The sequence below is a fragment of the Schistocerca piceifrons genome, chromosome 4 (assembly GCF_021461385.2).
Source record: "Schistocerca piceifrons isolate TAMUIC-IGC-003096 chromosome 4, iqSchPice1.1, whole genome shotgun sequence".
NCBI lineage: Eukaryota > Metazoa > Arthropoda > Insecta > Orthoptera > Acrididae > Schistocerca > Schistocerca piceifrons.
The window spans coordinates 251,581,304-252,734,736 of NC_060141.1; the positions used below are offsets into that span (position 1 = coordinate 251,581,304).

Consider the following 1,153,433-nt stretch of genomic DNA (forward strand, 5'->3'; position numbering starts at 1 on the left):
GGCCAGAGAGTCAGTTACTGTGAACAGGTCAGTGATAGGATTGCTCTCACCAGAATCGACAGCAAACCAACACCAACAACAGTAGCTCAGATATACATGGCGACGTCGCAACCTGATGATGGAGAGACAGAGAGAATATACGGGGATACTGAACTGGTAATTGAGTGCGTAAAGGGAGAGGAAAATCTAATAGTCATAGGGGACTGGAATGCAGTTGTAGGGGAAGGAGTAGAAGAAAGGGTTAAGGATTGCTACTAGAAATTAGAGAGGAGAAAGACTAAGTGAGTTGTACAATAAATTTCAGCTATTAATAGCGAATACCCTGTTCGAGAATCACAACAGGAGGAGTTATAATTGGAAAAGGCTGGGAAATAGGGGCAGATATCTTTTAGATTACATCATAGTCAGACAGAGATTCAGAAATCAGATACTGGATTGTAAGGCGTATACAGGAGCGAATATAGACTCAGATCACAATTTAGTGTTGATGAAGGGTAGGCTGAAGTTTAAGAAATTAGTCAGGAGGAACCAATACACGAGTAGGTGGGATACGGAACTACTAAGGAATGAAGAGATGCGCTTGATGTTCTCTAAAGCTATAGATCTTGTGAAAAGTAATAGCTTTGTAGGCAGTTCATTTGAAGAGGAATGGACGTCTCTGAAAAGGGTACTCACTGAAGTTGGAAAGAAAAACGTAGATACAAAGAAAACATGGGTAATAGAAGAAATACTTAAGCCGATCGATGAAAGAAGGAAATACAAGAACGTTCGTAGAAACTCAGGAGTACAGAAATACAAGTTTCTTAGGAAAGAAATAAAGAGGAAGGGTAGGGAAGCTAAGACGAAATTGCTGCATGAAAAATGTGAAGAATCGAAAAAGAAATATCTGTGGGCAGGAATGCTTCACTATAAAGAAAAGTCAACCTTCGGTGAAATTAAAAAAATGAGGGTCGTAGCGTTAGGAATGCAATGGGAACTCCACCGTTAAATGCAGAGGAGAGAGTGGATAGGTGGAAAGAGTAAATTGAAGGCCTCTACGACGAGGAAGGCTGGACTGATGTGTTAGAAGAAACAGAAGTCGATATAGAAGAAATACGGGATCCGGTGTTCGAATCAGAATTTAAAATCGCTTTGGAAGACTTAAGATCAAATAAAGCAGAAGCGATGGATAACACTCCATCAGAATTTCTAAAATCATTGGAGGAAGTGGCAGCAAAATGACTATTCATGTTGGTGTGTAGAATGTATGAGACTGGCCATATACTGTCTGACTTTCGGTAAAATAGCATCAACACAATTGCGAAGACTGCAAGAGCTGACAGATGTGAGAATAATGGCACAATCAGCTTAACAGCTCAGGCATCCAAGCTGCTAACAAAAATTATATACAGAAGAATGGGAAAGAAAATTGAGGCTGTCTTAAATGACGATCAGTTTGGCTTTAGGAAAGGTAAAGGCACCACGGAGGCAGTCCTGACGTTGCGGTTGATGGTGGAAGCAAGACTAAAGAAAAATTAAGGCACGTTATAGAAACTGTCGACTTGGAAAAAGCGTTAAACAATGTCAAATGGCGCAAGATGTTCGAAGTTCTGAGACAAACAGTGGTAAGCTATAGAGACTATATGTTTGTTGAGACTTAATTTGAATCAAGGAGAGAATCTTGACTTGTATATTGAGGTATTTACTGGACCAGACGCGAGACACTTTTGGTAGAGAGCCGTTGGCCTGTTGTCCACAGGTGGCGATGTCGTAGTTCCATCTAGTAGACGTGCCAAGAATCTGTGAACTGCGTATTCCAAGTAGGGCAGAGGAGCAAATACACGAGAAACAAGCTAACCTAATGACTATCAATCTTGAAAACTACTATTATTGTTAACGTTAGCCAGTAGTATAGACTAGTGGGTAGCAGTGTGCGCTAGAGGGACTATACACAAAGTGAGCCCTCTACTGTACGACTGAAGAAAGTACGGGATTTGTTGTTACAAAAATGGCGTAGACGCTTATGACTTTGTGTGAAATTTTAATGAGCTGGGCTAGATTTTTCTTTTTCAACGTAGAGAAATAATAAATCGACTCAATTGTTGCTTACAGTGTAACATAAAAGAGACAGTAAAAAGGCTGTGTGTTGTTTTTTGACGTCAAAAATCTCAACCTTATCGTTTCGTACTTTGACAATCCAAATGTAATTATAAATATTAATGGTCATGCGTCTGTGGTATTTACGAAGGAGTGAGCTCGTCATTGCATATACACCGGGTGATCAAAAAGTCAGTATAAATTTGAAAACTTAATAAACCACGGAATAATTTAGATAGAGAGGTAAAAATTGACACACATGCTTGGGATGACATGGGGTTTTATTAGAACAAAAAAAAACTAAGTTCACAAAATGTCCGACATGGCGCTGGACAGCAAAACGTCGGTGACTGCGCATGACAATCGTGTGTAAAAGGAGCTGTAATGAGAGAGAGAATCAGATGCGCCAGCAGTCGCAGCATGTTGACGTTACCTGAAAAGGCGCTTTTAGTGAAGCTGTATTATCAGAATGGGGAATGTGCTAGTTCAGCGTTACGATCCTATCGCCATAGGAAGGGGATTCGAACGGGTAAAGGTCCGTTGACAAATGAAGCAGTGGCGAGAATGATTTCGAAGTTCTAAACCACGGGTTGTTTAGACGATAGACCCCGTAGTGGCCGACCGAGCACAAGGTGCAATGCTGCTGGGACAGTTCAGGAAGAAATGGAGACTGTAGCGGGTTCGTCTATGCACGGGGAAGTCAGCGCTCGTGCAGTCGCACGTCGCACCGGCATTCCATACACTACTGTTTGGTTCGCACTGAGGCCTACCCTCCGATGCTATCCGTACAAAATCCATCGGCCTCATGAACTGTTACCTGGCGATTTAGTAAAGCGGAGGGCATTTGCGATGTGGGCGTTTCAAAAGATGGCGGAAGATGACGATTGGGTGAGTAACGTGTTGTGGACCGACGAAGCTCATTTCACGCTCCGAGGGCCTGTCAACACCCACAACTGCAGAATTTGGGCTACCGAAAATCCTAGAACTGTCGTGGAAACTCCATTTCACGACGAGAAAGTCATGATATGGGTTGGATTTACCACATCTACCGTTATCGGGCCTTTTTTCTTCGAGGAAATGCATGATTCTGGTTTTGTAACTGCTACCGTGACCGGTTAGAGGTAAGCCGATATGTTACAAAATCGCATCATCCTCAGCCTGGCTGATAAACACCTGCTGGAATGTACAATGTTTATGCAGGATGGCGCTCCACCCCATATTGCTAGACGCGTGAAAGATATCTTGCGCGCGTCGTTTGGTGATGATCGTGTGCTCAGCAGGCACTTTCGTCATGCTTGGCCTCCCAGGTCCCCAGACTTCGGTCCGTGCGATTATTGGCTTTGGGGTTACCTGAAGTCGCAAGTGTATCGTGATCGACCGACACCTCTAGGGGTGCTGAAAGACAACATCCGACGTCAATGCCTCACTATAACTCCGGACATGCTTTACAGTGCTGTTCACAACATTATTCCTCGACTACAATTATTGTTGAGGAATGATGGTGGACATATTGAGCATTTCCTCTAAAGAACGTCATCTTTGCTTTGTCTTACTGTTATGATAATTACTGCTATTCTGATCAGATGAAGCGCCATCTGTCGGACATTTTTTGAACTTTTGTTTTTTTTTGTGGTTCTAATAAAACCTCATCTCATTCCAAGCATGTGTGTCAGTTTGTACCTCTCTATCTACATTATTCCGTGATTTATTCAGTTTTCAAATTTATACTGACTTTTTGATCACCCGGTATATACAGGGTGGTCCATTGATCGTGACCGGGCCAAATATCTCACGAAATAAGCGTCAAACGAAAAAACTACAAAGAATGAAACTTGTCTAGCTTGAAGGGGGAAACCAGATGGCGCTACGGTTGGCCCGCTAGATGGCGCTGCCATAGATCAAACGGATATCAACTGCGTTTTTTTAAATAGGAACCCTCATTTTGTATTACATATTCGTTTAGTACGTAAAGAAATATGAATGTTTTAATTGGACCACTTTTTTCTCTGTAATAGTCACAAACATATGGCTCACAATTTTAGACGAACATTTGGTAAGAGGTAGGTCTTTTAAATTAATATACACAAAGTAGGTACCTTTGAACATTTTATTTCGCTTGTTCCAATGTGATACATGTACCTTTATGAACTTATCATTTCTGAGAACGCATGCTGTTACAGCGTGATTACCTGTAAATACCACATTAATGCAATAAATGCTCAAAATGATGTCCGTCAACCTCAAAGCATTTGGCAATACGTGTAACGACATTCCTCTCAACAGCGAGTAGTTCGCCTTCCGTAATGTTGGCACATGCATTGACAATGCGCTGACGCATGTTGTCAGGCGTTGTCGGTGGATCACGATAGCAAATATCCTTCAATTTTCCCCACAGAAAGAAATCCGGGACGTCAGATCCGGTGAACGTGCGGGCCATGGTATGGTGCTTCGACGACCAATCCACCTGTCATGAAATATGCTGTTCAGTACCGCTTCAACCGCACGCGAGCTATGTGCCGGACATCCATCATGTTGGAAGTACATTGCCATTCTGTCATGCAGTGAAAGATCTTGTAGTAACATCGGTAGAACATTACGTAGGAAATCAGCATACATTGCACCATTTAGATTGCCATCGATAAAATGGGGGCCAATTATCCTTCCTCCCATAACGCCGCACCATACATTAACCCGCCAAGGTCGCTGATGTTCCACTTGTCGCAGTCATCGTGGATTTTCCGTTGCACAATAGTGCATATTATGCCGGTTTACGTTACCGCTGTTGGTGAATGACGCTTCGTCATCGTCCCGTAATTTCTCTTGTGCCCAATGGCAGAACTGTACACGACGTTCAAAGTCGTCGCCATGCAATTCCTGGTGCATAGAAATATGGTTTTTGAGATTCCCGATTCTCGCGCATTTTTTCTGCTACTGATGTGTGGATTAGCCGCGACAGCAGGTAAAACACCTACTTGGCCATCATCATTTGTTGCAGGTCGTGGTTGACGTTTCACATGTGGCTGAACACTTCCTGGTTTCTTAAATAACGCAAGTATCCGGCGAACGGTCAGGACACTTGGATAATGTCGTCCAGGATACCGAGCAGCATACATAGCACACGCCCACTGGGCATTTTGATCACAATAGCCATACATCAACACGATATCGACCTTTTCCGCGATTGGTAAACGGTCCATTTTAACACGAAGCTAATACCGTCCGCACTGGCGGAATGTTACGTGATACCACGTACTTATACGTTTGCGACTATTACAGCGCTATCTATCACAAAGCGAAAAAATTGGTCCAACTAAAACATTCATATTTCTTAACGTACTACGCGAATACGTAATAAAAATAGGGGTTCCTATTTTAAGAAAACGCAGTTGATATCCGTTTGACCTATGACAGCGCCATCTAGCGGGCCAACCATAGCGCCATCTGGTTTCCCCCTTTAAACTAGACGAGTTTCGTTCTTAGTAGTTCTTTCGTTTAATGCTTATTTCGCGAGATATTTGGCCGGGTCACTAGCAGTGGACATTCAGCTAATTCAATCTATACAATATGTAGCCTCTTTAAGTTATTAAATACATTTTTGAGAGGTGTTTCCATGCATCTCTGTCCGCTGATGTCTTCTGACAGTTGAAGCTAGCAGCTTTACTGAGTTCCTTATCCCAGCGATCAGGTGGTTTCCCTGGTGGTCTTCGTTTTTCTCTGGGACTCCTCTGTAAAACTGATTTTGTCCATCTTCCGTCCTTCGTACAATATGTCCTGCCCACTGGCATTTCTTTTACTCCTGTTATTGGTCGTATGTCTTCACTTTTATGTCGACCTTTCTTAGTGTGACCTAACATTGACCTTTCCATAGCTCTCTGAGCAGTTCTAAGTAGATTTGAAAACTGTTGCATTCCTTCCGTGAGCACTCCAACTCAGTTCAATTCGACGAAAAATTTCAGGTTTCAAATCCCCTTTTGCGTATTATTCTGTAACATTGTTTAGGATGTTGCCGTTCAATGTTACTTGTCCGCCAACATCCTAAACAATGTTACAGAATACGTTTATCTGGGACAATTAATTGACAAAAAAGGGGATTATATACGTTTCAGGATAAAAGTCAATATTGCTCTACCTGATTCGAATTAAGTGTCAACAAGCAGAGCGTCCGAACACATTATGGAACGTTCAGTAAGATATCGAATTTATTGTCACGCTTGCGAGAACAATCCCATAATCATCCCGTTTACACGGTCCTCACAAAACCAGATTTCGTAAACCGATTTTCCAGTATCGCTTCTGGGTGGTCATGAAAACACTTCAAAATAGATTCTGGAAATGCGCTTCTATAATGTGCTCATCATAGGAATAAATCTGATGTAAACATTACACCATGTATCCTTCCACGTTTGCTTGGATCTCATTGGTTTTCGTTTCACGTGAAGCGGAAGCCCAGCTGTGTCCAGTACAGTTAAGTACGATCAAAGGATACATTTTAGGCTGTGTTACACTCACAAAGACGGAGAAATAATGCGGGACAACACCTTTACAGGCGCATTTAACTTGGACAGCACTGCCCCGTCAACTGGTCCAACTAACCTGCAATGATGTTAGCAGTTGAAGTTCAGACATAAAAAAAGACAAACAGAGAAAGAATAAAGCTTCGAATGTCATTTAATTTTTAAAGGGAATGAAATAATATTCGGCAAAACTCCAGCAAAACCACACGCTTCTTAGATGACCAGAGGGAAAACAAAAATGCTCTAATTCTCACTTAACATAATACTCTAATTACAGATAAGAGTGGTGAAAATTCCTAGGGTAATTTTTCTGAGCGAGCTATGTGTGAAGTAAAAAGGTACTGCAGGGATTTCATTGTATTATTGAATACTGAGGACACTGAAGGTATTAGTTACAGTCAGTCGTCTGGTAATCTCTTAGCTCCTTTAGTCTTCGAATCCGAGAAATGCATTCAATTCTGGAACTGTCATCTATCACGTTGATCAACAACAGAACCTATGAAGCCAACCAAGCGCCACATTTTCTCCTCTCGTTTTATGACGTGCCGTTCTATATCCCGCCAGCGTTCGGCAGTGACATGTGAAAAAGCTGCGTACGTTAGTTCCAGTACGTCTGGCAGCTTAACAATCTTGTTATTTCTCTTGACAGATCCCTTAACTTGGCTCCAGATCAGTTTTGTTGTGTGCATATTGTAATAGTACAGCGGCGGATGTAAAAGTACAGCATTTGTATCGTGTGCAAGATGCTGCGAAACTGTGAAAAATTACACCAGCTTATCAATCTACTACAGACCCAGCGATCCATGACCTACACCAGCTTATCAATCTACTACGCTACCGATTCCGCGAAACATAAAATCTATATCCGTATCTCAACTGTATCAGAAAAACGTTTATGATTGTTAATACATTAAAATACCTTACAGTGTCATTTAACTTAACTTAGTAATAAAATATCTAATACGTAAGTAGCACCACTTCCAAGAGCGTAACAACACCAGCGTACATGTGCTTCGGCTTCTGACGAATCATCGCCTTTGTGTTTGTTTACATCAGGTTTATTCTTAGGATAATCAGAGTATAGTTTCCGGTTTTCCAATTCCGCAATCGATTTTCGCTCTCATGTAAGTGAACCGGTATTGCAACGAGCTTGGGCTGTCTGCACTCCTCTTATTTTTAAAAATTTTCGGCTAATATTGATGGAGCGGCGTTTTGTACAGTGAAGGATAAGTCGAAATATTAGAGTGAAGCTGTTTACACTTCGTCTGATTGCAGAGAAATAGGGATTGTGCTGACAAAATAGTAAACTATGACAGCTGTTTTCAAAGCGCCATATTTAACTGGGCTAGAAAACCCGCTTCAGACCTAAACATGTAAATACGATAGCGAAAAACGGTTTTCGAAATTTGGTTTTCGTCTTTTGGAAGCTGTGTTGCATGCAATTGTAGTGAATATAATACACGAGTGAGCCAAAGAATTAATTGAGCGCAATCTAAACAATGCGCAGAAATAATATCGTTGGAAAAAATGCAAATAATTGACGGCTGCATCTCAGCGGCATCGCATCAAGACAGAATTTTAGTTCCACGGTTTACTAAAATACCTGGCGTCACCTGTGGAACGGTAACGTACTAGTATCTGTTACTGTTATTATTGTCGTGCAATCTTTTGATAGCAGTCGAATTAATAGTGACTTCAATCACTATACGTGAGTTTGTAAGATTGTAGCGTTCGGAATTCCGTAACAGTGAAAACCTACGTTGCGCTACCTAAAAGTGCTGCTATTTATAAATTGCTGCTATTTATAAAATAATAAAATAAACACCATCTTTGACAAATATTACTTAACAGAAATCGTCACTGACTCGTGATCTTCATAGCAGTGTAGTTATACGATCGATACCTGGCATAAATTTCAGGTATCGTAATCACAAGGCCAAAGCGGGACGCTGCAAACCCCAGCAGAAAATATAGAGGAGATTGTTGGTAGTAAAACAGGCAACAAATATATTTTTGAGAATGTAGCCAATAACTAGGCACAGTTGTAAACATATATTAAGATAGTTACCATGAGAGTAGATTGTTGCTATAAGGTGTAAATTATTTATGTGAATAAAAATTATGCATTAATTACCGAAATTGGTTCCTCCTCTCCGATTACTCAGTTTAGGAACCTGTAGCATCTAAATAATATTCAATGTGAAGGTCTGGGACGCCATGGATAGTAGTAATCACTAATAGGAGCTAGTCTGCGTGCAGACTTTCAGCTTACCACTTGAAATGTAAAGCAGGAATAGGTTACATTCGCTCTAAAAGCGGGAAAGACTAGTTGAAATAGTTTTTTGGTAAATCGAGCCCGCGTCAGTGAAACGCAGTGTTGTAACATTTTCAAAGTCTCAAGACAGCCATAAATGGAGCATGAAATCGCGGCATATTACAGCGTTCTAACATCTGTTGACGTTTCTCGCTAGTTAATAGTTAATGTTAATGTGAGGTTCCTAAGTGTGCGTTATTCTTTCTGTGATACCATAAATCCTTTAGACATGATTAAATAAATCCAGTAACAATTGTATGTTCACCTGATTTGATAGGAATCAACAATAACAATTTTCTAATTTGTTTTCTGCGAGCCTTATATCTTTTTTATTATGAATAGATTGCCTACTAGATGACACTGTAGTTTCATTTACATTACTTTTTTTTTACAGTATAACAATCATAACCTATAGTTTACAGATCCCTGGAGAGAGATCTCAGAGGTATGGAATGAAATCAATGATGTACGTTTTTGAGTGAAAATTACTGAAAAGACTTCATATTATAAAATATTACTGTATTACAATGTTAATATTAGTTATAATATAACCCAATATAACCTCAAATAGTGGTGGCTGTTGTCGTATGAGCACAGGAGCACATAAACACCGTAACTTACGATACGTTGCGGATTTATTGGTTATTTTTCTTTGAATGCTATCAAACGTAATGTAGAAGCCGTAATCCAAAACACTCGCCACAAAATGTATCGCGCTATGCTACATTGCTCCTCCAGACTCGGTGAAACTTGACATCAGGGTCGCGACCACATCTTCAGTTGTGCACGTTTTAAGGAGTTTCTGCACATGCACAACTGGTGTGACGTAATTGCCTTACAGGCCAAATACATACGGATTTCGTAAACAACGTGCACGGTTCTCAGTGTGCACAGCTAGCCTTTACTCCTGATCTACAAGTTTATGTCAATACTACTAGGTGGTAGCACACTGCAGCAGACTTTACCCCCATTCACTTGACATAAATCCCGCATGACGGTGGCAGTTCCTCAGATATGACAATCCACTTACTATGTAATTAGGTTGGACATCAGTACATGTTATAGTCACCCTTATAGAAAAACCTATTTTGCAGGTTTCTGAATGAGATACATTATATTAAGTTTTGGATTTTATCATATAGTAATCCATTTGAGGTGCTGAGAACCATAAAGCACTTCATCCTCGATTGTGGGACTAGCATTTATTTATGCTACTCACGTCTGTTGATCTTATGGTTGGTCTGGTTTATCTGTACTGTAGGCCCACATTGTAAGCATATATGAACATTCACGAAAAGCTGTCTCACTGGTTTCTCTGGTATTCACTTAAATATGGGGTCATAGACGGTGTGCTTTTGGCCCTTATGGTTCTCAGCACCTGATTTGTATTCTCGTCAAGTGACTTTGTTGATAGATAGCATTACTTGAATTTTATCATTTCCTCAAGCGGCAGTTTGTGTTTGGAGTTGGTTGTTTACTGTGCAGGAAACGGCTTTCCCCTGCAGTGTCGACATGAACCCTGTTGAATCTCTTTTAAGTGTTAACAGAAGAGAAAATTATCAGCAAGGAGTCCCAAAGGCACTAGGGCCTCTCAGACCACATACATTGTCTGAGAAAGTGACGAAATCAAATAAGTGTGACTACAGGCAAACATTTAATAAGTAGGTGTATAATAAGCGTAAGTTATAGTGAGGGGACAAGGTAAGAATGTGTGATTTTCAGCTCGGAGGATCATTCGTTAACTAATACTTGTATTAGGGATCTTGTCCATTTCTCTGAAAAAATAAAGAAGCATGAAAACTCCCACTCACACAAAAACGCGAAACGGAGAGTACTGAAAGTTTAAACACCATTTTGTTCTTGCCACAAATTGTGCATAATTATTTCAAAAACAACAAAAGTCCACTAAACAATTCTTTCTTTTTTCAGACAAGTTATGCATAGTATTATTATCATTACTATTATTATTATTATTATTATTATTATTAAGAGTGACCGAAGTTGTATAAACAAGCTGATAAGCATAACTGGTATACAGCAGACGTCGTTAATTTCACACTGTCATAACCACCTGAGTTTAAAAATTTATGGACACCAAGAATATATATTTATGATCCGCCATTGACCTAAAACATTAATTTTAAGAATTTTTTTTTTTGAAAACACTATTCCAAGGATTAAAAGGAGTTGCTCAAAATAAAGTTTTTTAAATCAGTCTTGAACTCCACTACATTGTCAATGCGACTTTACATATTCTCTATCTAGTTGTAGTATAATGTTCAGTTGTTGAACATGTATATATCCATTTATCTGACTATATTCTGCGCTCTTGTAAAGCCACTATAGTTTTTATAGTGGTTGTTTTTGTCCCTAACATTCTTCTTTCTTCGTTTCAGCCAACTATGTACCATGTCAGTTCTCTTTCCTCTTGGCTCTATGCCGTACCTGTCTTCAGCTTTGGCTTTTACTGGAAACCTTTGTGTGTTTGTAATTTTTCATTAAGTAGATCACACTCCAGGATATCTTTAGGAAAGATTTCCAGTTCTCATAGCTCTTTGCTACCTTCTCTGAGAAATGCAACTTTGGTTTTCTTATCTTGAGGTTAATATTCTTTTAGACATCCTCTCTGGGCTCATTTGTGTCATGTGGTCATAAAACGCATTGCTTCTTTTCTGAATTGTATCACATATCTTCTCCATCTGTTTATATAGTTAATAGTAGTAGGGAAGCTGGGCTGGTATTGCAACAAAGCCCACATTGCTCTCCTTAAGTAAACAAAGCAACTACTTGCCATGTCCTAATGTAACGGCCCTTAAAACAAACCACTCACTTGAGCTCTTGTTTTGTTTATTTATGACATAATTTATGGTCTGTAACTATCATTATAATAAGAATTAATGGTCCATAACTGTCATTATAATTGCCATAATTTATAGTCAGTATGGCGACCGAGTAGTGCTCTTGCGCTCGTGTTTATCCATGTGTCCGCATGCTTCTAGCCTGAAATGATAACTGTCATCATAAAGATGGTATTTTATTGCGTAAAAATGGCATCTATCCTTTATTCACAGCATCCTGATAGGTGACTCCTGATAGGTATCTCAATTGAGCCACGGCAACAAATTCAGGTGATATTCGCAAATTGCCAGCAATGTACGGTACCCAAGGGTATTGGCTTAGTTTTCGCAAATTTCGAGCAGAATATCTCCCCTAATACTGTTTTCTGCCACATATGACGCTATTAATGTTTTTGCTGTTATTGTAGCGACTTTTTAAAGAAAACACACGTGAATATTAGACTATGAATGTTCAAAAATTTCCACAATACATTATTTAGCAGCAAATAAAGTCTGCTATACACCTTCTGTAAGCACAACACCGCTGTTTATGGTTTTAACGATTTTTTCTTAGAGTTCTCCAAGTAGCCTCTTTTACTTTTTTTTCGAGAAGACACACATCAAAATATGTCAACTAACCGCTACAATGTGACAGTTTAACAAATTACATGGATCTACAACATTCAACAATTTTTATTTGGAAATACATTCGCGCGACGCTTCTGTTTCACTGAACTAATTTATCTCCAACGCTATAAGCGTATGATGTCACGTATCACCTCGCCTAACACTATAACATCGTACTGGACTTGGATCAGTAGCACCGAAAAATCTTTTACGGAGAAAGGATATGCTTTGCTAATCTCCCACACTCGCAAAGCCCACACTAGGCCGGGGGAGCACACTTATTTGTGTCCACATGACCCTGCATGCACCTAGCGTATAGATGTCACTTCCAGCTCGCAATCACGCCGCTACCACTGTTGCTATGCATTTTAGAGATGCAAACTGTAGGTACAGTATGTGAATAACTGTAACATCTATATTTAGAAAAAACTGTACTTATCTGTTGATCCAATAATTGTATATTGAGAGCGAATTAAACAACAAGTACATGCTGGACCAAATCAATGTCGATGTTTACTCCAGCAGCAGTAACATCAACACCATCAAAAACAGTTGTCTTTATGCCTCTTACACTTCAGTCTGAATTATAATGCCTGGGTCAGATGCTGACAGAATATGCAGACACTCGCCTCCTACTCACAAGTCGATCTGTCAGTTCTCAGTGGGTGGATTACATTCCCTAAAGATTCTCGCAAATGAATCTGAGACCGACATATTCACTGCTTTAGCTTGCTCCTAAGCAGAAGAATATGTTGGGCTCAGATTTATTTGCAAGAATTTTAAGAAAACGTAATCCACCCACTAAGAACTGCCTAGTCGACTACGTTTAGCAGGTGAGTGGACGTAATTCTGTCGGCATCTCACCTAGCCACTAAAAATCAGACCAGAGAGTAAGAGGCACTATGACCACTACTGTTGCTAGTGTTGACATTGCTGCTGTTGGAGAAAACATCGACACTAATTTGATTCGGCACATACTTATTGCTTAATTCGCTATCGATGCACGACAGTTGGATGAGTGCGCAAATGCAGGGTTTATTCCTAAATAAATAACTGCCACTACATATGTGCGCTCTGTCAATTTGTAAAATGATGAAAATATAGGCTACTCTAGCTGGAATGAGATATCATGGTCAGTCCATCCTCGAATAGCACATGGGGAGTTTAGAGATGTTCAGGTTTCTGTTTTCTGGTCGGATGTTTGAAGGCAGTTGACTTTATAACCAGTTTGAATACTCTGAATAATTCCACTAGTCTCTCTCCATTGTGGTTAATTCTCCTGTCACTTGGCAAGTTCCAATAATCTTCGATATTTCCCTTTTTTACCGAGCTAGGCACAGATATCCCCTTGGCAGAATGGTGGCGTGTTCGTCGGGTACCTTCCAGAGGATATCTTCTAGCTCCTCCCGGAATGCATCTGTTCCTTCTGGGTCCTTCTTAATTAGCTTGACTGATTGGTACATTGTGTAAACTATTTGCGCATCGAAAAGAAAGCGAGTAAATTCAACTGCAAGGGGGATTAATTCTATAATGGAGCCCAAAATCTTTCTGCTGACAATAAATCCTGCTCATAGATGTGGGATGGTTTTTATACACGTTTATTAGTCTTGCCTTTGAACATTATATAAACCTTTTGACTCGAAGTAATGTTCAGGGATGAATCTTATTTCCTCAATTGCTGCGATCACTATCTGATATGAGGATAAAGAATCAGTGACTTGTTTCAGTTTGCTGGTCTTAAGAAAGGAGATTGCGTTGAAGGTAGCAAAAAAATGCCCAGCGTCTGTGTCAAATCTTTCCTGGAGTCTCTGGTACCAATGTGCATGTCGTTGCAGGTTTTCCAGAATCCAAAAGCCCGTTTGCATCGTTCGAGACGACGATGGATTAGTTACCCCCAGGAGTAGTAGCTACTGATGAACTTTCCTCCTTGTTTGTGACATTTAAAAAACATTAGGTTGGAGCCAGTGATGTTTCACATTGAACAAGATACTGCTAATGTTGCAAGCCTTGGACAAAGCCTGATATTTGCTTGCATTGGTGCGTTTGGCCCGTGACAGTTATTTTATTTTGCTCAAGTCCACCGGAAAGCCGGTGAGGACCTCCCTATCCGCCACGTAAAATATGCCGCAGGGAATATCATGTCAGTCCTGCTAAGACAGCGTAGTAGGTCTTGGTTAGGCCCTATTATTTTTTCCATGTCTTGGAGTATTTTTTGAGAGAACAGAAATGTTGGGAACTTTGAGGGACATTAATAAATGTAAGGTATTGTTCATGCATTCATTCTTTCAAAAATCATGCTCCATAGATCCCATCAAGAAGGAGAACCTTCAGGGTAGAGGAACGAGTCAACGTATGGTACATAAGGCTAGGTTGTACAACGGCTGCCCAAGTTGACGAGATCAGATACTACTCTAAACACACACTCCTGTATTTTGAGACAATTATCCCTCTCAGTTGTGTTGAGGTAAAACAAGCATTGTGTCATTGTAAGAGGTACAGAGGCGAGTGAGTGTTATCCCAGATCACTACTACAAGTGCCACATCATCATAACGCGCCTGTGTTTAACATACAAATGACCTAAGAGTGAAATTTAAAATTAAAATAACTTTTCCAAACTTCTTCAGTGTATGCTTTAGTACATTAGGGTTAAAATTGTAAGGTCTCAGAATTTAAAATGAATATGTTACACAAAACACACGGTCTCAATAAAAAATAAGTTGCGCTAAATAATAAAACTAGAAAGCTAACACTTGGTCAGAATATTCAATAATATGTCGAAAATAAAAATTATAAGTCTGAATTTGATCAGAGCAATATTTTGGTCAAACTTGACGTTTCTACTAAAATTTGAAAGTGCTAAATATTAGACTCAGAAAGACGGAAATTCGTATGTAGCCTCTGTTTGATGTAGAAACATGAAATAGATGACACCAATAGGCTAACTCTATTTGTTTTCAAGTTATTTACTAAAACCAAAATTTGGGACAAAAATGTTTTTATTCATAATACACTACTGGCCATTAAATTTCTACACCACGAAGATGACGTGCTACAAACGCGAAATTTAACCGACAGGAAGAAGATGCTGTGATAAGCACATGATCGGCTTTTCAAAGCATTCACACATGGTTGGCGCCGGTGGCGACACCTACAAATGTGCTGACATGAGGAAAGTTTCCAACCGATTTCTCATACACAAACAGCAGTTGACCGGCGTTGCCTGGTGAAACGTTGTTGTGATGCCTCGTGTAAGGAGGAGAAATGCGTATCATCACGTTTCCGACTTTGATAAAGGTCGGATTGTAGCCTATCGCGATTGCAGTTTATCGTATCGCGACGTTGCTGCTCGCGTTGGTCGAGATCCAATGACTGTTAGCAGAATATGGAATCGATGGGTTCAGGAGGCTAATACGGAACGCCGTACTGGATCCCAACGGCCTCGTATCACTAGCAGTCGAGATGAAAGGCATCTTATCCGAATAACTGTAACGGATCGTGCAGCCACGTCTCGATCCCTGAGTCAGCAGATGGGGACGTTTGCAAGACAACAACCATCTGCACGAACAGTTCGACGACGTTTTCAGCAGCATGGACTATTAGCTCGGAGACCATGGCTGCGGTTACCCTTGATGCTGCATCACCGAGAGGAGCGCCTGCGATGGTGTACTCAACGACGAACCTGGGTGCACGAATGGCAAAACGCCCTTTTTTCGGATGAATCCAGGTTCTGTTTACAGCATCATGATGGCCGCTTCCGTCTTTGGCGACATTGCGGTGAACGCACATTAGAAGCGTGTATTCGTCATCGCCATACTGGCGTATCACCTGGCGTGATGGTATGGGGTGCCATTGGTTACACGTCTCGGTCACCTCTTGTTTGCATTGACGGCACTTTGAACAGTGGGCGTTACATTTCAGATGTGTTACGACCCGTGGCTCTACCCTTCATTCGATCCCTGCGAAACCCTACATTTAAGTAGGATAATGCACGACCGCATGTTGCAGGTCCTGTACGGGCCATTCTGGATACAGAAAATGTTCGACTGCTGCCCTGGCCAGCACATTCTCCAGATCTCTCAATGAATACCCGTTTATCATCTGCATTTCTTCTTGGTGTAGCAATTTTAATGGCCAGTAGTGTACTTTGTCAGGCTGTTCCCACTATCTGATTCTGCCTTCATTCGCTCAGATAATGGCCAGTGGCGGCCGACATCGGTTAACAGTATAAAACATTTTCTGTGATTGCGTCAAAAAGAAAACATTTAGTGTAATTTTTATGAATACTTTTTTGTGTTGTAATGTAACAGAGCTGATAGTATCATTATGAATTGCAATGCTGGTTTTAGCACGTTCGGAGCATAGTGCTTGAAAATGACATTGCTACCTAGTCTTAGTTCTGTAGGAGCCTGGAGTCAGATGAAGCAGTCTGCCAGCGAGCGAAGTGCAGTGCAGTCGGATAGCGTTTCGAACAGCAGCCTCTGGAAACAGTTACGTCAGCAATTTTAATGGCCAGTAGTGTAGATGGAGTATCGTCTGTATTTGTAATAGAAAGTTCTACTTACAGCACTTCATTACATTCATGTAAAAGTACAGCCGTACCAAGCTTGAAGACTGTAATGTAAATAATAATAATTATAAAGAATCTTAAAGAGGTAGTTCAGAGGTCACATTTTACTGTCAGTTCTGTTGTAAATATTCTAGGCGACGAAGTTTAAATGCAGTGGACCTAAAACCTTTTCAGTAATTAAAGCAGACTTAACTCTGTTTATATAAAAATTTAGAAGATTCAAATTTTTAAACTACAGAGAAATTAATTAGTAAGTGTCCAAGAAAGGGGCCATTTAGATACTGCTACCTGTGCCTATGGCGGTTGATAGCAGATGTTCCATTTGGTGGTCCGCGGAACCCATATATAAATACAGCCAGAGAAGCAGTGGAAAGAGTCACTTTGCACCGAGAAATCAATATGTCCGCCTCACTCAAACGCCTGCATGCACTGTGCCTCAGATGATATCAGACCCGGGCAGCTACCAAAAGCGTTTTCGGTAAAAGTAAGAAGTGAACTCAAGAAGACTGTACACCATCCCGAATTACTTAGACTTCACGTAAGTACTCGTTTGTCTGAAGCCCGCATTGTTGACAAAACCGCGTCGCAAGTGGCGAGATTATTTTTCCACTTTTAAGGTGAACAATAAACTTTGGGTGATTAGAAGTCAGGGCGGTAGACCATTTTACTAGGAAGTTCCCATAGAAGTCTCCTCTAAACTGTTAATAGTACTGTTACCGTAACTGATTTTATTATTATTGCTGACGTTATTAGTAGTAAGGCAAACTATATTCTGCCCTACACTGCAGGTTGCTTACATCAGGGGCAAGTATACATTCAGGGGTAAAAATATTGTTCTCTCTTGATTGATGGGTCCTTAACCTATTAGCACACTGGACTCCCATTCAGGAGGATGACGGTTCAGTCCCACGTCTGGCCATCCTGGTTTAGGTTTTCTGTGATTTCCCGAAATCGCTCCAGGCAAAGGCTGGGATGGTTTCTTTGAAAAGGAAAGGGCACCTTCCTTCCCCATCCTTTCCTAATCCGATGAGTCCAATGGCCTCGCAGATTAGTCTCTTCCCCCAAACAACCCAACCCAACCCTTAACCTATTGTTCTGCTAACAGGATTAAGACTTCTGGAGATAATCTATCCTATTGATTGACAGGTTATGACCCCCTGGGGATAAGCCTTCCTCTTGACTGACAGGTCCTTAATCTATCGTTCCCCCACTCCTACACCTCCTCCTCCTCCCCTCCACCTCTTCCTCTCCGATCCCTCTGGGAACTCCCCTCACTGATACAAGCACACTTTTGATACCAATTTGAGTGACTAATTAAATAAATCGTTCAATTAATTAAATCCGCCCTCTGGGAAAACCCCCAGACCTCCCCCTCCCTCTACCTTCCCGAAAATTAACGGGAAAAGAACTCATCTTTCATTTGGAGGGAAATCGATTGCAGTGTATAGGATATTGTTTAAACAATTTAGACATTGTTTGGAATATTGTTTATTTAAACAATTTAGGCAATTCAAGGCAGTGTATGGAATATAGTCGATTTATTTAGTAACAATTTGGAAATTTGTGATAAGTTCCAACAGGACCAAACCGCTGAGGTCATCGGTCCCTAGGCTTACACACAACTTAATTTAATGTTACTACCATACACTAAGGACAACACACACACCCATGTCCAAAGGAGGACTCGAACCTCCAATGGGGGGAGCCGTGTGAACCATGCCAAGTCGCTTCAGGCCATGTGGCTAAGCTGTGTGGTTATTTAGTTAAAGTATTTATCAGGAAACCGATTGCAGTGTATGGAATATTGTTTAAACAATTTGGAATATGTGTGGGATATGTTTATTTAAACAATTTGGGCGATACAAGGCGGTGTTTGCAACATAGTTTGTTTATTTAGTTAAAGAATTTGTCAGGAAATTGACTGTAGTGCGTGGAATACCGTTTATTTAAACAATTTACAGGATACAAGATGGTGTATGGAATATAGTTTATTTAAAGAATTTGTTAGGAAATTGATTGCAGTAAGGAATATTTAAACGACTGCAGCACTTTTTTTTTACTCTGATGGCACTTGGAAATGCTGAGCAGGATTAGTTTATATTTGCTGCTGGAGTCGGGGATGTTAAGGGTCTTATTATTTATTTTCTCACTTTTCGAAGCACACTAGTATCTAAGCACAGACGGAAAAATCAGAACAATTACATATCTAAAAGTTCGTGACATATTTAGAAACCCACCGTCACTTTTTGCAGATGTACAAAGTACTAGAATCTCAACAGCAAACTATTTGGTACAGATCGAGCAACACACAGCAGTCATATTGTACTGACAGTTAAACCCTGCAAAAGTGGTCTACAGATCGTGAATGGAATGAAATATGGTACAGTAGCCGCCATTTGTGGTCTCCCGTGCGTGTCTGTATCGTCAGGGCACCGCAACGAAAGTCAAAACCGCCCAATGTCCTAATTACAGATCACGTTTCTAAATACCACCGACCACGTACCACATATCGGCGCAAGTGGCAGCATCCTGTCTCTGTCTTTCTGAAGAGGCCACTCCATGATTGTGTGAACCACCGTGCTGAAACATACAAAGGACTGCATGTCTCTTCAGAGCACAGTGTTACTATTGACTAACGCCGGAGACAAAGGCAGAGCCGACACAATTTCTATATGAAAAATAGAGTGAAATAAGCTGTTAATCACTATCCTTTCAAAATTGTTTAACAATTTACAGCAGTCAAATAGATCTCTTACAATACTCACCTCCACCTTACTATGATCCTTCTTCGTAATAAAACATATTTTCAAAGTTTGGGGTCACACACAAGCATTATGCAAATCAAGTAATGAAATAGATCATAGCACTAAATATATCCGAGGTCTTGTGCACACCAACGTTTGAGAGCACAAAAACTCTCCTCCACCACAATGTTCCACTTAAGTGATGAAAAAAATCCTACCGATCACACAAACTAGCGATCGCGGGGAACGCGCCGTTCGCCGTCTACAGTATAGCATCCCTCCACACCGGATGAGAGAGAGACCCACACCCGAACGCATGCATGCACACAATTTAAGGTCCTCAGTCAACTGCAAGGCACCAAAACCGGTCAATAATTGAATTTTCGATAGCTAAAACTTGACTTGTACTCCTTCTTACTTGCCGATTGCATCAACTTAAAAGCTTCTATTTTGATGTTAGTGGTGCCAGCGCATACCTCAGCACGCGACATAAGTTTCCAAACGATAAATGTAAACGTTTCCGAGAGAAAAAGAGACCAATGTGACGATCTGGCATTACGTCATTACGAAAGCAAATGACGAAAACTGGAGGTTTTCTTAGGTTTTTACTATATATTAACACTTTTCGCATTTTCTCGTGTAATGTGGCTGCCAGACCTCGGTTCATGCAAAATCTTAAGAACCGCGATTTGATTTTTAAAAATACTGTAGAATTCCTAAATTAATTCTCTCCGCTACATTCGGAAGGAGGGAGGTAGGAGCATAATACTACAGAGACAACAGCAAATACCACAGCAAGACAGAGCCCACTGCAAGGTAAACCACAATCCAGTCCATGACAGTAAATTGTCATAGCTAGATGCAAGAGCTCCATAGGGAGTCTCTCCCCACCATCCCTGCACCTTTGCACATGTGGTCGTTCCAATTTAAGATGAACTGAGCAGAATTCGGAGAGCGCTGTATCTAGCACCTTCTGCAAGCTGTGTGGAGCCGGCCGGAGTGGCCGAGTGGTTCTAGGCCTACAGTCGGGAACCGCGCGACCGCTACGGTCGCAGGTTCGAATCCTGCCTCCGGCATGGATGTGTGTGATGTCCTTAGGTTAGTTAGGTTTAACTAGTTCTAAGTTCTAGGGGACTGATGACCTCAGAAGTTAAGTCCCATAGTGCTCAGAGCCATTTGAACCATTTTTTGAACCTATGTGAAAACAGGATAAGCTGACTTAATGCGACAGGACCGCGTTTTGACCAGTTGATGGATGTGGGAACATGCTGTCATAGTTCCGCCAACGGTGTACGATGTGTAAGGTCAGCACCAAAACGAAGCTTTCTCCAGCAACACTAGGTTGTATAAAAGACAGTTTGACCAGTTAGGGGGGTGTTTCTAACAGGGAAAATTTGGAAGACTTTATATCATACAGGAACCGGAAGAAGGACGAGAATTTTGCTACTGCATTGTGATGCGTTTGCGAACTAGGTACTACAGTCTGAAGGAGATCTGCGTCCCTCAGGGTGCCTTCACGTCTGTTACCCAAACATTCTATTATCCTTATTTTCTACCATCCAACAGAGAAAAACTACGAACTATAAATGTTCCGCTAACTTCATTCGACGGAGAATTCAATAAGATTTTTTCTGCATGTCTCTCTTCCGAAATATCGAAAACAAATACCCTCTGTGTGCCGGCGTCGAGCATATGTGTGATCTTCTTAAATATGCAAGTGCTGATCCATTGGAGCTGGTGGCCAGTGATCGAATTCGCTTGCACAGACCAGTGTATAGTTTCATCGCCTGCACTGAAGGATGACTGTATCCCATAGACTATCTGTCACAACAGAGGGTCCCTGTTTTGTTGCTTGATACTTTTTTCTGCTGTAACACTCTTTGTACACCGCCATACACTTTGTTTTTTTCCGACATGACTTCGAGGTCTGTGTCAGGTTCGAAACAGACATTAACACGTTTCAATCCATTGGTTCTCACAGAAAACTGGTCATCGAATGGTGTAAATCATGTTGCTGCTGCTCCCACAACAAACACACACTGGATGAGTGAAATAAAAGACAGTCACAACATAAGTAAACTGGAAGAATTTTGCGATGTTGTGGAGCGTTTCCAAATTGCTGTCCGAAGGTGATTGACGACTTCTACATTTAAAATCCTCTTTCACAGTGACAGGATAGCTGATGGCTCAGTGTTCGAATTCGGTCGATTCCTCATACTGCAGTCATGTACGCAATCACTGTTTCGGCGCTAGCCATCCCCGGTAGGTGTTGCCCCTCCATCAAGACTCTTTTTCCATCTCAAACAAGCGACGTCAGTCCGTCATTATGTGGCAGTCAACAGCGTACCAGTGGACGGATGGGATGGAAAAGACACCGATGTACTGTAATAAGTATCACAGTTGATAGCGCGATCAATTGTAGCAATTTTAGCACCGACCAGTGACACAGCTGCAGGCGTCCCAATTTCTGAATCATCGCTAAACCGCCCCTCCTCTGTCCATTCATTGTTAATTCTCGAACATATATACGAAAGTAGAGCAGACAGCAATCTACATATTTCTAGCACTTCGATCGTAGCACGTAATTTACAATTATGATTTGCCTACCTTTCCCTATGCGGATGTGAGTCACAGAGCATTCTTGCAGACTTAGAATAACGTTAGAGCTTGAAAGATCTCCTCACATTGTCTTTGACCAACGCTCCCTGCAACACTGTCATCGATTTCGTGAAGGAACAGAGCGAACAGAGTCTCTGCAACTGCTGTCCCGCACTCATTCACAAGCACAAGATTTCTTCAGATTGAAACGTCCCCTTTAAACATTTCTACAAGACTGTGCTTAACCTGACACACAATATTTTTAGCGCAACGCAATCTGACTTTCAATAATTCGTACAAAAGAATGGGCCCTGACTAACATTAACCTATACCTCTCACAAATCACTTACCTCACAAAAATCTTCGCTGCTCAAGCTACTGCAATACAGCGAGCGCCACTACTGCCAGCTAAATAAAAGATTCAAACTACTGAAGGCACTAACTACTGATAGGGATAGTTAGCAAATGAAAGATATTAATAGAGAACAAACAATGTATTTACCTTAATATCATCACAAGTCATAATATATATATCAGTTCATGACAAATTACAAATCTCCGCCATCTCTCTCCCCACATCCACCACTGCTGGCGGCTCACCTCCAACTGCGCAACGCTACGCGCTGTTCACAGCCAGCTGCCTCTGCCCAACACTACAATGGCAGACAACAATGCAAACTACCCACAGACTGCACACAGCACAGCCAGTGATTTTCATACAGAGGTGGCGTTACCAATAAAAAACCTAAACAGCATACTTACATAGCCCCCATGCTCCCCACAAAAATTTTTACATATTGGATTGGGCAGTGGCCAATACAGATTTGAAAAAATTTTTTTCATAATTACAATAACAAAGAAATCAAATGCACACACTTATTGATACAATGTTGGTCAAAAGCTAAAATTTTCTCACAGTCCATAAAGACAGTCCTAATCGTACATAACAGGAGAATAGCAGTGTTTTTCTCAAAGTCTGAGCAGTAAAAGAAAATGCACACGGAAGTAGTGGATTTCCATGTAGTCTTGAAGAAGTAGTGTTGTCCTTCCAATGGAAAGACAGTGTTGACTCTCGACATGCTGACAGGTAGTGGGCCACAACAGAGCAAACCCACTGCAGAGTCAGTCGAAGTTTTGATGAATATTGGTAGGTAGGTCATCACAGAGCAGACCCACCGTAGTCCTGGTAGAGATTACGATATTGGTGGGCCACCAGAGGTGCAGACCCACTGCAGTCCTTGTAGAGATAATGGTATTGGTGGGCCACCAGAGGTGCAGACCCACTGCAGTCCTTGTAGAAATAATGGTATTGATGGATCATCAAAGATGTAGACCCACTGTAGTCCTTGAAGAGATGGCCAGCAGCCATCTGTTGTGACTGTGCAGGTGCACAATCACCATTGAAGAGTCTTGCGGATAATATAGCAAGTCCATAAACCACCAATTGTGCACTCACAAAGTTTTTGAAATTGTCCTTAGAACCAGCAATGCTGTTATCCAGTCCCTTGCTGAGTTATTAACACACGTGCAAACACAAACAGTCCCTACTTCTCACATATTGTCCACATACTATGACCAACAGAAACGTGTGCAGTGAAATGTTACTTAATTTGAAGAACTGGTAACAATTACAATTTTATAACATGAGAATACAATAACAAAGGTACACAATACATCATTAAAAACATAACAATATAGATAACATTTGTAGTAATAGGGGCTTTACAAAAGAATAGAAATAGACATATACATCAGTGTTACAGGAATTATGACATAAGTAAATACATAAAGATCACAAGAACTTTTGAAACATCACCTTCACATGTGAGCAACAAACCAGAATAAATACTGTCTAAGCATATTTACAAGGTAAATAACATATTATTAATGCAAATTATATTTGAGGATAACAGTATTCCTCATCATAGTGAATGTAGCTTAATATTAAAAGAAGAAAAAATTCTATGAAACTACACAGAGACAGGAAGAAAACAACTACACAAGGGTACACAAACACGTAGTGGGATAACACAATGGAAAGGACAGGGTTCATTTTCAGTGTAACATGTGGTACTGCAGTCCAACCCAAAACTTCATATATCTTTCCTCTTATTTCATCCTTTGTTTCCACCCAAAAAATTCTATCTAAGCATGCTTTCTGTATTTATATGTTCATACATTTCTTACCTCAACATTTATTTCCAAGAAAATCCTACCTAAACCTGTTTTCTCAATGCATTTCTTCCAATTCATCGCAACTCATTCTCTTAGAGGCTACCCCCTCTTAAGCTAACTTAAATCTACTGAGCTCAGATGCTAAACTAAGGGACGAGGCAATGCAGCATCACATAACAAATCAACACAAACACCAATGCAAAAAATGCAAATTGGCAAAGCTAGCAGCATAAATGAGCAAAAGTCAAATTCAATAACACTATGCCTGGCAAACAGCAGCAATTTATACCTAAACATGACATAGCGCAAGCAGAAAAAATATTACACTAAACAACAATGCAGATAAGGGAAATGTATATTCACATCTTAATGTCTATGTAATTAAAGTGGTGCACCACAAGAAGTTATTCTACCAAAAAGTTACCAATTACTTGAAAAGAAAATTATGAATGCAGTTACTAGTTCCTTCTTATTGTTCTTTCCTTTCCAAGTGCTCCTTTTTTAAAGAATGTGGATCATAAAATAATTATTTAATAGATCTGTTGACAGAAAGTGTTCACATTAGCAAATGCATTTCATTTTATAAAAGCAATGCTGCAACACAGCTGATAAACAGGTATCAAATGAAATAAGCAGTTACGCAAACCAAAGCATAAAAATATCATTCAATAGTCATGTGACATTTCATAAGTTAGTAGAAATTCTCTCAACTCTCGTAGAAAGACGCTTGTCGTAATCAGGTGTGCAGATGTACGAATATTTCCCATCAATTCATAAGCATTTCAGTAATTAGCACAAAGTGCGAGTAATCATATGTTTTCAAGTAACGAGGGTGTCGCATTAGCGATGAAAGGCACACCTTAATGGCTTGTTCTCCAGGTGTTTGACATGTCCCACGTCTCCTTTTTTTTCTACCTGTGCCGCTGAAAAGGGCTCGCAATAATGGCTTTTTCTCCAGGCGTCTGACACAGCTGGGTGCCCGCGACGCATTACGTGCAGGTGGTCACTTAACTTTCTTACGGAAATATTTACCGCTACAGTGACAGCCTCACATAAAAATATTTCACAGGTCAAGAATTAGCGTTGCAAATCTGTAGAAACAAAATCCTATAAATATAAGTGTCCAAAAAAAAATATTCGTCAGCATTGTGATACAGTCACACATTTCATAACTCTTAAAGTACGTTTCTTGGTTTCCAACATCCTTTTCATAAATAAGAGTCCCTAAACACTACTCATTATTCCTTACCTCATTATACATATACATATTCATCGACACTTCTTCAATATTTCATCATGAGAAATACGTAGCATAATAAACATTCCTCAACAACATAATACACATCGTCGTCGTAATAATAACATCATAACACCTCAGTCAAATCTCAAAATCGTCGTAACTTCCTCCAATAATTAAAAAAAATTCTCTGCTCATGTCAAAAGTGTCATCTGCCTCAAAAGTACTTTAAAAATCATGAATCCATACCAAATACATCATTCAAAGCTCTCATAGTATCACAATGGTTCCGAAAAAATATGAAGAGTTCACACAGTACAGACAAAATACAATTACGTAAGTGTGAAGTAATCCAACTCTGTAATTGCGTAAACATATGTCACTGATGTAATAAAATAAATGTTTGTCTCTCTCAGTTAAATAATCAGATAGCTGTGTAATTTGTGTGTTAGAGAAATATGGTACCGATGTGTAAAGTTGTATAAGCAAATACCATATTAGCTAGGGTTCCTTGTGGTTGCCACACACATGGTACACAAAGTAGGCGTGTACCCCCCTGAGGATAAACGTAATTATACCCTCAGGTGTTACAAATTACAGCAATGGAATGAAATGTATCACGGAAAACTTTCTTTGTAATTAAAAAATCTTTGAAAATAAGTGTTTTAAGTATAAGATTAATCACTCAAATGCGTGTCCTGTAGCGCTAAATGCGCGTCTTGCTGTAAGATAATTCTGTGGAACTGTCGTAGTTATCGTCCTTTGTAAGCAAAGTTCTGCTAAAGTCAATGTACTTACCTCATGATACACAAAAGTGAAATGCTTTACGTATAGATATCTTAGTTATTACACTTATTGCCGTGATGAGGAAAGTACTGTACAGTAACGTATTGTTATGCCACGAAAAAGGCTGTCTCATTGTTGCTATACCACAAAAGTTACTACTAAAACATGTTTTTCTTCCTAGAAAAATTCAGAAAACTGTGCAGATATAAAACAGATACACTGCAAAAGCAACATTGTAAATTGTCACTCATTAGTAGCGTCGTGATAAAAATCGTGTAGCTGTCACATAAACTAACCTCTGTGTCATCTGGTATCTCTCAGAAAGCACTTTAAAATTCAGAATGTATTTTCAAGTAAACCAAAATGTTGCATTAAAATCTCATTAGCAGTACTGGTAAATGTTCTAATCGTACAACTAACAAGCAAGAATGTACACACACAATTACACTGTGTCGTCTGTTCGCAATAACAATGCATTCGTAATTTCTGTTTAAATAATTTCTCTTGGTTCTTGGCTGGATATTGAACTTCAAACATTGTTGCATGGTAACAGTTTCTAAAGCATACTAGTAACGTGAAGTGAAAAGTTTTATGGCAAAGACAAAGTTAAAAAGCAGATTATCTTTCAATAAATGGTTTTACATGTGAAATGTGGTGTAAACCTTTACTCTTCCTAGTACGCAGAGTTTCAACTTCAACGCAATTATCATGTGGTATACGTCGGTAAAGAATACTGGAATCTTGCTCAAGGTTAGCGTCAATGTTATTTTTCTCTGAGCCAGCCGGCGCACGCGGCTGCCTGCGGTGTGAGTCATTGTCTGTTTCTTTGTTGGCGCGCGTCGTTATTGGGATTAGGAGACCTAACTTCTACAAATTCGCCTTGCCGAGAGGGCCCTGCTCTGTTTGAAGCTCGCCAGTTCTGATGCAATTCAGGTCTGTCGTTACGATCATATCGTCTGTCGTCATGTCGGTAGATTCCATAGTTTCTTTCTTGTCGGTCACATGGTGGAGAATTTCTCCCTGAATCGTAACTGCGCGCTGGTCCGTTGCGTCTAAAGTTATTCTGTCTCCCTTGATAGTATTTATTTTGGTTCCCATATTGTCTGTTTCTCTTATTGTCTCTGTGATAGTCATTACCACGGAGAGGTGATCTTTCCCTGTAGTTATTACTACTCTGCCAACGGTTGTCATACGGGTGGTGTCTGGTTTGGTCACGATTTGTGTTGTGAGAATAGCCTTGTCGTGTCAAGTTATTACTTCTTTCATCGCGGAATTGCGACGGATGTGACCTGTAATTGTTATGTTCCTGGTTTCGCGTTCCGCGATTGTCAGTGTCAATTTCTAATTCTTGTAACAGTCCCTGAAATGCTTCAATGTCGTCTTTGCAACGCCCTGCCAAAATAATGTGTCGTAAATGTTCAGGTAATTTGATTAAGCAAATGCGGATGAGTTCTGAGGGGCTGTATGGGTTTGACAGGTACTGATTCTTGTGCAACATGTCTTCAAAATATTTCACAAGACTGGAAAATTCAGATTGTTCGAAATGTTTCATCATTATGATGCCATGTTTTACGCGGTCTTGTGTGGCTTGAGACCAATATGCTGAGAGGAAGGCATGGTAAAATTCTCCTTCACTGTGGCAATCGTGAATGACCGATCGCATTCTTACAGCTGGTTCATTCTCTAAGTAGCCACACATAAATTCTAATCTGTGCTCCAATGACCAGTTGGGAGGAAAACAATGAGAGAATTGATGGAGCCATGCTTGTGGATGAATGTCGTTGCCAGAATTCTTAAATGTTTTGAATTTACGTGTAGTAATGAACAGCTTATAGTCAAAATCATCATGTCGGCGAGTCGCATATCGGTCATTGTTAGGTCGTGTCGGCCGTTCCATCTCAAAATTCGGTGCACATTCCCAATTTCTTTCATTACTTCCGAAATGCCCTGTGTTATTATTTTGCAGCTTTTCTGTGTTTCTAAGTCCCTCTTCCCGTGTTGGAGCGCGAGTGTCCTCTGAAATACGTAATTCTTGTATTACCTGTGTCAGCTGATCTTGTACTTCCCGGATTTCTCTTTGGTGTTGTGTATTAATTTGATTCTGATTTTGTTTGAATTTTCTTATTTGTTCATACTCTTCTGTGTCAGTGAAGGCTACGGGTCTTGTGTCATTCAGATCATCATCTACCTTTGTAGATAAGTTAGTGAATTGATCCGAAAGTTCGGCTACTTTCTCCGATAGTGTACTTATTTCCTCAGCGTGTTTTTCTGAACCAAGTTTCAGAGTATCTACTTTGTCCTTTAAGTTTTCCTGAGCTTTTGCAAGTTGCGTAACCGAATCGGTAGATGCAACTGAGTCAAATTTAGCCCACAAGGTCTCATGATTTTCATGAACAATGGTTTGCAGCTCTTTTATGGCTGCTTCGTGATTCTGTAATGCATTTTCATGCCGCGAAAAAATAGGTTGAAAATGCTCACAAATTTGTGTTTTTACGTCATTACAGACTTTTTGACATTTCGATTCAATGTTATGTAACTCAGTAGTTAAATCTTCACGCGTTTGTTCAAGAGTTTGTTCCAATGAGTCTAACTTTTGAAGCTGTTGCTGTGTTTGTCTCTGGTATTGTTCCATTGTGTCTAACTTTTTAAGATTTTGTTCCATTGTGTCTAACTTCTGAAGATTTTGTCCCATCTGTCTCTGATTTTGTTCCATTTGTTGCATTAATTGCAATAGTAATGTATTAGTGTCTGGAATCTGTTTCTCTATGCTTTTTGGCAGTGCATTTTCACCGGCAACATTCACATTTTGACAAGCAGAAAATGTGTCTTGACTCATTTGAGAAAAAGGTGGGGACCCAAAACCTGAGTCTACAGTATTCGCAAAATTGTGTCCTGACATTCCCGATTCCTGAGGCAAGCTGTTGCCGACCGATCGATCGATAATGCGTCCCTCTTCACTAATTGTTTCACTGTCCACGCCATTGTTTGCCGCCTGCTCCATTTCCCTATGAACAGTTACCAAATTACTACTTTGAACATCAGCTAATTCATTACTCGGTGGCGCTAACACACTGCTTTCATTTTCACTGCCATTTCTCAATTTACTTTGGAGCCTAGTATTACGTTTTTCACACGCCATTATTGTCACAATAATTCACACGATAACACAGAAAATCACAATTTGAGTAGCAAAAATAAGAGAACACATTAATATAGCACTGAAAATAATATCTAGTTAATTGCAGCTGCGAAATACTTGGTGCAAATCTACATGCATGCCACAACTGTTTTACAGTACAACAATGAAAGACTGCAACTACAAAGGAGATTCTCTCTACAATTACGCGCTAGCAATAAACAAAAGCTACACTAAATACACAAATTACAAGAAAAAATCAGAAGATTCCAGTGAGGTATCCTAGGCTAAGGGTCGACATATGAAACGTCCCCTTAGAACAATTGTACAAGACTGTGCTTAACCTGACACACAATATTTTTAGCGCAACGCAATCTGACTTTCAATAATTCGTACAAAAGAATGGGCCCTGACTAACATTAACCTATACCTCTCACAAATCACTTACCTCACAAAAATCTTCGCTGCTCAAGCTACTGCAATACAGCGAGCGCCACTACTGCCAGCTAAATAAAAGATTCAAACTACTGAAGGCACTAACTACTGATAGGGATAGTTAGCAAATGAAAGATATTAATAGAGAACAAACAATGTATTTACCTTAATATCATCACAAGTCATAATATATATATCAGTTCATGACAAATTACAAATCTCCGCCATCTCTCTCCCCACATCCACCACTGCTGGCGGCTCACCTCCAACTGCGCAACGCTACGCGCTGTTCACAGCCAGCTGCCTCTGCCCAACACTACAATGGCAGACAACAATGCAAACTACCCACAGACTGCACACAGCACAGCCAGTGATTTTCATACAGAGGTGGCGTTACCAATAAAAAACCTAAACAGCATACTTACAAGATGCGTGAATGTCGAGGAGGCTAGCACCCATTATCGGTGTATAGTAGATATGAAAATGTTCTAATGATATAATAGGTAGTTAAGAACAAGAAATGGTGGTTGAGCTCCAGATGAAAGCAGTTTGAAGCATTTTACGTAAATCAACTGCACTGTCAATTCTAAAGTATTGTTCTAGGAGTCAGTACCAAGAAAGTATTGGTAAAAGAGAACATAAACACATGCATTCCTGAGGCTACATGGTTCTGCACTTCACGCTATAATGTTAGATCGTTGCGGTTTCTGACCTATTAGTAGTGTGGAATGTAGCATTGTCACTATCCCAATGTAAGAAATATTTTTCCAGCGCATGACATACATTCTCCTTGCAGGTTTCTCTACGATAAATTATGGTGACCAACTGTAAAATGAAAAAACTAGTTCCTTAAAACATCGATTCTTTATGATACCAGCACAATAAAGCTTTCCAGAGGTGTATAGCGCCCACTGTTCACATCCAAACATGGTTCAGAAATTATACCATGCTTGCATCAGTCCTATATAGAATGATCGTTAGTAAGAGAGAATGCCTCTTACAAAGAAAGAAACAAACACGATATTTGGCATGTTGAATTACAGTCACGCTGCCACTAACTGCATAAACAGGCCACCTGTCAAACAGACGTATACATGGGGATTGCAGTAACTCACAAACACATGTCGCTAGCTTAGAATCACTGTAGTTATGAAACTGAGGACTCGATTTTACGCCCAAGATCCGGCAGGGGAATGGAGTACGTCGCATAAATCTTCGTTCGTCTAGAGCAGGGCCGCACAAACACGGAAAACCGCACGCGTGCAAAGCGAGGTGAAGCGAGTGCCTGCACAGTGCATCGGTTCAACTCGGCATACTTAGCCTCATATCGGCTTGCTAGGTGAGGCCGACGCTGTGCGCTGCCGAATGCGCGGCCAGATGGCTTAGTCAACATTGGAATACGTAAGCGCAAGACAATTATCGGAATAATGGAACCACCTGCTCCAAAAAAAGGAAAAATTGCCGAAAGTCAATTTAAACCGGAATGGGAACTCTCCTACTTTTTTGTGCGTTGTGACGATAAAGCCAAATGTCTAATCTGCGGTACACTAAATACGTGTGTCAGAAAATCGTCTATTGAAAGGCACTACAGCAAATTGCATTCAGAAAAGTATAGGGATATAACAGGGGATGCCAGAGAGGAAGAATTACGGAAGTTGCAAACTCTTGCAGAAGAGAATTCTGTATCTACAAACGAAGTTTGTTACAAGTACTTTAGCATGTATATTTTGGTTAAAGGTCATGCGAAACGAAATAACAATTGTTTAGATTTCTTAGTTTTCGTTTTCGCATAGATTATTTTTAACATATCTTTTTTCTCTCCTTTAGGGTGAAGAAGATGAGGGGTGTTGCGAAAGGACTCTCAGAGCTAGCTACAAAGTTGCTCTACGTTTAGCAGGAGCTGGGAGGCCATTTATGGACGGGCCATTAATAAAAAACATTATGTTGGACGTAGTAGAGACAATGAATCCCACATTAGCTCCCGCGTACAGCAGAATACCACTTTCCAGAATGACAATACATCGGAGAATCAACGACATTGCTGAGAATTTGCATGAACAACTGGCAGCCAAATTTGAAAACTTCCTAGCGTACTCCATCGCACTTGATGAGTCAATGGATATTAACGACACGGCTCAGTTAGCAATATTTTTGCGTGGCGTGGACGACGACCTACATGTAACGGAAGAGCTCCTGGATATGATTTCGTTGAAGGACACTGTTACAGGGGCGGATATTTTAGCAGCTGTTGAAATGGCAGCTGAAGGAATAGGACTCCCTTGGGAAAAGCTGTTTTCCGTAACCACCGACGGGGCTCCAGCAATGTGTGGTAAAGCAAAAGGGTTTATTGGCCTACTGCGGAAAAAACTTAACATGCCGAATTTACCTTCCGTTCATTATTTTGCACACCAAGAGGCTGCCGGCCGAAGTGGCCGTGCGGTTAAAGGCGCTGCAGTCTGGAAACGCAAGACCGCTACGGTCGCAGGTTCGAATCCTGCCTCGGGCATGGATGTTTGTGATGTCCTTAGGTTAGTTAGGTTTAACTAATTCTAAGTTATAGGGGACTAATGACCTCAGCAGTTGAGTCCCATAGTGCTCAGAGCCATTTGAACCAAGAGGCTCTTTGTGCGAAAGTTATCGGTCTTCAAGATGTGATGAAGGTAGTGGTGCGTATCGTGAACTACATTCGTTCTCATGGACTCACTCATCGTCAGTTCAAAGAATTTTTGAGTTCCTTTGAACAGGAGTATCCAGATATTCCCTACCACGGTGAGGTGCGCTGGCTGAGCAAAGGGAAAGTGATTTCCCGAATTTTTCGACTACGCCACACTGTGGCTCAGTTTTTGGAGAGCAAAGGACGTCCGGAGCCACTTTTTCATGACCCTGAATGGGTAGCTGATTTAGGATTTTTAGCAGACATTATGGCTCTCCTAAATGATTTAAGTCTGAAACTCCAAAAAGAAAACAATCTCATCGACAATATGATCAACAAAATAAACGCTTTCCAGTATAAACTGAAGCTCCTCAAAAACAACCTTTCAGAGAAAAATACGCAACACTTTCCTGAACTAGGTAAGCGAGATATAAATTTACCTTTATTAAAACAGCCTGATTTTTATAACCGCTCGTTTTTGTTTGACAGCATCTGTGCAGGAAGGAGCGCGCTTTGAAAAATACGTCGAGGTACTACAATCCCTTGAAAATGCGTTTAACGACCGATTCCAGGTAATGTGCCGGTATATGACATACAGCTAAATAAAGGAGATTGCGTTACATATGCAAGTGTAACATTACATTAAAACCAATAGTACACATTACATGTTTATTAAAATCTATCGCATTTTAGTACTTCGAAACAACGGCTTACATTACTTTCATTTATTAACATTGGCTTTGTTATTGTTTCAGGAAATTACCTACCTGCAGCCAATTCTCGATGTTTTTGTGAAACCTTTTTCGATGGATATTCAAAGTGCGCCTTCAGATTTACATTTCGAACTAATTGATTTGCAAAGTGATGTTCACCGAAAGGATGTGTTTTACAATACAAAAAGTTTGCTCCAATTCTACCAGAATTTGCCGAAGGAAGAATTTCCCAAGTTACACAGAGAAGCAGTGAAGATTATTTCTATGTTTTGTTCCACTTGTGTACGTGAAACGTTTTTTCTGTTTTGTCTTGTACAAAAACTAGATTGCGTGCGAGTATTTCTAATTTGAATTTAAAAAATTCTCTCAGAATTGCTGTCAGCCAATCTCTTGTTCCAAATCTCAGTAGCATAATTGCAAATAAAATAAAGAGCACATAGGAAGATACATTTGTGTTGAAACCAAATTTAAAATTGTTCCATTACAGTTACTATATAAATCTCTTTTGTACCGGTACACCACTTAGCGTACATTAGTATTTGGCAATGACGAAGACAACAGTGTAAAAGCTTTGAAACAGTTCGAGACAGGCGGCGCGAGCGACACAAGCTAAGGAAGTGAGAGGCAGCGCTGTTGCGCAAAGCCGAGGTGTGGGGGGTCTGCACCGTCGTCAACATAGCGCAGCCGTCTTCTGCACTCTGCACTGTGCGATGCACCGGTGCATGCACGTTGTGCGGCCTGGTCTAGAGGAATATGTCGAAACAGGATGGACATGTTTCATTACACATGAGATGGAAGTACTCTGATGACTGAGAGGTTTGCTGTTAATGATCGCAAGCAGAAAGTGCTCTAAGTCGCACACAGAACATAAGTGAAATGCAGGTTACGTCACGCAACTGGTGCATCTTGACAGAATAACGGAAAAAATGGTCAAATGACCTGCAGCAACATCTCCCTCTCTGTCTAGAATGCATCATCAGTCTACCAATAAATCATACCTCATTGCAACTCCATCTCAGCCGATCACTCCATCCACTCTGTCATCAAAAACTGCTGTCGACTCGCGTGTTATCACTATTACCTCAATCGACATACAGTAGAATGTTGCCTCAACAAAAAAAAAAGACTGTTCCTCTGGTTCCCAGTGCTTCCATGTCAACTTTTTCTCGCATTCCTCTTGCTGTCACATACCTGCTCCCATGTACAAGAATTTTTCTGCACCCAGCAGAAGACATGCAAGTACTCTCTCAATTATTTCCATTTCGGCATGTTTTCCCTCAATTTATACGTATTTTCCGTCATTTTTCGTAGTCGCTTCTACCCATGCGGTCATGACGTCACTTTTCGCTCTGTGTTCTAAAATTGCTTGTAAATGTAGTACATTTGCCAACACCTAGCGCAAATGCACTATTTTACTGGTCGGGCAGCATAGCGTAGTAATGTACTCGAATGCATCAAGTCACTTCCAACCACATATTCGACATTTGCACTGCGTTTGCTCTGTTTTCTGTATGTCTGTGTCTGTGCACGTGTGACAGATGGCTCTCATGACTCGGTCCTCCCTTAGATGGCTCCCATGACGCAGAGTAGACCCAAGTTATCATTCAAGTGTGGATCTGCCACGCGTTATATTGGGAGTGGTGTTGGGTTGCAGATCCACAATATACCACATCTGGGATAGAGTTTTAAGTTGGATCTGCTACACATTGTATCCAGAGCGATATTCAAAGGAAATCCACAACACGGCACATCTGGGATAGCACTCGAAGGCGGACCAGCCACGCTCCATGTCCAGAGGTGTATTCTATGTTCGAAAATGTATACACCAGTGGGAGAACCCGGTTGGATAGTACAAAATAAAGATGATAGAATGTTTGGGTGATAGATTATAAAGGCACATTTGCATGCCGTGCGTGAGTTTCCTCGGAAACGCGAAATCTTAATTAAGTAATTAATCTCTGACAAATAAATAAAGCTTATGGCACAGAACTGCAGCGCTATGTCGCTGATAAAACAAAAAACACAATTACGATACTCTTATGTTTCATTAAGAAGGGAGAGGTCTTGGATAAGTGGTGCGGGAAGCACGTTTATTTCATTGACTGGCACACCGCCATATTTGATGTTATATAAGAACACTGCGAGTTGCATTCTTACTAGGCACTCGATTCTGTAAAGAATTTATATTTATGAAAGTAAGTAGAATTATTTAACTGTAGGCTTCTTGGTTGAATATATCTGATTTAACTAACTGTGTAAACTTTTTATGTTTAGTAGACAGTCACCTCTGTACGACGTATTGACATGGCTGGCAAAATTACTCTAATATTGAGAATTTAGATTTGAGTCCGCACCTACCGCAGCAGTCTTTGGAAACGATTTAAATACGAAGTCCGATTATTTGAGTCTTATTTCACGGTCAACTACGAATAACATTGCATTTACGAAAAAGCCATTGTCAAGCGTCTGATACCAAATAATTAAACGTCCACGTTCTAGATAAGCAAATATTAATTACAACCAATCACTATCATACAGATAGAATAATTAATATTTTATTTTATTTTATTTTATTTATTTTATAAGATGTAAAGGTACTTTGAGGGACACAGATCTCCTTCAGACTGTAGTTTGGGAACACATCATAATGCAGTGTGGAGGCTTCCTAATTTTCCCTATAAGAAACACCAGCCTGACTGTTCGAACCGTCTTTCATACTACCTCGTGTTGCTGGAGAAATCTTCGTTATGACGCTGACCTTACACATCGATAGAAGTTGGCAGAGCTATGACAGCATGTTCCCATTTCCATCAACTGGTCAAAACGTGGTCCTGTGGTATTAACTCAGCTTATCCTGTTTCTGCACGGGTTGCAGAAGACGGTAAATATAGCGCTCTCCGACTTCTGCTCAGTTCGACTTAAATTAGAATGATCACATGTACAAAGCTGCAAGGATGGTGGGGAGAGACTGAGGAGCAGTTGCAAGATGCGTAGGGACTATCTAAAACCACGTTGGAGTTTTGCTGTAGCAGATACAGTATGTGATCAAAAGTATCCGGACTCCCCCAAAAACATACGTTTTTCACATTAGGTACATTGTGCTGCCACCTACTGCCAGGTACTCCACATCAGCAACCTCTGTAGTCATTAAACATCGTGAGAGACCAGAATGGGCGCTCCGCAGATCTCATGGACTTCGAACGTTGTCAGGTGATTGGGTGTCACATGTGTCATACGTCTGCACGCGATATTTCCACACTCCTAAACATCCCTTATTTCCGATGCGATGGTGAAGTAGAAACGTGAAGGGACACGTACAGCACAAAAGCGTACAAGCGGACCTCGTCTGTTGACTGACAGAGACCGCCGACTGTTGAACAGGGTCGTAATATGTAATAGGCAGACATCTATCCAGACTATCATACAGCAATTCCAAGCTGCATCAGGATCCACTGCAAGTACTACAACAGTTAGGCGGAAGGTGAGAAAACTTGATTTCATAGTCGAGCGGCTGCTCATAAGCCACACAACACGTCGATAAATGCCAAACGACGCCTCGCTCGGTGTAAGGAACGTGAACATCGGACGACTGAACAGTGGAAAAATGTTGGGTGGAGTGACGAATCACCGTACACCGATCCGATGGCGGTGTGTGGGTATGGCGAATGCCCGGTGAACGTCACCTGCCAGCGTGTGTAGTGCCAACAGTGAAATTCGGAGGCAGTGGTGTTATGGTGTGGTCGTGTTTTTCGTTTGTACCCCTTGTTGTTTTGCGTGGCACTATCACAGCACAGGCCTACATTGATGTTTTAAGCACCTTCTTGCTTCCCACTGTTAAAGAGCAATTCGGTGATGGTGATTGCAGCCGCGCGGGATTTGCCGAACGGTCTAAGACGCTGCAGTCATGGACTGTGCGGCTGGTCCCGGCGGAGGTTCGAGTCCTCCCTCGGGCATGGGTGTGTGTGTTTGTCCTTAGGATAATTTAGGTTAAGTAGTGTGTTAGCTTGGGGACTGATGACCTTAGCAGTTAAGTCCCACAAGATTTCTCACACATTTGCGATTGCATTTTTCAACACAATCAAGCACCTGTTCATAATGCACGGCCTGTGGCGGAGTTGTTACACGACAATAAGATCCCTGCAATGGACTGGCCCGTACAGAGTCCTGACCTGAATCCTATAGAACAGCTTTGGGATGTTTTGGAAGGCCGACTTTATGCCAGGCCTCACCGACCGATATCGATACCTCTTCTCAGTGCAGCACTCCGTGAAGAATGGGCTGCCATTCCCCAACAAACCTTCCAGCACCTGATTGAACGTATACTTGCGAGCGTGGAAACTGTCATAAAGACTAAGGGTGGTCCAACACCATATTGAATTCCAGCATTAGCGATGGAGGGTGCCATAATCTTGTAAGTCATTTTCAGCCAGGATTCCTGATACTTTTGATCACATAGTTTAGGCTCGAAAAAGGTGACTCGATTTGAGATAAGAAAGTGGCACGAATGTTATTTGCCAGTGGCTGTAATCATTGAATGACGTGTCCGTAGGATCCAACGTAAGTATGTGGTAAAATGGAGAGACATGATTCCAAATCGCATACAGCATTTCTACCAGAAAGCGTAACATTACCAGCGACTCATGTGTGTGCCTGTAAAACCAAGAGCGTTCCTTATATGCAGGGTGACGGTAACATAGTCGTTGTGATCCTGTTTTAATTGCGCGGTCCTTACACATAATGTATGTTGCTGGCGGTAGAATTCTTCTATGGTCAGCTCGAAAAGAACATCTTCCTCCCTGCAGGGATTCCCATTTGAACTACGTGGTGAGTGTAATCCGACTACTCAAAAAGAAAATTACTCGCTCTGCAAAGTGACCCGCATGATTAATTTACTTAATTAGCCTATCAATTTGATATCAATGACATGCCGCCTGGCGGGTGTAAGCAATGGGTAGGGCACTGCGGATACGATTCTTCACTTAGTGTTTTTTTTTCGTTACGGCGATATCTTTTAATGATATTTCAATCGTCAGAGAGAGACAACCATCGTAATAAAACCGGATGTGTTACCGAATTTATAAAGTGATACGTAGTATAAAATTTATATTTACAACTTCTCTGTGCTGTTACCTTAAGAGACTTAGTATATCCCGAGACATCTGGTTACGTTAAGAGAGAGTTCGAAAGTGTGGAGGCATCTTGTGACAGTGGTAGATCTGAGCACTCCATCATGAGCAAAAAATGAGTTTCATATTCTAGTCCTGTGCTGCAAGACGTGATAGATAAGGAAATATGATGAAAGAATACTTCGAGGGAATGTAGCATGTGACAATACTTTAGCGACGTGAAAACGAATTGTCCGACTTCTTCTATCTTCGAAAATAACTCGTATAAACGGAAGGAATCTACATCTCACGTGGGACATTCGAAGTTTAAGATCAACAACATCGTTGCCTCGGATTGGGTAAAGTGATTTTTTAAATTGGTGGGTCTATGTCAGGGTGTGATTCCTTAGAACTACTGTATACGTCGAAGCTGCAGCTGCTTGTTTCGCAGTGCACTGCGACTTGCCTGCAAGGGTGGTCAGGAGGAGTTGGCAACTGGAAGTAACGGATTAGCTCAGCCTTTAACGTGTACAAAGAATGAGTCTACCTATCTGATCTTGCCTGCGGCTGTGAGGGCTAGCGAAGTGACCAGTGTGGTCGGTGAGCGTCACTGAAGTGGACGCTTAGGTGTTACGTGAGAGAAGATTCAAGTGATGGATGTTCGTGCTGGAGGTATTGATAACATCCGATAACCACTCCAATTCTCCCCAGATGCGCTCCATTGCCGAGGGTGGTGCAATCTGGCATACACACGCGGTCACGACTACAGTTGCGGCCACGGTGGCTATTTTCACCGACCTCTTTACGTGGCGCTGGCTCTGTACATGGGGGCTGCCGCGCTGCGTGTGGACCTCGTGATAAGAGCTCGTCAGTGTGAGAGTTTTTTCAGATATCTCCGACATCTAGTCATAACAACTACTGCTACGGATTGGATCGTGTTATAAGTGTGTCGTGTTTAAGGCTTCCTAATACGTAGCAGAGGATTCTTTCTTGGAGTGGTATTTGCTGTTTTCTCTATTCTATCATGCAGTAGACCTTTTCCTTCCAAACACAGCGAAGACGATTAACACCTCTACAAACTGGATCGTGGTTTATGTATCTGTTGTTTCGGGCTTCTCAATATATCGTTTCGCAGTGGGCTCTGCTGTACAGTGGTATTTACTGTAGTCTCTGTTGTATCAAAAATGGTTCAAATGGCTCTGAGCACTATGGGACTCAACTGCTGTGGTCATCAGTCCCCTAGAACTTAGAACTACTTAAACCTAACTACCCTAAGGACATCATACACATCCATGCCCGAGGCAGGATTCGAACCTGCGACCTTAGCAGTCGCACGGTTCCGGACTGCGCGCCTAGAACCGCGAGACCACCGCGGCCGGCTCTGTTGTATCACGCACCTACCTCTCGCCTCCGTAATTTAGCCGAGAGAACCAGTTTAGGAATTTCTACAATACTTTTATAAACACAGTCGCGACGTAAATTCCCGACTGATCAGTTTATTGTTTCCAGTAGTCGCATTGCGGGCACTCGTGCGTTCGGGCGTGGGTCTCTCTCTCGGCCAGTGCGGGACGGGGCTACACTGTAGAAGAAGAACGACGCACACCTCGGGATCGCTAGTTTATGTGATCGGTAGGATTTTATTCCCATCAGATATGTTAAGTGGAACATTGTGGTGGAGGAGGGTCTTTGTGCTCTCAAACGATGGTGTGTACAAGACTTCGGATTTCAGGGTGCGTCAAAAAAATGTATACACACTTTGAACTGTCATAGACAATTTATTTCCCGTTCTACAAGGTTAAATATCTGTCAGAAAGTAATGTTACGTTTCTTCAACAGGTGGCAGCAGTGGCAACGAAGTAACTGCAACATGGCGGACGTGCGTTTGAGCTCTGAAGCGCGGAAGCAGATAATTAAGTGGTACTGGAAGTTTGAGTATGTAGCTGCGGTTCGAAGACAGTGGAGAAGTGAGTATGGTACAGAACCACCTTCAAGGTTAACAATTACACGTCTAAGAGACAAATTCGAAATTCATGGACCAGTGTGTGATGTGCATAAAGGTCGATCCGGGCGACCTCGTACAGCTACAAGTGATGATTCCACAACTGCGCTCTTGGAACTGTTTCAGCGTTCGCCTCAAAAAACTTCAAGGCAAGCGGCACGTGAGAGTAATGTAAGTGCCAGTAGTGTGCTACGCATTCTGAAGAAAGGCAAGTTTCGTGTGTACATTCCAAGGCTAAGTGACGACGATCCAGATCGAAGGTTAGAATTTTGTGAATGGGTTCAGGAGATGGTGAGACATGAACTGGGATTTATGGGTACCATAATTTGGTCGGATGAAGCCCAATTCAAACTCAATGGAACTGTCAATAGGTACAATTGTGTGTACTGGGCTAAAGATAATCCTCAAATTACAGTTGAAAAGGCTGTAAATTTGCCTGGTGTAAATGTGTGGTGTGGTTTGTCTGCAAGGGGACTCATTGGGCCTTTCTGCTTTGAAGGTACTGTTACTGGAGAAACGTACCTAACAATGCTGGCTGAATCCATATTCCCTGCCATTCGTGCATTATACGGTAATGATGAGTTTTATTTCCAATAAGATGGCGCCCCGCCGCACTATCATAGGGACGTACGAGCATACCTGGATCACAATGTGCCGGGCCAGTGGATAGGACGCAAGGGACCAATCGAGTTTCCTGCACGCTCTCCAAACCTCACGCCGCTGGATTTCTTCTTATGGGGCACAGTAAAAGATGAGGTGTACAAACGTAAACCGCGTAACCTGGACACACTTTGGAATGAGATTCAGGCGGTGTGCGCAGAAATCTCATTGGACGCTTTGGTACGATGTAGGGAATCAGTGGTGACTCGTACTCAGAAATGGATTGATGCTGAAAGCCACCAGTTTGAACATTAATCACATTTGCAAAGTACATTTATTTTTCCAATTGGACTTTAAGCTTTCCATTTCCAGAAATTTAACATTGTAGAAAGGGAAATAAATTTTCTATGACGCTTCAAAGTGTGTATACATTTTTTGACGCACCCTGTATTTAGTGCTACGATCTGTTTGTGGTGGAAATTTCATAACTCAATCTGCATAATGTTTATGTGAGATACCAAGCTTTGAAAATATGTTTTATTACGAAGAAGGATCACCGTAAGGTGGAGGTGAGTATTTTAAGCGATCAATTTTTCTGCTGTAAATTGTTATTTGAAAGGGTAGTGATAATGGCTTATTTCACTCTATTTTTCTATCGAAATTGTATCGGTTTTCCCTTTCTCTCCAGCATTAGCCAATAGAAACACTGTGTTCTGAGGAGACATGCAATCCTCTGTCTGCATGTTTCAGGACGGTAGTTCAAAAGGACAATCAGGGAGTGGCGTCTTGAGAAAGACAGAGACAGGAAGCAACCACTAGACGCTTTGTTTGAGGGCCATGAGATCAAAAGAGGCCGATATGTGGTCCGTAGTTTGAGGTATTTAGTAACGTGATCTGTAATTAGGACATTGGGAGGTTCTGACCTTCGTCGCGGTGCCCTGACGATGGAGACACGCGCGGGAGGCCACAAATGGTGGATACTATACCAGACTTCATTCCATTCATGGTCTGTAGACCACTTTTGCAGGGTTCAACTGTCAGTGCAATACGACTGCTATATGTTTCTCGATCTGGACATAATAGTTTGCCGCACGCTGAGATTGTAGCAATCTGTAAATCTACAAAAAGTGACGGTGGGTTTCGAAATACGTGATGAAGTTTTAGATATTTAGTTGCTCTGATTTTCCCGTCTGTGCTTGGACACCAGTGTACTTCGAAAAGTGAGAAAATAAATAATAAGACCCTTAACATCCCCGACTCTGACAGCAAATATAAACTAAACCTACTCATCGTTTCCAAGCGCGTTCAGAATAAAAAAAGCGCCGCAATTGTTAAATATTCGTACTGCCACACTGCCACGTATTTCCTGACAAATTCTTTGAATTTATATTCCATGCACTATCCTATATCCTGTAAATTGTTCAAATAAATAGTATTCCATACACTGCAGTCAATATCCGACAATTTTTTTTAATGAAATGAGTAAACTATGTTTCAAACACCGCCTTGTATCGCGTAAATTGTGTAAATAATCAATACTCCACACATAGTCTAAATTGTTTAAACAATATTCCAGACACTACAATCGATTTCCCTCCAAACGACAAATCAACTGAGTTTTTTCCCACCAATTTCTGGGAGAGGGGGGGGGGCGGATTGGGTGGGGGGGTTGGGGGGGGGGGTTCCCAGAGGGTTTAATTAATTAGTCACTCAAATTGGTATCAAAAGTGTGCTTGTATTGGCGAGGGGAGTTCTCAGAGGGACTGGTGAGTATGAGGATGAGGTGGAGGGGGTGAAATGGAGGGGCAGGGGTGGGGGAACAATAGGTTAAGGACCTGTCAATCAAAAGGAATGTTTATCCCCAGGGGTCATATCCTATCAATCAAAAGGATTGATTATCTCCAGGGGGTCTTAATCCTCCTAGCAAAACAGTAGGTTAAGAACCTGTCAAACAAAAGAAAAAAATAGGTTTGCCCCTGAATGTATACTTGCCCCTGATGTAGGCAACCCGCAATATGGGGGAGAACGTAGTTTGCCCTTCTACTGTTGTTATATTTTGTGCATATGAACTTTTACTGAATATATTGTAACCTCCCCAGCAGAAATACTAAAATGGTAATGGAGCCAAATGTAAACTCCCCACAAAAATAATAATGAAAATTAAGCCAAGCGTAGCCTCACCACAAAAAATAATAATTAAATGAATTTTTCTAATTATTGAACCTCTGAACAAAATTGGCTCCCATTTATTGTCTGTGTGCAGAAATGCATTCACACTTAATATTCCCACAAAATTCTTTTCTCATTTAATGTCAAGTTCGAAACAGAAAAATTCCTAAACACCAAAATAATAAAAAAGTTTAGTAACCTGATAAATGTATAAGGACAGCAACACTGACCTTCGGCCCTGTATTCTGAATAACAAAAGCAAAAATTCTTACCTTAATAAAACTGCAATTATATCTGCTCTTAATTAGTCATTTTTCGACACAGCTTCGTGCAATGCTGGCGTATTTTTTTTTATTATTCTTGGAAGCAATGATAATGCATTGGAAAAATTCTTTAAATTGAAATGAATGATTTTCTTTAAAAGAGTTGCTTTATATTATAAAAATTATTATTGGGGCATTTTTTGAACAAATTAAATTACAATTAACATACATTATTAAATATGCGCAAGGCTGCTTCTTTACCTTCTACAACAATACCCATCCTCCAGAGTCCTGACCAGAGTCACGAGCAGAGCACACCGCCGACACATGCCGACTCCACCAGACTACTACTGTCCACTCGCTACTGTCGACTCGCGCAGTCAAGCGCAGACTAGCGACAAGCAACAACTAACGATAAACTACTCTCTGGTCAGAGATTCTGGCATGGCTCGCTCATCGCCGGCAAAGCATACGTCTTACAATGTCAATCATTTAAAACTCAAAACTTTTATTTATAGTCATAGTTCCTGATTCCACTGAGTAAACAGCATGAAGGAACATTTTTTTCGGTGAGTGCAGAGAGTAATGTGGACTTGCAGGCTGGAAATTATGGTCAGTATGTTCTCTATCACTTTGTGGCTGATTGCAAAAATAATTTTCAGTCTCTTGTAAACGGCGAAGGTAGGTGTAAAGCATGCACACACAAGTTAAGTGTATTTTCATAACGGTATTAACGAAGTAACAACAGTTAGAATATTAATCTAATGCTGACAATGTTACGCCAAAAATAACACGTTAGTGAATGAAAATGTTTAGAACAAACTACTTTCATCATTGGAAAACACATAAATATTGGGGTGTAAAGCTAGCTCGCCTCCACGTGGTGCACCCCGGGTAACGCTAAATGAGCTAGCACATAATGGCAGTCAGACAAACCGTGAAAGGTTCTCCTGACTATGCAAGTAGACACAAAAAACGTCCTCCTAAGGATATGCCAACAAGGAAACTTGGACCTACGGTCCGAATCTGCCATCTCAACATAGAGACCATAAGCTATTCTAAGTGTCAATACTTATCAAAACTACTGAAGAAATACAACATTGATCTGATCGCCATTCAGGAAACACATTGTAGTACTGAAGTACAACTGCGGAAAAGGGGCAAAATACCCGGATTTGAATTACTTGGTGCCACTTACCACCATACCCATGGTGTTGCAACCTACATCAGACATGATATAGAAAATGCCTCCCTTATCTCCATGTCTTCAGGTGAAGGAATCCATAATGTCACAGTAAAAATTGGGAGCGTAACCGTTACAAATATTTATAAACCTCCAACCACTCCATGGCCAAGATCAGTAATTCAGGCTCAACCTCACCCAGCAATCTATCTGGGAGACTTCAATAGCCACCACGAACAGTGGAAATATAAGGAGTGTGATGCTAATGGTGAAACCTTGGTGAAATGGGCTGAAAATGAAAATCTTAACCTTATCTTTGATGCGAAAGACCGTTACACATTCAGATCAGCTGCCTGGGAGCAGGAATACAACCCAGATCTATGCTTCACCTCAACTGACGGAAATAACCAACCACCACCAGCTACCCGTAAAGTCCTGTGCGACTTTCCTCATAGCCAGCACCGACCAGTCATTATTGAAACTGGCAGCCAAATCCCACTGGTGACATCCATGCCTTGCCCCAGATGGAATTTCAAGAACGCAAATTGGGAAAAGTACTCTCGAGACCTTGATAAATGTCTAGGATGGATACCACCTACCCATAAAAACTATAGAAGATTCATCGGAGCAGTAATAAGCACTGCCAAGAAGCACATCTCTAGGGGATACCGACGATAGTATGTCCCAGGGTGGTCCAAAAACAGTGACGAGCTCTACCAGCGCTTCCTCAAGACGGGCGACAAAGAACTGGCCGATGACCTTCTCCACAGTCTTGATACTGCAAGACAACGTAAATGGACAGAAGCAATGGAGAGCCTGAATTTCCAGACTTCAAGCCGGCAAGCATGGACCCTGTTAAGGAAATTAGGAAGTGGAGCACCTATTCAAAGACAGACAGCAAACGTCTCCCCAAACACCATGGCATCTCATATAGTGGCCACGTCCAGAGCCCCTCGTGACAGAGCACACACGATCAAGATAAAACGAGAACTCAGGAATCTGAGGAATAAGGCGACAGAAACTGAATACGCTCTCCCTTTCTCACTCGAAGAAATAGAAACAGCACTCAAAGAGGTCAAGCCACGGAAAGCACCTGGACTCGACAGCATTAACCCAGAACTCCTGATACACTGCGGTAAATACACAAAACTCTGGCTGGCGAGATTCTTCACCGACATCATCCAAACCGGTAATGTGCCTAGTGACCTCAAAAGATCGAAAATAATAGCCATCTTAAAACCAGTGAAACCAACAAACTCACCGAAGAGCTACAGGCCCATACCAGTACTGTCAGTAATATATAAATTGTTAGAAAGGCTCATCTACAATAGAATCTGCCAGAAAATACTCAATGCTATACCAATCGAACAAGCAGGTTTCAGACCAAACCGCAGCTGTGTCGATCAAGTTCTCTCACTCACGACGCACATTGAAGCTGGGTTCCAAAGAAAGCTTAAAACCTCTGCAGCATTCATAGACCTGTCAGCTGCCTACGACTCAGTCTGGAGAGAAGGCATGATTTATAAGTTCCTCCGCATAATCCCATGTAAACTAACAGCTCGCCTACTAAACAACATGCTGAATGACAGAATGATCCAAGTCACCATGGGTTCAGATATTAGTTCACCGAGGAAATTAAAAAATGGCCTACCTCAAGGATCGGTGCTTGCACCACTCCTCTTCAATCTCTACATTGCAGACATACTGGAAACAAGATCAAAGAAGTTTGGCTACGCCGATGACTGGGTCCTTGCAACAAGAAGTCAGTCATTTGAAGGGGCAGAGGAGACCCTAACAGCTGACTTGGAGAAGATGGGAGAATATTTCCGAAAATGGCACCTGCAACCTAACGCCAACAAAACAGAAGTATCATGTTTTCACCTAAACAATAAAGCGGCTAAGAGGGAGCTCAGAATAAAATTCGAGACCACATGGCTTACCCACAATAAAACCCCAAAGTACCTAGGTGTGACCCTCGATAGAACACTCTCTTTCAAAGGTCACCTAATGAAAACAGCAGAGAAACTAAAAACAAGGAATAACATTATACAGAAGCTCTGTGGAACGACATGGGGAGCGGCAGCTACTACGTTACGGACATCAGCCTTAAGTCTCGTCTTCTCAGCTGCCGAATATTGTGTGCCGGTACGGCTAAACAGCCCCCACACCCATAGAATTGATGCACAGCTCAATAACACAATGAGAATGATCGCTGGTGTAATAAAGACTACACCCGTGGAATGGCTCCCAGTACTAAGCCACATACCACCCCCTAACCTACTCCGCACAAACGCTCTTATAAGAGAGTACAAAAAGATAATGAGCAATCGGAATCTACCCATCCATGAGAATTTTGAAGATGCCACCCAAAGCCGCCTCCGCTCCAGAAGGTCACCCATCAGAATCGCAATAGCCACATCTGCAACAGAGGAAGAATTCAACATAACCAGCGCCTGGCACCAAGAATGGTCCTTAAAGAACATCAGCAAACTTCCATGTATCTCCCAGAAGCCTCCAGGTTTTGACTTATCACGCAAAACCTGGGCAACTTTAAACAGAATTAGAACTAAACATGGCAGATGCGCCTATTCCCTCTACCAGTGGGGCATGACAGAATCGCCGCTATGTCAATGTGGAGAAAATCAAACTATCCAGCACATAATAGAAGACTGCCCCAGGACAGCCTATGATGGGACTCCAGAAGATTTCCTGATGGCGACTCCAGAATCAATTGCATATATTAACTCATTAGATGTTTGTTTGTAATTACTTCCAAACTACTATAACTTTGTATAACTACTGTAACATGTGTATTATGTGTAATTTTGTATAATTTTATTTAATTCTGTATAACTATTGTAATAACTGTAAGAATATCTAATGCCAAATTATTACAATTTTGCATATTGATTGTAATAACAATTGTGTCTAAATGCCATACGCTAAATAAAAATAAACATAAATATTTTTGTTCTAGAGAGTAGTTTTTCCAATCCATTTATTCATTCACTCACACATTGTGTTCCGTTATTACCATAATGAAAGCGAGCCTCCAGGGATGAGTGGCAAGTAAAGTCCTGCTCAAATAACTGAAATGAATGCAGCTGGGAGACGTCTTCGAAACCACCTTTATTTCGAACTGGATGTTCGTCAGCTCAGTCAGCCCACCTCAAAGTCACCTTTTGCCAAAGTGGTTATAAAGACCAGATACGAAGGATTGCGTGGTGGAAATAACGAGGTGGCTCCTAAGTCTATGACCTCTTTTCCTTATGCAGGAAGCATTTTGAACAGGATTTGGTCGTATTCTGCCGAAACACTGTGTGAAGTGTGTTTTTCGACCACCAAATAAGGTTAGGGTAGTTTTATGGTCTGTAAAAGGTGATCTTCGTTTGTGCAAGGTGGATGTCTATAGTATTCCTTGAAGCTGTGGCTTGTAATACACTGGTCAGACAGTAAGAACCATGGAACACCGGTGTCTAGAACATAACCATCACACACGCTTACGACAGCTGAGCAAATCCGCTGTTGCACAACACTGCCTTGACACAGGTCAATGTGTGCACCTGTCGAATTGTCAGCAGTTGTCGAACATGTCGCCCAGCTACGTTTCCATAAGTTGTTTGAACATTTTATGTACCTGGAAAAACTAAAGTTTCACATTCAAGTTACGCATTAACGGACAGTAACAACCACCGCTGCCCAATACTGCAAACTCCACTAATAAAAAATTTTATTCAGACTGATAATTGTATTGATTAAGCTACTTCTAGACCACTGTATGTGTGAAAAGGTGCATCTACACACGTCTGTGAAATCAAAATCTGCTGGTGAGTAGCATACAATACCGTTTCGTTCCACCCCTTGGACTGTAAAATACGTTGTTAATCTTTAGCATTCTGTCCACAAGGTGGTCGAGATGATGTTGTTCAAGCCTGCCTCACTCTTCGATGGCGGCTCTTCAGAGGTCAGCTAGTGTGTGACTTGAGTTCCTACAGCAATGAACAGCAAGTTTCATTGGTTCCAGTCATGCTCAATAATGAGATGTCGTCATTCTATTCATTTGCTCCTTGCCTTCTGGGGAAAGTGTCCACGAAGTGGATGCAGTGTTATATTGAAAAACGAGCTCACCGCCGAAATGTTGACTCTAGGCGAGGACAATAGGTTGAAGCATTATATCCTGACGCTGCACTCCATCTGAACAGGTCTCGGAAGTCCCAACAGTGCTGACCGACAGCCATGTCATCCTCAGCCAACTAGTGTCATCAGATGTGGATGTGGAGTGACGTAGGGTCAGCAGACCATTTTCCCAGCACTGTTAGTTGTGATCTGGAGTCACTACTGCTAGGTCAAGTAGCTCCTCAGTCGTCACCAAGAGGCTAAGTGCATCCCGGTAGGTCAATAGGGCATGGTGGCCCAGATGGTCACCCATAGAAGTGCCAACAGTGCCCAATAGTGCTTAACTTCAGTGATTTGACGAGAGCTGGTGTATCCACCATGGCATGGTCGTTGATTAATACTAACAGCCCTCAAATTAACATCGATAGTTATGAGAGGTACGGTATAATACAAGCTCGAAACGTAGCTTAGCTAACTTGTTGTTGGGCAACATACCTGAGATGTTTGTTTGTTCCTGATCACCTCCACAACTTTCTACGATAATCACCAGACATCAGACAATTCCTGCACCCATTAGTAATGACAACAAGATGCATTCCTGCACTCATTAGTAATGACAACGAGATGCCATTTAGTCAGGTTCCAATACTGGTGTTGCATCACTGATCACCTTTGTGCAGCATTGTGATAAGGGATTTGTACTGTTGTTGTGATCAATGTGCAGAGACCAAATAGAATGCGTGGAGACTTGCTTACTGTGTGGTTCAACACATCCCTTCAAATTCAACCCCAAAAGGTGGTGTGCAGTTCTGTTGCATTTCTCTTGGCGTGCTTAAGAGTGGTTCAACATATCACTTCAAAGTCGACCCCAAAAGGTGATTGTAGTTCTGTTGCATTTCTCTTGGCGTACTTAAGACTCTTCATTTGAAAGTAGTGACCATCATCTAGTTTTGTCGACCATGAACAACCGCTAAGAATCAGATATTAATATTTCATGACAATTGATAGCAGCTGAATGTTCGACTAACACACTGTGACGAATGTCAGTGCTGTGGACAACTTCCCAAGCTGACAACCCTTCTTGCAATTTAAATTACATTACGTTATATGTACTTTTCATTCCAATTGCTCAACAGTGAGGAGATCCTCCATGTTAGAAGAATAAGAATACACAATAAATATTTACGATGAAAAACAAATAGGAATATGACAATGTACCTTCCACAGGTCCCAAGTGAAATTATCGTTGTGTATGTGGAATGAGTCAAAATATTTTTCAACATATTTTCGTTTGTGAAATAATAAACGCTGAATAGAAAAATCATTCTATAACACTTATTTACAATGGTTTCATTACTGAACTGAATTTATGTAGAAATCAGATTGTACTAATATTCACATTATTTTATACTGTTACCCTCTGCTTTGTTCACTTATCAGACTAATTTATGATTAACATAGTCAGTTAATGGATCATAATTAAATGCAGTCTCACTGAAACCCTCCCACGTTCTACATGTAAAGGTACAGCTCTCTGTTTGTCGTACACCCTTTAAAGGATACTGTTGTTGTGATTCTTCAAGCGTCTGGAAGCTGTAAGAGACATTTGACCTTCAGCGTCTAAAATACGATGGGCTTATGACTGTTATAATGTCTTTGTAGGTCTTAAGACCGCCAGACGTTGTGCATCCAAGTTCCAGTGGGCAAGAGCTTACTCTGAGTTTTTTTGAGTTTGATTAATTTCCAGAGCTTGAGCTCTCTTAGAACTATGTGTTAGCGAGGCTTGCAGTAATATGGTTCTCAGGCAGTAATATGGTTCCCAGGCTTATCGTCTGATTTTATTCTTATATTTCCATCCAAAAACTCTCCAGCTACGCCAGCCTATGGTGTTCCTCAGGGCTCAAGATATCTCCACACCAAATACCAACAGAATCGGTTCAGCAGTAGAGTCGTGAAAACGTAACAGAGAAAGTTACTTTCGCAATTATTAATAGATTGAGAACTGAATAAGCATTGTACTGATTACATTGAATCATATGTGGAACACACAAACCAATAAAAGCATTTTCACTAATATAATAAAGTTCAAAAGTGGAAGAGTAGATAGCTTTTTCGAAGAGCAGATAATTTTCCTTAATTTTCGCAATATTCTTCAAATCAATAAATATCTTGTACTACACACTTGTAAAGTAGCTTATCTTCTTCATCAGAGTCCAAGCTATATCACCCTAAATTTCATGCATATTGGTTCAGCAGTTTAGCCATGAAAACATAACAGGTAGAGTTATTTTCGTGTTTATAATACTAGTACGGGAATATGGATTGGCACAGATATAACACATTGAGGATCGTATAAGCTTTGTGTTCCAGCTATTACCCATGGCTGGGCTCGCATATCAGTAAAATGAAACGAAATGTGCATATGGTTTTATTGTCTGGGAGGCACTAGTTGGGATGTTCAGGAGCTTGGTGCAAGTCTTTTTATTTGACACCACTTGTGACTTGTACATCGATAGTGACAAAATGATGATGAGTACTGCACACATTCAGATGCGAAAAGAAAAAAGAAACCGACAGAGGCGTAAACTGATCCCACCATCATGAAGGAGGAATGCTGACTGCATGACCAAGAAATATTCACACAAATTAGAATTCTACGAAGAAGTTATAAGAAAGCATGACGCTCAGTGGCTAAAATGTGATGAGCTTGAGACTGTTATTAATATTGAAGTATGGTTTGTACACACAGAGGATTTATAAAAATTGTATTCATGATGTTGAATCCGTATTATGTATAAGATGTCAATCAAGAAAAGCATTTTCACGAATATAACCAATTGCTAAATCAAAGAGTAAATAGCTTTTTCAAAGAGTAACTGGTGTAGTCTTCAAATCAGTAAATGTGTTGTAATACATACTTTCTACAGTAGCCTATGTTCCTCCTCAGTGTTAAAGGAACCTCCATACCAAATTTTACTAAAATCAGTTCAGCGATTTCGTCATACAAGTGCATAACAGACAGAGTTACTTTTGCATTTCTAATATTGGTATGGATTATTAGTGAAACACACACACACACACAACACACACACACACACACACATCAGTTGTGTCTACTAAGAAATTCATCACTGAAGTAGAAGAAGTTGGCTATTCATAAATCCTTTAGGCTTATCTTAAACTGAACTTTATTAGTAGTTAAACTTTTCATGGGAGTTGGAAAATTATTTTTGGACCAAAGTAAGTGACATTAAGTCTTTGTGAAGATTATTCTTACTTCTAGTATTGATTCCATGAAATGTGCTTTTGGTTAAAAAGAGAGATGTATTTTTAATTACAAATTTCATCAAGGAATAAACGTAATGGGAAGCGTTCTCTAAACAGGCTTCTGCAGGTTGTTCTTGAGTTCATACCACAAAAAAACTCTTATTACACTTTTTTGTACCTGGAAAACTTTAGCTTGGCGTGATGAACAGTTCTGTGGTTTGCTCCTCCGAGTTGAATTTACGCTGATGAGCCGAAACATTATGACCACTGCCCACCGCGAAGTTCTATGCTGGCCGGCGGCGCTGAGGGCACGTGACGCGATAAGAGAAATATATGAGCGTAGCAGAGACAAATGTGTAGTCATCCCAGCGATGATAAGTGGCGATAATGAGAAAATACGCCAACTGAAGCGACTTTGACAAAAGCCAGATTGTTGTGGCCCACTGCCCGGGGGGGAACATCTCGACAACGGCGAAGCGCGTCGACTGTTCGCACGCTACTGTCGCGAGCATCAGTGGAAAGTTATTAAAGAATGTTGTAACCATGAGAAGGCTACAAGAAATTGGAAGTCCATACCTCATCACAAAACATAGGGAAAGGAGGCTTGCGCTCTCTTTAAAGCAGGATATCAGGTGATCTGCGACAGATCTGATGACAGAGTACAGTGCTGGCGCAGACACAAATTTTTGGTGCACACCGTTCGGCACACAGTTTTGAACATGGTAGTCCACAACAGATGTTAAGCCACGTCGATGGTTGTGTCCAGATACGCTGTCATTCAGGTGAACAACTGTTCGAAACATGCGGTGTGCCGTGGATGCAGGCTGGTGGGAGCAGTATATGTTATGGGGAACATTCACCTGTGCTTCCATGGGATGTGAGGTAGTAATCAAAGACGCCTTGACAGCTATGGTCTACATGAACATTATTAGGGAACACCTGCAATCAATTATGCTTGATGTCTTCCTCAACAGTGATGGCATCTTCCAGCAGGATGAGTGTCAGTGTCACAAGGCCAATGGTTTGAGGAGCATGATAAAAGAACTCACGTTGATGTCTTGGGCATCAAATTTGGTTTATTTGAATCCACTGAAACCCAACTGAGACACTATCGGGCACCAGCTCCGCGCCCACAGTCCAACCACCTATAAACTACGGGAAGTGTGTGACCTGTTCGTAGGCAGCTGATCCCATAAACCGCTGGAAACCTATCAAGTGCCTGTCGAATACATGCCATGCAAAATCACTGCTGAATTGCATTCCAGAGATGGACAAACATTTTTAAGTAGGTGGGCATAATTTTTTGTCCCGTAAGTGTCTTATCAAACTATTATCCCAAGAATTTCACATTGTCCACTACTTCTGTCTGTTTGTCATCATATTTTTGGCTTTTGACAGATCACAAAATATACCAGTAGCCATAATTTATTGTCTAATGAATTAAGTAAATTTTCCCTGTTTGTATAGATAGCTTTCTCAATATCAGAACCCTTTAGAAATAATAATGAGACTTGAACAATGTATTATTTGTTGTCAAGTGGTTAAGAAGCTTACCATATATTACCTTTTCTAAAATTTTTGAGAAGGCTGGCAAAACTGGACGAAAATTTGACAGTAATTCTTTATCTCCTTTCTCAGACAAAGGCTTAACTTCAGCATATTTCAACCATTCAGTAAATGTCCCACTGATAAACGACTGGTTACATGGATACCTTAATATGTTATGAAACTTAGAAGCACATTCTTTAATTAACTTTGTTGATATTTTATCATAACCACTAGATTTTTTATTTTAGACTTTTATGATGGACACTACTTCCACTAGCGTAGTGAGGGTCATATTCATATTAGTGAATTTCTGTGTATTGTCTGGTCTGAGGTACTCTGTGGCAGCATCTACTGAACCTGATAACGCCATCTTTTCAGTGAAAGCTATGACATGTTTGTTAAAAGGTTTTGCAACACTGCACACATCTATTACCAATGTATCATTTACTCTTAATACTATTTTCCCCTCTTTGAGTCTGTTTCTACCAGTCCTTTCCTTTACTATATCCCATATTGTCTTTATTTTGTTATCTGATGTGATTATCTTTTTCTTGTAGTGTATTTACTTCGGCATACCTCTTACTTCCTTCAATATTTCGTAGTATGTCTTGTAATGTGCTATAGCATCAACATCAGAGCTCATTCTGACTGACTGATACAGTTTCCGTTTTTTTTACAAGAAACCTTTATTCCTTGTGTTATCCATAGTTTCTTGTAGACTTTGGTCTAATCTGCGTTAGTTTTGGGGAAAACTGTGTTCATATAAGATAAGCACTTATTATTAAAGGTGTTACATTTTTCATTCATGACATTAGCGCTGTATACATCGCTCCAGTTCATGTCCTTGAGGAGTGTCCTAGAATAATCAATTTTTTGCTTACTGACCAGCCTCTTGGATTCAGATTTAATAGACTTTATACACAGTTCAGTATTAACATTTAACAAAAGGAACTGCATGTTGTGGTCTGAGTGACCATTGACTGTTGCTTTTATAATATAAGTTTGTTCATTAGACCTGTATATAAAGACATTATCAATGGTAGGAATTAAGTTTAGTGGTAGTGTCACTGACTCTAATAGATCCTTGCTGTAAGAGTTCTTAAGGAAACCTACTGTAAAGTCACCAGCAAGCACTATTTCCTTTTTTTATGTTAAACAGGCTAATAAGCTTAAAGGTGATTTATGAGCAGATTAAAATTACCTGCTCGTTCTCAGTATACACTAACTATTATAATTCACTTATTATGAAATTCTACTTCTGTTGCATACACTTCCTTGTGTTTCTCTAGGCAAAATTTATGAATGTCTATGTTCTTAAATAAATGACAGTTCTTGATGAATGTGGCAACTTCTCCTTTTTCCATGTCTGCTCTACAGAAGTTAGATGCTAACCTAAATCCTGTACCAATTAACACATAGACAAGGCTATTCAAAAAGAAGTATCAGATTTCAAACACTTAATGCTTCCATTCTACAAAAGATAGAAACACAATTCTAACGTTCCTGGAAAGAGAAAAATTCATATTTCTGTCCATTGAATGTGAACAGCATGTGTTACAAGACAAATATAAAAACGGTGGCTCATTTCCTGCCTCACACGAAGGAGCTTGTCTCTCGTTATGGAATTCACAGCTTCAACAATGTGATGTTGCAGACTTTCAAGAGTGTCTAGCATACAGGGGATAAAAACACAGTCTTTTACCTAACTCCACAGATGAAAGTCAAAAGGTGTTAAGTCTGGAGAACTTTGAGGCCACCAGCAATGAAGTTTATCTTCCGTTCCTCCCAGGTCTCAAAACTCACACCTTGTGACTTTTATATGTAGGGTTACGTAAAACACCGCTTTTGTATCCTCCCTATACTTGACACTCTTGAAAATCTGTGATATTGCAGTGTTGAAGCTGTGAATTCGATAATGAGTGACCAGCTGCTTCTTATGTGGCTGGAAATGAGCCACTGTTTTGAAATTTGTCTTGTAACACATGGTGCTCACACTGGAGGGATAAAAATTTGAACTTTTCTCTTTTCAAGAACGTTTTGTAGTTTGGGAACAATAAATGATTGAAATCTGTTCCTTTTTTTGAATAGCCCTGTATACCAGTGGTCACAAGATGTTCGGAGAGTCTGTTTATGCCAGCTGAGTTTGATGGCTGTAGTTCATCAGTGCTGATAATTATTTAATTTATTTTATTTTTTAGTTCTCAAATATTTTGATACAGTAAAGATAGCTGACATTCTCCACTGAATGAGTTAAAATTGGGTGGAAATAAGATTTCTGCCGATTGCTGAAAATTTTTAACCAACAGTTGTTTTTGCTGGTGGAATATGCCAAGATTATGTTATTTGCTTTCTTTCCTAAAGTGGAGATTTGTTTCACTCATAACGTCTTGTAAGACTTGGTACCTTTCTGTCATCCCTAACCTTAAAAAGGCAATAACCATGTGCACATGATCTAACCCTGAAATGACCATCTGAGGCATGCTGACAGACCGAACAGTATAGTATACAAAAGCCGCATTGTCCCATTCACAACTGGAGACCTGCTACATCTACTGACTTACAGTGAGATTACAGATTCACTTCTATCTCCATTACACAGGCGACTTCACATAATATCTTGTGGTCCAAAGAATATTTAGAAAGAGGTTTACTACAGAAAAGCCATGCCAGTGAAGAGAAACTTATCTGAACAGTTTTTCAGCGAATTTCACTAATTAAATCTTCTCTAGCGACCAGTCAGGTAGCATTGTCGTCTTGAAGTAAGTCGATGCTACTACACTGATGATATCCCGAGATAATTTCATCATACTCATTATTATTCAACAATTTATGAATATTTCAATACTTATTGAACCCAGGTTGATCAATCTCTATAACATTCTGGAAAGTATCATGAGAAACAGTTGGAGATCAATGGAAGTCTTTGAACGAAAATAATTTGACTGTGTACCTCACATATGCTTATGATAAGCAAGTACGCGAAATTAACGACTAGATTGAGGATATCTTGGTTCGGAGGACACAGCATGTTATATTGAATGGGAAGTCATCGAAATATATAGAAGTAATATCGGATATGCTACAGGAAAGTTTTTTGTGACCGTTGCTATTCATGTTGTCCATTAATAACTTTCTAGTCACCTCAGTTTTTGCTGATGTTGCATTTCTCTGTAATGACGTTACGTCTAAAAAATTCTGCACAAATGTTCATTCAAATCTCGATAAGATGTGAAAATCATTCAAAGGTTTGCAGCATGTCTTAAATAATCGGAAATGTCAAATTTGCTCCAGGCCAAAAAAAGAAAAAGACATAGGAGCCTATAACTACGATATTAAAGACACACAGTAGGAATCGGTCAACTTCTATGTGGCACAATTTGTAAATGTATGAAATGAAACGAATCCATTCGTGGGTGAACCAAGTAGCAGACATGGATTTGGACTGCGAGGACAAGATTACAGTAACTACAGCGCGCACCTAGGTGTTTAAGCAATCATTCTTCCCACGCTGAATACGTGAATGGAACGGGAAATAGCACTAATAAATGGTGGAATGGGAATTACCGCTCTGCCATGCAATTTGCAGAGTATGGATATAAAAGTATACAAGAGCCGCTTGAAATAATTGATAGTTTATTTATTAGTGCAGTTACAACCAAGTACAAGTTGCTCCTTGGGTGCGCTAAAGTAAAAGTGATTTCTATGTATCACCACAGTTATTAATTATATTAGCCTTTGATATCACTGATGGAAATTTACTTTTCGATACTAGTTTACTTTGATGTATAGTCGATATTATGCTGTATCTCGAAAAATCGACAACAGTACCATCGATTAAATGTCGACATATTACCGCTTGGTGTGGTTTGCAAATTGATTTCTGTACCTGCCAACAGGTGGCATTATCGTAGACGTCAGGGGGACTTTTGAATTCGAAACATAAACAAATCGGTGTACACAGTAACTACACAGAATATGAGAAGCAGAAGGCATAGCGTGGCAATGCATTGCTCCGTCAGTTGCAGTTTTGGGTTGTACAGTGCAATACTTATTATTTTTGCATTCATTAGGGCAGAAGAACTTACCGATCCTCAAAGTCTGAGAGATCCTACGGTTGTCATCGCAATTCTAGTTCGAAATAAAGCTCATACATTGCCTTACTTTCTGACGCTCCTAGAGAGGTTAGAATACCCAAAAGACAGGATATCATTGTGGTACGTTCGTTTTCAAAATATCTTTTCATATTTTCTCTATAAAACCCAAGTTTTCTTTAATGTAAGGCTAATTTCGAATCCCTCACTAAAAGAACCTGGGGGAGAAAATACAGCCCTTATAAGATTATAGTGTTTTATTTGTTTAGTTTTAAATGATTACGATGTGTAAAACTCCGCGATGTGTTTCGTATATTGATGGTTCGTGCGTGCTATCCATGAAAAGTATAAAATTATTTTTACATGTGCGCTGCGAGTGTTTTATTGTTCTTGTTAGAAGTAACATTGCAGTTCTGCTGTCGTAAATTTAAAAATATAGTGCGTGAAATACTTGTATGTACCTGTCATGGAAGCTGTTTGAGATGGACTGGTTGTAGATAGTCTTTCAGAGTAGAGTTCAGAAAACGCGATGATATGCATGACATTCAGTGTATTACTTACTCAGTGACAGTGTTGTTGAGTTTTGCAGTATTAGTTTATTTATATTTTGTACGTAGGTTAACTACACTATAAATGTACCATAAGTTTTGTATTTGTATCAGACAGGGAAAAATTGTTAACAGCTTGTTTTAAAATCCGTGTAACGTGGTACTTTTCTTTTCGTTTACTATCCATATAACTGTTAATATAAAGACTGTGAGCTCACAGACGGGAGAGTTACTGATTTTCAGCTTGCTTGTATTTGCAGTCTCTGCTCATGATTGCTTCCTTGAAATTGATGTCCCAAAGTTATCCACGATGTACCTCTATGTGCCAGAATATATCCTTTACATCTGTAATTGACTGTTTATTTTTTACCCATGGGTATTCTTTCGGAATTTGCAAACATGCACCAAATTTGGTTGGCAACCACTTTGCCCAGTCTGTATCTCTTACAACTGGTGTATCAAGGTTATTATTTCTTGTTTAATATTCCAACTTCTTTTGCTATTGCTCCTTTAATTTAGATGAAGTATATGGTAAGTCAATTTTTAAAGAAATAAGTTTATTACATTACAGCAGTGTCTGAAATTTGTTTTCAGCTACAGCTGATTCTCTACTTTCTCTCACTGAAAAGCAAAATACTGATCTTCAGCCTCTTACTGTAGGCCAATCTCACTTTTAATAGAAAAAGTTAATTTAATATACTGCAGAAACATAACAAATCAGGAATTGCTTGTACTTGATCTTTCATTACTAAACCACATCTGTCCTTTCTTTTCTTTCTTTCTTTAAACTTATCTAACGATTACTGAGACAATAGCTATGACTATATTATAAAATATTTTCTTTAGTAAGGACCCAAGCTGATCACAATATTTTGCAGTTCTTATTTGATTACCATTGTCAGACTGGTTTTTTTGCCACCTATTAATCTCAACTTGGCCCTACTTAAGACAGTGGTATCTAGAAAGAGATTCATTGTCACACCATACCCTTGTGTCATAGTTTGAGTGTATGAATTTCAGTGAATTATCAACAGCTATTGTCATCTTCAGCCTAACAGCTGGTTTGGTGCAGCTCCAGGAAAAAGTTAGTGTGTCCTTCTCATATTTTTTTGTAGTTAGTCTAACATGTGTGTACATAATATTCACCAAAAAGTCCACTTGATATATATCTGTTATGTAATTCAGCTTCCAAAAACATATCGTGTGATTTGTTTTTTTTTTATAAAGAAAGCTAATTGCGTCTGTATCACTGGACATCAGTCAACTGTACATCCTACAGGCTATTCTCAATATAGTATCCTTTCCATTCAGATGATTTTCCAAGTCTTTTGTGGCCTCTGACAGAATTATATCATCGGCGAATGTTGTGTGTTTATTACTTCTCCTTAATGTTTAATTTCTTCTCTAAATTCTCTTGAATTCCTGCTACTACTTGTTTTGTATATGGATTGAACAAAGCGGGAGATAGACTATATCCTTGTCCCACTTCCTTTCCAGCTGCTACCTCCCTTTCACATCCTATGACTCTTACAACTACAGTTTGGTTCTTTACATGTGTAGACAACATACCACCATACAAGGACTATGCCTAGCAAAGTACTGTGGGATCCAAACAAACAAACAGTCGGTCAGATGACAGCATTACTTTCTTGGTACTGCCAGGTCAATTTCATCATGTTTGGCTCTCCTAAGACTTCTAAGGGAATGTCATCTAGTCCAGCTTCCTTGTTTCGACTTACATCTTTCTGTGATGTATCAAATTATTCTCACAGTATTACTTCCCCCATGTTATCTTCATCCATTTTGTCATGCATTTCTGTAATATTGTTTCAACCTCCTTTCCTCTGCATAGTCCTCATATTTATTCCTTCCACCTATTGCCCTTTTCTCCTTTGTTTTGTGCTAGGTTGCCATCAGAAATTTGGATGTTCATGCATCCGCTTATCTTTCCTCCAAAGTTACACAACAGATCACACACACATTTACATAAATGCATATCTCTCTCTCTCTCTCTCTCTCTCTCTCTCTCTCTCTCTCTCTCTCTCTCTCTCTCTCTCTCTCACACACACACACACACACACACACACACACACACACACACACACACACACGACCATTGTCTCTGGCTGTCGAGGCCAGAGACAGTGGACATGGTGTGAGTTGTGTTTGTGTGAAAGTGTGTGTTCTGTTGTTAATTCAGAAAAAAGGCCTTTTGGCTGAAAGCTTACCTGTGTAGCAGCTTTTTTGTTGTGCCTGCCTGTGACTCAACATCTTCACTTTATGGCGAATAGCAGTTTATCCTTTTCGTTATATTGTCGTTATTCCATTCTGGGTTTTCCCCTGTTGGACTTTCTCAACAATTTCTGGCAGATTCAGATTACTGAGGCCTCTCTTCCTTTATTTCATATTTTTTTGCAGTCTCTTCAAGTTTCAGTCTGCATGTCATAACTGTCAAATTAGGGTCAGAGCATTGTCTGCATATGGACACATTTTACAGTGTAAAACCTACTTTCTAAAACCTTGTCTTACTGTTACCTGCTGTACCAAAAATATTTTGTTGTCGTCAGGTCTCATTCATGTGTACAACCATGCTCCAGTATTCTTAAGTCAGGTGTATGCAGGGAGGCTTTATTCCTTTCTCACATTCCACATTTTCGTAACTTTTTTCCTCCTGTTCCTTTTCCCACTATCAAATTTGACCATCTTAGCTAATTTTTAATCTCCAGTAACATAGTGGATGATTTCTTTTAACTAAGCATACCTTTTCCATCCCTTCATCATGTGCAGAGCTATCAACCATGTATACTTTACTACTTTAGTTGTCATGTTTTGCTATCTACGGTGATTCATTCACTATGCTGTTCATGGTAGTTAACCCACATAACTATTTTTTTCTTTTGTTCATTATTAGATCTATGCCCCAGATATAAATTCTATTTTGCATGTATACGAATGCACTGGGACCCCTGTTCTTTGTGCCATTCCACTTCACTAATACCATCTATATTTAGCCTGGACCTATTAATAACTGTACATTCCACTGACCAAATTTTTGTATGGACAGCCACTCCTTTATTTTTATTAACTGTATAATACAGGGTGTACATAATGTCCAGAAACGCTTTCAATTATTTATTGCACAAGAACTAAACATTGTACAGATGCCATACATATTGCATTTTGAAGAGAAACTCGGAAAGCTTTTTTACAAACATTCAATATGTGAACCATGAGTGACCCGGCAGACATCAATGTGGTAATCCAATTCTTGCCATGCCCATCCCAGCATGGCATCATCAACTGTGGCAGTCGCTTCCTGTATTCTCTCCTGGAGCTCTGCTACATCACGTGGTAGAGGCGGTACCGACACCACATCTTTAATGTGTCCCCACAGAAAAAAGCCATGCAGAGTGAGATCTGGTGTTCAGGGAGGCCATTTCATGAAACAGCTGTCCTCTTCTGTAGCACGGCCGATCCTTCATGCCACAACTCTGTGTTCAAGGTACCCAAGAACTTCTCGATGAAAATGGGGTGGCGCCCCATCCTGCTGAAATGGCCTTCCATATTGGTGGCTTCTTACCGTACTTGGTTCTAAACATCCGTTGAACAGCTGTAGCACACTTGTTTTTGTCAAACTCCAACACACAGAAAGCTCGCTCCACACTGGAACTTACCACATTTGCGACTAGTGCTGACTTTTGGCATATTACCAAACTACGATGTGGCGGTATATGTGAAAACAAAAAACTTTCAGGGTTTCTCTTCAAAATGACATATATATGATATCTGTGCAATGTTTGGTTCTTGTGCAATATATAATTGAAAGTGTTCCTGGACTTTATATACACCCTGTATTATAATATACATGTGTATCTCTCAAGGGGAAACCTCCAGTTTTACTGGTTTTCAAGTGATGCCCAAACAGAGATTACATATATGCGTGTTTTACACATTCTCTTCTTCTTCCATGATTGACAGAGTCTGAATGGTAAAATCTTACCACACTGGCTATCATTGGATAAAATAAAATACCCATTTATTTTAATTCATTCAGTTACCAAAAGTGAAGGCTGTCATTCAGAATTTCAATATTGGTGTGAAAATCAAACACTTTATATTTAAGAAGCTTTTTATATCTTACGTGCATGTTTTGAAAAGTGTGTTGTTCATTTGTATTCTGTTTTCCCTATTCCAACCTTGCTACCCACTATCATTGTTTCTATTTCATCTGTGGATGTGGTGCAGCTCTATGTTGTAGAATTATTTATGCTAAAAAGTCCTTCGAAAAGGTTCTGCTCTTGGCTTACTAAGTGTGTTTGGTAATCAGCCTTGGAGGATAAGTCAGCCAATGTTTCTTGATGAAAACAGTTCTTTGCATTATATGAAGGAGTGAGACATAATGTATTACAAAATAGTTAAGGCTCTCTTGATCACTTATTGACAAATTGCCTGTTGGCTTGTCTCTGGTTCCTGGGCTGACGTATGTTTGACAACAAGTGTCAGCCACAGAACACGAGATGTGAGTTTTGCCCTTCTTTGAGTAACCTCGTGAGCTTTGAATCGCTTGATCAGTTTGAATTTATTAAACTGTTATGCAGTTCCAGTATAAGCTGTTTTCAAATTTATGTTCCATGAATAATGTATATTGTACTGTGCTGGTGTGTGACATCACTTCCTGTAACATGATACAGTAATAGTGTGAGTGGTTGTTGGCTGACATAACTTGCTATTATATAGTCGTTAGCATGTAACACAACAGTGGAAGCCTGCTTCTGCAAGACTTGTTTTTGTAGGAAGCAATATTTTCCATCAGCATGTGATGAAATGATCAATAACATTACAGTGGTAAACAAGTTCCATAAACTTTAGGTAGTGAACTCAAGTTGATAAAAGTCATCAGTTTTGGCTTCAGCATATTATCTAAACTCACAACAAGACTATCAATGTCGCAGTTGTGCCTGTCATCAGAAGAAAAAAGAAACATGAAATTTATGAAAGATGTCATAGCTGCCAGTAATTCCCTCTGAATGTCACCATTTCTTAATACACTGTCATCCTACTCTTAGCATCTGTAAATAGTTATACATTTAAAAAGATTTATAAAATAAGTTCAATTAAATACTGTAAATGTTTTATGATAAATGCAGTGCAAATGAATATAAATGACATTCTCACAACAAACTTGATTTGTGGAGGTTCCATTATGTTTCAGTAAACTCCTCTGAAGAACTGTACCAAAACTGCTCAATGTTCCCTTATGGCTACATTTATGTAATTACTCTGCAATTCACAATTAAGTGCCTAGCAGATGGTTTATTGAACCACCTTCAAGCTAACGAGCGTGGTAGCACAGCACTGGACGATGGTTGAAACCCATGTTTGGCCATCCTGATTTAGGTTTTATGTGATTTCCCTAAATAGCTTGGGGTAAATGGCAGAATGGTTCCTTCAAAAGGGCATGGCCACTTTTCTTCTCCATCATTTCTTAATCTGAGCTTGTACTCCATCTCTAAAGACCTCCTTGTCAACAGCTCATTAAACACTAAAGTCCTCCTCCTCCTCCTCATCCTACAAGCTGTTTCTCTACCATTCCACTCTCAAACAGTGCACAGGAAAATTAACACTTAAATCTTTCTGTGTTAGCACTGATTTCTTGTATTTTATTATGATGATCATTTCTGCATATGTATATGGGCACCCACAAAATGTTTTTGCACTCTAAAGAGATGGTAGGTGATTGAAATGTCAGTAGAAGATCCTGCTGCAGTGAAAAATGCCTTTATTTTAATGATTACCACCGTAACTCATGTATCATATCCATCGCGATATCTCCCCTATTTTGTGATAATACGAAATGAGCTGCCCCTCTTTGAACTTTTATGTCCTCTGTCAGTCCTATCTGAGCCAGATCCCATACCATGCAGCAATACTGCAAAAGAGGATGGACAAGCCTAGTGTAGGCAGTTTCTTTAGTAGACCTGTTAACGTGTTGCAAGTGTTCTACCAGTAAACCACAGTCTTCAGTTTCCTTTCCCAACAACATTATCTACGTGATCATTCCAATTTAAGTTATTTGTAATTCTAATTCCTAAGTATATAGTTAAGTTTACAGCCTGTAGATTTGTATGATTTATCATGTAACCAGTATTTAGTGGATTCGTTTTAGTACCGCCTGCTGATGGCTTCACACTTTAGATTACTTAGTCAATTGCCACTTTTCACACCATACAGATATTTTGTTCAAATTGTTTTGCAGTTAGTTTTGACCATCTGATGACTTAAAAAGGACAGTAAATGACAGCATTATCTGCAAACAATCTAAGAAGGCTGCGCAGATTGCCTCATAAGTTGTGTTTGTATATCAGGAACAGCAGAAGGGCTGTAACACTTTCTTGAAGAGCAGGGGATGTTACTTTCATTTTAGTCAATGACTTTCTGTCAGTTACTGTGAACTGTGATCTTTATGACAGGAGATCACGATTCCAGTTGCACAACAGAGATGATACTCCATAGACACACAGTTTGATTAGAAGTTGCTTGTGTGGAATGGTGTCAATAGCCTTCTGGAAATGTAAAAATATTTAATAACTTTGAAATCACCTGTTGATAGCACTTTTTACTTTGTGAGAATAAACAACTAATTGCGTTTCACAAGAACAATGTTTTCTGAATCCATGTTGACTAATTTGTTAATAAATCATTTTCTTTGAGGCAATTCATAATGTTAGAACACACAATATGTTCCAAAATCCTATTACAAATCAATGTTAGTGATAGTAGTCTGTTTATATTTAAAGTGGCATAAATGTCTGACTGTTGTTTTTTCCAACTTGATACACAAGCAACAGAAGAATACCAATTGTAAATACATTTTTACTCCATAATTTGTCGTACCTATGAAATGTAGCAGAGATGCTGAGTGGCAGATAGGCAAAACACACACACACACACACACACACACACACACGGGTCCTGTGTGTGTGTGTGTGTGTGTGTGTGTGTGTGTGTTTAAGTGTAAGAGTCCTCTCATTGTGCCTATCTGCGACTGAGCATCTCCGCTATATGGTGAGTAACAACTTTCCTTCTCATAATATTGTTACATTCCATCCTGGATTTGATTCCTCTGAAATAGTTAAATAACTGAATTTTCCACATCAAGCATCACTAATATGAAGTTTCATACAAAATACTGAAGTTGAAGTCCATGTCTCCTTCATCTGGTCACCTATACATCACATTAGGTTCCCCTTGCACTTCCAGTAACTTTTTGCAAATGAATTTTCGAGTCACTAAAATTGTCATAGTAGTAGTATAACCAGTATTGATTCCCATGGCTTCTCAAGGTAGTTTTCTTCCCATTCTGGTGATAATTATTTTGTAAGCTCACTATCCAAAATTCTCAATCTGACAATTCATTACATATTCTGTTAGTTTTTTTATGTGTGCAGTTACATTGTCTTTTTATGGTAGTGAACTCAGAGATTGAAATCTACCAAAATCTTTTGTTGAGATCCGCAAATCTAAATAAGAGACTACTTTTTACTACTGTAAGATGAAAATCCAGTTTGCAACTTGAGACAGTAATGTGCACACAAGCAACGCTTGAAGGCTGATTAGGTATCTGAGTAAGTGAGATATATTGTTAGATATGAAAATGCTGCTACATTAATAGGGGCAAAAATTCTCAATAAATAGCAGCATTGAAATTATCTGTTTTCAAAAATGACATATTTGGTTACCCCTAAAATGGTTTAAGTATTTTCTTATGTTTTGTCTTATCTTCAGTCAGATTGACACACAAATGCTGTAGCCAATTGCACATGACTGCAATTTCATTAAGAAATTGCATTGTTTTGCTTGGCAGTTGTTTATCTATTGTTAATAAAGTTGCTGTTGCACTGTAATTATACTTTTATCCAAGGATAAGAAGCGACCACAATGAAGATTCATCCCTGGAAATACTAAAGAAGTGGCTGACCACTGTTGAAAATGACTACCATTCTATAAGTGCTGAGCTGTTGTCATCACCACCCGACCGCTTGCCAGGGGAGAACAGTTCTGTTGCATGGTCTAAACAAAGATTTACTCATGTTATTCAACTGAGAGAAGAAGCGCTAATGGTAGCGAGATATGTGTGGGCAGATTATGTATGGGTGAGTGAAAATATGTGTATCATCAGTTTACTACCAGGACAATATTGTGACTAATGTTACAGTAGAAGCCATTTTCAAATAGCAAAATATACCTACATTTTTATAAATTTTTATTTGCAGCTATAAGATGCAATACACATTTAGGCAATTACACAAAGAATACGAAAATTTTGTATCTAATGAACTGCTTGTACTGTTATAAAATTGCTAGATAGTGAACATCTGTGGATAATTTTTTACTTGAGCAGCAACATTTTTGCCATTGACTGGATATGTTTACTGTAAACTCCTCAATTTATAATATTGGATTTCAGTCTAGCAGCAAGTGGCTTAAATGCTGAAACAAACAAAATGGATGTTACCTTGTATGGTGGTTATCAACATTCGTAATACACACCACTGGTGTGTAACAGATGGAAATGATCTTTAAGGAACTGCTTTTATGCTTTCTACACCCATCACTGAATTCAGTTCCTTGGGAACTGTTTACATCTGTTACAAACCAATGCTACACATAATGAATACTGGTGAGCTGTACAAGCTCACATCCATTTTTGTTTATTTTACCTATTTTGACAGTTGCTGTGTTTCAGTAAGTACACAAACCACTTGCTAATGGGGACTAATGACTTAGAAGAAAATGTGATGTCTGACGATTTTGTACACTTTTGGCGATCTTGGGGAACCTGGTGGAGATTGAAATTTCAGCTGTTCTGGCAACAATGATGAAAATGATGATGAACCAAAAGACAATTCTGTCTGTGATTTAGAAGGGAAGAAATTGTCATCAGAAATGTTGCACATGTGCAACCTCAGAACGGAAATAGACAATGACGTATTTTTTACTTTGATTGCAATAGAAAATGTGCTTCATCAAGTGTGCTGGGCATAACTGAAGCAGAAAATAATCACTGATTTCTTTGCAAAATAAAAATGATTTTTTTTGCATATTTTTAGAAATATTTATTTTCATTCAAAGTGTTAAAATAAATAAAAATTGGTACAAAAGATCAGCTTCCTCTTAATTTTAATTGTAGCTCTTCCTTTCACTTTTCATTGTAAAGAAATATGAATGTTTTTGAAACTATTGCATTATTTTTTAACTATATTCACATTTACTTTTTCTTGATTCCCCTCGATCAGCCAAACATCTTCCACTTCAGTCCGTGAAAATTTTATTAAATTCGCTCTCAGTTATTTGAACTTTTGCTAAGTTCCCTTGAACTTCAAATTTTCAAGGGTCATGTTTGTATGAAAACTGAATGAAGAAAATCTCTTCATTTACTGTTTTCAGCATTGTTCCTGTGTTCTTAGGCAGCTCCCTTACAGTGTGAATCTGTATAGCACCTCTTGTGTGCACACTGAGCAAGACCCACAAATGTGCTCCAGCTGTCTGGAATCATGTGGCACAAAGCTATTTAAATCGCATTTGCAAGTATAAATTCCCTTGACCCCCTTTAATCGGCATCTATGACCAATAACACCTTGTGTGGTGGCTTGTATGACAAGGAAGAAAAGGATATTGATGCTGGACATCATACTAGTGTGTCCTGTGGCATACTGACATTGAGCTTTGCTAGAGATGGAGCTAGTGCAGGTGGGTTCTGCCACCTCTGGAGGGAGCTGTTGACTTTGCTGTGGTATGGTGTGTGCCATGAATGGTATGGGAGGATTAAAGGCTCAACTTCTATGGGCACCAACAGTTGTGTGAATGAGTATTTAGGCTCTTGTGACTTGCGGTGGGGCCTGAGGTTACAATGATGATGCACTCAGGGCATGGACATGGGTGGTACATGCCTGTGGGCAGGATCACAGCAAGTTACGCATATCCTTGTGAGGTGTGAGCAGGGGCATGGGCTATTGATGCTGCTGTGGCCAAAGCTGTTTCCTATGGCATACCATCTGCACTTTGTCTGCCTGTGATGACAAAAAGCTGGGGGACCCCTGTGATGAACGATGAGGCCTTGCAACCAACCTGGGTCCAATTGAAACTATGAGCCCAGTGGTGGGAGCATGTGCAGTAGTAGGTGCTCAAATACCCTTTGTGAGCCCTCACAAAAATGGTTTAGAAAAATCTGAACACCAAGCAATATTTGTGTAAATGTAAAATTTTGGCCAGGCTTCAACTAATGTCAAGGGTTGTTCCATACATTGTGAGGAAGCTGGTGAGGGTTTCGTTGAATGATAACGTAGCTTTCCTCAGCTGCCCACTGAAGCTTGTGACAAACTACTCCTCTGCCTCTGAATTAGGTGCTGTGTGAAAAGGACAATGTGTGCAGAAATCCACATAACTTATGGAAAATTTGACTCTGTATCCATTACTAGAAACCACATTGCTCCCTGGAATGGTCTGGTGAAGTCCACATTCACTCACTCCCACAGGCGATCTGGAATAGGCTGTGAGTAAAATTGTTTGGTGGGGTCAGCCAGATTACACAGGCAAGTGAGACATGCTTGTCCAGCTGGGGCCACACCTGGGATATAATATCCCCAGTGCATTATGTGAATCATCTGGACGATACGGGGGGGGGGGGGGGGGGGGCAGAATCTGAGTAAGACAGTGACTTGGCATTCTTCCTCCTCAGTAGTGAGCAATGTAGCAGTAGGACATCCTTGTTGGCATTTAGTTGGAGATGGAGGAGAAGCATGTCTTAAATGCAGGTTCAGGCTCTGTAGGTAAGTGCTCTGGTCACCCTGCTCTACTGACAGTAGTAGCAGGTCCATCTTGTGGCTGTGGCTACTTCAAGAGTTGGATACTCAATCAAGGGTATTTTGCATAGTACATCCAGGGTGAAACAGCATCTTGTGAATATTGAAGTCTGGGTGCATTCCCATAGACATGTGATGTAGTGCATTGGCATTTTTTGTTTGGCAGGGAGGTGATGGTGTATTTCATAATTATAGTTACTTAAAAATGTCACCCACTGTTGCAGTGTAGCATTATTTGCTAGGGGACCAAAAAGTGAGAGCATTGGCACATGGAATGTTGTGCCCGTACAACAATACAATAAACTTTTTTGTAGCACAGATTATTGCCAAAGCATCCTTTTGAAGGTGAAAGCAGTGCATCTGTGCTGCTGTCAATGTTTTATAAGCAACCACATTGGGTGATCCATGCTGCCATAGTTCTTGAGACAGTATAGTCCCAATACTATATTGAGACGTACCAGTTGCTGAAGTTGGGTGCATGCTTGGCGTGAAGGTTGCCAGGCAAAGAGAAGATTTGAGACTTTTCTTTTTAGTTTAAGAATAGGCTGCAACTCGCTCCATACCTGATGATTATCATTGCTGCATTCAGTGTGGAAGCAGTGGGGTTCGATTCCCAGTACCTCCTCAGAATTTTTCTGAGATAAGAATGGGGTTAACTCAGTCTTGTGACACCAGCTGGGGAGCTGCTTCAGTAATGAAGCAGCTGCATTGTCAGGATTCATCTATTAGCATTAACGGTGGGAGTGATTGGCAACATGCCGGTCACAATTCTCGTGATCATACATCACTCATCTTATTGCCTTGTAGGCAGCAGTTGGAACAGGCCTAAGCCCTGGGTGGTGTTTAAGTTTTTATTATAACTTGTTGGTAGCTGTTGGTGGACCAACAAATTTTACGCCCATTTTACAAGTTATATTTGTAGGCCATGCAATTTAAGCTGATTTAATTACACTCTTACTATAATATTTACCTCTCTCCCAAAAGATTGAAACTCTTTTAAACCTGTAGGTACAGATAATTTAGTTATACCTCATGTGAGCTCTACATAGGCATAAAACGAAGGCTGAAAGTGTGACCCTCTGCATTTAATGGTTAGCTCTTATTGAGCTGGCACTTCAAATGATTTTCTTCTCAGTGGATAAACAGTGTTTGAAAGCTTTAGGTATACTGCTCTTGTGTGGTCCTCGTTACAGAAATATTGTCCAGGTAATCTGCACAGGCTATAGAAGCATATATAACTAGGGAAAAGATAGACACTGTGTATAGGAAAATTGAAGACACAGATGGAGAAAAGAAGAATAGATGTACGAATATCAAGAGCTCAGATGACAATCCAGTACTAACCAAATAATGGGAAATTGAAAGGTGGAAGGAGTATGTGCAGGGATTACAAGGGAACTGAACTTCAAGGCACTATTACAGGAAGGGAAAATTATGTAGGTGGAGATGAGTTGGGAGATATGATATTGCAAGAAGAATTTGACTGAGCAATGAAAGACCCAAGTTGAAACAAGAGCCATGGAGTAGATGACAATCCCTCAGAAATACTGGTACTCTTGGGAGAACCAGTCATAACGAAACTATTCCACCTGGTGTGCAAGAGTACAAGATAGGTGAAAAACTTGCAGACTTCAAGGAGAATATAATAATTCCAATTCCTAAGAGATAAAGTGTTTGACAGATATGAATATTACCAGATAGTCAGTTTAGTACACCATGATTGCAAAGTACTTACCAAATTATTAATAGAAGGATGGAAAAACTGTTAGAAGCTGATCTTGGGGAACAAGTGTAAGAACATGTGAGGCAGTACTGATCTTATAACTTAAATTAAAAGATAGATTAAGGAGGAGCAAACACACATTTAATGCTTCCGACAATGTCAACTGGAATACACTCTTAGAAATTCTGAATCCAGCATGCGTAAAACACAGGTAGTGCAAGGTTACATACAACTTGTAGGAAACCAGACAGTAGTTACAAGAATCAGGGAACGTAAATGGGGAACAGCAGTTGAGAATGGAGGGAGACAGGACTGTAGCCTATCCCTGATATTATTCAATCTGTACATTGAGCAAGCAGTAAGGGAAACCAAAGAAATATTTGGAGAAGGAATTAAAGTTTTAGGAGAATAAATAAAAACTTTGCTGTTTGCCAGTGACATAGCAATTCTGTCAGAGACTGTAAAGAGCTTGGAGGAGCAGTTGTTTCAATGGATACTGTCTTGAAAGGAGGATATAAAATGAACATTAATAAAAGCAAAATGGAATGTAGTCAAATTAAATCAGGTGATACTGAGGGAATTGGATAGGAAATGAGACACTGAAAGAAGTAAAAGTTCTGCTGCTTGGGCAATAAAATAACTGATGATGGTTGAGGTAGAGAGGATATAAAATGCAGTTGCAAGAAAAGCTTTTCCTAAGAAAAGAAATTTGTCAATACTGAATATAGATTTAAGTAGTAGAAAGTCTTTTCTGAGGGTATTTGTCTCGAATGTAGCCTTGTATGTAAGTGAACATAGATGATAAACAGACAAGAAGAGAACACAAACTTCTGAATTATAGTGTTTCAGAAGAATTTAAGAATTTTTAACATTGTGCAGCCCTGTCAGCAACTGTGATAAATGAACATGTAACAAGTCAGCCTCAGTTGCAAATAGAAACCAATCCTATCTTAGGTTTCAGCCAAAATAATTTGACCTTCTTCAGAAGCCAGTGACACTTACCTATTGCATGCCAAAATTTGGCCATGTCAAGTATAAAACTGTAGCACTGTAGTAACCAGTCATAAATCTGCATTACTTGGGGGTGAAGAGGAACAGTAGGCCCAGCTGCGCGGACAAGATCGGTAGGCCACGAGAGCTGCGCCGGAACTCCGGCAGCTCTCGCGGCATACCAACCTCGTCCATGCTGCGGGACCTGCTGTTTCTCTTCAGCCCAAGTAATGTAGATTTATGACTGGTTACTATGGTGCTACAGTTTTATACTTGACATAACCAAATTTTGGCTGAAACCTGGGTAAAGATTGGTTTCTATTTGCAACTGAGGCTGACGTGTCACAGGTTTCGGAAGAATGCTAAAAATTAGACAGGTAGATCTTGTAACCAATGAGGTGGTACTGAACAGAACTGGGGAGAGAAAAAAAAAGTGGCATAACTTGACTAAAAGAGGGGCTCTGTTGACAGGACATGTTATGAGACATGAAGGGATCACCAGCTTACTACTGGAGGGAACTGTGGGGGTAAAAATTGTAGAGGGAGACCAAGAGATGAATACAGGAAGCAGGTTCAGAAGGATGTAGGTTGTAGTAGTTATTTGGAGATAAAGAAGCTTGCACAGGATAGTGAATTATGGAGAGCTGTATCAAACCATTCTTTGACTGAAGACTACAGCAACAATTTGCACAGTTAGTGATATCTTGTATTAATTGTTCTAAGTAACATTGTGATAAATTATGTATAAAAACAAAGATGAGGTGACTTACCGAACGAAAGTGCTGGCAGGTCGATAGACACACAAACAAACAAACACAAACATACACACAAAATTCAAGCTTTCGCAACAAACTGTTGCCTCATCAGGAAAGAGGGAAGGAGAGGGGAAGACGAAAGGAAGTGGGTTTTAAGGGAGAGGGTAAGGAGTCATTCCAATCCCGGGAGCGGAAAGACTTACCTTAGGGGATTGGAATGACTCCTTACCCTCTCCCTTAAAACCCACTTCCTTTCGTCTTCCCCACTCCTTCCCTCTTTCCTGATGAGGCAACAGTTTGTTGCGAAAGCTTGAATTTTGTGTGTATGTTTGTGTTTGTTTGTTTGTGTGTCTACCGACCTGCCAGCGCTTTCGTTCGGTAAGTCACCTCATCTTTGTTTTTATACAAAATTTTTCCCACGTGGAATGTTTCCTTCTATTATATTGATAACATTGTGATAAGGGTGACATATCAGTCAGGCTAAAAGGCTAGTGATTGTAACAGTAGATCCCAAAAAGTGTATTGAATGGTGTGATCTACGTGGTCTGCATGTCCAGTGGCAACTATAAATGTGTGTCTGCAGAATCAATTTTAGATAAATATTGGCTACCAGCCAGTTTTGCCAGTAATTCTTTCAGGTGCAGGATTGCATACAGGTCAAATTTAGATTGTGTGTTAATGGTTATTGTAAAAATTATCGCAGATCTATGTTTTTAAGTACAGTCATAGGCTTTGCCCACTGATATGGGCACAATGGATTGTAATTAATGAAGTTTTATCTAGTGCTGGTTTAACTGCATCGACAAAGCGAAGGCAACTCTCTGAGCTTAATAGATGCTAGGTTGAGTGATTTTATGATCACCAAAAGCTGTCACATCTTCTTGTGCCAGCTAAATTGTTGTGAACAAATACTGTGATGTGTGACCAGATATATCAGGGACACAATGGTTCCAGCATCAACTTGGAACTGCACGTGCTGATAGTTGATAGTTTTCTAAGTATGTAAGTATGTTTGCATACCTACTGAGACAAATATTTGAAATGGCAGAAACAGATGAGGGTACATACCTTCCATTAGTTGCTTCCCTAGGCACCCTAATGATTAAGTGAATCTAGGTTTTTTTTTTTTTTTGTATTTCCAAGAAAGAGTCAATCACTACAGCTATGTTGACAATTAGCTTCCAGTATCTTACGAGAAGATTGCATGGCGTGGAAGTGACTCAGTGTATATGATGTCTGAAATCACCATTACTTATGAATGGGATGGCTTGTGCACTATTAAAAGGTGTCCTTCTGCTGTTTTTACTGTTACTTGATGCATCTTTACCAGTGAATACTTTTTCCACTTCTGGTGTGCCATCCCATCTGCAGCAAAACATACAGTTGCAACAGTGTTCTTAATGTAGCAAAATTATTGTATCACAGCAGGTTACAACAAGATAATTGGGAACCCCACTCCAGATGGAAATATATTGGTTCTAATGGCATCAAACAGACCTGACCTCTTTCAGGACGTTCACATCAAAACTGGCATCAGTGATCATGATGCGGTTGTGGCAACTGTGGTCACCAAAGTACAAAGGACAGCTAAAACAAGCAGAAAGATATATATGTTCAGCAAATTAGATAAAAAATTAGTAATGCCATATCTCAGTGAGGAACTTAAAACTTCCAGCACTGGTCAAGAGCATGTAGAACAACTCTGCCTCAAGTTCAAAGAAACAAAACTGGATGGATATGTACCCATTAGAACAGTTCGTAATGGAAGGGAATCTCCTTGGTATACAGTCACTGTAAAGAAATATCTGTAGAAACAGAGATTACAGCATAATAGGTGTAAAACAAAGCATAAAGCTATAGATAGAGATGCTGAATGAAACCCATTTGATTGTCAAGAGGGCAATGTGTGATGCCTTCAATGACTACTGTAGCAGAATACTGTCAAATGGCATTTCCCAAAATCCAAAGAAATTATGGTTGTATGTAATGGTTGTTAGTGGCACCAAAGTTAGTGTCCTGTCCCTAGTGAATGAGACAGCAACTGAAACTAAGGGTAGCAAAGCAAAAGCTGAAATGCTTAACTCCATTTTCAAATGTTCCTTTACAAGGGAAAACCCAGGAGAATTGCCCCAATTTAATCCTTGTACCACTGAAACGATGAATCAAATAAGTATTCTTGTCAGTGGTGTTGAGAAATAGCTGAAATCATTAAAATTGAACAAAGCTCCAGGCCCCTGTGGAATCACTATCAGATTCTATACTGAATTTGTGGCTATATTAGCTCCTCTCCTCACTATAGTCTATTGTAGATCCCTTGAACAAAAAACCTTGCCAGTTCTTGGAAAAAGACACAGGTCACAAGCATCTAAAAGGACAGTAGAATTGACACGCCAAGTTACCGTTCAATACCCTTGACATTGATTTGTTGTAGAATCTTGGAACATATTCTGAGCTCTTTATGTTTGAGGTACCTTGAACAGAGTGAACTCCTCAATGCCAACCAGCATGGTTTTCAAAAATGTCGAACATGTGAAACCAATCTCGCACTTTCCTCAAAGGATGTACTGAAAGCATTGGATCGAGGCAACCAGGTAGATGGAGTGTTTCTTGATTTCCGAAAAGCATTTGACTCAGTACCACACCTATGCTTATTGTCAAAATTATGATTGTATGGGGTATCAAATAAATTTTGTGACTGGATTGAGGACTTTTTGGTAAGAAGGACACAGCATGTTATTCTCAGATTGAGAGTCGTCATAATATGTCGAAGTAACTTTGGGTCTGCCCCAGGGAATTGTGTTGGACCTGTGCTGTTCATGTTGTGTATTAATGACCTTGCAGACAATATTGAGTGTAAAATCAGGCTATTCATAGACGATGCAGTTATCTATAATGAAGTACCGTCTGAGAGAAGCTGTATAAATATTCAGTCAAATCTTGATAAGATTTCAACGTGGTGTAGAGATTGGCAACTTCCTCTAATGTTCAGAAATGTAAAACTTTGCACTTCACAAAAATGAAAAAATGTAATATTCTATGACTATAATATCAATGAGTAACTGTTGGAATTGGCCAACTCTACAAATACCTTAGGGATGTAAAATGGAATGATCACACAGGTTCAGTTGTTGGTAAAGCAGGTGGTAAACTTCAGTTTATTGGTAGAATACTAGGGAAGTGCAATCGGTCTACAAAAGAGATTGCTTACAAATCACTCATGTGACTGATCCTAGAATATTGCTCAAGTGTGTGGGACCCGTACCAGATAGGACTAACAGGGGATGTTGAAAATACACAGAGAACGGCAGCATGAATGGTCACAGGTTTGTTTAATTCTGGGGGAGAATGCCACAGAGACTCTTGAAGGCAGTTTTAAACTATCCTGAGAGAGTCTATTAACAAAGATCTGAGGACCAGCTTTAAATGATTACCATAGGGTATACTACAATGCCCTATGTGTTGCTTACACAGGGACATGCTGATAATATTAGAATAATTAGTGCATGCACAGAGGCATTCAAACAATCTTCTTCCCGCATTCCATACATGAATGGAACAGGAAGAAACCCTAATAACTGGTACAATGGGACGTACTCTCTGGCATGCACCTCATGGTGATTTGCAGAGTATAGATGTAGATGTGGATAGAAATATGTAGAACTCTTTAAAAAATACATAGTCGCCCCCCCCCCCCCAATTTGGCACCTTGTTTTAGTAGACAAGAGGTATGGGTTCTAATGTAAACTATGGTCTGGAATACTGATTAATGTATCTTATTTTTATATACTGGGACATATTTGTCAAAAACATCATAGACGGACTGTGTCTACAACTGCCTCAAAGCTTCTTCATAGAATGGCCTTGGAACTGGCCTTTATGTAAATGAACAACAGTAAAAAACTTAAATTCCATACAAACAAAGAAATCATCTGAAATAATTTGTTTTGCTTAATATTAATTTTCCCTAAATAAAAATTTTTGAAGATTTATGTCAAAACAATCACTTTAAAATATGCAAATTATAAATAAAATGTTCAAGTATTCCAGTTGCCTTCATTTACAAATGTTACCATGTTGAAGTATTTTTAATTTATACCTGCAGACATTTTTAAAATAATGTTAATGGAGGGATGCACAGTGCCACAAAAAAAAAAAAAAAGAAGTTTACTTACCCAGTGACATAAAATGTCTGACATACAGTAAAGAAAAGATTAGAAACAAAGTGAGAAAATTTCTCCTTGACAACTTCTTCTATTACTGTAATGTGTGAAAGATTGTGGGAAGGAACTTCTAACTCACATCTGCATATCCTTTTTTAAAAGCAATTAGCAATATTCAGCATGTAACCATACATACAAATTAATTTGCTATGTGAGTGCAAAATGACTCATTCCACATCATTACAATTTATAGTGAAAAATGATCCCTGGAGGGTGAAACTAACCAGCCAGTGAAGTTTGAAATATTTACAGCTTGAACGACTAATTACGTTGTTCTACATTGTTATCTACAGAGTTCAGTAGTACAGATCTGTGTGTTTTACTCAAATATTGTAATGCATAAATGAATCTTTTTTCCTGAATATGGAAAAAAGTGGCTGAACTGAAATATATGTACACAAAGTTCTGATCGATATAATTTTGCAGTTTACACTATGAAATGTGATGATGAACTTTGCCATCTACAAGTCATTAAATTACTTTAAATGATGACAGGAGAGGAATTTGTGATGGATCACGTCAAGTCAGTCAGAAGACTGATGGTTCTAAACAAGACATTAAACAGTGATTAATATGTGTGCCAAGAAGAAACATAATTGGAAATGTGGGTCAACGTAATAAAAATACAATATGTCAAATGCGGCATAACCACTGGTGTTGTATAATTCATTTGAAAAGCGTATCACATACATCTGTATGAATAAGATCTCATGAATTGCATTATATAGCTCTCCTAGTAACATAGCAGTTAACATCCAGATCAGCTGTGTAAGTTTTAATCATTTGATCATCTCATTTCAATAATGAAACCTCATGTTTGGTTGACTCTCTCTCTCTCCGCATTTTTCTGTTTGTGTGGAGGCTAATCTTAGAAACTACTGTAGGATTTTGGTACTGTTTTCATTAATAGATAGTATGACTCACGAGGAAGTTTTGTTGATATGATTTATTACTGCTATGCCAGGCAAGTCATCAGGTCTAAATTCTTACTGCTAACTGTGTGAAGCTGGTGTAAGGCATGTAATACATCTCTCTCTCTCTCTCTCTCTCTCTCTCTCTCTCTCTCTCTCTCTGTGTGTGTGTGTGTGTGTGTGTGTGTGTGTGTGTGTGTGTGTGTGTGTGTGTGTGTGTGTGGCAGGCGGGGAGTGTGTAGGGATGGGATTGTGGGCTGCTACAGTCTGTCTGTAAACTCAAGAGCGAGCAGCGCTTTTGGTGGGGGAAATGGCCTTTCTCAGAAGAACACTGCCAACGGCTTACAGGGGCACCCAAAATCAGTTGCTTGTTGACAACAGAGTAAATATCCAATATGCATAGCACTGTACACATATTTTTCAGACATGTTTATGAAGACAGTGACAAAAAAAGTAGTGCACATAGGACTAATACAACACACAAAATTATAAATTTCTACTTACTTTTTGAACTCTCTTCATGTTGCAAGAATTGTGAAGTTTCAATGCAACCCTCCAAAGAAAACTTCTACCTTTTAGTAGAAACAAAAAGTAAGAACAAGCCTTAAATTCTGCAGATTAATTGCATTATATAGGGTCCGTTTTATGAACAGCAATAGACAAACATACATTCACTTGAACAGGCATTTGGTTCTATATTTGTAGTAGAATCCTGACTTCTGTTCTTATGTTAGTATTATTTATTCAATAATGTTGTGTTTCAGAAAAAGCTACTGTCTTTTGTATTCCGTATGGTCTTAACACATTTGTCTAAAAATAAATGCAGCTGGGACGTATCTGTATACTGCACCGCCACAGATTTAAAGCATGTGTTGTGGCAGAGCCAGTTCTACGTTGTGAAACAGCCTGCAGTAGTGCCATGTGTTGTAGCTGGGTAGGCAGAGTGGGGACTCGCTCGCTCGCTCTTCAGTTTACAGAAATAGAGGCATGTAAAGGATGGAGACCAGCAAAGGCTGTGTTGCATGGAGAGTTCCCACTTGCAGAATTCTGTGTATAAAATATGCAAGTAAACACAGTTTTTACATAAGTGACTTGAAAAGTACATCACCTACTCCTGCATCCTGCATCTTGTATTGGGTATTTCATTATGTAGTTCTCCTGAAATGTCAGTTAGACCTTCCCACTGCAAACTGTTTAAAATCATAGGGATTTAAATTCTTTTACTTTTTGTCCTCTGTACCTGCTATTTATCATGACATCAACTTTAACTTCTATTAAATATCATGGGATTTGGCTGATATGTGAGTGCTCTATGTGAAACTTCATTTCTTTCCAGGAAATAATTTTTAGTTCGTAATATTTTTCATTTATGTTTCAGTTTCTGGACTGTGATGTGTTTCTGACAAATCCAAATACACTCCAGCTGCTTGTGCAGGAAAATCTCACTGTAGCAGCCCCAATGCTCAGATCTGATGGAATGTATTCAAACTTCTGGGCTGGTATGACAGAGGAGTATTATTATCAGCGAACAGAGGATTACCAGCCTATACTGTACCGGGAACGTACTGGCTGCTTTTCGGTCCCAATGGTAAATTCTGCAACACTGATAAATCTAAAGAGAACAGCTTCCACAAAATTGACATTCGTGCAGAATAAAATTCCTGCTTATGATGGACCATATGATGACATTATTACCTTTGCCATTGGAGCAAACAAATCAGGTACATACGAGTAACAGTTTAAAGATTAATTTGTATATATTGTTGACATTAAATTTTCAAGTTGTGGCAACATGGAGGCAGGTAAAACGATACAGTAAATTGCCAAAAACAAATTTACTTTAAGGGGCTGTTAGATCCTGCACACAAGCAGAGTAAAGTAGTAAAGCAGAGTAGTGATCAACATCAGCATTTTTCCAGTTATGTTTAGTGACCATTTTTAGCTGTCATGTTTCTGCAGCTTAGTTCTTCATATGTATAACTCCGAAGAAATCATTGATACTCTTTGAGGGAGTAAAGTTCACCATCTCTCTAACATATCTGAAGTAAAACCAAACAATGGAAAATCCTGGACAGAGCAACAACAATACTTTGGAAATGATAAGATTGTTACTCATCATATATAGGAGATGATGAATCACAGGCAGGCACATCAAAAAGACTGTACTTCTTCAGAAAAAGCCCCATTTGGTCTAAAGCTAAAATATATAACAGTCTTTTTGTTGCAACTCAGCATCTCCTCTATATGGTGAGTTTGCAGATTATCCTTTTCATAATATTGTTGACATTTCTGAAGTACCTAAATGGGACCAAATTTTGAATACAGTAGAGAGCTCAGTCAACACTTCCTGTGTTTGGGCTTCTAAGCCCAGGCTAGTGAAAGCTGATAAGCACCATCATACCTCTACAACCTCGGTAAGCTCAGATTCTGTTTCATTGGCCACTGTTGGTTGCAACACTGTACTAGTATACTCACAACACTGGTGATTCCATATCTGAAAGAGGACTGTGAGCTTCGTGGCAAAACAGTCTGTTGGATTGGATTGATAGTGGGTAGTGTTCTTTAAAGTGTGAAGTGAGTGGGCATCATGAAGGAGTGGAAAAGGAAGACATGAGAACAAGGAGAAATTACTGCAAGAGGAGCAGTAGATAGTTTTGCAAAGAGTCAGTGTAGGAAAAGTGCTCTTTTTTGATGCAGTGGTGCAAAGAATATGACATGCTGAAGTATCTTGGAGTCATAGGCACCGCTTTTAAGGCCTTTGGACAATGACGATGATGTTACTGGCTGGAAACAAGAATTTAACAATACTACTGGTGCTCTATGCAGAAACAGATTTTGTGACTAGTGGCATTTCACAGTCAGCCTCTACTGATACGTTGTGTTGCTATCATTGCCCTCAGGTGACATACTATCCCTTTCTCTCTCTCTCTCTCTCTCTCTCTCTCTCTCTCTCTCTCTCTCTCCCTCTCTCCCTCTCTCCCTCCCTCATACAAACAAGAACAAATAGTTTGGTTTCTGGCTGATTAGTGATGGACCCACAATAACCCAAGGAAGGTGCTGCCAGTGGCTCTAGAAATGTAATATTATGGAACAGTGTCAGAATGAGCTTCGGGTCTACAGGGAAAGTGTGCAAGGGAGCATGGTCTGCCTGGTGCATAGATATTGGTGGTAGATTGTTGATTATGGCATCGTCATATTGATGGGCATGAATGTGATTCCAGCGTATGATCACCAAAATTCATGGCCTATGCACTTCCACCATGGTTACCCTTTTGGTGGTGATCAAACTAGATGATCAAATCCTTCATTGTCTGATACATAAAGCCAAAATTCAATCCTGGTGTGGAAATAGTGGACTGTGACCTCTGTAAAGTGGGCACAGCCATTCTGCTTGACAAGGTGGAGCAGCATGGTGTCTTAACACCGATGGAGAAGTTCCACCTTCATCTTGTTCTTAAATGATTTGTTCTGTTTTAAGAAATAGTGAAAGTTGTTCTTCATTCTCAAAATACAATGATTTTTCCATGTGATTTAAAAGAAATACTAAGTGTCTGATCTTGCATTAGACTGAGCAATGAAATTATTCATTCCATTGCCCACTCATATACCTTTAAAGGACTGCACCTACAACTGACACCCAAAGTTGATATCTAACAGTTAAAGCAAAAATTATGTGAGCACCAGGAGGTGGCCTTGCATGTTATAGAATTCCTCTTTATTTCATAAGGGATACATAAAATGTATCTACTACTGTTGGTTTAAAAAATAATGATAATAATAAATTAAGTTCTTTTGTTCCTTTGACTGTGTTGGTGTTGACCAAGATGTGAAAATATGCATGGCAAATGTTTCGTTTTCTGTATAGGTGATGAATGGTCACAATAGATGTTCAGTACAATTACTGTTAAAATACTGGACACAATATCTTTCATGCCAACAACTTCGTGTAGTAAGTGCATGATTTCTGGCTTTTGTGTTGGAGAAACTAATGTCCAACAGCATCTTTTTGTGGTACTGTGGACAAGGATGAGGTCCTGTTGTAAAAGTTGATGCTGTGGGGTAAACAAATGCTGTACTTCTGGGTGCCTAACACTGAATCATTCCACATACCACCCAAAATGTATTTACTTATGGACATGCCTCAGTACTAAATAATTGTCAGTTTCTTGATGACAGATTTTGCCTTTACTGGAAAAGCTTTTATATTTTCAGTCCTTCCTGTATCAATGGAAAAAAAATATATTTTCTGTGGTATCTAAAGTATTCTTAGGATCTGATAATAGGCATAACAATATGCATGCATTAGTACATTTCACTGTCAAATGAAAACGATAGTAATTGTAGTTGACCTAAAAGTATGTCCAGCAGTTCAGTTGGTGAGTTGCACTTAGTGTTTCTCTAGTGGGATTAGAAATTCAGTGATTCATTTGTGATCAGTAACCAGATGGAACTTGATGCCAGAAAGGTACTGGAGAAATTTCTGCTCCACATAGGTGATATAAGTACCTCTTTCTTGATTTGAAAGAGTTCCATTATACACAGATTGTAGTTTTTAAAAGCAGCTGTTAAGTCCATTCATTCCATCTTCAGCTTAATGTGAGATGATTGCTCCAGTTCCATGCTTTCATTCATCAGTTGCTGCTGTGAGTGATTTTCGTAATGTATAGTGTACATGGAGGCTATAAACAGGACCCACAGGGCAAGAATTTTGTACACCTCTGCAGGGGAAGAGTCTGCAGAGATGTACAAAATTCTTGCCAGTCATTTGACAGTAGTAAGGGTGATTTCAAGCTGCTTACAAATGTCAGCCAACTCATTTTGTGTTAGAGAACAGTATTCACAGTGGGACTGCATTTTGGCTGGTGCTGTGTGTTACAGGACAGTGAATGAATAACCTTAAACTAAGCCCACTGATTGTCTTTTAATCTGAGCTAAAAGGTACCACTTCTCTATAAGAATTGAAACAAATACACAAAATTAGATTTCTATTAAGGCAACAGGAAAACCAGTGATAAAAATTGCCAGTTTCCTATAAATTATTGAGGTTAATTATAGTTGTTAGCAAACTCGAAAACAGAATTAATTTATGATAAATGTACAAAATATATAGGGCTACTCCTCTTTAAGGGAAAACTAGATGCAACACATACGTATATCTGGTATAATAACTAAATCACAAACACTGATTTACTGTGAATTAGATTGTGGACAGGACAATGGTATCTTATGAAAATCCTCAAAGATTCACATTTATATGTACCAGTATACAATGAAAATCAGGAGTGATCTATTCTTTGGCAGTAACTGTGAACCGCAAATGCTGATTTGCTATGAAATAAGTTACGTATCCGAAACACTGATGTTGACAACTCATGAAAATATAGTTTTGTAAGTCTTCAAAAATTCCCAGAAATAACCTATTTCTCACAGAGTTATGTAATGAAATTAGATAATGATTGTTTTGATCGAGGATAGGCCTACTTTCTCAAAAAATTTTACTAGAGCACAAATAAATAGAAGCCTATTGACGATAAAAGTAAGAGTTTATTGTGGCCCTTCTGATTATTTGAAATTTTACAATAATTCACAGTACAAATGGCTAAAATTATGCAGAAGTGATGTGAACAGTAAAATATGTGAATCTAGAATTTCAAATAGGTACAGGAATCTGCACACGTGGACTCACCAATGGTTCTGACCAGCTGCTGTGTCTCAGTCCACAGGCATCACTGGATGTGGATAAGGAGGGCCATGTGGTCAGCACACTGATCTCCTGGCTGTATGTCAGTTTATGAGACCAGGGCTGCTCAATCAAGTTGATTGTCAGTTTGCCTCACAAGGGCTGAGTGAACCACAGTTGGTAGACTGGATGCTCACCCGTCCAAGTGCTAGCCCAGCCCGACAGCACTTAACTTCAGTAATCTGATGGGAACTGGTGTTACCACTGCAGCAAGGCCATTGGCCTTTTTTAAATACAAACAAACATCCAAATTGCATGGATTTTTCACATAGCTGTTTCTATGGCAACGTGAATGTGGGTGTGCTGAAGAAAAACATTGTGGCTTGAGTTTATTTCAGTCAAAATCTTGTAATTGTGTAGCATTAACAAAGCACACAGATATTTGCCAAATAACAACACATTTGGAGGCAATAAAAGATTGGCATCTCCGAGAAATTTAAATTATGTTCAGTCTTTTTGTGGTGAGGTAATCACTGTCTCACAGTTATTCTGCAAGATGCCACTAACACGGCACTATACTATAAAACCGGTAATGAGTCTTTCAGTATGAAGATATAAAATCTACTCAGCAAACTACAGCAGGAGGAAACCTATAAAAGATATGGAAATGTGTGTCCTTTCAGAGCCAGTGGCCCTGTCTTCTGGTAGAAGGGTTGGATGAAAAAGAGGAGGATGAAGGAAAAGGGCTGGCAAGGTTTAAGAAATGGGTAGAGTTACTGGAAAGCCATCCAAAACCCCTGGTAAGGTCTCAACCACTTTTTGTTTCAGTATGCAAATGGCAACTTCTGCAAGTCATTGTTTGGTAGCATGCCTGAGAGTCGTGTCAGCAGTACTGGTACCAAAGGTACCTCAAGTACTATCTTCTCCTGTGGATCCTGTCTTCTCGGCAAAAAGTATGGGATATGTCATTACTCATACACTTAATAGTGAGTGGCGTTTCAATGATAGAGCTAGGTGTCTTGTACATGGCGCAGAGGGACCAGGGTAGACTCAGGGTCTTATACTGATCCACACAACCAACAAGTTAGAGGTGCTGTCATTCACTGAAAGTGACCCAGAGTGACACACTTCACATGTTTTGGGGAAACTAGTTTTGTCTGGTATAAAGAGGAGCAAATGCAAAAGGATAGGCATCTTTTAATCATCGGCAGTTCAAACATATGGTGAATGATGGTAACCCTTACAGCAATAGCAGCTAGAGGCAGGAAAGGACACCAGGTGCACTCAGTGTGTATACCCAGGGGCCTCATTCGGCATGTTTAAGAGTCTCTTCTGGCAGCTGTTGAGGGAACAGGGTACAATCCATCCAGTCCAGACAATAGCTGTAGGAAACCAGAAGTATCAGTGTAAGATCAAAAGAAAAGCCTCCCACAAGTGAGAGTATTAAAATTGTAATGGTTAACTGCTGAAAAACTCAGGGAAAAGTGCCAGAGTTTCAGGTGCTCTGAAAAGCACTGAAGCTCACATAATACTGGGCACAGAAAGCTGGTTGAAACCTTAAATTGACAATAGTGAGATTTGTGAGGAAAATTTAGATGAATATCAAAATGATAGGCTAATTGGAAAAGAAGATGGATTATTTGTCACCTTAGACAAGAAACTCAAATCCACTGAGATAGAAATTGAAGCTGCATGTGAGATTCTTTGGGTAAGACTCAATATCAGGGATGGGCATAAAATGGTAATTCGATCCTCTTATTGCCCCTGGACTCAGTTCCAGGGTAACCCAATACTGTAGAGAAAACCTCAGTTCACTTGTACAAAAGTTCCCCAGTCATACTGTAATCATCAGTGGAGACCTTAATCATCCAACAGTCAACAGGGAATACTGGGTGTACATAAAGTCTGGGAACACTTTCAATTATTTATTGCAGATTAACTAAACATTGTCCAGATGTCATACATATTGAATATTGAAGAGAAACTCTGAAAGTCTTTTTTACAAACATTCAATATGCGAACCATGAGTGACCCGGCAGATGTCAATGCGCGCTCCATATTCACTTCATTCTCACTGGGACGTCCGCTTCTCTTTGCCAGGCAAGCAACCCATCATAATGAATTTGTTGTGCCAGTGGTAAATGGCTTTCCTTGTTGGTGTCTTCTTACCGTACTTGGTTCTAAACATCCATTGAATACCTTTAGTACACTTGTTTTTGTCGAACTCCAACACACACAAAGCTCACTCCGCACTGGAACTTGCCATGTTTGCGACTAGTGCTGACTATCAGCAAATTACCAAACTACGTTGTGGCATAGCAGAAAGATACATATGTTCAGTACACTAGCAAAAAAAAAAAAAAAACCAAAAAACAGTAGTGTGATATCTCAATGAGGAACTTTAAACTTTCAGCACAGAGTAGTAGCTTGTAGGCGTATAGAGAAATTGTAGCTCAAGTATAAAAGAATAGTTGACCATGCATTGGACAGACGTGTACGCAGATGTACCCAGTTACCCAGTAGAACATCTCATAATAGGAGGGACCATACAGTCACTTTAAAGAAACAGAGACTACTGCATAATAGACTTCAAACAAGGGATAAGACTGTAGATAATGAGACACTGAATGAAACACATTTGTCTGTCAAGGGAGCACTGCATGAAATCTTCAATGACTACCAAAGCAGAATGTTGTCAAATGATCTTTCACAAAACCCAAAGAAATTTGGTCATATGTAAAGACTGTTAGTGGCAGCAATCAAGTGAGATAGGAACTGAAATTTAGGGTAGCAAAGCAAAAGCTGAAATGCTTAACTCCATTTTCAGATGTTTCCTTACAAAAGAAAACCCAGGAGAATTGCCCCAGCTTAATCCCATACCACTGAAAAGATGATTGAAATAATTATTGGTGTCAGTGGTGTTGAGAACCAGCTGAAATCATTAAAAGTGAACAAAGCCCTAGGGCCTGATGGAATCTCTATCAGATTAACTACTAGGGAAAAATATATCTAGAAACAAAGATGATGTGACTTACCAAACGAAAGCGCTGGCACATCGATAGACACACAAACAAACACAAATATACACACAAAATTCTAGCTTTCGCAACCAACGGTTGCTTCGTCAGGAAAGAGGGAAGGAGAGGGAAAGACGAAAGCATGTGGGTTTTAATATATAGGCAGGATAAAACCCACATCCTTTCGTCTTTCCCTCTCCTTCCCTCTTTCCTGACGAAGCAACCGTTGGTTGCGAAAGCTAGAATTTTGTGTGTATATTTGTGTTTGTTTGTGTGTCTATCGACGTGCCAGCGCTTTCGTTTGGTAAGTCACATCATCTTTGTTTTTAGATATATTTTTCCCACGTGGAATGTTTCCCTCTATTATATTCATAGATTAACTACTAGGTTTGTTCAAAAAATTCTAGAAAATTTTTCTGTACTTACCTTTTACATTTTGTGTATGGTTTGCTTTGAAATACTCTTCTCCACAATTGATACACTGCTCCCAATGCTGTTTCCACTTCTGGAAGCAGTCTTGGTACACCTCTTGCTGGATCACATGAAGGGCCATCTGCGAATTTTCTTTTATCTCATCTATCATTGCAAATCTTTGTTCTCTCAATGGAGTTTTCAACTTCAGACATAAATACAAAGTCCACAGGGGCCAGGTCCGGAGAGTACGGAGGTTAAAGCAGCACAATGATTTCATTTTTTGTGTAATAGCCACGCACCAACAGTCATGAATGTGCAAGTGTGTTATCATGATGCAAGCGTCATGAATCATCTTTCCACATTTCAGGCCATTTCCTTCTCAGATTTTCTTACAAGCATCACAATATGTCCCAATAGTACCATTGATTAACAGATTGTCCCTATAGCTTGAAGTCATGATGAACTAATCCTTCAAAGTCAAAGAAAACTATCAGCATGACTTTGACATCTGACCTGACTTGACGGGGTTTTTTGGTCTTGGAGTACCTTTTCCAATCCAGAGTGAAGATTGAACCTTGGTCTCAACATTATAACTGTAGATCCACGTCTCACCACAGATTATGGTTGTCCTAAGGAACATCTCATTTTCATTTGTGCAAACCAAAAGCTCTTCACAGAATGTGAAGTGAAGGTATTTCTGGTCTTGACATATGAGCCGTGGTGTGAACTTGGTGGCAACACAATACATTCTAAGATGCTGTGTCATGATTTCATGACATGATTCATCTGAAATGTTACATTCTTCTGCAATCTCTTGGACAGTCAGTCTTCGATTGGCCCGCACAGTTTCGTTGACATTTCTGGCATGAGTATCATCGGTAGACATCGAATGGTATCCTGAACAAGGGCCATCTTTAACTTCCATATGACCATTTTTAAATCATGTGAAGCTTTTGTAACATCAAGTACAGCTTAGGCACTCATCACCATAGGCTTCCTGCATCATTTGGTGTAAGGTTTCTTGAGTTTCATGCAAAATTTAATGCAGGTGCAGTGCTCCTCTAACTCTGCCATCCTGAAATTCGCAAACTGTATGACACAATGTTCTACTCAATAAGCACTGAACAGTAACTAACAGACATACAACAATGAAACTTCCAGCAGCTACACTTTAAACATAGACCTGTGCAGGGATGCAAACCACGTTTTGTTCCAATGAACCACTGGCACGGAATTATGACTGTTCTGGAATGTTTTGAACAGACCTCATGTAATCAGTTGTTGATACCTCAAATGAAAAACCATGACCAGTTTTTGGAAGAAAGCACAGGTCACACCTGTCTACAAGAAAGGTAGTAGAACTGATCCACAAAACTACCATCCAGTATCCTTGACATCTATTTGTTGGAGAATGTTAGCACATACTCTGAGCTCAAGCATAATGAGGTACATGGAACAGAATTACTTCCTCCATGCCAAACATCTTTCATGTGAAACTAAATTCACACCTCTCTCACATGACATAATTAAAGCTTTATATCAAGACTGTCAGGTGGTTGCAGTATTTCTTGATTTCTGAAAAGCCTTTGACTCAGTACCACACCTACACTTATAGTCAAAGGTACAGTCATATTGGGTATCAGATGAAATTTTTCACTGGATTGAGGGCTTTTGGGTATGGGAGAATGCAGCTTGTGAACTTGGATGGAGAGTCATAATCAGATGTACAAGTAACTTCGGGTGTGCTCCAGTGAAGTGTGTTTGGACCCTTGTTATTCATGTTGTATATTAATGACCTTGCAGACATTAATAATAGTAACCTCAGACTTCCTGCAGGTGATGCAGTTATCTGTAATGAAGTACTGTCCAATAGAAGCTGAATAAATATTCATTCAGATTTTGTTAAGATTTCAAAGTTGTGCAAAGACTGACAAAGATATTATGTTATGACTATAACATCAGTAAGTCACTTTTGGAATTGGCCAACTCATACAGATACCATGGTGTAACACTTTGTAGGAATATGAAATGGAATGATAAAATAGACTCAGTAAGGGATAAATCAGGTGGTAATTCTTTGGTTTGTTGGTAGAATATTGGGGAAGTGTAATCAACCTACAAAGGAAATTGCTTACAGATCACTTGTGCAATTCATTCTAGAGTATTGCTCAAGTGTGTGGGATCCATACCAAATAGGATTCGAAGAGGATATTGAATGTATACAGAGTAGGACAGCATGAATGGTCACTGTTTGTTTGATTCATGGGAGAGTGACATAGAGATGCTGAAGAAACTGAACTGGCAGACTTTTAAAGATAGATGTAAACTGTATCAAGAAAGTCTAGTACCAAAGTTTGAAGGAAAGGCTTTTAAAGATGACTCTAGGAACATACTACAACCCTTTACATATTGGTCACATATGGGTTGTAAGGACAAGATCAGAATAATTAAAGCATGCACAGAGGCTTTCAATCAATCATTCTTCCTGTGCTCCATAAGTGAATGGAATGGGGAGAAACCGTAATAACTGGTACAGTGGGAAGTGCCATGCACTTAACATTGGTTTGCAGAATACAGATATACCGAGCGAGGTGGCGCAGTGGTTAGTACACTGGACTCGCATTCGGGAGGACGACGGTTCAACCCCGTCTCCGGCCATCCTGATTGAGGTTTTCCGTGATTTCCCTAAATCGTTTCAGGCAAATGGCAGGATGGTTCCTTTGAAAGGGCACAGCCGATTTCCTTCCCAATCCTTCCCTAACCTGAGCTTGCGCTCCGTCTCTGATGACCTCGTTGTCGACGGGACGTTAAACACTAACCTCCACCACCACCAGAGTATAGATATAGATGCAGGTGTAGTAGGTCCCATATATATCAGTGATAGTCAGTCTATGGTTGACAATATTTAACTTTTTTCTGTTTCAGTTCAGTCCTTGATTGTTAATGTATGGAGCAATTTTTTGACGTGCTTTGTTTTGTTGCCATGATAGTGATTCTGTACTCAAGATAACTGGGGCTGTCTAATGATATGCACTGGGTCAGTTGTTCCAGAAATGCGGGAATATCATCAGCACCTTAGAAATGCCAGATTGAAGTCACTGGTGTTGGTGAAACCCGAAGGGGGTATTCAGTACTGGGTATTGTTTTTATTCTTTTTCCAGTTGGTCAGTTTAGGAAAAGTGCTGTCCACTAATTATCTAGTAGCTCTGTGGGATGAGAGCTGGAGTATGTCTTGATATTGTCGTAAGGTTGATTGTGACTTGAAATTGCTGCAAATGTGAATTGTTATGGATGGCTTCTTTATAATTAATATGATGAATGGGAAACAGTGATTTCAATTTAAAGATCCTTCAGGGTGCAGGCATCTAAAGAAGCTTCATTAATGTAAATTGGATGTTGAGCACTCAGTAGAATTTTGGTTATATTATCATTTAAAAGAATGTGGGCATTGACCACATTGTCACAATCTGTGTGTTCCAAAGGTGTGTGAAAAAAGTAATGAGACTTATTTTTTATGTAACAGAATTTTTATTTCTTTCAGACAACATTTTCCTCTTCAGAGTAGTGCCCTTCAGCAGCTGTACACTGGCAGAGCCATTGTTCACAATCTTGGTAGCAGTGCTGAACGGCTTCAGCTGGTAGGGCTATTAACATGTCAGTCATGTTCTTTTGAATTTTCTCCCAAGTCCCAAAATGGCATCCTGTTAAGGCATTTTTCTATTTTGAAAAAAGAAAAAAGTCACAAGAACTTAGATGAGGGGAATACAGGGGCTGTGGAACAACAGGAATGCCTTTTGAGGTCAAAAATTCCATGATGGAAGTGGCCATGTGACGTCAGGCATTGCCATGATGCAGCATCCACTTTCCTGTAGTGTCCAACCACACTCAATTCACCCTTGCCTGAGCCTTTCAAGGACATTTTGTAAACCAGAAGTTGACAGTTTGTCCTGGAGGAACAAATTCTTAAGCACGATACCCATACTGTCAAAAAAGCAAATCAGCATTGTTTTGATCTTTGATTTGCTCATTGTTTTATTTTTATTATTATTATTATTTTTATTTGTCAAGGAGATGTCTCAGTGTTCCATTCTTCACTTTGCTGCTTTTTCTCAGGATAATACTAAAAATCCAGGGTTGACCACCTGTGATTACACAACTGAACCATTTGTAGTCATTGTCAGTCCTCTTAAGAATACTTAATGCAATAATTTCTTTGATTGTCTGTCTGCTCAGTTGTGAGGTTGTACGGCATCATTTTGGCACAAGCCTTTTGCATGTGCAAAATTTGGTCAAAATTTCATATATGGTGAACGTGTTTAATAGGTCATCCATCATCCTTACTGTGAAACGTTGGTTTGATCTCTCGAGAGCATGCACATATTGGATGTTTCCATTGATTTTTGAAATTGAAGGTCTTCCTAAGCAAGATTCATCTTCAGCATGTTCTCAGCCTTCCGAAAATGATATGTGCTAGTGAAAAAGTTGTGCTCTTGGTAAGGAATGTTCCCTATAGGCCTGCTTCAACTTTTCGAAAGGTGATGCTTGTGGATTCTTCAAGTTTAACACAAAACCTGATGGCAAAACATTACTCTAAACTGCACTGTTCCATTTTCATAACACACAACAAAAACACTACTTCACTGATGCACTCTCAAAAATAAAGTGATGGCTGTCAGAGCTGAAACTTGGACTGAACATCGGGAAGGAATGAACACCCCGGTCTACACTGGAGGAACAACGCAGTGTTGCCAGATCACTTGTAGTGTTGCCAGTCCCATTAAGTTTCTCATACACCTTGTATATCTAGTCAGTAGGTTGTCTACAACTTTAATAGACAAAATTGATGATACCACATGAACATAAAACATTAATGTAATCACACACAACAAAACCAAATATTTAAATAAAAAAGCAGTCTAGATCACAAAAATTATTTATTTTCAGTTCTTGTAACCAGTTTTCATCTATATGACCATCTTCAGACCAGAGGCTTTGCAAACATTACACAAAATAACTTAAAATCTACAAATAAATGACTTAAAAATTACTAAAAATGAAATATGGTGCAGGCATCCATTCCGGTTATGTTGGATGTACCAAATCTGTTAATACTGGGTCAGTTAGCATTGATGTTATTTAACTTTGAAGGTAACTACAACTCATATGGATATTGTGTTATTCCTGTATGCAATACATATTGTTCGAAACACAGGCTGCCAATCTGCTATGTCTGCAAGTTTAGTAGTGACATTGTTACCACAATAACTACTTGAAACATTGCTTTTGTTCAGTTTATACAGAGGGAGAAGACACTGTGTTTTTATCTTGAAGTTGGAGAATTATAGCTATCTCTGTGACGGCACTGATGTACGATTGTATCACATGTTTTCAGACATTGTTTCTATAAGCCATTTGATGGAGATGCCTTTGGGTGAAGCAATAGGTGCAAAAGACATTTTTATGGATGCACTCCTGTGGAATTTTGTGTATATGACAATTTTGACATGATTTTGCAGCACTACATAAGGCTGTTAGGTGGCATAACTAGGGTACTGTAATCCTCACTCCACTTTTCCTCCTATTCACCATTGTTATATTGCTACATTTGAATGCACCAATAAAGCAAAGTCAGTAGTTAGGTACTTTCATTAATTTTTCAGTATTCCACACAAGAATAATTTGTAATTCTAGAACTTTTTGTAAGCTGTTTTGACAGAAAATAACTAAACTGTCAATTACAAACTCCACTCCTACCACACGGTCTTAACTTGTCAGTTGTAGTGATAATGCAATATTGTGATGCCTAAATAATTAAGAATAATTTAATATGAAATGGTTTGGTTGCTACAAATGCTTAATTATTTTAATAATATAAAACCTTATTATCAGTGTCATGTTCCTGCAGAAAGAAAACACTGTAAATTTCGATTTTTAAAATTGATCTGTATAATGTTAACGAAGAATATATAGTAAAAACTCAAATTTATATTCAAAACATTTTTTTAATGTTTAATGTCAAGGTAACTGCATCATTTTCAACACAAAAACTTGTGAGATATTAACTATACTCTTACACAAAAGAGGAACAAAAATTAAATTGTAATAAAAAGCAGACTAATTTATTATATGAGAGTTCAATTTGATGGAAAGCACTAGTCTTACTTTTTGTGTCTGAAATGCTTGTCAGACCACCATTTTTACCACAAGAGACAGTAAAAATGTCATAAGCAACACTGATTGCACTTTCATCACTACAAGTCATTGAATTATTTTTGTTTTAACAAGAACAAAATAAAAGTTAACAAAACCGTAACCATTTTCTACTCACAAATGATATACTGAAAACTAATCTTTCATTGTTTTGCTGCTGAAGATTACTCAATTGCTCTATCAAACTGACATCTATATCTATAGTACATACATACAGACACCTTATGGTGCATGGTGGAAGGTATTCTTTACTTCTAGTCACGTGAGATGTACGTTGGTGGCAGTAAAAATGTTCTGCAGTCAGCCTCAAATGCTGGTTCTCTCAATTTTCTCAATAGCATCTCTCAAAACGAATGTCACCTTCCCTCCAGTGATCCTGATTTAAGTTCCTGAAACATCTCCATAATACTTGTGTGTTGTTTGAACGTACCAGTAATAAATCTAGCAGCCCACCTCTGAATTGCTTCAGTGTCTTCCTTTAATCTGACCTGGCGAGGATCCCAGACACTTGAGCAGTATTCAAGAATGGGCCTCACCAGTGTTCTATATGCAGTCTCCTTTACAAATGAACCACACTTTCCTAGGGTGACCAGATGCAATTGTTTAAAAAGGAGGACAAACAGCTTCAAATAGGAGGACAAAGGAAGAAAAAAAAGAGGACACATCAAACAGGTCAACTACAGATAAGGATACCACCCGTCAGCTTTGGACAAGTCACGTGATTGCCAGGAATTACTGGTGAAACTAGTAGTTAATTGTTACTGATGGTCAGGTGGTGGTTAACTGAGCAATATAAAAAAATTAAAAACATTGATTATGGTGACAGTGTGGCGTCAATTGTTTTGTTATGTCAGCAACATGGAATTGTGTACAAAGCAAAAAATGTAAGACCATTCACCTCCCTTCATTTGATGCACTGCTGCCAAGATCTACAATCCAAGCAGCAGCTGACGGCATGTGAACTGCACTTTAACCTAGCGAGTAAAAATAAATTGAATAACCTTCCAAGTAAAAATAAATTGAATGACTATGAAACAATGAACTAAAACCATGACGGTTAATCTGTCGAGTTATTTCTTACCTTTATTGGCCACTGAGACGTATGTTCCAGCCCCACATGTCTTACATTCCATTTCAAATTCATTTCTCCCTTTCTTAAAGCCGGATATTTGCAGGAAAGGACTTCAGAAAATGTACACTTTCATTTAGGCATAGCCAAATATTTTACGCAACTCACTCGGTTAAAAATTGCACTCACAAATCACACGTGCACTACAGGAAGTCAAGCCAATACAAAGCAAAGATACGAAACGAAAATCAAGGACAGCAAAAATTTCATTTGTCATCGAACGAGGCGCCGCAGTGGTTAGCACACTGGACTCACATTCAGAAGGATGATGCTTCAAATCTGCATCTAGACTTGCTGATTTGGGTTTTCTGTGATTTCCATAGGTCACTTGAGGCAAATGCCAAGATGGTTTCTTTGAAAAGGCACAGCTGACTTCCTTCCCCAATCTTCCCTAATCCGATGGGACCAATGACTTCACTGTTGGGTCCCCTCCCACAAATCAACCAAGCAACCAATCATTTACCAGTCTCCACCACCATGCCATGTAAGGCCACTGATCATATTTTGAGATATGAAAAAATAAGCTTAAGTTTGCTACAGTACCTCATGCAGCTAGTGATGGAGACAGTGACTGCCAGCGTGATTTGAGCAGCTACTCTTAAATTCTGGAAGACACTTTCATTAGTGTGTAACAGTGACCTGCAACAGTACTTGATAGTTTGATGGAATTGCAGCTTGATGTCAACATCCTGCAGGTGAAAAGTTTTCCATACAGTTGTGCACCATCCACACTGCAGCTGTAAATTTTGCTGTATCTGTGACATTTGCTATTCGCTTCTTCCTTATCAGGACTAAACCATATTCTTCCTGTACTGAGAAGAAACTGAAAATTTTCATCCATTTTGTTTACTGGGGAGAACCTTGTGTTCATTTCCACATGAAAATGCTGCATCATTCCTTTCATTACTCTTTCCATTTCTTGATCAGCCACCAATCCTGTGTCGGAGGTCCACACACCAGCCATTGGCTTTCTTCATCTAATGTTCCTTGCAATGTCAAGTTCCAAGTTGACTTACATCATCTCTTGTTTCTATGGTCTCAGTCATCTGCTTCCAACCTGAACTATCTTTGCAAGATACTGCCTGATGGGATGCAAGGCTTCTCTTCTTATGTTCTTCCTGGTCTTAAATTCACACAAGAAGACTACGGGCAAGCTTTTTTCAGGTACCTCTCAATATAGTGTCAAATGAGGAAAGAAAACATGCTACAGCTGAATAGTTCCAAAATGATACTGTCATCACATCTTATTTGACCAAATGCACAGGTGCTAAATTAATAGATTAGTTATCTCAGTTCACAAAAAGTGCTGTATTGTGTCTGTCTTCAATCTGTCAACTAACTTTGTCCTAATGACTAGCCATCCTGCATCACTGCCAATCCATTTCCATTTAGCCTAAGATGTTATTCATAAGTGTTTTGGTTTCTTTCAGGCTTATTTTGATGAAGCCAAAGAAATACTCTTGAAGACACATAGTTTTATCTTCAGAATCCATGTTAAAATATCTAACAACTTGTGATGTGTGCTTGTAATTTGCCTGATCAGGAGTCAAGTTGAACAAAAACTGTTAGTGTTTCACATTATGTATCTCATTGTGAAGGCTGTTGTGAACCATGAAGATCCAGTATTTCAACTGTTTTCCATTATGTTCTTCTGCCTGCCTGCCTCAAAGAAGACAAGGAGGCCCAGTTGGAGAACAAAATACAGTACATACAAAATCATGATACCAGCCAGCAACTTATCACTTTGTCCTTACATCCATTGCCAACATTCCTCTTGAACCAGCATTTCCTCATTAGATTATTTATTGAATGAAATGATCCATCATATTCCACAGTTTTGCTTGCATTTTCACTTGAAGCATCTTCACTGCTGGATTTGTGCAAATCATCTTCGCTGCTAGCTTGAACTGTAGGTTCAGATCTAGCATTTTCTGTTTATGTTGGCAGATCAGGAGATATCACTGAAGACAAACTACTTTTTCTACCGATTTCCAGAAATGCCTTGAGATACCTTCTGTAGTTTCCACTTCTTCTGTCTTCAAATTTCCCTTCTTCCCTCCTTCCACTTCATTTCCCTTTTTCTTTGATTCATATGGTGGGATGAGAAAAAAAGGGAAGTAAGAAAGGTGCTATTCAAGCATTCAGTGAAATGCATGTGTAATGACTTTTTGGAGGACTGGGATTCAATTCTCCGTCTGGCCATATCAGTGCTTTCCGTAAGTCGCTTAAAGCAAATTCTGGGGTGATCCATTTGGACAATTTCCTTCCTCATCCATTCCCAATCCAAGCTTGAACTCCTTTAGTAATGACAAACACAGGTAATACAGGAGACACAGTTTGAGAGTACACATCAGTGCAGCTGAATAAACTTCACGAAGAGGGCTCCAGTATTGGAGCCAAAGTGTTGGTAACAAGAAGAATATAGTCTTACAAACATACGCAAAATGTATGGCAATGTGGTGAGAATGACTTTCTTTTTAAGTAGATTTTTATATCTGTTTGATTATTCTAAATACAGAAAGTTCCTGATGAGTCAGGTTGAGGTGAACCTGCAACTGCACAAATAACCAGAAAATGTGGATAATCCAAAATACAAATCTTTTGCAGGAAATTGCTATTTATTGTATGTGCTGTATTTAACATTCATGCTACATGCCACATTTGAAAGCCCACTGTATTATTTATGTGTTACTTTTTGGAAACTGACAACTTGTTTACAAATTACATTTTTAATACACTGTACTTTGTGTCACTTGCTTTCAGTTCATTTTGGGAAATGAACTGACAATGGTTCTCATTTTATGGCGAGATAAAACATGGTAATTGTCAAACTTATTTTTTCCTTACACTCTAATAACAGATCATCACATTTGATTGCCTCAATGTGCTTGTTAATGGAATTGTTGGTCATCTCTTCCTTGATCTCTTCCTCTGCCAAACACACTTCATTCACTATATGTGCATCACTTAACTGTGCATACCCCTGCTCATAGGCATCACTGTTTACCCAGTCACGGATGATTTATGTTGCCTGTGTCTTCACAATGAGAAATTTGTATTTTAAATGAAAATAATAATTATAATTACAACAAATTGTTTTGAGCTTCATTTTATTTTGTCAAAAATTCAATGGATAATCCTTAACCAGGATAGCCCACAAGCTGGATAATAATTGGTACGTGGATAGTCAGGAGCTTTCTGTAATTGAAATATGTCAGCTCTTCATACACATTCCACCTTCAAAACTTCAAAATGAGAATGGGAATGTGAAGAGTGATTTTGAGTATATAACATGACCAGAGTTGACAACAAACATATGAAAAATGACAACTGCAACATAACTTTCAGTGCACTTCTCTCACCAGGCTACATAAAGTTTAGATGTGTTCCTTATATTTAACCTCATATTTCCCAAGGGATGATTTGCTTTAATTGCCAAGCCTGGATCTTCTCATGCTCAGGAAGAGGCAAATTATGGGAAATGCAGTCAGCAGTAATCACATACTTGCTCCTAGAAATGCGAGGCAACTTTTTAGGAAAACATCCAGTTAGGAGCGAGGAATGTCCAATGTTCCAAACAGAAGATAAATACAAGACTGGAAGTAACAAAATATATACTGAACCATGAAGCCAAGAAGATGTGTGAATGTTCGTACTGCCAATATTCTTTCTTTCACCATAAAATAAAGATGAAAAAAGTGTGTCCGAAAGCAGTTATCATTTGATAGATCAGAGATACTGAAGCAGAATTGGAGCTAATGGTTAAAAACACATGATCTATAGGGATTCCTTCAGCCAGTTTATTGTCTCTGAATTGTACTTAGTAAATACAACAATCTAGATTCTTGTAGCTGCAGGTGTCTTGTTGGAAACAATAACTGCAACAGTATTTACATCATCATTGCGCGAAGGGGGAAGCACAACAAAAGGGGAGGCACTAGAGGTGAAATAGTTTCACTTTCACATACCTGCACTCTAAGATAGTGATAGAACTGTAATGAAGGTTGATATGTGTTGTAGGGTAACACTGCAAAAGTGAAAGGAAACATACCCATTTCACCTCGAACTTCATTCTCTCAGTATTTTTGACACATCTGCAAGATTTCTCTGAAAGATCAGAATTCCTTAAGATGCACTTAAAGCAGTTTGGTGGCCATAGCAATCAATAACACATTGTTCTCCATAAAGAGGGTAGACTCGTACTCGTGTAGGTTTCCTTTTGCTGTGCATCTAACATATTCACGACCTGTGCATGGGTTTTACAATTTATAGGTAGGTGCTTGCACATCACACTCCTTAATGTCAACTTGCATGTGGGCAAGAACATGGCCGTAAACTTCACTACATGCATCTGCACACCACAGTTCTGCACACGTTCAGAGACACACGCAGATGCACCCTGCTCAGTTGCATGGTTAAAACGCATGTGTGAAGGCCTGTATTAACCTATGGCATATGGGATCTTTTTTGCTTAGAGAAACAATTCAAGGCCACCTCAGTTTGACTGTATTAGGACTGTTTAACAGTAACTTAAATTTTAGAATACAGAAGTGATAGGTAACATCTTTCGTTGCATACATTTTAAAGGAGCAGTTTTGAAATATATTTTCAGCATAATCTCTCTAAACATTAAGACTCATCTTGTAATGATACCCCATCTTTCCAATGCCATCATCATAAAATGTCATCACCTGAGACCTCAACCACGCGGGACCACCTGCACACAGTTCATCATCATCAAAGTTTTGTGTTGTGAGACAGTTCCTCATGTGTGGAAACAAGTGAAAATCACTTGGAGCAGGGCCTGGACTGTACGGTGGATGGACAGAACACTCCCATCTGATACCGTATGAGATCTGTCAAGGTTTAATGGCTGTGTGGGGTTGTGCATTGTTGTGAAAGAAAAAAAAATCCTTGGAAAACAACATCCCTCAATATTTGTTTTGTATCTCTCTTCTTGATTATGTTAGTGTTTCACAGTATCTGTCACTATATATTGTTTTCACATTCAAAGAAATCTCCCAAAAGCTTACCCTCTCCGTCCCACAAAACAGTTGACCCATGGTCTTTCTTGATGGCAATGTTTGCAAACATTTCCTCAGTTTCATGGGAAAACTTACATAATCTCATGCCATAAACTGTTGTTTTGTCTTGGAAGTTCATGAACTGTACCCAAGTCTCATCTCCTGTTATGACATGATCATGAAATGATTCACCATGCTTGTTGTAGTTGTCAAGAAACATAAAAGATGCCGTGTTGTGATTTTTGTGGTCTTCTAGCAAGAGTTTCAGTACCCATCATGAGCACAAAGCACATGGTAGCCTAGGTTTTGTGTCCCAACACAAAATGATGAAGTTTGTGAAATCTGAGGAAACTGTAGTAACAGCTCTGAAATTGTGAAGCGTCACTTTTTGTAAATCCTTTATTGATTTTCTCCACCTGTTCAGCATAAACAGTGCTTGGGCATATCGCCTTTCATTATGAACCTTAGTGAAGCCATTGTTAAACATGACGCACCATCGCCTCAGTCCAGGTTCACTCATTACATCATTTCCATACACTATACAAAATTTCTTTCAAGTTTCAAATTATCTCAGTTTTTTGGTGAACAAACACCAATTCAGTGGTCTTACTTATCAACTCATGGAATTTTCTACCACAGCTCACACTATAAACATACACAGTGAACAAAGCCACTCCACCTCGCCCCCCCCCCCCCCACCCCTCGCACCAGGGGCTGACCAAGCGAGGTGGCACAGTGGTTAGCACACTGGACTCACATTCGGGAGGATGACGGTTCAAACCTGCATCCGGCCATCCTGATTTAGGTTTTCAGTGATTTCCCTAAATCACTTCATGCAAATGCTGGAATGGTTCCATTGAAAGGGCACAACTGATTTCCTTCCCCATCCTTCCCTAATCTGATGGAACCAATGACCTCTCTGTTTGGTCCCTTTCCTCCAAGCCAAACAACCACCAGGGGCTTACCACGTTTTGAGTTCATGCTTGGCTACCATGGTGCTCCAGCCTTTGCAGCACCTTTTCCCTTATGTGCTCCTTGTCTATTCTCCTGCTATTCTTTTTCCCCCTCCCTTGGGGAACACATCTGGAATATTTTTGGGATTGTATTCTGAAGGCATAGTAGCCTGACATCAGAACAGCCCCTCCTCTGTTTTTTCTTTCTTTCTTTGTTCATCATCTCCTGTCCTTCCTCTACTTTAGCATTTGAGTTTCCTCTTTGTTTCTTCTTCCTCCCTGTGCACTCCTGAAGGCCAGCCTGTGTGTATGATGTGTAACAGGTGGATGAGTAAAGCATAATTCTCAGCCCTGGGTCGACAGGTAGGTTTTGCACGTACCTTCTGGTACAGGCCAGGCTCAGGAGGAGCAATTGCCTGAGCTGTTACCTTCCCCAATTGCCAATTGGTACCTCTGCCAGGAGTTTGGGATGCATGACGTGAGGTGTGTTGATGCAACCTTAGTGCCTACATGCATTCTTTTTCTCATGTTTGATAAAGTAGTGTCAGAGACATTGGCAATCATGGGGGATTTTCTCGCAATGATCCAGTCACCACTTCACTGTGTCTACTAAATGTAAATGTAATGAGGCTTAAGATTCCAAGACTCTCCCAGCTGCACTTAGGATCCTCGTGGTATTATGTACTGAAGAAGGTCAGTCTTTTGCTAGGGTTAATCCGTTTATTTTTCAGAAAGATGTTGATACAATTGGCAATCTTGTGAAATTATGCTCTCGTTTATGTAGTAGCACTTTGCTTTTGGAGACCAATTGTGATTCTCAAGTCCAACAACTGCTTGCAGCTTCATTCCTGCATGGTGTTCCTATTCATGTCAAGGCCCATAGAATGCTGAAATCTCCGTGTACTGTTTTTTCAATTAGGCTGCTTGATGGTCTGACCAAGGGAGAAATGCAGACTTCCTTCTCTGATCAGGGCGTCACTGCAGCCCATCGGGTAATGAAAAAGGTTGATGCAACCTTAGTGCCTACACGCATTATTTTTCTCAGGTTTGATAGAGTATTGCTTCCAACAAAGTTCAAAGTGGGCTATGAAGTCATCACAGTCCCACCATACATTCCAAACCCAATGCGCTTCTACCAGTGTCAACATTACAACCACACTTGAATGTCCTGTCAAAACACGGCCCAGTGAGTTATTTGTGGTAGGGATGCTCATGATGTTAATTACCTACCTCCTCCTCCCTGCTGTATAAATTGCAATGGGGACCATGCAGCCTCATACCAAGAATGTCTCATGTATCTTGATGAGCGGGTCGTCTTGGAGATCTGGGTGAAAGAAAGATTGCATTGCACTGTTGCTTGCAAATTGTTGGCTAGTCAGAAGCCCTGCATTTTGCCATCTGGCCCTTAAAGTACCATTCTTGTTACACCTTGTTCCACAAAGTACATGGTCATGCTGACTTGCGACTTCAAATTCAGCATTGCGGTTGTAAAATTGCCCAGTGTCACAACAGCATCTCCATCTCCTTCTCCCCTACCTATGTAACAAGCCACCAAATCTTCACTTTCGTTGGCAAAATCACCTGCTACACAACCAGAATGCCAGAAAGGACAGAAGGAATACTTCTGCGAAGACATTTTATGTCCCTGCAGCCAATGAACATTGGAGTCTATATCAGCCAACCCGCAAAGACTCCAAGAAATCAAACAAAGGCAAACGGTCTTTTCCTTTCACGGTCTTGGAGATCCTCTTCAATGGTGTCGCCATGCGATACCCTCACCTGGCTGACCTCCATGTTGCCGGTGCACGTTGTCAACCATTTTCTGCCCTGGACTCTGCAGACCGACCAAGGGAGAATGCCGACAACTCTGTAGGTCTCATGGAGCAGGATGCTCCATCCTCTGCACCCTGTAGCAGTTAGTCTTTAAAGGTTGTTGCTCAGCAACCATCAAGGTGTTGAAAACACTTCACATTTTTCTCCTCCCCTTTGCCTGTCATAACTTTCCTCCAAAGGAATGTTTGCAGCATTAGATCCAACAATGAGGAGTTATGCTCTTGGAATCACAGTGTTCACTTGTTTTCTGCCTCCAAAAAACAGAATTTCTCCTCGTAACTGCTTTGACCTTCCTCCTGAGGACAACATTCTGTCTCATGAGGAGTCATACTGCTCATCCAGGATGATGTTCATAGTCAAATCGTCTCACTGAACACACAGCTCCAAGCTGTTTCAGTCCACATTTTCCTTCCTTGCTTCACCTTTTCTCTTTGTACTGTCTACACCCCCCCTCCCCCCCTCCCCATCATTCAGTGTCACTAGGACAGACTTCCTCCAGCTTACTGAGCAACTGCCACTCTTTTTTGCTGCTCAATAACTTTAATGCGCACCATCCCTCTTGGGTCTCTTCCATAACCTGTCTAAGAGGTGCCCTCTTGGCTGGCGTGAATCAACTCTACGTCATCTGCCTTATCACTGGAGGACTCACGTTCCTTTCAGACTCCATACACACCTATTCTCATTTGTACCACTCATACTGCAATGTCCAGCTTGCCCATATCTCAAGTGGTCCATTCTCTCTGACACATACTTGAGCAACCATTTCCAATTTGCTACCCTTTTGCTGACTCCCACCCCACCTGTGTGTAAACCCAACTGGCAGCTTTACTCCTCCCTGGTGACCTTTGACGAACAATACTTCCTCAGTTGTGATGATTAGGTTGAATACCATACAAATGTTATCCTTACCGCTGCAGACCATTCCATTCCTTGTACTGCACCTTAACCACACCATGTCATGCTCCCGTGGTGTACTGAGTCATGTGGTGATGCAATTCGCACATGGAGACATAAGCTCTCAATGTTGTTAACCATCATCCTACAGTGGTAAACTGCATTCATTATAAACAGTTGCATGCACACTGTCATGGCATCTTTGCGATAGCAAGAAAGCTATCTGGATTTAATTTCTAGTTCTTTTAACAGTTTACTCCCTCTTCCGTCATGTGGGCCAATCTTTGACAGCTCTCTGGGACCAAGATCCAGTCCCCAATTTCTGGCCTGACTGTAGCAGATGATGTCGCTGTGGACCACACTGTGTCTCCAACACCTTTGGCCACTATTTCTATGAAATTTAGAGCTCCACCCACTATCACCCTGCCTTCCTCCATTGGGAATGAGTGGAGGAGGCTCAGCTGATACCCATCTCCTCTCGTAATCATGAATGCTACAATGCTGGCTTTACTGTGAGGATGCTAGATCATGCTCTCACTTCATCCAGTCTCCCTCCCCAGGGCCGGACAATGTTCACATTCAGATGTTGCAGCACATTTCCTTTATGGGCAAGCACTTTCTCCTTCATATGAACAAATGCCCCCCCCATGAACCATGGACCTTGCCGTTGGTGGGGAGGCTTGCGTGCCTCAGCGATACAGATAGCTGTACCGTAGGTGCAACCACAATGGAGGGGTATCTGTTGAGAGGCCAGACAAACGTGTGGTTCCTGAAGAGGGGCAGCAGCCTTTTCAGTAGTTGCAAGGGCAACAGTCTGGATGATTGACTGATCTGGCCTTGTAACAATAACCAAAACGGCCTTGCTGTGCTGGTACTGCGAACGGCTGAAAGCAAGGGGAAACTACAGCCGTAATTTTTCCCGAGGGCATGCAGCTTTACTGTATGATTACATGATGATGGCGTCCTCTTGGGTAAAATATTCCGGAGGTAAAATAGTCCCCCATTTGGATCTCCGGGCGGGGAATACTCAAGAGGATGTCGTTATCAGGAGAAAGAAAACTGGCGTTCTACGGATCGGAGCGTGGAATGTCAGATCCCTTAATCGGGCAGGTAGGTTAGAAAATTTAAAAAGGGAAATGGATAGGTTGAAGTTAGATATAGTGGGAATTAGTGAAGTTCGGTGGCAGGAGGAACAAGACTTCTGGTCAAGTGACTACAGGGTTATAAACACAAAATCAAATAGGGGTAATGCAGGAGTAGGTTTAATAATGAATAGGAAAATAGGAATGCGGGTAAGCTACTACAAACAGCATAGTGAACGCATTATTGTGGCCAAGATAGATACGAAGCCCACGCCTACTACAGTAGTACAAGTTTATATGCCAACTAGCTCTGCAGATGACGAAGAAATTGAAGAAATGTATGATGAAATGAAAGAAATTATTCAGGTAGTGAAGGGAGATGAAAATTTAATAGTCATGGGTGACTGGAATTCGTCAGTAGGAAAAGGGAGAGAAGGAAACATAGTAGGTGAATATGGATTGGGGGACAGAAATGAAAGAGGAAGCCGCCTGGTCGAATTTTGCACAGAGCACAACATAATCATAACTAACACTTGGTTTAAGAATCATGAAAGAAGGTTGTATACATGGAAGAACCCTGGAGATACTAAAAGGTATCAGATAGATTATATAATGGTAAGACAGAGATTTAGGAACCAGGTTTTAAATTGTAAGACATTTCCAGGGGCAGATGTGGACTCTGACCACAATCTATTGGTTATGACCTGTAGATTAAAACTGAAGAAACTGCAAAAAGGTGGGAATTTAAGGAGATGGGACCTGGATAAACTAAAAGAACCAGAGGTTGTACAGAGATTCAGGGAGAGCATAAGGGAGCAATTGACAGGAATGGGGGAAATAAATACAGTAGAAGAAGAATGGGTAGCTTTGAGGGATGAAGTAGTAAAGGCAGCAGAGGATCAAGTAGGTAAAAAGACTAGGGCTAGTAGAAATCCTTGGGTAACAGAAGAAATATTGAATTTAATTGATGAAAGGAGAAAATATAAAAATGCAGTAAGTGAAACAGGCAAAAAGGAATACAAACGTCTCAAAAATGAGATCGACAGGAAGTGCAAAATGGCTAAGCAGGGATGGCTAGAGGACAAATGTAAGGATGTAGAGGCCTATCTCACTAGGGGTAAGATAGATACCGCCTACAGGAAAATTAAAGAGACCTTTGGAGATAAGAGAACGACTTGTATGAGTATCAAGAGCTCAGATGGAAACCCAGTTCTAAGCAAAGAAGGGAAAGCAGAAAGGTGGAAGGAGTATATAGAGGGTCTATACAAGGGCGATGTACTTGAGGACAATATTATGGAAATGGAAGAGGATGTAGATGAAGATGAAATGGGAGATATGATACTGCGTGAAGAGTTTGACAGAGCACTGAAAGACCTGAGTCGAAACAAGGCCCCCGGAGTAGACAATATTCCATTGGAACTACTGACGGCTGTGGGAGAGCCAGTCCTGACAAAACTCTACCATCTGGTGAGCAAGATGTATGAAACAGGCGAAATACCCTCAGACTTCAAGAAGAATATAATAATTCCAATCCCAAAGAAAGCAGGTGTTGACAGATGTGAAAATTACCGAACTATCAGCTTAATAAGTCACAGCTGCAAAATACTAACACGAATTCTTTACAGACGAATGGAAAAACTAGTAGAAGCCAACCTCGGGGAAGATCAGTTTGGATTCCGTAGAAACACTGGAACACGTGAGGCAATACTGACCTTACGACTTATCTTAGAAGAAAGATTAAGGAAAGGCAAACCTACGTTTCTAGCATTTGTAGACTTAGAGAAAGCTTTTGACAATGTTGACTGGAATACTCTCTCTCAAATTCTAAAGGTGGCAGGGGTAAAATACAGGGAGCGAAAGGCTATTTACAATTTGTACAGAAACCAGATGGCAGTTATAAGAGTCGAGGGACATGAAAGGGAAGCAGTGGTTGGGAAGGGAGTAAGACAGGGTTGTAGCCTCTCCCCGATGTTGTTCAATCTGTATATTGAGCAAGCAGTAAAGGAAACAAAATAAAAATTCGGAGTAGGTATTAAAATTCATGGAGAAGAAATAAAAACTTTGAGGTTCGCCGATGACATTGTAATTCTGTCAGAGACAGCAAAGGACTTGGAAGAGCAGTTGAATGGAATGGACAGTGTCTTGAAAGGAGGATATAAGATGAACATCAACAAAAGCAAAACAAGGATAATGGAATGTAGTCTAATCAAGTCGGGTGATGCTGAGGGAATTAGATTAGGAAATGAGAGGCTTAAAGTAGTAAAGGAGTTTTGCTATTTGGGGAGCAAAATAACTGATGATGGTTGAAGTAGAGAGGATATAAAATGTAGGCTGGCAATGGCAAGGAAAGCGTTTCTGAAGAAGAGAAATTTGTTAACATCCAGTATTGATTTAAGTGTCAGGAAGTCATTTCTGAAAGTATTCGTATGGAGTGTAGCCATGTATGGAAGTGAAACATGGACGATAAATAGTTTGGACAAGAAGAGAATAGAAGCTTTCGAAATGTGGTGCTACAGAAGAATGCTGAAGATTAGATGGGTAGATCACATAACTAATGAGGAAGTATTGAATAGGATTCGGGAGAAGAGAAGTTTGTGGCACAACTTGACCAGAAGAAGGGATCGGTTGGTAGGACATGTTCTGAGGCATCAAGGGATCACCAATTTAGTATTGGAGGGCAGCGTGGAGGGTAAAAATCGTAGAGGGAGACCAAGAGATGAATACACTAAGCAGATTCAGAAGGATGTAGGTTGCAGTAGGTACTGGGAGATGAAAAAGCTTGCACAGGATAGAGTAGCATGGAGAGCTGCATCAAACCAGTCTCAGGACTGAAGACCATAACAACAACAACAACATGAACAAATGCATCCGGGCAGATGGCACATTTTTCAGGTGCTGGCGTGAAGCCAGCCATACCTAAGGCCAGTAAGGACAAACACCTTCCTTCTAGCTACCACCAAATTTCTCTCACCAGCTGTGTTTGAAAGGTGAGTCATGCCTGGCTGGTGTGGTGGCTAGAGCCTCGCAATTTACTAACCACTGCACAGTATGGATTTTGAGCATGCCATTCTGCAGTTGACCATCTTGTCACGTTGTTAATCTATGTGATGATTGGTTTTCTGCAAAAAATATCAGACTGTGGCCATGATTTTTGATTTGTAGAATGCCTACAACACCTGCTGGGGAACTTGTATCCTCAATACTCTCTACGGGGTTTCTGAGGCTGCCTGCCCCCTTCCCACCAGGAATTTTGAAAAAGACTGAGTTTTCAAGGTACATGGGTGCTCTGCCTTGTTAAACACCATTGTCCTCCGCCACACACTGTTGGGTGTCTTGCGGAGTATAAATGTAGATGTAAATGTAGATCCAGGAAAACGAGGCACCTCAGGGCTCCATCCTGAATATCATCCTCTGCTGTAGCCATTAACCCTATTATAGCCTGTCCTCCACCAGGCATCTCCGATCCCTTTTCGTTGATGATTTTGCGATCTATTACAGTTATCCACAGACTTGTCTTCTTGAGTGGCATCTGTAGCAATGTCATGATTGTCTTTACTCATGGAGCATTGTCAATGGCTTTTGCATTTCCACTGACAAAACTGTTTGTATGAATTTCTAGCTGCACAATAAGTTTCTTCCACCGTCTTTACATCTTGGGACTGTTACTCTTGCATTCACTAAAACTACAAAATTCCTGGGGCTCATGCTTGATAACATCTTCAGCAGTGTCTTGATCATCGTTACTTGTGGAGCATCAGCAATGGCATTGTGTTTTTCCCCTGACAAAACAGTTTGTTTGAATTTCTGGTGCAGAGTGGGTTTCTTCCACTGTTTTTATATTTGGGGCCTGTTGCTCTTCCATTCACTGAAATTACAAAATACCTGGGCTCATGCTTGATAGAAGACTTTCTTGGTCCTCCCACATGACTTATCTGCCAATCTGCTGTGCCTGGTCCCTAATGTCCAATGTGTCCTAAGTGGTACTTCCTGCGGATCGGATCAGACCACCCTTATTTGTTTGTACCAATCCCTTGACCATTCATAATTAGACAATGGGTATTTCATTAATGCATCTACACACCCATCCATCTTATGCCATCTAAATACAATCCACCATTGTGGAATCCATTTGGCACTAGTGTCTTTTACGCTAGCCTGTTTGAGAGTATATGCAGAAGCTGGCAAACTACCACTGTAATACTGACATGATGATGTCCTCAGCAGAAATGAAAACCATTTGTCTGCCATGCCTGGCCACCCATCCTATGCCTCCTCCTTTGATGACTACTAAGACCGCTAGTATGGGGCAAATCATTCTTCTCTGTTACCACCTGGAGTTTGCTTTTGACTATTGCTGCAGCAGCTTAACTTCACATTACCTGCCACTTTCCCAATGGGTGTGAACCCTTCACCACCTTGGCTTCATGCAGCGGCCCATGTTCACCTTGGACTTCATTTGCTTCCTATGGAAACTACTTCAGATTTGATCTATCACTGTATGTTTCTCAACCTTCACACGGAACTTAGTGATAGTACCTTCGTGTACACTGATGGCTCTTGGTCTGACCTTAGTGCTGGGTTTGCCTTCATCATTGGCACCGACGATTTTTGATATCGACTTCCAGAAGACAGCTTGGTATTTACAGCAGAGTTCTTTGCCCTGTATCAGGCCATGTAGTACATTTGGCAACAAAGGCTTTTCAATTGTGTCATCTGCTTTGATTCTCTCAGTGCCCCTCAGAGGCTCTGAGTGCATAGACTGTGTACCCCAGAGTGCAATGGGTCCAAGGAAACTTCCACTTACTCAGTCTTGAGGAAGCCACTGTGATGTTTGTGTAGGCTCCTGGTTTTATCTCTCTGATGGGAAATGAGTCTGCAGTCCTCCTACCTTGGCCCACTGGTTCTTCCATTCCTTCCAATGATCTCCATGTTGCCATCTGTCAGCAGGTGATGTCACTTTGGCATTGCCACTGCTCTTCCCTTCATGGGAACAAGCTCTAGGGAATTAAACCTCTCCTAGCAGCTTGTCTGACCACCTCTCTGCCTTCGCACTGCAAGGAGGTCATTTTAGGTAGGTTGCGTATTGGGCACTGTCATTTCAGCCATCACCATTTGTTAAGTGGTAATCCCCCACCGCCTTGTGCTCATTGTAATTAACCTTTGACGGTTCACCATTTCCTGAATGAATGCCCTTATTTTAACCACTTGTGTTCTGATGTATGTTTACTGTTTGTGTTATCAGCTGTTATAGCGAATGACGCATGGGCTGTCGACCAGTTTTACTTTTTACCCGTCGCAGCAGTATGATGAAGGACATTTAATCTTTAGTTTGGGACCTCTGTTGTCTCTACAGCATATTTGGTGGACCTTTCTCTAGGAGGAAGTCCTTGCTGTTAGTGCTATTTCATTCCATTGATTGGGCTTAACATGTAATTGCTTTTAACTCCATTTTCATCTTAGTTTTCTAAGGTTCTGACATGGGCGTGTATGGACTCTGTTTTTGCACCCTTAAACAAACTGGACAGTGAACAAAGCAGAGGCAACAATCACCATAAATGATTGAAACCTTATGCATAAAGATTCAGTGATACCAAGACAGCAAAATGGGGACATAAATTTCACAAGCTACAACATAGTTGTGAATATAAACAGTGATCCAGGTACTGTCAGATGTTTTTTATTCCAGTCTTTGATCACAACATTAAGTCTTTCGATGATGACCAGTTTGAGTCAGCAATGGCCATATTCAGATCTGTTCTACACCATGCCCTAATGTGATAAAGCCATAACAGTATCGTCAAAACGTTGAAATACACTCACCAAAGCATCGTCATGTAGAATTAAAATATAATGTAAAATAGGCCACATCGTCCACACAGTCATTTTGCAACTTGTGTTATTGCACAGTGCCATTGTACATTGACATAAGTGCCATTTCTTGCTGCTCTGATGAGAAATATTCTTCTTATGCTATTACCATTACCAAGGTGCTAGTAATAGTAGTACTAGTACCGGTACTAGTAGTAGTGTAATATAAAAATGGAGATAAGAAAGTGATTTCTAATTATATATCCATCTTCCTCCTTCCATTGTGCTCAAATTGTGTTAAAACATGGTACTGAACCACTTTCATAACAGTAACCTCTTAACAACAACTCAATTTGTCTCTTGTAACATGGACAGTTAAAACAAACAAATGACCACTCACAAAATACTGGAACTAATGACACCCCAGAAGGGCAGACTCAATTACTGTTTTGCAGGGTGAAGAACTAACACAATTGGATGGGCAAGTACTCAACAATAAAATAACTCAGCTTCATTTGGAAATATCCCAGTACTCATGTGTCAATTCAACCAGCCTGCGACGACAGTATAGTTATGGCTGCACAGACTTCCAACCATTGCTTTAACTGCTGATCTCCTTTGGGCAGCACCAGTATCGTGCAAACGAAGCACTCTTGCCTCCTTTCCAAATTACAGCATGCTAAACAATGGATCTCATCTACATCTAGGTCATACTATCACTCCAAATGTGGCAAAGTCTTTTTTTTGGCACATACATGAACTGCTGTTAGCACAGGGCCTTGCTCGCCACCTTCCTTGTGCACCGCAAGCCTCTCTGGCAAAGAGCTTCTACACAACCAGCGGTTGCATCAAAGAGGCATAAAGTCGAAACATACCAAACTTTGCAGAAGGTTTCAACACATGACACATTATCGGTTTACCACTGGATTTCTCACATACCAGGAACGTAACTGGGGTAAGAACCTGGGTCACTTCATATTGACCCAAAGCCTGAGGGATCATCTTAGATGTGGTTTCGTCAGTGTCTTTAATCTGCATCCAAAAATTTTTTACATAAATCTGACTGCCAACGTGAAGAGTGATGAGACGCCTATCCTTGCTGTATCACACAGTCTCCCTCTTGTGCACATGCAGATTGTTGTTCCTAGCAGCCCGCCAATTTTTACTTATAATCTCCAGACTACCATCCATGGGAAATGTGTGATTGATCGACTATAGACATTCAACAGTGGTGAATTAACAAATAAGGCAAAAAAGAGACTAGCAGATGTAGCCTGATGAGCCTCATGGTGTACAGTATTCAATGAAAAGGTCAGCAACCCCATTGACTAGTCCCACCGGGTTTGATCCTTCAAATGAAATATAATAAGGGCGGATTTTGAGCTGCAATTTCCCATGCTCTGCAAATGACAGTTGTGGGTCATAAGGTGTAGTACTTACATGGTGGATAGCATTGCCAAAATAAAACTTTTTAAGTTCCTTTGACAGAAAGGCTTGAGCATTATCACTGACCAGGGCCCACCCTGTTAGCCATATGGTCTAACACACGGCTTTCCGGATTGGGAAGGAGCACCTGGTCCCCGGCACATATCCACCCAGGCACTTGTGTTGAGTGAGGTCCAGTGAGCTGGCCGGTCTGTGGATGGTTTTTAGGCAGTTTTCCATCAGCCTCGCTGAATGCGGGGTGGTTCCCCTTATTCCGCCTCAGGTACACTATGTCAGCGATTGCTGCGCTAACAAGTTCTCCATGTACCTGTACATCACCAATACTCTACCACGCAAACATAGGGGTTAAACTCGTCTGGTGTGAGACGTTCCGTGGGGGGATCCACTGGGGGCCAAACCGCACAATAACCCTGAAAGAGTGGTTCGGTGTGGGGCGGTGGAGGGGTGAAGTGGACTGCGGTAGTCGTCATGGGATTGTGAGCCACTGCGGCTACGGTGGGGACGGAGCCTCTCCATCGTTTCTAGGCCCCCGGTTAACATAAAATACAATACAGTACAGTACAATACAATACAATACAATACAATCACTGACCCTATGTGCCCCAGAGATGGAGAAAACCTAAGACAAATGTTGAATATTTTCCTCAGCTGTATTCACCCTGCTCGGAAACAACCAGGAGAGGATCAAGATAATCAATAAATAGCTTTTTCACATGGGGTGTTCTGCCCTATCAGAACTTAATTCACCTTCCTTGGTATGCGGACTAGGTTTAGCTCTACGACACTCTTGGCGTTGGCTAACCAACTGCCTCACCTTCTTATTTAGGTTTGGCCACATTAAGTTCACCTCAATTTTCATAAGAGTCTTTAAGGTACCTAAGTGACTGCCCAAAGTGAATTCATGAAAATACTTAAATATGGCAGGCACTAATTCCTGGGCAGGCAAATCTTAGGCTTTCCATCAAGACAGGTAGTATAACACAAAATCCCCTTATTCAACCAGTACCCTGGAACTTCCCCCCCCCCCCCCCCCCCCCCTTTAACCAGCCCTTAAGCCCTTAATTGCAACATCTGTGCATCCTTGTCTTGCATAGCACCCAGATCACCAAATAGTCCAGGTTCTTCCTCTAGTATAGTACAAACACACATTTCATTAATTTCTTCAGTCCCCGGCTCTGCTGTTTCCCCCTCAGGTTGGAACATCTGGCTTAGGGTATCAGCGACTTGGTTATCGGTTCCCCTAATGTGTCAGACCTCGAAGCAAAATGCCGATATCCACACTGCCTACCTAGCAAGTCTTCCCATCTTGCGTGGATGAGCCAGCACCCAGGACAACGCTTGGTTGTTGGCTTCCAGTAGAAACTGCCTATGTTCAAGATAGAATTTTAACCTTTCAGGTACAAACAATGCAGCCAAACCTTCCAGTTCATAAATAGAATATTTTGTTCCTGATTCAGTTAATGCCCAGTAGGCTTAAGCTATTAGCTTCCTTTTTCCACTAATTTCCTGAAGCAAGATGGGGACAGTACCAGTGTTCGAAGCGTTAGTCTGCTTGATAAATTAGCAACCAAAATAAGGCACCCCCAAAACAGGCACATTGGCTAAAGCAGTTTTTATAGCATCAAAAGATGCTTGCTGGGATGGTTGCCAGACAGAAAGTTCTCCCTTGCGCCATAACTGGTTGAGGGGTGCGACTAATTGTGCAAAATGCGGCACAAACTTGCAAAAATAAGTTCGCCATCCTGACAAACCTAGCGATGTCCTTCTTGCTTCTTGGTATTGGAAATTTCTGTACTGCTAGAGTCCGTTGTTGATTGATATGCACACCATCAGCAGAAACAACATTCTGCAAAAATGAGATTTCCTTATGCACTAAATTGCCTTTGGAATGTTTAACTGTGAGACCAGTTTCACGCAACCTTTCCAGGACCTGGGCAATATGCAACAAATGATCATCAAATGTACAACTACAGATCACGACATCATCAAGATGGTTGTAATACATTTATATTTAAGATCTCCCGAAACTGAATCTAATGAACAAGATAACATTGCCACCCCTATGGCAACACCAAAAGGCACTGATTATACTCAAACAGATTCCAGTTAGTGGTAAATGCAGTCATTGCTTTAGATTCTTCAGCCAAAGGAATTTGATGATAGGCCTGGTTTAAGTCCATGATGGAAAAATACTTAGCCCCAGAAAACCAAGTAAAACAATTATGCAAATCAGGCAACAGGATAGATTCCAAAATCATCTTTTTATTGAGCACTCTATAATCCACTACCGGTTGGTAACCTTGCCCTTGAGTTCTAGCCACTAAGAACATGGCTGAGGCGTAAGAAGACACAGATGGTCTGATTACTCCCTCTGCCAGCATTTTATCCATCAACTGCCTCAACTCTTTTTATAAACGACATGTGGCTGGCAAACCAGTACCTTATCATTCAACTGACTGGTGTACTCAGTTTTATTTGTGAGGCCCAAGTACTTCAGGAAGTTACCCGAATACCTCTAACTAGGCCTCACTCTGTTCAGTACTGAAATGTGATGTATCAGATCTGGAAACACTAGATTGGGTGGTACGTACATTAGCTCAGCAATGATGCTGACACAAATGGTATTTTACACCCGGCCTAAATTTAAATTGAATTGCAAAATCCACATAATCTAAAACACAACCAGTTTTCTTTAAAAAAATCACATCCCAATATGACATGCATAGCCAGTTGTCAATAATAAATTGAATAGGCCACTCAGCTCCTGAATTTTATCATATAAGAGAACAGTGTCTACTACAGGAAGAACCTCTCTGTTGACTCTGCAGCAACATAAATCCGAGTTCTGTGCCAGCGGGACCTTGGAAAGGTGTTCAAAATGTGGATTCCATCATTTGTCACTGAGAGAAAAATTACTGTCCAAGTCTAGTAGTGGACAAACAGGTTCTCCATGAAACATTGCACATGTAAAGTGGCAGTTGCAGCACATAAATGCTTTCACTTATGTGTATTTTCAATCAATACATTCATATTATTACAGTGCCCCTTTTCCTTGTGGTGTCAATTAGTTTTCCCTCTTCCCCGATTTTTCTTATGGTCACTTGCAAGATGGCCTTGTTCGTTATAACAGAAACACCTATAACTGTTTTTTTTTTTAAAAAAAAAGGATTTGTTTCTTCATTTGACCCTCAACACAATTACATGCAAAATGTCGTTTTTTTGTTACATTGGAAACACACTATATTTTCTAAATTCAGCCATAGGCTGAGTTTGTTCACTTGTGGGAGCTTGTATTTGGTTGTTAGAAGCATTTATTTCCTCGTTCTTGTGTTTTGTATCACAAAACTGAAACTGCTCAATGTGCAAGACTAATTGATGCAATTCAACAAATGTCTGTGACTTAGTGCAAAATACTGCCCTTGCTCTGTCTTCTACCCAAAGACCCTGAATTATATTTCCTACCGCATCACTCTTAGAGATTTATTCACACAGCGTCAATAGTGCTACTCAGATTTCCTCAATATATTGAGCCAAATTCTCCGAACTCCTTTTCACACAATATTCATGAGAATTTATAAATTCACGTGGTGCTTATTCTGAAAGCTGATGTTGCAGAACTTTTCTCCTAAAAGTACCTAATGATAGATGTTCATTAATGGCATCAGTAATCACTCTTTTTAAGTTTCCCTACAGTGTGAGGAAATGTTTGTAACCCTACTATATCAGGCACTTGCAAAGCTTTGCTCAAATTTTATAATCGAACTTTGAGCCATATTTATTTCCGTTCATTAGTATGTATTGCAAACTCTGATGCAGTTGCAAACAGGTCGGAAAAGGATTGGGTAGTTTATTATACATTTCCTAAACCCCTGTACCAATGTCCACTCTATTACAATCACTGACCGTTTCACTTGCGTGACCAGAACCATGCATGCTTTCCTTCCCCTGATTTTATTGACAGATTGGCAAACTACTTTGTAACTGCACTTTCATTATTTTCTTGTGTAAATCCTGAACAAGCACTTTCTCTTTGGAGTCAGCAACTACTTTTTAAGATCTTGAACACGATTTAGCAAAAGATCCATTTGCACTTGTATTCAGAACGCTTGCACATGGCTAGGAACATTATCCTGCAATAACACCATACTAGCCTGCACAGGTTCTAGGAGGCTATTACAACACACACAGGCATCTCTCACACAGCTCACAATTTCCGTGTTGACATCAAGGCAGCGTCCCAGCCATCTGCGCAGCCATTGCATTAATCACAGTTACGCTTCCATCAACTTTTTCCTGATCAATGGCAAGCACATATTCAAGTTGACTTTTTGTTAAATATGATATCCCCTGGCTTCCATAGTATGATCGGTGTAAACTGTAATGTAAGAATGGCTATATTAAGACAATGACAATTGGTGCCAAGCACTTAAAAATGGAAACATGTCCATCCATACAACAGGCTCAGAATCCCACCACCTTCTTATTGTGCTCTGCTACCATTGGTATGGTAGAAGCTATTAAGGAGTGGTAAGGTGCCAGGCTAACATGAATTGAGACATTCTTTAAAACAAATTTATAACAACAGTTCTTATTCAAAAATTATTAGAAAACATTGTCTTTGAGCCCAAAGTAATTATAACATCAATTAAAAGTTTCAACTGAAGCTTGATAATTATTTGTCATGAAAAGTTTAAAATGCCTGAGGCTATTTCAAAATATGTGTAGTAACCTTTAAACAAATTTGTAATAACAAACTGACAGCAATTCAACTTAGAAAGGTAGTCAGATAAATCGAATTTAACAAAAGCACTTGAAATACACAGCAAATTACAGTGGAACCCCTTTATCGCAAGTTTGGTACACACCAGTTTCTCATGCTACAATTTAAAATTTGCTCAATTACTGTACAGAACTACTGAACAAATTACAAAATGTAATTACTTAACTCAAGAAAAAATTTGCGTCCACTGCTACCTCAATGGGTTTGCAGAGCTGTTATCTTGTGTCTTATTTTATTTCGTATGCCAGTCGTGTGCACACTTCCTGACAATACATTACACACATCATTAAATTGGCATGATAAGACCTGAAACATAAATCAATTACCACTGGTCCTGCAAATGCATACAAAAAATGGCCGCCCACCAGGGCAAGCTTAATTACAGCCTTGCAACATGAACAGTTAAAACAAACAAATGACCAGTCACGAAACATTGGAAACAATGGCACCCCACAAGGGCAGACTCAATCACAATTCTGCAAGATGAAGAACTACAACACACAGATGGGCAAGTACTCAATAATAAAATTACTCAGTTCATGTGGCATTATCCAGTACTCATGTGTCAATGTAACCGGGGCACAGCGATAGTATAATTACAGCTGCACAGACTTCCAACCATTGCTTTAACTGCTGATCTCCTTCAGGCAACGCAAGTATTGTGCAATTGAAGCGTTCTTCCATGCAAAAGGCGAGTTTCTTTCCAAATTACAGCTTCCCAAACAGCCGCTCTCAACTACAACCAGGTCACGCTACCACTCCAGATGCAGCCAATTCTTTTTCTGGCACATACCACATACATGGACTGCTTCCAGCACAGGACCCCATTCGCTACCTTCATCATGCTGCTGCTAATTTGAGACCCCCTTGTTGTCCGAGCCACACCGCCTCACGGACCATATTCACACCACAAGCCTTTCTGGCAAAGAGCTTCTACATAACCAGCAATTCCACTATAGAGGCACAAAGTTGAAAAATAGTGAACTTTGTGAAAGGTTTCAACATGGGGCACACTGTTAATGCAAATGAAGTTAATCTTTGAATTGGACTCATTACATGAGTGTAGGCTCTAATGTCACTAAATTAAATTATAATTATTATTCAAGGAATGTAGGCTACCACCAGATAGAATACCAATGCATGACACACTATAAAACCTGAATATTCCACTAAGTGAATGCTTTGTATGTGATCTTTACAGAAAATTTATTATCTACATCATAAACCAGGACTGAGTTACTTGTTAAGATGAACCCAGATATTTCATTTAAGATATTTATTTAACCTAGAATATTACACATACTACCTTCTCCTCGGAAGTGATCACAAATGAGATCAATCAGAAGTGTGTGAAAGGGAGAGCCTTGAACATTAATGATTTTATGTATTATAATTTTGTAATTTCCAGTGATTGGAGTTGAGAATAGCATGGAATCCTTGTATTGCCTTTAGGTATAGACATCTTGAATATATATAATCTGAGCAAAGATAAATTTCAGGTGCAAAGTGCACACTTGTAAATGTGACATTGCAGTATCTCAGTCACACGTGATAGAAATGAACAAGAGCATTTTCTGTGATTATACTAGTGCCCAGATTTGTGTAAATCATAAATATACTACTAGGGAAATCAAATGGCAAGGGATTAAAGACATTAGTGTTGAAACTTGTTGGGTGTGATGTATGCTACAGTCAATTATGTTAGCCAAGTTGCAATAAAGAACACTTCTATTCACAGCATGAGCTCACAATATAATTCAATAAGCCAAAGAGCTGAAAAATTTTTCATGATCACATAAGAGTAACAGAAACAGAGTCCACTGCTGATACCAGTCCCATTGTGGAGTGTCATCCCAGGTCAGTTCAAATCGACGCCCAGCCATCCAGATTCAAGTTTTCTATGATTTCCCTAAATTGCTCCAAGGCAGATACCAGGATGGTTCCTTTGAAAGAGCATGCCGATTTTCTTCCATATCCTTGGCACAATCCAAGCTCGTGCTCTGCGTCTAATAACTTTGCTGTCAATGAGATGTTAAACCCCAATGAGAAGTTAAACCCAATCTTCCTTCCTTCCCATACCAGGGGGTGTTGGAGCAATGTCTATAATGCAGTGCAGTGGAACTTATTGGCCTTGCAGTACAGCCTGGAGAGATTGGCGATGTAGATAAAAGTGTCCGGGCTGGTCTTGACAAAGTTCTGGCAGATTTGCTGCAAGGTGCACCTGGCCCTTTGCCTGCAACTGAGTGTGTGATGGAATGCTACTTGCTAGAGGTTGTGCTCAGCTTTAAATATTCAGCAGGAGGAAGGATATCTGCAAGAGTCGGATGACCACATAACCCATGGATGGAAATGGTCTGTCGATAGCAGCACCACTATTTTGCTGATGTGCACGTTGCTCGGGAGCATGGCTGATGCCATTTGGTGCACCTGTAACAGCCAGTATCTCAACTGACTGTTAGTAATGATATTGTGTACACAACATGTAATGACTGTGTGATATTTGTAAATAGTCATAGAATAGAAACACATGTGGGCCAAGGGTAGGCAAACCTGTTGGTTGAAGACATTGTGCTGGGAGTGTAATTCAGTTGCATATAGCTGATGTACAGCAATTACCCTTTACATAGATGGAGCCATATCTCAACAAGAGAAAGCAGAGGGTCACAGTAACAAGTGATATCAGAGGACTAAGATGAAATTTAGAGTGAGGAAACATTACTTACACAAATGATGTGCTCAGGAAATTTCAGGTCTCTCTGAAAACTGTGATGTTGTCTGATGCCACAAGTATAGTGATAAAGGACCCAAACACATCAACACTCCGCACAAACAGGAGAATAGCTGAACAGGCTTGCAGCTGTTTCCTTAATCTTAAAAGAAAAAGAAACTCATATTATGCAATTCCAAACAAACGAAATGACTTCCAGGTACCAGAAGCAGAGACCAATGTTCATGCACTGAGTGAGGTGCTATATGTGAGTTTCCTTGCCATTATGATGGATAACAAACTGAGGTGGCACCAGCTCATGGATAAGTTAATTAAAAGGCTGAGTCCTGCATGCTTTGCACTCGTGAAACACACTCATTGTGTTGACCTGCTGACAGGATTGCTAGCAATCTTTCTCACAATACTTCCCTGTAGCACATTCTTCTGGGGCAATTCAGCTATAGTCAAAAACAGTATGTTCTACAGAAGTATGCAGTAAGAATATTAAGACAGGAAAGTTGCTAACTGAACCACTTGTAAAAGTCTTTTCAGGGTCCAAAGGTTTCTTACACTTACATCCACAATGACATTTGTATTTAACGTCAGTAATGAATTTACAGTGAGCTGTGCAGTTCACAACCACAATACTAAAAGTAAAATTAATTAACAATAGACTATGTATTCTTTTCCAAAGCTCAGAATGGAGTTTTATATTCTGATTACTATTAAAAGACCAGTCCTAGGTTGCACAGTGCTTTTTATTGGCTGAAAAACAATGCATTTCATCTGGTTAGGGCATCATTAGGTTATCTGAAAGCACAATGAAAAATGTACATAATAAATAACTAGGCATGGTGCTCAAAAGTAAAACAAAAAAGTAAGTATTTAGATGTAAAGGGTAGGAAATCACATAAATAATTTTATACTTACTGACAAAAAACATTTGTCAAACTGTCCTAAAATACCCAGTATAAAAACCACCAAGAATAAACCTAAAGAAGGATACTTAAAAAATTTAACTGTTGGTGCTCATACTACTAATTGTCTTCAGCAGACATAAGCATATTGTTAATTTTAACATGGGGTGGAAAATGGTTTCTCTCCATTATCCTGGCAGCCCTGATTGTGGGCTGTCCTGTATATGGAAGTAACACTAGGCACTTGTTTTCTTATTTGAGTTCTTGACATGTGTGAACAGGGCCCTATGAGAGGTTTTATTACCTGCTTCAGCTGTTTGGCTAAGCCATGCTTTGGGGGTTTATAGTGTTCACTGTCAGGTGTAGTGAGACCCCCTATTCCTTTTTTTTCAGATGCTTTAAATCCATAGTGTTATTGGTGATGAAGGATACAACATTCTGATCATATCCTTGTCCAGTCCTGAGTTGTTGAGAAACAGGATGGTCTTCTTTGTCACACTGTGTGTGGGGGTCCTTCTTCACTTGCTTGTATGCTGGATCCTGTGCAACATCTCAATCTTCTGTCAATAGTCATCTGACTGTTAGAGCACTGTCACATTGCCTTTGTTGTCAGCTGCTAGGATGACTGACTCAGTGTCCTAATGGAGCGCATGTATAGCCCTGCACTCTGGCAGTGAGACATTATTATTCATAATTTTGGCTTTTTCACAGATACGGCTCATTTCCCTTCTCATGTTTTTATTAGTATCAGAGGAGAGTCGACAGCTGGCTTGTTTGACACTGCTGATAATCTCTCACATAGGTAATATTCTTGGAACCAGTGTGGGGCGCATGTCCCCCGCCATGAAGGCCGCCCGCATTGCCACCTGTGCCGCCCCCCACCAGTCAATCCACATGCTGTTTGTTCGTTCTTCTTTCATCAGTTGACTGAATCGAGTAATTGTACTTTCCTATGTAGCATGCACATGCATGTCATCATCATTTTATACGTTTCTGTCTGACACGTAGATAGCCAACACATTACGTATGAGAAAGTTGTGGCCATTCTAGTGATCACAGAACGATATTCTGTCTGGCATTTGTTTGAGAAAAGTCGTGAATATTCTACTGTTTTCTTGTACAGAGAACCTTCGATACTTAGTGTTATAAATATGGACTATTGCTGAACTGTAAGCTAGTTTACATTCAGAGGCAGAAATATAAGACTGAGGTCGACAATGGAGGAGGATCAACTTAATGGCTTAGCTCTGTTGAACTCTCACCCTGATATTGATTGTCCTATTGATGATGATGTAGTTAACCAATTTGCCAGGAAGAATGGGCGAATAGAATTCATAATTTAAGGAAGAGAACCACAGCTGTAACTTTTTTATATCATAAGGTGGAATTGTCTTGTATATATGTATAATCAGTTTAAATAAAACTTTCTTCAACTTTGCATGTGACTTGATTATTTTTTATTACTATGAAAGTAAAGGTAGCTCAAGGTATCTTTAGCACCCCCTCCTTTAGGTTTTTCTGTATCCACCACTGCTTGGAATTGGTGCAAAATTCAGACCTTTTGACAGCAGTAGTGTTGTCACCTTGTTCAGTTCCTTTGTTGTCAAACTGACTTACGCTTGAATCACTAATGTCAGTGTTCTGCAGATGAGCCCCAGAAGTAATCAAAACATGTTCTCTTGTTTCACAGCAGCTTTCTGCTTGGAGATTTCACTGGTTGCAAAGATGTTTCCACCAATCCCCTCCCATATGCAAAGTGAGAGACTGAATTCTAGTTGCAAGTAGCTAGTGAACAAAGTTTTTTTTTCAATTTTGTCCAGTTATAGCCTGTTGAATGTCACATTTGTTTTCGAACAGACTAAAGTGCTGTGCTGCACCATAGGTCCTGAAATTTGATCATCGGTGGGCAGAATAGAAAGTCAGCGCCAGGACTCAACATCTAGACCCCCTCCCCCCCCCCCCCCCCCCCCCAACTATCCAGCCGGCAGGGGTGGGGGGGATAGACCAGCACTGCTGGGCTCAACGTCTTTTCTGGATGCATGCGACTGGCCAACCCAATGGCCTGTCTGCAGGGTCTGCCATCCAGCAGCTATAAAGGAATGAACATGACATGAGCCCATTATCACTTCATCTGAAGATGAGGGTTAGGAAAACTTTGCACCAACGTGGTGCCATGGCTTGCCTGATACCTCCAGAAGATTTCTCAAAGTTAAATAACATCTCATTAGCCATTCCTTCTACAATTCATTGGAATATTTGGACTCTGGGATGTAATTTCTGCTTAATTCTGATGTTCATATTAAGTAGGTTTTGACTTTGCCAATATACAGACAACTGGTAGTGTTCTGTTCTAGGCAAATACTTTTTTCAGGTATAAGATTAAGAAAAAGCATCTTGGAGTGTGAGAAGAGGAGCAATGGCTTTTTCAGATCAGCATTTACATTTATAAAGTAATCTAGAATTCCATAATTATCAGTGTGAGTAGATTAGCACTAGTCATAATTTGTTATGAGCATACTTTGCAGATGTAAGCTGCATAAGTAGCTTATGCCTGGAAATACATGAGCTGTTCCACATGTCTGAAACTTTTCCTTCATGATGGAATTCACAAAACATAATGTGTGAATTAATTAATTAATTAATTAATTAATTGGTAGCTGTTTCTGCATCCTTCATTTTCTGAGAACATCTACCATACCTTTTGCATTGTCAGTTAAAAGCGGTAAAAGAAAGGACCTTTTTAATCTTTGTTTAGTGCTTGCAAAAGAAATTAAAAAGTTGCAAACTTCTTTACCTCAAATAAGCTGCTGTTTGATCTCTCAATACAGGGGACAATTTTTTTCCAAATCATAAAGTTACAAACAGCTAACCAGTATTATTTTTTGCCACTCATCACCAGAGTCGCAAGTGAGCTATTATTACCTTTAAATTTACAGTCGGAACGGCTGGCCAGAACTTGCATCCAGGAGGTAAAATTTTAGTATTTCTGATAGGTGCAAAAACTGAAAAAATATTCCTAACTTTTGGAATTATTAGTTCCTTCTTCAGGGAGGAATCACATATTTTTTTCTGTGCAGGATTAGAAAGAAGGCGAACGTCACAATTCAGCACAATTGCTGAAAGAGGCCCACCTCAGAATAGATATGGTTTTATATAAAATATATGAACGGAGTGAATTGTATTGTAAGAAAGTTAGTTAGGGAGGGACTAGATGAGGAAAGGGGATATTGTAAAGTATTATTGGAAGGATGGGTGTAATTGTATGCTATTGCTAAAGAATCTAACATGATGAATGTGAAAACTGAGAAACCTGTAAGAGAAGCAAAAACTAAGTATACGACATAGACTGTTGGGGCTGCTGGTTTAGAGATGTACTGGATTCTTATAGTTTGCCCAGTTTAACATCGTGTAGGATATATTTAACGGATTATCTGCAGCAGTGAATTCTGTCAATAGAAACAAAGCTACTGCTTATTCTCACGAGTTAGTAGAAATAGTAATCGAAGAGATGGGTAGCATTTGTAGGATTATTTTGTACATGTAATGTAAAGTTGAGCTCAGATTTGATAAGTTTTGTTAAATTTTGTAACATCCTCTGCTAAAGAATGTTTATGTTGCAGGAATTCCACTTCATATTTGCAACACAGAACCATTTGGGTACATCAGTATACCTCTTGGAGATGAAGCAAAGCTTGAGGATGATTTTCTCCAGATAACTAATGTAAAAGTGTCAGCAATTGGTAAGCAACTTGTGTTACGCATTGAATCAGAAAGAGCAGCATTCAAAAGAAGATTTTAAAGGGAGTTGACTATGTATGCTTAATTAAATGGATGAAATCAGAGGGGTCAAGACTGAACCTTTCATTTTCTCAAACACTTTAGACAGTACGGATGGATGGATTGGTGGGGAGGGGGGGGGGGGGGGGGGGGGGGAGGAGGGAAAAGAGGGGAGTTTAAGAGAAAATGTGGATTTCTGAAGCATTATGTATGTGACTTTATTAAGGAAAAAGAAGTAACTACATAATCAGCATCAGAAGACAAGTCAGTGCTGACTTGTCATCCTGTCATCATTTGCCAAATTACATCATTTGGATGTTTTGTGGTGGGACATGGGATCAGCAAGCTGCTGTTCAAACTGTTGAAGCGTTCCAGACATTTGAATCACTGCTTCTGATTCAAGTAGCTCCTCAGTTGGCCTCATAGGCTGAGTACATCACATTCTAGTCCTCCAACCAAGGAAGCATCTGTGGGAGTACCAGGAATTGTACTTGGGTATTCATCATTCCAGTCAGGCACATTGACCGCTGAGCCAATGATGTGGAGCCTAATTGTATAATAATGAGGATTACGGGAGCCAGTCAAGATAGTCTCAATGTACCATCCAAATGTTCACAGTGTTCGGCCTGCAAGTTCTCAGAAGATAATCTTGATGGATTGTCTCATCTTTATTTGCCCACAATGCAGAAATCATAGTGGATCAGTTCTCTGCTCTCCGCACTAATCTATTGTAGGTTACACAAGGAAAGAATGATTGACTGGTAAATGATAATGGTGACATGAGGTCCCTGCTCACATATGATCATGTTGAAAACTATTTATGTTCAATCCAGGCACTGAGATTTAACAGCAGTCAGATGTGGACTGAGTCTGCTGAGATCATAAGACTGCTGCTAGTTAGCGTTGTTCACACCTTATGAAGCTAGTGTACTATGGGGAGGGTTCCTGGAATTATGATATTTTTGCACAGATGAAAGAGTATTACAAATAAAGGAAGAGGGGAAAATCAGGCAATTGCTTCAGGCCAAGTCACACAAGCAGCTACTTTTGCACCCACCTTTGCTGCACAAAGTTTGACAAAATGGACAATAACAAATCTTGAAGCCCATTGTTTCTGATGCTATAGTGTTCTATCATTCCATCTTTCCTTTTCTTCTAATGCAAAAGCTCTCGCTCTCGCTCTCTCTCTCTCTCTCTCTCTCTCTCTCTCTCTAAACATTGTATATTTTGTTCTTATTATTTACTTAAAAAAAGTATTTATCATATGTTAAATTGATACACTTTGTGTGTGTTGGGGGGGGGGGGGGGGGGGGGGGGAGAGGCACATGTGTGGACTCAAGCATGTTTGTTTACTTACAGCTGACGGTGCTGACTTTCCAATAAATGACATTTTTCTGGACTACCTTATTTACCCAGAGCCAGATGCAATGGGCTTTGATGAAGTTTATATGATCAATTTACAAAGACGCCCAGAAAGGAGGAAAAAAATGCTGAAATGTTTCCAGGAATTAGGTATTGCAGCAAGTATCATTGACGCTGTCGACGGAAAGTGAGTAGCAAAGAAATAAAAACCTTTAGTACTTTTTTGCCTTTCTATTATGTACTGTTTTCATATCTGTTTTTATGAACAAACACTGCCTTTTACATGAAATAATTGCTGACAATATTCGGGTAATATAAACAAAAACAATGAAAAGTAATTGATATTGGACAGAAACACCAACATACAGTATTCACCATATAGCGGAGATGCTGAGTCGTGATAGGCACAATAAAAAGATTCACACAATTAAAGCTTTCAGCCATTAAGGCCTTTGTCAGCAGTAGACACACACACACACACACACACACACACACACACACACACACACACACTCACATAAAAGCAACTTGCACACACGTCTGCAGTCTCAGAGAGGTGAGACCACACTGTGAACAGCAGCACCAGTGCATGATGGGAGTGGTGACTGGGTGGGGGTAAGGAGGAGGCTGGGGTGGGCAGGGGGAAGGGATAGTATGGTGGGAATGGTGGACAGTCAAGTGTTGCAGTTTAGACGGAGGGCAGGAGAGAAGGTGTGGAGGGGGGATGGGGTAAGTAGTGGAAAGGAGAGAACTAAAAGAAATTAAAAGACTGGGTGTGGCATGAAATGATGGCTGTGTAGTGCTGGAATGGGAACAGGGAGGGTGCTGAAATCGGAACAGGGAGGGTGCTGGATGGGTGAGGACAGTGACTAATGAAGGTTGAGACCAGGAGGGTTACGGGAATGTAGGATGTATTGCTGCGAAGCAGTCATTAAGATGAGGGATATCATGCTTGGCAGCGTGTTCAGCAACAGGGTGGTCCAATTGTTTCTTGGCCACAGTTTGTTGGTGGCCCTTCATGTGGACAGACAGCTTGTTGGTTGTCATGCCTACATAGAATGCAGCACGAAGGTTGCAGCTTAGCTTGTAATTCACATGACTGGTTTCACAGGTAGTCCTGCCTTTGATGGGATAGGTGATGTTAGTGAGTGGACTGTAGTAGGTGGTGGTAGATGGATGTATGGGACAGGTCTTGCATCTAGGTCTATTACAGGGGTATGAGCCATGAGCTAAGGGATTCGGAGCAGGGGTTGTGTAAGGATGGACGACTATATTGTGTAGGTTCGGTGGACAGTGGAATACCACGGTAGGAAGGGTGGGAGGGATAGTGGGCAGGACATTCCTTATTTCAAGGCATGACGAGAGGTAATCGAAACCCTGGCGGAGAATGTAATTCAGTTGCTCCCGGATGGTACTGAGTTACGAGGGGAATCCTCCTCTGTGGCTGGACTGTGGGACTTTGGGAGGTGGTGGGAGATTTGTTTTTGTACAAGGATAGGAGGATAATTACAGTCAGTGAAGGCTTCAGTGAGACCCTTGGTATATTTTGAGAGGGACTGCGCGTCACTGCAGATGCGACAACCACGGGTGGCTAGGCTGTACGGAGGGGACTTCTTGGTATGGAATGGGTGGCAGCTGTCGAAGTGGAGGTATTACTGGTGATTAGTAGGTTTGATATGGATGGAGGTACTGATGTAGTCATCTTTGAGGTGAAGGTCAACATCTAGGAAGGTGGCCTGTTGGGTTGAGGCATTACCTACAAACAAATTCGCGGTAGGGCTATGGGCACCCACATGGCACCATCCTATGCTAATCTATTCATGGGCCATGTAGAGGAATCCTTCCTAAAAACCCAGAATCCTAAACCCCTCACCTGGTTCAGATTCATTGATGACATCTTTGCTATCTGGATTGAAGGTGAGGACACCTTATTCACATTCCTCCAGAACCTCAACAGCTTCTCCCCCATTTGCTTCACCTGGTCCTGGTGGGGCAGATAGTCAGCAATTCGTGTCATGGCCTCCACATTCTTCCAACGCAACCCAGTGCAATTTCTTTGGGTGGCGTTATGTGAAAGATTCGTCATTTACGCCTCCTCTACCAACAAAACTACTGGAACTACGAGCTTGCATCAGCAGTACTTTTGAACAGATTGATAGGAACATGGGAAGAACTTCATTATCTTATCGGCTTGATATCTCCAGAATCAGTAGGAGGGCAAATATGGAACACTTGTAAAAAAAAATAAAATCTTATTGCGTTTTTCTGTGTGTACAAAGCACTGTAACATTAAGTGTATATTCATATTGATATATATGCAACGAATCTGAGAAATCGCTTTAATCATTTATAATAACGTTGTATAATCGAACAAAATCAGGCTGATTTGACCACGAGGTTTTTGAAGATTTGTTTACATCACTTATTCTCCCAATTTTAAAGAAGCAAATAAGCCTAAAAGCTAAAACTGGTGACACTCTAAGTTTCCATATAAGTCTCGATGTATTACGTCCGTGTGAGGAAAATAACATGAAGTTCATCTCGCTCCCACCAAATGCAACCTGGCCATTGCAGCTTCTAAAATCCCGTTGGAGAGAAGTATTGACAAAATGGAAAATGACTCGCACCTCTGGAAGATGATGCTCCACAGTGCGAAGGGACGAATTCCCGCGCCTTCCCAAAGAGCTGATGACTAACTTTGATCTAGTTATAAAGAAACAGAAGGATGATTCCGAGAATACCGGAATTTTTCCTCTGGATAGGAAAAAAAATTTAAACGCCTTCCACAAGCAGTCCTTGAAAAAAGCATGGGACTAATGACTGGTCATGCGGGTGAAGCATTCTTGCAAGAATTAAATAATAAGTGGGAGGAATTGACAAAATGCCGTACCACTAATAGATGCAAAATGTTAATGTCCCACCAGGAAAAATCATCAGTCCTGTCGATTTTCAGGAAGCCATCGACAACAAAAATATGATGGAAAAAACTATTTGGGAAGAAAGGGAAACAGAATAACATGTAATTTCCTGCAAAGTTTCAAAACCGTCCCATACAATGTCTGTGCTCACAGAAACACCAGGCGACGAGACTGATGACACCAGTGACACATTTTTTCTTCACGATTCTGACAAGAACATGGAATTGAATGAAGATGATTCGAACATGTCAGACGTAGAGCGTTCTCCATCAGCATTGCTCACAAATTATACTAGCTTTCTGGAAACAAACGGTGCAGATGTCTTTCGAGTGGTCAGTTTCTTTTGGTTGTGTTTGAGGGCACCTCCTACCGTGGCAAAATTATGGGAGTAAAAAGTGGAGGATACATGGTGAGCGGCATGGAACGATAAAAAATTAATTGGAGATGGCCGATCCATTCAGATGAAATTTTATACACAAAGACAAAAGTTTTGTACGCTATTAATTTCGCAAAGCCAGAGGGAAACCGAGGGCATCGAAGTAAATGATATAAACTAAGATAATAAACAAATGCTAAGTTGTATCGCTGCTGAGGTGAAAAAGGAATGTTCTCACTGTATAAAAATCATGTACTACATAATTTAAATCACACACACACACACACACACACACACACACACATATATATATATATATATATATCTCACGATTTCCGTAGCTGTGTGAAAACAATTTTTTCCCTTGCTTTCAAGGATAAAAAAGAACTGTTAACAGTGTAGCCCACCTGGCGGAGTATCATAGTGACAACTTTCAACCAAAATTTCTCTGTTGTTGTTAAAGATTTCAAAATAAGTGACAAATAACTATACCAAGTAAGAATATACATTTGTTATGCAGATAATGTGTTTTGATTGTCTTTCGAATATAATATTTGACATAACACAAACATAAAATCTGCCACAACGTAACCCCTCTCTACAATATCGACAATGTCGAGAAATTTATGAAGAAAAAGACAGTGATTGAAGGTCAAATGATTTAGTGCCTGACGTTTCTTCGACATCAAATCATAACAGGAGGTGGTATAGCCTGATGATCAAGTAAGAAATGCATGGAATGTAATCCACTCAGAAATTTGATGCGCAATAGCAGTTTGTTGCTAGATTGACCAGTTGCATTACGAATAACTAAGGACGCAGATTCTAATACGGGATGTTTAGGGAAGTTATAGTAATTGCAAGGATTACCAAATTCACATTGTAAGGTTCAATGCGGTAAATGACACTATTTCTTACGTCTGCTTAGATAACATTGGATTACTCGTTTACGTGATTTTATTTTATGTTATAACTGAGCAGCAGGGAATATTTCACACAGCCGGACATCACTGCCTGGAGCTCAGTCTACATGTTCTGTTTATGCACGGGCTATTAAACGCCAGAAAATTACCATGTAAATTGAAAACGGGCAATAAAGGCCTTGCCCTTGAACTGTGGAGGGTGGTTGATTCGTAAATATCAGCGAATCACGCACTTCAGTCTTCACTGTGTGACTCTTAATTCGATTACCAAGCGAAAAATGCACCATAGAAACAGCCGTGAATGAAATTTATATTTGTGGCGGAATCTGTTGTATTAGTTTTATAAGCCATATCTAGGTTAAATACGAGAAACCCAACAGACCAATAGATAGCTGTTATTATTATTATTATTGTAAATTATCCACTCAATCTGTCATGTTTTTAATAACCATAACAGTTTCAAAGACAAGTCACCAGTATGTTAAATATATTCTGCGGAATCTGCCTTCTGCATTTGCCAAGGGCCGGCCGGAGTGGCCGTGTGGTTCTAGGCGCTGCAGTCTGGAACCGAGCGCCCGCTACGGTCGCAGGTTCCAATCCTGCCTCGGGCATGGATGTGTGTGATGTCCTTAGGTTAGTTAGGTTTAATTAGTTCTCTAAGTTCTAGGCGACTGATGATCTCAGAAGTTAAGTCGCATAGTGCTCAGAGCCATTTGCACCTTTTGCCAAGACAATGCAGATGGAATTTCAGGCCCTACAGGCTCTTGAAAGTTGCCAAGAGAGTGCAGGCTGGAGTTTTAGGTCCTATAGGCTCTTGAAAATTTTCTCTGAAATAATGCGGGTATCCGATATTATAAATCGAAGTATGTGCATAGCTATCTCTTCACCTGCCGGAGTCTGCCTCCCTCTCATTCCAGAAAGTATGCAAATTGTGTGTTGAGTATAGAAGTGTTTATGAGCAAGGCAATTTGGTCAGCCTTGTTGATAACTGGTATATCAAATCGATTGCATTGTTCTGTTTTATCATTTGTTACACTGCGTTTGCAGTAAATTTGGAATTCGCTGTTTTCTGAACACTGAGAGGAAAGTCTGTCAGTAACTAACTTGTGGTCGGTTATTTTCATCTCATGAAACCTTTTAAAACAGTCTGTAGTTGCTAGAGCTTTACAGATTTTAATATAGGATACTCTTTCCTTCTGTTTCACCGACTTTCAGTGACCTTATCTTGTATCGCTTTCAGTATTGTTTTAGTTTCTGCAGGCAAATTAGTTGGTCACCACCAGCAAATCAACACCGTCCTGCCCCAGGCCGTTCACATTTTAACCACTACTTCTTTTTCGATCAGAATTGTCATCGTACTGTTATTTATGCCTTATGCCTTATACCTATAATTATCAACATATAACGACTAATATAACGTAGATTGAAAATTGGGAATAAGAGAAAGCACGGTTGATGGCATGTTACAATGCCTCACTCAGAAGTTCACATTTTTTCTGTAGCTGGGGAAATGCATTGCGAGCTTGCTGATCAGTTGACTTGCCTCTCTCAGGATTCAGTGATAAATGGTTTCAATAGATCAGTACGGATATTTTTGTTGTTGTTTTGTCCATACGAGATTATTTGTCACGTGCCTCGGATGCTTCCTTCTTTGGCTAAGACCAACAGAAAAGCTGCATTTGTAACTGCAAATAAACTAAATAATTTGGTTGTTTCGCTGTGTATTTCAAACCTGATTCGTAAAATTAAAGACAAGCCAGTAGGTAATCACAGTGAAGTGACGCTCTGAAGACGTGAGCAAACAATAACAAGCGATCAAAAAGTTTCCGTTCGAAGGCAGTAAAGTCCAGAATCGGTGTGCCATTCGGGGAAAATCACCGTGAGCATTGCGGCGATCATCCCACCGATGCACCATGTTGACCATGTTGATGGTACCCGGTCGGTAAAACGCCACGTCCTGCTGCGTAAAAACGCCATGCCCTGCTGCATAAAGAATTACGTAATTGCTGGAAAATTGGCTCCTGCCACAACTGGAGACAGACAGTGTGGACTTCACCTACAAACAGCATGGTGCTCCAACCCTGTTGCACCATGATGTTAATGATTCCTTAAACAAGAAACTGAAGAACCAGTGGATCAGTCTTAGTGGGGCTGATAATCACCAATTCGCGTCATGGCCTCCACATTCTTCCGACGCAACCCCATGCGATATTTTTGTGTGGCGCTATGTGAAAGATTCATCGTTTACGCCTCCTCTACCAACAAACCTACCAGAACTACGAGCTCGCATCAGCAGTGCTTTTGAGTAAATTGATTGGAACATGGGAAGAACTTTATGAGTCACCTAACATTACCACTAGATATATTTCGTAAATCACATCAAATACTGACAAATCGATTCCACAGACCGAACGTGAGGAGAGGGGCTAGTGTAATTGGTTAAGACAAACCATAAAAAAATGCACGGAAGTATATTTTTTAACACAAACCTACGTTTTTTTAAATGGAACCCCGTTAGTTTTGTTAGCACATCTGTACATATAAACAAATACGTAATCAGTGCCGTTTGTTGCATTGTAAAATGTTAATTACATCCAGAGATATTGTAACCTAAAGTTGACGCTTGAGTACCACTCCTCCGCTGTTCGATCGTGTGTATCGGAGAGCATCGAATTACGTAGGGATCCAAAGGGAACGGTGATGGACCTTAGGTACAGAAGAGACTGGAACAGCACATTACGTCCACATGCTAACACCTTTTTATTGGTCTTTTTCACTGACGCACATGTACATTACCATGAGGGGTGAGGTACACGTACACACGCGGTTTCCGTTTTCAATTACGGAGTGGAATAGAGTGTGTCCCGACATGTCAGGCCAATAGATGTTCAATGTGGTGGCCATCATTTGCTGCACACAATTGCAATATCTGGCGTAATGAATGTCGTACACGCCGCAGTACAGCTGGTGTAATGCCGCCGCAGGCTGCCACAATACGTTGTTTCATATCCTCTGGGGTTGTAGGCACATCACGGTACACATTCTCCTTTAACGTACCCTACAGAAAGAAGTCCAGAGGTGTAAGATCAGGAGAACGGGCTGGCCAATTTATGCGTCCTCCACGTCCTATGAAACGCCCGTCGAACATCCTGTCAAGGGTCAGCCTAGTGCTAATTGCGGAATGTGCAGGTGCACCATCATGCTGATACCACATACGTCGACGCGTTTCCAGTGGGACATTTTCGAGCAACGTTGGCAGATCATTCCGTAGAAACGCGATGTATGTTGCAGCTGTTTGGGCCCCTGCAATGAAGTGAGGACCAATGAGGTGGTCGCCAAAAATTCCGCACCATACATTTACAGTCCACAGACCAAACCACAACAGTGCACTACAGCCACACTCGTAAATACGGTCGTCATCATACACATGTCCCTGCAGATGCTGCTCGCCGACCGTGGCCCGTGTTCGTTACAACACGCAACTGAACGTCGGAGGTTTCAAGCGTAAACTTTAGGTTACAATATCTCCGTATGTAATTAACATTTTACAATGCAACAAACGGCACTGATTACGTATTTGTTTATATGTTCAGATGTGCTAACAAAGCTAACGTGGTTCCATTTAAAAAAACGTAGGTTTGTGTTAAAAAACATACTTCCGTGCATTTTTGTATGGTTTGTATTAAACAATTACACTAGCCCCTCTCCTCACATTCGGTCTGTGGAATCAGTTCGTTAGTATTTGATGTGGTTTACGAAATATAACCAGCGGTAACGTTAGGTGACTCACCCTATATATATATATATATATATATATATATATATATATATATATATATATATATATATATATATATATATATATAGAGTTTTTCTGTGTGTAAAAAGCCCTGTGACATTAAGTATATATGCATACTGATATATATATATATATATATATATACAACGAATCTGAGAAATCGCTTTAATCATTAATAATAACGTGTAATCGAACCAGATCAGACTGATTTGACCACGAGGTTTTTGAAGATTTGTTTACATCACTTATTCTCCCAATTTTAAAGAAGCAAGTAAGCCTAAAAGCTAAAACTGGTGGCAATTTTAAGTTTCCATATAAGTCTCGATGTACTACGTCCCTGTGAGGAAAATAACGTTAAGTTCATCTCGCTGCCGCCAGATGCAACCTGTCCATTGCAGCCTCTAAAATACCGTTGGAGACAAGTATTGACAAAATGGGAAATGACTCGCACCTCTGGAAGATGGTGCTCCACAGTGCGAAGTTAGGGATTCCCGCGCCTTCCCAAAGAGCTGATGACTAACTTTGATCTAGTTATAAAGAAACAGAAGGATGATTCCGAAAAGACCGGAATTTTTCCCTTGGATAGAAAAAAAATTTAAACGTCTTCCACAAGCAGTCCTTGAAAAAAGCGTGGGACTAACGACTGGTCATGCGGGTGAAGCATTCTTGCAAGAATTAAATAATCGGAGGGAGGAATTGAATTTCATTGGCTGGTAGGATAAGGCGACTCTTGGAACGACACTTGGAGTAAATAAGGCAAGTTTTGGAACGATGGCCGATTTTTGTTAATGATTTCTACGGTAAAGAACAACTTTTGCGTGAATATAGACTAATCAGTCAATGCGCCGGGTACGGAAGAAAATCGGAGTAGGCTTCACTCATTTCGTAAAAAAAATTGGATAAGACCAGTTTTGGAACGGACCACCTCAAGTGAGCAAACAATAACAAGCGATCAAAAAGTTTCCGTTCGAGGGCAGTGAAGTCCAGAATCGGTGTGCCATTCGGGCAAAATCACCGTGAGCATTGCGGCGATCATGCACCATGTTGATGGTACCCGGTCGGAAAACGCCACGTCCTGCTGAGTAAAAACGCCATGCCCTACTGCATAAAGAATGACGCAATTGCCTGCTGCTCATACTCATCCGACAGGAATTTCCGGCCCGTCAAGATCTCTTTTAAGGAACCGAAGGCGTGATAACAGCATGGGGAGAGATCAGGATTTCAAGGTGGATGCTCAAATGTCTCTCACTTGGGTTGGCGTTACAACATTTGCGATATGGGGACGTGCGTTATCATGAAGCAACAACACCCCTTGTCGCAATATTTCCGGACGTTTCACCTTAATGGCAAACACATTCGTCATTCTCAGACTGATGTTACCGGTGTTTGACATCCGGCAGCCAAGAAAAGAATAACGCCACGCTGGTCCTGTGTTGATGCATTTGGTAATAACGTCGCCTCACTTTACGTTTCCGCATTTACTGTACGCGCGTGGAAAAGACACGAATGCTACACTAATTCCGTGCCTACATGTCGCTGCTTTCATACGCACATCGGAGTCACGCTACGTTGCTTATACGCAGTGGCAACGTCCTCAAAAGTAAATTTTTTGATCGCCCTTATGTTTCATATTTTCTAAATGTTCAGATCTGTACCTGTTGTTTGTTTATATTTCGTTAAGTCAAGTAACGTTAAATTCGTTATTATATGTATGGGACATTCTTTCTTCGAAATTGTGCAGGCATCCGTGTCTGTTCTGCTGAAAGATGACATCAGCCCCCATGATAGCGTGTTGTTGTACTTCTTGCACCCAAAACATCTGCAGTTAGATAGAAAATACATTCTACAAGCCCAAGGTATGTGCTCAGAAGCAGATTTAACTAAATGTTCATGCGAAGATGCAGTTCATGAACCAAAGTTTGTTAGACAGTACTAATATCCGGTGAATTTGAGTCGTACATATGATCTGGAGTTAATTATCATGTTCCACAAACTGTTATAGCAAATTTCTGGACGTATTGCACAGACAAGTTTCTGACTGGGAAATGCCATGTTCACCAGCGAAGTAGTCAGCCATAAAAGAATGGAAATGAGCGGCAATAGCACTATTTTAGTGTAACAACAGCAGGTAGCAAGAATACCCAAGTGATTTGAGTCCCTCAGTCATGTACAAACTCCACGGACTGGCATACATTCCAGATCCACGTGCTGAAGAGACATTCTTGGGAGGACAGCGTTTCCTGGCAGTACCGCCTATGCAGCGTGATAGGAGTCGTTTAGATGATATGTCAACTCGCTTTTGTTTTTCCATGATCCAATCAAGTTTCGGATCCTCCAGCAGTCATAAGTGAAAATGTCACTCCATCAATAAATTCTCTCTTACATGTCGTTTGCTGTTAACAATATGCTCATAAGCACTTCTGACTTTACCAGCGTCGCTTTAAGTTTCTCAGTTATAGTGCATATTGCACCCTGTTCTGCTGTGAGGAGCATGGAAGCCTGAAATATGTACGTTTTTGGCAAGGATATGGACATTAAACATTTATTCGTTCACTTGGTTTCCTATCAGTTTCGGTAGATACTTGCACGTGAACGTGCGACGAGCCAGGCCGTTTTCATGTTCTGTTTCAGCTGCTTGACCATTTCAACACAACCAGCTTTGTGTCGAAGTCACATAAATCAGTAAAATTTTCCATTCTCATCTCACAGATTCGACCGAATGACTACTCTTCAGCCTTTGTAACATAAGATCCGTATCGCCCCATATGCCCTCACGAGACAGACTGCAGTACAGTACCTCGCGCGATGGGAACTTGGCTTTATTATTTTACTGGATCATTGTAAGAATAAGGCAGTGAAACACTGTAGTTTCATGGCACTCAACAGTGACGATAATCAGGAACAGTCTACAAATTGAGGTGGAGAAAGGGTAAAAATTTGATGCAGTAGGTCTGCGAGATGTGCGAGGAGAGATCCTCCAGTAGATTTACTTACGAAAATAACATAACTATCAGCAGCTCTCATGAGGCTATCCATTTTCCAGAACCAGAGCAGGATGTGGATCAGGCACTCTTCAGGCAAGAATATGGATATATTTCCATCTTGCATCATAAAACCAGAGTACAAAGGCTGCAGCTAACGCGATCAGGGGACTATAAAACGTCCCACAATGCTAAAAAATGTGAAACTGATATGAAACACTAGAAGCTCAAGCTATTCGACCGACATTGTGTTAGGCTACGTTATTTCAAAAGTACTGATGGTAGGATTCCCCTCGCCATTGTCGTGGTAACTGCCGTCTGCTTCACATCTGCTGTGCAGAAAGCTACGTAAATTTAACTATTAACTGTGTTTTTCTTACTTGTCACTTCTCTTTCTGTGTGTTTTTGCTTTTAGGAAGCTTTGATTTTCGAGTACTAGCAATAGTGTTCCATAGATTTCATGTTTTTTTTAATACAGTCCAGAGACAGGTAGTGCTTATTTTCATTGATTCCAACAAGAAGTGTCTAGTAACCACAGTTTAGTCAGCTATCAGTCGCCGTTAGTGAATTAAGTCTAGTTAAAAGTTGATTAACTCTCTACAGTAAATTGTTGATTTCTTAGCATGGATAGGATGTGTGACTGCTGTGTACGGATGCAGAAGGAGCTGGCCACTGTTCGCGAACAGCTGAACGTGCTGATGGCCGCGTTCAACCGTCGTAAGGCTGCTGCCTCGGAGTACAGCGGCAGTGGGGAGTCTGGTGCGTCGCATGGTACACCCCAGGTGTTACATGCTTCACTGTCCCTGCTGTCGAGACACCTTCACGGGTACCGGGCACGGTTAGGCCACCCTCTCCCCAAGGGAAGTGGCAGGTTCAGCGGCGTTCGCGGCGCACGAGGCGGAGGGTCAATGTGGAGGCTGGCCGTGTGGCATTGCCCGCTCTGCCTGTCAGTGGACATGGGGCCGCTCTTTCGGCAAGGTCCGAGCAGACACACGGGGGGTGGGGGGTGGGGGGAGGGGCTTATTAGTGATTGGGAGCTCCAATGTTAGGCGGGTGATGAAGCCCCTTAGGGAAATAGCGGAAAGGTCGGGGAAGAAGGCAAGTGTTCACTCTGTATCCTTGCCGGGGGGGGGGGGGGGGGGGGGGTGGGTCTCATCCTAGATGTGGAGGAGGCTCTGCCGGCGGTAACAGAAAGCACTGTGTGCACCCGACTGCAAATTGTTGCTCATGTCGGCACCAGTGACTTCTGCCGTCTGGGTTCAGAGGTCATCCTCAGTTCATACAGGCGGTTGGCCGAGTTGGTGAAGGCGGAAAGCCTCGCTCGCGGGATGGGATCTGAGCTAATTATTTGTAGTATCTTTCCCAGAACCGATCGCGGTCCTCTGGTTTGGAGCTGAGTGGAAGGCTTAAACCAGAGGCTCAGACGATTCTGCGGAGATCTGGAGTGCAAATTTCTCGACCTCCGCTATCGGGTGGAGAAATGTAGGGTCCCCGGAATAGGTCAGTCGTGCACTACACGCAGGAAGCGGTAGCATAGTACGTGTGGAGTGCACATGTGGGTTTTTTAGGTTAGAGAATTCCCTCCCTAGGCCCGACAAGACGCCTCCTGAGACGCGACAAGGTAGTAGTAGGCAAAACGCAACAGGGAATAACAATATTAATGTGGTAATAGTAAACTGCAGGAGCGTCTATAGAAAGGTCCCAGAACTGCTCTCATTAATAAACGGTCAAAATGCCCACATAGTACTAGGGACGGAAAGTTGGCTGAAACCAGATGTAAACAGTAATGAAATCCTAAACTCAGATTGGAATGTATACCGCAGAGACAGGCTGGACAGTGAAGGGGGAGGCGTGTTTACAGCGATAAATAGTGCAGTAGTATCGAAGGAAATTGACGGAGATCCGAAATGTGAAATAATGTGGGTGAAGGTCACGGTTAAAGCAGGTTCAAACATGGTAATTGGATGTCTCTATAGGCCCCCTTGCTCAGCAGCTGTTGTGGCAGAGCACCTGAAGGAAAATTTGGAAAATATTTCGAGTAGATTTCCCGACCATGTTATACTTCTTCGTGGAGATTTTATTTTACCAAATATACACTGGGAGACTCAACCGTTTATAACTGGTGGCAGGGACAAAGAATCCAGTGAAATTTTTTTAAGTGCATTATCTGAAATCTACCTTGAGCAGTAAAACAGAGAACCGACTCGTGGCGATAACATATTAGACCTTCTGGTGACAAACAGACCCGAACTGTTTGAAACAGTTAACGCAAAACATGGAATCAGCGATCATAAAGCGGTTACTGCATCGATGATTTCAGCCGTAGATAGAAATATTAAAAAAAGGTAGGGAGATTTTTCTGTTTAGCAAAAGTGACAAAAGGCAGATTTCAGAGTACTTGACGGCTCAACACAAAAGTTTTGTCTCAAGTACAGATAGTGTTGAGGATCAGTGGACAAAGTTCAAAACCATCGTACAATATGCATTAGATGAGTATGTGCCAAGCAAGATCGTAAGACATGGAAAAGAGCCACCGTGGTACAACAACCAAGTTAGAAAACTGCTACGGAAGCAAAGAGAACTTCACAGCGAACATAAACAAACCCAAAGCCTTGCAGACAAACAAAAATTACGCAAGCGAAATGTCGTGTGAGGAGGGCTATGCGAGAAGCGTTCAATGAATTCGTAAGTAAAGTTCTATGTACTGACTTGGTAGAAAATCCTAAGAAATGTCAAAGCGGTAGGTGGATCAAAACAAAATGTCCAGGCACTCTGTGACCAAAATGGTGCTGAAACAGAAGATGACAGACTAAAGGCCGAAATACTAAATGTCTTTTTTCCAAAGCTGTTTCATAGAGGAAGACTGCACTGTAGTTCATTCTCTAGATTTTCGCACAGATGACGAAATGGTAGATATCGAAATAGATGACAGAGGGATAGAAAAACAATTAAAATCGCTCAAAAGAGGAAAGGCCGCTGGACGTGATGGGATACCAGTTCGATTTTAAACAGAGTACGCGAAGAAACTTGCCCCCCTTCTTGCAGCGGTGTACCATAGGTCCCTAGAAGAGCGCAGCGTTCCAAAGGACTGGAAAAGGGCACAGGTCATCCCCGCTTCCAAGAAGCGACGTTGAACAGGTGTGCAGAACTATAGACCTATATCTCTAACGTCGATCAGTTGTAGAATTTTGGAACACGTATTATGTTCGATTATAATGACTTTTCTGGAGACTAGAAATCTACTCTGTAGGAATCAGCCGGCCGCGGTGGTCTAGCGGTTCTAGGCGCTCAGTCCGGAACCGCGCGACTGCTACGGACGCAGGTTCGAATCCTGCCTCGGGCATGGATGTGTGTGATGTCCCTAGGTTAGTTAGGTTTAAGTAGTTCTAAGTTCTAGGCGACTGATGACTTCAGATGTCAAGTCCCATAGTGCTCAGAGCCATTTGAACCATTTGTAGGAATCAGCATGGGTTTCGAAAAACACGATCGTGTGAAACCCAGCTCGCGCTATTCGTCCACGAGACTCAGAGGGCCATAGACACGAGTTCCCAGGTAGATGCCGTGTTTGACTTCCGCAAGGCGTTCGATACAGTTCCCCACAGTCGTTTAATGAACAAAGTGAGAGCATATGGACTATCAGACCAATTGTGTGATTGGATTGAAGAGTTCGTAGATAACAGAAAGCAGCATGTCATTCTCAATGGAGAGAAGTCTTCCGAAGTAAGAGTGATTTCAGGTGTGCCGCATGGGAATGTCGTAGGACCGTTGCTATTCACAATATATATAAATGACCTTGTGGATAACATCGAAAGTTCACTGAGGCTTTTTGCGGATGATGCTGTAGTATATCGAGAGGTTGTAACAATGGAAAATTGTACTGAAATGCAGGAGGATCTGCAACGAATTGACGCATGGTGCAGGGAATGGCAATTGAATCTCAATGTAGACAAGTGTAATGTGCTGCGAATACATACAAAGAAAGATCTTTCCTCATTTAGCTACAATATAGCAGGTCAGCAACTGGAAGCAGTTAATTCCACAAATTATCTGGGAGTAGGCATTAGGAGTGATTTAAAATGGAATGACCATATAAAATTAATCGTCGGTAAAGCAGATGCCAGACTGAGATTCATTGGAAGAATCCCAAGGAAATGCAATCCCAAAACAAAGGACGTATGTTACAGTACACTTGTTCGCCCACTGCTTGAATACTGCTCGTTGGTGTGGGATCCGTACCAGATAGGGTTGATAGAAGAGATAGAGAAGATCCAACGGAAAGCAGCGCGCTTCGTTACAGTGTCATTTAGCAATCGCGAAAGTGTTACGGAGATGATAAACTCCAGTGGAAGAGTCTGGAAGAGAGACGCTCAGTAGGTCGGTACGGGCTTTTGTTGAAGTTTCGAGAACATACCTTCACCGAGGAGTCAAGCAGTATATTGCTCCCTCCTACGTATATCTCGCGAAGAGACCGTGAGGATGAAATCAGAGAGATTAGAGCCCACACAGAGGCATACGGACAATCTTTCTTTTCACGAACAATACGAGTCTGGAATAGAAGGGAGAACCGATAGGGGTACTCAAAGTATCCTCCACCACACGCCGTCAGGTGGCTTGCGAAGTATGGATGTAGATGCACATCCGTGCGCATACATGTCGTAGACTCGGTGCATATTTAACGTATAGAAAAAAGCTACCATCTTTTGGAGTCACATGAAACACTTTTGGTCTTTGAACCCTTACTACATCACAAGAATGAATGGAAACGCAATAAAATGTATTCCAAACTTTGAGACATACTCTCAATTAAGATTTACAATATGTAACAATATTGTTTACTATTACAAAAATAAGGAAGTACGGATGTCTCAAGTTACGCTTTGATAGGGGGTTTCTTGAAACACTTCTGTTTCTGATGTTAGGTCACCTGGTGAAAAATTCAGTTCTAAGTAATAATAACACTGTAGAAATATTTTTAAAAAACCTGCAAAATAATTTAATTTAATTACTGTACTGGAAAGTTTGACGACTTTAAGAATGTAGTGATTGGACACTAGACTGCTCATGTCACATCCACAGGCAGTTGTTGTTGTTGTGGTCTTCAGTCTTGAGACTGGTTTGATGCAGCTCTCCATGCTACTCTATCCTGTGCAAGCTTTTTCATCTCCCAGTACCTACTGCAACCTACATCCTTCTGAATCTGCTTAGTGTATTCATCTCTTGGTCTCCCTCTACGATTTTTACCCTCCACGCTGCCCTCCAATACTAAATTGGTGATCCCTTGATGCCTCAGAACATGTCCTACCAACCGATCCCTTCTTCTGGTCAAGTTGTGCCACAAACTTCTCTTCTCCCCAATCCTATTCAATACTTCCTCATTAGTTATGTGATCTACCCATCTAATCTTCAGCATTCTTCTGTAGCACCACATTTCGAAAGCTTCTATTCTCTTCTTGTCCAAACTATTTATCGTCCATGTTTCGCTTCCATACATGGCTACACTCCATACGAATACTTTCAGAAATGACTTCCTGACACTTAAATCAATACTGGATGTTAACAAATTTCTCTTCTTCAGAAACGCTTTCCTTGCCATTGCCAGCCTACATTTTATATCCTCTCTACTTCGACCATCATCAGTTATTTTGCTCCCCAAATAGCAAAACTCCTTTACTACTTTAAGTGCCTCATTTCCTAATCTAATTCCCTCAGCATCACCCGACTTAATTAGGCTACATTCCATTATCCTTGTTTTGCTTTTGTTGATGTTCATCTTATATCCTCCTTTCAAGACACTGTCCATTCCATTCAACTGCTCTTCCAAGTCCTTTGCTGTCTCGGACAGAATTACAATGTCATCGGCGAACCTCAAAGTTTTTATTTCTTCTCCATGAATTTTAATACCTACTCCGAATTTTTCTTTTGTTTCCTTTACTGCTTGCTCAATATACAGATTGAACAACATCGGGGAGAGGCTACAACCCTGTCTTACTCCCTTCCCAACCACTGCTTCCCTTTCATGTCCCTCGACTCCTATAACTGCCATCTGGTTTCTGTACAAATTGTAAATAGCCTTTCGCTCCCTGTATTTTACCCCTGCCACCTTTAGAATTTGAAAGAGGGTATTCCAGTCAACATTGTCAAAAGCTTTCTCTAAGTCTACAAATGCTAGAAACGTAGGTTTGCCTTTCCTTAATCTTTCTTCTAAGATAAGTCGTAAGGTCAGTATTGCCTCACGTGTTCCAGTGTTTCTACGGAATCCAAACTGATCTTCCCCGAGGTTGGCTTCTACTAGTTTTTCCATTCGTCTGTAAAGAATTCGTGTTAGTATTTTGCAGCTGTGACTTATTAAGGGGATACGGAATCACCTATCCCCGCAATGTTAATATATGCCTACTATAGGGAACATTTTCTCACAAACTACTGGAGACAGAGAGGTAAAAATTTTACTGTATGTGCATTCATATGTTACAACAATACTGAAACAACAGTTTATTGTCAAAGTATTTTCTTACAGAGATATTGTACATTTATTTTTAAGTAAATTTTTTCCATCGCTTTTTACTAGACTATCACCCCTAAGTCTTTTGTAAATCAAGTAATTAAAAAATCGTTGTTTCAGTATGTAATAGGGACCTATGTCACTACGTCATAAAAATTTCAGACTTCTAGGTTGACCAGTACCTGAGATAATGTTCCTAGATGAAGTAAAAAGTAAACTTACGGGAAACGGAGAAAGAAGATTAAAACATTCCTGATCCGTAGCTAATACCCCCTTCACAGTCTTCATAATCATCTTCAAGTCTTCTTTTGGCACCCCTCTGCACCTGTCTTGCTTTCTTCACTAATGTCTTTATTATATTATCAGCATGCCTTAGTCTGTGCTGATCTAAAAAGAACATAGCACGTACCGTACGAGAACCAACACACATACCCAACTTTTGAAGGACCTGGCATTTAGTTATATTTCCAAGATTGAAGGTTGCCACAGCATCATACACACCAAAATGTAGTGTATTAATTCCGACAATGTTTTTGGGAGACGATGCCATATCACACTATTCAAGCACTCGTTGTGGTTCTGCGTTTTTCCGTGAAGACATTTCATCAGAAGACTTCTGTCAGCCAGATCTCTGAAAATGGGCTTTATTTCTGCCATGATGGCTGATGGTAGACTGTGGTGGTGAATGTATTTCTCTCCTGTTGTTAGTCCCCTATTGTATTTACACCAGCTGTTTTCACCTTTGGGGCACAAACCATGTTGTGGATGCTCATCCGTGGATGCGGTGTGGAAATATAAAGCCCATATAGCTCTCCTCATTTCTTCAAGATTGCCTGTATTTTGCCTGATTGCAAGGCCATAGCAGTTCTGAATGTGGTCTATTATGGAATCAGTCAATCTTCCTCTGCCATCCAAGGTTTTCCCATCATCTAGTTTTTTCCCTTTCATAACTGATTTTAACCTTCTCAGCCTGGCACCCATTCTCTTCTGCACATGTCCTATACATTCAAGTTTGCTTATATTTACACTGTTCCCATATGGTTTGCTTTCCAAAACTTCTTTGAATGCTTTAGAGTCACCATCTCCCAGATATTTGACATAGCGAACATTATACCACTGTGAAGAGCGATGAAAAATTTTCTTCACCCCAGCAACCTCCATGCCACCACTACTACCATAATAATTAGCAATACAGTCATCACTGTGTTCATTTTTCAGCCTGCCTGTGCACCTACAGTATTTAGACATTATTGCAACATCAATAACCTTGCCAGTATCAACACTAGTTGCTGTTACAACACCATTGTTGGAGGTGTGGCCCCTTTTCTGCCACGTGCCATCAAACGCCACTGTGAGGTCACGACTGCCGTCATTTTCTTCCACTGCTTCTTCCACAGCAACCTGCATTGACTTCTGTGCTACATCTTCAACTGCAGATCCTAGTACATAATTGTAAGCTTCAAACTTTGAAGGTGCACTTGGAAGATTTAGAACACCACATAGCATATCACCAGCTGCTTTGCCCTTACCAATTGCTCGCAATCCATAAACTAACCTAATATTTACACTATAAAGTTCAGTTTTCTTGTATCCATTATTTACAGTTACTGAAACCGAACTTGGAAACTTACAGCTGTATTTACAAACACTGCATATTAAATTAAACTGGGCAGCCAGGCCAACATGGGATTCTACTTTCAGAGAAACGTTTCCATGACGTTTTTTGCAGCACAAACTGTTTTCAAGAGCTTCACACAATATATTCGTATCAATGAGTTCAAAAACTTCATTCCCTCTATCAAGTAAATTATATTTCTCTTCCAAATCTCTTAGTTTTTTATGAGAAGCACTGTTTTCATTTGGTGTAAGTTCGTTCGGCAAATCAGTAATAAGTGGATTCACATTTTCCAACAGTGATGATGATGAACTGCTTTGCTTTGCTAATGAATCATTATTTCTTTTCTTTTGCCAGTTCACACGCTTTTTAAATACTTTTGCTTTAGCTCTAGGCATTTTCACTGCGAAAAATGAAGCACTAAATACGAAATAACTCAACAACTACTTTCTTATATCACACTGTTTACAAAACAGTCCCGCCACAAAGTCAAAGAGTAACTTGAGGAAACCAGAGAGAAACATTTTCGGGCAACTAGTGTATAAATAGTCGCTGGAAACCGGGATATTTGAATTCATGTCACTTTAAAGGTACTGCCAAAAAGTTCATGGTCAGCCACGAGAGACGTGTATAACTAAAGCGCAATACCCGATCTCACAAATATATAAAAATAAAATAGTTATAATTGTAGTAGAGCTATGTATGATACGTCATTTTAAAGAGGAAACATGGCAGAATATAATACGCCAATAAAAAAAAAATTCGATTTTTTAACCCAAAATCCGATTCCGTGTCCCCTTAAGCTGATAGTTCGGTAATTTTCACATCTGTCAACACCTGCTTTCTTTGGGATTGGAATTATTATATTCTTCTTGAAGTCTGAGGGTATTTCGCCTGTCTCATACATCTTCCTCACCAGATGGTAGAGTTTTGTCAGGACTGGCTCTCCCACAGCCGTCAGTAGTTCCAATGGAATATTGTCTACTCCGGGGGCTTTGTTTCGACTCAGGTCTTTCAGTGCTCTGTCAAACTCTTCACGCAGTATCATATCTCCCATTTCATCTTCATCTACATCCTCTTCCATTTCCATAATATTGTCCTCAAGTACATCGCCCTTGTATAGACCCTCTATATACTCCTTCCACCTTTCTGCTTTCCCTTCTTTGCTTAGAACTGGGTTTCCATCTGAGCTCTTGATATTCATACAAGTCGTTCTCTTATCTCCAAAGGTCTCTTTAATTTTCCTGTAGGCGGTATCTATCTTACCCCTAGTGAGATAGGCCTCAGTTATGACACTTTAAATTGCTTCGTAACGTTGAATGCTGAAGATAGCCAGTAACCACCAAAGACTTCCTTCTCTCTCTCTCTCTCTCTCTCTCTCTCTCTCTCTCTCTCTCTCTCTCTCTCTCTCTCTCTATATATATATATATATATATATATATATATATATATATATAAATATTGAGCAACAAACCTCTTTGAAGCTTCCTTCTATGAGCGTCCATCGCACTTTAGGGACACTATAATAAAATTATTCACATTTAGATTGCAAAACTCTGAAAAATTACATTTTCAGACATTTCTTCCTTGGTGATACTTAAACTGAGTTCTAGGTCAATACTGTACTGTAGTCAGGAGGTTATCACTGGTTGACGTTTGACATGTGGCTGAACACTTCCTGTTTCCTTAAATAACGTAACTATCCGGCGAACGGTCCGGACACTCGGATGATGTCGTCCAGGATACCCAGCAGCATACATAGCACACGCCCGTTGGACATTTTGATCACAACAGCCATACATCAACGCGATATCGACGTTTTCCGCAATTGGTAAACGGCCCATTTTAACACGGGTAATGCATCACGAAGCACTGGCAGAATGTTACGTGATGCCACGTGCTTACACGTTTGTGACTATTACAGCGGCCGGCCGAAGTGGCCGAGCGGTTCTAGACGCTACAGTCTGGAACCACGCGACCGCTACGGTCGCAGGTTCGAATCCTGCCTCGGGCATGGATGTGTGTGATATCCATAGGTTAGTTAGGTTTAAGTAGTTTTAAGTTCTAGGGGACTGATGACCTCAGCAGTTAAGTCCCATAGTGCTCAGAGCCATTTGAACTACTACCGCGCCATCTATCACAAAGCGAAAAAAGTGATCCAACTAAAACATTCATAATGAGATTTTCACTCTGCAGCGGAGTGTGCGCTGATATGAAACTTCCTGGCAGATTAAAACTGTGTGCCCGACCGAGACTCGAACTCGGGACCTTTGCCTTTCGCGGGCAAGTGCTCTACCAACTGAGCTACCGAAGCACGACTCACGTCCGGTACCCACAGCTTTACTTCTGCCAGTATCTCGTCTCCTACCTTCCAAACTTTACAGAAGCTCTTCTGCGAACCATGCAGAACTAGCACTCCTGAAAGAAAGGATATAGCGGAGACATGGCTTAGCCACAGCCTGGGGGATGTTTCCAGAAGAGCTTCTGTAAAGTTTGGAAGGTAGGAGACGAGATACTGGCAGAAGTAAAGCTGTGGGTACCGGACGTGAGTCGTGCTTCGGTAGCTCAGTTGGTAGAGCACTTGCCCGCGAAAGGCAAAGGTCCCGAGTTCGAGTCTCGGTCGGGCACACAGTTTTAATCTGCCAGGAAGTTTCATAAAACATTCATATTTCTTTACGTACTACACGAATATGTAATAAAAATGGGGGTTCCTATTAAAAAAAAAAAAAAACGCAGTTGATATCCGTTTGACCTATGGCAGCGCCATCTAGCGGGCCAACCATAGCACCATCTGGTTTCCCCCTTCAAGTTAGACAAGTTTCGTTGTTTGTAGTTCTTTCATTTGACGCTTATTTCGTGAGATATTTGGCCCAGTCACGATCAATGGACCACCCTGTATAGACATTGACAGTGAAAGGAAGATGCTGAGTATGAAGTTGTAACTATAAACGGGGACTGGGTAAAAGGTTTTGGAATGTTCTGTGTTAAAAGAGCACAAATATGTCAGCATACCAAAGTTCTTGGTGAGGAAGGCGGAATGAGGCTGCTGGTTCTTCCACACCTTTCTGAAATAGCCTTTCGCGGAGGAGCATTTTCCCTCTGGTTTTACGTACTTTTCACACATTTTCTAATTTTTACGTATTTTCCACTGTTTGTTTTTCCACATTTCTTTGTATTTTTTCCCAAGTTTTATCGACTTATGTGAGTTCAGTTCCACCGCTCCTGATGCCACTTCAACGTCGCATTGGGTCGACGTCATGGCACTCTCACCGAATCACACTGCACTTTTGATTTGTGTAATTATATAAGAGAACTGTACATGAAATATTCGGGAGATAAATTGGGATGTAAACTGAAAAGCGAGCAGCGCTCGCCGGCCGAGGTGGCCGAGCGGTTCTAGGCGCTTCAGTCTGGAACCGCGCGACCGCTACGGTCGCAGGTTCGAATCCTGCCTCGGGTATGGATGTGTGTGATGTCCTTAGGTTAGTTAGGTTTAAGTAGTTCTAAGTTCTAGGTGACTGATGACCTCAGATGTTGAGTCCCATAGTGCTCAGAACCATTTGAGCAGCGCTCTTAGAGGAGGAATCCGCCTTTCCCGGATGAACACTGCACCTGCCGTACAGGATGACAGAATAAATTTCCGCCGTAGCAGTACAGAACACAATGCTACAATTCACGCAGAATGTGTCCATATGCTTTCCTTTCGTTTGTGTTATTAGAAACTCAAATCTGTATAAATTGTAATGTTAACATACTTTGTGGAAAATAAACATTCCGCCAGCGGGACTGTCCGCAGACTCCGTCGCCAGTGATTCATGAAGAAAGGTCGGTATAACTTCGTGAAATACCCTGTAGTTGATTTTTGTGACGTATTGCGGTAGAGAGAATGGGGAACTGCCTGCTCGTTCTTCATTTCGAAGTCCTCTGAAGGAGGGAATTGGACGACCACAATCCAGCGACTACCTTCCCACACGCTCCACCACCTACTTTCCACCCTGTTACACCTCCAGAACACAATTTATCCCTTAATACGATTCTACTACACTTAGATGTGGTACTTAAGTTTCATATGTGCTCTTACCTCACGTCTTTTAAGAATAAACATCATCTTTACGCAGTAGAAACACTATTTATAATGATAAGCGATTTTCCCATCCCATACAATGAGGAAAAGATGTACATGAATTATTTGTAGGAAATTTAATTTAGTTTAATTTTATATTGGGATACTTTTGGCTAGAAACCGCTGTTTTCGAGATGTTCGAGACAAACCTTAAAAAGTGACGTTTACACGCCCTTTCACCCGCACGCTCACACCCCACTGGTCAAGATTTTTAGTATATTGTGCATAACACTCCCCCCCACCTTCCCCCAGTCACTCTACAAAAATTTGAAACTGCACGAAGTTTTCCCCAGTCGACGTTTTTGGTGTTCATTGGCTGGGATAATTACACTGCTGGAGAAAGTAGTATGGAGAAGAGAGATACATCTGTCCATAAAATATTAACTGAACCATGCATCGATCTACATTACTGTCATGTGACGAATGCGAGCCCAGTGGTTTTAAGATTTGCGTTTCTTCTGTCGTCATTGTAGAATAGTTCGTTTCGATGACAATACACGGCACAACACTCGCTCTACATGTGTTCCAATCATTCATTTGCACCATTTGCAGCTTTACAGGTAGGAGGAAGGCAACGACATATTTATCTGACATTATTGACATCTGAGAGAATCTCCTCAGTACGGTTCTGTGGAACATAAAAAAAAACTCTCCGTCCGAACAGGCCTTGGAAGGCCCAACGGTACCGACCGGCCGCCGTGTCGTCTTCAGTCCACAGGTGTCACTGGATGTGGATACGGAGCGGCATGTGGTCAGCACACCGCTCTCCCGGCCGTATGTCAGATAACGAGACCGGAGCCACTACTTCTCAATTAAGAAGTTCCTCAGTTTGCCTCACAAGGGCTGAGTGCACCCCGCTTGCCAACAGCGCTCGGCAGAACGGATGGTCACTCATTCAAGTGCTAGCCCAGCCCGACAGCGCTTAACTTCGGTGATCTGACGGGAACCGGTGTCACCATTGCGGCAAGGCCGTTGGCTGTGGAACAAGGAGTTCACCTAAACTGACCTAATCTTTACTTGGGAGATGGTCAGGTGCGCAGTGATCATTGTCATCGCACTGCAGCGTTGAGTATACATACTTACCCCAAATCAGCAGTCTCTGTTGCACAATGAATAAATGTATTTTGTCCCTGTAGCATATCTTTTCTGTTAGGAGTTGTTTGTTTTACACGAAAACGTGACGAGACGCCAGTCATTCTGTTGGAGTGCGTCGTTTCCTTATTTTCTAGTTTGTGCTGAGCTCCGTACATGTGGTTTAGCATGCAAGAGAATACGTTGAAAAATATTTTACACGACAAATATGAATATCTCGAACACAGAAGTACGTTTCTGTCGAGCTGCTTCAAAGGATTTGAGGCTTCAACTGTAATACAGAAAGTTTCATTCGTTTTTATTTGTAATAAACATTCAAAATTTAAATCACAAAAGTATTACAAACATTAATTATTACAGTAAATTTGTACACAAAACACACGTAATACTGAAAAATTTTTTGTATCTCAAATCAAGTGCAGACAAGCTACGTAACGTTTTTATGCACGCACCATTTGAATCGTAGTGGCTCTGAGGTCTGTTACTAATTATTCACAAAACACTATCACTACCACCAACCAGTTTATTGTGTTGCGTACAAGGACTGTTATTCTCATACGCAGTTAACCGAAAGATTACACTCTTATCTTAAACGTACTTTTTTAAGCAATTTAAAGTCTTGACGATGGAATTACTCTTGTGTTTAAAGACGTTCGTGAGAATGATTTATAGTAAACTGCCCTTGGTGCTATGGAGTTAATCACAGCTCTCATACTCATAATTGGTTTTTATTTTATTTTACCGATGCAATTACTTATCACTTAATATGGTTCATCAACGAGTTTCGTCAGTATCGTTGACTATTATGATCAGTTAACTGCTAGATAATTTAAAGGCGTGGGGTTGTCTTGTATTCTCTTCATAGTATTTAATCTTCCAGTTGTTATACAGATCGTAGCGAGTTTCGTGGTGATTTCCTCGGAGTGTTACCATATAGCACGTGAGCAAATCGTCACCAAATGTTTTGAGCATCGAAAAATTGTAGGTAGAGAGGACCTGCTGTGAATCTTCGGGGCAGACGAGATTGTGTTGGGGTTACTAAAGAACGTAGTTGTGCCCAACTCTATAAAGTTCTCGTACTCTACCCGTCGTGTCTGATGCCATATATTGGCTGCTGCGTTCTGCGACTGGTCACACTCTTACTCCAACTTCTTAGACGACTTTCGGGAGATATTGTAACGAGTAGCGCTAAGACTGTGTTCACACTGGCGCCGACAAAAATCGCCATAGGTCGCCCGATAACATCGGCCGACATCGTCGTCATAGTATGTCCGACCTCCGTCGTCAATTTGCCGCGGGGGGGGGGGGGGGGGGGGGGTAACCGTGCGGTCTAGGGGCCTTGCCACGGATGGCGCGGCTCTCCCCGTCGGAGGTTCGAGTCCTCCCTTGGGCATGGGTGTGTCTGTTGTCCTTAGCGTCAGTTAGTTTAAGCTATATTAACATAGTGTGTAAGCCTAGGGACCGATGACCTCAGCAGTCTGGTCACACAGAACTTACCGGAACTTACCACAAATTTCCAAATTCCCTCTTCAGTTTTTGGCGGGATCAAGGAGATCATATTACATTAGAATCAGTTATGTCCAGGAGGTTAGATTCATGGTGACCTTGAGAAGCAAGATTACGAACATTGGCCAACTTAAAATAAATTCAGCAAAACATACATGCGTTAACTAACCTTCAGTGAGTGTCATTCATCGTACATGTGAAAGACAATCATAAATTTTAGAACATACCTTGAACACCTAAAGAACTGAAAAATGAGAACACACAGACGTACGCTCCATTTGCTAACCACATCGTCTAACAGAACCACAATCCTACTGGCATGGTTGCTTGGTTTGAGGGAGAGGGCCAAACAGCGGGGTCATCGGTTCCATCACATTAGGGAAGGAAATTGGCCGTGCCCTTTCAAAAGAACCATCCCGGCATTTGCCTGACGCGATTTAGGGAAATCGCCCTACTATCATGAAAATGCCAATAAACGGTAATAATAAACTTCTAGACAGTAATGCCTCCCTACCACAACCCAATAAAAGATCCACTACTGTAACTTTAAGCATAAGATTCGCCATCCAACTCACCTGACAAATTATTTTTTGAGGTCATAATTTACGCTCAGAATTTCCAATAAAGGTTTCGTCTATTTTTGGTTCCCAGTAGAGCTGCGATTTCAGTCCATAGATTCAGCGTTATATCCCGATTATGAGATTTTTATCCTCATGATGCCACAAACTGCCTGTGTCTTGCAGTAGACTTACCAGTTCCTCACAGCCCCATTTCGTGTGTGAGGACATCGGCCGACTGGACCAAAGAAAACAAACTGATTGGAATTTTACCGATTGTCATCAGAAGAGTGCACGTTCGAGCGCTGAGATGAGCTGTTTTGTTACCGCGCAAGTAGTCGTGTACTTTTTTGAAGATGTCGGCCGATGTAGGTCGTCAGCGGAAACCACTGATGTCGGTGACAGTGTGAGCACCTAACTGTGTTCACAGTCGGCGTATAGCTACTTTTGTTTGCAAGCCACTGCGTAAATTATGATTAAAAAAACAGCCAACTGCATTAGGTAACGGACATAACTTCTATGTAAGTTAAACTATTTAAGCAGTACACGCAAGGAATGTTGGCAGGAGTCACGAATGTTATCTGATCCATGTTTAATTGACGTTTGGGGTGACATCTCGTGGCAGTGATGAGAGATGTGAGTAACCGCGCCATCTGTCAGCCTAATCGCAGCGCCCGTTTGGTGCGAATTACGGCCACTTTCCGGGCTCCCGACTTCGGCGCCAGTCCGACGCGAACTGTATTTACATTTCCTATGCGATTTTATCCTCATTTCTCTTCACGTCGCTTAAATATGTACTACTTAGCTTAATATATGGTACGTCCCGCATTGCTTGTCGTGTAAGAAGTTGGCCTATGCCTATCGCTTGTGTCCACGAACTTTCCACGCGAATTAGTCGATCTGTTAGTGAAGACAGCGTCGAAATGCGTGCAGTATTTCCTTAGGGTAGCCTTCATATAAAGGCAGAAACTGCGGCGGGGACTTCAATTTATACAGGGTGGTCCATTGATAGTGACCGGGCCAAATATCTCACGAAATAAGCATCAAACGTTAAAACTACAAAGAACGAAACTCGTCTAGATTGAAGGGGGAAACCAGATGGAGCTATGGTTGGCGCACTAGATGGCGCTGCAATAGGTCAAACGGTTATAAACTGCGTTTCATTAAATAGGAACCTTCATTTTTTATTACATATTCGTGTATTACGTAAAGAAATATGAATGTTGTAGTTGGACCACTTTTTTCGCTTTGCGATAGATGGCGCTGTAATAATCACAAACGTATAAGTACGTGGTATCACGTAACATTCCGTCAGTGCATACTTTATTTGCTTCGTGGTACATTACCCGTGTTAAAATGGACCGTTTACCAGTTGCGGAAAAGATCAATATCGTGTTAATGTATGGCTATTGTGATCAAAATGTCCAACGGGCGTGTGCTATGTATGCTGCTCGGTATCCTGAATGACATCATATAAGTGGTCCAACTAAAACATTAATATTTCTTTACGTACTACACGAATATGTAATAAAAATGGGAGTTCCTATTTTAAGAAAACGCAGTTGATATCCGTTTGACCTATTGCAGCACCATCTAGGGGGCCAACCATAGCGCCATCTGATTTCCGCCTTGAAGCTAGACAAGTTTCGTTCTTTGTGGTTTTTTCGTTTGACGCTTATTTCGTGAGATATTTGGCCCGGTCACGATCAATGGACCACCCTTTATATGGATAGATAGATAGATAGACAGGATGAGTACAGCGTTAACCACACCCGACTGTCACTAGCTGCCCGTTCAGCGGTCGAGCCACAGAAATTGAAGAGCGAATCGTTGACTACTGAGCAGTTCCTGGGACATTAATTTGTCTATTGCTTTGCCCAATAACGGTAATCAGCTTCCAGCCGCTCCGACGGGCAGTAGCAGCGAAGTAGTAGAGTTAACTGACAGGGATCTTCTCTGGCCGAAAGGCCTGCAGACGTTTTAGCTCGGACACATGATAAACCACACATTGTTCAGTTGCGAAGTAGTTGCGGTCACCGCCGAAGTTTACAAGCAGACGCGTCCAGTGGCGGTGTCGACGACGAATCGGCGGGCGACGGCGGCTCTACAGCGCGACGCCGAGCTGCTCGTGGCGCAGGCCGCTGGTCCTGCGCGCGCTGGCGCGTAGGCTGCCGTTGCGGCTGGGCGAGCGCAGGGAGCGCATGCGGAAGGAGGAGGGCCCCGCGCTGCCTGACAGCTGGCGCAGCTGCGTCGCCTCGCTGGAGCTGCCGGCGCCGCCGCCCGTCTCCGCCTCCGCCTCCCGCCCGCCGGCCACACGCTGGCAGCACACGCCTCGCACCGTCGCGTTCATCCGCTTCGTCGCTGCCTGCAACACGCCACGCACGCGCAGCGATTAGTGTAAGAACAGAAAGGATGCTGGTTGCCTGCGTGCAGACTCGCCGCTCTGTCCAGCGCAGCTATCCTCGTCTTTGGGTGCACCTTGCTAGTCACGGTGCAGCAGTGCCATTATGACTAGAGCGTTAGCTCAGTAGTCTTTCTCACACGATTTTACGCAAACTAATTATAAAAAAATCGATTTTGAGCTTACGTATAGCTTTATATGCCAGCTTCATGATGAAATGCCCATCATCTCGGTGATGGTTATACTTACTGTGATATTCTCATTTAAGAAGGCGCTGTGCGAAGTTTCCCATAAAATACACTACTGGACATTAAAATTGCTACACCAAGAAGAAATGCGGGTATTCATTGGACAAATATATTATACTAGAACTGACGTGTGATTACATTTTCACTCAATCTGGGTGCATAGATCCTCAGAAATCAGTACCCAGAACAACCACCTCTGGCCGTAATAACGGCCTTGATACGCCTGGGCATAGAGTCAAACAGAGCTTGGATGGCGTGTACAGGTACAGCTGCCCATGCAGCTTAAACACGATACCACAGTTCATCAAGAGTAGTGACGCGTATTGTGATGAACCAGTTGCTCGGCCACCATTCACTAGACGTTTTCAATGGTGAGAGATCTGGAGAATGTGCTGGCCAGGGCAGCAGTCGAATATTTTCTGTATCCAGAAAGGCCCGTACTGGACCTGCAACATGCGGTCGTGCATTATCCTGCTGAAATGTAGGGTTTCGCAGGGATCGAATGAAGGGTAGAGCCACCGGTCGTAACACATATGAAATGTAACGTCCACTGTTCAAAGTGCCATCAGTGCGAACAAGAGATGACCGAGACGTGTAACCAATGGCACCCCATACCATCACGCCGGGTGATACGCCAGTATGGCGATGACGAATACACGCTTCCAATGTGCGTTAACGCGATGTCTCCGAACACGGATACAACCATCATGATGCTGTAAACAGAACCTGGATTCATCCGAAAAAATTACGTTTTCCCATTCGTGCACCCAGATTCGTCGTTGAGTACACCATCGCAGGCGCTCCTGTCTGTGGTGCAGCGTCAAGGGTAACCGCAGCCACGGTCTTCGAGCTGATAGTCTATGCTGCTGCAAACGTTGTCCAACTGTTCGTGCAGATGGTTGTTGTCGTGCTAACGTCCCCATCTGTTGACTCAGGGATCGAGACGTGGCTGCACGATCCGTTACAGCCATACGGATAAGGTGCCTTTCATCTCGACTGCTAGTGATACGAGGCCGTTGGGATCCAGCACGGCGTTCCGTATTACCCTCCTGAACCCACCGATTCCATATTCTGCTAACAGTCATTGGATCTCGACCAACGCGAGCAGCAATGTCGCGATACGATAAACAGCAATCGCAATAGGCTACAATCCGACCTTTATCAAAGTCGGAAACGTGATGGTACGCATTTCTCCTCCTTACACGAGGCATCACAACAACGTTTCACCAGGCAAAGCCGGTCAACTGCTGTTTGTGTATGAGAAACCGGTTGGAAACTTTTCTCATGTCAGCACGTTGTAGGTGTCGCCACCGGCGCCAACCTTGTGTGAATGCTCTGAAAAGCTAATCTTTTGCATATCACAGCATCTTCTTTCTGTTGGTTAAATTTCGCGTCTGTAGCACGTCAACTTCGTGGTGTAGCAATTTTAATGGCCAGTAGTGTATATGGCTCACTATGGTTTTGCGTATGATGCATATTACATCACATGTTGCTGCGAATGAAATTTCAGTAATGTATTTAATTTTTCTTTATACTTGGAGGGAGGTCTCTGTCTCCAAATTGGAGAAAATGGAATTTATGTAGCGTGTACACTTCCGACAGCGTGTGCGAGAGAATAAAATATTCATGACATACCTCAAATCTCCTAAACTGTTCGAGGTATCAAAACAAGTGATACCACCCAAAGAGGACCGTATTTTCTGTATGTTTGACAAAGGGGACTTTCTGTTCTATGACGATAGAGAAGAAGCTATGGTTTTTATTTTTTTTTCAATCCAGTACTGTAATTTTTTAAGTCTTCGACAGCTATTGAGAAGAGAATTTTTTAGTATAAAAATTAACACGAATTTTCTTGTGTAAAATGTTCTCGAGTTTCCAACCGCGTCAGTTGCTTAAAACTACACGAGCTTTCGGCTAAGCACTCCTTGACCATTGTCAAGTGGTATGACTGCCAGTGGGCTGTTGGGGCGCCCTTATATACGCTGGCTGCCTGGAATAACGCAGGAAAGAACATGAGAGGTATTACCGCCTACGCTATCCAGAGAAATCTGCGCTAGCTGAGCATGCGTCAGAAAACGGTCACCACAAAATTTGACGATACCTCTGTCGTGGCTCGCACTAACGGCTTCTGGGACAGTTTAATAAAGGAAGCCATTGAAATAAAAATTACCACAAACACCCTGAATAGAGACGGTGGCTTGCAGCTCAGCGCTGCGTGGGATCCAGCGATCGCGAGGTTGAAGAGGGCACATCGAACGCCGACTCAAAACATGCCCATGTATACCAATGTCACGAGCACCAGTGACGTCACAGCCGGCAGCTAGCGTATATAAGAGCGCACCAACAGCCCACTGGCAGTCATACCACTTGACAATGGCCAAGGAGTACTTTGCCGAAAGCTCGTCTAGTTTTAAGCAATTGACGCGGTTGGAAACCCGAGAACATTTTATTCAATTTTATCGCCGCGAGACTCTGCATTCATACGAATTTTCTTATTTGATAATACAGCAAACCGACACAATGAGGTTTTCCTGTAAGGTATTGACCATCCTGATCGCCTATTGCTTGTTTAATAACGCACTCTGTTTCAAGATTCTGTCGCAGTAGCTATTGCAGGCTGAATATGTGCAATTTATACTCTGCTTTGGCAGAAGAAGCAAAATTAAACCTGTCAACAAGAGAAATGTAGCCGTTCCTCATAACTGATGAAGCTTCTTCAAATGAGAAATCGTTAACAATTCAGTCAAATATAAATCGCCAATTCTGTTGCAATTTTGGCAGAATCATGTAACCCACCGTATTTTTATTAGTGAACGACTGGAATGGAAACTTAGCAAAAGATTTTCTTCCTGTTTTATATCTGAGAAATATGAAAATAATTCGCAGCAAACAGTGTACCAATTATCGGTTACTATCCCCATTCAGAATGAAGTGGTGAACTCCTCCACCATCATTATCTTTTAACTTGTTAAAGATAGATTGCATATATTTATAATCTGTTTTAATAGTAACGACTAGTTCAAGTGGTTCATAAAGTAATGAAACAATATAATTTTTAAGGACCATCGACATGTGGTGAAACGAAATTTGCTGCGGGTTTTTGCAACAATATAAGTGAAGCAGTTACAAGTTTATTTTCGTGTAGAGGATATACTTCTTGATAAGTTATTGACACCATTTGTCCTAAGTTCCTCACTTAATAAACCACTGTTTCAGGAGATATAAGGTCCACAAAGAAAATCATTTGCTAAGTTGTTGCAGCATATGATCCTTATTAAGAAGACCCTGGATTACAAGACTACTCTGAAATTGCAACAGAAGAAACGATTCATTTTGGCAGACTCGTTAACCTCCTCTCTTTCCGAAAAGCGTCATCAGTGGCGATATTTGGCTAAAAAAGTTTAATAACACAGATGAAAATAATTCGGCAATTCTGTTGTAATTGCAGCGGACTTCTGTAACGCAGCGTATCTTTAGTAATGAACACCTAAGTCTGAAACTTAGCAAAGGGTTTTCTTCCTACACCTCAGTTATAGTAGACATGAGAAAGTACAACAAATACCGTCGATCTACCCTTTCCTATCCCTGTATAGAGTGAAGGAGTGGATCATCTTATTAGAATTACTGTTTAATTCACCAGTGATATTGTCTTTGACGAATAGTAGGCAAGGTTCTGCAAGTCGTCAGTGCGTTGATAGCTTCAGAGGTACAAAAGACTTTTATTGGGGCAGTTCTACTCTGCAGCAAAAAATGCGGTGGTGTTCTATTACAAACAACTGATTTAGTGTCTGTGTATATGTGGATAAGACAATTACAAAAACTCGATAGTCATTACTTTATGAACCGCTTGAGACTACTCATTAGGGTTAAAATAGACTATATACTGTAATACATCAAAAGATAATTGTGAGGCAGAAATTCAGCACTTCATTCTGAATGAGGATAGTAACTGAAATTTGGCACACTGTTTGCTGCGAATTATCTTAATTTTTCTCAGATGTAAAACAGAAAGAAAATTCTCTGGTAAGTTTCCATTCCAGTCGTTCACTATTAAAAATACGGTGGGTTACATGATTCTGCCAAAATAGCAACAGAATTAGCGATTTATTTTTGTGTGAACTGTTAACATATCCCATTTGAAGAAGCTTCATCAGTTATGAGGAACGGCTACATTTCTCCTGTTGAAAGGTTTAATTTTGATTTTTTTGGCAAAATAGTGTATAAGCTGCACAAATTCGCCTTGCAATAGTTACTGCGACAGAACCTTGAAAAAGAGTGTCTTATTAAACAAGCAATAGGCGACCAGCATGATCTGTACCTTAAGGAAAAACTTCCTTGTGCTGGTATGCTGTAATATAAGAAGAAATTCGGCGTTTATTTTCATACCAGAAAATTCTCTTCTCAATAGCTTTCGAAGACTTAAAAAATTATAGTACTTGACTGAAAAAATAAAAGCCATAGCTTCTGCTATATCACCATAGATAAGAAAGTTCCGTATGTTAATCATCAAGCAAAATACTCTCCTCTTTGGAAGGTCTCACTTGCCAGAGTCTAAAAGCGTTATTTAGACCGGCTTGCGAGATATGAGGTATGTTATGACTATTTCTTTCTCACGCTCGCGCAGTGAGAAGTGCAGGTGCTACATAAATTCCACTTCCTTGAAATTGGAGACAGATAGAGACCTCCTTCCAAGTGTAAGCAAAAGTTTAATATTGTAGCTAGATGTCATTCGCAGCAACATACGGTGTTAATATGCACCAAGCGCAAAGTCGTAGCGATCCATATTTTTCATTTCAGATGTTTTCGTATTTCTCGCAGCAAGCAGTTATTCGGCATGGCAGTGGTTGATAGAGTTATTGGATGTCCTCCTGAGGAATATCGTGCCAAATTCCGTCCAATTGGCGCATGATTTTGTCAAAATGCAGAGATGGATGGAGGCCCAGTCGAAAGTATTCCAAGTGTTCTAAATTTGGGGAGAGATTCGGCGATCTTGCTAGCCAAGGTAGGGTTTCACTGGTCATCTGGGCACAATTCTGAAGACAATTCTACTCCAGTCAATGAGATTCCAGGCCGATGACATGTCTGGCGACGCTCCGGACTGCCGTGGGATACCACTCTGACTGCGCCCGCCATTCGGCCCGACAACCAGCAGTGATGGTCTGGGTGGCATCTCTTTTCATAGCAGAATCCTTTTGGTTGTCAACCGCGGCGTTCTTACAGCACACCGGTACATCGACGATATTCTTCGCCCCGTTTTGTTACCCTTCCGTTTTGTTACCCTTCCGTTTTGTTACCCTCCATGCTAGTCATCATTGGCTTACATTTCAGCAAGTTAGTACCTGTCCACACACGGCGAGAGTTTCTACTGCTTGTCTTCGTGTTTGCTAAAGCCTGCCTTGGCCATCAAGGTCGCCGGATCTCTCCCCAGTTGACAACTTTTGGAGCATTATGGACAGAGCCCTCCAACAAGCTCGGGATTTTCACAATATAACGCACCAATTGGACAGAATGTGGCACAAAACCCCTCAGGAGGACGTCCAACAACTCTGTCAATCAATGGCAAGCGAAAGAAGTGCTTGCGTGAGGGCCAGAGGTGAACCAATGCGTTATTGACTTTCTCGATTTGTGAAGCTCTTTCTCTTGAATAAATCATCCAATTTTTCTGAAGTTGTAATTATTTGTTTGGTACATGTACGTCACATCTATCGATTTCCGTCCCATTCGGGTAACTCCTTCGTGATTTGTCTATTTGTTTTTTTTTGTTTTTAGTATTTTATTTTCTTGAAGTCTATCTAGACTTGACTTTGAAAATCGACATGAAATGGAACGAGCGCATGAGGTCGGCTGTAGGAAAGATCAATGGTTAACTTCACTTTATTCTGAGAATTCTAGAAAAGCGTACTTCAACTATAAAGTATACCGTAAACAGAACACTTGTACGACCCATTCTTGAGTACTGTTCGCCTGTTTGGGATCCTTATCAGGTCGCATTAAACGAATACACCGAATCTATTGAGAGGCATGCTGTTAATTTGTTACCGGTAGGTTCGGTCAACACGCAATTATTATGAAAATGTTATGTGAACTCAAATGGGAATCTCTGCAGGGAATAAAACTGTCTTTTCCCGAAACAGTGTTGAGAAAGTTTAGAGAAACGGGTTTTGCGGCAGGTTGCAGAACGACCCTACTGCCACCAACATACATCTCGCGTAAGGACTGCGAACACAAGATAAGAGGAACTGGGCCTATTGTGGAAGCATGTAGATAGTCGTTTTTGTATCGCCCCACTAGCGTGTGGAACAGGATAGGTAATGACTAGCAGCAGTACAAAGCTCTCTCTGCATGCAACATATGGAGGCTTGCGGATTGTGTATGTGAATGCAGGCGTAGTGGGCATACTAATGAACTCATTATGCGCTGACGAACGGGTATAATAGAACAGTTGTCCCATCATTGTCCGTGCTCTCTCTCTCTCTCTCTCTCTCTCTCTCTCTCTCTCTCTCTCTCTCTCTCTCGAAGAAATTCAGGATTTGTAGATAAATTATAAACGTCTCGTGTTCGGAGCCCAGAGCAAATTTTTCATAAATTTTCATTATTTAGAAAATATTTTTTTCTTTGATTATATTGTGTCCCCAAACTTTTGCTACTGTTGTAAATGTTTTGGGTTCGAACCATGGAAAGAGTAATTTTCTTTCTTAAAAAAACCACTCCCCACAAACCATTATATAAGTAAGCTGTATTGTATGTGTGGGAATAATAGCTTGCGTGGTGGGGGATGTGATGTTGCTGTTGTTAGCTGTCAGAGAATGCTCCACGCGTATAAACAGACACACGCGCGCAAACAAATAATAGCAATAATGGCAAAAGAATAGATATGTTGAGATATCGTAATGACACGGCTGTTGTAGCTGAAAGTGAAGATGATGATGATGAAGCAGTCTTGAAGATGCTGGTGAACGTTTTGGACTAGCACCCTGTGTTTACACTACAAGTGATGCCACTGCGTTATCGTTGCGACCCAATGTTTTCCCTATTAAGTTTAAGGTTGATTCCGGGAATGCTTCCTTCGAAAAGAACACAGCTGATTTTCTCACCCACTTTATTCCACTCAGTGACTACTCTCTGACTCAAATGAACTTATCGCCGAGGGGACAATAGCAAGCGATCCCATCTTTTAGTCAGATCGTGCCATAAATTAATTTTCTCTCCATTTCGATTCAGTGTCTATATATTAGTTATGTGATACGTTCATCTAATCTTCAGCATTTTTTGTAGCACTACATTTGAAAATGTTCTCGTTTAGCATCCATGTTGACTTCTGAACAAGGCTACACTTCAATACTTTCATAAAAAGCTTCCCAATACTTAAATTTATACTTGATGTTAACTAATTTCTCTTTTCAGAAATACTTTTCTTGGTAATTCCACTCTGTATTGTTTATCGCCTCTACTTCGGCCTGTTATCAGCAGACTTAATTCTTTTTCTCTCTTTCCAGAATTCTTTAAGGTTTCTTTAATAGTTACTCGCTGTACATTCTGATTAACGTCATGATAGTCTACATTTCTGTCTCACATAGTTCTCATTTACTGTTTCCCTTTCATGTTCTTCGACCCATTTAATAGTAGCCAGGTTTCTGTACAAGTTTTAGATAACCATTATTTCTCCTTATTATTTTCCTGCTACCTTAAGAATTTTAAAAATTGTATTCTAGTCAACATTGACTATTGGTAATGCCTTTGCCAGACAGTGATGTTAAGCTTAGTGACCCTCCTATTGCTACTCGACAGGATGTGTTACATGCCGACTTCTGACTTCGATTCTCTCCCTTCTCTTGCTCATTGTCAGTGAAGAGAAGAAGCAACATGCTACACAAAGAAAAGGTCTCTAATGACTAATTGTGAAGAAATTTGAGGCTTCTGAACCACTGGAAGTAATGGCGTAACCAGGAATGTGGCTAATTGTGAAGAGATTTGAGGCTTCTGAACCACTGGAAGTAATGGCGTAACCAGGAATGTGGCTAATTGTGAAGAGATTTGAGGCTTCTGAACCACTGAAGGTAATGGCTTCACCAGGTGTGTGAGCCGGTGCGCGAGTTCTGTACGCCATTTCCGTAGGGGTGCAAAGGGCAATATAAGAGACTAAGATGGACAGCGAAGAAGGAGAGGAAAACGAAAACGAAGAAGGCGAAGAATCGGAGGTCACTAAAACAAGAAGAGGCGGAGATGTACAAAAAGAAATCACTGGAAGATCGAGCTCTCACAATGTTGAGTAACATTTCCACTAGATCTATCGCCTTCTGGTATTGAGACATTTCGGTTGCTACATGGAGCCACTCTCGTTATGTCAAGTGAAGCAACAGAAGTGTAAAGGGTGTGTTTTTCCATCTTTCAGATTTCCTCGGAGTGAGTTATGAATGGCGTGCTTCAGGATGTACAGGCAAGTTGTTGATACTGTTTTATCCACAGTGTTTCGACGACTGACCCAGCTGCGTTCTTCACATGGTTCGACTCCAAGTAAGCAGCGAGTATGCATAACACAGCTCGTAACACCTGAATGAGACCAAGGGGTCGATGATCGAAATATTCTGCATAAAATGGAATCAACCATTCTGTTGTGGACCTGGAACCACACCATCAATATATTTTGCGTTTTTTATTCCTTTGCTTGGATTGCGATGAAAAAAATGAAAGAACGAATCTCGTTCATGTTGCAAGCAATGCAACTGTGGACTTCTTGTTATCCCATGTTTTGAACTGCATAATACAAAGAGGAATTACTGAAATCCTCCTCTTTTATTTGGTTGTGAAGTCGTGTTGATCACAATGAACGGAAAAAGGGGTGAAGCAGCGTTTATTACGTAGCATGTCTAGCACGCCACATGGGTGCAACAGAAACAGCCTATGCAGCGGGGATACTAAACAGATAAATGCTAAAGGTATTTTATATTGGGTACTTGATTAAATTCTCACTGCTTGTTGTATGGTAAACACATGATTATTTAAATAGAATTATATAACTTACTGAAAGTAACATCCTTCGACAGCTACAAACTTTTCCCATCTTTCGGGTAACGGATTCTGCGATTAGAAAAAAAGTTAGATTCTTGATAGGTGATCCAGTCATGGATCCAGTTTTCGAGATCGTTAAAAGATGTGTTATTCAGAAGGACCATGCTGCATGAACCGAAACAAATGCCTATCCGGAGGTTCGGCGTCTGTTGAATATGACTGGTGGGGAAGACATCCCGCCGCAGTTCTTTCAAGATTTTCTTCACTAAATGAAGCAGAATGACTTTGTCTTGTCTCTGAGCATATTGCGTGTGTGTGCTTTTCAGTGTACGATTCAAGTCGCCTAATTATGCTTCGTAGCATTCACCATTCAGTGTTTGTCCTAGTTGCAGCAGCTCACGGTACACCTCACCGACCAGGACGCGTTTTGTCACCCATTCAAATTGATTGATTTTACATAGTCGAAAGCAATTTCTGCACGTTATTTCCGACAGAGCATGTTCTCCATAAGCTGCCAGTAACAAACGATGACTTCCTGAAGTAGATTTCTAGAGATAAAAGCAAAAGAGTAACACCTCCCGCAAATGCGGTTTTGGACTTGCAAAAATTGGCATGTTCAAGACACTAAACAGGCATGGTGTTTTCACTCTACTTGAAAGTCACACAGATCACAGAACTTAAAATGTTTCTTCTTGTAAATAGCCATGTGTCACTTCTAATATGCTGCATTAGTACCGTTTCTGCCCTCTTTTCATCAGCTGCGAGAATTAATTCAACTACCCAATACGGCGATAAAACTACTACTTTGGTAGCATTTGCATCTCGAGTTTGCTTCCTCAACACGCTGAAATATAGCAATTTAACAAGAGCGGTTTTGAGGGGAAGGAGGCTGTGGAATTAACAAGTACTGGGGTGTTGTCGTCACGAGAGAAAAAGGATGGCGGCGAAAGGTCATAGTTTGCACAGAGCGCCTGTTAAGCACGGATCTCACTGAGGCGACAAGATACACGTTGCAATAAAGGTAGCGCGTAACGACTTTAACCCGTGCCACACTCACGTTCTCACAGGAGCGATATCAGAAGGAACAAGACATCACAATCAGCAATAGCCTCGCGTGTGATGGGCCGTTTCCACCCTTTTTGCAGACAGCCTCCAAGTATATCAGGTATTTACTCGAGATTGGAAATAAGTGTGGTTTGTGTATGACGTAAAATGCACCCAACGTAAACTGGCCAGCGACTGCATTTTTTACTACAAGTTTTTCAGGATTGTGCTTTCCTTAATTTCGATGTATCACAGTGACTACGGATAATAGCGAAAAGAAAACCAGTTCGTTTTCAAGTTTTTACCGAATATTTTCATCAAAATTGAATGAGAAAGATTGCCTTGCGGAGAACTTGCAAACAGTTATTTTAATTTTATATGCAAAAAGTAAAAGTCTTACTGAGAAACTAAGTACAGAGATTACTTCATCTACATGAAACAGTTTTTTAGGCATATCAATTGACCTTAAATTCTCCGCGTGTATCTTATGGTATAGTTGCGTAAAGCAAAAACCACTGTGTGTTGTGCTCGCCGATACAATAGAAAGTTTTACTGGTGTTCTGTAGCTGTAGGTTAAGTCGCTTCACCCACGTTTCTACGCGCTCTACCTACACTGCGTGATCAAAAGTATCCGGACACCTGGCTGAAAATGACTTACAAGTTCGTCGCGCCCGCCATCGGTAATGCTGGAATTCAATATGGTGTTGACCGACCTTTAGCTTTGATGACAGCTTCCACTCTCGCAGGCCTACGTTCAGTCAGATGCTGGAAGGTTTCTTGGGGAATGGCAGACCATTATTCACAGAGTGCTGCACTGAGGAGAGGTATCGAGGTCGGTCGGTGAGGCCTGGCACGAAATCGGCGCTCCAAAACATCCCAAAGCTGTTCTGTAGGATTCAGGTCAGGACTCTGTGCAGGCCAGTCCATTATAGGGATGTTATTGTCGTGTAACCACTCCACCACAGGCTGTGCATTAAGAACAGGTGCTCGATCGCGTTGAAAGATGCAATCGCCATTCCCGAATTGCTCTTCAACAATGGAAAGCAAGAAGGTGTCTAAAATATCAAAGCAGGCCTGTGGTATGATAGGGCTGCAAGCCCCCTCCATGAAAAACACGACCATACCATTACACCACCGCCTCCGTGTTTTACTTTTGGCACTACACACGCCGGCAGATGACGCTCACTGGGCATTCGCCATACCCGCAACCTGCCATCAGATCACCACATTGTGTATTGTGATTCGTCACTCCACTCACCGTTTTTCCACTGTTCAGTCGTCCAATGTTTATGCTCCTTACACAAGCGAGGCGTCTTTTGGCATTTACCGGCGTGATGTGTGGCTTATGAGCAGCCGCTCGACCATGAAATCCAAGTTTTCTCACCTCACGCCTAACTGTCATAATACTTGCAGTGGATCCTGATGCAACTTGGAATTCCGGTGTGATGGTGTGGGTAGATGTCTGCCTATTACACATTACGATCCTCTTCAACCGTCGGCGGTCTCTGTCAGTCAGCTGACGAGGTAAGCCTGTGCGCTTTTGTGCTGTACGTGTCCCTTGACGTTTCCACTTCACTATCAAGTCAGAAACACTGGACCTAGGGATATTTAGGAGTGTGGAAATTTCACGTACAGACGTATGACGCTAGTGGCACCCAATCACCTGAGCACGTTCGAAGTCCGTGAGTTCCGCGGAGCGTCCTATTCTGCTCTCTCAGGATGTCTAATGACTACCGAGGTCGCTGATATGGAGTACCTGACATTAGGTGGCAGCACAGTGCACCTAATATGAAAAACGTATGTTTTTGGGGGTGTCCGGATACTTTTGATCACATAGTGTATATGGGTCGCTTCTGCGACATATCACGAATCACGTCGCGTGTCGTGTCACATATCTTGTAGCCATAAGTGATAACTGCGTCTTGCCCTAGTTATGCCACAGCACAGATTAATTCCCAGTCAAAAACAACATCAGAAAATGACTTACAGCTTTAATGCAAATCTACACGAGAATAGCTCGCACAGCAAAGTATACAATACCTTTATTTCGTGCATACGCGCAGCGTATATGATGGGATTGATGAGTGTCTTGAGGATTACGAGGAAGTTGACGGTGGTGAAGATGAAGAACATGTTGATCCTCTCGTTCGTGCGCGTGGGCAGAGGGTAGAGGCAGTCGTCGCAGTAGAGCACGAAGATGAGGACGGCTGGCATGAGCGCGACCAGGTAGGAGCCCAGGATGAGCAGCGTGGTGTAGACGGCCTTGACGTTGCGCGCCATCTGCCGGCTGCGCTTCTTCTGCGGGCAGTTCCACTCCTGGACGTACTTCATGCGGCTGAAGCGCAGCCGGCTCGCCTGGTGGCGCTGCACGATCACGAAGATGTGTGAGTAGATGAGCAGCATGAGTAGCAGCGGCCCGAAGAACAGCGAGGAGAAGACCGCGCGGAACTTGTACTGCCGCAGGAACCTGCCACACGGCGGACACACCTGGTCAGATACACCACTATTTGGCGTAATTTAGTGCGTGAATGAATATTCTTGATCAAAATGCAGAAGTTGCCGAACATCTCCGGGCTTTGATCAAAAATTTGTTTGGAGACTATTGCAGTGGTTAGTGTGTAAGACACAAGGTCTCAACACTTTCGTCCCAAAGAAGTCACACAAGGTTAATTCCACTACAGGCTTTTTCAGCATACACTATCTGATCAAAAGTATCTGGACACATGTTAGTAGACGTTAATGTAGTGTATCCACTCTTTGTGTATGTGACGGCTTGATTTTTGCTGGGGACTTTCAGTGAGGTTTTTCAGTCTAATGGAGGAATGGTAGAACACACATTTCTTCAAGAACGAAACCAAAGAAGGTAGTGATTTTGGGCGCAGGAGCTGTATTGAAGTCGACGTTCTTTAACTTATCCCAAAAGGGTTCCATTGGATTCATGCCAGGATTTTGGGCAGGCCAGTCCATTTTAGATATGTTATTGTCCACAAACTATTGTCTCGCAGATGCTGAATTATGGCAGGGTGAATTGTCATGCTGACACAAACATCTTCTGTCAGCAGCATACAGCGCTGTAAAATGTGTTCGTATCCTTCCACATTTAGTGTATTCTGAAGTGCAGTATGGGGACCCCACCCTAATCTCGAAAAACACCCCATACCGTAACACCACCTCCTCCGTTCTCATTGTTCGCATTGCACGTGACGACAAGTAACGATCTCCAGGAATTCGCTAAACTCGAACCTTTATATCGGCTTGCCGCAGGGTATAGCGTGATTGTTGTTCTTATTTGCCATTTCACGGTCTCTTGGGGGCCGGCTCTGTTATATGGTTTTTTTTTTGGAAATGTTAGTGACAGCTGTCAGCCGACTGAGCTTCCTGACGCCAGAACATAACTTCATTAATCACCTGCCTCCAGTCATCTACTGTCCAGTGGCGTTGCCCCTTGCACAACCTTGAGTGTCGCGTAGCATTCGCTACAGAACTGTGTGGCGTATGAGGAGGTGCTTCACCATTCTATCTTACTCTTTTTAACTTCCTGCGCACAATCTTTGTGCTAACTGGACTTCTGTAGCACATTCGAGCTAACCAGTGATTCATTCTGCTGATTTCGCATGACTTTTCACAACCACCCTCCACAATTCTCGACGTTCCCTATGCGCCAGTACCTGCTCTTGGTTTACAGCACCAGCAGTCCAATTGGGTATCTTTAGAAGGGTTGAATTATCCTTGGTGGTTTTGTTACTCAGGGAACAGCCGCTGTCCTGTCTACTTTCGAAGCCACTGAGCTCTACTGACAAACAATACTCCCTGCTCCCTTTTTACTGGCGGGCCGGCATCTCACGACATCTACTGGTTAGTTCTGCATTACATACATCTTTTCGCCTACTTTTGATCAGATAGTGTATTTAAAGAGTATGTTATCAGTAGAATTATTGATGGCTGCCACGGGGGAATTTGAGTTTGTGGATTCCGAATTAGAAATTTCAGATTTTCTAATTTTTATAATTTCCACAGTTTCTTAAACAGAGTTGAAGGAACCGTTTGGGCGAATGGAGTAGGAAAGCAGGAAATTTCGTTCAGTGCTGAACAAAAGCAAGACCAAAGTTATAAACCCTAATCGCCGTGCCGGGTAGCCGCGTGGTCAGAGGCGCCTTGTCATGGTACGCGCGGCTCCCCACGTCGGAGGTTCGAGTCCTCCCTGGGGCGTGTGTGTGTGTGTGTGTTGTCCTAAGCGTAAGTTAGTTTAAGTTCGGTTAAGTAATGTGTAAGCTTAAGGACCGATGACCTGAGCAGTTTGGTCCCATAAGACCTTACCACAAATTTCCAATAAACCCTAATCGTGATGAATTCTGCCGTAAATATATGGGTTACCAGTAAATAATGACTGATTACTTCATTTAAATTTTATAAGCGTGACAGCTGCGCCAAAGAAAAAAATTCGTGAGAGAAACACCATTAACGTTAAGAGTTGTATGAACAGGCCCTGGTATTAGTACACAGTAAAAATACCCCATTATGGCTCGTAAGAACACTATCAGAGGAGCTGAACATAAAAAATAGGTATTTGTAGTGTGAGTATATAAGAGACTATTCCGAATATTGTACGTTGAATGGAGGACCATTGTCGCATTTATCATATGCTGTAAAAATCTAGAATCGTAATGGAATTTCTCGTTTTTTGTCCCTTTATCAAAATGTTCAAATGTGTGTGAAATCTTATGGGACTTAACTGCTAAGGTCATCAGTCCCTAAGCTTACACACTCCTTAACCTAAACTATCCTAAGGTCAAACACACACATCCATGCCCGAGGAAGGACTCGAACATCCGCCGGGACCAGCCCCACGGTTCATGACTGCAGCGCCTCAGACCGCTCGGCTAATCCCGCACGGCGTCCCCTTATCATTCTATTACATTGTCTCATTACTGATGTCGAGCAGATTGTGTAATCTTCGAAGTATAACATTCCTCAGAGTTGTTGCTTACGTTGGGAAAGAAAAGAATGTCATGCGTCCAAAAATTACGTGAAACACAAATAACGTATCTCTCATCTCGAAATAAGTAAATCGGACAAGAGAACCGAAATGGGAATGATGATTGAATGTTTCAATTTGGTTCTCACTGTATCTTAATACAGTAGTATAGTGCTCTAACATTGGTGACAAGCTCATCATATACACCATGAAGTAATGCTATACATTGGCTAGTACCTGAACTTAAAGTCAGGTGGAAACTTGATGATACGTGTCAGTGCCTTTTTACGTCTCCCTCCATGGCAAGGGGACAATGTTGAAATCTTTTCAGGGATTCGTTTCGGCTAGGGATAGTGTAATGTTATTGTTTGATAGCAGCTCTTTCGATTCAGTTTTACATCTAGGCGTCTGTTATTGTGAGAATTCAGTGAAGTCGCTAGTGGAGCCAGAAGACAGCAATTACGGCGGTACACCCTAATTAATAAAAAAAGAACTGCCGACTGCGTCCAATATTTTCGTAAAAAGGAGCATAAATTTTCGCGGTTTGTCTGTCGTATTCTGTTTGCTACTAATTAATAACAGGAGAGTGATGCATCTGCTCAGCAACAGAAACTTTTTTGCACTCCGTGAACAAACTCTGTATCTCTAGAACAGCTTAGTGTTTTGGTTATCTTGTGTGTACTGTGTAGCAAGAAGGCTTTGCTGTTAATGGAAGACTGGAAACCTATCCTCTCGAAAGCTAGGCGAAATTAATGCTCTGCAGTACGCGCGAGTGATGGGAAACTAAAGACCAGTACTGGGCGCTGTTAGATGGAAGTCAAAGTAATGGGAGTTCCAGAATGCTGATGTAACTCTCGTTTAAACAAGTTGCAGCGTTTACTCTGCGGAAAATGACCCTATCAAGTAATGCATGATACAATTTATGTCGTTTGTTGCGGCAAATTCGTCCCACAGTTTCATAAACAAAATATTGTACGGTATAAAATAGCATAAGAAACCTTGTAAAATCTGAAGCAGAGTGAAATTACTAACGGATTAAAACTGGTTTCCATACTCTGTCTCAAAACCGATTCTACTATACCTTTTGGAACAAGCGAGGTGGCATATTCGTCATTCTGGCACATAGTTTCTTTTTTTCAAGGAAGAATTCTTTAGTATTTTTGTTGGTCTGGGATCCATACTAAATTTGGCACTTCGGAAAAATAATCTAATTCAGTGACTGAAATATACAGCATGCAGAAAAAAGCCTGTGCTATTAAGGTCACGGCAGGGATTGCCGGACCGAGCAAAACTATCCAGATAACATAGGAAATACATCGTTATGGCATGAATAGCAGCCAATCAGCGTCGACCGTGCGCAGGTATCAGGATTTTCCTGTCTTGCCCCAGATAGTGACCGTTAGGTTAAGCACTGCAGATACTGGTTAAATTATGTTAATAGCTTAAGCTGAAAAGTCTAGATTAGGCAAACTTTAGATTCGTATCCCTGGTTTGATTGTTAGACGAAATTTTTCTGTGATGTTAACCGAGTGAAGTGGCTGCTAAATCGTACACGCTTGATGTAGTACAATACTATCGTTTTGTAAAAGTAATAAGCTGCGCTAAAGAAACAGCAGTATAGTGAAATACTTGACATGACCACTGTGACACTCAGTACTGGCAGCGATGAAATATTAAGGACACCTTTTACAATTTTTGTTAAGGTACAGATAACAATATTTGAGCTTTATTCTAACAAATATATAAATAACTATACACTAAGATAATGATAAAAAAGTGTACTGTAACTCCTCTAATTTTGTTTCTAAATGAGGCTTTACCATTTCTTGCTGTTTAGCAATGACATTTTGTTGCACGCAGAAGCGTCATCTGCGGAATGTACAGACAATTTGCTGACGAAAATTCCTCTTCTGTTGTCGTTTTTACCGTCGGTTTTTACAATAACTGATGTCAAAAGATTTTATTGATGGGAAGGCCACACACTGGAATCTTTCTATGGCCAGAATACACAGCCAAGCGTTAATGTAGGAAGAGGCAGACCCGAAGGTTATGTACAAGGAGGATATCGGTGTTTCGCATGGATCATGAGTCCAACTTTTCGTGGATTTTGCGGACAACGTGCTCTATTGATAGAAAACGGCTCAATCTCATTATTTTACATATGAATTAGTTTTGTATTTGTCTTAATTGTATCGAAACTACAGCAAAGTATTGATGGCTATACAAAGTGTACCATAATTAATGGCGTAAGCGCATACATTTGACTGTACACGATACTAGAAGCCAAAAGTCTCAGTAAACATAAATCCGCAAACATTGTAGTTCCCATCCACCACAGACTTGATTTTGCGTAAACGTTATCCCGGTTAGTGACAGGTGGCAATACTGTATGACATTAAGAAAAGTTATTAGAGATACTTTGGCAGAAGTGGAGAAGTTTTCAATAAAAACAACAGTTACATGACTGTAATCGTAGTTAAAGGAGGTGTTCCAAGTGTCGTTCCAGTACCCGGATGCAGGCCTGTATCCATCGCCGAAATGGGTTTCGATTCCTTTCCGACATATCTACAACTTTGGTACACTAAGGTTATCACGGTTCAAGAATTGGATAAGAGACTAGTCAATGGTTATACACTACACCTTTAATATGATCCCAAGCACAGAAGTCCCTGGGGTTCAGATCAAGTGCTCTTGGAGGCCACGGGACAGGTCCTCCTCGTCCAGTCCATATTGGGCCATATCGGCGCGTTAGATGTCTTACCATTGCAGCAAAATGTGTCAGTGCTTCATCAGGCATGTACCACATTCTCTGGCGTTGCTCTAAAGGAACTTCTTCAAACAATCCTGCGAGATGATGCTGCAGAAATGTAGGTAATTTCGTCCACTGAGTTTGTTTGACAACATGTATGGCCCAATGAGACGATCACCTACTGCGCCTAACCACATATGCAGTGAGAAACGTCTGTTATATTGAGACATGCACAGCACGTAGGTTGGAGCCTAGATGACTCCAAATATGAGAATTGTGATAATTACGCACACCATCACGAGTGAATCCTGCTTGATCTGTAAATAAAATGTAATTATAAAAGGTAGAATTGCCTACATCGTCTTTTTGCATCCACTGAAAGAACTTTAGTCTGGGACACTAAACTCGTCGAAGGTCGTACCGCTAGATTGCATCGCATGCGCTGTGCTTCAGACACTACCGTGGTGGCTCATTCCAGGAATTTCTGTGGCAAGTCTCCTTGTCGAGATTCCTAGAGAGAGTTTGACTGTGTCCAGCTCAACACTTTCAAGCACAGGTGTAATTCGTGCAGGCCTACCCGCTTCCGCAGCATGTGCAAAGCTCCCAGTTTCTCGGAGCTGTTGATGTGGACTTCTAAACGGAATGCCTTATGGCAGCGTATGCTTCTTGGTGCAAGCGTGCAGCCTCCCGTGCATTGCCGTTAGCGCTACAATACGTGAAATAAGTATCTGCATACTCCTCGCTACTGTGACGTTACATGCCACCACCAACACTCATACAACACAGCTGTCGCTCCATAAACAAGTGACGCGAGTGGCACTCTGTGTACTGTACTGTCGTATCCATTCTGCTTACAGCTCTAATTCTCGAAACTGTAAATAAAAACCACACCACGAACCGGCATACAGTGTTTACACGCAATCACGTCGGTAGTGACTAGTAACCACAAAGCCGCAATTATCTTGCAAACGGTTCGTTTGCAGATCTATGTTTACTGAGACTTCCTTGTTTCTAGTGACGTGTACTTTAAACCAGCGATTTCATGCTGATTTAGGAGCATCCACAGGTGATCTAAGCAGCGATTGAAAATGAGGTATTTTACAATCTTTGTTCTTATACTGGCTTGTAAAATATTTTTGTACGGAGTACAATGGCCACACTTTCTCCAGCGCCATCTCGGAGGGTTTTTGGATACCATGGCCAATGCAGTTTTCCTCGTGGTTGTTTGTGTAGGGCGCTAGTTAGTTCAATTTTCCTTATGGCTATGCCCACATCACCTCTAGCTGATAATAGGGTATGTTTTTGTTGAAGCTTATATACACTTCCGCACGCTTTGTAGGACTTATTTTAATCTGTCCTTACCAACTACTCGTTTTATTTTGTTTTAGGTAACACACCTCCTTTTATCAATCTGACAAGTGCTTCTAGCGGGTTTTAATTTATCAGTAACGTGAAGGATGGGGGAGGCTTCAGGACAGCGTAAAATAATGTAGACAGGACTAATCTACTTCATATAATAATTTTTAATAAACGAATGTATGATGGGACGTTGTAAAATACTTCTTTTCTAATTCCTGTTTAGATTAACTGATGATGCGCCTAAATTGGTGTGAAAGTGGTCACGGTTTTAGTGAAAAACTTCCTACAACCAGGACAGCGATTTTTACCTTCTTAAAAAAAAAGTGTACATTGGCTGCTGTTGCCCGGAATTCAGAATACACTGAGACGACAAAAGTCACGGGATGCCGATATGCACATATACAGACATCGCGTACACAGGGTATAAAAAGGCAGTGTCAATTGTGTGGTGTCACCGCCAGACACCACACTTGCCAGGTGGTAGCCTTTAAATCGGCCGCGGTCCGTTAGTATACGTCGGACCCGCGTGTCGCCACTGTCAGTGATTGCAGACCGAGCGCCGCCAGACGGCAGGTCTAGAGAGACGTCTAGCACTCGCCCCAGTTGTACAGCCGACTTTGCTAGCGATGACATACTGACAAATACGCTCTCATTTGCCGAGACGATAGTTAGCATAGCCTTCAGCTACGTCATTTGCTACGACCTAGCAAGGCGCCATTACCAGTTTATATTGAGATTGTAATTCATGTATAAACATGAGCGATGTTCTCCAATTATGGATTAAAGTTAAGTATTCCAGCAACTAAGTTCTTTTCTTACTAGACTCAACTACTTTACCTTGTTCCAGACCTCACGCCAGTCTGCGTGAGCTTAAACGCGTGCATTTCGGCCTCCTCTAGCAACACGGTGTTGGCTCTTCTGCCAACACATCAAATTGTACATGTGAAAATATTTCCGACGTGATTATGGTCACACGACTGGAATTAGCAGGCTTTGAACTCGGACTGTAGTTGGAAGCCGGCACGGTAGCTCAGCGTGTTCGGTCAGAGAGCCGGTTGGCCTCTGTAATAAAAAAACTGAGTGGTAGGATCAACCACCGAACTTGAACCAGGATGTCTTGCGACGTCCGCAACGACCAAACACAACGATCAATAACGAACAAAATGGAGAAAAAGAGCCCGGGTTCGATTCCCGGCTGGGTCCGAGATTTTCTCCGCTGAGGGACTGGGTGTTGTGTTATCCTAATCATCATCATTCCATCCTCATCGACGCGCAAGTCGCCAACGCGGCGTCAAATCGAAAGACTTGCGCCAGAGGTACGGTCTACCCGACGTTTTTTTTTTCTTTTTTATCGGCGTTGGCGTAGTATTGTCAACGTTTACAGACAAGCAACACTTCGTGAGATAACCGCAGAAATCAATACGGGAAGCATGACGAAAGTGTCCGTTAGGACAGTGCGGGGAAATTTGGCGGTAGTGGGTTATGGCAGCAGACAACCGACGCGAGGGCCTTTGCTAACAACACGACAACGCCTGTAGCGCCGCTCCTTGGCTCGTGGCCGTATCGGTTGGACCCTAGACGACTACCGAGCGAGGTGGCGCAGTGGTTAGCACACTGGACTCGCATTCGGGAGGACGACGGTTCAATCCCGTCTCCAGCCATCCTGATTTAGGTTTTCCGTGATTTCCCTAAATCGTTTCAGGCAAATGCCGGGATGGCTCCTTTGAAAGGGCACGGCCGATTTCCTTCCCAATCCTTCCCTAACCCGAGCTTGCGCTCCGTCTCTAATGACCTCGTTGTCGACGGGACGTTAAACACTAACCACCACCACCACCACCACCCTAGACGACTGGGAAATTGTGCCCTATCCAGGTGAGCACGAGGTAAGAGCTGATGGTAGGATTCGTATCTGACGCTGACCCCACGAGGCCATGGATCCAGGTTGTCAAAAAGATACTGTGCAAGTGGTTGGTGGCTCCATAATGGTGTGATGTGTGTTTACATGGAATGGAATCGGACCTGTGGTCCAACTGAACCTGTCATCGAGTGGAAGTGGTTGTGTTCGGCTACTTGGAGACCGTTTGTTCCCAAACTATTATGGAACGATGAGCATGCACAATGCACCATGCACCACGTCACCGGACCACAACTGTCCGCAATTTTATGAAGAACATCCTGGACAGGTCAAGCGAATGATCTGGTCACGCAGCTCACCTCCCATTAAGCCCATCAAACATTCATGAGACATATTTGGGAGGTCAGTTTACGTACAAAATCTTGCACCGGGAACATTTTCGCAATTACGGACGGCTATAGAGGTACAATATATCTGGAGGTGACTACAAACGACTCGATGAGTCAATTTCCATGTAGTTGCTACACTACACCGGGAAAAAGGTCTAACATGACATTACGTGGTATCCCATGACTTATGTTACCTCAGTGTTTGATACACACTGTATAATTATTGGTTTGCGTGAAAGGTGGTACTTAATAAATATTGAAGAATGAAAAGGAAATTCGGAATTACTGTTATTTTGGCAATGTTTGCTCAGTTAGACGTCCCCTACTCAGATCTCAGCTTAAACCATGGCGACCAAACTAAAACTGGTGTGAACTTTGCTGATAGCGTAATTTACACATTGTAGAAATCATGCGTCCGTGACAGTGGTGGTATTTTCAACGTCTGCTGTGAAGACATGCCAATATGGGCGTGCAGCTGCATAAATTCCACTTCTTCTTCTGATTTTTCGGCTGTGTATCGTTTAACCATCTTCAGAGTGAGCGGAATGACTGACGCTGCATTAATCGCTCCGTCGTTTCAAACTCGCGGACCGCGCCAATGCACATGCGGCCACACATGCACAAGGGGCCAGAGACTTTGATCGCCAGCAAAGATGTACAACATATGCATAGATTAGATCTGTCTCTGCACGGTCGATCCACACTGTGATATCGATGCATAACTGCGAGCTGTACTGTGGCGACGCCTTTGTAAGTTTATTACAGAAAGTGCCGGATTCCATAATCTATCCTTGCTGAAGCCGCTATCTCTGTTAATTAAATTCGTCGCCAACCAATTTCCGATTGATTCTTTCGAATTCCGTTGGCGACGAATTTAATTAATAGAGATAACTGCTTCTGCTTGGATAAATCATGGAATATGACACTTTATGTGATAAACTTACAAAGACATCGCTACAGCACAGCGGACAGTGATGCATCGATATTCCAGTGTGGATCGACCGTGGAGTCACAGATGTAATTCATGCTTATGTTGCACCCACATACATACATTACTAGACCGGCAATACCGTATATAGTATTATTAGTGTCACTGAAGCCAGAAGTCTAGAATAAGGCGGCGAGCGCAACGAACCTATAAACAGCTGTTTATTTACTGATAAAACACTCGTAAGAAATGGGAATAGATTGATAAAACTACTTTACATTTAGAGTTTTAACATAATGGTCATTACATGCGTCGTGTTTATCTGTAATTTTTCGTACGGCAAACGAAAGATGCAAGGAAAGGAACAAGTCTCATTGCAACCATAACTAGAAACATCTTACGAATTTTTACTTTTTTTCTGTTGTAAGCCTAAATAATTACATTTCAGTTTGTTGTATCCGGCAGTATTTAAATAGGTTATGCATATTTTAGGCGGTTTAATAATCTAATATTAATAGACGTAGCTTAATGATGCGCGTTTAACCAATTTTGATCAACTCCGGCTTTTCTTCGAGTAGTATGCTCGTTATGAAAGTGCTCCTATACGCAGAACGCACTATTTGTCGTTGATAACAAGTGGTTTTTTTTTCATTTTTCATTTTTTTTTCATTTGAGTGCTCATATGAAAACTATAGTCTGCTTTAAACGTGTTTTATGTAACTTGATGATTTCTCAAAACACGATTCTACGATGAATGTGTTAAACTCAACTAATAGCTAAATATTTGCTCAATTGAAGAAATTCTTTAAAACACCTCGTGTAGCTTAAACCGCCACATTTTTTCAAAAAACCGTGTTAGTACCACACACAAACTTCCTGACGCCGCCATCTTATGTCACCAAACGTCAGGCTTCAGTAAAAGCTACGTCTTTGCGAGTATAGTAATGTATATTTGTGGTTATATCTATTTGCCGCCGGTCAACATCTCTGATGCGTTATGTATCTGTGACGGCATACGCAGTGACTTTGTCACCTGGTTTAAAAAGGACGGAGTGAGTGCTATGGCGTCATTCATTAGGCTCACTTTAAAGATGGTAAACGATACACAGCCGACACATCAGGAGGAGGAGTGGAATTTATGCGGCTTAAATTACAATGAAACGAACACCCTTAGCTGCTTACAGGCGTTGACATACGTCAACGGGGACAGATGAAAAGATGAAAATGTGTGCCCCGACCGGGACTCGAACTCGGGATCTCCTGCTTAAATGGCAGACGCTCTATCCATCTTTTTTTTTCTTTTTTTCGTTATTGATCGTCGCGGACGTCGCAAGACATCCTGTTCAAGTTCGGTAGTTGATCCTTCCACTCAGCTCTTTTATTACAGAGGCCAACCGGCTCTCTGACCGAACACGCTGAGCTACCGTGCCGGCGACCCATTTGAGCCACCGAGGACAAAGAGGATAGCGCGACTGCAGGGATTTATCTCTGGCACGCCTCCCGCGAAACCCACATTCTCAATGTATTGTCCCGCACTACATTCGTAGTGCCCCGCCCATTATACTCATTACTCGCGGCGCGTTGCCGATTCCCGTAAGAGTTCGGGCACTGTTTGTGCATTCGCACAGAAGAAGATGATGGTCAAGTGGCCGGTGAGCCTTAACTATGTATATACGAAGATGGTATCTGTTCTTTCGTACATCTCCGAAGGAACAGATACCATCTTAGTATATATTTATGCGGCTGCATGCCTGTAGTTTAATGGAGCAGTCATTGTGCTGCGAGAACGTGAAGATACACATGTTACTGGCCAGTTTTATTTCGCTCACTCTGTACCAAGTTTTCTTTTTTGGGCGCGTTTGTAGTCACTGATTGACAAAAATGGCGCCCGCAGTACGTACGTGTAGTGGCACTCGGAGCTCTGGAAGCCCTGGTCAGGCACGAACGAAAAGTAGGCGAAGAAGAAGAAGGTGGGCAGCAGCCAAAGGGCGGCGATGCAGGCGGCCGTGTTGCGGTGCGTCATGATGGTGAGGTAGTGCAGCGGGCGCAGGATGCCCAGGTAGTGGTTGGCGGCGAGCGCCAGCAGGTGCGCCACGGTGATGATGACGCCGGCGAGGCGCAGCGCCTCGAGCAGCAGCAGCACGCACTGGTCGTGCTGCCAGCGCGCCAGCAGGCTGTTGACGGTGAGCCCGGCGGCCAGCACGGCCGACGCGAAGCCGTCCGCGGCCGCCAGGCTCAGCGAGATGTGCAGCGTGGGCGACAGCGGCCGCCGGATCCAGTAGGCGGACAGCAGCACGCGCGCGTTCACCGCCAGCGACGCGGCGCACAGCAGCAGCAGCGACGGCACGCTGAAGGCGTACAGCTGGCGCAGCGTCTCCTCGCCCCCGCCGCCCGCGCCGCCGTCTGCGGCCTCCTCCCCCGACACGCCCACCGGTCCCGTCGCATTCGGCGCCAGCGTCGCGGCGCCGGGCGCCCCGTCGCCGTCGGCCGCGTCGTCGCCGTGCATGCCCTGGCGACGTCGCGGATGTGCCTTACCGGGAACACTCACCGCTCGTCGTCATGGAGTCCTTTAAGTGTGGCCTCACTATCTTGCATCGCTGACAGGCACTGTGCCTGCGGCCGACGTAAACCTACCGCAGTCAACATTTCGTACCAGTTCGAGGGCGAATGTCACCACTTCAGAGTAGTCCCACGCTGTACCTCACAAACTAGGACACTTCATTTTCCCAGTTCGCTGCTAGAGTACGGTAGCAATTGTTCCTGCATTTACATCTTTGCTGTCCAGTAGTAGATTAGTGCCTCTGCGCTGTTAAAACCACATCTCAGAAAAAACCTGCAACAGAGAAAACATATTTTAGGTACGTATAAGAATGAAAGCAAAGAGAACATTCCTCACTAAATAATAATAATAATAATGGGTACGATCAAGCTGTTAAGCACGGATTTTGATGAGTGTTAATTATGTTGAAGAGGCACTCCGCTGCAGAGTGAAAATCTCATTCTGGAAACATCCCCCAGGCTATGGCTAAGCCAGGTCTCCGCAATATCCTTTCTTTCAGGAGTGCTAGTTCTACAAGGTTCGCAGGAGAGCTTCTGTAAAGTTTGGAAGGTAGCAGACGAGGTACTGGCAGAAGTAAAGCTGTGAGGACGGGGCGTGAGTCGTGCTTAGGTAGCTCAGATGGTAGAGCACTTGCCCGCGAAAGGCAAAGGTCCCGAGTTCGAGTCTCGGTCCGGCACACAGTTATAATGTGCCAGGAAGTTTCATATCGGCGCACACTCCGCTGCGGAGTGAAAATCTCATTCTGGAAACATCCCCGAGGCTGTGGCTAAACCATGTCTCCGCAATATCCTTTCTTTCAGGAGTGCTAGTTCTGCAAGGTTCGCAGAAGAGCTTCTATAATGTTTGGAAGGTAGGAGACGAGGTACTGGCAGAAGTAAAGCTGTGAGGACGGGGCGTGAGTCGTGCTTGGGTAGACCAGATGGTAGAGCATTTTCTCCCGAAAGGCAAAGGTACCGAGTTCGATTCTCGGTCCGGCACTCAGTTTTAATCTGCCAGGAAGTTTCAGAATACCATTAAATAGGAAAAAGGGTGATTCAGCTACCCCTTCCGATGTCGTTTTGTGCAACCCGCCTTCCTAAACCAAGCGTAGGACTTTCATATTCTGACTGAATTTCCTGGTATTGAGAAGACAGAAAAAACCATCTGTTTTTCCTAAGAACACTCGAAAGCCAAGATCGTATAAATATTTATTTAAAACAACTGGTTTCGAAAGTTTTGATGTCATCTTCAGATCTCAAAAAAAATCTCATCGGAATGAAACGTGTGTCTAGTGATCGTGACAGGACGTCGTTGAAGAGGCCTGCACTCTCGCGAACCCTGTCAGCACCAAAACAACCTGAATGAACGCTCTGTAAGTTGGGAATTACAGGGCGAGCTGGAATTCGAAAATCACTCATCAGGTTTGCAAATTCCCGTAACGGGAATATGTGATGCCGAAGCCATAGAAGCTCGGCTATGGTGAAATGGAAGAAAGTCTCTTTGTAGGGCGAGTCTTATTTCACACTGTTTACAACTTCTGGCTGAAGTTACACCCCAAGAGTGAAACATGGCGGGTGTTCGGTGATGGTTTTGACAGCCATATCGTGGTATTCTGTGGGCCTCATGGTTACTCTGCAAGGTCGCATTGGTGCCAAGGATTATGTGACCATTTTGGCTATTAGGTCCATCCCATGGTACAGTCTGTGTTCCCCAATGCTGATGCTGTGTTCAGAGGCTATAGGGACGCTATTCACTCAATTCACGCCGCCCAGAACCGCTTTTGTCAGCACGAGGATGAATCGTCGCGTGTTCGCTGGCCACCACAGTAACGAGACCTCGGTGTTATTGAGCATTTGCGGTCTGCTGTGTAGAGAATTGTATGTGATCGCTATCAACCTCCGTCATCGTTATCTGAAGTTGCCACTATTTTGCAGGAAGAATAGTGCAAAATTCCATTGAAAACTATACAGGACTTGCGTTTGTCTATTCAGAGTCAGTCGACTGGAAGCTGCATTGGATGCCAACGGGTTTCCTACACCGTATTACACCTGGTAATGTGTTGTGTTTTTGGTGTCCCGTATTTTTATCCACTCACTTAATATGCTGAAAATGCAGTTTCATTTGAGTAAAACGCACGTACGAATTTTGGAATTTCAGTGGTTAGGCAGAACGAGGAACTGACAACTCATGTACCTGCGCAGAGTGAAATATTCCCGTTAGTTACTTGGTAATAATGGAATTAGACCAGTTGACACCATTATTTTAGAACAATTTGTTGCATCGAATAATTTTCCTAATTTGCGCTTGCAGACTAGTGTGGAAATACCTCTAACCTGTTTGTGAGCCTTTTTTTGTCCGACTGCACTATAATTAAATGTTGTCTTGGCATTCCTCGGACGAATTATCGCCGAGAAGTGATTAAAACACTGGACTAGCATTCAGGAAGAGTGGCTTCCATGATTCCGGCCAGAGAAAGAATGTACCTAGAGAGTTACTCTATCGAGGGAATGCCCGAAAACTCGTATACTTCCGTCGTCTCCAAATGAGCCAAAATTTTATCGGTAATTTCCTCCCTGTTATTGAATTCCTACTAATGCACTTCATTCTTTCCTCTTGACACACTGCAAACGTTTAAGAGAATTCTCAATAGAACTATGTAAGTCTTACGAGATCCTGGGGAATACTTCATTGTGAATACAGGGGGAATTGGTTTTCCCTCATATAAAAGGGTGTGATCGACAGCGGCGTCGATATACCTTTTACAGCGCTGATATAGGCATTTATCGCACAGTAACGTCGAAAAGATGCGTGAGATGATACCACCTGTGTAAATGAAAATCCCCGGCTCGTTGTGGCCGCGTCTATGCTGCCATGGCAGCTGCAGCTCCTCCGCAACATGTCTCGCAGGACTCGTTAGGTCTAATGCGCTCTCTTCACTGCAGGTATGTTTAGCGCTGTACTAAAACAATATATCTGCATATTGATTCATGCCCCTCAAACAAAAATAGTTCATTCTGTTAGCAAAAGAAAAGAAGTGCTATTATTAGTGTTGTCGTCTTCAGTTTAAAGACTTGTTTGGCGCAACTCTCCTCAACAATGTAGTAAAAAAGACTCGTCTTTGCATAACTATTGCAACCTACATCTCCTTGAACCTCGGGTCCCCTCTATAGTTTTCCCGGTCCCCGTCACCGTTCCAGCCTGCTTATTCCCTGTTACCTCAGAATGTGCCCTATCAACCGACCCCTTCTTTCATTCAGTTGCACCATAAATTTTGATTCATTGCCTCCTCATTTTTAATGCGATCTAACTGTTTATTGTTCAGCATTCTTCTGTAGTCCCACATCTCAAAAGCTTTTATTCTGTTCTTGCTTACGCTGTGTATCATGCACGTTTCACCTCTACACACCGCTACGCTCCAGACGTATACCTTAAGAAAAGATTTCCTAAAATCTGAATTTATATCTGATGTTAACAAATTTCTCTTTTTCAGAAACGCGTTTCTTGTTACTACCCATTTGCTGTATGTATGCTCTCTACTTTGGCCATCGTCTGTTATTTTTCTGCACAAATAGCAGAACTCATCGAATCCTTATAGTGTCTGATTCCCCTAATCTAATTCTGTCAGCATCACGTGATTTAATTCCCCTATATTCTATTACTCTTACTTTAAGTTTATCATTATGTGTATTATACCTATTTTTCAAGACACTGTCCATTCTGTTCATATACCTATCGAAGTCCTTTGCCGTCTTTTAAAGAATTACAATGTCTTCAGCAAATCTTGAAGTTCTCCTACCCAAATTTCTTTAAGATTTCCGTTGTTGCTTCCTCAATATACAGACTGAACAAAATCGGGAAGAGGCAACAACCCTCTCCCATTCCCATCTGCACTACTGCAGTCTGGTATCTGTACAACCTGCATACAACCTTCCACTCCTTGCATTTACACCTGCTACCTTTAGAATTTTAATGGCTGTATACTAGTCGACATTGTCAAAAACTTTATATAAGTCAAAATATACGATAAACATATAAAAATTGCAGTACTTTAGAAGAAAAACGCTATTTGCTAATTAATTTTTATATTATTTCTATACACAGACACGTTTTGCCTCCTCAGACACTCTAAACCCAGAAAATGGCAGTTAAAGTGCTACGCTACGAAAACACAGTGACTAAAGAAAAAAAAGTGGGGGGGCAGTACGTGCGCGGTTGAGTACGTGACTCTATGGATGTGCCATCTGTCGAGGCTTAACGACTCAGCTGTGCTTGCTTGCTAGGGTGACTCATTATTGGATCAGTGAGTCAAAGTACCTGCTTGGTGAATATTTGGGCATATGTACTGTCTATGAAGCCCATCAGAAAAAAATACTGAGAACAAACCCAGCTGCATCCCAGCGCTGGGGTGCTTACGAAACTCAAGTACAGAAAAATTTACACTTGCCCAAAATGCCGTTGCGTGTGTCTAGCAGTTACTGTTCAAAAATTCAGTCTTTTTAGGTAGTGTTGCAGAAGTTAACTTATGCACTCAGAAACTGTAGGTGGTTTGAAAATGTTGGAGATGGGGAGGATTAAAAATGAATTTAATCTGGCAAACAATTTGTCTATATTATAAATTGGATTCTGTTATTTCTAGCATAGGCGGTCTCTAAATGTGATGACGGAGTAATCATTGATTATAATGACTTACTGATGTTGTGAGTGTTTGGCCACTAATTTACTGCCAACCATTGCCAGAGTTCTCAAGCGACCACCGTGCATGCCAGTGTAGGGTCTAGGGACAGTCTGCCAACGCGTCTTCGATGTGTAGTTCACTGAAGTCTGAGATGGTATAGTGGAGACGGAATCCGATACTGGACGTTAACAATTCTTTTCTAATAAAAAATATTGTTAAACTTTACACCCCCCCCCCCCCCCCCCAGTTACCTTGGTATTGTATACGAAGAGTTTTAGTGGAAGTGTTTCTAACTTGTAAGAAACTTTCCAGTATTTACTGCTGTTGTGGCTACAGAAAGTTGAGTTTCTTGTTTACTTTAACTAATCGTCATTAAAAACATTCATGTAATAGAGTATTCGATAAGTTAGGGGATCTATGACGGAGTGTATCAGCAGATGCTTGAACTAGTTTTACTTAACGGAAACATTCACAAGAGAGACTCACTTCATCAGTTGTTTGCTGTTTAATATTTGTCTTGTTAGACGTATAGTAACCTTAATTATGACAGTAATTGGACCGTCTACTAACGAGCGGAAACGTACAGGTCAACAGGCGTCGTAGAAACTGATGCAGACTTTTTTTAAATAGTTCGTCACAGCGTTACAGAGTGCTTTTGAGGATTGTTTCTACTGTCTCGAAACTGTGTTCCTCGTACAATTAGTGCAATCCTCACAGAATATGGCATGAAAGACAATACTTTAAGTATCTTATCTTCGTAATCAGATTATCGCCCGAAGTCTCATCGTTCATTGTTCTTTGTTCTTCATGTAGAATTGTTGTTACAGTGCAGCGTCTATAATCTTTAGAAAAGCGTTTTGGAGATCAGCCTGTAATTTGTCTATGCTTATTGCTACCACGAATTGTATAATTTACAAAAGATATGCTTGAAAGATTTTGTCACTGGAGCGCCGGCCGAAGTGGCCGTGCGGTTAAAGGCGCTGCAGTCTGGAACCGCAAGACCGCTACGGTCGCAGGTTCGAATCCTGCCTCGGGCATGGATGTTTGTGATGTCCTTAGGTTAGTTAGGTTTAACTAGTTCTAAGTTCTAGGGGACTAATGACCTCAGCAGTTGAGTCCCATAGTGCTCAGAGCCATTTTTGTCACTGGAGCGTTTGCTCAATCGTGAAACGTATTTATAGTTCATCAGATAAATGAAACTTTACCGTATTTGTTTACCAGAAATTTTCTTTCAGTATGGTTTGTAATGCAGCCGTGATACCTGATTGACATTGGTACAACCAGTCTACATATACATCTACATGTACATGGATACTCTGCAAATAACACTTAAGTGCTTGGCAGAGGTTTCATCGAACCACCTTCTCAATAATTCTCTATTATTCTACACTCTGACAGCACGCGGAGAAAACGAACACCTGTACCTTTCCGCGCGACCTCCGATTTCCCTTATTTTATTTTGAATCGTTTCTGCTTCTGTAGGTGGGCGTCAACAAAACATTTTCGCACTAGGAGGAGAAAGTTGGTGATTTAAATTTCGTGAGAAGATCCCGCCGCAACAAGAAACGCCTTTGTTTTAGTGTGGTCCACCTCAAATCCTGTACGGAGAATTTCTGATTCCACTGTTCCCTGTCTTCAGCTTCTTTCTCAGTCTGTTGTATCTCATGTCGTCCAGATGTTGAATTCTTCTTCTTCCTCGTCCTGCGTTTCCTCTGAGTTTCCGTACGATGACATCATGTATGAGTCCCTCGTGTCTAAGAGCATGTCCAATCCAGTTGGCCTTTCTCTGAAGAATTGTATGCAGAATACTTCTCTCCTCTTCGCAGTACATCGTCATTTTTTTGCGATCTGTCCACTTGATCTTTTACATTCTCCTCCAGCACCACATTTCAAAGCTCTCTAAGTATTTTTTCTCCTTCTTTCTCGTGGTCCATGTCATTACTGTGACTTTTTGAAGTACAAGGAGTGTTAACATCACTGTTTCATTTTATCCATCGTCCTTGACTAGGGTTTTAACCTTCACAGATTAAAAACTCCGTCACGGATAGCAATATAACAGTAGCCGCCGTACATACTGTGCGATAACTACCGCGAGCTGATGAAAAATACTGTAAGTAACTCATTTACAGCCCTATTAAAGCGAAACGATCGTGCAGCCACACAGCAAGTGGTTTCTGCTTTCTAAAAGAAAACAAAGTTTCCATCTTTCCAGCACAGTTGTGGCAGCGAGGTCGCTTCTGGAGTTATCGCTGGCCAGCATTATAATCACCTCACAGATAAGGAGCTGCGGGAGGTCCTTGATCTTCCGCTTAGCCGCTAACCTCTCCGCGGTGCTCGCTGCGTCGAGACCTGGCCAGAAATGATTTCTCCGGTGAATAAAGCGCATCTGCGAAAAGAACTAAAGCTGCGCTGTATAGAAGCATCGTTTCTGAAGCCTTATGTGCATGAGAGTAAGCGAAATGGCTTTCCACTGTCCGTATGCGCCGTCTCTAGCAACAACTCCTTAAATGAACCGTCCAGCAGAAAAGGATTTTCAACACTTACTGGTCTAAAGATGACCTGGACAGCATGCAGAGAAGGCACAGATCACTAAAAGCACAGTCAACAAAACAAAATTATTAAGGCTTTCTTTGGCCACCTGTTGACAGACTACCTGTTGGTGTATGTCTGGAGTTCTTCGGCTGACAGATGTTTGATGATTTTGCTGGCGTTTCACCAGCACAAGTCATAGCTTCACTCTCCATTGCTGGAGTTTGCCACCAACAGTGGACGGTGAAGCTTACGCAGTGTCAGCCGCTCGTGCTGCGGAAACATCAGCAACATCATCAAACGAACGTCGGCCATAGAACACGAGACAGAAGCCAACAGGCAATTTGTGACGGCGAGCAATACCCGTCTCTCAGCAAAGTCCATAATGCCTCTACTATAGAACCTAAAATAGAACCTGAAATTACTCCGGGGAAATAACCTGCAGTTGTCTTTACCTGATCACGCGCAACCCGGAATGATTGTTGGCCGATTGTGAACTAAGCTTGAGTGCTTAGTAGACGGGTGGGCAACTGATGGCCAGCGTTTCGGATCCGGCCCCTGATTGGTTTCAATCCCGCCTGCGGAACAAATTCATAGAACAGAGAGCAAGGCGCTCGCATTGTATTCATGTGGGGTTACACAAAGGACCGGTACGCTTAATGTGGCCTTGACACGTAAAGAGGTCCAGCGATAATATACCGTAGTTGTTGAAACCTTTAGTAATTGCCCATCTGGTAGTCAAGAGCGTCTGAATTAAGGTCTACCTATAAGCAGATTCAGAAGGATGTAAGCTGCATAGGTACTGGGAAATGAAGAAGCTTGCACAGGATAGAGTAGCATGGAGAGCTGCATCAAACCAGTCTCAGGACTGAAGACCACAATAACAACAACTATATGCCGATTTATGCTTTTGTTTGCACTTATTTCATCTGAAATCATCTTGTTTTTAAGAAGCTTGCTTATACTGTGCATATACGTATGAGCTTTTTATGAATAAGAAAAATGAAATTTTGTTGGGAGATAGGGATTGAATTTTTAATTGCGCACATAATATTTTCTTTGACACCATCATAGAAAGTGTTTTTGCTTTATACTGTAAAACGGCCTCGGCCACCATTAGCTATCATCAAAACCACAGAAAGCACCATCAGATGGTCACCAAGTAATACACTACTGGCCATTAAAATTGCTACACCACGAAGATGATGTGCTACAGACACGAAATTTAACCGACAGGAAGAAGATGCTGTGATATGCAAATGATTAGCTTTTCAGAGCATTCACATAAGGTTGGCGCCGGTGGCGACACCGACATCGTGCTAACATGAGGAGAGTTTCCAACTGATTTCTCATACACAAACAGCAGTTGACCGGCGTTGCCTGTTGAAACGTGATGTCTCGTGTAAGGAGGAGATATGCGTACCATCACGTTTCCGACTTTGATAAAGGTCAGATTGTAGCCTATCGCGATTGCGGTTTATCGTATCACGACATTGCTGCTTGCGTTGGTCGAGATCCAGTAACTGTTAGCAGAATATGGAATCGATGGGTTCAGGAGGGTAATAATTACTGAACGCCGTGCTGAATCCCAACGGCCTCGTATCACAGCACTGATTTCTCAGGGTCTATGCACCCAGATTGAGTGAAAATGTAATCACACGTCAGTTCTAGTATAATATATTTGTCCAATGAATACCCGTTTATCATTTGCATTTCTTCTTGGTGTAGCAATTTTAATGGCCAGTAGTGTACTTTCTCAGGCTGTTCCCATTATCTGTTTCTGCCTTCATTCGCTCAGATAATGGCCAATGGTGGCTGACATCGGTTAACAGTATAAAACATTTTCTGTGATTGCGTCAAAAAGAAAACGTTTAGCGTAATTCTTATCAATACTTTTTTGTGTGGTAATGTACCAGAGCTGATAGTATCATTATGAATTGCAGTCCTGGTTTTAGCACGTTCGGAGATAAAGCTTGAAATGACATTGCTACCTAGTCTTAGTTCTGTAGGAGCCTGCCGTCAGATGAAGCAGTCTGGCAGCGAGCGAAGTGCAGTGCGGTCGGATAGCGTTTCGAGCAGCAGCCTCTGGAAACAGTTACGTCAGCGCGGCGGAGCTGCGGAGGAAGCCGTGTGTTGTGTTCTGTGCTCGGCGGGCACAGCTGTCGCTACACCCATCCTCCGAGTGCAGAACTTTGTCAGCAGCTCAGTCGAAGCGGCAGCGGTCTGCTACAAACCGCGGATCACATCGCACTGCGAGTGCCGCAGCCGAGGAAAATGCACTGCGCGCCTTTACGAGATACTAGCGAAAGCATGTCGCCAGTTAAATAGTGCAATTACTAAACGAGAGAGGATGTTCGTCTTAGACTAAAACATTAAGCGATGACGCAATGTTCACCACTCTGATAACTACTGTGAAGTTGTGGCGGGTTTTGTTAAAGACCGTCATGGCCTCAGAGTCGCAGCCGTTTAATGATATTCCATGAGAATGTGGCATTAGCTACGTGGGACAGACTATTCGAACCCTTTCGCAGGCATCTACGAATATCAGTTGCGCGTCAAGTACGAGAATCTAGAAAAATCTCCTGTCGTCAAACACAGACCTACGAGTAAGCACAAAACCTTGTTAGAGCAGACGCGGAACTTCTAGGTTCTGAGAATCATCAAACGGTCTGTGGGTATTATAGTTTGTCGACAGTTGTAATACACTCATGGAAAAAAATCGCAACATTAAGGAGTTGTGCGACGTAATAGAAGTTGGTAGGCGTGTTGCTACATTTGAAAGATGTCTATTCAAACTCCGCGAAGGTCGCATAAGAGTGGCGCCACTATGAGGATGCAAATCAGGATTGCTTTAAATACACGCTGTAACGGTCATGAGCGTTAGTTTCCTTGCAGCCTGGATCTGGAGTTGGCGTTAGTTGAGAATGCCTTTAAGACGACGCAGACGCCATCATCAACACCTCACTGAGTTTGAACGAGGGCGTGTAATAGGGCTACGAGAAGCTGAATGTTCCTTGTGTGATACTGCAGAAAGACTGGGCAGGAATGTAGCCGCTGTGCATTATTGCTTTCAGCAAAGGCGACGGGAATGTAAGGTTGCAAGATGAGCGATTTCCGGACAGGCACGTGGCACTACCGAGAGGGAAGACCTTCGTGTTCGGCGCGTGTGTCTGTCGCATCGTACTGCATCCGCAACAGCAATTCCAGCAGCAGTTGGCACCACAGTGACACAACGAACTGTTACATATGAGTTACTTCAAGGACAGTTCCGAGCCAGATGCCCTGTAGCGTGCCTTCTACTGACGCCAAAGAATCACCGTCAATTTCGACTTCAGTGGTGTCAAACTAAGATTCGACAATAGATGGATTTCAGAGCTGTTGGGCGGTAGTTTTGTCGATCATTTTGGCTACCCTTCTTGCAGACGGATGTAACCTGTGCTTTCTTCCTACTGCTGGACACAGGTTTTTTGTTCAAGGTATCAGCCGAATATTAAGGTTAAAAGACGGGCTAACTCAACAACAGATTTTGAATAGAATTTGATAGGGATTCCATCTAGGTAGTTTTGTTCAATTTTCATAGTGTAATATCAGTGATACGAAGATGCTAAGGAAGCAGACAGTGCTGCACTAAAGTTTCAGAATAGATGAGATGAATGTGGAGAAACTGCAGTTCAAGGAAAGGAAAATAAAGCTAGTCAAAACCCATTCGAGATATGTGTAAGATAGAAGCCCTGGGTTGTTGTGGGTTGTAGGCCGCGCCATGTTGTAAATATTCCAGATACCTAGGTATGGTACATTTTACATGGCCCGGTCTGCAGCTCAGAAGTAGTTTATGGAAATGTTCTATGTGCCTTCAACGAAAACAAGACACAGAAGTATATTATTAGGACAATAAGAATGCGGCGTCAAGTTTCAATTGTAAATGAAATCAGTCAGCGGAGTGAAGTCATTAGCCCAGTTCTGATCTTTTAAGCGTTGTCGGCAAAATTGATATTCTCCAGATATTCAAGTTTGGAGTCGAGTTAATGTTATTTTTCGTAGTGTTTCTGTTTCCCTAGCTGTCTTCTTGAGGTTTCTAGTGCAGAGATCTCTGTTGCCGTTGTGCGCACTTTTCACATACCTAAAACTCCAAAATGCACACTGCGGGCAACAGAGATACTATACATATATACCTCAGGAAAATGCGATTTTTCTGGGAGTTATATCGGGTTCTGTTGATCACATTTATAAGGAGACAAGTGTTATGGATAGCCGTTGTCCTAGTGACCATTTGTATACCTATCGGAAGAACGGGTATACTGTAGCTACCCTGCAGTATAGACTCAAAGTTTAAACATTACACACTTCCTCCAGCCCATGGAAATTGAGCAAATCGGTTGGTTATTTTGCATTAGGTGTGGTCTAAAGTGAGCCCTAGGCTGCTTATAAAAGCACTGTTTGCTCGTGGGCGGTTCCTGAGAAAATCCCGATAAACTTGGTTTCTGTGGACCAAAAGTACCGATTGTGAGGGATGGCTACTACTATAATTTCTATTCATGGCAAATCGTCGAAATTTTTACTGCATGATATGTGCTACATGAGATATGATGTTCCCAGGGAACCTTGAAACTTTTTTTTGGTATCATTATCCGTTACCGAGATCCAGAAGTTCAAAGTTACCTACGTACGCATGTAAAATATGCACATAATATGCAGTGTGAGGTGTAAACGTAGCTTTGATTGATGTAGTGAACTCATGGAAAGGATTCTGGGGTCATCGCAAGGTTTCTGAGGGCATCAGGCTAGGTTTTGTATCGCCAGTTTTTCACCAGTTAAACTTAGATTCTCTGTCTCTGTACAACGGGCAGTTCACGCCTTTACAGGCTGTCTTAACCTCTAAATTATTCGATGATGCCGTCTGGCGCCGTGAAAACCGCATAAAAAATAATTTTGTCATACGAAATTCTTGGACCTTGCAAATAAAACGCCACATTTTTTGCTGTAGGTGTAACCTAAAAATGTTGTGCATTTTCATGTGCGGTATTGTAAAGTTGACTTGCGTTAGGTGGAAGACGGTTTTGTGTTGACATTATATGACGCGTGCTTGTTTGTTGTTTATATGTTTCGAAGAATAGAAATGTGTCAAAACTTTACTGGCCTATAGATTTCGTTTTATGTAACAGGGAAAAAAAGGGTAGCAGCTAAAAAATTCTCCTGTTGGAACACACACACACAAAAAGAATATTCTCCTCCGTAAAAGACGCTGACAGAAATGTGGGGAGCCAGATACCTCAATCCTCATTCCGTCATTCTCAGCAAAAATTTTGGCATGAGAATATACGTGGCAGAGAGCCGTAGAGAGAGTAGTTAGTGATGATCAGTGAGAGGCACTGGAGGTAAAAGAGAGAGAGAACATGAGAGAGAGGAGGCGGTGTAAATGAGACGAATAAAAAAGGCGACCATACATAGGTTTGGGGGATCTGAACTACTCTCAGACCGGTGAACTTTGACATCGAAAAACTTTGTCCACTTTCCCCCATCTACTATACCCACGTGTCAAAATTTCCCCTTCTAGGGCTCAAAACACCGAGCAATTTACCCCCAAGGAGACATGCGTCGAGAGGAGACAATGACGGTTGAAGACAAAGACATCAGAATGTAGGCGTGGAAAAAGGAAACAGCAGCAATCAAAGAGAAAAATAATGGGAGAAAGATATTGGCAGTGGGACAGAGTGAAAGTGTCAGAGAAGGAGAAAGCGGTGAGGAAGATCGAGAGAAAGGAATGAAGACAGTGACAGTGGGAGAGACATATATAGACAGTAGCAATCAGAGATATGCTTGGTACGAAAGCTTTACTGCCAAGAGAGACTGGGTAAATGGATTAGACTATTCCATGTTAAAAGATGGAGCGAATATTCTCGCATGCCAAACTTTTTTGGCGGGGAAGGCGAAATGAGGACTGAGGCAACTGGCTCCCCACTTTTCTATCAGAGTCTTCTAAGGAGGAACATATTCTCCTTTTTTGTGCTCCGGCAGGAGTATTTTTCAGCTGGCTTTTCTATCCCTCTCCGGAAGGGCGGAAGCTTGTTCATGGGAGGCCTGTTGCCCTTTGTGACCTTACAGTACTTAGATAATTCTACAGGGACGCCTTTTGTGCTTTGTGTGAACTGGATAAGCCGCACTCTGCTTTTTATAACAGTTATTGTTTCCCAGCCCCTACAAAAACGTTCCGTCCAAAGAACACTGGTCCAAAGAGCACTACACTGTGAAAAAGAAGAGGAAGCCTCTCGGAAGACGTACAGAAACTAAGAGAGGGTTTCTAAACGAACAAGTACTCATATCAACATATCGATCGTCATCTGCGACAGTAGACAGCGCCAAGAAGGAAAAAATCCATAGGAGCATATTTCCCATATACTGAGTCATCGTCCCGGAAGATGACGAGAAGACGAGGAAAGTGTGACTTTCAGTGTGTATTGCCCTCTCAAACTAAACTTAAAGGGCACCTATACTGTGTTAAAGATGATGTATGGCGGAAACCTAATGTATATTACATGCGATGCAGTGTGGATTGTGTATTTGAAAACTGAGAGACCAATATAACTCACAATCAGATGTTATAAAAACGCCCTCGTTACAAACGATGACACGGTCAACTAAATCAATTGTTGTTGAGCACTGGCTCATCTGTGAACACGACATGAAATGCGAAGATGCTGACACAGTGATGAAACATAATAAAGACGGGGTAGAGAGTAGAGGTCGGATAATTAAATCAACGGAGACAGAGGTTTTACTGTAATTAAAACGGGGGCGTTTTCTAGATAGCGAACAACGTGAAGAAGAACTGTGAACACTGTTGAAATAGAAATGGCGACATTGACGTAGCCTCATACTCTAAAACATGAAGATTGTCGTAAGTCAATTTTACGAGCTATTTTTCACATGTGACCCCACTGTCCTCATTTTCTACCGAAGGTGGAGAATGCAGAAATATCTGCCGACGGAACGGAAAAACAGCTAAAATTTCAGAGCAACGCAACGGTCAGACTGGTTCCCCATTCTGTGGAGTAGAAGAACGATTTTTTTTAATGAAATTGAGGGTCGCAGTACGTACCGTGGCGGGTGTGGATCTGGCAAATGGCTGGCGAGCTGTAGCATTGTGTACGTGTTGTGGCAACAGTGAAACTTTCGAAGGCCATTTGATGACCTTGTAACGTTTTTCTTGATTTACGCTTGAGACCTTAGATTTGGTTAACGCAGGAATGAACATAGATGTCGTAACTATTTATCAATAACGAGCTATCCACATAGTGGCAGCGCTTCGAAATCGAACCGTCTCTGGTGTCAGCACGGTAAGGCAAATATTAATCCTCTTCATGTAAGAACTTAAGAAATTCCGCCTTCAGTATGCAATAAGTTCTTGGGTAGTGATCCAAAGAGATTCAACGCTTCAGATACCAAAAGTATTTCATAAACGCTGCGTCGTGCAGGTTTTGCACAGCACGGCTAGCCCGTCTCGCAATCCCTATGCGTAAAAGTTGCCATAACCTATATGTCGCGCCACTGCGCTTACCGACCAGTGGTAGCTAACGCAACACTCCACGGCAGCTTCTTACAAATTTCACATGAGACTAAACAGTGGCGCTTCAATTTCTTTCTTGATGTAATACTGTTTTATCAATATCATTCCGCCATTAGAGCTTATCTCGTTCATTATTTTATTGTTAGTGCTCTTGTTTTCGTGCATCGTACGGTACATTGAAGTTGTTCTCCTGGCACTATATTTTGAAGTCGGGCCCTAATTTTGCAGCGACTGGAAGAGGAAAGGTTGGATGTGACATAATACTCTCCGCTACCTGTCGTAAAGTGCCTTGAGGAGGAAATATGTACTAAATGTAGATATAGAATTGAAAGGCTTGAGCCTATACAGGCATCAGCAAAATGCCTCGGTTGATGGCTCAATTCTGTTACCCTTTTTATGCAATAGGGCAGATTTTCATCCTCAGGGAAATCATCTTTCTTCCTCTATATCGTAGATCAGACGATAAAACTTACCTAATGTCTTAGTTATTGTTATTAAGCACTCCTGCGGCCGAATACCAACATCACATTGAAGCTTGGCACTTAGCGCAGGGTACCGCGAATAGAGCTAAATGACAGTGCGCGTACAGCACGCAGCATTGACAGGCCTTCGAGCAGCGCGCTAATCTATGAGCTGGTGACCCACAGGAGACGAGGAATTTACACTGCCAGGAGCAAGTGTTACCGGCGCGTGTTCACACGTGGCCGCCATCACAAGAGGGCTGCGCCTCAAAGACGTGTTTGCTTGGTTCCGGCATCGTTTTCCGCGGCCACCCGTCAACCTGGACTGCAATTAACTGGGCGGTTGTTTGAACATTGGGCGGGCCTTGTGTACTCTCTACGTCCGGTCCACTCCATGCCCCGTCTCTCTCTCTCTCTCTCTCTCTCTCTCTCTCTCTCTTTCTCTCTGTAACCTGCTCTAGCTCAGTTTTATTCTGGAGAAATCACGGTTGCTGAAAATCACTTCTCTTACCTTCAAATAACGCGTTGTAATCATCAAAATATGTTATAGATACAGTGAATGTTCTTTAGACACTTCCCAAATTACATACAATTTTCGATCGGCGAAGTGTATACAATTTATCCAAGAAATTGCGAGTAATTGAAACGTTTGAGGAGAGTGGTTCAGTTGCCGATGTTACGCTGCTAAATTGATACCGTACGACCGGTCTGCTGAAAATATTGCCACCGTGAGAGAGAGTATAGCCCAAAGTCCCCGAACCTCGATTCAGAATCGAAGACTTTAATATTTCGAGGAGCATTATGCAGCGAATCCTGACAAAGCGTCTACATCTGCATCCTTACAAGATTTAGCTGACGCAACAACTACTGCCAACCGACCATTTGCAGTGGCTTGAATTCTCCGATTGTGTGTTGAAATATCAAAATCTGGATGGCGCTTTTGCGAGTACTTCTCGCAAACAAATGTAACTGTCGGATCTGGGGCGACCGGGACCCTCGCATAACACAGTAACAGCCGATACAACCACGAGGGACCACTGTTTAATTCGGATTTTAGGCAGATGGACTGATAGAGCCTTACGCTTTCGAAAATGCTGGAGATAATACAGTGAAGGTGAATGGCACATGTCATCGCAAAATGTCATGAGTTTCTTTGGCCCCAGCTGGAGATATGGGCCTAAAATCAAGTGGTTCTAGCAAGGTGGCGCGATACGCCTGCGTTGTACCAGGACAAATTTCGAAGTCGTTCCACCTCACGCAAATGAGACCAGAACTGTCCACTAAGGTCTTGTTTTGAGTCGCCCATCTACATCTACATCTACATTTATACTCCGCAAGTCACCCAACGGTGTGTGGCGGAGGGCACCTTACGAGCCACTGTCTTTACCTCCCTTTCCCGTTCCAGTTGCGTATGGTTCGCGGGAAGAACGACTGCCGGAAAGCCTCCGTGCGCGCTCGAATCTCTCTAATTTTACATTCGTGATCTCCTCGGGAGGTATAAGTAGGGGGAAGCAATATATTCGATACCCCATCCAGAAATGCACCCTCTCGAAACCTGGACAGCAAGCTACACTGCAATGCAGAGTGCCTCTCTTTCAGAGTCTGCCACTTGAGTTTGCTAAACATCTCTGTAACGCTATCACGCTTACCAAAACCCTGTGACGAAACGCGCCGCTCTTCTTTGGATCTTCCTTATCTCCTCTGTCAACCCGACCTGGTACGGATCCCACACTGATGAGCAATACTCAAGTATAGGTCGAACGAGTGTTTTTTAAGCCACCTACTTTGTTGATGGACTACATTTTCTAAGGACTCTCCCAATGAATCTCAACCTGGTACCCGCCTTACCAACAATTAATTTTATATGATCATTCCACTTCAAATCGTTCCGTACGCATACTCCCAGATATTTTTCAGAAGTAACTGCTACCAGTGTTTGTTCCGCTGTCATTTAATCATACAATAAAGGATCCTTCTTTCTACGCATTCGCAATACATTACATTTGTCTGTGTTAAGGGTCAGTTGCCACTCCCTGCACCAAGTGCCTATCCGCTGCAGATCTTCCTGCATTTCACTGCAATTTTCTAATGCTGCAACTTCTCTGTATACTACAGCATCATCCGCGAAAAGCCGCATGGAACTTCCGACACTATCTACTAGGTCATTTATATATATTGTGAAAAGCAATGGTTCCATAACACTCCCCTGTGGCACGACAGAGGTTACTTTAACGTCTGTAGACGTCTCTCCATTGAGAACAACATGCTGTGTTCTGTTTGCTAAAAGCTCTTCAATCCAGCTACACGGCTGGTCTGATATTCCGTTGCCTCTTACTTTGTTTATCAGGCTACAGTGCGGAACTGTATCGAACGCCTTCCGGAAGTCAAGGAAAATGGCATCTACCTGGGAGCCTGTATCTAATTTTTCTGGGTCTGATGAACAAGTAAAGCGAGTTGGGTCTCACACGATCGCTGTTTCCGGAATCCATGTTGATTCCTACAGAGTAGATTCTGGGTTTCCAGAAATGACATGATACGCGAGCAAAAAACATGTTTTAAAATTCTACAACAGATCGACGTCAGAGATATAGGTCTATAATTTTGCACATCTGCTCGACGACCCTTCTTGAAGACTGGGACTACCTGTGCTCTTTTCCAATCATTTGGAACCTTCCGTTCCTCTAGAGACTTGCGGTACACGGCTGTTAGAAAGGGGCAAGTTCTTTCGCGTACTCTGTGTAGAATCGAGTTGGTATCCCGTCAGGTCCAGTGGACTTTCCTCTGTTGAGTGATTCCAGTTGCTTTTCTATTCCTTGGACACTTATTTCGATGTCAGCGATTTTTTCGTTTGTGCGAGGATTTAGAGAAGGAACTGCAGTGCGGTCTTCCTCTGTGAAACAGCTTTGGAAAAAGGTGTTTAGTATTTCAGCTTTACGCGTGTCATCCTCTGTTTCAATGCCATCATCATCCCAGAGTGTCTGGATATGCTGTTTCGAGCCACTTACTGATTTAAAATAAGACCAGAACTTGCTAGGATTTTCTGTCAAGTCGGTACATAGAATTTTACTTTAGAGTTCACTGAACGCTTCACGCACAGCCCTCCTTACGCTAACTTTGAAATCGTTTAGCTTCTGTTTGTCTGGGAGGTTTTGGGTGCGTTTAAACTTGCAGTGAAGCTCCCTTTGCTTTCGCAGTAGTTTCCTAACTTTGTTGTTGAACCACGGTGGGTTTTTTCCGTCCATCACAGTTTTACTCGGCACATACCTGTCTAAAACGTATTTTACAATTGCTTTGAACTTTTTCCATAAACACTCAACATTGTCAGTGTCGGAACAGAAATTTTCGTTTTGATCTGTTAGGTAGTCTGAAATCTGCCTTCTATTACTCTTGCTAAACAGATAAACCTTCCTCCCTTTTTTATATTCCTATTTACTTCCATATTCAGGGATGCTGCAACGGCCTTATGATCACTGATTCCCCGTTCTGCGTTTACAGAGTCGAAAAGTTCGGGTCTGTTTGTTATCAGTAGGTCCAAGATGTTATCTCCACGAGTCGGTTCTCTGTTTAATTGCTCGAGGTAATTTTCGAATAGTGCACTGAGTGTAATGTCACTCGGTGCTCTGTCCCTACCTCCCATCCTAAATATCTGAGTGTTCCAGTCTGTATCTGGTAAATTGAAATCTCCACCTGAGACTATAATATGTTGAGGAAATTTATGTGAAATGTATTCCAGATTTTCTCTCAGTTGTTCTGCCACTAATGCTACTGCGTCGGGTGGTCGGTAAAAGGAGCCAATTATTAACCTAGCTCGGTTGTTGAGTGTAACCTCCACCCATAATAATTCACAGGAACCATCCACTTCTACTTCACTACAGGATAAACTACTACTAACAGCGACAAACACGCCACCGCCGGTTGCATGCAATCTATCCTTTCTAAACACCGTCTGTGCCTTTGTAAAAATTTCGGCAGAATTTATCTCTGGCTTCAGCCAGCTTTCCTTACCTATAACGATTTCACCTTCGGTGCTTTCTATCAGCGCTTTGAAGTTCCGGTACTTTACCAACGCAGCTTCGACAGTTTATATTTACAATACCGATTGCTGCTTGGTCCCCGCATGTCCTGACTTTACCCCGCACCCTTTGAGGCTGTTGCCCTTTCTGTACTTTCCCGAGGCCATCTAACCTAAAAAACCGCCCAGTCCACGCCACACTACCTCTGCCACCCGTGTAGCCGCCTGCTGTGTGTAGTGGACTCCTGGCCTATCCAGCGGAACCCGAAACCCCACCACCCTATGGCGCAAGTCGAGGAATCTGCAGCCCACACGGTCGCAGAACCGTCTCAGCCTCTGATTCAGACCCTCCACTCGGCTCTGTACAAAAGGTACGCAGTCAGTCCTGTCGACGATGCTGCAGATGGTGAGCTCTGCTTTCATCCCGCTAGCGAGCCTAGCAGTCGCCACCAAATCAGATAGAAGCCGGAAGCCAGAGAGGATTTCCTCCGATCCGTAGTGACACACATCATTGGTGCCCACATGAGCGGCCCCCTGCAGATGGGTGCATCCTGTACTCTTCATGGCATCCGGAAGGACCCTTTCCACATCTGGAATGACTCCCCCCGGTATGCACACGGAGTGCACATTGGTTTTCTTCCCCTCTCTTGCTGCCATATCCCTAAGGGGCCCCACTACGCGCCTGGCGTTGGAGCTCCCAACTGCCAGTAAGCCCACCCTCTGCGACCGCCCGGATCTTGCAGACTGAAGGGAAACCTCTGGAACAGGAGAAGCAGCCATGTCTGGCCGAAGATCAGTATCAGCCGTAGACAGAGCCTGAAACCGATTCGTCAGACAAACTGGAGAGGCCTTCTGTTCAGCCCTCTGGAATGTCTTTCGCCTCCCGCCACACCTCGAGACCACCTCCCACTCTACCACGGGTGAGGGGTCAGCCTCAGTGTGGGCATTATCCCGGGCAGCCACAGCCGTAGTCCGATCGGGAGATGCATCCCGCCACAAATTCATCTCTTGTACCAACCTCTTCATCTGAGAGTAACACATGCAGCCTACGTCCTCAGTTACTTGCTGGATGTATTCTAATATCTGTTTTCCTCTACCTGGTATCCTCTACAGCTCCCTCTAGTACCATAGGAGTTTTTTTTGTGATATGACCTACCATCCTGCCCACTGTTCTTGTGTTTCCATACATTCCTTTCCTCGCCGATTCTCCGGAGAACCTCTTCATTTCTTACCTAATCAATCCACCTAACGAAACTAATTTCTGAGTCAGAGGGCCAAACAGAGCGCGTCATTGCAGAAATCGATCGAAAAATTTGCGACAATCTCATTGTAATTTTGTAAAATAGTGTTTATAACTAAGTTTTGGCGAACTTCTGTCCGGTAATGATTTCCACACGATTGCATTGCATATTGACGAGTTTAAAATAAATCTGTTTCAACCTTTCAAGTAACTAATGTGTTATTCAAAAATGAAATTGGCTTTCTTTTTGATTCTTAGTACTAGAGGCAACTCCAGAGGGTAAAAACTGTAGAGAAAGGCAGAGATTGGAACTCATACGTAAATAATTGAGGATGTAGGTTGCGAGTGGTACTCTGAGATGAAAAAAATAAAAGTCCCGCGTGAAGGGAAAAAAACGTTTTAGAATTCAGGGGAGAAAATTGATTATAGATTTTTGGGAAGGTTTCGCTGCATTGAAGGAGCTTACCTTTTTTTAAATGATTGCATTCCTGAGTTGCTTTATATACCCGTGACGCAATCTCTCATTTCGAGTCTTTTGTCAGTCCCATATGGTAAGCATCCGATACTGCACATCTACACTTTAGAGTATTAGGACAAGGGAAGTGTAAGAAATTTCTTCAGCGGATCTGTTGCGTCTTCTAAGTAATCTACCAACTAATGGCAGTATCTGGTTCGCATTCTCTACAACGTTCTCAACGCGATGAAGACGAACGCCACCGATAGAATTTCGGCGTTTGTTCAGGGATGGCTGCTTAGGAACACCATTTGTGAATCCCTCACATGACGCTAGATGAGTATTACTTATGGCACTAACCACTTCAGACATTTAAAAATACGTTTGTCTAATCATTTTATCGCATAATAGCAGGAAATAGCTGACACACAGTGGATCGTGAATTCGTTAAATACTTTAATATAAATAAACCCCACTGTGGTACTGTTTGTTTTCTTAAAGTATCTATTGAGTCATGTAATTTATAAATGTGTTTATACATTTCTTTTATCCATATTGTCTTTTCTTTTTCATGTGTAAGCTTTGTTATCATGAGAAAAGACTTCGTTACACTGATTTTGTTGCTCCTGTTTTCGAGAGTAAAAAGGTAAAGAAGAGATTCTGGAAGTATATACGAGGGTATTTCGGAAAGTAAAGATACACCGTACGCCAGAAGAACAGAAGAGTTTTAGCGAGCAAGTTGGCAATACTGCTGTTAACCTTGAACTGTTAGCTTTCTCCTCGCGGTCGTTCGGCAGTTGAACGCTGCCTCTGGTTGGAGTAGGTCGTGTTAAAAATGGCTGCGCCGATTCAGAATCTCGCCAAATGCGAAGTGCGCTCAGTCATACGTTTTCTTCATGCAAAAGGTCAGCGACCAGGGGATATTCACAAAGAAATTGTTTCTGTTTATGGGAACATTATGAATCGACAAAATGTAACGAAATGGTGTCGTCATTTCTCTGAAGGTAGGACCGATGTTCATGACGAACAAAGAACATGTCGGCCATCTGCGATCTCTGATGCCCTTCTTCGGAGAACGGAGGAAGCAATTCGTGCAAATAGACGTCTCACATTGAAAGAATTGCTTCAGATCATACCGGACGTGTCAATGACACCTCTTTATGACGTTGTGACTGTCAAGTTAGGGTACAGGAAATTGTGTGCGCGCTGGGTTCCGAAACAGTTAACGGAAGAACACAAAAAGAAAAGGATGGGCTTTGCACTCGACTTCCTCACACGCTGTGCTGAAGCAGATAATGAGTCCCTTGTTCACATTGTGACAGGTGACAAGACATGGGTTTATCACCATACACCTGAATCCAAGCAACAATCATTGCAATGACGCCATTCGAATTCACCAAAAGCCAAGAAATGCAGAACGTCCATTTCAGCGAAGAAAATCATGGCTTATGTTTTTTGGGACAGACAAGGTTTCTTCTGTTGGAATTTATGCCTCCTGGAACGACAATTAATGCTGCTGCATATTGCCAGACTTTGAAACGTCTTCGAAGGGCAATTCAAAACAAACGCAGGGGAATGCTGACAAGTGGAGTTCGCTTGCTTCATGAGAACGCTTGGCCTCACACAGCGCTCGTAACCAAAGCACTACTCAAACAATTCAAATGGAACGTATTGGACCATCCGCCATACAGCCCGGACTTAGCGCCCGCCGACTTCCATGTCTTCCGTTACCTGAAGTCACATTTTGGTGGAAAATAATTCCACGACGATGAAGAGATCAAAGATGAAGTTGAAATGTGGTTACGACAACAGGCGGCAACCTTCTATGACTGTGGGATACAAAAGCTTGTGCACCGACTTAACAATTGTTTGGATAACGGGTTTGATTATGTCGAAAAATAACAAATAATCCAGTTAATAAGATGTAACTGAGGTTTTCTAAATATATATGTATCTCAGAGAAGTTCAAAATTTCTAGTCAAGACCTGCGTGAAGCTATGCAGGACGTACAGTGATAACATGTTCCACTAGTCTTCAGGAGAATTAGCACTGAAATGATTGGGATAACAGGATCTGTTTTTGAGCACAGCGAACGGTAGCTGCGTCCTTCCTTGTGTCTTTCCGAAATGGCTATGAATGTGCAGCCACAACCTCCGCATCTCCAGCAGAAAAGTGGCAGTGAGGTATTTCTTTCCAGCATAGTGTTATTCCGGATCTGATCACTCACTGTGCAGCGGAACGTGCGTTTAAAAGTCCCTTTTGTGATAAGTTACAAACTCATAGTTATTGTCCAGAAAGACGATTGTTAATGTTTCTTAAATCTGAAAATCTGAACGTATTTAAATACTGTAGGCGAAAGTCACAAAATTAGAGAAGGGTCAGCGCATACCCATTTGTCTAACAAGTAGCAATAAAAAAATGCGTTCCAGATACTTGCAGGAAAGTATCTATCACAACTCTTCTACAGTGTCCGTAGAAACAGTGTGGATTGTTTGGGTCCGGATTTGTATGTTTTCGGTATGGTAACTACACTGATGGGAAAAAAATCGCGACACCAAAAAATAATTAATGTAAAGTAGTGAAATTTTGAGAATACATTTGTCTAGGTTACATATTAAAGTAACGTTGCAAGATCACAGGTAAGCGCGAGTTAAGGCAATGCTGGTACATTAATAACCGTTTTAGCTGCCAATATGTCGAGTGGAAGCATGCAGTCGTGCATGCATTGTTTGCACAGATACCAGATGTGAGTTTGTGCCTGCTGCGCTTGGTCTGTCATTAGTGGGACAATAACGCTGGAATTGTCGTCCGCTGATGTCCAATATGTGTTCGATTAGAGACAGATCTGGCGATCGAGCTGGCCACTGTGTAGAGCACGTCGGATTACAACAGCGGTATTTAGGCGAACGTTATCCTGTTGGAAAACATGCCCTGGAATACTGTTCACGAATAGCAGCACGACAGGTCGAATCACCAGACTGACGTACAAATTTGCAGTCAGGGTGCTTGGGATAACGGCGAGAGTGCCCCTGCTGTCATACGAAGTCGCATCCCTGACCCCCCCCCCCCCCAGGTGCAGGTCCAGTGTCTAGCACACAGACAGTTTGGTTGTAGGCCTTCAACACACGCCCATCGCTGGCATCGAGGCAAATCCAGTTTTCATCAGAAAACACACCAGACCTTTACTCTGCAATCCGATGAGCTCTCGCTTGACAGCACTGATGTCGCAAATAGCGGTGCTTTGGGGTCAGTGGAATGAGGGCTACAGGGCGTCTGGCTCGGAGATGTCTTTTAAGTAACAGATTTTTAACAGTTCGTTGCCACTGTGGTGCCAACTGATGCTCAGATTACTACTGCAGATGCAGCACGATGCCAAACGCCAAACAGAATGGTCTTCCCCATCTGTAGTGTCACGTGGCTGCCCAGAGTCCGGTCTTCTTGCGATCGTACAGAGGCAACATTTCTGACAAGGCTTTCCGCAATATGGCAGAAGGAACATCAAGCTTTCCGTAGCCGTTACACGGCCTTCTTCAAACTCCGTGAGGTTTTGATAATGGCGTCTTTGTCACCTTAAAGTAAGCCCACCCGGTTGGCAGTGCGGTCTAACGCACGGCTTTCCGGGCGGAAAGGAGCGCCTGGTCCCCGGCACGAATCCGCCCGGCGGATTTGTCTCGACGTCCGGTGTACCGGCCAGTCTGTGGATGGTTTGTATGCGGTTGTCCATCTGCCTCGGCGAATGCGGGCTGGTTCCCCTTATTCCGCCTCAGTTACACTATGTCGGCGATTGCTGCGCAAAGAAGTTCTCCACGTACTCGTACACCACCATTACTCTACTACGCAAACATAGGGGCTACACTCGCCTGGTGTGAGACGTTCCCTGGGGGGTCCACCGGGGGCCGAACCGCACAATAACCCTGGGTTCGGTGTGGGGCGGGGGAGAAGTGAAGTGGACTGCGGTAGTCGTCGTGGGGTTGTGGACCACTGCGGCTGCGGTGGGGACGGAGCCTCTCCGTCGTTTCTAGGTCCCCGGTTAACATACAATACAATACACTTTAAAGTAGTTGTTGACTAACATCAAATCACCACGCCCAAAGGTAACTAAAGCTCACGACCGTTACAGCGTGTATTTAAAGCAAAAATTGATTTGTATCCTCATTGTGGCGCTACCAGTGCCACTCTTACGCGACTGGCGCGAGATTTGAATAGATATAATCTTTCACATTTAGAAACACGCCTAGCAACTCTCGTTTATGTCGCGCAACTCGTCTTGGTGTTGCGTTTTTTTTCCCCAGTCAGTACATGTCGTCTGTTGTGGATCGGTAGGTCAGGGCTTATGCGTTAGACTTGAAATAGAAGGTTCCGGGATTCGATGCCCTGTCCGTTCTAGAATTTTATTCTGTCACTATCATTTCTTTTACACTGATGACGATTTATTACTGTTCTTAAACTGTGTGGAAAATGCCATTTTCATCGTCAGTCGTTGTCCACGTTTAACTGTGCGTCCCTGAGAACAGACTGGGTAAGACATTTCGTAAGCTGTACCACCTCCATTAGGACGAACCAGTGTTCAAACCAACTACAGACTACAGCGGACAGTGTTTTGGTATTTCGACATTTCCATTGCAACATAAAATCTGCAGGCAAAAAGTGTAAGTCTCCAATCATCGCATCCACCTATCAGTCGTGTACAAACAATGATTTCACCGATTTCTGCGTTCCCGACTTGAAAACGAATAGGTGTTGCTCCCCTACCTCGCACACTGATGACGCAAATTCCTGCCCGAACTATACATGTGCCGATTCGAGTGTGGTAATGGTTATCGGCTGAAATCCAATGACAGATCACAACTAAATTCGAACATGCTAAATTTCTAGTGAAAACTACAACCTTTGCGTGGTGCATGCACAAAAGTAGGAGCCGTGCCGCAGTGTTCCTAGGAATCATCATCGGAGCTTGTTTTCCGAATGTAGTGTCGTGTAACGGGCAGTGTACATTCCTGTAATGAGCTATGTTTAACATGAATAAGTCTTAAATTAATAGTTTTCCTAACAATTGAGGGCTTTTTACTCCTTAGTTCAGACAGCAGCGTTAAATTAAACTTTACGTTACCTTATTCCATTAGCGTGCTGCATCACGACAAGCACTAATCCATTCAAACTGATTTAGTCACGCTGTGACAAAGGGGCGAAAGAGTTGGACTCCTGTTCTCTCTATATCTGTGTGGTCAGCACTAGTGTAGATGGAAGATAGGATTTAACGTCCCGTCAACTTCATGCTCGGTAGAGACGGCAATATCCTTTTCAGTGCAACCATTCCAGCACTTTAGTTAAGCGACACAGGGACACCACGGAAAACCTAGATCTGAAGGCCGCCATACGTGGATTTAATCTACAAGAATAGGAGAGAGAAACTGTATTATACTGCGCAATTCTAAGGTGGCATTACCGTCTCCTGTACGAAAGAGAGACAGTCACAGAGAGAAGAAAAACTACTACTCTGCAAGTTCTGTACGCCGTAGACGTTGGCAGGGAAACGACACCGTGTAAACCTAGAACAGATTTATTATGTTTGTGCTGTGGCCGTCTAGATGAAAAAGATGAGTCCTTTTTCCACCAACTTCCAGAACTGCCGCTGCTCCTCAAGTTCAAATTAACGTTCGTGTAAGAGCAGACTATAAATGAAGTTAATTAGCGCTTCCTGTTTTCAAGGCAACAGTGAAAGACGAGACTTACGTCGCATTGACAGCGGGAAGTTTTTAAAGTTTTTATGACCTTTTACACCTTTGCAGCATTCTCCTTGTGACTCTCTAATTCCTGCTTACGTCTGCTGCCACAGGCGCAAACGCCTCAGGTTTGCGCGATGTATAATGATATGTACCTCGACTGTTGTGAATGAATACATTGAGACAGTAAATTGTAATCTTAATCACTGTCCGAGAATAAAATGTGAAAAATAGAAAATAAGTAAAGAGTACAGTAAGAAGAAAGTTCTAGTACTCGTAATACAAGATATTTCAAAAACATTCGTCCGGTTTTACAAGAGTGTATCTAGTAATAGGTGGTATAATTAAAGTGCGGGTACTCATGGAGATCCAGTGTGGGCTGCAATTATCGTATGGCAACGAAACTGTGTAGATGTGCTAATTCGTTAATACGGAACCTATGTTCGATGGACAAAAATTAATCCCAGTTTTGGCCACCAGATGCAAATCTGGCGCTGTACGCTGTTTGTATGACGGCTTGGCATCAACGTAACCATAACGTAAATGAACAGTACGGCTATTGAGAAGAGAGACGGTGCGCTGTTGGTGGGACTGTATTATTTGAACGGCAGCAATTACAGTGCTGAATTGCGTGACTGTCGCCAATGAAAGGTCAGAGGAGAGACTCGATGTCGTTAAACGTTTTGAAGAACATGATAGTGAAATTCGAAGACACGGTTGTTGTTCACTTGTCTTCTTCCAGCACTTAAATTCAATATCTGCTCTGATATCCAAGGATTTTGCTACACCTGTCTTTTTACCTATTTGATCCCTTGCTGTCTTCACTATTTCATCTCTCAAAGCTACCCATTCGTCTCCTTCTGTATTGCATTCCTCTGTTGTGAACAACCTCTCGTTCTTTCAACTTATTCAGGTCCCATCTCTTTAATTTCCTAATTTCTTACAATTTCTTCAGTTTTAATCTACAGTTCAAAACCGATAAATTGTAGCCAGAGTCCACATCTACCCCTGGAAATGCCTTATAAATTAAAATCTAGCTCTGAAATCTCTGTCTTACCATTATATAATCAATCGGAAATCTTCCGGTGCCTCCAGGTCTCTACCACGTATACGACCCAATTGCATGATTCTTAAACCAAGAGCTGTGAATAAATTATGCTCTGTGCAAAATTCTACTAGGTGGATTCCTCTTTCATTATTTTCCCCCAGTCCATATTCGTCTTCTATTTTTCCTTCTCTTCCTTTTCCTACTATCGAATTCCAGTCCACCATCAGAATTAATTTACGTCTCCATTGACTATCTGAATGATTTTTTTAATCCCATCACACATTTTTCCATTTTCTTCATCATCTTCAGATTTAGTTGCCATATAAACTTGTACTGCTGCGGTGGGTGTGGGCTTCGTATCTATTTTGGCTACGATAATGCTTTCACTGTGTTGTTCATAGTAGCCTACACATGCTCCTATTTCCTTACTCCTTATGAGAGTTACTACTGCATTACCCCTATTAGGTTTTTTATTTGTATCCGTGTTTTCATCTGACCGGAAGAACTGTTTCTCCAGCCATCGAATTTCACTAGTTCCCACTGTATGTAACTTCAAAACTACCCATTTTTCTTTTTAAGTTTTCTAACCTACCTAAGGAGGAGAAAGAAATCTGACATTCAACGGATCGGAGCGTGGAATGTCAGATCCTTTGATCGGGCAGATAGGTTAGAAAATTTAAAAAGGGAAATGGATAGGTTAAAGTTAGATATAGTGGGAATTAGTGAAGTTCGGTGGCGGGAGAAACAAGACTTCTGGTCAGGTAACGCAGGAGTACTTTTAATAATGAATAAAAAAGTAGGAGCGTGGATAAGCTAGTACGAACAGCATAGTGAACGCATTATTGTAGCCAAGATAGACACGAAGCCCACGCCTACCACAGTAGTACAAGTTTATACGCCAGCTAGGTCCGCAGTTGACGAAGAGATTGAAGAAATGTATGATGTGATAAAAGAAATTATTCAGATAGTGAAGGGAGACGAAATTTAATAGTCATGGTGGACTGGAATTCGGTAGTAGGAAAAGGAAGAGAAGGAAAAGTAGTAGGCGAATATGGGATGGGAGTAAGGAATGAAAGAGGAAGCCGCCTGTTAGAATTTTGCTCAGAGTATAACTTAATCATAGCCAACACTTGGTTTAAGAATAATGAAAGAAGGTTGTGTTCGTGGAAGAGGCCTGGAGACATTGGAAGGTTTCAGACAGATTATATAATGGTTAGACTGAGATTTAGGAACCAGGTTTTAAATTGTAAGACTTTTCCAGAGGCAGTTGTGGACTCTGACCACAATCTATTTGTTATGAACTGTAGATTAAAACTGAAGAAACTGCAGAAAGGTGGGAATTTAAGGAGATTTGATCTGGATAAACTGAAAGAACCAGAGGTTGTAGAGAGTTTCAGAGAGAGCATTAAGTAACGATTGACAAGAACGGGGGAAAGAAATGCTGTAGAAAAAGAATGGGTAGCTTTGAGAGATAAAATAGCGACGGCAGCAGAGGATCAAGTATGTAAAAATACGAGGGCTAGTAGAAATCCTTTGGTATCAGAAGAGATATTGAATTTAATTTATGAAAGGAGAAAATATAATAGTGCATTAAATGAAGCAGGCAAAAAAGAATACAAATGTCTCAAAAATGAGATCGACAGGAAGTGCAAAATGGCTAAGCAGGGATGGCTAGAGGAGAAATGTAAGAAGGTAGAGGCATATATCACTTCGGGTAAGATAGATACTGCCTACAGGAAAATTAAAGAAACCTTTGTTGAAAAGAGAACCACTTGTATGAATATCAAGAGCTCAGATGGAAACCCAGTTCCAAGCAAAGAAGAGAAAGCAGAAAGGTGGAAGGAATATGTGGAGGGTCTATACAAGGGCGATGTGCTTGAGGACAATATTATGGAAATGGAAGAGGAGGTATATGAAGATGAAATGGGAGATATGATACTGCGTAAAGAATTTGACAGGGCACTGAAAGACCTAAGTCGAAACAAAGCCTCGGGAGTAGACAACATTCCATTTGAAGTACTGATAGCCTTCTGGTGAGAAAGATGTATGAGGCAAGCGAAATACCCTCAGACTTCAAGAAGAATATAATAATTCCAATCCTAAAGAAAACAGGTGTTGAAGGTGTGAAAATTACCGAACTATCTTAGCTTTTGACAATGTTGACTGGAATACTCTCAAATTCTGGAGGTGGCAGGCGCAAAATACAAGGAGCGAAAGGCTATTTACAATTTATACAGAAACCAGATGGCAGTTGTAAGAGTCGAGGGGCATGAAAAGGAAGCAGTGCTTGGGAAGGGAGTGAGACAGGGTTGTAGCCTATCCCCGATGTTATTCAATCTGTATATTGAGCAAGCAGTGAAGGAAACAAAAGAAAAATTCGGAGTAGGAATTAAAATCCTTGTAGAAGAAACAAAACTTTGAGGTTTGCCAATGACGTAATTCTGCCAGAGACAGCAGAGTACCTGGAAGAGCAGTTGAATGGAATGGACAGTGTCTTGAAAGGAGGATGTAAGATGAACATCAACAAAAGCAAATCGAGGGTAATGGAATGTAGTGGAATTAAATCAGGTGATGCTGTGGGAATTAGATTAAGAAATGAGACACTTAAAGTAGTAGATGAGTTTGCTATTTGGGAAGCAAAATAACTGATGAGGATCGATGTAGAGAGGATATAAAATGTAGATTGGCTATGGCAAGGAAAGCGTTTCTGAAGAATAGAAATTTGTTAACATCGAGTATAAATTTAAGTGGCAGGAAGTCTTTTTCTGAAAGTATTTGTATGGAGTGTAGCCATGTATGGAAGTGAAATATGGACGATAAATAGTTTAGACAAGAAGAGAGTTGAAGCTTTCAGATTGTGGCGCTACAGAAGAGTTCTGAAGATTAGATGGGTAGATCACGTAACTAATGAGGAGGTACTGAATAGAATTGGAGAGAAGAGCAATTTGTGGCACAACTTGACTAGAAGAAGCGATTGGTTGGTAGGACATCTTATGAGGCATTAAGGGATCACCAGTTTAGTATTGGAGGGCAGCGTGGAGGGTAGAAATCGTAGAGGGAGACCAAGAGATGAATTCACTAAGCAGATTCAGAATAATATAGGCTGCAGTAGTTACTTGGAGATGAAGAAGCTTGCATAGGATAGAGTAGCATGGAGAGCTGTATTAAACTAGTCTCTGGACTGAAGACCACAACAACAACAACCTACCTGCCCGATTCAGGGATCCAACATTCCACCCCCCGATCCGTAGAACGCCAATTTTGTTTCTTCTGATAACGACGTCCGCCTGAGTAGTCCCCGCCTGGAGATCCGAATGAGCGCTGCATGCCCTCGAGGAAACAAATGTTCAACAAATGCGGCATCTATTTTGTACAAACCTTGTTCATAATTAAATCTTGGTGTAAAAATCTAGCGTCTCCTTTCTGCTGATACGCCTCGTGCGTGCGCCATTCCGCATGCCTTTAACTGTCGAGCACCCAGCACCATATTTCTCTATTTTTTTCCTCTGTGGTTGCAGTTTCGGATGTCTGCAGCACTAATAATTTTAAAGAGAAATGTAGCATAATTTGAAGGTAGCCGCTCGTATTCTAACTATTGGAAAATAAAGAAACAGCCTAAATCATACCTTTGGCAATTTATATGATCGGTAACAAAGGATTTTATAAGAGGGCGTTATTTCAGGTCATTCATTTGAACGAAACACATCACTACAGTTTTTAGAAAGGCATACGGACAAAACTATTCCGCAGTTCACGTTAAGGCTTTCCTAAGCTACCATACAATACGTCTTACCACAATAGTAAGATGATTTGTTTACAGTCAACATCATTTCGTGTGTTGTATGACATTCGGCATGTAGAGAACCTATCCGTTTTCGCTCCTATTCAGGAAGGTTCCAAGAGCTCTGCAGGATCTGTGCGATACTCCACGAATTTGCAATTGTTTTTACTCTGGTGCTCTTGTGCAACTGCACCGCTGTAATGAACACCAGCCAGATTTGCACTGACTCCAAAGATCCCTAACGAGCGTTCTGCTGGACCGCAAGTGCAATTTACTCGGGTTTCTGGATCATGAATATTCACTTAATGTCCGTGCCCGCATGATTTTGCGGTCACTGTTGCCGTTGAGAGTGCAGCACGACTACGGACTCGACATGTTTCTCCATGACCATAAGTATTTACTTTCGAAGATCCAGTCAGATCAGGAACTGAGCTAGGATGCTATATTAAGCAATATGTAACAGATAATTTTCCATAAAGCAACAAAATGTTTCCGTTGTATGGAAATGCTCCTCATTTCGCTACTTGGAAAGAATTCTTAATTTTACAAAGAAAAAGTAAATTGAAACTCCCTGGCAGATTAAAACTGTGTGCCGGACCGAGACTCGAACTCGGGACCTTTGCCTTTCGCGGGCAAGTGCTCTACCAGCTGAGCTACCCAAGCACAACTCACGCCCCGTCCTCACAGCTTTACTTCTGCCAACACCTCGTCTCCTACCTTCTTTCAGGACTGCAGGTTCGCAGGAGAGCTTCTGTGAAGTTTGGAAGGTAGGAGACGAGGTACTGGCAGAAGTAAAGCTGTGAGGACGGGGCGTGAGTTGTGCTTGGGTATCTCAGTTGGTAGAGCACTTGCCTGCGAAAGGCAAAGGTCCCGAGTTCGAGTCTCGGGTCGGCACACAGTTTTAATCTGCCAGGAAGTTTCATATCAGCGCACACTCCGCTGCAGAGTGAAAATCTCATTCTGGAAAAAGTAAATTGTTGGCATACTTTAATCCAAAGTTTATACAGTTCGGTGTATGACAAATAACTCTCTGTAGCTTCAATACCTGTGGCCACTTCCAGTATTTATTCCAAGTCCGTTCCTGTATTTGCAGTTTTTAAGCCGCTATCTTTATGTATCCTGTGGATTTTAATGGATGCCTGTGGCATACAATTGTAACGTTTTTCACACATGCGTTGAGAATTATCAACTTAGCTTTTTAATGACATATTAAAACAGAAAAGTACTCGTGGAGCCTCTTCACATATGACATGTTGTCCTGTTATATGGCAGAGAATGGTATGGGTCCTTTGACCAAATAGAACTTTTCAAAATGAATACACTAGGCTCAACATCGACCTAGCTATGTTTCACAACGTAATCAGTAGATGAGTGAAGTAGGCTAGCCCTGCTTCAGTTAAATGCACTGAAAGCTAGCACTTGTCACAACAAACAAATCTTCTCTGTCATACTCGAAAAATGGCTCTGCAACCATTTACACTCCTGGCTGCACCGTGTGCCCTGGATCCGCGAAGCCAAGCACCGTCCACTCCCCTGGCGAGAACGATACCTAGCGTTGTCACTAAACCACCACCAGCCTCTGCCATCTTCTGTTCTACCCAGAGCTTCCTGCTATGTTTCTCTGGGTGATATTTCTGATCCTCCAAGTTGTTAGCTACTGTATCTTCTCCATCGTTGGCAATTCCGAACTCTGCTCCACCGAGGCCGTCCATCCCATGGCGACAGTGGTGGCCCTTTCCTCGATCTATGCGGAGCTGCACTGACACCGGCAACTTTCTGGCCAGCTATGCTGATACACAAACAAGCCCGGCCAGTGCGTCGTGCATGGTCCTGGCGCCACACCGAGGACTCAGCCGCCCCTATTCGTGAGCACGAGGGGCTGGCTCCAAGATCTTGTTGCCACTACAGTTTCGATCAGCAGAATTGCCTCCACTGCCCTACTAAGCCACATCTTACCTCGGCGTGGTGCGGCGTCTGAAAAACTCGCCGATACGCGCACCCGCACGGCGCTTTGTGGGTCAGTTCAATACCTGGACAGGATACAAATAGAAGAAGGTGCACGTTCCGAAATCTTGTGTAGAATGGACTGGTGCGTACTTGTCCGATGCCACGGTGGCACTCTATCACAAGTCGATATGATATGTGCCGTGACAGTTGGCGATAAACAGTGAATGCGTCAAAGGTATATTTTTCAGATATTGTTTGTGTGGCCTGTTTAATGTATGACAGCGATCCTGCCCAGTTGTCAGGATAAAATAAGATGGGTATCATTGCAGAAGGTGTATTTATGTCATTTTCAACTGACGCAATGAAGTATATTGAGCTGCCGAGAATTCTTCCGGGTTGTATGGCCGTGGTCCATGGAACTCTTCAATCCCTGACGTTTCGTCCGAAGATGTCCAACGTAGCTCTGGACGAAACGTCAGGGATTGAAAAGTTCCACGGACAGCGGCCATGCAACCCGGAAGAATTCTCGGCAGCTGAAACATCCGGTCGTGAAAGCCTTCATTGTATATTGACTTAAAACTAAACCACTACCGATATTATTCGAAATCGTTGGCTACAAAATTTCCTCTGAGCTAAATGCCAATTTTCTTTTTTCTTTATTTTTGATTTAAAAAAACCACCTCTGCGTGGCTACACTTTAATGAATGGGTCTCCTACTACTTTGACAATATAGTTAACGAATTCAAATGTATCTTCGTGCGCATACTTGTCCATTTTTAGTGGACGGTCATGTGTCTACAGTACGGCACTTTCACACGGTAGAGAATTATTGTCGAACAGTGCACAGTATTTTGCAATAATGAAGGGTGCCTACATTACTCCACATAGTTTTAATGTGCGGATATGTTATAACCGAAGATGCGTCTTTGTCTATTGGTCGGCTGTCTGAAGAGGCGCAGGAAGATCGGAATAAGGATGTTCTGCGTTAACAAGGAGATTCTGTGCTTAAATATTTACGTGATGAAACGATGCAGTACTTATTCTAGCGTATTTGGTACCTTCGGATCCACTCATCGCTGGCCAGTGTGGCCGAGCGGTTCTAGGCGCTTCAGTCTGGAACCGCGCGACCGCTACGGTCGCAGGTTCGAATCCTGCCTCGGGCATGGATGTGTGCCAAGTCCTTAGGTTAGTTAGGTTTAAGTTCTAGGGGACTGATGACGTCAGATGTTGAGTCCCATAGTGCTCAGAGCCTTTTGAACCATTTGATCCACTCATCTACAGATTATAAAAAATGACAGTTGAAGAAGAAAAGCAGATGCCACTTGAGGTATAAGATCTGGTTTTCGGACCATCTCCCGATGGACAACCCGATAATGACACAAGCGACGAATTTGACTAAGATTTCAAATTAAAAAATGTAAAGTATCGAATAAAACTTTTCAATTCAGCAATTTGAGCTTCTGTTTCGTTAGCAGCGACCTCAAAATACTTTATACCCGAAGTTTTACTCGAATCCGCTAAATTTATAATTTTTGATGCATCAAATTGGATCTGCCATTTTGAATTTTGTAATTCCGACATCGGACTCGAAATGAGCGACGTATGTTTGTATTACGTCCGTGTTTTGAAGCGAGTTGACCCACTGTGTGGCGGCGGGAACGCTATCCACGCTGGCACCGCCACTAGACGGGGAGGGAAATCAGCTTCGCCATGAATTGCTAATTCACGGTGCAACCAGAAGCAATCAAAAATAGTCACTGAACTGTTTAACTTCTTCATTTCGAGCGTATTGTTAGCAGTCAGCATGTCAGTCCTCAAGAGCTCTGTGATATGGAAGCGTAATATTTTCTCAGACAGCGGAAAACGTTAATACTCGCTCGCCTGATATCAGTTAACTCAGTGATAGTTTTCAGTATTCTTAAAAAACCTACACATGTGCACAATAAAAAAAAGACATTTTATGTTATGAACGGTGCCTAGTGAAAGTCTATCACAAACAGTGGTTGGGAATTCTTTCTTGTCATAGTGTTCATCATTGTTCAACTACTAACTGTACCTGTGATTAAATTGAAGAAATGACCGCAAATACGGGAATCGGTTTTATGATGTGTCATCGTGCAGAACTAGTCTTGTACTACAATGAAGAACTTTTTAAAAGAATTATACTGACTGGCTGTGTTTTCTTCAAGTATCGTATAAGTTTAAGAAGTTCTTGGCCAGGGAAACAACATACTGGCTACGACGTATTGGGCGCTTGATGTTGCATTCGTGTCGACTTAATATGGTAAATAACTTTCAATTGGAGGTATTGTAGCTACAGGGTAAGTGGGTACTTGTTTCTATAACGTTGATACTGTCAATGATTTGATCAGTCGACTGGGCCAGCTGACATTTCATTTTTAGCACTTACTGTTAATCCGACAATTTTAAGCTGCCAACACAAGTCGATTAAACAGCTAATTTCGTATACAGCTGATAGTCTAAAGACACAAATATTTTCAGAGAAACTAACGTTCGTTGAAGTGAGTACACACCGTTTTGTTTTCGATTGACATAAGCTAAAGTAATTTTGAGGGTAAGGAAGGATTTCAGAACAGATGGGGGAGATAAATGGTTTGCTCTTTCTTTAAAATACATTACTGATTGTTTTAAGAAGTTTGCTTCAAACTTTCACCTGAAATTTGTACACTGAGCACGCGCTACGGAGATCTTTTGAATGAAAATCCTTGATAGTTTGTGTTTAGTTGATTCTTCGTCATGTCTGTGGAGAACCAAAAAAGGAAATCGCACTTACACTTTTACATGTGTGAAACCCACTAAAACCAGTAAATCCATGTTGTAAGTAAATACAACAACGTGTGCTTCTGGTGGTCCTTGCGTCTATGGACGAGCCATTAACTATATTCGTATTTTGATTCCTAATAAATATATATTACAACTATTTGCTGTGACCAGACGAAACTACAATCAAAATATTTCATCAAGTGAACATCCACAACTGAGGAAGGTATTGATAGAATAAAGATACCCTCCAGTTGCCATTAATTTCTTATTTTATTCCACGACCGGCTTCGAAGCATAAAGCTTCATCTTGAGGTGCCACCAAATAATTATAGGGACATAAATATGTGTCGGTCGATCCAGATAGTCATCGGTGGTCACACCCACGTCAAACAAACGCATGAGAGCATGAGACCAGCCACCACAGCGCCCGCCTTGACAGCACAAGACGGAAGTGACTAGTGCAGATGGACCAGAAGCCAGGTGACCGCGGCAGCGGAAGCGACTGACCATGATACTACGGTATTGTGGCACAGGAATTGTAATCTATACCAGGACTGCAGATGCTAACCTTCGTACGCTGACCACTACATTTCATTTTTAGTTATGACGCGAGATAATGAAACGAAGTAATTTTATCGGGAATCTTAGAAAGCGCAGAAAGGTACATGATTGTGTAAACGAAAAGGAGAGCACGAAACTCGACCTTCTGCGTGTACAGCAAAGCAAAAGCACAGAAATTAGTGTAATTTGCGAACTGCTGACCGCTCGTGGCACAGTGATGTGTTACTAAAGTGACAGAAGTCATGGGGTACCTCCCAGTATCGTGTTGGACCTCCTCCTGCCCAGCGTGATGCAGCACCTCGACTTGGCGTGGACTCAACAAGTCGTTTGAAGTTCCATGCAGAAATATTGAGCCATGTTGCCTCTTTAGCTGTCTATAATTGCGAAAGTGTTGCCGGTACATATTTCTGTGCGCCAACTGATCTCCCGATTATGTCCCATAAATATTCGATATGATTCATTTCGGGCGATTTGTGTGGCCAGATCATTCGCTTGTCCAAAATGTTCTTCAAAACAAACGCAAAAAGTATGGCCCGGTGACATGGGGCATTGTCATCCATAAAAATTCCTTGTTTGTTTGGGAACATGAAGCCCATGAATGGCTGCAAATGGTCAACGATTGGTTCAGTTGGATAGCCACCACCAGCTTGCAGAGTGCCCAGTCGTCAGCTTGGGTCCATGGCTTCGCCGGGTCTGTGCCACAGCTGAACCCTACCAACAGCTCTTACCAACTGAAATTGGGACTCTGCTGACCAGACCGCGGTTTACCAGTGCCCAGGGTCGAACCGGTAAGTTCAAGAGCCGAGGAGAGGCTCTGCAGGCGGTGAGCAAAGAGCGTTCGTGTAGGTCTTCTGCTATCATAACCCATTAACACCAGATTTCACTGCAATATCCTAACGAAACATTCGTCGTACGCCCTTTATTAATTTCTGCGATTATTTCACGTAATGTTGATTACATGTCAGCACTGGCAACTCTACGCAAACGCCGCTGCTTTCGGTCGTGAGGTGAAGACTGTCGACCACTGCGTTATTCGAGGAGAGAGTTAATGCCTGAAACTTGGTATTCTCGGCACACTCTTAACACTGAGGATCTCGGAATATTGATGTCCCTAACGATTTCAGAAACAGTCTCCCTCATGAGTCTATCTCCAACTACCATTCCGCCCTCGGAGTTTGAAAATTCCCGTCGAGCTGCCATAATCGCGTCGGAAACCTTCTCACATATATCACCTGAGTGCAAATGAGAGCTCCACCAATGCAGTGCCCTTTTATACGTCGTGCTCAGGGCACTACCGCCATCTGTGTACGTGCATTTCACTATCTCATGGGTTTTGTCACCTCAATATACAGCCCGATACGTAGCGTGCGTTGCATAATAAATGAGCCCGCATCTCGTGATCGTGCGGTAGCGTTCTCGCTTCCCACGCCCGAGTTCCCGGGTTCGATTCCCGGCGGGGTCAGGGATTTTCTCTGCCTCGTGATGGCTGGGTGTTGTGTGCTGTCCTTAGGTTAGTTAGGTTTAAGTAGTTCTAAGTTCTAGGGGACTGATGACCATAGATGTTAAGTCCCATAGTGCTCAGAGCCATAATAAATGAGAGCATACGAAATGACGGTTGTTGTCCGTTAATTGCGGCCATTGTCACATCTGTGGAGCCTCGAATCTCGGCATCTGCTTTAAACATCCATACGAAATGAAATGGCCGCGTTGTTTACGATTAGTTCGCTTTATACTCTGGATTCATACGTCCCTCGTAATTCCCATTCTCAAAAGCATCTGTGAGGTGGTTGGCAGGTCGCGTGTTTTGACGAGAGGATACGAGATGCAGGAAGTGAGGAGGTAAATATTGAGCCGGGGAGCACAGGGGCGGCTCTGCCGTCGCAGTGGTCTGTTCCCGATGGGCGCCTACAGTCACCCGGCCGGCAAAAAGTCGCAGTCCGCCAGCTGTGGCTGTCCGCGTCTCTGCTTTTTAATCCGTCGCCACCGCCTTCTCCGCGTGTTCATTTACAGCGCTATTTTGACCTGACAGCAGCAGCTCAGCGTCATAATACGAGATGATACTAGACGGATAGAGCGCTATTGAAAGATGACGGTACGGAAACTTTGGTTCTACAATGAATTTTCATTCAGTAATGAAGAGTGTATGCTCTGATATGAAACAACCAGGAGGCTGTCGCGGAGCCGAAAGGGCGCATCTGTGTAGCTGTAGCAATTACTCCGATGCACAGCAGTTTAGATTAGATTCTGTGTTCGTACGTACTTCTGCGAGGAAGTAAATTGTGCACGTGTATTTTTTGTGTAATGACTACTGTTTACTGACTTTCTTTAAGGTTTTCTGCGTTAATTTCTTGAGATCTTAGGCTATACTAAGACCTTTACGGGGCAGACTTTAGTGCTTGTTTCTTCTTCTCGTTTATATCTTGCGGACATCAGCTTCAGCAGCGCCACAATCGAGTAATATTCTCTTTTGCAGGATTCTGCTTGAGACTACTCCGACTATGTTTTCAGACCTAATACAGCTTGTTGCACAGTACGGTATGGATAGAGACTGTGGTGGCCGAGCGGTTCTAGGCGCTTCAGGCCGGAACCGCGCGACTGCTACGGTCGCAGGTTCGAATCCTGCCTCAGGCATGGATGTGTGTGATGTCCGTAGGTTAGTTACGTTTAAGTAGCTCTAAGTTCTAGGGGACTGATGACCTCAGATGTTATGTCCCATAGTTCTCAGAGCCATTTGAACCATTTGATACCGAGCGAGGTGGCGCAGTGGTTAGCACACTGGACTCGCATTCGGGAGGACGACGGTTCAATCCCGTGATTTAGGTTTTCCGTGATTTAGGTTTTCCGTGATTTCCCTAAATCGTTTCAGGCAAATGCCGGGATGGTTCCTTTGAAAGGGCACGGCCGATTTCCTTTCCAATCCTTCCCTAACCCGAGTCTGCGCTCCGTCTCTAATGACCTCGTTGTCGACGGGACGTTAAACACTAACCACCACCATTTGATAGAGACTGTGCTTTTTGCGTGCGGACACGAGGATGAATTTATCGCTGTCCGTATGAACAGTTGGAAACTGCGTTGATCACTGCCAGAGGCTCCTGGCTACTACTGAAAGTTACGCCGACATTGTGGCATCGAAGGCGAGATCTGCGAAACCTTTGGTTCCATTGGAATCCCCTGGTGACTCGTCCGTCGTTGCGACTTCCAGTAGGCACCATCTGACCAGTCTGTCTTTACTCGAGAATCAGCGGCAGACAATGGTGGGTTCGCGTGTCTCTGGGCGGAAGACGAAAGTGTGAAATGGCTACACGGTTGACTCCTTACGCTTTAGCAGCAGGGACGGCGGGCTGCCGAGTGTTCATAGCAGCACTTCGAGCACGGACGCCTCTCCTGTTGGGCCAGTGGTCAATTTTCCTATCCAGTCCGGACAATTGCAAAGAGCTAGTCACAGAGAGCTCCACTGTTAGGCAGGTAAGGGAGACCTTTCGGGAAATAGCAGATATAATGCCAGCCTGTACATTTGCAGGGGGTCTTGTCGAAGACATGGAGGAGTCTCTGCTGGTGGCTGTCAAGTGCGATGGGTGCAACCGGTTGCAAATCGTGTCTCAGGTCGGCACGAATGACGCCTGCAGATGGCGTATTTGGTGAACACACTTAGCATCGCATGTGGGGTGCAGACTAAGCTCGCTATTTATGGCATCGTTTTGAGAAGCGTGGAAGGTCTAAACCAGAGGCTCGGAAAATTCGGCGACGGCATCGATTGCAAAGTTCTCGATCTGCGCTATTGGGTGGAGAGTTGTCGGGTTCCCCTTAATAGACCAGGCGTGCACTACGTGCAGGGAGCGGCTGCTAGGGTAACGGAGTACCTGTGGTGTGCACATGGGTGTTTTTTTTTTTTTTAATGTTTGAGGTACCCCCCCCTTGGGGTCAGAGATGAACTGTCTGTCGAAATCAAGGATGCATCTGCCACATTATTCTCAGAGAATGGTCGTTCCATTACGTAGGTAACAGAAAAGCTTTATATGATATCAGTAAATTGCAGGAGCATCCACGGTAAGGTTTCAGAATTAGTATCGCCTACTGAAGGTTGTTATAATACCCAGATAGTATAAGGAATAGAAAGCTAATTGAAGCCGAATGTGAACAACAACGAAATTCTAAATTCAGATTGCAATATTTGACGTAAGGATAGGTTAGTCGCCAATGGTAGCAGCGTATTTATTACAATAAGGAATCCGATAAACTCTGGTGAGGTTATCTCTGATTCCAAGTGTGAATTAATGTGAGTAAAGCTAAGCATCAAAGATGGGTCAAAAATTAAAATCGTATGCTTTCATAGACTATCAGCAACATGAGGTGTAGTGGTATAGCGTTTCTGAGAGAACTTGCAGAATTTCGTAAATAAGTTTACTGATCATGCTGTTGTAACTTCAACTTGCCAGATATAGATTGGGAGAGTCATGCTATCAAAACTGTTACCAGAGACAGGGATTCATGTGGTATTATTTTGAATGTCTTGTCCGAAAATTACTTCGAGCAGATAGAGGACCAACTCGTGCAAACGGACATGATCGTCTCGAATCAGTTAACATAAAAGAGGGTATCAATGATCATAAGGCTGCGATAGGATCTTTGATTATGGCTATTACAAGGAATGTTAAGAGACAGGAAAATATTTTCGCTTAGCAAGAGTGAAAGGATACAAACTGAAGAGCATCTTAGCAGTCAACAACAAATAGTGAGTGCTCAGGACGAAAACGTCGGGAACAAATGCGAAAATTCAAAAGCATCGTTCAATATGCCTTATGTTCCCAGCAAGATCTTAAGGGAGGGCAAGACCCACCGTGTTTAATAGCTGTGTTTGAACACTGCTACGTAAACAAAGACACCTTCATCGCAGTTTCAAGGGAAGTGAAAACCTAGCTCACAAGCAAAAGCTGAAGGAATCGAAAATGAGCGTAAGGAGAACAATGAGAGGAGCGTTCAGTGACTCGGAAATTTTGTTAACCGATCGAACTAAACACCCTAAGAGGTTTTGGGCTTACGTAAAATCTGTAAGCGGTTTGAAATCATCTATTCACTCACTCAGTCAAGAAAGTGGTTCAAATGGCTCTAAGCACTATGGGACTTAACTGCTGTGGTCATCAGTCCCCTAAAACTTAGAACTACTTAAACCTAACTAACCGAAGGACATCACACACATCCATGCCCGAGACAGGATTCGAACCTGCGACCGTAGCAGTTGCGCGGTTCCAGACTGTAGCGCCTAGAACCGCTCGGCCACTCCGGCCGGCCTCACTCAGTCATCATATAGGTAACGAAACGGAAGATACAGAGATAATGCCGGGATACTCAATTCGGTCTTCCGAAATTCTTTCACCGCGGAAAATCGTAATACGGTCCCTCCTCTTAGTCATCGTACAAACGTCGAAATGGCTGATATTGAGATAACCAATTGTGGAATAGAAAAGCAACTATAATCACTTAGTGGTAGAAAGCCATCAGGACCAGATGTGATACCTGTAACGTTCTGCAGACATAATGCGAAATAAGAAATAACTTACTCCCCTTCTAGCAGCAGTTTACCGTAGGTCGCCGGGGTAACGAAGGGTACCTAGCTATTGGGTAGGGTGGGGGGGAGGAGGGGAGGAACACACACCAGAAGGTCAGATCATTCCCCTTTTCAAGAAGAGTCAAGAACGTGCACATAATTATAGGCTTATATCGTCGACATCAATATGCTGAATTATGGAACAGGTTGTATGCTCAAGAATTATGACGTTTTTGGAGAACGAAAATCTCCTCTATAAAATGCAACATGGATTACGGAAACAGAGATCCTGCGAAACTTCGCTCACTCTGTTCCTGCATGATATCCATAGAGTTTTAGACAACAGTGCTCAGGTTGATGCCGCGTTCCTGATTTCACAAAGGCTTTTAACACCGTCCCACACTGCCATTAAGTGAGAAAAATATGAGCTTACCCGGTATCGGATCAGATTTGCGACTGTTTTGCAGATAGAACTCAACACGTCGCTCTTAATGGAAGAAAATCGGCGGATGTGAAGGTGCTTTTAAGGCGTACTCCAGGGAAGTGTCATAGAGCCGTTACGACTGTTACTATTGACAATTGGTGTAAATGATGTAGTAGAATGCGTCGGAGCCTTTTTAAGGCTTTTTATCAGTGTAGTGTAATACCTCTTTTATCCTGCACCGAACTAAACCATAATGGTGTATTAGCGTTAGCTTCCATGATAATATAGATCCGCGATTCTCAACGTGTTTGGCTTGGTTCACAACAGAGTAGTTCGTAACTATCGCGACACCCCTACATGTATTTTTTTTCCTTAGATGCAAACAAGCAAACACGTAAAGCACATTATTTTAACTGAGGAACGACGATGAGATGCAAGTTTATTACGTAAGACTGTTGAATAGCAGTATGTGGACATAAAAGAAATTTCTGACTCTTAAGCACGAACATAGAAAATAAATATTAATATCAGAAATATAAAAAGATATGAAACCTTAAAACTTGTGAGCTACTTGTCCTGGCGATCTTCACAGAGGAGATCTATACGCGGACGAACTCTTGATAGGCAACTCTCATCTCGCCGTTCACATCAAGGAGGCGAGACCTGTAGTCACATTTTATTTTCTTCAAGATAGGACGTTGAGAAAGGTAGTAAAAAAGATATTGCTTTATTTGCGGTATCTGGATATTCGCTTTTGATTATGATCGGAAAACATCAGGAGCATTTTCTTTAAAATTCGATTATATCTCGATAAGCTGATCTTTTTCGTAGCTATTTAATTCTGCTTTGGATGCGGTTTCCTCGTCAGGTGCGATCAGCCATTCCCAGCCAAGTCTAAAGCGAGGAAAAGTCTTTGGATTTCCCTTCTTGCAACTCAGTTAGATGCCTTTCACGTGTTACTTTATCTGATTTCTTTCTTCTGCATACAGCTGTGATCCCTGTAATGCGCTGGTCGTAGCTGGGAAAGCAGTTAGATCGTTCTTTCCTGTAGTCGACGTCCAATGGACGAGTTTTTTTCGAAAATGCTCTGATTTTATCATTTGATGATATGATCGTTTCTGCTAATCTCTGCGTACATTAAGTGTATTGAAAACATCGGGAAAGGTAAGCCAGCTCAGCACGCTAAACGGGGTTTTTAGGTTATTCACAGTAATCAAACTTATAATTATCATTTTCACCTTTAAGTTCTGGAACTCTGGTATCTTTTCTTTGGAAAGCCAACGGATTTTGTCGTGGAGTAACAACACTTTATGATATGCACCCGTTTCCTTACACGTTTCTCGAACACTCAGAATTTTACAGAACGACTATTTACATAGTAGATCATCGTTTGGATGACGTCACCAAACGATTTCCGTCTTTATTTAAAAAACAATAACTCTCAACGGTAGCAAATATATCAGGTTCAGGTGCTGTTTTCTATTCTCGAAAAACAGACGTAGTTCAGTAATTTCTGATCCGCAAACAAATCTCACAAAAGATAAGAATTGGGTGTTTCGAAAAATGTGTTTTCAGCCTTCTGTCGAGCAACTCACGTGTTTGTTACGTTTCTATAACATTAACTACAATATCAGCTGACATGTCTATAATTCACCGATGAACTGTATTGTTTGACAGAGGTACTTTCTAAATCTGTTCAACTGCTTTCGGTCCCAGAATAATAGGAACAATTTCCTGACAAACCGGTAAAATAAGTTCTTCGCCGATGTTATGGGGTTTCTGGTTCTTGGCTGTCATTTCAGAAAGGGCTTTATCTGAGAGCTTTATTCGTTTTTCCATCATGACAAAAGAGGCTTCGGTGGAAGTATACAGACGTTGAAAATATTTGTGCGGTTTTTGAGAGACGCTTTGGTGTGGTTTCGATCCAAATGCCTTTTCACCTTTTTGGGTACCAAACAACCCGGAGCCGCGTACCTTCGGTGTAGGCTTGCCGCCCTCGCCTGACCATGTGAATCCGAAATTTATATATTCTTCTTTATAGTGGCGTAGCGGTTCTGTTGGACCTTGCTTGATCCTGGTTTTACATTTTTCTGGTTAGTAGATGAGGCAAACGGCGCAATTATTGTTATCTTTCGAATTTTAGAATTTCTATCGCTTCATAAGTAAAAGGGCTGCCGGCGGTCTAAGGCTTTCTTTTTCCTTATCATCAAAATTTTAACGTTGAAAAGATCGGACCAGCAACTAGCAGATGCACGAAACTACAGAAACCAATATAAAATTGTACCGAGCAACGAAACAGAAGACACACGACAGCTGATTCGTAGAGAGAGAGAGAGAGAGAGAGAGAGAGAGAGAGAGAGAGAGAGAGAGAGAGAAGTGGAAGTCGACTCTCTTGGTATATACTGTGAAAGGAATAATCCAGAATTTCCAGGAGTGCAATATGAGTACCCACCGACATTTTGTACTGACGGAACCGAAGAAAAAGTATATGCTGTGATGCATGTTTGAGTGCATACAATCACGTATAATGAGCGACGATTTCTTACAAATTGGACTACTCCAAGAAACGATTTCGTAATAAATTATTTATGTCCTAGATTTTTTATCTGCAGAAAATTAGAAGACTTTAAAAGTCTCGTGACACACCTGAACTGTATTCGCAAAGCACCAATGTGTCGCGACACGGCGTTCGAGAGACGCTGGTATAGATAACTGGCTTCATGCGGCCAAGGAGACTGATGCCTTTAAATTGCTCTACGTGCCCATCTGTGGGTGTCACTGAAATGGAAATACATTGAGACAAAAATCAAAGCTCCAGTGACTGTCAGGACTTCATCGTAAGTCAGGTGGTCTTCAAAATCTAGTGCTATTGTTATAGTTGAGATTTTCTTATTAAATGTGACAATAGCTGCATCAGTTTTTGACCTGAGCTTCGCCGGCATTCTAGAGATTTTTCCACCTTTTGTGTATGATTCCTGTAAGCTTAAATGTCGAACTTCATTTCCTCCTCTATTTCCTAGATGTGATGTATACAGCATGTTAACTACTGGGTTATATTACTCCTCTACGACTCACGATCTCAATGATTTGTTATGTACACAAAGCCCCGACGCAGTAGAGAAAATATCAGTTTCCACAGTCATAGACAGTTATGATAATAAAGCAATACAAACAATATTTTTATACCACCAAGGGTATTAAACAAGCCACTTTCGAAACGCATTATTCAAAGCTAGAACTTGGGTGGGCAAACCCTATTGGTGCTTCTGCGACCCAAATGTGCGCATTCCAGACGTCGCTACGCAGTTAGCTCTGTGCTGTGACGGGTGTATCATGTACTTCCTTTCTTTCCAAGTTACGACGAGGAAAGACCAACGTCTTGCGGGTCATAGGTAACAGTATTTATGAAACAGCGAGTTTTATGAACTACACACAAATACATGTGAATACTTAGAGAGCACTACTATATGGAAATTATGGAGCTTACTATCTCATTGATGTTAGAGATGAAAGAAAATTACACTAGTGCGTGAACATTCGTAGTCAAGATCGTATCGACATAAAAAATACTTGAATGTTCTCCACTATATCCGAAACTGAACTGCTGCTGAACTGGGACGTGTAGTCCACGTCGGTAACTTGTCTTGACCTAACACTGGTTATGAGTAAGAAGAGTGGCAGGTATTATTTATTCCGTGTTTGAGGTATTCAATAAAGTTGCACGAGTGAGGCAATGTTGGCCCCCGTTAGGGACTGTTAGGCCACTTATTTGCAAGGTCTTTCCTATCTGACGGACGGTGAATCTTTCATTCGTTATCTGCAAGTGTTGTGTGTTGTGAGTGGCAAATCTCTGTCAACAGTGTCACATTCCCTTACTCTACGAAATTTTGCGGAGAGGTTTTAAATTTAACACAGGACACCTCTCTCCTCTTACTGACGGTCAACTACTAACGACGAAGTTCATTTTAGTAACATTCTGTTGGATATGGGACCGCGTTATCATATGGTAAAACTACAATTATTGACAACCACCAGAGTTCGAACCGGCTACATCAGAGTCCCGCACAAGCGAACGTTACCGACCATCTCCTATAGAGGGGGGTGTAGCCGTCAATGTTTCTCGGGAAGGACGCACTCTTTCTCCAAATACGTGATTTCCATGTATGAGTAAGTTACCCTGTGAGCCTACGTTACACTGTCTGACTGAACCGGCTTGTTAGGGTTTTGTTTTAGTTTTTCTTTGTTTCGTATGACCTGTCGTGCTTCATTAGGATACAAACGATGCAATGTTCTAACGTGGAGTGATGAGGTGGCCATTCTCGCAGCATGGGGTCGTTTTCACTCGGCAGATTAAGCTGTCCCGGTCTTCTTTCGTTTTCTGCCAAGCCAAACGTCCAGTTGTGAATTTTGTGCCTGCATTTGTTTGTGTTTGTAATATAAAATTCTATTATTTCTTACTTCCTTCATGTCTTCTTCAACTGAAGCGATCAATTTTATTATTTCAGTGTTAGATTTCTTGCGGGTTTCATAGAATTCCGTTACATGGCTGGGTAATCTGGTTGAAATTATAGCTTGTGTTTTTTTTTTTTCATTTCTGGATAAATATTGATTATGTTCCAGATATCTTTTCAAGATTACCCGGAATTATCTGGCGCAAGAGACTGAACCTAGAATAGGGCCACTGATGCCACATTGGAATTCTGTTAGATTTCTTTTTACGTTGTTTATTCATATTTTGCTGTATTTATTCATATATAATGTAAGATTGCCGTTCAGTACCCGAAGTGCGGGTCTATTCCTATGTGTGTCTGAGTTCACTTATAGTAATTCAACGATGATGCTTTTGCTGTAGACATCAGGATCGTCAGTGTTGCTCCCTTCGTCTGTTATATTGCTTATGTTGAGGAGATGAAAGGTCCTGATGTGCTTCATTGTGACACGAGCGGAGCTGTGTTCTGACGTGGAGTGATGAGGTGGCCATTCTATGCATAAAAAATGTAATGTCCCCATGCGGCAATCAGCGGTACATTCTGTTACTGTGTCACGATTTTACTGGTGGCGTGCTCGTGGGGGTGAAGCAGTGCGCACGTTCAGCTGCCCCGGTACGCCAGCGCTTCCAAGTGACGAGCTCATCAATATGGAAATACGCTGCTTTTATCGTTAAACTCACTGGCACTGGCCTCACTGTAGCCACCATGAGTCAGTTGCAGCATTTTCTTTTCGGATACTCTCTTTCTACCATAATGAAACTACAAACGGTAAACATTTTCGAGTTGTATTTGGAAACAATTTTTTATATGATTGCAGTAATTTGTAATAGTGTTTGACATACATGGTCATTCCCTGCTGTGTTTCGGAGCATCTTTAGACAACGTAACACTGTAGTTTTGTGCATGGAAAAGACTTGTTTGGTCTTAGATTCAAAGGGAACTTGGAAGAATAAATCTTATAGAACATGATCAACTTACAAAGGGACTGCATGAACTCCCCCCTCACCGATCTGATTCATTAGAACACGATGTGTAGGGCACGACTACGGCTTCATCATATGTAAACAGGAAATCCCAATTGTCACTTGTTTCGAAAAAATCAAGTTCAATAATTTTAGCGTATTTATTTATTTGTATGGTCGGTAATACCCTAGAAATCGGCAGCCGAGGCAGTGAAGAAAGTCTTCTCGAATGAAGGACATATGCTACTGTTGTAGACTGAATAACATTCCTCATTCTATGAATGCTGTAATTGACGACTGTAATTAGACGTCACTTATTTATGTCATAGCTTGTAAGCCAATCATTTTTTTTTACTACTTTGTGGAATCGGAAATACACCTATTGTTTTTCTTAAAAAATTTTAAAAATATAAAAGGAGGCGTGTTAAGCGTTTAGTTTCAAGAGCGGGAGGTCCAAGAATCAAATATCCCGGCCTACACTTAATTTTTAGTTCTTCCCACGTAATTATTATTATGACTGTGCAAATCGTCATTATTGAACTATTCAATTATTATTTTCATAATATTTATCCTAAAAAAAGAGGAGAATTTTCGTAGTGAAATTGAAAAAAAAAAAAAAAAACGGATACACAAGAACGTTCAGTCGAATCGGTATAGTCATTCTGTTTATATTATTTTATGTACATGTGTGGCAATTATAATGTGTAACCTATGGGGCACAGTACGAATCAGGATGACAACAATTATTGCGACATAGAGCACTTGTAATGAACGCTGAGTCTTTGTTTGTGCATGTTTTATTTTTTTCAATTCTAATTGCTATTGCTGAACAAACTTGGATTATATTCCTAAGCGGGTCTCGGTCATCACACAACGTCGCGGCGTACTACGCCTATCTGTTGTTCGAATTATGTGGAGATGAAATAAAAACAGAGTAGCAGAAGCGAGATTTGATCCACAGACTTCGAGGTTGTGGAACTATGCTCCTACCCGCTTGGCAGCAGAATATTTGTTTACTAATGACCATAAAAAGAATATAAGCAGCCGTAAAATGTTCAATCTCGATTTTCTCGAAAACGGTTGAGAGTTTCGTCTTGCTCTTGGCATACACTGAACTCGTGGTCTTGCCTAAGACAGCCTCATAAAGTGAATTACATCGGTGCAGGGAAGTTCGTACGGTCCTCGTGTTAGCTGTGAAATGAAAATAAAACAATAACCCAAATCAAAGCAGTCCTTTCAAAACTACGCAGTTGTGTAACATCTGTGAAACAAAATATGATGCTGGGTTACATTCGATAGCGAATTGTTTCATTCTGTAACGTTCTGCGATCCTCCTCCATATCCTGTTCAAAAGGTAGCAGACGCATTGCAGCCCGTAACTGCCTGGCGCCCCCCCCCCCCATCCCCCCCTCGAGATCATCCATTTTGTGAAAAGGGTTCTCGCGACGCCGCGTTGCACGTTTCAACTTACACCAAGTATGCGGCCCGCCCAGCTAGCCGCGCGGTTTAACGCGCTGCTTCCCGAGTGGGAAGGCGTGCCGGTCCCCGGCACGAATCCACCCGGCAGATTGATGTCGAGGTCAGATGTGCCGGCCAGCCTGTGGATGGTTTTTAAGGCGGTTTTCCAGCTACCACGGCAAATGCCGGCTGGTTCCCCGTATTCCGCCTCCGTTACACTACGTCGGCGATTGCTGTGCAAACACTGTCTCCACGTATGCGTACGCAATAATTACTCTACCACGCAAACATTTGGCTATTTGGCGTTACCACTCGTCTGGTATGAGACTTTCCCGGGAGGGTGGGTCAACTCTGGCCGAACCGAACAAAAACCGTATGTTTGGTGTGGGGCGGCGGTGGGATGGGTGGACTTCTGTGGCTTGTTGTGGGGTTGTGAACTACGGCGGAACGAAGCCTCTCCATTGGTCCAGGTCCCCGGTTTATTACACATAATACACAGAATGCTCAGTCGGTTTCATTTCAACATATACTGCAGGCCATTACATTTGATTGATAACTACTACTTGGAGGAATATGTGCACGAAGTGAACGACTGCAGACCTGGTTCCATGGTACCGCTAAACTCTTCTCCGACGGTCATGAGGCTTACAAGGGAACCTCCCCATCGCACCCCCCTCAGATTTAGTTATAAGTTGGCACAGTGGATAGGCCTTGAAAAACTGAATACAGATCAATCGAGAAAACAGGAAGAAGTTGTGTGGAACTATGAAAAAAATTAGTAAAATATACAAACTGAGTAGTTCATGCGCAAGATAAGCAACATCAAGGAAAATGTGAGCTCAGGAGCGCCGTGGTCCCGTGGTTAGCGTGAGTAGCTGCGGAACGAGAGGTCCTTGGTTCAAGTCTTCCTTCGACTGAAAATTTTACTTTCTTTATTTTCGCAAAGTTATGATCTGTCCGTTCGTTCATTGACGTCTCTGTTCACTGCAATAAGTTTAGTGTCTGTGTTTTGCGACCGCACCGCAAAACCGTGCGATTAGTAGACGAAAGGACGTGCCTCTCCAATGGGAACCGAAAACATTTGATCGCAAGGTCATAGGTCAACCGATTCCTCCACAGGAAAACACGTCTGATATATTCTATACGACACTGGTGACGGCATGTGCGTCACATGACAGGAATACGTTGTCGACCCATCTAACTTGTACATGGGTAAAGAGATTCTTCTACCTTGCCCCATTTAGGTTTTCTTGTGGATGTGATAATCACTCGCAAAAAAGTGATGAAAACATAAGAGTTTGTCACATAAACTGAAAATAAAAAATTAAACTTTTCACTCGAGGGAAGACTTGAACCTATGACCTCTCGTTCCGTAGCTGCTCTCGCTAACCACAGGACCACGGCGCTCCTAGACTCCCATTGTCCTTGATGTTGCCTATCTTCGCATGGAGTACTCAGTTTGTATATTTTACTAATTTTTTTCATAGTTCCACACAACTTCATCCTGTTTTCTGGATTGATCTGTGTTCAGTTTTTCAAGGCCTATCCACTGTGCCAACTTATAACTAAATCTGAGGGGGGTGCGACGGGGAGGTTCCCTTGTTAGAACAAATTCTGCATTTGTCGATAAAAGGAATCCGATTCCTTCGATTAAGTTACATTTTAGGTGTTTAGTTGGCGGTTTTCTTCGTGCATACTGTAGCGGGGGTTTCGTAATATTTTTCGTAATGGAATCCTAGCCATTTGATCGTGTGGTGACGGTAGATTACTGTCTGTATCGACACAGCCGTCCTAGTTGCCTCTAAAAAGATGGCGTGCAGTTCGGTTGCTTTCCCCTAAGGGTACCTTCGAGCCACAATTTTGTAGGTAGCGGCCGTCAAATGGTGTGGAGTTGACGGCACTACGAAACATAATTTCAGTGTTGTGTTCAAGTTTATAATGATGTCGCCGTGGTGTACGCCAGTTCGGCTGTCAGCACCCAGCGCTGACAGCCTTAGTTGCCGTAATGCGCCCTCAGTCTAATCGTGAAATGACATTTCAAGGAATGCTGACAAAGTGAACAGTATACACAAGCCCCATTGCCCTGTTCACTATTGCAGCGTACACAGCATGCTTTACTGAACCACACTGAGAAGTGGGAATGAGAAATTACTTTTACGTCCATTACTCAAGTTGGTGTCCCTATAAATTTACTTTGGTTAAAGGAGTATCAAAATAAGGTTTCCGATAAAATACAAACAGTACAAAAACGTATTTTGTCCAGTTTGTATCAGTTGCAGGCCGCTCGGATTTCTGTAGCCAAAACGTTTTCTTTGTCTTGCACATATTCCACCCTCATCTATAATGTAGTTTAGGCTCTTGTTTGCGAACACGGTAATAGTATATGCGATGGGAACCTGTTGCAAAAGTTTCCTGTCCGTCTATGGTGATGTTTCTCTTGGATGACCTAAATTGGTTAATGTAAATGCCAATAAGGTTCATTTGAAAAAAGAGACACGGCCAGATTCTTTCCCCAATCCGAGTCTGTGCTCCATATCTAATGAACTTGAAGCCAACGAGACATTTTCCCTTTCCCGATGAATATCACTGTATCTGTCGTCCAAATATTGTCCACGAAAGCGTATTACACAGCTCGGCCGGACACGCGATATAATTTCGTGTGTCAATAACGCCGGGACGCCATTACAAATCACAAACGGAATATTAAATAGCCCGTAAACTATGTTTGTTGCACGGTTACAAAACTTAGTCCTTTACACCGAAAAGAAGTCACTTTGCTCTGCGTTTTACTCCCCTGCGAGCTAGTACGCAGAGGAGTGAGGTTTTCAGGGGACCGTGGAAGGAGCAAGTTATTGCGCAAAAGAGACGGACGATCGACCATCTATCTTACTTTCCGTAGGGCGGGCAGCTTTGAGGTGGTCTCCAGGTTTTGGACGGAGGCGGATTAGCGGGATGACGTATCACCGAGGCGGGTGGACCGGTAGAATCCAGAAGCCAGGAAAGCGCACGCCAGATGATCAGGTTCAGCGGGCAAGCTGTAGCAGGGCCCAAGTTGTGCGAGCGCTAGCGACAGAGTGGCAATCCAATAAACTGCCGTAGCCCTCGCTGCCGCCTCCGCGCCGAGGCGTGGGTGCCGTGGAAGGTGCTGCACGGATTCCTTTGCCGGTATTACTCTTCCCTGTGCATGCACCCCTGCGCCGCTGCAAACGGGACTGCGTTAACGTGCTTCACCGTATCTAATACCGGAGGTTCCCTGCACTAACAGTCCGCAGTGATTAACCCATTCCCGCACAGACTAGTTGTCTGTCCTCCAAAAAAACGGTAACAGATATTATGGTTTTAACGTTCTTCAGTTTACATTGTACAAGAGGAAATTTCAATTCACTTCATCTCAACGAAGACAAACTAAGCTGTTTACTCGAAATATATCTCTCGCGAAGAATCACTCAGTTACAGACATATGAATTCATCCACGTTGCCGTGAAAATAGCGTCTATCACGGACCATTCTAACAAAATTCCATACCACCAGCTTAAAACCGAAATAGTCCTATTACTATTTTGTCAAAAGAAAATTTAGTATCTGCATTGATGACGACCACTTTGGCTAGAGATAGTACTGACGGTGCGATGGATAACAGAAGCAAGACTTAGGAAAAATCAAGATTTCCTCATAGGATTTGTCGACTTAAAAAGAAAAACAACGTAAAATAGTTCAAGATGTGTGAAATTCTCAGAAAAATAAATGCACGCTGCTGGGAAAGAAGGGCGCTATACAGTGTGATCGAAGGTAAAAGATTGTTACGCCCCATCATGTTCCTCTTAAATTTCATCTCACACAATCGACGATTTGTCTCCTCTGCTGGGATCTTATTCAAGTTCTTCTGGTGTCCTTAGATAGCTGAACACTATCAAGATCGCATTCGCGTTCACTTATTAAAGGGAGTTTTCGCGGACTTGTTCTGAAGAAGTGGCGTTAATGGTTGATAATTTTCTGACTAATGTTGGTGGGCCATCGTTATTGGGTACATAATGAGAAAAGCAGAGAAATAGGGGCGGAATATTTACAAAAATACACTGCGCAACACAGTTACATGATCATTTTTTTCGAATCAGCGTAAATGCCTCCCATTGCGCTATAGAAGTCTGAAATTTGGCTACAGCCTTCCTCCGTAATGTTGCAAAAGCATAGCGCTCTGCGACGTAATCATCGGCCTGTGTCGATGCAGACGAAGACAGCTGAGAAGTTCATGGGAGGAATCACTTTGGTAATAACTTGACACTTGAACAAAATTTCTCCACAAGTCTGTCAAACGTCTTGCTGGACGTGTCTATCAATGCGAAGGTCTTCACACCCCTTCTTACATTTACCTCTTCCTTGACGCCGCTGCGATTGAGATCAGAACCGCGAGACTCCGTGTTGAAATGACGGGTACAGGGTGGAACTACTACGGGCCGTCCAAAACCGTTCCACGAAATTTCAGCGCGATCCGAAGCAGCAAAGAGTGACAATGTTTTTTCAGCTCTCTTTCGCCCACTCCTGCGACGTGATCACGGGGGGTGGAACATTGATGCGTGCGTGCATAAAACGCCAATGGGTCTTTCTAAGACCCCCAGTCCGGCAACACCCTTGGTGTCATCTGCGCACCTTTGTTGAGCATGCAGCTGAATGGCGCCCCGCTGCTGCTATAGGGCCTCCATCGACAGTTTTGCGGAGTTGGCGGGTCTTAAAGAGACCCTTTGCAGTTTTACTCACTCATTTGGTAGCGTTGCACCCCTCCGTGATCACACCACAGGAGCACGCGAAACAGGACTGAAAAAGCTTAACCACCCTTCGCGGCTTCGTATCTTGTTCAAATTTCGTCGAATGGTTTTGAACGGTCCGGACTGCTTCTACCCTGTATACCAGAGGGGAGACTGCAGTTGCGCTACACCCCAATGGGGTCAGATCTCGTTCAGTGTCGTTGCAGCTCCACTATGTTCCTAGAAGGGTTGAATCGACTAAGGATGTCAGCAATGTCGAATGTTGTCAATATTGTCGTCCTTTTGCTCATCACACTGCGAACTGCTGTTTTCGAGCGCTAAATTGTGAGAATCAACGCCCTAAGGCAAGGAGTGGCTTGATTGACCCCCTTTATGCCATCTCTTGAGGCGTTTTCATGTCGATTTTTCGCGGCGGTGAGTCTGAAATGTATTCCTCGGTACATGTGAGAAAAAAGCGTGATTTAACCGTTGGTATCGCGGTTATGACCCCCATGGCAGACGCTCAAAAGAAGAGGTGAAATCCAGAATGAAATTTTCACTCTGCAGTGGAGCGTGCGCTGATATGAAATTTCCTGGAAGGTTAAAACTGTGTCCTTCCTTCCAGGAGATCTTCTGTAAGGTTTGCAGAAGAGCTTCTGTGAAGTCTTGAAGGTAGGAGATGGGGTACTGGCAGAATTCAAGGTGAAAGGACGAGTCGTGAGTTGTGCTTCGGTAGAGCACTTCCCCGCGAAAGGCAAAGGTCCCGAGTTCGTGTCTCGGTCCGGCACACACTTTCAATCTGCTAGGAATTTTCAGGATATGAAATGTGGGTAAGAAACTGTGTGACGACGTTTCCGTCGTGTGACGCTTCCATCGTGGCGTTGGGAAGAGTTGTAATGAAATTTGGTGCCAACGGGACATCATTGTCAAAGTGATACCTCACTTGAACTTCAGAGCTGTAGCCTTCTTTTCGCATATGTACGACACCGTGTTGTTCAAAACGTCGCCGAGCTCGAGGGTGGCGTCGTAGGGAGCTTCGCTTTTGTACCATTACAGAGGAAGATTGTAGGCACTTTTGACCCAAATTTAAAACTCCATCGTCTCAATAGGATTCAGTTGCGAGTTTTAAAAAACTGGCCCTTTAATTATGTTGTATAGTATATATTTTTTCATTCACATCCATCAGAGGAAAACAAATTCAATTCCGGACAAACCAACGTACCGTGAGTTTCGAGAAAAGCGTGCAACTCGTCGGATGATACATGTATAAGTGGAAAACCAAATTGTTGGTGGTTGCTGCTGTATGTTATCGACATTCTACAAAAACATCCTTCTTGATACTGTAGTTTCCGTTTTGTGGATTTCTATCGAAAGAAGCGGTGATACTGTGGCATACTGCAAGTTGATTAGATTTGGCTGTTTCCTTAATAGCAGACAACTTGTGAATTGATTCTCGTATTTAATGCACATACACCCATCCATAGAGTACTCCCTGTGACTCGAGATATCTACTACAGATGATGAGCTTTTGGAAAGCGGTAGCGTTTGACACATCATTCGTGAGATGCGGTACGTCGAAGAAAACCTGTTTCAGATGGGGAGATAGAGGAAAATCATCAGCAATGGCAGCCGAAGACTTTCGCCATATGATGTCAGCCCAATGCTGCCAACGGCCTTGTCAAAGAGGGCGAAGGTGCGGATAGAAGTTCAGGGCACTTTTTTGCCCCTGTGATGAGAAACTGCCTTCAAAAATGCGGAAGAATCAGCAATGATCAATTTCGGACTACTCCCCCATTCGAATCTCCGGAAGGCGACTGCCAAGGAGGAGGTGACCATGAAAAAAGATGGAATAACCAACGAAAAGACAGGTTCTACGAGTCGAGGCTTGGAATGTCAGAAGTTTCAACGAGCTAGGGAAGCTAGAAAATCTGAAAAGGGAAATGGTAAGGCTCGATATAGAGATATTGGGCGTCAGTGATGTGAAATGGAAAGAACACAAGGGTTTTTGGTCAGATGAGTATAGGGTGATATCAACATCAGCAGAAAAGGGAATAACGGGGATAGGATTCGTTATGAATAGGAAGATAGGGCAAAGAGTGACTTATTGTGAATAGTTCAGTGACAGGATTGTACTCATTAGGATCTACAGCAAACCAACGCCGACAAAAATAGTTCAGGCATACGTGCCGCATCGCAAGCAGAAGATGAAGGGATGGAGAAAGTATATGAGGATACTAAACCAGTAATTCAGTATGTAAAGGGAGATAAGAAAATGATTGTCGTGGGGGATTAGAAAGCGGTTGTAGCGGAAGGAGTAGAAGAAAGAGTTACGGCAGAATATGAGGTTGGCAGTAAGGGTGACAGAGGAGAAAGACTATTTGAGTTCTGCAGTAAATTTCAGATGCTAACAGCGAATACTCTGTTTACGAATCACAAGAGGAGGAGGAGGTATACTTGGAAAAGGCTGGAGATACTGGAAGATTTCAGTTAGGTTACATCATAGGTAAGAAGAGATTCCGAAATCAGATACTGGATTGTAAGGCGTACCCAGGCGCTGATATGGATTCAGATCACAGTTTGGTAGTTATGAAGTGTAGGCTGGAGTTTAAGAGACTAGGCAGGAAGAGTCAATGCGCAAAGAAGTGATTTACGGAAGTAACTAAGGAATGAATCGAAAGCTTGAAGTTCTCTGAGGATATAGAAACTACGATAATAAATAGCTCTGAAGCCAATTCAGCTGAAGAGGAAAAGAAATCTTTAAATGGCAATCCCAGAAATTGAAGGTACAAGGAAGGTAACAGCGATGAATAAGAAATATAATTGATCGACGAAAAAGGGAATTACAGAAATGTTCAGGGAATTCAGGAATGCAGAAATATAAGTCCTTAGGAAAGAAGTAAATAGGAAATGCAGGGTAGCTAAGGCGAAACGGCTACGTAAAAATGTGAAGAAATCGGAAGGACGGAATCGGCATATAAAAAAGTCAAAACAACCTTCGGTGAAATGAAAAGCAATGACTGTAACATTAAAAATACAATGGAAATTTCACTGTTAAATGCAGAGAAGAGGGTGAATAGGTGGAAAGAGTACATTGAGGGCGTCGACCTCTCTGATGACACCATAGAAGAATAAATAGGAGTCGACAGGGAAGAGATCGGGGATCCAGTATTAAAGAGACAGTGGATCCAATATTATCAGAATTTAGTAAAGCTTTGGAAGACTTAAAATCAAATAAGGCATTAGGTATAGATAATATCCTCGGTGGAAGTAAACAAGAATTAACGGATGTTTTGAATGTAATGAACAATTTAATGAGTACAGAATATGGATTGAGAGTAAATCAAAGAAATACGAACATAGTTAGAAGTATCGGAAATGAGAACTGCAAGAGACTTAACATATGAACTGGTGATCACGAAGCAGATGAAATTAGGAATTCTGGTATCTAATTACTCAAATAACCCATGACAGACGGAGCAAGGACGACAGGAAAAAACAGACTAGCACGGACAAGAAGGGCATTTTTGGGCAAGAAATATCTACTAAAATCAAACATAGGTCTTAATTTGATGAAGTAATTTCTAAGAACACAGCTTGTATGGGATTGAAACATGGACTGCGGCAAATCCGGAACAGAAGAGAACAGAAGCGTTTGATATGTGGTGCTACAGAAGAATGTTGAAAATTAAGTGGACTGTTAAGGTAAGAAATGAATTGATTCTGCGCAGAATGGACGAGGAACGAAATAGTTGGAACAGAATGGCAGGACATCTGTTAAGATATCAGGGACTAACTTCCAGCGTACTAAAAGGGAGCTGTACAGGGTAAAAAGTGTAGAGGAAGACAGAGATTGGGTACATCCAGCAAATAATTGAGGGCGTAGGTAACAATTGCTGCTCTGAGATGAAAAGACGGGCAAAGAAGAGGAATTCATGGCGGGCCGCATCAAACCATACAGGAGACTGACGACTACATCCAGCGAAAAGATATGAGAAGTTGATGGAGGTTTATAAAGCGTATGCTTTGTGATTTTTCAGCACTTACAAAATCGATGGCTGAATGGAAACACAGATGTACCTCTCTTAGAAGTGAACCTCGTGGAGGGCGCTGTGCAACAAAAAACGAACTGATTGTGAAAGTTCAAATTATGGTGTTCAACAATCGGCTCTTAAATGTGCATATAGGAGCCAAATCCATGGCGTTACCAGCGTACATTGTATGTGAATAATTCTGCTCGATTTGGCATCCCATACCCTGCTCTGGCCTTATTAACGCGCTGTTTGTTTCCACCCTGTAGATCGTACAATCACACTTCGAAGAGAAGGCAAAAGAAATAAGAATAACTTTGTAATGCGGCTCATAGTCGAGTGCAAGTCTTTCCATCCGGCGTCATTTCGACGGCTTGTGCCAGTGTGCCTTCTTGCTTATTAAACTATTTTCTAAGATGGGTCTGTAATACAAGTTCGCCACAGAAAAAGCGAACCGGACTTCATTGACGTTATTCAGCAACGTTAACAAAGAGAACACAGAGATAGCCAGTGAAAGAGTGTAAAACAGTACGCTTGCGCCTGTAAAAGAAAAAAAGCAAAAAAGGGAAGACAGGCATGGATGTACTGTATACCCCTTTTGGGTAACATGTGGCAATTTCTAGCATAAGAAGAGAAAGAAAAAGCGGTTTTAGTACAAAGCTCAGAATGTATGTAGAGGTTTTGACTGGCATCTTTCAATAGTCGCAGGCTGCTTTTCAATTCGTATTTACATCACACACACACTCCTACACACTGAAGTAAGCAAAGATGGTGTATTAGAAGCTAGTAAGTACAAATAACAATAACAATGATGATAATAATAATAATAATAATTCAGTCAACATGAGCAAATTGTATTCAACATTTTAAATGCTGTTTTTTGTGTGTGTGTGTGTGTGCGTGCGTGTGTGTGTGTGTGTATGTGTGTGTGTGATATTTTTCCAATTGATACAATGGTCATGGTCAAGTCAACTTCCGCATTATTCAACAAAATGTTTTACCCAGCATAGTAATAAAATACATGTCTGTGTGTACTCTTAGGCAACAGTAATCAATATAATTAATATCTATTTCTCAGTTCACAGTGAGTTATATGATGGTAATTATTTATACTAATAAATCAGGAGCACAAGATCTGTGCTGAAAAACTTTGACAGATTTGCAAGAAGTTAGCGGTGTAAAGTTCTGTTGGGAATCATGTGCCCTTTGGAGAAAGACATTTCCCAAAGTGATGGTATTGACAACCAAATTTAGTCCACGTAATTGCAGCCACTTCAGTACCAGTCATACTTTCATGAAATCCTTCTTCAAGCACAGGAAAAATATCTGTCCTAACTGCTGCATCTGTACTGTACACTTACCCCGCTGGTATACTTCATACCGTGTTATCAGAAGACCGTCAGTTACTTTAGTAGTGTTTGAAACACTATAAATAATAATTACATCATCTGCATCAAAGCCTCCTCCAAATTCTCTAACATCTGCATGAGCCATGGAACTACGCCACCTCAATAGATGTAGTAAAAAGGAAAAAAAAAATCACGACTATCAGTATGATCTCTTTAACTATAAACACCACCAAAAATAGTAACTAATTGCCTATTAAATTCAAGCCTGTGCGTAAACTGTTTTAGTCATATTGCGTATTTCCAGTAATCATCTGTAATGTGTGCATTGCCAGCGGAAATAATAAATAGTATGTAAGCGGCTACCATTTTAGAAGTAACTTGTTAAACAAAGTATCTATAATTTCCAGTTTCCTTTGAAGAAACATTTCGCAGCATTTAATCAGTAAAGGTGGATGTAGCTAGGGATTGTTTTTACGACAATCTTTTTGTTTCCATAAACTAACAGTAAATATGCTTAAAAACGGCTCCCGTGTTGATCTTATGCTTACTGATGTGTGAATTGAACTCACCATCGTTTATACCAGCTGTGACAAATGCTAGCTGAATACAAACCAGTTCTGAAGACGAGTGTCTCAAAGGCCATCGGTAAATATTCATGCCTTTACTCACATTTTCGCCGATATCTCAAGCGCACTGACTTAGAATCACGAAAATGGTATTCATACTTACCAGAGAAACTAATGTGAATATACTAATAACGGTTCTTGTAGTAAATAAAGTATTAAGCAGCATTTAAGACGAGTAGTATACACAAGCGTTGCAGAATCAAGTTTTAAAAAATTGGAATTTTGTAGTGGATAAAATTAGAAACGTTTTGACATAAGGAATCTTTACCCAGAAATACGGAATACCGCCACTACTGGCCTGCTGAAAATCCACGCACTACCTGTACGAGAAGTTACCAGCTGAGATTTTCAGCAAACATTTGGGCTGGAATTCCTGGAGATCACCTTACTGGACCACAGAACTTACCAGATCGTTTGAATGGTACATGATATTTGAATGGTGTGGATGATGCTTTGGCTGTACTTCTGGAGGATGTTCCCTCGCCCACTGCGCTTATTTCTGGTTTTAGCACGACTCTGTTCCAGCACCCTTTGACTGTCGGGCCAGAGAATATCTCACAGACTCCAGGCAGAGAGTAATTAGAAGGGGGTGTCCATCTCTCGGCCTGCGTGCTCCCCTGACATCACCCCTCTTGACTTTTGTTTTTTTTTCCTTTGGTAGTATGTAGAGTCCCTTGTGTACTCAACTCCAGTAGGAATAGTTACTGAATTTATTAAGCATATTTTTACAATTAAAGCTTTTGATATAATCAGAGAGGAACGGGATACTTACAGAGAATCAGACAAACGAAGTTTGTCGTCGGACATTATGTAACGATATTGATGGTCGTCACATTGAACAGTTACTGTACGGTATTGAAACCACGGACTTGGTTTACAGTATTTGATTGTACTCTACTGTCAATAAACGTCTCCCAAACAACAGTATTCTTGTGTTTCATTTAGCCTTCCGAAAGCGCAGAAAGTGCATAGTGGTGTAGAAACTTTATTTCACATTTCTGGCTATTGGTCCCACATTTAAAACGCCATTCTTTAAGGCCTTGTGTACATACTAATCTCACTTGAACGGTTAAAGTTCGCCGCTCTACTGGTGAGCGTAAACCGCGTGTGAAGTCTACTGCCTTAAAGCAGCGTGCAGGGCCCAGGTTTGAACGACGTTAGTGCCAATACCTTTACCTTGTTGACAGGACTAAAAGGGAGTTTTCTTCAACTTTGTGAGGATAATTAAGGGGTACTTGAAAAAAATAATGATTCTAGTTTGGAAAGACTTTAACGGTTGTAACACTTGCTGCAAATAGTGCCGCCCGTTGACGCAGTACGAATGAAAAAAAGGGGGCACTGTATTTGTAGTGAGAAAAAAAAGTGGCAGCAGTGTATTGGCGAGATGCGCTAATTAGCTTACTGTGATGCGAGCAGTGCACCGCCAAACGTGCTTCGGATAATAGTGGAGTTTCTCCATGACAGGCGTCGATAATTGAGCGAGTTCGTGTTTCCGGGCCCTCAGAGACTGTAGGTGTCTCTCCGGCGTATTGTCGCATAACAGAACAATGCCACAATGTGCCAATTAAAACAGTTTTCCGTTAGATGTGTAACAGGAAACAAATGGAACGATCGAAAAAGTGAAATTTTGCTGAACTGTGTCGCGAGTATCGCAGTACATACAGTCAATAGCAAATTAATTAGTAACATCTATCTACCTGTAACAGTAGCGCACAGCACAACATATTATTGCCGTGATGACTCTGCTGCATGGACTCCACGTGTCACGGAAAGTACCGACGTGCCATCGTGACCCAAGGCCGTTAATCCACCGTCCATAAAGAGACCGGCATGGATGAACTCAAAAAATCAAAACTCGAATCACTTTTGCAAGGCCCTTGGTAGATACTTATTGGTATGTGTTGATTAAATCTTAAATGTTTATTTTAGACTGCACGTTGTAATGGTACTTGAATTACGCAACCATTACGGCACCTCACCTGAACCTCTCGATACCAGTAATATTCTACTGTGTTTCTGCAAAGTACTTAACATATTTCTGAGACGACATTCAGATTTGATTTCATTTGTGATACATCGATATGTTTATATTGCAATGATATTATTCTTATGTGTATTCTTTCTTTTGTCACCATCATCATTGACGTACTTGTAACTCTGATTTTTGGGCGCGTAAGCGATAGTTAGTTAGTTGCTAACTGGTTAGAGAGTCGGACCTTGAGAAGGTCAAGTCTTGGACGTCATGTTTTGAAAGACCAATATTGTCGTCAGCATATAAAATGTGAACTTCAACAGTGACTGTGAGGAAGATGTTTTCAAGTATGTTTTGTATTGTGAAGTGATGATTTGTGTTTACGTGATATTGCAATAAAAGCAATTAAAAGGAAGTGTAACTTAAATTCGGAGTGCTGATTATTATTTTATATCACCATTGTGCTAACTTTGAAAGGTTTAATCTTCAAGAATGGTTTGTGAAGCGCATCTACAAAACTTTTGAATATAGCAGAATAAAACCTAGGGCTCTTTGCATCCGAGCTTGGAATCATAACCACCTAGATTTTCAACGATTGAGCCATGATAATACGAGACCAGCGTGGGAAACACAAAAAGATGAGTGCCTAGTTTTTTCATTATTACATGAAATGACTATTAATTGTGCTCTAATGACACCTGCCAGATAATATGACTGATGTTGCCCGAAAATGCAGTATTTAGCAGCGTGAGCATCGCCACAATCGTTATTAAAATTTTGACCTTTATTGTGGTAGGGTTGTTAGAACGTGTCCGTAGCCTTTACTTCTGCTTTTGTATTCCCTGTCTTCTAACTCGGCATTGCATAAGTTTCAATTCGCTTTAAAACAATAGTGAAAGTTTGGAAGGTAGGAGACGAGATACTGGCAGAAGTAAAGCTGTGAGTACCGGGCGTGAGTCGTGCTTCGGTAGCTCAGTTGGTAGAGCACTTGCCCGCGAAAGGCAAAGGTCCCGAGTTCGAGTCTCGGTCGGGCACACAGTTTTAATCTGCCAGGAAGTTTCAATAGTGAAAGGTTATTATTTTCGTCTGTACTAATTGAATATCTGCTGTTACACATATCAGTTACATCGAGACAACCTACATGACCCATATCCATAGTGAGCGTAATACATGCGCCACCTTATTGGGCCGGTACACCATCATACATTGGTACGAGTTTTTGTCGATTATCCACACCTGTGTAGCTAAACTCTGTTGTAGCTTTTCATTGCGACATAATAAACTGTATCTACAAACAGTTAAAATAAGACAACACACGGAACAGAGTTTACGCGTATTCGAGGAATCATCTTTATAATCATCATCATTATCACCATCAGGAAGGGCATCCTGGCCAAAGAAAGTAGTGCCACATTCACTATAAGCCAAGATTCATAACCTGCAGCATTTGCACTGGTTCAAATGGCTCAAATGGCTCTCAGCACTATGGGACTAAACATCTGAGGTCATCAGTCCCCTAGAACTTAGAACGATTTAAACCTAACTAACCTAAGGACATCACACACATCCATGCCCGAGGCAGGATTCGAACATGAGACCGTAGCGGTCGCGCGGTCCCAGACTGAAGCGCCTAGAACCGCTCAGTCAGAACGGCCGGCAGCATTTGCACTGAAGACGGTAACGCCATAGAGCAGAGAAAGTGTCTAACTGTTAAACTCTTGAGGATCGAGAGGTTGTGTGTAACATGTCAGAAAAATAAAGCTTATGCTGCCAATTGGAATCCTCCTAATATATATTTTTTAAATTAAACTGCACACGTCAATGTTTGTCACACATGCAGACATTATAAGCAGTAATATATAATATTAAATGTCGAAAATCAAAATTTGATGCAGCCACCAAGTGCTGGAATAGGAGCATAGGCCTCCTACTATGTGGTATCGATTTCTGCTTGAAGAGAGGCAATGTAGATAACTCCTCTCCGAGTCCTAAAATCCAGTTAAATTACTGCCTGGTTCAGCTTAACAAAAGAGACTCTCAGTTTCGAAGATCACTACATGTATAATGATCAACAAGTGAGGTGGAACAGGAGTTGCTATCTGTCATACAGAGGAGGGGTCTTAATCATTCTTGACAATAATTTGAAAAGCCATTATCCTGTTGGAATGCAGCTCCTCGAATTCCTTTGAGAGGGGGTTCGAGTTTGTTATCTACATCTTTTACACACGTCAAAAAATGTTTTGTATTACTTTGGTTCCCAGATCTCCTGAAGATAGACACAGTCCCTTTGAGTATTCAGAGATGTCCCTAATCCAGCCCAAAGATTTAAACAACCATGCATGACCAGCGCCTATTGGACGGAGGGGGTCCGACAGCCGATCAGTTCCAGTCATTCCACCAGGAAGGAGGTACACGGCTCGTGTTGTCTATAATTCAACCATGCCTAGACAGTCAATACCGCGGTTCGATCGTGTCCACATTGTTACTTTGTGCCAGGAAGGGCTCTCAACAAGGGGAGTGTCCAGGCGTCTCGGAGTGAACCAAAGCGATGTTGTCCGGACATGGAGGAGATACAGAGAGACAGGAACAGTCGATGACATGCCTCGCTCAGGCCGCCCGAGGGATACTACTGCAGTGGATGGACCGCTACCAACGGATTATGGCTCGGAGGAACCCTGACAGCAACGCCACCATGTTGAAGAATGCTTTCCGTGCAGCCACAGGACGTCGTGTTACGACTCCTGTGAGTCATAGGCTGCATGATGCGCAAGTTCACTCCTGACGTTCATGGCGAGATCCATCTTTGCAACCAAGCAGCGCAGTACAGATGGGCCCAACAACATGCCGAATGGACTGTTCAGGATTGGCATCCCGTTCTCTTCACCGATGAGTGTCGCATATGCCTTCAACCAGACACTCGTCGGATGCGTGTTTGGAGGCAACCCGGTCAGGCTGAACGCCTTAGACACACTGTCCAGCGAGTGCAGCAAGGTAAAGGTTCCCTGCTGTTTTGGGGTGGCATTACGGGGGCCGACGTACGCTGCTGGTGCTTATGGAAGGCGCCGTAACGGCTGTACGATACGTGAATGCCATCCTCCGACCGATAGTGCAACCATATCGGCAGCATATTGGCGAGGCATTCGTCTTCATGGACGACAATTCGCGCTCCCATCGTGCACCTCTTGTGAATGACGTCCTTCAGGATAACGACATCGCTCGACTGGAGTGGCCAGCATGTTCTCCAGACATTAACCCTATCGAACATGTCTGGGATAGATTGTAAACGGCTGTGTATGAACGACGTGACCGACCAACCACTCTGAGGGATCTGCGGCGAATCGTCGTTGAGGAGTGGGACTATCTGGGCCAACAGTGCCTTGATGAACTTGTGGATAGTATGCCACGACGAACACAGGCATGCATCAATGCAAGGGGACGTGCTACTGGGTAGTAGAGGTACCGGTGTGTACAGCAATCTCGACCACCTCCTCAGGTCTCGCTGTATGGTGGTACAACATGCAGTGTTGGTGGGTTCCATGAGCAATAAAAAGGGAACTCTCGGAACCGAGGTGATGCAAAACTTTTTTTGATTTGTGTAGAATGTAACGATAGCTATCGAGAGTACAATACGTTCGATGTCGAGAAGCCGAGTTTCCCCATGATACGCAGTGTTGCGAACTACCAACACCCGGTGATTGTACCCGGTTTCTCATCGAATAAAGCACCCGGAAAGATGACCATTTTTGTGTATATAGCTTCGTGCGTGCTTATCAAAACTGGAGCGAGAATGATCGAAAAAAGCTGTTTGTTGCCAGTTGGGACTTCATTGTGTTGGTCACACCGTTTCAGCTGAAATCTCCGATTTGATAACCAAATTTCAGAGAGAGAGAGAGAGAGAGAGAGAGAGAGAGAGAGAACCGGGGGCTGGGGTAGGAAGAATACGTGCAGGCACTGCATGTTTCTGCAGGTCTTGAGAAATTGTTGTGACAACACATGATGTAACTGACAGTGATACACAAAACACCCTTCGCCCATACCGTAACGTGGCTTGAGGAGTATCGATGTAGATGTAAATCAGTGCTCCAGTTTTTCGCATGTCGAGGTTAAAGACGTAATATTACGTGTGATTCGCAGCAGAGTTGTTCCTTTTTCAGTGTTTTCCACTCTTTTAAGCAATAGTAATGTATGCCGCATGGGTTAAAGTTTAAGCTGCTCGTGTAGATTAACATACAATGCGAAACAGGAAGCTGGGTTAGGTAGGGATTAAGTCTGGGCACCGGCAGGACAACTAAATGTGTTTTTTACGCTATTTTTCTAACGTATCTTCCCAAATGCTGATTGGTTCCTCATCTACACTTCAGAAACACAACCCTTAAACATAATGCAATTACCAAACAGTGGATCAGCTATTATCCGTTTTTAGAAGATCCTTCAACAGCCGAGACAAAAGCTAAAGGAGTAGAATTAGTACGCCCGATAGTCTCACAACTCGACCAATCACACTGGGGTCAGATCAGTTCAGAATTAATCATATTACGTCAAATAAACCTTCATCGACTTCTGATGAATTTCCATTTGCATGTCTTTATTTTTTTTTTTAATCAGTCTTCTGCCTGGTTCGATGCGGGCCGCCACGAATTCCTCTTCTGTGCCAACCTCTTCATCTTAGAGTAGCACTTGCAACCTACGTTGTCTATTGTTTGCTGGATATTTTCCTGTCTATGTTTACCTCCACAGTTTGTAACTTCTACTGCTCTCCGTAGTACCACAGAAATTATTCCATGATATCTTAACAGATGTCCTACCAACCTTTAAAAGTTACAATATCATGCATTTTTCACAGGCAGCTTAGAAGTAAGTGGCTTCCGGAAAATGTTCTGTGTCGTCGTCAGCCGTGCCTGGCGTCGTTGAAATGGCATACTCCAGCGTCGTTCATGCGTTTACTATGTATTATTTGTTATTAGAAATAAATCTAGATATGCATCCTAGTTTTAAGTTTCCGGCGTACTCTTCAACAACTCTTATTCTCCAGAAGGCCTAGAAGTGCCGTTTTTTCACACAGTGCAGTGTCAGTCATGCATCCTTGAGTATAAATGGATTTTACGTTATTTTCCGAGCCTGCATGCAGTGTCCTGAAACAACATGGCTTTATATACGTTCCGGAATTTTATTGCTTCCTTTCCTCACGCCATGCCGCGTCGTATTTATGTCGTTAAACCTCAAATATCTTGCTAGTTTTCGTTTCCGGACCGACAATAAATCACTACTAGTAAGTCGCGTGCGCGGTTCATGAACTTGGCCAACAGCGACTTTCTAATTTTATTTTTTATTCCTTAAAACTTCTGTATTGTAACGCATTCAGCAGAAATTAAATGAAAAAAACAAGGACACTAAGTGGGCAGTAATAATTATAATTACAATAAGAGTGGTGGTGATGACGATAGTGTGTGTGCATTAGATGATCAAAGCACTGAAACCAGTCCATTGAAGGGCTTCTGGTTTACTGTCCCCGAACTACAACTGTACTTTGTATGCAAGCAAAATAAAGCAGGTTCACTACACCATGAATGTCCGCACCGACTGCAACTGCATGCGTCAAGGCGTGTAATTGGAAAGAAATATGGTTTTCACTTGCATTTAGTCCATCTTTGACGTTTCTTTGAGCATATCATATTCCAGAGTATTTTCGTTGCAGATTTAACAAAATGTCGCGTTGTGGGTGCATGATCCATTGTAAAAATTTTAATGGCGTAATTTGTGTTCATAACATGCAAGACCATCCTTCAATTATGAGCTAAATTTAAACTAAAAATTATCAGAGAGATATATGAGGAACTCTTGAGGGTATTTTTTTCTGTCGTTGGAACTACAAAAATGCGGTTTTTTTTTCACCTGATACGTATCACTGTATTGCACCGCCTCTCGTGAAAAAAATCAGGCATTTTTGTAGTTGCAATGACAGAAGAAAAATATCCTCAAGAATTATAAATCAACTCATGACACTATGGCCACAAAAATGAAGAATTATATGAGAAAGCGGCTGCATTTCTCTCATTGCCATCATGTGTAAAGAAAATCGAGTATTTGAAAACTGCAAAAATCGCACAATAATAGGCTGTAAACCAATATGGGAAGGGTTACTTCTGATAAGGTGATATTAGAGATACGTGCCTCTGTAGTATATGTGTCTCTTAGGTGTGATATCATTTGCAATAATCGTTGACTACGACAGTGAACTAAATCCTCTGACATGCTATAATGGAACAGCAAACCGGCATCTATACCCACAACGGAGGTGATGTAACCATGGGAATGTTTTCTTGATGCTCCACAGCACATTTACCCCACCTGCGTGGCACATTTAGTACGGAGAGTGAGGCAGCATATTACTTCCTCCCAATTATAACTCGCGAAATGACCACAACGGAAGAAAGGAGAATTTGAGCACGTTGGGACTTAGCAACAGTCTGTCATGCCGGCGTTCGATGATGGAACAGTAAATGGGGGAACGCTTCTTTATTCTACTGTTTTGCTTTGTCTTCTGAAGTATTTGCACCAATTTCCTCACCTGTTTCAAAAAACAATTATTATTAAAAATAATTGCTACACATGAACTTTCTTTTACAATGCACTGCTCTCTTTAACAGAAATAATGTCACCTTCTGTGGCTTCTTTCCTCATCTTTCTTCTAACAATATTCCACGTTGATTTTATTTTACATTCCAGGAGAAAAAAAATCAACTCACCACGAAGGAACTATTCGAATAAGATGTGTGTACAGGTGCAGACAAACAGATGATTATAATTTCAGGAAAATTGTATGATTTATTCAAGAGAGAAAGCGTAAGTTGAACAAGTCAGTAACGCATTGGTCCAACTCTGGCCTTCATGCAAGAAGTTATTCGGCTTGGTATTGATTTATGGATTTGAGGATGTCCTCCTCAGGTGTATCTTGCCAAATTCTATCAAGCTGGCGCGTCAGTCGTCAAAATCCTGAGATGGCTAGAAGCCTTGTTCATAACGCTCCAAACTTTCTCATCTGGGGACAGATCCGACGGCGTTGATGGCCAAGTTGAGGTTTGGCAAGCACAAAAACAACCAGTAGAAACTCTGGCTCTGTGCGAGTGGGTACTATCTTGCTGAAATGTCAGCCCATAATGGCTTGCCATGAGGGCAACAAAATGGACCATAAGACATCGTCGCTTTACCCTGTGGTGTAAGGATGCTGTGGGTGGCAACAGAAGGGGTCCTGCTATGTAATGAAATGTCACCACAAACCATCACTCGTAATTGTCGGACCGTGTGGTGGATGACAGTCAGGTTGGTGGCCCTCTCCAATCTGGGGCGTCTCCGTACACGTCTTACGAACATAAATATCACTGAGTAGATTTGCCTACGGTAATACGTCCCACTAAAATTGAGCTCCGGTGACCAGCGAAGCCGCGTCTGGAGACGCCCTGGACAGCGGTGGGATACCAACCTTACTGTGATGGTCTGGAGTGCCATTTCATTTCATAGCAAGACCCCTTTGGTTGTCATGAGCGTCACTCTTACAGCACAGCATTACGGCGAAGATAATCTATACGTCGTTCTGTTGCCCTTCATGGTAAGCCATCCTGGGCTTACATTTCAGCAAGATAACGCCGTCCGTACACGGGAAGAGTTTCTACTGCCTCTCTTCGTGCTTGCCAAACCTTACCTTAGCCAGCGAGGTCGGCGGATCTCTCCCAACTCAGAACGTTTGGAACACTAATGGCAAGACCCTCCAACCAGCTCGGGATAATGACGATCTGACGTGCCAATTGAACAGAATTTGCCATGCTAGTCCTCAGAAGGACGTCCGACAATACTATTAATCAATTCCAAGCCAAATAACAGCTTGCGTAAAGGCCAGAGGTGGACCAACGCATTATTGGCTTGCTCAATGTGTGAAGCTCTTTCGCTTGAAAAAACCGTCTAACTTTTCCGAAACTGTAATCATTTGTTTGTCCGTACATGTACATCACATCTATCGATATTCGCCCTATTTAGATAACTCCTTCTGGTGCGCCTTTCTTTTCTCTCAGAGTGTATTATCTGACATGTCAATTTCTAACGGATGTGCATACCCCTGTACATTTTTTACAAGTTTCGTTGATATGTTACAGTACGTTAACAACAAAGTATTTTTGTGTCATACTTGTTCTGGAGATTTTGTAAGTCCTTTTTTCATTGTGAAGAGGCTCTGATACCCGTAGTGATCCCGTGTCTCTTTAATGACTTGACATTATTACAGTTAATTCATCTTTTTAGTAAAATCACTTTTAAAATTCTATACGTACTCATTAAGAAATATTTTGAATTTAGAGTTAGTATTAGGCTCGTTGTAACCCCACATCCCGCGTGCCCCCTCCCTCTGCCTGCTTTCTTTAAAAACGTCAGCAATTTTGTCGTTAATCAGCTTCACAGTTTTCTTAGAGTGTTTTCGAACTACGCGAAGATAAGTTACATAATGTAATCCGCATTGTAATCTGACAACCTGTTTACCTCAGGATAGGCAAGTCTCTCATTAGCTTATGCTTGTTGAATCATTACGTCCGTAACGCTACTTCTATCTTGAGCAACTAGGGTTGGGAAATTAATAACTGACAGCAATTGGTAAGCGGTTAAAAGCACCTCTAGTTAACTTCTCCTCTCAGATTCTTTCAAGAAATTTGCATTATAATCAATGTACCTTCGCCATGCACCCTAAAGTGACTTCTAAGTATAGCCTGTGATGTTAATCGAACATCTTAAGAGTTCATCCTTGGAAAATTTTCGACATGTACCTATTGTTGGCTGCTCTGAGAACGAAAGGGTCCTTCAGCAAATTACTGTACCTTAGCATGTTGCACTAGTTTGCTACTTGATGAAACGACATTAGTTTCTCTGGCCTCATGAGCCCGAGCGTTTTGTTCTGTGTGGCTCCTTTGTACACACGTTTCGCTAACTGTGGGAACGAGTGCAGGTAACAGAGCAGGGCTCTGCCTGTCCGTAGAAACATCCAGTGTTGCCAAGATTAAACTGGCTATAGAAGTGTTTGCGGTATTTCGAAACAACATAGTTTAAACAAAACAGATATCTTCGGGGAACTAAGACTGTAGAAGCAAAGGATCAAAACGTCCTCGATAATTCGTGTCGTGTTATGCTAGTGACATTGTAGGCTGCAGAAAAGTTGACAAAATAGAAACGTCCTTCACACGTGCAAGTGAGAGTTCCAAGCTCATGGTGTCAGAACGTAATGAAAAAGGACTTCCATTTCGATACCGATAAAGTTGCTCTTGTGCGTGAGCTACAGAATCCGTGCCAACTTGCACCTATTCACTTCTGCCAGAGATTTATGAATGAATGAAGTGCTACTGAGGCATTTGGATACACAGTTTTTCAGCTCCTCACATGAGGCCACGTTCAGTTTGTCGCGGTATTTGAACTCACGGAAAACGCACAATTATGCATCTGAAGATAGCCTTCAATATGTTGAACAACCGTCGCATATTTTAAAATTGATGTTTGATGCACAATTTCTGTACCAGATTTATTTCGATCATCCTATGTAAGCAAATGGCTGAGTCATTTGATGCTCTTCTCACTGTTGTGTATGTCACAAACAACTAACAATAAAGCCAATCTACAGTTTAGTTATATATATTTGACAGCGGTTATTGGCAACATCTGTAGCTGACAGATTGCGACTCCCATACAATCTGGAGATATACACTGAATCATCGAAACCTCGTGGGTAGGTTGTGGATTGTACTGGATGTGACGGCCGTCCGTTGCTGAAGTCTGTGCGGTGCATTTCTTTCAGCATTATCCTGATAGAAATGGGGCCCCTAATGGCCAACATTCTAATTAGTCCAGTCAAATTGCAGATATACCTTGCAAAAGGTGGGGTAGAAGAGTTTATTTTTTTAACTCGTTCATATGGTTGGAAAGATTAGAAAACCGAATTTTGCCAACAAAATTTCGCTTGGGAAAACTTTCTGCAGTCAAAAAACTTGGAAAATTTCGGCCTTTTATCAGTTTTTTCAAAATATCTCAGTTTCATTTGCTCCTATCGCTTTAACGTCTAGTTTCGTTTTTAAAGAGCACAAAATTCTCTACAAATTTGATTCTTGCCATTTTTTTCTACTCCCAATATCTAAGGCGCTACAGCGCCTAAAAGAAATACCAATTTTTCAAATTTTGAGCATAGTGGCAAGATACCTTATTTTTGAACACTATTTTTTCTGTTTCTGTTTGTGTAGTATAAATACATTATACAATCATGTTATATATTGGAATTTTCCACCTCACTTTCAGGTATTCAATTTCTCTGTATGCAACATGAGGATTGCTGGGCACCCAACTATTGTGATTCTTACATCACTACCTCAAGTTCACTATGGGGCACCTCTGCCCTGGTATTTGTAAAACTATAAATATAAAAATACATCATTAAGAAACACACACACACACACACACACACACACACACACACACACACACACACACACACACACGCACACACACGCACGCAAAATAATTTGTCTCAGGAAACTGAACTATTATTAGCTGCAATAGGCAACCTAATTAGGTAGGGTATTAGGCTTGTGTATAAAAGCCACGCAGTTGACATTAAACATAAGTAGCTTTATTACAATTGAAATGCATTGTCAGTTACTAAAAAATGTTGACAGTTCTGGGTGTGCAATACTTGTAATACCGCACTTTAGCCAGATATGAGCATCACTTCCAACGTTTTGATGGGCCAGGGTCCTCAGTGTCACCAGAAATACTTTGAGTTACGGATTCAGGGACTGTACATAGAGTTGATCCCATATTGACCTCTTCTTTAAACAGCGAGTCAGCCTCAGCAAGTTCGTTGATTTCGTCAGCGGTTTCCTCAACATCCTCCATAACATCTTATTCACTGTCTTCATATAAAAATTTTGGCACGTCTTCACAGTTGACCCCAATACATTTCTTACAAATTGAAGAACATTTCAAACCCGCTTTTCTGCAGGAGCACGCTCCGCCACAGTTCAGCTTTCATGAGCATGAAGCAATGTGAAGAAGTGCTTCAGGTCCTGGATCTTGGCTCATTATAACGAGTATTGGACCGTGGTCACTGTGATTCCAGCCCCACTTCTCAGTAGGTTTCCAGTTTCCCATCCAACTTTGGACTTGTTGGTAAGTCCGCGACGAATGATGTGCATCATCTTGTGTAGGTGGCAACCGTGCAAGATTCAGTTTGCTTTTTGTGGCAGACTTGGCGTATAGCTGGTACCGTAAATGGTACCATTGCCCGTCTACATTTTATATCCTCTCTACTTCGACCATCATCAGTTATTTTGCTCCCCAAATAGCAAAACTCCTTTACTACTTTAAGTGTCTCATTTCCTAATCTAATTCCCGCAGCATCACCTGATTTAATTCGACTACATTCCATTATCCTAGTTTTGCTTCTGTTGATGTTCATCTTATATCTTCCTTTCAAGACACTGTCCATTCCGTTCAACTGCTCTTCCAAGTCCTTTGCTGTCTCTACCAGGATTACAATGTCATCGGCGAACCTCAAAGTTTTTATTTCTTCTCAATGGACTTTATTACCTACTCTGAATTTTTCTTTTGTTTCCTTTACTGCTTGCTCAATATACAGATTGAATACCATCGGGGAGAGCCTACAACCCTGTCTCACTCCCTTCCCAACCGCTGCTTCCTTTTCATGCCTCTCGACTCTTATAACTGCCATCTGCTTTCAACTAGAAATCCAGCCGAACAGCCGTTCTCGATGACGTTAGGAGCAGGAAAATTAAGTTGTTTTGTCCCATAACACTTTAATGTTTACTACTTTTGTTCAGTACTAAATAATATAGATTCGCAAATTACGGCGATGATTGCACGCTGTACCTCTACTGAAGCCAGGAAAACTAGCGGATCGTACAAATTACTTAAATTATTCCGCTCAACGATATCTTTAAGCTTATTTAATGCAATATTCTAAGTAGAATCTCAGTGGCTACTGATTCAGAAATCATCCCAGAGTAATCTTTTGTTAAACTACGGCTGTGTGCAGATCTCAGAGTTATAGTTTGATAAAAACCATCTGTAAGTCGACACTACAGTGCTCCCACAGCAGCGATCAGCCATATATCGATAACGTCGTAGAGAGTTTGCTGCATGTGCTGGCGAAACGCGTTATTTGTCGCTTCTTCCTGTGGGAGACATCATCATTTACAAAATACCATTCGTCGCTGCATCCGCTTTGTTGATGTCCGGTGAATCTATGCACGTTCTGTACTCTTCGACCAGTTTTCGTCACTTCTGAACCTCCGTAATTTCTGGGGATGTTCCTTATTTTTGGAAAGCGGTGAGGTACAAGTCTGTGTAGCTCTACTCAGGTATACGTGTCTGAGGCTTGGTTTGAAACTGAAATCATCTACATCTACACTCCTCACCGTTCCTTCTCATTCACGAGGAGTCTACGGGAAGAACAGTTGTTGGTATACCTCCGTCTGGGTTCAGATTTCAGTAATTTTGCCTTAATGGTCTCTTCGCGAGATATACGCATAAGGAAGCAACATATTTGTTGATTCTTCTAGAAACCCACGCTCTCGGAATTTTAGCAGTAAACCATAGTGTGATGCACAAAAACCTCTCTTGTAGCATCTACCACTGGAGTTGGATGAGCTTACTAAATGAGCAAGTGACGAAACGTATTGCACTGCTCTGGATCCTCTCTACTTCCCTTATCAATTCTACCTGATAAGTGTTCTAGACTGATGAGCAACATTATATTATACACTACTGGCCATTAAAATTGCCACACCACGAAGATGACGTGGTACAGAAGCGAAATTTAACCGACAGGAAGAAGATGCTGTGATATGCAAATGATCAGCTTTTCAGAGCATTCACACAAGGTTGACGCCGGTGGCGACACCTACAACGTGCTGACATGAGGAAAGTTTCCAACCGATTTCTCATACACAAACAGCAGTTGACCGGCGCTACCTGGTGAAACGTTGTTGTGATGCCTCGTGTAAGGAGGAGAAATGCGTACCATCACGTTTCCGACTTTGATAAAGGTCGGATTGTAGCCTATCGCGATTGCGGTTTATCGTAACGCGACATTGCTGCTCGCGTTGGTCGAGATCCAATGACTGTTAGCAGAATATGGAATCGGTGGGTTCAGGAGGGTAATACGGAACGCCGTGCTGGATCCTGACGGCCTCGTATCACTAGCAGTCGAGATGACAGGCATCTTACCCGCATGGCTGTAACGGATCGTGCAGCCACGTCTCGATCCCTGAGTCAACAGATGGGGACGTTTGCAAGACAACAACCATCTGCACGAACAGTTCGACGACGTTTGCAGCAGCATAGACTATCAGCTCGAAGACCATGGCTGCGGTTACCTTGACGCTGCATCACAGACACGATCACCTGCGATGGTGTACTCAACGACGAACCTGGGTGCACGAATGGCAAAACGTCATTTTTTCAGATGAATCCAGGTTCTGTTTACAGCATTATGACGGTCGCATCCGTGTTTGGTGACATCGCGATGAACGCACATTGGAAGCGTGTATTCGTCATCGCCATACTGGCGTATCACCCGGCGTGATGGTATGGGGTGCCATTGGTTACACTTCTCGGTCACCTCTTGTTCGCATTTACGGCACTTTGAACAGTGGACGTTACATTTCAGATGTGTTACAACCCGTGGCTCTACCCTTCATTCGATCCCTGCGAAACCCTACATTTCAGCAGGATAATGCACGACCGCTTGTTGCAGGTCCTGTACGGGCCTTTCTGGATACAAAAAACGTTCGACTGCTGCCCTAGCCAGCACATTCTCCAGATCTCTCACCAACTGAAAACGTCTGATCAATGGTGGCCTAGCTACTGGCTCATCACAATACGGTCACTACTCTTGATGAACTGTGGTATCGCGTTGAAGCTGCATGGGCAGCTGTACCTGTACACGCCATTCAAGCTCTGTTTGACTCAATGCCCAGGCGTATCAAGGCCATTATTACGGCCAGATGTGGTTGTTCTGGGTACTGATATCTCAGGATCTATGCACCCAAACTGCGTGAAAATGTAATCACTCAGTTCTAGTATAATATATTTGTCCAATGAATACCCGTTTATAATCTGCATTTCTTCTTGGTGTAGCAATTTTAATGGCCAGTAGTGTAGTACCGGTCGAACTAGGAGTTTGTTAGCTGCCTCTTTCATGGGTCAACTACACATCGTGTGGATTATTCTAGCCGTATCTGCCTATCTGTACAATTGGTTTTATGTCTTCGTTCCACTTTAGATCTTTTTCGACTGCTCTCGGATATTCAACGGGTGTAACTGTTTCCAGTAAATAATTGACAATCGTTTAATCAGACGGCAATGGTCATTATTGTGTATTTATTCGCATTACGTTACTTTTATATACGTCGAGAGTCAACTGCCAATCCCTGCGCCAAGCCACTAGTCTCCACAGGTCTTCCTGTAATTCACAACAACTTTCTAGAATTGTGACGTCTCTACATACGACAGCGTCATTTGTGAACTGTTTCGTGTAGCCTCCGACGTTATCTGTTATGTCAGTTACATACACACAACAAAAAAAGTTTTGCGTCACCCCGGTTCCGAGAACTCCTGAAGATAGACGTTGACTGTGGATATTGTATCACAGACACAGCCCGTTTGACTGTTCAGAGATGTCACTAAACCTACCCAGAGATGTAAACAACCATGCATGAGCAGCGCCTATTAGACGGAGGAGGTCCGACAGCCTATCGGTTCCAGTCATTCCTCAAGGAAGGAGGTACACGGCTCGTATTGTCTGTAGTTCAACCATGCCTAGAGACAGTCAGTACCACGGTTCGATCGTGTCTGAATTGTTACTTTGTGCCAGGAAGGAGTCTCAACAACGGAAGTTTTCTGGTGTCTCGGAGTGAACGAAAGCTATGTTATTCGGACATGGAGGAGATACAGAGAGACAGGAACTGTCGATGACATGCTTCGCTCTTGTCGCTCAACGGCTAATACTGCAGTGGATGACCGCTACCTACGGATTATGGCTCGGAGGATCCCTGACAGCAACGCCACTATGTTGAATGATGCTTTTCGTGCAGCCACAGGACGTCGTGTTACGACTCAAGTTGTGCATAATAGGCGTCATGATGCGCAACTTCACTCCCGACGTCCATGCCGAGGTCCATCTTTGCAACCACGACACCATGCAGCGCCGTACAGATGGGCCCAACAACATTCCGAATGGATTAGCATGACGTTCTCTTCACCGATGAGTGTCGCATATGCCTTCAACCAGACAGTCGTCGGAGACGTGTTTGGAGGCAACCTAGCCAGGCTGAACGCCTTAGACACACTGCACAACGAGTGCAACAAGGTGTAGGTTCACTGCTGTTTTGAGGTGGCATTATGTGGGCCGACGTACGCTGCTGATGGTCATGGAAGGCGCCGTAAGGCTGTACAATAAGTGAATCGCATCCTCCGACAGATAGTGCAACAAAATGGGCAGCATATTGACGAGGTACTCTTCATGGACAACAATTCGTGCCCCCATCGTGCAAATCTTGTGAATGAGTCCCTTCACGGTTGCCAGCATATTATAATTTCTGAGGTCATGTGCATATCTCTGATTCGGGTTTGGTCACTGTCACCCCAGGATTACTGGTACACGATTTATTAAACAGTGTTGATGCCAATGACATTGTGGAAGTAAGGATTAGAAACATTAACGATCGGTATATCGGCGAAGGGTTATTTGTACCTGTTAATGTGCCTACAACTAAGAAAAACAAATGACAGTTATATATTGCTCAAATTACAAGCTGTTGTGGTTCGACCAGTGGTTAAGCTACACCGTATAAAGTCAAATGTCTCCAGAAACAAGGGATGAAGTTTGTTGGGGCACAAGTTGCCGTATGTTGATTCGATAAAGAAAGAACAGATAACTATAGTTCTAGCTACATCAGATGTTTTGAAACGAGATTTTAGCTTTAAGAGGGATGAAACTGGAAGTATTTTGCACAGCGAAATTTGGAGCCGTACGTGTGGTACTCGATCATAGTATCTTCCATTACAGTTATAATTCTGAAGATGGATCAAAAATGGTTCAAATGGCTCTGAGTACTATGGGACTTAACATCGGAGGTCATCAGTCCCCTAGAACTTAGAACTTCTTAAACCTACCTAACCTAAGGACATCACACACATCCATGCCCGAGGCAGGATTCGAACCTGCGACCGTAGCGGTCGCGCGGTTCCAGACTGTAGCGCCTAGAACTGCTCGGCCACTCCGGCCGGCGAAGATGGATCATACTGCTTGATTTACGTACCGTACTAGGCTTTTTCTCTTTTGAGGCGTAACAAAGCAGTAAAGAAAACGTAAGATCAGTGTATTTATTTGCGGATGGTCAACACTTCATTGTGTTTTTGAAGTTTTGACCATAAACGGAATGGTAGTTGACAGTTGTGGTGGAAGTATAGGCCGGTCAGTGTACCCCCAAACCCATGCCAACTTTGACAATCTACACTGCATTGTGTAGAAAATATATTGTGCTAGTTAGTGTGTAATCCTTTCATACAAGCCCCTATGTTCATTAAGACGTTAAAAACCTGTCATGATAATCACATCTTAATCCGAAAATCGGTCAAAGTGTACCTGGTTTACGGTATGTGGAGCAGTATAGGTATCCCACAAGGTCCAGTCACTTTGTTGAGCGACTTAGTTGTTTTTTTGCCAGCTAATTAACCTGTTGTTGCTGCAAAATAACAAGCTCTCATAAAATGCTACACCGGTTAAAGATGTCCTAAAGTGACATGACGTAAGAATTTCTAAGTGAAGACTGCATTCCGTAATGCGTCTGTTTTAATCGTCTGCAGTGACTGTTTTTAAACGAAAAAGATTTGCAGCTGATAAATGTGCTTCGGTGGTAGGCTGGTTGAGTGCCAGGTGAACGAACCTCAGAAATATGGCGTTTCCACGGAAACCGGGCTCTCGCACGTGCGGCTATCGCTGACTTAGTGTAGCGCCACTGCGTATCGTTGGGACCGTGGCGTGGCGGCGCTACTGGTTGCCGTCTGCTGCAATCTCTGGATCAGAATAGATAACGCTCGCCACTCATCTCCACTACTCGACACGTGGGCGCGTGAGCTATCGCTCCAGTGGTTACCACGCTGCAGCTGCCCCTCTGTTGAGCGCGGCATCGTGTTGTGGATGCTACATTCCCCGGAAATAGAGATCCCGACGTTAACAACGCAGTATAAACTTGTCTTTGAATGTGACCTATCTGGCCGAGCGGTTCTAGGCGCTTCAGTCTGGAACCGCGCGACTGCTACGGTCGCAGGTTCGAATCCTAAATCCTCCTTCAGGCATGGATGTTGTCATGTCCTTAGGTTTAAGTAGTTCTAAGTTCTAGGGGACTGATGACCTCAGACGTTAAGTCCCATAGTGCTCAGAGCCATTTGAACCATTTTTTGAATGTGACTTAAAGTGTAGAAGTTGTGACATAAATAAAACATAATGACAAAATTATACAGCATAGGCTTTCACGGCCAATGCGTACAATGAGCGTGTACACTGAGGTGATAAAAGTCATGGGATACCTCCTAATGTCGTGTCGGACCTCCTTTTGCCTGGCGTTGTTCGGCAACTCGACGTGGCATGGTCTCAACAAGTCGTTCCAAGTCCCTGCTCAGCTGCCGCTATAGACATCCACAGCTGAGAAACTGTTGCCGCTCGATTACGTCCCATATGTCTTCGATGGGATTCACGTCGAACGATCCAGGTGGCCAAATCATTCGGTCGAATTGTCCAGAATGTTCTTCACACCAATCACGAACGGTTGTGGGCCGGAGACATGGCGCACTGTCATGAAGTGCATGATTGGCTGCAAATGGTCTGCAAATAGCCGAGCATAACCATTTGCAGTCAATGATCGGTTCAGTTGGACCAGCAGATACATCAGTTCCTTTTAAACACAGCCCATGCCATTATGGTGCCACCATCTGCTTGGACAGTGCCTTTTTGACGGCTTGCATCCGTGGCGTCGAGGGGTCTGCGCCACACACGAACACTACCGTCAGCTCTTACCAATTGAAATCGGGACTTATCTGATCAGGCCACGGGTTTCCATTCGTTTAAGGTGCAACCGATATGGTCACGAGCCCAGGAAGAGGGGCTACGAAGTATGTCGTGCTGTTAGCGAAGGCGCTCGCGTCGGTCGTCTGCTGCCATAGCCCATAAGGCCAAATGTCGCCGCACTATCCTAACGGATACATTCGTCGTCTGTCCCACATTGATTTCTGTGGTTATTTCACGCAGTTATCCTTGTCTCTTAGCACTGATAACTCTACGCAAACGCCGCTGTTCTCGGTCGTTAAGTAAAGGCCGTCGGCCACTCCGTTGTCCGTGGTGAGAAGTAATGCCTGAAATTTGGTATTTTCGCCACACACTTCAGACACTGTATCTCGGAATGTTGAATTCCTTAGCGATTTCCGAAATGGAATGTCAGATACGGGTTAGCTCTATCATTCCGCGTTCAAAGTCTTTTAATTCCCGTCGTGCGGCCATAATCACTTCGGAAACCCCTTCACATGAATGATCTGGGTACAAATGACGGCTTCACCAATGCATTGCCGTTTTATATCTTGGGTACGCTATACTACCGCCGTACGTATATGTTCATATCGCTATCCCATGACTTTTGTCAGCTCAGTGTACCACAGTTAAAACTTGCTGACTGGGAGACCATGGTCGATATATAAAACTAATCACTAACGTTTCGCCACCATCTGCGGAAGACATCTTCGGATACAAACCGGCTATTTCATCGAAAGTTCAATGGGCCCCAGAATTTATAGAATTGCATAGAGGGTACCTGATGCCGAATGCGTGATTATTGAACGTAACCAATCGGAAACGATGTCACAACGCATTCGGCATTGCGTGGCGAATGGTAGTGTCCTATGTGCATCTCTATAGATCAAGAGGCCCCTGAACTTTTGGTGTACTTGCCGATTTATCTACAAAAGTAGTACAGTCCTGTGGTTTGTATTGTATTGTACGGAACTGGGGACCTAGAAACGAAGGAGAGGCTTCGTCCCCGCCGTAGCCCGCAGTGGTTCACAACTCGACAACAGGCTACAACAGTCCACTCACCCCATAGCCACCCCACACCCAACCCAGGGTTATTGTACGGTTCGGCCCCCAGTGGACGTTCCAGTTTAAGTTATTCGTAATTGTAGTCACTAAGTATTTAGTTTACAGGCTTCAGATATGTGTGATTTATTGTGTAACTGAAATTTATCGGATTTCTGTTAGTGCTGATTTGGATGACTTCACACTTTTCATGATGTAGAACCAATAGCCACTTTTTGCACCATACAGATATCTTGTCTAAATCATTTTGCAATTTGTTTTGATCATCTGATGACTTCACATGACGCTAAATGGCAGCTTCATCTGCAAACAATTTAAGTCGGCTACACAGGATAATTGAAATGGCCTGGGAGTCGGGACAGGTTCCATCAGACTGGACGAAAGCAGTAATCACACCAATCTTTAGACATGGAAACAGAAAAGATTGTAACAACTACAGAGGTATCTCTTTAATCAGCGTTGTGGGTAAAATCTTCGCAGGTATTGTTGAAAGGAAAGTGCGAGTATTAGCTGAGGACCAATTGGATGAAAATCAGTGTGGGTTTAGGCCTCTTAGAGGTTGTCAGGACCAGATCTTTAGCTTACGGCAAATAATGGAGAAGTGTTATGAGTGGATCAGGGAATTGTATCTATGCTTTATAGATCTAGAAAAGGCATATGACCGGGTTCCTAGGAGGAAGTTATTGTCTGTTCTACAAGATTATGGAATAGGAGGCAAACTTTTGCAAGCAGTTAAAGGTCTTTACATGGATAGTCAGGCAGCAGTTAGAGTTGACGGTAAATTGAGTTCATGGTTCAGAGTAGTTTCAGGGGTAAGACAAGGCTGCAACCTATCTCCACTGTTGTTCATATTATTTATGGATCATATGTTGAAAACAATAGACTGGCTGGGTGAGATTAACATATGTGAACACAAAATAAGCAGTCTTGCATATGCGGATGTGATGGCAGATTCGATTGAAAGTTTGCAAAGTAATATTTCAGAGCTAGATCAGAAATGTAAGGACTATGGTATGAAGATTAGCATCTCCAAAACGAAAGTAATATCAGTGGGAAAGAAATATAAACGGATTGAGTGCCGAATAGGAGGAACAAAATTAGAACAGGTGGACGGTTTCAAGTACTTAGGAAGCATATTCTCACAGGATGGCAACATAGTGAAAGAACTGGAAGCGAGGTGTAGCAAAGCTAATGCAGTGAGCGCTCAGCTACGATCTACTCTCTTCTGCAAGAAGGAAGTCAGTACCAAGACTAAGTTATCTGTGCACCGTTCAATCTTTCGACCAACTTTGTTGTATGGGAGCGAAAGCTGGGTGGACTCAGGTTACCTTATCAACAAGGTTGAGGTTACGGATATGAAAGTAGCTAGGATGATTGCAGGTACTAGTAGATGGGAACAATGGCAGGAGGGTGTCCACAACGAGGAAATCAAAGAAAAACTGGGAATGAACTCTATAGATGTAGCAGTCAGGGCGAACAGGCTTAGATGGTGGGGTCATGTTACACGCATGGGAGAAGCAAGGTTACCCAAGAGACTCATGGATTCAGCAGTAGAGGGTAGGAGGAGTCGGGGCAAACCGAGGAGAAGGTACCTGGATTCGGTTAAGAATGAATTTGAAGTAACAGGTTTAACATCAGAAGAGGCACCAATGTTAGCACTGAATAGGGGATCATGGAGGGACTGTATAAGGGGGGCTATCCTCCATACTGAACGCTGAAAGGCATAATCAGTCTTAAGTGATGATGATGATGATGATGACTCAGATTGTCTCCTAAATCATTTATGTAGACCTCGAACAACAGAAGTCCTATAACATTTCCTTGGGGGACGCCTGATATTACTTCTGTTTAACTCGAAGCCTTTCCGTCTGTTACTACGAACTGTGACCTTTCTGACAGGAACTGAGACGACACTCCATAGGCACGCAATTTATTTAGAAGTCGCTTGTGAGTGATGGTGTCGAAAGCCTTCTGGAAATATAAAAATGTGGAATCAATTTGACATCTCCTGTCGATAGCACTTATTACATCATGAGTATAAAGAGCTGGATGTGTTCCACAAGAACGATATTTTCTGAATCAGTGTTGGCTGTTTATCAATAAATCGTTTTCTTCGAGGTAATTCGAGCATTAACGCATGCCGCGACGCAGCGAGGACCACAGCGAAAGTACGAGTATTAACAATACTGAAATTCGCTTGTAGTCGGCGATGAAAACTAGCCGCAGTCGGCTACTTGCTTGGCGCGGCACGTTCATTATTGGCTCCACCGAATTATCGGCTTGCTTATTGTTGTTCTACATCTGCATCTACATTTATACTCCGCAAGCCACCCAACGGTGTGTGGCGGAGGGCACTTTACGTGCCACTGTCATACCTCCCTTTCCGGTTCCAGTCGCGTATGGTTCGAGGGAAGAACTACTGCCGGAAAGCCTCCGTGCGCGCTCTAATCTCTCTGATTTTATATTCGTGATCTCCTCGGGAGGTATAAGTAGGGGGAAGCAATATATTCGATGCCTCATCCAGAAACGCACCCTCTCGAAACCTGGCGAGCAAGCTACACCGCGATGCAGAGCGCCTCACGCTTACCAAATAACCCTGTGACGAAACGGGCCGCTCTTCTTTGGATCTTCTCTATCTCCTCTGTCAACCCAATCTGGTAAGGATCCCACACTGATGAGCAATACTCAAGTATAGGTCGAACGAGTGTTTTGTAAGCCACCTCCTTTGTTGATGGACTACATTTTCTAAGGACTCTCCCAGTGAATCTCAACCTCGTACCCGCCTTACCAACAATTAATTTTATATGATCATTCCACTTCAAATCTTTCCGCACGCATACTGCCAGATATTTTACAGAAGTAACTGCTAGCAGTGTTTGTTCTGCTATCATATAATCATACAATAAAGGATCCTTCTTTCTATGTATTCGCAATACATTACATTTGTTCTTTCGTTACCTGGTCGTTGTATTCATTTTTATAGTGATATTACTTGCGGATTTCTTTGAAGAAATGCATAGGCTTAACCTCGTCTTGTAAGGAAATACGGCGAATATTTTGGCATACAAGATAAGTTGCCAGTTTTCTTCGCAGATTGGACCTTTACCGATGCGGGGCTAACGCTTGAGATATTTCGATGTTCCCAGAACTGATATTGTCAACGTCAAACGTGAAAAATGCTGATTCACACATGAAATTAGTCAGTATTTACCACCAGAAACATTTTCTGTCGGTATCATTGACTGGAGAATCGACGAGTAAATGCCTAGGTTTTACGACCGTTTTCAGCGAATGAAAGTATATTCTGAGATAGTGGAGTTCAAGTAAAAGGAGAATTTCTTGGACTACGCGAAGATGACACACTGGAAATAGATTTTTCTGAAACACAAGTAACAACACTTCGAATAGATTAATTGTTATCAGAAAAAGACATAAGAGAACTGATCCTATCCACCACAGCGTACATGTGGGAAAGACGATTTGGAACTACAGTGGCAATGAAAATAAGAGCAAGGAACCAGTTGAACTTGGAACACGATTTACGATATGCATTGGCCAGACCAAACCGAATATAAAAATTGTTAGAAATAAGCAATAAAAAACCCTCTAACTGGCTTTCATTATCACAAAACAAGTTTTATTAGTTTGGCGATAGCGAAATATATATTTTTTCTTGTAATATTAAAAATATTAGTACACTATTTTACCAATCTAAACTTTATTTAGATACTAAACAATGTTGGATGTATTGGTTTCTGTATGATCTCTTTCAGTGGCAATATGTAATGGATGATTAATAGAGCGTGGCTTTGAACGAACTGAGACAGAAGCCCGAACAACAGGGGATTGACGTACTAAGACATGCATTGATACCATGAAATAGTGCATTAATAATGGATAGACACTAGCCGAACTCTAGATTTGCTTAATAAAACCTGAAAGCAAACGACGATTGATTTCTGTGCTGTATCATTTGAAAGATGTATTGAGCAACTGACAATTAGCATTTATCGAATACATAGAGCTTTCGTCTCAAAACGAGTGGAGTTATTGCCAGTTCCGCTTTCGTAACTGATATAGGTGTCGTTTTAATACGGCCTCTACAAATACACAAAGGTACTGATTGTATACAGTCTAAAGGATAAACTTAGGTGGTGAGCTGCTGCAGAACAGTCTGCGAACTGAATACAACAGCAGTAACAAAGACAAAAACTACAACAACCATAAACTTCCGTCTTTATACTGCCTTTATTCAACACTCTTTTTCAAACTTCTCCAAATGAAATTAAGACCCAGGTGATGATGCTACCGGCGCGTTCTTTGTTGCTAACTATTCTCTTCTCACGCGCAATTCTTCCTTTGTTTGTTACCACACATTCCCCACGCCAAGCGAGTAAAACACGTTTTATATAGTGTAATCAGTAAATATCAGAATCCTTCATCATTCATATAGTTTTTAGTAAATTACAGCCTTCTTTTTCGATTTATTTCACCAAAGATTGCTTTGCACGTAACAGCACTATCTTTCTAACCTTATTTCCTAATAACTCCTGAATTTGTTACATTATTTCAAGCCGTATTCTTTCGTGTCGTTGCTGCAACGGTTGGAAATAAAAAAAATGCGAGTTTCTTTTCTTTGCTTCACATTTCATTAACTACTTCGTCTGGTCGATCTCAGGTGATGAGTCCAATTTATCTTTCATCTCAAGTCGTCAAATACATCACCTAACTAATTAAGACTGTCACAAACATATGTTTCTTCGCCACTTCATTCTGTTTTTTTTTAAAATTAAATTATGTTTTGTATTGCCTGTGTGCCCACTAACAGTTTCACGGCAAAAGAATGATATTTAAAGTAACTATACTTAAAAACCAAAAGGTGCGAAAATTGCTTTGCCACAAATATTCTTGGTCGATAGAGAGTTTTTCACATTTACGTAAATCTAAATACTGGCGTGACATTCGGTACGTCGTAATGTAGCGAAACATCTCCGGCAGTTTAGAACATTTCGCAAGTGCAAATTGCTGTTAAACATTTTTCCATAAACTGTCATTTCATCCGCATTTTCTGCTCGTGTAAGGATATGCACACCCTGTAGCCTCAGCGCGCCAGATGTGATGCGTTCGCTGCCTTAATTATTGTCCAAAAGAAAGGGGGTCACATTCAGAAACAAGGTCGTTAGCAACGGACGCGCGCGCCATTGTTTATGTTCCTGTTCCTGCGTGCGTCTTGGCTTGTGGCTTCGATTATTTGGGATCCAGCTTGCCTTTTGGTTCGTTACTCTTGACGTGCGATGGTGTGGGTGTGGCGCATTGTGTATCACTGGTGAAAACGGCTCCAAACTCTTCGGTGGTGGTGTTACAAGCAGTGCGGTATAGCAGAGCGGCATAGGAGTTGATCTGTATTCAGAAAGTACAGATTCATAATACTGGTCCAGCTACCATACAGTTGTATTTCTTTACTTTCTTAATTCATCTCAGCACGCCCTAGAGTATTACGTTTCACAAAGATGACGTTGATTTCTTCTGCCTACATTAGAAATCACTATTTGCTTTGAAGACGTTTGTTTTCGGCAATTGTACGAAGGCCATTTAATAAATAAATCAGCCGGCCGAAGTGGCCGTGCGGTTAAAGACGCTGCAGTCTGGAACCGCAAGACCGCTACGGTCGCAGGTTCGAATCCTACCTCGGGCGTGGATGTTTGTGATGTCCTTAGGTTAGTTAGGTTGAACTAGTTCTAAGTTCTAGGGGACTAATGACCTCAGCAGTTGAGTCCCATAGTGCTCAGAGCCATTTGAACCATTTGAACCAATAAATAAATCCCAAAACTTTTTAACATCCGTTAATATATTAAACTTCCTATTACATGCTTCAGATCTTATGTTTATTCTGCATTTGTGGGAAATTTCAAACAATTCTGACTGATGGCAGAGCCGTAGTGAACCGTCAAAATGGCGTCTGTCCATGACACTCGTTTCAGGGAAGGTACTGTAATCAAATTCTGGCTGCGGAAAAAGAAACCGTAGTCAACATCTATAAACGTCTGTGGGCAGTGTATGTAGTCGACAGGAATACTATTCGGCAGTGGGTAAAGATAGTTAAAGCACCAGGAAGCGCAGGAACTGAAACCAGTGATCGGCCACGTTTAGGACGTCCTGTAATGGTGAAATGTGCCCTCTCGTTAAAGTTCTTCAAAGGAAAATTCTCCAGCTAAATGGCACTGGAGAAGGCGAATGATTAAAGTTTCTCCTGCGTATTTTTTCGGTTCAAGAAGGCGATGGGATTGTCTTTGATGCTTCCAAAATGCATGAAACCTTTTGTGATCTGAAAAAAGTAAAAAAAATGCGATTAATAATTACTCCCACGGCCCATCCCAAAAAAAATGCTAATACCTCAGGCCAACACGCTTTGGCTGTCTGCCGTCATTCTTAAGGGAGTGTAGACTGTGTCTTGTGACTCAGTCTGAGGATGGCCGGACGATACGCGGCCGAAATATCAGTGGAGGAAATTTTATTTGCACGGCTGCATGCCCGAAATTTAATGGATTATTCATTACGCCGCGAGAAAGTTGAAAATGCACGTAGACTGTGAAAGTTTAAAACATTCTTATACTGAAAAAATGTAGAAATTAATGTAATCGAACTTCGATATTGACGAAGACAGGTTCTTTGTCAATCAAAAGGATGATTAACGAAAGAGCATAAATGAAGTCTAATGTTGACGTATTATTCTGTAAGCAGGCAGTACACGACACATGGATGGTGCACGAGAAGACAGACAGAGGAGGGGAGGGAGAGAGAGAGGGGGAGGAGGGAAGTAAGTAAGTACGAAAAAGACATGTGAAGCTAAAACATAAGCCTGGTAAAACAAAAAAGTGTGGCATATGGCTAGCGTCTCAGGCTCGTCTTCTCGTTAGTATATAAGGGGCTTTCAAAAAGAAACGAGCCGAAGGCATAATTACAGAAATCAGTACCTGAATATTAGAAGTATAGACCCTGGCTGTTGAGACATTTGTCCCACTGTGACACAAGACAGTAAATGGCTGTCTCATAAAAGTCTCGGGGCCGTGATGTTAACCAGTTCCGCACGTACAGCTGGACGTCGTCGTCCGAGGTGAATCGTTTGCCCCTCAGAGCCTTTTTAAGGGGACCAGAAATGGCGTAATCACACGGAGAGAGGTCCGGACTGCATGGAGGGTAGCCGAGACCCTCCCATTTGAATTTCTGCAGGTGTGCCGCGACTGTGTTGGCCGTATGAGGCTTTGCATTGTCGTTCAGCAGAAGGACGCCACGGGTGAGATTGCCTGGTGGTTTTGATTTGCGAGTAACGCTGGGCATTCACTGTTGTCCCGTGCTGCAGGAAGTGAATGAGAAGGGGGCCATCTTGGTCAAAGAAGAACGTCAGCATAGCCTTTCCTGCACGCGTGTGGATAACCTTGGCTTTTTTTGTTGGTGGTCACCGTGGATGCTTTCACTGGAGACTTTGTCGTTTTGATTCTGGTTCGAAGTGATGACACTATGACTCATCTCCAGCAACCACTCGTGCCAGGAACACATTTCCTTCCCGAGCATAGCGCTGCAGATGAGCAAGACAGTGGGCCATTCGACATGCTTTCTGGTGTGATTGAAGACTGTGGGGCACCCATTGGCACACACTTTGCGAATGTACAGTCGTTCCTGCATGATGATGTGAGCACTTCCGACGCCGAATCCGACCACGGCGGCTATGCCTTTCACTGTCACTCGGCGGTCCTGGATAATGAGTGCATCCACCAGCTGGACGATGTCATCGGTAGTGCAGTGTGGTGCTCCAGACCGTGCATCATCGGGTAACGACAACCGTCCTTCCCTGAAGCGCTAGCGCCACACCTTGATCCTTGCAAGGGACATGCAGCGTTCGCCGTACACTTCGGACATTCGTCGATGAATGTCCGTTCCTCCTACTCCTTCCGCTGTCAGAAAGCGAACACCACCTCTTTGCTCTTCTTTTGACGCCTCCATCTCACTGCTAGTAATGCGTTACAGCATCACAGTGTTTCAACGTCTGACGACCTTCCTTCTTACAGCTGGTGTGGAGACTCATCAGTGGCGGACGGGTCACTCCAAAGAGTAGTATTCTACGATGCCAACTGTCGCAAAATAGGTTTAGACATGAGCCTGTGTGTGTGTGTGTGTGTGTGTGTGTGTGTGTGTGTGTGTGTATGGGTGGGTGGGTGGGTGGATGCCGGGGGGGGGGGGGGGGGTACGAGGGGGATGGTGGAGCAGGAGTTGTATGAAAATGGCGAAATGTGTGTCCAGTCAGTACCAAAATACGAAAATAAAAGAGCTACCCACTAGCAAACAGCGTATATTGTTGTATAAAGAAACATAACTTGCGTGTAACATCGTCAACAATAACATGTACGTGGTTAGACGAACTGTACGTTACCCTTACGAATAACATGAAATCTTTTTTTTTTTCGCATAGTGATTCAGACAAATATTATTTACCACACGGAAGTAGTGTTTAATTCTACAGTCTCTTAAGTCTTGAGTAAACGACGAAAGGCAAAGTGAAACTGCAATCGTATCTGGTTACAGCGCACCTTCAATGTGAAAAATAAGAATGCAGGCACGATACATTCAAGTTGGGTTAAGTATCAAACCAAAAGGTCTGGTCGCTCGTTGACTCAGTCACCCATTGTGAATTTTGAATTTAATGAGTAACACACAACTTACATTTCATAATATTCTCTACATTGTGATGTAAAATGGTGAAGAACTTCAATATTAAAGGTACCAGAATACAATGTACAGAAAAATCTGCATGAAGGAAACACTTTGTAAGCTATGAACAAAACATCATGTTTCAGACGACGAAGATGGTTTCCAGTTCTCAGCGAGGAACGGGGCTGGAATTGTTGTCATTGAAGGTTTGTGTTACTCATTCCCTCTTAAGACAAATTACGCACCATGAGGGTATTATCTGAGTGGGACGGAAGTTGGCAGATTGGATGTACATGTACAGATAAACAAATGATTACAGTTTCAGATAATTTGAATTATTTATTAAAGAGAAAGAGCTTCACAAATTGAGCAAGTCAAGAACACGTTGGTCCATCTGTGACCCTTATGAAAACAATTATTCAACTTGGCACTGATTGAGGAGCGTTGTTGGATGTCATCCTGAGGGATGTCGTGCCAAATTCTATCCAATTGGTGCCTTAGATCGACAAAATCCCGAGCTGATTGGAGGGCTGTGCCCATAATGCTGCAAACGTTCTCAGTTGAGGTGAGATTCGGCGACCTTGCTGGCCATGGTAGGGTTTGGCAAGCACGAAGACAAGCCGTAGAACCTCTCAACGATAGCGGGCGGGCATTATCTTGCAAAAATTTAAACCCAGGAGGGCCAGCCATGAAGGACAACAAAGGGGGCTTAGAATATCATCGACATACCGCTGTGCTGTAATGGTGCCTCGGATGACAACCAAAGTGGCCCTGCTATGAAAAGAAATGGGACCCCAGACCATTACTTCTGGTTGTCGGGCCGTATGGCGGGCGTCAGTCGGGTTGGTAACCCAGCACTGTCTGGGGCGTCTCAAGAAACGTCTTCGCTTGTCGTTGGCGCTCAGTTCGATGCGAGATTCACCACTGAAGACAGTTCTGCTCCAGTCAATGGTATTCCAGGCTGAATGTGACAGACACCACTGCAAACAGACCTGTTGGTGTACAGAAGTTAGTGGAATGGCCACACAAAACAAATAGCGGGAAAAGCAGATGATAGACTCAAATCCACAGGAAGAATCTTATGAAAATGTAACTCATCCACGAAGGTAGTAGCTTATAACGCACTTGTTCGACCGATTCTTTAGTATTGTTAATCTATCTGTGATCCCTACCAGATAGGACTCTTCTGAGATAGAGAAGATCCAACGAAGAGTGTTGCGTTTCGTCACGGGACCGTTTAGCATGCGGTGTAGGTGCTCGACAAACTCGACTGGCAGACAGGCGTTGTGCAGCACGAAGAGATTTACTATGGAAATTTTGAGAGAATACCTTCCGGGAAGAGTCGGACAACATATTACTTCCCTCCACATTTGTTTCGCGTAGTGTCCACGAGGAGAAACTTAGAGGAATTACAGCCAATACAAAGCATTACCGACAATCATTCTTCCCACGCGCTATTCGCGAGTTGAACAGAGTTGGTGGGCTCAGTTAGTGGTACAAAAATACCCTCCCCATTAGGTGACTTGTGTAGTATGATGTAGATGAATGTGTACGTAGTGGGTGCAACGGGGCGCTGTGTGCTCAGCCCAAGTTTTGAGAAGGGCCTATTAACGGTCATTGTGGTCACAGAAGCGCCAGTTACACGTCGGATCACGATGATGATGAATCGGGGCACTGAGTGCCTGTCTGACGATTGCTTGGACCTCACGTTCTGTCGTCTCCCTAGGTCGACCGGTTCCTTCTTGACGCTGTGTTGGACCACGATTCACTCATTCCTGCCAACATCGTCGAATAGTGGCATTAGTCCTACTCAAACGTCATGGCTTCTTTGCGCCCAAATGGCTTCTTTGCGCCCAACTACACGTCCTCTCTCAGATGATGACTCTTAATATAAGACTCTCTTCATGCAGCATTTTAGTGAATTGCTTTTGTCTAGTGCGAAACTGAATGGTTTGAAACACGAATTGTTGGGCCATCCATAAAATTCAGTGCGCATCTAGCTTCTGCTTATTCCCATATGAAATAATCACTGCGGTGTTCGGCTGAGCTTCCAGAACCGCACTTCAACTATGGAATCTATGTCAACCTATCCGTTTCATTTCAGTACATGTAATTCCTTTCATACACACCTGGAAATGGAAAAAAGAACACATTGACACCGCTGTGTCAGACCCACCATACTTGCTCCGGACACTGCGAGAGGGCTGTACAAGCAATGATCACACGCACGGCACAGCGGACACACCAGGAACCGCGGTGTTGGCCGTCGAATGGCGCTAGCTGCGCAGCATTTGTGCACCGCCGCCGTCAGTGTCAGCCAGTTTGCCGTGGCATACGGAGCTCCATCGCAGTCTTTAACACTGGTAGCATGCCGCGACAGCGTGGACGTGAACCGTATGTGCAGTTGACGGACTTTGAGCGAGGGCGTATAGTGGGCATGCGGGAGGCCGGGTGGACGTACCGCCGAATTGCTCAACACGTGGGGCGTGAGGTCTCCACAGTAAATCGATTTTGTCGCCAGTGGTCGGCGGAAGGTGCACGTGCCTGTCGACCTGGGACCAGACCGCAGCGACGCACGGATGCACGCCAAGACCGTAGGATCCTACGCAGTGCCGTAGGGGACCGCACCGCCACTTCCCAGCAAATTAGGGACACTGTTGCTCCTGGGGTATCGGCGAGGACCATTCGCAACCGTCTCCATGAAGCTGGGCTACGGTCCCGCACACCGTTAGGCCGTCTTCCGCTCACGCCCCAACATCGTGCAGCCCGCCTCCAGTGGTGTCGCGACAGGCGTGAATGGAGGGACGAATGGAGACGTGTCGTCTTCAGCGATGAGAGTCGCTTCTGCCTTGGTGCCAATGATGGTCGTATGCGTCTTTGGCGCCGTGCAGGTGAGCGCCACAATCAGGACTGCATACGACCGAGGCACACAGGGCCAACACCCGGCATCATGGTGTAGGGAGCGATCTCCTATACTGGCCGTACACCACTGATGATCGTCGAGGGGACACTGAATAGTGCACGGTACATCCAAACCGTCATCGAACCCATCGTTCTACCATTCCTAGACCGGCAAGGGAACTTGCTGTTCCAACAGGACAATGCACGTCCACATGTATCCCGTGCCACCCAACGTGCTCTAGAAGGTGAAGTCAACCACCCTGGCCAGCAAGATCTCCGGATCTGTCCCCCATTGAGCATGTTTGGGACTGGATGAAGCGTCGTCTCACGCGGTCTGCACGTCCAGCACGAACGCTGGTCCAACTGAGGCGCCAGGTGGAAATGGCATGGCAAGCCGTTCCATAGGACTACATCCAGCATCTCTACGATCGTCTCCATGGGAGAATAGCAGCCTGCATTGCTGCGAAAGGTGGATATACACTGTACTAGTGCCAACATTGTGCATGCTCTGTTGCCTGTGTCTTTGTGCCTGTGGTTCTGTCAGTGTGATCATGTGATGTATCTGACCCCAGGAATGTGTCAATAAAGTTTCCCCTTCCTGGGACAATGAATTCACGGTGTTCTTATTTCAATTTCCAGGAGTGTATATATCCCTTGAGTGGGGTCAGCCACGGCCCTTCACCGAATGTTTCATCAGTGGCGTTATTCACGCAAATCCTGTGCGGAAAATCTCTGTTAGTAGTTTTCGGAAATCATTGGAGTCCAATCGGGAGATGTGCTCAGGTAGCCTAAAATAAAAGCTAGTACGCACAATAAATGGAGAGTCCAAGTTCGACTCCAGGTCTGGTGTAAATTTTCGACTGTCACAGCATATTCGCCGCGAGGGATTAGCCGAGCGGTCTGAAGCGCTGCATTCATGGACTGTGCGGCTGGTCCCGACGGAGGTTCGAGTCCTCCCTCACGCATGGGTGTGTGTGTTTGTCCTTAGGATAGTTTAGGTTAAGTAGTGTGTAAGCTTAGGGACTGATGACCTTAGCGGTTAAGTCCCGTAAGATTTCACACACGTTTGATCAGCATATTCGTTACAGTGGTAAAACATAGGACAAAGCGAGTTTGTTAACATGGAAGTACATCAAAGCATGACCCCAGTTTTGAATTAATCAAACTAGAGATTGTTTTCGCCTTTTACTTGCAAATGCATCTAAAACAATTTTAGCGAATACAGTGTACTTCTCGCCGATACAGACTGACACAGGATAAAGTGTATACAACATTATTTGATCAGAGAAGATCCAGAAACAACCTGAATTCTGAATTCAAATAGGTCTTCGAAATTCAGTGCCGAATACGGTGGTTATTTGCCGCCGTCTTTTCCGGTCTATTTACAAGTACAAATTCGCAGATTGATTATGGAAATAGCCGCGATAAGAGATGGGGCCAGGCTGGCAGGCTGTCGGTGTGTATTATGAAAAGCCGCGCTGCTTTGGCGGCCCTGCGAGGACAGAGGACGGGCCGATAGCACCACACTCTATCAGGCTCCGCCCTTAATTAAAGCCGCAGAATGCGTCGGCAGCGCACAAGTGGGCGGCTATCGCCCAGACGGTCGCGCCGCACAGCAGCCGGCTGGTGCTCCGTTAATCACTGCTTTCTTTCCCATATCTCCGTCTTTCCCATATCTCCGCTCCGCCGTTTTGTTTCTCGCTGAGGAGCAGCAGTTGATCGCTTATTTCTTGTGTGCACTCGCGTTCATTGCTGGTAGTTTAACACTAGGCCGTTGTCATTTTAGTAGCCCCTCTACGAATAATCGTCATCTTCGTCATAATCTTTATCAGTATATAGTACAGAGGAGAACAAGACATAGTACACTGCCGGAAAAATTGGTACACCCTTTTAGAGATTTTCAGTTTATTCAAAATTTATTGATGCAACAGTGCCTATGGAGTACATGAAATGATTACATTTATAGACAATAACACGAGTGGTTGTGAGGTACGAGTTGGTAGCCTCCACGGGCGGCAGTGCAGACGCTGACTCCAGAATCCAGTCGATCGTGCAAATGGCGAATTCTGACGTGGGATACGTTATGCCACGCCTACTCGCCCTGTTCACGTGGTTCTGTAAGAGTTGTTGGTTGACGAGTCGCACGAGTCACTTCTCGTCCCATCGTGTCCCACACGTTCTCGATTGGAGACAAGTGTAGAGATAGTGCGGGCCGGGAAGGTTGTTGCACGTCGTGCAGAGCACATCGGGTTTCATGGGCAGTGTTTGAGTAGCATTATCCTGTTCGAACAGCACGTACTTTCTTGTAGCAAGAACGGCAAAAGAACTTGTCTAACAACATTCTACATGTACCGAGCTCCAGAAACACCAAACTTTATCGAGAGTTGTAGGTTATCGCACCACAGACAACAATAGCTTGGGTCTTGGACGGTTGCATTCTGCAACATAGCACTCATCAGCTCTACATCGTGCACGCAAACGACCATTGCTTCCGTTGAAGTCTGTGGCGCTCCGTTCCATCTTCCAAGTGATCCTGTGACGGCATCAGTCGAGCCGTGCACGTCGATGCTGTGGCGTGAATGGAAGACGGCCTAGAGGTGTGCGTGCCCATAGTCCCATCGCTAATAGCCAGTTCGCAACAGTTCTCGTTGACACATCTGGGCCCGCAAGCCCTCCTATCTGTGCTGTGGTATCTGTACGATCTGCCACTGCTGCCCTAACAATACGACGATCCTGATGGGTGTCTGTGCTGCGTGGACGTCGAGAACCTCGTCTACAGGTGTGAGAATGTCCACGTGAAAACTGATACTAGCATCGTTCCACCACTGACGCAGCGGGTCCAACATGTGTGGAAATTCTCCGAAAGGACCATCCCGCAACTCGGAATGGCACAATTCGACCCCTTTTCAAACGTTCTCACTTGGTTGTAGGAAGCACGAGCGCGTCTCCGTGGCATTTTTGTCTGCTTGCTTCACGCGTCTGCACCACGCTGACCCTTCTGGCTGTGACTGTAGGGATGACGGTGTCGCTAAAACAACCGGGTTTCCGTTATATCGTTTTTTAACGCCAGTTTAACCGGATTGTTAAAGCCGCTCAATATAATCAGTTCTAATATAACTGATTTTCGCCTTTTTATTCGTATTATTTCTTGTAATAAACGTAGAAGTCGAACATAGATTTAAAATTTTTAACTCCGTCACTTTCAATATACACTCCTGGAAATTGAATTAAGAACACCGTGAATTCATTGTCCCAGGAAGGGGAAACTTTATTGACACATTCCTGGGGTCAGATACATCACATGATCACACTGACAGAACCACAGGCACATAGACACAGGCAACATAGCATGCACAATGTCGGCACTAGTACAGTGTATATCCACCTTTCGCAGCAATGCAGGCTGCTATTCTCCCATGGAGACGATCGTAGAGATGCTGGATTTAGTCCTGTGGAACGGCTTGCCATGCCATTTCCACCTGGCGCCTCAGTTGGACCAGCGTTCGTGCTGGACGTGCAGACCGCGTGAGACGACGCTTCATCCAGTCCCAAACATGCTCAATGGGGGACAGATCCGGAGATCTTGCTGGCCAGGGTAGTGGACTTACACCTTCTAGAGCACGTTGGGTGGCACGGGATACATGCGGACGTGCATTGTCCTGTTGGAACAGCAAGTTCCCTTGCCGGTCTAGGAATGGTAGAACGATGGGTTCGATGACGGTTTGGATGTACCGTGCACTATTCAGTGTCCCCTCGACGATCACCAGTGGTGTACGGCCAGTGTAGGAGATCGCTCCCCACACCATGATGCCGGGTGTTGGCCCTATGTGCCTCGGTCGTATGCAGTCCTGATTGTGGCGCTCACCTGCACGGCGCCAAACACGCATACGACCATCATTGGCACCAAGGCAGAAGCGACTCTCATCGCTGAAGACGACACGTCTCCATTCGTCCCTCCATTCACGCCTGTCGCGACACTACTGGAGGCGGGCTGCACGATGTTGGGGCGTGAGCGGAAGACGGCCTAACGGTGTGCGGGACCGTAGCCCAGCTTCATGGAGACGGTTGCGAATGGTCCTCGCCGATACCCCAGGAGCAACAGTGTCCCTAATTTGCTGGGAAGTGGCGGTGCGGTCCCCTACGGCACTGCGTAGGATCCTACGGTCTTGGCGTGCATCCGTGCGTCGCTGCGGTCCGGTCCCAGGTCGACGGGCACGTGCACCTTCCGCCGACCACTGGCGACAACATCGATGTACTGGGAGACCTCACGCCCCACGTGTTGAGCAATTCGGCGGTACGTCCACCCGGCCTCCCGCATGCCCACTATACGCCCTCGCTCAAAGTCCGTCAACTGCACATACGGTTCACGTCCACGCTGTCGCGGCATGCTACCAGTGTTAAAGATTGCGATGGAGCTCCGTATGCCACGGCAAACTGGCTGACACTGACGGCGGCGGTGCACAAATGCTGCGCAGCTAGCGCCATTCGACGGCCAACACGGCGGTTCCTGGTGTGTCCACTGTGCCGTGCGTGTGATCATTGCTTGTACAGCCCTCTCGCAGTGTCCGGAGCAAGTATGGTGGGTCTGACACACCGGTGTCAATGTGTTCTTTTTTCCATTTCCAGGAGTGTACATTGAATGAAAATATTAAATTGAATAGGCAAGTAAAAGAAAACTTACCAAATCCAGTGTTCGATGCTTTTCACGAAAAGTGATAAGTGGTTGACTGCTACAAAAAAAACAGAAGTATTCTCGTACAGTTTATTTATTTATTTGTTTATTAAACGTTGTTCAAAAGATGTGTTGTGATCGTTGTGGTGTCACCGCCAGACACCACACTTGCTAGGTGGTAGCCTTTAAATCGCCCGCGGTCCGTTAGTATACGTCGGACCCGCGTGCCGCCACTATCCGTGATTGCAGAATGAGCGCCGCCACACGGCAGGTCTAGTCTAGAGAGACTCCCTAGCACTCGCCCCAGTTGTACAGCCGACTTTGCTAGCGATGGTTCACTGACTACATGCGCTCTCATTTGCCGGGACGACAGTTTAGCATAGCCTTCAGCTACGTCATTTGCTGCGACCTAGCAAGGCGCCATATTCAGTTTCTATAAGTGCTAACTTCAAGAATGTCTTCTGAACAGATATTGTGAATCATGTACCGTCAAGAGCGACCTTCATCATTAATGGATTAAAGTTAAGAATCAAACCAGCTACGCCTGCTTTCTAAATTCTAATTCCTTGTCATGTTCCAGACCTCACGTTAGTATAGTTCTTCCCTCCTCACGCCGGCCTGCGTGAGCTAAAACTCGTGCATTTCGGCCTCCTCTAGTAACACGGGGTTGGCTCTTCTGCCAACACTACAATCGGGAACAATACCACTGTTTGAATGTTACGAATAGTCGTTCTAAAGGCTGAAAACTGACGCTGATGATTTGACCGTTTTCAAGGGCTGCAGGCAGAGGCGTGTTACGTAGACACAAGCAGCCGATCAGCTGCTTTCTGTAACTATGAATGAACTGTTCACCTGAAGTTTTCTCCTTATATTATGCCAGAAGCTTGTTGTGCCTTCTTCCGCTTTTAATCTTTTAAAGTGAATGGAGCATTATACTTCACTGATACCGCATTTCGGAAAATACTTCCAGACGAGGAATGGTGGCATTCTGTAATACAACTGAGGTCCGGCGACGACTCTGAGAAACTACCATATAGAGCAAGTGGGGCAAGCCTTCCACATTACATGTTCACACCATCTAGTAGGCCATATCCTTTTTTTCAGGAGTGCTAGTTCTGCAAGGTCTGCAGGAGAGCTTCTGTGAAGTTTGGAAGATAGGAGACGAGGTACTGGCGGAATTAAAGCTGTGAGGACGGGGCGGGAGTCGTGCTTAGGTAGCTCAGTCGGTAGAGCACTTGCCCGCGAAAGGCAAAGGTCCAGAGTTCGAGTCTCGGTCTGGCACACAGTTTTAATCTGCCAGGAAGTGTCATATCAGCGCACACTCCGCTGCAGAGTGAAAATCTCAACTAGGTCATGGTCCCCTAAACATCGTGAGGAAGGCGTAAGATACTACCTGAGTAAATGGCGGGTACATTTTTGAAAGCCTATATTAACTGCCGGGACAAGGGCTGTGCTGACTAGATGGTCTTTCAGAACAGCCGTCCAATAATGCCTTCGTCATAGGACATGTTCTATGTGACGAAAACTCCATGAAGTTTTATAGTATAGTTAGACCGCGGAAGGTAAATGTGATTTAAAATAGCAATTTCCGTTGTTCTATAGGTACATCTATTACAGCAGTCATCGTATAGTTTGAATTGCAGTTTCTTCAAGTTATAACTAGGCCATGTTGAAGTAACTCTGTGGCTTGTTTCATTCTCTCAGCTACTAATCTCACAAGCACATGTGTAATTGCATCGTTTCACTAGTCTTAGAAAAAGGAAAAAAGAAGAAAACTTGGACTCAGTACATTCGAACACTGTTTGGGGTTACCAGGTGTAATTGATGGGAGTTCCGAGAGAAAAATTTTCAATGATCTTAGACATACTTGCAGTGGCTTACAGAGCTGAACTTACTTAAGGCGATTGCGGAAATATGGAAGTAGTCAGTAGTCTGTAATGAGTTGTCAACATACCTGGAGACCTGAGAATAGTACTTCTATTCATACAATATCGTTTTGTGATAAGTGTTAGAGAACTTTAGTCCAATGCAATACACAAAAAAACAGAATGCGGTCACAATATTGTTATTTACAAATACTTAACGCCTTTTCAGCGCAATGCATTTCTTCAGGAACAACAAATTTCCTCAGCTCTGGGACATTTCATATGAAACATACCTCAGAATTCTGTAATGATTTTTGATGTACGAGGAAGAAATGTCTTTCGAAACATTTCTTTAAGCATTTTTAAATTGTGTTTCACAGTTCCTATTAAAGGTTTGTATAGATTGGGGTTTCGTAGATAAAGTTTTGATGAAGGATCAATGTCCGCAAATGTATATTTTGGATATGAAATGAGTTTGAGGATGATATCTCTTCCAAATCTCGAGCTACATGGTTCGCACACAAACTGAGAAGAGGCGCGCGGTTGTTCCTGTTGTAATTAAGACTGGTACATTCGTAAAAAGGAGGGATGACTGTGGTGCTGCAAGGAAGAGAATGTCCTACGTCACGTAGAAGAGAAACCGAAACAGTGTCCATGCCAGAGGCTCCGTATAGCACAACTCACAGCTCAGCCTCTTTGCTGTGTGCGTACCGTGAAGTGGGAGATTTGAAAGTGGTCTGATCTTCATACTTATTTTACATTCAAACTGTAAATATCAGGGCATAGGTCCTAATAAAAACTTTATCTATTAAGACCCCTCTACAAACACTAAAAGCTTATAATAAGAATCGTGAAACACTTTGTATGAAGTACGTGATCTAGAATTCATTTCGTTTTAGGAACAAATGAAGTCTCTGCAGATGGAAAAACGACACCCTTTCTAGCAATAACATTCGGGAGTGAAATAACTTTTATCATGGATTGTGCGATTCGGAGACCGTTAAAAACTGTCAACAGTTCGGACAGCAGCACTTGAATTGGTATTAATACTTGTGACATTCTGTATATAAGGCTCTATAAAATCTGCTTTTCTTGTGAAAACCGTACTCATTTGGCAGATCCAGATTTAAAATTAAATTACATTCTGTCGCAAGGGAGCAGTAAGTGTAGGACTCCTGGAGATGTCTGCAGAGGTTTACCCACAGGTATCTACTGCGTGTAAACTATCAGAAAAAGTCGATAACGACGTAGGTGATATCCAATCTCTGTCAGTCTCATCGATAAAATAACTTCAGATAAGGAAGTTAAGCGATAAGAACAGTAGTAGTGACATACTATTGTATACCTTGTAGTGTCTGTAGATTAGCTACAGGCCTTTGTACCGAAAAAAATTTGGTAAGTAGGTCTTGAGCAATCGTGGAGTGTGTCGTACTGTTATAAATTCCACTTGTCTGGGGAAGATAACAGATTTCGTAGGTTTTCTCATTGTGGTGATAGCAGTACAATAATCAATCGGAAACAGGTTGGATGCAACTCGCCAAGCTATTCCATCCTGTGTAAATTTGTTCATGCAAAACTACTGCAGCCTGCATCTTCTCGTAGTAGTTTAATGTAGTGAAGCCTTCGTTTCCTGTTTTTTGTCTCATACACTTTCCTCCATTACCAATTCCTTGATGCCAGGAGTGTGTTCTGTTAACCTTTCATTTCTTTTAGTCAATAAATTTAATTTTTCCCTATGCGCTTCAGTACTTCTTCATTTGATCTTCTGTCGCTGTAGCGACGTTGTATGCAATTCGAGTTGTTGAATGTTTTTGCTGCGAGATGGTGTCGTGGCATTCCCAGTTGCATAAGCGGAAATAATGGTTTCACAGCAAATTCCCCATTTTTAGACAGTCGTTTCGGCACTACGTTGCATTATGGATTCCTCCCTATCAACAGAAAGAGCGGTTATCCAATTTATTCGCGCAGAAGAGAAGCGTGCTTCACGAATTTAACGCGGGATGAAAGAGATGTGCGGAGATCACTGTCTCGCACGGTGCAATATTTTCCGATGGTGTCAGAGTTATGAGGCGGGGTGTATAGCCAAGAAGACCCACAAGCTCATTCAAAAATATCGATAAGAGGTCCTGGAACATCCACCCTATAGCCCCGATATCTTCCCATGTGACTCGCGTATCTTTGGCCACTTAAAACAATCTGTGAAAGGTCGGAAACTTGTGACAAGAAGTTCAGGATCCGTGGGAAACTGGATCCGTCTACAGCAGAAGAGTCTTTTATTCCTTCCTATGCTCCGGAAACGGTCTGCCAGTAGACTATCAGTGTCAGTTATACAGGGTGTTACAAAAAGGTACGGCCCAACTTTCAGGAAACATTCCTCACACACAAATAAAAAAAAAAAATCATGTGGACATGTGTCCGAAAACGCTTAATTTCCATGTTAGAACTCATTTTAGTTTCGTCAGTATGTACTCTACTTCCTCGATTCACCGCCATGATTTCATACGGGATACTCTACCTGTGCTGCTAGAACATGTGCCTTTACAAGTACGACACAACATGTGGTTCATGCACGATGGAGCTCCTGCACATTTCAGTCGAAGTGTTCGTACGCTTCTCAACAACAGATTCGGTGACCGATGGATTGGTAGAGGCGGACCAATTCCATGGCCTCCACGCTCTCCTGACCTGAACCTTCTTGACTTTCATTTATGGCGGCATTTGAAAGCTCTTGTCTACGCAACCCTGGTACCAAATGTAGAGACTCTTCGTGCTCGTATTGTGGACGGCTGTGATACAATACGCCATTCTCCAGGGCTGCATCAGCGCATCAGGGATTCCATGCGACGGAGGGTGGATGCATGTATCTTCGCTAACGGAGGACATTTTGAACTTTTTCTGTAACAAAGTGTTTGAAGTCACGCTGGTACTTTCTATTGCTGTGTGTTTCCATTCCATGATTAATGTGATTTGAAGAGAAGTAATAAAATAAGCTCTAACATGGAAAGTAAGCGTTACCGAACGCATGTCCACGTAACATATTTTCTTTCTTTGTGTGTGAGGAATGTTTCCTGAAAGTTTGGCCGTACCTTTTTGTAACACCCTGTATATAGGTGTATCGTTCCACACGAATTCTAATTACAGTATTGTTATCTTCTTCATTTGGGCACACCTTATACTTTTAGTGTCACAGTTCCTAATCTATTCCCTCACTTGAACTCATCAGACTCAATCATTATCATCATTTCAGATTTGATTATGTTCATATTTACAATCTTTTCAAGAGGCTACGCTGTACATTCTACTGATATTCCAAGTTCTTGGGGTCTTCGACAGAATTACAATGGCGTCATCAAACCTGTTTACGTCTTGTGCCAAAACTTTAACTCTTTTTCCAAATTTCATTTTAATTTACTTTGCTACTTGCTTATTCTACATTTTGAATAACTCGGGGGATGGGCTCCAATTTTGTATCACTCCCTTTACTGCTTCTGTCATCCTTTCATGTCCTTGGTCGTAGAACTGAAGTCTTATTTTCTGTACAAATTGTAGATAACCTTTCGCTCTCTGATTAGTCGTAGGAACATGGCGCCAGTTGTGATTTGGATCTTTGTCAAGAGGATTATTCAATTTAACAGTCGGCTATTCTATCATATTACAAAAAATGTTTTGCTTCGTCCTGTACAAGACCTAATCACCTTTCTGGCCCTTTTTGCTACCACGAAAACGTGCAAAGAAGTAGGATACCTGCAGTATCATTCGGCTAGGGACTCAAGGAAAAGAGTTCTTCCTGTGAACAATACAGGACCAACAATAACATAAATGCTTTTAGCTTCATGGTGCTTGCGTGACTGGAAAACGAAACTGTGAAGATCACATTGCGGCAGTCGGCTCTCTATTTTGTTCGCCAATGTGTAAGCAGCAAGCGATTCAAGTGACCGATGTTACTGCGTTTCCCACCATTTGCGCTGTACGCTGTCCTTTGCTTCTTGCAAGCAGGTGTCAGTACCGCTGAGATTCATCGTCTGGTATGTCGTGTGTAAGAGGATTGGATTACGAGTAACAATATTGTGAGTGAATGGTGTAGAAACTTCAAGATGGGTCGCACGGATGTGCACGATGAAAGTGGTCGAGGAATTCAGTCAGATGTGACTGATGAACTTGCATAACATTACGACGAAATTGTGCTTGAGAGACGTCGGTTCACATTTTCCGAATTTTCTCAATATGTATCTTAGGTTTTAAGGACAACCTTCTTTATCATTGCCACAGAGAGGTTAAGATACCATAAATTTTGTTCACGCCCGGTACCAAACTGTCAAACCGGTGTTCAGTAAAGTAAAAAAATGGGTTCGGTTTCGGCATTCCTTCATCGCTACCGTGAAGACCGGGAGGAATTTGTTAACAGAGTGGTGACTGAGGGTGAACCTTGGGTGCAGTACGTAAAGTCTGAAATTAAGGAACAATCCAAAGAGATTATGCACACTCATTCTCCCGATAAACCGAAAACTGCTTGTATGTTCAATTTTTTGTTCCATTTAAAGGAAGGAATGCTTTTCCGTACTGAATGTCCATTTGCTGTGAGGATGACAGCAGATTCGCTAACTCGAATTTCCATAAAAAGTGCCAGTCGTCATGCACCTGAGGACCGAGCGGACTGCGCAACGTATGTGAGCGGCTGGCTACGGCCGGCTGCCCCCGCGATGCAGCAAGCGCAGTGGACCGAGCAGGCGAGGCGCCCTGCCCGCTTGCAGTCCGTATCGCTCGGATGGCACTTCACTGCTACACTCTCCATGTTACTCGCTCTTCTATTGCAGTACTCCGAGAATAGTTGCAAAACATTTTTCTCTGCCCCTGCGATTTTTTCTGATAAAAAAGGACGCTCCTGCTAGTTCGCAGTATGGAAAATTGCGCGGATACCACAGTACGGATGTAGTCACCCTGTATTCGCTCATATCCTCTGTCCATCACGCAGAAGTAAGTCAGATGGTGGTAACAGAACATATCTACTTGTACTGCACAGTCCGCACTACAAAACGTGGATTCCATTATTTCAAGACGCTTTCGAAAAGTAAGCCGTTTGCTTGTATTTAAACGTTGGAAGCTCAGTACAAAGCTACGCTTATGCATTGTCGCTTATTGATTGCTTACAAATCCATTGATTCATTAGTCATTTGACTGTGTATGAAAGCAAACAACAGTGGCTTCGAACATAGTTGCTACCGCAAGGTTCTAAGTGCGCGCTGTAATTAGATTTTCTGTGCCAAAGGGCCAACAGCTGCTGAAATTCATCAAGAGTTGTGCTTGGTTTGAGGGGTCACAGAGCTGAGGTAATGGTATGTAGACTATTGAAGTGATTGTAGAAATGTGCATGACGAAGAGATAAGTGGCATATTCAGTACCCAGCCTGATGAAATCCATGTCGCAAGTGGACCAGTAACTATGATACATCAACTACTGACGATTACTTCGCTAGTTGATGAATTTCCTTTCCATTATTTAGACGATTGTCTTAAGACTGAATAAATGTGATTTTCTTGAAATGCACGATGCCCTGTTTTTACGGCATTAAGTAACTCATGAAAAGAAAAGTCATTTATGTTGCACATGTCAATACGTCGAATCCTTCACGAAAGCAGCTGGAAATATGATAAGTGGGAGACCGAACACACAATGTATTTTCTGCCCATTTGTTTCATGTTGACATTTCAGTTAACTGACTGCCCAATATGCGAACTATGTGCTCTGAACTGCCTTCAGCAAGTAGAGGACAACATCAATAAAAAAAAAAAAAAAGTTCAAATAGCTCTGAGCACTATGGGACTTAACTTCTGAGGTCATCAGTCCCCTAGAACGTAGAACTACTTAAACCTAACTAACCTAAGAACATCACACACATCCATGCCCGAGGCAGGATTCGAACCTGCGACCGTAGCGGTCGCACGGTTCCAGACTGTAGCGCCTAGAACCGCTCGGCCACTCCGGCCGGCCAACTTCAATCGCCCTCACTTTTCCATCTTTATATCACTCGACTGCTGTTAATCTTCATTGTGGGTGAGGGAGACAGCGAGATATAGAAATGGAGGGAGTCAAAGGATTTGGTGGGGCTCTCAGCCATAGGTGTGTGCCCATTGTCGCTTTAAAATCGCCACAACTGTTTCATGGTCCTTGCTGTTCAAGTAGGCTGTAGCTTCATTGGTTATGTTCTTGTTGTCAACGGGCTTAAATCTTAGTAAGTAATATTGCGCGGTGCATAAGTTCCTAGCACTTCTCCATAAGTTTAATAAGCACAACAGATACACATAACAGATTATAGTCATCAATAATATATTCTCCTTCACTGTTTACTAGTCTGATAACGCTGCGGCAACTTCCCGATTCCGCGACTGTAGAAATAAAGTGGTTTTGAGGCGAAGAACTCGTCGAGCCATGTTCGGAGCGCATTTTCATCGGAAAGAAAGTTCCTTCAAGGATGTTCTACAGAGAGCAGAAAAGGTGAAAATTTGAGGGGCAAGATCAGGCGAATAAAGTGCGTGCGAAACGACTTCCCAACCCACCTCCTGTATAGTGTTTCTTCTCAGTCTAGCAGAATGCGGGCGGGTGTTATCATCACTTCATGCAAAGTCTTTCTGGTCGTTTTGCTTGGATCGCGTCAGCAAGACTCTCAGATGTTGACAGTAATTATCAACAGTGATTGTTACACCTCGGAGAAGCAGTCCGCAGTACACCACACTGTCGCTGTTCCTTCATATGCATATCTTTTGCGGATGCGCGTAGATCTTTGTACGGGAGTTGCTGCGTTGTTTGGGTTCAACGATTCTTTCTTTTCCTTATGTTAGCATGAAGACACCACTTCTCATCGCCAGTAACGATACAGTATAGGAATGGTGGATGTTGTTCTTGAGCCAATCGATGACCAGCGGCAGAGATGCACCCGCTGATTTTTGTGGTTGTGCCTTAGAGCATGCAAGTACCCGTACACCCGATATTTGAACCTTCCTCATTGCACGCAAATGCCGCACGAGTGTAGAATGATCACAGTTCATCACGTTTTCCAGTTCTCGAGTACACTCACGTGGACCATTGTGGATTAATGCGTTTAAACGATCTTCATGAATCTCCGAAGGTGTTCTTTAACGTGGAGAGTCACTAATGTCAAAACGATACTTTTTAAACGAGGAAATCATTTTCTTGCCGTACTCTGTCCAATGTATGAACCCGTTCACGGCGCAAATATTTCTGGCTGCCTCCGCGGCTGTTACCCCTGTACTGAACTCAAACGGAAGAATATGTCGGAAATGTTTCGATTTCTCCACTTGGCACTCCATTTTCTAGCGTCCACAGCTCCACTTACTATCTCCATATGAGAACAGGATAATATTTAAACTCAAATAGTAACAGTGAAATAGAAATAAACGATGTCATTCGATAAATGAACCCATCGCAACCGAAATTCCAACGTGAAAAACAAAAACATCTGAAACGTATGCACAAACTCATTAGGAGAGGCGAAGAAAAGCTTGGAAACGTTCCTCCATTTGTTGAATTTACGCGTTGAGGTTTGCACATGATACAAAAATTGCTCTTAGTCTGTCGAACATGGAGGGTAGTACGATTAGCGCAATTTTGCCTTAAGCTGGACTGCTGAATATGCGATAAAGGGTCTGACACGATGCTTCTGGACTCAGTCAGCAGTTGAAATGATTGTGTGATGACTTGTTCATTTCTAGGTGAAATACTGTCAAAACTTTGAGGTTCAGAGGTACAGTTTCAATTCTCTCACTTACGTCTCTGTGGAGCTTTCAACACTTGAAGACCCATGTTGGATTCAGACAATTGCTTGTCTGTGTGCCCCATCGCCACGACGTGCAGGCTAAAGTAATCAGCCTCCCTGGTTAGCAAAGCTCCTCTAAAGTTTTCTCATTTTCTCCACGAATGCAGTCCTTGAGCGAAGTAATCGGCTTTCCGGAATGCGCAACACCCATTCGCAACAGTCTGTAGCGTGGAGCAAAAAACGGGTCCACATTTCTCGCAACTGAAGTGTGTGTGTATAACACACAGAAATCAGCGTTATATAGGGAATCATCCAGCCATTAAGTCAGGGGTTTGTAACTGACAACTTGCTGGACGACCTGCTGTTCACGTTATGTTTATTTTTATACATCTCTTGCTACGGTCACGCATGACTGTACGTCACGGAAGATACGTTTTTCGCAGTATTGACTTTATACAACGGGAACTTTTACGTGATGTATGAACGCCAACCGTCATAAATTAAACAAGCGTCGAAAGCACTGTTAACAATAAAATGTCGTGGCACAAGTAGTTTACTTACAGTATAAAAATGATACATTCGCGAAGTGTCCATGTAAACTATGAGATTAACTAAAAATTTTCAGGCAAATAATTGTTAGGGAATCTGAACCTTGAAGACCTTTCCCATTTCTTTCGCGAGTTTGTTATTTCTGCACCTGGCTATAGAAAATGAGTGATGTCAGTGCTCCGAGCTCTCCAGCAGCGCTCTGGGGCTACCCTAACTTTCCAGTACATAGAGTCCACTCTAGATCCTTTCGCAGACAGCTCGTTAAACAGTGAGGGCCGGCCGCAGTGACATAGCGGTTCTAGGCGCTTCAGTCCGGAATCGCGCGACCGCTACGGTCGCAGGTTCGAATCTTGCCTCGGGCATGGCTGTGTGTGGTGTCCTTAGGTTAGTTAGGTTTAAATAGTTCTAAGTTATAGCGGACTGATGACCTCAGATGTTAAGTCCCATAGTGCTCAGAGCCATTTGAACCATTTTTTTAAACAGTTAGGCTCGCTGACCATCTACCTAGAGATGTGAAGAATTTAATAAATAAATGTGAATTCAAACATAACCTGAAATCGTAGCTGCTTGAGAATTCCTTCTACTGCGTACAAGAACTTACGTGTAAAAATATGGTGTATGTGTGTGTGTGTGTGTGTGTGTGTGTGTGTGTGTGTGTGTGTGTGTGGAGAACGGGAGACGGTAAGCTTAAGGGTGAAGGATGAACGTGGTTCAGTACAAATCGTTGTATGCATAAATAATGCTTAGCTTAAGATATAAACGATCAGCATTTTTCATATTTTCGCGGAGAAAGTGTGCTGCGATGTTGTAAACTGACTCATTACACACCACAGAATTCACGAAGCATGAAAATAACTAAGCTAATCTAAACTTCTTGCAACTGTGACTCTATGAATTGCGGATTTATTTAGCAGTTAGGTGGTACACAGGGTAGAAAAGGTGTGCTCTTCGTCTTCAACTACCGGACTGGTCCTGTGTGCTAAGCTAACTGTGAGAACGAGACGCCGATTCATCCTCCTTTTTCCCGAGCTTAAACGAGTATTCGCGTGCAGTCAGCTGCCGGACGACGTCACACTCACGTCGGAGCGCTGAGATAAATGCTATTGGAGGTAAATGGAACTAATGATCCGTTGTGCCTTCTCACAAGGGAAGGATGCACCCAACAAGCCAGCATCTTCTTATTACATAATTATATACAACAAGCGCTGCTGTGCTACGATGCACTCCTCAAGCGATTTCGAAATTCCTTGTTCAAAGTTTTATGCCCGCCCTCGCCCGGTCGAACACAACACCGGTGTTAGCGCAACCAGCGTGGCCAATAAACTGCAAGTCTGCTTGTACCGCATTCTCTACATGAATATTGTTTTTTTTTCGTAACGAAATAATAATAATATTAGTGTGGTACATTCTTGGCAAAGTATAGTAAGCACCGTGCTGAAATGAACATTTACTCATGGGTAGAATGTTGCGCGTGTTGCAGTGAAGTCATACCAGTTGCTACCTGCTATGAATAATGTACACTGTATTTGCGGTATACGCATTAATATATCGATAAATAAGTGTTATCACGATTCCTAATTATATCTCTATTACACACTATTACGCAAAATTTAAGGACGAAAGTAACTTCCGCATGTTCTGTCACTGCCAAGTAACATAGATCAATGAAACTTGGAACATACATAGAAAGAACTGCTACGGTATAGCACAGAATGAAACTGAAAGATATACAGAAGGACACGGACAGAAATGATACTTTCGTTTAAGAACAGTAGTTACACTGGAGTCACCAGATTTATGATGGTACGCTGGACATTACAAAAGGCAAGGTATGGTTCTTCATAGAGTTCGTGATCACCAGGGATGTCAGTGCAGACTCTGCAAAGTGTTCGCATGCCGGCCACAAGGTTGGTAAGAAGTTCTTGTTATAGGACGTTCCATCCTTCCACTAGTGCGGTTGACAACTGGTGGACGTACCCTTAAACGGCGAGAGGTGGAACACTGAATGTACCCAGGGACACTGTCAAACATGATCGTCATGGTGATGCATGTGTTATGGTGTTGGAAGGCACTATTGCATGGGCGTATTGACCTCCACAGCTTTGAACATGGTACACTCACGGGTTACGTTATTGTGAAAATTTGCTTCTCCTTGTGAGTATTCTCAGAGCTGCATTCCGCCCTGACTTCATTTTTATGGATGACAGTGCGCGACTGCATCGGATAACGCAGGTGGAGGAGTACTTGGAACGACGAGTGGACTGACCTGCCAGTTTTCACCACCAAAATCCCATCGAGCACTTTAGGTGTGCGTTGGGGAAACGTATTGTAGCACATCCGTCCGCAACAACGAGGACCCAGCCCTTGTCAGCTGCGCTGGTGGTGGAATGAAATTCCCTACCACGACCTTGTGGCCAGCATGGGAGCAATTTGCAGAGCATGTATTGCTGTCCATGGTGATCACATACCTTTTTAAGAATCATGTCCGGCCGTTTGTAGTATACGGAGGATCACCCTAAATCGTCGTGGCTTCAGTATTATTAACTTTGAATAAAAGTGTCATTTCTGTTCGTCTCATTGCGTATTTGTTTCAGTTATCTTGTGTACTGTATTATACTTTAGCAGTTCTTTTTATGTTGGCAGTGACACATCATGCGAAAGTTACTTTCTTCCTTACGTTTTGCACACCAGTGTACATTGCCAAGAATATACCACAGTTTTTATCATTACTAGGTGCACCGGTATGAAATTAGCGTTTATTTGTAAAAATGAATCACTAATTTTGAATTGAAAAGTAAAAACATTTTATTCAAAGTACTGACCATTGCTTTCTATACATTTTGACCACCTTTCTGGCAGTTTGTGGACACCACGCCAATAGAAATGTTCGTCTTTTGAAGCAAACCAATCAGACACCCAATTTTCGACTTCTTCGTAGGAATCGAAGTGTTCTTCAGCCAATGCGTGTCCCATTGATGAAAGCAAATGGTAGTCTGAAGGGGCCAAGTCTGGTGAATACGGCGGGTGGGGTAGCAGCTCCCAGCCAAGTGTTTTGATTGTATCCTGAACCAGTTTTACTTTGTGTGCAGGTGCATTGTCGTTTAAAAAATTTACTTTGACATGTCTTCTGGCCCATTATGGTCTTTTTTCGATCAATGCGTAGTTCAAATTGATCATTTGTTGTCTGTAGGGATTAGTATTCAGTTTCACCGGGTTTTAGAAGCTCATGATACACCACACCTATCTGATCCCACCAAACACACAGCATTGTCTTCTTGCCGAATCGATCTGGTTTTGCAGTCGATGTTGATGGTTGTCCCGGAGTAACCCATGATTTTTCCCGTTTAGGGTTCTTAAAATAAATCCATTTTTTATCGCCAGTAACAATTCGATGCAAAATTGATTTTATTTCATGTCTTCGAAGTAAAATTTGACAAATGGATTTTCGGTTTTCCATCTGTCTTTTATTCAGTTCATGTGGCACCCATTTTCCACACTTTTGGGTCTTTCCCATAGCTTTCAAACGGTCAGAAATAGTTTGTTGTGCAACATTTAGCATTGCTGCCATTTTCTTCTGACTCAAAGTATCATCTTCGTCCAATATTGCTTGCAATTCGGCGTCTTCGAACTTTTGTGGTGGTCTTCCACATTCTTCATTTGTTACATCAAAATCATTGTTTCTGAACCGTTGAAACCATCTTTTGCATGTTGCTTCTGATAGAGCATGATCACCATATGCCTCGACAAGCATTCGACGCAACTCTGCAGCACTTTATTTCAAATGAAAACAAAAAATTAATGCTTTCCGCAAATCATCACTTTCTGGTATAAAATTCGACATTGTTAACACGATGAAAACATACGACGTTGTTTGTTGCATGATCTGATGTATACTAAATATCTTTGACAGATGTCATACCAACCAATCAAAAAAAAAAAAAAAAAAATTAAGGCTCGTTCACAACAAATGTTCCCTATCGACACATTTGTATCTTAACGCTCGTTTCATACCGGTACACCTGGTATTGTTATCGTTGTTCCTTTACAGCAAACAGCATTACTTGAGCAGTAAAAGTGTTTGGTGATTGATTAGGTGAAAAAATTGAAACTAAACTGAGACTTGAACGCAGTATATTCAGACTTCTAGTCTTGATGGGTGGCGCTCTCCTACGTTACTCAGCACCCTCATGAAAGTTGAAAAGCTCGCCGTACTAAAGGAGTGTTGGTTACATCTAACTGTGCACTACGACCGTGTGAGATATGAGGAAAAGCGGTGACCCGTTGTACGTATGAATCTCTTGCACATCTTCAGGAGCCAGATGCGGAGAGGAATTTCACGACAGGAGGAGACGCCGCCGCACTCTTCATTATCTCCGTGACATTCTCCTACCCAGAGAATGCTTGTGCCAAAACTGAGAGAAATAGTGATACACTTTGCAGATGTATTACCAACTTCGTTGACGGCTTTGGGAGTAGCAGACATGCTGATATGAAGTTGGTGAGGCATAGGAGGGAAATATGTGGAACGCCATGTCAAACCCATGAGAGGAAACCAATGACAAGACTGTATATCCCAGTGACTGGTCTCAATAGGATGTTCCGATCGATCAATATTTGACACAAAACGTGGCTGCCGGCAACTGTGGGCCGAAACTCATGGCTCTGCATCTACACTGTGCGACGTATATCACTAGGCCACGAGCAGATACAGCGCTATAACAGCTCGAGTGGGAGACAACACTTGCCCTGGAAACTTCCACATCATACGAGGTAACCAGATCATGCAGCTGGTTGGACTTGGAATTCTGTTTCGTTGCCGCTTTAGGTGGACAACCCAGTCTCTGTAGCAGCCGACCGATGGCCAGGTTTTGGCAGACTATACGTAGTCAGTGAACGGATCGAAACATTCCTGTCAAACTCTCATGGATCCGTCTGGTACTGAAATTGTGGAGGGCAAAAAGAAAGCAGAAATATTAAATTCTGAAATTAAAAATGCATTTAGCTTGAGGATAATACTATATTGATATTTCACTACTGCACAGACTAATAAATGAGAGTAGTTAGTATTAGTATTCTTAGCATTGAAAACAGGTAAGACTACTTAAAGCCAACAAGGCATCAGCCCCTGCCGGAATTCCGGTTTTATTTCACACGAAAATGCTGTGTAATTAGCTCCTTTGGTGGAGGGGGAACTAGCTTCAGTCGAAGAGTTAGAAAAGATCAGGAAAATCCACTCATCTGAAACACAGCTTGCTTTATTCATACATTGCCTATTGCACATAATAGGTACAAATGAACAGGAATACTCCAACATCCTATACTGTCCAACTTCTAGATAAGCAGAAAGCCTTAGACACCGTGCCACATCGTCGATATCTATTTGAGGAACGTTAGTGCGAATTAGCTCTTCAAACATGTGGATGGCTCGATGAGTATATGACTAATGTAACCCACTACGTTTCGCTAGATGATGAATATACTATAGAAACTAACCGCTCGTGATAATAGGGAAATCTGGGTTAGAGCCCTTGTCCGCAACAAATTTTCATTGTCGTCATTCCATTATATAGCTGATGGTTGTCCATATTCGCAAATGCGAGTGCATTTCATGTATTTCACAACAGCATGCATGTCAGAAGAAACTTTGCATCGTAATTCTCAAAGACACAGGCACTGCACTATCGTATTTATCGACTTCGAATTAAAATTTCTCCCCTGTACAGGAATATACATAACGAAAGTACGAATGCAGTTTCTGGACACTTGGTTGACGATATATGCAAGTTTAGGTCTGGTCGTAAGTCATAATCGGATACCCTAATGGTAAGATGACCGCTCGCTGTAAATGGGACAGTCGGGTTAGAATTCTGGTCTGGTCCAAATTTTCAGTGTGGTCATTCCGTTATAGAGATGATGATTGTCCATATTCGCAAATGCTGTTGTCTACAAGAAAATATTGTTTTTGGAAAATTTTAAGTAAGCGCATAGAGACTTGGACAAAATTTCCTCTTGGTGTAATCCATGGAAAATGTGTAAAGCCTACAACAAAGAGAAAGAACCCGATATTGGTACGGAGCCATGCACTGTTAAGTAGCTTTCGGATTGAATGTATACATGTAGATGTGTGTTTATAAAGGAAAAATGCTTTCATTATAACTTTGCGTATTACCAGTCGTATTCGATAAGCTATTTGAATTTTTATATACCTTTGAGATTTATTCTCAGTTATCTTTTGATCTCGGTAATATCCTCTCATATGGAAACGACAATAGTAGATAGTATATTAATAAATGTATTGAGGTCACTTGGCCCTTTCCGCATAGCAAAAGCAAGCCAACAAGATGCATAAAGCGGAAAGATTACTGCGTTTTTATTTGCGGATCAAACAATGACCTAAAAGCGATTGAGTTATTCGCTATTTCAGTACTACCTGTAATTTGTATTGGACTGTCAGTTTAATAGTTGTTTCAATATTGTGACCGTTCATGAATATCAAAGTAAACGTTTAGCCTCAAAACGACTAATTTAATTACAGAATGTTCAAAAGCGTGAATTGGTTGCAGTCTGTTGGTATACTACAATCAAAACGGCTAAAATTAGATGCAAGTGCTCGAAACCAGGTCGTCAATAATGATTGTGCAAACTCAGAGTTTGTGAAGAAGGGCGAAAAAACGGTATACTAGTCCACTAGCAGACGGATGTTTTGATTGTTACACAGCTTTTATATCTACGCTCTTAGCTTAACGGCTGTTGTAAGGGGATTTTCTAAACGATACAGTGTCAAAATTTAACTCTGAATTTTAATGATTACGAGGGCATGGTGGAAAGTAATGCCTCAGAATTTATGTGAAAACACTTAAAGCTTTTCAAATAAATCAAATGTATTAACATTCTCTATCTTTATTCTTCATATATTTATTTTTCAGCATAGGCATCCTGATGACGAACGGATTTCTCCCAACGAGAGATCACTTTGTTGATCCGTGACTGTAAAATTGCGCTGCCATACTTAAACTGACTGCCACAATTCTCGTATCCTGGTAGCCGAGAAGAAAACAACTTGCCCCAGCTAGCAGGCGAGATAAATATTGATTGATCGTCGGAATAACATATTAATATTCTACCCAGTTTCAAATCGTGGAGAAGGCATGGACTACTACCTTACTTGTAGGGAGCCATGATGTGAATGATCACTGGGGAAAGGTGGTAGTAATGGCAGCACTAATAAATAATATATTTATAAATAAAGATATATTCTGAAATCAGTGCAGAACGAGGTACTCTTAACAGAAGTCAGCCCCCTGTGTCATAGAACATTCACAGAACGACTTATGCGAGGGTTGCCACTTTAATAGTGACAACTATTTATTTACAGCTCGTACAAAATAGATACGTGTTTCAAAGTTTTACTGACCTTCAGAGTAGTCGCCAGCATTGTGTATAACCCGTTGCCGGCGATGTGGAAGTCGTAGGATACTCTTAGCAGTGCCAGTTGTGTTGACAGTTCGAGCGGCGCGGTGTATTGCCCGACGAATTTGTAGCAGTTCTGAAGCGAATGCCGTGAAGTGTTTCCTTCAGTTTAGAAATCGAGTTGAACTCACGAGGGCTGAAGTCATGGGAGTGCAGTAGGTGGTATAGCACATAGCAGCCATATCAGTCAGACAAATCATAACAGCTTGCGCTGTACGTGCTTGAGCATTGTCCTGCAAAATGATGGTCAGGTCCTGCAGAAAGTGTCATCACTTCTGTCTCTGTGCTGTTCATTTTTGGAACACAACCTACGACCAGCTTAGAGACAGAAGTGATGACGCTTTCTTCAGGATCTGACCATTATTTTGTAGAACAGTGCTCAAGCACGTACAGTGCAAGCTGTAACTGATTTGTTGGACTGATGGGGCTGATAAGTGCTATACCGCCCACTGCACTCCCCTGACTTCAGCCCTCGTGAGTTCAACTCGATTTCTATACTGAAAGAAACACTTCACGACATTCGCTTCAGAAATGCTACAAATTCGTCGGGCAATACACCGCTCCGCTCGAACTATAAGCACAACTGCCACTGCTAAGAGTATCCTATAACTTCCACATCGCTGACAACGGGTTATACACAACGCTGGTGACTACTCTAAAGGTCAGTAAAACTTTGAAACACGTATCTACACACCTGGAAATTGAATTAAGAACACCGTGAATTCATTGTCCCAGGAAGGGGAAACTTTATTGACACATTCCTGGGGTCAGATACATCACATGATCACACTGACAGAACCACAGGCACATAGACACAGGCAACAGAGCATGCACAATGTCGGCACTAGTACAGTGTATATCCACCTTTCGCAGCAATGCAGGCTGCTATTCTCCCATGGAGACGATCGTAGAGTGCTGGATGTAGTCCTGTGGAACGGCTTGCCATGCCATTTCCACCTGGCGCCTCAGTTGGACCAGCGTTCGTGCTGGACGTGCAGACCGCGTGAGACGACGCTTCATCCAGTCCCAAACATGCTCAATGGGGGTCAGATCCGGAGATCTTGCTGGCCAGGGTAGTTGACTTACACCTTCTAGAGCACGTTGGGTGGCACGGGATACATGCGGACGTGCATTGTCCTGTTGGAACGGCAAGTTCCCTTGCCGGTCTAGGAATGGTAGAACGATGGGTTCGATGACGGTTTGGATGTACTGTGCACTATTCAGTGTCCCCTCGACGATCACCAGTGGTGTACGGCCAGTGTAGGAGATCGCTCCCCACACCATGATGCCGGGTGTTGGCCCTGTGTGCCTCGGTCATATGCAGTCCTGATTGTGGCGCTCACCTGCACGGCGCCAAACACGCATACGACCATCATTGGCACCAAGGCAGAAGCGACTCTCATCGCTGAAGACGACACATCTCCATCCGTCCCTCCATTCACGCCTGTCGCGACACCACTGGAGGCGGGCTGCACGATGTTGGGGCGTGAGCGGAAGACGGCCTAACGGTGTGCGGGACCGTAGCCCAGCTTCATGGAGACGGTTGCGAATGGTCCTCGCCGATACCCCAGGAGCAACAGTGTCCCTAATTTGCTGGGAAGTGGCGGTGCGGTCCCCTACGGCACTGCGTAGGGTCCTATGGTCTTGGCGTGCATCCGTGCGTCGCTGCGGTCCGGTCCCAGGTCGACGGGCACGTGCACCTTCCGCCGACCACTGGCGACAACATCGATGTACTGTGGAGACCTCACGCCCCACGTGTTGAGCAATTCGGCGGTACGTCCACCCGGCCTCCCGCATGCCCACTATACGCCCTCGCTCAAAGTCCGTCAACTGCACATATGGTTCACGTCCACGCTGTCGCGGCATGCTACCAGTGTTAAAGACTGCGATGGAGCTCCGTATGCCACGGCAAACTGGCTGACACTGACGGCGGCGGTGCACAAATGCTGCGCAGCTAGCGCCATTCGACGGCCAACACCGCGGTTCCTGGTGTGTCCGCTGTGCCGTGCGTGTGATCATTGCTTGTACAGCCCTCTCGCAGTGTCCGGAGCAAGTATGGTGGGTCTGACACACCGGTGTCAATGTGTTCTTTTTTCCATTTCCAGGAGTGTATTTTGTACGAGCTGTAAATAAATAGTTGCCAGTATTAAAGTTCCAACCCTCGTAGAAAGAGCATTGACCCATAACTACGTAACTTTAATGAAACACTTCTAAGAGAGAATACTGAACCACGAGATCTGGATTTAGCTAACAATAAGGGGGTGAACCTTACGGTATGGCTGGCGCTCCTGCTCTCCCGTAGTGTCGCGAAATACTCACGATCGCCAAACTGTCGAAACGACGATCGAATCCGAGCGTCATTACTACATTGTGTTCGAAGTAACTAACAGCTGAATTGTACTGCAGCATGGCGGAGCGTGCCTATAGCCAAGACGCAGTTGCGGCCGAGACGGTAGCTGGTGGTCCACCCCAGGACAAGTTGCAGAATGGCCCGGAGCGGCGATGCTCAGGGAATTTGTTAGCTGGCCGGCACCTCACACTAGTGTGCCTACGGCTGAAAAAATTCTTGTGCCAACTTGATAGGCGGTCAGGAAGCTACATGATGCTTGCTAGACCATAGAGCTGGCCGCTTTCTTTTTGCACCAGAGGTTTCCTTGCCTGGCGCAACCTCGGCCGTTGTAACAGCGGTGTTGTATGTATACGTGTGCGCCTACAGACAAAAAAAAAATGCTCCGTTTAAACTTGAATCTTTATAACGGCCGTGGCTACATTAAACAAATGAAGGCAGCCGAAATATGTTTACAGATTTCAGTTCCTCTTAATGGAGGGAGTTATTACGATAAAGTTTTTTTTTCGCCTCTAGATACTTTAATTCCCGGTTAAATCTTTAGACATTACGAAATAGAACTGATACGTAACTTATGGATACCGCAGCGGTTGGGTCCTCATCAGAAAGTCCCGAAACCTGTCACCTGACTTCATATGCATTAATTATTTCTCGGCTCATCCTTTGTTTCCGGCCTTGAGTGGCGTCCTAGGGAAGATTCGTAATCTGATGCGTCATAAAATTTTTGACTTTGTTGACGGAGCCACAACCTCTCCTGTGTTTACACGGTTTCATTACTGCCAAAGTGAAATCGTCGAAGGAGTTCTTTAAGTTTTGGAAACAAATAAAAATCGGAGGCGAAGTCGGGACTATATGGAGGATGACTGACGACAGTTATCCCAAGGCATTGGATTGTTGCACATGTCGCAGCGCTCGTGTGTGGTCTGCCTTTGTCAAGCTGAACGAGAAGGTGCTCCATGTGTGGCTTATTTTCTGCGGTTAGAAACTCGATTACCTCACACTGTTTCTCATGCACCGAGATAGTAACGCCACACACCGTCGTATTAAATGCTACACTTCGGAGCGCTCTTGCAGCAGAAGGTTGCACCTGCCGCCTGCGAAGCTGGAAGTCGACTGACTGTGTAATACGCGTGACATATGTAATAAATACATCAAGCGATACCGAGAAAAAATTCGGAGGCATTGCCTTCCAGCATGCCTCCGTACTCTTAGTTGCTAAGGGAGCTGACCTCTACCTTTCTCGTATCCACTCTGAAAGCGAGTGAGATGACGCAGAGCCAACGGGAGACACAGGAATCGTATGAGTGAGGCCGGTGGTTCGGATCCTCATTCAACCACACGGATATGTTTTCTTAGCAAGAGGACAGCCGATTTTGTTCTCCAATCCAAGCATTTCTTTCTTCTCCAATGACATCTCTATCGATTGGATGTTAAACCGTAATCTTCCCTACAATTGTGGTAACTTTAAAGCTATGGTTTTGTGCAAACGATGCTTATAATAATCTTACCGCTTAATGCTTCATGAGGTAAGAATAAAGCAGCACGAGTTTATTTCCGTGTCTTATGGTCATCCAGAGATAAATGGCACTTTCAAATCCTTCACTTCTATTTAATTGTAAAAATACAGCAACCAGCCACTTTTTAATGCGTTTTTAAAAGTGGCTGGTTGCTGTATTTTTACAATTAAATATCATTATCCACGGCCACGGAGCTCAACAGTCCAAATATAATGGACAAATTGTTATCCTTCACTTCTTCCAATATTTTTCTATATTTTCACCCTTTTTTCTCTGAGACGACTCGACACCTGTTCTCTTACATCTTCAGCCTACTAATTTTCGAATTTATTTGCACTTTAGTCGTGAAGGCATTTATTTTTGCTATTTCTCCTTTATTGATGTGAATCTTTTTTAACTAATCAGTTCCGTATGGTTAAATTACAGGAGAATATGGGCTTGGGGCAAGGAACAAGAGAGGAGAAAGACTAATTGAGTTGTCATAAATTTCACCTACGATTAGCGAATACTCTGTTCGGGAATCACAAGAGGAGGAGGTATATTTGGAAAAGGCTGGGTGATACGGGAAGATTTCAGGTAGATTACATCATGGTCTGACAGAGATTCTGAAATTAGATACTGGATTGTGAGGCTTACCCAGGAACAGATATAGATTATGATCACATTGTAGTAGTGATGAAGAGTAGGCTGAAGTTTAAGAGATTAGTCAGGAAGAATTTAAACGCAAAGAAGTGGGATACGGAAGTACTAAGGAATGACGAGATATGCTAGACGTTCACTGAGGCTATAGATATAGCGATAAGGTATAGCTCAGTAGGCAGTACATTTGAAAAGGATTGCCATCTCTAATAAAGGCAATCACAGAAGTTGGAAAGAAAAACGTAAGTTCCAAGGAAGGTAGCTGCGAAGAGACCATGGGTAACAGAAGAAATAATTCAGTTGATCGATGAAAGGAGGAAATACAAAAATGTTCCGGGGAACTCGGGAATAGAGAAATACATGTCGCTGAGCAATGAAATAAATAGGAAGTGCAGGGAATCTAAGAAGAAATAACTTCATAAAAAATGTGAAGAGTCGGAACGACAGTCTAAACAACCTTGGGTGACGTTAAAAGCAAGGGTGGTAAGATTAGGAGTGCAACGCGAATTCCACTGCTAAATTCAGAGGAGAGAGCAGATAGGCGGAAAAAGTACATTGAAGGCCTCTATGTGGGGAAAGATTTGTCTGATGTGATAGAAGAAGAAGAAGAAGAAGAAGAGGGTTAAGCTATAGGATTAGACGAGTAATATGCAGCACGTACAAGAGCCAAGAGGGAATAATAAGAGTGGACGACCAAGAACGAAGAGCTCGGATTAAAAAGGGTGCAAGACATTGATGTAGTCTTTCGCCTCTACTGTTAAACCTGTACATCGAAGAAGCAATAATGGAAATAAAAGAAAGATTCAGGAGAGGAATTTAAATTCAAAATGAAAGGATATAAATGATAAAATTCGCTCGTGACGTTGCTATCCTAAGTGAAAGTGAAGAAGAGTTACATGATTTTATGAATGGAATGAACAGTCTAATGAGTACAGAATATGGACTGAGAGTAAACCGAAGAAAGACGAAAGTAATGAGAAGTAGCAGAAATGAGAACAGCGAGAAACTTAACATTAGGATTGATGGTCACGAAGGCAGCAAAATAACGAAGTACGGACGGAGCAAGGAGGACATGAAAAGCAGTCTAGCAATGGCAAAAAGGACATTCCTGGCCAAGAGAAGTCTGTTAGTAGCAAACATAGGCCTTAATTTGAGGAAGAAATTTCTGAGAGTGTACGTTTGGAGCACTGCATTGTTTGGCAGTGAAACATGGACTCATGGAAAATCGAAACAGAAGAGAATCGAAGAATTTGAGATGTGATGCTACAGACGAATGTTGAGATTTGGTGGGCTGATAAGGTAAGGAATGAGGAGGCTCTGCGCAGAATCGGAGAGGAAAGGAATATTTGGAAAACACTGATAAGGAGAAGGGACAGGATGATAGGACATCTGTTAAGACATCAGGGAATGGCTTCCATGGTACTAGGGGGAGCTGTAGAGGGCAAAAACTGTAGAAGAAGACAGAGATTGGAATAAAAAAATGTTCAAATGTGTGTGAAATCTTATGGGATTTAACTGCTAAGGTCATCAGTCCTTAAGCTTACACACTAATTAACCTAAATTATCCTAATGACAAACACACACACATCGATGCCCGAGGGAGGACTCGAACCTCCGCCGGAACCAGCCGCACAGTCCGTGACTGCAGCGTCTTAGACCGCGCGGCGAGATTGGAATACATCCAGCAAATTATTGAGGACGAGGGTAGCAAGTGCTACTCTCAGTTGAAGAGGTTGGCACAGGGGAGGAATTCGTGCCAGGCCGCATCAAACCAGTCAGAAGGCTGATGACAAAAAAAGGTCAATTTCATTTCCTGATATACTTGAAGATCTGTTTTATTAGTCTACTGTCTTTCATTGTGTTATTTATTATATGACTTGACAGTCGGGCACGACGGTGTACCGTTAAACCGAAAGGTACAGGATTGGGTCCCGGCTGGGCAATGTAATTTTGCAGTTGGTCTTCAACCTAGCTATACCGGGAACGACACGTAGTTCGGAAACAAACGTTAAAATTTTAGTCGCTTTCCCTAGGTAGGATTATCGGGGTTGGTTACGAATACACAAGTCGCCAAAGTGGCGTCCAGTCCAAAGACTTACAGGAGGTCGTTTGAGCCACTCACACTGTCGTCGTCGTCGTCGTCGTCGTTGTCGTTGTCAACAACAACAACGTTCTGACATATTTCATCACTACTTTTAAAATTACGTGCTTGTGTGCTTCTTATTCGATCTAAAATTTTGCTAATAACTCTTTTGTTGAAATACTCTCCTGCGTCCTGTTTTTTGTTCATTGCTAGGCATTCGCTTGCTTCGAGACGAGGTTTCACTACCTTGTTATAATTCATTGTTGTGTTTCTGGATATGCACTTTTTATAAGGGACGATCAAACAGTTGCCGCTTGAGGGTGTTGCTGCAGCGTATATGCAACGTAGCGCCACTCCGATGCGGGTACATAAGCACTGACAAGTAGGCAAGGGATTAGTTTGGCATTTATGTCTTTCCGGCGTGTATACGGTAAATACGGGCGCGTGAGCTATGGCGACTGTATTAACAAATGCATCGAAACAGGACCAATGTGCTGTTATTCTTTCCTTGGCTACCGAAGGAAAAACATCGATATGTATCCATCGGAGAATGAAAGATGTGCGTGGAGCAGTGTGTCGTCGGAAACCGCAGTTGCAAAATCGTGCTGAGTGCTGCTGCTTCATGATAACGCGAGTACCCATACCGCAAATATAACGCAGAAGTTACACCAACTCAGGAGGAAGACACTTGAGTACCCGCCCTATAGTCCTGATCTCCTGCTATCAGATTATCACCCTTTCGGATGGGGATGTGCAACAGGAATTTACGGACTTCTTCACGCAGCAGGACACGATGTTTTAGGAAACGGGTATCTTCAATCCATTGGTCATTCATACAAGAAGAAATGTAGACAGCTGCTAATTACATAGAAAGTTGAGCACCCCAGCCCAGGCCCTCAATATTGCATCGCATAGCATCGATAGGCGTTCGTTTTCCATAGGCCGTTACATGGTACCGTGTAACTTGAGTATGAAGGGTGTTGTGTTTAATAAATGTGCTAAGAACTATCGTAGTTTTGCAGTTTAAATGGACAGCAGCGGGATATGAAATATATGTGTGTTAGGGGCGAATAACACGGAGATATACATGCAGAAGTTCCATGCTTGGGAAAAGTATTCGTTGAGTCTGTTTGGGATTCTAATAGGATCAACACATCAAAGAGTATGTTGCTTAGGCACACAAAATGAACACTGTCGGAAGCGAGCATAAATTTAGGTTGTGACTGAAGAACTTAATAACCTGTTACAAGACACTGCTAAATATAGGTTGACTGCAGTTTTTTTTTCCTTTTTATTTTTATAGGCGCTTATGGGGCCTGTAACAGTCTGCTTCCGAAAGCTAATCCTGTGTGTTGCCGTTGCATTATCTCTAATGATTATTATTTTGAGCAGACGCTTCGGCGCGGTGTATATTGTAAGGCGCTGGATACCTAAAGCTCAAGGAGCAGATTTCGTAACCCAATCCGACAAGCAAAATTATACCTTTTTTCTTATTCTGTCTGCATCATTTAAGGCGCATGCATCATTTAAGGCGCAAGCCGAGATGACTGTTGGAAAAGTGATGGCTGATTTACTTCCCATTCCGTGTCAAATCCAAGCCAATGCTGTCTCTCTCCTCTCCTTTTTATTTTTATTCGATGCCCTCATTTGTATTCTACGTGACATTAAACATTAGAATTGCTTGTAGAGAGCCGTCCATATAACAGACACCAGTAATTGTAGCAATAATATAAAGAACAGGTACGGTGTTGGATTTCGTACCATTTTCCTTGCGGGAGAGCGGGCACTCTTACTTCCTAACCAGATAGTTAATCTACGTTGACGTTTCGCTGATTCGTGGCTTGATACAAGGACGCTATTTTTGCTGAGCAGTGGTCTCGCAGCCAGACCGAGTGACTGACTGTTCCCCTTGGTGAGCGCAGTCCAGCGTGCACAAAGCCCGTGCACTCAGCCTGAGTGGGCGTGGTGGCTTCTCGGTCTCTGGGGAAGTCCCCTACTCCCGTCTTCCGTCAAGCACTTCTCGACGCGTGTTCCAGGCAGGCAGGCAAACTTTACCGTTAGGCACCGAGTGAGGTGGCGTCGTGGTAGCAGGCTGCACTCCGATTTAAGAGCAGTCGGATCATTACTCCTAACGACAGTACTAATAAGCCTCTCGTTTTTCTGTACCTGACTTCATACGAATACCACTATGCCCAGTTCAGTATTTCAACGGTTAATTCCCCCTCCCGTCCTTGGGTGTCACTACCTCTCTCCTTTAAGCCAAGATTTGACTCAGATACGCCTGCTAATCCTACATATCTGACAACTACGACAAGAAGAAGGGAATATTAGGGTTTAACGTTCCATCGAACAATAGAGGTAGTCTGCCTACCACCTGCTTTACCTGTGAGTGAGTCTATGTGATCATCCCATTCGGGAGAGAACGGAAAGGAAATCGGCTGTGCCCTTTAAGGCGTTTTAGGTAAACGATGGAAAATTTAAATTTCGAAGGTTGAAAGGTTATTTGAAGCGTCGTCTTCCAGAATATTGAGTCCCGGCGGAGGTTCGAGTCCTCCCTCGGGCATGGGTGTGTCCTTAGGATAATTTAGGTTATGTAGTGTGTAAGCTTAGGGACTGATGACCTTAGCAGTTAATTCCCATAAGATTTCACACACATTTGAACAATATGAGTCCAGTGTTTGGCCAACGGGCAGTGATAAATCAGTGTTGTGTTCCTAGATGCCTCAACTGACAGGGAAATGTCGGCAAAATAGTGGTTATGACTCGAGCCCAGTCTGTAATGGCACTCAGTGCTATGAATTTTTCGCCATAAATAGGTTAAAATCCATACATAATGTTTGTGCGTACAAGACGTAATATAGTGTGATTTCTGCGATGTGCTACTACTTTGTTTCGCAGGTACACGAAGGATCTGGAATCACAGCCTGTGTAATAATAGTTGTGAGGCTGCAGATGCTATCTTGTCGACAGACGACTGTTCTACTTCAAGATCCTGTCAGACAAAAACTTCGACCTGAACATCAGTTAAATGTGTCGATAGAGTATCGCTGTCATGTATAACATGGGCGGGATGTGAACTTCTGTCCGGATTGGTCTAAAAGTTTTTGTGTATGCCAAGAGTTTTATAGACCACATAAAGAATACAGCGTTTACAAAACTATTCGATATTCATTCCACATTTCTTACAGCTCTGCAAATAGCTTCAAGCACCGACACTATACAGCCAACATGTACCGTGCAATGCAACCTTCCACAATGCGTTAAACCGAGAAAATGGGCCGAGCCTTTTGGATGTAAATAATTAACTCCGTAAAAGAGCTCACTAGTTTCACTGCATTATAATAAGAACAAAACTATGATTGAAGTTGAGGTGTTAAAGTACTTTATGGCAGTTAAAATCCAAAACTTGCGTCCTAGTCTCACCAGTGTGAACTTGCCTGGTTTTTAACGTTTTGTCTTGTGTCTTTGGATTGTTAAAATTTACTTCTTTGTAACACATTTATATCACTTTTTCTCATTGTATAATTGCGACGGGGTTTTGTGACGTATAACGCCCTGAGGTTAATTTTCGTAGCTTTTCTGACATCTGTACCTGTCAAATATGGTACGTACCACTGCGTGTAAAATCGGCAAGAGCCCATAATTAACTCAACGTGAAGCTAGTTTCAGTGAACACACACGTGAATTTGTTTAAAAGAACATAACTCAAATTTTGTAAGGTAAAAGTTAGTAATTAAAAAATAATTGTGACTTAATGCTCGCAGGTATCAGATATTTATATTTTTCTCTAAATTATTAATGAATGGCCGTATATTTACATTAATCGGAAACAACGTTAGACAGCTATTATCATTCATTCAGCGCTGTTAACGTATTTTTTCCTTTTTATTGCGCCTTAGAAACTGAGACAGAGAGATAGGCTCATAATGAAATCATAGAATTTTTTTCCTGTTGACTATGAATGAAATTCTTTTACAGCACGCAAATGTTCTTAAAGCTGATGTCGTATTTACTTTTTGGTCGAAAATAGGTAAATATTGCTGCCCCTGTGCACAAAGAGCTGAGCGCTTCAACCAAACTGAGACATTATCAACTTGTCCAGATGGTCTGTCATCATTGCACCCAGTTAGTGCACTTGGACAAGTGCTACATTTGACGTTTGCTCAAGCTATGTACGGAAAATACACTAAACCTAATTCTGGACGCCTAGACTGGGATTTGAATTCCGTTACTCCGGAATTCAGGCCCACTGTCTTAACCACTGTGCTGTCACGCTAGGTAAATGTCTTTGACGAAAACCATAAACTGTCTTTTCGAAAACGATGTGCAATCCTTCGGAAAATCGGGAAGGGTATTAGTTCTGTTCAATAGTTGGACTCGGAAGTATTTCCCTTGGCGGTTGAAGACGTTGACTTTTGCCTGGTATTTAATTCTTAAGAACGCTTGAGTTCTTTCAGCAGTTACTTACAAATTAGCGGTCTCATAATCTGTCGGTAAGTGGCTAATAGTTCTTGCTAGTTACTAAATTACTTGTTTCGGAATCAAATGTCGACACACTTTCTTCTGCTACCAAACTCGGCACGTTCTTTATTTCTTAGGAATATGTTTTCTGTGTAGTATTATGTGGGCTGGGTACACAGCCTTTGTGTAATTATGAAACATGTTCGTTTCTGTATTTTACTTATTACTTACTGAGACTGATATTTCGAACATTAGTTACCTTCAGGCACCTCGAAGCATGCTAAATTACCGTTATATACAGCGATTCGCTATAAAGTGTGTATGTTCTATATAAAATACAAGAAACTAAGGAATAGTGATACTTACAAATCACAAATGCAAAAGTGCACACACGTATAAACACGCTTTCTATCCCAACTTACAAGCGAATACAATCGGTGTCAGCAACATACAGTTCAGAACGAAATATAAAACCAAACAAAACTACGTATGGTGCAGTTTGACAGTTGGATTGCAAATGTGGCATAGCCACACTTCGGAGACAACTTCAAAGAAAGAATCACGGCAACAGTAAAAACATAACAAAGGTAGAGATAATTTCTCCTGTATGCAAGAAGGCGGAGCAGTGATTTGAACATTACGCCACTTCAATGTTAAAAAATATACGTTTGTATTTAAAAGCAAATGAAATAACAATGTAAAAAGAGAGCCCTGATAAGCGTATGTTACTAGCGATAAACTGGTGGTACAAATTTAAAAAAAAAAATTGTCTCTGATGGTAACCTTAAAATCACATGTGCATTTAGCCTTGTGGTCTGACGTGACATAACTACCAGTATTTTATATTTTTATATTATAGTAAATATTATGGCACGGTATTGTTGTCATCGTAGTGCTCAGCTGCAATATTTATTATGCAATTGTCAAGTGGGACCATACGAACATGAGCAAATATTTCAGCATGACTGTTTTTGTTCGGTTTTACGTCTACTTGTGTATTGTATGACATGGACACCATTCGTACTAGCTTGAATTTTATAGTAGTGCCTATATTTACGCCTGCGTGATTTGTAAGCAGCTCTCACTCACTGTTTCTGGTATTTTATATAGAACACATACTCTTTGTGAACCATAAACAGATATGTGGAATGTTTCTAGTTGCCTGAAATTATGTTTTGACAGCGGTAAGCAGAAACGACTATGTTTAATAAACTATTCAATGTGTCCTGCGGTAGATCCGCGTTATCTGTAGTCAGAGCGAAGGCATCACAGAAATAACAAGTTCCAAAGGGAGATGGAAAAAGGCGTAATTCGTCACAGAAACCGCTACTCTCAAAATTCGGAGTGACGCTGTTCTAATACGAGCCAAGAAACATGTTATATTCTCCATATCATATGCCAAGTCTTGGCCACGTAGGTAAAAATAGAGAAATTTGGCCGTGCGCTGAGACACCGACAGCGAACAAAAAATGCGACATATTATGAGGACAGCCCAACTGTATAGGCTGCAAGCACTACTTTTAAAGCCATGATCGAATCCTAGGTAATGTTTGACTCCAAAGACGTGAAACGTTCGCTGCTACAGCCAACCCAGACCTCTCATTCGTGGTGTGTCTGTGGTTATGTAGCAAGTGTAGTAAAATGTGAGATTGAAATCAATGTGTACACATTAAAGAAACGGGAGAGTTCAAAAAGGGCTGTCTGGAATAAGTTTGTGTTGGATGAAGACGAAACCACCAAGTCTGCTAGGTACGTGTCGTACATAAACTGCTGTACATTATTGCGTTTCCAATCGGGAACTATTTATTTAAAGAATCACGGCTGTAAGAAATCCCACAAAGAAACAGCTCCTTCAGGGATACCGGTAGTAACAAAAAATAATAGATCAACAATGTGTGTCGCAGTGTGTGCTAAATATATGAGACCTTTTGATGCTATTTCAGGTGAAGGTTTCAAGGAACTAAACCTAGAATAAGCCGATCTAAGTGCACATTATGGTGAAGTAAGCGTCTTAGATGTAATTCCGCATCCATCCACTGTAAGTAGACATATCAGAGAACGGATTGATGCGATCCGAAGCAGCTCAAATCCTTCTTTTATTACGGGAATACTGAATAAAAGAAGTACTGCGATAATTGAAATGTCAATTATTAGCAAGATCAGGTGCATTATTTGACGCTTACAGAACATTACGTAAATACAGACTGTCCTCATGTTTATAATGTTTATTTACAACTAATTCCCCGAATATTAAGAAGGTGGGAGTAAATACTGTAAAATAAGCAGAAGGCGGATAGCTGATTGGAAAATTTCGCTATACATATTGCGTAATTGTTTTTTTCCTCGGTCTGAATTCCAGTACAATAAAAGATTTGAAAATTCACGGAATTCTACTCTTGCCTGCCCATTGTAAAGCACTTAGCCACACTTTCCATGAAGAAAGTTTCTTGTTAAATCCTGCCATGAACATCGCAGCAACAATAAATACTGCAAAATGCATTTTACAGTACATGAAGATGGATGCTCTGCGCTCATCTTTAAAACAAGAGGTCAGCACGTAATGGAACAGCTTGTACACTGTGCCAAAGTCCTTACAAACTCAGTATTACGAATTTGCTCTTTTTCTGGCGGGAAAGAACTCCACTTACAGATTGCAGGGATATGATAATGAGCTTGCAGGAAGAGCTGGGGGTTTTCTGAAACGATTTAAAGATGCTACAGATGAATGAGAAGGTGAAAAAGAACATGGAATCCTGTTAGTTCTTCTTTGGTTTCCCAATGTACACAGTGTCAATTACTGCAACGTCAAGTAAGGCTTCATTATGATACGATGAAAGGACAGATTTGTATTTATGTAAAGTAATTTATGGGTTCTGACATATATGTATTTTTTTTAACAGGAACTTCAAGGGGTTGAAAATCGAACCCCAACTTTCCTGTGTGAGATGGTTGTAATTACTTCTAAACATAAAATTGATACGTTCCCCTGGTCGTGTTTCTATGATGTCAATATTCTTGACATAAATGAAAAGCAGGGAATTCTTTGCAGTGTGAAACAAATGTGCCCAAGTTTATGTAGACAAAACAAGCAATCATTAAAGTAATAGTTTTTGTATATTTGGTTTTATCCATTATTGATATGAGGTCGTGGTTGTAAAAATCAGTGTTAAAATGTCAGGTCAAATAAAAAAAATATAAAAAAATCACGGCTTCATTTTCAGAATTACTGTATAACAAAACCTCTAAGAGCAAACAACATAAAAGGTAAACAAGAGTAATGAAAATATTAAATGAAAGTAGCTACTTCCCTCGCGGCCGTGCCTCCTTAAGATGTATATCCATATCATCGACAACTGTTACTATCGATTAAAATGGAATGGCGTGTGTTGCACATAAGCACCGGCCGTGTCAACAGAACAGCCCTATGCCTGCGAAGTCCGTGTACCTTCCTGAAACCTGTATCCCTCAGACGTATGAGGAGCTAGAAGTCATAAAAACAAACATGTCACAGGCGTAAAAGCTATCTCAGCAAGAAATTGTCGAATTCATTTATCATCGAGAGTTCATTCTTATAAATAATGATTATTCTTTTAACATTTAATTTTGCATGCAAAAAGACGGTCTGGCTACGGTCTCCGGTATATCTGGAACCATAGCAGACTGTTCATCAATCATCTCCTGGAACACACCGTGGATAAGATTTTATACACAAGTGCTACGTAGACGATACGCTTCTTGTGATCGATGGCGGGGAAAAAGAAGTTACCGAAATTATAAGTAAACGTAATGACCCACACGATAAAACTGAATTCACTGTAGAACGTGAAAAAAATAGTAAACTACAATTTCTCAGTTTAAATATTATGAAGCAACATGGCAGACATGCATTCCAAGTATTCAGGAAACCGACAACAGATATTTTAATGCACAGTAACTCTTGTCAACCGAAGAGCCAAAAACTTTGTCTTCCGATGTGTAATAGCTAGAGAATTTAGCGCCCCAACGAATAAGCATGACTGAGCTGAACATCATAAAGCAGCTAACCAGAGCCAACGGTTATCACGAAAACATTTAATAAATTGCTACGCAAGAAACAGCCCACGTGAATTAAGGAGAGTGCCGCGCGGAATAGTAAGAGATTCGCAGTCACCTACCTCGGTAATCTTTTTCAGTCGGTGCCGTGTTTGAGATCAATAATAAGCTGCTTGATTTAAACTAAGGAGCAGTTTACAACATGAAGTCGATAAATACGAGAGAGGCGGTATCTACAAAATTCAGTGTGACGCCTGTAAAGCTGACTATATTGTCCAAAATGGTAAGTCCATTAAGTTAAGGTACAAAAAAATACAGGGATGCTTTTTGCCTTAATAATTTCGAGACGTCAGCAGCAGCCATGTATATTCGCGAAACTGTCCACGCAATGTTGGGTATTCATATAGAAAATATTGGCAAGAAACTGGATCTATAAGGACGATTAGAAATTACGATACATAGCATGAGAAATCATAATAAATTAAATGAACAGCTTACAGGACACAGAAATAACTTTTTCAGAAGCTTTGTAGATCCTTTGTAATATCTATAATTATTTAGTGACCTCACGGTATACCGTGTTAGATTTCTGATTCATGATGGAATCTGAATTTATGGATTATCCGCCATGGATATGCATCATCTTTGTTTCTTCGGTATCACTTTGATTTCATGTTTACATTCACAGAGAACTCACACGTATTACATCAGTGCTTTTCTGTGGCGTATGGCTTTCAGAAAGATACATGGGCAGTGATGCTACCAATATATATGTAAAGCATAAGCCATTCCATTTTAATCTGTTTTATCAGTTGACGCTCTTACGGATGTACAACTTAAAAAGACACGGCTGCAAGGGAAGTGTTTCTGTTATTATATTATTTCTATTGCTCTTGTTTATGTTTTTTATTGGTCGCTCGTAGAGGGTTTTCGTACAATAATTCTGAAGATGAAGGCTTAACATTCGACTCGCATGTATTGTAGTGTTTGTTACACTGCGGTAGATGGTTGAGCCGACATTTTAAAATTGATTCGTTTGTGTTTAGTTGGTGCATAGTATCTTATAGCTAAACGGAAGTATACATAATTCGTATAATAATTCATTAACGTTCTCTTTCATGTTTTTCACATCAGTTCCGTGTTATTTCTCTCTCTCTCTCTCTCTCTCTCTCTCTCTCTCTCTCTCTCTTTTAAACACAGAGCTTGCAACTGCAATATCATCGCCATCTGAATAAAGAGATCGTTTCAAGGACTGAAAGAGTTAGAAATCCACCGCAGCAGATGAAATAGATATCTGTATTTTAACGTACTCCGGCGATGATGGTATCTTAAAGTGGTGGAGCGAAAATAAAAAGGACCTACCAAGGCAGGCTGCAGTCGCACGTTAGCAACAACCGCACGAAGTAAACGATTGTACAGTGAAGCTAGCATGTTTTACTAGTAAATCATTGCAGCCAGTTCCAGAACGCATCAGTGATCTACTGTTGATCAAGAGTAGGTAACTATAAATCTTCTTCTGTTTCGAACAAGTAAAAAGTGTGGAAATATAGAGCTGCAAATATATAGTGTCTTCGTATGTTTTCTTTATGAATATAGTAGTGCCATACATTTCAGGGACAGTATCTGTTTAATGTGTACCTTATTTCTTTTTAATGATAATCAGAATAAATCTTCTGCTTGGAAATGAGTTTTACCTTTTTGGCGGTTGCACTGCAATATTATTTTCTACGTGCTGTATGCAGTTAACTGTGTGGCGAAAGCGCTACTGGGAACGTTGCATTTTAGAGAGAGAGAGAGAGAGAGAGAGAGAGAGAGAGAGAGAGAGAGAGGAAGGGAGATGGAATTGGATGTATGCTGTGCGGCTGGGGCAGCGACGCGTCAGCAAAGACTGGCCATGCTCGGTTCTTCACGTGTCTGATTCCGGACTTCAGTCTCATCCGAGACCGGCCACTAGCGTCTCGGTCTTCAGCAGGGGAGTTCTAACCGGTCAAACAAACCGTTGCAGCGCTATGACCGACACTTCTTCTTCCCGCATACAGCTGCGGATGGAGTAAGAAGGGGGAAAATAATTCTGCTAAAGCATACACCGCACAGTAGTTTGTGCAGTACAAATATTGACGTATCTCTACGCCGTAGGACCTACACGTACATCTAGTTCCTTTTGCACTTGGTAAGGGGTAGCATGAACCAGTCTGACGAGGCCACGTTTACTTTTAGTTCACTTCAGTTACCATTTACGACTCACATGATATATCAATGTTCACACATTCCTCGTCGAATCCACGCTAACGAAACTCAAGTCTACTATAAAAAGCACTTCCGTCATCCAAATCCACTGAGTGACATGAGCAAAGCTTCGTCCATACGACCGAGTATCACTTCGTCTCATAGCCATAGACATCATCTGTTTATTGTCGTCACGTTAGAAGCAGTTTTTTTTATTCTATCCGGAGTTATGATCTCTCAACTGAGTGATTGATAGATGCTACGCCGAACCCGTCCAACAGTTTGCGAACCGTCATACGTTTTGCGTTATTTCCACTCCGTAGGTTAGAGCCAAACGTCCTGATCGTAATGATTGTGTCAAGTAGCCCATTTTCTGTGGAAAATTATCGGTTTTCGGAGCATCATCCTTCACACCAATAAGTATCTACGTCCTCGGCAACTGAGTGGGCTGGCAATGTAGGTTTCTACACATTTCTCAAAGAGATGCGGTCTGTCGCCATGTGCCTTCGACAAGAATGTTGCGTGTAAGGTATGCAACAGTTTAGAACAGATGATTGTAACGTGTTATTAAGAAGCACGATTCTCTATTTTTGTTTCTGGATGTACGGAAGTGAGAACGACTGTGTTAAAGCCAATACAAAGGTGTAATCCTGGAAAACGATCAACGAGGCGACCAGTTTAATATCTTTATATTTGTACTTGGGGTCCAAAAACAAATTGACAATTTCTTTATGTCTCCCAAAGTGTCCTATTAACCTATCCCTCCTTTTAGTCAAGTTGTGCCGTACATATATTTTCTACAGAATTCCCTCCAGTATCTCCTCATTAGTTACGTAATATACTGACCTAATCTTCAGTATTCTTCTACAGCACCACTGTTTAAAAGTTTCTCTTCTCTTCTTGTCTGAACTGCTTGTCGTCCACGTCTCAGTTTCGTATAAGATTACACTTCAAAGAAATTCCTTCAGGAAAGACTTGTTAGCACTTAAACTGATAGCCGGTCGGTGTGGCCGACCGGTTCTAGACGCTTCAGTCTGGAACCGCGCTGCTGCTACGGTCGCAGGTTCGAATTCTGCCTCGGGCATGGTTGTGTGTGATGTCCTTAGGTTTAAGTAGTTCTAGGTCTAGGGGACGGATGACCTCAGATGTTAAGTCCCATAGTGCTTAGAGCCATTCTGAACCTAAACTAATATTAGGTGTTAACAAATTGCTCTTTTTCAGAAATACTTTGCTTCCTGGTGCCATTCTACATTTCACATTCTCCCTACTTAGGCTATCATCAGTTGTTAAACTGCTACCAGTCACGTTATTGTTAACGTTTTGCTTTTTTGAGGACGCGACGACGCTTTTAGAAGTGTAAATTCTCACCTTCATGTGTTATATAAGTGACACTCTGAGATATTCCATCCTGCAACGACCACATCAATTGAATGTTCATTCTAGTTTATACTTATGAGTTATAGGTAAGTTTTAGTGTAAGTAACTACGACACTTTTATAACGTGTGGTCTAGGGTAGCTTCTTAGACTACTAATCAAAACGTCATAGGTCCTGGGTTAAAACTCATCCACTGCTTAAATCTTGAATAAAAATCAGCAGCATTGGCGGCCGAAGATTTCCGGTCAAAGAACTCCTCTTCGTTCCGCCAACGGCCTTGTCAAAGATGGCAGAAAACCTGACAGAGGTTCGGGGCACACTCATGCACTAGAGGTGGAGGAGGAGGAGGAAATTAGTGTTTAATGGTGACTATGCAGCTCTCTTAGAATGAAATTATAATTAAATCTAGACCCTAAGTTGTCGACAGGCGTTGATATACATCAACGGGGACAGTTGAAAATGTGTGCCCCGAAACCGGGATCTCCTGCTTACATGGCAGACGCTCTATCCATCTGAGCCACGAAGGGCACAGAGAATAGTGCGACTGTAGGAATTTATCCCTTGAACGCTCCCCGTGAAACCCACATTCCCGACGTAATGTCCACACACTACATTCGTCGTACTCCTGCCCATTACGCTCATTACTAGGTAAGATTGTCTGCCGCGAGTAAACTACTCAGAAAAGGTTCATGTTAAGATGCATCTTGTGAATGTTAAATTTCCAGGCGTAAGCTGCTGACGAAATCATTTGGCGTTTTCCATAAAGATGTCTGCGCCTAAATTTCATGATGTTTCGATGAATGTCACCCTCATCATCTTACAACGAAGTGGCGAGAGGGGCACTCATCGAAACGTCGTGAAATTTCAGTACATCACCTGGGTGGAAGATCCCCGAAGATTTCGTCACATGCATCTTATTTGTGCACTTACTGACACGCCTTACAATATAGTTACTTATTGCGAATGTGATCAATGGAACATGCAAAAAAGTAAACTAACTAAACCAGACATTGTTGCAAATATGGAATTTCGCTGGAGATTGCTCCAATATGTCGTGTTTTTGAGTCAATGTCGTCAGAGAAAACTTTTATTTGACGCTAGTTACCTGGTCAGCTCAACCATATTTTCTGTTACGTGAATGGTCATGTCACTATATGCGGTATCTCAAGAAAAGGGTGCATGATGTTCACTGGCAGCGGCTGGAGGGTATGTGGATGTTGTTTTCTTCACCGAATCAGATGGGCGCAGTGTCGGTGTTACTGTGGATCACTTGCACTCTACCTTGGGTACTATAGATGGACGCGGGACATGAGATTTTTATAAGCTCTGCTTTCATACCACAAGGTTAAGTAATACTATAGATAGGCTTCATTAATTTGTTAATGCATTACAGCTAACGCCATGTCACTAAAATTTGCCTTACATTATTTGGAACTTAAAGAAAATACATGTATGTTCGATGAAGATTTTAGACGGTAGGTCAGATCTGGCAAAGTGTGGCTTGCGAGCTGCTCTCCTCTAGCGGGTGCTTCCCGTTCCTACTCAATCGCCACAGACACGCCGGCCAATACAGGCATGTCAATTGTTTTGGATCGTAAGGCTTACCTATTTCTGAACGTTAACATCAATAAGACAAACTATTAAAAGTTGTCTCGAAAATACTGTACTTGTAAATCTTTTGAATATTTAGGTTAGTTATTTAACTTGCTCTTGGCAATTGCTGCGATGTCGATTATGATTGGCGTTGTAGCGAAACTAAATTTGTTCCAACAGCTCATTTGCCACTGCATTACGCTGTGCAGATTTAATGCACTTCGTTGAAGAAAATGCACGTATCAAATGTATGTTGATATGAAAAAAAAGATTTTAAAGAAAAAGTATGCGAGTGGTGGTGACCGGAATATAGACTATATGTGCGCTCTCGAAATTTCATTAGTAAACATCTCAGTGACGAACAACGAATCTCTTATAGCGTCTGCCACTGTAGAATGAGATTTTCACTCTGCAGCGGAATGTGCGCTGATATGAAATTTCCTGGCAGATTAAAACTGTGTGCCGGACCGAGACTCGAACTCGGGACCTTTGCCTTTCGCGGGCAACTGCTCTACCAACTGAGCTACCCAAGCACGACTCACGCCCCGTTCTCACAGCTTTACTTCTGCAAGGTTCGCAGGAGAGCTTCTGTAAAGTTTGGAAGGTAGGAGTCGAGATACTGGCCAGGAAGTTTCATCTGCCACTGTAGTTTATTGAGTATTTCCGTTACGTCATCACGTCAACCAAACGATACAGCGTGATTAAAAGAAATTGCAAAGTAATGGTTTCTTTGCATGTCAATCAGTATAAGTGATGCTGACTACGCTGTTCTATCCCTATGTGAAAAGTATTATGTAAATTGAAGGTGGAGATTGGGGGTGTAGAGAAAGAAAAGGAAAGGAAAGGGAAGAAACTATTGATGTCAGCTTCATCGGAACCTAATGTGGAATCAGTAGCAACGAATGAAAAAGTGTGCCAGACTGGGATTCGAACCCGGGATCTCCTGTTTACTATTCAGTTGCGTGAACCATTGCACCAGCCGGACACGTTGTTGGTCGCAGTTGTGCCGACTTTGTCGGCACGCCTCCCAGCCGACTCATACTCCCAACTAGCGCCAACTATCCACAGTCCCCCTCCGTGTTCTCCATGTTCTCTACTTTGAGATTCCCACAGGAGGCCGAACGCAACAGTGTATCCACACAGAAGGTGGCAGATTCATTACCCATCGAGGCGAATCAATTATATGAATGCGTGGTGTCTTCTCTTTCGGACATGCCCGAAAGAACAGATACCATGCATTCGTGTAACGTATGTGAAACACTGTAGTACGTACTACGCTCTCCTGGCGCGGCTACGGGCGGCTAGCAGTAGCGACGGCGGAGCCACCTGGCGACAGCCGAGAGCTCTCGGCGCTGTCGCCTCATTAGCCTAGTGAAGGCGGACTCATCACGCCTGCTGGCGCGCCGTTAGACCACCCCGCGCTACATACATTACAACACTCTCCATCTGAGCACCTCTCTCCGGTGTTGATTCGAATTGTAGCTCACAGCGGCGAGGTCGTTAGAATACAAATGTTAACAACACAGTGTTGTGCAAAGGAAACCAGATCGAAAACTGTGTACCCCAAAGAACAATTGTAACAACTAAAAAGTTTAGCACAACGGGAAAACTGGTAGAAGCCAAGCTCTGGGAAGATCAGTTTTAGTTTCGGACAAAGAACAAAATGTACGGCAATACTGACCTTATGACTTATCTTAGAAATAGGTTGAAGAGAGGCAAAGCTACGTTAATGGCATCTGCAACTTGTAGAGAAAGTTTTTGAAAATTTTGACTGGAAAGCACTGTTTCAAATTCTCAATGTGAAGAGATAAAATATGGAGAGCGAAAAGTTGTTGATAACTTGTTCAGGAACCGTACCGTAGTCATACGAGTTGGAGGCCCGAGAAGGAAGTAATAATTGAGTAGGTAGTAGGACAGGGCTGTAACCAGCCCCATAGTATTGAGTTTATGCGTTGATCAATTTATGGTGGAAAGGAAGGAGAGATTTGAAAAGGGAATTAAAGTTCAGGGGTAAAAAAAATTAAAACCCTCAGGTTCGTCTAAGACATCGTATTTAGTCTCACAGATACAGCAAAAGTCTTGGAAGAGCAGCTGAACGGACTATAGTGTCCTGAAAAAATGTTATAAAGTGAATATCAAGAGAAGTAAAATAAATATAATGAAATGTAATCAAATGAAACCAGGAGTCACCGAGAGAGTTACTAGCTTAGGGAATGGGACTTCAGAGGTGAGAGATGAGAGTTTCTATTTCGGCAGGAAAGCTACTGACGACGGCCGAACAAGGGGAGAAATAAAATGCAGACTGACAGTAGCGGGAAACGCATCACCTAAAAAAAGAAAAAAAAAAGAGAACTTGGTTAACATCGAATAGAAATTCAAATGCTAGGAAGTCTTTTCTGAAAGTATTAATTTGGAGTGTAACCTTTTAGAGAAGTGAAGCATGAACCATAAACAGTTCAGACGAGAATGGAAGTTTTTAAATGTGGTACTACAGAAGAATACTAAAGATTAAATTAATATATGGGATAAAGAATGAAGGTTCTGAATCCAATTTTGGAGAAAAAAATTTGTAATGCAATTTGCCTAAAGGAAAATTTCGGTTTATAGGGCACATTGTTAGGCATCAGGGAATCGTTGGTTTGGTAATGGTTGTAAGTACGAAGGTAAAAACTGAGGAGGAGACCAAGGGTTGAATATTGTAATCAGGCTGACTACAGTACCCTGGGTCAAATTGGTTTAGATTGCATTATTTATACGGGAAGGAAGAAACTTGCACAAGATCGATTAGCATGAAGAGCTGCGTTAGACTACTATTGGTACTGAATACTATCACAACGACAAATAAAGGCTGAAAAATATATAACAAAAAGTATATGTATAGACCCCCCCCCCCCTTGAACCATGGACCTTGCCGTTGGTGGGGAGGCTTGCGTGTCTCAGCGATACAGATAGCCGCACCATAGGTACAACCACAACGGAGGGGTATCTGTTGAGAGGCCAGACAAACGTGTGGTTCCTGAAGAGGGGCAGCAGCCTTTTCAGTAGTTGCAAGGGCAACAGTCTGGATGATTGACTGATCTGGCCTTGTAACAATAACCAAAACGGCTTTGCTGTGCTGGTACTGCGAACGGCTGAAAGCAAGGGGAAACTACGGCCGTAATTTTTCCCGAGGGCATGCAGCTTTACTGTATGATTAAATGATGATGGCGTCCTCTTGGGTAAAATATTCCGGAGGTAAAATAGTCCCCCATTCGGATCTCCGGGCGGGGACTACTCAAGAGGATGTCGTTATCAGGAGAAAGAAAACTGGCGTTCTATGGATCGGAGCGTGGAATGTCAGATCCCTTAATCGGGCAGGTAGGTTAGAAAATTTAAAAAGGGAAATGGATAGGTTAAAGTTAGATATAGTGGGAATTAGTGAAGTTCGGCGGCAGGAGGAACAAGACTTCTGGTCAGGTGACTACAGGGTTATAAACACAAAGTCCAATAGGGGTAATGCAGGAGTAGGTTTAATAATGAATAGGAAAATAGGAATGCGGGTAAGCTACTACAAACAGCATAGTGAACGCATTATTGTGGCCAAGATAGATACGAAGCCCACACCTACTACAGTAGTACAAGTTTATATGCCAACTAGCTCTGCAGATGACGAAGAAATTGAAAAAATGTATGATGAAATAAAAGAAATTATTCAGATAGTGAAGGGAGACGAAAATTTAATAGTCATGGGTGACTGGAATTCGAGTGTAGGAAAAGGGAGAGAAGGAAACGTAGTAGGTGAATATGGATTGGGGCTAAGAAATGAAAGAGGAAGCCGCCTGATAGAATTTTGCACAGAGCACAACTTAATCATAGCTAACACTTGGTTTAAGAATCATGATAGAAGGTTGTATACATGGAAGAACCCTGGAGATACTAAAAGGTATCAGATAGATTATATAATGGTAAGACAGAGATTTAGGAACCAGGTTTTAAATTGTAAGACGTTTCCAGGGGCAGATGTGGACTCTGACCACAATCTATTGGTTATGACCTGTAGATTAAAACTGAAGAAACTGCAAAAAGGTGGGAATTTAAGGAGATGGGACCTTGATAAACTGAAAGAACCAGAGGTTGTACAGAGTTTCAGGGAGAGCATAAGGGAACAATTGATAGGAATGGGGGAAAGAAATACAGTAGAAGAAGAATGGGTAGCTCTGAGGGATGAAGTAGTGAGGGCAGCAGACGATCAAGTAGGTAAAAAGAAGAGGGTTAGTAGAAATCCTTGGGTAACAGAAGAAATATTGAATTTAATTGATGAAAGGAGAAAATATAAAAATGCAGTAAATGAAGCAGGCAAAAAGGAATACAAACGTCTCAAAAATGAGATCGACAGGAAGTGCAAAATGGCTAAGCAGGGATGGCTAGAGGACAAATGTAAGGATGTAGAGGCTTATCTCACTAGGGGTAAGATAGATACTGCCTACAGGAAAATTAAAGAGACCTTTGGAGATAAGAGAACCACATGTATGAACATCAAGAGCTCAGATGGAAACCCAGTTCTAAGCAAAGAAGGGAAAGCAGAAAGGTGGAAGAAGTATATAGAGGGTCTATACAAGGGCGATGCACTTGAGGACAATATAATGGAAATGGAAGAGGATGTAGATGAAGATGAAATGGGAGATACGATACTGAGTGAAGAGTTTGACAGAGCACTGAAGGACCTGAGTCGAAACAAGGCCCCCGGAGTAGACAACATTCCATTGGAACTACTGACGGCCTTGGGAGAGCCAGTCCTGACAAAACTCTACCATCTGGTGAGCAAGATGTATGAAACAGGCGAAATACCCTCAGACTTCAAGAAGAATATAATAATTCCAATCCCAAAGAAAGCAGGTGTTGACAGATGTGAAAATTACCGAACAATCAGTTTAATAAGCCTCAGCTGCAAAGTACTAACACGAATTCTTTACAGACGAATGGAAAAACTAGTAGAAGCCGACCTCGGGGGAGATCAGTTTGGATTCCGTAGAAATACTGGAACACGTGAGGCAATACTGACCTTACGACTTATCTTAGAAGACAGATTAAGGAAAGGCAAACCTACGTTTCTAGCATTTGTAGACTTAGAGAAAGCTTTTGACAATGTTGACTGGAATACTCTCTTTCAAATTCTAAAGGTGGCAGGGGTAAAATACAGGGAGCGAAAGGCTATTTACAACTTGTACAGAAACCAGATGGCAGTTATAAGAGTCGAGGGACATGAAAGGGAAGCAGTGGTTGGGAAGGGAGTAAGACAGGGTTGTAGCCTCTCCCCGATGTTATTCAATCTCTATATTGAGCAAGCAGTAAAGGAAACAAAAGAAAAATTTGGAGTAGGTATTAAAATCCATGGAGAAGAAATAAAAACTTTGAGGTTCGCCGATGACATTGTAATTCTGGCAGAGACAGCAAAGGACTTGGAAGAGCAGTTGAACGGAATGGATGGTGTCTTGAAGGGAGGATATAAGATGAACATCAACAAAAGCAAAACGAGGATAATGGAATGTAGTCGAGTTAAGTCGGGTGATGCTGAGGGTATTAGATTAGGAAATGAGACACTTAAAGTAGTAAAGGAGTTTTGCTATTTGGGGAGCAAAATAACTGATGATGGACGAAGTAGAGAGGATATAAAATGTAGACTGGCAATGGCAAGGAAAGCGTTTCTGAAGAAGAGAAATTTGTTAACATCGAGTATAGATTTAAGTGTCAGGAAGTTATTTCTGAAAGTATTTGTATGGAGTGTAGCCATGTATCGAAGTGAAACATGGACGGTAAATAGTTTGGACAAGAAGAGAATAGAAGCTTTTGAAATGTGGTGCTACAGAAGAATGCTGAAGATTAGATGGGTAGATCACATAACTAATGAGGAAGTATTGAATAGGATTGGGGAGAAGAGAAGTTTGTGGCACAACTTGACCAGAAGAAGGGATCGGTTGGTAGGACATGTTCTGAGGCATCAAGGGATCACCAATTTAGCATTGGAGGGCAGCGTGGAGGGTAAAAATCATAGGGGGAGACCAAGAGAAGAATACACTAAGCAGATTCAGAAGGATGTAGGTTGCAGTAGGTACTGGGAGATGAAGAAGCTTGCACAGGATAGAGTAGCATGGAGAGCTGCATCAAACCAGTCTCAGGACTGAAGACCACAACAACAACAACAACAACAATATGTATAGAGATGTAAAAAAATATTACAAGAATTAGCTATATCAAGCAGTTTCAGGGGAAGTTACGCGATACTTCCTAACAATTTGACTAGGTGCTTCATGTCTCAGAAAATCTAAAGAGGCTCTTGAAACGTCCTGTGATATTGCCGAAATCGAGGGCGAGTCCTCACCAGAGCTGCGAGTTCTCGAGTGAAAGCTGCGTGCGGGCTTCCAAAATGTGGAAAGATACTTTCGCACGCGCCAAACACCTCACACGCCTGGGTTCTCTCGTCGGTGTGGGAATCCATGCGTCCACGCTGACCAGTAAGACTGCCGCAGTGACTGGAAGGAGTCACACAATGGCCAGGATTTTGGTTTAATGAACTGCAGCTCGCACCCCAACGCCACTCACTCATTCTCCCTTCGATTCTCAAACCTTTGCATCACCTACGAGGTCACTGCACGTCGAGAGACGAAACAGTTGCCACAGTAGATCCGTGCCGGTCTAATTTGGTTGCTGCATCCCATAATTTCTTTCCCTGAATTGTCTCACGGTGTTTTACCCAGCAGTTATCATCAAAAAATCCACAACGATAACTAGCTTGTTTCCTTTGACAAATGACGCACTTTTTCTCGTAGTTCCGTTTCCAAATAAATATACTACCAGACTTCTAGCTACTTTTTTGAAGGATTTTATTAAATTCCTGTCGATTTTTTCAGTCATATTCAAAGTGTCTACATCGTCATGTACCTTTTTGGATATTCATGTTGACGCAGTCGCGTAGAATAATCTGAAACAAACGCGAGCCGAGGCATTTTCCAATTGTAGTTACAGTCAACCCAGTATGGATTTTCTGTTCTTCGCCAGCGTCAACATCTTCCACTATTAGACCTAATACAAATGAAGTGTTCACATTCAATACATGCTTTGGTTTAGCGGGTGGCAACTATTTTACCGTCTCCCCTGATCAGCCATAACAGCCAGCAGAAATGCAAATTTTAGTGTAGCCATTTCCTCTGCAAAGCGGGAGGTTCGGGAATTTATTTTGCCGCTTGGACGTCTGTTAGAGACGATTTGGGAACCGGTCCAGATCTTCAGACGTGCTTTAAAATAGACCACGAAACCGTTTATTTTCCGGTGGGTAGTATCGGAAAGAAACCAGCATCACTGACAACAGCTTAAAGCTCACTGGGTCTAAAGATGCGCATTCTTAGGACACGCCGCACCACCTAGAAATAGTTGCTGAAATTCTCCACGATTATTATATCTTTTGTTGTAGGTTATATGCGCTTAAAATGATCTTCTGCCCAGACCACGAATCGCAGTAATCATTGCCACTTGTTTTTTCGCTGTGTGATATGGTGGAAGATTGTCTATTATGTGCAACTTAAAATTGAGCAACGGATAGAGCACGCTTCTGACGTTTTCGATACAGGGCGATAAACACACTCCATTTAAATAGTATGTGCCTTACGATGTGGCCTAGTGATCGCTTACCTTTGTATGATATACGGGAACGCTGAGTTAGCACATCATTTGTGTCAGTGAGAATTGTGTGTTTTTCCTTCATCGTTACAACTCCTCGTAATATGTGGTGAATGTTCATACCTCCATGGCATAAATTCATAAGCTTTTCACAATTATCAACCCATGAATAAGTTTTGCACTGCTGTCTTTTAGAGGTATCTTTTGAGAAATACCATTATTGAAGTTCAAAGAGCATCATAACTAAAAATAATGAAGTTGAGGTAAAGTCTAGGGAAAGTACAATTACTGTACTTGAATTACAGATCACAGATTTCATTTTACTGCCTTCGTAATTATGCCTCTGTATTAAATGATGGTTACCAATTATTTAACAGGTTTTTTTACCATCAACAATATTAATTTGTCTATCAGTATACTTTAGCCACTGCGTACGTTTTATCTGATTCGCCTGCTTGTATTTTTCGTAATATGACGCAAATAATGCAAGATAAAGTCGTGAAGTCAGGCGTCAGGTGAAGTTATTACATTACTTATTGAAGAATAGTAGGTAATCTAGCAGTTTCGTTCTGATTTGTTCGAATATTTAATTGGCATCGTTTCAGAAGTTAGAGACGATTTCGTTAGAAGTCGTAATGCAAGGATGACTGTATAGAATTCCAGTATCTACCATCACTCGTTGGTTTCCAAGTCTGAGGAAAATGCGTCACTTAAAGGAAAACATTTTGGAAGTATTCAAGTGAATTCAGATTTTGTGGTTGGTGTTCGTCATTCTCAGATACAGACACCGTCGGCGTCAAAATTTATCCTCGCTTCTTTTAAAACAAGCTTTTCAAAATATAACGTTTTCAGTCGTTGTTGCTATTTTTCGAGTTAATTTGTAAGACTGTGACTAAGCTTCTGTCAACATCCAAAACTGTTTTACTTTTAGGAAAATATTTGGTTAAGGTCATGGCTGTCAGGACGATTGCTATCATTTGCAACCAGTCTAAACCGATTACCATAAAGACTAGAGAATAGAAGTAATTTACCTGCGGAGGCTACCTACTGTTTTAGGCTGAGACCTGAACATTATGAAGTATCTTGATGGTAATTAAAAAATCTTTCTCGTTCCATCTCCATCACAGACTATTACTTCATTTCTAATTTCAGCTTACGATTCAAAGCTTATTCGTAGCTAATATTTCCCCATGGGCATAAATGAATTTTGTGTATTATAAAATACGGTACTACACCAGTTACCCAGTGCATTACACTTTAGTTGGAGTTGTGGAGTGTAAATTTTTCTACCGTTATATATGAGAATTACTTAGTGACTGTTAATGTTATTGGTACATGTTCTTCCTCTGTTTGTGAAATACAACGAGTTGTTCGTTTATATAGTGTCACTCAAAGCTGAGAGAAAGAAGGAGAAAATGATATTTACTGATTTAATATCAAGATTCCCACTCCTTCGGTTCTTTTAGCCTAGGTAACCAGTTGATACAGACAAATTCGAAAGAAATAATGGGTTGCTTCGTTAATAAGAGAATAGGAACCACTATTGAGGTAGCCAAAAACGGCAAACTACAAACTTCTTACACTACAGTCCGTTTCAGGAGGCGCAGGGTATGTTTGTAGCGTACTAACTGTCAGCTTCGGCAGAAATCCATTGACTCACATGAGCCCGTTGGCGAACGAACGAGTTACATAAAAGTTCAGCAGGGGCCAAGTCTTTGACCTCAAAGATGCGATGTACAGAAGAAGCTTACAAGGATTCATGCAACATGCAGTTGGGTGTTGCCCTGTTGCAATATAGCACCAACATATGCTTAAGGTTGAGCGCATCGATCGCGGTAGCGTTTTCAAGGGGTAGCTGCTACTTCGCAGGAAGGTCACCGTATTTATTACTAGCCATAATTAGCTAGGCTACAATGTGCACATAATCCCATCGGCCCTGGAATATTGATGCTCAAGAATCGCTTTTAATGTATGTTAAGCCGTAATTATGTATAAAACTTGGAATAATGCTTCGAAAATGAAGGAGAAACGAAGATTTGTTGGGATTTGACATTTCCTCTGTACTGGGATCATCACAGATGGAAAATTCCCTCGGTTGGTCCAGGGACTGCCAGGAATTCGATCGCGACCTTACCAGATGAACCACTCTGTATTTCGTGAAAGTGAGGGAGGGGAAACACAAGAATGCCAAATTGGGAGGGACAGAAGAGGATATGAACACTGTTTCTCCTAAATGAAAGCTTTGCCTCTTAACCAATATGCCGCTCTGTTCACTATCTGTCCGGGTCCTGTCTTGTCGCAAGGTTTATGTCATAGTTCGGTTTGAAGTTTCCACTGTTGTCTGAAGAGTTTGTGGTTCAGCTTCATGTTCCCGTATGCAATCTGAAGCCTAACATTAAACGAACAGCAAGTGATGACTTACCACATGTTTCGATATTACAACATTTCGGAACATTTTTCAATAGTGAACACAACGCATTGTAACTGAGCGGTTAAGGGTCTGAATTTGTATTGCGAAAGAGTAGAGAGCAAAGCCCTGTTGGGTCAAAAAGATGTATGTTTTGTGGTTTACCATAGTCGTAAAGATTCCGGGAGAGTTCCGTTGAGAGAATTTCCTTTCTCTTTCTTGTCCAATCCGAGATTCTGCTCAGTCTATAATGAACGCGTCAACAGCGGCACATCAGACCCTCTATCCTCATCCCTTTCTTCAATACGGGGAAATTGGGTCACCAGTAGTAAGTCTCCAATTTGCACGATCCTAGAGCTGTGTAGGGTCCAAGATGAATGTTTTGCCACCTTTTTTTTATCCTTCTCGAGGTTTGTAACGTAGTAACCATGAATTTCGCGCACTTCCGCAAACCTTCTTCAGCACACCCCATTACAGCTTCTAGCATCAACAGATGACAAAACTGTATAATTTTAGAAAAAATCCTACATTTACGTACATATTAGTCAGCGTTCTGTGATTGAATTCGTTACTACAGAAGATGAAACACGTTCGTGAAAAGCTGAAGAAACTTCCTGAGATGTTAAAACTGTGTGCCAGATCGGAACGTGAACCTGGGATCTCTGCCTTACCGGACTAATCTATCCAAACATGACTCACGATCCACCTTCACAGCTTCACTTCCGCCAGTAACTCACCTCCCACCTTCGAAAGTTTACAGAAGTTCTCTTGCATACTTCGCGGGGCTAGCACTCTTAGAAGTAACGGGTATTGCGGAGATGTGACTTAGCCACAGCATGGGGGAGTGGTTCCAGAAAGAATTTTCACGTTGCAGCGTAGTGAGCGCTGATTTGAAACTTCTTGGCAGATTAAAAACGTATACTGGACCGGGTGCCCTCCAGAATTTATTTACGATGAACAGCGATCCTTAGCTGAAGCAGCCTGGAGCCCCGTGCTACGACCCTACAGGACGACTTGCTATAACGTATACGTTGTGTTGAATTTAGACATTTTGGCCCTTTTCGATTACTTCTTTCCGCTGCTGCAGTTTTTAAGATTTTGGCGGCTTGTAATAACCGTTTGGTGCCGTTCGCCATCGGATTCGATGGAGAAATAGTTACAGCTTCTCAGTCCCAAGTACGACACTGGAAGATCATGATGATCGCCATCAGCAAGGCAAGAGCGTTTTTTGTTTCATTGTGATTCTTCTGTGGAGAGGTAAATAGTACGAAACTAAAGGATATATTGAGGATTAAAATTAAATTTGCCCTGTGTACACAAACAACTGCATCTGTTTCTCTCCTGAGCACAATACAGCACAGTGCTACTCCCATCGCGAAACATACTTTGCTTGGTTGGGCTATAAATTATTGGTTAGTACTACTTGTTTTTGTCTCGAATTCTCGTAGTTAAAATTGCTAGATGGCTTACTAGTTCTGTTTTTGAGAAGAACTGTCATGAGAAATAATAGGTTTTGTACTGCCATCAACGTTAAGACATTGACGTTACAATCTTTGTTGGACAAGGATAGAGTTGAAAATCCACTGTAACCTTGTAGGTAATTTGCGCTCAGCACTTTTCTTCTCTTCTAAATGTTGCTGACTGGAGCGAAATCAGAAATCATTATTTGTTTGTCCTTTGTCTCAGATGGTATGTCCCTATACCTATCTGACAAATAAAGATTTTCGAAATACAGCTCATGGTTTATAACAAATTCTTCTTTGTGAATTCTATACAAGCTGCGTAGCATCCAACATAAAAAAGATAACTCTGTTATCATATGTCTTTCTTATTCGACGACACTACCCGTTTGCATTTTTTTAATTTGGAGAAAGCTCGTTAGTGATTATATGTCCAACTTCAGTACTCACGTCTATGGCGTATTGTATTAGCAGCGTCACATAATAGGTTGACCCCCAAAGTATTGCTTGGGGGTTGCGGAGGGCTTAACAGGAACGATGTGGATACACTTTCTGGCTTAGCGATGGTGGCAAAACAACCGTCTTTATCGCATCAACAATTTATCGGTTAAATGGAAGCTTCATTGTAGGAATTGCTTCACAGAGAGCGTTGGAGTGTGATACGGGTATGCGTGTTTGAGCGTCACCAAATGTGAAACTGTTTTTGCCATAATGAACATGACAAAACGAAAAAGCCGTCTGACAGCAGCAACATCAAATTTATTGCTCGGTACTCACGGAATCTAGCGACAAATACGTGGCAGCGAAGGCTAATGTCGCTCATTTTCTATCCCTTTTTTCCGGCGGTTGAAGCACTGTGCATCTGCTTATGAAAGAATGCTGTGTCGCGCTGAAATTCCCAGTCGTAATAATCTTGTGTTCTTAATCTCTGAATTAAAAGAAGGATAAAACACGTTCCTATGGATTGCCTATAGAGCATAGCAAAGCAGTAGCAAAATACTGGAGCCTATGGATACAATGCGCCTCTGTTTTTTGTTTACCACATTAACAGGAGTTTCGCCTTCCTTTGTGTGGACGACTATACACTCTGCTTTGATGAAAAATACGAAAGGTTTGTACACTGATCAGCCAAAACATTGTGGCGACCGACTTACTATCGATATAAAGCCGTCCAGGCGATAAAGCGCCACCTGGCGGGAAATGATTGCTAATCAGATACACGCACGGTGCATGTAGTATCGGTGAGGGTGCTGTCCGTGTGTAGAACGGGAAAGGCGCGCGATCTGTCTGAGTTTGGCCGAGGGCAGATTGTGATGGCCCGGAGGCTCGGGTATTCGAGAAGTGCTGTGGTGAGTGTCTTCAACACGTGCCTAATTCAAGGTGAAACCACGTCCAGATGTCGTGGTGTTGGGCGGCCACCCCTCATTACAGATGTAGGACATTGTAGGTTGGGTAGGCTGGTAAAACAGTACAAGCGGCGAACTGTGGCGGAACTAACATCAAACTATGATGCCGAGCGGAGTATATGTGTGTCTGAAGACAGTGCACCGAATACTCCTAACGATAGGCCCGAGCAGCCGATGACTCCTGCATGCGTCGACGTCGCCTTCCAGCTCCTTGACATTTGTACAGCGGGACGGAGACAAGCTGGTGGCGGCTGCATTACGCTCTGGGGAACATTCACGTGGGCATCCTTGGGTCCAGTGGAGCTGGTGCAGTTCCCCATGATGGCCAAGGAGTATCGTACTTTGGATACATACCACGTACATCCCTTCATGACCATCATGTTTCCTTACAGCAGTGGCATTTTTCAACAAGATAATGCGCCATGTCACAAGGCCAAGAGTGTGATGGAGTGGTTCGAGGAACACAGTTGCGAGTTCTAATTGATGTGCTGGCACCCCAACTGGCCAGATTTGAATCCAATCGAACACATCTGGGATGTGATTGAACGTGGCGTTAGAACTCATCGCCTCCTCCCAGGAATTTACGGGAATTAGGTAACTTCTGTGTGCAGATGTGGTGCCAACTTCCAACAGCGACCTACCAAGGCCTCATTCTTTCCAAGTACGTTGCGTCACCACTGTTGTCGCCACATAACGACTATTAGGTAGGTGGTCATAATGTTTTGGCTGATCAGTGAATATTTGAATGGTGTTAGTTATTGTCTCCGTGTTGTGTTGAGATGGCTGGCAACTCCTTAATCGGTATGCAAGTATTAATTTTGGGCTTTTATACGAAGTTACTAGGGGATAAGGCCCTAACAAATCGATAAGACTGACAAACGTCGTGAGTTCTCATCGATACTGTAGATTTAGTTTTGTTACCGTGGTCAAACTATACTTACCCTAGTTTACACATAAAATGTTTATAGATTGTTTCCGTGACTATATTTGTATCGTAAATAAATAATTAAACAAGTTACTAAACTTCAATTATGACCCTTTTTGTTTTGTAGGCTATCGCTATAAATAGGTTTAAATGGTTACTTAATTCCTTGTATGCCATGTTAGTACCCGAAAAGTTTGCAACTCAACTCCCTATCAGTCGGACGATATTTCCGTGGCAATTCATTTCGTAGCAAACGGATGCCTTACCGGCAAAATATTTGCTTTCCACTGAGAGGGAAATATGACTGTAAATACATCTTTCTTACGCGGGGGAACAACGGATTTTAGATTGTGGCTGTGCTGTAACTGCTTACAAAATCGAAAACTATTTTTTAAAGTAATCTTTGGAAGTCAATTAATGTCGTGTAAAAAACATAATTTCCAGAGTCAGCGTCTAGAATGGAAATTTTCAGTTGCCTTCAATCTCCTCATTCGTAACATTGTTATTTAACGTGTCCCACGTTTCCGTTAGTAATCAGTTCCTATCATTTATTCGGCCGAGCCCCGCACACTGTTGGAAAAATCTTCAGTCTGGTGGATTCCTTGATATACATGTTTATTTCGGAGCTAAGCACTGATCCCTTTCGAACCGTTGTCCATTCTGGTTCGTACTCAGAACTGCAGGTCGTGCCGACTGGTACGGCCCTGCTTGCCCCACGGCTGACTAGTACGCTCACCCATTCACGTATCACTGCTATCCTGTTTACATTGTGAGACATAGCTCAGATGGCTCAAATGGCTCTGAGCACTATGGGACTCAACGTCTGAGGTCATCAGTCCCTTAGAACTTAGAACTACTTAAACCTAACTAACCTAAGGACATCACACACATCCACGTCCGAGGCAGGATTCGAACCTGCGACGTAGCGGTCGCGCGGTTCCAGACTGTAGCGCATAGAACCGCTCGGCCATTTCGGCCGGCTTGAGACATAGCCTCTGCCAAAATATGTAAGCTGGAAATAAAAACAGCGGTTGTCAGAGTAACATCACAAATTACTTATACATCTTAGAAAGTGTCTGTTTTGTCGAACAGTTCGTAATGATTTGACAGCATTGCAAATGACAAATTTTTCGTGTAATTGTTTCGGTACAAGCACTTCACATGATCCTCATAATGAACAATCTGGTTGAGCGAGACTTGCCATTGACCAGCTCTTCGATTTTTCCGTCCTATCGATTTAAGAGGTCTCGGCAAGTGCCTGTTTATAAATCTAACAGATGTAGATTGCCATATCTTTAACGTTAACAGAAAAACACAAAATCATTGATAACGTAGTGCGTAGATCTTTTCCGAATAGTCCTGTAGGCAAGATAAGCACATTTTTAAAGTGGTCTCACAGCAGATACATCACAGTGAGTCACAGCATCAGAACTTAGAACTACTTAAACCTAACTAACCTAAGGACATCACACACATCCATGCCCGAGGCAGGATTCGAACCTGCGACCGTAGCTGTCGCGCGGCTCCAGACTGTAGCGCCTAGAACCGCTCGGGCACTCCGGCCGGCCACTGAAGATAAAATTGTGTTTGCCGTAATAACTATTCACTATTCCTAGTTTGTCCGGGGGAACTACGAAAGGATGCTTTGAACTTGGGCATTTTCATTTCTTTGACTGGTAATCTGTTGAAGACAAGGTGATGCGACATTATAGCGTTAGACGCGCAGTCCGGAGGACTGTGTCTCAGATATCGTTCCTGTTTGAGCAATTTTGATTTTAGTCAACTGTGCATCCTTCAGGGTATTAAGAGCAAGTCTGTAAATGATTTCCCTAAACTATTCTCCGAACTTTAATTTTAAAAGCTTTATCATCAACTGATTTTACGATATATTTTGTTGTGCAAAATACTGTTCAGAAATTGATTTATTTTGAACTATTTACTCCACTCCTTATGAAGATAACATACATTAGACCGATTTTGCTCGTAAACATCAAATTCATTTCGTTGGGAATTATCTGAAAAGTTCCTCATCTCAATATGATTATATTTTTGCTACTCTTTACACTTGTTTCAAACCCTACGATATGTTTTTTAAACTCCAGTAGGAGCGACAATTAAAACAAATGAGACCATCAGAAAATACATGTCTATTTTTTAACAATATCACTATGGCAGTAGCGATTTTTACTTCAACGACATACTAGCTTTCTTATCCTTCTTGTATGGAGGAAGACCCAGTGCTGGTAGAATGTGTCGTTACGATGACGCCTAACAATTCCCCATTTCAGTCAGAAAATCTCAGCACCGAATCCGAACTGCACTGAAAGTGATTCACCGTCTCACCTTTAAAACATTGTTAGAATGTGTTGAGTGCAGCAGAACGCCGTTGGATTTTTCAGTGTAGCAGAAGGACACCTGCTGACAACGTGACGCCTTGTTTTTAATGGACCCGTGTAGCTTTCGATGCGTCTGACAACATGCTGCCACAATGATTGTTTTTCCGCGCTGTATGGTGTTCTGCGGGTTCCACAGATGGACTGCAGAACACGATTATGATCTGGTTCAACCAACAGCCAGCAGACGTCTTTTCCAGAGGAGACAGAAAAGCTGGTAGACCATTGTGTCAAATATCTGAATCGACATGGGCATTATGTTGAAAAAGAGGTCAATGCATAGATGTAGTATTTATAAGTAAGCGCCATCTGATATTTACTGTTGTCTTAATTTCTGGCCATATTGGAAGCCGTAAGAAGTTCACATATTTGTTTAATTTGTGCTTAAAAATTAAAAACATGCATTACCTCACAAAAATCAGTTGCCTTCAGCAAAAGTTGTATAAAAATAAAATATAACAAATTTAGTCTCTGCTTAGTACTTACTATAGTGCTTGGACAGACCGAACCCGGCGGCATATGAAGAAATGATTAAAAAAAATACCTGAGGCCCTGGTAATCAATTTATTAAGTAACCAAGGGCAGTATGAATTCGTGCATTTTTGTGTGGAAGCTTTAACCTATGCACAGCAGAAAATTGGTAAAAGTACAGGGTACCGATCCTGATATGTTCTGACATTAGATCTTTTGATTCCCAATTGCTCATCCAACTGGGGCTACGAGTTTTTCTCCGACGTTTTCACTAGCTATTTTTCACCAGGGCAATGTTTCTAAGTGTTCAGATAGTTTTGTAATTGTCTTCTTCATTTGACGGTGAACAGATCAGTTCTCCGACTGTTCCTTGAGTACTGCATGAGTGTTTTTGATCCCTACTAGATCATATTAAAGGAAGCCGTTGAAATAATTCAGAGGCGCGCTGCTAGATTTGTCACTGGTAGTCCTGATTAACACAGAAGCATTATGGAAGTGCTCTCCGAACTCGAGTGGGAACCCCTGCAGTGAAATATACTTTCTTTTCATGAAACATTGTTGAGAAAATTTAGAGAATTGGTACTTACAGCAGACTGAGAACGATTCTACTGACACCAACATTGTTGCATAAGGACGATGAAGACAAAAGAAGAGAAATCAGGGCTTGTATTGAAGCATGTACGTAGTCGTTTTTTCCTCACTCCATTTGTGAGTGGAGCAGGGAAGTGTACGAGTAGTTGTGGTTCACGGTCCCGTTCGTCATACACCGTATGGTGCTTTGCAGAGTATGTATATATATCTATATGTAAATATAGATTCAGTTACTTTGCAGTTGTTAAGGTATTTCATTTCCCTCTTTCCAGCTACTAAAAATTTTAACAGATTGGTTGTATGTTCAGGGTCTCCTCCTAAACCTGCCGATCGTTTTCAACCAAATTTTGCACACAAACATCAGGCTTCACGAGTATAAACACTGTGGCGTTTATAACGATCTAGCTCCAATAGTAGCCGAAATGTAGGCGACAACATTTTTTCCAACATTGGCATACAGACTGCCCTGCTTCATAGAGTCATGTGGGAATAGTGTCGGCCTGCCAAATCAACTGCTCTGCAGGGGGAAAAGCGGTTTTCCAGACCATGACACATTGGCTACCATGCACGACAGACATGTTGTGTTGGTGTAGTATTGGTATGTTTTATCGATCTGCTTTGTATTGCGGCGTGTACGTCAGGGGCAAATAATTGAGTTTCAAGACCCTGATGTGTAGCTTGCCCTGCATAACAAGTGTGCTGTGGAAGTAATATCGGTCTGATTTATTGAAATGCATTGCAGGGTCCGCACTTGCTGATCAGAATGGCTTGGGGTGACTTGAGATGGATAGAGGAGGGGATGAACAGAATGAGAGGTAGGAGGAAATGGACGGAGAGAGGGGGAAAAGGGGTAGATGCATGAAGCAGGTGCAAGGTGTAGGGGGAAGAGCGGAAGGTGGAGATGAAAAGAGGGAGGGGATGGAGGGTTAGGTCAGAGGGTGGGGAAAGGAATGTATGGTGAGGGAGAGGAGTTAGAGTAAGTGGACAAAGAGAGGGGAGGAGGAGATCAAGAGAGAGAGAGAGAGAGAGAGAGAGAGAGAGAGAGAGAGAGAGAGTGCGAAGGAGCGGATAGACAAAGGTCAGAGGATTACTTGGACAGAGAGAGGGAAGAAGAGGTGAGCAGAGGAGGAGAGGTAGCAGAAGATGTGTTCAATGTATGTATGTGCTGAACGCATACGCTGGCCGGTGTGGCCGAGCGGTTCTAGGCTCTTCAGTCTGCAACCGCGCGACCGCTACGGTCGCAGGTTCGAATCCTACCTCGGGCACGGATGTGTGTGATATCCTTAGGTTAGTTAGGTTTAAGTAGTTCTAAGTTCTAGGGGACTGATGACCTCAGATGTTAAGTCCCATAGTACTCAGAGCCATTTGAACCATTTTTTGAACGCATACGCGGGGAAAGCCGTGTAGAAAAATCTAGTCCATTTAGTACATCGTCTAAAGAATGCAACATTAGTGGAAACAATGTAAATAGACACTACGATGCAATATTTTGCCGTGTTTTTTGTCAAGAAATGTGCAATGCTGCAACCCTAAGTGAATTTTGACCAAAAACATCAGTGTCACTCGCAGGCATACTTGGAAAACGTGCATGTAGTCGACACTTTCGGATGTTAGACAATAATGATGCCGCTGGCGATCTTTTAAATGAATAAAACGAAGCGCGTATGGCAAAATAAATAAGCACTTTTAGTAGTTGCGAAGGTGGTTGTCAAATGAGTTTCACAGTTCACAGTACCCCTTCGCTGCCTGTAATACGTTGTCATGAAACGCTGAAAGCTCTTTCTGGGTCTGTTTACTTTTGGCCGCCCAGTATAATCCGATCCATTGCTGCGCCCTCTCATGGCCTCCTCGCCCACGGAACGTTAAAGCCTAACCTTCCCTCTTCTTAACAGCAAGCAGACGCCTGCGTTGTTGGAGGACACGATAATGGAAAGAAGGAAGGAAGGAAGGAAGTAAGTAAGTGGCCCTTATCTCGTCCGGTCGCGGTTCTGCGCCAGCAGCAGCTGTGGCGGCGCCATACATCAGTGCAGTGGCCGGGAGTGACTGCCTTATCTGCCTGCAGTCTTTGCCCAGATGCTTACGACCTAGTGTTCTCAAAAGAGTCAGCGCGCCTGAGTCCGCCTGCGCGCCGTATGCGCTGCACCGCTAACACGGTGAGGACGACCGAGATTGGCTGTTTGGATAACCGGTACAGCTAGAGATCTAGTTTCATCTGAGCAGAGCTTAGACTGCGAGCAAACCTCTCACGAGAGTACATGTTCACTCAGAAACGGCAAAAAAGGATGTGGAGCATATGAAGATATGAACACTGTACAGTACGTTTTAGACACGTATGTACCGCGGGATGGTAGAAACCCGCCGTGGTTCACTAGCCGTGTTAGAAGCTTGCAGTGAAACCAAAGAGATTTTCGTCACAGATTTTAGCCATGTTAGTCTTGTTCACAAAAAACAGCGGAGCGGTTCCAAAATGATGATCAAGAGAGCATTGTGAGAAACCGTTCGCTGAATTATAAAGTAATATTTTGCCAGCTAATTTGGTCAGAAATTCTTTGGATTCAGTCACTGAGTGCGGAAACGGAAGATTACAGAAGGAAGGTGCAAATACTGAATTCGAAGTTATTTCACTACGGAAGGTCATAATACGGTTGCACATTCCAATCATTGTACGAACGCTGAAATGACAGATATTAAGCTAAATGATTACTGTATAGAAACTCAAAAATGGAAGAGCACCTAAAACGGATGATATATCAGGGGTATTTTATACAGGTGATGTGAAGGACCTTGCTCCCTTCTAGTAGCACTTAGAGTGTGCCGCTGGAGCAAGTGATTCCAAAATTAGTATCACTTCCGTTTTCAGGAAGGATAGTCAGACGGGTGCCCATAGTTATAGGCCTATATCGCTGACTTCAGTCGGCTGCAGAATTATGAGTACGTTCTGTGTTCATGACGCCGAAGTGGCAGATACTGAGACCTTTTTTGCAGAATGAAGATCACCTCTGTGGGAATCGGCTTAAATTCCTCAGAGACCTTGTGAAACGCAGCTCACTCTGTTCGCTCATAAGAAGAGCACCGTAAACAATAGTGCCCAAGTTACTGCCGCTTTCCTTGACTTTCGGAAGACGTTCAGTACAGTTTCGCACCGTCTTTTAGTGAACAAAATAAGCTCACCGGACAAATAATTAGTCACCTCTGTGCACACGAGCGGATGAATTGTTGAGCCTTTCTAGATGCGCAGCGATCGAATGACTACCTCAACCACGTGTGCATGGCCACTAGGTGAACATAAAGCAGTATCGATCAATGAGACGTTTATATTTGAGTGGATATACTATATAAACATGGGTAAATGTAAAGAGGTGACTATGGTGTTTAGCTGTGCTCATGGCCATATGGTGTGCGAAATTGCTGCATTTGTGTGTGTTTTTTGGCCGACTTTTCAATGTGTCCACAAGCAATAGCGTAACACACGTGGCCACGAAACACGACGCCAGTACTGTGGTCCGAAAAAGATCCGGACTAAGATGGATTGGAGACGCGTTTCACGGCTAATGAATCAAAATCACTTCCAAGTCCAGCAGGAATGGCTGCAGGCAGTAAGAGAAGGTTCATTCCCATCTACACCACAGGCCATTAAAAGTGCTACACCACGAAGATGACGTGCTACAGACGCGAAATTTAACCGACATTAAGAAGATGCTGTGATATGCAAATGATTAGCTTTTCAGAGCATTCACACAACGTTGGCGCCGGTGGCGACACCTACAACGTGCTGACATGAGGAAAGTTTCCAACCGATTGTGCCTCGTGTACGAAGGAGAAATGCGTACCATCACGTTTCTGACTTTGATAAAGGTCGGATTCTAGCCTATCGCGATTGCGGTGTATAGTATCGCGACATTGCTGTTCCCGTTGGTCGAGATCCAATGACTGTTAACAGAATATGGAATCGGTGGGTTCCGGAGGGTAATACGGAACGCCGTGCTGGATCCCAACGGCCTCGTATCACTAGCAGTCGAGATGACAGGCATCTTATCCGCATGGCTGTAACGGATCATACAGCCACGTCTCGATCCCTGAGTCGAGATGACAGGCATGGGGACATTTGCAAGACAACAACCATCTGCACATTGGAAGCGTGTATTCGTCTTCGTCATACTGGCGTATCACCCGGCATGATGGTATGGGGTGCCATTGGTTACACGTCTCGGTCACCTCTTGTTCGCATTGACGGCACTTTGAACAGTGGACGTAACATTTCAGATGTTTTACGACCCGTGGCCCTACCCTTCATTAGATCCCTGCTAAACCCTAAATTTCAGCAAGATAATGCACGACCGCATGTTGCAGGACCTGTACGGGCCTTTCTGGATACAGAAAATGTTCGACTGCTGCCCTGACCAGCACATTCTCCAGATCTCTCATCAACTGAAAACGTCTGGTCAATGGTGGCTGAGCAACTGGCTCGTCACAATACGCCAGTCACTACTGTTGATGAACTGTGGTATCGTGTTGAAGCTGCATGGGCAGCTGTACCTGTACACGCCATCCAAGCTCTGTTTGACTCAATGCCCAGGCGTATCAAGGCCGTTATTACGGACAGAGGTGGTTGTTCTGGGTAATGATTTCTCAGGATCTATGCACCCAAATTGCGTGAAAATTTGATCACATGTCAGTTCTAGTATAATGTATTTGTCCAATGAATACCCGTTTGTCATCTGCATTTCTTCTTGGTGTAGCAATTTTAATGACCAGTAGTATATTATCGAGAGATCGTTGCGACACGTACTGCATACAATGAATATTTGGAGTCGGTCACCTTGCAAGATATCGTTGCTCATACAGGCACCTAGAGGCCACAACAGCAAAGTTTGTCGTATGGGAAGAACATATGACTGGTTTTCTGGACACTCCCGCACCCTGTGAAATTGTGATTGGCCTGCAAAATCACGTGACTTGAAGCCTATAGAAAATCTGCGGGACATGTTGGAACTGTGGGTGAATCGTCAGCATCAGCATTCACACAATTTAGTGGATCTGTGCTATATGATCCTCAGCAAGTGGCTTACCCCGGATGCAACGTATCTGCACAACCTTGTGCACTCAGTTTGTGAATATACGAACACGCCGAAGTTTTCATTATCCATTTGTAGACCGTGGATGCAGAGGTTACTACAAACAAGGCTTATGTCGGAGGGAAGTGATACTGGACAATTACTTCCGAAGCCAGGACAGAAGCATATTGAGATTTTCACTCTGCAGTGGAGTGTGCGCTGATATGAAACTTCCTGACAGATTAAAACTATGTGCCGGACCGAGACTCGAACTCGGGACCTTTGCCATTCGCGGGCAAGTGCTCTACCAACTGAGCTACCCAAGCACGACTCACGCCCCGTCCTCCCAGCTTCTCCTGCGAGCTTCTGTAAAGTTTGGAAGGTAGGAGGCGAGGTACTGGCAGAACTAAGGCTGTGAGGAGGGGGTGTTAGTCGTGCTTGGGTAGCTCAGTTGGTAGAGCACTTACCCGCGAAAGGCAAAGGTCCCGAGTTCGAGTCTCGGTCCGGCACACAGTTTTAATCTGGCAGGAAGTTTCAGAAGCATATTCTTCGAAAGAACAATAATGTGTGATTTTGTAGTCCCAAACGTGTTACTTTCCAGTCAACACACTGCATATTATGCAATTTCAGGTCGTGCGGCCATTGTGTCTTAGTGGCAACCTCACATAATCGCCTCCTTGCGTTGATATTATTTAAACTGTACTCTTCTTTATTACTGAAATGCAAAAGTTATGAATTCCCGCTGGTTTTTGTTCCTTATGTTTTCAACAGTTTCATGTAACTTCAGTGAAATCACTTTTCTTTAAATTGTGATTATTATTATTATTGTTATTATTATTATTATTATATGTGTGGCAACAAAAATTTGTATTCCATATTATTAGCGTACTGCATGAGCTACAACAACCGCTACGTTAATTATATAAGAATGCACTGTGCAGCATTTCTGAGTCGACTAGGGAACAATGTCGTATGAAGATGCAAAATTAAAACGTTAGAGCGCGTCCCGTATTTACAGAGAGAAAATAAGGAGGCAAAATGAGTGCAAACGCGAAATGACGTGAGTTTACAGACGGTAATGGAGTTCAGTTTTGCTCTTAAAGTAGATGCAATGTGGGCAGCGAGCTCACACACCTGCAGATTAAAAAACTGTGTAGTGGAGTTACCGGCGAAGCCAATGCAATAACTCTGCATCGACACTGCTATGGCCTCGCAGTCTCTATCGGTGCATGTTTGCAATTAACTTTTTCTTTACCAGCAATAAAGTCCTTGTTGAAACTGGTATTTCTTAAACATTGAAACTGGATGGTCATAATAAAACTGCAGCTGCTGACGGAGGACCAGCAACGAAACTTGATAACTATTCTATCGCGTTGGTGTGGAACCGATTTACGCTCGAAAAAAATTAGATCCAATTTTGACCACCAGGCGCAAACCTGACACTGTGAATGCAAGAAAGACATACAGAAATGTTTCCAAATATAATGGACAAGGAACGGGATGCGAGCAGAAAATGTCAGATAAGTGAGAAAGGGATATTGTTCATTTTATTATTAACTGCCACTTGCACTGTTTGTTCAGTATGTGCACTGGAGTCATCAACAATACGCTGCATCCATAAAACGACGTGACCAATAGTTGCTCGCAGCAATTCCGGTGTATTCTGAACAACGTTTTTCTGTATACCGACCTTCAGATCACGCAGAGACTGAACGTGTTCTGGTAAACGCGCTCTTTTAGATGTCCCCAGAGCCAAAAATCATATGGATTCAGATCAGCTGATCGTCATCTGGAAAACATCTGGAGGTAACACATTCGTGGACAGCTGCATTAGGCAGATCTCTCATTAGTAACCGACATGAAGTGTTGGCCCCATCTCACAGGTAACAGTGGTTCCCACACAGTTGCACTCGTCCAGAGCGGGAATCACATACTTTACAAGGTCCTGTCGATAATGCGCATGTCATCACAGCACGTCCCTGACCAGCCGAAAGCAGCAAACAAAGTTGGCCACTGCTTCTGAAAAAACGAATGAACTCATCCAGTGCTTTGGACGAAGTTGGTCACAGCATATTGGCCACTGTATTGTGTGCAGACTCTACCCAGTGCAGGTATTGCATGGTCGGTTACGCAACAGGTACCTCAATAGCTTCCACTGGGATATTACGCCTACCTCTCCTAGGTACCACCCCAAGCTCACCCATGTTTTCGAATTTCATTAGTATCTTCTTTCCAGTCGGCAATATTGTCTCAATGCAGCACTGTAATTGGTGCCATTCACATGAAACAGTTTCACTAACTGTACACAGTCCCTCGTCTCGATAGCCATACTGTTCACTTACGATATGGCTTGTCAAATGACGGCGGTGATATCATACCATCGTAGAAACGAGTGTATAGTGCCAGATTTGTGTGTGGGTCCAAAATAGTAAATAATTTTTCCCACTGTAAACTGATTTAAGATTAATGCATTAGCAAGTATCGCTGCCATAATTACAGCCCACTCTGGACCATGAGTAACAGCACTTTAATTATAATCATCTAGTACAATCAAGTACGTGTCAGACTGATATTATTAGTAACATTTTCAAAAAAAGCGCTTTACAGTATGTTTATTGGATGTTGTTCCACATCGAAACCTCTGGTAAGCACCATGGTGTTCACTTTCTGTGGTACCCTCCCAGAACGGTGCTTACTGTTACGCAAGGAGAGTCCAACGTCACAAGTCTTACTCAAGCATTTGTTATGAAATGGGTGTCCGACTGTGTTGAACGCCATACACCGTCTTGATGATCCCTCTGCAGACAGATGTGCTACCTGATTTACCTGTTTAACTTGTGGAGCACATTGTATGTACTTGCTGCTGGTTAATTCCTCTTGTTGTTGCTCTTGAACTCTTTGATGTGCTCACATGCCTTGCAGTGGCAGCTACACAAAACCGCTTCAGACTCTTTGTATCTTCTGTAATAAAATCGCTGAACATTATGCTAGCTTTGAGCACAACTATATAAAGAAAATGGCATATTATACGGTGCAACATTTAACTTTCATTCTTACTGTCGGAGATTACTGACTACTTATTACTTGCTCATCGCTTGGTCAGGTCGCAGCGCGGATATTATACGACTCCGTTGCTGAAAGAGGAGATGATGCGTCCCTTACTTGCCAGTGGGTACAGAACAAAAGGCATCTGACCCTGCTAACAGTGCATAAGGCGGCAAGGATCAGCTTCCGTGGGTACATCATTTTGTCTGCAAAGACGAGGTGGAGAGATTAAATTATGAGATCAAATATTCCCAAAGTCGTGTAGGACACAAGGAAGCAGAAAACTATAGTGAACTGCGATGGTTAGGAAGTGATGACCGGGTCACTGATACTGTTTATCAGACTGTAATGTAAAACACACACACACACACACACACACACACACACACACACACGGAAAAATAATTTGCGCGGGTACTATGTTGGGAAGATGCTTGTATTTTAACTGATCGAAGTCCGATTTGAAGTAAGAGTGCCCGTGAGGAGCAAAAATCAAGCAGCGGATCCACTGAGAACAGAGAAGAAGCATAGGCACGATGTTTGCAATTGTGGCGACTAGGACGGTCGGGCGGCTGGCAGCCGCGAGGAGCGCTGACATGTACTTACTCCTTGCCGCAGCGCGCGAGCGTTCCATGACTTTTAAACGATGTGCTACGTTATAATAGTTCCGTTGTTGATTTCACAGATCGTATCTGCGGAGTTCTACCCAAGTTTTCTGTAACGTTCCATTGGTTATTGTTGTGTAATCACTGCCTATGTTATGCGTTCTTTCGTGAGTGATCTTCAATAAAACATGATAAACGTAGAAGACGTACTTCTTCCACAAAAAGAACGCGATAGTTAGTCGTGGGCCTAACGCACAGTGGGAACGCGACACAATGTTTCAGTGTTGCGGAATATGCAGGTGTATTCAACGTTTACAGGTCTTATGACGTATGAAATGTCTTGGGAGCTGCATAAGAGAATGACGACAACGAAACTTTGTACCGGGCCGGAACTCGAGCCCGGATTCTCCGCTATGTGCGAGCGGTCGCCTCAACCGCATTGGTGATCCGAGTACGTCCCACGGCCAGATGCAAACCTCTATATGTCGTCGTTCCTGCGTCACGACCTGAACACGTACACACATATTACAATGTTCTTTCTTCATCGTTCTTCTTAGCAACGCAGGCACTGCCGTATCGTAGTTAATCTACCCATAGCGACCCTTATTCCACCACTATGGCCAGAGTCTCGTGTTATCGAGACGTTGTATATACGTTTTTCTCCGTTTCTGAAAACTGAGTGAAGTTGGTGCTACTGCCGTGCGAGACAGCCACCACGCGGAAATGCGTTGTGCTGCTGTGTGGTGGTGCTGCATAAAGCTGCAACCTATGAGCTCCGCACCTCAGCGGCACTGTTATGGGTATTGTACCCTAATTCATGCGTCGACATGAAACGCGTGACCGTTCATATGTGTCGCTGAGTTAAATAATCATTCACAGCTAATTAGCTGTGTTCGAAATTTTCGCTTTACAAGCACCGCATTCATATTCATTCATTTTTATTTCGCAAATAGCGGAACTGCCGCAAATATGTTTTCGTTGCAAAGTGAGGACTAAAGCTCTTTATTTTCTAAGGCTGGAATTTCTCGATGAAAAACATTCAGCCTCCAAGCTACCTAATTACATATACATACGTACTCCGCAATCCACCATACGGTGCGTGGCGGAGGGTACCTCGTAGCACAACTAGCATCTTCTCTCCCTGTTCCACTCCCAGACAGAACGAGGGAAAGATGACTGCCTATATGCCTCTGTACGAGCCCTAATCTCTCTTATCTTTGTGGTCTTCACGCGAAATATAAGTTGGCGGCGGTTAAATTGTACGTAGCGATTCACGAAAAGAACGCCTCCTTTCCTCTAGACTCCCACCCGAGTTCCTGAAGCATTTTCGTAACACTCGCGTGATGATCAAACCTACCAGTAACAAATCTAGCAACCCGCCTCTGAATTGCTTCTATGTCCTCCCTCAATCCGACCTGATAGGGATCCCAAACGCTCGAGCAGTACTCAAGAATAGGTCGTATTAGTGTTTTATAAGCGGTCTTCTTTACAGACGAACCACATCTTCCCAAAATTCTACCAATGAACCGAAGACGACTATCCGCCTTCCCCACAACTGCCATTACATGCTTGTCCCACTTCATATCGCTCTGCAATGTTACGCCCAAATATTTAATCGACGTGGCTGTGTCAAGCGCTACACTACTAATGGAGTATTCAAACATTACAGGATTCCTTTTTCCTATTCATCTGCATTAATTTACATTTATCTATATTTAGAGTTAGCTGCCATTCTTTACACCAATCACAAATCCTGTCCAAGTCATCTTGTATCCTCCTACAGTCACTCAACGATGACACCTTCCCGTACACCACAGCATCATCAGCAAACAGCCGCACATTGCTATCCACCCTATCCAAAAGATCAGTTATGTAGATAGAAAACAACAGCGGACCTACCACACTTCCCTGGGGCACTCCAGATGATACCCTCACCTTCGATGAATTACTCGTTTTCCTCTCTGCCTCTTCAGTGAAACTAGTGCGCAACAGTCCTGCTATTTCATGACTGGCTGATATTTACGTATTGTAGTTGATGTATAGCTGTCGAGACATTCTCCGTTTGGTTTTTGTGTAAATCTTTGAAAGAAAGAGAGTTTCGTGTACATACACTCCTGGAAATTGAAATAAGAACACCGTGAATTCATTGTCCCAGGAAGGGGAAACTTTATTGACACATACCTGGCGTCAGATACATCACATGATCACACTGACAGAACCACAGGCACATAGACACAGGCAACAGAGCATGCACAATGTCGGCACTAGTACAGTGTATATCCACCTTTCGCAGCAATGCAGGCTGCTATTCTCCCATGGAGACGATCGTAGAGATGCTGGATGTAGTCCTGTGGAACGGCTTGCCATGCCATTTCCACCTGGCGCCTCAGTTGGACCAGCGTTCGTGCTGGACGTGCAGACCGCGAGAGACGACGCTTCATCCAGTCCCAAACATGCTCAATGGGGGACAGATCCGGAGATCTTGCTGGCCAGGGTAGTTGACTTACACCTTCTACAGCACGTTGGATGGCACGGGATACATGCGGACGTGCATTGTCCTGTTGGAACAGCAAGTTCCCTTGCCGGTCTAGGAATGGTAGAACGATGGGTTCGATGACGGTTTAGATGTACCGTGCACTATTCAGTGTCCCCTCGACGATCACCAGTGGTGTACGGCCAGTGTAGGAGATCGCTCCCCACACCATGATGCCGGGTGTTGGCCCTGTGTGCCTCGGTCGTACGCAGTCCTGATTGTGGCGATCACCTGCACGGCGCCAAACACGCATACGACCATCATTGGCACCAAGGCAGAAGCGACTCTCATTGCTGAAAACGACACGTCTCCATTCGTCCCTCCATTCACGCCTGTCGCGACACCCCTGGAGGCGGGCTGCACGATGTTGGGGCGTGAGCGGAAGACGGCCTAACGGTGTGCGGACCGTAGCCCAGCTTCATGGAGACGGTTGCGAATGGTCCTCGCCGATACCCCAGGAGCAACAGTGTCCCTAATTTGCTGGGAAGTGGCGGTGCGGTCCCCTACGGCACTGCGTAGGATCCTACGGTCTTGGCGTGCATCCGTGCGTCGCTGCGGTCCGGTCCCAGGTCGACGGGCACGTGCACCTTCCGCCGACCATGGCGACAACATCGATGTACTGTGGAGACCTCACACCCCACGTGTTGAGCAATTCGGCGGTACGTCCACCCGGCCTCCCACATGCCCACTATACGCCCTCGCTCAAAGTTCGTCAACTGCACATACGGTTCACGTCCACGCTGTCGCGGCATGCTACCAGTGTTAAAGACTGCGATGGAGCTCCGTATGCCACGGCAAACTGGCTGACACTGACGGCGGCGGTGCACAAATGCTGCGCAGCTAGCGCCATTCGACGGCCAACACCGCGGTTCCTGGTGTGTCCGCTGTGCCGTGCGTGTGATCATTGCTTGTACAGCCCTCTCGCAGTGTCCGGAGCAAGTATGGTGGGTCTGACACACCGGTGTCAATGTGTTCTTTTTTCCATTTCCAGGAGTGTATATACGACGGAGACGCTAAGTTTCGTCACCCCCGGGATGGAGGTGAAGTGTTTTAAGAAATAATCGTGAAAAGTTGTTAAACCCATCTCATGGCCGTTAGTGAACCTATAATACATGCAAACTTTAAGAATCATTTTGATCTGTTCATGTACAGATTCCTTCGTCACTCAGAGAGAGGAAAAAAAAAAAAAAAGGAACGTGAAAAGCTATATAAACTGAACGTTAAATTTTCTGCATAAACATATGTTAAAGGTGCTTAAAATTTTTAAATTCTTTACTTTTTGTAAGGTAAGATGAACCTTGGTTGGTTGATTGTTTGGGGAAGGAGACCAGACAGCGAGGTCATCGGTCTCATCGGATTAGGGAAAGACGGGGAAGGAAATCGGCCGTGCCCTTTCAAAGGAACCATCCCGACATTTGCCTGGAGCGATTTTGGAAACTCACGGACAACCTAAATCAGTATGGCCGGACGCGGGATTGAACCGTCGTCCTCCTGAATGCGAGTCCAGTGTGGATGGACCTTGCTTCTGGTCATAAAATATAATAAATTTATACTTTGTGTACTTACATTACCGACGAATTCTTCAGGTATAATATGCTCAACGCATTGTAAGGCCCAAGTTTTACAAGTATTTATGTTACACCATCATATCACGAACCATTGGCAGACGTTTGCCTTTGAAGGCTCTTACTCAGCCCGAACCGGATCTCCAGTTTGAAAGTAACTTTGATGCTCACACGTTTGTCAAACGTATGCTCAAGATTTCACTTCACATGCGTTCTCGAACTAACACATTATCTTTTATTGATTCGACCCATTTTTTTCTGTTACCCCAAGGAACAAAATGTATTCCAAAAGTTCTAATTGGTGATGTTTTTGTCTTCACTAAAATTTTCATTACTTTCGTAGTTTCAAACATCTTCCAATGTGCTGCAACGTTTCAAGCGCTCGCATAGATACTGTATTTGAACAGTGAACACTGTCGTCATATGTTGTTACAAGTTTCCTGTGTGTAAATCGATATGAAACATTGACGGAGAATTACAAGACTGGAGAAGAGTCTTGGAAGACAGGAGGTCTGAAAACCACCATCAAAAAAACTAGTGTGTCTTACTTAATAACAACAACAAATGGGTCAAGTTACAGACACAGCAACAAAAACAGACCACTTTTGATAATTTCAGTATGCGATAAATAAAAGAGCGAGTGCAGGGAGATAAATCTATAACTGAATGTAGGTGAGTAAAGTTTCGGCAATAGTTTTGGAGAAACCAACGTATCTCGGTTAAGGGGTTAGTTTATACTGTCGCAAGGACGTCAGCGTTATTGAAACTAGGAAACTGAGACCTATGTGTGGAAATATAGGCTGAAGGAGTGTTAGTTTTGAGATCGTATAAGATGAAATGAAAAGTATCAGTAAAAAAAAATTACACTGAAATGTGGGATCATGCACTGACACGAGACAAGAAAATAAACCAACATCGAAACTGGCGGTTAGTCGCCGAAGGATGTTTCTAATCCAGGAATGAATAATGTGATACATGGAAGACACATCAGTTACTTATGGCATCTGTTTCGTAGCTATATCTCTTGCAATAGTAATAATTAAGTCAACAAACGTCTACATCATATACTTTATTTTCGTCTATAGAAAAGTGTTGCTCGTTTGGAAGTAAGTAATGCAACTGTAAGGTTGTTTGGGGACGTGCCAAAAAAGTAATGCTTCTGAATTTTTTATATGCGAAAATAATGGTTTTTAAATAAAACAAACGTAGCTGCATATCTACATGTTTATCTTCCAACATAGTCACCCAGGCGACGAGCACATTTCTCCCAACGGAAGACCAGTTTTTGATACAGTCACTGTAACATGTTTGACATCGTTGATGGAGCCACAACCTTACCTGTACTGGCACCGCTTCTTCGCTGTTAAATTGAAATCTTCGAAGTTTTGCAAGAATATGAAAATCAGATGGGGCCAAGTTTGGAATTCGTGGAGCATGACCGATGTTAGTAAAATCAAGGTGTAGGATTGTTGCAGATGCCACTGCGCTCGTGTGTTGTCTGATACAGTCATGTCGAAGGAGAAGATGCTCCACGTCTGGACGAACTCTTCGAATTCAAGCGTTGATTACAGTACGCCGTTTCTCATGCTCCGACATAGTTAGGTTACCCATTGCCATGTTGTTGTTGTTGTGGTCTTCAGTCCTGAGACTGGTTTGATGCAGCTCTCCATGCTACTCTATCCTGTGCAAGCTTCTTCATCTCCCAGTAACTACTGCAACCTACATCCTTCTGAATCTGCTTAGTGTATTCATCTCTTGGTCTCCCTCTACGATTTTTACCCTCCACGCTGCCCTCCAACACTAAATTGGTGATCCCTTGATGATGCCTCAGAACATGTCCTACCAACCGCTCCCTTCTTCTAGTCAAGTTGTGCCACAAGCTCCTCTTCTTCCCAATCCTATTCAATACCTCCTCATTAGTTATGTGATCTACCCATCTAAATTTCAGCATTCTTCTGTAGCACCACATTTCGAAAGCTTCTATTTTCTTCTTGTCCAAACTATTTATCGTCCATGTTTCACTTCTATACATGGCTACATTCCATACAAATACTTTCAGAAAATACTTCCTGACACTTAAAACTACACACGATGTTAACAATTTTCTCTTCTTCAGAAACGCTTTCCTTGCCATTGCCAGTCTACATTTTATATCTTCTCTACTTCGACCATCATCAGTTATTTTGCTCCCCAAATAGCAAAACTCCTTTACTACTTGAAGTGTCTCATTTCCTAATCTAATTCCCTCAACATCACCCGACGTAATTCGACTACATTCCGTTATCCTCGCTTTGCTTTTGTTGATTTTCATCTTATATCCTCCTTTCAAGACACTATCCATTCCGTTCAACTGCTCTTCCAAGTCCTTTGCTGTCTGACAGAATTACAATGTCATTGGCGAACCATTTGCCATGTTACACGCTACAATTCGGAGCCCCTCTAGCTATAGAGGGCTGAAAATATGTAGACGCGAAGAATAAACGTGTAGAATTTATACAGTGTTTGTTTTATTTAAAAATCTTTTAGTGTTTTCTCATAATAAAGTCAGAGGCGTTATTTTTCAGCTTGCCCTCGTATATCCAACTCTGACACCTTTGGTATTTCTTCATAAATTAAAATATGTTCGAGACTCTTTACGTACTCCACATCTAAAAGCACCATTTCACTTAGGATCTGTGAAAAGAACATTAACATATTTGTTTTTTGGAAAATTTATAAATTTATTATTCTTGTTTCGTGGCATATTCTACACTCCTGGAAATGGAAAAAGGAACACATTGACACCGGTGTGTCAGACCCACCATACTTGCTCCGGACACTGCGAGAGGGCTGTACAAGCAATGATCACACGCACGGCACAGCGGACACACCAGGAACCGCGGTGTTGGCCGTCGAATGGCGCTAGCTGCGCAGCATTTGTGCACCGCCGCCGTCAGTGTCAGCCAGTTTGCCGTGGCATACGGAGCTCCATCGCAGTCTTCAACACTGGTAGCATGCCGCGACAGCGTGGACGTGAACCGTATGTGCAGTTGACGGACTTTGAGCGAGGGCGTATAGTGGGCATGCGGGAGGCCGAGTGGACGTACCGCCGAATTGCTCAACACGTGGGGCGTGAGGTCTCCACAGTACATCGATGTTGTCGCCAGTGGTCGGCGGAAGGTGCACGTGCCCGTCGACCTGGGACCGGACCGCAGCGACGCACGGATGCACGCCAAGACCGTAGGATCCTACGCAGTGCCGTAGGGGACCGCACCGCCACTTCCCAGCAAATTAGGGACACTGTTGCTCCTGGGGTATCGGCGAGGACCATTCGCAACCGTCTCCATGAAGCTGGGCTACGGTCCCGCACACCGTTAGGCCGTCTTCCGTTCACGCCCAAACATCGTGCAGCCCGCCTCCAGTGGTGTCGCGACAGGCGTGAATGGAGGGACGAATGGAGACGTGTCGTCTTCAGCGATGAGAGTCGCTTCTGCCTTGGTGCCAATGATGGTCGTATGCGTGTTTGGCGCCGTGCAGGTGAGCGCCACAATCAGGACTGCATACGACCGAGGCACACAGGGCCAACACCCGGCATCATGGTGTGGGGAGCGATCTCCTACACTGGCCGTACACCACAGGTGATCGTCGAGGGGACACTGAATAGTGCACGGTACATCCAAACCGTCATCGAACCCATCGTTCTACCATTCCTAGACCGGCAAGGGAACTTGCTGTTCCAACAGGACAATGCACGTCCGCATGTATCCCGTGCCACCCAACGTGCTCTAGAAGGTGTACGTCAACTACCCTGGCCAGCAAGATCTCCGGATCTGTCCCCCATTGAGCATGTTTGGGACTGGATGAAGCGTCGTCTCACGCGGTCTGCACGTCCAGCACGAACGCTGGTCCAACTGAGGCGCCAGGTGGAAGTGGCATGGCAAGCCGTTCCACAGGACTACATCCAGCATCTCTACGATCGTCTCCATGGGAGAATAGCAGCCTGCATTGCTGCGAAAGGTGGATATACACTGTACTAGTGCCGACATTGTGCATGCTCTGTTGCCTGTGTCTATGTGCCTGTGGTTCTGTCAGTGTGATCATGTGATGTATCTGACCCCAGGAATGTGTCAATAAAGTTTCCCCTTCCTGGGACAATGAATTCACGGTGTTCTTATTTCAATTTCCAGGAGTGTATATCCTTGAGGATGTTATCAGTATAGAACGAAAAGTATATCTCGCCTAATATGTAATCTTATATAAAAGACTCGAAGATTAGTAGTCTGTTTAATCATTTTTTTATAACTACGTAGGGTGAATAATGATTCCACCGACAATCGTTGCGAGATTGTTCATGAATGTTTCCCGGTCGGTTTGATGTCAGAAAATTTGGCCTATAGTATATCGTTACCGAGCAACTACATTCCTGGTTTGTTGTTGTGGTCTTCAGTCCTGAGACTGGTTTGATGCAGCTCTCCATGCTACTCTATCCTGTGCAAGCTTTTTCATCTCCCAGTACCTACTGCAACCTACATCCTTCTGAAACATTCCTGGTATACCGAATGAATGTCTGTACAGAACGACCCTTGAGCAAGTATTCGCATGCTTCCCAGAAGATTTTCCGCTGATAATTATCAGACTTATGTACTTAAATAGCTTAAACATGACGCTTGACACAGGTCCTTATGGATCACCTGAATGAAGAATTTCTGGAATTGCTTTTACATTGCCACTTCGGACCCTAGATATACTTGTATCTCTGAGGGTCATTTCGCGTCGCGAGCCTTCAGTGAAATGTCAAGTTGTCGAAGTTACCCTAACAGCTGAAATTCTACATCAGTCTCCAGAGGCCCCGGAGTGTACATGTCAGGTTCCATGATGCCTCGTTATGCAGTGTGTGATGATTGGTAGTGATAATTTGCATCTTAATAAAAATGTCTATACAGTAGCGAAACATTTAATGAACTTTTTTTGCCCTGAGGCGGTTTCATTACATACACTCCTGGAAATGGAAAAAAGAACACATTGACACCGGTGTGTCAGATCCACCATACTTGCTCCGGACACTGCGAGAGGGCTGTACAAGCAATGATCACACGCACGGCACAGCGGACACAACAGGAACCGCGGTGTTGGCCGTCGAATGGCGCTAGCTGCGCAGCATTTGTGCACCGCCGCCGTCAGTGTCAGCCAGTTTGCCGTGGCATACGGAGCTCCATCGCAGTCTTTAACACTGGTAGCATGCCGCGACAGCGTGGACGTGAACCGTATGTGCAGTTGACGGACTTTGAGCGAGGGCGTATAGTGGGCATGCGGGAGGCCGGGTGGACGTACCGCCGAATTGCTCAACACGTGGGGCGTGAGGTCTCCACAGTACATCGATGTTGTCGCCAGTGGTCGGCGGAAGGTGCACGTGCCCGTCGACCTGGGACCGGACCGCAGCGACGCACGGATGCACGCCAAGACCGTAGGATCCTACGCAGTGTCGTAGGGGACCGCACCGCCACTTCCCAGCAAATTAGGGACACTGTTGCTCCTGGGGTATCGGCGAGGACCATTCGTAACCGTCTCCATGAAGCTGGGCTACGGTCCCGCACACCGTCAAGCCGTCTTCCGCTCACGCCCCAACATCGTGCAGCCCGCCTCCAGTGGTGTCGCGACAGGCGTGAATGGAGGGACGAATGGAGACGTGTAGTCTTCAGCGATGAGAGTCGCTTCTGCTTTGGTGCCAATGATGGTCGTATGCGTGTTTGGCGCCGTGCAGGTGAGCGCCACAATCAGGACTGCATACGACCGAGGCACACAAGCCCAACACCCGGCATCATGGTGTGGGGAGCGATCTCCTACACTGGCCGTACACCACTGGTGATCGTCGAGGGGACACTGAATAGTGCACGGTACATCCAAACCGTCATCGAACCCATTGTTCTACCATTCCTAGACCGGCAAGGGAAGTTGCTGTTCCAACAGGACAATGCACGTCCGCATGTATCCCGTGCCACCCAACGTGCTCTAGAAGGTGTAAGTCAACTACCCTGGCCAGCAAGATCTCCGGATCTGTCCCCCATTGAGCATGTTTGGGACTGGATGAAGCGTCGTCTCACGCGGTCTGCACGTCCAGCACGAACGCTGGTCCAACTGAGGCGCCAGGTGGAAATGGCATGGCAAGCCGTTCCACAGGACTACATCCAGCATCTCTACGATCATCTCCATGCGAGAATAGCAGCCTGCATTGCTGCGAAAGGTGGATATACATTGTACTAGTGCCGACACTGTGCATGCTCTGTTGCCTGTGTCTATGTGCCTGTGGTTCTGTCAGTGTGATCATGTGATGTATCTGACCCCAGGAATGTGTCAATAAAGTTTCCCCTTCCTGGGACAATGAATTCACGGTGTTCTTATTTCAATTTCCAGGAGTGTATATTGTAAATATTACGTGTCCAACATATCATCGTGCTCGTAAAGTTCACCGATTACGAGCTATTGCAGACTATAGAGTCATTGTGTCGAACCACTGAACAATCATCTCGGAAAAAACACTGAATGTTGATATTCATGTTGTGAAAATATCTAAATGAAATTCTGCTATAGAGCACGAAAAGTTATGTAGGAAAAAATTAGTTCGTTTTTAAAATTAAGTCTGGCATTCGTCAAGCATCGTAAGTGTGAAATATCCATGTTTCACAAAATTGGCTATTACCTTTAAATGACTAATAACTAACTTTCTCTAGTACCACAGGCAAAATGAATGTAATACGTAAAGCTGCACTCAGAATTTATTGTAACACCGTCATAAGGTAATATTCATGTTTATATCGAGACATCCCAGAGTATGCCACCACCTCTTACAGCCGAAAGCTAAGCAGGACCACACTCGACTTACGTCACTTCCGCTCATCCAAACTGTTATTAGGAGATTGTGCGTTGTAGTGTCACAAAAACTCGTGTCATAATTAATCCCTTCTTGAACCAGATACCCCAAGAGTAGTGTAGATCATCTTCACCTGTGGCACGGCAGTAGATTCTTTCTAATAAAAGTGCTAGAGAATTAGAGATAGGTACTACAAATTATTCTTACACGCTATTATGCAAAGAAGACTTTTTACCTTAAAAAATCATCGTTGGGGAAGAGTATAAAAGCGTCTCACGGTTGCGACGAGTTCACAGTATACACCAGCCAGTGTTTTAAGGTCGAATGCTGACGTAAAGACGCGCAGACGAGGTGACAGCTTCCTTTTGGAGGGCATTGTAAGCCACGTGGTTGGTGCATCTTTTAAGGGTCAGAGTACACAGCCCGGCACCGCCCCTCATTTCGCACAATGCATAATGCAGAGCCCATAATTCATAGCTCTGTGCTGGGGGGCGACAGAGAGAGAACGGCGGCGACATTACCGCGTGGTGCCGCGTGTCGGGAAAATACCATTACTGTCGGTTTCGGTACGAACGTACGTAGCAACCTTTGTGCTCATTTGGCACAGAGTAGACGTGAATGTGTTGTTTACCGTTGCATACAAGCTAGTACACTGTCCACATCATATAACTACCAAGTTAATGCACAGAGCAAAGGCCGTTTCTAACGCACTAACGGGAGCTAGATGAGGAAGAAACGAAGCATAGGGGTAACGATAGGTCTCCACGGGCTTTCAGTACTCCTCACAGCTAATGATGTATTCGTGACGGTGTAGCCTCACATCGAACACAACGACTAAGATGTCACAAAATGTGCAGTTGAGGCATAATTCAAGGAAATTAAGGAGAGGTTGGGGGATAGAGGACGTACTTTGGAACCTTGACATGTTTCTCCCGCGTTTTTGTGCACACATCACACATGAGACAAGGTACAATAGCCTTCTGCTGGAAGATGTCATCCTTCGTAGGAAAGACAGGAATTTTGTGTGGCTTAAGGTAGTCTTCGACAGCCACATATAATACTGATAGTAGAATACGTAGCCAGGTGACTAATGTTGCCTCAGTCGATTTACACTGAGGTGACGAAGGTCATGGGATAGTACTCGTAACATGTACATATGCAGATGACGGTAGTACAGCGCACGCAAGATATTAAAGGGCAGTAAATTGCCAAAACTGTCATTTGTACTCAAGTGGCCCTTGTGAAAAGATTTCCGACGTCTTTATGGCCGCACGACGGGAATCGACAGACTTTGAACACACAGTGGTAGGTGGAGCTCGACGTATGGGACATTGCATTTCGGATATCGTTAGGGAATTCAATATTCCGAGATTCAAATTGTCATGAGTGTGCCGAGAATACCAAATTTCAGGCATTATCTCTCACCATGGGCAACGCAGTGGTCGATGGCCTTCACTTAATGACCGAGAGCTGTTGCGTTTGCGTAGAGTTGTCAGTACTAACAGACAAGCAATAATGCGTGAAATAAACGCAGATATCCATGCAGGACGTACGACGAACGTATCCGTTAGGACAGTGCGGCGGAATTTGGCGTTAATAGGCTACGGCAGCAGACGACCGACGCGAGTGCCTTTGCTAAGAGCACGACATCACCTGCAGTGGCTTTACTGTGCTCGTGACCATATCGGTTGGACTCTAGACGAATAGAAAACTGTGAACAGATAAGATTAGTCCCAATTTCAGTTGGTAATAGCTGATGGTAGTGCTTGAGTGGGCGCAGACCCAACGAAGTCATGGGCCCAGGTTGTCAACAAAACACTGTGCAAGCTGGTGGTGGCTCCATAACAGTGTGGACTTTGTTTACTTGTAATGGACCGGGATCTCTGGTCTAACTGAACCATCTTTATGTTCGGCTACTTGGAGACTATTTGCAGCCATTCATGGACTTCATGTTCCAAAACAACGATGGAATTTTTATGGATGACAGTGCGTCATGTCATTGGTCCACAATTGTTAGCGATTGGTCTGCAGAACCTTTGGACAATGCGGACGACTGGTCGGGTCACTCAGATAACCCGCCATGAATCTCATTATACATTCATGGGACATAATCCAGAGGTCAATTCGTGCACAAAATGCTACACCGGCAACTTTCGCATGTGTGTATGGCTGTAGAGGAAGCATGGCCGAGTATTTCTTCAGGAGACTTCCAGCGACTTGCTGAGTGAATTCCACGTTGAGTTGCTGCATAACGCCGGACTAAGAAAGGTCCGACACATTAGCAGTTACCCGTAACTATTGACACCTCAGTGTGTGTAAAATACAGAGTGTCTAAAAAAGAGTGATCTGATTTTGACAATCTGTTAATTGAAGCACACTACAGAATAGTAATAATTTGCAACTTGGCACAAAACCTTAAAATATTTTTTTTATTACAAGTGACCTATGCTCTGTGTCAACTTACAGCCTCAGTAACATAATTAATTGATAGCTCAATTCCTCATACTCTCGAGTGGGATTTTTTAAAGTCATTAATGCCACGTATCCCCAAAAAAGAATGGCATGATGTGATGTTAGGGGATCTTGAATGGCAAGAATATAGGGCAGTCTCTCGGGCTCTTCAAGCCCAAGCATGTAGAGCAGTATCTCATCGCGGTCCTGACCGCGCTCAGGCATTGTCATTGGGAAATTGTTGTCCGTGTTGTGCCCGTGGCAGTGCTCCATCCTGTTACAATACGTAACCAAAGTAGTAGTCCGGAACGTGCAAAATTTCAAAATAGTTCATTTGAATGATTGTGTTGCCCTCAAAAAAGAATGGGTTATCGAGGAATGGCCACAAAATCTGTTCATTTTAGGTGGATTTATTTCGTGGCATTTTACGTCAAATCTTTTCTGAGGATTCTGAACACTTGATACCGTTTAAATTTACTGCTTCATCACTGAATCTTAATCGCCGTAAAAGTCTGTCGTTTTCAATGCGTTTAAGAGAGCGTAGCGAATGTCAAAACTTTCTCTTTTATCAGCAGCATGAAGAGATTGCACTTATTGTGGTCGATACGGTGTTTAGACTAAACTTCGCCTTAATACTCGCCGGACATTCCTGTGACAAACTCGAAAGTTCCCTGCATTCACGACGAGTAGATTTTCGTGCTACGCTCTAAAGCTTCGAGTGCTCACCACTCTTTCACGGGAAGAGCGAAGTCGATCTGCACTCATACCTTTGCACACACGTTCTGACGATTCCAACTACGAATATTTTCCGCACAGATGGAACAATCACATAACGACGACGAAAAACACACCACCTCAGACTGATGTTACCAACACAATCAATGACTGAAATTACATATACTGACGTTTGTCGAAATTTCTGGGACATGTCGTTTTCATGAACATACATTTCCTCCCGGAATGCACGTTATGTCCTAATTTAGAAAGAGCCAGACAGCAATTGTAAAGCCGGCCGAAGTGGCCGTGCGGTTAAAGGCGCTGCAGTCTGGAACCGCAAGACCGCTACGGTCGCAGGTTCGAATCCTGCCTCGGGCATGGATGTTTGTGATGTCCTTAGGTTAGTTAGGTTTAACTAGTTCTAAGTTCTAGGGGACTGATGACCTCAGCAGTTGAGTCCCATAGTGCTCAGAGCCATTTGAACCATTTGAAGCAATTGTAATAACATAGAAAAAGTAAAAAAGAAACAGCACAGCAAAACACTTGACGGTTTTATAGGTAATTAGAATCTGTTCCATGCGACTGATCAGCTGTTCTCCATAGCGCCATTGACCCTTTCGCTACAGAGGCAAGCAAAAATTTTAGAAATTTCCCATCTCAGAAATACTAAGATCACCGACCACAAAACCTGTCCTAATTTGTTTTTGAAGTCCCGAATAAACCGCTTCCTTTATCCAAGACGACAGTGATGAAAATGAGCAACAAATCTGCCTTTGAGATCATATGCACGTTGACTTATCAGTTGCATATGTAACACTGAGGAGCTGATACAATTATTGATATGCACACTGAAGTCACCGTTCCATATACAGGGGGTCTCAGAAATGTTTCGGCGGACTTTGAGGTGTTGCAGAGAATGTCTTGAGGAAGAAATCGAGGATAGTAACGTGAGTGGATGGAGGTTTCGGACCAGGGTTTCCATCTGCAGTTTGTTTTTCTGCTGTATACTGAAAAACACTGGAGATTTTAGAGGGTTCCAGGGGAATAATAAACTGTAGGTGGGAAACCCGTGTCCGAAACCTTCATCCACCGAGGCAACGGAGCATCACATTAATAGGAGACAAGGACTGTCTGTGCAGCAAGCAGCTCCATCTTCTTCGCTGGTGATCGTGGCAATCAGTTGCCATCATTGAATAACACCATTGCGAGACAGCAATATTGCGAGACGTTCCGGCTACGGTCCCTCGTCCTGGAGAATCACCTTGCTGCCAAAGATGTGGTCTAGTGGCAAGCACCGGTGCCTATAACTTCGATGCTCTGTAGTATCGTTGGATGACGTGTCCAGACACAGGTTCGTATCCTTGATTTGTTGCTGAACACATCCTCTACAGCTGCTCGAAGTTTGTTACAACATAAGGGCCCCCTGTATAGAGGTTTATTCATAAGTACCTTCCCTTCGATGTTTCACAAGACGACTGTGCGAAAATTACAAGAAATACAGAAAATGACACTTATCAGTGGATATGGAATTTCTCCAAGTTTCGATTCATAAAACGCGCCGCGGTGTAGTTGCACTAGGGGGCAGGCTTGTCAGAACATGTAGACAAATGATCTGTTCCATATTATCGCATTGAACTAGTTTGCGCCTGAAAATAGACAAGCCAGTTTACAGAGATCCAGAGTGGGCTGCTGTAGCACCTTCCGCAGCAAATGGTGGTAGTGACTTCAATGAATTGCATGCACGTATTGACGTTTGCCACTTCACAAACTGTACGCTTATTGAAGATCAGTAAAGTGAGTTAAAAATTTGCAGAAGTGCTCTGTCCACTGATATGTGTGACTTTTCTGTATGTTTCGTAGTTTTCACCCCAGAGGTGCCTCTGAATGATCGTATATAATTTCCTCTTCTTTTAGGTGGTTTGAAATGCGTTCATGAACAATCGTGTTAAAGATGCCTATTTAGGGACTGCGGTGACGCATTCTGCCGTGGCCTCAGTGAGACAGAGAGAGCGTTGGAATGCTGTGCCACATCTCGCGGAGACTGGTCTCGCTGGATCACGTCCCATCAAGCAGTCATGCCTCTTGATTGACGCCTAGTGAAGTCGGTTAATACACTGGACTCCTCTCCGAGAGGCGTAACCCCTCACATTTACTCTTTACCGCAAATAATTCGCGATGCCGGAATTGTTATTTCAACTTGTGATTCCTTTCACTATCTTTGTACACATGAGCTCTTTCTTCATGATCTCTATGACAGCGAAACGTTAAAGTTGTGAACGCTGATAACCATTTTCTGATTCCATTGCTACTGAAATCGGAACAAAGACGCTAAAATTCTATTTCGTGAACATAGATATAAACAGTCTGTTCATTAAAGAGGTTATGTCATCAGCGATGTGATGTGAAGCACGGAACTCAGTGAAAAAGATATATACTCCATTTCTACACACTAAAATTTAGAGTCGCGCTGTTTTTTCTCAGTTGGCCGGTCTTGCGTTTCCTATATCATAATATAACAGTATATCTAAGTTGCAAAAGTGGCGTGTTCAAAATTACAAAAAAATTCATGTGCACGTAAGGCCCAAGTACAAAATTACGTGCTGTCGCCGATCAGTAAGAGAATTTTCTAGGCCGTCTTGTGTTGAATAAACTATAGAATCTCAATAGATTACCGTACCCCCTAGAGTAAGAGACAGTCAGTGAGATGGCGTAGCATATACTCACCGTAAAAAATTGGTAACTTGAGCTTCACATCGAAGAGAAAGGAACAGTATTTTCTTTGCAACAAAGACACACTTCAGTCTAATAGTTACTGTTAATGCTTTTGTCAAGTGTGTGACGAAAACCAACCTTGAGATATTCTGTAACAAGGAATGGTGTATTGCACATTGTGCCTGGCGTAAATGAAGTATTTCAGTCGTTTGGTTTGGAAGAATTATACCCATCGTCTAGACCAGTTGCCATCAGACTGCGGAGCGCATGAGGCACGAATGAAGTGTTCGTGAGGTCTGAGGTTCTCAGCCGTATTTTAGTATGCTTCTAGCAACTAAGTGTAGAATCCGAAAACGACAACTAATGTTGAGAGCTTCTTATGAGTGTATTTTTCTTACTCAGCAACAAACAAGTGTATTTGCAGAGATAGCAACATTTAAGATGTGCTGACGTTGGTGAATTGGGCTGTGGGCTAAGCAAAGTTTGCCTCTTACCTCAGGGGCAAAGTGGTTCAAAAATGGCTCTGAGTACTATGCGACTTAACTTCTGAGGTCACCAGTCGCCTAGAACTTAGAACTAATTAAACCTAACTAACCTAAGGACATCACACACATCCATGCCCGCGGCAGGATTCGAACCTGCGACCGTAGCGGTCGCTCGGTTCCGGACTGTAGCGCCTAGAACCGCACTGCCACTCCGGCCGGCTGGCAAAGTGGTCTGTAGCGCGGTCACTGAGGAGTTAATAGAAGTGGGAGTGGGAAATATTTCATTGTTTGTACGCCAACGCTGACAACTCACGAACGTTCGCACCTCGCACCGATCAGCAGCTATGGTATGTATGTCAAACGGTCATAACATGGCTTCATAAGCGCTTGTAAGAGAGATGCTCATATTCAAGTGTGGTAAATGTTCGTAGCGCGTAATATGAACTCAAATTAAAGCTGTTATAACACAAGAGAATGCGTAAAAGGAAACCCAAATTCAAAACATTTAGTAATCATTTGTTATAGTTTCTCAATCGCATTTGTTATTGTTTAATGTGACGTGCCATTTTATTAGCATTACTAATTAACAGTAAGATCTGAAGGGGACGGTGGGGTAAAATGAGCAGGACGGGAAAAGTGGCCATTGCATAGCTTTTGCACTGTACAGTGCTGCTGCCAGCAGAGAAGCGGTCGGACTAGTTCTAATATACATCGCCATTGTTGTGAGTGGGATTGACAGGGGAAACTTTTGATGGTGAGTCGTCTAATGTAAGGTATTTATGTTAGTCTTGTTACCGTACTTGTAAGGAGAGCAATGATTTTTTACACTATCAATGTTTAAACAAAGTCTTTTAGCCTAAACTACAAATGTGGTTCCTTATTATTTCTTTCAGTCTCATAGTTTCTTCTGTGGATCAGTAAAGCCGACATAGCGTCCGATCGGGAAAAATAGCCACGCTACTCGTCGGGAAACGTGGCTAAGATGGTTACCCCAATAAGAGTTAGTTACTTCCGTATATCACGCGTAATACTACAGTTCATATTGAGTTTTAAACCCTTTTATATAAAATCATTCGCCTTCTCTCCCCCCTATGCCAATTTTGAATTAATAAATTTGTATTTTTTAAAACCGCCTCTGTTTTATTATATTTGGCATAATACAAAAGTAGAATTTAAAACAGACTGGTGCACCCACTTGGTATTGTTTCAGATACAAGGGCATCAGTATGTTTGGAAGATAGGTTTCAGGCACTGTCTCTGGCTGAGCCAGATGCAGCTGCCTGCCCTGTTTCAGAGGATGATTCTAAGCCTTCAAGGTCCGGGCAATCACAGAGGGTGGGCTTATTGGTTGTTGGGAGCTTCAATGTTAGGCGCGTAATGGGGCCCCTTAGGGATATGGCGGCTAAGGAGGGGAAGAAATCCAGTGTGCACTCCGTGTGCATTCCGGGTGGAGTCATTCCTGATGTGGAAAGGGTCCTTCCGGATGCCATGAAGAGCACAGGGTGCAGCCAGCTGTAGGTGGTGGCACATGTCGGCACTAATGACGTGTGTCGCTTTCGATCTGAGGAAATTCTCTCTGGATTCCAGCGGCTGCCGGTCTTGCTTACGAGATGAAGGCAGAGCTCACCATCTGCAGCATCTTTGACAGAACCGACTGCGGACCTTTGGTGCAGAGCCGGGTGGAGGGTCAGAATCAGAGGCTCAGACGGTTTTGCGACCGTGTTGGCTGCAGATTCCTTGACTTGCGCCATAGGGTGGTGGAGTTTAGGGTTCCGCTGAATGGGTCAGGAGTTCACTACTCTCAGCTGGCGGCTACACGGGTAGCGGAGGCTGTGTGGCGTGGACTGGGCGGTCTTTTAGGTTAGAAGGCCTCGGGAAAGTATGGGGTGGGCTGCAATCTCAAAGGGTGCATGGCAAATACAGGACGTGCTTGGATCAAGGAAGAGTCGGAATTGTAGTTGTAAATTGTTGTAGTTGTGCCGGGAAAGTCCCTGAGCTTCAAGCGTTAATAGAAAGCACAGAAGCTGAAATAGTTATAGGTACAGAAAGCTGGCTAAAGCCTGAAATAAGTTCTGCACAAATTTTTACGAAGTCTCAGACGGTGTTCAGGAAAGATAGATTAGGCAGAATTGGTGGTGGAGTGTTTATGTCTGTCAGTAGTGGTTTATCTTGTAGTGAAGTCGAAGTAGATACTCCGTGCGAATTGGTATGGGTGGAAGTTATACTTAACAGCCGAACTAAGTTCATAATTGGCTCCTTCTACCGACCCCCAGACTCCGATGATATAGTTGCTGAACAGTTCAGAGAAAATTTGAGTCTCGTTGCAAATAAATACCCCACTCATACGGTTATAGTTGGTGGGGACTTCAACCTTCCCTCGGTATGTTGGCAAAAATACTTGTTCAAAACCGGTGGTAGGCAGAAAACATCTTCCGAGATTGTCCTAAATGCTTTCTCCGAAAATTATTTCGAGCAGTTAGTCCACGAACCCACGCGAATTGCAAATGGTTGCGAAAACACACTTGACCTCTTAGCCAAAAACAATCCAGAGCTGATAGAGAGCATCATGACTGATACAGGGATTAGTGATCACAAGGTCGTTGTAGCTAGGCTCAATACCGTTTCATCCAAATCCGCCAAAAACAAACGCAAAATAATTTTATTTAAAAAAGCGGATAAAGTGTCACTAGAAGCCTTCCTAAGAGACAATCTCCATTCCTTCCGAACTGACTATGCAAACGTAGACGAGATGTGGCTCAAATTCAAAGATTTAGTAGCAACAGCAATTGAGAGATTCATACCTCATAAATTGGTAAGAGAGGGAGCTGATCCCCCGTGGTACACAAAACAGGTCCGAACGCTGTTGCAGAGGCAACGGAAAAAGGATGCGAAGTTCAGAAGAACGCGAAATCCCGAAGATTGGCTAAAATTTACAGACGCGCGAAACTTGGCACGGACTTTAATGCGAGATGCCTTTAATAGGTTCCACAATGAAACATTGTCTCGAAATTTGGTAGAAAATCCGACGAAATTCTGGTCGTATGTAAAGTACACAAGCGGCAAGACGCAGTCAATACCTTAGATGCGCAGTGCCGATGGTACTGTTACCGACGAATGTGGCGCCAAAGCGGAGTTATTGAACGCAGTTTTCCGAAGTTCCTTCACCAGGGAAGACGAATGGAATATTCCAGAATTTGAAACACGAACAGCTGCTAGCATGAGTTTCTTAGAAGTAGATACCTTAGGGGTTGCGAAGCAACTCAAATCGCTTGATACGGGCAAGTCTTCAGGTCCAGATTGTATACCGATTAGGTTCCTTTCAGATTATGCTGATACAATAGCTCCCTACTTAGCAATCGTATACAACCGCTCGCTCACCGATAGATCTGGACCTACAGATTGGAAAATTGCGCAGGTCGCACCAGTGTTTGAGAAGGGTAGTAGGAGTAATCCATCTAACTACAGACCTATATCATTGACGTCGGTTTGCAGTAGCGTTTTGGAGCATATACTGTATTCAAACATTATGAATCACCTCGAAGGGAACGATCTATTGATACGTAATCAGCATGGTTTCAGAAAACATCGTTCTTGTGCAACGCAGATAGCTCTTCATTCGCACGAAGTAATTGCCGCTATCGACAGGGGATCTCAAGTTGATTCCGTATTTCTAGATTTCCGGAAAGCTTTTGACACCGTTCCTCACAAGCGACTTCTAATCAAGCTGCGGGCCTATGGGGTATCGTCTCAGTTGTGCGACTGGATTCGTGATTTCCTGTCAGGAAGGTCGCAGTTCGTAGTAATAGACGGCAAATCATCGAGTAAAACTGAAGTGATATCGGGTGTTCCCCAGGGAAGCGTCCTGGGACCTCTGCTGTTCCTGATGTATACAGGGTGTTACAAAATGATACGGCCAAACTTTCACGAAACATTCCTCACACACAAATAAAGAAAAGATGTTATGTGGACATGTGTCCGGAAACGCTTAATTTCCATGTTAGAGCTCATTTTAGTTTCGTACACCTACGCTCAATGGAGCACGTTATCATGATTTCATACGGGATACTCTACCTGTGCTACTAGAACATGTACCTTTACAAGTACGACACAACATGTAGTTCATGCTCGATGGAGCTCCTACACATTTCAGTCGAAGTGTTCGTTCGCTTCTCAACAACAGATTCGGTGACCGATGGGTTGGTAGAGGCGGACCAATTCCATGGCCTCCACGCTCTCCTGACCTCAACGCTCTTGACTTTCATTATGGGGGCATTTGAAAGCTTTTGTCTACGCAACCCCGGTACCAAATCTAGAGACTCCTCGTGCTCGTATTGTGGACGGCTGTGATACAATACGCCATTCTCCAGGGCTGCATCAGCGCATTAGGGATTCCATGCGACGGAGGGTGGATGCATCTATCCTCGCTAACGGAGGATATTTTGAACATTTCCTGTAACAAAGTGTTTCAAGTCACGCTGGTACGTTCTATTGCTGTGTGTTTCCACTCCATGATTAATGTGATTTGAAGAGAAGTAATAAAATGAGCTCTAACATGGAAAGTAAGCGTTTCCGGACACATGTCCACATAACATATTTTCTTTCTTTGTGTGTGGGGAATGTTTCCTGAAAGTTTGGCCATACCTTTTTGTAACACCCTGTATAAATGACCTGGGTGACAATCTGAGCAGTTCTCTTAGGTTGTTCGCAGATGATGCTGTAATTTACCGTCTAGTAAGGTCATCCGAAGACCAGTATCAGTTGCAAAGCGATTTAGAAAAGATTGCTGTATGGTGTGGCAGGTGGCAGTTGACACTAAATAACGAAAAGTGTGAGGTGATCCACATGAGTTCCAAAAGAAATCCGTTGGAATTCGATTACTCGATAAATAGTACAATTCTCAAGGCTGTCAATTCAACTAAGTACCTAGGTGTTAAAATTACGAACAACTTCAGTTGGAAAGACCACATAGATAATATTGTGGGGATGGCGAGCCAAAGGTTGCGTTTCATTGGCAGGACACTTGGAAGATGCAACAAGTCCTCTAAAGAGACAGCTTACACTACACTCGTTCGTCCTCTGTTAGAATATTGCTACGCAGTGTGGGATACTTACCAGGTGGGATTGACGGAGGACATCGAAAGGGTGCAAAAAAGGGCAGCTCGTTTTGTGTTATCACGTAATAGGGGAGAGAGTGTGGCAGATATGATACGCGAGTTGGGATGGAAGTCATTAAAGCAAAGACGTTTTTCGTCGCGGCGAGATCTATTTACGAAATTTCAGTCACCAACTTTCTCTTCCGAATGCGAAAATATTTTGTTGAGCCCAACCTACATAGGTAGGAATGATCATCAAAATAAAATAAGAGAAATCAGAGCTCGAACAGAAAGGTTTAGCTGTTCGTTTTTTCCGCGCGCTGTTCGGGAGTGGAATGGTAGAGAGATAGTATGTGGTTCGATGAACCCTCTGCCAAGCACTTAAATGTGAATTGCAGAGTAGTCATGTAGATGTAGATGTAGATATGTCCGACGTCAGAAAAACATGCGTGGGATCGCACTGGCCACATTCACGCTTGGGCACAGAAAACTGGTCACTACGCAAGCCTTCAGAAAAATGCGTGTAGTTCCTATACCTTACTTTCTTTTTCACGTTAAAAATATTTGGTGTGATTCCTTGTAACATGTAAAGCAGGATGAAAATGCTTAAGCGGTGAGCTTCTATCAGTAAACATCGTTTGGTGGCCACTTTACCCCCCTCCCGCCCCCATTCCCTCCCCAGCCCGAGGTGTCGCCCAAGAATATTAGTGTTGGCTGTTGAACAAAAAGATTTGACAACCACTGGCCTAGACACACCAGAGTACTTCAACATGTGTTGATGGAGCACACTCGACACTTTCTAGACAATGGAAAATTCTCGTAACTGGACTCCATGTTCATACTGTCATTATCGCCATAGCCGACAGTACAGGCAAAGTTATCTTTGTTGCACTTCCTGTGACACGCGCGATGAAGGAAAGGGAAACAACAAACTGTAAGATGTATGGGGAACTTGAAATTTAGAGAAGAAAAAATAAGGGTTCCATAAGCTTACAACTACATAGTAGTTATTTCCGTCGAGGACGAAATTTTCTAAGTTGGTGTGGAATATAAGGCATTGTCATTCCAAAGCTGTTACACTATAGGAAAAGAAAAATTTAGTGGCAATAGGCGGCATTAATTATCCACTCGCCGGCCAGTGTGGCCACGCGGTTAAAGGCGCTTCAGTCTGGAACCGCGCGACCGCTACGGTCGCAGGTTCGAATCCTGCCTCGGGCATGGATGTGTGTCATGTCCTTAGGTTAGTTAGGTTTAGGTAGTTCTAAGTTCTAGGGGACTGATGACCTCAGATGTTAAGTCCCATAGTGCTCAGAGCCATTTGAACCATTTTTTTTTTTTGAATTATCCACTCGTACATTATTTGACATCAATAAGTGCCTGTAAAAGTATTTTAACGGAACAACAATCTCGAAAAAGTAAGTAAAGTCGAGCTTCCATTGACCTGAAAATTAGTTTTATTACAAAAACCTTTCAGTAGGCATGGCACTGGCCGTTATTCGCCCTGAGGATCTACTCATCCAGATATTTATACAGGAGGTGGAGTCTACGTTGTTGTTACAGCCACGCTATTGTGTGTCTCAGAACATGTATGTTGCAAAAGTAAAAACTGTTTGCGGATTAATGAGAACTGGGAGACAGATAACCTCTGAATGACGAAGTGAAGCTCTCCTTGATTAAATTTGATCTTACGCTCGTCTTCTGCGTCCATTTTCCACCCGCTCGTGACGAAATAACGTATAGCAAGCATGGGAGCACACATTTTGGAAGCAGGTCAGAGCTACAGCAGACCTATGGTCAGTTGCACCTGCCCTATCTCCGGTGCTCCACTGAACTGTTTGCAGTCAGCCCGGCTGGCTAACAGTTACTCACTGCTCCGCTGGCAGAACTGCCCGCGGCGCAACTTTAAACGGTCGCACGGCTTTGTACCGTATATCGTCCTACATCAGCAGCTGCAGTTCACAACAAACAAGCATGCATATGTGCACTAATCGTCGCCGGGTGGTCAACTGTTATATGGTGGCAAATATTCCACAGGGCAAACGACCGTGTGTGTCTGCTCTCTCAAGCGGCAAAGCGTTGATTCTCAAAACGAAGTTTTGTTCGCTAACCTCATTCGGTCCGTTTGTTACATACAGGTCGATCTGTGGAAGAGCACACACCTCCAGGGTTAGTATCAGAGAGAGACGTGGCGCAGCTTCTCTCCCGCTGCAACAGTGCGCAGCACGATCAGGTTGCTCAGCCTAAGATTGATTATGATCCGCTCAAATTCCGATCAAAGTTTCAAAATTCTCCCGCCTCCTAAAACAAATAAATAATTAATATACGAGGCTAGAATTGAGGTGTAAAAACTACTGTTAAGGCCTACTGGGAAAGACGATAGCTTCCATTAGATTTTATGTCTCCTTCAGGTTAAGCTGAATGTCGCAGGACTTTGTGTAAGTGTAGTACTCCTCGCTAAAGACTGACATTAATAAGGTTTTCTCGTTTAGAGGAAGATCACTAGTCACACAAATCTGATATACATTTTTGGAGTTTTCTTGAGTTATATGTTTTTCACAAACTCTGTGGTTTCCTAATAGTGTATTTAGTTGTTGAATGCCCATAAATCTTCGTAACAAAGGTGCTGGAATATCACGATGTGAAATCTAATGAGTTTAATAGCATCCGACTATAGCGCCACAGTATACGAGGAGTTAACAGTGCCGTTCGACGGTTAGAGTCTACGAGATTCAATGTCACCACGTCAGTAATCACTATGATGATCGCTGGTGAGGATGCTTACGCAGTGAAAGGATTGTGTTCTTTTCTAAAAGTTAGACGGAGCAGTTTGTGCCAAAAAAACGTACATATTTTTCAACAACTTACTCAATGTGTAATAAATAATATACACGTAAGTGACCATGACGGTTATACAATACGTCTTATTGAGCACCTTAGTGCTGTTAGTAAGGAGCAGACTAACTGTAGGCAACGGTATACAATCACTCCATGAATCGAGGACGCGCGTTGGTGAGATACTGGCAGGGAGGCGGTTCATCAGGATGCTTCCTTCGAAAAGGACACGACAGCCTTCCTTCCGTGCTCTTTCACCCATCCGTAGTTGTGCTCCATTTCTAACGATCTCACCGTTGACGAGACATGAAATCCTAATGTTTCCGTTTCTCGGACACACATCCGTTATAGGTATAATACTCACTGCTTTAAAGAAAATACAGGGATCCTATCTCACATATTTAGATATGCACACCGAATATATATGGCAACAAGGCACGTTGTTTGTGCACGTACTACTAGCTATGTCTAGAGACTATACAAGGGAAATTTCTTGTTCTTTTGTTATTATTATTATTATTATTATTATTATTATTACTATTACTATTGTAATTAATTAGACTGAGCAACATTTCCGTATTCGGGCTGTCACACCTAACCATGAAATGTTTCGATCTGTCCATAAAACATATCTCTCACTGCACCATTACGTTTGTATCTAGGGTTCCTTTGTCAGTGCAACATTAGCTTAGATTGATTGTAGGGAGGGGGGAGGCAAGAGCCAAGAAATATGAATCTCTGTGGTTCCTTGTTTCGTTCCTGTCGATTTTGTCTCCGTTATGCGATCACGTACTTCTCATGTCTGTGGTCGAATTGAGAGTTTTTTCCTTGTAGGTGTCATTATTTTGAGGCTATTAATCATGAGACGAAGAGAGATTATCATATGGTACATCTGCTTGCTGTTTCAGTATGCTGGATATAAAGAAATACCTGTGCTGTAAACGAACATGGTGTTAAAAAAAGTGTTCCATATTTAGATGGGTGATAGTATAGTCCAAAACAAGAAAAAATCTCCAGTAAACATGAGTAAGAGGTATGTGCACTTCTTCATGTTAGCTACCTTGAAACACATCCCCTCACTGAACACTCTTTCGTATTGCGAACGACCTACTGAAAGCAGTAAACAAATGAGAGTACGCACTTCTGTTACTGTGAAATATCAGAGCTTCTATAATGTAATCTACTTGCTATTACGTATAACCTGCCTTTGTTGGCCATCGGTAAAGGGGGATTTAATATGGTGCGCACTCGTAACAAGGCGTGCTTTTGGTCGACGACTTAGGAAATCTCGTACTCAGAAAAACTCGAGACTACTCTTGGATTCGCTGGCAGGCATTGATGATGCCTAATCCAATGGATTAAGACTGGAGGAACGAGCTGGCTAACGTGCTGCACTTCGCCAACTAATCCACTGCTCATTAAATGAATATGTGAGATGCCCTTGAACATTTCGGAAACAATGGGCTGGTGCTTCATCATGCTTGAACCACATCTGCGGTTGTTGCCTTGGTACCTCCTCTAGCAGGACAGGCAAGTAGTTCGATAGGAATTGACGATGCCTTACACCAGCAAACCTGTTTCCTAGTAAGGAAGATTTTATCGCTAATAATTCCTGCCCATATACTAACTGAGAATCGGTGCTGGTGCCTTGTTTGTTCAACTTTGTCTGGATTTGCATCAGCATGACAAATTGACAATCCCATCGTGCTTTAAACCAGCTACATCTGTGACTGTTTCTTATGAAAAGTAGATTGTGACGACATCTTTGCAAAAACCAGTGGCAGATCTGCAATCTGGCAGGCTAACCTTGTGGCCCAAGGACACGCTGTGCATAATACGGGTATAGCAACTGTTCTTTCGGAATTGGCTATACTAGAGGATGACTAATTCCGATAGCTGCTGAAATTGTACGTACACTCCTTGAAGTACTCGCTTCCCCACAAGAGAAGCACAAGTGGTACGAGGTCTGCCACGATCAGCAGTTGTTGGAGGTATGGAACCCAGATCTGTTATTCACTGGAAAAGGCGGCTCAATAATTGTGCAGATGGTAACCTGCGTTGTGCATATTTTTCAGTGTACAGAACACGGGCTCGATAGTTACTTCCACTTGCCTAGTACAGAAGATCATGTCTGTCATTTCCCGTGTGGAACAGCAGGCTTCCCCTTTGCTCGTAAGGGCAAAGATAAAACTTCATTGTAAAACCGTTTCAGAAACTTATTAATCCACAAACTGATTTCAATAAAACTAATGTATGCCCTGCAGAACTGGGTTACGGTTTACAGTAGAAACACTAACAGCCGTTTACTGAATGCTGTATACATTTACAACAGATGGGTGTGGCTTCGTTTGTTTACTGCTTTCTATAGCTCGTATGTAATAGGACAGATCTCTTGCAGTAGAGGTGTTTCACAGTATCGAACATAAACAAGTGCTCGTAAAGTATGCATTTAAAGCGCATGGTAACTGAACACGTATTTTTTTTTGTCCATACTACACTACTGGCCATTAAAATTGCTACACCAAGAAGAAATGCATATGACAAACGGGTATTCATTGGACAAATATATTATGCTAGAACTGACGTGTGATTACACTTTCACGCAATTTGGGTGCATAGATCCTGAGAAATCAGTATCCAGAACAACCACCTGTGGCCGTAATAAAGGCCTTGATATGCCTGGAAATTGAGTCAAACAGAGCTCGGATGGCGTGTACAGGTACAGCTGCCCATGCAGCTTCAACACGATACCACAGCGTATTGTGACGAGCCAGTTGCTCGGCCACCATTGACCAGACGTTTTCAGTTGGTGAGACATGTGGAGAATGTGCTGGCCAGGGCAGCAGTCGAATATTTTCTGTATCCAGAAAGGCCCGTACAGGACCTGCAGCATGCAGTCGTGCATTATCCTGCTGAAATGTAGGGTTTCGCAGGGATCGAATGAAGGGTAGAGCTACGGGTTGTAACACATCTGAAATGTAACGACCACTGTTCAAAGTGCCGTCAATGCGAACAAGAGGTGAACGAGACGTGTAACCAATGGCACCCCATACCGTCACGCCGGGTGATACGCCAGTATGGTGATGACAAAGACACGCTTGCAATGTGCATTCACCGCGATGTCACCAAACATGGATGCGACCGTCATGATCCTGTAAACAAAACCTGCATTCATGTGAAAAAATGACGTTTTGCCATTCGTGCACCCAGGTACGCCGTTGAGTACACCATCGCTGGCGCTCCTGTCTGTGATGCAGCGTCAAGGGTAACCGCAGCCATGATCTCCGAGCTGATAGTCCAAGCTGCTACAAACCTCGTCGAACTGTTCGTGCAGATGGTTGTTGTCTTGCAAACGTCCCCGTCTGTTGACTCAGGGATCGAGACGTGGCTACACGATCCGTTACAGCCATGCGGACAAGATGCCTGTCATCTCGACTGCTAGTGATACGAGGCCAGTGGGATCCAGCACGGCGCTCCCTATTACTCTCCTGAACTCACCGATTCCACATTCTGCTAACAGTCATTGGAACTCGGTCAACGCGAGCAGCAATTTCGCGATACGATACACCGTAATCGCGATAGGCTACAATCCGACCTTTATCAAAGTCGGAAACGTGATGGTACATTTCTCCTCCTCACATTAGGCATCACAACAACGTTTCACGAGGCAACGCCGGTCAGCTGCTGTTTGTGTATGAGGAATCGGTTGGAAACTTTCCTCATGTCAGCACGTTGTAGGTGGCGCTATCGGCGCAAACCTTGTGTGAATGCTCTTAAAAGCTAATCATTTGCATATCACAGCATCTTCTTCCTGTCGGTTAAATTTCGCGTCTGTAGCACGTCATCTTCGTGGTATAGCAATTTTAATGGCCAGTAGTGTATTATCTTTCAAAATTTGAAACTTTTTTTTGTTTACCGCCATGTACAATTTGAACGCGAACTCCACCGAGAAAATTTCGGCGTCGTTGTGGGATATTTTCCGAGTATTTTGATGTCAGGGATCCATTGTTTCCGATGGCTCTTTATAGAGAAATGTTTCCCAGCATTTCATATACCATTACCTCTGACCGCAATCACTTATTAGTTTCTACCCAACCCGCTCTCTCACCGTCATCCCCCGCCCCTCCCTCCAAGCCGCTTCCAACTACAACATAAGCGAGTAACTAAACATCAGAGTGAAAAAGAATTTCTTTGGCCGCTTTTATTATTAAAATGATGAATGCTATTTTGTTGTTGCGTGTGTTTCATTTGGCCTCGAACTAATGAATCAATGAAACAGTTGGTACTGCTTATGTGTGACAACCTTTTTATAGTACAATTATTTTACGACTCCTTCTTAGATAAGAAAGCTAACTATCCCGCTGGAGGTAGGCACTTATTACAAAACCTGCTTCCCCTGCACTTCTGCTCTCCCAAGGAGCACTTGTTTCTTGTGCACCGTGAAACCCCATTTAAAATGACCCAAGTGAAAGTGTGTTCACTGTATGTTTGTAAATCATTTGATTGCTGCACTGTCGGAACGTGGAAGACATCAGGCTACTATCCCTTACGCAGTTTCTGCTGTGTCGTGCTGTCAATGACTCCAGTTAGCTGTTTCTTAGTGAATAATGAAGCAGTTCGTGGTCTATTGCAGGAACTTTGTAAAACTCGGAGAAGACATTCCATGAGACATTTAGTGTTTGTTACGCATTTATCTCAGTTTTACCGTAATCGATGTATGTCACAAAGTACGTGTGTAGTGAGTGGGCTATGTAAGACACTTGTAATCACCACTGCATAGTATGACGCATGAATACTAGTAATCGAGAAAAAAATCAGTATTGATAACGTACACGCTGACGGAAAAAAATCGCAACACTAAAAAGTAATTACTGTTTAGTAATGAAATTTCTGGAATACATTTGTCTAGGTAACACATTAAAGTGATTAACATTGCATGCTCATAGGTAAGCGTTAGATAAGCTATTGCAGTTGTGAAATACAGATACGTCAGTAACCGGTGTAAGCGCTAGAATGTTGGATGCAAGCATACATACGTGCATACATTGTGTTGTAGAGGAGCCGGATCTCAGTTTGTAGGATGGAGCCCTATGCTTGCTGCATTTCGTCGATCAGTACAGAGCAGTTAATGCTGTTTGTGGATGACGCTGGAGTTGCCGTCGAATGATGTCCCATATGTGCTCGATTGGGGACAGATATAGTGGTCGAGCAGGCCAAAGCAATATGTCGACACATAGTAGAGCATGTTGGGCTACAACAGCTGTATGTGGACAAGCGTTATTCTGTTGTAGCCGGCCGAGGTGGCCGAGCGGTTCTAGGCGCTTCAGTCTGCAACCGCGCGACCGCTTCGATCGCAGGTTCGAATCCTGTCTCGGACATGGATGTGTTTGATGTGTTTAGGTTAGTTAGGTTTAAGTAGTTCTAAGTTCTAGGGGACTGATGACCTCAGCAGCTAAGTCCCATAGTGCTCAGAGCCATTCGAGCCATTCTGTTATAGAACAACCACTGGAATGCTGTTCATGAATGGCAGCACAACAGGTAGAATGACCAGACTGATGTACTATCCTGCAGTCGGGATGCCGGGATAACCTCGAGAATGCTCCTGCTGTCATACTAAATCTCATCCCTGTCCATAACTCCAGGTGCAGCTCCAGTGGGTGTAACACGCAGACTAGGTATGTTGCAGGCTCTCAATTGGCCTCCTCCTAACCAACACACGGCCATCACAGGCACCGAGGTAGAACCAGCTCTTATCAGAAAGTGAACCATACCTCCAGCCTGCCCTCCAATGGCCTTTTGCTTGACACTACTGAAATCGTAAATGGCGGTGGTTTCGGGTCAGTGGAATCCACGGTAGAGAACGTATGGGTCGGGGCTATCCTTGAATTAACGGATTTGTAATAGTTCGTTCTGTCACTGCGGAGCCAACTGCTTCTGAAGTTGCTGCTCGCCAGATCTTTACGCTGAACACTAAAGTCTTCTCTCTCGGTTGTGCCACGTGGCTGTACGGAGCTGTGGTTTTCTTGCGACTGTACATTCTCTTGACCGCCCCTGCCAGCTATCACGTACAGTGACTACATCCCTGCCAAGTCTTTCTGCAGTATCGCTTCTCGTAGCCCTACTATCCGCCTCCATTCAAACTGAGTGCAATAATGGCGTTCCTGACGCCTTAAAGGCATTCCTCACTAACATCAACTCACCATGTCCAACATCAACTCGGCACGTCCTGTCTCAAAGGTAAATAACGCTCATGACCGTTACAGCATGTGTTTAAAGAAAAACTGATTTGCATCCTTATAGTGGTATTAATACTAACACTTCTACGCGAATAGCGTGAAATTTGAATAGACGTCAAGCATGTACAAACATGCTTACCAAATTTCGTTTATGTCGCACAACTTCTTCTTGGTGTTGAGATATTTTTTTACCCTCGTCGTATACCCAATATTAGAGTGTTACGAAACTGTGACAGTAGTAATGATCTTCAAGAAATAATTTCGTTTCATGATTGAAACACAAACATTTTCAGTTTTTACCCCTCAGAAAATTACCTTCAACCCTTCAGGGATTAATTACCCTTCACGTGGTGAACCTTTTATAAATAACTAATACAAATGTAATTTTTCCATTTTTAATATAGTTACATTTGTACCGCCACTACAGTGAAAAAGCCTGAAATACGCAATCACCAAAACCTACAGCACGAAACAAGAGTGCTCCAAACCTTGGACGAAGCAAAAGTACCGTGACGTGGTTGACGTCGCTGCGGGACAGCCCTGCATAGCGTCGTTATGTCGCTTTCTCTTTGCATTCACTGAACCCAAACGCTAGGCCCATATTGGCAGACTCCTGTCAGTAAACCTATCCCTATTGCTGTGTATCATTATTAACGTACGACTAACACGCCAGGAAAAACAAATCCGGCATGTTGTAAACTGTATCGAATGCAAGCTTGAGGCTAAAGCGAAAAATGTGCATTACACTGCTGTCAATATAGAGTTCCATGAGTTTGTTTCCAAGCAGCGCACCCCTTCGACATTTGTACTGTTCTACAAATATTTTTGGTGCAATACAGATAAATTGATAAATTCATAAATTCGGATAAGAAATCAAACGAAAGATAGAAGGTGCGCATTAACATGAAAACAGAGCGAGTAATGCACGCTTGAACATAAATGCAGATGCTGGTCAGTCCTGCAGGTTGCACTGTTGTATTTGACCATGAACGGCACCTCTGTAATGTCGCCAATGCGTTGCAAGTGTCACTCGTGGCCGGAACAGTGTCCTTTATAGTCTTGAGTGCGTTGTATCAGAGCTCAGTGCGTTCGAACGTGGACAAATTGTTGGTGATCGTATGGTGGTTGCTTCCGTAACGAACGGAGCCGAAGTGTTTGGTGTTTCAAGCAGCACCGTATGGGAGATTTATACCGCACATGGCGAAAGAAAATCATCCGCTAATTTAGAACGCGGAGGAATGTGTATGTGTCGCGTGGTCGTGACAGAAGAGGATTGTCACAAACCAGAGGTCGACAGCTCCAAAAGTCAATGCAAAACTGAATGTCGCACTCGCGAACCCTGTCAGCATCAAAAAACACGGAGGGAGCTCCAGAAGCAGGATATTTCAGGGCGAACTGGAATTACAAAACCACCCGACAGTGACGCAGGAAAACATGGTGCCGAAGCAACAATACCTGAACTATGGAGCAACAGAAGAAAGTAATTTGCTCGGATGAGACTCGTTTTACACCGTTTCCAACTTCTGGCGGAGGATACTCCCGAGACTGAAATATGGCGGGGGATCGGTGGTGATTTGGACAGCCATATCGTGACGTCCCATGGGCCTCTTGGTAACACCGGAAGGTCGCTTTCCTGCCAAGGGTTATGTGAACCATGGCACAATAGGTCATACTTCTCATGGCACAATGTGTTCCGCAATGGTGATGATGTGTACCAAGACGACAGGGCTCCTGGCCACAGAGATCGGTTCGACCAGAACTGGTTTTGTGAGCACGAGGATGAATTGTCGCATCTCTCCTGGCCACTACAGTCGCCAGACCTCAATGTTAGTGAGCCTTTGTGGTCTGCTTTGGAGAGCAGGTTCCGTGATCGCTATCGGCTTCCGTTGCCAGTAGCTGAACCTTCCACCATTTTGCAGGAAGAATGGTATGCAGTTCCGTTGAAAACCATGTCCCTGAACAACCTCCGAAATTATTTGGACGTAGTTTGGACTTACTTACTCCCCCTGTGAAAGCTCGTTGTACACTACTGGCCATTAAAATTGCTACACCACGAAGACGACGTGCTACAGACGCGAAATTTAACCGACAGGAAGACGATGCTGTGATATGCAAATGATTAGCTTTCCAGAGCATTCAAACAAGGTTGGCGTCGGTGGCGACACCTACAACGTGCTGACATGAGGAAAGTTTCCAACCGATTTCTCATACACAAACAGCAGTTGACCGGCGTTGGCTGGTGAAACGTTGTTGTCATGCCTCGAGTAAAGAGGAGAAAAGCGTACCACCCCGTTTTCGACTTTGATAAAGGTCGGAATGTAGCCTATCGCGATCGGGGTTTATCGTATCACGACATTGCTGCTCGCGTTGGTAGAGATCCTACGACTGTTAGCAGAATATGGAATCGGTGGTTTCAGGAGGGTAATACGGAACGCCGTGCTGGATCCCAACGGCCTCGTATCACTAGCAGTCGAGATGACAGGCATCTTATCCGCGTGGCTGTAACGGATCATGCAGCCACATCTCGATTCCTGAGTCAACAGATGGGGACTTTTGCAAGACAACTACTATCTGCACGAACAGTTAGACGACGTTTGCAGCAGCATCGACTGTCAGCTCGGAGGCCATGGCTGCGGTTACTCTTGAGGCTGCATCACAGACAGGGGCGCCTGCGAACCTGGGTGCACGAATGGCAAAGCATCAGTTTTTCGGTTGAATCCAGGTTCTGTTTACTGCATCATGATGGCCGTATCCGTGTTTGGCGACATCGCGGTGAACGCACATTGGAAGCGTGTATTCGTCATCGCCATACTGGCGTATCACCCGGCGTGATGGTATGGGGTGCTATTGGTTACACGTCTCGGTCACCTCTTGTTCGCATTGACGGCACACTCAACATTTCAGATGTGTTACGACTCGTGGCTCTACCTTTCATACGATCCCTGCGAAAGCCCAAATTTCAAGAGGCTAATGCACGACCGCATGTTGCAGGTCCTTTACGGGCCTTTCTGGATACAGAAAATGTTCGACTGCTGCCCTGGCCAGCACATTATCCAGATCTCTCACCAATTGAAAACGTCTGGTCAATGGTGGCCGAGTAACTGACTCGTCGCAATACGCCAGTTGATGAACTGTGGTATCGTGTTGAAACTGCATGGGCAGCGGTTCCTGTACACGCCATCCAAGCTCTATTTGACTCAATGCCCAGGCGTATCAAGGCCGTTATTACGGCCAGAAGTGGTTGTTCTGGGTACTGGTTTCTCAGGATCTATGCACTCAAAGTGTGTGAAAATGTAATCACATGTCAATTCTAGTATAATATATTTGACAATGAATACCAGTTTATCATCTGCATTTCTTCTTGGTGTAGCAGTTTTAATGACCAGTAGTGTACATATGGACTCACATTCGGTATGACGACGGTGCAAACACGTGTCCGGCCATCCTGATTTAGGTTTACTGTGATTTCGCTAAATCGCTTCAGGCAAATGCCGGGATGGTTCCTTTGAAAGGGCACAGTCGAGTTCCTTCCCCATTCTTCCCTAATCCAGGCTTTCGCTCCGTCTCTAATGACGTCGTTGTCGATGGGACGTAAAACGCTAATCTCGTCCTCCACTAACTTGGCAAAGTGCATTACAGAGGCGCCGTATGTGTTACAGTAATGATGAAAGGAAAATTAGCGTTTAACTTCTCGTCGATGACGAGTTCATTTGAGATGGTGCCCAAGCTCATATTTGGGGAAAAATAGGGAAGGAAATCTGCCATGTCTTTGTCAAAGGAACCATCCCGACAGTTGCCTTAACCGATTTAGGGAAGCTGCTGAAAGCCTTAATCTTGTTGGTCGGGCGGATACTGGAACATTGATCTTCCTGAACTCGAGTCCACTGCGCCTATCACTGGGCCATGAATTAATTAAGAATAGTCAGATCAACTAACAAAACTTCAGTTATTTACAGTTAAGGTGGCATTTTCAATCCTTTTTCTTGACTGAGTTTAGGTGAAGATGAATGAAAAGTGCTTTTCGTTTCCTGATTATCAGCTTTTACCATTTTTTAAATTACAGCCCTCCCTAGGATTATACGTTGTTCAGGTACTTTACTGAGCTTGTAAATTTGTAAGTCGCCAGGAACAGCTTATTGTGGCAGGAAATTAAACTGACTTTGGTGTTACTGACATAGTGCTCAACATGGTGGCAATTATTGCATCCATCATTGTACGTTTGGCAGTGAGGTAGGGGAGCATGTTTCCCTTTTACTTCTCCATCATATGCATGATGTGTCGGATATTTGTATCCTGCAGATGACTGGAAAGTGTGTGTGCAGTGTAGTACTTGACTGTTATGGCTGATCATGGATATGAAACGAGGAAGATGTTGTAATTCGGGTATTTGTCTTACCCTTCTCGAACAGCACAAGGGCGTTTGTCTTACCTTTCTCGAACAACATAAAAAGAGGCCACCGAGCTCCTCAATTAAAAGACACCTAAGACTCGATGTGGAGGTGGAGTGTTTAGGTCGCTAAGAAATCTCTCTCTCATATCGCATTAGCAGTATTGTAAGCCTTCAACACCACGGAGCGAAATAGTGACTCTGTTGTACAAGGAAAGTGAAGGATCTCGCCCATGACTTTTCTGCAGGAACGATTGCGAAATTCATTCGCCTGGAGTAATTTTTGGGAATTAATAAGAAGCTAAATCGGAATGACAAGGTGGACTTACTTTGCGCCCTCGCTTCTACCAAATAATAGTCCAGTATCTTACCCATCGCACCTCGTCGCCACCGATGGTCACTGGCATTTGAACTGCTTCCTCCAGCGTCGACTACTATCGCATTAGATTCGTTAGCGACGTGGCTATGGACGTGAGTAGATGATTGTTCCTCTTTACATGGCCAAAAATTCATTCCTTGTTTTCATCCCCTGGTGTATAGCGACACTAATTCAGAATCTTCGGAGTTAGAGCAAGTATTAATTGTTACTTCCAGCTAACGAAGCTACGGGTCCCTAATTAATGGTGTCAGAAACTACTAAGGAGCACCAGCTCTGGTATCAGGGTCTTCCCAGAGTTCCTCGAATAAAAGGTCGAACAGCAACAAAATAAAGTAGAACTAGCGTTACAAAGAATATTCATAATTATTTTTTAGTATGACACAACATAAATTTGGAAGCAATTTACTGGGCTATATTCGCCATGCCTGAGATTCTCACGGTGGAAAGGATTAGCTTTGTGAACTACATATTTTGCTATTTGATCGGTCGTGTTGCTCCTTAATTCCACAGGATGGCTGAGACTCGATGTGAAGGTGGAGTTTTTAGCCTGTCGCTGAGAAATCTCCCAAGAACGAGACACTTGTTTAGCTGATGTGTAACTCCTGCTCGTTACGACGCTCTTAAAGACGGACTTTCTTTTGGCCTGGCTGTTTGCCCCGTGAACGAACAAACAAATCGAACGACATCAGCCTATTTTTAAGTGGCGTGTCTACGTAGCTCTGTAGTTCTGAAGCATAAACCGTAAATATTTTGAATGCTGTACTGTAGCTTAAATTCACGAGGTCGCGGAATCCTTGATTTTGGTCTACCTGTTCTGTGCTACATTCACTCGCATTTCTCTTAAAATTGTGATTCCATATCGACATTAATTTTTGCCACGTAGTATGACATTTTTCCCTCTGTAGTTTTTTCTCTTTTGGTGCCTCAGTGAGGCACGATCTTACTACTGTTCTAGTGCGTTTCTCAGCAGATGAGGGTTTTCCATAGAGTCACATATGTATGTAACAAAATATTTTGTTCCCCTTGTTTGTTCGTTTACTGAAACATTGAACGCCGGCCGGAGTGGCCGAGCGGTTCTAGGCGCTTCAGTCTGGAACCGCGCGACGCTACGGTCACAGGTTCGAATCCTGCCTCGGGCATGGATGTGTACGATGTCCTTAGGTTAGCTAGGTTTAAGTAGTTCTAAGTTCTAGGGGACTGATGACCTCCGATCTTAAGTCCCGTAGTGCTCAGAGTTTTTTTTTGTTTTTTTTTGTTTTTTTTTTTTTAAGCACTGAACACGGGATTCGAGCTAAGGAGTTGAGCACTGAAAAGCTCTCGCGAATGTAATTGCGTCTAAATAACTAATGAGAAATGACAGTGATTAAAAAAGGTCTTGAACTTTGCAATCTATTTATCGATGGACTTTTCGAGCTTTCTTCTTTCTCACACGTAAAAATGCAAGACACACTTCAATGGAGCATTAAGAGCAGTATTGTCTCGTCAGTAAAATCTGAAGACCTCCACATCTCAAATCGTGTTCTTGAAGAAAGGAAATGCTGGAAGATATTCCCACCAGCGACTACTCTCGCTATGATTCCACCTCTGCGAGAACCGCACATCTGTCGTGAAAAATAGATTACATCACATATCGACTGTTTTCTCGCGTTCAGTAGACATAAAATAGAAGATGAACTCTAACGTACCTGAAAAGTTTCTTGTTTTGCTTATGTGATTATTTCTTTCGATTCTTCTTCTTCATTTGCGTGTACCTTTATCCGGAACTGCAGTAGGGTCGGCATTACTATGTAAGGATTTGGATGGGTTAATTTGAACGGTAGTCGTTGCCCTTCCTGTCTCCATCCTGTTACATCCCGTGGTGGAATGTGTGTACTCCAACTGCCTGCGTGTAGTTTTAGTAATGTGAAAGTGAGCGTAAGCTTTCGAAATGTTTGTGAATCGTGTAACTGAGGCTAGACTTGAGTATCGGCCCTGTATTCGCCTAGTGAGATGTGAGAAACCGCCGAAAAACCATATAGACTGACCAGCATACCGGCACTCGTCATTAATTCACCGATGGGTTCGATACGGGGCCGGCACACCCCCCTTCCCGGAAGCGGCGCCATAACATGCACGGCTATCCAGACACGTTGATTACTTCTTTCGGTTGACTGATCTAAAGTAAGTTATGTACGTTACAACAATGGAAAATTCATACTAGAGAGGGGATTCAGCATTTCTTGCAGTTCATTTCATATGAATGCAGTTACGGTGGTTTCATCTTCTTTAACTCCCTACTCATTTCGGAGAGTTCAATTCATTTCATGTAAAGTCACATGGTCGCTGGTGAAGTATGCTTGCAACTTCTTTGCTCGTACTGAACTACTTCATTATTATTTCAAGGTATGGGGGAGATGTGTCGCAGAATAAATCAAAGAAGAAGCAATAGCACTCATAGGTTAAATAAAATCTATTTTCGCACCACTTCCTTCTTGTTTCTATTTAGCATTTTTGTTGCATTATGTGGTCAGTACTGCCTGGAAAAGGACGAGTAGTGACGTATGTTACCATGGTCAATTGATACCGCTGTTTTCCTACTGGTCGTGTCCATGTAAAATGAGGTATTTTAACTTAATTAATACTGCTCTGTATGTGTGGTACATATGGTGTGATCAAAAATATATACATGCTTGCCCAGTTGAAAGTTAGACTGATGTTATTTGCCGGAACGCACAGCACGAGAGACTACCAAGACGGTTTCGTCTCTGTCTTTGAGCCTGTTGATGTAACCAACTGGTGCAGGAGGCACCTTAACTCTCAAAAACAGATTTACTTGTTGTGATATAGGGAAGTGAAAATCCAGTAGGACGTTCGTGGCTCCAAACCTATGTGACAGAGATAAAATATTTAGATGGAAATAAAGTCGTACAAAAGTGAAGGTCGTTTTGAGTAACCTCTCCGTGGAATTCACACACATGTCCACACTGATGTGAAGGATGCGATGCGCAGAGGCCTTATATACATGGTCGGTACAACAATTGTCAGCCTGTACCATACATCATGTTGGTCAATTATTGGCAGTGTCTCACGTACTACATGAAGGAATACTAAGAGATGCGGAACACGGTAAAGCAATTTCCGGACTGGTGCATTGCGTTATGCAGTGGGTTAGTGCAAACATTGCTAATGGCATCGAAGGAAAAGGACGTGCTTTTTCTTGTCCGGTCTGAAACGGAACTGTTGATTACAGGTCACATTTTCTGCTTCATAGGAGGGAAGTACGTCTGAGTATTCGACGGGATTAGCGGCAGAACATGTACTAAGCACCCATTGCTGAAAGTACACTAGCCAGCAGAGACGGTGTCACGATCTAAGGAACGTGGTCGCCGCATTCTCTAGGGCGCTAATCCATGTGAAGGCCACTGGGACGATGTGTTTACTGCTGAATTTTCACGGTGGACGTTAATCCACACATGATAATCATCTCGCCCGAAGAGGATGAAATCTTTCAGTAAGACAATGTTCCTTACCACATGGCGTGCGGTAGCGTTCTCGCTTCCCGCGCTCGGGTTCCCGGGTTCGATTCCCGGCGGGGTCAGGGATTTTCTCTGCCTCGTGATGACTGGGTGTTGTGTGCTGTCCTTAGGTTAGTTAGGTTTAAGTAGTTCTAAGTTCTAGGGGACTGATGACCATAGATGTTAAGTCCCATAGTGCTCAGAGCCATTTGAACCACATGGCGAGTGATGTTTGCAACTCACTGGCTACCACCAAAAACAGCAACGGATAATAAACCAGTTATCCCAAAGGAGATATAATAACCATTGTCATCAAAAGAAAATCTTGAATATAAATTGTCTATTATCAGCTTGTGCCGTCCATGTTTGACTAAGGTTTGGAAACTCCAATTGTTTATGATCTAAAAGACAGTGTTTTAATGTATCTTTTATAGCACAATCGTTACTTCAGACTAATTTCTTGGCCCTCTAATTGTGCTCGCCTTAACGCAGTTAAACATCTGTTCAACTCCTTTCGTAGTGTACCCTCTGCAACCGTGTCTTTGACAGCTGTGGAAGAGATCTGATATAAGAGTCCCTCGGACAGGGAAAGAAAAGGTTGTTCAACTTATTTATTGCATACGAAATTAAGATTTAGAGACGGGAGAACATTTAAATAGATAGAAATGTGATTCAGTGGTGTTTTCAACAAAGTAACGGAAGATCGCTTGTTTCCTGTCCTGTTTGACGTACCTCGATACAGAAGATGTCCGACTGTTGCCGGAGTGGCCGAGCGGTTCTAGGTGCTTCAGTCTGGACCCGCGTCACTGCTACGGTCGTAGGTTCGAATCCTGCCTCGGGCATGGATGTGTGTGATGTCCTTAGGTTAGTTAGGTTTAAGTAGTTCTAAGTTCTAGGGGACTGATGACCTCAGATGTTAAGTCACATAGTGCTCACAAGGGAACTTCCCCATCGCACCCCCCCTCAGATTTAGTTATAAGTTGGCACAGTGGATAGGCCTTGAAAAACTGAACACAGATCACTCGAGAAAACAGGAAGAAGTTGTGTGGAACTATGAAAAAAATAAGCAAAATATACAAACTGAGTAGTCACTCGAGTGAAAAGTTTACTTTCTTTATTTTCGCAAAGTTATGATCTGTCCGTTCGTTCATTGACGTCTCTGTTCACTGTAATAAGTTTAGTGTCTGTGTTTTGCGACCGCGCCGTAAAACCGTGCGATTAGTAGACGAAAGAACGTGCCGCTCCAATAGGAACCGAAAACATTTGATCGCAAGGTCATAGGTCAACCGATTCCTCCACAGAAAAACACGTCTGATATAGAATATATGACACTGGTGACGGCATGTGCGTCACATCACAGGAATATGTTGTCGACCCACTTAACTTGTACACTTGGCGAGTGGGTAAAAAAATTCTTCTACCTTGCCCGATTTAGGTTTTCTTGTGGTCGTGATAATCACTCCCAAAGTGATGAAAACATAAGAGTTTGTCACATAAACTGCAACAAATGAATGCAACAGTTTCACAGTTTTCCCTGTGCTCTGTCAAAACATATGTTTTCAAATTTTTCCGTGTGTAGACCGTCAAATCCTTCATATGTCCAAGCAAATCTCGACATGTCCTGGAATTTTGGAGAGCGAAGTTGATTATGTGTGAGTGCCTGAACTTTGATAATTGTCTGAAAATAAAGAATTAAACTTTTCACTCGGGGGGAAATAAAGAATTAAACTTTTCACTCGGGGGAAGACATGAACATAGAACCTCTCGTTCCACAGGTGCTGACGCTAATCACGGGACCACGGCGCTCCTGAGCTCACATTATCCTTGATGTTGCCTATCTTGCGCATGGACCACTCAGCTTGTATATTTTGCTTATTTTTTTCATAGTTCCACACAACTTCTTCCCGTTTTTTCGATTGATCTGTGTTCAGTTTTCAAGGCCTATCCACTGTGCCAAATTATAACTAAATCTGAGGGGGGTGCGATGGGGAGGTTCCCTTGTCAGAGCCATTTGAACCATTTGAACTGTTGCTCTGGCCAGCACATTGTTAAGTTTTTTCATCCACTGGAAACATCTGGTGCCGGCCGGTATGGTCGTGCGGTTCTAGGCGCTTCAGTTTGGAACCGCGTGACCGCTACGGTCGCAGGTTCGAATCCTGCCTCGGGCATGGATGTGTGTGATGTCGTTAGGTTAGTAAGGTTTAAGTAGTTCTAAGTTCTAGGGGACTGATGACCACAGCAGTTAAGTCCCATAGTGCTCAGAGCCATTTTGAAACATCTAGTGATGGACAGCCAAGAGACAGGCAGACGACCTCTCGCCAGCTACATTATTTGATAAACTGTTTGATAGAGTTGAAACTGCTTAGATTCACATATTCGTGTCCGTCATTCAAGCACAGTTCGACTGGAGACGCAGATGTTGCTGCCAAACGGGGAAGTTGTATGCACTAAATTTCGTACCCTGTACACCCGCTAGTCACCCTACAAATTCAGTCGTGCGTTCTTCCTATTATACTATATAATCACAATAACTAAAACAGCGTAATTTTATACCCTTCCTGCTGTTCCAATTTTAATATCACCATCTGCACTTGTTCTGTGGAATCCAGCATCGCGTCGGTAATTCTCTTTTTCCCGTGGCGTATGCTTCTTAAAAGTAGCTCGGCGGCGATAAGGACCTGTCCGGCGCTGTGTAAGCTACGGCGGCGCGCCTGCTTGTGCGGGCCTCGGCAGGTAAATATTTGCGCGTTTTGTGTTTAGCGAGGCAGCGGCGGCGGCAGCGGCCAACGCAACAGAAAGCAGCCCGCCCCACGCCGCTCCTATGCTGTTCTGTATTCACGGCCCGCAGTGCCCGCAGCACGCGTTTACGGGCCGTTTCGCTTCTGTCTGCAAGAAATACGCCCCGCTGCGAACCCCTCCCCTCGGACGCACTTCGGTTACGTAACATCTCACCTCCACGTCTGCCGACCCCTCTCTTCTTCCACGCCCCCGCATCTCATTGACGTCGAGATAGTCTGCGTCACAAATAGTCCACACAGGCGCCATGGTGCTGATCCAAACCCCCGCATACCGCACGCAACAGATTTGTCTCCTCGCCGTTCAGGTAGCGCCTTGCAGGGTGCTTACAGAGTGTGCTGCAATTCCCGCTGTACAATACATGCACTAAATTATAAACACATATCTGTGCTTTGTTAATTTTTTCAAATTGTTGCATCCTTGAGCCCCCGATTACCAGATGTACATCTAGCGGTTCTCGGCTGACGCCCCCGGTAACAGGAGTCAAGGATAACACTTTATTAATAATTATAATACAAAGTAATATCACCAGTTACAGTTACATTCTCAGCAAGTACACCAAGCGCGTACGTAATCAAGGTCATGCGCTCTCTATATAAGCGGGCAGTGCACGCTAGCGGAACCATTCCGCTGTGAGCTCTATCTGCAACAGCATTGAAGCACTATGCCTCGTCGACGTGTGTATCGTCATCGTCGCCACCGCATGCCAGTTTATAAACACATAATCAGCCTTGAAAATAAACTTCGAGGAAATGGGACTGCACAATCTGTTATTCTTAATGGACCAATTTTTTTCCGTGGATGTCGAGTTAATTTTTAACTCGATGTCTCAACTGGAGCAGCTGGTAGTGGGTGGTTTACACTCCGCTGCAGAGTGAAAATCTCATTCTGGACATATCTATCAATTTCACGGTTAGCTTCAGAGCTCATGCATCCATGTTGTTGACAAGAATAACGCACGGAAGAATGAGAAAGAAGATTGAGGATCTGGTCGAGGAGGACCCGTTTGGCTATCGGGAAAGTAAAGGCACCGCTGCTACGGATGTCACGTGTCCAGGTTTAGTCGGACACCTCCGGCTTTTTACGGTCGTGTCCCGTCATCTATATACAAGTCCGGTCTGCGATGAAGTAGAGTAGAGGTAACACATTTTTCACAGTGAACCAGAGAACTGACAAAATTATGAGCGCGAAACGCATCATCATTTTACACATGCAAGTCAGAACGAAAGCTCTGGGGAAAAAAAGAGACAAGAATTCAGTTCAAAAGGCTCTAAGCAATATGGGACTTAACATGTGAGGTCATCAGTCCCCAAGACTTAGAACTACCTAAACCTAACTAACCTAAGGACATCACACACATCCATGCCCGAAGCAGGATTCGAACCTGCGACCGTAGCAGCAGCGCGGTTCCGGACTGAAGCGCCTAGATTAGCTCGGCCACAGCGGCCGGCAATTAAGTTCAGAATTTCATGCTATTCATGGGTGAGTGGCATGTAACCAACATAGTTATTTACTATAAAAGTTATCAAAGAAAGCGACGTCAGCAGAAAGACAGTTATATTGGACCTACTTTGCACATATCTGAATCTCAGGAACTAAGCAGCAAAAGAACGTGAGATTTTTGAAACTGATGTTTGGCTTTCAAGTTGTTATCAGTGTTTGGTTTGATGTTGCTGCGTACATACTTCATTTGAGAAAACACTTTTTCATAGACATGAGTTGTACCAATCACATATGCCATACCAGCGGCAAATTTCTTCAGTTTCGAAAACTCAACATCAGGTAAGCGACGGTAAAATTAACAAATTTTTCATTTATTGCTTCTCCTTCAACAAGTAATTTGCTTGAAAATCAGTGAGGTCCAGCTGTAGTTAATTTGGCACATCATCAAGGTTCCACTCAAATGGATTCTGGAACAAAACCACGCTACTGTCTAAAAATTGCTTCTTCATCTCACGAATAATTTTTTTGGGAAAATCGAGGCTGGTTTCTTCGGAGACTGTAGCACAAAACACTTAAATCAGTGAGAATTAGAAAAGTTTTCTCCTTCTGTTTGTGCTTCAATAACAAGTTTCCCTGATATCCTTTGATGCTTCTGTGGAGATCACGGATTTTAGAATCAGTTTGTTCAAGAAAAGTCTTGGACTGACCATGACTGAGCGGATGACCCCGAAAGAAGTTCACAGCAGAAGAGATTGGTTTCAGCACACAAGAAATATTTCAGTCTCTCCCACAGAGTGCTTGCCGCTGTATGATGCAGTGTTTGAACTGAGAGTCCGGAATTTGCAAAGAGTAAATTTAAGGCAGAAAAGAACTAGGAAGTCTCCGCACATATGAAGATCTCCTGGTATTCTAAACATATTATATAAATTTAAATTGTATCACAACGCTTTGTGTTCCGTACCTTTATCAAGCAGTTCCAAGTACCGTTTGGCGGGCGGAATGCACCGACTTCGCGGGCAGCATCCGATACCCGGTCGTAATTTGGCGACGCCTGAAGTTGGGGATGCACAACAAAGACCTGTTGGAAGCTAATGACGTTTATTCATACTGAAACGATGTCAGTGCTAATATTCGGATAGAATATGAATGTAACAGCAAAATTGAAAATCCACTGAGTAGACGAAGTGAAGTGAAGAAAATATCCCACTTTCGAAGCAGATTAACACTGTGTTGACGATAGAAGGATATTAAAAAGGAAAAGGGTGGGAAGCAAAGAGGGCATTCATGGCCAAAAGAAGTCTACTAGTATCAAAAATCGGTCTTAATTTGAGGATGAAATTTATGGAGTATATCACTGTACGAAAGTAAATAAAGGGCTGCGGAAAAATCGGTAAAGAAGAGAATCGAAGCGTTGTAGATGAGGAGAGCCTCTACAGAATCAGACAGGAAAGGAACATGTGGAACACACCAACAAGAAAAAGGGACTGGCTGATAAGACACGTGTTACGACATCAGGGAATAAACTGCAATATATTAGAGGTAGCTGTGGAGGGTAAAAGCAGTAGAGGAAGAGAGAGATCAGAGTATACCCAACAATTAATATTGGACGTTGGTTGTAAGTGCTACTCCGAGATGAAAGGACTGGAACAGGAGAATAATTCGTGGCGGGCCGCGTCAGACCAGTCAGAAGACTGATGACCCTAACCAGAACTTGGTCGACAAACTTTCGAAAGTGGTAATGCGTGCCAAAACAAGAAAAAAGTCTAGTAAACCTGTATTCTAAAATTCATACCTTTAGCTATGAGCACTTGTTCACTTTTGCTATTGTGAAACACGTATCTACAGCATGCTAGCGACTGCCCGACATAACGCGTCGTGAGTGTTTACCATTTTATCATGATTGTGACGACGTCATTTATGCCTATATATTTTGTTTTCTAACACTGTCAGCGTCATGAAGACGTGACGAAAGACAAAATTCCGACATCTAATGCAATTATGTATAGAAAGAAATCCAATGGCGACAAGTGAAAATTTATGCCGGGCCAGGACTCGAACCCAGATTTTCCGCTTATCCTGAGCGGTCGCCATAATAATTTCAGCTATTCGAGCATGCTACCCATACAAACCAAATTGTCATATTTCGCACACAACATACGTAGTGTCCCCTGTCCCTTATCCTCATTGCATGGAGCCTCACCTAATTCTCGCAAGAGATCGAGCGAAGAGTGCATCCGCACTGAAGGTATAATTATTTACCGTTGAGGCGCATATGCATATTTATATTATCCTTTCTTTCGGGAATACACTGACGGAAAAAATCGCAAAACCGACAGGTTGCTGAATGCAAGCTTGCGAACGTGCATGCATTGTGTTGTGCAGGTGTAGAATGTCAGTTTGTGGGACGGAGTTCCACGCCTGTTGCACTTGGTCGGTCAATAATGAGGGATGGATAATGCTGTTCGTGGATGACGTTGATGTTGTTGTCCGATCATGTCCCATTCGTGCTTGCTTGGAGGCAGATGTGGTAATCGAGCAGGCCAAGGCAACATGTCGACACGTAGTAGAGCATGTTGGGTTGCAACAGCGGTATGTGGCCGTGCCTTATCCTGTTGGAAAACACAGGTCTGGTGATCGGTATGTGGGAAACACCCCTTGCAATGCTGTTTATGAATGGCAGCACAACAGGCCGAATCAGTCAAAAATGGTTCAAATGGCTCTAAGCATTATGGGCTTAACATCTGAGGTCATCAGTCCCCTAGACTTAGAAATACTTCAACCTAAGAACATCACACACATCCATGCTCAAGGCAGGATTCGAACCTGCTACCGTAGCAGCAGCGAATCAGCCAGATTGACGTAGAAATATGCAGTTAGGGAGCGTGGGGTAAACACGACACTGCTCCTGCTTTCATACGAAATCGCACTCCAGGCTATAACTCCACCCTACCCTCCAGTGAGCTCTCGCTGAAACTGTAACTGACGGTAGTTTGGGGACAGTGGAATGCACGTTACAAGGCGAGTGCACGGAGCTGTTCTTGAAGAAACCGATTTGTAACAGTTCGTTGTAACACTGCGGTGCCAACTGCTGTTCAAATTGCTGCTGCAGATGCAGAAAGAAGCGACAGAGCCATGCGCCGTACACGAAGGTCTTTACTCTCGGCAGTGACACGTGACCGACCTGGAGCCTGGTTTCCTTGCGATCGTACATTCTCGTGACTATCGCTGCCAGTAATCATGACTACATTCATATCAAGTCTTTCTGCAGTATTGCAGAAGGAACATGCAGCTGCTCGTAGCCGTATTACTGGACAAACTCAATGGGTTGCTGACAATGGCGTCCCTGTCGCCCTAACGTCAACGCAACGCGTCCAGTCTCAAAGATATGTAATGCCAACGACCGTTACAGCGTTTATTTGAAAAAAAAAAAACCTGATTTCGATCCTCATAGTGGGGCTACTAACGCCACTGTTAGGCAATACTCGGACATCAACTCAGATTATTAACCTCGTATAAATTCACGGTCTATAATCTCGCAAAGTACACCCCTGAGAACCGTTCTGTCCAGAAGTGCAAAACCTGGATTCATCACTGAACACAGTTCAACGCCATTCATCAGCAGTCCATGCTTCCTGGTCGCGGCACCACACCAAACATAGCCGTTTGTGTTTTGGTGTTTACGGCTGCTGCTAGTCTCCGACCACTGGGGCAGGCTGACACACAGTGTCGTAGGAAGTCCATTACTTGTTCTCTGAGGGCAGGCGCAGAAGTGAAGGAGCTACGATGTGCTTTTGATGCACAGTACTGCGATTCTCCATTGTGGGAGTCACAGGTGATCGACTGGAGCATTGACGACGTGTAAGCCTACCCTGACGTTCCCGTACAATGCAACATCGGCGACTGCCTCATATGGATGCCCCGCAAATATGGATATTGTACGATTCGACTAGCTGGCCAAATGGCGACCCACAGTGACGCCACTTTCAAAAGTCTTCCAGGATTGGTAACCCTGTCTCTCACAAGCACTCAGCATCTCCATACCGTTCACAGTATTCACTCAACACTAGACGCTGTTCACGCCCCTTTTACTGTATATCGTTGTGGGACTGATGACAACACTCAATACGAACAACGTTTATGGACCCTGGTGTCCGTGTTTTAATTTCATTCTCCTTTATGTGTTAATATAGCTGTAGATATTAATATTACATATTTAATGTCAAACTGAAATGTATAGAATATAACCACCCCCCTTGGAATCACAAGACGGCTTTGTCAAATTTACAGCAATAAATAAATGTCCTAGAGAACTGCTTCTCTGATTATTTACGTACTCGTCGATGGTATAGTATGTACGCGTATGAAGTTACACTATCTTCTGGGTGCTTCACTTTGTCAGGCAGTGTTTTCCATGAGCATATTTTCATTCCTCTAGTGTAAAAGATCTTTGGCAATAGGCTATCGCAAATAACAGAAGAATGAATATAGCAGAAAATCTTCGTGTTCGCCTAGCGAAATCTTTCGGAAGAGCCGTTACCTGGATCCACACCAATTGGTAGACCTAAGGAAGACTGACAGAAGTGAGTTGTCCGTACACCTTGTAATTTCTTACTTTTCGTTAGTCGATTCTTCTAATTCTGTTTTTGTCCTCCAAATATCATTCTTACAGTGCAGTTAACTTAAGCGTCTCCCGTTGACGAACCAGCTACGTAAATAGGTTGCTGTATAACTCTTTGTTTATGGGTTTGCGCTCACCAGCTGGGAAGATTTTTCTTCGCTGAAATTATGTGGTGAATGTACTAGGGGTAAAGGGATGTCTACAGCAAAGCATCAGCAGCTGTTTGACAGAGGGAGAGGATGTGCCACTTCAGGTGGCGATTTCTGCACCAAAACGCTTTGTTTTAGGCCTGATGTTTTTCAACAGCACTAGGCTTCTTGTCTGCTCCATGTTTCCTTACGTTTTGTTTTCACAATTACCCCTAAAAAAAACAAAATAGAACTATACACATTACGACCATCTACAATAAAAATCCTCCGCAGGTAAGGCAAGGAACAACTTTACAGGCCATGTGAAGAGGAACGCACCGTTTAGCTGTTGATTAATCGTACTGTGCAACACACAAAATCTGTGACACAACGTTCGAAAATTCATGGCTATACAAATACCACTGCACAAACGGCAGATATTGACAGAGCTTTTAAAAATAACTGTTTCAGTTCGCAGCATTCCATTTGAAAGCTATCTCATTTTCTGAATGCAGACTTTTCCCAGCGTGTAATGCCGGTGGAAAGCTCTCGGCTTTCCATCCAGGTGGCAGTGCTGAAATACCCCGACCTCGAACGTCACGGTTTTTCAACACTGCCACCCAGCTGGAAACTCGAGAGCTTTTCATCAGCAGTCTCATTTCACTACAGAATGTTGTTGTTAACCATGTAAGGTTCCTTCTCGGCAATGGTGCAATGTAAATTCTCTAGCGCAAGTATTCTACATTTTATTTTTCGACCGCCACGCCCTCTACCTGGATTGAATTCTCTATGCTGTGAAGAGCTTTTTCCTTCCTAGGAGAACTGGAAATGGGTGTGCTCTGCATCGTAAGAACACATGCGTAGCTATCTGAACGAAAAACGGTAACTCCAGCGTGGAAAAACCGACATTGACGTCCACATGACTACAAAGACGAATGGATGACGCAATGGTGCATTAACGTCGCATGATCCCCTGGGACACTTGCAGAGTTTTTAAATGTAAATGTTCCATTCCGCGACAGTACGTTGCTGAAGCTCGCCTCTACGTGCTTATATTTCTGTACTGATTTATGTTCCATTGAGTTGGCGGTCGTCCTCCAGTGACTACCTTGTAACGTTGTTTCCTTCGAAAGGCTTCGCTGTTACTGCATGTGTCACCACAGGATTATGGCTGATTTGAGATCGCTAAGTATACGAGTACACTCACGCTGTAATGTTATGTGGCTATCAATATCTTTCACGTTTTATACCTCCATCCAGGTGCACAGGCATACAAGTAAAAATGTACACTCCTGCTGTAATGTTATGTAACTATCAATACCACTCACGTTTTATATCGCCATAAAGGCGCACAGATACACAAGTAAAAGCAACATTAGTACTGGCGTGAGCTGAAATGCATACTGCGTCTTTGACCTGAAAATGCTGTGTTTTCGAAATTCATTCCTACGTAGAAATTATGAGTGTTGCGTTGTTCACGAGAGATACGCTATTCATCTTGCTACCCAAATTTTTAAGGAAATTTTAGGAACTAAAAACATTTTTTTTTCAAACTCATGTATCATGGATACCCTATAACCATTAAACGTTATCAAATAGTAAAATTTTTCTTTCCATTCAAATTTCGTATAATTTTACGTCTTATCAGAGAAAATTATAAAGCTGTATATTTAAATACAAAGGGGTCCAGAAGAATGTAGACACTCTAGATAGTTAATATCTTTGGAACAAAAGACATATCGTTGCAGTTTGCGTAGTAGCGTAGTCCATTGTTTTCTCAACAGACGGCGCGGATTTTCCAGCAGCTGACAGCGCAGCAATGAATGAAGTCAGATTATCGTTTCAGCAACGCAAAGCTCTATTGGTGGTGGTGGTGGTGGTGGTGGTTAGTGTTTAACGTCCCGTCGACAACGAGGTCATTAGAGACGGAGCGCAAGCTCGGGTTAGAGAGGGATTGGGAAGGAAATCGGCCGTGCCCTTTCAAAGGAACCATCCCGCCATTTGCCTGAAACGATTTAGGGAAATCACGGAAAACCTAAATCAGGATGGCCGGAGACGGGATTGAACCGTCGTCCTCCCGAATGCGAGTCCAGTGTGCCAACCACTGCGCCACCTCGCTCGGTAAAGCTCTATTGAAGTGATACTGGAAGTACAGCAATGGCGTAATGTGTACGAATCTCATCCACCAACACGTACAACAATTTATCGCATTCGGAATAAATTTGAAGCCGACAGTACTGTTCAAGACGTGCATAGGGAAAGGTCTGGCCGACCAAAAACAACTACAAACCCACCTTCCAGCGCTGCTGTGTTGTAACATTTTTACTAGGTCACCTCAAAAACCTGCGAAGCAGGGTGGACGTGAAAGCGGGGTTAGCTGATCAATCGTACGACGCATTCTGAAGGCTGCAAATTGGAAATTGTACATTCCAAGATCGCTGCACGCTATGAACGAGGACGACCAGGATCGAAGGATGGAGTACTGCGAGTGGTCTGAAGGCATGCTTCGCGCGGATGAACCATTTGAGGGGAGGTTGTCTGGCCTGACGAGACGCAGTTCAAACTGAACGTTGCTGCAAACCACCACAACTGCGTTTACTGAGCTCCTGAAAATCCTCACGTTCATGTGGACAAACGTGTTAATCTATCAGGTGTTAATGTGTGGTGTGATCAGTCATCGCGCAGTTTGATTGGCTCATTCTTCTTTGAAGGTACCGTAATTGGTGAGGTGTATCTTCATATGCTGCAGACATCGATTTTACCTGCCATCCGAGAGGTGTTTGGAAATGAAAGGTTTAACGCATACTACTACTACCATAGAGATGTCAGAGCCTACGTGAATGGAAATCTACCTAGACGATGGACAGGTCGAAGAGAAGCTGTTGAGTACCCACCACGGTCTCCAGATCTTACACTGCTTGACTTCCACCAGTGGGGGATCTTGAAAAATAAGTGTATCGACAGAAGCCAGCTACGCCGGACGAGCTACGAGAAACCATCGTGGCGTCCTGTGCGGCTATCCCACGGGCAACACTGACAGCCGTAGTTCGATCAACAATTCCGCGGCATTGACATTGTTTGACTGCAAATGTGGATCACTTTCTACACATAAAGTAACATTCCCCACCCTCCACGTGCAAAAATTATAACGGTATGTAATTTTGTTCCATTAATATTGACCATCAAAGAGTGTCTGCATTTTTATGGACCACTCTGTCGTCTTAACCTTCACGGTTATTAAAGCAGAACAGAGTTTAGATTAGTCTGCCGTATTAATATCGCTTGAAGTCACTATTGTTTTGAACTACATCCTCGCTGCATTGTACAAGCATGTTAACTGTGCCAGATTCTCCATTTCCTGTCAGTTAATGGGTATTTGAACTTTGTCAAATAGCAAAACAGTGAGACATGTAACATTTTCTGATAACTGGCTAAGTCTCAGTAGCCTCCGTTGAGATCCTGACGAAACCTAGGTCAAAAGACTTCCTTTTTTAGACTGAGAGTTGTTATTGCTTTAATTTTACTTTGTAAACGGTCGCTGACCACGCAGACATGTTCAAAACTTTATGACTTTAGTTACATTTCAATCTTTTATGAGCTGCGTTGCAGAAGTTTCCAGAAACGTTTACTGGAGAAATTATTTTCCAATTCATGGTGGGGTGATAAAGCAACCAGCGATAAATGTTTTAAAGATATAAACAGTATTGGCTGCAAAACGGGCTTTATTATTTTATGCTTTACCAATAATGCGTTTCACGTTTTTTCAGGCATCTCCAGATAGGTTGGCGTGACAGGTTCTTTACACATAGGCTGCCGCCTATGCAAATGAATTAGCAGGCAATGGCGGTTGTCGATAATTCATGAACATTGTGCTGCGCCCTTATTTAAAATATCGATAAGTATACGGGAAGTCCCGTTTGAAACACACAAAAGACCTCAGTAGGTAGTTGCCCTTGGCGAGTTTTAAGAGACTTCGCGCAGTGCCCTTGTAGAGAATATAGCGCAGTCCAAAAAATCCAAGAACGGGACCAGCCCTACTGAAATGCATCACCAAACGCAAACATGTACAGCTGCCTTTCGTACATGTTTACATTTTGTGATGCATTACTGTAGGCCTGATCCCGTTCTCGGCGTCTTTTGGACTGCGCTCCATTCTCTACAAGGGCAATGCGCGAAGTCATAAAACTCGGAAACGGCAACTACCTGCTGAAGTCTGTTATAAGTCTTTCAAACGTGACTTCCCATGTACTCAACACTATTTTACACAAGGGCGCCGCGCTATGTTCTAAAAATATTGAGCACGATCTTTGCCTGCTAAAATATTGCATGGGCGGCAGCCTGTGTGTCTAACACCTGTTGTGCCAACCAATATGAAGATGCTGTAAACAAGGCGAAACGCATTATTGGAAAAATATAAAACAATAAATCCTTTTCTGTAGCCAAGACTGTGTATCTCTTCAAAACATTTATTAAAAAAGATGGTCTATCAAACTCCGTCGGCAATCATAAAGTGCCTGGGAGGAGATGGAGGATGTTGAAGGGCTAGTAATAGTCGATATCGCGGTCATCAGAAATCGGGAACGTAGCATAGTTGGAATAACGAAGACGTAGTGTGTGACCTTTCGAAGGAATCATTTCAGTATTTATTTGAAAAGATTTGGGAATGGGTGGCCGAAAGGAATTATTAACTTCGCGCCTCTTGAACATCAGTCTACTGTCTTAACGATTGCGTTGGACACTAATGAATTACAAAGGTTAGCAACTGCTCACCTTTCCGAAGACTACGTTATGGTGAAACTGTTACAGATATACGTACTAAAACGATACGGTTGAGACACCATGATTTGACTATGAGGCCGCGCGGTCTAGGGCGCCTAGCCACGGTTCGTGCGGCTCCCCTCGTCGGAGGTTCCATTCCTCTCTCGGTCATGGGTGTGTGTGTTGTCCTTAGCGTAAGTTAGTTTAAGCTAGATTAAATAGTCCTGTAAGCCTAGGGACCGATGACCTCACCAGTTTGGTCCCATAGGAACTTACTACAAATTTCCAAAAATTTGATTATGACATTAGTAAAGATTCCATATATAAAGTATATAAGTATAATACATACAGTATATAAATCGTAAAATAAAGCAGCCTTTTATTTACTTCGTACTGATTAAGTAAAGTTTTTGTTTCTCGACAAAAGTGATGTAAATTAAGTTCAGATAGCAAATTTCAAGCACTGATGAGTTCTGTTTCCCAAGTGTTTAGAGGTGACGGAACTGGGTGCGTGGACCTATAGACATCTTGCATTGCACAGACTAGAATATTTCAGCTATGTAATTTTACTTCTAGAAACAACAACGGATATTTAGCGTGCTGCAGAAAACACTTGCCCTTTTACGAGCTCGGATTGAAGAAGTTGAATAGTGTCGTTTAGTTCAGACCAGCCACGAGTCCTTTCTACCTAGAGTAAGCGTGTTAAGCGACTCGGACAGTCCGTGGTAAATTAGCACACGGCCCGCAGTGTAGTGTCCGCGTTAATGAAAGACCGCTTCCAGCCCCGGAATCCAAACGAGTTTTACAGTCGGGACGCAGACTTGCAGTTTGACTGTTCGATAGTCAATGATTGCTCTGCTCTCCAGCGAGAGTAATTTGTGAAACTGCCCTGAACGCTACTGCAGTACGAAAGCAAGGCGAAAAATACTCTGTGTGGTGCAGTGATGTCTTTCGTGTCAATGAAGTTTTGTATTTGCTAACTCAGCATATGTTGCGCAGTAAAGTAACTTATGGGAAATCTTGATATGCGGATTAGTTTAGTTTACGCAGGTCTTTACAGTAACTGCGTTGTATGCGATAAAGGTTCGGGAATAGTTTGCTTCTTGATTTTCAAAATTCAAGATGAAGGTTAGTTTAAATGTGACTGAAGGTTGAAAATTATCCACTGGGAGGACGTAGAAAGCTGTAACCACAGGTGAACACATGAAGAAAGTTCAGGAAGTTTCGTTCATGATCGGCGATTAAAGAGGTGTGAAATAACAAACACCATAGGCGTATCAGAGGAGAGAGATTTTACATTAAGGATCTGTAACCAGTGACTTTTAATATTATAGGACAATTGTCAGTCACAGAAAAGTTAAAGTGCGTTAGCAAGGAAGAAGTGAAAAAAGGAAAATTGTTTGCCACTCAGAGACAGACGCATCAAAGCACAAAAAGCCAGAACATCTAATGGATATTGATTAGTAACATTGTACCAAAAGCCATTTGCATTGAATTCTTGAAACTTTTTCGCCGTTGTTCTCTTTACAGCTGACAATGCCAAATGGACCTGGCTTCTAAAAACCTCCACTAGCGTTTTTAGCTCCAATTCTTGATGCCAGAATGTACTGAATACTAGAATTAAAGGAAAATCGTCATCTATACATAACTCAGTTTATAGGAAATGTATGTGATGTAAATTCGATTGGCAGAGCATCAACAGTTGCCCACATACAAATCGTCCATGCCTCATTAAATGACACAAACCACTTCTAATAAATATGCCTGGTTACAGAAACTTTTATTTTCAATTAATATTCAGAAGACTTTTTAGTGTTCTCCAATTTAGTTTTCGAGAAGCACGATAACTTTTTGTAGTGATATCAATCATTTTCTGGCTCGGAGTTCGCCATGGTCATCAGTGATAGTGCTTTAAAGTAAGAACAGAGAAGGAAAGGAAAGGACACACAAAACAGAATTGGCATTTGCAGTAACAAATATGTATTTACAAAATAGTGCATATTTAAAAAATGCAAAAAATAATACTTTAAAACACGGCAGTGAAACCAGAATGCAGTAGCATTGATCTATAAGTTAGACAAACTAGAAATATTAGAGAGAAGAGTCATGACGAACCTGTTAAGACTATTAAGAGGCAAAGACCTGGAAATCAATGAGCAATGACACATTATGTCGAAACAATAAGCAAAAGAAGACTGATTTTCTGGGGCATTTATACTGGACAAGCAGATATTAAAGTACTTCTGGGATAAGATGTTAATAACAAGGTGGATCCCAAAATTTACAAAAAAAGGTTTAAAAATACTCTACGTAAAGGTAGAAAAAACATGAGAAACAGGTATTTTCAAGAAGGAAAGTATTAAATTTAGGAAGATTCCAAGGCAGAAACATTAAGAGGACGGGTATGGAGTGGTCTGAAGAAAGACAAAAAAAAGAGGCATGGGTGAGAAGGAATTGAAATTGTCTCGTGCTGAAAAAAATGCTGTTTAGCCTTTCAGCTGACATTGGGCATTGCTCATCCTAAGTAAAGAAGACAGAACTATTGTATGCAATGGACTGACTCCATAATACAGTACACGACTAAATAATTAAGGAAAGGAGGAAAAAAACTTGGACACATTTCTGTTGTTTGTACCATTTCTGGCCTGAAATCACAGAGAAGAAGTGAACTAATTTGGTTTCTTGAAGGGAGTGATTTACAAGATTAATAAAAACTGATTATAATAGGCGAAGAAGAGTTTCGTCAAGATAGATTTGTTGGCACCAGCACTCGCTAAAAACAGGATTGTTCGGAAGGGAGTCGTGAACAACTGGGAAGTGTTAGTAATGGCAATGGAAATATTTATAAAGCGGCATTGGTAAATGAATATCAGACAGAGCAGGAAACGAGAAAGTCTTAATTCGAGCACCAACTTCAGAGGTATCAGAATCGTTACAGGAGACACGTAGTTATTTCCACTAAAGCTACCGTATAAAATAACTGTATCTTCATTGTAAAATATCGCTTTCTCTGTATTTGCTAAATATACAATAACAGCAGCTAGAAACGTAATGCAAGACACAACGTCAGAGACTGTGCATCAAACTAAGAAAACAGTTTAAAATCTTAATAAAATTTCAGGTAACACCTAAAAATCTGAAACGCATATCACACTCGTCTTCTCTTGATCTAACACGTACGGTACGTCGCTATTTAAATTAGCAGTTGCCCCTTTTCGTTTTATAAAAAGTAGTGTTTCAAATTTGGCTTTTTGGGTCTTGCACGAGCTAAGATTCGTCCTGCACGAGTTTGGAGACATGCATCATGCAAAGATGGGTCAGGTTGACTTTGTTACATCACAGTAACCAGAAGGAGGTGTACCACTGTACACAATCACTTCTGGTGACTGCACTTTACTGTCGCACCCACCCTCCCACCCAAACAGCGATTGATGGCCCACAGCGCAGTGATCCATAGCGATCCTTGCAAGCTTCCTTAGCCGTTGTAAACTGAGGTGACAAAAGTCATGGAACACCTCCTAATACCGTGTCGGTGGTCCTTTTTTCCTTCGTAATGCAGCGATTCGACGTGACATGGACTCAAGAAGTCGTTGGAAGTCCCGTGCAGAAATATTGAGTCATGCTGCCTACACAGACGTCCTCAATTGCGGAAGTGTTGCAGGTGCTGGTTTTGGTGCACGAACTGACCTCTCGATTATATCACATAACTGTTCGATGTCGTTCTGTATGTGTGGCCAAATGATTCGCTCGAATTGTCCAAAATGTTCTTCAAACCAGTCGCAAATAATTGCGGCCCGGTGATATGGAGTCTATGATTTGTTGCAAACGGTTGCCAGATAGCCGAACATAAAGATTTCCAGTCAATAATAGATTCAGGTGGACCAGAGGACCTAGTCCATTCAATGCAAATAGTGCCTTGATAACCTGGGTCCACGGCTTCGTGGGGACTGCGCCACAATCGAATCCTACCATCAGCTCATAATAACTGAAATCTGAACGCATTGACCAGGCCGCTGCTTTCGAGTCGTCTAGGACCCAGCCGATATGATCAGGAGCCCAAGGGAGGCGCTGCAGGCGATGTGATGTTAGCAAAGGCACTCTCGTCGGCCGTCTGCTGCCTTAGCCCGTTAACGCCAAATTTCGCCTCAGTGTCCTAAAGGGTACGTTCGCCCTACACCCTGCATTGATTTCTGTGCTTACTTCACCCAATGTTGCTAGTCTGCCCTCGGTTGTTACGTGAAGGCCGTCGGCCACTGCATTATCCGTGGTATTCCGGCACACTGTTGACACTAACGATTTCCGAAATAGAATGTCCTATGCGTCTAGCTCCCTCTACCAAATGCGACACTACCACCGTCTGTACACAGGGTGTTGCAAAAAGGTACGGCCAAACTTTCAGGAAACATTCCTCACACACAAAGAAAGAAAATATGTTATGTGGACATGTGTCCGGAAACGCTTACTTTCCATGTTAGAGCTCATTTTATTACTTCTCTTCAAATCACATTAGTCATGGAATGGAAACACAGCAACAGAACGTACCAGCGTGACTTCGAACACTTTGTTACAGGAAATGTTCAAAATGTCCTCCGTTAACGGGGATACGTGCATCCACCCTCCGTCGCATGGAATCCCTGATGCGCTGATGCAGCCCTGGAGAATGGCGTATTGTATCACAGCCGTCCACAATACGAGCACGAAGAGTCTCTACATTTGGTACCGGGGTTGCGTAGACAAGAGCTTTCAAATGCCCCAGTAAATGAAAGTCAAGAGGGTTGAGGTCAGGAGAGCGTGGAGGCCATGGAATTGGTCCGCCTCTATCAATCCATCGGTCACCGAATCTGTTGTTGAGAAGCGTACGAACACTTCGACTGAAATGTGCAGGAGCTCCATCGAGCATGAACCACATGTTGTGTCGTACTTGTAAAGGCACATGTTCTAGCAGCACAGGTAGAGTATCCCGTATGAAATCATGATAACGCGCTCCATTGAGCGTAGGTGGAAGAACATGGGGCCCAATCAAGACATCACCAACAATGCCTGCCCAAACGTTCACAGAAAATCTGTGTTGATGACGTGATTGCACAATTGCGTGCGGATTATCGTCAGCCCACACATGTTGATTGCGAAAATTTACAATTTTATTACGTTGGAATGAAGCCCCATTCGTAAAGAGAACACTTGCACTGAAATGAGGATTGACACATTGTTGGATGAACCATTCGCAGAAGTGTACCCGTGGAGGTCAATCAGCTGCTGACAGTGCCTGCACACGCTGTACAGTGTACATGGTACGGAAACAACTGGTTCTCCCGTAGCACTCTCCATACAGTGAAGTGGTCAGCGTTACCTTGTACAGCAGCAATTTCTCTGACGCTGACATTAGGGTTATCGTCAACTGCACGAAGAATTGCCTCGTCCATTGCAGGTGTCCTAGTCGTTCTAGGTCTTCCCCAGTCGCGAGCCATAGGCTGGAATGTTCCGTGCTCTCTAAGACGCCGATCCACCTTCGTTCTGGAAATTTGTCTCGATACAAACGTACCGCGCCACGGCTATTGCCCCATGCTAATCCATACATCAAATGGGCATCTGCCAACTCCGCATTTGTAAACATTGCACTGACTGCAGAACCACGTTCGTGATGAACACTAACCTGTTGATGCTACGTACTGATGTGCTTGATGCTAATACTGTAGAGCAATGAGTCGCATGTCAACACAAGCACCGAAGTCAACATTACGTTCCTTCAATTGGGCCAACTGGCGGTGAATCGAGGAAGTACAGTACATACTGACGAAACTAAAATGAGCTCTAACATGGAAATTAAGCGTTTCCGGACACATGTCCACATAACATCTTTTCTTTATTTGTGTGTGAGGAATGTTACCTGAATGTTTGGCCGCACCTTCTTGTAACACCCTGTGTATGCTTGTCGCTACCCAGTAACTTTCGTCACCTGACTGTATGTGCTTGCTCGTTTTCGTTATAGGATGAGAAAGCTCGTATAAGGAAAAATGTGAGCAACAGGGGGACGATGTGGTTAATAAATGAGCCAGGACTAGTTACGTGGGAGTCGAGAGACAGACTAAAGACAAACACTGTTGATGCGGGGAAGGGGAGACTGAGAAATTGTTAGCGAAGATAATTATGGGTAATCGATGAAGAAATGAGATCGGAACAAGAGGAACCGGAAAATAAGACTTGTAAGATCAGTAGTCGACGGCTGTCACTAAATAAGGTGCTGCTAAATTCCAGTAATGATGAGCATTTCGGGCACAGAAGAACATTGGATTAGAGTCGCCAAAAAGCGTGCTGACGGAGTGAACCGTCGTCGAGATGACAGTAGTAACCTGATCGTGTGATTCCGGTAGAGCTCGTTACCGGCGCTCTGTCAGATTATGCGGCCAGCGCGCTCATGTTTTATGAATCAGCAGAGAAGAGTGCGCAGTGAGAGGGAGCACGCGTTGTTTGCCTCGACGCGCGCAATTTTAGCGACCCACCACCGCGTCGGCGAGCGCGGCCGAAAGGCCGGCGCTGAGGGAGACAGACACGCTGCTCGTAAAGGCCGGATATAGAATTCGGGGATGCTCGACACTTGAGGAGCTGGCGACCTGTCAGGTCCGGTGTGGGAAGGCGCACTAACCGAGCGAGGTGGTACGTTTGCTTCGATAGGTTACAGTGTAAAGTCCTAACATCACCTACGTCTTTGCTCATTACAGCGCAGTTATGTTAGCGTTTAACTTTCCGTCGGTCTTGATGGCGTTAAAGAGCGAGCACCAGCTAGGGCTGGACAAAAATTGCAAAGTAAACGAGCCGTAACCTACCAACAGAAATGGTGCCTCGATACATTTCATAGGGAAACCAAAATTATGGTGGGCAGATGTGATTTGACGGCTAACATTTCTTATAAGACCCCACCGTCTTAACCACTTCGCCGCGTTTTTCGTTCCTTGGTGTTGTGACCTGTGTGTATTTTTTACTCTCCCAATGCTCTCATTTATTCAGTATACTGAATGAGGAACTGCTTGATTCAAAGTAAGATAGAAAAGGAGATTCGGCGATGAAAATAAAGGTCTTAACCGCTTCTAATGATTTAGTAATAAGGAATTCGACAACTAGTTTTCATGGTAGTTATAGTGGGTATTCTTGACGAAACCGAGAGAATAAAATGAATCGAAAATTTACTGATGAAATCCGGCTAATGACCTGTTTAATATCGAGGTTACTTTGCCAGTGCAAATTTCGAAGCACAGTTTCATTGTTAGTTGTTGTCGAAAGACGTTTATTCCGACGTCAGCACTCCAAAATCGTGAATCTGTTATTGTGCATTCCTTATACACTTTGGGAAACTCTGTTGGAACAGATGCATTTACAGTAAAATATATGTATGTTTTTGCTAAAACATACTAGTTGCTGGTTTCTGTTGGATGTGACATCAGAATGAAGTTACTTCACTGAAGTGGGAGTTACTTCATTCTGATGTAGTCTACAACAAAAATCAGCAATATTCCTGGTATGTTCTAATCAGCAATATTCCTGGTATGTTCGAGGTTTTTACATAAAACTCGATGTAGTTTATTCTGTTATTCTGCATAAATATTCCACCACCTCCGCAGACTGCAATTAAGAACGCATTGTCACTCCATCACGTAAGCGTTTCTGGCGTTTTGTCACCTTAATGAAGGCCTTACATAATAACTGAAGCCCGGACCAGGCTGTTTTGATAATGTAAACTGGCGAAGAAAGAACGTTCAATTGCGTAGTCGGATTGCATTATGACGTTTTCAGTTCAACAATTGTTCCTATTTCGGTGGCGTTCTCAGTTTGCAATATAGTAGATGAGATAACATTTGGGTACAGTTCAAATACAACGTTTCTTTATTATGCGTGGAATAATAAACATATTTTTCGAAAAATCCTATAAAACTGTTTTTCATCTAGGAATGATACAACATTTCTTTATTATGTGTGGAATAATAAACATATTTTTCCAAAAATCCTATAAAACTATTATTTTTCACCTAGAAAGCGGTGTAAAACATGGATTTTGAAAGTGTGCAGCACTTGTTCGCCGCTGAATGGCTCTTGTAATTATGGATAGTGTTTGGCGATTCATTACCAAATCGCAGTTTCGATTTTACACATACGCTGAGGTGACAAAAGTCATGGGATACCTCCTAATATTGTGTTGGACCTCTTTTTGCCCGGCGTAGTGCAGCAACTCGACAAGTCATTGGATTCCCCTCATAAATACTGAGCCATGCTGCCTCTATAGCCGCCGGTAATTGCGGAAGTGTTGCCGGTGCACGACTGTGTGCAGGTACTGACCTCTTGATTATGTCCCATAACTGTTCCATGGGATTCATGTCGGGGATCTGGGTGGCCAAATCACTCACTCGAACTGTCCAGAATGTTCTCCAAACCAGTCAGTAACAGTTATGGCCCAGTGATATGATATCGTTATCTGGCAACATGAATTCTATGAATGAATGGCTACAAATGGTCTCCAAATAGCCAGACAAAACCATTTCCAGTAAACGATCGGTTCAGTTGGATCAAAGCATCCAGTCCATTCCGTATACATACAGCCTACACCATTACATATACAGCTACATTTATACTCCGCAAGCTACCCAACGGCGTGTGGCGGAGGGCACTTTACGTGCCACTATCATTACGTCCCTTTTCCGTTCCAGTCGCATATGGTTCGCGGGAAGAACGACTGTATGAAAGCCTCCGTGCGCGCTTGAATCTCTCTAATTTTACATTCGTGATCACCTCGGGAGGTATAAGTAGGGGCAAGCAATATATTCGATAACTCATCCAGGAACGCACCCTCTCGAAACCTGGCGAGCAAGCTACACCGCGATGCAGAGCGCCTCTCTTGCAGAGTCTGCCACTTGAGTTTACTAAACATCTCCGTAACGCTATCACGGTTACCAAATAACCCTGTGACGAAACGCGCCGCTCTTCTTTGGATCTTCTCTATCTCCTACGTCAACCCGATCTGATACGGATCCCACACTGATGAGCAATACTCAAGTATAGGTCGAACGATTGTTTTGTAAGCCACCTCTTTTGTTGTTGGACTACATTTTGTAAGGACTCTCCCAATGAATCTCAACATGGTACCCGCCTTACCAACAATTAATTTTATATGATCATTCCACTTCAAATCGCTCCGCACGCATACTCCCAGATATTTTACAGAAGAAACTGCTACCAGCGTTTGTTCCGCTATCATATAATCATACAATAAAGGATCCTTCTTTCTATGTACTCGCAATACATTACATTTGTCTATGTTAAGGGTCAGTTGCCACTCCCTGCACCAAGTGCCTATCCGTTGCAGATCTTCCTGCATTTCGCTACAATTTTCTAATGCTGCAACTTCTCTGTATACTACAGCATCATCCGCGAAAAGCCGCATGGAACTTCCGACACTATCTACTAGGTCATTTATATATATTTTGAAAAGCAATGGTCCCATAACACTCCCCTGTGGCACGCCAGAGGTTACTTTAACGTCTGTAGACGTCTCTCCATTGATAACAACATGCTGTGTTCTGTTTGCTAAAAACTCTTCAATCCAGCCACACAGCTGGTCTGATATTCCGTGGGCTCTTACTTTATCAGGCAACAGTGCGGAACTGTATCGAACGCCTTCCGGAAGTCAAGGAAAATAGCATCTACCAGGGAGCCTGTATCTAATATTTTCTGGGTCTCATGAACAAATAAAGCGAGTTGGGTCTCACACGATCGCTGTTTCGGGAATCCATGTTGATTCCTACGGAGTAGATTCTGGGTTTCCAAAAACGACACGATACGCGAGCAGAAAACATGTTCTAAAATTCTGCAACAGATCGACGTCAGAGATATAGGTCTATAGTTTTGCGTATCTGCTCGACGACCCTTCTTGAAGACTGGGACTACCTGTGCTCATTTCCAATCATTTGGAACTTTCCGTTCCTCTAGAGACTTGCGGTACACGGCTGTTAGAAGGGGGGCAAGTTCTTTCGCGTACTCTGTGTGTAAAATCGAATTGGTATCCCGTCAGGTCCAGTGGACTTTTCTCTGTTGAGTGATTCCAGTTGCTTTTCTATTCCTGGTTTGTGCGAGGATTTAGAGAAGGAACTGCAGTGCGAACTTCCGCTGTGAAACGGCTTTGGAAAAATGTGTTTAGTATTTCAGCTTTACGCGTTTCATCCCCTGTTTCAATGCCATCATCATCCCGGAGTGTCTGGATATGCTGTTTCGAGCCACTTACTGATTTAACGTAAGACCAGAGCTTTCTAGAATTTTCTGTCAAGTCAGTACATAGAATTTTACTTTCGAATTCACTGAACGCTTCACGCATAGCCCTCCTTACGCCAACTTGGACATCGTTTAGCTTCTGTTTATCTGAGCGGTTTTGGCTGCGTTTAAACTTGCAGTGAAGCTCCCTTTGCTTTCGCAGTAGTTTCCTAACTTTGTTGTTGAACCACGGTGGGTTTTTCTCGTCCCTCACAGTTTTACTCGGCACGTACCTGTCTAAAACGCATTTTACGATTGCCTTGAACTTTTTCCATAAACACTCAACATTGTCAGTGTCGGAACAGAAATTTTCGTTTTGATCTGTTAGGTAGTCTGAAGTCTGCCTTCTATTACTCTTGCTAAACAGATAAACCTTCCTCCCTTTTTTTATATTCCTATTAACTTCCATATTCAGGGATGCTGCAACGGCCTTATGATCACTGATTCCCTGTTCTGCACTTACAGAGTCGAAAAGTTCTGTTTGTTATCAGTAGGTCCAAGATGTTATCTCCACGAGTCGGTGGAGCCACCACCTGCTTGCGCAATGCATTGTTGACAACTTGTGTGGTCTGCTCATCCTCGAACACCACCACCACCACCAGCTGAAATCGCGACTCATTTCAAGAGGTCACGGTTTCCCTGTCGTCTAGGGTCCAACTGATATGGTCACGAGCGCGCTGCAGGCGATGTCACGCAGTTAGCAAAGTCATTCGCGACGGTCGCTTGCTGCCGTAGCCCGTTAACGCCAAATTTCGCTCCACTGTGCTAACGGATATGTTCGTCATATGGCCCACGTTGATTTCTACGGTTATTTCACTCAGTGTTGCTTGTCTGTTAGCACTGACAACTCTACGCATATGCCGCTGCTCTCGGTCGTATAGTGAAAGCCGTCGGCCATTGCGTTGCCCGTCGTGAGAGGTAATGTCTGAAATTTGGTATTATTGGCACACTCTTGACACTGTGGTTCTGAGAATATTGAATTCCCTAACGATTTCCGAAATGGAATGTCCCATGCGTCTGCCTGTCCGAAAGAACAGACTCCAGGCATTCATATAATTGATTCGCCTAGATGGGCAATGGTGCGGATGCACAAGTGCGTCCGACCACCTGCGAGAATCACACAGAGTAGCGAGCAGGGAGGAAATGGTCAGGGACTGCGGATAGTTGGCACACGGTGGGAATGTGGGTCGGCCTCGAGGCGTTCCTAGATAGTCCGCGCAGTTGAGATAACACTGTGTCCCAGATGGCGCAGTGGTTGATGCACCTGCCTACTAATTAGGAAATCCTGGGTTCGATTTACTCTCCGGTACACATTTTCACTTGTAGGCGCTGATTCCGCGTAATGTCCCGACATTACTGATATCTGTAATCCCTTCCCTTTCCTTTGCTTTCTGCCCCCCTCCCCCCACTGCCCCCTACCTCTCACCTTCAGTTTACCAGTAGTGTCAACTATTGTGATCTACAACTTGAAATGCTGCGTCTCGTTGCTTTTAGAATAGAATTGCACTACATAAACTTTGTGAGGAAAAGTGAAGATGTTGAAGAGTTCTTGGGCGGTCTCATTCGTGCATCAGAATGTTCCATTCCGACGTTGTGGCCTTGTTGCCGAGACCTTCTTCTGTGCAGTTTGTTCCCGGAAGAAGGCTGAACCGTCGAACTGAAAGATTTTGGCAAGAATGACGCCGTGCAAAAAGCCAAGAACTTTAAACATCTTTGGCAAAGGCAAGAAAAGCTTACGTTCTTAAGGACATAGAAGATTACTATGGTGCAAGAATTGTATAACTCACTATGTTGGCCTTCCAAGGGTTCCTTCGGCGCGTATTTCTTGCTGGGGTACTATACTGCATTTCCGTGCAGCACTACTCTGCAACACGATGCAGCTTATCGGTAAATCTGAAGAATTTCACCCCGCGATCCTCACATAACACTCAAAAGCTTATCGCAATAAGGAAGGCATGTAATTTATGGCAAAATGTCTACTACTGATATTTGTAATTTAAAAATTTAAACAGTCCTTTGTTTCTCGCTAGAACAGCGTATATCAAAGTATATATATATATATATATATATATATATATATATATATATATATATATATATATATATTCTTTAAGGCTATTAAATAAATTTAAGTTTTAAAATCTTCCTGTTCATTAAGAACAGCATGTGAATGCACTATGGTATATATAAATATTTCAACTTTTTTATGATTTCCTCCCTTTTACATTTATCGATTTTGTACAGAATTTTCATGTTGGCTTCGCTTTCCAAAAAATGACCTACATCTCTGACGTCCTGTTACTAGAGAAAATATGTATTTCTCCAGCTTCGGTAAGCATACAGAACTAGATGCAAAGGGTTTCCCGTAAATATCATTTTCTGTTACACTTCTGAACATACCAAATCAAGTCAGCTTAGTTTAATTTTTATTTATATTTGTATCGGTTGCCAGATTTTTTCCTCCCCCGACCTTTTGTTCTGGGGTTGTACTGTAGAACGAGTGCTTGATGCCGATGTGTTCACAAATTGGATTCAAATACGACATCTGCCAGATCACAAAAATCTTCGTAATATGCTATAAAAGGAAGCTGGAATTTAATAGTGAGTGGTTGAAGATACGAACGAATATCGCAATCGGACTGGTAGTGTACATTAACCTGACCTTAATGCCACCTGACTGCGGTTTACTTGAAACGAAAATATAATTTTATGAACAGTCTATGGTATAACAAGAAATTAAATAAGATGAACACCGTATCACGTGGAACTAAAGCCTAAAGTTTTTAGTGGTCTCCAGAAACCTGCCTTGACGGATTGAACAAGAAGGTATATGTAAATACAAAAAGACACGAAATTTATATGTGAATACAGCAAATGATGGCAGCGATTTATACCGATCGAGGTGGCGCAGTGGTTAGCACACTGGACTCGCGTTCGGTAGGATGACGGTTCAAACCCCGTCCTGCCATCCAGGTTTAGATTTCCTGTGATTTCCCTAAATTGCTCCAGGCAAATGCCGGGATGGTTCCTTTGAAAATGGCACGGCCGATTTGTTTCCCCATCCTTGACATAATCCGAGCTTGTGGTCTCTAATAACCTCGATGTCGACGGGACGTTACACCCAGTCAACTTTCCGTTTCCTTCTAGCAGCGATGTATTTAGGAAATGTATGTAGGTGAGGCAGGTAGATATAGATTTACATAAATGGTAAGGAGCAACTGATAACGTTTTCTCTCTTAGCGAATTTGGAGGTCTGGCCTCACGTAAAACAAACGTAGGTTGCAGTGAAAGCCTTCAAAAATCCAGAATAAGTGATGTCTGTTTAGATTTGCAACCAAGTAATAGCGACTGCTTTACACAATATTTCGATGACGTGGCTACTGATAGAGATCACGAGATGTTATCGACTGTGAGACGCAGTATAGAAATAGTGTATCAAATATAAGGGACAGTTACATGAAAACGAAATAAATGAAAAAAAAACGAAAGTAACTATTTATTATTGATTTTGTGGTCCCGTCCACGTGTTTCCACAGTTCTTTCGACTGCACTGCAGAAGTTTCTCTGGGAAGCCCTTAACATCCTTCATATAGTTACGATCTCTCCCCATGCAAGATCCAAGTTTTTGGAGCCGTGAAGAGAGACATAAGTAGCCGTCCATTTGCTTCGGACGAAGAGGTGCACGCTTGGGTACAATCAACCGCAAACATGTTTCCATGAAGCCACTGACCGACGTAACTCACAATGGGGTACATGTATTAACAATTACAGCGATTACTTTCAAAGTAATAAATAGTTTACGTACTTTTTTCCGTTTGTCTTGTTATCGTTTGACGAGAAGACAAAGTAGCACCGTCTCCGGCAGAACAGACTTCTTTACTTACAGAATAATCATTTTTCAATCAAAGCTAGTAAACAGTATGTTTTCATGTTACGCCTGTCATTGCTAGAGCTAAAGAAACAAACCATAAACCATACCATTGTTGTCCTGTTGTCACAGTATTTCCAGCCCGCATCTCGTGGTCGTGCGGTAACGTTCTCGCTTCCCACGCCCGGGTTCCCGGGTTCGATTCCCGGCGGGGTCAGGGATTTTCTCTGCCTCGTGATGGCTGGGTGTTGTGTGATGTCCTTAGGTTAGTTAGGTTTAAGTAGTTCTAAGTTCTAGGGGACTGATGACCATAGATGTTAAGTCCCATAGTGCTCAGAGCCATTTGAACAGTATTTCCATCTTCTGTGGGAACAATGCTAGGCTTCCAGAAATTATGAAAGTGGACAGGTCGGCTGCAATATTGTACCAATATTGACTTAAAGATAGTTTTCGATACTCCGTGAAGAATATGACTCGTTTCGTGACGGTCACATAATGAACGAAAGTATCTTCAGGTAATAAACAGAAGCAAAACTATGTTCAGTGGTGCCACAATGTTCATTTCGATGCAAGTGACGTTTCATTTCTCGGTCGGTATTCCTGATCCAGGTTTTCTGCTGTTTACCGAGATCAGTTCAGTGGATATAACTCTCTAAAGGCTACGATATTTTCCACTCCGTTCTTTCCAAAGCCAGGCAAGTGCTCAATAACCACTGTCGGATCTGTGAATAGGTAGAAGTCAGTCAACAACAGTGCAAGGAAGACATTGGTCTGCGAGTTGCATGAGAGAGAATATTTATATACGAATCTGATCTCGTATCTGTTACTTCAGGCACTGCTGCTGCAGTCGAATTTTGTACTGAACAGGAATGACTGAGGAAATAACTCCGTACGAAAACCACGCAGGGAACTGAAGTTATTACTTATAATTAGATCGAGCATAAACTTTCATTAATTAAATCATTGTAACTATAGGCAGACGCGCCACGCTGTAACACTGTTGGGGAACGCATTGGAAAGGAGTTCACCGTTGTTTGTTTAGTCAGCTGCGGCGGCACCGATCGATGGGATTTTATGGAAGCCACAGAAAACCTCCATTACACGCCACTTTATGATGTACATGAATTTATCCCAAAATGGTATTCATGAAAATCATAACGAGCACCAGATATGTGACTGTGGAAGTTTGACGTCAACACAGCGTATAAAAATGCTCAATATTATTAAAGACACACCGGAAATGGATGCTTTTTGAACTGTGGAAGTCACTGAGTATGAACCAATGCTGGAGGCGGAAAATTTCGTTAACTGTGCCAATAACTATTTAAAGATGTGTTTCAGTGTTTGAGTCCCTTTAATTTGCAGGTTTCTGTAATGTAGAAGGATCGCACCTTCAACTAGACTACACGTAATACATAGAAACATTAGAGACACAGCGCGGGAAGATGACACACGTCATTACTGTTCGATTCAGAAGCGTGAGTGAATTAGAGACATACTCAGACATACTCAAAGACAGATGAGGTTTATGTGCCCTTTGACAGCAAGATGTCACTGAAATTTGGCGTCACATTATCGCTGTGTGCCACTTATCTAGCACATGCATTATTAACTACTGCCATCTAGGTTGGTTGTCACTACAAAAATTAATTGAGCTTCATTGCTAAAGGGATATTAAGAAAAGTAGTGAAACCCTACCAAGCCAAAACCATTCATATCTGTACATTAAACTGTAAAACATAGAGCTCTGTTATTCTATGTATGTGTTGTCGCTTGTTAATGTTCGGGGTTAAAAGTTTCGCTGAGATAAGCAAGGCTAAAATCTTCTGGAAGTACACTTACTGAAATATGCCTGTGGGTACAAAAGTTACAACTTGTAACCGTACTGAAAAATACATGTATCTATTGCGTACTGCCAGTTATCGAGAACAGTTTTCCGATCTCTAACAAGCTTTTCCAAATATTAGCATTGTCTCCTTAGCGTTTGACCTTGTAATCGTCGTGGCTCGCCTGCTAGCTTAGTTTTTACCGTGTAGTCTAAGAATATTCTGTAGCCTCTAACGTATCACTTTCACACGGATCGTAAAGATAAGATTACATTAATTACAGCTTTCTCTCTCTCTCTCTCTCTCTCTCTCTCTCTCTCTCTCTCTCTCTCACGCGTACGCACACATGCATACGCGTGTGCATACGTTAGCAGCCGTTCTTACCACACTCTACTCGTGAATGAAACATAAAGAACTGGCATGTACAAAATGACAAGCCTCGTGTAGTCGTTGAGTACGAATATGGAATTAGACAAAATTCAAGTTCAGTACGAAAGAACATCTTTGGTTAAGACTGTTTTTTAACTGTTTTACCTTATTAGTGCCCATTTCAACATACTTTAAAATCACGTGTGTCCCCCACAAGCCACGGTACGACGGTATATACGTCGTAGAATATGTTTTTGTTTTTTTTTTCTATATTACTCACACGTGGAAACAGTCTCGATACGCCTCCGTATAAATCGGATATTGCCTAATTTAGTTGTTTTAACATTACATAAACCGCTCGACTACGGTGTGATTGAACACTTCAACTCTGCGCATATTTATGTGTTTCACATGTGTTATTTATGATTGATGTCTATGATCAATTGCCAATCTTCGTCGTAGGCGGTGATCATCTGCAGGTTTTTCTTTATTCCGCCACAAATTTATGACGATGCTATACTTTTACGTTGTCCGTGATAAGCTTCAGGCGGATGCCGACACCAACCAGGTTATTCTGTGTGAATCAAATAACACAACCAATATTTGATGAGCGGTTGAACATATGGAAGAAAGATTTTCGGCAAGTATTTTGCTACATCATTAGTGCTCGAAACATTTTCATCTACCAACGTAAAGAAGCAACCATTCATTTCTGTAGAAATACGTACTCCTCGCAGCATTCAGTAACTCGTGGAAGTGAGACTGCAGTGACACAGCGCATGTTAATGATAATGATACTTACCACGGGAAACAAAGGTGGAAAAATTGTTAAAAGCCAAGATGGAGCGACAGGTACAAGGCAGGAACTGGATTACTGCTTCGGACTTTGGCTCCACTTTCAGCAATTTTTACAGCTCTGTTTTGCGTGGATTTATTCCATCACCATTGACTTGTGCCTATATCACGGTGTTCCCGTTTTCTCGAGTTGTCGAATACCGCCATTCCATTAAAAATGGGTAACATGATTAACTTCTTCTGGATGCGCACCATAACCTTCAAAAAACTTAAAGAACAATGTCATTTCCACCTGGTTGTACGTTTCGGAACAGAAATATAAAACAGAAATCACACGCCGTGCACAGTTACGCATGACATTTGAATTCTCATGTATACTGCTGCACTTGAGAATCTGTAACTCCAGAAAGTAGCTAGTAGTGCTTGAATGTACTCCCATTTTAAATTGACAGGTCAAAATGATATCGTTCTTTAAGAACAGATTTCTATACGTGCGTAACTAATAATACCCATACAGCAAAATGAAAATGAAAGTTCCAGTAAGATGGTATATTTATAATGTTTTACACGACAGGCAGTTTCAAGTTACTGCCATTATAAAGTGACTTGCGAAAATTACTTTGGTAAGATTATCTATACGTAAATCGTGGGTGCTTTATGTTTACATTTGCATTGCTACTGACTTCCAGTTGGAAGTGAAAACCGTGTTGCCTCTATAACAATGTTTTTCTGTCACGTCGTGGTAAGTATAATATTTTTTGTTGTTGCAAGACGGAAAAAATATGTTTTTGACAGTTCTTTACTACGAAGATGTATGTTTGCAAAGTATATACAGATTATCAGAGATGATATTACATTTCGTTGTTCTTATTTTCCTTTAAATTTTTGTCTATGGTCTGCGTATGTTTTTGTTTTCCGTATTACTATCTCTATTCATATTCTGTTATGTCAATTAAGTTTTCGCGATAGCATTTATGTTTTAAATTTAAATGAACAAAACATACAATGGTGACAGATAAAATTTAAAGCAAAATGTGGACAACGAAATATAATATCATTTCTGGTAAGTGGTATTATCGTGACATCGTAATAAAGAAGTGTCACAATACGGATCTGTCAAAATATCTCTCAAATATAATTTTTTTACGTTCCGCAACTACGAAAAGTATTATACTTACCACTGCGTGACAGAAAAAATTACTTTAGATACAATATGCTCCTCACCTCCAACTCGACATAAGTACCAATTTATATGTAAACATAAAACATCCACGATTTGCGTAAGATAATCTTTCTAATGTTACTTTCGCAGGGGAATTAATAATAGCAATCAGCCAAAACAGGCGTGTCGTGTAAAAAAATGAAAAATACATCGTATACCAGCTAGTTTTAGGGCATTCATTTTCGTTATTATTATAATGACGTATACTACGCTGCGAGCTAAAAGGAACGTAAAATACAGAAAAATATGCGCATTTTGCGTGCCATCAGTTACCGATAATCTCGCTTTGCTATTTTGGACGGACTCTCAAATACTGATTATATATTTCGATATTTTGTACTGGCTCTGAATTATTGGTGTTCTTGTGAAGTATATGATTAGTGAATATCAACGCATTTTCCCTGAGGCATGACGTCACCACTGTCCCCCCACCCCCACTCCCACCGCCTTTTACTCCGAAATCAAGTGCTGTCTCCAGAAACCCACACTGCTAATATAATGCTGATAAAATCCACACGAACGATTTTCCATTCAACTAGAGATTGAATAGGACGCGGTGATTGACCTGTAAGAAGCAGTGATCTTCGGACTCGCTGTATGGCAGTAGCGGCGGCGTCGGAGCCCCGTGAGTATGTGGCCGGTTACCTGTGGCTGCCGGAGCCGCGGTGCGGTGCCGGAGCAGCAGCAGGTTGGGCGCCGACTGCCGCCACCGTCGCGACGCCCAGCGCCGCCGCCGCCGCGGCCCGTGGCGCGCACGCGCCGACCTCCGGCGTCGGCGGGCGTCAGCTGCAGGCGGCGGCTCCCGGCCACAGACCGCGGCTGTCGCCTGCATCACGCGACGCCACACCACGCCACCCGACGCTGCATCTTCCGTCGCACAGTGCTCCAGATCGAACTTCAGCTGTGCCGAGCAAAGCATTGATGGTACCCGAACGCCAAAGGATGTCCGAGCACATGCGAAAACCTCTTCTTACGTCGTAGCGAAAGCTTTTATGACGTTCATAATTCGTATTAATTGGGCAATTTTGAAGCTGCTACCCGAAGCGCGAATTTCCACGATCCTTTTATTATTCTCCTCAGCCCATTCTTGTTTTCAGTCCGAAGAGTGATTCGATGCGCCTCTCGACGCAAATACACTGAGGTGGAAAAATTCGCCGGCCGAAGTGGCCGCGCGGTTAAAGGCGCTGCAGTCTGGAACCGCAAGACCGCTACGGTCGCAGGTTCGAATCCTGCCTCGGGCATGGCTGTTTGTGATGTCCTTAGGTTAGTTAGGTTTAACTAGTTCTAAGTTCTAGGGGACTAATGACCTCAGCAGTTGAGTCCCATAGTGCTCAGAGCCATTTGAACCATTTGGAAAAATTCGTAGCGTGTCAGACCTCCTTTTTCCTAGGGCAGTGCAACAACTCGACGTGGCATAGAGTCAACAAGTCGTTCGGATTGCCTCTGTAGCCGTCCATTATTTCGAAGGTATTGCAGGCGCACGAACTGACCTCCCGATTATGTCCCACAAATGTTCAATGGAATTCATGTCGGGCGATCTGCATGGCCATACCACTTGCTCGATTGTTCAGAATGTTCTTCAAACCAATCGCGAACCACAGTGGCCCCGTGTCATGGCACATTGTTACCCATAAAAATTCCATGGAAACATGAAGTCCATCAAGAGCTGCAAATGGTCTCCGGGCAGCCGACCAAAACGATTTCCAATCAGTGATCGGTTCAGTTAGACAAGAGGACTCCAGTCCTTTCCATATAAACTCAGACCACACCATTACGGAGACACCACCAGCTTGTACGGTGCTTTGTTGACTACTTGGGTCCATTTCTTCGTGGGCCCTGCAGCACACTCGAACCCTACCATCAGCTCTTACCAGCTGAAATTGGGACTTACCTGACCAGGCCACGGTTTTTCAGTCGTCTAGGGTCCAACCGAAATGGTCACGAGCACAGTACTGGCGCAGCAAGCGATGTGATGTTGGCAAAGGCACTCGCGTCAGTCATCTGCTGCCATAGTCCATTAACGCCAAATTTGACCGCACGGTCCTAACGATTAAGACCGTCGTGCGTCCCACATTAATTTCTGCGGTTATTTCACTCGGTATTGCTTGTCTGTTAGCATTGACAACTCTATATAAACGCTTTCGGTCGTTAAGTGAAGGCCATCGGTCACTGCATTGTCCGTGGTGGGGGCTAATGCCTGAATTTTTTTTTTTTTTGTCACAATCTTTGACACTCTGTTTCTCGTAATGTTTAGCTCCCTATCACTTTCCGGTATGAATTTCCCCATGCATGGAGCTCCAACCACCATTCCACGTTCAAAGTCTGTTAATTCCCGTCGTGCCGCCGTAATCAAACCGGAAACATTTTCATATGAAACACCTGAATACAAATGACAGCTCCGCCAATGCTCTACTCTTCCATACCTCGTGTATGCTATACTACCGCCATCTATATATGTGCATACCGCTACCCCATGACTTCTGTCACCTCAGAGTAATTCCACAAAGGCGGATTTTAGCCATTCAGTTAGAATGCATCCTATTTCGTATAGCATCATTTTAACAATCTGATGAAAAGTATCCGGACACCCCCAAAAAATATAAGTTTTTCATATTAGGTGTATTGTGCTGCGCTCTACTGCTAGATACTCCATATCAGCGACCTCTTCTGTTGACTGATAGAGACCGCCTACAGTTGAAGAGGGTCGTAATGTGTAATAGGCAGACATATATCCAGACTAACACGCGGGAATTTCGAACTGCATCAGGATCCACTGCAAGTAGTATGACAGTTAGGCGGGAGGTGAGAAAACATGGATTTCATGGTCGAGCGCCTGTTCATAAGCCACACATCCCGTCGGTAAATGCCAAACGACGCCTCGCATGGTGTAAGGAGCGTAAACATTGGACGATTGAACAGTGGAAAAACATAGTGTGGAGTGACGAATCACGGTACTCAATGTGGCGACCCGATGGCAAGGTGCGGGTATGGCGAATGCCCGATGAACGTCATCTGACAGCGTGTGTATTGCCAACAATAAAATTCGGAAGCGGTGATGTTATGGTGTGGTCGTGTTTTTCATGGAGGGGCCTTGCACCCCTTGTTGTTCTGCGTTGCTCTATCACAGCACAGTCCTACAGTGATGTCTTAAGCACCTTCTTGCTTTCCACTGTTGAAGAGAAATTTGGGGATGGTGATTGCATCTTTCAACATGATCGAGATCGTGTTCATAATGCACGGCCTGTGGCGGAGTGGTTACACGACAATAACATCCCTGTAATGGACTGGCCTGCACAGAGTCTTGACTTGAATCCTACAGAACACCTTTGGGATGTTTTGGAACGCCGACTTCGTGCTAGGCCTCACCGACCGACATCGACACCTCTCCTCAGTGCAGCAGTGAAGAACGGGCCGCCATTCCCCTATAAACCTTCCAGCATCTGACTGAACGTATGCCTACGAGACTGGAAGCTGTCATCAAGGCTAAGTGTGGGCCAACACCATACTGAATTCCAGCATTACCGATAAAGGGCGCCACGAACTTGTAAGTCATTTTCAGCCAAGTGTCCGGATACTTTCGATCTCATAGTGTAAATCAGCTAGCTCTTGCAGTTGGTTATTTTCTGTCAGCTTTAGGAGGTCCGCTGATGTATCACCTGGACTGGGTGATTTCCTCGTTTTTACACATTCTGGTTTATATTTTACTTTTTGCCACGGATGGACCATGTGCTGCCAACTCCTCTTTCAGCTCTCCTCTGCCGTCTTCAGAATGTTGTTTCTTGTATTCTTCCATCTTCTAAGTCTCTGGCAAATGTCTAGGATTAAGTTCCCTTGTTTATCTTTGAGTAAATTGTGATTTTTCCTTCATGCCGTTGCTGTAAATTCTTTAATCTTTTTGTAGACTCTAAAAGTATAATATTTTTTGTGTAAGTCTTGTGTTTTATCACATTTTTCTCTCATAAAATTTTCGTGGACTGAAGTATCTACAACCTGGTCTGTTGGTCTATTTCTTTCTACTTTCTTATTTAATTACCTTATACAATATTTCTTTCTTCCGGCCATCATAGACAGGCTGTCGTGTTGTTTTCAAATACATTTTGTGTTGTTAATGTTTCCTTGGATAGCTTCAAGTAGAATCTCTTTTATTATTTTCGTCAATATAGTTTCCTTTTTCTTTGTGGGTTAGTATTGCTTTTATATTAGGTTTCATTTTTGTTCTACTGCCTTTTCTTCGAATAATGCTGTATTACTTTTATTCAGTGGATTTTCCTTATCAGTTTTTTTTTCAGTCTTACGGTGAACATTGCTACGAGAGAATTACGGTCCGAGTTGATGCTGGTTGCTGGATAGGTATTACAACCGCACTGATGGCATTTCGATACCTTTCCGTAAGGGGGTTGAAGTTGATTTCTAATTGTAGGTTCTGTAGTATGGCTCGGTGATGTACGTGTATACAGGGCGGTCCACTGATAGTGACAGGGCCAAATATCTCACGAAATAAGCATCAAACGAAAAAACTACAAAGAGCGAAACTCGTCTAGCTTGAAGGGGGAAACCAGATGGCGTTATGGTTGGCGCTATAGATGGCGCTGCCATAGGTCAAACGGATATCAACTGCGTTTTTTAAAAATAGGAACCCCCATTTATGATTACATATTCGTGTAGTACGTAAAGAAATATGTATGTTTTAGTTGGATCACTTTTTTCGCTTTGTGATAGACGGCGCTGTAATAGTCAAGTACGTGGTATCACGTAACATTACGCCAGTGCGGGCGGTATTTGCTTCGTGATACATTACCCGTCTTAAAATGAACCTTTTACCAATTGCAGAAAAGGTCGATATCGTGTTGATGTATGGCTATTGTAATCAAAATGCCCAACGGGCGTGTGCTATGTATGCTGCTCGGTATCCTGGACGACATCATCCAAGTGTCGGGAACGTTCTAGTTACGTTATTTAAGGAAACAGGACGTGTTCAGCCACATGTGAAACGTCAACCGCGACCTGCAACAAATGATGATGCCCAAGTAGGTGCTTTAGCCGCTGTCGCGGCTAATCCGCTCATCAGTAGCAGACAAATTGCGCGAGAATCGGGAATCTCAAAAACGTCGGTGTTGAATGCTACATCAGGAGAGCTTCTGTAAAGTTTGGAAGGTAGGAGACGAGGTACTGGCAGAAGTAAAGCTGTGAGTACCGGGCGTGAGTCGTGCTTCGGTAGCTCAGTTGGTAGAGCACTTGCCCGCGAAAGGCAAAGGTCCCGAGTTCGAGTCTCGGTCGGGCACACAGTTTTAATCTGCCAGGAAGTTTCATATCAGCGCACACTCCGCTGCAGAGTGAAAATCTCATTCTGGATACATCAACATCGATTGCATCCGTACCGTATTTCTATTCACCAGGAATTGCACGGCGACGACTTTGAACGTCGTGTACAGTTCTGCAACTGGGCTCAAGAGAGATTGCGGGACGATGACAGATTTTTTGCACGCCTTCTGTTTAGCGACAAAGCGTAATTCACCAACAGCGGTAACGTAAACTGGCATAATATGCACTATTGACCAACGGAAAATCCACGATGGCTTCGACAAGTGGAACATCAGCGACCTTGGCCGGTTAATGTATGGTGCGGCATTATGGGAGGAAGGATAATTGGCCCCCATTTTATCGATGGCAATCTAAATGGTGCAATGTATGCTGATTTCCTACGTAATGTTCTACCGATGTTACTACAAGATGTTTCACTGCATGACTGAATGGCGATGTACTTCCAACATGATGGATGTCCGGCACATAGCTCGCGTGCGGTCGAAGCGGTATTGAATAGCATATTTCATGACAGGTGGATTGCTCGTCGAAGCACCATACCATGGCCCGCACGTTCACCGGATCTGACGTTCCCGGATTTATTTCTGTGGGGAAAGTTAAAAATAATTGGGATCGTGATCCACCAACAACGCCTGACAACATGCGTCAGCGCATTGTCAATGCATGTGCGAACATTACGGAAGGCGAACTACTCGCTGGTGAGAGGAATGTTGTTACACGTATTGCCAAATGCTTTGAGGTTGACGGACATCATTTTGAGCATTTATTGCATTAATGTGGCATTTACAGGTAATCACGCTGTAACAGCATGTGTTCTCGGAAATGATAAGTTCACAAAGGTCCATGTATCACATTGGAACAACCGAAATAAAATGTTCAAACGTACCTACGTTGTGTATTTTAATTTAAAAAACCTACCTGTTACCAACTGTTCGTCTAAAATTGTGAGCCATATGTTTGTGACTATTACAGCGCCACCTACCACAAAGCGAAAAAAGTGGTCCAACTAAAACATTCATATTTCTTTACGTACTACACGAATATGTAATAAAAATGGGGGTTCCTACTTTTAAAAATGCAGTTGATATCCGTTTGGCCTATGGCAGCGCCATCTAGCGGGCCAATCATAGCGCCATCTGGTTTCCCCCTTGAAGGTAAACAAGTTTCGTTCTTTGTAGTTTTTTCGTTTGAAGCTTATTTCGTGAGATATTTGGCCCGGTCACGATCAGTGGACCACTCTGTATAACCGACATTTGGGCTATTTGTATCTCGTATTCATTGTCACTAATCTGTATTGTTACGAGAACTCAATTTTTCGCCACGTTCTTGCCTGACGCCCAGTCCATTGTCCACTACAAATTCATCACCTTTTCCTCGTCCAACTTCGGCATTAGAGTTAACCTATAATCATTGTAATGTCTGCTTGTTTTATGAACCATATCTAGTTCACCATGGAAGTGCTCGCCTTCATGAATGTTGTCCGATTTATTAGCCATGGATTGATGTATGTGTATTATCTTACCATTCGGTTAATTTAACTGTAACAAAATAATCCGTTCAGAGCATATTAATACCTCTACAACTGATACACCTATGTTTTCTTTTATTAATATGCATACTCCAAATCTTTGACGTCTATCAATTTCTTTAACAATGTTGTCAAACTGAAGTGCTCAGAGCATGCTTAGTCCATTCCTAGTAGCTGTTTTATAAAGGAATCCGCGGGTTCTTGGCACTCTCTGGGCGCAATTTCATTTAACCATAAAGATTTGTACTGTGGAAATAGTGGAGTGTTATCCCGTTGCCTTTTCCATCGTAGTAATACAGCCATTTCAATACAGCCGCGTTAAAAATATATTGCTGCTAGTTTTGGAGCTTTCATTTTCATTATGTTGTATAATGACGTGAACTATGCTGCGGGCCCAGTGGTACGTAAAATGCAGCGGCCCTTCACCAGGTGCTTTTATACCACATCTGAAAGCAGGGTTGCCACTTGCGCCGGATCCGTCGAACCGAAGTCCTTCCTGTCCACTTTCACCACCGGTGTGGTCTTCACCCATTTCCCTGGGAAAGGGAGATGGATTATACCGCGCAACACTGGGTCCTCAGTATAACATAGCACAGACTGATTTTGAGTCGTCGTCGTCGTCGTCGTCGTCGTCGTCGTCCCCCTCCTTCCCTCACCCGACGTCGACGGGTAAAGGCCAAGTTCTGTTACAACAGTCTTTTTCTCTAATTCAGTTCATTGCCTCTTCATTAGTTATTCAATCTACCCATAAAATCTTCAGCATTCCTCCGTAGCACTGCATTTCAAAAGATACTATTATTATGTAACCTGAACCGTTTACCGTTCACGTATCAATTCTGTTCGAGGTTACATTCCAGACAAATACCTTCAGAAAACGCTTCTTGTTACTGGAATATTATTCGCTCTTAGCAAATCGTCTTCTACATAAACGTTGTTCTTGTTATTGCCAGTCCTTCTCTACAGCCTCCCTCCTTCGATAATTGTCGTTAGTTTTGAAGTCCAAATAGCAAAAATCGTTTGTTATATTATTAGTGTCTCATTTGCTAATCAATTTGCCTCATCGTTGCTTAATTTAATTCGACCACGGACCATTAATCTTGTTCCATTTGTTAATCACCTTATAACTTTTTTCAAGACAGTGTCTGTTCTGTTTAATGTATCTCCTAAGTCCAGAATGACAATGTCAGTGCCAAATCTCGAAGTTTTAATTTCTTATCCCTGGACGTTAATTCCAAATTTCTCCTTCGTTACTGCTTGCTTAACGTACACACTGAACAACATCGGGGGTAGGCGACAGTCCTGACGCACTTGCATGTCAATTACTGCTTCCATTTCATGACCTTCGTCTCTTGTAACTGTAGTTTGGTTTCTGTACCGGCTGCTGATCATTCAGCTAGCATTGTAAAAACTATTGTGTTCTGAGTAAAAACATATTTTCCAAAATGCAATATCATCTCCTGATACAGCGAGTTCCTGTAAAATTCAGTCTGACTGCCGAGTTCGTATCCAACTGATGATTTCTTGGTAGGAAGGACGCTTCTTGAATCGAGAATCATAGCCTTCAAACGTCCTCCATGCAAGTATGTTGGGGAACATGCTTCAATTTGTGTATTATGACCTTACATACAATATTAATAGTAATCTCAGACTTTTACTCATGATGTAGTTGTCTATAATGAAAAAAATCTACTCATATATTCAGTCATATCATAATAAGATTTAAGTTGGTGCCAAGATTTGACAAACTTGCTTTAAACGTTCAGAAGTGTAAAATTTTGCACGTCACAACAGACAGAAATGTATCTGTATGACTGAAATGCTAGTTTGAAGTCCGTTAACTCGTAGAGATACCTGGGAGTAATAGTCAGCGAGGGTATGAAATCACTTAGACTCAGTCTTAGGCAATGCATGTGGCAGACTCCGGCTCATCAATAACGTACTCGAAAAAATCCTGCCTACAAAAGAAATTCCGTGCAGAATAATCTTGCGACGTGTTCTTGAACATAGCTCAGTTATGTGGGACTGATACCACATACAACATGGGATGCTGAACATATACAAAGAAGGGTGGCACGAATGGTAGCATGTTTGTTCGAATGAGTGGACAACGTCACGGTGATGCTAACAAGGGAAAATATCAATCGCAAACACCTCAGATTTAGTAGTAAGACGGCTCAGTGGATAGCCCGTCAAAAGTTTAACACAGATAAAGCACGGAAACAGGAAGAAGGCGTACTGAATTGTGAAACAAGAATGAAAATAGAAACAGTGAACGGGCCAAGCTCAGATGTGCAGCATCGAGCGTAGTTGTGTAGCCACGGCGTCGTGGCCATGGGGTAGCGGTTTTGGACTGCGATGGTGGAGATCCATGTTCAAATCTCGCACGTGCCACAACTTTTTTCCCACAAAATTATGAACTTTCCGTCCGGTCTTTTACGTGTCTTTTCTCCGTCTGTAGTCTTGGAAATTTTCGCACTGTACACTGGTTACAGAATGTCATGTGGTAAGAATGTATTACCGTCGCAAGTAAATATGATGGATAGTGAAAGCTGATGAAATGTGGCCCCGACCTTTCACAGAAAATAAGCGGGTGTGTACTATGGTACAACAATGGAATTCAAAAGTCAAAACTTCCGAAACGGAACGCAAGAGTCATAACATGTGGCACTGGTGCAGAACAAATGGAAGGTACACACGTCTGGAGAACGGATGTTGCACCACGGCACAGGCGCAAATCTGAGTACAGCGACCATATGGAGCACGAATGAGATTTGAACACAGATCTCCCTCTTCGCAGTCCGTCATGGAAACCACAAAACCACAACGCCGTAACGTAAGTATGCTCGATGCTGCTCATCTTGAGCCTGGACTTTCACTGTTTCTATTTTGCTTTTGTTTCACAATTCGGTACACCTTCTTCCTGTTTGCATGCATGACCTGTGTTCAGTGTTTGACAGGTTATCCACTGGGCCATCTTACAACTAAATCTGAGGTAGGTGTGATGGGGAGATTTCCTTGTAAGGAACTTGAACAGGCAGACAACTGAACAAGGACTCTCCACAAAAACCTACTTACAAAGTTCGAGAGCAAATGTCTAGTATGGAATGTAGAACAATACTATTATCCCCTACGTATCCCACCAATAGGACCACGAAGACAAAATTACATCTAGTACATCTTGCTCAACGAAACTGAAGCAATCAATCATTCTCCCCACGCTCCTTATGCGTATGCTGTTTTTAGAATGCTATGAATAAGTGATCAATCTGTAAGTAACGCAATACGTTCTTCCAGTGCTGGTCTTTCCTGATGTTTTCGTGAACGGAAGGGGATGGTAGTGGCTCAAATGGCTCTAAGCACTATGGGACTTATTATCTGAGGTCATCAGTCCCCTACACTTAGAACTACTTCAACCTAACTAACCTAAGGACATCACACACATCCATGCCCGAGGCAGGATTCGAACCTGTGGATGGTTGTAAGTGTACTGTGTTTCACTGTCGTAACCATTTCGTGGTCCCTGCCAGTAGGCAAGTCTTCGAAACATTGTGTCAAATACACCGTATTATTAAAGCTACATACACTCCTGGAAATTGAAATAAGAACACCGTGAATTCATTGTCACAGGAAGGGGAAACTTTATTGACACATTCCTGGGGTCAGATACATCACATGATCACACTGACAGAACCACAGGCACATAGACACAGGAAACAGAGCATGCACAATGTCGGCACTAGTACAGTGTATATCCACCTTTCGCAGCAATGCAGGCTGCTATTCTCCCATGGAGAAGATCGTAGAGATGCTGGATGTAGTCCTGTGGAACGGCTTGCCATGCCATTTCCACCTGCTGCCTCAGTTGGACCAGCGTTCGTGCTGGACGTGCAGACCGCGTGAGACGACGCTTCATCCAGTCCCAAACATGCTCAATGGGGGACAGATCCGGAGATCTTGCTGGCCAGGGTAGTTGACGTACACCTTCTAGAGCACGTTGGGTGGCACGGGATACATGCGGACGTGCATTGTCCTGTTGGAACAGCAAGTTCCCTTGCCGGTCTAGGAATGGTAGAACGATAGGTTCGATGACGGTTTGGATGTACCGTGCACTATTCAGTGTCCCCTCGACGATCACCAGTGGTGTACGGCCAGTGTAGGAGATCGCTCCCCACACCATGATGCCGGGTGTTGGCCCTGTGTGCCTCGGTCGTATGCAGTCCTGATTGTGGCGCTCACCTGCACGGCGCCAAACACGCATACGACCATCATTGGCACCAAGGCAGAAGCGACTCTCATCGCTGAAGACGACACGTCTCCATTCGTCCCTCCATTCACGCCTGTCGCGACACCACTGGAGGCGGGCTGCACGATGTTGGGGCGTGAGCGGAAGACGGCCTAACGGTGTGCGGGACCGTAGCCCAGCTTCATGGAGACGGTTGCGAATGGTCCTCGCCGATACCCTAGGAGCAACAGTGTCCCTAATTTGCTGGGAAGTGGCGGTGCGGTCCCCTACGGCACTGCGTAGGATCCTACGGTCTTGGCGTGCATCCGTGCGTCGCTGCGGTCCGGTCCCAGGTCGACGGGCACGTGCACCTTCCGCCGACCACTGGCGACAACATCGATGTACTGTGGAGACCTCACGCCCCACGTGTTGAGCAATTCGGCGGTACGTCCACCCGGCCTCCCGCATGCCCACTATATGCCCTCGCTCAAAGTTCGTCAACTGCACATACGGTTCACGTCCACGCTGTCGCGGCATGCTACCAGTGTTAAAGACTGCGATGGAGCTCCGTATGCCACGGCAAACTGGCTGACACTGACGGCGGCGGTGCACAAATGCTGCGCAGCTAGCGCCATTCGACGGCCAACACCGCGGTTCCTGGTGTGTCCGCTGTGCCGTACGTGTGATCATTGCTTGTACAGCCCTCTCGCAGTGTCCGGAGCAAGTATGGTGGGTCTGACACACCGGTGTCAATGTGTTCTTTTTTCCATTTCCAGGAGTGTATCTGTGAAAACATCAGACAGATAGTGATTATTTATTTGGCATATTATAAGTTGTTTAGTGCAACATTGATTTATTACATGTGAGATCAATCCTAGAAACTCCGCTATTTCACAAGCAAAAAACTTTTACCAGTTGCTCCTTAAAGGAAATCTGTAAATTTGTCTCTATCTCCCCATATTTCTTAGGTAAATAGCTACTACCACATGCTACCAATGACCTCACAATTTTGGAAATCCGGAGGCGGCGGCGGTTCATTGTGCAGATTAGAGACCATCGCGATATCACAGGAAGTTGAATAACTGAAAGATAGCTACGAGTGTTATTCGGAAAGTAAGAAACGATCGGTTGCGAAATGGAAAATAAAGTGAAAATCTGATGAAACTTTTCACAGATGCATTGAGTACTGTGTATAGTGTGCCTGTCGATCGCATCATGTCGCTCTTTTCAGTTCTGAACTCACAATGAGAACCTAAAAATGGGTAGCAATTAGCGTCTCCTGCCAAGTATGAGGGCCTGGCGATAGATTTCGCCTGGAGCTATGCAACCCACATAACACAACTGTCATGCTGTTCGTTCTACACGACAATTCTCGCCCGCTCTCTGCAGGGCCAATGAAGATGCTCCTGCTGATGTGTTGGCAGAAGAGCCAACACTGTGTTGCTAGAGGAGGCCGAAATGCACGCGTTTAATTATACGCTGACTGGCGCGAGGTCTGGAACAGTTAAGGGAATGTATAGTAGCAAATAAAGTACGTAGTGGATGTAATACTTAACTTTAATCCACAATTGTAGAACATCTCTCGTTACTGTACATGCTTCACAATATTAATTATCAAATGCTATGGCGCCTTGCTAGGTCGTCGCAACTGACGTAGCTGAAGGCTATGCTAACTATCGTCTCGGCAAATGAGGGCGTAATTGTCAGTGTAGCTTCGCTAGCAAAGTCGGATGTACAACTGGGGCGAGTGCTAGTTACTCTCTCTAGACCTGCCGTGTGGCGGCGCTCGGTCTGCAATCACTGACAGTGGCGACACGCGGGTCCGGCGTATACTAATGGACCGCGCCGATTTAAAGGCTACCACCTAGCAAGTCTGGTGTCTGGCGGTGACACCACACCTGCAGCGTTTTCGATGGGAAGTGTTTGATCACCCACAATACAGCCCTTATTTGCCTCCCCCTGAGTTTCATCTCTGCTCAAATGAACCACTGGGTATGAAGACAATATTTTGACACAGACAACGAGCTGCAGTCCAGAGTAGAAAATTATCAAAAGCACTGGCGGCTGTTTTCTAAAACGACGGAATTGAAAAGTTGGTACAACGCTATGACAGATGTCTTGGTCTTAGCGGCGACTGTGTGGAGAAGTAGCTGGAAGGTGTAGCTAACCGTTGCAAGTAAAACAGTTTTGATTTTCACTGTAGTTTCGATTTCGCGACCTATCGTTCCTTACTTTCCGAATAGCTCTCGTATAAGAGAGGTGCCGCTACGTGTATGGTGAACAATCAAAATGTTAAGTATTCCACAACTTCGGTGGGGGAATTCTGCTTACCGAAGGCGGCCTTACCGCCTACAAAAACAAAACCAGAAAACCTTCTTCTGCGTGCCTGCAGATCAGAACCGTACGGTCGAAACTGGTATGCGACCATACCTGATTCGGACTTTAGATTTCCTGCGAGCTCCAGTTGCGTCTCTCTGATTCTTGTGAATTTATAAATAATAAATTTTATAATTTTATGTGGATTCGTGGAACAAAATATGAAGATATAGTGGGAGCGACTCCTGACATTATATGAAAAAGTATCAAGAATACCACGAGTTAAATAAATTGGACAAATAGTTAATAAAAGTGAAGAAGATTGAGACAAATGCAACGAAGATTGATAACATCAGAACGTCTATCGAAAATAAAAAGGATAATAAACAAATGAAAATAAATCGGAACATAAGGGGTCACACGAATTAGCAACGTCTATTGACAGTGTGCATCAGCTGATGCTGTGGTACATTCAAAAGTTGAGCTACCTTTTTTATATTGTATGTCTTTTGTTTCATTTTGATCCCAGTTGGGCGCTGATGACCACGCTGTTTAGCGCCCGAAAACCTCAAACCACACACACACTGATCCCAGTTACCGGAGAGGTTGCTGGCTTTTCCATAATTTAAAGTGTGACCAATAACGGCACAGGCAAATAAGTGTATTTGTCCATCCTCGACTAATTCTGATCGACTTACAGAAAACCACAAAATCCCAGAAAACTTTTAGTACGAGAGAATTTTCTTCTCTTCTGTAGCCACATCTTGCAGGATATACTGATTCCTGGTCATCTTCAACGCACGCGTCTTTATCTGACACGGAGCTATCATACGACAACTCATACCGAAGAAACTCATGAGGATATGAACAGGGTTTTTTCTTGTATGCACACAACGGATTTCCGCTTCAGGCAGTTAATATCATTTGGTGCCAGGGAAGAGGAAGTCCAATTTACATAATACGGACCCTAACAATATTTCATAAAACTTTCAAGATAGAGAACTAAGCTTATCTACAAGCGGTACCATATCTCCGTCCTTCCTCTCTCTCAACAATCATTCACACGCGCGCACACACACACACACACACACACACACAGTCGAATTTAATTTTTATGACTGAAATATCGCCATTGGCTACCCATGATGTAATTTAAATTTATTATGTTTGACCAATGTAGGGGACACATGCCCTTCTTCAGCGGCGCGGTAACGTTCCAGCGTAATAAATTTAAAATAACTCCTAGGCGGCCAACGTCAATTTGGTCATAAAAGATAAAGTTCCTGACTTTCGTGAAAGTTGCAGAGCAACGAATACATAAAAATTTTAGATTCTTCCTCTCTTCACCAATAAAAAAACGTAGTTACCATCTGGAACGGAAATTTACCTGAAATAATAAATAAATAGAAATGGAATGTTGACTTATTAATAGAAAGTACACACAATATACAGCCTGGACACCAGTGATCCGCTCAGGATATATTGCCATAAAAATTTCGTAATACGAGGACTTTCCAGAATGAGATTTTCACTCTGCAGCGGAGTGTGCGCTTCTGTAAAGTTTGGAAGGTAGGAGACGAGGTACTGGCAGAAGTAAAGCCGTGAGTACCGGGCGTGAGTCGTGCTTCGGTAGCTCTGTTGGTAGAGCACTTGCCCGCGAAAGTGAAAGGTCCCGAGTTCGAGTCTCGGTCGGGCACACAGTTTTAATCTGCCAGGAAGTTTCATACGAGGACTTATTCGGAAAGTAAGGTTCATTGGTCGCGAAATGGAAACGGCAGTGAAAATCCGGTGAGGCGTTGCACAAATAGGTTGAGCAGTGTCTCTAGTATGCCTGTCGATCGCGTCGCGTCACTCTTTTCAGTTCTGAGCACACAGCGAGGACATAAAGATGATTATAACAGTAGTCTCTCGCTTAGTAGGTGTGCCGGCTGCGAGGATTCGCCTGATTTCATGAAATCTCGCATAATGTACATGTGAAACAACATCTTCTCCATGACATTCTCGGCTGCACACTGCAGAGGCAGTGAGGACGCCTCTACAGCGTTTTCAATGGAAAGCCTTTAATCACTCACCATACAGCTCAGAATTCGCCCCGTCATCTCTGCTCACATGAACTGCTGGCCATGAAGACAACATTTTGGCACGGACAACGAACTGAAGATGAGCGTAGGGAAGTGCCGGAAAGCGCAGGTTCAAATGGCTCTGAGCACTATGGGACTTAACATCTGTGGTCATCAGTCCCCCAGAACTTAGAACTACTTAAACCTAACTAACCTAAGGACATCACACACATCCAAGCCCGAGGCAGGATTCGAACCTGCGACCGTAGCAAAGCGCAGGTGGCTGGCTTTTTATGATGAGGCTACTGGAAAGTTGGTACAGATGTCTAAGTCGGAGCGACGGCTATGTAGAGAAGTAAGTGGATGATGTACTAAACTGTTGTAAATAAAACATTTTTGATTTTCATAGTGGTTTACATTTCGCGATTGATTGCACCTATCTTCCCAAATAGTCCTCATAGCTAATGAGACAAGAACAGAGTCAAAATGCAAGATTATATGCCTATGTGCCAAAGATGGGCCTAAAACAGCAAAGTCATGTGTCAGCCGTCGGCCCACAACAAGTAATAAAGTTTGCATGCTTCAGACAAAGCTTCATAGAAAGCTGGAGTGTAAATTCTACCCTGATTTCATACTGACAGGGAATGTCCAAATATACCACATATAGACCAGAAAAGGTATACAATTAAAAAAAGAGGCAGGGTGACGGGATCTTGTGATATTATACTAAACATTTTCCGAAAATTGCCTTGAGCAATTTGTGAGACAGATATTCTGCGAAGGGTTATTGGAATGTTCGGGATTGTTTGTCACCATCAGATCCGACTCAGTTGTCATAGAGAAACAAAGCCGTGACTAAAAATACTGAGACAGAGGCCATAAGCCATCGCTAGCTGTTACCGGCAGCTGCCGGTGAGTAAGCAAGCTTCCAGAATGAGATTTTCTCTCTGCAGCGGAGTGTGCGCTGATATGAAACCTCCTAGCAGATTAAAACTGTGTGCCGGACCGAGACTCGAACACGGGACCTTTGCCTATTGCGGGCAAGTGCTCTACCAACTGATCTACCCAAGCACGACTCACGCCCCGTCCTCACAGCTTTAATTCTGCCAGTACTTCGTCTCCTACCTTCCAAACTTTACAGAAGCTCTCCTGCGAAACGCAAAGGTTCCGTGTTCGAGTCTCGGTCCGGCACACAGTTTTAATCCGCCAGGAACTTTCAGTAAGTAAGCTGTTTTACATGCATAGCTCGTGATGTGCGTTCCCCCGCCCCCCCTAACACACACACACACACACACACACACACACACACACACACACACACACACACACACACACATACATCCCCATCCCGAACGCACGACGACATGGGATGCACTGTGTCGCTGCTGAGCAGTGCGTGCGGAGGGATATGGGCAGGAGCGTGCATCTGTGTATGCCCCCTGCTGCTGAGGTAATTACACATCATACAGTGTGTACATTATTCAGAAAATTTAATAATTTTTGTATGGTTTGTGTTCACTGATGTAAAAGAAAAGATGTTGCATTCCTTACTTCACTGTTTAAGGGGTTGACTTCTTTTTTCTTCCTCATTCTTCCTTGTGACTCAGGGTACCTCCTTACCAGATTTCCAGGAAATCTGTTCAGTTGTTTAGCGGTGAAAACGTGATGGAGTTACATTTGCATTTATAATATTAGTATGGAAGAATGGATTAAACACGTTGAGGTTTGTTGTATAAGCTTTGTATTCATTACATTGAATCATATTATGTAGAACATATAAACCAGTGAAAGCTTTTCTGTACATGTTCAAAAGTCAAAGGAGTAAACAACTTTTTCAAAGAATAAATCATATGCTCTGCGCCTTGGTCCCACTTCAACATGGGGTCAGCCTTGTTACTACGGATTTGGTGATGTTAGTGTCAGTGGATGGTCAGATGCCCTTCCTGTCGCCACTCCGCACCCCCTAGGACGGAATTAGTGTACTCCAGCTGTCTGCGTCTAGTGTAAGCCATGAAAAAGTGCGAACTTTTTCCGAATGTCTGCGAGTCCTTTGACTGAGGCAGGACGTAGGGACCAGCCCAGTATTCTCCTAGTGGGATGCGGAAAACCGCCTAAAAACCACATCCAGGCTGGCCGGCACACCGGCCCTCGTCTTTAATCCGGTATGCGGATTCGATCCAGGGCTGGCGCCCCTACCTAAGTCCCGGAAGCAACGCATTAGCGCCCTCGGCTAACATGGCGGATCACTTTTTTTTTTTCAAATAATAAATATATCCCCAATTTGTATTATATTCTTGAAATTAGAAAATATTATATACTGTAAACTCTTTAAGTAGCCCATGTTCTTCCTCATCATTCCAGCTGTTTCACATCAAATTTCATCAAAATCGGTTCAGTGGTTTAGTCATGAGAAGGTAACAAAAATGGTTCAAATGGGTCTGAGCGCTATGGGACTTAACCTCTGAGGTCATCAGTCCCCTAGAACTTAGAACTACTTAAACTTAACTAACCTAAGGACATCACACACACCCATGCCCGAGGGAGGATTCGAACCTGCGACCGTAGCGGTCGCGCGGTTCCAGACTGTAGCGCCTAGAACCGCTCGGACACCTCGGCCGGCGAAAAAGTAACAGATGGAGTTTCTTCCTCATCTATAATATTGGTGTGGATTGACTAACGGTACTGAACGAAAAGTTTCCGCTTAACAGATGCAAAAATTAATCTTAGAAAGTAATTAAGCACACCAAAGTAAATATTTTGCTACCGGCTGGAGAACACCACAAACACATTAAAAACGGCTGAAAGAAGTCAAAAAAGTGATCACTGTTGTTCTGAGAAACGTTTCATACATCCAAAATGACGCTTTCATTTCCTGAGCTGTTACAATACCTCAAGACAAGCGTCCTATGTAAATTCATCAATGGGGCGAAGACTTTTGTCCAGATGTTCGTAGTTTCTGATGGGACCGAAACGGACGAAGTCTGAAATTGTTATATGTTTTGAAATTTCTGTGTCGTAGAATATCACATTCACTGTCAGACAAGCTGTGAAAGTATTAGACAAATAATTGAGGGCAGGAAAGAAGATCACATTGAATATATGACAATGGCGATGAACGATGGGATCTGGCTTTTAGCATTCACTTTGCCGCGCCTTGTCTGTTTAGAAAAATAAAGAAATCTATGTCCTGAAGATGCATTTCCACTTATCCCAAACCGGCCGTGACTTTTTAATATATATTTTAACAGCCAGTGTGGAAGAGTTCATTCACTATGTGCAATTCTGGTTGCGGTTGCCCGACCTCTAATATAATTTGTAGGAATCGCTCAGTAGCCGAATGCAAAAATTAAAGACATTGTATTATAGAATCATATAACATATTTTGTGTATGCGTCTGATGACTTTTATACTGACTGAACAATTCTTCTGTGGGAATCAGCATTGTTACCGCAAGAATGGATTATGTGAAACTAGAGATTTTGAAGGCAATGTATACCAGAACTCTGGTTGATGCTACGCTCTTTGACTTCCAGTATGTCTTCGATACAGTTCCGCAGCGTCACCTAATAAAATAAAATAAGAAGTCACGCGGAATACCCGAGCAGATTTGCTACTAGACTGGAGACTTCTTAGCAAGTGGAACTAAGTTTGTCATCATCGATGGGGATGCTCCGACAGAAAGGCACATCTAGCGGAAGTTGTACCTCCACGCGTTGTTATAGCGCTTCCACTGTTCACGGCGTATACGTGATCTGGCAGGCAACGCCTCAAGTTGTTGATACTGTTGTGTGATGCTGCTTTTTTGTCTCTGCAATTAGGCAGTGTGCAAGTGACATCATGAAGTCAGTCACAATGGCCACTGACGTGACACCATTATGATTCAGTGTCAATTAAAGTGGGCCAGGTGCAGTGTAGCTATACTACTACTGTCTGTTATATTCCTGATCGGTGGCGGGAGGAATTTTGCATCGGGTGTATAAGTGTTATAATGTAGACTCGTACTGACATTAAGACGTGTGAACAACTCATCTTCTGACAAAACTTTTTTGAAGTCTGTGGTCATTACACTGGTGCTCCGATTTATCCCAAGTGGATTTTATGGAATATGCATGGACAGAATTTCAAGTGCAACGTGAATAATGATATTAGCAGTGGATCAGTGTGATTTCTGGCACAAAGGGTCCCACTGTTCTCATTGTCCGCAAAATCAAAGGTCAATTCCCTTCAAGGTCAATGTCGTCCCTTCTGAGACAGTTATGTGCCTTATCTCCAAGGTCAATCCCTACTCCCCTCCTACCTCCTCCCCACCGTCTGTCCTCATTTTTCTTCTTCCCCCTTCCTTGTCCTCCCTCCTCACCCTACCCATGATTTGCTCTTCATAAGGAATGTTCCCCATAGACCTGTTTAACTTTTCACACTCTCGGATTCCCCACGTTTAACACAAAACTTTGTGGCGTAACTTTGCTGTATATTCCACAGTTCCATTTAGGTAACACACAACAAAGACACTTCACTGATGGCACTCTCGAAATTCACGTGATGTCTGTATGGAGCTGAAGTTCGGACTGAACATCTGAAAGAGATGAACACATCGCTCTACACAAGTAGAACAATACAGCGTTACCAGTTTGCTCACAGTGTTGGCAGTCTCATTACTTTTCTCACACAACTCGTACACCAATATGTGCTAGTCGAATGTGTACATGACGCGCAAAATACGTATAACCACTTTAGCTGGTCGAATGGACAATTTCAGTTCACGCGTAAACTAGCGAATCACTCGGTGAATGATATTCACTAACAAGTGTGCATCGAGGAATTTGAGTAGTTCTTGGGATGGCTGACAGAGACGTTTGACAATGGATGTACAGACATCAAAAAAAGGTTTGCATCAAATGGCTCTGAGCACTATGGGACTTAACATCTGTGGTCATCAGTCCCCTATAACTTAGAACTACTTAAACCTAACTAACCTAAGGACATCACACACATCCATGCCCGAGGCAGGATTCGAACCTGCGACCGTAGCAGTCGCGCGGTTCCGGACTGAGCGCCTAGAACCGCTAGACCACCGCGGCCGGCAGGTTTGCATCACTCGGATCCCAGAACTCCTGAAGAAAGACGTTGACTGTGGATATTGTATCACAGACACAGTCCCTTTGACTACTCAGAGATGCTACTAAACCCGCTCAAAGATATAAACAACCTTGCATGAGATTCGCCTGTTAGGCGGAGCGGGAAGGGGGGGGGGGGCAGCCGACGATCAGTTCCAGTCATTCCACCGGGATGGAGGTACACAGCTCGTGTTGTCTGTAGTTCAACCATGCCTAGACGGTCAAAACTGCGGTTCGATCGCGTCCGCATCGTTACTTTGTGTCAGGAAGGGCTCTCAACAAGGAGAGTGTCCAGGCGTCTCGGAGTGAACCAAAGCGATGTTGTTCGGACATGGAGGAGATACAGAGAGACAGAAACTGTCGATGACATGCCTCGCTTAGGCCGCCCAAGGGCTACTACTGCAGCGGATGACCGCTACCTACGGATTATGGCTCGGAGGAACTCTGACAGCAACGCCACCATGTTGAAAATGCTTTTCGAGCAGCCACAGGACGTCGTGTTACGACTCAAACTATGCGCAGTAGGCTGCATGATGCGCAACTTCTCTCTTGATGTCCATGGCGAGGTCCATCTTTGCAACCACGACACCATGGAGCGCGGTACAGATGGGCCGAACAACTTGCCGAATGGACTGCTCAGGATTCGCATCACATTCTCTTTACCGATGAGTGTCGCATATGCCTTCAACCAGACAATCGTCGGAGACGTGTTTGGAGGCAACCCGGTCAGGCTGAACGCCTTAGACACCCTGTCCAGCGAGTGCAGCAAGGTGGAGTGTCCCTGCTGTTTTGGGGTGGCATTATGTGGGGCCGACGTACGCCGCTGGTGGTCATGGAAGGCGTCGTAACGACTGTACGATACGTTAATGCCGTCCTCCGACCGATAGTGCAACCATATCGGCAGCATATTGGCGAGGCATTCGTTTTCATGGACGGCAAATCGCGCCCCCATCGTGCACACCTTGTAAATGACTTCCTTCTGGATAACGACATCGCTCGACTAGAGTGGCCAGCATGTTCTCCAGACATGATCCCTGTCCAACATAACTGGGATAGATGGGAAAGGGCTGTTTATGGACGACGTGACCCACCAACCACTCTGAGTGATCTACGCCAAATAGCCGTTGAGGAATGGGACAATCTGGACCAACAGTGCCTGGATGAACTTCTGGATAATATCCCACGACGAATACAGGCCTGCATCAATGCAAGAGGACGTGCTACTGGGTATTAGAGGTACCGCTGTGTACAGCAATCTGGACCACCACTTCTGAAGGTCTCGCTGTATGGTGGTACAACATGCAATGTGTGGTTTTCATGAGCAATAAAAAGGACGGAGATGTTTATATTGACCTCTATTCCAATGTTCTCTCCGAACCGAGGTGATGCAAGACTTTTGTCGATGTGTGTAATTCAGATGTATTCTAATGACAGAGAAGTTAACTTTCGATCATTAACATGATTGAATTTTGACGTTTATTAACTGTATTTTATTTCATGAAACTAATTTGAAAATAGTTATCTGATATCCTTGAGCAGAACCTACTGCCGCACAACTTTCTGGAACACAGAGAGAGATCAGCAGACACTGTTATTGTGGAGCTGGAGCTAGTACACTAGGCGACTGACAGCGCTCTGTTTGTTTGCCCCTCACTTAGCAGCGGAATCATAAACAGGAACTCACGGGACTGTGACATTTGTGCCAACGCAAACTGTGACCAGTGTTTCTTTTTGCATTAGAATCGCACGCGAGAACGGTCATAAACAGCAGCCGAAAGTGAGGAGCAGGAAAGCCGAATTCGACGAGAATCTAAGAACGCGCTTAACGGAAGACGCACAGCACACAGGCTATCAAGTCCAGAGTCCATTGTAGGGCAGAGAACGAGGAAGGCGAGAATGGTGAATGACCAAGTCCAGTCAAAATCCATATTTCGATGAGGACACAAATTAGAAGTGTCGGCAACTAACGTCATAGTGTCACAGTTCAGTCACAAATAACTTTTGTAATACTCTCCCAAGTATTAGTTTGGTGGTTAAGGGCGTAGCGTTTTTGTTGTGCATGTTGGTATTCCGGTGGCTACGGGTTTATTTATCGATTTTAATTTTTTAATTTGTGAGTCACTGTTTGCTATTTGATTTTACATATTGTGATTTTGTAATTTGTAGATAGTGAGTGAATCTGTGGTCGCTAGTAAATGGAGTGCCAAGTGGAGAAATCGCAACATTTTCGACAAATTCTTGTGTTTGGGTTGAACAGAGGGATGACAGCAGCAGAGGCAGCTAGAAACATTTTGCGCCGTATATGGGAATAAGCCGTTGGACAGAGAACGGCAAGAAAATGGTTTTCTGTTTTGAGGAAGATTGTTTTGACACTAGTGGAAGACGTTCAGGGTGTGAAGAAGATCGCTTACACCCATTAATCTACAATAATATACGTCAGTGTACTCGAGAACTGACAAATATGATGAACTATGATCATTGTACTATCGCACGACGTTCGCACATAATGGGGAAACTTCAGAAATCGAGTGTACGCGTACGGCATGATCTAACACAAAATCAAAATAACCTACGGGTGGCCATACGTACATCTCTGCATGGTCGTCATCAGTTAGCTCGTGAACAACACCAATAATTCCTATACTGTATCATTACTGATGACGAGAAATGTCTTTATGGTAACGCAAAGGAAAGAAACGGCTGGTGGAGCCCAATTAAAGCAGCGTCGACGAAAGATAATGTTATGCATCTGGTGGTGTAGCGACAATGAAATGTACTATGAATTGCTTCCCCAAGGTGTAACCATCACAGCTGACAGTTGGGGCCGGCCGGTGTGACCGAGCGGTTCTAAGCGCGTTTAAAGATGCAGCTCTGCGTTTGCCCGATGTACTGGCGACCCGACCGCTAGGGTCGCAGGTGCGAATCGTGCCTCGGGCGTGGATGTGTGTGATGTCCTTAGGTTAGTTAGGTTTAAGTAGTTCTTAGTTTTAGGGGACTGATGACCTCAGACGTTAAGTCCGATAGTGGTCAGAGCCATTTTGAACCACCTGTCAGTTGGTGTCAACAACTGAGACTTCTTGCAGACTCAGTCCAAGAACAACGACCAGCAAGACTGCGTGAAGTGATGCTACTCCACGATAACGTCTGCCCGCATTCTGCTGAAGGACATAAAAGGCTATACAGGGTTTGGGTTGAGAAACCATTCCGCACCCACCTTATTCACCTGATCTTGCGCCCTCGGAATTTCATCTTTTCCTTTCTGTACCGAACACCTCCCTACAGATTTCCTTTCCGGATGAAAATGCGTTCCGGACATGGCTCTAAGAGTTATTCGCCTCATAACCACGTGATTTCTAAAGTCACGGAATCGAGAAGCTACCCGAAGCCTTGGTAGACAGTTATAAATAGCGAAGGAAAATATATTATTGATGACTAAAGTCTCTGTTACGTGTACACCTGCCTGTTGTGTATATTAAACTTATGGAAAAACGTTGTGAACTTGTGCACCAACTCTGTATTTTTAAGACACTTGATATTCCGTTGAATGGCATAATAATACTTCAGTTCTCGATGTCTGGTGTGTCGCATGTTGTACACCATTGCCGGCCGGTGTGGCCGTGCGGTTCTAGGCGCTTCAGTCTGGATCCGCGTGACCGCTACGGTCGCAGGTTCGAATCCTGCTTCGGGCATGGATGTGTGTGATGTCCTTAGGCTAGTTAGGTTTAAGTAGTTCTAAGTTCTAGGAGACTGATGACCACAGATGTTAAGTCCCGTAGTACTCAGAGCCATTTGAACCATTTTTTTGTACACCATTATCAGTGTTTTCTTGATGCCTATCACGATCCACTTGGGCATCATGCGTATGGGGTGATGTTTAAGAACGATTCTCATCAACACCCAGTTTTTATAAGAGATTTCCGACGAAAGACGACCACCGGGTGTGGTATAGTTGCAACAATAAGATTTGGCTCATCGTAGTCTAGCCCTTCAAGACAGCATTTGATTTCACAAATCTGTCATAGTCGCCCCCGTATAAAACTGTATCATTGTAGAAATTTTCTAAACTATAGTTTTCGTAAAGGGGGAGAGTCTTTCCTTACGGACGCCATAAGCAGCACTGTGCGAAACGTTCACTACTGAATACAGGATAATTTGTACTTACAGTTCAAAAGATAATTTGTAATTTCCTTGAATTCCGTAATTTGGAGACTAACAATGCGGATGGTAGATCACGCGGATAAGCAGCGGTTCCAGGACTGCATTTTCTGGGAGTTTGGAAAAATAGGACTTCGATTAAAATCCTCAAAATTGATGACTGGGTTGTTTATTGTGCTACTGATTTCCTGGATTTATCGGCCAAGTTTTGTTATCAAGTGTAGGCTGATACCCCATGAATCAACACAGAACACGTACAAAGAACTGCCCTTATTCGAAAGGCAGTTTAAGACAATGGTTTACGATCCGCCTAAAAACTCCCCCGATTAAACTGATAAGTACAACGACTCTGAAAACACTATGGCATGTTCGGTCTTTCCCAGATATCTAAAACGGATCTTAAGGATAGACTTATTCCAGATTTTTGGAAGTAAACTTGTTTCCCGCACTCAGGTAAATAGATCACGTTCCCAGTGAGTCGCAACGACATAGTGTAAAGCACTGTGTCCTAAGCGCCTTGTCAAGAGCTGCAGAATATGTCGAACCTAACCGCACATGAAGAACTGGACATTTATTGACCTATTTTGTTCCCTGCTTACATTGTTCGCATCCCAAGAACCCACACTGGCGACGGCTCGGAGTGTCTATATTCGAGAACTCAGGCAAGACGATGTTTTACCATCAGCTCTAAATCCTTTCCCACGCAGCTGGGCCATATTGTGCCAAACTGCTTAGGAGAGTGAGAAGAGACCTTTACGTGACTTCCTGAACAGCATAATTCGTTCTGCACAGTCCCTATTAGTGCGGGAGGCCATCAGAAAGATTTCTTGGCAGTTTCTGGCTAACGAGACAGACATCGCGCAAGTTATGGTGAAACGTTATCAAAAGCTCCTGGGTTTTCAACTGAGCAGATTCTGTGATTTTTGGACGAGAGTGGTACTTAATATACTATGCTGAAGTGTCGACATACTACAGAAGCCCTTAGTTATTAGTGGGGCGCTGCCCGGTCCGCCTGGCTGTGGGTGCCAGGGTCTAGAGTATCAAGCGGATGGGAAGAAGTAACGTACAGTTCATAAGACTTCTTACAAACGTTACGTCATTTTGACGTATACGCTATATCGAAGGCGAAAGAAACCATCTGTCGACTGCCGTGACCGTTGAGTTCACAGCACGCGAGGGCGCTCGGAGGATATGACGTTCAAAGCAATAACATTCACTTCAGCTAGAGAAAACTGGAAGTTTGCTGTTTCTTTGGTGTGACGTCATAAGCGAGTGACTGCATGTGACATCGCTCTCTAAGTTTTTATATATTTTTAGATTTCAGATACATATTTTAACGGTTTTTGTGATACTATTTACTATATAAGTGATTTATTAGTGGTTTCCGCATTCACCTCTGCCTTTCTTGTGTTGTGACCTGACATTTGTGAGTGTTTCGTATCGAGCAACTTAACCTCTTACCTGTGTTTACATTCCGCGCTGAGCAGTTGCAGCTGTAGCGGCGCATCGACAGCTACGTACTAATTAATTGTGTGTGTATAGTGGTTTTATTTAGGAACTGTAGTAGTCTTCAACCGGTGTTCTTGGTGTTTTCTGGTGAAATAATTTCAGAAGAACCTTTTGGGAACTGTTTTCAGTTTCGTTACTGTGTCATTAGACGTTTGATTCTCTTTCTGTATTAGTCTCTTGTTATATTCTCATTTGTTGTTGATTAATGCTGCTAATAATAGTAGTTATTTCCCTTGTAGAGTAAGTCTGTGATTATTGTAGTCAGGTTTTTAACATCTTCTTATTGTAGTAGCGGAACTTAGATAAGTAGTTTTCTTGTTTCAATAAGTGTAAAATTTTACCATGAGTGAGAAGTGTGGGCTTTGCCGTAGGTTCCTGAGTAGTGGATTGCGGTGTGAGACTTGTTCGAAGTATTTTCACTGGGGGGGAATGCAGTGGGGAAGCCAGTGGGCATTCTGCTGAGATCCTCTCCTGGAGCTGCAGGTTATGTAGCAAGAGTAAGTTGATAGAGGAGCAGGAGCGTAAGATCTGTGCCCTTCAGGTGCAGTTGAAAAACGCACTGGAGGAGCTAGATAGGATGAGGAGGGAGAAGGTGGTTGGGGAATGGGATCTGGCCGTTGGCAAGAGATCTGCTAGGAGAAGAAGATTTTCAGATAGTTTTACTATTGGTGTTTGTAATAGATATGACCAACTGTCAGTCTAGTGGAGAGGAATCTCTAGTAGCTGTAGATGTAGGAAGTATGCAGCAGACCTCAGCAGTTACGGTGGCTAGGACAGTTGCAAAGTTGAAGAGGAAGAAGAAGGCTCTGCTGTTAGGTAGTTTTCATGGCAGAGGTGTAGACCAGCAGTTGCAGGTAGTGTTGGGCAGTGAGTACCAGGTCAAAAAAATGGTTCAAATGGCTCTGAGCACTATGGGACTCAACTGATGTCATTAGTCCCCTAGAACTTAGAACTAGTTAAACCTAACTAACCTAAGGACATCACACACATCCATGCCCGAGGCAGGATTCGAACCTGCGACCGTAGCGGTCTCGCGGTTCCAGACTGCAGCGTCAGAACCGCGCGGCCACTTCGGCCGGCGTACCAGGTCACCAGCATTGTGAAGCCTAATGCAGGATTGGCTCAGGTGACTGTTAACATAGGGGGGTTATGTAGGGATTTTACTAAAGAGTATCAGGTAGTGATTGTGGGTGGGGCTGGTAATAGTATTGATAGGGATGGGGAGTATGTCATAGATGGTGACCTGGAAAAGATAGCCACTCAGACTGGCAACACGAATGTGCATTTCGTGGAACTGTTTCAGTGTCACGATCGGCCTCATCTTAATACAGCCGTCAGGCGTAATAACATGAGACTTGGGGGTGCGCTGATGACAGAAAGCATGAGTCCCATTTCAGTGGGGTCTGTGGAGTCTATCAGCAGGACGGGTTTCACTAGACATGGCCTGCACCTCAACAGGTATGGGAAGGGGAGGTTGGCAAAGCTTATTGGTGACAGCATCGGTGGGGGTGGTGGGATCACTCATGGGAAAATTCCTGCAGTAGTGGGTGTTAGAGCTGCACCTATTTTAGATTGAAGTCAGCTGATAGGTATTCCTGCTTAAGGGAAGTCTCTCTAACAAAGGAACCACTTTTGACAAAGCTTAGGTATCCGAGTAATGAGGGAATTAGTATATTTCATCAAAATATACAACGTATTAAAGATAAAGCTAGTGAACTGCTTATAGATGTTGACTCTGAAATTATTGGTATATATGAACACTTCTTAAATAAGGAGATAATTCAGAGGCTTCCTTTACCAGGATACAGGTTGGCTGGCAGCTTTTCTAGGAGCTCTTTGCGGTGTGAGGGAGTAGCCATGTATGTGGAAAACGGCATCCCATTTGAGTCAATTGATGATTCAAAGTACTGCACTGAAAAGGTGTTTGAATGTTGTGCAGGTGTGGTTACATTTAATGGAGCTAAACTTCTAACCGTTGTTATTTATAGATCCCGAGACTCCGACTTCACAACATTTTTGCTAAAGCTAGAGGAGGTTCTTGGTCACTTTATAGGAAATACAAAAAGTTACTTATATGTGGTGACTTCAACATTAATTGTATAAGTGATTGTGCAAGGAAAAGGATACTGGTAGACCTCCTTAATTCACATAATCTTATGCAAACCGTGTTCTTTCCAACGAGAGTGCAAGGGAACAGTAGAACAACCATAGACAATATTTTTGTTCATTCCTCATTACTAGAATGGCATTCTGTTAGCAAAAAGGTGAATGGCCTTTCAGATCATGATGCACAAATTTTAACTCTAAAAGATTTTTGTGCTGCAACACTTGTTAAATATAGTTATAAACTGTTTAGGAAAGGTGATCCAGTTGCTGTAGAGACCTTTGTAAACCTTACCAAGGAACAAGAGTGGCAAGATGTTTATAGCGCTGATGCAGTAGATGATAAATATAATGCTTTTCTCAAGACATTTCTCGTGTTCTTTGAAAGTTGTTTTCCGTTAGAACGTTCAAAACAGGATACCAGCACAAACAGGCAGCCTGGGTGGCTGACTGGAGGGATAAGAATAACTTGTAGAACAAAGTGGCAATTATATAAAAACGTTAGAAACAGGCAAAATCTAAATGCTGCAGCTCATTACAAACAGTATTGTAAGGTGCTTAAAAATGGTATTAGGAAGACAAAAAGTATGTGGTATGCAGATAGAACAGCTAAGTCTCAGGATAAAATTAAAACCATATGGTCAGTCGTAAAGGAAGTGGCTGGTCTGCAGAGACAGGTCGAGGATGTAGAATCAGTGCGTAGTGGGAATGTCCATGTTACTGATAAGTCGCGTATATGTACAGTATTTAATAATCACTTTCTGAATATAGCAGGTGAACTAAATAGAAACCTAGTCCCAACAGGGAATCACATAGCGCTCTTAGAAAAAAGTGTTCCGAGACTGTTACCTGAAATGCTCCTCCATGATACTGACAAGAGGGAGATTGAGTTAATAATCAAATCACTAAAGACCAAGAACTCTCATGTGTATGACGGGGTATCTAGCAGAATACTGAAGTATTGTTCTATGTATGTTAGCCCAGTGCTTATCGTATCTGTAGCTTTTCCTTTAGGAGTGGTCAGTTTCCCGACCGATTACAGTACTTGCTAGTGAAGCCACTTTATAAAAAAGGAAACAGGGATAATGTTGACAATTATAGACCTATTTGTATGCCATCGGTGTTTGCTAAAGTTATCGAGAAGGTTGTATATACAAGGTTACTGGAGCATTTAAATTCACATATTTTGCTGTCAAATGTACAGTTTGGTTTTAGAAATGGTTTAACAACTGAAAATGCTATATTCTCTTTTCTCTGTGAGGTTTTGGACGGATTAAATAAAAGGTTGCGAACGCTAGGTGTTTTCTTTGATTTAACGAAGGCTTTTGACTGTGTTGACCATAAGATATTACTTCAGAAGTTGGACCGTTATGGAGTAAGGGGGGTAGCTTACAATTGGTTCGCCTCTTACTTTAAGAACAGAAATCAGAAGGTAATTCTCCGCAACATTGAGAGTGTTAGTGATGTTCAGTCCCAATGGGGCACTGTTAAGTGGGGCGTTCCCCAAGGATCGGTACTGGGGCCACTGCTGTTTCTTATTTATGTAAATGATATGCCTTCTAGTATTACAGGTGATTCAAAAAAATTTCTGTTTGCTGATGACACCAGCTTGGTAGTGAAGGATCTTGTGTGTAATATTGAAACAGTATCAAATAATGTAGTTCATGAAATAAGTTCATGGCTTGTGGAAAATAATTTGATGCTAAATCACAGTAAGACTCAGTTTTTACAGTTTCTAATTCACAATTCAACAAGAACCGATATTTTGATCAGACAGAATGGGCATATTATAAGCGACACGGAACAGTTCAAGTTCCTAGGCGTTCGGATGGATAGTAAGCTGTTGTGGAAAGCCCATGTACAGGATCCTGTTCAGAAACTAAATGCTGTTTTATTTACCATTAGAACAGTATCTGAAATAAGTGACCGTTCAACACGAAAAGTAGTCTACTTCACATATTTTCGTTCGCTTATGTCGTATGGTATTATTTTTTGGGGTAATTCTTCTGATTCAAAAAGGGTATTTTTGGCTCAAAAACGGGCTGTTCGAGCTATATGTGGTGTAAGTTCGAGAACCTCTTGTCGACTCCTATTCAATAGTCTCGGAATTCTGACATTGCCCTCACAGTATACATTTTCTTTAATGTCGTTTGTAGTTAGCAATATTAGCCTATTTCCAAGAGTTAGCAGCTTTCACTCAGTTAATACTAGGCAGAAATCCAATCTGCATGTGGAATGCACTTCCTTGACTCTTGTGCAGAAAGGAGTGCAGTATTCTGCTGCATCCATTTTCAATAAGCTACCACAAGAACTCAAAAATCTTAGCAGTAGCCCAAACTCTTTTAAGTCCAAACTGAAGAGTTTCCTCATGGCTCACTCCTTCTATTCTGTCGAGGAGTTTCTGGAAGAGCTAAAAAATTAAGCAAATTCCGGTGTTACATTATAGATTTTATTTATTTAAACTTAAGACTTATCGCCTGAATATGTTTTTTATATCTCATTTTATCTGTTACCACTGTCGTGTTATTCCATGTATTGACTCGTTCCATGACCATGGAAACTTCTCCTTAATTTGGTCCCACGAAACAATAAAAATAAATAAATAAATAAAAAGTCAGTTAAACTCGAAGTTACTTTGTTTAAGATTATGCAAAGTTCTGCATTCGTGTGGACTGGGCAGTGGATGATGGAGAGATTTCAATGTATGCAAGAATTACGTCCGAAATTTACCGAAAACTTTTACTGTTTTTCTTAGTATGCCTTCATCAGCCCCAAAAGTGAAATGACTTTCTGGATTGCAAGCAAGAAACAAGCTGAGCGAACGAGCACTGACTCCTATAACGTATATATACAAAAATATTCATTAAGGTGTTTCAACAAAGTAACATTATTTTTGTAAAGGCTGGAAACTAATTTCGGCAGTTGGTCTGTAATTATAAAGTGTGGTTAGCCACTATAACAGACGAATTAAAGCAGCACCTCATTTAACGTGTGTCCTGTAAATAAATGCTGTTCCAAAACGCCAACACGTTGATCTCTCCTAGGCGCGTTGATATTGATAAAATATGTTGTAATAAAATAACGAAAAAAGAAATATTGATGGTTAGGGATGTAGTTTAATTCAAGACTTTCTTGTTTGGATTTCTAAAAAAAACTAGCACTTAAATTTTCTTTTATGCCTTATAGATGGCTGAGCTTAAGTTGCTTTTTCTGTATTTATTTTACAGATGTGTCATTCATTTCTATGTTTTTTATTCAGAGAGGTAGATTGTTTTACCCGATTATCTACTTGTTTTAAATATTGATACGCATTTGCGTGTTTCATGCTGAATTTGTAAAAATGGTTCAAATGGCTCTGATCATTATGGGACTTAACATCTGAGGTCATCAGTCCACTAGAACTTAGAATTACTTAAAACTAACTAACCTAAGGACATCACACACATCCATGCCCGAGGCAGGATTCGAACCTGCGACCGTGGCAGTCGCACGGTTCCGGATTGAAGCGCGTAGAACTGCTCGTCCACCGTGGCCGGCGCGGAATTTGTAAAATGAGAGAGAGAGAGAGAGAGAGAGAGAGAGAGAGAGAGAGAGAGAGAGCATTTTTACACTTATATATCACTGAATGTTACAGAATACATTTCTGTTAATATATAAGGAACTCTCAGAACCTTTTAGAAACGCAAAGGTGAAAAATAAAAAAAACAATTAAATGTGGCATGAGGCGAACCAATCACTGTGCTACATTGTTTCGTTGCTTCGTAACTATATGCTCGTTACCATTACACCGCGGTGAACTTGCGAAACTTCGGCCTTTGTGCTGTAACGTACAGGTAATAAAGGCTTTAACCGCTATAAGTCATTATTTTATATTTCATTATATCAGATCGTACCGAAAATGACGTGTTTTTATAAATTTTCAATGTGCCGTTTCCTTGAAACAGCACAGTTTTGTAATACGCAAGTTTCGATATGAAAACTGTCAACCTCAGAGTCCGATATGGTGTCTGTCACCCAAGAACTCTAAATCGAATGCAAACGAAAGTCGATAGCAGTTCCTGTGGTCTTGGGTAACTTTGTGTGACGTCAGTTGTCACGTTCCCACAAAGTCTTGTGAACTGTGGGTGGTGGCGGAGCCGTTTGTGGGGCTAGTCGGGTGCTACGCTCGAATCTCTGCGTGGACATTCTTGATCCACCTCAAGTGCTGGGCGCGCTCTCGTAAGAGATAACGCGGGATTTCATGCTGAATTTAGTGATAACCTACGTCTCTAATGACAAGATTCTTTTGCAACCTTATTTTTGCAGATTCGTCCTTACACTTCCACATTAGCCACGCACAGAAAGTTAGTCTTCTGGAAATAAAATCGTATGTGTTTGATTTGGGAAGAGCTCTGCCACTGGTGATTTCTCTGTGTCTCCTAGACACACACACACACACACACACACACACACACACACACACAGACACACACACACACACACACATCTGTGTTCCTCGATGCGTTTAAAGATACAGCTCTGTGTTTGCCCGATATACTGGCGACCCGACCGCTTTGGTCGCAGGTTCGAATCCTGCCTCGGGCATGGATGCGTCTGATGTCCTTAGGTTAGTTAGTTTCAAGTAGTTCTAAGTTCTAGGGGACTGATGACCTCAGATGTTAGGTCCCATAGTGCTGAGAGCCATTTTGAACTGGCACAGCAAGGCCGTTTTGGTTAATGTTACAAGGCCAGATCAGTCAATCATCCAGACATTCGCTTGGGATGCTATTTATCGCTGACACGTGAACTTTCAGTGCAGAATCAGTAATATCTTAACGACTTCGGTGGCTGTCGGAAGACGGTTCTAAAGTTGTAATTTCCCAACAACTTCGTGATCTTGGCTGAGAGTGGCCCCATGAAGGTATGTAAAGCGAGTCTCTTGCCTCCTTCCTGTTTTCCCCGGTTTGCTACATCTTTTCCTTCCTTGAACGCTCCTCTAACCAGGATTTCACTGTGCCAATTTTGACGCAAATCTTTCTTCAGATGTTGTAGCTCAGCTTAATTTTTCACGCAACTGACCACCATCCTTTGCCGGGATTCAGCCACGCTCCATGATAGATCTGTCGCTAGGATACGCAGTTGGAACTGTCATTTCACCCCATCCCGGCTCAAGCTCCCACCCAGTGCTCGTCGCTTGCGACGCGACATGTGGAAATTTTGTTAGAATGAACATTATTTGTATGTTCGTTTACAATATGTGCATCTTCTCACTCAGTTTTTTTTAAATTTTTTTTGCTATAATTTTCCTGGTTCTCGTAATATAGGAGATTTTCTTTATTTTGTTCTGTACTTACAAACATAATCTTGAATGGAGGTAATAAATTTTCAATGAGGTTTTTTTTTAACCGTTAAAAAGAGATACCAGTAATTATTTAAAGTCAGATGTATTCAGAATACGCAGTTATCATGAATAATTTTATCAGATTTGGGGGATACTTTTGCCAGAAAGTATTCATACTGGCATTTACCTGAAGTTGAATTCCAGTGCACAACTCAGCTAGCAATCTACCGGCCGGCAAGCCTCCTCTCGTTGCCGTCTCTATGCAGAACGAAGCTGAGATCGCCCACCCATTAAGCAAAATATTTATTTCTGGTTTTAGCACTTACCTGAACTCTTACTTGTGGCCCCGTAAGTTTCTTACAATTCTCGTTACTTCTCGCATACACTAACAACAATAACAGTTAATGTCGTTGCCCTTGTCCTTTTCTCAGTTGCTTTTGATAACTTCAATTATGTTTTATCATAAAAATAAGAAAACTTACGCCCTTTCAGCTGAAATTTATTTTTGAGTACCACACATGTTTCACCTGTTCATGTTAGGGATCTTCAGTGATCTGTAATACATATAAAATTATTTAATTATACACCTTTTAATATGAAATTGTAGCAATTCTTGGCAGTTTGTTTCTAATAACAATTTTATATTTGTGTTATTTATATTATGTAAGTAAAATTACATTCTGTAAGTAAAAAACACATACATACACTGACGAGCCAAAACATTATGGCTACTGCCGACTGCCACATTAGATGCCGCCTGGTGGCGTTGCGGGCAAGTGACGCGTTTACAGAAGTCGGTAAACGGAACAGACACGGACGGGGGATCACCCTTAGCGAAGATATGGGATGCAAATGGGGAAATCTATTGAGATGAGTGACTTTGACAAAAGTCAGATTATTATTACTCAGAGCCTGTGAACGAGTATCTGGAAAATGGCGAAGTTTTTCGAATGTTCACGTGCTATTGGCGTGAGCATCTAAGGAAAGTGGTAGAAGGAAATTGAAACTACCACTAGGCCCTAAATGATTGGACGTCCGCACACTATTTACACAACGTGAGATTTGGAGGCTTGTCTGCTCTGTACACTAGGATAGATGCTGCTGTGTGCCATCATGCCGAAAGAGCTCAGTGTTGGTACACGCGCAAGTGTTTCGGAGTATATCGTTCATCGTCCATTGTTAACATGGAGCTCCGCCGCAGACCATCCCTACGTGTTCACCTGCTGACCCAACGACATCGTCAGTTACCATTGCATTCAGAACGGGACCATAGGGATTCGACGTCCATCAGTGGAAACTTATCGGCTCTTCGGGCGAATCACAATTTTGCTACACTAGGTCGATGTTCGTCTCCTTAAACGCCGTCATCGAGATGGACGGCGGCGCGAAACGCGCAGCGCGCCCCGCACGCTGGCTGGTGGAAGCAGTATCATGCTATGAGAGTCATTCTCCTGCACTTGCATGACACCTGTGATAGTGAGGGCCACAACCCACCTGCCTGCCTTAATGCTTGATGTTTTCCCCGACGGCGACGTCATCCTTCGCCAGTATAATTGTCCATGTCTCTGAACCAGGACCGCGCTACAGTGGTTTGAGGAGCATTATAGTGAACTCACGTTGATGTCTTGGCGACCAAATTCGCCTGTTGTAAATCCTATGGAACCCATCTGGGTTGCTATTGGTCACCACCACCGCATACGCAAATCAGCGGACCGTTATTTACGCGAATGACATGACTATACCAGCAAATTGTCGGATCCTTGATACGCATAATCAGTGATGTACGGACAAACAGGCTGTAAGAAGATGGTCGTAATGTTTTAGCTTATCAGTGTATCATTGTAATTAGAAACAGTTAGGTTTAAAGAATCTGGCAAAGAATCTCTGATCAATATATGTATCATTAAATAATTTTGTGTGTATTATAGACCATTCAAGAAGTGTACGTTAATAGACAACATGTCTGGTTGTTGTTGTTGTGGTCTTCAATCCTGAGACTGGTTTGATGCAGCTCTCCATGCTACTCTATCCTGTGCAAGCTTCTTCATCTCCCAGTACCTACTGCAACCTACATCCTTCTGAATCTGCTTAGTGTATTGATCTCTTGGTCTCCCTCTACGCTTTTTACCCTCCACGCCACCCTCCAATGCTAAATTTGTGATCCCTTGATGCCTCAAAACATGCCCTACCAACCGATCCCTCCTTCTAGTCAAGTTGTGCCACAAACTTCTCTTCTCCCCAATCCTATTCAATACCTCCTCATTAGTTACGTGTTCTACCCACCTTATCTTCAGCATTCTTCTGTAGCACCACATTTCGAAAGCTTCTATTCTCTTCTTGTCCAAACTGGTTATCGTCCATGTTTCACTTCCATACATGGCTACACTCCATACAAATACTTTCAGAAACGACTTCCTGACACTTAAATCTATACTCGATGTTAACGAATTTCTCTTCTTCAGAAACGCTTTCCTTGCCATTGCCAGTCTACATTTTATATCTTCTCTACTGCGACCATCATCAGTTATTTTACTCCCTAAATAGCAAAACTCCTTTACTACTTTAAGTGTCTCATTTCCCAATCTAATCCCCTCAGCATCACCCGATTTAATTTGTCTACATTCCATTATCCTCGTTTTGCTTTTGTTGGTGTTCATCTTATATCCTCCTTTCAAGACACTGTCCATTCCGTTCAACTGCTCTTCCAAGTCCTTTGCTGTCTCTGACAGAATTACAATATCATCGGCGAACCTCAAACTTTTTACTTCTTCTCCATGAATTTTAATACCTACTCCGAATTTTTCTTTTGTTTCCTTTACTGTTTGCTCAATATACAGATTGAATAACATCGGGGAGAGGCTACAACCCTGTCTCACTCCTTTCCCAACCACTGCTTCCCTTTCATGCCCCTCGACTCTTATAACTGCCATCTGGTTTCTGTACAAATTGTAAATAGCCTTTCGCTCCCTGTATTTTACCCCTGCCACCTTCAGAATTTGAAAGAGGGTATTCCAGTTAACGTTATCAAAAGCTTTCTCTAAGTCTACAAATGCTAGAAACGTAGGTTTGCCTTTTCTTAATCTTTCTTCTAAGATAAGTCGTAAGGTTAGTATTGCCTCACGTGTTCCAACATTTCTACGGAATCCAAACTGATCTTCCCCGAGGTCCGCTTCTACCAGTTTTTCCATTCGTCTGTAAAGAATTCGCGTTAGTATTTTGCAGCTGTGACTTACTAAACTGATAGTTCGGTAATTTTCACATCTGTCAACACCTGCTTTCTTTGGAATTGAAATTATTATATTCTTCTTGAAGTCTGAGGGTATTTCGCCTGTTTCATACATCTTGCTCGCCAGATGGTAGAGTTTTGTCATGACTGGCTCTCCCAAGGCCATCAGTAGTTCTAATGGAATGTTGTCTACTCTCGGGGCCTTGTTTCGACTCAGGTCTTTCAGTGCTCTGTCAAACTCTTCACGCAGTATCTTATCTCCCATTTCATCTTCATCTACATCCTCTTCCATTTCCATAATATTGTCCTCAAGTACATCGCCCTTGTATAAACCCTCTATATACTCCTTCCACCATTCTGCCTTCCCTTCTTTGCTAAGAACTGGGTTGCCATCTGAGCTCTTGATATTCATACAAGTGGTTCTCTTCTCTCCAAAGGTCTCTTTAATTTTCCTGTAGGCGGTATCTATCTTACCCCTAGTGAGACAAGCCTCTACATCCTTACATTTGTCCTCTAGCCATCCCTGCTTAGACATTTTGCACTTCCTGTCGATCTCATTTTGGAGACGTTTGTATTCCTTTTTGCCTTCTTCATTTACTGCATTTTTATATTTTCTCCTTTCATCAATTAAATTCAATATTTCTTCTGTTACCCAAGGACTTCTATTAGCCCTCGTCTTTTTACCTACTTGAACCTCTGCTGCCTCAGAGCTACCCATTCTTCTTCTACTGCATTTCGTTCCCCCATTCCTGTCAATTGTTCCCTTATGCTCTCCCTGAAACTCTGTACAACCTCTGGTTCTTTCAGTTTATCCAGGTCCCATCTCCTTAAATTCCCGCCTTTTTGCAGTTTCTTCAGTTTCAATCTGCAGTTCATAACCAATAGATTGTGGTCAGAATCCACATCTGCCCCAGGAAATGTCTTACAATTTAAAACCTGGTTCCTAAATCTCTGTCTTACCATTATGTAATCTATCTGATACCTTTTAGTATCTCCAGGTTTCTTCCAGGTATACAACCTTCTTTCATGATTCTTGAACCAAGTGTTAGCTATGATTAAGTTATGCTCTGTGCAAAATTCTACAAGGCGGCTTCCTCTTTCATTTCTTCCCCCCAATCCATATTCACCTACTATGTTTCCTTCTCTCCCTTTTCCTACTGACGAATTCCAGTCACCCATGACTATTAAATTGTCGTCTCCCTTCACTACCTGAATAATTTCTTTTATCTCGTCATACATTTCATCAATTTCTTCATCATCTGCAGAGCTAATTGGCATATAAACTTGTACTACTGTAGTAGGCATGGGCTTTGTGTCTATCTTGGCCGCAATAATGCGTTCACTATTCTGTTTGTAGTAGCTAACCCGCACTCCTATTTTTTTATTCATAATTAACCTACTCCTGCATTACCCCTATTTGATTTTGTATTTATAACCCTGTAATCACCTGACCAAAAGTCTTGTTCCTCCTGCCACCGAACTTCACTAATTCCCACTATATCTAACTTTAACCTATCCATTTCCCTTTTTAAATTTTCTAACCTACCTGCCCGATTAAGGGATCTGACATTCCACGCTCCGATCCGTAGAATGCCAGTTTTCTTTCTCCTGATAACGACGTCCTCTTGAGTAGTCCCCTCCCGGAGATCCGAATGGGGGACTATTTTACCTCCGGAATATTTTACCCAAGAGGACGCCATCATCATTTAATCATACAGTAAAGCTGCATGTCCTCGGGAGAAATTACGGCTGTAGTTTCCCCTTGCTTTCAGCCGTTCGCAGTACCAGCACAGCAAGGCCGTTTTGGTTAATGTTACAAGGCCAGATCAGTCAATCATCCAGACTGTTGCTCCTGCAACTACTGAAAAGGCTGCTGCCCCTCTTCAGGAACCACATGTTTGTCTGGCCTCTCAACAGATACCCCTCCGTTGTGGTTGCACCTACGGCACGGCCATCTGTATCGCTGAGGCACGCAAGCCTCCCCACCAACGGCAAGGTCCATGGTTCATGGGGGTATTCAAGAATAAATTAAAGTTACGAAGGATGGAAATTTCCTTAAATTTATAATAAAACGTAATTAAAGTTAAAAGAATTAACACTGAAGTCTGTTGATCGTTCCTTGGTTCGGGTTCTAAGTCATAAAAGATATTTCGAAAGACAACATCGTCGAAATTTTTAATATATCTGACACGTGCGTACGTCGTCATCAGGTTAAATACGCATCTTGTGGTTGCGATGGTGATATATATATTCGAGGAGTGTGAGAAAAATAATGAGTGTGACAATAATGCAAGAGATTGGCGACGCTGTGTTGTTCTACTTGAGTAGCCCGACGTGTTCATCCCTTCCAGATGCTCAGTCCGCTTTTCAGCTGCGTACAGCTTTCACATGATTTTCGAGAGCGCCAACGGTGAAGTTGTTTTTTTGTTGTTCGTTACGAAAACAGAACAGCGGAATTTAGAGCAACGTTGTGCCAAAAAGTTTTGTGTTAAAACTTGGGGCATCTGCGAGTGTGATCTTTGAAAAGTTGAAACGAAGCCATGGGGAACATTCGTTATCAGGAGCAAAATTTTTTCGCAGGCACAAATCATTTTCGAAAGGCCGAGAAAACATCGAAGATGGACCTCGCTCAGGGATACCTTCAACTTCAAAAACCAATGGACACATCGAACGCGTGCGTGCTCTTTTGAGATCACACCGACGTTTGACAATAAGATGAATAGGCAGTCGGATAACAAATAACAAAAAATACTTTTTTCATGTGATACAATTACAAATTACTAGTTTTCGGATTTTTTCTTTACATGTACAGTGAAACCTTGCACCTTACCAGGTCAGCGGGAAGTACGATATAGATTTTGATATGTGAGTTTACAAGTGTCAAAATACTCGTATAGGACACAAATGACCGTTTTTTTAATTGCATTAGCTTACAAGCGTAAATGTTTTACATTGCTAAAGAAGTGTAGACATTAGTATTTGACATAAATTACAACTTGATATGTCGACTCGTTTCTGTGAAAAAGGTTTCTTAACAGTCGGACAGGTATACAACAGACAGACACACGGACAACAAAGTGATCTTATAAGAGTTTCGTTTTTACCGACTGAGTCACGGAAACGTAAATACAGCAAAATAAAAGCAAAGTAAAACTAGCACTAAAATGAGACGAAATAAAAATTGAGAATAAAAGAGAATTCGCGGAGTTCGAATATTGCTGTCTAATATCTTTCTAGGGAATGGGATTGAAGAATGAAGGTAAAGGAATGCTCAAAAGCTACCACTGGCCAGAGGGTACTTTCGGATAACACATGTGGATACATCTTGTCCGCTATAATTAATAATTCTATTCCAGCTCCAGCATATCAGCATAATTTATGAAACATATTCAACACTGTTTGTCGTTTCGCTGTTTTTCTTTATTTTTAGCCGTCAATTTCTTATGGCTAGTTCGATGCGCGTCGGCACCACTACGTCTCCTGTGTCAATCTCTTCTATTTGATACTAGTAGACTTCTTGTTGGCGTGGAATACACTCTTCAAGTGTGCTAGTGTGCTTTTTGTATCCTCCTTGCTTCGTCCGCAATGTTACTTTGCTTCCAAAGTAACAAAATTCCTCCACCCCATCTACTTATTTTTGTCACCAGTTTTGATGTTAAGTGACTCGCTAATCGCATATTTATATTGTGCCATAATAGCGATACTTTATTTTCCGTGTGAAAGATCGGACCCGTACAAGTTTTTGCCTCGCTTTTTGCGAACGATTTGGCGCAGTGATTAAAATAATTTAATCGCACTGCGGAGAAGCGGCGATCATATCCCCACACGACTGTCTAGATTTGGTTTCCTATCATTCTATTACGCTGCAGGATAGTATCCCCGGCGGCCACTAACAATTCTTCCAAGCTCTACCTTGGAGTTTCCTGGAAGCTGAAACGCCTATATCAATGAGCAGTAGTGTCCTGTCAATTAGTGGCAAATGCCGAGCAATCTGCAGCACATGGGAACGACCGAACGCCCAAGTCTGCAAATGAAGCAGAATGACATCATGTAACTTGAGAGGTAGCGTGATACTAGCGACAAAGCAGAGCGTCAGAAAGAAGGCTAGGTACAACGCAACAGTAAGTATTTAGGTGCCGAACCAGCCGGAAAGAGCCTCTGAAAGATGAAGTTGCGAAAGTCTGAAGTCAATAGGACAGCTGACAGTGAGGGAAAAGCAGTACACATAGCCATCCCCACTGCCACAGAGCGCATTGGAAGTATCCCACGCTTCTTAACGTATCTCTCATTGCTGAGTGCTGTCTGGCGACTGCCCAGTAGGTAGCCCTTCTCAGTCTTGGCTATCCAGTGAGAGAGGAGGCTGTGGAGGTCAACCCTCGGCTCGCCTTACTGTCTCTGATCGTCTATGGACCCACGAGTGTGACTGAAAGGACGCTGCCGCTGCCAGCTGTACAGCCAACTTCTGAGGCAACACTGATGGTGCGCGGAGGCCACCCAGGCTGGAGGCCTGCTGGAGGCTTGACCTGCGTGACCTGGATGCTGTCCGTCACCTGGCTTTGAGAGGGGATCACTGCTACTGCTCATCCTGGTCCTGTGGCAGACACTGATGCTGCCAGCTGCTGTCTCCTAAACAGATGCCGAGTGCCGACCACAGCCAGCCAATGAGTACTTCAGTTGGACCAGGAGCGAGTCTCCTGAGTGCAAATCCTCGATGTCAACGAGGACGCTTTGTAGATGGATAGGTAGAGCTGGAGGGCGCTGGAGTCAATGGGTCTATGACCATTCCGTGACGCGACAGCCGCCAGCTGACCCTTCACTGTGGTGGCGGTTCTGCAAGTCGAGCCCACGCTGCCCTTCTTCCGCTGGCGAGGCGCTACTCTGTGAACCCAGCTGTGGCGCAGCTCCTTGGAAGACAATCCTGTATTACTGCTTGACATATGTGTTATTGTCAATTATGTTTTCTCGGCGCTCTCAGGTGTAACTAGGTCATCACCACCGCTTCCCGCCCGGCTCTCTCAAGACGACTGTAGGAGGCTGGGAGCAGACTCTATAGTTCATTAAATGTCAGAATGGTTTCTTTAAAAAGGACGCGATAGATTTTCTTCCCCACACTTACCCAGTACGAGCTTGCCCCCTCTCTCTCTTTTTTTTCATTTTGTCCTCATGACAGTGAATCCTTATCTTCCGTTCCTCCGTCTCTTTTTTTACTATTTAGTAGTGCGTTTCTTGTTTTTTTTAAAGTTATGACTAGCAAAAATGTACCTATTCTACAACATATATGCAGTATAACAATTTTAGAAGTAACCAGACTTGGAATGTTTCGCCTTATGTCAGCTGAATCAAATGGTTCTGAGCACTATGGGACTTAACATCTGAGGTCATCAGTCCCCTAGAACTTAGAACTACTTAAACCTAACTAACCTAAGGACATCACACACATCCATGCCCGAGGCAGGATTCGAACCTGCGACCGTAGTGGTCGCGCGGTTCCAAACTGAAGCGCCTAGAACCGCTCGGCCACAACGGCCGGCTCAGCTGAATCATTATACACTGTAATGTGTACTTATTACGAGAGTACTTCAGTGCTTTAATGTTTCTATATGGTAATATACTCACATTTCGGGCGCTGAGAATGACTGTGCGCCGGCCGGATTGGCCGTGCGGTTCTAGTCGCTACAGTCTGGAGCCGAGCGTCCGCTACGGTCGCAGGTTCGAATCCTTCTTCGGGCATGGATGTGTGTGATGTCCTTCGGTTAGTTAGTTTTAATTAGTGCTAAGTTCTAGGCGACTGATGACCACAGAAGTTAAGTCGCGTAGTGCTCAGAGCCATTTGAACCATCTGAACCAGTGACTGTGCACTTCCTGTTTCTCGGAATTGTACAATGAGTGTTGTTCTTTTTTTATGCCGTACAGCAGATTTATTTACAGGTCAACAAGTACAATGTCACTCAAAGTGCCATACGACAGTATTATGCCCATATAAAAATTCTTAACAAACGAGTGTGCGACTGAAAGACACATTTTTCTTTACCTTGTGTGTTTATCTATAACTCTTCAAAGTCTGACCATATTGAGATTCAAGGCGAGCCATATTTGCGTACAGCGGCATCGAGTATTGCAGCGATAACTAACCTACATAGAACACGACAAGTACAACTCAATTGCAAAAAAGATCATGTGTTCACTTGGAAGGTCATGCGTTCACTTGGAAGGTCATGTGTTCACTTGGAAGGTCATGTGTTCACTTGGAAGGTCATGTGTTCACTTGGAAGGTCATGTGTTCACTTGGAAGGTCATGTGTTCACTTGGAAGGTCATGTGTTCACTTGGAAGGTCATGTGTTCACTTGGAGGGTCATGTGTTCACTTGGAGGGTCATGTGTTCACTTGGAGGGTCATGTGTTCACTTGGAGGGTCATGTGTTCACTTGGAGGGTCATGTGTTCACTTGGAGGGTCATGTGTTCACTTGGAGGGTCATGTGTTCACTTGGAGGGTCATGTGTTCACTTGGAGGGTCATGTGTTCACTTGGAGGGTCATGTGTTCACTTGGAGGGTCATGTGTTCACTTGGAGGGTCATGTGTTCACTTGGAAACAAAATCCAAAAGTCCAGAAATATACATGAATTTTAATTGTGCTTCAAAGAAGTTTCAAATCACAGCATAATAGGGTTGTAAATACGAGTACTGGTAAGATAGTACTAAAGTAACAGATTTAATCTAGATCAAGGGAAATGTATGTCTTAATTACTTGCATTTGGACAAAATCGTTTGATATTATTTTTCGGAAGCTAAAAAGTAACCGCCGGTTGTGTTCAGTTCTACACCAAGCAAACGAGCAGTGGTTAAGCGTTTTCGAAGCGGTGGAATGTCTCTGACTGGCCAGACAAGACTTACTTTTGTTTACGTTCACTTATCGGTGCAGGATACCTACTGCACATACTCCTTAGAGCCTTATTCTACGTCTAATTTTGCATCAACATCTAATTTTACATTAGTATCTTCTATGAACACGAAGAAAGCGCCTTGCTTCACTACCGCAAATTTAGATGAGGATTGTTTTGAAATGAGAGAGTAAACACAAATAATGATGAACTCTTTTAGGGTTATCAGCCGAGTGGTGACAAGACGACGCCACCACTCGGCTGATAACCCGAGAAGAATTCATCACTGGAATACGCCGAGAAAGATTGCAATCGCATATAACACAATTAATGCAACAGTTGCTTTTGATCTCTGTCACAGTTGCAACACAGAGTCATGTGCGATTAAGGGTACTTGTTTATCTTTACGTAAACGCCTGCGCTATCACTTCACTTAAAAACTTAGCATAAGTTACTCTTAGTGCTCTGTCTTGTGACACAAATGACGAAGCTTGTTGAAATCTCTTAAATCGAATCGCTTTAAAGTTTTATCTTGCATAAAGTCGAATGTAACATGGAGACTGTGATAGCCACTTCGTGTTTTTATTACATATATCAATACCGCTGTAGTAGTTTCGAATATAGCAACGACAACATTAAACTGGTAGTGTGTAGGAATTACCTCTTATCCGAAATTACGAAAATTCACTAGAATTTTTGTGGAATATTCATCACCACCACCACCACCACCACCACCATCCATTTGATACCCATTGTTGAATTAAAGCCCGCTGTAGGGTTTTTTTTTTCCTCTCATTAATATCTTCACATACATGATATCGTTCAGCCGTCGTCTCGGTCTTTTCTTACTTTTTGCAAATCAGCAAAGAACGTGAACCTGACTGCATGTCCCACCCACCTCCCTTTCATTTTCATAACGTTACATTGCGGCTTCTACTGCAGTGTGTTACATGATTGATTTGTTCGTTTTTCCATCTCTCTAGTTATTCTCGACATACGAAGTCTGTTTAAAAAATTCCGGAACTTTGTCCACATAATTCTTCTACGCTTACCTTTTATTTATTGTGCATGGTCTCCTTCGAAACACTCTCCTCCACAATTGATACACCGCTCCCGACGCCGTTTCACTTCCGTAAGCAGTCTTGGTAGGCCTCTTTCTGCATGGCGCGAAGCGCCGTCCGCGAATTTTATTTCGTCCATCGCCACAAATCTTCATCCTTTTCAACGGGGTTTTCAACTTTGGAAATAAAAACATCCGCAGGGACCAGGTCTGAAGAGTACGGAGGATGAGGCAGCACAGTAATTTCGTTGTTTGTGCAATAGTCATGCACCAACAGGGACGAATGTGCGGGTGCGCTATCGTAATGCAAGAGCCTGAAGTGTAGGCTCACATTACAGGTTATTTCTTCTTACATTTTCTCACAGACGTCTCAACGTGTCCAGATAGTACCATCGATTAACGGTTTGTCCCTGTGACACGAATCCACGATGAAGTAATCCTTCAAAGTCAAATAAAGCTATTAGCATGGCTGAGATTTGCCCTGACCTGACGAGCTTTTTTTATTGGGGGACCTTTCCCGACCCGTTGTGAAGATTGACCCTTGATGTTAACATCCTAACCGTAGACCCACGTTTCCACGCCATTTGTGATTATCTTAAGGAACATCTCGTTCTTATTTGCGCGGTACAAAAGCTGTTCACAGATTGCGAAGCGAAGGTCTTTCTGGTCTTGACTCATGAGCTCTGGGACGAAGTTGGTGGCAACACGGTGCATTCCAAAATACTGCGTCAGGATTTGAAGACATGATCCAACTGAAATGTTACATCGTTGTGTAAGCTCTCGGACTGTAAGTCTTAGATTGGCACGCACAATTTTGTTGACGTTACTGAGATGAGCGTCGTCGATAGACGTCGAAGGGCGTCCTGAACGAGACCATCTTTAACTTCCGACCGGTCATTTTTAAACCGTGTGAACCATTCGTAACACCGATTACGGCTTGAGTTTCACGTAAAATTTAATGCAGTCGCATTAGTCCTCTAACTCTGCCATCTCGAAATTCGAAAACTGTGCAACAAAACGTTCTACTCAATACACCACTGAACAACAACTAGCAGACATACATCGATGGGACTTCCGACAGTTACCATTAAAGACGGGTGTGTGCAGGGACGCCAAGCGCATTCCGCTCCAACACACCACTGGCGCGAAATTACGAATGTTGCGGAACTTTTTGAACAGACCTCGTACAACTCTTCTGAATGTGGGCTGTACACACTGATTGGTAACTTTTCAGTTCATACATATAGGGAAGTTAGTATTGAGAGCACTATTTAGTAGCAAAAAGCACTTTTGTCGTTTATAGTCTTCTGTTTATTTCTTTTCTTGCCCATCCAGTCTTTGTTTTCAACTACCCTAAGCACAAAAGCTTACCGTCTTGTATTAAGACCTAATTATTATGGTTTCTTTCCGATATGTTGGTTATTCGTTGTTTTAGTGATATTATAGATCATTTTCGGGACTACTTTCAGACTGAAACGTCCTGCCAGATTAAAACTGTGTGCCGGACCGAGACTCGAACTCGGGCACCTTCGCCTTTCGCGGGCAAGTGCTCCACCAACTGAGCTACCCAAGCACGACTCACGCCTCGTCCTCACAGCTTTACTTCTGCCAATATTCGTCTCCTACCTTCCAAGCTTTACAGAAGCTCTCCTGCGAACCTTGCAGAACTAGCACTCCTGAAAGAAAGGATATTGCGGAGACATGGCTTAGCCACAGCCTGGGGGATGTTTCCAGAATGAGATTTTCACTCTGCAGCGGAGTGTGCGCTGATATGAAACTTCCTGGCAGATTAAAACTGTGTGCCGCAGCGAGACTCGAACTCGGGACCTTTGACTTTCGCGGGCTGTGGCTAAGCCGTGTCTCCACAATATCCTTTCTTTCAGTAGTTCTGCAAGGTTCGCAGGAGAGCTTCTGTAAAGTTTGGAAGGTAGGAGACTAGACACTGGCAGAAGTAAAGCTGTGAGGACGGGGCGTGAGTCGTGCTTGGGTAGCTCAGTTGGTAGAGCACTTTCAAGTCGGCGTACACTAGAGTGACAATTCGTTTTGGAAGCATTCTATCTTATTTCGAAGAGAAGCAAGAGCTCTATGCGTAATATAAATGATGAATAGTGCACCTGTGCATATCGCATGCTCCATTTAGCAACTTATGCAGGTGACAGTTGGCAATGACCGTGTGCTCAGCTCACACCAATGAATGCCAAGTTCCACAGGCCTTTCGATCGTGTGCCTTTCAGTTAACAGAGCAACTGTACTTGCAGATGTCCATACGGCAGCAGACGTCATTGTCGTGCTGATCGCCAACGTACGTCAGGTGTAAGAACTGAAAACGTTTGAGCTCAGTACAGAGCTCTGTGTTTTAGTGATCAGTAATTTTCGTTGCTTGTAATCGTTGCACTGAATATTTGTAATTATTTGTGCGTAGTTAAGTGTGTTTCAGTGCCGAATAAAATACTGACTCAGCAGGACCTACAGCGCAATTCTTTCTTAAAGAATATCGCGTTAATTACAGCTAATTGTAGTAAGTAAACCTCATAGCTGACATTCTACCTTTGTATTAGCTGCACAACCATGACTAGAAACGCAGATCTCCAGTTCTACAAATCACCACCGTATGGTGTTAGTTCGGTATTTTAAACTTATGTATATCGCAGTTATTATCGGATGTGACGGAATGTGAGCACAGCGTTTTAATACAATTTCAGACATGTAGCTTTCGAATTACGTAAAAGCGGTTTTAGTCAGTTTATTTCGCTTTTGACGCATGAAGCATAATCATGTTTTGTATAACAGGCATTATTGGATGTCAGAATGTTTTTTTTAAATAATATATATTGTCATATTTCCTCCACGGGCGCCAGGCACCTTAATACGTGGCCTGATAACGTAATATTCCTTTTACTTACGCATGGATACCCATTTAGCGCCCAGACCATAATGGTATTATCATCGCCTCCCCCCCCCCTCCCCCACTCCACGCACCCCGAGCCTACACACTCACGTGAGGAGTGTGAAAGGAAACTTAAGATTCATCCCGACAAAAATTGAGATGAAGTTATTGATTTAATTATTATGCAACAGCTCGGCAGCAGTATCCGCAAAGATTTTTCCCGGGACACCGCAAGTTGTATGGAGTGGAGACCGAAGTGTACTGGGAACAGTTTACTCCTGCATTGGAGGAGGAGGAGGATATTGGTGTTTAACGTCCCGTCGACAACGAGGTCATTAGAGACGGAGCGCAAGCTCGGGTGAGGGAAGGATGGGGAAGGAAATCGGCCGTGCCCTTTCAAAGGAACCATCCCATTTGCCTGAAGCGATTTAGGGAAATCACGGAAAACCTAAATCAGGATGGCCGGAGACGGGATTGAACCGTCGTCCTCCCGAATGCGAGTCCAGTGTGCTAACCACTGCGCCACCTCGCTCGGTCTCCTGCATTGCTCCATTTGCAGATTATACAGGTACACGTCCACATATTAACGAATGTCTCTCATTTTACCGTCATGATTATTATGAGAGAAACGAGAAAACTGATGAAAAATTCCCAAGAACTTGTCAGAGATGAATTTTGGAGGAGGAGTCTTTCTTGTGTCAACTACAATTCCTTACTGCTTTTCAAACGTCTGCGAGTTATCTGGTTACCGCACTACTAATTTCTGCATTCTTCTCGGTTTTAAGCGCTCCAAATGTACCGGGTGATCAAAAAGTCCATATAAATTTGAAAACTCAATAAACCACGGAATAATGTAGGTAGAAAGGTAAAAATTGACACACATGCTTGGAATGGCATGGGGTTTTATGAGAACAAAAAAACAAAATTCACAAAATGTCCGACAGATGCGCGTCGTTTGGTGATGATCGTGTGCTCAGCCGCCACTTTCTTCATGCTTGGCCTGCCAGGTCCACAGACTTCAGTCCGTGCGATTATTGGCTTTGGGGTTACCTGAAGTCACAAGTGTATCGTGATCGACCGACATGTCTAGGGATGCTGAAAGACAACATCCGACGCCAATGCCTCACCATAACTCCGGACATGCTTTACAGTGCTATTCACAACATCATTCCTCGACTGAAGCTATTGTTGAGGAATGATGGTGGACATATTGAGCATTTCCTGTAAAGAACATCATCTTTGCTTTGTCTTACTTTGTTCTGCTAATTATTACTATTCTGATCAGATGAAGCGCCATCTGTCGCACATTTTTTGAACTTTTATATTTTTTCGGTTCTAATAAAGCCCCATGTCATTCCAAGCATGTCTGTCAATTTGTACCTCTCTATCTACATTATTCCGTGATTTATTCAGTTTTCAATTTTATACTGACTTTTTGATCACTTTGTATATCCCTATTTGTTTTACGGCTGTTAATAAATAACGGAAATCGCACGCATTTGTGATATCACATAATATCGAGTGTTTCTCCTATTTACGACATATTACTTTTGTTTGTGTTCCAACATATATTTTCTTGTGCGCAGTATCCTTTTTTAAAGATTAGTGGCTTTCGGGACGTGCCGGTTCAGTCATCTCAACTGTCGAATGTCAGTTACGACGACACGAACGTAAGGACAACTCAACACCCAGTCCCCGAGCAGAGACAAGGATAGGAATCCGAAGCGCGAACTGAGGCGTATTAGAGTCATTTGAGTAGCCTAAAAATTCTTTCTATGTCAACCCTGAAGGATGGTACACGACACTAAACTCCGATAGAACCTTTACGCGCCGGCCGTGGTGGCCGAGCGGTTCTAGGCGCTTCAGTCCGGAACCGCGCTGCTGCTACGGTCGCAGGCTGGAATCCTGCCTCGGGCATGGATGTGTGTGATGTCCTTAGGTTAGTTAGGTTTAAGTAGTTCTAAGTCTAGGGGATATGATGACCTCAGATGTTAACTCCCATAGTGCTTAGAGCCATTTGAACCATTTGAGCCTAGGTCCATCTAACGTGAAAAATAAGCACATATCATTGCAGAATATTATCCCCATACTGTAACTATGTCGACTCGAAACAGGACGCTACCTCGTTGTTCCTTGGCCGGTTCGCGGTTGGCAACGCAACTAAAATTGCCCAACTATGCGGTGTCTTAATGAGAGGTGAATGCTTCTTTAGGTCTCTGAGGACAAAGAGTACGCATGTGAAATAAACAGCAAAAGTTATAATTGGAGATGTATAAAAATAGATGAGGCCGCAAAATTTGTTGCCAGAAAGAGTGCTGTGTTGGTTGGATGTCTTATGGCAGTTATGACAAAACAGTATTGCCATAATTTAGTGCTGACTGTGGCACCATAATGTAATGTGTTTCATCGATCTCGAAGCTCCCTTACGTGATGAATTATATTACCTTCATGATTGTGGATAGAGGAATTAATTGTTCTGAAACACCACTTTTTGCCAGTTTTTCATCGGAATGTGCAATGTAATTCAGACGTATCCGTTGCCGTACCAGAACTTGTTATTACCATGATAAGATCTTCACTAGGATATTCGTGTTATCTATCCATAAAATTCTTTAGGCCCGGGTAAATGTAAGAGGGGTGAGAAATGTGGTGAATACTGATAATATTTCAACAACTCTCTTATCCAGTCACGAAGGTTTTCCAGAAACATGATTGTTTCTCTTACAATATAGGCTTCTTTTCATGTTTTTTATAACCACTCGGTCCAGTAGACTTCCGTAGTATTCTCTAGATGTTTTTACACTCAGTGAAAGGTAATCAAGAAAGGGGTCCCCGCTTGTATACCAGAAAACATTAGCTACACCTTTAGTGACGTACGAAATCTACTTTGCCTTCCTTAATGCTAGGGCTACTTATCTCGAACCACGATTTGTCCGCTGTTTTGTTTCTGGTGTGAACTAAAGGATCTCCTTTTCAGCCACAGTTGCAAATTGACGCACAGAACCAAGATGATTTTAAAACGGTGCAGAATTTCTGTGAAGTTCGTTTCCGCTGCAAATGTATTTCCTGTCTTCCACAAAACTTTCTCAAGTTTAATACTTCATACGAAAGCTTTTTGTATTTGTTCTTCTGATTTCATTCACTTCTAATCACCGATCGTCCAGCATCACATTGTGCACTTTCCCAATGTGTTCGTCTGTGCTTATGGGTCATTCTCAAAATGAGTATGACTGAATTAACACTTCCATTTGTTAACTGTTGAAATTACAGGAGCGGACTATTTGTGAACCGAGCCAGACATGTTGATAAAATGTCCAAAGCAAAGAGTTGTAATTGTGTATGAATATATCAATCTGAAGAGAACATGCACAAAAGTAATTTAAAAGCCTTAAAAAAGCGAAACTATTCCGAATAATTATTCCGCAACATGTACCACTGGAGTAAATAGAAAATTTGGTTAATATCACCTTTTATCTCCGCAGAGAAATATTAGGTTATCTTAGCATTTCGCCCACCTCAGGAAATGGAATTTCATCTTTCAGGTATATGATGACCTTCGTAAAGTTGTAGAGTATATTCGACAGAACTGGGTCCTTTGGGCGAACCTTTGTCCCCATGTACGCAGGTAATCCGTGTCTGGTCTCGCTTCGACTGTACGCACGGCTTCAACGCTTCCCTCGCTCGGAGGCCTTGCTCTCGTTACACACAGAATTTTGCTGCGAGGCGGGCAACCGTGTATAGCGTCGTTGCCGATTTTGTTAAACTAACATCAGTATACGTCTCTTGGCATTGACTTCTGCGCGCGTCACTGATCTCTCCTCCCCCTTTGAACAAAAAAAGAGCCTGTCGCGTTGTAACTAACTCGTGGGCCGCCGCTAGTTTACCTTTCTTCATGGCTGCCCTGGGAACATGGCTGTGTGAGGGCTTGTCTGGGTGCCCGGGGATCTCGTCGCTCTGATCAGTTGCACCCGCTAGAATCACAGAGTAAGGCGCTAGTCCTGCACTGACAGTTCATTAAAGTACATCCCATTACAGGCTTTCTGACTGCTTCTTCAGTATTCATAAATGCCTTTATTGAATACTAGCGAATACGGCAGTGCTTCGCAATTGCTAAATATATGTGGGAATTGGCTATATATCCTAAACTCACTCATCTCCGTCTGCCGTCTCCCCCCCCTCTCTCCCTTTCTCTCTCCCCCCCTCCCCCCCCCCCCCTCTCTCTCTCTCTCTCTCTCTCTGTGTGTGTGTGTGTGTGTGTGTGTGTGTGTGTGTGTGTGTCTGTCCTCCATCCTCTCTGTCCATCCCCCTCCTTCCTACTCTCTATGTCCATTTCCTCCCCCCCTCCCCCCCCTCTCTGGCCATCTCTTCTTCCCTCTCTCTTACCTTCAGCCTTGTTTACTGTTCTTGCAAACAGACCCTCGATTGGGAAGTGAAGTCGCTTAACATGAATCGGTAAATCGGTTGAGATCATTGGTACATATGGTATGAGAGAGACCTCTCCAGCTGCTGGTTCTCTGAGGATAGTAGCTTCAATGACAGTTACCGGTTTTCACATAGTTTTAACCTGCGATTGGGTAGGGATATAATTTCGGACGATTCAGATGTCACAGTAGTATTCTAATCATAAGCCAGTAAGACACAAATACAACTTCCCTGTTTTCTGCATAACCGCCTGCCAGGAAGAAAACAAAACAGCACAGAGTTGTACACAATGTTTAAAATTATGTATAAGGAGAAAGAAAGGATGTTCTTTCCCATAGTCAATTTCTACAGAGAACCTGTATATTGCCGTTTAAAATAATATACAGCTTATGCCCATCTGAATGTTTATTAGAGCATAGTGCAAAAATTTGAAGCGACCGACGGGAATGTTGCAAAGATTCATAGTGCAATATTTAGTTATTGACATTGCAAATATCGCGACCAGTTGTGGTCATCAAGTCTTTTTCTTTTTTTCCCCCTCTTCAGTCCTTTGATAGGTTGGATACGACTGGCCACGAATTTCAGTCCTTTGCCAACCTTTTCGTCTCAGACTAGCACTTGCAACCTACGTCCTCCGTTATTCGCTGTATGTATTCCAGTCTCTGTTTTCCTTTGAATCTCTGCCCTTCTACAGCTCCCTCTAGCACTATGGAAGCTGCCTGATGACTTAACAGATCTATGAGCTATCTCTTTTTCTTGTCACTGTTTTCCATTTACTCCTTCCCTTACCGATGTGCGGAGGACGTCCTTATTTCTTACTTTATCAGTGTACTTATATTTCAACATTCTTCTGGAGCACCACATCTCAAATGCTTCTATTCTCTTCTGCTCCTGTTTTCACACTGTCCCTGTCCCATTGTCATACAGCGCTGTGCTCCAAACGTTCATTCTTAGAAATTTCATCGTCAACTTAAGACCTTTGTTTGGTACTAGTACACTTCTCTTGGCCATGAATGTCCTCCTTGCTCATGTGTTATTTTGCTGCCTCCGCAACAAAAATCTTTAACTTCACCTACCCCGTGCTCACCAATAATAATGTTAAATTTCTCGCTGTTACCATTTCTGCTACTTCTTATTACTTTCGTCTTTTGTGGCGGCGTTCGTAGCGACAAGCAATTCGCTGTAGAAACGGCTTACGAAGTCACCGCCACACTTTTAATAGCGGGCCGACCGGTCTGCTGGAACAGTGAACAGAAAGATGAAAACCCAAACACTCTGATTAAATAAAAGTCGGTACTTATCTGTATTAACGAAGATACAGAACACAGTAGTGAACTCCGTGTCTACAGAAATCTGTCTAGTTCGAGTCGGAGCGGCTAGGTCAGCGTCGGCTGACGACAAACAACAACTCTGCTGCGATGAACACACAACTGACTAGCAAGTACACAATTCGGTGGCGAGTATTCAACTGAGCGGCGAATACAGAACTGTCCCAGCGCTCGCGACTCCAGCGCTTAAGAAACCAGAAGCCAGCGGTGGCGCGCGCAGACTTGCGGCGATTTGCTGTCTCGCTGGCGCTGCTTATGCGGACGGCGTCCGGACTTTGATGCTGCCAACCTTTTGGCAGCGGGCTCGGGTGGCATTACTGGCTAGGATATAACATCGTCTATCTTCGTTATACTCTCAATCCAGATTCTATACTCATTAGACTTCATTCCATTCAACAGGTTCTGTACTTCTTTTTCAGTCTCACTGAGGATAGCTACGGCATCGGCGAATCTTAACACTGATATCCTTCTTCAGTTGAAACTTCCGGGCTGAGAGGCCGTGGTCGATGTATAAAATTTCCAACTAACGCTTCGTCTCCATCTGCGGGAGACATCTTCTAAGGTCGTCCGGCTACTGCCACTGAGGCTCCAGGTGCTCTCGCATTTGTAGGGCGCATAGAGGGCACCACCATTCGTCACATGATGCCTACAGTATGCCTATCTTTGGAAGGCGTCATCATTCTCGATTAAGAGTAATCTATTGTCATTCTGCTGTCGCAACGTCGACATCCATATTTTGTCTAACTTTAAAACTTCCTCTTTTCTATTAAAATTGTTATTATGTTTGTGAATCTCTATTGCTTCTCTGTACATGCGCGCATGATAATGGGATGTTCGTGCTAGAACGCTTGTCTCATTAAATTTAAATTCGTGGTTCCCATCTCGATATCTTTTCACTCTGAATTTTAATCCCACGCTTGCACCTTTCTTTTATTTCCGTTACTGCTTCTCCGACGTATAGATTGAACAGCAGGGGTGAAAGACTACGTATCAATCAGTTTACTTCATTCTTGGTCTTCCACTATTATTATTCCCTCTTGGTACTTGTACATATATAGCTTATCCCTGTTTTTCTGGGGATTTAGAATATCATGCACCATTTTACATTTTCAAACACTTTTTTCAGGTCGATAAAACCCATAAACGTGTCTTGACTTTTCTTCAGTCTTGATTCCATTACGATTCCATTACCATTCGCATCGCTAGAACTGCTTCTGTGGTACCTTCACCTTCCCTAAAACGAAAGTGATCGTTATCTAACAGAGCTTCAATTTTCTCTTCCATTCTTCTGTCATTATCCTTGTCAGTAAACTGGATGCATGAGCTATTGAGCAGACTGTGTGAAAATTCTCACACTTAGCAGCTGTTGCAATCTTGAGAATAAGTCGATGATGTTTTCCCGAAAGTCTGATGGCATGTCGCCAGTCTCACACATTCTACACACCAACATGAATGATAGTTTTGTTGTCACTTACCCCAATGATTTTAGAAATTCCGATGGAATGTTATCCATCCCTTCTGCCTTATTTGATTTTAAGTCTTCCAAGGTTCTTCTAAATTCTGATTCTAATGCTGGATCCCCTATCTCTTCTCTATCGATTCTTGTTTCTCCTTCTATCATGTCATCAGATAAGTACTCCCCCTCACATGGGTCCTACTCTTTCCACACATCCGCTCTCTCTTCTGCATTTGACACTGGAATTCCCTTTGCACTCTTAATGTTACCGTCCTGGCTTTTAATTTCACCGAAGGGTGTTTTGTCTTCCGACAATCATTTCTTTTTCGGTTTCTTCACATTTGTCATGTAGCCGCTTCGCCTTAGCTTTCCTGTACTTCCTATTATTTCATTCCCAAGTGATTTGTATTTCTGTATTCCTGAATTTTCCTGAATATTTTTGAACTTCCTTCTTTCGTCAATGAACTGAAGCATTACACCTGTTACCGATGGTTTCTTTTCAGTTATCTTCCTCATACCTACATTTTCTAACTTCAGTTACTGCCTTTTTTTACAGTGTGTCCATTCCTCTTTAGCTGAACTGCCTATTGAGCTATACATTATCGCAGTATCTACAGCCTCAGAGAATGTGAAGCGTATGTCTTCTTTCCTTAGTACTTCCATATCTCACTTCTTTACAATTTGATTCTTCCTAGTTAGTTTTCTAAACGTCAGCCTACTCTTCATCATTACCGGATTGTGATCTTAGTCCACACCTGGCCCTGGGTACGTCTTACAATCGAATATCTGATTTCGGAATCTCTGCCTGACCATGATGTAATCCAACTGAAGTCTTCCCGGCACCTCCCGGCCTTTTATCATGTATACCTCCTCCTCTTGTGAATCTTGAACAGAGTATTCGCTAGTACCATCCGAAACTTATTGGATAACTCAGTTAGGCTTTCTCCTGTGTCATTCCTAGTACCGACCCCTTATTCTCCCGTAACCCTTTATTCTACTCTTTGTCCTACAACCGCATTCCAATCCCTCATGACTGTTAGATTTTCATGTCCTTTTAAGTGCTGAATTACCTGTTCAGTATCCTCATATACTTATCTATTTCTTCATCTTTTGCTTGCCACGTCGGCATGTATACCTGAACTATTGCCGGTTTTGATTTGCTGTCGATTCTGATTAGAACGACCCTATCGCTGTACTCTTCACAGTAATCCAGAATGAGATTTTCACTCTGCAGCGGAGTGTGCGCTGATATGAAACTTCCTGGCAGATTAAAACTGTGTGCCCGACCGAGACTCGAACTCGGGACCTTTGCCTTTCGCGGGCAAGTGCTCTACCATCTGAGCTACCGAAGCACGACTCACGCCCGGTCCTCACAGCTTTACTTCTGCCAGTATCTCGTTTCCTACCTTCCAAACTTTACAGAAGCTCTCCTGCGAACCTTGCAGAACTAGCACTCCTGAAAGGTTCGCAGAAGGGCTTCTGTAAAGTTTGGAAGGTAGGAGACGAGATACTGGCAGAAGTAAAGCTGTGAGGACCGGGCGTGAGTCGTGCTTCGGTAGCTCAGATGGTAGAGCACTTGCCCGCGAAAGGCAAAGGTCCCGAGTTCGAGTCTCGGTCGGGCACACAGTTTTAATCTGCCAGGAAGTTTCTTCACAGTAACTCACTCTCTGTCCTATTTTCCTATTCATAAAGAATCCTACTCCCGGTACACCATTTTCTGCTGTTGTTGATATTACCCTATACTAGTCTGACCAGAAATTCTTGTCTTCTTTCCATTTTGCTTAACTAACGTCCAGTATATCAGGATCGAACCTTAGCATTTCCCTTTTCAGACTTTACATCGTCCGTACTATGTTCAAACTTCTTATATTCTACGCCCCTACCCTTCGAACGTTACCCTTCTTTGGTTATTCCATCTTTCTCTTATGGTAGCTTCCGCCTTGGCAGTCCATTGCCGTAGATCCAAATGAGGGAGTAGTTTGTAACCTTTTGCCAATGCAGAGATCATCTTGACACTTTTTCAATTACAGGCCACTTGTCCTGTGGATACACGTTGTGTGTCTTTAATGTAGTGGTTTCCATTGCCTTCTGCAACCGTAAGCCATTGGTCACTGCTGGTTTTTCCACTTTCACCGGCAGTTTCCCACCCTGAGGGCAAGTGAGTACCCTGAACCCTCTGTCCACGCCTCCGCCCTCTTTGGCAAGGCAATTGGCAGAATGAGGGTGACGTCTTATGCTGGAAGTCTTGGGCTGTCATTGCTGATGACTTTTATTCAAAATTTAAGCGGTGTCGGGGTTCGAACCCAGGATCAAGGAATACGGGTGCAAGAGACTGGTAGAAGAGAGGAGTCCTTGGTGGGGCGAGGTGGGGCGCATCGATCCTGACAAAAGACTGATGAGGCAAAATAAGCGTGGAGCGCATTATAAGTGTGTATTTTTTCTTAGGCTTATTAGAAGAATGGAAAAGCGTACAGTAGGCTATACGTTTGTACTATAAGTTAAATTTTCGAAGCATATCTTTAGTTAGGTATTTACTTAATCACCATCTATAGTCGTTCATTTTTACGCCCAAGTACGATCATTATCAATCAGTCTTCTTCATAGAATACCGCCTGCCTTTACAAGCTATTTATTGAACATCAATGTCGGCTGCAAATACCTTTCCATTCACATATTCCTTCAGTTTCGGCAACAAGTGACTGCTGTCAATGACGCTGGCATCCAGTCGATCGTGCAGATGGCGAATACTACATATGGAGAACACAATTCTGAGATATATTTTGCCATGCTGGACATGTTCATGTAGTTCTGTAAGAGTTGTTGGTTGACGAGTCACACGAATCACTTCTCATCCCATCATATCGCAGATGTGCTCGATTGGAGACGGGTTCAGAGATCGTGCTGGCCAAGCACATCTACTATCCCCCAAGTGGCATATGCCGTCATCAGATCAAACTCGATATCGTTTCCCAGCAAGGTATGTTTAATAGCACTAATAGTGTTTCACAAGAATCTATTCGCTCTTCCGTGTTACCATGTTGGAAATCTGAGTAGTTAATACTTATGGACTAGTAATTTTTCATTCGTTGCTCTTTTGTCTTTTCATCATTTCATACTGATGGAGATTTGCTATAATATGGCCAGTATAAAAAATACTCCGTCTACAGGCCACAAGTGGCCCATCGGGACCATCCGACCGCCGTGTCATCCTCAGAGGAGGATGCAGATAGGAGGGGCGTGGGGTCAGCACACCGCTCTCCCGGTCGTTATGATGGTATTCTTGACCGACGCCGCTACTATTCGGTCGAGTAGCTCCTCAATTGGTATCACGAGGCTGAGTGCACCCCGAAAAATGGCAACAGCGCATGGCGGCCTGTATGGTCACCCATCCAAGTGCCGACCACGCCCGACAGCGCTTAACTTCGGTGATCTCACGGGAACTGGTGTATCCGCTGCGGCAAGGGCGTTGCCAGTATAAAAAACAGAAATCTTAAAAATGACCGACATGTACTTCAGTGTTCTTATAGCCGTGATAGGGAGAAAGTCACATTTCATCTCGTAGCTGTTCAAATTGAAAGTTGTGATTGATAGTCCTGCCGGCTCTGAAATTAGCTCTGTAATAGGATATTTAGTGGCAGCAAGTCTAGACGCTACTGAAATTCATCGCGAAAATCTTGCTGCTTACGGTCTGAATGTGACGAATGAACGTTTTGTGCGTCAGTTGCGTCTTTAAGTAAAAGAAGGAATATTGTAGTTTAATGTCCCTTCGACAGTGAGGTCATTAGAGACGGTGTTTAGTTTAAAGAGTGGACGGACGAATGTCTATGACCGTTTCGGAATGTCAGCAACGAACAAGTCCCAAAAATTTCACGGTATCTTCGATATTGGACAATTTCCTACAGATTTCTCGGAACATTTTGCATGTGAATGTGTCGAAACAGTCAATTTGTTGCGAGTTCTGCGCCTGTATAACTACAAAATCCCTTTCTGAGAGTCGGACTGAGGTTTTGAGGCATGAACTCACAGTGAGACGATGGTGGTCCGAGTGCCCGTCTGGCCATCCAGATTTAGGTTTTGCGTGGTTTCTCTGAATCGCTTAAGGTAGATGCCGAAATTGTTCTTTTGAGAAGACCTGGCTGATATCCTTCAGTCACTTTCCCAACAGGAGAGGGAGCTCCATCTCTAAAACCGTAATCTTGCTTTCTTTTGTGAGAACCTTAAAACTCAACGGATTACTGCTTCCCTGGAATCCTCTTCCGTTCAGTGCGTAAGCAGAAGCGCTAAAAAAGCGGTCAGTGGTCTTGGGTTATATTATGGAACGTGTAAGGGGAATCAGTTGTGAGGCCTACTGTGAACCATTAAGAGAACTGAAAAAAAACTGAAATGAGTGATGTTTCTTGTGGCTTAGTACGACAATGCTCTGCTATAGTCTGCCTGGCAAATGCAACAATATTTTTGTCAGTTGTCGTTTCTGAACATCTCTCCTTTAGCTGCTGGGCTCCAAGTGATTTTCACCTCTTCGTGATGTATGAAAAAGTGATATGGTTTCCAATTCTTAGCAAAAACTGCTGTCAGTCGGCAGGGTTCTATGGAGAGAGAAAATCTCACTTCATTAAGCGATATTGTAATTCCCTAAATCTGTACACTGAGGTCACAAAAGTCATAGCATACCTCGTAATATCGTTTCGGATCTCCTTTTGTCCAACGTAGAGCAGCAGTCCGACGTGGCATGGACTCAGCAATTCATTGGAACTCTCCTGCACAAATGTTGAGCCACGCTGCCTCTGTAGCCGTCCATGATTGTGAAACTGTTGCCATTGCAGGATGTTGCGCACAATCTGGCCTCTCGATTAAGTCCCTTATGTACTCGATGGGGTTCATGTCGATCCAGCATGGTGGCCAAATCAGTCGCTCGAATCGTTCAGCATGTTCTTCAAACCATTCGCGAACAATTGTGGCCTGGTGTCATGGCGCATTGTCATGCGAACATGAATGGCTGCAAATGATCTCCATGAGCGCAAAGTAACCATTTCCAGTCCATGATCGGTTCAGTTGGACCAGAGAACACTGTCCATTCCATGTAAACACAGTTCACACCGTTATGGAGCCACTACCAGCTTCCGCAGTGAGTTTTTGAGTACGTGAGTCCATGGCTTCGTAGGGCATGCGCCACACTCGAACTGTAACATCAGCTCTTACCAACTGAAAGCGGGACTCATCTGACCAGGTCACGGTTTTCCTTTTGTCTAGGGTCCAACCGACATGGTCACGAATACCAGAGAGGCACTGCAGGCAATGTCGCGCAGTTAGCAGTCGGTCGTCTGCTGGCATAGCCCATTAACGCCACATTTCGCTGCACTGCCCTAACTGATACGTACCTCGCACGTCCCAAGTTGATTTCTACGGTTATTTCACGCAGTGCTGCTTGTCTGTTGTCACCGATCACTCTGCACAAACGCCGCTGCTCTGTCATGAATTGAAGGCTGTCGGCCACTGTGTTGTCTGATAGCTAACGTCTGAAGTTTGATATTCTCGACGCACTCTTGTCACTGTGGATCTCGGAATACTGAATTCCCTAACGATTTTCGAAATGGAATGTCCTATGCGTTTAAGCTCAAACCACCATTCCCGTCGTTTGTCCGTAATTACGTCGGAAACCTTTTCACCTGAATCACCTGACATCCGCCAATTCACTGCCCTTTTATATCTTGTGTACACGATATTAACGATACTACTACCATCTGTATATGTACGTAAGCAATTGTATGACTTTTGTCACCTCAGTGAACGTCACCACACTAAGAGATACTAAATGTAAATAAGTTATACAAAACTACAACCAGTCACTTTTTTGAATAATTATGTTTTATTCCATGAACCGGTTTTCGAACCTTTTCAGGTTCATCTTCAGATGGTTTCAGGAATTTACATCGTTATTGCTAGCATAATGCTTGGTGCTCGCTCTATGACAAAAAGCTGGAACACACTTTAACGTATCGCTATTACTATATCTTATCTGTCGACATGGATGTAAATTTAGTTTTTTACTTACTGCGACAGTATAGGCGGCTTTTTTCGGTTAGAGTCCATCTGTCTGCCTCCAATTTGATGTCCAGTTGTTGTATTACTACACACACACATCCACACAAACTATATTAATTTACACTCTGACAGCGAGACTTTTCCAGCATCTAGAATGCGCTTTACAACTGTTGCTTGTAACAAAGATCTTGATAGAAAGATATGGCATAGACCTCCTTTGCACAGAGATGTAATTTGTTCTTCTTTACATGTATTAAAGTCGATATAAGGGCAAATATTTTATTCAGACTGGCGATAACATGAAAGTACAAGATAAAATAGATAGATAAATTACTACAAGAACAAACTTCAGGTGATCTGATACCTTACCTCTATTTGTTTGTTACGTATAATACAGGCAGTTTAAGAGATATTATAAATTATTAGATTGAATTTGGTTATTTTGAGAGTACTGAAGGGCGATGTTTTAATTTTTAGAAACCTTTCAAAAGCCAAGATGGGATAAAATATTTCTTTAACTAAGACAACCGATTTGAATTGTCCTTTCTGTCATCTTATGGTCTTAACCATGTTTTTGTTGGAAAACATTTTCATTTTACGTTGAACCTCACGCACAAAATGTCAAGTGAATGAAATTTGGTGCATTGCAAACGTTACTAATCGCTAAAATATTTAAAAACATGAACCATCATGTCCGAAAGACCATGTTTATATACATATTGCTCTGAGATGCTTGTCCATCATACAAACACGGTACACAATAGCACATCTGTCTGGTTGTAAAGATGTTTGTAACAAATTTGGTAGTATGGTGTTTTACTTATAGCCTAACGGAGGTTATTTCCCAGATAGTTCTCGTTGTATTAGCCACGCACGGGAAACTAAGAATCGTAGTTCATCTCGCGTTTTAGAAATTCCGCTGCTTCAGAGAGTTCAGGGTTTCCATAATAAAGTGGGTGGAGTGCAGCCAGCGGTGTGCCGGGGGAAGCTAGCAGCTGGGGATCCCGAGTCACAGCGGGCGTTAAGTAAGTTGCCGCTTGTGAAGTTGCAAAACTCTCCGCGAGGGGAGCTGTCGTCCGGAGAGCCGTGGGCGCCTGCCACACGGCCTCTACTGGGGCGCTCACACACACACACACACACGAACACACGAACACACACACACACACACACACCGAAGCTCACTTGCGCTGTGTCAGGTGCCAGTGCTATACTCTGTGCGACGAAAGAAGCGCCCTGACCGTTAAAGTGGGTGCGTCTTAAGTTTACCACAACCAGTCATGTAAGGCGATATTCTGTTCCTCTCGGTTGCAACGCCTTGATGTTTCGCGGCTCTTTTGACGACGTGTTTTAAGTCACATTGCTTCGAATTTGCATGAAAGCCGACAACAGCGCTGCCATTTGTCAGGCCTGTCGCAGTACAAAGTCTACACATAAGTCATCTGAAGATAGCTACCACCAGACTGAAACTAGTGAAGTAGCCGGTAAAACAATACTTGACTTATAGGAGCAATCCCTCTCAAACATTCAAAATTTCTCACCAAGAATTCTCTATAACTTATTTGTCAATTAGTACTGCACGGAAAAATGCGCTCGGCAACCAAAAACGGTGCAAAATATATGAAATCCTCAGAAAAGGAAGGTGGTCGCTACTGGGAATGACGAGAAATATGCAGTGCGTACAACTACCAAGAGGGCATAATAAGAAACGAAGACCAAAGCGAAAGTACTAGGATTAAAAAGGGCATAAACGCAGAAAGGGTATTAAAGTTCATGGAGAAGATATCGGTTTTGTTAATGGCGTTATTGTTCTGCCAGAGAGGGCAAAGAGCTTGTATGACCATTTGAACGTAATGGATATTGTCTTATAAAGAGGCTATAAAGTGAATGTCAACAAAAATTGAACAAGAGTAATGGAGAACTGGGTTAGGAAATGAGACACCAATTGTGGTAGACGAGTTCTGCTGTTCGTGCAGTGAGGTGATGGTGGTGACTGAACTAGAAAAGACATAAAATGCAGACTTGCAACAGCAGGAAGAACGTTTCTGAAAAGAGACGTTTATTTAACATCTATTATAAATTTAAATCCTTGGCAATCAGTTTTGAAGGTATTTGTCTGGAGTGTACCTGATTTGGAAGTGAAAGTAGGATGACAAGCAGTGTAGGTAAAAAGAGAATAGAAGATTTTAAAATGATACGGTACAGAGAAATGCTGTTAATTAGATCGGTATATCGAATAGCTAGTGAACAGGTATTGAATACAATTTGAGAGAAAAGAGCGTTTGGTACATCTGAACTAAAAGTAGTGATCTTGTTACCTCGTTAAAGTGGGAAATGTTAGGGATAAGAACAGTTGTAAGGGGAGGCGGGGAGGGAGTGAGAGAGAGGGAGAGAGAGAGGGAGAGGGAGAGAGAGAGAGAGAGAGAGAGAGAGAGAGAGAGAGAGAGCGCAAGACTTGTCTAGAGTAAGAAAGTTCAAGTGGTTGTAGGGTGTAGTAGTTATTCAGAGATGGATAGGCTTGCACAGGATAGACCAGTACGCAGAGCTGCATCAAGCCAATCTTCGGACTTCAGACATCAATCTATAACAGGAAGAAATGTTGCCAGTCTGCACCAAATCCACTTGTACAAAATATTGTATCAATCAATGAACAATAAGTAATTAATTTCAGGAACTCCATCACCCATCGCACACTGTGTGCTACATGGTTTAATAAATATAGCTTGTTTAAAAGACAGTCTTTCACAGTTCAGAAATAACTATGAATTACATTGATTCCAAATACAACCATTGAAAAACTTTTGCTGTAGTTACCATGCTAATCAGTGTCCTACTCGCTTCTGATTTGTTAGTTTGTTTGTCTGGTAAACTAGTACTCGTCAGTTATTCCAGGCAAATACCCATTTTTACGCTAAGGAATAATAAATTAACTGCTTTGCATGTTGTAACTAAGAGAAATTAAAATTTTAATGTTTTTGTCTTTGACAAGCATCTTCCACACCAGTTGTCATTAGTTACTCTTATTTTGGGTTCTCTGCTACTACGCTGCTTCGGCTCTGTAGCCGTTTTCAAGTATATGTAGTATAACCCATCGAAAGCTGTCTGTAATCCAAATATACCGGTTTGACGTGTTATACTAAACATTTGAAAATGGCTAAACTGCCAGAACTGTTCAAAAGGGGAGAACCCAAATAAGGGAAGTTTTAATTCAGTTAGCAACAGCTAATGTGAAATACTGTTGTCATTAAGGAAATTTGTTTTGAGTGTGAACACCATTACAACTAAAATACTGGAATTCACAGCTACTTTCATTGTTTCTTAGCGTCATATTCATAAAATCAATTAGCTAGTCAATGAAACATTTCTTTCGTATTTACAATGTAGAACTCACTTCTGCTTCCTCTAGCTTGCAATTCGTTGATCAAGTTAGGAGTCGACTTCAAGTCAAATCTGAAGAGATTTAGAATGAAAATTGTATCATTACTCAAGAGTAGAACATGTCATGAATGAATTTGCCTGCGTCATCAAATCGCTCACATGCTATTCACGTACACGTTATTAATTCGAGTAACTAGCAAGATAGTGGAATGTTTAATACGTCAAATTTATCAGGGGTAGATGGACTCAAACCTCAGACTGTCCTGAATTAGAGTAAGGCAAACGCGCGGGATAGTTTCCTTGACGAAGGGAGACTTTCTTCCCCATCATTATTCATTCGAGCGATGTAGCCGTTTCATGTAGCCTCAATGTCGACAGGATTTAAATGGAGAGAGGAAGGAGGGGGATCATTACGTGGGAGTTGCACAGGATTTCTCCCTTTAATGCCGTAGCTGTAGTGATTACGTAGCTGTAGTGATTACGTAGCTGTGTCGGAGTAGTTACGAATGTTAGCCTGCATATCGTTAATTAAGTGCAGCTTCTTAGAGCGGAGGCGTGGTGTCTGCTGTTAGTCGTGGCTAAATATAAAAGTCCCGAGGGGAAGGAGACGTCAGTGAAAAACTATCTTCCGAACGCTAGCCAACGCCTTCCACGCTTCACTCCCTTATCCCTCCTCTGTAGAAGGCACTAGATTTTAATTAAGGACAAACAACTGCTCGCTGCCTCCGGACATCCCCGTCTCTGAGATACATTCCCATTTAGTTTATTTTACATGACTGACGCTGCCATGACGAAGGTCTGACACAAGTAGCCTCTATTGGGCATTATCCGACATTACGTTTTTCTTGCACCTCTATGATCCACTAGTTAACGTTATAGACTGCCAACGTGGAAGCGAAAATCCACTTACTAACTAATACTATTACGAAATAACACAATCTCTTTTAGTAATACTATACACGTAGTCACCCCCCCCCCTGCCCCCACCCCCCAAAAAAGAATACACCAACAAACTTCAGCAACAGTTTCCTTATGCAAAAATAAGTAAAAAATGATTAGTGAACATTGGGTCTGAAATGCATACCTTGAACTGTGAACAATAGTTCCTCTTCAGTAGTCTGAAACACATCTGTTCTATCGAACTAGTGCTCATAGCTCTTAAGGTACGCATTTTGGAACCCATGTTCACCAGACATTGTTTTCTTGTTTTCATTCATACTGCCACCTCCCAAAGAATGAAAAGCAAAAAAGATTGCAATAGAAGAGAGGTGTTTTATAGCATCGAAGATAAACAAGTGTTATTATCTTGTAAGGTATGCGCTTTAGAGCCCTGGTTTAACTAATACTTTTTTCTTATTTTGGTGTAAAGAACCTGAATCTGAAGTTGGTCGGTGTTTTTTCTTGGGACATCCTGTATAAAAAGCAGATTACATGCCATTGGTACATATAGGGTTGGGTGGAATAAACTGAACATCTTGCTATAAACACCTGAATTCTGATGATCTAAGGAACTGATTGGATGTCGGACTTCCCAGTCATCCAACAAGGGAGCAAGAGGGGTGGCTAGGGCAGCGGTAAGACACTGGGCTCATATTCAGGAGGACAGTGGTTTAAACTTTCATCCAGCCATACGGAGTTATGTTTTCCGAGATTACCGTAAATCACTTAAGGCAAATGTCGGGATGGTTCTATTAAAAGGGTACGGCTGATTTCTTTCCTCTGTCCGAGTTTTTTTCCATCTTTAATGTAGTCACCGACGGTACGATAAACCCTACTATTCGTTTCCAACAAGGGCACGTTATCGGCTGCCGCTTTTTTCATGTATCTGTGGTATAGTCGCAAATGTATTCTCACTTGCAATAGTTAGAACAGTAGTATCTGACGTCTGACAGCGTGCTTCGTCTGCTAAATACGACAGTGGTAGAGGACCTACACTTCTTGGCGGGAAGGGCGGGCTGTAAAGAGGATAATTAGCTCGGAAGTAATAACACCGCCACAAAAGTGACTACTGAGCATAGTATACGGTTAGAGAAACACTGTCATCTAGAACTGTGGGAACTGCGTGGACAAAATACACCTGGGAAAACTGCTACTCACAAATCTTTTGTAAAACAGGAAGACATAAAGATACGAGTTTCAGTGGGTGAAAAAGAATAGCTAACGTAGTTTCGGTTACAATGTTCTTTCACTGATGCAGACCAGATTGTCATCAGGGGAATGCATGCCATCATAATGTCTCCACTGCTTCGGGTAAATAAGATCAAAATTAGGTGTAATTTTCATTGAGTTTCGAGATTTGAATAATAGCTACTTATTGTGACCAGTAACGCTCTCTTTTCCTCTTCCATCATCTCTCGAGAAACATTTTCTGTGCGAGGAACACAATAAAACCCAATCGAATGCAAGTCATTTAATCGTCTAATCCCAAGGAATTTTCCGGATGTTACCGGTCCTAAACGTTACTCTATGGAGAAATAATAAATGTTCATATTAATTTGTCCAACCTTCATATATTTCCCTTCGTTGTTGTCTCGAGAGATGATATCTAACGAGATAGTGAAGCGATGTCAGTGGGCTCATATTCGGAAGAAAAGGAGTTGAAATTCCCGTCCTTATTATCTGATTTAGATTTCTTGCGGTGTGTCTTGAAGAATCACTTCAGGATGTCTCGAAACGTTTATGGATGAATTTCTTTTCTCAGATATTTTCAGCCAGACTTGTTCTTTGTCCTTGGTTTCCACACTCTCGGCGAATCGGTGTATCTCAGACGCCCTAATTTCTTCTGCAGTCATTTAGTTTTCACGATACTGTTTGTAACCCATGTTTCTTGCTACATGTCAATGCTGAAGGTAAACGAGAACTCGCACGTTGTAAAGTAGTTAGTCAGCAAGTGTTAAACCTCTGTTATCGTGATGTAATGTGGTAAGTATCATAATGAAAAACTTGTTATTAAGTTGGGAAGTGTTATTTGGTGTTTTGAGCAGTATTATACGTCGTAATGAATAGGAAGAAATAAATTGTGGACTTATGTACATTTAACTTAAAAGTTTTGTAGCTGTAGAATTACATCATGCTTTAACTATCACTAAATGGATAATACTAATGTTTCTGTTATGAGTACTGAATACAGATTACTAATAAGCAAGTCTCTGTAAGTCCATCTTTATATAGATGGTCGTGAGACCTCTAGTCTTCAATACAGAATGTCGAATCAAAACATTTTCAGCCGTCGAAATTTCCAGTTATTTTATTTGGGCAATCAGTTTCTGCGTTACATTACATCATCTTCCGGCCCCTGACCGACCTCTGGTCCAGTCAAAATAGGGGACAGCATTCACTGACTGATTTACGTAGATTTCTTTTTGACACAGCAGTCCCTTCGACCATCGTTTGCCGAAAAAAACTGACGATCGAATGAATCGCTGTGTGAAGAAGAAATCTACAGATACCAGCCACTGAATGCTAGCCTCTATTTTGACTGGAGGTGGGCTGAAGATGGCGTAATGGAGCGCTGAGACTGGTTCCCCAAATAACACAACTTGAAATTTAGACGGTTGGCCGGCAGTGGTGGCCGAGCGGTTCTAGGCGCTACAGTCTGGAACCACGCGACCGCTACGGTCGCAGGTTCGAATCCTCCCTCGGGCATGGATGTGTGTGATGTCCTTAGGTTAGTTAGGTTTAAGTAGTTCTAAGTTCTAGGAGACTGATGACCACAGAAGTTAAGTCCCATAGTGCTCAGAGCCATTTGAACCATTGTAGACGGTTGAAGGCGTTACATACGACATTTTATACTAATAAACAGTTCTTATACTCTTATGTAGCCAACATAGAGGCACTATTTTGTGTTTTTTTTCCAGTGATTTCAACTTCGATACGATTTGGTGTCCCTGTAATACAGTATCATTTAGTCGTCTACAGTTAATTCGGCTCGCAACTTCCAAAGTGAAATATCTCGCCGCCCCCCCCCCCCCTCCCAACCCTCTCCCCCAAACCCCCCGCACACTCCTTCCCCAATATCATGGATTGTACAGACTTCGAACGTAATCCTACAGCGTTATTATATTTGATGTATACCTGCGTAGCACTCTGTGGTTTTAATTGCATGTGTTGGGTCTCCCACTACTTGGTGGACCCACTGTTCATACGTGTAATGAACAATTTGTGTTAACATCTTGCAAGATATTACAGTGAGTGAAGTCGTAAGTTCCGCATATCTCCTTAACTCCAAAAATAGTCTTCTGATTTCCTTCGATAATGTTCTTCAGCCCATCGCTTTCAGACTCCTGAACAGACTACCAATAAGCAAGGACAAGCCTTATTAAAGTACTCTACATGTTTTCCTCTGTATATGCGTTACAAGGCTACAAATAATTCACATCACGAATAGAGCGATAGAAAGGGCCCGCTTGCGGATGTTTTGCATCTTTACGATGCACAGATTGCTGCAGGACGTCAATATCTGTCTTCCCGTGAGCGTTTTCCACCAAACACTTCGGAGTGAATTGTATCACATTTGGGCCAGAATAACAAGTAAGAGAGCCCTGCTCACTCCTGCCCACAAATTTTCGCGTTTACGGTAGGTGAAAGGATACAAACAGTGAACCAACGAGGACTGGGCGTCTGGCATCCGATCAGGTTAATGACGATTATTCGTTTATGTGGCCGAAGCGCTAAGCTGAGCTCTTCATGAACATCGGCAGGCCATCTGGAATATTTCATGCTGGAAGTGATGCAAGCCAGTGGATACTTTGTTCTATTGCGAGACTATTTGAAAACATGATTTTTTTCGTTGCAAAGAAAAAGTCTTTCTAGCCAACGGCTACAATAAGCATCTGAACAACTGGTATTAGCAGTTCACTCATCCTTACCGGAACCATATTATTACTAATATCAATATATCCATTATGGATGACGAACTGAAGCTATGATTTAAATTGGTAATTTATCAGGGTATAAATATGCAGCCCTTCACTTTTTTGGGTTTTAGATACGATTTATTTTATCATTAACTAGTTTTCGAACCACTGCAGGCTCATTATCAGATGGTGGTATTACAGGAACATTATATCGTGGACCAACTGGAGCTAGTCGCTGTGTTGACTATGTTGGCGAAAATAACAGAAATTTAGTGATCGGTAACGAAACGTTTATGAAATGTAAATGTTGTTACATTTTGGGTATTTTAAGTACACTGCATTGTGATTTCCATAGCAGTTGCTTTCCAATAACGTGCATTATCAGTTGTACAAACAAATATAAACAATGTTCAGCAGCACTTGGTTTCACAGTTATTCACAGAATGTAAACACTGGATGTAAATACAAAGGTATGTATGCAATAGATATAACATTTTGCTACATCATGATCCTCGACCTCAAATGAATTGTATTACAAAATATATGTTTACAAGTACAGATAATGAATTTAAGTGAATCTTTCTAGTTGCAGGTGTGTTCTTATGTTGAAGCGCCAAATAAACTAGTATAGGCATGCGTATTCAGTATGCAAACAGACAGAATACGGCGCTGCGGTCGGCAGCACCTGTGTAAGACAAGTGTCTGACACAGTTGTTAGATCTGTTACTGCTGCTACAATGGCAGGTTATCAAGGTTTAAGTAAGTTTGAACGTGGTGATATAGTCGGCGCACGAGCGATTGGACACAGCATCTCCGAGGTAGCGATAAAGTGCGGATTCCCCCGTACGGCCATTTCACGAGTGTACCGTGAATATCAGGAATCCGGTAAAACATCAAATCTCCGACATCGTTGCGCCCGGAAAAGGTCCTGCAAGAAGGGGACCAACGACGACTGAAGAGAACCGTTCATCGTGACAGAAACGCAACCGTTCCGCATATTACACCAGTTTTCAATGCTGGGCCATCAAAAACAATCAGCGTGGGAACCATTCAGCCTACCATAATCTATATGGGCTTTCGGTGCCGAAGGCCCATTCGTGTGCCCTACACGACTGCACGGCACAAAGCTTTATGCCTCGCTTGGGCCCGTCAACACCGCCATTCGACTGTTGATGACTGGAAACATGTTGCCTGGTCGGACGCGTCTTGTTTCAAATTGTGTCGAGCGGATGGACTTGTACGGGTATGGAGGCAATCTCGTGAAGCCATGGACCCTGCATGTCAGCAGGGGACTCTTCAAGCTGGCGGAGGCCCTGTAATGGTGTGAGGCGTGTGCAGTTGGAGTGATACGAAACCCCTGAAACGTCTAGATACGACTCTGACAGGTGACACGTACGTAACCCTGTCTGATAACTTGCGTCCATTCATGTCCATTGTGCACTCCGACGGACTTGGGTAATTCCAGAAGGACAACGCGACACCCCGCACGTCCAAAATTGCTACACAGTGGCTCCAGGAAAACTCTTCTGAGTTTAAACATTTCCACTGGCCACCAGACTCCCAAGATATGAGCATTATTGAACATATAAGGGATGCCTTGCAACGTGGTGTTCAGAAGAGATGTCCATCCCCTTATACTCTTATGGATTGGGACTACACGATATTAGGCAGGTGTGCCAGTTTCTTTGGCTCTTCGGTGCATTTATAATATACGAGGAATATGGCTTAAGAAGTTACACTAAAGACAAACAAATAGTGACTATTTATTATGTATTCTTCGTACATTTTTAATAAGAACACATCTGCAGCTAGCCAGATTCACTTAAACCTATTATCTGTACTTGGAAATATTAATGTAAAATCCAAAAAAAGTGTCTGGTTGCGTATTTATACCGGATAAATCGCCAGTTACAAATCTTATGTTCTAAGAAGAAAATATTCGCGTCCACGTAGCTAAAACTGCGACTGACTAGCGTGACAAACGCTTAGAAACAATTGCGCGTCTGAAATGAACAGCACTGAAAATCTTGGAGACAGTATGGAAGAATGTGCAACCTGCCCAGTTCCTTCCCTTCTTTCTTTCCTCCTGTTAACGTCTGCCTGCCTGACGAAACAGTAACGAGTGCATCTATTTTGTAAAGTCGTACTATATTACAGTGTTGATGACTTTCCACATTTGTACCGCTCTCCGTAGCCCATTTCGCTAATGTACGCTAGAGCAGTGGCACTCGACCTGGAGGTAACCGGTTCGAATCTAATGATGAAATTTTCTCCCCCGAAATTTCACCAAAAGAAGGAAACGGGGAATGGTGGTGTGACTCACGTCATGACCAATTGTTCGTTCACCACTGTTGAGGGATAGACTGAAATCCCCTGCTCAATGCCTCGTTGAGTAACACCAATACGACGTTGTTGGTGATACTTCACTGACGGAAAATTGCAACACCAAGAAACAAGTAGTGTAGGGCAATGAAATTTGGGAATACGTTTGTCTAGTGAACATACTTAGGTGATTAACGTTGCAAGATCACAGGTCAATGCAACCGCGAGATAAGCAATTGCAAATGTGGAATGCTGATACGTTAATAACCGGTGTAACTGTCAAAAAGTTGAACGCAAGCATGCGAACGCGCATGCATTGTGTTGTACAGTTGCCGGATGTTAGTTTGTGGGATGGAGTTCAATGCTTGTTGCAGTTGGTCGATCAGTACATGGACGGTTAATGCTGGCTGTGGGTGAGGTTGGAGCTGTCGTCCGATAATGTCCCATATGTACCCGATTGGAGACGGATCTGGTGATCAAGCAGATCAAGGCAAAATGACGACACTCTGTAGAGGACGTTGGGTTGCAAGAGGGATATATGGAGGAGCGTTATCCTCCTGGCATGCTATTCATGAATGCAGAAAAACAAGTCGAATCCCTAGATCGACATACAAATTTGTAGTCAGGGTGCGTGGGATAACCACGAGAGTGCTCCTGCTCTCATACAAAACCGCATTCCAGACCAGAGCTCCAGTCGTACGTCCAGTGCCGCAGGCAGGTTGGTTGCAGGTGCTCACCTGGTCTCCTCGTAACGAATATGCGGCCATCAATGGCAACGAGACATAACCAACTTTCATTAGAAAACTCAACAGATCTCCATCTATCTAATGAGCTCCTGCTTGACAGCACTGAATTTGCAGCTGCGGCAGTTTAAGGTCAGTGGAATGCACGCTACAGACCGTCTGGCTTGAAGCTGCCCTTGCAACAACCGACTTGTAACAGTTGATTGTGTCGCAGTGGTGCCAGCTGTTGCCCTAATCGTTGTTGCAGACGCAGGTATGATTCACCAAAGCGACGCGCTGAACACGACGGTCTTCCCTCCGGGTAGGTACCACCATTGTGTGACTGTAGGAAGATAAGAGATGTTTCAGACAAAATTTCTAGTTATACTTACATGGATGTCCGAAAGAACAGACACCATATCCATATAAGTATACAGTTCTGGCAACACCAGCCATGACATTGTTCTTCTGTGTGGATGCACACACATTCCCCAAACTCTTACGAGACTTGGTTAGAATGTCTTCCACGAGTAATGAATGTGTTGGGATGGGACACTACGAATGTAGTGTGTGGACATACGAGGTGAGAATGTGGGTCTCGCGGAAGGCGTGCGCGTGATAGCCCCTGCAGTCGCGCTATCCTCTGTGCCCTCGGTGGCTCAGATGGCTAGAGCATCTTCCGTGTAAGCAGGAGATCCCGGGTTCGAGTCCCGCTCGGGGCACACATTCTCACACGTCCCCAATGATATATATCAATGCCCGATGGCAGCTGAAGGTATTAATACAATTCAAATTTCTAGTTGTTCTGATGACTACGACGGATAGAGGAATCACTCTCCGCCTTGTCTCATTTGGTGGCTTGGACAGTATGTATGAACAGTAGATGCAGATGGTTCTTAGACAACTAAAACGAAACCCATGGAGTCACATTTCCATCGAGAAATGTATGCGTTTTCTGTGTTGTAGAGTACAGTGCTGAATACTTCTGTAGCGTAGTGTTACGTAGCTCATAAAGATGGAATCCGCATATGACATATTGCTCTCGAATACCACTCGGAGCCGACATTAACATAAAATCAGATCTGCATCTATATTGCGCTAGTTACTTTACTGTGTGTGGTGCAGGGACCTTCTGGTACCACTGTCATTTCCCTCTTTCCTTTTTACATTCGCGAATGGTACGTTGGAAAACGGCTGTCGATATACCTTCATCGTCGTTTCCGCGAAACGCACGAGAGAAAGTAACAAATTCCCCGGGTCTTCTTGGGACATACGCTCTCACGATTTCTACTGTACACCTCTCCGCGGAGCGGAAGCTTCTCTTGTAGCGTCATCCATTGGATTTTGTTGAGCATATTCACAACGCTGTCGCACTGACTAAGCGCTCGCGTGACGGTATGTGCTGCTCTTTCTTGGATCTTGTACATTAATCCTATCTCAAATGAGTACCGGCCTGATGAGCAACACAGCAATCAATGTTGCAAGTGTTTTGTAAGCCACTTGTTTCATGAATAAATTGCCTCCATTAAAATTCTTCCAATGAATCTCAGCCTGGAATCAGATCTCCCTACAATTAGTTTTATGTGGTCATTCCACTTTAGATTGTTACTGTTTCCAGCAGAGTAATTAAACGGAAGTACCTCGCTTCGCTTATTTATGCTCAATTCGTTACGTTTATTTACATTCAGGGTCAACTGCTAGTCCCTGCAGTAAACATCAATCCCCCACTGGTCTTCCTGCATCTCGCTAAGGGTCTTTGGCGTTGCTACCTTTCTATAAACTGTTGCGTCCTCTGCGAACAGACTCGTGCACATTCCGACATATCTCACCGTATCATTTATCCTGCATCGTAAAAAGGTGCACTGATGGAAAAAAAATCGCACTACTAATAATGAGTTGTGCGAGATTATAAAAAATTGGTGGGCATGTTCCAACATCCGAAAGATGACGTCTATAGAAATTTCATGTTAGTCGGATAAGAGTGGCCACATTGAGAATGCAAATCAGGTTGGCTTTAAATACGTGCTGTAACGGACGTGAGCGTCAGTTGCCTTTGAGATTCGACATAGTGATTTGACGCTAGTGAAGAACGTCCTTAAGACAACGACGATGCAGTTATCAACAGCTCACTGTGTTCGAAAGAAGTCGTGTAATAGAGCTAAGACAAGTTGGATGTTCCTTCCGCAATACTGCAGAAAGACTCGGCAGGAATGTAGCCACTGTACATGACTGCTGGCAGCGGTGGTCACGGGAAAGTACCGTAGCAAGAACACAGAGCTCTAAATTTTCTCTGTAGTTTTTCGCGAAAAGAACGTCGTCCCGCCTCCAGGGATTCCCATTTGACTTCAAGAAGCATCTCCGCAATACTTCCGTGTTGGTCGAACCTACCGCTAACAAATGTAGCAGACCGCCTCTGAATTGTTACGATGTCTTTTAATTCGATCTCGTGGGGGTCTCAAACACCCGAGCATTACTCAAGAATGGGTAGTCCTAGGGTTCTATAGACGTACTCCTGAACTGCTTTTTCCCAAAATTCTCCCATTAAAATGAAATCGACAGTTCGCTTTCCTTACTAAAGTCCTTACGTACTCGTTCATTTCACGTCGCTTTGCAGTGTTGCTCGTACATAATTAATCGACACGACTATGTAAAACAGCATACTAATTATGTTGTATTCGAGTATCATGGATTTTTTTCGTACTAGACTGCAATGCCTTGAATTTTTCCACATTTAGAGCAACCTGCTAGTCATCAGACCAACTAGAAATTTATCTACTTCTTGAGAGGCGTGCTTAAATGCATGACCCCCCCCCCCCTTTCCTCGCGCCCCCCCCCCCCCCTCTCTCTCTCTCTCTCTCTCTCTCTCTCTCTCTCTCTCTCTCTCTCTCTCTCTTTTCCCTTGTGGTAACGGATATCCTTCGTTAACTTCGGCACAAGCCGCATCCTCTCACTTACTGAGGTGGCAAATGCAAGAGGATTCCGCGCCGAAACATCTCGCGCTGCCGGCCTCAGTATTGGATTCATCGCTCGCTCGTTTGCGCCACACACAAGCCCAGGTCTCGTTAGTACCTTCTTGCTGATCCCGCACTGGCGGTGGACGGAGCTGCTGAGTCGCGTACTCTGAATGTGCGACTATTTTTGGTCTCAGCTCTTAAGCTTCGTGTGCTGAAATTCAGTCTGAAAATAGCTATGGTGTTTTTGCGTGCAAAACTGAACTATATCACAGAGGGTTTACCTATTCCACATACAATAAAACTTCAAAATAGGAACTACTTTGGAAAACATCACGCGTTTCTCAATGAGGCAGCTACTGTTGCATAAAATGGTAGAAGAATTATTGATGAGTTCTACGCCTATGCTGTATTTAGTGCTATATTTTATTATAATTGATAAGAACTTAACAATGTACTTATTACCATAGTCATGTAATAGAGAGTATACATGTACTTTACATTGGATTGCAAAGTACATAGCGTGAACCTGAACTTTACCGACAAAATTTCGAAGGCTGTAGCTGTATTTTTCCAAGTATTTTTGTATAAGGAATCTGTGGCCTCTGGTGACTCGTTGCAGAGTAATAATGTAGTTATCATTTATTCGGTTTCTTATCCCTGTTACCTATGTTTCTGTGAATATGCCTTCACAATAGTGAAAAAACCAGTGATACGCGAACGCCGAAACGAACAGGGTGAGACAAATAAAAGTGACCCGGAGAAAACAGATCCAGGATACAAAGACACACAGAACAGGAAAGAAAACACAGTATAACGTGACTATAACAGATGTTGAAAGTGACCATCATTCATCTCTTCGCACTTTTGGTCCCTGGTCACCAAGTTACTGAAGGTGGATCGAAGCGAGACTCATGGAATTGGTGCAGTCTCATATGAAATATTCTTCTGCAATTCCTGAAGACTATAGGGTTGTTCAGATACACCTTAGACTTGAGGGCTCCCCGTACAAACTAATCGCACACTGACAGATGAGGTGGCCAGCTGGCGCCGCGGCCTCTGCTAACAACCCTGTCAGGCATGAAGAGTGTGTAAAAGCGCTCCAAGGTTCGGCCGGCTGTATGGGCAGTTGCTCCATCCTGTTGGAAGTAACTGTAGATCTTTTCCTCCTCGATTAATGCTGCCACAAATGCTTTCAAAATGTTGGCATTGTAACGCACCGAAGTCAGCGTCTGATGAAAGAATGCGGCGTGCAGACACTGCACACCAGATACCAACTATACGATTGTGCAGTGGTGCTTTGTGGAAGTTATGCAGATTCTCCGCTGTCCAGACCCTGTGATTCTGTGAGTTGACATAAGCACTCAGTTGGAATGAGGCTTCATCAAACATAAATAACAGATCAGCGTCCAAGCCATTGATTGTTGTCTCATTGAGCAGCCACTCACAAAACTGGAGCTGCTGATGAGCATCTGTTGGTTTTAATGCATGAACAACAGACACTCGGTAGGGATGCATATGTAGATGCAGGTTGAGTAATCGTCCGTGAGATCAACGTAATATACCGGTTTCTTGCGACATGCTCGGATTGATTTGCTGGGAGTGAAACATTTTCTGGTGAACTGTAGCCACATTTTCTGATGTGAGGGTACATTTCGGAACGTTTTATTGAAAACATATCCTATCTGACGCCTTTTCAGACGAAGTGTAGCATGGCACTCTTTGCTGGCACTTTGGCACCGTTAACCTTCTCAGCAAGTAACTGTCCATACCGGTTCCATGACTTCGTTGTCATATAACATTCCACATCGATCACCCACTGCTCAACTGTGAGTGCACTTCAAATGGTTCAAATGGCTCTGAGCACTATGGAACTTAACTGCTATGGTCATCAGTCCCCTAGAACTTAGAACTACTTAAACCTAACTAACCTAAGGACATCACAAACATTCATGCCCGAGGCAGGATTCGAACCTGCGACCGTAGCGGTTTCGCGGTTCCAGACTGTTGCGCCTAGAACCCCTCGGCCACTCCGGCCGCTGTGAGTGCACTGCTCTACTCACACCGACACAGCACACACTACGCTCTGAACAGGAGTGAATCACGTGGCTGGGGTACACGTAGTGTGCGTGTCACGAGGTATGGTTATATGTGTACATTCACGTCCAATCGTATCCACTCGTCCGAGCCACTTTTATTTGTCCCTCCCTGCACACGAGGTAGTGCAAGAATCTTCAGACGCAAACGACCTGTGACGTGATTTACGCCGCTGCGGGAGCAGCACAGCATATGGTGCCTTTGTTGTTCTTCCGTGGCATTCAGTAAACCCACACACGAGGTGCATATCGGCCAGCTCTTCATTGTTAACCTATGCAAATCCCTGTGCATCACTGTAAGGTACAACAAACTAGGAAATGAAAACGAGCAGTACTGAACACGAGCTCCAGGATAAAAGATAAAGTGGGCGTTTTTGTTGTCAGTAGCAGCTGTCTTTAGCGAATTGTTTACAAACAAACCACTAAGCGCATATCGTCGACATTTGCTGTGTTGTGCAAATATTTTCTGTGCAATTCAGATACAAAGGTAAAGATGGGGTAAGGAATCACACGAAAAGCAAATTAGTCCTGAACGAGCCACCGGAATCGACGAGGCCCAAAACCAAAATACTCAATGCTTCCTGAACACTTCCAAAATTTTATACATGGATTTCGAGTTCACCCTATGTATGTACAGGAGAGGTAGCAAATGGAATCAAATTACATGTGTAATATTAAGAATAATCCATTAATGATCATAGGGGGACAGTAGCCGGCGATAGTAAGAGTCTCAGTTACGTAATTTACACTGAAGCACAAAAGGAACTGGTATAGGCATGCGTATTCAAATACAGAGATATGGAAACACACAGAATACGGCGCTGCGGTCGGCGACGCCTATGTAAGACAAGTGTCTGACACAGTTGTTAGATCGGTTACTGCTGCTACAATGGCGGATTATCAAGGTTTAAGTAAGATTGAACGCTGTGTTATAGTTGGCGCACGATCGATGGGACATAGCATCTCAGAGGTCGTGAAGAAGTGGGGATTGTCCCGTACGACCATTTCACGAGTGTACCGTGAATATCAGGAATCCGGTAAAACATCAGATCTCTGATATCGCTGGGGCCGGAAAAGATCCTGCAAGAACGTGACAAATGACGACTGAAAAGAATCGTTCAACGTGACAGAAGTGCAACCCTTCCGCAAATTGCTGCACATTTAAACGCTGGGCCATCAAGATGTGTCAGCGTGCAAACCATTCAACGAAACATGATCGATATGGGCTTTCGGAGCCGAAGGCCTATTCGTGTGCCCTACATGGCTGCACAATACAAAGGTTTACACCTCGCCTGGGCCCATCAACACCGACATTGGACTGTTGATGACTGGAAACATGTTGCCTGGTCGGACGAGTCTTGTTTCAAATTGTATCGAGCTGATGGACGTGTACGGGTATCGAGACAACCTCATGAATCCATGGATCCTGCATGTCAGCAGCGGACTATTTAAGCTGGTGGAGGCTTTGTAATGGTGTGGAGCGAATGCAGTTGGAGTGATGTGGGACCTCTGATATGACTTTGACAAGAGACACATAAGTAAGAATCCTGTCTGATCGTCTGCATCCATTCATGTCCATTGTGCTTTCCGACGGATTTGGGCAATTCCAGCAGGACAATGCGACATCCCACACGTCCGGAATTGCTACAGAGTGACTCCTGGAACCTTCTTCTGAGTTTAAACACTTCCGCTGCCATCAAACTCCGCAGACATGAACATTATTGAACATATCTGAGATGCCTTGCAACATGCTGTTCAGATGAGATTTCCACTTTGGCGTGCTCGCGTGGACCCTACATGATATTAAACAGCTGAACCAGTTTCTTTGGCTCTTCAGTGGAAGCCAAAAAACAAAGCAAAAAATCTGTAAAAATGTAGCAGTTTGGTTGTTAATCGCGTAGCTAAAACAACATGCACAGTGACGTGGATTAGGCACGTGAGCTGTTCAGACTGGTTTATATGCCCGCACATCCAACGGGGAAACAGATACATCTAGTGTACCATGAGGGTACGACGCGCACTACAGAAAGTGCGCGACGACTGAAGAGAATATAGCATTTAGTAGTTGACAAGCGGCGAATTGAGAACGTTGTAATTTTTGACATCTAGTCAATAACTGGAAATTCGAATTGTCGTTCAGAGTGAACAAATGACGGAACCTCTAATAGACAGCAATGTATTCGACGACCATGCTTCATTCAAGTTCGTGCTCTTTGAAGGTTTGACCGCTCTGTACAGCAGAAGATCACAACGTTTCGGGCCTCGTAGTTCCTTGGACGCCATAATAGTGGGAGCATACGATACTACACCCGTGCCTAATCAAGCCAGCTATTCATTGGTTGGCGGGCCAGTGTTGCCGAGCGGTTCTAGGCGCTACAGTCTGGAACCGCACGACCGCCACGGTCGCAGGTTCGAATCCTGCCTCGGGCATGGATGTGTGTGATGTCCTTAGGTTAGTTAGGTTTAAGTAGTTCTAAGTTCTAGGGGACTGATGACCTCAGATGTTAAGTCCCATAGTGCTCAGAGCCATTTGAACCATATTCATTGGTTCACATGTGCCTGAATCCCATCTTTGCGTCATTTAAACGGAAAATTAATTATTTCAGAAACCCGTTTCAGATCTTGGGATAATGCAGAAAACTTTTTATTGGGACAAAGCTTGACGAGCACGTAAATTAGCGTTAAAACTCTGTGTCATATGACGGAAATTACATTCGCCTCATCATATTTTACAAAAACACACACAGCATATTTCTTCGGAGATAACAAAAGGAAAGTTGTTGAGGTGTAACTTTACGGTTGTCTACGCTGTTGTGAGTGCTGTAGGTGTGCGAATAGACTGAGGTTCAGCAGTCGTTAGTGCAAGCTGCCTAACGTCTAGACAACCGAGTGTGCTCAGATATAATCCAACAAAATCGTACACGTGTAAATTATTCACACCGCTATGTACTAATGCGGCTGAAATTTAATTATCAGCGAAGTAAAACTATAATTAAAATAACATAGCTAACATTCAAGATTAAAATAAAACAATATATTTCTCGTCACGGCACGCATATAACATTGGAAAAACCGTCACAGTGAGACTGCGGTTCACTGAGCAAGAATCCACTGACGATATTTTTCTTATAAGGGACGACTCATCAGAAAGCTGTGTGGAGGAAATTATGGTGTTTCTGTGCAGAAGGCACCTGGATGCTCTCTGGAAGACTGTAAATTGATATACAAATCACTTTCCATCGTTAGGCAACTCACAAAAGGCTCATATACTGGATAGCATGTAGTCTAGATCCCAGTATTATGAAGAAATAATGATAAAATGCAGTCACAAGTGAATCACATTTTGTGAGTTATGCAATGCAATGCAAAGACAAACGCAAACATTAAACGCGACAGTTATTCGAAAGGCGCGCAAAACTGCATCCGTGCACTGAACAGCAAGTCTCCAACGAATGAGACACGAGCAGTCGCCATGTGCTTGCCCAGAAATCGGCACCCCGGCACTCTAACCGAACCCTGACTAGCCTGTGTCTCGGATGCTGGTCAAAATTACTGTAGGAGATGAGGTACGTGTAAGGTTTGCCACAGTAACAACTGAACACCTCCCTCTCTCTTCCTGCGTACAGGGAGAGCATGCAGAATTTTCTCATCCAGCATTTGTTGTATTCTCTGTTAACAAGCTGAAGTTGGTTGAATACAATTTTACGACTAGCGAAAAGATATCTGGGCGCATAAATGCCGCTCGCTTCCCATCCTGCGAACATTAACGTAGCTGTGGCGTTGTTTTCCTTCTTCTGCTTCTGGACCTCCTATGCGCGTTGTTCAGACCTCTTAGGACCTCTCGTGATTAGCACGGCTTTGGAAGGTGCTTTTGTAGCACTCTGGCTTAAAAGACATTCAAAGCGGCTCATTGGCGTGGCCGCTGCCCGTGGGACTTTCTGTTGGGAAACTTGTCGGAATTCCGCTATTGTCTACAAACTGCTGAAGCCTTGCAGGTGCCATGCTTCGCCATATTCCACGAACTGCGAAAAACACGACCTAAAATGGCGGAATTCACAGGTGCTGCATTTCCATTCAGAGAGTGTACGAGAATAGAACTCTAAATGATTATAAATATATTGTAACTTAGCGACATGTGACTATATGTACACTGTGTGATGAAAAGTATCCATACACCTGGCTGAAAATGATTTACAAGTTCCAAGTTCGTGGCGCCATCCATCGGTAATGCTGGAATTCAGTATGGTGTTGGCCCACCCTTGGGCTTGATGACAGCTTCCACACTCGCAGGCATACCTTCAATCAGGTGCTGGAAAGTTTCTTGGGGAATGGCAGCCCATTCTTCACGGAGTGCTGCACTGAGGAGAGTTATCGATGTCGGTCGGTGAGGCCTGGCACGAGGTCGGCGTTCCAAAATATCCCAAAGGTGTTCTGTAGGATTCAGGTCAGGACTGTGCAGGCCAGTCCATTACAGGGATGTTATTATCATACAACCACTCCGCCAAAGGCAGTGCATTACCAACACGTGCTCGATCGTGTTGAAAGATGCAACTGCCATCCCTGAATTACCCTTAACAGTTGGAAGGAAGAAGGTGCTTAAAACATCAATGTAGGCCTGTCCTGTGATAGTGCAACGCAGAACAACAAGGGTTGCAAGCCCCCTCCATGAAAAACACGACCACAACATCACCGCCTCCGAATTTTACTGTTGACACTACACACGCTGGCAGATGACGTTCACCGGGCATTCGCCATATGCACACCTGGCATCGGATCGCCACATTGTGTACCGTGATTTGTCACTCCACATAACTTTTCTCCACTGTTCAATCGTCCAATGTTTACGCTCCTTGCACCAAGCGAGTCGTCTTTTGGCATTTATCGGCATGGTGTGTGGCTTATGAGCAGCCGCTAGACCATGAAATCCACGTTTTTCCACCCCCCCCCCCACCCTGCCTAACTGTCGTAGTACTTGCAGTGGATCCTCATGCAGTTTGGAATTCCTGTGTGATGGTCTGGATAGATGTCTGCCTATTACACATCACGACCTCCTTCAACTGTCGGCAGTCTCTGTCAGTCAATCAGTCAACAGACGTGGTCGGCCTGTACACTTTTGTGCTGTACGTGTTCCTTCACGTTTCCACTTCACTACCACATCGGAAACAGTGGACCTAGGGATGTTTAGGAGTGTGGAAATCTCGCGTACAGACGTGTGACACAAGTGACATCTAATCACCTGACCACGTTCGAAGTCCGTGAGTCCCGCCGAGCGCTCCATTCTGCTCTTTCACGATGTCTAATGACTACTGAGGTCACTGATATGTAGTACCTGGCAGTAGGTGACAGCACAATGCACCTAATTTCAAAAACGTATGTTTTTGGGGGTGTCCAGATACTTTTGATCACATAGTGTATACTGTAACTTAGCGACATGTGACAAACCAATGTTTGCTTGTACCCAATATTCTGATGTCATACAACGAGGTGCTAACTGTGAAAAATCCCGGGAGCTCACCCTTACCCTCCATTCTTCTGTAAGATAAATTACAACCTTACCGCTTATCACATTATTCCTTCGTGCAGTGTATTATATTGGTTCAACAGTCCGAAGGCGTCGTAACCATGCAGTTCGCTTGCTTTGTCCTCCTTCTGAGCGGGAACATCCGAAACAATCGCCTGAAGCCAAGAATCAAGAAATTTTTGAGTACGTACTACGACCACTTGCCTTGCTTTTAAAAGCTGGACTAAGCCAAGTCAACTGCCGGATCAAACTTATGTAGATGAAGAAAAGCGAAACCCCAAGCTCCCATGCTCAAGAGAAAGTCTTAATGGCAACAAAATATGGACAGAATCTAGGAATCAACCAACAACTACATTTTTATTTTCGATCACAAAGACCGATTTCGGCCACCCGCGATGTTTTCCAGTGGTTATGAGCGTATTGTGGTTCAACTGTTGCTGTTGTTTGATTCCTAGCAATTGCTACAGCTGCAGAACCTGCACCATCAGATTACGTACGTTGCACGAGAAATTTTAACACAGGACGTTGCCAACAACACTCCATAACAGAGCGAAGTTCCTGGAATTTTCACCATAATATGAGGCGGTAGCCAAAATAAACCTAACAAATTTTTTGGTGGGCATATCTTTTTTCAGTACCGCGTTTTTCCGCTAGGTGCGCATGGAGGAAACTTTCCGGAGTCAGTAAGTGGAATGCCGTCGCTGAAGGTCTGGACTACTTTCGGCAGCCTTTATGATGACACTGTTTTGTGTGATTTCGTTTTTGCAATGGCTAATTTTGTGAACAGCGTGCGGCGGTGAAATTATGCTTTTTGCTCCGAAAGAAACGCTTGAAATGTTAAGATCGCCGTACAAGGACGATGATGTGGGGAAAATTCTAGTGTTTGAGTGGATTTCCCGTTTAAAAAATCGTGAAATGTCAGTTGATGACAAACCTCCTTCTGGTCGTACTGCCATGGCCCGAATACATAAAAATGTTGAAAACATTCTTGCAATCATCGGTGAAGATCGATGAAGGAGTATTGAAGAAATTGTGGAGGTGTTGCGAGTAGATTGTAGTTCAGTGCAGCGAATTTCGATGTGAGAAGAGTCGTCGATTCAGAGGTTGTTTCCTAGGGCCAGACAGTTAAGCAGGTTTTCTGCTTGGAAGTTTTGAAAAGACTGCACAACAGTGTGCGGCGGAAGCGGCCTGATTTGTGGCACTCGGGGGTGACTGGTTTTCCATCAAGACAACGCCCCTGCTCACACAGCCCTGTCTGTATCACAGCTCTTGACCAAAAATGGTATGAACCTTGTTCCTCACTTTCCATACTTTCTCGACCTTGACCCGTGCGACTTTTGTTTTCGAGAATAAAAAGAGACATGAAAGGAGAGCGTTTGCTGATGTTCCTGAGGTGAAGAAATAAACAACGGAGGCGCTGTCAAGCATCACAAGAGGTAAATTTAAACAATGTTTTGAATAATAGAATAAAAAGTTAGACAAGTGTATTAGTGCAAATGGAGAGTACTTCTAAGGGTATTGGAGGTTTAGCTAACAAATAAGTTCGGGTTCTTTTGGGTACCTCCTCCCATAATCAGTTACTGCGTGCCAGGAAATAACGTTTCCGATGGTTCTTTCTGAGTATTTATTTGTCTTGTTACTGTTATTATAGGAAAAAAACGTTATTCAATTTAAAAATCCGTAAACGCGCACCTAAACCACTATTATAGCTATATTTGGATGTAATGCTTTTCCACCACTCCTATACCGCATCCGCCAAATATCGGGATCGCAGCTGCACTGTGAAAACAACGTTTCAACTTCACATGGCCCAGAACACTAAATTATGCTTTTATTAGCAAACGTTTCAGTGAATAATTGCTATCTGCTGTAACTAGACGAGCTGTGTGTAACTGTACGCAAATGTTATAGATCAAATTAACCAACGCAAAGATAAGAAATAATTTTCAATAACATTTTAAATTTTCGAAATAATTAGAATAGCGGATTAACGACGGAATAGCAATGGCAATGGATGATTGCAACGGAAACAGTTCTTTTGCGCGATCCTTTTTGCAGCATATTGGAAAATAATTTTTCTAAAGTGTAACTGAGATTCATTGAACATAGTTTTGGAATACGTTGTAAGTGTCGTATGGTAAAAAATGGTGGTGAGGATAACAGAATACAGGCTTTTACGGCTTGTATTTGCGCTATTCCTGACTTTTGTTTTACGGGCATAATTTCTTGGTCAAAGACATAATACTCTTCAAATGGTTCAAATGGCTCTGAGCACTGTGGGACTTAACATCTTTGGTCATCAGTCCCCTAGAACTTATAACTACTTAAACCTAACTAATCTAAGGACATCACGCAACACCCAGTCATCACGCATAATACTCTGCCTAACTTTTCGTCTTCCAGTGTTGAAGACATCATCAGAAGCTCTTGCGACTCAGAAAGCAGTTACATTTTCAAACAAGCTGAGTTCGAAAAAGACGAAACGTTAGGCAGAGAATTAATCCTTGGATCATGACTATTTCCAGAAAACATATATCAGCCGTGGAGTGGATCACTTAACGTATTTATTCCTTGGAAGACTTCTTGCAGTCGGCCTAATATTCTTTTTTCTCGGCTCGCGTGGATGCATCAAACGTATATTCCATCTGAACGTAGGCTAACGTGATCCGTTTATGTTTTAACTTAAAAATAATTGGTTCAAATGGCTGTGAGCACTATGGAACTTAACATCCGAGGTCGTCAGTCCGCTAGAACTTAGAACTACTGAAACCTAACTAACCTAAGGACATCACACACATCCATGCCCCATGCAGGATTCGAACCTGCGACTCTAGCAGTCGCGCGCTTCCGGACTGAATTGAAAATAATTCCTGATGTGTCTAAGATTGCGTGAAATTTTAATGATTGTTATATTTATATTATTTGTTATAGACTAAATAATCAAACATGCTATTACTGCGAAGCGGCTCTATCGGAGACAAATATGCGTAGGTGCACAAATATATGTTTGCCAATAAGCAAACTAGTCTGTTTGCAGAAGCGACTAGTCTGATGTGTTTGTAATGTCCGAGCCTGAGATCTCTTCAATATCTTCTCCATAGATTGAAATCCTTATCCATTTCCTTGCTTCCTTTCGGATTCCGACAACACATTTTCGTATTGCATATTGTCATAATACGTGAGAGAGAGGGTTGATACGTTTAGCTGAGAAGAAACTTTATTAAATCACAAACACGTTTTATGACTGTCGTAGAGCTACGAAAATTTGGAATTTCAATAGAGTGAGCAAAGGGTACTGCACACGTCGTGAATATCAAACTGGGCTTGTTACATGATTTTCGTGTTACGCTGTTTGTTTACATTTTGCGCTAACATCAAAACCTGCCCTGTTTTTACATATCTGCTTAGTAACAACAGCAATGGTGAAGAATTGTTGCTGCCACAGATGCAAATCGAAATACGGCAGAGGAAAGAAAGTTAGCTTTCGTAAGTAAATGCCAGAAATGTCTGATAACGGTTATGGCACTCCTAAGTGGAGCGTAAAGTGTTGAAAAATATCGACTCAGTGAGACGGAGAGTTAATGTCGTAGGTCCAATTTACGTTACTGGACGGCCACAGACACTGAATTGCCAAAGAAACTGGTATAGGCATGCGTATTCAAATACAGAGATATGTAAACAGGCAGAATACGGCGCTGCGGTCGGCAACGCATATAAGACGGCAAGTGTCTGGCGCAGTTGTTAGATCACTTACTGCTGCTACAATGGCAGGTTATCTAGATTTACGTGAATTTGATTGTGATGTTACAGTCGGCGCACGAGCGATGGGACACATCTCCGAGATAGCGATGAAGTGGGGATTTTCCCGTACGGCCGTTTCAGGACTGTAGCGTGAATATCAGGAATTCGGTAAAACATCAAATCTCCGATTTCGCTGCGGCCGGATAAAGATCCTGAAAGAAAGTGACCAACGACGACTGAAAAGAATCGTTCAACGTGGCAGAAGTGCAACCCTTCCGCAGATTGCTGCAGATTTCAGTGCTGTGCGCTCAACAAGTGCCGGCGTGCGAACCATTCAACGCAACATGATCGATATGGGCTTTCGGAGCCGAAGGCCCACTCGTGTACCCTTGGTGACTGCACGACACAATGCTTTTCGCCTTGCCTTGGCATGTCAACACTTACATTGGACTGTTGATGACTGGAAACATGTTATTGCTCGGACGAGTCTCGTTTCAAATTGTGTCGAGCGGGTGGACATGTAGGGGTATGGAGGCAACCTCATGAATCCAAGGACCCTGCCTGTCAGCAGGGGACTGTTTAAGCTGGTGGAGGCTCTGTAATGGTGTGGGGCGTGTGTATTTTGAGTGATGTGGGGCCCCTCATACGTCTAGATACGACTATGACAGGTGTGGTGTACGTAAGCCTCCTGTCTGATGACCTACATTCATGCACGTCCATTGTGCTTTCAGACGGACTTGGATACTTCCAGCAGGACAACGTGACACCCCACAAGTACAGAATTTTTACAGAGTGGCTCCAGACACTCTTCTGAGTTTAAACACTTCCGTTGGCCACCAAACTCCCAAGACATGAACGTTATTGAGCATATAAGGGATGCCTTGCAACATGGTGTTCAGAAGAGATGTCCATCCCCTTGTACTCTTACGGATTTATGGAGAGTCCTGCAGGATTGATGGTGTCAATTCCCTCCAGCACACTTCAAACATCAGTAGAGTCCATGCTACGTCGTGTTGCGGTACTTCTTCGGGCCCGTGAGCGCCCTACACGATATTAGACAGATGTAACAGTTTCTTTGACCCTTCATTGTATGTACTAGGTGAGTGCTGGATAAATTCGGTAGTATGAAACTGTGCTTCCAAATAGTCCGATGAAAGGTGCACATTCGTGCAGCTTTGACCTGCAGATCAGATTTATATATGACCGTCTGAGTCATTACTGCCAGACTATACGGATGTCAGTAACATTTTAGTATCATTAGGGAACTGAACAGTGTGGAGAATGATTATGTGTCATCAATATTTCGGTTTTTCGAAAGTTGAACAAAGGTTAAAAAGGTCGCACCAGAACGTAACAACGAAAGAATTTCGTCACTAAAAATATATCGAAGTGTGATAAATCGCTATTTGCTTCATGCCATACTTCATATCAGAAATTTTACTAGTCTTTTCGTTTTGGTGTACTAGCAGTGAAGCTGCAGCATAATTTATTAAAACAGAGACGCGAAATGCGTCAAAGTACAGTACAAAAGTAAAAAATAGTGATGGCTACCCATTCTTTTCCCCAAAACAAGTAGCGATATCTGAGCTCCGACGCATGTCACAGAAGGCAGAATGGCCTTGCGGTTCTCTTCTCAGAGCGTTAACCAAAGTTCATTCCAGATACGGAATGCGAATTTTGAAAATGCCTATGAATCACGTGTACAAAAGTCGTGAACAATCTGAACGGAGCTGTCTACATGAGCACTGTAATGACATTAAAAATTTTCAGGACAATTACGGACAAACCGCACGCCGTACCCTAGACGCATGACTGGATGAGAATGTGCTTTCACAACAAAAATTGTGTTCTTTGCATCCAAATGCTCACTTCACAGATATCCCTGTTCTCTGATGACTGCAAGGCTGTTTTGCCTCTCTACATTAACAAGGACGATGAATTTAACTGAAGATTAATGGTTTGATAACTGTTTGCTGCCTTCTACGTTGCATATTCTCTGCTCGCCGGTACTGAGCAGAGTGTCTTAGGGATGGAGAGCTCGGGTGCTAACTTCCGGAATCTGCTCTCCCCAGACGCATGTTGTCACAGTTGCGTATTCTGTCTGCTTGACAGTACATTACCGGTTCATGCATGTGAATAAGGACGTTCCCGTCAGCTTGATTTTCCAATGTCTTGTCCTATCAGACATATTGCACATGCACATCATCATACAAACGTGCTCCCATTTGCCACTATGGGGCTGTCAGCGGAAGTTTAACGTCATTCAAGAAGTGAAAACCATAAAACAATATCGGCTACTACACCTCCGCACATTCACGAAACTTTTTTAAATCAATGTTGTAAACGAGTTTGGAAGCAAGTTTTCTCTCTAATTTTCTTTCGTTTAACAGCTTCTTTAGGACTTTCTTTTTGTAACAGCAAACATAACTGCAGCAAAGACGAATCATGAGTTTAATTTGTGTTAGTCTGCGAACTGAGCAGTAAAATTTCGCTGTCTGCGCGGACGAACGATGGAGGCTGAATGTTTCCTGCGGTCCTACAGTTCGCCGTCTTTCTTGTTAGCTTATCAAACATGTTAGGGACCATACTGTTGTGTTCAGTTGGACAGTAACAATCTTGTTTTTTTCCAAAAGTAAAGTTGCACGATCACCTTCTGTCCAAACAGTTGTCTCTCTTTTCTTACCGGACCCGCTTCACGGTGTATGTTCACCAGGACAGATCCTCACCAACCACTGACTCAATTTGTGGACAACTAAATCTTTGTTTTGACACCAGTAGCATCAGAAATGCTTGTAGAAGAGTGGTCATCAAAGTGCATCCTGAATCAATTGTTCGTGCGACCCGCGGTTCTCAGCCGTATTTTATTATAATATGCATGTAGTAACTAACAGCTAAATCCAAAAACGTCAGATACCGTTAAGAGCTTCTTTAGAGTGTAGTTTTCCTGCTCAGTAACAAATAAAAATACTAGCAGAGACAGTATTTTTTTATATTCGCTTAATTTTGACATTGATGCGTTTGGTCGTCAGCTAACAGTAAGTACAGTTGGTCGCTTACCTCAGGGGCAGAAGGGTAAGCAGCGAGGCCACTTCGGGGTTAGAGGTTGTGAGAGATGGGGAAAGTTTAGTTGTTCGTCTTCAGTACTGACAGTTCACTGTCGTGCGCGACTCGCACGGATCAGCTGCTTGGTATGGATTTCAAACGGAAGTAACATGGATTTGTGAACGCACATTATAAAGACGGTCGCCTTCAATGCGGTACATATTTGTAGCGAGGAATATGAAATTAAAGCCGGCCGTTTTGGCCGAGCGGTTCTAGTCGCTCCAGTCTGGAACCGCGTGACGGCTACGGTCGCAGGGTCGAATCCTGTCTCGGGAATGGATGTGTGTGATGTCCTTAGGTTACTTAGGTTTAAGTAGTTCTAAGTTCTAGGGGACTGATGACCTCAGATGTTAAGTCCCATAGTGCTCAGAGCCATTTGAACCATTTTGAAATTAAATTAAGACTTCTTTAATGCAACTCAATGAGTAGAAGAAAAAGACATTCAAAACATACGGTAAACATTTATGCTCGGGTCTCACAATGCATGATGCATTTAAATATAAGTACAGTTACTGTCATTATCGAGGTAATCATCCACTCAAACACTATAACAACACTATAACAATAACAACAACACCACCACCACAACAGGCAATAACAGTGTGTGACAACTTTTGAGTCTCTGAGGGTCGCAGCAATCTCAATCGACTCGAAGCGTTCCGAATGCTGACGATTTTGTACGATCTGCCCTTGTGAGCGCCTGGCCAAATTGTCGCCTCCGTACTGTGGCTAATCTATTAGGTGTTCATATTTCACTTAATGTAGGTTAACAGTTAATAATAATACCGGTACATAAGCAGCCAGAGGTGCCGGTCCCACAACGTCGCTTCTGGATCTTGAGTAAAGCCTTTGATGATAGTGGTATACAGCAACCTTCTAGGAATATATCCGGCGTGTCTTCGCTCTTTTCAGTATAGATGTGGTCACTTTTTATATGTGCCAAAAACGAGACACCAATTATGATGAAAGCTTCCTGACTCGAACACAATCGTGCAAGTAACAGTCTGTACCTAAACTCTGTTGCCTTTAGATATAAAGGTATTTTATTGAACCACTTTGTTTTCTTTTGTCACTTGTCTTCTGATCTTCCATTCAAGTTCTGTCTCTTCAAAATTCCAAACACCAGCGATAGATAGCAGCAAAGAAATCCGTTGTAGACGTTCAAGGTTTAAAACTAGCCTAAACCACCCATACATCTATCAGTTTATTTATAAAAATCATTTTATGTATGCATGTATGAACATACAGTCCACATCTGCTGAATCACTAGAAGGATTTCAGCCAAACTTGGTACACATATCACTATGCTCTAGAAACTGTTAGGAGTTAGAACCACCTATCCCCAATAAGTGTTGGGGGAGAGGGCGTGTGAAAAGGGGGTGGCATACAAGACTAACGAGGAACGTCTGGAGCAATTTCAACCAAATTTTGTATATGCGTGACTCATTATTTGTATAATTTTGTTTGCATTAAGTAACATGGGGGATATGCATCATTACCACCCCTACAGTTGGAGGTGAGAGTGAGAATCCGTAACATGTAAAATTATTCGATTATGGCCGTTATTAGTATCGAATCCGTAGATTCACATGAAACTGCAGGGCGAAGTTCGCTACAGACACAGATAAGCTATGTATACAATATACGTAACATGTAAGTTACATATGAGTAGGCAGGTGAATACGCAGGCAAAACGCTAGTGTTTCTATAAAGTGCAGCATAGCACAGCCCATTTAATAAATTCCGTACTGGCCATCGTGTATGTAAACGGGCATCTTTAAATAGGTTACGAGAAGAAAAAAATGTGTGTTGACGCTTTTGGTTTGGAAAAAAAAAGTAACAATAAGATGTCATTTCTGACCATCATCCAACCAACAAATGCTTCTTTTTCTGTGACTTCCCAAATCACTTATAGAAGAAGCTGAGGGATTTCCTCTGAGAGGCTTCGACCGTTTAGTTCGCTCATTCCCTACTAACATAGTGTCCAGTTTCTTCTGACTATGAGGTTGAGGTGGTTTTAAATTCTGAGCGTTCTTCCGTCTACAAAAATCGCTCGTACTCACTACTCCACAACCTGAAAGAAGAAAATTTTTGAAAAGTACGAGTATGGTTAAGCTTTTGCGACGTACCTAAGAGAAAGAAAGCAAACGCCAATACAGAGGTAAACCGTTCTGGAGCAAAACTAATTGAATGTGTTTTCATAAATTTAACTTCCACCACGCCAAAATCCAAGTTAAAAAAGGTGCTTTCATATGACAATTCTCCATTTGACTTTGTCATCACATTCATTCTAATTTTGTAATATTTTTTTTGGAAAGTTGTGGTAAGGTCTTATGGGACCAAACTGCTGAGGTCATCGGTCCCTAGGCTGTTTTCTGTAAAACTAACGTCATGTGTAAAGAGAGACAATACATAAGGGAGAACGAATCTATCTAATAGTTTACCTGCTGTGCTGCCGTGATTAAAACTTAACTTACGTTCAGCTGAATATTTACTAGAGCATCGCGTAATACTCATAAGTAACCTGATCAAGTACTTTTCCAGATTTTAGGGGTAGCACTCTTGAAGTTTGTAAGTTATGGTCAAAGATTGTTAGGAAAATGAAGTACAGATGGGGGTCGGCTAGCGCAATTGATTGCATTGTGTCCGCGAAACGCGGCGATCTGCGTTGGAGTTTTGTCCTGACACATTCTTTCATCTTGTTGCTAATGTTCACCCAATCGTACATACCCGTAAAGAGTAAAAACACGTCATCTCAAGTATTACTTTAGTTTCTACGGAGATGGTGCAGCGGAAAGAAACGAGACTCGCATTCAGAAGGACGTTGGTCAAAATTACGTCCGGCTATGAAGATTTTGGTTTTTCATGATGTACGTCAATCACTTCAGACGAATTCCGTCGTCGTGGCAAGGACGCAGCCGATTTCCTTCCCTGTTGTTGCGTAGTCCGAGCTTCTGATCCGTCTATAGTCGTCGATAAGGCTTTATACCCTACTTCTGTAAATACGTGGGTTGCATAAAAAGTACTGGCAACACAGCCGTAACATGAAGGATGTGCGTCAAATGGCATGCCCACTGTCTGTAGATGATACCAGAAGGTCAATTGAAGTGGTGCAGTGAGCGGCAACGGCTATGCTTGAATCAGTTGCAGCGTGTACTGTCTGAAAGTACGGAATGGCAGTTCAAGCGCCCTAGCAGTATGTCACTGGAGCCTTCTGCTGCAATTTATTGCGACATCACCTTCATCTCGCACTAAGAAGAAAGCGCCGGCACCTTCTGACTCTGCATGCCATATCCTTCTTGTCACTGCACGATCGGAGATACTGAAACTTCCACGGTTTTTTTTTTTTTTTTTTTTTTGGTCATCAGTCTACTGACTGGTTTGATGCGGCCCGCCACGAATTCCTTTCCTGTGCTAACCTCTTCATCTCAGAGTAGCACTTGCAACCTACGTCCTCAATTATTTGCTTGACGTATTCCAGTCTCTGTCTTTCTCTACAGTTGTTGCCCTCTACAGCTCCCTCTAGTACCATGGAAGTCATTCCCTCATGTCTTAGCAGATGTCCTATCATCCTGTCCCTTCTCCGTATCAGTGTTTTCCACATATTCCTTTCCTCTCCGATTCTGCGTAGAACCTCCTCATTTCTTACCTTATCAGTCCACCTAATTTTCAACATTCGTCTATAGCACCACATCTAAAATGCTTCGATTCTCTTCTATTCCGGTTTTCCCACAGTCCATGTTCCACTACCATACAATGCTGTGCTCCAGACGTACATCCTCAGAAATTTCTTCCTCAAATTAAGGCCGGTATTTGATATTAGTAGACTTCTCTTGGCCAGAAATGCCTTTTTTGCCATAGCGAGTCTGCTTTTGATGTCCTCCTTGCTCCGTCCGTCATTGGTTATTTTACTGCCTAGGTAGCAGAATTCCTTAACTTCATTGACTTCGTGACCATCAATCCTGATGTTAAGTTTCTCGCTGTTCTCATTTCTACTACTTCTCATTACCTTCGTCTTTCTCCGATTTACTCTCAAACCATATTGTGTACTCATTAGACTGTTCATTCCGTTCAGCAGATAATTTAATTCCTCTTCACTTTCACTCAGGATAGCAATGTCATCAGCGAATCGTATCATTGATATCCTTTCAGCTTGTATTTTAATTCCACTCCTGAACCTTTCTTTTATTTCCATCATTGCTTCCTCGATGTACAGATTGAAGAGTAGGGGCGAAAGGCTACAGCCTTGTCTTACACCCTTCTTAATACGAGCACTTCGTTCTTGATCGTCCACTCTTATTATTCCCTCTTGGTTGTTGTACATATTGTATATGACCCGTCTCTCCTTATAGCTTACCCCTACTTTTTTCAGAATCTCGAACAGCTCGCACCATTTTATATTGCCGAACGCTTTTTCCAGGTCGACAAATCCTATGAAAGTGTATTGTTTTTTCTTTAGCCTTGCTTCCATTATTAGCCGTAACGTCAGAATTGCCTCTCTCGTCCCTTTACTTTTCCTAAAGCCAAACTGATCGTCACCTAGCGCATTCTCAATTTTCTTTTCCATTCTTCTGTATATTATTCTTGTAAGCAGCTTCGATGCATGAGCTGTTAAGCTGATTGTGCGATAATTCTTGCATTTGTCAGCTCTTTCCGTCTTCGGAATTGTGTGGATGATGCTTTTCCGAAAGTCAGATGGTATGTCGCCAGACTCATATATTCTACACACCAACGTGAATAGTCGTTTTGTTGCCACTTCCCCCAATGATTTTAGAAATTCTGATGGAATGTTATCTATCCCTTCTGCCTTATTTGACCGTAAGTCCTCCAAAGCTCTTTTAAATTCCGATTCTAATACTGGATCCCCTATCTCTTCTAAATCGACTCCTGTTTCTTCTTCTATCACGCCAGACAAATCTTCTCCCTCATAGAGGCTTTCAATGTATTCTTTCCACCTATCTTCTCTCTCCTCTGCATTTAACAGTGGAATTCCTGTTGCACTCTTAATGTTACCACCATTGCTTTTAATGTCACCAAAGGTTGTTTTGACTTTCCTGTATGCTGAGTCTGTCCTTCCGACAATCATATCTTTTTCGATGTCTTCACATTTTTCCTGCAGCCATTTCGTCTTAGCTTCCCTGCACTTCCTATTTATTTCATTCCTCAGCGACTTGTATTTATGTATTCCTGATTTTCCCGGAACATGTTTGTACTTTCTCCTTTCATCAATCAGCTGAAGTATTTCTTCTGTTACCCAAGGTGTCTTCGCAGTTACCTTCTTTGTACCTATGTTTTCCTTCCCAACTTCTGTGATGGCCCTTTTTAGAGATGTCCATTCCTCTTCAACTGTACTGCCTACTGCGTATTCACCCGATATGAGTCTGTGCTATTACGACCTGTTCACCAAAATGAAGGAACCTCTTCGTGGCCCGCGATAAAACAGAAGACATAATCCGTGCCACAGGGCGGTCCTTACGAGATGTTGACAGAGACGCACTGACATTATATGGCACCTGTCATCTGTTTGGTGGAAGGTGATCAAAATGTGTGGAGATTATATTGAGGGTATGTAACGGTGAACGTTTGTCAATTACGTCTGGTACGAATTAGTACAGTGTTGCCACTACATTTCACACAACCCGTGTTTTAATGGGTGTTAGATGGAACTAAACCTTCTCCCTCGTTCTTTCAAGCGCCATTTTTTACGTGAAGTCTGATTCCAGTACGTTATTCAGCGTATAACTGAACGATACCCCCCACGTAACAAAAGAGAACAAAATGGCCTTGTTCTGTTAAAATAGTTTTGATTCCCAGCAAGTAGGTCCTTATTCGTGTAGTATGTCTTCGTTTTTACCTCTCTTTTCGTGAACTTGGTTTTATACGGGTTAGAACGTAGTACGCAGACAGACTGCGCTCCGCAACTCAATGTGTCGCACACTGGAATTTTTCGAGCGTGGACCCAGATTGTTGAAGCCTTTAATTCGGGGACTGCAGCAGTGAAACAAAAGCGTCTGACGCATCGCCGCTTCCTGTGTGTAAACCCGGGTGGCCAGTCGGCAGGTACACGTGCGCGCGTTTCCGCCCAGTACCGTCCAATTACTGCTGTCCCTCCACCTCTCTCTACCAACTACCGCTGCGGCCGAGTATTTTGGTTCGCGCGCAGTCGCACATAAAGTGCTTCCTGCGGCGACTTTAAGCGTTTTAATGAGTACACACTGCTCTCTCCAAAAATACATACCCGCCACAGCGGTGTGAACGCTGGTCTCGGAATGTGCGCCTGCTTCTTGTGCTGGGCTGCAGCGCTGGGCTCCTAGCTGCAGCGTCATGTGCCAGAGGCAGCGTCTCGCCGATTCCCTTGGGTATCATGGGCGTCACCTCCAGAACTCAGCTGTGCTTCGCCCAAGACGTAAAAGAAAGTTCTGCACAAATATACCAGTGGTTCAAAAATGATCAAATGTGTGTGAAATCTTATGGGACTTAACTGCTAAGGTCATCAGTCCCTAAGCTTACACACTACTTAACCTTAATTATTCTAAGGACAAACACACACACCCATGCCCGAGGGAGGACTCGAACCTCCGCCGGGATCAGCCGCACAGTCCATGACTGCAGCGCCTCAGACCGCTCGGCTTATACCAGTGGTAAACGGAAAATTAAAAGCTCAATTTCCATTTCTTGTGCTCAGACAGGATGCTTCAGTGTTCTAGTGAGTCTATGCAGTACTGAAAAGTGAAAACTGTGTGCCAGACTGGGACTGAAATTCGGATCGTTGCTTTTGGTGGGCGTTGCACAAATAGAGCTGTCGAAGAAATCCCTCCACCATACTGAATCACTTACGTTACGTCACAGCTCACAGTGGGGTAAGAAAAGTCATGGGGCACCGGTATATACATTTACAGATGGCGGTAGTATCGCATACACTGGGTGTAAGAGGACAGTGTATCGGTGGAGCCGTCTTCTGTAATCGAGTGATTCGTGTAAAAAGGTTTGCAGCGTGATTATGGCTGCACGACGGGAATTAAGACTTTGAATGCGGAATGGTACTTGGAGCTAGAAGCAAGAGACATTCTATTTCGGAAATCGTTAGGAAGCGTTGTCAGTGGTGTGTCAAGAATACCAAATTTAGGATTATCCCTCACCACAAACGACACAGTAGCTGACGGCCTTTACTCAGTGCCCAAGGGCAATGGCGTTTTGTGTAGAGTTGTCAGTGCTAACAGATAAGCAACACTGCGTGAAATAAAGATCTATCCGCTACGACTGTACTTAACGGTTACTGCTAAGTAGTTGCCCTTCTTGACAGAAGTATCTTTCGTTTCTCGTTTCAGTTGTGACCTCCACTAACACATGCGATTGACCACTTTTAAACTGTCACAATTTTTTAATGGCACTTGCCATCAGCATTCGAATTAAGTTACTGCAAAATTGTAACTGTATAGTAATTAAATACAGAAGTATGACAAAATATGACACTGTATTCAGCTGGTGTGTAACTGTGGAGAATACGATCTTCTGCCGGCCGGAGTGGCCGAGCGGTTCTAGGCGCTACAGTGTGGAACCGCGCGACCGCTATGGTCGCAGGTTCGAATCCTGCCTCGAATATGGATGTGTGTGATGTCCTTAGGTTAGTTAGGTTTAAGTAGTTCTAAGTTCTAGGGGACTGATGACCTCAGAAGTCAAGTCCCATAGTGCTCAGAGCCATTTGAACAGAATGCGATCTTCTACTAAACATTTGCGTAATAAAAAACATATAAAAGACGTCATATGTCAAGGCCGCTTTCAGGGATGATAGCTATCGTACAGTACTGTTATCTGAGATATCGTTTTTTGAAATAGCATGAAGCGTTTAAAATTTTTAATTCATTCATTGTGGAAATGTTTAATCACTGTGAAATATTAACTTCTGTAGTTTTCGAGATACTGAAAATATTGTTATGTCATTGGATGTGTCTCATTTATCTGAGATCGCAGATGTATTCAGATTTGCTTTAATATGACTGTATTTTATTACAAACTCTGAAATATCTGTAAAAATCCGTCTTTTAGTTTGCCGTAAAGCCCGCCATTGCTGATAATTGCGCATTCTGTAAGTGAAATGAATGTCGTCGAAATTCCCAGCTTTGGGATTTACCCACATCCGGCCCTTTGCCACTCCCCTCTGCACCTGGCTGGCCGGTAACGCCCTGCGGCCGCAATGCTGGTCCTCAGCCTCACAAGCAACTTCACCTCCCCTCATACCAATTCTAAGCGTCCGATTAGCTCCTCTACATATGCGTAACGCTACAACGCACGGGAAATTCGATTTCGGAACCCGTTAGGGCATTCAGTATTCTGAGATCAGTGTCAAGAGTGCGCGAAGAATACCAAATTCCAGGCATAACCTCTCACCATGGACAACTCAGTAGCCGACGTCCTTCACTTAACGACCGATGTAAACAGTACAAAAAAGAACATACCACACACACACACACACACACACACACACACACACACAAATCCTCTCCCAACATAGAACAACACAAAACACAAACAATGACCACACACAAAACACAACAGAGCAACAACACACATACATAACGAAATGGCACATACTCATCTACAATAACAAGATTGTTCATAGAATAGGCAACATATTGAAGAAACAGGGACTCCAAATAGAATATAGGACAGAGAAAACAACACAGAAAAAGATCAGAATACAAGAAACACCCACGGATAAATTTAACAGATCAGGAGTATATGAACTCACATGCAACACTTGCCAGTCATTGTTCATAAGACAAACACGCAGAAACCTCAAAACCAGTTACTCAGGACATCTCAGAACTTTAAAAAGCAACAGCTCCCATTGAACTTTTGCTGACCACCTTATAGCCCACAATCACCACCAAACTACAAAAGAAAGAGACTTAAGAATACTAAAACCCAGCGACAGACTTTTGAGGAAAACTTCCACATACAGAAGGCAATAGCTGAAGGAAAACAGGTCATAAATGAATACACTACACTCTGCAAGGGCACACTATTTAACACATTAAAGGAACTTTACAAAAAAGACAACACAAACAGATAAATTCTACACACACACACACACACACACACACACACACACACACACACACACACACGAAAAATTGATACACGACACTCTGCAAAGACTCACCATTTTACGCACGAAGGAACACCATGTAAGCCGGCCACTGGGACCGAGCGGTTCTTGGCGCTTCAGTCCGGAACCGCGCTGCTGCTACGGTCGCAGGTTCGAATCCTGCCTCGGGCATGGATGTGTGTGATGTCGTTAGGTTAGTTAGGTCTAAGTAGTTCTAAGTCTAGGAGACTTATGACCTCAGATGTTACGTCCCATAGTGCTTGGAGCCATTTGATTTTGAACATCATGTAAAACACAACACAAACAGCTAAGAAGCGCACAGAAAACACACACACACACACACACACACACACACACACACACACACACATACACACACAGATAAAATGTAAACAAAATTTATATTTGGCGCCGAATACTCTGCTGAACAAATAAACACTGACTGGCGTGGGACACACAACAACCACAATTACACTGTGTTTTGGTGAAGTGCAAAGTGATTTTACGACCTTATTTGTGAAAATACGTGTTACATTTACGTCTGCATCACGACACCTCACTATGATGCTAAGAATAAAGGGGCTTGCCACACGAAAACGTAAGTGAAAACGAATAAAGGTGCGAAATATCGCGACAGACTAAATTACATTTAGGTTAACTCTCCACAAAACTTCTCTTCAACATCGTTTGGTTGCAGATGATACGCTACCTGTAATAAGTAATACCAAATGGTCCTAAAAATCAGGCACACCAAGTATAAAGGTATTAACAAAAAGAAACGAACTATTGTTTGAACTAAAGATCCACATAATTTTACAATCATTTAGTAAAAATGTCCACATTGCAGATTAAATAAAACGGAAACCCACTGATGTCACAGTGGCGCTGAATCATGTTTGGGTAGTTGGAAGAAACGGTGTTTTGCATAACTGGCGGACCTCACATCTTACAATTTTAATGCAATACTGTTTTCTGAAAGCAGGTTGGTTTTACACAGGATTCCAATACATCATAATATTCCACACTCTTTTGGCTTCTGAACCACATTTTTCAAAATAATCCCCGTTCAAAACGACGGCCCTGCGCCACCTTACTGGAAGGGTCTGTGTGCCCGTACGGTACCACTCTATTGGTCAGACCCAACGTCTTGCAGAATCACCGGGGCCTTGTTCCGACTTACGCTCTGTCAAATTCTTCCCGCATTATCATATTCCGCATCTCATCTTCATCTAGGTCCTCTTCCCTTTTTATAGTATTGCCTTCGACCTCATCTCCATTGTATAGACCCTCTATGTACTCTTTCCATCTTCCTGTTTTCCGTGGTTTGCTTCGTATTGGTTTACCATCCGAGTTCTTGATATTCATACGGCTGCTTCTCTTTTCTCCAAACGCTTTTTTAATTTTGCTCTAGGCCATGGGTTCACAAACGGGGGGGGGGGGGGGGGCGGCGTCATGATGTTGCAAGGGGGGCGCAGGTGGAGTTAGCGGTATAAACCTAATATTTCTTTTTAATATCGATATTTTAATAAAAATGAATGTGCAGGTATTAATGATAGAGTATGGTGCTAAATGCAATCGTTTGGCGTCCAATTTCCCGCAATCCTATCTCAATAACCTATCCTAGAACATACAGCTTTTGAAGATCACGTTTAGAATGTCACGTTTAGAATGTCACACACAGAAACTCTCAAAATTACGAAGGCGATATCCGTTAATTCTAATATATTATATTTGTAAACAATTTACTTCTGACAGTTGGAAAACAGAAAAGTCAGGTATTAACTATTTCGTACATTTGTACACATGAACTGAACGTAATCATGTTATAACTTTTAGCCGTAGTAGGCTATGTTCATAAGAGTAATAATCACTTATACTGCGTAACTGCAAAAATGCCGTTTTATTACCCCGTCAACCCGCGGATCCCCATGTGATGCGATTACAGTGATTTTAATAGACTGTATACGCTTCAAATGAACTGGCGGGTTTGTATTTGGAGCCAGGGTTATGAACTTTGTCACCAGAAAAATGTGCACGACATGAATGCGAAACTAGTACAAGTGTTCGTTCTGAACAGAGTACTTCGCGCCGGTCTGGAAACAATTGTCGTGACTGCTAACAATGAAACATAACCCAGCTAGGTAGACAATGAAGTCCATTAGTGAGGCTATTTTTTTTTCGAACAATCAGTACTACAGCTCTTTCATTCGGATTACTTATCTGACAAAACAGTTGTTTTTCTTCTGCCTTTTTGAAATACTGCATAATTTTGTTTGAAATTAGTGTAAGTTCTTTGCTGCGACAATGGCTTCTTTTGGTACGAGTACAGAGATAACTACTTGGCACTGTGCACAGTTTCCAGCGATGTATGAGGTGTATCCATGAACTTACTTAATTACTGTGAAATTTGGCAACCAATTCATTGAATTTGGCAACCAATTCATTGATGTTATCTCAAAACTTATATAACGTTTCGTTTATAAGTAACGAAAGATAGGGGCACAAAAAAGATTTTCGCATAAAACCCCAGGCTGCACTGCTCAGAAGAGCACCGCAGAACAGGTAGCAAATTCTTAGGGTGCCTGTGGGCTGTTCCCGCCCTAATCCGGCAAAAGCCCGTTTCTCCCAGCAAGAGCCCTGCTGGGCCACCAGGTCGCAGACAGACAGTGCACTGACTACCTGCGCAGCGGCGGGCTTACCCGTTCTTCGCCCCACTCCTCACAGGCAGTCATCTGAGGTGCCGACAGAGGACAGTAGCTTTCCTTTATTTCAGTTGGTTGCTTGCAGTTGTTGACACATCTGATGTATTGGATTTTGCTGAAATCGCGTTGAATCTTTCACAGTTGTGCCTCAATAAAATCAGTGTTAGTGGAAATTATACTGTTAACTTCTTGTTTTCTTTTTACTTCACCATGAGTGTCGTGAAAGAACGTAAATATAATGATGAGTATATCAAATACGGGTTTGCTTCTATACAAAAAAAAAAAAACGGTGTTGACCAGCCGCAATGTGTTATTTGCTATGAGGTATTGAGCAATGATTCCATGAGACCACCTCGTCCGGAACGCCATTTGTGGGCAAAGCATGGTGCATTAAAAGAGAAGCCAAAGGAATTTTTTGCTGCAAAATGTGATAATTTGAAACGAATGAAGTTGGACACTGCTGGATCCTTCGCTCAGACATCAGAAAAGGTACTGGAAGCCCCGTATGAGTTATCGCTACTTATTTCAAGGACCAAGAAAAGTATATTATCGGGGAGACACTAGTCAAACCCTGTTTGTTGAAAGCTGCTGATATTGTTCTTGGGTCAGAAAGTAAACAAAAACTTTCACAAATACCGCTTTCTGACAATACTGTGAAACGTCGGATTGATGATATGGGCGAAGACTTACAAAATCAATTAGTTATGGCCGTCAAACAATCGCAGTTTTTCGCAATACAATTAGACGTGAGTACCGATGTTGCGAATTGTTGCTAATTGTTGCCAACTACTAGCTTTCGTGCGCTATATAGAAAATGAAGCAGTTACAGAAGAGTTCCTGTTTTCTAGAGCGTTAAAGTGAACTTAAAAAGCAATTCATATAATGGCAGCCGTCTCTGAATTCTTTTGTAAAAATGAGTTATCATGGCAGAAAGTGATAGGCGTATGCACAGACGGCGCCCCATCAATGATTGGATGTCGCTCAGGATTCGTGCAGATGGTCAGAGATAAAAACCCTAGTGTTACTGCTATCCACTGTGTAATACACCGTCAAGCATTGGCAGCTAAGACACTTCCAAAGGAACTCAATGATGTCTCGAAATTGTGCATCAAAATCGTGAATCATATTAAGAAGAGTGCGTTAAATTCCGGGTTATTTACGGCTCTTTGTGAAGACTTGAGAGCACAGTATAAAACACTTATTTCATACAGAAGTACGCTGGCTCTCAAAAGAACATATGCTAGGAAGATTATTTGAACATCCAAACGAAGTGATGCAGTTTTTGGAAAATAACAAACAAACTGAATTGTTTGTGGAATTTAGAAACCCCGCCGGCCGGAGTGGCCGTGCGGTTCTAGGCGCTACAGTCTGGAGCCGAGCGACCGCTACGGTCGCAGGTTCGAATCCTGCCTCGGGCATGGATGTGTGTGATGTCCTTAGGTTAGTTAGGTTTAATTAGTTCTAAGTTCTAGGCGACTGATGACCTCAGACGTTAAGTCGCATAGTGCTCAGAGCCATTTTTAGAAAGTCCAGTGTTCATGTTGCATTGGCTTATCTGTCAGATATTTTCGAATCTTTAAACACATTGAATTTGAAATTACAAGGTGGAGAGTCAAACATAATTTTTCATCAGGATGCCATCAAAGCGTTTACTGATAAGTTGCAACTATGGAAACGTAAAATTTTAGCCATCAATTATTCCTGCTTTCCCAGATTGTTTGGAATCCAGCCCGATTTCAAAACGATTTTAAGGATACTGATACTAAGAGTAAAATATCGAACCATTTGCAGCACATCATTGATGAATTCGAACGATACTTCACTAACAGTTGTGATGATAAAATTTATTATAGGTTAGCGACGGATCCATTTCACGTTGACGTGGGTGTGTTGTCAGACAGACTGCAAGAGGAAGTCTTAGAAATTAAAAATGATTCTGCAGCGAAGTATGACTTTGAGAAGATGGATAAGCCTTTATTTTGGGTGAAATATCTCACGGTGTATCCCAGCACAGCAGAACAAGCACTGAAACTGTATTTACCATTTTCAAGCACTTATTTGTGCGAAAGAGCATTTTCAGCGGTAGTGGCGATAAAAAATGATTTATGTTGCGCAGTTTCTACTATTCAGCCAAGAATTCAAAATCTTGTAAAAAAATATGCAAGCTCATCCTTCTCATTGATTTGTTTGTTTCTTGCCATATGTGTGTGGAAATAATATTTTGTAATAAATACGTCACATTATAAGAGAACTTGTTATTTTCCTCCTAACTATCCTTACATGTAGGTAATACTGTAAAATTACAAAAAAACTATTTCGAAGAAACAATATAAAATAAACATAGTGAATCTAATTTAAATATAAATACTGCGTGTGATCCTTATGGATTCTGATGTTACGTGTGGTATGTTATTTCAACTAATAATATTTCTTCTGGATGAAGACACAACGAAAGTTTATCGTAGGTATGCCAAGCGAAGAGTAGTCCTAAAATCGTATACTGGTGAAGAAATGGTGTGCAGCAAGGGAATGTAATCAAGGTAACTAAGTTGTTTTAGTCATATCTTTTAAAGTTCTGTGTAGTCTGCAAAATTATTTCGTAAAACTTATTTTTTATTTTTTGTCTGGTTATGCGAACTGGGCCGTGGTCGCCGTTCGGTAACTGTCGTCGTTGACATAAATGCCAACCTATGCGCAATGACAATGGGGAGCGCTATAGGCGTAAAAATCAGTGATGTTCGTTAACACCGTGACTGAGTGACTTTTTTTGGTAATGAGTGAAAGTAATAAGCTACACTCAACTTAAACTAATGGCCCGCATCCACTAATGTGCAAAGGTCGCAACTTTCTTTACTTTAGGAGTGGCTTATAATCACTAGACTAGACTGATGACGTAATAACTGCGACTCGATACATTAACAGCCCACCATGTTACATGACGTCACCATCACAAATTTTTCAATAGTTTCTTGATAATTAATAAAAATCTCTATATTTTTTTTTTTTGGGGGGGGGGGGGCACGGAAGTTTTCTTTTCGACAGAAGGGGGGCGTGACAAACAAAAGTTTGGGAACCTCTGCTCTAGGCTGTATCTATCTTTCCCTGGTGAAATATACATCGAAATCCTCACATTTGTCCTCTAGCCATTCCTGCCTAGCGATTTTACGCTTCCTGACAATCTCATTTTTAGGCTTTTATTCCCTTCCGTCTCTTTCATTTCCTACATTTTTATATTTTCTCCGTTCTTCAAATGAATTGATTATCTCCTGTGATACCCAAGGATTTGTACTATGCTAACCTCTCAAAATTATCCATTCGTCTTCTAATGTACTCCTTTCCCATGTTCTATTCAGTCGTTGCCTAATGCTGTCTCAGAAATTCTCAACATCCTCTCTCTCTTTCTAAGTGTTCAAGTTCAATCTCCTTAATTTCCTACTTTTTTGTAATTTATTCAGTTTTAACCTACAGTTTGTAGCCAATAAATTGTGGGTAGAGTCTACATCTGTCCCCGGAAATGAATTACAATTTAAAAATTGGTTCCGGAGCCTCTGTCTTACTATTATATACTCACCTTGAAACCTTCCGCTGGATTCAGGAGTCTTCCACGTATGCATCCTTCTTCCATGATTCTCAAACGAAGTGTGAGATGATTAAATTAGGCTCTGTACAAAATTCTGCCTGGCGGCTTCTTCATTCGTTCGTTTCCCCCAGTCCATATTGATCTATTATTTTTCCTTCTATTCCTTTCCCCACTTTCGAGTTCCAGTCCCCCATGACAGTTAAATTCTCGTCTCCCTACACTATTTGAAAAATTTCTTTTATGTCATCATTCATTTCTTCAGTCTCTTCATCAACTACAGAGCTAGGTGGCGTGTAAACTTGCACTTACTGTGGTGGGTGCGGGCTTCGTGCTTGTGTCTATCTTGGCTACGATAATGCTTTCGCAATGTCTGTATATCTCCTTTCTAAAATGTAGAGAACCCATATACGAATCACAACACGTTTTCCTAGGCCCCTACCGATGACACACCAAACTATTGCTTTAGGCCATACTTTAAGATAAGCGCAACATGCTATCGAATGCGCCTCTCGCATAACACGCATCAACAACAGTGGACAGGCGCCCCACAGAGCAAAAGTAGAAGCGCCTCACTGGGACACTTCAGCTCGTCTAACTGCACAGTGCTTGTGGTGATTACTCTGGCTACATGCAGGTGCTCATGGTAATGTATAATTAGTTTTTTGTGGCTTATCGCGATGACGTTAGTTGGGGAGACGTGTGAAGTAGGAAATCAGCCTTGTCTCTGTAGGTGAACATACAATATAAGATTGGTTGTGGTGTACAGAACAGGAAACGATGTCTCTTGCAGTTTATTAAAAAAAAAAAGAAGGAATATCAGAGAGATTTTTTGCGTGAAAAACAAAGCCTCTCTCTGCACATATCGAACACGAAATGTTATACGCGAAGATTTTTTCACGCTATGCATGATCTTTTACTGCGTGCGCAAAACAACATCTCGCGAGATGAAAACACTGCCTTTGTTTTTACAGACTGCGGGTAGGCCGTTATCACTGTCCAGGGATTCCCGCCCACTGCACCGCTGCGCTTTAAGCAGGCTTAAAGCCGAATTTCCGGCGGGGTAAAGTTGAAATCCGATATCCTAATATCTCAAAAGGTCTACGATCCCAGCTTCCATAGAATATTTCACGAGAAATGGAATCGTCCCGGCTGATACTTAGCTACTTCAGTAAACCAGTCGTGTTCTGTGGAAGTAACGTGTTTCGTGATGACAGACTGGTGCTTTGCAGGGCCTCTGAGTGTAATTTATAACATTCTTCTGCAGCTGGATCGATAGGTTCAGCTTTGCTGTGGCGGAGTGAATAGTAAACACGTCCCGTGCCGAGCTCAAAGTTGTTGTCTACAAAGCGCTACAAATGACGTCCTTCGGTCGAAGACCGGAAGATACATTTCAAAGTAGTACACAGAATTCCTGGAACGAACGTCAGATAAAAAGAAAAACGACGAAAATATATAACGGATCAGTTGCGACGATATTTGCGATGTTTAAGATACGGGAACGAACGGTTTGTAACGATGGAATGAAATTCCCCATAACTCACAGTTTCATCGAATCAGTGATAAATTTAGACGTAACTAGTTTTAGGTCTCAACCCATTTTCAGGCTGTGTCAATCATTTGTCGTGAAAATTACATGTTTTTCTGTTATGGAATAGAACATGTTGCCAAGTTTGTTTCGTCTCCGCCACAGACATTTCGCTAGGAAGCACTTACACATCCTCTGTACAGTACTGAACTCTACCCATGCGATTTCCATGTTTTTGGAGCCCTGAAGAAAGACATTCGTGACCGTCGATTTGCTTCGGACGTATAGGTGCACGCCTGGGCACAATAATGATTCCGTAGGCAACCACAGACATTTTTCCTTGACGGTATTGATCGTCTTCTCTCACAGTGGGATAAATGTATTAACAGTAACGGCGGATACGTTTCAAATAATAAACAGTTTATTTACTTTTTTCTATGTGTCTCATTCTCGTTTCACTGCCCTTTATACGTTTAAATACATTTGATAGGATCGGTGTTCGCCTTTGTTTAAGTTTGAGCTCGACACAAATAAAAATATAATGCACTTGATTAAAACAGCAACGGAACACCAACTACTTTCGTTTTTACTAGCCATATGACGGCGGAGCACCTGCTATTTTTGATTAATATAAAACATTATTATTTCAGCCACTATCGCAAACAACACTATAGTCTGCAATTAATTTAAATTAGCCACACGGCAGAGGAACATCGGCGATTGTTAGACATTATAAGAGTTAATTTTCAGTCATAATCGCAAACAAACTTCTGTCGTTCGTGATTGGCTTAGACTAAAATTATGTCAGACTAATTAAACCATTGTTTCGGAGCTGCTGTTAATCACTAATTTCGTATGTTTTCGAAAGACGAGAATACATTAGCACCGCAGCTGTGCGCACTTAGAGATGTCTGTACCACTATTCGCCCTTGTGCATAGCGGAGGAAGCCTTGACGACACACAGTCCTCTTTGTTGATCTTCTGTCTCTCTTTCAACTAGGTAAGATACCCCGGCTTCCAAGCACATTGCTAAAGAATCGGTGGTCGGAAGAACGAATGCCTTATAAAAATCCTAAAGAAATGTTATTCTTCCAACGAATCTCACACTAATCTTCATAGATCAATCCTATTTAGATCGAGTCGAACGACTACTCCAAGGAATTGTACGATTGTTTACTGTATCAGGTGAGGGTTTACATAAACATTATATTTTAAAAATCGACAGTTTATCACCCCATGGTCTAGAAATTGCATTTTCGACATACTGGGTCCCGGGTTCGAACCCAGCCACAGCTTAAATTTTTTATGAAAGTCATGAGCAGTGCCGGAATAAGCAGTCACGCTCATTCTGCCAAAGGCCTCGTCAAAGGACTTGCGGCCTGTGGCTTAAAAAGTGTCATGATCATTTCTCCATAGACAAATGATGCCGGATCACTTCTCCATTCGGATCTCCAGGAGGGACTGCTGAGGGGGAGGTGACCATGAGGAAAAGATGGAAGGTTAAGAGACAGAGAACGTATATGAGGGTAGCGAATGGATAATAAGTATATAAAGGCAGTTCTAATTTTAATATTCATGGAGGATTTGAACATGGTTGTGGGGGAAGCAATAAAGAGGCACGGGAGAAAATGGACTTGATAATGGGTTCCAGAGAGGAGAAAGATTACGTGAGCCCTGCAGTAAATTTTCGAAATACTTGGAGAAGGTCCAGAGACGCGGGAACATTCCAGATAATTAAATCATGGTGAGACAGAGATTCCGAAATCAGATATTGGATCGCAAGGCGTACCAAGCGGCAGACAGGGACTCAGATCAAAATTTAGTAATGATCAAGAGTAGACTGGAATTTACAAAATCTTCCAGAAGAATCAATGTGGAAGGAAATAAGATACTGAAGTACTGAAAAATGATGAGCCACGTATGAAGGTCTCTGAAGTGGATACAACAATAAGCAATATCACAGTTGGCAGTTCAGTTGAAGAGGAGTGGCAGTCCCTAAAAAGGTCAATCACAGGTGTTGGAAAGACAGATATAGATACAAGGAAGGTAGCTGGGTAACAAAAGAAATATTTCAGTTGATCGGAAAACAAGCAAGTGCAAATCATGTTCAGAGAAAGACGGGAATACAGCAAAGTAAGTCACTTAGGTATGCGCTAATGGGAAGTGCGGGGACGCCAAGGCGAAATGGACGCAGGAAAAATGTGAAGAAATCGAAAAGGAAATGATCGTGGGAAAGATTGACCCAGCATATAGAAAAGTCAAAACAACTTTCAGTAAGATCAAAAGCGCCTTCCTTAGGAGCATTGTAGAAATTGCACTTTTAAACGCTCTCTGAGTGGGAGGCCTTTGCTGTCGACGTGATAGAAGAGAAAATCGGAGTCTGTGTCGGAGACATGGGGGATCCAGTATTAGAGTCAGAATTTGAAAAAGCTGTGGACGACTTGAAATCAAGTAAGGCAGAAGGGATAGATAACATTCCTTTTAAATTTCTAAAATGATTCAGGTAAGTGGCAACCAAACAACTGTTAGAGTTGGTGTGCAGGGTCTGTGAAACTAAACCAAACTTTCGAGAAAATGTCATGCACAGAATTCCAAAGACAGCAAGAATAGATAAATGCTTAACAGCTGATGCATCCAAGCTGCTGACAAAAATAATAAACAGAATGGAAAAGAAAACTGAGGATCAATTAGATGGCGATCAGTCTAGCGTTAAGAAAAGTAAAGGCAGCAGAGAGGCAGTTTCTGACGTTGCTCTTGATATAGAAAGCAAGCTGGAAGAAAAGTCAAGCCTTTTGATAGGATTCGTCGACCTAGAAAAAATGTTCGATATTGTAAAATGGCACAAGACGTTCGAAATTCTGAGAAAAATAGGAGTAATATTCTGAAAATTACAATACTTACAAGAACCAGGAGGGAACAATAATATTGGAAGACCACGAACGAAGTACTCGGATTAAATAGAGTGTGAGACAGGGATTCAGTCTTTCGCCATTGCTGCTCATTCTCTACATCGACGAAGCAATGGCGGAAATAAAAGAAAGACCAAGAATGGGATTAAAATTTGGGATGGAAGGATATCCACGATAAAATTCGTTGATGACATTGCCATTTTCATTCAAAGTTAAGAACAATTTCAGGACCTGTCGAATTTGGTGGATAGTCTAACGAGCACAGAACATGGATGGAAGGTAAAGAGAGGAAAGAAGAAAGTAATGGGAAGTAGTAGAAGTAAAAAGATCGAGAATCTTATCATCGCATGTAGTGATTACAAAGGAATTCTGCTACCTTGGAAGCAGCGTCGTATGGTGGTGAATCGTGAATTGTGGGAAAACCAGAACAGAATCGGAAGCATCTTGGATGTGGGGCTTCAGAAAATTTGGTACATCCAGTAGTAGCAGTGCATAATTGACGTATTGGTCACTAAGTAAGAAGCGACCAGCTGGTAAATTAATGACTTTACTTGACACGTTTCGTGTAGAATCCATCGTCTCATTGTCAGAAACATCTTGGTGATCAGATATGTAGAGAGTGTATATAACAAACAAAGCTGTCATGACAGCCTCGTTCAAAAATGGTTCAAATGGCTCTGAGCACTATGGGACTTAACATCTGAGGTCATCAGTCCCCTAGAACTTAGAACTACTTAAACCTAACTAAGCTAAGGACATCCACACACATCCATGCCCGAGGCAGGATTCGAACCTGCGACCGTAGCATTGATCTGCAATATATTCGCATTCTTCCTGCGTGATTTTGTGGCACAACTGGAAGTTAGGTGCACTGATATGGTCAGAATTGAGGAGGTTGTCCGCAGATTTGGCTAAGAAAGGAAGATATGAAAAACACTGCCAAGAAGAAGGAAGAGGTTCATAGGACATGTTTTAAGCACCAGAGAATAACTTCCATGGTACTAGAGGGAATTGTAGAAGATAAAAACTGTAGAGGGAGGCAGAGATTGGGATGCATCCAACACATAACTGAGAACATTGGATACAACTTCTATTCTGAGACGAAGAATTTGCGGCTCGCCGCATCGAACCAGTCAGAAGACTGACGACTCAAAAACTTTGTAAGTACATATATTTGGTGAAATTGCAAAGGCGAAAGAAATTTTAAAATATGAGCCAACTATCAATATCCTTACACAACAATTATTTAAGACAAGTGTGGAATACTCCTGAATTCGCGAGCAAATGTGAAACATTCGCGGTACTTAACCTGAAGACTATTTGATCGTTCCTTGGTCTTAGTGCTCCAGAAGGACTGCATTTTCCAAGTTAGAGTTCAAGCGTACGCGACGGAGGAAATTAACTATTAATTTTCTGTTTAAAAATATTCTTTCTTCGAGTGAGTTCAGAAAAACTACGCGGGCTTAGAGGTAGTCCATTCGCGGCTCCCAATTACAGGGCCAGTTGCTCTAGCCTGTCCGTGTTTCAGCCTGGCCGCAGAGCGTCTGCTTCCCTTGTGCAGAAACGTGACGAGCACGGGAGCTCATCGCAGACTCGTGAACTACTGCGTTTTCTGCTCTGCACCAAGGCACTGCTGTGAGTGTTCTGCATATATGCAAACCAGTCGCCATACCCGAGATCGCTACGCACTAATATGGTGGCAGTCGTCATGGAAGCAGCATGTTATATCCTTGATGATGGATGTGAATTGATGATGGATGTGAAGTGTATCACTGAGATTTGGCCGTTTAAGATAAAGACATATTTTGACATACGGTCCCTGTTCAGCAATATCCAGAATTAAATCTCAAAATGGCTCTGAGCACTATGGGACTTAACAGCTGTGGTCATCAGTCCCCTAGAACTCAGAACTACTTAAACCTAACTAACCTAAAGACATCACAAACATCCATGCCCGAGGCTGGATTCGAACCTGCGACCGTAGCAGTCGCGCGGTTCCGGACTGCGCGCCTAGAACCGGTAGACCACCGCGGCCGGCAATTAAATCTCAAAAACCCTCTGGAGTTTCTCATGGAACGGTGATATGGACATGCATACTATGTTTGGTGCTATTGAAAAGGAGCGACTACGTGCCATCGCTCTCTCTCTCTCTCTCTCTCTCTCTCTCTCTCTCTTTTCTTTTTACAACATGAACAGCAACACAACACTACAATCCAGAGTCGCATATCACTAACTACATCTACGCTAGGGCTCCAATTAGGATAATAGCTGTATTCTAATCTGAGCCTAACTTCAAAGACACTTCTTTAAACTGAAAAATTATATTGTGTTCATCATCGAACAACTAAAATAAATAACTGGCACATCGAGTGAAAGTGTATGACAACTCAGCAACATTTTAATGGGTAATCAGGAGAGTAACTCAAGTCTGCTCATTCGATAGTGATACAGGACGGTTCTTGTAGCGCCTCCTGGTCTCCGTTATTTCGAGGAGTGATAGTTTCTGCCAATTGTGCCAAGCTTGCGGTATTAATACAACTACTACATAACTATTCCTGGCTTCCAGACAACACTGTACAGCGTTTCAATCTCTTATTTGCAACTTACTTCTTCATTTTTTTTAGTCAGGTATGTCCTCATGTAGGTGTTTCTCTGCATCGTATGACTCACATCTTTATCAACTGATCTTACAACCGCACTACTGTTCAATGTGAATAAACCAATTTTTGCCTGCTGCTATTGTGGTGCTCGCGAAACGAGAGATGGACAAAAACTACACTGCTGGCCATTAAAATTGCTACACCAAGAAGAAATGCAGATGATAAACGGGTATTCATTCGACAAATATATTATACTAGAACTGACATATGATTACATTTGGGTGCATAGATCTTGAGAAATCAGTACCCAGAACAACCACCTCTGGCCGTAATAACGACCTTGATACGCCTCGGCATTGGGTCAAACAGAACGTCCACTGTTCAAAGTGCCGTCAATGCGAACAAGAGGTGACCGAGACGTGTAACCAATGGCACCCCATACCATCACGCTGGGTGATACGCCAGTATGGCGATGACGAATATACGCTTCCAATGTGCGTTCACCGCGATGTCGCCAAACACGGATGCGACCATCATGATGCTGTAAACAGAACCTGGATTCATCCGAAAAAATGACGTTTTGCAATTCGTGCACCCAGGTTCGTCGTCGAGTACACCATCGTAGGCGCTCCTGTCTGTATTGCAGCGTCAGGGGTAACCGCAGTCATGGTCTCCGAGCTGATAGTCCATGCTGCTGCAAACGTCGTCGAACTGTTCGTGCAGATGGTTGTTGTCTTGCAAACGTCCCCATCTGTTGACTCAGGGATCGAGACGTGACTGCACGATCCGTTACAGACATGCGGATAAGATGCCTGTCATCTCGACTGCTACTGATACGAGGCCGTTGGGATCCAGCACGGCGTTCTGTATTACCCTCCTGAACCCACCGATTCCATTTTCTGCTAACAGTCATTGGACCTCGACCAACGTGAGCAGCAGTGTCTCGATACGATAAACCGCAATCGCGATAGGCTACAATCCGACCTTTATCAAAGTCGGAAACGTGATGGTACGCATTTCTCCTCCTTACACGAGGCATCACAACAACGTTTCACCAGGCAGCGCCGGTCAACTGCTGTTTGTGTATGAAAAATCGGTTGGAATCTTTCCTCATGTCAGCACGTTGTAAGTGTCGCCAACGGCGCCAACCTTGTGTGAATGCTCTAAAAAGCTAGTCATTTGCATATCCCAACATCTTCTTCTGCTCGGTTAAATTTCGTGTCTGTAGCACGTCAACTTCGTGGTGTAGCAATTTTAATGGCTAGTAGTGTAGACCACACTATTCCTTTCATACGAGTGTATTTTTGGCTCATTTTACTTTTGAGGTAACTTCTTTCATTTTATAATTATTGTGATGGCCATATTGAAAGTAAAGAGCAAAAATGTTTTAAATTTTATAATTTTCTTTTTTTAGTCAAATAAAGTAAATTATAAATGTCTTAATCCTGATACAAACCTTCTCTCACTTTACATCGTTTCATTGCTCGCATTTTTCCCGTCGTTCTGAAAGGTTGAACCTACCCTTACGGTGGAGCCCCTTTCCAGCTTCTGGAAGACACTGGCACATTGCTTGCCGAACACGGTCTCGTAGCGTTGGTCTCACAGTATAGTGGCTTTAATGCCCGTGTCATACAGTAGGCGCTCATCACAGTTGACCTCGTGCTAGGTGCCCTCTTGGTAAAGGCTTGTTCTGAAAGCTTACACACTCAGAGGAGTAGTAAGTGCCCCTAATATACATCACAGTGTTCACCGTTCCCGAGGCATATATTCCATTCATAATTTAACGCCTTCCTAAGACGACGCATTGGTCCGCCGTCTGCAGCTACACGTAAGATGCTGTCACCTATGCGCCTTTCTTTCCCACTGCTGCTTCGCGCCAACATGTCTCTCTCTCTCTGTCTCTCTCTCTCAAGCACACACACACACACACACACACACACACACACACACACACACAAAACCCGACACTTGTAGCAACTCTCCAATGGATTTCTAAATATGAGTAGGTATCAATTGTAAATGAATCCTCAATTGTGCGAAACTTGATAAGCACAACTTGTGCATTCTTTTCCTCCGATTTCGCTGCAAAATGTTTGCTCAGCTAAGTTCGTATAAGCCTTGGGCGCGTATTATATTTCAGTCATGCAGTTACTTTTAGACTCTTACTGGTGCTTCCGTTTCACCTGCATTCTCAACATTAACCTCGATTAATCTTTGTACCAACTGAAGGCTTCGTTAAAAACTGTTCAGAGGTGTCCAGTATCATGCCGAGACTACACGGAACAGACTCTCTTTCGTTGCGCTGCATATGCGTGTCCCAGTTCCAACGAAGGATAGCAAATAAGTAAGTTTTAGATATTGTGGTTATAAAGTATAGTTGAAAGAATATGTGATTATGTTTGCAGGTGATTTCGGTACATAGGGTGGGAATCTCGGTACACAGAGTGGCCACTTCTGCCAGCAACAGCGGCTGTAATCTGGTTGGGCATCAAGCTGAACTGAGCTCCTTTGACAGATAACGCTACTCCATTCCGTGCCGCCTCAGCTCTATATCAGCTTTCGTAATGAGTCATAGTGGGTGGCGATGGTTGGTGTGCTGGGCTCTCGGCCACCGATGATCGAATATTTTCAGTGGGTTGGAGATCTGGAGCACATGTTGGCTAGTGCAAAAGTCGAACACCCTCCGTATCGAGGGAAGTCAGGATAGCAACGAAAACATGCAGTCTGGCGTTATCTTATAGAAACAGATACTTCAAAGGTAGGACACAGCTGCTGGACACTGAGGTTACAGATGGCGGTACTATCGTGTACACAAGGTATTGAAAGGCAGTGCATTGATGCAGCTGTACTGAGGTGATTCAAGTGAAAAGGTTATAGCCGCACGATGGGAATTAACAGGCTTTCAACCCGAAATGGTAGTTTTGTCTAGAGGCATGGGAGGTTCCATTTCGGAAATCCTTAGAGAATTCAATATTCAGAGATCCACATTGTCAAGATTGTGTCGAGAATACCAAATTTCAGGCATTACCTCTCACCACGGACAACACAGTGATCGACGGAATTCTCTTACCGACGTTTACGCACAGTTGTCAGTCCTAACAGACAGCCAACACTGCGTGAAATGACACGCAGAAATAATGTGAGACGTACGACGAACGTATCCGTTAGGACAATAGGGTGAAATTCCTCGTTAATGGACTACGGCAGCAGACGACCGATGCGAGTGCCTTTAGTAACAGTACGACATCGCCTGCAGCGCCTTTCCTGGGCTCGTGACCATAACGGTTGGACCTTAGACGACTGTAGAATGTAACCTTCCCACCGAAATTTAAAAAGGCAATATTATTTAGAAATGCTAATGGACATTGCGCTAAGTGTAACCTCCCCACAATGGAATCTACTGACAATGACAATTAAACAAAAATTAGCAATCTGACTCAAATATAAGTTCTTCACAAAAAAATTAAAGTCTATTCAGTGATAAGAAATCTCAATGACAATGAAAATTCAATTACACCGAAATATCGGTCTTTGGCCCTGTGCAAAAATCAGAATTAAAGTCTTACCTCATTGTAACTGCTAGTCAAATTTCTGCTCTTATTCTTGCGCACGGCTTGGAGGAACTGCATTGCAAATAATACTATTCCTTTTTTTTGTGATTTTACTGAAATTTTTCTTTAACGGAAGTGGAATGAAATGGGAAGTGCAATAAAATAAATTTTGTTTTGTAAAACTGCTTTGGAATAAAAATTATTATTGGGGCACTTGTTGGAAATTAATTACAATAAACAAACTTTACATTATCTGATGATTACCTTAATTAATAATATACCTTATTCAGCCTCTTGACCAGAATGCCGACAGACTACATCACACAACCGCACTGGGCTGCTACTACTGACCGACCGCTCTGCATGACGACTACTAGCATACTGCTCTACATGACGACTACTACTGTACTGCACGCCACTGAACAGAGCTACTGCTCGCAACGACTACTGACAGAGTACTGCTCGTAACACTCGCGCGGTCAAGCGCATACTCTCTGGTCAGAGACGCTGCAATGCCTCGCCATCGCTGCTACGTTACATACGTGTTTCATAACCCTCCACTGGGGGGGGGGGGGGGGGGCAAAAATTTGGCAGCGACGGTGAGTCATTTGGACTTGCCAAGCGCGGCAAAATTTTTTATTAATTAGTCAACTTGTACAATTTACAGAATGTTTAGATACATGAATTAAATGTGGTGCACATGCACAGAGTACAAAACATTTCAGACAAAGACAAGATATGAGTACAAAATATAGTAGCAAATCAGAAAAATGTATATACAAATTATTTGACAGATAACAAAGTGCACACGCACTGAAAAAATTCTTTAGCATATTCAGAGCAAATAAACAGACTGGCAAGAAAAAAAAAAAATCATGATGACAAGTGACATGAGTGCACATGCACTGGAGTTGAGAACATATCAGCAAATGATGAAATGTATATACAATTAGTAACAAATGACATAAGTGCATACGCACTGAAGTATTGAATATACAGAATGAGTACCAATCATATTGAAAAATGAGAAAAGTGCACAGGCACTGAAGTTCAGTAGAAAACATATTAACGTCTAACATAAGTGCACATGCACTGTAGTTCAGAGCATATCATTAAAATAAAAATGTATATACAATATAAAAGACAAGAGTGTACATATACTGTACTTCAGAACAAATCAAAAAAATGTCTTTAGCATTTTCGCAATAAGTAAACATAATGGCAAAAAAAATCACATCGACAAGTGACATAAGTGTACTCGCACTGGAGTTCAGCGAATCGAAAAAAATGTATAACCCACGAACATAAATGATGTTACCAAAAAAATGATTTTCATTATGTGACAAGAATTAGGATAGGAAAGGGAGGATTGCATCATGGTTGTAGCACTTTAGGTTGCACACAGCTGTTCTGAAAGTCCATATCTTTCCACAGAAGTACAACACCAAGTGACACAACTTGAAGTTTTTTTCCCATCAGAATTTATCAGCGTAGCCAAGACACTGAATTGTCGTAGTAATATTCCATTTTTTCATTTTGGCAGTATTAGGTACACCAAACAGTGGGACCATAATAACGTCTTCATCGCTCACGGTGGTGGACAGCATGTCGTGTCAACACCACGCTCTTACAAGGCACACCAACGTAGAATTAGTGCAAAACCAAATATAGTGCTCCATGATCACTGGGATAAACAGGACAAGTGGACATTGCAGTAATTCAGGGTAGTTAACTCATGAGGTGAAGGACATTAAGTCACATAATATTGACAATTACAGTCTTCATTGGTAGTTTGTGGCATTCATAGCCCAGTTATTGAACATTTCTGTACCAAGTATGTAGTATTACAGAAAAATGTTCATGAATTGTTTTACATAGAATCAGTAGCCTTCTTTTCCTAGTTACAAAGCATTATTAAATAATCGCATTCTTTTCCAGTTGCAAAGTATAACATAGTTAATTAATCATTTGCCATTCCAATATAGTAAGAATCATTAGCCTTCTCCTAATTACAAAGCATTATTAAACAGTCGCATTCTTTTCCAGTTACAAAGTATGGCATAGTTAATTAATTATTTGTCATTTCAATATATAGTAAGAATTATCAGCCTTCTCCTAATTACAAAGCATTATTAAACAGTAATTAAGATTCATTAGCCTTCTAATTACAAAGCATAGCATCATTTGTCATTTCAATATAGTAAGAATCATATTCTTTTCCAGTTACAAAGTATAGCATAGTTAATTAATTATGTGTCAGTTAATTAATCATTTGTCATTTCAATAGTAATAATCATTAGCTTTTTCCTAATTACAGTTAATTAATCATTTGTCATTTTAATATAGTAAGAATCATTAGCCTTCTCCTAATTACAAAGCATTATTAAACAATCACATTCTTTCCCAATTATAAAGCATATCATAATTAATTAATCATTTGTCATTCCAGTAATTACAAAGCATTATTAAACAATCACATTCTTTTCCAGTTACAAAGTATAGCATTGAAAACAAGAGTTAATTAATGGCATAATTAATAACATATTCATGGAGTGACATTAATTATTGGCACTCAGTGGCCAGCAAGTATTGAATAGAATAAAACATAGTTCATCATTCAGTATTATTCAGATCATTATGAAGTCATTATTAAAAATCAGTTAATTACAGTCATAGCATTAATAATCATGGGCATTATAAGTAGTCTCATTAAATAAATCATTGTTCCTCATTCAGTATTATTCAGATCATTACGAAGTCATTATTAAAAATCAGCTAATTACAATCAAAGCATTAATAATCACGGGCATTATAAGTAGTCTCATTACAATAAACAGTGGCAGTTATTAGCTAGTGACCAAGCATTATTTTATATATATACTTTTTTTTGTCTCATTAAGAAGTCATTACTGAAGTGACATACTATTCAGAGCTAATCAGCATTACTCAGAACTTTCTCAAACTGGTATCACTATTTGGGACTGGTAATACATTTTTTTTGTTAGCAATGCTTGCGTTGGGATCGATAATTAATTGCTGAGGCATAACACTATTTACTTTTGACCTATTGCTGCAAATGAGGATAGGTAACGTCATTCGTCATGAGTCAGCTGTAGCAAGGTTATGTAACAAGGCAGTATATGTGATCACATTTATAAATGATAAACACAAATGGGTAAAAAATAAAAATGCAAGTACTAGAACAGGTATAATAAGTAACAGGTTTAGTAAGTATCATGAAAAGCTTCTCCTGGAAAAATATACAAAATGGATTATTGACCTGAAAGAAGAAACGCACACTATGCTGAAAAGTAGTGAACTTCGAATTAACAGGTAGTGAAATGTGTATAAAAATGTATTCCATAGCTGTCCTTTCCAAAACTTTCTGTCATCTTACTATGCAATATAACACCTGCTGTCAAAACAAACTGCAACAAATACTTAAATAACTACGTAGCATAAATACATAACTTCAACATTATCCTCATCTGTAAAGAAAAAACTTCATTATCAATCACTTCATTATCCACGTTATCATAACTTCATTATTATCAGCACCTGTAAAGAAAAAACTTCATTATTCATAATACCATATCCTTCATCATTATTCATCAGTATTCATTATCATCTGCAAAAAATCACTTCAATACTCATTATACAACTATTCCTTATCTCTAACATATTTCATCACTAAAACTAAGATGTGTAGTTCTGTCTGACAGCCTGCATCAATCACCTTGTATTCTGAAAGAAAAAATTAGTTAAGACTGCTATTCTACAATGAGTACAGTATATTCTTGTTAATGCTCGTTAATCCTGATCCATTTACTCTTCCTCATAAAGTTATTGCATCTTCTTTCGTTTATTCCGTAGGTGAAATTCCATTTCTGTTGAATTTATTTCTTACACGCATCATTTATTTCTGAAATTGATGAACAGAGATTAACGTCCTGCATTTAAATCATATACCCACTAAATAATGACTGGTTTATGGTGACATAATTAACCATACAGCATAACATGACAGAAAACGTAATGTGTCAAAGACATTGACAGTGTTCAGATGCGAAAATGTACACAGAATAATACAATGCAGCAGCAAAAAATGTAAAACAGTCACGATGTTGAGATGTCATAAGGCAAAAAAAAATGTCAAAGTCAACTGGTGTGTTATATCTTAACTATTTCACAGTGCATACAAACAAAACTGGAATACAATCGTACATAAAAAGACAAAATGTGACGTTCGTTATGTTCAGCTTGTATAGAGGCGAGAATTAAAGACTTTAATGGAAAAAAATGTAACGAAATTAACATGTCATTAGATAACATTGCTTAATTAGTCATAAATTACGTAAGTGTCTCTGAAAAAATATGCACGGACTGATGTGTAACGACAAGAAAAGCGACCTGCTAACCTTACCTTGTCGGGCACTTCCCAAGAAAAAATACGATAATCATCAGTAATTAGTCAGGTGAAATAATTGCATTAGTAAATGACATCATAGTGTGTTGAATCATAAAGTGTCATCATTCAATAAACGGTTTAATGTTTGAGATATGGTGATTGCCTTTCGATTTTCTGGTTCTCAAAGTTTCAACGTGTACAACATTGGGGTGAGGGATGCTGCGAATCCGATATGGACCTGCGTATAGAAGTTCAAATTTACTGCACTTACCTTTTAATTTGCTGGATAAATAGTGTGTACGTACTAATATTTTCTGTCCAACGTGAAAGTCTCGGCGTCTACAAACCTGTTTTTGCTGTCTTCTCCGGCGCTCTGCGGCACGTTTGATGTTGTTCAGCGCAATGTCAATTATTTCGTGGTGTTTTAGTCGACGACATTTGGGGAAGTTTACTAATTATTTAATTTTGTTTGGTGGTTCAACGTTTTTCAGTATAACAGACGGAGATAGCATAGTGGATTCATTTGGAATGGAATTAATTACATCTTGGAATGAGAGTATGTGTGTATCCCAATCAATATGTCTTTTGTGGCAGTATATTCGGCACAGCTTACCAATTTCTTTCATTAATCTTTCACAGGGGTTCGAAGAAGCATGGTACTTGGATATATAGATCGGAGAAATGTTTCTGGCTCGTAACATGCGTGTCCATACGCTACTACGAAATTGAGATCCATTGTCTGAAATTACTCTCATCACATGCCCTGCATGAAATAGAAAATGTTTTACAAATGCTTTCGAAACAGTTTTAGCAGTAGCTTTGCGTAATGGAGTAAAAGTAACAAATTTTGAAGTGAGCTCAACAGCGACAAAGATGTAGCAAAAACCTCTGTTAGTTCTGGGAATCGGACCAAAAATGTCTACAGCGGCCATATGTCTTAATTTAACGGGTACAATGGGATATAAAGGAGGAATATGTGAAGTGGTGTCAGATTTAGCTTTCTGGCAAATTTTACAAGACGCTAAAACTCGTCGTATACGTTTCTCCATGTTGGCAAAATAACAGTTCTGTCTCAGTATAAGAAAACATTTTCGTGCTCCGTAATGTGCGTAACTTAAATGAGTGTACCAGATTAATTTGTTAACCAGTTCGTCAGGAATGCATAATAACCAATTGTTGCTGTCAGGATGAGAGCGGCGAAACAGAATGTCATTGCGTACAGTGTAATGGTTTCTAATCGTAACATTATTCCTATCTTGCCAAAGGTGTTTAATTTCTTTCCACACGTTGTCTTTATTTTGTTCTTGTGCTATGTCCTGTAATGACGATGAAATAAAGTTTTCAAATGCAACTTGCTGAATGTACATGACACTGAAATTTGTTTTGCAGAAGTTGGTTGCTACGTCTTGCTGATTGTTGCCGAGAGAACGCGATAGTGCGTCTGCTATAACATTTTGTGTGCCGGGAATGTGAACTATTGTAAAATTAAATTCCTGTAAATAAAGTTTCCATCTGCTTAATCTGTCGTGAGTGAATTTAGCCGAAAGTAAAAATTGTATCGCTCTGTAGTCTGTGTAGACGGTGGTATGTCTGCCATAAAGAAAGTGCCTAAATCTCGTGAAAGCCCATACAACACATAATGTTTCCAATTCTGTAACAGAATAATTTCGTTCAGCAGGTGACAGAATCCGACTTGCAAATGCGATGTTTTTAATTACTGTAGAACCATCTTCTTCAATTTCCTGGAAAATGTGTACGCCTAAAGCGGTGTTAGAACTGTCGGTGGCAATGGAAAAATCTCTAGTAAGGTCTGGGTGCGATAAAAGTGGTGCATTCAACAGAGCATGTTTCAGGTTCATGAATTCAGAATGTGCTTGCCTATCCCAAGACCAAATAGTATTTTTACCTGTTAATTGGCATAATCTGGGTGTGTCTAAAGCAGAGTGATGAATAAATTTACGAAAAAAGTTAATTAAGCCCAAAAAACTGCGGAATTTGCTTTTTTGTCGTCGGAACAGTAATATCACGTAGAGCTTGAAGTTTTTCCGGATCTGGTGCAATGCCTTCTGCTGAAATTACGTGTCCAAGAAATTTTATGGAAGTTTTGCCAAAGTGCGATTTACTAAGATTAACTGTAAGTCCTTGTGCATGAAAAGTTTGTAACAGTTGTTCAAGAATCAGATTGTGTTCAGACCAGTTAGCTTCTGCGATAAGAATGTCGTCTACATACGTCGTAATTCTGTCCCTAAGTTCTGTCGGAAGTATTGTGTTCAAACCGCGAATAAAAGCTGCAGAAGAAATAGTTAAGCCGAACGGTAATTTGCAAAATTGATAACAGTCGCCGAAACAGAGAAAAGCTGTATATTTTCTGCAGTTCGGATGAAGCTGAATTTGCCAAAATCCCGATTTCAAATCTAATGTGGAATAAATAGCAGTACCGTGAAATTTCTGTAAAAGTTCCTCTAAAGTCTGTGGTCGATCAGTTTCATTCATAATAATGTCATTAATGTGACGTGAATCAAGTACAAGGCGAAGTGACCCATCTTTTTTCTTAACAATATGTAGCGGGTTTATGTACGGACTAACTGCTGGTTCTATAATTCCTTGGTCGAGCATATCCTGCAGCTCTTTTTTAACCTGTTCTCTGTAAATATATGGAATGGGATAATGTTTAGCTTTAAATGTATCGTGCTGTTTGACTTGTAATTCATACATAAAACCGGACATAGTACCAGGAATGTTATCAAAAACTGGAGCTTGCTGTAAAAGAATTTTGTGTAATTGCGTTCGTTCGTCGTCTGTAGTTGCACTGCTTTGTCTAACTTTATCGGAAATCATTTGCATTACGTCGTAGTCCACTTCGTCTGGAGTATTATAGTTGTGTACGTACGTATCCGTGAACAATGTGGGATTACAGTCTATGTTACGTGTTGCGGAAATGACCTCTGTGCGATTAATTGTTTGCTCTTCCGCAGATAATGAGTGCTGAAATTCTATAGCAAATTGTATATTTTCATCCTTTAACATTAAATAAGAATTCTGAAAATCAATAACTGCGTCGTGTTGTACCAGAAAATTCGTACCTAAAATAACGTCTGTAGTCAATAAAGGAACAATCCAAAAATTAGAGTGAAAAGTATGACCTCCACTACAAAATGATAAATGCGTTTGTAATTTAACGTCTACTCCTTTACTCGATACTGCTCCTTTCACTTTTGTTTTGCCTAAAGGTAATGTCGGATAGGTATTCTCTTTGTTGCACTCGTTAAAAGTCTCCTCATTTATTACTGATATAGGTGATCCGGAATCAATTACTGCTGAGAATTTCGATGAACCATTTTTAATTTCGATGACAGGATGTGAAATAGTTTTCTGAACAAATGGTCTTTCCTGCAAAAGAGTGTCTCGTATGTCGTCAAAAGTAATTACATTTTCGTGAACTACATTTTGCGTGTCAAAGGTAGTGCTTGTGTTACTGGAAGATGCGACTTGTACAGTATCTAGTCAGATTCTATCTGACGTGTTATTATTATTAGGAGGATTCTGTGGCATTTCTACTATTTGAACTGTTCTATTACTTCTTCTAGACGTGTTACGCTCTGGATGATACCTACTGTCGGGTTCATTCATGAGAATAGGTTCTTGTGTAAAATTTTGCTGTTGGTATGTCCGACTGTTGTTAGATGTACGCTGAAAATTGTTTTCATTATTTTTACGTCTGTCGTAATAGTCATTCCTATACGGTGTATTGCGATAGGAATTGAAATACTGCCTTCTTTGTACGTAGTTGTTTCCTTGCTGCCGTACGTTACTAGTTGTTGTATCAGGGACTATACGTGCTCGCGGCGGAACATTAAAGCCTGGTTGACCTTGTGCATTACACTGTTGGTTATGTATTCCAACCGGCTGACTTTCATGCTGTTGTGATGGAAAACGTCTATTGTTATCAAAATGTGTTTCCTGTTGCTGAAAATTTTGACGATATTGATAATCTGAATTTTGGCTGTTATTAGAATTTTGGTAGTTGTTGTTCCTAAAGCGTCTGTTACTTTTCCTATTGAAATTACGTCCCTGATCATAATTACCGTAAGTTTGTTGACCTTGGTTATTATACGAAAAGTTTTTGTTTACAAAAGAATAATCAGATTGCTGTACTTCCAAGAGCTGTAACAGATCTCTGAATGCTGAAATGTTTTCTTTTTGCTGGCCCGTTAGAAGTGACACTCGTAATGACCGTGGTAATTTAGAGATGCATAATTGTATAAGTGCAGATTCACTGTACGGTTCACTTAGGTACTGGTTTTGTTGGACCTGATCTTTAATTCCGCGCTGTGTCGTCTTCGACCAGTACGCTGACAGAAAAGCATTCTGAAATTCCTCTACCGAGTAACACTGTCTCGCGATCGGTCTTATACGAGTTGCCGGTTCGCCTTCCAAAAAACTGCAAATAAATTCAAGTTTGTGTGTTACAGGCCAAGTCGGTGGAAGAGCAAAGCTAAATTGTTGAATCCAATCCAGTGGGTGAATCTGCGTTCTATCGTTTTTAAAAACTTTAAACTTTCTCACTGACAGAAAATGTTTGTAATCGAAATTATCATCTCTGTGTGATGGAACAGGTTCAGGATTGTAAGAGAATCTGTTGAACTGTGATTGTTCGGAATCAGAGTCCCGTACACTCTGTAGATTACCCAAATTATACGCGTTGCGCGAGTCTGACCGATGTTCGCAAAGTGGCGTCTGCTGTGATGCGTTATTAACTGAAATACTTTTCATCTCTGTTACTTCTTGTTGTAAACTCGACAATTTCCTACGCAACGTGTTATTAGACGAATCGATCTCATTAATTGTCTGCTGTAAATTTTGAAATTCAGGTGTTTGGTTAAATGAAATCGGTGCAGTATCGTCTGATTTATTATCATTATTACTTTCAATAACATCAATACGACTGGCCAATTCATCACATTTTTCAGTCAGTATTTTAACCTGATCATCGGTTTTAGAATCAGACGCATTAATCTGTTTTTGCAACTTACACGTAGTTTCGCTCAGTTTTTTAACGTCAGCTTTGACGACATCTGAATCATGTGCTAGTTCTAATTGTTCGAGCCTGTCGGTCACTGTTTGAAAATCGGTTGTGTATGTGTCTGTTTTCGATTTAAGATCCGAAATTTCGTCACGTAATTCTGTGTTGGACTGTTTGATGGTATTTATTTCGTCGGACACTGTAGCAATATTATTGTCTACATACGTTTTTGCCTTCGCAAACATTTTACGTTTGTCTTCTTGTCTTTGAGCAGTGATTGTTTCCATGACTTGACGTTTGACCTTATTTTGATCCTGAATAAATTTGCGGAAACGCGTATCACTGTTTTGTATGTGCTGATTAAAGCGCTCGTTAATCTGAGTGTTCTGCTGTTCGAATTTCGCGTCTATCTTTGCGTCCATTGTGCGCGAAAGTTCTACCGTCATTGCTTTAAACTCGTCCCGTAATTATGTAGCTTTTTCAGAGCATTGTTTAGCGACTCCGCTAATTTCGTCTCTGAGTGTTTCTGTTGCGGCTGTTTGCATTTCCCTTAATTCCTGAGCAACAGACCTAATTTCTTCGCTACTTTTTTTTGAACAAGCCTCAATTTCCACGCGCAACTGTTCCTTAGTGTCATGACACTGCGCGGCAACAGCTCTAATTTGTTCACTAAGCTGTCTGGAATTGTTGTCTAATTTTTCATTCTGTTGTCTGACCTGTTCACTAAGTTGTTTGAGATTTTCGTCATTATTGTCTAATTTTTCATTTAAGTATTGTTTGAGTTTTTCGTTATCTCGTTTGTTATCTACACTCTGTTGTTTGACCTGTTCACTAAGTTTGTCTTGTTTTTTGTCATTATTGTCAAGTTTTTCATTTAAGTGTTTGGAATCATTATCCTGTTTTTCAGCAATTTGTCGTAAAAATGCCATAACTTGATCCCACCCAAAAGTAGCTGTTGCATTCTCAGTACTGTGTGGTAGTATATGTGCAATTGTCACGTTTTGTGCGACCATTTGGTCATTCTGCATTTAAGAAAAAGGTTTGCCAGTCAAATGTACACTATCAGTCATTGTTTCGGAATTAAATAAATCCGTCCTACTTTGTGTATCCTGTTCATTTTCATTAGACAAATTTGTTTGTACGTTACTTGAATTTTCCAAATCGGGTGTGTTATGCTGGGCATCGCTCATTACGATAGAGCGTTCTGCGTCATCAATTGTCGTCAAGTTAACAGACGAGACAATTGAGTTCGTTTGTTCATTATCAAGGTAAAAGTCATCACTAGTGGTTGGAATGCACTGATTGTTAGTGAACGCAGGATTGTCATCATTACACTGCGTGTCATATGTCCTATCGGTAAAGTTGTTTGAGTCGGTAATTTCATTCATAATACCTCGCGACACACTATTCACAGTCTTTCGCGGCATTTTTGCAATAGTCACAAATATTCACAAAACAATTAAGCACATATGCAAAAGCAACACACAAATACAACAGAGCAACGAATTGCCGTTGACCTGTAGAAAGAAAGTCACAAGTTAATAAAAGCGTAGCGCCAAATCCTAATTATACTAAGCAAATAAGAGCAGATATCTGACTGTTGTTCAAAAGACTCTCAACGAAATACGATCCTGGACTGGGTGTCGCCAAGTGTAACCTTCCCACCGAAATTTAAAAAGGCAATATTATTTAGAAATGCTAATGGACATTGCGCTAAGTGTAACCTCCCCACAATGGAATCTACTGACAATGACAATTAAACAAAAATTAGCAATCTGACTCAAATATAAGTTCTTCACAAAAAAATTAAAGTCTATTCAGTGATAAGAAATCTCAGTGACAATGAAAATTCAATTACACCGAAATATCGGTCTTTGGCCCTGTGCAAAAATCAGAATTAAAGTCTTACCTCATTGTAACTGCTAGTCAAATTTCTGCTCTTATTCTTGCGCACGGCTTGGAGGAACTGCATTGCAAATAATAATATTCCTTTTTTTGTGATTTTACTGAAATTTTTCTTTAACGGAAGTGGAATGAAATGGGAAGTGCAATAAAATAAATTTTGTTTTGTAAAACTGCTTTGGAATAAAAATTATTATTGGGGCACTTGTTGGAAATTAATTACAATAAACAAACTTTACATTATCTGATGATTACCTTAATTAATAATATACCTTATTCAGCCTCTTGACCAGAATGCCGACAGACTACATCACACAACCGCACTGGGCTGCTACTACTGACCGACCGCTCTGCATGACGACTACTAGCGTACTGCTCTACATGACGACTACTACTGTACTGCACGCCACTGAACAGAGCTACTGCTCGCAACGACTACTGACAGAGTACTGCTCGTAACACTCGCGCGGTCAAGCGCATACTCTCTGGTCAGAGACGCTGCAATGCCTCGCCATCGCTGCTACGTTACATACGTGTTTCAAGAATCGTGGCCTGATAAGACGACACCCGACTGTAGTTGGTAAGATCTGATGGTAGTGTTCAGCTGTGGTGCAGTCCCCATCAAGCCACAGACAGAATTTGTCAACAAGACACTGTCAAGCTGGTCATGGCTCCATAATGGCGTGGGCTGTGTCTACATGGAATGGTTCAAAATGGTTCAAATGGCTCTGAGCACTATGGGACTTAACATCTGAGGTCATCAGTCCCCTAGAACTTATAACTACTTAAACCTAACTAACCTAAGGACAGCACACAACACCCAGGCATCACGAGGCAGAGAAAATCCCTGACCCGCCGGGAATCGAACCCGGGAAACAGGGCGCGGGAAGCGAGAACGCTACCGCACGACCACGAGCTGCGGACATGGAATGGACTGGGGCCTCTGGTCCAACTGATCTGGTCATTGACTACGAATGGTTATGTTTGGCTACTTGGAGGCCACCTGCAGCCATTCATTAAAATGTTTCCAAACAACGATGTTATTTTCACGGATGCGTGTCAGTGGGCTACAGTTGTTCGCGGTTGATTTGAGGGTCATTCTGAACAATTCGAGCGAATGGTTTGGCCACCAATATCGCCCGACATGAATCTCATCGAACAATTATGGGGCATAATCGAAAGGTCAGTTCGTGCACAAAATCCTGCACCAGCAACACTTTTGCCGTTATCGACGGCTATAGAGGCCGTATGACTCAGTTTTTCACAGAAGACTTCCAGCTACTTGTTTAGTCCATGCCGCATTGAGTTGCTACACTACGTCGGGCAAAGGAGGTCTGTTACTATATTACGAGATACCCCATGACTTTTAACACCTCAACAGCAACAGTGTAACAACTGCTGTATAAATTACTGGCTATACGAACCAGGTGTGATGGTGTTCTGTGTCCATGAAAATGGACTCTTCCTAAATTTTGAGAAAAAGAAAGCAAAAGAAACTACATTCGGTTCCTTACAACAAATAGCGTGACACCAACAACTGATGTAGCACCTGAGCAGGAGTCAGTAAATAGGGTAGAACGCTACCAATTTTTTGGTTGTGTATATTGATGGTGGTACTGGTTGATTTGCGTATGGATTTTGCGTTGCCTATATTCGACAATTCTGTGCACTGGCATAACCTGTCAGACGGAAGTGGTCTGTGTTGTGACTTGGCAAGACAGCCAAGTCACTATGACGTGAAGCCGAAAGGCACGCGCTTAAACTCACGCAGGCTGGCACGAGGTCTGGAACAGTTAAAGGATTTAGCAAATAAAGTACGTAGCTGTTGGAATACTTAACTTTAATCCATAAGTGGAGAACATCGCTCTTGTTGATAAATTAATAAAAATCTCAGTATAAACTGGTAATGGCGCCTTGCTAGGTCGTAGCAAATGACGTAGCTGAAGGCTATGCTAACTATCGTGTCGGCAAATGAGAGCGTATTTGTCAGTGATCCATTCCTAGCAACGTCGGCTGTACAACTGGGGCGAGTGCTAGGAAGTCTCTCTAGACCTGCCGTGTGGCGGCGCTCGGTCTGCAATCACTGACAGTGGCGTCACGCGGGTCCGACGTATACTAATGGACCGCGGCCGATTTAAAGGCTACCACCCAGCAAGTGTGGTGTCTGGCGGTGACACCACAGTCTGCACACCACCACTCGCCTCCTCCTGCATTGCTGTGGCCGTTGGTCCAACTGAAGTCGAATCAATTCCTTTCCTCCCTGTAACATGTTGGACACCAAAAGAACCCGCCTTTTCGAATTTCCGAATCATTTTCTCCGGACTCACGGCAGTCATCGGACGAACGCCTTTTTTCATATCCTTCAGTGTCCGGAACTTCTGCAGAGCGGCGTGTGCACAGTCATCATTCTTGTAATACAGCTTTACAAACAGAGTGCGATCCTACATCGAGACAGTCATGGCGAACGTCGCAGACGCGAAAGGAGGAAAAGCCGTGTATCCGGCGTGTTTATACCAACTTTAATGCGTTGTGCGCATGACAGGTGTTTTCATTTACGTATTCTGACACGTACAGCACCGTCGTGTATTTATCAATTTTTACACTGTTTTTTTCTTCTTCTTCCATTCGTATTTCCCCTGATCCGATGATGTTTCATTGCAATTTGACATCATTCTGACCTGTAGTGTTATTTTTACAGCGTTTTGAAAATTTAACGTCAACTATAATCACTCTGCACTTTAACCTGGGAACGCACTTTTGAGGCCTGTGGATTCATATTAATAAGCTGTATTTTATGAAATGTTTAAACAGATACGTAACACTGTTAATGGCAAGCCTAATTTCTTTTTGTATCTTGGCGGTCGGATCCTCATCACTTAAAAAAAAGGACAGATTAAATGAAGAGACATATGTCTTGTTTCTTGAACTCACTAAAATTTTTTGATCACATTTGAATTTTCAAATTGATGCATCTTGGGATTTTATTAATGACTAGATGGATAACTGTATGAATTGTACTGCAAAAAGACACAAGAAATAATGGATAATCTTAAAAACATTTTATCTGCAAAAAAGCGTGTTGTTAGTAGTTTCAAAGGTCCAAACATAAATTTTTCTACAGAATTCTGAATAAACCTGAAATAGATTTTACACCAAAAGAAATTACATTGTTGGGAAAAGGGAAAATTCAAGGGGTAATGCCTAACCTGTCATACAAAACTGTTGTAGAAAGTACGATTATAGATCTCAAAATAGACCTTGTTAGCGTCAAAATGGACGCATGTTGACAAACGAGGGTAGCTAATGTTGTTAGTAGTTGTTTGGAGGAATATTCCGTTAAAAACTGTAGTCAATGTGATTGTGACAAAAAAATAATAAAAATTTTCAAGCTTGAACAAAACAACACTCTTATAATGAAGCCTGACAAAGGTAATGCCTACTTGTTGCTACGCATAACGAATATGTGTCTAAAGCATTACAATTTTCGGAAGAGAATAATGTTTCGGAGGTAGATGAGGATCTGACTCCCATGATACAAAACGAAATTAGGCTTGCCACTAACAGTGCTGTGCATTTCCTTAAACCATTTCATCAAAAAACAGCTTATTAATACGAATCCACAGGCCCCAAAATTGCATTACCAGTTTAAAGTACATAAAATCACCATCCGATACGTCCGATTGTGAACAGTATGAACAGTGCATGCCATGAGTTAGCAAGGTTTCTTCATGATGAAATAAAAAAAATTGTTTTTCGAAATAATTATTGTCGTCAGTAATCAAAATCTAGTCAGTAAATTCAAAGATCTGCAATGTGATCAAAATACTAAATTGTTTTCATGAAATATTACGAGCCTTTATACTAACATACGTGTTCAAACTACCACTGCCATCGTTGGAAAAAACCTACGTACTTTTAAAAAAGCTATTTCTGACGAGCAAATCACTGCCTAATTAGTTTACTAAGAATAGTAGTAAAGTACGATTGTTTTGTTTTCAATGGCAAACAATAGCATCAGTCTGAGGCCTGGAAATTAATTACCCACCGAGAGGCATCTTAGCCGAGATTTTCACCAATTCGCTAGGAGACAAATTCATCAATAATTTTTCTGCTGTTGACATGGGTATTTTGTCACATGCTCGGTACGTGGACGACATTCTGATCATATACAGTGGTTCCCGGGAAGGAATTCAGCATTTGTTTGAAACTATCAATAGTCTTCATGAAAAAAATCAGCTTCACTTGTGAATGAGAGAATAACGATCGCCAGCTTAATTACATGGACCTAAGTATTACTGTTGACAACTACAGCCTTACTTTCGGTATTTTTCGAAAAGCAACTAATGCAGATCAAATTGTGCCCGCTAGTTCAGTGCATCCTCATTCCCATAAGGGAGCATTTGTCATTTATCCCATTCAGCCGTTCATGGTACAGTTTCCGTACCTCGGTTACCTGGAAAGCTCAGTAAAGAGATGAATATAAGAAAAAAACATTGCAATTAATAATGTCTGTGATCCCTCGATAGTTGAAAAGATCTTTCAAGTTAAAACTGACGCTAGAGTGACCACCTCAGGTATCAGTGCTGTTTCTGATAGGAACGAGCACAAAAATGTTTTCTCGATTCCATTTCTAGTCTCTGCTTCTTATAAAATTCGTCGTCTCCTTATTAAAAAATAGGGCTGCAAAGTTACTTTATCGACTAACAATAATTTGGATAAAAATCTTATTCACAGTCTCATGTCCACAAGCTCCAATACATAATTCAGGAGTGTATAAAATCACTTGTGATTCGTGTCCCGTTTATTATATAGGACAAACTGGAAGATTGTTTAGTGTCAGGTACAAAGAACATTTATTGGCGAAAAGAGGTACTAATGTATGTAATTCCACTTTTGCTTACCGTCTGTTAATTTCCGGTCCCAAACCGAAAGATGTTGCAGAAAGTTCCATTTTACTTCGAGAAATGAAAGGTCATACACAGGATGTATTCGAAGAGCTGGAGATTTTCAAGCATGTTTCTAAGAACGATGGCCTCATCCTCAATGAACAGTTACAATTACGTAACAAAAATTTCTACTCGCAGAATTTTGATTCTTCTATTTTTTAATACTTTTATCTGCCTCTAGTTCCGAAACATAATTTTCTTCGACTCTCACAGATGTGTACCACTGTTGTTACTCTCACGTAGATATTTTTTGTTTATTACAGCTGTTTGTATAAATTTCCTATATTATTCTGTCCTTTATGTAATAGTAATTTCTGGGAAACCTAACAGATGGCCCTCATACTACAGCTGCTTGACTACTCTATAGTTTCAGAAATACGTTACGCTCTCTTCCGTTGTAATTTGGCTTTAAAATTGACTGTCGTTTTTTTCCTCAGTTATTTTTGTGATCCCTTTCAGGGGCAAAATAAAAAAATAATAATTTTTAATTTTTCCTTGTTTTTATTGTATTAATTTTAATACAGTGAGACAGAAAAATGTAAAAATTAAATGAAATATACATAAACTGAACACATACAGGGTGGTTTCAAATGGAGCCACTGCCCGCTAAATGTCATCACTTTTGATGATACAGTAAAAAGCAATTCCTTTCTGCAGATAAGCATAAGGCTGCCTGGCAGTGACTACATGTCCATCTGCTTTTGTGGGGTTCTTGAGGTTCCATGTTTTGGCAGATGTTTGCTTCCGATATACATTTCTCTTGGGGAACAACAGTTTTGAATTTTTTTGCAGTTGGTTCTGCCGGTGTACTGGGGTGGCCAGGACTATCTTTGAAGACATTACTGCCTACCAGGCCTGTGGCAACACGTCTTAGAAAATCCTTTAGCACTTGCTTCGCTGTTGGATTACATAATCAAAACAGAATAAATGCATTTCCAATAGAAATATCACATATATACCAAAATAATCTTAGCCACCACCTTCGTGATTTCCTGTCTATTGCATAAAAACTGTTCATCATATCTGCCTTATCGACACATCCCATATTTGCATTATATGATTTCATTATTTTTGGGTGATTTTTCCATACTTTTCGATCCTTTTCTTTATGGCTGACTTCACAACACATACAGGCGAATCAGTTGTAGACAGCAACATGACTACACGTTTGTCTTTCCGTTTGATGCAGGCAATGACATCAGAACGAACTCATCAATCAAACTCTTCTCTTTGCAACTCTTTGTCTGTTTTTATCGTAGGAAGTCCTTTTCTGTGCGATCTAATTGTTCCACAGGCAAAAAGTCCGTCATCTTTTAGCCTCTGTAAAAGTGAGACTCTGGTAAAAAAAATTGTCAAAGTATATGTGGTATCCCATTCCTTCCAAGCCTTTACACATATCTCTCACAATTCTCTCTCCTAGGGATTTTTCCACTATGCCTTCAACTTTTCCAGTATATATTTGAAAATCACAAATATATCCAAGCTTATCAGCTCTGACCCAGATTTTGTATCCCCTCTTGATTGGCTTTTGGGGCATATATTGTTTGAATGCGATTCGTCCTTCGAACTTCACCATGCATTCATCTATAGCTTGCTCCTTAGTAGGTGCATAGAATTCTTTGAAGTTTATCAGTATCTGATTGATTAGTGGACGGATTTTATGTAATTTGTCATAATTTCTTCTCTCCCTTGAAGGCGCAACAGCATTGTCATTGATGTGAATGTGTGTCAAAATCCAGCTGAACCTTTTTACCGACATTAGTGAGGAAATGTACTCATCTCGAAGTTCCTTATTGGATGACCACCAGTCACGATAATAACAAGGCTTCTTGATTCCCATTAGAATGTTTATAGCCAAAAATACTTTTAGTTCTGCTTTAGAAAGAGGCCTGAAATTGCCACCTTTCTGTGTTGCGTACAGGTTAGACTGGAAAACTATGGGTTCTAACATAGTGCCACAAAACAGACACAAAAAAATCTACTGGTTGCATACCTTCACTGTCATTTTTAAGTTTTCCTCGTACACCAGCTTCCTCTGAAAAATTGGCGGCAAATTTAATTGCACTGACGTCCTTTCTCCATGAAAAATTCGCAATGGAAGACAGTGGCAAATCGTCATTAGTGCTGAAACTATCATCACTGTCATTGTCAAAATGGACCTCACTTTCACTTTCCAAAATAATTTGAGATAAAACAGGTGTTTTCATTCGCAAATCCAGATCACTGTCTTCAGCTAGCACATCACTTTCACTGTCACTAGTGTCAATCTGTGAGTCGGGATCTGAAGGAATGTCTGCGAAAAGGCACTCCAGAATTTCCTCATCCTTTAGTCTGTGAGAATACGTCACGTGAAACTGGAAAAAAAAAAAAAAAAATTCGTCACACCTACTTATGCCGCCGTTACAGGAGCAGTGGTTTCAAAAGGAACCACCACAACATTCATGGAAATAAATGCATTATTTTGGTTATTATTGCAGTACATATAGTATTAATGTAAACAGAACAGTTTTCTGCATTTAATACTTGCATAAAAGTTACCTAATACAGAAGAATACAGTCACAATTTGAGAACAAAGACGTTCGCGCACAGCGTACAAAAATGGCTATCCATCTCGCCTCACTACTTGCTAATATTTACAGATTTTGAAGCGGTTCCAGTTACAGCCGCTAGAGGGCAGCACCAACTAGGCTGCTGAATGGTGTCCCCAAATGTAGCCACTGCCCATTTGCCACAAAATGAGGAAATTGTAGGTGGTTTCAAACGGAACCACTTCCCCTGAAAGGGTTATAGTGTTTCAAATGGGCACATGTCACTGTACGCGCCCGATAGGCGGCGCTATTGTGTGTTATTTTCGTGGCAGCAACATAAGCCACTGGACCGATCAGTCAGATGTTATTCCTACCTAGGTATACGTGACAAAGCTGCAATCTATTTTATTTTAGTTTTGACTTGAGCATAGCTGCTCAAATTTCTTACCATTGCTTCCTTGCAATGTAGTTTTAGGTAAGTAACCATTGTTCGTCATGACAGTTTCATTTTAGATAACATGTTTTTTGTCATACTTAATTTTCTATGTATTATTTTACAGGTTTTTCAAAATTTCATTGTGATGAAGAAACCCTTGGTAGTTGTCGAAACCAAGGTGAATTGTACCAATTATTTGCAACACTTTGGCTATTAATTCCTGTGTTTGGAAAATAATAATCTTTCGGTATATCTTTTCAGGGTTACTCACAGGTCAGAAAGAAACTAGGCTGCTGAGTGTACGCATGTGAGCACTAAGAGTAATATATGGCGCTCACTCACAGACGCCATGTACAGTAGTTACCTCTTCAAGGAGCTACGCATTGTAATTGCGTTATCACAATATATTTATATATATTCGCTAGTGAAATTCGTCATAAATAATCCATCACTATTCGAGAAGAATAGTTATGTCCATACTAACAACACTAGAGCGAAAAATGATCTTCAGTACCCATTGTTAAAGCTGTCAGCGGCTCAGAAAGAAATTTAAAATGCAACAAGAGGAATTTTCGATCGTTTATAAAGTGACGTAAAATGTCTTATTGGTGGCGAAGCAGGTTTTAACTCTAAAGTAAAATCATTTATCCTGGACACATTCCATTGCCAAGTTTCTACTGAAAAACTGGTAGTCAGTAAAAAAAAGTATATTTCTGTGTACAGATATGTTGTAAACTGACTCGTTCCACATCATTTCGAGACAGAAGTCATTCAAATGATCCATGCAACTAACCAACTAACTGACGGCATACCACACCATCATGCTAGACGCGGGGCCCGTGTGACAATGACGACTGCAGTCTGGAACGATCTCCGCGGAGAACTTCTTCTTAAGTTGCCAATCCTAAGATTGATTTGCAGCAGCTCTCCATTCAGTGCGATTGTCGGCCAGCCTCTTCAATTCCGTGAAACTTCCGCATCCTAGGTCCTGCATTATCTGGCTTATGTACTTTCTTCTAGGTCTGCCTTTTGCCCTCCACAAGGCCTTCCGTTATAGTGTGGAGAAGACTTTCATGTCTCAGAATGTGTCCCATCCATATATCTCTCCTCTTCTTGACCGTCTTCCAAAGAACTGGAACTTCCTCCGCTCTCTGCAGGACTTCTTCATTTGTCATCCTGGCCGTCCATGGAATTTTTAACATCCTTCGCAGACACCACATTTCGAATCCTTCAATCCTTCTTCTTTCGTCCTCTCCAAGTGTCCAGGTTTCGCTGCCGTAGAGAAGCACACTCCCAACAAAGGTCTTTATTAACCGCTTCCTTAACGACAGACTTATCATATTTGATGTGAGGAGTCCTTTCCTTTTATAGAATGCAATCTTTGCCTGATCTATTCTACTTAATACATCTTTCCTACTACGACCATCTGATGTTATTCTGCTTCCCAAGTAGACAAAGTCTTGTATTTCTTTCAGCTTCTCTCCATTCAGCCTTATATTCGTAATTGCTTGATTATTTTGTTTGCTTGCAACTAAGATTTTTGTTTTTGACTTATTAATTTTCATGTTGTACCGTGTAGCAAGAGTGTTTTCCATTTCCTCCAACACTACTTGTAATTCTTCCTCATTTTCCGCTAGGACAGCAATGTCATCCGCAAAACGCAGCATATCAACTATTTTTACCTGGATCCTGATTCCAGTAGCTTGTCCTAACTTTTCTCTGACCTCGTCCATTGCTTTCTGTATGTACATATTAAAGAGGACAGGGGAGAGTGCACATCCCTGTCTCACACCCTGTTTAATTTTTGCTTGTTGTTGATGTTCCCCACATCTCACTATTGCCACCTCTTCTTTGTATATGTTCCATATCGTTCTCCTGTCCTTGTACTTAGCTCCAGTTTCCCTCAATATCTGGAATAGTTTTTTCCATTCAACCTTATCAAAGGCTTTTTCGAGGTCAATAAATGCTATGTAGGTGTCCTTTCCTTTTTCCATTCTTTTTTCTATTATGAGCCTTAGGGCCATAATGGCTTCTCGCGTACCTCTCCCTCTTCTAAAGCCAAACTGGTCTTCTGTGAGCATGCATTCCACGTTCCCTTCAATTCTTCTGAGGAGGATGGTCGTCAAAATTTTTGATGCATGTGATGTTAGGCTGAGGGTTCTGTATTGTGCACACGATTTTGCTGGCATTTTCTTTGGTAATGGAACAATAATATACTTTTTGAAGTCCTCAGGCAGCTCTCCAGTATCATATATTTGGCAGATTAATTTATACAATTTATCTTTTATTTCTGTTCCAGCTGCTTTGATGATTTCTGCGGGCAATGAGTCAATTCCTGGTGCTTTTCCGTGCTTAAGTGCCTGTAGTGCCTGATCAAATTCAGACCTTAGTATGCTGTCTCCTAGTTCATCTTTATCTACTTCGTCCTCACTTTCAATCATGTCATCTTGTACGTTGCCTCCATATAATTTCTCTAGGTATTCCTTCCACGTAAGTGCTATATCTTCATGATTATACACCATCTTATTATCCTCTCTTATTAGGGCATTACATCTAATCCTTTGTCCTCCTGAGAAGAAGCGTTTCACTGTTTTGTATGCTAATTCAAGGTTCCCTTTCTTCAGAAGGTCTTCAACTTCTTTGCATCTGTCTTCAAGGAATCTTTCTTTTACTTGCTTCAACTTCCTGTTGATTTTGTTCCTAAGCACTCGGTATGCCGTTTTCCCTTCTTCCGTTTCATTATTTTTGAGTTTCCTTCTTTCCTCAAACATAAGTATTATTTCATCAGTTATCCACTCCTTCCTCTTTTCAGGTTTTTGTTTTCCAATTATCTCTTCAGCTGCTTTTATTAGGCCATCTCTCATATTTTCCCAATGTTGTTCTACATTCTCTATAGGATGCTGTTGAATTAGATCCTTAGCCCTTTCTTGGAACTCCTTCGGCGCCTCATGGTTTCCAAGCTTCCCTATATCCAGTTTTCCATTTCCTATTTTCTTCCTTATGCATTTGAACTTGAGTCGGCATTACGCAACAACCATGTTGTGATCACTCACAATATCTGGGCTTGCGTATGCTCTAGAGTCTTTTAGTTGATTTCTAAATCTATTTTTGACTAGAATGTAATCAATTTGGTATCGTTCTCTATCCCCTGGTGACTTCCAGGTGTATCTTCTACGGGGGTGATGTTGAAACCACGTGTTCGATATTATCAGTTGATTCCTGTTACAAAATTCTATAAGTCGGTCTCCTCTATCATTCCTTTTACCAAGGCCGTAGCGTCCAACAGCTGGTTGTACCTCTTTATCTCCTACTATTGCGTTCCAATCTCCCATGATTATTAAATTTGTTTCTCCTTTGATTCCGCTCAGGGCTCCATTTAACTCTTCATATACAGCTTCAACTTCTTCATCCTCCTGGTTTGTGGTAGGCATATAGACCTGTATCACAACCGTCTCTGTAGGTTTGGTATCCAGACTGACAAGTATTATCCTTCCTCCATATTGTATATATCCCTTCACTCTCTGCCCCAATTTTCGACTCATAACTACTCCAACCCCACCTGCTCCAGGTCTATCTTCTATCGTTCCTGTGTGAATTATCCTGTACTCATCACTCCAGAAATCTCCGCAGTTAGGCCATCTCATTTCAGACACTCCTAGTATATCCAACTTCATTTTCTTCATTTCTTGCTTAAGGTTTTCGAGCTTCCCCATCTGCAGTAAGGTGCGGACGTTCCACGTTCCAATTCTACGATAGCTCTTTTTATTTCCTTTCTTCCTATGAACTGTTGAAACGAGATTTCTGGTAGTCCCCTCCCGGAGAACCGAATGAGGGGCTATTACTCCGGATTGCATTTTTACTAGAGCTTGTTTCATATTCATATTATGGCTGCTGATACTTGAGAAATCTAATTAGATCTTTAATGAAGTGGTTTCTCCTTGCCTTCTTCATTCTATGCCGTTGGCCATCATGTGGCTCTTCCGCCCTTAGGGACAGTTTCCCATCCCAAGGACAAGAGAGTGCCCTGCCTCTGACTGCTCATCCGCCCTCCTAGGAGGCCGTTTCGCTTGGTAGAGGGTGTCTCCTTATTCCGGGAGATACTCGGTCGCCATATCCTCGTTAGTGGTAACAGGGTGTACCGTGCAGCACTCGTGAAGGTGAGGTTGGCATTTGTATGGAGAGGCTGTTTGAGACGCATCACATACCTTACACCCTCCGCGGAGAACATTGCATCTGAAAACAAGATGCGGTGCCCTTTGTTGTTGTTCGTTGCACCACTGTCTGCACACCTTTCTCCTACCACGTCAAGAGAAGACGCAACTTCTGTCGTCGCATTGTCAGTCCTTGGTGCTCCAGACGTCGCTCTGTTTGTGGGGGTACCTGTCTCGCTGCAGACAATAGTATTTCCTGTGTCGTGATTTCTGAGGTGGCTATAGGAGCCTGCACGGCCGAGATAACAATATATCTGTCCTCTGGGACGGTAGTCCTGTGGCACCATTGAGATCCTGCTTTGCGTTTAGTATGGCTGTGCTGAACCCATGTTAACATGACAGTTGTAAGATCGCGAACAACGCCAGCAGCGACGTCGAGGAACGTTAAACAGATAGTTCTAGATAGGCCACGATCCTGCCACTGTAGCATTCTGACATGAAGTAGTAGAAATTACTCCCTCTTATACAAGTCATAACACGAACTTCTGACAACCAGTCAACATTCAATTGCGATTTCTGGAAGAGGCGTCTACTGTTTTATCTTTCCTTGTATACAGAATGTAGATGGTGTTTCAGGTATCTAACTTGAGTGGCCGAACTAAAATATTGATCATTTGCTTATCCAAGCATGTTGTGCAGTTCATCAAAGTTAGACATTTGTTGCATTTTGTCCTCATGGTCTTGCTATTTTGATTTCCAGAAGTGTATACAAGGCTTTACATCGCATACATACTCATGAATATTTTGGTACCTAGATGAAGACAGTAGACGTTAATAAGAACCTAAACACGAACGTTTTGTCCTTGGGTAATTTATTTGTATTTCGGAGATGGACTCAAAACCTTAAATAGAAACGATTTTCCGGAATTTGACGTTGTTTACGCTGAGGTGGCAAAAGTCGTGGGTACCTCTTAATATCGTGTCGGAACTCCTTTTGTCCGCCGTAGTGCAGCAACTCGACGTGGCACGGACTCAACACGTCATTGGAAGTCCCCTGCCGAAATACTTAGCCATGCTGCCTCTATAGCCATAATTGCGGAGGTGTTTCCAGTACAGGACTGTGTGCACGAACTGACATCTCGATTATGTCACATAAATGTTCGATGCGGTCCATATTGGGCGATCTGGATGGCTAAATCAGTCGCTCGAACTGTCCAGAATACTTTCCAAACCAATCGCGAACAATTAGGCCCAGTGACTTGGTGTATTATCATTGGAACGTGAATGGCTGCAAATGGTCTCCAAGTAGCCGAACATAACCATTTCCAATAAATAATCGGTTCATCTGGACCAGAGGACCCAGCCTATTCCATGTAAAAGCAGCCTACACCATTATGGAGCCATCACCAACTTGCACAGTGCCTTGTTGACAATTCGGCTCCATGGCTTGGTGGGGTCTGTGCGACACTCGAACATTATTATCAGCTCTTACCAACTAAAATCGGGTCTCATGTTATCAGCCGACGATTTTCCAGTCATCTAGGGCCCAACCGATACGGTCACGAGCCCAGGAGAGGCGCTGCATGGGATGCCGTGCCGTTAGCAAAGGCACTCGCGTCGATCTTCTGCTGCCAAAGCCCATTATCTCCAGATTTCGCTGCACTCTCCTAACAGATACGTTCATCGCGCGTCCCACATTGATTTCTGCAGTTATTTCACGCAATGTTACCACTGGCAACTTTACGCAAACATCACATCGTTAAGTGAAGGCCGTCGGCCACTGCGTTGTCCTTGGTGAGAGGTAATGCCTGAAATTTGGCATTCTCGACAAACGCTTGAAACTGTGGATCTGTGAATATTAAATTGCCTAACAATTTCCGAAATCTAATGTCACATGCATTCGAAGCCTGTCAATTCTCGTCGTGGTGCAGGTCGGAAAGCTTTTCACATCACCTAAGGACAAATGACTTCATTACTCCCCTGCGAATGCACTGTCTTCTTATACAACGTGTCCGCGATATTTTAGCATCATATGTACGAGTACGAGGGCGGTTCAGAAAGTAACCTCCGATTGGTCACAGTGCGGGTTGTGGAGGGAGTAGCGACGCCATCTGTGCGTTCACGCACTCAACAGGTCAGTCGGCATCAAGCCGTGGTCGAGTGAACGTCGTACCTGCGCTAGTTTAGTTTTTGTGGCAGTTTGAAATGTGTACTGCAATAGAAAACCCCGCCAAATGTGAAGTGCGTGCTGTCATAAGGTTTTTTACAGCCAAAGGATATTCTGCAGCAGCTATTCATCGTGAGCTTTGTGCCGTGTACGGACCAAGAGTTATGAGTGAAGGAGTTGTCGTGAATGGGTACGTTTATTTAAAAGTGGACGAGAAAACGTTCATAATGAAGAGAGGAGTGGTAGACCATCATTGGTGACTGACGAACTCGTTCAGACAGTTGATGCAAAAGTTCGTGAAAATCGACGTTTCTCAATGTCGGAGTTGTCTTCTGGTTTTCCATAGATTTCTAAGACTCTCTTGTACGAGATAGTGACAGCAAGATTGGGTTACCGTAAGTTCTGTGCACGATGGGTGCCCAAAATTCTTACCGACCACCACAAAACTCAAAGAATGGCCTCTGCAATAGACTTTCTGTCACGTTATGAGGACGAAGGAGAACCATTGTTAAACAGAATCGTGACCGGTGACGAAACCTGGATTAAGTACGTGAACCCTGAGACAAAAGAACAATCAAAGATGTGGGCACATTCAAATTCGCCTACCAAACCAAGAAAAGCCTCGCAAGATTTTTCTGCCAGAAAACTGATGGCAACGGTGTTTTGGGATGCCAAAGGGGTGTTGTTGGTTGAATTCATGGAACGTGGTACGACCATTAATCAAGACGTGTACTGTGAAACAATAAAAAAGTTACGACGGGCTATACAGAACAAACGCCGTGGTATGCTGACTTCTGATATCGTTTTTTTGCACGATAACGCCCGTCCTCACTCTGCTCGCAGAACAACGGCCCTTCTTGAGTCCTTCAAGTGGGACGTTATCAGCCATCCACCTTACAGCCCAGACCTGGCGCCAAGTGATTATCACCTCTTCATGCATTTTAAGAAATGGCTCGGGTCACAGCGGTTTGATGACGACGAAGAGCTCAAAGATGCGGTCACAGGCTGGCTCCAGGCACAAGCGGGTGATTTTTATGCAGAAGGAATTTCAAAGCTTGTGAAGAGATACGATAAGTGCATCAATCGCTATGGAGACTATGTAGAAAAATAGTGCAAAGATGTAGTTGTAAGATGTATATATTAAAATATTTTTATTTAATTTGGTGTATTTTTTTAAAATCAACCGGAGGTTACTTTCTGAACGGCCCTCGTATATGTACATATAGCAATCGCATGATCTTTGTCACCTCAGTGTGTGATGCCTGTAAAACACAGTACAACAAGCAGATACAACACTGTCTTTAATTGTGGCTACCCAATTCCTCATTTTGTCTCTTGCACGTTGGGGAAAGTTTTCGGTTTCCTATACAAAAGAGAAAACGCTTCTTTTGCAGTGAAGACTAGAGGAAACAGTTGTTTTCAAAAGTCCATTGCTTGCATACAAACAGTTGTTTAACTTGTCGTGCATACGGTTCCAATGACGCGAAGAATACAGGCTGTACGATTGGTTAGGTCTTATCCACCTCGCACGAACGAAATACGTGTTGCGGTTCGTTTGCAGCAGTTATTGCAGAGTTCGTCTGTAGTTTAATTCTGTGAGCAGTAACTGTTGCAGCATGCGAAAGTGGCTGTCAAGAAATGCTAGAACAAGCGTTCTGTTCTGCTCATGCTTTACATTTTGTTCCGCAGTAATATCACATTTAAACGAGAACAGAACATTTCTTTCTGTTTCTTTTTAACTGTGGATAGAGCTAAATCTAGCCAGAGCACCAAAATTTCCGGTGAGAGATAACAACGTGTTACAGGAGGAGTGGTAAATGTTGTAGTAGGCGGTTACGGACAATTTCTAGTTATAAAATTTATTCGAACGCATTTTTAGTTTGCGGCGGCTGTGGAGCTACAGCTGTTCGAATGTTATGCATAAAACGAAAACCACACAAAAATATAGTCGAGCGCACACTCAGTTTCATTGGGACAAAACCAGCCAACAATTTATTACAGCTTAAATTTAATTTTAAAAATTTCCTTTACGGACTTCAGCACACATTTCAGCTTTGTGCATAGTTATTATCGTAGTGGCATCCGGCGCTCTCAGGTTACATTCCGTTACCTAATACGAAATATTGTTCGTTCTTTCTGAACGCATTGGAGTGAATAAGGACTGACATATGTGCGAAATTTTCGAACTTCACTTACTATTAGGAAAGACTAATTGCTCTGTATCAAATTTCAGCTAGTAATAGCGAATACTCTGTTCAAGAATCACAAGCGGAGGAGGTATACTTGGAAAAGGCCGGGTGATACGGGAAGGATTCAATTAGATTACATCATAGTCAGACAGAGATTCGGAAATCAGATACTGGATTGTAAGGCGTACCCAGGAGCAGACAAAGACTCAGATCACAATGTAGTAGTGATCAAGAGTAGGCTGAAGTTTAAGACATTAGTCAGGAAGAATCAGTACTCAAAGAAGTGGGATACGGAGGCACTAACTAATGACGAGGTACGGTTGAAGTTTTCTAAGGCTATAGACAGAGCAATGAGGAATAGCTCAGCAGGCAGTACAGTTGAAGAGGAATTGAATTTCTCTGAAAAGAGTCATCACTGATATTGGGAAGGAAAACATAGGTACAAAGAAGGTAACTGCGAAGAAACCAAGGGTAACAGAAGAAATACTTCAATTGATCGATGACAGGAGGAAGTACAAAAATGTTCCGTGAAAGTCAGGAATACATAAATACAAGTCGCTGAGGAATGAAATAAATAGGAAGTGCAGGGAAGCTAAGACGAAATGGCCGCAGGAAAGATGTGAAGACTTCGAAAAAGAAATGCTTGTCGGAAGAACAGATTCAGCATACAGGAAAGTCAAAACAACCTGCGGTGACATTAAAAGCATGGTTGATAACATTAAGAGTGCAATGGGAATTCCACTGATAAATGCAGAGGAGAGAGCGGATAGGTGGAAAGAATACATTGAAAGCCTCTATGAGGGAGAAGATTTGTCTGATGTGATGGAAGAAGAAACAGGAGTCAATTTAGAAGAAATAGGGGATCCAGTATTAGAATCAGAATTTACAAGAGCTTTGGAGGACTTACGATCAAATGAGGCAGAAGGGATGGATAACATTCCATCACAGTTTCTAAAATCATTGGGGGAAGTGGTAACAAAACGACTGTTCACGTTGGTGTGTAGAATGTGAGAGTCTGGCGACGTACCATCTGACTTTCGGAAAAGCATCATCCACGCAATTCCGAAGACGGAAAGAGCTGACAAGTGCGAGAATTATCGCACAATCAGCTTAATAGCTCATGAATCCAAGTTGCTGACAAGAATAATATACAGTTGAATGGAAAAGAAAATTGAGGATGCGCCAGCTGATGATCAGTTTGGCTTTAGGAAAGGTAAAAGCACGAAGAGGTAATTCTGCCGTTGCGGTTAATAATGGAAGCAAGACTAAAGAAAAATAAAGACACGTTCATAGGGTTTGTCGACCTGAAAAAAGCGTTCGACAATTTAAAATGGTACAAGATGTTCGAAATTCTAAGGAAAGTAGGGGTAAGCTGTAGGGAGAGTCTGGTCATATACAATATGTACAACAACCAAGGGGGAATAATAGGAGTGGAGGACCAAGAACGAAGTGCTCGTATTAAAAAGGGTGTAAGACAAGGATGTAGCCTTTCGCCCCTACTCTTCAATCTGTACATCGAGGAAGCAATGATGGAAATAAAGGAAAGGTTCAGAAGTGGAATTAAAATTCAATGTGAAAGGATATCAATGATACGATTCGCTGATGACATTGTTATCCTAAGTGAAAGTGACGAAGAATTACATTATCTGCTGAACGGAATGAACAGTCTATTGAGTACAGAGTAAGGATTGAGAGTAAATCGAAGAAGCACGAAGGTAATGAGAAGTAGTAGAAATGAGAACAGCGAGAAACTTAACATCAGGATTGGTGGTCATGAAGTACATGAAGTTAAGGAATTCTGCTACCTGTGCAGTAAAATAAACAATGACGGACGGAGCAAGGAGGACATCAAAAGCAGACTAGCACTGTTAAAAAGGGCGTTCCTGGCCGAGAGAAGTCTCCTAGTATCAAACATAGGCCTTAAACTGAGGAAGAAATTTCTGAGAATGTGCGTTTCGAGTGCAGCATTGTATGGTAGTGCAACATGGATTCTGGGAAAACCGGAACGGAAGATAATCGAAGCATTTGAGATGTGGGGCTACAGACGAATGTTGAAAATTAGAGGGACTGATAAGGTAAGGAATGAGGAGGTTCTGCGCAGAATCGGAGAGATAGGAATATGTGGAAAACACTGATGAAAAGAAATGACAGGATGATAGGACATCTGTTACGACATGAGGGACTGACTTCCATGGTACTAGAAGGAGCTGTAGAGGGGAAAAACTGTAGAGGAAGACAGAGATCGGAATACACCCAGCAAATAATTGAGGACGTTGGTTGTAAGTACTGCTCTGAGATGAAGCGGTTAGCATTGGGAGAATTTCGTGGAGGGCCGCATCAAACCAGTCAGAAGACTGATGACAAAAAAAGTCGAAATTACGTTCCGAAATTTATATATATGTCTGTGCCTAAGCAATCTCACGGTGTATGGCGAAGAGTAGATCGTGTGTTATTGTCGTCCGCAAACTGTGTGCTGGGTGACTGACGATTGGTAGATCTTTCTATGAGCTCAAATTTCCGTGATTTTGCTGTACCGTCTTTTTTGTGGGATACTTGTGGGAGGAAGTAAAAGTTACTTGATTATTGTTGAAACATGTGCTCTTACCAGTAATGGACGATTCACACTGGACGTCTGTGAAGCGTCAACGCATCGTCTCGTCGCTTAGCCCAGTGATGTACGTGAAAGTAAGGTTAATATAGAACCAGCGTTAAGAAACTAGTAATGATAGTAGAATTAATAAATGCCGAAAGCAAAATTTATGTCCTTAACAAATTTTTCACATTGCTGGGAGATGTAAAAATACCAGAAGTGTTGTCCAAATTTTTCCGTAATTGAACATTTATTTGTCCGAGTAACTAAATACATACAAGCAGATAAAACAATATTTAGATGGCGTTGCACAGGTCTCTTTTATGCTGCTGTCTTTTTTTCTTTACAATTGCCAAACTATTTTAATGAAACGGTAGGTCTTTTCTCTCAGTAGGATTGGCAGTTTCATTATTGAAACAATTCTTATTAAAAAAACTTGTTTTATCTGTTTATATTCTTAAAAATTTCTGACATTAAAATTTTTTGCCGGTCCACGACTCAAACTTCAGTATATTCTGATCTGTGCACTTGAAAAGCTTTAATATATTCAAGTATTGTAAAACATTAGTAATTTTTCGTGGCCGCTTTCAGATATTTGGTTTCTTTCGTGGGAGGACACTTAGGAAAAATATCATGTCCTCAAGCAGTCCTCCGCGTTGCGTCACGAAAACAAAACGATAAGTAAAAGTAAGGTTTATAAAGACAAAAATGCACAAAAATTGATACCATAATGTGAGTGAGTGTTACGGGAATAGGTTAACTTCCGGTGGTAGCAAACGACGCCGCCGTCTCCCGCACCAACGCCAGAATTTTCTTCCCGAAAACCTTTCCTTCATTTGACGGTCTGTGTGAATGCAGCCTTTAAAATGCACTATGGTTCCCTTCCATCCCAAGATTGTGAACTGACCAGCTTCTTCGTTGAGCATAACGCCATTACAGCCTTCGTAACTGGAGTTGAACGTCGTCTTCGTGACTTTCTGGCACTGACCTAATCAACCTATGAGGATGGCACAAAAGGCAAAAATAATATAGTGTATCCAGAATGAAATTTTCATTCTGCAGCAGTGTGTGCACTAATATGAAACTTCCTGGCAGATTGTGTGTCGACGGAGTCTGTAACTGCCGGCCGCGGTGGCCGTGCGGTTCTAGGCGCTCCAGTCCGGAGCAGCGCTGCTGCTACGGTCGCAGGTTCGAATCCTGCCTCGGGCATGGGTGTGTGTGATGTCCTTAGGTTAGTTAGGTTTAAGTAGTTCTAAGTTCTAGGGGACTAATGACCACAGCAGTTGAGTCCCATAGTGCTCAGAGCCATTTGGAGTCTGTAACTCGGGGTCTCTGCTCTTCGGGACCTTAGCTTTTCGGTCCGGCATGCAGCTGTAACCAGCCAGAAAGTTTCATATCCACGCACACTGTGCAGAGTAAAAATTTTATTCTGGATCATCCCTCAGGCTGTAGCTAAACCATGTCTTCGCAATATCCTTTCCTCCACGAGTGCTAGTTCTCCAAGTTTCGCAGGAAGCTTCTGTGAAGTTTGGAACGTAGTAGATGAGATACTGGTGGAAATATAGCTGTGAGGAAGCGTCGTAAGTCGTACTGGGGTAGCTCAATCGGTAGAGTAAGGGTCTCGAGTTCGAGTCTCGTTCCGGCGAAGAGTTTTAATCTGCCAGAAACTTTTAATAAATCTGCCAGGAACTTCTAATAGTATTGATAATTTTTTGTTACTTTTGTTAGCCACAGGACTGGAATCAGTAGTAGTCTCTGTGGATGCAATCTCTGTTCCCTAAGCTAAGTGCACGTCTGTGTTCATAGTATGTGGCAAATTAAATTTGTGTTTGAATCTTGACTCCAACCCGGAAACATTCCTTCGAGGGCAGAGCTCTTTCAGTAGGGCAACCAGGCACGCGCCACGATCCGAATTGGGAGGAAATGGGCAGAAGTCACAGGCAAGTTTAACTTTTGATCGGCTGAAACAGTGGGTTATGCTCACTCGGTCGAATTTCAAGAGCATTGCACCCGAGAAGAAGGTAGTTCGTTTCACATTATTTTTCTTCACAGACATTTAAGTTGTAAAATGTAAAGTTTCACTGCCGGAATTGCCACAGTTAATAAAATATTCTGGGTTATTATGCCGTAGTCGAAGGGGTTTCACTTCGACCACGGCATAATAGCCTGGAATATTTTATTAACTGAGACTTTTGACTGGTTGAAACGTGATGTAAGCAGCTGTCCTTCGATTCTACATAAGCATTTACAGCTATGCTCTGTAAACTAGTGTGAAGTGCAAGGCAGATGGTACTATTTATTACGGCATATTCCTGTTCAGTTTATGTATGGAGCACTGGAAGAATATTTATACGGCACTGTGCTCATTCTCAACTTCCCGTAGTGAACGCTAAGTAATAAGAGGTTGTAGAGTGTTTCTAGATTCCTCACTGGTTCCTCCGAATTGTTGACGTTTGTGTTCAAGAGTCTGCCAGGTCAGGTTTTGCAGGATCTCAGTGATGTATTGGCTTGGGTCAGACAAACCTCTGACCATTCATGCCATTCTGTTAGCCGTAACAGTATGGCTCCCATACACCTGAGCAATATTCTAGGGTGGGTAGTACGAGTGAGATAAAACTTGTCTTTCTTGTATTCTACCACTGAACCAAAGCCAGCTACCTGTTTTACCTGCGACTAAGCCTCTGTGATGATTCCATTTCATATTCGTACAAATTGTTACACGCAGGTATTTGTAAGAGTTGAAGGAGTCCAATTGTGACTCAGTTACTTATTTTGTCCGTTTTGTGAAGTTCATAATCTCACGTTTCTAGACATATCAAGCAAGTAGCCAATCTTTACACCACTTTGAAATATCATCAAGGTCATACTGAATATTTGTGCAGCTGTGTTGAGATAGTACATACAGATACCTGCATCGTCTGCAAAAATTCTGAGGCTACTATCAGTATCGTGTATCAGGTCTAAATGTACAAAACGACCAGTAATGGTTCCATCACACTTCCCTGAGGCACGCCTGAAGTTACTTCTACGTCTATCGATGACTCTCCGACCAGTATAACATGCTGTGTCTTACCAAAAATCATCACTCTAGTAAAAAATTTGTTTAATGCGCCATGTAATAGTTCTTTGGTTAATACACGATGATGTACTACCGAGTCAAACTCTTCGGAAAGTCAAGAAGTACTGCACATTCATGATCGCCTTGATCCGTGGCTTCGAGGATGTCATGTGAGTAAACCGAAAGTTGAGTTTCATATGACCGATGTTTCCTGAATTCATGCTGGTTGGCATGAAGGAGGTCATTCTTTTCCATATTCATCACTACATTTGAGTTCAAGATCTTCCAGTGTTCTACGGCAGATGGATGCCTGAGATATTAAGCGGTAGTTTTGTGGATCACTTGCGCTATCCTTCTTGGGTGTGACCTATAACCACAGCTACTGGGTACAATGTTTTTGTTGTAGACACTGAAATTAAAGAGCGAAAAGTTAGTAAGATGGAAGGGCACTCCATTCCCAGTCTTCTACAGTTGAGCTGCTATTGCACGTGATTGCATCCTCACAGTAACTACTTCTCTCTCTCTCTCTCTCTCTCTCTCTCTCTCTCTCTCTCTGTATATATATATATATATATATATATATCTCGATCTCTGCCACAATCTACATTTCGTGGATGCGACCATGAGAACTCTTATACGAAACTTCCCTACTTCTGTGAGTCACAGTGAGATCCGAGCATTTCCGGTCGGGTGTATTGAAATTCCCGCTGTGCGAGTGCTGGTTCTTCTTTTTTTACTGGCTCTATCGGAAAAAAAAGAACACTAGGCTCTTTTATGTCTGTCAGCAGCGGATATGGCGAATGTGTGCGCAATATGAGCGTGAAGCCCACACACGCTAGGATGGTCTCTGCGTTATTGCAGTACATTATAAATGCACTGTTTATTGCGATCGCGGCAGATGCCTGCAGGCTATAAATGAACTGAAATTCAATGTCATCGGAAGACGTCAGACGCTAATATATCGACAGCGGTCAGAGACTGTGCTCCCATTGCTATATTTATGCATTTAATTCTTCGATAAACAGTGTTATATGTAAGACTCCGAGAAATCCTAACACTTGTATCCGACGTATAACCTATGTAAATATTGAATGGTGTTAAGTAAGTAAGTAAGTAAGTAACGAGAGGTGGGGAGCTGCTGTGAAACCTTTTTGTGAAGTTGTGGGCTTAAAGTTTCCATTCCGCTGTCATGAAACTGGTAATACGTGACTGTCATAAAAATTGCGTAATGGTTTCTCCGTCGTAAGCAAGGACGATGTATTCACCGGTTCTCATTAAGCTGAGCTATCGGTCCATCTTTAAATACATAAATGTAAAGCAGTTCAAAATGACACTTCGCATATGTTGTCTCAGAAATGGCTGTATACTAATTCAAAGATACTTACGATAAAAGATGTCGCTTAATCGTATGAAAGATGCTTGGGAAACTGGAAGTGATCAAAATGATACTACTATTCAAAATGCATCCTGCTGTGATAGGTTTCGTACAGTAACTGTCGACATAGCTCTCGAAATATTCGTCATCGCCCACACACATTGATCTGAGTTAGTTTATCATTTCCTGCTGTTCTGTGATAAATGTGTGTGAATGGTCGATTATGTTCGGAACTGTTTCATTCAGTAGTACTGGTATGTGTTGAGACCCCCACGGGGAAACACACGATAGATTTCTGATGCCAAACAAGCTCTGAAAGAAGTGTCGTACTTGTCCCATTGTCACCTAAAAACGAAAATAAAATTTCCATTTAAACGAAGTGGCCTCTTGTCAACAAATAAAATGAAGCCAAATGAAGTTCGTTCTACGGATGTACTAGGGGCATCGCCAACTGGTGCTGCTAATTTAGGACCTAATCTGGAGACATAAACCTATAGTTAACCACATTAGTTCGAACTCATCCCATCGGCAGCAGAAAAATATCTGTTCATTAGTGGAACGTGTTTTTCATAATTGTGGACAACGCTTTACGGGCAGCGTTCATCCATTCTCCTGCTGTTCAAAGCGTAAAGGACGTACCTGCATTTGTTGAGTGGAATGTCTATTGGCTCGTGCATAAGAAACGGGGAGAAAAGATGGAATACACGTGCAGCTATAATTCAGAGCAAAACCAGTGTCCAGAATTCGACCGAATGAGGTGCTTCAGTGCTTAAAGGATTGGCCTCTATGTTCGGTAGGAGACGTGTTCAGATCCCCATGTAGCGTCCGGGTACAGGTTCTGTGTCCGAAAGAACGGATACAATGTACACATAATTAAGGCGAGGGTGGCCAAGGATCCCTTCAATGCAGAAGTACACCAAGCTCGAACTCTCGCGGAAATCGGCGAAATGTCGCGAGTAATGACAATGGTCAGGGGGGCACTACATTTGTAGTGTGCGTATGAATTGAGAATCTGGTTCTGATGGAAGACGTGCTAGGATAGTTTATGCAGTTGTGTTGACCACTGTGTCTGGATGGCATTACGGTCAGTGCATTGGCCTAGTAAGCAGGAGACCCAGGTTTGAATCCCGGTCCGGCACAAATTTTTAAATTTCTCCATTGATATAAATCAATGTTCACTGGCAGCTAATGTTTTTGATTCCTTTGTGTCTGAATCTAGGTTCTCCGCCCAACATCACGTTAGGTTTCTTTGAAAACGTAATGTCGCTATTCCTTCACATTCTTGCAGCCTGAGCTTAGGCGCTGTCTACAGTCACTAATCGTCGTCATCCAAAATTTAATTTTCTACTTTCTTTCGAGGAATAAGACCTCCATTTATGCTTCCAGGCTATCAGTAAGCTTTGTGAACATCTACAACTACATTTACACATACACTCCACAAACCTCTGTACACTGTCTGCCTGAGTGTACTTCTTACCAATATTACCGATTTTTGGTTCTATCCACTTGTGTACTGGGCGATTGGAAAATAAGAGTCTGTATATTAGTTTACGCCCCATAAGTGCTCTTATCTAATTCTTGCAATCCATACGCGAGATATGAGTTGCCAGCAGATAAGTGGTTACAAATTGTTCCTCGAATACAGATTTTCTAAATTTACTAAATTTCGCGAGAAGTACGTCGTCGTTCTTCTAAGGTTTCCATTTACGTTCTACGAGCACCTCTCTTACATTTTCGTATGGAATACACGGGCCTGCTACGATCCTGGCAGCGCGTCTCTGAATTCGTTCGGTGTTTGTTGTCAAGCATTGCCAACAGAGGCAGTTTGATGGCGATCCGTCCATCACCTCTGTTGACAGTGTCTCCACATTCCAACACTGCAGAAGTCACAGTTGTGTGTGGCCGACCGGCGCGCAAGTGATCGAACAGGTTTGCACGATCTTGTTGCGATGATGACAGACACATCGCTCAACGACTCACCGTGCTTTTGTTTACTGCTAGGTCTCCATAGGTACTCTGAGGGCGCCTGTGAATATCTGCGATGCTCTGGTTTTCTACCAATCGAAACTCAGTGACAGCTCTCTTCGTGGAACGCACCTCCTCTACAGACTCCATTTTGGAGGCTACGTATAGCGCCTTCACCTATCTGAACTTCATGGAACTATAGGGTCTGAGGCGGGAATATTATACGATGTCACAAATTCTGCATTTTTTCAACCAAAACTTCCCTTAAAACATGTGTAGCTTTACTTATTGAACGCCCATTTTACTTCGTTTCTGTTCAACATTCGCCGTCCAGATAACCAATAACATCTGCTACAACGTTTATTATGTTGAAAGACAATTCAGTTTTCCACCCTGGCTGTTCTGCTGTACAATCACTATAATTTGTGCCACGATCTGCTGTTTATTTTCAAGTGCGTACTCCTACACTCGTAAATTTACACCATTACCTTTTGTGGGTGTATATAAATGTACATCTCTCATTTTAATACGTAGCTGCTGCCGTCTACGCTTTAAAATAACATTCTGCCGTAGTGGTTTCCTTTTGTAAACGTAAAAACTCGTATTGCGCAGTACATTGCGCGACCCAGGTTGATAAAACACTGTCCAGTTTACAGTAAACAACCGTTCAAAGCTATGCTGACAAACAGTCTCCATTGCCCAGCTGATCGCACCTATTGATATATGCTGGAGACACTGGTTATCCACTTTTGCGTGAAACGAAACCGCACACCTGGCTCAGCGGAACCATGGAATGGTGCCATTCGAAAGTAATCACCACACGCGCTAAGAGATTTATTCTACTGGGAGACGATATGATAAATTCCTATTTCCTGGAACGTGGTCGGCCGCCGCTGACGGATCGAATCGAGAATTGCTCCCGCTTTTGCATTTCCTCGTCCGATTGAAACCGACGTCCATACATCCCTTTCTTCGGGTCGCCAAATATGAGAAAATCACACGGTGAACGATCCTGTCCGTACGGAGAATGTTGCAATGTTTCCCAACCAAAGCCCTCATCCGATTGACAGTGAGGGGGCGGTTGTTATCGTGCGACGGGATGCTTCTTCTGTTAAAGTTCCTCGACCTCGAGCGTGGAACCACAATCAGTGCGCAGCGGTGCAAAGGCAATTGCAGAAACTACGACGCGCTGTAAGTCAGAATGTCCAGGAATGCTATCGGACCGAATCTCCTGTTGCACGGTAACGTCCGGGCCCACACTGCCCATCAGGCGAAGTCTACGCTACAGCGATTTGTTTTGGTATCACTGCAACATCCTCTGCGTAGCCCGTTTCTTTCACCGTGTGATTTTCACATTCTTGGCGACCGAAAGAAAGACGTGCATGGACATCGGTTTCAGTAGGACTGTGAAGTGGTTGTGAATTCGTCAGCGCCCAACCACATTCTCTTCGCTGTTGACAGCAATGTTATAGTCACTGAGAAAACAAGAGAACTCCTTGCAGAGAAAGCAAATGAAACTCTCAAGGAATTTTACGATTCGTCAATAAGCTATAAAGTGACATTGAACATAAAGAAAACTAAAGCCATGAATTTCAGTTTCAAGAGGGAAAATGACAATGTTAAATTAAATGTAGATGACACCTGTATAGACTGTGTAACAAATGCAAAAGTGATGACTGGGTGTTGTGTGATGTCCTTCGGTTAGTTAGGTTTAAGTAGTTCTAAGTTCTAGGGGACTGATGACCATAGATGTTAAGTCCCATAGTGCTCAGAGCCATTTGAACCATTTTTTGAAATGCAAAATTTCTAGGAATGAATATTGATTCTCAGTTGAAGTGGTGTGAACACACAAAGGTACTTAAAAACAGAATGTCATCAGTGTATTATGCCCTTAGAATCCTATCAACAGTGTGTAACTAGTCATATGGACGCTCAATTCTTAGCTACAGCGTTCTTTTTTGGGGATCAAATGCACAAAATATGAACAGTTTTCAAACTCGAGAAAAGAACCATAAGAATAATAACCAAAAGTAGTAGTCCAGCTCATTGTAAAGATGTGTTCAAAACGCTGGGGATTTTAACTGCTACGTGTGAATACATTTACCAGTCAGTTGTGCACATCAGAAATAAAAAATGTTCAAATGTGTGTGAAACCTTATGGGACTTAACTGCCAAGGTCATCAGTCCCTAAGCTTACACACTACTTAACCTTAATTATTCTAAGGAGAAACACACGCACACCCATGCCCAAGGGAAGACTCGAACCTCCGCCGGGATAAGCGACACAGTCCATGACTGCAGCGCCTCAGACCGCGCGGCACATCAGAAGTAACATTGGTTCAAATGGCTCTGAGCACTGTGGGACTTAACTTCTGTGGTCATCAGTCCCCTAGAACTTAGAACTACTTAAACCTAACTAACCTAAAGACATCACGTACATCCATGCCCGAGGCAGGATTCGAACCTGCGACCGTAGCTGTCGCGCGGTTCCAGACTGTAGCGCCTAGAACCGCTCGGCCACTCCGGCCGGCAATAACATTGGTAATTACTGGACAAACAGCTCTGTTCATGACCATGGAACAAGAGCTAGACTAAACTTACATTTACCAAGAAAAACTAAATATAAAACTGAAAACAGTATTTTTTACCAAGGAATAGAACTGTACAATAAATTACCAAAAGTGATTAAATAAATTGCAAAAATACACTTATTTAAAAAGGCAGAAAAAAGTACCAGTTATGCAATACATTTTATACATTGAAGGATTACGTAGATAAAACAGAGTTGGGTTTTGTTAAAAAAAGTTGTAAGTATTAATAATAATAATAATAATAATAATAATAATAATGATTATAAAACATCCAACAATACCCATAACACTTTGACACTGTTTTTTGCCTTCTTTTTTTGTTTTCTAGAAAAACTTACCTCAAAGCTATGCACCTCTTCCTCTTTCTGATCTCAACATCTCACTCATTAAAGAGGGATGCTGACTCAGTGTTTCAGGATAGCAAATGGGAAGCTACGGTAGAGAAAATAGCCCAGAGATCACCAGTGTGTGTGTGTGTGTGTGTGTGTGTGTGTGTGTGTGTGTGTGTGTGTGTGTGCAGTGACTGATAGTGAGATATGAATGAGCAATATGGCATTACATTATTTAATAAGTTATTTGTGAAAAAGTATTGTATACCAGGAATAAATCCAATGATCGTCTCCAACTAGAAGACTGTAAATATATGTATATACGAATTAGTTTATTTTAAATTGGTCTAAACTTGTAAATACTTTGACATATTCTATATCCTTGTAAAAAGAGATCTACGGATGAATAAAACTACCACTACACTACTACTACTACTACTACTACTACTTCTTCTTCTTCTTCTTCTTCTTTTTCTTCTTCTTCGTCTGCATTCCACGAAACAGGAACTGATAGTCTCGTCCCCCAGAGTGATAAATGTCTTAATGCGTGTCGTGATTACTTTTGAGTGGAACCTATTGTATGATCCCGTTGTGGCGGGTGTTCGGTTTTCATGTGACTGCCCCTCATTTACATTTTGTCGGTTCCACCTGCACACACAAATATATTCACGGTTACGTCATGTCATACAGTAACTCATTCTGTAAAATGATGTCAAACCCTTAAAACATACGCTTCCAGGCATCGAAATTTAAAATTTTCACAAGCTGTGCGAGGTTGTAAGTTGTCATGGAACACCACTCATGTAATGGCAGGCAGTCTGGGCATTTAAACCGTTCCATTTTATCAAATACTCCGCTAAAACTCTACGCTACGTAGTTCTGTGTGTTCGCTCGACATATTTAGCTTTATCGACTATATTCGTAACTCTTCCTTTCTTGCATGTCTATAGTATTTGTAGTACTTTGGTGGCCTCCGAAGTAGTGTGGGCTGCCTTTGCAGATGTGTTTCCACTACGTAATTATTATTCTGAGTCCAACCTACTGCGCTCTCTAAATCTAATGCCTAAATTACGACCCGTCTGAACTGTATAAAATCGATCACATTTGATTTTGTAGATCTCATAGCTTGGCAGTGTGTCCACTTGCGTGTTTGTTTGTTTGGCGTGTCAGCCTATCCAGTGTATGCTCAACATGGAAACTGAGGTTTACTTTTCTAAAAAGTAAAAAAATGCGAGATTCTGTCTGATATTTTACCAATATACCTTACTGAGGCTTAATTGGTTTTCGTCGCTACTTCATTATCTTTAGCCGAGGTAATCTACGTATCAGTTGTATGTCTACTTTTCTTTAATGTGTATTCTATCTCTTACTAACGGTTTGAAACAGCTGTTTCGTTGCCTGTCGCAGTTACACATTTAAATGACTTATGTACATTTGTATACACCAACGTAGGGTGAATGTATAAATTTACGGTATGGGAGTACGCATTTGAATAACGGCTAAAACATGGTGTATATTACAATGAGTGTATAAATAGTCAGGTAGGAAAATGGAATTATCATTCAATAAATTTGTGACACCAGAAAGTTTAAAGAAACTTACTTACGTTACCGTCGTATCAATCAGTTTGTCAGCATATTCCAATTGTTTCCTGTGCCATACAGATTGTATGAAAAATTTATGTCACTGTCGAAATGCTCTATGACTACCTATTCAGATCTATGTATTCCTTGCAGTTTGACTACTGTAAGTGGTCCAACTGCCGAATTAGCTAATCGTGAATACTGCAGCATATAGCATTTTCATGTGATTGCTGTAAAAGCGGGACAGATGACGCGGGGAGGGGGGGACTGACATCGCACTTCCAAGAAATTCCTTAGTAGACTGTTGTGCGCGCGACGATCATTGTTGTTGTTGCAGCTGCCGGTGAGATCATCTTATTCGCAAGTTTTTGTACTTCAGGAGTGGAAAATAGAAGGGAGATTTAAGAAATCAGAATTTCGAGACCAAGGTAAGTGAAGCAAATTCCTTTTTAATAGTAGGTACTAGAGACACGGTGCTGGTAACTTGTAACTCTTATTTAGATTGAGCAATAGAAACATTGTAGGTTATGTGGGCCGAGTAATGGCTTCTTTCGCCAACATCTTTGGTGAAAAAGGGGTGCGGCATCTGTCGCTATGAAAACGGACAGATACTGCGATACTTGCAACGCTAACAGGAGCCCATGCGATTTCGGTTAACAGAAAAATGCCGAGAAAGCGCATTAGGACAACGAACGGGGGAATATGGACTGCAGAAGATCTAATAGAGGCCGTGAGACTAGTCGAAGACGAAGATAATGCTAAAAGGAAAGCAGCTTGAATGAAAAATATACCAGAACGAACATTAAGAGTATGACTTCCTAAGTGCAGTTTCAAAAAACAGGGTACAGACCATCATCATATTTGGTCGAAGATGCAGAAAGGAAATTAGAGTTGCCCATGTAAAGAAATTGCAAGCATATGGCTTTGCTCCCAAACGGTCAGACCTCACGCAAATAGCTTTCAGTTTAGCTAATCAGATGGGTTTGAAAAATAAATTCAATCAAGAAAAGAAAAATGCAGAGAAAAATTAACTTCTCTCATTTTTACCACGCAATGCAGACTGAAGCATCAGAGAAGCGCAAGGGCTCTCTGTTGCCTGAGCGACTGAAATGAATAAGACGAAGTCAATTCTTAACGTTGATCTATTGACAACACCGTAGCCCGAAAACGGGCTTTTTGATAAGCCAGGTATTATCTACAACGTAAACGAAACCGAGAACCATCATACGGCAAATGCAGGACAACACGCACATCGAAAACAGCTAGCGCCACTAGACAATAAAAGATTGCTATGTTAGAAGTTATCAATACTGAATATTAATTACCGACGGATGAGGCACCAATAACACTGTCCGTCTGTTGTTTGAGCAGGGAGAGAGAAAGATTCCAAGCAGAATTTAAGCAAAAACCTCCATCTCTCTGTTAAAATTTACTTGCTAATTTAGTCGTAACTGCTTCCTGTATAACACTACACCAATGGAAGTGACACAGGACTCTTTGTGTTGTTATGTTTCACAGGATGACTGGTACCAAGGCAACTTCCGAAATAACGGATATGCTGAGCTGTTGTACGCATGTGTGACGCTTGTGCTGTATGAAGTGGTCCTCCATAGTCCTGATGGTCTGACCGATGTACGAGATCTCACAAGTGCGTAGGATACAGTACACAACCGCCTTACGCAAACTGAATTCATCCTTCACAAACCCAAAATTGGCCTTCATCTTATATGGTGATCGAAAAATAGACTTCACACCATGTTTCAGCAGAATACGAACAATTCTATTGGAAATACTACCTGCCGCCGGCCGGAGTGGCCGAGCGGTTCTAGGCGCTACAGTCTTGAACCGCGAGACCGCTACGGTCGCAGGTTCGAATCCTGCCTCGGGCATAATGTGTGTGATGTCCTTAGGTTAGTTAGGTTTAAGTAGTTCTAAGTTCTAGGGGACTGATGACCTTAGAAGTTAAGTCCCATAGTGCTCAGAGCCATTTACTACCTGCCGTAGACTTGGGTACGATCTCGTAATTGTCCTTACTCACCCGGTTCTCGGTTAGTCGATAGTACAGCTCGCGTCTGCTCTGTCTTTCTCGTTAACCATTCTGACGAAAGATGAGTTCGAGGTGGGCTGTCTCAGCTGAAAAACTTTCAGAGATGACGAAGGCTCTTTGAACCAAGCACTCCTTCACGCTGAGGTGGTTGGTAACATCTATCAGACTAAAGATATCTGTTAATGTGGTTTAACTTCCTATAAAGGGCATTTTCCATTCTACAATAAAGTAGAAGTATGTTCGAAAGATTCAGTGCTTACTACCTGAGCCAATGTAACGTACACACAGTGCTGATCCCATAAAAAGGCTGAGAGAATACAGCCTCCCGAAGAAAACTATCGTTGTTGCAGAATGGTGTCAGGAGTCTTAACTTTTATTGTTCTGTCTCTCGTAGATTGTACGGTTCACCGAAGATCCGCAACGAAGGGTCTTCTCTTAAGCCTACTGCCAGTACACTGTTGCTCCGACATTGGCCTGCCTTGTAGCAAAACACCTTACCACACTTTTGAGCTTACTGGTATGTCGGTTTGTATATTATGTGAGGTACACGGCGGATTTGTTCCTTCGATTGCAGGGCTTGCGTTTGAATGACTGGTATTTTAGTGAAATTTTATGTGGTCTTTTTCACTCGCGTTCCTCTGTCCCATTCGTTATGCTTAAGTGACGTTAGATTTGATGTTGAATTAACTAATCCACTTCGACGTCTATTGAGTTTTTATTCAGTGACCAGTTCTAAGAGCAGCCAGATGCAGTTGCGTTGGGGAACCCTCTTTCACCTATTATTGCTAATCTGTTTGTGAAATATTTCGGCTTGAAACCTAAATACCATTTTAGATAGAGAGACTATACTTTTGTTATTTGGCCTCATGACAGCGATAATTCGAAAAGCTGATTAAACATCTGAATTCAGTCCACACGAATTATGGCTTCGCTATGAAGGTGGTAAAGGATGGCTGTTTGTCTTCCTTAAAGTTGTGGCTAGGAGGAAGGTTGATTGTATGTTGGGACATGCCATTTACAGGAAGTCAACTGACAGTAAATTCTATCTTCGGGCAGATAGCTGTCAACAGTGCGGCTCAGCGTAAAAAGCTACTTCGTCCATTGGTTCACAGGGCGCACGTCGTCTGAGACCCTGAAAAATAATCAGTTGAGTAGCTCACCTTGAAGTGAATTTTCGCCAGAATGGTTTTAGTGAAAGACAGATCAGACACGCGTAGCGCTATCGAACAACCGTGAATCCGTCAGTTACGAGATGGCACCCAAGTCTAGGGCCTTTTTGCTATAAGCAGGTACCATTTCCATCAGGATCGGTCGTATTCTGCGGAAACGCGGGATGAAGTATGTTTTTCTACCACAATCGGAGAATAAGATCCTTCTAGAGTCTGTAAGAGTGATAGTGTTTCGTGAGGCGGAAGTATATTACAAGCCGTGCTGTTGTGGCGTGTAATATACACTAAAATAAAAAAAATAAAGAAAACGCACACCACAGAGGAATTATGCGAATGGGACGGAAATCGGTAGATGTGATGTATATGTACAGGCAAAGAATACAGTATCAAAAAAAACTGGATGACGTATTCAAGATAAAATGCTTCACAAACTGAGCAAGGCAATAACGCGTAGGTTCACCTCTGGCCCTTATGTAAGCAGTTATGTGGCTTGGCATTGATTGATAGAGTTGTTGGATGTCCTCCTGAAGGATATAGTGCATGTAATCTCATCGACTATGCCCCGATGACCAGAGAAGACGTGTCTTGATACGCCCTGGACAGCGGTGGGATACCAATCCGACTGTCGCCCGCCGTACTGGCCAACAGCAAGGAGTAATACTCTTAGGTGCCGTTTCCTTTCATGGTACGACCCCATTACAACACAACTTTATTGCACACCATGACAAGCCATCCTGTGGTTACATTTCAGCAAGATAACGCCCGCCTGCACACAGTGAGAGTTTCTGCTGCTTGTCTTTGTGCTTGCCAAATCCTACTTTGGCCAGCAAGTTCGCCGGATCTCTTCCCAATTGAGAACATTTGGAGCATTATGCGCAGGGCCCGGCAACCAAATCCGGTATTTGATGATCTAACGCGCCAATTGGACAGAATTTGGCGCGATATCCCTCAGGAGGACATGCAACAACTCTGTAAATCAATGCCAAGCCGAATAATTGTTTGCATAAAGGCCAACGCGTTACTGACTTGCCGAGTTTGTGATGCCCTTTCTCGTGAATAAATCATCCAATTTTTTCTGAAATTGTAATAATTTGTTCGTCTGTACGTGTACATTACATCTACCGACTTCCGCCCCATTCGGATAATTTCTTTGTGGTGCGTCTTTGTCTTAGAGTGTACGTTGGTCACATCATCAGGACCGTGGCTGACTGGTGTATAGACCACAAGCGTCACACACACTTGCAACAGCCGAGCGGATCTGCTGTTACAGAACTTTGCCTCGATGTTGGTCATCTATGATGTATAGCAATACAGAGATTCGAGATATCGGAACAGTTTTATTAAGGATGCAGTAGAGATTAAATTAGCCAGCGATCTTATAAATAGAGGCAGACAATTTTTGTAAAATTCTGCTTGGAATCCTGCTCTCTCCCCGGTCGAACAAGGAGCACAGTTAATGCTACATTCTCACCCGTTGATAACTGACGTCAGCTGTCGATAACTTTTGAAGTTCATCATCTTTGGCTGTGTGGTGCTGCTAGATGTTTACGTCGCGTGTGATGTGTTTCTGCTTATGCCGTATGATGGTTCTTGACAGGCGTAGCCTCCTCCATCTACAGATGCCTTACATTTCCTTGGACAGCGCTGTCCCGTTGCATATGTGGCTTCAAAATGATGGGATGTTCCAGCTGTGACAATATCGGCATACGTGTACGACGCCACCCAGCCGCATTCCTGTAAGCTGTTTGAACAACCATTAAGCTTGCATTTGGATCAGTAAGCGTTTTATAGTGCAATGTGGGGTAATTTCGAGCTGAATCATCGTTAACGCCTCAGATATCTAGCTTCGCAAATATCATTAACGTGATACCGTATATGGCTAGATCACATGATTTATGGCGGTATGTCGATGCTAGCTGTTAAACAGCGTGATCCTCCTCTCGCTTTCCGATTCTCCGCCTCCTCTATCGTCCTTTGTTTTGATCTTTTCCCAGTTTTCCGTCTTTCCGACTCCAAGTTATGTGTCTGCGGGGATCACGAAAATGTATTACGTATTGAATCAAATGTAAAAACATGGAGTATTTCATTTACCTGCCGTACACAATGTTCTCTCTTTGCTTTTACACCTTCGATAAAATTTGGAGACCGAGCTCCTGACAATGGTTGCGACTTTGAAAACATAACAGCCACTTTTACGTAGTAGGTATATCTACAATGCAGTTTCCGGAGCATTTCCATAGGCTTGATGGGAACTTATTATCCATCGCCCTTTGACTAATTGATTGATTGATAATTGAGAGGGGTACGGGACCAAATGGCGAGGTCATCAGTCCCGCGAGTTTCAGAAGAAAGAGGGTCTGCTAAAAGTTTACGGATTCTGTCAGGGAGTCAAGTTATAAAATAATGTACATTAAACACATACAGTAAAATCATATGAGACCAAATCTAAAAATTGGAAAAAAGGTGGGCGGTCATGGGACACAGACCGTGAAGACTGCAAAACAAGTCCCAACCACAACCAACCCGCCCCTGCTCCAAAACTAAAGGACAACCTTATATCTGGAAATAAAAACTACTTTCATAGAGGAAACCGAGGACCAGGTCAGCCATCCATGGATCGTCTGCTAATATTAAATTTAAGGAATCAAGAAGACTGTGCTTAACATGAAGGGCCGAAAGAAGGGAACATGCCATCAATATGTGAGATATCGTCAGTCTGGCGCCACAACCACATTGTGGGGGTGGGTCGCTACGTAGAAGGAAACAGTGGGTGAGCCGGGTATAACCAATGCGTAAACAGCATAAAACAGTGGACTCCTTCCGAGAGGAGCGGAAAGAAGAGCCCCAAACTGCAGTAGACTCCTTGATTGTGCGGAGTTTATTGCTGTGAGCAGATGGCATTCCAATGTAGCGCAAAGAGAGATTTGACATAGATCCGCAAACCGGCAGCTGGAATCATGAAAGGAAATGGGGGGTAAGTATCTGCATCTGTAGCCAAACCGTCAGCCAATTCATTCCCTGGGATGCCCTCATGCCTTAGGACCCAGAGAAAGACGACTGAACAGGCGGCACGCTCAAGGACAGAGAGAAGGTCATGGATAGCAGAAACCAAAGGGTGACGAGAGTAGTATCGATCAATAGCCTGCAGGCTGCTCATGGAGTCGGAACAAATTAAAACACTGGAGCGAGGCCTGAGAAACAAAAAGGAGGGCCATGTGAATGGCTAGAAGCTCTGCTGTGAACACACTGCGTGATCCTGGCAACAAATGGTGCTCGAAGCCAGTAGGAGACATGAAAATGTATCCCACCTTATCAGTAGTCTTAGAACCATCAGTGTAGAAGATGGTGGCACCCTGGAACTCCGCAAGGATGACACCAGTAAACCATAGGAGCAACAGATACCTTAGGACCCTGGAATAGATCTGTCCTAATCCGTGGTCTAGGCATCATCCAACGGGGGGTATGGGAGGAAAGACACGGGGTGCAGTCCAGTGAATGCAGATGGAGATCCCGACAGAGGGTTGTGAAGCACATGCCATGTGGCAATAATCCCACCCATGGGCGGGTGTTAGGAGGGAGACATCCCTCATTGACGAAGAGCACAGGGTACACAGGATGGTCAGGGAATTGGCGTATGGCGATTGTGTAAGAGACAAGGAGTTGGCTCCACCGGATGTGTAGAGAGAGAATCCCTGCTTTCGTGAGGAGACTATCAACAGAATTAGTGCGAAAGGCACCAATAGCCAGACTCATCCCACAATGATGAACAGGGTCAAGGAGTTTCAAAGTGAAAGGAGCTGCTGAGTCATAAACCAGTCTGGACAAGACCATAGCACGGTAAAGATGGAGAAGAGTGGAACGGTCTGCACCCTTAGATGTGTGTGCCAGGAGGCGGAGAGCATTAAGCTTCCGCATGCATGTAGTCTTTAGGTGGCAAATGTGGGGCAGCCATGTCAGCTTTTTATAAAAAATAAGACCCAAGAAACGGGACTGTGCTACAACATCGAGGAAGTGGTTGTCTAAATAAAGTTCTGGATCGGGGTGTGCTGTGGGTCGGCGACAAGTCGCTGACCGTCAGAGTGACCGCCTAATGCAGAAGTGATACTCATAGCTGAATACCGTCGAATACACTTAATGTCCCATTTGACTATTGCTCGACACCATGAAAATCAGCTGTGGGTGATCCAGACGATCCTTGCTGGCAGTGCGCCTACAACGTCTTCTCCGATTTCAACTGGTGTATGATCCGTCTATTCGCCAGTTCCCTTCTTTAACTCTTTGACTATAGTGCTTCCGAGGGGGGGGGGGGGGGGGGGTGAGATGGCTGTGGGAGGGACGGCCCCCATCGGAAACAGAGACACGGGGCACGAGTGCCTGGTCCCACTCACCTGCCCTGCTGACCCGATTATTACGGTCACCATATATTATTAGTGTCGGTCCAGCTGATGTCCATTAGGTTTTTAGCCTTTTCACGGTTAGTATTCCGAATCTCCCAGCTAGATGGCGTTCTTTGTAGCTGTCCTCGCCCTTAATTGTACTGGCGGTAGGTCAGATGCAGGACGGGTTTGTTTCGCCACACATCTGTGGCGAAACAAACTCGTCCTGCATCTGGGAGACCCATTGTATGCTCTGATTTACTTACCCATAACTTGTATTTTATCATTAACTTAATTCCTAACTGTGGCATAAATCTTGTTTTCAGTGCCTCAACTTACCACTCCTACATACTTTCATAATCCGATCACATTTCTGGCGGACGTCACTAACTCCAGATAAATTAGCTCTTGACAGAGGGCTGATGAGTTCCCTGTTTAGTCCCTTACACAATCCAGCCAACCAGCCGCCTGTTCATCGGAGCTAGACAAACAATACCATGATCTCCTCGTGGTGTAATTCTTTGGAAAGGAACGGTGATTACTATTCTTGCTACACTATCTACCTCCCTTTCTGCAGTCTTAGCGCTTCAGCCAGCTATATGTGAAATCTGTCGGAACGGTGCTCCCATGTCCCTCATGCCATTTATTCGACCTTTGTCAAAGTCCGAATGACGGCGACTGGCTGCACGTGCCCTCCCTCTGGTAATGGTGTGTTGCAGTCTCCACCTGAAATGTTCCAACAGCTTATGAGGTACCCATTAGCTAGCATCTACTCATATCGTTCTTCATTGGTAAAACAATCTCTAAAAAAGGATGAAATTTTAATTAATATATCCATCAACCATAGTGCCGGGTTCGTTCAAGACGTTCATTGTGTAATATTTTCCATTTCCATGAATGTATTTGTGAGTGCTCTTACTTTGCCTATCGACAGCACGAACTGAATGAACTTCTGTAACAGTCACGGCTGCGAATGAGGGAGAACAATGAAAATTAGTTATTCATTGTCCTCATTATAATAACTGTATCATTAATTGACCGAGGATGAATTCAAAATGTAAACTATGAACAATCTTCTTGACGATATCGAAGAAACACACAAGCTTTAGGTATTGATGCGATGCCTGTAGCAAATGCACTGAAAAGTAATGGCAGTATTATTGTTTATTCAAGCATTCGTTCCTTCGTGCGTAGACCACTATGTGAAGTGTCTGTATGCACAATACACCGGGCGATCAAACAATTTCCGTTTGAGGGCCTAGCTACAGCTTGTATTCAACGTAGTTTGACTCCGATGCGGGTATACAGGGTGTTACAAAAAGGTACGGCCAAACTTTCAGGAAACATTCCTCACACACAAAGAAAGAAAATATGTTATGTGGACATGTGTCCGGAAACGCTTACTTTCCATGTTAGAGCTCATTTTATTACTTCTCTTCAAATCACATTAATCATGGAATGAAGACACACAGCAATAGAACGTACCAGCATCACTTCAAACACTTTGTTACAGGAAATGTTCAAAATGTCCTCCGTTAGCGAGGATACATGCATCCACCCTCCGTCGCATGGAATCCCTTATGCGCTGATGCAGCCCTGGAGAATGGCGTATTGTATCACAGCCGTCCACAATACGAGCACGAAGAATCTCTGCATTTGGTACCGGGGTTGCGTAGACAAGAGCTTTCAAATGCCCCCATAAATGAAAGTCAAGAGGGTTGAGGTCAGGAGTGCGTGGAGGCCATGGAATTGGTCCGCCTCTACCAATCCATCGGTCACCGAATCTGTTGTTGAGAAGCATACAAACACTTCGACTGAAATCTTCAGGAGCTCCATCGTGCATGACCCACATGTTGTGTAGTACTTGTAAAGGCACATGTTCTAGCAGCACAGGTAGAGTATCCCGTATGAAATCATAATAACGTGCTCCATTGAGCGTAGGTGGAAGAACCTAAAATGAGCTCTATCATGGTAATTAAGCGTTTCCGGACACATGTCCACATAACATCTTTTCTTTATTTGTGTGTGAGGAATGTTTCCTGAAAGTTTGGCCGTACCTTTCTGTAACACCCTGTATAAGCGACGATACGTAGGCAAGGGATTAGTGTGGCATTCGTGTCTTTCCGACGTGGATGCGAAAAATGCGGAAAAGTGAGTTACGGCAACGTTATTACCAAATGCACCAAAACAGACCAATGCGCTATTATTCTTTTCTTGGCTACCGAAAGACAAACACTGGTAGACATCCATCAGAGAATGAAGAATGCGTGTGGGCAGCATGCCTGTCTGAAACCACTAATACAGAGTGGTGCTGCTGCTGCTCCACGATAGCGCACGTCCCCGTATCGCAAATGTCGTAAAGCAGAAATTATGCCAACTCAAGTGGAAGACACTCTAGCACCAGCCCTATAGTGCTGTCCAACCTGGTACATCGGTGATGTGATCGCCTCAATGCTTGCAGAGATTTTGCCTGATCGGTGTATCAATTCTAGACTGTACGGCCTTCGAACGGAAACGTTTTCCTCGCTCCTTATATCATTCTCGAAACAATCTCATAGGCTGTGACAAAGCAATTTCTTCTCGATATCCTCTTGTTCCCCATCTCCTGCCTTCCACAATTCAAAAATGGTTCGAATGGCTCTGAGCACTATGGGACTTAACATCTGAGGTCATCAGTCCGCTAGAACTTAGAACTACTTAAACCTAGCTAACCTAAGGACATCACACACATCCATGCCCGAGGCAGGATTCGAATTCGCGACCGTAGCGGTCGCGCGATTCCAGACTGCAGCGCTAGAACCGCTCGGCCACACCGGCCGGCCCCACACTTAATTCAAATTCTTGTGCATAACTTGAAGCACTAGAACTTCTAGGAGAAAATATGTTGCGGAGATATGGCTAAACTATAACCTGAGGTTGTTTCCAGAATTAATGTTCACTCGGCGGTGGAGTGTGCGCTAAGCCACGACTCCGCAATATCCTTATTCCAGGGGTGCTGCCCGCAGCTCGTGGTCGTGCGGTAGCGTTCTCGTTTCCCACGCCCGGGTTCCCGGGTTCGATTCCCGGCGGGGTCAGGGATTTTCTCTGCCTCGTGATGACTGGGTGTTGTGTGATGTCCTTAGGTTAGTTAGGTTTAAGTAGTTCTAAGTTCTAGCGGACTGATGACCATAGATGTTAAGTCCCATAGTGCTCAGAGCCATTTGAACCAGGGGTGCTAGACTCGCTGCAATGCGGGAGGATTTCTGTGAAGTTTCGGAGGTAGGAGGTGCAGTACTGTCGGAAATAAAGCAGTGAGGATGCTCATGTGTTGTGCTCTGATAGCTCAGTTGTTGGAGCACTTGCCTGCGAAAGGCAAAGGTCGCGGTTTGGACTCTGGGCACGGCATACTGTTCTGATGTGCCAAGAAGTTTAATATCGGGGCATACTCCGTTGCAGAGTGAAAATTAATTGCGGAATTTTTGGTCCATTTATACTCCACATCAGTTTAATGGCAGACGAGCGGCGTTTCAGAGGTAATTATAATTCTCTATTCCTCACATAAAAATGTTTCAAATTAGTGGATTACCTAATTGACAGAAATACTGCTGCTCTCAAATTATCTATTCATTTTCTATCTGTACTGTAAGCCAGTTTTCGTCTACTACTGCATGTCATTCAACAATTATATGAGTATATTGATTAATTTTGCACAATAAATGCAGTATAGATTACGAAATGTGCTTATTAACAGCATGTCTTTTTCCCACCCAACAGTGCTAACACGTTTGCACAACCAGAATGCAAATAGCCACATAGTTTATGGGAAGAGTCTCTAGAAAGACATGCTTCGAATTTAGGTTTTGATTTTCTCAGGACTCTCACTTTTATGTACTATACTTGCCAGTGCTTTCTTAAAAAGCGCCACCTGAAGGTGTCTAGTTTGTGCCATACATAAAAATGCAGAATCCGTATGGAATTTTGTTTACACCTTGTCCTCATATAAACTTGCTCGTTTATACTGCCATCACGGTGGTGTAACATTCCGTGTCCTGCTTTTCTTACGCAGCATATTTCCTTATTTGGATCTGAAATCAGGAAAATCTGCGTGAGATACCAGTCATGTCGATGCTAAGAATAGAGGAACTCTATTCTAAAATTATTGTTATTTTCCCTAAAATATGTATGGAACTCGGTAACAGAAATGCCTTTCTTTCAGATCTACAAAACTAGCAGGAGAATTTACTATAGTCTAACTAAAGAATATAGACATTAAAATTAATATTGATAGCAATGTAATTAGTGTTCCTAGGATAGGACTAAACATAGTTTACCGAGAAGGTATTTTAAACGATTAAATGTCCGGGTAACTTGCCCTGTATGATGTACGCTATGTATTACATTTCATTTGCAGGTAAGTCAAATGGCGTGAAATGGTTGGGACACCCTGAAGTGCAGTTTCAGCCGCCTAATTCGAAAGGTCCTACCTATCGTTCGCACCCATAGACATCTTTTCTTCGCGAGGTAGGAGAGCTGTGGGTGTAGCATATCTGTTAAATGTAGGCGACTGTAATGTATGTGTAGTGTAGCATAGTGTGGTGTCGTGTTGGGTTCGAGATGATGTGAGACGGGAGAGGGTGAAACCCATTTCTAGCACGTAGCCTGCGCCTCCCGAAGAGGACGGAAGGGGCCGCCGAGCCTGAAGTCCCTCTATGACGGACGGATCACGATCAACAGTGTCGCACTCTCCCTTTTCATTAGACATTGCAGAGAGGTTTGGAACTGAGTTCAGGACATTGGCGCAGAGAATGACGATCAGGGACTTTACGTCACCACCTCTCCTCTCCCCTCGACCGTAAAGGCAAAGGTAAAAATTGGCAACATCATGTGGTGTACTCGGGCGGTCAGCCATCCAAGTATTGACCGCGCCCGACAGTGCTTGCTTCCATGCGCTGAAGAGAACCAATGTGTCTACCTCGGTACGGCCGTTGACATTTGCAAATTACATTGTTTTTGTTTAGTAGGTACCTTTAACAAATCAAATATCAGAATCAAAAGCAGTTAATCTAGTAGAATCTGCCAATATAGAAATACTATTTGTTAAAATATAGCACCCCTGCATTCTCAGTTTCACTGCTACAACGCTTGTTTCTCCCTCTACATCGCTTCTCTGATCATGTTTCTATACTGCAGTTAACCAGCAACTCCACAACGGGGTGTCTGTCTGATGTATTGGTCTGACGCTGTTTGCTTCCCAGTAATGAGCCACCATGTGCACATCATTTGCAGTCAAATTTTCACTGAGAGTGGTTTACATTTGCCATTATTTTATAGTCGCATTGTACGCTGCTTTCAGATCTTTATCCGTATTTCTACTATGGAATCTGAGGGTATATATTTTACAGGTATAATTTTTCCGCATATCTTGTCCATTTATGTTACGCAGGAAGATCAATTGTCCGAGCATTTGAGCCCTTGTATAGAAAGTATGGAGATCGTGAGAATTAGTTGATTCGTGTCCGAAGGCTTGTGCTAGGATTTGCGGAAGGTAAGCATTCTTGCGACACACAGACACTTCTATTCGAACTAGTTGGTTATTTCTATAAAGTCCCTTGACGGCTAAACGACTTTCCCAAAATAAAATATTTCGATGTATTTGAGCTGAGTTACGTTCGTAAAGCTGCCAATCTGATTAGCCTTTGATATTGTTCACCACTGTCGCCAGAAATCGTAAATCAGTGAGTGTACACATTATCCCCAAGAAAATGAAAAATGGTGCTATGGGTAACAGTGCATTCACTGCCCGCGAAAGCCGGAATAAATCGATCAAGCCCTTGACGAATAGCGCTATTTTTTAGCCTTCTTTATCCCCTTTGTCAGTTTTGTTTGTCAATGGTTCCACGGCCCTGAAAAATTCTACTCTAACGACATTACTTGTATCATGCAGACGACATTAATATAACGGGGTTTCTTTAGCATTGTTGGAAATCTCTGATCGTGTTATTGGAAACTTTACAGTAGTGAAAATCAGTATAAAGGTAGGGTTCCTACGAAAGCAATATACAATGTCTGAAAAATATATGTATCGAATTTATTATGAAATCAGAAGATCCATGTAAGACATAAACAATCATGACGGAATTACTTAGTTTCTTTCAGAACACGTGTAACAAATTACGGCGTTTACATTTCCGGAGATTGGTATAAAGGCAGTCATTGTCCTATTGATTTTGTTAGCGTTTGTAGTTCTTGCAGTGAAATTGTTGCCCTCTTTTCTCGTATTGCTCTTTTCGACCCACAGTTGGCTTCCATTGCGATAAACACGCGTAGCAAATATTCCCCAAAAATTTTACACGGAATTCCAATCCAGGCTTCGTGCAGGCCAGGGCAAAGACACCGAAATCTTTATTTTCAAACCACTTTTTTGTTGTAGCAGGAACATGCACTGATGCATTACCTTGTTAATACATTAGACTCTCGTCCCCTCGGTCTTCATAAACTCTAATCAGTTATGTCTCCAGCATCTCAGTGAACGTATTGAGTACATTCTAGTCTTCACCCAAGTAATACGTGATTTACTTTTAGCGCAGGAGGTTTCCCGAATCATAGCACATCCACAACCAAAATTTCTGCTCATTCTTACCTGCTACTCTGTTCTCATATCATGTCAGTCGTACTGAAATGTATCCTGACCATCTAAAATAAACTTCTTCTCATCACTGAAGAGCACTTTATCCCATTCTCAAGTCCATGATATACGGTTTTCAGCAAACTCTGATCCAGCCTGTTTATGTTTAAGAGTAGGTTACTGCAGTCGTTTCTTGAATGCAAAATGGTTTAATTTCACAAAACTTGTACACTTCAGGCAGCTACTGGAAATTGAAAAACAGCAACAAGTTGAGAAGAATAACGGTTTGTGATCCTTAGGCTTCGAAAAGATTACTTTTGGGTAAACCAAGATAATTTCCTACTTTGCCCAATTTCCTGTTGTGTCCATATTGTGCCGCCAATGTAACGAAATTATAAATCACTACTGAACGACTCAATTTCATGGCGATTTGACGATTAGAGTGTCCCATTTCCTTCTGCGCACCGATTTTTGTTTTTTCACCGACTTTTCCGCGTGGCATTACGATAATCATGATTTATGTACACAATAGGCGTGTTACAAATGGCACGTACGCACACACTAGTAACGTACGGATCCAACTGCCTTTATACCGAGTTCCATCCTCTACCACCTGGATTATTGTTTCGTTGTATAATCTACTACTGACATCAGTTGCGACACCATTTGACTGCATTTATCAGTATACTGGCTCTCATACTATTGCATATGTACCATTCACAATTATATCAGTTTCCCGACTGACGTAGCCATACCTTTATTCTGATTTCCACTACTTAAGCCTCATCTCTTGAAACGTTCCCCATACTGCATGCAAATGTTTAATACTGTATTAGTAATGGCATGGACCAGCTCTTTTGACATATGCAGCCTATTGTCATTTGAAAACGGTATACAACGATCGTCGGCTATGATCTCGTTGTTTTCCGTGACGACTAGAACTAATATAACGTATTTCGTTTCCATCCTTGTCAGAATGGCGGGTCGTTTAGGTGAATTTCATTCCTTTCATCTTCTGGGAAAGTGTCAAAACAAGGTATTCTTAGCGAAAAGTCCTCTTCTAGCATTCTAGAGAAGTGGAGCCTGAGTTCCAAAGCTGGGTCTCCAGCCTCACCCTACTCCCATCCATTATGCGTGGCGACGGGAGACAACAAAGCCCGCCGATGCATCGCCTGTAAAGTCGACCCAGACATCTTTTCGACACTTCGCCAGAAGATGAAGGAAGTAATGCAGAAGGGTCGCACCATCTGAACAACCCATGTAGCTCGAACCTAGAGAACTTTTTATTAACTCTTGTGGTGCTTGTGAAGCGGTCGAAGGTAGCTAGGTACGTACAGAGGGCGATCCCATATGCTCAACAAATTGGTTGATAATTATCACGCCATCATTTTGTTTTGTTAATATTGTACGATCATAAATAAATACTGAGCGACTGGTTGTGCTCTTTGTTCACAGACATTATTATCATCTGGGGAACATGATTTCTTCTTTTCTTTCTTGCACAGTGTGACAGGACAAGAGGTCACTTCTATGTCTGTAATCAGGTGCACCACATAGATATCTGTCATTCAGTTTAACGCATGTCACTCCAGAACAAGTACGTCTTCATCGCAAATATGCGAGTTCGGTGCCATTGGTTGTATAGTAAGTCGTTCTTGTTTCAAACCGACGTGTTTGTGTAGGTGAGAGATACGAAAGAACATAAAATCAAACCAGGATGCAGACCCGATTTTTTTACATTAGGGGTACACAGTGAGGTTCGCAACTCGGGCTGTTTTCCCCCATCACTCATGAATGCTATTAGCATACCTTATCATCGACATATAGATCATACATTGGCAGCCGTTAGTGATATAGTGGCAGTGTTGGCGATTTATTGAGACAACTATGTGATCGGCAGCAATTTTTCTTTACCTACTCCAAATAGCACAAAATCATTCATATAATAAATCATTGTCCTCAGCCCAATTCTTCTTGCGGCAAGTTTTCTTCTGAATCTTATTAAACAGTTTACGGAGAATCTGTCCTACAATGCTTTCAGATAATGGTGGGAACGTCTTCGGAGAGCCTGTAATAGATCTTGTCGCATGATGACATTTATTTAATCATTCAGTTGGTTAAAGGTGAATTATTTAAGGCACCGAATTACCCCTAAAACTATGAATCCCACAAGGAAAAAATAAAGGCCAAATTAATATGAATTAGAGGGGCGTACAAGATAGCACTATCAACTTTCTTCTAGATGAAACGGCAACATTTAAACAAAATGAGAACCTTCATTTTTAACTACATATTCGTATTCTGTGAGAAGAGAATAACTGTATCCGGAAGGGTGACGTTCAAGAAAAACACACGAGTTCATTGGATTATAACTATATTTAACTTTTCTTATGGAACTTAAAAATTCTATTTTTAAAAACTATTAAGGAAATTCCTACCAAATTTTCTCTGTTTAATCTCTTTGCATACAGTAAGCGTCTGTGATGAGGTTTTTCAACTATATCGAATAGGAGAATTTTAATAATTTTAAATTATGATTCTGTAAGTCTAATATAAAATTGATTCAAAATATCAAGCACTTTGCCCCCATATCTCAGCTAACACAAAGACTTTCCTTTACCAGGTCTTCATCTGACTTTTCACCTGCAGAGAGGTTCTGCAGTTCTATTTTTCTCAATATGTCTTGAGTGAAATTTCTTTTCTTAAAGCTCATTCCCTGTAATACCTCCATTCTCTCTCGTTCCCATCATTAAATACAATAATCGAACCCATGCGTATATCTGTCAGTAGCACAAGGAAAAACAAGAATTGCTACTTCATAAACAGAGCAGCTGGTTTTTTTTTATTGTTTCTAAGATACAGAACAGTCACATGTCATCTATAGTACCAAAGAGTATATGTCACAGCCTCCTAGATGTACCCCCGCGCAGGCTTTCTTGAAAGTAATCCACTGAATCGTTGTTCACAGAGCTGCCATTGAAGTGTTGCTTCAAAAAGTTGGCATGGCAGGAAGGTCGCGTCACACGTTTTGTTATAATTCAGGCACGTCGGATGCGATTTCATCACTGAAGCTTTGGGAACTGATTGTCCTTGAGTTCTACTAATAAATGAACAATCAATCCAAAATTGGCATTTTCGGTCAATTTCGTGAACGCCCCCCCCCCCCTCCCCCCTCCCACCCCCCACCCTCCACCCCCGTAAACAGTTTTCAAATCAGACGTGGAAGATAAGAACGGATCGATGGATCACCACTACATACGACTAGGGAGTCGCTTTCAATATATAACTGTAGAATTTTATTGTTAGCCCCACCGAAAGAAGTTCCAGTAAGAGTGAAACTCGATCCGCATTTTGGAGCCTCGACGCGCTTCGACCAGTCTGTCTCAGATATCCTTCGTCTCTCTCATAAGACCAGCTATGTACGAGTACCCTGAAACGCCGTTGTTAACGAAGAGAACTGTAGTGTCGTGATTTACCATGGTACTTTGTGCGGCGTCAGGTCCATTCGTTTCTACTGCATTGTATTTTTCGAATTTTCCTGTAACTTGTGGAAAGCAGAAATATTATGAACTATAGTAGTCTTTTTCGAATTGTTCAAGTTATTCGCAGTTTTCTGTATTGTTCTAGTGTTCAAGACTTGTTCCACATGTGACACTTAAAAAAAGTAATTTGTTGCTCGTAATTATACGTTTCCATCTTCTGTTTATTGGACAACCAATCGTGCTTCGCTTCCATCTTAGATTACTGGGGAATGAGCCGGATATATTCTGCAGTGTGAATCAGCCGTTTCTTGATCGGAACACTGGGTAGAGTCTTATAACTTAGCCTTTGTCGCACGGTCCTTCCTTAGTGCTCTCACGTAGACTCAGGGGTCTTTTTACAGTAATATGAGAGCCTCGTGTACTTCATATCTGGAAGACGGCAGCTATCTTGTTTGATTTCTGTTCTACAATAGACACTCTCCACACTGTAAGATTTTATTCTAAAGCTATCAAAGCATTTTCATCTGCCAGTCTTAATATACTTTGTGCTGTTACTTGCACGTTGGGTTGGGGGATTATTGAGGTCATTAAAAACATTCTGACTTGTTTTAATGGCGACTTTGACCACTGTCAATCAAACGACGTTTATGCACTCAGTGCGGCTGCACTCTGCGTTTCTCTCTATGTATTAGAGCAGAGATGTACAACTCAAAAGTCGTCCGCGGCCAAGCCAAAACTAGAATCTAAAACGTGGGCCACAGTAGACTTCTTGTTGTGTTAACTATAATCTTTAAAATTAATTATTATGCCAATTATGAATTATTATTTTATTGTACATTTTCGTTGAACTGTGACATATAAATAATTGAAGTATTGCTTAGATATCGACAACGTAACATAAGCAGTAACCAAAAACATTAACCTTGGCGAAACTAAACAAAATTTATTTTTGCACTCTTGACTAAATACTTTCTTTCCGAAATATTTTTATTAAAAGACATGTTTAATGACAGTGAGTAATGACTGCTTTAGTAGCATACTGGCATGACGAAATGTTACTTATAAAAACAGTACAAAAACGTAATAAATCAAAACAAAGCTTAAATGTGAGACCATGCATTTCATGTCAGCCACAAGTCTTTTAAAGTCTGGAGTCATATGTGACGCTGAAGTTTTTAGTTTGCATTGTGATTAATCGTCAGTTAAATAAGAGCGAAATTGGCTTCTATTTAAGTTCAGAAAATGTTTGTTCATATACGTAAGTGCAGCGAAACATGCTGAGTGCTTTTGTTGCTGCTTCTCGTAGATTATTCAATTTATTTTTATTCAAGCTTTTATAGAAATCAAGACGACCACATTCAGTGTGCTGGGTTTTATAGACTGTAGAACACTGAATTTCTGTGATCTCTAGTTAAAAGTCCTCGGATATCTCTTCTGGGATTACAGATTAAAGGGAAATTGAATCACATTCAACATGAATTCTTCCTCTTTTGACAACACAAACCCCTTGTGGAATTCAATTAAATTATCAACGACGAGAGAAAACACAGCATTTTTACCTGAGAACATTGTTTTGTAAGTAGGAAAATGGGTCATGTCTCCTTTCAACAATTGATATTTGAAGAGTCCAAGTTTCGTTTTGAAAGCACCCACTATTGCCAATAGATGTAAAATAAACAATGACTTTCCCTGTAGTTTTTAATTCAGCTAGTTTAAATGAGCCGTCATATCAGTAAGAAAACTTACGTCATTAATCCAATCTTAATTTTTCTATTCTGAAACGTAGATACTTTTTCATAAAATCAACTGTTTCCTTTCTTAGTGCAAAAAAGCAGTGCAATACTTTCCCACGATCTACCAACCAACGTCCGTATGATACAAAAAATCCGCGAATCTTTGTCCCACTGTTTCTTCAAGAAATCCACGAAATTTTCATTGTTTAAGCCCTCTTGAACGGATTTAGTTGATAACAGAAACTACATTTAACATGATATGGTGGTATACCAGAACTTTACTGTATAACACTTATTGTAAACTATATAGTGGAACGTCCTTATTGTTTTTCCTGTGTATTCTTCCAGTGATGAAATTGCACCATTCTCCATTCCACACAAAGAAGGTGCTCCATTGGTGCAAATGACCACAAGATTTTCAAAAGACAAACCCTATTCCTTCGTGGCACATTCTTTCACTTCGTTAGAAATGTCTCCATCGTTTGTTCGCCCTTTCGTGAAACACAATCCCGCCACTTCTTCTGTGATATTGAAACTGTTATCAACACAACTGATGAAAACTAAAAGCTGTGCAGTACCATTTTTGTCAGTGCTGTCATCCATGGGTAGTGATCAGTATTTCAATTCTTCAGCTTCCTTTGTTAACTGGTCGTGAAGGTTGGTACTGATATTATGCACTCTTCTTTGAACTGCCATCCTGAACAAGCCTATGCTCTCAAAAAGTTGATTTTTTTCTATACTTAGTTCTCATACAGCTATCATCATGTATTCTTTTAAGAAATAGCCTTCCTTGAAAGGTTTTCCAGCAGTGGCAATTTCTTTGAAAATTAAGAAGCGCACGTTTATTGGTATTTTACTTTCTGTCTTTGCTTTCTTGAAAAATTACTGTTGACTGTATAAAGATTTTAGCAAATTTGACGCTTTGGTTTTCCTGGTTTTAATCTCGTTATATTCTATTGTTACTAAATCGACATCTTTTGATCAAAATAACGTCGGATATTATATTCTTTTACAGATGCGACTGATTCATGGCAAACGAATCAAATTACTTTACCGTTGTACAGATAAGAAAGTAATTATTTGTCCACTCCGTATTAAAAGCTCTGCGTTCAGATCAAATTTTTCTTTTGAGGTTCGTCACCCATTCTTTCTGGTCACCTTGAAGTGACCATTGATAGTTAAAACTCTTACTTTACCGTCCACGTTCGTATCAAACAAAGGGCTCACGATAATTAACACGAGCTGTAACTAAAGTGAACCAACGGTTTCGCCGCAGTGGTAACGCTGGTTCCCGTCAGATCAAAGAACTTAAGCATTATCGGACATGGTTAGCACTAGGATAGGTCGCCGTCTGGGTCTGCTGAGCTTCGTTGGCAAGCGGGGTGCACTCAGCCTTTGTGAGGCTAATTGAGGAGCTACTTGACTGAGAAGCAGCGGCTCCGGCCACGAGAACTGACAACGGCCGGGAGAGCGGTGTGATGACCTCATGGCCCTCCTTATCCGCATCCAGTGACGCCTATAGGCTGAGGATAACACAGCGGTCCATCGGTACCGTTGGGCCTTCTGAGACCTGTTCAGACGGGGAACAGTGTAAATAAAGTGGTATCGTCGTCTCAAGACACCTGATTTTGAACTTCTAACCAAGGCTATGTCAGCAATATTAATTCCACAGGAGTGCAACAGAAACACAGGCGTACGTATGACTCAATTCTAGCGGTGATATTAAATACTCATCTGAAATTAGTTCAAATATTGTGACTCGACTTGGGGCACAGACACTATAGTACAGTACCTTGACATTTTTTCCTCTTTCAACGACCTTTAAATACCGAAACATTTCAAACGTCGCTTGAATGCGGAACAGTCACATGCAGTGTTTGTTTGTGTGTATAGAAATAACTAGCTTAACCGACGACTTTATCCGTGTGGGATAGCAGCCAATCAAGAACCTTCCTCAACCCAAATCATCATCAGTGTGCACTTGGAAGGTGCGCATACCATCTGTTTAGTGGAGTGCACTAACAGTGCATTTATGTTCCGACTGCTGTTCTATAGTAGCGCCATTGGACCCAAGCCCAGAACAGCCACCTTGTCGCGAGCACTGCCGTTACTAAGAAGCTTAATAATGTAAACCTATTTCAACCTTACTGTCGCAGACACTGCCGTTGCTAATAAGTCAAAGAATGTTTAAATGATACCTAAATTTATCGTCATAAGAGGTGCGTCTAAAAAAAATCTTAGAACTGTATGAAAAAAATATGGAACTGATCAATCTTGATAGATTCTCCGGCGATCCACACCGAAAGACCTAACGGTCAGCATGTTGTCCACTGGCCGTATGTTGTGCACCCCTGTAGTTAGAATGATAAATCGTGTTTTGTGTAATCGAAATATGATAAAAATTAAACTTCCCTTGTTTGTTGACTCTACAGAAAATTTATGATTAATATCAACAAATTAAATATGGTGTAACTGTTCAATGTATGCGAATCTTTTACGCATCAGCAAACGAGTGGCACGAAGTTTTCAGAACTAATGGGAACCTACCTGTGTCGTATCGCTGTGGTCAGAAATTACGTATAATTCCAACTTAAGTAGGGGAAGAAATACTTAAGTCAGATTTTAAATAATTTAAGAGTAGACAAACGCAGACTATCTGTATGATTTTTTATTTTCTGTGCGTTAGTAACGTTACCACTGCAGTGACAGTCGTACGCGAGAAATCAGTGCACAGAGGCTCAGGTAACTTGTAAACAAAATACAACAAGCAACCATGGCCGTTTTTGCTCGACGGAGGTACATTCGAGATTAACGTGGTACTCACTGTGACTGAGTGATAACTGTTAGACGCTTTATTAATTACCTACAGAGTCGCAATTAATGACCTCCAGTGTACGTGAGCGAGAACCAGACGGCACGCAAGCAAGCGGAGATTGCTTTCTGTAACTCCTGAGTTTCGATCGTGAGTTCACGCCCTTCGCACCCATCCAGTCGCCCCATTACTTCACGTTCTCTTTTCGGCTACTCACCTGCGAACATCTTCGCCAGCTACAAACGAAACGCTTTATCGCATATTACTACGAATCGTCAGGGACCTTATATGCATTGAATCAGCAGCGGCGGCGTAGAAACACGTCTTTCCTAAGGCTGTCGCAAGTTCTCTCTTCCTGTTTGATAGAGTGGTGGGCAGGTCTAAATCTTTCTGTCACTGTGTATAGTGACTTAGATGTTGATCAGGTATTACTTAACTTTCTTCTTCTATGCGCGTAAATTACTTCATGTTGTCGTGGATAGCAAGCTATGTTATGAATGACGAGAAATCATCTGACCAATTACAAATATTGCTAGATATGTGATGTGAAGAAATTTTCTTTAGTAGGCATTGATTTGAAAACTTAGTCCTTCGCTGGTGTGTAGTAAGAGATCCACCCTCCTGCGTTCACCAAGGGACCGAGCCAGAGTGTTTCGTTCAGTGCCTGTTCAGTGCGTTACGAGAAGCAGATCAACGGAATTTGCAGCAAGAGCTTGCAAACAAATTGTGCGTTGTGGCTCCGTGAGTGCACAAATAGACTTGTGAGATATTGCAATAGAAATCTAGGGGGGACAATAAAACACCGGAGGAGCAGTGGAAGACGAAACTCGTTATGGGGGACCTCCATCGTAGGAAACTAACGGGAATGTTGATACAGAACAGACTTCATTAGTATTGAAACCGAGGGTTTAAACCTCAATGGGTTTATCATTCACCTGATTTTCGCTGTTTATTAAGGCAAGATGGTTCCAAGAAACTTCGCAACTGAACACGAAGAATTGGAGCCTTTATCTTCTCTACAGAATATAAAATTAGTCATATTTCGTTATTAATGTGTGTATCTGGTGGAGAGTCATGGGGTTTCGTGTATAAATGCCGACAGAAAACGCCATAATGATGAGTGGCACACTGACCAGCCTCTGCCACAGAAGAAATTCGAATTAGCGTGTCAAAAATTAAGACCATACTTTTCGAGAATGAATTTTTGCTCCTTGAACTGTTGCCAACCACGATGTTTACATGTATAATAAAAAATCCCATGAAAGGGTCAGTAAACAGCGTCATACCAGACACTGTAGACAGATGAATGCTCCCCCTTGGCAACACTCCCTATCATGTGATCATTTTCATTAACCAATTTTTGATCAAAATGCAATCTCTTTGGCTTCTCAACCCACTATTCACTGGGTAACACTCCGCGTGACATGTTCGGCTACAAAAACAAAAAAACAAAAAAAAACCGCTTGAAAGGATTACATCTTCTTAATGTCAACATTCATTTCCTAACATTCATTCTTTATCCCAAGTTATTAGATTAAGATAAAAATTATTAGAATGACAGATTACCATAAAGATCTGGGGCACATTTAGTATACGGTCAATTATAAATATGAACGGATGACTCACTGACTAGGCAAGAAGGGATACATGTTTATGAAGTACCATATCTGATGTAGTATCATCATAATAATTTTCCAGGCGCAGACAGATGCTGCGTCCTGCTAAGATAAAAAGGTACGGAAATTAGAAATCTGTGTGCTACTCTCGAATATGAGTGTGAACATCGGCTGAGCGGCTCATATAAATTACTACATGATGACCTGTGGTATACGAAGAGAAGTGTGTTCTCATATGCCATTATTGCAGTGCAGGTTCATCGCTACGTTGAACAGCAGTACGAATCGCTACTGCGTGGAAGACGGGCGCCGTATTAATGGTTGTTGGCCTGCTATACTCACTAGCCAGTGTGCAGCTTTCAGGCCATTTATGACACCCGTCTAGATAAATGCCACGTTGATTCGCCGTTTCCACCTCGTAAAAAATAACACAAATGGAAAGACTAGTAATAAAATTCATATACTGTCTTTTCAGTAGCTTTTTTACTTGTCTCCATTGTACGAGTATAAGAGACTGCGGTGAAGAATAGTCTCTATGGCTACCGTGAAACGACACACAAACGCTTAAAATATGAGAACAGACAGAACGATGATTACTTTATTTACGTAGTTTTACACACAGAGGGCATATACGACTGTCTACCTTGTGCTACATTACGTTTTGGTTACATGATTAGCATCCGACTACAGAAAATGGTACCTGTTAAATCCTGAATGGACGAGCTATCCAAATAGTGGAATAACTCCAGGAGAGAGTTCTTGCGCTAAATCAGTCTAGCATCTACCTTCTCTCTTGCACATCCTATACCCTGACTGGTTTTTTTTATCCACGTGTGTTAAAATAACTCCTTGTAACAGACTATTGTTTTGCTTCGTATCTGAGAGCGGAAAATTATTATTTACTTGTCGTAGAAGCGCTACGTGAACTACTATTCAACGTGATGTGAACATGATGACATTGATAGAACTGTTTTGCGCTACGGATCTGTCGTCGGAGGCTAGCGGGCGCCGTGTGGTCACGCATCAATACTCGAACGAGAAGTGTGCGCGGTGGGCTCCATTCTTCAAAGTATAAACATCACAGAGAAGTTACCTGTTGAATTATAGCACGAATAAGGATACTTGGTTTGAGCATTCGGTCAGAGGTTGTTCTTTGCACGACCCGTCTCTAAAGACGACAGCACAGACGTTAGAAGTGAGCTATAAACCAATACGGTTGTGATTTATAGTTCCATTTACCCTATTAGGACATGAGGTGATGTCGCTGCTTAGTCATCCGCACAGTGTCGAAAGCTTAAACATCGATCCATAATGCAAATTGCTGCTGGGGCTCGGCCGACAACAGGAAATGGACGCCTGGCGTGCTGTTCTGGCGAGATAATGCTCGGTCACGTGTCGGTTGCCTCATTGCCTCCACGCTGGTAGTTCTACGAATCCGTCCCTCGTTAGGCCCTATAATCGTGGTTTTTGTATCTAATTACTTATCTTTGTTCAATCCGTAAGGACAGCAGGGCATTGTAACAGTTACTCCTGTAACGATTAGCTTTGCTGGTTCCACATAAGTAACGTCCACGTACACCTAGTAACGGTCTCCAAAACGGGTGCTGTGCGAACAATGACAAACAAAGAAAATATCTTCAAATACTCCCGACTGTATTTAATATAGCTAGCTTACGACAATGATTTGAAAGAACCCATGAAAAGGGTCGTTGCGACAGGCGAGCCGTAGTTTCAGTAGACATTACATCCTTCTATCTCTTATGTGAACATCATCTCGAGTGAATAATGTGATATTCGCAGTATCTTCTCAGAGTAGCACATTGAGGTGACAAACGTCATGGGATACCTCCAAACATTGTGTCGGTCATCCTTTTGGACGGCGTAGTGCAGCAACACAACGTGGCATGAACTCCATAAGTCGTTGGAAGTCTCCTGCAGAAGTATTGAACCGTGCTGCCCCTAAGCCGTCCATAATTGCATAAGTGTTGCTGGTGCAGGATTTTATGCACAAAGTGACCCCTCAGTTATGTCCGAAAAACGTTCGATGGGATTCAAGTCGGGCGATCCGGTTGGCCATATCACTTGGTCGAATTGTTCAGTTTTACAAACCAATCACAAATAATTGTGGCCCGGTAGCATTATTCATTAGTTGGGAAGATGAAGTCCATGAATGGCTGCAAATGGTCTCCAAGTAGCCGAACATAACCGTTTACAGCCAATTATCGGTTCAGTTGGGCCAGAGGCCCCAGTCCATTCCATGTAAACAGAGTCGACATCGCTATGGAGCCATCACCAGCTTGTTCAACGCGTTGCTGACAACTTGGTTCCATGGCTTCGTGGCGTCTGCGCCACACTCAAAACCTACCATCAGCTCTTACCAACAGAACACTGGGCTTACATGACCAGGCCATGGATTTCCAGTCGCCCAGAGTCCAACCGATATGGTAACGAGCCCAGGAGGGACGCTGCAGGCGATGTCGTGCTGTTAGGAAAAGAACTCGCATCGGTCGTCTGCTGGCATAACCCATTAACGCCAGATTTCGCCGCACTGTCCTAACGGACACGTTCGTCGTACATACTACATTGATTTTTGCGGTTATTTCGCGCTGTGTTGGTTGTCTGCTACTACTGACAACTGTACGCAAACGCCGCTGCTCTCGGTCGTTAAGCGAAGACCGTCAGTGACCGTGTTGTTCGTGGTGAGAGGTAATACCTAACATTTGGTATTCTCGGCACACTCTAGCCCTGTGGATTTCCGAACATCAAATTCTCTATTTCCGAAGTGGAATGTCCCATACATCTAGCTCCAAAAACCATTCCGCGTTCAACGTCTGTTTATTGCCGTCCTGCGACCATAATCACGTCGGAAACTTTTTCACATGAGTCACCTGGTTGCAAACGGCAGCTCTGCCAATGCACTGCCCTTTTATACCTTGTGTATGCGATGCTACCACCATCTATATACGTGCGTATCGCTATCGCATGACTTATGTCACCTCATTGTACAACTGTCAAGAAGATGACACGGTGTCGAATTCAAAATGTGACTTCGAAAATGAATCATTCATTCTGCAGCGGACTGGGCACTGCTTTGGAACTTTCGGGCAGATTCGTCCTCCAAGCAATCCCTTATGCTGCGGCTATGCCAGTTCTCGTCAATATTCTTTCTTCCTGCTGTGCTAGTCCCACAGGGTATGCAGGATAACTTCCGTAAAGGTAGCCCAGTCGGTAACGATATTATTCACGTAAGGCAAGGGTTCGAATACACGTTCCGGTCTGGTAAACATTTTCAATGCGCCAGGAAGTTTCAAAGAGTAAGTGATTTTTCTTTCGTTTTCATGTACTCTTCTTGCCAGTAACACGGTGCGTAGTAGAAGACAGATCGACCCCTTGGACGAAAGACGGTAAATCCGGTTAATTCGGAGAAGCATGACGGTGAGGTGTTAAGCTGGAATCGTGGAACTGGAAGAAATTATCGTTACACTTACCGTACGGGCAAGGGAAAAAACGATGTGCGCGTGAGATTCTGATTACCAACGAGTTCACCACTTTTCTGTATTGAATTTCACTTTTCGCTGCAATGTCTCACGGAGTGAGAAAGTACTCCACTGACGTTATTGACTTACCCTTTGTACTGTTCAATAGAATCAATGTATTTACCGGCTACAGAATTCATCCTCATGTTTCATATCCGGCCTCTGTGCTCTTAGGAAGGCGGCGCTGTCTCGTAAAGGTCAGGTCGCTTCTTAAAGTCCTGCTTCGGATATAGGTGTGAATTTTTAATGGATCGTTACAGTTTATATTCACTTTAGTGATATAATTAAATGACATAACGGACTATATGTGTATTTGCATTGCATTCTAAATAAAAAGAAGAAATATTTGATGACTGACAGTAATGAACTGGCTCAACTACCAATGCCCAGTTTACATTTAGAAAAATTCATAATTATGAATAACAAACATTACGAACAAAAACAAAAACACAAGAACTCATTATTAGCAACTGTACGACACAGATACACGACTGTCATGCTAGCAGTCGACTGTGACTCTGCCTAGGTATTTTAATACATCGTATGAACACACATTAAAACGGACCACAACATGTCTTCGTGGATATTCACGAAGTTGAACCAAAAGTAAAACTACGCTGATGAACTAAAACATAATGACCACTCGGTTAATAGCGTGTTGGTCCGTGTCTCGAACGCCATTTGGCGTAGATTCGAGACGTCCTTGTTAGGTTTCTAGAGCCATGAGACACCAGATGTCTACCTACAAGTAATTCCAGTAAATTGCGGGCCGTTAGTTAGTGGACGGAGCTGCCGCCTGATAGTGTCCCAGATATAATCTCTTGGGTTCAGATCAGCCGAATTTCGTGGCCAACACATGAACGCGAGTTCACTACCACGGACAGTAGCCCTCTAGAGGATGCCATCGCCGTCGGGGAATACATCAAGACCGAAGGCATGCAGGTTTTCCACAATAATGTTCATTTAGGCCTTAGGTGTCGCTATGGTGCCATACATTACTATCACAGGTCCCAAGGAAGCCCAGGTGAATGCCGCAGTAGCATAATTCTGCCCATGTTTCGAGCAGCCGTTCGCCTTGATGAGAGCGAATCCGAACACGACCATCGATCTGATGTAACAAAAAAATGGACACATCGGATCCGGCGACACATTTCCATTGTTCCATGGTTCAGTCTCCACGACCATTGATCTGGTGTAACAAAAATGTGATTCATCCGATCCGGCGACACATTTCCATTGTTCCATGGTTCAATCTCCATGATCCCGTGCCCATTGCAGTCGTAAATGATTATTTAGATCGTTCAATATGGGAAAACGTAGGGATCGAGCTCTTGACCAGTGGTAGTCAACCTTTTTCACCTATCACTCACATTCGTATCTGTGTTGGTAGCAAAATTTTCTCACAGCCTAACATTTCCACCGTAAAAGGGGATTTATAAAGTAGAGAAGTAACATTACTCTATAAAACTTACAAGCCAGAGTCACAGAAGGGTAAAGCATATAATAAAAATTACTTATCAGATACTTTATCTAAATATTATGGAGACCTAACGTAACTGTTTTTAAAAGCCCTTCCGCCTCCCTCCCACTAGCCGTTTCCGAAATGTTCGTTTCCGGCCCATAGTAGTCTGCCCTTCGTCAAAGTAGCGTCTGACAAAGGATATCCCCATCATCTGCCCGCATCGTCGCTAGAATGAATCCACATTCGTCTCTGCTCCCCTTATATAGCCTGCGTTCTTTACTATGTCACGTGAACACAGTACCTCCAGGCGGCAATGATTCTCGCGGGGAGCAATGGTCACGTCCGAAACAAAACAGTCACTGAGGTGACAAAAGTCATGGGATGCCTACTAATACTGTGTCTGACCTCGTTTTTCCCGACCTAGAGCAGGAACTCGAAATGGTATATACTAAGCAAGTCGTTGAAACTCTCCTGCAGAAATATTGACTTTCCTTCCTCTATAGCCGTCCATAATTGTACATAAGGTGCCCTCTCGATTATGTCCCATAAATGTTCGATGGTATTCATGTCGAGCGATATTGGTGGCTAAATCATTCGCTCCAATTGTCCAGAACGTTCTTCAAACCAATCGCGAACAATTGTGGCCCTGTGACATTACTTCGTTGTTTGGGAACATGAAGTCCATGAATGGCTGGCTGCAAATGGTCTCCAAGTAACCGAACATAACTGTATCCAGTCAATGATCGATTCAGTTGGACCAGAGGACCCAGTGCATTTCATGTAAACACAGCCTGCACCCAGAATGAGATTTTCACTCTGCAGCGGAGTGTGCGCTGATATTCTGGAAACATCCCCCAGGCTGTGGCTAAGCCATGTCTCCGTAATATCCTTTCTTTCAGGAGTGCTAGTTCTGCAAGTTTCGCAGGAGAGCTTCTGTAAAGTTTGGAAGGTAGGAGACGAGGTACTGGCAGAAGTAAAGCTGTGAGTACCGGGCGTGAGTCGTGCTTCGGTAGCTCAGTTGGTAGAGCACTTGCCCGCGAAAGGCAAAGGTCCCGAGTTCGAGTCTCGGTCGGGCACACAGTTTTAATAACAGCCTGCACCGTTTGGCGCCACCACCAGCTTGCACAGTGCCTTGTTGACAACTTGGATCCATGGCTTCGTGGGGTTTGCGCCAAACTCGAACCCTACTATCAGCTCATATGAACTGAAATCGCGACTCATCTGACCAGGCCACGTTTTCCCAGTCGTCTAGGGTCCAATCGACATTGTCGCGAGCCCAGAAGAGGCGCTGCAGACGATATCCTGCTGTTACCAAAGGCATTCACATCGGTCGTCTGCTGCCATAGCTCATTAACGCCAAATTTCGCTGCACTGCCCTAAGGGGATACGTTAGTTGTACATCCGACATTGATTTCTGGGGTTATTTCACGCATTGATGCTTGTCTGTCAGCACTGACAACTCTGTGCAAGCGCCACTGCTTTCGGTCGTTAAGGGAAGGCTGTCGGCCACTGCGTTGTCCTTGATGAGACGTAATGTCCGAAATGAGATATTCTCGGCACACTCTCAACACTGTGGATCTCGGAATAATGATTTAATTCCCTAACGATTTCTGGATTGGAATGCTTCTAGCTTCAACTTCTATTCCGCGATGAAAGTCTATTAATTCCGTCGTGCGGCTATAACCATATTGGAAACCTTTTCACGTGAGTCACCTGAGTACAAATGACAGCCCCGTCAGTGTACCATCCTTCTATACCTTGTGTACGCGATACTACCGCCACCTCCATATGTGCATATTGCTATCCCATAATTTTTGTAACCTCAATGTGTACTTCGCAGCAAGTTCGCTGTTGCTGAGTTATAGATTGTCGACCTTCGTCTTCTTGGGGTTCTACTTCACGTGGCTAGCATCGTAATAGTGTGTCTGAAGTCAGTGTCCATTTCTTTTGCATATATGAATTACAAACATGAACAGTTTGGTGTCATGTAGTACTAGCTGGTCATGAGAATCGGTAAGGAATTACGGTTTGCCATCGTCGAAGTACTCATCGTCGAATCATTCAGAAGAGATACGTATTGCTGGATGTTCGAACCAGTCTTACACGCAGTTACGTTTCCAATAGTTTCCACACGAATTTAATTTTACTTCATTTGAATCACACTCATAATGGACTGTTAACTTCTGTCGGTAACAGCTGCGTTGTTGTAGGCCTCATGCTAATGGAACATTTCCATTAAGCCAGCAAGGACTTTGATGTATATTTTGCGACTAGACAAAGTAAGATAGGTCAAGTTCGCTCCTTTTGTTTGGTTACGATAAAAGATGATAAAGTGCCGGAATATCATCATTCTTCCCTGTGAGCTTCCAAAACTGTCAATGTTACAGTACGGAGAGATCATTCCGCTAACAGTTACAGATGAGTACTCAGGGCTTTTGGAGCTGTTGAGCAATATTTAGGTTTACTATTCTTGAGAAATCGTTATCTTCTGCCGGTTATCTTTGCCTACAAGTGGTTACTATTACTGCATGCGGAGAGACGTAAAGACTTCTGTACTTGTGTATTCATGCTCTACAGCCTAGATAATTTACAGCCTCCGCTGTGTATCCACGCAGTTAGCACTCCAGTCTGAGCAGGTCAGCAGAAGTAAGTGCCGGTTATATCCATCACAAAGCTTACTTTTCAGAAAGTAAGCGGCCATTGTTAAATATTTTCTTCCGTTTTGTTTCAGCTATATAAATTTTGCCCTGTTCGTGACGTCAAACTGGTAACTTAAGGATTTCCCCTCAGTCTTTTTCGTCTAAATCCGCGTCTTTGCCGACCGGGGTGGCCGAGAGGTTCTAGGCGCTACAGTCTGGAACCGCGCGACCGCTACGGTCGCAGGTTCGCATCCGGCCTCGGGCATGGATGTGTGTGCTGTCTTTCGGTTAGTTAGGTTTAAGTAGTTCTAAGTTCCAGGGGACTGATGACCTCAGAGGTTAAGTCCCATAGTGCTCAGAACCATTTGAACCAACCACGTCTTTCTTCCATCTCGCATTGTATTATAATCTGCACGAGGCTTTACAGTCCAAACAATGTACTTACCCATAGTACGGTGCATCCAAGGCCGATTTTTACATACATCTCAATTTTTTAAAACCGTGTCGAAAAACTTCATTTGTAACGTAGTGTACCTATGAGATGGTCAATTCTTTTTTTTTTTTACGAGTATATAACCTTATTTCAAATACTTGAGCCGATTTTGCGTGAGTTGGCATACACCCTGTCGTTGCACAACAACATTAAGCGAGAAACAGTCTGAAAACTTGTAAGAGTCGTGTAGGGTTAGTTGTGCTGAGATACAACTGTTAAGAAAAAAATTCAATACGTTGCACCGTTTTCGAGTTACCATTGAAGTTAGCCAATCAGGTCGTTGCGCGCAAGAAGTGAAACGCCAGATGAGGTGTCGCCAAACGTGCTCTTCCTCTGATTTCCTAGAACCTAACAAGAGAACGATACAAAAAGTGGACGTGGGAGTGTAGTGAGGATCGAACCCTAGGCAAAGGCTGAGTGTTCTCGTGCGCTATCACCTACGCTGCGAGAACAAGGAACACTAGGACGGGCGGGACGCTTGAATTTGTGCACGAAACGCTCTTATTGACTAATTTCAATGTTGATTAACTCGGTAACGTCACAACGTATCGAATGTTTTTCTTAACAATTACTTCTTAGCACAACCTACCCTAAAACACCCTTACAAGCTTTTCTTATTGTTTCCGACCATCCTGGATAACACTTCGTTACGTACTATCGGTTGCAACGTATATCTATTTAACTCGCGGTATTTAACTTGAGCCTCGGTTCTTTCTTACACCTTCAGCCTTGTATAAAAATGGTTGAGGATCCTGTGTTCTGCCATTTGTATTCCAATATCATGAATAGTGTTTGCTATTTGTCTTCGTTGTCTGTCGGCTCTTGCCGGCCGGAGTGGCCGGGCGGTTCTAGGCGCTACAGTCTGGAACCGCGCGACCGCTACGGTCGCAGGTTCGAATCCTGCCTCGGGCATGGATGTGTGTGATGTCCTTAGGTTAGTTAGGTTTAAATAGTTCTGAGTTGTAGGGGACTGATGACCTCAGCAGTTAAGTCTCATGGTGCTCAGAGCCGGTCGACTCTTAATTCCTTTCTGCACTTCGCTTGGTGCGTTATTAAGTAAGCCAGTTATGTGACCTCTAAGGGGCTTTATGATGTCACTGACAGAACTTCCAACTTTGATTTGACCTGTTTGGTTCCAGAATAAGCTTTTCTTTAAGTTTACCCCCTCATTATCAGGTACAGTACGTTTTATTTGATCTATAGGAATATCATGTTTACTAGTATTTGTAAAAAAAAAAAAAAAGGAAAGTATTTATATGATGATCAAGACATTTCCCTATCTGACTTACGTAGAAAACAATGCTTTTCGCAAGCCAAGGTCATTCATAAATATAACCTGAGTTATGCTGATGTTCTCTAGCTATTCCTCAATTCCTTCCATAAATTTCTCCTTCAGTTTCCTCCATTCTATCTATCTTCTCCATCCTTCCCACTCCCCATTCCTGTTCCATGGGGTGTAACTTTCTCTGGAATCTGTTGTCACCGTCATTTCAGTCAGTATGGTGACACCATTATTTATATTCATTATCGTTAACATTGCTTTAAAAACACTCAGGTTTTAAACGGATTTTCTCCCAGTGCTTCCTTGAATCTCGCATAGATACATTGACGAAAAAAAAATCACAATACCACAAAGAATTTCTGCAGCATAAACGAAATTTTTGTAGGCGTGTTTCTACAACTGCAAGATGATGTGTGTTATAATCTCTTGTCAATCGCATAAGAGTGGCGCTAGCAGCTCCACTACGAGGTTGCAAATCAGTTTTGTTTAAATAGACCCTGTAACGGTCGTGAGCGTTACTTACCTTTGACATTGGACGTGCTGAGCCGATGCTGGGTAAGAATGCCTTTAAGGCGACAAAGTCGCCATTAACAGCACCTCGCTAAGTTCGAGCGAGGTGGTGTAATATGGCTACGAGAAGCTGGATGTTCCTTCTACGATATTGCAGAAAGACTTGGCAGGAATGTAGCCACTGTACATGATTGCTGGAAGCAATGGTCACGAGGATGAACGGTCGCGAGAAGACAGAGTTCCGGACAGTCATGTGGCACTACCGAGAGGGAAGACCATCATGTTGGCTCCAAAGTGACACGACGAACTGCTACAACTCGGTTACTTCTGTAAAGTTAGGAGAGAATTAGTGGCGGTAGTGAAATTGTGAGGACGGGTCGTGATTCGTGCGCGGATAGCTCAGTCGGTAAGGGTATTGCTTGCCAGACGCCTTGACGCCTGCATTCCACTGACCCCAAACCGCCGCCATTTGCGACTTCAGTAGTGTCAATCGAGAGCTCATTAGAGGAAGAGTGGACGTCTGTTGTGTTTTCTGATGAGACCTGTTTCTGCCTCGGTGCCAGTCATGGCTGTGTGTTGTTTAGGAGGAGGTTAGTTGAGGGCGTGCAACCAACCTGTCAGCATCCTAGGCGCACTGGACGCACTCCTGGAGATGTGATCGGGATTGCGATTTCGTATCACAACCGAATCACTCTCGTGGTTGTCCCACGCACCCTGAAGTCGGGTGGTTCGATTTATTGTGCTGCCTTTCGTAAACAGAATTTCAGGGGTTGTTTTCCAACAGAATAACGCTTGCCCGCATACCGCCGTTGTAACCCAACATGGTCTACAGAGTCTCGACATGTTGCCTTGGCCTGCTCGATCACCAGATCTGTCTCCAGTCGAGCACGAGAACTCCAGCGACAGCCAGAAACAGCATTAATCTTGGGGACATATCCGGCACCTGTAAAACGCAACGCATTGTCATTTTCATGCTTGAATTTAATATTCTTGCGGTTAAGACGGTTATTAATGTACGAGCATTTCAGATTTACGATGGCTTATCTCGCGTGGTCTTTCAATATTTTCTAGACAGATGTATCCCCGAAATTCAGTTACTCCACATTAATATTATTTTTTGGTATTGCGACCTTTTTCCGTCAGTGTAACTGCGATCATCAGTGGCAGTAGTGAGCTCGGTGGGATGAGGGGATCTTCTCAAAACGATGTTGGCATTGTTGAGCAAATTACGTGGACCTTGTGTTATGATATTCCTAAATTGCGCCCGTATACTTTAATGCAAGTCCTAGTAAAATAATTTATAGCGGAGCCGAGTAAGAGGCAGTAATAAATAGTGTCTTGTACCCCCAATATAATACTTCGCTTGTCAAGAAAGCGGGTGAAGAGGAGGGAGAGAGGGAGGAGGTAATCAAAGAGGAGAGAGAATGAGAAAGAGAGAGGAAGAGAGAGAGGCAATTTTCTTTCATATTGTTGTGTTCAAAACTTCATGGTTTTAATATAGGCGAATTGTAACTTTCGAGTCAATTCAAGAAATCTTTTACAGCTAGTGAAGGTTCTTCAGTGCTCAAGTACATTATGTAATCTCTATAGAATATTGTTTGCATCGTTTGTGGCTGCCGTTCCAGCTCAGAGGTTAGTGATGCGATGTTTCAGTATATTTTACTACCTAGTTACATTTTACCTACTGACTCCCACTCGTAACATTATTTCTAAGGAATTGGAGCATGCAGTCCCTAACATATTCTCATCATTAACGCTGTGAAGCTATATCGTCTCCTGATTGCAGTGGTACTCGCGTTGAAGTAGCCTTGTTCCTGTCAGAGGAATTATTATTCATAATAAACATTTCCCGAACAACAGGGGAAAAAGTAAGGCGCCAGAGATTTCGATTATCAGACTTTGTGCCAATGTCCTTCTGATACGCTTAACACGGGATGAAATGTGATGTATAACTCATTTAATGTGGAAAAGCAACATCATATTTTTTTAATAGACTGTTATAAATTAGTGGTGCGTTTTCTTTGATAAGTGTTCGATCCTAAACCAGTACATCTGGTAGACAAAATGACCGTAATTAAATTGCGTGATTTCAGGCACATAGGTATTCGGGAAAGCGAGCTATAAATGCAGAACACCTGCAAGGAACACAGAGTAACACTAAGCGGAATTACCATGTGGGCCGTTCTTTCTCTGTTGAGTCAGACAGCTCTTCAATTATGGGATGAAGAGCAGCTGTGCTTTCCGAAACCAGCTGTTTGGTCGTGACGTACCTCATACCAATCAATCGAATGTTTAGAGCCATGTATCTGAATCGGCCACTGTCCATTGACAGACGACGTGATATCGCAGTGGGACAAGCGCCGGCCCATCTTAAAAGAATATATTTTATGTGTTGATAAGAGCGGACCTGTAAATTTTGCTGGGCACCTGCTCTTTATTTTAAGTGACGAAGAGAGGAGTGAGATGAAGGTTTTAAAACTTTTTTTGGACTGAAACATTACTTTTAAAACGTTTTTGTGTGTATTGTAGAGTGATTGGTTGAACAACAGTAAAGTCCACTGATCAGCCGAAGACATTTTTTCCTGCGATGTTGTATTAGGTCTTGCTGAACTCGTTTTTATCAAACTTTCTTAGAAGTTAATGCCGGCCGGAGTGGCCGAGCCGTTCTAGGCGCTTCAGTCTGGAACCGCGTGACAGCTACGGTCGCAGGTTCGAATCCTGGCTCGGGCATGGATGTGTGTGTCGTCCTTAGGTTAGTTAGGTTCAAGTAGTTCTACGTTCTAGGGGACTGATGACCTGAGATGTTAAGTCCCATAGCTCTCAGAGCCATTTGAACCATCTTTTAGAAGTTACTGTGACCAATAGCGTGCGTGCGTGTGTGCGTGCGTGCGTGTGTGTGTGTGTGAATTTTGTTTTCTAGTACAAATATTATCGTACAAATTTAGTAGAGGAACTGCAGATACAGGCGGCATGTGCCCAAACGTATCTGTAATAATGATCTCTGAATCTCTCTGCAGTCTATCATGTAGCGGAGTTATGAGACACAATTAACAGTCATTCGATCTTCGGATGATAACGTCGAGATCTCCAACGATTTACTGATACAGTGCTGCCCATAAAGACTGCAACACCGTAAAGAGGACGTGCAACAAATGTCAGACTGGCATGAAGTGTGCAAGATTTTTATTCAAAAGCGCAACCATGCGGAATCGATTTGAGTAAATCGGTTTGAAGTCTGCCTATAAGCAAAAATTACACAGCAGGCTTCTCACTTTGAAATCGGACATGAAAATTATTTGGTTACGAGAACATCGTGTTATGTCTCATGTAAAGGGAGAAAAGTCTATCAATACGTGTTAGAAATTGACAGCGTCACGATCGTAGTCTATCAAGAGTGCGATTTATCGCCCCGCAATGTTGCTTCTCGCGTTAATCGGGAACCCATGACTTGCCTGCGTATATGGAGCAGATGGGTTCAGAGCGCCATATTCAACGCCCTTAATGCTAAAACTCTGGAGGAGGAAAGAGCTACACTGCTACTAAGCCATCGTAAATAATAATGTTCTACATCTTATTCAACGGAAGACACAACTTATAGTTTATGCATTCGTGTTTTTTCTTTCTTTCTGGTCCAAATAAATATGCGAGACTGGCAATGATCCTTTCATTCGAAGACTGTACTCGAAGGTACTGAAAAATGTGGTGGAGAAAGTAAAAAGTCACAATAACCAAGAAGACCAAGCAAGGATTCCGAGCAGGAAGATTCGTAATGGACAACATCTTCACAATGAAATTAATATGAGGAAAAGGCACAAAGATTGTACTGGAGGTGCATATTGCATTGATTGACATAAAGAAAGCATTTGATAATGTACCTACCAAGAAAGTGTGGTAGAATCTGAATGAGAACGAGTTAGATCAAAGATTGCTTAAGGCTGTTATGAAAGTGTGTGAAAATAATATAGCGAGAGTAAAGATTGGGAATAGTTGGACAGAATAATTTGAGTAATGGTCTATGGCAGGAATGTGGGCTGTCTCCGAGCCTCTTTAAGCTCTATCTAGGAGCAATTCTGCAGACTAGACATAGACAATGCCAGGTTATGGGAGTGACAGTAGAGGAAAGCAAGATATTTAGCAGGTATTTTGCAGATGACCAGTTTGTGCTAGCTGAAGATGAAGATGATCTGAGCTGTATGATAAAAGCGTGAAACGGAATACAATAAGGCTGGCCTGAAGATGAATATGAAGAAGTGTGAGTACTTGGCTGTTGGGACGGAAAATTTAAATAATTTAGAGTTAGATGGAGAAGCATAATATTTTGGAGTATGATTCAATATACACGGCACGGACAATGATGAAATGGCTAGTAGGATTAATAAAGGACGAGCTATGCAACAGAAAGATAAGAACAACGAGCAAGAGAATGTCTTTTTTTTTAAAAAAAAAACAACAAAAAACCCTTTTGCCACTGAGATGGATTACTTAACACGAAGCTTGTGACGATATCCAACAAAACCAGCTGATGTGGTTTGGTCACGTGAAAAGGATGAATGAAGACAGGATACCAAATAGAATCCTGCCATGGATACCATCCCAGCGGAAGAAAAGGGGTCCCTCACTAGGCAACTGGCAAAATGATGTGGAGGAGGCAATGCAAGCAAGTAATATGAACGTTGAGGGAAGTCAGGACAGGAGGAGATGCCGATCGTGGGCGGAGAAGCGGCGCCAGCCATAGATAATCCCCAAGAAGAGGATTATTTAATAACAGTTATTACATCTCCGATGGTATATTATACAACAAATTAAATGCAAAAATCCTGTTTTATACATTACTGCAATCGTAAATTTTATGAGGGTTTAGTAATCTATGGTTAATGGTACAACGTGGCTAGCGCCCGAGGCACAGCCATATTGTCCCCACGGGTAGGTATAGTCGTACAGCGAAGCCAGATACCTTGAGTGACGAGGTGAGGCCAGCCGGTGTGGCCGAGCGGTTCTAGGCGCTACAGTCTGGAAGCGCGCGACCGCTACGGTCGCAGGTTCGAATCCTGCCTCGGGCATGGATGTGTGTGATGTCCTTAGGTTAGTTAGGTTAAGTAGTTCTAAGTTCTAGGGGACTGATGACCTCAGATGTTAAGTCCCATAGTGCTCACAGCCATTTGAACCATTTGACGAGGTGAGATGCTTCGCAGTACGGCAACCATCCACACAGGTAGCGCGACTACGTCTGCAACACTGTGGTGTCAGCACTGAGACGACAGTAACTGCGTCTTCCCTTGACGCGGCAGGAGATGAGAGAGGCGCCGATAGTGGTGCGCCCAACGGCAACCACGTAACCACGTTGTCATGTGAGACGAGTCACAGGACTGCGTGCAGCACCACAATGGGCATATCCATGTGTGGTGGCTCTGAGAAGAACAAAATTACCAGATTGCGTTCGTCATCGTCATCGTCACGATGACTTCTTATTCGCGTAGGCGGAAACTGGAATGAGGTGACAAAAGTCATGGAACAGTGATATACACATTTACAGACAGCGATGGTATCGCGTGCGCAAGGTATAAAAGAACACTACATTGGCGGAGCTGTCATTTGTACTCACTTCATCCTTGTGGCAAGCTTTCCGACGTGGATATCGCCCCACGACGGGAATTAACAGATTTTGAATGCGGAGTGGTAGTTAAAGCTAGACGCATGGGACATTCCATTTTGGATATCGTTACAGAATTCGATATTCCGATATCCACAGTGCCATTCAGGCATTACCTCTTAACATGGACAACGCAGTGGCCGACGGCCTTCCCTTAACTACCGAGAGCAGCGCCGTTTGCGTAGATTGGGTTGGTTGGGTTGTTTGGGGGAAGAGACCAAACAGCGAGGTCATCGGTCTCATGGGATTAGGGAACGACGGGGAATTAAGTCAGCCGTGCCCTTTCAAAGGAACTATCCTGGCATTTGCCTGAAGCGATTTAGGGAAATCACGGAAAACCTAAATCAGGATGGCCGAACGCGTCGTCCTCCCGAATGCGAGGCCAGGTTTGCGTAGAGGCGTCAGTGCTAACAGACAAGCAACATCGCTCGAAATAACCGCAGAAATCAATGTAGGGCATACGACGAACGTATCCGTTAGGACAGTGTGGCGAAACTGGGCGTTAATGGGCTATGTAAGCAGACGACCGACGCGAGTGCCTTGGCTAACAGCACGACATCGCCTGCTGCGCCTTTCCTGGGCTCGTGAACATATCAACTAGACAACTGGAAAACCGTGGCTTGGTTAGATGATTCCCGATTTTAGTTGGTAACAGCTGATGATAATGTTCGAGTGTGGCACAGGTCCCACAAACATGGACCCAACTTCTTAACAAGGCACTGTACAAGCTGGTGGTGTCTCCATAACGGTGTCAACTGTGTTTACATGGAATGGACTGCGTCCTCTGACCAAGCTGAACCCGTCATTGACTGGAAATAGTTATTTTCGGCTACTCGGAGACCATTTTCAGCCATTCATGGACTTCACGTACCCATTCAACGGTGTAATGTCATTGGGGCACAACTGTTCGCAAATGGTTTGAAGAACGTGCTGGACAGATCGAGCGAATGGTTTGGCCACCCAGATCGCCCGGAATGAGTTACTGTATAAAAACCTGCATGGACAACACTTTCGTGATTATTGACGGCTATAGAGACAGCATGGCTCAATATTTATGTCAAGGACTTCCAACGACTTGTTGAGTCCATGCCACATCGAGTTGCTGCACTACGCCGGAAATAAGATGATCCGACACCATTTAGGAGCTATCCCAAGACTTTTATCATCTCAATGTATTTATGATGGGCTATACTTCTGGTTGTGTCAGATCTTTAAAGTCCCCGAGATGCTACCTGTCAACAAGATAACTCAAGACTACATGTTGCCCGTACTGTTTTGACTTATCTCGATACAGAGACACCGTTCCTCTGTTGCCCTGGCGAACATTATCTCCAGATTTCACTCACTGGCAGAATCTCATAATTGATTGCCGAGAGACTAGCGGACTACCATTCACCAGCCAATACGACTGATAAACCCAGGTACAAATGAAGCCTCACCGAATGACGTGCCCTTATCTGTTACTCAAGCTCAGCTCGACTCCGAGCACAGCCGAGTTATAACCCTTACTGGTGCCGGAGGTGGTAGCTGTATGTACGAAAAATTACGCCCTGTGTATCCCCAAATCACCTACGAGGTTAATAACGTGTGCTTCCAACAGTACTGTAGGGCATTATAAGTAAAATTTCTTTATTCGCTATCGCTCAAGGTGTTGCATTTCAGCAGTGGATTACGGTAGAGTATTTGCTGGCCCCGAGTATGGCCCTCTCCAAAACTTTCATTTCCATAACCGCACAAACAGGAATCTTTATTGCGGAATCACTCAGCACAGTGCTCCACACGATACAAGAGTTCTCTTGACACATTACAGGAAGGAAATAACAGCGACTCCACCTCATTATTCCATCATTCTGGTAAGAAAATTTGTCAGTGTGTTAGAGTTACGACTAATATATATGGAAGATCCATAGCCCAGAACAGTGGGCATTATTGGTTTACAAGCAGCTTTTACAGTATTCTTCTTTTATTAGGGCATCCTATGGAACATGTTAATAGCAATCACAAGTACCTTTCATAAGTATTATTACCATTTCTTTTCTCAGACATTATGTCTGGTCAAAAATGGAAAGTGACGCGGACCTTGATCAAGCGCGACTTCCTTTTAACTGTACAGTATATGTTACATTGCATTTAGGAACTTTCAGGTAATTGAACATGTATCAATAATTACAGATTTCTGTAGTTGTATATATAAGTTTGGATGTAGCTGTATTGCGTTGATGTACTGTTGGATATTGTGTGGTATAACTACTGTAGTTGATAGTATAATTCGTATAATGTCAATTTTATCCTGTGCCACATGTCCTTGACTTCCTCAGCCAGTTGGATGTATTTTTCAATTTTTTTTTCTCCTGTTTTCATCTGTATATTTGTTGTATTGGGTATGGATATTTCGGTTAGTTGTGTTAATTTCTTCTTTTTATTGGTGAGTATGATGTCAGGTTTGTTATGTGGTGTTGTTTTATCTGTTATAATGGTTCTGTTCCATTATAATTTGTATTCATCATTCTCCAGTACATTTTGTGGTGCATACTTGTATGTGGGAACGTGTTGTTTTATGAGTTTATGTTGTAAGGCAAGCTGTTGATGTATTATTTTTGCTACATTGTCATGTCTTCTGGGGTATTCTATATTTGCTAGTATTGTACATCCGCTTGTGATGTGATCTACTGTTTCTATTTGTTGTTTGCAAAGTCTACATTTATCTGTTGTAGTATTGGGATCTTTAATAATATGCTTGATATAATATCTGGTGTTTATTGTTTGATCCTGTATTGCAATCATGAATCCTTCTGTCTCACTGTATATATTGCCTTTTCTTAGCCATGTGTTGGATGCGTCTTGATCGATGTGTGGCTGTGTTAAATGATACGGGTGCTTGCCATGTAGTGTTTTGTTTTTTCAATTTACTTTCTTCGTATCTGTTGATGTAATGTGATCTAAAGGGTTGTAGAAATGGTTATGAAATTGCAATGGTGTAGCCAATGTATTTATATGAGTGATTGCTTTGTGTATTTTGCTAGTTTCTGATCGTTCTATAAAGAATTTTCTTAAATTGTCTATATGTCCAGAATGTAGGTTTTTTTATGTCGATAAATCCCCTTCCTCCTTCCTTTCTGCTTAATGTGTATCTTTCTGTTGCTGAATGTATGTGATGTATTCTATATTTGTGGCATTGTGATCGTGTAAGTGTATTGAGTGCTTCTAGGTCTGTGTTACTCCATTTCACTACTCCAAATGAGTAGGTCAATATTGGTATAGCTTTTGTCTTGTTTCTTGCTGTCAATTCTGTTTTCAGTATTTTTGTTAGTCTTTGTCTGTATTTTTCTTTTAGTTCTTTTTTAATATTTATATTATCTATTTCTATTTTTTGTATCCTAGATATTTATAGGCATCTGTTTTTTCCATTGCTTCTATGCAGTCGCTGTGGTTATCCAATATGTAATCTTCTTGTTTAGTGTGTTTTCCCTTGACTATGCTATTTTTCTTACATTTGTCTGTTCCAAAAGCCATATTTATATCATTGCTGAATACTTCTGTTATCTTTAGTAATTGGTTGAGTTGTTGATTTGTTGCTGCCAATAGTTTTAGATCATCCATGTATAGCAAATGTGTGATTTTGTATGGGTATGTTCCAGTAATATTGTATCCATAATTTGTATTATTTAGCATGTTGGATAGTGGGTTCAGAGCAAGGCAGAACCAGAAAGGACTTTGAGTCTCCTTGGTATATTCCACGCTTAATCTGTATTGGCTGTGATGTGATATTATTTGAATTTGTTTGGATATTAAGTGTGGTTTTCCAATTTTTCATTACTATGTTTAGGAACTGTATCAATTTAGGATCTACTTTGTATATTTCCAATATTTGTAGTAACCACGAGTGGGGTACACTATCAAAAGCTTTTTGGTAATCAATGTATGCGTAGTGTAGTGACCTTTGTTTAAGTTTAGCTTGATGTGTCACCTCTGCATCTATTATCAGTTGCTCTTGACATCCTCGTGCTCCTTTGCAACAGCCCTTTTGTTCTTCATTTATAATTTTGTTCTGTGTTGTATTTGTCATTAATTTCTGTGTAATGACTGAAGTTAATATTTTGTATATTGTTGGTAGGCATGTTATGGGGCGATATTTTGCTGGGTGTGCTGTGTCTGCTTGATCTTTAGGTTTCAGATAAGTTATTACATGTGTAAGTGTATCAGGGAATGTGTATGGGTCTGCAATGTAACTGTTAAATAATTTAGTTAGATGTGAATGTGTTGAGGTGAACTTCTTTAGCCAGAAATTTGCTATTTTATCTTTTCCAGAGGCTTTCCAATTGTGAGTAGAATTAATTGCTTGGGTGACTTCATGTTGCAAAATTATCACTTCAGGCATTTGTGGTATCATCTTGTATGTCTGTTTCTGCTGGTATCCACCGTGCATGCCTGTTATGTTGTACCAGGTTTGACCATATGTTACTCCAGAAGTGTTCCATGTCTGTTATGTTTGGTGGATTGTCTATTTTAATGTGTGTGTTACCTACTGTTTGGTAAAATTTCATTTAGTTTGTGTTGAATGTTTGGGTTTGTTTCCTACTATTTTCACTTTTTTTTGTATCTTCTAAGTTGTTTGGCCAATGCTTGTAATTTCTTCTTCTTTTCATCTAATTGCTCTATCGCTTCTTGTGAGATTTTACCTAACCTTTTTCGTTTTTTTTCCAACATTTCATTTCTTATAAATTGTGTTAGCTGTCCGATGTCTTTTCTCAGTTTTTCTATTCTGATCTGTAGCCTGTGTTGCCATGCTGGTTTTGTGGGTTTCTTCTGTGTGTTGCGTGGTTCTGATCTCTGCCTAGTGTGTATATTTAGTGTAGTGAGTGCTCCTATATAAACCAGTAGTTGTAACTCTTCCATAGTAGCATTTTCATTTATTTTGTTGTGTATGATTTTGTTGATAGTTGTTATTGTTGTTTCGACTTGTGGGTTATTTGGTGGCCTATGCAAGAATCGTCTAATGTCTGCATTTGTGTCTTTGTATTCTATGTATGTCAGCCGAAATTTTTCTTCTGTATCTAACATGTGTGTCGCTTCGTGTTTTGTTTGTGCTTGTTCTGGTGGCTGTCTTAAGATTTCGTTTTCCTCTGATTGTTTAATTGATGCGTGTTGTTCTTGGTTTGTTTGATCTGGGATGTTTGAGTCCATTACTGTATTTTCTTCTTCTTCTGACTGTACATTATTTTGTTCCAGTATTTGTTGTACTTGTTGTTTGATGTTTTCTAGTTCTGACTGGGGTATCCTGTTATTTTTTATTATTACACGGATCTGATCAGCTAGTCGTTGTTCTGTTAAAAAATTTAATTCTGGGTATCTGTTAATAAATGTTGTGTATACTTGTGATCTATATCCAGTTGTGTTGGTTCCTAAGTTTGTTGCTTGGTAATAACAGAACATGAGATGTCGGTTAACTTCAATCGGTTAACTTCATCTGACCATCTCATCCACTGTCTTTGTTTTCCTTCTAGAGTGGTTGGAGGAAGCATATCCTGCAAAACACCTCTATTTGGATTTAAATCATTTTCCGTGTGGCTAGCAGTGTCGTTACCGTTGTGGACGGGCATGACAGCACTTGTCCGAGGCTTCATTATTATTATTATTATTATTATTATTATTATTATTATTATTATTATTATTATCATCATCAGATCCATCATCATCATAGCAGAAGTTTATCTTACAAGGATTTTGGTATACAAGAAGGAATAACCGAAATTATTATACATTCAATATGTGGAATCCGTAGTCAGCTTTAAGATAACAGCTTAACCCTACAACCACCAAGCACGGTTAAAAAGTGTTCTGTGTTTAGAGGCCTTTTTCTGTTTGTCATTCACCTTCCTAAGTACTATACTGTACATTTCAGTGGTTAAAATTTAAAGAATTGCAAATAAGAATTAGAAAATTTATGCCCAAGGGCACATTTTGCCCTGGGTTAGTACTACATGCGACCAGAATTTTATTGTTTTCCTGACAATCAACAGGCGTGGACAAAAGTTGTCTGTGGATTTTTCTTTTATTAAATTTCATTTGGCAACCTCGATTGTGACTTTTACAGTGCGTAGTTGAGAGTCTTAAGTGTTGAGTTTCATTTTCATTCCTAATTACTAACCATTGTTATTAGCAGTCTGTCACAGTAGAGCAAACGCCTTTCTTGTGAAGTAGATTTTCTAAAATAGGCTATAGAGGCTTGAACGACGCAGAAATTCTTGCTGAACTTTTAGTAGACGACGAATTATCAGATTTTAGTGATTCTGAGTTGGGTCACACAGAAGTAGAAGTGAATTCAAATAAAGAAGCGGAGGATAAAAAGGAAACAAACCATGCAGGCAACGCTCCAAACAAGTATGTTACAAGTTCTGGTAGAGTGTATCATGCAGAAGATCCAAGACATTGTAAAAGGGATTTTGCTAACATAGTTAACATCAGGGAATAACTACTGCTGGGAAAGCAAAAAGTATGTATTTTTCACTCTTGAAATAGTACAGAAAATTGTTGACCATGCAGATGATGAAGCTGAAAAAAGCGTATCTCCTGCTGGTGTTTCTGAAAGATAGTTGAGCTGCCTGTGAACTAGGTCTACTTGAGATTGTGAAGAGACTGGTGGAGCCAATAAAGAACACAGGCTGCAGTATCACAACTGGCCGTTTCTACACTTCTGTGGAATTGGCGGATATTCAGTGTGAAGATTACAAACTTACTTTGGTTGGGACACTCAAATCCAACAGAAAACACGTACCACTAGAACTTAAGGCAACAGCAGGCAGAGAGCAGTATTCCTCCAAATTTACTTTCACATATCCATCTACTAAGAAGCCTCCAATAACAATTGTCTCTTTCATCACAAAGGGAAAAAAATTCGTGTTCTGCAGTCTGCTTGATATAGCTGCAGTAAGCTCATACACATTGTTTAAGTTGAATGTGTCGAAGTGGAACGAAGGGAACTTTTAAAACCACATGTAGAAGAACAATCCAAAGACCTGAAAGGGCTCCAGTTGCCTATTATTTGCGCGATGGGAGAGATCCTTGGAAAGAAACTAGAGAAACAGATGAGGAACCAACTATGAAAGTAAGATGCTACATATGCTTGAAGAACGCAAGTAACCAGAGGCAGCATCGCGGAAACCAAGTTAACATGTGGACGCTGTGGTCTGTATCTGTGTAAGCGACGTTCAGAATAAACCATTTTGTGTGCCGAAGGTTAGTGTCATCTGTAAATAACGGTATTCTCTCCAGGTGAAGAGTATTTTTTGAAAGTTTTCAGTGTACCGTAACCTATGTATGTGCAAATGTTTTTATTTCTGTTTTCGAAACTTTATGTGAAGTTATTCAGTTATTAGATCAAACAGTACATAGAAGCTGTGGACAGCCTGTGTGTTCAAATACAGACTTAATGTTTTCAAATTATACAAACTTTCATTGTCCACGATTTGACCACTGTTTCATATTGTATTCACCCTGTGTTTTCAAAGTATTACGTTTTTAATGTTGTCGCTATTTCCTGTCGAACTGATTTCACATTGGAAACACAATTACTTAAAATAAATACATATTACAGGATTTACGGCTTATTATGACACTGGTAAAATTTGCAGCTGATTGGTGCCACGTGTAACCAAAAGTGCGTTGGTTCTCCTAGGGTTAATATTAGGAGCTAGGATAAATTACTAATTTAGCAGTTAACTTGCAACCTTACATCTGGATAATTGTTATTTGCTCCTCAGATTCGGAAATGTGTACATTCGGAACAAACTCTCGCTATTCACGGTTTTCATAAAAGAAAGTTTCTTTGTAATACACTGGGGGATAAGCACCCACCTAGAAAACAAACGGAAGCTTATTTTCCACGATTCTCTCTCTTCATGTGAAACACTGTTCCCATTATTTCGAAGTTTTCCTTTTGTATGTTTAGAGGTAGTGAAAGACTCGTCAGTATTTTCGTTAGTCGACTATCGGAAAATAATTTCCAGTTTAATATATACGCTGACGGGAAGCTTTGTAAACTTTGTACAAAGTCAACAGACGAACGCTGTGGAACATATTAAAGAAGAAATATTTACCAAATGAAGTTATATGAATTGTAAAAATTGAATCGAAAGTGTTAACAGACTTTTAGGTTTTAAAAACCAAAAGAGATGTAGATGTCTGCTTATAAGAAATGTTATTGAGTTAGTTCTCGTTTTTCAAAATGTTATGACGCGTGTCATCGTAAAACTCTCTCTCTCTCTCTCTCTCTCTCTCTCTCTCTCTCTCTCTTGTGTGTGCGCGCGCGCTGATGCTGCGGTCGCAGGTTCGAATCTTGCCTCGGGCATGGATGTGTGTGATGTCCTTAGGTTAATTAGGTTTAAGAAATTCTAAGTCTAGGGGACGGATGGCCTCAAATGTTAAGTCCCATAGTGGTTAGAGCCATTTGAACACACACACACACACACACACACACACACACACATTCAGCTTGAATCAGAACCTTGACTATACTTCCACCATTCTATTGAATTCTTTGCGTTTTTCCGTTTGCCTCTCTAAAAAAGCTAATTCAGCACCTAACCATAGCGAATAAATTGTTGAGTTAAAGAAAATGGAAAGAGTTTATATTTACCTGCTACAGATTCTTGGCATAGGATTTTGGATCATTTCCCCCCTAAACTTTGTAGTATATATTATCTGAGGGATAGACTTTAATTGACTCTTTAAACATCTGAATTTTAGTTGTCTGCTTAATCTTCTTAATCAATTTATTTTACAATTTCATTGCCTTATAGAAAATGCTGTTTTGTGTTTTTTGTTTTTTTATTCCTGATAAGTGTAAGTTAATCCTGGCTCTTGTTCTGTTGACACAATTGTTGCCATGGAGCATTAAATAAAATATTAGAACACGAAACCTGTTTGTATAAACTGATTTTAAACTGATCCGTGAATATATTAAAAAGAATAAGACAAGTATCTAATAAACTATCGATCAACGTTCCTGCGACTCTAAGGAGGAATTTCTCATAGTTTACAAAAACCGATGAGAGTAATCTAGATATGAATAATTTTTTTAAGTAGCTGCAAGGAGTTTGTATGTCGTATGCCGGACTTCACAGTAGACAAACAACACCTATTTCTATTTAAACCAGCCATAATTGTGTGACTGTTTCGACAAGTAAGGAAGTTGAAAGTACTAACCACGCTGGTACTGCCTTCTGTAGTACCAGCCCTTGGAAACTTGCTTTCAGTACGATGAATCTTTTACTGAATACTGTATCAGGTCTTTCCATGCTCTGCAAGACATCTCAGATAAGTGTTTTGCAGCTTGTATGGAGGATACTATTATGTGCAAAACGCGTATTTCAGAGTTTTGGTGTTACTTTTCCACTATATCCAGTACGCACACAAAGAGGTTCAAGAAATTAAATTCAGTTTATTAGTCAAACGAGATTTACGTAATAAATTTTTCATACAGATAATGTTGAGTGTAATCTGACTGCAAAATGATGTCATTGCTGGCATGAATGGCTCAAATGGTTCAAATGGCTCTGAGCACTATGGGACTTAACTTCTGAGGTCATCAGTCCCCTAGAACTTGGAACTACTTAAACCTAACTAACCTAAGGACATCACACACATCCATGCCCGAGGCAGGATTCGAACCTGCGACCGTAGCGGTCGCGCGGCTCCAGACTGTAGCAGCTAGAACCGCTCGGCCACACCGGCCGGCTGCTGGCATGAATTTAAAGTTGCAGTCTGAGGTGTTAGATCTGGAGTACGAGGGATAGTCGTAAAAATTTAAGTAGTATCTCGAAAAGTAAAATTCATTGCAGGTATATGTCTGTAGGCCTGGTATACACTTAAATCCCTGTACCACATACTGTAGCAACATATAGAAAAATAAAACAAAATAGTGGAGCCCATTAGTGAGGCAGGGTATCGTGCGGTAATTCATTTATTGTATTTGAGGGGAAACAACACTGCAACAATCAGCTGTGTTTGTGGAATTGGACGCCGACATTTCACTTTCATATGAGACTGTGGTCTGGTAACACAGACTTTTCCTGTTTAGTAAACAAATCTGAATTACGAGGAACGATGTGGCAAACCACATCTCTGTGTATAATCGGGAATCACAATAGAAGTCGAGGCCCTGATGTTTAAAGACTGCCGTATCAAGATTTAGGTGATAGTGGAGAATGAGAGAATCAGCCCTGGATCAGGTTTCAACGTGTTGTGTGACATTTTGAATATCATAAAGGTCGCCGACAGCTGGATTCCGTTATTGATGACACAAATTCAAGAAGCACATCGAACCGATGCAGCAGCGGAATCATTGCTGCTGCCAGGTCAATCAAGATGCCTTCTTTGCCACCTAATCTCCATGGACGAGTCATGGGCGTATCACTACGGCCACGAGACAGAGAAGCAAACCAAGCAGTGGAAATATGAATTCACAACTGTCCACGAAGACGAAAACCCAACAATCATCGAACAAGGTAGTTTTGTGGACTGTTATCGTGTGGTGTGTCTAGAATATGACATACTGACTATTGCCTTTTGTCTCAGGAATTTTGGCCGACGTTAGTTTAACGGTTTTTCTGACATTTCGGCATCATGAGTGGCTGGCAATGTCAAGGACTCAGTGGAAAACAAACCTCTGACAATGCCAACGACTCGTTCTGGAAAGTCATCAAAGTCATTACACAAACGTAGGCCGAAGATTCTGAGACAAAAACCAACAGGCAGTACATCAAGTGCCCACGAAAGCCTAAAAGAATTTGCTCTACGGTCGAAGACAAAAATAAGATGCACCACGTAGGAATTATCTGTATGGGGCGGAAATCTGTAGATGTGATGTACATATACAAACAAATGTCTACAATCTCAGAAACATTGAGTGATCTGTTCAAGAGAAAGAGCTTCACAAATTGAGCTAAGCAATAACACGTTGGCTTTCATGCAAGCAGCTATTCGGCTAAGCATTGATTGATAGAATTGCTGCACATCCTCCTGAGGTATGTCGTGCTGAATTCTGTCCAATTGGCGCATTAGGATTAGGTTGTCAAAAACCCGAGCTGGGTGCAGGGCCTTGTCCATGATGTTCCATACGTTCTCATTTGGAGAGAGCTCCAGCGAAATTGCTGGCCAAGATAGGGTTTGGCAAGCACAAAGTCAAGCAGTAGAGACTCTCGCCATGTGCGGTTGGGCATTATTTTGCTGAAATATAGGCTAAGGGTGGCTTGCCATTAAGGGCAACAAAACGGGACGTAGAATATCGTCGACGTACCGCTGTGCTGTAAGGTTATCACAGATGGCAATCAGACAGGTCCTGCTACGAAATGAAATAGCAGTCCAGACCTAACGGGCCAGTTGGACAGAATCTGGCACGATATCCCTCAGGTGGACATGCAGCAACTCTTGACAATCAATGTCAAGGCGAATAACTGCTTGCATATGGGCCAAATGTGGAAAAACACACTACTCAGTTTGTGTATGTTCAAATTCTTCTGTGAAACTGTCATTTTTTTATGTACGGATTTACACCAGATCTACAGATTTCCGCCCCATTTGGATAATTCCTTCGTCGTGCGTCTTCTTTTCTGATGTCTTGGAGTGTAGTCGATAGTGTTCGTAAGTCTCGTCACGAGGTTACGGGGCGTATCAAGGGGGAGGTTCCGAAGGGGTGTTTTTCCCTCAACGACAACGCTTCACTTCAATCTGTACAGTACACAATCACATATTTTGCTTCTTTGGACTTCTCGCCTTTCATTGGATGAAGAAACCATTGCGTGTCAGGCGTTTGAAGAATAACGATGAAATTATAAAAAGGTGAAAAGTTTCTTTAAGAGCCGAAATTCCGATTTCTAAAACAAAGTATCCCATCAAGTCGTCCATCATCAAGAAAAGGGTGAATATGTCGAGACGCACTAACATCATAAATTTTCACGCTTGCACCTTCATTCTTTGTCATTCTGCAATTAAAGCTTTCCGACCCCCCCCCCCCCCCCCCGCCCTCGCATGAGATGAACTTCATCTCATTTGGAGAAGTATAGCTGAAAGAAATATCCAAAGCCTTTGTTGAAACAAAATTCCCAGTATTTGCTTGAAGTGATTTAGGGGAACTGCAGAGAACCGAAATCCCTCTACTACGAAACAGTTAGAACACCCTTCCTCACGAATGCGTATCCAATATGTGCACGGTGTTTCACGTTCCTATAACGGGCTTCTAGGGGCTGTAGAGTGGGCTTAATAGATAGTGTGATAAGGGCCCACGTCTAGAAATGTACCGATTGTGTTTAAAGTAAGTTTGAAGATGCGATCGCCGGCCGCGGTGGTCTAGCGGTTCTAGGCGCGCAGTCCGGAACTGCACGACTGCTACGGTCGCAGGTTCGAATCCTGCCTCGGGCATGGATGTGTGTGATGTCCTTAGATTGGTTAGGTTTAAGTAGTTCTAAGTTCTAGGGGACTGATGACCACAGTAGTTAAGTCCCATAGTGCTCAGAGCCATTTGAACCATTTTTTGAAGATGCGATCACATTGAAAATTCCCACTTCCACCGTACGCACGCTGTGGAGAAAATGAAATCTGAACAGTGTGCTCTATAGGGGCGCCTGATAGGGATAACGTTTCCTTAATTCGTCTTCAAGCGTCCTTGGAACACCACTGTCAATCGTCTTACGAGGGCGTGCTAAAATATAATGCCCCTAAATTTTTATATGAAAACTCTTAAAGCTTTTTAAATAAAACAGAAGCATATCCACATATTTGCAGCTCTCTGCCGCTAGAGGACTCGGAATTGTAGCGTGTAACATGGCGGTGTGTAACGTAGCTATGCCGGTGCGTGGGAGAGTGAGTGCTGTAATCGAGTTTCAAATCCGAAGAGTTCGTCCACACTTGGAGCACCCTCTCCTTCGACATGACAATGTCAGACCACACACAAGCGCTGCGACATCTGCAAAAATTCGACAACTTGGATTCACTGTCATCGATCGCCCTCCATACAGTCCCGACTCTGGCCCAACCCGATTTCCATCCATTTAAAGAACATCTTCGAGGACTTCACTCTGATAGTTACGAAGCGGTACAAAAGAGATGGGGTTGTAGCACCGACAACAAACTCAAACATTCTACAGCGACGGTATCAAGAAACTGGTCTCTCGTTGAGAGAAATGTGTTGGGCGCCAGGGTGACTGTTGAGAAATAAATATGTAGACATGAAGAATGAAGATGTAGAACGTTAATTAGGTTTTCTTTCTTTAAAGATATTTAAAAGTTTTGAAATAAAAAATTCTCAGGCATCACGTTCAGCACGCTCGCATAAGTTGCGAACGTATCAGTTTGTCGCAGCCATTGTTGTGATGGACGTAAATAGTATCTGGTATCGTAATTACGACGGGGTCTACCGACGGCTCCCTTTCCTCAGATTGCGTGCGTAGTGTGTACTGGGAGATATCAAAATTATTACATATATCCAAACGGAACATATCCGAGCGCGTGTTTATCATCAGAAATTTATGTACGAAGCCTCTGTAACATGTCAGCTTATTAAGATGTGTGCAGAATGTTTATATTTCTTTCACATTCGTTAGCTGAAAGAGGTGGCATGCGGTTAAAGCACAGAACTCGCACTTCAAAGGAGCAGGGTCAAATACTAACTCCACTACTGATACACACTGATGAGTCAAAACGTTATGACCACCTGCGTAATAGCTTGTTTCTCCGTCTTTGAAACGGAATACATCACTGATTCTGTGTATCAGGAATCCGACAGCTTGTTGATGAGTTTGTGGAGGTATATGGCATTAGATGTCATCTAATTCGCGTAAATAAAGGGCCGCTGATTTGCGTACGCGGTGATGGCGTCCGATAGTGACCCAGATCAATTCCATGGGATTTACGTCAGGCGAATTTCGTCGCAGAGACATCACAGTGAGTGCACTATAATGCTCTTCGGACCACTACAGTAGCCGCGCGGGATTAGCCGATAGGTCTAAGGCGCTGCAGTCATGGACTGTGCGGCTGATCCCGGCGGAGGTTCGAGTCCTCCCTCAGGCATGGGTGTGTGTGTTTGTCCTTAGGGTAATTTACTTTAAGTAGTGTGTAAGCTTAGGGACTGATCACCTTATCAGTTAAGTCCCATAAGATTTCACACACATTTGAACATTTTGAGCCACTACAGGACGGTTCTGGCTCCGAGACACAGACAATTATACTGCTGAAAGATGACATCGCCGTCGGGGAATACATCAAACATAAAGGGATGCAGGTGGTTCGCAGCTGTCAGCGTGTTTTCTATTACTACCGCAGGTCCCATGCAACCGCAGGAGATTGTCTCCCATACTGCAATACTACTCCCACCAGCCTGCGTCTGCGCTGCGCTGCATGTTTCGAGCCGCCGTTCAGCTCGAGGCGGCATTTGTGGAGACGACTGTGACCTAGGTAGCAAAATGTGATTCACCCGAAGACCTGACACGTGTCCGTTGGTCGACGATCCAATCCCGATGGCCCCGTGCCCACTGCAATCGCAATTGATCATCTCGTTTGGTCAACATATGAACACGTAGGGGTGGTCTGCTGCGGAGCTCCATGTTCAACAATGTACGATGAACGGTGTGCTGCGAAACACTTGTGCGTGCAAGAGTCTTGTGATTTATCGTTAGAGGTGGCACAGATCACCATATGCCCTATTTTACAGAACAGACAAATCTTCGAACCCAATGTTCCATGAAGAATCGCGGACTTCCATTTAGCGCCTACCTCTTTTCGTAGATGCTCACGACAGTAGCATGTCAATGCTCGACCAGATTTGCCATTTTCGAAATACTCGTTCACTGGCTTCGCGTAATAATAATCTAACCTTTGTCTAAGTCCTTTATCTCAATGGACTTACCCATTTGTAGTCCATATCTTCGCTAGGGTGATCCCCCGTCCATGTTTGGTCCACTGATATGTTTTTGTTACCACGTCACTTGCCCGAAACGCCACCAGGCGTTATCCAACGTCTGGTGGGCAGTAGTCATAATGTTTTGGCTTATCCGTGTAGGTTTCTAAAATCACTTCACATGAATGTTGCAATGTTTCTTATTATAACCTTGTCCAATCCGAATTTGTTTCCAGTATCTAATGACGAGACTGTACTGAACGTCAAATCCTTATCTCCTACTTCAATTACGCCCTCTTTTACTTTTCGACACTACTCCCTGGCTCCCATTTTTTATTTCCTTACTAGCTATTCGCCGCGGCTGCCACCGCATGTCAGTAGTTTCGTTATAATATGGTGGTGAGTAAGAAAGCTCTCGTAGAACTAGACGCTATATTAGTCTAACTTTCTCGGGGGATGTCGTAAAATAAATAATTTGATTTTGAAGGCTTTTCCGACGTAATAGGTCCTTGGACATGCATTCGGTTTTCTTGACATTTCTGCACAATATTTTGTAGTAAAATCTGTCCAGCCTCGCCCGGTGGTGTACCATTTCTTTTGAATTCCAGAAACTGTTCGCACGAGTAAACATTCGATCGCAATCAGAATGATAGTGTGGTTTTGAATCCTCACTACCCGGTGTCCACATCGTCCGGAACGATGTTTTTAAACATTTGAAATATATTTTTCGGATATTCTGGTGCCATTGGCGTTGAAGTGCAACACCTCCACTCCGACATTGCTGTCAAAAACCTTATGATGTAGGTCGGACGTTGCAGTTGGACAAGCAAACTTCAGGAACACATCACTAACGTCCTTCCCACTTAACTTGGGCGCGTAATAGCTATGAACCTTACACAGAAGATATTGCACGGTTGTAGGTCACTTGGTAACACTCGCATTGCCTGCAGTGAGAATCGCTACTAATTAGGTGCTTGGTTATTGGCTATGAGTTTTCAACCAAATTTTAGGGACGACGCGATACTTCTTATTTATCACGAATACCGCTCAAATGGCTCTGAGCACTATGGGACTTAACTTCTGAGGTCATCATTCCCCTAGAACTTAGAACTACTTAAACCTAACTAAGCTAAGGACATCACACACATCCATGCTCGAGGCAGGATTCGAACCTGCCACCGTAGTGGTCACGCGGTTCCAGACTGTAGCGCCTAGAACCGCTCGGCCACCATGGCCGGCACGAATACCGTCTTTGTGGTATGTGTACTATTCACATTCTCACCCACTTTGAATAATAACCATACACAGTCGAGTAAAGCATTTAAAATTTTTCATATTTAAAGCACGCACTCATATTATTTGCGTATTTCTGCATGGACATTGAGACAGACACTTGCAACGCCTTTGTCGACGTTCAGAAAGTAATGCCAGGTGAGGATAATAAAGTCCTTCGATGTCTGAACAAAGGGACAGTGTTGGGTGATTATGGTATTACATTGGAGTACGTACTATTAAATCGTGAGGAATACTAACACAAATCAAAGTTGCAAAATATTTTAAAAAATTGGCGAGAAAGAAGACACAAAACAGGGACAATGTTATAATTAGACTGCTGTACAGGAAAGGACAGTGACAAGACAAAAAAAGTGTTTCTGTGAGCCTACTCTCTGTAAATTTACAACCTCATCGCCAACAACAAAAGAAAAAGAAAACTGCGAGTAAATTTCGTGCTCTGAGGGTTCCGTAAAAATTTAATTATTTGTGTATATAGTTCATCTACACGTTTTGATGCGAGAATTTTCAAGCATCAAATATGTGATATAAGTGGCATATCTTTTGATTATATTGACTTAGAAGCTTAAATTTTTTACACCGCCAAGTATTTGACATAAATTCCAACTTGATAGTTGCACCCGCCCATATGAAAGAGAGATCTTAACAGACGGACAGACAGACGGTTGGACAACAAAGTGATTCCATAAGGGGTTTACAGACGTAACTACAGAACCCTAAAAATACATTAGACTTTGAAAGGAACTGGTTTCAGAAATGTTTGAGTCTGCCAGCTCAGCTGAGTAGTAACGTGTTTGCCTACCATGCAGCGGCTGCGAGTTCGATTCCCGGCCGGGGCGGAGATTTTCTCCAGTTCGATTCCCGGCCGGGGTGGAGATTTTCTCCGCACGCGGACTGGGTGTTGTGTTATCCTCATCATCATTTGATCATCACCGACACGCAAGTCGCCCAGTGTGGCGTCACCTGAAGTAAGAATTGCAGCCCAGCGGCCGAACTTCCCCGAATGGGGCCTCCCGGCCATCAATGCCAGTCGATCATTTCATTTCATTTTAGAAATGTTTGAAACCGAAACTTATGTTAGTACGCTAAAGAATATTTAAGTCAGTAATAGTTTCCACTGGACCTCAAAGCGACGGTGAGTACTTCAAAATTGAAAGAGAAGTCAGCCAAAGATATTCCATATTCCTAAAATTATTGTCAGCAGTACTAGACAGTGAAAAATGTAACATACGTTAAAGGACAGTACTTATACTACGAGCTATGTAGTCTTTTGTACATATCGCCAATCCTTTTCGTCCCGTATCAGTTTGCTTCCCTGTCGCTTCTCCATTGAGATATTAACTAATCCGCTGATGTTAGTAAGCTGCTCACCTAGATCCAGAATAAACAACATAATTTATGGTGAATATAATTAAATATCTTTCTCCAGATAATACATTTTCAGACTTGTTTCTCACACACTAGACTGTGTAGTGTATAGTGTTAAGGTAATTCATATAAGAGCAGTGGACATCTCCTTATCTGCTGCCTAGTCTGTGGCTGTACACTGGCCTGCCGTGCTTTAGAGCCGCTTAGCTTCACCGGGCCTGCGGCTAGTTGGAGACGGAAACAGCGTAATGAGCCATTCCAGGCAGTTAAACAGCCTATCCATAATTCTCTGTGACTGGCCGCCTCAGGTAATGTTTGTTACACATGCGTAGTGTGACTGGAACCATAGCTGTTTCACCACCATGCCGAGACAGCGTGCTGTACAAACAAAAAGTAGTGCTATGATCAAGTGGTCACTGTAATGTCAGCATGACGTAATTATGTAGGTGTATGTACTTAATTTGCCACTACCTGATGATTGACCATACCTGACTTGTTCCTACACATTACTTGAGAATATTATCAGGGTGTTACAACTGCGTAAACAAACAGAAATGTACTTCGTTACCAGGTTTGGTCTCGCTACTCACAGTGCGGGTGTTTTACAATCATAGGCTCTTCTGTAACAGTACAGTACAGTAACAGATCAGAATACACAACATTCCTGCCGACGTCATGTCAGCATTACGGCAACCGTTTCGTACAGCGTTAGTCTCTGCTTGTGCAACGCTCTGTCTCGGGTTTGTGGTGAGAGAACTACGACCTCAGTCCAATCTCGACTGTGTTACAACAAATGTTACCCGAGGCGGCGCGTCAAGGGGAATTCCGGATAGGCTGTGTAACAGCCTCTAAAGTCCTAAGTGGCTCACAATACAGCGTCCGACTGCCGCACGACGCAATTCTGGAGGACATAAGTGGCTTCCGAGGACGGCACAGCTAGCGTCCCGCCTGCGAGCGACCCATCCAGTGCCCTTGTGTAAGGGTACAAGCAAGTGCGTCCCTGTACTTTGTGTAATGGACTTAGACGCTATGCGTTCACATTTACAAGTCCACTGTTTTTTGTAGGCCTTTATTAATTACTAAGACTGGCAGTGGCTCAGAAGCGACTGCAGTATGCAACCGCAAAAACTTTCGATCGCTGGTCGCTCGGCTTGCCCGACCGTCTGTCCAAACATCGTTTTTATCTTGTCCTGACACTACTCACTGAACACCATAACGGAAATACTCGTTCTCGACAAAGCAATACGCTCGTTACATCGCTACGTAACACAGCCACCTCATGAAAATCATTGCCTTTATGAGTAACCTCAATTTTTAACGATCTTCCTGAAAATATCAGAGAAATTTAATTCCCCTCCAACTACAAAAGAAAGTTAATCGTTCACCTCGTATCACGCTAGGTATCACTTCTACACCTATGCAGCTCACTCTAGTCAAGCCTCTAATTAAAAAGTCTACACTTTCTCAACAACTGACGATGCAGAACATTGCTTATAAATAATTTAGTATTATTCTTAACGTTTAATATTATTAATTATTTTCGTACTGACGAATTAGGACCACTTAAGAACATAATTTCTCTTCTTTCCACGCTGCTTCTCCCCATATTGACTGCCGGCCGCTATGATCGAGCGGTCCTAGGCGCTTCAGTCTCGAACCGCGCTACCGCTACGGTCGCAGGTTCGAATCCGGCCTCGGCATGGATGTGTGTGATGTCCTTAGGTTAGTTAGGTTTAAGTAGTTCTAAGTTCTAGGGGACTGATGACCTCAGATGTTAAGTCCCATAGTGCTCAGAGCCATTTGAACGCATATTATCTATCCTTACTTCTAACCATGTGGTTTCTGAATTTTTATTTACTCTGCCATGAAAGTCTTCTAAATTTAGCATTTCACTCTTAAAACATTTCTTTCTGTTATTTTCGATTATTTGCAACAGTATCTTTTAATTCCTTTGTTACTTCAGTACGCCATGCTATTGTTAAATTATTTTCCCAGCAATACACGAAAGTTTTTATCCGTTAGCTTGTTCTCATTCCTCTGTGAGAGGTGTTCAAAGAAAAGTAACATTCCATTTGCTTCTACTTCTTATAATTTCTGTACATTTTCGTAAATCTCCTTACTGAACGTCATTTTCGAAAAATTCTGTAGTTCGTATTGCACCCATTACTTTTCTGATAATACACCTTTCAAGGAAAGCTGTTCTGTCCAGCTTATATACAAAGTAGTTCACTCTTAAGCATTCACATGCATTCTGGTCTTACCACTGTGGAAAACAAAAGTAAAAACTTTTTTTGTGTTGTATGAATTTCTTGTTGTAAATCTTTTAGTTAAACTATCTTTCCATTTTATTAACTCTTACGCTTATAGCAATTTTTTCTAGTGCACTTTGCTGTACGGTTTCACCAAGATACCTGTTCGTATTTTTATGTAGTTTGGCAGAATTTTTATATTTTCCAAGTTTTTTTCCATCTGAAATTGTGACACAGATTCTGTTGTTCTCAGAAGATTTATTTGAGTATCTGCTTTGGTCAGCTTTTCTGAAAGCATTGCAAAATCATCTGAGCAGGAAGTTTTGCCTTACCTGTAACTGTAACTTCAATTTTGTAATCGTTTTAGCTCCAAATTACAATTTTCTAAAACACGATTTTCCAGTAAATTCGAGAAGCCATCCCCGTAACTAACACCAGCTTTTGTTTGAGCTGCCTCAGATATTTCTAAAATAAATTTCACTTTAGGTATCGTTCTTAAAGTTTCGTAAATTATATTTCCTAGTAATGCTAATGGTACTGATTTGTCAGTGGCGAAGAAGTGACACGAAAATGGGTCATTCCGGAGAGCTCAGTGGCTTCGAACGTGGACTAGTCACTGGATGTCACCTGACTAACAGATACATCAGACATATTTCAATCCTTGTAAAGTTGTGCAGGTCTACTGTTGGTGACATGATTGTGAAGTGGGAATGCGAAGGAAGTCACAGCGAAACCAGGCAGACCTAATGTTATGTCGGGTAGAGACCGTCGAGCATCGCAAAGGGTACTTGTAAAACATCGCGTAAAATCAGCGATCACCCGGGAGTTCCAGAGGGGTATCAGCATTCCAGTTAGCATAATGACTGTGCGTAGGGAGATAAAAAGGAGCGCAGTGGTCAAGCAGCTCGTCATGATCCACACATTTCTGTAGTCAGCGACGCTCCAGGTGGTGCAAAGAGCGATGCGACCGGGCGGTGGATAACTGAAAACTACCGATATGGAGTGATGGACCACACTATACCATGCGGCAATCCGATGGAAAGGTTTAGATGTGGCGAAAGGCTGGGGGAAAGTTATCTGCCATTAAGTGATGTGCCAACGGTGAAGTACGGCGGACGTGGTGTTCGATGTGGACGTTTTTTTTTTTCGGTATTAGGGTGTCTTCCACGCTTAAGCAGAGAATGTAAACTCACTTTATAGCTTGCAGCAGTGGAATAATTCGGGGACGATAACTTTTTGTATCAGCATGATAGTGCACCCTATCATAAAGCACCATCGGTGAGCAAGTGGTTTGTGGACAAAAACATTCCTGAAATGGATTGGCCTGCTCAGTGTCCCGACCTAACCAACTGCACACCTTTGGGCTGAATTAGAATGCTGACGTTGCTCCAGACCGCAGAATCCAACACCACAGATTTCCGTGGGTTCGGCTGTAGAGGAATGACGGGCTGCTGTTCGTCTACAGACATTAAAAGACCTCTCTCAAAGTGTCCCCAGCAGAGATCAAGCCTTCCTTTGGGCGGACAGACACCACAATATTGTCTTGTAATAGGCGTCCAGATACTTGTGATCAGGTAGTAAACATATATGGACAACAAGTAGGCATATAAATTGAGGTTGTTTTATCGCACTTTCTGGTACGTTTAGTGACTGGTTCGACTTTAAGAGGGACCCTGATGACCTTGACATGGACGGGTTAAATAAAATAATATGAAATGCATAACAGATAGCAAAGCAAATTTTAAATCCAGCATGAAATCATTTTTGCGGGACAACTTCTTCTGTTCCGTAGACATTTTTAGTTGAAAACTACTAACATGTGTGGCTAAACAAGAAACTAAAAACACCAATAGTTATATGACTGGTATTAAAGACTGGTATGTTTGTTCTTAGTCAGTTTAAAGCAGTGCGCTATTTAGTATCCTGTAAGTGGCCGGAATGCAGCCATACCCACAATCAAATTATGTGCACGCAACCTGTAGGCCGATTCCTTCCACGTCATTCGATAAAAATCACACGAACGATCTACGGAACCTACAGCGTACTGGCCACCTGACGCTGAGATTTAGAGTGAGCGAAAATGAAGAGTCTGTGTAAACAGTGATGTTGAGAAAAGCAATAAACAGGAACGGATGCTTCTTACTGGTATAGGGTACTTACTTTGAGATCTCATCAGCCGTCTCAGTCTTTCCAGTGGAGAACTTTTAAGAGATGTGTATATGACAGAAAGCTGCGCGATGCGCAAGACGACCGCTCTGTCGTACACTCCTGGAAATGGAAAAAAGAACACATTGACACCGGTGTGTCAGACCCACCATACTTGCTCCGGACACTGCGAGAGGGCTGTACAAGCAATGATCACACACACGGCACAGCGGACACACCAGGAACCGCGGTGTTGGCCGTCGAATGACGCTAGCTGCACAGCATTTGTGCACCGCCGCCATCAGTGTCAGCCAGTTTGCCGTGGCATACGGAGCTCCATCGCAGTCTTTAACACTGGTAGCATGCCGCGACAGCGTGGACGTGAACCGTATGTGCAGTTGACGGACTTTGAGCGAGGGTGTATAGTGGGCATGCGGGAGGCCGGGTGGACGTACCGCCGAATTGCTCAACACGTGGGGCGTGAGGTCTCCACAGTACATCGATGTTGTCGCCAGTGGTCGGCGGAAGGTGCACGTGCCCGTCGACCTGGGACCGGACCGCAGTGACGCACGGATGCACGCCAAGACCGTAGGATCCTACGCAGTGCCGTAGGGGACTGCACCGCCACTTCCCAGCAAATTAGGGACACTGTTGCTCCTGGGGTATCGGCGAGGACCATTCGCAACCGTCTCCATGAAGCTGGGCTATGGTCCCGCACACCGTTAGGCCATCTTCCGCTCACGCCCCAACATCGTGCAGCCCGCCTCCAGTGGTGTCGCGACAGGCGTGAATGGAGGGACGAATGGAGACGTGTCGTCTTCAGCGATGAGAGTCGCTTCTGCCTTGGTGCCAATGATGGTCGTATGTGTGTTTGGCGCCGTGCAGGTGAGCGCCACAATCAGGACTGCATACGACCGAGGCACACAGGGCCAACACCCGGCATCATGGTGTGGGGAGCGATCTCCTACACTGGCCGTACACCACTGGTGATCGTCGAGGGGACACTGAATAGTGCACGGTACATCCAAACCGTCATCGAACCCATCGTTCTACCATTCCTAGACCGGCAAGGGAACTTGCTGTTCCAACAGGACCATGCACGTCCGCATGTATCCCGTGCCACCCAACGTGCTCTAGAAGGTGTAAGTCAACTACCCTGGCCAGCAAGATCTCCGGATCTGTCCCCCATTGAGCATGTTTGGGACTGGATGAAGCGTCGTCTCACGCGGTCTGCACGTCCAGCACGAACGCTGGTCCAACTGAGGCGCAAGGTGGAAATGGCATGGCAAGCCGTTCCACAGGACTACATCCAGCATCTCTACGATCGTCTCCATGGGAGAATAGCAGCCTGCATTGCTGCGAAAGGTGGATATACACTGTACTAGTGCCGACATTGTGCATGCTCTGTTGCCTGTGTCTATGTGCCTGTGGTTCTGTCAGTGTGATCATGTGATGTATCTGACCCCAGGAATGTGTCAATAAAGTTTCCCCTTCCTGGGACAATGAATTCACGGTGTTCTTATTTCAATTTCCAGGAGTGTATTTCACACATTTTGAAGAAGTTTATGGGACTTCGGTCCGTGCTTAGAATGCACAGAGTTACTATGTATTACCTTTTTTGTTTCATAAAATGAATAGAACAGAGAGTCGTTCACAGATGTAGCTGTCGATACGTTCGTGGTCATAAGAAACAGTGGACAAATTGATGCATAATGTTCGCTGCTAGAATATTTTGTCTTCTTGGCACAAGATTTCAACAACGTAACTGCTCGTCATTCTCAGGTGCTCCGTGGCGACTCGCGGCAGCATTCTTCAGCAAACATATGCTTCAGCAGCGCCAGCAACGCCTGAGAATCTATAAAGTAAAATACTGTTACAAATAATACATTGTACACGTACAATATTGCTACCCGACCCCTGCGTGTTCAAAGTGGGGTCCAGTAGGAATCACTTTAACTATAATTACGTTTAACGAATGTATCCTGAAATGAGTCAAGTATGCAATCTGTGTTTATTGTGTTTAATGGCAATTGACTATCATGACAAACATATTAGACTGTTTTTCATCAGTAGTAGTCTCTCGGAAAGTCTGACGCCACAAGAATTAGTCTCATACAAAATGAAAATATCACAACACTTGTTTCGTACCAAGGATTGTCATTCACCAAAATCTCGTGAATCATTTACAGATTTTGGATTTTAATTTACAGATTTTAGCTCGAAATGTTGACCGGAATACTCTCTTTCAAATTCTGAAGGTGGCAGGGGTAAAATACAGGGAGCGAAAGGCTGTTTACAATTTTTACAGAAACCAGATGGCAGTTATAAGAGTCGAGGGGCATGAAAGGGAAGCAGTGGTTGGGAAGGGAGTGAGACAGGGCTGCAGCCTATCCCCGATGTTATTCAATCTGTATATTGAGCAAGCAGTAAAGGAAACAAAAGGAAAGTTCGGAGTAGGAATTAAAATCCGTGGAGAAGAAATAAAAACTTTGAGGTTTGCCGATGACATTGTAATTCTGTCATAGACAGCAAAGGACCTGGAAGAGCAGCTGAACGGAATGGACACTGTCTTGATAGGAGGATATAAGATGATCATAAACAAAAGCAAGTCGAGGAAATGGAATGTAGTCGAATTAAATCGGGTGATGCTGAGGGAATTAGATTAGGAAAGGAGACATTTAAAGTAGTAAAGTAGTTTTGCTATTTGGGGAGCAAAATAACTGATGATGATCGAAGTAGAGAGGATATAAAATCCCACCTGAATTAGCATATTATTTTATTCTACTATAGCTACTACTAGGTGTATGTATGTTGTGATATTAACTATACTTGATATGTGTATAAGATATGAGAGTAATATTTGTTACTACAACTGCTTCCTCCATTTAAGCGCACCATTAGCGAGAGAGGATCAAATGGTTCAAATAACTTTGAGCACTATGGTACTCAACTCCTGAGGTCACCAGTCCCCTAGAACTTAGAACTACTTAAACCTAACTAACCTAAGGACATCGCACACATCCATGCCCGAAGCAGGATTCGAACCTCCGACCGTAGCGGTAGCGCGGTTCCAAACTGTAGCGTCTAGAAGCGCTCGGCCACCCTGGCCGGCTAGAGAGGATCCTCGGAACAAGACCTCCTGTCGGTTTTGGAACCGATTGTCATTAACAGGGAATGACATCGTCGCAAATTCCTTTAAGTTAGGATCTTTTTACGGCCCTCGTTCTTATACCATGTTAAATGGATGCATGTGGTATACTTTTGCTCGTAGATTCGTTGATGGTCCGCGTTGATAGACCAACAAATCGGGCAACTTCATTTGTGCGTCGTCGTGAGCACGTTCAAACACGGTAACTCATTTCTTCCATTCTGCCTCTTATCCACCTCGACCCATCTTACTGCACTTACTCCATACAATCGACGGGCTCAAAGACACCACTAATTTAGTACCACGACTTAGGTCAGCGCCGAAGGTCACATGACTGCGGTTTTAAGTTCTACCCCATCTATAGAGCTCTAAGGAAACCAATGTGCTCTTTTAAGAGGTTACTAACATTTTATTCGGTGAGCTTATCATGCCGTTGTCCCAAAAATACTGATTTTGCATGTAGAGCAACGTTTTCGAAAGAGTCCAACTTCAGTTTGTCCTACAGCAATAGTTGTATACGTATTACGCGCTACCTAGTAGCTATTTTGGGAGACTGCACTGTCTATTTGCACCACGGATGAAACGCAACCACTGTAATCAACATCTGATGGCATTCAGTGTTGGGCGGTAGAGTGGTGAAACACAGTTAGAGTATGGAGCATTGCCGACGCCCACGTAATTAAGGCGTTTTGAACAGCAACCTCTACGTGAAGTAGATTTTAGAGACATAGTTCCTGCTGCTATTTCGGGCGGTAGTGTTACATACGGTTAGGAACGTGCAAGCTATCATTGAAGAACGGCGGGTACCATTGCACTCACCTGCACTAGTGCACATATTCCTGATACACTACCCATAGGAATTGTTTTGGAATTGTTTTGGAGTTGGTTAGTAAGAATCTAACTTGTTCCATCGTTTTGGTTACCGCTGGTGGCGATATGACTATCAGCGTACAAACATTGTTGGCGCAGCGGCCCCATATCATACGTATGTCACTCTATGCCTTGATGTTTAGACTCTAATCGCAGGAAGTGCATTGCTCGCACCACATTGCATTCTCAGGTTCAGAGACAATATACAGTTCTATAATTGGAATTATATTCGCATGGCTTTATATTTAATCTACGGTATAAAGATTGTATCATCCGCATGTGCCCCTCGTGCTCTTATAGCCACAAAAATGTTAGTGTGTTTTTATTGCGTGAGGAGTTATAAAGTTGTAGACATGGAACGCTTTAAGTCCATTTTTTGTTTTTGTTTGTGGTCATATCCATTCATCGTGTCTGTAGGTGTGATAAAGTATTAAAACTAACAATAATTTCTACGCTCTTTGTTGCAGACAGCTTACCGATGAGTCCCTGAAGGAGTTGGACGTCCGTTTTCTGCCAGCTTATGAAGATCCTTACCACAAGAGGTAGGCAATGTATCACTTGCTCGAACTATGGAATTATTTCTCTGTTAATGTCGTACGATGCCTTTTCCCACCCAGTCGCTGTTACAGCTGATAGTACATAAGTTGATTCTAGAGGGCTTGGGAAAAATTGTACCACTTGTGGTCTGTTAATCAAATTCGGCCAACTACGTGTCCGTGTATTTCCGAGTTCGGTTTAAAATTTTGGAATATCACTGCAGAACCACATTAGATAAGTGTACCACTCTGAAATTTCGAATTAACCTGAACACAATCAGGTTTTTTTTTATGTCTTGCCGTTTCTGGTTTTAAGAACGCAATATTTCATATCACTTCCACTGGACAAAAGTTAGTCACACTTTTTGTGTGCGTCTCTTCAAGTGCAATATCTGCTGCGAGTGTTCCTTCATAGCTTTGAAATTTAGACGTATTGTGTAAAAAAAAAAAAAAAAAAAAAATATGTCCGATATTCTTACAACTGATAGTAATTGTCAAAACTATTGCGTTTAACTAGCGGAAAGATCCATTATTGTTCTATTACATCAGGCCTGTTCGCCGATTAGCTAATGCGAACTGCCTCGCGCTCACACCACGGGAATGAGCAACCGGTCGACTGACGGTGCGTAATTTTAGTACATGGGAAGAGGAAGGGAGGAATGAGTCGAAACAACGCAGCTACGCACGGCAAACTGTTGTCAAAGAGTCTATTCTACGCCACTAGCGTTAGTTCCACGGAGGTGTATCGCTTCATGTCAGTAATTAATGTTTTCATGGCAAAATTATTTTCTAAGACTTTTACGTTGATGACCTTTAACTGTTGAAGCACACAGGCAACAAGCGGCGGGCGCGAGCGCTCTACTCGCCTACCTACGAGCGCGGATGATCGCCTACCGCTTCCTGAACCCATCTCGATTGCGCTATTGACGACAAATTACTGAAAACATTAAGCACCTAAAACAAATAGGAAACACAATATATCTTACGATTTATATAATCTTATGATGAATGTTATTTTCGGATCACGATTAAATTGACATCAGCTTGTGACTCTTTTATTCACACGTTTAAGTTTTGATGGTCGTTCATCAAAACTAGTGCTTTTCCTTTTCACTAAGACTTAAATGACTGGTACAACTTTCTGAGCACTGCTAACTCGAAGATAAGCTTCCAAGTTGAAATCTGTCACTGAACGTATGTGGACAGATTTCTTCTTTGTGTTGCGAAAAGCTGTTGCTGGCACAAGTACACTACTGGTCATTAAAATTGCTACACCAAGAAGAAATGCAGCTGATAAACGGGTATTCATTGGACAAATATATTACACTAGAACTGACATGTGATAACATTTTCACGCAATTTCGGTGCATATATCCCGAGAAATCAGTACCCATAACAACCACCTCTGGCCGTAATAACGGCCTTGATACGTCTGGGCATTGAGTCATAGCTTGGATGGCGTGTACAGGTACAGCTGCCCATGCAGCTTCAACACGATGCCACAGTTCATCAAGAGTACTGACTGTCGTATTGTGACGAGCCAGTTCCTCGGCCACCATTAACCAGACGTTTTAAATCGGTGAGAGATCTGAAGAATGTGCTGGCCAGGGCAGCAGTCGAACATTTTTTGTAAACAGAACCTGGACTCATCCGAAAGAATGACGTTTTGCCATTCATGCATCCAGGTTCGTCGTTGAGTACACCATCGCAGGTGCTCCTGTCTGTGATGCAGCGTCAAGGGTAACCGCAGCCATGGTCTCCGAGTTCATAGTCCATGCTGCTGCAAACGTCGTCGAACTGTTCGTGCAGGTGGTTGTTGTCTTGCAAACGTCCCCATCTGTTGACTCAGGGATCGAGACGTGGCTGCACGATCCGTTACAGCGATGCGGATCAGATGCCTGTCACCTCGACTGCTAGTGATACGAGGCCGTTGGGATTCAGCACTGCGTTCCGTAATACCCTCCTGAACCCACCGATTCCATATTCTACTAACATTCACTGGATCTCGACCAACGCGAGCAGCAATGTCGCGATACGATAAACCGCAATCGCGATCGGCTACAATCCGACCTTTATCAAAGTCGGAAACGTGATGGTTCGCATTTCTCCTCCTTACACGAGGCATCACAACAACGTTTCACCAGGCAACGCCGGTTAACTGCTGTTTGTGTATGAGAAATCGGTTGGAAACTTTCCTCATGTCAGCACGTTGTAGGTATCGCCACCGGAGCCAACCTTGTGTGAATGCTCTGAAAAGCTAATCATTTGCATATCATAGCATCTTATTACTGTCGGTTAAATTTCGCGTCTGTAGCACGTCATCTTCGTGGTGTAGCAATTTTAGTGGCCAGTAGTGTATGTACGTCCTGACATCGACATAATCGTAACCACAAACGTATAAAGTTATGGAAATTTAACTTCGGGAATTTTTTTCTTTTTTACAAGTCTACGAGACTTACTTTACTATGAAATTTATTACGCAACTTCCTGTCACACTATAGGTCTTTGTTCCAGCTGTGCCTAGGCATCATGCACTGGCGGTTGCAGATTGATATTTGTGTGTTTGACCTTCCTTCGTGACGCAGATGTCATGCTGCTTTTCATCGATTTAAAATACTCCACTAGCCACTTGAAGAACTGCGCTTTAAGTATATACACTTGTCTGTAAGGCTACGGCGAACTTAACGCATGTAAATTCCTCTCACGACAGCGCACATTTTGCACTTCCCCCTGCTCTACGTAATGACATCTGCTCGCCCCATTTTAATGATAGCGTTCAGCACCCAGGCAACAAGCGGCGGGCGCGAGCGCTCATACTCGCCTACCTGCGAGCGCGGATGATCGCCTACCCGCTTCCTGGACCCATCTCGATTGCGCTATTGACGAAAAATTACTGAAAACATTAAGCACCTAAAACAACTAGAAATAACCATTCCGATCAACCTAAAATGAAATGACATAATCGTTGTGTAAAATGAAAGACATAATTGTTGTTTACTACTTCATATACAACGGTAAGGAGAGTTGAGCTACAAACTGATACGGCGACTGTCGTCGTAGGAAAGCTGGAGAGGAGCAGAAATGATTAGCGAATGAGTTAACAAAATAAACAGAAGATTTGCGTAACTTGTGTTTCTCCAAGCATACGAAGACTCATTACAAATAATGCAGCAAGAAATGAAGTCCAGCGAATACAGTAGCAACAAGGATGAGGCAGTTTGTACTACAGCAAGAATGATCGTAGTCGGAGCCACGAGTAGGCGGCTTCTGCCTAGCGTCACGTAGCTTAGCGGCTCCAAGTGCGAGCGGGGCTGTGTGGCTGCCGCCGGCCATGCTACACTACCGGCCATTACACTTGCTACACCACGAACATGACGTGCTACAGACGCGAAATTTAATCGACAGGAAGAAGGTGCTGTGATATGCAAATCATTAGCTTTTCATAGCATTCACACAAGGTTGGCGCTGGTGGCGACACCTACAACGTGCTGACATGAGGAAAGTTTCCAACCGATTTCTCACACACAAACAGCAGTTGGCCGGCGTTGCCTGGTGAAACGTTGTTGTGATCCCTCGTGTAAGGAGGAGAGATGCGTACCATCACGTTTCCGACTTTGATAAATGTCAGATTGCAGCCTATCGCGATTGCGGTTTATCGTATCGCGACATTGCTGCTCGCGTTGGTCGAGATCCAATGACTTTAGCAGAATATGGAATCGGTGGGTTCAGGAGGGTAATACCGAACGCCGTGCTGGATCCCCTGAGTGAAAAGATGGGGGCGTTTGCAAGACAACAACCATCTGCAAGAACAGTTCGACGACGTTTGCAGCAGCATGGACTATCAGCTTAGAGACCATGGCTGCGATTACCCTTGACGGTGCACCACAGACAGGAGCGCCTGCGATGGTGTACTCAACGACGAACCTGGGTGCACGAATGGCGAAACATCATTTTTTCGGATGAATCCAGGTTCTGTTTACAGCATCATGATGGTCGCATCCGTGTTTGGCGATATCGCGGTGAACGCATATTCAGATGTGTTACGACCCGTGGCTCTACCCTTCATTCGATCCCTGCGAAACCCTACATTTCAGCAGGATAATGCACGACCGCATGTTGCCGGTCCTGTACGGGCCTTTCTGGATACAGAAAATGTTCGACTGCTGCCCTGGCCAGCACATTCTCCAGATCGCTCACCAATTGAAAACGTCTGGTCAATGGTGGCCGAGCAACTGGCTCGTCGCAATACGCCAGTCACTACTCTTGATGATCTGTGGTATTGTGTTGAAGCTGCATGGGCTGCTGTACCTGTACACGCGATCCAAGCTCTGTTTGACTCAATGCCCAGGCGTATCAAGGCCGGTATTACGGCCAGAGGTGGTTGTTCTGGGTACTGATTTCTCAGGATCTATGCACCCAAATTGCGTGAAAATGTAATCACATGTCAGTTCTAGTATAATATATTTGTCCGATGAATACCCGTTTATCATCTGCATTTCTTCTTTGTGTAACAGTTTTAATGCCCAGTAGTGTATATCGCGACAGCAGAGGGCGCTCGCGGTACGGAGCCGCTGGAGGTTGCTCTGTGGATGCGCACCATTGTGTCAGCAAGATCCCGTGCGACCGCCATCGTCGTCTGACGGAAACTTGGAACTCCGTTGTCAAGCCTGACAACGCCAGTAGCGTGGCCTCAATACACGATACCAAAATAGTAAAACAAGTAGCTATCGGAATATCAAATGGCAGGCTGAGGTTAGATGGAAGAATCTTAAGGAAAAGTGATTTATCCAGGAATGAAGTAGCTTAGATAGCGCTCCAAAGACTGACTGCTCGTTAGTCTGAAACTGTTGTCTGACTGGACTGATAGAAGAGGGAGTGAGGACGTACAGTGAACACTCCGTTGTAGAATCGTTTAATTAGTGCGAGAGCTCAACAACTCCAGTGGCAGCTGCTACAAAAGAGGCACTATGCATCAGGGAGGCGATTGCTGTTGAGATTCTGAGAGGGTATATCCCGCGAAGGGTCAGACAAAATACACACATCAAAAACAGTTTTGCGTCACTCCGGTTCCCAGAACTCCTGAAGATAGACGTTGACTTTGGATATTGTGTCACAAACACAGCCCCTTTGACTGTTCAGAGATGTCACTAAAACCGTCCAAAGACGTAAACAACCATGCGTGAACAGTGCCTGTTAGATGGAGGGAGTCCTACAGCCTATCAGTTCCAGTAGTTCTACCAGGAAGGGGGTACACGACTTGTGTTGTCTGTAGTTCAACCTAACCTACACGGTCAATACCGCGTTTCTATTGCGTCCGCATTGTTGCTTTGTGCCAGGAAGGGCTCTCAAGAAGGGAAGTGTCCAGACGCCTCGGAGTGAACCAAAGCGATGTTGTTCGGACATGGAGGAGATACAGAGAGACAGGAACTTCGATGACATGCCTCGCTCAGGCCGCCAAAGGGCTAATACTGCAGTGGATGATCGCTAACTACGGATTATGGCTCGGAGGAACACTGACAGCAGCGCCACCATGTTGAACGATGCATTTTGTGCAGCAACAGGACGTCGTGTTACATTCAAACCGTGCGCAATAGGCTGCATGATGCGTAACTTCACTCCCGACGTCCATCGCGAGGTCCATCCTTGCAACTACCAGGCGTGAATGCCATCCTCCGACTGATAGTGAAACCATATCGGCAGCATATTATCGAGGCATTTGTCTTCATGGACGATAATTTGCGCGCCCATCGTGCCTATCTTGTGAATGACTTCCTTCAGGATAACAACATCGCTCGACTAGAGTGGCCAGCATGTTCTCCAGACATGAACCCTATCGAACATACCTGGGATGGATTGAAAAACGCTGTTTATGTACTACGTGACCCACCAATCACTGTGAGGGATGTACGCCGAATCGCCGTTGAGGAGTGGGACAATCTGTACCAACAGTGCCTTGATGTACTTGTGGATAGTATGCCACGGCAAATACAGTCGTACATCGATGCAAGGGGACGTGCTACTGGGTATTAGAGATTGCAGTGTTTACAGCAATCTGGACTGCCACCTCTGAAGCTATCGCTGTATGGTGGTACAACATGCAATGTGTGGTTCTCATGAGCAATAAAAAGGGGGGGAAATGATGTTTATGTTGATCTCTATTCCAGTTTTCTGTACAGGTTCCGGAACTCTTGGAACCGAGATGAGGCAAAACTTTTTTTGATGTGTGTATTACTTCTTCCCACATACGTCTAGCGGTAAGACCATTCCGAGATAATGGGAGAAAGCAGAGCTCCTGTGGAAGTTTACTGACTTTAATTTGTCCCTCTTGCCGTTCACGAATGGAACAGGAAAGAAGGGCGAAGATAGTGGTACCAGAAGTACCCTCCGCGTAACGCCGTAAAGCGGCTAGCGAAATATGATATATATTGGGATAGAAAAGCTGCTTGTGTCCATGTGAACTGCCGTCATCGTAGTGTGCTGGACAAATCTTGATGTCTGAGATTTAGGATTGTAACAGCTGATGACACCGCAAATTGAGAAGTGTTGTAGTCGCCGTTGGAGGACAGCAACACGTGAGCAACTATGAGCCACCATCTCACAACGAGGATCACACGCCACGTCGCTCACGGATATTTTGGTAAACTTTTCATTATACCACATTCAGATTAGTATGGGCAAAGCGTGGGAGAACATTGTCTGATGTTGTTTGCCACGGTATGTTTCGGAAGACGCCAACAGCACGGTAAGAGTGCGACGGGAAGCTTTTGAGGTGACTTGGGAACAAGGTACAGCTCAGGTCGGAAGTGCTATCTTTACGTAGGGAATGTAAGAAACCGTCCGCTTTCGGAAAATTTATAATGCTTTAAAATAATTTTTTGTATATGCCTCGAGCCCCCACGTTCTTTTCATGGGTGAGGGAGTGATACAACAAAATTTCTTATACTTCTGCTCTTCTGTAGCCAGGTTTCGGGAAACATAAAAAATCGATTTTATTAACAACACGAAGCCACAGAAATATATATATTTGCTGTTTATTTTGCTTCGAGCATTAAAATCTACAATGTTCCAAGCAAGCACTCTTCATATAGTTTTGAATAAGATTATCTCAGTTAATTCTCCTCTTAATATGACAGTGATTGTACCGCTTGTAAGGCGGATAAGAATAAATTCCGGGCCGGCCGCGGTGGTCTAGCGGTTCTAGGCGCTCAGTCCGGAACCGCGCGACTGCTATGGTCGCAGGTTCGAATCCTGCCTCGGGCATGGATGTGTGTGATGTCCTTAGGTTAGTTAGGTTTAAGTAGTTCTAAGTTCTAGGGGACTGATGACCACAGATGTTAAGTCCCATAGTGCTCCGAGCCATTTGAACCAATAAATTCCGGTGCTCGTTACAGTAGCGTCTAATTCATTGAGCTGATGGACGTGGAATAACTTTTCCTTCTTGTCATCTTCGTCTTCGTAAAGAGGTAGCACACTGAACACCCGGAGAGTGACATAGATCGTTTCTCTGCACATCGTAGATGATAATGTCTTTAAAATAGAACGGGCAGTGAAATCAAAAATGAATATTGTCACAACGAGACCATGGAGTGGATCCATTCAAAAGTAATCACCATACGCGCTAAGACATTTATCTCGCTGGGAGTCGAGTCGATCAATTGCTGTATCATGGAACGCGGTAGGCCGTTGACAGATCCGCAACCGCACCCAGTCGTGCAGTCCCTCGTCCAACTGAAACCGACGCCCACGTATGTCCTTCTTCAGGTCGCCATAGGTGTGAAAATGACACGCTGAAAGATCTGGTCTGTATGGAGGATGTTGCAGTGTTCCAACCTTTTCGCTGAAGCGTAAGCTTCGTCCGATCGGCAGTGTGGGGGCGGGCGTTATTGTGCAAATGTTCAAATGTGTGTGACATCTTCTGGGACTTAACTGCTAAGATCATCAGTCCCTAAGACTACACACTACTTAACCTAAATTATCCTAAGGACAAACACACACACCCATGCCCTAGGGAGGACTCGAACCTCCGCCGGGACGAGCCGCACAGTCCACGACTGCAGCACCCTAGACCGCTCGGCTAATACCGCGCCGTTATTGCGCTGTAGGATGATTCCGTACGACAGCATTCCTGGGTATTTTGCATTTATGGCGCGTCACAGTTTCTGCAAAGTGCCTTCATAGCTCTAAGAACCCGACGAGCAGAGGGCCTTTGCATTCGAAGTAGGTCACATGACCTTACCGGAACTTGTGTGAACAACTTTGGGTTTCTTCGCCGGGGGCGTTGTGGGATATTTCCAGTGTTGGCTCTACCGTTAGCCTTCGGGATGTCGGGATGCTGCTGGACGGAATCATCCTGTTGCACGATAACGCCCGTCCGCATACTGCCAATTGGATGAAGGCTACGATTTAGCGGGAATAATGCAACATCCTCCGTACAGCCCGAAACTTTCACCTGTGAGTTTCACATCTTTGACGACCTGTAGAAAGACGTAAGTGGACGTCGGTTTCAGTCGAACGAGGTAGCGCGGGAGCGGGTGCGGTTGTGGATCCGTCAGCGGCCAACAGTATCCTACGAAACAGGAACTGATCGTCTCATCTCCCAGTGGGATAAATATCTCAAGGCACGTGGCGATCACTTTTGAATGGAACGATTCCAATGTCCCATTGTGGCGTGTGTTCTGTTTCCGTTTGAATGTCTCTAATAATATTGTGGGCGTGAATCTTACTGAGCTAAAGACGCAAAAAAAGAAGAAAAAAGCCCTGAAATACTACAGAAGTACCTTTGTAGGAAAGAGGATCCCGAAGAGGCCGGCCGGAGTGGCCGAGCGGTTATAGGCGCTACAGTCTCGAACCGAGCGACCGCTACGGTCGCAGGTTCGAATCCTGCCTCGGGCATGGACGTGTGTGATGTCCTTAGGTTAGTTAGGTTTAATTAGTTCTTAGGGGACTGATGACCTCAGAAGTTGCATAGTGCTCAGAGCCATTTGAACCATCTTTCTGTGCCAGGTTATTGCCATATTGGTTCGATTAACATTTTCAAGACATTAGGGTACTTGCCTTTCCCTTGGCGTCTCCTGATGCCATTTACTAGTACTGAGCGCAAATCGGATGCCCTCGAAAAGAACGTCCTCGTATAGGAAATCGTCCTAACTAGGCTGTATGAATTGTGATTGGCTGTTGGTGGTCTTCAAACAACTTAGCTAACAAAGGTATTCGGTGTCTGTCCGGAGTCCGTACCACGTCGTCGTGAATGCAAAACACAGCTTGCATTATGTATCTGATTCAGTTGCTTTCGGTGCCCTCTCAAGCAAAATATGCGATTACATGTACCATTATGCCGAATCGCTGAATCGTAATTTACGCCACGAGCTATTTTCGATAGTAGTTTCGTGCGCTGATAAGTGTACTGATTCCAAAAGCAAGTTATTAAATCCATAACACAGTCCTTCGCGTTGAGCAATGCACACGTTACTGTTCTTTCGTTGCTAACAAGTACCCAACGTAAATTCTGAGCTGTGCTCACTACTCTTCAAAATGATCCAATCGAGCTAGATAATATCAGTGATTGAACGTTTACAGTGTATTACCCATCTCTGCGCAGTACGAACAGCGGCCAATCAACCATTGTCATGCATTCTCGCTGCGTAATTGCTTTGTACGACGGGAAAATTGCTGTGCGTTTAGCGGTGAGCGATCAAACGTTACCAGGGCTGTACTAATGTGGTACTGCACTGGTGCGTGCCTACTATTTCTCTCAGAGTCTATTATTGTCTAATTCGCATCTGTAGCGATAAGCAAAGTAATTGTGTTCACTGTCCCATTCGAATTCTGTGCTTTCAAACGAGTGTCCTCCCGTATAATTGTCAGTCTTTCCTTTCTAGATTCTTTATTAGTTTCTGTGCAATTTTTCACTATAACGCTGGTGTTATTGAGCGTTTATATTTGACGTAATTGATTGATAGAATTTGTGATGTTGCTGTGCGTTTCTAAGGAACAGTAGCTACTTTGGAAAATGAAATACAACTTCCAGACCGGAAAACAGAAAGTAGAGAAATATTTGCTTCCGGAAATAAATAGTGTGGCTTTTGCATCGCTCGACGCCGAGAAAAACAGTATGTTTTTGTAGCTTCTATCACGTTGGCGGGAGCCCTTTGATGCGGCGCAGTTTACAGCTTTATAAACACACAGCAAGAGAGGAAGTGGCATGTGGGGAGAATGGAGAACAGACAGTGTGTCTTTCTTTCCTTTGACAATCACACGGTATTCTCAGTAGAACGTTAACGACTTTTCTCCCGCCCGTGTCTGTGGACTCTTTGATGCGTTCACAACACAGATTTTTGTTTAACTCAAAGAGGATGGGAGGGAGACGTAAAAGGACGAGGATGCAACGTATTAAGTTCTTTGATTACTTTCCATGAACAGAATGCATACTGCGCATTTGCTCAGCGACCGTCACGTATTTCGCCTATTACACACTGAGGACCATCTAGAGATTGGTGACGATTGTAGTCTGTCGTATTGATGAAGACCCCAAAGAGGTCAAACATATTTGGGACCATTAGCATCCCTAAATTTACTGGATAAAAGTATTTGTGATGCTCCTTTATTAATGTCATTTGTCTCTGGATGCATCTATGGGTGATGTTCCAGAGTAGCATGGTTCCCGACGAACTGTAGAAGGGAAAAGTAGCTTGTCTTCAGATCCTGTTACCGATGATGGAGGCGTTTTTGAGCTCTTGTTAAGTTTGCTGTGGAAGTAAAAGTGTGTGTTGTCTCTTAGTCTGTACATTTGTGATACGAAGATGATTGAAAGACAAAGTATTATGAAACTAAACAAAAAATAATAATAATGCTGAAAAAAACACTAACCTAAGTGAAGTCAGTCTGTTCGAGTGTGTGGATCCGCAAGATATTAGAGACGTTGGTACTCAAGCTTGTCCTACTCTTTTATGGCTGCCCTTCCGAGTTTATAGATGAAGATTACTGTGGTGACTCACTGCAGTTTGCACTGGTCCCAAACGTGCTCAGCGGATATCGTTAACCATTCCATTCTTGCTTCTCGGGCGAGGAGTGCTTTCGCGGTTCACCATTTTGAAAGATGATGAGGTTTACATGGCACATGACAGATGGTACCTACTTTTTCTCGAATGTCTTTGTTCTATCTGCAACAGGTTTCCATAGCAGTAGAACAGTGAGAACAAAAAGATGTGCTGACTACCAACGCCAGGTCTGCATTAGCGGCGAGTGAGCCAGGGGTGGGGGATGGAATGGTGGAGGGGAGTAGGTGATGTTGGTCTGTGTGTGTTTCCATACATTGCTTCACACAAATAGGAAGCATCCACTTGAGAGACCGAGATAAATAGATAGATAGATAGATAGATAGAATGCGTGTCGACAGGAATTTCTCAGGTATCATCCGGTCTGCCAATCATGGGGTCTGAGCGGGCATGGTGAAGCCTGCGTGTGTTGGGATATGCAAAGTGACTGACGCGTGCTGCGGCCAGGTTGACAGTGTGTACTTCATGATTGAATGATTTTTAATATTTTAATTATATTTAGTGAGTTATGTTGATGGTATTCCTTGCGCAACTGGAATAAATTGAAAGCGATCGATTTATTACTTCTTTTACAAGATCTCCATCTCCTCAAACAACAGAGAATGTTGAGCAAGAGAGATCCAAACCCTGCACATTGAATTTTGTAAATAAACAATATATCCTTTGCTGTGTAACTGAATTTCCTGTCGTGAGAGCCCTCCTTTCCAGCACAAACCCACCAATTTTCATTCAGGTGGAGGGGGGGGGGGGCGTAGGAGGGCTGAGGGATTTCCCAAAGTGGACAAGTTAATTAATTTATTGATATAATTAATTAGTCAATCAAATTGGTAGAGTGGAAGGGGCTGTTCGAATAACTCAGGCATGAAAATATACCTGATTGGGGAGAGGAGAGGTAGGTTGGAGATTTCCAGAGGGTGGCAGGAGGAATAGGGGGAGGATTGGGGGAATGTCTTGAAAGGGCGAATTATCCCCAGAGGTCCATAAGTCATACCTCAGTGGGTCATAATCCATTAGTAGAACTGTAGGTTAAGGAGAGGGATGGGGTCATAAATCAATCAGATGTCACAGTTTAATTAATTTGCAATATCCGTAGTGGTGTAGAACAATACGGTAAGGATGTGACAATGAAAAGAGGACAGTAGGTTAAAGGTTTACATGGAGCAGAACAATAGCTACTTTCCTGAATGTATGCTTGTCCATGATGTAGGCAACGCACTGTAACAATATGTTCCAGCACCGTCAGTGCCCTACTACTGATGATCACAAACCCAGGGGCTACAGGCGATGTCCTGCTGTTAGCAAAGGCACTCTCGTCGGTCTTCTGCTGCCATAGCCCATTATTGCCTAAGTTCGCCGCACTGTCCTACCGGATACGTTCGTCGTACGCCCCACATTGGTTGCTGCGGTTTTTTAACGCGGCGATGCTTGTTTGTCAGCGCTGACAGCTCTACACAAACGCCGCTGCTCTCGGCCGTTGAGGCCGTCGGCCACTGCGTTGTCTGTGGTGATAGGTAACGCCTGAAACGTGTATTCTCGGCGCACTCTTGAAACTGCGGAGCGCAGAATATTGTGTTCCCAAACGATCACCGTAATGGATTGTCTCATACGTCTTGCTCCAACTACCATTCCATGTCGAAAGTATTTTAATCACGCCGTGCTGCCAAAACCACGTCGAAATGTCACATGAGCTAAGGTTGAAAGTACCACTTCAGTTCTCAGATTCTTTTTATATTTCATTAGTTAAAACACGACAAGTTTCGGCCTTTTCTATGCCCATCATCAGGTGTTACACTGAAAATAAAGAAGAGTGACTGGAGCTAATAATAGGTTTTATACGCAGTAGGACACACAAAAAGTAAGAAATAAGTTCGGTATTACATTTTAGAAAACAGCGATCGGGCTAGATGTAATAAAATCTAAGCCAATCGCGAAGTGATTTACTGGGTAAAGAAATACTCAGTCAACACCAGGACACTTACACTTTGTGGTGTAACTCCGAGCGCCACGATGGACGAGTACAGGACCCGGTGTAACACCAGCGAGCGCCGAACACAGATTTGCATGCACTAAGGGGAAAGCAAAGTGATAAACCGGAGTTCAAAAGCACTACCATCCGTTAGCGGGAAGAAGAAAAAATGGCTCTGAGCACTATGGGACTCAACTGCTGAGGTCATTAGTCCCCTAGAACTTAGAACTAGTTAAACCTAACTAACCTAAGGACATCACAAACATCCATGCCCGAGGCAGAATTCGAACCTGCGACCGTAGCGGTCTTGCGGTTCCAGACTGCAGCGCCAGTAACCGCACGGCCACTTCGGCCGGCCGGGAAGAAGAATGCGGGGCCAACTAGCCCGGCCTTCAAAATCTCAATTAGTGATTTACATTCAGAATTTTAAAAAAATCCATTACATAGTTACGTGAGAAACTTAAAATTGCGTTATGAGTGGTAAAGGATTATATTGAACACTGGGCAGTGCAGAAGTGTAGTAAAACTAACTTCAATCCAGTGACATAAAATTTAATACTGACCCATTTAAGAAGTATACATGTGTGACGTACAATAATCAGAAACCAGAAGGAAAATGAGATGAGACTGGACGCTGTTTCACAAAATAAAAGTTATTCAGCAGGTTTGCATACTTAAGCGAAGTTTGTTGATTTCAAATGCCCGATGGATAACGATTAAAGCTGCGGATAATTTCTATTTCTTCTAAAATATTTAAAACAGGGCCCTTACGTTGAATGTGTAGAATACTGCAATTCGTGTTTATGTCTGAAGTGGAATGATTATGATCCTTCAGGTGATTAGTGAAGGCGGATTTAGAACTGATATGGTACTGATGCTCTCTGAACCGTATACTAAAGAACTGCCAGTTTGGTCTATGTAGGCGGAAGGACACTCACTACAATGGATACGATAGACACCCAATTTCGTATAGCGATTGTCTTCTAAGGTTTCGTGGTTCTTCAATAGGTGCCCGACCTTGGGTATAAAGGGCGGGTGTAATCCTTTTTCTAAGCCAATTGCTGATCGTATCGAATATAACACTAACGTATGGCATCCAGCAGAAAATATTTTTAGAGTTATCATTACTAGTAGATGATAGGGTAGGCCGTTACGGATTGTGAGAAGCGGTTTTCTATTGCATTTGCTGGTGAAGAACATCGACAACATTTGGCTGGTAACCATTAACATGTGCTATAAATTTAATCAGATCCAACCCACGCTGATAGTTTTGTTTTGAGAGAGGGACTCTAGCCGCGCGGTAAAGCATTGCACGAAGAGCAGCCATCTTTTGCTGCTTTGGATGAACTGAAGGGCAATAAGTAATAGAACTGGTCGTGGTTGGTTTCCTAAATATATTAAAGTGAACTTTACAGTGCTGTGCGTAATTTCCAAATCCAAAAATTTGAGTGTCACAGCAGAGTGGTATTCTGTCGTACGCTGAATCATGGGGTACATTTTATTAAGTTCACGTTGAAAAAGTTGCGGCAGGGCGTCGGTCCCGTTATACAAAAATGTGATGTCATCGACGCATCTTTTGTAACATACACTATGTGATCAAAAGTATCCGAACACCCTCACAAACATGCTTTTTCATATTAGGTGCATTGTGCTGCCACCTACTGCCAGGTACTCCATATCAGCGACCTCAGTAGTCATTAGACATCGTGAGAGTGCAGAATGGGGCCCTCCGCGGAACTCACGGGCTTCGAACGTGGTCGGGTGCTTGACTGTCAGCTGTATCATACGACTGTACGCGAGATTTCCACACTCCTAAAATCTGTCCACTATTTCCAATGTGGTAGTGGAGTGGAAACGTGATGGGACACGTACAGCACAAGAGCGCACGGGCCGACCTCGTCTGTTGACTGACACTTGAAGAGGATCGTAATGTTTAATAGGCCGACATCTATCGAGACCATCACACAGGAATTCCAAACTGCATCAGGATCCACTGCAAGTACTATGACAGTTAGGCAGGAGGTGAGAAAACTTTGATTTCATGGTCGAGCGGCTGCTCAAAGCCACACATCCCACCGGTAAATACCAAACAACGTCTCGCTTGGTGTAACGAGCGTAAAAATTGGTGGACGATTGAACAGTGCAAAAAACGTTGTGTGCAGTGACGAATCATGGTACACAATGTGACGATCCGATGGCAGGATGTGGGTATGGCGAATGCCCGGTGAACGGCATCTTCCAGCATGTGTAGTGTCAACAGTAAAATTCGGAGGTGGTGGTGTTATGGTGTGGTCATGGTCTTCATGGAGGGGGCTTGCACCCCTTGTTTTGCGTTGCACTACCACAGCACAGGCCTACATTGATGTTTTAAGCACATTTCCGCTTCCCACTGTTGTAGACCAATTCGGGGATGGCGATTGAATCTTTCAGCACTATTGAGCACCTGTCCATAATTCACGCCCTGTAGCGGAGTGGTTACAAGACAGTAACATCCCTGTAATGGATTGGCCTGCACAGTCCTAATCTGATTCCTATAGAACACTTTAGGGATGTTTTAGAACGCCGACTTTGTGTCAGGCCTCGGCGACCGACATCGATACCTCTCCTCAGTGCAGCACTCGGTGAAGAATGGGCTGCCATTCCCCAAGAAACCTTCCAGCACCTGAATGAACGTATGCCTGCGAGCGTGGAAGCTGTCATCAAGGCTAAGGATGGGACAACACCATATTGAATTCCGATGGAGGGCGCCACAAACTTGTAAGTCATTTTCAGCCAGGTATCCGGATACTTTTGATCACATAGTGTACTACTCTTTGGAGCTGGTGTGAGTGAGTTTTTTTGGCATGAAAACTAGTAACATTATCCTTCAGACAGAGATAGGCAGTATGCACAAGTGAGTCATCAACAATAAAATGGTGCAGTTCCTTGGATTATTTAAAGTGAGTTACATAGGCTTTCTTATATAAATCATCTTTTTTAAAAAAATATAAAGTCTAATTTCTTCAATAATAGTTTTCATGAGCTGCTGAACATAACATGGCGAGCTACCAGTAATTCTATCGAACAGTCTTCTGCTAAAATTGGGTGTCACATTAAATGCTAAACACGACAGACATAGTCTCTCGCGTGTGACTCACCTGAGGAACAATTACAGCTCAGCTAATGCACTGCCCTCTTATACCCTGGGTACACGATACCACCGGTATCTGTTATGTGCATGTCGCTATCTCATGGGTTTCGTCACCTCAGTGGATTTTCAGTAAAGTCACAGTGCATGCAGGGTCCAAGCTTGAAGTGACCCTTGTTTGGTTGCGTACAGGTGACATTTCTGTACACTCTATTGCGAAATATAGTACCTTTCATGAAATGTGTACAAGATATCATAAAGCTGAAAAACAGCAAAAATGTACCGGCAATATCATAAACACGAGTGTATGCAACACGTTGCGAGAGCATCACATTTGTTGAAGTAGTTTATAATCTGCGCCCTAGGATGAGATGTCGGTGTTAGTTTCATCTGAATCTGCTGAAACGTCGAATACTTCGAATTGTTCATTAAAGGGTAACAGGTTTTGGCCGTTATTCCTTATGTGGAACGAGTTGCTTCTCTGTTTTGGCAGTGTAACCTTCTCCGGTCGGTATCGAGATACTCAAACACGCCTATAGACAGATGACCTTTCGCCAGATGTTTGGATGTTCTTACTGTGGGAAACTATGTCAAGGGACTAGGGAGCCGCAAACTATGCCAAGGGACTAGGGAGCCGCAAACTATGCCGGCCGTGCGTCCACCGCGCGTGCGCGATCATAACTGCCCTTTAGCGATAGTTGTAACAGCACACCGGTGGTGAAAGCTCGCGGAAACGATAAATCGATATCAAACACTATTGACAGTTTTTGAAGACCGAGACAAGAACCTCTGTTTCTTAATGTCAAACAGAACAGGGGTCCAAATCTTACTTAAAGGATACCTCTTACCCATGTTTATACACTACTGGCCATTAAAATTGCTACACCACGAAGATGAAGTGCTACAGACGCGAAATTTAACCGACAGGAATAAGATGCTGTGATATGCAAATGTTTAGCTTTTCAGAGCATTCACACAAGGTTGGCTCCGGTGGCGATACCTACAACATATATATATATATATATATATATATATGCGAGCGCGCGCGCACGGGTGATGCTGGAAACACTAACAAAAACAAATGACTCTAGACACAGAAAATGGCAGTTTCAGTGCTAATTTTTCAAAAACAGTGACCACAAGGAAAACTGCAAGCTGTAAACCACTTTTCTACATGAAAGAAAGCTTCTTGATTTACAAATAATATATTAGACGCGGATCTGTGAGTACCTTTCCATTTAATTATAAAATTTTGCATGAAGTGGTTTAAATCTATAACAAACATATGAAAACGGAAAAGTCATATATTTCACTACAGCCACTCAATATGCCTTGTGAAAAAGAAGGAACACGTTCGGGTGCTTTAATAAAATAAAAGATTAATATAGAGCATGAAAAATGCGATTTTCTTGTAAACTATAGCTATTCATTTCAGCTGCTCCAAAAATGGGCACCACAAGAAACTTGTCAATACATTGTCTAAATAATCGTGTGTTCGAGCAGTAGGATACTAAGCTCACTCTTCGTGACGTTTTCTCCTTAACACAACTTATTTCCTCCAGGAGGCTCATAAGTTCGTAAACCAGAGCCGCACGCGAAAAACTAATTTGCCGCTACGTCAGTTTTACGCGGCTGTCTTCCCATAGACAGGGAGACACAACTGTTTTGCTGGATCTGTTCTTATTGTATTACAAAGCTGGTTCATCTTAAATGCAATCGCTTTCTGTAGTATATTTATTTTATCTACTCGATGATGCATATGTTAGGGATAATTTCAGTGTTGTCTCAAAGATATATCCTTTTTTGTTTTCCGTACTTTCTTTTCATATTGATTGTAGTTTACTGGAATAGAGAACTATTGTTTAATTTTTTACTGTCTCAGAGCGTTCCGGTTCAACAAACACATTAATTAGAATTATGTTCCGGACGTTTCCACATAGTTGTTGCTTTATTTTGCTGCAGGTTTTTCAAGCAAACTTACCATATGTTTTGTTTGCTTGCACATATTTCTAAATGATGAGACTCCGAAGGGTTGCACTTCCGTCACGTTGAATGATTCTCTTCAGACGTCGTTGGTCCCGTTCTTGCAGACCTTTCTCCGGCCGCAGCGATGTCGGAGATTTGATGTTTTCACGGAGTCCTGATATTCGCCGGCCGATGTGGCCGAGCGGTTCTAGGCACTTCAGTCTGGACTGCTACGGTCGCAGGTTCGAATCCTGCCTCGGGTATGGATGTGTGTGACGTCCTTAGGTTAGTTTGGTTTAAGTAGTTCTAAGTTCTAGGGGACTGATGACCTCAGCAGTTAAGTCCCATTTTTTTTTTTTTTTTTTTTGAGATGTTAATAAATCTCCCAGAATTTTGAACCAACCTCAGGATTTGCGCAATATATCTTCCTTTATCGGAAACGTATTTGTCAGTATTGCTTGTACCACAGAAACTCAGTCCCTGTCATGTAAGTACAAGTACAATTGCGTTCTCAATTCATGTCAGTCAAGCATACTGTGGCTCCAATCGTTAACAGGTCACTGCGTCTTCTGACACGACTGAGTGTGACACCCCTCAAAGGATCTTTCAGACTGTACAACAAGAAGGCGTATCAGCACAGAAGGTTGGCCGCTGAACTGGCACAGTGACGTCATTCGCGCCTTCAATGGGGCCTAGGAGGTATACGGGCCCAGCAATGAACATGTGACATCACACTAGTCGCCTTGCCCGACTTACTTCTCGAATGCTCGGCTCCGTGCAGGGCCCAGGGGAAATCAATGTGTCAATGATCATTCAGCTACTAATGGTTTTAACTTTGTCGTGTGCTATCAGAAGCTTGCATACATCGAAACAAGCTGTTAAGAATTATTAAGCTGCTCTGAAATAGTTACTCGCTCCCTGTCGGAAACGGCTGCTGGCACTCTTAAGACCTGCAGTGCTACGTACTGTGATGTACACACTGCGGCGTGTCTTTCTCGTGGGCCTCGCATCATCAGCTGCTGTCGTGAGACAAAAATGATTGAAGTCCATTTTCATAGTACTCGACCGAGGCAGGATATCCTAAGGAGAATGCAACGAAACTGTGAGCTGCCTTCTTGGAGGCAACTTGGAGTGATGCGTCAACCCATACGGCATAGGAGAACGACGATTGGTACATGCCGACGGGTGGCATAGGTCTGTTGGTGTTTATCGGATTTGCTGTGAAACAGGAGACACATGTATTTCTTGGAATAAAGCGCACTTGCAAATCCACCATTTCCTAGAACTTGAGTGATGCAGCTGTTTAGTTTGTGTTACAAGTAAATTTTATTGGTCTTTGGAAATCGAAGGTGAGTGGTGTGATTTTTCAGCATTGATTTATGTTTTTAAAGGTAAGAATTAATATTATCTCACTAGTATTACTGCTTAAGTAGTCTAATGGAGATTTATTGTAGTACTGTGATTCCACTCACTCAAGCCCGTTTCTGCTTCTGCCGTGTTTTAATGCGCTACGCCATTTAGGTAGTATGAGCCACCCCAGAGTCGGGTAGTATGGGCAATATAACTAATTTTCTTTTTACTCTTGGGGCACGATGTAAGGCTGAAGAAGAAGCGTGCCGGTGAGGGTCGAGGAGAGTGGTCTTAGAGTGGAGCAAAGCAAGCCGTGACTGAAAGGGCTGCTGCTGATCGTTTTAATCTTTCTAGAACCATACAGCAAATCAGATCAGAATACGTTGTAGCGAATCAGCAGACATCTATGAGACTTCAGATGGGGTTTTCCAAACCAACAACTCAAGAAAACTGCGAAGAAATGCTTGTAACAAACGTAAGAGATTTAGATTGCAGGTAAGTGCCGCTAGCTAAGATTCAAATTTTGGCCTACGATTTGGCAGAAAATTTAAAACTGCCTTACAGATTCGGCAGAGGAAAATTGGCAGGTAAAGATTTTTGAGAAAATTCTATGCAGGAGCACCCAAACTGTCTTGCAGAAAACTTAAATCCACAAGTTTAGTGCGTTGCCGGGTTCACTCGACGCCAAGTTGAAAGGTTTTTTAACTTACCTCTTTTACCTATCTTGTTCTTTTGATATATAAACACGTGGATTGTTTTGTGAACTGAAAAAGCACCTTCCTTATATAGAAACCTACAATTTGTTGTATGGCCCATAGTACCCGACATTTTTCTTAACTTCTCTAATTGTACTAGATAATTTTTTCTTGCTATGTTTAATTTTGGTTACAAATCTTTCTTTCGCCATTTACACCAAAGCAAATCTTCAAGTAAAGCTTCACCCCTATAACCGCCTCCAAACGATCGATTTGGCCCTTAGACGTCCATTACTGAAAACAGTAGAGACCATGTAGCAAGCTTGTGCGCTAAGAAGGTGGGTAAGGGAACACCTGAAATGGAATGGAGTTCAGTAGCATCAGATTCTCCTGACTATCGAGGGTAGGGTTTGTATGACGCGTGATTCATCGTTGTAGAAGAAAATGGAGGCGGCCAGGTCCCAAAGTACATGTCAGGCATGCACTCCCACTGGTTCAGCGGGGAGGAGGAGTCAGTCACATTTTGGGGCGGTCATGTGAGGATATTGGATGTCTCTCCACGTTAATTTAAGGGCTGTGCAATATTTTGATAAAAATGCTAAAAGGATATTGTCCTATCTTAAAGCCGACATTTCGCCGATGTGTTCGTCTTTGAAGACGATAATGCACGATCACAGCACGCCCACGTCGTGAATGCCCCTTTGGAGAAACACTGGAATAGCTAAAAGCTGCAGTGCATCGTCACAAGAACCCTGGTCTCACACTGGGCGAACTCGGAAGCGCCGTCGTTAGGAGCTACACGCTTGAGGAGCAACGTCTCGACCATGGATAGCATGGAAAGAAGAATGCAAGTATGTTATAACCCACAGGATGGGGCAACATATACTGCTCTGCAAAACGAACGGACGAGGCAGATAAACTAACATGACATATTAACAACTCTGTGGAAATGAATGAAATTATGGGAGGATGTTGCCAGAAGTTTCCCGCAGTGCAGTGAATGCTGGACGTCATATGGCGTGAGGCGAGTGTGACAGTATCATCTTTGGAGCTGGCTCCGCAACAGGAGGCTGTTTAAAGAACTGGAAGAGACTGAGTGTGCGATCAGCGAGCAGCTACGATGCACTGTGGTGCTCTTCATTGCAACGTGGCCCAGAGACAACATTTGTAGGACTTCAAATGGAGAAGTATCATCGGGAGACTTGAAGAACGACGAAGTGCGACAAATGTAGTCCATGACTTTGGTATTGCTCACAGCATTCTTTGACGCGCATGAGGAGCGTTCCGAGCCACATGCAGTGCTGCCCGGAGGAGAGGAAATGGTCGATCACGATTAACTACGGAAACAGATGGCTGCTACATTGTGCAACAGGCAAGTAGAGACAAATGTCAAACAGTGGGTGCAGTTACAACCACATTTAACACAACTGCAATGCACGCAATCTCACGCTCGATAGCGACTGTATGGGCTGCTATCAGACGACCAGTACGTTGTGTTCTGTTGACACCCGCAAACCGTTTGCGATGTTGCCATGAGCGTAGGGACTGGAACAACGAGGAGAGAGTCGCTTGCTCTTCTCGGATAAAAGCTGATTCAGTCTGAGTAGTGATCCTGAACATAGCCTCATATGGTGGTAGGTGAGAACATGTCATGGATTCAGGAACATCGTCGAACGTGATCGTTTTGTTGGTGCAGATGTGGAGAGACTTAATATTGTATAGGTGTATTTACCTCCAGATCTTTGAAGACGGTGCACATACCGGTCGATGTTGTTGCCACACTGTACTCCTTCCCCATGTGTGTCATTTCAGGGGTACATTTGGCCCTGACTTCATTTTTGTGCGCCGGCCGGTGTGGCCGTGCGGTTCTAGGCGCTTCAGTCTGGAACCGCGTGACCGCTACGGTCGCAGGTTCGAATCCTGCCTCGGGCATGGATGTGTGTGATGTCCTTAGGTTAGTTAAGTTTAAGTAGTTCTAAGTTCTAGGGGACTGATGACCACAGATGTTAAGTCCTATAGTGTTCAGAGCCATTTGAACCATTTGCCATCATTTTTGTGGGCGAAAGTACGTGACCGCATCAAATGGCGCAGATGCAGGAACGAGAGAGTATTTGGCGAATAGACTGACCTTTCCGTTCCCCGACTTGAATCCCATCAAGCACGTGTGGGATGTGTTTATAAGACGTATTGCAGTAGGTCCACATGTAGCAACAACTGCCCAGCAGTTATCAACCGCGCTGGTAGAAGAATGGAACTCCCTGCCACAAGAACTACTCACCAACCTAGGGGCCAGCGTGGGAGCTCGTTGCAAAGCATGCGTTGCTGCCCTTGGTGATCACACATCCTTCTAAGAACCATGTCTCGCCTTTTGAAATACACTCCTGGAAATTGAAATAAGAACACCGTGAATTCATTGTCCCAGGAAGGGGAAACTTTATTGACACATTCCTGGGGTCAGATACATCACATGATCACACTGACAGAACCACAGGCACATAGACACAGGCAACAGAGCATGCACAATGTCGGCACTAGTACAGTGTATATCCACCTTTCGCAGCAATGCAGGCTGCTATTCTCCCATGGAGACGATCGTAGAGATGCTGGATGTAGTCCTGTGGAACGGCTTGCCATGCCATTTCCACCTGGCGCCTCAGTTGGACCAGCGTTCGTGCTGGACGTGCAGACCGCGTGAGACGACGCTTCATCTAGTCCCAAACATGCTCAATGGGGGACAGATCCGGGATCTTGCTGGCCAGGGTAGTTGACTTACACCTTCTAGAGCACGTTGGGTGGCACGGGATACATGCGGACGTGCATTGTCCTGTTGGAACAGCAAGTTCCCTTGCCGGTCTAGGAATGGTAGAACGATGGGTTCGATGACGGTTTGGATGTACCGTGCACTATTCAGTGTCCCCTCGACGATCACCAGTGGTGTACGGCCAGTGTAGGAGATCGCTCCCCACAACATGATGCCGGGTGTTGGCCCTGCGTGCCTCGGTCGTATGCAGTCCTCATTGTGGCGCTCACCTGCACGGCGCCAAACACGCATACGACCATCATTGGCACCAAGGCAGAAGCGACTCTCATCGCTGAAGACGACACGTCTCCATTCGTCCCTCCATTCACGCCTGTCGCGACACCACTGGAGGCGGGCTGCACGATGTTGGGGCGTGAGCGAAAGACGGCCTAACGGTGTGCGGGACCATAGCCCAGCTTCGTGGAGACGGTTGCGAATGGTCCTCGCCGATACCCCAGGAGCAACAGTGTCCCTAATTTGCTGGGAAGTGGCGGTGCGGTCCCCTACAGCACTGCGTAGGATCCTATGGTCTTGGCGTGCATCCGTGCGTCGCTGCGGTCCGGTCCCAGGTCGACGGGCACGTGCACCTTCCGCCGACCACGGGCGACAACATCGATGTACTGTGGAGACCTCACGCCCCACGTGTTGAGCAATTCGGCGGTACGTCCACCCGGCCTCCCGCATGCCCACTATACGCCCTCGCTCAAAGTCCGTCAACTGCACATACGGTTCACGTCCACGCTGTCGCGGCATGCTACCAGTGTTAAAGACTGCGATGGAGCTCCGTATGCCGCGGCAAACTGGCTGACACTGATGGCGGCGGTGCACAAATGCTGCGCAGCTAGCGCCATTCGACGGCCAACACCGCGGTTCCTGGTGTGTCCGCTGTGCCGTGCGTGTGATCATTGCTTGTACTGCCCTCTCGCAGTGTCCGGAGCAAGTATGGTGGGTCTGACACACCGGTGTCAATGTGTTCTTTTTTCCATTTCCAGGAGTGTATCTAGATGACCATTATAAATCGTGATGAGTTCAATGTAATTATTGTCTTTGAATAAAAGTGTAATTTCTGTTAGTCTCATTGCGTATGTCTTTCAGTTACGTTCTGTTCCTGTGCTGTAGCAGTTATTTCTTCGTATAGTCAAAGTTTGAAGCAGGTTCGTTACTTGGTAGTGACACATGCGAAGGTTACTTTCGTCTTTAAGTTTTGCATACGAGAGTATGCTTTCACTTTCAGTCAGACTGTCTTCATTTTGTAACGGTTGCGCGCGCGCTTGTGTGTGTGTGTGTGTGTGTGTGTGTGTGTGTGTGTGCGTGTGTGTGTGTGCGTGTGTGAGTGCGTGTGTGGCCTCTACAGTGGGTGGTGGAACCGAGTTTTTAGTGGCAGGAAGTCGATAGTATACCAATTTCGGCAGGGTAACTGTGAAGCGGTGCGTGGATACCTGGTAGTTCTCCGACATGACAACGTGAAAATATCAGTGTTAGTACATTCATTTACTACTCAGTAAACTACAGTAGCCGGGATGATGTTCAGAGATATCAACGTCCCCGGGATATAAGTTGTAGGTGGCATGTGAAGAGGTGCGACCATCAGCAGCGTCCCGCTGCCAGTAGAGTGATGATGGCACTGACCCCATAAGGACACTGACTGCAGTAGCGGGCGGCAAGCAGTTTTCCGCTCTGCAGACGAAAGGCTTCTAACGAAACTTCCTGGCAGATTAAAACTGTGTGCCGGACCGAGACTCGAACTCGGGACCTTTGCCTTTCGCGGGCAGGTGCTCTACCAACTGAGCTACCCAAGCACGACTCACGCCCCGTCCTCACAGCAGTACTTCCGCCAGTACCTCGTCTCCTACCTTCCAAACTTTACAGATGCTCTCCTGCGAACCATGCAGAACTAGCACTCCTGAAAGAAAGGATATTGCGGAGACATGGCTTAGCCACAGCCTGGGGTATGTTTCAGGATGAGATTTTCACTCTGCAGCAGCGTGTACGCTGATATGAAACTTCCTGGCAGATTAAAACTGTGTGCCGGACCGAGACTCGAACTCGGGACCTTTGCCTTTCGCGGGCAAGCGCTCTACCAGAAGTAAAACTGGCACAAGTAAAGCTGTGAGGACGGGGCGTGAGTCGTGCTTGGGTAGCTCAGTTGGTAGAGCAGTTACCCGCGAAAGGCAAAGATCCCGAGTTCGAGTCTCGGTCCGGCACACAGTTTTAGTCTGCCAGGAAGTTTCATATCAGCGCATACTTCGCTGCAGAACGAAAATCTCGTTCTGGAAAGGCTTCTAGTCTGCACCGAACGAGACACGCTGAGGCGCGCCGAATCACGCCATGGTCCCAGCGTGGACGAGACAGCTCACAGCAGCACCAGTATCTGCCCACACGAGCAGAGGTGGGCATGAAGCGTTTGCCCTCTCAACTGATGATAACTGAGTGGGTGTTCGGTCCCAATCTCGAACGGCCGATCCACAGGGTAGGAAGCAGCTAACATTTCAATTAGGCCTAGGTGACTGCCGGTTGGAGGATTTCAAGCAGCAGGACCGCAGTTAGCGGCACTGTCCGGAAATGGTGACTTGTTGATTCATGTAGACTCGTAGAGTGTTAGAGGTCCCCCCTCAAGTCTGGTGTCTGGCAGACTGCAGTACCTTTTACTAAAAATAACGAATATTTATATAGATTTGGCCAGTTCCTGTTTTGCTACAGCATCGGTTTCTATCACGTAAGCCACACAAACCATGGCTCAGACGTGAGGCAAGCAGGGCACCCAGGCAGCAGTGGCTCTGCCTACAGCTGCGTCACTGCCATCACGCGTGTGCTGCCTCTGCTCGGTTCCAGCCTCTAGTAATCGATCCAACGCCTTGAGAACAGTTCTAGCCGTATCGCCAGGTAGCCCCTTTTGTAACTTCATCTGGCCAACTCCGATCTGTCACGCTTCCATGGCTTCTTCCATTAGTTGCGGCAGTGGTGTTTGCACTACCGTGTGAAAAAATAGTGGTTGTATTACAATGTGGTTATTGTCCTGTTATCATCCCACATTAAATTTATTTTGTTGTAGATTCTTAAGGCTCAGTCTCTCACTCCTTGCTTCGCTTCAGTCTACGCCCAAAAACAAACGCAGATACACGTGTGGGACAAAACGTTTTTCAGTCAATGATGAATCCAAAAGGCAGTTACTTCATTGTGGTACTGTCACTACAGGATAGAGTGGAACTGGATCCTGCTAGATGGGAAAGAGAGTTCTGCTGAATCTTACTGAGAATGTAGCGTTCGTCTTCCATCTGGAACTTTCCTAATGTAAAACAAACTGATTCCCGACGACATAAGTAATTGTTTCTTGAAAAATGCCACGTAAGAAAAAGCGGAATGTTATCTCTTGCTGCGGATTATTAGCGTTGAAAGCATTATGTAACAGTTTTGGAACATTAGTCCCCATCCCCGCTAGTTTCGATAAGATATAAAATTTTCATGAATCAGGCATCAGCTTCCAGAAAAATTGTGTGATATCTGTTCAACACAGTGTTTTTGCACAGTTGACAAACGCCACAATAATAAATGTTGTAAACAAACAGCAGTATGTAATCTGATTTGTAAATAAAATTATCCCATAGTAAATGTTTTCGTGGTCGTAGTAGAAAATACTACTCGTAGCATCAGACTGTGACAGCGAAAATAAAAATGTGTACACCTTGTGTGCATTACGCATCCAATGACTATGCTTTCAGCCAAGACTACCTTTAATCGTCACGCCACTCCTCACAAATGCAAACTTTTTTAACGTATTTTGTGCCGACAATAGTACTAAAATTGTAATTAGAAATTAAAGAAAAAATATCAGATTCGCTGATCACTTCTGATTACGCGTACTGACTGACACTATTGCAAGCGGCATGCGTTTTCGGCAAAACGTTACTGACTCTCACAGTAGATTTAGCCTCTGTTCCAGGGTGGTGTAGTGGTTAGCGCATCTAACCAGTGAACAAGAGACCCAGGTTCAAATCCCGGACGTGTTACAAATTTTCGTCCGTCACTTTAGTCTGCGTATATACATCATAGACGTCTGAGACTTGGAAAGGTCTCTGAAACCATACAGTTTCATTCGAGAACGAAGAGAGGTTAAACCTGAATGCCTCGGCGGGTATTTGTACCTCGCTCATTCCGACACAATCAGTGTTGCTTACCCTTGTCTGTCCATGGGACTATAACAGCCGATCATAGCTCACAGACACAAATATAAACACGATGAAAATCTTGAACATGTGGTCAATATGTCAACTCAAGAGGCCAGGTTCGTATGTGTATATTCTTGGAGCGACAATGTGACGCTTTGTCCTGCCGAGAGAGCAGTCTTACAGCGTACGTCATTCTCCAATAGGACTATGTATCTTTCGGTTATGATGGGCGATGGATGTACCAGCGGTGCCCTTTTCATCTCATAAAACAATTCTACGAGAACGGGTGTCATCAAGTCAAAGTTTATCATGATGTTCGACACCTTTGTACCCCATCATCAGTGTGAACAAAAACATTAAAAATTGCTGGATATTTTCCCTGTACGATCGACCCCCCAGTAGCAGTATTTCCATGCCCATGTGAGTCTCTGTGCAGTTAGCAAAATCAGGCAGAGTGAGCGGTGTGCGCTCTGGAATTTCGCCTGTTGTGATTAATCATATATTGGTACTAATGATGTGTTATTCGTTGTCACCTTCCGACCTCTCTGTGGCGACCCCTGTCATCCACAAGTTGCCGTCTGCAAAATTGATTATGTAACAATTACTGCTTTTTGAATGTTATTAACGTCACATGATTCTGTTGAGCGTCAGATTACTCTTATAATATCCGGAATTTTCTCGTAAATGAGACAATATTTTAAGAGCAAGGGATTCCTTTGCAAACTCATAAGTGAAACAAGAAAATCACTTAAGGGAATGATTATTCTTAATTATACACTTAAACAATGGAAAATCCAGAATGGAATGTAACAATCTTGTCCGCAGCTCGTGGTCGTGCGGTAGCGTTCTCGCTTCCCGCGCCCGGGTTCCCGGGTTCGATTCCCGGCGGGGTCAGGGATTTTCTCTGCCTCGTGATGACTGGGTGTTGTGTGATGTCCTTAGGTTAGTTAGGGTTAAGTAGTTTTAAGTTCTAGGGGACTGATGACCATAGATGTTAAGTCCCATAGTGCTCAGAGCCTTTTTTTGTAACAATCTTATGAGAAGGAAAGTTGCTACTCACCATACAGCGGAGATGCTGAATCGCAAATACGCACAACAAAAATACACTCTCAATTATAATTTTCGACCATTAAGGCCTTCGGCAAAACACACACACAGACACACACACACACACACACACACACACACACACACACACACACACACACAAACGCAACACACAGGACTGCAGTCTCAGGTAACTGAAACCACACTGGTTCTAAGAAGCCTGATGTGAAGAGGGGATCAGTGGAAGAAGACATTAAGTCTCTTGATCATTTCCTTGCTTTCACTGATCGAAAGCGTTACGTAAAAATGGCATAGTAAAAAAGGAAAACACATTTGAAAATGGGAATATTTCCCGAAACGTGTAAAATATGAAAAAAAAGAAAATCGTGAATAGTAACAGAAACGTTATTTATAAACAAATCAATTGTCTCTTTAAATGAAGAGGAAAGAGCGGAAAGGTGGAAAGAGTACGCTGAAGGCCTCTATGAGAGGGAGATTCCTCTGATGCGATAGAAGAAGAAATGGGAGTCGATTTAGAAGAGATAGAGGATCCTGTATTAGAATTTAAGAGAGCTTTATACGGCTTAAGATTAAATAAGCCAGAAAGGATTGATATCATACCATCGGAATATCTGAAATCATTGGGGGAAGTGGCAACAAAACGACTGTTCACGTTGGTTTGTAGAATGTGTGTGTCATACCATCTGACTTTCGGGAAAAGATCATCCACACAGTTCCAAAGACTGCAAAAGCTGACAAGTGCGAGAATTATCGCACAATCAGCTTAACAACCGATGCATCAAAGTAGCTGGCAAGAATAATATACAGGGTGTTACAAAAAGGTACGGCCAAACTTTCAGGAAACATTCCTCACACACAAATAAAGAAAATATGTTATGTGGACATGTGTCTGGAAACGCTTAATTTCCATGTTAGAGCTCATTTTAGTTTCGTCAATATGTTCTTCCACCTACGCCCAATGGAGCACGTTATCATGATTTCATACGGGATAGTCTACCTGTGCTGCTAGAACATGTGCCTTTACAAGTACCCACAACATGTGATTCATGCACGATGGAGCTCCTGCACATTTCAGTAGAAGTGTTCGTACGCTTCTCAACAACAGATTCGGTGACCGATGGATTGGTAGAGGCGGACCAATACCATGGCCTACACGCTCTCCTGACCTCAACCCTCTTGACTTTCATTTATGGGGGCATTTGAAAGCTCTTGTCTACGCAACCGCGGTACCAAATGTAGAGACTTTTCGTGCTCGTATTGTGGACGGCTGTGATACAATACGCCATTCTCCGGGGCTGTATCAGCGCATCAGGAATTCCATGCGACGGACGGTGGATGCATGTATCCTCGCTAGCGGATGACATTTTGAACATTTCCTGTAACAAAGTGTTTGAAGTCACGCTGGTACCTTCTGTTGCTGTATGTTTCCATTCCATGATTAATGTGATTTGAAGAGAAGTAATAGAATGAGCTCTAACATGGGAAGTAAGCGTTTCCGTACACATGTCCAGATAACATATTTTCTTTCTTTGTGTGTGAGGAATGTTTCCTGAAAGTTTGGCCGTACCTTTTTGTACATCCTGTATAGAAGAATGGTTAAGAAAAATGAAAATGTGCTAGATGACGATCAGTTTGGCTTTAGGAAAGGTAAATGCACCAGACAGGCAATTGTGACGTTGCGGTCAATGATGGAAGTAAGACGACAGAAAAATCAAGACACGTTCATAGGATTTGTCGACCTGGAAAAAGCGTTCGACAATGTAAAATGGAAGGATGATCGAAATTCTGAGAAAGATAGGGGTAAGCTATAGGGAGAGGTGGGTAATATGCGATCAGGGAATAATAAGAGCGGACGACCAGGAACAGAGTGCTCAGATTAAAAAGGGTGTAAGACAGGGGTGTAGTCTTTCGCCCCTACTGCTCAATATGTACATCAAAGAAGCAATGATGGAAGTAAAAGAAAGGTTCAGGAGTGGGATTAAAATTCAAGGTGAAAGGATATCAGTGATGCCATTCACTGATGACATTGCTAAGCTGTGTGAAAGTGAAGCAGAATTACGTTATCCGCTGAGTGGAATGAACAGTCTAATGAGTGCAGATTACGGATTAATAGTAAATCGAAGAAAGACGAAAGTAATGAGAAGTAGCAGAAGTGAGAACACCGAGAAAACACCAGGATTGATGGTCGCGAAGTAGATGAAGTTAAGGAATTCTACTACCTAGGCAGCAAAATAATCAAGGGCGGAGCAAGGACATCAAAAGCAGACTAGCACTGACAAAAAGGGCATTCCTGGCCAAGAGAAGTCTACTAGTATCAAAGATAGGCCTTAAATTGAGGAAGAAATTTCTGAAAATGTATGTTTCGCGTAGAACATTGTATGGTAGTGCAACATGGACTCTGGGAAAACCGGAACGGAAGAGAATTGAAGCATTTGAGACGTGGTGTTACAGAGGAATGTTGAAAATTACCTGTAATGATAAGTTAAGGAAGAAGGAGGTTCTGCACAGAATCGGAGAGGAAAGGAATACGTGTGAAACACTGAGAAGGAAGAGGGACAGGATGATACGACATCTGTTACGACATCAGGGAATGACATCCATGGTACTGGAGAGAGCAGTAGAGGTCAGAAACTGTAGAGGAAGACAGAGATTGGAATACATCTCTCTCTCTCGCGCTCCCTCTCTCTCTCTCTCTGACTCCCACTGCTATTGTCTTCATCTCTCTCCCTCTCCCTCCCTCCCTTTCACTGTGACTTTCTCTCTCCCATTACTCACTAGCTCCACACTCTTTCTCTCCCTCTACCACTACCTCCTCTCTCATCCACTTTCACCGTCTGCCTTTTACTCTTTTTCAGCACAAAAAGAGAGATTATTTTCGGATGCCAAAATTTTTGGTGGGGAAGACAGAATGAGGATTGAGGCAGTTGGTTCCCCTCTTTTCTGTCAAAGTCTTTTAAAAAGTAGCATATTCGCCTTTTTTTAGCTGGTTCCTTTCTTTTCCATGTTACAGCAGAGTGTGTAGTTATGTAAAACGAATTCTGTAGGTCAGTAAAGTGTTGGCAGTATATACTTGGACACATTTACAGACTTTGAAACATATAAATAACAAATAAGTACTCATAATTAAAGGTTAACACAAAATCGTCACTTATCCAATGCATGTTCACTGTACACTACCTACTTTACATAAAAATGCACAACACTTTTAGGCTACGCCCACAGTGTGCAAAAAATTGCGTTGTTTGATTTGCAAGTACAAAGAACTTAATATCAAAAATTTTTTTGTCAGATGCTTACGTTTCCAGGTGGCACCATCGAATAACTTCCGGGTGAATTGACAGCACGTCATAAACTTATATTTGATAAAAGCGACTAAAATCATAGTTTGTTGATCTCAGAACTCTTGGGATGACTCCTGAACCCTTGCCATGTGTTCGTTATTTCAGTCATAACTACATTTACCCCTTGTGAAGTACACTAGGTGCATACGTGACTTTGTATCAAGCCGTTGGAAACTGTCTTCGATCAGCGACATCTAGGGGCGAGACCCCCCCCCCCCCCCCCTCCCACCCCAGCTGTTTGCACTGTAGTTGTAAGCGCAGTACGCAAGCGACGACCTAACGTTACTGGCCGTGAGTGCTTACCATTTTATCGTGATTTTATTCTATTTGACGATGCCATTTATTGCTGTATATTTCACTGTCTTAATCTGGGAACTTCGTGAAAACAGTTATGTTTCCTAACCCTCCAGACCGTGTGTACAATATTACGATACTGCTTGTAATAGTTGACTGCCTTCCGTTACGTATATTTTATTCCGAACGATTTGTCTTTTTAGATCAGTCTTAAGGTGATCATAATGATTGAAAGATGTATCAGAATTAGCAAATATTGGCCAACAGAGACTTAAAGCGTTTTCCCCCAGGACTTTAAATGAGAGCCACATGAGGCATTACTCAAAAGGGCGGCAAGGCTTTAACAGTTTACAAATACGAGGAGGGGTGTGTAGAAACAACAGAACTGCCGCGACGTGGACGGAACGTTCATTGAGGATGGATGATTTTACTGGCTCTGAGCACTATGGGACTCAACTGCTGAGGTCATTAGTCCCCTAGAACTTAGAACTGGGTAAACCTAACTAACCTAAGGACAACACAAACATCCATGCCCGAGGCAGGATTCGAACCTGCGACCGTAGCGGTCTTGCGGTTCCAGACTGCAGCGCCTTTAACCGCACGGCCACTTCGGCCGGCGATGATTTTACTCAACAGTGGACAATGTAATGCATCACACCCTGCTTTAAAACATAACAGTTTCTTACTGAACTCCGCTCTCTTTGATTTTTATCTGCAGATCGCGTGGTATAAAAGCCATAGACGTCATTGTTCGAAAACGGAATCCGATCAGACCCGTGCTGTTTTAATTGCAAAGTATTGGTTACATCCGAGAAATGATCGGAATGAACATATGAGGGGGTTCGAGCACTTAACTGAGAAGTAATTAAGGAAAGGACACTAATTATGTCCGACCATTCGTGTCCGAACAGTCCGCCGTCAACCTCGCCCGTTTTGCCTGTAACACGTGAAGAAAACAGCATAAATTACTGAAAGAGGAAGTAATGGCTTGAATTAAGAACGGAGCGGAGATAACAGATACATTTAAATAACATTTATTCGCTAAATATACACATACTCACGGTCAGCTCGAGCTACAACGACGTAAAGGTGGTAGTAGAAGAAGATAAAAGAGCGTCGCTATTCCCTTTTTTAGACAATGGTTTTACATTCACCAGTTTTAAAATTTATGGAAGTTTCGGTATGTTAAATGCAATCTTTAAACGTGTCTCAGAAAAATATTTCCTTTTATAACAACGTTATCGACTGTGAGAATAAAAATTTAAGGCAAAAAAAAAGAAACAAGAAACGTTGTACATTGTTGTGCAATTTACAAAATTTCGTAACATTGGATCGCTGTCACCTTCATAACGTCTAAGTCACCCCCGATTAAGCTCGGTAGTCCGTTATCGCCTGTCGTGGCAAACCTTTGCACGGACCACTTTGAAGCAAAGACTCAAAAATTACCCGAGTCGAGATGTGTGGTATGGCCACATGGAATGGAAACGCTTTAAGAGTTTCTGAAACATTTAAACTCTGTCCACCATAGTAGAAATTCGTGATGGAATTTGAAATAGAGGGCCAGCTACAAGTCCCCGACATATTACTTAAGAGAAATCTGGACCGATCCCTGCGACACAATGCGTACAGGAAACCCACACACCATGACCTCTGTCTCCATGCCTTCAGTATCGATCACAAATAAAATCGATGCTAAGGACTCTGGTTTGTAGAGCTCGAACACTTTCAGACAAGGAGAGTCTTCCCGAAGAATTACAACGCCTGCGAATAGTGTTTCGAACGCATGCATACTCGGATCACCAAACTGAGACGTTTCAGTCAAAATCAAAAACAACTGAGAAAGAGGGGAGACTAACAAGGGGAGGGCACGACATTGGGATCACAGATTTACTCAGAATCTTGTACACCGTTAATAGGCCTAAAAAGAACGTAATGTGCAAGTAGTAAGGTGCACTACTCTGACAATTCCGAGAAAATCGCATAAGTCATTTATCTGTGCATAGGAGCCAAACGTTAGAGTTCATGGTGGTCAAGTAGTTAACGTTCGATCTATGTAAGACGAACGTGTATAACACGACGGTTCGACTCCTGCTAAAACTCAATTTTTAATCTATATGTTTTCATCACTGGTCAATGTTATTTGGTTTACACTGACGAGCCAAAGAAACTGGTACACCTACGTTGTATCTTGTAGGGCACCCGTGAAAATGCAAAGTGCCGCAACACGACGTGGTAAGATCTCGGCTAATGTCTAAAGTAGTGCTCGAGAGAAGTGACACCATGAATCCTGTAGGGCTGTCCATAAATGCGTAAGAATACGAGGGGTTGGAGATTTCTTCTGAACAGTATGCTGCAAAGCATCCCAGACATGCTCAATAGTGTTCGTGTCAGGGGAGTCTGGTGGTCATCGGAAGTGTTTAATCTCAGAAGAGTGTTCCTGGAGTCACTCTGTAGCAATTCTGGAGCTGTGACGTGTCGCACTGTCCTGTTGGAATTGTCCATGTCCGTCGGAATGCACAATGCACATGAATGGATGCAGGTGATCAGACAGGATACTTACGTACGTGTCACCTGTCAGAGTCGCATCTAGACTATCAGGCGTTCCATATCACTCCAACTGCACACGCCCCACAGAGCCTGCACCTGATAGAACAGTCCCTTGCTGACATGTAGTGTACACGGATTCATGTTTTTGTCTCTACATACCCATACACGTTCATCCCCTGTATACACTTTGAAACAAGACTCGTCCGATCAGGCAACATGTTTCCAGTCATCAGCAGTCCGATGTCGGTGTTGAAGGGCCCAGGCGAGGCGTAAAGAGGTGTGTCGTGTAGTCATCAAGTAGCCTTCGGCTCCGAAAGCCCATATCGATGCTGTTTCGTTGAATGGTTCGCACCCTGACACTTGCTGACGGCCCAGCATTGAAATCCGCAACAATCCGCGGAAGGGTTGCACTTCTATCACGTTGAATGATTCTCTTCAGACGTCGTTGGTCCTGTTCTTGCAGACGTTTCTCCGGCCGCAGCGATGTCGATGTTTTACTGGATTCCTGGTATTCACGGTAAACTTGTGAAATGATCGTACCGGAAAATCCCCACTTCATCGCTACCTCGGAGATTCTGTGCCCCATACGCCGACTATAACACCAGTTCAAACTCACTTAAATCTATATAACCTGCCATTGTAGCAGCAGTAACCGATCTAATAACTGCACCAGACATTTGTGATATATAGGCGTTGCCGATTGCAGCGCCTATTCTGCCTGTTTACTTATCTCTCTATTTGAATACGCATCTCTGGCACTTCAGTGTATATGACTTCTGAGAGGTAATATAATAAACATCCACATGTATTTGCATGAAGTTGTATTGAATTTCATGTTATTTGGTTACTTACTAATTTTAATTAAATTCAATTATTAGGCCTGCCGCGGTGGCCGAGCGGTTCTAGGCGCTTCAGTCCGGAACCGCGCGACTGCTACGGTCGCAGATTCGAATCCTGTCTCGGGCATGGGTGTGTGTGATGTCCTTAGGTTAGTTAGGTTTAAGTAGTTCTAAATTCTAGGGGACTAATGACGTGAGATGTTAAGTCCCATAGTGCTCAGAGCCATTTGAAACATTTTTGAAGATGATTTCATACCACTGATGAATTTTACTGAGGAAAAATGAGATGCAGTGATTGTAGTTGGTATGTGTACTTACAGGCAGAGTACCTTCTGTGTTCGGCTTTCGGTCTGTATTCCACACATCGTTAAAAGAAGTTTCTCCAAATGCAACATTTAACCCATACGTTTATACATTGTGCCAGACACTTGTCTCGTGTATAGGCGTAGCCGACTGCAGCGCCGTATTCTCCCTGTTTACATATCTCTGTATTTGAGGCGCGCGTTGTAGCTGCGTGGTCTAGGGCGCTTTGCCACGGTTCGTGCGACTCCCTCCATCGGTGGTTCGAGTCCTCCCTCGGGCATGAGTGTTTGTGTGTTGTCCTCAGCGGAAGTTAGTTTAAGTTAGATTAAGCAGTGTGTTAGCCGAGGGATCGATGACCTCAGCAGTTTTGTCCCATAGGAACTTACCACAAATTTCCAAAAAAACTTTCTGTATTTGAATACGCATGGATGTATCAATTTCTTTGGCGCTTCGGTGTACATCATTAGGCTCTGGCAGTGAAAAATACTTCTGTCTGATTTCTTGAATGTACTCACTCAGATAGTTAAGATTACAAACCACATCCGATGTAATGCAAAGGACAGAAGAGATCTCAGAGTTCGCAAAGAGGTTGGAGTCAAATTTTATATGATTTTTCTTCAAAAAAAAAAATAGTACGATGGCTGTAACGTGGCAAGGTATTGCTTTGTTTTTGGAAAGGGTGAGGACGGAAAGGGAGAAAGGCTTCAGCGCCAAACAGCTAATTTATTAAATGCGGCAATCTTTCGAATCTCTTTGTAGAAATAAATACGGTTAACCTCGGTTCGTTTTGCACTAAAATATGGTAAATACAGTATTTTGACAGTACAAAATGAAGTTGTCAGTTTTCTTCCCAGACGAACTTTATCAATTCAGCGTCGCAGTTCAAGACCTTTTGATATTTTCAGAACATTTCGACGCCAACTGTGAAAAGTCATCATTCCCATATGAAATAAATGAGCACTTATCGTTAGTAATAGTAACTATTTTCGTTGCGCTCGGCAGACTTGTGTCGAGGTCCAGTGAGCCGGCCAGTCTGTGGATGGTTTTTAGGCGGTTCTCCATCTGCCTCGGCGAATGCGGGATGGTTCCCCTTATTCCGCCTCAGCTACACTATGTCGGCGATTGCTACGCAAAAAAGTTCTCCACGTACGCATACACCACCATTACTCTACCACGCAAACATAGGGGTTACATTCGTCTGGTGTGAGACGTTCCGTGGGGGGGGGGGGGGGGCGGGGTGGGTGGGGGGGTGATGTCCACAGGGGGCCGAACGGCGCAATAACCCTGTGTTCGGTGTGGTGCGGCGGAGGGGTGAAGTGGTCTGTGGTAGTCGTCGTGAGGTTGTGGACCACTGCAGCTGTGGCGGGGACCGAGCCTCTCCGTCGTTTCTAGGTTCCCGGTTAACATACAATACAATACAACTACTTTCGTGAACTGGAGATTCGGCAAATAAATGCCTAGGTTTTAAGACAGTTTTCAGTGAAGGAAGAAATATTTTCGGAGATTGTAGTTCAAGCCAAAATAGAATTTCTTGGACAATGTGAAGACAACACACTCTAAATATATTTCTCTAAAACATTTTGAAGGAAGATTACTGACGAGTTCCCATTACGAGAAAAAGTCGTAGGAATACCGTTTCCATTCGCCACAACTTCTAGGTGTGGAACTGGATTTGCGACTTTGCTCGAAGGGGAACAAAACCATGGAACCGATTGAACTTGGAACACGATTTACAATGTGCATTGGCTGAAACCAAGCCGAATATGAAAAATAATGTTAAAATGAGCAATACTAACCTTCTTATTTACTTTAGTTATTTATTGTTTTAATATAATGCTTCCAAAATCATGTGAGTTTTATTTGTTGAGGGTTAGTAAAATACTATGCATTTTCCTGTGATTTTAAAAATAGGAATGTTCAAACTTTTTTTATAATTTTAATTTTAGTTGGATACTAAACTGTACTGGTTTTATTTGATGCAATTCACGGGGGATGCTCTCAGATAAGCTGGAGACACTGTTGTGGAGAAACGTAGACCATGTATCGACAGCAAAGGGAACGATTCGATCTTTGACAACCGAAATCGATATCTGTACCTTTCGAGGCCAAAGACAAAGAAGGATAGGCTTTGTCTGATTGAAATGCGTGGAACTTTGAAGATGATTCATTGAGCTTTCATCTGCCGTAGCACAAGAAACGTCATGAACTTGTACTGAGACTGGCCTCCATCTCGGCAATCTGTCTGTGAAAACTACTCGTGATATATGAGCTGAAGCGTACGACCAGTTTGGAGCTCCCGAGCACTGAACGCCGCCGAGTAAACTTCCCGTCCGATGCGTAGCAGACGTGATGGAGCTGGCGGTCAGCGCGCCGCACCGCGCCGAGGCCGGCAGGCAGCAGCGTCTGAGTATTTGCCCTCGGCGCTGGCGGAAATTTACAGAGGCGTCCACGTGCCGTGAACGACAGTTTGTTTCTTCACCGGCAAATGTCTCCGGAATCCCTACTTGCTTGGGAGGAAAAAAGCGGCTCGGAGGCCGCCGTTTTGACGGCTTGCTGCCATGTGTTCGCCTGGTCACCACACGTATCTAACAGAGAGGATGTTTTCTTTTCCCTAGAATCGCTCACTTTATCCAGTAAACACCATTCAAATCACTGCTCATTTCCAGCAAGGAACTGTGCAGGAACTGGACATTTCACTTTGTCGTGCTAATTTAATAAAGATTAGCGACCCAGTGTTGACGCGTCAACCAAGAATATTACGTTGATAAACTAATTGCACGTCCGTGAAGTTTTACAATCATAGTTTAAATTCCTTTCGTTTAAAGTAGCTTGCGACGAGCCTTATATTCGGGCATACCACCTACTTTCCATGTAAACGGACATCTTATCTTCTTTCCACCCATTATAACTAAAGAAGGTAAGCGTCGTCAAACGTTCTTACTTCAGTTGCAACTGACCGTGATTGTCAATTCATTTGTATGACCATGCTGTCAAATGGTTCAAATGGCTCTGAGCACTCTGGGACTTAACATCTATGGTCATCAGTCCCCAAGAACTTAGAACTACTTAAACCTAACTAACCTAAGGACAGTACACAACACCCAGTCATCACGAGGCAGAGAAAATCCCTGACGCCGCCGGGAATCGAACCCGGGAACCCGGGCGTGGGAAGCGAGAACGCTACCGCACGACCACGAGCTGACCATGCTGTCCGTGGTTACTTTATAATTATTGAAGGTATTCTGAATCTGTCTTTGTAACTGCAAGAAAATACGTGTTTCTGTCAACAAATGCACTTCGTTTCATTGAAATGAAACATCATCAGTTGTCTGTAATGGAAGATGTTTGTAATTTGGCTTCCTTTAAAGATCTGAAAAATTTCGTTAAACAGACAATGTCTCTACTTGCGGTATTTTATGTCCCATTTTCGCTCTGGCCGGGAAATGCCGTCTGTTTGCACGTTCTTGAGTTATAGCTTCGTTTGGCCTTTTCTCACATTGTTTCGTGCTTTGCATTTCTTGATGTGAAACATCAGATAAATCTCGGAAACCTGACACTCGTCCATATTATTACTAACTCAGTCTCTATTCTCCCCTACTTTGCATTTACTTTTCATTAGTCTTTGACTACGCACCTCTTTCTTCCCCCCCCCACCCCTCCCCCCAAAAAAATATATATATATATATGTATCCCCTCCCTGCTTTTGTCTCGTCATCTCCATGGCGAGATGGCAGTGGATTTATGGACCTACACAACAAAAACGTAAGTATATTTCGCGTCAATGCAAGTGCTGTATACAGAAAGCTAGCTTATACGGTTGTTGTTTTATGGGTGTATGGGCGCTCAACGGCGAGCTTATCAGCGCCCTTACAAATGTTAAATGAAACGAACATGGTTAAAAGGGCTAAAAACGTTGGCACGCTCATTCACTCACTCACTCACTCACTCACTCCTACCTCACTCGCGTTGATCCGCACAAGCACCCCGTATCACACGCTGTAAAACGTGTGAGAAATAGTGAAAGGCACTACACCTGTGAAGAAAACAGAAGGAAAACGACAGAAAGCAGATACGATTGTGTGTAGACGAACGTTAAAACTGAAGTAGAGGTGGGGGGGGGGGGGTTTGTACTGACTGCTGACGATTCTTTAAAATAAAGCGAAATGCGTACGGTCTAAATAATACTTTTATTAAATTCACAAAAGACGGTCTCATCCGTACAAAAATTGTTTGACTGCCACTGTGGAGAAAGAGGCCGAAAAACGAAGAAGACAACATGCATAAATGTAACAGAACACACGTAATTTTGCTACGACAGCTGTTTTCAGTGCTGTTAGTAAATGTCATAATATAATGCAACTATAATTATGAAAATGTAGAAATTTAAATATTTGTGTTTCGATACTTAAATATTTAAAATTTCTAGTCCTATTTTGTGAAAAATCCTAATGTGATGAAATTAAACGGAAGCAGTTATTAGAAGAACATTACAATTTGATATTAGAACACCTATCTTGAGAAATCAGACAAACTTTAAAGATACAGTATTGTGTCATTTATTAAATTTCAAGTCACAGAATTCAGTTGTGATACGTTGTTTTGCTTACTATGTAAGATGGTTCAAATGGCTCTGAGTACTATGGGACTTAACATCTGAGGTCATCAGTCCCCTAGACTTAGAACTACTTAAACCTAACTATCCTAAGGACAGCACACACATCCATGCCCGAGGCAGGATTCGAACCTGCGACCGTAGCAGCAGCGCGGTTGCAGACTGAAGCGCGTAGAACCACTCGGCCACAAAGGCCAGCAGTGTATGTAAGAGCTCTTTCCTTTGAAGTGAGGTTGTGACGAGGTTGCTGTGATTCTTAAACGTGAGAAATACCAGTACTGAAATAACGACAGATAAAATTGATTATACTTGAGTACTTCTGAATCATCGTAAGTGTTTACACACAACACTAATAAGGTATACGCCGTAATATAATTCAAGCCATATCTAAATTTGTCGTCGTTACTTTCTGTTCAATACCTAGTTACTTTTATATCAGGTAAAAGTTGATACAAAGTAGTATTTTAACGTGCGATTGTAATGAATAAATTTTGAAATTTCAAAGTGAATTTTGCGAATACTTATCGTATTTCAGGCCACTACCCTTTATTTATAAGAAAATAAACTTTTGGGCTGGTGACTTCAAAACAACTTGCGTTCTTCCAGAGTGGCGACCGTATGATGTAAATTCACAGTGAGTTAAAGTTTTTGCGATATTACATTATAATGCACTATTTTCTCCTCATGTATATGTAGTAGCTCTAAAAGAGCCTCTCCAACACACAGCCACAGTTATTTCCAATTAAAACAGTAACACTTCATGAGGCGTAGCCGTGTTTGTTACTGCGTGTCAGAAGTACGTAGGGGTGTTGTAAACAGAGCATGACCAACTCACGATTAAACCGTAAGATCATTATGTATTGTATACGTATTTTGATTCGTTCATTAGTTTGTTTAACTTGGTTACCTTGGTGGTAATCTAAAAAGGACTCGTAGCTCACAGTTGAAACCAGTGTTTAATATCATGTCTCTCATGTATCCAATGACGATCACAGTTTTCTGCCAACAACGGCACCTCTTTGATGAGAAAATTATGTCATATTTTACTAAAGCTAAATTTGTGTAAACATATCGACATGAAACTTCCTGCAGATTAAAACTGTGTGCCGTACCGAGACTCGAACTCGGGACCTTTGCCTTACGCGGGCAAGTTTGTCGACATATTGGTATAAGTTAACTTGTTAACCCTGCGCCCCTTATTTATCTTATGCAAGTTCACGACTGTGAAATAACCAACTTCTTGTACCCGTTACTTTCCAATTTCCTTTCAAGTCACGCTTTCTTTTTTTGTAGAATTAGTTCCTGATAAAATTTCTTGTTTTGCCGTTTTCACGTAATGTGTTTTCTCGCCAGCCCTGGGTATCACATGGAACACTAATTTTTTTCTACTCCTTTCTTTTAGCATTTTTTCAAGTGCTAACTTTTTACGAATTTAAAATGCGATACTTTACCCACATTCACGTCAACTACTGAGTGTGAAACGGGAGCATCGCATCCTATCGTGCGAGCCTCTATGAATCGTAGGCAGGCACCATACAATACGTTTTTCCTTTGCAGACCATACAGACATTGCTCTCACTATCTCTAATCTTGCCTCTTCAATCTCTTCGATGCTGTACCTCACTCGCACCGACTTGAGCTACTGTCGGCATGAGATTGTGAGTTGAAATTCCCATTTCGTGTCGTTGGAATCCCAGAAATTCTGTGCACACTTGTAACGAGCTATTATTTACTTGCAGGTGTTTCTTATTTTCTTTACGAAGAACTTCTCAAAATCAACCAAACCAGAGCTGTAAAGGTTGATAATGTTATCAACTGTTTAGACAAAATGCCGGCATTCGAACCACACAGAGCAGTGAAAATAGTCTCACACTAATAATTACAGGCATTATCAGAAAATGAAACTACGTTTTCTTCTTGCTGAGTTAAAGAAAGTGTCCAATAGAATTTTTTAATGAGAAAAAATGAATAGTTGCATAAGTAATTCATGCAGTAAATGAACAAAATATTTATTTGTAACATAACAAATGATACAGCAAGTAAATATCATACAAATAATGAAACCAACTCAGAATTTTTAATACGTTTTCTATATAATTGCTGTACATCACTGGATATGTTTTTTTATTGCAATGGAAACCGTTTCAGCTTTGAGGAACAAAGATGATAACTATAAAAACGGATTGTACAAATGCACGCTCCCACGAGGTAGAAACTACGAACATTTTCTCTATTTTCCCGCTAAATTAAGTGGTTAAAAGTACAGAAGGTTTCGGGCAAGTCAAGTGGTGACTGGTATGTGGTTGCTATTTCCATTCTTAAAGTTGTGCTACCAATTCAAACACCGTATAATGTAACGTTTCCGTTGCGCACCCGGCGAACCCGCATCCACGTACTGTAGCCCCAGAAATTGGCGGTGTGATCACATGCTGTGGAACACGGATACATGCTGTCTGGAGTACAGCTGCAATCCGGCTGGCCATCGAATCGAACTGAGCCTGGATTCGTTGCACGCTACATCCGCTGTGGCAGAGTTCATTCATCGTAGTGTCTGTCTCAGCAACCCATGATCACATGTTTCGAATGAGTGAGGGAACTGGAGAATGTTGTGACCAGGGCCTCGAGGTAGGTCAGGAGAACACGATCAACAGGCGGTCTTGCATTATCTTGTTAAAAATAGACGTCACACAGACCTGGATGGTACGGGACAGCTACCGATCTTTACGAGTTGTAAATGTAACGGCTGCTGCTCAAATTAGGTAATGGTATTGTGGGCCCAATGGCACCATCAGTGCAGATGCTCCGCCCTCATGAGGATGATGAATGCAATCTGGCACAGTTCGTTCTCCCTGGATCACCACAGAGTGAGGTGGCGCAATGGTTAGCACACTGGACTCGCATTCGGGAGGACGTGTCCGGTCATCCTGATTTAGGTTTTCCGTGATTTCAGTAAATCGCTTCAGGTAGATTCCGGGATGGTTGTTTTGAAAGGGCACGGCTGACGTCCTTCGCTAATCCGATGGGACCGATGACCTCACTGTTTGGTCCCCTCCCCAAAGTCAACCAACCAAACCGCACCATCGACTCATAGATACATCCATAGTGATTCTGTACGCAGAACCAGTACCCGTCTGGAAACAACGTGGTGCCACTCCAGTGTCCGGAGTTGTCGTCTGGCGCAGCACTGTCGCCGTGCCTCTCTCTGCCGCCACAAGATAAGCCGCAACTATGACCGCCTTGCTGACAGACTATGGTGCTCGAAATTATGTCGTACCGACCGTGATCCTGCACGGCCTGTTCTCTACATAGAGCTGAATGTGGCCCATTTGAACCCATTGTTTCCATACTTCCATGACACCCACGGGATCCAGACCATCGCGGGCAACAAATATTGCGGAGCTATAAAGAGACTCTCCATAGGCTCCTTCCTGCTACTGTCGAATTCCGACACGTGCTCCCTCTTACATGAGCCATAACACTATCTCACAAACTACCGATATCCAAATGGGATTTGTGAACGAAAAACCCGCTGCGTAATTGTTCCTCATATACAGACTGTAGATGCCGTAACGCCTACATACTTCATGTTGTTGCACTGAAATGCTAATTATTTGCATATCTAGTCGTACAGTACATTTCATATCAGTATGTCGTTTATTGCACGGTGCTCTCATAGTGCTGTGCCTTTAATGGCCAGCAGTGTGTAATCCAGCTCCTATCATCCCGTGTCTCTAAGATGTTGTAGTGCAGGGGATATTTACGTGGAACGATATAGTGCCCCTGATTCGTTTGTTTTGGTGTCTCACCGGTGAAAGACGCAGGAACCTACTGGCTGATCAAGTACATCCGTTTATCCTCTCGCTACTCTTAATAGGCGGCCGGTACCCGTGAAAGACAGTCACCCATTCCATCGCCCGCTATAACTGCGGTCACAGTGGCACCGACAACAGTCGTCCGACACAGTGCTAGCCAGAGGTCGCTCTATATAACATCGGCCAACAGCGTGGTCACAGTGTATTCGATCGCCTTCGTCAATTATTGGCGGGGTGAAGTATATTATGTTAGAATCTGTTCTATGTATGAAGTAGGTTAGATTTTAATCTCTTAGGGTGGGATGGATGCTACGACGCCTCTGTGTTTGAAGACGAGTGGTGCATTCCGTATTTTCCTATTTAAAAAACGCTGAGTGCATGCGAATGAGCTATATCTGTCTCGAAAAGAACGTGGCGAGTACTGTACACTATTTTCGGTTATCGGAATAACCAGTCAAGTCTTACGAATAAATGCGATGACGGGAAAATCGTTGTGTTGCATACTCGATATAATTCATGGTGACCTTGAAAAGTTTCATTGTATTTATTTAACGCAGTGCAGACTGACGTCAGACTTCAGTGCCTGTTATTCAGCATAGGTGTCAAAGATAAGCGTCAAGTTTAGCATAAGATACTCTGAATACCCGAAGCACTGAAAAGTTTGCAGTACGTTGTCCTTGCTAAGATGGTTCAAATGGCTCTGAGCACTATGGGACTTAACATCTGTGGTCTTCAGTCCCCTAGAATTTAGAACTACTTAAACCTAACTAACCTAAGGACATCACACTGCCCGAGGCAGGATTCGAACCTGCGACCGTAGCAGTCACGCGGCTCCGGACTGAGCGCCTAGAACCGCGAGACCACCGCGGCCGGCCCTTGCTAAGAGGTAATACGAAATGTTGTATCATCGGCACACTCTTCACACAATCTATATCGGAATAATGACGAAATTCCCAAACGATTTCCGAATTGGAATGTCTCATGTGTGTAGCACCAACTATTATACCATGTTCAAGGTCTGTAAATTCCCATTTTGCGGCCGTAATCCCGTTGGAAACCTTGTCGCATGGATCATGTGAGTACAAATGGTAGTTCCACCAACGCACTGCCCGTTTTTACCTTGTGTACGCGATACTACTGCCATCTATATATATACATTGCTGTCCAACGACTTTTATCACCTCAGTACACAAAGGTTGTGTTATTTGCTGTAAACTAAAAATATAGGGTAACCAGCTGTTCAACAGCTTCAGGACGGACATTTATTTTGTCGATGAATATTCTGTGCATTTTGTGTGGGCGCTGCAGCAGCAGATCGTATTTGTCTGCTGTTAATAACTACCCCTTTTTAATAGAATTTGCTCTGTAAATACATAATTTTTGCGGTTGTCCCGCATTACGAGGAAATATTTAATCAACAATGTTTACGAGAAATGATAGTAGACAAAGGACCGAACGTGGTATTGTGTTAATACTCGTAACTACAGTTTTCTCAAAGTGACCTCGTTAAAATTTGACAGCTCTTTAAAAGAGGATAACGAGGATCTAACGACTGTCAGGACTGGAACGATTTGGAAAAACATCAGAGGATGCCACTACAGCATTGTTACATTTACATTGCCACTTAAACATTGCATATTTGATATGGAAGCACGCTATGATGGCAGACATCGGACGCGTTTTACGCACTTGATACATTAAATCAGTAATACTTTGATGGGTCTCTTCAGATTTTACTGCATTGTAATCTGTTTCTCAAGGGATTTTCCTAGCATCGATTCGTTTAATATTGAAGGTTTATCTGGTGACAAGTGTTTCCATTTTGTGACGATCCAAACGGTCTTTTTCTGTAAACAAGTTCTGTATTTGCGGAGGAAAGTTTTTTCATGATTAACTGTCAATTATTGGAATAGTGGTCTTGTCTTAACTCCGGACGGTGACGCCTGCGAGGCTCTTAGCTTTTTTAGAGCATGGTTGTATGAAAATCATGCCAGATTTTCATTATTTTCACAGGACTCATCATGATGGACACCTTCATGACCATTGTTTTGCCGCTTAGTTTTGCCGTTTCCTTTAGTGGCATGTCAGCACTTATTGATCCAAGTGTCACAGAGAGCGGACAAAACAGCTGGAATACAACTATCTGTCACTTCGTGTTACTTTATGGCTGTTGTTATCCGCTGTACATTGATGATGATGAGGTCCCATACTCCGAGGAGCGTAGGGGATGATGCGGGAGACCCGCACCGCCGACTAAACAAGGTGGTAGCGGAGATGGTTTGCCATTGCCTTCCTCCCCACTGTACATTATAGTGGGATTATTCGTTGTTTAATGTTTCTGGGGAGTACTGTTAAGATGTCAGTTGAAATGTATTCACAGCTAGTCTTCAGTGTTCTGAGTCATGTAATTTCGGGTGACAGGTTTGTATTACCACTATTTCAGGCAAGAGGTTTACCTGTTTTGTCTTCATAACCGAAAAATTGTCGATTATATATTCTTTGAAGTTGGTACTATGTTTTATGGTAGTATTTCTTCACTTGTAAATAAAAAAACAGTAGAGCTAAACAATGGCTGATCTAGATTCCATCTGACCTCCAGTCTTCTGGAAAATACAGATAATGATGCTAATTATGAAGTTGAAACTTCGCAAGTGTCATGTGCAGCTGTGTAAGAACGCGGCCATTGATGACACAGCAGTCAGTTACCACTTGACAATTCCCAAGGAGTACTCGGCAGAAAACTAGAGGGAACTTAACCCCTTTACGCGGTTGGAAGCCCGAGATGATTTTATTAATTCATGTCGCCGCGGGACCATCCATTTTTAATACAGGGCATTAGAGATAAAGTTAGTGAACTACTTATAGATGTTGACTCTGAAATTATTGGTATATCTGAACACTTTATAAATAAGGAGATAATTCAGAGGCTTCCTTTACCAGGATACAGGTTGGCTGGCAGCTTTTCTAGGAGCTCTTTGCGGTGTGGGGGAGTAGCCATGTATGTGAAAAACGGTATCCCATTTGAGTCAATTGATGTTTCAAAGTGCTGCACTGAAAAGTTGTTCGAATGTTGTGCAGGTGTGGTTAAATTTAGTGGAGCTAAACTTCTTACTGTTGTTATTTATAGATCCCCAGACTCCGATTTCACAACATTTTTGCTAAAGCTAGAGGAGGTTCTTGGTTCACTTTATAGGAAATACAAAAAGTTAGTTATATGTGGTGACTTCAATATAAATTGTATAAGTGATTGTGCAAGGAAAAGGATGCTGGTAGACCTCCTTAATTCATATAATCTTATGCAAACCGTAGTCTTTCCAACGAGAGTGCAAGGGAACAGTAGAACAACCATAGACAATATTTTTGTTCATTCGTCATTACTAGAAGGGCATTCTGTTAGCAAAATGATGAATGGCCTTTCAGATCATGATGCACAAATTTTAAGTGTAAAAGATTTTTGTGCTGCAACACAGGTTAAATATAGTTACCAACTTTTTAGGAAAGCTGATCCAGTTGCTGTAGAGATTTTTGTAAACCTTATCAAGGAACAAGAGTGGCAAAATGTTTATAGTGCTGATACTGTAGACGATAAATATAATGCTTTCCTCAAGACTTTTATCGTGCTCTTTGAAAGTTGCTTTCCGTTAGAACGTTCAAAACAGGGTACTAGCACAAACAGGCAGCCTGGGTGGCTGACTAAAGGTATAAGAATATCTTGTAGAACAAAGTGGCAATTATATCAAAACGTTAGAAACAGTCACAATCTAATTGCAGTAGCCCATTACAAACAGTATTGTAAGGTGCTTAAAAAAGTTATTAGGAAGGCAAAAAGTATGTGGTATGCAGATAGAATAGCTAAGTCTCAGGATAAAATTAAAACCATATGGTCAGTCGTAAAGGAAGTGGCTGGTCTGCAGAGACAGGTCGAGGATGTAGAATCAGTGCGTAGTGGGAATGTCCGTGTTACTGATAAGTCGCGTATACGTACAGTATTTAATAATCACTTTCTGAATATAGCAGGTGAACTAAATAGAAACCTAGTCCCAACAGGGAATCATATAGCGCTCGTAGAAAAAAGTGTTCCGAGACTGTTACCTGAAATGCTCCTCCATGATACTGACAAGAGGGAGATTGAGTTAATAATTAAATCACTAAAGACCAAGAACTCTCATGGATATGACGGGGAATCTAGCAGAATACTGAAGTATTGTTCCATGTATGTTAGCCCAGTACTTACCCATATCTGTAACTTTTCCTTTAGGAGTGGTCGGTTTCCCGACCGATTAAAGTACTCGGTAGTGAAGCCACTTTATAAAAAGGGAGACAGGGATAATGTTGATAATTATAGACCTATTTCAATGCCATCGGTGTTTGCTAAAGTTATCGAGAGGGTTGTATGTACAAGGTTACTGCAGCATTTAAATTCACATAATTTGCTGTCAAATGTACAGTTTGGTTTTAGAAATGGCTGAACAACTGAAAATGCTATAGTCTCTTTTCTCTGTGAGGTTTTGGACGGATTAAATAAAAGGTTGCGAACGTTAGGTGTTTTCTTTGATTTAACGAAGGCTTTTGACTGTGTTGACCACAAAATATTACTGCAGTAGTTGGAACATTATGGAGTAAGGGGAGTAGCTTATAATTGGGTCGCCTCTTACTTTAAGAACAGAAAGCAGAAGGTAATTCTCCGCAATATTGAGAGTGGTAATGATGTTCAGTCCCAATGGGGCACTGTTAAATGGGGCGTTCCCCAAGGATCGGTGCTGGGGCCACTGCTGTTTCTTATTTGTATAAATGATATGCCTTCTAGTATTACAGGTGATTCAAAAATATTTCTGTTTGCTAATGACACCAGCTTGGTAGTGAAGGATCTTGTGTGTAATATTGAAACATTATCAAATAATGTAGTTCATGAAATAAGTTCGTGGCTTGTGGAAAATAATTTGATGTTAAATCACAGTAAGACTCAGTTTTTACGGTTTCTAACTCACAATTCAACAAGAACTGATATTTTAATCAGACAGAATGGGCATGTTATAAGCGAGACGGAACAGTTCAAGTTCCTAGGCGTACGGATAGATAGTAAGCTGTTGTGGAAAGCCCATGTTCAGGATCTTGTTCAGAAACTAAATGCCGCTTTATTTACTATTAGAACAGTATCTGAAATAAGTGACATTTCAACACGGAAAGTAATCTACTTCGCATATTTTCATACGCTTATGTCATATGGTATTATTTTTTGGGGTAATTCTTCTGATTCAAAAAGGGTATTTTTGGGTCAAAAACGGGCTGTTCGAGCTATGTGTGGTGTAAGTTCGAGAACTTCTTGTCGACCCCTATTCAATAGTCTGGGAATTCTGACATTGCCCTCACAGTACATATTTTCTTTAATGTCGTTTGCTGTTAGCAATATTAGCTTATTCCCAAGAGTTAGCAGCTTTCACTCAGTTAATACTAGGCAGAAATCAAATCTGCATGTGGAATGCACTTCCTTGACTCTTGTGCAGAAAGGAGTGCAGTATTCCGCTGCATCCATTTTCAATGAGCTACCACAAGAACTCAAAAATCTTAGCAGTAGCCCAAACGCTTTTAAGTCCAAACTGAAGTGTTTCCTCATGGCTCACTCCTTCTATTCTGTCGAGGAGCTCCTGGAAGAGCTAAAAAATTAAGCAAATTCCAGTGTTACATTCTTGATTTTCTTTATTTAAATTAACGACGTGTCACCTGAATATGTTTCTTATATTTCATTTTATCTGTTTCTACAATCGTGTTATAATTTCACATATTGTCTCGTTCCATGGCCATGGAGACTTCTCCTTAATGTGGTCCCACGGAACAATAAATAAATAAATACAACTGCTCCTTCCAAAAGAGCTCCAGTTCATCCGACCCCAAACGATGGTGACGCATATATAACATCACGTACCTACAAACATGTAAGAAACAAAATACGGAATGTAGAGATAGTTCGTTTTCGACCATCCCGTCGTCATAAATAATACACACTTTTCACATTGTACAACGGATACAAAATCTGTGCTACATAGTTAATGTATGTAGACCATACATTAACTTAGAATTTAGCTTAAAGATTGGGTTTTTCCTTGAGACTATTATATTCACTTACACCCAGTTTATGCAGAGGACTTAATATTTCTGTTATTTGGTGTGCAGGTCTTTAATAAGGAAATGATTAAGATACCAGTAGATATTACTTAATTTGAAGAAGTCCAGTACATGTGGCCGACGTGAAATATTGTTATGGATGTTCGTACGAGCCTCAGGAACTACATCTGTGAAGTTTTTTGAAGCTACAACGAATGTATGAAGAGTTAATTCGTTTTCTTTAGCATCTCCACGGTCTCAGAATCCATGCGACGAGCTGAAATCTCTTTCTAGCGTTACAGTACGTTTCTCGGTTTGTTTCTGTTAGGTTAGGGGCAGGTATCGTCTTTACCGTCTTACTTATATCTACAGTCATTTTATTGTAACGAAACTCTGGTGAGTACTGGAGAATCGGGTCTGTGTACGTAGTATTGTTTTATACCGGGATAACTGAGGGGCCTCATAGTAAGTTGAATCGATCGGTCTTGTTTGCTACATAATTTCAGATTTTTGGTTTGACAAGAGGCAGTTCTTGCTTATTGAGGATATATCTACTTGGTGTGCATCAAATAATTCGTCCAATACTCGTCAATGTTACAAATGTCGTTTGAATTACATGTTCTGATGATAAAATTTAAGTGCATCGCTAAGTCCATTTGTACATTTTGATTGCATTTCTTAATTTTCATAAGTGTGTCAGTGGTTTGCCTTACTTAGGATCCAGTTTATTGGTTTCGAAACTTTGTGGGAGATTAAACGGAGAAATTATTCATAGTATTTATTGAACATCCAACAGCACGTTGACGGCCAGAGCCAGCGTAGGTGAAAAACGGAAACTAAGGCTGTCTTGATGCCTTAATGTGTAGATGATATGGTTATTTGTTGGAGATGGCATGAAATATGGAGCTGGTGAGGTCCTTATTTGATTTTCCACTCGGTGGCTCGAAGCTATTTTAACGCTATAGTTTTAAGAGTTGTCTGTCTTCTCTAGTTTTCATAATTTCTTCGTAGATAAGCAGCTTCGGTAACAAAAACACAGCACCAACGCAGCCAAAGAACTGCATAAATGCGTGAAATAATGTTAGAGGTAGAAATACATACGAAACACAGCTTCATTGAAATTTATGAATAAAGAAAATGCTGTACAGGGATACATTACTGGATGAGGAGATTCCGATATCTGCCTTCCTGGTAAAGACATGTGGAAGTGTGGATCCAGCCGTGATTCAAGCCTGTAGCCAAACCAGTTAAGGCGACTGCTCGTGCAAAGCAGGAAACCCGATCTAGAGTCCCTGTCCGGCACAAATTTTCGTTCTTGGCATTCCAATATACAGCCAGTTGTGTTTCACATTCCCAGTTTCAAATACATTTCCTGAACACAATATTGATTGATTCTCCCATCGCTTCTCGATAGAACAACTTGGAAATTATAAATGAAAAATACAACGGGCATGTATGTCCGAAGGAACACTGCATGGTACTTCTTAATGTCACTGGCGCTGTTATTTAGTATTTATTCGCCAATATCAGGCCCTCAACTCTCAATAAATAGGTCCTTCCTGTAGTGTAGGTTGTGACACATGGACAAAGATATATGGAAGTTTTTTTCTGGCCATGATTCGTGCACAGATAGCCAAAGCGGTTAAGGTGACCACTCATGTAAATCAGGAAATCCGGGTTCTAGACCCGGTCTGGCAGAAATTTTCATTGTTGTCATTTCAGTATACAGCCGATGGTGGTTCATATTCACAGTTGTAAATACAATTTCTGTTCACAATTTTGACTGATTATTCCATCGCTTCTTTATAGAACAACTTCAAAATTATAAATGAAAAATACAACGTTGTCGATGTTCTACAGTATTAATTTATTTACTTTACCTATCTTATGATGGCCAAGTTTTGACTCTAATTATTTTCTCGTGGTGTAGTTTCGTGATCTGAGAGCCTGTCGGTACGTAACAGTAACTCTGCTCTACTGTTTCATAGATGTTATTGTGCAATACATAGACCTCTCTGGCGGTCAGAACTTGAAATTGATTTTCGCGCGCTGCTGTGAAAACAGAAGATTGTATGTGCTTGTTTCCATGGTGTTGCCTGAATTTGTGCCCAATTTATTGAAACTTCCGTTGAGTTTTCCTTTGTACGTACTTACCTTCTTTGTTTTTTTATAATAGTTTGAAGCATTACGTTACAAGTGAATGAGATAAAGTGGAAAATATAAGGCGGACTTATTAGTACCGTCAGGTTGTGCGAACACTTTATTGTAGCAACAATGCGTTACCTCTCACTAGTTGTTCTGTCCACTTTTTCTCACACAGAAATCCGTAAATACATTTGCCTGTGGAACAATTTGAACAAACAGGAAAGGTTTGCCAGGGAATTTACCTAAAGAAAAATGTCTAAATCAAATCACAGAGTCATCTTTAGACGTAACAGTATTTCAATGGAAGGAAAATAAAGTAGTATATTTTGCGTCAAACTTCCATGGCATTGAACAGAGCGTAGTGACAAGAAAACAGAAAGATGGAACTAGTATGACTATACCATGTCCACTTATTGTATGTGATTACAATAAAAACATGGGTGGTGTGGATCATGCAGACAGATTACATTCAACTTATGGTCTTGACAAGAGATCAAAGAAATGGTGGCACCGTCTCTTCTGCGGAGCAATAGAAATTGCTTTTGTCAATCCTTATGTCATTTTCAGTTATCTACATGGGGCACTGCCACTGCTGGAATTCAGGTGTGCTGTGGCACTAGGGCTAATGAATGAACAGCAAGTGCCAAATCTCAAAAAGAGAAACTCTGGTAAAGATGAAATAACTCTCCCAAAGAGAAGGAAGGACAACTTTTCTGTTCCGAAGGATGTACGTCTTGGCAACCGAGGAAGCCATTTTGTAGTGTTCAGTTGTAAAAGAGGACGATGCGAAATGTGTGCGAAAAATAAAATTCAGTCGAGACCACATTCACAATGTAGTACATGTAAAGTGTATTTGTGCTGCAATGAGAAAAAGAACTGTTTCCTACAATTTCATGAGGTATCACTAACACTAAATATGTGATATGTATATACTGTCAAAAATGTATAGCTAAGTTACTATGTATTGTGAAGTTGCTCTAGAATAAATTTATGCAAAATTAAAAAAAAATAATTCAGAAATATCATATTTCGGTTAATTAATTTTCTAATGTAAAAATATTTAATATTTATGTGGAATAAGGTACAAGTTATAAAAATTGGAGCATTTTTCTGCGCATGTTGTGATTCTGTACATGGAGTCTGACGGTACTTCTAAGTACCAGGAGAGAAAAAAGTTGTAAAAAATTAAATAAAATTTTACAAAAAATCCTACCGTCATTTGAGGCCACAATAGCATAAATTCTGCAAAGAAAATGTTAAAAAGTAAATTTTTTCTTATGTCAGGAAACAAAGGGTTAAGCCAAAAATTGGTTAACCAAATAAATTAATACGTTAGATAAATAACAAATTTGTACATTTCATTTATATAAAAAATTACATTTACATGATGACCAATGCGTTTCCATAAAGCAATATGCCTAGTCTACGGAAATCCAGTAACGTTAGGTGTTTGTAAATGAGTTGTTCGGCTGCCTACAATTGGTAGGAGGTAACGAAAATTTGTTTGTGCGACAGAATAATAAGTGGCATTTCGGGAACACACTGTGGCAGATCCAGCAAGGCGATCGTTACGGCCCTGCCCAGGTGCAAAGACGGTCAATGGCATGGCTGGAAATGGATAAAGCCAAGAGCATGTGGACAGCGATCGCTCGCTAAGCCGAAGGACAGATATGGCGGAGTGTAAGATACTCTGAAATATGGCTTCTTACAGCTCATTTGAAATTCTGTAATAAACCATAGAGCAAATCTCAATACATATGCATTGTCAGAAAATTGTGGCACATTCAGTGAAACAATAATATTTTCGACATCTTAAAAACTACGGAAGTTAATACACACATCAAAAAAAGTTTTGCATCCCCCAGTTCCCAGAACTCCTGAAGATAGATGATTACTGTGAATATTTTATCACAGACACAGTCCCTTTGACAGTTGAGAAATGTCACTAAAACCGCCCTCGACGGACGGGGTCCGACAGTCGATCAGTTCCAGTCATTCTACCAGGAAGGAGTTACACGGCTCATGTAGTCTGTAGTTCAACCATGCCTAGACGGTCAATACCGCGGTTCGATCTCGTCCGCATTGTTACTTTGTGCCAGGAAGGGCTCTCAACAAGGAAAGTGTCAAGGCGTCTCGGAGTGAACCAAAGCGATGTTGTTCGGACATGGAGGAGATACAGAGAGACAGGAACTGTCAATGGCATGCCTCGCTCAGGCCGCCCAAGGGCTACTACTGCAGTGGATGACCGCTCCTACGGATTATGTCTCGGAGGAACACTGACAGCAGCGCCACCATGTTGAATAATGCTTTTCGTGTAGCCACGGGACGTCGTGTTACGACTCAAAATGTGTGCAGTAGGCTACATGATGCGAAACTTCACTCCCGACGTCCATGGCGAGGTCCATGTTTGCAACCACGACACCATGGAGCGCGGTACAGTTGGGCCCAACAACATGCCGAATGGACTGCTCAGGACTGGCATCACGTTCTCTTGACCGATGAGTGTCGCGTATGCCTTCAACCAGACAATCGTCGGCAACTTGTTTGGAGGCAACCCAGTCAGGCTGAACGCCTTAGACACACTGTCCAGCGAGTGCTGCAAGTTAGAATTTCCCTGCTGTTTTGGGGTGGCATTATGTGGGGCTGACGTACGCCGCTGGTGATCAAGGATGGCGCCGTAACGGCTGTACGACACGTGAATGCCATCCTCCGACCGATAGTGAAACCATATCGGCAGCATATAGGCGAGACATTCGTCTTCATCGACGACAATTCGCGGCCCCTCGTGCACATCTTGTGAATGACTTCCTTCAGGATAACGACATCACTCGACTAGAGTGGCCAGCATGTTTTCCAGACATGAACCCTATCGAACATGCCTGGGATAGAGTGAAAAGGGCTGTTTATGGACGACGTGACCCACCAACCGCTCTGAGGGATCTACGCCGAATCGCTGTTGAGGTGTGGGACAATCTGCACCAACAGTGCCTTGATGAACTTGTGGGTAGTATGCCACGACGAATACAGGCATGCATCAATGCAAGAGGACGTGCTACTGGGTATTAGAGATACCGGTGTGTACAACAGTCTGGACCAGCACTTCTGAAGGTCTCTTTGTATGGTGGTACAACATGCAATGTGTGGTTTTCATGAACAATAAAAAGGGCGGAAATGATGTTTATGTTGATCTCTATTCCAATTTTCTGTACAGGTTCCGGAACTCTCTGAACTGAGGTGATGCAAAACTTTTTTTGATGTGTGTATATCACAGTGACTAAATATTTCTGTGACGAACATTAGAGTTAACTTTTAAACGCTTCACGCGAGTCAAACAAACGATATCACAGATGAAACCATTGCACTATTGCTATCATCCCTGAAAGCTATGTATCTGCATCTATTTTATTTATTGATTTATTACGCGTTTATTTTTTTTTATTCTGCAAATCCTTACCAGGACATCATATCCTCCACAGTAACATAGCAACTGAATGTAGCATTAATACCTCGTATCTTATGATACTTGTGTAGTAATTTAAGGAAAATGTCACAATTTTGGCCAATAACCCTATTTCAATGTAATTACTGTCAATATAATCAAAGTACTTTCAAGAGGTGAATCACATCTGACACCGCTATTGATAAGCATGGCAGAAGGCGCTTCTATCAAGCAGACATAAATAACTGTCTGAACGATATTTAAAAACATTTTTGTCGTAATTTAATATGAGTACTCTTGCACAAGAATGCTGGCGTATTTATTATGAACAAACCTTTATTTTTATTTAAAGTGACCTGACTGTGATAGAATGTTGAACATTTATTTATTTAAATGTTGTTATAATATATTAGTTTTGTGCAGAAAGTGGTCATGGCGAGTCAAATCACGTCTGTCGAACGAAGGAACGATGTAATTTTGATGGGAATGGCCTTCAGCCAATGGAGTTAGACAATGGCGGAGCACTGCTGCAGTCCTGCGGAGACAGGATGGCCGGACCCGGGATTGAACCGTCGTCCTCCCGAATGCGAGTCCAGTGTGCTAACCACTGCGCCACCTCGCCCGGTGAATTATTTTGAGCTGACGACTATTTTAGTGCACTATAATCAAGAAATAGACTTAGTTTTCACACGTCTTTGATGCCTTTTTAGCTTGGGGATTCTGCTGTCATTCTTGTAACGCTCTCAACGCAACTTTATTGCATTTTATAAGGCTATCTTTCTGTTTGTATTAAAACTGGCTATCATAGGATCACTTTACGTTCATGTAAGATTTACATTCTGAAATAAACATTATTCACCATAATTCTCTGTATCCTCTATATCGCCGGCCGTTGTGGCCGAGCCGTTCTAGGCGCTTCAGTCTGGAACCGCGTGACCGCTACGGTCGCAGGTTCGAATCCTGTCTGGGCATGGATATGTGTGATGTCCTTAGGTTGGTTAGGTTTAAGTAGTTCTAAGTTCTAGGGGACTGATTACCTCAGATGTTAAAGTCCCATAGTGCTCAGAGCCATTTGAACCATTTTTTATCCTCTATATCGGACTTTAGAATATAACCTTGTTTATTAATTATTCATTTCTCTTTCATTTCATATTTTATTATTATGTTAATTCGCAATTCTAGCCGATGTATATATTTGACTGCACTATCACAGATTCAGGTTATTATTTGCAGCGAGTTAGCTGCTGGGCATGAACAGATGCGTGTGGATTGACTGTACGACATTATCGAGCTATTATTTTTAAGCAGAGCCGTGCGCAACCCATTTACCTAAGGTGCGAGCAACATCAGATGCATCAGATAAAGTCACAAATGGTTTGCTCGTATGGAATGCTCATCCTTGACAGGTAGTATTAGCAAGAGACAGAGACATCGCGGAAACCCTTATTCTCAAAATTTCAAGAGTCTCCGGTCCTGTAGGAATCAAGGGTCGCTCGTATCTCATGTAATGACCGCGAGGGTAAAATAAGAGAAATTCGGGTTCATGCAGAGAATTATCTTCTCTTGCATATGCTATGCAAAATTGAAACACTGCATGAACAAGAGCTAGCGGAAGCACATACGGGATGTTTCTAAAAAGGCTGTACAACTTGGAATAGCCGTATTTATATGACTTGCAGAATTCATCTTGGCGTAATTTTGTCGGGAAATAGATCGTTTCGACTTACTTAGTACGCTAGTACAGAATCACACCAAGCAAGTGCTAGCGACAGTTGGAGCAGAGATGATTGCCTTCACTGATCCCGAGTGTTCTCACTGTGTGTTTCGGTTTTAAGAACAAAAGTCTGCGATAGTTGTGCAACGTAAGCTTCGTACCGACTACTGGTAAGATCCTCCTATCATTCACAAGTGATGTAAGTATTATGAAAAAATTGGCCGCTCGATAAGTCACACACATATGAATGATGTCGTAGAAGTAGAGCCTTGTTACAGTCTAACAAAACTGACCCGGCGTGCTTCTGGGCGTCCTGTATGTGATAGTCTGCCGTGTGTTAAGAAGGCATTTGTATCTCAAACCGTGCAAATTAACATTGTTGCAAAAACTAAAAGACGTAAATTTGGCCATAAGGACTTTTGTGAGGAAATGTTACATTCATTGGGTAAAAATGAAGATTTCATTGGAAACTTTGTTTGCAGTGATGAGTCTAATTTCCACTTAAGAGGTAAAGTAATGAATCATAGATACCAGTAGCGTTTGTTCTATAGTACGTTACTGACAGAACAGACACCACTCAGTTATAGTTCTATGGGCGTGATGAAAACGCTTCGCCGGAAACCCTACGGGAATCAGAAATTTGCAGTTAGGAGGTTCATGGCCGGGGATCGATCCGGTGCGGCGAGTAGTAATTTGGATCTGACGGAAAGCGTGTCCAGAGGTCCGAGCCGGCTGAGGCAACCATTCTAGACAAGCGTAGCAACCGGGCTCGAATTCCTCGCCGTTGCTTTGCCGCAGCGCCCTATCCGCCTGTAAGGCATTCTCAATTTATATATCCAAATTTTACGAGAGAACTCTAAAGTTGCAATTATTGTTGAAAATTGTTCAGCATATGCCGATATTAAATTTAAAAAAAAACCTATAAGCCTTATCATACAATGAAGGATGTCACAACAAGATGTCTTAACTGCTTGTGAATTTTCCTGATAGTTTGGTTGTGGCCAATGAAACTTTTCCATTCTTAACGTTTCGTCTGGAGACGCACTGGATATCTTCAGAGTTGTTCTTTGTCCCGTTGATTCTTGCCGAAATTACTTACGCGTAACTTACGCAGCCGATCCAGTAGCTTCTCTTAAGATGGACGAAACGTTAGGAACAGAAATGTTTGCATGAACCACCGCCATACAACTCCGAAGTTGTAGTTATACAACTTCTTTATTTTTAGTCCGAACACCACAAACGTGTACAGTCATGTGATCATGGAAAGCCGGCCGTTGTGGCTGAGCGGTTCTAGGCGCTTCTGTCTGGAACCGCGCGACCGCTTCGGTCACAGGTTCGAATCCTGCCTCGGGCATGGATGTGTGTGATGTCCTATGGTTAGTTAGGTTTAAGTAGTTCTAAGTTCTAGGGGACTGGTGACCCCAGATGTTAAGTCCCATAGTGCTCAGAGCCATTTTGATCATGGAAAGGCTTTCATAACATTTGAAATTTTACTCATGAAAACAACTGAGCTGAAAATATGCACTCCTAATTGAAGCAAAAGAACATATTCTATATATTACATTCTGCGTGAAATTTGCTGGCGTTATAAATAATCCAAATTGGTTTTGCATACGGGATTCTCCAATGTACGATATTTATATGCTATTCCAAAATCAGAATATATTGAAATTAACGCGTTACTTAATAACACGCTTAGGAAATTTTTCTGAGTGAATAAATTATCATGCAGAATCACTGGATAAATTTGTCGCATATGGTGATGTGCTTACAGCGCCCATTTCGCGGGACGAAGAGCTCAAAAGAAAGCATCCTTGCAGAATACGTCAACATCGAATTTGACAATGAATGTTCCCACACAATTCGATATGCAGAATATTAGGAAAAGTATATTCAGCTATTTAGATAGGCATTAGAATCACTCTGGTTTGCGTTGTCAAGTGCCGGTGACCGGTGTCTTGACCGATTCCCTCCGAGGGAACCGTTGTAACGGGAACGACTTTTATTATGATTAGCTTGTTTTGGTGCTCTCAAAGGGCACCTCTTTCCTGCTGTCGGGCCATGTTGTGTGATCTAGTTTGGCGGAGTTAGTGGGTTCTGTTATATCTGCCCTGGCCTCCGTGATTCTTACCTGAGTTGTGGATTTGTGCTTTCCAGGAAGTTTGGATCCCCCTTAGTGTGGCGTGTATCACTTACAGAAATTGTTCCAGACCGCCCATTTCTGTGTTCACTGAGCGCCTTGTTTTGCTTTCCTGAAAAGTAGCTTAGTTGTGATTCCCGGCTGTGACGATTGTGGTGATAGCTTTTTTATTATATGGTTTCAATAGTGTTTCTCGTTGCCAAATGAAGCCTAACATTATTACTATCACCGTTTGTGCAACTGGTGGGAATTTGATAGCAGTCGCAGGTGCTACCGGCGCTGCTATGAACATGTGTGATTAGTGTGCTCTTTTAATTATGTTCTAGATTGTGGTCTGGCTAGATCTGTTAGTATACCGGGTGTACTGCCAGAGAGCTGTGAAATTTTCTGTGTTGGCTCCCGTGGATGTTGTAAGGCCAAATTCCTTACCTGATTTTTTGAGCCTTATTGGCTCTGTGGGCCAGACGGCCCACTGTACTGGTATCTGGCAGTTATACTGTTAATAGAACCAGGATTTCAACCCGGAAGGGAAGTTCGAAATTGTTATTTAAAATCTACTTAAATTATGTTTGTAGCTTGGTTATTTTAATACACTTAATCTTGGTTCTCGCCAGTGTTTAAATTGTAGTATTCTTCTACATCTACATCTACATGATTACTCTGCAATTCACATTTAAGTGCTTGGCAGAGGGTTCATCGAACCACAATCATACTATCTCTCTACCATTCCACTCCCGAACTGCGCGCGGGAAAAACGAACACCTAAACCTTTCTGTTCTATCTCTGATTTCTGTTATTTTATTTTGATGATCACTCCTACCTATGTATGTTGGGCTCAACAAAATATTTTCGCATTCGGAAGAGAAAGTTCGTGACTGAAATTTCGTAAATAGATCTCGCCGCGACGAAAAACGTCTTTGCTTTAATGACTTCCATTCCAACTCGCGTATCATATCTGCCACACTCTCTCCCCTATTACGTGATAATACAAAACGAGCTGTCCTTTTTTGCACCCTTTCGATGTCCTCCGTCAATCCCATCTGGTAAGGATCCCACACCGCGCAGCAATATTCTAACAGAGGACGAACGAGTGTAGAGTAAGCTGTCTCTTTAGTGGACTTGTTGCATCTTCTAAGTGTCCTGCCAGTGAAACGCAACCTTTGGCTCGCCTTCCCCACAATATTATCTATGTGGTCTTTCCAACTGAAGTTGTTCGTAATTTTAACACCCAGGTACTTAGTTGAATTGACAGCCTTGAGAATTGTACTATTTATCGAGTAATCGAATTCCAACGGATTTCTTTTGGAACTCATGTGGATCACCTCACATTTTTCGTTATTTAGCGTCAACTGCCACCTGCCACACCATACAGCAATCTTTTCTAAATCGCTTTGCAACTGATACTGGTCTTCGGATGACCTTACTAGACGGTAAATTACAGCATCATCTGCGAACAACCTAAGAGAACTGCTCAGATTGTCACCCAGGTCATTTATATAGATCAGGAACAGCAGAGGTCCCAGGACGCTTCCCTGGGGAACACCTGATATCACTTCAGTTTTACTCGATGATTTTCTGTCTATTACTACGAACTGCGACCTTCCTGACAGTAAATCACGAATCCAGTCGCACAACTGAGACGATACCCCATAGGCCCGCAGCTTGATTAGAAGTCGCTTGTGAGGAACGGTGTCAAAAGCTTTCCGGAAATCTAGAAATACGGAGTCAACTTGAGATCCCCTGTCGATTCTTAGTTTAGTCTGTTAATCGCCGTTTGCCAGATGTTGTTGTACCTTATTTTGGATTGCTTGTTCAGGTAGTTATTTACTGAAAGTTGTAACACTGCTACCCTTTGGACGCAAAAAATGAAAAATATAAATCTAGTCCTCACACCTCAGTACAAGCCCCAAGCCCAAGATCTAAATTTCAAAAAAGGAGAAGCAAAGTACCTCTGTACTAACATTGCATGACTAGTGGGAAGCCGGCCGCGGTGGTCTCGCGGTTAAGGCGCTCAGTCCGGAACCGCGCGACTGCTACGGTCGCAGGTTCGAATCCTGCCTCGGGCATGGATGTGTGTGATGTCCTTAGGTTAGTTAGGTTTAAGTAGTTCTAAGTTCTAGGGGACTGATGACCACAGAAGTTAAGTCCCATAGTGCTCAGAGCCATTTGAACCATTTTGAACTAGTGGGAAGTAGACTGAAAATAAAGTAATATAAAAAGAAATAGAAAGGAATCTTGGTAGCAAAGTAACGTAATGTTTTGAAAAAGAATAAAAACAGAAATAGATTCCATAAGTTTCAAGATACAATTATAGTAGATCGCAAGGTAGTAGACTTGTAGGTCATGGAGTAAACAAGTGACTTCAGAGAATACTCCTTCTCAGTACTCTTTGAGGACACTGCGAAATACAGAAGCTAAAGTTGTACATTCTTAATGTGCTTCTGGCGCTTGCCTTGTGTAATTGAATGTGTGCTCTCGTACGTAATATTGGTAGGCGATGGAGATGGTTTGTTAAATTTTGAAGATTTGCGATCTGCTAGAAATGATTAAAAACTGAAAGAATTAAATCAGCAACTTAGAAAATATCTTTGAAGTAATTCAAGCGAGGAAAATAACAGAATATACTGTCTTAATTTGATTGTTATCAACGAAAGACTGAACTTAGACCCAATGCGATAGACAATCAATAGTCCAACTGATAGGAAGTGATGAATAGTGTAAACTGTGAGGAATATACCTCAACTGCGTTAAAGTAACTAGCGTGATCTGGATCTTGCTGTAAACTATTTGGCTGAATTTACGTAACTAATTCCACCCATCTGAAAGATAGGTTACTTCTTTAAGACAATGATAGGATATGCATAGACTGGAATAAACCAACATAAAGTGAATTTACAGTGTTTAACATTTCTTTCAACCCATTTAATATTACGTGCTCATGAAATATTTATCTGTGCGACAACATAGATTATCAACAGAGCGCAGCATTCATAGATGTTCTTTGGCGCTCTGGAAAGTTATCGTACTGATTCAGACTATTTAGCTCACGCGAACTGTAAACTTCCATAGATAAACTCTGGATGTATATAGACTCTAATCATGATTAGGGAAATAATCTCAGTTAGTATGCATTTACGTGAAGTTAGGCTCGTACACGTCGGGGAGCAAATATTCATCTGACTAAGGCGGTACAACTAACACGCACTCTTCGTAAATACAGTGCAGCAAGACAATTCTTTTTTGTGACTTTTCTCAAAAACATTCTACCGCGAGCTAGCCGGAGCCTGAGCATCATTCGTTAACAATCAGTCAATATAAAATGGGAAGCTACAAAGTGTGTTAACATACTGACTGACCTGTTGGTGTTTTTAGGCATCATCTTGTCGCATAACGCTTATGGTTTGAGCGCCCTGCAGCTGCCTGATGGACGTCCTACGTGGTTTAACTTGCTGTTGTTAAGTCGGCCATGTATCGCTTTTATTACTGCAGGGACAGTTTCTATATATGGGCTATCGCCTGTGCATGTCATGCTTACAGCACAGATCGTTTGAAAATGGACACATGTCTCCGAAACTAGGTGTCATCAAGAAACAGAAAATGAATTCTTCTCAATGTCGGCTCCCCCCGTCGGAGGTTCGAACCCTCCCTCGGGCTTGGGTGTGTGTGTGTGTGTGTGTGTGTGTGTGTGTGTGTTGTCCTTAGCGAAAGTTAGTTTAAGTTAGATTACGTAGTGCGTAAGCTTAGGGACCGATGACCTCAGCAGTTTGGTCCCATAAGACCTTACCACAAATTTTCAGATTTCTTCTCAATGTAACTTATGACGAAGCTACAACCATTTATTTCAGTTACAAGACAAGTTGCGAACCTATTTTTCACCTGCAGCATGCTGCAAGTTCGTGATCTGGAAATGTTTAACTTATTTCATGAACCTCATTCCACCTAAATTCGTTGCCTTACCAATGCTGAACATTTTCAGGTTGTTCCACAATTAAGTAAAGCGTGAGATGTCCAGCCTCCATTTCTATTTGTCCTTCTGGTTTTGCGCTATTTATGTGACCCGCAACTTTTTAGTTATTCAGAAGTCATAAAACAGAAAATTATAGGTTGTAGGTTATATTTTAAACGCCTTATTAATTAAGCCTTTCCAGTAGTTTCCAAGATGAAATGAAATTACAGTTAGCGTTGTCCACTGAGATAAATTCGGCCGCGAGTTCCGCAATATTTAACATAGAAGTATGTTTCAACAATTACTCTTCGGTAATTTTCATATGAATATCTGATAGCCTAGAGATGTCGTTAGTGTGAAGCAACCGCGAAATAAACCACCAGCGTAATGCGGCTACTGCGACGTACTGTATAGAAATTATGTCACGCTCGCCCAGGGTAGCCTCTTCTTGTTACTTTGGTTCTTCTTTGTTTAAGTTCTCTAAAAATTGAACACCTCATTCATCAGGTGATTTTCGCTTTTATTGACAAATCATCACTATCATTTATATTGTAATCACACTTTTGGTTCCTTTGGTTTTTGTAGAAATGTTGACAGTTTTGCTTCGGGACAACGCTAATTGTAATTTCAGATCTTCTTGGAAACTACTGGAAATGCTTAATTAATAATGCTTTTAAAATATATCTCGGAAACATCATCGAGAAGTTACTATAGGCACTATTTGTTCCTTGTTTTACATGATCTGAAGCTGTATGAAAGTCACAGCTTATGATATTTCTTTCTGGATGTTCACGCTTTGTGGTCAGTGTTATGTTGTCTGTGCGTATGTGTAACGTATTAGAGATGCTGCCAATGAAAGCATTCAAAAGAAAAACCGTTTTAAATTGTATGCTGTTCAAATGAATTTTATTTACTCATTGTGTTAATAGCTTCTGGTAAAGTTAAAAAATCGAATCGCTTGCAATTTGCTGTTTGCTTGAGGCAGGAAAACAAATATTGCTTGGGTAGCTACTGAAAAGTGACCCACCCTAATAATTTTCCCTGGTCATTATTAATGATCTACATCTACATATATATACCCCGCAAGCCACTGTCCGGTGCGTCGCGGAGAGTACGTTGTAGTCATTTCTCTTCCTGTTACACTCACATGTAGATGATGATGATGTTTGGTTTCTGGGGCGCTCCACTGCGCGGTCATCAGCACCCTTATTCCCAATTTTTGGCACAATCCAATTTTTATGCAGTCCAATCTAGCTACTATCATAAATGATGATGATGAAATGATGAGGACAACATCCAGTCCCCGGGCAGAGAAATTCCCCAACCCGGCGGGGAATCGAACCCGGGCTCCCGTGATCCAGAGGCAACAACGCTAGCCACTAGAGCACGATCTGTGGAGTCTCACAAATACACTCCTGGAAATTGAAATAAGAACACCGTGAATTCATTGTCCCAGGAAGGGGAAACTTTATTGACACATTCCTGGGGTCAGATACATCACATGATCACACTGACAGAACCACAGGCACATAGACACAGGCACACAGAGAATGCACAATGTCGGCACTAGTACAGTGTATATCCACCTTTCGCAGCAATGCAGGCTGCTATTCTCCCAGGGAGACGATCGTAGAGATGCTGGATGTAGTCCTGTGGAACGGCTTGCCATGCCATTTCCACCTGGCGCCTCAGTTGGACCAGCGTTCATGCTGGACGTGCAGACCGCGTGAGACGACGCTTCATCCAGTCCCAAACATGCTCAATGGGGGACAGATCCGGAGATCTTGCTGGCCAGGGTAGTTGACTTACACCTTCTAGAGCACGTTGGGTGGCACGGGATACATGCGGACGTGCATTGTCCTGTTGGAACAGCAAGTTCCCTTGCCGGTCTAGGAATGGTAGAACGATGGGTTCGATGACGGTTTGGATGTACCGTGCACTATTCAGTGTCCCCTCGACGATCACCAGTGGTGTACGGCCAGTGTGGGAGATCGCTCCCCACACCATGATGCCGGGTGTTGGCCCTGTGTGCCTCGGTCGTATGCAGTCCTGATTGTGGCGCTCACCTGCACGGCGCCAAACACGCATACGACCATCATTGGCACCAAGGCAGAAGCGACTCTCATCGCTGAAGACGACACGTCTCCATTCGTCCCTCCATTCACGCCTGTCGCGACACCACTGGAGGCGGGCTGCACGATGTTGGGGCGTGAGCGGAAGACGGCCTAACGGTGTGCAGGGACCGTAGCCCAGCTTCATGGAGACGGTTGCGAATGGTGCTCGCCGATACCCCAGGAGCAACAGTGTCCCTAATTTGCTGGGAAGTGGCGGTGCGGTTCTCTAAGTTTGCTCAATAGTATTCCTGGAAGAGAATGTTGCCCTTCCTCCAAGGATTCCTATTTGAGTTCCCAAACCATTTTCGTAATAATTGCTTGTTGATAGAAACTACCGGAAACAAATCTATCAACTGTGCTTCGATGTCTTCCTTTAATTCGACTTGGTGGGAGTTGCAAACACTCGAGCATGGGTCGCAGTAGTGTCCTATATGTGGTTTCCTTTGCAGATGGACCACTCTTTCCTAAATCTCTCATACTAAAACGAAAGCGATCATTCGCCTTCTCCGCTAGAATCGTTTCTTGCTCGTTCCGTTTCATATCGCTTTATAACGTTACGCGTATATATTTAATCGACCCTAATGTGTCAAATAGCACATCACTAATGCTGTATTTTAACATTACGGGCTTGTTTTCCTACTCATCTGGATTAACTTACATTTTTCTACATTTAAATCTCACCTCATTCATCACACCATCGATAAATTTTGTTTTAATCTTATTGTAATCTCTTGCAGTGACTCAAAGACGCCACCTTCCCGTAGACCTCAGAATCATGAGCAAATAACCGTAGAGTGCTGCTCACCCTGTCCGTTAGACATCATATATATATAAGGAATTATAGCGGTCCTGTCACGCTTCCCTGGGACATTCCTGCCGATATCCTTGTTTCTCATGAAGGCTCCCGTCGAGGATAATGCACACGTTCCTATGTTGTACGGTATGCGCATCGATTTTTTTTACAGACGGACGAATATCTGCCAACTTTTGCCTGTGGTCATTTGCGAGTTCTCTGTTGTACCGCGAGTGCAACAGTCTTTCTTTCCTCAGCATGTTCCGAACCACGGTGCGTCGTTTCCGTCCTTAATCTACTTACTTGGGAGATACTTCTCCAGAGCGCGATTTACAATCCGTTTAAACTTTGTCCATAATTCCTCCACTTCCATCACACTGTAACTAAATGGTATCGTTTCATTGTCTACGTGTGATGCTAGCAACTGCTTATCTGCTGTTTCTAGCAAAAATGCTCTACTACCCTTCGTGACAGATATGTAAACTTTAATAACCACTGTCGCTACGATATCAGATCACTAATCCCTGTGTCTATACTGACACCATCGATAAGATTAAAGCTGCTTTCATACTGGCGATTCTGTCGCCCGCTATTCAGCCGCGCGATTCAATCGCTGCAATGTGCGACTATCGCGCGGCTGAACCGTGCGACTGAATCGCCAGGCATGCGGCTCAACCGAGCGGCAGCATCTCTGTCGCAGGAGCTGTCTGTGTGCTTGTGCCAGCCAGTTCCGAAATGGATTCTGATGAGGAAGTGTTGCTTTTCTCTCTGTTGTTGAAAAGGAAATACAGATGCCGCCGACGTCAAAGAAAATACTTGACTCATCCTCTACTGAATACTCGAGAGAAACACGGAAATTTTTTTAACAATTTATTACGAATTAAGAGAAAACCCTGCAAAATTCATGAACTATTTCAGAATGTCTCTGACATCTTTTGATGACTTATGTGCTATGCTGAGGCCAAATCCCGCAAAGCAAAATACGCAAATGAGGAACAGTATTTCACCAGAGGAAAGACTAATGATTACTTTAAGGTAAATAAAATGCTTATTTTACATATAACTTTGTTTTTAAAGTAGGTTTACCAGTAATTTGCTCCAATGTGTAATATTAAAATACAGTAAGCCAAAACTGTGACATTTCGCTACCCAGAGAATAAATCAGTGACCACTGATGAATCAGATGATACAGGTGAAAGTGTGGCATCACGATTTGATGTACGTGGGCTTGGATTAGATGCAGATACAGTTATGGGTGAATTTGAGTATACAGGCATTGGTATTTGTGAAGTGAACTGAAAATTATAGTTGTCTAGTGAACTGTACTTTCAAAACTGACATTATTTCAAATTTAGCGTCCATTTTCAAATGTTGTGTCACAGATTTCAAATCATCTAATAATGTAGTAGAAAATGTTTGTCAGGGTCATCTGCTTCGGCCATTGATGCGTTTGTTTCTTGATGGTTAATGCAAGTACCTGACATAGTTTCTCTTCGTCTGTCACCTTTAGTCTCTTACAGGAATTGGAGGCAACTCCATCCTGTACATCAGATTTATTTATGTCATCAGTATGTGCATCAGGTTCTTCCAACTCTGGTGGTTTTGTAGCAGTTACAGGTGATACGAAATTAAGCATATCGAAATATACATATTTTTGTGGTTTTCTGCAGAACGACTTTTTGAAGCTTTTCTCTTGTTGAGTTCTCTTGTGTAACAGTCACGAGTGTTCTTCCACTTCTTCAACTGTGTTGCTGCAAAGAACAAAAGTCTCTGATTTCAGGTACCTTGCTACATACAGGCTGTACATTTACAGGTCTACATTATTCCTTCAAATGTGGCATTTCAACTTGTCACGAGATATGAGATAATCTACAAAGGATATGTAAGCCACCTGCATCAGAAGAAGGTTGTATTAATATAGCAGAAAAATTTAAAGTGTATGCTGATTTTCCGAACTGCCTTGGTGCAGTTGATGGAAAGCATGTAAGAATTGTTAAACATGAACACAGTGGCTCTTTATATTATAACTACAAAAACTGTTTCTCAATAGTGTTATTAGCAGTTTGTGACGCTGTTTATTACTTTACATTCTTAGACGTAGGTTCATATGGCAAAAGTGGGGACTCACAAATTTACAAAAACAGTGAGCTTTACAAAAGAATGGAAGACAATAATTTAAATTTGCCAGAGCCTCGACCTTTGACTCACTCGGGTGAGCCTCTTCCATTCTGCTTTGTTGGAGATGAAGCATTTGCACTTGAAGAAAACATGCAACGTCCGCACAGTGGAAAAAATTTGACAGAGAAAACAAAGATTTATAATTACAGGTTATCAAGGGCGCAACATTACATTGAGTGCACTTTTGGAATCCTATCCAACAAATGGCGAATTTTTCATGTGAATGAGGACTTCTGTGCAGTAATAATTACTGTACAACTTCGTTCGCAAAAGAGATGGGTTCAAACTGGATGAAACTGTAGAAATAATTGGGTTGGACGATGCACAGAGCACCACGCCTGTAAGAAGCCGCTATGCCGCGAGGGTACGAGACAAATCTGCTGATTATTTTGTCAGCAGTGAAGGTGCTCTTACTTGGCAAATGAGCAAGTTATAAAATGTATTCTAATTTTTATTAAAAAAGAGACAATCTAGAGTGCAAACTTTTAAATTTATCAGCAACTACTTTCAATCCATAGGTGGATCATCTTCAGACAATACCACAGTTGGCATGGTGTGGAGCAGGTGCTACGGATGCCTCCTGGTGCTGTTACTGCTTATGAAAGTTGAAACAAAGTTTGCGCTCTAGACTGTTTTTTATAAAAATTGTAAGAGGAAAAAAGCACTGTTTACCCAAAATGTTCCCAATTCTAATGAGAAACAAACAGAATAATACATACCACTTTCGTTTTTCGCCAATACTGTTATATTTTCGAAGTCAGAAACAAATTTCTTACACATCTCCCAAGCATTACGTTTTTCGATCTTATTACTGTAATCCTTGTTTCTTGAATCTCAATTTACAGGGTGACGTTCTACTTCAGTGATGGAAAGTTCCACGTCGAAAGTCATTTTTGCAGCAAAAAAAGCACAATAGCACGCAAATCAACAATCACACTGGCGAGGCGAGGGGAGGCGAAGCGTCAGCTGTTTACCCCCTTCCCAGCCGAGCAGCCGCGCTGCCGGATCGCCGCGTGTGAAAGGGCCAAACGCGGCTGAACCGCCGCGACCAGGCGCGGGGGTGTGCGGACATTTGCCACACCGGACATTTGCCACGAATTTACCTGCTCCGAAGGGTTGGGTCTCTTGTCTCCCCCCCCCCTCCTCCTCCTCCTCCTCCTCCTCCTCCTCCTCCTCCTCCTCCTCATCGCTCACTGAGCCTTTCCGCTGGTTTACTTAACATAGAACCAGAATTTCTTTGTATTTTCCGCCACATTTCTAGAGAGAGTTTCGTTGTGGAAACTATTAAATGCATCCCGCATTGAAATCCGCACCAAATTTCGAGCCTCAGTAAAACTTCGCCAATCTTGATTTTGCGTTCGTCTAAATTGTACTTGCCTTTTTCGATGCTCCTGCAGCAGCTTTCTGTCATGTTTTGTGTACCATGGGGGATCAGTTCCGTCTCTTATTAATTTATTTGGTATGAATCTCTCGAGTGCTGTTGATACTATTTCTTTGAACTTAAGCCACATATCGTCTTCACTTACATAGTTTGGAAGGATTTAAGACTGTCTCTTAGAAAGATGTCAACCGAATTTTTGGTTGCTTTTATAAATAGATATATTTCGCGTTTAGTTTTGGTGAATTTCTTTGTTACGGAATTGAGACTCGCTACGGCTGAGTGTTCACTAATCTCTGTATCCGTCGTGACGCTGAGGATTATTTGTGGCTAAGAGATCAAGTGTGTTTTCGTAACCATTTACAATTTGAATGGCCTCGTGAACTAATTGTTCAAAATAATTTTAAGAAAAGCATTTAGAAAAATTACGGAAGTTGTTTCCTATCTACAGTAGGTCAGAAGATGTATTTTTGTTAACATACAGAAGGTAGATTGAAGTCGCTGCCAACTATAATTGTATGAGTAGGCTACATATTTGTGATGAGACTCAAGTTTTCTTTGAACTGTTAAGCAACTGTTTCATCTGAGACTGGGGGTCGGTAGAGGGAACCAGTTATTAATTTATTCCGGTTGTCGAATATAACCTCTGCCTATACTAAGTCACAGGAACTATATGCTTCAATGTCGCTTGTGAGCTGGAACACATTCCATTATTCTTCATTAAGTTGTGCTTCTTGTTTCTGTTGTAGTGCAGATCATTATACTTACGGCTTTTCCCTCCAAAACCTAGGATGCTTTCTGTGTGACCCTGTAAATACCAGAGCTAAACAATGTAGAACAACAACGTACGTTACAAGCATAGCATTGTGTATTACTTTATTTCCTTATTTCTAACATTTTAAAATTGCACGCCAACTTTAGATGACATGGCAGTCATAGATGTTCTTATATTTAGTGAAGGTATTTTCAGTCATGTTTTGAACATTGTCCCGCTACACTTTATTAACTAATGTTTCGCCGCAAGGGATATCGCATTTTAGAGAGTAAGTTAATATGGAGTACGTCGTTCTTCTTTTCAAACATTCACATACCCATTTCTGCTTTACTTATTGCCTTTGGGGCATAGAGTTGTAGTAATTAAAGTAGGCACAAATGCAGTGATCAAAAAGAAATTAGCGTACATTCGCATTCTCTTTACATCGTTCCTTTCTTGTCGCTCCCATGGCGATGGACTGTTTCTATCGCAATCAGTAAGTGTGAAAGGAAGGTACCGTACAGACAGAGGAATCTATATTTATATTTGGCAGAACTAATTACATACTGACATAATCGTCGGTATTGCTTTCGTTTCCCAAAAGTTGTAAATATATCGATATCGGAAAAGAAGCTCTGTATTTGGCCAAGATGTCGAAGAAGAAGGTCCCTTACGTACTGGCTGTACCGAGTAAAATGTTGAGACGGCGGTTTGAAAGCGGACAGAAGTAGTATGAGGAAGGGCGTCCCTTACCTGAGGGATCGTTACCTGGCGAAGGGGCAAGTGTGGCAAATGTCCGGCGTGGCAAATGTCCGGCATTCGTGGCGGGGACCGGCGGGCGCACGGCGGGTGCACAGCGGGTGCGCGGCCAAATCGCCAGTGTGAAAGGCCTTGTGGGAACTGTGTGTTAAAGGACAGACGCGACTCCGCCTAGCGGGCAAGTCGAGCGACAAATTCGCCTGTGTGTAAGGGGCCTAAGCCTGTTTGTAGCTACAACCTCTAAAATAGCTCCGCTGCGTGTGGGCTGTCGAACTAGCTGCTCACAACAGTTTTCGGGAAACTTCCTCAAAAGTACTTCGCAGGATTGCCTGTCCGTATCCTCTGCAATTCCGTAGGTTAAAGTCGCCTCCGACTAACATTATCTGAACTAGGTATTTCCGCGTTACTGAACGTACACTTTCTTGGAAGGACTCTACACCTGTCACGGCGAAATCTGTTGGAACATCCAAAAAGTAACTTGATTTCACTTAGATCTGTTACATGCGTCCTGATAACTTCACTGTCACACCTCATCAGACACAATATTTTTGTGGACTGTAATGAACCCTCCCCCTCCTGTTGCGTCTAATGTCTTTCCAATGTACGTTCTATGACTTACTAAATATTTCAGAGCATTGTACTTCAGGTTTCAGCCAGCTCACGTTCCCGAGAATAATTTGAGCGTGACAAATTTCCTGGAGGGCAGTATATTTGGGAACTTTGTTACGATTACTTTGACAATTTACTGATAAAATTTTGAAAGCTGACTTTACTCTGTACGTGGACTGCAAGTCGACTGACAAGTGTTCATCAGAGTACTTCAAACTAACCCCTAGCTTAAAAGAATCCCACGTGAACTCCCCAAGTACTCTGCTACCCGAGTAACTGCCTCCTTTGTATAGTACACCCATGAACCACCAAGGCGAGTTCTACAAAGTCACAATTACAGAAATGCGAATAAAACGCGCTGGCATATACTAGATATTTCTGTTCAGGGAAACAGCCGGTGCCAGCGCATCTTCGAAGTGTGAGTTACCACAGCGCTAACCAGCTCAAGTAACACATCGGATGAGCAAACGTATTATGCCTGCCGCTTATCTAATGGAGAATTGACAACACTGTAGAATATACTTAGCGACTACATGACCGTATATTTTTCCTTCCTGGAGTTGTTCGGAATCATCCTGGAAAATTCACTTAACTGTTTTTTCCATGTAGCTTATACACACTGAATGATTCTCAACTAAGGGGTGACGTAGACTTAGCAGATTTCTGTTTCTGTGTCCAGGAAGTTCGCTCCAACAGGAACTGCACCTTTCTTCGCCATATACTGCACGCTGTGAATTCTCTGTCGTATACATAATCAGGATAACAATAGACCGATGTCTGTTGCGGTTGTATGCCAACTGAGCAACAAAGTGCTCGATCGTCAAGGGGAAGAATGCGCAAGTTTTCGGTTCCCATCCTACTGGAGACAAGTTTTTTTTCGCCTTCTGTAAAAAAGAACTATTAGCAGGCAGGTCGATAATCAGTAGAGAACTCTTAAAGCAACTTCTCCTCCTTAAGTTTTGTTACTACGTGGATCCTGTACGCTAAAGATCCAAACGTGAAAAATGTGCAGAATTGTAAATTTGTTAATGTGTGTTTTGTCTGCTTCTTTTATTAACTGTGGCACTGAATGATCTGTTAAATGGATTCCGTTCTGTATCCACCTCTACTGCTACATGTGCATACTTCCGTAATAGTTCTTCCTCTAACGCAACTTCAGTTTCACTGTGGACAGAAGGTAGACACATACAGTTCCAAAACCGAAAGTGTGTATTATCCTGATCATTAGCGACTTCGTCTGATTAAAAAAGACACTTTTCGTAACGTTATCATGATAAGTTTTAATACACTTGCATTAGTAAAGTGCATACTAAACATTTTTTCGTTAGGTTATTGACCACAAGAGATAAATATAAGAGGTAAATTAATCAGCAACATTGTAGTCTCTCACGTTATCAGAAACAATCTGACAATGCTTGGACAGTTTTTCGACTTCACACCTGTATACAGTAGCATATTATGCTGTGTACCAGACTGCAAAACAGTGGAGTTGAGCATAACGATAAGGCAAGGGGCTCTCGCGAATCCGGTCACCAACTGTACCTACAAGAAAAGATTTTAGTAGACGTTGTTACGAAGATAATGTAATGAAATATGTCTGGATCGAAAATATAGGTTTTTTTTTCCATCTGGCATCGTCTAACACGAAAAAAAGGACAATAGGTCGTTTCCGTTTTGTGTTAAACGTTTTTCACTCGGTAATACTCAATGATTACCCTCATATTTTGTATGTATATCACCATTCTGTGTGCGTTCCTACATGATATTGCGACGAGTTATTGACCTGAATAAAGGCCTCAAATTTCGAGTTGCAGCTGTGGCAGAGTGGCGTTACAGCTGTGTGAGAAGCTACTCAGCCGACCAATATAACTAATAAGAAAAACATTTGCACAAGGGTGAACAACAGTTCCGTCAGGCGTCTGCAACACATTTGTGCCCGTAAACATGCCTTCCAGTCTGCCCCTGTGCCAGGAGCAGATGTTTGTTTGCCTAGCGACGTCTTTGTCCCTCCAAGCTGTAAACCGGGTTTCAGTCCTCTCAGTGCTCTTATTCTTGTGCATTCTCTTTTATTCAAACAGAATTTGTAAGATAGGAGATGAGTCATTCAATTCGTACTGGTACTTTTGTGAATATTTATCCTAACATCGGTCGCCTTTTGCCCCGTTATTTCAGCATTTGTTGACGACGTCGACCAACATTCCTTTTGACCCGGAATTTATGCCCTACTAAAGCAAAATAACACTTTCTTTTTAATTGTGCCTGTTATGAAACAGCCCTTTTCGCGTATTTAGTTTTGCCGTTTAAAGTGTGCGTAATGGACGACCGGCGAAGGTCCGCAGCTCGTGGTCGTGCGGTAGCGTTCTCGCTTTCTACGCCCGGGTTCCCGGGTTCGATTTCCGGCGGGGTCAGGGATTTTCTCTGCTTCGTGATGACTGGATGTTGTGTGATGTCCTTAGGTTAGTTAGGTTTAAGTAGTTCTAAGTTCTAGGGGACTAATGACCATTGATGTTAAGTTCCATAGTGCTCAGAGCCTTTTGAACCATTTGACCGGCGAACCCGAAACAATCTTATGTAATATGTCTGCTCAATATCTGCGTCAAGAAATAGTTGGGGCTTTGCTGCTTACATATATGTCACGTCATGGGTGTCCCTTACTCATTTAATATTTAAAAGTTTTATATTGGTGTTGAGCCACAGTTTTTGAGAGAAAAGTGCTTCGGAAGATCTTCGGTCCAGTTCTGGATGCAGATACGGGGAATCAGATACAACCAAGAGCTTGAGGAACTATACCAACAGCCCAACATAGAAGGAACTGTCAAAGCCAAACGAATGCAGTGGGCCGGCCATGTGGCCCGGATGGAGGATCACAGATGGCCTCGGAAGCTCCTGGATTTCACACCTACAGGAAAGAGACCGCCAGGAAGACCCAAGAAGCGCTGGAGGGATGGACTCCATGAAGAACTAAACCAAATGTCAATAGATGTGGACGAATGGCGGATAGCAGCAATGAGCAGAATACAGTGGAGGAGGAAACTTGTAGATGCGTGCGGTCCACTGGGCCTGATCACGTAGTGGTAGTAGTAGTAGTAGTAGTAGTTGACACACAGTCATACCATACCCTTTAAAAGAATAAATCACCGTTTGACTGTGTATTGCTATATTTATCTTCTGTACTGTCTAGATTCGGCTTTTATGTCATTATCAAGTGCAATTCTAAAAGTTGGTAAACCAGTTGATGTCAAATCTGTTAAGCCCAAAACTGGGAAACAAGACTAACACCTGTCTCTAAGATGTAAAAACAAGGTCCAGAAACCTCACCCTGTCATTTACATTAGAGACAGTATCCCTCATGATTAGTATTCTTGGCTTTTAAATACGACTCAGCTAATGGAAATTACTGCACACGGTGCTCTACATCTACATTTGCATCAGTACTCTGAAGAACCATCGTGAAGTGCGTGGCAGAGGATTACTTCCCATTGTACCAGCTATCACGGTTTCTTTCCTTTCTATTCACATATGGAGCGCGAAAGTAATGATATTTTAAGCGCCTCTCTGCACCGTGTAGTCAGTCTATTCTTGGCCCTGAAATGCTTATTGGAGCGGTACGTATGGGTTTGTAATATATTTTTAGATTAATCACCATAAGCTTGCTCCTGAAAATTTTTAAGTGGGCTTTCTGTCAGTACAGCGACCCCGTGACGCTCTCCCATGGGCCAAATAAACCTACGACCATTGGTACTGTTCTCCTCTGTCTACATTCAATATGTCCTCTTAGTCCTATTTGGTAAGGGTCCCACAGCTTGACCAATATTCTAGGATGGATCACCCGAGTATTTTGTAAGCAGTCTCCTTGATAGGGTGATTGCATTTCCGCTGAATTCCACCAGTGAACCAAGGTCTCTCACCTATTACTGAGACTATGTGATCGTTCCATTTTATATACCTACAATTTTTACACGTCGGTATTAGAATGAGTTGAACGATTCCAATTGTGACTCCTAATCAAGCGATTCTACGTTTTCTCGTTTTGTGACGTGCGAAGTTTCACACTTGAGTATTTAAAGCAAGTTGCTAATCTGCAAGGCACTTTTAAATCTTATTAATATCCCACAGAATATTTGTTCAGCATTTTTTAGACACTACTTCATTATGGATAACTGCATCTTCACAAAAAGTCTGTCTGCCGCGTCACTAATATGTAAGGGGCGATCAAAATATCCCGTTTGAGGGCGTTCCAAATTAACATGTGAGTGTAGACCAGATGTGGCTTGAATTCAAAGAAATGGTATCGGCAGCAACTGAGAGATTTATACCAAATACACAAAACGGATCACAACATGCCAGATTTAAACTGACGTAAAACCTCAAAAATTGGCGATCTTTTACAAAAGCTCGAGATTTTGCACAGACTTCAATGCGAGACGCTTATAACAATTTCCACAGCGACACTTTGTCTCAAAACCTGGCAGACAATCCCAAGAGGTTCTGTGAAATATGCTAGCACCAAAACAATCAATGTCTCCTCAGCGCGTTAGCAATAGAAATACTATCGATGACAGTGCTGCCAAGGCAGAGTTATTAAACACAGCCTTCCGAAATTCCTTCAACAAAGAAGACAAAGAAAAAATTCCAGAATTCGAATCAAGAAAGCTGCCAACATGAGTAACGTAGAAATAAATATCCTCGGAGTAGTGAAACAACTTAAATCAGTTAATAAAAGCAAATCTTCTGGTCCAGATTGTATACCCGTTAGGTTCCTTTCAGAGAACGCTGATACAATAACTCCATACTTAACAATCATATACATCCGTTCGCTCGACGGAAGATCCGTACCCAAAGACTGGAAAGTTGCACAGGTCACACCAATATTCAAGAAAGGTGGTAGGAGTAATCCACTAAATGACAAGCCCATATCATTAACGTCGATATGCAGCAGGATTTTGGAACATATATTGTGTTAGAACATTATGAATTACCTAGAAGTTAACGGTCTGTTAACACACAGTCGCCGCGCGGTTCGAGGCACCACGTTACTGATTGCGCGGCCTCTCCCGCCGGAGGTTCGAGTGCTCCTTCGGGCATGGGAGTGTGTGTTGTTCGTAGCATAAATTAGTTTAAGTAGTGTGTAAGTCTAGGGACGGATGACCTCGGCAGTTTGGTCCCATAAGAATTCACACTCATTTCAACATTTGAACACACAGTCAACGTGGATTTAGAAAACGTCGTTCTTGTGAAAGAAAACCAGCTCTTTACTCGCACGAAGTGCTGAGTGCTATTGACAAGGGATTTCAAATTGATTCAGTCTTTCTAGATTTCCAGAAGGCTTTTGACACTGTACCATACAAGCGGCTTGTAGTAAAATTGCATGCTTATGGAATATCGTCTCAGTTATGTGACTGGGTTCGTGATTTTCTGTCAGAGGTCACAGTTCATAGTAACTGCCGCAAAGTCATCGAGTAAAACAAAAGTGATTCATGGCTTTCCCCAAGACAATGTTGTAGGCCCTTTGCTGTTCCTCATCTTTATAAACGATTTAGGATACAATATGAATAACCGTCTTAGGTTGTTTGCGGATGATACTGTCGTTCTTCGACTAGTAAAGTCATCAGAAGACAAAAAGAAATTGCAGAACGGTTTAGAAAAAAATATCTGTATTGTGCAAAAATTGGAAATTGACCCTAAATAACGAGATATGTGAGGTCATTCAGATGAGTACTAAAAGGATTCCGTTAAACTTCGGTTACACGATAAATCAGTCAAATCTTAAGGCTGTAAATTCAACTAAGTACCTAGGAGTTACAATTACGAACAACTTAAACTGGAAGGAACACGTGGAAAATGTTGTGGGGGAGGCTAACCAAATACTGCGTTTTATTGGCTGGACACTTTGAAAATGTAACAGATCTACTAAAGAGACTGCCTGCTGCGGAAAGCTTGTCCGTCCTCTTTTAGAATACTGCTGAGTGGTGTGGAATCCTTACCAAGGATTGACGGAGTACATCGAGAAAGTTCAAAGAAGAGCAGGACGTTTCGTTTTATCGCGAAATAGGGCAGAGAGTGTCACTGAAATGACACAGTATGTGGTGTAGACGTCATTGAGACAAAGGCGTTTCTCGTTGCGGCGGCATCTTCTCAGGAAACTTCAATAAGCAACTTCCTCCTCTGAATGCGAAAATATTTTTTTGACGCCGACCTACATACGGAGAAACGATAATGATAATAAAATAAGGGAAATCAGAGGTCACACGGAAAGATATAGGTGTTCATTTACCCACGTGCTTTACGAGATTAGAATGATAGAGAATTATTGTGAAGGTGGTTCGATGAATCCTCTGCCACTTAAATGTGATTTGCAGAGTATCGATGTAGATGTAGATTTTATGCAATGTACCGCGGATCAGATACGAGTATACAGAACACCGACATGTAGGCAAGGCATTAGTGTGGCATTTGTGTCTTTCCTACTTGCATGAGGTAAATACGGAAACGTGAACTACGGCGATGTTATAACCAAATGCGGCCAAACGGGACAATCATGCTGATATTCTTTTCTTGGCTCCGAAGACATCCATCGGAGAATTAAGAATACGTTATGGGTCAGCAGGTCTGTCGAAAACAACGATAGTGGAATGGTGCGCCAACGGGTACAGTGCTTCATATCAAAAGTCCGCACATCGCAAATGTCGAAACGCAAAAGTTACGCCTACACAAGCGGAAGTCACTCGAGCACCCGCCCTATAGCCCTGATCTGTCCCTATGTGATTATCACGCCTTCGGTCCCTTGAAAGTCCTTTGAAGGGTCGACGATTCCTGCCGAACGAGGATGTGCAGCAGGCGCTGTTGCGCGTACCGCTGGGTAATTTCATACTGACGGTAGTGACACACGCTTTTCGTTGTTTCCAAGAAATTATCGCAAATGGGATGCATAGTATCAAACAGCCCAGTCCTTGCCTTGGAGGGAGTTTTGAGGGCCGCTGAAGGAAACGGAAATCCGCGTCCGATGTCTGATATTCCCAGTTTACATCTTACACACGGTCATTGACTTGTCGTGCCTCATAAACAGCTCGACCATGCAGACGTTACAAAAGACTGAAAGGACTTTTCAGATATCTAGTGGTAATGATACTGATAATGAGTCAATAGTAGACGGTAAAGTTCGTTAGTTCACTCGTCGACTTACTGTACTTCGTGTCGAATACACTCTTCAGCGCTTAGCGAAAATAAAGAGAGCTCACATTCCATATCTGACGCCACGTCAGATGATGAATATGCGAGGTTCTGCACACCGAAGGTTCAAGTGAAGGCTAACATCTGAACTTCGTGAAAAATGGGGAAACCAGCTTAAAGCTTTACGTCGTTAAATGCTTTGATAACCTACCGGTCACTCGCAATTTCTTGTGAATAATTACAAGCGAAGAGACAAGTATGGTATCAACCGGCAAATCGTTAATGATTAAAGTTATGGCACTTGAGAAACAATCCGCCGGCTACTATTTGTTACCACCTCGGAGGAATTTGTGATCACTGTCCATCAGTGCACTGAAAGTCCTTAGTTGTGTCTTCCATAGTTCTCTGGAGGTAGAATGCTCTTTTTACCCCTCAGTTTCATGAAGTTTATGTGCAAGCCTTAATCGATAACGTATCAGAAAGCCCTCTAGACAAAAATCATCGATGCCATCCACCTAAATGACGTGATCCAATACTCTCCTCTCTGCTGACGATGATGGGCCCCCATTGTCCATACGATGACGGCTCCTCAAGGGGAGTCAAGCGTACAGCTTCTTTTTTGGTCTTCAGGAACAGCCATTCCATCCGGCTGTTAAACCAGCATGTAAATGCATTTTGTCAGCCATCGATATGCCATAAAACCATTCGGACCCATACAAAGTAAAATGTTAAGGTGATAGGTATGGCCGGGATTCCAACCCATTCCCAAGCGTAGAACCAACTACGACCTTGGATGCTCAAGAAGCCTGGATAAGAGTCAGTACTCTAAAGAGAGAGATGACTACATATTTCATTTATCTGTTAACACATTATGCCAGTACCATCGTTACATATCTATTTTGACTTACGGGTCCAAGCAGTGGCACAAGCTTAACTGCTCAGCGTTATGGTGTAGCTGTACCTTCAAGTTACATACACAGAGTGAGTTCATAGTTCGTGGAGTTCATGGTTGGTGATGTGGAGGTACATGCGATCTTGGGGCACTGAGACAGGTTGTATGCATTTTAGCTGCAAAGTTCCTGGTCCGCCACAATTCCCTTAGTGCACTAGACGTCATTCAGTATATGTTCATATGGTTCAAATGGCTCTGAGCACTATGGGACTTAACATCTGAGGTCATCAGTCCCATATAACTTAGGACTACTTAAACCTAACTAACCTAAGGACATCACACACATCCATGCCCGAGGCAGGATTCGAACCTGCGACCGTAGCGGTCGCGTGGTTCCAGACTGAAGCGCCTAGAACCGCTCGGTCACACCGGCCGACTCAGTATATGTATCCAACAGTCATTTTTACTGTACTTTGCAGACAAATCTTTTACATTCTGTCAAGGGTATTATCATTTGCCTACAGCATCTAGGGAAGGAGGTGATAGTGAACTGGGTACGAAAGCATCCGACAATAAAGGTCAGTGAACTGGTGGCCTTTGAGGCCTTATAGTACTGGAAAATTAAAAAGTGTGCCTTAGATTACGTACTCCCTTTTCATCGCGTCTCTTTGAGAGGATTTGTTGCTGGAAGTGAAAAAAAGGCATAAGTTGGTGAAATAAACCATCCAGCTGTGGCTCAGGCTTCTAATCACACAGGGGGAATACAATCCGTTAACTCACGTTCTGAAAGAACACAACTCTTTGATGTGTCGTTGTCCCCTAGGGAGTGAACCGACGAATGTGCGTCGTAAGTTTATTTATGTGCCGCACTGTAGTTGAGTGCACACTGTTTGAACCTTGGACAGCAGCCCACAACTTGGGTATACCCAGATTTGCTTTACTACACACAGTGTCAGATGCTTAATAAATGTTTGAGAGATTGTTAGGAAGAAATCCCTTAACTCGTCTTTGAAATCGACTTAACGAAACACGGTTCTATTCTTAGTAGAAGTAGACTTTCTGCTACCACATTTTGTGTACACTATTTTATAACAGTTTGGTACCATAATTATTATTTTACTTATACTTTGTGGATCAATATGACTCCACTAGAATCAGTGACATATGATCCGGTCGCCGCATTTTCCGCATCCTCAAGAACAGCAATAACTATTTAAACTGCATTTTGTCACCGCCAAAGAGCCATTGCTCGCACCTGAGTAGTATCTTTATTTTCACATGTTAAAACCATATTTTGTCAATGTCACTTCGCTTGATTGGGAAGAAAATCAGTCGTGTCCTTTTGAAATAACCTATTATGTTACAAGTGGTTTGATTAACGGAAGCAGCAAAAAACTACACTGAATAGCCAAAGAAACTGATACACCTGCCTAATATCGTGTAGGGCTCCCACGAACACGCAGAAGTGCCGCAGCACGACGTGGCGTGGCCTCGGTTAATGTCTGAAGTAGTGTTGAAGGGAACTGACATAATGAATCCTGCAGGGCTGTCCATAAATCCGTTAAGAGTACGGTGGAGGGGGGGGGGGGGGTGGAGATCTCTTCACTACAGTACGTTGCAAGGCATCCAAGATATGCCCAATAATGTTCATGTCTGGGGAGTTTGATGGTCATCGGAAGTGTTTAAACTGAGAAGAGTGTTCCTGGAGCCACTCTGTAGTAATTCTGTGCGTTTGGTGTGTCGCATTGTGCTTTTGGGATTTCCCAAGTCCGTCAGAATGCACAATGGATATGAATGGATGCAGGTATGTGTCACCGGTATCTAGACGTATCAGGGGTCCCATATTACTCCAACTGTACACGCCCCACACCTTTACAGAGCGTCCACCAGCTTGAACAGTCCCCTGCTGACATCCAGCGTCCATGGATTCATGAGGTTGTCTCCATACCCGTACACGTCCATCCGCTCGATACAATCTGAAACGAGACTCGTCCGACCAGGCAAACACATTTCCATCGTCAACAGTCCAATGTCGGTGTTGACGGGCCAAGGCCAGGCGTAAAGCTTTGTGTCGTGCAGTCCATCAAGGATAGTGGAGTGCGCCTTCGGCTTCGGAAGCCCATTTCAATGACGTTTCGTTGAATTGTTCGCACGCTGACACTTGTAGATGGCCCAGCATTGAAATCCCCAGCTATTTGCGGAAGGGTTGCACTTCTGTCACGTTGAACGATTCTCTTCAGTCGTCGTTGGTCCCGTTCTTGCAGGATCTTCTTCCGCTCGCAGAGATGTCGGAGTTTTGATGTTTTACCGGATTCCTGATATTCACGGAACATTATGAAACGTTTGTACGGAAAAATTCCCAATCCATCGCTACCTCTGAGATGGTTTTTTCTCATGGCCCCTGCGCCGACTATTACACCACGTTTAAACTCACTTAAATTTTGATAACCTGCCATTGTTGTAACAGTTACCGATCTAACAACTGCGCCAGACACTTGGCTTAAACAGGCGTTTTCTATCTATTTACATATCTCTGTATTTGAATACGCATGCCTATACCAGTTTCTTTGGCGCTTCGGTATAAATCGGAGTGACCGGTAGGAGACCTGAATGCATTTCAATCACCAGGAAGTATCTGCAGCGATTTAAGTAATGAAGTGTCCTGTTGTTCGCATCGAAGACGGAAAATTTTGTAATTCTATGAGTGCAATGGGCATGACTCGGTGTGTTGTCTCACTTCCGATGAAACGCGGTGTGTTGTATACATGGTGTGGATGATGGGTGTACAACAGCCATTTTAGATCGGTTAGTCAGCCCCACTGGAGAAGTTACGTAATTGGTTTAGTCCTAAGCAAGCTGTTATACTTTGTTTTTGTTCTTCGGGCTTTCCCACAACCATTTAACAATACCAGTGAGTGACACTGACTCCTGACCCACTACGTAGTCAGGTATCAGTGGGCGTTGGACATCGTTTTGGATCGACGCTTGAGAGGCGCAGTGAACGTTGAAGATTAATACCAGTTAACTGTCATGAGCGGTTCTGAACGTAAACTGCTCTGCACGAGTTAAACTTTACGTCATCTATAGCAAAGAAGAACTGGACAACTACGCTGTTTTTGAGACGTGCTTCCAGCGACGGGCATACGATCTGTTAACCTGTTAGAAGATATGGGGTAACGATAATTATTTCACTCGCAACTAAAGTAACACTGCCCAGAGAACGAGGCGATGCTGACCTGCCGTCTTGTCATTTTTTTCCAAATGACGTCATGCAGATGCGGCGTGGGGTCCATTGCTATTGCTTCCATACAACCCCCCCCCCCCCCCCCCCCCCCCCAATCCTTCTGTCAACCTTCGAGACCTTGGAATGGCCACTTCTCATTCAAGTACCTGCTCAGTTGGCTTCATAAGGCTGAGTGGACTCCATTTCAATCAAAAAATCGTTAGCGGACCTGGTAACTCAATCTGGATCCTCTACATGGCAGTAAGGCTGCTCAGCTATAGAGGCGGAATTCCATTGCACGATGTAGTTTTCAGTTATCTTTTGTTAACTCTCTAGCCACGGTGAACTTTTTTTCTATATTGTGTAAACAATTTGAGAATATTTTGTAGACGTCCATGTCGTCTTTTAATGACACAACACAAAATAACAAAAACTGAAACACATGAATTTTCTTTCAGATTTGTCGCGCATTATAATTGGGCAATCACTAGTGTATTGCGTATATAGGCATTCCGAAGTTTTCTCGATGTGATTGATCGGTGGATATTTTTAGGTGTCCAGCGGGTTGGTCTCTCAGAGAGCACACTTATACACTTCATTCGCACCACAATTAGGCCTATCGTCGAAATATTGTGCGTAAAGGCACTGATATCCTTTTCAGAATCCACCATCATCCTTTCTTTAGCTTTGCTATCGGTGAAACCACCCGGTTCATTCTTTGCTCATAAAAAATACTGAAATGACAATGTTACTTTGTACTAGTAGCTCGTCCACATTCTTCCCCCTATGAACTGGGTCACTTTTCCATAGGTATTTAGTCCTTGAAAACAACCCATGACATGACTGGTGGGGTCACGCCCACAAATGCGTGAAAGTTAAATCGAAAGGGTGATACGTCTCCTTATTCGCGCCCCGTGGTAACTTAGCATAAGAATGGGTCAGTCTCATTTGAACTATGGGGGCGTATTTTTATGTGAAAACACTTAAAGCTTTTTACATAAAAGAAAGGTTATTAAGATTTTGCAACTCTATTCTTCATGTATACGTATTTGCAGCCCTCTGCCGCTTGAGAGCTTCGAATTGTAGCGTGTGACATGGCTGTCTGTAACGTTAACTATGTCGATGCGTGAGAAACAGCGTGCTGTATTCGAGTTTCGAATTACAAGAGTTTTCCAGTTCGTACTTGACGCCATTCGATTTTCTTTTGGCACCAGATCCGAAAGAACACCTTCGAGGACTTCACTTTGTTAGTGATGAAGCGGTGCAAGTAGAAGTGAGACTGTCGCTCCGTCAACAAAGTCAAACAAACATTCAACAGTGACGGTATCAACAAATTGGTCTCTCGTTGGGAGATGTGTGTTCGTCACCAGTGTGACTATGTTGAAAAGTAAATACACGTAGACATGAAGAGTAAAGATGTAAAATGTTAATAACGTTTGTTTTATTTGGAAAGCTTCAAGAGTTTTCATATAAGGAATTCAGAAGTATTACTTTCCAGCACACCCTCGTATTCTTCATTCGGCTTGAAACGATCTCTCTTGTTTAGCAGTCCTGTTGGCAGCTTTTAACCGCGTACTGCAAAAAGCTGCCGACAGTATAGAAGATACACTGTGTGATCAAAAGTATCCGGACACCTGGCTCAAACTGACTTACAAGTTCGTGGTGCCTTCCATCGGTAATGTTGGAATTCAGTATGGTGTTAGGCCACCCTTAGCCTTTATGACAGCTTCCACTCTCGCAGGCATACGTTCAATCAGGTGCTGGAAGGTTTCTTGGAGAATCGCAGCCCATTCTTCACGGAGTGCTGCACTGAGGAGAGGTGTCGATGTCGGTCGGTGAGGCCTGACACGAAGTCGGCGTTCCAAAATGCCCCAGAGGTTTTTATAGGATTCAGGTCAGGACTCTGTACAGGCCAGTCCATTACAGGGATGTTATTGTCGTGTAACCAGTCCGCAGCTCGTGGTCGTGCGGTAGCGTTCTCGCTTCCCGCACCCGGGTTCCCGGGGTCAGGGATTTTCTCTGCCTCGTCATGACTGGGTGTTGTGTGATGTCCTTAGGTTAGTTAGGTTTAAGTACTTGTAAGTTCTAGGGGACTGATGACCATAGATGTTAAGTCCCATAGTGCTCAGAGCCATTTGTCGTGTAACCAATCCGCCACAGGCCGTGCATTACGAACAGGTGCTCGATCGTGTCGAAACATGCAATCGCCATCCCCGAATTGCTATTCAACAATGGGAAACAAGAAGGTGATTAAAACATCAATGTTGGCCTGTGCTGTTATAGTGCCACGCAAAACAACAAGGGGTGCAAGCCCCCTCCATGAAGAACACGTCCAAACCATAACGCCTCCGAATTTTACTGTTGGCACTACACACGCTGACAGATGGCGTTCACCGGGAATTCGCCATACCAACATCCTCCCATCGCATTGCCACATTGTATACCGTGATTCATAACTGACGTAGTACTTGCAGTTGATCCCGATGTAGTTCGGAATTCCTTTGTGATGATCTGCGTAGATGTCTACCTATTACACCTTACGACCCTCTTCAACTGTCGGCAGTCAGTCAACAGACGAGGTCGACATGTACGCTGTTGTGCTGTGCGTGTCCCTTCACGTTCCCACTTCACTATCACATCTGAAACAGTGGACCTATGGATGTTTAGGAGTGTGGAAATCTCGCGTGCAGACGTATGACACAAGTGACACCCAACCACCTGACCACGTTCGAAGTCCGTGAGTTCCGCGGAACGCCCCATTCTGCCCTCTCACGAAGTCTAATAACTACTGAGGTCGCTGATATGGAGTACCTGTCAGAAGGTGGTAGGACAACGCACCAAATAAGAAATACATATGTTTTTACTGTTGATCACGTAGTGTATGTTCATATATAAGCAGTGTTTGCGTCTCTACCCACACAAAGAAGAACAAAGTACACAAATTACGATATGAAATAACGAGGATAGATATTACTTACAATTTTCTTGTTGGTGGATGGAAACACTAATATAATCATAATCAGGCTGATATTCTGTCGTCACAACCACACTGGCGTTGCAGCCCTCATTCGTAGTGACCTCATGTGGCGATATACGCGCTCCATACGTCGCAACGTTAATGTTTCCTTTTGCTCCACGACATGTACTTTAATTAAAGCCCAAACAAGTTTAACGGCATAGAGGTGGCAGCGGTACCTTGAAGGGCGTGTAGCTTTTTGTGATGTGGTTTTTGCTAATGAATAAACTATGAAAATACTGCTCTTTCTCTTGATCGTATTATTTTACTATTTCATAGAGTTCAGCTTTTCATATATTTTGTTCAAGCAGACAATTTGTTTCAAGTTTACTATTGACGAAGTTGTTACCATATTTAACTGCACGGAATAGACGGCAATATTACAAAAATCTTCCCAAATTGCCGTTTGTTTGTAGCTAACTAACGAATCAGTCTTAAAAATATGTCAGCATTTATTTTCAGTAGTCACCCATGGTTTTGTTTTAGTCGAAAAATTAACGTAGCGCCGGGCACAAAACCTTTTATAGCAGCCCTTCCACCAGAAGCTAATTAAGTGCTATTACCAATTATCCAGGATTATGTGAACGTGATTGTGTGTCTAAAGGACTAAAGCAATCGGATATTAAACTTCATTTCCAAACATAGCATTATATTAAAAATGGAGAATAAAGCTGTAAAGGTGATTCGAACTTAAATTCATCTAGCAATGGAAATAGTCTGTAACTGTACATATAGAAATGCTCGCCAGTTCATATCATACAAATAATTTCAGAGTAGTTGTCAATAACTATTTGCTTTTTTACGTTCGTAATTCAGAAATAAAATGTAAACTCTTAATATTGGAATTAGGCGATAACGTTTTGGTAACATCAGTCACTCATAACTTCCATAAGTCCCGTAATGTTAAACGTGAACAAAGTAATAAAACATTCGACACTACATAGTTTACTAACTGACCAGCTAATAACGAAAATACCTCAATAACTGATCAAACAGACTGTGATATCATTCAACAACACTTTTCGTAGAACTTCTGATACACAGAACCGCGTTTCACATACGTTAAATATTTAAGCAAAGGTAATTTCAGAGCAGTATGAAAACTATTTTCAGCAGCAATTTGATTTTACTCAGATTGAGCGATTCTTGAACAACAGTATTTCTTAATCTGATATAATTTTATTCTGATTATCTTCATATTTATGGATATGTAGAAACTTCCAGGATCAGGATCCTAACAAGGGCTACATAACTTGTATCACACGAACATTGAATTTTACGAACAATTAGTCGCACTGCTATGAAATGACTGATTCATACAATGTTAAAGTCTAGATAATCCGTAAATTGGCTGGAAATTTCGAAGTAAGGTGAAATCGCGTGGCGTGACTGGGTGTGGGCGACTCCGAGGGTTAGGTTCAGCCGCCTAATTGGAAAGGTTTTTAATATCCTTCACGCACACTGGCACCTTTCCTTCATGCAGTGTGATGTTTTTGTCTTAAGTATATATGATTTGTCTAGAAGACTGTAGAGTGTGTGTGTGTGTGTGTGTGTGTGTGTGTGTGTGTGTGTGTGTGTGTGTGGTGTGGTATGGTATGATGTTTGCGTTGTATGATGATGACAAAAGGCAGAGCGTGAAATCCGGTGCCAGAACACTGCCTGCTTCTCTCGAATAGCACCAAGGAGACCGCAGAGCTTAACGTCCCTATCCGACGGACAGATCACAATCAGCATTGTGACATGACCTCACTCAGTGATGATCTGCTGCGGCGATTGTGCCGGAAAGTATTACAAACAATCGTCGCTCTTCGTACTATTCAGTCTATTTTCTTCTTTTCAGTGTCAGTCATTTTGGAGCATTCCACTGTATGCTACATTGTAATATGCTGATAGTAGATCCACCAGGGCCCTTTTACAACAGTTCGGAAATAATTTTGCCTCATTTCCACTCCAGGATGTGGAAACTTCGGCAGCTAGCTGCTGACTCCCTAAATATCTCTTGGCGCGCTAGCTTCGCGCTATTCCTTCGGCACGCTAACATCTCTGATACATAGAAGGACTTCCCTCCACATTTTGTTTCCTAACCACTTCAGTTCTATCGATTACCTATTCATTGATCAACGAAATAAAAAATTTTTTATATCTAAATAAAAAAATGTACCCATTGATTATATGTAGTAAAGAGAATACATACATTTGAGAACAAACAATAATACAATAACAATACAGCAATATTTACTTGAGTGGCACAAAAATGTAATTTTTACAACATCAGTGACGAAGTATTGGTGTTAGACTTTTATATAGCCGGGATTTCGTGAAGCGCTCGCTGCTCCCTGTTGGCGCACACATTGATCGGTGGTGCGTATCATCTGTCCGTGCGACGGATCATGTATGACGCACACATTAACCTATATTGGAGCGATCAATCAGTCGATCAAGCCCACTTCAACGGCCTCCGGTCTTCTGTGGTTTAGCGTGACACAGACCTCAGAAAATACAGGGTGTTTCAGAAAGCTTCATCCATCCTGTTTCAAAAAAATGGCTCTGAGCACTATGGGACTTAACAGCTATGGTCATCAGTCCCCTAGAACTTAGAACTACTTAAACCTAACTAACCTAAGGACATCACACAACACCCAGTCATCACGAGGCAGAGAAAATCCCTGACCCCGCCGGGAATCGAACCCGGGAACCTGGGCGCGGGAACATCCTGTTTCAGAAGATAGCATCTTCTGCATGAATATAGATCGAAACTTGGGGTGAATTTTAACTAACGTCTCGAAACTGCAGGTTTACTGTGGCTCTAGTTTTAAGCCACCGGTTCATGTCGTTATCGGTTAGGGCCTCAATGGTGCATCTGTATCGTTCATTGTCCAATGTGCGTTGAGGCGAGAAGACGACAGCACAGTAACACGAGGAGTCTAGCCTTTCAAGTTCTTCGTATCAACAGTAGCAGTTCAGTTTCAACTGAGCGGCATGAGTTTAGTCGTGAGTACGGTACTGCACCGCCTACAGCTCAAAACTTTCGGCGACGATACCAGCAGATTCAAGACACTGGTTGTGAAGAGAAACTAAACCCTCAGGTTGCCCCTGCACGCTCTTTCAGCACGTGGAGTGCGTTCAACTGAACTCCGCACGTCATATCCGAAGACTGCTTATCGTGCCAACCGTTAGTTAGGCATTCTTCATGTGTCCTTATGGCGACATTTGTGGCGACTTTTATGTTTCAAACCATAGAGAATAGAGTATTCAATTGATACTAGCCCGTCATGATGCCGATGAACAACAAGGCAATACGTAGAGTTTTGTATACTCATGCTAATTCTGAACGTAATAATAAAGGATTTTATTTTACGCAAGTAAAAGGCACACACTTGTAAAATCGGAGAGTGTTTAAAATAAAAACTTTGTAGTCTTATGTGTAAGTTAAAATCTACCCACGCTGTTTTCTGCGTTCATGTATCAGATCTAGTTTTGTGAAATCGAATGAGTCCCTTTAAAATACATTATAGATGGAGTATTATATATAGTTATCTATGGGCTGCGAAATACAGAAAGAAAATAAGATTGTTACACGTTTCAGATTCACCGTTCGTTAGTGAAAATAAGTGTAACTGATAACTGGAATTTTTCGGTAGCTGCCAAAAATCTGCCTCGAATGGAGAATTTAAATATTTTATTCAAATATTTCTGTGTTATGCAAATACGAATCCCGTTTGCAAGCAGCCATGAGGTACCTGACAGTGAGAAAATACCTGTCGATTACGAATTAAAACAATTTATTTACTTATTGCGAAGGAAATTCAATTAACCGGCTCTGTCAGTGGTCACGCCTAGTTAACTGCGTCTGGTATTGTTTCTACAGTATTTGTAGCTTCCGTCTGATGTGTATTGATCTCGCTTCGGCCATGGCTCTGTACTTCGCTCACGACTATTGTCAGTAGCTTCTGCTTGGAAAACTGGCGCCCTTCACCAATACAGTCGTTTCCTAAATAGTTTTTACGCTGCCTGGTTAGCGTGTCACGCACCTTTTTTGGAGTTCTGCCGAAATATGTATATATGACACTGGGCTGGAAAACTGCGATTTTTTGTCATAGAGATTCAACTGAAGGACTTACGTTTCAGACCGTTATAGACGCGCTGGTGATACAGAATCGATACTTGGTGAAGCAGTTGGCCGTATTACTACAGAAATCCTTTCTGAAGAATGCCGGCTATCCTGCAGAGTGTGAAGTTTAGTATAAAAATGTCATAGCTGCAGCTCCATCATGTTGGTATCGATATCTCCATAAACATGGTTAGGAAAGTACTCGTCATTCTGTGGTTGAAACATAGTGGCTATGTTTTTAACCGTGACGTAAATATTTTACTTCAATAGCTTAGGTAGCTCAAAATGTACATTTCCGTTTTGTGTCCAAGCGTGACAGGTATATCACAAAACTCTGAGGTACACACATATCACGACTGCTTGTTTCCCATATAATATTTACAAAACTGAAGACTGATAATTACATTCTAAATTACTGTGTGAACATGACATGTAAAACCGTGCTGGTCTCTGGAGGCACCACGTGGTCGTCTTTGAAAACACAGCGCCGCGGTACCAACTTCGAGTGAGATAACTGCAAGCCAGTGAATGTTTCTGCCGTTGCAGATATCATCTTCTTACTGCAACCTCAAAATGATGGAGAGAATATTAATACGTAACGTCCCGTCTAAGACGTCATTAGGATTAGCTACGGACGATTAAACACTCAAGGTTGCCAGAAACTCTAGCTGCATTCTCATTAACGGATTTAGTGTTTCCCCAGGAAGTATAAATCTGGACTTCAGGATGGCGATTTGAAGTATTTTGCTTCCTATTGTGTGTTATTGGTGCTGCCTGCAGCTAACTGTGATCAAAAAATTAAAACCATGACTTTTTTGTTTTTTAAACCTTTTCATTGACGTTTCCTGTACATGTCACGCAGCCAGCAAAACATCTCTTCCTATCAACATTAATGGTTGAAACGATCTTGGTCATCTCATCAACCTCCACCGTATTACAAAGGTCGTCCATCTGATTAGTAAACTGTTTGTGTAAGAACAAGGAAGTTCGAAATAGCTGATAGCAGTTCATGATGATGATAAACCGAGGTAACTGGCAACAAGTGCAGTTCTTTTAGATTATTGAGGAGAAATACAAAGAGTAGCAGAATTTTGAAGTGAAATCGCTATATAATCTACAGATCATATGATGGTTTCAAAAAGTAAAGGTCAAGGAACACACATTACACAACCACCCATTTGTCTTTATGACAATAAACGAGACATGTTGCAGGTTACAGTCTCTCGAATAGTCTGTGATAAATTTGTAAACTGTTGAATTCTCTGATGAGATGATGGTGGTGATACTAGTGGGAAGTTGGTGTTTGAAACTGCGTTCTCATTTGTTTAAGCTAACTTCCTGATCACTGTACCGTACCACCCTGGCAAAAATAACAGTTCATATGAATAACTTTTTGAGGTTGAGTCGCACTAACAAGTTGAATAGTCTCTGACGCATATCCTATGGACAGAAGTTGCTATGAGTATATCCATTTGAAGGGCGTTAGGTGTCATGTACCGCTAGTCTCATCCGTTAACTGCGTTCCTATGGGATGGATAGGTTGTGGTACTAGTGGTCTCTGCGTCGTAGTGTTTCTTCCCACCCTTTTTTTAATGCTTTACATGCGTCCTGTTTAAGTTCAGGAATGTGGTCGGCCGCGCGGGATTAGCCGAGCGGTCTAGGGCGCTGCAGTCATGGACTGTGTGGCTGGTCGCGGCTGAGGTTCGAATCCTCCCTCGAGCATGGGTGTGTGTGTTTGTCCTTAGGATAATTTAGATTAAGTAGTGTGTAAGCTTGGGGACTGATGACCTTAGCAGTTAAGTCCCATAAGATTTCACACACATTTCAACATTTGAATGTGGTCTGGCATAGTACTAGAATATCGACTTCAGGCAGGGGCATAAACACTCATTTTATTTAAATGTGATGATCGATTGTCTAAAGAATACTGAACAAATAAATTAAGTAAACGTATTTAGCATCTCTTTTTCACGCATTAATTCTGCCTCGTATGCTTTCAGTTCTACCAGTTTTTCGGTCTGCAACCATGATTCTAAGCAAGAGTGAGCTGGTTGTCGTTCTCTTTCCCTATAGTTTCCCACCATTGGTAAAATTGTTCCCTACCATCTTGTTCCTTCACGAGATTTTTCAGCTGAGTAATGTTTTCAGGTTGCCTCACTTTGTTTCTGTTCGGCACCTAAAAATGGGTTTATAATAAAATATGTACCGAAAATACGTAGTCAGCAGTACTAAAGCATATGATTCCTCGTGTAAACATCAGAATATTTGTCGAAATGGGCGCAAAATTTCATAATGTACCGTTTATAAAAATCACTTAGACACCGTAAATGTATACTTGTTGCTTTTTAAAGTGGTTGTGACTCAGTAGCGAAGTGGGTAGGTGTCTGTAATCATTCTTAGAATTTTTTTTCTGTCACTTATTTCTCTGGCCATTTCTGTCAATGTTTTGCGAATATGCAAAAGGTGTAGCTGCACCAGAGTTCGGAGTACCCCTTAAACTATATGTCCTCCCGTAACTGGATGCCTAAGTTCAAAAGCCTAAGGCAAGGGTCTCGTAAAGCACTGCGGTGATTAAATCAATCCTCGGGCCTACGAGAGGTTTGCCTTTCTCTTAACATCCCTCATAATCTGATCAAACTGCCCACCTTCTTGAATACCGGCCACAGCCCTCTGTAAAACAACTACGAATATCCATCCTGAGCGGATTCACGTGGAATGATCGCATAAAAAAAGCAGACGGCAGACTGAGATTCATACGAAGAATCTTAAGGTAATTTAATTCATCCACTAAAGAAGTGGGTTATCATGCGCTGTTCGGCCGTTTCTTGAGTATTTTTTTTATTGGTCAGGGATCCTTACCAGGTAGTAATAATAGAGAGGGGGGGGGGGGGGGAAGAGAGAGAGAGAGAGAGAGAGAGAGAAAAGATCCAACGAAGAACTGCGCGTTTCGTTACGGGATGATTTAGTAGGCGCGAGAGCGTTAAAGAGGTGCTCAACTAACTCCAGTGGCAGACACTACAAGAGAAGCATTGTGTATCACTGATAGGTTTACTATTGAAATTTCGAGAGGGTATCTTCCGGGAAAAATATTTATTCCTCCCACATACGTCTCGCGAAATGACACAAATCATTCCTCCCATGCGCTTTACGCCAGTGCAACGAGGAAGGGAGAATCATAAGAATCCTCAACCACACAGCGTGAGGGGGCTTGTGCAGGATTGATATTGATGTAGATGTACATGTTTCAGACATAAAAACATCCGGTATAGTGCCATTCGCCGCACAGGCTTCCAAAGTTCCCTGTGCGTGATATTCTTCAGTACTGATAGGTGTTACATAAACCATAAACTTAACGCCACAAAAAGAAGTCCGACATGTTTGATTCATACGTGTACGGAGGCCAAGGAAATGTTCTTGCGCTACATATCCAATCACTAGGGTGGCGCTGCTATTGCTGCCAGTCTGCTAAAAGCAGTGCATGGCCCTTCTCCTCAATAGGCTTTGCGGTTCGTACGGAAAACTTCAACATTCTTAACCGTTTACACCAGAAGTCACTTCATAAAAGGAATTACCACGCATCGCCAAGTGAAGACAGAATACTGACGTCAAAACAGGAAACTTTCCACATTCTGACTGTTTACACCGTCATATTTTCATCTGGTGGCAGGAAGCGGAACTATTATTACTTTCAGCGAACACTGCGAGCTATTGGGTTGATGCATAAGTTCGAAGCGTTTCTCCATAATGTTGGTAAACACACCAGGTATACACAGTACACATAATAGACTCACGTCGTTAGTAATATAGTCTTCTTCACTATTCTGCCAACGCTGGGGTGACTTTTCAATACCGCGATTGTAGAAAGCACGCAGTTTTGAGGCGAAGAACTTGTCGAGACATGTTCGGAGCGCATTTTCATCCGCAAAGGAAGTTTCTCGAAGATTGTTCGATAGAGAGCGCAAAAGGTGAAAATCTGATGGTGCGAGATCAGGTGAATGAGGTGGGTGCAGAATGCTTCACACCCCAAGTCCTGTATAGTGGTTTTTTGTCAGTTTTGCAGAATGAGGGCTGGCGTCATCTTGAAGCAGCATCACTTCACGCAGTCTTCCTGGCCCTTGTTCTTGGACTGTATCTGCAATACGTCTCAGTTGTTGACAATAAATGTCAGCAGCTATGGTTACACCTCGGGGAAGCAAAACCGTTGCTGTTCCACCATATGGACAATATTATGTTTTCGGATGCGCGCACGTCGTTGTACGGGGAGTTGCTTCCTTGTTGCGGCTCAACCATTTCTTTCTTTTCATTCTGTTGGCCTAAAGACACCGTTTATCGTCACCAGTAGCAATAGAGGATAGGAATGGGTGATGTTGTTCACGAGCCAGTTGATGACGAACAAGCAGAGATGCAGATATGGCCACCTACTGATTTTTGAGATTTTGCCTAAGGGCGCATGGTACCATACACCGATTTTTGAACCTTCCCAATACATGAAAAAGTCACAAGATGGTGGAATGATCGAAGTTCATAAAATATGCCAATTTTTGAGTACACCTTAGTGCATGGTTGTGGATTAATGCATTTAAACGATCTTCATCAAACCCCGAAGGTCTTTCTGGACGTGTTGGGTCACTAATGTCAAAACAATCCTTAAAACGAGAAAACCATTCTCTTTCCGTGCTCTGTCCAGTGACATTATCCCCTTAAGCGGCGCAAATGTTACTGGCTGTTCCTGTTGCTGTAACCCCACTATTACACTCAGGCAGAAGAATACGTGATTTCTATACTTGGCACCCCATTTCCTGCCGTCCACAACTCCACTCACTATCTCCAAATGACAGAATGACGGTACGTAAACTCAGATAGGGACAGGGAACTACAAATAAAAACGGCAGTCGATGAATAAACCCATAGCAACCAGAATAACAAGAGGCAAAACAAAAACGCTACGAACTTATTCACCGACCTAATACAATGTTTCAGCATCCTGTGATGTATACAACCCGCATTGCAGCATGTGGAACACCGTCAGTTTAAATACAAACACCTTAAAATACTTGTGTGCTGATAGTTGTATGTCATCACATCTTATGCAAAGTGTTCATGAACTTTCTTGAAGGGATAATATGGAACTTGCAGCTGAATAGTACATCAATTACTAAATTAAATAGTAGACCTACAATGTCTTATGCTTCAGCGGACAGTTATTCCTCTATGGACCAAGAGTGCGACAGCTACATCTCTACTCTGCAATGCATACTTAAGTGCCTGGCAGATGGTATATCGAACCACTTTCACATTATTTTTGTACCGTTTCACTCTCTAACAGTGCTTGGAAAAAGGAAAATTTGTCTCTTGCCTTGAGATCTCTGATGTCTCACACTTTAATACAATGAACATTTATCCCTATGTAGATGGGTGTGAACAAAAGCTTCTCGCATTCGGAGGAGAACGCTGGAGTTTGAAATTTCGTGAAAAGGTCTCACCGCAACGAAAAAAGACATTGATTTAATGATTGCCAGTATAACTTGGGTATCACATCCCTGAAACTCTCTCCCCTTTTTCTTTACCTTTATTTTGAATCCTACAGTATGATGATATGGTGAAAAGTTCTTAGCCTGCCAGGAAAAAAACTCTTTTAAGTAAAAAAATAATTTTATCGTAAAACCCTTTTAGGTTCATGTACTTTGTCCAATATTTTTCTAGCGATTGAACTCCGTCGCTGATATGGGATCCAAAAAGATCTACAAAATACTCATTGCACTCTCACAGCGTTTCCAAACTCGCATTTGTTTGAACTGACGGATTTTGACTGATGTTTCGTTTTGGTCGTGAAGTTGGGAGCCTACGTTTCGTAAATGTGACAACCTATAGAACAGAATGAATTGGATGCTTTTTAAAACAGTTCATTCATTTATAAGAAATTTGCTGTCGCATTTACTGGTCGTCAGCCTGCAAAATATACGACACTGGTAAAGAGCTTTCCCGCTATCTATTCTCTTTGTAAAATGTGAGGTACTACTTCTTCAGATACGTCTGAAGGGGCAACTGTTTCACAAAGTAGTTCCTTTTTTTCGTGTACCACACACTTTTATTCGCTGATTGTCCGAGCTGTATTATGAACTTGCTCAGTGTTTACGCCTGGTGAGCCTTGAGACGTGCGTCAGATGAATAATGGTCAAAAAAAGTACTCTCATGTTGAATTTAAGTTACCATTTTGTAATTGCCTAAAATTAATGAGAAGACTATTTATAAATCTTCAACACCTTTCGATGGATTAACATTGGCGTTAAATCTTCTAAGACAACGAAACAAAAGTTGCTAGTTCAATATTCCAATCAATCCATTTGAACACCTGCGTGGCGGCTGTGTCTGCTGTTGTACATACGTGTGCGACTCGACGGCGATTGAGCAGTCGTTTGTGCAAGCTGCCTGCTGCACTCGCGAACTCAACACACAAAAGAACAGACAACCAATTCTATGCTCTAGAATCCAACACAATCATTAAACTGCTAATTATTCACACTATTATGTACTAATGCAAGTGAAATTTTATTATCAACAGAATAAAAAGTTAATCACATTCATATAATTCAAAATGATCCAGATAACTTTCAAGATTAAAAGAAAACAATATTTTTCTCGTTGTGATACCTGTATAACACAGTGATAGTGAGACTTCAGTTCAATAAGTCAGCTCATCACAATGTTGCGAAAGGAAAAGATGGAGTGAGAAAAATTATTTTCAAGTATACAAATTTATTTGGTCTTAATCACTTTGATTTAAATTGAGGTTGCATTGATTCACAATTAGTTTCATCAAAAACGTAAATAGCAACATGCTAACAGTTTTTAGATTTCTCTGCTCACCAATGTGATAACATTCGATTTAATGAAAACTGTTTTTGTGCTGAAGGCACCTAAATACTCTCTGGAAGACTGTATGTTATGCAAATCAATTTGCTAAGTCTAGACAACTCACGAAACGCTCGTACACTGTATGGCATCAAGTCTAGATCTCAAGAAGATAAAGAAATAAAGATAAATTGTTATCACCTGTTGCCAAACTGATTGACATATTGTGAGCTATGGAATGCAAAAACAAACGCAAACGCTAAAAGCGACATTTATGCGAAAATCGTTAGATCGCTCCAAAATGCAGCCATGCACCGAACACCAAGTCTCCAGCGAACGAGGCACGATCAGCCGCCGTGGGCTCGCCCAGAAATGGATACCTCCACCCACCAAGTGAATCTTGACTGGAGTGCCTTTGCACACTTCTCAGACTTAACACAGGGGGCGAGGAAATTGCAAGATTTGCCACAGTGACAACTGAAGATCTTCCTCTTTCTTCCTGCGCACAGGGTAAGCCTGCAGAATTTTCTCAAGCAGTATTCTCCGTTAACAGGCTGAAGTTAGCAGAATACCAGCCCTCGCCTTATGACTGGCGGAAAAATATCTGAGCGCACAAATGCAGCTTGCTTCCCATGATGTTAACGGGAACATAGCTGTGGCCCTACTTTTTGCTGCCATCTTCCGAAACACCTATGGGCTTTGTTCAAATCACTCAGGATCTCCCGTTACTAGAATGTCTATGAAAGGCGCTTTTGTAGCACTCTGTCTTCTTAGACACTCAAAGTGGCTTACTCGCGCGACGCTGTCCGGGAGAAGTTGTTTTGGGAAACTTCTCGGAATTCCGATATTGTTAAGCCACTTCCGAATATTTGCAGGTGCCACGCCTCGCAACATTCCACGAACTGAGAAAAATATGAGTTATTGTGGCAGAATTCACAGGCCATGCTGAACTAGAACGTAAAGAGATATCTCTAACAGAATGGCTTCTGGCTTTCCACTTATCGTAGATTCAGAAAACACTGATCTTGTGAAACCCATCTCACGCTTTTCTCATTCGAATGATTTGGATCAACGCAGTCAAGTAGAAGAGAGATCTGTCACTGGGTTGACTTCTTTTTTTCTCTTCGAAGGGAGGGGCAGCAAATTAACTTGGATGGAGAGTCATTAATAGATGCAGAAGTAACATCGTGTGTGCCTCAGGGAAGAGTTTTGGGACCCTTGTTGTTCATGTTGTATATTAATGACCTTGCGGACAGTATCAAAGGTGACGCCAGACTTCATGCAGACTGCACACTAACCTGTTGAAATAAATGGGTGCAGCTCCATTATAAGCTGCATAGAGAAGTATCTTATTAATTTTTTGATGGTGACTAGTTTCAGACATCTGTGTCGATTTTCAAACCATCCGTCAGTATCGTAAGTGTGACAATACTGGCAATAGCCTACGTACAAAAATTCCCTCTTCAGTGATGATCAAAGTGGCGCTATGACAGCCTCAACAACAGTAACTAGACCACATAGGACGGACATTACAGTGTTTTTGTACATAGGCTGTCGTCTCTGTCACACTTCATCAAGAAATAAAACAAAGATACTTCTCAATGCAACTTATGACGGAGCTGCAACCATTTATTTCAATTATGAAACTAGTTTCGGACCTATTTTTCACCTGCACCATGCTGCGAGGCCGTAAACACTTACAAATAATGAATTACTGTCTGAAAGAAGCTGCATAATTATTCGGTAAGATACTGATAAGATTTCAAAGTGGTACGAATATAGGTAACTTGGTTTAAATGTTCATCAATGTAAAGTTGTATATTTAACAAAATAGAATGAACTATGGTATCAATGAGTCCCAGTTGGAATCGGGTGACTCTGACACATATTTGGGTGTAACACTATGCCAGGATATGAAATGGAATGAGCACATAGGGTTCGTCGTGGGTAAAGTAAGTAGCAGAGTTCCGGTTATTGGTGGAATAGTGGCGGAATGCAATCAGTCTGCAAAGGAGATTGCATACAAATCACATGTCTGACCCATCCTATACTGTTTAAGTGTGTGGGACCCGTACTTTATTGGACTAACGGAGGATGTTGAATATAGACAGAGAAGAGCAGCACGACTGCTCTCACGTTTCTTTGACTCATGGGTGAGCGTCACAGAGGTAGTTAAGAAAGTCAGGCACAGTCGCGAAGATAGACGTAAACCATCCCGAGTAAGCCTACTTACAAAATTTCAATAACCGGCTTTAAATTATGACTCCGTGAGTGTACTATAGCACTCTACATTAATTTTTCTAGATTTATTACGATCCGCAAGGAGGCATTTCAACAATCCTCCTTCCCGTGCTCCATACATGAGTGAAACGGAAAAAACCCTCATAACTGCTACAATACGACGTACTCTCTGCCGTGCACTACGCAGTGGTTTGCAGAGTATAGTTGTAGACAAGGTTTGACTCCAGTACCTGTCGGTTAGAATATTTTTACTACTACAGTTATGTGCTACGAGTGATGCATCATGCATATGAACTCAGTAGGTGGTCCGCTTTGATGCACCAACAATCCAGGCAGTTTTTTTCTGGATGTGATCGTGGTCACACTCATAACACGATAGTTCCTTTCTGCCATTCATCACGCCTCCAAGTCAACCCATATTGTGCGCTGTGCCATCCAACCCAATGGCACATCCACAACACCATGACTTAACGTCAGGGGCTCAGGAGCGTATGGCCGCCTGGTAGCGGTCGTACTTCATGTACAACGCTCCAAAACTACCATTGTGCTCTTACGAGGGGAAATACGAAAGGTACCCCTTCGGTTCAAGCTACATTTTATTTCCTGCTTTTCTAGTTTTAAAATTTTGTATTGCGTCTGGAGATATCAAGTAGCATTCAGCGAGTAAAGCGGTACTGCAGAACGCATGTGAGGCACTGTGACTGGACATGAGAAGCCCGTCAGCAGCGAGGTACGTAGGGAAAGCACAGTCATTCTGGCCTGAAGCAAGTAATCTATATTAATATACAGGGCTATTACAAATGATTGAAGCGATGTCATAAATTCACTGTAGCTCCATTCATTGACATATGGTCACGACACACTACAGATATGTAGAAAAACTCATAAAGTTTTGTTCGGCTGAAGCCGCACTTCAGGTTTCTGCCGCCAGAGCGCTCGAGAGCGCAGTGAGACAAAATGGCGACAGGAGCCGAGAAAGCGTATGTCGTGCTTGAAATGCACTCACATCAGTCAGTCATAACAGTGCAACGACACTTCAGGACGAAGTTCAACAAAGATCCACCAACTGCTAACTCCATTCGGCGATCGTATGCGCAGTTTAAAACTTCTGGATGCCTCTGTAAGGGGAAATCAACGGGTCGGCCTGCAGTGAGCGAAGAAACGGTTGAACGCGTGCGGGCAAGTTTCACGCGTAGCCCGCGGAAGTCGACGAATAAAGCAAGCAGGGAGCTAAACGTACCACAGCCGACGGTTTGGAAAATCTTACGGAAAAGGCTAAAGCAGAAGCCTTACCGTTTAAAATTGCTACAAGCCCTGACACCCGATGACAAAGTCAAACGCTTTGAATTTTCGACGCGGTTGCAACAGCTCATGGAAGAGGATGCGTTCAGTGCGAAACTTGCTTTCGGTGATGAAGCAACATTTTTTCTTAATGGTGAAGTGAACAGACACAATGTGCGAATCTGGGCGGTAGAGAATCCTCACGCATTCGTGCAGCAAATTCGCAATTCACCAAAAGCTAACGTGTTTTGTGCGATCTCACGGTTTAAAGTTTACGGCCCCTTTTTCTTCTGCAAAAAAAAAAAACGTTACAGGACACGTGTATCTGGACATGCTGGAAAATTGGCTCATGCCACAACTGGAGACGGACAGCGCCGACTTCATCTTTCAACAGGATGGTGCTCCACCGCACTTCCATCATGATGTTCGGCATTTCTTAAACAGGAGATTGGAAAACCGATGGATCGGTCGTGGTGGAGATCATGATCAGCAATTCATGTCATGGCCTCCACGCTCTCCTGACTAAACCCCATGCGAATTCTTTCTGTGGGGTTATGTGAAAGATTCAGTGTTTAAACCTCCTCTACCAAGAAACGTGCCAGGACTGCGAGCTCGCATCAACGATGCTTTCGAACTCATTGATGGGGACATGCTGCGCCGAGTGTGGGAGGAACCTGATTATCAGCTTGATGTCTGCCGAATCACTAAAGGGGCACATATCGAACATTTGCGAATGCCTAAAAAAACTTTTTGAGTTTTTGTATGTGTGTGCAAAGCGTTGTGAAAATATCGGAAATAATAAAGTTATTGTAGAGCTGTGAAATCGCTTCAATCATTCGTAATAACCCTGTACATTTGGTAATATAAGTCGCTTTTCCCGATACAGATATTAAGAGAAGCCTACAGGTCATCAGAATCATTTGCACTCTACAGAGGACCCAATGGCGCTGATCCTGCTTCTGCGAGGGACATACACTATCGGAGCTTCTCGGCAAAATACGTAGAAAGAATCCTACAAGACGGCTCTCTAAGATAGTCCAAGGACTGATTGTCTTAATCTCTGCAAAACTCGGATGAAATAAAAGCACGGTCTATCATAGTGTACGCCTCTTATAATATCATCTACAGACTCACTAACTAAACAGACATTTCTTATATTTAATACAAATGGGGACGGGGATTGTCGCAAGTAGTACTTTTCCCGATAAATGTTTCCAAATAATAAACATTAAATTTGATCAATGAACCTCGTACCAACACCGTCTGTGTGCCAGACAGAGCTTTCAGCTATACACTCGTGTGCTGGCTCCGTACGGCTGTTCGTTCCAACGTAGGACGATGCATGGCCCTAGTTGTTGGCGAGGGACGCTGACGTGCACGTAGATAGCACGTGGACAGGGCAGCTGCCTCGAGACACCGCACCCCGCCTCTGTACACTAACTCCATTGTGCAACTTGTGCTGTGATTCGGTGCCGCCATGAATCAGTAACGTATTGACATACAATTACGTGCTGCCGTACTCGTCGCCTACAAAGCAGTACCGCATTTCGCTGATTGTCTTCGCTCGTAATCCAGTTATAAGATCGGCAGAGACAGTCAGAGCTGGCGGCCGCTATTGACATTTCACAGCCGCAACCGTACACCCGTACGTAAACTTAAATCAGCCATTGCTACCGCCTGAGCGGTATTCCACGATGTTAGCTGCAAGCATTATAATTATTTTGCTGTATCAACTGATTATTTTCCTTCAACAGTCTTGCAGGACAATGGTTTAAATCTTACTTATATATTCTACTTTATCCAGTCGGGTGTTACTTGCACATGTTAATTCAGTAGAGTAACCGTTTCATAATAGTTTCTGTCCTTATTTCGAGAGCAGCTGATTCCTCCATCTCCAGAACCTAACAGCCGGCCATGTGCGGACAAAGCAGAAAATTCCTCCCATCTAACACGAGACCCAGCTAGTGCTCATCAGTCCTATAACTAGCTGCATTCGCCTCCTCGGACTTTCTTTTTTGTGGGTACCTCTCCATCTGAGAGAGTGATAATTATGCCAAAGATCTTCAATTATGTTTGGGATATATTGCACTCTTTGCTTTTCCTTAGCATTTATACCCTGTACGGCGTCTTCTATAACCATGGAAATTATTCCCTGTTGTTTTAAGACATGTCCTATCAGCCTGTTCCCTCTTCTTGCCACATTTTGTGGAATATAAGGACAAGTGTGCAGTGCCGTGCGATATTATTTTCGATGTTATTTTCGTCACCGATCCTGCGAAGAATTTCCGTATTCTTTAATTTGCCTACCTAACTGTCAACATCCTTCTAGAGCACCACATCTCGATTCAGTACTCTTCTTTCTCTGATTTTCTCCTGGTCCATCAGTGCTGCGTATAATCTCAAAAATGTCTTCCTCTATTCAAGGGCAATGTTTGATATTAGCAGACTTATATTGCCGAGGAATGCCTTCTTCGCCTGAGGTAATATGCTTTTCTGTCCTCCTCCTTCGCACAACATGTATTATTTTACTTACAAGGTAGCAGAATTCCTTCACTCAATCTACTTTGTCGTTTCAGTAGTGAAAAACTGAAACAGTTATCTGCGTTTTCGTGCTTATCAAATGCATTTCGAGAATTAGTGCATTTGTTTACATAAATATTTTTATCATGTTTGCATCTATTAATTTCTTCCTACCTTGCATCGTAGTTGTGGTTTTGAGGTTATAAACTACTGTGACTCCTCCACTACAAAGAATACCACACACATGAAAATCATCACTTACACTGTTTGTTTTTGTAATCTAGAGGGACAAATCACTAGAAAGTGTATAGATTTTTCTTAAATCTTGTTTCTAGTGTTAAGCTCTTCGTCAGCCTTTCTTCTCTGTCGCCTTTACCTTTCTTGGAGCCGAACTGATAGTCATCTATCAGAACCTCATTTTTCTTTTCTATTCTTTTGTATATTATTGTTGTCACAAATATGAATAAGTGAGTTGTGTTAAGCTGAATGTGCGAATTTATCTGTGCACCAGAAATAAATGACGTAAGTGTAATATAGGATTGCTTTAGCTGGTTCTCATTTAGGAGCTAAGCAAGAGTATACCACGTGATGTATGGCCACAACTAATACTATCATGTAGGATTAAGACCAGACGGTGATACTGAAGACAAATTTACCATATGTGGGGGAAACACTAATTGCCTTGGAAGAGCGCGACGTGAAAATGGCTCCCCGAGCAAACAGGCCCTTAGCTCTCACAAAACCTTTTCAAAGCTGTTGCTGTTTGTTTAGCGGTTAGGTAACATTTTGTGCAATATAACGCCAAGTGTGCAGTGCCGTGCGATATTGCCAGGGCCTGTTGGCAGCCACGTCAGAGCGACTCGCGGGTAACGAGAGGCAAACATAAGGCGTTCGCGTGACTGGGCTGCCTGCTGCCGCCCCCACACTTGCTCCTTCCCACGCAGCACAGGGCGCTCCAGTGGGGAGCTGGGTGGGCGTTGCCCTCCGGCACGCCCTGCCCTTATATCCGAACTGCAAATACGCCGCGTATCGAGTCGCCGACTGATTGAATTGCGGCCACGATAATCGTACACACCAACGAGCTGCGGTTACCGTTTACCGAAAAAGAGGGCAGTGTTATTCCACCCACGAGCTTTGGCGTTCCATATAGAATCAGACGGTGTTGCTTCGATATTGCACCTCAACCGTTATTCCTAGATGCTTTTCATACTGCAGTGAATCGGTGATTCGGAAAATTGTTATATCTAGAAGAACCCTTGTGAAGTAACTGTGGTTAGATAATAGATTTAATTTTTGTTTGTGTAGGCCGTCATCCCAACGCATTCTTTTGACTTAGCTCGCAAATTTAACCATACTGACGTCTGTCTTTACAACTGAAGGGAAACTTTGGTTTTTTTAAAGTGTGCGGTTCTAGGCGCTTCAGTCTGGAACCGCAGGAGCGCTACGGTCGCAGGTTCGAATCCTGCATCGGGTATGGATGTGTGTGATGTCCTTAGGTTAGTTATGTTTAAGTAGTTCTAAGTTCTAGGGGACTGATGACCTCGGATGTTAAGTCCCATAGTGCTCACAGCCATTTGAACCCCCATTTTGGGGTGTGCCGTATGGATAAAATATGTGTCGTAAAACATAATTCTTGTCCACTGCCGCACCCATCTTACTTAAATTAATACATTCTGGAGCCTTTTAGTGTTTTCTCTGCGTCATTTGGGGTTTTCTAGTGACTGTTCGATGTTCCTCCCTTTTTTACCTGTGTCTTTAGTGAAGCAGTCAAGCGTCAAAAGTGGCGTGCCGCATAAAGAGACAATGACTATTGTCACAGTCACCCTAAAATCAGCACCATAAGTAATAAGTAATTTAACACTACCAGTCGCAGATGGCAACTGGTTGTCGACCGAGAATGAAGGGAGGTGTTCAATGGATTAGTTCCAAAAGATTCAACAATCAATAAGATTCTTTCTTACCTTCCAAATCTTTTTCTTTTGTCACAAACTACTCTATGGGTGGGGTCACCACAGCTGCAATAATACATGATTGATGGAACTGGAACTTTCATACCGTGGTGTCACGCAGAGTGTTATTAGCAAATAAGAATTAAAAAGAATGAAAGCCAAGATGACCGCATTGGCTCTTTCATTCATTTTAATTCTGATTTTATAATAACACCTTGCGTTATAATAAGAAAGTTCTAATTCTTCTTATGTTTTGCTGTAGTCCATTGTGGGCCTTCTACACATCGGTTTTCCAAGAGATGTCCCAATTTCATGCAAGTAATTTCCATTTCTTGTATGCCATTCTTCGTAGAGCTTCAACACCTCTATCACCAGATTTTCGATCGGTCGCAATCTCTCTGCCTTTCGGAACTTTCTGTTAGCATCTTCTTCGGTACCTGTGTATCACTCGACCATAACAAATTCCCGGTGCGCCTCAGTCTCGCTGATTTCACTATTTTTCTGTTTCGTGGCTCATTACACACTTTAAGACAAAAAAAAGCGACGCACAACGAAAGAAATATCCCAATGGGACGGAAATCGGTAGATGTGACAAACAAATGATTACAATTTTAGAAAAAATGGATACTTTTTTCAAGAGAAAGGTTTTCACAAATTGAGTAAGTCAGTAACGCTTTGGTCCACCTCTAGCGCTTGTGCAAGCAGTTATTCTGCCCAATTGGCGCGTTAGATCGTCAAAATCCCAGGGTGGTTGGAGGTTCCTGACCAAAATGCCCCAAAAGTTCTCAGTTATGGGTAACAAGACGGGGCGTAGAATACCATCTGAAACCTGGTAGTCAAGGGAAGGCAGGATTCGGTTATGATTGTGGACAGGGCCGTAATCAGTTACTATTGGTTGCGTTTTACAGTTACACACAATTTATTTTAAATCAGTAATTCCAGACTCAACAATAAATAAAAAATAACACACGTTATTAATGATGGAATAAACAACTGTGTAAATGATAGTGTTTTCAGTGAGTTACAATTTAGCAAATCACCATTACATACAGGTACAGCAGATAATGTTTTAAAAGCAAGCCACTATGATCTGGGCAGAAGGCCTTACACGTTAGGAATGGCAATAAATTAAGAATTGTTTAAAGCTCGCTGCAACTTACTAATTACAGGTATTGAAATACTAAAGGCAAGTCGGTACAAACACAGCAGACAGCATCAGACGCCGGGAATGGCAGTAAATAAGGTTGTAGAGGCTTACTGCGTAAATACAAATACAAAATTAGAATATTAAGACAAATGACCACAATCACTGCTGAAGGCCTTACACACCAGGAACGGCAATAATACAAAGTTTTAGAAATCTGCTGTACAACCGCAAATACAATAGCAAAGGTTAGTTAAAAATAAAAGAAAAAACAAGCAACTCATCACCAAACGGGTGAAATAAGATGATGGTAAGTTTGTAACACAACCCTTAACATCCACTGAACAATACACTGCTAGATTTATCCTAGAAGGCGACCAGAACTGTCAACTAGACATATATAACCTTTAATGTAGGCATTACAAGGTATTGTAATAAATAATTCAATAATAAAACACAAAGACCAGTACATAAGTTCCTTAAAAGGTACTGAGGCAGATTGCACACACAGACAGATTATACACGCAGAAGGTGTGGACTGAAGGAGCGTTACACTGAACTACTGGCCATCAGACCTCCTTTTAGAATACGCATGTTCTACAAGAACCAAGGGGCCACAGACGGTGCTCCAGGAATCGACCTATCGACCTCTGTTAAGGCCCGGCAACAAATACTTTAGCGAGCGATGAGATAGGCAGCCAAGAGCTGCATTCACTTCACAAGATGGTAACTCAGACTATTGGTGGTCTAACGAATGACTAATGATGATCTTGATTAAGCTACCTGACGTCCGATAAACCGAATGCAAAGATGGAACGATACGCCAAAGCCGGAACCGGCGGTCTGCACTACGTGCCCAGAATGCTGTGTTTAGAGCGCCCGAAACGAGAAAGGAATCACTACCACGAGAGTAGAAGAATCACCAAACGGCCTACATTCAAGAAAGCTGTCAAAACTACACGCCTTACCGGATAGCAGCGGCAAGGCGAGGAAACGTACACTGCCGACATACACTAACCCCCAGGACAGGTAGCTGGGGTGTTAGCAGCCACCAGGCAAGAAAAATTACCGCTGGTTGAACTTAACAAATTGTAACAAGTTGAACGCAGTAAATAGTAATAAGAAGTCGAGGAAAGCTAATCAGATCCGCTTTCCCCAAGCACTCCACTCGCTGCTCTTCGCCTCGGCGACACTACAAGCAACAACACGAACCCAAGTCACTGGAGAATCGCGAGACATCACAATGGTGGAGGTTTCTCTACTTGGATTGAAATGCACTCATCTTAAAGCATGCTGGATCCGGTTTACGACGAGGTCGTACACCCTCGTGACCACAGTCCCTCAATCTGGCAGTCGATGCGTGCCGCCAGCGGTCCCCGCGTGTCCTGCCACTTCGAGGACGTGGCTCCTCCTGAGTCCCCAACCGAACTCGCCCACTCAGACGACCCGGAAAAACGACGTCGCCCCAAAGATAGGGCAACAGTTACTACATATCGATAACCGCCGCTGCTGCCACTAGCGGACAGGCAACGCTTCTGAAACCGTGTGGCGCCAACATAAGAAGAAGACAAACAACCGCAACCATGCCAACTAAACGATACCGTCTGGCCTCCAACAGAGGGTGGAAACCTACAAACAGCACCAACGCGAGACGCAGCACGGCTCACCATCGACGTATCACTGTGCTGTACGAGTGCCTTGGATGGCGCCAGAGGGGTCCTCCCACTCGTGCAAAAAGAAACGGCAACCATCACTCCTGGTTGTCCGTATAGCGAATGACAGTTATGTTGGTATCCCAATCCGTCTGGGGCGTCTCCAGACATGTCTTTGCTGGTCATAGGGGTTCATTTCTAAGCGGGACTCATCATTGAAGACATTTGTATCAATGAGATTTCAGGCCGAAGACGTCTCATGAGACGCCCCGTACAGCAGTGGGATACCGAACTGACTGTTTCCCGCCACATGGCCAGGAGTGATACCCTGGCGTGCCATTTCACTTCATAGCAAGAGCCGTTTGGTTATAATCCGTGGCATCCTTACAGCACAGCGGTATATCGACGATATTCTACAACCCATTCAGTTGCTCTTCATGGCATACCAACCTGGGCTTAACATTTCAGCAAGATAAAGCCCGCCTGCACACGCCGAGAGTTTTTACTGCTTGTCTTCGTGTTTTGCTAACGCTACATTGGCCAGCAAGGTCGCCAGATCTCTCTCCAACTGAGAACGTTTGGAGCGTTATGGGCAGGGCCCTCCAACCAGCTCGGGATGTGGACCATCTAACGGCCAATTAAGTAAAGTCTGGCAGGAGGACATTCAACAACTCTCCTATCAATTAGTACCAATTCGAACAACTGCTTGCATAAGCACGAGAGGTGAAACAACGCGTTATTGATTTGCTCAATTTGTGAGGCTCTTTCTCTTGAATAAATCAATTTTTCAATTTTTCTGAAACTGTAAACATTTGTTTGGCTGTACAAGTACATCACATCTACCGATATCCGTCCCATTCGGATAAGTCCTTCGTGGTGCGCCTTTTTTTTACTTCATATAATGCAGGCCATACCGTCTTCTCCACCTGCCTCCTTCGCAGCAAGGACCTATTAATCTGTGTAGTATCTTACTTTAAAAGACAATCCAGCAGGCTGCCATCCATTATTGCTAGTGGCCAAGCTTCTGAGACATGAGCATTTACGGGAAGCGTGATACGTAAATGATTTTTTAGTGATGCGAGATAAGTCTTGAAAAAAGTAGATTTTCTATTGGAGGGTAAGCTCTGTAAGCTGTCGCCAGCCATTGTTTAATTTTGCACGTGGTGTCGTTTTTGCAGGACACGACCTATCCGAGGTATTTAAGCTTTTCGAATTTGTCCAGTTCAGAATTAGACGCAGTTTCAGAATCAGACGCAGTTACTGACTACGGTATATTTTCACTGTGTGCGCTTCTCCAAACCATACCATCGAAAGTACCTGGACAGCCCTACGTAATGCAGAATTGACCGCCACATGTGACGAGGAGCAGATCAGACAGTATTAAGCGGCACTGGGAGTATTTTGTTGGCAGTCGAGAAGAAATAACAGTAGGATGGATCAGTCAGGTAGTCCAGTGACTTCGAACGCGTACTCATTGGATGTCACCTGAGTAACAAATCCATCAGGATTTTCGTAGCCGATGGTCTACAGCTGTTAAATTGTTTGGAAAAAGCATATTTATGCCATCAGGTATATACAGGGCTATTACAAATGATTGAAGCGATTTCATAAATTCACTGTAGCTCCATTCATTGACATATGGTCACGACACACTACAGATACGTAGAAAAACTCATAAAGTTTTGTTCGGCTGAAGCCACACTTCAGGTTTCTGCCGCCAGAGCGCTCGAGAGCGCAGTGAGACAAAATGGCGACAGGAGCCGAGAAAGCGTATGTCGTGCTTGAAATGCACTCACATCAGTCAGTCATAGCAGTGCAACGACACTTCAGGACGAAGTTCAACAAAGATCCACCAACTGCTAACTCCATTGGCGATGGTATGCGCAGTTTAAAGCTTCTGGATGCCTCTGTAAGGGGAAATCAACTGGTCGGCCTGCAGTGAGTGAAGAAACGGTTGAACGCATGCGGGCAAGTTTCACGCGTAGCCCGCGGAAGTCGACGAATAAAGCAAGCAAGGAGCTAAACGTACCACAGCCGACGGTTTGGAAAATCTTACGGAAAAGGCTAAAGCAGAAGCCTTACCATTTACAATTGCTACAAGCCCTGACACCCGATGACAAATTCAAACGCTTTGAATTTTCGGCGCGGTTGCAACAGCTCATGGAAGAGGATGCGTTCAGTGCGAAACTTGTTTTCAGTCATGAAGCAACATTTTTTCTTAATGGTGAAGTGAACAGACACAGTGTGCGAATCTGGGCGGTAGAGACTCCTCACGCATTCGTGCAGCAAATTCGTAATTCATCAAAAGTTAACGTGTTTTGTGCAACCTCACGGTTTAAAGTTTACGGCCCCTTTTTCTTCTGCGAAAAAAACGTTACAGGACACTTGTATCTGGACATGCTGGAAAATTGGCTCATGCCACAACTGGAGACCGACAGCGCCGACTTTTTCATCTTTCAACAGGGTGGTGCTCCACCGCACTTCGCCGGCCGAAGTGGCCGTGCGGTTAAAGGCGCTGCAGTCTGGAACCGCAAGACCGCTACGGTCGCGGGTTCGAATCCTGCCTCGGGCATGGATGTTTGTGATGTCCTTAGGTTAGTTAGGTTTAACTAGTTCTAAGTTCTAGGGGACTAATGACCTCAGCAGTTGAGTCCCATAGTGCTCAGAGCCACCGCACTTCCATCATGATGTTCGGCATTTCTTAAACAGGAGATTGGAAAACCGATGGATCGGTCGTGGTGGAGATCATGATCAGCAATTCATGTCACAGCCTCCACGCTCTCCCGACTTAACCCCATGGGATTTCTTTTTGTGGGGTTATGTGAAAGATTCAGTGTTTAAACCTCCTCTACCAAGAAACGTGCCAGAACTGCGAGCTCGCATCAACGATGCTTTCGAACTCATTGATGGGGACATGCTGCGCCGAGTGTGGGAGGAACTTGATTATCGGCTTGATGTCTGCCGAATCACTAAAGGGGCACATAACGAACATTTGTTAATGCCTAAAAAAACATTTTGAGTTTTTGTATGTGTGTGCAAAGCATTGTGAAAATATCTCAAATAATAAAATTATTGTAGAGCTGTTAAATCGCTTCAATCATTTGTAATAACCCTGTAATTTTATGTTTATCTACAAAACATAAAATTGTACAACAGATGGCACAAATATGCTTTTTCCAGATCCATTGGGGACATTTTAGCTTTCATAAATCTGCCCACGCCGTTTCTTGGTGACATTATTGTAAAGTAGAAAACGTGAGGGGACAACCACAGCTTAACCAAGAACAGGCAGACCTGCAGTACTGTGAGACACAGGCTGTCGATGACGGCAGAGGATGGATGTAAAATATTTCATGAAGTAGTTGTAGGAATCACTCGTGAGTTTCATAGTGCTACCAGCAGTCCAGTGGGCACAGTGACTGTGTGCATAGAATTAAATAGTAAGGATTACAACGGACGAGTAACTCCTGAAAAGGCACACATATCTGTAGCCAGTGCTAAGCGACGATGAAAACTAGAGATTTAATGTGTTCAATCTCATTATATCCGGTCACAATCGGATGGAAGGATTTGGGTTCGGTTTCACGTGTTGTGCCAATGTGGTATAACGGTATGGGTTTTTCCCTTGGTTATGAGGTAGTACTCTTATTACTCTTAAGAAGACACTAAATGTAGAAGGATACGGCCACATTTTACAGCATTATGTACTGCGTACAGTAGAGGAAAATGTCGGAGAGGATGATTGTATCAGAATGAAGATGCACCCCGTCATAAAGCAGCATCTATGAGGCAGTGGATTGTGAACAATAACGTTCCTGAAATGGACTGGTTTGCTCAGAGTCCCGATCTGAACTCAGGGGAACACGCTTGGGATGTCAGAAAGTCGATTTCGCTCCAGACCCCAGCGCCCAACGTCACCACCTTCTCTGGTTTCGCCACTTGATTAAGAATGGCCTGTCAGTCCACCACAGAGATTCAGGCGCCTTTTCAAAGGTTTACCAGCAAAGTTCCAGCCGTTAAAAGGCCTAGGGTGGACGCACCGCATACTAATGTCCACTAATACGCATCTCGATTCTTTTGACCAGATAATGTATTTATTCTTAGATTCACTGATTGTAAGTGTGTCTCCTTAGCAGCCCTTTCTAATGCAATTAACGACCCGTTCATTGCCCTCTGACTTCTCAACGTTTTCCACGTAGCAGCGTTTTTGGGATCTCAGCTGTTTCCACCACACTGCTCCATGCCAATTTTGAAGAAAGCTACATATCTAATTGAACACTGTTTTCTGGACAAAGCCTGGTGGATCAGATTGAAGCAACCGTACCGCCTAAGGCGCGCAACGGTCAAGGAAAGAACCAGGCACGTAAGATGCGAAGCATCGCTTTTTAAATGAGGGATTGCACATTGCCCTGAAAGTGACTGCGATACAGTGGAGTAAACAGGAGACCACATTATTCGTGAGTGTCCAATAAAATGGTTTGAAGAAGGCTGGAACGACTTCATCAAGACTCTCCTAAAAAATACTACATGGTTAAGCTCCCTGAATATAGAGTTGTTATGGAACTGTGACCTTAATAACGTCTCTAAATTTTCAGTGTGCTACAGTTTTATTCTACTTTTTTAATATTTTCTATGTTTGCTGTAAATTTTCTTTTTGTTTTTTACATGTCTCAAATTTACTGTAGTTTTCCCTTACGCTAAATAGTGAGTAACGCAACAGTTTTTTCCTCGGACAGTTTCTGTTAAAAAATACAGAATTTGTTGTGGGACATTGCGGAATATTCCCGCTTCAGGCCGTATAGTTTAATGAAGTTCAGTAGGTGGCGGCGATGTACGTAGCCTCCAAAATGTCATCTGTAACGGAGGAGCGATCCAAGCAGATAGCTGTTAGTGAGTTTCTTTTCGCGGAAACCCAGAGCATCACAGATATTCATAGGCGCTTGCAGAACGTCTACGGAGACCTGGCAGTGAACAAAAGCACGGGGGTCGCTGGGCGAGGCGTCTGTCATCACCGCCACAAGGTCGCGCAAACCTGGCCGATCTCCCGCGTGCCAGCCGGCCGCACACAGTTGTGACTCCTGCAATGTCTGAACATACGGATAGCGTCTTCGTCGCCACAAAAATGAAAACGAACTTCTCCATGTAAAAGCAACGCTTCACTCAAGTCTACGCACCCACGAGGAGACCACAAAGTCATTGGACAGTTCTTCCTCGTCCATCCTACAGCCCGGCTCTCATACGTTCCGACTTTCTTCTGTGTGGGCCAGTGCACTGTGCGGGAAGCATTACGTGGATGTTGGAGAGGTTATCGATGCGGGCACACAGGCCATCCCAGTAAGGATTCCTTTCATATGCATTTCCCCTTCGGATCCCGACTGGTCGAAGTTGGATCTAATTTCTTACTGAACGATGGGATAAGATTGTTTATATGATCCACAAATTTTCGGACCGATTATCTGGAACCGCGCGACCACTACGGTCGCAGGTTCGAATCCTGCCTCGGGCATGGATGTGTGTTATGTCCTTAGTTAGGTTTTACGTAGTTCTAAGTTCTAGGGGACTGATGACCTCAGATGTTAAGTCCAATAGTACTCAGAGCCACGCAGTTTGCTGTACTTCGTCAAGTTAGCGCTTTGTTTGAAATTTCGTTATCTTACGTCTCACAATTCTGTGACACTGAAGTTATGCAGCCATCCACTGCTTCCCTTGAAATCACTGTAATCTATGAAGTGCGCAGTTTGATGTGCATAACGTAGGTTACTATTATGCACATCTTGTAAATTGTGTCGAACATCCTTGAACACGCAAACGTCTTTTTGTAACAAGTGCGCCTTGTCCTCTCTTGAACATCCGTAGTTTTTCGTATGCATATACGGTCATATTGTTGCCGACTAATTCGAAATCTTTTCATTTTTTTTCCCCTTTGCTGCGGATGATCTTCCATCTATAAGTTATGTTTAGTACCTGCTCTTTGAACAACGATTGTCCTTCACTCTGTTTCACTGGAGACGGGATTTTGGCTCCCCGTCCAACAAAGATGGCAAACTACATGGCTCGACACGTGTTTCAGTATCACTTTCACTTGTTAAGCATGTATCGTCATCATTGTACTCCTCATGTACATTGTCCGCACAGTCGATCGTTATGCGACACCAAACATTCCATCGACTCATCTTGAAGAAACGCTAATATTTCATCTGCCACTTCTTTCTCACTTTGCGAAATTTCTTGGGTCCTTTGTGACGAAACATCAACTTCGGCAACTGCTGTTGTAGATTAATGCAATGTGTGATTTGTTTGTCTTTGCCATTGCTGTGCGTTTTATCAACTCCACTAGCACTGTAGCAATGTTGTGAGTTACTCGTCGACTAAACAATTCAGCTACGATCCGTAGACTCATGCTGTGCTCACCGTTGCATACCTCCAGTTCCGCCCCCTGTTGTAATTAGTAGCCAGTATTGTGACTGCATGGCAGACAATAAGCTGGGCGTCGAATGCCATAAATATCGTTTGCCTTTCGCGACCTCACACTGAGGGGATTGCTTGTCCGCAGCGCATGTCCACTTGCTCCGCGAAGCCGTAAGCGAGGGACGCCAGTAACGCGGATATGCGCCCGGATTCTCATACTCGTAGAGGCCCGCCGATACCGGAAGAGAATCTAGCACTGGCGTGGGTTGTTGGCAGTGGCACCGCAGTGGCCACGAACCGCTGCCCTCAAAAGTTGCTGAAGAGTCTGAAGACGACTAGTCCCAAGTCCACTGGTGCGGACTTAACCCTGTGAGTTGGTCTGGTAATGGTGACTGCCCATACTGGCGTCTGCTGCACGATGGTCCATAACGCGATCGAGATTTGCGTACCTCTGGCGTTGCGAAGTGTGGTGCCAGAATGCACATACCCGTTCTACAATCAGAGGGTTTTTATAACGGTTAATGGCACGTTTGTTGTGCCGCTATGTATCTTCCAGGCACGCACAAATCGACACCTTTGTCACCCTCTGGGGGATCTGTCCTCAAGTCCATTCGTAGTTCCACGGCATTTTTGCGACGTCGCCGAGGTTGCGTGGCTCGGCCTGGCCCGCCTTATGGTAGGTAAATAGACTCGTTTATGAAATCGCATACCAGCGCCTCTGTGCTTGCCTGCTCGCCCCACATACTGCTACTGTGGAACTTACAACATTTTTGTCTGTAATTAGGTGGAAACTGCTTTATATTCTGAATATGATAATCGAGAATAATAAATTTTTGACAGATGCTCATAGATCGGAACGCTTTCCTTGGCGGTAACCGTACAAGAAAATTGGGGCCTGACAATCTTTGATTTAATCTTCTCGTAAAAATCAAGAAGGATTTACTTTAAAATTGCAAAATAACTGTGGTCACAGCTTGGAAACAGTTCGTTTGGCATTTTACTGACCGCTAAAGGAAACGAAGCTTACTTCGAGGATAATACGTGACTGCAGGTTCTAATGAATGCATTACGCAAATTGTAATTACACACGAGATTGCTTTTGAAATAAGCGCAAACCAAACTAATAGCTTCCTTATTTAATTTACGCACTTTTTGTGAATGAAATCTATTTCTTCCTTTTCTCAAAAATGAAAGACGAACTTCGAATATGGTAGTCGTAATATACAGATTACTTTTTATGCTTTAATGACGAATCAGTGTACACACGTCAACAAAACTTACACTTGTTATTACAGATCAGCAGCAAAGACCTAATTCCATCCAAGACCTGATAACAAGAGCTCAAAGTAAAACTAAAGGATAAGATGGCAGCTGTAGAACAGAAAGATAAGAGCCAAGAGAATTTTCCACACACGCACCTGTCCTTTTACACTGAAGAGCCAAAGAAACTGGTGCTCCTAACTAATATCGTGTAGGGACCTCGCGAGGACGAGAAGTGCTGCAATACGACGTGGCATGGACTCCACTAGTGCTGGAGGGAACTGACTCCATGAATCCTGCAGGGCTGTCCGTACATCCGTAAGAGTACGAGGTGGTGTAGATCTCTTCTGAACAGCACGCTGCAAGACATCCGAGATATGCTCAAAAATATTCATGTCTGGTTAGTTTGGTGGCCAACGGAAGTGTTTAAACTTGGAAGAGTGTTCCTGAAGTCACTCTGTAATAATTCTGGACTTGTAGGGTGTCGTATTGTCCTGCTGGAATTGCCCAAGTCCGTCGGAATGCACAATGTACATGAATGGATGCAGGTGATCAGACAGGGTGCTTATGTACGTGTCTCCTGTGAGTGTCGTATCTATACGTCTCAGGAATCCCATATCACTCGAAATGCACTCGCCCCACACCATTACAGAGCCTCGACCAGCTTGAACGGTCCCCTACTGACATGCAGGGTCCATGGATTCGTAAGATTGTCTCCATACCCGTATACGTCCATCCACTGTATACACTTTGAAACAACACTCGTTCGACCAGGCAACATGCTCCCAGTCATCGGTGTTAAACGGCCAGGCGAGGCGTAAAGCTTTGTGTCGTGCAGTCATCAAGGGTACCCTTCGGCTGCGAAAGCGCATATCGATGCTGTTTCATTCACACGCTGGCACTTGTTGACGGCCAAGCATTGAAATCCGCAACAATCTGCGGAAGGTTGCACTTCTGTCACGTTGAATGATTCTCTTCAGACGTCGTTAGTCCCGTTCTTGCAGACCTTTCTCCGCCCGCAGCGATGTCGGAGATTTGATGTTTCCCCGGATTCTTGATATTCACGGTACCCTCGTGAAATGATGGTACGGGAAGATCCCCACTTCATTGCTATCTGGAAATTGCTGTGTCCCATCGCTCGTACGCCGACTATAACACCACGTTCAGATTCACTTAAACCTTGATAACCTGCCATTGTAGCAGCAGTAACCGATGTAATAACTGCGCCAGGTACTTGCTGTCTTGTTTCTTTTATACGGGTAAAAATTTGTTAAGTCTGGCTTCGACGCCGTTCGCTGCTTTTCTTACAGTAACTCCCAAGACGTTAAAATACGCAAATTCCGTTTTTATGTTAATTCCCCCAACCAAGTTTTGGCAGTTATCATTTCAACGACCAGATGAATGAGTATGTGCATAAACCAGTCGTGATTAACCACGCGCTACTGCCATTTGTCAATAATTACACTTTCCAATTAGAAACTGGAAATGACTTATGAAGGCAAATACTGCGATACCATATACAGACTTTTAAACAGACAATTTCGACAGTAGAACATACGAACTATTAAAGATATTAAATAGAAATTTGAATCGAAAATTATACTTTGCGGAACAAGGACGGTACGATGTGAAAAATTTAGAGGTAAAAAGTTGTGCAATATCACAATATGGAAAACATCTTCGAATATGGCGGATTACATGGTATCCGAAGAGGAAGAGGTGATGGAGCAGGAGCAAGAAGAAGAAGAAACCAACGATGATTAAATACACTGACGGAAGAAAAAATCGTAACACCAAGAAGGTGCTTTTGCGATATAAACGGAAGTTGACAGGCGTGTATCTGCGTTTTGAAAGAAGACGCTACTAACGGCACTGTGACGGTGCAAATCAGGTTTGGATCTAAGTACACGCTGTAACGATCGTGAGGTCCTTGAAAGTAACAAAGACGACATTATGAACACCTCGCTGAGTTTGAACGACGTCGTGCAATAGTGGTACGAGAAGCTGGATGTTCCTTCTGTGAAACTGCAGAAAGACTTGGCAAGATTGTAGCCATTGTACATGACTGCTGGCACCGGTGGTCACGACAATGTCCGGTCCCAAGAAAACCGGGTTCCGCATGGCTACGTGTCACACCCGAGAAGGAAGACCATTATGTGCGGCATATAGCTGTGGCGCACCTTACTGCATCTGCAGCAGCGATCTGAGCAGCGGTTGGCACTACGGGGACACAACGAACTGTTAAGAATCGGGTAGTTTATGGACAACTCAGAGCCAGACGCCTTGTAGGGTTAATTCCACTGACATCAAAGCACTGCCGTGTGCGACTTCAGTGGTATCAAGCGAGAACTCATTGGAGGACAGGCCGGCTGTATGGTGTATTTTCTGATGAGATTCTCCGTCGGCGGCAGTAATAGCCGTGTGTTGAGGCCAGTTGAGGGCGTGCAAACAACCTATCTGCGTGCTAGACATACTGGAACTACACCTGGAGCTCGTGCGATTTCGTATGACAGCAGGAGCATTCTCGTGGTTATCCCATGCACCCTCATTGTAAATTTGCACGTCAATCTGGTGATTCGATCTGTTGTGCTGTCATACATTTACAGCATTACACAGCGTGTTTTCCAACAAGATAACGCTCGTCCACGCACCGTTGTTATAGCCCAACATGCTTTACAGAGTGTCGGCATGTTATCTTGGCCTCCTCTATCACCAGATCCATCCCAACCGAGCACGTATGTGACATCATGGCATGGCAACTCCAGCGTCATCCACGAACAGCATTAACCGTCACTGTATTAACTGACCAAGTGCAACAGACATGCACATTTGCATTCTTGCATTCGACATTCTAGGTGATCAGCATTTCACATTTTCAGTGGTTAACTCGCACCTACATTAACCCTGTGTTGTGACAGTGTTAATCACTGAAATACGTTTCCTAGACGAAATTTCGTTAGTCTACGTTAAATATTTTTTCGTATATGATTTTTTTGCGTCAGTGTATGACAACGCACAAACCACTTGTTACTATACCTGATGTGCGTACATTTGGCACAATGTGTGTTACGACCAGAAATGATGTAGACTTGGGCTAGCCCTAATGTATCACGGTATAACATCAGGCAGTATTACGTCTGCCCATTCGCTGCCTCGCAGTACCCCCGCGATTGCCGCGTTGTACCCAGCAGACCAACTTATTTCTGGCTTTAATTCGCCCTCGGCAGCGTCTCAGCATCTGCTCAGAATGCGCCCACGCCACCCCAGTCAAGCCCAGCTCAACAGCTGTTCCCGTTAAACAGCACATCTCGATCTCCGCGGAAATGAGTTGGCTTCTCGCTGCCGGCAGACCGTAACATCACAGCAAGGTTTGCTCTGGCGAAAATAAAAAAAAAAAAAATTTATTTGCGACGTCAGAATTTGTCTTCAGAGAATCTTAGGTGAGTGCTCTCATTATTAGAGCATTTAATTTACGCTGACGACAAAATGCTGTTTCTTTCTAATGCTCCCTGCAGGATAATTTGTACAGCGCTCCAGGCAGGTTTTTCTGATGCAGCTGTTTCTACAGTATGCAGAATTTAAGGGGAGTCTGATATTTTACTTGCAGAATCTGTCCTGAAAGTTTTTATCGATGCTCTTGGAGCATCTAACGAACATGATTATACGCTGCTAACTGTTCGTCTTCGAAAAGTAAAAGCGATCTGGATTTTGTTCTGAACCGAATCGTGCTATGTTTGCAGTAATACAAATTTCGTTTGGAGAATGACAAACGGTAAATTTCTGTGATTAGCAGTGAAAAAATTCCCACTTTTCTCTCACATTGCTATTTCCGTTGCTATTTTACGCATCTTAATCCTTTTTTTTTCATGTGGTTCCCTTGTTATAGAATTTTCCTTTCGCAACCTTCGTGGCGTGTGTGCGTGTGTGTGTGTGTGTGTGTGTGTGTGTGTGTGTGTGTGTGTGTGTGTGTGTGTGTGCGCGTGTGCGTGTGTGTGTGTGCGCGCGCGCGCCGGTGTGTGTGTGTGTGTGTGTGTGTGTGTGTGTGTGTGTGTGTCCTTTTTTTAAAGTTTTTATTCAGCTAAACATTCTTCAGTGTTATGGTCTTTATTATTGTTATAGTTATGATTTCTTTTCTTAACAATAGGACTCCCCTCGATAGTCCAGGGTGACCTACACAAAGGAAACAGCTACTCGGGTAGCAGAGTACTTGCGGAGTGCACATGGGGGTTTTATAGGCTAAACGGTAATTTGGGGTGCTCTGATGAACATTCGCCAGTCGATACGCAGCAAGGGAAGTTAGATAGTGTTCAGAGTAAAGACACTTCGACTGTCAAAATTTTATTTGTTAACTGTCGAAGTAGTCGTAACAAAGTTCCCGAATGTACTCCCCTTCAGAAAAGTTCTCGCGCTTAAATTATTCTTTGGACCGAGAGCTGGCGGAAACCCGAAATGGAAAGCTCTGAGATATTTAGCGGGCCGTGAAACGAATGCCGGAAAGAGAGATTAGAGGCCATTGGAAGGAGAGTATTTATTGCAGTTGGCAAAAATACTGTCTCTATCGAGTTCAAAGTTGAGTGTGACAGTGAAGTTATGAGGTCTCGTACAACAGGTGTAAGTGAAACCAAGTTAACTCTTGGGTATTTTTACCGGCCAGTCTTCTCCGCTGTTACAGTTATAGAGTCGTTCGAAGAAAGTCTACGGTCAGTAGCGCGTAGATACCTAGATCATGCCATACTAGTTGGAGGCGACTTTAACTTACCGAGTATTGAGTGTGATGTCTATGGATTCATTGCGGGGGATTCAGACACACAGTCATGCGAAGTCCTTTTGAACACGTTTTCTGGAAAGTCTTGTGCAACTAGCTCGATAGCTCACACACTATGGAAATATCTTAGACCTTGTAGCTACAAGTAGGCCGGACCTTACTGACAATGTCGGTATAGGACAAGGGGTTAGCGATCATGATTTCAGAACAACTATGGTTACGAAAGTTAATGATTCAGTCAAGAGGTCTAGGAGAGTGTTTTTGCTAAATAGAGCAGATGAGCATTTGTTAGCATCTCGCTTACACAGTGAAGACTTCACTTAGTTCCAGTAAGATGGACGTAGACGAATTGTGGGCAAAGTTCAGCAGATTATAAATCGTGGTCTGGAGACTTATGTGCCCAGTAAGTCGGTAAAGGACGGAAAAGATCCACCGTGGCTTAATAACGAAATTCAGAGGATGCTGAGGAAGCAGAGGCTGTTGCGCTCTCGGTTCAAAATACACTCCTGGAAATTGAAATAAGAACACCGTGAATTCATTGTCCCAGGAAGGGGAAACTTTATTGACACATTCCTGGGGTCAGATACATCACATGATCACACTGACAGAACCACAGGCACATAGACAAAGGCAACAGAGCATGCACAATGTCGGCACTAGTACAGTGTATATCCACCTTTCGCAGCAATGCAGGCTGCTATTCTCCCATGGAGACGATCGTAGAGATGCTGGATGTAGTCCTGTGGAACGGCTTGCCATGCCATTTCCACCTGGCGCCTCAGTTGGACCAGCGTTCGTGCTGGACGTGCAGACCGCGTGAGACGACGCTTCATCCAGTCCCAAACATGCTCAATGGGGGACAGATCCGGAGATCTTGCTGGCCAGGGTAGTTGACTTACACCTTCTAGAGCACGTTGGGTGGCACGGGATACATGCGGACGTGCATCGTCCTGTTGGAACAGCAAGATCCCTTGCCGGTCTAGGAATGGTAGAACGATGGGTTCAATGACGGTTTGGATGTACCGTGCACTATTCAGCGTCCCCTCGACGATCACCAGTGGTGTACGGCCAGTGTAGGAGATCGCTCCCCACACCATGATGCTGGGTGTTGGCTCTGTGTGCCTCGGTCGTATGCAGTCCTGATTGTGGCGCTCACCTGCACGGCGCCAAACACGCATACGACCATCATTGGCACCAAGGCAGAAGCGACTCTCATCGCTGAAGACAACACGTCTCCATTCGTCCCTCCATTCACGCCTGTCGCGACACCACTGGAGGCGGGCTGCACGATGTTGGGCCGTGAGCGGAAGACGGCCTAACGGTGTGCGGGACCGTAGCCCAGCTTCATGGAGACGGTTGCGAATGGTCCTCGCCGGTACCCCAGGAGCAACAGTGTCCCTAATTTGCTGGGAAGTGGCGGTGCGGTCCCCTACGGCACTGCGTAGGATCCTACGGTCTTGGCGTGCATCCGTGCGTCGCTGCGGTCCGGTCCCAGGTCGACGGGCACGTGCACCTTCCGCCGACCACTGGCGACAACATCGATGTACTGTGGAGACCTCAGGCCCCACGTGTTGAGCAATTCGGCGGTATGTCCACCCGGCCTCCCGCATGCCCACTATACGCCCTCGCTCAAAGTCCGTCAACTGCACATACGGTTCACGTCCACGCTGTCGCGGCATGCTACCAGTGTTAAAGACTGCGATGGAGCTCCGTATGCCACGGCAAACTGGCTGACACTGACGGCGGCGGTGCACAAATGCTGCGCAGCTAGCGCCATTCGACGGCCAACACCGCGGTTCCTGGTGTGTCCGCTGTGCCGTGCGTGTGATCATTGCTTGTACAGCCCTCTCGCAGTGTCCGGAGCAAGTATGGTGGGTCTGACACACCGGTGTCAATGTGTTCTTTTTTCCATTTCCAGGAGTGTAGAACGCAGAAATGACGACAAGCAAAGGTTAGTAGAGATTTGTACGTCTGTGAAAAGATCTATGCGTAACTACCACTGTCACACCTTAGCAACAGGTCTGGCAGAGAACCCGAGAACATTCTGGTCCTATGTAAAATCGCTAAGCGGTTCTAAGACTTCCAGTCAGTCCCTTGTTGACCAGTCTGGTGTGTCACTTGAAGATAACAGTAGGAAATTCAGTGTTTTAAATTTCACATTCAAGAAATTACTCACCCAGGAGAATCGCATAAACATACGTCACTTTACCATAGGATGGACTCCGGTATGGACGACATACGAGGCGTGTTTTTTAAGTAAGTACCGTTTTGAAACTAAAAAAAGACGTGCTAAGATATCTCAATTTAATTTTTACATGAAAGCCTGTACCTTAATCTACTCACTGACGCCATTACAATCTGATTCTTCCTTGTTTACGTTGTGTACTGAGTGTTTAAGATGCCTACAATAATCGTGAGTCCCGCCGACAGTGAAGTACGGGCTGTTATAAGATTTCTTAGTTCGAAAGGCCTAAAAGCGATCGATATTCATCGTGAGATCTATTCAGTTTACGGAGAAAACATTATGAGTGATGGAATGATAAGAAAGTGGGTGAGAGCATTTAAAGATGGCCGCACGAATGCGCATGATGAACAACGGAGTGGGCGTCCTTCGGTCGTTAATGAAAGTTTGGTGGGGGGAAGTGGACAATAAGGTAAGAGAAAACAGACGCTTTACAATTTACTCCTTGCGGGATGACTTTCCTAATGTTTCTCGTAGTGTTTTGTATGGCATTGTGACCGAGCACTTGAATTACCGAAAATTGTGCGCACGTTGGGTACCGAAATTGTTGACAGATGTGCACAAGACCAAACGTTTAGACAGTACATTGACTTTCCTTGAGCGGTACCACAACGACGGTGATGATTTTTTAAGCCAAATTGTTACGGGCGATGAAACATGGGTGGCCTACGTCACACCAGAATCAAAGCAACAGTCCATGGGAATTGAGCAAGGGCATCGTTTTGCTGCAAGACAATGCCCGTCTGCGTGTGGCGAATCAGACCAAGGGTCTCATTACATCTTTTCGATGGGAAACTCTAGATCACCCTCCGTACAAGCCCGATCTTGTTCCTAGTGACTACCACCTGTTCCTGCACTTGAAGAATCACCTGGGCGGTCAGCGTCTTTAACACGATGACGAAGTCAAAACAGTGGTGATGCAGTGGTTTAACAAGTCAGCGGCAGACTTCTATGAGGAGGGTATTCAAAAACTGGTACAACATTTTGACAAGTGCCTCAATATTGACGGAAATTATGTAGAAAAGTAGTTTAAGGTATATACTTTCATGTAAAAATAAAATTATTGAGATATGTTAGCAGGTATTTTTTTAATTTCAAAACGGTACTTACTTAAAAAACACGCCTCGTTGTAATAAGCATCCCTAGCGTAGAGCAACAACTGGAAGACTTCAAAGCAAATAAATCACCAAGTCCGGTTGGAATCCCAGTTCGGTTTTACAAAGAGTACTCTGCGGTATTGGCCCCTTACCTTACTTGCATTTATCACTAATCTCTCGCTCATCGCAAAGTCGCAAGTGACTGGAAAAAAGCGTAAGTGACTCCTGTGTACAAGAAGGGTAAAAGAACGGACCCCTAAAATTCAGACTAGTAGCCCTACTTTCGCTGTGCTGCAGAATCCTTGAACATATTCTCAGTTCGAATATAATAAACTTTCTTGAGACTGAGAAGCTTATGTCTACGAATCAGCATAGTTTCAGATGATATACTGTGAAATATGGATGAAGGGCTACAGCCAGATTTCATATTTCTAGATTTCCGGAAAGCATTTGACACCGTGCCGCATTGCAGATTGTTAACGAAGGTACGAGCATATCCAGTAATTCACGGATATATGAGTGGTCCGAGTGCTTCTTAAGTGATAGAGCCCAGTATGTTGTCCTCGATGACGAGTGGGACTTAAGTCATCTAATCATTACCGCGTTCGTGATAGCGCAACTTTCTGTTCCAACAAAACTCTGTGCGTATGAAATACATGTAATGTTTTCGTGGTTTCCGATTCTTTTTCCGAATTTTTGCACCTACCGAAAAGTATAGTCATCAAGCATTGTAGGCTAGGAGACTCCAAGGATTGTGTTCACGCGCTGAGTCGGAAACGGTTTTCCTTCCGCTGTGCACAGTGGGCATTTCCCTTGCTGATATGTGAGACTTGTGGCTTTTATGTATTTGTGGAGCGTGGGTTATTGTAATGGTTTCGCTTATAGTGTGCTCTTATGTTTTTGTCGATGGCGGTGATGACAGAGGGGAGAGGGTAAAATTGTGTGCTGGCGCATAGCTACGACTCTCGCATAGCAGCAACCGGTCCGCCGAGTTTAACGTTCCCATCCGATGGACAGACGACCGTCAACAGTGTCCCATGTCATCACTTCGTGAGATACTGTGGACAGATTCAGTATTTAATCCAAGACATTGACTCAGAAATTGGTGGTCAGGAAATTTATGACACCACATACCTTCCCCTCGCCTACCATTTACTGGCAGTGTACGTTACAGTCTCCTCCAAGATTCGAACCGGCTTAACTACGAGTCGAGTGCGACCGCACAGGCGTACGTTATCTCCCATAGTATTGTTAGAATATGACGTGTTTCATAAATAAAGTAAGGACAAGCGCCTACCTCATCCAACAGTACCCTGGCTGGTGGGGTATGATGGTGTTTAAACAGATGGTCACAACTTTCCTTTACTTGTGGCATTCCTGTTTTCGAACGATAAAAGAGGTTTATTCTTCTCAGTGCCCGTATTTCAGACCTGTATTTCATAATATATTCACCTTAGAATCATTCCAAAGAATCTGCCCGAGGAAAAGTTGAAAAAGTGCCAAATCATTTGCAGTAGTGAAAAGGTTTATTAGAACATCTTAACCTAAGTTTCGAAGTCTTTAAAAACTTCTTCTTCAGAAAACTTACACTGGTTGCATAATGTTGTGGAGGTGCCAGTCACTGATCCTTCTGAAGACGTTTTTGAAGATGTCGAAATCGAGGTGGAGGGGTTTTAACCAATTTTCCCATTATGCAACTGATTTGGCTGATTCTCAGTTTTTCCTCACCAAGACAGCTTTATGCAGTTGCTCCCTGCGTTCAGGTCCAAGATATTAAAGATTCCAAAGAATTTACTAATAAAGGCTTAGGAAAAGTAGCATAACACCGTAACGCGCTGTGCTCTTTCCCATCACCCCCGCTTATTTATCGTAAGCTGTTAGGAAGTTATTGGCATGTGACGTCCTAGTGGCAGCCTCTACATAATAAATATCCACAACGGTTTCACAAACATTAATTTCCCAGCCACGTTTACATCGGCAGCTGCTATGTAATTCTACAATATAAATCAGACTAAGAACAGCCGACCAATTGCAAAGGATAAAGTAATCTTTACCTAGGTTTCAATAGATATAAATCTATCTTCTTCAGAAGACACCTGGGGACAATGAACATCGTAATATATATTAAGGTATGAAACATGAGTCAAGAATAAAGTTTAACATATATTAGGAAAATATTGTATTACAAGATGTGAGAAAGATTCTTGGTACTTGCAATATTATAACAACATGAAGTGATATGTCCTTATCGTTTAGGCAAACATCTGCATAGTTACATTAATCATATAAAATATAGCCCTGACACCAGGGTTTGTCAAACAAATAAAATAGGTACATAGAAGTTGCAGAGCGCCTAAGCGACTGAGTAAAATCGGCCAGCGTAGTAGCACAGCGGCCAGGGCAGGTGGCGCTCATGTCGCGGACTATGTGCCGATAGGCGTACTGAAGTAACATTTGAAACATCAATTTTAAATGCGTTCTTAAATAGAGTGATAATAGACAAATTGGCAAGCATTTGACACTCCCGTTATGACATTGTGGGAGGTATAGGAACAATAACGTAGATACATACATCAAAAAGACAGGTGGCGCTTCCGCCGTAAGTTACATGCAGTGGTCTATATAGCCAAATTATAAAGTTATATTACCATATTAGTGAAGCCCTTAGAACGTATATAAGTCAAACCATCAAGAACAATCAGTAATGGCTTTTAAGAAAATTACGAGAGCTGGTCTACAATCCAGTTACTACGTAATGTAGAATAAGAGAAAATTACATGAGGGCCGCTGTAGTGGCAGCCATATATCGTGAAAAGAACACATTATATAAACGATAGTAAACTGGAGGATTTGAAAGTGCATTATAGCTTCCTGAGGAAATAGACTACTGAGGTTACTAACAATAATGTTATATATTACACAGTATGGGTTTAAAGCCTTCGAAAAATTGTTTACAGGCAAGGTTCAACTGATCATTCAGAATATTGCCGTCTTTGAGCTCTAGATGTTTAAAAATAAATAGCTCTTCCCACAGATCTAGTCTCCGTCCTTTGACCTGTCTATGTAGGATAACCGTGTCTTCTAACTGTTTAGGCGTATGGCCAGTTAACAAGAGGTGTTCAGCAAAGGTAGAGTTGCGAATATTCGTTCCTTTTTTACCTAACAGATGTTCTTTATATCGTGTTTTCACAGCTCTGCCGGTTTGACCAATATAATAAGAGGGGCAGTTATTACAGGTTAGCTTGTAAATACCTGAATTAGAAAACCAATCGCTGGCAATCTCTACTGACTGTACAAGATTTCTTTTTAAACTGTTATCTGTAGAAAAGGAGACGTTACAGTTATATTTTTTATTCAGAAGACGTTTAATCCTATACGATAAGTTACCCAGGAAAGGGATGGAAATAAATTTTTTAGTTTCTGTGGTATCCGTGGGGAGAATATTTCTCAAAGTCGAACATTTTTGGGAGATTTTCTTATTGAGCAGGTAATCGATCATATTCTGGTTATACCCATTATTAACCGCAATCGCTTTGATGACATTCAATTCCTTTTTTTGATCCGCAGGTGATAAAGGAGTGGTTACCATTCGGTGAATGGCGGAATGAAAAAATGCCAATTTATGAGCTTTTGGATGGGTTGAGTCAGCAGGAATGACATTATCAGAATATGTTTCCTTGCGGAAGATATTAAAATGGAAGGAATTATCTTCTATAGAAATTGTTAAATCGAGAAAATTAAGTTCACGTTTATCATTTTGAAGTTCTTTTGTGAAGGAAATTTTTTCATGCAAACCGTTGAAAGTGTTAAAGAGATGCTCTAGCTCATGATCAGTGCCATCAAAAGCAATGAAAATGTCATCAACATACCGTGCATAATAGCGGATCTTGTGGCATAATTCTGAACTTGAATTGAAGAACGTTGTTTCTAGGGCGTTAATGAAAACCTCTGCTAGAAAACCGGCGAGGGGGCTACCCATAGCTAGACCATCTGGTTGTACATACATTTTCCCGTTAAATGTGAAGTAATTGTATTTTAAAATGACCTTGAGCAAACCAATGAGTTCGGCAATCTGAGTTTCACTTAATTTTTTGTGTTTAAGAAGATTCTCTTTTACAAGGTCTATGGTTTCATCAACCGGAACATTTGTGTAAAGGCTGACGATGTCAAAGGACACCAGCCTAGTGTCAGGTGTACAACTTATAGATTGAATATTGTGAATTAATTCCTTACTGTTTTTTACAGAAAAATTATTTTCAAAAGTGAAAGCATCTTTAATTTTAAAATGGAGGTGCCTAGCAAGTGTGTGATGTGGACTGCCTATACCATTCACTATAGGGCGGATCGGGTGATTTTGTTTATGCAGTTTAAACTGACTTCTAAGCACTGGTGGTTTAGGGTTCATATTTATAAGCCCTTTCTTTTGGAACTTATTGAACAAGCTGACGGAATTCGTTAAAGTACGCAGGATTTCATTTTGCAGTTCAGTAGTAGGATCTACAGTAACCTCAGTGATGTCGTTTTCCTCAAAAAACTTTACAGTCTTCTCTATATATTCATTTTTATAAGCCACGACCACGGTGTTCCCTTTGTCACTCTTAGTGATTAATGCGTCGTGCTCTCTAAGTTTATGATTAATGCTTTTTATTATACTATATTCGCCCGATTGCTTATTAGGAGATAATTTAATTTCTTTTTCTATTATGTTGTTACATTCGTAGGCACATTTGACTTGCTCCGTTTTCTCTAATTTCAGAGATTCTAAACCGATTTTTAGATCTACAATGAGGTTACAAATAACTGGATATTTATCGAGTTTAGCAGGCAAGTTATATTTAAGGCCTTTACACAACAAGTCATTTTCGGCCTGCGTAAAAGAGATATTGGTTTTATTTAGTACTCTATCGTAAAATAGGTGCTTAACACTACTGTCTGCTGTATTATCACTTTTACTTGTGGTCCTATTACTAAACTTTAAAAGCTTTCTTTCATGTCTGGCCTTGATTATTTCTTTACGATTAGAGAGCCATTCATTAATACTATTCCACAGGTGGTCAATTTGAAAATTACAAAGATCTTTAAAGGCTTTAGTTAAAAATAGGTGTATACAGTAGACTTCACTATTAAGGACATCTTTTTTCTTGTACAAATTTACTGTGCTCTCGGAAATGACTAAATGCACTAGCTTCTTTTTAATAGAAGGCACCCTGTTACACTGTTTAAAATTTACGTACGCCTTCACATAATCAGGGATAATGTCTTTCTCTAGGCACTGGTGATTAAAGTCAATAGCCATACCTGCTTTCACAATTTTTAATTTGATGTCCATATACCTGGATGCAGCTTTTGATACCTCGGCAGGTAAGAATTTCAGTATTTTAAACATAGCTGCGCTACAGCAATGGTTCCACGTAAATCAGACTAAGAACAGCCGACCAATTGCAAAGGATAAAGTAATCTTTACCTAGGTTTCAATAGATATAAATCTATCTTCTTCAGAAGACACCTGGGGACAATGAACATCGTAATATATATTAAGGTATGAAACATGAGTCAAGAATAAAGTTTAACATATATTAGGAAAATATTGTATTACAAGATGTGAGAACACTTTCAACGGTTTGCATGAAAAAATTTCCTTCACAAAAGAACTTCAAAATGATAAACGTGAACTTAATTTTCTCGATTTAACAATTTCTATAGAAGATAATTCCTTCCATTTTAATATCTTCCGCAAGGAAACATATTCTGATAATGTCATTCCTGCTGACTCAACCCATCCAAAAGCTCATAAATTGGCATTTTTTCATTCCGCCATTCACCGAATGGTAACCACTCCTTTATCACCTGCGGATCAAAAAAAGGAATTGAATGTCATCAAAGCGATTGCGGTTAATAATGGGTATAACCAGAATATGATCGATTACCTGCTCAATAAGAAAATCTCCCAAAAATGTTCGACTTTGAGAAATATTCTCCCCACGGATACCACAGAAACTAAAAAATTTATTTCCATCCCTTTCCTGGGTAACTTATCGTATAGGATTAAACGTCTTCTGAATAAAAAATATAACTGTAACGTCTCCTTTTCTACAGATAACAGTTTAAAAAGAAATCTTGTACAGTCAGTAGAGATTGCCAGCGATTGGTTTTCTAATTCAGGTATTTACAAGCTAACCTGTAATAACTGCCCCTCTTATTATATTGGTCAAACCGGCAGAGCTGTGAAAACACGATATAAAGAACATCTGTTAGGTAAAAAAGGAACGAATATTCGCAACTCTACCTTTGCTGAACACCTCTTGTTAACTGGCCATACGCCTAAACAGTTAGAAGACACGGTTATCCTACATAGACAGGTCAAAGGACGGAGACTAGATCTGTGGGAAGAGCTATTTATTTTTAAACATCTAGAGCTCAAAGACGGCAATATTCTGAATGATCAGTTGAACCTTGCCTGTAAACAATTTTTCGAAGGCTTTAAACCCATACTGTGTAATATATAACATTATTGTTAGTAACCTCAGTAGTCTATTTCCTCAGGAAGCTATAATGCACTTTCAAATCCTCCAGTTTACTATCGTTTATATAATGTGTTCTTTTCACGATATATGGCTGCCACTACAGCGGCCCTCATGTAATTTTCTCTTATTCTACATTACGTAGTAACTGGATTGTAGACCAGCTCTCGTAATTTTCTTAAAAGCCATTACTGATTGTTCTTGATGGTTTGACTTATATACGTTCTAAGGGCTTCACTAATATGGTAATATAACTTTATAATTTGGCTATATAGACCACTGCATGTAACTTACGGCGGAAGCGCCACCTGTCTTTTTGATGTATGTATCTACGTTATTGTTCCTATACCTCCCACAATGTCATAACGGGAGTGTCAAATGCTTGCCAATTTGTCTATTATCACTCTATTTAAGAACGCATTTAAAATTGATGTTTCAAATGTTACTTCAGTACGCCTATCGGCACATAGTCCGCGACATGAGCGCCACCTGCCCTGGCCGCTGTGCTACTACGCTGGCCGATTTTACTCAGTCGCTTAGGCGCTCTGCAACTTCTATGTACCTATTTTATTTGTTTGACAAACCCTGGTGTCAGGGCTATATTTTATATGATTAATGTAACTATGCAGATGTTTGCCTAAACGATAAGGACATATCACTTCATGTTGTTATAATATTGTAAGTACCAAGAATCTTTCTCACATCTTGTAATACAATATTTTCCTAATATATGTTAAACTTTATTCTTGACTCATGTTTCATACCTTAATATATATTACGATGTTCATTGTCCCCAGGTGTCTTCTGAAGAAGATAGATTTATATCTATTGAAACCTAGGTAAAGATTACTTTATCCTTTGCAATTGGTCGGCTGTTCTTAGTCTGATTTACGTGGAACCATTGCTGTAGCGCAGCTATGTTTAAAAATTCTACAATATACTTCAAATTGAACCCTGCACGAGGTGCCCAGAAAACAATAAATATCTATATATACAGGGTGGGGTAAATAAAAATGGTCCGAACGAATGGATACTACTGGACATGAATGTATGCACATAACCACGATGAAAAAACGTACAGTTAATGCCAACAGGATGGAGGAACTGCCGATACAACAGGCCGAACCTTAGGAGTACATTCACAGAACCTTCACGCCTGACAGATGTTAGCAGAGGTTAGTCTGGTAGTGGCCCTAGCTGGCCACCTAATCTGTTAGTGTGCAATTACTTTGTGTGGGGAGCCCTGAAGTATAAGGTGTGTCGTAACAGCCCTCATAGCATTCAAAAACCCAGGATGATATTTATATTTAACATACAATAACAACGAATCGCGTTTTTCAGGCAATTCGCTACGTCCTTCATTGTAAATCTCAGTGCAGTCTCACTGCTGGGACAATGAAGCTCTCGAATTTTCGTTCCCGTTGCGACAGATAGTGGAACATTATTTGCGTTGCTTCTGTAGCTTTCTTAATTTTAAAAAATACGTTTTAGCGATTTACTTTATTTATCTTCCGGCAGCTGATTTGGAGCGTGGCGTAGTAGTTGGACGAAAGTATGATACAAATTCAATCTGTTTAGGGAGGATTTTTATTTCATAAAAGCACCAGTCATAATCAGTAAAATGAACAGATTGCTGGTTGAGATTGCAGCAATTCCAGTAGTCCAGCTTCGATCCACCTTCAGAAACTTGCCGAGCAGGGCCCAAAAGTGCCAAGAGATGAATGGTGGTCACTTTCAACATGTGTTACACTCAGGTAAGCACTGTGTTTCCCTTCCTCTGCTGCGTTTCTTCGTACCCTGGAAGTCTGTTCTCCGGGCTACTTTTATTTGCCCTAATCTGTGGCTTCCAAAATAACTGCGTAAAAACCCTGTTATGTAAGGCATAATGCAAAGCTGACAAAATTTAACTTCAGCAATGTTTGATGTCGCAATATTAGAAATATTAAGGCAACAAAATTAAAAATTAATTTAAAATTGATTAAAAGAAATACGGAATTTCAATGGATTAGTAGTAAAAGTCACCCAGTTGCAAAATTGAGGTTTATTAAATCTTGTCATTGGTTTCGACGGTTTTAAAACATTCTTATTCAGAAGACATCGTGTGTGGAACCACATTTTCTACACCCAGTGTGGGAGTCGTTTACTGTGTCCAGCACATATCATCCACTTAACCACCATGTAAAGTAATTATATAGAAGTAGCCCTCTATTCTAGTACTTTGTCTTAAAACTTTTTGAAATATCACATTTTTGCCGGCTACTACTTTCATATAATGTATTTTAAATGGTGACTAAGTGGATGACATGTACTAGACAGAGTCAACGACTCCCACATTGGTTATAGATAGTGTGATTCTGCGTATAGCATCTTCTGAAGAAGGCGATTTTAAAACCGTCGAAACCATGATCAAGGTTTAATAAACCTTCGTTTTGCAACTGGTTAGCTCTTATTTCTAATCCATTGAAGCTTTTGTATGCACAGCTGCTGAAGCGCAGCCATGTTCAAAATATTAAAATACAAAATTCTTTGAATTTGTATGTGGTCTTGTTTTAGATTATTATTAATTAAAATTCATGTACATAAACATTGACATTTAACATACAATAACAACGAATCGCGTTTTTCAGTCAATTCACTACGCCCTTCATTGTAAATCGCAGTGCAGTCTCACTGCTGGGACAATGAAGCACTCGAATTTTCGTTCCCGTTGCGACAGATAGTAAAACATTGTGTACGTTGATTTCTGTAGCTTTCTTAATTTAAAAAAATACATTTTAGCGATTTACTTTGTTTACCTTCCGGCAGCTGATTTCGAGCGGGGCGTAGTAATTGGACGAACGTATAATACAAATTCAATCTGTTTAGGGAGGATTTTTATTTCATAAAAGCACTAATCATAATCAGTGAAATGAAATGAACAGATTGTGAACGAGGTGAAAAACTATCATGTGTATATTAACCTAATGCTATATAAGTAAAACTACAACTCGTCATATGGTATACAATATATTCCCTTAAGTGTTACTATGCAAAAACCATTGCTTCAACATTGTTTGGGCAGCGAAGTGCCACGAGAACTATGTGTGTATGAAATAAATTGTTGACTGTGAGACTGAGGAACAGTTCTTTTTTGTGAAAGTAGAATGTACTCTATCCACTTCAAGTAACGTTAACCAAACACTAGAATATGCCCATGTTCAAGGATTTTAATAAGTAAATGTACCTGTGTAAGATTTAGAACAGCCTTCATAAGAGACATACTTGTTTTCAGACTTTATGCTACATTAATACGTACCAAAATTTATACACTGAAAAATACACAATACAACATAACGATGCCATAAAGAAATCGCCAGGCAGAAACAACGTCTAAAATATTGGTCCCTTCAGACACAGCCTTTCTAATGGTTTTATGAGTTTTAAATTCTTAATGGTTATTTTGGATGATGCTGGTGTTACTATGTGATCCATAGTGTGGAATAATAATTCCGGAAGATAAACGTCCCTCAATTCCTGTATGCAATCTCGTGAAATTATGTGCAAAGTGAAGCGAAGCACGGCGGTAGGCATTTGTGAAATGCGCCGTTCCCGTTTATGAATTTTCTATGCCGTGGTTTCTCCAGCACGTTTACGACGGAGTTTCCTGCAGAGTGGTACATTCCGTCGAAAATAACGGTTAATGTCGGATTCATAACGCGGAGGTCGCTATATTACACTCGTAAATTGCCTCGTAAAACTGACAAGTGCTTTTAATTTCAGCAGTTTCAATCAGAGTTGCTGTATCAATTACTGGCGCTACGTTATTGCTTTGCATTTCTCATCATCTGCTGGCGTGCATATTCTAAACCGTATCGGTGGCTTCCTGCGGAAATGAGGTCGAGAGCTTCTAGAATAAATTGTTGGCGATTTGATTGACTGCCCTTTGTGACTAATGTGTTAATGTTTTCTTTGTTGGCAGGCCAATGACGATGGGAGAAGTGGGATGCTTCCTCAGCCACTACCTCATATGGAAAACGGTATGAATGCACAGAGCTCCTGCTCAGTTTGCTTTGCTTGTTTTATTTGTGTAAACAATTGTCTGCTGGATGTGTTTCTTCTTTAATCTATGAAACTTCTCGTAAATATGCAGCGACTGTGCTATTGCGGTAATAACTGGCGTAAAATGCAAATCATAGTGTACACAGAAACCACGTGGGTGGAATATGTTCAGCGGTGAATTGTTAGGAAGGTGAACAGGCTACTATAGACTTCAGAAAGGGCTAAAACTGGAACTGAGTCTGCTGGCGCTTTTGGGACTTTGAGAATAGCACTACACTAGCTCGATCTTGATAGTACGAGAAGAATGGATTTACAGATTCATAACTGGAAAGAAATGGGAAAGGGGAGGGGGGATCTTAGATCATAATCACACTCTACAAAATTCGAATACTTGGGTTTACTGTGCTGTGAGGGGTATCTTGCATTCACACGGGTCAGTCCCAACTGCCGTCTACATCCATTTACGCAAAGCCACTCGTTCTGAGTTGTTAACTCCTACTGCTAGACGGCGTTATCCGAGATATGAAGAAGATTGTAATCGACGTGGCTACTAACAAACTGATACAGACTTTCAATCTCGACGTTATTTCATTGCCTATAAGATGTATGAAAGTAATTGGGCCTCATACCATCGTTAACCATATTGATGAAATTTAAAACATGCAACCGTTAGAAAATGGAGGGAAATCCTACAGCCAGTTTTGATAAGAAACGAAAATATAAGAAACAAACATGGAAAAAAATGTAACGTTATTCTACAAAAATACCACATCGTAAATGTACAAATGGCAAGAGTTGTTGTTGTTTCAAGGAGAAACCTTTGAGATGTATTACTAGACACATAGCTAAGCTACGACAGTTGTTTCCTGAAGAAAGTGACGTAGCTGCATTGAGAGTATGAGTCTTCCCAACAGAAAACCATTCGCTTTGTGGTTGCATAACGTCACTGAAGAAGTTTCCGATGAAAATGCTGAAAAATCAATGCTGAACGCATTACATCTGCTATCCGAACTTTTCAAAACTTTTTTGTGAATGTTTTCAAATTATCGTAATGTAACATTTATTTACTCTTAAAAATCAAGTTTGTGTTGAAAGAGGGAACAATATAATTAAATTTTTCTGTATCTTGCTTTTTTAAAATTATTTATCAGGGGACCTGTGCAAAAATTTCGCACTCTTATAGTTTTAAATAATAACAGTATTTGGCATAAGTGCAGTCGTTAGGATAAGGGCGGTTGTGGGAGTGAGTAACAATGAACCGAACGGCGTGAAATAATAATGAATTTATGATACGTCCGTGTGTATACATTTCCATCACATCGTTCTGAACAAAATTCTTTACAGACATTAAATACTTGGATGTAACCAATATTTGACATAATAATGCAATTTTCGTGTAATTTTAGTTTTTCGTTTTTATAAGGGATAGGGACATAGATAATGCCCTACCGCAGCCGTCACGTTGATTAACTATGACAACACTGTATACACATTAACCCGTTATTAAGTATTTCAAAATAAGTAAAACGGTATTTGTAATAAGATGATATGAAAATGGAGTCTCTTATTGGTGATTAATATCTGAGGTTCATAAAATAAAGTTATAAAGCTGGGCATTCATGATATCCTTTTGCACATAGAATGATAAAACGTCTCTTACGTTAAAATTTCCCACGAATAATGCGATTTGGCGCAAACCTGGTAGGCAATGCCAGAAGCCGATTAAAAAATCTTTAACGATAGCTCATTCCTCCCTGTACGATTAGGATGTGTTGAGAAGAAGGGATGTTGTTTTGAGAAAAAATAAAATGATAATAATATATGGAGGCCATACTGATTTAAAAACATTGGGAAATAATATAAAATCATTTTTACGCAAAAATTAATAAAAACCCTTTTTTCTCAAATTTAGTCGTGCTTGAAATACCTTTCCTGGTACTAAGCACCTCAGTTTAGCCAAATGTAGTGCAGTTAGAATGGCACTATGACTGTTCAATACTGTCGCAGTAACTACCTTACGTTTAACACATTTATCTACAAGATTTTCTTGCAAGTGTTTAATTATTCGCTCTGCTCAATAATTATTTTCGCGAAGAAAAAAATGCAAGATATTTAACTACATTCCTAGTCTATACAACATGCGAGAACTTGAAGAGAAAAGCTAATTTTTTAAAAAAATTAGGAGATATTCGTCTTCATTAGATGTTTCTGGAAAGCGAGCTTTCCCATTTCGATCCCATTCCTGCCCTGTGGTGGCGCCTCTTCAGCACAGCTCCCTACGTTTTCACAGAATCACACCGACGTCCCTCTGTAACATCTTTACGCACTTCCGTCAAGTTTGGTCAAAACGGTCGATTAAATGCTACCGAATCAACTTTTCTCGGAGTATCTCCAAACATTTGTTATCACCTAGTGAAACTCCTGGCTAGTTACATTGTAGTGAAGAAACCTTTGTCTCTCTTCCCCCTTGTAGTAAATAGATTTCAAGTTGTTACTTCTTGAATATATTAAATTTGATTTGTATTTTAAATTACAAAGCTTATGTTAGAACTTTTATTATTTATCTGTCAGAAATATGTACGTTACCCTTTTAGTAACGGATTTTTCTTTGCTCTTGTCTTTCAAATTCAAGTCAGTGTATCTTTTGAGAATAAGAAGGGTCAGCTTTTAGCTTAAGTCTGCATGTATCCAGACATCAACAAACAAAAACATATCTGTGTACTAGAAAATTATAATGACAGTTTTTTGTACACCTGTTATTGAAGAAAGATACGGAGATATTTGCGGACAGTCGTCTTCTGAAAAGGAATGCACTGGAAACAGGCGTAACATTGTCTACAGCTAATTTTCTATGCTGCAACCACTGACAGTCCACACTACCTGACAATATTGCAACATGTAATTTGACGTGGTTTCGACACCGGCTTTAGGTTTCTTCATCAGCAAAAATGAAAACAATTACCTAGAAAGATGGTAAAATCATTAACGTAGAGGAAAACAAAGAGTAGATGGTTAAAAAAAACCTAACCCCTCCCGAACAGACCATGAAGGCCCAACGGTATCGACCGGCCGCCGTGTCATCCTCAGCCCATAGGCGTCACTGGATGTGGAGGGGCAGGTGGTCAACACACCGCTATCCCGGCCGTATGTCAGTTTCCGAGACCGGAGCCGCTACTTCTCAATCAAGTAGCTCCTCAGTTTGCCAACAGCGCTGGGCAGACCGGATTGTCACCCATCTAAGTCCTAGCCCAGCCCGACACCGCTTAACTTCGGTTATCTGACGGGAATCGGTGTTACCACTGGGGCAAGGCAGTTGGCAGATTGTTATTATACCGAAAAAAATTATGAGTGACTGTGCTCACGTGTACTGTCAGATGAAAACAGATTTACGAGCAAAATGCTCTCGTCATACACAGGAACTTCTTAAAATCACATGTAATACCGTATAAAAATTACGGTATTGGAACGGACATAACAATGGTATTTGTCAGTAAAAGCTATAGCTACATGACGAAAGACACTGTACGCCGCTAAGGGCCGTAAGAGGAAACAGACACTAGAGGTGGCATCAGAAGAAGAGGCTCAGGTCAAAGTTGCCACATCGTGGACACGAAACAAGTCGCGCCATCTCTTAACAGTAAAAGAAATCAGCTGCTTACATTAACAAAAAAATTTTAAATAGCATATATGTGTTCATCTCGCAAGTCAACAGCCAGTACTATGCAAAATAAACATTTATATACGACAATGCAATAGTAAATATTCCTAGATTTTTCGGAAACAAATTACAATGTCATAAATGAATAGGAGAGTCGAGGACGATGTTTTAAAGTCTACTCTAAGGAAAGTGTTTCCTTTTCTTTTTTTTTTCTTCGAGGAAACGCTGAATATTGTAAGGTACAGTCCCTAAAAATGGTATAGAATTCCTTCTCTAATTAAGTTCATTATTAGAAGAAGTGCCAAAAGTGGTGATTCTATTATTTGTTTTATTTTTGAAAATATTGTTCCACTGTAATTGGTCTTTACCCATTATTGACTGAAAAAATTTTAATCAAATTAATCTCAGCATCGAGATTTTCATCAGATAAAGGAGTGGAAACGGCGCTGTGGATGAATAAGATCTGACAATGAGTGTGTGTTGAACTATTTGATCAGTTCAGGTTTCTGTGCGAAAAATGTTGAAATATATTTTGTAATCAACTATTGTTAATGTCACATCCAAATAATTTAAATGACGGAATTTGTTTTTGAGAGCTCACATTTTTTTCTTGAAGTTCGTTAGAGATTCTGGACAGATGACCAGTGCCGTTATTAGGTCTCTGTAAATGATCAAAATGTCATCTACATCCGAGAAGGATTGACACGGACGGCGTTTTACATTCATATCAGATTCAGACAGTAAAGATCCGCTGGTAGTTCGCCATACGCAAAATGTAATGCATTCTAGTCTTGCGAGAGGAAGTCTAAAAGCGTCTTCTTCTTACCTTGTTCAGCTCAAAAATATATTTAAAACTACCACATAACTTCATGTATTTCTTCCTCCATAAACCTAATAAATGCTACTGTTTCATCGAACGTGTGTCTCACCGCGACTTCTCACACAACTCACATCCTGACTTATAGGGTAAAAAATTAAAGCAAACTGCTATGTAATTCAACTACTGCTTTCCTCTGTATCTTGTGCTTTACCTTTAGCACACTGCGATTAGCCGTACTGAAATGGTCCGTTTGCATTGAGACGTCAATGTGATGGTTTCTCGCATCATATTTGCTTGACGGGGAAGTAGGAAGATAACGAAGTGTAGAACTTTTTGTGATTAAATGTACCTGAGCGTTCATTTGGTACGTTTGGTTCCCCACCCACTTTTGGAAATACGGCCTATTGTATAGCTCGCTTCGTTTTTTCCGAAGCACTTCCAGTTGGGAATATTATTTCGTGGATTTAATCGGTTCTGGAATTTGCATTGTGCCTTCCTCGCACGGGGCATGTTTCTGCACCAAGAAACGAGCGGGGACATCACACAGAATGTACTCCTCAAAGTGATTTACGACTCTTGATTGCTACATCTGTGGTGCAGACACCACAGCTTATTTACGGAAGTGGACGTTTGTTGCATTAGCGATCGTCGAAGATCAGCAGAGAAATCTGCGTAGAAGATTCTGGACGCATCGGCGGATTAAATACAGAATTTCTGGTAACAAACTAAGTACACATCTATATTCTGCAAGATAATTTACTGTACGTTTCAGAGGGTACTTTCGGTACCATCATCTCCTCGCCCCTTCCTTGTCACACCCCCCCCCCCTCCCTCCCTTTCCCAGGTCCAAGGGGGCTCACCATTTCTTTTTGTGAGTACATGCTTTTCCAACACGAGGCCCTCGTCCTTGCAGTGCTATTTCCCGTCTTATGCTGCAAGTCCACCCTTCTACTATTCTTTTTTCCTCTCTGTCTTTCCATTGTCTTGTCTTCTCGCTGCTGACTATGCCTTAATTTGTGTATGATTTTCGACAGTCATTATTTTTCTCTTCGGGCACGTTCTTCAACTGTATGGTCCCCATTGTTGCCATCAAGTACCTACACTGTGGTAGCTACCTGACCATGCTGGGATTGCACTATTGATGCCTGCACTGGAAAATCACTGTGTATGCCAAAGAGTTTGGAGCAATGAGGTGTGCATTTTGTCCGTCATGTTCAATGGAGACTATAGGACAAAAGTGTTAATACTAGCCTTTGAAGGCGACTCATTGCCTGAAAAGGTGATGGCGTATCAACGCAATTTGAAAATGTATGTTCCCCTTCCCATGCGGTGCTTCAAGTGCATGAGATTTGGGCAGATGTCTTCATATTGTAATGCCAGCCCCATCTTTAGGGATTGTGGGCGTCAGTTTGTAACCTCCCCCTCACTTAATGACAGTGAAAAATTAAACCGCGTGCACCTAATTTGGGAAATTTGGGAAAATCAATCGTTACCGAAGTTAATTTGTTGGCAAAGAGGGAGGAAAGGGTTATATCTAAATGAAAGGAAAAATGCAAATGAAATTGGTGGAAATTAATTTTGAAAAGGGGTAAAGTTAATAAAGAAAGTAAATGTGCGGTCTTTACGTTAACAATTAATTGGCGTTAATTAGATATTTGAGATTTGGGGAAAATTACGGTCGCCAGTCCCATGGACAACTACTATAATAACTGAAAATGAAAGATTAATGCACATATATTTAGCACTAAAAGCGTGGCAACTGAAGGTTGACACGTGTTGTGTGAAAACTGAATGTTTGTCAGAAGTAATAAATTTCGCTACGCTCTGACTTAATTTAGCAAAAGAATTAATAAAACCGGAAAATTGAAAGTTAATTTAGTGACTGAAATTAATAGTGAACTTTGTTTCTGAAGCACTTCGAAATTCAATAAAATAAGGTTAGTCTTGGGCTACCTCAACAATAATTTCAAAAACTACTTGAATCTACGCAATTTAGAAATAAGAGATTTAACTTTGAACTTGAATTAAATGATTCTGAACAATTAACAATAGTAAAATTTAGTACGTACCAAGCTGAGCTGCAGTCACAGGTAAGCTAAAATATGGTAACAAAACTCGTACTCTTAATTTGTGCTTGTGTAATCTAAATATTGTAGCCAGCTATGAATACCTTAACTGAACTTTGAAATTAAAGCAGTGAAATCGAATGATATTACTTTAATGCTGGCGTTTGAATTTCATTCCGGAAAAGGAAAGGACCCTGCTTGGTAATCCAATTGGCACAATGAGCAACAGAGGTTCATGCTAAGTTGCTGTAATTTCGTGAGGCAACAGTTTGAAAAAGCTGAGGTCTGCCATACAATTCTAAAACTTTACGTGCTTTTAGTCTTCCTTTTTGGTTGATTGAAGGTTTGAAATCATCGATCGGGGAGGTGGCGACAGTCACTCATTGTCGGCCGTCGCTGTTGCAGAAGCTGGATGTTGGCGCGCCTTCTTCTCGACACGGTCACCAGACGAAACGGGCTCTTGATGTGCGCCAGCTAATGCTTCCCGTCCGCGACACCGTGTCAGAAACTATCATAGCAAGTCGAGCGCAATTACATGCTGCCAAATCCCGAAAGCGCGGCAACTCGCAGGAGCGTCACACAACACACCTGTTCCATCGCCCTACTCCAGCCAGACTCCCCCTGCCCGCGCTCACGCGGCAGAGTTATCACTACCAAAGATCCTAAACACTTTGGTTCTCCACACGACCTATCGATGTAATCGTTCGATAGCATAGTTTTCCCTAGGCAAGACCCAGCGTAAAAATACAAATAGTATTTACAAAACAAACCAATTATACATCGACATAAATGCATAAATATATATATACAAATAGTAAAACAATTACAATATATAAAGACATAGAAATGTCATATCTTGAGGTAACAAAATAAGGAAAAAATTTACAGTACAATAGATGGAAATAAGAGGCTATGCATTTCCGGCGTTACAAGTTGCACGTTAACACTCCTTGTACTGCTCCATCGATTTGCGTCATTCGTGGTGAGCATCATTCCCCATGGCCACTGGACCGCACCATATTCCAAATAGAAAAGAAAATACAAGGATACAAGAATTTGACCGTCTCACTTCAGGAGACGAGAAGAAATGTGACCATCTGCGTCCTATAAGTATGACTGTTTGCTACAGCTATGACAAAGTCATCCTCTGTAGTGACAATACCCTCACTCTTTGTGTTTTCTACGGCAGGCCCTTGGGGCTGCTCGAATACTCCAGCTCGCCTGGCGGTTGGGGCCATCTTCCTGTTTCTTCCACACCCACTCTGGAAGCACTGAGTCATCAACCGTTGGTGATGTCAGTCTTCAATCCTGCTTCAGATAATCAACAGACTCTCCTGGCTTTTCTCACCCAGAAGGATCCCTCAGGATGCTCCCCATCCAAGATTTTGCTGATCTGCAACCAGATATCAGCCAGTGGCTGAATGAGCCACAGGTTCCAGGTCGTGAGTGTTGACATTCCTCCTTTGTCCCTGAAACTGGAAGAGACAAGCCCTTGCAAACGTCGGAATTATCCAAAGACAAAATAGACAAAAAGATCTCCAAGATGAAGTATGTTCTGGTGATCCCCATGACACTGGATCTCACATGTTCTGATTCTGCACCAAAGTTGGAGGTCCTGATGCCCCTGATTCATAACCAATGTATACTGATGCTATGCACTTGCAACTAGTTGTAACTGTTGTTCCTGGGGCATGACATGCATCGTTAGTCCTCCTATACCCCCACAGGATACTGATAGTGTGATCTCCCAGTGGAATTGTAGCGGTTTTTTCCGTCACCTGGCTGAGCTATGAGGTTTCTTATGAGTTTCCCTGCTTTCTTCATTGCCCTCCAGTAAAACAAGCACCCAGCATTGCACCTCCATGGCTGTCGGGGCTATTTGAAGAATTGGACTGACTTTAACAGAGTGTCGGGTGGAGTTTGCACAAACTTTCTGGACTCTATCTACAGCAAAACACTACCACTCAGTACAGTTTTGAAGTTTAACGTATTTATTTGACACCACAAACGGTCGTCAAGCTACAGCCACTAAAATAATAAAATTTTTGAAAGGTTAAATTACTAATTTCGACGCACTTGTAATGTAGCCTCTTAAAAATTTTATTGTTTTAGTGACTGTGGCTTGACGACCATTTGTCTCGCTTAATAAACATTACAAATTTCATTTAGTTACACTACTTGTGGGCAGTTACGTCGAAATACAAAAATAATTTTGCAAGCTTTGACTGTATGAGAATGTGTCTGGATTTTACGATTTTGAACGTACTCTCACATCTTCCTCCTGATGTTGAAGTGTCTCAGAAAGAGTTGTCTGTGCTGATTCCTCAATCCTGTCTCTCCCCCTTCCCCCCCGCCCCCCCCCCCACGCACTCTTCCTCATTTTGAGATGACTTTAATGCCCACAACCTTTTGTGGGTTGTAAGTGCGACCACTGAGTGCGGTAAAGCTGTCGAAACTTCGCTCATAGAGTTTGATCTTCGTCTCTTGAATGCCGGTGCCCCCACAGTGTGGCTTATCGATCTTATTCAGCCACTGATTTTCTATTTGGAACCCTGCACTTCTCCATCCATTGGAAGTCAGTGATGACCTGTGGTAGTAATCAGTTTCCAGCTGTCCCATCCCACGCTCTGCATCACTCGCCTGGGTGTACACACTCAGATGGGCTCTAAAAATGCGAACTGGGATGGCTTTGACTTCTGCCATCGCCCTTAACACCCTGCTATGCGAGGGTACCGATACAACTGTCCCGAGCACAACCATAGTCAATCTGTTTGCAGCAGACTTAGTGACCCCGTGTTCCTCAGGATTTCCCTATCAGATAACAGTACCTTGGTGCGCTTCCAAATTTGGCGTGGTCATTACACATTGTTGGTGGGCTCTCCAATGTCATAAGTGAGATCCATAAATGTAGCAACTCGTATTCTTTAACCGACTCTGTGGTTGGGATTGCCACCTACTAATACGACAGAAATAAGAATGCTGGGAACGGTATGTTACTACCGTTGGACCATTTATCCCGACTTCAAGTGTTTGGGCAAATGTTGGATGCCTCTAGGGACACAAGTCCCCCGCAGGTGTTCCTAGTGCCTTTCTTAATATTGCCTACATGGCACAGATGCTGTCGCCAAATTTTTGCTCTGCATTATGCTTAGGCCTCAAGAGAGTTGTTGTTGTGTTCTTCTGCCCAAAGATTGTTTTGATGCAGCTCTCCATGCAACTCTATCATGTGCAAGCCTCTTCATCTCTGGGTAACTATTGCAACATCCATCCCTCTGAATCTGCTTACTGTATTCATCTCTTGGTCTCCCTCTACGATTTATATCCCCCACGCTTCCCTCCAGTACTAAATTGGTGATCCCTTGGTGCCTCATAATGTGTCCTAGCAACCGATCCCTTCTTTTAGTCAAGTTTTACCACAAATTTCTCTTCTCCCCAATTCTGTTCTGTACCTCCTCATTAGCATGCTTCTGTAGCACCATATTTCAAAATCTTCTATTCTTTTCTTGTCTGAACTTTTCATTGTTCATGCAGCACTTCCATACGTGGTTACACCAGACAAATACTTTCATAAAAGACTTCCTGCCACTTAAGTCTATAATCGATGTTAACAAATTTCTCTTCTCCAGATACGCTTTACTTGCCATTGCCCGTCTCCATTACCCTCGTTTTGCTTTTGTTGATATTCATCTGTTCGTCTCATATCCTCCTTTCAAGACACTGTCCATTCTGTTCAAATGCTCTTCCATGTTCTTTGCTGTCTCTGACAGAATTAGAATGTCATCGACAAACCTCAAAGTTTTTATTTCTTCTCCCTGGACTTTAATCCCTACTCCAAATTTCTCTTTTGTTTCCTTTACTGCTTGATCAGTATACAGATTAAATAACATCGGGGATAGGCTACAACCCTCTCGACCACTGCTGCCCTTTCGCCCCTCGACTCATATAACTGCTATCTGGTTTCTGTACAAATTGTAAATAGTCTTTCTCTCGCTGTATTTTACCCCTGCCACATTTAGAATTATTTTAAAAAGGGTATTCCAATCTACATTGTCAAAAGGTTTCTCTAAGTCTACAAAGGCTATAAACGTAGGTTTGTCTTCCCTTAATCTATATTCTATGAGAAGTCGTAGGGTCAATATTACCTCACGTGTTCCTACATTTCCACGAGGTTGGCTTCTTCTAGCAGTGTTTCCATTCTTCTGTAAAGGATTCATATTAGTATTTTCAACCGTGACTCGTTAAATTAATAGTTCGATAATTTTCACACCTGTCAGCACCTGCTTTATTTGGAATTGGGGTCGTTATATTCTTCTTGAAGTCTGATGGTCTGAGGGTGTTTCGTCTGTCGCATGTATCTTGCCCACCAGATGGAAGAGTTTTGTCATGGCTGGATCTCCTAAAGCTATCAGTAGCTCTAACAGAATGTTGTTTACTCCCAGGGCCTTCTTTCGACTTAAGTCTTAGTTCTTTGCCAAATTCTCCCTTCTCATCTTCCTCTACATCCTCTTCCCTTTTCATAATATTGCCCTCAAGTACATCTTCCTTGAATAGAACCTCTATATATACTTTCTACCGTTCTGCTTTCCTTTCTCTGCTTAGGACTGGTTTTCTGTCTGAGTTCTGTGTATTCATACATTCTTTTCTCCAAAGGTCTCTTTTATTTTTCTGTAGGCAGTATCTATCTTACCCTTTGTGATATGTTTCTACATCCTTACATTTGTCCTCTAGCTTTATTTGTTGTATTTTTATATTTTCTCCTTTCATCAATTAAATTCAATATCTCATGTGTTACCCAAGGATTTCTACTAGCCCTCGTCTTTTTACCTACTTGATCCTCTGCTGCCTTCACTGTTTCATCTCTCAAAGCTACCCATTCTTCTACTGTATTACTTTTCCCTGTTCTTATCAATCGTTCCCTAACACTCCCTCCGGAACTTTCTACAACCTCTGGTACTTTCAGTATATCCAGGTCCAATCTCCTTATATTCCTGCCTTTTTGCAGTTTCTTCAGTTTTAATCTGCAGTTCATAACCAATAAATTGTGGACAGGGTCTACACTTGCCACTGGAAATGTCTTACAATTTAAAACATGGGTCCTAAATCTTTCTCTAACTGTTATGTAATAAATCTGAAACCTTCCGGTATCTCCAAGTCTCTTACACGTATTCAGACTTCTCTCATAGTTCTTAAACCAAGTATTAGACATGATTAAATTATGCTCTGCGTAAAATTGTACCAGGCGGCTTCCTCTTTCACTCCCTTCCCCAGTCCATATTCAACTACTGCTGTTCCTTCTCTTCCTTTTCCTACTGTCGAATTCCAGTCCCCCCATGACTATTAAATTTCGTCTCCCTTCACTATCTGAATAATTTATTTTATATCATCATACATTTCCTCAGCCTCCTTCTCATCAGCAGACTTAGTTGGCACATAAACTTGTATTACTGTGGTGGATGTGGGTTTCGTGTCTGTCTTGGCTACAATAATGCGTTCACTATGCTGTTCATAGTAGCTTGTTCTAATCCCTATTTTTTTTACTCATTATTAAAGCTACTCCTGTATTACCATTGTTTGATTTTGTATTTATAACCCTGTATTCACCTGACCAGAAGTCCTGTTCCTCCTGCCACCGAACTTCGCCAATTCCCACTATATATATATCCTTAACTTATTTGTCTCCCTTTTTAAATTTTCCAACCTACCTGCCCGATTAAGGGATCCGACATTCCACACTCCGATCCATAGAACGCCAGTTTTGTTTCTGCTGATAACGAGGTCCTCCTGAGTAGTCCCCGCCCGGAGAACGGAATGGGAGAGTATTTTACCTCAGGAGTATTTTACCCAAGAGGATGCCATCATCATTTAAGCATACAGTAGAGCTGAATGCCCTCGGGAAAAATTACGATATAATTTCCCCTTGCTTTCAGCCGTTCGCAGTACCAGCACAGCAAGAAAGTTTTGGCTGATGTTACAAGGCCAGGTCAGTCTGTCATCCAGATTGTTATCCCTGAAACTACTGAAGACTGCTGCCCCTCCCCAGGAACCACTCTTTTGTCTGGCCTCTCAACAGATACCCCTCCATTTTGGTTGCACCTACGGTACGGCTATCTGTATCTCTGAGGCACCAAAGCCTGCCCACCAACGACAAGGTCCATGGTTCATGGAGGAAAGGGGGAGGGGGGGTCTCCGAGTATTATCAGCCTGCATGTCCTCAAACAGCGGGTGGAGCGAATTCACTTATGTTTCACTTCGCATTTTTTTCTTTGAATCGTCAGTCTTCTGAGTGATTTGATGTGGCCCGCCACGAATTCCTCTTCTGTGTCAACCTCTTCATTTCACCGTAGCACTTGCAACCCACGTCCTCAATTATTTGCTAGATGTATTCCAGTTTCTGTCTTCCTCTACAGGTTTTGCCCTCTGCAGCTCCCTCTAGTACCATGGAAGTCATTCCCTGATGTCTTAACAGATGTCCTATCATCGTGTCCCTTCTCCTTGTCAGTGTTTTCCACCTATTCCTTGCCTCTCAGATTCTGGACAGAACCTCCTCCGTCCTTACCTTATCAATTCACTTAATTTTCAAAATTTGTCTGTTGCACCACATCTCAAATGCTTCCATTCTCTCCGGTTCCGGTTTTCCCTCAGTCCATGTTTCGTTACGATACAATGCTGTGCTTTAAACGTACGTTCTCAGAAATTTATTCCTCATTTAAGTCCTGTGTTTCATACTAGTAGACGTCTCTTGGCCAGGAATGCCCTTTTTGCTAGTCTGCTTTTGATGACCTTCTTGCTTCGTTCGTCATAGGTTATTTTGCTGCCTAGGTGGTAGAATTCCTTAACTTCATCTGCCAATTTGTGGTCGTCTATTCTGATGTTAAGTTTCTCACTGTTCTCACTTCTGCTACTTGTAATTACTTTCGTCTTTCTTCTATTTACTCTCAATCTCCACTCATTAGTGTGCTCATTTCATTCGGCAGTTAATGTAATTCTTCTTCACTTTCACTCACGATAGTAATGTCACCAGGGAATCGTATCATGTATATCCTTTTACCTTGAATATTAATTTCACTACTGAACCTTTCTTTTATTTTCGTCATCGCTTCTTCCACGCAGATTGAAAAGTAAGGGCAGTAGACTACATCCCGGTCTTCCACCCCTTTTAATCACTTCGTTCTTGGCCGTCCACTCGTATTATCCCTTCTTGGCTGTTGTACGTATTGTATATTACCCGTCTCTCCTTATAGCTAACCCCTATTTTTCTCAGAATTTCGAACATCTTACACCATTTGACTTTGTCCAATGCTTTTTCCAGATTGACAAATTCCATAAATGTGTCTCGATTTTTCTTTAGTCTTGCTTCCGTTATCAACCGCAGCTCAAAATTATCTCTCTTGTGCCTTTACTTTTCCTCAAGCCAAACACATAACATCAGACAACTCTTACCTCTCACAGACGCCTTCAGTGTACTCTTTCCACCTGTACACTTTCTCTTCTGCGTTTAACAATGGAATTCTCTTTGCACTCTTAATGCAACCCTTGCTTTTAATTTCACCGAAGGTTGTTCTGACTTTCCCATATGCTGAGGCCAGTGTCTCCAGCAATCATTTAGTTTTCCATGTCGTCGCATTTTTCATGCAGCCATTTCGTCTTAGCTCACCTGCACTTCCTTTTCTCTCATTCTTCAGCGAATTGTATTTCTGTATTCCTAAGCTTCCCTGACAATTTTTGTACTTCCTTCTTGCATCGTTCAACTGAACTATTTCTTTTCTTACCCATGGTTTCTTACCTTCTTTGTACTTGTGTTTATATTTCCAACTTCTGTGATTGCCAGTTTTAGAGATGTCCATTCTTCTTCAACTGTACTGCCTTCTGAGATCTTCCTTATTGCCGTATCTGTAACCCTAGAGAACTTCAAAAGTATCTCGTCATTCCTTAGTACTTACGTATCCAACTTCTTTGAGTATTAATCCTTCCTGAATAATCTCTTAAACTTCAGCCAACTCTTTATCACTACTACATTGTGATCTGTGTCTATATCTGGTCCTGGATACGCCTTAGAATCCAGTATTTGGTTTCGGAACTGACCATGATGTAACCTAACTGAAATCTTCCCATATCACACGCCCTTTACCACGTATACCTCGTCCTCTTGTGATTCTTGAACATGGTATTCGCTATTACTAGCTGAAATTTATTACAGAACTCAATTAGTCTTTCTCTTCTCTCGTTCCTTGTTCCAAGCCCATATTCTCCTGTAACCATATCTTCTATTCTTTCCCCTAAAACTGCATTTCAGTCTCCCATGACTACTAGATTTTCATCTACCATTGCATACTGTATTACCCTATGAATGCCCTCGTTTATTTTCTGTATCTATTCATCATCAGCTTGCGACGTTGGCATGTATACCTGAGGTATTGTCGTCAGTGTTGGTATGCTGGCGATTGTGATAACAACCCAATCGCTGAATTGTTTACAGTAACACACTCTCTGCCTTACCTTCCTTTCCATAATGAATTCTACTCCCGTTATACGATTGTGCTGCTGTTGATATCACCCTATACTCATGTGACCAGAAAGCGCTGTCTTCTTTTCATTTCACATCACTGACCCTTAGTATATATAGACAGCTTCTGCATTTTTTTCCAGGTTTTCTAGCTTCCGTACCACGTTCAAGCTTCTGACATTCCACGCCCCTTCTCGAAGAACATTATCCTTTCATTGGTTATTCAATTCCTTCTCATGGTCACCTCCCCCTTGGCAGTCCCCTCCCTGAGGTCCAAATGGGGGACTATTCCGGAATCTTTTGCCAATGGAGAGAACATCATGACTCTTTTACCAATTACCAACGTGTGGATACACGTTATGTATCTTTAATTCAGTGGCTTCCATTGTCTTCTGCATTCTCTTGGCGGATTCCTAATATTCACGGTACACTCACGAAATGGTTGTACCGAAAAATCCCCACTTCATCTCTCCCTCGGAGATGCTGTGGCCCATCGCTCGTGAGCCGACTATAACAGTACGTTCAGACACACTTAAATCCTGATAACCTGTCTTTGCAGCAGCAGTAACCGATTTAACAACTGCGTCAGGCACTTGTTGTCCTATGTAGACGTTGCCGACCGCGGCCCCGTATTCTGCCCGTTGACGCAACTCTATATTTCAATACGCATGCCTATACAAGTTTCTTTGGCGATGTATAAGTAAGTATACAATGAGCGTGCCGCTAAAAGTCAGAAACTAGCGCCATGTGCCCACGCCAAGGAGAAGTGAGTGCTCTGCACGTCTGTCCGCTTGTCCACCCTCTTTGACCAGGCTGTTGGCAGAATGAGGGCAGCTTCTTATGCCAGAAGTTTTCGGCCGCCAGTGCTGATTATGAATCAAAATTTAACCAGTGGCTGGTTTCGAACCAGGGACCGATGACGTTTTGATTACTAATCAACGATGCTACCCTAAACCAAGGTTGAGTCTCTCAGTACGCCTTACCTGGAGCCATATAATGCTTCGTTCAGTAAATGAGAAATCCTCAATGCCCTAGCCCTTTTACTGATGTGGCTCCAGGGCCAGACCACGTCTACAGCCAAATTCTCAAGCACCTGATAATGGATCACCAACGTCATATCCTTGCCGTTTTCAGTCGTATCTGGAGTGAGGGTGAGTTTCCATCTAAATGGCGAGAAGGCTTGCTCATCCCGGTACTGAAACTGGATGAACGCCCCTTCATATGAACAGTTATCACCGAATTAGACTTAATAACATTCTCTGCAAGTTACTAAAATGTATGGTTAACTAGTGGCTGTATTGGTACCTCGAATTTCGTGGTCTTTCAATTCCATCCCTGTCTTCTTCGACTTGTAAACGGTTTATGATAACTCCTGGTGTCATCAAGTTCTTGCTGCAGGGCTCTGTATGCTAGTGGCTGTCAATGGTGCAGCTGCAACTGTGGGATCTAAAGTGTCACCCTTCCTGTACGCTGACGATTTTTACATTTTGTATTGCTCCTCTACTGTGGGTTTTTCAGAACACCGAATGAAGGACACCATGTAAAGTGTGCAGTACTGGGCTGTCACCTGTGGTTTACAGTTTTCAGCCACCATAACATGCGTCATGCGCTTCTGTCACAATCATACTGTCGATCCACAACCAGAACTTCAGCGACCAACTGCCCTACATGTTGGAGTCTTTATCACTTTCTGGGACTGCTCTTCAATGCGTGGTCACACCTTAATATTCTTCTCTGCCCCAACAACACCAGTTGACACACACTGTTTTTCACTTTGGGGCTTCACAAAGCTCTGATCCTGTCCGCTCATGATTATGAGATTCTGGTAGATGACTCAGCATTGCCTTCAGCTTTGCGGATGCTCTGCGAAATACACCACTGTGGGGTCCGACTTCAGACAAGTGCCCTTTGGACCAGTCCTGTCAATAGCCTACTCGCAGAAGCTGTGGTCTCTCCAGCGAACGTACTGCTATTTCGCACAGTCGAGCAATCAGTTGTTGATACCACTAAGGATCAGGTTCCAACAATTGCTGCTCGACTACGCGGTATACCCCTATGTTCGCCACCTCTTAAGCATCCAAATTACTGTATCCTTTTTTTCTGATAGGCAGATCGACCCACAGTAACAGAGGGCGAGGATTGAAGGCACGATCGCATTTCGCATATGTTATCTCTTGTCATGGAGCTATCGTGTGGGAGCAATGTTATGTACTTCATCCTCAATTGTCTCGGTCTATCCTTAGGACCGAAAGATTTTGATGACCCAGCGGTTTTTCATCGCCTGTCCGTGGCCAGCCTCGGCCCCTTTTCCATGTCTGGAAGTGGTATAACCTGATGAGGGCTGTACAGTTGACAGATGAATCGGTTTTGCCCTCACACATGCAAGGTGCAGTGAACTATGCTCCCTGCCAAACAGCTGCTGTGTCTTTATTGAAGAATTGCTGGTCATCGTTCGAGACAGCAGCCACGTTCGTTCGTGCACCAGTGAGACGTTCTTAATCAGCATCGACTGTCTGAGTAGTCTTCCTGCAATTATATATTTGAAGTTTCAATGAGCTCATGTCATAGCTGCGTTTTTTGTTTTTTGTGCGTACTTCGCTTTTCTGTATCATGTCTGTAGAGTTTGTAACATAATTTCATTGGAAATATAATTTTCACATTTCATTTCGTACATCTTAGCTGCCATTGTGTCACCTCCAACATTCCAGCTAATCGCGCATGCTACGACCATGGGGAAAACGGGCGTCCGGACCGAGTGAGATGACGCAGTAGTTAGCACACTGGATTCGCATTCGTGAAGACGATGGTTTAAACCCACGTCCCGCCATCTACATCTACGTGATTACTCTGCTATTCACAATAATGTGCCTGGTTCAATGAACTACCTTCATACTGTCTCTCTACCGTTCCATTCTCGAACGGCACACGGGAAAAACGAGCACTTAAATTTTTCCGTGCGAGCCCTGATTTCTCTTATTTTATCGTGATGATCATTTCTCCCTATTTAGGTGGATGCCAACAGAATGTTGTCGCAATCGGAGGAGAAAACTGGTGATAGAAATATCATGAGAAGATCCCGTCGCAACGAAAGGCGCCTTTGTTTTAATGATTGCCACTGCAATTCACGTATCATGTCCGTGACACTATATCCCCTATTTCGCGATAATACAAAACGAGCTGCCCTTCTTTCTACTTATTCGATGTCATCCGTCAGTCCCATTTGGTGCGGATCCCACACCGCACAGCAGTACTCCAGAATAGGGCGGACAAGCGTAGTGTAAGCAGTCTCTTTGGTAGACCTGTTGCACCTTCTAAGTGTTCTGCCAATGAATCGCAGTCTTTAGTTTGCTCTACCCACAATATTATCTATGTGGTCGTTCCAATTTAGGTTATTTGTAATTGTAATCCCTAAGTATTTAGTTGAATTTACAGCCTTCAGATTTGTGTGACTTATCGCGTAATCGAAATTTAGCTGATTTCTTTTAGTACTCATGTGAATAACTTCGCACTTTTCTTTATTCAGGGTCAATTGCCACTTTTCGCACCATACAGATATCTTATCTAAATCATTTTGCGAGTCGTTTTGATCATCTGATGACTACAACACGGTAAATGACAGCATCACCTGCTAACAATCTAAGGCGGCTGCTCAGATAGTCTCCTATGTCGTAAGTATAGATCAGGAACAATAGAGGGCCTCTAACACTTCCTTGGGGAACGCCGGATATTACTTCTGTTTTACTCGATGACTTTCCGTCTATTACTACGAACTGTGACCTTTCTGACAGGAAATCACGAATCCAATCGCACAACTGAGGCGATACTCCGTAGGCACGTAGTTTGATTAGAAGTCGCTTGTGAGGAACGGTGTCGAAAGCCTTCTGGAAATCTAAAAATATGGAATCAATTTGACATCCTCTGTCGATAGCACTTACTACTTCATGAGTATAAAGATCTAGTTGTGTTTCACAAGAACGATATTTTCTGAATCTGTGCTGACTATATGTCAATAAATTGTTTTCTTCGAGGTACTTCATAATGTTCGAATACAGTATATGTTCTAAAACACTACTGAAAATCGACGTTAGTGATATAGGCCTGTAATTCAGCGGATGATTTAGGTTTTCTGTGACTTCTCTAAATCGCTTTAGGTAAATGCCGGAATTGTTCCTGTGAGAGGGCACGGCCGACTTCCTTCCCCATCCTTCACTAATCCGATGGGACCGATGACGTGGCTGTTTGGTCCCCTACCCCGAGAAAACCAACCAACCAATCGACCCACCTGCGTCCGGTGCTCAGCGACCTAGCGTGCCACGCTCGGCTGGTTAGCCAGCACAAGGCGCAAACCATTAAAACTCTCGCAATAACCTTTCACTATGTGAGGTGACTTTTTATTTTGTCACAATGTGCTCCACATCTTCATCCTCAAAGATGAGTATTTGATGATGACTACTCAGATGCTCTGCAATTTATATCACGTTGTCGCTCTTGCTGAAGAAACGTATTTTTCCAACGTTTAGTAACATTCCTTGTAACACCTGGAGTTGTTGATTCATTTAAAGCCTTGTAATCACTGTTGCAGGTTCGAATCCTGCCTCGAGCATGGATGTGTGTGGTGTCCTGAGGTTAGTTAGGTTTAAGTAGTTCTAAGTTCTAGGGGACTGATGACCGCAGATGTTAAGTCCTATAGTACTCAGAGCCAATCACTGTTGCCTTCCTCTAACTACAATTGGCTTTCAGTAAGTAATGGTTCAAATGGCTCTGAGCACTATGGGACTCAACTGCTGAGGTCATTAGTCCCCTAGAACTTAGAACTAGTTAAACCTAACTAACCTAAGGACATCACAAACATCCATGCCCGAGGCAGGATTCGAACCTGCGACCGTAGCGGTCTTGCGGTTCCAGACAGCAGCGCCTTTAACCGCACGGCCACTTCGGCCGGCTCAGTAAGTAATGCAACATATCTTATTCTGAAAGCAGGTTGGTTTTATTCCCCACTCTTTTGGCTACAAAACCCTAGTTTTCCACATAATCTCCGTTAAACGAGTTGCGCCACCTTACTGGGAAGGCCTGTATGCCCGCATGGTAACATTCTACTGGTCGGCGTCGGAGCCAACGTCTCGCTGCATCAATAACCTCCCCATCATCCATATACTGCTTCCCGCAGAGCGCATCCTTCATTGGGCTAAAGAGATGGAAGTTGGAAGAAGCGAGGCCTGGCCTCTGGGGTTGATGAGAAAGAACATCCAATGACGTTTAGTGAGTTCCCCTCAGGCATCAGCTTTACCAACAGAGGCGTTCAGTTTAGCAGCAAGGTGTTCGATAGTGATCCGTCGATCACCTCGAATGACCGTGTCCGCACGTTGCAACACTGCAGGAGTCACAGCTGTGTGCGGTCGGCTGGGACGCGGGTTTGCCCGACCTTGTTGCGATGATGATAGACCCTCCGCCCAACGATTCACCGTGCTTTTATTTACTGCTAGGTCTCCGTAGAAATTCTGCAAGCGCCAGTGAATATCTAAGATGCTCTAGTTTTTCTCCAAAAGAAACTCAGTGACAGTTCTGTGCTTGGAACGCATCTCCGTTACAGATGCCATCTTGAAGGTAACGTAAAGCGCCGCCGCCTCTCGAAACTTCTTGAAACTCTAAGGGCTGAAGCGAGAATATTCCACATTTTTTCAACCGAAATTGACCGAGGGAAAAAACCTGTTGCATTACTTATTTAATGCTCCTCGTAGTTCGAAAAGTTGGGTATCAGAAGCGTGATCGTGAAACTTACTCATGATATACTACAAGTTTTCTCTGATGCACTCTGCTGCTACAGCTTGAGGTGTGACACGTCATTTCTTGGGAAATTATTGGTCACACATGTGCCCTCATAGATGAGGAAAGGTGACCGTAAAGTTAAGTCACCGTTTTATTTTAGAATTAAGGCAGGAACAATCCAGTGTGTAGGAACTGGTATGCTGCTGCGTGGAAATGTCGGAAGTTTCATGAGCGCATCATATCGGTCGTGTAGAATGACGAACGTGGCGTCACCACTTGATGAAAGGGGGGTGGGGGGCGCCAACTCTCGCAACGTGTAGCCCAAAGATGTGCTATGTCCCTGGTCCGCAGCTCGTGGTCGTGCGGTAGCGTTCTCGCTTCCCACGCCCGGTTTCGATTCCCGGCGGGGTCAGGGATTTTCTCTGCCTCGTGATGACTGGGTGTTGTGTGCTGTCCTTAGGTTAGTTAGGTTTAAGTAGTTCTAAGTTCTAGGGGACTGATGATCATAGATGTTTAGTCCCATAGTGCTCAGAGCCATTTGAACCATTTGCTATGTCCATGGGACGCCAGCCACGAATAATCCGCGAGAAGTTATAAAAACGGTGGAAATTATGTTATTCTGTTATTATTAATGTATAGCACGAGATGAGATCTTGTCTTGTGAAATAACGTGCACCTGTCTAAGGAGAAAATGCATGGGCAGTTAACTGAAGACAGGCTCTCGTCACTTAATAGGTTTCAGAAGATAAAGTCGTTTTTCAAGTTTTATGTAACACTGCACTTTGAGGCAGTGTAGCTGGTCCGAAGGAGAAGAATTAAAAGATGGAGGAGACAGATTTTTATTTAGTTCCATTATGGAACACAGGCGAAAGGACTATAAATCTAGTGTCACTCCACACCAGAAGCGAGACAGGAACAGCAGAAGCACTAAGGCAAGTTGTCTATAAAAGCATCCGATTATCATGTCGATCCATCTTTAATGCTTATATTGACGCATAGCACATGCAATGAGAATTGCATAATGTTTATACAGTGATGTAAATGTGTTCTGTGTATACCAATCACTACTTTTCGTCACCTACAGAGCTGACAGGTGTTATGATGTATATGCATTCAGAAAAATTCCCTAGTTCTCTTAGTTAATACGTGGTAGAAGCTCCAGGAGAGGGCTGTCTATAAAGCGGTTGCCTGTACTGTGTTGACGTTGCCGCTTTACAAAGTAGCTGTTCTCCAGTTCCATGGCCAAGGTTTGTGTTAGGGAAGAGCCCCTTGTAATACAAAGGCTACAGGAGCCCCAAAGGGAGCGTCTTAAGGCCTGTGCATCAACTTATACACACACACACACACACACACACACACACACACACACACACACATACACACACACACACACACACACACTGCTTTGCTGTGATGGTCACCTGTACGGGGCGAAGGCACCAAGGGTTACGGTCGACGTGCACTAACTGCAAAAAATGTCTCGTATCTCTCGTAAGATGATTCACTGGCATATTATGCCGGTAATTCTCTTTTACAAGCGTATATTTGCAAGTGTTTAGTACTTAACCGCAACAACACAAAGTGGGTAGGAGAAACACTATCTTCGTTCTGTATATACACTGAGGTGACATAAATTACGGGATACCTCGTAATATCGTGTCGATCTGTTTTTGCCCCGCTTAGTGCTCCAGCTCGATGTGGCATGTACTGAACAAGTCGTTGGAAGTTACCTGCAGAAATATCGAGTCATGCTTCCTCTATAGCCGTCTATAAATGCGAAAGTGTTGCCGGTGCAGAAATTTGTACACGAAGTGACCTCTTCATTATGTCTGATAAATGTTCGATAGCATTCGTGTCAGGCGATCTGGTTGGCCAAATTATTCGCTCGATTTGTCCAGAATGTTCTTCAAACCATTCGCGAACAATTGTGGCATCGTGACATGGCGCATTGGCATACATAAAAAGTCTATCGTTGTTTGGGGACATGAAGTCCATGAATGGCTGCAAATGGTCTCCAAGAAGTTCAGTTGGATCAGAGGACCCAGTCGATTCCATGTAAACACAGTCCACAATATTATGGCGTCACCAACAGCTTGCACACTGCCTTGTTGACAACTTGGGTCCATGACTTCGTGCGGCCACGCTCGAACCCTAACATCAGTTCGTAGTGTTTGAAATCGGGATTCATCTGACCAGGTCATGGTTTTCCAGTTGTCTAGGACTCAACCGATATGATCACGAGCCAAGGAGAGGCGCTAGAGGCGATGTCGTGCTGCTACCAAAGGCACTCACGTGAGTCGTCGCTGCCACAGTCCTTTAACATGAAATTTCGCGGCACCATCCTAAAGGATACGCTCGTCGTACGTCCCACACTGATTTTTGTAGTTATTTCACGCAGTGTTCCTTGTCTGTTTGCACGGACAACTCTACGCAAAATTCGCTGTTCTCGGTCGTTAAGCGGAGGCCTTCGGCCATTGCGTTGTCCGTGGTGACAGGTAATGCCGGAAATTTGGTATTCTCGTCACATTCTTGACGCTGTGGATCTTGGAATTTTGATTTCGATAACGATATCCGAAACGAAATGTCCCATGCGCCTAGCTCCAACTACCATTCTGCGTTCAAAGTCTGTTAATTCGCGTCGTCCGGCCATAATCACGTCGAAAACCTTTTTACATGAATCACCTCAGTACAAATGACAGTTCCGCCAAAGCACTACCCTTTTATACCTTGTGTATGCGATACTATCGTCATCTGTATTTATGCATATCGGTATCCCATGACTTCTGTCACCTCAGTGTAAGGAAAAGATTATGAACCGGCCTTCTCATTCAGAAATCGCAGTTTAATATTGGTTGTTTGTAGACGATTGTGTTACGCGTTGTGTAAGAAAGAGAATCTTCTACTAGAATGTGCCGGAATGTGACAGCGACAGGACAGTGTGATATGGAGACTTTGGTTTATTTTTCCACGACGGTGCTGCTCATGATGGTCGGAATCCCACAAGTCACGTGAGTATGCATCCGATGGATTCAGGAAGCCCATGTTATTTATGTTATGTTAACCGAGGACCTAGAAACGATGGAGAGGCTCCGTCCCCGCTGCAGCCGCAGCGGTCCGCAACCCCACAACGACTACCGCAGTCCACTTCACCTCTCCGTCGCCCCACACCGATCCCAGGGTTATTGTGCGGTTCGGCCCCCGGTGGACCCCCAGGGAACATCTCACACCAAACGAGTATAACCCCTATGTTTGCGTGGTAGAGTAATGGTGGTGTACGCGTACGTGGAGAACTTGTTTCCGCAGCAATCGTCGACATAGTGTAGCTGAGGCGGAATAAGAGGAACCAGCCCGCATTTGCCGAGGAAGATGCAAAACCGCCTAAAAACCATCCACAGACTGGCCGGCTCACCGGACCTCAACACAAATCCGCCGGGCGGATTCGTGCCGGGGACCGGCGCTCCTTCCCGCTCGGAAAAGAGTGCGTTAGACCGCACGGCCAACCGGGTGGGCCCAGGAAGCCCATACTCAACGCCGTGCAGGATCTTACAAGGGAACCTTCCCATCGCACCCCCCTCAGATTTAGTTATAAGTTGGCATAGTGGATAGGCCTTGAAAAACTGAACACAGGTCAATCGAGAAAACAGGAAGAAGTTGTGTGGAACTATGAAAAAAATAAGCAAAATATACAAACTGAGTAGTCCATGCGCAAGACAGGCAACATCAAGGATAGTATGAGCTCCGGAGCGCCGTGGTCCCGTAGTTAGCGTGAGCAGCTGCGGAATGAGAGGTCCTTGGTTCAAATCATCCGTCAAGAAAAGGTTTAAATTTTATATAATCAACTTCGCTCTCCAAAATTCCAGGACATATTCAGATTTGCTTGGACATATGCAGGATTTGACGGTCTAGAAACGAAAAAATGAAAACGTTAAAAACATATGTTTTGACAGAGCACAAGGAAAACTGTGCGACTGTGAAACTGTTGCATTCATTTGTTGCAGTTTATGTGACAAACTCTTATGTTTTCATCACTTTTTTGGGAGTGATTATCACATCCACAAGAAAACCTAAATCGGGCGAGGTAGAAGAATCTTTTTACCCATTCGCCAAGTGTACAAGTTAGGTGGGACGACAACATATTCCTGTCATGTGACGCACATGCCGTCACCAGTGTCGTATAGAATATATCAGACGTGTTTTCCTGTGGAGGAATCGGTTGACCTATGACCTTGCGATCAAATGTTTTCGGTTCCCTTTGGAGAGGCACGTCCTTTCGTCTACTAATCGCACGGTTTGCGGTGCGGCCGCAAAACACAGACACTAAACTTATTACAGTGAACAGAGACGTCAACGAACGAACGGACAGATCATAACTTTGCGAAAATAAAGAAAGCAAACTTTTCACTCGAGGGAAGACTTGAACCAAGGACCTCTCATTCCGCAGCTGCTCACGCTAACCACGGGACCATGGCGCTCCTGGGCTCACACACTCCTTGATGTTGCCTATCTTACAGATGGACTACTCAGTTTGTATATTTTGCTTATTTTTTTTTTATAGTTCCAAACAACTTCTTCCTGTTTTCTCGATTGATCTGTGTTCAGTTTTTCAAGTTCTATCTACTGTGCCAACTTATAACTAAATCTGACGGGGGTGCGATGGGGAGGTTCCCTTGTTAGCATCACGGCGCTACTAGCGCCCGAGAGGACTGTTCTCCATCGTGCGAGCATGTAGGATCTTACTGTCACGTTACTTGAGTCAGGAAGTGGTCTTTTTTTCTGCGAGACAAATATCCACAGGCACAGCGACGACGTTAATAGCACCACGGACTGTCAGCAAGGTGAACTTGTGAACTTGGGAACCCGTTGAAGCTTCCTTTCAAGCGGCAACAGAGAAACGCGCACCTATAGTGGTGCGCCCATCTACAATACTGGACGCAGTGTGTTTTCAGACGAGTCATGGTCCTATGTGCAGCATGTTCGTATTCGGCCTGGAAGGAAGGGCGCCGTTGGACTGCTTTCATCATCATACGGGCCCGGCACCTGGTGTGAGGGAACGGTGCGCCATTGGGTTCACAACACGATCAACTCTGGTTCAAATTGGTCCGCTGTCTGTGAGATCTCTATGACTTTTTTCAAGAAGTTAATGTAATACTGCATGTTGCTCGTGCTTTCCTGCCCTACCTCGATGCAGAGTGTGTTAGACTGTTGCCCTAGCCAGCATTTCCTCTGTAGCTCTCACCCACTGAAAACATCTGGTCACGGGATGCCTAGAGACTCGTACCTCACAACTCGCCAGTCACTACAGTTATAGAACTCTGATAAAGAACTGAAACATCAAAGTATGACATACCCGTCACTGTCATTCGAACTCAGTTTGACCTGATACACAGCCGAGTTGCAGCTAGGAATGGGGAAAAACGACCGGTTAAAACCGACACCGGTATTTTAGTTCCGAAAAACCGGTATTTTTAGCACATGTTTGGTCTTGGTTGTAACAAGTATTTTTTGTTTTTATTAATAAACGAGTGAAAATCCGAAAATCCTGACATAGTAGTAGTGGTAAAATTTTTCCATCTGTAAATGAACTTTTTTTTTAAAGAAAGGAGTAGTTTTCATTCGTAAAATTTGCTTCATTGAAATACTGCGTTTTATAGAAAATGGGGAAAAGCGATCATTGTTATTTTAATAATAATGCCGACTGGATCAACAAACAATGGGGTAAGAACTGGTGCAGCACTGTTGTGGCAGTAATGTCCCTGTTGCCATGCGCCATGACTGAATGTGCAAGACTTGACCACACATTGTCTGTGCGGTAGTTTCTCGCTGTCGTAGCCTGACAGCCATTGTTTTGCAGAGTGGTACTAACCCTAGTCTGGAAATATTTTTATGAAGTGACGTAGTATTGAACTGCAATGCTTCATTTGCTTTAAAAGATTAAAGATTTGTCTGCCATTTCTATGAAACAATAAAAGAGGAAGAAGTTACGGTAGCAGTAACAAATTAAAGACTTAACAACGATTCATCCATAATATACAACAAAAATAGAAGTAGCTGACCTACTGTCTTTCTCTACGTAATATACCTCTGTCTGCTTCTAACTCTTGAAAACGGGAAAATTAACACGAAAAATAGAGTTCATCAACTGACTATTCGTAAAGCCCAAATAGTGTTACGATCCCCGATTACGGCATGATTTTTGAGAAGAGTTTGAAAAAAATTAGAATCAGTAGGGTGATACATTGGATTTTTCGTTGCATTCTGCCAGTTATCACTTCTCCAGAATAGCAGCAATCGATGGAGGGACTGTATTTAAAACTTTTCTTCATTGTTTCTTGAAACTGAGGGAGTAAAAATTCTTATTTCCATGTATGTTTATTACAGGGTATAATATGGACAAAAAACCGAAAAATTCATTATTTCAGAAATCGGTTATTTTTAGCGGTTTTAGTCGTCAACTTAAACTGGCGTGAAAAAAAAATCAACATAACCGAAAACCAGTATCTTTATGGATAACCGCCATCCCTAGTTAGATCCACTGTTATAGCCCAAGGTTGCAGCTCCATGTACTGAATTCCGATCCCTGTATACTGCAATGTAGAATGTTAATAACGTTTATTGTGTTTAAAAAACTTTAACAGTTTTCACGTGAAAAATTCGCAGGCATTACTTTTCAGCACGCTTTCATATATCGGATAATGCTTCACGTTGAGCAGAAATAACTTTACAGGATCAAATGACAGATTAAGCAATTTAGGCAAGTAAATGCCAATACTTAGTGTCAAGGGCGCCTATTCCTGTTGATATGGAGTATTTTTAATGTTTGGAAAGGGGAATGGCGACTTGTAAATAGAGGTAAAAGAATTCAAGTCCAACTCTGTTAAAAATCTAGGAATCACCAACTTTTCAATAAATTTCTTGAAAAAGAAATACCAGACTACGGTACTTTTTTCCTTTCCCTAAGAGCTAGGGAGAGCCTCCCCGTTCCCTCCGGATATGGATGCCCACAGTTAGTTTGGGTGCCGGGACGTCGAGTAAGATATAACCGATCTTACGGTATTTGTAAACAGACTCATCTGAACCAACTTGTACGAACTACGGCTTCTCTAGAGTAAATTGACTTTGATATGTGAATTATGTCAGTGTGAATGGGAAGGACATAGTTAGACGTGCTATATTGTTTGACAATTAATAACTATGGACATCGTCTCTTATTGCAGAGGATTCTATCGTCATTGATTATTAATTATTTATGGCAGTTAATTACAGGTACGTCGCCGACAGTAGACACACAGTCTCATTTTTCCAGGCGTGGTATGTTCTTAAGTTGTCTCCCATCTAAAAATCTGACTGAAATATACCGTAGTATGACGAGAAAAATAAAGTGACAGCTTATATTGCGAAATTACCTGTCCAAATACTGGACAGATTTGTGTGCCTTTTGTATAAATTCGAACAAACTCAGGAAATAGAACGTGTACAGAAAAAGCAGATTGAATGCTCCAGGCCATTACTTAACAGTCTAAAGCCTAAACTAAAAAATGCCAAATGTTTCATTACAATGTGTTAAAAAATATCAAGACCTGTTTCTAGAGATAGGTTCTACGAATAGCATGGTCTGCGCAGCCCTTTACTGTTAATTAAAAGATGTGCGCGGAAGTCTGTATCCGCCACTTCAGCTGTTCCATTCTTGGAGTTCTTTGAATTTGAGACACGATATTGAAATAAGCAGTAGTGTAATAGTTATAAAGTGTTCTAAATCCACAACCACGAACAGAGAGAACCATAAGTAAGTAGACTGACACTGCTAATTACTTCTTATTTTAATGTCATGATTTAGCTTTTAGCTGCAACTGTTTTATTGGGCTATTGCAGTTTCATTTTTGTGCTTTTTCAAGCACCTGCAAAGACACGGTACAATACAGTACAATATAATATAATGTAATATTTTATTATTACTTACTTTTCAGATTAGTGAAGTGTATAATAGGGACATTGATACATCTTATTTTTAGTTCTAGTATCTTCATGTTGGTAGGAGTCGCACTCATCGTAAGGTTGACGAGTCAGAGGCGATTTATGTGCAGTGTAAAGGTGATGGTGTGTGTAGAAGTGTAAATGTTGTTGGTGATACTCAATTTGATTTAGTGGAATCTTGAGTACACCTAGTTCACAACAGTGGAGCTTTACATAGACATAAGCGTACTAATAAGTGCATTAGGACAAATGTCTAAACCAGTCTAAGAATTCCGTTTATCTGAGGTCCGTTAGTACATTGAGAATATTTTTCGGTTGCTTTGGAGACACTGTAAATCACAAATTCTTCCACAGCGCCCATTAACCTACCCTTCACCGAGCTGTGCAGTATATTTAAAGATTCCTCATTGCTACCGATGTTGTGATTCTAATTACGCAGATGAGCACTACGAGACGTTTAAGAATTCTCGCTTATGTACATGGACTCTCTAAATCTTCTGTAGAAACGCCTACCTGTTTGACCCACATAGACACTTTCACACTCACTATATTTGACTGTATAAGATTGTGATTGCATAAACGGTTTTGTTTTGCAGATAGTGTGCCTGCAACGCCGTAATGAAGCCAAGCAGTGAACTCCGTTTTTCCGTGTACAGTTCTCACGTCAGTATGACTGGCATCATTTAAAATGTTGTAAAGGCTTTGTATCCATATTACAAGAAGTTAGTACTAAGTACTTCGCTGTGTGACTTCATAACTGCAAGCTTTATTGGACTCCTACACTGACGAACGATGTATTTATGTTCGGGAGTAGACGCCAGTACACCTACCTATCATAGAGAGATGTTTGCCAATTTGTTTCATGATTGACATTCAGACCATGAAATACACTACTGGCCATTAAAATTGCTACACCACGAAGATGACGTGCTACTGACACGAAATTTAACCGACAGGAAGAAGATGCTGTGATATGCAAATGATTAGCTTTTCAGAGCATTCACACAAGGTTGGCGCCGGTGGCGACACTTACAACGTGCTCACATGAGGAAAGTTTCCAACCGATTTCTCATACACAAACAGCAGCTGACCGGCGTTGCCTGATGGAACGTTCTTGTGATGCCTCGTGTAAGGAGGAGAAATGTATACCATCACGTTTCCGACTTTGATAAAAGTCGGATTGTAGCCTATCGAGATTGCGGTTTATCGTATCGCGACATTGCTGCTCGCGTGGGTCGAGATCCAGTGACCGTTAGCAGAATATGGAATCCGTGGGTTCAGGAGGGTAATACGGAACACCGTGCTGGATCCCAACGGCCTCGTATCACTAACAGCCGAGATGACAGGCATCTGATCCGCCTGGCTGTAACGGATTGTGCAGCCACGTCTGGATCCCTGAGTCAACAGATGGGGACGTTTGCAAGACAACAACCATCTGCACGAACAGTTCGACGACGTTTGCAGCAGCATGGACTATCAGCTCGGAGGCCATGGCTGCGGTTACCCTTTACGCTGCATCACAGACAGGAGCGCATGCGATGGCGTACTCAACGACGAACCTGAGTGCACGAATGGCAAAACGTCATTTTTGCGGATGAATCCAGGTTCTGTTTACAGCATCATGATGGTCGCATCCGTGTTTGGCGACATCGCGGTGAACGCACATTGGAAGCGTCTATTCGTCATCGCCATACTGGCGTATCACCCGGTGTGATGGTATGGGGTGCTATTGGTTACACGTCTCGGTCACCACTTGTTCGCATTGACGGCACTTTGAACAGTGGACGTTACATTTCAAATGTGTGACGACCCGTGGCTCTACCCTTCATTCGATCCCTGTGAAACCCTACATTTCAGCAGGATAATGCACGGCCACAGGTTGTAGGTCCTGTACGGGCCTTTCTGGATACAGAAAATGTTCGAATGCTGCCCTGGCCAGCACATTCTCCAGATCTCTCACCAACTGAAAACGTCTGGTCAATGGTGGCCGAGCAACTGGGTCGTCACAATACGCCAGTCACTACTTTTGATGATCTGTGGTATCGTGTTGAAGCTGCATGGGCAGCTGCACCTGTACACGCTATCCAAGCTCTGTTTCACTCAATGCCCAGGCGTATCAAGGCCATTATTACGGCCAGAGGTGGTTGTTCTGGGTGCTGGTTTCTCAGGATCTATGCACCCAAGCCCGCATCTCGTGGCCGTGCGGTAGCGTTCTCGCTTCCCACGCACGGGTTCCCGGGTTCGATTCCCGGCGGGGTCAGGGATTTTCTCTGCCTCGTGATGGCTGGGTGTTTTGTGCTGTCCTTAGGTTAGTTAGGTTTAAGTAGTTGTAAGTTCTAGGGGACTGATGACCATAGATGTTAAGTCCCATAGTGCTCAGAGCCATTTTTTATGCACCCAAATTGCGTGTAAATGTAATCACATGTCAGTTCTAGTATAATATATTTGTCCAATGAGTACTCGTTTATCATTTGCATTTCGTCTTAGTGTAGCAATTTTAATGGCCAGTAGTGTAGTTACAGTCAACTCCGTTGGGCCGGGATAACGTAGGAGTTATGAGAAAGCGTCGTGTATAAATTTAGTTGCGGCAGCACGGAAATCGTTAGTGGATACCCCGAATGCAACATGGGCAGCATCTGCACATCATTCATCCCGCTTTCACGAGTCGACTACGACAGAGAGGCGCGAATAATGTGAGCTTCTTTACCATTGGTATGTGTGAACGCCTCTCAATGGCCAAAGTTTTATCACTGGTAAGGACAAAACTCATCGTTGATAACGCGACCAGGGCACTTATTGAGGACGGCGTCCTGCAACAGCGAACACTGCTGCCCCTGGATGTCGTGCAGCCCCGCATGACGTGCCAGCGCCTCTCCAGCTCGCACCTCGGTGGTGTCACGTGAGGAGAGCAGAGCAAAGAAGAGCAGAGAAGAGCAGCCGGCAGCGCGGCCAGACGGACTGCTTTGTCCCGGGAGACGACTCATCTGCCGTCTGGGCGGCCGCGCCCGTCCTTTCGCTGTCAGCCCGCGCCGCTCCGCCGCCGTTGTCCGCTGACACGAACCACACTCTGAAACCTTACAAAAGAGTGTGTTCGCGACGTTCCTGTGATGCTTGTACTTGCCACTGGAACTCAGACTGCAGCCCGTCACGGAAGGAAGCACCTGACAAGATGCTGTTATCTTCAAAGTATTTGAGCTTTATAATCGCCCTTTCTCTGAATGTTAAATTTGTATATGCTGGTTGTAAGGAATAAGATAAGCGAAGGAGAGAAATAACTAGGAGAGGAGGAATTAAAATCGGTGAAGCCTGTGTTGTCGGCCCACCTTTAATACTATGGTGCGTGACCGTGGAAAGACAACATCCAGAAAATTACGATCTGCAAGTTGTCCTTGCCTCATATACTGATGCATCGACGTTCCTGCTGTATCGGCTGCTGTTGGGGTCGGTCACACATTCAAATACGCTCGCCGCCAGTTACACCCCCGCGTTTCCTATACCTGCCGTCGTGGCACGACGGCAATGCCACCAACGATTACGCCCCTGTGAATGAGATGCAAACAGCCACTCTCCGGAGGGCCAGTGGCGGGTGTACTTAAGTTCGAGAATTCATGCACTGGCCTCTTTTCGTGTGTTTTCCAGTTGAATAACATTTGAAGACTTTCATAGTGGCCAGGGCGCGACGTCTTCTAAATAGGCGTTGTACTGAAGAGTGATAGATTTATAAATCTTTTGTAAATATATCTACGTTCAAGTCTACTGTTAACAACTGACGCTGCAAATACAGCTTCAGAGTTGTGTATAATAATACACAACTCTGAAGCTGTATTTGCAGCGTTAGTTGTTAACAGTAGACTTGAACGTTTGCTATATGATATTAGATGTAGAATAAATTAGTTTCTGAATTCTCTGGTCTTGAACGGAATTTGTTCCAAGCTCTTGTATCGACTAAGGAACCACACACCGTCCGAAGGAAGTCATAACAGTTCCAAATAATGTTTGGTTTAAAACACTTTATGCATGGATATTTCTTTCGATTTCTGTTATTAATTTTCTTTCCTTCTAATTAATTTTTTTGTTTTATGCGAAAAGTCCCCAATAATACGATGAACATCCAACATAAAAAAGGAAATGATAGATGATATGTTCAGACACCGTCTCGCCATTTGTAATCGCCCTTTCTCTGAATATTAATTTTTTTTAATTGTTGCTGGTATGGAATAAGATGAAAGAGAGAGAGGGTGCGGTTTTAACTGGGAGAGGAGGAATTAAAATCGGCGAAGCCTGTGTTGCCGGCCCACCTTTAACACGATGATACGTGACCAGGGAAACACGAATAAAAATGTTTGCGTCATAATTGACCTTGTAATAAAATGACATAGTACTTCGTATTCTGGTTACTGTAAGGTTCATTTTTGGAACGTGTAATAAACATTAAAGGCTGCAATAATGGTGGCCGTTCCATTGCTTCATCGTATGAAACGACCGACAATTAATATTTGCTGAAAGACATTAAAAATATGACATGAGGACAAGGAGTAAATTAAATAATTAGAAGTGACTAAATTAAATAACTATAACATTATAATTTAACTCAATCAATGTATTAGTACACGTCACCTCATTTTAGTCTATCCGTTCAGGAGGAAGGTTAGAAAACAAGAGAGTAAAAAACTGTGCTACGACACCAGTATGTGTCTTTTTTAAAACGAAATTCAGTCAGAGGATGAACTTCTAAGCTGTTTACTATTTCTTTGAGACCAGGAAGTTGTGGGGATAAAGTAAAATGTTGTATTATAGATTTATCATACAGACTCAACTGTTGTTAATTGAAGACATATTATCTAGTCACAAAAATTATGTGGTTAATATCTGTGTTTATTTTGCCCAGTTAGGTTTCTGCTGTAGTACGAATTATTATTACTGGCGTTTCTTGCGTTAAAACATACGGCCTGAGATTAGATTAGTACTTGTTACATAGATCATGAATACGACACTTTGTAATGATGTGGAAAGTGTCACGTTTATAAAAGGTGTCTATAAAAGATAATACATCAAACAAAACTTTATATGACACTGAGAGATTGTGGTAAATATATAACTATTCTCTTATAACTATTGTGCTTCATTTAGAAAAAAAAAGTTTTATTTTAGATGGATAAGTGTTGCGCAATGTTGTGGCCCTTAACCAAGCTGTGCTGTGCCGTTTGTAGGAATTCCTAATTAGGAAATGTTTGGGTGGTGGGGGAGGGGGGGGGGAGGGTCTGCTGATTCACAGAGACAGCAGGAAGACAGATTTTATTTTTTAATTTGCCTTAGACAAACATGTCTGTGTAAGAAAATTAAGATAACAATACCAGTTGGAAACAGGTGTGGAAGCAGTTCAGGAAGGTAAAGGGAACAGCCAACAGCTGGCTTTCATTATAGTGAAACAGGCAGAACGCCGCAAAGTGCGACGTTAGACGTAGAGTAGTTTTGTTGGATGGTGTACGTGGTGAGTTGCGAGTGCGAGTGCTTTGACGTATTAGTACAAATTACTTAAGTATTTAAAGACAGAATATATGTTGTGAATCGGAAGCGAGTGTGAAGGTGCAGTTCACTTTCATAAACAGATTCCGAATTCGTAGGTCGTATGGAACTTTCGCGTCAAAATTAGTGTTTAGGCGCTTGGTCCGCAAAACTGTGAACCAACTCTTCACGACGATGTGAATCCTTTAATTGAAAATCACAAGCAGTTGGCTTCGACACATCTTTCAACAGGGATTTTTTTATTTATCCACGGTAGACTGTCCAAGTGGTAATACAGCTGTTGATCTGACATCGACTGTAATTTTGAATGATTGCAAACAATACTACCGCTTTCGCAACTGTCACAATTGATTATCGGCCTCCAGACTCATCTTAAAGCGCATTTTCAGTGTGCAGATGAAATGGATGTCGGAAGGTAAGGACTTCGCGGACATGCAGTACGCAGTAGTCGCTGTCACAGAGGGTGCTGCGCCGTCGAGATCGCCAAGAACTGAGTCAGTGTGGGACAGCATTGACAAACATTCAGATACATGCAAAGTTCTGAGAATAACACGTGAGTCATTGGATCATGGAGAAGATGCGATTACACATAACCAGTCTCCAGATGCATTTCCACTAAGTAAATGATGCCATGACCAAATGATATAACGACTATGTGAGAGTAACAGTAAAGTAACAAATATATCTAGTATATACACTGATTAAGACCCCATGTTGTTCCGTCTTTGTAACGCAAATTGGCTATTCTCCGAATCACAGATACGACAAGTCCTTTGTAGGTTACAGGAGGTATGTGGGATCAGATACCTTCGCACAGGTCACGCTGCTTCAATGAATTACAAGCCTGTGGTTTATGGGAGAAGATGTTGCGTTCGACAGCGTCCCTGGTGTGTTCCATCGATTTTAAATTAGGCGAATTTTATGGCCGCGATATCAACCTGAGTTTACCATCATGCTCCTCCACTGTTTCTCGATTCTGACCTTGTGACACGGACCTTTATACTGCTGTAAGATGCCATCGCCTTTCTTCTGTTACTACAAACATTATTACCCCAACCGGCCCGCGCCCGTGATGTGATGTACTTTCCGAGCAGCCGTTCCCCTGGATGACGCCGTATGCGGACACGACGATCGATCTGGTATTACAAGAAACGTGATTCATCCCATCAGGGACACATTTTTCCATTGTACCAGTCTCGATGTTTCCGTGCGCACTGCAGCTGTAATTGACGATGTAGATGGGTCAACATGAGAACACGTAGGGGTCGTCTGTTCCGGACCCTCATGTTCCATAATGTGAACGGTGTGCTCCGAAACACTTACACCTGCCATCGGACCTACTGCAGATCACCGCATATCCAGCTTTAGGGAGCGTGAAAGCCTTCGAACTCACGTTCTGTAATCAGGGCTAACTCGAGTTTCCCACTGTTACAGGTCTAGAAAGCCAGTGTTCTGGACGTCAGTTTTCTAAGGCAGTATTGACACAGTTGTCAGAAGAGAGAGAGACTCAAAGAAAAATTGTTTCGAAAATCTAATTATGTCCGAGAGTTGTTAAGTAAAAAGCCAAGTGAACCAGTGTAACAAAGTCGTTGGTAACTGAGTGGCGAAAAAAGAAAAGAACTAACAGGACTTTTGAGAGTACCTCACGACAAGAGCACCATACACTTCAATGGACGATAACTTTAAAGCAGAATTTGCCAATTTTTACTAATTGTCTTAAAAGTTGCACATAACAAAATTTTTAAAGACAAACATTCTTTAAGTGAGATATATTGGTTTACTCTGTATTAGGAAGTTCTTAATGACATTAAATTCAGACCCACTTCTTGTCATATGATGAGAATATTTACATACACTACTGGCCATTAAAATTGCTACACCAAGAAAAAATGCAGATGATCAAAGGGGATTCATTGGACAAATATATTATACTAGAACTGACATGCGATTAAATTTTCACGCAATTTGGGTGCATAGACCCTGAGAAATCAGTACCCAGAACAACCAACTCTGGGCGTAGTAACGCCCTTGATACGCCTGGGCATTGAGTCAAACAGAGCTTGGATGGCGTGTACAGGTACAGCTGCATATGCAGCTTCAACACGATGCCACAGTTCATCAAGAGTAGTCACTGGCGTATTGTGACGAGCCAGTTGCTCGGCCACCATTGCCCAGACGTTTTAAATTGGTGAGAGATCTGGCCAGGGCAGCAGCCGAACATTCTCTGTATCCAGAAAGGCCCGTGCAGGATCTGCAACATGCGGTCGTGCATTATCCTGCTGAAATGTAGGGTTTCATAGGGATCAAATGAAGGGTAGAGCCACGGGTTGTAAATGCCGTCAATGTGAACAAGAGGTGACCGAGACGTGTAACCAATGGCACCCCATACCATCACACCGGGTGATACGCCAGTACGGCGATGACGAATACACGCTTCCAATGTCGTTCACCGCGATGACGCCAAACACGAATGCGACCATCATGATGCTGTAAACAGAACCTGGATTCATCCGAAAAAATGACGTTTTGCCACTCGTGCACCCAGGTTCGTCGTTGAGTCCACAATCGCAGGCGCTCCTGTCTGTGATGCAGCGTCAAGGGTAACCGCAGCCATGGCCTCCGAGCTGATAGTCCATGCTGCTGCAAACGTCGTCGAACTGTTCGTGCAGATGGTTGTTGTCTTGCAAACGTCCCCATCTGTTGACTCAGGGATCCAGACGTGGCTGCACGATCCGTTACAGCCATGCGGATAAGTTGCCTGTCATCACGACTGCTAGTGATACGATGCCTTTGGTATCCAGCACGGCGTTCCATACTACCCTCCTGAACCCACCGATTCCATATTCTGCTAACAGTCACTGGATCTCGACCAACGCGAGCAGCAATGTCGCGATACGATAAACCGCAATCACTATAGGTTGCAATCCGACCTTTATCAAAGTCGGAAACGTGATGGTACGCATTTCTCCTCCTTACACGAGGCATCACAACAACGTTTCACCAGGCAACGCCGGTCAACTGCTGTTTGTGTTTGAGAAATCGGTTGGAAACTTTCCTCATGTCAGCACGTTGTAGGCGCCAAACTTGTGTGAATGCTCTGAAAAGCTAATCATTTACATATCAAAGCATCTTCTTCCTATCGGTTTAATTTCGCGTCTGTAGCACGTCATCTTCGTGTTGTAGCAATTTTAATGTCCAGTAGTGTAATATTTATTGACGTGCTCTGTATTGTATTTGTAATACATGCGTGTGTGAGGCAGGAATTGTGTAGATATATATAAGGATCGTAATGTCAATGATTTTTGTTAGTAAAGTTATTTTTTAAAAAGTGCGAAGCATATAATACTTGTAATTGCTAGGTACCTGGTTCTAATCTTGCTTGTAACATTTTATTTAACTTTTATTTAAATTCTGTATTCAGTACTAGATGAAAATTAATTCATAATATCTAAATGAAAGTATTTTATTATTTTTAATTACTAAGCAAAATAATGTAAAATTACATTAAAACAAAAATCTAACATCAAAGTTTTACACAAAAATGCGGAACATCAGATAGAAAATAACATACTTTTTTATTACTAGAGACTGAACGCTATTTATTGATGTACAAAATTTATTCATTTAACAACAAGTCTTTTCACTTGTGTCAAATTTTAAGTTTTTTCATCCATTTAGCAATTACAAAGGAGTTACTTTTATTAAAAAATGCGATTCAGTTATTTGTAGTTAACATTTCCATTTGATAATAAATCTGTAACGAAAATAAAACTAAAAGAATAGTTGTTACTTGCGGAATCGAACTAGAGACTCTGCGATTTTTAGGCTTACGCGCTAGCATTCTGTTACCAGCTACCCCTGTTTCTTAATGCAAATGTTTCGAAATCGAAGAGAGGCAGCTCGTGAGGAGACAGCCCATGCAGATCTGAGCTCTGGCCGTTTTCGACACACATATTTTGTTACAATTATTCTAGTTTTGGCAAGTACTGTCTCACGTAAGAATATGGGATATGGTTTTAAAAGTCTTTCAATTCAAAGAACCAATTTACAAAACGTACGTGTTTCATTTTGTTTTTCTACGTTGCCAAAGTTACTCTCTTACACGTTGAACATCCGATAATTCAAATATCTCTCATGGTAAGACTCGTAGTTTTGGATGCGAATGATTCTCACCACGGGTTATGTGTTGAAATGGTTCAAATGGCTCTGAGCACTATGTGACTTAACATCTGTGGTCATTAGTCCCCTAGAACTTAGAACTACTTAAACCTAACTAATCCAAGTACATCACACACACCCATGCCCGAGGCAGGATTCGAACCTGCGACCGTAGCAGTCCCTCGGTTCCGGACTGAGCGCCTAGACCACCGCGGCCGGCGGTTATGTGTTGAGTCAGTTATATCATAAGCACATTTTCCTGCGGTTCCGAAGGTCTCAGGTTACCCAGATCCCTAGTAATGTTCTTTCAACTTACGTGGAAGTGATTGATATTCTACTTCACGCGGTCTTTCCTGGTAATCTCGCTGGATAGTTTCAAATCGTTTAACCCCCTCTATCGAAGATTTTTGTTCACTGTTTCGGTAGCATTATCTACATTCTTTCTATGACGTAATACAATCGAGTCATATTAACACCGTCAGTTCCACTGCAGCTTGCACCTAGAAACTAGAGGTCACTCCTCACTCTTTTCCCAATGAAGTAACTTCCTTCTACACCACAATACCTCAAACGCTTTGGTTCCTTTCTTTTCCCGTTTTCTCACAGTCCGTGATCACAACTACACACCGCTGTGCTCCAACAGTACATTAACAGAAATGCATTACTCAAATTAAGGCCTATATTTAATACCAACAGACTTCTCTTGGTAATAATTGTCTTCTTTGTCTGTGCAACTGTGCTCTTTATGCTCACCTTCCACCATGTTATTTTGCTCCCAGGACACCCGAATTTATTCACTTTGTCTACTTCGTGGTCACGTACTTTGATAAAGTTTGTCGTGATCCCAATTCTAGTATTCCACATTACTTTCGCCATTCTTTAGCTTACTCTCAATCGATAGCTTGTAGTTACTGGGCCGTTCTGTTCATTCAAAACGCCGTGTAATTCTTCTTCTATCTTTGACACGGAGCGCCTGATAGGAAAATCCGTTGCACATGCGACTTCGGCAAAGTATTAATTGTTTTGGCTTGGCGCCTGGGAATGAGCAACTTGGAAACGGTCAAGGTAGTCGGCCGTTGATCGAGCCCCGCAACGAACTTCTGACGTTACGCTGGTCGCCTTGCCCGCCATTTTCTGTCTTTTGCTTTTTATACGGGGTTGCTTGCTGTGTTATACTGCGATCCTGAAGTTACAGTGCAGAACATTAATTGCACAGATTCGCAATGAATTGTCTCAAAGGATACTACTGAAATATAGTTCTTGAACAACTGAAATAACGAACACACAATTTACTAGCGTGATAATAGATCCGCGGGAAGCATAATCCCGTATGGCTGCAGGGCGGCGTCCGAAGCGGGACCGCGCAGCGAGGAGTGGCATAGGCACGACGACGGTGTAAAGCAGAGTAAGCGTCCTGCTTGTCTCTGTGACTACACTGTGCTTTACTAGAACTCGTACTGCTGGAGGCTGTGTCTGGAATTATGTTCCCAGCAGCCGAAAGTACGTTTCCGTCTACGTGAAGTACGGACGATGTTTGTTCTTTGACTGCAGCGCCACTGGTTTCCTGATGTGTGCTGCTCAGAAGCGTAGCTGGTGTCCCTCGGTGGAGTCTGGAACAAACGTTGTTATACATACTGTTTGTATACAGCACGGTGTCGTGACATGCCGTCTTGTACGGATACACAATCGCCGGAGGAGAGACACTTGTGAGCGACGGCTAGGCAACTCCGCACGGCAAAAAAGTAACCAATGGCACCCCATACCACCACGTCGGGTGATACGTCAGTATGGCGATGACGAATACACGCTTCCAATGTGCATTCACCGCGATGTCGCCAAACACGTATGCGACCATCATGATGCTGTAAACAGAACCTGGATTCATCCGAAAAAATGACGTTTTGCCATTCGTGCATCCAGGTTCCTCGTTGAGTACATCATCGCAGGCGCTCCTGTCTGTGATACAGCTTCAAGGGTAAACGCAGCCATGGTCTCCGAGCTGATAGTCCATGCCGCTGCAAACGTCGTCGAACTGTTCGTGCAGGTGGTTGTTGTCTTGCAAACGTCCCCATCTGTTGACTCAGGGACCGAGACGTGGCTGCACGATCCGTACAGCCATGCGGATAAGATGCCTGTCATCTCGACTGTTAGTGATACGAGGCCGTTGGGATCCAGCACGGCGTTCCGTATTATCCTCCTGAACCCACCGATTCCACATTCTGCTAACAGTCACTGGATGTCGACCAACGCGAGGAGCAATGTCGCGATACGATAAACCGCAATCGTGATAGGCTACAATGCGACCTTTATCAAAGTCGGAAACGTGATGGTACGCATTTCTCCTCCTTACACGAGGCATCACAACAACGTTTCACCAGGCAACGTCGGTCAACTGTTGTTTGTGTATGAGAAATCGGTTGGAAACTTTCCTCGTGTGAGCACGTTGTAGGTGTCGCCACCGGCGCCAACCTTGTGTGAATGCTCTGAAAAGCTAATCATTTGCATATCACAGCATCTTCTTCCTTTCGGTTAAATTTCGCGTCTGTAGCACTTAATCTTCGTGGTGTAGCAATTTTAATTGCCAGCAGTGTACAATTCTCTACACGTGACGAAAGCGCGGCTCCGTTCAGGGCTCACGAGAAGTCAGTATCACCTACAGGTCTCAGCTTCGTCGTATACTATCGAGAGCGTGTTAGCATTTAAATACGCAGTTAAGAATTATTAAACTCAGTGTAATAAAGCTTCCAAAACAGAAGCTTTATTGCCCGGATCGCAGTTGATACATATTATGATTACTAGTATCGGCAAAGTTATATTGCCATCTTCAGATCGTCGGATACTTGAATTATAAAGTCACTACATGTGGTACATTGCCAGGGCTTTTCAATTCATGCATCCGATGATCTGAATATAGCAATATAACTTTACCGAAACTAGTAATCATGATATATATTAACTGTGATATGGGCAATAAAACTTCGATTTTGGAAGCTTTTTTACAGTGATATAGAGACTGCTGTCGTTCCGACGATGTCAGGTAATTACAATTATTAAACTTGTCTGAAATAGTAATTCGCCGTCCGCCAGAGACGGTCGCTGACAATGGTACCCTTTTGTGCTGTGGCGCGCGCTGCAGGGCCCGTATATCCGTTTGGCCCCGCAGTAGATATACTTTTGTGAGCACCTATGGAGAACACGAGTAGAAGGATTTCCCGCTTATCGCGAGCGTTCGCCCTACCATTTGTCTATCCGAGCAAGACTCATGACCAGACCCAAACTTTCAAATGTCGTCAACTCTGTGTCTACAACCTGTACCCGTACATCCATTACCCATACTACCGTACAGGGGAGATATTTTACTTGAAAGTCGCTCGTATAGTGTCGGCGGATAAATACAATATTGCAGAGCCTGTGTTATTCCGAATTAAGATGTAATATTTCTTCTGACATTGTGAAATAAAACAGGCACTGCAATATCATATTTATCAGCCGACACCATACAAGCGACTTTCAAGTAAAATGTCCTCCCTGTACGGGAATATTCGTAATGGATGTGCGGGTACAGGTTGTAGACACTTGACGACGTATGATAGTTTGGGTCTGGCCGTGAGTCGTGTTCGGACAGCGGAATAACACAGGCATAACAATATCGTATTACTGCTGACAGTGTCAAAGAACTGTACAGTTTACCAGGCAAATTAACATATTTTGTTCAACACCATTTCCGCGCGATACAGTACCCGAGCTGGTGGAGAACTTTACTATTGTAGGCAGACATTGCGTACCTTCTAAAGAATCAATAGAACTATGGATGTAATAGCACAAAAGGAACAGTACCTCAAGGTGTGTTTGTTTCTGAACATATCTTTATAGAGTTTGTACTTAGTTTCGACCAGTACTATCTCATGTGAGTAAATGGGACACTAATAATAATCCCGTATAAGCTTCGTTTCGTCATAACTCCGAATGAACTTTCGTCTGACACGTATGTTGTTTACTATAACAGCCAAGTGATGGGGCCTTCACCTCTCCTGTCGCTTCAGACCTGCACAGCAAGACGTTTTAATGGTCACACTGTCCCGATCATATACAGAATGTTTGAGAAAGATTTCGCAATGCCAATGAAATTTAGAGTGAATTGTGATGTACGCATCGAAATTAATAGTTTACTCTGGCGTCAGGTGAGAATTGCCGGTTCATGTTCTGGCGCAGCCAGCTCGGTCACTCGTTCATAACCCAAAGTGCATCGAGACGAGATGACGATAACGCAACCGCAGAAGGCGGTTTGCCTTCTCCGTTTCAGGAGCTACAATTCCGTCTAGCAGTGGGCAACGCGATTTTCGTCGAGGATACGGCACTGCACCTCTTACAGCTGAGAGCATTCGACGATGACACCAGCAAATTCGGTACCCTGGCTGCTTACTCCCGTGCAACGGGAACTCTGCAGGTCGCCCCCTGTGTTCGTTCAAGATGCAGAGCGCATTCGACGTTTTGCACCTAGACCAAAGAACACTACTCGTCTTACTAGTCAAGAGGGAGCCGTTCTTTAGTCGTGTGTCTGGCCTGTTTTACAGCGGCATTCGTGTTTGAATCAGCGAAGAATTGAGTTGCTACTGCGCCTTCCTGATGGCGATACCAACAACGTCTAGAGTTTTGTGAATTCATTCTGGGTGAGGAGACGGAAGATAAGAATGCTCTCTCGTTTAATGTTCACAGTTGAGGAAACCTTCCATTTGAGTAGAAATGTGAACTACAGGGTATCACAATGTAAACCCCATAGCATAGCAGACTACTGGGAGATGATGTAGTAAACTTCGTGCTTTCCGAGAAAAGATCAATGGTCCGTTTTTTTTCCCCTCGGAAAGGACGGTTGCAGGAAACAAGTATATGATTCTCCACAATTGTGAGAACATGCCGGACAGTTAATTTCTCAATAAGGCGTATCACCACCACACAGGCATTTGCAGATAACAGCATTTCTCAACAATGGACTACCTCATGGACGGATCGGCTTTGAGGGGGATGTAAATTGTAAATTTATGGTAAGATCTTATGGGACCAAACTGCTTAAGTCATCGGTCCCTAAGCTTACACACTGCTTAATCTAACTTAAACTAACTTACACTATGGATAACACACACACGCATGCCCGAGGGAGGACTCGAAACTCCGACGGAGGGAGCCGCGTAAGGGGGATGCAGATGTTGAACTGCACGATTGATCTCCAAGATCGCGTCATCTAAAGGTGTTTTTGTGGGATTTATGAAGGACACTGTCTGTTTGCTCCCGTTGGAACAACTTCAGGTAAATTTGCGTGGCGAACAGTAGCAGCTGTCGATGCATTAACTTCAGACATGCTCCCAAAACATGAGAAGAGTCTGGCTGTCGCCAAAATGATTGCCATGCGTCTGCTGCAGGACACAGTGAACACTTGCGGAAGGTAATAACAACTATGACGCTAAATGTTATTGTGAGAAGTGTGTACTTGCGGACAAAGGATATATCTGTGTAAGGTCAGGTGGTCCATGCGGAAATAAAAACAATGTAGTCCTATGCTTAAGTTAAAATTTACTCCTAGATTCTGTCTTAACTGGCGTAGGACATATAGTGAAACCTGATGAATCCTTTTTAAATGTTCTGTACTAAAAATATTATTTTGAAAGAAGAAAGGAAATCATAAGAAGCAATCAAAAAGTTTCCGTTTGAGGGCGTTACTACAGCGTATATGCAACGCAGCGCGATTTCGAAGCGGATATGTAACCACTGACGTGTAGGCGAGGGATTAATGTGGCATTCGTGCCTTTATGATGTGCGTGCGGTCGATACAGAAATTTGAACTATGAAGACGTTATTACCAAGTGCGCCCCAACAGGAAGAACGGATTGTTCTCTCTTCTTGGCTGCGGAAGCACGAACACCGATAGACATCCACTGGATAGTGAAAAGTGTACGTGGGGTAGTCTGTCTGCCAAAAACCGCAGTTGTGGAAACGTGCTCGACAACGGGTGCTGCTGCTTCGTCCGCATGTCGCAAATATCGTAATGAGGAAGTTACGCCTACACAACAGTCGAGCACTCACCCTATTGATCTAATCTCTCCCCATGCAATTATCACGCTTTTGGTCCCTTAAGATAAGCTCTCTTGGGTCGACGATTGTTGTCGGACGGAGAGGTGCAGCAAGCAATTACGGACTTTTTCGCACAGCAAGACACGGTGTTTTACCAAACCGGTATCTTCAACGTGGTGCGTCGGTGGAATGCTTGTCTCCACAGGCGATTTTGTGTGATTGGGATACAGGTTCTGGAGTGTAGGACCTTCGAATGGGAAGTTTGTTTTGGTGGGAAATCAGAGTATTGCAGATATTGACAGGCGCAAATGTCTACAGAAACATGGCAGTGAACAAAAGCACGGTGTGTCGGGCGAGGCGTCTGTCATCATCGCAACAATGTCACGCAAGCCTGTCCGATCTCCTGCTTGCCGGCCGACCGCATACAGCTGTGTGTTCTGCTGCATTGGAACGAGTGGAAACACTCATTTGAGCTCATCGACGGATCAAAATCAAACATCTCGCTTCTCACCGGGATGTCTCTGGTGGTAGTGCTGACACACTCGTCCACCAATTAGGGTACGGGAAGATGTATACCCGCTGGATTCCGCGCCACCCAACAGAGCAACGAAAGACCATATGTGCGGAATTGCTTGCACATTACGAGGACGATCGTGACAATCGTCACAGGCGATGATTATCACTTCGAACCGGAAATGAAACGGCAATCCATGGAGTGGCGCCATACCACCTCTCCTCCGAAGAAAATTTCCAAAGGCGCACTCTCAGCTGGTACAGTCATGGCGACTGTCTACTGGGTCTCTGAAGGCGTTATTCTGTTTGATGTCCTCCGTCATGGTGCAACGATCAACTCTGACGTGTATTGCGCTACCGTCATGAAACTGAAGAAACGACTTCAGCGTGCTCCTCGCCACAAACATGCAAACGCCTCCCCTGCATGTCCGGGGTTTAGAATAGGCCCGAGGTATTCCTGCCTGTCGTAAGAGGCGACTAAAAGGTGTCTCACACTTTTCAGCCCTATGAGTCCACTTCTGTGGTTTGACCTGCCACATCCAAAATTCTACAGAAGTGCTGGTCATTTGAGGAAGGACGCCTTACGTGGTGCACGAGTTATCCATAGTGCCCTTAGATTCGATCTTCTCAATCTCTTGTCATAGCTTTGCATCTCCACCTGCGATTCAACTATTTGGGCGAGGACAATTTCCGGGGTATGTCATCCTCTTCCGTAGTCTCCTGACCACTTTCACCCCCATGACAATATTGGATTTCTCTGCACCCAATATCCAGCACGGTAGTCAGACCTTTGTGGTGGGGCCCTCATGTACCCATTTGGTGGTAGCCCCCTGTCAACACAGGGATTACACTGCTGGTGCCTGAACCTTAAACTCCCTACGTATGCCAAGGAGTATATGCCTGTCTTCTTGGGGCATCAGGACTCTGGGCGACGGCCATCGTGCCAGTCGGCCTTTGCTGTGGCTGGGTGGCACCCATGGGGAGTGCCCCAGATCAGAGTGGTTAGCATCAGGGCAGATGACCTGCAATGTAGTAGACTAAGTCATCACTTGCTGGTGACCGTACGACACCAGCAGTCCCTAAGAAGGGCAAGATCGATTAAAATGCCGACAGGTATGACCCTAAATCATTTACCTCCCTCGTTACACCGTGGGAGGAACGTAGGGCTACAGAATGAGAGAGCAGGGCTACAGAATGGAGAGAGCCACATTCGTCTCGGTTTTTAGTCTGTAGCAGAACTGATGGGGACTCCTTTCTACCTACGAAGCCTCATTTTTTCGTTGAACACCTTGAGGATAAGTTTGGAGAAGTGACAGCGCTGTCCAAGATGCGAAATGGTGCAGTCTCGATTCAGAGAGCATCCCCAGCCCAATCCCGAGCGTTACTCGCCTGTGACAAGCTGGTTGATATTCCTGTTTCCGTCACTCCCCATAAAGCCTCAACATGGTGCAGGGGATCATTTTCCATCGCCATCTCCTCATGCAGTCTGACGACGAGCTCCGCGCCAATTTAGAATGGTGGGGTGTTCATTTCATCTGGCGCGTTTACAGGGGACCCACAGACAACAGGGTTGCTACTGGTGCCTCCAGCTTGGCCTTTGAGGGTGATTCACTATCTGAAAAGTTCAAGGTGATGATTTACCGCTGTGACATTAAACCATATGTCCCTCCCACTAGGCTGTGCTTCAAGTGCTGGAAGTTCGGGCACATGTCTTCCTGCTGTACTTCCAGCGCTGTACTTTCGAGACTGCGGACGTCCACTGCACCCAGACACTCCATGTGCGCCTCCTCTCACTTGCATCAGCTGTGGAGAGCACCACTCCCCTCGCTCGCCAGACTGCCCAGTACTCCAAAAGGAGCGGAAAATCATGGAGTACAAGACCCTGGACCAGTTGACTTACACAGAGGCTAAAGGTAAATTTGAAACATTACACCCCATTTGGTTGATGTCGACATATGCTGCAGCTACGTCACCATCTCCGTCACGAGTGCTAGTGGTTCCTCACTCTGTGCCACGAAAAGTGGGCCCTCTGGGACGCTAGAATACATCTGCCCCCTTGGTGGCAGGGGGCAAATCTTCCTCCATTGCTCCCAAAGCATCTACTTTGGGAGCAAGGCTCCCCAAACGCAGGAGACATTGGTCACCTCCCCCCTGCCAGAGAAACAACGGCCTCCTCTGGCTCCTCTCTTGTGGAAGGGGTCCCTTGGGGACCTCTCTCCCAAGGTCTCCACTAATGCCATGGTGGACACTCACCAGTGGTTCAAGGAGACAAAAGCTGCTGGACAAAGAGCTTCATGGTCTTCCTCCGTGCCTGAAGTTGCTTCAGAGAAGTCTTCCCAGGAAGCCCCTAAAGAGAAGCGAGAGAGCAAGCAAACTAAGAAGAAGTCTGCTATGAAACAGGACCCTCTGGTGGCCCCAACACCACCACTCTCTATTAATTCTGCATCTGAGGATGCAGTGGAGATCTCAGCATCCGCTGTGGACCTGTATCTCACTGATGTCTCATCCACCATATAAATGGCTACAAATACTCAATCTGTGGCAGCAGGTGACCCTGAGGCACAACCCGCCTCCTTGCACGCTTCATGCCTTCCCAGCCTCACAATAACGTCATCCTCCAGTGGAATTATGGCAGTTTTTCCACCACCTGGCTGAGTTACAGCAACTCTTAAGCTTTACACCTACTTTCTGCATTGCTCTTCAGGAATCCTGGTTCCCAGAAATGCAGACCCCATCCGTCCATACCTATAAGGGATATTACAAGAACCATAGTGACTATAATAGAGTGTCAGGTGGAGTTTGTGTCTATGTCCTGGACTCAGTATGCAGTGAAACTGTGCCCCTTCAAACCCCTCTTGAAGCTGTGGTTGGCAGGATAAGGACGACGCAGTAAATAACTGTCTGCAAACTATATCTTCCTCCAGGTGCTGCAGTACCCCTGAACGCATTGGCTGTACTGATTGATCAACTCGCTAAACCTTTCCTACTTTTGGGAGATTTTAACGCTCATAACCTCTTGTGGGGTGGCACCGTGCTCACTGGCCGAGGCAGAGACGTCGAAACCCTACTTTCTCAGTTCGACCTCTGCCTCTTAAGCACAGGTACCCCCACACATTTCAGTGTGGCACATGGCACATATTCGTCCATTGATGTCTCGGTTTGCAGTCATGGCCTTCTCCCATCTATCCAGTGGAGAGCACATGACGACTTGTGTGGTAGTGACCACTTGGCAGTGACCACTTCCCCATCTTTCTGTCACTGCCCTGGCGTCAGGCCCACAAACGCGTGCCCAGATGCACTTTAAACAAGTCAGACTGGAATGCTTTCACCTCTGCTGTCACCGTTGAATCTCCTCTACATGGTAACATCGATGTGATGGTTGAGCAGGTACGAGTAACTACAACGATCGTTTTTAGCGTGCCCCCGGGGAAAGACAGTACCCTTGGTGGTCGCCGGAAGCTGCTGAGGCAATTAAGGAGCGTCGGCGAGTTCTACAGTGGCAAAAGCGGCAATATTCCCAGGAGCACCTCGTAGTCTTTAAACGACTCCGTGCCTGCGTTCGCCAGCTTATCAAAAGATGGAAACAGGACTGTTGGGAGAGATACACCTCAACCATTGGGTGCCATACGTCACCTTCCCAGTCTGGGCAAAGATGGAACGAGTTTTGGGTACGAGATCCCAACAGATGTTCCCAGTGTTAACATAAATGGTTATCTACCGCCGCAAACGCGATTGCCGAGCACTATGCTCGCGCCTCTGTGTCGGAGAATTACCCCCCAGCCTTTCGCACTCTCAAACGACGGATGGAAGGGAAAGTCCTCTCGTTCACTACACGCCACAGTGAACCCTATAACGCCCCATTTACAGAGTGGGAGCTCCTCAGTGCCCTTGCACATTGCCCCAACACAGCTCCTGCGCCAGACCAGACCTACAGTCAGATGATTAAACATCTCTCGTCTGACTAAAATCGACATCTCCTCGTGATCTTCAACCGGATCTGGTGCGATGGTGTCTTTCCATCCATCACACTGGTGAGAGAGCACCATCATTCCAGTGCTCAAACCCGCCAAAAATTCGCTTGATGTCGATAGCTATCTGCCCATCAGCCTCACCAACGTTCTTTGTAAGCTGCTGGAATGTATAGTATCAGCAATTGGGTTGGGTCCTGGAGTCACGTGGCCTACTGCCTCTGTGCCAGGGTGGTTTCCAGCTGTGTCGCTCTACCACTGATAATCTTGTGACCCTCGAGTCTGCCATCCGGACAGCCTTTTCCAGACAGCAACACCTTGTTGCCATCTTTTTTGATTTACGAAGAGGGCATGACAACACCTGGCGACATCATATCCTTGCCACATTATACGAATGGGGTCTCCGAGGCCCGCTCCCGATTTTTATCCAGAATTTCCTGTCGCTCCCTACTTTCCGTGTCCACGTTGGTGCCTCCCATAATTCCCCCCATATCCAGGAGACTGGAAACCCACAGGGCTCTGTATCGAGTGTATGTGTGTTTTTAGTGACCATTAACGGTCTATCAGCAGCTGTAGGGTGCTCTCTGTGGGCAGACGACTTCTCCATTTCGTACTGTTCCACCAGTACTGGTGTTGCTGAGCGGCGCCTACAGGGAGCCATCCACAAGGTGCAGTCATGGGCTCTAGTCCACGGCTTTCAGTTATCGGGTGCAAAGTTGTGTGTTACGTACTTCTGTCGGCGTCGTACCGTTCATCCGGAACTAGAACTTTATGTGACTGATGATCCCTTCACTGTAGTTGAGACATACCGATTTTTAGGACTGGTTTTCGACTCCGGATTGACTTGGCTTCCTCACCTTCGTCAGCTTAAGCGGAAATGCTGGCAGCACCTCAGTGCCCCCCACTGCCTGAGCAACACCAACTGGGGTGCGAATCACTCTACGCTGCTGCAGCTCTACAGAGCCCTTTTTCAATCCCACCTTGACTACGGGAGCCTGATTTATGGTTCGGCGGCACCCTCAGCGTTGCGTTTACTCGATCCAGTGCACCACTGTAGCGTTCGACTAGCGACGGGAGCCTTTAAGACAATGACCTGCATCCTGGCGGAGGCTGGAGTTCCTCCATAGCAGGTCAGGCTGGGCAACTGTTCACTAGTTACGTGGCACACGTTCGTAGTTCTCCCGTGCATCCGAATTACCATCTCCTCTTCCCACCCACGGCGGTTCATCTCCCGCATCGGCGGCCCAGGTCAGGGCTTACAATTGCAGTTCGCGTCAGATCTCTTCTATCTGAACTAGAGTCCTTGCCTTTATCACATATACTCGAGGTCCATTCGCTTACACCTCCATGGTGTACACCTAGGCCGCGGCTTCTCCTGGACCTTTCACATGGCTCAAAGGACTCAGTTCACCCCGCAGCTCTCCGCTGTCACTTCCTCTTGATTCTTGACATGTACCGAGGCCATGAAGTGGTTTCCACCGACGGCTCGATGGTTGATGGTCACGTCGGCTTCGCGTATGCCCATGGAGGACATTTTGAACAGCATTCTTTGCCCCATGGCTGCAGTGTTTTCACTGCAGGGCTGGTGGCTGTATCTCGTGCTCTTGAGCACACCCGTTCATGACCTGGGAAGTCGTTTCTTCTGTGTACTGACTCCTTGAGCAGCCTACAAGCTATTGACCAGTGCTACCCTCGTCATCCTTTGGTAGCGACGCGACCATCCAGGAGTCCACCTATGCCCTGGAACGGTCCGTTCGTTCAGTGGTGTTTGTGTGGACCCCAGGAGACGTAGGAATCCCAGGCAACGAATTTGCCGACAAGTTGGCCATACAGGCTACACGGAAACCGCTTATGGAGATCGGCATTCCAATAACTGACCTGCGTTGGTTTTTGCGCCGCCAGGTTTTTCGGCTTTGGGAGACGGAATGGCATAGTCTCACTACGCACAACAAACTGCGTGCCATTAAGGACACTACGAATGTGTGGCAGTCCTCCATGTGGGCTTCTCGCAGGGACTCTGTGGTTCTCTGCCGGCTCCGCATTGGCCACACCTGGACGACCCACGGCTACCTCCTGCGCCGTGAAGACGCGCCTCAGTGTCGATGCAGCGCTCGGTTGAGAGTGGCCCATATCCTGGTGCACTGTCCCACTTCGACCGCGCTGCGACGAAATCTTCGGTTACCGGATTCGTTGCCGCTAATTTTATCTGACAACGACTCATCGGTTGATTTCGATTTGGTTTTTATTCGTGAGGGTGCGTTTTATCATTTGATCTAAGTTTTAGCACATTTCCTTTTTCCCTATGTGTCCTCCACCCTATTGCTTTTATGTGGAGGTTTTAATGTGTTACGGAGTGACTGGCTTGTTCTTTTTATTCTCATGGTCAGCCAGCCATGGTAACCTGTTTTGTCGTATTAATGTCTTCTACGTATTTCTTGCGTTTCTGTGGATTTATTCTCCCCTTTTGTCCATTTAAGTGTTTGTTGCCCTCCTGTCGTTCTTGGGGTATTTCCTTTCTCTCCGTTTTGTGTTTTCAGTCTTACTTGTTTTATTTGTTTTATTCTCACCCTTGTGGCATTGTTTCATTCGGAACAAGGGACCGATGACCTTGCAGTTTGGTCCCTTCCCCCCTCTTTTAAACCAACCAACCATGCAAACGAACTTCTTCAAGACAACGCAAGGCCTCCCATAGGTCTACGCTTCCGAGATGAGTTCATAAAACTACATGGGAATGTTATTCGTCATCCACCCTACAGCCCTGACTTCTCAGCTTCCGACTTCCAAATGTATGGCCCATGAAGGATGCACTCTGCGGGAAGCAGTTCATGGGTGATGGGGAGGTTATTGGTGCAGCAAGATGTTGGCCTTGACGCAAGCATGTCCTCCCAGCAAAGTACCGTAAGGCCGTCACAGTGAACGGAGATCATGTTGAAAAATAGGGATTTGTAGTCAAAAGTCTGGCGAATAATACGATGTACTGACATCCTGAAAGAAACCAACATGCTTTAATAAAAAAATGTGTACTTTGTTACTTATTGAACGCCCACCGTACTATCCGCCTATTCATCTTACTTTGTATTGAACTGCAATGAGGCTAACTCGAACGCGAACAGGTCGTCGCTGCAAGGAGCAATAAATTGTGGGCATGTGGAGTAGACGGGTGAGGAGCAGGCGGTGGCAGAGTGCGGTCGCAGCGCGCCGCCCACGCCGTTGTTTGATGTGGGCCCGCAGCGCGGCGCACCCCAGGCCACCTCGTCTGCTGCGCACACGCCGACCAGCCGCTGCACTGTTACGGCTGTATGCACTCTGGTCGCCTGTTTGCTAGAGATCAGGAACGGAGTGAAAGCGAGTCTAATGTGTAGGGTTACGTACTGGATGGCTATAATTATACTTTCACTACTTCAGCCAGTGTAGGCGGAAAACTATTAACCGTATGGGTACCCAGATATATTGGAATGATGTTTAGACTGTGCGCTGCAGGATTTACGTTGTTAGTACGTAGTTTTAGTGTCTTGATTCGCTGTTAGACACCGGCATAGATAAGGTACACAGGCAACCGTGAGCAATACAGGTGAAAATGTAACGTTACTACGATGTGGGCGAGCTAATCGGCGGTCCACAGTATTGGTACGAAGTAAGATGAAATCGCTGTACGCCTGAACACTAGCAGGTTCAGGGCGCGCCGCGGCAGGTCCGGTTAGGCAACCAGTACGGCCGACTCCAGGTACAAAAGCGAGCAGCGCCTCCCGAAAGCTGGAAATTTGGACGGCTCTGTGCAAGAGATGCACCAAAACTGACGGAGTGTCAGGAAAGCTGAAATATGGTTTCTTACAGTTCTCTTAGAATCTAGTATACACTCCTGGAAATTGAAATAAGAACACCGTGAATTCATTGTCCCAGGAAGGGGAAACTTTATTGACACATTCCTGGGGTCAGATACATCACATGATCACACTGACAGAACCACAGGCACATAGACACAGGCAACAGAGCATGCACAATGTCGGCACTAGTACAGTGTATATCCACCTTTCGCAGCAATGCAGGCTGCTATTCTCCCATGGAGACGATCGTAGAGATGCTGGATGTAGTCCTGTGGAACGGCTTGCCATGCCATTTCCACCTGGCGCCTCAGTTGGACCAGCGTTCGTGCTGGACGTGCAGACCGCGTGAGACGACGCTTCATCCAGTCCCAAACATGCTCAATGGGGGACAGATCCGGAGATCTTGCTGGCCAGGGTAGCTGACTTACACCTTCTAGAGCACGTTGGGTGGCACGGGATACATGCGGACGTGCATTGTCCTGTTGGAACAGCAAGTTCCCTTGCCGGTCTAGGAATGGTAGAACGATAGGTTCGATGGCGGTTTGGATGTACCGTGCACTATTCAGTGTCCCCTCGACGATCACCAGTGGTGTACGGCCAGTGTAGGAGATCGCGCCCCACACCATGATGCCGGGTGTTGGCCCTGTGTGCCTCGGTCGTATGCAGTCCTGATTGTGGCGCTCACCTGCACGGCGCCAAACACGCATACGACCATCATTGGCACCAAGGCAGAAGCGACTCTCATCGCTGAAGACGACACGTCTCCATTCGTCCCTCCATTCACGCCTGTCACGACACCACTGGAGGCGGGCTGCACGATGTTGGGGCGTGAGCGAAAGACGGCCTAACGGTGTGCGGGACCGTAGCCCAGCTTCATGGAGACGGTTGCGAATGGTCCTCGCCGATACCCCAGGAGCAACAGTGTCCCTAATTTGCTGGGAAGTGGCGGTGCGGTCCCCTACGGCACTGCGTAGGATCCTACGGTCTTGGCGTGCATCCGTGCGTCGCTGCGGTCCGGTCCCAGGTCGACGGGCACGTGCACCTTCCGCCGACCACTGGCGACAACATCGATGTACTGTGGAGACCTCAGGCCCCACGTGTTGAGCAATTCGGCGGTACGTCCACCCAGCCTCCTGCATGCCCACTATATGCCCTCGCTCAAAGTCCGTCAACTGCACATACCGTTCACGTCCACGCTGTCGCGGCATGCTACCAGTGTTAAAGACTGCGATGGAGTTCCGTATGCCACGGCAAACTGGCTGACACTGACGGCAGCGGTGCACAAATGCTGCGCAGCTAGCGCCATTCGACGGCCAACACCGCGGTTCCTCGTGTGTCCGCTGTGCCGTGCGTGTGATCATTGCTTGTACAGCCCTCTCGCAGTGTCCGGAGCAAGTATGGTGGGTCTGACACACCGGTGTCAATGTGTTCTTTTTTCCATTTCCAGGAGTGTAGTTGAAAGTCAAGAACTAAAGCAAATCTGAATTCATTCGCACCGGCGGCTGTGGTCGAGCGGTTCTAGGCTCTTCAGTCCGGAACCACGCTGCTGATATGGTAGCAGGTTCGAATCCTGCCTCGGGCATGGATGTGTGTGATGTTCTTAGGTTAGTTAGTTTCAAGTAATTCTAAGTCTAGGGGACTGATGACCTCAGATGTTAAATCCCATAGTGCTTAGAGCTATTTCAACCAATTCATTCACGATCTCAGAAAAATTAGGCACATCCAATGACATAATAGTATTCCAATATCTTTAATTCTGTGGAAGTTAATATTTCACAGTGAATAAACATTTTCACAATGAACGTCTGAATTAACATTGTATTGCACGACAGCTATCACCGCCGAAAGACACTCATTTGTATCTACTTTATTTATTGACTTAGGGTGTCTCTTATATCTTTTTTATTACTCAAATGTGTGTCAGGACATCATTTTCTCCACAGTTACACAGCAAATGAAAACACCATGAATACCCCATATTTTGTCATACTTGAGTATTTATTTAATGAACAGTTCTTTATTTTGCCAGTAGCCTTCTTCAAATGCTAATTGCAAGTGTTATTAAAAAGCGAAGCTACTTTAAAAGAGTTTGATCGCATGTGTTTGCGGACACTACAACTGAAAAGAGAACCAAAAGACGCTTCTGACAAGCAGCCCTAAATAATTGTTTAAACCATATTTAACGACAATCTGTGGTCATTTATCGTGAACGCAGTTGCGCAAGAATACTGTCTTGTTTATTTATTGACAAACCTTCATACATATTTATTGTGAGAGTTCCGAGTTTGACTGACAGTTTATAACATTTATTTGTTTAAAAACTGTTGTAATATATTTGTGTAGACTCATGTTGAGTCAGATCCTATCTGTAGAGCGTAACAAAGATCTGTCTTTCATGGGGACGGCTTTCAGCCAGTGGAAATACAGACAATAGCTGGACACTGAAGGAGTCAAGTGGAGAGTGGCACATTGTGAGTGAAGAGCTCAAGGTAGCGATTCTGGACACATTAACGTTTGTATTGGAAGAAGACAGACCTGCCTGTGGTAATTTGGAGATTCGGACATATAGGTGATAGATTTTCAGCGGTCAAGGGCCGCTATGAGACTTTTAACTTCTGAGGACACTTTCGGGTTACATCTTGAAGGTAACACTCGGATGTTCTTTCTGGAAGAAGACAGACCTGCCTGTGGTATCTTGTGGCTTTTGCAGGAGTAGGTCATAGATTCTGGGTGGTGAATGGCCCCTACCATAGTTTAATTTCTCAAAGATCTTTATATTTCGAGAAGTTTGAATGTGCTCCAGAACGGGACTTGTAACTTTTCCTCTTGTGTTACGGAATTGAGGATAGACAGAGTAGGGATTACTATTCTTAGTGTAGCATTTGTTAAAATTGCGAATCATCATGTTGGACTCTAAACTGTTCTGAGCTTCTGGCTACTTCGGGTATTGTGATTACGAAATGGGCTTACTTATCGTGTACCTTCGATTCAGTTTGGGAATTTTGCTACCATTCTCCTAATGCTCTCAACATAACTGTATCTACTGAGGGTATTTTCTGACTGTATTTTAGCTGATTGTAATAGGACCATTTCTGTCTTATTTGAGACGTTCTTCAGTAAACGCTATTCAGCGTAATTCTCTGTCGTCTATATCGATTACATTCGTTAGAACAGAACCCTAGTCATTAAATTATTCATTTTCCTTTTATTTTGTATTTCTGTGTATTAATTCGCAATTCCAGCCACCAATGCATAGACTGTTTGAAAGTAGGATCACAGCTATAGCTTATTATTTGCAGCGAATTAGCTGACAGGCTTGAAAGCAGATGTACGCGGCTCGACCCTACGACTTCATTGGGTTATTCTTTTTGCCGGCCGGGATGGCCGAGCGGTTCTAGGCGCTACGGTCGCAGGTTCGAATCCTGCCTCGGGGATGGATGTGTGTGATGTCCTTAGGTTAGTTAGGTTTACGTAATTCTAAGTTCTAGGGGACTGATGACCTTAGAAGTTAAGTCCCATAGTTCTTAGAGCCATTTGAACCATTCTTGGTTATTCTTTTTAAACTAAACCGTGCGTAGCCGAAGTACTTAAAGTAGAATAGACCGCTGGTGAAGGCGCAACTGGTTTGCTCGTATGGGACGTTTTTTGAAAGATCAGCTACACTATCAGCAACTGTTAGCTGTGGACGCAAAACATTGAACACGGATCTGGACTAGGTGAGCAGGGCTCCATTCGTGAAGCTGTTTTATCCAAACAGCAATAGAACTGCTGCTCTTCGCGAGTAGCGACGCATTAAAGGTATACCTAGAGGCGCTCTTTCCGCACAGTGGTTGAAGAACACGATTCGGAAGTTGGAATTAACTGCGATTTGCAAATTGCTCCTGGGAGAGGCCAACGGCCAATAGCGCCACAAGTTGTCGAAGAAGTTACTGTTGCCAACGACGAGAACGCTGGACGCAATGTGCGATCTTTAAGCCGTGCACGAACTGTGTCACGACAGATAACTCTTCCGTGGTCCACCGTTGGAAAAGTGTTGGAAATAACTGCGAAATGGTATCTCAGTGCTGTTCCTGCCTGTCGTGAATGCAGATGGTCGTCACATTGAGCAACGTTTGTAAAGTATACATGGTACGTAATGAACAAATCCCCCTCAAGTGAAAATTAAGATATGTTTCTTTCAGTGGTTTACTCTTCCTCTTGCAAAAGTTAAGATATGTTTCTTTCAGTGGTTTACTCTTTCTCTTCCAAAAGTCTTGACAAATGTTTCCACAAAGTTTCATTGTTCTACGATCACTCGCTTTTCATGGGGGCCCTGTCAATTAGCGAAAGATTATTATAACCACCCTGTAAACTAGACGTCCAGAAGCAACTGTTACGTTAGAGCTATACCTGGTTCTTTGTTTCTCGCTGTAGTTCCGTGCGAGTGTGTGGCAATGCGATGGAAGAGTTCGCGGAAATATTTTTAGTATATGGGGGGTAGGCTTCCTATTGGTCGTTCGGTGAAACACAATGCAATAAAAATTTTGGCCCATACTGCAAACTTCACGAACTCTATTATCAACGAATCAGTAGAAATACTGCTGTCCGAGACAGCAAAGCGGTTTCCAGTTGGATTCTGGATAGGATCCTGTGATAGTGAAACTTCGTTCTTTGCGCAGTCGGCCCCTTTTGATATTTTTTCCCGTGACGAAGATCTATCTCGATATCGATAGGCGAGTTTTCATCACGGAGGGTGCTCTTAGCTGCGTAAAGACATGCAGCAGAAATGCAAGCACCTTGGGGTTTAAATGGAGAAACTCGATGTACTGTCGCCAGTATACATGTGAACATGGACAGAAGACTGCGCCAAAATATCGTGACAGCAGGTTACTGACTTACGGTAGTCCCCCCGAAATTTTATGGAACAATTGAAATGTTTATTCTGTTACCCAAGATTTCTTTGCAGCTACCTCCCTCGCACCTATATTTCTGTATGTAGCCATTTTAGAGAAGTTCATTTCTCTTCAACTGAACTACCTGTTGTGGTATTCAGTATCGTAGTATTTACAACCTTATATAACTTCAAACGCATCTCATCATTCCTCTATGCTTTAGTATCTCATTTCTTTCATATTGGTTCTTCTCGACGATTCTCTTAAACTTCACTCTACTCTTCATCATTAGTAAATGATCTGTGTTTATATCTGCTATCTGAGTACGTTTTACAATCCAGCATCTGATTTGGGGATCTCTGTCTGACCTGTATGTAATCCGTCTGGAATCTTCTTGTCTCCGGGCCTTTCCAAGTGTATATCCTCCTGTTTTGACTTACGTGTGTATTCTCTGTTATTAGATGAAATTTATTGCGGAACTCATTAGTCTTTTTCGTTGTTCATTCCTACTATCAACACCATATTCTGCCGTAATTTTCTCTTTCCTTCATTCTCCCAACTCAGATGTCTAATTTGTTTTCCATAAAAATGTGTAGAGACTTCACGTACACTTTTATAATCTGCGACTGTGGTCTGCCACGGATAGTGGTGGGTTTTTCTTTGACAATGCCAACCATTAGCGTTGGCCAAATGTCAGAAAAATTATTAATTATACGTCGGCCGAAGATCCCGAACCAAAAGGAAACAGGCATTAAGTCATCCAGTGCCCACGAAAGCCTCATTCTGAACAATCGCAGTCTGTGCATAAACCTGCAAGTAGTTTAAATCAGATGCTTGTTAATAAAGTGCGCCGATACTCCACATACCCGTACAAAAATTGAAAACGTAATATAAGGATGTTCAATACTAACGTGACAAATGGATTTTTGAAAAAAAGCCTATGAAACTTTCAGTATTTTTCGATGTAGTTTCCGAAAACATGTAGGAATACATCCTATCACATTTTCAACATTTTAAAGGTTCTTGACCTTTGTGTCTGAGGTACTCATGTATAGATTATTCGATCTTCGAGCCGGTTGAACTGATGCAAACAGGATAGTGCAAGGTAGGGACTGTGAAGCGGGTGTGACAACACCTCCGAACTCAAATGTTCATCGTATCTCGTGTTTTCTGGCCGAATGTGGGAGCAGTTGTTTTCATATGGCAGAAATGTAAATAGATTTCGTTTTCTTTCCTAGTGGGTGTTTTACGACTGTTTCATTCAAGACTTTCCCGCTTTTACTCAGGTTCATAGTGGTGAATCCACGTTTAATCTCAAGTTACAACACGGTCCTGAAAGTCATAACATTCCGTCAAAAACAGTCCTATGAGCTCAGAACAAATATGAACATAGGTATCTTTATGGCGTGCCAACTGTTTTTGAAAATTGTTTTCGAACGCTTTTGCGATAATTAATCTCATTATACGTGATAATTTTAATGCATATTTTCTAACAAAGATATTATACAAATCACTAAGTGTCACGATTTTATAGTCTATATTCGCTAATAAATTCAGTTATATGATTTTGTAACTTCAACCGATCATTCGGTGCGATGAATACGGGAGACACTTGTTCTAGGAAATGAAAATTGTAAATTCAATGACACATCTATCCGCTAGTGCTTCAACATTCCCAGGTAACACCATCACACAACAAAAATTTTATGATTAAACCTGATTTTTCTGCAGACACTTTTAGAGAAAAGCTGACATTTTGAAATAGACAAAATGGAATACGTTTTTCGTTATTTTTTTCAGACAGCTGACTTTACTTGTCCTTAATGGTGCCAACTCGACTAACATAAAACTGTTATAAATGTTATTGGTTTCCTCGCTTGATGCAGTTCGTCTCGCTTATTTTGGAACGTCCCCCGTGTTGTGTTTTAACATCCAAAATGTAAGAATAAACCCAGATTTGATGGATGGTTACCACCCAACCAGAAATAGCTCGTAGTTATACCTTCTTAGAGCCAAGTCAGGCGTAACTTCAAGAATGTCTTGCAGATACTTATTCAGAGAGTTGAGTATAGTATCTCCTCTCAGTATATTTATCATAGACCATGTATGTTGTTTGTAATGTAACTCAAACTTACAGCTCAGTTCACAGAATCAGTACCACAAATAAGAACCGTCTTCATAAAAAGACTCACTTTGGTCCAGAAATGTTCGAACTGTCCTGGAACACAAATTTTATTTGGCACACCAGCTAAAATAAAAAAAAGTTTGCTATTCAGTTTAAGGTGTGCCTTAAGGGTTTATTGGCGGTCCACTTCTTTTACTCCGTTGACGAATTTTGTAGCATAACTAGTTATGTACGTTCTGCCAATGGTATCATACAGCATAAAGTGTTACGTAGATCTGACTTCGAAACAGTGGAATGAAGTGTTTCGAATTTAATCTATGAACAGTAAGTGGCTTAGAATGCAGAGAGATGTCGTAACGTCAGTCTGGTAGCCTTGTATAACTCTAAAGGTAATTTTCACGCCAAGCTCAGTGAAAGAGGAGCCATCGAACCAAGAGACGAGTTCTGTTGTCCCTAATCGGTAAATTCCTCAGACTGCATAAATGCGAACGGCTCCTTTGACGTGTCGGGTGGCGAAACGCGATATTTCCGGGCGAGGCCCGCCACATACTCGTCAGACGCTAATCTAATGGCCACTATGTGGAACCTACACTGATGGGCAACTTCACGTGATTCAAGTGTAACGGTTTGCGCAGCCGTTGGATAAATGACATCAGTGGGTAGGATTCGAATCGCAAACTGAGTAGCATTGGCAAGACCAGTAAACTTTTATTGCCCATGTTACTGCCTTCCTTCAGCAAACACTAAATGCCGTAGTTCATGGCAACATGTGTCTAGGACTTTGTGATCCTTCTTCGAGGAATGTTGTGTGCCACAGCTTCCTCGCCAACTTGTTTCTCACACTATACCTGAAATCACTTTCCATGTTAGTTGACCCGCGTACTAGCCACATGGAAGGAACATGTCGGTCCTTATTGATTTCACGCTATGACATTCAGAATCGCTGACTGCATTACAGGAGGTTTTCACACCATAATGAACACACACACACACACACAAACGCGCACACACACACACACACACACACACACACACACACACACACACACACACACACACACACACACACACACACACACGAGAGAGAGAGAGAGAGAGAGAGAGAGAGAGAGAGAGAGAGAGGTTATCTATGAATACGTTTTTGTCTTAGATACGTTGTCAACTATCTGTACAATACAGAATCAATTTATGTAAGCAATTCCACAAATTATCCTGAAGGCAATTTTCCGGTTGCGCTTGTCTTCCCGTGCGAACTTCACAAAGGCGTTTCCTTCCAATGCGTGTTGGGCTCTTCGTGTTTTCGCATTAGACTGCTACGGATAGAATTCGTACGCTACTAGACTGCTTGTTTCACTCATGTTTACGCTTACGTGGGATGTGAGGGTTCAGGGTTGTTGTCAAACTTTGGCGCCCGTGCACTAAGCCCACACGCTTTGTTTGAACAGTCTGCCACGCTGTGCGCTCTGTAATTACGTGGTGCAGATTTACCGGAAATCTTGTCTCTACACAAAATATTCCTCCTGTCAGGCCTCGAGTTGAGAGAGAGAGAGAGAGAGAAAGGGGGGGGGGGGGGGGGGGAGAGTGAGAGGGACAGAGGGAGAGAGAAAATGTGGATTAAAATGTATGCACAAAATTAATATAATTTTTATATTTTGACTAAAGTTCAGTCTTGATCACACTATTTATGTTTTAATGATATAGGAAACCGGTTTCGGTTCTTTTTACAAAACCATCATCAGACCCATGGCTCCCTTAGGATGGTAGGCGGAGCTCTCCTCGCTGCTACGCAGTCAACTGATCACGCCGAATTAATCTCACAGTATGTTCCTGAAGGATGCAGAAATTAACGAAATCCAGAAGACGCATAAGCATAATCTCAAAAAATAACTAGTTTATTGTAAATGAGCGAGACTGGGGGATGGTGCATTGGTAAGAACTTGGACGTTTATTCGACGGGGCTGTGGTTCAAATCACCGTCCGGCTATGAAGATTTAGGTTTCCCGTGATTTCCATAAATCGCATAAGGCGAATTTCGGGATCGTCATCTTAGCAGGTCCTTTGCCTGTCCATTTATAGCAGTCCATCACTTACTGCTTAATACCTCTGTGTGTGTTGTCCCAGTATAGCGTCCAATATCTGATCTCCCTTCCACATATCTTCCTAAGACTGTTTTTACGATTTTACGAGTTTGTTTTCTACCTTTTTATTACTCTGAGTAATTTGCTCTCTCTTTCTTCTAAGTACCTCTTCATTTTGCACTCTCCTCATTCAACTTTTCCTTTCCCCATCCTCCGTCGCGTCAACATCTCAAAAGCCCCCAGTCTAACTCTGTCTTTATTACTCATTGTTCACGTATCAACTCCATACCCGAGGACGCTCTATTTCTGCAGAAAATTATCTTTTTCTTACGAAATGTTCCTTTCACCATTGCTACCCTGGTTCTAATTTATATGTCGCACTTCGTCACTTTATCTTATGTGTCCTAGGCATGTGAAGCTTTAACTTTTAGAACTGAATGTTTATTTTTTTAACCAAACTTATTTTCCTATTCATAGTAGGCATCATCTTTGTTTTCAGTTTCAGTAGGTCAAAAGAAAAACGTCTGCACAATAAGTTTTTTCTTTATCTTGTGCACCGAGACGCGTTTCGCTTTAGTTACAAGGCATCTTCAGTGGGTATCCTGAAACATGACACGCACATTCAGGTTATCGTTTGCACTTACAGGCTATAGATTTAAAACAGTTCGTTGATGTTTTTCTAATTAACTAGAAGATTAGTTACAGATTAGCGTTTAATTCATTATTTTTAAGTCAAACACTTTGCTCTCGGATGGTAAATTGGTTGGAAGTATTTACTTTTCCTTTTGGTCACTGTTTTCAAAATATAGCAATTTCATTGCCTTTTGTGAGTATAGTATCGTTTGTTTCTGCAACTGTTTGCAACTTCCTCAAGTTTAGCTATCAACTGTTTTTTTCTGTGACTATATGTTAGGGAAAAACAATTGAAAGCTAAACCTGAGAAAGTTGGCAACACAGAAACAAATGGCAGTCAAATTGCCGTACATGAGAAACAATGACCAAAAGGAAAAGAGCAAACTTTTAACCTGTTTACCACCTGAGAGAAAACTGTTTCGCTTAAAAATAATGAATTAAATGCTAATTTGTAAGTAGTCTTCTATTTTATTATCAAAACCTGAAAGAATTGTTTTAAATCAATAACTTATAAGAGTAGACGATAATCTGAAGTGCAAACAAAAGTATCGTTTAATATTTCAGGAAACCCATTGAAGATGCCTTGTAACTAAGGCGAAAAGCATCTGGGTGCACAAGACAAACAAAAAACTTAATGTGCGTCGTTTTCACTTTGAACTACTATAATTTATCTACAGCTGCTGCGACAGTGGCCAGCACAAGCACCTTGTTGTCTTCGTTTTCGTTTTTCTGTTCTTTTCATGTATCCACGTCTTCTTTTGTAGGCACTAGGCACACTCAGTACAGGATTTCCGTTTATAGTATGTCACACTTACACATTTCACTACACCTAACCTTTCCTGTTACGCACTACACATGATCATCCTCTTACTCTCTGACTATAGCTTGTCTCAGGTTTAGTCTATAGGACAGATTCCCTGTTCACAACTTAGCTTGTTCGTAGAACATCGAGTATATTTTTCCCCACTTTTTTAGTTCATTTTACACCACATTTTCGTTTAACTAATGTTTGGTCTCTGCATCCGGCTTTGAACATTTTTCCAGATTTCTTAACAGAAGTGCGGGAAGTGCGAAGAAGGTCGACCAAAGTCACTGTGGTAGCGAGGATAGCCGCATGCTGTTGGCCACCTGACAACGAAGAAAGTGCTGTGTTGGTGTCCTACCTATTACTTCCCACCGCAAGCTAGGAAGCAGATGTCTGTCGGTTTGGGGGTGTCGCGATTCCGCACAGTGTTTATCAAGCCATTTCTGTTTTACTCTGACTCGCTGGCACCTGTAGACAAAGCCCTCTTCCGAGTCATGGCGGTTGCTTTGGACAGTGGAAAGAACAAAATTATCAGCCGGTGGCCGTGAGGCTCCGACTGTCTACTCTGACAGACCAGAATCCTTCATCTCAAATCGTTGCGACCCCAAGAACTTGCCCACATTGGCCACGCAATGGGAGGAAAGCAAAAGCAAACAAACTGTAGAAACTCACTCTCCTCTGATTAACTTTTCATGACTGCCGTTCACAATAATGTAGAATTTTTAAAGGACATCATAGTCGCCGTTGGCTCTAGAAATTATTTATTTCGCGACTGCAGTTTCGACCTTAAGGCGGTTATCTAGTGGCACTACGTAAAATAAAGCACACAGAGTACATACAGAAGTGCACGAACATGCCATATATGCAATAGCGTATTACAAAAATAGCAAAAACAAAATACCAGTTTGTTTCAGAATATGTGAATCTTTGAAATTCTCCTACATGTATACATGTCTCCTCAAGATTTCGTGTTTTGACGAAAAGAATACAGCAAGATTAAAACAGCACGAAGCTCCATACATGTGAAATCATCTAAATTACATCAACTGTTATCAGTGTTAACATACTTAATACAAACAACAAAAATACCGTATGTTCTTACACACTACTTACCGTGTCATAGATACTACATTTCACAGATAGCAATTGTAACTTTAGTATCGTAAGATTGTTTTATATTTGTTGACAAGGTACAGCTTTCTGTGTAATGACGTCGTCATACGTACAGGGGACGAAATGAGAAAACTTATTTCTATTAGAGGGGTATTACATATATACTTTTAACTGCCCTAAAAGATTTACAGTGACTTTGGTGCTCATACAAACATGGCAACAGTAGTTTTACTTATCACTCTGCATACGTATAGATTGCAACTAATGAAACAACACAGAATACACAAATATACTCGACCATTAAATGCTCAAATAAAACAGCCAACACTGCACCACAGTGATTTGAGAAAAAATACACGACGAGACACCCACAAGCAAATACAGGGTATGTCTTTTTACCAACCTCTAAAATGTGAAATGCAATACAATTATGGACAAAAATCGTATGTTTGTGTACCCATACAATTCCACGGAGCTTAAAATGTTATCGAAAAAGTCTGAAAAATAATTACACCACATTATGGTGAACTGCTAAAATATATTATACATGAGAGAACATATGCCAAAAAAATAAAATATACAAAGGTTAAAATGAAATTTAAAATAATAACATAAAATGTTGGAGATCGCACTTGATTTTCCATCGTTATCGTTTATAAAAATTCCGACGCAATAGAAACGTGTTACACAGTATTTCTGAAGAGCTGGTAAAATACATCAACTGGTAAAATACATCACATAATGTAAGAGATTCTCAGAATCCCATCTGTGTTACTGGTTCGCATCAAAACTATCTAGTAAGCTGACGCTCTTTGTAAATAATATGGAAAATGTATTTAGAGAAACCTCTTCCTTCAGTAAATTATGAACTGGTTCTGTCTTAATTACTCTACTGGCCATTAAAATTGCTACACCAAGAAGAAATGTAGATGATAAACGGGTGTTCATTGGACAAATATATTATAGTAGAACTGACATGTGATTACATTTTCACACAGTTTGGGTGCATAGATCCTGAGAAATCAATACCCAGAACAGCCACCTCTGGCCGTAATAACGACCTTGATACGCCTGGGCATTGAGTCAAACAGAGCTTGGATGGCGCGTACAGGTACAGCTTCAACACGATACCACAGATCATCAAGAGTAGTGACTGGCGTATTGTAACGAGCCAGTTGCCCAGCCACCAATGACCAGACGTTTTCAGTTGATGAGAGATCTAGAGAATGTGCTGACCAGGGCTGCAGTCGAACATTTTCTGTAACCAGAAAGGCCCGTATAGGACCTGTAACATGCGGTCGTGCATTATCCTGCTGAAATGTAGAGTTTCACAGGGATCGAATGAAGGGTAGAGCCACGGGTCGTCACACATCTGAAATGTAACGTCCACTGTTCAAATTGCCGTCAATGCGAACAAGAGGTGACCGAGACGTGTAACCAATGGCACCCCATCCCATCACGCCGCGTGATACGCCGGTATGGCGATGACGAATACACGCTTCCAGCGTGCGTTCACCACGATGTCGCCAAACACGGATGTGACCATCATGATGCTGTAAACAGAACCTGGATTCATTCGAAAAAATGACGTTTTCCCGTTCGTGCACCCAGGTTCGTCGTTGAGTACACCATCGCAGGCGCTCCTGTCTGTGATGCAGTGTCAAGGGTAACCGCAGCCATGGTCTCAGAGCTGATAGTCCTTGCCGCTGCAAATGTCGTCGAATTGTTCGTGCAGATGGTTGTTGTCTTGCAAACGTCCCCATGTGTTGACCCAGGGATCGAGACGTGGCTGCACGATCCGTTACAGCCATGCGGGTAAGATGCCTGTCATCTCGACTGCTAGTGATTCGAGGCCGTTGGGATCCAGCACGGCGTTCCGTATCACCCCCCTTAACCCACCGATTCCATATTCTGCTAACAGTCATTGGATCTCGACCGACGCGAGCAGCAATGTCGCAATAGGATAAATCGCAATCGCGATAGGCTACAATCCGACCTTTATCAAAGTCGGAAACGTGATGGTACGCATTTCTCCTCCTTACACGAGTCATCACAACGTTTCACCAGGCAACGCCGGTCAACTGCTGTTTGTGTATAAGAAATCGGTTGGAAACTTTCCTAATGTCTGCACGTTGTAGGTGACGCCACCGGCGCCAACCTTGTGTGAATTCTCTGAAAAGCTAATCATTTGCATATTACAGCATCTTCTTCCTGTCGGTTAAATTTCGCGTCCGTAGCACTTAATCTTCGTGGTGTAGCAATTTTAATGGCCAGTAGTGTAAAATAGTGAATCTTACCCCGGCCCGAGAGTTAGTCTTTTGCAAGATACTTGGTGACTCACCCATTACTGTGGTAGCCTATAAAAACCTAAATATGGCACAGACTTTAATTTCTCGCAGTGACGTAATGCTGCAGGCGGATGAGGAATTCTGTACAAACATGGAGATGCGAGGGATCCACTTCATATGTCGTGTGCGTGGAGGCACCAGAGAACAAGGCTGACACCAGACCATCGATCCTCTCTTTTAAGGGGGATCTGTTTCCTGAGAAAGTAAAAATCTTGATCTACCATAATGACATGAAGCCGTATTTCTCACCCCTGGTAAGGTGCTGTAAATACCAGGGCTTCAGAAATATGTCTTCCTGTTCTACTAATAACTCAGTTTGTGAAGTCTGTGGTCGGTCGCTTCATACTCACCAACCCCAAAATGTGCTACTTTAATGAAGGAACGCAAGATACAGGAACCTGAGATTTCCACATGTTTCTCATATTTTGAAACCTAGAAAACGACGAGCTGCCTGTACCTCATCCGAATTGAATCACATTTTGACACTTCTTTCGCCAAGTCCTCGGCCGTATCTCGAGTACTTAGTCTTACCGTTCTATAATAGTGACATCTGGTTGTCACGAAAGTAAATTAGCCCATGTAAAATTTAGGCTCTCTCCTGTTGTGGTTCCTACAGCACCATCTTCAGGGACCTCAAATTCGCACACCTGGCCAGAGAAGCAGCTTTCTCCGTTGGCACCTACCAGCGACAGTACTCCATTTACGAAAACCTCTCCCTAGAAATCTACAGACCAGCAACCTGTTATAAGCCATTGGTTGAAGGAGACTGTGACTGTATGTCCACTGCTGCCCATTCCTATTAAGTTTCTACCCTAACAACGGAGAATTCCTGGCAAGAGTCCATAACCTCTGAAGTTGTTAAAGAGAAAAAGAAGTCGTGGGAAAAATCTGATCCAGTGATCTCGGAAGCTCCAGATTCTGCACGCCGTCGATCTCAGAACTTTGTAGATGATGATCCATCCTCGTCACTGACAGCCAGTGATCCTAGGGCGTGATCGATGCCCTTGCGACCTTCACACATAAAAAGGACGCCCTTAATTTTATAATTCTGTGAAACTGCAATAAATATTACTGACACCTGCCTGATCTACAACAACAAAATTTCTACTCTGTAAGGAACTCCTTTCACTTACGATGATTCTCCAACCTATAGAAGCTACTGTGCCTTCTGTCGGAACCATCCTGGTCCCAAGAGAGCATCTGGCGTCTGGAGGGGTCTGTACATTGGTTCGTACTGATGTCAGTCGTGTGGATTCCCCTCCATACCACATTGCAAGTTAATATCAGTGTGAGTGCTAGCGACCCCAGCAATCACCATTTGCAATGTTTATTTCCCCATGGCGAGGATATTTACATACCTTGAGATGGTTACCTTAATCTGAAAACTCTCCCTCCATTTTTCCTACTTCTAGAGTTCAGTGCGCACTTCCCTCCTGTTTTTGAGTACCAAGTCGTCTGGTAGTTGCTTTCTGGTTGAACAACTTACTGTACATATAGATCTGCCTCTCCTCAATGAAGGTACCCCTACCGATTTTGGTGACACCCACGATCTTTTCGGCTGTAGAACTTACAATTGCTTCCTGCAGTCTTGTGGCTTCACTACAGTGGTATTTGTGACAGCGATCACTTTCTAGCGATACTGACCCTAAAGCCGTGAATAGGACAGGATACGCTCTTACTTCTTCCGATAATCACAAATAACATTCGTTGGCGGGAATATGTAATGTTTTTGTATTGTGGAGCTAATAGCAATTAGTAGAGCCCTACGTTTTATTAATCGGACCTCCCTCGCCCGCATTTAATCTTTTAGTGACCTAATGAGCAGTCCTCAGGCTTTATCACTATTTTTCTTGGGACACTGTGATACCTGCTATTCACAATTTTCTCTCTGACCTTAGCTGTACTACCTGCTCATTTGTCTTTCTCTTGGTATCCCAAGGAAGAACTGACCAATCTTTTGGTTAGAGAAGGGATCGCATACCCAACGTTCACTTTGGTGATTCTGGGTGCAGATGAGGCCTTTACTCACTCAGAGATGATACATTATCACGTGGGCTATTGTTTCCTGTACTAAACTTCCCACAATCAAGGAGAGTACCGCTGCATGCCGTCCCTCCTTCCATTCTTCTCAGGAGACCATCGTTCTACATCCCCTCCACATCAATAGTACCAGATTAAGCCATAGTTTTATTTTATGCATTGAGCCACCACAACCCTGTGGTTGCGGCACTTTATAGACAGAAGCTTACATCCTGGTGGAACGTCCAGTCCTTCTGGCTCTCCGTCAGGTCATCCTTTGTTATGATGTGTATGATTGTGGGCGAGTAGTTTTGTGGTGGAAGTGGAGAAGATATAGGCAGCCAGTGGTTGACAAAAATGCATTGATTGTCTAGTAAACAGGCACAGAAAATGCTTACCCATGGGTATCAGGTGCCAGGCAGTGGATGTTTAATCTCGGGCTGTAACAGGCTAGCGTAGACTCGTCAGTGTCACTGCTTCTCGTACAAACGGCTCTACTGCCTCGTGACCTGAGTCAGGCGCAGTGCGTCAGTTTCCTGGCTATGGACGGACAAAATCTACATTCTGTGTCCATGGTAGTCTGTGATGTTGCTCAGTGTCACATCCTGAACCTGTGGCTGGAGAGTGGCGGCTGGCATTAGTGTAGTCCAATGACTCCAGCAGGGAGAATCTCAGTTCGTATCTCGGACCACGTGGTAGTGGCAGATCGATGTTTAAATGACGGCAGAATGTAGGCGCACTGGTAGTGGTCATTTACTCGTAAGCCCACTGCACTGATGATAGCTGCGTCAGAAGAACGTCGACGATCCCGCGGCGGAGACTGGCATAGGGCGAGCGCCGATCTACAGCTTGGCTGTGCCGATGACGTACTCAGATGGACTGGGTTATATATACAGCGAAATAGGTCGCCTGTTAATGCGGAAGGCATCTACTACTGCATACTTTAGCGCTGTCTAAACTTCCTGAAGGCTGGTTATTGCGCAAAGAACGAAGTCACTATTGAGCAAGCTGTCAATATGACGAAATGCTGCACCCTGAATACGGCACTAGGTTCCTGCCGTGGCCCGAACCGTTACATTCCTTTTAACGTGTTTTTGATTACTTGATAACGATTCCTGAGAGATGGCTCCACACTGCTGTCGGGCCTGCTGGCCGCCCCAAACCATATACACTGAGGTGACAAAGGTCATGGGATACCTCCTAATATCTTGTCAAACCTCGTTTTGCTCGGCGTAGTGCAGCACCCCGACGAGGCACGGACTCAACAAGTCACTGGAAGTCCTCTGCAGAAATACTGAGCCATGCTGCCTCTATAGCTGTCCATAATTGCGAAAGTGTTGCCGTTACAGGATTTTTTGCACAAATTTACCTCTCGATAGTGTTCCATAAATGTCGGGCGATCTATGTGGCCAAACCATTCGCTCAAACTTACCAATCACGAACAATGTGGCCCAGGGACATGGCGCGTTGTCTTAATGGGTACCTGCGTCGTACGTCCCAAACTGATTTCTGCGGTTACCTCATGCAGCGTTTATTGTCTGTTAGCACTGACAACTCTACACAAACACCGCTGCTCTCGGTCGTTACGTGAAGGCCGTCGGCTATTGCGTTGTCAAGACTATGCCTGAAATTTGGTATTCTCGGCATCACTTGACACTGTGGATCTAGCAGTATTGAATTCCCTAACGATTTCCGAAATGGAATGTCCCATGAGTCTAGCTACAGCTATCATTCCGCTTTCAAAGTCTGTTAATTTCCGTCGTGCGGCTATAGTCACGTCGGAAAACTTTTCACATGCATTATCTGAGTGCAAATGACAGCCCCAACAATGCATTACCCTTTTATACCTTGTTTACGCGATACTACCACCGTCTGTACATATGCATATCGCTATCCCATGACTTTTGTCTCCTCAGTGTACCCGTACCTTTCATCCGATTATTTCTTATCTATGATATAACTTTCGCTATCAATGTCTCGATTTTACCACTCATGCATTCAATCACAATTCGATCACATTTCCGGCTGATGTTACTACTTCCAGATGGGCTATCCTCTGATTAAGGAATTGGTGACCTCGTTGTTAACATCCTTAATCTTCCCTCCTCCCCCCCCCCCCCCTCCTCCCCGACCCCTAACCAACCAACGAAGCTGTCACTATTTGGTTTCGTGGAAACAATTACGTTTAGTTCGTAAATTGGAATTGCATTTGTTCTGTGTTCGTGTTTTCGATGTGCCAAAGAAGCAACAACAGTAAATAGCCCCCACCATACACACGTTAACACACATTCACTCGTTTTTATGTATGTTGTATTGGATTATCAATGTAATTCAGTAATTATGTGGAAGTTAATAACGTAAGTGAATAATACCAAAATTTAAATATTTTTTTTTCTTATAGGCCATCTACTGGGTACGTATTGGGGAAGCTTTTCCACGATATTTTGCCATTGAAAGATGTGTTGTTGAATCAAGGCTCTTCTTAAAATTATTTTAAACCAACAACCGAGAAGAAAATACGTTGATAAGGCAGTTCAGAGTTCATTAGAAAATTTCTGTTTTAACTCTTAATTCCCAGAAAGCAGGGAATGCGGTCCATTCTTTCTATAGTACGCCTCCACAGGCCCAAATAAAAAAGAAACTGTTTATCTCATTATTGAAGGTTGGGTTACCCTTGCAAGGAGCGACACGTTAATTGTTATACATAAAATGGTGCTGGGCGTTATGTAAAATTCCAGGCAGAGCCAGACGAGAAGGAAGTCAAGATAATACACATAATATTTGAAGATACTATCACAGTACCGTGTACACGGTATAATGTGGTTCGCTTGTCTGTAAAATTTAGGGTAAAAATGAGGCAGAGAAGAGTCAATGGAGATAGTCAAGTTCCTTCTCTATTCTCGTCAGCTTAAGCAGTTTTTGAGGCAAGCAAATAAATGTCAGCGCCTTTGACTCAAGAACTGATAGCTATCTACAGCCGTGTGTACCACACATTACTCGTGCAGTCACGAACTACACCAGAGTTGTGAAGATTCGCCAAACAAGTGGCTGCACAGGTGTCAGTTTGACACATGATGGGCATTACTCCGCGTTGTTGGTAGAGTGTAGAGACGAGAGAGAGAGTTCGGTGCACAACTTTGCAGTGTTTGCCGTCCAAGAGTGTTCCTCGCCTACTGTGGTGATGCAGTAGTTAGGATAATGGAAAAGTTTTCGGGGTTATTTGTTTCGAATAATTTACGATTCTTCTGTAGCTGTCTGACAAAGAGTAAACTTGCTATGTTAATCTAACAAGTGGCATGATAATTTCATTGCGAGGCGTAGCCGACATCTTCATCACTTGCATAAAATCACTGCAACTTCAGTCTAATGCGTCAGTGAAGGTGTCCAAACACTTAGGTGCCATTTAAACATCTCCACTTATCTGTGTCCTGTAAATCAACAAAGGATGTGTGTGACATTACAGGCAAAAATACGCAATAAAACGTTAACAAATTGTAAATCGTGAGCCGCTATAATCAATGTTGAAGCTTCATATTTCTTTTACAGCACAAAGGAAGCAAGCAACAGGAGCGTAAAGAAAGATGAGGAGGTACGGATTACAGCAGCTGAACATTTCTGATATTGCAATTGCTTTCACCATTTGTTATATGTTACACGTTACGTATTTAAATATAGGTGTATGTAATTAATGCAGACTTCTTTGCTATACAGCCGCTGATAAATGAGAGTTCGGTTATTTTTGTATCAATTTTTCTTGATACAAGCGACTTCTTTTCCTGCAAAAAGTCGTTTGTGCAGTTTATTGTTACTGTATAATACATAATTCTTTCATTTATCGTATTCTGATTAACTGTTCAATTATAGAAAAACTTAGTTATATTTGCACTACACGTGTGCTAAGGTACTGAAACCAAGACGGAGGAAGCTGCATGAAATCAATGACCTTTATGGAATTTTGCGTTTGGAACTATGTCAATACCCATACAACCCATGGTTTCATGTCATCCTTCGATCAGATAACAGAAACAGCTAATAACTCCTAAATGATGGACTGAAATTAGAAGCGAGGTGGTGCAGCGGTAACACACTGGACTGGTGTTTTGGCGAGGCGATGTTTCAAATTCCTTTCTAGTCACCCACGTCACGGCCGATTTCCTCCCTCATCCTTACTCGGTGGAAGCTTGTGCTCCGTCTTTAACAACGTCGTCGACAGAACGCTAAACCATTTTGCTTCCATCCCTCATTCCTTCCTTACAGAGCACGAGAGCAAAAAATTGACCGTTTATAGTCACCGGAGGCTTAGTAAAGGTTCCTTTATGAACATTTTTTCCGGGTTTGTTTATTACCCCACAATCGGTTTCTTTTTAAAGGGGAAGGTGCAAAATTATTAAGATTATCTGCCGTACTAGGCAAAACGTAGAGCCGTTTCGCTACAACGGACAAGACTGAAACTGATCACCTGATGTTCTGTTAGAACGAAACTGGTTGTGGCACAATAAACAGCGTGGAATACATTTGTGAACATAACATTCTTTTAGGTTTTTACATCTTTCTATTCAAATATATTTTATATTGTGTAAATGCTGAAAATTAACGTGAAAATTTAAGTATCGTGTGTATCACGATATATTGCAGAATGAGATATGGAAATCAGGAGTTGGCATTGTGTCAGGAAATACTAAAAATATGGTTAAAATTAATTGATGACCATCCACTTCTTAATTTTTTGTGGTTTCCCGAACACAGCAGGTTTCCTCCCATGTCATCTATCACGTGACTGACTTAAATAACTGCATTGTCGTCAATGCGGTAAGCTCTGTTTTTTTTTCAGTTTAAGGCCAATTTCTCATTCTCTCTCTTATCGTATCTCGAGTGTCGTATATGGTTATCGCTGCTTCTGCCTCTCCATTATCTCATCAGCCATTCTCCTTCCTGGTCACCATCGGCCACCAACGTCTCGCTTTCCTTCCATCTTATAGAAGACCGTCTTCTGTTCCTTCATCCTTGGAAAAGTCGATATACGCATTGCCTTTGACCACCTGTCGCCTTCCTAGATGTCGTAGCCGCAATAACAGCTTTGGTTCTGTTGCATCAACTCTCGAGCGAAGTAGCGCAGGGATTAGAGCGGTTAGGAGACTGGGTCCTCATTCAGTAGGACGACTGAGTTTCAGATCATCGTCCAGGTTTCCGTGGATTCCGTAAACCACTTAGAGTTGACAGCGGAGTAGTTAGTTTTAAAAAGGCACGGCCTATTTCCTTCCCCTCTTCGCCGACGGGATGTTAAACGCTAATCCTCGTTCTTCCTTTACTTCGTTATTAACATGCTTCGTCCTCGCTCTAAATGTCAGAAAACTATCGAAAAGTCCGTCTTCAGTACCGTAGTCAGTCGCGCTCTCTCTCTCTGTGTGTGTGTGTGTGTGTGTGTGTGTGTGTGTGTGTGTGAGAGAGAGAGAGAGAGAGAGAGAGAGAGAGAGAGAGAGAGAGAGAGGGAAATCAGCAGTTGGAGTTGTATCAGGAAATACTAGAAATATAATTAATTGATGACTATCCACTTCTTAATTTTTTGTGTTTTCCCGAACACAGCAGGTTTCCTCCCATGTGTGTGTGTTGTGTATATTGCTGTTGCAGAGAGGTATCTTAATGCTCTTTTCCCTTTGCCTATGTCTATGTTTGCTATATTTTTATTCTTCTACTGTCAGTTTTCGCATGTTAATCGTCAGTTCCAGTTCACTGTCAACGAGGCCGGACTATTGCTGTTACAACTGGACAGATACACTGAAGAAGTAATTCTTTATAACCTTTCTCCAGCCTTCGACACTACGTATTTCTGCGGTAAACAGGTGTCGTCTACTGAAATGGAACACAGTTACGCAATTGACGTTCTGGTCAAGTAGACTGCGACATTCTCAAGGATGGAAACTAACAGAACTTACCCGACTTTGTGCTGGAAGAGAAGACTACGTTTAAACATTCACGACAATTTAAAAATGTTTATCGTTACGCAGGGACCTGTTCTGCCTGTCCGAGGCAGTACTCATCCAGTTTAGCGACCAGATCACCCAAACTTGAAATGTACATCACTTTTAGGTCATATCAGCCATGTATAATGAGAACAATACTAAAGTATCGGTACGCCCAATGAGAAAATCTAAAATGTTACACGTTGGGAGGTATCTTGTGCAGAAGAGGTTGATATCAAAGGACTTCATGGAGTGAGCAGAAAGAAACATATACCAGAATGTATTTGCTACACGACGCAAAATGGACAGCATTTAAAAATACACAAGGAAAACCCGTAAAGCCACAATAAACAGCAGACTGACAGCGAAGTCAAACAGTTGCCATTGAAACTGGGCATATACATTAAAGAAATGAGAAAATATATTTCCAGGAAAACACATCTGAAAGGCTCTGTAAACAAGGTCGACCCAGAAGGAGAAAAAGAGACTGGCTGGCATTCATTAGGATAATGTTTATAAATGTGTAAAACTTGTGTGCATTTAGTATTAATGTAGTATCGTGATGACGAAAAACTGAAATTTGAGATTTAGGTTTCAAGGACAGTACTACCCAAGATCGGAACTCGAAAAACCACCCAAGATCGAAACTCGAAAATCGTGGAAGATCCACCAAAGGAGAATAGAGTCATTTAATATGCGATGTTGCAGAAGTACGCTACTAGTTAAATAGAAAGACATGCTGAGAATCAGGTAGAACAGGCGATAAAAAGGGTTCTAGTTATCAGGCAGAATAGGCGATAAAAAGCGTGTGTAGCAAAATCCGGCCAGGGGAAGGGATAGTACCATGGGACTTCTACGGCAGCGGGTTGCCAAATTGTGTTCTGTAGACTATCTGACTCCCGTAACACCCTCGTAGGAGCGTGAAACTTAAATTACAGCTCACACCGAAGGAAGTGGGGCGAATTATAGCAGTAACAAGTGACCTACAGGATGTAGGGATGTATGCTTTCCATCTGATTGCGAGAGTACAAGTATACCATTCAGCACACGTTACTTGGTATACAGTGTTCAGTGAAAGTGCTGGCTATGGGCAGCGTTCTTTGATGTGAGAGCTGCTACTTGACAGCTTTTCGCGGTGACAAGGGAGAAGTGAAGAAGTGTTGCATTACCAAATGCCCAACTGCTATCCTTGCGAGCCCGTTATCTATTTCCTCTTCAGAACCTGGAAGAACTGAACAGCACAAGTTGGCTATTGCGGTGATAAACTTACGTGTGTTTTAATATTTCTGTTCATAACCCAAGCCAAGCAGAGCGAGTGGCAAAATAAAAAATAAAAAATAAGAAAAAGTGGTTGTTTCCAACGATCTGCAGTCTGTGAAAATGGGTATGAACAGTTCCGTAATTTGTAATACACCTTATAAAAAAGTCGCCTCCACTCTCACCCACCCCCGTCTATACCTTCTACTCGACCTTTCGCCAACGTCTAAATAGGAACCATCGCGGGACTTTGCAGGGAAATTAGTGTTTCGATTTTGAATTTACATTCAGGTGACAGTGCTTAAGTTTGTCACTATCGTCGCTTCGAGGCCCATTGCTGTTGGATTATTTAACTAACGTGTTTTTTCCCAATTACTGTACACTCTCGGACATCTAAAACTTTTTCTTTACTGCTGAGTATTTATACAAGGTAGTCGGAAACAGTCTGAAAAGGTTAGAAGGGTATTTCAGTGTAGGTTGTGCTGGGAAATAAATGTTAAGAAAAAAGTCGATACGTTGCGCCGCTTCCGAGTTAATTGGCCTTGAATTTAGCTAAACAGACCGTAGTGCTCTCCAGTACAAGCGGCTCGCCAGAGATGGTATCGTCAGACGTGTGCTTCGTTTGGTTTCCTACAACCGGACAAGAGAGAGACGTGGGACGCTACTGAGAATCGAACTCAAACCAAAGGCTGAGCAGTCTTCACGCACCCTCATGTACACTATGAGAACAACTGACACAAGTTGTATCTGACGGGCCGCTTGAATTTTCTCGCGCAACGACCTGATTGGCCAACTTTAAGCAACTCGGAAACGTCGCATTGTATCGATTTTTTTTCTTAACGATTATTTCTCAACACAACCTACCCTGAACCACCCTTAGAAGCTTTTCACTATTCCTGTACACCCTCTATAAATACTGGATGGCTTCGAAGCCGGAATCAGTAACCTCTTATTGTCTGTTCCAAGTAGAAACAGACTTGCATTAAAAGCAGAATTTTTTAAAAGCGAGCATGCTGTTCATTCGTTTTTGCCTGTGTGACTGTGAAATTCCATTTGTAACAAACTGCTTCAGGTAGTTCATCCCTTCTTAATGTCTTGTATTTCCTCCTAAAACATACTGTGTCAATTACCTTTTATCGTTCATCCCTTCTTAACGTTTTATATTTCCTCCTAAAACCTACTGTATGTATTACATACTGTATTGCAGCCGTGCGTCATTTATGACGCAGTAAAGTCTTGTTGCGTGTGAAGTTTGTCTGTGGCCCACTGAAATATGTAAATTTTTATATTACTGATTGACCTTTGGATATGGTTGATTGATCGCTGTAGAACGCTGGGATATTTTCAGCGGGGTAAAGAGGCTCCCAATTTTTTTTCTTTTTGTTTTAATGAGCAGGAGCGTGGAGGGGAAATTGCATGGTCCAGCATTTGGCAAATTACTGGCGTAAACTACAGGCTGGAAGTGGAGGATTGGAGGTATTTACAGTTTTTCTGGGAAAATATTGTCCCAAACAAAAAATTGAAATTTTTTATCCACTGTGACTATGCTTGTGGTTTTTATGTTCTCAGGTGTTGAAAGGTGGTTACGAGAAAGTCATGGTGCTAGAGGATGACATTCGCTTCGAATCGTATTTTCGTCATCGAGTGGCGAACATCATGCGGGATTTGGAGGAAGAAGACATCGAATGGGACCTCATGTGAGTAGCTAGTCGCAGATAGATGATTTTACTCTTCGCTGCATTCTTAACGCTAAGTAATACCTGTTTACGTCGTGTCACTATGAATTTCTCTAATCTACTGACAATACTTTTCTTTTAACAATAGCAGCAATTGTAACTGCGTTTCTTGATCGATGATAGGCGTCAGATGCACTTGTGACGTAAGCCTTGTCGCAGAATTAAATTAAATACCCGTAAATTTAGCCCATTTTCAATATTATCAGCGGAAGTAATGTTGGTTTTTGAGACGTACCATTTTTCGTCTAATTTCTGCCATTCCTAGTTCTTTCTTTTTTCTTTCAGTTATCCTTATTCCTTCCATCCTTCCTCCGTTTTGTTCCTGCTCCTTCTTCCTTCTCGTCACAGTATTATTATTATTATTATTATTATTATTATTAGGATATGGACCATATGTCACAGCGATTTCAGATTTCTTTTCCTGAACATCTTTACAGCCCTCATTCTTTCTTCGTGAGCTATTTTATTTCCTTCAGTCCATTTGGTTTGATAACCGTGTTGTGCTGTCCAATCTTTGTACCTGTGGAACTGCACTTCTTGTTGTAGATGGTATGTATACTCCCGCATGGTCTCTTTTGTTTCTGTAATCCAACTCTATGCTTCCTTTCCTATCTTTGTTGGTGCTACGATCTCACCGAGATGCTTGAAGTGTCTGTCCCTGTTTATTTGTCCGTAAATCGTGTTTCATTTCTGAAAGTTAAATTTAGCGCGAATGAACTCAGATTTTCCAGAAGAGACATGCAAACCATCTTTTCCAGCGCGTTCTTTGAGGACTTCCATTTTTTTGATTGCTATGAATTCGCTGTCCGCGTATATCGCTGTTGTCCGTTCAAGATGAGTAGGCACCCTGAGATTTTGTTCTTCCCTAATGACTTTATCCAGGACGAGATTGAAGAGGAGTGGTGACAGTCCATCTCCTTTACGAACACTGGCCTTAATTAATGTGCGCTTTGGTATTTCTCCCATACATTCTTTTTAGATTTTGTGTCCGTGAGTGTTTGCTTGAAGAGAGTTACTGAGTCTAGTTGCTGACATTATTATTATTATTATTATTATTATTATTTCTTTCCTTTCTCAGACGTTATGTCTGGTTAAAAATGAAAAGTGACGCGGACATTGATCAAACGTGACTTCCTTTTAACTGTACGGTATATGTTACATAGCATTTAGGAACTTTCGGGTAATTGAACATGTATCAATAATTACAGATTTCTTTAGTTGTGTATATACGTTTGGATGCAGTTGCATTGCGTTGATGTACTGGTGGATATTGTGTGGTATGACTCCTGTAGTTCATAGTATATTTGGTATGATGTCAACTTTATCCTGATGCATGTCTTTGACTTCCTCGGCCAGTTGGATGTATTTTTCAATTTTTTCTCCTGTTTTCTTCTGTATATTTGTTGTATTGGGTATGGATATTTCGATTAGTTGTGTTAATTTCTTCTATTTATTGGTGAGTATGATGTCAGGTTCGTTATGTGGCGCTGTTTTATCTGTTATAATGGTTCTGTTCCAGTATAATTTGTATTCATAATTCTCCAGTACATTTTGTGGTGCATACTTGTATGTGGGACCATGTTGTTTTATTAGTTTATGTTGTATGGCAAGTTGTTGATGTATTATTTTTGCTACATTGTCATGTCTTCTGGGGTATTCTGTATTTGCTAGTATTGTACATCCGCTTGTGATGTAATCTGCTGTTTCTATTTGTTGTTTGCAAAGTCTACATTTATCTGTTGTGGTATTGGGACATTTAATAATATGCTTGCTGTTTATTGTTTGATCCTTTATTGCAATCATGAATTCTTCCATCTCACTGTATATATTGCCTTTTCTTAGCCATGTGTTGGATGCGTCTTGATCGATGTGTGGCTGTGTTAGATGATACAGGTGATTGCCGTGTAGTGTTTTCTTTTTCCAATTTTCTTTCTTCGTATCTGTTGATGTTATGTGATCTAAAGGGTTGTAGAAGTGGTTATGAAATTGCAATGGTGTAGCCGATGTATTTATATGAGTGATTGCTTTGTGTATTTTGCTAGTTTCTGATCGTTCTATAAAGAATTTTCTTAAATTGTCTACATGTCCATAATGTAGGTTTTTTATGTCGATAAATCCCCTTCCTCCTTCCTTTCTGCTTAATGTGAATCTTTCTGTTGCTGAATGTATGTGATGTATTCTATATTTGTGGCATTGTGATCGTGCAAGTGTATTGAGTGCGTCTAGGTCTGTGTTACTCCATTTCACTACTCCAAATGGGTAGGTCAATATTGGTATAGCTTTTGTCTTGTTTCTTGCTGTCAATTCTGTTTTCAGTATTTTTGTTAATCTTTGTCTGTATTTTTCTATTAGTTCTTTTTTAATATTTGTATTATCTATTTCTATTTTTTGTATCCTAGATATTTATAGGCATCTGTTTTTTCCATTGCTTCTATGCAGTTGCTGTGGTTATCCAATATGTAATCTTCTTGTTTAGTGTGTTTTCCCTTGACTATGCTATTTTTCTTACATTTGTCTGTTCCAAAAGCCATATTTATATCATTGCTGAATACTTCTGTTATCTTTAGTTATTGGTTGAGTTGTTGATTTGTTGCTGCCAGTAGTTTTAGATCATCCATGTATAACAAATGTGTGATTTTGTGTTGGTATGTTCCAGTAATATTGTATCCATAATTTGTATTATTTAGCATGTTGGATAGTGGGTTCAGAGCAAGGCAGCACCAGAAAGGACTTATTGAGTCTCCTTGGTATATTCCACACTTAATCTGTATTGGCTGTGATGTGATATTATTTGAATTTGTTTGGATATTAAGTGTGGTTTTCCAATTTTTCATTATTATGTTTAGGAACTGTATCAATTTAGGATCTACTTTGTATATTTCCAATATCTGTAGTAACCATGAGTGGGGTACACTATCAAAAGCTTTTTGGTAATCAATGTATGCTTAGTGTAGCGACCTTTGTTTAGTTTTAGCTTGATATGTCACCTCCGCATCTATTATCATTTGCTCTTTACATTCTTGTGCTCCTTTGCAACAGCTTTTTGTTCTTCATTTATAATTTTGTTCTGTGTTGTATGTGTCATTAATTTCTGTGTAATCTGTGTAATGACTGAAGTTAATATTTTGTATATTGTTGGTAGGGATGTTATGGGGCGATATTTTGCTGGGTTTGCTGTGTCTGCTTGATCTTTAGGTTTCAGATAAGTTATTACATGTGTAAGTGTATCAGGAAATGTGTATGGGTCTGCAATGTAACTGTTAAATAATTTAGTTAGATGTGAATGTGTTGAGGTGAACTTCTTTAGCCAGAAATTTGCTATTTTATCTTTTCCAGAGGCTTTCCAATTGTGAGTAGAATTAATTGCTTGGGTGACTTCATGTTGCAAAATTATCACTTCAGGCATTTGTGGTATCATCTTGTATGTGTCTGTTTCTGCTTGTATCCACCATGCATACCTGTTACGTTGTACCGGGTTTGACCATATGTTGCTCCAGAAGTGTTCCATGTCTGTTGTGTTTGGTGGATTGTCTATTTTAGTGTGTGTGTTATCTATTGCCTGGTAAAATTTGTTTTGGTTTGTGTTGAATGTTTGGTTTTGTTTCCTTCTATTTTCACTTTTTTTGTATCTTCTAAGTCGTTTGGCCAATGCTTGTAATTTCTGCTTCTTTTCATCTAATTGCTCTATCGCTTCTTGTTATGATATTTTAGCTAACCTTTTTCGTTTTTTGTCTGATATTTCATTTCTTATAAATTGTGTCAGCTGTCCAATGTCTTTTCTCAGTTTTTCTATTCTGATCGGTAGCCTGTGTTGCCATGCTGGTTTTGTGGGTTGTTGGTTTGTTCTGATCTCTGCCTAGTGTGTATATTTAGTGTAGTGAGTGCTCCTATATAAACCAGTAGTTGTAACTCTTCCATAGTTGTATTTTCGCTGATTTTGTTGTGTATGATTGTGTTGATAGTTGTTGTTGTTGTTTCGACTTGTGGGTTATTTGGTGGTCTGTGCAAGAATCGTCTAATGTCTGTATTTGTGTCTTTGTATTCTATGTATGTCAGCCGAAATTTTTCTTCTATATCTAACATGTGTGTCACTTCGTGTTCTGTTTGTGCTTGTTCTGGTGGCTGTCTTAAGATTTCGTTTTCCTCTGATTGTTTAATTGATGCGTGGTGTTCTTTGTTTGTTTGCTCTGGGATGTTTGAGTCCATTGCTGTATTTTCTTCTTCTTCTGATTGTACATTATTTTGTTCCAGTATTTGTTGTAGTTGTTGTTTGATGTTTTCTAATTGTGACTGGGGTATCCTGTTGTTTTTGATTATTACACGGATCTGATCAGCTAGTCGTTGTTCTGTTAAAAATTTTAATTCTGGGTATCTGGTAATAAATTTTGTGTATACTTGTATTCTGTATCCAGTTGTGTTGGTTCCTAAGTTTGTTGCTTGGTAGTAACAGAACATGAGGTGTCGGTTAACTTCGTCTGACCATCTCATCCTCTGTCTTTGTTTTCCTTCTAGGGTGGTTGCAGGAAGCATATCCTGGAAAACACCTCTATTTGGATTTAAATCATTTTCCGTGTGGCTAGCAGAGTCGTTACCATTGTGGACGGGCATAGGGTTCAAGCGTCGTCCCCGACCATGACAGCGCTTGTCCGAGGCTTCATTAGTTCCGTCCTGAACCAACTAATCACACTAGAAGGGGGGTTAGTCCTATTAGTGGTTTGTTCTTTTCGTCGCCTTTTACGACTGGCAGAACATACCGGAGGCCTATTCTCTTCCCGGGCCTCCACGGGGTAGATTATTATTATTATTATTATTATTATTATTATTCCTGCTCGTACAAATAGTTTTGTAACCAGTCACTAAACTTTAATATTTATTATTATTACTAGCTTACAAACCCGGCATTGCCGGGTAGCCATTTTGCCAATTTTCTATTGGAAATAGAAACAAAAAATGAACTGTGTTTTTGTTGTAGTATCAGTTTAATAAGTCACAGCTGAAAAATACTAACACGAATTCTTTACAGACGACCTTGAGGAAGATCAGTTTGGATTCCGTAGAAATATTGGAACACGTGAGGCAATACTGACCCTATGACTTATCTTAGAAGAAAGACTAAGGAGAGGCAAACCTACGTTTCTAGCATTTGTAGACTTAGAGAAAGCTTTTGACAATGTTGACTGGAATACTCTCTTACAAATTATTCTGAAGGTGGCAGGAGTATAATACAGGGAGTGAAAGGCTATTTACAATTTGTACAGAAACCAGATGGCAGTTATAAGAGTCGAGGGATATGAAAGGGAAGCAGCGGTTGCGAAGGGATTGAGACAGGGTTGTAGCCTCTCCCCGACGTTATTCAATCTGTATGTTGAGCAAGAAGTAAAGAAAACAAAAGAAAAATTCGGAGTAAATATTAAAATCCATGGAGAAGAAATAAAAACGTTGAGGTTCGCCGATGACATTGTAATTCTGTCAGAGACAACAAAGGATTTGGAAGAGCAGTTGAACGGAATGGACAATGTCTTGAAAGGAGGATATAAGATGAACATCAACAAAAGCAAAACGAGGATAGTGGAATGCAGTTGAATTAAGTCGGGTGATGCTGAGGGAATTAGATTAGGAAATGAGACACGTAAAGTAGTAAAGGAGTTTTGCTATTTGGGGAGAAAAATAACTGATGATGGTCGAGGTAGAGCGGATATAAAATGTAGACTGGCAATGGCAAGGAAAGCGTTTCTGAAGAAGAGAATTTTTTTAACATCGAGTATAGATTTAAGTGTCAGGAATTTGTTTCTGAAAGTATTTGTATGCAGTGTAGCCATGTATGGAAGTGAAACATGGGCGATAAATAGTTTGGACAGAAAGAGAATAGAAGCTTTCGAAATGTGGTGCTACAGAAGAATGCTGAAGATTAGATGGGTAGATCACATAACTAATGAGGAGTTACTGAATAGAATTGGGGAGAAGAGAAGTTTGTGGCACAACTTGACTAGAAGAAGGAATCGGTTGGTTGGACATGTTCTGAGGCATCAATGGATCGCCAGTTTAGTATTGGAGGGCATTGTTATAATATGTGTAGATTATATGCAACTGGACATTTTGGGATGACGCTGAAACGTGTCCGGCTGTAGGCAGCCTGACATTTGATTTATTAACCACCTGAATCAATTGCGTAATGTGATACGCAGGCTTCCTGTTGATAAAACAATGTATGTGTGATATGGATTTGATTCTTATAAAAGGCAGGAATGATGATTGCGGAGGTCACTCCTATCTGGTAATGTTTATTTCTGTAGTGAGTCTGTATTTAGTTACTGATCGTAGCAGCCGAGCCGTGGACAGGGCGGTTCGTTAGAATGGGGCAGTTAGGTTGTTGTTGTTTTTGGGGAAGGAGACCAGACAGCGAGGTCATTGGTCTCATCGGATTAGGGAAGGACGGGGAAGGAAGTCGACCGTGCCCTTTCAAAGGAACCATCCCGGCATTTGCCTTGAGCGATTTAGGGAAATCACGGAAAAACCTAAATCAGGATGGCCGGACGCGGGATTGAACCGTCGTCCTCCCGAATACGAGTCCAGTGTGCTAACCACTGCGCCACCTCTCTCGGTGGGACAGTTAGGACTGAGACTTGAAACGGGACGGGACTGGGCTATTGAGTGGCAGTGGCCAACCACCGTTTCGTCCCGTCTGCTCAGGTGAGCGGTCGGCAAGCGCCGTTTGAGAATATAAACATTTCGGCGAACTGGGAGAGCCTATCTGGTGGGTCCTCTTACAGTCAAAAGCACATCCGCGAGACTGTGACATTTATCAAAAGCGGTCACACGCAAGGTGGGCAGGGACTACCGGACCTCGGGCTGGAAACACGAGCGCCAACCGGCTGCCCAGCGTTATAAGATCGTCTCATAACGTGAGAAATGCATAGCACCGTCATTAAAGGACACCTCTGTGGTCTTCCGAGCCTTGCTGGCGCCGCTATTTAAGGACACTCCACACGGAGTTCTGGACACACAAATCAAGCCGCGTTCTGTTGTGTCGGCCTTTGCCAACATTAGAAATAGAGTTGTGCCTTCTGAAGCAGCGGTTTCCCACTTCTTGCTTGGCCTAACATAAGTTATACCATTGGCTAGAGCTTTGACAAAAATTCTGCGTAACCGAGAGAAATGTTAGAATCACAGACTGAGGCAGTCCTTCAGATTGTCTTAACGCGTAATTTTTCTGCGTCACGAACGAAGATGAGGGCAGTGCGCAAGTTTCAGCCCCACTCACGGTTCACGATTCTGCTTTCATCACGATTCTGGACTCATTCACAATTCTGGATCCATTCACGATTCTAGACTCAAGATTGGTCATCGAAGTATCGACTTTGCAATTCAAAGATATGCATTCAAGGTTCGCCATTTGGGTTACACGTTCGGGCTTGGAGACTGGTACGGTTTCCACGTCTGACATTCGAGAGATGCGCGATGGCTTCCTGCAGCCCACCACGTGCTCCAGTGCTAGCTTACCATCCAGTTTCACATATTGAGTGTAAGGTCACGCAGTAATGATGCGAGTCAGCAGCACTGACGTAGAAATAGGCGCGTTTGTTTGCTTCACTTAACTAGGACGTTAGCTCAAGGACGCATAGTGAGTTGATACCCTGGCCGTGGCTTGGCTATTTACTCTTCATGCATTCTTTCTCTCTTCACTTTTCAGAATTGACCAATCTCATGACCAATGCGACACTGCATTTGCCTTTCAGTTAGGTAACTCACGAGTTAATTGCCAAGGTTCTTCCATGCCTCCCTGAGGTATCCTTTCCGATCCAGTATAATGAGAGACTAACTATCAGGGATTCAGTTTCCGTCTTGCACTCATCTCCAGTTTGTGAGACAATCAGATTCGTAATTTACATATAGTGAAACATTGTCAATAAACCATGATTTCAATGAATCTCACTTTTATTCCAGTAGGTGAACATACCATCCCCTACAGGGCTACGCCCACGAGTATTAATTTAGTACAAGACCCACAGCTATAATTCGTTTGTCAGTGGCACCTACCTGTTCCGTTTCCCTGTGCATACGTCGTTATCGTACATGTGAACTGCAATCGGGCAATCTGCATATCGGGAGGGGACCACTAAATTACACTGTCCAGTCACATTAATGTTACCGGCTGTCAAAAACCTGAATAACCACCTTGTGCAGCACGGACCACAGCGAGACGTGCAGGAGGAGAGTCAGTGAGGTTCTGAAACGTACCAAGGATGTGGAGCCATGCCGACCCTAGTGCCGTGGCGAGCTGCGCTAGATTTCTAGGTTGAGGACCCAAGGCGCTAGCAGCCCGATCGAGGTGGTCCCACCGACTTCAATTAGACTTAAATTCGGGGAGTTTGGTGGCCAGGAGAGTACGGTAAACTCATCATAGTGCTCTTCTAACGACGCAAGTTCACTGTCAGCTGTGTGACATGTTGCATTGTCCTGCTGGTACAAGCCATCGTTCCGAGAAAAAAACAAACTGCATGTAGGGATGGAGATGATCCCCAAGGATAGATGCATATTTTTGTTGATCTATTGTGCCTTTTAGAATGACAAAATCGTACAGGGAATGCCACGAAAACGTTTTCCATATCGTAATGCTCCGTCCTCTGGCCTAGATCCTTCCGACGAGTGTAGCACGGTGTTTGCTTTCAGACGTTTCACGCCATACACGCCAACAGCCATCTATCCAGTGAAATACATAACGTGATTCATCTGAAAAGGCCACCTATCATCACTCAGCGGGCGCCAAGTTGCGGTACTGGCTTGCAAATTCCGGTCTTCGTCGCCGATGAACGGCAGCCAGTCGGCTGCATGAACCAAGCACTTGCTGCGGACATCCGTATTCAGCAATGTTCGCTGTACGTTCGTTCAAGAGACATTGTTGGTAGCCCGAAACATAATATATACCTTCCACTGCTAGCGCTGCCACCTGCCACTAGCCCTCAGTGAGCGACTGTTTCACGTTAACATTGAATATAGGCAGTAGTCACATTCATGTACTGGTCCATGTAATACATACATGTATGAAATCACAATGAAAAGACAACCCTTAGCTGGTTATAGGCGTTGACATACGTCAACGGGGACAGATGAAAATGTGTGCCCCGACCGGGACTCGAACCCGGGATCTCCTGCTTACAAGGCAGACACTCTATCCATCCGAGCCACCGAGGACACAGAGGATAGTGCGACTGCAGGGACTCTGGCACGCCTCCCGCGACACCCACATTCTTAACGTATTGTCCCGCACTACATTCGTAGTGCCCCCGCCCATTATACTCATTACTCGCGGCGCGTAGCCGATTCCCGCAAGAATTCGGGCAATTTTTGTGCATCCGTACAGAAGAAGATGGTCAAGTGGCCGGTGAACCTTAACTATATATATATATATATATATATATATATATATATATATATATATATATACCATCAGTGACCAAGCAGCTCGTTAGAATGAAATTACAATGAAATTACAATGAAACATTGTAATTTCATTCTAATGGGCTGCTTGGTCACTGATGGTATATGTTCTTTCGGACATGTCCGAAAAAACAGATACCATCTTAGTATATACATACATGTATTTCCATAACACCAGTGGCATCTTGCAACTCAAAGCTATTATGTTTCAAGCAGCCCTCATTTTTCTCCGTGGATCAGCTTTCTTTCTTCAGCCCATTTTGTCCCTTGTCTGGTGGTGAACTCGTTCTCTGGCAGTACTCCTCATTTGCTAATTTTTTGTCTGTATAACTTACTGTTCAAAATATCTGATGGATTACAAGAGCCTTTTCTAAATTCTATGTGATCTACTGGATCCAGGGCCGGACGGAACCGAGCGGTTCTAGGCGCTACAGTCTGGAGCCGCGCGACCGCTACGGCCGCAGGTTCGAATTCTGCCTCGGACATGGATGTGTGCGATGTCCTTAGGTTAGTTAGGTTTAAGTAGTTCTAAGTTCTAGGGGACTGGTGGCTCAAAAATGGCTCTGAGCACTACGGGACTTAACATCTGAGGTCACCAGTCCCGGGACTGATGACCTCAGATGTTAAGTCCCTTAGTGCTCAGAGCCATTTTTTTGCTGGATCCAGGGTATGGTTGCAGTTATTCTACGTACGTCGTAATTTTGTGATTGAGTCTTGTTGTTGGGAGTCTGTGGACATCTACATAAAATTTCAATCGTCTTTTTGTTACGTCTACCGCGAGATTGGATATTTTTTCGGCTGTTTTTCGGAATTGTGTGTGTAGCCATCTGTTACTCTTTTGGGGCGAGTATTTTTCTTAGGATTTTGCGGTCTTTTTTTAGGATACCTCCCAGATCACCATTTCTGTCTAGTGTAGGGGTTTCGCTAGGCAAAAGACTTAGGTTCGTTAACTTTATTACAGTGCCTGATTTTCGTGTGTTTGATCATAATTTTTTGATGTAGGTTTTGTAGACATTACCGTAAGCTCTCCTAAGGTCTTACATCAGAATTTTCTGTGTAATTTTCTATCCCGCTCTAGGTTCAATAGCTTCGCCTGAACACTTCTGAAGTATTGCACTCTCTCGATTTTTCTGTTTTTGTTATCACTTTTTGAGCAGAATGTTGAGATGATGGACAGAAATATGAAAAACCTAAAACACAATACATTATCATGCCTAATACGGCATAGGAAACTCCTTGCCATTCAAAACATCTTCTAGTCGTCTTGGAATTGATAAATACAGGCCTTGCATGCTTTTCAAGGGAGTCTTATTCTATTATTCTTGAATAATAGTGGAAAGTTCAGGTAACGGTGTTGGAAGACGATTGCGACCACACACCTTTCTCTCTAAAGTCGACCTCAAAGGCTCAGTAATATTGCTATGACAGTGGTGGCGCGGGGAGATTCAAAAATTCATCTTCATGCTCACAAAACAAGTCCTGAACGATGCAAGCTGTGTGAGAAGGGCCCCTGTTGTCTTGGAACACAGCATGAGTATTGGGGTACAAACACTATACCAAGGGGTGGACCTGATCAGCCAAAATGCTCACATAAACCTTGGTAGTAATGTGACCCTGAAGGGTACCCATGGCGCTTACGGAATACCACGATATGGTTGCCCAAATCATCACACAACCCTCAAACCCTCCCAATCTTTAACTCTTGGGATGTAAACTGGGCCAGAATTTGGAAACAGTATGAAGCGAGACTCATCCGATCAAATGACTTTCTTCCATTTGTCCATAGTCCAGGTTTTATAGCTTTGGCACAACGCTTTCTTGTTCAGGGCATTTGGATCAGTGACGAGTGGTTTTGGAATTCCAGTTCGCCTTGCAGTTCCCAGCTTATGAAGCTCCCTTCGTGTTGTTTTGGTGCTGATAGGGTCCCCGAGTGCAACATTCAGTTCTGCAGTGACCTTTGCAGCTGCAATCCTCTAATTTTTCGTCACAGTTTTCTTGAACGACCGTCCATCCTGATCATTCAGCACATACTTTAGTCCGCGTTGTGACTTAGCTTATGATGTTTTTCCGCTTTCCTTGTAAGAGGTATGTCTTCGATTTGATGCCTCTTGAAACACCAAGCACTTCAAAAAACTGTGACTGACGCCCGAACAACAGGGACTTACATGCATTGAGAATAGAAAATGGTACATTGAGAATGGCTAGCTACTAGCCGAAATCTGGATGTGCGTAATAAAATCTAAAAAAGGACGACTGATTGCTGCAATCTACAATTTATAAGTCACATAACGGTCGCTGAGTGCGCCCACTTTCCGAATGGAAGGTAACCTGTTCAAACACTTTGGCTCTGTTGGTTGCGGAAGCACCCACCACAAAAGCACGAACAACTTCCCCCATTGGAATTCACTTAGCTCAGATGTAATGCACTCACATGTAGACAGTACGTTCTAGCTACGACTCACACTTGCATCGTATGGAGGACGATGACTTTGCACAGGTGACCTTCATGGTCAAATACAACAGCGCAACCAGTAGGCCTGGTTATTATCTGCATTTATGTTCAACTGTGATTTCTCGCGGTGTTTTCATATTTTTGTGCAATCTCTGCACTTGGTTCCTGGAAAGGATATTTGGAGGCCAACTCTTCCAGTACATTCCTTGAGAGTTTATATCTATGTAAAGAGACAGTCTCGGTCGCAAAGTTATGTATTTTACACAACGATTTCGCCAAGGCTTCCTCGTATTTTGAAAGACTATCAAAATATTACATATTACCGGCTAGTGTAATGCTTGGGTAGCCTTCGAAAATATGAGATAGCCTTAACCGGGCGAAACGCGTTATTTGTTGTAAAAATAGCGTTGCAGCCGAGACTATCTCTTTAAATAACTGTGAAACCCGATTTTTGTACCAATTGGCTCATAAAGGAATGGAATAAGCTTTATAGAGTTTCTATCTGTTTGACTGCTGTTGTCTTCCTTGCCTACCAGTGTTGTCAGATGATTTGCGGAATCTAGGCAAGAAATTTAGATCTAATTTTTAGATCTTGCAAGTCGTATTGGTTTCCAGTAATTTTGATTTATAAGTTCTTTTTCCCCACCTTCGGATGACTTTGACCAAAACATTGGAAAGGATAGGAGACAGACTGTCATCCAATCGAACACCGGTTTTGATCAGCAATTGTTCTGACAACTCACCCATGAATTTTACTTTGGAGATTCTGTGTGTGTGTGTGTGTGTGTGTGTGTGTGTGTGTGTGTGTGTGTGTGTGTGTGTGTGTGTGTGATGAGACTCACGGCTTTCCTGTCCTTTCGTGCCGAGTCCTCATTCTTTGGGGATGATAAAAACGGATTTCCGATCAACTAAATCATATGCCTTAAGTCCACAAAGGAGCATATGATCGGGCTGTTCCTGCGCTTTGTATTTTTGCGTTGTTTCTAAATTGAATACTGTGATACGATGTGTCACATCTGTTTACTGGTGTATGATCCCGGTCGGATATAGAGTTTGGTTTGTGTGCACTGTTCTCCGGCTGGCAAAGTACCGTGGCTGGTCCAGCACGTGGCTTCTGTCAGAATTTGAACTCTGGACGTGACGTCAGATCCACCCACTAGCGAGCACAAAGAGTAGATTTACGTAATTCACATGTGCACACGCGTAGTGTAAACTGTTGCAGATATAGAAAAGCACGATACGTCATGTAAAAGAGGAGGAGTAATGATTATTCTGTTGGTTTGCATAAATGCTGTGAAGATAATGTGTGTGGGAAGATAAAGCGCTAAGCAGTAAATAATGAAATAGCTTTTACAATTTTTATTACACAAGAGTGACCAAGCAGTAATTTGTAATGGTCATCAACGCGCACCGACTCACCTATTGACGTGTTTCATAACGTAATTAATTAACCTGTGAAGGACTTTTTTTATTAAACTTTTGATTAAAATGAGCTTACCATTTAATCAAAGACAGATTCACTAATAGCAAGGCTATATGTGTTGAAAAACGTGATTACGCATCAGCTACAACATTTAGTTTGTAAGATTTACATTTTTGTTATTTTTAATTAATTATTTACAGATGTACATTGTTCTGCCGGTAATTCCTAACTGTTTATAGCTGCATTAATTCAGTTGTGAAAAGAGCAGGCAAATTTCCCTATGATAAAGGCACCATAGCTATGTCTATATTGTAATTATTGAAGGGATAGAGATCATGAAGTGTTTTGATTACTGCTGCTAAAATTCAGCTTTGCTTACAATTTAACTGTGGGAAAACTACTGCACGTAGAATTAAGCATGAGATACCGGTTCTGGTTAAATTTTTAGACTGTATTTGATGGCATATTCATATTTGTTACTACACTTGTATATGGTGATAGCACGAATTCGTTAAGCACAGAGAAGCTAGGATTTTCTGGAGATGGGTGTGCTGAGGGCTTAAAAGGGCTGTGGCACGTTGCTCTTTCGCACTCTTCGGGACGGTTCGGTAGAGGCAAGACTTCTGCTAGTCAACGTGGTGATACGCTACTGGCCATTAAAACTGCTACACCAAGAAGAAATGCAGATGATAAATGGGTATACATTGGACAAATATATTATGCTAGAACTGACATGTGATTATATTTTCACGCAATTTGGGTGCATGAATCCTGAGAAATCGGTACCCAGAACAACCACCTCTGGCCGTAATAACGGCCTTGATACGCCCGGGCATTGAGTCAAAGAGAGCTTGGATGGCGTGTACAGGTACAGCTGCCCATGCAGCTTCAACACGATACTACAGTTCATCAAAAGTAGTGACTGGCGTATTGTGACGAGCCAGTTGCTCGGCCCTCATAGACCAGACGTTTTCAGTTGTTGAGAGATCTGGAGAATGTGTTGGCCAGTGCAGCAGTCGAACATTTTCTGTATCCAGAAAGGCCCGGACAGGACTTGTAACGTGCGGTCGTGCATTATCTTGCTGAAATGTAGGGTTTCGCAGGGATCGAATGAAGGGTAAAGCCACGGGTCGTAACACATCTGAAATGTAACGTCCACTGTTGAAAGTGCCGTCAGTGCGAACAAGAGGTGACCGATACGTGTAACCAATGTCACCCCATACCATCACGCCAGATGATACGCCAGTATGGCGATGACGAATACACGCTTCCAATGTGCGTTCACCGCAATGTCGCCAAACACGGATGCGACCATCATGATGCTGTAAACAGAACCTGGATTCATCCGAAAAAATGACCTTTTGCTATTCGTGCACCCAGGTTCGTCGTTGAGTACACCATAGCAGGCGCTCCTGTCTGTGATGCAGCGTCAAGGGTAACCGTAGCCATGGTCTCCGAGCTGTTAGTCCATGCTGCTGCAAACGTCGTCGACCTGTTCGTGCAGATGGTTGTTGTCTTGCAAACGTCCCCATCTGTTGACTCACTGATCGAGATGTGGCTGCACGATCCGTTACAGCCATGCGGATAAGATGCCTGTCATCTCGACTGCTAGTGATACGAGGCCGTTGGGATCCAGCACGGCCTTCCGTATTACCCTTCTGAACCCGCCGATTGTATATTCTGCTTACAGTCATTGGATCTCGACCAACGCGAGCAGCGATGTCGCGATACGATAAACCGGAAACGCGATAGGCTATAATCCGACTTTTGTCAAAGTCGGAAACGTGATGGTACGCATTTCTCCTCCTTACACGAGGCATCACAACAACGTTCCACCAGGCTACGCCGGTCAACTGCTGTTAGTATATGAGAAATCCGTTGGAACCTTCCTCATGTCAGCACGTTGTAGGTGTCGCCACCGGCGCCGACTTTGTGTGAATGCTCTGAAAAGCTAATCATTTGCATATCAGAGCATCTTTTTCCTGTCGGTTAAATTTCGCGTCTGTAGCACGTTATCTTCGTGGTGTAGCAATTTTAATGGCCAGTAGTGTAGATATTTTCACGTTGTCAGTCGCTACACTTTCATATATTTCGCATCAGTTCAGTGGGGACATAGAAATGTTCTACTGTGATCAGGACTCTGTTTCATTTCTGCCAGTTGTTTAGCAGCGCTTGGATTTAGTAAGCCGATTTGGTCTTTGGTTTACTTGCACTGAGTCTGATTCTTAACTCAGTTTGCCAGTGGGACTATATTTTCGTCACTGATAAGCTCTTACGCTTACTGCACTGTATGTCGATTGGACTACCGTTTAATTGTGCTAGTGTAGAGTTTGACTTCGATTAATTTTAGATGTGGTGGCCGCCTGCGTACTCCATGTTTCATTTATATAGTGCGCTTGCCAACCACTATATAGGGGCTCAAGCTAAAGTTTAATTCACGTAATTACGTAGATTTTATAATCAGGCTACGAAATTTTGTGAGATACTAAGAACAAGTAAACAATATTTGTTAAAATTATCCGCCTGTTGTTGGAGTGTATTATTTAGATTTGCTGCACCTACGATCAACCTTACGTTATTTTAAATCTAATTAGTACATGAGAAACAATTTTATTATTGCTAATTTTTATTTAAAGCTAAAAAAACTGAGGTCAGATAGTCATCCCCTAAGACGAAGTATTATCGATAAATACAACTACGTCTCGACTGTCGCAGAATTTATTCGATACATTACAATTTATTAATTACGACGCGTTTCGGATACTTTGCTCTGTTAGCGGGTCACAATTTAAATTCGTTGTTCAGCAGCTCTCTTCTCGTTCCCCCAATACCAAAGACGTCCAAGATTCTAGAAATAATAGGAATTTACTTCCTTACAAGTAAAATTTGTTTTCTATTTTGAAACTAAATCATGCCAGTTCAAATAAACTACGTGAACATTTTACTTTCAATGAATGAGGTAACTCAGTCCATTATGGAAAGAGCTGCAGTTTTTCAGTCACCAACGCTTTGTTAGACGTACGCAGCAAATTCATATGATAGCGTTGTTTTGTAGATTCCGAGGTGTGTAATCAGTAGGAAAGGTTTTTATTCTTTCTCTGTGAGTATAGGTGTCCTTCTGACACATGAATGTGCCGATGAATGTGAGGAATATGCATAGAGAACAATGTTGAGTTCTTGTTGTTGATAGGGGCAAGAGAAGAGTCGTTGCTGGGACGTAACCAACTCCTTTTTAGAAGCACCGAATGGCCACCGATCTTAACGCCCCCATATCATGCTTCTCTAGTGCAACCATCAGACAAAGGCCTGACAGCTAAAAAGTACAGAAGTACGAGTCTAGACATGACTGTCGCGGTGCATTGTTACCTGCGGCATCAAGTCATGCTTTTAACGTTGCTAAAACATACCGACAATTGCGTAACAATTTTTGTGTTGTAAAGTATATATTATGGAAATACTTTATAACATTCTTAAACTCGTAAATGAAAGTCTGTCACCAACATGTTTAGAGCACTCACGGTGAAACAGATGTGCCGCACATATATTGGTTGCACATAATCATTAAGAAACAGTGTTTCTGATAGGTATATTGTTCTCTTCTTTACATTATGAGTGTTTGTCTTTATTACTGTTTAGCATATTTCCAGTTTGATTGTTTTCTTTTATTTATTTCATTGTTTTGCCATTGATAAACAACACATTCTATTGTAGGCAGGTAACTGTAAGAGCTTACCATTACACACTGTCTTGTATTTCACATGTATAGTGAGAACAACTGAGAGTACAGTTGTTGGGTTGGGTTGTTTGGGGAAGGAGACCGGACAGCGAGGTCATCGGTCTCATCGGATTAGGGAAGGACGAGGAAGGAAGTTGGCCGTGCCCTTTGAAAGGAACCATCCCGGCATTTGCCTGGAGCGATTTAGGGAAATCACGGAAAACCTAAATCAGGATGGCGGGACGCGGGATTGAACCGTCGTCCTCCCGAATGCGAGTCCAGTGTCTAATCACTGCGCCACCTCACTCGGTAGTACAGTTGTAACTGTAAAGTGTATTGTAGTCAAAATCACGCAAAATAATTTGTGACTCTACGTGTTTCAGCTGCAAAACCACTGTCAATAGTCTACATGATGAGTCTTAGTCAATGGCTGTGCCATAATACGAAGGCTGTTCGGGAACTAATGTTTTATCGGGCGCAAAATGGAAACCACAGTGAGAATCCGGAGAAGCTTTGGTTCAAATGGCTCTAAGCACTATGGGACTTAGCATCCAAGGTCATCAGTCACCTAGACTGAGAACTAACTAACCTAAGGGCATCACACGCAGCCATTCCCGAGGCAGGATTCGAACCGCAGCAGCGCGTTTCCGGACTGAAGCGCCTAGAACTGCTCGGCCACCGCGGCTGGCCAGTGAAGCTTTGCATAGGTGCATTGGGCAGTGTATCTAGTACGCTCGTCCATCGCGTCATGTCGCTCTTTTCATTTCTAACAGTGAGCACGTATAGATGCCTAGATAAATAGTGTCTCATGCCGTGTATGAGGGCCCGGTGAGAGATTTCACCTGTTATCATGCAGCCCACATAACGCAACTTTCATGCGTTTCCTTCGTCGTGACAACTCTTGGCCGCAATCTGCAGGGGCAATGAAGATGCTTCTGCAGCGTTTCCGATGGAATGTATTGATGTGTTGATCACCCTAAAACAGCCCTTAATTGGCTCCCCCTGAGTTTCATCTCTACTCACATGAACCGCTGACTATGAAGACAACATTATGGAACAGACAACGAGCTGTTGCCTAGTGTAGAGAATTAGTGGAAAGCACGACAATATTGGAAAGTTGGTACAGCGCTACGACAAATGTCTGAAGTCGGAGAGACGACTATGTATGGAAGTAACTGGAAAATGTAGTTAACTGTCGCAATTAGAAATTTTTTACCATCACAGTGGTTTCCATTTCGGGACCGATCGGACCTTACTTTCCGAATAGGCCTCCTATATCAAGAGACATGAGCTGTGTGAGGCTTCTGCCATTTGTGGAATAAATTAAAATTAATCAGAAGAACTGTTGATAACAATTATACAGTCAAAACTGATTGAGAGAGAATATTATTTCGGGGTGCAGTAAATACGTTGTGGAACATGTTTTTATAGCGCACGTGCTAGCTTGTGAGACATGGTGATGGGCCAGACCGGATAGAATCCGCACGGCGGATTAACCACCGACCGGCTAGAATGTGGCTTGTAAGCGGTCTCTCATTCTCGTTTAGGCAAACTCTGGGATGGTCCTAACATCCACTTCAGGGAATACGATACGCAAACGGTTAAAATAAAGTGACACACAGGATAAAGTGTCCACGATTCTCAGACAGATGGTGCACACGACTTTGCTCCCATAAGTTGCCTTGATGACAGTGCAGTCAATGAATTAGTCTTTCCAGAAAGTTAAATATCAAAAATTAAATCCTCAAGCAACATAGTACAAACTAAATTTGACAAATCCTGAAAAAGAGGACCGTGTAATAGACGTGATAAACGCTAGGGAAAATGCAAAAATAAAATGGAAAAGACATAATTTCAGAGACTTTTCTGGTCTCATACAGATACTGTTTTATGTATATAGACTGAAGCAGCGAGTGAAACTTGTATCAAGGCCGGGAATCAAACCCAGGCCTGCTGCTTACTAGGCAGGTGCTTTGGCACAGCAGTTTACACAACTGAACGGATTCCCCCATTACGCCTACCTCCTCGATCCAAATTCTCACTGCGTGCTCATCTACTTTAAATTACCCCTTACATAAGATCAGTACTGCCGACGCCGGCTGGGGTGGCCGAGCGGTTCTAGGCACTTCAGTCTGGAACCGCGTAACCGTTACAGTCGCAGGTTCGACTCTTGCCTCGGGCATGGATGTGTGTGATGTCCTTAGGTTAGTTAGGTTTAAGTAGTTCTAAGTTCTAGGGGACTGATGACCTCAGATGTTAAGTCTCATAGTGCTATGAGCCATTTGAACCATTTGAACAAGCATCAGATTACAAAACTTTCATGTTCATAAGATTTTCTTTTGTTCTGTAAGTCGAGTGACATTTCTGGTCTTCCTGTATGTGCAAAAGCCAAACTATAATCACATTCCATGTAAATAGTAGGATCTCCTTCACAACTCAGTGTTTGTAGCAGTTTAGATCTCGGACGAAGAATTAATAAAGCACAATGGTATCCGAAACAACATTCATACTGATAACTTATACTCATTGTTACAGAAGAGTAGTAGGTAGAATTCAGTCAGCTACAATAGATACGCTGAAAATTTATTTGTTATCAATCTTTCGTACTAGTGTCGCAAGTACCCACTGAACCACATTTTCAGTGGTCAGTATGGCACAACAGCTCTAGACGGGCCTTGGCCTCCTCAGCTATCTTCCTCTGTATGGGTTCTCTACTTTCTTCTTCCATCCTCGGATCTCCATCTTGGTGAGGTCAGCCAACACATTGTCCAGCCGTCTAGCTCTTGGACGGTCCTTCCTTCTGGTGGAATACAATCTGCCTTTCGTTATTGGTTTAGGCATCTTGTCATCCGATGTCCTCTTCACATGTCCTAATCATGTTCTTTGAGATTTAACAAATTTCACTATATCTGTCCCTTGTATAAGCTCTTGTATTTTATGGTTATACTTAACTCTCCAACCCTCTGCCTCTCTCAAGGGCTCTTAAATTTTCGCAGCGTTTCCCTCTCAAATTCCCTTAGGTTGTTCATATCTGTTTATAACTCATGTATATCAACTGGTTGCACATGGGAACAGTATCTGCTTAGTTGATCTTGTAATTAGAGAATTTTTAATACCTATAAGTTAGTATAACAGCCTCTGTTTCCTGCTTATATCCTTTCTCTAATGTATTGTTTCACATTATTATTCGTGGTTAACAGCACACCTATGTGATCCAAGTAGCTGACAGCTTTAAAAAATTTATTAGAGACCTTCAGTTCATGTGGTGTTCTCGTTGCCTTGGAAATGACATTACCATGTATTTGGTCTTGTTTTCCTTTACCATAAGTACAATTTTTGCTCCTTCTGCCTTCATTGTTTCGTAATTTATTTTAGGGTGTTTACATTTCTTGCAATATTTCCAACATCATCCGCATATGCACGCATCTCACTGGATTTCATTATTATTGGTCCTCTCTTGTCTAGTTATTGTGTAGTGCTAAGTTGTGCAGGATTGCAGGATGACACTCCATCTGTAAAGTTAAAGCTCTTGGTCACTTTGTTGTTCACTTTTACTTTTGCCTTTTTCTCCTTCCTTGTTAGCTCAACTAATCTTCTTAACTTGTCACAGGTGTCCGATTCTTTTAGTACTTTATACAATGCTGGCCTATAAAAAGGTTGTTTAATGTCAACAAACAGGAAGTGGTGATCAATAAATATTCATACAATTTCCCATTATTTCTCTAATAACAGACAACTGATCAGAAGTGCCTCTATTTGACCGGAAACCATATTGATATTTTCCGCGCAGTTCTTTATCCTTTCTTTCAGCATCCCAGAAAATGGGTTGTAGGCTGTATTTAATAAATTTAGGCCTCCATAATTTTCACAGGCTAACTTTTCTCCTTTTTTATATGTAGTGCATATTATTCCAGTTTCCCACTCCTCAGACATGCTTTATTTTCCCATATGTTATTTATTATGACACTACCCTATCTTCACCAGGTGCATGGTTACTTTTCAATTTATGTATCATCGACTCCACGTCTTTCATTGTTGGTCTTTGCGCTTCTTCCCTTTCCTCTATTTTCTCCTTTTCTTGTGGATGTCTTGATACTTCATCTAATTTGGTATAGAGCATATCTTCAAAATATTCTTCCCATCTCTGCAGTATTTCTTGTTCGTCTTTGATTATCTTTCCATTTGTATTTTTACATGCATTTTCTGTTCGTTAAAATTTTTATCTCAGCTTTCCTATGACATGATAAAATTTTCTTGTTTATTTTGTTCCTTCAGTTCTTCTATTTCTTAAAATTTTGCTTTCAGCAATTCCTTTTTCTTGTTCTTACATGTTCTGTGAGCATTAGACATTAATTCTTTATACATCTCCACATTTCGTCTTGTCTCTCTCTGTAGCATTCCCTGTCTTGCTGCATTTTTTTATGCTCTGTTGCTAGGCTGCATTTATCATCAAACTATTTGTTTCCTTCCTTTTTTATCCCAGTTGTTTCCTCTGCTTTGCATCCTCTTCCATCTGTCTCGATTTACCATTGTTTCCTCGCCGGCTGTCGGGAGATCTTTAATTTTTCTTTGGTGTACTTTTACAATTTCTGGATCATTCATAGTGTCTGAAACGCAGTTTTGACTCTACAGTTCGGTACATTTATGACTGATATAGCATATCGTGCTTTTACTAACACACGGTTTATTTTGTTATCTACTCCACTTACGTTTGATTTCATGTTGGAAGATGTATTCTCTTATCTGGGAAACACGTATCCTTGACTAGTAAATTATTTCTAGCAGCAAAATGACATATATTTCCATTCTCATTACTTTCTTCATGTCATACGGATACAGTATTCCCGATATTCTTCCACATTCGTTTCGCCGAACTTCTACATTAAAGTCTGCCAAAACTAGCAGTAGGTCATAATTTTATCATTTTCTACATGTGCATTTTCTACATGTCAATCTTTATATTGAGCAAGCAATAAAGAAAACAACAGAAAAATTCGGAGTAGGTATTAAAATCCATGGAGAAGTAGTAAAATCTTTGAGGTTTGCCGATGACATTGTAATTCTGTCAGAGACAGCGAAGGACTTGGAAGAGCAGTCGAACGGAATGGACAGTGTCTTGAAAGGAGGATATAAGATGAACAACAACAAAAGCAAAACGAGGATAATGGAATGTAGTCGAATTAAGTCGGGTGATGCTGAGGGAATTAGATTAGGAAATGAGACACTTAAAGTAGTAAAGGAGTTTTGCTATTTGGGGAGCAAAATAACTGATCATGGTCGAAGTAGAAAGGATATAAAATGTAGACTGGTAATGGCAAGGAAAGCGTTTCTGAAGAAGAGAAATTTGGTAACATCGAATATAGATTTAAGTGTCAGGAAGTCATTTCTGAAAGTATTTGTATGGAGTGTGGCCATGTATGGAAGTGAAACATGGACGATAAATAGTTTGGACAAGAAGAGAATAGAAGCTTCCGAAATGTGGTGCTACAGAAGAATGCTGAAGATTAGATGGGTAGATCACATAACTAATGAGGAGGTATTGAATAGGATTGGGGAGAAATTTGTGGCACAACTTGACTAGAAGAAGGGATCGGTTGGTAGGACATGGTCTGAGGCATCAAGGGATCACCAATTTAGTATTGGAGGGTAGCGTGGAAGGTAAAAATCGTAGAGGGAGACCAAGAGATGAATACACTAAGCAGATTCAAAAGGATGTAGGTGGCAGTAGGTACTGAGAGATGAAGAAGCTTGCACAGGATAGAGTAGCATGGAGAGCTGCATCAAACCAGTCTCAGGACTGAAGACCACAACAACAACAACAACAACAACAACAACAACATGTGCTTTCAAGGTGTTCATAAAACTGTTCTTTTATTCCTTCTTCTGCTCGCTATGTTCGTGCTCGTGCTGTTATTATAATTTTCCTTTTATTAGAATAAATTTCATTATTTCCGTCTGTGATCACAAACTTGTTAAGTTCTCAGACTACCGACTTCGGTCAGCAATGACCATATTCAGATCTGCAACAAAACATGGGATAAACAGAAATATAACTAATGGATTGTCTGCAGCTTAAAAGAATAAAACGGGCCACAATGAAGATTATTACTGACACACATGTGAAATTATGCGCTTTGTGTATGAAACCGTACCAGTCAATTAACAGGATTATCTAATTAATAAAATATATTATATAAACAGAGAAGGGACAAGAAATCACGAGAGTAGTAAGCACAACATAAGGAAACGAAATAAATATATAAAGCACCCTCTACTAGGTAAAGACAAAGACAAGATGAGAGGCGTTCAGTGATGAACCCTCCCGCCATATGTTGTGCGACACAGTTCGTCTGGCCCCTCTGTCAAGACCACTCCGGTTTGGGTGAGCTCACAGGTAGTCATGCTACCGCCCGCACAGTGCTTGACTTCGTCGGAGCACGTAAACTCTCAGTCCCGACACTGAGGATGCCTTCCATAAGGCGGTATCCCCTGGCAGAGCGTAGTTATAAATGAACCGTAGAATTTTGGTTGTTTTCGGTTGTAATTATATTTTTCCTCCGTGTCACAAGAATTCTTATTTCTTGTATAATTTTGTTATGTGTAGAACATAAAAACGCATTATTGTGCGTGTCCAGGTGGGAAATTAATACGAAATTGTAGACAGTGTATTTCTTCTCCTTTTAACAAGAATACACTAAGAATTTCACTTAGTATGTCATGGCCGTCCTGTCCACATTCTTTATCCCGTTCTGTACCTCCTAATAACTTACCAGTCGAATATAATAAAGTGATCCTTGTCCTGAATAATGAATCATATAATCCCGCCGTGCAATTGCGCTTCAGTTGGTGTACCGTTCAGATGAGGCTTTATTTGCATTGGCTCATATTTCTCGAAGCTAGATTCTATTCCTGTTGAGTTTTCAAGTACTGATTTTCTCTTTTTGCACTTACATTTGTGTTACATGAAAATAAAACTAAGCTTTAATATTCAACTAAATAAGAATAATATTTCTTCTGCACTATAAAGTAATGAAGCATTCGCAACCTCGTTGTCCATATGAGACGTGGACCAGACTGCCATCTCGTTAATTGTGTCAACACTCCTGGCAACAACTGTCGTCTGTAAAAATTTAGTTGATGAAAAAATGTTCAAATGTGTGTGAAATATTATGGGACTTAAATGCTAGGGTGATCAGTCCATAAGCTTACTCACTATTTAACCTAAATTATCCTAAGGACAAACACACTCACCCATGCCCGAGGGAGGACTCGAACCTCCGCCGGGACCAGCCGCACAGTCCATGACTGCAGCGCCTTAGACAGCTCGGCTAATCCCGCGCGGCTTAGTTGATGATTTCCTGTAGTTTCTTTCATGTTGTTAACCAAAAATATGTCTATCTTGTTTACTTTTTGTCGTTAATTTATTGAAGTTGGGATGACATTAATTGCACATTGGAAAAAGATTTAAACGTGTGATGCTGGCAAAACTGAACACAAAATTGCTAAAGTATTATGTATCAGTTGTTGATGTGAACTTAGAAAAGAAGAAAACGCATTGGAGCCACCATACATGATAGAAATTCAGTAACGAGTACACGAACAATGTAGCCGGCTCAGTAGCAATTGACAATGGATATACATTGATCTGATGATAACGCCATTTTTGCGACCAAGAGATGCCTTGAAATTATACATTGGCTGCCAACAATATGACCGAACATTGCTGAAAATGCTTCAAACATATATTTATCTTATCTCCAAGCATATTTGCTGTCTTCGTTTTCAATAATTCGCCGCCTTGGTCATAGATTTAGATTTCCCGTGAGTTAGCATGAGTTTGAGTCCATGTTATAAAGTGTAAAGTCCTGTGTATTGCCAGATGATGGAAATGAATGCCTGAAGGACGCAGTGACCAATCAGAATGCGATCTACAACGACTGGCTATACGTTTCCTCTTGCCTATGGGATATAGTAATCGGCCTTGAGGATCGACAGCAAAACCTTTCGTCATGGTAAAGGGAATTTCTATCGTAGGCTGGTATGATTTTAAATACCTGACGCACTAGGAAACTAGATAAATGACTGCGAGCCGCGGCACTAGGAGGGGCAAGGTTGCCGGCCCATCGCGCCGGCCGATTTTGCTCCCAGAGGGGATCTCAGATAAGCTTCTGATAGCAGGCTGAGTGGACATGTGTTTGCTCTGACGAAGTGGAACGAGGAAAAGTTGCCGCTCCAGTCTTGAAAGAACCCGAGTTGCCGGCCGGAGTGGCCGTGCGGTTCTAGGCGCTACAGTCTGGAACCGAGCGACCGCTACGGTCGCAGGTTCGAATCCTGCCTCGGGCATGGATGTGTGTTATGTCCTTAGGTTAGTTAGGTTTAATTAGTTCCAAGTTCTAGGCGACTGATGACCTCAGAAGTTAAGTCGCATAGTACTCAGAGCCATTTTTGAACCCGAGTTCTTCAGGGCCGGAGTCTCGTACTCTACTCGCTAGACCTCCACGGCCACAACAAACTATATGTTACAGATTGCTGTAGTTGCAAGGAAACGTATTCAGTGAAACTTGTTTAGTTCGGTACCTTCAAGCAAGTAGATGACTGATGTAAGGAAGTGTTTTTACGTGTTATGTATACTGTGGTTATAATTAAACTTTCGCTACTTGGGCCAGAGTAGACGGAAAACTATTTACCTTATGGGTACTCAACTTTATAAGAATGACTAGCTGAATATCCAGCTATGTATTTATTTCAATTCTGTTAATCCATTTCATCCTTCCTCTCTCTCTGTCCATATCCACCTCCAACCAGTCTCTGCCCATCTGCTCGTTTCCCTCTGTCTATCTGCTCCCTCTCCCCCCCTCTACCAATCTCCTCCTCCCCCTGTCCACCTCGCCCTCCCCCTCTGTCTGTCAATCTCAACCTCTTTCTTTTATCTCTTCCTCTCCTCCTCCTCCTCTCCCTGCCTATATCCTCTACCCTTTCTCTGCCCATTTCTTCCTCCCCATTTCTCTGCCAATTCTCCTTCTCCCCCTCTCTCACGCTATCTTCTCCTCTTCCCTCTCTCTGTCAATCCCTTGCTCTTCCATCTCCTCCTCTTCCACCTTTCTAGCCATCTCCTCCTCTTCCCTTTTCTGTCCATCCCTCCCCCCCCCTCCTTGACTGTGCCTGTCTTCTCCTTCCCCCTCACTCTCTGTCCATCTGTTCCTCCTCTCTTCTCTCTCCGCGCTATCACACCCACCCATTAGGAGCTTTCCAGTTCTTATCCTCAGAGTATTTCTTTCCAGATATTACGTGTAATCTCTACCAAATTTGACTGGCATCGTTGCAGGCGTTTAGAAGCAGCTTGTTACCACCCCCCTCCCACACACAATTCTGTGCCTGCATACGCACGTCACATACATTTAACATATTTCGCAAACATATTTGTACACATATTTCATCTGTATCTGTATCTCTACCGCATTTCCGTCTGCAGTTTTGTTTCCACGCTGCTCAATGTTTATGACGTCGAATCTCCTGAACTGCGTTTCGAACAATAATACAATTTTGCAAGTACACTCTTTGACATAAAACTCGACCGGCGGCCGGCCGCTTCAGAGGCTAAGTCCGCGCCGATCGCGACATGGGACAAAAAAACTGACCAAATCGCTAATTCTCTAAGTCCGGTTATCTGCACTTTCTGGCAACACTGTAGACTGCGGAACTTCCTGGAGGAGCCGGCCGCGGTGGTCTAGCGGTTCTAGGCGCGCAGTCCGGAACCGCGCAACTGCTACGGTCGCAGGTTCGAATCCTGCCTCGGGCATGGATGTGTGTGATGTCCTTAGGTTAGTTAGGTTTAAGTAGTTCTAAGTTCTAGGGGACTGATGACCACAGTAGTTAAGTCCCATAGTGCTCAGAGCCATCACTTCCTGGAGGAAAACTTGTCCCATGATAGAGAAACCCTAGGCTGATTACGCCTGTGGTCTAGCGGTAGCGTGCGTTGTTTTTGTTCATAATGTCAGTGGATCGAGAGCAGCTGGCATAAAATATTTTTATAGCCTCTTCTGTCTGAATGCTGAAGACGTGAATGTAATGGTAGCGCAGATTCAATCTATTTCGCTTTCTGACACACCGATATCAAAATTTTATCCAGTAACGATTTTGCGGCAGATTTCCTGCAGACTGTCCTCCTCTGGATGCCGTATGCGGCTAAGCTCCGGGATCCACTGGCTGGCTACCGGCAGCGGCCGTGGCGACAGCAGTGGGGCTGCACTCCCCCGTTCTTTATCGAAAGCGCCTGCTACCGCTCATCGCTTTTGATGATTTAAAACGCTTTATTATTAAATGTTGCTCCGCAGAAAATTTCTACAATTGCCATTCACGCTCAAAAGCAACGGAGACAGTCGCCCCGAGTAGTAGGCCGGTATTATATTACATTAATCGGCAAGAGCTGAGTAGGGCCCGAAATTAATTTTATAGACTGGAAACTATTCCATTGGAACTACTGACGGCCGTGGGAGAGCCAGTCCTGACAAAACTCTACCATCTGGTGAGCAAGATGTATGAAACAGGCGAAATACCCTCAGACTTCAAGAAGAATATAATAATTCCATTCCCAAAGAAAGCAGGTGTTGACAGATGTGAAAATTACCGAACTATCAGTTTAATAAGTCACAGCTGCAAAATACTAACGCGAATTCTTTACTGACGAATGGAAAAACTGGTAGAAGCGGACCTCGGGGAAGATCAGTTTGGATTCCGTAGCAATGTTGGAACACGTGAGGCAATACTAACCTTACGACTTATCTTAGAAGAAAGATTAAGGAAAGGCAAACCTACGTTTCTAGCATTTGTAGACTTAGAGAAAGCTTTTGACAATGTTGACTGGAATACTCTCTTTCAAATTCTAAAGGTGGCAGGGGTAAAATATAGGGAGCGAAAGGCTATTTACAATTTGTACAGAAACCAGATGGCAGTTATAAGAGTCGAGGGACATGAAAGGGAAGCAGTGGTTGGGAAGGGAGTAAGACAGGGTTGTAGCCTCTCCCCGATGTTGTTCAATCTGTATATTGAGCAAGCAGTAAAGGAAACAAAAGAAAAATTCGGAGTAGGTATTAAAATTCATGGAGAAGAAATAAAAACTTTGAGGTTCGCCGATGACATTGTAATTCTGTCAGAGACAGCAAAGGACTTGGAAGAGCAGTTGAATGGAATGGACAGTGTCTTGAAAGGAGGATATAATATGAACATCAACAAAAGCAAAACAAGGATAATGGAATGTAGTCTAATTGAGTCGGGTGATGCTGAGGGAATTAGATTAGGAAATGAGACACTTAAAGTAGTAAAGGAGTTTTGCTATTTGGGGAGCAAAATAACTGATGATGGTCGAAGCTGAGAGGATATAAAATGTAGGCTGGCAATGGCAAGGAAAGCGTTTCTGAAGAAGAGAAATTTGTTAACATCCAGTATTGATTTAAGTGTCAGGAAGTCATTTCTGAAAGTATTCGTATGGAGTGTAGCCATGTATGGAAGTGAAACATGGACGATAAATAGTTTGGACAAGAAGAGAATAGAAGCTTTCGAAATGTGGTGCTACAGAAGAATGCTGAAGATTAGATGGGTAGATCACATAACTAATGAGGAAGTATTGAATAGGGTTGGGGAGAAGAGAAGTTTGTGGCACAACTTGACCAGAAGAAGGGATCGGTTGGTAGGACATGTTCTGAGGCATCAAGGGATCACCAATTTAGTATTGGAGGGCAGCGTGGAGGGTAAAAATCGTAGAGGGAGACCAAGAGATGAATACACTAAGCAGATTCAGAAGGATGTAGGTTGCAGTAGGTACTGGGAGATGAAAAGGCTTGCACAGGATAGAGTAGCATGGAGAGCTGCATCAAACCAGTCTCAGGACTGAAGACCACAACAACAACAACAGACTGGGACGAAATTAAACCACCTCAATACATTCGATGAATTTACAAATGCTACATACCTCGTTTCTTTTCCTTTCAAACGCAATTAATTGTGCAGCTTTTGATCAATGTTCGGATGTTTTCGTCAAGCCAGAGTGAGTGTCTGTGGTGTAAAGTGTATTATAGTTCTTGTTTCATTCGTTATGGTAAGGAATTCTGGTCGTTCGGATACTTGTGAGCACGACTGTACATCTCGAGGTGAAAACGTACGAAAATACACAACTGCACTTTTGCGAACTTCTGTTTTATTTTCGCATCAATACTGTTGTGAACCCACCATCTGGTATCAATGCATTACATTATCATCCATTGCATATAATCATTTTGATAGTACACTTGATATTATAGATGAGTAGGACACAAGACAGGCAGGACATAGATAATGTCCGTTTGACGTCAACAGTGTGTAACATTTTACTTTTTTTGAATAGGACAATGTTCCTCTCCAATAATTTTTAGATTAGTTACAATAAGCTTACGCTGCAAGAGAATTCGCTTGTATTTTTCAATATGTGGTCTGTTGTCGGTTTGAAGGCCTTCCATTACATCGGCAACGTAGCTGCAGCTCCACCGAGGGCTGTCTGGAGTAGGGTGGAGACAGCAATGTGAAAGTTGCGAGCTGTCGAAGACGATCTTCATATTCGTAATGCGATTAGGACATCGTATACTCTTGACGACGTTTAGCACCTGTGCCGTACAGTCACCCAATTTCAGAATTCATGTTGAGTAATCCTGCTAAATTCCCATAATATTGTCTTTTTATATTGATGAGTAATATGGATAGTCGTCACGTTCATGTGCCGTCTACAACGCAAATTTAATGTTGCTATCCCAGGAACTAACCTGCAATACGTTTTGTATTTCATAATCGGAACTATCTGCATTAACCGTCACCAGAGCAATGTCAGGGAACAGAATGCAGCAGTGCCTTGGTACCTACTTGGGGACCTGCTTCAGTCGTGTTCTAAGGAAAGGGTAGTTGCTGGTTCACATTATATTACACTAGCGAGAAGTACAGACTTTTCCTTTTCTCTGCAAACATCCAGAACTAAATTCAGTAACTAAATGCTAAGAATATATTTGCATTGTGCCAACTCAAAGATCAATAGATATGGATATAGATATAGATTTTTATATTTAAAGCCATTCTCGTTCCGCGTTGGAATAAACATCATTCATTATTTGCTTGTTCTTGTTACGATTGTTATTGTCATTCTCTCACTCGCAAGAGTTTTCACATTTCTATTTGGTATCGATGCACATGAAGAGTGGCTATGAAAGAAGGGAATACTGAATGTTACGTCATGCAGAATACACTCATTTACTTCGGCTCCTCGTGATCAACGCTACAGGAGAAGTGAGATACATAAAGTTGACAGTGTGAGGACAGACATGCTGGCACAACTCTGCAACTACACAGTGTTACCAGATAAAATGGTGCTGCGGAATCGAAAGTGTAGTACGGACTTTGCCACTGTAGCAGACAGCTGCTAATTTCGGACCATGATCGTGGATTACACTTCGGTCAGTGCTGGTTAGAGTGTTGCAACTGTAAATGGAAGGCTTTGTTTGATAGTCTTGTGCTGATACTGTCGGAATAAATTATGCCATTGGATAAAAAGCGGTTTAGTTTTGAGACCTACCCCACGAGGGGGGAAGGCACAGTGGTCCGCTTCAGGAATTCCAAGCAATAAAACACAAAAAACAACCCAGGAAGGGTTCGAACAGCTACTTTCATGCAGAGACATGCATTTGGAATCTGTTCATCGTTACGGGGTAACATTACTGAAACAATGATCAGGCTACTTAGTATATAATAGAGCATACATATTTCAAGGAGGAAACGTATGAAGACGCAGACTTCCTCGTTATCAATATGTGCGGCATATCTTTCGTGTTAACGAAAGTAATATCCCGCTCTACCTCTTCTTACGTCTCAAATGAAATGAATGCCATGAGGAATCGAATATTTGTTGACTGCGTCTCTTCTTGCTTCCATTCCTACCAACATATTTCTTCATTCTCGTGCTAATCATGACATTCTATGTGTATGCTGCAAAAGATTGCACGTGGACAAATTCGACATCGAGGTGCAAAGCGTTTGGTATCTTACATTATATTCAATTCGAATAAGCTTCCGATGTATTTTTACTTCGTTTGTATTTTTAGATGATTATGAACGTTACGGAAAATTATCACACATGCTTTATGTTGAATGAGAAACATTGAATGACCCGTTTTGCTTTCCCTACGTTGAAATGATATAATGTCGGCGGCAACAGCCTTCTTCCACGCCGGAAGCTGAAACTTGTATCATTCTGGATTAATGATAATTGAAGGTCTCAAATGTATACATAGCCCACAAGGCGACGTCAGAAACCATCAGGGGAGAACGCCGCATAAAAACCAAACGTACGCGCGCGTCTCCACTCTGAAGAACCGTATCGGAGAATCACGGCAAGCATTTCGCTGAAGAGCTGCCTCGTAAGAGAGCCGAGAAATGGCAGCGTCGTAGCAAGTATTTGTCAACACTCTGATAGTGCATTTACTTCCGGGTGTAGGCCGGCATTACCTCGCTAAATTCACTTGATATTCGTTTTCCGCATCGAAGACTCGTACGATATGATCTACTGTAAGATGACACAATTAGAAAGTATATTTAATTTCTGGACTCCAAGAACGGCGTTCTTCACATAAGTAACACTTGCTTGTGTGTGCATTCCGGAGGACGACGGTGCAATCCCGCGCCCGGCGATCCTTATTTAGGTTTTCAGTGATTTCCCTAAATCGCCTCAGGCAAATGCCGGGATGGTTCCTTAGAAAGGGCACGGTCGATTTCCTTCCCCATCCTTCCTAATCCGAGCTTGTGCTCCGTCTCTAATGACACCGTTGTCGACGGGACGTTAAAACAGTAATCTCCTCCTCCTCCTCTGTTTGTGTGTTTAAGGTTGCGTTTTGAGGCTCAGGCAACATCGCAGTGACTATAGTCCGTCTCTTGCTGCCAGTGTGTCGTTAGCTCAGAGGTTCCCTTGTGCGTTGCAGTCGTACTATATGACATAGCAGTTCCAATCACGGTAGAAGCCGCTGACTACAACCTTTTATTTTCCATTTTAATTAATGGAGTTGCAAACTGCTAGTAAAAATTCCTTACACGAAATCTGAAGAATGCCGTTAAACATCAATCTTCGTCCGAGTTCGACTTAGTAAATTAAGTTAATATCATGGATGTCTGCTTTGCAAATGCCAAGGTGCTTCACTGTAAAATAGATCCTGAAAAGATTCAAACCGACTGTCAACGATATAAATTTGAGCTTTGTTCGTCATATTGGTCTAACATGTCAGAAGGTTGTTTATGAAGTGCGCATGTTGATTAATATAGTTCCCCTCTTCTAAATTTTTGCAATAGCATTTAACTGTAGACGTTTTCTATCACCGGCGTTAGCAATTCCTTTCCGTTCTCTGAAACCTCCAAAACGACAAATTTTTCTGGTTTAAATCTGATGACCTTAACTATCACTTCCGATCAACATTAAATACTTCATGAACCCATACATGGAACTCCAAATGTGCAGTGTTCCTGCACTGCTACAGAGCATGCATTGCAAGGTATTCACACAGTTTATCGCATAGACTTACCATAAGGAATGAAACAAGAACTGTAATACACTTTACACCACAGACACTCACTCTGGCTTGACGAAAACATCCGAACATTGACCAAAAGCTGCACAAATAATTGCGTTTGAAAGGAAAAGAAACGAGGTATGAAGCATTTGTAAATTCATCGAATGTATTGAGGTGGTTTAATTTCGTCCCAGTCTATAAAATTAATTTCGGGCCCTACTCAGCTCTTGCCGATTAATGTAATATAATACCCGCCTACTAATCAGGGCGACTGTCTCCGTTGCTTTTGAGCGTGAATGGCAATTGTAGAAATTTTCTGTGAAGCAACATTTAATAATAAAGCGTTTTAAATCATCAAAAGCGATGAGCGGTGGCAGGCGCTTTCGATAAGGCCGGTATTACACTATCAAATTTCTTTGTCCAATATCTTTGTCCAATAAAACCCACCCACCTCCCCAGGGGTCGTAACCCCTGCAACCCACACAAGAGAAAGATGCTTCAGTAGCTGAATTAGTGTTTTTATTAAAAAAAAAAAAATCTCACGGGATAGATAAGGATGGTTCTCTTTATTAAGAATGATAGTATACAGTAATATCACCTTGTACTTTAATATAATTTGATAAAGTACCATCAATCTTGGCCCAAACATTCACTCTTTCGTTAGCATTAACACGTCTCCTGTTTCTTGTATATAATGAAAATGGTTTATCAGTATGTACCACACCAGTTCCATAGTTCCTATCACCTTGTACACCAATAGAAAAGGTGCGATAGGCTATAATATCTCTGTCATAGTAAGATTCCAATCCTTGTAGTGCTTTATCACTACCTTGTACTACAGCAAGTGTTAACCATGAATTACCAGGAACAAGTTCAGTAGTGGTACATGAAAAATTAATCTTGCATCCAACAAATGTGATTGGACCAGTCAGTAGTTCCTCTTGAGAAACATTATTTGGAACAAAACTAAAAGTATCCACTGTCTTGTAGACTGGAAGTCTGCTCCTCCTGTATCTTCTGCGACGGTACGGCATGGATTGACGCAAAACTTTTTTTGATGTGTGCGTTTGCAGGTGCGTTTGTAACCTCCCCCCTCACTTATCGACCTTAATGACAGTGAAAAATGAAACCGCGTGTACCTAATGGGAGTTTTGGAAAAGCAATCGTCACCGAAGTTAACCTGTCGGTAAAGAGGGAGGAAAGGGTTACATCTAAATGAAAGGAAAAATGCAAATGAAACTGGTGGAAATCAATTTTGAAAAGGGGTAAAGTTAATAAAGAAAGTAAATGTGCGGCCGTTACGTTAACAATTAACTAGCGGTAATTAGATATTTGAGATTTGGGGGAAATCACGGTCGCCAGTCCTAAGGACAATTACTATAGTAACTGAAAAAGAAAGGTTATTACACATATAATTAGCACTAGAAGCGTGGCAACTGAAGGTCGACACGTGTAGTGTGAAAACTGAAAGTTTGTCAGAAGTAATAAATTTCGCTACACTCTGACTTAATTTAGCAAAAGAATTAATAAAACCGGAAAATCGAAAATTAATTTAGTGACTGAAGTTAATAGTGAGCTTTCTTTCTGAAGCACATCGAAATCCAGTAAAATACGGTTAGTCTTGGACTACCTCAACAATCATTTCAAAAGCAACTTGACTCTACGCAATTTAGAAACAAGATATTTAACTTTGAACTTGAATTAAATGATTCTGAACTATTAACAATAGTAAAATTTAGTACGTACCAAGCTGAGCTGCAGTCACAGGTAAGCAAAAATATGCTAACAAAACTCGCACTCTAAATTTGTGCTCGTGTAACCTAAATATTGTAGCCAGCTACTGAACTTTGAAATTAAAGCAGTGAAATCTAATCATATTATTTTAATGCTGGCGTTTGAATTTCAACGACACTCGGGTTCATTTCGGAAAAGGAAGGGACCCTGCTTGGCAATGCAATTGGGACAATGAGCAGCAAAGGTTCATGCTAAGTTGCTGTAATTTTGCGAGGCAAATGGAACAATTTGAAAAGCTGAGGTCTGCCATACAGTTCTGAAACTTTACGTGCTTTTAGTCTTCCTTGTTGGTTGATTGAAGGTTTGAAGCCGTCGATCGAGGAGGTGGCGACAGTCACTCATTGTCGGCCGTCGCTGTTGCAGAAGCTGGATGTTGGCGCGCCTTCTTCTCGACACGGTCACCAGGCGAAACGGGCTCTTGATGTGCGCCAGCTAATGCTTCCCGTCCGCGACACCATGTCAGAAACTATCATCGCGAGGCGAGCGCAACTACATGCTGCCAAACCCCGAAAGCGCGGCAACTCGCGGGAGCGTCACACGACACCTGCTCCACTCGCTACTCCCGCCAGACTCTCACCGCTCTGCCTGCGCTCCACGCGGCAGAGTTAACACTACCAAAGATCCTACACACTTTGATTCTTCACACGACCTATCGATGTAATCGTTCGATAGCAGTTTTCCCTAGGCAAGACCCAGCGTAAAAATACAAATAATATTTACGAAACAAACCAATTATACATCGACATGAGTGCATAAATATATATATACAAACAGTAAAACAATTACAATATATAAAGAGACAGAAATGTCATATCTTGAGGTAACAAAACAAGGAAAAAAAATAATAGTACAATAGATGGAAATAGGAGTATATGCATTTCCGGCGTTACACGTTGAGTGATCTTGTGAATACTATGCGTTGAAAATAGTTATTAATAAAGAAGGAATAAATTAAAAAGTCATGCCTGATGCGGCAGTTCTATCGCGTAACATCGAAAATGCAGTAAACGATAAACTTTTGTCCTGTGGTGATTTTCTGGCGGGTGTGAACGAGATAAAGGTCTTAGTTTGTCTGGGTGAATGTAGTTGAATATAGTCTGGCTATTTGCGTGTCGTGAGTTATGCTTCATTTTTCACCTTCAGCCCCACCCATTTGAGAGGTAGGTAGTTCTTACGCCGACAGTGGTTCTTTCAAGAAAGTAAGTGAAATGCGAACCAAGCTTGGTTGCAATTGATCCAGTGGTTTAGGAGGGGATGTGGAACATACGTAGATACTAATACGTAGGGTAATTCAGGGAAAGATGGAGCACCTTTTTTTGTAATGCAATTTTGGGACAACCCAGCGATTTTATAATAATTAAAAAGACACGCAGTTATGTAATACCAAATATATTAGCAATCCCCATAGGAAAACTTCCTGAAAATTGTCAACTGGGGAGCCAAGGTCAAAAAAGAATTGTTTACTGGTTCCTCTAAGCCGGACCATCCGTATGAAATGGACCGGCGATCACTAAGTAACAAATTCAAAACACTCTATGAATTTATGCAATGTTTTATTAATTAAAACATAAAATAAATCGTAGGAGATATTCAAAGCAAAGAAAAGAGCGTTTTTCCTGTGACCTTCACTGTTCAAACAGGTAACATTTGGAAATTATGAAACTCAGCAAAATTGAAAATTTCTCATTTATCACATATGTCATAAGTGTTATCGAATTTTTTCAGCTTTCATGCAATCAAAGGTTGCTTATAACACATTTGAGCGAAAAGCTTTGCTGGTTGTGCGATAGTAGTCCTCCCCACGGCCCGCACAAGCGTTCTCGTCACACTCTTCACCGTCATCCAGGTTGGGATCAGAGTCTCCTGAGCAAGAGATGTGGCTCCTACTGTTCTTCTTCGCTGGTCGTGCTTTCGGCTTCTCCATTTTTTGCCTATTCAACTCCTTGTTTTTTCTCTTAATTCTGTTGGCTTCGTCAGTTTGCTGTTTAACGTTTCCCTGGAATTTAAGATTCTAGCAACACTTGTAGCAGCACCTCGTGACGTGATTTTTGTACACCTCCACGATCAGAGGGACTTTGTTTAGGACTTTCGCTGGTAACTGAACTACCTCTGGATCCGATAGATCCTCTGGAATGTCTTTCAAGGAGCACTGTTGGGTTCTCCACTGGTGGTAAGAGATACTTCTTCCAGTATTGGTTGTGCTGATTCGTCGGCGGTGAAGTAAGCACGCACCGGAATAGCTGCCGTATTGAAAGATTTGATCCGAGCTGCCGTAAATCCAGACACGACGTTCGCTACAGTTGCTGCATTCGCCCAAGCAGATCCCAACAGTTTTCCGAATCGCAGCCGCGTTATTTGTTTGCCTGGGCTACTATAGATGAAACTGTGACAAGCGGAGTAGTAAAACGTTTTCAAGAAACAGCGGTCAAGAGGCAGCATAGAGTGGGCCGTATGACTTGGCAGACTGAACAATTTAAGATAAGAAACTTATTCACAGTAGCAAATATGGACGACCATCAGCTGTATGACGGAATGACGCCAATGAAAATTTGTGTCACCGCGACTCCTACACGGAGTTCCCGCTTATCGCGAGTGGTCGCCTTACCGTTTGGCTATCCGAACTTGTCGTATTAACAATATAATGTTCTTAGTCTCTGCACATTCTAACATGCCCACCATTGGGCAAGGGGAGGCATACCCGTCCAAAATAAGGGTCACATTTCCAGCTGGTTTCCTCAGAACAAAATAATTTATCAGCTAATCATAAAATATGCCAGAAGCCACATAGGACGACTTCTCATTCATCACACCTTGTGATCCAGGTGGCATTGAAAGTGTGAGCAGGTTTCCTTACTAAATCATTGTCCAGGAGGTTTCTCCCCAGCATGGTGAAATAGTTTTCCACTGTTTCCTTCTCGATCCCTCCAACTCTGTTTATCGACAGTCCCTTCGCTTTTCTAACTGATAACTTGGGATTCCGTGCCAAGAAACTTTCAAGCCAGTTATCACTTGCTTCCTGCTTTTCCTTATTAAAATTTATGGGGAATTTTGAGGCTTCTAGCTAATTTCAAAGCCAGCACTCGAACTGTCTCTCTATTAGGAGAAAAACCGCTATACTGAAATTTTATTACTATGTGGCGCACATTTTTTCTTATCTTCTCCGAGAACAGGTGGTGGCCCAAGAAGGACATTCGACACGTTGCCGTATTTTAATCATCATTTTAATGTGGTTGACGGTGCCTCGTAATGTCTAGCTGCTGCATTGACACCCATTGCGCAGTTGTTCACAACATTGCAGGCCTTATGCAGAGTTTCTTCGCTCCAGCATCTGTTACGGAATCAGCCTTTCCTTCATAACGTGTCAACTTTTTCCTGTGCAAATTAGAACAAAAAATTTGGTGTGAACCTAGATTTAAATTAAGGCAATTAAATGAAATTTCAGGAGGGTGACTGTATATTATAATACTAGTTTGCAGCAAACTTGATACTTAACAGTTATATTAACTGTCTAATTTCAAAAAAATAAAGTTTATTTAATATTATTCAACTAAGAATAAAGACAAATTTTAAATAGGAACTGTTAAAAACACAAAGAACATTAAAGGTATAATTTTAGCTACATTCTTTGTAGTTTTTATTATTGAAGTTATAGTAGTTAATGAGGATGCTTAAAATCACAATTTCGCGTAACGGCACTGGACAGTTTGGCTTTTGCCAGTCTAGTGCTCCACCTCTCCCGAGGACGTGCCATCATGGCGGCCCTGTTACTGGAAGACGCTTCTAACCTATAACTAGGGTCGTAAGATACATGACTGAACGAATACTGGAAGCTGGTGAGACTGCGCAACATGATGCTGGTGATAAAAACGTTAATTGGAGGTGGAGAGAAAACTTTTACGCAGTTTATCGAAGGAAAACCTTTTAAAAAGCCGAGTTAAAAACACTAGGTGCTCTTATTTCATCCGCTGCGGTGATACAAGACTGTCGGTGGCGCCATCAAGCGGATTAGCTAGAAACTAACAAGCTGGTTATCTCGCCCAGTGGTGCATCAATCCCGGCATTACCCCACGGGTGTTAAGACTGTGCACTGCAGGGTTTGCGTTGTTTGTAGTGCGTGTCATGAATTGTCATTAGGCGCCAGCGCAGTCGCAGTTTGCATTGGTCTGCACGAGTTTAGCAGGGCTTCGCCCGTAAAGCTGTATTGTGAGAACAACAGCAGTAGTGTCGCTGCTCTCCCCGAGTATCGACGCATTAAAGGAATACGGAGGAGTTGGAATTCACTGGCGATATGGGGGTTGCTCCTGATAGAGGTGACGGCCGATTGCGCCCCAAATTTTTGAAGCTATTGGTGCCATGGCTAAAACTGCTGAACGCAGCGTGCACATTTGGGGGCTGAAGATGAGCATAGCGAGGGAGGTAGCCAACATCCGACCTGAGCGTTTCGGGTAGCAGTAGAACAGTCTCTAGTGCGGTTCCAGGCTGTCGTGGATGGGGTTGGTCGTCACATTGAGCAATGTCCGTAACCTGGAACGTGCACATGGTACACGGCTAACAAATGTTATCGTCTCGTGTGGAAATTAAAATGGGTTTCCTTCAACGGTTTATTTATTATTTCTCTTCCACATGTGCTTATTGATATTTCCACAAAGTTTCATTGTCCTACGATCATTCGTTTTTCATGGGGGCTTTCTTAACTAGCGAAAGTTTAATCATAACCATCCTTTACAGCTAAGAAAATTGTATTTGTTTTGCTCAGTCTACAGTCCAAAGACTCGTTTGACACAACTCTTCATGTTAGTCTGTCCTGTGCCAGCCTTTTCACCTCTGCAGAGCTACTGCACACTTCACCACACAAGCAGCTGAACCTGCGTACTGTTTTAACTTTAACCCCCCCCCCCCCCCCACAGTTTGTAATTTTACCCCCTCCACTTCCCTCAGTTCTCAATTTAACTATAATTTGATGTTTGATACCTCGGGCCAAGTCCAATCAAAATAGGCCATCTCTTAGTGATGTTCCATAAATTTCTATTATCACCGATTTCTTTCAGTGCCTCTTCATTAGTTATCTTATGTGCCCATGTAATTTTCTGCATTTCTGCACTGTTTATCGTCCACATTTCACTTCAGTACAACGCTACACTCCATGCAAATGCCTTCAGAAAAGACCTCCTAACACTCAAATTTATATTCAATGTTAACAAACTTCTCTTCTTCAGAAACACTTTTCTTGCCATTGACATTCTAGAGGGTGTCTGAGAAGGAGGATGAATATTAAAGAGCTATAGAACATACAAAATTTATTGAAAATGTAATGCTTCTTTACAAACATATTAACTAACTTCTTCTATTTATATGTGAAAAATTATAGCCTCTGTGTGACCACCCAAGGCCGCGCGGCAACGAGCAATGCGTTCATTGAAGTTCTCGATGACGTATTCACACACATCTGGTGGGATGCCGTTAATAACCCTTTTAATTTCATCCTTCAATTGGAGTATTGTTTACGCTTTGTTCAGTACACTTTTCATTTCACAAGTCCCCATAAAAGAGTCGCAAATGCGTAAGATCGCTTGATCTGGCAGACAACTCCTGGTTGCCACGCAAAGAGAGAAATTTTTGAGGAAACTTTTCATTCAGCTGAGCAATCATTTCACGGTATGTGTGTCATGTCACACCATGTTGTTGAAACCAAACAATTTTCATCGATAAAAGGAAAAACGAATCAGAAAGCATGTTTCGGTAACGTTCGCCGTTCACAGTGACGCAACTCCTGCATCATTTACAAAAAAGTACGGATCGATCACTGCTCCTGCCCAGAACCCACACCACACAGTCATGCGTTGTGGATGGATCTCATCGTCCTCAGCCACTCGCGGATTTTCATCACCCCAAATTCTGCAGTTCTGCTTATAGACGTACCCACTAGGTGGAAGTGCGCCTCATCTGAGGAAATTATTCTTTTTGTGGAGATCTCGTTCTCCGCTGGTCGAGCCAAGACCCATTGAGCAAAACGATGTCTCTTTCCATGATCTTCAGGCTTCAACTCTTATGTAAGTTGTATCTTGTACGCATTCAGTTTCAGATATTTTGAAACGATTTCATGCAGTGAACTTGGCGATAAATTCAATTGTTGAGCTCGCCGGCGAACAGATTTTCTGGGGTTTACGATCACATTGTCACGCACGACAGCAATGTTTTCTTGTGTTAGAACAGAACGCGGCCGTCCTGTTTTCTTAACGTTTGACATAGAACCCAAGGTCTCCAACTTCCGGATCAACTTCCGAAGTGATGAGTCACACGCAATTCACGAACGGTTGCCGTGGCATTTTCACTGTTTTTCACTGTTTTTGTAATATCTTTTTTATCGCTCGGATACGTTGCTCAGTTCTCATCTGCTACGAAAATTAACGTCAAACAACAATTATCGTTACACTAAAGCTATTAGGGTGCTAATGGGAAGGATCACAGGTAACAGACATGAAAAAAACACGGCCGCAAAACGTCATACGACAAAAATGCGCAAAATTCAAATTTGTCCTTACTTCCAGAACACCCGTTACATTTTGTATCCCCTCTGCTTCGGTCACCATAAATTATAGTGGCCCGAATAGAAAAACTCGTTTACGACTTTTAGTGTTTCATTTCCTGATCTAATTCCCTTAGGATCTCCTGATGTAATTCGACTATATTCCATGACACTTGTTGATGTGTATGTTGTAACTTCTTTGCTAGATGTTATCCATTGAATTCAACTGAATTCAAAGCCATTTGACTTTCTGCGGTAGCTGTAAAATGTTATCGCAAAACCTACAAAATTTTACCTCTTGTTGCTGAAATTTAATTTTCTTTTTTCTTTTTTTTCATACGTCACCGTGGTTTCCTTTACTTCTTACTCGATGTAGATTCAGTTATATGGGAGCAGGCTGTAACCTTGCATCACTCCCTTCTCCATTACTGCCTGATTTCCATGTACTTAGGCTCATATAACTGCAAACGCGATACCGTACATGCTGTACAATACCTTATCCACCCTGTATACGAACCTTGATAACTTCAGCAATGCGAAGAGTGTTAATCTACAATTATAATGATTTTTTTAACATGACACGGGGATACAGCAAAGAACGAAAGACATTTTAATTTGCAACTCTATAAGGTTGGAAGTTCATTGCAGCAAGTGATTCAGTGCGCCGCCTGCTGTTCAGACTTCCTGACAGCACACGAGAATTCAGATTAGAGGTAACTTCCGGCAGTGTCTACAACGTATCGCCGTACCCTCACTGTCCAGAGCCGACCGACCGTGTGGCATGTGGCCTCTGTTTGCGCGCACTTAGGTGCGGAGTGCAGCCTCTCAGATAACATACGTGTTGTCCAGTCACGACTACCCAGTAGTGCCCTTTCATATCACATATTTCGTCTTCACAGACCATCAGTGCAAACGTTGCTTACACTCTGCGACCAGCTACCTCTCGAATTGCACGTACGATTTGGTGTGTTGACTAGAAAGAAAGAGCGTTCTTCAGATGCCCGTCAGGACCAACAAATCATGGCGATATTTCCCTATTCTTCCAACACTCATTCACTCCCGGCACCGAGTCAAGTGACGGTTGGTTTAGGTTCCGGCCTCCTGTTTAGTAGTAGTAGTAGTAGTAGTAGTAGTAGTAGTAGTAGTGGTGGTGGTGGTGGTGGTGGTAGAAGCAGTAGTAGTCGTAATAGTGGTGGCATTCAAACCGCATGTAACTATTCTAAGAAAGTTTTTCTTGTGAGTCGGAAGGACTCCAACGAGAACATTTCCTTCCGTCATCCTTGTCTCATCCGAGCTCGTCGATGAGTCATTAAATTCAAACCTTCTTATCTCATATTTTCTTGAGTAATATCGTGTAGCTTGCTTAATGATTTTTTTTTTGTTTCATTACTGATCCCGTGCCGTTTCCCGGTTACTTACGTCACTCAGTCTCACCACGTAATAAGTGACACGCGCATCACTTTTAGTTGAAATTGCTCCATGCATTTCACAGTTACGATGTACATGTCATCCCTCGTCCCATCCCCACCACCCCTACTTGTCACTTATTATTGAATTTTTCGCCAGTCAATCTAGAAACCACGAATGCAATCTACGTGTCACTAATTTTTGTCTCTTTCTATTATTTTTGCAAACCGCCCCCTTCGTACCCCCTACTTCTTGTGTTACTAGACATGTCTTACCCCTTAGTATTTTTTTTTTTCTTTGCATAAGCAGTACACAGTATGTACCTAGTTTGGTTGACATAGCTTCAAGCAAAAGAGGGAAAGGACACGTAAGGTTTCATAGACGACGAAGTCGTTAGAGAGATGGAGGAGAAGCTAGATTTGGAGAAGGATTTGAAAAGATCATACATGGCGTTTAAGAAAGAGCCATCCCGGCATCTGCTTTAAGCCATTTACGTAAGGCACGGAAAAACCTAAATCTATATAACGTATAAATATCAGTCCATTGTCTTGCCGCTGCGCTACCTCGCAGAGTTATGCCTTTCATTTCAATCCTTGCTGCTGCTATTCTCACCCCTTAAGGCTTAAAATGTCATCAGGACTGTAACTGCTAGCGAGACCGAAAACTATATACCGGTATTCGGCATTAATGTCATTCACTTCCGATTACACTGATCAACAATTAAAATGTTGAATTACAGCTGATCCTTAAGTATTTGCATCTGCCAAATCCACAAATGAAATAAGAAATGTACCGTCATCCAACAGTTTTTTGTAATACTAAAAAAAAACTTTTCATAGCGCAAGGTGATTAGAAGTAATCAACAAAATGTAAAAGAGCTATTGGGCCAGCTGACATATTTGCTTTTAGCGACTGTTGTCTATCACTTCAAGAGTGACAAAAATGTTCAACAATGAACATTTCCTGACTGTACCGGCTTTCCCGGCCAGGCAAAGGTTTGCTCTAACAACATATAAGCAAGATGATCTGTTATAGGTAGAAAGTGTCCTGCTTATTTGTCAGAGGACCATAAGCTTTATTTAATGGAAGAATCTAATTCAGTGTGTTCGTCAGCTGTGATCTGACTTGTCTAGTATCAGCTAATAGTGTGCGTTATTAAGAATTGTGTTTTGCAAAGAGGAACATGTCTTGCAAATGTGTAACGATAAAAATAATTTTTGTTACGGCGAATTCGCTTTAAAAGAGCAAAAGCGAAATTTGACTCCTCTACTTAAAAGAACATAAGAGTGTTGTTTTGACAACGGAATAGACCAGAATAGGTTTTGGGCTACAGATATCTGTTGTGCCAAAAGTAGCGTTATTAAATGGCTGGCTAAAAGGATCACGTGTTATGCTTTCAGCAGCTGCTATGATGTGGCGGGGATCTAGAGCTCATGGAATAGACAACAACTTCTGCATGACAAATATATCTGAAAATAGTTCATAGTTCAAACATACAATGAACAATCAGCAATTCAGCCAGTGCCTCATGCATCAGGGCTTTCCATATCAGCTCCACCAAGCGACAAAAATTTGGTGGAAGAAATAAAGTGTTGACATTATTGAATTGCAACAACAGATTTTGTGGAAGGGTACTGTAAATAAACTTTATTTTCTAACACAGGACAATCCAAATGGCTTAATTTGTGATTTCGGGTATGTAAAAATAAAACAGTTATTTGCTTCAAGATTGAAAGACGCATCGCCCGCAGGATGGCACCATAGTAAGTTATTTCCGTCTACGCCAAATGGAATTTGAGCATCTATTTTCTAAACAGGAGGGCATAGTTTTTCTGTAATAATTTTTGTTCTTTGATGGAATCACTGTATGTTGAACATAAACCAAAAGATTTCTTCACTGACTCCTTGAAAACAAGCTTTAACGGGGTGTTACTACATAAAAGAAATACGTTTCGATCCATTCGTGTAGCTCTCGCACTTGGTATGAAGGAAAGTTACACGAACATGCATCTCTTGATATCCAGTACCTGATGCGATGACTATCCATGGCATATATGTGCAGATTTTAAAGTGATATCTGTTTTACTTGCATTACAACTTGGCCATACAAAATTTTGCTGCTTATTGTGCGTGTGGGATATAAGAGATCAGAGATAGAATCAATCATTATATTAAGAAGAGCTTTCAAAAGGTAGTCGTTCAGTCCAGGACTGGCAAATGTTGTTCATCAACGACTTCGAAGTGCTGACAATATCTTATGGCCTCCATAACATATCATACTAGGTACGGTCGAGAATTTTGTGAAATCAGTGGGTCGTGACGTCGGTGTGTTTCTCTTCCTAAAAACCAAGTTTCCAAAGATCAGTGAAGCGAAACTAAAAGAGGCAATATTTATTGGCCCTCAAATTAGGTGACATACAAAGGAGTCACAGTTTGAAAGCCTGTTAAATATGCAACAATCAGCCTCATGATACCCTTTCAAAAACATTGTTATAAGCTTTCTAGGAAACTACAGGTTTGAACATTACAGAAAACTAGTCATTGAGTTTATTGAGAACTACAACGTCGTGGGATGCAATGTATCGTTAACAATACTCGTTTTCGACTGCTATCTCGATTTCGTCCTTGAAAACCTCGGCACCGCCAGCGAAGAACATGGCGAGTGTTTGCACGAGGCCATTGCTGAAATGGTAAAACGCCAACAGAGAAAATGGACTACAAATACACTAGTGTCCAAAAGTTAAGCATAATAAAAAGAACATATTGCTGTATCAGGACGTCGGGAGCATTGGATGAACAAGCTGCAGCTTAACCACCGGATATTTGTCATACTTCAGCGCCCGAAATACAATATTAGAAAAGTTCTGACAGCTAAGACAAACATTTGTAAGAAACTGACACAAATCGAAAAATCTCTTTCACCACAAAAGAAGCTGTTAACAGAGGATATGATTACATGTAACACCCAACCATATTGCACAGTGACGTGGCATGCTCTCTACCGGATGGTTCAGGAGCTCTCTTGGCAGTCGATCCCTTTCTCAACAAGAGCAGTGTGGAGGCCTGGAAGTATCCTTGGTAGAGGCTGAAAGGATGCAGTTTGCCTCCCTAATGCATCCCAGGTATGTTCCATAGGATTCAAGTCCTAAGACCTCGCTGGCCAGTCCATGCAACGAATATGTTCATTTTCAAGAAACCCGTCCACCAGAGCAGCTCTATGCGGATGGGCGTTATCGTCCATAAAGAGGGAGTCTGGATCAACTCCACCTGTGAAGAAACGAACATGTGGTGGCAGTACCGCACCTCTATACCTCTGAGTGGCTACAGTATTCCTCCGACCACCAACGAAGATGTGCTCCTCTGTACGGCCATTCAGTATGACTGCTACCCACACCATGAGGCCATCAAACTGGTCTGGTTCCCCAATGTTCCTCGGGTGTTATCGGCAACCAGGTTCTCTCAAGAGTAACGTGCGACGAGAAATACTTTGCAAGCTGAAGTGGGATTCATCAGTGACATTTCCCATTCATTCATGGTCGAATTTTGATGTTGCCGATTCCACAATAGACTAGACAGTGTGTGCTGGAGTGAGCACTGCGGCCAATTGTCTTGCACGTGTACTCCGACTTCATCGCGCAGTTACGGCCAACTCTTGGGCCTGCTGTGGGGTAGTTATTTTGTTCGATCTTGTACAGGCCTACGACGAACATATCATGTATGCCGAAACAGTCGCCAGAGCCTCAAAATGGCGCTCTGTGGCACATCAAAGGATACAGAGCATTCGGTCTGTGTCTGGTCTGCTTAAGATGACCTGCAGAACAGGGTCTAGATAGCATCTTTGTTAAATTCACCAAGACATTACGCTCTGCTCGCTATGAACGAACAAACAAGACTGCAACATGGGTGCTCTTAAGCATTTTTGCAACCTTTCGATTACGCCGCTATTCACACCAAGGAGTGCTTCTTTCCTATAATACGCAACCACTAAACCACTATATTATTGCACTTGCTTGTCATGGGAAATACATGGTGACGTTACAGTAAACAAGTACAGTATATTGATGACGAAGGAAAACGCATCGCGATGTCAATGCTTTCAGTACAGTTGTGCATACACTGATCAGTCAGAAGTTTAAGACTGCTTACCTAATAGCCGGTATGTCCACTTCTCGCACGTATAACAAAGGCGACACGTCTTGGCATACAGGCAATGAGACCTTGGTAGGTCGCTGGAGGGATATGGTACCACATTTGCAACTAAAGTCATCTGTTTTTTTTAATCAGTCTTCTGACAAGGTTAATGCAGCCTGCCACGGATTTCTTTCCTATGCCAACCTCTTCATCTCACAGTAGCACTTGCAACCTACGTCAATTATTTGCTTGATGTATTCCAAACTCTGTCTTCATCTACAGTTTCTTTCCCTCTACAGCTCCTTCACCTACCATGGCTCTTATGTCTTCACAGATATCCTATCATCCTGCCCTCCTTGTCAGTATTTTCCACATCTACATCTACATACATACTCCGCAATCCACCATACGGTGCGTGGCGGAGGGTACTTAGTACCACAACTAGCATCGTATCTCCCTGTTCCACTCCCAAACAAAACGAGGGAAAAATGACTGCCTATATGCCTCTGTACGAGCCCTAATCTCTCTTATGTTATCTTTGTGGTCTTTCCGCGAAATGTAAGTTGGCGGCAGTAAAATTGTACCGCAGTCAGCCTCAAATGCTGGATCTCTAAATTTCCTCAGTAGCAATTCACGAAAAGAACGCCTCCTTTCCTCTAGAGATTCCCACCCGAGTTCCTGAAGCATTTCCGCAACACTCGCGTGATGATCAAACCTACCAGTAACAAATCTAGCAGCCCGCCTCTGAATTGCTTCTATGTCCTCCCTCAATCCGACCTGATAGGGATCCCAAACGCTCGAGCAGTGGCTTCTCTCCAATTCTGCGCAGAACCTCCTCATTCCTTGCCTTATCAGTCCACCTAATTTTAAACATTCGTTCTGTAGCACCAGATCTCAAATGCCTCGATCCTCTTCTGTTCCGAGCCGGCCGGAATGGCCGTGCGGTTCTGGGCGCTACAGTCTGGAACCGAGCGACCGCTAAGGTCGCAGGTTCGAATCCTGCCTCGGGCATGGATGTGTGTGATGTCCTTAGGTTAGTTAGGTTTAATTAGCTCTAAGTTCTAGGCGACTGATGACCTCAGAAGTTAATTCGCATAGTGCTCAGAGCCATTTCTTCTGTTCCGGTTTCCCCACAGTCCATATTTCACTGCCATATTATGCTGTGCTCCAAACGTAATTTCTCAAATTGAGGCACAGTTCTGATAATAGTATACTTTTCTAGGCCATGAATGCTCATTTTGCCAGTGCTAGTCTGCTTTTGATGTCCTCCTCCGCTCCGTCTGTCATTAGTTATTTTCCTGCCTAGGTAGTTGGATTCCTTAAGATCATCTGCTTCGTGACCATCAATCCTGATGTTAAGTTTCTCGCTGTTCTCGTTTCTCCTACTTCTCATTACTTCAGTCTTTCTTCGATTTACTCTTAATACAAATTCTGTACTCATTAGGATGTTCATTCCATTCAGCAGATTATTTACTTTTTCTTCACTTTCACTTAGGATAGAATGTCATCAGCGAATCGTACCATTGATATCCTTCCATCTTGAATTTTAATTCCACTCCTGAAACTTTCTTTTGTTTTCATCATTCCTTCTTCGATATTCAAATTGAACAGTAGGGCCGTATGACTACATCCCTGTCTTACACCCAGCTTCTCTCGATTGTTTAGTGAAAACTTTCAGCCTCTGCGTTGTCCGTGGTGAAACGTAATGCCTGAAATTTGGTATTCTCGGCCCACTCTTGACACTGTGGATCTCGGAATACTGAATTTCCTTACGACTTCCGAAATGGAATGTCCCATGCGTCTAGTGCCAACTGCCATTCGTCGTTCAAAGTCTACTGATTCCCATCGTGCTGCCGCAATCATGTCGGACACCGTTTTACGTGAATCATCTGAGTACAAATGTCATCTCCACCAATGCACCGCACTTTTATACCTTGTGTACGCGATACTACCGCCACTGGTATACGTGCATATCGGTATCCCATGACTTTTGTCTACTCATTATATATCGTCCCTCGTAAAGGTAGCCCCTCTGTTAATGGGATAGGTGACGTAAGTCCCAGCATCGTAGTGGCCTGTGCGATGAACCAGCGACAAAGGCGTCTCCGTGGAGTCGAGTCTGTAGGTAACAAGGCGTGCACGCTTTATGAGTAAAATGGATAGCGGCAGCTGTGGGTAATTTCACAGACGGTCTTCTGGCTTACCCCATGCTGCCGGCCCACTTGATGTTGTCAAACCTCTTCCAGCACCACTTTCAAGTAGGTGTACCTCCCTTGGAACCCATTATTGTCCATATACAAGTATCCGTATGACCCTTTTTGTTCCTTTCCCTCTCATGAATCGTTTTCTGCAGCTTTGCCAAACACACCCTGTATATGGGCAGTCTGTGGGTACAAACAGGAAAAGTGGTCTCTCAGTTTTCCATTTCTTCCCATACTGTGTGTTCCTTCATATTGCTCCATTTTTCTTTATTTGTTGATTTCTTTTATTTTATTGAGAGTGCCTATGTATTCCGTTGTTACAATTCTTAATTCTTTCCTTTAATTGGTTTTTGTAACACTTTCCATATCTAATACCTCTTGTAGTAGCCTTATCAAGTACTAATTTTACTTTACTTTATTGGATTTGCTTTTTTAATGTAAGCCGGCCGAGCGGTTCTAGGCGCTACAGTCTGGACCCGCGCGACCGCTACGGTAGCAGGTTCGAATCCTGCCTCGGGCATGCATGTGTGTGATGTCCTTAGGTTAGTTAGGTTTAAGTAGTTCTAAGTTCAAGAGGACGGATGACCTTAGAAGTTAAGTCCCATAGTGCTCAAGGTCATTTTTTAATGTAAACTATTATGCAGGCACGGTTTTCGGATTTAGTGTTAATATTTTTCATCTTTCCTCCGATTATATTTATTTATTGTTGAGCTTTTTACCTTTTAAATTGCATAACCACTACAGTGTCAAAGATGTCATTTACTGTGTGCCTCAATCTAGATGTGAAACATCTTTTCCAGTGTTTTTGCAAACGTTGTAACATCTTTGGCGACAAGTCAGTTAAACTCTGACGATGGTCCTGGAAGCCGAAAACCGGTCAACTCGTTAAATTAATCCTGTAGAATAGAAGATATAATGCTTTCATTTATTATAATGTTCTTTTACCAAGAACCGACGGAAGAATCAGTTCCTCCAGCGTCATCTGATTTGATTCGATTACATTTCGCTACCCTTGTTTGTTCAAATGTTCTTTTTTGTTACTTTATTTTTTAAGTCCTTAGCTGTTTCTGACAGAATTACAATGTCATCAGAAAACCTCGAAGTTTGTATTTCTTTTCCGCGAACTTTAATTCACTCTCCAAATTTCATTTTGCTTTCGTTTATGCTCCCTCTGTGTACAGCTTATATAACTCCAGGAATAGGCTACAGCCCTACCTCTTTCCCTCCCAAACTACTGCTTTCCTTCCATGTCCCGGCTCTTATAACTGCAGTCTGGTTATTGTACAAGTTGTAAATGACCGTTCGTTTCTTGTACTGTATACGTGTTAGCTTTAGAATTTCAAAGGATGTATCCCACTCAGTATTATCAAAAGCTTTCTCTAAATATACAGAATCTGTAAACATAGGTGTGCCTCTTCTTAACTTAGGTTTAAGATAAGTCATATGGTTAGTATTGCCTCGCGTGTTCCTACATTTCTACTGGAACCGAACTGATCTTCCCCGAGGTCGGTTTCGGTAATAATCACATCTGTCAGCACCTGCCAGAAGAACAAGAAGAACGGAAAATGAACCATCTTTACTTAGTGTCTTCCACTCTGGGAGCTTTGCGACTATTAATAATAATACATAAATAAATCTTTATTTTGTAAAGAGGAAACGTTATAACCAAAAGCCTCGAAAATTTATTTACTGATTTACTTTATATTCTTACTCAGTACTCCAATGAACATTCAGATGGACACACGCCATGTATTTTTAATTTATATAATATTTAAATATATGTAAAATATATAAAGGGGAATTGTTACCAAATATCTCATAACGTGCTCGACCGATTTATTTCAAATTTTAAACGTTACTGTCATAAACGCTTGCACACATAAAGACTATAAATTTTTAATACATAATATAATAGTGAGACGTTGTTATCAAATGGAAAAATTGTATTTATGGCTTACCAGCTATGGTTTGATAACTACTACATAATTTGAATTTGCAATAACAATAAACAAGGCCCAAGGTAAGAGGGAGGGTATCGGTGGACAGAGGGGTGGGAAGAAATGGTCACAGAAAGCGGAAAGGAGGAGAGGCCGGAGAGATGAGGCAGAGATGGACAGAGAGAGGGAGATGAGATGGATATAGAAAGGGGGAGGAAGTGATGGTCAGAGAGCGGGGAGAGAGGGGGGCAGGACTTGGAGAGAGACAAGGGAAAAAGGAGATGGACAGTAAGGGAGGAGGAGATGGAGAGAGAGAGGGAGGAGAAGGTGATGAACAGAGAGAGCGAGACAGAGATGGAGAAAGAGAAGTTGAGGAGGAGATGGACAGACACAGGGGGGAGAAGGAGTTAGGACATATATCCAATACATACAATTCCCTTACGTATTAAGAACGTGTGCTTTCTCTTTTCTTTCTTTTCTGTTTAATCAGACTGAGCCACAGCAGTGTGTAGCCAGGAACAGCTAGTTAATACTACTACTACTACTACTACTACTACTACTACTAATAATAATAATAATAATAATAATAATAATAGCTATTCGATAACCACAGCGACTGCATAGAAGCGATGGAAAAAACAGATGCCTATTAATATCTAGGATACAGACAAAAAATAGGAGTAGATAATATAAATATTAAAGAAGAACTAAAAGAAAAATATAGACAAAGACTAACAAAAATACTGAAAACAGAATTGACAGCAAGAAACAAGACAAAAGCTATAAATACTTATGCTATACCAATATTGACCTACTCATTTGGAGAGGTCAAATGGAGTAACACAGAACTAGAAGCACTCAATACACTTACACGATCACAATGCCACAAATATAGAATACATCACATACATTCAGCAACAGAAAGATTCATAGTAAGCAGAAAGGGAGGAGGAAGGGGATTTATCGACATAAAAAACCTATATTATGGACAGGTAGACAATTTAAGAAAATTCTTTATAGAACGAGCAGAAACTAGCAAAATACACAAAGCAATCATTCATATAAATACATCGGCTACACCATTGCAATTTCATAACCACTTCTACAACCCTTTAGATCACATTACATCAACAGATACGAAGAAAGAAAATTGGAAAAAGAAAACACTACATGGCAAACACCCGTATCATCTAACACAGCCACACATCGATCAAGACGCATCCAACACATGGCTAAGAAAAGGCAATATATTCAGTGAGACAGAAGGATTCGTGATTACAATACAGGATCAAACAATAAACACCAGATATTACAGCAAGCATATTATTAAAGATCCCAATACCACAACAGATAAATGCAGACTTTGCAAACAACAAATAGAAACAGTAGATCACATCACAAGCGAATGTACAATACTAGCAAATACAGAATACACCAGAAGACTTGACACTGTAGCAAAAATACTACATCAACAACTTGACATACAACATAAACTAATAAAACAACACGTTCCCACATACAAGTATGCACCACAAAATGTGCTGGAGAATGATGAATACACATTATAATGGAACAGAACCATTATAACTGATAAAACAACACCACATAACAAATCTGACATCATACTCACCAATAAAAAGAAGAAATTAACACAACTAATCGAAATATCCATACCCAATACAACAAATATACAGAAGAAAACAGGAGAAAAATTTGAAAAATACATCCAACTGGCTGAGGAAGTCAATGACATGTGGCATCGGGATAAAGTTGACATTATACCGATTATACACTCCTGGAAATTGAAATAAGAACACCGTGAATTCATTGTCCCAGGAAGGGGAAACTTTATTGACACATTCCTGGGGTCAGATACATCACATGATCACACTGACAGAACCACAGGCACATAGACACAGGCAACAGAGCATGCGCAATGTCGGCACTAGTACAGATCTTGCTGGCCAGGGTAGTTGACTTACACCTTCTAGAGCACGTTGGGTGGCACGGGATACATGCGGACGTGCATTGTCCTGTTGGAACAGCAAGTTCCCTTGCCGGTCTAGGAATGGTAGAACGATGGGTTCGATGACGGTTTGGATGTACCGTGCACTATTCAGTGTCCCCTCGACGATCACCAGTGGTGTACGGCCAGTGTAGGAGATCGCTCCCCACACCATGATGCCGGGTGTTGGCCCTGTGTGCCTCGGTCGTATGCAGTCCTGATTGTGGCGCTCACCTGCACGGCGCCAAACACGCATACGACCATCAATGGCACCAAGGCAGAAGCGACTCTCATCGCTGAAGATGACACGTCTCCATTCGTCCCTCCATTCACGCCTGTCGCGACACCACTGGAGGCGGGCTGCACGATGTCGGGGCATGAGCGGAAGACGGCCTAACGGTGTGCGGGACCGTAGCCCAGCTTCATGGAGACGGTTGCGAATGGTCCTCGCCGATACCCCAGGAGCAACAGTGTCCCTAATTTGCTGGGAAGTGGCGGTGCGGTCCCCTACGGCACTGCGTAGGATCCTACGGTCTTGGCGTGCATCCGTGCGTCGCTGCGGTCCGGTCCCAGGTCGACGGGCACGTGCACCTTCCGCCGACCACTGGCGACAACATCGATGTACTGTGGAGACCTCACGCCCCACGTGTTGAGCAATTCGGCGGTACGTCCACCCGGCCTCCCGCATGCCCACTATACGCCCTCGCTCAAAGTCCGTCAACTGCACATACGGTTCACGTCCACGCTGTCGCGGCATGCTACCAGTGTTAAAGACTGCGATGGAGCTCCGTATGCCACGGCAAACTGGCTGACACTGACGGCGGCGGTGCACAAATGCTGCGCAGCTAGCGCCATTCGACGGCCAACACCGCGGTTCCTGGTGTGTCCGCTGTGCCGTGCGTGTGATCATTGCTTGTACAGCCCTCTCGCAGTGTCCGGAGCAAGTATGGTGGGTCTGACACACCGGTGTCAATGTGTTCTTTTTTCCATTTCCAGGAGTGTACTATCAACTACAGGAGTCATACCACACAATATCCACCAGTACATCAACGCAATACAGCTACATCCAAACTTATATATACAACTACAGCAATCTGTAATTATTGATACATGTTCAATTACCCGAAAGTTCCTAAATGCAATGTAACATATACCTTACAGTTAAAAGGAAGTCACGCTTGATCAAGGTCCGCGTCACTTTCCATTTTTAACCAGATAACGTCTGAGAAAGGAAAGAAATAATAATAGCTGTAATTACTAGCACAATAACCCTGGGTTCGGTGTGGGTCGGCGGTGGGGTGAATGGACTACTGTATCCTGTTGTGGGGTTGTGAACCGCAGAGGGCTACGGTGGGGACGAAGCCTCTCCGTCGTTTCTAGGTCTGGAACAATACACACATAGTACATACACTGCTTGGACACGTGTAAGAGGGGCGCTCATGGAACGTTTTGTACAGTGAAGAATGCAGACTTCCTGAATTTACCAGTCTGTTCATGCATCAGTCATATGTGCACGTATAATACTTTGGAAAATGCAAAACTTTGAAAACGAATGAATCATTCATAGTAGCTCTGTAGTGTACAAGTGGAACAGTGCCACTTGCTACAAATTTATGCGCCAGTGCCATGCATAGCTTAGTATAACAGTTCCTTCTTAACCGGAACTTCTGTTTAACAGTTCCTTCTTAACCCACGACATTTAATGATAGTGTGACATGTATGCCTGTGTGCTTCATTTGAGAAAACTACGGGCCCCTTTAATTCAGATGCTTTATTTTTTGTAAGAACGTGCAGGAACTTCCGTGTAACAAATCAACACGATTACCCGCATGTGTATTGCGTACGCTTCACTGCTTCTTCTATGTGGTGGAGACAGAACTTGAATCCCAGTGCGCTTTGGACCTTGCCATAATTTGCAAGCCATCGAACTATGATACTTTTAACATCTTGTTTGCACGTTCAGTCTCATTTTCTGGTAGGTACTGTCACTCGATCGTATTCTCACTGTCAATAATTTAATGTTAACAAGAAATCATTGCTATCTTTTTATGCTTGGCGTAGTACTGGCTGTTGGTGAAATGGCCCATTATTGAGCTTCCGTTGCTTTCATTCAAAAACAAGCCGAGCATGTTTGTGCTTCAGAAGAATTTCAAGTTAAAATGAGTGGTAGGGGGCTTTCCTCCAGAAAAACCTAGAACGAAACTATTTTAATGTATCTGTGTCCATTGTCGCAGAAAAAAATCCAGAATTTCTGTGTGTTTACGTACACATGATGTCGATCTCGAACGCATTTTCAGTGATTCCTTTCCGTTCTCGTACTTTGAGATTATGTAAGAGCCCGCACTACTTTGAACTGGAACGTTGCTGTAACTAGTCACGTGACCAAATTGGTTATCGCTACGGCCAAGTCTGCCTGTACTTTGCCGAATATTAATAATAAAATTATTATTATTATTATTATTATTATTATTATTATTATTATTATTATTATTATCATTATTACTATATCCTTCCTTTGATCGTGTTCAGCAGTATGCAATTTGGTACCCAGCACCGAGATAATATATTGTCGACGTCTTCAATATGAAGACGGTTTGATGCTGAACTCCATGAGCCTGCTCTACGCAAGCCATTTCATCTCTACATAGTTATTGTATCTCCCTCTATAATTTTACCTCCGCCCCCACCCTCTCCACTTCAACTCCATTATCAAATTAATTGTTTCTTGATGTCTGAGGATGTGTCCTGTCACGGATCCCTTCTTTTAGTCACTCTGTGCCATAAATTTCTTTCCTCCCTAAATCGATTTCTTGTCTCTTCACTATTCATGCCATCAACTCATTTATTTTCAGTATTCTTCTTTACCACCCTTTCCAGACGATTCTATTCTGTTCTTGCCAGTTCTTTCTATTGACCTTGTTTCACATCCCAGACATGTCTTCCAGGCACATTGATATTGGGTATTAAGAAATACTTTTTCTCAGAAATACTTTTTCTCAGAAATACTTTAGTTGCTATTGCCGTGCCGTATTTTATATACACTCTACTCCGGCCATCCTTATTTATTTTGCTACCCAAATAGCAAAAACTCATCTATTACAGTTACTATCTCATTTCCTATTTGAAATCCTCCAGTATCGTTTGCTTTAACTCGACTAACTACAGCACATTCTCCTTATTTTACTTCTGTTCACTCATAACCTTTTTTCAAGACACTATTCATACGGATCAGTTTATCTTCGGAGTCCTTTGCCATCTCTGACAGGATTACAAATGCAGCAAGCAAACCTTAAAGTATTTTGTACTGTTTCCATCAGACGAGAAACCAACCGCTGTTTAGTATTTTAGAAAATGCATTATAACTGGCAGCTGTTTCATGTAACATATATATCATCTACCGATTTCGGTGATGGATAGATGTCAATATCGAATTTGAAGAAATGTTTTAAGAAATCCAGTTTACACGAAGATGACATAACTAATCAAAAATATGTATACTGCAAGATAAAACAGATCAGTTAAAAACATATTCCGTTTTCCTTTTAAGCTGGTACGAAATCAAGGTCGTGGCGGATACATGTGGGGGGCGCGCGGGTCCCCCCTTACCCCCCCTCCCCCCCTCCCCCCCCTCCCCCCCCACCCCCCTTCCCCCCCCCCCACCCCCCTGGGGAGCCAATGTCATTGCCATTGCCACCTGCTTGCTTCGTCAGCTGAATCGAGTTATCGAGTAGTTGTACTTTCCTATGTAGCATGCGCGTCCGTATCATTGTATTTTATACGTTTCTGTCTGGCACTTAGATAGGTAACACATACCTACGAGAAACGTCGCGGCCATTCTAGTGATATCGATACGTTGTCCTCCCCTCTGGTTGCATTTGTTCGAGAAAAGTCGCGAATATTCTACTGTTTTCTTGTACAGAGAACTTTCGATTCGTAGCGTTCTAACTACGGACTATTCGCCTAATAGGAAGCTAGTTTCATTCAGAAGCAGAAATATTAAGACTGAAGAATGAATAAGTAAACAGTACTAGTTGTAGCAAGTGCAAGTGTGTAGATTAGTCAGGAGTGAGAGTGATCAGTTCATTGTGAAGTATTAATAATAGTAATTCATAGCAATTACATATTTTTACTAATAACGTAACAGTAGTTTCTCATACCTAACATGTAATACGGATTAGGTATGGGAAACTACTGATGCATATATCTCCGGTTGATGCGTATATCTCCGGTAATAGTGACTTTCGAGAAGATTCCTAAAAACGCATTGTTGTGATATAGGCCATCTATCGAAAGCACTAGAAAGGAACGGAATGGACAATAAAAGCTACACACACACACACACACACACACACACACACACACACACACACACAATTGCTGGATGACACCATCATTGGAAACTCGCCCTTATATTTAGCGCCCCCCCCCCCCCCTCCTCGAGGTTTTTCCGTACCGCCATTGTCACAGTGAAACCACCCAAACAACTATCGTAACCCGTCCTTGTGAAATATGTTCGTTAATATTTCAAGGAGTTGTTTGGGTGGTTTCACTGTGACAATCTCGATGAACTCGTATCAGCTTCTAAGGAAATCGGGGCATGTTTATAACTGATCTGTTTTACCATGTAAGTGTACATATGTAAATTTGATCCATATTTTTGGTTTGTTATGTCATTTTCGTGTACATTGCATTCTTTCAAAAAAAATATTTTTTTTTTCAAATTCGATGTTGACAGACATTCAACGATGATAGTCTATAACCGAAATCAATAAATAAAACAACTGATGGTAAAAATTCATTTTCTAAAGTGTTATTGTTCAACGTTGAATGTTAATTCTGTTTCCAAACTTCTTCTTGGTTTTTACTGCTCGCTCAGTGTACGGGTTGAAACATGCAGCGACCCGTCGTATCGCTTCCAGTGTAGTACGAAATGAAATAATTCGGGTCTAGTGAAGCAGGGGGTCAAGTTTATCAGGGGATACAACCCGTCGACTTTGTCCAATGACGTCAGAATTGGCCAGAGAGCATGTATTACAAAGATGAAAGAGCCGAGAAGAAGATTCAGAAACAAAGGAATTCGAGAGAGAAAAGCTGTACTTCACATATATAAGGGCCAGTAGTATTTTCACGTTAACGATATCGCGTGTTTGTATCTTAGTATTTCTCCGCACAATACAATGGAAAGAAATGACTGACATATATTACTAGCAAAGAATACATCACGTTACGTGTATGTCAGTTGTATCTCGAAACTCTTTCGAACTGTATTGCTTAAGTGCAGTACGGGATACAAGTTTAGCGTACGTCGATTTCTTAGTTTTAGCTAGCATTGCTGTACCGTTGTTCACTTGAACTATGTATCGCCTGCTTCACTAAACCGTAAATGAAACACTCGATACAAATTAAAAGCTCATTCGAAGTGTGTTGCCTAAGTACAGTACGGAATACGAGTTTGTCGTAAGTCAATTTCTTCGTTTTCACTAGCATTATTGTCGTGTTCTTCATTTGAACGATGTATCCTCCGCTTCAGTAAACCCTAAATGGAACACGGGATACAAATTGTAGATGTGTTTTTTATTTCGTCTCCGCTATTACTAACAGTCTTTTCTTACGTACATATCAGTACTACTGATGACAGAAGGACCTTCGTATGTAATATCTGTATACCAGACTTCCGTTGACCTCTATATATGTACACTGGTAACAAAAAGGTGGAAATAGAGGTACGTTACATTTGCAACCTGTACTTCAATTGAACTACACGGAGACAAGAAGACGACACATGTACAATTTGTATCCCGTACGTCACTATGCGGTACAGTTTTTTGTTGCCTTGGACGCTAATAGTATCCCATTCGTTACATGAGCTATATAGCTGTACCCAACATTTGTATCTTGCTCTCCAATTGACATATATAGTGTCAGTGTGAAGGCGAAGTGAAGGACGGAATACAAATTGTAGTTGTGTCGGGGGTTTAGCAAGTACACATTCGAAAATGTCGTACTTATACTAGTGCGACCTAGCAACTACATTTCTCACGAAGGTCTGCTGCTAAGTGCCAGTGACGACGTTTTGTTTTTGTGCGCAGATACCTGGGACGCAAGAGGATGCAGGAAGCCGAGGAGCCGTTTGTGGAGGGCAGTGACAACCTGGTGAAGGCCAGCTACTCCTACTGGACGCTGGGGTACCTGCTGAGCCGGCAGGGCGCCCGCAAGCTGGTGGACGCCAAGCCGCTCGACAAGCTCATGCCCGTGGACGAATACCTGCCCGTCATGTTCGACAAGCACCCCAAGTGAGTTTCTTCTGCCATTTCCGTACTAAATAGACCGAGAAATAAAAATAAGATCTTATGGGCGTTGATGCCAAGTCCTCTTCAAACTTCTCCCAAAAGTTCAGGAGTCGTTTGTTATTCCCGGCTGACGGAACGGTATCGAAAAACTGCGTCGCGTTCGTTTATAAAAATGATATTTTCTCGCATTTTTCCGAAGAGATGGCGCTGTAAAATAAAGTTCCAACCTCTCACTGGTGGATCGTCATCATTGGGTGGATGTAATAAAATAGATAGGGTGTAGTACCAAATTATTGTTGTCTTCGTGCTGTCATACTAGTTTCCTAATTATTGTTTATATTCTTCTAGTTCCTATATGGTTGGGTAGTTACTTCTTTGATGTCTGGAAGCCACGTAAACTTGATAGCCGTCATTCCTCCTAAATTGACGCTCACCCTTAGAGATCTCAACTTCCAGAATCTCTTTCTTTACCTAGGACTTGTGTGTTGTTAAAATGTATTTTCTGGCTAGCAACAGTTTCTCTCGTATTCCGCTACACTTTATATGGCATTGGTGCTCAATTTAAAGCGACTTTTTATCGTCGCCACAGTTTCGACTATACAGGGTGGTCCATTGATAGTGACAGGGCCAAATATCTCACGAAATAAGCGTCAAAAGAAAAAAACTACTAAGAACGAAACTTGTCTAGCTTGAAGGGGGAAACCAGATGGCGCTATGGTTGGCCCGCTAGATGGCGGTGCCATAGGTCAAACGGATATCAACTGCGTTTTTTTTAATAGGAACCCCCCTTTTTAATTACATATTCGTGTAGTACGTAAAGAAATATGAATGTTTTAGTTGAACCACTTTTTTCGCTTTGTGATAGATGGCGCTGTAATAGTCACAAACATGTAAGTACGTGGTATCACGTAACATTCCGCCAGTGCAGACGGTATTTGCTTCGTGATAAATTACCCGTGTTAAAATGGACCGTTTACCAATTGCGGAAAAGGTCGATATCGTGTTGATGTATGGCTATTGTGATCAAAATGCCCAACGGGCGTGTGTTACCTATGCTGCTCGGTATCCTGGACGACATCATCCAAGTGTCCGGATCGTTCGCCGGATAGTTAATGTGAAACGTCAACCACGACCTGCAACAAATGATGATGCCCAAGTAGGTGTTTTAGCTGCTGTCGCGGCTAATCCGCACATCAGAAGCAGACAAACTGCGCGAGAATCGGGAATCTCAAAAATGTCGGTGTTGAGAATGCTACATCAACATCGATTGCATCTGTACCATATTTCTATTCACCAGGAATTGCATGGCGACGACTTTGAACGTCGTGTGCAGTTTTGCCACTAGACACAAGAGAAATTACGGGACGATGACAGAGTTTTTTCACGAGTTCTATTTAGCGACAAAGCGTCATTCACCAACAACGGAAATTCACGATGGCTGCGACAAGTGCAACATCAGCGACCTTGGCTGATTAATGTCTGGTGCGGCATTATGGGAGGAAGGATAACTGGCCCCCATTTTATCGATGGCAATCTAAATGGTGCAATGTATGCTGATTTCCTACGTAATGTTCTACCGATGTCACCACAAGATGTTTCACTGCATGACGTAATGGCGATGTACTTCCAACATGATGGTCGTACGGCACATAGCTTGCGTGCGTTTGAAGCGGTATTGAACACATATTTCATGACCGGTGGATTGGTCGTCGAAGCACCATACCAAAGGGTGACGAAGTGTCTCCCACTGTAAGGTCATGATGTTTTATTTAAATGATTACAAAATCAGGTAAAACGAACAGTGAGGTTGTCATTATAAGAACATTACTGTCGTCAGTATGATGTGACACTGCCCAGGGCCTGTAATGATAAAGGGCCCGTTTAGGTCAGGCATATTGTATACAGAAGTGGAAGAGAGAGCACCACTAAATTCTACAATCCGTATGCATCGCCTACACACAGAAATTGCTGTTACAGTGTACTTATGGGGCCCAATGAGTGAACTGCGTATTTTACGGTGAGGAAGAGCACTGGCAAACAGTCTTCGCTACATTAGGTTACTTAAACTGAGGTCATTCTGAGCTAGAATTTATGGTCAGCGACTAAATGTAAGGTCAATGAGTCGGATGCGAGTTTTGCAACTGTGAAATACTTTCCAACATTATAGAATCCGGACACTTGGATGATGTCGTCCAGGATACCGAGCAGCATAGGTAACACACGCCCGTTGGGCATTTTGATCACAATAGCCATACATCAACACGATATCGACCTTTTCCGCAATTGGTAAACGGTCCATTTTAACACGGGTAATGTATCACGAAGCAAATACCGTCTGCACTGGCGGAATGTTACGTGATACCACGTACTTACATGTTTGTGACTATTACAGCGCCATCTATCACAAAGCGAAAAAAGTGGTTCAACTAAAACATTCATATTTCTTTACGTACTACACGAATATGTAATTAAAAAGGGGGGTTCCTATTAAAAAAAAACGCAGTTGATATCCGTTTGACCTATGGCACCGCCATCTAGCGGGCCAACCATAGCGCCATCTGGTTTCCCCCTTCAAGCTAGACAAGTTTCGTTCTTAGTAGTTTTTTTCTTTTGACGCTTATTTCGTGAGATATTTGGCCCTGTCACTATCAATGGACCACCCTGTATAGTCGAAACTGTGGCGACGATAAAAAGTCGCTTTAAATTGAGCACCAATGCCATATAAAGTGTAGCGGAATACGAGAGAAACTGTTGCTAGCCAGAAAATACATTTTAACAACACACAAGTCCTAGGTAAAGAAAGAGATTCTGGAAGTTGAGATCTCTAAGGGTGAGCGTCAATTTAGGAGGAATGACGGCTATCAAGTTTACGTGGCTTCCAGACATCAAAGAAGTAACTACCCAACCATATAGGAACTAGAAGAATATAAACAATAATTAGGAAACTAGTACGACAGCACGGAGACAACAATAATTTGGTACTACACCCTATCTATTTTATTACATCTACCCAATGGTAAAATTTTGGACTTGGATAGCTTAGAATGAAAATCTTTCTGTTTATTGCAAAGGAAAACAATTGATATTCTAAAACACTCTCTGTCATACACAACTTTAAACAGGTCACGTCGACCAAATCTTGTCGAAGAACTGACAGAAACGTATAACGGAAGGCAGTAAGATCCCTTGGCTTTTGGTTTGGCAGTATTCGACAGCCACTTCTGGTCGCAAGTAAATGAAGAAAGGCAGCGCGTTTTTGTTATCAAGTAACGCCTTCATCAGTTACTTTAGTTTTAATGTAATCTACGAGTAAATGCTGATGTTTGATATTAACTTGAAAAGGATTCCGTTGACGGATAAAGAGCCTGTTCTTAGGCAACTACTACTGTAATGACCAAAAGGCATTAAATAATCTTCAAGTACATGTGTTCCAGCAGCGGCATGAAGAAAACGATAATAATAATGACGGTACTAACCGAATTATCGGGTAACTTCACACTTCACTTCACAGTGGATTTTCTCGAACTAAGAAATTTTCTGAATTAGTGAAAATTCCAAAGTGGCTTCACACCGAGGCTATGATGTCTAGAAAAGAGTCTTTCCATCCTGCTGACATGAGAATAGCATAATTTCTGCGTCAAAAGCTTCCTTCTACTTAACCATTTAATAGACTCGTATTTTTTCCACCGTGACTGACATTGTAAGCTAAGCACATCATCCGTTACAGCACACTCCTGGGGCTGGGAAATGTGGCCCCGCCCGCATCTTGTGGTCGTGCGGTAGCGTTCTCGCTTCCCACGCCCGGGTTCCCGGGTTCGATTCCCGGCGGGGTCAGGTATTTTCTCTGCCTCGTGATGGCTGGGTGTTGTGTGATGTCCTTAGGTTAGTTCGGTTTTTGTAGTTCTAAGTTCTAGGGGACTGATGCCCGTAGATGTTAAGTCCCATAGTGCTCAGAGCCAAATGTGGCCCCAATGGTCTGGTGGAATGAACTATCACAGGTGCAGTGCGTGGGTTCAGGCATATACTTTTAAGAGGCACAAACGTATTTACATTACCTCTAGGAACCTCGATAGAAAGACGTTATAATCCAGAATCCGCATTAAACATCATGTTCTTTCATTACCAACTGGGCAGAGCCAATTTACGTAGGGAAATGACATAGGCGAAAGTCATGGTAAAAAGAAATACTGTCGCCAGTGAACTTACTTACATTAGAATAATTTATTTTATTTGATGAACCGGTAGCCATTTAAAGGAACAGGACTCTTATTTTACTTGTACTTGATTGAACTAGAGTCGTTGAAAAATATGGTACTGGAATTCGTATCTCTTCTTTCAAGGATCTCAATCTCTTGGAACAGTATAGTTCAATTATTTCGTTCCTTTTCCCAAGACTGCAATCATCCCTAGGTCTCCTCCAAAGTAGGTATGTGGGTCCGAAACCTGATCCAGAACAGAAATATTCATAATTTCATTTCAAGCCGTATCACGAGCACACCGGCCTGCTAGTGAGAATTAACGTGCATTTTTAATGTCTGCTCATGTGTTTCCAACATTCGCAATAGATGTCGCTATTTCTGGTTAAACACGCACACATCATACTGTTGGTGAGTAAGCAATTGATACTTAAGCTATATTCGTGCATGATAAAGAAGGACGGTAGGTGTGTGGTTCGATTGTCGCTCAGGCACAAATATTTGTATCCTTATTTTAGATTCAAACACCTAGCAGCTGGTAAGAAAAACCGAGAAGTAACATTTGATTTTACTTAGTTAACAATCCGATTATGTGTTTGGTTCGTATCTCTGTCACAGAACTTCACATCATGCGCTTCATTTTTAAATGCATGCCCACTTTGTTACTTCTGAATGGAGGTATATCAGACATCTTTCGTGGTTAGTTAACAGGGTCGAAGGGGTCCTGATAGGAGTCCTGGTTTATTACAAAAACTGTCGTCTTTTATTTTCAAGTTTAGATTTGGTTACTGATATCAGCGAAACTTTCAGTAATTCATGACTTTTCATGGCTAGTTAGCAATATGATTAGATTAGATTAATACTTGTTCCATAGATCATGAATACGACATTTTGTAATGATGTGGAAAGTGTCATTTTAATGAAAGATTTCTTTACATACCATGATTCAATTTCTTTACAAAAGTTTTTTACTCTCTCTCATTTTCTTTTATTTTTATCTCTCTCTCTCTCTCTCTCTCTCTCTCTCTCACACACACACACACACACACACACACACACACACACACACACACACACACACATATTCTCTTTTTTTATTTGATTGTTGTGCTAGACTATTGGTGAGTCTTGAAAACGTTCGTGAATGAGTTTCTTAGTTTTGAGTACACTTATGAAAGAAATATAAGAACAACTATGAGAGTTACTGATTTATGACGCTTAGTTTGCAGTCAGTTCTGAGTATTATTAGTAACTAAGCTCCAGTCCCTAAACCTAGTACAGAAATGCGAATCAGACGCATTACGTATTCTAGGCCATAGCAGCTGCGTCTTTGCCAGCTATGGTCACTTCCCAGCCCACTGTAGGCTCACGTCGGTTGGTCTTCTTCCTGCTGGCACTGTAACAGAGATTTGGCAACACGGCAAGATATGTTTGGAAACTCTGTGATCGACGAGTTACTTCCTGGTGTGCACAGAATTAAGCCTCAAAGTTCACTTGATTTTTCCTGTCATTTCCATTGAATAATCGGAGTTATTATCGCTTGAAGTGTAATAAATGATTGTAAATTTACGGTTTTCGGCCCAGGAAAGTGGTTGCACGTGGAAATCACAACTAATCTCGTCCTTTAAATAACTGTTTACGAGTTCTAGCGACTATTGGGCTCTTAAGAGGAAATCAAAACACATACCTCTTCGCTGGCTCTGTGGTTATGTGCTAACCTGTGAAGAAGTGTCTGTCATGGTTAGCGGTTCCAGTCTCGCTGACAGTAACGTTTTTATCCCTTATGTGAAAGAGCTACAAGCAGTCAGATCAAATATCGATTAGGAAATCGCAAGAAAATACTTTCGGCTCATAATGCAATGGTGAAAAACTTACAATGCTGCCCTACAGGTAACACCTCTTTCCGGTGCTGACATGCAAATTTTGGGTTTCGAGGAATACACAACTTTGTTTATGAAATGCCACATATGCTTACCTCTTGAGAATGATACAGCATACCAATTAAGCACAGACTCAATCGAAATATACGTGAGAAGTGTTTTACTAATTCGTGCCAATAGAGGCACACTTGTGACAGATACTCATTTTTATTAAAGCAGACTTTCGTCGTAAGGTTATCATGGGTAGTTTTATTTCATTTCTTATAATACAGTGCACAATTTTCGTAAGGTTTCTTTTAGTGTTGCTAAAAGAATAGTAAACATGAGAGAGAAATTAATCTCAATGATATATGCGAATTCTCTGATGTTCTTTATAACAGTCTGACAATGCACATGCAGTTCATTGATTACATTCATTTAGAAAACGTCTTCTGAGTAAAAGCCGTCAAACGAGAATAAAATGCCACTACCACACGACAGATAATGTAGAAAATACTTTTCTGACGTATTTCGGCACTATGCGCTCTCCCCATACATTATACAAAAAATGGCTCTGAGCACTATGGGACTCAACTGCTGAGGTCATTAGTCCCCTAGAACTTAGAACTAGTTAAACCTAACTAACCTAAGGACATCACAAACATCCATGCCCGAGGCAGGATTCGAACCTGCGACCGTAGCGGTCTTGCGGTTCCAGACTGCAGCGCCTTTAACCGCACGGCCACTTCGGCCGGCCATACATAATACAAAAGTTTCGAAATGCATTTGCTGCCTGGTCGTCTATTAAACCTGAAAAGAACAAAATGTCGCAGAAATTAGTCCTTTTTCCACATGGGACGATTTTGGGTTGAGAATAGAAAGGAATTATGTTCATAGTTCCATTAGATCGATAACTTCAGCAGATAGCAGAATTGCGTTTTAAAAAAGTAGCAGTGAATGTACTCGAACTCGCGACATCTTACACACGTTGCGAAACACTTACCATTATGCTACTAGGTGACACGTAGGTACACCACAGCAAGAAGTCAGTTACAAGTCCTCCAGAATATCCGCATTCCACAGTGCGCTGAGATAATGCATATGACCTGATCTAGACTTCTGAGAGAAAGACAGTTACAGATTTTCTTTTGCACTGCACGACGTTTTCAACAAACAGCCCAATAGAGTAGCTCAAGCGGAAAGGAACACTTCCTATTTAAATTTCTACATCCTACACTGTTGGCAGTTCTGTGTAGCTGGCAGTTACGTGATTTTATTTCGGTGATTACAAAATAGAGTCGAATGTGTGCACTGGGTAACTGAGGCAGCTAGTTCATGGCGATTCGGTCAACCAAGTAAATGAATGTACTGAACATGCTGCAAACAACTACAAGGAGCCTGTGTATCAGAATTCTGATCCAGTGTGGCGCAGTGGCGTTTTGACCAGAGGATTCGGTGGTCTGTTGGATTCATAATAGGTTCATATGCTTATGGTCTGGATTCGATTCCAACTTCTGCCGATGATTTTTGATAGGGAGAGACAGATTCTATTATGGCATTGTGGTCTGAAATTCACATTAATCATGATATTCCTTCTGTATCAAGTAGACGTTAGGTTGAACCACAATAAAGTCAGGTGTGGCGACATGTAGTAACCTTTATTATACTAGTTATTTATTTCTAGTGACGAAACGAACGGTATGTAGGGTCACAGGACGCTTATTCAATCTTCTGTTTGAGCTTCTGTATGTCGATAAAATTGGTTCTGAGCTGGGAATGCAACTCAGACCGCCCTTAACGCGTAATTCGATGCCTTCGTGACAATACAGCTCGACTACAATTTGTTGTTTGTTCAAAACTGCAGATTCTTCAACATCTCTACATACTGCGCGTGAATGGGTTCGAATCCTGGCGCAGCACTGAAGTTTTCATTATGTATTATCACGCTCTAGCATGAGAACACCTATCTGCTGGTGGATAATAATTTTGATTTTTAATGTATTTTCATTCGTTGTCAACATTAACGATATCTGACGTTTTTAACTCACAGTGAGACACAGATCTATTTGTGAGATCACTGTAAGTTCAAGGATGCTGGTATAGAAAAATTCGGTAGCTGACGTCTCTTTGTGTGTACTCAACAACGATATGTGTGGGGTTCGATTCCCAGTCAGCACTGAACTCTTCGTCATATTATTTCTAGTTCAAACATGCTCACATGTAGCTGCTGGTGTAAGAAACCCATATTTAACTTTCGTTTTCTCTACAATATAACAGCGATAGGTGTCGGGTTGGAGTCCTGGGAAGGAAAAAATTAATGTTTCATCTCGTCATTTCAGTTAAAACATCTAGCTACTACTGAGAATATCCGATATGCACAGTTGATTGTGCTTCGATAACAATCTGATTAGGTTCTGGGTTCGAATCCCTGTCCAACGCAAAGCTTTACCCCACGGCATTTTAAGTAATTTACTTGTGAAGAAGCAATATTTAACATCTCTCGTAGTTCGTTAACAGGGACCATAGATGATGGCTAGGAATTCCTGTCCGTTAAAAATATTTACGTTATGTAATTGAAAGTTGATATTTGCCAACTGAAACTGTCTAAAATCGAAGTATATCGCTCTCTGTATGCATAGTCGTGAATGACTGTTAGTTTCCGTCAGTCACGAAATCTTTGCTTAATCTGCATGACCTGGGTTTGAATCCGTATGCAGAACGAGACAGTTCGTCGTGTCATTTGAAGTTCATACATATTCTGAACTAGCTGCTCGTGAAGAACTTAAATTTGTAATGTCATTTTGTGTTAAACAGAAATTTGTAATGTCATTTTGTGTTAAATAGTAAGTACGGTATGTTACTTTGAAGAGGAAATCATGAATACGACGAACTTACTACGTGTATTACCTATCTGACGTAATAATGACAGTGGTAACATTTCAGGTATTTCATTTACTGTAATAAAGGTGAGCTTACAAGCCTTAAGGACAATCTTATCTGTGATACGGTGTTCCCTGATATTTGTAGTATCGTGGTATAATTTTAAATCTTGAGTTATTGCGATACAGAGCAATGTTTTCTAGTGGTGACTTCGATACCTCATCTAGAAACGCACCCTCTCGAAATCTGGCGAGCAAGTTACACCGCGATGCAGAGCGCCTCTCTTGCAGAGTCTGCCACTTGAGTTTGCTAAACATCTCCGTAACGCTATCACGGTTACCAAATAACCCTGTGACGAAACGCGCCGCTGTTCTTTGGATCTTCTCTATCTCCTCCGTCAACCCGATCTGCTACGGATCCCACACTGATTAGCAATACTCAAGTATAGGTCGAACGATTGTATTGTAAGCCACCTCTTTTGTTGTTGGACTACATTTTCTAAGGACTCTCCCAATGAATCTCAACCTGGTACCAGCCTTACCAACAATTAATTTTGTATGATCACTCCACTTCAAATCGTTCCGCACGCATACTCCCAGATATTTTACAGAAGTAACTGCTACCAGTGTTTGTTCCGCTATCATATAATCATACAATAAAGGATCCTTCTTTCTATGTACTCGCAATACATTACATTTGTCTGTGTTAAGGGTCAGTTGCCACTCCCTGCACCAAGTGCCTATCCGCTGCAGATCTTCCTGCATTTCGCTGCAATTTTCTAATGCTGCAACTTCTCTGTATACTATAGCATCATCCGCGAAAAGCCGCATGGAACTTCCGACACTATCTACTATATCATTTATATATATTGTGAAAAGCAATGGTCCCATAACACTCCCCTGTGGCACGCCAGAGGTTACTTTAACGTCTGTAGACGTCTCTCCATTGATAACAACATGCTGTGTTCTGTTTGCTAAAAACTCTTCAATCCAGCCACACAGCTGGTCTGATATTCCGTAGGCTCTTACTTTATCAGGCGACAGTGCGGAACTGTATCGAACGTCTTCCGGAAGTCAAGGAAAATAGCATCTACCTGGGAGCCTGTATCTAATATTTTCTGGGTCTCATGAACAAATAAAGCGAGTTGGGTCTCACACGATCGCTGTTTCCGGAATCCATGTTGATTCCTACAGAGTAGATTCTGGGTCTCCAAAAACGACTTGATACGCGAGAAAAAAACATGTTCTAAAATTCTACAACAGATCGACGCCAGAGATATAGGTCTATAGTTTTGCGCCTCTGCTCGACGACCCTTCTTGAAGACTGGGACTATCTGTGCTCTTTTCCAATCATTTGGAACCTTCCGTTCCTCTAGAGACTTGCCGTACACGGCTGTTAGAATGGGGGCAAGTTCTTTCGCGTACTCTGTGTAGAATCGAATTGGTATCCCGTCAGGTCCAGTGCACTTTCCTCTGTTGAGTGATTCCAGTTGCTTTTCTATTTCTTGGACACTTATTTCGATGTCAGCCATTTTTTCATTTGTGTGAGGATTTAGAGACGGAACTGCAGTGCGGTCTTCCTCTGTGAAACAGCTTTGGAAAAAGGTGTTTAGTATTTCAGCTTTACGCGTGTCATCCTCTGTTTCAATGCCATCATCATCCCAGAGTGTCTGGATATGCTGTTTCGAGCCACTTACTGATTTAACGTAAGACCAGAACTTCCTAGGATTTTCTGTCAAGTCGGTACATAGAATTTTACTTTCGAATTCACTGAACGCTTCTAACTTTGACATCGTTTCGATTCTGTTTGTCTGAGAGGTTTTGGCTGCGTTTACACTTCGAGTGAATCTCTCTTTGCTTTCGCAGTAGTTTCCTAACTTTGTTGTTGAACCACGGTGGGTTTTTCCCGTCCCTCACAGTTTTAGTCGGCACTTACCTGTCTAAAACGCATTTTGCGATTGCCTTGAACTTTTTCAATAAACTCTCAACATTGTCAGTGTCGGAACAGAAATTATCGTTTTGATCTATTAGGTAGTCTGAAATCTGCCTTCTATTACTCTTGCTAAACAGATAAACCTTCCTCCCTTTTTTATATTCCTATTAACTTCCATATTCAGGGATGCTGCAACGGCCCTATGATCACTGATTCCCTGTTCTGCGTTTACAGAGTCGAAAAGTTCGGGTCTGTTTGTTATCAGTAGGTCCAAGATGTTATATCTCCACGAGTCGGTTCTTTGTTTAGTTGCTCGAGGTAATTTTCGGATAGTGCACTCAGTGTAACGTCACTTGATGCTCTGTCCCTACCACCCACCCTAAACATCTGAGTGTCCCAGTCTATATCTGGTAAATTTAAATCTCCACCTAAGACTATAACATGCTGAGGAAATTTATGTGAAATGTATTCCAAATTTTCTCTTAGTTGTTCTGCCACTAATGCTGCTGAGTCGGGAGGTCGGTAAAAGGAGCCAACTATTAACCTAGCTCGGTTGTTGAGTGTAACCTCAACCCATAATAATTCACAGGAACTATTCACTTCTACTTCACTACAGGATAAACGACTACTAACAGCGACAAACACGCCACCACCGGTTGCATGCAATCTATCCTTTCTAAACACCGTCTGTGCCTTTGTAAAAATTTCGACAGAATTTATCTCTGGCTTCAGCCAGATTTCTGTACCTATAACGATTTCAGCTTCGGTGCTTTCTATCAGCGCTTGAAGTTCCGGTACTTTACCAATGCAGCATCGACAGTTTACAATTACAATACCGATTGCTGTTTGGCCCCCGCATGTCCTGACTTTGCCCCGCACCCTTTGAGGTTGCTCCCCTTTCTGCACTTGCCCGAGGCCATCTAACCTAAAAAACCGCCCAGTCCACGCCACACAACCCCTGCTACCCGTGTAGCCGCTTGCTGCGTGTAGTGGACTCCTGACCTATCCAGCGGAACCCGAAACCCCACCACCCTATGGCGCAAGTCGAGGAATCTGCAGCCCACACGGTCACAGAACCGTCTCAGCCTCTGATTCAGACTCGACACTCGGCTCTGTACCAAAGGTCCGCAGTCAGTCCTGTCGACGATGCTGCAGATGGTGAGCTCTGCTTTCATCCCGCTAGCGAGACTGGCAGTCTTCACCAAATCAGATAGCCGCCGGAAGCCAGAGAGGGTTTCCTCCGATCCATAGCGACACACATCATTGGTGGCGACATGAGCAACCACCTGCAGATGGGTGCACCCTGTACCCTTCATGGCATCCGGAAGGACCCTTTCCACATCTGGAAAGACTGCCCCCGGTATGCACACGGAGTGTACATTGGTTTTCTTCTCCTCTCTTGCTGCCATATCCCTAAGGGTCCCCATTACGCGCCTGACGTTGAAGCTCCCAACTACCAGTAAGCCCACCCTCTGCGACCGCCCGAATCTTGCAGACTGAGGGGCAACCTCTGGAACAGGAGAAGCAGCCATGTCTGGCCGAAGATCAGTATCAGCCTGAGACAGAGCCTGAAACCGGTTCGTCAGACAAACTGGAGAGGCCTTCCGTTCAGCCCTCCGGAATGTCTTTCGCCCCCTGCCACAACTCGGGACGACCTCCCACTCTACCACAGGTGAGGGATCAGCCTCAATGTGGGCAGTATCCCGGGCAGTCGTAGTCCGATCGGGGGATGCATGGGACGAGCTGGCCGTCCCCGACAAACCCCCATCTGGACCCTCACAGTGATGCCCATTGGCAACAGCCTCAAGCTGTGTGACCGAAGCCAACACTGCCTGAAGCTGGGAGCGAAGGGATGCCAACTTAGCCTGCATACGAACACAGCAGTTGCAGTCCCTATCCATGCTAAAAACTGTTGTGCAAAGAACGTTGAACTAATCTACAGAGAGCACAAACAATACGACACAAAATTTAAACTGTTATTAAAATACAAGATTGCCTAGTAAATACAGTAATGCTGCTACTTGCGCACTGCTGACACACTGCTCGGCGGCGGAAGGAGACTACGCGATTTTACACTATTCAGGTACTAAAACGCGATGCTTCAACTCTCAAATACTATAATACGACCGAAATTTGTGAATTAAACAATTCAAATACCAAACACACCCAAAGAAATTAAGAATTAAACTATGTAACAAATAAAAGAGCTAAGAGTATACGACTTGCTGCTGCAGCTGCTTATCCAACGGCGGCAGGGAGCACACTTTGAAGAGGAAATCATGAATGCGACGAACTTACGTGCATTACCTATCTGACGTAATAACGAGAGTGCTAACATTTCAGGTATATCATTTATTGTAATAAAGGTGAGCTTACAAGCCTTAAGGAGTCTTATCTGTGATACGGTGTTCCCTGATATTTGTAGCATCGTGGTATAATTTTAAATCTTGAGTTATTGCGATACAGAGCAATGTTTTCTAGTGGTGACTTGTTGGAACCATTTTCAATAGTCAAATGACTGTACAGAGGAGCGATTAGAGGACCTGCTAGACAGCTGCGTTATGTGGGTTGCATGTGAATCAGGCGAAATGCAATTCAGGTCGTTCGGATACTTTTGGGCATGACTGTACCTACGTTCTGCATTTTAATTTAAAATACCTACCTGCTACCAACTGTTCATCTAAAATTGTGAGCCATATGTTTGTAACTATTCTTTACGTACTACACGAATATGTAATAAAAAAAGGGGGCCCCTATTAAAAAAAACCAGTTGATATCCCTTTGACCTATGGCAGCGCCATCTAGCGCGCCAACCATAGTGCCATCTGGTTTCCCCCTTCAGGTTAGACAAGTTTCGTTCTTTGTAGTTTTTTCGTTTGACGCTTATTTCGTGAGATATTTGACCCGGTCATGATCAATGGACCATCCTGTATACACTTTCCCCCTACCATTACGAAATAATTTCCGAATTCTGCGACCATGCATTGACGCCATCTGTTTGTGACGTAAGAAAATTTGTGCCGGACCGGGACTCGAACAAGGATTGCCCGCTTATCGCGAGCGATCGCCTTAATTACTTCGGATATCAGAGCACGCCCCCAGGACCGATCCAAACTTCCGTATGTCACCCAGTCACAACGCTTATGCTCGGGCCGGCCGGAGTGGCCGTGCGGTTCTAGGCGCTACAGTATGGAGCCGAGCGACCGCTACGGTCGCAGGTTCGAATCCTGTCTCGGGCATGGATGTGTGTGATGTCCTTAGGTTAGTTAGGTTTAATTAGTTCTAAGTTCTAGGCGTGATACCTCCGAAGTTAAGTCGCATAGTGCTCAGAGCCATTTTGACCTTATGCTCGTGCAATTCGTGTTTCCGGCAGAGGGAGTTTTGCGAGTATAAGGGTTGTTACCACGTCGCATGTGGAAGTTTGGATCGGTCCTAGAGGTATGCTTTGATAGCCGAAGTAATTAAGGCGACTGCACGCGATAGGCGGGAAATTAGGGTTCAAGTTCGGGTCCGGCACAAGTTTTTATATGTCGCAAATAGCTTACATTAATGCATAATCGCAGAATCTGAAATTATTTAGCTATGTTTACCACAACAGTAGTCAGCAATGATAGTCTTTTCCTTCAGACGTGCATTCATGAGAAACTATTTCGTAATGTTTACCACGGCTGTAATCGTCACGGACAGTGTACATGCCTTCAGACATGCATGCATATCTGAAGGATATTGTGTTGTGGAGATACAGACAATGTATAAACACAGACATAATAACCATCAGTGATGTCGCACTGCTGTACGTCACTTCATAGTTACTTTAGTTTGGTTGTGATTAAGTGCGTCAGTTGTAAGCCGGCAAAAGTCTTGTGGCTGAAAATGAAGTTTTATTATCAATTTTTCACGGGATTTTTACTTGTGCCTTCAGTTATGATACTACCGCGATGTGATCATACAAAATAAGGAGATGGTTTCCGAATCTTGTCTGTACTGTAAACACAAATTTTTCTGGGGGCACTATGTGATCAAATGTATCTGGACACCTGGCTGAAAATGACTTAGAAGTTCGTGGCGCCCTCCATCGGTAATGCAAGAATTCAATATGGTGTTGACCCATCCTTAGCCTTGATGAGAGCTTTCACTCTCGCAGGCACACGATCAATCAGGTGCTGGAAGCTTCTTGGGGAACGGCAGCCCATTCTTCATGGAGTGGTACAGCTAGAAGAAGTATCGATGTCAGTCGGTGAGAGCTGACACGAATTCGGTGTTCCAAAACATACCAAAGGTGTTCTATAGGGTTCAGGCCAGTCTTTGCAGGCCAGTCGATTACAGGGAAGTTCGTCGTGAAACCACTCCGCCACAGGTCATGCATTATGAACAGGTGCTCGATCGTGTTGAAAGATGCAATCTCCATCCCCAAATTGGTCTTCAACAGTGGGAAGCAAGAAGGTGCTTAAGGTGCTTAAAACACCAATGTAGGCCTGTGCTGTGATAGTGCCACGCAAAACAACAAGGACTGCAAGCCCCCTCCATGTAAAACACGACCACAACATAACACCACCACCTCCGAATTTTACTTTTGGCACTACACACGCTGGCAGATGACGTTCATCGGGCATTCGCCACACCCACACCCTGCCATCGGATCGCCATATTGTGTACCGTGATTCGTCAGTCCACACAACGTTTCTCCACTGTTCTGTGGTCCAATGTTTGCGATCTTTACACCAAACGAGGCGTCGTTTGACATTTACCGCCATGATGTGTGGCTTATGAGCAGCCGCTCGACCATGAATTCCAAGTTTTCTCACCTCCCGCCTAACTGCCATAGTACTTGCAGTGGATCCTGATGCAGTTCGAATTCCTATGTGATGGTCTTGATAGATGGCTGCCTATTACACTTTACGACCCTCTTCAACCGTCGTCGGTCTCAGTCAGTCAACAGACCAGGTCACCCTGTATGGTTTTGTGCTGTACGTGTCCCTTCACGTTTCCACTACAATATCACATCTGAAATAGTGGACCTAGGGATGTTTAGGAGTGTGGAAATCTCACGTACAGACGTATGACACAAGTGACACCCAATCACCTGACCACGTTCGAAGTCCGTGAGTTCCGCAGAGCGCCCCATTCTGTTCTCTCACAATGTCTAATGACCACTGAGGTCACTGATATGGAGTAGCTGGCAGTAGGTGGCAGCACAATGCACCTAATATGGTAAACGTATGTTTTGGCGGGTACGCGGATACTTTCAATCACATAGTGTATATTGATCATCAACATTTCTCGTAACACGTCCTGCTCCAATCCCAAGCTTTTATCGTTACCGATGAGGAAGTTATGACAAGACAGAGTCTTTAGATTACTTGCTTCTCGACTGGTTGATGGTATGAAGTGATGTCTAAATACTTACCTGTGTTGGCAGGCTTCCTATAAATTGTTTGTCATATAGTAAGCCAGGCTTTCTATAAACCAACTCACATAGGAAAGAGAGAATTTAACAGAATTAAAGGACCACTTTTCGAACCCCCGTAATATGAGTTAATTATGTCACATTGGCACCAAATTTCACCATAATCCTGCCCAATGCCATCGAGAATGTGTCACACGATGGGAAGGTAGGCACAACGTCTCTTACCCACATTTCATCCCTTTTTTTTAAAAAAAAAAAAAACCTCTGTGATGGAGATCAGAACCTCGATGTCCAGCTTTGAAATCGCGTAGTTTTCTTGTGATTGGCCGGGAAAAGCATTGCAGGCACACCATCGTTCAGAATTGGCACGAAAAGGCCTCAGATGGTCGCATAAAGGGTGGTAATGAAACCACCCCTTTCCCTTGAGTGTTGATGATCATACATTTCGCGATCGAAAACGATAGTTCGCAGTGCGATTAGCAACGGGAAGACGTTCTTGACAACCTTTGACACTGCTGATACTCTTGGACGTTTCAGTCCTTCTCTAAGGACATAATGGGGTTGCATCCCCATTACACGTGATCGACCCCTTTGGAAATCCAGTGCGACCGCAATGTTTACTCTCGTGTACAGTTGGAACCACTAGGGACCTTTAAAAACGGTTCGAAGAAATTTGAACGTGATCCGAAGCAGCAAATGGTGCTTATCCCTTCTCTGCCCTCCTGTTTGACGTCCTCCTGTGGCGTGATCATGGAGGAGTGTGATATTGACTCATGCATGAATAAAACTAAGACCCCCCAGTTCGACAAAACCCTTGTCGTCACCCACCCACCCACCCACCTTTACTGAGAATTTTAGTAATGAATGTGTAATGATACAACCCATAAAGTGTCAAGGCACAAGTAGACAAGTGACTGGAATCACAAGTGTGTTACAGAGTTGCCTACTTGCATGTGTGTGTATGTATGTTAGGGGTGATTAATTTACACTACACTGACAGAAACTGTGTTACACCACGAAACCCAAAACAATATGTATCAATGTATCAAAGTTTAAATATATTCGCCACATTATAGATATTAAATGCTTTAACTTTTGTTCCATTCAGAATTTATGCCCATTTTGAAAACCATTTTGAGGCATAACCTCCATGGGTATACGTGCTCTCTTCTGTTCATTGTGGCATGGAAGCACACTACAGAATGTCATCTTAAAGAATTTCTTACAATGCCTGAAACACATGAAGAATGCTGGTTGGAGGCTCATATGAAAACACGTGTTCCCCATTGCATCCCAGACATGCTCTATAGGTGAGAAATCAGGGAAATGGGAATACCAGTTAGTGGTCCGTACATCCCTCAAGGCATCTGTGATGTGGATTGCAGTGTGGGATCTTCCCTTACAGTGTTGGAATATACTATTTGGTGCCCTGGTAATGAAGGGTGTGACAAAAGGGTTTTCCATTCTTGCAAAATACTGGCAAGCATTCAGATTCCTTTCAGCAATTACCAGATTGTTCCCGTTGTCATAACAAATAACTACTCACAATGGTCCCAGTGGTTGGAGACACGGATCTAAAGAATTGCTCTTTCCTGTGATCATTTATGGACACATCAGCATTAATCTGACCACCCGAAGTTAAAGCAATACTCATTGCTGAGGATCACATAACGCCACTTGATGACCCAGTCAACTTTTGAACAACACCACACAAGTCTATTCTCTGTGGTATGATGTTAGCAGTAAACGAAGCATGATAAATCTTAACCCATCTTCCAGTAATCTGTTCCCCATGGTTTATGGTGACAATATCTCCAACCTCTGCCTGGATTTCAGCTGTTGTCAGCTGTCTATTTGTCAGAGACAGTGTGACAGTCCTGTGATCTTTTAATGGTCATCTCATCATGACTCCTTTGCAGTTGTTACACTACAGCCCATTGTCTGTGCAGTCTGTCGGTGTGTTGCTTCCATGTCTCTTGTGCCAATGATTCAACCTTCTTGAAGCCGGAATGATGGCAATGACTTGTATGTGCACTTCTTCTGTGATATGTCACTGATGGTGCACAGATATTCAAATAAACAATGCAACACAATTTCATTGGATTATTCATAAACACATAAAAAGTACACTTCTCAGTTTGTAGGCAATAGTATGCACTGGACCAAAACTCAAATCCCCTTCCAGGAGTTTGATTTACATGCAAATCAAAATTTCCTTGCTAGCTCAAGTCCCAACAAGAATGGCAATCAATGATCAACTGGAATATTGTCAAAACTGAAAAACAGAAAGTTCAAGTTCTGGATTCATTGTAAATGTTTTAAAGTTAATAGCACAATTATAAATTCACTATTTAGTCTTGGTGTCTGCAAACAGAGACAATATACACTTAATTGAAATAAGATCCAAGTCTGAACAACCAGAGTTAAAGTCACTGTCATTGAATTAGACGGAATCAAAAGTTTAAAAGCACAACTTTGTGACAGCCCAATATTAATGTGTCCACAAGCCCACACTGCAGAACAAGCCATATCTTTGTGGGCTCTGATGACAGAATTGGCTGTTCCACATAGCAGCAGTTTCCAGAGGGATAACAGGTGTCAAAGATCCGGCAGGTGCAATGGTTTGTAAGTGGGACATAACGAACTGATAATGCAGTCAGTGTCTGGCTCACAGAGCTCACTAGGAATGACCTGGCTTCCCACCACTGAGCACCAGCCTTACATTCAGTAGAGTGAGTAGCTGAGAGACAGCACTCTGGGTGTGCTGTATTGTTGTATCTACCTAAAAAATTACAGTAATTATACACACACTAAATAGTCATTGTATAGAATTGGATTTTTGTATTATCAAAGTACAGAAAACAAGCTTGTGTGAGAATGGATTTTAAGCGACATATTCCACAGGCATTGATATACTGAGGTATCGGAATGAATGTTCTCTCTGCATGGCCCTAGACTGTGGCTAAACCATTTCTCTGCAATATCATTTCTCACAAGATTTGTGAATTTTGGTTGGTAGAAGAAGAGTTATTGGTGTAAATAAAGCTTTGAGGGTGGGTCATGAGTCAAGCTGGACAGCTCAGTCAGTAGAGCTCATGCCCATGAAAGGCAAAGGTCCCAGAGTCAAGCCCTGGCCCAGCACAGTTTTAATCTACCAGGATGTTTCTTTGGAGTATCAGTTTGGTGTAACACTTTCATTTGTGTCTCTGTAGAATAGTCAGCAGTATCATGTGTAATAAGGGATCCCTGATCCATTTAGCTACAGTGTGAATATGCTTTAATGTCTCTTTACATAGAATATCTTAAGATTTTTCTGCTGTAAATTTGTTTATTAATGACAATTAAAATTTAGTATGATTTGGCATATGAGGATTTTCTTATAATATAATATAGCTGAAAGGCTCTTGAATTGTTTAACATCAGTTACTCTGATTTACCATATTAAAAAATATCTCTAGAATTATACATTTTACTTAAGCAGAATTTCATTTTGTAGATGATATTTAAGCCAGAGTCATAACTATAACAACTGATGTTCTCCATTTCTCAGTGATACATGGAAGGAATACTTCCCAAATCGAAACCTGATAGCATTTTCAGCTGAGCCTCTGCTTGTCTACCCAACACACTACACTGGTGAAGAAGGCTATATTAGTGACACAGAGGATTCTGCAGTAGTGAAGGAACCAGAGAAGCATTATCATGTTACAGGAGAAGAGCTGTAAACAAGTTCCATTATAGAAAGATAGTATCCTGTCATTTTACAGTTTTCATATAGTCAGAACTCAACATTTATGTAAGGAATAAAATTTTCTTTATATCACTACTGACCAGCTACAGTGTTGTTTACAAAAATGTATGGTTTGTCTGTACACACACACACACACACACACACACACACACACACACACACACACACACACACACACACACACACACTCTTCGCAGGTTACAGATTTTTTATCATAAAATTAATGCATAGATCTGTTGAAAGACTCTTGTGTCATCACTCTCCTTTACTAATTCTAATAAAATATACTGAACTGTAACAGATATTAAAAATTCACATTTTTCTTTTGCTGACAAACCTTGCTTCATTTCATTTCTATACAACACATTTCAAAATTGTAGTTGGTCAGCTCAGTGAAATATAAAGTTTAGAATTATTAAACATGATCGGTCTCTTAGCAGGAAGTTTAACATTATTACTGCATGAGGAGAAAAGAGAGAGACTGAAACTTTTAATATTATTAATAATGGTCACATTGGGGACATTCAGATTAAGAAACTTTACAATGAAAAGGGCATGAGTAAAGACTGGGTATTCATAAAATCTTGGAAAGGTCATGTTGATCTTCATATGTGCAAAGTGAAATATATAATATTGCTACCAGATATCTGTAATACAAAAGTTTTGTGACTAAATGTGGCTGAAATTCTCACTGTTAGTCTGTCACTAACAAGCTGACAAAATTAAAGTTGTTTCAGTGAACATACATTGCATATTATAAGTGAAAATTAAATGACACCACAGACTTCACTCAGAATGCTGTTTCAGCTTTGGAAGCCCTTGGTACTGTAATAAGAAGAATTTTAATACTATTATCTCCAAGACTGAGCTTTTTAAGTAGGGCATATTATTTTCTTATACAGATTTTTTTTTTTTTTTTTTTTTTTTTTTTTTTTTTTTTTTTTTTTTTTTTTTAACTGCTAGCCATGAATGTTTAGTTGGTAGTGATGATGTGATGATAAAACCAGATTTTTTTGTATACCCTGTGCTTCTGCTGTACAATTACTCAGTCTATATTGCTTCTAAGACTACGCAATCCAAATTTAACAAACATTTGTTTGCATACATTTCTTTCATATCTGATTTGTGGACCTGATTATGATGATGTGTTATTTATTTGTGCTAAACTTTTCTTGTATGTCTTTGTTGTAAAAGATATGTCGTAATGCTTCAATGTTATCGTGTCCCCAAAGAACAGTGTTTCTTATAATATTCTTTTGCTTATTTTTGAGATTCATAGAGAAGTAGACTTCAGTTGAAATTAGTGCATGACTACATTGATGTTGCAGTTGTGTAGCAGGGAAGTAAAGTGAAATGGTGTTGATAGAGTATCAGCTCACACCATTAGGACAAAGCAGTAAAGCATATTTCTGTGAAGTCATAGTAATCTCTTTAGTGAAAATTATACAGCCATGAGTGAATGAATGGTATAACAGTTACCTAACATAACGCTTCAAACTTGATGGTGCCATATTTTGTAGCTTTTATTTTATTTTGTAATTTTAACTGCCATTCATAAATATTTTATATATTGTTAAATATTTTATACATTGTTCATTGTGAGTAATTGGCAATGTCACTGTTAATTTTAGTGGCATCATTTTACATGTGTATGTTTTATGTTTTGCATCTGATGGAATATTTTTTGAAAAATAAAGTTATTTAATAGTAAAAAGTGTTTTTTTTGTTGGCTATATACTCTATTGCAAGTTTTGAACTACCCTACAGTGCCTTGAATATGTCCTTTGTTGTAACTCAAATGATAGTGATTTATGCTCTGTTTTAAATTTTTTGTTTTTGTTTTTGCTGTTCAGACTGTTTTTCATAAATTCATGGTAAACATTTATAAAGCACCTTAAGTGAATAACCTAAAGATGAATGGGAAGCTAATTGAAAGTAGTAATTAAGTAAAATTTTTCAAGGCAACTTGTGGTTGGTTGTTTTCTTGAAGTCTGTGAGTGTTCTTAGCAATAGCAAACTAGTTCAGTTAGACAAGGCCAGGGAAGGTCTCAAGAGTATCATTGTCAAAGCGATGACTTTGACTTTCGCTTGAGGGGATCCATAGTAACTGTTGCAGACTGTAATGAAATGGCTGAACAGAGATATGGAAATTTCTAAGCATGATTCCACAATTTTGTGAATATGTCAATTCATTAATTACAATTTCAGACTCAGTAAATGATCATCAATGATTCTTTTCTTGAAAAAAACATGTCTAATCTTGGCCCCTTAGTTCTTAGAGGAATAAATTTGGTTGAGCGCAGTGTATTCTTCCTGTTACTTGGAAAGCATAGTTTACATTCCTGTCTGGCCATCTGCCTTTAGGTTTTCCATTGTTTCTCTAAATTTATTGAGGGAAATACTGGGACAGTTATAAGTATTTGCTTTTTCTAGCTTTGCCCAGTCTGAGACTGTGATCCATCTCAAACAACTTCGTTAGTGGCGTGTCATTATGCTCTAATCTTCCTTTTTTTGCCCAGTATGTAGGGGGTTTCAGCTTACATTAACTGTGGCAAAAGATTTTTTTTTCTTGGATCGTACGATGGTGTGGGTATGCCAAATCTAAATTTTTGACCTCAAAGATGGGAGGAGGGGGAGGGGCTTTCAGTGGCTGAGAAACATCGAGATTTTTGGACTTCTTCCAGTATTTTGCTTATAACCTGACAACAGTCCATATTCTGGAAATAACTGTTCTATAGTAAAATAAAGAAGACAAATTGCTGTGCCAATTAAAAGTAAAAAATTGAAAACTGCTCTAGTAATTCAATTTTTATGGGGATCCAAAAAAACAAAATTTTTCCAACTTTGCCAAAAACTGTTTTTTACCCATTTTAAATGTGCTGTTGTGACATTCACATGCTTTATTTCCTTATTGATGGTCCTCAGTGTTGATGTACTGCATGGCAATACTGGCTGAAAAATCAGGAGTGGAAGTCAAACACTGACTACTTTAAATGATGTAGCCGACAGGTGCACATTTGTTTTCACAGTTATTTACTTTCACTGTTCACCCCCCCCCCCCCCCCCCCCCAGTGATATGCAGTTATATGGCCAGTGTACATATGGAACAGACACTGTCATTGTTTTACAACACAGCCTATTTGTGTTACACTTATTTCACAGTTAAGTTGAACTATTGTTGGTCTGACCATTACGGGTTTCTCGGCTGAAATTCGGCCATAAACCGAAAATTGGGCCCTTATAAGAGGGGCATTTGAAAAGACTGTGCAAAAATAAAAAATCCTTATGTGTTTGGGGTAAACCTTTTTATTCTTCAAAATAGTCTCCTTTTAGACTTACACACTTCATCCAACGCTGTTATAATTTGTTGATCCCTTCTGAATAATAGGAATTGTCCAAGTCTGCATAATAGCTATTAGTTGCTGCAATCAGCTCCTTGTTTCAATAAAATCTTTGTCCTGCCAGCCATTTCTTCAAATTCGGGAAGAAATAGTAGTCCGAGGGAGCCAAGTCTGGAGAATAGGGGGGATGTGAAACGAGTTGGAATCCTATTTTCATTAATTTTGTGAACCACAACTGCTGAGGTGTGTGCTGGTGCATTGTCGTGATGGAAAAAGATTTTTTTCCAGTCCAGTCACCAGCGTTTTTCTTGCTGCTCGGTTTCAAAGGGTCCAATAACGATGAATAATATGCACCTGTGATAGTTTTACCATTTTCCAGATAGTGGATGAGAATTATCCCTTGTGAATCCCAAAAGACAGTCACCATAACCTTTCCAGCCGAAGAAATGGTCTTCGCCTTTTTTGGTGCAGATTCTCCCTTGGTAACCCATTGTTTAGATTGTTGTTTGGTCTCAGGAGTATAATAATGTATCCGTGTTTCATCCACAGTGACAAAACGATGCATGAAGTCCTGCAGATTCTTCCTGAACAGCTGCAAACCATCCTGGCAACACTTCACGCAATTTTGTTTTTGATCAAGTGTGAGCAATCGCAGAACCCATCTTGCAGATATCTTTCTCATGTCCAAATGTTAATGCAAAATATTATGTATTCATTCATTCGAAATGCCCACAGCACTAGCAATCTCATGCACCTTAACTCTTCTGTCATCCATCACCATATCATGGATATTATCAATGATTTCTGGAGTCGTAAACTCCACAGGGCGTCCAGAAAGTTCAGCATCACTTGTGCCCACGTGGCCTCTTCGAGAATTTTGAAACCACTTATAAACTGTTGTAATCGAAGGTGCAGAGTCACTGTAATGTTTATCAAGGTTCTCTTTAGTGTTCTGAGGCATTTTGTCTTTTATAAAGTAATGTTTAATCACCACACGAAATTCTTTTCCGTCCATTTTTTGACAATCACTTGACTACCTTGATTCAAACGAATGCCAAACACAAAGTAATAAACCAATATCGCTGAAACATTGTGTGCATTCTTTCCAAAGATGCTACTAATTAAACATGACCTCGATACGCGCCGGTGGTGACATCTGTCGGACTTTGCACGGATTTTTTAAGCGCCCCTCGTATATCCTCTCAATAATAGGCACTGAAATCGCACATTGTTTGATGTTTAATTTACAGAAATTACATTTAAAAACTTAACTCATTAAATTAACTGAATACATCGAAAAATTGGTTCTTTTTAACAGTTTCTTCTACCACAAAGGTTAGGCCAAATTTTTCGTTTAAACGATGAAATTAACAAATATTGTTATGCAAACAATACTTTTGACGAAATAGGAAATTACTTGAGAATTAATGAAGGGCTGCCTTTGCTAACAGGTTTTCAAATAGAGCGAAATAGATCCTTTAAGAAAAATATTAGTTGTTCCTCCAAATGTACAGAATTTATATTTGTTCATAAGTCAAGAATGGAGTTTATCTTACGAAACAATTACTGATTTCACTCTATAGCAAAAGATACTAACTATAAAAAAAAATAGTCATAGTCAAAATAAATTATAAAATCAATTACATACATAAGACTTACCACAAATTTAGACCTGGTGTTATTTTATTTAAAACTGAGGGCCAACCTTCCTCTTTTATGAAAATGCAGATTATACTCACTTATGTTAATGATAATTAGTCAGACACGAAAAAAAACGAATTTAAGTAGGCAGATGGCAAAACAAAGGGAAAATAAAAATATCCCAGCTTGCATCATCACACTGTGACTTTCCAACATCAACTTTTATCAATGCCCCTCTGCCTAAAAGTGGTAGAGCATCAATCCATTAGTTCCAAATGCACGAATGTTTCGAAATTGGTCCGATTTTGAAATTTTTTCGACTTGTAAATCAAATTTGAGGAAAGCCTTAAATTCACACTGTTGGGTTTCCGCAAATTTTTATGTCAACAATTGAAGCATGCGCACGAATAACGCTGTATGGCACATTTTGACATTTCGTAGAATCGCGTGGAACAATGCTGTGTACGGCAGTCTGCATCGCCTGCTGTTATAATTGACATGTTCACCGTCCGAGGGCAGCACTAAACAGCGACGAGACGCGCACAGTTTTCGCGCCTCTGCGCGAACAATGCTGTATGTTACAAGAATGGCGGAGTGCAGCAAGGTGACGCTTACCGCAAGTGGTTTGAAACGTGCAAATAATGCACGGAAAAGGAAAATTAACATTGGTAGTTGGCAGGATATTAAGAGGAAAAGGCTTCGTGATGCTGGACTGGAACATAAATCACGAAAAGGAAAGGTAGTTCCTGCAAAACAGCCTCCAACATAGGTGAGTGGAATAATACTGTATGGGTTTTGTAAAAAGGTATATGTCTTTAGAGATGCATATGTGTCCTGTAAAGCGGCGACGTGCCCTGTAGAGTACATGGCTCTAATGACATGTCATGTGTATCTTCTGAAAACGTTACAGCAAAAGTATGTAATGTGACTGAAATTAACTACAGTTCTGTAGCTGTCATTGGTGAAAAAATAGAATACTCAGTCTGAGTAATGCTATATTATTAAAAGAGAATGTGAAATTTGATAATCTAGTTGAATATTAGGTAGTAATAGTGATTGTTTTCGTGATTCAGGATCGTGTATGCAATGCAGAAGTGTGCTCAAAAGTAGGATGCAAGGACATAAATCTGGAAATGAAGTTAAGGCTGTACGAAGAATATCATGCCTTCACATACGATGAGCAGTCCATATACTTAATAAAATCCATGGAAATAGGCGTGCCAGCCAGGCGCAAGAGAGGTAAGACAGACGATACTTCACGGAAACAAGCTACTTTCAAATACAAAGTTTACTCAAAAGAAGTGTGTCAAAAAACATTGCTTGACATATTCTCCATCACCCAGCGACGAATGCAGACTCTGCAACTTAAAGTAAAAGGTGGAATAACCACTTCTAAAGACGGTAGAGAAAAACATTGCAATAGACCACATGCCATATCAAATGGCGACAGGGCTCTTATTCGGCAACACATATCGACTTTCCCAAAGCAGATGAGCCATTACAGCAGGAATAAATCCTCAAAAGAATGTCTGCAGCCCGATCTCAACCTCTGTAGGATGTATCGGTTGTTTACCGAAAAGTTTCCTGATAAGTCAATAAGCAGGTCATGCTGTCAAAGTGTGCTTCAAACAGATTTTAATCTGCGTTTCGGGACACCTAGATCAGATACTTGCAGACTGTGCGATTTGTTGTTTAACAGAATGATTGCAGCTTCAGATGAAATAGAACTGTACAAGATCGAAATTGAGAGTCAGTTACATCATTCAAGGGATACGGAAATGGCTAAGAGGAATAACAATATACATGTTATATGTGTTGACCTACAACAGGTTTTACTTTGTCCTACGTTGACTCATTCCACGGTATTCTACCAGAGACAGCTGTCGTCGTGTAATTTCACGATTCATGACGTTGGTACGGGAAACATCACCGTAAATTTGTGGGGTGAATCCACCGCAAGGAGAGGTTCAGCCGAAATAGTTTCCTGTCTGCTTAAATTTGTGACGCACAATTATGATACACTTGAAGAAGGTATGGAACGAAAACTGATTGTTTGGTCTGACCGTTGTGTCGGGCGGAACAACAACTGGAGAGTTTTAGCGCTTTATTTCTATCTGATTAGCTGCAAGTACTTTACAGAAATACATCAGAAGTTTTTACGTTCGGGTCACAGTTTCCTACCTTGTGACAGGGATTTTGCAGTCATCGAGAAAAGAAAGAAAGTGTCAAAAGTTATGGTTCCTTCAGAATGGAAGCACATCATTGCTGAAGCCTTTGTCGATCCTTCAAAACTGACCATTCACGAGATGATGATGGAAGACTTCAAGGACATAGAATCCATCGAGTTGCGTTTGAAGAAGCCGCCTGCTTTGAAAATTACCCATGTACTTTGGTTGAAGCTGTGTAGTGACGATTCTCGAGGTTTAAGCGTGCGCCGTACCCACAATGTGCGTCGCCCATGGGAAAGACACTGTATTGTAAAGCATGGTTGTGAACATCAAGTAAAAAATTGTCCATTGCCTTCTGAATTCCGGTTGCTCTATAACGGGACACTGAAAGTTCACAAGGAGAAGAAAAGGGATCTATTGGACATGACGAAATATATGGAACCAAAATACAGGCAGTTTCATGAAAACCTGCAGTGTGACAACTGACTATAATGTAGGCTACTAGATTTGAGCCTAAATTTGATAAACTAATGTTGTATTTTTTTTTAAGATCAAGCAATTCAGTTTACAATAAATATTATTTAGTATCTTTTTTTAAATCTCTAACTTACCATTTTTGGATTCTAGACCCCTTATAATTACAGCAGAACACTGGCTGATCTGGAATAACGCTGTATATCCATTGCCATACAGCGTTATTCCATTTTAAAACTTACTTATTTTCGAAAAATCTGTGCTTAGCGCAATTTTAAAAACCAGAAATTAGGATTTTCCACAGTCTGTATGCACAAACAATACATATCTGCTATTACATTATTATATCGTATTAATTCTCTGGAACTAACAGTTTTTGTCAATTTCCCAACAACTGCAAAATGTGCCATACAGCGTTATTCGTGCGCATGCTTCAATTATGGGAAACAATTTTAGCTTCATTCTGTGGCTATATTATGCCATCTGAATGCTTTTTAAATTAGTTTTAATGAATTCAGTGAAAATTTTAAAATTTAAATTCTTCATTACTTTAACCTGTTCCTAAAATTTAAAATCTATATTTTTCATGAGTTTGACATGTACAGCTGGTTTCTTGTTTCCTAAATATGTATTTAATGCTTGAAGACTTTTGTTATTGGGAAAGAGATATTAAGTAAATACTTACAAAAATCATTTATTTAAACCTTAAATACAGGAAAGATAACTTATTTATCTATTTTTAATTCCAACATTGCATAAAATGTTAGGAATTATACTTATTTACAGAAATGCTTACAATAATTACATAGGTAGTGGAAATATTTACAATTTTGGTCATTTTGATGGCCCTGGTTTAGGCTCTTCTTCCTCATGCTGATTGGTGTTATTTGCAGGTCTGTCATCATCAGTCTCCTCAACATCCTCGCCTCCAAGTTCCTCATCAGGCTCATCCCCATATTCCTCCTCAGTCAGAGCGCTGTCCAAGTCTACATTGAGTTCCACATATGGAAAATGTCCCCACACAGTTCTTGCACACAGTGATGTGCTTGAGGCCTGATCTGCAGCAAATGCATGCACTGATGCATCCCTTTTTTGCAGCTGCAGAACACCAGTTTCAGAAGCTCTTGGGGAGCATGTTCTTTCATTACAGGAATGGAAGTGAGTCTGAGGCTGTCCTGCTTCCAACCCCATTCAAGTGAGTCTAGCGTGTTTCCCATCCATCACTGAACTTGGAGGAATGCTCTGTAACTGTGCAGGTCTGCAGTGTCGAGTGTTGGAGGAATTGGGGCAAGATGAACTTCACCTTTGTTAACATCTTCACAAAAATATATCATCTCAGCTTATTGATGCTGTGGGTGGTCGTTGTTCCGGTGTCATACATTGCTATCAGGATCCTCTCCTCAGCTCCACTGATCTCTGCTTGAGTTGCAGATGCCTTGTAGAACACCATAGCTGCTGCCCTCAATGCTGGGGTACTGTTGATGAGATTAACAGTTTGATTTTCCCACGCCCGATTGCCTTAGAGGTCGTGTCACACCCAGGAAAGGCATCCAAGAGCAGGAGGTGTTTCTTCTCAAACTGGTTCTATGAGATGGTATAGTATGTGTCAGCTTGCCCCTTCCTGGCTTCAGTAGGTAGATGTTGCTGTAGGTGGCATTGCTGGGAGCCCCACACAGGATGACTCGCTGAGCACAAGCACAGTGTCAAATCTGGGTGACTGAGAACAAGTTGTTCTCACAATCAGTAAATCAGCATCCTCTGCTGCCTCCAGTACTTGAATGGAAGATTCTTCCAAATGTTTCCTCAACATTTGAATGAGGTGGAGCTTATTCATTTCATTTCCAAAGACTTCTCCTGGGAAAGAGCCATTTCTATTGACTGAAGTCTTCAGTTCGAATGCCAAGCTCTGTATGAGCTTTTAGTGCCTCCCTGATTTGCCTGTCCTGAATGCCCTTCAAACACAACAATCACTGTAGATCTGTAGTGCCAGCTGACAAACATTTTGCAGATGACACCAAAAGATTCATGCTTGTTCCACATAACTTTGTGAAAAAGGAAGCCTCCATCCACAACAACAATTTTATTTTGTAATCCTATGGGAACAGCTGCTGGCTTGAAAGCCTTGTACAATAGAAATTTGGTTCCCTTTCATGATCCATCTTCGTTGAACAATGATAATGAATATGGTGACATTTCATGGGTGAAAAAGTGCTTCAGATCTTCATCAGACTGTTTCACTATGTAGGTTCATTGAAACAACATTGTAGGGTCCACAGCAGTCAGCATTTGGGAGCCAACTTTCAAGGTTTGTGTGATCTGGGTGAGTGTGACAACTTTATCCATGCATTTGAATTTAAGGCTGTGGAAGTTTTGGCCAGTCATCTTTATCAAACATCCATTGCCTATTTCTCGGGCTGAATGACAATTCACCTGCTCCCCGCCAACTACTCCACTGCGTACTGACATGAGCATGTCTGTCTCTTGAAATGGGGGGATGCTGGTGAAACCATGCCTTCAGTTTGCAAGAGTCAACATTGTCTCCAGCCACTCTGGTCTGACTTGCATGAATGTGCTCCTCATACAAAACAGCAGCCACCTGGCAGTAGGTTTCTACGCCAACAGACACATTTTGCAGATTGACATTCCCTTGTGTCCACTTAGCAAGAACGCTTTCACTGAAGCCTCTAATCCCCCCCCCCCCCCCCCCCCCACCCGCCCACCACCTTAACTTTGCTGGGCTCCGGCGAAATCTGCTCTATTGTCATGTCTGAATAAATACCCCACCAAAATTTTTCATGTAATGGTTGAAGGTCATCCTGTCTTGTATAAAGATGAGCACTTTTGGCATGCAGCAAGTGCCCAGCTTCATGACAGAAGAGCAACATTTTTTAAAAGTAGTGACCAGGAGTAGATTCCAGTTACCCATTCATTCTTTCTCTCTGAACTGTTTCACCGGGGTGACTATCTTGAAATACATAACCCACAATATTCAGTAAGCCCTCTTTGCTGCGGGGATTCCAAGGTGATTTAAAATTGCAGATTGACATTCCCTTGTGTCCACTTAGCAAGAACACTTTCACTGAAGCCTCTAATCCCCCCCACCCGCCCACCACCTTAACTTTGCTGGACTCCAGCGAAGTCTGCTCTATTGTCATGTCTGAATAAATACCCCACCAAAATTTTTCACGTAATGGTTGAAGGTCATCCTGTCTTGTATAAAGATGAGCACTTTTGGCATTTGTTAATGACTGACAGTACCACATTTTTCTGATCAAAGATCAATGATTGATCTCCTCCCAACAGCCTTTCCATTTCAACTCTCTCCTCCTCATTCAGCTTAATCATGTCCTATGTCAGCGATGCCATTGTATTGTGGATGAGGATGTGTGCTCTGACTGCCCGCCCGAAGGCATGGCCAGTTAGCATTTTGTCAACATTGTTTCTAGCATAGATGACTGACAGCAAATCCTTCAACCAACTCCCTGTTATAATCGTTTGAAAACATTGTGTAGGTACATGATGAAAGACCCCTGGATATGGTAAAGTTAAAATTTATTAAAAAATGAAACCGATAACGATATAATCAAAGACCAACTATAAGTGTTGGCAAAGACATTAGTTATGAACCATATAGCAGGGATGCCAGGGTTTCGATTACCTCTCATTGTGCCCTGAAATGAGAAAGTCCTGCCCACTATCCTTCCCACACCTCCCACAGTGGTATTGTGCCATCCACTGAACTTACGCAATATACTTGCCCATCCTTACACAACCCCTGCTCCCAATCCCTTGCCTCATGCCTCACACCCCTGTAATAGATGTAGATGCAAGACCTGTCCCATACATCCTCCCACCACCACCTACTCCAGTCTGGTCACTAACATTACCTATCCCATCAAAGGCAGGGCTGCCTGTGAAACCAGTCATGTGGTCTACAAGCTAAGCTGCAATCACTGTGCTGCATTCTATGTTGACATGACAACCAAATAGCTGTCTGTCTGCATGAATGGCCACTGACAAATTGTGGCCAAGAAACAAGACCCTGTTGCTGAACACTTTGCCAAACATGATATTCTTCATTTCAATGATTGCTTTGCAGCGTGTGCCATACGGATGCTTCCCACCAACATCAGCTTTTCTGAACTGTGCAGGTGGGAACTTTCCCTGTGATACATCATACAGTCCCATAACCCTCCTCGCCTCAACCTCGCTGCATGGGATTAGCCAAGCGGTCTAAGGTGCTGCAGTCATGGACTGTGCGGCTGGTCCCGGCGGAGGTTCGAGTCCTCCCTCGGGCATGGCTATGTGTGTTTGCCCTTAGGATAATTTAGGTTAAGTAGTGTGTAAGCTTAGGAACTGATGACCTTAGCAGTTTTAAGTCCCATAAAATTTCACACACATTTGTTTGTTTGTTTGCCTTAACCTTCATTAGTCACTGTCCTCATCCATCAGCCTCTTCCCTGCTCCCATTGCAGCACTACACAGCTGTCATTCCACCACCACATCCAGTCTTTTTAATTTTTTTTATTTTTTTTTTATTTCTTTCTTTCTACTTCTCTCCTTTTCCACTTCTCCCCCTGCCCCCTCCCTACCTCTCCCCTGCCCACCACCCAGCCTGCAGCACTTCATTGTCCACCATCCCCACCATACTATCCCTCCCCCTCCCCACCCCAGCTTCGTCCTTTCCCCCACCCAGTCACCAGTCCCATCATGTACTGGTGCTGCTGCTTGCAGTGTGGTTTCAGTTGTCTTAGACTGCAGTCATGTGTATGAACGTATTATGTCTATTGTTGACAAAGGCCTCTGGCTGAAAGCTTTAAGTGTGAAGATCTTTTTGTTGTGCCTATGTGCAACTCAGCATCTCCACTATATGGTGAGTAGCAACTTTCCTTCTCGTAATATTGTTACATTCCATCCTGGACTTTACATTAGTTATGAATGCACAGTAAAGTGCAGACAAATGACCATAAAACACCATTCACTTTTTTGTACATGATTTTGTTTCACTCTCTCATAAATAGAAGTTTTGTTACACTGTACTGCTTGAAGTATGATAGGCTACAAGTCTTTTATATCATACGTGTTTCTGAGTAGGAGAAGACTTGATAACACTATTAAGTATTTTTATTAAAGTGAAGTAAAACCAAGTTAAGAAGAATTGCTTCATATTTTATATGATCTTGAGAGGCACTGGTGTTCCCTGGAGTCAGCTGCCTGCATCTACAATTGAAGTTGAGGAAAAGGAGTCCACAGTCATATTTTGTAAAATTAAAAGAAGGAGAAACTTTCAGAAGACAAGAAATATAATTAAAATATGTATAGTGATGGACACAGAAAAAAAAGACACATGATAAAATGAATAAACAATAACACAATTTTGTAAATGCAGAAAATTTCATAATAATGCAATTGTACTAATATTCTCTTTTCATTGCAAACAAAGAGATAATTACCAATCAATTTCCTTCGTTTCTTCCTTTCATTCATTCCTTTAATTATTTTATTTCATTATAATGCAACTGGCAACCTAAGTGACAGGACTTCAGGACACCAGTTGTAAATAGGGTTTGTTAACTATTGTTATTGTAAGAAATTTCTATGATATTGTTATTAGTCATAGAAACCAACTGTCTGTATTTTTTGTTTGCATGAATCACAATGGTGAGCAAGTAAAGCAAAAAGGCAAAAACTGAGGAGAAATTTTGGAAAGAAATAAGAGTTGGTCCCAGGTTACATAAAATTTTCCATAGTAAGCAGTTTTGTTCAGCGGAGCAAAGGCAGGGCAGCTATGCAAGTTTCTTTCATGGTTACGCTTGTTAGCACATCTTTTGATGTAGATAGAAACCTGTTCCTAGTTATTCCCTTCCTTAAATTTTGTTGTGGAAAATTTACAGGTATTTTTCAGTGTGATATGTGTTGTCAGTAAAACATAAAGAATTGCAACACAATAGCTTGTGTGTCATAGTAGACATAAAACAGGCTTTGACATCGCATAAATTACAATTGTCAAGTTTAATAATCAGCATACGAAATTTTTCCATTTGTTGTGAAATTTTAATTTTTTGCATATTCATACAACATGGCAGAAAAATATGTGTCCATTCTTGTTAACAATAGCGAAAACAGAATCAGGAAAGATGGCGTATAATTCCACAATTGAACAATTGATGTTCAGGTGCCATGGATGCCTACTGTAGAAAGTTTAAGTAGGTCAGAGATGAGTGTTGCAGATGCAGCAAATGACAGCGATGCTGCACAGCAGAATAACTTTGATGACACAATGTTTACAATTGACAAGACAATGTCATTCACCTCCCAGAGTGATATACCATTCATTAATGAAACATTGGAGAGAGGTGAAAATATGAAACTTGACAACACACTACTTGTTCACAACAGTACCCGAGTATCAGAAACTTGTCAAACAGCTCTTGATCAGTTTCTAGTAAAGAAGAGTTTACACAACACCTCACTAAAAATTTTCAATGCAGGTTTTAGTGATCATCTTGCTCAAATATTAAGCATAAAAGTACAAGGCAGTATTATTAACAACATGTCTTTTAGAACAGCATATCGAAGCTATAATCAGCATAATGCGAACTACTTCAACAACTTATTACAGAAAGAAAAATGGCTAGGAGTGTACAAAATGAACGATACAAATGAAAAATTCAACACTTTCATTGATACATTAACCCATTTCTTTGAACTTGCATTCCCACTGAAAACATTAACCATACGGGGAAACTCTAGAACAAACAGCTGGATCACAAAGGGAATAAGGGTTTCGTGCCAGAAGAAAAGACTACTTCATGAAATATGTAACTCAAAAAATTCCTCACCTGTAGTACGCGCATACTATAAAAAATACTCCAAAATATTAAGAAATGTAATAAAAGCAGCAAAAATAATGCATAATGATGAAATCATTTATAATTCAGCTAATAAATCAAAGGCTATGTGGAGTGTTATAAAAAAAGAATGTGGAGAGTACAGACAACCTTGGAAAAATATAACACTATCACATAAAAATAAAAAAGTAACAAACCCCTTAGAAGTAGCCAACACATTTAACAACTTTTTCACAGGTGTTGCTGAAAATATGTTACAATCAAACTTTAAGAGCATCCAGGCAAATGAATATAAAATAAGTGCATGTAGAGGATCAATGTACATCAGTTCTGTTTCACAAGATGAAGTAGCTAAAGCAATAAAAGGACTAAAAAATTCCAAATTGGCAGGTATTGATGGTATACCTGCAACAATGTTAAAGAAGAGCGCATCAAACCTAACTGAAGTACTCACACATTTATGCGACTGCTCACTTCAGGCAGGCACTTTCCCTGATGTGTTAAAAAAATCAAAAGTTATTCCTGTATATAAAAAAGGGGATAAAGACATTGTAAATAACTACAGACCCATCACAATTTCCTCCTGCATCTCTAAAGTACTGGAAAAAGTTATGTATGAGAAACTTATGAAATTTATAAATAAAAACAGCATCCTATGTAATGAACAACATGGATTCAGAAATAAGAGGTCAACGACAACTGCTGTCTATGAGTGCATCAATTCCATCCTAAACCTGATGGACAAAAAACAGGAAAAAATAGGAGTCTTTATTGACTTATCAAAAGCTTTTGACATGGTGGACCATAAAATTCTGCTATCAAAGCTAGAAAGATATGGTATTCGAGGTCTGTCCAACAAGTGGGTCAGGTCCTTCCTGACAAATCGTATGCAGGCAGTGTGCGTCAAGCACACAAATATTGAACTAAAAACTGTATCTAATCACTTATCTGACTATAAACAAATAAATGTAGTGTACCCCAAGAATCCGTATTGGGACTCCTTCTGTTTCTTCTGTACATAAATGATCTAAGCTTAAATATTGATGCACACAAATCAATCATATTTGCAGATGACTCCACGATTCTACTAAAAGGAGACGACGAACAGTTACAGCAGACAGTAAACATGGTCACGAAACAACTTAGCAGCTAGGCACAGAGTAATCAGCTTGTAATAAACAGTAAGAAAACCGTTGCTCTAAAATTCCACAATGTTCCTAACAAGGACATGTTTATCCCATCAGTCTCTATCAATGAAGAACCAGTTGGTAACAGTACTGAAACCAAATTCTTAGGACTTTGGCTGCAGAGTAACATCAGATGGAATAAGCGTATTGAATATCTCAGTGCAGAACTGAGCAAAACATGTTATCTTCTTTGTTCATTAAAATCATGCTGTAGTGAGAAAACAGTATTGAATGCATATCATGCGTACTTTCATTCTCGTCTTAGATATGGGGTCACCTTCTGGGGAAACTCTAAAATAGCTAATAGCACTTTTAAACTACAAAAAAGGGCCATTAGAATCTTGTTTGGGTGCAAGCCTAGAGAGTCTTGTAAACCCCTGTTTAAGAAATCTGGTATTCCCCCATTACCATGTGTATACATTATGGAAACACTTTTGTTCTTTAAATTAAATGTAATAGGCAAGGACCAGAGACTACAAAAAAACTGTGATATACATGAGCACTTTACCAGACAAAACAGAAACTTACATATGACTCAAATCAGCACAGCACTGAGCCAAAAAGGTACTTTTCACGTGTGAGTTAAGCTTTATAACAAACTTCCTGAAAACATAAAAGCTATCACTGAGGTCAATACATTTGGAAAATCTCTAAAGTCATATTTACAGCATCACTGCTTTTACTCCATTGAAGAATATATAAATTTATGAAATGTGTTATATAAATACTTACGTGTAAAGTGTATTATAGTAAGCTTAAATATGTATGCCTTGAAATTACTTTCAGACTGTATATTTATAACTTGACTTGTCCAATGTCTTATGCATAAGCTGCTATGTAGACAACAGGACCAATAAAATACAATCTACAATCTTCAACACAAACATTGACTTGGAAAGTACAGCTGACAGAAATCACAGCAATACAACTGACACACTGCTATAGCAGTTATTATCTAACATAAACACAAAATTAAGCTACTACAAACAGCATAGTGAACGCATTATTGTGGCCAAGATAGATACGAAGCCCACGCCTACTACAGTAGTACAAGTTTATATGCCAACTAGCTCTGCAGATGACGAAGAAATTGAAGAAATGTATGATGAAATAAAAGAAATTATTCAGATTGTGAAGGGAGACGAAAATTTAATAGTCATGGGTGACTGGAATTTGTCAGTAGGAAAAGGGAGAGGAGGAAACATAGTAGGTGAATATGGATTGGGGGACAGAAATGAAAGAGGAAGCCGCCTGGTCGAATTTTGCACAGAGCACAACATAATCATAACTAACACTTGGTTTAAGAATCATGAAAGAAGGTTGTATACATGGAAGAACCCTGGAGATACTAAAAGGTATCAGATAGATTATATAATGGTAAGACAGAGATTTAGGAACCAGGTTTTAAATTGTAAGACATCTCCAGGGGCAGATGTGGACTCTGACCACAATCTATTGGTTATGACCTGTAGATTAAAACTGAAGAAACTGCAAAAAGGTGGGAATTTAAGGAGATGGGACCTGGATAAACTAAAAGAACCAGAGGTTGTACAGAGATTCAGGGAGAGCATAAGGGAGCAATTGACAGGAATGGGGGAAATAAATACAGTAGAAGAAGAATGGGTAGCTTTGAGGGATGAAGTAGTGAAGGCAGCAGAGGATCAAGTAGGTAAAAAGACGAGGGCTAGTAGAAATCCTTGGGTAACAGAAGAAATATTGAATTTAATTGATGAAAGGAGAAAATATAAAAGTGCAGTAAGTGAGACAGGCAAAAAGGAATACAAACGTCTCAAAAATGAGATCGACAGGAAGTGCAAAATGGCTAAACAGGGATGGCTAGAGGACAAATGTAAGGATGTAGAGGCCTATCTCACTAGGGGTAAGATAGATACCGCCTACAGGAAAATTAAAGAGACCTTTGGAGATAAGAGAACAACTTGTATGAATATCAAGAGCTCAGATGGAAACCCAGTTCTAAGCAAAGAAGGGAAAGCAGAAAGGTGGAAGGAGTATATAGAGGGTCTATACAAGGGCGATGTACTTGAGGACAATATTATGGAAATGGAAGAGGATGTAGATGAAGATGAAATGGGAGATATGATACTGCGTGAAGAGTTTCACAGAGCACTGAAAGACCTGAGTCGAAACAAGACCCCCGGAGTAGACAATATTCCATTGGAACTACTGACGGCCGTGGGAGAGCCAGTCCTGACAAAACTCTACCATCTGGTGAGCAAGATGTATGAAACAGGCGAAATACCCTCAGACTTCAAGAAGAATATAATAATTCCAATCCCAAAGAAAGCAGGTGTTGACAGATGTGAAAATTACCGAACTATCAGCTTCATAAGTCACAGCTGCAAAATACTAACACGAATTCTTTACAGACGAATGGAAAAACTTGTAGAAGCCAACCTCGGGGAAGATCAGTTTGGATTCCGTAGAAACACTGGAACACGTGAGGCAATACTGACCTTACGACTTATCTTAGAAGAAAGATTAAGGAAAGGCAAACCTATGTTTCTAGCATTTGTAGACTTAGAGAAAGCTTTTGACAATGTTGACTGGAATACTCTCTTTCAAATTCTAAAGGTGGCAGGGGTAAAATACAGGGAGCGAAAGGCTATTTACAATTTGTACAGAAACCAGATGGCAGTTATAAGAGTCGAGGGACATGGTTGGGAAGGGAGTAAGACAGGGTTGTAGCCTCTCCCCGATGTTGTTCAATCTGTATATTGAGCAAGCAGTAAAGGAAACAAAAGAAAAATTCGGAGTAGGTATTAAAATTCATGGAGAAGAAATAAAAACTTCGAGGTTCGCCGATGACATTGTAATTCTTTCAGAGACAGCAAAGGACTTGCAAGAGCAGTTGAATGGAATCGACAGTGTCTTGAAAGGAGGATATAAGATGAACATCAACAAAAGCAAAACAAGGATAATGGAATGTAGTCTAATAAAGTCGGGTGATGCTGAGGGAATTAGATTAGGAAATGAGGCACTTAAAGTAGTAAAGGAGTTTTGCTATTTGGGGAGCAAAATAACTGATGATGGTCGAAGTAGAGAGGATATAAAATGTAGACTGGCAATGGCAAGGAAAGCGTTTCTGAAGAAGAGAAATTTGTTAACATCGAGTATTGATTTAAGTGTCAGGAACTCATTTCTGAAAGTATTCGTATGGAGTGTAGCCATGTATGGAAGTGAAACATGGACGATAAATAGTTTGGACAAGAAGAGAATAGAAGCTTTCAAAATGTGGTGCTACAGAAGAATGCTGAAGATTAGATGGGTAGATCACATAACTAATGAGGAAGTATTGAATAGGATTGGGGAGAAGAGAAGTTTGTGGCACAACTTGACCAGAAGAAGGGATCGGTTGGTAGGACATGTTCTGAGGCATCAAGGGATCACCAATTTAGTATTGGAGGGCAGCGTGGAGGGTAAAAATCGTAGAGGGAGACCAAGAGATGAATACACTAAGCAGATTCAGAAGGATGTAGGTTGCAGTAGGTACTGGGAGATGAAAAAGCTTGCACAGGATAGAGTAGCATGGAGAGCTGCATCAAACCAGTCTCAGGACTGAAGACCACAACAACAACAACAAACACAAAATTACATCTACATCTACATTTACATGTACACTCCGCTAGCCACCAAGTAGTGTGTGGCGGAGGGCACTATTTGCTCCAAAGTCACATTTCCTCCCCCTATTCCACTCGCGGATCGTGCAAGGGAAAAACGGCTGTCTGAACACCTCAGTACAAGCTCTAATTTCCCTTCTCTTTGAATGGTGATCATTGTGCGATATGAAAGTTGGTGGTAATAATGTATGCTCTATATCCTCAGTGAAGATCAGATTTTGGAATTTAGTGAGCGGCCCCTTCCATTTGGCGTGTCATCTATGTGCAATTATGTCCCACTTCAAATTTTCTTTGAGATTTGTAATGCTCTTGTGATGGCTAAATGTACCAGTCATGAATCATGCTGCTCTTCTTTGCACCTTCTCAATCTCTTGAATCAGACCCGACAGGTAAGGGTTGCATACAGGTGAACAATACTCTAAAACTGGACGAATAATAATAATAATAATAATAATAATAATAATAATATGAACACCAATTTAAGTGATATGAAACAAGATATGAATACCAAAATTGATAATTTGACACAGAATCTGAACACCGTTACACAAAATATGAACATATTAAAACAGCAACAAAACACTGTTACACAAGATTTAAATACAATGAAACAAGAACAAAAACAAATATTCAAGGGTTTGTAAGACACAGTCTCACAGAAGTTCAATGACTCAGCCAAAAATTTTCACACTGAAATCAACAAAAAATTGAATGATATGAAGAAACAAGTAAAGCAACAGTAACATTATGCATTTAAAACAGAAAGTAGATTCTTTTAATGACCATCATCATCTAGTAGAGCAACAGATAAAGAAAATTGCAGACATGAACACAAACATTGCAGCCACAAAGAACCAGTTGTGTTCGACAGTAAAAGAGTTAACTACCATCATTAACGAACTAAACAGAGACTATGAAGGTGTACCTCTAGCTGTAGAAGAGCTTACTTTAATGATAGCAGCATTAGAAGTTGACTCAGCATGTGCTAAGAGGGAGAGAGAGAAGATCAATGAAAATCTAAGTGATATCATTAGCCAAGCTGAAGCAGGTACATTAGATAAGAGTAATACCATTGCAGAGAAGTTAGTAACCAATTGTAAGTAGTAATTGTAGTAGGAAGACCTATTCAGAAAAAAGAAAATGAAATAGTGAACAAGGTAAATGTTAGCCTACAAGCAATGGAAGGTAGGGTCTGCAATCTTTTAGAAGAAAATATTACCGGATCTCGAAATATGCACATAAATAATACACAGGCTACAGTGAATAAACCACAACCTATCATGTCTAACCACAAAGTGTCATGAGTCCTACATCTGGTACTAGTGACAGTTGCAGCATGCAAAATGTAAACATACCCACAGCTCCAACACATGAGCAATTACCAACCGGAGTTACAGGTAACTTTTATAACATTAAGCAGACATTAGTCAACACAAACAATCTTAGCCAACTTGACATGTGCAAGGATTTTTGTCTATGCACAGATGCCTCATCTCAGGGACTGGGGATAGCTTTTTCCAGATGCAAGATGAAGAAGGTAAAGAAATACCCAATGTCATCAGTTTTGCTAGTTGAACATTATCAGAAGCAGAAAGATCTTACTCTGTGTCAGAATTGGAAAGTTTAGCTGTAATATGGGTATTTAAAAAGTCTGAATGGTTTTGTGGGGTAAGAATACCAAAGTTTACTGTGATCATCAGTCACTATCACAACACCTGATACATTAATAAGTGAACAATAGTTGTTCGAACCAGTACTTACCTCATCAACAGATGCTGTTGGCCAAGGTTCTCTCCACTGAAAATGCAAGTACAATGGGTAATAATGACACCTGGGCCATAAGAATGGAGATCATCTGCCACAGCATTGGATTACGAACAACAAGCACACACATACTGCACCCAGAATGAAGACAAACACCACGGCAATCCTTTAATATGTAATACTCGGGTGAAAGTGTGATACTCAGTGTGAAATTAACACTAAGAAAGGAATGCCCACATGTACAATGGTAGCAACTAGGATGTTGACTGTTAGCAGCTCGTGCTTAGCTGCCAAACATACTAGTGCACAGGTGCAAAACCTGGCAGTGAAGCCAAAGCATACTGAACATTATTGTCAGGGTGCTAAATTCAAATATGTAATGCACTGTCGTATTATGTGTATAATCTATTAATTTCTTGTAGAACTTTAACATACATAGGATAAGCTGACATATACACTCTATTAAATAGAAAAGAAGCCAACAAATAAGGGGCATCAACCCCTATCGGCAAATGTAAATATAATTTATGCACATACAAAAACACTGTTAGTCTCTATACCATTTCAACATTCAGTGCGGGGACAATTGTGTAGGTACATTGTGAAAGATGTCTTTTTTCTCCACTTTTCCAACTTGCCTTTATTGTGTTTTGTGACTACTGTTTCAAGGAAGAGTTTCAAAGTGCTTGGTATTGCAGACTCAGCTTTGGACAGGAAATTGTTGCCAGGAGGTGACTATTACTCTAAATCATGTACAACAAAGTGGGTATATTCCAGAACTATTTCTGCTGATGCTTTCACAATTCTGTTTCATTCTTTTTCTGTGTTTTGGTTTTTCTTGTCATAGAAAGCATCAGTGAGGATTTTGTGCCCAACATTCTGGAAACAAATCAATGGTTACTTTTGAGCTCATTCAACATACAGCAAATCATCACTGTTTCAACAGACAAACTTAACACTGTCCTTATATTTGGGTGATTTTCCTCTTCCACCTGATTCATTAACTTGTCAACAGCAAACTGGCATTCATCTGAGTGTTTTTCAAGGTACAAGACTATTTTTTCCACTGCCCTATCAATTTTGGCCGGAGGTTTGCGTCCTGCTCCCTGCTGACCATCTGATGAAGGCTTCCAGTAAAGTTTGTTCTTACATACAAAGTGATACCATGAGTCAACTGCAACCAAGTCTAACCACTCATCATTCAGATGACCTACTATGTCTTGATCCCCACAAGAAATAGCTGCATTCATTGTACTCTGTCTGACTTAAAGTTTCATGACATTGTGAATTTGTTATTTCTAGTCATTTGGTCTCCGTTTCTGACACTCTTTGAATTCTTCTGAGTCCCTTGCCACATAAAACACAGTGTTCTCCAAAATTGAAGGTACAACTGTTACCATGAACTCCTCCTGCTACAGTTGATTGTGCAGCTTCTTTATATCCACGGTGAACATAAACGTCAATCAGTTTGGGTAACTCTAATGGTTTTGACATGCAATATGAGCAGATACCTCTCAACTCTCTCTGTCAAACAACTGTGGTCAGCATTATTTCTTTTTCTACTTGCCTCTAACCATGTCTCCTTCTTCTTTGACAAATATCAATTCATCTTCATCAACATCAACTTGACAGGTTAAACAAACATTTCCACTCATGTTGAAAGAATAACACAACAACTGGCTCACAGTACATTGACATCCATTCACTTTGGTGGAAAGATATGAATTGAAGAGCTTGAAAGGAAAATGAAGGTGGGGGATAGTAGGGCATCCCACCTATCCTTCAGTCTTGTTAAGGAGCAACAGGCCCACATGAGGGGAACCAATTACCTGCTCACCCTTTTCTATGATCTAGCTCTCCATCTCAATGCCTCCTTATCTTAATGTTACAAAGTAGCTCACCAAGTGCCCTTCTTTGATATGCTTGTATACCTACCAATTTGCTGAAGGTAAAAATCATGTGGGATTTTCTTCAGGCAGAAAGTATTCTGGATGCTCTGAAAGTTAGAAATGAAATCAAATCTTGTCATATGGGTGTATAAGCATATACCTGGAAAATACGTGTTTGGACCTAATATAGCTCTTCTATTATTAGAATGTATGTTGCGAACAAGAAACCATCAGTACTATGTGAAAATTATGAAAAAATTAGATTTTTCACAAAATTCCTTAAAACCAGTTTTAAACACATTCAGATGGCATATTATAGCCTCAGAACGAAGTCAGACTTGTAGGCATCAAAAAAGTGTGAAAACCAATTATGTGAATTTCCTCAATTTCGATTTATGAGTCGAAAAAAATTTCAAAATCGGCCCAATTTCGAAAGATTCGGGCGTTTGGGGCCCACGGATTGGTGCTCAATAACTTTCAGGCAGTGTGGTATTGATAAAAGTTGATGTTGGAAAGTTACAGGGCATTAAAAAGGGGGAAAACACAGTTTTCGCAAAGGGAAAAATTTGCTGATTTTTGAATCCCCATAAAAATCGAACTACTGGATCAACTTTCAATTTTTTTTTGTATTAATCAAATCAAGATTTTGCCCTAATTACTTTACTATGTAATGGTTATTTCCAAAATATGAACCGTTTTCATGTCATAAGCAAAAACTGGAAAAAGTCCAAAAATTTAGAGATTTTTCGGTCCCCGTCCCCCTTTCGAGATCGAAAACTGAGATTTGGTTCACTCACACCATACCAAATGATTCTAAAAAAACATATTTTGCCAGAATTAATATAAGATTAGCACTTTTTGGATCCTCTATATACTAGGCTATTTTTGTTACACATGGAAATAATTTGCTTGGGATTATAAAAATGTACAGATTGGAAATGTGAAAGAACATTAAGTGTTATATGTATTCAGAATAGACAATAAGGTTCAAGGGACTGTTTCATGGACTAGAAATGAATAGTTACATTTTGTGAATATTTTAAATTGTTTAATCTGTCATTATATGGTGACAGTTAGTATTACTTACATATTCCAAAAATCCACTGTAATGGTTGTGTGTGGAAAAACATAGTCAAATTTTTTCTCTGTTCCTACAGGCATATGCATAACTTTTCCTGCATCTCAGAATGGAGAAGAACTTTGTAACATAATTAAAGATTTCCATTTTATTTAGTTCAGTTATTCATCCTTTGATACTGTGCACCATATGGATTTTGCCCACTTAGCACAAATTAGACAAAACAAGTTATGACATTGAAGATAAATGTCAGTCTACAATATTAGTGAAAGGATAGACTACTACGCACCATAAAGATGGCACACTGATCTCCAGACAGGCACAACAAGAAGGCTGTTAAACATTGTGTGTGTGTGTGTGTGTGTGTGTGTGTGTGTGTGTGTGTGTGTGTGGTGGTGTGTGTGTGTGTGTGTGTGTGTGTGTGTGTGTGTAACAGAGGTGAAACAGGCAGCAGAATATGAGAGGAACAGGGAAGGGTAAAGATGGATGTGTGCATTACAATGAAGATGAGGGAACGTGAATAGGGAGGGGCCTATAGGATAGAAGAGGATGTGGGAACAATAGGTTACCATAGATTGAGGGCAATATAATTCTGGGACTGGAGAATGTTTTATAAGGATGTGGTTCAGTTGTTCCACTCTGGAGTGGTACTGGATGATGAAGGGGTCACCCATTTGTAGGTGATTCTGGAGGGTGGTGGGAAAATTGGGGCTATGTTGGGAAATGGCATGGGGGGATCTGTTTGCAGACTAAGTCTGGAGGACAGTGCATGTCTGTGAAGGCCTTGGTGAGACCTTCAGCATACTGGACAAGGTAGTTTTGCAAGGCAGTCACTGCAGATGCGCTGCCCTGTGTGGCCAGGTTGTATGTGAGGGATTTTTGGGTTGGATGGGATAACAGCTATTGAAATGCAGGTTTTGTCAGTGATTGGTGGGTTTAATGTGGACAGAGATATGGATGGAGTTATCAGAGAGGCGGAAGAGGAGGAGAAGGAAGTCAACGTCCAGGAAGCACGTTGCGTTGAGGAGGACGAGGTGAAGCAGATGGGAGAGAAGGTACTGACATTGTGAAAGAATGGGAATAGGGTGTCTTGGCCCTGAGACCAGATGAAGCAGATATCATCAAGAAATTGAACCAGGCCAGGTATACAGAGTTTTGGAAGGCTAGAAAGGTTTCCTATAGATGGCCCATAAACCTGGCAGAGGAGGGTGCCATGCGAGTGCCCATGACTGTGCTGTGAATTTGTTTGGATACCTTCTTTTCAAAGTAGTAGCAGTTGAGTGTTAGGATAAAGTTAGTAAGGTATATGAGGGATGAGGTAGTGGTTTTGGAGTCTGAAGGACGCTGGGAAAGGTAGTGTTCAGTAGTGGCAAGACCATGGGCATGAGGAGGATGTTAGTGTATGGGAAAGTGGCGTCAACAGTGATGTTTGGGATTCGAGGAGGTAAAGAGGTGGTGTGTCCTAGAGTTTGTGAAGGAAGTGGTAGGTGTCTCTGTGTCTCTTATGTGGGAGGCTAGATTTCAGGGAATTATTTGGTGGTGTTGGTCCATGACAGCCAAATTTCTTTCGGAAATGGATTCAGTGGAGGTATTCTGGGAAGGATCTAAAGCTTTAAGCAGGGATTGTAGGTGTTGATAGCCTCCTGGGATGGATCTCTCAGACAGGAGTCAGATAATTGGCAGAGGCCTTCTGCCAGGTAATCATTGCAATTCATAATGACAGTGGTTGAACCTTTGTCTGCAGGTAGGATGATTAGGCCAGGATCCTGCATGCTCCACCAGACAGCACTTTTCTCTCCCCCCACTATAATGTGCTATCGCTCAGAAGTTATTTCTGTCAGTTAGAACCATGAGAGCCTATAATCCCAAAAATTTCAGCTTCAAGAATCAGCCCCTCGATGTGAAGAACTGGAGCCAACTAGGAGAAAAGAAGATAAGTAAAAAGTTTATTGTGAATCTTATTCCTCTCAAAGCTTATTAAAAGAGTTAGTTATGAAGTCAGTGACAATTAATAACTGATGTGAGGGAGAAGTAGACTACAACCACTTAAATATACTCATTATGTTCATAACCCCTTCACTGTTAACCATTTTGATTTGTGAAAAAAAAAAAAAAAATCAGCAGGTGTTATTCCTTCTGTTGTTGATGTCTTTCACAGAACTGGACACTACAATGTGAGTTCATGCACTATTCTGTTCCTGAAATGCTTGCTACGGTCAGGAGATTCTCCTTTACCACACACTGTTGCCAACCCTCAAAAAACAACAGCCAGCTCTGCTCACAGAACACTTACTTTCAGAACATGCCTCGTAAAATGAACCATACTTCTGGTGGGGACAATATGATTCATTAGCAGTTTCTCTCTTATTACTGGAAGGAGACTATATACCTGCCATCTTGTAGTTCAACTATCCCAACTCTTCTGCCACTCACCAAATGTCCAGTTTCAAAGATCTAATTTATTACTTACTTTGTAACCTGTAATTTTTTGTACTTTGTCTATGTTATCTCACTGCAACCAACGTGTTATGGCAAGATGTCATCCTACTTTGCTGTCAGTGGGCATACTCTGAGAGTAATGAGAAGAGCCTCTGCCAGTGTATTACAGTATCGTCCAGTCACCCACAGGAGAACCCCTTGCTGTGCATGTCTTATCGTGTTTCTGTGTCATACCAGATGGAACCAGTGAACCCAAGCACTTGGTGCAAAGCCCAGAATGGGCACCAGTATTGCATTGTGGAACAGCTTCACAGCCACCAGAGGTAAGTTACATGTGGCAGTTCTGGTGTTGGCAAATTTGTGCATAATTTTAGCAGAATTTAGACAGACTATATGTGGTGAGAAGTTTCCTCTGTCATTCAGGAAGAACTCCAAAATACCTGCAAACAGTGCATTATGTATGCAGTTTAATTTGCAGCTGTTGTTAATTTGTTGCCTTTGTACCACCACTACATCTCTGAGGGCACCTGCTTACCATTTTCTTCATGTGCCGCAACCTTCAGAAGCAACCACAGAGTTATAATCCACAACTCCAATCATTTCATCATTCCTATCCAGGACTTCCAGCAGTGGCTCAATTGTCCATGTATTGAGCCTTGTGGGGAGCCCTTAGGTGTTTTTTTTTTTTTTTTTTTTTTTTTACCCAACAAGCAATTCAAGTGTGCATCCCATATGGTAGGCCATGAAATGTAGATGAAGGCATTTTGGAATCAAGAGATCTGTTAAGAAATTGAACATTTCAGGCCACTATATATTATTGAATGCAACTGCAATGTCGATCATAACTGTGGCACAGTATTTATTGTTTGGCCTCTCTACAATTTGTAGAGCCTGATTTTGATGTAATTTATAGATCTATCTTTGTGGAACCCTAGCTTAAGGCCTGAGAGCCTGGAGCTGCCTGCACTCAAAGATATTGCAGATTAGCTGCTTCAGCTGTGGGGTATCTTTGTTGCAACTTTCTTTAAGATAACTGCATGTGCAGATTTCCAAATCTCCTGTATCCTGCCCTATCCTCAATGTGCCATTCAGTGATGTGTTAAGGATGGCACTACAGTGGGAACTGCTTTCTGTATCACCTCTGAACAGATACTGTCTGGACCCAGTGACTTCACACATTTTAGCATGGCTATCACTACTGCTACTTCTTCCTGAGCAAACAGGAGTTGGGCATCATTATTAGTATAACAATAGTAATAGTAGTAATAGTAGTAGCAGTAGTAGTAGTAGTAGTGGTAGTTTAATTCACCTATAGATCTCTTTTACAAACATATTGGACGTGTCTTGGTGTTACAATTTAAGAAGAACAAAAAATAAAGCAATTCACTTGTACAGACATTTACGTACTTATGGGTCTCTCGTGACAAGAATGGAACAGGCCCATGGCCTTATAGTAGGAATCAATCTGGCATTTGCCTGAAGTAATTTAGGGAAATCATGAAAAGCCTAAATCAGGATAGCTGGATAAAGATTGGTGTCTCCACCCTCCCTTATACAAGGCTACTCTATTTAAAACAATGCTGCCTCATTCATTTCATACCTTGTGTACAAGACAATTTACAAATAAGTTGTTTAATAATGTAAAAGGCTATTGTTATACCGTTCATTCATTTCTCACTCATAGCCACTGCACACACTATACACACATTTTTATAACATTACTCACACAGCCTGCTCACATTAGAACTATTTTGTGTATTGCAACTACCCATGGTGTTATATATTGTGCCATGTTGGGAGTAAGTTTTTCTAAAAAGAAAAAAAAAAAAAAAGAAGGAAAAATGGTGTGTGAAAGAGTTATGTGGAAAGATAGGTGTTTTATTGTCATTATTATTATTATTATTATTATTTATTTGTTATGTTTTTTTACCAAATCCCAACTCTGTGTTGTCTAAGTAAGCCTACAATTTATAGAATGTATTTCTTAACAGCTACTTTTCAGTTTTTTTTTTTTTTTTTAAAATAAGTTTGTTTCAGCAATATCTTGAATCGCTTTTGGCAGTTTATTGTACACTTTTATTCCTTGAAGGAAAATAATGTTTCGAGTTCTATGTTTCTTCATTCTTGTTGAATGTAATTCAGTCAAGATCTTGTCGCTGGTCATGGACTACTGTTTATGCAATAATTATCAATGTTATTTTTGGTATGTAACAACTGAAAGGTACATGTTCTTACATGGTGAAATTAAAACCTCCTGTATTTTGAACAAGTCCTTACAATGAACCCTACTACTATTTTTGTTTGTTATTCTTATGGCCCTTTTCTGTAGTTTGAAAACTGTATTCATATTTTGTGCACTTGTCCTCCAGGACATGCCATAGCTGAGAATGAAGTGCACCTATGGATAGTACATAACTAAAAGACATTGTTACACATGGATGAAGGGCATGACATTCTGTTTGCATGTATCTTCATGTTTTCACACCACTTCAACTGAGAATCAGTATTCATTCCTATAAATTTTGTATTTCTTGCACAGTGTATAGAGGTGTCATATAAATTTAATAGCAGTGTCATTTTACCCTCTCGAAACTGAAATTCATGGCATTGGTTTTTTATGTTCATTGTCACTTTATTGCTTATTTACTAGGTGTAAACTTTTTCGAGGATTTCTCTGATTTGTCTGCAAGGAGTTCCCTTATATTCTATTGACTATAATACAGCTGTAACCAGTAAAGAAAAATTTTTCCCCACTACTGGAAAATCAAACAACAGAAATTCCAGGTTGGAATAACAATAATATTATGAAAAGTGTGGATTGCTACTCACCATAGAGATGGCACAAGTTGCATACAGGCACAATGGAAAGACTGTTACACATAACCTTTTTACCAAAGCCATTTTCAGAAAAGAGAGGAATACTTCACACAAGCAAGCAACCACACATACACGCATGACTGCAAACCTCTGGCCACTGTTTCCAGATTGCAACAGAAACATGTTGAATGGAAGCAAAAATCCAGAGCATGGCAAGGAAGGGGGAGGCATAGCAGCTTGCAGGTGGGGGAAGAGAAAGTGGCTCTGCCTGGTGGAGCATGCAGGGACTGAAGTTGACAGGACAGGGCTGACAGATGCAATGTCTGGAGGTAGTGGGGGAGGAAGAGGCTGGGGGAGGACAAGTGAAGTGGAAGGAAGAAAAGGTGTTGTGGTTGTGAAGGAATGAGGGTAGGGTGACCTGGCCGAGCTCAGATCATGAAAGTATCATCAATGAACCTGAACCAGACCAGGGGTTTGGGGTTTTGGTAGGCTAGGAAAGTTCCCTCTAGATGGCACAAACATGGGTTGGCATAGGAGTGTGCCATGCAGTAGACCAAGATTGTGCCACAGATTTGTTTATATACCTGTTGCAGTCTGGCTCTAGTGGCTGCAGGTAGTGGTCATGAGTGTGTGAGGGGTGCTTGCTTGTGTAAATGCAAGCACATTTCTCTTTTCTGAAGAAGGCTCTAGCTGAAATCTGATATGTAACAGTCTTTTCATCATGCCTGTCTGCAATTCAATATGTCATCTTTTCATAATACCACTGGGAAATTCATTGATGTATGTTAGGGACAGTATTGGTTCAAATGTGCTACCTTGAGGAACTCCCTTATTAAATCATTTTGGTTGTCATAAGAATGTTATTATAAGTTCAGACTTTTTTGAGGTATGTGTTATCTCTTCTTTATATACTCTATCTGCTAGCTATGATCAGAATCAGTCATTAACTATCCTCTTATTCCTAATGCTTGTTGCTTATTTAGTAGAACTTTATGGTAAATGATATCAAAAGCCGTAGGAAGATCTAAAAATATGCCTGTTGCACACTCATTTTTGTCAAGAACACCAAGAGATTGAATATTGTAATCTGCAAATCTTCCAAAAATAAGTGAAAAACATACCTATTCAAAAAAGCAGATAAAAATTCACTTGATGCCTTCCTGAGAGACAATCTCCACTCATTCCAAATCAATAATATAAGTGTAGGCCAGATGTGGCTTGAATTCAAAGAAATAGTATCAGCAGCAATTGAGAGATTTATACCAAATAAATTAACAAACGACGGAGTTGATCCTTCTTGGTACACAAAACGGGTTAGAACACAGTTGCAGAAATAACAAAACAAACATGCCAAATTTAAACAGGTACAAAATCCCAAAGGTTGGTGATCTTTTACAGAAGCTCATAATATAATATGGACTTCAATGCAAGATGCTTATAACAGTTTCTACAGCAAAACTTTGTCTCGAAACCTGGCAGAAAATCCAAAGAGATTCTGGCCTTATGTGAAGTATGTTAGTGGCAAGAAACAATCAATGCCTTCTCTGTGCGATAGCAATAGAGATACTATCAAAGACAGTGCTGCCAAAGAGAGTTACTAAACACAGCTTTCCGAAATGCCTTCACAAAAGAAGACAAAGTAAATACTCCAGAATTCGAATCGAGAACAGCTGCCAACGTGAGTAACGTAGAAGTAAATATCCTCAGACTAGTGAAGCAACTTAAATCACTTAATAAAAGCAAGTCTTCTGGTCCACACTGTATACCAATTAGATTCCTTTCGGAGTATGCTGATGCATTAGCTCCATACTTAACACTCATATACAACCGTTTGCTCGACGTAAGATCTGTAACCAAAGACTGGAAAGATGCACAGGTCACACCAATATTCAATAAAGGTAGTAGGAATAAGCCACTAAATTACAGGTCCATATCATTAATGTCAATATGCAGCATAATTTTGGAACATATATTGTGTTCAGACGTTATGAATTACCTCGAAGAAAACTGTCTATTGACACACAGTCAACATGGGTTTAGAAAACATCGTTCCTGTGAAACACAACTAGCTCTCTATTCACATGAAGTATTGAGTGCTATTGACAAGGGATTTCAGATCGATTCTGTATTTCTGGATTTCCAGAAGGCTTTTGACTCTGTACCAGACAAGCGGCTTGTAGTGAAATTGCGTGCTTTCGGAATATCATCTCAGTTATGTGACTGGATTTGTGATCTCCTGTCAGATAGGTCACAGTTCATAGTAATTGATGGAAAGTCATCAAATAAAACAGAAGTGATTTCTACCGTTCCCCAAGGTAATGTTATAGGCCCTTTGCTGCTCCTTATCTATATAAATGATTTGAGAGACAATCTGAGCAGTCGTCTTTGGTTGTTTGCAGATGACGCTGTCTTTTATCGACTAATAAAGTCATCAGATGATCAAAGTAAATTTCAAAACGATTTAGAAAAGGTATCTGAATGTTGCAAAAATTGGTAGTTGACCCTAAATAACGAAAAGTGTGGGGTTATCCACATGAATGCTAAAAAGAATTTGTTAAACTTTGGTTACACGATAAATCAGTCTTATCTGAAAGCCAAAAATTCAACTAAATACCTAGCTATTACAATTACAAACAACTTAAATTGGAAGGGATACATAGAAAATGTTGTGCGGAAGGCTAACCAAAGACTGCGTTTTATTGGCAGGACACTTAGAAAATGTAACAGATCTACTACAGAAACTGCCTACACTACGCTTGTCCATCCTCTTTTAGAATACTGCCGCACTGTGGCATCCTTACCAGATACAACTGATGGAGTACATCAAAAAAATTCAAAGAAGGGCAGCACGTTTTGTATTATCGCAAAATATGGGAGAGAGTGTCACAGAAATGATACAGGATTTGGGCTGGACATCATTAAAAAAAAGGTATTTTTCATTGCAACAGAATCTTTTCATGAAATTCCAATCATCAACTTTCTCCTCTGAATGTAAAAATATTTTGTTGACACCAACCTGCATAGGGAGAAACGATCACCATGAAAAAATAAGAGAAATCAGAGCTCATATGGAAAGATATAAGTGTTTGCTCTTTCCATGCCCTATACGAGATTGACATAATACAGAATTGTGAAGGTGTTTCGATGAACCTTCTGCCAGGCACTTAAATGTGATTTGCAGAGTATTCATGTAGATGTAGATGTAGAAGTATTCTTTTGTGAATTATGTTGTGACTGATTCCATACTTCTATTACTTTACAAACCAAAGTGTCTGTATTTATTCAAGTAATTCATTAATCTGTCTTTCGTAATATTTGAAGTTGGGAAAAAAATGAACTCCTGTGTCTCAGCTGTCAGAATTTATGGTCATGTGCATGTGAGGCATGCTTGCTTGGTGAATGAATGGTGCATGTTTCTTTTTCTTTCAATGAAGGCTGTGGCTGAAAGCTGATGTGTTAAGTCTTTTAATTATGCCTCTCTGCAACTTATCATATTATCTTTATGGTAAGTAGCAACTTATCTTTTCCTTCAATTGTTGAACTTGTTAGTTTGCTTTACTACATGAAGATGAAGCTAACAACAACTTTTCTGCTATGTTTCTGATACATATTTGAAAAGAGCTTTTAGTAGTATTAACAGCAATGCTGTCTTTTGCACAGAAAACGTCTCTTGATGATTCATTGTCATGTTGTGGTTGGTGTAATCCCTCAAACTGACGTAATTAATTTGAAAATTAGTGCTTTGATTGCATGCATTTGTTATACACATGGGTAACAACAGTTTATTATTTGTTCCAGGTTTCTGGATAAAATTAGTAACACTGTATTACATTATTTCATTACAGTCAATTAAAACAGAATGTGATAATATCCAATGTTCCTTCCAATGAATTAGAATTATATAAATTAGATGTACTGAAGTTCCATAGTTATTTACATTTTATGTCATCTAAGGTTATTCTGACATTATAATTGTCCTGTTAATTGAAATTTGGGTTATTAGCTGCTCTACATGAAAAGATAGTCATTGTATCAATCAGTGAGACATGCTTCCAAAAGTGGTTTGTTGCATATAAGACTTCGTCTAAGCCGACAGACTTATTTTTTATCTTTTTGTACAGTTTTACTATCTTTATTCTCTTTGGTTGATTCTAACATCATTGTACTTATAGCATAGTTATTTATGAATATTAGATTTGCTTTTGGGAATTTTTGTTGTAACTTCTCTTCTTTAAAAAAATGCTCGTTCACGTATTTTTCTAGGTGATGTGAATCATTTATTTCCTTATCCCCCTTCCATATTAGTAGGGTACTATGCCTTTGTTTGTCTCTCTTTGTTTCCTTTTTTATGAAATCCCAGACTGCTTTGCTTTTATTCTCTTCTTTGTATATTATTTTGTCAATAAATGACTTTTTTGCAACAGTTAGCACCTTCCTAAAAATCTTTTTGTCCCTATGAAGAAACTGTGGTTTATTGTGACTCTTTTTTTATGGCAGTGAGGTACTTCAAGGTTTGGGAAGATCTCTTAACTTCTACTGTTATCAACTTGTTTTTGTGAGGCTTTGATACTGCTGTGGATACTTTTAGAAATGTCTTTCCACAGTTCAGTTTAAATAGTGTTGAGAATTTAAGAATTTCTCATTTATTTTTCTTTCTGTATACACTTCATTCCAGCATTGGTGTGTTAGTTCTTTAGAAAAATTTTATATTTTTATTCCTGATAAGTGTCTTTTGTAGGCCTGTAGTTTAGAGAATTTTTCCACACCCAATTTTACTCTTATTATTTGGGAGAAATGATCTGATAGTCCAAGATGTTTTATATCTACATCACACTTTTTCCTGCCCATATTTGTGGCCACATAGGTAATTACTGATGCTGTCAAAAGAATTTCATTCTCATCGGGTCATGCAGCACTGACTGATGGTTATTGTCTCTATTTGCAGAGCGTCTGGCAAAAGAGTATTTAGTCAGTGTCGTCATAACTGCCGTCTGCATCACGTCTGCTGTGCAGCGAGCTATGTTAATTTAAGTATTAACTGTATTTTTCTTACTTGTCACTTCTTCTTCCATGTGTTTTTCCTTTTAGGAAACTTTAATTGTCGAGTGCTAGTAATAGTGTTCCATAGATTTCGTGTTCGTTTTGAATACAGTCAGAGAGAGTCCCTTTCGTCAGCCATAGTGCCAGTAGTGCTAGTGTTTGTTTTGAATACAGTCCAGAGACAGGTAGTGCTATTTTCATTGTTTTCTACAAGAAGTGTCTAGTAACCACAGTTTAGTCAATTATCAGCTGCCTTTAGTGAATTAGCAGCCTAGCTAAAAGTTGTTTAACTCTCTACAGTAAATTGATTTCTTAGGACGGATAGGGTGTGTGACTGCTGTGTACGGATGCAGGAGGAGCTGGCCACTGTTCGCGAACAGCTGAGCGTGTTTATGGCTGCGGTCAGCCGTCTTCAGGCTGCTGCCTCGGAGTGTAGTGACAGTGGGGAGTCTGGTGCGTTGCATGGTACAACCCAGGTGTTACACACTTCACCCACTGTCCCTGCTGTCGAGACAGCTTCATGGGTACCGGGCGCGGTTGGGCGACCCTCTCCCCAAGGGGAGTGGTGGGTTCAGTAGCATTCACGGCGCGTGAGGCGGAGGGTCAATGTGGAGGCTGGCCGTGTGGCATCGTCCGCTCTGCCTGTGAGTGGACATGTGGCCACTCCTTCAGCAAGGTCCTTGCAGGCACACGGGCGGAGGGGTTTATTAGTGATTGGGAGCTCTAACATTAGGTGGGTGATGGAGCCCCTTAGGGAAATAGCGGGAAGGTCAGGGAGGAAGGCCAGTGTTCACTCTGTCTGCTTGCTGTGGGGTCTCATCCGAGATGCGGAGGAGGTCCTGCCGGTGGCGATAGGGAGCACTGGGTGCACCCGACTGCAAATTGTTGCTCATGTCAGCACCAACGACTCCTGCCGTCTGGGTTCAGAGGTCATCCTCAGTTCATACAGGCGGTTCGTGGAGTTGGTGAAGGCGGAAAGCCTCGCTCGCGGGGTGGAATCTGAGCTAACTATTTGTAGTATCGTTCCCAGAATCGATCGCGGTCCTCTGGTTTGGAGCCGAGTGGAAGGCTTAAACCAGAGGCTAAGAAGATTCTGCGGAGATCTGGGGTGCAAATTTCTCGACCTCTGCTATTGAGTGGAGAAATGTAGGGCCCCCTGAATAGGTCAGGCGTGCACTACACGCAGGAAGTGGCTACAAGCGTAGCAGAGTACGTGTGGAGTGCACATGTGTGTTTTTTAGGTAGAGAATTCCCTCCCTAAGCCTGACAAGATGCCTCCTGAGACGTGGCAAGGTAGGAGTAGGCAAAATGAAACAGGGAATAACAATATTAATGTGCTAATGGTAAACTGCAGGAGCATCTATAGAAAGGTCCCAGAGCTGCTCTCATTAATAAATGGCCACAATGCCCACATAGTACTAGGGACAGAAAGTTGGCTGAAACCAGATGCAAACAGTAATGAAATTCAGATTGGAATGTATACTGCAGAGACAGGCTGGACAGTGAAGGGGGAGGCATGTTTATAGCGATAAGAAGTGCAATAGTATCGAAGGAAATTGACGGAGATCCGAAATGTGAAATAATTTGGGTGAAGGTCATGGTTAAAGCAGGCTCAGACATGATAATTGGATGTCTCTATAGGCCCCCTGGCTCAGCAGCTGTTGTGACTGAGCACCTGAAGGATAATTTGGAAAATATTTTGAGCAGATTTCCCCACCATGTTATAGGTGTGGATATAGACTGGGAGACTCAAATGTTCATAACGAGTGGCAGGGACAAAGAATCCAGTGAAATTTTTTTAAGTACTTTATCTGAAAACTACCTTGAGCAGTTAAACAGAGAACCAACTCGTGGCGATAACATATTAGACTTTCTGGTGACAAACAGACCCGAACTATTTGAAACACTTAATGCAGAACAAGGAATCACCAATCATAAAGTGGTTACTGCATCGATGATTTCAGCTGTAAATAGAAATATTAAAAAAGATAGTAAAATTTTTCTGTTTAGCAAAAGTGACAAAAAGCAGATTTCAGAGTATCTGATGGCTCAACACAAAAGTTTTGTCTCAGGTACATATAGTGTTGAGGATCAGTGGACAAAGTTCAAAACCATCGTATAATATGCATTAGATGAGTATGTGCCAAGCAAGATCATAAGAGATGGGAAAGAGCCACCGTGGTACAATAACCGAGTTAGAAAACTGCTACGGAAGCAAAGGGAACTTCACAGCAAACATAAACATAGCCAAAGCCTTGGAGACAAACAAAAATTACGCAAGTGAAATGTAATGTGAGGAGGGCTATGCGAGAGGCTTTCAGCGAATTCGAAAGTAAAGTTCTATGTACTGACTTGGCAGAAAATCCTAAGAAATTTTGGTCTTATGTCAAAGCAGTAGGTGGATCAAAACAAAATGTCCAGACACTCTGTGACCAAAATGGTACTGAAACAGAGGATGACAGTCTAAAGGCCAAAATACTAAATGTCTTTTTCCAAAGCTGTTTCACAGAGGAAGACTGCACTGTAGTTCCTTCTCTAGATTCTCGCACAGATGACAAAATGGTAGATATCGAAATAGATGACACAGGGATAGAGAAACAATTAAAATCGCTCTAAAGAGGTTGGAAAAGGGCACAGGTCATCCCCATTTTCAAGAAGGGACGTCGAACAGATGCGCAGAACTATAGACCTATATCTCTAATGTTGATCAGTTGTAGAATTTTGGAACACGTATTATGTTTGAGTATAATGACTTTTCTGGAGACTAGAAATTTACTCTGTAGGAATCAGCATGGGTTTCGAAACAGACGATCGTGTGAAACCCAGCTTGGGCTATTTGTCCACGAGACTCAGAGGGCCATAGACATGGGTTCCCAGTTAGATGCCGTGTTTCTTGACTTCCCCAAGGCGTTCAATACAGTTCCCCACAGTCATTTAATGAACAAAGTAAGAGCATATGGACTATCAGACCAATTGTGTGATTGGATTGAAGAGTTTCTAGATAACAGAACGCAGCATTTCATTCTCAATGGAGAGAAGTCTTCCGAGGTAAGAGTGATTTCAGGTGTACCGCAGGGGAGTGTCGTAGGACCGTTGCTATTCACAATATACATAAATGACCTTGTGGATGACATCGGAAGTTCACTGAGGCTTTTTGTGGATGATGCTGTGGTATATCGAGAGGTTGTAACAATGGGAAATTGCACTGAAATGCAGGAGGATCTGCAGCAAATTGACGCATAGTGCAGGGAATGGCAATTGAATCTCAATGTAGACAAGTGTAATGTGCTGTGAATACATAGAAAGAAAGATCCCTTATCATTTAGCTACAATATAGCAGGTCAGCAACTGGAAGCAGTTAATTCCATAAATTACCTGGTAGTATGCATTAGGAGTGATTTAAAATGGAATGATCATATAAGGTTGATCATCAGTAAAGCAGATGCCACACTGAGATTCATTGGAAGAATCCTAAGGAAATGCAATCTGAAAACAAAGGAAGTATGTTACAGTACACTTGTTCGCCCACTGCTTGAATACTGCTCAGCAGTGTGGGATCCGTACCAGATAGGGTTGATAGAAGAGATAGAGAAGATCCAACGGAGAGCAGCGTGCTTCATTACAGGATCATTTAGTAATCTTGAAAGCATTATGGAGATGAAAGATAAACTCCAGTGGAAGACTCTGCAGGAGAGACGCTCAGTAGCTCAATACGGGCTTTTGTTGAAGTTTCAAGAACATACTTTCACCGAGGAGTCAAGCAGTATATTGCTCCCTCCTATGTATATCTCACGAAGAGACCATGAGGATAAAATCAGAGAGATTAGAGCCCACACAGAGGCATACCGACAATCCTTCTTTCCATGAACAATACGAGTATGGAATAGAAGGGAGAACCGATAGAGGTACTCAAGGTACCCTCCGCCACACACCGTCAGGTGGCTTGCGGAGTATGGATGTAGATGTAGATGTAGATGTAGTCAGTATTTGACATTTGGCATTGTTCCACCAGTATTGTGAAAAGTGGAAAGGATGATTGCTGGTAAGAAGCCTCTTCAGTTGACCCCTCAAGCCTTTTTTAGTTGTTCATTCAAAGAAGTGCTCCCAGATCTCCTTCTTAGTGTCTTGACTCTTTTTTCAGTATATTTAAGCTGGCAGTATATATTTAGTCTTCTATCTTATTTGTACCTCCCTACTGAAATAAGTAATTCCTCCTTCTATTATGGACTTTTGTCCACTACTCTTTCTAAGATGCCTTTGAGCTAAATCTATATTGTCTCTGCAGGATACGATTTGCCTGCACGAGCTGATGGAGCTCCGTAAGAGAGACATGTTTTCAGGTAAATGCTCTAGACTGAAAGAAGCTGTTTTGGCAATAAGTTCATTCTAATTTTATCTCTTCAAATTCCAGCCTTCCATTTCCATATCGACTTCACTTCTTCTGGAGTTTTCAATTACTGTTCTGATTTCAAAGGTTGTGACTGTATGGTTGCTAGTGGTCATCTGCCAGTTAACCTCCCAAGATATAAAATTATTAGTCACTGCCTTCTTTTCCAGGGTAATGTCTACATTGTCCTCTGCACTGGTACATTTACAAATGTGCTAGGTTGTCATTCTTTATTGATCTCAGATGAGCCCAGTTCTTGGATCAAGCTTTGCACCATTACACCCCACTTATCTACCATTCTACTATGCCACAGTGTCAATTTTGCATTTGCCTCAGGCTCTGTAACGTGATACGCACTGCAACTGTACATTGTTACACCTCTTAATTCGTCAAGATATGGATAAATTATGTAGGCCTATTGTACATATATGCAAGTGATAACCCAATTGCTTTGAAGAGTTATTATTTTTACTGTTACAGCATGCTCATCACTTTAATTGTATGATTTTAGTGGCAAGGTATCTGCAGTTGAGAACGATGATTGCTGCCTTGGCATTCTGGTTCCCAACTATTGTTGTAACATGTACCAAGGAATGGGGAATTTTCTCATTCCTCAGTTATAGTTCCTGGACCATCATGACATCACCACTCAGATCTTTCATGGCTCACTCATGATCTGTGCACAGTACATTTTGTTGATCTGCGGGAATCTGTTGCTGCTAGATATATCTTGTATGGACGTAGCACTTAGGTAAATGTTGAATGAAGTTGAAACAGCTATCCATGTACCTTCACAAAATCTTTGTGAACCTGTTCAGAATTGAAAATTCGTTCCAGTATGTAAAAACTTGTCTGAGTAAATTGCAGAGGCCTTTAATTTCTGTAGGGGGATCATTGTACTTAAGCAATATATGATCAACTGTCTGTGGCACTGAAAAAGTAATTAAGTAATTGCATCTCCTTTTGGACATAAAAAACTTATTGATTCTGTAAAGTTATTATCCATACATGGTTTCTTTTTTTCTTTTATTTAATACAGCTGGCTGTGAAAGCCTTCATTGTTTGTCTCTCACTGCTGTCTCAGTATCCAACTGTCATACTGGTATTTACAACAGAACAACAGTTGTCTAATTACTTACTGTATAATATCTTGCATGTTTATGGTGAGCATTACTACTTATCACAAAAGTAGCAGAAATGTTTTATCCGTTAATTTTGATAAACTATAATTTGTAGGAAAATAAGAATACCTTGCTGTGAGAAATGAAAACTTGCTGAAAATCTTTACACTAGAGTATAGTACCCCACTCTGACTCTAAGACAAGAAGGCAATGTCTAAGTTCATATTTTTCTTTTCTCCTGTACTGTGGTTATCTAATTCACAGCTCAGATGAAAGTGGTTTTTATTATACACCTCCAGATATGATTAAGGGTAAATTATTGAGAGTTAAGTGTAGGAACTTCAAGGGCTTCAAAAAATGGAATGTAACAACAAGAAACAATAAATAACATGAAAGTTCTATGTTCTTTGCTGTGTATATTCATGGCTACTTTTTAAAAAAATGTACGTACTAGACCTACTAAGCCAATGGCCTTGCCACAGTGATCTGCCTAGTGCTGTTGGCAAGCAGGGTGCACTCAGCCCTTGTGTGACCACTTGAGGGACAACATGATTGAAAAGCAGCAGTTACAAAAATTGATAACAGCAAGGAGAGCAGTGTGCTGACCATGTCCCTCCAAATCCGCATCCAGTGATGTCTATGAGCTGAGGATGATACAGCAGTCAGTTGGTACTGTTGTGCCTTATGAGGCCTGTTCAGGCAGAGAGGAGGAGAGACCTACTAAACTGCTGAAGATCACCTATTTTTTTCCTAAGAAAACATTTACACTTTAGTATTGCAAAAAACATTAAGTCAATATATTTTCATTATTTTCATTCATTTATGTTACATGGGATAATATTTTTGGGTACATCTAATGCATCCAAGAAATTAACATTACGTTATACCACCATTATTAACTTGCAGAAGAGGGTAAGAGTATAGTCAGAAATCCAAAGCTTACTCGTTCTTCTCCCTTTTCTTAGTCATACAGATAAATGTTGTAGATCTTTTGCAGCAAGCCAAGCTGGCCAGTTTACATTATTGAATAACATCTATGTATTGGTTAGTGCTGAGAAATTAATGAAGAGTGTGGCAGTAGTTTCTTTACACTGTGAAAGAAAGCTTTTTTGGAAGAATTATAGACAACGCAATATTGTACACCAGAGCTTCACTATGTGAATCAGAAACAATGGTATTTTGTACCCAGTGGACCCCATACCATTGCACAAGTTGCTTAAAGCAATCTGGGAGTGTTGATTCTGCTCATAGCCTCTACACATAGGTACATCAAGTGCTATGCTGAATACAGAACTAGGATTCATCTGATCAAAAGAAATGGTGCCCCTCCTGTGTCCAATACTGCTATAGGGAGCACCCTTCTTTGTTCATGGTTTACCTTTCTCTGCTGCCAATTCAAGGGAAGCTGCAGCAACAGTCACCATGCTGACCATCATTGCTGCTTCAGACATAGTGGATAATTTTCTTGTTGCAAACCAGCTCATTTCCTGACTCAAGATGTGAGATTTGGGCGTATGCTCCTACACAGTTAAGCAAACACTTTGTCTGTCCTTTAGAGAGTTAGTCATATGGACCATTGGAATCCTGCATGGCACTGAGTTCCGCCCTCCTGAACCGATCATTTCCATAATCACATGATGTCATGGTATCCCATCTGATGCATGCTGTAAAATATGGAAGGATAAGCCACAGTCTTGATAGGCTAAAATCTGGCTACTGCCAGATTGTGACACATGTTGACACTCTTCTTCTTATACCACAAATAACACTGTAACACTCTTCTCACAAATAATCAATATTCATACATGATTTCTGATTGATGAATCTGCTAAGTGATTTTCCTTATATTCAGAATATACATGATGTTGTTACACTGAAATACTAATTGTTTGCATATCCAAACATGTTGAGCACCTTATTCCTGTATGATGTTTTTTTGCAAGTTATCTTAGTGGTGTTACAATGCCAAAGAACAGCATGCATAATAAACATCCTACAATTAATACTTCAGAGACATGAGTCTGATGTACCCACCAGGTTAGCTGAGAGTTCTAATGCGTTGCTTCCTGGACTTAGGTAGGTGCGCCAGCCCTGGATCAAATCCACCCGGTGGATTAACGACAAGGGCCAGTGTGCCGGCCAGCCTGGATGTTGTTTTTAGGTAGTTTTCCACATCCCCCTAGGTGAATACTGGGCTGGTTCCCACATCCTGCCTCAGTTACATGACTCACAGACATCTGAACACGTTCACACTATTCCATGGATTACAGTAGATGCAGACCGCTGGGCTACACTAATTTGCGTCCGGGGGGGGTATGGGGTGGCGGCCAGAAGGGCACCTGGTCTCGCGTCCGTCGGCCGTCGTAATTTAATGTATATATTATTATTGTTATTATTATTTTTTGATTGTTGCCGACTTACGTGGTGGGCCTTAATAAAAATGATATTTAAGTTGAACAATGTAATAAACTCGGCTAGTCAGTTCGCTTTAAAGCAAGAAATCTTTAGTTATTAATTAAAATTGCGGCCCACACACGCGCGAGAGTATTTTTCTTACCTCCGTTGACCATTGTATTGTAGTCAGAGTCCTGGCTCTGGGTCTCGGCTATGCTACTGAAAATAAGAATCTTAAAGCTAAGTATTTCTGCAGCTTCGTGCGGCTGTGGAGAAAAATTAATATTATGCTAATAGCGGGCGGGTTTTCCGCTTCCGCTAATTTTTCATAAGTTAATATCGCCACGTAATGGCGTCGTTGGCTGCATCGGCCGCTGCGATTGTTGAGCTGTAAATTACTTGAATGCAGGTTAATTCAAGGAAGGCGGACATGAAATCGGGATCACCTCTTACAAATTAAAAGTGCACAATAATATTAAATCGTTATATTATATGTTCAACTCATACAAATATGCTTACATTTGTCAGCACACGCAAGATGTCCCTCTAGACACATTCAAGACAAAAGAAGAAGTGAAGTCGACTAAAAAATTAACAAAAGAGTGTAGCTTGTCGTCTCTTTAGATCATTCTGTCATAAATTATTTTTTTGCAATCTAAACCTACACAGAGAAATTATTATTTTACGGCTACATGATAAAAAATTTGGCACTGGGGACGCTATATTGCCCCCCGAAATGTTTGTGTCATAAAAAAAGTTCGTGTTTTTTGACACAAATATTTCCACTTTCATGTCCACAGTGTCCACACGCAGATTTTTCTTTCACAGTTTACATATGTCACATCGTATGTTGTAATTACTGAGGTGCGTTGCACACAAAGTGTAATACAGATGAAGTTCAAGGTATACAACCACGAGTTAGTCCGGAATATTTGAAGTCCCAGGGGTGTCAACTGCTCGCTCCCCATTTGGCGCGGCCGTAGGGAAACCTGGGGAAAACCTCGGCGGAGCGACAGACTAACTGCTTTGGTCACTTTCACTTAATTGTTTCTGGAATGTCATTGGAGTACAGGATGTGCATACAAATATTTTTGTTGCACTATGCAAAAAATGAGGTCATTAAAACAATTGGTTGCGGTGTCGTTGATGATCTACGCCGCGACGTTTGGCTCGCGACGGCGTCGGTTGGTGTGTTCGGTGCTCGGCGTTCGCGGCGGCTGCGGTGAGGTCAACGCCCGCCCGACGCCAGCGTGTCTCGCCGTCGCGGAACGTCAGAATCAGCTGATCGGCTGCACCGTTGGCGATGCGCTTCTGTCTCGGCCGGGCGTGGCGGAGTGGGATGATGTCCGCCCCCCGCTCTTGTTGGCAGGAGTCAGCTCTGCTACGCATCTCCGACGTAGTACATGAAACACACACACAACCAACGTAATATTTGTTTCCCGCTGCAGATGGTTACGCTAGTGGGAAAGGAGCATTTATTAGTGCGGCAGTTGTTGTTAAGTTTTCGCCAGTTTCCGAGTGTCAAGCTAGCACTGTCTTGCAGAAAACATGACATGGACCTTCTCCCGTGAATGCAGTTTTGATGCAATACTGTTTCCATTACACGTCAGTTTTTGTCTTGATAAAATTATTTATGTTTTCGCCGCACTCGCAGGCACTGGTGAGTGTCCCAATACGAGCTTAGCACAAACATTCGCCGTTTCTGCGGTCGCTGTTTTGCAACAGTCCACGCATCGCATTCCAATCTCGCATTATTGTGCTCACTGAAACTACAGTCTGTCCCAAAAATATTGACTGTGGGTTCACTTCACGTTAACAGTTCACATTTATAAGCAAATTCACAGTTTTTCGTGCGTAATATTGGCGTTTGGCGTCCTCACCGCTGTTGAACGTTCAATACTAGCACTTCACTGTCCATATCACAGTTTCACCTTCACAGTATTTCACACTGCTTAAAGTAACTGTTTCGATTAGTTCACAAACACTAATGTATTTCATTCAGTCTGAACTGGATTTTGGCTTGTGCTGGATTTTACCAGTCTCTCGCACTACTTGTCTCTTTTCCTTTTCCACTTAGAGTCGTACTTGCCTTCAGATTTTTTTGACTATACAATTGTATTTCCGTCTCATCTGAGGTAAGTCCCCATGTCATGTCTGCCCACTCATTGCGTACTTGCTCTCCAGAGCCAGGCTCGACTTTACAAAACTTTGCCTCTCGCATTATTGTACACATTTTATAATCTAGGCCTAGCGTGCAAGTTCCTAGATTAATGTTAGATTTGTGACTTTTGTTTGCACTACAAATTCGTGCAAATCTCTGCCTTAGCAGATGGCAATATATTTTAACACTGCTAAGCCGTAGTCGCGTTTACTGATTTGCTTTGTACTTTGTCCACAACACATGAGGTACCTTGGGTGATGTACACGCTGCACTCATGTTGTTTAGTAAATTATGATTGAGCATATTTCAAGATCGGTATAGACATAAATACATGGAACAACATATACATTATAATATTAAATTTTCATAAGTTTCATTACTACTACAGTTCAAAAATATTCATGACACACTAATGAAAAATTCTTTCATCATTACATGTTATTGATTTTTTTTAAAAATATTTTTAAAGCATTTTTCAACGTGAAATTTTTAACATATTCTTAAACCTACGTTCATTTTTTTTCTTCAAAATGCAATTGCTTAAAAATACTATTATTCCTTAACATCTACAAAATTGAATCGCACTAATCTTGTGTGCCTCATTGTCTTTAAATATTACACTAAAATCGGAACATTTACACACAGAAAAAATACACTATAAACTTAACCTACTACACACAAATGTAAACGTTGCTCTACTGAGCGAACTTCTTTAAGTCTTTGTAAGTATTTTTTCTTATTTCCTTGGTAACTGCCTCCTTATTTGACCACGGAATGGTGTAGTTTGCGTGACAGAAAGTATCGTGAGGTACCACTTCGATGTTATAGGTGTAGCCCTCGATAACACCGGGTTTTTTCCGAAAACACATTCTCATAATCTGTAAGTAGCTGAGTCAATTCGTTTTGTTGTGCTTCAGTCAAATGCTCTGACTCCCTGACTTTCATGGCTATCATTTTCCTTTTTTCCTCTTTGTCTTCAGTAATAAAATCTTTAAAATATACTTGTCTTGTACTTAAGTCAGAATATAAATTCATTACCTGTATACCTTCGAATCTCGTTTGAAAGCTCCGGCAATATTTACCGTGCACTTCCCGTGTCCTCAACAACGGCAAAACTACACGTGTACCCTCATTCATAAGGCTTACTTCCCCGCACAAGAGGTCGATTTTTGCGTCCCTCTGGCGTAAAAATTCCATCCCCAGGATGCAAGCAACACCTAATCCCCTCACTACTAGGAACGAGCTTTTCATTGCTTCATTTCCTACCGTAAACTCGACTTGCACCTGGTGCTTTATGATATGAGATTGTGCACCTATTGCACCTGTAACACGACAATTCTTCACTGGCAATACTGGTATTCTATTATTTTGACTGAAGTACTTGTAAAAATTTGCGCTCATGACATTGGTTGACGCACCGGTATCGACTATTATGTGTATTGGTGCTCCATACATATCTGCTTGCAATATAGCCTGCACAACACTTTTGTCGGTTCGGTTACATGTCTGCGGTATGTCTACAAGTTCCTTTTCTATTTTTGTTCCTTCATTGTATCTCAGCATACAAAGTTTATGGCTGTCATCCGTGAATGTGCCCTCACTACACCATCCTGCAGCCAACAACGGAGAGCGTATTGTGGCTGTCTTTAGTTTAACGGATGAGCATTAGTGGGTTGACAGTTGTCTGTCACTTCCACTAACCTCACATTGTGGTTCTGGTTGTTGTTGTTGCTACTGTTGGGTTGGCCGCCCTGCCTCCCCGATGGTGTATTTTGATATTGTGTATGGCTCTGGTTTTGCGGTGGTCGGTTGTAATTCCATGACATATTCTGTGACGGACCTGGGTTGGCGTTCCATTGTGGCGCTGTGTTTTGTTGCCACTGTGGTGTCGGTTCGTTACGACCACGCCACTGGTTTCGGTTGTTGCGCCATTGCGGATTGCCGTTACCATTATATCCATTACTCATGCGTCCATCATGATGTCTCTTTCGATTTTCACGATTATAACCGTTGCCGTTATAACCATTGCCATTGTTTGTGCCTTGATTCTGTTGCCGGTGCTCTTGCCTATTCCCGTTACCATTTGGTACTAAGTTACTACCGTTACTGTGGCTGCTATTGTAATCGGCTTTGTGTTGATTATATCCTGCATGGTTCCACTTGTTTTCGGTTTTCATATCTTCGATCAATAGGTCAACAGAATCCACTATTTCCATGAATTGTTCTATATCGTATTCCGGCACATTGATGAAATATCTTTTAATTTCACTGGGCAACTTCATTTTTATTAATCTGATTATGTCACGATCGGACATTGGCTCGTCCCAGTACCTGGTTTTGTTTATATACTTTTCGAAATATTTGCGTAACGTTCCCATCTTAGGATTGTACATTTCTGGACTGTACAACTCCTTTCGTAGTCTTTCTTGGACGCTATCGGACCAGAATTTTTGCAAGAATGCACCTTCAAACTGTTGCATCGTTAGACATTTTTCGGACAAGTCGGTGGCCCACAGTGCCGCGTCACCTTGAATGAAGGAGACCACGAACTGTATTCTTTGTCTTTCCGTCCATGTCCTGGGATACACATTCCTGAAGCTCTTAATAAATACAACAGGGTGGACATTTCGTTTTTCACTATTGAAGGGTTGGAATGTCCTGTGTTTTATTACATTGTCCTCTTTTTTGCACATCTGATTGCTACATTCTGGGACATTCATCACTTCGTGATGTGCGCTGCACGGTATCGCGTGTTGTTCGTGCTCATAATTCGCATTAGGTTGCGGTTGCGCACTCGCACCCTGCCTACCGTCAGCGTTATTATAGTAATCAGTGCGCGGAGTCTTATTCATGATCTGTCCGCCACTGTTTACATTGCTTTCCAACGCAGACAGTCTCCGCGCGACCTCCTGTTGCCAATTTGGCAACTCCGCTGTCACACGGGATTTGATCTGTGTTAATTCGGCATGTAGTGCGGCAGCGCTGGCGTCAATATTTACACTCGCGGCCGCAGTCGCTTGTTCTACAGCTGTTTTTACGTCGCTTTCAATCTTTGCAGATATCTCGCGATCCTTTACTTCTAGCCATTCATTTAATTCTTTTTCTACTTTTTGAGCTTGCACTTCCAAATATGCGTCAATACTTTTCCGTGCATCTATCTCCACATTATCTACGCGGTTGGTTAAAGTCTGGACATTATCTTCAAGCCTAGCCTGCGATATCTGTAATTTTTGCATTTCGCCGGCTAAGCTTTGCGCAAGATCGGGTATTTCTTTGCACGCATCCCGCATCTCGGCTAGTTCGCTTTGGATACTGTCGAGTTTTGCTTCACTACGCTGCTCTTGCTCAATGAGCTTTTGCGTTAATTTTTTCTCCTGCTCATGCAACATCTGAGCCAGTTTTTCGTCTCTTTGTTTTTCCCTCTGTTCTGACATTCTTTCCTTTTCCCTTTCTTTCAGTTCTCTTTGTTGCTCTTGCTCATGGAGCATCTGAGCCAGTTTCTGATCTCTTTCCCTATCTCTTTCTTCTAACCTGCGCAGAAATTCTGCAAATGGGTCTGCAATCGGTGAGCATACTGGTGCCCCGCTTAATCTAGCACTCGATTGGCCCCCCTGCCCAGGCAGTGGAGTTGTTACTCTATTCCCATTCTGCTGTGGAGCGTCATTCACCGTCCACAGATCCTCGCCCCCCGCTCCGGAAATTATGTTATCCGAGGCGGTGGCTTGGGATTCGTTTACGTATTGCAAATGATCCTCACTTTCCATATTAACAGAATTTTGTTCTTTAGGTACGGATGCTTTAGGTTGTCCTATCTTACCCATACTAAATTCACTTTAAGCCACTGACGAATCTTTAACACTGATACACACACGATTAATTATCCCCTCCAAAAATAAACACATAAATACACAAAACGAATAATTATCCCTCCAAAAATAAACACATAAATACACAAAACACCGAAGGTATCTCATGTGCACATGGGTTCGATATTCCGCACAGAGCTACACAGGATGCTTGCACAATAGGCCTTACCTTACTTATTTTTCTTTCTCGCAATCCTTTTTCTTTTCTACACTTTTTCCTCTCCAGATCTCCTCAGGGTGTGGTTTTGTTGTTGTACATGTAAAAGAATTCATACAAGCATTAATATTTTACAACAATTAGACACATACATAATTACATTCAATACAATAGAATCATATTAATCGGGCCCCAAAGTTGCGGCGCCAATCTCGCGTCCGTCGGCCGTCGTAATTTAATGTATATATTATTATTGTTATTATTATTTTTTGATTGTTGCCGACTTACGTGGTGGGCCTTAATAAAAATGATATTTAAGTTGAACAATGTAATAAACTCGGCTAGTCAGTTCGCTTTAAAGCAAGAAATCTTTAGTTATTAATTAAAATTGCGGCCCACACACGCGCGAGAGTATTTTTCTTACCTCCGTTGACCATTGTATTGTAGTCAGAGTCCTGGCTCTGGGTCTCGGCTATGCTACTGAAAATAAGAATCTTAAAGCTAAGTATTTCTGCAACTTCGTGCGGCTGTGGAGAAAAATTAATATTATGCTAATAGCGGGCGGGTTTTCCGCTTCCGCTAATTTTTCATAAGTTAATATCGCCACGTAATGGCGTCGTTGGCTGCATCGGCCGCTGCGATTGTTGAGCTGTAAATTACTTGAATGCAGGTTAATTCAAGGAAGGCGGACATGAAATCGGGATCACCTCTTACAAATTAAAAGTGCACAATAATATTAAATCGTTATATTATATGTTCAACTCATACAAATATGCTTACATTTGTCAGCACACGCAAGATGTCCCTCTAGACACATTCAAGACAAAAGAAGAAGTGAAGTCGACTAAAAAATTAACAAAAGAGTGTAACTTGTCGTCTCTTTAGATCATTCTGTCATAAATTATTTCTTTGCAATCTAAACCTACACAGAGAAATTATTATTTTACGGCTACATGATAAAAAATTTGGCACTGGGGACGCTATACTGGCAACCCCTTAACATTAGCATTGCCAAATCCATTCTGACAATGCTGACCCTGTGACACCCCAGGATAAAGGCACAAGTGACAGAAGAAGAAGAAGAAGAAGAAGAAGACATGAGTCTGATGTAATCATTCCGTGTGTGAAATGCTGCTGTTGTGCATCACCTTTTGGCACAAGTAATGCTTTTAAATTTGTATGTTTTCATGTAAGGTTAGATTGCAAAACTCAGACGGTCAAAAAATGTGGTTGGAATATATTAATTGAAAAAACTAATCCTCATGGAATTGATGCTTCCGTTTATTTAGCATCCGTCTCACCAAGATACTGACACAGGATTTGTCAACAAAATTACAAAGCAGACAAGATTTACATATTATCACTATACTCACTTTCATACACTTACAACTGAATACAGGATTCTAATGAATTTGAACATAGCATTGGTGGAAGGGTTTCTTATAGCTCCAAATATGAAACAAAATTTATATCAAGTTATTATGCTCATGCATATATTCTAGGCAGTCAGTAATATTTACAGATATAATATGCAGCAAATATGCAGGGCGTGCAAGATATGTTCAGAATATAATTATATGGCACTGTAACTGGTCATAGAGCACTGTCACTGACGTAATCATATTGCAACAATGCAGCATCACAGTATTATATCATTAATCTCAGAGAAATGAGACATATTATGGCAGGAAGTGTGAGGCAATGTTACAAATTTGCATAGATTATATTTAATTGAATGATGTTGTTGTTGTTAAGATCTTCAGTGCAAAGACTGGTCTGAGACAGCTCTCCATGCTGCTCCGTCCTGTGCAAGCCTCATCATCTCTGAATAACTACTGCAACTTACATCTTCTGAATCTGCTTGCTGTATTCATCTTTTGGTCTGCCTCTATGATTTTAACCCTGCCACTCTTCCCTCCAACACTAAATTGGTGATTCCTTGATGTCTCAGAATGTGCCCTATCAGCTGATCCATTCTTCTAGACAGGATGTGCCACAAGTTTCTTTTCTCTCCAGTTCTGTTCAGTGCCTCCTCATTAGTTATGTGATCTACCCAACTGATCTTCTGCATTCTTCTGTTGCACCACATTTCAAAAGCTTCTAATTTCTTCTTGTCAAAACTGTTTTTAGTCCATATATGGCTACAATCCAAACAAATACCTTCAGAAAAGGCTTCCCAACACTTAAGTCTATATTTGATGTTAGCAGATTTCTCTTTTTCAGAACCACTTTGTTTGCCATTGCCATTTTATATCCTGTCTACTTCTGCAATCATCAGTTATTTTGATGCCCAAATGGCAAAACTCCTCTACTCTTTTCAGTCTCACTTCCTAATCTATTTCCTTCAGCATCTCCTTATATAATTATTCTACATTCCGTTATCCTTCTTTTACTCTTATTAATGTTCATTGTATGTCCTACTTTCAAGATACTGTCCACTCCATTAAACATCTCCTCTAAGTCCTTTGCTGTCTCTGACAAAATTACAATGTTGTTAGCAAACCTCGAAGTTCTTTTTTCTTCTCACTTGAACTTTAATTTCTACTGCTTGCACAGTGGACAGACCGAAAAAGATCAAGGATATGCTAACCTTGTCTATTTCCCTTCTCAACCACTGCTTCCCTCTCTGAACTCTTATATCCACCATCTGGTTTCTGTACAAGTTGTAAATAGCCTTTTGCTTCCTGTATTTTACCTCAGCTACCTTCAAAATTTCAAAGAGAGTATTAAGTAGTAGAGCCAGTAATGCCTAATGTGTTTCTACATTTCTGCATAATCCAAACTGATATTCCCCAAGGTCAGTTTCTACCAGTTTTTCCATTCTTCTGTAAAGAATTTGTATTAGTATTTTGTACCCAATACGTTTTAAATTTATATTTTGGTAATGTTCACACTTGTCGGCACCTGCATGCTTTGGAACTGGAATTATCATATTCTTCTTGAAGGTTGAGGGTATGTCACCTGTCTCATAAATTTTGCTCACCAAATGGAATAGTTTTGTCATGGCTGGCTATCCAAAGTCTATTAGTAGTTTTGATGGAATGTTACCTACTTCTGCGACCTAATTTTACAGTAACAATCTAGCAGAGATACTGAGTCATGATAGGCACAATAAAAAGATTCACACAATCATAGCTTTTGGCCAATAAAGCCTTTGTCAGCAGCAGACACACACACACACACACACACACACACACACACACACACACACACACACACACTAGCGCAATATGCACACACATCTGCAGTCTCAGAGAGCTGAACTACACTGCGAGCAGCAGCACCAGTGCATGATGGGAGTGGTGACTGGGTGGGGGTAAGGAGGAGGCTGGGGCAGGAAGGGGGATAGAGATAGTATGGTGGGAGTGGCGGACAGTGAAGTGTTACAGTTTAGATGGAGGTTAGGAGAGAAGGTGCAGAGGGGGGAGACGGTAAGTAGTGGAAAGGAGAGAAATAAAAATAAAAATAAAAGAAGTTAAAAGACTAGGTGTGGCGGTGAAATGACGGCTGTGTAGTGCTGGAGTGGGAACAGGGAGGGGGCTGGATGGGTGAGGACAGCGACTAACGAAAGTTGAGGCCAGGAGGGTTACAGGAATGTAGGATGTATTGTAGGGAAAGTTCCCACCTGCACAATACAGAAAAGCTGGTGTTGGTGGGAAGGATCCATATGGCACAGGTTGTGAAGCAGTTATTGAGATAAGGGGTATCATGTTTGGCAGCATGTTCAGCTACAGGGTGGTCCACTTGTTTTTTGGCCACAGTTTGTCGGTGGCCATTCATGTGGACAGACAGCTTGTTGGTTGTCATGCCTACATAGGATGCAGCACAGTGGTTGCAGCTTAGCTTGTAGATCAAATGACAGGTTTCACAGGTTGCCCTGCCTCTGATATGATAGGTAATGTTAGTGACTGGACTGGAGTAGGCGGTGGTAGGAGGATGTATGGGACAGGTCTTGCATCTAGGTCTATTACAGGGGTATGAGCCATGAGGTAAGGGATTGGGAGCAGGGGTTGTGTAAGGATGGACGAGTATATTGTGTAGGTTCGGTGGACAGTGAAGTACCACGGTAGGAGGGGTGGGGAGGATAGTGGGTAGGACATTTCTCATTTCAGGGCATGACAAGAGGTAACCGAAACCCTTGTGGAGAATGTATTCAGTTGCTCCAGTCCCAGATGGTACTGAGTTAGCAGGGGAATGCTCCTCTGTGGCCAGACTGTGGGACTTGGGAGGTGGTGGGAGACTGGAAAGATAAGGCACGGGAGATTTGTTTTTGTACAAGGATGGGAGAATAATTATGGTCAGTGAAGGCTTCAGCGAGACCCTCTGTATATTTAGAGAGGGACAGCTCGTCACCGCAGATGCGACGACCATGGATGGCTAGGCTGTACGGAAGGGACTTCTCGGGTTGAAACGGGTGGCAGCTGTCGAAGTGGAGGTATTGCTGGTGGTTAGTAGGTTTGATATGGATGGAGGTACTGATGTAGCCATCTCTGAGGTGGAGGCCAACATCTAGGAAGGTGGCTTGTTGGGTTGAGTAGGACCAGGTGAAGCAAATGGGGAAGAAGTTGTTGAGGTTCTGGAGGAATGTGAATAAGGTCTCCTCACCGTCAAACCAGATAGCAAAGATGTCATCAATGCATCTGAACCAGGTAAGTGGTTTAGGATTCTGGGTTTTTAGGTAGGATTCCTCTAGATGGCCCATGAATAGGTTAGCATAGGATGGTGCCATTCAGGTGCCCATAACTGTACCGTAGACTTGTTTGTAGGTAATGCTTTCAAAGGAGAAGTAATTGTGGGTGAGGATATAGTTGGTCATGGAGACTAGGAAGGAGGTTGTTGGTTTGGAATCCATAGGGCGTCTGGAAAGGTAGTATTCGACAGCAGTAAGGCCATGGGCATTAGGAATGTTAGTGTACAGGGAGGTGGCATCAGTAGTTACATTCAGTTCTCAACATCCTCTGGTTCTTTCAACTTATCCAGATCTTATCTTGTTAACTTCCTATCTTTTTTGCAATTTCTTCAGTTGTAATCTACATAACATAAGCAATGAATTGTGATCAATCAAATATCTTACAGTGTTTCCAGGTCTCTTCCATGTATACAGCCTTCTTTCATGACTGCTAAACCAAGTATTAGTTATGATTAAATTATTCTCTATGCAAAATTCTACCAGGCAGCTTCTTCTTTCATACCATTCCCTCAATCCATATTCACCTACTACTTTTCCTTCTCTTCCTCTTCCTTCTGTCAAATTTCAATCTCCCATCACCATTAAATTTTCATCTCCCTTAATCTCCATAACTTTTTTTATCTTATTATACATTTCTTCAATCTCTTCATCATCTGCAGAGCTTGTTGGCATATAAATTTGTACCACTGTGATGGGTGTGTGGGTGTGGGCTTCATGATTCATAAGGTCATTAATGTTGTAGAAGGTGTTGAATATTGACTTTTTTCTTACAAAAAAAAAAAAAAAAAAAAAAAAAAAAATCTGGACTAGTATGAAAACTTACTTGATTGTTCGAGGTAAAGCTCTAAATAACAGTTTTGGTTGATATATCACACACTTTTATTTTAGGGCTGTTATGCGTTTCTCCCTATTTTTGTTTCATGTTTCATAATTATGAACTTTACTGTTCAGTACTAAAGAACTCTCATGACAATTGAGCAACAGATGTGCTTGTAAATACAAATAGCTAGGGAAGTCAAAATTTTAAGTTCCTTAAAAATTAGTCTGCATTTTTTTTTTTTTTTTTTTTTTTTTTTTTTTTTTTTTTTGTTTTGCCAACCTCTTTTCTGATTCTTACAGCTCTTTTTCTGAAGTTTTTGTTCAAGTGAACTTACACTACTACAAAATAGATGGCTTTACACTGATGAAACTTGTGTTAATGAATAATATCAAAAGAACATCAACATGCATGTAGTGGAATGTTATCCCAGAGTAGAACCTTGTACTTTAGTATACTGTGCGTGAATGAGTAGTATGCTGAGAACAGAATAGAGATAGTGACTTGTCTTCATGCTTACTGAATTTCCTGATTTCATTGTCACACAAATTGTAACTTTTTCTTTGTATGTTTAGTGATACAGTTCATCTTTATGTTTTTGAGGATACTGAACACAAAATTACTATTAAATTGCCAGCCTAATTCTAAGTCTGTCTCTTTTTCAACTTTCAGAATCATGCTTAAAATCACATGCATGTATTTGCTTTAGTAGTAATAGTAGTGAGGGAATATGGTATAGTTGTAGGTAAACAACTAGAATATTCTCATATACAGATTTATTCACACTTAGCATCTACACAGATACAAGTCCTGAGGCTAACTGCCGTTAGCATCCTACATGCTCTCCCAAAGCCCTCTCCTCAAAGATAGCACACATACGCACAGAACAAATACCGATTTTTATGGCCCTCTACGCCACATAGCCCCCCCCCCCCCCCCCCCCCCCCGCGCAGTATGGAGTACGTCCCTGTGAATGGGGGGGTGAGAAGTTAGGAAGGTAACGCACAGTTCTTCTGCATCAGGCAGAAGCGGTCGACTGGTAGGAGACCGGGGGGTAAAGCCCGGTACGTCGACGGTGAAGTCAGCAAGCGACGCCAGCGGCTGAAGACAACGTCCCGTCCTGGAGTGAAGGTGTAGCACTTCGTCAGCCAGCAGGCGGAGAATCACCTTGCCAGAAGGCCTAACAAAGGCACACAAATTGCCACACACAGCACTTCTGCTCAATTTAAAGTGGCGCACCACATGAGATTCTGCACTTCCTCCCTCAATATTGTCACACGCGAGTACCACACACACTGTATTGCCATCTACGACAACAGATAATTTATGTATGTCATCAGGGTGCACATGTGTTGTGAATTCGTGGATGGCACCTGTACAAGCAATGGTAGGGAGGCAGGGAGGTGTGGGAAAGCCATGGCAGGGGGAAGCATCTGCTAAGAGGGGGGTGGCAGGTGCACTAGACTGTGCAGGAGACAACCTCGGGCGATCAGCTGACAGACGAGGGAGCGTGACCGAAGGCAACGAGGAGCCAGCGTGGGTTGAACGGCGTGACAAAGAGCTGTCACACAAAGATGGTAACACAATGGTAGAATCTGAGTGGTTGGCAGTTCAACTGCGAGGGCTGTGAGGAGTGAAGCCCCGAAAAGATTGGCCATTCGAATTAGATGAACACGGCGAAGGAGCAGTGCTCAGCAGAGAAACACGCTGTGGAAAATCAATACCCAAATGCATGGTGTGGGAAGATGGATGGCCACTTGAAGCAGGAGTGGGAGAAATAGGGGCAGAATCAGGGAGGTTCACCTGAGGCTCAATGAAAGCTGGTTTCACTCGGTTGAGTGAGACCTTGGTTACAGAGTCTTTTATGAGGAGATCCATGTTATTCTCAGAGCATTTGACGACCTTGTAAGGACCTGTCTAAGGCGACTGAAGCGGGGCTTTGACTGAGTCATCTCTGAGAAACACGTACTCACAAAGGTCTAGCGTGCACGGTACGTACACACGCGGAGGTGTATGAGCAGCCGGAGGTGGCGGCTGAATTTTGCTGCAGTACAAGCGCACCCGCTCAAGAAGTGAAGGGAGTTCAGAGGGCCGTGGAAGTGGGGTTGGAGTGACTAATTCTCCAGGCAAAACCAGAGTTGGCCATATACAAACTCAGCTACGGACCCCTTGAGGTCTTCCTTGAAAGTCGCACGAAGACCAAGAAGCACGAAGGGCAGTGCCTCTGTCCATAGTGAGTCATGGCAACGCAGGGCAGACTTCAGGGTGCGATGCCATCGCTCGACAAGCCCATTGCTTTGGGGGTGGTATGCAGAAGTATGAATTTTGACAATACCACACATTTTACATAAGTCAGAGAAAACTGAAGACTCGAATTGTCGCCCCTGGTCAGTGGTGAGGTAAACAGGTGAGCCAAATCTAGAGATCCACGAATCTAAGAATGCTCGACTTACTGTCTCAGAGGTAATGTTCGGAATAGGCACAGCCTCAGCCCACCGAGTCATCTTGTCAATAGCTGTAAACAAGTAACGGAAACCCTCGGAGGGGGGCAAAGGGCTTACGAGGTCGACATGAACATGGTGAAACCGGCCTAGAGGTTGGGAAAAACAGCCAAGGGGTGGAGAAGTGTGCCTGGAAACTTTGTTCTGTTGACACACCATGCATGCCCTTGCCCAAGACTGACAATCACGGGGCATGTTTCTCCAGACAAACCGTTCAGATACCAGACGGGTGGAGGCTTTGACACCGGGGTGTGCTAATGTGTGTAGTTTGTCAAAGACCTGGCGTTGAAGGGGCTTAGGAATGAATGGCCGCAACGTACCAGTCGATTCATCACACCACACTAAGTCAGATATGCCAAGGAAAGTAGAGCGTACCGGTTGGAGAGAGGAGCTGTGGTCTGAAATTAACTGCATGGTATCGGGGTCTGCCGATTGCAACCGAGGTAGGTCCGTTAAGTCAATTAAGGTTGTGACAGCACCAACATGCGAGAGAAAATCAGCGACCACATTGTCCACTCCTCGGATGTAGCGAAAGTCATTTGTAAATTGCAAGATGTAATCGATGTGACAAAAGCGTCGTGGGGGCGGATCAGCCACAGGATTTTTTATGGCAGGAACCAACGGCTTGTGATCAGTGAGCACATAGAAATCTCGTCCCTCAACATCAGTTCTGAAGTGTCTTATGGCCTCGTAAACTGCATGTAGTTCTCTGTCGAATGCTGAGTATTTCTTCTGCGCGTTGTTTAGCTTTTTTAAGATAAACTGCAGGGGGGTCGTAACATCGTTGTATGTCTGACTCAGTACTGCGCCAATAGCATTGTCACTAGCGTCAGTAGTGATAAACATTGTGACGTCCGCCCGTGGGTGAGCAATAGTGACAGCAGAGGCCAACAGCTGTTTGAGTTCATTAAATGCCTTGTCCATGTCTGGTGTCCACAGTACCTGGCGGGTGCCAGAAGTTTGTGGGCCAGCGAGAGCATCTGTGAGAGGAGCCTGCACCGCAGAAGCGGCTGGCAAATGTTTCCGTTAATAATTAACTGTTCCGATGAACTTGCGTAATTCCCTGTAGGTCTGAGGGCGTAGCATCTCGAGAACAGGCTTGATCTTGTCCTGTGGTGGTGTCAGACCGTCCGATGACACAACATAACTTAGGAATGTGACGGATGACTGGTGCAATTGAGTCTTTTTATTGTTCAGTTCAATACCAGCGGCTGCTAAAATATCTGTCACGACTTGAACACGCCCCTCACTCTGTTCTAAAGTAGAAGCAAAAACCAATATGTCGTCCATATATACGAAACAAAAGTCTAGGTGGGATAAAGTTTGATTGATGCAACGCTGCCACGTTTGGGGTGCATTTTTCAACCCAAACGGCATAAATTTGTATTGGAACAGCCCGAAGGGAGTGGTTATGGCAGTCTTTTCAATGTCCTCCGGAGCCATAGGAATCTGATGAAATGCGTGCTTACAGTCCAAAACAGAGAAGTACTTTGCACCTGCGAGCGCATGATTGAAGTCTGCGATGTGTGGGACCGGATATTTATCAATGATGGTGCAGGCATTTAAACGCCTATAGTCTCCGACCATACGCCAAGTACCGTCTTTCTTTTGGTCAAACAGGATAGGTCTAGCCCAGCAACCGGAAGAAGGTTCAATTATTCCCTTTTGTAACAGATCGTCCAATTGTTCTTTTGCAATTTTCATAAATTCCGGCTTGAGGCGGCGTGGACGTTGCGATATGGGCGGCCCATTGATTAGACGTAACCGATGAACTGTGCCGTTAGTGACTACTGCAATACGTGGCGCGGCACGATAGTCAGATGTCCGTGAAGCGGAGCAGGCAGTGGCGGACAGGCCAAGCTGTGGCACTGAGGGCATGGAAGTACAGGTGTGCCACCCGCTCGTAGGCTGCGTAAAGGCCGCACACGTGTTAACGTGGGCGAGGTTGGTACACTGGTTCTTGGTAGCAGGCCATGCTGCTATGAGCGCTGTAGGCACGAGTTGGCGTGGCCACTAGCTTGGCAAGTTAATTTTCCATTCGGAACGCAAGGAGCATGAGCACTCGGGCATACCCTATCATTACAAAAGGGGGTGCTGACACAGTTTACAGAGTTCACAACATTGTCGTTAACATGCCCGGGCACGGGAACACCAGATTGGCACAGACTGACCATGTCTGTAGCCGATGAGTCGTCTGCTTGTAGCGCCGCGAGGCGTTGTTGTTTGGAGGCCAACTCATGGTGTCTGTCGCGGAGATGCAGCAGCATTTCCATACGTTCCATCCGCAACTTAGAAGACTTGGCGCACTCCACTAGCCACTTGTTTGTCCAAGATTGCAGCTCCAAGGATAGGTTTACACACTTCTTAGCACAGCACACATGTTTGGTGTTAGCTGAACTGTCACTCGGCGAAGCAAAAGGAATATGTTTGTTAAGGGGGGGGGGGGTAAAACACAGTATTTTGCACAAAATCTAGTGACAACTGATAGTGCTTGAGGAAATCCATTCCGAGAATAGGTTCTTCAATTGTTGACACTAGAAACGTCCACTCCAGCTTGCACTCGGGCGAAAGTTTCACTGTATACAAAGTGGAACCCGAACACTGTAGGATAGACAAGTTCACTGCACGAAGTACTGTTTTGTGTGGTTGCACTTTATTGGTTGCTAGGCGAACCGGCAGCAAAGAGACGTCTGCGCCAGTGTCTACCAGAAAACATACACCTGATCGTAAATCGCGAACATAGACTCAACCACACTTACTGTTATTGTCCGAAACGGAGTGCAACGTTGGATGGTGCCCGTTGTTTACATCGCAGGAGGTTGCCTACCTGCAGTTGGAGTTTGGGTAAGAACACGGTGACTGGCATTTGCGAGCTTGCTCCCCGAATCTCGCATGGAAGAAACAGTAAGGTTGGGCGGGCCTGTGCCCTTGTGGGTAGTTGCTAGGTGACGGAGTATGTGCCCCAGAGTCTTCCACAGAGGCCGATGCACTGTCGTTGCGAGGAGTTGAAGGTGCAGGCAGGGCGGCTAGTTTAAAAAACTTGTTATCAGCAGCACCAGACAAGGGCGTGGCGTCAGAAAGCGTCTTAGTGCGATCACGTCCAGAATGCAGTGCACGGAGCTCACGTTGCCTGGCGGAGTATGCTCTGTCGGCGGCATGTAAACGTTCATTTACTGGCCTATCTTCATACGCAGAGATTGCAGTCTGGACAGGCAAAGGCAGCTTTTCAGTCCAGATTTCTGCGAGCGTGTCATCAGGCATAACTTGCTCATTGACGAGAAGACGGATGCACCGCCACAGCTGGGGCGGAGACCTGTCGCCGAGATGCTCTTCGTAGATGAGCTGTCGCACATTTTCTCTCCTGGTTTTAGAGACGCACTCCAGTATCGTTTGTTTCGCCACAGCATACTTCCCTGCTAGGGGGGTGCTTTGGCCAGATCATAAATTAAATCGACGCGGTCGTGAAGATGGTTCATGAGGAAGGCAAAGCGTGCGTCATCGTCCAAAGCACAGACATTGAATGTTTGCTCAACCAGGTTAAACCAGAACTCCGGGTGAGCGGGTTTGAAGTCTGGTAATTTTGGCAGATTTGGCACTGCAGTCACTGCGGAGGTGCGCCTATTACTTCGGACGGAAGTAGAGCATACAGAAGATTGCGAATTCGGATTATTGGCGTCCCGTAATGCGGGAATCGCGAAATTCGCTTGACGCTGGGGGGGTCGGCTGAGAAGCGACGGACGCTCGAACGGTGTGAGGATCGTAGTCAAAATGTGCATTCTCATTGACGTGGTAGCTTGGAGAGAAGCCACAAGTGCTTAAGTACGCCGGTGAATGTCCGTTATGCACACAGTATTCACTCGACCATGAGTGGTGGGGCTGGTTGTAGATGTCGGAGTAATTACTATCCAGCACAGAATTGCTGACCTGATTAGAAGCAACACAAGAATCCCACACACGTCCACTAGGATGCACACTCGGTGTGATATTTGCTGTTTGGCGAGCATTGAACACCTGTTGACTAGCCGGCGCGGAAGGATACACACGTGGCGGGAACTGATTCGAGTTTGAATTTACTACTGGATTTTCCAAAGTAGCAAAACCTCGCTCGATGCCACGAACTGTATTGAATTGTGTGTTCAACACAGGAGTAGAAATGTTCCGACCAACACTCTGTGGAGAACACGTGGGAAGGTCCAGGCTAACAAAGCCAGAGTCCACGACTGTTGGAAGATACTGGCGGCACTCGGTGAATTCCACTGCATGTTCTGGCTGAAGGATTCCGAAGATTCTTGTGGCATGTCCACTACGACGGCAGGAGTGCTGGAGAGATGTTGCTGGAATCCGGGCGGCGGTGAATGCTGAAAGGCCATTGTCTGGAGCTGAACAAAGGCCCTCGCGATCGCGGAGAAACCCGACGCGGTAGGCGCGTAAATAACCTTCAGGCGGTAACTCGGACGCGTATTACACAAAAACGGGGTCACCAGTGAGGAAATATGGTATAGTTGTAGGTAAACAACTAGAATTCTCTCATATACAGATTTAGTCACACTTAGCGCCTACACAGATACAAGTCTGGAGGCTAACTGCCATTAGCGTCCAACATGCTCTCCCAAAGCCCTCTCCTCGAAGATAGCACACTTACGCACAGAACAAATAGCGATTTTTATGGCGCTCTACGCCACAGTAGTAGTACACACATTGTTTCATAACACCTCACTCACTACACACACACACACACACACACACACACACACACACACACACTTGTGATCTCTGGGTCATTTTCTGCACCACAATATTTCCCATTTGCTATCCTGAGAAACAGAGTCAGCATCACTCTATAATGAGTGAGATGTTGAGCTCAGAAAGAGGAAGAGGTGTTAGTATTACGCAATGCATAGCTTGGGGGTAAGGTTTTCTAGAAAAGGAAAAAAAGGAAGGACAAAACATAGTGTGAAGGTGTTATGTGGGATGTTGGATGTTTTATAATCATTATTATTATTTCTTTGTATAACATTTTTTTTACCAAACCCCTACTCTTTTATCTAAGTAATCCTTCAATGTATAAATGTATTGCTTAACAGGTACTTTTTAGCTGCATTTTTAAATAAGTGTATTTTTGCAATTTCTTTTATCTGTTTTGGTAATTTATTGTACAGTTTTATTCCTTGGTAGAAAATGCCGTTTTGTGTTTTATTTTTATTTTTTCTAGGCAAATGTAAGTTGAGTCCAGCTCTTGTTCCATGGTCATGGACAGAACTGTTCATGCAGTAATTACCAATGTTATTTTTGATGTGTACAACTGACTGGTAAATGTATTCACACCAAGCAGTTAAAATCCCCAGTGTTCTGAACAGATCCTTTCAATGAGCTCAACTACCATTTTTGGTTATGATTCTTATGGCTATTTTCTGGAGTTTGAAAATTGTGTTCATATTTTGTGCATTTGTTCCCAAAAAAGGAATGCCATAGCTAAGAATTGAGTGTACATATGAATAATATGTAACTAAAAGACACTGCATGTTACACACTGATGATAGGATTCTAAGGGCATAACATGCTGATGATATTCTGTTTGCAAGTACCTTTGTGTGTTCACACCACTTCAGCTGAGAATAGATGTTCATTCCAGAAATTTTGCATTTGTTACACAGTCTATAGAGGTGCCAGCTACATTTAATTTAACATTGTCATTTTTGCTCTTCAAACTGAAATACATGGCATTAGTTTTCTTTATGTTCAATGTCACTTTATTGCTTATTGACCAGTCATAAACTTCCTTGGGAGCTTCATTTGCTTTCTCTGCAATGAGTTCTCTTGTTTTCTCAGTGACTATAATTTTGCTTGATCAGTGAAGAGAATTTTTTCACCATGAGTAACACTACTGCGAAAGTCATTGATGTATATCAGGAATATTATTGGTCCTAATATTCTGCCTTGTGGAACACCTATATTAATGTATTTTGGTTCTGGTAAGTGTTTTACTAAATGTTTAGATCTATTTGAAGTATATGTTATCTCTTCTATTTGTACCCTACCTGCTAGGTATGATTGAAACCAGTCATTAGCTACCCCTCTTGTTCCTAATGCATCTAATTTATATAATATACTCTTGTGGTCAACTGTGTCAAAGGCCTTAGAAAGATCCAAAAATATGCCTGACACACACTCATCTTTGTCAAGAGCATCACAACTCTTGCCTGTTTTAACTGCTCTGGAAATGTCCCTGATGTGAAGGATTCATTTATTATATTTGTTAATGGTCCTTGTATAATCTCTATGCATTGTTTCAGTACACACATTGGTACTTAATGTAAGCCTACTGACTTTGTATTTTTTAGTTTTTTAACAGTTTCATTGACTTCATTCTCTGTGGTTGGAAGTAACATCATTATATTTACTACAACATTATTTACTGTTGTTATATTTGTTTGTGGGAATTTTTGCTATAACGTCTCTGTAATACTTTAAAAATGCTCATTTACATAGCTTGCTAAGTGTTATGGATCATTTATTACTTTATCCTCCTCCCTTAGCAGTTCATTATTCTCCATTTCTTTGCCTCTCTGCATTTCCTTTTTTATAACATCCCAGACTACTTTGCTTTTATTCTCTGCATTATATATTATTTTGTCATTAAATGACTTTTTTGCAGCAATCAGCACATTTCTATAGGTCTTTTTGTACCTATGATAGAAATGTAAGAATTCTGGATCATTGCAACTCTTTTTCATGGAACTGAGGTATTTAAGTGTCTGGGAGGACTTCTTAGTGCCTGCTGTTATCCATCTATTTTTGTGAAATGTTGATACAGATATGCATACTTTTGGAAACACCTTTTCAAGAGTTCAATTTAAATAATGTGGAGAATTTAGAAAATTTCATAATCACATTTGTTTCCTTATACACTTCATCTCAGCTTTGTTTTGCAAGTTCCTTTGAAAAACCTTTTATTTTGATTTCTGATAGATGTCACTTGTAGGCTTGTAATTTAGAGAATGATTCGATGCTTGATTTTACTGATGGTCTGCTAATCTGAGATCTTTTACAGCTACATCACATTTTTCCCTGTCCATATTTGTGACCACATGGACAATTACTGATGAGTCATTGTAGGAACCGTTGTTGCACTGTTGACCAACAGGGACATACCAAAACTTTGAAGGATATTTATGAGGGTGCTGCTGGATTCATTTATGATATTAGTGTTGATGTTAATGTCCCCACACAGAATTACATTGACCTTCATACTTGAGACTTTATGCAGAACTTCTGTAAATTAATTGAAAAAAAGTGTCCACACTACCACTGGGAGATCTATACACACATAAAATGATTAATTTCTTTGTTATATCAAGCCCTGTTAGTTCAATAACTGATATTTCAAAATGTTTTTCTTCACTTTCTGTACTGAGGTCAAGTCTTGATATGAACTGTGTTCGTTTTCTGATATAAATGCATGAGTCTCCACCCATTGAAGCAGTTCTGCAGTAAGAGTGTGCCCTTTCATAAGATAACACTACATGTTGGATTTCTGTCTCCCTACACCAGTACTCAGTAACACAAACTACTGTGCAGCTCAAAGACTGGAGCTCAACTTCTAACAGTTGTATTTTATTTTTTATTGATTGCATGTTTTGACGGAGGATTATTAAGTCTGTGAAATGCCCCATGTTACTCTTTCCAAATATTTGTTTTTCTGTGTGACATCTGGTGTATGTGATACTTGGAGTGGTGAAATCTGTCTTTTCAGTGGTTTTTTCAGTATTTTTTAAAGTGCTGGTGATATTCTTTAGGCAGGAGAACCTGTTGTCTGGATTTATCCTAAAAAGGACTTGCTTTTCCTACCTATGACAACAGGTATTTGGTCATGTGTACCTGAGACCCACCCTATTTTTTCCCTTATTATGTAGGCCACTACAGACACAATGACTTTTATGCTGTTTATGTATGTTTGCTTTTGATGGTGTGTGTCCAGTAGCAACCAAATACCAATGATTCACATTTAATTCACTGATACTTCCCTTCCATCTTCACCACTGATTAGTGCTGACTTGGTAGGACTTTCCTAAAACTATCTCTGTAGACAACCTGTTACACAAAGCTTGTTTCCTTGCATACTTAAATATGCTTCATTAACACACATCTACATAACAGGACTTTAGCAGATTACTAACCCAATTTACTCCTTTCAGCCATTTCAAAAATGATGTTATCATAGAATACTGACTCCATTTTGTAAGCAGAACTTATTAAATGCCTCTCAGTTTGCCTTAAGTAAAGAATTCTTCAGAGAAACCAATACAAGACATCAAGTACTGTAACAGTTGTTGTTTGTGGAAGGACTAGTTTGAAGTGGGTGTGACATATTCCTTTAAACAACATTGCCCTTATTGCAATTGCAACATCCAACATACATACTTCTTAAAATAATTTTAAAATCTTCAGTAAGAATTTCTTTATTATGATTTCAATCCCAAAATCCTCAGCAAATGTTAATTACATTGTCTAGCAACTCATCCATTACTACACCTTGGCTGCCTCTGACACAGTGTGCATCATGCAGTTCAAGTAGCATACTGCTTGACTGCTCCAGCCCCTCCCCCCCCCCCCCCCCCCCCTCGCCAAAGTCACTGATCATGCTCCAGCATCTAAATCACCTGCAGCTGAGAGACCTGGCGGCCCCTGGTGGACAGAATGCTCATTATGTAACCATGCAGCAGCTCCAGTCAGCAGTCTGTAACTGTCAACCATTCTGTACTTGTCACTATTCTGTATCTGTCAGTCTGTACCTTTTAGTCTGTACCTGTTAATCTGTATGCATCAACATGTCTGTATTAGTCATTTGATTATAAGTACATCTAGTCTGTTCATGTTCTGTATGAGTTCACCCCATGACCCATAACTGTTATGCACTCTGTGATTGAATAAACTGTGTATTATGTGTAACCACATTCCTCATTGTGAACCCGTGCTACAACACAATGATTTCTCACACAATTATAATAAGACAGTATTTTAAAACACTTAATTGCCATTAGCAACTGTGGTATAATTTTACAACTTGGTTACCCAAGCTAGAAACACAACATAAATGATTTCAGAGAATGCGCCTTTTTAACTATGAAGTATTTTAACTGAGGACATTGCAATACTCTCAGCTAATGAATGACATCTTATTATTCATGCTTGGAATAACTAGTTCTGCTAGTGACTCAGGTAACATTACTTATCTGAGTATTACAATTTGGCACTGTTCTTAATTTTCAAAATGGGTCACTCCCCAATAACCTCAGGTGAACTACAAACCACTCAATTTTTCTTGCATTAAGATAACATTGGCCCCTATTTATGCACAGTAACCAGCCACAGCAGCCACATGAAAACGTCAGCCAAGGCATTTAGCAGCACGCAACAAATTCAGACACCAGAAAACAAGCTTTCTTAAGCGTCAGCACCAACTACTACAAAAATAGCATTGAAGTTTGTGATTCCATAGATTTTTCCGGCATCTTACATGTTTATGCTCCTCTCAGGTATGCTGCTGAATATAACCATCTTCACCACACAGTATTGCAGCAGTCCATCTGGACACCATCTACAGGTGGGATTGCTGAGTACACAATCATGATCCCTGTTTGGATCTGTTAAAGATGATTTGGCAGTGAGAAGGCCTGGAGTTCATAAAATTCCCTGTCATTGTGGAAAGGCCTACATTGGACAGACTATTGACATGTTTCATGGCCAATGGGTGGAACATCAGCATCACATACATTGTCTCCAGCCTGACAAATCTGCTGTTGCTGAACATTGTCTCAGTGAAGGGCACAATATGTCATTTAAAGAGACACTCCGATCCGGCTTCTCGTTACTGGGACTGTGTGCTCAAGGAGTCCATCAAAATATGATTATCTGATGACATTATTAATAGAGATAAAAGTTTTCCTTTAAGCAAGATATGGAACCCTATTTTATCTGATATAAAACAATGGTCTGGTTTTCAACCCACTACCTCTTAATTTGTGATATATCACTTTTGCCAATTTCTACTGCTGGCAGCACTGCAATTCTTCACTTTTCAGGAGGCAGTTCTTCTGCTTCTTGCACAGGTGCAGTGGCGGGTACCCAGGTAATAAAAGAGCCTCTGTTTCTGATGTTCATTCAGTTCCGGCATGATTGTGTACTCAGCGGTCACACCTGAAGATGGTGGCCAGATGGAATGCTGAAATATTGTGTAGTGAAGATGATCATATCCAGCAGCATTCCTGTGAAGATCATAAACATTAATGTTTGATGGTAACCAACACTGTCACCAATATGGACCAAGTAGAGGACTCTGCAGCAGTACGGATAGTGGCATCCTGCAGAAAAGTGAGTGAAATAGTGGATACTTCTGAATCTAGGAGACCACTGTACCTGGTAAGAAGCAGCTGAAACTAGGTGGTGCCACACACGTGCTGATTTCAGCACCATGCTGGAAAGAGACTGGGAGAGGCATGTGTGAGAAATCATGTTGCTGTAACTTCTGATGACTTAAGGTCAGCACATAAATAAAGTCCTGTTAGACTTAAACAAGAAAATTTATCCTCTCAGCATAACCAGTGACCTTGCAAAAGCATTTAATTGTCCATATCATAATATTATACTTGGCAAACTGAAGTGTTGGACCACTGACTGCATCCCTCTTTTGTGTATGACCTTCTTAACAGAACACTGAGAGTCACACTGACAGACTGTGTTGCGGAGATTAAACTCACCTCAGAGTGGGAGAGTATAATGTACAGGGTATCACAAGTATCTTTACTGCTCCCAGTCTTGTTTCTACCTACACTAGTGATTTTACAATGGCTTTAAAGGATGTTTCAGTAACTGTGATGTTTGCTGGTGACACAAGCATACTTACAAAGCCTCCAACTTTAGCTTACCACTCATGACAGTGGAACAAGCTCTCAATTAGCCCACAGGAAAAAGTATAAGCCTTAATCTCACAAAGATTCTCTGTTGCCACACCCTCAGCAGGTGGGGTGATACCAAGATTATGCATTATCTGTTAAGAGAAGCTAATGAGAATAAAAAATTAATAAAAAATCTATTAATTGATTAGTTTTAAAATTGAATACTAATATTATTTCTGTTTTGCTGATAACCAAAGATATGGTGATAATATTATGATGTTCTGCAACTAAAGGAGTACATTTTTTGTGATTTGTGTTAGTTGATGCACAATCACATTATGAGTCATGTTGGCTAGTATCAATTTCTCCTTTTGGTGTCTTCCCCTGATTCGTTTATCCTCTGGCCATACGGTGGTGCTGCTGAGACACTGCAGCTGGTGGGCAAAATTTCTGCAGTGTGCAAATCTCATTCAGGCAGTGCTGGGAGGAAATTGGGGCTCTGAGCTGAAGTGGCTGGGACAACGGTTGGCCAGTTGTATGGGAAGTGATCAAAGGCTCCATTCCATGAGAGGCTGATGGCAATAGGTTTTCCATAAAAATTGTGTTGCTACTGCTGCCCATTGTGTTGCTGTCCATCCACTTTTGAGGACATTTTGGTAATAAGCTGTCAGTTGGTGATTCATTTCCCTTCCCTGTGATTTAATTGGGAATGACCATTGGCTGGTTGGTTGGTTGTCTCAGCAGACAACATGCATTGGGTCTTTTGGCAACTTCTGGTCTCTATGTGCCCCTGATTACTTGTAATTCACCCCTGTTGCTGCACAGTGACTGGTTTTAGTATTGTTTGAGTTGCTTGTGGTACTGTTTTTTTGGAAGGTTTGTGAAGAGGTCCAACTAATAGGAGTCCTACTGAGATAGACAGGGCAATTATTTTGCTGAGCTGTTAAACTCCTTTTTAATTGTTTTTTAGAATTACATTGGCCATTCAATGGGTTGTAAATTAGCCCTAGCTACACAGAGAGATGGCTGTCATGTAGCAGACACTGTGGACTGTTGTGACTGTTTATGCATATCTTGTATTGGTGAGGTTTAGTATTTGTATCTAGCAAAATTTTTTGTCCTAATTTTTGTGGAGGCAACTTGTTGTAATTACCCTGGATTAATCTTGTGTTTCTTGTTTAAATGTTTGTCAGTGTGTGCATGAGTGTGTGTGTGAATGTCTACTTTTTTCAGAATTCCGGAGAAAAATAATAGTTCTAATAGTTTTATTGCAGTTATCTTTGATTATTTCTTGGGATTAAGTGTTACAATATTATGTAAGCATTTGGTATCTTTCTTTTTTTAAAAAGGGAACATATTTGCAGAAGGTTCAAGTGGTGAATTATTCTTATGTTTTATGTGGTTACTGTCTAAGTTGATCTAACAGTAATATCAGGTTGCCAGTTTTGCAGGCTGGGCTAATTGGCCATATTGTATGCTGAATTGGCTCCTTGTTGTCCGACGAGCTGACAAATCGTTCTGGTGTGCCTTGCCAGCCAGTCTACTTGATAATGGTAGGGGAAGCAGGCACAATTCTGGCCCAGAGGCTGATACTAGGACCTCATTGGGACCACTATCCCATCCCGAGTTGCAGTTTTGGACTGATGGTCACTTCAGTTAAGTTCTTATGCTTATTGCAATGCTGTGTTCCGGATAGTCACCACTAAGGCCTAGTTGTTTTGAAGTGGGAGATTTACTCTCTTAATTGTTTTTGGAAGAATTGTAAAATATCTTGATCTGTTTCTGTTAAAGTGCTTCTAATTTTTTGAAAAGGGAACATTTCTAAGCCTTCTTGGGCTCCGTATTTATCTTAAGCGGAGTATCAATGTAGACGTAGATGTAGATGTAATACTTAAAAATTTCTAAACCTTCTGGCACTTCATGATTATTGATTTTGATCTTGCTGTGAATAGTTTGAAGAGAGAATTTTAAAGTATATTCAAGCCTTCTGGCACTCTGTGATTATTGATGTTGATCTTGTTATAATTTTTTTAAAGGGATAAATTTCAAAGCAAGTTTTTAAGCCCTTCTGGCACTCTGTGGTTATTGGTTGATGTTAACTGACTTCTTGCTTCATTCCATTGTAAAGGAAAATTCTAAATGTTTTCACAGAATAAGTTTACATGATGTCAACCACAAGTGACGTTAACTGGGGCTCGACCCTTCCATGAATTCCAGCAGCTAGCAATGGAAGGCCATTTCACATTAATATGTTATAATTTATCACCATTGTGCTGATTTCTATTAAAACCAAGTCTTTGCATGGGATAAACCTGCCTTCACATATAGGGATACAATTACAAAAGGTGAAATTCACAGTAAAAGGTCACCAGAACCTAAAATAACAACCCAGACTTATCCTACCAGAACTTTTTACAAAGACCCAGTTGGGTTGTGCGACTGCACCAACAGTTTTAAAATCCACTATTAGTGTGGACAATGCATGCCCTGCACTATTAGCTTAGCTCACTTCAGTGTCATTGATGTCATTCATACACCAGTGCTTTGAAGTCTGTACATTTGCTAATTTGACAATCTGACAATTATAATTTAAGTTATAAAAATAAATTGCATTGACAAATTTTGTGAGTTTAATAATGTTGTCAAAACATGTAATTATTGTTTTATCAAATAAAAATTTATTGATGGTAATTAACACACTTTCAAATAGTGGTCTTCCCCAACTGGAGACTGAAACAAAAACCAAGATAAATAATAATTAATATAGCTCAGCAGTGCGATGTAAACAGGATACATGTGTGCAAAATTCTTTAAACAGCCTTTCAGTCATGAAATTTGTGGACAAACACTTAACATCTAACAGCACAATTTCTCACTATTATTCATTCATTACCCCAACCATCACTGCAAAAATAAGCAGATAATTCCATCACAGGTGAGTCTCAATATTAACAGCTGCAAAACAAATAAAGTTGTCAGTTGTCTCCAGCCCCACAACTAAAACTGATATTCATATGGGCTCTCAAAGTCAGTCATCAATATCACTATCAAATGTTGTAAGTATAGTGAGTAGTTAAAGTATAATCTATGCCCACTCAAAACTCTTCTAAGTCCAACAATAAGAAAGTGTGTGCCTGACCTCTCCAAAAATAATTCTTAGTCAAATGATTGGCACGTCCAACAATAAGAAAGTATGTGCCTGACCTCTCCAAAAATAATTCTTAGTCAAATGATTGGCACCCAAACAAGGTCTGATGTGCTTAACTAGCAAAACTACTTTTAGCCTCGATTACCTTGACTGCACGACCAATACAGCCTCCAACAATCACATATTAACGTCCAAGGATGAAAGACCATGTGTGTGCAGCTGCTCACCATTAAATACTTTCCACAACATGATACACTACTGAATCCATGTTAAATATCAAAACAATGATCACCATTCAAAACTAAGACTATTTACATATTTACACATAATGTTAGAATAATCTCACTATTATTACAGTTATTTTGTGACTTTTTATCACAAAACAATAGAGTATTATGTAATTTATCAGCAGACTTCCTACACATGTACACATTTGCTTTTAAGGTGTGAAATATTTGTGTTAAAATTGATAAAAATGTAACACTAGCTTGAACAAAGTGTGACCATCTGCCCTCTAGACACACATTATTTCATGCAAATATTTTATTTTTTGTTCACTCTTTCATAGTGATTTAATACGGAAATGGAAATGAAGTCCCATGCTTCTTGACAGAGTGTAGGGGAACGATACCGGAGACCCACACTGCTATAATAGGCAAAGTCCTAATGAAGGTGGTTTGCCATTGCCTTCCTCCATCCGTAATGTGGATGAATGATGATGGTGATGATACAACAACACCCAGTCATCTCGGGGCAGGTGAAAATCCCTGACCCCAACGGGAATTGAACACGGGACCCTGTGCTCGGGAATGGAGAACGCTACTGCGAGACCACAAGTGGCAGACTGATTTAATATAATTTTTTATTAATGGTCATTTACATAAATAATCATTTAAGCTATATCTAGTAGTTAAATGTAGGTAGCTATTACCTGGGATGAACCGGTGAGGACCTCTGTAATTGATGGTGACTTCATACTCTGTATAGCTTGCAGTACCATGACCAAGTCTCAGGTTAGAAAATTATTAGTCTTTAACAAAAGTAAGAACAAGTTGCATGGAAGCTCCATTGAGTGCTATGTTAACAGTGGTGCATTGGTAAACACAAGGGTGGGGCCATGTGTGTTACAATAACAGACATATCAGTGAATTGCAGAGCAAGGATAGCCAGGCTCAGCAGTAAATTGTGGTGCACAGCTGTAACAATGTAGAAAGTGGGGCAGTCATCGAACCAGGGCAAGCCTCTTGTTTTGGCAGTGTGACTAGATTCCAGGTTTTAATGAAACAGATGGGCACTGGAGGCATAAATGAGCCTGAATTTTAAGGTGGGGATTACTTGTCATCACTGGAGGCTAGCAGTGTTGCCATAACACCAGAGTGTTGCTGGATGTTGAGATGACTGGTCCCTGCTAGCTGTAGCCATGAGTTTAAGCATGTGCACTAAGTTCTTCATGCGCCTATGTGTCTCAGCCCTGCCAATCTGTCATCTGTGCCTGCTGACTCTGATGCTGAGTTCCTAGCAGGACTCAGAGCCACAACACCAGCCATCAGCTGACTACTGCCCAATGGCAATGAGTCTATCCCACACAGCCATATTTGCGTTCTCTCACAGTGGCACGAGTGGTTCAAGGGGCCACCAGCCCTATGCAATGCTGAGTGAAGCAGCACATGTCAGTCTCCTCATGCCATCACTGTGGCTGTGTGCAGAACCAATGGGTCATCTCCTGTGAGTGGAGCATTGCTATAGCACAACCTGACACGCTGCTGCTGATGTCAATACCTGCAGCCTACAGGGGCTGCCATCCTCGGCAGTGTGAGATGCCAGGCCAGCAGCACCAAGCAGAAGCCTTCACCATTTCATCAGCCCCAGCCAGGGTCAGTGAGGAGAGGTGTGCCTGCTTCACTGTGCCATATAACAAGATCAAAACATTATTTGTAATTGTTAACAGTGTTTTCCCTGTACCCCACAGCCTGTCACCATCACTCACTCATTCCCAAGCATCCCAGCATCCTTACCTAGTGTTGTTGTCTATTTCCTATTATTTATACAGGTAATCAAGTAATGTATACATGATTTATTTTATGTACTTGTTGAATAGCTTTAGCTCATATGCTATCTGTTTTACTGAAATTACATGCATAAAATGTGATCTGCTTTATACATGTAGTTGAGCAATTCAACATATCCATTTATTTAAGACTGAATATGATTCTTATGTGTACTGTTTTTGTTGTTGTTGTTGTTGCAATTGTGATTGTCAGTTCAAATACTAGTTTGATGCAGCTTTCAAAGCTAGTCTATCCCCTTCATTTCTACGTAACTAATGCAACCTGCATCAATTTGAATCTGCTTATTGCACAGGGTCTGTTTATGCAATTTTTAGCCCCAACACAACCTTCCATTACCAAACTAATGATTCCTTCATGCCTTGGTATATGTCCTACCAACTGATCCTTTCTTTTAGTCAAGCTGTACCATGAAGTTCGATTTTCCCAATATAGTTCAGTACCTCCCCATTAGTTATTTGAGCTACCCATCTAATCTTAAGCATCCTTCTGTGGCACCACATTTTGAAAGCTTCTATTCATTTCTTATCTGAAATGGTTAATGTCCATGTTACACTTCTGTGCAAGGTTACATTCCACGCAAATAGCTTCAGAAAAGATTTCATACATTCAATCTTATGTTAAATGTTATCAAAGTCCTCTTTCTAAAAATTGCTATTCTTGCCGCTGCCAGTCCACATTTTATACTCTCCTTACTTTGACCACCATTTTATCTTGCTACCTACACAACAAAACTCATCTACTACTTTTAGCACCTAATGTCCTAATCCCATTCCTTTAGCGTCACTTGATTTAGATCAACTATACTCTATTACGCTTGTTTCACTTTTATTGATGTTCATCTTATAATCTATTTTCAGGTCTACCCATTTAGATGAACTGCTCTTCCAAGGCCTTCATCATTTTTGACAGAATTAGAATGTCATTAGCAAACCTCAAAGTTTTTATTTCTGTTCCCTGAAGTTTAAAGTAAATGAAGGCCTGTATGTAAAATTCCTTTGAATCTAACTGGATAACAAGTTAAAATTGATTCAACAAATTTACAAACTAAACAAGAAGTTTTGTTCAGCATATTGTTCCCTTGGAGGTATCTCCCATTGTATTCTCTTAAAGACATAAATATTGACTTATTTTGAATATTGTAACTCCCTGTTGTTTTATGGAATTTTTGTCAGGGTATCTATTTAGCAGAAATAAGCAACTGCATTGTTGACAAATAAAATGAATGTCAGCTGAACTACAATGTATAAAATAACAACACAAGACATAAAACTGATTATCATATAGTCTTTACCTTCTTGTCTAGGGCTTAATGTAGAAGGAAGGAAGATTAGAGTTCAATGGCCCATTGACAATGGGGTCATTGTAGACAAGTTCACAATGGAGTCATGGATTCTGGTGTGAAAGTATTCAAAAGCTCCTGTCCAGCATTAATCAGCCAACCTATTTAAAACAAAATTAAATATATTTCTCTTTAGCCGTTCCTATGAATTACATGAATATCTAGATCTCATGTTTGGAAAGTTCAGTGTTTCTAGCAGCCTATTTATGTGTTATAAATAGGAATCTATATTCATAAATGTATGTGACATTTTTTTTTAAAATACAGATGTATTCAAGTGCTTATTAAGCTCACAACAGGACATAAAAAAGCAGTGTTTTTTCATAATAGTATTTTTTAAATTTATAACAATGATGGAAATTCCTCGATGGAGAAATATGTAAAATAAGGGAAACGTAACTACTCATTTATAGTGGATTATTATACAGTGCACAGTAATATATAACAGAAGACAGTTTGCACAACAATAGCTTTTTGAGCACTAGCTCTTTTTCTAACAATGCTCATAAGCACATAGATACAACCACACAGACACCCAGACACACACTCCCTTAGTCACGCCAAGACTGAAGATTATTATGATTTCTTGTCTTTTTTTTAATGTACACTTTGACTTGTTCCATGTTCATATAAGGTTTCCTTTCTTGATGGGATCTATAGAACATGATGAACAGGTGAAGAAATTAACAAACTACAATTTTATTTAAGGTATTTATTTTAATTTTCATAGAGCACATCGTTGTTGCTGTTGTTGTTGTCATGGTCTTCAGTCCTGAGACTGGTTTGATGCAGCTCTCCATGCTACTCTATCCTGTGCAAGCTTCTTCATCTCCCAGTACCTACTGCAGCCTACATCCTTCTGAATCTGCTTAGTGAATTCATCTCTTGGTCTCCCTCTACAATTTTTATCCTCCACGCTGCCCTCCAGTACTAAATTAGTGATCCCTTGATGCCTCAGAACATGTCCTACCAACCGATCCCTTCTTCTGGTCAAGTTGTACCACAAACTCTTCTCCCCAATTCTATTCAATACCTCCTCATTAGTTATGTGATCTGCCCATCTAATCTTCAGCATTCTTCTGTAGCACCACATTTCGAAAGCTTCTATTCTCTTCTTGTCTAAACTATTTATCGTCCACGTTTCACTTCCATACATGGCTACACTCCATACAAATACTTTCAGAAACGACTTTCTGACACTAAAATCAATACTTGATGTTAACAAATTTCTCTTCTTCAGAAACGATTTCCTTGCCATTGCCAGTCTACATTTTATATCCTCTCTACTTTGACCATCATCAGTTATTTTGCTCCCCAAATAGCAAAACTCCTTTATTACTTTAAGTGTGTCATTTCCTAATCTAATTCCCTCAGCATCACCCAACTTAATTCAACTACATTCCATTATCATCGTTTTGCTTTTGTTGATGTTTATCTTACACCCTCCTTTCAAGATACTGTCCATTCCGTTCAGCTGCTCTTCCAAGTCCTTTGTTGTCTCTGATAGAATTACAATGTCATAGGTGAACCTCAAAGTTTTTATTTCTTCTCCATGGATTTTAATACCTACTCCGAATTACAAAATTTTAAAATAATACCATATTTCAGATTACAGACCTCTGAAACTTATTTAATGTATTTCATTGCAACAGTAATGGCTTTTATCATTCATTCAGTCAGACATTCACACATTGTGCTTTGTGAATTCCACCATGAAGAAGAGCATTCACATAGGTCAATGAGTCAAACAATACATTAACTGCTGTAAGCATCTGATGCATGCCACTTCTATACTTACATCTAATGCCACTTCTGTACTCATGACTAGTACTATTTTTCTCACATTACTAACTATGAAAATTTCTTTTACTTCTGTATTTTTTATACATTATAAATCAGAATATAATGTATATCAGTAGAAAAGTGGCTACTTTGGAAAAAACTACTGCTCTTTTATTCTACTCTTCTTGCATTTGCATGACTTTTTTTCAGAAAAGTCAGCTGTCTGTGCACTGGAAAGCTTAAAACCTGCTTAATATGAGCAATATTTACACTTCTGAGACCAAATATTCTGATAATTACTACCTAATAATGTATCATTTTATTTTGTTTTTGAATACTTGCGGGTTTCCAGTTTTCTTTCTGATGTCTGCCACTAATGTGTTAAACACTTTTGTATCAGAAAATAAATTATTTTTACTTCCAATATTGTGCTTGTGGTTTTCACAGTTTATTCAAAATTCATTCTTATTATTAATCACAACTGCAACTGTGGAGTAAGTATATTAGCAGAGTAAGACTGCTAAGGCAACTGAAGGGGCTTCTATGAGCTGTTCATCTGTCAAATTCAAATAATACTCTTACTACATTTTTCTGTAAGATAAATACTTTATTGCTTCAGAAGATTATGCCATATGACAATATGGGGTGAATGTATAGAAAGGACAGTGACAATCTTGTCTGCAGAGCAAAACATTGAGGAGGATTTCTACATACAAAACAGACAGAACTTAGAATTTTAGTTAGCTTACCTTTCTGCAGTGTCATGTAATTTTGTTATTCATTTAGATGCCTACAAATCTCATACATCAACTTTCATTTAGTGTGTGCCCACTGAGCTCAGTTTTTGGTAACCTCAGTCATGGAATGTAAATCAGGAACTGCATAGTACGAGTATTTGTAGGAGCTATAGTTGTGATTTGCTGTGGACCAGTTGTTAGCAACAAATACCATTAAGGAGTAAAGTTACTGAGAACTGAATCTAAGAATCCAAGATTTGTTAAGAATGTACAGCATCAATAGAATCTAGTAAACAGGGAGGAAAGTTCTCTGTTCTTGGGGATTGATACAAATGAGAGGATACTGATATGACAAAGAATAAATCATTGAGAAGTGACTTATTTGGAAACATAAATATTGATCTAATTTTAGACAGTTCTCAACAAGGGCACTTATAGTTCCTCACATCCAGCTTTATAATTGTGGAACATCAGTGCATAGTCTGCCTGCTTAGCTGAGTGATAACTTGTTTGCCTACCATGCAGCGGAGCCGGGTTTGATTCCTGGCCAGGTTGGAGATTTTCTCTACTTGTGGACTGGGTGTTGCGTTGTCATCATCATCTCACCATCACTAATACATAAATTGCCCAATGTGTTGCCACCTTAAATAAGACTTGCAACCTGGCAGCCAAACTTCCTCTGATGGGGTCTCTCCCGGCCATCAATGGGACATGGTATTTTCATTTTTTTTCCCCAGAACATAGTGAAGCCTACCCCCCTCCCACCCCATGTGGAGCATGGTGTGGGGGTGATGACTGATGAGTGGGAGTGCTGGCGAGGGTGGTTTGGTGCGGGGTGTAGAGATGATAGTCACAGAAATGCGCTGGTGTGTGGTTGGCATGGCCTGTGCAGATGAGTGTGGGAAGGGGAGGTTGGGAAGTGGGTATGTGTGCATTGCATGGTTCCATGAGGAGCTCATTGTTCAGAGGGTGTGGACAAGTTGTGGAGATGACCATGCAGCCGTTGTTGGTGAAATGTGCTTACAGAGTTGCATGGTCAATATTATAAAGTAATGTGAAACCTTCCTGGAAATTGTGTGCTGGGGACTCAAATGAGACTGTGCAGTCACTGTGGGCCCCTGTGACTTTCAGATCCTTGTCTGTTATCATGAGGCTAAGATCATCTGGGTGGAAGGAGTAGACATTGAGTAGCATCTGGAAAGGAGGGGATGCAGTCATAGAGGAGGAGGGTTAGGAGTAAGTGGGGAAGCCATCATGATGGTAGAGTCCATATTAGGGGCTCATTGATGAGATACCAGGCAGGTTTCAGTCATGTGATGGAGACCATGACTGGCTTGCCATTTAGCAGAATGTCATAGTGTTGGGGCCATGTTGGAGAACTCTATGCAGGCATGAGAATGGGGGCCAGACTGCAGTGTGGACAGTATCATAATGCAGCATGCTGTGGTTGTATGTGGCTAGGTCTTTAGAAACAAAAATTTTAGGAGATGCATTTGGGGAGGAATGGAGGGAATGTGAAGGTTAGCAATGTGATGCTAGATGCTTTCAACCAAGGCAGAAGTGAGGTTGGTGTAGGGGAGGTGGTCAGAAGAGATGAAATCACCAGGGAGCAATAGTGTCACACCACATAAAATCTGAACTAGTATGCATTGAGGTCTTGTTTATGCACCATGCAGACACCCAGCTGCACCCATGGAAGTGCATCACACCATTCACCCCTGTGGCACATCAGAGCAGCCTTTAGAGTCCAATGCCAGCTCTCAACAAGCCCACTAGCTTGAGGGTGGTAGGCAGTGGTTTTGTAACAGGTAATACCACATAGTTCACAGAGTTCAGCAACCAGTAGGACTCAAATTGCCTACCTTGACCCATGGTTTTTGAGGCAGGGCAGCCAAAACATGCAAACCAGACAGACATGACAGTCTGTTTTAGTAGTGGTGTCTCGGATGAGGGTAGCCTATACCCATCTTGTTTCTGGGTCAACAATCGAGAGGAGGTAGTGGTAATTGCCAGGTAGGGGTAGGGGGCTTACCAGCTCCACTCTAATGTGTTGGAAGCGTTCCTTCAATATCTGGAAGGTGCCTATTGGGCACTGAGTGTGTCAGGTGGTTTTTTACATTGCCGGATTAATTCACAGGCCCTCATCCACAACTTGCAGTCTCACTTAACATAGGGTCAAACATTTTACTCAATTATCAGGTGAGCAGTAGGTTTGACACTGGGATGGGTGAGGTTGTGAAACAGGTCAAAAATAATCTTATTGTGTGATGAGCAGGCGTATGTACCTCTGGGACATGTCACAGAGAAGGGCGGGTTGAACCAGTGATAAACTTTGCCTCAATAATGAGAGAGGAGAAGGCATTGTTTAACAGATCCTGTAACTGAGTGTCATCCTATTGAGTCTACATGAGCTTGTCAAAGTCAGTTGCAGCTGAGATGGTGTTGATGCCTGACAAGTAGTCAGCAACTACACTGTCTGCACCTTTCACATGATGGACATCTGTAGTGAATTGTGTTATGCATTTGAGGTGATGGTAATAGTAGAAGCACTCATCCTTGGATGGGCTACAGATGGTGTCAGCTATGGCCAGTGGTCCACGTAAATGACAAGGGGCTATCGTTCAGTATCTTCTCTGAAGTACTGCACTGCCTTGTAAATGGCTAGTAGCTCTGAGTAATAAGCTGGCTGCATCTGCTGTGCCTCCATCAGCTTATGGGAGAAGAAGCACAAGGGCTGATTGGAGCCATAGACCTGTTGCTGAAGAATGGCTCCTATCACTAAACTGCCAGCATCAGCAGTGATGGACAGGGGATCTTCTAGAATAAGGTGAGTTAAGGTGGCTGCCTGAACCAGACTGTCCTTGATCACTTGGAGGGTGCACTGCATATACTTGGTCCACGTGACCTTCCAGTAACCAGTTGTATTTTTGCCTTTGAGGACCTGTGTTAAAGGTTCCTGCAAGGCAGCTTTGTGGAGAAAGTGACAGTAATAGAAATTGACCATCCTGAGGAAAGAGTGGAGTTCGGAAAGTGGCAGTAGGCTATGTATCAGGCCTGTGCACTCTGGAGTTGGGAGGATGATGGAAGTGTTAATAATGTGGCCGAAAAAGGTAGCTTGCAGCTGACAGAGTTGACATTTATCAGTGTTGATCACTACACTGTTCAAGGTGGGCAGAGCGTGTGCTGATGTGATGAAAAAATTAGGATATCACCCAGATATACATAAAAATAAGAAAATTTAATGATCAGACAGTCTATACAGCATTGCCAGGCTTGTGCAGCGGTTTTCAGTCCATAAGGCATAAAAAGGAACTCAAAAAATCCAGAAGGTGTGGTTATGGCAGTCTTGTGAATGTCATGTCATTGGTATCTCCAGATATGCTTCCTTACAATCAATTACACTGAACACATAGCATCAGTAAGATAGTGTGTGAAATCTTGGATGTTAGGTACCTGGTAATTACCAATGGTTGTGTGAGCATTCATGGCATGAAGGTGCCTGCAAAATCTGACTGAGTTGTCCTTCTTGGGAACAAAGTGGATGGATGAGGCCCAGATGCTTCTGTGGGTGAACAGTGCCACCTTGCAACAACTCGCCCACCACTGTCTTCATCATGCAGAGGTGGTCAGGAGATAGATGTCTGGAGTGCTGAACTAACTGGCAGGCTGGGTTCTATGTTAATGTGGTGCACAATGTCGTTGTTGATGGCTGACATGATAAAAAGATTAGGTGGGGTGGTGATTATGGTTGAGAGTTTGTCAGCATGGGTCACATGGATGTTGGTGTCCCAAGCAGTGGAACAGGGTTGCCTGAGCAAGACAGTAGTCTGCACCTACGTGGCATCATCAGCAAACTGTAGAAATTTGGACATAGCATCACAGGCAGTGCTGCATGCAGGTGCTGGCTTGGCACGAGTAGTGGCATATTATGCAGGCAAAGGCACGGACATGGCGTAGGTGGTGGCATATTGCACAGGCACAGATGTGGTGTGAGAGGCATCATCTTTCTGCATGGGTGGGTGTTTGGGGGAGGTGAGTGGCAGTACCACGAGCATGGTGCGGGTGACCTAAGGTAGTGAAGGAGACACGGAATAAGCAGCAGTTGACATAATGACATGGGTAAACAGTGAGGCAGGGATGGCTGTGTCAGGTGACTCGAGGTGTTGGGTGACAGGTGAAGTTCTGTAAGTGTAGATAATGGGTGAAAAATGGAGGTGCTTGAGGATGGAGTGAGCCTCTGCAAGTTTTGCCTGTGCTGTTTATGTGGCTGCATAGGGATGCATTGTCCTGCTGGAGGGTGTCCATATGCTGTTGACAGATGTGTAGTAAAAAGTCAGCGCAGGCCATTGTTGCATGCACTTTTGTGTGGGCATGGCTCAAGGCAAAGGAGTGTCAGCTTTGTCGTGTTGGAGCAGTGAGGCAGCAGGGGGCTGGTGGGCAGGCAGTGACATTGTGTCGAGGTGGCTTACACATTGCTCACGGCTTGGGGCATCTCTTGTGAGCCATGGGGTTAGTTTTGGGTAGGCACAAGGTTGACAACAGAGCATGCAGGGTCACCAAAGTTGGTGTGTTACCAACAAAGGTGAGACTGGGTGTGCATCACTGCTGCTGTACCTGGAGTGACAGGTGGAGGGAAATTCGCTTTATAAACACAAGGGGCATTGACTGCTGTGACCTGTACATCCATACCATTATTGAGAGTTCTGTTGATGCTGTACCTATGTTGAGAAATGGCGAAAATGCAGTGAGCCAGGGGCAGGTGGGCATCAAGAGACTGGTTACTAATGGAAGTAAAGTCATATGTACTTGGGATGGGAGCTTGAGAATACAGATTATCCACAGCACCTCATGTGCATGGTGCATAGGTCTGTTTTGCTGCAATAATGCCACCACAGTTTGGAGGGGTTCCCATCCTGTAAATATTCATTATAAAGTACTTGGTGTAGTTTCACTCTGGGACTCTGGGAGAGGTGTCATAAGAGCATTGTTTTGGTGCTCCTGTACTTGTCCACAGATGGTGGTGCCCAGATGACATCATAGATAACGTCATATTGGGTGTCAAGGTGGCTAAGTAGAGTGATGTACTTTGTGTCATCTGTGATGTTGAAAGTGGAGACAAAATTGCTTTCAAGAATTGCCGACCATAGGCATGGGTTGTCCACACAAAATGGCAATAGTGTGAGCCATGAAGTAGTCCACTGCTCAGTTCAGTAATGTGGTTGGAATATGGTTGCACAGCACAGGGAGAGTTAGGGGTGGGCATTGGTCAATAATGTAGGTGGCTGCACAGATCAGAGGATGTATGGCCTGCTGTGCAGTGCAGGTGAGATGGCATGTGTTTCAGGCAGTCGCATGTCTAACGTGTACGATAATGACTGTGATGCAGTTGGCACTGATCAGTAGTCCAGCTCATGAAAATGTTGGTGGAATAGGGAGAGAGGATAGACATTACAATGACAGAGTATGTAACTAAATCAACAAGCAGATTATCAACTGCACAGCATTATTGTGCCCCTGTGATTTGTGATGATGCTGCAGCGTGAGAAGTGTCCCTGTCACTTTTAATCACTTGGGCATTGTTCATGTCTGTTGACAGTGAGGGCACCACAAGTTGACAAAATTTTTGGTCAGCATAATACAATGGGGGGTGTGATGGCCACATTGCCACAACACAAATTTATGCTGTTTTAGCATTCACTCAAAGTTCAGGGTCATCAATGTAGGACTCCAGTACACAGTGATAGTGAATGATAGACAACACAGTGGTACATTTCCACTTATTGATTGCTCCAGTAACATTCCCTCTAAGAAGAGAAGGGGATAGTGCAAAAATAGACATTGCAAATTTATTTATAAGTCCCACAGTTTCTCATGAAATAGATGTTCACTCCATAATAAATGGTTTATCTGATGGCGACAAACTGCAGCAATGAAGCATTGGCCTGTTACTTTTAATTAAGGTGGGAAAAGTAAAATTTATCAGAATCATGAAACTTGGGAGAATTTACATAATTTGAGATGTGATGAAGTTTACTAATAATATGCAGTAGATTTGAAATTTAATTCTTTCCTAAAATATTCTCTCAACTATAAATCTAGCTTTTCTCTACAACAGGTCAGGGGCAGTCTCAGTGGAAGCCAAGAGAAAGAGTGGTTAAAACCTGAAATAAAGTACCTGGTACCAGGAAGAGAGAGCTTTTGTTTCATGCAGAGAATTTACTTAAAAGGGCACTACAGTCAATATTGCAAGATTATTCACCATGTGATTGGAAAGGCAGAAACTATTTATTACATGTACAAAAATTGAAACTCCAAGATAAAAAGCTAAGATAGTATGTAGAATTATTGGGTATGAAATGAAGTATGGCAAACTTTATTCACTTTCCTAGCAACAATAGCAATGATGCAGATGATATTATATTCAAATTATTGTTAGCTAAATTCATTGAATTCTTCCTAAGAGAAGCTGAACACCAGGAACAAAAACAGCACTATTTAAAACCGATTTATTAGATGCGTAAAGTGTTATTCATGATATATTCATGATATTGTTACTATTACATGGAAAATTCAGGATGGAATAATGACAATACTATAAAAAGGATATAATGCTACTCATCACATGGTGGAAATGTTGAGTCACAGACAGGCACAACAAAAAGCCAGAGACAATGGTCATGTGTGTGTAAGTTGCACTTTTATATATATACATGCAAATGCAACTTACACACACACACACACACACACACACACACACACACACACACATGACCACTGTCTCTGGCTTCTGAGGCCAGACTGCGTGCAACTGAACTTGGTCTGAGAAGTAATCTATGTGGTACATGTTGTGTCTAGGCAAGACAGCCTAGACACAATGAGAGGAAGCCGAAAGGCATGCGCTTAAACTCACGCAGGCTGGCGTGAGGTCTGAAACAGGATACGTAATGAATGCTATAAAGAAAAGTATGTAGCTTCTGGAATACTTAACTTTAATCCACATTTGTGGAACATCGCTCTTGATGATACATTAATAGAATCTCAATATCAATTGAATACGGTGCCTTGCTAGGTCATAGCAAATGTAGCTGAAGGCTATGCTAACTATCGTCTCGGCAAATGAGAGCGTATTTGTCAGTGAACCGTTCCTTGCAAAGTCGGCTGTACAACTGGGGCGAGTGCTAGAACGTCTCTCTAGACCTGCCGTGTGGTGGCGCTCGGTCTGCTATCACTGACAGTGGCGACACGCGGGTCTGACGTATACTAATGGACCGTGGCCGATTTAAAGGCTACCACCTAGCAAGTGTGGTGTCTGGTGGTGACACCACATTCCTCCCCCGCAAATCGGCGTATGGTTGTGTTATAAGGCTTCTGTCCGCCGTGGGAGGACCCCATGTTGACGTATGCGACGAGGTGGGGAGCCTAACAACAGGCGAGGCTGTGCCACCCGCACCCTGCCATTCGGTCCGAGGGGAGCTAGGAAACGCCTGAAAACCTAGTCCAGGGTGCACGCCAACATGCAGTGTATGCGCCCGTAAAGAGACAGGAGGGGCCGTAGGGTCGACCTCCATCGCGTCGGGGCAGCCAACGGGCGAAGACAACATCTGGTCCGGAGCGGGCAAGAGTTCCATGTCGGAGGACAGCTGGTCACGGGAAGCAATCGGCGGCGCGTGACCCAGGGAGGTGCTTAGCAGCTGCAGTGAAGAGTCCACTGCGGGCATCGCCGGCGGGAGAACAGGCGGCGGCGGCGCGTCGCCGTGGGGCTAAATGGAAGGCAGCATCGGTAACACCTGGGGATGAGGCGAGCCAGTAGATGGGTCCCCAGGGCGCTGACCGGACGGCACCGTCGCTGAAAGCAGACGGGGAGCGGCAGAATCCGTGTGACGACTGAGGCGCAGCTGATTGAGATGCCGACGCACCTCACCAGAGGCCCCCAAAACCAAATACATAGCGTGGCCGAGGCAGCGAAGAATGCGCCCTGCGAGCCAACGCCATGAACCTCAATAGTTGCAATAGTATACAACGTCGCCTGGAGCAAAAGCAGGTGGCTGCCGCTGCACAGGAACCTGATGCGGCGGATGCAGCAAAGACATCAAGGTTCGATGAGGACGACCGTGCAACAACTCAGCCGGCGAGCGACCATCTCGGGGCTGAGAGCAATACGAGGACAAAAAGAGCAATAACGCGTCCTCCTGAGAATGCGACTCTTTCAACTTCAACACCTGCGACTTGAAAGTCCGGACCAATCATTCAGCAGCACCGTTGGACTGAGGCGAAAACGGCGCGGATGTCAGATGTTGAATACCAGTGGCCTTGCAGAATGACTGAAATTCTGCGGATATGAATTGTGGGCCATTGTCGGAAACAATAGCCTGTGGAAGACCTTCAATACAAAAGATAGCGGATGACGCTTGGATGGTGGCAGATGACGTCGTGGAAGACATCCGGACAACAAAAGGAAAATTACTGAATGAATCGACCACAACCAACCATCGAGAATTCCAAAATGGACCAGCAAAATCTATGTGCAAGCGTTGCCAAGGGGAAGTGGCTTTTGGCCATGCAAAGAATTTCCGCAGTGGTGCGGATTGTTGTTCGGCACACGTTCAATCACACCTTGTGATTCCAAATCATTTAATGTTCTTGCGACCTCATCACGCAAAGCGTGGGGAACATTGCACGCTCTGAAAAATTTTGGTTGCGCGTTTACTTTCAGGTCCAAATGTGCTTTATAGTTCTTAGTGCAACCAAAGCCCGGTGCAAAAATGTCTGCAAATTCATCACATAGACGAGAAACACTGGCTGAAGGCACAGTCTGATTCACTGATAGGACCTGATTTACTATAGACAAGTTAAACAACTGAAATAAATCTAAACCAAACAAGTTCACTGCAGAAGAAGAACGAAGTATGTAAAATGACACAGGTTTTGTTTGTCCCTTGTATGTTGCAAGAAGGCTGCACTGCCCTAACACAGGGATATTCTGACCGGAATAACTATTTAACTTAACATTTGCGGCACGCAACGGAGGTGTGCCCAGTTGTTCGTACGTGTCTTTATTGATCAATGAAACTGCAGCTCCGGTATCGAGCTGGAAAGGGATCACGTTGCCATTAATGTCCAAGTCTACAAAAAGTTTATTGTTCTGCTGACGACAAGAGCGACTGTCTCGTGCAATTTGAACAGACACTGGTACAGAATCACTTGCTAATTGACGTGATTTCCGGTGACGTCGACGCACACTTTTTGTGGAACGCACAGAAACACTTTTAGAGAGAGTGGCACTGGGCGGAGTGGAATTAACTACATGAATGTCCATGGACGAAGGTTCACGAGCCTGAGTATTCTTGGTTCGATTCCGGCGCGAAGCAAAGGGCCTGGAATGGTTGTGAATGTCCGATCTGAGCTTTTTCTGGCAAACACTCTGAACATGTCCTTTTTTAGTACAGAAAAAGCAAATACCTTGGCGTGACGGGCAATTCTCACGCGAATGTCTAGTAGCACACCACGGGCATGGTTTCACTGCATGTGCTTGCTGCCGCAGGACACGTGGTTGAGATAATGGCGGCAGCTGCGCAGACGGGCGCGAGGGCTGTTTACAGTTCCGTGCAGCTCGCCAAGCGGGCCGGTTAATGTGACACATGGCTGGTGAAGGTGCAAATGATTCCTGAGCAAAGTCAAGTGTGTCTTGCCTATCCAATATGTCCATTACTTGTTGAAGGGAGGGATTGACTAGTTTCAAAATTTGCTCCCGTATACGAACATCAGAAACGTTCTGTGCAATTGCATCACGCACCATAGTGTCTGAATAAGGGAGTCCACATTCACACTCAAAAGCACAATCCCTTGTAAGGCCTTGCAAAGCTGCAACCCACTCCTGATTAGTTTGACCGGCTGTACATTTTGTACGAAAGAACTTATACCTTTTTGCAACTACATTGACTGATTCCTTGAAATACGCATCTAATGCAGACAAAGTTTCGTCGTAGGACAGAGTTGCTACGTCGTGGCGGAGAAATAATTTCACTATCACACGGTACGTTTGCACCCCTACACACGCCAATAAGTGAGGCTGCCGCTCGTTATCTTGAATTCTGTAGGCGGCGAGATGAAATCCAAATTGGTGTGACCACTCTGTCCAGCTTTCCATCGCCGCATCAAACGGACGAAAAGGTGGTGCAACTGCGTGTTGTGGCTACGGTAGCGGTGGAGCGGCGGCTGCTGCACCATTTTGCATTGCACGTTGACCCTGGACGAGAAGTCCAAGGGCATCCAATAACGCCTGCGTCTGCTGATTCTGCAAGCGATAAAATTCGGACAGTACATCTGGAGATTGTGGCGAAGCTATGACACAAGTAAATTAGTTATATATAAAGGAGACCGTTTGTATCCTCGTCGCCAAATATGTTGTGTCTAGGCAAGACAGCCTAGACACAATGAGAGGAAGCCGAAAGGCATGCGCTTAAACTCACGCAGGCTGGCGTGAGGTCTGAAACAGGATACGTAATGAATGCTATAAAGAAAAGTACGTAGCTTCTGGAATACTTAACTTTAATCCACATTTGTAGAACATCGCTCTTGATGATACATTAATAGAATCTCAATATCAATTGAATACGGCGCCTTGCTAGGTCGTAGCAAATGTAGCTGAAGGCTATGCTAACTATCGTCTCGGCAAATGAGAGCGTATTTGTCAGTGAACCGTTCCTTGCAAAGTCGGCTGTACAACTGGGGCGAGTGCTAGTACGTCTCTCTAGACCTGCCGTGTGGTGGCGCTCGGTCTGCTATCACTGACAGTGGTGACACGCGGGTCCGACGTATACTAATGGACCGCGGCCGATTTAAAGGCTACCACCTAGCAAGTGTGGTGTCGGGCGGTGACACCACAGTACAGGTAAGGAGTAGGCTGGGAGGGGGAAGAGTAAGAGGGTAGGGACAGTAAACTGCTGATTGTGGGAGCATACACAGACAATGTGGAGGGAGGGTAGGGTAGCTGGGTGCAGTAGGGATGTTAGATTGTGGGCAGGGGGAGGGGGGGCAGTGGAAAAGGAGATAATTAAAAAGACTATGGGTGCATTGGGCTGTGTAGTGTGTGAGTGGGATCAAGTAAAGGGATAGGTGGGTGTAAGATAATGACTAAAGTGCACGTCATTTATGTTGGCGGCCGAGTTTAGGTTCGTTCTGCGCATCTGATGTCACAAAGCATAGTCAGCCAATGAACAGAGATCGACGTTGCCACATCTCGACTGCAGTGCAGAGCATGGACGAGTGTCTTCAGTTTTAGAAACGTTCAGTCATAAATAAAGTAATAGAACAAAAGCAATGTATTGATAGCAGACATTCTTTTATAGAAAGTTTGGAAAAAGCATTCTTTATACCAACTGCTTCATATTCTATTAATTAATTAAACCAAACAACCAATAAGACTCCTAACTCAGGCGATAGCAAGGAAAGGTGTTTGTATCACTCTCACGAACTGCTTTTTCACAATAAAGAACAGCGGTAATTGTTTATTTCCTATTCTACTTCGTCAAAGCATGAGTAATTCGTAGTCATACCAACAGTGTTTGTCAATATTTTGCGTGACGTATTATAGTCCTCATTGCGTTATGTACTCACTCATGTCCTTATGTAGTCAGACGAGGTGCGTTAGCGTAACGGTTAAGGTGTTGGGCTGCTAACCGCAAGGCTATGAGTTTAAACCTTGTGTGGTGCTTAATATTTTCATTATTTAAAAACAATATCGAAGTGCCTTACTTCACGAATTATATTCGTTTGAATGCAATTTTTTGAAATTTCTAGTGCTTTGTCTCTTTATTAACCTTTCGCTGCTGCAGATATGTGCTCGTCGCATTCCGTGCTGTGCGCGATTTTGTCACTGCACTGCTCGCCTGTGCAGACACATGGTGTTCCGACTGCATTGACGCTCTTATCATTCGATTCCACAAAAACTATTTGGCCCAAAAATTAGATTTTTACACATCTTCTTGACTGATACCTTCCCCCCATAAATGACTTAATTTTGTTTCGATGTTCAACGCAGTTATTATGCAGCATTAAATATAGTAAACCATTGCACGAAATTTTGAAGAGTTTGCAGAGGTAGAAGTCCATAGCGTATACTTTCTGTATGGTCGATTTTAGTTGCCACAATGTTGAGAGTGAAATGTGGACAAGAAACCTAAATTTCATATAAAATTTACTGTATACTCTATGGAATTTTACCTCTGTGAACTCTTCAAAATTTCGTGCAATGGTTTACTATATTTAATGCTGCATAATAACTGCGTTCAACATCGAAACAAAATGGCGTCATTTATGGGGGGAAGGTATCAGTCAAGAAGATGTGTAAAAATCTAATTTTTGGGCCAAATTGTTTTTGTGGAATCGATTGATAAGAGTGTCAAAGCAGTCGGAACACCATGTGTCTGCACAGGCGAGCAGTGCAGTGACAAAATCGCGCACAGCGTGGAATGCAGGGAGCACGTCTTTGTAGCAGCGAAAGGTTTAATGCGGCGGTGGTAGGTTTACTTCATGAACTGCGCGCTCCCCCCTACAGGTAAGCTTGCGAACTATGCTATACTATGGCGCTGCTTCTATTGGCGCGTGCGTCGTGTGCAACTGGCAACGCAGCAATCTCCCGCGTCTGGACGGGCATGCGCGAGCCGCCAAGATAAAAGAATTGAACTATAATGAAGGTTGAGGCCAGGAGGGTTACAGAAATGTAAGAGTTTCCACTGGCACAGTTCAGAAAAGCTGGTGGTGTTAGGAAGGATCCAGATGGCACAGGCTGTCAAGCAGTCATTAAATTGTAGAATGTTGTGTTGGGCAGTGTGCTCAGCAACTGGGTGGTCCAGCTGTTTCTTGGTCACAGTTTGTCAGTGGTCATTCACATGGACAGACAACTTGTTGGCTGTCATGCCCACATAGAATGCAGCACAGTGCTTGCAGCCTAGCTCATAAATCCATGACTGGTTTCATAGGTTTTTGTGACTGGACTAAAGTAGGTGGCAGTGGGAGGATGTATGGAACAGGTCTTGTATCTAGGCCTGTTATATGGATATGAGCCATGAGGCAAGGATTTGGGAGCAGGGGTTGTACACTGTGGGAGAGGTGGGAATGATAGTGTGTAGGACATTTGTCATTCGGGGCGTGATGAGAGGTAGTAAAATCCCTGGCAGAGAATGAGATTCAGTTGCTCCAGTCCTGGGTGGTACTGAATCACTAGCAGAATGCTCCTCTGTGGGCAGACATTGGAACTTTGGGAGGCAGTGGGTGATTGGAGATATAGGACATGAGAGATCTGTTTCTGTACAAGGCTGAGAGGGTAATTATGGTCTGTGAAGGTCTCAGTGGGATCCTTGGTATACGTTGAGAGGAAGTGATCATCACTGCAGATGTGACAGCCACAGTTGGCTAGGCTGTGTGGAAGGGACTCTTGGTACAGAATGGCTGGCAGCTGTTGAAGTGCCTTTTTTTTACCATGAGTAGTGGACTACTATATGGTGACAATGAGGTCACAATAATATTCCAAGACAACATCTTTTTTATCTCCTGAGCTACTGCCTCTCTTTGTGGCCATGGCATGGAGTATGTGTTCTTGCAAAATGTGTCATGGGACCCAATATCCATGTGGTACTGATACATTCTAATTAATCTGGGTCTTTTATTGAACACACATGCATATCCAAACAATAAACTTCTAAGTCCTTCTTTTCGTAGTGGAGAAATCTCTGTGTGTTCTTCTATCTTATTTTCAATTTCATCATGCTCCATTTATTGGCACCACTGTTTTGTTGAGTCATGGCAGTGAAACACATTGACCTTCAAAATTTGAATGTGTATGTTTTTACAAGGCTACCAATCCTACCTTTAGCCTTTATTAAATCTATTACACAGTTTTGACCATTGATAAGTGGATGACATTCCCCAGGTTCTAAATCAATTTTAGCACACTTTTCACTCGGGAAATCCAGTCTGAAAATACATTGTTCTGTCAACCCTTTGACCACCAGGGAAATCGACTGGAATACGATCTCCGCAGTCTGTACTCTGATTATGGTTTGTGCTTTAATCAGCTTGTATTTGGCACCTATGGCACCTAGTATTCCACAGTTTTGTACTGGGTGGGTTGGTAGAGCCTTGTGACTGCCAATCTCTTTGAAAAGGGGTTCTGATATTACACTAATCTTGGCACCAGTGTCCCTTAAGATACTGGTCAGTATTTTTCCTACTAGTTCCTGTATACTTCCTTGAACTATGCAGTCCTCCTCATACAGAGTATTTCGTTGTTTGTCAACACATCACGTATGTCAGCTTCATCTTGGTATCTCAGTACATTTTTATGCTGATTGCATGGATCACTTTTACGACTATCCATGGCCAGCATTGGAGGGTCTAGTGTGGCCATGTTTAGTTTAACACCACATTATTGTCCATTGGTTTCTCATTCGCCACTTTGGTAATGTTTACAGCCAATGCGTTATTTGTACATTGCACATCTCGGTCATTGTTTGGTCCTTGAGTCAACAGGCATAATATTATTTTACACTTGGAATTGAAACGGTTGGTTCATTTGAATATACTGCCATTGCATATTTCTGGGATCGGTTAAGTTGTTATTGCTATTGTACTGTGGTTGACACTGGTTATAAGCATTTCCCACTGATTGCTGCCATCCTAACTATTCTAGTTTCGATTTCCATTGCCAGAATAGCCTTAATAATTCCCATCACCATTCTTCCTGTTTCTTTTCAAGTCCTGGTTGTAATTAGAATTGTAATTGTAATTAAAATTACCTCCTGAATTCAGGTTTTGCATTTGCGCTGCAGAGGCTGGATCAACAAAAGCCAGTCGTGGCTCAGCCATGTGCTCAGCATTGTTGATGCCATATTGTGCTTGGTGTGGTGGAGACTGATTTCCACCACTATTATGATAACTATTTTGGCTGTCACCACTGTGCTTCACGTCTTCATAAATCAGATCTATGGAATCTAAAATGGATAAGAACTTCTCCAAACTGCTCTCAGGTATCTGTACAAGTTTTTCTCTAATGTTAATGGGCAGTTTGGCTTTCAAAGTCCATATAAAATCAGTATGTGAAACTGGTTCATCTCAGGAACACATTTTGTTTAGATATGGTTTAAAGTGGTTTTGTAAAGCTCCAGACATTGGATTGTATTGTTCAGGAGTGAACACTGATTTCCTCAATCATTCCTGTACACAATGCAGCCAGTACTTAGAAAAAAAAGCGTTTTCAAATTGCTCTAATGTTTGGCAAGTTTGAGACATTTCAGTCATCCACAGTGCACTGTCACCTTGAATGTATCCAGTAACATAGCGAATCTTTTGCTGTTCGGATCATGCCTTGGGCAAATGCTTGAATGACATGATAAAAATAACAGGATGTACTGACTTTTGTTCAGGGGTAAGCACCTGAAACTTCCGATGTTTTATAAGACTCTCTTCAAACAATGCAGTGACAAAGTTGGTTCTACTGTTGTCTGTTTCCTTTTCACATTCTGGTGTCATTGGTTGGCATATCCCTCGTAGTTAGGTGAATACATATTAACATTGATACTGAGATAGTCACTATGGGCACTGTTGTCCTTACCTGCATGCATGTTTTCAGGTTCTTGCTCTTCTTCTGCATCTCTGCATCACGCCTTAATGTCATGAAGTTGCCAGTTAATTTGCTCTATGTCCATCTGTAATTTTGTAGCAGATGTGTTCTGTTTAGTGTAAACTTGTTCCATTGTGTTATTTCTAGCCTTCTGTATTTCTGTTTCTAAACTGTGGTTGATATGAATACCTTTCTCCTGCAAAAATCCATCAAACTGACACTCCTGGTTTTTAGTTACCTCTTCAGCTTGAGTGACAGCTTACTGCAATTTTGTATTAAGTGCTGTTTGTTTTAAGTGCATAGCATTAATGTCTTTGGTTAGTTTTCTTCTTTGGTCAGGTATATTGTTTATCTTGTTTTTAATTTCAATGTCCTGAGTCATATTATTTAAATCTTTCCATATTACTTCAATCACCTGATCAGCCACTTCAGTTTTTAACTGCATTATCTGTGTTGTCAGGCAATTTCTGTACGATACTTTACATCAGTTTCTAAACTGCTCATCTGTGTATTGATGTTAGTTTCTCAACTGCTCATCTGTGTAGTCATTTGCGTGAACAGGTTAGTTTGCATATTTTGAACAATTTTAATAAGTTTGGCTCTGCCGGAACCTGTGTAAGGGCAGAATCTGATACGGTTTCTAGTGTAGGAGTGTTAGTTTGAGACCTAAGTTTCACTATCATTATCTGTACTCATTAGTCAATGTATAACCAAGCCTCACAGCAATTTGTATCACACATAGACAGATCACAAATGACATAGTGCTGTTCATTTAAATTAATGCAGTAAAATATCTCTCTGCTCAAACAATAGGCTGACGATCCAGAATCACACACAACTACAAAAAATTTCCCGCCATCTTGTGATACATTCATGTATAATATATCTACAAAAATATCTGAAAAAAAAATTTGAAAAAAATTAATAATAATAATAATAATAATAAAAATGCGGTGGGTGTTGCACAAAATGTGATTCTGTCCCACATTTATGATCAACCAAAAGTGTAGTAATGCTCTTGCTGTTACTTTATGTATTTTCTTTTGATGGTCAGTTTCCTTAGTAGTTGGTTTAATGTTACTTCTTGTCCAAATTTTTAGGATAAATATTTGTCAATTTTATGGACTCATTTCAGTGTTAATTTTCTTGTCTGGTGCACAGTTGGCGTAACATGTAACATAAACAATTGGTTATAGTCACAATAATGGTTGGAAATTTTTTTTAAGTATTTCAACTTAAGATTTGTACTAATTTTTTCTGAAACAAGGGTCATGGCACTCAGTCGCCATTGTTAAATTGTTAAAAAGTTAGTCAGCTGGTGTTGTAATTTTGAAATGAGAGTTAGTATGAATGTCACATCACAAATATTTTGTGTGAAGTGCCGTTGCAACAGAGACAAGGTCAATTGTGGAAACTAAGCTACTGAATATTAAAAGTAATGTTATTAAGGAATGCACCTGACTGACTACACACAAATACTATAAGGGAAATGGGTCATAAGTATGGTTACATCACTACACAGTCAGTTGTTATGAATGTACAATCAGGATAGAGGCACATACGTTCTAATTACTATCATTCCCCATGGCCTGGGTACAAAGAATTGTGGTTAAATGCATTAATTCATCTGAGAAAGAAAAAATCAGGCTTCATAATTAAATGAGGAGAAAGATAGCAGGTTCTGAATGTCATGGCAAATATGACCTAAATACTGAAAGTGACATTGGTGGCCACAAAGGGAAAGAGGTGAATACATGCATGTACCTCTATTGTCGAGCAGCACCATTGTGAAGATCACCTCCATCTAAATTCTCCATAAAAAATTAAAATAATAATAATCTTGCAGAGTTACAGTAGTTGGTATCCATGTAAATGAGAAAATTGTATTGTTTCAGAAGTTGCTTTCATTGTTAAGCACAATTTCTCTTGAAATTGCAGAGCACTTGTTTATACATCGTATCACCAGGACATGAGAAAAACAAAAGGTAACTATTACTAAAACTAATAAATGAAGAATGTAAATCTTCTTTTGTCCATCAGTGTTAAACACTTTTCAAATAAATCTTTGGTATGAGAGTCAAAAAATTGTCTATACATTTATCAATAAGAAAAAAATTATTAAGTTTCTTTCCAAGACCTGTGTCATGATATTGCTGATGGTGTTGGCTGTGGCATGTGCACTGATTGTGCCAGCCAACAGGTGTCTCAATGTTTATCTTGTGAACTACTGAGAACATCTGCAACGTAACTACAGGCAAGTGTCCATTCAGTGACACAGGTGGATACGGCACTGGTGTTGCTGAGGGCAAATAAGGCTGTACTGATGATGCAGTCTCGATGTCCATGACTGCTGTCACCCAAAAACACTTGGAGCAGCTTCAACAATGGCTCCAGGGTGACTGCATAGGTGGGCAGGGGTTGATCCCTTTAATCTGTATGACAGAGTTGTCGGAAGACCTGTGCGCACAGGTGTGAAGCAGCAGCAAGGACTGCTCAGGAGAAGCAGGCTGGGCTGCAGGCAGCATGTCTGGAAATGAAAATCTACAAATAAATCTAATAAACATTAGAGAATCTAATAGCTGCTGTCACAAATGTCTGAGCCAGTATGAATGCATTGGAATAATTTTGTGCATATACTTTTTAGGTTTTACAGTTTTCTGTGATTCTGCTACGGATACATCATGTTTGTTGAGTGAGCAAGAAATTTGGGATCTCAAGAGAAAGAAACTGCTTAATATCTCATCTTGCACTTTTTTCTTGGAAAGATAGTTATACTTTCTTTCATCAGTATTTTAAAATTTGTAATCTACCAAAGAAATAAAGAAAATATGAAACATAAATCTTGGTCTGTTTTTAGTATGTATTACTCCTGAAGATGTACCAATTACATATGCGCCATTAACACTTAAAATAACAGCATAAATGGCTGGTTTCCTAGGACTAATATTCTTCTAAGTGACTGATCTCCAAAATGTTAACAGTATTTTATTGCCAGAGAGAAACATGCAATATGTCCACTCAATACAAAACTCTGATCCAAACTGCTTTCAGCTCAGTTCCACAGATATCACACACCAGAGCAGCAACACTTATAGTCTGCAAAGCTGATGGTGTTGTCATCCCCACATAAGGATATGGGGATGTGTACTAATAAATTCATTTACATGGTTATGAGTTAACAGCGCTTTATTGCAAGAGAGGATATGCAGCCCATCTATTTCATACAAAGCTCTGAACTGAATTATCTTTGACTCTCAGTTCCACAGATATCACACTGCCAGCTGTGGCACTTTGATCTGCAATAGGAATGGTGCTGCCTCCCCCCCCCCCCCCCCCAACTTTATTGTCAGAGAGAAACATAGAACACATCTAGTTGATACAAGGTTCTGAACCAAAGTATCTTTGACTCTCTGTTCCACATCTATCACACACTGGGGCTGCAACAATTTGGTCTGTGATATTGATAGTACTGTTTCTTTTTTGTTGTTGTCTGATGTGACCTTTTTTGCTTTAATCCATTTATCTTGATATCTAAATGACTTCCTTCAATATCTTACTGTGTGTCTTGTAACGAGCTATAGCATCAACATCAGAGCACTTTCTCTTATTTCCTGAGAGGTACCTTTATACATCGACAAAGCCATGAAATGGTACATGGCACTTATATAACATTTTCTGAAAAGACCTCAGCTTTATTGCCTATGGTCTAATGTAGACAATCTATGGCATGAAAAAGTTTGAAAAATTAAATGAAAAAGTAAATGGGATAATTTTGTTCATTCAGTTTAGTTATAGCTTAATTTTTAATGATATGAATGAAACAGCTCTGGAAAATTCCAGGCACAGAAGCCAAACTGATAGGCACAGTATAAGTTTTCCTCTAAAAAGCATTATGTATGCTATTCTGATAAAAGTCTGGAAGGTTTTACACTGTTGATGTTTTTGAACTTTCAACTTTTCATTACAGTCTAGCATGTAAACTAGGTACTGCATTCTCTTTTGGGCACCAGATCCTTCAATCCCATGACTTAGCTATCATTTCCCCCATGATTCTGTTTAATTTCATTCATCTAACTTAGAGAAAATATGGATTTAAGTCCATGGTTTAGATTTGCCTTAGTTGGCTGGTACAAAGTTTTACCTCTTTTCTCAGACAGACAATCTGTAGCTCTTACCATTGTAACAAATTCCAGGAATTGATATAGTTTGTGGGGCTTCTTGTGCAATCTGTATAGGAATTCACTTTCATATTGAACATACTTTTTGAAATTGAGTAAAATCACATTGGTTTGTTTCATACATACATACATACATAAACCACTCAAAACACACACAACACACACACACGCACACACACACACACACACACACACACACACACACACACACACACACACAAAGGAAAGCTTCCAGAATGAATTTTCACTCTGCAGTGGAGTGGGAGTTGATTTGAAACTTCTTGGCAGATTAAAACTGTATGCTGGGACTTGGGACTGAGCCCTTTGCCTTTCTCAGGTAAGTGCCGACTCATGAACTGTCCTCAGAGATTTACTTCAGTCAGTGCATCTTTTCCCATATTCCAAATGCCTCGGAAGTTCTCCTGCATACCTTGCTGTGAGATTGATTGGAAGTTGTGAGTAGATATATCTGTTAGGAAACTACTTGATGCAATAGATATTGTAAGTAATAGATCACAGTGGTGTAGTTGTAGATTACTTAAGAGATCAAATATTTTTGTGTTATGTTGATGAATTGACTAGAAGAGGAAGAGTAACTGATTAAGTGCCAATATATGCCAAAAGTTTACTAACTAAACACAATAACTGGGATAATTTTAAACATACTTTTAAATGATTCTGTCATTGTATCAGCAACATCTGAGTAATTCTACCAATCTGTTAGATACATTTGGAAAAATGTGACATTACATTGCATTAGCAATTATTACACTAACAGCTTGAAATGCAACAACTGCTGTAGTCAGCACAAATCCAGTACTCATCTTTTAAGTCTCTAGTCTGATGAAAGGGTTCTGCTTTTCTATAAAATAGTGACTTTTACACTTTTGTTATGCCTACTTCTTATTGTTCAAATTCTCTGAATGATTTGCTACCACATTAGCTACTAAATGATCAAGTTCACATGATAACTTTTGCTTTAGATGTTTATTACATTGTGACAAGAAGATACATTGAGCTAACACAGATTGACTGATTCTGAATAACACTAATTGACCCTCAGGGCTTCAAATAAGTTCTTTATATAAAATCACATTAATGAAAGTTGAAAAAGGCCATTGTTAAATCTCTACATTACAATTTTTACAATTAATTATATGCTTGCCTGGATAATTTAGACATAGATTACACCTAGCCTTGACATGAATTTGAACATACAATAATGGCATTGATAACTTAGAAAAAAATAACTTTTGTAAATATGTGATTTAAGTTGGGCTAACTATGTATAAAATGAATTCCTTAATAACTTTAGAACCAAGGAGGTTTTAATACCACTAACATGTTCTCATTATTATAAAGCTGCTTCAAATACAATTACTGTGAGTCCACCTGCATAATTAGCAAGTCATAATACTTCTATTTCTTTATATTAAAAATCAGGTTACATCATTTAAAGAGTAGTATATACTGAATTTATAATGACAAGCAGCTAAATGTATCTCCAATGTGATCACTGTCGACATAAAAGTTCATGCATAAACCAGATTCTCAATGGTAATGTAGCTACAGTGCAGCTTTACAATAACTCCCATATAGTACCATAGCTTGTCATTGATTTGGTATCAAAATGTTTAAATATATTGTCTTATTCCACCAAATTATAAGCTCTATTCCTGATTGTGGGCACACTGGACTCGCATTCGGGAGGACAATGGTTCAATCCCGTGTCCGGCCATCCTGATTTAGGTTTCCTGTGATTTCCCTAAATCGCTCCACGGAAATGCTGGGATGGTTCCTGTGAAGGGGCACGGCCGACTTCCTTCCCCATCCTTCCCTAATCTGATGAGACTGATGACCTCGCTGTTTGGTCTCTTCCCCCAAACAACCCAACCCAATCTCTGATTGTGGGGCAACATCCAGGTTATAGTTATAAATACCATGAGAAACTAAACAAAAGAATGAAAACAATATTTTCTGCTGGGTAATAAAATTGTGCAATAAAACTCTCTCAGACCTGAAAGATATATATTTTCAGTTGGTGGTGCCCCACAGCTCATAAATATTTGGAAAATGTCTGTTACCAACTTGAAGGAGTTCATTAAAATGAATATGTTTTAAAAATGTAGTTAAAGTATAACAGTTAAATAAGTCATAGCATACAGTAAATGATTGATTCAGTGATACAAAGTTAGTATTGGTAAAAAAAAAAAAAAAAAAAAAAAAAAAACAAACTGTAGGGACTGGTAAACAGTAAAACCTGTCTATTATTCCGTGAAGAATTTTCAGAGTGTAAAGCATGTTGATAGTTAGCTGAAGCAGGCATTGCTTCCAGATCCCATAATCAACATGATTCGATATTTTAGCAATTTATGTATCTGCCATCTTCAGGATAGATGCTACTACTGCTGAGTGTCATTGAAAACTGATGCTGAGAGAGGACCAATACCATATATAGCACATGTGCAGTGCACCACCACTGGTCATGTAACCCAAAGACTGTGCTTGTGGCACTACCTGTGGTAGACACTGTTGCTATTGATATATCACAATTAAAAAGTATCTTAAAATACTAGGGCTTCACATAAAAAAGAGCATTATGCTTTGATGCTAGATAATATGGGGTTATTCTAAGAGAAAAACTCTATTAATCAAATTGCCTGCCAACCTGATTTTAATGGATTCCAGCCTCAAATATTTCAGCTGTCAAACTTCACAGCGTTATAGGTACAGTGTTTGCACTTGCAAATAAATGGACCAAGAACAGATGTAAACTACAACACCAGGTTATAGGTGGGTGCACCAAATTACTATCTATAGGGCATAAGGATATCCCTATCTTGTGCATCTTTACCAGAACATAAAAATTTGGCAGAATGGCAGCTCCAGGATAAAGTTTCTTGCACAAATCTTCTGACAACATGCTTGTTTTCAGAAATGAAACAGTCTTTTGTTTAATCCTTTCCATGGGTCACTAAGTACTCTCCTAAAAGCCATGCCATTGAGCAGTGAGTCCATTTTAAGGATAAAATCATCCCCTGTCGAAACAACCATGGTATTCCCCTTATCAGCTGGTAAAACTGCTACTTCATCATCATTCGTATGGGAATGAATAGCTCTTTGCAGAAGAGATATTCTTCCACGGTGACTGAGGCTGATGTAAGGTATGAGACAATTCTTACTAAATTTCTTGTGTTTGATCATCAGGGAAGCTGTGCACTGCTTGCTCTATAGAGCAGATAATTTTTGTGACTGGAAGACACCCTGCCGCAGGACAAAATTTAAACCTTCCTCCAACACCACCTCTGTGGGCCCATTCAACTAGTTACTTAATAGATCAGTCACAGTACAATGATATGTATTCTCTTCCTGCACCATAGAACAAGAAAGAAGCTATTCTAATTTGCCTGAATATTTGGTAATGGTGTTCCTATGTGCCCAGTTCAATAGTGCCTATATAGAATAATCATCAAACTTCCACCCATCTCTGTGATGAAAGGCTCAAATATAAGTAGAGTAAATCCTTGGAAATAAAGTCCACCTGTCTACAGTTAAAATGAATGCAGAATCTAATCAGTGTTTGCCTGACATGCTCCTTAATCCTATTAACCATCCTGTTATAAATAAAATGAACAAATCTAGCAAAATCAGGAGTGATACCTTCCTCCTTTCACCAAAGAAAGAAGATGAGGGCACTGAACAGCATCCATATTTTTCTCTGAAGATTATGCAACTCCTGTATGAGTTTCACTATCTCCCAGTAAAATATGTTATTGGAAAATTGTATGTTCAAGTAGTATGATCAGAAAAAGGTACATACCAGGTTTTAGTGATGTGAAACAATTTTTATGACATTGTAATGAAAACACAAACACAGTGTTTAACCTTTTCCTCCATTTTTAATTAAATTTGGTAATTTTATGGAACATACTAATTAAAAATGACACAGAATGAATCTGAGACTGAGACATATGAGCTCCAGTGTCTGAGTGCTTACAAATTCTCAATAAACAAAATTTGTCTACACATAATTGAATTTACAAGCTTGATAAATTTAGAGTTACAAAAGTTCATGTTAATTTAATTAAATTGCTCTGTGGCATACATATTCAAGTATAAAACAGATGCATTGCTCAAAATACTAAAACATCTGAAACTTATAAAATAATGTCTTAACGGTATGTGGTCATTAGGTTTCCATTAATGAGTTAATTACTATGTGGAGAGATATACTAATATTCTCAGTGTATTATATAACTGTGTGAAAATATAATGAAAAGGATAGTTGCTACTCAACATATAGCAGAGATGCTGAGTTGCAGAAAGGCACAACAAAAAGAGTGTTGGAATGTTAGCTTTTGGCCAACAAGGCCTCTGTCAAAAATAGACAACACAAAAATACACACACACACACACACACACACACACACATGCACACACACACACACAAATGCAATTCCTGCACACATAACTACGGCCCCTGGCAGCTGGAGCCAGACTCCAGAAGTTTTTACCAAAACTCCGGTAAACACTCTACAATTAGGAATTCAACATGTTGGGAAGTGCCAAAATTATTCTTCAACAGCAGTAGGAGCACTATCATCACAGAAGCTATAAACATACACCTCCTCTGCCTATTCTTAATTATGGTAGATCTGTGGCATTTTAGCTCAGTGTTTCTACAACTGATGCTTGTCTCTGATACACTCTCAGTCCATCACACTACTTCACTCACAACACAGCATGGACAATGGTCCATTGAATGTGCTAGTTTAATAGCACAAAGACATATTGGACAAAGAAGTTGAAAGCAGTGAAATAGGTTGGGCTACAATAAAATGAAAACCTCAAAGAGACTGGGTGAGTAAGAAACAGATGTGCACACTAACTCAAAAACAAATATATATTAAATTTGTTCTACCTTGGAAATGACTTTTTGCGGCAAATGAACGTTCCTGTCATATCCTTGAATATTGTATAGTGTCATCTCTGATTACATATGAATGGAAAGGAGAGGCATTTGCATGACTGACAACATAAACTTTTACATGTCTGATAAAATAGTTATGTTATCATGCAGATACTGGGAGTAAATTTATTGGTAAATAACAGAAATGAATAAACAAATCCAAGAATTTCAATATTTGCATAATGAGACAAATATGGATCGTATTGTATGCTACAGGTATAACTGGTATAAGTCACTTCCATATTGTGTCACATAGTCTGCCATATTACATTGCACTCAGTGTCACAAATCCAAGAATTTCAATATTTGCATAATGAGACAAATATGGATCGTGTTGTATGCTACAGGTATAACTGGTATCAGTCACTTCCATATTGTGTCACATAGTTTGCCATATTACATTGCACTCAGTGTCTATTTGCTCATATCTCATCAGTAAATACAAGGTTTGTCATTACGGAAGAATGTTGACTCAAATCAGGCCAGAGAAATGGAAACACAAAAAGGAGGTAATGAACAGGCAGAGCATCCACCAGGGTCTAACTTTTCAAAATTTACTAATTATTATACTTTACTAATTTTCCCCTCCCACGTGAAACATGTTGAATAAAATCCATTGGTGTCCAAGTATCTAAAAAACAAAAAATGGATTAACCTAGCAGCAAGCTCAGATTAGTTTGTTTTGTTCTAGGGACCATCAAATCTGTCACAGTGATTTCTCTCACCCTTGTCTTATGAGATTATGTTCTTGACTTGTACAACACAAACCAATAACATATTAGTTTTTCTAACCTTCATGACAATATCTTTCTAAAAGGAAAATTTATATTTTACCCAATCATATTATACTTATTCAGTGAGTCCTGCAATGCAGAGGAGTCTTCTTTGAAATAGTTTATTCCATTCTCTTGTATTTGAGGCTAAATCCATGTTCATAGAAGAGACATTTCAATTTCAAAGATTATAAATATTTTGTTAAGGTCACTGACTTACAACAGTTAAGTTTACACACCTGTATCATTTTTGGAATACACTTCAAACTGAAACTGTGAACTTTTTAAGGAAACAATTTCTGCACTAATGAAAGTAACTGTTTCTTGCACCATTTATATGTAGTTTACAATAATCTGTTAAGCATGTTTTCAGGGTTAAGTTTTCATGTGTCTTTAGGAGATTTCCTATGTTAAAACCACATCTTTGTTGTTGTTGTTTTTCTAGACTTCTGTTCAAAGAGTGGTTTGATGCAGTTCTCCACATTAATGTATCCTCTGCCATCTTCTTGTAGTTGTTCCAGTCTACATCTACTTGGACCTGATGATTCTGTTTCTGTAGTTATGCCTTTGTCTCTCACTGCAATCCCCCCTCCCCACACACACAAGTCTCTCTTCCCACAGTGCTGGAAGATATGTTCAAATAATTTATCCATCATTCTGACTACAAGACAATATCACAATGTGTATTTAACTGAAAACTATCTACTATTTTCTTCACAAGCCAAATGACTGTCTATGCTGGCAACTTAGCTGGTGTAGTGAAAGAAGACCACTAGCAACCACCATCTTACGTCATCAGTACCAAAGCTTCCACTAGAGGGAATTAAAGTCATCTGAATTTGTATGTAAAATTAATAAGCAGCAGCGTTGCTGTCCAAGAATCATAATTAAGAAGCAAAGAGTTATCATACAAAAAATGTCAAATATTGTTTGGCTACGTGAAAGCTGTCATTGTAGTTAAAAAAGTAGTTCATAAAGTGTAAAGTAGGATTATAATTTTTGTTCACTTCTTGTCTTATGCTTCACTGGATTGGTTCACTTGAGGTAAAGTTCTGCCTCATAATCATATGGTCAGCACAACAAACCACCGTGAGAGAGACCTGGGTTTGATACCCAGTACTAATAGGAATTCTTCCTTGTGGGAGGACTGAACAGGGTGCCCTCAGCCTCATGATGTTAACTGAGGAGTTACCTGATTGACAAGTAACAGCTCTAAGGTCGGAACAGGAACAATGACCAGGAGTGCGGTGTGATGACCCCATGCTCCTCGACATCGTGTCTGATGATAAACGATTTAGGTGGCATGGCATTTGGTTGACAATCACATTGTCTTCTCAGCAGGTTCCAATTTTCTCATAGCCATAGTGTAGCAAACTTATTTGCAAATGGAACGAGGTTAATAACTTCCAAACCAAGCCATAATTTTTTATATTTGTAACATTTGGTGCACGGAAGACTATTGGATGAAATAATTTTGATGACAAACAGGAATTTTCATATTTGTTCTCCAAACAGAAAACAAATATTTAGAAATGTATACTTCCTTCTAATCTTACCATTAATTCATAGATGCTGTAGTTAATTTTCTTGAAAATATTTTAATTTTTTCCACTGCTCGGTCATTATGCCGCAGCCAGTATTGATAGCCATCATTATTTGATAATACAATATTAATTACAATTACTAGTAAAAGTTGCAGAAAATTAACCATGACGGAAGTTTCCATGGGATAATTTGATAAAGGAATAGATTATTTAGCAGGCCCAAATCTAGGGGAGGTGTGGGAGGTGTGGAAGGGGAGGGGGTGGGGATACGCTGGTGTATCTACCCCAGGTGGCGATTTCAGGGGGCGCCCAATTTATATTCTTGAAGAACAGGTCCAGCCGTGGTGGCAGAGCGGTTCTAGGTGCTACAGTCTGGAACCGCGCGACCGCTACGGTCGCAGGTTCGAATCCTGCCTCGGGCACGGATGTGTGTGATGTCCTTAGGTTAGTTAGGTTTAAGTAGTTCTAAGTTCTAGGGGACTGATGACCTCAGAAGTTAAGTCCCATAGTGCTCAGAGCCATTTGAACCATTTTTTTGAAGAAAAGAACTTTGTTTTACAAAGCGCCTAGCATCCAGTGCATGTTGGTCTATTCATTATTCATATGATTTTGAAACACATCCCAGTTGGTTTTTGAACATTTTCGAACACATTCTGAGTTTATTTCTGAACGGATCATAAGCTGATTTTTTAATGCGTGTGTAGTGTACTTGATGTCTCTGCAAGGGGAATCCCTGTCACATCTAGAAATAAAAACTTTTCCCGCAGACAAAAGGTGATGGCACTATATGAGCTGAGCTGAATAAACCCAAACAGGTAAATGCCAGTCACTATTTGTTTATCCTGTTGAATGGGTGTGTGGATGATCAGCGTTGTTACAATATTAGTGAAATCCATAGATTCAGGCTACCACAGTCGAAATAAACGACTGACAGGAATAACAGGGCAGAAACGTTATGTATTATTTTCTTGGTGTTTCCAAGAAAGTGAAATTTTAACACAAAATTTTTGCCAGCATGCTACAGTACTTAAGGACCAATTGTACAGTAGTCGCTGAAGTCCTGATCTCTGAATGGTGCGGAAAATGCATTGTGCGAACACGTAATGACGCCTAACCGAAGAATAAACGAGGCAAAACTGAACTTTTGATTCTAACAGGGTTAATGAAGCAGTGCTGGAGTGAACTGACACCATGAATTATGCAGGGCTGACCATAAATGCGTAAAAGTACGAGGAGGTCGAGCTCTCTTCTGAACAATACGTTGCAAGGCATCCCAGATATGCTCAATAATGTTAATGTTTGGGGAGTTTGATGGCCAGCGGAAGTGTTTAAACTCCGAAGAGTGTTCCTGGAGCCACTCTGTAGCAGTTCTGGACGTGTGGGGTGTCGCGTTGTCCTACTGATTGCCCAAGTCCGTCGGAATGCACAATGGACATGAATGGTGCAGGTGATCAGACAAGATGCTTACATATGTGCCACCTGTCAGAGTAGTATTTAGACGTATCAGCAGTCCATATCACTCCATCTGCAAACGCCCCTCTACCAACTCGAACAGTCCCATGCAGACATGCAGGGTCCATGGATTCATGAGGTCGTCTCCATACCCATTCACGTCCATCTGCTCGGTACAATTTGAAACAAGACACGCCTGACCAGACAACATGTCTCCAGTCATCAACAATCCAATGTCAGTGTTGATGGGCACGGGCGAGGCGTAAAGCTTTGTGTCGTGCAGTTGTCGAAGGTACACGAGTGGGCCTTCAGCTCTGAAAGCTCATATCAATGATGTTTCGTTGAATGGTTCACACAGTGACACTTGTTGATGGGCTAGCACTGAAATCTGCAGCAATTTTTGGGAGGGGTACAAAGTTTCGCATCTGTCTTCTGACTTGTAACAATATTTATTCTGCGAGTCATGTTAATCACTTAGAAAGGAAAGTTTGTTATGGAATTATATGGAGTTATGCAATGTCTGCTTAGAGTAGTATAACTCTTTTAAAATCTAGAAGTACATCGTAAGCTTTCAGAAAACTGTTTGGAGGGTTAATATTTCACGTTTCCGCTGAAAAAATTTCGTTTCTTCCATTTTTCAGGTATATATTCTGTAACGTAACGTGATCTGATAATGACGAGTGAAGTAACTGATTATTATCGCAATTTGTCTGAAATGTAAACAATACGAAATATTGCACATTAAATTCTTTAGAGTTAATAGAAATCTGTAATATCTAATCCAAAAATCTTATTTTCTACAGTTTGACGTTCATAAAAAGATATTAGAATTTTCGGAGTTTTCAGTATATTTTCTCGCTGTTCAAGTTCATAATTCGGTTCATATTTAACAATTAGCACACAAATTTCCGTAGATTCTACAACAAGTTTACCTTCTTTTGGAAGAGTGTCTTTTATTCCATCTCCAGCTTGGTTGAAATCAGGCCATTATAAAATAGCATCTCCAGCACTTCCTCCAAGTAAAATTACGCTCAAATCACCTGCCCATATAATTTCCTTATAATCTTTAAAAATCCTCCAAGTATTCTAAGTGGATAAAGTAGTTCATTTCTTACTCTTGATTTTTCCATTATTATTAAGAGTATTGCCTTCCATACGAATCTTAAATCTGGATGAAGTCAAATTCAACAGAACTGATGATGACCTAAAAGGATGCACAATTCTAGATAAAATATAGTTTCCTTTCTTTATGGTTATGAAGTCAAACAGTTTTGCCACGTAATTATCGATTAATTTGAATTGAATTTTCCATCATATGTTGGATAATCTGTACCATCAATTCCGGTAGTATTGAAGTTCGTGTATAATTGTGCATGGATAGGCTGTAACCATCCATCACCAATATTTATATTAATTTCTGTATCCCTGTTGGGTTACATTTAAATTATTTTTACTTTTCTCATTCACAAGGAATGAGTAAAGATGACAACTCTTGATTTTGCTCATGATTTCTTAAGGCAAAAATTTCATTAAGACAGTTCTAAACTAACTTTTACACAAGCATCATTAAATTCAATCAAATTATCATTTTAATCGGTTATAGTAATTTCTAAATATTGAATAGGATCAAAAGTTGGAATATTTGCAGGAAAATTTAGTCTGTAGGTTACTGCTCCACCAAATTCAACATTACACTTGAATTAAAAAATAACATTACTTCTGTGATCCAAATGATCAGTATATTTTACAAACATTCCATCAGCTAAACTGAAATTTGTATTAATTAATTCGAATAGAATAATTGTATTTATTTAATGGAAACCTGATTGGGAACTAAAAATAAGACTTCCTGAAAAGAAGTCAAAGTATGAGAATGTTAAACTATTACCAATTCTATTCAATGTACAACCATTGGCCCACATAGTTGTGGGAAAACGACATTAGTAATTGATAATTGTATTATGACACTAGGATGGTTAAACTGGAATAAAATTAATCATTTGTACATTAATTCTAAAAGTTTAGGTCAATTGAAATACTCTTAATTTATAAAAAGATGTGAAAAAATTGAAGATAAGTGCAACGAAAAAATTGTTACTTTTATTGAAAATTGCTCGACTTCCGGTGCCGCCATTGCGGTTTATCAGCGCGGTACTTCCTGCCGCGCCCAGTCTTATCAGTACGCACATCCGCTACACAGGCAGCTGCACACTCGTTCCACTCGAGGCAGCCGCACGCAGCACACAGCCATGCCGTACAGGAGAAGGAGATACACAAGAAGATCAAGAATGCCTGTCTACAAGACCGTAGACACATTTACTATGAGACCAAATAATGTAGCACAAGAAGAGCTACTTACTGGTCCTATTACTTTCGTAGGAGCTAAGATCAATTTTTCTTGTACTACAACCGAGGTTGTAACTGGTAATACTTGGTTAACTATTGCTATTGTAAGAGGCAGTGATAATTCTTTATTAGGCTTGGAGTCATATTATGATAGAGACATTATTTCAATTGTTACTTTTATTGAAAATCAAGATATAGTTAAAGAATATTTTACTAGAGGTAGACAAAGGAATAGACTGTTTTTACTTAGCTCAGATTTATTCTAAAATACCAAAACAATTAGAGATATTATTAATGTTTTAAATGTTTTCAGACAAGGTGACACCGATTTAAATCATATTTTTCATAAGTTTGTTGGTGGAGATTTACAGAAGTTTGACGATTTTAAGGAAATATATAGTAAATGCTGGACTGATCAGTAAAACAAATTATTGATGACTATTTCCCAAACTGAAGAAGACAGGTTAATACAGATCCAAGTTCAGATGAAAAAAAAAAAAAAAGGTCAAGGTCTAGTAAAGAAATATTCAGAAAAACCAATCGAATATGTCTGGATGGATGATATCTGTCAGTTAATCGACAGATTAGTCGTAATTCATAGTGAATAATTATCTGGAAATAAAAATTATAGTAATGAAAAAGTTGGAATAACTCACATGTTGACAAATACACTATGTGATCAAAAGTATCCGGTCAACCCCAGAAATATACGTTTTTCATGTTAGGTGCACTGTGCTGCCACCTTCTGCCAGGTACTCCATATTAGCGACTTCAGTAGTCATTAGCCATCGTAAGAGAGCAGAATGGGGCGCTCAGCGGAACTCACGGGCTTCGAACGTGGTCAGCTGGTTGTGTGTCACTTGTGTCATACGTCTGTACGCGAGATTTGAAAACTCCTAAACATCCCTAGGTCCTCTGTTTCCGATGTGATGGTGAAATGGAGATGTGAAGGGACACGTACAGCACAAAAGCGTACAGGCTGGCCTCGTTTGTTGGCTGGTAGAGACCACCGTCAGTTGAAGAGGGTCGTAATTTGTAATAGACAGACATCTATCCAGACCATCACACAGGAATTCCAAAGTGTATCAGGATCCACTGCAAGTGCTGTGATAGTTAGCCGGCGACTGATGACCTTAGCAGTTAAGTCCCTTAAGATTTCACACATTTCTCGCAGTTAGCCGGCGGGTAAGAGACCTTGGATTTCATGGTCGAGCGGCTGCTCATAAGCCACACATCACGCCCGTAAATGCCAAACGACACCTTGCTTGGTTTAAGGAGCGTAAACATTGGACGATTGAACAGTGGAAAAACGTTGTGTGGAGTGACGAATCACGGCACACAACGTGGCGATCCGATGGCAGGGTGTGGGTATGGCGAATGACCGGTGAACGTCATCTGCCAGCGTGTGCAGTGCCAATAGTAAAATTCGGAGGCGGTGGTATTATGGTGTGGTCGTGTTTTTCACGGAGGGGCTTGCACCCCTTGTTGTTTTGCGTGGCACTATCACAGCACAGGCATGCATTGATGTTTTAAGCACCTTCTTGCTTCCCACTGTTGAATAGCGATTCGGGGATCGCTATTGCATCTTGCAACACGATAGAGCACCTGTTCATAATGCACGGCCTGTGGCTGAGTGGTTACACGACAATAACATCCCTGTAATGGACTGGCCTGCACTGAGTCCTGACATGAATCCTATAGAACACCTTTGGGATGTTTTGGAACGCCGACTTCGTGCCAGGCCTCAACGACGGGCATTGTTACCTCACCTCAATGCAGCATTCCGTGAAGAATGGGTTGCCATTCCCCAAGAATCCTTCCAGCACCTGATTGAACGTATGCCTGCGAGAGTGGAAGGTGTCATCAAGGCTAAGGGTGGGCCAACACTATATTTAATTCCAGAATTACCGATTGAGGGCGCCACGAACTTGTAACTCATTTTCAGCCAGGTGTCCGGATACTTTTGATCAAATAGTGTAAATTTAGCGATTTTATCATCAACAGTCCAAAAGGAATTCCACACTTGATCAAATTTTTAAATAATCTTCCTCGCACATTTTGGAGAAGTGAAAAACGGTCGTAGGAACCTGTCACGGGTTCGATACTGAGTATTGCCTCATCCAGTGTTTCCAGTTGGCTGAAAAGAACGTCGTATTTCATGGATCCCAACGCCACCCCTGATACGGTTGCTGATGTGGGAGTGAAATTCATTGTGGCAGCTCCAAATCTTTGAATGAAGTTCGTGTACAACTATTCCGGAAAGCTTTAATGAAAAATTATTTCAGTTTGGCACGTTTGCTTCCCACTGAAGTCGCCACTAGGGAGTACTCCGTCAGGGGTGGAACAGTCAACTAGATCAACTGAAATGGAGATGATCCCCACTGCGAACTACCCAAACAACAGCGCTCCAGGGACTGCTCAACGCAATATTCTGCGTGTGTAAGAAGGGATGCCAAGCAACTTGTTCCTACAGGAGAGTGTCTATAAAGTGCTCGGCTATATGGAGCGATTGCAAGGAGCTTTCATGCCTTAACTCTGTAACAGAAGAGGAATTCTTCTTGATTCGACGCAGATCGATGGTGAGACTGACATCATCGAGGATGAAATCGATTTCGGTCTCATGCTTGAAGATGACGAAGAACTGGACGACGATGTTTCCCCCCAAGGACCATCTTCTCGGAAACGTAGAAAAACATCACAAAAATAAACTGAAAATTAATGTAAGTACAGAACAATAATTGCTTGAAGGATATCTGAAATATCTGTCTTCAGTTTTATATTTTAACTGAAGTATTTTTCCATTAATAAGCCCTTTGATATGATTTTTTTCATTATTATACACATTTATTTTCCTCTTGGACTGAAATAGTAATTAATTAATACATACAGCTAACTACCTGAGTAGGTTGGTACCAAAGTAAATTGCTCTTAACTATTTAGACAAATGTGGATGATTTTGCGTTCGAAAATAATTTGCCTCCACAAAAAGTCTTAGCAGGAATTTAGCGCTACAAATATTTTAAAGTTTTTACTTGTTTCTCTGCAAAGGAGAGAGTGAATTTTGAAGTTTAGGAGCACTTTTTATTCAGAATTCTATGCTGTACAACTTTCATAACAGATACTTTTAATTTATAGTAGATTTTTTGTGTTACAGGCGTTGGAACACGAAGATAACCACTTTTCCGCAAACTTGATAAAAATAGGGGATCTTTGACAATCTATTTCGATTAAACGGCAGAACCGATTTGAACTTATAAGTAAATGGTTCTACACGCTGCTTTATGCTCTTTCATTTTCGAGTTTTGAAATTTTTCTCTGTAGTGTAACGATTTCGAGTTATAAGCGAAAAACTCAAAAAAAGTCCAAAAATTTCGAGGTTTTTCGACCTTCAAAAGTTTAACGCAAGCCAGAAGTCATCGCAAGCTCATTTAACTCCTGTTTGGGTTTTATTTAGGGCTTGTGCGTATTTTTTAGTTGGCAAAAGTCTAATTTGCTTCCACTAGTGAAGCATTTGGAACGGTTGCCGTCACTACATACACGTTTTTAAATGAAGAAATTGCTATCTTCCACTTTATGTAGAGACATGCTAATGGCAATACACAAGTGGCAGCAGAGTTGTATTACTAAGCGTGTCCTTAGCGAATATGGCCATACTTCGGAATGTTCACTATGTCTCACAGCGCCTGCGAGAGACCGGTTTATTTAAACTCAACAGGCACTATGGAGATAGACCAAGGCCGGTGTCGATATTACAAATGAAGGAGCGTGTATAACTATTGGTCGCAATGCTGGGCACAAGTATCACAAGAATTGCAGCAGCAGGACGCATTTCACCCTCCACTGTGAGGTGGATATTACAAGATGGGCAGTTGTACCCATCTCATGTTCAAAATGTGCAAGCCGTTGCCGTACCTGACTGTCCAGGTCGGGTTGCCTTCTGCCAATGAATCTTACACAATGTAGAAATAGTCCACAGTCCACAGTTTATTCACAGACGAAGCTTACTTTACTCGAGGTGGTATTACGAACATTCACAACGTACTAGTTTTGGCCTATGACAACCCACATGCTACCATTGAGACGTCCACAGTCCACAGTTTATTCACAGACGAAGCTTGCTTTACTCGAGGTGGTTTTACGAACATTCACAACGTACTAGTTTTGGCCTATGACAACCCCCATGCTACCATTCAGACGGCATGTCAACCGAGTTATCCTGTTAACGTTTGGGCAGATGGGAAGATAGACTTACTGGCCGTGTGTACCTTCATTTCCTGCAAAACAATCTAATCACCAGTTTGGATGATGATTCTTGTGGTGAAAGGAATCGGCTGTGGTACATGAATGGCTGTTGAGGAATACGTGGCATTAATTTTCGGCAGCAAGTGTATCGCTCATGGCTTGCTAATAACACTGACTGGCAGGTCCTCCGATTCAAACCGCTGTTTTTTTGGTGTAATGATATTTAAAAACTTTGATGTATTCCAAGCTCTGTTGATAGAGTCGATAAACTCCAAGAACTTATTGTGGATGGTTATCAATGCATTCGGAATACGCCTGGGATTTGTGAACTTGCATGGGCATCGTTGAAGAGACGTGTTCATGCCTGCGTTCGCATGAAAGGTGGCCGTGTGGAACGTTAGCTAATGTATTTGTCCCTAAGTCCTTATCTGCAGTTCGGATCGCGGGGGATACTGTCATAAGGTGGTCATGTAGTAATCTGCAATACGTCGCGTGGGGGAAACCATTGGTTTTCGGACCTATGTTTATTAGAATTTTCTATGTGTTGTTTTGTCCGCTATTTGCCCTTCGTTTGTACCTTTAATAGTGAAACACACTGTAGAGAGGATGCCATTAGCTGCTGCGCCCCGTCAAAACATCTGTTGTTCGAGCAGGAGGAAAAGTGACTAATATTAGTATTAGTGGACGCAGTAGTCGTTGTGTAGTGGGGAAATGGTTGGTAGTAGCATAAGTAATGTACTTTGTTACCATGGCAGTAAAAATCAAACAGAAATTATAATCATTCGAACTGTCTTACCATAATGAACATGGTTATAGGTATTGTTTGCTTAAGCATATGATAGACGATAATTATGAAAGAGCAAATAAGTAATCAAGTAATCCAGTAACAGCAGCGGATACTGCAATAATACAAGTTTTTATTTGTCCGTAGTAGGCTGCTGAAGTCCGTAATGGCACACTGCGTGACTGGAATTTAGACGCAAAACTGTATCAGAAAAATCCAAAAATGTTAAATTCCTTCGGAGCTATACAGAGTGAATCGCCTAAAACTTGCATCGCATTTGTTGTGGAAATGGAAAGTGATATTAATGTGCGGTTTTCACAGAATAGTTTGGTAATCAGGGGTTAGTTTTGTTAGCTAATACACAAATTGTGCAAGCATACACTTTTTTAAACGGAGCAATGCCTATTGATATTAAATCCTAGTAGTATGGCAAATAAGAATGTCAGTGACGTATGTTGTGGGATTCTAGTGCGAGTGATTTACGAGATACAGCCTTTCGAAAAGTTCCCACACCAACACTTGTACAATACCTGCGGAAGCACACACTAAGAAACAACATAAATGCATGCACTAGTTGTGTGGATTGTGACCAGCAACGTGAAAATTAACCATCACAGGTTGTATTCAAAATGAACATCGGAAGCCGCAATACACGCTTTCAGTCCGATGTGGAACGACTGCTGCAAGCATGCTAGCATTTCAGCGGAGTTATTCGAGCAGGCTGTAGTAATACGTCGTTGCATATCATCGGGCGTAGTTGGTGTATCCTTGCAGACAGCGTCTTTCAGCTTTCCCCACAGAAAAAAATGTACAGGCATCAAGTCCGGGGAATGGGCCAGCCAAGGTACAGGTTCTCTGTGCCCAATCCAACGACTTGGAAACAATTCGTGAAGACACATTGTAGTACTTTGTGCACTATGCACTGGGCAGCCACCATGTTGGTACCACAGTTTCGTCCTAGTGAACAGAGGAACTCTTCTAGCATTCGTGGAAGTTGGAGAGATGGTCTATTAGACTGCGGTACTCATGAGCGTTCAGTGATCCGTCTATGAAAAACGGGCCTATGAGGTGGTGGTTCAGTATCCCACACCACATGTTTCCACTCCATGGACGCTGACGTTCCACCTGAGAAAGCCAACGGGAATTGTCAACAGACCAACAGCTTATGTTTCGGTGGTCTACTTGGGTATGATTTTTAATTGTGGCTTCATCATTGAACAAGATGCGTGGTACATCTGGAGTATCCTGTCGTAATGCGCATATACAGAAGATAACATGATTTTCATAATCGTTTCCATGTAGCTTTTGATGCAGAGAGATGTGATGAGGATGGAACCTATGTCGATGGAGAATGGGTAAGGCACTTGCGTCACTCATGTCACTTATTCGTGCGATTACGCGGATGTTAACGTGCGGATGAACTGGAACAGCAGTAAGAACATTCATTTCCCCCTCTTCTGTCGTCACTTGTTTCTTTGTTAAGTTGTCTAGGTGTTAGACTACCACTTCCACGTAACTGGTTGAAAAGACTGATAAATAGCTGCCGAGCTGGTTGACGTCTATTGCGATATGTTGCCGCATACACCGTACAAGAACGAACTGCATTCTTCCTACACTCTCCATACACTACGATTATGTATGCATTTTCTGCGTTTGTAAATCCCATCATCCGCCTACGGCCTAGTGTATGCATTGTCACACACTAACTGATTGGCAAGTCACAATGCACTGAAGGAACACACAAGCGAACTGTGAGCAAACTTAATCCACCTAGCAAACACGCAGGTGGAGTGGCACAAACAAGTGTCGGTGTGGGAACTTTTAAAAATAAGATATCTCGTAAACAACTCGGACTAAAATTCTGAAACAATCATCACTCACATTCGAATTTACCCTGTTTTTAGTTTGCTGATGTCAATAGGCATTGTTCGGTTTAAAAAAGTGTACGTTTGCACAAAAAATACACTTTCTAAGTATTATTACGATCTGTGTATTGGCTAACAATACGAGTCCCCGGACTAACAATCTATTCTTTGACAACCGCACGTCAGTAGAACTTTCCATTTCCTCAACATTTGCGGTGCCAGTTTTAGATGATTCACACTGTGTAAACATCTTTTTTTTCATATCTACAAGCTGCAAACATTTCCTCGAGTACATGGGTAATATCGAAACCCTTACGGGTAATACCAACAGTATGAAATACAGACAGAATAAAATTCCTGTTCTAAGTAAGTAACACATTTCGTTATCTTAACATGTATCAAAAGACGTATACAGCACATTTTTTCCGCAAGTGGTGTTCACGTTACAAAAAATCAACTTCAGCTTTATTAAACCTAGAACTCTGTTCATACTTGTTGTTGATGGTTCTATTATGCTTATTTTAGGATTTGTCTTTTGAAAACCAGAAACCCAGTCTTCTTCACGCATTTTAGTAGTTTTATTGAAATTGTGCTTAAGACCTAGTTTTTCGGCAAGGTCATAGCCCATTCGCCGCAAATCAACCAGGGACAAGCCACAGAATAATTGTACCAATTTAGCCACATGGTTAGCTAATTGTTGTTCTTGTTCAGAAGTAAAGAACAGACTTTCTCGCCAAGCAATGTTCCTTGTCTGAATTTTACTCGATCATAAAGTATTATTTTTGGTGCATTCAGCTCCTTTGACACCCTGTTCAGTGATCTCCCTGACTTCACTAAACTTAATGTCTTTTTTACTGTTTCTTCAGTCCATGTAGCCCTCCCTCAACTTCTTTTACTTCTCTTCCCCATCTGAAATTAGATGTAAGACCTTACTTAAATGTAAACAACTTTTATTCCTAAGTTTAGAGTAAGAGATAATATCGACACCCTGTCGAAGTTGGCCCATGTTCGTCTGCCGATATTACCATACTCAGGTCAGGCTCAGAACAGACCAAATTTTAATTGCTTTGCTAATGCTTGAACAGTTACAAAACCCATGCTGAAACTCACACTAGAAATCATACTAGCTGTTTACATTATAATTATTACCGTTAAACAAGTACTGAAACGGTTATTTCAATGTAAGAATAAACCAAAACTAACATTAAAATTCAAAGAAAATTAATTTTTAGCACCGTTAAGAAAGTCGTTTGCAAGAAGTCGTCGCCTCTGCACCCTACTTCTGGCGTTGTATGCTAAGCTGCAGCACTGCCTTCCACTGTCTACAGTGCTACTCAGCTGAGAAAAGAATAGTGCCTGTGTTGCTGGTATGTTGGTGTTTCCCAGATCTTTCCTAGTAGTAACCAATGACAAATTATAGATCTGTGAAACCTTGACAAAATTCACGCATGTCTTTGCCTTTGCTACTTCTGTTACACACAGTTATCATTTAACCCTGTGTTATCTTTCTACAACCAGTCTATTAGCTGCTGCTCATACCCTTTCTGTGCTAAGATCTATACACAAAACCATTAAGTATGACAATCACATTTCCAATGATAGAGCTAGACTTCACAGTACCAATTACTTTGTAACCCACGTTTAATTACCTGTGTATCATCTATCCATAAGTCGCCTCTGACACTTTCCTTCGCATTACTTTAACTTTCTGTATAGTCACAGTTTAGTTCTGAATAATGTACTACAAATTACTTTTTTCTGCACCTAGGTGCCTCATGTGTAGAAAACCTTTTGTCTCTTTTGAAAAATATGAGCTCGGTATGGCTCTATATTTACTTAGTACAACTACCCCAGTTAAACACCTCATAATACAAATATCAAAAAGTTCAATCCACAATAAAGTTCTGCCCTGAGCACTAGCTCTGTAAGTAACTTATTTACGTGTCATTTCTTTATTAATGCAATAATGACTAAAACGATTTCTAACTTAGACATTTATGAGTCGTAATTGTACATAATAGTTGAACTATGCCTGTACATATTACAATACCTTCAATTACCAGTCTGGTTATAAAGTAATATATGCACGACCAGAAACGACTTCTGTTACTTTCATGTAAGATAATATTAATACTCATCTATTGTCAGTCATCATTGCCAAACCTTTCTGGGAGGAGGTGTGTGGAGTGTTTACAATGTGTTCAGGGTCTAGTGATGAGGTTTGACTGAATATTGTAATGATGTTTTTGGAATTGTTGGTTTATTAGTTTACAAAAATGTATATATGACTAGCAGTTGTATATACTGCATAAACCCCAGTCAAACCAGACCTGTACCTAATTATCTGTCTCCACCTATGAATTACATTCAGGAACATAGAAAAAGAAACGACTCTTGACCAATAATTGGCTTACAGGCCACAGCAGTATCATTGTCAGAGAATGACACTTACAAAAGAGTAAATGCAAACAATGCACAGATCATTACAAGAGCTGTAGTGTCATCTTTACACGACAACGACTTACGAAACATTTTGATAACGTAAAACATTCCGTTATTCAAAAATCTTAAACATGGTTGCGAAACAGCAACTGCGTAAATCTGAAGACGTTGAAAAATCAGCCAACCAGTTTCAAAACAAGGGTTTATTAGCCCTTGACCTAGTTTTCGATATTTTTAAAAATTTTGAAGAAGATATTTTATAAATATCGAAACCTAGGTCAAGGGCTAATAAACCTTTGTTTTGCGACTGGTTGGCTGATTTTTCAACCTGTTCTATTCCGTTATTAGTGCAGACTAATACAGAGAGCTACATCAGTACAGTCTTCAGTCTGAAGACCACGAGAACAAGAAATCAAAACGTCTCTGCAAACAAGACAATTTCCCAAAATATTTTTTGGAAATTTCTACCAGAGTTAAATCCGAGCTACGTTCACTTGTGGGAGATACTGATGCAGGAGGCGTAGATTAATGCTTTCATTCATATGTTGAGGGTATCGACGATATAGACACTCAGAGACAATTGTGTGGGTCATTTACATGCAACTGAAATGACACGGTTTTTGCTGCAGGTTACTGTTCTTTGAACTACAGCAGGTTTTTTTCCTGGAGTTACTTTATTCTTCTCAAGATTTGTAGTAGTGTACGTTTAAAACTAGCGAATGAATTTTTAAAGTTTGATCAGGGTCAGTTATTTCAGATCTTCGAAGATGTTCTTCAGAGTAACACATATTTTCCTTGTGACAGATATCCTTATACACGATCTTCCTTGTTCTTTAATTTTATTGCATGATTGCTTCAAAAGAATAAATAATATACACTCCTGGAAATTGAAATAAGAACACCGTGAATTCATTGTCCCAGGAAGGGGAAACTTTATTGACACATTCCTGGGGTCAGATACATCACATGATCACACTGACAGAACCACAGGCACATAGACACAGGCAACAGAGCATGCAAAATGTCGGCACTAGTACAGTGTATATCCACCTTTCGCAGCAATGCAGGCTGCTATTCTCCCATGGAGACGATCGTAGAGATGCTGGATGTAGTCCTGTGGAACGGCTTGCCATGCCGTTTCCACCTGGCGCCTCAGTTGGACCAGCGTTCGTGCTGGACGTGCAGACCGCGTGAGACGACGCTTCATCCAGTCCCAAACATGCTCAATGGGGGACAGATCCGGAGATCTTGCTGGCCAGGGTAGTTGACTTACACCTTCTAGAGCACGTTGGGTGGCACGGGATACATGCGTACGTGCATTGTCCTGTTGGAACAGCAAGTCTAGGAATGGTAGAACGATGGGTTCGATGACGGTTTGGATGTACCGTGCACTATTCAGTGTCCCCTCGACGATCACCAGTGGTGTACGGCCAGTGTAGGAGATCGCTCCCCACACCATGATGCCGGGTGTTGGCCCTATGTGCCTCGGTCGTATGCAGTCCTGATTGTGGCGCTCACCTGCACGGCGCCAAACACGCATACGACCATCATTGGCACCAAGGCAGAAGCGACTCTCATCGCTGAAGACGACACGTCTCCATTCGTCCCTCCATTCACGCCTGTCGCGACACCACTGGAGGCGGGCTGCACGATGTTGGGGCGTGAGCGGAAGACGGCCTAACGGTGTGCGGGACCGTAGCCCAGCTTCATGGAGACGGTTGCGAATGGTCCTCGCCGATACCCCAGGAGCAACAGTGTCCCTAATTTGCTGGGAAGTGGCGGTGCGGTCCCCTACGGCACTGCGTAGGATCCTACGGTCTTGGCGTGCATCCGTGCGTCGCTGCGGTCCGGTCCCAGGTCGACGGGCACGTGCACCTTTCGCCGACCACTGGCGACAACATCGATGTACTGTGGAGACCTCACGCCCCACGTGTTGAGCAATTCGGCGGTACGTCCACCCGGCCTCCCGCATGCCCACTATACGCCCTCGCTCAAAGTCCGTCAACTGCACATACGGTTCACGTCCACGCTGTCGCGGCATGCTACCAGTGTTAAAGACTGCGATGGAGCTCCGTATGCCACGGCAAACTGGCTGACATTGACGGCGGCGGTGCACAAATTCTGCGCAGCTAGCGCCATTCGACGGCCAACACCGCGGTTCCTGGTGTGTTCGCTGTGCCGTGCGTGTGATCATCGCTTGTACAGCCCTCTCGCAGTGTCCGGAGCAAGTATGGTGGGTCTGACACATCGGTGTCAATGTGTTCTTTTTTCCATTTCCAGGAGTGTATGTGCAATGCCAAACAAAAGAAATTCTGTAGACATGTTGTTGCCATCAGTGCACAGACTAGTTTGAGGCAAAATGGTTCAAATGGCTCTGAGCACTATGGGACTCAACTGCTGAGGTCATTAGTCCCCTAGAACTTAGAACTAGTTAAACCTAACTAACCTAAGGACATCACAAACATCCATGCCCGAGGCAGGATTCGAACCTGCGACCGTAGCGGTCTCGCGGTTCCAGACTGCAGCGCCTTTAACCGCACGGCCACTTCGGCCGGCTAGTTTGAGGCATTTCTTCACCGATGCTCTCTTGTGCAAATCTATTCATATGTGCAAAACTACTGCACCTTACGCGTATTTACAGCTGCTTACTGTATTAAGTCCTAAATACCTCTCTTCAACTGTCCCATCCCCTTCCCCACCCCCCACACGTACACTTCCCTTTATTGAATAATTAACTATGCCTTGATGCTTCAGGATGTGTGCCATCATCCTATCCCTTCCTTTAGTCAGCTTGTGCCCTAATGCTCTTTCCTCCACGTATCTAATGTCATGCGCCACGTTTCCGAATCGTATTGGTTAATGGTGTGTTTTCTGGTGTTCAGCCGCCGGGAGTAGCTCGGAGCTGTCGGGTAGTACAATCCCTCTAATTAGCTCCGGTACTACCATGACAGTCTACATGCAAACCGAGTCCGGCTGGAGCAAACGGAGGGAGCGGTCATTCGACCGGAGTATAACTAGTTAGCGGATTCGCCTAACTGGAGAGTAAGTCGCAGCTCTCGACAAATGCGACTCCTTTCAGTTATCTAAAGTATTATTGAAAGAGGCCACGAGGAAACGAATGCTGTGTTCGTTTGACGAAAGACACAGCACGGACGTTTGGACTGTGTGTGTTCTAACATAATTCATGTGTCATACAGAGAAGCAATTGATATAAAGTCTCCTTGCAAAAATATTGTGTGTGTGTGTGTGTGTGTGTGTATTTGTGTGTGTTGAGGGGAGAGGAGAGAAATGCCATTTTGCATTAGAATAAGTAGGGTATTTAGGGCATGTAATTAGTAAAGAAGGAGTAAGGACACATCAGAAGCTAGTACAAGCTGTATGCGAGTTCTCAAAGGCTAAGGCGGTTAAGCAGCTGAAATTACTGGTTCATAGCTGCCCCTTCCTCCATTGGGGGCGGTATAAAGTATATGAATCTCAACAAACCGCAAAATCTGTTTTACTTATTGTTAATTCCTTGTTACATTGTTCTCAGTATGTTGTATTACGTTTTGTAAATGCTTGAAAGTGGTAAAAATGCGTAAACTGCAGTAGCAAAATAAAAGTAAGAACAGCTAAAAGCGACATGACATTTAAAAAACTTTTAGAAGCTGTGGACCCACATTAGGAGAAATTAGTAATCTTACTCTCAGATTCTGTAGCTTGTCCAACCTTGAGACATAAATGAGGGCTATTTTTTTCCAACCTCCGATTGGTCGCAAAATGAAAGTGAAATATGTTTTATTTGCAATTTTTAGCTCTACCTTCCAGCTGCTTCTCTACATAGTCGCCAATCCGAATTAGACATTTGTTATAACATGATACCAATTTTCCGGTGCCCTCGTCATTCATTCGTTGTCTGTGCCCAAATACTGTCCTCATAGCCAGCGGTTCATGTAAGCGAAGAGCTGAAAGTCAGAGGGAGTCGAGTCCTGGTGGTATGGTGGGTGATCAAACACATTGAAAACGCAGCAGTATGTGGCCAAGAAATGTCATGAAGAAGGAAAAGCATGACAGTTACGTTGTGCAGATCGCATGAAATCAGGCGAAAACACTCAATAGGACTTGACACTTGGTGGGAGACACTATTTCCTAGGGATCTTCACGTGCTCACACTGTGTGCTCAGAACTGAAAAGTGCGACGTAACGCGATAGACGGGCATACTACAGGCACTACACATCGCACATGTGTAAAAGTTCACCGCATTTTCACTGTACCTTTAATGTCGCGAACGATCGGAGATGAAAAAATAATTGCACTCTTATAACCATCTCCTCCCTGAAGACATATGCAATGTGTTTTTGGAAGATTTTTCCACAGACAAAATATTTCATCATATTTCAAGAAACACATCACGCACCACTTGTTTTGGGAGGTGGTTTTATAGATTTGGAGGCTGGACAAGCTACAAAATGTGAGAGCAAGATCACAACGTCTGCACTCTCGGGAATTGTTCGGAGTCTTTGCTGCCTGGTATTGCAACATGTGTCATCCGTTTTAGTAATTAACCACATAATTCGCAAGCACTGTGGATTTGCTGACTCTGCTTGCTACGTATTACTGCCTTTCATCTGATGCACGCGCTTTACTCCACAGTAATGTGTCTGTGACCGACTCACGCTGATGATGCCCGCACAATTACAAGCCGTGTAAGACGTGAATATTTCTATTGTCTATTGTCAAACCACAATTTGTGAAAGATGTTTATATTTTATTAAAATGGTTCAAATGGCTCTGAGCACTATGGGACTTAACTGCTGTGGTCATTAGTCCCCTAGAACTTAGAACTACTTGAACCTAACTAACCTAAGGACATCACACATCCATGCCCGAGGCAGGATTCGAACCTGCGACCGTAGCGGTCGCGCGGTTCCAGACTGTAGCGCCTAGAACCGCTGGGCCACTCCGGCCGGCTTATATTTTATTAATAGGATTAAGTAGGAATAATTAACATTTGTCATGTTGGAAACAATTGTGGTAGCAGGGAATGTCTGCACCAAAGTATTGTTGGCAAGAGAGACCGCGTATGGATAGATTTTAAGAAAAGAGCGGGAAAGACCGCGCATTGATACATTTTGTAATGGTAGCAGGGATCGTCTGCACCAGAAAGTATCGTTGGCAGGAGAGACCGCGCTTTAGTGTTCGTAGGAAGTCAGTAGTAAGCGAGATGTGAAGTGAGTTGGTAGCAGGTCTGAAGCGAGAGGTTGAGAGGAGCGGTGTGCCTGCAAGCCATCTGCTATGATTTACAAGAGATTATAAACGGATGTACAGAGACATCAGCTAATTATTATCATAAGAGGAACTAATATTATTGATTTATTTTCTTTGCGAAACTCAAGACTACTGAAGGTATGTTTGCGCAATGCTAGTTGTAAGATTATTGTAAAAAGTAAGTCCCATTTGAACGTTTGTAAAATCATTTCATTACCAGCAGTAAATATTTGAAGAAACGTTTTCAGAATATAATTAATTTTTGCCAGCAATGTTGCATTACTGATTATAATCCATCCCAAAAACCATCAACGTAAAACCTTGCAAAAATTTTATTTTTGTCAAGAAAAAGTGTAACTATGAATTACGTAACTTCAGTCAAATTAATTAAAGAATAACGTCAGCTTTTGGTAATAAATACAGCCACTTATTATGACAGCACACCAGCAGTTAATAGAGTATAGTAAACCAGAGTAAGTATATTCATGTCGCAGTTCGATGTAGCAGTCAGATGGCGATCCAGTAACAGTAAAAAAGGTAAGGAGCAGTTTTGGGTTATTGTAGATAACGACTGAGGGCCACGACGACGATGCATTATATATTTCGTCGAAACAATCAGAAAATCAATTTTAATAAGCAGCAATTAAATTTGTATGCGAAGATAGAGAAAGAGAATAAATTTCAAAGGCAAGATTTCATTTGTTATTATTAAGCAAGAGATAGAAATCCTAAGAAAAGGTTTCATAGGTTATTGTAAAAGGGAAGGTTATCATTAACAAAAGAGATGTAGAGAGGAGACGGGAAGGTTTCACAGGGAGCAGCAGCGCCTTCGCAACTTAGCCTACACGGCGTGGCTGTGGGTGTGTGGCTGGCACCGCCGTCAGTGCGTGGCGGGTTGCGGCGGCCGCAGGCGCCTCGCAATTACCTGCGGCCTGACCGCGGGGCTCGGCTGAGAGCCGACGCGGCAGGGCGGGACACCTTGCGACTCCACAGCGGGCAAGCCTCGTTTCACTGAGGCGACCGCTTTCTGTTCTGGGAGTAACTCGACGGTGCGCTGGGGCACAGAAGTGTCGTCTGTCAATGAAGTATTGCTTTTCTGGTTAAGTGGAAATACCACTACTTCCCATTAAGGGGAGGTTTACTATCTTTGGCCCGAAAAAGCATGTTCTTTGGGAATTTTTTTTCTCGGGATGTCTTATAGATATCAATGTCAAATTTGGTAAAAATGTTTATTGATATTTCCTCTACAAACTGGTATTTTTTCTAGCGGAAATGTCGAAGATTAAAGGCGGAAGTGCCGTCGGAACGAAACAAATTTTCGATGTAGACATCCACGCGCGGTATGTTACAGGTCAGCCGGCTAGTCTGAAATCAAAATTGAGTTGACGTTAGCGAAGTATATAAGATTCTTTAGGAGTTGTACCTCGCTTAAATTATGTGGACCATACGAAACAAAATGGCGGCCATTTGAAAAAAATAGGCGTTTTTTCATCGATTTTTCGACTTCGTCGGCCAAATAAAAATATTTATAGTTGATGGATCGGAATAAAACTGGTGCAACTCCTAGGCAGGAATTCGCAGACGCGACATAAAAACATTTTTCCGTGCTAGGTGTCGGGTGGGCATCAGTTGTTGACGCTTGGCGTCATTTGGTATAGGGTTGCCCAAAGTTAATTACAAGCCCACAGGCCTGAGAAAACTCGGCCCGAAGTTCAGACGAACTGACGGCTTAGACGAGGTAGGGATAAGAAGTTAGGCGGGGAGGACATCGGGAGGCAAGGCGAGCAGAAAGAAGACAATTCGGACGGGCCAAGGAGGTCCGCCACAGAGCTGGTTCTTCTTCGCGGGAAGCGAGTTGGCAGCAGGCGCGGGAGAACGCCGTGCCAGAGAGGGAGGCGGCGACATCACTTAGCAGACGGGCCAAAGGGGTCCGCCAGCAGCAAGAAAGGATATAACATAACCGGAGGCGTGTGTCAGCAGCCGGCTCTGGGCCGGCAGCGTTAACAGCCTGGCTGGGAAGCGGTGCGATGAGAGAGGCGGCGCAGAAGACAGCACACGGCCGCGAGTTACGACGCACCACACTGGAAGGTGAGAAAGGGATTCTTCAGAAAATATGCAGTCTAACGAGGAGCAGATATCAGGTAGTCAGGGTTCATCCTCGGCTCTACAAAGAGAGTATATTAGTTTATGTGACATAATTAAATTGTTGCAACATCCTTTTGATGGTAATAAGGCACAACTCAGTGAGTTTCTTGACAACCGTGACAGTGCTTTCGACCTGGTTACACCAGAGCAGCGTGATATGCTACTGAAATTTGTAAAGGCGCGAGTACTAGTAGCAACACTTAGTAAATTGTTAATGAGAGATTTTAATGCTATTCGGCTTTCAGTGTGTGCTACTTTAGTAGAAAATTATGGTTGTAGAAGTACTCTTGACTACTACGCCTGCAAAATGTTTGTAAGTAGGCAGGAATCATGGGAAAGCATAGCACAATGGGGTTCTAGAACATATTCACTTCAGCATCAATTCAGGGAGGTGGTCAAAGGATTTATGATGGAATCAGAATTAGCAGATAGCCTTGCGTTAATTTTCAAGTTTCGTTGAGTCGACTTTATCCAAGGGTTATACGACAAAGAGATTAAGACAGTGGTAACAGAATGGTGAGAGTCAATAACTTGCCTGAAGCGATAGATTTTGCCTTTACAGGGGAAAGTGCTATAACTTCTGCAAAAGAAAAGCCTTTTGAACGACACACCACCAGGACAGGTCATCATAAAAGCCAGAACTGTTTTCACTGTGGAAAACCGGAGCACATATCAAAAAGATGTCCTAACAGTAGGAAAATGCGAAGTGTAGAGACAGTACCAGTTAGAATGACAACGCGAAAGGAAGATAAAGAAAGCAAAGAGCATGTAGCTGGCACTCCTTGCATTTTAAGGTAGGTGAAGGGTCCCACACTTCGATGATGAATGTTACTTGTTTCAATTGTAATCAGGAAGGTCACTATGCTAGGCAATGTAATAATTGGCCGTTAAGGCGAAAGAAACCTGGAGAACAGGGAAACTAAAGGGAGGCGCAATAAGGCAGTCACATTGCGTCCCTCCAGGATAAATATAAGTGGACTGCACAAACAAGAATTAATATATTAACATAATGAGCAAAAGGAGCGTACGATATCCCTCAAGATTTTTGATAGATAGTAGTGCCCAAATTAGTCTTTTAAAGAAGGACCAGAAAAATGTGATTCTACTGATAACGTAATAACAAGGGGAATTAGCAATAATGTTGTTAAACAGAAGGCGCCCTACAGTTAGAATTATGTAATCGGGGAAGACAAAAATGGTTCAAATGGCTCTGAGCACTATGGGACTTAACATCTGAGATCATCAGTCCCCTAGAACTTAGAACTACTTAAACCTAATTAACCTAAGGACATCACACACATCCATGCCCGAGGCAGGGTTCGAACCTGCGACCGTTGCGCCTAGAACCGCTCGTCCACGCCGGCCGGCGAATTAGTCTTCGGAAGAGTATGTAATGTGCGTTTGGAGCAGCAGAACGCGCGGGATTAGCCGAGCAGTCTGAGGCGCTGTGCGGCTGTGCAGCTGGTCCCGGCGGAGGTTCGAGTCCTCCCTCGGGCATGGCTGTGCGTGTTTGTCTTTAGCGTAATTTAGGTTAAGTAGTGTGTAAACTTAGGGACTGATGACCTTAGCAGTTAAATCCCATAAGATTTCACACACATTTGAACATTTTTTAAGCAGCAGAACGAGGAAAATTCACGTAGAATACCGCAGGAGCCACAAGAGAGCCATGTGTTTGTTCGTTTGCGGTCGGAGCCACAGGACGAGGTGAAGATGTGTCGAACACGTTAGGTGTCGGTTCGATGGCGATCGGAGTTGCAGAAGTAGGAGTTTATTAAGAGAGTAATCACACCGGGGAAGGAGAAGTAAAACAGAAGTGTAAGTTAAGTATCGGTCCCAGGGAAGAGAAAATTGCAAAAGTACGAATTGGTTTAAGGGGTGTATCAGAAGCGATAGTCACAAAACAAGAGTTGACATCAGGTGTACGTATGTCTGAAGCGTTAGTCGCAGTGAAAGTCGCTATGTCCATAATAAGCATTTAAATGCTACCGAAGAAAAGGTTGAAATCGATGATCTTCAGTTAAGAGCAGAAGAATTACCTTCAGTGGAAGAGACATGTAAAAGGGTGCGTTCGGAAATAACATCAAGAGCTAGTAAACTGAAAGAGAGCTTCCGGGATGATCACTTGAATAGTGAGGAGAGAAAAGGTATTTTAGAATTATATCTAGCTTAGAACGATATATTTCATCTGCCCGGAGACAACCTAATCTGTACCGACGTTGTCAAACACAAAATTCTGTTGATTTCAGAGGCATAATTGAAGGTAATTAATTTAAGGCCATATCGAATACCGCAAGCACAAAAGGAGATTTAACAAGCTGAAACAGAAACGGTGTTAAGAGGTGATATTGTGGCACCTAGCAACAGTGCATGGAACTCAACCCTTCTTTTAATTTCGACAAACGTGGACGCCAGTGGAAAGCAAAAGTAGCTTGCAATAGTGGATTATAGGCGTCTAAATGAAATGACGATTGAAGGGGAAGTTGTTGAACCCTCCAATACCACAATACCCTGATTTTAGTGAAGACTTTAGACTCACAGCTGATGAGAGCCCAAGCTGTGTACGAGCCATTTTAAGTCGGGGCAAACTTGGCAGTGATTTACCTACTGCCTATGCGTCACGAACTCTAAGTAAAGCAGAGAAAAATTTTAGTACCACAGAGAGGGAAATATTGCCTATTTGTTTGGCGGTCAAACATTTCCGACCTGCCGGCCGTTGTGAGCGAGCGGTTGTAGGTGCTTCAGTCCGGAACCACGCTGTTGCTACGGTTTCAGGTTCGAATCCTGCCTCAGACATGGATGTGTGTAAAATCCTTAGGTTATTTAGGTTTAAGTAGTTCTAAGTGTAGGGGACTGATGACCTCAGATGTTAAGTCCCATAGTGCTTAGAGCCATTTGAACCTTTTGAATTTCCGACCTTGTTTGTTCGGTCGCAATTTTACAATTTGTACGGATCATAAGCCACTAATGTCGATCAGCAATATCTCAGATTTGTCATACCGACTGTCTGAGAATTCCTGCGAGCGGCCAGTAATGAGGAAGCAATAATGTTTAGTTTCGAGAATAGAGTGAGCTCTTCAACCCGTAGTTCTCTGGAGTTAGAGCTGGAAGTTGAAACGGTTTCAGACCAGGGAACTCGGTATGCAGAGGAAATATGTATTTAAAAAGGCAGTACAAAGGATGGTTCATGTTGTACTGCAAGCTTACAAGGTACGGTGAATATGGCTGAGCCATTGAGGAAACATAGAGAGGCGTCGCTACCCTGTGCAGCTAGGTGCTGTAAAAATCTAAGTCCCGCCCCGAGATCAGAGTAGCGCAGAGACGGCGTCGAAGGTGGAGCCTAAGACGGAATCCCTCAGGCCGGTTAAGCTGTCGTTTGTAGAGTCTCTCATGACGCAATTCCCACGAGATCACGCGCTGTCCTCCTGACCTCGTCTCTTTCCAGAAGCTTCCACAACCTCGAGGGAAACTCCTATTTCCCTGGACGTCTTATGACCTTCATTCGGTCACGTAGTCCCTACGTATCGAAGCTTGCTTCTTATCACATACTACGCAGCTTTGGTTTCTTCCGATACGTTATTTTTGTAACCGCCCTGTATGTACGGAGGGTTTCCGGGCCTCCGAAGAACATGACTCTAGCCAGTGGCAACTTCCAACGTTATGTTACCTATATCTCAGCTCTCTGTTTGCACAACGACAGCTTAATCCGTACCCTGCTGCAATTTATTTGCGACAGTAAGAGGCTCCTCATGTTTAGGAATGTATTTTATTTCCGTTGCAAAGATTTTGTATTCGATGTCCGCTGTCGCGTAATCCCCACCGCGCTTTTGACTTTATGTGCAGTTTATATGGCATGATGTTTTAATGAACCGTATATTGCTTATTGTAGCGAGCACAACAGATAAAATATGATTCTCACTATTAGTTTCTGCAGTTGAAAATACTTGCACCTTGATCTATTACTTGGGGATTCGCACAACATTAAAAGATTTCCTGATGTGCACGTATGCTCTTTAATTTGCAAACTATTTTTATATAACCCTGTTCTGGCTTGTTAGAAATGGAACACGGTATCATTACTGTAAGTAATTATGAAATTAAACATGTCCATCGCTACTTTCATCTTTGAAATGCACTGAAAATTACTCTTATTATACCTACAGAAGTTACAGTACGCTATGTTCTCTAAACGTTAAAGACGGAGTGGATTTTTTAATATATGAACACTATCGATTGCCACGACTAACACGAGAGTATGAGACTAAAAATGAAATTTGGTTTTTGTATTATTAGCCAGAACAGATTTCATCAGAGCAGTCTTTGATATCACACAAGTAAAATTTTATTGCACTGATTTACTTAAATTATTTACGTCACTGATATTGTAATAGCAGTTACCCATGTCCATATGAAAATGACATAATAAAATCCACTATTCACCTCTGAGGTTTCTAGGAAGCTGAAAGAAATAATTTTAATGCACCGTTACCTGACCGCTTAATTGAGGAAAAACTGCTTTCATTCAAACTGGAGGAGTATTATTTTCAAATTAACTATAAAAGTGGTAAGAGAAACTTGGTCGCAGATGCCCTCTCAAGAATACGGAACATTCGGTCGATTGTAGATAATGATACGAAATAGCGTGTAAGGAATATTATTGAGCAAGAATAAAGTGATAACGTCGAGTCAGACACGCCCATGATTGTCAAGAGACCGTGGTAGATGTCCCCGAAGCCTCAGATAGTGATGACGTGACAGTTATTTAGTATAAGGATATTTTAAATCAGGAAGACAAACTGAAAATTCTTAAACTGTATCATGACTTACCAATTGGTTGACACCAAGGCATGGGTAGGACGTATCAAAAGATCAAAAAGTATTGTAAATGGGATGGCATGAAAGCTGACATCGAGCAGTAAATTCGCAAATGCGAAAGTTGTCAAAGGAATAAGGTACTGCAAAATAGAATAAAGATGCCTTTGGAAGTAACTACAATTTCAGACCACGTGTTCGAACGCTGAGACGTGGATATTGTAGGCTCACTCACTCAGACAGATCGAGGCAATAAATATATACTAACCTTTAAAGAGACCTTAACCAAATTTTTAGTAGCACAACCGGTCTAACAGCAAGATGCAGAAAAAAATGGTTTAAATGGTTCTGAGCACTATGGGACTTAATCTGAGGGCATCAGTCACCTAGAACTTAGAACTACTTAAACCTAACTAACCTAAGGACATCACACACATCCATGCCCAAGGCAGGATTCGAACCTGCGACCGGAGCAGTCCCGCGGTTCCGGACTGAAGCGCCAAGATGCAGGAACAGTCGCTAGAGTTCTAGTAGAGAAGATAATATTAAAATACGGTATACCGTCGATATTACTCAGCGACGTGGGTAGTTATTTTATGAGTGAAACCATGCATCGTATATGCAGATTACTTACTACACATAGAAATTCATACCACCAGTACCACGAGAAAGCCAACGAGGAATTAAAACGAACACATCGAACAGTAACAGACACACGCCGACATTACATCAACAGAGATCAACTAAACTGGGACACTTGGGTTCCATATGCAGTGTTTGTATTTAATACCACACCTCATAGTATGATAGGCTGTACTCCACACGAATTAGTCTTCAAAAAAATAGTTAAAATGACTCTGAGCACTATGGGACTTAACTTCTGAGGTCATCAGTCCCATAGAACTTAGAACTACTTAAACCTAACTAACCTAAGGACATCACACACATCCATGCCCGAGGCAGGATTCGAACCTGCGACCGTAGCGGTTGCGCGGTTCCAGACTGTAGTACCTAGAACCGCTCGGCCATGCCGGCCGGCGAATTAGTCTTCGGAAGAGTGTGTAATGTGCCGGGTGTATTATAGAAAAAGCCTGCAGAGAACATCTACAATTACGATTATGCAACTGAGTTGAAGGGACGATTAAGAATAATGCATCAGAATGTAAGGGACGTAATGTCCCAAACGAAAATCGAAAACAAATAATATTATGATTAGACACAAATCCAAAAACATTCCGACAGGGCTATAAGACTCTTCTCTTTGATGAAAGCGTACGACGTGATCGCTCTAAAAAGTTAGACAGTCAGTGGCGCGGTCCATTTACTATTATTGAAGTAAAAGGACCAAATGCTGTAATTTAGTTAAGATGAAATAAATATCTAAAAGTAGATTCTAACAGATTAAAGCAGTTCTTTTAACTTAGAGGATCATGGCAACGCACACAAGAGTAGGACTGGCCTTGCTACTTTTTGGCATTACGACAATAGTGCAACAGCAAGATCTGCAAGTGACAAAATTCCAGTCGTCCCCAGGCTTATACATTGAAGCCCCAAAGAAACGGGTATAGGAATGTGTATTCAAATACAGTGATATGTAAACAGACAACGCCTGTATTAGACAACAAGTGTTTGGCGCAGTTGTTAGATCGGTTACTGCTGCTACAATGGCAGGTTATCAAGATTTAATTGAGTTTGAACGTGGTGCCATAGTCGGCGCACGAGCGTTGGGACACAACATCTTCGATGTAGCGATGAAGTGGGGAGTTTCACGTACAACCATTTCACGAGTGTACCGTTAATATCAGGAATACGGTAAAACATCAAATCTAAGATGTAGCTGCGGCCGGAAAAATATACTGCAATAACGGGACCAGCTACGATTGAACACAATCGTTCAGCGTGGTGCGATATGGATTTTCGGAACCGAAGGCCCATTCGTGTATCCTTGATGACTCTACGCCACGAATCTTTACGTCTAGCCTGGGCCCGTCAACACCGACACTGGACTGTTGATGACTGTTGCCTGGTCTGACGAGTCTCATTTCAAATTGTATTGAGCGGATTGACGTGTACAGGTATGGAGACAATCTCATGAAATCCATGGGCCATGCGTGTCAGCATGGGACTGTTCAAGCTGGTGGAGGCTCTGTAGTGGCGTGGGGCGCGTGCGGTTGGAGTGATATGGGACCACTGACAAATGACACGTACGTAAGCATCCTATCTGATCAACTGCATCCATCACGTCCATTGTTCATTGCAACGAACTTGAGCAATTACAGCAGGATAATATGGCAATCCATGCGTCCAGAATTGCTTCAGAGAGTCTCCAGGAACACCCCTAGAATTTAAACTATTTAGTTGGCCACCAGACTCCCGAGACATTATTGAGTATATATGGGATGCCTTGCAACGTGCTGTTCAGAAGAGATCTCTATCCCCTCGTACTCTATCCGATTTACGGGCAGCCCTGCAGGATTCATGGTGTCAATTCCCTCCAGCTCTACTTCAGACATAAATCGAGTCCGTGCCACGTCGTGTTGCGGCAGTGCTGCGTACTCGCGGGAGCGCTACACGACATTAAGCAGGTGTACCAGTTTCTTTGGCTCTTCAGTGTATTATGATAACAAAGCAGGACGGGGAATTCCGCCTTATGCTAGACACCTTTTCAGTTTAGTTTTATCGAGACATGTTTCGGCACTTTCTGTGCTATCGTCAGTGGTTTATTTTATTTTTTTACTTATTTGAGGTTATTGGGTATTTCTATTGGTAGGTAGTCAGCTACATAATCTACAACTTGTCATGACTTTGATATTGTAGTGTTTTCGCATATGTTTTGGGGAGGTGAATACGCTGATTTCTATGACTTATGGTCGTTTGACAACGCACTTTCTACGAATTTTCAAGCATGGGCATAGTTTTCGCTGCCATACTCGCAATAGGAGTTTCCCCAGAGATTGTAGACACGATATCAGGGACGCTAGGAAGCTTCTGTAAAGAGACGAGATCAGGAGGACAGGGCGTGATTGCGTGGAAAGAGCGTCATCGAGCCTATGTAAACGACAGCTTAACCACTCTGAGGGATTCCGTCTTAGACTCCGCCTTCGACGCCGTCTCTGTATTACTCTGTCACCGGGTCGGGACTTAGACGTTTGTGGCACCTCGTTCCACAGAATAGCGAGATATTTTGTGTAATGTTCCTCATAAGACAATATTACCGCTGGTTAGTTGGAGTACGAATTTCATGAACTAATATTTCCAGTATATCTTATGAGGAGCAGTTACATAAAAAATTGGCATCCCACTTCGTGCTCCGACCAACTAGCGGTAGAATGTATATATATTAGCTTATGAGGAACATTTCATAAAAAAATCTGTCCTGCCGCACCATATTCACGCCGAGTGCGTATCAATGATACCGACCAGTTCAAATAATTATATGCTCCCCGATGTGTACGAGCACAGCTACACGTAATTGCAAACCAATGGCTATCCTTGTGCTACTTATGGCTACAGTCCATGTACGGCAGTAGTTTCTCCCCTAAAGTTGTCAATTTACGCAAGCTTAATAGTTCGAATCGGTACAATAACTGTCTAACGCGGCAAAGAATATTTATGCATGCTGCGCTCTGTTATTAATCTATGTCGTCGCACAAATAAATATTTCATCACACACAGTATTAAATGAGTTGAAAGAAATGTCACACAGTAAAACCACTTTATGCTGGTTTATTCTATACTATTCACGTCCTATCATTGTATTAAGGAAGTAACTTTTCTCTAAGCTGCGTAGAATTAGTTACGTAAGTTTCAGTCAAAGAGTCTGTAACAAGATACCGATTTTATTTGCTACTTTAACGAAACTTCAGTACTTTATTACAATTCAATACCAATTTTCACTTCCTATGTCGGTAAATTACTAACAGTCTATTACTTTGGGGCAAAGTTCAGTCTTCCCTGTATAATAATCAAGTAAGACAAGTTCGGGTCTTTTCCTCGCTTGGCTTTACGTAGTGATATACTCAAGGTTGCTGTTCCACCTGTTTCAAGTTTAATGATTCCTAGCAGAGCGCAAATTTCCCAAAATGTACAAAAAACAATCTCGTCGCGCCTACATACAAGAAAACACGTTGAGATACGACCTGATCCAGCAAGCGCTAGCAGCACATTAACAATGCATGACTTTTTTCTTCTGTATTACGCAGTGTCCTCAAAGAGTACTCCACAAAGAGTATTCTTTGAGTTCACTCGTTCAATTCCGTGATCTATAAGTACACTACTTTGCGATCTACTATTATTTTAATTTGAAACTAATGGATTCTATTTCTCTTCTTTCCCTCTTCAAAACATTAAGTCACCTTACACTGGATTTCCTTTCTATATACTTGCTACTATTCAAGTGATGCTCTTCCAGTGGGACCTGAAATTTGGTTTTGGACTTTGGGACTTTACTTGGGTTTTGGGTACTATTTTAGATTTTCAATTTTGCGTCCAAAGGAAGCGGCGTTACACACAACTGATGGAAAAAATGCATCACAGTTCTAATTACACTTCGAAATTGTCGTGAAAAAACAACACTCATAATGAATGGGTTATAGTGGGACATATGTACTAGGGCGTGTTGGCTGAGGAAAACACATGACGTCATCTGAGAGCGGGGGTTTGGTCGGGGAGATTATTTGATCAATTTAATTAATTTACATATCAATTAGATAGGAAAATTGGTGTGATGCCGCCATTCGTCTACTGCTCACAATATCTCGCAAATTTGCAATACATCATAAACCTTCCTTTGTTCTGCCTATTGAAAGCCGTATTTCATCTACATACGGAGTTCCCTAGACTGAAACCTTTTCTCTTGCAGCTCTAAATTCAGAGAACTACGACCTGGAAGAGCCCATTCTAGTTCTGGAAACTAAACATCAGTGCATCCTCATTACTGATAGGCTCACAGGCATTCGCAGATGCGACAGTACACTCCGATTCATTACCCCAGATTCTGGCTGGTTAGGATTGAATGACGCAGCGCGGCAACCTTAATTCTCCTAGGAGCCTCAAGAAAGGGATACGTTCATCATGAGGCTGTATGCAGATCCGAGATTCCCTTCAAAACAGCTCCTCGTGTTGCCGTTGGCCACACCACCACAGGCATGCCTCTTTCTTCCGTCCAGTCAAGGGAAGCTACAACAATAGAAACTGTGGCAACAGTGTATACTCCTCCAGAATTTGTTGCACTGTCCAGGAGATACTTTTACTTTTGCAAACCTGTACTGTTAGTCGCTATTCGCACGAAACTGTTGAGGTTCTGGCCTCATAAACCCATAAATTTCATATTCGCATGACAGTATTCAGTCTGCGAGCAACTTGAGAAACAGTTTCGCAGAATGGTGAACTGCAATCTCAATAAACCAAGATCGTTGTCACTGTCGAATTGCGACTCATGCTGAAAAACATTTTGCTTTATTGCATGATGCACAGCACAAATTTTTCACAAATAATCCTATATTAAAATGCAATTTTTGAATGAGGAATCTGTTCTGTTATCTTACAGGACTTTCCTTCTACTTAGTATGAGAAGCTCCGTTAAAACTTAATCATCAACGAATCACAGAGTAACATCTAATACGTCTCCATGAAATTTTGCTTTTTGAATAATTAATAAAATATGCCCTAAACGTTTAAATAATGCTAAAAGACGTCAAGAGTAAATTTTCTCTGTTTAAGTAAATCGGTAAATTAAGGAGAAAAAGTCATAAGTTAATATTAAAAAAAACCAATTTTTACTGTCCACATACAGAATGTTCCAGAGAAATGTTTATATATATCGAAACATTATAAAAGACGTTCTGTAAAGCAAGTTGAAGGCAGTCGCCGTAATCTGTTTCTACCGTATATGAACAGGTACTGCGCTCCTGTTTACTCTCTAACTCTTGTTTGTTATTAATTGGTCTTTCATAAAATGTAAGCCACGCTCTCGTATCAGCAACTTTTTATTAAATAATTACGTTATTTTAATCGTAACAGTCGCGTTTGAATCAAGAAATCTACTTTCCTCTTCCATTAATGCAACATGTCAATTTATTATGCTGCATTTTAGAACTTCTTCAAACTGCAACGAAGGACACTCACAGGCGAATTGTTTGCTGGCTACACCTGAACGCTACTAGTATTCACTCGGCATTTACTTTACCAAACATTTATTTCAGCTTCCCCGAGATTAGTTTTACCGATTTTTTCTGTGAGTGGCTCTAATCACTATGGGATTTAACACCTGAGGTCATCAGTCCCCTAGACTTAGAACTACGTATACTAACCTAAGGACATTACGCATCCATGTCCGAGCAGGATTCGAACATGCGCCAGTAGCAGCCGCGTGGTACTGGACTGAAGCGCCTAGAACCGCTCGGTTACAGCGGCCGGCTTTTCTATCAGTATCCGGTCAATGTAATTATGCAAACTGCGTGATTTTGAGATCGGCCACTGGCCTCTGAACAATGCCGTTGATCAACCTTCTTGTCTGATGGGAATCTGACGCTGGATGGCGGAGTACAAATCAATTAACATGCAAGTAAACATTTACTATGCACCGATTTACCATTTGAGAAGCTTTGCCACCAGCGGACCTGATTAAAAGTATTATGATATTACTTACTAACCGTTTAACAAACAGTAAATGTCTTTAGGGGAGTTAAATTACAGTCAGGAATACTTAAAACAGACAGATATCAGAAATTAACTTACAAAGCTAATATTAAACTCCGTATTTCAGATTAACTTCACCAACTCTAAAAAATCGTAATACTGTATAATATTTTAATATTAGTAATATTATGTTGGTACAGCCTACGTGTTGCTCTAACAAAAAATTGTATAGTGGTAATTGATGCTTGCTTGTTCTCTTCTTCGTGAATGAACTGTATTGTTGGAGTCAAGAGAGAACTGATGGCGACTACAAGAAATTTAAATTAAATTAATTGCTGCAGCGGGAAGTGAAGCAATTTCCAAGCAGCAACATGAAAGAAAAGGTATGGTTATCAAAATGCACCCGCCTTTGTAGCCTGCAACGCGTAGCTTATGTAATTCATGCTCCAATTTTTTTATTTTGTGTTAGTTTGCAGCTAAGTAATTGGAGTAGGAATTGTTGCTAAGTCTTGTATCAAGGTGGCTTCTTTTGCGCTACGCGCAAGCAAGGTGGAAACGAGTAATAGTTGATTGTTTTAGTTTGAAGCATCCATACTGTCATTTTAGCAATACAACAATTAGTTTCAGGTGAATTTTCTTTAATTATTCGGTGTGTTGTCAAGAGAGGTTCTTTCGAAGTATATTTTCAATTTGTGTTGTAACAAAGACAGGTAAATTTGAAATCATGGAGTCTGCAAATGATCGTATCTCTGAAAATAACGTCTATGGCGGCAGCTACCCGACGATAGTAAAATTCGGTGCTCGAAATGTGGAGACAGAAGCTAAAACATAGGAACAAATAATTGAAAGTGCCGTCGTAGATCTCTTTTCTGTGATATTTATTAAAATTGCTAAATCATTAACGCTCGCGATGAAGCTCTTATTTCATGCATAAACAAAACCCTTTCTGAAAGGGACAAACAACTGGCTTTGCAAATATCTACGCAGATCAGTACTACTCTTGCTGAGGGATGTATCACTGACATCTCAAATAAATAATACCTTGACTGAATGTGATAAACAGTTGGTCACTAAGATTTCTACTCAGGTAAACGAGGAATCAGAAAAAATTAAACACTAGTTTAGGAACAGTAGCACCCAAAGTTACCAGCCTAAAGGAGGCATATAAGGATTTAGCAGAAACTGTTTCCAAATTATCAAAAGATGAGGAAACAGTACAATCTGGAAGATATTTCTGGATACATAATTTGAAGTATCGGATAAGGGAAAGTGATGAACAGAAGCCAAATGAGAACTAAATTTATGTTTTTATAGTTTGTTGCCTATAGCAAACACAAACTGATGAACTGTTGCACGCAATGAAGTGTATATAGTGCAAGAGACAGTAATATTCAGCGTAATTAGTTACCGTGTCGTAAACATTTTTCTCAAGTTTAATTTCTATGGCATAAATATGCGATACACTTATTCACTGAATACTACCAAGTAAAGAAGAACTAGTTATACCTGGTAGTGAACAGTATGTAAACAGAGTGCATTCTCTGGCCACACTTGTGCTGTATAGAGTGGTACTAAATTTAACTGATCATTTATTGAAAGGAAGATGTACAGGCCATGCAATAACTAGACTCAGACAATAGATATTAGTATGTAAGCAGCATGAAAGATAGCATTCCTAGTCGATAAGTCAAACAAAAGCCAGAGCAAGGTACTACTGGACTGATATTTTATATTTTATGTAAATATTTATGTGTATGCTAATCTCTTACTTATCTATGTCATATATGAGTTGATATGAATTCTATTTTGAAATAGATAATTTCTATGTGAAGATATACTGACACAATTTAGTCGGTAGTACCCATTAAGTGTTAAATGATGCAAGACCATGAGTTATGTGAGTTTATGCGGAGCAGGAGTTTAGATTTTCGCCACATGCGATTTCGGAGGCATGTGTTAATTTCATGAACGTGGCCTATGTTGTTTGGATTTTGTTTGCGCTTTGCTCTTTGCCAGTCCGTACCTAGAGTACTACTATATCATGGATGCATGGTAACATGACGATAACCTAGACAATCGTACTCTGTCTGTGGAACATAAAAAGAGGGAAGTAAAGAATTTTATGAACATCAGCCCATGAGTAATGCATTGTAACAAACACGGCTAAGATAACAAAAACACACGAGCCACGCATTACTCACTTTAGTACCGCACTTTTAAGAAAGAGAAATGTAAAAAATATGTTAATTAAATTGTACAAGAAGTAAATGCGATCCAGGAAACGAATAGACTTGTGTGGGTATGAAAAGGGACTCACTTATTTGTGAATGATTTTATAAGTGGAGATTGCTGTGTCAACTGGTGGAATGGTAGTGATACGACACTGGAGCAAGTGACGTTGTGAATCCAAAATGTGTATTTAAATAAGTGTTACTACATGAAGTGAACAGTTTATATGTCAAATTCACCGTTATGAACGGCATGCCAGCCAACCCAGTGAGAAGTCCTGTGCATATGACTTGTCTTATATGTGTACCCTACATTGACACATGTGCCGGCACACAAAAGTGACTTAGTGAACTTATAAAAGGTATTATGGCACTAACGACGTAATGGACAAGAAAAAATCTTCCTTGTCAATAAACAGACACTGTGTGTAAGCGTGAATAATTGTCTCCGCACACAAACTTTGCAATTATACACCGAGTGAAATTTTCTGAAGTAACAACTCCAAGCGGTGACTTTACAGAGACATTCTTGAAATGCCTGTGTGGTGAACGCTAAAAAGCGTGTACGAGTATTATTTGTTGACGAACTCAGCGGACAAGAACTCGACTCACTTAGTTTGAAAATATGCCATGATCTGCAGACAGTGGTGCCAACTAGAAACTAGTGAGAACTAAAGTTCCCTAGACAGAGATTTGGATATCAAGAACAATACACACGAAAGACAATAGTGAAAGTGGACTCTGTTGTACTACTCAAATTTTTCCCTACGGTAGCTCTGCGATATTGAACTAATTTTTGTAGAGCTGATACCGCTTTGCTTTGATTTTCATGTATCAACGGCCACAGCCGGCCGTCCCGTGGGTTCAGCATGCGGGAGTCGGGACGTCGCCTGCCACCAGAATCGCTATGCGCCGCTCGCAAGCGTTCCAGCGGGTTTCCTACTTTCCTGGAATGGCCGCCAGAGGTCACTGCGCGAGCCGTCGGTTCACCTCCTTCTCAACAGATAGAACCAATTGAGACGGTGTTCTGATGTTTCAGACGAACCGCACGTGTTTCATAGTTGTGGACAAATCCATCAATATTCTTGTAGAAAAAAGTCAGTAAAAAGACAAAAGATAAAAAAGAGATAACAACCTCAGAAAGAACTTAAGTCTGTAGTATTGTATTTCTGTATATTTACATAAAAGTTTATGAACATTTTCTATAAAACCATATATATTTGGACAAACTTTAAGTAACAGGTACACAAAGACAGTGAAATATAAAGCGTTTGTACCGAACATTTTCTCTAAAAGAACATCCAAGTGGATAGCGTATTTTGTTAATGATTCTTTCGGAATATCATGTTTATTTACTCCTCTATCTCACAGTATACACTAATCTTACCACAGTTGAAACTTTGTTCTTTATTTCTAGAGACAAAATAAGAATCAAGTCTTCAAGGGAGCAGTGAAATGATGCTTTTTCAATAGTTCATAAAATATCCCCCAAACGTTTAATTAATGCCAAAAGACATTAAGAATTAATTTTCTCTTTGTAAATAATCTGTAAATTAAGGAGAAAAATATCTTCTGGTAAACCTTCCGGGATGTAAGGTCGTGGTCCATGAAACTCTTCAGCTCCTAACGTTTCGTCCAGAGCTGCGCTGGACATCTTCAGAGGGGTGTTTCTCCTCCGGTGAGTCTTGCCGACTGACGGGTCGAACGTCTGAGAGCGACTTATGTATCGTAGAAAGTGGGCGTGACCAGAGTTACACGTGATATGCAGAGATAACCTTTGTCAGAGATAAAACTTAACTATCGATCGTAATCTCGTCACGGATAAAACTGTCTAGCAATTCTGTAGTGCTACTGTCCAAATATCACTACGTTTCATGGTCTCTTCTTTCCCATTAAAATTATCCCTATGTTTATATATTTCAATTGCTTCTCTACAAAGCCGTGGGTAATAGTTCGTCGTCGTAGATAAAATTTTTTTGTTTCGGAAAACTTCACTTGATGATTTCCTGGCTGAAAAGCGTGTTCTGCTACAGCCGATTTATCTGTTTTTCCTAATCGGCAAAGACTTCTGTGTTCTTTTAACCGTGTATTTACGCTTCTTTTTGTTGTTCCAACATAAACTTTACCACATGTACACGGAATTTTATATACGCCACTGGCTGATAGAGGAGCGCGTTTATCTTTTACAGACCGAAGAACATGACAAATTTTCTTCGTTGGTCTAAAAACATGTCTAATATCATGTTTACTTAAAATCTTTCCAATCTGATCCGTTACTTTCTTTATAAAAGGGAGAGAGACTGTATTCTTCCATCGTTTTTCGGACTTGTCCTTAAGCTTTTTGTTGTTTGGGTGCAGAATTCTGCTTACTTCTTTCTTTGAGTAGCCATTTTTCTCAAAAGCGTGCTTCAGATGTTTTAATTCGTCGTCTAGATACTCCGGCGTGCAAATCCGTCTGGCTCTGTCAACGAGACTTGTAATCACACCTCTTTTTTGTTTTGGATGGTGGTTAGAGTTTTTATGTAAGTATCTGTCTGTGTGCGTTATTTTTCTAAAAATCTGTTGTTTCAAGCTTCCATCCGTCTGTCTCATAACTAAAACATCCAAAAACGGTATTTTGTTATCATTTTCTCTCTCCATGGTAAACTGGATTCTTGGATTTATATTATTAAGGTGATCAAAAAATTCGCCTAAGGCTTCTCTACCATGCGGCCAGACCACAAATGTATCGTCTACATACCGATACCAGCGAGATGGTTTCTTATCTGCTTTTTCCAAGGCTGACTGTTCGAATTTCTCCATGTAGAAATTAGCTACTGCAGGACCCAATGGGTTACCCATTGCTACGCCATTAAGTTGTTCGTAAAACTCATTATTCCACTGGAAATGACTGGAAGTAAGACAGTGTCTGAAAAGAGCAGTCAGATCTATAAAGGACTCACGTCATTTTATAGAGAAAATTGAAGGTTTAATTCTGACTCCTGAAGATATTTTAGTAAGTTTCGATGTAGTATCTTTATTTACTATGATTCCAGTTAATGAAGTTATGGATTTTATAACGGATATTTTTCCAGAAGATCTGACTGCTGGAGTTAATACGCAAAACTGTAAATTATTTAAGCATCAGTTGTGCAATACAAGAACGAAAAGTTACTGAGGCAGAATACTTAGACTAAAACTGGTCATTATCAAACAAACAAATCTGGCAGTAAATAGTTAACCAATTTTCATATTCTGAGGACACTCGGTGATTGAATGGGATGGAAAGGGACCCTGCTTAGTAATAATGTCTGAGGACAATGACAACACAGATGCCCTACAAGTTTTAACTGCCGCAGGTTATTATTCAGGTTAGCCATACTTTGTGAAAGAAATGATGCTGGTTAAAGCCTCTACACTACTATATCTGTCAGTTACCAGTCTTACTATGTTGTAGCTGTGCGGAATACGAAGAATGTAGCCGACGACAATGCTGGTCTGCCGCTGTTGTTGCTGCTGCTACAGTCTGAGAACCCCGACTCATCTCCAGAGCCACGGACAATTACGGGACAGGCAATAGTTAGAATTTGCAGCTTCCTCCGCCTGTCCACCCCTATCGTGCTCTAAATACCCGCGGGCTTACGAATCAGGCGTGCCTACACTTGCGCGAGCATAGCTGCACGCCGTGCCTGCGGTAGCGCGCAACAAACACTTCCGCACTCTTTCATAATTCAAAGTACTCTGCTTGCTCTGTGCTCACAACGCGACAGAGTTCCCATACGCAAAGATGAATAACGGCACAGCTATTACCATTTCGTCGTTGCTATCGATACATTTAAACAAAGTTCCTTTTGCTGTTACCCAGAAATTTACAATATTTTCATTGTAATTATTATATACAGTCAGAAATAAATACTCTATTACTTATTAAATATATCTCTGTAATACAGCTTAAAGCTTGGGAATCAGAAGTACAGTACAAGCTGTAAAAGGATATTAAACGGCGACTATTTTGTATGATGCAGGAGGTATTTTATCTGAATTTTCGGAGTTACAACTTGTCGACGAATTGTCTGGTGGCCACAGCCGAATGCTACTAGTATACAATCGGCATTTACTTTATAAAACTTTCATTTCAGTGTTCCCGAGATCACTTTTACCGATCTTTCCTATCATTATCCGCTCAATGTAATTATGCAAACTGCGTAATTTTGAGATCGGTCACTGGCTTCTGAACAATGCTGTCGGTCGACGTTCTCGTCGGACTGATGGGAATCTAATGCTGGATGGCCGAATGCAAATCAATTAATAAGCAAGTAAAATTTTTATGCGCCGTTTTATCATTTCGAAAGCTTTTCCATCAGCAGACGTGATTAAAAGCTTTATAATATTATTTAATAACGGTAAAACAAACAGTAAATGTCTTCCGCGGAGGTAAATTAATTTCAATCAGGAATATTTAAAGCAGATATCAGGAATTAACTTCCATAGCTAATATTAAACTCAATATTTCAAATTAACTTCCCCACTTCTAAAAATCGTAATAATTTAATATTTGTAATATTATATCTACCATCATCGTGGTGGGAATTATGTTCGTAAAGTATTTAATAAAATATAAAAATAATAGTCCAGCATCTAATCCCGGCTTGAGATAATGGTAAGACACTTACAAGTTGAGTCAGCTACACTTACCGCCGTCGTTTGATGCAACCTGGAATGTTATTGCTGGCCTACATAAGTTATGCGTGAGATTTTCGTATTCTTTCGCTCGCTGCGTCCAAATTATTAATCCTACAGAAAAACGAACAGGCCTGTTTTGCAGGTAACTTAATGTAGTTAAATTTTTACATGGATTAGTTTTCGCTAGGATTTCGAGTTGATCAAGAAAACCTTGCAAAAGCAACTTTCAAACGCAGCCCCACTACCACACACAGCCTCAACCTGTCAGGATATCTAGTATGTTGTTTATGGCACTGCGTCCTACCACCGTACAGAAACTGAGACTGCACGATTTATTTCCCACATTCGACTTTGCTCTCTTGATTAATTGGTCTTCTTACGCCACCGGCTTAGTCTAGCACTTACAAATTGTAAAAGTTGGATTTGTGTAAATTTTAATTAACGATTTTCTGAATTTTAGCAGCATAAAATAAACCATTAAATCGCTGTATTCGTCAGGCGTGAAACTACTGTGCTTCTAACGGTTAAGTTTTTACGTAATGTGTACAAAAGTCGTTTTTCGTTCATTACCCTCTCGGGAAAGTGTAAATTAATAATTTTAATGAAGTAGCGAATTACGCTGGTGGCATAATAGCCCAAACAATAGGGACCGAGAAAGGTAGAATATCGGGAATAGTTTGCGTAATTTTTGTACAGTGGTAGGCGGGAGTGCCACGAACGACGCACTAGAAAAACTGACTAGTGAGGAATGCGTGGGGTGGACGTGCGATTCAAAGTCACTTTTGTATGTTTCTCTTGAATAGCTCGAAAACCGTGGCCTCGAGCGAACATGTATTCCAGTACAAGACGTAACTACATTAAATTTGCTTCAGAAAGGTCCTGCTCATTTTCTCTGTAGAACTAATAATTCGCGCGTAGCGAGTGAGAGAATATGAAAATCACGTACGTGATGTATGGAGGCCAGCTCTAACATTGTGGGTTGCAAAGAACGACAACGGTAGGGGCTGCTGAATCACTCTATGTAAGACTCAATCCACATCTCTACATACTTTTTGATGTTTTCCGTGCGTAATGAAAGATGAAGATTTTTAATTGGCAGTCCTGATTAGAGGGGAAGTGTCTAACGAGAGTTCCACTACGCCATTAAGAGAAAACACACCTAAAATGTCTAAGGTCACCACTGTACTAATTTATTAAAGAAGCAGTCCTAATAGACATAACTGAAAAAGGAATATCTTAACTGACGTAAAAGTGTTACAAGCCGCATACTCTAATATTTTGTGCGAGTGTGCTAAAAGGAAATAAAAATTAAGGTGCATTCAATATTTTATTCTTATTTAATTGACAATACTAATCCTGTTGTTGATGTGTTTCCATACCCTGTGCCAGCTCCATAGCAAAATTATTTTTTAGGATAAATTTCTTTAACTTTCCTCTGTGATCACAAAATTGTTAGGTTCTTATACTACAAGTTTCGGCCAGTGGTGACCACATTCAGATCTGCAGCAAAGCACGGGGAAAAACAGAAAGACAACTAGGGGACTGTCTACATCTTAATACAATAAAATGGATCATAACGAAAAGTATTACTTACATACATTTGGGAAACATTCGCTTAAACTGTGACGAGACATTCCTGTTTTAAAACGTGTCCTGATATAATGAAGCCATAGTGTCATCATCAGAACATACACGCAAAATCGGCTTAGTATCGTTGCGCGTGTTTAAAATATGGTACATACTAAGCCACAGTGTCGTTGCAGTCGTCATGTTCACAGTGCTACTGTTCATATCAAACTGCAGTACTGTATTCACAAAATGTTTGTGTCGTAAGCCCGTTAGATTTCTATGTTGTATGCCAACACATATTCGTCAGTTATATAATTGATAAGATCTCTGAATTTAATCGGCTTTCTATTATGGCTCGTGGTCATTAATTTAATACTATAGTGGCCATTTTGTTATAATAGAAATTGATACAATTCACTCTGTTTTAATGTTTGTTGCAAGTCGTTTTCACGATGTTGCTGTTGTAATGGTCAGCAACTTTTAAACCTGGCCAAATGTGGCTCTTATTCCTGAATGTGACCGATATTTATGGAAACAAAAAGTGCGTGAAAGTTATATCTGCTGTCATTGACTAACTGAGCATAGCACTTTGTACCGCGATAGTGGCTTGGGGTCCACGCTCCACTCCGATTCATTCTACCTTTGTGGAACCTTTTGTGATTACTTATAAGACAGTGAGACGTTTGAGACATTTTTATTTGACGATGGATGTGTGCCTAACGATTTCACGAGATACAATGAGCTCGAGGATAATGCCTAACAGATTAAAAGAAATGGAAAATAATCTGAAGAAGTTCCTTGTGGGCAACTCCGATTTAGAAACTTCTTGCTTCTTTATTGCAATTTTTGTTATCAAACGTAACTTCACTTCCATGTTTGAAAGAACAGATGCTATTGACGATGCATAGCTGCACGAAATACTTCGAAACATATTCGCTGACTGCGAATTTCTTGGCATCAGCTGTACAGGTACAAATATACTATCCATTATTGACATATACAGTGGACTGTGACCTACGGATGCAGGCAGTGTGGCATATGGAAGTTTGTGTTATTCCAGGGAGCGTTCACTGATAACTAAAGGAGAGGCGACGGCTTGCAATAAGTGTGATATCCCGATTCGAGTTCCGATCCATTGAAAATTTTCATATTTCACCAATTGGTAGTATATCTGTATCTATACTGCCGATGCCAAGGAATTCGCAGTCATCGAATATATTAGGTTGGTGCATGAGTTCATAGCGTTTTTGTTTTGCATGTTGATATTCCGGTTGCTATAGGTTTATCTATCGATTATCATGTTTTGTTTGTAGTTCCCTGTTGCTGTATGAGTTTACATATTGTCATTTTGTTGGTTACAGATAGTGAGTGGAGCTGCGGACTCTAGAAAATGGAGTGCCAAGTGGATAAATGTGAACACTTCCAGCATATTATTCTGTTCGACTTCAGTAGAGGAGTGACAGCAGTGGAGGCAGTCAGAAACATTTGTGCCTTTCATTGGGATAATGCCACTGGACAGAGCAAGGCAAGAAAATGATTTTCTAGATCTAAGGGGGATCGTTTTGACATTAGTGGCTCTCCACGTTCAGAAAGACCTTCGGGGTTTCAAAGAAGATCGTTTAAACACATTAGGCCATAATGATTCACTTAAGCATAGTCGAAACCTTGCAAATGTGATCAACTGTGACCATTCAATCATCGTGGGCCATTCGCATGCAATGGGGAAGGTTCAAAAATCGGGTGCGTGGGTACCGCATACTCTAAGCCAAAATCACAAAAGTCAGCGGCTGGCCATATGTGCATCTCTACTTGGTCGTCATCAGCTGGTTTGTGAACAACAACTACCATTCCTACCCTGTATCGCTACTGGTGATGGGAAATTCCGTCTTTGTGCCAACATAAGGAAAAGAAAGGAATGGTTGAGCCTAAATAAATGAGCAACTCCCAGTAAAAAGACCTGAGCGCTTCCATGAAAGGTAAAGTTATACATCTGGTGGAACAGCGACTGTGAAGTGAGCTATGAATTGCTTTCCCGAGATGTAACCATCACTGCTGACATTTATTGTCAACAACTGAAACGTCTTGTAGATGCAGTTCAAGGAGAACGACCAGTAAGACTGCGTGAAGCGATGCCACTTAGAGATAACGCCTGCCACCTTTCTGCTAGACTGACAAAAAGCACTACACAGAAGTTGGGCAGAGAAGTCATTCCGCACACACCTTATTGGCCTAATTTTGCACCCTCAGGTTTTCACCTTTTCCGCTCTGTTGAATAGCCTTCAAGGAACTTCCTTTTCAGACGAAAATGTGCTCCGAACACGGTTCGACGAGTTCTTCGTCTCAGAACCACGTGATTTCTACAGTCGCTGAATTGAAAAGTTACTCTAGAGTTGAAAGACTGTCGTAAATAGTGAAGGAGCATATACTGTCGATCACTAAAGTCTCTGTTATTTGTGTATTTCTGTTTATTAAACCCTACGAACTTATGCACCAACTCGCTATTTCTAAGTAAATGTAATTTTGTTTCCTGTTATGAGAACTCATCTGTATATGATCAGTATGCGGCCACTCTTATCTAACAGATACGTTAATATTCTGTAAACTAAGTTGTTCGTCGCCATCATGGCACATCATGAAATTTAACCCATAGAATGTAAATCTAGCTAATACAGATGACAATGAAATTTATTATATTTTTTTACAAGAATGTTGGAAAAATTCTTCACCTCGTAATGTTCCGGCAGAAAATTTATTCAGGACAGTACGGATACCGCGATCTACGGGCTGATGTAGCGAGAGAGACTGCCAGAGAGGCGCATTTGTCGCCGAATGCACTGTGAGCGGCCTGCGGCGGTTCACGAATCAGTAGCTCGCTGCTAACTGTCGCCAGGCGGCGTGTAACGCGATTTGCCACGTTTGCCGACAGCCGGCCTTTGAGCTGAAACCACCGCGGAAGCTGTTTGTACCCGCGGCATGTGAGTGGCCTTGCGGCGGACTGATTGCTTCCACGTATGTTGCCTATCGAGTGCTGTACAGTGGGGGCAGGGGGAGGGGCTCTTCTGCTTCCAGCTAGTTCATCTCCGATAGCCCCCTGCGAGAGGCGTGTTTGTAATGACGTTTGTTCAGAATTAAGTCGGAACAAAGCTGTCACGTGACGACACGCGAATACAGCAGACTCTTGTTCACAACTTCCTGCAATAATTAGTTTCTGATAGCAAATGACATATAAAAAACGAAATAATTAATTCCCCGACAGTAATAAAATAATCTGTCCCCCAAAGTGACCATCAATAATATAGAGTGAAAACTTATGCTAAGATAGAGGCATACATTATATAGATAAAACAATACTGCTTTTCCCCGTAAATGACTTTACAAGAGGACACCAAAATAAAATAGCAACAAACTGAATGGATCAATAGGTTAATATACATCCACTGCCACCAACATCTCCACCGCATTCCAGACCGACAACAGACAGACAACGCAATCTATACCGATTTACAACCTACTACAGATGTACGAGCAAATCACATAAATAAGAAAAAACTACAATGACTTTTTGCTAATCCACAAGGGTCCCACAACGTCCTCACCATATTTTCAGATCCACAGTTGCATTGTACTAAAAAAAGAGTTATAGCACAATCAATTTCCTCGCGGCGTCACCGTGCTTCCTCACAACAAAGAATGTCAGACCATGTTCACCACTCCAGTCATTTGCAAGTGTTTGAATATTCACGTGACCACTGATACCACCATCATTGCACAACTGATGCAGCACATGCAACTTGTGTGGCAGTTCTCCGAAAGAGCTATCAGGTCACACAGAAGGTCACAGTCTGAGCCCTTTCACACTCGCTCAGTTGGCTGTACGAAGCGCGAGTGCGTCTCCGTGGCATTTTATTTGTTTGTTTCACACGCCTGCACCACAGTGAGCCTCCTGTTCTTTTTCCCTTTAGTGTTATTTCATCCCCCTCGCTGCACGTGGTAGGGTGTCGATTTTCATCAACACAGTACGCCGCTCTTCAGCCAATCAAATTTATAATGAGAATATACAAACAAAATTTGAGGTTCGAGTCCTCCCCCAGGCATGGGTATGTGTGTGTTGTTCTTAGCATAAGTTAGTTTAAATAGTGTGTAAGTCTAGGGACCGATAACCTCTGTAGTTTGGTCCCTTATGAATTTGCACACATTTGAACATATTTTTTGTTAGGTAGGAAAACTGTGGAGATGAGAGGTAGGGGAAATATGTTGTTAGGAAAGACGGAGGGTGAGCAGTAGTGAGATGTGTCGGTAGAGCAGTGGTTGCACAAGGAAAGGGATGGGGATGGATGGAGAGGGAAAGGAGAGAGGGAGCCTGATGTGGAATAGGATAGGTGGGGAAGAGTTGTTGGAAAGAGGGATAAATATGGGTCCAGATCTCATTGTGTTGGAGAGGGAGATGGTTGAAGTTGCATTGGGAGAGGATATGGAACGTGTGTTGGTTTAGGGACAGAGGAATATGGTTGTGTAGGCATGACAGGACTTGTGATAACAGTGGAGACAATAGGGTGATTGGAATCTACTTTGTGAACAGTATAGGAGATGCAGAGGTAAAAAATGATCATGTGGCATTGTTGGACAGGGGGCCCCACCCAGTGAAGCTCAGATTCCATGTGAGGTGACACCACATTGGGTGACTTGTGCATCGGTGGTGATGAAATGATGATAAGGACAACAAAACACTCAATCCTCGAGTGGAGAAAATCTCCCACCTGGCCAGGAATTGAACCTGGGCCCATTGCATGACAGGCAACATGTTACCACTCAGCTAAGCAGGCAGACAATATGGGGGTGTTTGGTATGGTTGAGGAGGGATGGGAATTTGATGAGATGGTGGAGGATCAAAGTGGGGGAAGGTAAATGGATGTCGAAAGCGTGACAGAGTGCTTGGCGTTTGAGAATTTGGAGGAACTTATAGAACTTTGCTGAGGGTGGAAATCCATGCAAATTTGTGTAGGTGAGGATGGGCAGATCAGGATTTTGTAGGTTTAGAGAACAGTGGAGGCATGTAATCCCCAAGCTGGACCTGTTAGGAGTTTCAGTAGTTTTAGTGTATTGTGGGTTTTCTATTGGATAGTTGGTATTTGAGTTGCTGGTTAGTTGCTGGTCGAGTTTTAGTCCAAGATATTTTAGTGTGTTAATTAATGGGATAAGACAATTGTAAATGGTGAGGTAGAAATCATGGAGGCAGAAGGTGTGGGAGGTTCATCCAACAATTATTTATTGGGTTTTGGAGGAGTTGATCTTGAGGAGCCATTGGTTACATCCGGAGGTAAACTGATTGAGGTGATTTGGAGGAATCGTGAGGCTTCCAGAGTGTAGGGTAGAGAGCGAGGAAAGTGGTGTCATCAGCATACTGAAGGAGCTGAACTGGTGGGTGTGGTTTAGGCATATCAGCAGTGTAAAGCAGATAAACGAGAGGAGAGAAGACAGAGCCTTGGGGCATTATTGCAGAGGGATGGAAGGTATGGGAATTCATATTCTTACTGTGACGAAGGATGAGCTGTTAAATAGAAAAGATGAAACAAGCCAGAAATAATTAATTAGAGGTGCATTTGTCTAGAGTCTGAAAAGGAGACTGAAATGCCATACCTGGTCATAGGCTTTCTCTAGATCGAGGGACATAAAAATAGTAGCTTTACAGTAATTGCGTTAGTGGGATTGGAGGTGAGTAAGGTGCAGGAGCAGGTCATCAGGGGAGAAATTGTGATGGAAATACTGGTTAAGAGGAAGAAAGTGGTGTTGGTTCATTGTTAATGGATGCATTGGGAGAGGATGGATTCTAAAACCCTTGCCGAACACTGAGGCGTGGCAGATGGGGCGATAGGAGAAGGCATCAGTAGGTTTTTTTTTTTAAATTCTTTATTCGTCAGTATATGATACATTACAAACCACCACCTTATACAATTAGTCGGTCCTAGTTGATACAATTTAGTGTTACTACTACGGCTTACTCTATGTCAGTTGCCTTTTGCTCTCACTATGGGCACTACTGTTATGTCTTTCTATGTTATTTTATTCTACTTATGCTAATCTACGACTACCTGCAGCGTTACAGATGTGCCAGCGTTGTATAAACCTGTGTTAGTGGCCCTGTTCACCGAGCTAATCCCGGTGAACGTGCCCCTGGCACTGGGCTGGCCACAGTTGTTGATCGCTACAGTACTATACTAAAGTTGTTATCCAAGCTTATCCTACATCTAACCTAACTTAACCTAGTGTCAAAATCGGTGAGTGTCTAGATCGGTAGTTGGGCGCACCCTCCCCCTAATCCCAGACGTGGCGGATTCCAGCCGTGAGGCGGCTGGCCAAGTCCACGCCCCGGCGGAACAGGACAGGTGCGCGGAGTCAGATTTGGTGTAATGACATCTTAGTCGTTGTTCCTAAGATATTCCTTTATCACTTTGAGTGATATCTCATTTGCCAATTTATTCAGGATTGAGAAATGGTCCTCATGCCTGAGCAGGTGATACGTGTCGTAGTTGGGTAGCTGATGACGTAATTGCGCCGCTACGTCGTCGAAGAGGTGGCACTCATACACCACGTGTTCTGGGGTGCCTGGTGTGGCCCCACAGTCACACGCTGGTGTAGCCCGTTTCGCGAACCGGCATAAGTATGCCGGGTAGGGTCCATGACCTGTGAGGAAATGCAGCAGTCCTCGTGACGGTGTAAAGTGTTTTAATTGCAGTCTTTCCCCGATGTTGGGCAGCAGTTCGTATGTTCTGCGACCGGTTTCTTCGTTGTCCCATTGTTCTTGCCAAAGTTCTTCCCCCCTGCGTTTGATTTCCATTTTGTTTCCCACATGAATCCCCATTAGATCAACTATTTTATCCCTGTTTCCCTTTTTAACCCAGTACCATGTTGCCTGCTCTCTGATTTTTATATCAAGCGGACAGAGCCCCATTAGTACTGTTAGCGCTCCTCCCGGTGTTGTTCTGTATGCCATTACTGATCTGAGAAGCATGTTCCACTGCACTCTTCTCACAGCCATGGCAGGCACGACCATCGTGAGTCTGTGGGCCCAGGCTCCTGACTCATATCCTACAATTGATGTCAGTATGCTATTGTGATAAAGTTTGATTAATTCTGGTGGCAGGTGGAATCGCTTGTGACCAATCGATATTAAATTGTTTAGTGTTTCTAATGATCTCTGTGTGACGGTGTGAATATGTGATGCATAAGTCCATCTCTCATCGACAATTACGCCCAAGTATCGCGCGTCATGGCGTTGAAGAACTGGTGAGCCATCTATTCTTACTGTCGGATTCCTAATTAGTTGTCCTTTTAGGAGTAGGTACGTGGACTTAGTTGGTGAAATCTTCGTTTTGGTCATGTGGCACCATGTACTCAAGATTGTTATGGCCCTCTCAATTTTCGGCTCTAATTCTTCGCGGCTACGGCCGCCAACCAACAGGAGTAGGTCGTCCGTATAGGCTATGCCCTCTAGCACATCATCGCTGTTCTGTAGGTTGTCCAAAAGGGGTTCCATGTTAATATCCCAAAAGAGTGGCCCCAGGACAGATCCCTGTGGACACCCCTTGGTGATCTTCTTACTTATTCTCCCGCTAGGGGACGATAGCCAAACCTCCCTATTCTCACAATAGCTCCTGAGACAGCCATATAGCGACCCCGGGCACTCCTTCTCTCGCAAGCGGGAGAAGAGCGAGGGCCACCACAGGTTGTCAAAGGGGCCACTGATGTCCACCATGATGCCGACCACGTATTTGTGCGGGGTAGAGGCACAGACCTCTGCAGCGAGGGCGATGGCGTCAGACGCCGATCTCCCGGCCCTGAAGCCAAACTGTCTGTCACTCATCCCACACAAAACTCGGTGTGCTGCCAGTCTGTCTGCCAGCAACCTCTCAAAAAGTTTCCCCAATATGTCGAATAAACAGATGGGGCTGTAGGACTTAGCTTCTTGTGGATCTTTATCCAGGCTTTTCTTGATTATTACTACTGTGGCCTTTTTCCAAATTTGGGGGAATTTCCCGAGCCCCAAGCACTCGTTGTATAACTTTGTGAGAGGTGCTACCAGCTGGGGGGCCAGGAATTGTACCACCTCCGCAGTGATGCCATCTGGGCCAGGAGCCTTGCCTCTTTTGAGGGCATTTATCTGAGCGGCTACTTCTTCTTTGGAGAAGGGATATACCATATTGTTGTTCTGGTATTCCTCTTGATCTTGCCTCCGAATCTGTTGCTGTGCCTCAGAGTCATCATTCTCGCCGTCGTCAGGCAGCAGGATACGAAGTAGGACCTCAGCAGTTTCCTGCCAGGTTTCCGTCATCCTGCCCTGGTCCCTGACGGTGGACAGCACCATGGGTGACCTAATCTTTTCCCGTGCTAACTTGTACTGTACGCCCCATGGGTCCGTAGCTAGTTCGTACATATTTCTCCCAGCACTGTAGCCTTACTGCCTTAAGCTCCTGTTGGAAGTGCTCCTTTGCCTCTCTGTATCTTTGCAACCAGCGTTGCCTCTCCTCCCAGACGACACTCCACTGGTAGTACCTCCTCGCCCTCCTTACGGACTGGCGCATTTGTCCAAGTTCGGTTGACCATGGTGACGGAGAGGCCGCTACAGCTCTCCTCCTGGTTGGTACGGCAGCTTTTACCGCTCTAACAACTGCTTTCACCAGTTCCTCAGCATATCCTTCGACATTTTCGTCACCATCTGGCAATATCGGTATTTCAAACTCCCTTGACAGGCGGTCTCAGTCAGCCTTGTTGTAGTTTAACTGTGTCTCCCACCCCATGTCCCAGCGGCACTCCTCATCTCCCAATGAGAATGTAATAAGGTTATGATGACTGGTTGTAACTTGATCCCAGACCATCCAATTGGTTACTCTGGTGGCGAGATTGGGCGTGACCAGTGTGATGTCAATATTTGTGCCCTCGCCCCCACCTCCTGCGTAGGTGGGTGGATTTCCTTGCTTGTTGGCGACCATTAACTGTAACGCCATGATGGTCTCCTCGGCCTTTTCTCCTCGGTCGTCTCGTGTGCCGCTGACCCACAGGGGAGATTTGGCATTTATGTTTGCTGTAATGACACATCGTCGTCCCCGCAACGCCGTGGTTATTTGTGTAAGTTTGTCTAAGAATTCATCTATTGCCCGGCTGTACTGGAAGTACATATTGATGATGTACAGTACTCCAGCTGGCGATTGTAGTTCCACGACGTTGCAATGATCGTCGCAGAACTGAGAGAGGACTGTGGCTCCTATCACTTTATTGATGATCATTATAGATGCTCTGGGTTCCGCTCTGCTGTGAACGACTTGCCAATTAGCTGCTGCAAATGGGATTCGCCCAGCCAGGGAGTATGGTTCCTGCAGACAGAGCACATCCAGACTCCTCTCCTCCACGACCCTGTGGAGTTCCTGCATGACTAATTTACTATTGTGTGAGTTAATCTGTCCTACGTTTAAATGGGTCACGTGCGTAATATGTTCTAATGTGTGATTCAGGCCAATTCTTGCTCCAATCGTGAGCTAGTCTTCCGTTCGTAATGACAGATTGACTGTAAAGTTCGTCAAGATCGAATTTCTCATTTCTCTTTTCAAAGACTTTTTTGACCAGGTCACGCAGGACTCCAAAGTCAGTGGGGAGATTCATTGTCTTCAGCTGTATTCTGTCAACAGCCTCCATTACCGAGAAGGTGACGTCTCTGCCATATTCATGACCGACACGTACCACATGCCTCAGGGCTGTGGTGAGGACCGCCGCCTCCTCCAAGCGCGCTAGTTGTAATGCGTGTTCTAGGTTGGGGTATATCCTGTTGGGATCTACGCCCGAACCTTTTTGTGTGAGAGGGTTTATAGCGGGTGATGTACTGCTTATTGTGTTAACTTGTATTTTTTGTTTCTCTGGTGTTTCCATTTGTTGTTTTGCCACAGGTCGCCCTTTTGGTCGTTCTAGCTCTTCAAGCGACCTTAGTCCCCAGTTTAGGGGAGAGGGTGCACCAATCTGACCGCAGGGGTCCGTTTGTACACCAGCATCTTTTGTGTCTATTTTTCTGGTCTGAGTTTTGGTGGCTCTTTGTAAGAACTCCCTGAATCTGCTAGCCCTTAGTGCATCCATTACCCTTTTACTTGTACACTTTCTTTTAAGCTTCCTGTTGCCTGAAATGGACTCAGCCATAATCAGTCCTCGATATAAGTCTTTGTTCTAGTGCCCTGTATGTGGGGCAGTTTCTTCCTCTGGCATTACAATTCCTTTTCCCTCTTCTTGTACAAGGGATACGTATTCCTGTTTTGCCACAAGTATTCCTAGTATGATCTTCAGCGCCGCACCTGTAACAAGCCGGCTTTCGCTCACAGTGTTTGTGAACATGGTCAAGGTCTCCACAGTTATGACACCGGGGAACTACGAGGTAGTCCCTTACGTTTATCGAGTGGAACCCCATGTATATTCTGCCCATAGTGTTGAGCTTACGCCACATACTCCCCGAGACTTCAGCTACATGATGCACTACATCGCACTCTCTAGGTCCAGTTCTGAAGCGCAGTTTGAATTCTTTTTTGAAATTATCCAGACTCATGTCCTCAAAGTTCTGTTGATTTATTGTTTCATAAATATCATTCTCATTTATTGTGATGGGCACGTCATACAGGATCACCAAGGGATTCCGCTTCTTTGGCGGTTCACACTTAATCACCTTTTTGAGTTTGTCGTGATTAAGTATCTTGTCCCCATCTTCTTCAGTGGCAACATCTACTATTACAACATTTTTTGTTACCTTTACCTTGTTTATTTTTATCTTGTCTGTTGCCGGATTTACAGTGGTTGTGAAAAGTTCTTGTACCTTTTTGATGTCCTGGCCTGGCAGGGGTCTTAGGAAGACTGCCGTGTCAGGCCTTTTGGACACCTTTTCAATGGTCTCTTTGGTAGTTTGTGTTTTTGTGGCCGATTGTGCGACCACCCCTGCCCACATTTTGGTGGGCTGTTTTCGCAGTCGTTCATTCTCTTTTTCTAGTTCCTCTAGTCGCCCCTCGAGTTTCGCGCTAGCGATAGCCCAGGCGGTGAGTTCCTTTTTGATAGAGAGTACTGCTGTGTTGCTTATTTTACCATTTTTTATACTAGAATCTAGCAGTTGCTTTATTCTAGTATGCCATTCAGTTACGTTTTCTGCGTTCTGCCCCAGGCCCTCTTCAGGGGTGGGAACAGTAAGTGTCGAACACCTCGAAAGAACACTCGAATCACTCGTCTCTTGTTCAGCCATGATTGATTTGACGAGTGAAAGGTTGGGAGTTCGTCTCTTGCCCCGGACCGGCTCCTCTGGCATGGGGGGGGGACTGATGCAGCTCGCCCACTGGCCTCGCCCCAAGGCCAAGGGCATCCTCGAACTGCTGGGTTCAGCGCGCCGTTGCCAGCGCCCTGGTCCCCGTCGGTGGCTCCGTCATCGACGATTTCAGGCGACGCTCCTCGGCAAGTGCACCCCGCACTCCGGAGAGGTGGATGCACCTCTCGTCCTTCGCCGCCTACTAGCCTGAGCTTCCACCTGAAGGCCAAGGACCCACTCCTAATCAGGTGGTGGGTCGGTCACCCAGCCGTTCGGCGGTCTGGACCCATCTAACCTGGCCCAGGCGGTGTCACCACCTCCTGTGTTTGGCAGAACACGCCCCAGTTACCCAGAGGCGCGGCGAAGCACCCTTGCCGAGTCGCACCGCGATCCCACGCCGACAAACGAGGTCGCCGGCATGCAGAGCACCTGCTGGTCTGTACCCTGCGAACAGAAAGGGACAGATGTCCGGTCCCTCGACACAGCTCCCCCTGTGTCACGCACCCTTCGCTTTCGCATCGGGTTGGGTCGCAGCTCTCCCTTTTGTCGCAAGGCAGAATGCCGAGCTTGACATCTGGCACCACGGGAAGGCGGAAAGGGCCACTTGGGAAGGAGAGGCTATGACAGACGCATCACTTCCCCGAGTGCGGACTGCCGCGGCACGCTCGACTGGAAGCGATACGCCCCAGTGCGAGCTTCCGTGCCTTACGGCGCGCCGGCGACGGGCGGGCCCGCGCCGAAACGCGCCGTCAAGCGACTGACCTCACGCCAGACATCAGTAGGGGTTTGTGCAGTTTGAGGAAAAGTATGATTTGGACGTTTTCCAGAGTTCAGGATAGTAACCTGTAAGAGAGGATAATGGTATAGAGTGTCGCGAGTGTGACGAAAAAAGGAAAGGTGTTTTTCTTTAAGGTGTCAGTAGGTGATACAATTGTGATCAGGGGATGTGTTGTATTTTCTGTGAAGTACATGTTTTGTGTCATATGCTGTGATTGGTATATTTAATTCTGTATGTGATATGTTGCCCAAGCACTGGAAGCTAGGAGCAAGGGGTGCCACAACAGTGTTAGAAGTTTATTGGATGGTAGGAAACAGGGACCAATAAAAATGAGGGTCATCAAGGTTGGAGAAGATGTCTGAGACATATCGCCAAAGTGGTCAGCTTTTCTCAGGTTATCAGGTAAGGAATGATTGTTGTGGATGAGTGAGTAGAGAGAGATAGCATCATTGCCTGTGAATCGATGGAGTACTTTTCAATACTTGGAAGAGTTTATGGAGAGTGTAATGTTGAGTCTGGTGCATATATGGCACCAGTGCTGGCGTTTCTTGCATTTAATAAATTCCTGATGTGTCTCTGTATTTTCCAGTGGCATGAAAGGTTTTCTGGTAACGAGTTTGCAGAAAGAAGTGGCACATGCAACAGGATTCTTGAAGCAGGAGTAGCTCTTATGGGGGGAGGGTGGGACGGTGAAGATAAGATATATGGTCTTGGTAGGAATGTGGGTGAAAATAGCATCTGACAAGTTCTGCTGCAGGAAGGATCCTGTGTGAGGGCTATCGTCAAATTCTTGGAAAGTCAAGGGGTGGCTTCCAGACGGGGTTTCTACGGGGTACCAGTAGGTATTCCAATTGGTGCAGGAGTAGTCTTGTATAAATTGTGGATGGAGATTGGGATAGGGTGCACAGGGATGAGATTGCATGTAAGAGACGGTGAGAAGTACAGAATGATAGTAGCTTCCAATCGGATTGAGGACTTCTGCAGTGAGGCATTTGAGGATATTGGTAGATGGTAGGATGACATCAGAAGCGATGTTGCTTTCATGTTGGGTCTGGTGGGGGATGGGAACAAGCAACCTTCGAGGAAGCCAGTAAACTGACACCACCATTAGAGTTCTGCAGGGCATCTACTATGGATGTTGAGCTCAGTGGCAACAATATAGGTGGAAAATGTATGATCTATGAGGGCAAGGAAGTCATAGGGGATGGGGTGATTAGAACAGATGTAGATGGATGTACAGGTAAAGGTTAAGGTGGGAAAAAAGAGGATAAGGATAAGGTGTTTGGTGGGAGTATTGTATAAGACTAAATAGGAATATTCCTGTAGCGGTCAACTGCAACTCCACTTTTGGTCAGGGGAAGGGGCTGATTATTTCTTTGGTGGACGGTATAAGGAGAGGTTCAGATGGTGTGCTAGGGTTGGAGGAACATTTCATTAAGGATAAAGATATGGATATTATGTTGGGACAGGATATGCACTAAAAGATATTTATTGGTGGGTAGGGAGTGGATGTTGTGGTACAAGATTTTGTAGTGCTGCCACGCCTTTACAAAGAAATAACAGTGGTGTGTTTGGGTGAGGACTAGACAGACTTCAGACTAGGGTGTCAAGGCAGGTGAAGAGGAAGTGGGTCTGGTTGTGGAAGTAAGTGACTTGGGTGTTTAAATGAAAGACAGAGGGCAGGAAGCGCGATTTTTGGAGGGTGGATGAGTGTTCTGGACCACGATTGTTATGAAGTTGATGATGTATTCAGCATTGGGGGTTGGGCAGAGGGAACTTCAGGGATGATTAACGTATCAATGGGACAGATTGGGACAGTGAGTTCTGGTTTGGTTGGTTGTGGCTAGGCTTTGCATTTTGAGGAATAGGTGGGGTGTGAGTCATTGCAAGTGTTGCAGGTAGGAGGAGAAGGAGGAGAAGCTAAATTAGGGAACTGATAAGGAAATGGGAGGCTTTTCAGTGTGGACAGGTAGATGGACTGAAGATGGAACTTGGAAGGTTCAAGCTTGGGGCAGTGATGGTATATCAGGGCTCCCTCTATAGAAAGAAGGTCTATAATGGAGGTAGATTCAGTAAATACACAAACAAGGCAAGTGGGACAGTCATCGTTGTTGATCTGAAGGGCTCTAAATTCAGGTTCGTGTCCAGTTTGGATTCCATTTCAGCATCTGTTGATCTCAAGTCAGCGTTGGTGATCACCACAGTGAGAGTGAGAGGATGGCATGGAGTTTGGAACCGGAGGTAATGTGAGAAATTTTGTAGAGGAGGTCACTGTGGAAGTTGAGGTTGAGGGACTTTGGTAGCACAGAATCTTTTCTATTGATGATTTGTTGGATGTAGCGGCTAGGTAGGTGTTTTTGATTTCGAGGGAGAGGGATTTGTGTTTGAGGAATTTCGGATTTAAGTTGAAGAGGACAAAGGTGTGGATGGTAGGGGAAGACGTTGGGGGGGCGGGAGTAGTGTCTATATGCTACGGGCTGCCACGATCAGTTAATGGTTTCTTTGGTGTGGGAGTAGGACTGATGTTGGTGTTTTGTCGTTTACAGGAAAGGATTGTTGTAGGATCGGGGGTGGTGGGATGTTACGTTAGTAGGGATTACCTTTGATTGGTGCAGGTCAGCATGGTATGAGTCGGTTTGTATGGTGTGGTGATGGCATCTGAGGCCACTGTTGCTCAGGGGGCTGTTACATGTGCAGCAGTGGTGGATGAGGTGGCTGAAAAAGAAACTATAAGGGGAGCTGGGATGGAGAGAGATGCATGAATTACGACTGTTCAGGGTGTGATAACAGTAGGTCAGGGCGAATAGGCATAGGGGGTGGGTGAGGGGACGTGCTCCATGTGATAACGGTGGAAGCAGGAAAAGGAGAGGTACAGATGATAGTTGTGGTACGATCCACTATGGCGGACAGTGATGAGTGGCGTTGACTGGTGTGAGCGGCTTCCATAGTGGCGTTTAGACGAGTGTGACGAGCTTTGGTACATTTGAGAGTGGTGAGAATGCCTCCAATGTGATGCAGTAGTGGCGATAAAAGATGGAGGCGAAGGCGTTGACAAACAGGCGATGAAACGGCGATGACGGACTGATGGAAGCGAAGACTGGCAGTGTTGATGCGGGCTGATGATGACCAGAAGCAAGGGGGAGGTCGAGATGCGACGATGACAGTTAGCGATTACTGGCAGCAAGGACGGTGACTGACACCGAAGAGACGATGATGACGATGACGTAGACGGCTAGAAACTTATCCTTATAGGAATTGTAACCCTAAGAGCAGTCCAGGCAGTTCTTAATCCTGAGAGGCAGAGATGTTCCAACCCTCGAATGGAGCCTTCTGCCTGTGAGCATCCCCCATTAAGGGGTAGACACAGATGGCTCTCTGGTAGCTATGCCACTATGGTGTGTGTTGGCGGACGATGCCGAGACCATTATCAGTACATCTGCTACGCCCCAGGTGGTATATGCCATCTTTCCAGCTGTACTAACTTTTTATCCGGCAGCGTATTATCTAAGAAATTAATTTCACAAACACATGTAGCTTTGCTTAGTTTAGAAAGACTAATTTCTTTAAAAAAGAAGCAAATAATATGAAACCCCACATTCTGCTATGACGGCTGCTGTGATTAACCGCTGGTAATTTTTATGGGGTGAGAGGGAGGGGTTGCTGAGGACTTAGTGTGTGAGATCCTATGTGTTGTGGAGGCGCTAAGGGAGATGTGTTTGCCAGATAAATGAGTTTTTCATATGGTTCAATGTTAGTGAAAGGTGTCTGTTAAATGGTTATAAGCGGACAGAAACACTGTTGTTTTATAATGGCTCCACGAGTTTGACCTACGTTCCAACGACCAGTAGATTAAAACGGATTGTGGAATGTGAATAAAAGTTTATTTTTACCAATAAAACTGCGATCGTGTATGTCATTTGGTGGCTGCGCACATCTATAAGTTTCACTCACATCGCACAGGAAAACATTGGAAAATAATGGACTTTTTAATATGATTCGCACGAATTACCTCCTAGAAAACGATTTATTGACAAATAGCCAACACGTATTCAGAAAACGTAGCTCTTGTGAAACACAACAAGATCTTTATTCTCAAGAAGTAACTGATTCCATGTTTTTAGGTTTTCAGAAGGCTTTTGATACTATTCCTCTCAAGAAACATTTAATGAACGATAATGATGCAAACTGATGAAATGAATTACAGTTTGAGCCACAGCCGGGGCTACAACCCAGGTCTTCTTGCTTACTAGGCAGAAATATTGACCATTTCACCATCGAAGCACTGTGGCTACTGTTGCTGCACGAACCACACAAGTCCAATACCCTCCGCAACAGAAACCAATGCCGAAGAGCCCCGACAATAGTGACAATTTAGGGGGAAAATAAGGTGAGGATATGAACTGACGTTTGTGTTGGGGACGACATTAAACTTGGGAATGTTGTGCAGCATTGTTGACCGTAGTGCTGCTATGGCTTAATGCTCAGCATTTCTGCTAGTTAACATGAAAACCGGGCTTCGAGTGCCGACTGTAGCACAAATTTTAATTCATTTAATCAGCTTCCATCATTTCCGTAGATAAGGATGAGACTTAAATGTCTCGGAAAAAATTTGAATATAACATGTAATCAAATTGCGTACCTGTGGAGTATCATCTCAATTGTGCGTCTGGATTCGTGATTTCTTGTCAGAAAGTAGTAACTGACGGAAAGGCATCGAGTAAAACAGAAGTGATATCTGGCTTTCCCGAAGGAAGTGTCATAGGACCTCCACTGCGCCTGATCTATGTAAACGATTTAGGAGAAAATCTGAGCAGCTCTCTCATACCGTTTGCAGATGATGCAGTCGTTTACCGTCATGTGAAGTCATCAGGTGACCAAAACCAATTGCAAAATGATTTACACAAGATATCTGTATGATGTGAAAAGCGGCAACTAATTTGAAATAATGAAAAGTGTGAAGTCATCCACTGGCTTACCAAAGGGAATCCGCTATATTTCGGTTACACAATAAATCACACAAATCTAAGGACTGTAAATTCCACTAAATACTTAGGAATAGCAATTACTTAAACTGGAACGATCACATAGATAATGTAGGGAAACCGACACAAATTGCAATTTATTTACGAAACACTTAGAAAATGTAACAGATCTACTAAAGAGACTGCCTGCATTAAGACTGTCCGTCCACTTTTGGGGTGTGGTATCTTCATCAGATAGGCCTAACGAAGGACATAGAAAAAGTTCAAAGAAGGGCAGCAGGAAGGACAGTTCGTTTTGCATTATCACGAAATAGGGGAGCGGGTGCCACGGATATGATATGCGAATTGGGGTGGCAATCATTAGAACAAACGAGCTTTTCTTGCGGGAGGATCTTCTCACGAAATTTCAGTCACTTTCTCCTCCAAGTGCGAAAATATTTTGCTGCCATCCATCAATGTAGGGAGAACAAGTACTTCATTGTCAGTTACAGAGTAATCATATAGACGTAGACGCAGAACCCCTAGGCGGCAGATATATCGCAGTATTATGGAGGTAGGCGCGCTAAATAAACTTGAGAGAACATTACTAACTCAACGCCTGCGTGACTGAAAGCCTTTCTGACACTTCAGATCTTAATTTTCTCGTTTCTCAGATGTGTATTGGATTCCTTTTCAGCATCGAGAACAGAGTTCTGGATTCACTGCAGTTGTTGAGCGTGTCCATCATTAGCTCAGATAGCTTAATGGTTAAGGCGGCTGCTCCCATAATCAGGAAAATCGGTTTTGAGTCCCAGTCTGGGGCCGGTATTTATTAGCCACAACAGGCTACCTGTAAGGTAATGGAAGTACTGGAGTCAAGAGATTTATAATGCCTGACAAAAGAAAAAAAAAGGTGAAGACACTGTCGGATGTCAATGTAATTCCGTACACGTTCAAATGGTTCAAATGGTTCAAATGGCTCTGAGCACTATGGGACGTAACAGCTGAGGTCATCAGTCCCCTAGAACTTAGAACTACTTAAACCTAACTAACCTAAGGACATCACACACATCCATGCCCGAGGCAGGATTCGAACCTGCGACCGTAGCGGTCGCGCGGTTCCAGACTGAAGCGCCTAGAACCGCTCGGCCACTCCGGCAAGCCATAGGCGGGTACGTAAATTTTTATTGTTGTCGATGCTTGGAATTGTTATCAGAGATGGTAAGACGTATAGGGAGCGTAAACAGTGTCAGGTGTTGAATGAACACGTGGAGGATACGGAGATGCCGCGTTCTTGTGTGAAACAGCGTTATCGGCGTCCGATAGTCTTAAAAATTAAATGGGACTCATTGTAGGTCTCCATCTGGCCGACTTGTTGAATAGTTCAATCCAGATTTGTGGGGCTTTGTAACGTGACTGTGGCCTCAAACTGGAGTGCATGAGAAAGTGAGGGCAGGCATACTTGCCGTCGAGCTACCGGTCTCTACGTCTGACCATCACAGGGGAGGTCGACGCATAGAGCACCAAGCACATCAAACCGCTTCACTTCTGCGTCTGCCATCTGAAAACAGCTAATTGTATACCTGCAACGTTCTGTCATTCAGCACCATTGGTCGCAGACTGGTGGCAGCCGCACTAGAGAATTAGCGTCACATGCATAGGCTGCTGCCAACACCACAACACGAACGGCTGCATTTGGAGCGATGCAGTGGCCGAGAAGCAAGGACTGTTGAAGAATGACGTTGCATTGTATTTAGCGACCAACGTTGGCCAGCACAGCGGTGACCTATGCATGCATCCAGTCCAGAGGCGATGCCATGTCATACTGATAAGCTGGCTCATACTGCCGAGAGCTTTGTAAATTTGACCCGTTTTTTAATTACATGTAAAATTTAAATTCACGAAGTTTCTTTTCTTTTCGTCTTACCTTTCAGTGCGCACTACTTTTTTTCTCAGACATTGTAAGTTATATATAGTTTAGTCACATTAATTTGACCATCGCCTATGTTCGACGTCAGCGTGCAATAACCACTCACAGATGGCAGGTGGAAGCGCTAGCAGTAGAGGATATATAAAGGGTATCTGGGGGGGGGGGGGGGGGGGACGCGGAAAACAGTGCAGTCGTTGTCCTGATGCGGAAATGGAGTGATTTGTCTTATGCCTGAAAGGGAAAGATCATTAACTTACGTGGCAAACGGCTATATTTGCAAACTGTTCGCTTGCCCTGTGGTTAATGTACAATATGCATGCAAAAATGACGATATCCGAAACCAGCGTTGAGATAACTACGGTGCTCCTCGAGTTATAGACGACAGGGGTCAACAACGTCTGCAGAGGACTTTATAGCTGAATAGAAGTGCAACTGTTAAGCAACTGACCACCCAGATGAATCAAGGGGCTACCAACAGTGTGTACTCAATGACTGTTCAGTGAACGTTTCAGCTGTAGTGGCAGCTTCTACCACCGAATGTATCAGTATGACCAAATGTAGCGGGAAGAGGTAGAATGCACCTTTTTAAGACTCGTCCAAGCTTTCCAAGTGATTTATTGTGCAAGCTCTGTGCCGTGTTCCCCTCAGTCTTCATCACTGGTTCCCACAATGCTGAGGTCACCGCTTTGCTGTGTGCGAAACGGCTTGGCGTGGAATGGCTGGCTCAGCAACCCCTGCACACACTGTGTGTCATCCTTGTACGCCAGTGGAGTTGTGGCGTAATCAGGATGCCAACAGTCGGCTCAGCAGTCTGCATCCCTGCCAACTCAGCGTTGCTTGGTGTGAGCCGCAGGCGGCCAGCTGTGTCCTTCTCGCTGGCGTGGCTGAGATCGTGGTGACAGTTAGTGCCCACAATCTGGCGTCCGAATCTGTGGCCCTAGGCTCGGGATGCCTCCAGCATGTTTTGGAAGCCAGAACGACTGCCTGTGGTTGCGAGCCGTGGAGTGGCCCGCCGCTAGCTGGCTACGGACACCGCATCGGCGTTAGAGGGTCAAACTCGTGACCCGTTGTGGACTGAAATGCTGGCGCCCCATCTGCTGCTTGTAGTTGGTGGTGTGACATGCCCTACCATTCAGGAGAGCTGCCACACTTGAATGAATCTCATTAGAAAATCGCACCTATTTATACATGGCTGTGCACTCTGTTTTGTCATACGCACCGCTTCACATCACGTAATCATAACACGCTAGGTTGGCCAGTGGGCCCCTTCTGCTGTGATTTGTGACATGCAAAACTGCTACATATACTCTTTCATTAATTTGACGTCCTTGTGGCCTCTATTCTATTTCGCAACTGTTGGTATGCGTAATTCACTGCAATCCAGCCCTCACCTGGCTATAACTTGCGCTCAGAATATTGCACAAAACTGACTTTCACTATCCTAAACGGTGGTGCCGCTACACAGCATATGAGCCTCCGCAACAGGCGCTTGGTTCATGCTCCCATGCTGATTGCTGTTCGTCGGCCACGAAGGTTAGAATTTGCACAACTATACCGCTACTGGACGTCTACTGAGTAGCAACAGGTAGCCTCTTCAGATAAATCATGTTTTATGTTCCATCGGAAAGATCGCAGTTGAGCTGCATGACGTGAAACAGTATGAAAGAAAACATCCTGCTACCATGAGAGAGGGTTGTGGTCTGTGGAATGCTTTCGTGGCATTTCTTGGGTGAGCATTCTGGAAGGCACAGTGGACCAAACAAGTAGCCTTGGAGACCTTGTTCGCTCTGGATGCAGTTAGTTTTTCTTAGGCACGATGGAATGTACTAGCAGGACAATGCAACATGCCACACAGCTCTCAGTGCACGTACGTGGTTCGAAGAGCACCAGGATGAGTTTACCGCACTCCCCATGCCACCAAACTCCCCTCACTCAAACCCAATCAAAATCTGTGGGATCACCTCGATCGGATGGTTCACGCCATGGGTCCTCAGTCGAGAAACCACCGCAGCTGGCCACGGTGTTGGAGTCGGCATTGCTCTACACACCTGTCGGTACATTGCAGCACCTCAATGACTCTCATTATGCACATCTTGCGCTGCGAAAGATAGTTATTCAAGGCTATTAACAAGCGGTCACATTAATGTGCCTGGACGGGGTATAACACAAGAATCTCACTGTTTTAAGGTGACTGGCGACACTGCTCATATTAGGATCGGATTTTGTGTGCAAAGCTATTGTCATTCAGGATGTAACACCTACAGCCTAACAGTCTCAAAGAAGATTATAGGAATAGGAGCGAACGGAAGGCCATTTGACTGACGAGTCATCTGTTTACGATTAGCTGGGCAGAAGAAGCAAAGCGAAACCTTGATTACTGAAAAAAAAGAAAGAAAAACAGAAACGAGGAAACGGAAAGATTTTGACTGGGAGACAGCATTTAGGTCAATGAGGTCGTTTCACGATAGTAATCCAACGTTCGAACTTAATGGACGAGGAGACATGGGTGTTTAAGAGGCTGATAGCAGAAGCGGATGGAGGCAGTAGAGAGGTGCGAAGGAAGGAAATTATAATCCGGCATATTTCCGCGCGGAGGCAGCCGCGCCGTAAGCTCAGGAGAGGAGCAAACAGTGGTTATCTGACGGGATTGAAGGGGAAGCGACAAAAGACGGCCATGGGGCTCCGAGCGGGCAACGGCAGCGAGCAGCGAGTCTCATACTCCCCAGCAAAACCACTTCTGTGCGGATCGTTCGCTACCCCAGCAACAAAGAAATATATAGGAATTAAGGAACAGAAATATATTACTTATTTAGTTATTTCTCACACAGTAGATTTCTGACTTTAAAAGCGGGCTGTTTTCATTCTTACTTAGGTTACCAATACTACAGTTAAAATTATTTTCTAAACCGCTTACGAATGTTTTGAAACTATCAGACCACCCTCAAGCAAGGCTCAGAAGAGCTCGCGCCGTCTTCACACGTGATGGGGATGATGTCTTAGCCCCGTTTCATATTATTTCTAGTCTCATGCTTTGGTATCTCCAGTTTCAAGTCTCGCAGGCGATGTTTCTGCTGTCTAGTCGAGCTTCTGATGGGCATTTGGGAGAAGAAGACGACGGAGAGATCCCGTTTTATTCTCTTTCAAATCAGCAACTTCTTTCTTTTCCCTGCCACATCCCGAATAACACATGTGGTATGTAGACGCGGAGGTGAATAGGTGAATGATTTCAGAAGTATTAGTGAAGGTCGGACAAGTTTCAGTTCTTCAGAGTATCGTGGTAACAATCTCACTGGCTCCTTTCCATAGAAATCCAATAACAAAGCGTGCTGTATACTGAAGACTTGCCCGCACTTTTGGTTAATTTGATTTGTTAGGTTCACGTAAAGGAGTGTTCCACCTCCATACAAAAAAAAAAAAAAGGTTGTACGTTGAGTGGGTTTTCAAGACACTTCTGTTACAGCCGTCAAGTCAGGAGTATCTCTGTTCTTCGGAACATGGTTTGTTATAAGATCAGATTGCTTTGTTTAAAATTTAGGATCCGACGTCTTTATATCGGTTTAGCAATAAATTATGTTTTTCATAAAGATCGATTTTGATGCCAATAAAATTTACCCATAATGCACGAACTTGTGATTGTAACTTGTTTGTAATCCAGAGCAGATCACGTCCCCTCAGTAAGTCACTTTTCGTCAAGTTTGACGTTCTCCCATGTCTAGTAATTAACGCATGCTCATTTCTGGGGTATGGATTTTGTTGGATTGTGTAATAACAATGAAATTTCTCGAAAACAATGGGATTCGCCTATCATGGTGGTGGACCCCTGTGCTGGATCCTAATAGTGTGAAGTTCCTAGATCATTCTATTGATCCTCTTCAGTGGTTTTTTTTGCAACATTTGTACGTGATTCCCATCAGTTAATTGGGTTTTCCTGTAGGTTCGAGTTGTCTTTTGTTGACTATCAACCAGCACATGTAACCGAATTCATGACTTTCTCTTAGGGAACATCCCAATTAGTTTGAGCTAAATTTACTGATTGATACGAACCCCTACAGATAGGGTAACATTTACATAAATTGTGTTTTACCGAAATTATTGTGGTTCTTAGGTTGGCTCTGAACTAGATTTATTACTTCAAAAAAATGGCTCTGAGCACTAAGGGACTTAACTTCTCAGGTCATCAGTCCCCTAGAACTTAGAACGACTTAAACCCAACTAACCTAAGGACATCACACCAATCCATGCGCGAGGCGCGATTCGAACCTGCGACCGTAGCGGTCGCGTGGGTCCAGACTGTAGCGCCTAGAACCGCTCGGCCACTCCGGCCGTCTTATAACTTCAGTAATTCTCTCTGATCGCATAGGGCTAGCTTGTATTGTAGTATTTCCATATCTCAAGTTTTATCACAATCACTGCCTTTTCTTCATGTGTAGTGGTCTTCAGCTTCCGTCCTTTGTAGACCTCTGCAACCAAAAGGCCTTCACGTATTGGTACAGTTGGTAGCAATTCTCGCTGTGTGAGTGATCACTCAAGGCATGGTATGGTTCCTCAACAACTCCTGGTAGTTGTATCCTATCATGAGGCGCCTAAGCAGATTATTATGCTAAGGAATTTCGTTAACTGATGGTTGCAATGTCTGAGTTTATATAGTGTCTGTATCTTCAGATTACAGTGACCTTCAGAAATGCATGCACATCTGAAGTGCATTTTAATACGTATAAAGATAAAGACACTGTATAAACACAGACATGGTAACCATTAGTGGTGTATTCTTGCCTCGACAGGCAGTAATCACTAAATATGCGAATATAAGAGTTTTGGACTCAGTGACGTGTAGAAATTTGGGTCGGTCGTGGAGGCGGATAGCTGAAGTTGTTAAGGCGACCGCTCGCTATAAGCGGGATATCTGGGTTCGTGTCCAGGTGTGGCACAAATTTTATTGTGTCACAAACAAGTGACATCAATGAGGATTCGCGAAAACGTGAATCAGTTTCTTAAAATTTCATTAATGAAATGTGCATGTACGGCTGTGTGTGTGTGTGTGTATATGTTTCTGTGTGTGTGCGTGCGTATGTGTAAGGTAACATAAAGAAACAGTCTCTTATCCCATGATGTGACCGTTGTATTTTGTAAATTAGTAGAGAATATTTGTAACAAATGCCTAGTTGATAGTATATGTCATTGTTGGCCTCACTTCCTTCCCCCGCTTCGCTTTCTCTTCTACTTTCTGGAAATTCTGTGATCGAGCCAGCAAGCCCAGAATTTAGAAATCAGAAAGGGCTGGTTGCTCCGCTATTTTTCATAATCCCTCAATCTGTCGTCACTGTGAGGTCGTGTTGAAGCCACATTAATGTCCGTTGCGCATTCTAAATGTTAGGCTACCAGTTTACCACTACTTCTCACGACACTGCGGAACCAAAAGCACATGAATAAGTTTCTCTCTCCTTTTACCGAGAGATCCAAGTGTTTAAATAAGTCCACGTTAAATGGCGGAAGAGACAATTTACGAATAACGACAGTCGGTGCAAAGAAAGAAAAGTGTCCAGTATCCATTGTGCTGCCCCTAAAGATAGGGACCTCTTGTAACTGATACGAGAACCATTAAGAACGGTTCCTTGTTTTGTTCTGAAGCGCATCCGTCACGAGACAATCGGCAACGTGAAACGGGAGGTAGTGCTTTCGAATGTGGCGCTCGAATGCTCGATTTCGTTTCACGAGAACACCACGAAAACAGTGGAACCGGGAACATTTGTACCCTCCGGTTCCCCAACACTAATCTGATCACGCCTCCATCCTGACTCAAACTTTTATGGCCTCTGGTGTTTCCTCCAGCATTTACTGCCGCTGTCTGCAAGCGGCATAGCCCTTCTTCCCTTCACTTTTTCACTGTGGTGTGGAATTAGGACCAGGTCCACAGTTACCTGCAATTTCTGAACCAGCCGTTTTATTTGAGTTGTAATGAAAGGATCCCCTGTGTTCCCCACAGTCTTGTCATTTGCTCCTTCGTTTTCTTGGTTAACATTTAGGGGACATTCACGTCCATTTACGTGCCTATTCCCGTTAATTGTGAAAATGAGAAGAGGAAATACGTTTCGGGTGCCGAAACAGTCACCGTGTACCCACTTTGGTACTACCGCATTCTGATTGCGACTAGCATTATTATTTGTACTATCTACGATATGGAGAACTTGCCTTCGTTAAAAAAAACACTTAATTTGATCTTTTCTTAAAGGAAGATAGGATTAGAAACATGTAATTTCTTTTTGTAGTGTACACCATTGCATCTTAGTCATAGACGGAAAAAAATAATAGGCATTAAACCACACATCAGGCCACGTGTTGGAAACGTGTACGAATCATCAGTATATGTCTGAGCCATATGTTCATAGAATTCAGACTGTAAACGAATGTTGCCATAGAAATAGTCATAACACGTTTCCGTACCCTGTCCTGTACGAGTATCATTCGAACAGCAATAAGAATTTCGTGTTACATATACGAGTCTTTATTTCTGTTCTTTCACGTTCAGCCTACCTCAGTATTTTTTCTAGTAATTGTATTTATTTTTAGGTCGTCTGTATTTTTCATTTGTCCTTGTTTGTTATTTAACCTGCCAGTCTGGATTCGTTTCAAACTGAGTAGACTGTTCTTCTTGGAGTTTTCATATCATTCTTTCATATTTATTTTTCAGTTTATCACCTCCCTCGTTCTTGTCACCATTCATTTTTGGTAGCTGTCAGTAATTTAAACCTCAGTCTTCAGCATGTGCAGTTTTGCCGCTTCTTTCATAATCACTCTTTCCGTTTTTAAAATTGTCTGAATGTTTTTTGTACAGGAAAAGATGAGCAAATTAAGGAAAGGGCGATTATGATACTGAGAGGATAAACTAAAATCGGCGGGTCCTTTTTGTCGGCCTATTTTTAAGCCGATGATGGGTGACCGTGGAAAGACAATTAAAAAGCTTTTTCGTCAGAATGAACCTTGTAAAAATATTGTAAAAATATTTTTGCTAAAAAGCATTAAAAAACTCAGATTAGGACAAGGAATAAATTAAATATTAGATTATAAAGTGAATAAATGAAGTATTCATGACATTTAATTAAATTCAAACAATGTATTATTACAGGACACCACCATATAATCAATCCGTATAGACAGGAGGCTAACGAAAATGAAAGACAGTGTTGAGACACCATCATTTGTCCTTCTAGGAAACATGTTCGGAATGAAATAAAGTCAGAGAAAGAACTACTGCGCAGTTTGCTATATCTTTGAGATCGGCAAACTGTGGGGATAATGTTAATTGTTGTATTTATTATTCTTTCCATCTGAACGTGTTGCATTTCTTGTCAGCCAGTGTTTTACTTACACACACCAAAAAATTTTTGCATCACCCTGGTTCCCAGAACTCCGGGAAGGCAGACGTTGACCTTGGATACAGTATCACAGACGCAGTCTGAGTGTTCAAAGATGTCACTAAACCAGCCCAGAGATGTAAACAATCATGCACTTAGTAGCACCTATTAGACGGAAGGGATTCGACAGCCGATCAGTTCCAGTCATTCCACCAGGAAGGAGGCACACGGCTCGTGTTGTCTGTAGTTCAACCACGCCTAGACGGTCAATAACGCATTTCGATCGTGTCCGCATTGTTGCTTTACGCCAGGAAGAGCTCTCAACAAGGGAAGTGTCCAGGCATCTCGGAGTGAACCAAAGCGATATTGTTCGGACCTGGAGGAGATGCAGAGAGACAGGAACTGTCGATGACATGACCTCGCTCAGGCCTCCCGGAGGCTACTACTACAGTGAATGAACGCTACCGACGGATTATGGCTCGGAGGAACTCTGACAGCAACACCACCATTCTGAATGATGCTTTTCGTGCAGCCACAGGACGTCGTGTTACGACTCAAACTTTGCTCAATAGGCTGCTTGATGCGCAACTTCACCCCCGACGTACATGGCGAGGTCCATCTTTGCAACCACGACACCATGCAGTGCGGTACAGATGGGCCCAACAACATGCCGAATGGACTGCTCAGGATTGGCATCGCGTTCTCTTCACCGATGAGTGTCGCATATGAATTCAACCAGACAATCGTCGGAGACGTGTTTGGAGACAAACCGGTCAGGCTGAACCCCGTAGATACAATGCCCAGCGAGTGCAGCAAGGTGGAGGTTCCCTGCTGTTTTGGGGTGGCAGTACGTGGGGCCGACGTACGCCGCTGGTGGTCATGGAAGGCACAGTAACGGCTGTACGATACTTGAATGCTATCCTCTGACCGATAGTGCAACCATATCGGCAGCATATTGGCGAGCCATTCTTCTTCATGGACGACAGTTCGCGTCCCCAACGTGCACATCTTGTGAATGAGTTCCTTCAGGATAACGACATCATTCGACTGGAGTGGCCAGTATGTTCTACAGACATGAACCCTTTCGAACATGCCTGGGATAGACTGGTAAGGGCTATTTATGGGCGACGTGACACACCAACCACTCTGAGGGATCTACGCCGAATCGCTGTTGAGGAGTGGGACAATCTGGACCAACAGTGCCTTGATGAAATTTTGGGTAGTATTCCACGACGAATACAGACATGCATCAATGCAAAAGGACGTGCTACTGGGTATTAGAGGTACCGGTGCGTACAGCATTCTGGACCACCACCTCTGAAGGTCTTGCTGTATGGTGGTACAACATGCAATGCGTGGTTTTCATGAGCAATAAAAAGGGGTTGAAATGATGTTAATGTTGATCTCTATTCCAATTTTCTGTATAGGTTCCGGAACTCTCGGAACCGCAATGCAAAACATTTTTATTTGTGTATTTAACGCTCCTACTTCCCGCAATCAGGTTCCTCTGCTACACTACAGGGTACACCACTGTTAACGCAATACACCTGAAACTCTACTAACACATTGCAAGAAGAAATCAGCTTACCACTTAATGCTGCACAGTTATGAACTTCTGCTACTTACACTCCTGCTACTTTGATGAGATGCGTAAAGACTTTTTTTTAATTTTTGGCAGCGGAACAGATGCCAGTGACTGTTTGCCCTGACGACTTGCATTCTGCACAACGGATCCAATTCACCTATCCCAATACAGTATATCTCTCTACCCGAATGCTGGAGCTTCGCTGTCAGTCACATCTGACGCGCGATATTGCTTCCTCCCGCTACACCAGCACAAATATGATGAAAAGACTCTGATTCGATACAAGCTTAAGTGATGGATCCTAATCTGCTGATTTATCAGGGCGTATGTTGTTCTGATATTGTATGTCAAGTTTTATAAAAAGACGCAACACATTTTTTAATTTCTTTCCCCTGTTTATTTCGTCACGAATATGGATGAGTTAGGAACTGATGTCTTGGTAATTACAAATAAGTTATTAAAAATTAAGTTATCAAAAATAAGAGTAAAAGAAGAGCTGAGAAATCAACTGAAAATTTGTGCTTCTGTTTATTTTCTGTGTTACAGCATTGCCACGGTGTGTCGAGAGAAGTTTTTGCTGTTTAAGGAAGTACGAAAGGTGCGATAAAATAAAACTAAATCCTGATTATTGTAGTTAGCGCCTACAGACAGGAGCATCCGACACAGAAAAATTCAGAATTTGGAAGAGGACATTCGAAATGACTCACAGAACAAGTTTTACTCAACAGAACATGTATGAGAAACGATTGTCTCTGAAAAATGAGCAGACATTGTAAGTTTAAGTTTTTTGACCTTTCTCTCTGACGGACATTTTGAATACGGTACATTGTAAAGAAAAAGCGATCGATATAAAATATTAAGTAATGCTGTACGTCAGTATTAGTGAAATTTATTCTGAACAAAGCTTTTTGCATCTTTGGTTGTCTTGTACTTAAGTGAGAAAAATATAATGTTCTGTACTTCGTAATATGAATGAATATGCAATGTCATGTTCGTTTTTGTTGTACTACAATTGTGCAAGCAAAGTGAAATATGATTTTTAAGTCTGCTTGCATCGATGTGTCCGCTGTTACCAGAGCAGACAGAGCAGGCGAACTCCAACTAAATATGGTAAATGCTAATTACAAACATTGCAAATGAATTTAAGAAATTCATTTCAGGGCGTTTGTGAGCTGTACATTTGGCTTTGAGGAATATTTCACAACGAGTTCGATCACATTGCGCCTTCATGGTCTGTGTGCAAAACAAAAATGTAGTAAATATAATAAACCTATATTTCAGACATCTATCTCACTAAGATTAAGCTTTTATTATTGATGGATTCGCAGTGCTGGAGTTATGATCCTAAATTCTGAACTATGATAATAAGCTCGCATATTACATTGCTGACAATTTGAAGTCACAGCCAAAAGTAATTTTATAGATTGTTTCTTAGGAAAACTCAGTTTTTAACTTATGACTAGTGCCGTCTAAAATACAGACATCAAACTCAGCAGTAGGGACTGTTTTGACTTGGTTTATATGTCTAGCGGCGAATATCACTGAGTCCTATTAATACCGTTTCCTTAGCAGTGACAGACACGTGCACTAAGTAATAAGCAAGGACTGCTATGATTTTATCACATTTCGGTGAAGCGCGATAGTTTTTAACGGCTTTGGCGTGTCTTTTTTATGGGAATTTTCTCCATAAAACAGTCCGGAGGACTTTACAATCTTTGAATTTTTAGTTTGCCTACGCTAATAACGTAATTATAGAGGTTTGAAACGGAAAAGTTAGTTTAGTTATTAGTGTTTAATAAAGTCTGATACTTCCCAATTAGTTCAATTTTCAGCTGAGTTGAGCAGAGCAGTTGCCGATCCAAAGACTATGATGTTACACAGACGAAGGTTACGAGTGGAAAGGAATGTTGTCGTTACGTGTATCTGAGGCAGGACTGTACTACACGTTACGTGAAGTCGAAAAGGGACAAAAGTAAATAAATATTGACGTTTTCCAAGTGTAGAGCACGTGCAGGGCTAATTATCAATTGAGCTGCAACTGCTGTGATGAGGTGCGTTCATTTTATGTGGCTCTAATAGTGGGAACTTAGTAGACCGAGTAAAAGGAATATAAAATGGACAGAGACCGTAATAGGGATTAGACATTTTTACTGTGACTGTAAAGTGAGTAGACGCTTCTGTTCCATTTGGTGATTATTCTGTAGTGATACACATGTAAATGATTTCTTTTGTGTAATTAACCACTGAGAAACTAGTGCTTTGCAACTGGATTGATTAAATGTGGATCAATTTCAGTTGCATCCAGAATTTGAGAGGAAGTACAAAGCAAAATTCGGGTCATATGACACAACATCCGAAATTATTTTCGTCCTTAAATTTGGCACACCAGTGTACTTAACCCAGCAAACTTCTTCGTTTAAAATGTTACATCGAAACTATTAAATCCATACCAGCTATAGCTCCTATACTCTGCTTCACTCTGTAATCAGAGTCCAAGTACATTCTCATCCTCACCTTCTAAAAAAGTTTGATACTTCATATCTGCTCGCCTCATTCCAGTTATTCTCTCCAGCTGCTTCATGCTGGCTACTGCCATTTTTTGTTGTTGCTGATCGCGAAGTCTCCCTTGTCAAATAAATCTCCTAAATCAATTTGATCTATACTGTCTTCTCTTGACTGAACACATAAATCGCTGCACTACTTTAGCGTTAAGACTAATCCTTAGGACTGTGGCTATCGAGTTAAGACACGAATCAACTTGCCGGAGCTGACGCGACTTCAAACGCAGTTGTTATGCTCCCAAAACGAAATGTCACGCCCAGCATTCATGCTTGTTGACACACGATCCTAAGCCGTCGCTGAAATATCTGCCTTCATTTACTATGATAACAAGCTTATTTATAACAATAAGTTACTTAAATAATAGTGGTATTAAAAACCAAAAAAGCATTTTATTGTTTTCGACTGAATAAAATTGTATATGGTTTTCCATAGAAATAGCCCGTGATCTCTTTCTTCTGAACTTTTTGTCGAAAATTATATATGGTTATCCGAAAAAAGCACGTAGGTGAACTAAAGAAGTTTTGCTATATTGTTAGTGAAATAAAATTAAATAATACACTCCTGGAAATTGAAATAAGAACACCGTGAATTCATTGTCCCAGGAAGGGGAAACGTTATTGACACATTCCTGGGGTCAGATACATCACATGATCACACTGACAGAACCACAGGCACATAGACACAGGCAACAGAGCATGCACAATGTCGGCACCTTTCGAAGCAATGCAGGCTGCTATTCTCCCATGGAAACGATCGTAGAGATGCTGGATGTAGTCCTGTGGAACGGCTTGCCATGCCATTTCCACCTGGCGCCTTAGTTGGACCAGCGTTCGTGCTGGACGTGCAGACCGCGTGAGACGACGCTTCATCCAGTCCCAAACATGCTCAATGGGGGACAGATCCGGAGATCTTGCTGGCCAGGGTAGTTGACTTACACCTTCTAGAGCACGTTGGGTGGCACGGGATACATGCGGACGTGCATTGTCCTGTTGGAACAGCAAGTTCCCTTGCCGGTCTAGGAATGGTAGAACGATGGGTTCGATGACGGTTTGGATGTACCGTGCACTATTCAGTGTCCCCTCGACGATCACCAGTGGTGTACGGCCCTGTGTGCCTCGGTCGTATGCAGTCCTGATTGTGGCGCTCACCTGTACGGCGCCAAACATGCATACGACCATCATTGGCACCAAGGCAGAAGCGACTCTCATCGCTGAAGACGACACGTCTCCATTCGTCCCTCCATTCACGCCTGTCGCGACACCACTGGAGGCGGGCTGCACGATGTTGGGGCGTGAGCGGAAGACGGCCTAACGGTGTGCGGGACCGTAGCCCAGCTTCATGGAGACGGTTGCGAATGGTCCTCGCCGATACCCCAGGAGCAACAGTGTCCCTAATTTGCTGGGAAGTGGCGGTGCGGTCCCCTACGGCACTGCGTAGGATCCTACGGTCTTGGCGTGCATCCGTGCGTCGCTGCGGTCCGGTCCCAGGTCGACGGGCACGTGCACCTTCCGCCGACCACTGGCGACAACATCGATGTACTGTGGAGACCTCACGCCCCACGTGTTGAGCAATTCGGCGGTACGTCCACCCGGCCTCCCGCATGCCCACTATACGCCCTCGCTCAAAGTCCGTCAACTGCACATACGGTTCACGTCCACGCTGTCGCGGCATGCTACCAGTGTTAAAGACTGCGATGGAGCTCCGTATGCCACGGCAAACTGGCTGACACTGACGGCGGCGGTGCACAAATGCTGCGCAGCTAGCGCCATTCGGCGGCCAACATCGCGGTTCCTGGTGTGTCCGCTGTGCCGTGCGTGTGATCATTGCTTGTACAGCCCTCTCGCAGTGTCCGGAGCAAGTATGGTGGGTCTGACACACCGGTGTCAATGTGTTCTTTTTTCCATTTCCAGGAGTGTATAAGGAAATAGTTGAAGAATCACAAAAATTTCAGATTGTTCAGACAATTTATTTACAAAAATACGAAACGCTGCTCGTCTACCCCGACGAATAATACAAGGTTTACCGCTTGAAGTTCTCTGGGTGAAGGCCAAAGTTTGGAAACCAAGTTTGTCGCACAAATGAAAATGCTAAGTCTCCCTGAGACCGCCCTTAAGCGAAGTTCAGCTAAGAGGTTAAGTTCATCCGTCTTGGCACGGTGATAAAATCTTACAAACAATATAAGTTCTTTCATCTACGCACAAAATTAAAGTTTAACAAAAGTTTTAAGTTCTTCTGTCTTTCCACGGAGTTCAAGTTCTCTTCGAACAGTCTACAGTCAATGTACTATAAGAATAATTTAAGCAAAGTTTGACAGCATCCACAGCCACGAAAGAACGGTCTGTCGGAGGCGCTGCAGCGATGCAGGGCGCATCCGTTGCGACGGTGTCGGCGTGGAGCTGGAGGTCTGAACTGGAGTCTGCCTCAGAGTGAATTGTCGTGTGCCGGCCTAAATACCGTCCAGTGTAGGACGTCTTAGGATCTATTTTCGGTCACGTAGATCGCGGAAACAAGTAGGGCCCCGCGACCTCTGCAGGCGCTGGTAGGGCCACCTGGTGGAACACCAGGGAATCTGATTTCGGCGAGAAGTGGTTGCCTGGCAATCGGGCAACCTTCGACGCTGGGATGTGTAATGCGTTCTTGATCTGACGACACATCAATAGTTTATTCAACTCTTAATGAAAACATTTTTCTTTTATTCATAACTTGACATCTAGCACACGCCGAGCTGCAGCCTAGATACGAGTATGTGCATCTAATTCTAACCATAAAGTACGGGTGTGAGCCATTGCTTGTTTGAGGATGCACAACAAAAACAAAGGACTCGATCGAATTCCGGCAATTCATTGATGGAATTATTGAAATGTGCATCACTAATACACTGAAGGCCACACTCCATATACTGGCTTGTCGAGTGCTGACGTAGTTGAAAAGTGTATCTTTCAACAAGGCAATGATACTATGCAAACGCTGCTATGACGTAGTTCCTGTACGAAACACACAAAAAAACTGAGGACGTTTTACTCTCCTAATTTACATATGTTTAAAAATTTATGGAACAGCTTAAAATCCTGGATAAAAGCAATCATATCAGATATGACTGAGCCACATCCAAAAGCCTGGGGTAAAATTCCTGCGGTGGAGACATCGAAACGCAGATAATTAATAAATACGGGAGAATCAAGACATCCGCTTACGGCGCTTAGTGTGGTAATATGAATTATGCGTATGAGTTTTTTAAATCTTCTGTGAAAGTTTTGCTAAATAATAGTCACAATTTTGAAGTCTAGACCGTCTATGTGCCTTGATACCGTCGCAGTAATCAATCCCCACACAACCGTCAATGTCGAGTTGCCTGCGTGTCTGAAAGAACTTTCTTAAGCTTCCAATTACATTAAATCGATGTTATACAAGAATTTGATCATAGGAACTGTTAAAAAATTCTAATTGTCCAAATACTTGTGTATTTAAAACGGAGGAGTACTTGAAGTTATATTTGCCCCATTACGGTACATTGTTAATTTTAACTTGTTCACCGTCTAACTACAACTGAATGAAACACAGTTTTCTTGCCATACGCGTTTCACCTTTAATCTATGCAAGGCTTCTTCCGTGGGCTGGAATACGTACATATTTTTACTATTTGGCTTATATTTTGGGGCAATATACAGGGCGTTTCAAAAAGAAAGAGCAGATTTCAAACATTTATTTCTCAAAAACTACAAATGATAGAAACACAATTCCAACGGTCCTTCACTCAATATGAGTACCAAATGTTACACAACAAATATCAAAACTGTACCTCAATATGAGCACCATTTGTTACACCACAAATATCAAACCGGTATCTCATTTCTTGCCACACACGACGCAACTGGTCTTTAGTTACCGAATTCACGGCCGCAACAATTCGATGTCGTACCTCTTGAAGAGTAGCGGGCATAGGTGGGACATAAACACAGTCCTTTATGTACCCCCACAAATAAAAATCGCAGGGAGTAAGGTCTGGTGACCTGGGAGGCCACAGACGATGACATTGATCTTGTGCTCCTGCTCTTCCAATCCACCGTCCTGGAATGGTGTTATTTAGGTACCGTCGTACAGGTTCAGAGAAGTGTGGTGGGGCGCCATCTTGCATGAAGATGAAGTGATTTGAATCTTCCTGAAGTTGAGGAAATAGCCAGTTTTCTAACATGTCCAGGTAAATGGTTCCTGTGATAGTTTTCTCCATGAAAAAGAAAGGTCCATATACTTTGTTTACCGAAATTGCACAAAAGACGTTAACCTTTGGTGAGTCTCTTTCATGTTGAATAACGTCCCTCGGAGTTTCACTCGCCCAAATTCGTACGTTATGCCGATTAACTTTACCAGAAATGTGAAACGTTGATTCATCTGAAAAAATTAATCGTTCGGCAAAATTGTCCTCTTCCATGTCCTGTAGAATTGCAGTTGAAAATTCGAACCTTTTGTTGTGGTCGTCAGGACGCAATGCTTGCAATAACTGCAGTTTGTACGGCTTCATGTGCAGACGGTTACTCAGAACGCGCCATACCGTTGTTTTAGACATGTTTAGTTCGTGACTTGCCCGTGCCGTGGATTTTCTAGGGCTCCTTTCGTAAGCTGCACGGACACGCTCGACATTTTCATCCGATGTGCGTGGACGACCCGTGCTTTTTCGCTTGCAGATGCAACCATCTTCTACGAATCTGTGATGCCACTCATAAATTTGCTTATGACGAGGCGGCTGTTTGTTGAATTGACGGCGGAATGCACGTTGCACACCAACAATGGACTCTAACTTTGCAAATTGCAGCACACAAAATGATCGTTCCTGTGGTGTCGTCGCCATTTTCCTACAAACAAACGCCAGCGCCACTGCGGATTTGCATGGAACTTCTGCGCGGACCATTGAAAAACTTTGAACCTTTCTCTGACAAGAAACGTTTGAATTGTGTTTCTATCATTTGTAGTTTTTGAGAAATAAATGTTTGAAATCTGCTCTTTCTTTTTGAAACGCCCTGTATATATATATATATGGGTTATAAACAATATGTCACGAAAATTGTGTTTCATTCAGTTATAGGTAGACGGTCAACAAGTAAACATTAACAATGTACCGTAATATTACACGCAACTGAGGCAGATAGGACTACAAAAGTTGAAGGTGTTTATATTTGTCCCAGTTTTTCATTTTTAATTGTTTTGAGTAAAATAAATATTTTTCAACATCTGCAATGTGCACCACATGTTAACACAATGATTCGTCTCACAAACAAACTCCAAGGCTGAAATATGTACGTGTCTTATTTCATTTTACACTTTTCGAGTGTACATGCAGACGTCTGTCCCCGCAGTTGCATAAACAGCTTAGATGGCTGCCATACAGAGGACCCGGGTTCGATACCTGGTACTACAAAGGATTTTTCATTGGTGTGAGGACAACCAAGTGATGTCGGTTGAGCAGCTAATTGATCGGGAATGACTGAGAAGCAATGACTCCAAGGTGTGGAAACTGACAAAACACCCAGGAGAGCGGTGTGCTGACCACATTCCCCTCCACTACTGCATCCACACGACACAGCGTGGCAGCCAGTCGACGTCCCTTAGGCCTCAAGGCCTGAAAGAGGAGCTCGTACGTGCACATGGAACAGAAGCAGTTAAGGTAGGAAGTAATATCATAACGCTACTACAAAGACGACGAATCTAATTAATACCAAACTTATGGTGGCACATTCAAAATGTTTTATCCCCTACGTCTAAATATATATCATTCACCCGTAGTCTAGCGGACGCCGGCATGGTAGCTCAGCGTGTTTGGTCAGAGGATGAACTGCCCTCTGTAACAGAAAACTGAGTGAGTGGATCAACGATGAATTTGAACAAGCGTCACGGGACGTCCGCCCCGAACAAATACAGCGACCGATAACGTCAAAACGTCCTCGGCTCTGGGTTGGAATCCAGCCGCTGCTATTACTTTGATTAATAATCAGCACTGTCGGCCGAAGACTTCCGGCATAAGAAGTCACCCACATTCCGCCAACGAGGGCGGAGGAGCGGACAGAGGTTCAGCGCACTCTCTTGCAGTAGGGGTGATAAACTGCTCCTAAAGGGGGAAGAATCAGTAATGATCGACGGCATGAGGATGCAGAAGGCAGTGGGAACCACTGCATTAAACACACATAATGTGTATCCACAGCACATGTGACCTGTAACTGAAAAAGTGTTATGATGATCTCTCTACTGAAAAAAGATACCGGAATAGTCCCATTCGGATCTCCGGGACGGGACTGCCAAGGGGGAGGTGACCATGAGAAAAAGACTGATTAATCAACGTAAGGATAGTGTTCTACGAGTCGCGGTGTGGTATGTCAGAAGACTGAACGTGCTAGGGAAGCTAGAAAATCTGAAAAGGGAAATGCAAAAGCTCAGTCTAGATATAGTAGGGGTCACTGAAGTGAAATGGACAGAAACAAGGATTTCTGGTCATATGAGTATAGCGTAATATCAAAATCAGGAGAAAATGCTATAAAAGGAGTAGGATTCGTTATAAATACGAAGGTAGGGAAGAGAATGTGTTACTGCGAACAGTTCAGTGATAGGGTTGTTCTTATCAGAAGCGACATCAAGCCAACACCGACAAGTAGACGTGCTGACGTCACAAGCTGAAGATGAAGAGATAGAGAAAATATATGCGGATATTGAAAGCGTAATGCAGTACGTAAAGGGAGATGAAAGTGTAATATTCACGGGGGACTGGAATGCAGTTGTAGGGGAAGGAGTAGAAGAAAAGGTTACAGTAGAATGTGGGCTTCGGACAAGGAATGAAAGACGACTAAGACTAACTGAGTTCTGCAATAAAATTTAGCTAGTAATAGCGAATACGCTCTACAAGAATCACAAGAGGAGAAGGTGTACTTTGAAAAGGTCGGGTGACACAGGAAGATTTCAGTTAGATTACATCGTGATCAGACAGAGATTTCGAAATCAGATACTGGATCTTAAGGCGTATCCGGGAGCAGATAAGATTCAGACCACAATCTAATTAATACCACACTTAGGGGGACACATGCTTTAGTTTTATCCCCTGCGTATACAGGGTGTCACAAAAAGGTACGGCCAAACTTGCAGGAAACATTCCTCACATACAAATAAAGAAGAGATGTTATGTGGACATGTGTCCGGGAACGCTTAATTTCCATGTTAGAGCTCATTTTAGTGTCGTCGGTATGTACTGTACTTCCTCGATTCACTGCCAGTTGGCCCAATTGAAGGAAGGTAGTTGACTTCGGTGCTTGTGTTGACATGCGACTCATCGCTCTACAGTACTAGCATCAAGCACATCAGTACGTAGCATCTTGATTGGGCCCCATGTTCTTCCACCTACGCTCAATGGAGCACGTTATCATGATTTCATACGGGATACTCTACCTGTGATGATAGAACATGTGCCTTTACAAGTACGACACAACATGTGGTTCATGAACGATGGAGCTCCTGCAAATTTCAGTCGAAGTGTTCGTACGCTTCTCAACAACAGATTCGGTGACCGATGGATTGGTAGAGGCGGACCAATTCCATGGCCTCCACTCTCTCCTGGCCTCAACCCTCTTGACTTTCATTTATGGGGGCATTTGAATGCTCTTGTCAACGCAACCCCGGTACCAAATATAGAGACTCTTCGAGCTCGTATTGTGGACGGCTGTGATACAATACGTCATTCTCCAGGGCTGCTCAGCGCATCAGGGATTCCATGCGACGGAGGGTGGATCATGTATCCTCGCTAACGGAGGACATTTTGAACATTTCCTGTAACAAAGTGTTTGAAGTCACGCTGGTACGTTCTGTTGCTGTGTGTTTCATTTCCATGATTAATGTGATTTGAAGAGAAGTAATAAAATGAGCTCTAAGATGGAAAGTAAGCGTTTCCGGACACATGTCCACATAACATATTTTCTTTCTTTGTGTGTGAGGAATGTTTCCTGAAAGTTTGGCCGTACCTTTTTGTAACACCCTGTATACGAGGGCTATCCACAAAGTACATTACTTTTTCGTTTGTGTCCATTAGGGGTGGGGCTAGCGCGGCCATCTTGGTGTCATGGCATTCCGCCGCTCAGTCGGCATCCTGCCGTGCTAGTGAGAGGTTCGTGCTGTACTCCGTTGAGTTACTGTGACAGTTTGAAATGTCAGCGTTAATTCAAAATGCCGCGAAGTGTGAAGTGCGTGCTGTAATAGGGTTTCTGTCTGCAAAAAGCTGTACACCGATAGAAATCTATCGGCAGCTTTGTGAAGTGTATGGGGACAACATAATCACTGAAGGTGGAGTGCGTCAATGGGTCATAAAATTTAAAAATGGCCGAACTAACGTTCACGACGAAGAGCGAAGTGGAAGACCCAGCATAGTGACTGCCGAACTTGTCGAAAAAGTCGATGCCGGTCCGTGAAAACCGTAATTTCACAATATCAGAACTGTCTATGAGTTTTCCACAAATTTCACGAAGTTTGTTGCACGAAATCATTACCGAAAAGCTTGGTTACCACAAGTTTTGTGCAAGATGGATACCAAAAATCTTGACAGAGATTCACAAAAATCAGCGAATGGCTGCAGCGTTAACGTTTTTGGACGCTTACGAGAAAGATGGCGACTCATTACTCGATCGCATCATTACTGGTGACGAAACGTGGGTTAAGCACGTGAGCTGCGAGACAAAATTACAGTCAATGCAGTGGGGGCACACAAATTCCCCCCAAAAACCCAAGAAATGTATGCAGACAATGTCAGCAGGGAAGGTGATGGCGACTGCCTTTTGGGACAGAAAAGGTGTGATTTTTGTGGATTTCCTGGAAAGAGGCACTACAATAAACTCTAAAAGGTATTGCCAAACTCTGCACAACCTCAGAAGAGCAATACAAGACAAGCACAGGGGAAAGTTGGGCTCAAAGATCTTGCTGATTCACGACAACGACCGGGCCCACACGGCAAATGCCACTCGTGAAGTTCTCGAATCTTTTAAGTGGGAGTTGTTTCCTCATCCGCCGTACAGTCCCGACCTGGCACCGAGCGACTTCCACTTATTCCCAGCAATGAAGAAGTGGTTGGCTATGCAGCGTTTTGATGACGACGCACAGCTTCAAGAAGAGGTAACCACGTGGTTGAAGGCGCAAGCGGCCGAATTTTACGGCGAAGGAATTTCCAAGCTCTTCGATCGCTACGATAAGTGGCTTAATTTAAATGGCAACTATGTAGAAAAGTAGTATTTAAGTGTGGCTTTCATCTGTATATAATAAAAAAAATTTCCAATACTTTATTTATTTTTAATTCCAAAACGTAATGTACTTTGTGGATAGCCCTCGTATATGTATATAAGGTGGCCCAATTAAATGTTTCAGCGCAAATATCTCTGGAGCAACAATAGATATTGAAAACCGATTTTAATGTGTGTACATATAATACAGGGGCTCATGAAAGTAAATGCTATGAAACATTCTATCGCTTCCCACGCCGGGTTCCCGGGTTCGATTCCCGGCGGGGTCAGGTATTCTCTCTGCCTCGTGATGACTGGGTGTTGTGTGATGTCCTTAGGTTAGTTAGGTTTAAATAGTTCTAAGTTCTAGGGGACTGATGACCATAGATGTTAAGTCTCATAGTGCTCAGAGCCATTTGATCCATTTTTTTTGAAACATTCTAAACATATGCAAATATTTTCAATACAAACTTACATTTTTCTTAAAGTGGACACCCTATACTATTTCTTATGCAGTCAATCACATGAAAAATAACATAAATGAATGGTGTTGGTTGCATCGCAATACGTCAATTACATCCCGAGAAACGGCAGAGTGAAGTTGTTGCATGATATAAACGAAACGCGACGCTATTGCAGGAGGAAATGGAGAGGGGGTAGGAGAAGATGGACACAGAAAGGAGGGAGGAGGTGGTGGAAAGAGAGGGAGGGTGAGGAGGAGATGGATGGAGACAGAAGAGAGAAGGAGATTAGGACGTATTACCAATTCCCGTATTTATTACGAACGTGTGCTTTCTCTTTTTTTCTTCTCCATTTAACCAGACTGAACTGTAGCAACAGGTAGCTGGGAACAGCTAGTGAATATCTTAATCATTTTGGATGCTATAATGTAATAAAATTGTATCATACCTTTTGAAACACCCTAATTTTCGTTGTGAGTCATAGCAGCGTTAGTAACCTACAAAGGCGTCTGACTGCCTTGAAATGTTTCATGGTTTATAGAATAGCGAATTATATCCGTCATATTTCGCTTTTCCAAACTAACACACATGGAACAAGTACCATATTGTTGTCTGTTTTCAGGGACACACACGATAGATTCTTGTGCTCTTAGTTGCTATTAACAGACACTAGAAATACTGCGTTTAGCACCGCTGTTTCCTTCTCACAACAAACATATGATACACCTCAAATGAAGTGAATGATTTTTCTTCGCGTGTTGTTTAGCGTTGCAGACCTCGCATACTTCACGTACGCTATTCGCTGGGAACAAAGCCATTCTCCCGTTTATGAGTTAATCTCCTGGCCCATAGCGCAAAAGTCGAAGCCTATTGTACTCAGAACACCAGAGAGCCGTCAAATCGGGTGGTCAGAAATATGTTTACCTTCTCGAATGTCTCAAGAGGCATCATTTACGAGAAATTCCTCGAAAATTCCCGTAGTATAACGAGGAACAACGAAAAAAGCATGCCAAATTCAATAGAAGGCAAAACTCACAATATTGGCGCTCTTTCACAGAAGCTCGAAATTTAGCGCGTACTTCAATGTGAGATGCTTATAATGGTTTCCACGACGAAACTTTGTGTCGAAACCTGGCAGAAAATACAAAGAGATTCTGGTCGTATGCAAAGTATGCTAGCGGCAAGGCACAATCAATGCCTGCTCTGCGCTATAACATTGGAAATACTATCAATGAATCTGCTGCTAAAGCAGAGTTACTAAACACAACCTTCCGAAATTCCTTCACCAAAGAAGACGTAGTAAATGTTCCAGAATTCGAATCAAGAACAGCTGCCAACATCAGTAACATAGTAGTAGATATCCTGAGAGTAGTAAAGCAACTTAAACCACATAATAAAAGAAAGTCTTCCGGTCCAGACTATATACCAGTGAGGTCCCTTCCGAATACCCTGATGCCATAGCTCTTTACTTAACCATCAACTGCCCGCTCGACGAAAGATCCGTATTCAGAGTCTTGAAAGTTGCACAGGTCACAGCAATATTCAACAACAGCAATAGAAGTAATCTACTAAATTATAGTCCAATATCACAAACGCTGACATGCTGCAAGGTTTTGGAACTAAATTATGTTAGAACATTATGAATTACCCCGAAGGTAATGGTCTATTGACACGTGCTCATCACGGATTTAGAAAACATAGTTTCTGTGGAAGACAGCTAGCTCTTTCCTCACACGAAGTGTTGAGTGTTGTCGACAAAGGATTTCATATTGATTCCATATTTCTAGATTTCCATTAGTCTTTTGACACCATACCCCAAAAGTGTCTTGTAATCACCTTTCATTTTTCCTTTATTGGATTTCGATTCCCCCCGAAGGGGGCGGGCTGGCAGCAGCCTAGTGCGCCGCTCTTCAGCCTACAGAATTTTTGAAACATAAGAAGATATGAAACAATAAAAACAGGCGATAAAACGGTGACATAAAATGTAAAACGGCGGAAAATTGTGGAAAGTTAAAACATAAAATTAATGGATGTCGATGATAATAAAATACAGGGGAAGCAGACAGGGAAAAAGTAGACAGACAATTAAAAAAACACGGCGACAGTCTGGATTCTGTTCGCAAGAGATATAAAAAAAATCACCCCCTGCGACAGCATGATGTCCGTTCGCAACACTTCGGAAAAGACGCACAACACTTAACAATCACTAGGAACACTGCACTAAAAGGTCGACACGAAGATGACACTCCACAGGCAAGGGCAGATGTGAGGGGGGCCTGGACAGAGGAGGAGAAAGAAAAAGGGGGAGAGTTGAGAGGAAAAAACGAAATGCTTGAGGGGGGAGGGGGGGGGGGAACGACGAAGGGAGAGGACTCAGAAGGGGGGAGCAGGGTAGACGCGAGAGGGAATGGGGAAAGGCAGAGGAAGCATGGATAGACTATCAAGGAGAGACGTAACAAACCAGTCTTGTGACAGATCACATCAACAACGAGAACAACTCTTAGAGCACAGCGAAAACCCCTTTCCCCGCACGTCCTCTTCTTATCAAATACTAACTGCTCCCAGCCACTCGTTGCTGTGGCTCAATCTGGTTAAATGGGAAAGAAAGAAAAGAGAGAGCACACTTTGTAATATGTATAGGAATTGAATAGAAGTCCTAATCTCCTTCTATCCCCTGTCTGTCCATCTCCTCACCTACCCTTTGTCCATCTCCTCCTCCTTTTTCCTTCTCCCTCCATCATCTCCTCTCCCTCTCCCTCTTATCCTCTCCCTGTCTCTCTGTCTCCTCATGTCCCTCTCTCTCTTCCTACCTCTGTCCGTCATTTCTTATCCTCTTTATAGGTCCATCTTATTCTCCTGTCTCTCTCCATCTCTCTCTGCCCTCTCTCCCATCCGTCCGTCCGTGTTCTCTTCCCCCTCTCGCTGATCTTGAGCCATGTTTAATGTTATTGTAAATTCCTAATCTGTAGTTGTATTCAACTTCCTTGTTTGCTAATACGTTCAACTTTAATATGTTTTTATAGATTTACATATAATATGTATTAAAAATATGTAGGCTATGTCCCTCGGAATGTTCATTAGATCATTGTGTAAAAATCTGAAGAAAATTGGTCAAGAACTTTTCGAGATTTTTGGTAATATCATTTGGCTTTTATATACCACATACTTATTTAAAAACTGAGATATAAAAACACATGTTTAATGGGATACAACTTTATGTTAAAATTTCGAAAGAAGACATTAATGATTTTGTACTAACGAATATGAGATTTTTGCTAACAATGTATAACATTGAAACTTCCTGGAAGATTAAAACTGTGTGCCGGACCGGGACTTGAACTCGGGACCTTTGCCTTTCGCGGGCAAGTGCACACAGTTTTAATCTGCCAGAAAGTTTCATATCAGCGCACACTCCGCTGCAGAGTGAAAATCTCATTCTGGAATGTATAACATTTATTAATATTATACGCCATATGGCGCTCCAGTGGGTTTCTAAAAACACGTGCATATTCGAAAGCAACTTTGTGTCAAAATTTCAAAGTAACCAGTAAAGATCTTTGAGAGATTTAAGCTTTTGTACAAACGAACGTTTACATTTTTATTTATATAGATGAATGGAGGGGTGATACTACTGATGCACTATGGCCACTCCGACACACCCCCTCTGGTTGTTTGTACAGTAGGGATGTAGATAAACATGTAAACGCACACCGCATTTTTTGCCGCGTTCTGAATACGTCCTGCTCGAAGAAATATAGAACATGGTCAGAGCGGACAAGAATTTCATGAATAAATCTCAATCAGTTTGATGTTACTTCTTCTAAACATCTCCGGCCGGGGTGACCGCGTGGTTCTAGGCGCTACAGTCTGGAACCGCGCACCGCTACGGTCGCAGGTTCGAATCCTGCCTCGGGCCTGGATGTGTGTGATGTCCTTAGGTTAGTTAGGTTTTAAGTAGTTCCAAGTTCTAGGGGACTGATGACCTCAGAAGTTAAGTCCCATAGTGCTCAAAGCCATTTGAACCATTTCTTCTAAACATATTCGAACAAACAATGCAGCAGATTGGCATGTAATGCGCCCGCGACAACTTCGTCAAAGCTGGTATCATATTATGCTGGATACAGCAAAAAGAGCACATTCTGCAGCGCATGCTTTTCAACACAGATATTGTCTGATTATTATACAGTCTTATGGCAGTAATTTAAACTACCAGAGCAGTTGTAACACATTGTACCTGTCTCCAAAACATGCCGGATCTAATCAGAATTCCAAAGGTGTTCGGGACATAACGGATTAAACATGAATTTTGGTCAGATAATCCATAAATAATGCAGGTGTCGTGATTCTTAGCGGACACAAGCACATTGAACCGTTTTGTGGCTCTGAGCACTGTGGGACTTAACATCTGAGGTCATCAGTCCCCTAGAAATCAGAACTACTTAAACCTAACTAACCTAAGGACATCACACACATCCATGCCCGAGGCAGAATTCGAACCTGCGACCGTAGCGGTCGCACGGTTCCAGACTGTAGCGCCTAGAGCCGCTCGGCCACCCCTGCCTGCGAACCGTTTTGTGAATCGGCCCCATGAACGAGGGTATAACTGACAAATGCATTAACGATCAAGCGTGAATTACGTAGAAAGAATAAGTGTGACTGACGGGGAGAGCACGACAAGTGCTGTAACCTGATTTCCCAGAAACTTCGCTCAGTGGAAGAGGGCTCAAAATAAACGAAGACGTGTCTCGGCTCATCCGCAGATATTAGACCGTTTCCAAGAAAACGACGGATACAGTTTACTAGTAATCCAACAGCAATGGTGGCGCAGTGGACAGCGTCGCGGCTTCACACTTTTTGCGTCTGGTGTTCGACACCTGGTTTCGATTTTTAATTTTTTCTTTTTCCCGTAGAGGATTACTACGCGAATGAAACAACGTTCTTATTCGTCTAACTGTATGTCTGGTGAATGATTTTTTTTTTTAAAAAGCGGAAACACAATAAATGGAAGGCAAAATTATTTGAAATTTTTTTTCAGTGAAACCCCTGTAGTATATGTTGAGTCATACCCATCTGAAAGCGCCAGTTTTCGGAAAAGTGAACCATTAAGCGTGATCTGCAACGAAATTATTGCCAACGCTTAAAATCTGCAGCATTGTTAACGATGGTTTCTTCCCGCGTGAGACTCATACGAAGAAATGTCGCCGTGGTAAACATGCCTTTGTGCGATGCTTGTGGTGTTCGTAATTTCTATATTTGCAATGTTTCTACGATCGATATCATCCAAGGGAATGCACGAAATTTTCTTGAAGACTAAACATAAGAATAAAATATAAGAATTACGAACCGATGTGGGGTGAAATAGAAGAACGTGTGAATTTAAAAAAGATTGTAATCAATGAAAATACCGTTCACTCATATATTACCTAATAAATATGTAACACATGTAGTGAAACTCAGTTTCAATGTTACAATGAATATAATGCTCTTGTCCCCCCCCTCCCCCCTCCCCCAAAACTTGATAAGAAACATTCGTGTAGTAACCTTCCACGGACACGGATAGATAATTGAACAAAAAATAAAATAAATAAAAGCAATAATCGGTTTTCGAACAGAGGATGCAATGAGATAGCGCGACGCTAGCCATTCGCCAGCACTTGGGCTAAGCTTACCGTGCTATAAAAGACATCTAATGTATGTCAAAAACTATGACGGTCGTTTTCTCAGAAGCGGTCGAGTTTCTACGTATAAACTGAGACACATATTCGCTTATTTTGGCTCATCTTCCACTAAGCGAAGTTTCGGGGCAATCAGGTTATGGTATGTCTCGTGTTCGCCTCATGAGTAACAAGATAGTAGACAGTATTTTCTGTTCGGTTTTGAGTAGAAGTTGGCCAAACGTATGATGCTACAGGTTGGCTTTTACAGTTCTTTTGGCGTTGTGGAGGTTTGGGGCAAGTAATATGAATACGGCACTTGCTGTTGCAAAACTCAAGAGATGACTTACAGTTTGTCATGGGAAAGTGGTTAATGTTATATTTTTGTTGCTGAAAGATTCACTTGCCTACCCTGTGGTGTTCAACAGACGATTTGTATATAAAGTGTTTGTTCCATAAATGCAGTAAATAGTTCGTTGTTGCCAACAATTCAAGTGTTTCAAGTCACAGTCACTGTAGATTCAGATGTATACATTTAAAGATATCTGTGGACCTATGCTCCTCAGAGCTTATCGAAGTACTATTGTCAAACAGAAAGATCATGCAATGGAAATGAGCGTTTGGCGTCATTGGCCGGGAAGCCCCTTGCAGGGTAGGTCCGGCCGCCTTGGTGCAGGTGTTATTACGTTCGGCACCACAATGGGCGACCTGCGCGCCGGATAGAGATGAAAGGATGATGAAGACAACGCAATACCCTGTCCCTGTGCGGAGAAAATCTCCGACTCAGCCGGGAATCGAACCCGTGCCCGTAGGATGGCATTCCGTCACGCTGACCACACAGCTATCGGGGCGGACATGCAATAAGCATTGGCTCAAGGGGACCTCTGTACACATAAGCAACATAGTCTACCTATCAACGCAAATTGAATCAAAATACCTGTCCCTGAGATTAGCCGTCACATACAAACAGAAATTTGTAATATGTGTAGAAACGCTAAGATGCTTCCCAGCATTTTCGCAGGGATTTAAAATTACTTGCCGCAGAGTCTTGTACAGCGGCGCCGCGAGTCGTCACTTAAGCCGCGGGAGGGGAGTCGTGTACGCCACCTGTCTGTGTATCATGTAGACGTTGTGAGATCTGTTTCACAGTATTGAATGTGAAGAAGTGCTCATAAATTTTAATGTATGCTTGGTGGAGCTCGTGCTTGGTGAAACTTCTTTGCTTCTAGTGTCGTGTACTTTCAACTGTATGCGTTTATGCCATTAATTGTGAAACACTGAGTATACAAGTACACACCGCAGTTTTCTGAAAAAAAAAAGACTCATAATAATCTATTATGGTTCTGATCACTATTTTGCACGTATAGCTTATTATTATCTGAAAGTTTTACGAAGAACTCTATTTTGGTTGAATCTGCAGTAATGAACGACCTTCGATGGCACCGAATTTCGTATTATTTTCAAAACTTTATTATGAAGCAAGATTCCCATATCTACTTGCTGCGTCGACAGACAACCGACAAAATATCAGTCTAAATGTAGTGAACAGTACGCCCTATTACTCTCTGTTTCGCACTCCATAGCGTCGACTCGCGGTGCCTCTCGCAGTACTAACCGAACAGCTATTGCAGTAAGTTAACGCCAAAGCCTATTGTAACGCACCACTGTTACACGGTTCCGGCGATTTTTCCAGCGTAGCACGCAATTCGTTGTCTCTACCCACACAAATGACTTCACAGCTCCAATTGGTCAGCAGTATGAGTAAAATTTGCTGCAAGTTTCTTAGTAAACAGGTAGAGACAGTATATACGTTGACATCTTGTTAAGACAGCTATACTGAGTGGTACAACTTAAACCTAAAAGATAAACTTTATTAGTTCTTCGCTTGAGAGGCTGAGAAAACATAAAACAAACCGGCTTGTGATGATTGAGAATGAGTATTTCACATATATTATTTCAAATGTTCCTTCACGAAGGAAATCCGAGGATTATTGCCTGGATATAATTTCCGTAACACTGAAAAGGTGAGCCGCGCGGGATAGCCGTGCGGTCTTAGGCGCCTTGTCACGGTTCGCCCTGCTCCCCTCCGTCGGAGATTCGAGTCCTCCCTGGGGTACGGGTGTGTGTGTGTTGCCCTTAGTGTAGGTTAGCTTAAGTTAGCTTAAATAGAGTGTAAGCCTAGGGACCGATGACCTTAGCAGTTTGGTCCCATAGGTAATTACCACAAATTTCCGAACTGAAAAGATGACCGAAATAGATAGTGGTGCCAGCGGTATTAGGGAGAAAGCAGCTGAAATTGCTAAAACCGAACAAATTCGCAAGGCCCCCTGGAATGTCAAATTGATTGCATATTTTTAGATTTCCAGAAGGCTTTTGAAACCGTTCCTCACAACCGTCTTCTAACCACATTGCGTGCGTACGGAGTATCGTCTCAGCTGTGCGACTGGATTCGTGATTTCCTGTGAGAAAGGTCACAGTTCGTAGTAATAGACGGAAAGTCATCGAGTAAAACAGAAGTAATATCCGGCGTTCCCCAAGGAAGTGTTACAGGCCCACTATTGTTCCTGATCTATATTAACGACATAGGAGACAATCTGAGTAGCCGTCTTAGATTGTTTGCAGATGATGCTGTCGTTTACCGTCTTGTAAAGTCGTCAGATGATCAAAAACACTTGCAAAATAATTTAGATAAGATATCTGTATGGTGCGAAAAGTGACAATTGATCCTGAATAAAGAAAAGTGTGAAGTTATTAACATGAGTACTAAAAGAAATCAGCTAAATTTCGATTACGCGATAAGTCACACAAATCTGAGGGCTGTAAATCCAACTAAATACTTAGGGATTACAATTACAAATAACCTAAATTGGAACGATCACATAGATAATGCTATGGGTAGAGCAAACCAAAGACTGCGATTCATTGGCAGAACACTTAGAAGGTGCAACAGGTCTACCAAGCAGACTGCTCACACTACGCTTGTCCGCCCTATTCTAGAGTATTGCTCTGTGGTGTGGCATCCGCATCAGGTGGGACTGACGGATGTCATCGAAAAAGTACAAAGAAGGACAGCTCGTTTTGTATTATAGCCAAATAGGGGAGATAGTGTCACAGACATGATAAGTGAATTGGAGTGGCAATCATTAAACCAAAGGCGTTTTTCGTTGCGACGGGATCTTCTCATGAAATTTCAATCAGCAGTTTTATCCTCCGATTGTGAAAACATTCTGTTGGCACCCACCTTCATAGGGAGAAATGATCGTCACGATAAAATTAGAGAAATCAGGACTTGCACAGAAAAATGTAAGTGCTCGTTTTTTCCCACGTGCCGTTCGAGAGTGGAAGGGTAGAGAGACAGCATGAAGGTGGTTCATTGAATCCTCTGCCAGGCGCTTTATTGTGAATAGCAGAGTAATCATGTAGATGTAGAATATCTATCAGATTCTGTGCCCACCTGGCTGTCGAGTTAGCCCAGCTATTGGCTATAATCTATCGTGGATCCCTCGAACAGAAAACCGAGCCCAGTAGCGGGAAGAAAGCACACGTCACACCTCTCTACAAGGTGATGCAATACCTTGACCTTCTGAGAGCCATGGGTCTAAGCCGTCAGGTACTGCAATACTGCGTAACTTTGAGTGTACCCCAGGAAGTGTGTGGGGTGCCTTGCTGTTCGAGTTGTATATTAATGACCTTCCGGACAATGTTAATAGTACCCTCAAGATTTTCGTAAATTATGTAGCTATTTTCATTGAAGTAAAGTCTGAAAGAAGCTGTACAAATTTCCAGTCAGACCAGGATAAGATTTCAAATTTGTGAAAACACCAGCATTTACGAGGGTTGTTTTTTAAGTAAGGGCCGTTTTTATTTTTAAAAAAAGATGCAAATACTTTTGTAAAAAAACTTTTATTTTCTGATTCTACACACTTTTACATATTTTTCTACATAGTTGCCTTGTTTATTTAAGCGCTTGTCATACCGTACAACTAAGTTTTTAATTCCCTCTTCAAAGAATTCGGCCGCCTGCTCCGACAGCCAAGAGTTCACGGCGGCTTTCACTTCATCGTCGTCTTTGAAGCGCTGCCCGCCAAGATGGTGTTTCAGGTACCGGAAAAGGTGAAAATCGCTAGGAGCAAGGTCGGGGCTGTATGGTCCATGGTCCAAAACTTCCCAGCCAAAAGAATCAATCAAATCCCGAGCCTTTTGAGAGGTGTGAGGCCTAGCGTTATCGTGCAGGAGCAAAACTCCTTTTGTCAGCATGCCGCGCCTTTTGTTTTGAATTGCTCTGCGGAGTTTCTTTAGAGTTGCACAGTAGGCATCTGAGTTGATTGTCCTTCCTCGTGGCATAAAGTCCACTAGCAAAACACCGCGCCGGTCCCAGAACACAATTGCCATATTGTTGCGCTTTGACAGCGTCTGTTTGGCTTTGACCTTGACGGGTGAGGTTGTGTGTCTCCATTCCATCGCTTGTCGCTTGCTTTCGGGAGTGATATGGGATACCCATGTTTCATCTCCAGTGACAATTTGACTCAGCATGTCATCTCCTTCTTCCTCGTAACGAATCAAAAAGTCCAATGAAGTGGCAAATCTCTTCCCTTTGTGGTCCTCTGTGAGGAGTCTGGGTACCCACTGAGAACACAGTTTCTTAAAGTTTAGGTTTTCAGACGCAATTTTGTACAAAACCGATCTTGAAACTTGTGGAAATTCCAAAGAAAGAGTGGAAATTGTGAATCTTCTGTCCTCACGAATCTTTGTTTCGACTGCAGCCACCAAATCATCAGTGATCACAGAGGGCCGGCCTGAGCGTTCTTCGTCATGGACGTTTTGACGGCCATTTTTAAACTCTCTAACCCATTGACGCACTTCACTCATTGAATTCAGGCCATAAACTTCTGTTAACTGACGATGAATTTCTGCAGCTGATAGGCTTCTCGCGGTCAAAAAACGTATCACTGACCGTATCTCACACGCGGCGGGCGATTCAATAATCTTAAACATTATAAAGTAGCACAGCGATGCGTACACGTCAGCTACAGAGCTGCAACTTGCATCTGTGTGAACGGGAAGGATGCCGGCAAGTGGCGAGGTGGCTTGTTGTGGCGTCCGCGCGAACAACGGGACTATACGCGCGAACGGCCCTTACTTAAAAAACAACCCTCGTACCTTTAAATGTTATGAAATATAAAATTCTGCACATCACAAAACAAAGAAACAGAGTATCCTACGAATATATCAGTGAATCACAGTAGGAAACGGTAAACTCACAGAAATATCTGGGTGTTACACAGAGTAGGGACAGGAGATGGAACGACCACTTAGGCTCAGTATTGGGTAAAGCAGATACGAGACTTCGGTTTATTGATAGAATACTAGGAAAATACAAGTAGTCTACACAGGAGATTGCTAACAAATGCCCCATGCGACCCATACTAGAATACTGCTCAAGTGCGTGGGACCTGTACAAAGTAGGACTAGCAGGAAGTATTGAATGTGCATGGAGAAGGGCAGCAGGAATGGTCGCAGGTTTGTTTACCTGTGAGAGAGCATCAGAGAAATGGTGAAAGAACTGAACTGATAGACTCTTGAAGATAGGTGGAAACTATTCCTAGAAACTCTATTAACAATGATTCAAAAACCTGCCTTAAATAGTGACTCTAATAATATACTACAACTGCCTAAATATCGCTCCAATACGGATCGTGAGGACAAGGCTAGATTAACTGCAGCACGTAAAGAGGCATTTAAACAATCGTTCTTGCCGCACTCCATACGTCAATGGAAAAAGAAACGTCGTCATAACTGGTACAACAGTATGTATCCTCTGCCGTGCGCTCCACAGTGGTTCGTAAAGTATAGATGTAAATATTGTGTTCAGGTGATTATTTACTAGCTAATTGTTGTTTCAGAGCTTCAGGTGATGATTCTGTGTGCAGTGTACTTCAACAGAGGACTTGGGGATTAAATTGGGAAATTTTAACTAGAAATTTCTCTTCTAATACCGTCATCATTTGTAGGCACACCATTCCGAAGAGTACCGGTATCAATGTGGGTGCCAGACGCCAGGACTGTTTAGAGTAAAGCACTTTAGCTTTTACATTTAATAGCCAAATTTAGAGCTTTAAATTTCTGGCATGAACGCGTTTCTGGATCAAACGATTTCTCAGTTTTGTAACTTACAGGATCATTGGTTAAGTATTTAGGGAATGTACTAGAGACAATAAAATAGAGGTTATTGGTCTGCACAACTTGCAGATGTTAGTTATGTAAATGCAGGTACCTGAAGGTCAGAGGGAGAGGATATAAAGATAAGAAGAGGTGAGGGAGAGAGAGAGAGAGAGAGAGAGAGAGTGAGAGAGAGAGAGAGAGGGAGAGAGAGAGAGACAGAGGTGAATGAAAGGGAGCTATACATATAGCTAAAACATCTAAGTGAGATGGAAGTTAGATTAAGGAGTAAGAGAAATGATAGAGACAGGATGAAAAATGGGTGTTTCTCATCTAACATTGAAATACACTAAGCGATATAAGGTATTCAGGTACCAATTTGTTATTATTTTGAAGGTTGTTCATGAGTTCATCTCATGAGGTGGCCTCTATATCGTTAATTATTCACCCCATTGCTTCATAACAATGTTCTTTGAGTAGGAGGGCTATTTTCCTTCTTGGATACTTTGAACTTGAACAGGTGCTTAAGTTCATAAATCGTCATGGGGAAAGACTTCAAATGTGGCCTAGATGCAGGGGCAAGGTCCTTTCTTAGCAGAAACCTGATACACAGTTACATAAACAAACATTCCACCTTGTCATAAAAAAGTGCTACCTTTTTAACGTAAATTCTGCCCCCTTAGCAACGCACACACACACACACACACACACACACACACACACATACACACAGACACACTAAAAAACACACTAACAAACACATCGTTTTCTCTCTCACACGAACAACCCAGTATTTTACGAGCCATTAAAGCAAAACAGCCATCTACATCGCAGTATTTTACCGCCAATTTAAACAAAGAAGTGTACACCAGTATGTAGCAGCCATCATCTTGGTCATGTACAAAAGTGTCTGAACGATTTGAATTTTGTGTCAAGTTCAAGAGTATCTGATTATTTATGAAAATAAACGAAGAAATTGACTTAAAATATTTCCATGTCAAAAACTGGTGTAATTTCCTATCTTACAACTTAAGCTGCACTTGTCAATGAGCATAGTTTGATTAATTTACCACGCTTGTTACAAGATACAAAAGAATAATAAATTAAATATTTCTATGTCTAAAATCTCTGAATTATTTGTCGAAGATACATAAGCACTCAAACACATAAAGTGCTTTTTACAAGCTATTTCCTCACCTAAAAAGTAGTATATGAAAGTTCCTCCTAGGCCTAAATGAGGCTACGTCACTGTAGCAGAATACTATGTTTTATTTATCAAAAGCAATGGCTCTCAAAAGCAACGGCTAGTCAAAATCATATCCATATCAAGTTACAAAAACGTTGTAAGTTAGAATACTATCATGTCTAAAATGTACATTAAAAACACGTCAACTGTACAATGTTGATGTAAAGTGTCCCAATGTGATTTTCATTAAAAATTTCCATCAAAATATGTAACGATTTTCATCACAATTAATTTAGGTCTGTTTTAGGTTTTGTACAAAACAATCTTTCGAGAAAAGCTGCGGAATTTACCGACTGGAACTATGGCTCCAAGCCTCTCTAAAACGCATTTGTCTTAATCAACTTCTAAATAATACCAAAATCTAACTGGAGTGCTCTGAATGTGAGACATAAACACCCATGACCAAAGACAAACAAACTTATAGTATTTCCTTCTCTAAAATGTGTGTCAAAATACTTCAGCAACACACACAATGCTTATGTCAAATGTTAGGATATAATTTGCACATCTAAAATATCTGTTAACATATGAAAAAAGGTGTTGGGATTTTGATTTCAGGCTTTCTTGTGTTTATGTTGCTCATGGTGCAAAGATCGAACTATGAGCATCTAATATTTTTAGAAGTATTTAAGTAATAGTTCACCTCATCACAAGAAAAACACATGACAATAACATAATCAGTGTTATGATAGGCTAATAAAGCTTTTTATTGCAATTAATTTAGACCTATTTTAGGTTCTGTACAAAACCATCATTTGATGCCACTGTGACTTCATAATCCTCTGAATACAAGACAAAAACACTTAACACTCAACATAGTTCAAGAAAATGATACAGAATCCATCACACAGAGAGCAGAAAGTCTGATACCTCGAAAATATTATCTTTGCACTTAAATAAAATTATTCATCACCACACACACAGATTGCTTAGCATAAAATGCGACTATATTTACTAATCTCTGATTGCAAATGAAAATTCAAACCAAGCACTAACATAAAATTATTTATAAAGTAACATAACGAATTTGGATAAAAATACATATGACATTGCTATTGCGATTGAACCGTTCTGTAAGACGTGTATGGATAGACATTTGCACTAATGTTAAAACTTACTGATTAAGGATGACTTGTCGGTGACTTAAGTTCAACATCTGTGCCATACTTAACCCCTTAATACCAGGTGTCGCGAATTTGCACCATTATCAGTGTCACTCAAACCAGTGGAAAGATAACTGTTTTAGAGCATCAGTGCTGGTAGATGCAGATTGTACACGAAGGTACCATTGCTTCTGACGTGTGTTGGCATCTCCTTTGGTTACTTACAGAGATACATAGATTTTAATTTTTTTCTTCCATGAAGAAATTTATTCAGGTATTAAGGGATTAAATATTTCCACATCTAAATTGCCTGTATCACTTATCAAAATACACAAAGCTCGCCTAACAACTACTGGTAAGGCTTAGCGGTTAAGCAGCATTTGTGGATGATTAAAGTTTGATATCTGTACCACACATTGCAAAGTACAATGGGCCTTCAAATTAAATACTTATACATCTAGATTGTCTGTCTTATTTATCAAATTACATGCAGTTTTCTTATAGACATTAAAGATGTAACTTAAATGTTAGTCAGTGTGCTTAATTTTACCTCTATACTATATTTTAAATAAATCCGCCGGACGCGGTGGTCTCGCGGTTCTAGGCGCGCAGTCCGGAACCGTGCGACTTAGGTTAGTTAGGTTTAAGTAGTTCTAAGTTCTAGGGGACTGATGACCACAGCAGTTGAGTCCCATAGTACTCAGAGCCATTTGAACCATTTTTTTTAAATAAATCCAAGATTGTACTTATTATTTGTCAAAATACGTAAATATTTGTTCTATAACATTGCAAAACATGCATAAACACTACTAATGATCTAACTTACAAGTTATAGTGCACTTGAAAATGAGCATACTTCAGTCATTGTACCCAATGTACTGGTATGCAGTGCAAAATATTAAATCGTGCGACAACAAATCGAGCACAAAACGAACTAAAATGAAAATTGTAAAACATCATTGAACATATCACGCTCGGACACTGAAAATGGGCTGTGTAATTAACTGTCAGAACAGTAATTTGTAATGAAACGAAATAATAAAAAAAAGCAAAAGACCCTACATGATAACTGTATAGAATCTATTGGTATGTAGCAAAGTAATTGTTCTTTTACTCGCTGGAGCAAGAAACCAAAAAGACCGTCGTTGTTATCCACTCCCTGTACACATGGTGAACATCGTTCTTGCCAAGTCCAGACTGTATGCGTTATTTCTCAAAAATTCGTCTTGGCTCGGCTGAAACCAACATCAAAGTCAGCCAAACATTATTGTGATCCCCATGCTAGCGTATTAACTTCAATTTGCTGTACAAAACGTTTGTTATCAGTTGCAGATATATCATCATACAGTATCATGTTACAGCAAAATTATAACGGATTGCTCCATATATCACTATGTTACAGCAATATACACTCCTGGAAATTGAAATAAGAACACCGTGAATTCATTGTCCCAGGAAGGGGAAACTTTATTGACACATTCCTGGGGTCAGATACATCACATGATCACACTGACAGAACCACAGGCACATAGACACAGGCAACAGAGCATGCACAATGTCGGCACTAGTACAGTGTATATCCACCTTTCGCAGCAATGCAGGCTGCTATTCTCCCATGGAGACGATCGTAGAGATGCTGGATGTAGTCCTGTGGAACTGCTTGCCATGCCATTTCCACCTGGCGCCTCAGTTGGACCAGCGTTCGTGCTGGACGTGCAGACCGCGTGAGACGACGCTTCATCCAGTCCCAAACATGCTCAATGGGGGACAGATCCGGAGATCTTGCTGGCCAGGGTAGTTGACTTACACCTTCTAGAGCACTTTGGGTGGCACGGGATACATGCGGACGTGCATTGTCCTGTTGGAACAGCAAGTTCCCTTGCCGGTCTAGGAATGGTAGAACAATGGGTTCGATGACGGTTTGGATGTACCGTGCACTATTCAGTGTCCCCTCGACGATCACCAGTGGTGTACGGCCAGTGTAGGAGATCGCTCCCCACACCATGATGCCGGGTGTTGGCCCTGTGTGCCTCGGTCGTATGCAGTCCTGATTGTGGCGCCCACCTGCACGGCGCCAAACACGCATACGACCATCATTGGCACCAAGGCAGAAGCGACTCTCATCGCTGAAGATGACACGTCTCCATTCGTCCCTCCATTCACGCCTGTCGCGACACCACTGGAGGCGGGCTGCACGATGTTGGGGCGTGAGCGGAAGACGGCCTAACGGTGTGCGGGACCGTAGCCCAGCTTCATGGAGACGGTTGCGAATGGTCCTCGCCGATACCCAAGGAGCAACAGTGTCCCTAATTTGCTGGGAAGTGGCGGTGCGGTCCCCTACGGCACTGCGTAGGATCCTACGGTCTTGGCGTGCATCCGTGCGTCGCTGCGGTCCGGTCCCAGGTCGACGGGCACGTGCACCTTCCGCCGACCACTGGCGACAACATCGATGTACTGTGGAGACCTCACGCCCCACGTGTTGAGCAATTCGGCGGTACGTCCACCCGGCCTCCCGCATGCCCACTATACGCCCTCGCTCAAAGTCCGTCAACTGCACATACGGTTCACGTCCACGCTGTCGCGGCATGCTACCAGTGTTAAAGACTGCGATGGAGCTCCGTATGTCACGGCAAACTGGCTGACAGTGACGGCGGCGGTGCACAAATGCTGCGCAGCTAGCGCCATTCGACGGCCAACACCGCGGTTCCTGGTGTGTCCGCTGTGCCGTGCGTGTGATCATTGCTTGTACAGCCCTCTCGCAGTGTCCGGAGCAAGTTTGGTGGGTCTGACACACCGGTGTCAATGTGTTCTTTTTTCCATTTCCAGGAGTGTATATATGACGACTTCTGTTACGAAATGATGTAAATACTGATTGTGTTAGTTACATAGTTTTAACGATGTAATTCCTTTGTTTTATGACCATCATTCTATTACACTGGTCACAAGCAATGAAAAGTTGTTTGAACCATTTCCTGTATGGATGCTGTCATTTTAAGATAGAGTATAACGATGTGTGAAACTGCAACGGCTCCAACACTAATCAAGAAAGTTTTGTGATCTGAAAATGACTAGTGCTAGCTGAATCTAGTAATTCATCCAAATAAAGAAGATTTCATCATCGACCTTGAATTCATGAGTTTTAAGTCCTTGACAGAAAGAAAAAGAAATTGGAAGAGGTTTCCCCATACATTGCCATGCTGTAGCAAAAGCTGTAAAAAATTACTCTTACATCGACATGTTACAACAAAATTGTTACAAATGCCCCCTGCTAAAGCAAAATTGTAACAAATTGCCCCATATTACAGCAAAACTGTTACAAATTACGCTATACATCAGCAAGATACAACACTGAAACAAATTCTCCAATACATTATTATGCTACAGCAAACTTGAAACAGATTACTTTGTACTTTGAAATGTTACAGGAAAATTGAAAAAAATTGCCCCATACATCATCATGTTACAGCAAAATTAAAACAAACTAGCCTATAAATCACCAGTGGTGCTAGAACTGGATCTTAAATATTATTTAAACATCAAACAAAACAGACAAGTAGTCCCATATATCGTGATTGTTACAGAGAACTGTAACAAATACGCTCATACATCACCATTGTTACACAAAGCCATAACATACTGCACTATTCGTTGCCAACAAGAAAAAGCAATTAGTCAGCAAGTTGAAATACGTTGAAGCCAACAAGTCAAGACTTCTTCCAACAAGTAAAAAGCTTTGTCAATTGGTCAATCTTCAGCAGACTGCACGCTTGTTGCCTCCATTTGTTTGGTAATGTCACCTATTTGCCTTCCATTAACTTTTCGTCTTGGTCTCTTCTAATCCCTTGGGATCCAGTTAAGAATTTCCTTGACCCATTACAATCCTTTTGACAGGTTACATGTTCCACTCACCTCATTTCGTTTTCAATACTGTGATAATTTCCTCATCCAGTCTGCAATGCTAATTTAGCATCCATAATGAGCTTCATGTTTTTAGAAGTGCAATTCCTCTGTTGCTTCTATACTTCAACACCGTTACACACACTGATGGTAAGTCTTACTTTTCTGCCAAACTAAAGAATTACATGTGGATCCTCATCTATTTTGCCAGAAGCACTCCCCACCATTTTCAGTCTTCTGCTCATCTGTTTTACTGCTCCTCCTGCTGTTGTCTGCAACATTCATCAAACTCAACCACAACTCAGAAATTCTTTTGGTATTTACAAAAATTAGCATCCATCTTGAACAGAGTTATCCCATGGTTAATTAATTCTTCATGTAATAAGTGATGTAAAATTTTTTCCTGATATACATACATTAGGAGAGAAAATTACTCTTTGAGTGTGGGAGGAGAGCAAAGTGCTTTTTCCATCATGGGAGGAGAGCAAAGTACTTTTTGTCTGGATCAAATTTGATCTCTGATTATCAGGTTGTCTGCATGCAGATACAAGCAGATAACATCTTCATGCACCTACCATCTCTTAAGCCATGCCCCCATCCTTAGCAATGATCACCCTCACTTGCTCTTGGCACCCTCTCTCACTTTTGTATTTAATTTTTTGGAAATATGACAATGAAACAGTTTCTGTGCCAACAGTGCTACATATATTTAGCACAGTCACAATTTAGTACTTTAATACCATATCAACTCATTCAATTACTCTTCTACACTAAATGCCAAAGCAACTGTCTAATATCGTGTAGGGCCCCCGCGAGCCGTCAGAAGTGACGCAATGCGACGTGATATAGACTCGACTAATGTCTGAAGTAATGGTGGGGGCAAATGGCACCATGAATCTTGCAGGGCTGTCCACAAATCCGTAAGAGTACGAGGGGATGGAGATCTCTTCTGAACACCACGTTGCAAGGAATCCCAGAAATGTTCAATAATGTTCATGTCCGGGGCGTTTAGTGGCCAGTGGAAGTGTTTAAACTCGAAGAGTGTTCCTGGAGCCACTCTGTAGCAATTATGGAGGTGTGTTCTGCTGGAATTGCCCAAGTCCGTCGGAATGCACAATGGACATGAATGGATGCAGGTGATCAGACAGGATACTTACGTACGTGTCACCTGTCAGAGTCGTATTGTGACATATCAGGGGTCAATCATCACTCCAACTGCAAATGCCCCACACCATTACAGAGCCTCCACCAGCTTGAACAGTCCCCTGCAGGATCCATGGATTCATGAGGTTGTCTCCATACCCGTACACGTACATCCGCTTGATACGATTTGAAACGAGACACGCCCGACCAGGCAACGTGTTTCCAGTCATCAGCAATCCAATATCGGTGTTGACGGCCCTAAACGAGGCGTAAAACTGTGTCGTGCAGTAATCAAGAGTACACTAATGGTTCGGCCCCAAAAGCCCATATCAATGATGTTTCGTTGCATAGTTCTCATCCTGACACTTGTTGATGGTCCAACATTGAAATCTACGGAAGGGTTACACTTCTATCAGTTGAACCATTCTCTTCCGTCGTCGTTCGTCCCGTTCTTGCAGGATCTTTTTCCGGCAACAGCGATGAAGGAGATTTGATGTTTCACCAGATTCCTGGTATTCACCTTAGACTCGTGAAATGGTCTATGGGTACTCTACCTCGGAGTTGCTATGTCCCATCGCTTGTGCACCGACTATAACACCACGTTCAAACTCACTTCAATCTTGATAATGTGTCATTTTGGCAGGAGTAACCGATCTAACACTGCGCCTGACACTTGTCTTATACAGGCGTTGTCCATCGTAGTGCCGTATTCTGCCCGTTTACATATCTCTGTATTTGAATTCGCATGCGTACACCAATTTCTTTAGCGCTGCAGTGTAGAATATCCCTAAGCCACGCAACGTTCTTGGATATTGGTCAGTCAGAGAGGTTCCCACAGCATGGATGTGTGGAGCATAGCGCTACGCTCTTCCAGTGCTGCTGGCTATTGCATAAAGTCTACATGGGGTCAGACGTATTCGCACCATTGCCAACGTTAGTATGTTTTTCATCCCTGGAGGTCTAAAATGGTGAAACATTACACTAAGAGCAATTGGACAGGATATTTAGCTGCAAAATTTCCTAGACTTTTTTGTCTTTATAGAAACTATTGTGAACAGTTATAACCGATTAACTTCTGCTGTTCAGTCTAGTGCCATACAGAGAGATACATATATCCTTCAGCTCGATGTGCTAGACTCGATGGACTAATTTTGTTATTTTTTAATATGAAAAAAAGGATGTTCCTTAGTGTTCTAGTAACACCACTCACTTTCTTCTGTCTAGATGCATCTAAGACCACCATGTTTGTAGCTTTAAGTTAATTATGAATTATCATCTTGTACTGAGTTAAAATGACCTACTATTTAGTGAGTATGTATCTTAAATATTACTAATTGTGTGTACAAGTTTCTTACATGTTTCAGCAGTTTAATTCCGCTGGGAAGCGAAAGTTTGGTGACATAATAGTTACATGCCACGAGCATGCTATAACATGCATAACTGCGTTCTTTCTTTTCGAGCAAACACTTTAAATTGTCTGTTATAAGAAGTCTGATTATTCTTGGTGTGCAGTGAGACTGTAGCGATTTATGCACCCAATTTCATCATAATGGGAAAAATTATGGCAACACCGCACAGAATCAGCTTCAATTAGGAGACTGTTCAAATCATATCTTAGCTGGAATATAAACATGATCAATTTCACTCTCGCAGCAGCCTTTCTGGTTTATCCTACCCCAAAACAATTCGTATTCTGATTAACAATGCAGTCTAGCATTTCATCTGTACTTTGATATGATTTACAGGATTAGAGAGTCTTAGGGTATATGCACAAACATATGGGATTTGGCCTTGTGGGCATCGCATACGGGGGCTAATATAACGGTCCAAGTAGCTTTTATTCGTATTTTAATGTTTATTGAGAAAAAAAACGAAGTTACAGTCGTATTGACAGCTAAACCAATAGCTTAGTTTTGTTTAGCTATATTTGAAAGTATTTATGAAGAAAATGTAAAATAGTTTTACTACTTACTGTATAGCATAGTCTATTGTAGTTAAGTACCAATATTAAAGTAACACGTGCTGAATTTTGTCGATACTGTTGTCTGCGATGAGGTGGAAACATCTGTTATAGCAAACATTGTTCACGGAATGGCGGGTACGAAAGTAGATCTTTATTCACCTCACGTTTTAGAAGTTTTTCATGGACAGTGCTCTCTACCAGTCAGTATTTCGGGGGACGAGATGATAAATGATATCACATAATGTTCTACACCAGCAACAATACAGTTCCAGTTTTACGCGTAGGACCATTGGCGGTACGAGAACTGACTGTAATTCCCTGACTTTCTTTTAAATCTTTTCAGCAATGGATCACTTAAGAAACCACCATTTTATTAATTTATTTGTTTATTTATTTATTGCTTACATAACCTGACTAGATTAGGGCCTTAAGACCCTCTCTTACATCTGAGCAGGAACAACACATACAAATGTTTGAATATTACAAAACATTCACAATAATGATAATAATAATAATAAACTTAAACAGAAAAAAGGAAACAACAAGAACAGTTAGATTAACTAAAAGAGATTTTGAAACGAGGAAACTTTCAGAAATTGAAGAAAACTTTTCGAAAATAGTACCTGCGATTTTCATCAGGCATTTAAGGGCAAAATGAAGGGGTATTAGAGAGTGAATGTGTGTTTGATAAACGAAAATGGCAGCCTTGTCTTAATTAACACAGAAAATTCCAGAATACATACAAAAGATTTTCGTCAGCTTTTCTATTGGCCTTCTTTATTGGCCTTGAATACTATAACTCATGAAAATATCGATCGAAATTTACCTCTGCCTCACAAAGAAAGTAAAAAAGTAATTGAAAGTTAAAGAAAGGTTCTAGGGAAATGGCTTCGATCACCGCCAGGTACCACAGGCTATTTCTGGTGAGACGCGTCGGAATACCACCACCGACGAAGAGAACAAGAAACTTGCCTTTCTGTGGCACAATGTTAGGAACGATTAGCCAGCTCGTGAAGAGTCACAGCATGTCATCAGTGTTCACAGCCCCAACAAAAGTATGAGAGCTCATCAGGCCCGTGTAGGACGAACTACAGTTTAGAACACCTGGGGTGTACAAAATACCACGTCAGTATGGCTGCCCCTAGGTCGCCGAAACAGTACGCATTGTGGAGCACGCCGGAAGGAAGAACAGAAGTGCTGACACCTACGCTGTCCTGAAAAATCAGCCCTGTCAGAACTCTATTCAATGAAAAATCTGTCATTATGAAAACGAAACGATTTTTTGATAGAGTCATAAAAGAGGCGGCAGACATAACAATATCTAAGCATCCTCAAGAAAGGTGGTTTGTAGCTCAGCACAGGCTGGGACCCTGCCATCGCAAGGCTGAAGCGGATGCGACGGACGCAGGAGTAATTGCCAAAGTTGCCGAGGAAGAGAGTACCAAAAGCGTCACAGCCAGAGACGCACGTATACAATGGCGAGGCCGTTATTTACCACCTGACGATGGCCAAGGAGAGCTCGGTCGGGGATTTTAACACCTGACGCAACTGGAAGCCCGAGAAGATTTTATTAATTAATATCGCCGAAAGACCATGGATTCATATATATATATATATATATATATATATATAGACAAAATAATCCACGAATTTGGTGTAAGTCTAAATTAGCAACTTTAGTTTGTGAAAAACTCATAGACACAGTATCTAAAGGGAAACTTATGACAGAAATTTCTCAATCCTTCGAAATAAACACAGGTTTACCGTAAGATCATAGTCCATCCCCGTTTATTTTTAATTCTGTTCTTAAAAACAATGAGTATTTGGAATGAAAAACTGAATGAATATAAGATGTCGCCCATAATGTCAGGCAGAGGAGACAAAAATATTGGAATAAACTGTCCCTCACTAGCTATACCTTCTGAAAATGTGACATTTGACGTAACACAAATATATCTTTTAGAGGAAAATGCGAGTGGGATCAGCTTAAGATTTTCAGTAGAAAAAACCAATTTTTTTTACAAACATTAAATATCCCAAAATTTCTGTAAGACACATATTGGCCAAATTCAAAACGTTAAAAAAATTTCAGTATCTTGTGGAGATAACCCAAGAAAATGGTTTGGAAAAAGCTGTTATAGGAGAAAGTACACATAAAATGGGAGGGGCATAGGACATAACTAAATACATGTCTAAAAATGCAAACAAAAGATTGTACAGTTCAGTACAGTAGTAAAGACAGAATATCTGTAAGCAGGTGGTTGCCTAGCATTAAAATATAATTTAGATAAATCAGAAATAATAGAAAAGCCAACCAATGTGGGGCAAACAACCAAGAAAGCTTGGAAACTACGGTAATGATTGAAATAATCACAACGTAGATAGCATATCAGAAAGAAGACTTGTATTTTTTGGAGATTAATATCGAGTGACAGACAGTAGATTAACCAAAAAAAGACTTTTCTCATCAACTTCTACATCCTACAAAATCCCCCCCCCCTCTCCCTATTGTCTACCGAGTTTTCTATTTCAATTCTGTTTTCCCTTAAGAACCACTGTCACTGTCATTTCAATCTTCTTCTCTTTTCTTATACCTTCCATTCATGATAGTATTACACAGGGTTTTAAATGTGGCAAACTAATCTGAGTCATTCTTAATGCACATTAATACTATTATTTTCCTTCTCGGATGGGCCAACTAAGGACCACAGGCCAATTCCAATTTCTTATTCGTTGTTCTCTGCTTTCCTCCAGTACTCTTTCATCCATTCACTGCATTTCTTCTTCCTGTGTTCTGACCACTTAAAACTAGCTTTTTTCACTCTCCTGCCTCTGGGTCTTCCCCATTCAATACTTTTTCCGAAGCGCTTCTTTGTCAGTTGTTATTCAGCTTTTATATAATTTTTTCCTGGCGCTTCGGAAAAAGTATTGAATGGGGAAGACCCCGAGGCAGGAGAGTGAAAAAAGCTGGTTTTAAGTGGTCAGAACACAGGAAGAAGAAATGCAGTGAATGGATGAAAGAGTACTGGAGGAAAGCAGAGAACAACGAATAAGAAATTGGAATTGGCCTGTGGTCCTTAGTTGGCCCATCCGAGAAGGAAAATAATAGTATTAATGTGCATTAAGAATGACTCAGATTAGTTTGCCACATTTAAAACCCTGTGTAATACTATCATGAATGGAAGGTATAAGAAAAGAGAAGAAGATTGAAATGACAGTGACAGTGGTTCTTAAGGGAAAACAGAATTGAAATAGAAAACTCGGTAGACAATAGGGAGAGGGGGGGGGGGATTTTGTAGGATGTAGAAGTTGATGAGGAAAAGCTACTGACAAGTGTATAGAAGAGAGAGTTATTATAGTTGAAAGTGCGGCATTAGCTGTCTTTTGAAGTATGAAATCATTTTAATTTCTGATATTTTGAGGAATGTTGTTACAGAGTCGAGTTCGTGATACAGAAAATCATTAAGAGAACATAGCAGTGTTTTGTAATGGTACATAAGTGATTTTACTTCGTTGAAAACCAGAATTTCTGTTGTGCCGTTCAGACAGTAATGTAAGAGTTGAAGATAAATAAGAGGGAATGGAATGATAGAGAAGGCGATCAAGCAGGTATAGACCATAGGGTAAGAGAGTTTCTACGTATATCAGCACGCAGCCATGATCATCGTTCGTATGCAAGAGTGATATGGACGAAATAACGTACGTCATAATTGAATCGCACCCAAGCATTCATCGCTAGTTCTAGCCTGCGTGAGCTTTGGTATCAAAGTCTTTGGAGAACAGCATCACCACAGTCAAGGTTGGGGAGTACTGCTGACCATGAGGGATTCTTTTTAAGCTCTAAAGCAAGTACTTTTCTGTATGTTTCTGTAGGAAAAGAGGTAACGCTGGTATCTTACAAACTGCTGTTGTGTGTTCAGTCCAGCCTAACTGATGGTCGAGAATTATCCGCAAATCCTATGCAGAAGAATGAAAGATTATTTCCATGTTGTTTAGGATTGAAGGTGGAAAAGATTCTCTGAACTAAGGGGTAATAAGTCTTCTGTCAGCTACTACGATTGCTCGCGTCTTACGTAGAGAGAAGATGAGAACACATGATGCTCTGCAATAGAAAAATTGTAATTCTCATTGTTTTCTGGCAAATTTTGGTAGCCATTTCCCTTTCGTTGCTCTCAGTGTTTGTTTTGGGTGGATAGAGAGGGAGGATAAAAAGGTGATACAATATATTATCAACATTTTCAGAAGACATTATTGGTTTATTTTGCTATATGTTTAGTTCTGTAGCTATTGTGAGCAGCATGTATTCAGACACATGTTTATTCACCTTGAAAGAGTCAACAACAGAAGGCAGCTTTATTTTGCATTTTGGAGCTTTACGAGAAAAAAAATTGTAGTTACAATCACTTACACAGCTAAATCAATAACCTATTTGAAACTGGGTATTATTTACTCGAGGGCAACGTAAAACAACATTGTTTACAAAAATTCAGAGCGCTTTACTTGGAATATAATGGATTAATAGCGCTAGAGGGATTTGCACTGTATCGTATAACATGGCGGTGTGTAAAGTAACTATGTCGGGTCATGAGACTGCGTGCTGTAATCGAGTTCCAAATTCCAACAGTTCATCCACACATGACATGACAATATCATACCGCACACGAGTGCTGCGATATCTGCATCAACATGACGTAATGGAGACCCTGTCACCGACTATCCTCCACACAGTCCATACTTGGTCCCATCCGATTTTCATCTGTTTCCAAAACTTAAAGAACACTTTAGAAGACTTCACTTTGATAGTGATGAAGCGATGCAAGCAGATGTGAGGTTGTGGCGCTGTCAACAAACTCAGACGTTCTATAGTGATGGTTTGTACAAAATGGCCTCTCATTGGAAGCAAAGTTTTCGTCGTCAAGGTAATTGTGATGAGACAACATTTTTGTTCATTCCTCATTACTAGAAGGGCATTCTGTTAGCAAAAAGGTGAATGGCCTTTCGGATCATGATGCACAAATTTTAACTTTAAAAGATTTTTGTGCTGCAACACGTGCTAAATATAGTCATCAGCTGTTCAGGAAAGCTGATCCAGTTGCTGTAGAGACCTTTGTAAACCTTATAAAGGAACAAGAGTGGCAAGATGTTTATAGCGCTGATACAGTAGACGATAAATATAATGCTTTTCTCAAGACTTTTCTCATGCTCTTTGAAAGTTGCTTTCCGTTAGAACGTTTAAAACAGGGTACTAGCACAAACAGGCAGCCTGGGTAACTGACTAAAGGGATAAGAATATCTTGTAGAACAAAGTGGCAATTATATCAAAACGTTAGAAACAGTCAAAATATAAATGCAGCAGCCCATTACAAACAGTATTGTAAGGTGCTTAAAAATGTTATTAGGAAGGCAAAAAGTATGTGGTATGCAGATAGAACAGCTAAGTCTCAGGATAAAATTAAAACCATATGGTCAGTCGTAAAGGAAGTTGCTGGTCTGCAGAGACAGGTCGAGGATATAGAATCAGTTCATAGTGGGAATGTCCGTGTTACTGATAAGTCGCATATATGTACAGTATTTAATAATCACTTTCTGAATATAGCAGGTGAACTAAATGGAAACCTAGTCCCAACAGGGAATCATATAGCGCACTTAGAAAAAAGTGTTCTGAGACTGTTACCTGAAATGCTCCTCCATGATACTGACAAGAGGGAGATTGAGTTAATAATTAAATCACTAAAGACCAAGAACTCTCATGGATATGACGAAGTATCTAGCAGAATACTGAAGTATTGTTCTATGTATGTTAGCCCAGTTCTCAGCCATATCTGTAACTTTTCCTTTAGGAGTGATCGGTTTCCTGACTGATTAAAATACTTGGTAGTGAAGCCACTTTATAAAAAGGGAGACATTGATAATGTTGACAATTTTAGACCTATTTCTATGCCATCGGTGTTTGCTAAGGTTATCGAGAAGGTTGTATATACAAGGTTACTGGAGCATTTAAATTCACATAATTTGCTGTCAAATGTTCAGTTTGGTTTTAGAAATGGTTTAACAACTGAAAATGCTATATTCTCTTTTCTCTGTGAGGTTTTGGACGGATTAAATAAAAGGTTGCGAACGCTAGGTGTTTCCTTTGATTTATCGAAGGCTTTTGACTGTGTTGACCACAAAATATTACTGCAGAAGATGGACGACTATGGTGTAAGGGGAGCAGCTTACAATTGGTTCGCCTCTTACTTTACGAACAGAAAGCAGAGGGTAATTCTCCACAACATTGAGAGTGGTAGTGATGTTCAGTCCCAATGGGGCACTGTTAAGTGGGGTGTTCCCCAAGGGTCGGTGCTGGGGCCACTGCTGTTTCTTATTTATATTAATGATATGCCTTCTAGTATTACAGGTGATTCAAAAAAATTTCTGTTTGCTGATGACACCAGCTTGATAGTGAAGGATCTTGTGTGTAATATTGAAACAGTAACAAATAATGTAGTTCATGAAATAAGTTCGTGGCTTGTAGAAAATAATTTGATGCTAAATCACAGTAAGACTCAGTTTTTACAGTTTCTAACTCACAATTCAACAAGAGCCGATATTTTGATCAGACAGAATAGGCATATTATAAGCGAGACGGAACAGTTCAAGTTCCTAGGCGTTCGGATAGATGGTAAGCTGTTGTGGAAAGCCCATGTCCAGGATCTTGTTCAGAAGCTAAATGCTGCTTTATTTACAATTAGAACAGTATCTGAAATAAGTGACACTTCAACACGAAAAGTAGTCTACTTCGCATATTTTCATACGCTTATGTCGTATGGTATTATTTTTTGGGGTAATTCTTCTGATTCAAAAAGGGTATTTTTGGCTCAAAAACGGGCTGTTCGAGCTATATGTGGTGTAAGTTCGAGAACTTCTTGTCGACCCCTATTCAAAAATCTGTGAATTCTGACATTGCCCTCACGGTATATATTTTCTTTAATGTCGTTTGTTGTTAGCAATATTAGCCTATTCCCAAGAGTTAGCAGCTTTCACTCAATTAATACTAGGCAGAAATCAAATCTGCATGTAGAATGCACTTCCTTGACTCTTGTGCAGAAAGGAGTGCAGTATTCCGCTGCATCCATTTTCAATAAGCTACCACAAGAACTCAAAAATCTTAGCAGTAGCCCAAACTCCTTTAAGTCCAAACTGAAGAGTTTCCTCATGGCTCACTCCTTCTATTCTGTCGAGGAGCTCCTGGAAGAGCTAAAAAATTAAGCAAATTCCAGTGTTACATTGTTGATTTTCTTCATTTAAACTTACGACTTGTCACCTGAATATGTTTTTTTATATTTTATTTTATCTGTTTCTAATATCGTGTTATAATTTCATGTATTGACTCGTTCCATGACCATGGAGACTTCTCCTTAATTTGGTCCCACGGAACAATAAATAAATAAATAAATAAAATAAATAAAAATGTGTAGAAATGAAGAATAAGTAAATCAACTGGTTTACATTTATGTTCACAATTACACACTTTCAAATATAGAAAAACTAAAATATGTTTACGATTTAGCTGTGGGGATGACTATAAAAAGATTTATAGTAAGTCTGATCACACCGACTTGTATCTAGATGCTTATAGTTATCACCATGCGGCTCAGCGTGAAGGTGTACATCGTACTTTGGTTCACAGGACCCACGTCATCTAGGACTCTCAGAGTCTGTCGGCTGAGTTAGTCCATCTTGAGGTCTCATTTCGTGAGAACGGTTATAGTGGAAGACAGATCAGACGAGGGTTGCACTAACCACCAACCATGTAGTGGGTGAGTGATGATAGTAACTGAGTTGGCACCAGGTTCTGCGGTCTTTCTAACTTAGGCAGGAACCATTTACAACAGCATTGGTCGTATTTTGCTTAATTATGATTTGAAATGTGTTTCGCAACCATTCTCTAGAGTCTTTTAGGTCCCGTAAAGGATGATCTTGGTTTGCTTTAGGCGGTTTTCTACGTATTACACGCGGCTGTGGCATGTTGTATATTGGTTAGGCTATGAAGACTGTGGAGGTCCAATGTACTGAGCATAAGCGTCACACATGCCTACAACTGTCAATTAAATCTGCTATTGCAGAACATTGTCTTGGAACCGGTCATCCTATGGAATGTAATAACATGGAGATGCTGGCATGCGCTCCCAACCACTGGGATAGTGTTATTAAGGAAGTACTCAAAGTTAAATTAGCAAGTAACCTTATGGGGGGTTTTTGTTTAAATTATGCGTGAAATTCTGCTCTCTCTCGCTTGTCAAAAACGGAGGGACAGGGAAAATGCTACTTCACCCACTGGTTATCAATATCCACTATCAGTACCTTATGATGTCTGTCATCTTTGTCTGTGTGATGGCACTTGTGTGTGTTTTTTTTATGCTCTGCAAAACGAGATTTTAAATTCCCTTGCACACTGCACACTTGCTGCAGTTTGGTCTTGAAAACGACGGATTGTGTACATGTCGCAATGTCGGCTGTTGTCGACGACGTCACCTGGCTACAGTCCCGTAAATTGTTTGATCATTGTATATACTGGGAGAAACTCAGGTCTCACTTTGTGTAATATTTGCTCTCTACGTGATAAACATAACTAATACAAGGGAATATAAATATGATTTATATCATTATGCACTCTGTACTTGGGGCCATGTTATTGGGGCACTTGAGTTCTTTTACTGCCTACCCTTGTTAGCGATCGCAGCTATACATTACCTACTGTCATATCTAACAGTGCAGCTACATCAAGTAAAGCACCTACACTGATTTCATACGTATAAGACTTGGGCTTCGATTTTTACGCTGACAGAACCTCCAGATTTTGCTTCTTACCCCAAGACTACCTCCCCCCCAGAGCCAGCAGCAGAGCGCCGCCGTGACGTCGCGACATGTGCGACGCTTCACATTTACGATCTCCCTTTTTCATTTGGACAGACTCTGTGTCGCTTTGGCGCCTTTTACGACAGTGTCGCCGCCACTGGTCAGCGGGCTTGGCTCTTAAGCTGCGGCTCGCCCTCTCTCCTTAGTGTGTCCACTCTGCCCGTGGTGTCCGCTCTTCCAGCAGTCCCTCGAGTAGACTCTTCTGTGAGAGCTTGCGGCCTGTCGCAAAGGGGCAATGGCCGAGCTATGCCCTAGAGAGTGCAGCATTTCCAGCGTTTGATCCTAAAGTTCCAGCCTGACACTTTGTTGAATTTGTTTGGTGGTTGGACAAAAGATGCAGGTCATTCTAGACCTTAAAAAAGATCACATGGTAGACGCACAGAACTACATACCTATCTGCATAATGTACATGTTTTATCCAGGGCGTTCTGAAATTCCTGTTACAAACTTCTCGGACATGTAGAGGCAGTATGTGCATAGGAACCCATGTCCGGAAATGTCATCCAACGACGCTACAGAGCGTCAAAGTTACAGGCGCCGGCCCCTGTAAATGTTTGTATATACAGAGTGAGTCCATGATGATGTTATAAACTTTCAAGGATGATGGAGACGGATAAATATTAAGTTTGAGGCAAGGTTGACCGTATCAGAAATGAACGACTCCGAAGTTACGAGCGTAAATCATTCTGATACCTTTCACAGTGGGATACATGTACCGGTATTGTTGCTGCTAAGGTTGTAGGATAGGTAAATTTCAGAGGTGGCAGTATGGACCAAAACATGAAAAAACGTCTAGTAAACATGGGATATATAATGGATACCTTAAGAGCTATGGGGGCTGCTCAATGGAGAAGATGGGTTTTATATTAGCGAAGATAAACGAGCGCTCGTAGCTCCTCGGGTATGCATTTTTAGAGCCCATGTTTACTGGACTTCTTTTGTTTTGTTTTGATTCATAGTGTCAACTCTGAAAGTCGCATACCCTACGATTTAGCAACAACAGTACCGGTACATTATTCCACTGTCAGAGGTATCAGAATTATTTTTGCTTGTAACTTTCGACTCGTTCGTTTAAGAACCAGAGACCCTTACCTCAAAATTGATGCATTTGTTCTTCTCCATCATCCTTGAAAATTTGTAACACCATACAGGGTATTCGGAAATTCCCGTTCTAAACTTCTAGAACTTGTAAAGGAGAGTGAGCACATAATATTATGAATAGGAACCCTTGTCCGAAAGCGTCTTGTTTCCAATAAAAAATTAAATTTATTGATTTTTGAAAAGATAAAAAATTATGGATATAGAACTGTAAATTTAGAATTTTTGAAAGGCTTTTTTACGGACTGTATTGACCGGCTTGAATGAGGACAAATTCAGTGCTGTGTGAAATTCGCCTGTAATATAATTTACCATTCCGATTAATTGCATTTTTGAACTCTACGTCATTGTTGATTTATTCAGAGTTCTCATCATAGACGTAGAATTCGTCCTTCTGCCACAATATTAATTCATTAGTAGCCGTCGATCGAGGAGGTGTCGACAGTCACTCATTGTCGGCCGTCGCCGTTGCAGAAGCTGGATGTTGGCACGCCTTCTTCTTGACACGGTCACCAGGCGAAACGGGCTCTTGATGTGCGCAAGCTAATGCTTCCCGTCCGCGACACCGTGTCAGAAACTATCTTAGCAAGTCGAGCCCAATTACGTGCTGCCAAACCCCGGAAGCGCGGCAACTCGCGGGAGCGTCACTCAACACACCTGCTCCATCACCCTACTCCATCCAGACTTTCCCTACCAAAGATCCTAAACACTTTGGTTCTCCACACGACCTATCGATGTATTCGTTCGATAGCATAGTTTTCCCTAGGCCAGACCCAGCGAAAAATACAAACAATATTTGCAAAACAAACCAATTATACATCGACATATATATATATATATATATATATATATATATATATATATATATATATATATATATATATATACAGTAAAACAATTACAATATATAAAGACACAGAAATGTCATATCTTCAGGTAAAAACTAAGGAAAAAATTTATAGTATAATAGATGGAAATCGGAGGGTATGCATTTCCGGCGTTACACACTATGTATCATGTTTTTCGTATTTTCTCGTAAAGTCGTAGAGCCTTACGGTTTTAATTACGTTGTTTCTTGACGTTAGGTATACATGTTTATACAAGGTTGTCTTAGAGTTTAATTTTCCTTAAACACTTCTACGTTGTTTAGGTTCTGTACATGTACAGAGCTTCTTTCGCCTTTCACATATTCATATATACGTTTAAAAACACAAAAAATATCTACTACTATAATATACACTTTGCTGGTGGGGCACTTTTTCGGTACCCTGCACGATTCCCTCAATATTCCCAAATAATCCAGGGTGTGCTGAGCATCGTCCCCTCATACTAAGAGTAGTTACAACTAAATATTTCTTCTTACATACATAACTGCCTTACGGTCCATTAACGCACAATCATTCCATATTTTCCTCCTTTACAGTTTAGCTCTTCGGTCTTCACGTCTCTGTTTGGCTGAATTCCTCCGATTTCCGTAATTCCGGTTTCCATTATTTGACCTTGTAGCATACGGATGCCAACAGTGTTGGTTTTGTCCACTGCCATGATTTCCGTTGCCGTTGTTTTGATTGGTTACGGAATGTTCATTCCGATTACTTGTGCTCGGCTCTTCTTAATATATTAGATCAATTGAGCCAAGCACGGAAAGAAAGTATTAAAGGTTGTTCTCCGGTATGGTTACCAATTTTTCGCGTAAGTTCGCGGGTAGTCTGTTTTTCAGAATTTTGAGAACATCTACGTGCGGTATTGGATTGTTCCAATAGCGTGTGTTATACAAATACTTTCTCAACTCGCCGTTTTTAGGTTGAACGGTTGTGGGTTGAATATCTCATGTCGCAGTCTTTCTTGGACCCCAGTAGACCAATATTTCTTCAAGAAAGCCCGTTCAAATTGTTCGCAGGTGATAAACTGTTCAGCCATGTCTGTGGCCCACAAAAGTGAGTCGCCTTGTGTGAAGCCTACTACATATCTAATCTTTTGTGCCTCAGTCCAGTTTCTTGGTAAGACATTTTTGAATGCTCTTGCGAATACGACTGGATGGGTTTTTCTGGATTCTGTGGAGAAAACTGGAAACTGTCTATGTTTTAACAGGCTCTCATCGAATAGAATCGTCGAAATGCAAGGCGGCACGCCTACTGCCTGTTGCAGCACCGCGTTTGGCGAATAGCCATTGTTTGCCTGCGCCGGTGTGTGCACATACGCCGGAATGGGCGCGTGATGTTCTGCGTTATTGACATCGTAATCTGGCACGGGCGAGTGCCTGTTGCTTGACGTAGGCAAATCATTTGAAACATGCAGTCTACCCGCAATTTCCTTACGTATTCTGTCCTCGGCTACTTTGATTTCGTTACCTAATTTTTCAAAACTTTTTTTTCCCGGTCAGTTATTGATTCATTTACATTACCGGTTTCTAAAGTTTCATTTATTTTGATAATGTCCGCCTTGATACTTCGAGCCTCCTGTTTCAGAAGACCGACTTCTTCGTTAACTTTATTAACTTGGTCAGGTATTTCTTCACATGCGGACTGTACTCTGGTTAAATTTAATTGAATAGCCTGTACGTTTTCAAGTATTTCTTTTTGTACCGTTTGTGTTTGATAGTGTGTTTCTGCGGTTTCTGACAGTTCCTGTTCCTGTTTGTTTGTAAGATCTGACAATTTCTTTTCTAAATCATTTGCCAATACATTGTATACACTATTGACTGTTTTGATGACTTTGTCTTCGATCTTTTGATCGATTTCATTGGCGAGTTTATTTAAGCGTTGATCGAAATGTTTGTGCATACTTTCAAATTGCGTGTTTACACTTGAAAACTGCAGTTGGAACCCAATTTCCATGTTTGAAAATTTTGTGTTTGTCACTTTGTGGCTGATTTCTACATTCTACAGTTTTGTGTTCGTTGTGTTCTAACTGATCTTTAAATCAGATGATTGCGTGCTCACGTTTGACATTGGACTATATAATGCCTCAAGCGTAACTGACGAAGCTTGTGTGTGTGTATTTATGCCATTATTTGTAACCATTGTTTCTCTACCACGGTCTGATTGAATCGAAACCGGGCTAGGTTCACTGATTTCAGGCGAAACATTTTTATCTGATCTGGTAATCGACGCTTCATCGACTGTGTACAAGGTTTCATTTGCAAGTGGTTCTTTATTGTTAATCCCGGTGGAGTGCAATTGAATTGTATTTACTTCTACATTATGTTGTGCTGAAAAACTAATTGCGTCATCATTTACATCGCTATTGTCAGAATCGGTGACGTGTCCATGAACATTTGTCAAATTACGATTCTCCGATTCCAATGTGAAGATATTTTTATCTGGACTTTAACGTTAATCTAAATCTTTAAATTCTCTCGCGATAGTTATTTGGTGCGCGTCTAAAATTTATAAGATGTGCACTACATCTTCTAATTCTGCGATTGTTGAACATAAAGAAGTAATTATCAAAGTGTAATTGTGTGTTGCCACCAACACTACCAGGATTTTAATATGGAAAGGAAAAAGGTTCGGCTTTAAGTGGAGCTAAGCCAAGGTGCAGCCGCTGCACGCGTTTGCGCTTTACTACCTTAATTCCGGCTGAGCTGCGTCACTCACGATTACGTTAGTTTTCTAAATCCTTGTCCTTGTTCCTTCTGGTTATTGTGCCATCCGTTTATACAATTAATATTGTTTCACCTTATTCGTCATTTTCCATGTGCGTCATGTAACAGAGAAACAGTAATTAGTACAAGTACATTTATAGTACAACAATCAAGTACTTACTCTTTGTTCCACCAGCACTGTTCCTATCAGCGGTCGCCAATGTGGCGAAATAAAAGAAAAAAATAAATTTATTGATTTTTTGAAAAGAGGTAAAATTATGGATATGGAACTGTAAATTTAGAATTTTTGAAAGGCTTTTTTACGGACTGTATTGACCGGCTTGAATGAGGACACATTCAGTGCTGTGTGACATTTGCCTGTAATATAATTTACCATTCCGATTAATTACATTTTTGAATTCTACGTCACTGTTGAGTTATTCAGAGTTCTCACCTTAGACGTAGAATTCGTCCTTCTGCCACAATATTAATTCATTAGTCGCCATCGATGTTCTTCTCTTTGTTGACCGTGTGTATCTTCCTGAGTCGGCATCGGTTCACTTCACGAAGACGGTGGAAACCAAGGAATACAATGCTACGTCGCTTTAAATAATTCTCGTAAGACTTAGATACTTCTCAATATTTTTTATTCACAACATAATAAGACTTGCTCTGCTCGTCGCACAAACCATAAATACTAACAAGATGGCTGCGTTTCCGCACACACCAAAAATTACGTCCATCCCCTACAAGGTAACAATCGAAAGTGTCTCTTAACTCCTTCTTGGAGTATGAAACAGAAGAGAATCCAATATGAACATTACAGAGATTATATTCTACATCCCTCTAAATTTAATCTTTGGCGCAGCCTTTGAGGTGTTGTATATATCTGCGTCGGAATGTGTCATTACACGTGCTACTGTCGCTTGAAAACATGTTTGCTAGGTAGCTATTTAACAGGGTTGTCATGGTTGGAGGGAGTGTTTACGTCTGATCGGGCGATGTCATTGAGATCCATCCTACTTCTCTGAAGTTGTTCGAACCTGATTCACTTGTCTGTGAGTGTTAGAACAACATGGTTGTGTGCACGGTTGTAGAATACACCGACTTGATCCTTCTGTACGAGGAAGCATATGCTAATAGAAGAGCTGTTGGTCGGCTGCATCGCATACTCTTTTTACCACAATTTCGTAACGGATTGGAGAAATGGTCACCATCACCGTTAGCTGGCGTGACTGTGGTGCTCCAAGGAACTGTCGCAGACCCGTATTGGAGGAGGCCGTACTGCATTACGTTTTCTTTTTGTTTCTTAGGTTATTAATGACTGGAACTGTTACTGGGTCATACCTAATAAATTACTTGTAAAAGTGATGGCATTACCGGCATGTTTTCAAATGGCTGTAGCACAGAAACTCTATGCTTCCGGGCATTGGTTTCAACTCAAAATATTATCTACTCAGTCCCCTCTAAAAATAGAAGGAGAGTGTAACGGAAATTGCAGAATACTATCTGTGATTACGTAAGAATTTTGTAGTCGTCTGTAATGTCATCATTGAAGACCTTGTAGGATTAGTATGCATTCCTCAAGCACCCATCTTACAGAACAGTACTTTCTGTTTGCTTATGACATTCAGTGGGATGCAAATCGTGCAACTCTATTAATATCGTGTTCCTTAACTTGTGGTAAGCCTTTGATACAGCACCATAACGGCACCCATAAACTAAATACGGGATCACAAAGTAATGGAAAAGCTATACGGTTGTTCTGAAGACTTTATTTTAAAGTATTATGTCGTTATTAATCTGGGAACATTGTCACAAGCGATATCGCTTTAACTCTCTACGCTGGCAGCAGATGATGCTGTTGTATATGTCGTTAAAAACTGCTACGAAGTGCAGGAAGATATGAAAATTATCAGCCCTCCGTGAAAAGACTAGCAGCTAACGCTCAACATAAATGAAAGGATAGGAAGGCACGTAAACGGGCGAAAAGACATGACATTGTGTGAATACACGATCGTCTACCGATCACTGAAATTAAGTCACAAATGAAGTGTCCTAGAATAACCGTCTGGAATAATTTAGGTCGTAATAAATACAGACGTGAGGAAGATAGAACTAAGACTGAGATTCACTGCAAGAATACCAAGAAAGTGTAACTAATTCACAAGGGACATACAGTCTGACAATATTTATATTAAATACGTTAGCAGGAATATATTTCGCCTAATAATACGCTGAGGTGACAAAAGTCATGGGATACCTCGTAATATCGTGTCGCAATTCCTTCTACCCGGTGTAGTGCAGCAGCTAGACGTGGCACGGAGTGAACAAGTCGTTGGAAGTCCGCTGCAGAAATATTGAGCCATGCTGCCTTCATAGCCGTCCATAATTACGGAAGTATTGCCGATGCAGGATTTCGTGTACGAACTGACCTGGCGATTACGTCCCACGAATGTTCTATGGGATTCGTGTCGAGCTTTCTAGGTGGCCAAATCATACGCTTGAACTACCCAGGATGTTCTTCAAACCAATCGCGAACAACTGTCGCCCGGTGACAAGTCTGACAACATGAAGTCTATCAATGATTGCAAATGGTGGCTCTGAGCACTATGGGACTTAACGTCTAAGGTCATCAGTCCCCTAGAACTTAACTAACCCCACGCGTACACGACACCATGAGTCGGCTGCAGAAGTACTCTAGCGCGGGGTAAAGGCCAGCATCCAGTTTTCGCACTAGGATCAACGATCATTATACGGCAAGTCAACTGACATACATTTAGCGCTGCAGGGTGATAATATTTACCATCTGACGACGTTGGCGGACATAAGGCGAATTTACGTGAATCGAATGAAAACTATGGTTAGCAGCTACGTTTACTCAGTGACTGCAAAATTGACAGCTGCCTCGCGAGACTTAAGAGCTGACAGTTCTGATTTTCAACGTATAGAGTGACTGTAATTAAGGTTAAACTTTCAAATCGCTGTAGAAATAACGCTACTGGTCAGAATGATGTCAAATTGCAACGGAATATTATCGGCGAAGGGGGGAAACGTATGGCAGAACAAAAATAAATAGTTACAAAATGTAGCAGTAGATGGTGCTGTAAGCATCATAATTTAACAGTGGTCGACTACAGATGACAAATGAATCATGCAACAATGCCTAAGGTTTATGTCTGACGTTAAACAAACTGTACTACTCAGTGTGCATGGGCGTACAGATGTAATACTGTTAGTTACGTAAGCCCATTCACCACGGCACGGTCATATCACATCGGATGGGAAAATCGGTTTTTAGTTGTCCTGAGGTCAAAACCCGCATAAAAAGTATGAATCAAAATCAAATCGGATTATTAATTTCCGTGTAACTGGCGCAAAACATATTCAATATGCTATCCATCGTTTTCTGCAACCAGTTGAAATCGAGAAACAGCATGTTCCACAACTGATCTAAGTGTTTAAGTGTTTCCGAGGTCATGTTCAGAATGTGTTGTGCAATGTGTACCTCCAATGTAGCTAACTTTGCAATCGGAACACTGAACACAATGTCTTTCAGATAGCCCCACAGCCAGAAATCACACGAATGAAGACCAGGCGATCGGGACGGTCAGACTGTAGGGAAATGGCGGCTAATAATTCTTGCATTTCCGAAATGGAGCTTCAGCAGCTGCTTAACTGGGTTTTCAATGTGCGGAGGTGCGCCATCCTGCATAAAAAAGATCGCATCCACACATCCACGTTGTTGGAGAACTGGAATGATGTGGTTGCGCAAAAGACACTCATAGCGCTTACCAGTGACGGTACAGGTAACAGGACCGGAAGCACCTGTCTCTTCGAAAAAAATATGACCCTATCATAAACGATGCCGTAAGCCAGCACTACACAGAGACCTCTTCAGGATGACGTGGTACTGATTGATTTGCGTGTGGATTTTCCGTTTCCCACATTTGTCAATTCTGTGTGTTGACATATCCTGTCAGATGGAAGCGGGCTTCGTCTGTCCACAAAATCTTCCACCGCCTATCATTCTCTACTTCCATGCGAGCAAGAAATTCTAAAGCAAAGGTCTCTCTTGCTGGCAGGTGAACAAGAAACAACTCGTGCACATGGGTAATTTTGAATGGACAGCAAGGAAGGATGTTTCGTATGATTTTACGCACCGTGCTCACGGGTATGTCCAATGTTCGGGCAATTCTCCGTGCACTACACGCTTGCACACCACTACTCGTCTCCTCTTGCATTGCTGTGGCCACTGGCTCCGCTGACGTCGAATCAATTCGTTTCCTCCCTCTACCTGGTTGCGTACCAAAAGGACTCGTCTTTCATAATTTTCGAATCATTTTCTCTAGACCTAAGGCAGTCATCGGACCAACGCCTTTTTCCAAACTCTTCAGTGCCCGGAGCTTCTGCAGAGCGACGTGTGCACAGTCTTCACTCTCGTAATACAGCTTTACACGCAGAGCACGATCCTGCATTGGCACAGTTATGGCGAACGTCGCAGATGCGAAAGGAGGAAAAGCGGTATAGCGGGCGCGTTTATACCAACAATGGGTCATGTGCGTGACAGATGTTTACTTTTACGTATTTTGACACATACCAGCGCCATCTATTGATCAATTTTCACACTATTTTTTTTCTTCTGCCATACGTTTTCCCTCTTCTCCGTTAATATTCCGTTGCAATTTGATGTCATTCTGACTAGTGGTGTTACTTCCACAGCGTTTTGAAAGTTTAACTTTAATTATAATCACCCTGTATATCAGCGGACAATTTATAATACTTGCAGGGGGTTCCGTTGTAGCTACGTAGGGAACTGAGGCGGATGGGAAGAGGTTACAACCAAGAAGGTCGGTTTTTGTAATGAATTAGCGTATATTGAGATAAAATCAGTTCCCATAGCTGAGAGCAGCTTTTGCAAATGCACTGACCCTACGTTCACAATAGAGAACCTCTAACATTTCTAATCTTGCCTGCTTCCTGGAGGACTACGCAAATCACCCTTATCACGTGATCTTAACCAGATGAAAGAGGTTGGACGATCTTTTCTGAAATAATAACTGATTAGTGGAGAAAGCGTAAAACAAGGTACAATGACAAATTACTCCACCTTTTTTCTATGTAAATTCTGAAAGATCGTTGTAAAGTAATTCAAATCACACGCAACAAAGGCAACGAAAATTGGAATCACATTTTTGAGTAGCTCACAGAAAATCGATGGAACTGATTCTAACTTTTGTCGGCAGTACTATTAGACAATATCTGTTCATTAACCTTTTGGTTATCAAACACTAATTATTAGTAGCTTATCTGATCAAATGTTTGTTGATGAAATAGGTCACACACAAAATCAACAGAATCACTGTACCAAGTAACAAAGAGGAATTGTAGCTATGGTTTTAAATAACCAAAAGGAAATCAACTGTAATAATTTAAGGAAATGCAAATAATCATTAGGGAAATGTTTAAATGGTGAGCAGTCTCTGTTCTAGTCAAAATTGCGTTACCTAGACACAATGTTTGCCTAGATATGAAAAACTCACGGCTATCAGAACTGAAGGTTATTTAGTACCATTGATTTAAATAATTTCGAACTCCTTAAATGAATTAAAAATATTCAAAATTCAGCGGTTTGAGATTCCCCAATAAACCCAAACCAAACAACAGCACGCACTGAGTCAAGAAATGAAAGGTTAAAAGAATAGTTTGGCAATGTTATTGCATTTGAGTTGCTTTACTATCACTGTAATGGCATTTTCTTTCAAAGTATAATGATTTTCCTATATCTGATACTTGCTCTGAACAAACGGACTGACTGACTGATCACGGCGTTACTTCAGAATGATTTAGATCAGGGAAAGCTAAGAACTCGGCACTCATACAGAAGTCTCGCACGCCCATGCTGATCTCTCTCGGCTTTCTGCACTAGAACGCCACGCTGTCTCAGCAGGAAGACGGGGAAACTGCGAATGCAGTGTATTAGGTGGCAAGACTAATGAGCAAGGAACATCAACAATGTAGGTCATAAGCAAAATAATTTTTCAGTCCTGGGTGTATTTAATTATTTCAAATGTTCAAACATGTGTGAGTTCTTAAGGGGCCAAACTGCTGAGGTCATCGGTCTCTACAGTTTCACACTACTTGAACTAACTTATAATAAAAACAACACACACACACACACACACACACACACACACACACACACACACACATGCCCCAGGTAGGACTCGAACTTCCGGCGGGAGGGGCCGTGCAGCCCGTCACATGACGTCTCAAATCGCGCGAGCACTCAACGTGACTTTATTTCCTGGTCGCTTAAGACACAATAAAAGTCCTATTTATGGCACAAACTGTCTGGATACGGACAGACGCAAGTACCTTTGCACATTTTCTTATTCAGTTACATATCCGAAAAAAGCCTTTGACGCACATCTGTTTGTCGAAACACTGATGTCATCTTTGCAACCCCGTTACGGAGACGTGCAAAACAACACTGAAGTCCTGAATAGTTCTAATGTAAAATGAATTGTTTTTTAAAAGGGGAATTATACTGCAGATCGATCAGTTAAATCAGGACATGCATCAGGACGCTTTCGCTTGAAATGGCAAACGGTCTCGAAAAACAGTCAAAAACAAATGTAAGTGTTCTCAAGTTGTGCAGAAAACTCTTCCTGCAATTCTTTAAGAGACACAACGAATTTCTCAGAACTCGCGTTTTCTTTAACGCCAGTGAGTTACTTAAATGGACAGTGCTCCTTGTAAGTAATTGTCCATTCCACAATGTGACTATTTTCTTAAATGAATCGACTTTCCCCATGAAATGAGATAAAAATTGCTTCTCACTTTGCATGTATCCACTTTCCATGTCAAATAAGATAAAAATTGCTTCTCACTTTGTAAAGTCTTCTTGACAACTCCTTCTATTCCATAGAAGAATTTCTGTTATTTTAATGTGAAAAGGGTGCCAGGTAGGAATTACTAACTCACAGTTTCCTATTTTTTTTAAAAAAAAACATGAATGACCAGCATGTATACATTCTTACAGAATAATTTGTGATGTAAATATAAAATGACTCGTTCCCCATAATTTTCATTTACCATGCAAACAATCCATGGCAAATGAAATTAACTAATTAACTATCAAAAGTGCTTCTTGATGTACAGAACAATGAATAATCCCGAAGAAATTGTCTGTCGATAGTTGTAAATTCTGCTCGTTCATCAACAGCTAAATTTTTAAATGATTTCTGTACGGTGTTTTTTCGCTGTCCCACAGCAGATTTACGGTACCGCCGATCAAGCGACTGCATAATACATATTGAGAATACTCATCCTTCTCTTGCGTGATTCCCAATCACTTGTAAAGGTTTGTGACGATAGAACACTAGACTGATTCTTCTCGTGCAAACACCCACTGAATCTGTGATCTTCCTTCATACCATGAACAAACAGAGAAGTATATAGCCCTGTCACTGAGTCTGCCGAACCGAAGAAATTCCTGCCGATTGGAAAGTGCTGCACCAGTCGTCGGAGGAAACAGTGTTTCATCGAACTGCTAAATGAAATGTCGCGCTGTACCGAATAGTTACGAGATAGACTAAGAGCAGCCGAGATGTACTAAGAAGTGCAGAGACAGGGTGACCCTCTGATCACACACGTGCAGGCCATAGTGCACACACGTGCCGTTTTGCAGGCCATGGCCTACCCCGATTTAGATCATTCTCCAACAAAACAAAACTGGATCCTAGTCCCGGTAACAACTACAGTTAATGACGAGGTTGAGTAGTCAGAGTTTTACACGACAGCGAAGGTCGCCGATTGTTCACGTGCTACTGTAGTGAGCATGTATGGAAAGTGATTGCAGTACAGCGAAAACATTAGTGGGTGACAATACGTTGGACGTCCACATTTTATCGCAGAAAATGGTGGTCAGAGGCTCGCCTGCTGTGTAAAGCAGGACTGACGCCGATCTGTGGCAGGTCTGACGACAAAGTACAATGCTGGTGTAGGCACAAGTGTTTTGGAGCGTATCGTTCAGCGCTCATGGTTCTCTACATCAGACGACCCCTACGTGCTGAAATGTCGCGTCAACGGAATCGGCAATATTGCTTCCAGTGAGCAAGGGATCATTGAGATTGGACAACGGATATACTGAAACGTCACCTGGTCATATGATTCAAGTTTGTTACACCAGGTCGATGGTCGTTTCCAACTACACAGTGATTTAGGCTCGGAACATGCACCGCATCATATCGGTGAGCGACGTTCATTCACCTGGGCTTCCATGGGACCTGTCGTAGTAACAGAAGACACCATGGCAGGTGCAACACATTCTTTTATTCTTGGCCAGTTGCTGTTGAAAAAAATGCGGGATTTGTTATGGGATATCGTGGAATATTCTCACTTCAGGCCCTACAATTTCATGCA

General features: G+C 42.2%; 1 protein-coding gene, 2 non-coding genes and 1 pseudogene across 4 annotated transcripts; 1 reads left to right on the top strand and 3 right to left on the bottom strand.

Moving 5' to 3' along the window:
- Window positions 1-57,528: 57,528 nt before the first annotated feature.
- Window positions 57,529-926,654, top strand: LOC124795534 (glycosyltransferase 25 family member). 2 transcript variants are annotated; one of them, XR_007016720.1, is made up of 11 exons: window positions 57,529-57,877; window positions 66,224-66,455; window positions 79,142-79,484; window positions 123,278-123,397; window positions 124,794-124,983; window positions 635,006-635,080; window positions 769,387-769,444; window positions 847,084-847,211; window positions 905,941-906,144; window positions 925,966-926,253; window positions 926,287-926,654. XR_007016720.1 is itself a non-coding variant. In XM_047259606.1 (10 exons), the coding sequence occupies exons 1-10, from the start codon at window positions 57,639-57,641 to the stop codon at window positions 926,138-926,140; spliced, it is 1,764 nt and encodes a 587-aa protein (XP_047115562.1). In that variant the 5' UTR covers window positions 57,529-57,638; the 3' UTR covers window positions 926,141-926,654. The 2 variants fall into 2 exon arrangements, 1 of the variants encoding a protein (XP_047115562.1); XM_047259606.1 differs by having other exon boundaries at window positions 925,966-926,654.
- Trnas-cga lies at window positions 314,913-314,987 on the bottom strand. The gene has a single exon. It is a non-coding gene; the product is annotated as a tRNA-Ser (tRNA).
- Window positions 470,572-470,689, bottom strand: LOC124796521 (annotated as a pseudogene).
- Window positions 856,369-856,442, bottom strand: Trnat-ugu. Its single transcript has one exon. It is a non-coding gene; the product is annotated as a tRNA-Thr (tRNA).
- Window positions 926,655-1,153,433: the final 226,779 nt, after the last annotated feature.

Bases quoted from the DNA above. Each gene is read 5' to 3' on its own strand.
- LOC124795534 (XM_047259606.1), top strand. From the start codon at position 57,639: ATGAGAAGCAGAAGGCATAGCGTGGCAATGCATTGCTCCGTCAGTTGC. The intron at 635,081-769,386 runs GTAGGCAATGTA...CTTTGTTGGCAG, and splicing joins GAAGATCCTTACCACAAGAG to GCCAATGACGATGGGAGAAG. The intron at 769,445-847,083 runs GTATGAATGCAC...TTATGTTCTCAG, and splicing joins ACTACCTCATATGGAAAACG to GTGTTGAAAGGTGGTTACGA.